Source organism: Homo sapiens, chromosome 12 (assembly GCF_000001405.40).
Source record: "Homo sapiens chromosome 12, GRCh38.p14 Primary Assembly".
NCBI lineage: Eukaryota > Metazoa > Chordata > Mammalia > Primates > Hominidae > Homo > Homo sapiens.
In genome coordinates, this window is record NC_000012.12 from 48,898,085 (window position 1) to 49,850,689 (window position 952,605).

Genomic DNA, 952,605 nt, shown 5'->3' on the forward strand with positions numbered 1-952,605 from the left:
TCTGCCTCCCGGGTTCAAATGATTCTCTTGCCTCAGCTTCTTGAGTAGCTGAGATTACAGGCATGCGCCGCCATGCCCAGCTAATTTGGTATTTTTAGTAGAGACGGGTTTTCTCCATGTTGGTCAGGCTGGTGTCGAACTCCTGACCTCAGGAGTTCCCTTCCCTTCCCTTCCTTTCTTTCTCTCTTTCTCTCTTTCTCTCTCCCTCTCCCTCTCTCTCTCTTTTTTTGACTGAGTCTTTCTCTGTTGCCCAGGCTGGAGTGAGGTGGCACAGTCTCGGCTCACTGCAACCTGCACCTCCCAGGTTCAAGTGATTCTCCTGCCTCAGCTTCCCAAGTAGCTGGGATTACAGGCACCCGCTACCACACCTGGCTAATTTTTTGTATTTTTAGTAGAGATGGGGTTTCACCATGTTGGCCAGGATGGTCTCGATCTCCTGACCTCATGATCTGCCCGCCTCAGGTGATCCGCCCACCTTGGCCTCCCAAAGTGCTGGGATTACAGGTGTGAGCCACCGTGCCTGGCCTGGAATGACCTTTTGAAAACACATTTATGTTATCAGCTAGGTCACAACACCTTGCAAGGCTGGAGCATGGATCTTGTCTTTTTTTTTTTTTGAGCATGGATCTTTAGAAGACTGTCTATGTTCTGAATCAGTGTTCAATACATAGGGCTGTTTCTTCCACAGCCAGGATTCATAGGTCCAGGAATTAAAGGATGGAAATGGGAATAGCACAATGCACAATTACCACTAGAGACCCCTGGCCACTTTGGGATCCTCAGGGCTCTGTGTCGGCAGGCGAAGAAAGAAGTTACTGTGCTGGCTGGGGTGATTGATCCTAACTAGCAATGAAAAATTGGAGGCCGGGCATGGTGGCTCATGCCTGTAATCCCAGCACTTTGGAAGGCCAAGGCAGGCAGATCACCTGAGGTCAGGAGTTCACGACCAGCCTGGCCAACATGGTGAAACCCCATCTCTACTAAATACAAAAATTAGCCAGCCATGGTGGCGCATGCCTGTAATCCCAGCTACTCAAGAGGCTGAGGCAGGAGAATCATTTGAACCTGGAAGCCAAAGGTTGCGGTGAGCCGAGATCATGCCATTGCACCTGTAATCCCAGCTACTCAGGAGGCTGAGGCAGGAAAACGGCTTGAACTGGGGAGGCGGAGGTTGCAGTGAGCCAAGATCGCACCACTGCACTCCAGCCTGGGCGACAGAGCAAGACTCCATCTCAAAAAAAAAAACAAACAACAACAACAATAAATAAATAAATAAAAATACAAAAATTAGCTAGGCATGGTGGCGCACACCTCTATTTCCAGCTACTCAGGAGGCTGAAGCAGGAGAATCGCTTGCACCCAGGAGACCAAGGTTGCAGTGAGCTGAGATTGCACCATTGCACTTCAGCCTGGGTGATAGAGTGAGACTCCGTCAAAAAAAAAAAAAAAAGAAAAAGAAAAATTGGAATATTACTTCACAATGGAGGTAAGTATGAGCATATCAAGGAGATTCCTTGATATACTAAGGAAGATTCCTTAGGTCATCTCAGTATTACTGTGACCTGTGATTAAGGTCAATGGAAAACTAGAACAAAACAATCCAGGACTACTAATGGCCCAGACCCTTCAGAAATGAAGCTTTGAGTCAGTCCATCAGGTAAAGAAACAGGTCAACACCTGTTAAGGTGCTTGCTGAAGGCAAAGGGAATAGGATAGTAGTAGAAAACGGTAGCTATTAATACCAGCTATGACCACGTGACCAGTTATGGACCCTAGGACTATGATTGCCATGAGTATTTCCTCATTTTGTTATTTATATGTTTATGTGTGTGTATATCAAGCAAATATCTTCATTTTCTTTTCTCTTTTATTCCCTCATAATGTAACATAAGATGTATTAACTTTATGTCATAGTTTTAAGTATTATTAATTTTGCATCATAATATCTGAGTTATGGGATATGAAGAAGAGTAAACATCACTCAAGGATTTTACCTCCTCTTCTGAGGAAGGGATTAGTGTTTTATTTTTCTTTTTGAGACCGGGTCTTGCTCTGTCACCCAGGCTGGGGTGCAGCATCAATGCAAAGCTTCGAAATGCAGGCTCAAGTGTTCCTCCCACCCCAGCCTCCTGAGTAGCTGGGACTACAGGTGTGTGCCACCATGCCCAGCTAATTTTTTTTTTTTTTTGAGACAGAGTCTTGCTCTGTCGCCAAACTGCAGTGCAGTGGCACAATCTCTGGCTCACTGCAACCTCCGCCTCCCGGGTTCCAGCAATTCTCCTGCCTTAGCCTCCAGAGTAGCTGGGACTACAGGCGTGTGCCACCACGCCCAGCTCATTTTTATATTTTTATGAGGGGTTTCACCATGTTTGCCAGGATGGTCTCGATCTCTTCACCTCGTGATCCGCCCGCCTCGGCCTCCCAAAGTGCTGGGATTATAGGCGTTAGTCACTGCGCCCGGCCTGTAATGGTTAATTTTATGTGTCAACCTCACTGAGCCACGGAGGGCCCAGACATTTGGTCAAACATTAATCTGGAGGTCAGGCACAGTAGCTTGTGCCTGTAATCCCAGCACTTTGGTTGGCTGAGGTAGGAGGATCGCTTGAAGCCAGGAATTTAAGACCGGCCAGGGCATCATAGCAAGACCCAGTCGCTACAAAAAAATTAAAATAAAAAAAAATAGTTGGCTGGGCACGGTGGCTCACGCCTGTAATCCCAGCACTTTGGGAGGCCAAGGTGGGTGGATCACCTGAGGTTAGGAGTTCCAGGAGTTCGAGACCAGCTGGCCAACATGGTGAAACCCCGTCTCTACTAAAAATACAAAAATTAGCTAGGCGTGGTGGTGGATGCCTGTAATCTCAGCTACTCCGGAGGCTGAGTCAGGAGAATTGCTGAAACCTGCGAGGCGGAGGTTGCAGTGAGCCAAGATCATGCCATTGCACTCCAGCCCAGGCTGACAACAGCAACAGCAAGACTATGACTAAAAAAAAAAAAAAACACTGAGTATGGTGGTGCACACCTGTAGTCCCAGCTACTCAGAAGGCTGAGGTGGGAGGATCCCTAAAGTCCAGGAGTTCGAGGTTGCACTGAGCTACAATTGCATCACTGTACTCCAGCCTGGGTGACAAAATGAGTTTTCTGTCTAAAGAAAAATAAACAAAAAAAAATTATTCTGGTTTTGTCTGTGAGGGTGTTTCCAGATGAGATTAATATTTGAATTGGATTGAGAATTAATTAGTGGTAGATTGAGTAAAGCAGATTGCCCTTGTAACATGGGTGAGCCTCATCCAATCATTGAAGACATGAATAAACCAAAAAGGCTGAGTAAAAGCAGCTCCTCCTGACTAACTGCCTAAGCTGAGGCAGTCTTTTCTGGCCTTCTGACTCAGACTGAAACTCAGACTCTTCTTGGACCTTGAGCTGGCTGGCTTTTAGTCTAGAACTACACATCGGTTCTCCTAAATCTCCAGGTTGCTAATTGCAGATCTTGGGACTTCTGAGCCTCCAATAATAACACCGATTGCTTATAATAAATAAATACACACATCCTATTGGTTCTGTTTTTCTGGAGAGTTCTGAGTAATGTATTATATTTCATATTTAAAACAACTTTATTGGGGCACATGTTGCATATCACATAATTCGCTTTTTTTTTTTTTTTTTAAATACGGAGTTTCGCTCTTGTTGCCCAGGCTGGAGTGCAATGGCACGATCTCAGCTCACCGCAACCTCCGCCTCCTGGGTCCAAGCGATTCTCCTGCCTCAGCCTCCTGAGTAGCTGGGATTACAGGCATGTGCCACCACGCCCAGCTAATTTTGTCTTTTTAGTAGCGATGGGGTTTCTCCATGTTGGTCAGGCTGGTCCCGAACTCCCGACCTTAGGTGATCCAACATGGTGAAACCCCATCTCTACTAAAAATACAAAAAATTAGCCGGGTGTGGTAGCGGGTGCCTGTAATCCCAGCTACTTGGGAAGCTGAGGCAGGAGAATCACTTGAACCTGGGAGGTGCAGGTTGCAGTGAGCCGAGACTGTGCCACCTCACTCCAGCCTGGGCAACAGAGAAAGACTCAGTCAAAAAAGGAGAGAGAGAGGGAGAGGGAGAGAGAAAGAGAGAAAGAAAGGAAGGGAAGGGAAGGGAGAAGAAAAGAAAGTAATCTACTTTCTGTCTTTATAGCTTGGCCTTTTCCGGATATTTCATATAAATGGAACCATACAATATGTAATCACTTGTGTCTGGCTTATTTCACTGAGCATAGGGGTTTTTTTGGCCGAACATGGTGGCTCACGCCTGTAATCCCAGCACTTTGGGAGGCCGAGGTTGGTGGATCATTTGAGGTCAGGAGTTTGAGACCAACCTGGCCAAGATGATGAAACCCCGTCTCTACTAAAAATACAAAAATTAGGCAGGCATGGTGGTGACACCTGTAGTCCAGCTACTCGGGAGGCTGAGGCAGGAGAATTTCTTGAACCCGGGCGGTGGAGGTTGCAGTGAGCCGAGATCACGCACTGCACTCCAGCCTGGGTGACAGAGTGAGACTCCAGTCTTAAAAAAAAAAAAAGGGTTTGTTTGTTTTGTTTTTGTTGTTGTTTCTTTTTGATACAGGGCTGCTCTGTCACCCAACTGGAGTGCAGTGGCTTGACTATGGCTTGACCTCTGGGGCTCAGGTGATCTTCTCACCTCAGCCTCCTGGGGTAGCTGGGACAACAGGTACGCACCACCACGCCCAGCTAACTTCTTTTGTATTTTTTGTGGAGAAGGGGTTTCGCCACATTGCTCAAGCTAGTCTCGATCTCTTGGGCTAAAACGATCCTCCCGCCTCGGCCTCCCAAAGTGCTGGGATTACAGGTGTGAGGCACAGCGCCCAGCCTGCATATTCTTTTTGAGGTTCATCCACATTGTAGCTGGTATCCATAGTTTGTTCTGAATAATATTCCATTGTATGGACATAGCATATTTTGTCTACTCATTCACATGTTAATGGACATTTAGGTTGTCTCCAATTTTTCCAACTGGGCTATTATGAGTGAGACAGATAAGAAAATTCCTGTGCAAGTTTTTGTGTGTATACATGCTTTCATTTCTCTTAGGCAGATCCCTAAGAGTGAAATTATTGGGTCACATGGTAAATTTATGTTTAACATTTTAAAAAATTGCCAAACTGTTTTCCAAAGTGGCTACACCATTTTACATTTCTACCACCAATATATGAGGGTTCTCGTTTCTCCACATTCTCTCCAACACTTATCTTTTTAAAAAAGGTTTTTGTTGTTGTTGTTGTTTGCAGTTTTTACAGTTTTATTTAAACAGAAAACATACACATGAGCTGTCTACTCATTTTCTTTGCTGCGCAGCCTGGGATTGGGGTTGGTGACTCTGACGGCCAGCTGGGCAGCTCTTTTCCACGATGGCTTTGCGGTTCTTGGAGGAAACATTGTGAGCGATCTCAGCACAGTAAGATTTGTTGCACAACAGCAGCACTTCCAGCTCCTTGACGTGTGGACCAGGAATTTCCGGAAGCCACTGGGCAGCATGTGCTTTGTTTTCTTGTTGCTCCCATAATCAATGTTGGGCATCAAGATCTAACCCTTGAACCTTCCACGAACCCTGTTGTCAATACCTCTGGGTTTCCGCCGGTTACGCTTAATTTTGACATATCGGTCAGACTGGTGCCGGATAAACTTCTTGGTTCTCTTTTTGACGATCTTGGGCTTCCCAAGGGTTCTGAGGACGGTTTATAAAAGTGCACTGAGGGGAGGCTGAGACAGGAGAATTGCTTGAACCCGGGAGGCGGAGGTTGCAGTGAGCCGAGATCGTGCCCATCCTAGGCGACAGAGAGAGACTCTATGTCAAAAATAAATAAATAAATAAATAAATAAATAAATAAATAAATAAATAAAATGCACTGAGGAGACAGATTTTTGAGAGTTAAAAGGACCCTCTCAAAAACCGACCGCGGTCCTCCACTGGGTAGGGGGCGCTCCAAGACAGGGACTCTTCTAGCCTGTTGCCTCTCCATGTTAGCGATATCCTCGTTGCTAGGAGACTAGACGCGTCTTACAGTGGGAGAGCTCAGCCTCACTGATAGCCGGGGATCTCTCCTGTTCGAGGGCTGAGATCTCCGGTCCCACAACCGCCCACAACCAGGGGCACTTCTGGAAGTCCCCTTTCTAGGGACATTTTTCTTCTAAGCTCTGTAACGCGGGCCGAGGCAGACCGAGGCTTCTTTCCCGGATCCAATCCCCTGCCCCCATGCCTAAGAAAGAAAAAATGGCCAAGACGCCCCTGTCCGATGAGAAGCAGCTGCTTCTGTTTCAGCAGAAGTTGCTGGCAGAGGAGGAGATGGCCAAAAAGAAGGAGAGGCTCCTCAGCCAGTTCTTGAAGGTGATGGCCTTTTGCATTATGTCCTGCTCAACCCCATCCACCCCCTGCCCTGGCCCTGTCACTGAGGAAACCTCATTTTCATCCTGACCTCCCCTCCTCCGGAAATCCTGAGACCCAGATATACTTAGATTTCAGGCAACATTGTTTGGGAGGCGGGGGTGTTCTCTGCGAAGCACGGAGGGGGTGCGTGGTATACGGCTTGGCAATCTTTACTGAATCCCAGAACTGGGACCGTAGGTCCTGTCAGCTGTTCCAGCTGTCTGGAATGCTGATATTCTCCCTGGAGATAGGTCATTACAAACAACATCCTACTCTGATGCTCCCACCCTGAAGGAAATTCACCCTTGCCCTCCCTAAATGCCATCAGGCCGTTCCCATCGAAAAGGGGTAAGGTGTCAGCTGATAAATTAAGAGTGATCTTGTTTGTTGTACTGAAAGGCCCTGACTTCCTGGAGGTATATTTATTCCTTCACACAGGACAAGCTGGCCAAGGAGGAACACAACAGTGCTCTGAACCTTAATAAGATTAACACACAGTGGAGAACTGTCCTTCGGGAAGTCAAGACCAGAGAACTTCATAAGGACATTGAGATCCTCAGCCAAACATTTGAACGAGTGGTGGACTGTAAGGACAATGTCATCAAGGTAGGCACTCTTTCCAAGGAAACCTTGAGTATGGCTTCCTGACCTCTTAATAGAATGAGCCTAGTGAATCCATCTTAAAGCCCTCACAAGACACAGGCTGTGAGAAAGCCAGGCTATTGGTAATAATGGTTTTCACAGAAATAAAAAATAGAATATTGGGCTTTCATCCCTCTCTCCCTTAGAGGACCCACTCTTCTTGTCATCTATTGCCCAAAACCAGTACTATCCAATAGTAGAGTCATAAGGCACAGTAGACATCACCCAGTGACTTGAAATGAGTCCCACACCTTCATTTCAATGTCAGAAGGCTCAGTTCCAGAGGGGAACTGACTTGCCCAAGGTCACATAGCTAGTCAGTGAGAGAACCAGGACTCCAGCATGTGTTTATTGATTCCCACTGCAGTGCTCCATTCAACTAAATTGTTTGGCCTCTTGATTCAACTTCAGTGGCCCTGGATAAGGTTGAGAAGATCTCCATGGGTAAGAGCAGTTCTGGATTTCTAAGCAATTCAATCAGCCATCCTTATGCTCTTGGGAGGTTCTTGAGTTCTTGATTCCATCCTATCTTTTCTTCTAAGGGATTTTCTGTACCCCTTCTTTTGTCTTACTTTTAATATTCTGCCTCCATTTACTGCCTTCTCCTTAGTCTTTTCCATTATTTATTTATTTATTTATTTGACATGGAGTCTTGCTCTGTTGCCAGGCTGGAGTGCAGTGGCACAATCTCGGCTCAGTGCAACCTCTGCCTCCCAGGTTCAAGTGATTCTTCTGCCTCAGCCTCCCGAGTAGCTGTGACTACAGGCATGTGCCACCATGCCTGGCTAATTTTTGTATTTTTAGTTGAGATGGGGGTTTCACCATGTTGGCCAGGATGGTCTCGATCTCCTGACCTTGTGACCCACCCGCCTTGGCCTCCCAAAGTGCTGGGATTACAGGCGTGAGCCACTGCACCCAGCCAGAGTCTTTTCCATTTTCAACAAAACAAAGCCCACAGTAACAGCAAAATATACATTGCCAACATGGTATTCCCCCTCTAGAAAACACACATTTCTCTTTCATAGCCTAATCCCTGGGGAAAGAGCTCAGCAGACCCTGGGCAGCTTCCAGAGATAAATATTAAGAGTCCTCAAATTTGCAATAACCATTATTCATTAGAAGTCCACATACCCCACCAGTTACACCTTATGGATTTTTTTTTTTTTTTTTTGAGGCAGAGTTTCACTCCTGTTGCCCAGGCTGGAGTGCAATGGCGCAGTCTTGGCTCACTGCAACCTCCGCCTCCCGAGTTCAGCCTCCTGAGTAGCTGGGATTACAGGCATGTGCCACCACGCCCACTAATTTTGTATTTTTAGTAGAGATGGGGTTTCTTCATGTCGGTTAGGCTGGTCTTAAACTCCCGACCTCAGGTGATCCGCCCGCCTCAGTCTCCCAAAGTGCTGGGATTACAGGCATGAGCCACCACGCCCAGCCACTGAGGAGTTTCACTCTTGTCACCAGGCTGGAGTACAGTGGCGCGATCTCGGCTCACTGCAACCTCTGCCTCCTGGGTTCAAGCGATTCTCCTGCCTCAACCTCCTGAATAGCTGGGATTACAGGCGCCCACCACCAAGCCCAGGTAATTTTTGTATTTTTAGTGGAGACGGGATTTCACCATGTTGGCCAGGCTGGTCTGGAACTCCTGACCTTAGGTGATCCACCTGCCTCGGCCTCCCAAAGTGCTGGGATTACAGACGTTAGCCACCGCGCCCAGCCCATACCTTATGGATTTTTAAGAGGCTTTTTCAGACACTTATTGGAAGTTATCAAACACTTGATAAGAGGGCCAGGCACGGTGGCTCAAGCCTGTAATCCCAGCACTTTGGGAGGCTGAGGCAGGCGGATCACGAGGTCAGGAGATCGAGACCATCCTGGCTAACATGGTGAAACCCCATCTCTACTAAAAATACAAAAAATTAGCCAGGCGTGGTGGCGGGCACCTGTAGTCCCAGCTACTCGGGAGGCTGAGGCGGGAGAATGGCGTGAACCCGGGAGGTGGAGCTTGCAGTGAGCAGAGATTGTGCCACTGCACTCCAGCCTGGGTGACAGAGCGAGACTCCGTCTCAAAAAAAACAAAACAAAACAAAAAAACACTTGATAAGAACAGCAGTGTTCATTGCCTAGTGTTCCATTATTGGAATGCTAAGTTTGTGGGAGTTATGTATCTCGTACTGTTCAAGGTCATCGCCAAGATCTGATTTTTCACAAAAAATATTTGCAACCTCAGGCATGAATGGGTTAAGGGAAGCTGAGTAGTTGGCCAGGTTCACCCCGAGACAATTAACTTCTTCCTACACAGCAGCCTTGCAGCTTATGATAACAGTTCTTGCTTAGGTAAATCACACACTGTTAATATTAACCACCTTCAGGGTCATTCCTGAATGAGACTACACATATTAAATGTGGAAATGTTAGTGATCCTCACTATCTCTACTTCTTCACTTCCATTTTACCCTGTATCCCACAGCATCTGATTTCTACCCTTCTCTAGGAAACTGCTCAGGTAAAGGCCACTGGTTCAGAATTGTGGCTACTTTTCATCATTTAGTCTTTATCTAACCTAACCTCTCTATGGCACTGACATTCTTGGTCATGCCCTGGGTCTTGAAATTCTCCTTTGGCTTGCATGACACCATTCTGTCATTTTTCCTACCTCTGGGACATAAATCAGTCACTCCAGTGAGTTTATCTTCCTCTCTCCATCCTCTGAACTTCAGCATTCCCCGGATTTCTGAGTCTGGCCATCTCACCCTTTAACCAGTTTTCTAGGGCCAATCTTACACATTACCCTGGCTTTATTTTATTTTATTTTTTGAGACAGAGTCTCACTTTGTTGTCCAGGCTGAAGTGCAGTAGCACAATCATAGCTCACTACACTCAAGCTCCTGGGCTCAAGTGATCCTCCCACCTGAGCAGTTGGGACTACAGGCTCTCACTATGACTGGCTAAATTTTTAAATTATTTTAATTTTTAGTAGAGACAAGGTCTCGCTGTGTTGCCCAGGCTGATCCTCCCACCTCACCCTCTGGAGTAGCTGGGACCACAGGAGCATACCACCTCACCTAACAAATTTTTAAATTTTTTATAGAGATGCAGTCTCGTTATGTTGCCCATGCTGGTCTTGAACTCCTGGCCTCAAGCAGTCCTCCCACTTCGGCCTCCCAAAGTGCTAGTATTACAGGCATGAGCCACTGGGCTCGGTCCATCCTAGATTTTGCATCTATCCCTGACCTTTGTTACTAAGTGTTGTATAAGTCGTCTACTTTAAAGTAGTTTTCAAAGCTATACCCTGCTGTCCTTTTCCACTGTCCTCCTGTAGTTGAGACCTGGGCATCATCTCTAACCTACACTATTAGTAATAGTTTCCTGTTTTCCACCCTTCACATTGAACTGCCTCTAGATTCTCTGCAGAACTACCAGGATTATTATTATTATTATTATTATTATTATTATTATTATTTATTTATTTATTTTATTTTTAGACAGAGTCACCCAGGCAGGAGTGCAGTGGCACAATCTTGGCTCACTGCAACCTCTGCCCCCCGGGTTCAAGTGATTCTCCTGCCTCAGCCTCCTGAGTAGCTGGGATTACAGGTGCATGCCACCACATCCAGCTAATTTCTGCAATTTTAGTAGAGATGGGGTCTCACCACATTGGCCAGGCTGGTCTCTAACTCCTGGCCTCAGGTGATCCACCTGCCTCGGCCTCCTAAAGTGCTGGGATTATAGGCATGAGTACCAGGATTATCTTTCTAAAGCAGAAATCTAATCCTGTCACTCCACTGTTTAAATCTTAGTGGTTCCCCCATCTACAGGAAAAAATCCAGACTCCATAGTAAAAACATCAAAGCCCTCATGATCTGGTTCCCACCTGTACTTTTCTTTCTCTTTTTTTTTTTTTTTTTTTTTTTGAGATGGAGTTTTGCTCTTGTTGCCCAGGCTGGAGTGAAATGGCGCAATCTCGGCTCACCGCAACCTCCACCTCCTGGGTTCAAGCGATTCTTCTGCCTCAGCCTCCCAAGTAGCTGGGATTACAGGCATGTGCCACCACGCCCAGCTAATTTGGTATTTTTAGTAGAGACGGGGTTTCTCTATGTTGGTCAGGCTGATCTCGAACTCCCCACTTCAGGTGATCCACCTGCCTTGGCCTCCCAAAGTGCTGGGTATTACAGGTGTGAGCCACCACACCTGGCCTCTGCCTACCTGTACTTTTCATAGCCAGCCTTGTTTCTTACCTGTGCCTTTGCACATGCTATTCCCCGTATCTGGAATTCTCATCTCCATTTCTTCTCCAGTCGTCCTGGCAAACTTTCTTATTATTTTTATTTTTATTTATTTATTTTTTTGAGACGGAGTCTCATTCTGTCTCCCAGGCTGGAGTGCAGTGGAGCGATCTTGGCTCACTGTAACCTTCGCCTCTCGGGTTCAAGTGATTCTGCTGCCTCAGCCTCCCAAGTAGCTGGGATTACAGGCGTGCGCCACGACACTCAGCTAATTTTTGTATTTTTAGTAGATACGGGGTTTCGCCATGTTGGCCAGCTGGTCTCGAACTCCTGACCTCAAGTGATCTGCCCACTTCGGCCTCCCAAAATGTTGGGATTACAGGCGTGAGCCACCGCGCCCAGCCTCTTTTTTTTTTTTTTTTTCCCGAGACGGAGTCTCACTCTGTTGCCCAGGGTGGAGTGCGGTGGTGCAATCTCTGCTCACTGCAGTCTCCACCTCCCAGGTTTAAGTAATCCTCCTGCCTCAGCCTCCTGCATAGCTGGGACTACAGGTGTGCGCCACCATGCTGACTAATTTTTGTATTTTTAGTAGAGACGGGGCTTCATCATGTTGGCCAGGTTGGTCTGGAACTCCTGACCTCAGGTGATCCGCCTGCCTCAGCCTCCCAAAGTGCTGGGATTACAGGAGTGAGCCACCATGCCCGGCCATCCTGGCAAACTTTCATTCCTCCTTCAAGAGTTGTTACAAATGACAGCTCTTATGAAGCCTTTCCCAGTGCTTAATCAGATGTAGGCACTCAGTCCTTTATATCTCATTGTCACTCAATAGATCATCAACCTTAGAGCAATTTCCATGTTATGTTGTGATTTTCTATTTATGTAACTCTTCCTACTAGACTGTAAGCTCCTTTGGGAGCAGTGGGCATATCTTTTTATCTCTGAATCCTCAACATCCAGCACAGTGCTGGTACATAGCAGGGGTTAGGTAAACATTTGTTGAGTGAGTGAATAGTCTTCCATTATCAGAACCTATTTCATAAGATCCTTTTATCATTGTAAACATATAAGGTAAAAGCTATCTCTGTGTAGAGGTCATGGTAGTTTACAGTGAGTGGACTCAAGGTGCCTGGATCATGTGGGCAATTCTGTAAATGCTTTTCTGTTTAATCTTGTTTTACTTTTTTGAAGGTAATACACTCACATTATTCAAAATTCAAAAGAAAAAAAGGTTATATAGAGAAAAGTTCCTCCCCACCAGTGCCTTCCAGGTACCCAGTGTTCCTTCCAATAATTCTAGTTTCATAAGGAAACTTTTTTCTTTTTTTACATAAATGATCTTATTATATACTATTCTGCACCTTGCTTTTTTCACTTAATAATATATCTTGGAGGCCGGGCACAGTGGCTCATGCCTGAAATCCCAGCACTTTGGGAGGCCAATGCAGGCGGATCGCTTGAGCCTAGGAGTTCGAGATCGGCCTGGGCAACATGGTAAAACCCTGTCTCTACTAAGAATATGTAAATTAGCCGGGCATGGTGGTATGTGCCTATAGTCCCAGCTACTGGGGAGGCTGAGGTAGGAGGATCACCTGAGCCTGGGAAGCAGAGGTTGCAGTGAGCCAAGATTGTGCTCATATATGTAAGAGATTGTTCCATATTTTCCCATAAAGAGCTTCTTATTTTACAACCGCATAGTATTCTGTATTGCAGTTTAACACATTACTTTCTCCTCTGTATTTTTATTTTGGTAACTGGATTTAGATGCTTAGCGATGTTGTATCAAGAGGCACATATTGTCTAGCTCTCTTTTTGTGATGTTAGCAGCTGTTGATCCATTAAATCATTGGGAGATGCAAAAATGCTTATTTTAAAAATGTTTAAATTTTATTTTAGAAATAGAGATGGGGCCAGGCACAGTGGTTCATGCTTGTAATCCCAACACTTTGGGAGGCTGAGGCGGCAGATCCTTTGAGCCCAGGAGTTTGAGACCAGCCTGGGCAACATGGCAAAAACCTGTCTACAAAAAAACTTAAAAATTAGCTGGGCATGGTGATGTGTGCCTGTAGTCCCAGCTACTCAGGGGGCTGAGGTGGGGGATCAATTGAGCCTGGGAGGTTGAGGCTGCAGTGAGCTGTGATCATGCCACCTGACCCCAGCCTGGGTGACAGGACAAGACCCTGACTCAAAAGAAAAAGAAATAGAAATAGAGATGGGGTCTGGATGTAGTGATCCGGTAAGAAAAAAAAAAGAGAAAAAGAAATAGAGATGGTGGCCTCACTCTGTTGCCCAGGTTAGTCTCAAACTCTTGGCCTCAAACCCTTGCTTCAGATGATCTTCCTGCCTCAGCCTCCCAAAGATCTGGGATTACAGGTGTGAGCCACTGTGCCTGGCCTGATTTCCTAATAGTATTATTCATTTTTTGTTCATTAGCTTGAGTATTTCTGAAAAGAGATACTTCCCCTCATTTTCTATTCAATTACTCAGAGCTATATAGGAAAGGCAAGATAAATGCTTGATTCTTTCTCTTGCCTTTATTTACCAGTTTTAAAAAAAATTGGTTGTCTGGTATCCTCCAGTGATAACTGATTTAAAAAAAAAAACTTCTGGCTGGGCACGGTGGCTCACACCTGTAATCCCAGCACTTTAGGAGGCCGAGGATGGCGGATCACGAGGTCAGGAGTTTGAGACCAGCCTGACCAACATGGTGAAATCTCATCTCTACTAAAAAATATAAAAAATTAGCCAGGTGTGGTGGTGTGTGCCTGTAATCCCAGCTACTGTGGGAGGCTGAGGCAGGAGAATCACTTGAACCTGTGGGGAGGAGGTTGCAATGAGCCAAGATCGCACCACTGCACTCCAGCCTGGGCGACAGAGTGAGACTCCATCTCTCTACTAAAAAATAAAAAAATTAGCTGGCCATAGTGGCGGGCTCCTGTAGTCCCAGCTACTCAGGAGGCTGAGGCAGGAGAATGGCGTGAACCCGGGAGAGGGAGCTTGCAGTGAGCCAAGATCGCGCCACTGCGCTCCAGCACTCCAGCCTGGGCAACAGAGCGAGACGCCGTCTCAAAAAAAAAAAAAAAAAAAAAAATTCATGTGCACTTGGCTTCTCACAGCATGACTGTTAGGCTCCTGGAGGGACCATCCTAAGAACAAGCATTCTAAGGGGCGGGAAGCAGAAACTGCCAGGCTAGCCAAGGGTTATGCCTGGGACTGGCATAGTGTCACTTCCACCATATTCTGTTGACCCATGTAGTCATAGGGTCTGCCCAAATTCAAGGAGCTGGAAGAAGAGACACCACCTTTTGATGGGGAGTGGCAAGGTCACATAGCAGAGAATTGTAGGATGGGAGATATTGCTGTGATTTTCTTTGGAAAATCTGCCTCAGTGAGGCACTTCATGTTGGTTCCTGGGTCCTTCTGACATGACCCTTTTGGTCTTTTATAGTTTCTTTGCTATTTTTTATGATAAGATACCCCAGGTTCTGCCAGGGGCGGTGGCTCACGCCCATAATCCCAGAACTTTGGGAGGCCAAGCCAGGTGGATCACAAGGTCAAGAGATCGAGACCATCCTGGCCAACATGGTGAAACCCTGTCTCTACTAAAAATGTAAAAAATTAGCTGGTCGTGGTGGCATGCATCTGTAGTCCCAGCTACTTGGGAAGCTGAGGCAGGAATCGTTTGAACCTGGGAGGCCAAGGTTGCAGTGAGCCAAGATCGCGCCACTGCACTCCAGCCTGGTGACAGAGCAAGACTCCGTCTCAAAAAAAAAAAAAAAAAAAAAGATACCCCAGGTTCAACTTATTTTCTGCATCAGGCCTCAAAGCACCCATTTCTCCAAGAATCCCTGATTCTTTTCAGTGGTAGCTACATCACTGCAAATGTTAGTCATCCACAGGACACTGGCTGGCTTCATGGGGCTCTTTGCTATCACTTCTTTTTTTCTTTTTTGAGACGGAGTCTCGCTCTGTCACCCATGCTGGAGTGCAGTGGCGTGATCTCAGCTCAATGCAAACTTGGCCTCCCGGGTTCAAGCGATTTTCCCGCCTCAGCCTCCTGAGTAGCGGGGATTATAGGTACGCATCACCACACCAGCTAACTTTTGTATTTTTATTATTTATTTATTTATTTATTTATTTTGAGACCGAGTCTCGCACTGTCACCCGGGCTGGAGTGCAGTGGTGCAATCTCGGCTCACTGCAACCTCTGCCTCCCAGGTTCAAGCAATTCTTCTTGCCTCAGCCTCCCAAGTAGCTGGGATTACAGGCACCTGCCACCATGGCCGGAATTTTTTTTTCTTATTTTTAGTAGAGATGGGGTTTCACTATGTTGGCCAGGCTGGTCTCGAACTCCTGACCTCATGATCCACCCGCCTTGGCCTCCCAAAGTGCTGGGATTACAGGCTTGTGCCACCGCACCCGGCATTTTTGTATTTTTAGTAGAGACAGGGCTTCACCATGTTGGTCAGGCTGGTCTTGAACTCCTGACCTCATGATCTGCCCACCTTGGCCTCCCAAAGTGCTGGGATTACAGGTGTGAGCCACCGTGCCCAGTCTTTTTTTTTTTTTTTTTTTTTTGAGACAGGGTCTTGTTCTGTCACCCAGGCTGGAGTGTAGTGGCATGATCACAGCTCACTGCAACTTTGAACTCCTGGGCTTAAGCAATCCTCCTGCCCAGGCCTTGTGAGTAGCTGGGATTACGGCCTGGGTAATTTTTATGGGTTTTTTTGTTTGTTTGTTTGTTTTTGTAGAGATGGGGGGGTCTCATTATGTTGCCCAGGCTAGTCTTGAGCTCCCAGGCTCATGTAATCCTCCCACCTTGGCTACCCAAAGTGTTGGGATTACAAATGCGAGCCACCTTGCTCAGCCCTTGCCATCACTCTTGCTTTACACAAGAGTGAGGGGGACAGCCAGCATTCTTAAAGTCAAAGAATTGGCATTAGGAACAAAGAAAAAACTGCCAGCTGAATATATTTTTATTTTCTCACAGAGATGCTATTCAGCTGGAATGGTAACTCTCTCTTTCTGGCCTAGTCTTTAGCTAAAGACCTGTCCGAAGCCGAGGAGCAGTACGCCCATGCCCTGCGCAGCCACTTGCACAATGTTGACCAGCTCTTGGCCCTGCAGAGGCACCGGCTCAGTCTCCTGGAGGAAAGTTACAACATGGAGCTGGAAGCCCTAACCAAGGAGTTTGAGACAGAAAGGTATGGGGGCCTAAGAGAAGATGGGGAATTGAATCCAGGGGAGTGCCCAGAGTCCGTGTCAAGGAGTTGCCTGTAAGCAAGTGGCTAGTATCTTGGAGCATCCCACATTGATTATCACGGGACCCCCAGCAGAGAATATCTTGGTTCCTTTTAAACAAACTCGGGCTTAAGTTTGCAGCTCTAGCTTCCCTTTACTCACGTCAGGTCCCTGTCTGTGTACCTTCACCACCCACTTTCTTCTTTTTTTTTCTTTCACTATTTTTTTCTTTATTGTTTTATTTTTTTATTTTGTTTTGTTTTTTCAAGACGGAGTGTCGCTCTGTTGTCCAGGCTGACATGCAGTGGCACGATCTCAGCTCACTGCAACCTCTGCCTCCCGGGTTCAAGCAATTTTCCTGCCTCAGTGTCCCCAGTAGCTGGGATTACAGGTGCGTGCCACCACACCTGGCTATGTTATTGTTTTACTTTTTTAAATAACTTTTTTTTCTTCTTTTTAAATTTAACTCCTCAAATTCCTTTTACCAACTACCCACTTTCTTTCTTTTTTTTTTTTTTTTATTGATCATTCTTGGGTGTTTCTCACAGAGGGGGATTTGGCAGGGTCACAGGACAATAGTGGAGGGAAGGTCAGCAGATAAACAAGTGAACAAAGGTCTCTGGTTTTCCTAGGCAGAGGACCCTGCGGCCTTCCACAGCGTTTGTGTCCCTGGGTACTTGAGATTAGGGAGTGGTGATGACTCTTAATGAGCATGCTGCCTTCAAGCATCTGTTTAACAAAGCACATCTTGCACCGCCCTTAATCCACTTAACTCTGAGTGGACACAGCACATGTTTCAGAGAGCACAGGGTTGGGGGTAAGGTCACAGATCAACAGGATCCCAAGGCAGAAGAATTTTTCTTAGTACAGAACAAAATGAAAAGTCTCCCATGTCTACTTCTTTCTACACAGACACGGCAACCATCCGATTTCTCAATCTTTTCCCCACCTTTCCCCCCTTTCTATTCCGCAAAGCCGCCATTGTCATCCTGGCCCGTTCTCAATGAGCTGTTGGGCACACCTCCCAGACGGGGTGGTGGCCGGGCAGAGGGGCTCCTCACTTCCCAGTAGGGGCGGCCGGGCAGAGGGGCTCCTCACTTCCCAGTAGGGGCGGCCGGGCAGAGGCACCCCTCACCTCCCGGATGGGGCGGCTGGCCGGGCGGGGGGCTGACCCCCCCACCTCCCTCCCGGACGGGGTGGCTGCCGGGCGGAGAGGCTCCTCACTTCTCAGACGGGGCAGCTGCCGGGCGGAGGGTCTCCTCACTTCTCAGACGGGGCGGCTGGGCAGAGACGCTCCTCACCTCCCAGACGGGGTGGCGGCCGGGCAGAGGCGCTCCTCACATCCCAGACAGGGCGGCGGGGCAGAGGCACTCCCCACATCCCAGACGATGGGCGGCCGGGCAGAGACGCTCCTCACTTCCTAGATGTGATGGCGGCCGGGAAGAGGCGCTCCTCACTTCCCAGATGGGATGGCGGCCAGGCAGAGACGCTCCTCACTTTCCAGACTGGGCAGCCAGGCAGAGGGGCTCCTCACATCCCAGACGATGGGCGGCCAGGCAGAGACGCTCCTCACTTCCCAGACGGGGTGGCGGCCGGGCAGAGGCTGCAATCTCGGCACTTCGGGAGGCCAAGGCAGGCGGCTGGGAGGTGGAGGTTGTAGCGAGCCGAGATCACGCCACTGCACTCCAGCCTGGGCGCCATTGAGCACTGAGTGAACCAGACTCCGTCTGCAATCCCGGCACCTCGGGAGGCCGAGGCTGGCGGATCACTCGCGGTTAGGAGCTGGAGACCAGCCCGGCCAACACAGCGAAACCCCGTCTCCACCAAAAAAATACGAAAACCAGTCAGGCGTGGAGGCGCGCGCCTGCAATCGCAGGCACTCGGCAGGCTGAGGCAGGAGAATCAGGCAGGGAGGTTGCAGTGAGCCGAGATGGCAGCAGTATAGTCCAGCTTCGGCTCGGCATGAGAGGGAGACCGTGGAAAGAGAGGGAGAGGGAGACCATGGGGAGAGGGAGACCATGGGGAGAGGGAGAGGGAGAGGGAGAGGGACCAACTACCCACTTTCAACTATCAAAATCCTACCCATTTGGCAGGGAACAGGGATGGGAGAGAGACTTCTCACTGTAACCTTTTGTACTTTTTTTGTATCACATGAATGTATTACCCATTCAGAAATCAAAATAAAATAACCTTACTCATTCTTTCTAGCCCTAAAAAGAGTAAAGCCTTCCCTCTCTCTTTTCTCCATCAGTACCTAAGAGTTTGTACCATTCACATAGATTACATACTGCTTTGAATTGTCATTATTGGTCAATATCCTGTATCCCTCAGAGCAGGGACAGTGTCTTGTCTCCTACAGGAAGACAATTATTGACCAACATGAGAAAGAGATTCACTATCTGCAAGATATCTTCATGGCCATGGAGCAGAACTATATAGATTCTGAGTATGAAAGCAAGCTGGAGTTCCAGAGCATGTGGAATGATCTCAAAAACATGGTACGGAGGGAGAGTAGATAGGCAAGAAGTGGGAGGAGGTGATAGAAAAATGCTCAAGGAGGCTGGGCACAGTGGCTCACACCTGTAATCCCAGCACCTTGGTAGGCCAAGGCAGGAGGATCACTTGAGACTGGGAGTTCAAGACTAGCCTGGGCAACATAGGGAGTCCCCCCCATCTCTACCGGCCCCCCCAAAAAAGAAAGAAAATAGCCAGGCGTGGTAGTGTGTGCCTATGGTCCAAGCTACTTAAGAGGCTGAGGTAGGATGATCGCTTGAGCCCAGAAGATGGAGGCTGTAGTGAACTGTGATAGCAACACTGCCCTCCAGCCTGGGTGACAGAGCGAGACCCTGTCTCAAAAAAATTAAAAAAAGAAAAAAAGAAAAATGCTCAAGGCTACTAGAAGTAGAAGAGACCCCTTTAGCCAACACAGTCAATAAAACATCTATTGCCCCCTGTAGGTATCCCTAATGCTTTTTGTAATTTTGTGAAAATTGGTTGGGAGGGAGGACCATTCTAAATTGTCAAGGGAATGCATTTTAGAGCTAAAAAGCACCAAGGAGATCATCTGGCTTCACCCCTGTGATTTTCAGATGAAGAAAGTAAGGCACAAGTAAGTAAAATGACCTGCCAAAGTCATGCTGCTGGTTTGTGGTAGAATCAGGAGAATCTAGGTCTCCTGCCCCTTGATCCAAAGTGCTTTCCACTGTCCTCGAGGTTGCAATCTTAGCCAGCCCACAGACCTAGGTTTGGGTATGGAGTTCTTTGTTTTTATTTACCCCACAGTGTTTTATACAATTTTTTGAATAAGCATCCTACACTTAAAAATTGGAGATTTCACAAAAACATCCAAATTTTCAGCTTCCCTTGAAAAATTTAAAGATCTGGCAACACTGGGCCACATTTCCAAATGGCAAGGCTCACGTGGAGCTCAGTGACTGCCCCTCCTCCTCCCAAATGCAGCATTTCCTCTCCAGTTCACCACAGGCCCCACCCGGCCCACAAAACATATTTATATCATCTGCCTGGTCTTGTGTAGGCATTTTCATGGGAGACCTCTGTACTAAACTATGCTACAAACAGTTCAAGAGGGTGGGATTGCTGGTAGAAGTGAAAGGGCACTAATAAGGTAATTCCAAACATTTGCTATTTTGGGGTCACTTGCTAGAATTTAGAAGAGAAGCACTTTCTAAGACTGCACCTGGAGAACAGAGTAGAAGATCTGTGGAGAAAGTTCCAGGATGTACTCAAGAATTACACTGATGCCACAGAGGATCGAAAGGCTGCCTTTGAGACCCTGCAGGTGAAGGATGAGAAGAGCTCCAAAGAGATTGAAGTACAGATGAAAAAAATACAGAAACTACAGGTTAGTGTAGCCACCTGGAAATACTCACTGCTTTAACTGCTCTATTATCCCCTCTTTTGCTTCCCCTTGTTTCCCCTGGGCCTCATCACTGATCATTGGTTGGGAAAAGATGATATGCTCTGATTTCAGTCCCCAGGCAGCCCTTTTACCTGTCTCACTGAAGACCCTCAGTTGGTCAAGTAGATTTCCCCTAATCTACTCTGTTCCTCTAGGATGCCATAACTATTTCAAAAGGCAAGATCATGATACACAGCCGTGAGAGTGAAGATGAGAACCGGTATATCCGTAATGACAAGGAATTGGTCCTTGTACAACTGCGAAAACTTAAGGCCCAAAGAACTCAGGCCCGGGCAGCATCCCAGAAGAACTTAGTCAGACTCACCCTGGAAAGTAATGCCACCCTCAAGGCCCTGAGAAAGATTGTTGATAAGGTAACACAGGGGAGAGGACTATCAGAATAAAGTCAAGGAACCTGCCTCCCTGCAAAGTGAAAGGGATTTGGAAAGGATAGCGGGGGCTTCTTCCTGCTTCCTGGCTGAGTGGACACTTGGAATACCTTTTTTATTCCATGTTTCCTCCCCTCTTACATTAAATTAAATTAATTTATTTATTTATGTATTTCTACAGATGGGGTCTCACTGTGTTGCCCAGGATGGTTATGAACTCCTGGCCTCAAGCAGTCCTCTTGCCTTGGCCTCCCAAAGTGCTGGGATTAGAGGCGTGAGCCACCCTGGTGAGCCCCTTCCTACTTTTTTTTTTTTTTCTTTTTGGTGAGACAGGGTCTCACTCTGTCTCCCAGGCTGGAGTGCAGTGGCACCATCTTGGCTCACTGCAACCTCTGCCTCCTGGGCTCAAGCATTCCTCCCGCCACAGCCTCCCCAATGCACAGCTAACTTTTGTATTTTTTGTAGAGATGGGGTTTCGCCATGTTGCCCAGGCTGGGTCAAACTCCTGGCCTCAGACGATCTTCCCACCCTGGCTTTCTAAAATGCTGGGATTACAGGCATGAGCCACTGCGTTGAGCTCCCCCTTACATTTTAATTAATTATTTTTTTTTTTGAGACGAAGTTTTATTCACTCTGTTGCCCCGGCTGGAGTGCAGTGGCATGATCTTGGCTCGCTGCAACCTTTACCTCCCCAGTTCAAGCAATTCTCCTGCCTCAGCCTCCTGAGTAGCTGGAATTACAGGTGCGCACCACCACACCCGGCTAATTTTTGTATTTTTAGTGGAGACAGGGTTTCACCATGTTGGCCAGGACGTTCTCGAACTCCTGACCTCAGCGATCCACCCACTTTGGCTTCTCAAGTGCTGGGATTACAGGCGTGAGCCACCGCGTCTGGTCTACATTTTAAATTGAAATGAATTGGCCAGGCATGGTGGCTCATGCCTGTAATCCCAGCACTTTGGGAGGCCAAGGTGGGAGGATTGCTTGAGCCCAAGAGTTTGAGACCACCCTGAGCAACACAGGGAGAGCCCATCTCTACCAAAAAAAAGCTGGGCATAGTGGCACATGCCTGTGAGCCCAGATACTTGGGAAGCTGAGATGGGAGGACCACTTGAGCCTGGGACATCGCGGCTGCAGTGAGCCAGGATTGCACCACTGCACCCCAGCCTGGGTGACAGAGTAAGACCCTGTCTAAAAAAAAAAAAAAAAAAAAAAAAAAGAATTAATAATGAATGAGTTTTGGCTGGGCGCAGTGGCTCACACCTGTAATCCCAACACTTTGGGAGGCCGAGGCAGGTGGATTACTTGAGGTTGGGAGTTCGAGACCAGCCTGACCAACATGGAGAAACTCCATCTCTACTAAAAATACAAAATTAGCCAGGCATGGTGGCACATGCCTGTAATCCCAGCTACTCGGGAAGCTGAGGCAGGAGAATCGCTTGAACCCTGGAGGCAGAGGTTGCGGTGAGTCGAGATCGCGCCACTGCACTCCAGCCTGGGCAACAAGAGCGAAACTCCATCTTAAAAAAAAAAAAAAAAAAAAAAAAAAGAATGAGAGAATGAGTTTGTTTTTTTTTTAAAGGAATGAATTATTAATAATGAATGATTTTTTTTTTTTTTTGAGACAGGGTCTCGCTCAGTTGCCCAGGCTGGAGTGTGGTGGCACCATCTCGTCTCACTCCAGCCTCTGCCTCCTGGGCTCAAGTGATCCTTCCATCTCAGCCTCCCCAGTAGCTGAGACTGTAGGCATGTGCTACCATGCCTGGCTTTTAAATAATTTTTTGTAGAGATGGGGTCTTTCTATGTTTCCCAGGCTATGAATCAATTTTACAATAAGAAAATACTTGGAATAGTGTGTGTTACATGGTAACCTCCATTTGCTATATGTATTTATTGCTATTGTTTCCCACTTGGATGAGTAGCTTCCCTGGGTTCAAACAGGGGAACCAACTCCACTAGCTTCCCTCTTCACTCCCTTTCCTAATATAAACTCTCTTCCCGCTTCAAATAGGGTGAAAAGATCCTTAAACTTGCTGAAATATGTAGGAAATTTGAAACCGAAGAAGAAAAAGTGCTGCCTTTTTATTCATCAGTATTGACTCCTAAGGAGCAGGAGGGGATTCAGAAGAATAATCTAGAAGAGCTTACTGAGGAGCTCACCAAGGTAAAGCCCGGGGGATGGTGGGGCATTGGGCAGCATTTGCTAATGGGTCTCGCTGCACACCTTCTCCCTGTAACTCCACTCCCAGGTGATGGTGGACTACATAGGAATGGAGAATTTCTGGAAAAGGTACAACAAAGTGAAACTGGAGCAACTGAGCCTCCAACATAGACGAGCCCAGCTGCTAGATATCAATGGGAAGCTGCGGGAGATGCTGAAGCAGTACTTGGATGGCATCTCAGTGAGTGACGAAGTGCTGAGCCAGCTCAACCCACTCTTTATAGTCAACTATCAAAGCAACTTACTCCAGCCCTTGTCCATACGTATAGCCCATCCAGGTGATAAACAACATCCAACCACTTAAAATATAATTGAAGCAGCCCAGATGATCTTCCACAACCTGTGATCTAAGGAAAAAAATCTTTCAACTCCTAGAGATTTTTTTTTTTTTTTGAGAAATGTAGGGATGTTGCTATTAAAAATTTCCATGGAGTTTATGAGCTCTTTATATCTTTTCCATATTGGACAGAGCAGTTCTCTTTGAGGACACTAGGAACACTGTGGTCCCAGGGAACAGAGAGAACAGCTAGGCAACTACCAGGAGGCTCACTGCTCAATTAAGCATCCCTCCTCAGAATCAGGGCACCATGAGAGCCAAAACCCATACCTTAAGGACCTAGAGATCCTATGGGAAGACTCAAGACCAGGTCCTTAAAGTCAGTTAGGACAGCAAGAGGAGGCCAGGGGAAGAGGTGATCCAGGGCCTACAACCACCCCCATGCCAGGCAAGATGCAATTCACAATGCTTTTTTCCTCAGCCCTTTACCTCATTCCCACTTTCAAAGGCAGTCTCAGAAAATATCAGATGAAGAATGCAAATAAGTTTTTTAAAATTTATTATTTATTATTTCTTTTTGCTCTTGTTTCGTTTCTCTTCCTTGAGCTTCTTTTTGGAGACTTTGGGTCTATTGGCCTTTCTGTATAGGTGATACCCAATGAGGCCCAGGAGGGCTGGCACCATGGCCATCCCTACCAGAGGCAAAATGCCCTTCACCAGCTTTAGCCAGTAGTTGGCTCGGATTAGTGCAATCAGCTCCACGTCATACTGCACCACTGCATCCGCTGGAGAGGCAGAGGGGTGGAGAGGGTTAGACTCTCTGCATTTTATCCAGGGCTCAGAATCTGAATGAAAATAGGGAGCGTAGGCCACAGCAAAGCCAACAACTATGAAGCTGACAAGATTTAAATGTGGGCTTGAATTCCTTTAGACAAGAGTAGAGGAGGATTTACGAGCAGAGTCCAGTGATAATCATGTTGACCCCAACTACACATGTGGCTTGGGTCCAGTGACAAGTCTTTGAATGCAGGAAAACTTTCTGTGAATATGAAATGTACAGGCTCTTCTCCATTTGTAAGTGGGAGAACCCTCTATACTAACTACTAATTTATCGTATTTCCAAATAACCACACGGATAGAGTCTTTGCAGGGCTGAAATTAAATGGATTTAAACTAGACTTTAAAAAATCAACCAACCAATGAGCACATTCAACGTGATTATGAGATAACAGGAGTTTCAACATAAGAGCTGAAGAGGAAGAAGGATGAGGATGCTGCTTAAGAAGTAAAGGGGCAGGTGGAACAGAAATGAGTGGGCAGAAGAGGTACAAATAAGCAGCACTGGGAATGGGGAGGTAATAGGGCTTTGGGTAAAAGTTTCTCCTTGGTCCCCCTACCCTCCTTCCAGGCCTTCCTCTAAGCTGGAACTAGGATAAGAATTAACGAGCCCAGCCAGGCGCGGTGGCTCATGCCTGTAATCCCCGCACTTTGGGAAGCCAAGGCAGGCGGATCACCTGAGGTTGGGAGTTTGAGACCAGCCTGGCCAACATGGAGAAGCCCCATCTCTACTAAAAGTATAAAATTAGCCGGTCGTGGTGGCGCATGCCTGTAATCCCAGCTACTCGGGAGGCTGAGACAGGAGAATTGCTTGAACCCGGGTGGCGGAGGTTGTGGTGAGTGAAGATTGCACTATTGCACTCCAGCCTGGGCAACAAGAGTGAAACTCCATCTCAAAAAAAAAAAAAGAATTACGAGCCCAATACTCTGTGGAGTACAACACATTTTAGCTAATAGAACATTTGTTAGAACTGAAAGCAAAAGATATGCATCTTGGGAAATCTGTCCATCTCAACCCTTCAAAAATAGACATCGGCAGTGACCAATGATGGCTTTTAAAGTTATGGGGCAGACTTGGCTTTAACAGTTGCTTTTTGTTTTGTTTTGAATCACTTGACTGTGATTATTTTTACTGTCTCTTCCCTGATGGAGGCTGAAAGGAAGGGGTGGGGGGTGGCTGTACAGCTGACACAGCGTAGAGTTGTAGAAAAGGGCAGGAAAGAAGTCCAGTGTTCTGGGAAAGGTGGTGGCACAGGCAGCAGACCCATGTGGCCCAAGCAGGTCTCTTCCCTAACAAGTTACTGGCTGCTGGAGGTCATGCCAGGTGGCCTCATCAGGTTGTCTTTAGTCCCTGTTGGTGATATGAGGAGGAAAAAGGTGGCCCTGTAGATGGAGGCCCCAGCCACTCCTATCTGTCTAAACAAACTTGGTCTGGATCTTCTCAAGCATCAAACAAAGTATATAGCTCCTTATAGCTCTTAGGGACTGGGTATTTTGATGGCCTGAGAGAGAGTCCTAGTCAGATTACCTGGGACAGATGGTGGAAATCCCCGTTTTCCATAGGCCAAGTGAGAAGGAATGATTGCCCTTCGCTTCTCTCTGAGGGAAGGAATGTCAGTCACAGCCAGAGGCAGGAGAGGTAGGCCAGCAGCCTCAGTCCAGCTGAAGCTCCTTCAGCAAAACCCCCTGAATCTTCACACCCAAAACACGAATTTTTCCACCTGAACACCAAACAGGCTGGCCAGCAAAGGTGTCCATCTCCCCATGTGCCTCAACTCCCCCGACAAAAGCAACAGCGCAAGAGGCACAGAGGCTTTGAATGCCCTCAGAGGTCCCACTGACCTGGACCTGTCCAGTGGGAAGCAGGGTCCTTTATTCCACATTCTCCTGCTTAAGGAGTGAGGATGGCCGAGAAAGCCTCTACCCATGCAAAGGGGGTACCCAGGCCCACCCCTGCCGAGATACTCACCCCACACACATGTCGAGAAGACTCTGCTCCAGACCTTGAAGAAGAAGACACAACTGAACTGGAAGCTATCCACCTTCCCCAAATCCCATGACATGAAGATCAAAGTCTTCCTCCTCCATCCTCAATTGACCTTTCCCTCACTTCTTAAATCTCTGGCTTCCAATAGGATATGGGACAAGTGGAGTACTAGAAGTGAGGTTTGAACCTCAGGAGGTAACTCGTAGAGCCCTAGGGTCTTACTCATTTCAGGGGGGATTTCCAGGGCAGCTTTGGAGCCGAAGAGGCTAAGAAAGGGCTTAGGTTGGGAAGAGGTGGAATGGGAGGCACAGGTCACATACCTGGAATCACCTGCTTTTGGCCAAGTTCTATAACCAGAGGGTCTCTGGTCAGGGAGGTGTCAATAATACGTCCATCTACCAAGCTTCCCTGGGGGGAGAGAGCATCAAGAGCATACATCTAGCACCCTCTCCCTCCCAGCAGGCGCGCAACACACACCTGGACCGCTGGGCGGCGGCAGCCCCCTTAGTGCGGCAGCCTAGCGTTCCCCTTACCGCTGTAAGGAACAGGAAGCCCCAGAAGGCTGGCGCTTCTCGGAGATCTCTCCACCCTGCACTTCTCCGTGCCAGGTAGGAACTGGCAGAAAAGCAAGGAGGGAAAAGAGGCACGGAAGAGCAACGTCTCTCCCCTCGCCACGTGCTCGACGACCCCAGAGCCCCGAGTTTCTTCTCCCGAACCGCTTGCCACGTGTCCAAGCCAAAGCTGACGTGTTTCAGCAGGGCGCCGCCCCCTCCCAGGCCCCGCCCCGGCCCCCCAGACCCCTCACCGTGTAGTGTATGTGAAGCGTGTCTCCAAAAGCAGCGGGCTCGGCACATGGTTCTGGGGGCTCCACCTACGATCGGACTACAGGGGTCACGGATGCTCTTCCAAAGATCCCGTTCTCGCCCCTAGACCCGGCACCACCCCCAACTCAGTTCCCGCACTTCCTCTCCTCCCGGCTCCCAGGTTCGCTGAGACCCCAGTATTACCACCCAACAAGGCTCGGCCCACGGGGGCTGAGGGTCGGGACTATCTCCTCACCAGGGTCTCCACTTGGAGGGTCCGGACGGGACTTTCGGTTTCGAGCCCAGCCTCAGCCCGGCACACCGCCGCACTGAGCAGCAGCAGCAGCAGCAGATGGAGCGGGAGGAGTGAGGGGCGCAGGGTCATGACTGGGCGCGGGGCAGGGAGCCGGGGCACCAGGACAGGCTGTTCGGGTGGCGGCAGCCAGGACAGCGTTCCCGCGGCGCCCAGGCCAGACTGGACGGGACGGGGCGGGTCGCGATGCTAGAGCTCCTCCTCCTGCAGCCCTTCCTCCACCTTGTCCCCACCTCCGAAAGGGAGGAGGCCGAGGGGCGCCCTCTGTACCCTCCAAGATCCGGAGGGCGCAGGTTCTGACGCATCCGTTAGACGTTCTGTCCTATAACGTGGGTCGGGCCAAACAATAGCACCCATTTACGATTACCTACTGTGTGTCAGGAGCTAGTCTCTAATCCTCAAAACCACCCTGAAAGGTCGGCATGATTGTTTCCATTTTACAGATAAGGCACAGGGTGCTCAGGATGTGCCCAAGGTCATCAGGCTAGGTGGTGACAGAGACAGGATTCAAACCCAGGACTGCCTGAGTCCAACGTGGTTGCTGTCTGTTCTTCCAAGTCGTCTCCTTGTGGCTATCCTGGCAGTGTCTGGCTGGCAGACCCCACCCAGGCAGTTCTCATTCCTCTCCGACCTCCAGCTACTTCAGCTTGAATTTCTGGAGGTTATAGATCCAAGTATCCGAAATAAGGCAGGGGGCTGTCCTATCCCTGTCCTTTGAAAAGCTAGCTGAAAAGAGCAAGGAGCTGTTATCCTGTAAGAACAGGGTAAATCCCTGATCTTTTCCTCTGGTGCTACTATTTCCTTTCTCCTTTCATCAACAAACTTCTCAAAGGGCAGCACACGTAATCCATTTATGTAAAGACTTCACTTTTTTTTTTTTTTTTTTTTTTGAGATGGAGTCTCGCTCTGTGGCCCAGGCTGGAGTGCAGTGGTGCCATCTCCACTCACTGCAACCTCCGCCTCCCAGGTTCAAGCGATTCTCCTGCCTCAGCCTCCCAAGTAGCTGGGATTACACCCGCCACCACGCCCGGCTAATTTTTGTATTTTTAGTAGATAAGGGGTTTCACCATGTTGGCCAGGCTGGTCTCAAACTCCTGATGTCAGGTGATCCGCCTGCCTCGGTCTCTCAAAGTGCTAGGATTACAGGCGTGAGCCACCAGATTTCTTTTTTTTTTTTTTTTTTTGAGGGGGAGGAGTTTTGCTCCTGTTGCCCAGGCTGGAGTGCAATGGCGCGATCTTGGCTCACCGCAACCTCTGCTCCCGAGTAGCTGGGACTACAGGCATGCGCCACCATGCCCAGCTGATTTTGAATTTTTAGTAAAGACAGGGTTTCTCCATGTCTGTCAGGCTGGTCTCGAATTCCCAACCTCAAGTGATCCACCCACCTCGGCCTTCCAAAGTGCTGGGATTACAGGTATGAGCCACCACGCCCAGCCCACTTTTTAAAAGTTTTTGTTGTTGTTGTTTGTTGAGACGGAGTTTCACTCTTGTCGCCCAGGCTGGAGTGCAATGGCACGATCTTGGCTCACTGCAACCTCCACCTCCCGGGTTCAAGCGATTCTTTTCTCTCAGCCTCCCGAGTAGCTGGGATTATAGGCACCCACCACCACGCCTGGCTAATTTTTGTATTTTTAGTAGAGATGGGGTTTCGCCATGTTGGCCAGACTGCTCTCAAACTGCTGACCTCGTGATCCGCCAGCCTCAGCATCCCGAAGTGCTGGGATTACAGGCGTGAGCCAATGCGCCCAGCCAACAGTCTTAACTGTACTCATTCTTCCAATCCACCTGCAACAACCTAGACTTCCTCCCTATCTCCTGTTTCTGTTAGTGGCTCTGCTACCAGCATTCGTTCTTCTCTCATCTCCCACATCCAACGGGTCTACTCTGGATTCTCCTTCCAAAGTCTCTCCAGCTCTTCCCTTCCATTCCCATAGCTACAACCCTCCCACCTCAGGATAAGAAGCCTTCATTATCTCTCATTTGTATTGTTTAAAAAAAAAAAGTCCCCTCAGCAGGAGGGAATTTCTAGGGGTGATGAAATGCTCTATATTTTCAGAAGGATGTGGGTTACATGGGTGTATGCATTTGTCAGAACTTATCAAACTGTATACTTACAATCTGTGCATTTCACTGTTTGCGAATTACGTATCAAGATATTTTTTAAGTTAAACAAAAAAACCACAAAACTCCAAGTCTCCCTTAAAGCTGGATATGGCCAGTTGACTAAGTTCTGGCCAAGAGAACATAAACAGAAGTGTTGGAAGTATTGTCCTGGACTTCCAAGAAGGCCCTTTAAAGAGTTAACTAGAAAGCGTCCTTCTGTGCTGCTCTCTCTCCCCCTAATCATCTTTCCTTCCTTCTGTCTGCTATCTGGAATGCAGATGAGATGAATTAAGCTCTAGAAGCCATATTAGACCATGAGATGACCATGAGGATGGAAGCTGCACGCTAGGATGGTGAAGCAAAAAGAAGCATAAGTCCTTGTTAATTGCAGAGCCACCATGCCAGCTCTGGATTGCCTACCACCAGACACTTTTATTTTTCAGTTCTATCTGAAGCCCCATTCTTTGTGGGGGAAAAAAAAAAGACTAGTCAAGTGCAGTAGTGAGAAGGGGGAAAGAGTAGTTCAATCTGTAACTGGCCGTGAACAATTGAGATGCCTATCTTCAGACCAGCTGCCAGATACCTTTTTTTTTTTTTTTTTTTTTTGAGATGGGGGTCTCTGTCATCCAGGCTGGAGTATAGTTGTGTAATCTTGGCTCACTGCAACCTCTGCCTCCTGGGCTCAAGTGATTTTCCTGCCTCAGCCTCCCAAGTAGCTGGGACCACAGAGGCATGCCACCACACCCGGCTAATTTTTAAATTTTTTGTAGAGATGGGGTTTCGCCATATTGCCCAGACTGGTCTCGAACTCCTGGAGTCAAGTGATCTGCCCCCTTCGGCTTCTTAAAGTGCTGGGATTACAGGCATCAGTCACCACGCCCAGCTCACCTTTTTTTTTTTCTTTTGACCGAGTCTCGCTCTGTTGCCTAGGCTGGAGTGCAGTGGTATGATCTCGGCTCACTGCAACCTCCGCCTCCTGAGTTCAAGCGAGCATATCTGGCTAATTTTTGTGTATTTATTATTTGTCTATTTATTTGAGACAAAGTCTCACTCTGTCTTGCCCAGGCTGGAGTGTAATGCTGTGATCTTGGCTCACTGCAGCCTCCACCTCCCAGGTTCAGGCAATTCTCCTGTTTCAGCCTCCAGAGTAGCTGGGACTACAGGTGTGTGCCACCACACCAGGCTAATTTTGTATTTTTAGTAAAGATGGGGTTTCACCATGTCGGCCAGGCCGGTGTTGAACTCCTGACCTCAAGTGATCTGCCTGCCTCAGCCTCCCAAAGTGCTGGGATCACAGGTGTAAGCCACCATGCACGGCCCCCAGACACCTTTTAACTGAGGCAGAAATAAACTTCTATCTTTTTTTTTTTTTTTTTTTTTTGAGACAGAGTCTGACTCTGTTGCCCAGGCTGTAGTGCAGTGGTGCAATCTCGGCTCACTGCAAGCTCCGCCTCCCGGGTTCACGCCATTCTCCTGCCTCAGCCTCCCAAGTAGCTGGGACTACAGGCGCCCGCCATCACGCCCAGCTAACTTTTTGTATTTTTTTTTTTTAGTGGAGACGGGGTTTCACTGTTAGCCAGGATGGTCTCGATCTCCTGACCTCAAGATCCACCTGCCTCGGCCTCCCAAAGTGCTGGGATTACAGGCGTGAGCCACCGCGCCCGGCCTTTAAACTTCTATCTTGTTTAAGAAAAGAAAAAAAAAAGTCTTGGTGTGGTGGCTCACACCTGTAATCCCAACATTTTTGGGAGGCTGAGGCAGGAGGATTGCTTGAGGCCAGGAGTTCAAGACCAGCCTGGGCAACATGGCAAGACCCTATCTCTACAAATAATTTAACGATTAGCTAGGTATGGTGGTGTGCACCTGTGGTCTTAGCTACTCAGGAGGCTAAGGTGGGAGGATCACTTGCGTCCAGGAGGTCAAGGCTGCAGTAAGCCATGATCACGCCACTGCACTCCAGCCTAGGTGACAGAGACCTTGTCTCAAAAAATAATAAGCCCCTGATCCCTAGCCTCTCCCTACTTTGGACCACTGTGTACACTGCTGCTATCTACAGTTTCAGTCCCATCATCTGCCCACTAAAAAGCCTACCATGGCTTCACATTGCCCACGTGAATAAAATTCCAACTCCTTGACATGACAACTGAAAGCTTGTCATCCAGCCCTAATCTGCTTTTCCAAACTTGGCTTTTATTCCATTAAACTGAATCCCTCTTAGAGACAGGAACCTCATGTTTCTCATTTCTAAATCTTCATTGCTAGTATAGTGTCTGACACATCAATGCTCAGTAAATGTTTGTGAATTGAGCCAAATTCCCTTCCTGCTCATGGACTGTGGTCTGGCATCAGACAAACCTACATCTTCTGTTTCCATCTCTGTGCCTGAACTCATACACTTCTTTTACCTGTCAAGCTCCCTCCAGGCTAAGCTCAAATATCATTTCCTCTGTGAAGTCCTGATTCTCTTAGCTAGGATCTCCAGGCATACACTTGTGGACATTATTATATTTTTCCTTTTGTTGCAGTTATTTGTGTATGCCCCATTCCTCCCTTCCTATCTCCCCCAAAGAGCCAGCTAACTGATGGCAAGGTCAAGGTTGCAATCATGTCTGGAGCTAAGTACTAGCTACACGATAGCCTCCAAATAATAGATTCTAGACAGTATGTTTTACTTTGAAGAAATTATACTATGAAATACTGAGAAGCCATTAAAAGGAGATCTAATTACACTAATATAGAAAATCTCTAAGACAAATGTATATATACCCTAAGTAAAAAAGCAAGTAGCAGAATAACAGATGTGATATGAGCCCATTTATATTTTAACCCCTCCACAAACATGTGTCAGCACATACATTTAAAAAAGGAACTAGAAGGATGCACATCAAATAGCTGAGGATGGTTACGTTTGGGCATGGGAGAGAGAAGAGTAAGGGCAATGTCCCACATGTTGCTCTGTATATTTTTGTATTGTTTGGATCTTTTACAATAGAAATTACTTTGGTTATAATTTTTTTCCTGCTCAGATGTTACTTCTCAGGTTATAAAAATAATTTTTAATATTAAATATTACACGAATAAACAAGATATATAGCAATACAAGGGAATGAGTGGGAGGTGTTAAATGAGTTGTGCTAACAGAGCTAAAGGAGCCAACGTGGGGAAAAACTATAAAAGTCCTTGTAGTTGCAGAGGGCACAGGCAGCTTTGTGGAGGAGGTGAAACTTGAGCTAGATCTTGGAGTGGGATTTTTAAACAAGTGAGAAAGGAGGTGAAGGCAGAGGGCCAGATGTTTGGGAAAAATGAATGGACTGATTTGGCTAAAGTAAGGGATTTGGCCAGAGACTAGAGAGAGGTGGCTGGAGAGGGAATTAAGGGCTAGTTGTAGGCCGGGTGCAGTGGCTCACGCCTGTAATCCCAGCACTTTGGGAGGCCGAGGCGGGCGGATCACGAGGTCAGGATATCGAGACCCATCCTGGCTAACACGGTGAAACCCCGTCTCTACTAAAATTACAAAAAATTAGCCAGGCGTGGTGGCGGGTACCTGTAGTCCCAGCTACTCGGGAGGCTGAGGCAGGAGAATGGCGTGAACCCAGGAGGCGGAGCTTGCAGTGAGCCGAGATCGCGCCACTGCACTCCAGCCTGGGCGACAGAGCGAGACTCCAGCTTAAAAAAAAAAAAAAAAAAAAAAAAAAAAAAGGCTAGTTGTGAAGAACCTTGAATGTCAGACTAAGGCAGTGGGAACACATTGCAAGTTTCTAAGCAAAAGGATGACACAGCATACTGCACTGATGTATCAGCAGACTCGAACAGTGTGGTGAAGGTGGAAGGCTATTGTCTTATCCAGGTCTGAGGCTCTGTTCAGGAACCTGAAGGGGAAGAGGAGTGGAGTAGGAGAAGGTGGTAGTAGAAATGGAAAGGGCAAAACTATTAAACACAATATCCACCCACAGGCAGCACAAGCCCATCTGCACCCTGGAGGGACCAGAGAAGGAGCTTTTTCCTTGGATCAAGTTAGAAGAAATCCAAACAACAGAGAAAGGTGAGATGATTCTTGGAAAGATAGGAGAGTTGGCCCACCCCTGGCTGGAGATACAACTTAATCACAGAACCATTGCTAGAAAAGCCTCCACACTCAAAGGTGTCTCTGTCAGTGTGTAGGAGAAACCCTACCACAGTACCTGGGCTTCCAAGACTCATGGGGCACCCACCATGCCCAGCTTGATTAAAGACAATGGTGTTTATTAATTCATCCATTTGTTCATCAAGGTTGCATGACTATTATGTGCCAAAGAATAAGCAGAACACTGCTCTTTAAATGTTCTTAAGTGTTTATTTATAACAGGTTGTTAATAAAGTAAAAGCCTGAGTTGGCATATATAAATTTGGGTTTAAAATTTGATTTTGGTTGAGACAGGGTCTTGCTGTGTCACCAGTGCGGTGGCGCAAACACAGCTCACTGCAGCCTCAATCTCTCAGGCTCAAGCAATCCTCCTGCCTCAGCCTCCTGAGTAGCTGGGACCACAGGCACGTGCCACCATGCCCAACTAATTAAAAACATTTTTTTTTGGCCGGGCACAATGGCTCATGCCTGTAAATCCAGCACTTTGGGAGGCTGGGGTGGGAGGACTGCTTGAGCCCAGGAGTTTGAAACCAGCTTGGGCAACATAGTGAAATCCCATCTCTATTTTTTTTAAATAAAAGTAAAAATATATATATATATATAATATAAACATATAATTGTATATATATCATATAAACATATATTTATATATATATATATATATATATATATATATATATTTTTTTTTTTTTTTTTTTTTTTTTTTTTCTTATAGAGATGGGGCCTCACCATGTTGCCCAGGTTGATCTCAAACTCCTGGGCTCAAGCTATCCTCCCACCTAAGCCTCCCAAAGTGTTGAGGTTATAGAATTGAGCCACCATGCCTGGCCTGGTGTTGTATTTTCAAGGGTATACATACCCCCAGCTGACTAGATGTTTTCTTTCAGGTATGTTTATGCATATATTCATCCAAGAATGAAGCACTTACTTACTTCCTCCACTCTTCCCCTATGGCTGTTCTAATCAAAGAGGTATCATCCCATAAATGCAAGATTTGGCAAAGACAAGAACAGATTCCCCATCTCCTATCTATAACCTAAGGCCAAGAGTGCCCTTTATTACTATATTCAGAACTCAGAAAGAATTCCTGTGGGTTAGAGCCCCAAGCTAAGCCCTCCAAGCCTTAAAAGTCCTTCTATTCAATTCTGTGCTGGGAGGACCCTGAACGATATATGGGATGGAGGGGTGAAGGTGGAAGTGGGGGGAAGCAGGTGCCAGGCGGACAAGCCCATTCTCAAACCTGCTGCCTCGCCTGGATTGACTGCCAGACAGCTCTCAATATGCCTGGTTTGTGAGGAAGGGTGAGGGAAGGAAGGGTACATGGGTAGAACTGGTCAGCCCTCTGCATAGATAGCCAGGGTTTTGGATTGAGTATCCTCTCTTCTACACCATGTTCAGCTCAGAAGCCGGAAGTGCTCCTCAACTAGAGGCCAGATACTCTCTTCTGCAACTCACAGCCAACATGACACACACAAACAGACACTCATCTTCAAGCCTTGATGGTGAATGGTCTCAACCCAACTTCCTCACATCTACACCTCCAACCACTGCCTTCGGTGGCTTTGCTCCCTTTACCTGACTAAATGATTCCATTTCCTCTGTCCTAACCCTCTTCCCTTTTCTCAGGAATTCAGAGTCATTCTTACCCATACCAGCAATCAGGGTCAGGAAACCCAATCAGAAAGAAAAACTTGAAGAGGAAGGCGGGCATCCGGATCCTATCACTCCCCAGTGACCAGCAAGACACTCTCTCTCCAGGTACTGGGTTGGAAAGTGAGAGAACTGAATTCTGGCTCTCCTACCTTCACACTCTTCAGAACTGGAAAAGAAGCTTTTCTGCCAGGCACGGTGGCTCATGCCTGTAATCCCAGTGCTTTGGGAGGCCAAGGTGGGCGAATCACTTGAGGTCACAAGTTCAAGACCAGCCTGGCCAACATGGTGAAACCCCATCTCTACTAAAAATAGAAAAATCAGCTGGGCATGGTGGCACATACCTGTAGTCCCAGCTACTCGGAGGCTGAGGCAGGAGAATTGCTTGAACCTGAGAGGCAGAGGTTGCAGTGAGCCGAGATCACGCCATTGCACTCCAGCTTGGGCAAGAGTGAGACTCCGTCTCAAAAAAAAAAAAAAAAATTAGCAGGGAGTTGTGGTGTGCACTCATAATCCCAGCAACTCGGAAAAGGCTGAGGCACAAGAATCGCTTGAACCTGGGAGGCAGAGGTTACAGTGAGCCGAGATCACGCCACTGCATTCCGGCCTGGGTGACAGAGACTGTGTCTCAAAAAAAAAAAAAGCTTTTCTTAATAATATTACTGCTGCCCAAAGACATGACTCCCTACACTAAGCAGCAGCAATGGAAGGGGTGTCCCCCAACTCTCACTACCCAACGTGGTATACTACAGATGTCCCAAAAGGATTCCACAGCATCCTAGAAATGGATCCCCAGCCCCCTCCCTGAGTTCAGTGGTTTGACCTACTTTTAGCAGATGCCTAAAAACATCGAATGTACTAAATACATACTTGTCAACTTCCTGCTGTAACCAACCTAGGCGCTTGAACTGGAAGTGGTGTATGCAGTGAATCCCCAGAGCCTTTAGACCTTATACCTCAAGGCTGAGAAACCCACACATACATTCATTCTCTGCCACTGCCCCTATACTCTGCAATGAAGGGGAGGGTTTTGCCCTCCATCCCACCTTAGCCAACCTAAGCCCTTCCACTGGCTTTCTACAGGCTCATTTGGGAAGCTCCCTTGCCCAGATTATCCTGAAGTGGACCCTGGGTCCAAGTCTTCCGCCAGTCCATGACTGATGCTATGCATGTTCTGGAAGATGGGATTGCTGTTTGTCCTAAGAGCTGGGTGCTAAGTATCTACCTCCCAGGTTCAGTCTCCTCTTCATCCCCTATCCCCTCAAAAGAACTGGAAGGCTTCAGCAACTGCCACAAGAGGGCTCCCCTCTACTTCCTTCCTGGCATTCTAAATTGAGTACTAAGGGACAGATGGGAATAGGTCATCCTCTTCCCCAAGTTGTTCAGGGGTCCAAAGACCCCCCAGTGGCCCACCATTCAGCTAAAGTCCTCTCCCTTATCATTATGAGAGGTTGTAGCTCTGAAAGATATCTATTTGCTAATATAGAAATAAAACACCTGGCCGGGCGTGGTGGCTCACGCCTGTAATCCTAGCACTTTGGGAGGCTGAGGTGGGCAGATCACCTGAGGTCAGGAGTTCAAGACCAGTCTCACTAACATGGAGAAACCCATCTCTACTAAAAATACAAAATTAGCCGGGTGTGGTGGCGCATGCCTGTAATCCCAGCTCCTCAGGAGGCTGAAGCAGGAGAATTGCTTGAACCCGGGAGCCCAGGAGGAGAGGCTGTGGTGAGCCGATATCGTGCCATTGCCCTCCAGCCTGGGCAACAAGACCAAATTCCGTCTCAAAAAAAAAAAAAAAAAAAAAGAAGAAGAAGAAAGAAAACACTTGGGAAAGATACTCTTATCAGCACCCTGTCACCAAGCAGAACTTTGGAGAAGCCTGGAAGGAGGAAAGTGTCATCTGATCTTGAGGAGTAGGTGGGTAATGTTCAAAGTCATTGGGATTGATAAGACATGTCTGGTTGGAGTAGTTTGAGAGTTATATATGGGTGGAAGCACTGGTCCTTGAGGGTGATGGCCTATTAATAATAGAAGTGCTGAAAAGGAAAATTGGCAGGGGAGGCAGCAGGGAAGTAACTGAATATAAATTATATGCTTCACACTGGTACTTGGGGCTCTCAAACTTATTATATGCCTAAATCCTATCCCTTTCCCACAAAAGCAGGCTGGGAAGACCTCTGTCCTCAAAGCTTAAGAAAATATTAAGATTGGGGAAGGCTTGCCTGGCTCACCCAGACCTCACCCACCCTAAAGGTAGCACCATCCCTTTCTTTGCCTGGAGCCAGACACTGGTAGCAGGGGAGGAACAGAATAGTGGTGGGAGTGCGATGGGAGGATGGAGGCTTTATGGAAAAGGTCTATTCCTCAAGACATTTGTGGGATCTCTGGATGAGGCTTGGCATCCTGACAATGAAAAACCACACGCCTGAAGTAGAGCTGATGCAGGGCCATCAGTTGTAAGAAGGATTAAGGTCATTACACTGCCCAGACGTTTATCCTTCATGTTTATTCACTGCCAAAGTCCAGAACTAGACTAGTGAGGGGGTCTCTGTTCAAACTAGAAGCACCTCATGTGCAAGGCTGAGGAGATCTGAGAGTAGAGGCACATGGGGCCCTCCAAGTTCAGGGCCCTTCAGCCAGTGAAGTCCATACAGTCTACCAACAGGTGAGAAATACAGCTGATTTCAGGTTTAAACCCTTTAGAACTAGAGGAGGAAAGTCACGAAGCCCTCACACTCTGATGCCCAATTCATTTGGGCTCCCCCGCCGCGGGGTATGATGGGAAGAAATAACCAGTGTGGAGTGGCACTAAGTTCCTCCATAACCTTACTCTCTATCAATCAAGTGTGCCTTTTACCCCTTTGCTGAAAGAAGGAGCACTATGGAGAGAGGGACCAGAAACAGGACTCCCCTCACCATGAAACTACTGTCCCACGGCTGCTGCACAGCAAAGATGAAGGTCGGCTCCAAAGCTGCATAAAACAAGTTTAATTTCCAACCAGGGTCACAGTCATCGCGTTATCCCACATTTTGAGCAAGGATAGAGAAGGTGAGTTATTAAACATATACAGTCTACATTCCAGAGGAGGAACTGCAGTTACCACTATAACACCACAGACAAACTTTGGGGTGGGGGGAGCGGGAGTCCTCAGGAAGCAGAAAGCTGGAATCAGGGAAAGCATAAAATTAAACCTACCAGAGAGGAGAGGAGAGGGAGTGGGCAGAAATGGAATGAAACACCCAATCCCAAAAGAGCTGTTAAGTGAATGGGAATGTAGAAAGGACCACCCCTGCCAAGGGCTTAGCAGCCAGGGATACTACCAAGATCACTTACTGCCCCCTGCTGGACAGATCTGGGGCAGCACCAAGGCAACCTCCTAACATTTCCAGCCCCAGATTGGTCCCTGGAGCCCCCAAAAAAACAAGGTGAGGGGTGAGGCCTGAAGTGAGGAAAACCTATTTAGGACTGACATCTAACTAGAGAAAGTCAGGGAATGAGGCAGGAGAAGAGGCAAAGTCCTCATGAACCACAAAGATAGAGTGGAAAATCCTAAGTAGGAAAAAATACATGGAAAAGGGCAAATGAGCAACAGCAGTGAATGAGTTGAGATTGAAAAGGAAAGAGTTCAAGGAAGGAGAGGCAATGGGGCAAGACAAAATAAATCTGAGGAAACAGAGCAAATAAAAAGTATGGAGGGAAGCATCTGTGGGGCCAGGGAAATGAATACATTTTTAAATGAAATAGAACCTCCAACACCCCCCCCACAACCACCACACACAAACACACCCACACCCATATACACACACACTCACACACACACACAGGCCTAGAGAGCAAGATACCTGCACACACCTGCTGCATCCTGGGTAACACATCACTAAGTAACTGGCACTGAGGGAGATACCCCTGGAACCTCTCTTTCACAGTTCAATCTTGGATGGGGTTACTAATATTGATCCATCTGCTATCAACAAAAGTGGCCAGGAAACCTGGCCCCATGGAGTGGGGCTTGGGACAGCCCTACTGGGAAGGGGTCCCTCAGCCATGCTGTGGGGGGCCCTGGGCCCTGACCTTAGCAGGTTATGGGCAGCTGTCTCGGAGCTCAGGGCGCAGCCAGCACACACAGGAGCCCACAGGACAGCCACGTCTTCACAGAAACTACAGAAGTCAGGACCCAGGCGAGGACCTCAGGAACAAGTGCCCCCTGCAGACAGAGAGACGCAGTAGCAACAGCTTCTGAACAACTACATAATAATGCGGGGAGAATCCTGAAGACCACTGCATCCCACAAGCACTGACAACCACTTCAGGATTTTATTTCCTCCACTCTAACCCCCAGATCCATTTATGAGAAGTGAGTGAGGATGGCAGGGGCATGGAGGGTGAAGGGACAGCAAGGATGGTCTGAGGGCCTGGAAACAATAGAAAATCTTCGTCCTTTAGCATATCCTGGACTAGAAAACAAGAGTTGGAGAAGAGGGGGGTTGATACTAAGGTCAGCTATGTCACCCCACTTCCCAGCTCCTCATTAGAATACCCAGTCAGCCCTGGTCAGGCCAGTAGGAGTACTAGGGTGAGAAAATTCTGACCAAGGACAGATGACCCATCCAACCCCTAAGATCAGAAGGGTGGTGGGGCACTGGAAGGCAGGAATGGGATTGGCCCATGCCTCACCTTCTCCTAATAACAAAAGAGAATGAAGATGGAAAACCTCAGGCCTTCGCCTCCCTTCCCCCAATGCCCTGGGTCCCTAACACACACCATGGACTTGCCATCCCCACCCCCCAGTCAAGCTCCAGAGGAACAGATCTGAAGATGGTGGGGAAGGATCAGTTGAACACTCTAAGCTGATAAGAGTGAGTGGGTTCCTCTCTCCTTCCCAACAGTAAGGCAGAGCAGAGTGGCATCTCCTTGGGAACAGTCATCTAGAGATAAATGCCATCCTCCAGCCCTAAGAAGGGTGGAGAGAAGAGTACAAGGAAAATGGTGGTGAAGAATCCATCATCTGTCCTATCATCCAGAAAAACCTACCTGCAGAGAGGAGGGTAACCAGTCAAAGACTGGGGCAGTCCGGCTTGACTAATGCCCTCCCACCTTCTTCCCTTAATCTCACCAACACGGAAGGGGCAGATGACAGGCTCCAGTGGGCAGTGTCCTGGCTGCAAGCCCTGAGCTTCACTCCACCCCCTCCCCGCTCCCCCCGGCCCCCACAAATATATCTCTCTATACATGTATATACAGGCGCACACATGCACGCAAACACAGAGAGGCCCGTGCAATTTCCATGTAAAACAGGGAGAGGGTGGCAAAGGAAAGGCAAACAGGGAGTAGAAGGGCTTGTGGGGACAGGGAAAGGACTCAGATGCCAAGAGGACAGCAACCACTGCCAAACAAAGAGAATACCCCACTCGACCTCCCGAAACCCAGAGGGTGAGAGAGAGAGGGGCCACCCCATGAAACCGTAACAACTTTTTGTTTTAAATCCAGTAAATTGGAATGACTCATCATCAGGACAGCAATTAGGGATTGGTCATATAGGTGGACAGGAAAAAGGAGGGGAGGCAGGGGAGGCAAGGCTCTTGCTGGGCATGTGGACATGATACCCAGGGCCCTGGCCACACTTGCATGGAGAGGAAGGGGTAGGACTGGGGCAGGGTGACAGTAGGTATGTCAGGGGTGGGTGGGGTGCTTTGTTAGGGCTGTCTGGCTTTCACTTCTTGTTTTTGAGCTGATTGGCCAGCCAGTCCAGGCCTTCGTACAGCCCGTCCCCGCTGGTGGCACAGGTGGCCTGAATGTACCAGTTACGGTGACGAAGGGAATGCAGGCCCAGCTTGTCTGTGATCTCAGCAGCGTTCATAGCATTAGGCAGATCCTGGAGCACGTGGGAGACACATAAAAAGAAGCCTCAGGATTTTTTAAAGGCTTCTAGAACACCCATCTACCAAAGAAATGTGTACCAGCACCTTCCCCTCCTCCTTTATTTTAGGAAACCCAGAACAAGATCCTAAGGAGCTACTTTGGATTTAGTCACCTAGAACTCAAGATCCAAAGCACTAGAGGTCACTGTACTGAAGAATTGGAAACCAAATACGAGGATGGTGGGGAAGCAAGAGACGTGATTCAGACTGACCAAAGAATCAGGTCTGTCTGACAGCAGGAGTGAGGCCAATTCTCCTAAAGTAGATAACAGGCAAGATGAAAGAAAGATTTGAGACAATTCCTGAGGACTGAAATGTTGCTAAATAAAGCTTGGGGTGGGGCACAAGAAGAGGGGCATAAAGAAGCCAAGTGCTCAGTTTCCCACGCTTCTAACATTGAGAGCATACTAAAAGGGTTAACCATATAATAGGCCCAAGAGCCAACAATTTCCACAGCCAGTTTGCTGTCTCCCAAATTCAGGGGTGGGAAGAAGTCTCACCTGTTTGTTTGCAAAGACAAGGAGTACAGCATCCCGGAGCTCGTCCTCCGCCAGCATTCTCATCAGCTCTTCCCGGGCCTCATTTACTCGCTCCCGATCATTGCTGTCGACCACAAATATCAACCCTAGGAAGGCAGAGCATGGGCTGCACTAAGATGACAGGTAACCCCCTCCCCCCAACCAAAAGACCACACCTGCCTGACACCCTCCAAATATTTGCTCCCTTTCCTCCCTTTCTTCTGCCCCCAGGAGCTGCAGCAGGGTAACAGTTGGCCACCCATTAACAAAGACAGCCACACTCTCTGCTCATACCCAACCAACCCACGCTAGGCCTGAGCATACCTTGGGTGTTCTGGAAGTAGTGTCTCCAGAGGGGTCGAATCTTGTCCTGGCCACCCACATCCCACACTGTAAAGCTGATGTTCTTATACTCCACTGTCTCCACATTGAACCCTTTGGAAAAAAAACAGGCAATGGCCACTTGGCCTCAAACACTAGCCCCGCAAACACCACCACAATGAGTTTGGTTCTGCTTTCCCCCAGTGGTGGCCATAACACCAACAATGGAACAAAAGCTAAGGCTTCCTCAGACCTGATAATCGTTAAGCTAGCAGCCTGAAGGCCAAAATGAAAACCTAAGAGAAGTCAAAGAGGATGAGGAAGTTGGTTGAGAGGTTCACAGTTGCCTGGGTAACGTGGGCCAACTTTCCTGACTTTTCCACTCAGTCTTTGGTGCTCCCTCCTACAAAATGACTCAGCCCTGCTCTGGTACTTTGGCTACCAGAGTCGGCCTCAGCTAAGATGTGGGGCCTGAGAGGCAGAGTGAAGAAAGGGAAGTAAGCTGGCATCCTGGAGCCCCAAAGGCAGAGCCAGCTGACAATGCTGACTGGAGCCCCCATCTACATAGCAAATGTAGGGAGACCTCCCTTCAGCAAACTGTAACCAAGATTGGCCACCAAAGATCTAAACCCAAGTAATTCCAAGCCTTTGGCAGGAACATCAAAGCCTTTTACCTGCTTTCCAAACAACACAGAGAAGAAACCAACTCCGTGCCTGAGGGCAGCTGTTGAGTGCCAGGCCATGGAAGTTCCCGCATCAGGGAGAGCCAGGTTAGGTGGGCAAACAGCAGCCTCAGCACCTGGTAGTAAGCTAAACAACACCACCCTCTTTTCTGAACCCCACAAATTGTATGGACTTGCCTGGGGAGAAGAGGCCAGGTTGGGGAACCAGGAATAGGTCCCTGCCCTGCCTCAGCTGCCGGCGTGAAAGCCCACATCCAAGCTGTGCTCTTACCAATGGTAGGGATGGTGGTGACGATCTCCCCGAGTTTCAGCTTGTATAGGATGGTGGTCTTTCCTGCGGCATCCAGGCCCACCATCAGGATGCGCATCTCCTTCTTCCCAATCAGGCTCTTGAGAAGGTTTCCAAAGATATTGCCCATGATCACAGCAGCTGCTTTCTGGGGACAGTGGGGCCCAAGTAGGGGCAGTGGCAGTCTGGTTTTGGCCTGGTCCCTGGTATGGAAGACTTGATCCTAGACAAAGGAAATGTAAAATCATACCATCATTTGCTTGTCAGGACTTCCAAGTAAATAGAATTTCCCAAGGTCATGGCTAGAGTTCATTCATGACAAACGGAGAGCCTGAGGGGACTATAAATACCAAGGCCCACTCAGATACATACTGAGTCTTTGGGAACAGAGACAAAGCAGTAAACACTAAGGATCCCTGCTCTGCCAGTAATCTAACCATGTGACTCTGGGCAAGTTACTTCACTTTTCCATATCTGCACCTGTAAATGGAAGGGGGATTGAACTAGATGATTTCTGAAGTCCCTTCAGTTCTGACATTCTACCCTATACCCAAAGGCATTGTAAGATCATTAATGCCCCTCCCTCCCCTAACCTTACTTACCCTGAGACTTCTGGCAAGGGTGGGAGAGGAGGGAGCGGAATAAGGAGTGGCTCTCTGTGACTCCTGACAAGGTTCAGGCTTGCCAGTTTCCCAAGGTTTATGCTTTCTCCTTTAATCAAGAGACTCTGCCTCTTCCCTTCCTATATTTTTGCAACTCCATCTTTCTTCCACACCAAAATAAAGGAGGAATAAGAAAGCCGCACTCTTAAAAGAAGCCGATCCTTTACACTCTGTGGAATGCCAGCTGCTAATGTTGTGCCCTGTTCAAACAACAGTGCACTGGCAGTAGAGAGGTGGGGTATGGCGGGGCTACCCCTTTACTCCTCAGCTAGGTGCATCCTTGGCTTACTGTGGCCCATCCAAGGAGGGGGCTGTCCCACATGGTCGCTGCAATGAGGCAGTCATCTCATTGGTTCTCTGCTTCTTCCCTAAGCCTTTCGGCCTATTCTCCATATAGCATCTAGGGTGGTTTTAAAACCAAACTCAGGTCATATGAGTCCTTTGTTCAAAACCCACTCGTGGCTTCATAGCTCCTTTTCAGTAAAACCCAAGGCCCAAACCATGGCTTACAAGGTCCTACAAGACCTACACTCCCCTACTTCTCTCATGAGATCTACTACTCTCTCTTTGCTTACTCCACTCCAATTCCCCAACACTTTCCTTTCCTGCCTCAAAGCTTTTTTTTTTTTTTTTTAAAGAGGCGAGGTCTTACCGTGTTGCCCAGGCTGGTCCCAAACTCCTGGGTTCAAGCAATCCTCCTGCCTTAGCCTCCCAGGGCACTGGGATTACAAGCATGAGCCACCATGCCTGGCCCAAAGCTTTCATATTTGCTATCACCTCTGCCTGGAATGCTTCTCTTCCAGATAACCATCATAGATTACTCCTTCACCTCCTTCAGTTAGTTGTCTGTTTCAATGTCACCTACCAAAGAGGCCTCCCACAACCACATGTATAACACACACACACAGACACACACCACTCCCTACCCCATTTATCCCACTTTACTTTTCTTCACAACATTTATCACCATCTGATACATTATATATTTATTTCTTGCTGATTGTTTTATTCTGCCTAAGATATCAGCTCCTTATGTGTTTTGTTCACTGCTCTGTCTCCAGTACCAAGAATAGTGCCTAGCACACAGTACTTCAAAAACTGAACTAATCCCCAGGGTCTCTACTGACTTTACTGAAAGCTCACTCAGACTGGATGCTATGCCTGGCATATGGTAGGCACATAACAAATACCTGCTGAGGCCGAGCGCAGTGGCTCACGCCTGTAATCCCAGCACTTTGGGAGGCCCAGGCGGGTGGATCACCTGAGGTCAGGAGTTTGAGAACAGCCTAGCCAACATGGTAAAACCCCATCTCTACTAAAAATACAAAAACTAGCCGGGCATGGTGGCACACTCCTGTAGTCCCAGCTACTCGGAACGTTGAGGCAGGAGAATCACTTGAACCTGGAAGGTGGAGGTTGCAGTGAGCCGAGATCACGCCACTGCGCTCCAGCCTGGGTGACAGGGCGAGAATCCATCTCAAAATAATAATAATAATAGTAATAACAACAACAAATACCTGCTGAAAGGATGAACAGGACCAAAAGAATCATTATGAAGGTATAAAATGTCTATCTGCTCACCCCAGCCATTGCCCCAACAGACAGAATCAGATTCATTCATTCATTCCCTTTCTTCTTCCCTCTCTTCTCTATGGCACAGGATAGCCACAGAAATGCATCTTTGAAACAATAATAAAATGAGGATTCAGAATCACCCATACAAACCAGTTCTCTGTGCCTGCAGGAGGCATGTGTCAGCGGGCAGCTTATTCAGCAATCACCATATGCCAGCTGCTGGCATTCTCTAGAGTCTGGGAACCAGAGACACACACACACCCCAAACTCAGCAGCCAAAGGGACAGGTCAAGACAAAGTGCGCCCAAACCCAAGAATGTGAAAGGTGGACGGGGAGGAATCCTATTTACAAGCTAACGCATGGGGGTTTGGTGGGAGTTTGGTTGTTTTTACAAAAACTTCTGACATTTCCCCCACCACCCTTCTCAGTTTGCAGCAAATTCCAGACTAGTGCAACTGAGCCAGATCAACAGTCCCTGAAGACCAAAGTACTAGTTTGTCCGAAAAAACAGAAACAATGAGTGCTTATGAAGTGTTTCATCTTCAAAAGGCCTCCCCAGACAGCCACTAATGAGCCAGGCGTGGCACTCTCAGTAGGTTCCCCAGATGAGCCCTACCCCTGACCTAGAGGGTTCACACACCAGGAAGAAGGGCTAGCTCAACCTTAGGGTTCAACTTCAGTCAAGCCACCCGCTAGCCTTCCTCCCTACTCTTCCTGCCTCAACCCACCCAGGTGGACAGACTCCTGAGGACCCCTGAGCGACCTACCCAGCTAAGAACAGCTCTCACCAACCTTGGCAATTTGTAGTAGTGACTTTTGGTCATACTACTAACACCTCATGAAATTTAAACCTTTCCCAAGTCTTCCTAGTCTTCTAGCCTTTATTCTGCCTCTTGCTCAGGCAGCCTTTCCTTCAGCTCCAGATGACACTTTGCTTTAAAGGTTTGGTATCAGGCTTTGGCCCAGATTCTGAATTAAATTTATGCCACACATTTATCTTGCTGTCCTTTATGACTGAAACTATTGCTGATTAAATGCTTACCAACTGTGAGTATAGTGGTGGCTGAAAAAGATATAACTAGCCAATATGCCTTGCCCCAGAACACAGGTACACTGTCCTTTGATTTGCTTCTTTGCTCGGCTGTCATGCTGAAGTCCTGGTTCAAAAGCTGATCCCAGTGTTACACCTATTATTTCCTGGCATGCCACATCAAGGCCTTACTTTGAATGACCTTAACCACTCAATGTGGCACTTACTACCTTGTCGAGTTTTTCTTCTTTTATAAGTCTGTGTATTTACTGCTTCCCACGTTAAGCTGTGTATTCCCTATGTGCAAAGACTATGTCTACTTATTTTGAATCTGTCCTCCCTCTAGTGCCAAGTAGATTGTGGGAGTTCAATTAAGCACATTGGCTGATTTAAGCCTCATCTGAGGATGTCCTTATATTATTTCTTCTGTCCAGTAGGATTTGGTATCTCTGTGTAATGCACAGCGAGTTGCTTAGCTATCCTGTCCATTCTCAGCCATTTTCCACACATATTTGACGCAGGACTGGTTTGGGAACAACATAAAAGGACTAGAAGACTAGAATTGGTGGGATTCTCTCTTGCCATTTAATATACAGTGGGACTGATGAATAACTGATAAAATATCTAAATAGCTGGCCAGGCATGGTGGCTCATGCCTGTAATCCCAGCACTTTGGGAGGCTGAGGTGGGCGTATCACCTGAGGCTGGGAGTTTGACACCAGCCTGGCCAACATGGTGAAGCCCCATCTCTATTAAAAATATAAAAATTAGCTGGGCATGGTGGTGCGCGCCTGTACTCAGGAAGCCGAGGCAGGAGAACCGCTGGAATCCAGGAGGCAGAGGTTACAGTGAGCTGAGATCATGCCGCTGGCACTCCAGCCTGGTTGACAGAGGAAGACTCTGTCTTAAAAAAAAAAAAAAAAAAAAAAGGCCGGGCACAGTGGCTCACGCCTGTAATCCCAGCACTTTGGGAGGCTGAGGTGGGTGGATCACCTGAGGTCAGGAGTTCGAGACCAGCCTGGCCAACATGGTGAAACCCCGTCTCTATTAAAAACCCAAAAATTGGCCGGGTGCGGTGGCTCACACCTGTAATCCCAGCACTCTGGGAGGCCAAGGCGGGCGGAACACGAGGTCAGGAGATCGAGACCATCCTGGCTAATACAGTGAAACCCTGTCTCTGCTAAAAATACAAAAAAATTAGCCGGGTGTGGTGGCTACTCGGGAGGCTGAGGCAGGAGAATTGCTGGAACCTGGGAGGTGGAGGTTGCAGCGAGTCGATATCATGCCATCACACTCCAGCCCGGGCAGACAACAGCAAGACTCTGTCTCAAAAAAAAAAATTAGCTGGGCGTGGTGGTACATGCTTGTAGCACCAGCTACTCCAGAGGCTCAGGCAGGAGAATCGCTTGAACCCAGGAAGCAGAGGTTGCAGTGAGCCGAGATCACGCCACTGCACTCCAGCCTGTGTAACACTGAGACTCCATCTCAAAAAATAAATATCCAGTAGCTATCATGTATCTCCCTGGCACAGCCCAGGACCTTGAAACTAATGGATGTTATGACTCCTCCTCTTTATTTATTTATTTTTTTTGAGACAGTCTCGCTCTGTCACCCAGGCTGGAGTGCAGAGGCAGAGGTTGCTCACTGCAACTTCTGCCTCCCAAGTTCAAGTGATTCTTGTGCCTCAGCCTCCCGAGTAGCTGGGATTACAGGCATGTGCCACCATGCCTTGCTAATTTTTATATTTTTAGTAGAGACGGGGTTTTGCCATGCTGGCCAGGCTGGTCTCAAACTCCTGGCCTCAAGCAATCCACCTGCCTTGGCCTCCTGAAGTGCTGGGATTACAGGCACGACCCACCACGTCTGGCCATGACTTTTCTTTAAGTATAATCTGGAGCTTGACTTAAATGAGCATTTCAAAGGGGATGCTGGCTTTCTTGTCTTGGTTTTCCCTGTCCCTTGCTAATACCAGAGAGCATGCTGCCCTACCACCAAGATGGTAGCAGCTTTCTGCTTTGTGCCATGAATACAAATCTCTGGCTATACAGCCTATTCTCACTTTCACAATACATTCCTAAAAAAGCACTAGGAAGCAGAATGGCAAAGCAAACAAACCATGAATTGTTTCTCCATGTATTATATAGCCTATAGTTACTCTCTTTCACCACAGATGGTACTCCTGTGTTTATAGGGCAAAATGCCAGGGTTCCATTGGCTGTTGGATACCAAGAATAAGCAGTTAAGACTGAAAGTGAGTGGCTCAAGATGAAAAATGGAATATACTAACATCTCTGTTAAAAAGATATCTGCAGGTTCTGTTTTACAGTCAGAAACTTTATTATCACAGGTAAAAATAACAATAGGAACCCAAATATGTGCTCTAGTACAATCTGTGTGGGACACTGTAGGAATTCAGTTAAGCACATCAGTTGATTTAAGCCTCATCTAAGGATATCCTCACTTGAGGACAACTCACTGCTCCCACCTCATCCCCCCAGGAGAAGCAGGCTGTTGCTGTAACTGGCTACTCAGCCATCTTTCCTTACATATGTTGCAGGAACGTGCCTGCCTCAATCTCCAGGTGCTTTTGAGAGTCACACATCCCAGTCGGCCACACATACTCCCTCTACCTGATTCCAGTGAATGATCCAAGAATGTGCTATGAGACACCTCTGAGGGGACTCCTGATCTGGCACTACCTCCTCCTCTTCAGCGTCCAGGGGAAGGAAGACCAGGGTCTCCCAAACCCTCTGCTGCCAGGCAGAGTGCAGTAAAAACAGCTTTGTTCTTAGATAATTTTCAAATTGAAATATCACTAAGAGATGCTATTTTTAGCACAGCTAACCAAACAGACCAATACAATTTAAAGAAACAAAAGCAGAGTACGCCCGTACTGAGTTTTCTTGGTGCAGCTGGCTCGTGACCTGTGTAAACTCCAAGTTTTTGTCTCAAGAGCACTGAAATCAGAACATAAGAACTCCTAGATGATATCTGAACTATTTCGACTAGACTTAAAGATTTCCCAAAGTTAAGAAATAGCTTCTGATACCAGCTTTCATCCATTCATCAAACTTTTTTTTTTTTTTTTTTTTTGAGACAATCTCGCTCTCTCGCCCAGGCTGGGGTGCAGTGGCGCAATCTCGGCTCACTGCAACCTCCGCCTCCCAAGTTCAAGCGATTCTCCTGCCTCAGCCTCCCGAGTAGATGGGACTACAGGCGCATGCCACCACACCTGGCTAATTTTTTGCATTTTTAGTAGAGACAGGATTTCACCATGTTAACCAGGATGGTCTTGATCTCCTGACCTTGTGATCTGCCCACCTCTGCCCCCCAAAGTGCTGGGATTACAGGCGTGGGCCACCGTGCCTGGCCTCATTCATCAAACATTTATTGGGCATACTGAACTAGGGATACAGAGAGGGAGACAGTTTCTGCCTTCATGAAACTCAGTCTTTAATGGAAAAGACTAGTGAAGACAGGACTACAAAACAGTGTGAGAGTAAGAGTAAAGCACATAGTATTATGTGAACAGAAAGCTGGAGCAGTAAATCAACACTGAAGGGTAAAGGGTGATTCTGAAACCTAATTCTCAGGTCATACCTGAGCTGGCTCCTAAAGGAAGACGAGGAAGTAATCAGACAATAAAGAGGGAGTTGGGCAGGGGAAGTGTGTGCAAAGGCATAAAGACTGAGCCAGGCACAGCAGGACACACCTGTAATCCCAGCACTTTGGGAGGCTGATGCAAGAAGATTGCCTGAGGCCAGGAGTTCAAGGCCAGCCTGGGCAACATGGCAAAAGCCCATCGCTACAAAAAAAAAAAAAAAAGCTGGGTGTGGTGGTGCACGCCTGTAGTCCCAACTACTCAGGAGGCTGAGACAAGAGAATCACCTGAGCCCAGGAAGTTGTGGCTGCAGTGAGCCATGATCACGCCACTGCACTCCAGCCCAGGTGACAGAGTGAGAGAATATGTCTCAAAAAAAAGAAAAAGAAAAAAAGACCTAAGTTTCAGATAGCACTTTAAAAAAATTTATATAATCTTTTTTTTTTTTTTAAAGAGATGAGGTCTCACTCTGTCACCCAGGCTCACTGCAGCATCCAAATCCTGGGCTCAAACAATCCTACTGCCTCAGCTTCCCCAGTAGCTAAAAAGACCTACGGGCCCAAATCATCGTGACGCAGCTAACTTTTTTATTTTTATTTTTGGTAGAGATAGAGTCTCACTTTGTTGACCAGGTTGGTCTCGAACTTCTGACTTCAAACGATCCTCCAGTCTCAGCCTCCTAAAGTGAAGAGTACAGGCAAGGTGTGGTAGCTCACGCCTGTAATCCCAGCACTTTGGGAGGCCGAGGTGGGCGGATCACAAGGTCAGAAGATCAAGATCAGCCTGGCCAACATGGTAAAACCCCGTCTCTACTAAAAATAGAAAAATTAGCCGGGTGTGATGGTGTGGGCCTGCAATCCCAGCTACTCAGGGTGCTGAGGCAGGAGAATTGCTTGAACCCAGGAAGCAGGGGTTGCAGTGAGCCAAGATCACATCACTGCACTCCAGCTTAGGTGACAGAGTGAGACTCGGTCTCAAAAAAAAAAGAAAGAAAGAAAATGATGAGGGATGGGGCTGGAGAGATAAGCAGGGACTGGATCATGAAGGGCTTTAAAGGCCATGCTGAGTAACGTGATCAGGTATGTGCTTTAGAAGTTTCAGGAGTAAATTAGAAAGGGGAAAGACTGGAGGCACAGACACTGCTTAGGAGGTATAGTAATACAGGTGAGAAATCGCAAGTTGTCAACTACAAGTGGAGATAGAGAGAAGAGGACAGATTTGAAACATCAAAATGGTAGAATCCACAGGATTTAATGAGTGCTTAAATGTACGCAGAAGAGTAGAATAATCAAAGATGATTCCCAGGTTTCTGGCCTAGGGCTGGGTGGCATTTCTTCAGAAAGAAAATACAAGAGGAACAGATCTGAAGGTGAATATGTATGTTTGTTTGTTTGTTGTTGTTGTTGTCTGAGACAGAGTCTCGCTCTGTCGCCCGGGTTGCAGTGCAGTGGCGCGATCTCGGCTCACTGCAAGCTCTGCCTCCCGGGTTCACACCATTCTCCTGCCTCAGCCTCCCGAGTAGCTGGGACTACAGGCGCCCGCCACTACACCCAGCTAATTTTTTGTATTTTTAGTAGAGACGGGGTTTCACCATGTTGGCCAGAATGGTCTCGATCTCTTGACCTCATGATCCACCCACCTCGGCCTCCCAAAGTGCTGGGATTACAGGCATGAGCCACTGCACCTGGCCTGAACATGTTTGTTTTTATTATTACTGTTGTTTTTAGAAACAGAGTCTCACTCTACCACTCAGACTAGAGTGCAGTGGCATGATCATGGCTCACTGCAGCCTCCATCTCCTGGGCTCAAGAGATCCTCCCACCTCAACCTCCCAAGTAGCTAGAACTACAGGTGTGCATCACCATGCCTGGCTAATTTTTAAAGTTTTTTTGTAGAGACAAGGTCTTGCTATGTTACCCAGGCTGGTCTCGAACTCCTGACCTCAAGCAGTCCTCCCACCTCAGCCTCCCAAAGTACTGAGATGACAGGCATGAGCCATTGTGCCTGGCCCCTCAATCTTAGAAAAGGACCTATGGCAATGTTCTCTTGTCCAGCCTTTGGATGTTGATGATGTAGAAGGATGAGAAGCTAGAATAATCTGGAGACCATAAAGAGAGGGAGACAGACATTAAAAACTCCAGGATGTCAGAGCAGAAAAATGGGAAAAACTCAGTTGGGTCCTTAATTACAGTATCAAGCTGGTAAACTAAACTTTTTCTTTTTTAGAGATGGGGTCCCACTATGTTGCCCACGATGAAATACAATGGCTATTCACAGGTGCCCTCATGGTGCGCTACAGCCTCAAATTCTTGGGCTCACGCAATCCTGAGTAACTGGGACTATAGGCATGCACCACCACGCCTGGCATCTTTCGTTTTCTGAGATGGGTCTTGCTCTGTCACCCAAGCTGGAGTGCAGTGGCGTGATAGTGGCTCACTGCAGCCTCCACCTCCCAGGCTCGAGCAATCCTCCCACTTCAGCCTCTGGAGTAGCTGGGACTACAGGCATGCACCACCACGCCTGGCTAATTTTTGTTTAACTGAAGTTTCGCCATGTTGCCCAGGCTAGTCTCAAACTCCTGGGCTCAAGTGATCCGCCCACCTCGGCTTCCCAAAGTTCTGGGATTACAGGCATGAGCCACTGTACCCGACTGGCTTCTTTTTTTTTAAATCATAGTAAAATATACACAAAATTTACCATTCTAACCATTTTTTTAAGTATACAATTCAGTAGCGTTAAGTACATTCACACTGTAGTGTAACTATCACAACTATTCATCACCTCAACTTTTTAATCTTCCCAAACTGAAACTGTACCTGTTAAACAGAGGATCCCCAATCCCCCTGTCCCTCCAGCCCCTGGCAACCACCATTCTCCTGTCTCTATGAATCTGTTACTCTAGGTACTTCATAGAAGTAAAATTGTACAATATGTGTTCTTCTGTGTCTGCCTTTTTGTTTTTTTTTTGAGACGGAGTTTTTGCTCTTGTTGCCCAGGCTAGAGTGCAATGGCGCAATCTCGGCTCACTGCAACCTCCATCTCCTGGGTTCAACCGATTCTCCTGCCTCAGCCTCTCAAGTAGCTGGGCGATTACAGGCACCTGCCACCACGCCCGGCTAATTTTTTGTATTTAGTAGAGACAGGGTCTCACCATGTTGGTCAGGCTGGTCTCGAACTCCTGACCTCAAGTGATCCACCTGCCTCAGCCTCTCAAAGTGCTGGGATTACAGGCGTGAGCCACTGCACCCGGCCTATGTCTGCCTTTCTACTAGATGTCTTGCTATATGATTTAATAAATCCTCTCAGCGTTTTAGACACGTGTGTTTTCTATTTTTGCAACTAATACATCCTAACTGATATATCTAGGGATAGTGTACACAGTGGGATAGAAGAAAAGGGCAAAGGCAGAAACCTGCCTGACATTTCAACATTTAAAGTAGTGGGAGCCAGGCGCGGTGGCTCATAGCTATAATCCCAGCACTTTGGGAGGCCAAGGTGGGCGGATCACCTGAGGTCAGGGGTTTGAGACCAGCCTGGCCAACATGGTGAGACCCCATCTCTACTAAAAATACAAAATTAGCTGGGCATGGTGGGGCATTCCTGTAATCCCGGCTACTCAGGAGGCAAGACTGGAGGACTGCTTGAAGCCAGGTGGTGGACGAAGGTTGCAGCGAGCTGAGATTGCACCATTGCACTCCAGCCTCGGTGACAAGAACGCAACTCCATCACAAAAATAAATAAATAAATAAATAAATAATAAATAGGCCGGGCGCGGTGGCTCATGCCTATAATCCCAGCACATTGGAAGGCCAAGGCGGGCGGGTCACCTGAGATCGGGAGTTCGAGACCAGCCTAACCAACATGGAGAAACCCTGTCTCTACTAAAAGTACTAAATTAGCCAGGCGTGGTGGCGCACGCCTGTAATCCCAGCTACTCCATAAGCTGAGGCAGGAGAATGGTTTGAACCTGCGAGGTGGAGGCTGCTGTGAGCCAAGATCGTGCCATTGCACTCCAGGCTGGGCAACAAGAGCGAAACTCCGTCTCAAAAAAAAAAACTAATTAAAATAAATAAATAAATAAATAAAATAGCGGGCAGAAAAGCAGGCCAGGAAAGAATAAGAAGCAACCAGAGAGGCAGAAGGGAAATCAAGAGAGCAAGACATCATAGACACCAATGGGGATAGAACATACAAAAGAAAAGAGGGAGGATCCAAAGCTAGAGTTTTGGTGTAAACTAAAACGTACCTAACTAAATAAGTTCCTATTAGCTCAATTAGTGGTGTTTAGGCTCAGGCCAGAATTGTTATGCCAGCTTCCCATCTAGGCAAAGAACAATCCTGGAAAAGACTCCAGGACACGCAAACCTGAAGGACGCCACAGCTGTGAAGTGAAGAAGGATCCCGAACCGCCCTGTCTGATGGAGACCCAAAACGCCTGGGAAGGGTCTGGCTTTTACCACAGACAACCCTTAGCAAGTGAGTCAGAAAAGATGACAAGGTCTGTTTTAGAATCCTAGTCAGATAAAACAGTGACAAGATAAAAACTAGACTCATTTGTTTCTTTGGAACATTCTGTGGTACTGCCCTCTGCCCAAAAATTACAGCTTGCCTTGTTCTTAGAATCTGACCAGCTTACAACCACTACAGCTCCTGATATTCTATGGCTGTACCAATCCAATGCCCACCTCTACAGTCTTGGATATCCAGAACACTATAAATTCCTAATCACAAAATCACTGAAAGTCCATCAATAGCCTAGACTCCTAATAATCTTCTGCCCCTAATCTGGTCCCATTGTGCAAGTCAAGATGGAGCTGACAGTAAACTGCTTAAACAGGAAGACATGATGTGGACAAGGCCAACCATTATACAGAGCAGCCTAAGGACACAGAGGAACAGAGAACTGCCTACTTAGGGAATAAGAGTTACCTGCGATCCCTCGGCATCCCAAACACACTTCTACTCTAGGACTTGCTGCAGTATTCACGTTTGTCTGTTTTGCTTTCCAGAGCTGCAACTGCCCAATGTGCCTCTAGTGCATTACAGGTCAGCTGGAGATACTGATCCTATCAGCCACTGGATGGCTGGGCAGGGCTTGGGGTGGCTACAGCCCTTGGGCCAGCCATCTCAGATTTCAAGTCTCACTATTACCATTTTTTGTGTATACCATGATGAGAAAAAGGCTGGAAAGTACCTCACTAGACTGTGAGCTCTTTGCCAGCACAGACTATGCCTTATTCATATTTCACGTCTCCAGCATCCAGCACCAATGACTGACCTATAGCTAGTGACTGACAGGCGTGTTGAGAACGGTTCTACTGAGGGTGGCAAAACACTTGTGGGGTTGAAGAAGACTGTATTCTATAGGTGGTCTCTGATCCTTTTCCCTGTATCTGACAAACTGAAGAAATGGTTTCCATGTCCTCAGAGCCCACAGGTTCTGCTTGAAGAGAGGAGAGATCATGTGAGGGGCTGTAATTATACCCCACCCCCATTTTCCACCACCAGTAGAGAGTAACTCCACTTTTGTCCATTTTATGTATTAGAATTCAAATAAAATTTTATTTAAGGTTTGACTATTTTTTTTTTAAAAAAAGGACATAAACCATTGCAACAGAGAGCAAATGCTCTCCTACATCTTAAGCTCATGCTGAAGTTTAAGCATTCACGCTTGACACTCCTGTGCATAAGCTAATAAAGGAAGGATTATGCCAGGCTTTCAGCAGTAATGGGAGAACTAAAAGGTACCAAGAGACCTGCCACACCCAGTCATCTCAACTTTCTTCAGGAATATGGTAATAATGGTGGATCTCTAACATTCTGAGCCATTTCCTTTCTGGTCCACATGGTGTGGCAGATCCTTTGCATAAGTCCATGGTAAAGCTCTAACACATTCATGAAATCCCTACTTTAGTCAGTTCTTTACCAGACTATAATATGAAACCTTCAAACATCTGTGGGACCCTTTCCAAACGCTCCTCATGTCTTTTCATTATCAAATAGTTTTATTAGCACTCTATCTATATTTGCAACAGATGTTCAAGTGAAGAAGGTACGGTAGACAGATAATTCTACAGATATCACAATTTCTAGGCCATGATATTCTGAAACAGATACTCAAAAGCAGACATTTTTTATTAAGATTGGACTAAATGAAAAGAGTGGACTAAATGAAGATCCCCATATACTGACTGAGACCTAAAATAAGGGCATCTAGGAATCTAAATCCCTGACCTAGGTCATCAGGGTGCTCTTTTCTGGAAGAGTGAACCATTATCTCAGAGTCACACTGACTTTTCTAATATGAATACTATTCTTGTGCCCCCATATCTTCACCCTACATCCAAATTGATGGTTCAGGGCCCCTGCCTTGCTCCAGCTTCACCTCCCACTCAGGCAGCAGGAGCTGTCTCTGCGATGCTGATGCTGAAGCTGAAAAAAGATTTCGCTGCTCATAAGCCTACGACCAGCACAGAAACTCATGGTAACAATCATCCCTCTACACAAGCACCTCAGGCAGCAAGTTGTTCTTCTGTAAACCTCTTTTCCTCTAAGGCAGCCCTGAGTGTTCATATTATTAGGATTATGATAATGGATTATTAATAGCAGCTAACAGTTATTTGGTACTTACTATATGCTTTGTACAATACCAGGTGCTTTACATTTATCTCATTTAATTCTACTGACAACCAAAAAAATAATAATTCTCTTGAAAACCATATGTCATTACCTTCTTTACAGATGAAGAAAATAAAGAGAGAAGACAAGCAATTTTACAAGAAACATGCAACTGGTAATTAGCAGAAGCAGGATTTGAATCTAATTTTGTCTGATTCCAAGATCCACTCTTAATTACTATACCATTCTGCCTCTAAATTTACCTCAACAAAAATGGTGAGGAGAGTTCAGGCATGGTGGTTCATGCCTGTAATCTCAGCACTTTGGGAGGCCAAGGTGGGAGGATATATTGGAGCCAGGAGTTTGAGACCAGCCCTAGCAACACAGTGAGATCTCTACAAAAAGTAAAAAAAAAAATTCGCTGGGCATGGTGGCACACGCATGTGGTCCCAGCTACTTGAGAAGCTGAAGTACAGGATGGCTTGAGGCCAGCTCGAGGCTGCAGTGAGTTATGATCACACCACTGCCCTCCAGCCTGGGTGGATAAAAATAAAGGTATATAGGGAAGCAGATTCTACAATTTCCTTCAGTTACATACTCAACTTTAACCAACCTGGTTTTAAAGAAGTTCCTCCTTCTAACCAATAAATCCCACCCTCTATCCTGAGTCCACTTCCTCTTATTATGACTCTAGTGTAAAAGAGTAGGGTGAACACACACTACAATATGACTCTTTGTGCACTTAGTATTTCACTCACTTCCACTCTTTCCAGTCTGCTCTCCTTTATACTTGCATTCAGTATAATAATAGCAGCTACCATTCACTGGTACCAATTCTGTACCTGACACCACACATATACATATATTGGTCCCTCCTCCAAACTCTCCAGGATCCCAATTCATATATAACACTTTGAAAGACTTAGGTCTGATGGAGAGACCCCTTTGCCCACAATGGGGAAGCAGGAAATCTGGGACTGCAGATAATGACTCTGTGTTCTAGTAATATTTTTCTTTTTGGGTCTTAAGTTTCCATTATCTATGCCTATTCTGTGCCTCTTAGGAAGGCAGAGACACAAAAACTTCTTAATTACAAAGGCTAAGGGTCTTTGTACCCTTGCTAAGCTATTTCCAGGCACTTCTGCTGACAGCCAAGCCATCTCTTGCCCTTTCCTTAAACTACAGTTAGAAAGCTTGTTGAGTTCTATCTATTTACATTCTAAATTCATCATGGGTACCTACTGTTTGCATGGGCATTGTGGAAGAGGAGACGAAATCCAGTTCCTGCAGTCGAAAAGCGTCTAGTCTCTTTGGAAAAGCAAGATAGACAACTATAAAAATTCTAACTATGCAAGGTAATAATTCTATGCTGGGAAACAGGACGCATGTGAATATGTGATACATGGGAGCCTTTCCTGGCTGAATCCAAGGTCAATCATTCATTCGGTGAAAAGCTGAACCTTAATGGATTAGTTTCTTTCTTAGAATGAACTTTTACAGACATGTTTTTCAAACTCAAGTCCAATGGGCTATGATAATCCACTGTCCCATAACACTGTCCCATGTCCCAAGTCACGGCAAGTGGAAACACCTACCCCAACAACAAGCCCAAGACAAAATAGCAGCAAAGACTGTTACTACCTACCTGATTGAGGACAGGGAAGGAGGTATGCAGCGACTAGATTCTGTCCTGTTGCACTGACCCAAGCAATCAGACTCTTGCAGCAGATCTCCTCCCAATAAAACTTTCATGCCATAGACCAGGGGTGACCCAATCCAACAACAGCAGAGACAGGTTTTAGGTTACATTTCTCCCTCACCGGGACGGCCTTACTATTTCTTCTCACTCCTGACCACATACCACAATCCTCCACCTCCACCACCACATTCCTCCTGGCCTGGAAAGATGGAGACCCGCCTTAATGCAATCAAGACGGGAATTCCCCCAAAATAACAGCTACCACTTTGCTAATCAAGTGGCCCGTTTTAACAGGGAACTCCACCTCCCCAACTCCCGCCCCTTCCCTCAAACGATTCGCGTAAGCAATGGCTCCATTTTCTGTTCCGGGAATCCTGGTACTTCCTAAAGAAAGAAAGCGGATTGGAAGACACAAACTGAGGGCCAGTGACAAGATGCTCCCTCCTCCTGTGAGACCGCCCCCGCTCCGCCTGGGGAGGAAGGCCCCACCTCTCTTCTCCCAGGAAGATCAGATCCCCCTCCTCCTTCTCCTGCCTCCTCTCCACCCTCTCCCCACTTGCTGCCCTCTTCCCAACCTGCGGTTCCCTAGACTCGAAAGCGCAACCTCTACCACAATAGCGCCCATGTGGTGCCCCAGCAGCCTGCCCTGTTGGCTAACCCCCAACCCCCCTACGCACCCCTGCCCTATGATGGGGGAGGGGGTGTAACCACAGCAAGGCTTCTCTCCCGTCTCCTATTGCTAAGGTGGGGGAGGGAGAGGGAGTAGAAGAAAGCAGCATTCCCTAGCCCTTTAACAGAAAAGATACAAACAGCCATCACCGCCCCCTCATCACCTCTCCTCGGACGGTTTTCCTCTCCCTCAACAGCACACCTCCTGCAGGCGACAACCTAACTGCAGCCCAGGTCGCCCCCTTGAGCGAGGCGGAGGACAAATCCGTGTGCGCCCCCCACCCCCACCCCAGCTCTGCGTCCTTCAAATGCGGGGGCAGGCGTGAAGCTGGCCCGACGCACCCTCTCTGAGCTCTCGGGTGGGAAGAATCCCACCGCCCCACGCCAAGCAGTGCCGGGCGGGGCCCGGGAGGCGCTCTATCTCCTCAGCCCTCACCCTGACCGAGCCTCTTCTCTACCGGGACCCGCCTTCCCTTCCCAGCCTCTCACCTGTTCCTGCTATCAGCTGCGCCGCTGCGGCCGCCGCCTCTGCCCCGCAGGTTCCGCTCCGCTCCCTCTGGCTCCCCAAGCCGACTTCAGCCCGGCTGCTGCCCTGGCCCACTCCCCGGCTCCCTCCTTCCTTCCCTCCACCTAGCACCGGAAGCCGCGACGGCGACTGGAGCTGTGCGGCGTACCCCCACCCCCAGCCCGGGATACTTCCCACCTCCCCGATCGCGCGATAGCTGCGCGGTAGCTAGCGGCAGTTCTCGCGAGACCCATCACCATGGCAGCGGCTGCAGCACCGGCGGCCGGGCGCTGGAGCTGGAGTCAGGGCGGGGGCAGGTGTGGGGGCTGTGGGCGGCGGAGGCGGGAGCCGTGAATGGGGATGAGACAGTGAGGACTGAGGTGACAATCCCAAGCTCCAGGGTTGTGCCTGGAATTTAAGGACTGAGGCGGCAAGTTGGCTGCGTAGGAGACGGGCTGGGCTGCGGGGCCCAGGGGCTCCTTGGGCAAAGCCAGCATCGGGATATGGGTGAACAGTCGTTGCTGTGGCATGCCTTACCCAGCCAGACTTCATCTTTATTTCTTAATCTGGGCTAGCTGCCATCCCCTGAAAGCCCTCACCGCACCATTGTTGTTGCTCACTATTCCTGAGACTAGATTACTGTGGGGTCTGAATCAAGAGATCCTTTCCCATAAGGAAGAGGAAGGAGAGTGATGAACTTAAGAGGCTAAAGGAAAACAGCTGGACTCTGAGCCAGTTAAGTTGGAACTTGAAAGACGGAGAGTGGAAACCTAATATTCAGAAGTGTGGTTTGAGGAAGTGTGCCTAGATGAGTAGGGATTTTAGTATCCCAAGGAAAGGTGAAGGACTTTGCACCCATATTTCTTGCTTCCTACCCACTCCTACTTCCCTCACACTCCGTTTTGCACCTGGTCTAGACATGCAGAACTGCCTTGAAACAAAAATAGCTGTGATAGAAGGGCACTAGTAATGCTAAGAACAGAAGGTTCCTTTTTTTTTTTTTTTTTTTGAGACAAGAGTCTCACTCTGTCGCCCAGGCTGGAGTGCAATGGCACCATCTTGGCTCACTGCAACCTCTGCCTCCCGGGTTCAAGCGATTCTCCTGCCTCAGCCTCCTGAGTAGCTGGGATTACAGGCGTGAGCCACCGCGCCCGGCCAATAGAAGGTTCTCTAAGTGCCCTCTCTCCTCATTTACAGCAGTATAAGGGAATGAACACATGGCTCTTCCCTAAGGCTTGAGCCCAAATTGTTGCTCTTATGAATTTATTGCCTTGGTTGATTTTGTTTGTTTGTTTCCTTGCTTCCAAGAAGAACTAAGCTGGGGCCAGGCCCTGTGTTCACACTTGTAATCCCAGCACTTTGGCAGGCTGAAGTGGGCAGATCACTTAAGGTCAGGAGTTTGAGACCATCCTGGCCAATATGGTGAAACCCTGTCTCTACCAGAAAATACAAAAATTAGCCGGGCATGGTGGCACATACCTGTAATCCCAGCTACTTGAACTGAGGCCAGAGAATCGCTTGAACCTGGGAGGCGGAAGTTGCAGTGAGCCAAGATCGTACCACTGCACTCCAGCCTGGGCGACAGAGTAAGACTTTGTCTCAAAGAAAAAAAAAAAAAAAGCTGGTAGGTGCCATATATGTCGATCTCCTTGTCCTCATCAATCCCTGGTGTATGCACTTACAGTCCCTTAACCCAGTCTGTTCTCTCTCTTATGTTAACCTGATAACATGACCCTAGAATGTCAAGCTAAGGGGACCTTAATTTAAGATGGTAAGGGATGAGATGGATGACAAGGAACCTGTTTATAACAAGGAATTATATCTGTCCTGGGCACTGCTATTAAGGGCTGCTGCCCTGCTAATCTCTGTGGGTTGTTTTTGTTTTTGTGTGTGTGTTTGTTTGTTTGTTTGTTTGTTTGTTTTTGAGATGGAGTCTCGCTCTGTCACCCAGGCTGGAGTGCAGTGGTGCAATCTCAGCTCACTGCAACCTCCGCCTCCCAGGTTCAAGCGATTCTCCTGCCTCAGCCTCGCGAGTAGCTGGGACTACAGGTGTGTGCCACCATGCCCGGCCAATTTTTTGTTTTTTTAGTAGAGACAGGGTTTCACTGTGTTAGCCAGGATGATCTCAATCTCCTGACCTCGTGATCTGCCTGCCTCAGCCTCCCAAAGTGCTGGGATTACAGGCGTGAGCCACATCTCTGTGTTTTTTTAAGATACGGGGTCTCACTATGTTGCCCAGGCTGGAGTGCAGTGGCTATTCACAGGAGCGATCATAGCACACTTCAGTCTTGAATTCCTGGGTTCAAGTGATCCTCCTGTCTCAGCCTCATGAATAGCTGGGATTATAGACATGTGCCACTGTGCTGGGTAGTTCTGTCGGGTGTGTTTTTGTTGGTGGTTTTGTTTGTTTGTTTCTTGCTTTTTTTTTTTTTTCTGTTTTTGAAACTGGATCTTGGCCGGGAGCGGTGGCTCAAGCCTGTAATCCTAGCACTTTGGGAGGCCGAGGCAGGCGGATCACGAGTCACGAGGTCAGGAGATCGAGAACATCCTGGCTAACACGGTGAAACCCCGTCTCTACTAAAAATACAAAAAATTAGGCAGGCGTGGTGGCAGGCGCCTATAGTCCCAACTACTCCTGAGGCTGAGTCAGGAGAATGGCGTGAACCCGGGAGTTGGAGCTTGCAGTGAGCCGAGATCGCGCCACTGCACTCCAGCCGGGGCGATAGAGCAAGACTCCGTCTCAAAAAAAAAAAAAAGAAGAAAGAAAAAAAAAGAAACTGGGTCTTGCTGTGTTGCTGAGGCTGGAGTGTAGTGGCGCAATCGGCTCACTGCAGCCTCAACCTCCTGGGCTCAAGTGATCCTTACCACCTCAGCCTCCCAAGTAGCTGGGACTACAGGTGCACGCCACCATGCCTGGCTAATTTTTTTTTTTTTTTTTGAGACAGTTTCGCTCTTGTTGCCCAGGCTGGAGTGCAATGGCACAATCTCCGCTCACTGCAACCTCTGCCTCCTGTGTTCGGGTGACTCTCCTGTCTTAGCCTCCCAAGTAGCTGGGATTATAGGCATGTGCCACCACGCCCGGCTAATTTTTATATTTTTAGTAGAGACAGGGTTTCACTGTGTTGGTCAGGCTGGTCTTGAACTCCTGACCTCAGGTGATCCACCTGCCTCAGCCTCCCAAAGTGCTGGGATTACAGGCGTGAGCCACCATGCCCAGTCACCCAGCTAATTTTTATGCTATTTGTAGAGACAGGGTTTTGCCATGTTGCCCAGGCCAAACTCTTGAGCTCAAGCAGTCCTCCCATCTAGGCGTCCCAAAGTGTTGGGATTACAGGCATGAGCCACCGTGCCTAGCCCAGCTCTGTGTTTTTAAGGACAAAAGACACCTCCAGTATTTTGTTGTTGTTGTTCATGTCAAATGGATAGTGTGCCAATGTAACAAGGTTTGAGGGTGGCACATCTCACATGTGTGTAAGCACCCAGTCATTATGCTTATGAACTACAAAAGGATCTTCCTCCAGTATTATTACTCCTAGAGTGGGTTTTTTGATATTTCCATGTGATTACTCTTTCATTTATTTCTCTAGAAATTTCTAGTAACACTCCACCAGGTTATCCCACCATGCTGTCCACCAAAACTATGATTTATAAAACCTCCCTAGTGCCCTTACCACGTGCACATGCCTGTGGAACTCAGACAAGGAGGTGGAACCTGTTGATATTCCTGCCCAGTGCTTCAGATCTTCTCAAGGTTTTATCCCCAGTGCAATAGAAAGATGGAAATGGTGACAGTCTAATGTAGTAAGCAGCAGGTACCATGGTATGTCAGTCAGGACTGATTAATGGGACTAGAGAATCTCCCAGCGCTTCTGTCCTTCACCTGTCTGGAGTCTGAAGAAGAAAACGTCTGTTGCAGCATCAGAGTGCGCTGCCCATGGAGCAAACAGGAGCAGAGATAGGAGGAGTGCTGCCCAGCTGGCAATTAGCTGGCCACTGCCCCTCCCTAACTTCCCAGCCACTTGGTAAAGGCCAGCAGGAGTAGAACTCATCTGGAGCTGAAGAGGGACAAGAGGCCCGTCTTACAGTTCATCAGCCTTTCTCCCTCCCTCTGGCTGCCATTGGAGCCTAGTAAAAGCTGAAATTGTAGCCACCAGCTCTGTGGGTTGCATACTCCAACCCTGTCGCTGACCCCAGTGCATGTGCTAGGAGCAGGGATAGGGAGTGGCGAAGGGGTGTGTTGGCCTTGCTGACAAAATCCATTTGGAATTTGTCAAGGTTGTGGTTTGGGGCTTAAGTTTGCCACACAGTGTGTCTGATGAAGGAAGAGGGAACGCTAGAAAGGAAAGAGGGACCCAAAGTACAGAGGAAGGAAACAGGAAAAAGCTGAAATAATCATGCTGTGACTCTGTTAGAGATTCTCCTTCCTCGTCCTGAGTGTGAGAAGTTCTGATTATAAATATTCTTTATCATTATTCTCTTATATCCTATGCCCATTCTAAGTGCATCCCCTCTTCCTTCCACATACACTAGGTTCAGTAAGTGCCTGAAGTAAGGATGGGATTTCTCCTGTCTCCATCAAATTTCCAAACCCAGAATTCTCAATGCTCAAGTGGAAATCCAGGACATAAAATTTGGCCACAAAGTTCTGCCCTAGAGCCCAGTGTGGTGACTCAAACCTGTAAATCCCAACACTCTGAGAGGCTGGGGCTGGAAGTTCACTTGAGTCAAGGAGTTCAGGGCTGCAGTGATCTTGCCACTGCACTCCAGCCTGAGTGACAGAGCAAGACACTGACTCTAAATTAAAAAAAAAAAAAAAAAGTACTGGCTGAACACAGTGGCTCACACCTGTAATCCCAATACTTTGGGAGACCAAGGCAAGAGAATTGCTTGGGTCCAAGAGCTTGAGACCAGCCTGGGCAGCATAGCAAGACTCTGTCTCTTAAAAATAAGACAAAAAACAAACAAACAAAACTGTCCTATGGCCAGGCACAGTGGCTCATGCCTGTAACCGTAGCACTTTAGGAGGCAGAGGAGGGCAGATAGCTTGAGTCCAGGAGTTCAAGACCAGCCTGGACGACATAGCGAAACCCCATCTCTACTAAAAATACAAAAATTATCCGGGCCTGGTGGTGCACACCTGTATTCCCAGCTACTCAAGAGGTTGAGGCAGGACGATCGGTTGAGCCCAGGAGGTGGAGGTTGCAGTAAGCCGAGATCACGCTACTGCACTCCAGCCTGGGTGACAGAAACCCTAAGACCCTGTCTCAAAAAACAAAAAAAAGTACTGCCCTAACCTAATACTCCTCAAAATGTCCTCACTACCTTGGTACTACTCTCATTTCATCTGATTTTGAGGGTAGCAGAAGTGTCTATTGTCTAGAGAAGTGGAGAGAACTATTTCTACATTCTCTGGCCAAAGAAATAATCTGTTAGAGTCAGCATCTGGCAGCTGCATAAGTGTGCAGTCATTTGTGAAGTTCTAAATGTGTGATGCATATTCCTTGTCTGCATTGAATCTTAGAAAGATAACAGCTTAGGCCAGGCTTGGTGGCTGATGCCTGTAATCCCAGCACTTTGGGAGGCCAAGGCGGATGGATTACCTGAGGTCAGGAGTTCAAGACCAGCCTGGCCAACATGGCGAAACCCTATCTCTATAAAAAATACAAAAATTAGCTGGGTGTGGTGGCCAGCACCTGTAATCCCAGCTACTTGGGAGGCTGAGGCAGGAGAATCGCTTGAACCTGGGAGGCAGAAGTTGCATTGAGCCAAGATTGAGCCATTGCACTCAGCCTGGAAGACAGAGCAAGACATTGTATGAAAAAAAAAAAAAAAAGAAAGAAAAGAAAGAAGAAGGAAAGGAAAGGAAGAAAGAAAGAAAGAGAAAGAAAGAAAGGAAATAAAGAAAGAAAAAGAAAGGAAGAAAGGAAGAAAACAGTTTACGTATGTATGTATGTATGTATTTATTGAGACGGAGTCTCACTCTGTCACCCAGGCTGGAGTGCAGTGGCACGACCTTGGCTCACTACAAGCTCCGCCTGCCGGGTTCACGCCATTCTCCTGCCTCAGCCTCCCAAGTAGCTGGGACCGCAGGCGCCCGCCACCACGCCTGGCTAATTTTTTTTTGTATTTTTAGTAGAGACGGGGTTTCACCATGTTAACCAGGATGGTCTTGATCTCCTGACCTCGTGATCTGCCCATCTCGGCCTCCCAAAGTGCTGGGATTACAAGCGTGAGCCACTGCACCCAGCCCAGTAAGAGTTTATTTTCAAAGATGTTGGGCTAGGGCCAGGCACAGTGGCTCATGCCTGTAATCCTAGAACTTTGGGAGACTGATGCGGGTGGATCACCTGAGGTCAGGAGTTTGAGACCAGCCTGGCCAACATGGTGAAACCCCATCTCTACTAAAAATACAAAAATTAGCCAGGCGTGGTGGCACGCACCTGTAGTCCCAGCTACTTGGGAGGCTGAGGCAGGACAATCGCTTGAATCAGAGAGGTGGAGGTTGCAGTGAGCCAAGATCACGCCATTGCACTCCAGCCTGGGCAACAAGAGTGAAACTCCATCTCAAAAATAAATAAATAAAAATAAATCCTGTTCTGTTGAGTTGATGTTATCTCTTAAAAGATAAAGGAATTATTTTACTAAGATGACATACAAAAGAGCTCTAAATGAGGAAGGTCATGGGAGGCTTAGACAGGCATATCGCTTAAGGTCAGGAGTTCTAGACCAGCCTGGGCAACATGGTGAAACCCTATCTCTACAAAAAAATACACACACAAAAAAAAATTAGCCAGGTGTGGTGGCATGTGTCTGTAGTCCCAGCTACTCTTGGACCCAGACTTGAGCCCAAGAAGTGGAGTTTGCAGTGAGCCAAGATCATGTCACTGCACTCCAGCCAAGGCAACAGAGCGAGATCCTGTCTCAAAAAATAATAATAATAAATAAGCCAGGCACAGTGGCTCACGCCTGTAATCCCAGCACTTTGGGAGACCAAGGCGTGTGGATCACTTGAGGCAAGGAGTTCGAGACCAGCCTGGCCAACCAACATGGCGAAAACCCATCTCTACTAAAAATACAAAACTTAGCCAGATATGGTAATGCATACCTGTAATCCCAGCTACTCGGGAGACTAAGGCACAAGGATGGTTTGAACCCAGGAGGAGGAGGTTGCAATGAGCCAAGATCTCACCATTGTACTCCAGCCTGGGTGACAAAGTGAGACCCTGTCTCAATCAAATAAATAAGGACAAAAAACATGCAAATAATTCCATGAGAGAACATGCTGGTTTTGCTAGTTTCCAGAGGGAAAAACTCCCATTTCAAGCATATGAATCTCTTTTATACGTTTCCCATCAGTCTTGCATCTATATCCCAAGTTCACTCCTTTGGAACCAGAGAAAAAAGTACCTGTTCTTTTGGGTCCAAATTCAGTGTTGAGATACATTTAGGACTGAAAAACTCCAGAACAAAGGCAACCTCGTGGTCTAGAATGAGGGTCAACACACTGCAGCTAGGGGACCAAATTTGGTCTTGCAGCCCATTTCTGTGAATGAAGTTTTACTGGACACGGCCACGCTCATTCGTTTATGTGTGGTCTATGGCTGCTGTTGATCTATAACAGCAGAGTTGAGTAGTTGTGGCAGAGTTGAATAGTTGGGACAAAGACCACAAGTGTAATGTATTTACTATCCAGCCCTTTACCGAAAAAAAACAAAAAAATTGCCAGCCCTTGTTCTAAGGCAGTGATCAAGGTGAAATCTGGAGTTGAGGCGCATAGAGAGTCAATAGGGCCTACATCTGGAACTCTAGCCCTTCCCACCTAGGAGTCCTTCCTGGTTTTACAAAGGAAAAGTTGCCAACAAAGTCACTGAGATTCATTTCAAATCCTTTGCGGAACTCAGCAGGATATACATAAAGTCACTGAGTGTAGGAAGGTAGGAGAATTCACCTAGAAAAGAAGCTATGGACTGGGATCCCAAGTGTGGGTACATACATCACCATCTGCATCCACCAGTCCAGTAACTTAATTTATTTTAGTTTCAAACAGGAACCAAGAACAAGTCTCAGTATGATAAATTATCCCTTCCCACCCTTCCTGCTGAAGAAGGAAAAAGAGGCTCCAAGAGTCATGGGAAAACCCCTTCCTTTGGAGGGTCCCCATTAACATCTGAATGGAAGGAGACAACTTCCCTAAGGGCCTGGACAGACAACTCTCTGAGGATTCAGGGGAGAGTGCCCCTCAGCACTCTGTCTCTTTCCCAAGAAAAACCTCTCTACCACTGTCTCCCATTATCCCACAAGAGGGAGCCCAGGCTGCAGTAAAGGAGTTTGGGGATAGTACATAGGAGTGGGTGATCTCTTTCTAGATACAGATCTTATGGCTCCAAACAGTGCCTGGGGTTATCCCTCAAGGGAGAGGAGTGGTGAAACTATAGGGACTCCCCAGCCAAAAGGAGTATGAATCAGGGTTAAAGGGGCTCTGGAGTTGAGAAGTGGGAGGAGCAATACAGTGCATTTCATCTTAGTCCATTCAGGTGTCTAAGGAGCAGAAGAGGGGTGGCAGCTTCCCCTCAAGACCCTCCAATTGTTGGGGAGAAGGCTACACATCCCAGAGTCCACCTGACCCCCACCACCCCTAAAGCTGTTTCCAGGTAGATACTTTAAGCTTCCAGGGACCAAGAGTGACCTTGGAAGGAAATCAGAGCAAAGGGCTGAAAAGGCGCCCCTCTCACACAGTCCTCTTCCCCAGCCCCAAGGTAAGGCTGACCCTCACTTACACACATTCACCCACTCTGTAACCTTGCACTCATCACACAGCACATAGCAGCACCAGTGGAAGCGGCAATGGCAGCGCTCAACTCGTGTCTGCCGGAGCACGTTGTGCCCACGGCCACAGCACAGGCTGCCACAGCCATCCAACAGGCGGCTGGTCTTGTTGCAGGCCCGGCCCCTTGTCCCTGGGGAGCCCATAGTGGGGTCTCGCTCACAGAAGTCAGGAGACTTCTCAAAGTAGACCAGCTCTCCTGAGAGGCGACGGGGACGCAGACGGGGCTGGAAGGCTCCAGAATTGCGGTTGTGGGTATCAATGAAGATGGCCCGGCCCAGCCGCTCCCTCAACGCCGCCCCCACTGCCCGGAACTCTGGGGCCGCCCTCCAGCATGTCTTGAACTGGCAGCTGCCTGATGTGCCATGACACTTGCATTTCCGCTTCAGGTTTTCAGTTACCACCTAGAGCATCAGGGGGAAAAGAGGTGAAGCAGAGGGCAGCAAATGGACAGAACACAGAGGCACAGGAGAGGGAAGGGAACAGAGAACACAGGGAGGGACAAATGGAGGCAAGAATAACATGGTATATCAGAACAGAAAGGACATTGCAGTTAGCTAATAGCCAACTTCCTCATTTTATGATGGCAGAATTGAAGACAGAGCAGTGTGATTTGTCCATCTTCCATCAACAGCTAGTAATAGAGCCAAGACTCAACTCAAGTTGTCCTGACTCCCAATCCAGTGCTCTTTCCATTGTAAGCACTTATAAAATTGGGAGTCTGGCCCACAGCATGCCTAAATTCTGTAGGGAAGGTAGCTGTAATAAGAGCTACTATGCAGTCAGCCAACGATGAGGCACTATGCTGGGTATACTATTTGCTAGCTCAGTCTGTTTTTTTGTTTGTTTTTGTTTTTTGAGACGGAGCCTTGCTCTTGTCGCCCAGGCTGGAGTGCAGTGGTGCCATCTCGGCTCACTGCAACCTCCGCCTCCCAGGTTCAAGCGATTCTCCTGCCTCAGCCTACTGAGTAGCTGGGATTACAGGCGCAGGCCACCACGCCTGGCTAATTTTTGTCTTTTTTTTTTTTTTTTTTGAGAGGGAGTCTTGCTCTGTCGCCCAGGCTGGAGTGCAGTGGCACGATCTAGGCTCACTGCAACCTCTGCCTCCCAGGTTCAAGCGATTCTCCTGCCTCAGTCTCCCCAGTAGCTGGGACTACAGGGACATGCCACCATGCCCGGGTAATTTTTTGTGTTTTTAATAGAGACAGGGTTTCCCACGTTAGCCAGGATGGTCTCGATCTCCTCACCTCTTGATCCACCCGCCTCGGCCTCCCAAAGTGCTGGGATTACAGGTGTGAGCCACTGCACCCGGCCTAATTTTTGTACTTTTAATAGAGATGGGGTTTCTCCACCTTGGCCAGGGTGGTCTGGAACTCTTGACCTCAGGTGATCTGCCTGCCTCAGCCTCCCAAAGTGCTGGGATTACAGACATGAGCCACCGCGCCCGGCCCAGTCTGTTTTTATATGTATAATTTTTTTAAATATAGAGATGGGGTCTCACAACGTTGCTCAGGCTGTTCTTGAACTCCTGGCCTCAAGCAATCCTCCCCCCTCAGCCTCCAAAAGTGCTGAAATTATAGGCGTGAGCCACCACACTGGCCTGCTAGCTCAGTCTTAATAACATTGTAAGATAAGTATCATTAGGTTCTTTACAGATACAAAACTGAGGCTGGGTGACTTGCTGATGGTGAGTGTCAGTCACTCATCACACTTTATCCTATCATTTCCCTATGCCTCTCAAACTCTAACCAGGCCTCAAAAGCTGGGGAGACCCAGGACAAGATGTACACACATACCTGGCGCCCCACCCTGTTGTTGTGGATTCGCATTCGTGCCTGGATGTCCCGGGGAGCTTCCCTGGAATCCAAGAAATCCCGAGAGAACTTCTCTCCAAAGTCCATGTCATGGTTACAGCCACCCCATTCCCATGTGTCCTGGGGGCCAGGGCTGGGGCTTGAGCCAGGGCCAGGGCTGGGCAGAGAGTGGGGGAAACTCTTGCCTCGGGACAGTGCCTGCAGCTGCAGCAGTTTGGCCCTCAGCCGATCCTGCTCACCACTGCCCTTCCAGCCACAGCCACAGCTCACCAGCTTGCCCAGGCTGCAGGCCGTGGCTACTGCGTGCATGACCCCAGCAGCCAGCATGGAGAAGGAAAAAGCACTTTCTCGGAAACCTGGGGATGAGAAGGGTGTGATGGTGGAGGTAAGGTTGACAGGCAGCTGAGAGTGTGGAGGCAGAAAGAAATAAACAGCCCCCCTCCAACTCCAGAAATTCCTAACTGAATCCTGACCCTGCCATTCACCAGCTGAGTGATTTGGAGGAAAGTCATGGGACAAGGAAGGGTACAAAAAGCACAGAGCCTCAGATTCTTCATTTCTAAAGGGAGGCAGGAGACGATGGGTCAAGATGATCTCTGAGGCCCATTCTCATTCTGTAAGTCTGTGATTTTCAGGTGTAGATGAAAGAGCTAGCCCACAGGGAGAGACCCCTGGAGTCGGGAGATGACTAAGAGGGAGTCCCTGAGGTCTTTGAAGATGTGTACAACCGAGTTCTACATCTGAAAGCCTTAGAAATTCCCCCAACCCTGCAGGGAGCTTGGGTGGGTGAGGTGGGAGCAGAGCCTTTGTGGTTCTGTTTTTTTGTTTTTTTTTTTTTAAATTCACTTCAGGGTTAATCAGTCTTTTAACCAACCTACCTACCACCATCCTAGCACCCCCAAAGCACTGGAGCTATGGAGCTGCCCTTCCGCTTCCCAAGATGTAGTTTTATATTTGCCCTTCAAGACTGCCCTTTTTATGTTTATCCTAACCTGCTATTACCCTATAAAACACTGAGAGGAGGAGAGAGGTTGGGGAGTGATTTTCCCTAAGGCCCTCTTAAAAGGTTGGCTTCTTTGTTATGTTTTGGGGGTCACAGAAGCTCAGGCTGCCAAGCCTTTCCCAGACTTAAATAAACATGCTCACCATTTGGGTGTCCAAGCCTTCCCCTACACCAGGCCCTGTGGGGAAGGAGGGGGACCCTCACTTCATTTTAGGCAGGGGCTCTCCGGAGCCCTGAGAAGACGAGAGACAGCACCCGCTTAGAGACCAGGCCTCTGCTACCCCAGGATCTAGGGCTCCTGGGCCAGCCTTCTGATCCCCCTAACTCCAACCCTCCAGGGGTGAAGCTGTTTGCACAAGTCTTGGGAATTCCCCTGCAGATGGCAGCTGCCTATTAACCCCATAGTCCCCAGAGCACTGCCCCCATCTCTGGGCTGAGCCCCCATGGGTCTTTACACCTCAGGGAGTGAACTCCAGTGGGAAACCAGGAGAGGCAGCCATGCCTCCCAGACCAGGCCAGCAGTGACCTGTTCTCTGCCTCTCCAGCCGTTCTTCACCTGCTCAGGTGAGCAACACCTGGAGCCCCCACAGCACAGAGGAGGGGACTGGCTCCCCAGCTTCAAAGTCATCAGGGTCTTTGTTCCCAGCTTTGGCTCCTGGGAACCCCAGCAATTAGGGGAGCAGATTTAACCCTTAAACGGTTGGGGGCGTCACCCCACCCCCGCTGAGACACTGGGGACACCAGCCTGGGCTTGTCCAGCCAAGATGGGGGGAGAGAAAATGGTGGAGGGAATAGGGGGGCGTTTGAAGCTTCCAGGACTGGGGGCATCTCTTGTTCACAGGTGCAACCCAGATTAAGCTGAGCGGAGGCAGGAAAGGGGGGCCCTAGGGTAGGAGAGCAGGGACCCAGCTGCCTCGCTGGCAGCACGCAGGTGGAAGTTAGGCGCGCAGGGGCCCAGACGAGTGGCCAGACCTGGCTCAGAGCGGCTCCGGGGGGGGCGGGGAATTCCAGGAGAGGCCCCTCCCGGAGCCGCGAAACCATCCCTTCCCGCCTCCGCGCGCCTCGCCCTGCCGCCCACCCCCTAGCCTCCGCGGCAGCGCCGACCCGCCCAGCCAGGCTCACCGCGCTTGAGGATGGCGCTGTGGTGCGGCAGGCGGCCGCCGCCCTCAAGCGCGGAGCAGTTCCAGCGCTGGTCGCGCAGCTGGTGCTGACACTCGTGGACCGCGATGTGCAGACCCTGAAGCGCGGACGCCGTCACGTCGGGGTTGCGCAGGCACAGGCCTAGCTGCCGCTTGCTCAGGCCGGACAGCGTCAAGCACACGGTGTTGGCCGTCAGCGGCGGCTCGCCAGGCAACTTCAGGCCCAGAATCTCATTGCTTAGAGCCCTGGGAACCAAGAAGGCGTCTGGGGTCTGCGGTCCAGACCCCTCCAACTCTCCCCACCCCGGGTCGGTGTTTCTATGGCCTGGGAGACAAGGGGAACTGCTCACCGACTGCACAACGCCAGGAACAGGAGACCCGCGAGGCCCGAGGGCGGAGGCCGCGGCCGGGGCTCCTCCAGCATGTCGAAGCCCGGAGGCTCCGGTGGGCAGATCGATCAGGACCTGCGGGACGGGAGACTTGATGCGGGTTCAGGAATAGGGCGGCTCGCTTGGGGAACCAAGTGACGCCCTTCTTCGGGCTCCTAACCCACCGGTGCCACCCTACTGACCCTTCTCATTCCTCCTCAAACAAAACAAGAAGAAACACCCCTTGATTCCCAGAGTCCCTGAGGCTTGGAGGTCTTAAAGAAGAAGAGTCAAGGCGTTGTCCCAGCTCAGGACTCAAGCGAGCACCCCTGGAACCTTGCCCAATCAGACACAACGCCCGGCACACAGACACACACTCACTTGCAAACTCAGACACACAGACTCACAAACACTTGCTCCACAACCTCGCCTACTGCTCCCTTTTCCAGGGCCCCACGACTAGCTTCCCCGCCCTCACAGGGCTAGGGAGAGGGATAGGGAGGAGGTTCCCCACCACCTAAGGGGGTGTCACCTCCAGGTGTCATCAAGGGCAAGTAGGCTCCATGAGAAAGGTCTAAGAATGAGTTCCCCACTCACACTGCCCCCTCCCTGAGCAGCAAGGAAAGAGGAGAGGCTCCAGGTGCAGGAAAGATGGGGAGGAGAGCCTGGCTCCCTCCTAAAAGGGACCGTGGCACAGACTGAGTCCTCTTCCCTATCCCCCACCTTGCCTAACTACAAGCTCCCCTCCTCCATAGTCGCCCGTCTGGTCCTCACCCCTTGGCTCTCACATTCATTGCATTCTAAATCTGGGGGCACTCCTTTATTCTCTGTGTCTTTATCTCTAGCAATATCTCTGGCTCTCTATGCGTCTCTGTGCTTCTGTGGGTGGATGCGTGTCTGTCTGTCTGTCTGACTACACACGTGCCTGTCTCTTCCTCGTGTGCACGTCCCTGCCCTCCCTGCTTTCCCAGGTCTAATTACCTCCAGTGGTTTGGGTGCGGGGTCCGAGACAGGCACGGTTGGGTTGCCTGGGCTTCACTAGTGCTGCTTAAACCGTGGGGAGACTGCGCTGGGTTCTGTCCCCTTGTCAGAGCCGCATTCTTCCAGGGCCGGGCCACTCCTCTTCACCGCTTCCCCAGCGCCGCCGCGGCCGCCGGGAGGAAGGGAGGGAGGAAGGGAGGGAGTGATCGAGAGAGCTAGCAAGCCGGCGAGCAAAGGACTGGGGGCTCTGGCTTTGCTCTCACCGAGCTCAGGGTGGCTCTGCCGGGCTGACGGAGCTGCAGCCCCTCCCCGAGCCTGGGGCTTCCCCACCCTACCCTCCACTCCCAGCCTTGACCAGGCGAATGCAGCCTCCCCCTCCTCCCAGCGCGCGCGCGCGCGCGCGCGCGCGCACACACACACACACACACACACACACACACACACACTCTCTCTCTCTCACACACCCTCTCCCCCGACGCCTGGGTTCAGGCTTGGCCCCACTGAAGAAGGAGGTGGCCAGAGTTCCTCTCACCTGATCTGGGGTCGCCAAGGCTGCAGGGAGGGTGTAGTAACCTTCCTAGGGAGCCAGAATGGGGCCCAGATGGCCACATCTTTCATCACTCCTCTTTGCGTCAGTTTCTCCACCAAGATCAGGGTGGCTGGAAGGTGCCTTTGACAAGATGAGGATGGAGCCAGACAGTCTTTGGGCTTCTCGGTGTGGGACAGTCACATGTGGCACCCACAGCCTGAGCGCACCCGGGGTACTCAGAGCGGGCAGGAGAAGCACACGTCTGGGCAGCTTGGTTCCCACCCTCCTCCAAGCCCTGCGCCTGCCCCTTTGGAGGGGACAGCTTTGGCCTCAGAGTTTGGCCCTAGCAGAGGTTCAAGTAGCACCAAAGATTGTCAGCCTGCCCCGATGCTTCCTTGCCTGGCAGGGATGCTTGCCAACAGAGGTATCCTACCCTTCTCGGGATTCCCCCGGTCTGCACTTTGGGTGGCCTGGATTCCTGCTCCAAGCTGTAGACTTGCTTCTTATGGGATGAGGAGGGCCTTGGGATCCAAAATTGAGCCAAGCCCAAGGGCAGCCGGGAAAGAGCCTGGTCTTGGGGTGCACAGGCAAAGGCAAACCGCCTTAGGGAGACCCAGTGGCAGCGAACGGGTTAGGCGCCACCGTGCTCCCGCCTGACTCACCCTCGAAGCTCTAACCACTGTGGGCTATTTTTGCCAGAGAGGGGCCCCAGGCTTTCCAGCCGCCCCCCGCCCCTGCCAGACCGCAGCCCAAGGCACGGCTGGCCCCACGCGCCCCAGGCACATTGACTCAGACTGCCCCCAAGCAAGCAGAGGAACAGGGATGATACCCACAACCACAGTCACCTCTTCCTTGGTGGTGGCGTTGCAGCTCTGCTGGGCAGCCAGCCTCCAGTCTGTGCTGCTGGAGGTCCTGCCCGTGCTGCAGGGGTCACTGTTGGATAGCGGGCACAGCAGTCTGAGACAGGAGATCGAGCAAACTTACATCTGTTGGGATATTTACAGATCACCTTTACGTGCCAGGCTGTGAGCAGTCTGGGGAGGTGAAAGTGCCATGGTCCCTGACACTGGACAGCCTGGACCAGACTGCTTTTCTCTGATTCCCTACCTCTGGGATGGGGAAGTGGGAGCACTAGAGTTCCTGACCCTCCTTCCCATTTAGAGGACAAGAGCCAAACCATGTGTGGTTTTGGAGGTCACCAGAATCTGCAAGCCCCATCTCATAGTTTTCATCCTTACACCTGGATTCATGATCCCCACCAGTGTCCTTATCCTTTTTCTTGCAGTCACCCTGGGATTCCTGCCAGGTCCTTGGAAGAGGGGAATGAGGTTGCCTAAGCCTCTCTTCTCCATGGGGACCTCATGGACATTTGTATTTCTCCATGTGTCTCTGGGTCCCCCTTAGGTTTGGGATTATTTTTTGCCTTCTGATTCTACCCTTGTCAGGCTCCAGCATACAGCCAGGTGCCAAGAAGGGGCGAGGGGCAGAACTACTACAATAGGTTTCAACTTCCTGGTGACCCTAGGTCTCCCCAAGCAGGACTGTTCCAAATCCAAGGACCCAGAGTCCTGCTCCTTCTCTCTACTGAAGCCCAACTCTGGGACAAGAGGCCACAGGCCGGCAGACTGGGTGGCCTGAGCTGGCCCGCAGTGCCCTCAGCCCGACCGGCTGGCCTGAGCACTGACCCGCAGGCGGCTAGAGGGCGGTGGGACAGGCGGGGCCTGGAGAGGGCTGTGGGTGCACACCCATTGCCTAATACCCCAAGCACGCGGCCAGCTCCAAGAAAGGGGAGGGACGGGAACCAGAGAGACCTTGACGTGGGTCAGGGCCAATGACAGGAGGGGGAAAGTGGGGGGCTTTCATCACTGCAGGGAGGGACTAGGAGCAAGCTGGTTCCCCTTCCCCTCAATGAGAAGAGTGGAGGGCTGCCCTTCCCATCCTAGGGATGGAGGGTGTAACGAGAGCAATGTGGGAAGAACACTGGGGCCCTGGAGGGCGGGGGTCAAAGAAAAGAGTGGGGGCCCCTGGAGATTGGGGGATGTCGAGCAACTGAGGCGGTGGCTAAAGCCTCAGAAGCCTCCTCCTCCTCCTCCCCCCATGTTTGCCTTGGCCCGGGGTCCCGGGTGACTCATCTGTTGCTGAGCCGCTGATAGGGGAGGCCAGACCCGGGGAACCCAAATTATAGGCCCAGGAGGGATGGATGCGCCCGTGGCGGTGAGCTCAGCTGCGCTGCCCACCCTCCGCTTAATGCGCCTTCTGCTGCAGCACCGTAGGCCACCACCTGGAGGCACCAAAGGGTCTGCGGGCCGACTGCATACTGGACTCTCAGGAAGGCCCCACTTTCAGCAGTCCACTCCAACAAATCCATGGGATTACCTTAGACAGAATTTTGCCCCCTTCTGTACTCAGGCCTAATGGATGGGCTGTGCCTTCCCAGCCCAAGGGGGCAGTGCTGCCTGCGGGTGCTTCAAAGGAGGGTAGGCTCCTCTGCCCACAAACTCTAAACCCTGGAGCCCTGCTTCCTCCCCAGATCCCAAAGTCAAGGCAAAGCCCCTCTCCCCTCTAACATCTCACCTCTAACCCTATTCCAGGGGGGTGGTTTGCTACTGATTTTCAACTTCAAGCCTTTAAAGTCATCCACGGTCAAAACTGATACAGAGAAAAATGAAGCAGGGTAAAGGAGATTAGTAGTGGGATTCTATTTTATAAAGGGGGAGGGAAAACAAACTGAAGGAACAAATACATGGAGAGATCTGAGGAAGAGCATTTTAGAAGACAGAAAAGCAGGTGCACAGACCCTTAGAAAGGAGCATGCTTGGTTCAAAGGATTAGAAAAGAGGCCAGTGAGGCTAGTGGGGAGAAATTCGCAAGGAAGAGAGTGGTAGGCAATGAAGCTGGAGGGCTAGGAAGGAGGCCCCTTTACTTTGAGTGACATGGGGTCTCGCTGGAAAATTTTGAGCAGAGAAATGAACTAATCAGACTTCTGTTTTAGGAAAGATGGCTCTGGGCTGGGCGCAGTGGCTCATGCCTGTAATCCCAGTACTTTGGGAGGCCGACGTGGGCAGATCACGAGGTCAGGAGTTCGAGACCAGCCTGGCCAACATGGTGAAACCCCACCTCTACTAAAAATACAAAAATTAGGTGGGAGTGTTGGTGGGCGCCTGTAATCCCAGCTACTCGGTACGCTGAGGCAGGAGAATCGCTTGAAACCGGAAGGTGGAGGTTACAGTGAGCCGAGATCATACCACTGCACTCCAGTCTGCACAACAAGAGCAAAACTCCGTCTCAAAAAAAAAAAAAAAGAAAGAAAGAAAGAAAGAAATTGGCTCTAGTAATTAAATCAACCCTTTTGATTTTTGCAGTAAAATGGAGCACTGAAATGGAGCAATCTTGGGCAGTAATGTGGGGTCTAATGAAGTTTTTGGGTTTTTCAGATGGGTACTATTGCAGCATGTCTGCATGCTTATGTGTATGTTCCAGGAGAGAGATAAGTGGATGATGCAGGAAAGAAAGAGGGGACAGTTGATATCATGATTATTTGATCTAAATAGAAAGTTGGGTGCTTGTTTTGGCAGCACATATACTAAAATTGGAATGATATAGAGATTAGCATGGCCCCTGCACAAGGATGACATGCAAATTTGTGAAGCATTTCATATTTTGAAAAAGAAATGTCAGCCAGGTCATAAACAGTGTGACCCAGATCTAGGGGCCTTACCCTCTTGCCCCCTACTCCTGGTGTGTGGAATGTTGGAACAAAGCACAGTGGCTCCTTTCCTCTCTTCCCACCTCTGCTTGACAACAGTCGTCAAAGACAGGGCTTCCATATTTTCCAGCCAGCCTCCCACCCTCACGGTGTTGTATCAATCCACCAGGCCAAAAGATGTGACCCAGGCCCCAGTGGGAAGAAACTCATAAGGGATAAAGGACAGGCTCCCCGTGATACATTGTCCATTTACTTGAGCTATCTATGCTGGGTGCTCTCTGCAGGGACTACTGGCTTTTGGATCTACGGAGGGTGCTGGACCACTACACCTTTTCCCTCTGGGGTGGATCCTTGGAAGGGCCAGATATACTAGGCTGGGCAAAAGGGAAGAAAAAAGGGAAAGAAGGACATTTCTTTCTAAAATAACTTCCATCAGGCTTCATTTGGGTTAATATGCATCTCATTTAAAACACAAGTGCCCGGGAATATTAATGAAACTTACCTGGCATTTATTCCTTAGAGTGATTTCCCTGCCTTAGAAGGGAATCCTAGTCATTTCTGGGACTTGAGACTTTAGGTTCAGGCCTGGGGAAATTTCTCAGTCAGAAGGCATCCTAAAAGACAAGGGAGATGAAAAAAATGAGAGCTAGAACTCAAAAGGGAGGCAGAAAGGCCCAAAAAATTATTTTTACCCATCAATTTTGAGAAGGGTTCCCAGCCTGTAATTGCTGCACACTGGCAAGCAGCTGGTAAGGTCGAAAGAGCATGGGCTTTGAGTCAAATTGGTCTGGGTTTTAATCTGGCTCTACCATTGATTCATTTATTAGACGTGGACCTTGGACAAGTGCCTGATCTATTTTTAATTCTGCAAAATGGGGAGAGAGAAGAGATCTTCCCTCCTTCCAGGGGCCATGTGTGTGGTGGTGGGGCATGATAACCAGGCTGGCAGTGCCCCCTATTCCCCATATAGGGAAAAGCAGCCACTTTTTTTTTTTTTTTCAGATGAAGTCTTGCTCTGTAGCCCAGACTGGAGTGCAATGGCGTGATCTCGGCTCACTGCAATCTCCACCTCCCGGGTTCAAGCCATTCTCCTGCCTCAGCCTCCTGAGTAGCTGGGACTACAGGTGTGCGCCACCACACTCAGCTAATTTTTGTATTTTTATTAGAGATGGGATTCCACTATGTTGGCCAGGATGGTCTCGATCTCCTGACCTCATGATCCACCTGCCTCGGCCTCCCAAAGTGCGGGGATTATAGGCATGAGCCACCGCGCCCAGCCTGTCACTTCTTCAATAGGAGGCCTAAATGGCCTTGAAGCTGAGTAGGAGTCCCTGGGAGAGAAGAGAAAAGTGTACAATGGATGAGATGGTCACAGGCACTCTGGGTATCCCAGTGTGGTGGGAACTAGAGCTTTAGGGAAAGACAGAAACTTGGCAGAAACATCCAAAGAGAAGCAAACACATGGAGGCACAAGTTTCCTCATCTAGGTTCAATGTAGCCAGCAACCCTTGTCTTCCCAGTCCTCTCCATCACCATACATACAGTGGACATCCGCACCATTTCCCATCCTTTCTGAGCCTAGGCCTCAGAGACTTAGCCACTCCAGGCTGGGTTCACCTCAATACCATCTTGGTTGTAGGCTCGGCTCTCTCCCCCAATGACATGCACTGGTTGACACATACCACAGTGTGACACGCCATAGGATGCCACGAGGTACAAAGGGCAACAGAATGACGCATACACACATATTTAATCTTCCCATGCACATGCTCATCCACCCACTCCACACACAGTCCAGACACTCTGCATCCCTCAATCATGCTTCTGAGTCTCCTGTCGACAGTTGCCACCTCCTTCCTGACACACTGCCCCAGGCGGTGACTGTGACAAGGTGACTCCATGACCTTTTCTGACTTGAGCTAAATTCCAAAATTCTTTGGAAAGTTTCCTAACATCCTTCGTCAGAACAAGGAGTTTCTGCACGTACCAACACACAGGAGGATGCACCCTCAGAACACAGCACATTCTCACTCCCACCCATATTCACGTTGTTCCACTTCACACACACACACACACACACACACACACACAGCCACTTGTGCGCTTCTTCTGGCGCACATGAGCAAACTGCCTGTTGCTTTAGGTTTCTCTCCACCGCTAGGCTCCTTTTGGTTAGCTCACCCCCACAACTCATCCCCGGGATTTCCCTGACCACAGCCGCACTCACGCCCCCGTCTCCCCTTTTTCCTTCTCTGTCCAGCCATCGGGGGTTCCTGGGCGGTTAAGCATCTCCCCGGAGTCGCTGCCCAGAACCACAGCTTTCCTTCCGACACTCAGGATGGGGGAGAGAGGGGACGTCGGAGGGGCCCGGGGTGACGTCGAGGGGACAACCCCACCGCGGGCGGCGAGGCGGGCTGGGCCCCTGGCGGGCTCTCCCCGCAGCACACTCTCGCCGCGCCCCCTGGCGGATGCTAGTCCTCGACGGGCTCCGGACGCTCAGCTGAGTGAGGCGGGCGCGCGTGGGAGGGTGTCCCAAGGGGAGGGGTCCGCGGCCAGTGCAGGCCCGGAGGCGGGGGCCACCGGGCAGGGGGCGGGGGTGAGCCCCGACGGCCAACCCGTCAGCTCTCGGCTCAGACGGGCGGGAACCACAGCCCCGCTCGCTGCCCATTGTCTGCGCCCCTAACCGGTGCGCCCTGGTGCCACAGTGCGGCCCGGAGGGGCAGCCTCCTCCCGTCACTTCAGCCAGCGCCGCAACTATAAGAGGCGGTGCCGCCCGCCGTGGCCGCCTCAGCCCACCAGCCGGGACCGCGAGCCATGCTGTCCGCCGCCCGCCCCCAGGGTTGTTAAAGCCAGACTGCGAACTCTCGCCACTGCCGCCACCGCCGCGTCCCGTCCCACCGTCGCGGGCAACAACCAAAGTCGCCGCAACTGCAGCACAGAGCGGGCAAAGCCAGGCAGGCCATGGGGCTCTGGGCGCTGTTGCCTGGCTGGGTTTCTGCTACGCTGCTGCTGGCGCTGGCCGCTCTGCCCGCAGCCCTGGCTGCCAACAGCAGTGGCCGATGGTGGTAAGTGAGCTGGTGCGGGGTCGCCACTTGTCCCGCGGCACAGAGCCAGGGGCCAACCCTACCCAGCTCCCACGCTCTGGGATCCGTCTGCCGACAGGCTCCCTCCCCGCTCTGACTTCCCTCCGCGACACCGAAGGGCGATCTGGCATGAAACTGCCCCAGACTCCAGCTCTGTACAAGTGGGGCGAATGATCCGCCCGCGGAGGCCTAAGATACCCCAGGCAGGGAGCCCACTCTCATCTAGCACCGCCCTTCCCCTTTGAGCGCCAACTCCAGCCTCACGGCGGTGGCTCACCACAGGTTTCCCCACCTCGGGAAGTGAAGGGCCAGGAGTTCGCCTAGAAAGGAGGGGAGAAGAGGGTGGGACTCCTAAGCATTTCACGCCTTGGGTGGGCAAGAACTGCAGGCCATGATTATCTCGCTCAGGCTGACCGGAAGAGGCTCGGAGATCCAAGGTAGACACTCGGTCTCCGGGTACCTCCTCTGTCCAGTCTCCGGACCTAGGGCTCAGGCGAGCAGCCCTGGGACTACTGGGCACACACAAGTCTGGACGCCCAGTTCTTTCAAATTAGTGAGCCTGGGAGAGCGGGTATTATTAATCTCCCGCCATTCTCTCCAGCCACATACCCCCAGGAAGAGGACCGGGTGGCACAGTTTTTATGGTTAGGGTGCGGATCCCCTTCCTGAGCCTGAGCTATCATACGTCCCACCAGGGGTATTGTGAACGTAGCCTCCTCCACGAACCTGCTTACAGACTCCAAGAGTCTGCAACTGGTACTCGAGCCCAGTCTGCAGCTGTTGAGCCGCAAACAGCGGCGTCTGATACGCCAAAATCCGGGGATCCTGCACAGCGTGAGTGGGGGGCTGCAGAGTGCCGTGCGCGAGTGCAAGTGGCAGTTCCGGAATCGCCGCTGGAACTGTCCCACTGCTCCAGGGCCCCACCTCTTCGGCAAGATCGTCAACCGAGGTGGGTGCCCAGGAAGGCGACGCTTCCGGGAGCAGGGGAAACGCGGGGTCACCCCCAGGGCATGGGCGGGCGAGTTCAGAGAAGGTGTCCCAGGCGCCTGGAGGGTCACACAATCAACCTTGCCAAGTGCCTCGTGCCCAGCGCCAGCTCGGGGCCAGACTTCTACCAGGCGTTTTCCAGCCGTGCACCCTGGAAACGAAGCTTAACTTTTCTGAGCTACTGCCCCAGATAAAGAAAGTTTCGGGTCGCGGACGCCGGCTGACCGCCGCTTTCCCCCAGCCTCTCTCAAAAGCGCCTGGGAAGCTGCTCTCTGCAGGCGTGTGTCTGGCCTCTCGCCCAGCAAGGCTTGCACCGCCAAAATGGGCCGAAAGTTTTGGGCTGCGAAGAAGTCTTGGGGATGTATGGTTCTTCCGCTCCCCTCTCTTCGGTTTGTCTCTCTGGGGCTGCTCCACTTCCGCTATCGAGCCAAAATGCGCCCTAGAATCTCCCAGTAAGGTGTGATTACGCCCGTGGACGTGGCTGCGTGCCCACGCACCTGCTTTCTCTACTAGCCCTAGAGACCAGCTTTCCAGCACTGCCGGCCCTGGCTCTCAGGACTCAAAGTGCGGAGTCGGGGGTGGGATTCCGGTCCCAAGCCCTTCATGAGGGTGCTGGCCGCGCCCCGCGTACCCCCTCGCTGATCCCCGCTCCCTTCTCCCACAGGCTGTCGAGAAACGGCGTTTATCTTCGCTATCACCTCCGCCGGGGTCACCCATTCGGTGGCGCGCTCCTGCTCAGAAGGTTCCATCGAATCCTGCACGTGTGACTACCGGCGGCGCGGCCCCGGGGGCCCCGACTGGCACTGGGGGGGCTGCAGCGACAACATTGACTTCGGCCGCCTCTTCGGCCGGGAGTTCGTGGACTCCGGGGAGAAGGGGCGGGACCTGCGCTTCCTCATGAACCTTCACAACAACGAGGCAGGCCGTACGGTGAGCTTTGAGAGGCTCCGCACCCTAAGCGGAGCGGCAGGGGCCAACCTCGGGCTGGGGAAGTGACGGTCGGTGAGATAAGGCAAGGGGCACCAGGAGAGGGCGTCCTGGGAGAGCCGGAGGCTTGGAACGAAGACGGAGAATAGAGGAGACAGTGGCTGAGGGCAAAGGTATGTCTGGCCCGCGGACAGGTAGAAGAGGTTGCAAATCAAGCACAGTCTCTTCGCTGTACAGATTCGAAAAATAAGCCTGAGAGGCCGAGACTGACTCGCCGCGGCGGAGCAGGGTTGGGCAGGGTTTCCAAATCTCAGCGGAACATTTCGCGCCTCCCTTCCCCTGGGCTCAGCTAGGCCTGGGCCTTTGCTGAGGTCCGGCCCCCGTGGCGTCCGGGAGAGGGCAGTGTCTGGGAGGGTGACTCTGGCCCGGTGCCCTGGGACACTCTTTCTTCCCCTATCCCCGCAGACCGTATTCTCCGAGATGCGCCAGGAGTGCAAGTGCCACGGGATGTCCGGCTCATGCACGGTGCGCACGTGCTGGATGCGGCTGCCCACGCTGCGCGCCGTGGGCGATGTGCTGCGCGACCGCTTCGACGGCGCCTCGCGCGTCCTGTACGGCAACCGCGGCAGCAACCGCGCTTCGCGGGCGGAGCTGCTGCGCCTGGAGCCGGAAGACCCGGCCCACAAACCGCCCTCCCCCCACGACCTCGTCTACTTCGAGAAATCGCCCAACTTCTGCACGTACAGCGGACGCCTGGGCACAGCAGGCACGGCAGGGCGCGCCTGTAACAGCTCGTCGCCCGCGCTGGACGGCTGCGAGCTGCTCTGCTGCGGCAGGGGCCACCGCACGCGCACGCAGCGCGTCACCGAGCGCTGCAACTGCACCTTCCACTGGTGCTGCCACGTCAGCTGCCGCAACTGCACGCACACGCGCGTACTGCACGAGTGTCTGTGAGGCGCTGCGCGGACTCGCCCCCAGGAACGCTCTCCTCGAGCCCTCCCCCAAACAGACTCGCTAGCACTCAAGACCCGGTTATTCGCCCACCCGAGTACCTCCAGTCACACTCCCCGCGGTTCATACGCATCCCATCTCTCCCACTTCCTCCTACCTGGGGACTCCTCAAACCACTTGCCTGGGGCGGCATGAACCCTCTTGCCATCCTGATGGACCTGCCCCGGACCTACCTCCCTCCCTCTCCGCGGGAGACCCCTTGTTGCACTGCCCCCTGCTTGGCCAGGAGGTGAGAGAAGGATGGGTCCCCTCCGCCATGGGGTCGGCTCCTGATGGTGTCATTCTGCCTGCTCCATCGCGCCAGCGACCTCTCTGCCTCTCTTCTTCCCCTTTGTCCTGCGTTTTCTCCGGGTCCTCCTAAGTCCCTTCCTATTCTCCTGCCATGGGTGCAGACCCTGAACCCACACCTGGGCATCAGGGCCTTTCTCCTCCCCACCTGTAGCTGAAGCAGGAGGTTACAGGGCAAAAGGGCAGCTGTGATGATGTGGAAATGAGGTTGGGGGAACCAGCAGAAATGCCCCCATTCTCCCAGTCTCTGTCGTGGAGCCATTGAACAGCTGTGAGCCATGCCTCCCTGGGCCACCTCCTACCCCTTCCTGTCCTGCCTCCTCATCAGTGTGTAAATAATTTGCACTGAAACGTGGATACAGAGCCACGAGTTTGGATGTTGTAAATAAAACTATTTATTGTGCTGGGTCCCAGCCTGGTTTGCAAAGACCACCTCCAACCCAACCCAATCCCTCTCCACTCTTCTCTCCTTTCTCCCTGCAGCCTTTTCTGGTCCCTCTTCTCTCCTCAGTTTCTCAAAGATGCGTTTGCCTCCTGGAATCAGTATTTCCTTCCACTGTAGCTATTAGCGGCTCCTCGCCCCCACCAGTGTAGCATCTTCCTCTGCAGAATAAAATCTCTATTTTTATCGATGACTTGGTGGCTTTTCCTTGAATCCAGAACACAACCTTGTTTGTGGTGTCCCCTATCCTCCCCTTTTACCACTCCCAGGCTTGGAAGCTTACCTCTCTCAAACAAATAGAATATGCTGTTGGGGGACTGGTTTCCTAACCTTGCCAGAGGACCCTGAGATTCTGACCCTTGGATGACCCTAACGAGGCCACTGGGAATCCAGCTCTCCTGAGAGAGGAACCTGGTCAGTAGCCAAACAACCCTGCAGGGTTCTTCTTCCTCGTGGAACAGCAACTGGCTGTGTGATATGGACAGGTGCATATACTTGGTGAATGGGGGTTAAACAACCTCAGTGCCTGCTTTTCCTGCCTGGAACAGCTGTTCAGAAAATAGCTACTATTGAATGATAACTGTGACCATCTTCCAAAAAGTAGGAAGAGAAACTAAAGCAGAGTGCTGCTGCCCCTAATGTGGAGCTATTGGTCCCTGAAGCTTGGCTTCTTCAGCTGTGGTCAGGGCATTGGACAGGGGTGAAGCCCTTCCACCAACAGAAAAGTAAATACTGGCCTGGGGCAGTGGCTCATGCCTGTAATCCCAACACTTTGGGAGACCGAGGTGGGTAAATCGATTCAGCCCAGGAGTTTGAGACCAGCCTGGGCCACACAGGCAGCCCCACCTCTACAAAAGAAAAAAAAAAAAAAAAAAAAAAAATATATATATATATATATATATATATGTGTGTGTGTGTGTGTGTGTGTGTGTGTGTGTGTGTGTATATACACACACTATTAGGTATTATATATGTATATCTATCTATCTATCTAATAAATACCTTATCAGGAGCCCCACTCCCAATCTTGGGCTCAGGGAGATCCAGATAATAGGTGATGAGCCTGGTGCTGGACCGAGAAGCTCAGAGATGCTGGTGGGAGAGAAGGGAGCAGGTAGGCTAGAATCCAAATGCAGGCTAGGCTTAAACCGATGTAACCAAAGGAAACCCTAATGTGGTCCATAACCAAACTACTAAGCTAGCCATTCCCATAAAGAACCAGAATGAGGATTTTGTTACTAACACCACCAGTGTGATACCTCTGTGTGCACATTCACCAGAGTCAGTGGGAGTTCTAATCCTACCCACGGCCCTAAACCTATCTCTAACTCTAACCCTCTTCCTGTTCCTAGGTCTAGGTTGAACCTTAGCCTTAACCCTAACTTCAGACAAACACTAACCCCTTCTAAGCTCTAATGTCTGTCCCTAATCCTAACCCCTCCCCACAGGGGAGGATCAGAAGGGCAAGGGGAGCTGTGAAACACCCAACCTATCCCCTAAGAGCAACAACTGCTCCCAGCCAGCTTGAGAATTTCCCCTTCTCCCCTATTCCCTCCTCTCCTGTTCAGGCCTCTTCTGCTGTTGGTGCCTCCCACCACCTTTGGGATATGTGTAGGGGTAGGGGAATGGAGCCAGGAACTGCTCAGTCCTGCAACGACATCCCTTTCCCTTCCTTTCCACCTGCCAAGCTAGCACCATCTCAGTTCTGATTCCTCACCCTAGGGGAAGAAATAAAAACCTATTGATCCTGGGGAAGAGGCACCTGAAAAGCTTTGGGTTTCCATAAAGAGCACCCTGCAGAGAATGCCCAGTCTATAAGCCAAAGGGCTATTAGATCCCTCAACTCCCCAAATAAGAAGTTAATAGGCTGCCAGAGGTGGGAGGGGGGGCTTGGGCCCCTGCTGGACAGTGCCCAGAGTTGAGATGAAGCAGCAGGGTAGAGTCAAAGCATTGGCAGCTGTCTCCAACTACTTTTGCCTAAATTCAAACTCTAAGAATTGGAGTCAGTATCAGCTTTCAGGCTTGGAAGCTGGGGCACTCTGAACCAGGTTGACAAACAGGAGCTGGAGGAAGAGCAAGGGAAAGTGGTGAATTCTTTTCTGCCCCTACCCAGACTTTCAGCAAATCTCGTACTTTCTCAGACTCAGTTGCCTTGCCTATCAAACAGGGATGGTTATTGTTACTTAACCTTTCAGGGAGGTGATGAGGTTCAGATGAGATGATGTACATGAAAGCCTGGGTCATTTGAATACTCACTGACACCTCTTCTATACCAGGCATCTGCCAAATGTTGGCAATACAATGATTTATAAACCATAGTGCCTGCTTGGAGGAGGTTGACAGTCTGGCCAGGGGATCAAGCACATCCTCAGATATTGTTAGCATATGGAGGGAGTGCAATGAAGGCTCAATGAAGTGTAAAGCCTTCTGCACATAAATGAAGTTTAAGGGCAGACTCCCATACTCAAGCCCTCGGCATGGAGGCTCTTCTCTTCCAAGGGCTGGAATTTCAAAGGTGATGGTGCTGGGAAGTGCAGAATTAGGCTGGGCCCTCAATGGGCACTAATAAAACACAAACACACATACACACACACACAAACAAGTAAAAGGGCAGAGGGATCTGCAAAGCACTACATAAAAGCTAATCATTTTGTTATTGTGATCATCTATGCTATCCTCACACAGGGCTGGAGCGGGTACATCCTGAGGAGAAGAACAATTATGCATAGAAAGAAGACTCACAAAGGTCTCAGGAGCCACAGTAGGCTCAGGGTGGTGGCCATAGGATGGTGTCATCAGGACTGTGCTTGATGCGCCACCTCTCACCACCTCTGATCTTCAGGTGCCAGGGCGCTGGATACACGTTGGCCTGAGCAAGTGAGGGAAAGACTAGTCCTGAAATATCCTGGGGGGAGTGGAAAAGCTGAGAAGAAAGGCAGGCTGTGCACAGTCCCCAGGGGGTCAGCAAGCCAGCACCACACACACTCTGCCACACGCACCCTGGAAAAACCCTGTCAGTGGGGCTGCAAATACCCTAGGGTCCAGCCTCCCCCAAAGCCTCCCCCCTCGCCCCAGGCTGGCTCAGTCCTCCTCTCCAGCGCAGAGGGAGAAAAATAACAAAACGAGGAGAAAATAAGCTGTTTGGCTGTGGTGTGAGCAGGAATATCCATGCAGGGCTGCCCACCACTCACCCTTACTCACTCTTTCCACACCCAGCCGGGGCGCCCAGCATGAGACAGACCACCCCCCTGCCCCCTCCCCCGTCTGGTCTAAAAGCAGACGCTGGTGAGCGAGCAGCAGGTTATAAATATGCCCAGGGAACTGCCGCCAACTCGCTCCCTTGTCATCCCCTGGGAGGGGCAGGGTGGGGTGGCTCCCAGGGAGGAGCCAGGGCTGCCCTGTTCCCTGAGGCCCAGGAGGAAGTGGGGCTTCCTAGAGGCTACCATATTTTCCCCCCTTTTCAAGGTGAAGGAACCACTGCCACTCCATTTTCCCTGAACATTTGCTCATCTCTTCAGATATGTGGTCCCTACCCTCCCTGGGCCCTGGCTGGAGGCTCGGAATGAAAGGGCCCAAAGTACTCTGTGTCATGGCACAGCCCGCTGCTACTTCTCTTCTTCACATGCATTTGCTCTCAGCAAAACAGAAGTTCATTCATTCATTCAACAAGCATTAACTGAAAGCCAGCTGAATGCCAGACCCTGTGCACAGGCCCACCTGTGTGCACAGTGTCTGCACACACAGGTGCAAGCACACACAGCTGCCCCTACTCCATGTGCTCACATCACCTCCAGCCCCCACTAAGGACTTCCTGGCTTCAACCTGCCAGCCTCATCAGGAAAGCAAAGCTTCAAGCTCCTGGTTGTGCCTCAGAGTAGGTTAGGGGGCATGGGGTAGGGGGTGGCTGAGAACAGGACCCCAAACACTTCTGCTTCCACTACTTCCCCTGTAAATGAGGGGGTCCTTTCTCTCCTTCCTGCCCAATCATCCTCCCTAAGTAGGTGCCATGTGACGAAGAAAGAGCCATTCTTGGGATGCTGAGGGTACCTGTCCAGGCCACCAGAGCCTCCCACCTCCCAGCAACTTGCCAACTAGGTGCCAAGCTGGGGCAAGAGGGGGCACTTCCACCCTGTGAAGCTCCCAGCTCTCCTCCCCCAGGGCTGAACCCCTCCCTTTTCCCTCCTCCCTATTAATCCTCGGAAGTTAAGGGGCCGTCCCTGGCGGCCCCTCAGCCCTATCGTGGCCCCTCACCCTCCTCGGCTGGCGTCTAATTAACTCCTCCTGCCCCTGGTTTTGTATGCCCCCCTTACCCCACCTTGTCGGCCCCGCCCCTCTGCTCGGCCAGCTCCCCCCCACGGACATTCCAGCCAGGCCGGGCCAGTGTGCCAGGGCAACCAGGGCCGGACCGAGGCCTAATCCTCCCGCCGCCTGGCCCGGCTGGGGGAGCCCCACTCACCTCCCCACTCTCTGGGGGCTGCCCGGCTCTGCTGTGGCGGAGACACACAATCGGGACAAAGGCACAGCCCCCAGGGGGCTAACTCAGCCTTCACGCCCAGGTTGTGCGGCATTTGGGGAGTTTAATGAATTGTCCATCACGCCTTTCAGGGCCCGCCCGTCAGCCTGGATTAATCTTCGGAGCCCTGGTGGGGTAGGAGACACTAAGCCTGTATTTATTACTCTCCCATTGTCACTAATTGAGGTAATTATCTGTGACTCTGGCCTGGCCAACAATGAGGCATTCACTCCTGGGACCTCGATGGGCCTGGCTCCCACTCTCAGCACCAGCCCTCCCTCCCCTCCTCTTCCAAACCCGCCAAGGACTACGATGGGCCCTGGAGCATGTTGGGAAAGTGGACAGCGTCCCACAATGCCTCACCTCCCCACCGGCGTCTCCCATAGCCATCACTACAGAGCTGTCTCCTGGTCCCCCCAGAGAAGGTGAGAAAAGAAGGCAGCCTCTGCCAGGGGATGGATTTGGCTGGCAGAGCCCTCAGGCCAGAGAGGGACCTGTTTCTGAGGACTTTGGTTTTCTGGACTCTCCAACTCCTCATCTCCAGATGCATGACACCAGGGTCTCACAAGGTGCTTTTGCAGATCCATCCTCATGTCCCTATAGCCTCTAGGGTGTTAAGAGGCTCTAGCCTGTACCAGGCCTACTCTGGGGAGGTCCCTAAACCTACCAGTGCTGGCAGAGTGGCTGTGGATGTGATGGGAGATGTTAAGAGAGACAGCAGGAAAGGTTCTGTCAGGGGAAGAGCAAAAGGAGCCAAGTCAAGAAGGAGCAGTCAAGAGTCACAGCATTCCCGGGGGTCACACTAATGTGGCCATGCAGCAACTTCAGGGAGAAACTTGGATTTGGAGGGGCAAGAGTTCCAAAGAGCGGATTTCACGTGGAGACAGCTTTCTGGGTCAAGGTGGTTGGCCCTGGGGAGCAGGTATGTGTGTACAAGAAAGACAGAGAGAGAGAGAGAGAGAGAGAGAGATAAGAAAGGAAGATTTAGGCAGAACTAGATTGTGAACTCCTTGAGGGCAAGAACTATGTCTTTGTGTCTTGGTCACTGTTGCTTTTATGAGAGCTTAACATTGTACCTTGCACGTAATAGGCACCGTCAAGTGAATGGATGAATACAGATGAAGCCGGCACTTGCTTTAAAACTGGGATCTGTGAGCTATTCTCTTCCACAGCTGCACTCAGGCTCCTCATTCTCTCAGGACTTGCTGGAAGGAGATGTCTAGACCATCCCTGGACGGTCAGCGGTGGGCACTTCACCAGCTGTTGACACGACAGACCCTGGCCGAACTCAGAGCGGTAGTGGGGATAGCGCCACCTTGTGGTGACTCTTGGGAGAGCTCCTGGAGAGACGCTAGCCAAGAAGGCAGGGTCATCTCTCAGGAGCAGGGTATCACCCCGGGCTGCAGCCATCCTTCTTCCTGTATGTCTGAACTGCATTGTTATGCCAGCGGTCCTGTGGCACAGTTTTATCATTTGTTCCTTCTTTATTCCAGCATTTTCTGAGAGCCTGCTCCACGCCAAACTTGTCGGGTATACAGAGCTAAATCAGCTAAATCACCTCCAGCAGCTCATGGTCCAGCAGGGGATTCCACAAGGTAACAAGACCAACGAGGTTACGATCAAGCCGCAGGAAAAAAAATTATCCAGGTGTTGAGGAGGCACTAGAACATTCCCAGCTCAAAAACTCCATCATTCACCTCTCCCTCAATTCCTCTCACCGAAGTGCAAATGGTTTATCTTCATTACCAAGAAACAGTCTGGGCATGGTGGCTCACAGCTGTAATCTCAGCACTTTGGGAGGCCGAGGCGGGCGGATCACTTGAGATCAGGAGTTCGAGACCAGCCTGGCCAACATGGTGAAACCCGTCTCTACTAAAAATACAAATAAAAAATTAGCCAAGAGTTATGGCGCCCACCTGTAATCCCAGCTACTCTGGAGGCTGAGGCAGGAGAATCGCTTGAACCCAGGAACTGGAGCAGAGATCACACCACTGCACTCTAGTCTGGGTGACAGAGTGAGACTCCATATCAAAAAAAAAAAAAAAAAAAAACCCAAAAAGCAAAAAAGACAAGAAATACTTCAAGTTCTGGCTCCCACACATCTTTCCAGGACTCACTCTTCTGCCCCACTGCATTCCCTAATGCCTCTGCTCCCTGTGAAAGCCACGTGTTTTCCTACCTCTCTGCATTTTCCCACCTCTCTGCATTTTCCCACATCCTAGAATGTCCCCCTTCCCTGTATCCCACTGTTGGAACCCATCTCAGATGTTCCTTCCTCCATGAAGACTCTTCTGATTTCCCTTGGTAGAGTGGTCTTGCCTGTTCTAGCTCCTGAAGCACCATGTAGGTAGGTGCTTTCATTAGCAGCACATACTGGGTGTCCCATTGGTGGTTGTCTGTGTATATTACTCATCCTCCTACTAGGCTAGCCCTTGCAGCACTGACCTGGGCATATCATATGCCTTTGTTAAATGGTGAATAGACGGATACATGAATAAATGGATGCACGGACAGAGGAATAAATCGATGGAAGTATAAATGGGGCCAGGCGCGGTGGCTCATGCCTGTAATCCCAGCACTTTGGGAGGCCAAGGCAGGCGGATCTCCTGAGGTCAGGAGTTTGAGACCAGCCTGGCCAACATGGTGAAACCCTGTCTCTACTAAAAATACAAAAATTAGCCAGGCATGTTGGTGGGCGCCTGTAATCCCAGCTACTCAAGAGGCTGAGGCATGAGAATCGCTAGAACCCTGGAGGCGGAGGCTGCAGTGAGCAGAGATCTCACTAATGCACTCCAGCCTGAGTGACAGAGTGAGACTCTGTCTTAAAGAAGAAAAAAAGTATAAATGGCCAGATAGATGACAAATAGGTTGGTGGATGGGTGGATAAGTGGATGTGGAATGTATAGATGGATGGGTGGGTGGATGGATGAATAGATGGATGAATGGAAAATCTATCCATAAAAGGACTCACAAAAGGCTATGTAGGCTGAGTGCAGTGGCTTATACCCGTAATCCCAACATTTGGGGAGGCCAGGATGGGAGAATCGTTTGAGCCCAGGAGTTTGAGATCAGCCTGGGCAACATAGGGAGACCCCGTCTCCACCAAAAAAAAAAAAAAAAAAAAATTAGCCCGGCATGGTGACACGTGCCTGTGGTTCCTACTATTCAGGAGGCTGAGGTGGAAGGATCACTTTTGCTGGGGAGGCTGAGGCTGCAGTAAGTTGTAATCGTGCCACTGCACTCCAGCCTGGGTGACATAGCAAGACCCTGTCTCAGAAAAAGAAAAAAGAAAAAAAATGGCCAGATGTGGTGGCCCATGCCTGTAATCCCAGCACTTTGGAAGGGTGAGGCAGGCAGATAGCTTGAGGTCAGGAGTTCGAGACCACCCTGGCCAACATGGTGAAACCCTGTCTCTACTAAAAATACAAAAATTAGCTGGGCGTGGTGGTGCGCGGCTGTAATCCCATCCACTTGGGAGGCTGAGGCAGAAGAATTGTTTGAACCCGGGAGGTGGAGGTTGCAGTGAGCTGAGATCGCACCACTGCACTCCAGCCTGGGTGGCAGGAAAGAAAAGAAAATTTTAAAAAAGCCCAGGTAGCACCAGAGGCTTCAAGGGAGGGAGCACACCCCATGCTAGGATATGCAGAGGCAGAGGCAGTATCCAGGCCAAACTTTCCTTCACTAACATCTGCACCCTCAGCAACTTGTCTCCCAGAGGCCTAGATACATTCCACTCCCCATAAGAAGTCATGGTCTGGGAGCTGCTCCTCTTTTCATCCTCCCTGGTCCCTCAGGAATGCTTTCATTAACATATATTATGCCATCTTCCTGCACTGCAATGACTGTGGGTTTCCTCTTCCACATCTCTTTCCCTATATCATACACACCCTAGCTTGAGAGCTCCCTGAAGGGAGGAAGCATGCCTGAGTCTCTTTTGTGTCCCTAGCACCTGGCATATATGTTTAATGAGTGAGTAAACAAATGAACAACTGAGTGAGTGCTGCCTCTTCCCCATAGACACATTTTATACACTTCCTGCGTCCTCTTGTTCAGTTATCTCTCCTGGCCCTCTCCTCCTTACACACATCACACTCACACTCCTGACCTTGACACTCTGAAATTCCAGAGTTATATGCTGGGGCTCGGTTTCCTTACCTATTTGTGGCTGATCTAGGGAAGTCCCAGCCCTCCCCTGAGAGTCTGAAAGAGACGGCTCTTGACTCCTCTAAAGCCATATTAACTGGGTCCCATGGAGGGCAGAAAGGGGCTTCCCTAGGAAGAAGCTCTCTATTGGGAGGGTAGCAGGATCCTGCACTAACCTGAGGTCTGCTGCCCCAAATTGACCACATCCTCCTGTGTCTGCTGTCCCTACTCCTGACCAGTGAGGCTGTCCCAAGGTAGGGGGTGGTTGTGGCCTCTGTCTCAAGGCTGGCTGGCAGACACAGCCAGATTTAGAAGTCATTTTCGCAGCAGGGAGCCTCCAGTGTGCCACCCACAGAGCCCTGGAAGGTCAGTCTGAGATATGGCTCACCAGGGGCTGGCCCCTAGACCTGGAGTCACTCCTCCCCTTCTTGTCTCTCTCCTTTTTTTGCCCAGAATTTTGGCAGCTGGTGCTGACTCTATCCTTAGGCAAAGATGGAGTAAGTTCTGGGGGAAGGGGTGTGCTGCACTGACACTCTAACCGCCCAAGCACTGCCAGGGCACCATTCACCCAGGCACTATTCACCCAGGCACCATTCACCCATTAAAAGGGCTGTCCATACCCACCCCAGGTTTCCCCCCTCCTCTCTACTGACATCTGCTGCCTGGTTCTCCTCCTCCCCTACTTTTTTTTTTTTTTTTTTTTTTTGAGACAGTGTCTTGCTCTGTGGCCCAGGCTGGAGTGCAGTGGTACGATCTTGCCTCACTGTAAACTCCGCCTCCCAGAGTCAAGTGATTCTCCTGCCTCAGCCTCCCGAATAGCTGGGATTACAGGCATGCATCACCACACCCAGCTAATTTTTTTTATTTTTAGCAGAGACGAGGTTTCACCATGTTGGTCAGGCTGGTCTCGAACTCCTGACCTCGTGATCCACCCACCTCAGCCTCCCAAAGTGTTGGGATTACAGGAGTGAGCCAGCGCACCCGGCCTTTTTTTTTTTTTTTTTTTTTTTTTTTAAGACGGAGTGTCGCTTTGTCGCCCAGGCTGGAGTGCAGTGGCCTGATCTCGGCTCACTGCAACCTCCTCCTCTCGGGTTCAAGTGATTCTCCTGCCTCAGCCTCCCGAGTAGCTGGGACTACAGGCATGTGCCACCACACCCGGCTAATTTTTGTATTTTTAGTAGAGATGGGGTTTCACCATATTGGCCAGGCTGATCTCGAACTCCTGACATCATAATCCACCGGCCTTGGCCTCCCAAAGTGCTGAGATTACAGGCATGAGCCACCACACCTGGCCGTCCTCCCCTACTTCTAATTCTCTCTGTCCCATCATCCTGTTCTCATACCCCAACACTAATAAAATAGCCCTAGGGAGAAATAATAATCAGAGCTAACACTTAATCACCTACTATGTACCAGGTGTTGTTTTTTCTTTTCTTTTCATTTTTTTTTCTTTTTAATTAAATAAATTTAAAAAAGAGAGAGAGAGAGACAGGGTCTTGCTATGTTGCCCAGGCTGGTCTCTAACTCCTGGGCTCAAGCAATCCTCCCACCTCAACCTCCCAAAATGCTGGTATTACATGGGTGAGCTACTGTGCCTGGCCAATTGTTCTAAGTGTTTTACATATTGAATTATTTACTCCTCCCAACAACTCTAAGAGAAAAGCACATTGTTTGTTTGTTTGTTTATTTATTTATTTATTTATTTATTTATTTATTGAGACAGGGTCTTGCTCTGTTGCCCAGGCTGGAGTACAGTGGTGCAATCATAGCTCACTGCATCCTCAAACTCCCGGGCTCAAGCAATTCTCCCACCTCAGCCTCCTGAACAGCTGAGAGTGTTCAGGAGTGGGACTACAGGAGAGTGCCACCACACTCAGCTAATGAAAAGCACTTTTAATAACCTCAGTTTATAACTGAGGACACCAAGGCACAGAGAGGTTGAGTAACTTGCCCATACATAGCTAGTATGGGGTAGAAGCCCCAGAAACCATATGCTAAACACATTAGTCAAGTTGTTCAATTATGTTAGCAGTGTGGGTGAGCTTTTAGAAATTGGCTTCCTGTGTATTCAACCTCAAAGGGGCTCAGGCAGCATGGTAAAGCCCACCCTCATAGGGCCAGCCCTTCCACTGTTGCATACAGCTCACCTCCTCTACCAGTCCCAGAGCTCTAGAGCCCTTTGGTTGTAGAAAAATCTAGGCAGATGCTTTCATCACTGCCCTGGTCTTTCTCAACTTTCTTTCTTTTTTTTTTTGTTTTTTTTTTTTTGTTTGTTTGTTTGTTTAAGACAGAGTCTCACTTTGTCACCCAGGCTAGAGTGCAGTGGTGCGATCTCGGCTTGCTGCAACCTCCGCTTCCCAGGTTCAAGTGATTCTTGTACCTCGACCTCCCCAATAGCTGGGATCACAGGCATGCACCACTACACCCAGCTAATTTTTGTATTTTTAGTAGAGGTGGGGTTGGACCATGTTGGCCAGGCTTGTCCCCGTCTCAGGTGATCTGTTCACCTCAGCCTCCCAAAGTGCTGGGATTACAGGTGTGACCCACCACACCCCGCCCTTCCTCAACTTTCCCCTTCACCTGAAGTCCAGCCTCTTCCCAAGCCTGAAGGTCCAAGGCACATACTCCTCAGCTGGACCAGGCTTACCCCAATCTGGCCTCAATTTTCACTCTTGCCTTATCTTCTACAACTGCCATAAATGTACGCTCAACTGCAGGCAAATCAGACCATTGAGCAATTTCCTAAACATACCCTGCTTACCTGCATCCATGCCTCTATTTTGGCTGATCCCTCTACTTGAAATGCCTCTTCACCAAATTCTACCGCTGAGGTCATCTCCTCCCCTCCATGGAGCCTTCCCTTATCTCACAAAATCCATACGATCTCCCTTGTTTGACTCCTTGTAATACTTAACACATTGCTCACCTTCACCCCATTGTCAGAAAGGCCTTACTCATCCCTATCCTGTATCCAGCACAGTTTCTTGCTCCCAGTAGGTGCTCAGTACATGCTCATAGTTAGAATTGGTAGTAGGTAGATGGAATTGTAGGTGAAAGGGAGACAGGTCTCAATAACCTTTATTTGTTTGTTTTTTTTTGAGATGTGGTCTGGCTCTGTTGCCCAGGCTGGAGTGCAGAGGCCCAGTCTTGGCTAACTGCAACCTCCTCCTCCCAGGTTCAAGCAATTCAGCGATTCTTGTGCCTCAGCCTCCTGAGTAGCTAGAATTATAGGTGCACACCACCACACCTGGCTAACTTTTGTATTTTTGGTAGAGACAGAGTTTCACCATGTTGGAGGCTGGTCTGGAATTCCTGACCTCAAGGGCAGATCTCAGGAACCTTTGATCTCTGCCCAAGGTGACACTCCTCCAGCTAGAGCTAACTTGAAACCTGGCAGTCCGGGTTCCTGGAAGTCTCTGGGATGAATCTTCCTGGATAGCTCTGACCAGTGTCTTCCCTCCGGTTCAGAAACCCAAAGAGGACACCTTCCTCCACTGAACCAAGGCCAGCGGCCCAGCTCCTGTCAGATCGTCGCCACCCCCCACCGCAGGCGGTCCTGCCCCACTCCGAGTTCTGCCCAGAGTCCCTCTGGGTGCGGGCGGGAGTGAGGTCGAGATAATTGGAGACTAAAGCCATAAGTGGTTTGAGAGCGGGGTTGGGGACCTGAACGCTGAGCGGGAGTTGGAGTTGAGGGGTCTGGGTTGGAGTGGGAGCAGAGGCGGGCAGGGGGCCGGGGGCTGGGGGCCGGGGCAGGACCGGGCGACTGAGTCTGGGAGAAGCCCCCGCGCCCGCGGAGCCGGCAGCTAAATTTACCCCGGCTGACTCAGCCCTTGCCCGGAATGGGGGGTGGGGGGAGGGCGCCAGGGCAGTGGGAAGAGCCGACAGGGGTGGGCTGGGGGCAAGGAAGGGAGAGTCCCGGCTGGGGGAGAAAAGAGGTGGGCCAGGAGCTCCCAACGAAGAAAGCAGCCCCCTCCCCTCACACAGAGCGGGAAGTAGCAGAGGAGTCCCGGGGGAGGGCCACTGTGGGGAAAGGGTCAGTGAAAGGAAGACGATGCCAAGGCTGGATAAAGGGAAGCTTAGATTTATTGAGCGCCTACTGTGTGCCAGGCAGTGTGCAAGGCGCTTTACATACATTATCGCATTAAATCCTCACAACAACCCTGCGAGGTAGGTGTTTATAAACCCCCATTTGACAGATGAGGAAACTGAGGCTCAGGGAGGTGAAGTGATGTGGCCAAGTTCACATGGCTAATAAATGGCAGACAGAGGAGGTGTCCAAGGATCGGAGAGAAAAAAAAAAAGACTTCGGTGTCTGAGTCCCAAGCCGGCTGGGGTGGATGAGTACAAAGATGGGCCCGGCGGGCTCTAGAAGTCTGGGAGGCCGGAGGCCTGCTCCCGGCCCCGCACGGCTGGAGACTGCAAGGCGGGGGACCCGCGCTCGGGAACTAGGGATAGGATTGAGTGGCAGAGCCGGGATTAGCAACTGGGGAGATCCGCGACCTGCGCGCGCCCTGTAGTGGCTATAGAGAGTATCACACCCCACGCCTGCTGGCTTCTGGTGACCGGCCTCTTTCCTTGCCTGGCCGGTTTCTGGAAGAGGCCAAGATGGGAGAAATTCTCAGGATTTTTTCAGGTGGGCGATACCACCTGGGAGGGAGATCGTGGCCACGCCTCAGAGCATCACTAAGGAGCATCGGGGTGGAGGAAAAGGGGAAGGCCTAAAGAGGTCCCAAGCTGATTCATTGGTGTCCTTCCCTCCCCAGCTCAGACCACCACAGGCCAGGGTCAGTGACAGGGCCGCTATCTTGCCCTGCCTTGGGGAGCCCTCAACCAAACCTGGGAGACTGGGATAGGAGTGCCTCACTCCCTTACCTCTTCTGCAAGCCTTGGGCAGTCTCCTGAATTGATCATGACTTTGGGTGACACGGAGGCCGCCCAGAAACCCTCAAACTCTGTTCACTTATTCCCAATTCTCATTCTTGGCTTGTCGAGGGGAGGATGAGATAGAGTCCTTTCCAAAGATCTCAAAATGTCAGAGACGGAAGGATGGACCTTAGAATACCATCATTTTATATACCAGGAGGCCTGGAGGCCTGGAGAGGGAAAGTGACTGGCCTCAGTCAACCAGCAACTCAGTGGCAGAGTTGGGATTGAAATCCAAGACTTGTGACACCAAGGTGAGCCCTCCTTCTGCTTTGTTGGTTGTTGCTGGACCTATGCCTCTTCTCCCAAGAACCCCTCTGTCATCTGATCACTCTGTCACCAGGTCCAAAGCCTCTCCTTCACTTTTTCCCTCCTCCTCAGAGGCCCTACCCTACCCTGCCCTCCTATGGCTGCCACCATCCCTGCCCTCCTGCCTGATCCTGGTTAGGCCTCTCTGCTCAGCTCCACACCCAGTGCATCAGCCCCTGCGAAGAGCTCACCCTTGTGCCCTGAACATAACAGACATTAATTAAATCTGCTCATTCTCACCTCTCCTGAAACAAAATCATTAATGGGCATATGCTTCCCTTCCTTTCATTTATATTTCAAGGATGAGAACAGGTATGGGTAAAGATACAAGGAAAAGAGAAGCAAAGGAAGTCTGTGGGGAAGAATGGGGACCAGTGGACCCAAGGATGGATGCGTTGGGGACACAAATACAAGAAGGGGCCTCTCACTGCCTCTTCCTATTTCCCTGTTGGGTCCCTCTGATGTCCCTCACCCCGAAGAGGACCTCCTCGGTTTGGCTTATGACATCTAGGATCTCCCCGACACTGTCGCTCAGTTCCGCTGTCTTCCCATCTTCCTCTGGCGAACTGTTTCCAACCTCGGGCAGGGTCCTCTCATTCCGCCAGGAGGCGCCCGGGGCTTCTGTGTCGCTTCCATCAGAGGAGCCGCTATGGACGCTGAGCTCCTCAGCTTCGTCCGTGTCCGAGTCAGGGGCTGTGTGGCGGCGGATACGGGACACGGCTTCTCGCAGGGCCCCGGCGTAGGGCCCTGGGGTCCGCGCCCAGCCCCGGCCGGCGCGCCGCTGGACCACCGCCACTTCCGACCCCTCGGCTCTGCCCTGGGCTCCCGAAGCTGCTGGGCCTAAGGCTTGGTGCTCTGGGCTACCTGGCTGCGTGGGGGCGTCCCGCAGGTTTACTTCGGGGGCCGGGAGCCCCAAGATGCGGAAAGTGCGCTCCTCCAGTGTGGAGTCCCCCGGCCTCCCGCCCTCAGCTTCGCCCCCGCGGCCCCCGCCGGGCTGGTGTAAAAGGCGACTGCTCGACAGCCGCTTTTGACAAGGGGAAGGAAAGACCGTGGCCCCTTCACCCTCCTCCTTGCCGGGCTTCGATTGGCTGGGGGAATCCCCCACCACGCGTGTCACCCCAGAGGGCAAAAGCTGCACCTGCTGGGTTCGGGGGGTTGGAACATATTGGGATCGTATCACTACGCACGTGGCGTCAATGACAAAGACGCCTTCCCCACGGGACAGGCCCTGGGAACTGCGGGGCAAGGTGTGGGCACGGCGGGTCGCCTTCCAACCCTCCAGGGTCTCCGGTCCTGCCCCCTCTCCAAGACCCAGAGATTCTCTCCATCCGGTGCCTCCGGGAGCCCAGGGTCTGGGGAGTGTCTGGCTATGGCGGGGCGGCTGCTTTTTAGGGGAGGGAATCCAGCATTTGGGAAACCAGATCTGTTCTCCTTCTTTCCCTTCCCTCGAGCCCTTGAGGTGGTGCCTGGATCTGGGAGCGGGATGCGGGGCACAGGGAGCCGCAGTTGCAGACCCCGCAGGAGCTATCTCGGTGCCTGCGCTCCCTGTAGCTTTGGCTTGGGGATGGCTGTCGCTACCACTGTTCAGGTCAGCAGCAGCCAGCCCCAGGCTTTTCTCCACGACCCCCTTGCCGGGCTCTGGCCTTGCTCTGGCCGCTCCACAGCCTGGGGATCCCCCCAAGAGACCTTGCCCCTGTCGGAGACCCCAAGCCCCGAGGACGTCCCGGTAGATCCGAGGATCCAGCCTCTTCTTTGTGCGCCCTCCGTCTGTCCTGGCTGGAGTCGCAGCTGGGGCTGATGAAGTGGGCACCTGAGAGTTCCCGGGGCCTCTCTTAGTCCCCAAGGTCCTATGGGGGCCTTCGTAAGAAGGTGGAGCCACGTAGGGTGGCGGCCGGTCCCAGCGGCGTCGTGGGGCGGTCCCGGCAGAACCTCTCAGCAGCAGGTGAGCCTCGTAGCTTGGGGGCCCGGGCCGCCGACCTCCCCAGGGCCCCGCCCACGCCGACCCTGGGTCGCTCTGCGGCTGCGCGGATGGACGGGGCGCTCGCCCCACAGGCGCCAGGCGCTCCGGCCGCAAGGGAGCAGGGAGCCCTGCCAGCTGGGCCACCCGAGGGGCGTTGCGGGGCTCCGGGCGGGGTCGACCCGGGGGGCTCCGTCGGGCCCCACCAGCCTTGCGCCTTTTTCGCTCGGTCTCCTTGGCCTCCCGCTCCTGCGACGCCGCTTTCCTTTTCTCTTGCTCCCGAGCTCGGACCTCGGCCAGGGGCCCCGCCCGCCAGTTGGTCGCCTCCTGCAGCACCCTGGAGGCCCAGGGCCGGCGGGGCGGCGGCTGTGGGGATCCCGGGCGCGGCCCACACCTGGGACAATGAGCAGGAACCCAGGTGAGCAGTTTGTGGGGGAAGGGAGCCGAGGTCCGGGGAGCTGGGAGCACTGGAGACCACTTGGGGCAGCCATGTGAAGGGGTGTGTGTGAGTGTGTGCGCGTGTGCACGTGCGTATATGTTAGGACTGAAGTCGAAGCGGGACTCCTCGCCATCTCTCCATGCACACTTTAACAGCGTCTGCCCCATCTCACCTCCTGCCCTTTCTCACACCCACTTCTGTTCCCCCAAACAACGGGATGAGTCAGGCCCCAGCCCTCGGGAGCGGGCAGAGGTGGAAGGCGTGGGAAAGAGAAGGGGGACCAGCAGTGCTCGCTGGTGCCTGCGGGGAGGTCCGGACCCCACTCCCCGCCCCACCACTCTCTTCCCCTCACCCCTGCTTCACTCACGTGCGGTTCTGGAACCCGCGAGCCCAGTGGCTGGCCTGGAAGTCCATGGGCTGTCGAGAAGGGGCGCGGCGACTATAATGACAGGAAATAGTCTTCACTTCTATCACCAATAGCTTGGACTTCTGCACCCAGAGGCAGCTGCCAGACTCCTCATCCTGGAGCTCCCGGGGGCTGTCAGGCCCCTCGGAGAACAGTGGGCCATCCAGCATCCTGCCCCACCCCACCCCGGCCCCCCACCCTCCCACCCGCCCCAGGAGCCCCCTCCCAGCCCAGGGAGCCGGCGCCCACTGCAGAGCCGCGGGCCCGGGGACTGGGAACTATATATACCCGGGCACACGTGTGTGTGCCTGTCTCTGTGTGTGCGCGCGCATGTGACACCGCGCGGACTGCTCCGCGCTGCTACCTCCCCCATGTGCACGGCCGCCCCCTGGGGCCCGGGATTGGACGCCCCTTCCCACTGCTGTTGTCCCCCAAGCCTGATGGGATCGCACGAGTGGGCGGGGGAGGGACTTATGATTCTTGCCAAGCTGACAGTGCCCCCTCCCCCGCCCCTATTTCTTCAACCTTCCTGCCGTTTTAACCCTTTACTCTCCTGCTTGTCAGGTTGCCTGACCACCAGGGTTCTGCCCCTGGCTTCCTGCCTCAGATTTCAGTTTCCCCAACATAGAGTGATGAGATTGGAACTCAAGGTCTCTGCCTGCCACTCTGCTGGTTTCCATGGGGCTGGGGTGCAGGAGGGGCTGGCCCACGGCTGGGGGGCTATTTTTAGCGGCAGTGGCTGTTCGGGTGCAGAGATGAGATGAGTAACCAGCTCCCATGCGGTGGAGAGAGGAGGCGGTGGCTTTTACCAAGCTTTTGTGCGACTCTGAGGGAGAGCTGCCTTCCCTAAGCTCAAAAAGGGTGACCCCTACACCCGTATCTCCTTGTCAGCTCAGTGCTGCAGCCTAGGACTGCTGGTACAGCAGGACACAGGCGTCTGCCTTGGCCACCCAAGCTGCCCTACCAGTTCCATTCTACATGTTTGTCCTTGGGCAGCCAGGGAGCCCTCCCACAGCAGCAGGCTTTCACCTCCAATCCAGAAGCCAGGATTTGGGGGTTATATTGTTCTGTGCCCACACAGCCTGCCCAGCTTTATGGAGGACAGAGTAAGTGCTTATGCACTCTCACCCTTCCAGAGGGGGATGGAGGAGAAATGATGTGTTTGCTTGGCAAAACTAATCCCCTAGCAACTGAAATGATAAAAGTGGCCTTTATTTTTTTCAATGTAGAACTCCCCCTCACCACCACCACAATGCCTAGTTCACTCAGTCCCCACCTTAAGTGGTGCTCCAGATGCTCACCTTTTGGGCTGCCTCTGTCCTGGGGGGCTGTTGCTTATATCCACATGATCCCTCCTCCTAAGCTTATACCAGGTGTCCCCTGATTCACCATGGTAATGTTAGTGGCAGCACAGCCCACGCCAACCCTTCCATGCAGAGACTTAGCAACCATGCCTGGCAACCATGGCAGCAGCTTCAGTGGAGGGGAGCAGTGCAGAGAGAGGGGAGAGTGTGTGGGGCATGGTTCCTCGGGAAGAAGGGATAATTTGCCTCTCTGGAGAGGAATAGGTAAGAATAGAAGCTTGTGAGTCTCCCAAATTTCATCCCTTGTCTCTCCCTCAGCTTCATCCTCACACTGAGACGGATAGGTTGGGTTTTAGAGGGAAATGGGAGAAGCAAGAGTTCCCAATTAGTTTTCCACTAATGTACATGGAGCCCTTTGGGTCCAGACCCTTCCTTTTAAGGGGATGGGGAACAACCAGAAAGGTTGTGGGGCAGAGACTGACAGACTGAGAAACAACTCAACAAAACCAGGTCTCTGCTCCCTAACACAAACCTTTAGAGAGAACGCAAACATCCCGTCCCATCCACCCTACCCCCCTTGATTCCACACACCTGCCAGCTGCACTGATGACTTGACTCGAAGATGCTTCCTTCCACCCTAGGTCCCACTAGAGTCCTGAGGCTTTTTAAAGCCCTTGCCTCCTCCCTAGGCAAATCTTCCTTAATGAGGGAATGTGACATAAGGGGCCATCTGTCCTTTCCACCATGTGCTTACCCTCCTGACACATAAACATACTCTAATTCTAATAACTTGGAAGCCTTCCTCCCCCAAGGTTGAGAATGTGCTGTGAGAGCTGTAAAGGGGTGAAGGCAGAAGCAGGGGCTCCTCCACAGCCATGATGCAACACTGAAAGCTGAGCTCTGATGAGGGCCACCTTCTTTTTTTAAAATAAGCTTCCTCAGGTCGAATCTGATGAGGGCCTTGATGCTTTTCCCTGTGTTCCATCAGGAGAACCCAGTATGCCCTGGCTGGAGGGTTATCAGAGGGGTTAGGCACTGTGGGGCAGGGGCAAGGAATGACTCCGAAATTGCTCCTGGCTTGGATGGGAAACTGTATCATACCTGCAAGGCTGGGGTGAGCTGGCACCCAAATTTAGCTCATACTCCAGTCTAGCAGTTCTTCTGATGTTGGGTGCTGACTGCTGTTTGGGTCTACATGCTTTCAATACAGGGAATGGATCTGATGGAGTGACCACTGCCCTGCTGTTCTCCCACCATCCAGCTCATTCTCACCTTGGAAGAGGCAAGGGATTTGTAGGTTTAAAGATAGTGCTGGCCGGGTGCGGTGGCTCATGCCTGTAATCCCAGCACTTTGGGAGGCTGAGGCAGGTAGATCACAAGGTCAGGAGTTCGAGACCAGCCTGGCCAATATGGGTGAAACTCCGTCTTTACTAAAAAATACAAAAATTAGCTGGGCGTGGTGGCGCGCGCCTGTAGTCCCAGCTACTCAGGAGGCTGAGGCAGGAGAATCACTTGAACCCGGGAGACGGAGGTTGCAGTGAGCTGAGATTGCGCCATTGCACTCCAACCTGGGCAACAGAGTGAGATTCCATCTCAAAAAAAAAAAAAAAAAAAAAAAAAAAGATAGTGCCAACTCAGCAAAAGCCAAACAGTCCAACCTTCCCCAACTAAGAAAAGCTGATAATGGTGGCAGGATTCTCTGCCCAAAGGAGACCCTCAAGTCTGTCTACTCGTGTGTGTGTACGTGTGTGTGTGCGTACACACGTTATTATTATTGTTAATGACCAGTTGAAGAAGCCATATAAAGTAGGAAGGTAGTACCCATCAACTGTAAAAATCAAACACTGCAATATCGTGAAGAGATTCCTGTCATTTAATTAGATTTGCCACAAAAAGCAATAACCTTAGCTAACCACGCTGCTCTCCTCCTCCACCTAACCCCCATCTCCCTTCATATGCACAAACACAGGAACCCAAAGCCCCTCCTCCCCACAATCCTCCCCACTCACATTATGGGAAGAAATGTCACTAAATGGACTTGGCCTCCTCCATATAGCACGGAACAGGTGAATAAAAATATCTTTATGAAGAATTTTGTTGTGCTATTATCTTAGGGTTGAATCAGGGCCAAGATGGAGGCAGAGGCAAGTGAGGTCTGGGGATCTCTTAGAGATCAGAATTTGTCTGAGAGGCACAGAGCCTATAGTTCACCCAGAAAGGGGGATATATCTAAGAGGACAGGGGCTAGAACTGGCTAGGCTGAAAGTTTTTTCAAGTGTATGTGTGAGGGTAAGGGTAGCTATAAATCCATTCTCTTTCCTCCCCCATACCTTCCCTAGCTCCCAGATAGAAGGGCAGGGGACCCTGAACAGGGAACAGAGTCACAATTCCCTCAAGTTTCATCTGATTCCCACAGAGCTTCCAGCAGGCAGTGAGTTGGGCATATCCCCTGGTGCTGCATGACCCCTTCCCCCAGCTCAGGGCTTCTTCTCTCCACCTGTGAGCACCAGGGCCTGCAGGATGTCAGACAGTGATACAATTCCCTTGACCACATCATTTTCATCCACCACTACAAGTCGGTGAACCTGGCACAGAGCAACAAGGGAGAAAGGGAATGTTTAGTGCTGGCCTCAGGGGAAGCCCCTCTGCCCCTACTCTCCTTGCCAAACCCCACTCTCAAGGCTGCTCCCCTCAGCTCCTTTAGGGTTGCTGGCCTCCCTACCTCTGCTTCCACTAGCCTGTTGATGATGGTCTCCAGAGTCTCATGCAGGTAGCACTTGAGAACACCCTCAAAGTAATGTGATCGATGTTGCAAGGCTTTAGTCACAGATACATCTAGGTTGTTGTAGGTCTTTTCTGCTGCCAGATTCTGGGGAGACAGAGGAAGGAGCTTGCAGGGAAGCAAGAGAGCCAGCCTCCAAACCCTGAACCCATCCAACCTCAACAGAGGGATTCAGGGCAATTGTCAGCCACAAGCCACACCCAACTCATTCAATTCCTTTTCAAATAGGATTTGAAAGCCTGGAAGCTTCTAAGACCCTTAGATCACAGAAGAGACTCCCTTCTCCCTCTCCATATTTAACAGTGCCCCCCCCCCACCACTTCCCTACCTCCCAGACCCTCCACAATCACTCACGATAACATCAAACTTGGAGTAGATGTCCACCACACGCCCTAGGGGGACAGAGGCAGCTCAGTAAGGAGGATCTGGGATCTAAAGCTCCCCCTACTCATAGAATCACCCTCCTGGCTAAGCTGAGGGGAAAGCAGATCTTCCCAGAGCCACCCTGACTTGCCTGGATCTTCCCTCCCTCTCCTTCTGCCCAATCTCTCACCCTTCTCATCCACCACTGGCAGGGCTGAGACTCGATGCTGTACAAAAATCCCCAGAGCCACATAGACGGGGGTGGTAGTGCGAACCATAGCAATATTGGCATAGGTGCCAATCTGTAGCTCTTCCAGAGACTTGGACATGAACTCTGGCTTGGGGAACTCAGTGATCTGAGGAAAGAACCATCAGCTTAACTTTCAAGGCACCCAAAGCCACCCTTGGATACCCCCTCCAACCCAGTATATTAGAAATAAGGGCTGGGTGCGCCGGCTTATGCCTATAATCCCAGCACTTTGGGAGGCTGAGGGGGACATATTGCTTGAGCCCAGGAGTTCGAGACCAGCCTGGGCAACATGGCAAAACCCTATCTCTATAAAAAATACCAAAAAATTAGCCAGGTGTGGTGGTACACACGTGTAGTCCCAGCTCTTCTGGGGGTTGAGGTCGGGGGTCACCTGAGACCAAGAGGTTGGAGGCTGCAGTGAGCCATGATAGCGCCTCTGCACGCCAGCCTGGGCAACAGAGTAAGAACTTGTCTCAAAATAAATTAATAAATAAATAAGAAGTGGGGCTGGATGCAGTGGCTCACACCTGTAATCCTAGCACTTTGGGAGGCTGAGGCGGGAGGATCACTTGAGCTCAGGAGTTTGACACTAGCCTGAGCAACACAGTGAGACCTCGTCTCTCTTTTCAATCAATCAATCAATCAATCAATGAAAAAAGAGAAAAAAGAACTGGGCTGAGGAGCACTTACAAACAATTTGAGGAACTTCAGAATGCGCTTGTGGGTGAGGATGTACAAAGTATTGCCTGATTCTGGGTCAATAACTGGCAGCCTGTGGATCTTGTTCCGAATTAATGAAGAGACAGCATCAAACAAGCTGTGAGAGGGTGGGAGATAATAAGTTCCACAGTGCTGGGGCTGGGGGTGATTAAACAGGTCCATACAGTGTATTGCTCAACAGGGAAAACTGATGGTTAGGGAAGGGGGGCAGTGTACAGGCCAGACTTAAAGAGAAAGAGAGAGAGAGAGAGAGTGAGAATGAGAGAGAGAGAGAGACTGTGTGTGTGTGTGTGTGTGTGTGTGTGTGTGTGTGTGTGTGTGTGTGTCTTTTCTCTCTTCTTCCCCTTTCCCTGGGTGTCTAGGGCATTAGCTAGGCTGATGACAAAATCTCTTCCGCTTTTTGGACAGATGGGTAACTGGAACTCACCTGGCATTAGGAGAAATGCAGACAAGCGGTTTAAAGGAGTCCTGGAGATACACCTCTGAAGGGAAAAGGGATGGGTCACAAAATACCACCATGGAAAAGTGTTTCCCAGAAACCCGCCATCCCTTTATCCTTTTATAACCCCAATTCTCTACATACCTCTCCAAGTTTCTATCTTGTGTTCTTCTAGCTCATAGATCTGTACCTGAAAGCAGAAGCAACAGAATTTGAGACCTGATCTCTCTGCTTCCTTAAGCCCTCGTGGCTTGCTTGGAGAAAAAGAAATGAGAATGAGGGATTTAGGGCAGGGAAAGTGATTTTGGTCATTGGGTTAAGGTTCCTTACCAAGGCTGATTTATAGTAGCGGTGCAGGATATTGATGAAATCAGTGATGGTCAGCATGCCTAGAGGACAAGACAGAGCCCTCAGCACTGCCTGAAGCTTGTCTCCCTGCCCAGCACAAGATGCCAATAATATTGTGTTCCAGAAACTTTTGCTTACCCACAAAACTTTGCTTCTTACTATCCCATAAAGGGGCAGCTCGTACACCGTTAGTCACCAAAGCAAAAAAAGCTTTCTTCACCTGTAGCCAAGACAGTAATAATCATAAAGGCAAATCCACAGGGGCAGGACTGTAAAAAAAGAACAGTGTTTGGGCATGTTGGGTAAAACATGAGACTAACTTCACAGAAGGATAAGGATATTACCCTTAGGATGAGATAGGATGAGAGGTATTAAACCACAGGCTCCAAAGGGGGAAGGGAAAAGAGGATTTCACCCACCTGCAGGGACGTATCAAATACAACCAATTTGGAGCTTGTGGGAATCAGGTCATAGCAGCGATGAGACTTCATGAAGGAAGTATACACGCTATTGTTGGATTCTGGGGTCTCTGCATAGGGTGGGATAGTTAGTAGCTTCCTTCCACATAAAAACTCCCAATCAAAAGAGACAGAAAACAAAATAGTGTTCTAGTATCTCAAATATTTAGAGCATTATTTTTTAATAAGACCCCTTATTTTATCTGTCTTGTTCCTATTGTTTCCACAAAACCTGGATAAACCTCTTAGAAACCATTTCATCCAACCCCTGTCTCCAGGTTAAGACTTTATCTATTGGTCCCTATAGGTAAAAGAAGTTGACTAAAACATAAAGCCTATAGTATCTCTCTTTAACATGTTATAGTCTAAAAATGTTTCTCATCTTTAATCCAAGCTTTCCCTTTCATATACTTAGCACATTTTCACTTTCCTCTTTTTTCAATGAAGTAAGCTTCTTAAAATTCTTCCAAGACTGTGCTGGGGATGGTGGCAAGCACCTGTAATCCCAGCTACTCAGGAAGTTGAGGCAGAGGATCACTTGAACCCAGGAGCTCGAGGCCAGCCTGGGCAACACAGCGAACCCCTGTCTCAATTAAAAAAAAAATTATTCTAAGACCTGCAAATGGGAAAGTCATGGTCCAAGTTGGGCCATTTCTCATTAACAATAAGTTGGAGCCCAGTGCTCAATCAACCTGGCTCAAAACACCCTGATAGTCCATTCTGGGATCACCCTGTAAATCAGAAATCATCCCACCTACTCTAGACAAATGGGAGATCCTGGCTAGTTTACCTTTTTCTATTCCTGTGATTTTAATTGCTTGCTCTAAACTAGGGAAGTAATCTCCCAAAATAATAGCTTGAATGTGCTACATACTATACTACGTGCACTTAAAAATATTACATTGAGGCTGGGCGTGGTGGCTCATGCCTGTAATCCCAGAACTTTGGGAGGCCAAGGTGGGAGGATCACCTGAGGTCGGGAGTTCAAGACCAGCCTGACCAACATGGATAAACCCTGTCTCTATTAAAAATACAAAATTAGCCGGGCATGGTGGCGCATGCCTGTAATCCCAGCTACTCGGGAGGCTGAGGCAGGAGAATTGCTTGAACCCGGGAGGCAGAGGTTGCGATGAGCCGAGATCGCAACATTGCACTCCAGCCTGGGCAACAAGAGTGAAACTCCGTGTCAAAAAAATAAATAAATAAATAAATAAATTACATTGGCTGGGCGTGGTGGCTCACACCTGTAACCCAGGACTTTGGGAGGCCAAGGTGGGTGGATCACCTGAGGTCAGAAGTTTGAGACCAGCCTGGCCAACATGGCGAAACCCCGTCTCTACTAAAAAAATATAAAAATTAGCCAGGCGTGGTGGCACGTGCCTGTAGTCCCAGCTACTCAGGGGGCTGAGGCAGGAGAATTGCTTGAACCCAGGAGGTGGAGGTTGCAGTGAGACGAGATTGTGCCTCTGCACTCCAGCCTGGGCGACAGAGTGAGACTCCGTCTCAAAAAAAAAAAAAAAAAATTACATAATTTAATCCTTACAACAAATGTGTAAGTAATGTCCTCATGTTTCAGATGAGAAAATAGGTGTAGTTAAATAAACTGCTCAAGGTCACACCATTAATAAGTGGCAAGAAAGACTCAAACAAACCCAGATCTGTTTCCAAACTTCATGCTCTTAAGTCTTTAATCAATTTGGTTTTTAATATTTATTTTTTTAACCAAAGTTATATAGACACACAGTTAAATCAGTCCAACAGTTTTACAAATTTTGTTAAGAAAAAATTGCACTCCTTGCAACCCACCTCCCTGTACTACCCTTCCCCAGAGATGAGAACATCTATCTACCTTAGTTGATTATTTTGGTACTTAATTCTATGTCCTTAAATAACATGCTTGTATTGCTAGTTTCCATTTTTTTTTTCATTTTGGGGCATTATTTATCATCTATCTACCAAAGAAGATGAGAATTTCTAGTTCTCTCTCCTACTAGGACTCCACCACAAACACGTACTTCCCATTCTCCTCATTATTCCAGGAGCTAAACCATAATGTTGGTTATATCCGTATTTCAATCTTTTTTTTTTTTTTTTTTGAGAGGGAGTCTTGCTCTGTCACCCAGGCTGAAGTGCAGTGGCACGATCTCAGGTTACTACAACCTCAGCCTTCCAGGTTCAAGCGATTCTCCTGCCTCAGCCTCGCAAGTAGCTGGGGTTACAGGTGCCCGCCACCATGCCCGGCTAAATTTTGTATTTTAGTAGAGACAGGGTTTCACCACATTGGCCAGGCTGATCTCGAACTCCTGACCTCATGTGATCTGCCCGCTTTGGCCTCCCAAAGTGCTGAGATTACAGGAATGAGCCACTGCACCCGGCCAGTATTTAAATCATTTTGACTGAATATTTATTATTCAGAGATAAGCCAAATAGTAAACTCTGATTTTTTTTTCTTCCTTCACAACTTTGTTTTACCTGGAGTTAATGTCTTGTCCTTTTGTTTAATTTTCTATGTATAATTCTTATAACTAATCCAACCCCCAAATGCTTCACCAACTATTTAAATCTCCTTTTAAGAGGTTCAAAAGCATTAGACAGTCTATCAAAATTTAAACTACCCAAAGAAATCTCCCTGGAGCCTTCTGACCTGCTCAAATCTGGGCTGGTTTGTCTGGTGTGCACTGCTGTCATCCTGGGATCTTTCTTCATCACCATCCTGGGTACCCCTTTCACGTCTGTCCTCTACTGGTGCTCCTATATCGCGTTTTTATCTTTTTTGATTACTCCCTTATTTTGGTGGAACACATCTTCCAGTAGCTTCCTGAGAAAGGGTGCATGGGAGGTATGTGTTTTTGAGACCTTGCAGCCTGTAGATATCTTTATTCTACCCTCATCCTTGGATTTATAATTCGGCTGAATAGAGAATCTGCAGGAAAGCTTGGAATGTGTTTTCCTGCAGAATGTTGAAGGCATTGCTCCATTGCCTGCTAGCTGCTGGTGTTGTTGAGAGTCCAAGGCAATTCTGACTTTTTGTATGTGACTTTTTTTTCCTCTCTCTGAAAACTCATAGGATCTCTGTTTCCAGTGTTCTGAAATCTCAGGATGACTGTGCTTTGGGTGGGTCACTTTCATCCATTGTGCTGAATATTCGATGGGTCCTTTCAATATGAAAACTAATGTCCTCAAGTTCCAATAAATGTTCTTGAATTAGTTCCTCAATTATTTCCTTCCCTCTGTGTTGCCATTTTTCTTTTTCTATGACTCCTATTTAGATACTGGACCTCCTAGACTGATCCTTTAAATGTTTGTTTGTTTTGTGGGTTGTTGGAATCTTTCCTCTCCTTTTTTTTTTTTTTTTTTAAAGAGACAGGCTTTCATTCTGTTACCCAGGCTGGAGTACAATGGCGAGATCATGGCTCACCTGCAGCCTTGACCTTCTGGGCTCAAGCAATTCTCCTATCTCAGCCTCCTGAGTAGCTGGGACTACAAGTGTATGCCACTATGCCTGGCTAATTTTTATTTTTTTGTAGAGACAGGGTCTTGCTGTGTTGCTGAGCTGGTCTTGAACTCCTGGCCTCCCGCCTCAGTCTCCCAAAGTGCTGGGATTACAGGTATGAGCCACTGCACCTTCTCTCCTATTTTCTACTTTGTTGATTTTTAACTCTCCTTTCTGGGAAATTTCCTCATGTTGATTTTTGAAACCTCCAGCTGGGTTTAAATTTTTGCTACTATATTTTTAATTTCCAAGAGTTCCTTTTTGTTTTCTGAAAATTCCTTCTTTAAAAAATTGTATCCTATACTTGTTTCATGGTGGAAATAAGGTTTTTTGTTGTTGTTGTTTTTGTTTTTTTGAGACAGAGTTTCACTCTTGTTGCCCAGGCTGGAGTGCAATGGTGCAATCTCGGCTCACAGCAACCTCCACCTCCTGGGTTCAAGCGATTCTCCTGTCTCAGCCTCCCGAGTATCTGGGATTACAGGTACATGCCACCATGCCCAGCTAATTTTTGTATTTTTAGTACAGACAGGGTTTCATCATATTGGGCAGGCTGGTCTCAAACTCCTGACCTCAGGTGATCTGCCTGCCTCGGCCTCCCAAAGTGCTGGGATTACAGGCGTGAGCCACCGTGCCCGGCTGTTGTTTTCTTTAAAGATATACTACTTTCACAGGTATTGAGAAATATGTTCCTTTATCTAAGATTATATTAATGTTATTAAAGTTTTCTTCTCATCTTTTCCTTCCAGTTGCTTTTTTCCTGTTTGTTTCTTCTGTGTGTACATGAGGTTGGGAGAGGCAGTTTGCTTTTTCATTTTTATTTATTTTTTACCAGGGAGATACAGCCTTCAGAGTAAAACAAAGGTACATTCCAGAGTGGGGTGGGGGGCAGTTTGGATCACTTTTTTTCACAGATCCTTTCTTTAGATGTTTGGTAATCCCTAGTTTAAAGGAGAACTTAAACCATAACTTAAGAGTGGAGGCTTTAAAGCTGAGTGGAAGCTCTAAGTGTGTAAGTGAGCCTTGCTGACAGTGAGTCATTTGGATAGGGAACATTCAATACTTATATATTTTAGGACTTCCCTTCAAGAGGATTCTGGAGAGAAGGATTATTCAATTTCATGCTTGGAGGGTGAAGGCTCTTCTGCCAGCGCTCTGGAAACTGAAAAGGGGGAAAGGGCTGGAGGCTCAGCATCGAGTATAGTTCACTACATGCTCCTGTTTTCAGTGCAGTACTTCAGCCCTAAGCTGTGCCCGAGTCCCTTGCCAGATTTCCAGTCTCTGCCACAGTTGGGAGGCAGAGTTGCCCACTGTACTCAATGGGGTAGGGTGTCTTGGGATCTGACTGTTTCTTAGACCTTCAATGCTTCTTGGCTTTCCTCACTGCTAGTTATAATTCAGTTTTCTCAGGTCTAAGTCATTCATCACTCTTTTGTCTGCTTTTCAGCTTCCAAAAATTCATTGCTATTATCTCCTCTCCTGTTTTCCCTATGGTGTGTTTGTGTCTTTTTCTTTAAAAAAATTCCTTTATGGTGGTTTTAGGGGAGTTTTTGGGAATATATATTCAATGTACCACCTTTTTTTTTTTTTGAGACAGAGTCTTGCTCTGTCACCCAAGCTGGAGTGCAGTGGTGCGATCTCCACTCACTGCAACCTCCTCCTCCTGAGTTCAAGCGATTCTCATGCCTCAGCCTCCCAAGTAGCTGGGATTACGGCACATGTCACCATGCCTGGCTAATTTTTATATTTTTAGTAGAGACGGGGTTTCACCATGTTGGCCAGGCTGGTCTCAAACTCTTGTTCTCAAGTGATCCACCCGCCTCAGCCTCCCAAAGTGCTGGGATTACAAGCATGAGCCACTACGCGCAGCCCAATCTACCAATCTACCGTCTTTAACTGGAAGCCTACCATTGTTATTCAAACTTGAGAATTCAGACTCCCAAGAACATGTCTTTGGACACCAGTTGAAGATACATACACTACATTGATAGTTAAATACTATCATTCAGGCCACAGGCCCATAAACATATTGGATTTGGCTTTCTCAGTGTTTGTTTGTTTATAATTGAGACAGGATCTCACTCTCTGCCCAGGCTGGAGTGCAAAAAATTTTTAATTTTTTGTAGAGACAGGGTCTCACTAAGTTATCCAGGCTGGTTTCGAACTCCTGAGCTCAAGTGATCCTCCTGCCTTGGCCTCTCAAAGTGCTGGTGTTACACTGTGCCCAGACTTGAAGATCTGGCAAAAATAGGTCTTAGTTGACCAGACCTAGATAGTTGTCGCCTTTTTTTTTTTTTGAGACGGAGTTTCACTTTTGTTGCCCAGGCTGGAGTACAATGGCATGATCTCGGCTCACTGCAACAAAATCTGCCTCCCAGGTTCAAGCGATTCTGTGATTCTCCTGCCTCAGCCTCCCAAGCAGCTGGGATTATAGGCGCCCACCATCAAGCCCAGCTAATTTTTTCTACTTAGTAGAGATGGGGTTCCACCATGTTGATCAGACTGGTCTGTAACTTGTGACCTCAGGTGATCCACCTGCCTTGGCCTCCCAATGTGGTGGGATTACAGGCGTGAGCCACCACACCCAGCTGCCTTTAGTTTTTTGAGACAGAGTCTTGTGCTGTCGCCCAGGCTGGGGTGTAGTGGCACAGTCTCGGCTCACTGCAACCTCTGCCTCCCAGGTTCTAAAAATTCTCCTGCCTCAGCCTCCCGAGTAGCTGGGATTACAGGCATGCAGCTCCACGCCCAGCTAATTTTTTATTTTTAGTAGAGACAAGATTTCACGATGTTGGCCAGGCTGGTCTTCAACTTCTGACCTTAGGTGATCCACCCACCTTGGCCTCCCAAAGTGCTGGGAATACAGTCATGAATCACCATGCCCGGCCCAGCTGTCGCCTTCTTTTCATATGTAGTTCACTTCACTGCTTGGTCCATGTAGGCAATTTGAGTTTCTAGTTTCTGCCTTGGTGCTAATGCAAATGTACTCAGAAACATAAAATAGGCACTGGCCAGCATTGGAACTGTCTTCCCTGTGCTCTGGATTTTAGAGGTTTAGTGCTTCTATTACTAGATTAGTTCTAAGAGCCTTTTCCTAATTTTTTTCTTTCTTTTTTTTTTTTTTCTGAGACGAAGTTTCACTCTTGTTGCCCAGGCTGGAGTGCAATGGCACGATCTTGGCTCACTGCAATTTCTGCCTCCCTGGTTCAGGCAATTGTGCTTCAGCCTCCCAAGTAGCTGGGATTACAGGCATGCGCCACCACACCTGGCTGATTTTGTATTTTTAGTAGAGACAGGGTTTCACCAGGTTGGTCAGGCTGGTCTCAAACTCCTGAGCTCAAGTGATCCACCTGCCTCGGCCTCCCAAAGTGCTGGGATTACAGGTGTAAGCCACTGCACCAAGCCCTTTGCATAATTTTTGGTGTACATTCAGTGGCTTTAGTGAGCTTGCTGGGTGATAAAATCCTGGTAGCACTGTTTCTGGACTATGCAGAAAATACCCAGGACTTCTAAAACATGGTAGCCAGCCCAGAGTTGCCTATGGAAGTTTTGCCTGTACCTCAGATGTTTCTCTCAAGTGGTTTGATAATTGAAGATATTAATCATCCCCACTCTGCCCAAGATTTATTCCTGGGTGATCTTGCCAAACTACTGTCACTGATTTTTGTGGTTTGGCACATTATCTGGCCCTGCTTTGATTTTTCCAGGGGAGAGATTCAAAAGCATTGTTGAAGACATTGTTAGGGTCAGGCTATTGTTTTCATGCCCAGTTTCCTTTCTTCAGTAAACTTACCTTGAGGATGCTCATTTTCCACAGCTGGGGAGCTATCTGAAGAAATGACCTGGAGAGATAAGAAAACAGATTCAGCTTAACCTGGTTCCATCCATTTTAGCCTAGCAACATTAGGGGAAGGGCTGGTGAACAAATAATGACTTTCTTTAAAGCACTATAAAGCCACTGCCCCCGCCAAACCCTTTTTTTTTTGTTTTTGAGACAAGGTCTCGCTCTGTCACCCAGGCTGCAGTGCAGTGGTGTGATCACAGCTCACTTCAGCCTTGACCTCCTCGGGGTCAGGTGATCCTCTCTCACCTCAGCCTCCTGAGTAGCTGGGACTACAGGTGCAAGCCACTATACCCAGCTAATTTTTGTATTTTTAGTAGAGATGGAGTTTTGCCATGTTGCCCAGGCTGGTCTTGAACTCCTGGGCTCAAGTGATTGCCCTCCTTGGCCTCTCAAAGCACTACGATTACAGGCACGAGTTACTGCACCCAGCCTTATAAGGCTCTTCAGAAATATGATCTCATTTAATCTTCATAACAACCCTGAGGTAAATACTATTATTAGCCTTATTTTCACAGATTGTCTCTGAGGGTCAAGAGACATTAAGCAACTTGCCCAAGGTCACATGGCTGATAAGGGGTGGAGTAGGCATTCAAACACCTATCTTCTGGTTCCAGAGCTTGTGGTTTGCTTTTGTTTACATCAAAATTTTAATAAATAACATACTTGAAAAAACAAATTTTTAAAAAACTACGTATACCTAACAAAATAATTTCTTATAACTGATGAAGAGTTTGGTTGGGTTTATCTTGGCAGTGTTCATTTTTGTAAATTTTTTTGTTTGTTTTGTTTTGAGGCAGAGTCTTGCTCTGTTGCCCAGGCTGGAGTGCAGTGGCGTGATCTTGGCTCACTGCAACTGCCTCCTCCTGGGTTCAAGCAATTCCCGTGCCTCAGCCTCCTGAGAGCTGGAATTACAGGCGTGCACCACCACACCCACCTAATTTTCATATTTATAACAGAGATGGGGTTTTACCATGTTGGCCAGGCTGGTCTCAAACTCCTGACCTCAACTGATCTGCCCGCCTCAGCCTCACAAAGTGCTGGGATTACAGGCATGAGCCACCACGCCCGGCCATTTTTATAAAATTTTTGAATGTATTTACTCCATTCTGATGAAATTCTACCTCTCTGGAATCACAGAAGAGAAGAAACCAATACTGCTACAATATTGTGCCTTCCAGAAATGCTTCTATCCACTTCTGAGCTGAACGAGCATTATCTGCAAAGCTCATGTTCTTGTACACTATACTGCCTAATGAAACACTAGGTCCTAAAAGCTAAGACTAAAGATCTGAGCTTAGGGCTAACCCCTACAAGATTCTCACAGATCTACTTTATTAAAACATGGAAGCCAGAGAGACAGCATTGTCTTCCCCAAACACAGACACTCACTAGGCATAGTTGTAGGCACTAGAACCACAGACACTGGTTCCACCATTGTCTAGCTCCATGGCAGAGAGAGAGCCACAACTGGGGAGGATCCCAGTAGCTGACTGTCAGCCAGTCAAAACCTGAATGACTGAGAGGTGGATAAGGAACACGAATGTACTGAAACTGGGAACTTGAGTCCACTCAGCACCCTTGTGAGTCAAAGGCTGCTATAGCCAGGGGATGCTGGTTTTCCAAGTTTCCCTTCCCAAGATAGTCTGAGATTAGAGAGTGCTTTGACTAGACAAAACTTAGAACCATTTCTGTGCTCCCTCAAGTGGGAACATTTGGAAATGCCATTGTTATTTAGGAACCCAGAAGGGATCACAACAATTTTCATCTGCTAGCATCAACAGTCTTGGCTCCATTTTCTCTGGGTGATATCTCCAAAATAAAACCATACTTCATCCCCATAGCTTCTGTAGTAACATGACATTAAAAACTTCAACCTGGGAGGTTGGCTGACAAACTTCCTAAACCAGGGAAGTTTAAGACAGCCCTAAACTTTTCTCCCTTAATGGGCTAGGGGAGAGTGCAGGGAGTAAGGGGGATAATCTCCCTCTTCCCACTGGACTGCATAAGACTGTCAGCTTGGCCTGCCATTTTGGCAAGACTATCAGAACAACAGCCTCATCACTTATAAGTGGGAGAGAGGGCTGTGATAAAGATAGACACATGATATATCAGAGTCTCACAAAGATCTACACAAAGGCACAAAAACAGCTACTTCTGTAGAATTTACCCATCATATGATATATACTGTACTGTGCTACAGTTATTTTGTTCATTATCTATCCAAACAGATTATAAATTCCTGGAAACCTAGAACTATCTTATACTTTGTATCTCCCATACCACCAAGCACAGGGTTTTGCATATAATTCACAGTTGTTTTGTTTTTTAATTCTCAAAGAATGATGCACACTGATATGAACAGATATGCCCAAGACTAAGTTACAGAGGGAGGAAAGAAACATAGAGCTAACTAGAGATACAGATACCAACATAAGAGAGTCAAACACAACTGCATATGTGACTTTTTTTTTGGGCGGGTGGGCAGAGTCTCGCTGTGTCTCCCAGGCTGGAGTGCAGTGATGCGATCTTGGCTCACTGTAATCTCCGCCTCCGGGGTTCAAGCGATTCTCCTGCCTCAGCCTCCCAAGTAGCTGGGACTACAGATGCCTGCCACCACGCCCAGCTAAGTTTTTTTTTGTATTTTTAGTAGAGACGGGGTTTCACTATGTTGGCCAGGCTGGTCTTAAACTCCTGACCTCGTGATCCACCCGCCTCGGCCTCCCAAAGTGCTGGGATTACAGGTATGCGCCACCGAGCCTGGCCGTGACTTTTAACTTTCTGCCTGTTTCACCATATCAGAGGGGGGATTATGTAATTACATCTACTCCTTTCTACCTTTTTTTTTTTTTTTGAGACAGGGTGTCACTCTGTCATTCAGGCTGGAGTGCAGCGGCATGATCACAGATCACTGCATCTTCAACTTCCCCAGCTTCTCCGACTTCTGCCTCCCGGGCTGCTGGGACTACAGGAACATACCACCAGGCCCAGCTACTTTTTGTATTTTTTTGTAGAGATGGGGTCTCGCTATGTTGACCAGGCTAGTCTTGAGCTCCTGGGCTCAAGCGATCCGGCCACCTTGGCCTCCCAAAATTCTGGGATTACAGGCAAGAGCCACTGCTCCTGGCCTCCTTTCTACTTTTAATAACATAAGGGACCTGAGAAAGTACCACTGTACCACGCAAGTACAAAATATTACAGAGACACAGTCTACATCTGACAAATAGACTCGCAATTTCTTCCAAACTTCTGATCTACATTTCCAATTATTTGTTTGACAACCATAGATGTCACAGAGACTCCTCAAATGCTTGAATACGAAACAAAACATTTGTCCCTCCAATCCTATTATTCTCGCTGTGGTTCCCATCTTGTTTTTTTGTTTTGCACAGCTGTCTTCTTAACACTTATCAGCTAAGCTGGTATGTTAGAAATGTCTCAGATCCATCTCTCTCATTGCCAATATCACAGCCTTAATTTAGGCTTTTACCTCTCACCTCTGCAACGTTGTTTAAACTGGGGTCCTTGGCCCAAATCTATCTGTTCTTCAATTTATCTTTCATGCTTTCACCAAGTTTGTTCACCAAAGCATCTCAGATTTGGAAGGGACTTTCATCCCCATTAACAAGAAACTTTACTTTTCGAAGTAGCTCAGTCCATGTACAGAAAGCTGCTATGAACATTCCTAAAGGACATTCACTGACTTGCTCATAAATCTTCCATGGGTCCCCTATTACAAAACAAAGTTCAAATTTAGCATGGTGTGTAATACCTTCAACCTGATCTTAGCCTGCTTTTCCAGTCTTTTCTCCCACTGTGACCAAAATCCAAAGCCAGCAACATCATGCCGCTGGCTCACCCCCAGTTCTCTACATACCCCAATTTCAGTGCCCTTGCTCACACTGTTCTCTCAATTTGCAGTGCCCTCTCCTAGGTCCAAAGTAATTTTTCTCTCAGCTATTCTGTCACAGTCCTCTGTTTTCATATTGATGACAGCATTTATTATAGTCTACCTTTAAATAACAGCTGTTGCTGGCTTGCCCTCACCATCACTCCAGTTAGGCTGAACATTTTCAAAGCAGGAGTTTTCTTTCTTTTCTTTTTTTTTGGAGACAGGATCTCACTGTGTCACTCAGACTGGAGTGCAGTGGCATGATCTCAGCTCACTCCAGCCTCCACCTCTTTGGATCAAGCGATCCTCCCACCTGAGCCTCCCGAGTAGCTGGGACTACAGGCACACACCACCACCACCACGCCTGGGTAATTTTTGTATTTTTGTTTCTGTCGAGACAGGCTTTCATCATGTTGCCCAGGCTGATGCTGAACTCCTGAGCTCAAGCAATCCACTTGCCTTGGCCTCCCAAAGTACTGGCATTACAGGCGTGAGCCACCACACCTGGCTGAGTTTTCTTTTTCCTCTTTTTAACTTCTACCCCAGAGCCTAATCCAGTACATAAAGTGTAAAGGCTAAATTAGAAAATCTATATAAAAATGCTTTGTAAACCATAATACATTTACAAGTAAGTAGAATATGACATGTCATTTTAAATTTAATGGAATTAGACTCCTTATTTTTGTTTAAGATTATCCTGATTAGTCAGAATTGGCTCCCTTGCCTGGGAGACCAACTGCGAATCATTTTAGTACTTTGGTCGGTTTTCTTTTTGAAAACCTGAAAGAAACAACCTCTCTGTGAGCAGAGAAACGGTGTGGCAAAGAATTACTCTGGGCATGTAATCCAAAGCAAAGTGAACCTGCAGTCCTTTCGTAACTACAGTAGCAGATGATAAAAACCAAGATGGAAAGAGTTACTCTGCCTGAAAGAAGACACATGGTTAAAAACTGTGGAGAGGGAAGTGTATGGGAGGGGTTACAGAGCGCTAGAAAAAGACTCCTGAGAGTGAGGGTGGGTGCAAACATGTAGCAGGCAACCCGCAGCATCTGTGGGAGGGTGACAGGGCCCTGCCACAATTGGTCAATGCCTGCTCGCCAAGAATGAGCTATGCCAAAACCCCTGCTTAGAGTCGCAGAGCGGGCCATGACCTAAAATTGTCCAGGGACACATCGGCCTCTAACACTGCAAGATTTCCTCTTTCAAGCAAACCTCAATTCTCGGTCTTATTAAGGGAATGTGACTTCACTGGACGCAGTATAAAGATCTTCAGATGTCCTCCTGCCGGGGATTGCAGGGATCACAGAAAGACCATCGAGGTCCAGGAGCTACCTGCAAGCGGAGATCCCTCTGGACGCCCCGTGCCTCACCCAGCAAAGCCGGCTCACAACCCTGCGCTCTCAAACCTCTAAAAGGGCTTGAGGTGCCAATAGGAAAGGAGGCCCGAGATTGCCACGGCATACGTGGGCCCCAAGGAGGGAGCCAGGAGTCACTGCCTGCTTGGGCTAAGGGTACCGCGTACGGAAAGGCGGCGGGGACGCGGCCCAGTTCCAGGAGATGCGCCCAACGAAGAAGCGGAGGAACAGGGTCACGGGATAGGGCAGACACCCGGCTGCTTTTTGTTTGCTAGACACCAGCGCCAGCCCCTGCCCGGCCCTCCCGGTCTCCTAAGGGTTGGGGGGGTGTCTTAGGCTCCACAGCGCCCCCGACCGCCCTCCTGCACTCCTCACCGTCTCCATTGCAAGAGGCGCCCGGCTTGGTTTCCTCGCTTTAGGAAACTCTCTTGGGGCAGGCCCCGCCCCACATCCGGTGCGGCGACGCCACTTCCGCCCACGTCATGGCAGTCGCCAGACTGGGGCGGAAGGCAAGGAACCCACCCTTCCGGCGGTGGCGGGCCTCGGTAACCGCCCTCCCCCGGGTCCTCGCGGACCGCACGGATCCGGCTGACGGCGAGGGTCATGGGACGGAGCCGCTTGTATTTAAAATGTTCTTTTTTTATTTGTCGTTTAAAAACAAACTTGGAAGAAGCAAAATCCAAAACTTGCCCTTTGCCTCTCGCAACATAAATATGTACAGTTCAGAATGATCGCTGATACAAAACATGCCAAGGACAGGGGCGCTGAGGGTGGAGGGAGAGAGGGCGCTTTAAAAAAGGGAACCATTTCATCCGTTGTTACGAAGGACCAACCTTGCTGTACAGGATACACACAACACAAAATAAAGTCTTCACGGGATTCACACTTGTCAGCGATTTATTTTTTAAAAAGGGGGAGGGTCCTGGAGGTGAGGGGAGAAGACTGTAAAGGGGAAAACTGAAAACTGAGTATGTGCGAGTGTAAACCAACCCAAAATACAAACACGGGGGCGGGGGGTGGGGTGGGGGATTCTGATGCAATTATACAGGCAGGGTACTTAAAAAAAAAACCAACCAAAATTCCAACCTTGTAGCTTGGGTCTGAGTTATAGTTTATATAAAAATTAAAAACTGTATAAGGTTTCTTCACTAAATTCTACAGGACTATCGGATACCTAGCATATGCTTACAAAGTCTGCCCCATCCCCTTTTCCCAATCCCAGGGCCCAAGCCCCAAACACAGCCTGACTCACGGGAGCCAATCTCCCCCTCCCTGTAGCCTAGACCTTCTGCTCTCGGAAAAGGAACATCCAAGGGCTGTGGCTTTGAGGGCAGCAGCCCAGTCTTCCTACTGTCTGATTTAATTACAGCGGTTCCTGTGGGAGTGGGGGCTGTTATTCTCTTAAACATTTGCAGCTTGAAACAGTTGAGGAAGCAGCTTTAAAAAAAAAAAATCTCCCTACCCCCAACAATCCACAACCCCCCAAATTCAAAACAAAACAAAAACAAACCTAAAATCACAACAGCGACCAAGCTCCCCCTCCAGCAGGCCCGCCCGTCCACCACCACCAAGCCCACCCCTACACTCCAGACATCTGATTCTTGAAAATATTAATTACAAAATGCCCTTTGCCCACAGCCCCTAGAAGAGAACTGCATATAAGCTTCATCTTCATCCCCACGGTTCCCTACCAGAGAGGGGTTTGGGGCCTCACCCACCCCTTACCTACTCCCACCCCCAGGAAGAGGTTCAACTGCAGCACAAGCTTGGGCAGAAAGGGGAAGGAAAGGGAGGCAAGGAACCCATCACCCTCTGGCTCCCCCTGGGGTCAGCTCTCTTTTGTGCGTTATAACATAGTCCAACTATACAACAGGGGGTGGGAATTGCCCAGCCTCTATACCCCCATCTTACAGCAGTCACAGCCAGGGGGTGGGGAGTGGGGTGGGGGGTGAGGAAAAGGGCGGTAGGTCGGGTAATGGAGGGGGCCCCCCCACAAGGGGAGCTCCATGTGTCCGCCCCACACCCCCCTACCATTTATAAACTGGTTTTGTAAAAAGAAAATAGATATATTTATATAGAATATATAAAGCACAAAAATTAGTAGTTTTACATTTGCTCTCCCCGGGGGGTGGGGGGAGAGGGGAGGGTTCTCACCTCCAGCCGGCTCCCCCATGCCCCACAAGACTATGTACAATCCCATGTATAAATAGATAAATACCCCCCACCCTCCCCGCGCTGACACTAAGCTCCCCCACCCCCACATCACCACCCCTTCCCACCAGACCAGCAGCAGTTTGGTGACTGAGGGAAAGTGGGAGCTCCGGGCCACACCCTGCCTCACTAGGTATGGGCATGCCACTCAGGGATAGCCCTCACCCTACCCCCCACCCAACCCGTCCAGGGGCTGGAGGGCAAACAGGCTCATGATGAGGTTGGGAAAACAGGAGGGAGATATCCTGGTCCTAGGTTTAGCTCCCTCCTGCCCCCATGTCCAGATGGAGAAGGAAGTCCTAGAGCAACTAGGGGCCAGTCATCCCCAATCTTCATCATCATTTGCCTCAACCACCATCCCATGCCCATAATTAAAAACAAAGATGGATTTTTTGTTGTTGTTTTTCTTCCTCCTCCTACCCCCCTTCCACCCACTCAGAAGAGGGCAGTGAGGTGGGGGAGAGGGTTGGGGCAGTAGGGGGCTTGGAGAGGGTCTCACATTTCAAAACAGCAAAAAATCCAACACTTAAATGAGGTAGGTGTGGGTGCGGGGTCTCCTTGCCCGGCTTGCCCAGCTTGCCCTCCTAGGCAGCTGGGCGCCTCTTTCCCGTTCATGTTGCATTTGTCAGAGTGGAAAACAAGGAAACACAACCCATAGAGAGACAGAAACACAGAGGAAAAGAGGGAAACAGAGACAGATCAAGAGGGAGGGGGATGGGGGTGAGGGTGGGGGCAGGACCCGGCAGGCAGGGCCAGGTGTGGGACCCGGCCTTTGGGATTGTCAAGCTTAGTCAAGTCTCTTTGCAGCCGTGAGTTGGGCCGGAGAGGTCAGTGGGAGCAGCAGGGCTGTGAGGCCCGGCCACACATCCTCTTCCCCCACCCTGCTGCCTCCCAGATGCTTCTGGGTAGTTCCCGGCCCATATCCCCCTCAAACCTGAGATGCCCAATGGCTGCTTCTGTCTGGCCCCTCCTGGAGCTGGGGGCAGAGATGCCAGCCTGAGGGCCGGTGGTGGGGAAGAGGATTGTCCCTGGTGCCCAGGGTGGGCTTGGCCTAGGGCCCTCTGCCCCAGCCTCCTGCTCCAGGGGCTCCGGGTCAGCCGGCAGCCCCAACCCTGGGTCCTGGCTCTGGCTGCTACCTCTCTTCCCCCTCATCCCTTTCAGGGAAGAGGTTGTGGGTAGGGGGACTCCCCTGCCTGGTAGCCTCAAAGCTTCTTAGTTCATCCATTTCCGACAATTCCAGGCTCCACAGTGGCAGGGGATCTTGTGCTGATCGTCCTCAAAATCAAACTGATAGTCATAGGTTAGCTGAAAAGAGAAGAGGGCAGAATCAATGCTAGTCCCCCACAGGAAGAGGGGAGGCCAGAGAAGATATGATCTGAGGTGCCCAGCCTAGGAATCCACATTTAGGGAATGGCAGAGAAGGGGTGAAAGGAGGAGGAGCTGCTTTGTCACTCAGTCAGGATACTTCCTCTCACCTCCTCTCCTTTGGGGATTCGCCGGCTGGAGATGATGATGATTTTGTCCTCTTTGTCAAATGTCACGACTTCGGCCACACAGTTAGGGGCACAGGAATGGTTAATGTACCTGGGCAGTGGGACAGAGTCAGGGATGTCAGGCAACTAACTTGGGACAATTTTGATTCCTTGTTCGTCTATCCCCCAGAGTGCCACTCTCAGGGACCACTAAATCCCTCCTTCCTCGTCATCTCTCACCTGGCAGGGCCGCCGGTCAACGTAGCATCAATCACATGTTCATTGTTTATTCGGAACATGTAGATGCCTCGATTCTAGAAAGGCAGAGGTTGCAGAAGAAGGGACAAGAGTATCAGAGAGTGGCAGTGGTGGCTGTGGGATCAGGTAGGAGACTCAGGCAGTGGGGGCTTTTGTTGCATGTACTTCATTTCTCCTGCCTTTCCCTTCTCCCCACCACAGCTTTCCTCCTGCTCTCCTGTGACCAATCCTGCCCTTGCTCCTTGGTTGAGTGCAGACTATGCACCACAATGGCCCCTCTGCCAGCTCATACCTGCTCTTCGTAGATTTTCTCCCGCCGGTTGGCCACCTCGTTCCGAATGATGGTGCCAATGTACTCGATAACCATTGTGTGCTTTTCTAGGTCCTTGGCTGCATAGAGCCCCAGGCCCTGGATACGGGAGCGAGCCAGGTACACGTTGTTCTTCCATTCGGTGCGCAGCCGCCGGTACTGAGATGACTTGGAGTGCACAAACTGCTTGCTGTAGGGGGTGTTGGTCTCGCCTGTGAAGGTGCTCTGATATGCCTTAGACATGCTGGTGCTGTTCAGGGTATGGGGCCTGGGAGGTGATATAATCCATGACAAGACAGCTCTCCCTCAGACCAAGTACATACCACCCACCTCCTCTGCCACCTCCTGGGATGTGCAACACACCAGTTAGGGGCGTGTGCTGCTGGCAAGCACTGGAAGTGCAGCCTTGGGAAAGGAGTAGAGGCAACTGGGTCTCAGCTCTGGTGAGGAAGCAACTAGCTACAGGGACCCTTCTGACACCCTGGGTGGCACAGAGAGCCCAGGGTGAGGGGTGGGGTGTGGAGGGAGATGGGGGGCACCAATTCCCCTACACTGAGCCTGTTCTCCCATCTCCCACTTCCTACCACTCTCCTGCCAAACCATTCTCAAGGCCATGCTCCTCTGGGAAGTTTTCCGCAAGCAGCCCAGGCCTAGAATTTAAGCTGATGGTTTGCTTGAATGTCTGAATCCTACCTCCTGCACATACTGGAAGCCCTGAAAATGGGGACTGTGCCTACCACGCTGGGCTAGATTTGAATTAAAACTGGCTGTGAACTCACAGCCTAAAGGTGGTATCCTTTCTTCGGACTGTCCCCTTCTCTGACATAACATTGGGCTCTGTGCAGATGGCTCAGTGCAGGGGAATGACGGCTGCCTGGCAGGATGCCTTTTACCACCTTAGGGCACCAGCCAAATTCTTGCCATCCCAGAGCAGTGGTTTTCAAACGTTTCTGGTTCTTTTTTTATTTAGCAGAAATCTTTGCTTTTTTCTTTAACAAAATGTTGACTGGAACTCCAATACATAAACTAGATGACAATGGAGCTCTTCTGGTTTAATCCAATTTGGGGAAGGAAGAGATATGCATGGGAAGGAAAAGTTCAACCCATCAGTTTAAGTGATCCAGGACTTTTTGGAACACAGGCACTCACAGTTTGAAAACCACCATTGCAGGGCATCAAGGACAAGGCTGGCTAGGGATGGAGAGTCTCTGACATTCTACAACAGCCTAGGAGCCACCAAAGACCTTCGAGAAAGCCCTGCTACCACAGATTCTGCCTCCCTCTACCCAGGGACTAAGGTCCCTGGTACACAGAAAGAACAAGGACCTGCAGTGAAGAAGTAAGGGTCTGGTCCCAGCTGTGTGACCTTTGCCTAGTCATTTAATCTTTCTGGGTCTCAGTTTTCTCAGCTGTAAAATGGGGGTCATACCACCTGCCCTACCTACCTCATAAGGTTGTTGTGAGGATCAAATGAGATAATGGATGTGAAAACGCTTTGAAAAAAAAAGTATAAAGTGCTATACAAATGTAAGGTTTTATTATTTTTCTATTATATCTCTAACTATTTATTTTTGACACCAACACTCATGGGGAAGGGAAGGTGACCCTAGCACCCATGGGGTATCTGAGGTTTGGGAGAATCACAGGCCCTCCCCCAGAAGTAAAACAGGAGAAGAAAGAGGTGACCAAGTCCCTTATATATTTCATAAAATTTCACCAGTTTACCCATTACCTCCCCAGGGTGCCCAAGATAATTCTGTCCTATATCCCAAGTGCATCTGAGCAGGTTGGGAGAGGAGGAAAAGGATACCCTACTAATACCTGCATGCCCTCTAATTAGGAAGTCTAAGAGTGATTCCCCATTTTCTCCACGGGAACTCTGATCTGTATCCTAAATCCTCATAATGGGACCAGAGGATCCCTGTCAACACCCACACCCACATCCCTTGGCTCCAGCATCACAAGCTCACCGTTTGTAGTGTGTGAGGATTTTAGGCTCTGATCGGGCACAGCCAGTGGGGTTGATCATGAGTGGCAGCTCCATAAGGGGGTGGCGCCCATAGCGGAATAAATAGTTTTGACAGCTCTCCACCCCGGGCAGCTGTGGGCACAGTTCATACTCACCTTAGCCTGAGTTTTTTTGGGGTTAGGCCAAAGTTCTCAGTGCCCGCCAAGCCCCCCAGCTCCCAGCCCCTTCCTTACTGATTCAGCTATGCGAAGCACGGCATGCACCGTCAGCCCAAAGAGCTCCTCGCCCTTCAGATACTCAGGGAAGAGTCGCAGCATGTCAGCCTCTTTTCTCATGGCAGCCACAGGCTCAATGATGCGATTCCACACGGCTAAGAAGCAGGGAAGAGAGCAGTCCTCAGAGGCAACTTCTGCTCACTGACCTCCAGTCCCTAACCCCAATCCAGAACTGCAGTTTTCTGAGGCCTTCAAGCCTCCCTATCATGAAGTTGTGTTGGTCTTCCAGATCCTCTCTTGGCCTCCTAGTCTCACTCTCTCTTAAGAAGCAGGAGGTTTCCAACCCCAAGGGGTCATCACAGAGCCTTGAGATACAAACCCAGGGCCCAGGAGACCCAGCATAGGCCATGGAAGGTCCCTAGTGAAAGAGCAGGCATGCTTTGGAGTTGGAAAGACTTGGGTTCAGGTTCTAGTACTGGTCATGAGACCTTGAGCCAAATACAGTCACGTGCAGCTTAACAACATTTCATTCAATGAGGAATCATATATACAACAGTGGTCTGGTAAGATTATAATACTGTACTGTATTTTTACTGTATCTTTTCTATGTCTAGATGCACATACTTACCGTATGTTACAACTGCCTACAGTATTCAGTACAGTTACATGCTGTACAGATTTGTAGCCTAGGAGCAATGGGGTATACCGCAGAGCCTAGGTGTGTAGTATGCTATGCCATCTAGGTTTGTGTAGTACACTCTATGAAGTTCACACAATGACAAAATCACCTAACAATGCATTTCTCAGAATGTATCCCTGTCATTTAGCAATGCACGACTGTACTGAAATCTGAGACTCAGTTTCTTTATGAACAAACTGGGCATAATCGTAGTATAATACTTACCTCATAGGGTTGTATGAACAAAATAAACTACACAAATCACTTAGCTTAGTTTGTGGCTCACAGTACACACTCAAAAAAAGGTACCTGCTCTTACTGTTATTTTATCATTAACACTAAAACTAAAATCAAAATAATTCTGATTTCGTCCAGGGAAAAACAACCCCAAGGAACTTGGTTAGGATTAGGTTGGGTGAGGCAGATGATAGTCTCAGAACTGTTTCCTTTTGTTCCACTGGGGATAGCAACAGAACTAGAATATGTGAGATTAGACCAGCAAAATATTTTCAACTACAAGGGAATTTAGGGTGACAAGAGAGGCTCAAACACTTTCACTGGGAGTTTTCAAGAGACCCCCTGCCTGCCTGAGGTGGGGGAAGGAGGATCATTCACATAGAAGCTACAGGTCCTCTTATAGACATTGTAACAGTGACCCTGGGAGAAACTTTTCCCATTCCATATTATCCATTTCAAGGGCCCACTGCTCACCCTGGGGAGAGGCGTCAGTGAAGACCAGGTCCTCCAGGCCCTGCTCGATGACTTTGATTACAAACTCCGGCCGCCCGTTGTTCTCACCAATAGAACAGCGATAGCAGCAGCGACGATTGTTGGTGCGGAGGCTCCAATAGATGCGCGTGGCCTCGTAGCCCACGGGATAGAGGGCAGTGGCACTATGAAAGTCAGCCATCTGGTGAGGCAGCAGCTGTCCGATGGCGTGGAACACAAGGCCCCCCACACGGAACATGTGCAGCCGTTCTCCCCGCTGAATGATGCTAGCGATTTGCTTCACCTCGTCCCGCTCAATGTAGACCCGCCGGAAGACAGCAAAAGAGCTCAGCTCTTGCTCACAGGGCCCCTTGATCTTATGCATTGGACACAGCATGGTCTTGTCCTTGAAGAACATGCACTTGGCACGGATGGCACAAGCAAAATGGTAGACATTGGGGCAACGCATGCGATTGCAGCTGCTGGTGGCACCAGTTCGCTGGCACAGGGAGCACTTGGTTAGCAGTCCTCGGTGCAGGGCAACCTCCACATTCATCAGTGCCCCGCCCTGGGTCTCATACACCTCCGTGGACCAAAGGGCACAGTTGAGGTGCACCCACAGGTCCAGGTCCAGGTTCAGCAGACGGGCAGGCCCATCAGTGGCCCCGTCACCCTCCTCATGACAGAAACAGCAGCGACGCATGTCTCGCGGTACCTTGTCAGGTCGCAAGGCTGTGCCAAGCTGCTCCATAAACTCTGCCACTTCCCGCTCATCCTCCTGCCGCCCACTGCCCTTCTGGATGGTCAGCAGCAGCCGAAGCCGCTTCCAGCGCACTCCTTTCCATTTCTTGAGGCGAGGAGGACGGGAATCTTCACCTTCTTCAGGGGGCCGGGCACGGGGCTTGGGTCGGGCTGATTCAGGGGATGAGGCCAGTGGCAGAGGTGAGGGGACGGGTGGCTCAGCCAAGGGTTCGGTGGGAAGTTCAACCAAGGGCTCAGTAGGGGGACTGGCAGGAGAAGGTGCCAAGGGGGAAGGGGGCGGGGAGGGTTCTTCAGGAGGTGGGGCCGAGAGCTGTCGCACATCCAGATTGGAGACATTGTAGGTATAGCTGTGCTGAGTGGGTGGCTCTGGGGCGGGGCTCTCCTGTAGGAGGGTGCCCTGTATCATTAGTGCCAGCTCCTCATCTAACTAGCTCCCTCCTTCCCCTCACCCATATGCCACCCTCCCAAAAGGCCTCCACATTCTTTGCCCTAGACAGCCTCTTTTTTCTTTTCTTTTCTTTTTTTTTTGAGACACAGTCTTGCTCTGTTGCCCAGGCTGGATCCAGTGGCACAATCTTGGCTCACTGCAACCTCTGCCTCCTGGGTTCAAGGGATTCTCATGCCTCAGCCTTTCGAGTAGCTGGGATTACAGGCACGCACCATCACGCCTGGCTACTGTTTTGTTTTTGTTTTTAGTAGAGACGGGGTTTCGCCATGTTGGCCAGGCTGGTCTCAAACTCCTGGCCTAAAGTGATTCACTCGCCTTGCCTCCCAAAGCACTGGGATTACAGATGTGAGCCACCGCGCCTGGCCGGCAGCCCCTTTTTTCTAACACCCACCCCTTTTTCTCCCCCAGACCTACCTGTTTCAGGAGGCTCAAGATGTCTAGTTGGCTCTTCAGGGTATAGCCAGGCAACACTGCATCAAACTGCTTCAGCCAATCAGGGCCAGTGTCTGGGCTCTTGCCTTCCAGACCCTTTTCCTTCCCACCTGCAGAAAGGAGTGGATCAGAGCCTCCCACCAGAATCACTCCCCTCAAGTCCCAAAGGGCTTCCCTGCCACACTCACCAGGACCCTCAGCTTCCCCCTTCTTTGGCTCAGTGCCTGCCCGGGCGGGGCTCTCTGGGAACAGCACCTCATAGGAGTTGGGGATCTTCATGCTCAGCAGCTCCGCCACTGCCACCATCACGCCATTCAGGTTCTGCCAGGGCCAGGGAAGGGATGGAAGAAACATATCAGCCAAGTGTCTGAGGTGAGCTCTACTACCAGCTGGGTGGGGACAAGGACACCTAGAACCCACTCCCCAGGGTAGTTCTATCCTATGTCACCCAGCTCTTTTCATACACTTCCCTCACAGCAGCCTTTCCCAAACTGCTGTGGGCACTGACGGGAGCTCCACGAAAAGGGAACTACATCAACTACGTTTAGGAAATGATGCATGCTCTATCCATGACTTGGAGGCTCATGATACACGTTAGCAAATTAAAAGGACCTGAGGACTCTTGTAGTAAAGAAACCCATATTGTCATTTTAACTGTGTTTTCCAACTTTCTTTGACCACAAAAGCCCGTTAATATTTTCAAAACAGCTGACAGAGTCCCACCAAACATGACTGGGGCAATGCTGTCATGTAGTACCTGTGTCATTACACACACAGGTGCTCCTTAGTTGTTGACTTGTCTGTCTTTACCATGGGACTACGAGCCCCGTGAGGGCAGGAACCATGATTCATTTACCCGAATCTCACAGCCTCTAGCCCAGGCTTTCACATACAATAGGTACTCAGTACATGTGCTTGAACGACTACATTTTTCCTTATCCAGACAAATTCCAGGGACTGCCCTCTGATCAGGTTCCCCTCAGCCTCGAGGTACCCCTAGGACACACCTTGGCTGCAGCAGCAGAGACTGTGAGCATGACTGACACCTCACTTCCTTTGCCCTTTTCCCAAGTTGTGACAGGCAGCTTTCCAGGGACCTCCAGGCCAAGGGCCCCATAAGGTTTGGTATCTGGGAAGACTGAATGAGAAAGAGGAATTTGTGTAACACTTGGCCGCCTCTCCCCCAGCTTCGGACAACCCAGGTGAACTGGGCCTGGCCCACATCCAGAGTAGCACATACCTGGGATGCTGGCCCGAGGAATGAGGGGGATGACAGGGGAGAGGGCCCGGTCCTCTTGCTCCCACCGGCCTGAGCCCAGATGAGGGAAACGAGGGGCCTCCTCCCCCAAGATGCTCTCAGGGGATGAAGCTGGCACAATGCTGTCAGGAGAATCGCTATCCTCATCACTCTCCATCCTGGGGACCAAAAGTAGACATTTGTTGCTACAGCCCTGCAGACTCCCCTCCCAAATCTAGAGATGAATAGATGTCTTACTTGAAATCTCCATTGGCCAAAGGAAATATGAGGCAACCTGTACCCCACCCTTGTTCCTCATCCCCATTTCTGGCCCCGCCCCTACCTGACATCCTCAGTCTGATTGTGAGGGGGTGTAGGCAAGGCAGCCAGCAGGTCTAGACTCTTCACCTCTGAAGTATCTGAGGGGTGGGTAGGGAGAAGAAAAGTCAGGTGAGGGTGGCCAGGGCTGATGGTACCTTCTCCCAATATTTTAGGCCTAATTAGCATGAGATCTCAGCTATCATGATTAGCTGTCCTCCCACCTACCAGTTTGGGGCAAACAAGGTATATTTATTGAGTCTGTCCTGCATGCCAGGCACTGTTGTTTTTTGTTTTTTTTGTTTTTTTTTTTTTTTTCCCGTAGAGATGGGGTCTTGTTATATTGCCCAAGCTGGTCTCGAACTCCTGGCCTCAAGCAATCCTTCCATCTTGGCCTCCCAAAATGTTGGGATTACAGGCATAAGCTACCAGGCCTGGTGGCAGCTGGCTTTAGATATACTCTTTGGAGTTTGTTTAGTCATTTAATAACTCCATTAAGTGAGTACTACAATAGCCATTTTACAGTGAGGAAACTGAGGCTCACACAAGTCAATCAAGTTACTTGGATACAGTAACACAGTTGAATGAATGCAGGAACCAGAATTCAAATCCAGATCAGAGTCTAGCTCCACACTCACTAAAGCTGGACTGTTCCTTCTATACAAAGCTTCATAAAGATGCTCCCTGCCACCCACCTCTCCTATTGCATTTGCTCTAGACTCCAAATGTCCATTCTGGCCCCCAAGAAATCAGTCCTGAAAGGGCCCTTCCTACCTCAGGTGCCCTGTTATGTAAACACACAGGACAGCAGGCAACCCACTAATTTCTAAACTGTACAGCATACTAACTGGTTTGGACTCCAGCTACCAAACTCCACCAGGGGTGGCATCTGCTCTTGACTTACCCCTCAGTGCCCTTTCACTATCCCGGGCAGAGGCAGCATCCTTGGGGTGCTCCCCCAGCTCTTCAGATGGGGTGACGCCATTCACCATCTTCTGCTGCACCGATGGGGGTGGGGTGGGGGGCAGCGACGAGGGTGGTGTCGGCGGGTTACTCAGGTTATTCTGAGGGGTGGGGGGTGGGGTGTTGTGTGCAAGATGGCATAGGGAGACTGATATAATCTCCTGGCCCCACTCTACGTCAGCAATTCCCTCAAGTTTTCTATTCCCACCCTCACCTTCCCAAGAACTTCACTATTCCCAAAAAATATTGCCATTTTTCTGACCTTGGTAAGCAGCTGGGAATAGTAGTCAGGGCCAGTGGGCAGCGCCCCACTTCCAAAGGCCCCCCTCAGCTGGCTCTGCCCATTGACTGGGCAGCCACTGCCAAAGGGGGCAAAGAGGCTAAAATTGGCGGTGATAGCAGGCTCCGTTAGGGGCAGCAGGGACAGCTCCTACAAGGGGCAAGATGACAAAGTTCAAAACCTGCAGCGTTTGCATCGCTGTCTTGCACAGCTGGGGGACAGGGTGCCCCCTATCCTGGGATGGGACCAGGGGGACTGTCTCCTGGGGGGTCACCTGTTTCAGCTGTTTCAGCAAGGCCTCGCTGGCCCTGACCCCGTCCTCCTTCCGCAGCTTCTTTCGGGAGCTCACCAACCTGTCGCTTGCCTTCTGTACCCGCTTGGGCTTCGGTGTCAAAGGCTTCCTTGCTGCTGCATCCTAAGCCAAATAAGCCCATTGAAGGCTGCTACCCTCCTCCTCAGAGCCCTCATCTCTTCTGTCTGACCCAGGCTCACTCATTCTGCCCCCCGCTGGCTCTAGGACCCACTCTACCTGCTCCACTCTACTCAGAGTACTCACCTCCTTGTTGCTGGGGGTACCCTGTAGTTTCTGCTCCAGCCCAGCCAGCTTGCTGTCAATGTGCCCGTTGATCTCAGCTCGCAGCCCCTCGGACCCCCGCCCAGTGCTGAGTTGCACATTCTTTGCCCGGAGTAGCTTCTGCAAGAGCAGATGCCCAGCTTCTGAGCGAGGGCCTGCCAGCAGGAGGTGGTTGCTGGTTCCTGGTGCCCCTATTGGCTCCCCATTGGCCTCCCTCTTCACTGACTGGGCTCCCAGGGCACATGGCTCTTCCCGAGGTTCCTGCTTGATGCTGAGTTGGGATGCCTCAGGCACCACCTGTCCATTCACCTGGTCCAGATGCCCAGGTACCAGGCTGCTCTGCTCTGGCTTCTGGGTTTCTGCTAGGTTGTCTGGGGGATCCCAAGGTCCCAGACCCTTGCTAAACAAGGTATCTGCAAGCTGGGCAGCAGCAGGTGAGACCCTCCCAGGAGGCGGCTCCAAGGTTGGCCCCTGAGGTTTGGGGGTCCCTGGATGGGTGGGAGGGAGCTGGGCCTCAGTGGGAAGCTGGGAGCTGGGGGAAGGTAATTGTGAAGGTCTCTTTGGCTCTTGAGGGCTGGATGGTGGAGGTGTGGGATGGACAGGGCCAAGGACTGGTCCTGTAGATAAGGCTCCTGGTGGGGCAGGGAGCCGGGGTGGGCCCTGAGGTCGAGGCCCTGCCCCTAGCTCCTGGAGGGGGCCTGTCTGTGGTCCAGGGAAGCCCCCAAGTTGAGGTTGGCAGCCCAGGAGGCCCTGGAGGGGAGAGGTCTGGGTCCCAGGCTCCTGGTAGGGTGGGGTCTGGCGTACTGCCTGACTCTGCTGCAGCTGCCGCTGCATGAGGAGTGCCTGTAGCTGCTGCTGCTGCTGAGGACTTAAGTGCCGCAGCTGTGGGTTTTTGGCCAGGACTCCTTGGAGCTGTGCTCGAAGCTGACCCACCGTAGGCATGATTCCAACCCCAGGCAGACCCTGCCCAGACTGGAGGACAGGTCCTGGTTTGGGAGGTTGTGGCCCTGTATTATTTTGCATGGGCCGCTCTAGCATGGGCTGTTGGGGGCCCAGAAGGTTCTGGGTCATGGACCCAGGCTGATCCCCTAAGGAAACAGAGGGCTGAGCCAGCAGGTGGGGCACAGATGAGGCCTCAGAAGATGATCCACTGCCTAGCTGCCCATGGCTTCCTCCACCTGCTGTGTGGAGCAGGCTAACTTGCTGCTGCTGTTGTCCTGGAAGCCTCAGAGGTGGCTGCAGCTGCAGAGAGCTGGGCTGAGGCTGGGGCTGGGGTTGGACAAGCAGGAGTTGTGAGTCCCCAGAGAGTGAGGGCTTTACCTCTCCTGGTTCAGTGGCCATTGACTCAGGGGTAGTTCCTATTGCTAACGGCCCTCCCTGATGTGTAGAGGGCCCCTCAGTGGCCTCTGAAGAAACGGCTGGGTCTACGGTGTTTTGTTCCTTGCCCGTCAGGAGGAGGGTTGGACCCAGGGCTCCAGGGCTAGAAAAGTGTTGAAGAGGCTTTGCTGGCATGCCAGGGCCAAGTGCCACTTGCTGCTGCTGTTGTTGCTGAGGAGACAGTAAAGTTCGACTCTGGTTTAAAAGGCCCATCTGCTGCTGTTGCTGCTGCTGTTGAAACTGCTGCTGTTGTTGTTGCTGTTGCTGTTGTAGCTGCTGTTGCTGCTGTTGAAGCTGTTGCTGCTGCTGTTGTTGAAGCTGCTGCTGCTGTTGCTGCTGTTGAAGCTGTTGCTGCTGAAGTTGCTGTTGCTGTTGTAGCTGCTGCTGCTGCTGCTGCTGAAGTTGCTGTTGCTGTTGCAGCTGCTGCTGCTGCTGAAGCTGCTGTAAAGAGCCCATGGGCTGAGCGCTCAGTTTGGGCTGCCCACTGTGTGACATCAGACTCTGCTGAAGATGGGACAGCCCTGCCATGGACCCTTGCTGTTGGTGCTGTTGTTGCTGCTGCTGCTGCTGGGCTGTGACCAGCCTGTGTCCCATAAGGCCCTGACCCTGCTGTGCCAGCTGGGGGGAACTGAGCACCCGGGACTGGGTCATAAGCACCTGTCTGTGAGGGCCCTGGGGGCCCAAAGCTCCAGGGTGCTGCTGCTGCAACACAGCCACCTGGGCAGGGCCCAGCATGCCCTGGGGCCCCTGGGGTGGTTGAGGGGACAGCTGCTGGACCAGGAGGCCTTGGTGGCTGCTGGGAGGCATAAGGCCCTGGGGCTTGGGACCCAGAGCTTGGTTTGTCTGTACTCCAGGACCCTGCTGCTGTTGCTGCTGGATTGCCACCTGTCCTAGAAGGTGCTGCTGCTGCTGTTGCTGCTGCTGCTGCTGCTGCAGTTTCTGGGCCAGCTGCATACGTTGCTGCTGCAGCTGCAGCTGCCTTTCCTGTAAAAGCCTTGAATCAGGTCCGAGGCTTCGAAGAGCAAGGTTGCCAGGGAAGAAGCCCCCTGAAGGGCCAGCCAGGGATCCAGCCCCACCAGAATGTTGCTGTTGCTGCTGTTGGGCCAGAGCTGTATTAAGGAAGGGGCCACCAGGCTGTCCAGGTAGTGCCATACCCCCAGGGGTCAGGCGAAGACCTCCGGCTTGCCCACCCGGAGGCCCCTGTGGTGGCTGCAGCCCATGGCCAGGGAGCAGCTGACCAGGGAGCTTGGTGAGCAGCCGGGGACTCTGGGAAGGGCTGAGAGCCAGCACAGCTGAGTGCTGTTGCTGTTGTTGCTGCTGCTGCTGCTGTTGTTGCTGCTGCTTGTTCCGATATTCTGCCATGAGATTAGTGTGCTCCTTCTGCTGTTTCCGGACCTAACATGGGAGGGTCGGAGAGGTCAGGCTGGGGCATGCTCCCCCCATGCCAACCCTCTTCCCTGCCTTCTGGGTGCTAGGCTGAAGTTTGCTTTCCCCCACCTGATCCAGTTGTTTCTGGATCTTGCTCTGCTGCTCTGTAACCAGCTTGAGCTTCTCAGCATCAGCTTCTGGGAACTCACGGCCAGCTTTTTTGGCAGTGCGCTGCTTGGCACACAGAGCCTTCCGGGACTTGCGGTGTACACCAATCTGCTCCTCTAGCACCTTCAGCTGCATCTGTAGGAGCTGCTGGGTATGGAACAGCCACTCCTCATACTGCCGCTGGTCAGCTTCATCTGGGAAAAGAAGCTGGGTGTCAGGACCTGCAAAAGGGTAATCCCAATCCCTCTTCCTCCATATGACCCAAACCACTCCCCTGCACCTTCCTCCCACGCCCCATACTCACTGATCACTCCCTGAGCAAAAGTGGGCGGGTTGGGACGAGGCTGGGAGGGATCACCAGCACTCCGCTCCTGCAATGAGAGAGGCTGCTAAAGGGTCATTGTTCCCTGCTAGGCCCTAAGAAGGGTGGCCCAGTGGCATAAGACACAAGTTCCTACTCCCACCTGACCACTTACCTGGCCACTCCCAGCTGCCACATGGTTCTGCAGATCACTGCTAGGTCCCCCCGAGAGCCTCTGGGCTAGCAGAGACACTTGCTGTCTGGAGTCCACCAAAGCACAGAAGATAAGTGTTGGCAATAAGAAAGTTGGAAAGCAAAGAGACGTGGGACAAGTAGGGAGGGGAGCCAAGAAGGGGTGTGACTGGGAAAGAAAAGGGCCAACCCCATTCCAGCCCTGAGTCTTACCTGTTCATACCAGGTGCCACCCCAATGCTGCCCTGAGCCATCACTTTCTTGATGCCTTTCAAAGCCACCATCTTGGCCTTTGCAATGGGATCAATGATATCTTCTGCAGCAAATTTGTCCAGGTCTGGAGAGGGGAGAACCAAGTGAGCTGGGCTATGGGGCCAATGCTCCAGTGAATATCTGCGATTCCCTTCAACATCCTGACTTCAACCACGCCAGGCAGAACAATGGCACGGCAAGGCAGAAAGACCACTGAATTAGGAGCCAGTCGGCCTGGGTGAATCAGCTCTATTCACAGGACATGTGGGCCTGTTTTTACTTGCACCGTGCTACAAAAAGGGGCTCCGTAAATATTTGTTGAGTCAACCTGTGTTATTTCACCTCAGTTTACCCTTTTATTTGATACAGATGATGATCCCTACTCCGTCTACCTCACAGAGGTGTTAAGAGGATCAAATGTGACAAGAATATAAGTACACTTTATGACTCGGAAAGCATTCTTCAAAGGTAATGTTCTTAGTCCAACTAGCACAGCCCAAGCACCCAAGATGCTGGCACTGTTGCAAAGCCCTAGATTCCAGAGCTGTTTTGGGCATCACCTGTAGTCCACTCTCCTGTCTGTCTAGAATGCTGGGCAAAAAAGAAGAAACAACCAACCACCAAAAACTTACATCATCCTAAAATCCCACACTTTGTATATTTCTCCACTGCTCAGAAAACTTAACTGAGCATCCACTTTCTTTTTTTCTTTTCTTTTCTTTTTTAAAGACAGAGTCTTGCTCTTGTCACCCAGGCTGGAGTGCAATGGTGCAATTTAGGCTCACTGCAACCTCTGCTTCCTGGGTTCAAGCGATTCTCCTGCCTCAGCCTGCCGAGTAGCTGTGATTACAGGTGCCCACCACCAAGCCCAGCTAATTTTTGTATTTTTAGTAGAAACGAGGTTTCACCATGTTGGCCAGGCTGGTCTGGAACTCCTGACCTCAGGTGATCCACCCGCCTCAGCCTCCCAAAGTGCTGGGATTAAAGGCGTGAGCCACAGCACCTGGCCAGAGCTCCCACTTTCTTAAGGACTAACCCAAACTCCCTCTCCTGGAATCCTGAGGCAGTAAACAGTTAAGAGGAGTACCGACCAGACTTCAGATCTAGCTCTGCTAGCTGCTGTGTAATCTTGGACAAGTTACTTAACCTCCACTTCTGTTTCCTCTTCTGTAATCAAAGATAATAACAATACCTATTTAATGAGTCTGCTATAATGATTAAATTGGACAAAAAGTATAAAGTGCTCAGTAAACTCCTTGGCAAATAGTAATTACTCAATAAATGCTATTATAATTTGAGGTCTTTTTCAATCTGGCCCCCATCTTATCTCACCAAAATTATGTCACTTACTTCACTCGAAACAGTTTACTCCAGCCTAACCAATTCACTCACTGTTCTTGAAACATCCCATAGGTTTTCCCACCATTGCAGCCTCAATGAACTTTTTCACCTATCCCAATCGCTTTTTTTTTTTTTTTTAAGACAGAGTCTCGCTCTGTTGCCCAGCCTGAAGTGCAATGGCGTGATCTCAGCTAACTGCAACCTCCACCTCCTGGGTTCAAGCAATTCTCCTGCCTCAGCCTCTCGAGTAGCTGGAACTACAGGCGTGCACCACCACACCCAGCTAATTTTTTTTTTTTTTTTTTTTTTTTTTTGAGATGGAGTTTCGCTCTTGTTGCCCAGGCTGGAGTGCAATGAGGCGATCTCGGCTCACCACAACCTCTGCCTCATGGGTTCAATCAACTCTCCTGCCTCAGCCTCCCGAGTAGCTGGGATTACAGGGATGCACCACCGCGCCCGGCTCACACCCAGCTAATTTTTGTATGTTTAGTAGAGATGGGGTTTCATCATCTTGGCCAGGCTGGTCTTGAACTCCTGATCTTAAGTGATCCACCTGCCTTGGTCTCCCAAAGTGCTGGGATTACAGGCATGAGCCATTGTGCCTGGCCTCAACTGCTTTTTTTTGCACCACTTCTCTTCAAGTCTTAAGCTTTCAACTTCACTACAGCTACAAAGGCTCTGCTAATTAGGCTTCATTCATACATTCATTCCATTTATTCAAACATCTGCTACATGCCTACTATATGCCAGGAACTGTTCTCTCTCTTCTTAAAAGCTACAGTGTTTCTGCCTCTACCACTAGTATGATATTTAGCCAAAGTTCTTTGTGTCCCATCTTAAGTAGGGATTATCTGAGGTCTCTAGCCTCAGTGCCCATTTAGGGATAACAATAATCACCCTGAGTAACTTGGCTATGTTACCAGCTGAGGTTACCTGTATCTGGGAAGAAGCTGTTTGCCAGCTGCTGCTGCATTGCCAATTGCTGCGGCTTCATGCACATGGAAGGTGGCATGGTGCCCATGGGCTTCTGTGATAGCACTGGCTGTGAGCTCTGCTGGGGTACCAAGCCTGCCTGCCCTCCATGCTGCCCACTTAGCATATGCCCTTGATTGGACACCATAGCCATGGATGGAGCCAGGCGTTGCTGGAGGGCATGAGCTGGTGGCTGGGTGGGCATCAGTGGCTGGGGCAAACCTGGCTGTCGGGCACCTGCAAGACCCAGGGAAAGCTGCTGTTGGGACCCAGCCAAACTGGGAGAAGAGCCCTCATGTGGCAAAGACATGGCCTGGGCAGGGCCTGGTGCAGACAGTAGGGAATGCTGCTGCTGCTGTTGCTGCTGCTGCTGGGCAGGCTGCAACTGTGCTGAAAGCTGCTGCTTCTTCTGCAGCTCCTTCTTCTCATGCTCCAACAGGTCCTCAATGAGCAGGGGTAACTCGCTGGCTACCAGTGAGCTCTCCATCTTGTCTAGCTCATCCCCAGATGCTGCAGGTCCACCAGGCAAGGTCAAAGCCCCACTCTCGAGCTCAAACTTTTCCAGCAGGGAGGATCCTCCTGGGCCACTCAGTGGGCTGGGGGTCAGCAGGTGAGCTGGTGGTCCTCCCGTGGCCCCAAAGGAGGCCTTCTCAGCTGTGTGCCCACTGCTAGAAAATGGCCCTGTGCCCATCCGGGTATCCCGGCTGCCCATCATGCTCTGTCCTGGCTTTAGCCCCAGGCCAAGGGAATTGGCAGCAGGTGCGGGCTCTACCTTGGGGGTAGCAATGGTGAATTGGCAAGGAGAAGGGTGGCGTCCACCCTCCTCCACCTTGGGCTTCACCTCAGGGAGCACAGATGCCAGGCGGGGTTCAGAGGCATCAGCAGCAGGGGGAGGGCGCTCCTCAGGGCCCAAGGGTCCTGGCTCCACCCCCCGCAGCAGGGCCTCCCGTTCAGCCTTCTCATTAGCCGATTCTACCAGCCTCAGGTGCTCATTGAAGATATCCTTCTTGTCCCCAGTGTCCAGCTCAGGATCAGTATATGCCAGCAGGTCAAACTCGTCTCCATTGAGCAGGTCATCCAAGTGGGGGTCATTGGTCTCCAGGTTTTCTAAGGTGCCAAGTTCATCATCACCCTTGGCCACATCCACACCCAGACCCAGGTGAGCAAGCTCTTCATCATCCTCTAGGGCCTTGTGGGCATCAAAATCGTCATCCAGCTCGGGATCCTCACAGGGCAACTTCCCAGCTTCCAGGGCCAGAGGATTGGGGCGGCCAAGCTCAGTGCTCGACGGGGGCCGGTTGACCAGCTCCAAACCAGTTGGCAGGGTAGGACCCTTGGTGTGGGGTGTTGGATGAAGACTGTTGTTCAATTCAGGGGCCGGTGGGGCTGAGGGTTTCTGTGGGGGAAGACCTGATACCGCCAGGCCCCGAAGCCCTTCAGGAGCCAGTCGGTGGGGGTCCTCACTTACAGGGTAAAAACGGGGTCTCTGAGGTGGGCCCTGACCAGGAAACGGAGTGCCCCCAGGTCCCAGTCCTTTCTGTACATTGTGCCGCAGCTCAATGAACTGGGCAGGACCAGCTGGACCAGGCACTGGCTCACCAGGGCCTGGCAGACGGGTGGAAATTCCCGCCAACGGGGAACCTAGGGCTTGGCGGCCAAGTTCAGGTCCAGGAGTTGATGGAAAGCGAGCTGACATGGCAAATCGCATGGAGGTTGCTGCTGTTGCCTGTTGTTGCTGCCACAGTTGTTGCTGTTGCTGCTGTAAGGGCAGGGACCCAGGATAGGGTGCTCGCTGATAGAAAGCTTGGGAGCCTCCTACCAGTTGCCTGGAAGAATATACAGTAGTCAGTAGGATGAAATCAGATGAAAAGGAGCAAGAACATGGGCTTAGGGCAGTGAGGAAGGATAGAATTAATGCAGTGAGGGAGAAAAGGAATGAGGAAGAAGAGAAAGTGATACTGGAAAAGGATTAGTGATACAGGAAAATCACAAGAGCTTCCAACAGTGATAAAATCCATCCCCCTTGGTTTACCCCCAGGGAACCTCCTGGAGCCTCACCGGCTGTTCACATCCATAGAGGAAGGCGTGGCTGGTGGAGGTGGCCGGGAGAGTCGGTCATCGCTAGGGAAGGACCCTGGCCCCAGGATGGGGCCACTCAGCTTGCTTGGGGGCAACCCCACAAGGCTGCTCTTGTCCTAGAAGAGACAAGGTAGATGAAGGTGGAGCAACCTTCAATATCCTGGCCCCACTATCCCTTGCCACTCTACCTACCTGTGTCCCAGCAAAGGGGGTCTGGCCTCGACTCAGCTGCTCAAAGGCAGGGCTGCTGGGCTCAGCACCCCAGCTGCCTGGAGGCCCCACTGCTCCTGCAGCTGCTGCAGCTGTTTCCTTCTCCTGCCGCAGGGTGTTGCGCTGGATCTGCTGCCGAATCAGCAGCTCTCGTAGTCGCTGGCGCTATGCAAAAAAAAGAGAAGAGGAATAAGCCCATTCTACTCCAATCATAGGGCTGCCCCAGAGACAGGAGCGATATAGGGGGCTTAGCTCCAGGGTGTCAACTTACCTGCCGTTGCTTCTCCAGCTCTGTTTGGCTAAGGCCGGACATGCCTGGGTCCTGGGTACCTGGGAGTTCAGCTGTCGCCAAAGAGCTACCCATTCCAGTCCCTGGGTCTTCTCGCTTTTCGACAGGAGAGGTGATGCCTGATCGCTGTGAGGCTCCATGGGACAGGTAGGGGAGGGATCCGTCGGGTGCAGGTGGTGGCAGAACCGACGGAGGGCGTAGTGGGGACAGCCCATAGCTCTCCCCTGTGGACCCGCTGCTGGGCCCCAGGGGGCTGCCCGATGGGTGGAAGTTCCCTGTGGCTACTGTGTAGTTTGTGCTTTGAGGCTTGCCCAAGGTGGGGCCGGGCCCAAAATGGCTGTTGATCCCATGGGGTGGCGGGAGACCAGGCTGAGGGACAGGGGGCTTTAGGGAAGGCTCCCCTACTGCCTGAGGGAAAGTGAAACGCATGGGAGAGGGGGTGCCCACAAATGCACCCGTCCCAGGGGACCGGACAAAATTGGGGGGCTGCCCACTTGGGACCTTGGCATGGAGCTCACCTGCTGGCCCCGCGGGCAGGGCTGCTGGGAACCCCCCAGCCCCCAGCGAAGTGTGGGCTAGAGACCCAGCCTTAAAGGCAACTTCAGGGGGCTGGGGTCGGGGTGGCTTATGCAATGGGGCAAATGGGTCACGGGACTGAGGGCGTGAGGGTGGGCGAGAATAAGGGTCAGGGGACTGGAAGCGAGGGGTAACGGGTGATGGGCAAAAAGCTTCAGCAGACAGAGGCCGGGGTGTCAGTGGAGACTGGGAGCTGGACTGGGACTGAGGACTGGCAGGCACTCGGGAGAAAGGGTCGGAGGGCAGTGAGCGAGGGGGCAGAGCACAGCAGCTCTCAGGGGGCGGAGGTTGGGGCCGAGGAGTCAATGGGGGCTGAGCATATGGGTCAGTGTAGGAGCCAGGGCGAAAGATGTCTGGGTGACTTGGAGGAGAAGGTGCCAAAGCCTGGGCAGGGGGTGGCTCCTGGGGCCTTAGGCCCAAGCCCGGGCTCTGGGGCTCTACCTGAGATGCCCGAGGGGTCAGGGGGGCTTTGAAGACATCAGGTGTCTTTAACTCCAGGCCACCCAGGTGGGTGCCTGAGGAGGGTGAGTCAACAAAGCCCAGGTTTGGGGGCCCATAGCTAGGAGAGGATGCCCCAAGCTCTTCCTTCTTCACCTCTAGGGCCTTCCGGGACTCCCCAAAAGGTGGGGGCGAGAGCAGGGGCTCGGAAGCTTTGCCTCCCCCTACCCCAGGGCTCTCAGGCACAGCCAAGTTATCCAGCGAGGGGCAGCGGGGTTTGAGGAATGGGTCAGGTGTGGAGGGCTGGTGTCTGGGGGTGCCAGGTGGGGTAGTGTGGAATTCCCCTGGCTGGCCAGCCCCAGGACGAGATGAGGCGCCCAGCATCGGGGGCTGCGCAGGGGCCCCCGTAGGACTAGGATAGGGGGGATAGGTGGGCGGTGCCGTGGGGAAGCGGGGCTCCAGGGGATAGGCAGGGGCCAGTCCAAAGGGGTCCTGCGAAGGCACTTGGGCGGGCACCTGGGGTGGGAGCTTGAGGAAGAGCTCACCAGGCGAGTCAGGGCCAGGCACCGAGCCCGCCGGCGGCTTCAGGAACCCGTCCGCAGAGGTAGACAAGCCGGCGGGGGTAGTGGGGCTGCCAATGAAAATGGTGGGGGCAGCAGCGGGGGGCGGGCTGCCCAGTGCCCCTGGCTGCGGGGGAATGCGGAGATGTAGGGCCGGTCGGTCAGTCTTACGGGCTATGTCGCCCACCTTGGTCTGCTTGTTGATCTGGCTCTCAGCCTGCTACAGGGGGAGACCAGGCATAGGGCAGTCAGGCTGCTGCAGGCAGGCCCCATGGCCCTCCACCCTCAAGAGAGGCCACCCACTAGAGGACTGCTACACCCCAGCCCAGCCCCACTCACCTTCTGCACCTTGTTGATGCGGTGAGCTGCCCGGTTATCTTTGGCCTTTTGCTGAGGGATATGGGACACAGCCTTAGGGCCTAGTGCTTGGTCTCATGCCCCGCCCCCATACTGTAGTGTTTTCACACTCCCTACCCAGAAGCAGATCCCTTCTGGCCCAGCTGCTTTAGGAGTGGGGAGCGGAAAGAACTGAGGTAAATTACCCAAAGATCCCTCCCTCCCTCTCAGTTCCCACGCTAATCCATGCTCCTTTCTGCCTCACCAGGTAGGGGGCTTTGTCAGCTGCTGGAACCTTTCTCCAGAGCTTCATGATTTGTTTGCAACGGCTTGACCAGTCTGGAGGGCAGAGAGAGTGAGTCAGAGAAGACTTGGCAGGCGACTCCTCCACCTGCCATGTTGCCAGGCTGTCTCCCTTGCCCTCATCCCACAGGTACCTGGGTAGTCTTGCTTGAGATTAGGAAAATTAATGTTGGCATAGAGCACAGGTGAGATGGTGGACAGCTGGCCCAACTCCTCATCCTTCTCCCAGCGCTGAAGACTCCGCTGGTTATAGGAGAGTCCGTCGCCCTCACCCTCCGTGGTGGGGGTTGTGGGGGTGGAGGGCGTGGTGCCACCTGAGCCCGTCCAGGGGCTGTCGGGCTCACCGGGTTCCGGGCTAAAGAAGCCCCCGCGCTCCCTGGGGCGCAGGGGCAGAGAGTCACAGGGCGCAGGGATGCCAAGTCCCACCCCAGACAAACTGCCTAGAGCCCCAGGCCACTGCCCTGCCCCAAAAGAGGAGGGTCACTAACAAGGGAATGGGGAGGAGCAGGGGAAGTGCTGCAGGAGTCCGAGGGAGGCAAAGCATGAACTCAGATGGAGGGAAAGGACAACGAGGACTGCCCACAAAGGTTACGCAGAGACACCAACCTAGAATCCAGGAACGGGGACTGGCAGAGGCCTGGGTAGGAGTCCATTGGGCTGCTGGAGGGCAGATTGCCCAAAGGGAGTCCACCTACAAGACGGACAGGATCAGAGAAAAGAGCAACTGGCCCATCCTGGAGGCAAGCTTGGTTATGTCAGTCTTCAGACCACTCCCACCTGTATTACCTTGAAGAAAGGGCCTCTGCAGTGGCGTACGGCTGCCTTCTAGGCCAGGGGTTCCACAACCCAGATGCTGTTCTCGTTCAGAGCCCAGAACATCCTTGAAGAGCTGCTGCAGGTCCTTGGATTCCATCTTGGGCAGTTCTGTGGGGGAATGAAGGACACTGTTGAGGAAGACTGGGAAGTTCAGGTGACACCACAGGTCTACAAATGATCATGGCCAGGAACAGTCCAGGACTCCCCACCAGAGAAGCTGTACAGATCACAGTCCCAAAGATAGGACCTCCTCCTTCTCCCATAGAAAACCCTTATACACAAAGAGGTACGGGTCACAGCCTCACCTTCTGTGGAAATCCTGTCTAAGTCAGAGCTAAGCATCCCTTCACCTGGGGTGCCTGGCTTCTCAGGGTCACTGGGCACTGGGGATGCCTTCACGCCCCCATCCTCAGGTCCTGTAAATGCCAGGAGAAACCCATGGGTCAAGGCCAGGATGGGTCATGGCCACTCTGAACCACAGAGGGCCATGGGACAGTTTCCAGCCTCCAACACTGACAATGCTCAGGGGCACAGCAGAGGGACAGAGGCAAGCAAGGCCAAGACAGGACACAGTAACCCCGGCAGCCCTCACCTGGTGTATCGGCTTTGCCCTCGAGGCCACGGGATTCTTCATCTGCAATATCTGGACCATCATCTCCTATGAGCAAGAGTCCCCCCTCCAATCAGAGATGTCCTACATCTGATGCCCAGAACAGGTCTCCAGTCCCACAGCCCTACAGGCCAGGACCCTTGACCCCACCCTTGACTCCTGGAGGCCAGTCCATTTCCCATCAAATAACTTGCCAGCTCCTAAGCCAGAAGAAAGTTGGATTCTCTCACACCACTCACTCCCACATAACTAACCTTTCTGCGATGTGGGGAGTTCCTTCCTTTCTGAGCCTCCATCTCCCTTGGCTTTTGGGGTCCCTAGTCCAAAGCTTGGCCGGCCCACCCCAACTGCAAAAAGGGCCTTACGGCTCAGGTCCAGCAGCTCCTTCCCAAAGAAGGCTTCCTGTGGGGCAGTCAAGGAGAAACAGTTTTCTTCATGCCCTGCAGGGCACAGACACCTCCCTCACTGCTTGGAGCCTGAGACCCACCTGCAAGTAAGCAGGGAACATGTCCTCCAGTTTGCTCTTCTTGCGCCCTCGCCGCTGTTGCTTCTTCTTCTCATCCCCTTCAGCTAAGCTCTGCTCCACGGCGCCCTCTGCAGGCAGGTCAGCAGGTATCACTGTGGACAGAACGGAAGTGTCAGACTCGGGTTGAGAGCATGCTGCTCCCAACTTGCAGGGTGACACTTTGTGCCTACTCTCTCCCACAACACCAGCTGGGTCTACCACCCTCTTGGCCCTTTCAATGAGTCCACCCCCTGGGTCTCTCTAGCATTGCCCCACCTTCTCCCAGGCCCCACTGGTGCCCTCACCCGTCTCACCCTCGTCGGGCTGCCCATCCCCACTCAACACCTCCGCCTGTGCAGCAGGCCCCTTTTTCGTGCGTGTGTGGGATTTCCGCTGTCGCACCATGAAACCACCAATGCCTATGAGGAGGCAGAGTTGTGGATGAGAAGCCGCTGGGGGACCTATTGAGCTGCCCCGCACCACCCCACCACCCCACAACCCCATCCCAGGACCTCACCAGGCCGATATGGTTTACGCTTGCGTTTTTTGCTTTCCTCGGTCTCCTCTTTGCCAGGCTCCACATCAGGGCTGACGGGGCCCTCCAGTTTAATTTCGCACTCCATGTGCTCCACACCACCTGCGTATGGTGACAGAAGAGATGGAGGCAAATCAGAACTATAGGCCCTTTTAACCTTGTCATCCTGCCACTGAGAGAGCTGAATACCTTGCCTCAGAGCCACTTAGACGAGACAGCAGTGCTTAAGGGTAACTGAGTGGCAATGTAGCCCCCACCCAACATCCCACTCCCAGAGTCACGCTCCCCCTACTCTGCCGCTCCCTAAGATTCCCCAAGCTAACCTTCACCCTTGAGCAGCTCATCGGTGTCCAGGTCCCCATCCTTCTTGTCATCAGGGCCAAGGGCATCTGAGGGCTCAGAACCCTCCAATCCTGCCTCGCCTGGGAGGCCAAGCCGTCCTCGCCGTTGGCGCCGCTTGTGCAGTGGTGACATGGTCAGGTTACGCAGCAAGGCCATGCCAGTTTCTGTCAGCCACACACCTTCGAAGCGAAAGTACTGGGGCTCTGCATAAGAGGAAAGAGTATGTGATCCCTGGATGGAAGCCCCAGGGAAACCAGAACTGCAAGTTTCAACCTATGTCCTTAGCTGAGACAAAGGCAGTGACAAAAGTCCAGCTTAGGGTCTAAATGCTGAGGAGAACAGGCCACCAAGGGGCACTGGCTGAGGCCCGAGTTCTCTGTCAGTGACCCAGGGAGATTCAGAGAGGAACTGTAACTCAGAAGCCTGCCTTTGCTCATGATTAACCCTAGGTTCACTAAATAGATTCTCTTGCTGTCTGGGGCTATGAGGGCCCCTACTTGCTGAATGCCAGCACACAGTGTCCTAGATGCCAGCAGCAGTGCCATATCACGATGGAGATGTCCCTGGCCCCTTTCACTTAGGAAAAAGAGTTATGTTCTCAGCCGGGCGCGGTGCTCATGCTTGTAATCCCAGCCCTTTGGGAGGCCGAGGCTGGCAGATCACGAGGTCCGGAGATCGAGACCATCCTGGCTAACACGGTGAAACCCCATCTCTACTAAAAAATACAAAAAATTAGCCGGGCGTGGTGGCGGGCACCTGTAGTCCCAGCTACTCAGGAGGCTGAGGCAGGAGAATGGCGTGAACCCGGGAGGCAAAGCTTGCAATGTGCCAAGCTTGTGCCACTGCACTCCAGCCTGGGCAACAGAGCAAGACTCCATCTCAAAAAAAAAAAAAAAAAAGAGATCTGAAGACGAAATCCTAGCAGTGAAGAGACCATGGTGCCTGATGAAAGGAACATTGCCCGGGAAGCTGGAGACCTTGGTTCTAGGCATAACTTTGCCACTAACTTACTAGGTGACCTTGGGCAGGCCACTTAACTTCTCTGGGTCTGAGTTTCCTCCTCTTAAAATAAGGAGATGAAGCTAGGGGGTTGGAGCTAGACTAGATGATGTCCGACGTCTGGTCTGGCTTTGGCATTCAAAATTTCTGTGACTCACCTGGCTCTTTCACCTTCATGGGCACCAGCTCTGGAGGTGCAACAGGCGCTATGGAGAGAAGGACAAACGGAGGTGGCTGAGGTCCTGTCCCAAAGCAAGGTACCCCTGCTCTGACTCCTCCCCCTACCCAGCAGCTGGTACTCACCCACAGGCTTTACCACGTAGGGCTGGCAGGAGACACAGTCAAAGCCTTCATCGGCTGCCTGCTCCACATCGTCCTCTGTGAAGAGGCTCTCACAGCCTGCATGCATCCACCTGGAGAACAGAGACTGGAGGAAATAAGCTCAGGCAATGCGAGGCTGGCAACAGGGCCAAAGTGAGGAGAAAGGGATGTTCTCACCGTTCACAGTGGCGGCACTGGATTAGTAGGTCCTCTTCTACGTAAGGAGCATGACAGATAGGGCAGGTCACCAGGCTGGCACAGGGCCCACAGTGTGTGTAACTATTCTGCCATTCACAGTGGAAGCCAGGGGAAGCAGCCCCACACTGCATACAGGACACACACCTGATAGGAGCAGGAAAACAGAGCTTTAGCACCCAACCTACCCGAAGTACCCAGAAGTCCCCTCACCGGAAACCCAAGCCACCAGCCTGGCCTCCTAAACCCAGCCTCTGTCACATACTCAACATCATATCCACTTTAACATCTCAAGGCCCCAGGGCTCCACTGAAGATCCCAGTCTCCTTACCACTTGCACTTCCAGCCGCCCTTGGGGACGGTGAGCAGTGGGGGGTCCAGGCAGTATGTGTGGTAGCTAATATCACAGTCATCACAGAGCAGCAGGCGTGAGGGGTCGGAGGCCTGGCCACACACCTCACACACAATACACTCCACACAACGCCAGCCCTTGAGCAGCATCACCTTGGTGATCTGGGGCAGAAGATGGGAACTTCTCAGGGTGTGAGGTGGAAAAGAGGTAGAACTTCTTTTTATTTTTTTTTGGAGATGGAGTTTTGCTCTTGTTCCCCAGGCTGGAGTGCAATGGCGCGATCTCGGCTCACTGCAACCTCTGCCTCTCAGGTACAAGTGATTCTCTTGTCTCAGCCTCCCAAGTAGCTGAGATTACAGGCACCTGCCACCACACCTGGCTAATTTTTTTGTATTTAGTAGAGTCAGAGTTTCACCATGTTAGTCAGGCTGGTCACCAACTCCTGACCTTAGGTGATCCACCCGCCTCACCCTCCCGAAGTAAAGTGCTGGGATTACAGGTGTGCGCCACCGTGCCCAGCCTAGGAGGTGGAACTTCTAAGGGTGAGGCTGGAGGCAGCCCAATGCAGAGACTAGGCCTCCATTTGAGCACACAGAGACTTAGGCAGAGCACCCTTGTCCCCAAAACAGTGACTCTAAACTTAGGCTCCCAATGATCTCTGCTGATCAGAGAAGAGCTGCACTAGCCACTGCCTCATTGTGAATAGAATAGCAATCTTTCCACTAGCCAAGCCCCTAAAAAGAGACTGTGGACCGAATTAGGTCCCCCAGTTTTTCCTTTTTTTTTTTTTTTTTTTTTTTTTGAGACGGATCTCACTCTGTTGCCCAGGCTGGAGTGGAGTACAGTGGCGTGATCTCGGCTCACTGCAACCTCCGCCTCCTGGGTTCAAGCAATTCTCCTGCCTCAGCCTCCCGAGTTGCTGAGATTACAGGCACGCGCTACCACACTCAGCTAATTTTTGTTATTTTTTAGAAGAGACGGGGTTTCACCATGTTGACCACGATGGTCCTGAACTCCTAATCTCAGGTGATCCACCCACCTAGGCCTCCCAAAGTGCTGGGATTACAGGTGGGAGCCACCATGCCCAGCCATGTTGTTATTTTTTACGATGGACTGAATTATACCAGCAAGTCAGGGCCTACCACAAAGAAACTATCAAGTCCACCGTTGAGTTCCAAAGTACTTTTCCCCAAGAAAAGTTTGATAACCACTGGTGACTAATGAACAACCATGACCGATGGCCGCTTTAAGAGGTGGTATGGCCAGGACAAGGAACTAGGGTAAGAAATAACTGACCCTATTCCCCAGCCTACACCTCTTGGGCCCTGAACTCACCTTGCTGTTGACACAGTAAGGGTGATAGCACTGAGAGCACTGCGAACAGGCAAGGAGGTGGCCCTCTGCCCCCCGGCCAAAGCTGCCACATACCACACACATGTCCTGGGGAAACACAGAGAAACCCAAATGTCCAACTAGATCTCCCCATCCCACTCAGATCCAGTCTACTATGACGCTACAACACTGATTTGCGACCAGAGTCAGGAACCCCATCCCACAGCGTTAGGATGCTGTAAGCTACCAAGGGACCCTGCTCCTTCCTAGGATGCCTTACTCACCTAATCAGGTCACTTGAATTTATAAAGCCTGACATGGGTGAAGTTAAGAAGAAATTAAAGGAAGATAAGATGGAGTAAAGACTGGTCAGGTGAGAATCACATATGTGACAAAATTCTATCAGCTTCAAGATTATTCAAGTGAGGACACATGTAAGTTCCCTAAGCTATAAAGTTCAATAAGGCAAAGACTTTTTCACTGCTATTTCTCTAGCTCCTAGCTTAGTGCCAAGCTCAGAAGAGATACTCAAGAGAAATGTGATGGATGGACAAACCAATGAATAACATGATTAGAATTCATGGTCTGTTTTCTCATTAGCTGGGTATCCCCAAAGTAGGTCCAGTTTTCCCATCTATCCTCTCACCAAACACACACATACACAATGTTCAGTGTGCCAGGTCTCACTGTATGGTACCTGCATTAGGACAAATTTGTCTGTGTTGGAGAAGAGAACCACGGTATTCTGCATGGTGTCATCATCTTCTTCCTCCTCCTCCTTACTGGGAGAGCTATCAATGTCAGCAACCTGATGGGCAGAGAGTTATGGAAAGTGAGGCAGATAAATCTGCCCCCACCAAGCTACTTTCCTCTTTGGTGTTGGGGGAAGAAAGTGTGAACCCTTGGTTAAGATGAAGGCCAAAAGCCAGGAATAACAGACAGAACACCCCAGCTCCCAAATTGAGCCTCAGTCTGATAGCAGAGATTTCAGAAAAACCTGCGGGCCAAGTGGACAGGAATTCAGACATAGCCAGACAGGCCCTAGACGAGCAGGCAGGTAGGCAAGCATGCAAGGGACTGGCAGGACTCAGAGGGTGCTAAAGCATGGTTGGGGGATGGGAGGAATAGGAGGCATCTCCTTACTACCAGAGTCTCAATGGAAGAAGCAGTTGACTTTAGCCGGGCCCGTCCTCTACCACGTCCTCCATGGGCTCCTCCACGAGGCCGGCGTCTTCCTGGGAAACTGCTGCTGCGACCCTGAGTGAAAGAAGGGGACAATGACAGGAGCATGTCAAGGGCTAGTGTGTTGGGTTTACACACTTGAACAGAAGAAGTGACAAACGGACAGAGTAAGACAGGTAATAAGCCCAGGAGTCCCACTCAGGGCAAGGGAAAAGGCCAAACTCCCAGATATCAACAAGCGCATAGCTCTAGCCCAAACCCATTCTTCCCCTCCCAAGAGTGGTTGAGATGGGCAAGGAGAAAAAACAATGGCTTGAAAGAACCAAGTTTCTGGTCCCAATTCTATTACTGAGTAACCATGAATCTGGGCAAGTTACTTGTCCCTTCTACGTATTAGTATTTTCTCCTTAATAACTGGAATAAAGGATCTCCAAGTCTAGGATTCACAAAGCAAGGTGGGAAAGTATCAGTGACACAGGACTGTACCTCTGACAGTGGGCTAACTCTAATCACATCCCGCAGCTAGATAGCCCCTCACCTGTTTGATGCGGGAACGGGCTGGGGAGCTGCGCCGCCGCCCCTTCTCCCCCTCAGCTTTGCCTCCGCTGATAGCTGTCCCAGCATCGCACAATAGTGAGTCATCAGTCTCTGGCAGTGAGTCAGTACAGAGCCGTAGGGAGCCCTCATCTCGGGCTGGACTAACATCCGTAGAGACCCCCAACTCCATGGACAGGGAGCCACCCCCCTCCGGGTCTGGAGAGCCCAGGAGGGGCTCTGAGCCAGGAAAACTGGCACTGGCATCACCCTGGCTCAGATTAGAGATCTCGTTAACGATGTCGGATTTGATGAGAGTGGGTGGTGTGGGGGCCACCGGTGCACGTGGCTCTTCCTGTTCTTCACATGGTGAGCCCTGCCCTGCTGTCTGCTTGCATTCGGGGTAGACCTCCATAGGGGTCACAGGGGCCAGCTCCTCGGGGTCCAGGAGCACAGGGGAGCCTTTAAGTTCACTAGCCAAACTGCCAGGGGTCTGTCCAGGCTCTGGCTGTGAACCCGGAGCATCAATCCCATCCAGAGGGGCTGTGTCTTCCCCTAGGCCAGAGAAGTCATCCAGGGCTGGGGCAGGGCTGGGGGCGGGGCAGGAAAGGTCCCCCATTGGGGAAGGGAGAGGACTGGTGGCACTGGGTTCCAAGGCTGGGCATTCAGGTTCTGAAACTTTCTCAGTCTCCATCTCGTGCAGCTCAGCCTCATCTGAGACCCCCACTACCTTCCCTATGGGACTCAACGGGGAGGGAACGGACAGTGGTAGGGCAGGAGGAGAGCACTGGGAAGGAGGGGAGTTTTGGGGAACCAGGGAATGCTGAAGGAGTGGCGAACACTGAGGAGGAAGGGGCTCCATCAGGATGGGAGAAGCCGGCCCCACTGGGGAGCCTGGAGATGGGGGAAGGATCATAGGGGGGACAGGCTCAGGGTCAGTGCAGTTAGCTTCTGGTGGAGGGCTGATGGGTGTCTCCAGGATGGGGGCAGCCAACGGTGACTCAGGGTCACTGTCCCCTTTGGCACCAAAGGGGTACTCTAACTCCCCCAAAGGAGACAGGGCCGGTGGGGCCGCAGCTGTGATGATGGGTGAGAGTGGAGGAGGAAGGGGATCTGGAAGGAAAGAGAAAAAAGAAGGGCTCTTAGATTAGATGTGCCATGAAGAGTTACAGCTGTTCCAGAATAACAGAGTACTAACATCCCCTTACCTGGTGGCATCAGCTGAGGCGACAAGGATGGCTCCCCAGATGGGGACAACGGCAGCTCCTCGGGCAGAGGGGACAGAGGTGGTTCCCCAGGCTCAGACAGGGCTGGCTCTCCAAGCAAGGGAGATAAGGATGGTTCCCCAGGGGGAGGGAACAAGGGCAGCTCCTCAGGTGCAGGGCATTGGCCTGGCTCCTCAGGGGGCTTTTCAGGCCGAGGGGACAGGGGTGGCTTCTCAAGCTCAGGGGACAGATGCGATTCCTCAGGCCGGGGGGACAGGCATGGCTCCTCAGACTGGGGGGACAGGTGTGATTCCTCAGGTTGGGGGGACAAGCATGGCTCCTCAGGCACAGGAGACAGGTGCGGCTCCTCAGTCTGGGGGGACAGGTGCAATTCCTCAGGCTGAGGGGACAGATGTGGTCCCTCAGCCTGGGGGGACAAGTGTGGCTCCTCAGGCACAGCGCATAGGCATGGCTCCTCAGGCTGGGGGGACAGGTGTGGCTCCTCAGCCTGCGGAGATAGGTGTGGCTCCTCAGGCCGGGGGGACAGGTGCGGCTCCTCAGGCCGGGGTGACAGGTGCGGCCCCTCGGACCGGGGGCAGAGTTGCGGCTCCTCAGGTAGTGGCAACAGGGGTGACTCCTCCAGCGGCAGGGACATGAGCGAGTCCTCCGGTGGTGGGGAAGCAGGTGAGTCCTCAGGTGGTGGGGATGTGGGGGAGTCCTCAGGTGGTGGGGAGAGGCGTGAAGCCTCAGGTGGAGGGGACGTGGGAGACTCCTCAGGCGGTGGGGACAAGGGAGATTCCTCAGGCGGTGGAGACAGGCGTGACACCACAGGCAGGGGGGATAGGCGCGATACCTCAGGTGGGGGGGACATAGGTGATTCTTCAGGTGGTGGGGACATAGGCGAGTCCTCAGGTGGTGGGGACAGGCGTGATGCCTCAGGTGGTGGGGAAAGGGGAGACTCCTCAGGTGGAGGGGACAGAGGAGACTCTTCAAATGGTGGGAACAGACGAGATGCCTCCGGTGGTGGAGACATGGGTGACTCTTCAGGTGGAGGGGACATGGGTGACTCCTCAGGTGGTGGAGACAGGCGAGATGCTTCAGGTGGCGGGGAAGTGGGCAATTCCTCAGGTGGCGGGGACAAAGGAGATTCTTCAAATGGTGGGGACAGGGGCGATGCTTCAGGTGGTGGGGATAGAGGCGTCTCAAGTGCAGGAGATGGGGGTGACTCTTCCGGTGGAGACAAGGGCGACTCCTCCAGTGGAGAAAAAGGTGATGATTCAGGTGGGGGAGACAGAGGAGACTCCTCAGGCGGCGGAGAGAGGGGCGATTCCTCCAGCGGCCGGGACAGGTGCAATGCCTCAGGAAGTGGGGATGCGGGCAATTCCTCAGGTGGTGGTGACAGGCGTGATGCCTCAGGTGGTGGGGACGTGGGTGATTCCTCAGGTGGTGGGGACAGGGGTGACTCCTCAGGTGGGGGCAGCAGTGGCATCTCCTCGTTTAGGGGGGCCTCCAACTGGGGCTCAAGTTGGACCCCTGCTTTCCCTGCAGACACAACAACACGATGCTCCTATCTAGCTCAGATCTACTCCACAGAAAGTGTGGGGTCTGGGGCAATGCACAAACTGTCTCTTGCCATAGAATAAAAGGGGATGAATTTCAGGGACCCTCAAACCCTACTCACCTAGTGGTTTGGCTTCACATTGCAGGGGCCCTGGTTCCTTGGGTTGCATAGAGGTCACGTGCCCACCCTTTGGCTGCCCTTGGCATGCAACGTACAGAGCATCGGGCTCGTCAGTGGGGGTATCGCCAGGCTCTGGGGGTGAAAATCTGCAGAGGGTACAGGGGAGCAGGCACTGTGGCTCTCACCAGCTAACAAATCCTAGAGAGCACACTGGGGGGAGGCACGAATGCTGTGGATGGCACTGCCCACCTTAGGGCTCTCCTCTCAAAGTCCACTCAATTTAACAAGGCCCCTGCCAATGTCAGTTCTTCCAACCTGCCAGCCCAATCTCAGTCAGTCCCCACCACTTACCTGCTACACACCGGGGTATGCTGCTCAGCAACGGAGCGGATAGTCTGACCTCCCTGGGCTTTGTGACAGCGGTGACAGAGAGAGTAGTTCTCAAACCACTCCGAGTTGGGATTCAGTTCTGCTGAGCCCGCCCCACAGGCCCGGCACACCCGGCACGCCTAAGGGAAGGGAGTGGGCAAAACAGGCATTGGTCAGACAGCAAAGACTAAACGAAAGTACACAACTTGTCAAGACAGAGAATGCTGTAGCAGACACAGTTAGGGACAATAGGGCAGAATCAGGGTACACTCACCTTGCACTTCCAAGAGTGAGCAGGCAGTTCCTCCATGGGTGGTTTTAGGCAGAAAGTATGGTATCCTTTGTCACACGTCTCACAAACCAACATCTTAGAGTCATTCCCAGGTTTCCTGCAGGTGCACATGGAACATTACAGTGTCCTCTCTGCCCTCATTTCCTTTCTTTTTTGTTGTTTTCATGTTAACAGGCCTTCTCCGACTGCCCTCATTTTCAACCCTAACCTGTGTTGTGCCTAAGACTTTCCTCCTGCCCTTCCATTCCTACCTGCAGGCTTGGCACACTTTGCATTCAGGGCACTGCCAGCCAGCACGTTTGCGGGCAGTCAGAGCAGTGTCCAGGCAGGCCCCGTGATAGTGATGCCCACAGCTGGTACAGAAGAACAGGTCACACAACTCCCCTGGCCCCTCACACACTGCACAGCGAGCCTCCTCTGCAGGGGGTAGAGACACCACAGGTCAGCTATGGATTCCTTGTAAGCCTCAGCACATTGCTGTACACAAAACAGGCACTCCATGGGCACAGAATGAACAAACAACAAAGTTACTGAGTGCCTGCCCAACGTCTGCCAGCTACTGTTCTAGGCACTGGAGACAAAATGATAAATGAGACAGGCAAAACCCTGGTGCTCACAAAGTTCACACCTATTTTAGTGGGGCAGACCAACAGTAAATAATGCTATACTTTGATCAGTGCTCTGTAGAGTACAAAAATCCAAGGCACATTTGGTCTCTCATTTGCCCTATGACCAAAGATCAGGACTTCTCACCCAGATATGCAGCCCCCTCACTGTGCTCTGGGCATAGCAGCTGCAGTGTTTTCATGGATAGGAAGGAACCGCTGGCAGTCGCGCAGGGGAAGTGGTAAAGCCGTGGACATCCAGGTGAGCGGCAAGGGATGGAGGCACCGAGCCTGGTGCAGTGGGAGCAGCGCTGCCAGGGTGAAAAAAGAGCCTCAGTGTCAGCCAGCTCTCCCCAGACAAACAGTTCAGGCACTAGCTCTGCCCCAGTATACCCATGGTCCTTCTCATTCCAACCTGACTCTCAGAAGCCCACCAGCCCTGCCCTTCACCTATGCAATCCCCTGGCCCAGCCCCACCTGTGAGATCCCTGAGAAGATGGCCTTGTCCACACCACATAGTTCTGGGCCCTCCTGCCCCCATACGCCTGCCGACCATGCAGCACACCAATGGTGAGCCCAGCAGGACCCTTTACAGGTGGGAAGAGGTAAAGAGAAAGGAAAGAATTAACAAAAAGAGGATTGCTGGCTCAGGACTACCCAGCCCTTATCCCATTTCCTGCCCCATTCTCCTCACTCACCTCCAGGTTCTCCTAGGTGGGCAGGTGTAAGGCCCTCAGGGAAACCAATCTGTGATAGGTCCTCACTGGGCAGCACTGCCTCATTGGGCCCTGGGCTCCCCCCAGGGGACACCACTGGACACCGGGGCCAATCAAATGGCAACTCAAAGCGCCGTAGCTCCCGCTGCCCGTGTAGACTGGGCTCCCCGCAGTTACAGAGAGCACAACGCCGCACCGGACCCCCACTGTGGACACACAAGCATCAGTACCACGCCAGGCCCCCAGCAACCCCATGATCTGGCATGCCCATGCTTCCCCAACACTCATTTTCCTAAATTCTCTTCCTTGAAAGCCCTAGACTCTCAAATCCTCATGTGCCCTCAAACAAGCTACCTGCAGTCCTGAGGAGTCTCCTGAAGCCTGGGACTCCCAGAACTAAGGACAGAGACCTCTCCCACATGTGGGTTGGGCAGGTCTGACTCAGTGGCACTTGGGTCCTCAGAAGCTGCAGGTCCATCAGCTGAATAAACAGACAAACAGCATGTGTCAGCCATCATCCCTATTTAACACAAAGTCCACTCACCAGACGCATGAGATTATCCAAAACCTGAGTGGATCAGAGTGATGATATTTCAACTGTTGTCCCAAAGAACAAAGTTGTTCCATTACTTATCTGCTACATAGACTTAGCTCATGTCCTTGTGCCAGGACCAGAAATGTAAGGTTGCCAATGAAATCTAAAAGCAAACAAACAATTTGTCCTACTCACCTGCCGGTTCTGAATCTTTATCCTCACCAGCCAGCTTCTGGCTGTCCATCCCTCTCTCCGACTGGGCAGGGCCCTCTCGGGGAGACCTGTTGGTGCCAAGAAAGAGATCTATATGCCTACTAAGTCTTCCCAAGAAGCATTTTTCCCAGAATCCTGGGAAGAAGGCATCCAGACCCTCCAGACATCAGAGCAAAGCCATACTACAAACTCCTATACTGACAAGAAAGTCATTCTCCCTAACCTGTAGGGTCACTTCCTCCCCAGATAAACACATACGCTCTTCTCACACTCTGGAGAGATTCTCAGGGGATCCATTTGACTTTCCCACTTCCAGGCTCCTCTGTAAGAGTTCCTGGGGCCATAGCATCCAACTAGAAGCATATCCATTTGTATCTAATACTGCTCTTTGGCTTGCCTCTGGGTTTTTGGCTTTTGGTGAGCCCTATTCCCACACCTTTCCCTCAAGTCTCAAGTAAGCTCCCATTCTAGAGGCCAGTCTGTGCCAACCCAGGGGTAGTCATGACCCAGGAAGCCTGAGTCCAGCAAAAATCCCTCTCCCAGAGGCAGAGTCTGAGGCACTGCAAGAGATGTAACACACTACTGGAACTACAGCCTAGCTATGGATGGATCTCCCCCACCGCCACTTGTTTCTACGAGGACATCACCATTACAAAAGAAGAAACTCCCTAATTTCCACCCACTTCCAACCCAAATCCAGCTCAGACCAACCCCCGGCCCATGCCCTAACTGAGCTCAGGGTCTCACCCAGCCTGAAGGTCTCAGGTCATTGCCCTTAGCAACACCAACTGCCCTTCCTCTTCAGATATCCCTAGTAGTTAACAGAAGTGGACCTTGAGAGTTACTGAGCATGTGTAGCCAGGCCTGAGGCTAAGCATGCTGGGAGTTGTAGTCTCAGGAAGCATAGAGCCACTCAGAGGAGTTCTAAACAGGGCAGGACATAGCACAGCACAGCGGAGTAGCTTCCTTCCTCTTCCCTCAAGCAGGGTTTCCACACACATACATGGGGGTGGGGAATAACGGTCCCTTGTCCCTTCTTCTAAGAAATGCGTGCCTGTATCAGAGCCAAATGAAACACACTAAAGTTATACCTAAAAAAGTTGAGACTTACACCTTTGGGCATTATTTTCCTAGATCTCAGAGGGAATTAAGCACAGTGGGAAAAAAAAAAGAACAATAATTACAGACACGAAGAATAGGAAAGGGATTCTATAGAAGGAGGGAGAAAGTGGTAAGTGTTAGCAGCTTGTAGTGGGAAATGTAGACCCTTTCTCTTAATCAGAGAAGGTATACAGTGTTCCTAGAGAAAGTGGTGGTGAGGTGGGGGAAATCCCTAAAACAGAACTCAAACAATAAAAGTTTGAGAAATTCATCTCTCGCCTTTTCCACTCTTCTTGACTAACCAGAGTGACCACACCACCCTTAGCAAGGACAGCCCGTCCTCCCAAACTGGAAGGCAAATACCCCAGTCAGCCACTTACGGTTGAATGACTGGGACAGATGAGACAGGGGGAACCCTCAAAGGTGCCCCAAATCAGTAAATCAATTCCCTAAGAACTACAATATCACTCTTCCTGCCCTGAACTCACCCTTTATTTCCAGATAGTGGCTATGCCCCTCTGGAGACATGTCACAGGAAAGAAACTTCCTTTTTCCCCTAACACTCTCAGAACTCACTGGATAAAGTAAAGCATCACCTGATACACATCATCTCCATTCCCAAGCCATCTTTCCCAAACCTGCCACACAACCACATTCGAAAGGAAAGCAGGGTGGGTCATCTGGCCGGCTCGTACAAAAGCTGCTCCAGAACTTCAAGGAGTCCTTAGAAGCTACCATGGGAAGTGGGAGGTGGAGATGAGGGCAGCAGCCAGGCCCCTCTTCCATTCAGTCATTCAAGGCCTGGCCACACCCGGAAGGTCCAAGGGGCCCTTAAAGTTTTCTAATTCTTTGCATCTTACTATATCTTACCACTACATACCCCTAAAGATCCTCTACCCGCTCTGGTCTCAAAGTTGAGGCCAAAAGAGTCACAAACATCAAGAAGTAAAAGGCAACAATGATAATACAGTGGGTAGGAGGAGGGCTGCCTCACACAAGGCCAGAGGGGCAAATTCCTCAGCCCTCCCCCGAGCTCAGCCCTCTCAGGCTGGTAAGGCTGGTACTGCTCAAGAAGGTACAGAAACCACCTTCATCTGGCCTTGAGAGAGTACTAACATCCTCCAAAGCCAGAGCCCATTCATGGGGCCATGGAAGATGAGAGATTAAGAAGCAAAGAGAAGAATGTCATACAACTTGTACCAAAAATAATCTAGGGGGCACCTCCAAAAAGCCTGAGCCCTCAGTCCCTATTTCCCCATCCCTGCAGTCCAGCACAGGGATCCCAATGCTGATTCCCAGTTAATAGGCCCCTGAACATATCTAAACAAAGACCCCAGGTTCCCCAGTCCCATCATTCACAGCCAGTAAACTGACACACATACACACCAAGGATTTTTTCCCTGGATCTAAACTGGGGTAGTGTCTCACCAGGCTTTCTCCACAGAACTAGAGATCCCAGACAGTAGGTACAGATCTAGGGAGTAAAACTGTGCTGGCACCCCCTCAGTCCTATACCTAAGAGGTCCAAAACAGCAAAGAAAAGGACAGGGATTTATCTCAACCCACTCTCCTTCCTGCCTCCCTCCCAGACCAACAGCTTTCACTCCATTTTCCCAGACAAGGGGGAAATGGACGCTTGGAGAAGTGTAAGGCTGAAGCAGGCCCTTGAGTGAACAGCTCTTCAGGAGGACTCAGGACTTCCTGGTTCCCAGCCTGGACTCAAACCACACCTCTTCCCACCCCCATTTTGGGTCACCCCTCCGAGATGGATCCAAATGGAACACTGGCCCTGCAGACCCTCTGAACTGTGTCCCTGGCTCATCCTGAGAGCAGGCACAGCTAACAGGGTGCAGTCCTACATAAGGAAGTTGTTTCGGGACAAACGGGAGGGACTCTCCATAGAATGCCGGAGTGGAGAGCAGGATTGACAGCTCACCTCACTCCACTACCCCTGTGCCACCTCTCACCTTTCAGAAATCTTTAAAAGGCAAAACCCCTATTTTCTCCTTTCCAAAACCAGACTCAAAGAAATCTAGTATATGTATGTTGGAGCAGATAAGAGTGAGGGAGCAAAATGCACCAGCCAAATCCCTGCTGGGTAGCATGACAGGTGTGAGAGGGGCAGTCCCAGCCCAAGCAAGGCCCACAGGATTGAGGCTCAAGCTGCAGGCACATACACACCCTTTCTCCCCAATACCTTCTGCCAGGGGTGGAATCACTGGTTTCCAGGAGAAAAGAGCTCTGATCAAGCAATTTCTCCTCCAGAGAGACACAGGCCACCCCATTCTGCACAGTTGGTACAGGATCAGAAAACCAGTTAACAATCCCTGGTCAAAAAAGGGTTGGAGAGGTCTGGGAGGGGCTTGCAGGACTGGCCAGGGACTCATGGGCAGCCAGCTCTCCATACCAGGCCGGGAGAAGGCAAAAGACAAAAGCCATTTTTTGCAGCCTACATTCGCAGGGAGCAAATCTCAACGGCCTCCTCTATAATCCTCTGGAGATTAGATCCATCCCAAGAGGAGGGGAGGCAAAGCAGGCTAAGACAGCACTCGGCCTCACTGGGGTCACTTTGCCAGGCAGGGGCAGTTTAAAGTTGAACAGCAGGGCCAGAACTGCCCCAGCCCCGCCTCCTTCTTGCCCCAGCTACCCCCTTCATCACAACTAGTCAGTTTCCACACACTCTCCCTTTGCCCAGTGAAAGAAGGCCTGGTGAAGGATCTGGGGTTCCTTGAGTTTTCCAGGGACTGCTTTGGGTGCCCAACTCGGTAGGAACAACCTTAAAGTCCAACTGGCATAAGTCTGACCTGGCAGTGACACCCTCCCCCACCATCCCAAGTTGCTCTGTCCCAAGGCCCACAAGGAACCCTGAGGGGAGAAGCAGCAGCCTGGGATTGGTGCTGGCATCAGGGCCCGGGTCCTAGTTTAGTCGAGCTCCCCCAACACAAAAATAAACAGGCAGAGAGGCTATCTGGCCAGGTTCCCAAACTCCCGTGGTTCCCTGAACCCCCAGTCTTTAAAGAGGCACACCCCAAGACACCAGGCCTCAGTTCTGCCCTGGTGACTGGCTCAGGTTCCCTTGACAGACCCTGCCAAAGGAACGCTCCCCAGCTCTGGCACCCCCTTCTCCAACCTAAAGGCCAGCTCCGGCTAAGATAGTCCATCTGGCTGTGCCCCCAGTCCAACCCTTTCTGGGCCCTGGCCGGGCGGACTTCACTCACCTCTTCACAGGGCGATCCAGAAATCCTCATCCGAGAACATGGCCAGAGCCCGGGCCGCTCCCCGACCTCCAACCGCCAGAGCGATCACAGCCGCCCCCCGCACGGGGGGGCTTAGGGGGGCCAAGAACGGTAAATCCAGGTCGGAGTGGCCACCCTCCCCCCACAAAAAAACAGCAAGAAGCCAAAGAGGGGTTCTCTGCCTCAGGTTCCAGCAGTTTAGGTTTCCATGGACAGCCCCAGGGCGGCGAATCCCGAGCGGACACAAAGAGAGCACCGGTGGCTTTGATCTTGGGCGAGCAGGCTCCGCATCCGCGTCGCCGGGCGGCCTCTCAGTCCTAGGGCCCGGCCAGCGCCCCGGCCGCCCGCGCCGGGCTCGGGCGGAACGTCGAGGCTCTCCAGATGGAACGTCGAGGCGCCTCCCCAGCAGCCCGGAAGGAATGCCGCGCCGCCCCGCGCCTGGCCCGGATGGAACGTGAGACCCTCGCAGGAGCGCCGAGCCCCTCTCCCCGCCCCGGCCGGCGCCCGGGGCCGCGCGAGCTACGGCGACGCGGGGCCGGCGGGGCCGCGGGGCTGAACCTGACACACACCCAGCGCCGGGCTTCTCGACCCCGAGCGCTCACCCTCGGCGGCTTCGAGCCCCCCACCTTCTGCTCCCCCCGGGGAAGGGAGGAGGCTAGGTAGGCGAGGAAAAGGAAGGGGCGGGCGGTGCGAGCCCTCTGCCCGCTCCCCTCCGGCCGCTCCAGGCCCTGCGCTCGCCTCCCTTCCCCTCTGGCCTCGGGAGCTGCCCCGCCCCCGGCCTGGCCGGCTCTGGTCGGTGGCACCCCCTCGACCCCCGGCTGACTGTGATCGCAGGCGGCCTAGAGGTGCATGGCCCAACCCCGGCTCCCGGCACCGGGGGGTCAGGAAACTGAGCGGAAAGTGGGGAACGAGGCAGCCATTTGCAACCGGAGAGGAAAGTAGTGCAGCGCGGCGCCGCTCCGCCTCCCCCCCTCCGCCTCCTGTTCGGCCGGTAGGGTGGTTCCTGCGAAGGGGCTATTTCCTGGCCCAAGAGCTGGGCAGCGGTCGTGAAGATTCGTGAAGCCTTCGGCGCTAGATCCGGGGGGGCCTTTTGCCCGGGGCACCCCACTCGAGAGGGGGAGAAAGGAGAAGAGGCGGCCCTATTTTGTGTTGGAGCGGAGCGGCGGAGGGATCCCGCCCTCTCGGAGGAAAGGCTGTGACTCTGCAGTTCTACGCACACGCTGCGGGATCCTTCCGCTCCGGGTTAACCCCGACCGCGCCGGGCCGGCAGCAGGGCAGACACGTGGGAACGAAGCCCCCCTCCTCTCCGCCGCGGCCCTGGAGCCGCCTCATTTACCGCCCAGGCCGCGAAACTAGGACTCTGGCCGCTGTCTAATTCCATACCCTTGCAGTCGTTGGTCCCTGAAGTTCCAACTGCCCCTTGCTTTGGCCAGGGGCAGTCTTTCCCGGGAGGGGGATGGAAGAAGAGCCAGGAGATTGGCCGCTGCTCAGCATCCTGGGAACTGGAGTCCGCAAATGGAGAAAGTGAGGTACGGCGCCTGGCGCTGCAGAGGGTGGACTCTTGCCACGTTTGGGGACCCGAAGAAAACTGGACGAGTCCCTAGTCGTTCCTCCTGACTCCCAGTCCCCCGTGTGAGGAAGGACTGTCGGTGCCCACACAGTCACTATACACACCTCCCCATCGAAACATAAAGGTAGAGCCTCCCTTTTCAGGGTGCCCCCACTCCCACCTCCAGTCCTTCCAGATATTCAGTACCCGTGTCCCTTTTTTAGTAAACTGAGGTAGCCTCGCTGCTACCTGGCCGGAGTACTGTCCTGGACAAGATCGCAAAACATACTCTTTGCAGGCACCACCCCCCCACCATAAGTCTGGATGAGAAAACATTGGAATGCCTCTTCTGCATCAACGCACACATGGGGTGGACAAAAGGAGACAAATTAACTATGTCCAGATACTTTATATATTCTTAGTTATTCCTCGCCTTCATTATGAGTTACATGGAATTATCTCCATATTACAGATGAAGATTAAGGCTACAATAGGTAAAATTGCCCACAGAACTACATCTAGTGAGAAGTTGAGCCATTATTCAAACCAAAGGCCACGTTTTTCCTAGGATTACAAATAATTATACTACGTTTTTTTAAAAGAAGATGTGGAGAAAGAGGCAGGCAGATTCGATCCAATGCCAGCTTTGTGAGGAAAGGGTTTACGATGCTGTCCAAGAGAACTTTTTTTATTTTTTGAGACAGAGTCTCGCACTGTCGTCCGGGTTGGAGTTCAGTGGTGCGATCTCGGCTCACTGCAACCTCCGCCTCCCTGGTTCACGCGATTCTCCTGCCTCAGCCTCCCTAGTAGCCGGGATTACAGGCGCACACCACCAGACCCGGCTACTTTTTTGTATTTTTAGTAGAGACAGGGTTTCACTATGTTGGCCAGCCTGGTCTCGAACTCCTGACCTCGTGATCCGCTCGCCCTGGTCTCCCAAAGTACTGGGATTACAGGCATGCGCCACCGCGCCCGGTCCCAACAGAACTTTTCTACAGTGATGGAAATGGACTAAATCTACACTATCTAATATGGTAGCCATCAACCACATGCAGCTCTCGAGCACTTTGAAATGCAGGTGGTACAAGTAAGGAACTTTTTATTTTAATGAAATTAAATAGCCACATGTGAGGTGATGCTTTTATATTAGACAGTGCAGGAGACCTTAATCCCTACTGGTAAGAGTAATAGGAGGGATCAGGACTAGGTTTGTCCTCTTCCAGCCACACATTGGCATCATGTTTTCTGCACTGACCATTCACACATATTTGAGCAAAAAAAACTCCAGCAGTGATCCCACACTTGTTTTAATTACAATAGAATAAGTTAACCAAGAAACAAGTTGGAAAATGGAAGGCCCCTCCCAGGTTTGCACCCAGAGGCAGGGAGAGGTAGACCCTCACCAGAAAGACCTCCAGTAATAACACAGATAGCCACCTACTATTTTGGTTTTTTTTTTTTTTTTTTTGAGATGGAGTTTCGCTCTTGTCGCCCAGGGTGGAGTGAAATGGCGCGATCTCGGCTCACTGCAACCTCCGCCTCCCAGGTTCAAGCGATTATCCTGCCTCAGCCTCCCTAGTAATTGGGATTACAGGCGCCCACCATCACACCCAGCTAATTTATTTTTAGTAGAGATGGGGTTTCACCACGTTGGCCAGGCTGGTCTCAAACTCCTGACCTCAGGTGATCCACCCGCTTTGGTCTCCCAAAGTGCTGGGATTACAGGCGTGAGCCACTGCACCCAGCCACCACCCCACTATTTCTTAAGGACTTATTATGTGTGAAGAACTGTAGTAAGCTTTGCATATATTACCTCGTTTAATTTTCATCTCAACTCTATGAAGCACACTTAGCCACTCTTCATAAATGAGAAATGGTGGCTCTGAGAAGTTAAGTGACCGCCCAAGGCCACACAGCTAAGTGGAGGAGCTATTAACCACTATCACTACTGTCCCCAGGCCTTGAGATTATTGATAAACTAGAAAACTTTAGATGTTTCTAAGTCTACCCCAGACCTCATGAAAATGGCAGCAGGAAGGTAGGCTCATGTAATGAGTATCCCAGGTCAGATGTGCAAAAAGACTTAATTTTAACATAAGGAGAGACAGTGGTGACCTACCAGAAGAACCTCCTAAGCCAGTGAGATTGTTGTTTGGAGTATGTTTCTTCTAGCAGCCCTTATTTCTTTTTAGATTCTGGATCAGAAAAGCAAAAGCAGCTGTCAGGACTTTTGAAAATCAGCATGACAAGCCATATCCCCAACTGTAAGCCTGGAGCCAGGCACTGACAAAGTCACAGCTAAAAATCACATCTAGGTTTTGTCAATCCTTCCCAAGTAAGTACATTGATAGGGTACCTCGGGCTCCCCCAGTTGTCAGAAGAGGTCTGTACCTTCTCTGTGAAGATCTACCATTCAAATAACCCTTACACATCCTTGGAGGAGGTATTAGACTAGTTAGGCAATCAGGCTGGTGGGAGGGTGGGGATCAAGAAAAGCAGAGGCAAACAGGACCAAACTTTCCTAGCTGAAATATCAATTCATTGAGGCGGTAGGCCCATAAAAGCAGAACCAATAGCCTTTGACACCTAAAAAAAAGTAGCACACCACCAAAGGTGTAAAAAGTACAAAAAGATTAAAGGTATGAAAACAGCAAAGAACGGCCATTTTAATGGAAGACACTGGGGACATGGAGGGCCAGGGGACTGATATGCACCGGAGGCATTATTTCTTACTTTACTCAACACTCTTGGGAAGTCAAAGTCTTCACAACACTTTAGTCTCTGCCTCTACACTCCTTCTCAATTCTTACATCATTAGGAATGAGGGGCTTCCTTTCTTCTCCTGAAACCCCATCATCTTTGAATCCAAGCAAATGCCGAGGCCCCAGGAAGACAGCTAGGTCAGCATGTTGCAGTTGGCCACTAGAGGGTGGTGTTTCTGTAATTAAGGGGATCTTGAAAGGCTACAAAACTTGGATGGGAGTGGCAGCCAACTGGACTTAGTATATGAGGAACCCAGCAGAATAGAAAGGTGGGAAAGGCAAGTAGTAAATCTTAGGATAATGGTCCTTAATAAGTGAGGAATAAGGAATAGGAACAAGGTAGGAGGAAAGATATCCCACCAAAGACCACAGCCATCACTCCTTGGAAAAAGAGATCTTGGCTCTGAGCTCTCACTAGATACATAGAAGTCAACAATAAAATAAGGCCGGGGGCAGTGGCTCACGCCTGTAATCCCAGCACTTTGGGAGGCTGAGGTGGGTGGATCACTTAAGGTCAGGAGTTCGAGACCATCCTGGCCTAGGTGAAACCTCATCTCTACTAAAAATAAAAAAGTTAGCTAGGCATGGTGGCGGGTGCCTGCAGAAGACTGAGGCAGGAGAACTGCTTGAACCTGGGAGGCGGAGGTTGCAGCGAGCCAAGATTGCAGCACTGCACCACTCCAGCCTGGGCAACAGAGTGAAACTCCGTCTCACACACACACACGAAAAAGAAGTCAACAACAAAAGATTTCTCAATTTATTTGCATATATACATTGTCACCCCAGGGAGCCAGCTCTATTTCAGAAGTCCCCGGCTCCCCTTACCCAGCCAACACCCAAAACCCACCCAAGAGGATGGGTCCTGGATAAATAATGCCCAGGACTCATATCCTGACCCCATAGGTTATAACAGAATTCATCAAACAAAAACAGAGGGCTAGAGGCCAGTGTCCATGAGAGGTCCTTGCCCCTTTGTAAACATTGACATCCAGGCCACTGGAGCCTGGGGAAAGTGTGCAAACATGAGGATGCCACACTGTGTGTCCAGGGGCCAGGAACACAGCTGGCAACCATACCCGTGAAGTCCTGAGGATCTGCCCCCCACTGGAACATGGCAAGTGCCGGGGGCAGAAGCAAGGCAGTTACCCCACACCCAAGGGCTCACATGAGATGGCAGCGACGCTCTTGCCCATAGGAATTCTCCACACGGGCAATCTCCTGGATGACTTTGGTGAAGATGCCTTGAGTCAGCTATAAGAGGAGAGGATTCAGGGCAAAAGTCAGTTCAGTGCCAATACCACCCAGCTCTGGGGTGAAAGCCCCATTCCCGCAACATTCCCACCACCAAGCAGTACAATAAGGAAAACACAGCTACCATCACCACCCTTCTAGTCTTCAGGCCCAGCACCTGATTCTCTCGAGCAGATGACTCCATAAATGTCGCACCCCAGGACTCTGCCAGCTTCTTTCCTTCAACTGCCTGTACCTCTCTGGAAGCAAATTTGGGACATAAAGATGGAGGATAGAAATGTCAGTAAGTGCTCTGAAAAATCTTCAGAATCAAGACTTCCTGGCCAGGCACAGTGGCTCATGCCTGTAATGCAGCACTTTGGGAGGCCGAGGTGGTGGATCACTTGAGCTCAGGAGTTCAAGACCAGCCTGGACAACACAGGGAAACACCATCTCTATTAAAAAAAAAATGGGCCACACGCGGTTGCTTGTGCCTGTAATCCCGATACTTTGGGAGGCCTAGGCGGGTGGATCACAAGGTCAGGAGATCGAGACCATCCTGGCTAACATGGTGAAACCCCGTCTCTACTAAAAATACAAAAAATTAGCTGGGCGTGGTGGCACGCGCCTGTAGTCCCAGCTACTTGGGAAGCTGAGGCAGGAGACTCGCTTGAACCCGGGAGGCAGAGGTTGCAGTGAGCCGAGATCACACCACTGCACTCCAGCCTGGGCAACAGAGCAAGACTCCGTCTAAAAAAAAAAAAAATAGAGAAGAAAAAGACTTTCTCTGACCCATGCCATTTCCCCAAGTTTTGGGAGGAGGGCTGTGGAAGGAGAAAATATAGGTAAACAAAGGAACAATGGGTGAATCTAGGACTGAGGCTTGAAATATGAAATTGTGGCTTTTAAGATAGAAGTATTATCTTCCTTAAGCTTCAGGTTAGAGACAAAGAGAGGTGAAATGACTTGTTTGAGTCAGTGGAAGAGCCAGGATGAGAGCCTGACTGATTCCCAGTCCATTTCACTTCCTTTTGCTCTGAGTAGCAGAGATTTACATACCTCTCTGGAGAGAGATCTGCCTTGTTCCCCACTAGAACCACTGGCACCCTGTGAGGAAACAGCAGTTACTTCAGAATCCCCTCATTCCCCGCATTCCCCAACTCCTTACATCAAGGCTGGACGACTCCTTATCAGACCAGGCAGGATCTATATCCGAGCCTCCTCTCTAACTTGACAATTCTCCCCTCTGCTCTCTCCCACCCCCTCATGCCCACACTATGTCCCTATCCCCCAGGGCCACTTACCGGGTTTTCCCATGGCCTTCATGTAGCTTTTGGTACAGACTCTCAATGACTTGGAAGCTTTAAACACAAGAATTGGAGCTATAACTTTATGAGACAGTCCTCAGGTTCTCCCAAGTCCCGCACTCACAACCTTGGTCACTTACCTATGCAGAGAGGTGACAGAATACACAAGCACATAACCATGGACCCCAATGATGAATGAATAGGGCAGAATGCTGTACTCATCCTGGCAAGAAATGGGAAACATCAGTACCTAGATCCAAACCACTAAGATGGCAAAGGTTGGTGGGACAACATCCAGGTGACCCTCCCTGGGGCACGCCCTACTATAGTCACTTCAACATGTATTTATGGAACAGCTCCAATGAGCCCTGCATACTGTTAGCAGGTAAAATGCTTTTAATACTACTTTACGGATGAGCCACAAAGACTACCAGACTTCATCTCCGAGGGCTGAACTGCCACATTTGGATACCATACCCCAACTGGTACCTGCCCTGCTGTGTCCACCAGATGTAGGTGAAACTCATCTTTGCCAAGAGTCACTATCTTGCTGTAAGCTGAAAAGAAAAGAAAACTTGACTGTGAAGTGCCTTATAGGACCAGCGATGTATGTCCCCTGACTTTTTTTTTTTTTTTTTTTTGAGACAAGAGTCTCACTCTATTGTCCAGGCTGGGCTGCAGTGGCATGATCTCAGCTCACTGCAACCTCTGCCACCCGGGTTCAAGCTATTCTCCTGCCTCAGCCTCCCGAGTAGCTGGGATTACAGGGACCTGCCACCATGCCCGGCTAATTACATTTTTTTTTTTTGAGATGAGGTCTTGCTATGTTGCCCAGGCTGTAGAGCAGTGGCTATTCACAGGCGCACTCTTAGCACCCTATAGCCTGGAACTCCTGGGCTCAAGCAATCCTGTCACCTCAGCCTCCCAAGTAGCTGGAACTACAGGTGTGCACCTCTGCACCTGGCTGTCTCCTTACCTTTTTTTTTTTTTTTGGCAGCATTTTTTAAAGTAGATTATTGGTTGGGCGCAGTGGCTCACACCTGTAATCCCAGCACTTTGGGAGGCCAGGGCAGGCGGATCACTTAAGACCAAGAGTTTGAGACCAGCCTGGCCAACATGGTGAAACCCTGTCTCTACTAAAAATACAAAAAATTAGTTGGGCATGGTGGTGCATGCCTGTAGTCCCAGCTACTCAGGAGGGTGAAGCGTGAGAATTGCTTGAACCCAGGAGGTGGAGGTTGCAGTGAGCTGAGATTGCGGCACTGCACTCCAGCCTGGGTGACAGAGCGAGACTGTCTTGAAAAGAAAAGAAAAATAAAGTAATTACTTTTGTTTTATTGATGAATAATAGATGTACCAAGTTTCAGGGTACATGTGACAATTTAATACATTCATATAATTTGTAAAGATCAAATAAGTGTATCTGGAATATTCATCACCTTAAATATTTGGCTTTTCTTTATGCTAGAACCATTTGAATTCTTCTCTTCTAGCTATTTTGAAATGTAAAATAGCTTATTGTAAGCTATAGTCACCCTACTGATCTACTAAGTCTTATTTCTTCTATCAAACTATATATTTGTACCCATTGATCAATTTATCTTCATCCCTCCCACTCCCTTCCCCCTTACATTCTTTTTATTCTTTTTTTTTTTTCTTTTTTTTCTTGAGACATTGCTTCACTCTTGTTGCCCAGGCTAGAGCGCAGTGGCACGATCTCGGCTCACTGCAACCTCCGCCTCCCAGGTTCAAGCAATTCTCCTGCCTCAGCCTCCCGAGTAGATGGGATTACAGATGTCCATCACCATGTCCGGCTAATTTTTTGTATTTTTAGTAGAGACGGGGTTTCACCATGTTGGCCAGGCTGGTCTCGAACTCTTGACCTCAGGTGATCCACCTGCCTTGGCCTCCCAAAGAACTGGGATTACAGGCATAAGCCACGGTGCCCAGCTTTTTTTTTTTTTTTTTTTTTTTTTTGAGACAGTCTCACCCTGACACCCAGGCTGGTGTGCAGTGGCACGACCTTGGCTCACTGCCACTTTTGCCTCCTGGGTTCAAGCGATTCTCCTACCTCAGTCTCCTTTGTAGCTGGGATTACAGGCGTGCGCCACCATGCCCAGCTAATTTTGGTATTTTTAGTAGAGATGAGGTTTCACCATGTTGGCCAGGTTGGTCTCGAAATCCAGACCTCAATCCATCCGCCCGCCTCAGCTTCCCAAAGTGCTGGGATTACAGGCATGAGCCACTGCGCCCAGCCTCCCCTTACATTCTTAACCTTGGGGGTGACACAGATAGATCAGCTCCAGGGAGTTATCCAGGTAACTGGAAAGACACGCTAAGGTTCTTAATGTCTACATCTAAACTATCCCAGACTCAATATCTTGCAAAATCCATACTCTAGCCATCCATCGAACAGGATTGCTAAAGAAGAAATCAGATGTAATGTCTAAATAAATCAGCCCCTTGGCACCAGAGAAATAAATTATGGAGTTGGGTGGGGTATCCAAGCCCTCCGGGTCGCATACCACCAGCACACTAGGGGAGAAGTCTACTCACTATTCTCCACTGTAGGATCGTAGCCTTCCGAGAACTCGCCTTCCACAAATTGATGTGCCAAAGATGTCTTCCCTGTGGGGAGCAGTGTGACAGTTGTATCCAAATCATCCATCCACATTCACATCCTCTGTCCTTTCGGACTGTGGCCCAGGACCAAAGGAGACCCCAAATTAACACCACAGTCTGTGAGTGCCTCAAGCAATGCTATCCTTTGTGTCTACCCTCACCCTCTTTTCACCCAGGGTCTCCGCACTTTGGCTACCGGATGCATTCAGAAGCGCAGCAGGAAGCCTTTCCCGCCGCCTTCCCCACCCCATCCCACTCGTAGGAAGATCCAAGATTCCCTAGGATCAAGTCCGCCCCGCCCCAGGACACCTGCGACTATCTGTCCCCACGGAGACCGCGTCCCGGTTTTCAAATTGTGACCCCACCCCTATCCCCAAAGTAACGCTGGGACCACTCTGAGATTCCCGCAGCCAGGTCCGCATTAACCCTTAAGTGCTCCCGCTTCCTGCAGCCTCCACACACCACCAACTCTTCCAATCCTCCACTCTTCCATTCCTCCACTCTTCCAATCCTCGCTCTACAACCCCATCCTTACGATGTCATCATTCCTCCCTGGGTCGCGTTCCCACGGCAGCGCGCCTCTTCTGGCTACAAAGCTGCTGCGCGTCCGAGCTCTGCAGGGCGGAGACTCACCTACACAGCGGTATCCGAGGATGACCACCTTCCTGTAGCGGACTAGCGGCATGGCAGGAGCCCGCCCCAGGGGCTTGCGGAACTGCGGGCTCAGAGAGCCCGAAAACGAGGTCAGGGTGTGAGCAGGCGCGGCAGCTGGTGCAGGAAAGTCGCTCACCCCGAAGCTGCCGTGGGCAAGTTAGAAGGAAACCAAAACAAGCGCCGCGCCCGGAGCTGCCCACGTGATCACAACACAGCACGTCTAACGCCAGGGAGCCGGGCGCCCGGGGAACTACTGAGCCGCGCCGCGCCGGGCTCCGCCCCCCAGGCCGCTCGCCATTGGTCCATTAGAATGGGTAAGGGCGGTGCCGCCAGCAGGAGGGAAGGGTGGGCCTCACGTGGAGCGGGAGAACTGGGAGCTGCGCGTGCGCAGACTGGAGCCGGTTCATTCATAAAGAAACAGAAAGGAACCCGGGGTCCTAAAGGCGTTTGCGCATTTACAGCCTAGCTGAAGTGGCTTCGAAGAATTATGGATGGAAAATACCCGTTTTGTGGTTTCCGGTCATAAGATTCTAGCCCTCCCTTTTGCATGGTCTCTGGGGTCCTTAGATAGGGAGAAAACCGCCAAAGTTCTAGTATATTCCTTCTGCTTCCCCCAGCCTTCAGCCCCAGACCTATCAAGGTTTCCAGTCTTCCAGCATCTAATTTCAAACTGCAATTCTTATTCTTGCAGAAATTGCTAGAATTTATGATCAAGTAGTCTGAGGTTTCTTCTTCATCATCATGATCCTCAAATATTCATTTTTCAACAAATACTGAGTATATACTACATGTTTCAGGCATTGCTCCAGCTTTGGGGTCAGAACATGGACATCACAGACAATGTGTCTGCTCTTATGAAGGGAGAAACAAACATACAACAAGGAAATATCAGAGAGTGTTAAGTGCTGTAGAAGATGGTGTGATGAAAGATGACCACTTTATTTTTTTTATTTTTTTATTTTTATTTTTATTTTTTTTGAGACGGAATCTCGCTCTTTCTACCAGGCCGGAGGGCAGTGGCTCTATCTCGGCTCACTGCAAGCTCCGCCTCCCGGGTTCACGCCATTTTCCTGCCTCAGCCTCCAGAGTAGCTGGGACTACAGGCGCCCGCCACCGCGCCCGGCTAATTTTTTGTATTTTTAGTAGAGACGGGGTTTCACCGTGTTAGCCAGCATGGCCTCCATCTCCTGACCTCGTGATCCGCCCGCCTCGGCCTCCCAAAGTGATGGGATTACAGGCGTGAGCCACCGCGCCCGGCCGACCACTTTATTTTTTAAAGACAATACAGCATTTTTAATTTTTTTTCTTTATTTATTTTGAGACAGGGTTATGAGACTGGCTAATTTTTGTATTTTGGGGAGAGATGGGGTTTTGCTATGTTGCCCAGGCTGGTCTCGAACGCCTAGCCTCAAGTGATCCACCTGACCCGGCCTCCCAAAGTGCTGGGATTACAGACGTGAGCCACCGAGCCTGGCTGAGATGACCACTTTAGTGATACTTTCTCTCATAGGAAACCCCATTTAAACTAAGATCTGAAGGAACCAACTAGGAGATTTCACAAGAAGAATCCACCAATGCTAAGGCGTTAAGATGGAAATAAATTGGGTAAATTCCAGGAAGAGGGGAAGAAAAAAAGAAAGCCAGTTAGCCTAAAGCAGATGAAGTCTAAGAGAATGGCAGAGGCCAGGCCACATAAAGGAGTCTGGGCTAATTCTAAGTACTTGAAGGTATTTAAGCTGGGGCATGACATGATCTAAATTGTCTTTCTAAAAAATCTCCCTGGCTGTAGTGAATAGATTGGGGTTTGAGGGTAACAGGAGCAAAAGGAAGCAGGGAGATTGGCGAGGAAACTGTTACCTGTAGTCCAGGTGAGAGATGAGAGCGCTTGACTAGAGTGATCATGTTGAATGAAGTTGAGAATTCAGGATATTCTGAAGCTAAGGTTAAAATGACTTGTGGAAGGATTGGTAGAGGAGGGAAGAAAGGAAGGAAATCACCTAGATTTATAGAGAGTTCGACTATACTATGTGCCAGGTGCATTTTATTGTTATCTCATTTAATATTCACAAAAGCCCTAGGCCGGGCATGGTGGCTCATGCCTGTAATCCCAGCACTTTGGGAGGCTGAGGTGGACGGATCGCTTGAGGTCGGGAGTTCGAGACCAGCCTGTCCAACATAGTGAAACCCCGTCTCTACTAAAAATACAAAAATTAGCCGTGCGTGATGGTGCATGCCTGTAATTCCAGCTACTCAGGAGGCTGAGGCAGGAGAATCGTTTGAACACGGGAGGCAGAGGTTGCAGTGAGCCGGGATTGCACCATTGTACTCTGCACTCCAGCCTGGGAGACAGAGTGAGACTCCATCTTAAAAAAATATATATATATATATATATATATATTCATCTTCTACTTTGTGCCAGGCACTCTTACTATGTGTTGCACACTAGGATACAGAAATAAATAACAGATGCCTTTTATACTGCTTGTCCCGTCCATATGAACTCTCCATTCTTTTCCACCCAGATTTATGTCCAGGAGGCAGACCTTGTCTCCTGGCTTTCAGTGAAGCTCAGCCAAAGGAAAGCACACACAGAAGATTCAATGGACAGAGGAGAGTGGCTCTGTCCCCCATTGAAGGTCACAGTACCTCTCAAGGCAGCTGCCTCCTCCAACACACACACACACAGCTCTCTCCTGGTTTTCAGTGACTCCCCTCAGCCTTTATGCCTATAGCAGTATCAGCCTCTTTTCTGTTATTCACCTTGGGGCATTGCTCTATCTGTTGTGGTCTCCCTATACCCTGCCCACATCTTTGTAAATAGTCTCTTTATTAAACCATCTGAATTCTCCTGTTTTGAATCAGAGAGAAAGCAAAAGAGCCAAGGCAAAGGGCTTTCTCCTCTTGTGACTTTTTCTTTTTACCTGGTAAGGGAAGCTCTCACAGCAGATATTCACCTACATCTCATTGAACAAGATTGTTTTATATAGTCATTTCTAGTTGTAAGGGAACCTGGAAATTTTAGCATTTTCTTTTCCAATGTCTATAGTAAAGGAAGGCAAAAGACAATGTGATTATAAATAAATGTTTTGGCCTGACGTGGTGGCTCAGGCCTGTAATCCCAGGACTTTGGGAGGCCATACAGGTGAATTGCTTGAGCTCAGGAGTTCGAGACCAGCCTAGGTAGGCAACATGGCAAAAGCCTGTTGCTATAAAAAATACAGAAAAAAAAAAGAAGAAAAATTAGCCGGGCATGGTGGCACGTGCCTGTAGTCTCAAGCTACTTGGAAGGCTGAAGTGAAAGGATCACCTGAGCCCAAGGAGGTTGAGGCTGCAGTGAGCCATGTTTGTGCCACTGCACTCCATCCTGGACAACAAAGACCCTGTATCAAAAAAAAAAAAAAAAAAAAAAAAAAAAAAAGAAGCTAGGCACGGTGGCTCACGCCTGTAATCCTAGCACTTTGGGAGGCCAAGGCGGGTGGATTGCCTGAGCTGAGCTCAGGGTTTCGACACCAGCCTGAGCAACACAGCGAAACCCGGTATCTACTAAAATATAAAAAATTAGCTGGGGCCGGGCACAGTAGCTCACGCCTGTAATCCCAGCACTTTGGGAGGCTGAGGCAGACGGATCACCTGAGATCAGGAGTTTGAGACCAGCCTGGCTAACATGGTGAAACCCCGTCTCTACTAAAAATAGAAAAATTAGCCAGGCATGGTGGTGCATGCCTGTAGTCCCAGCTACTCAGGAGACGGAGGCAGGAGAATCGCCTGAACCTGGGAGGTGGAGGTTGCACTGAGCCGAGATCACGCCACTGCACTCCAACCTGGGCAACAGAGCGAGACTCCATCTCCAAAAAAACAAAAAAATAAATGTTTCATGAGCCAATCTATAAAACCTGCACATTTTAGGACCAAGATATTGGTTGATTAAATAGTTGTTCATTAAATATCAATCACTTTAAAAAGTAATGCATAGGCCGGGCACAGTGGCTCACACATGTAATCTCAGCACTTTGGGAGGCTGAGGCAGGTGAATCATCAGGTCAGGAGTTTGAGACCAGCCTGACCAACATGGTGAAACTCTGTCTGTACTAAAAATACAAAATTTAGCCGGGCATGGTGGGAGGCACCTGTAATCCCAGCTACTCGGGAGGCTGAGGCAGGAGAATCACTTGAACCTGGGAGATGGAGGTTGTAGTGAGCCAAGATTGCGCCACTGCATTCCAGGCTGGCTGACAGAGCGAGACTCTGTCTCAAAAAAAAAAAAAGTAATGTACAAATGGTTTATTTAGTAAAGATCAAAAAAATAGGATCAAATAAAGGAAAAATAGAACTTGGAGATAAGTCAAAAAAATATTTTAAAATATTATATATAAATATTATTTAATAGATAATAAACATATTTATTATATATTATTTATATAATAATAATATAAATAAAGGAAGCAATTCATCCTAATGTTAGATAAATGGGCTTGGAATAAGATTTTTTTTGTTTTTTATTATTTTTACTTTTTTTTATTTATTTATTTTTGAAACAGGGTCTCACTCCAATTGCCCAGGCTGGAGTGCAGTGGCATAATTTTGGCTCACTGCAGCCTCTACTCCTCAGCTCAGGTGATTCTCCTACCTCAGCTTCCTGAGTAGCTGAGACTACAGGCATGCACCACCATGCCCAGCTAATTTTTGTATTTTCAGTAGAGATGGGGTTTCACCATGTTGTTTAGGCTGGTCTCAAACTCCTGGACTCAAGCAATCCACCCACCTCAGCCTCCCAAAGTGCTGGGTTTACAGATGTGAGCCACCGCTCCCAGCCTGTTTTTGTGTTTTAGAGACAGGGTACCACTCCGCCACCCAAGCTGGAGTGCAGTGGTGCCATCATAGCTCACTGTGGCCCATAACTCCTGGGCTCAAGTGATCCTCTTGCCTCAGCCTCCTGAGTAGCCTAAGACTATACAGGCATGCACTGCCATGCCCAGCTAATTTTTTTTTTTTTTTTTTTTGTAGAGATGGGGTCGCTCCCAGGCTAGTCTTGAACTCCTGGCCTCAAGCAATCCCTCCTCAGCCTCCCAAAACACTGAGATTACAGACATGAGCCACCAAGCCTGGCCTGAAATAACATTTCTAGGACAGCATCATACATTGCTATGTCTCAAACAACTGAGACAAAATAAAGATAAGATGTTCCCAGAAAACTGTTTTAAGTATCTCTGGGAAAAGTGAAAAATGTCTCTACTCTGTTTGCACCCAAATTATATGGCATGTCCTTTCTAATGGACTCCATCGCACAGGTATTCAAGGCTTCTTTGTTTTCCACAGTTATGGGTTTACCTCCCTGCTGATTATCAATTACCTATTGTTGCATAACAAACCACATCAAAATTATTTTTCTCAGGATTCTGTGGGTTGAATTCATGGTTCTTATGTTGCCTCCTCTGGACTCACTCTCGTGGCTAGTCAGTGGAAGCTCCACTGGGAATGGAAGGTCTAAAATGACCTCACGCACGTCTGGAGCCTTGGTGCTGGCTCTTGGCTAGGCCTCTGTCTCTCCACATGTCTCTCATCATTTATTGGGGCAGCCCGAGCTTCTTCTTGGGTGGCAGAAGCATCCAAGAGGGCAAAGTTAGGACAGTGCATGGCCTCTTGAGGCCTTAGGCTTTGAAACTCATTCAACACAAGTTCTGCCACATTTTAGTAGCCTAAGCAAGTCACAAAGCCATCCCAGATTCAAGGCATGGGGAAATAGACTCCATTTCTCCATGAGAGAAACTGGAAAATATTGTAGCTCTATTTTTCAATCTACTACAGAGCAGATTGATTATGGCAAGAAGTCCAAGCTGGAGTTCTCCATTTACCAAGGCCCCCAGGTATCCACAGCTGTAGTTGAGCCCTACAACTCTATGCTCACCACAAACATCACCCTGGAGCACTCAGATTGCACCTTCATGGTAGACAATGAGGCCATCTATGACATCTGTCATAGAAACCTCGATATTGGGTGCCTGACCTACAGTAACCTGAACTATCTGATATTGAATCTGTTGTAGTCACTTGAATATTAAGAACACATTTGGCTTCAATAACAGAAAAACCAAGTTGCAATAGCTTAAACAAATAAGGATTTATGTTTCTCAAGTAACAAAGTTGGAGGTAAGCAGCATCAGTCCAGTTGCTCCATGATACCAGGTCTGGTACCTGCAGTTCTCTTAACTCTTCCCTTATGCTTGTCGCCTCATAGCCACAAGATGAGTTCACCTTCAGGCATCATATCTAAGTTCCAAAAGAGGATCTAGTAATCATAAAGGCACTTATATTGAAAATGAGTATTTTAGCCAGGCGCGGTGGCTCATGCCTGTAATCCCAGCACTTTGGGAGGCCAAGGCGGGCGGATCGTCTGAGGTCAGGAGTTCAAGACCAACCTGACCAACATGGTGAAACCTGTCTCTACTAAAAATACAAAATTAGCCAGGCATGGTGGCACACACCTGTAATCCCAGCTACTCGGGAGGCTGAGGCAGGAGATTCGCTTGAACCTAGGAGGCGGAGGTTGCAGTGAGCTGAGATCACGCCATTGGACTCCAGCCTGGGCAACATGAATGAAACTCCATCTCAAAAAAAAAAAAAGAAAAGAAAAGAAAATGAATATTTTCATATCAATATGCAAGTTTGGGGCCAGGAGCAGTGGCTCACACCTATAATCCCAGCACTTTGAGAAGCCAAAGCGAGCAGATCACTTGAGATGAGGAGTTCGAGACCAGCCTAGGCAAAACCCCATCTCTACAGAAAATACAAAAATTAGCCAGGTGCAGTGGGTCACGCCTGTAATTCCAGCACTTTGGGAGGCCGAGGCGGGTGGATCACGAGGGCAGGAGATCGAGACCATCCTGGCTAACACAGTGAAATCCCATCCCTACTAAAAATACGAAGAAAAAAAAATAGCCGGCGTGGTGGCAGGCACCTGTAGTCCCAGCTACTCGGGAGGCTGAGGCAGGAGAATGGCATGAACCCAGGAGGCAGAGCTTGCAGTGAGCCGAGATAGCACCACTGCCCTCCAGCCTGGGCGACAGAGGGAGACTCCGTCTCAGAAAAAAGAAAAGAAAAGAAAAGAAAAAAATTAGCCAGGCATAGTGGTGCGTGCCTATAGTCCCAGCTACTTGTGGGGGCTGAGGTGAGAGGATCACTTGAGCCCGGGAGGTCAAGGCTGCAATGAGCCATGTTTGTGCCACTGCACTCCAGCCTAGGCAACAAAGTGACACCCTCTCTCAAAAACAAAAATAAGGCTGGCGCAGTGCCTCACGCCTGTAATCCTAGCACTTTGGGAGGCCGAGGCAGGCAGATCATGTGAGGTCAGTAGTTCGAAACCAGCCTTACCAACATGGTGAAACCCTGTCTCTACTATAAGTACAAAAATTAGCCAGGCATGGTGGTGCACACCTGTAATCCAAGCTACTCAGGAGACTGAGGCAGGAGAATTGCTCAAACCTAGTAGACGGAGGTTGCAGGGAACCGGGATTGCACCACTGCACTCCAATCTGGGCGACAAAGCGAGACTCTAACTCAAAAACTAATAATAAAAGTTTGAATAAAACTATGCTTTAAATGTAAGAATGGAAAATCAGTTAAATAATATCAATTTATTATTTTATAGGCTATGTACTTTTAAATGTGTACAGTATATATAAATAAATAAAATATTATAAATTAGACATTTAATTATGTAATTCCTAAAAGTTTGCTTAAGTTGGCCAAACAATACTTTTTGTTTTGGATCTTCTAATTAGGAAAATGGATGATTATCTAATTTTTGGCATCAACTGTTAAAAATCATGTGTAAATTGCTGGGTTCAGTGGCTCACGCCTGTAATCCCAGAACTTTGGGAGGCGGAGGCCGGTAGATTATGAGGTCAGGAGTTCAAGACCAGCCTGTCTGGCCGGCTGCGGTGGCTCACACCTGTAATCCCAGCACTTTGGGAGGCCGAGATGGGCGGATCACGAGGTCAGGAGATCAAGACCATCCTGGCTAACACAGTGAAACCTCGTCTCTACTAAAAATACAAAAAAAATTAGCCGGGCATGGTGGCGGGCGCCTGTAGTCCCAGCTACTCGGGAGGCTGAGGCAGGAGAAGGGTGTGAACCCAGGAGGCGGAGCTTGCAGTGAGCTGAGATTGTGCCACTGCACTCCAGCCTGGGTGACAGAACGAGACTCTAGCTCAAAAAAAAAAAAAAAAAAAAAAAGACCAGCCTGTCCAAGATGGTGAAACCCCATCTCTACTAAAAATACAAAAATTAGCTGGGCGTGGTGGTGGGCACCTGTAATCCCAGCTACCCGGGAGGCTGAGGCAGAGAATTGCTTGAACCTGGGAGGTGGAGGTTGCAGCAAGCCAAGATCGCGCCACTGCATTCCAGCCTGGGCGACAGAGTGAGACTCCATCTCAAAAAAAAAAAAAAAAAAATGTAAACACAGATTTAAGATAAAATGCAAACTTGAATTTCAGTCATAGCACCAATTTTTTTTTAATTTAAAATGCAAACTGCCATGCTTCTTAGATTTAAATTAGCTAATAAGTTATTTTCAGGTGCTCCCTGTCATGGTCATGTTCTTTCTAATCTGAAGACCCTTCTCTAAAGACTCAGACATTAGAGTTCTGGTTCTTATTAACTCACATTTTCCATTTACCCCTCCAGATCTTCCTTTACCCTTCTTCATCCTGCATTTGCTCCTGGAAGGCTGACCTTTATAGACAGCAGTAATGCCCTCTGGCTTCCAGCTAGCTTTAGCTAATAGGAAGTGTTTGGCCACAGACTGGAAGATAGAGGAGAGAAGGTTGGAATGTTGATTCCCCTACTCCCTCTCTGCTGGGCCACTTCTTTTTTTTTTTTTTTTTTTTTGAGATGGAGTTTCGTTCTTGTTGCCCAGGCTGGAGTGCAGTGGCACGACCTCGGCTCACTGCAACCTCTGCCTCCCAGGTTCAAACAATTCTCCTGCCTCAGCCTCCTGAGTAACTGGGATTATAGGCAACCGCCACCATTACCAGCTAAAAGAGTGATCTTTTTAAAATGCAAATTTTGCCAGCGCGGTGGCTCACGCCTGTAATCCCAGCACTTTGGGAGGCCAAGGCGGCTGGATCATGAGGTCAGGAGATCGAGACCATCCTGGCCAACATGGTGAAACCCCCGTCTCTACTAAAAATACAAAAAACTAGCTGGGCGTGGTGGTGCATCCCTGTAATCCCAGCTACTCGGGAGGTTGAGGCACGAGAATCGCTTGAACCCAGGAGGAGGAGCTTGCAGTGAGCCAAGATTGCGCCACTGCACTCCTGGTGACAGAGCGAGACTCCATCTATAAATAAAATAAAATCCAAATTTGATCAGACTACTCCTCCAAGCTAAAACCTAATTAAATTAATTTATTCCACTAAAATGACTGCCTGTGTCTCTAGAAAGATATCAAAATCCTTAACATGGTACAATGCCTATTAGTATTTGCAGGGGCTTAATAAATATTTGTGGAAGGGAGAGAGTCAGGTTTGGATCTGGGAGGAACTGCCTTGTGCCTTCTTGTGTTGATTCACCTTGTTTAAATCTCAGAGCACCTCTTCATTTCCAACTCCATGGAAGTACCTAATGGTAGCCTCTGTTTACTCAAGACCACACAGCTGGTGAATAGGAACCAAGCAGAATATATAGCCCTATTGTTTTTAACTGTAGAATCACAGTTAAGTGAGAAGCAATCAGTTTAAAAGTGACAACCACTGGCATGATGTTTGATCCTCCCCAGACACCCCACCAATAGTTTCTAGGCCTTGGTACAATCTTTCAAAGATAAAGGAAATACTCCTCCCGTCTCAACAAAGAAGTCCCTTCATCTTTGGACAATTCTAAGTTATTGAAAATCAGACAATTTAAAGACTACTCCATCCTAGTCAATTTATTGAAATATATAGAGAGGGAAAGGGGGCAGAGAGAGCGAGAAACCTATATCCTCCTTTCTGTAGTGGTCCTAAGGTGCTTTGGGCCAGCTGCTTCCAAGAGAAGGAGAAGGTGGGTGACTTTGTCTTCAGCCTATTTAAGGAAGAGATCTGCAATATCTATTCTCAAAGATTCTGCAAGATACTATAGACTAGCCAGGGACTAGAACAAGGATGGGATGTGTGTGGAGGAAATGGGATTAATCCCAGATCAAATGTTGGGTAGAATCCCAGCTGCTGCAGCTGCTGGGGGCTTAACCAGCTGTTCCCTGGGCAGCTGCAATGTTCACCCCAGGCCTGGTTCTTAGGGTGACAGCTCTATCTCAGCTTGTGGCCTTCAGCTCCAAGCTAAGCCAAGGCACTGCTGAACGGATGGCTGGAAAGCAAAAGAGAATAGCAGAGAAGAAGTACCCAGTTCAAAGGACTTCTGTTTGGACATCATATGGTTTGAAATCAGACAACTGTGTTCTTAGGTTTTGCAGTCCCAAGGAGAGATGTTAAGACACCGTTTAGGTTTCTGAGAGAAGCAAAGCCAGGGCTGGTGGTATCACCTTCAATTCTGTTCAGTTCCTATTCTATCCTATCCTGCTCCAATTTCTCTACACTGCTCCCACCATCTGCTCCCATAACACACTCCGTGTGGGAGTGGGAGCATTTCCTTCTTGTGATTGAAACTAGAGCAAGGACATTCAAATGCTCAACCGAGGACCAATCTACACAGGGATAAGGGCTATCTAAAAAGTCCTATCCGACCAAGTGTGGTAGCTCACACCTGTAATCCCAACACTTTGGGATGCTGAGGCAGGTGGATCACCTGAGGTCAGGAGTTTGAGACCAGCCTGACCAACATGGTGAAACTCCGTCTCTACTAAAAATACAAAATTAGCCGGGCGTGATGGCACATGCCTGTAATCCCAGCTACTTGGGAGGCTGAGGCAGGAGAATTGCTTGAACCCAGGAGGCAGAGGTTGCAGTGAGCTGAGATCACGCCATTGCACTCCAGCCTGGGCAACAAGGGCAAAAAGACTCCATCGAAAAAAATAATAATAAATAAGTAGATAAATAAATAAATAAATAAGGCTTATCCAATTGCCAGTTTCCCCGAATAGCTGGGATTATAGGCGCTTGCCACCACGCCTAGCTAATTTTTGTATTTTTTCAGTAGAGACAGAGTTTCACCATGTTGGTCAGGCTGGTCTCAAACTCCCGACCTCCGTGACACGTCTGCCTCAGCTTCCCAAAGTGTTGGGATTACAGGAGTGAGCCACCGCACCCAACCATGTTTTTTTGTCTTTCGTTGTTGTTGTTGTTGTTGTTTTGTTTGTTTGTTTTGAGACAGAGTTTCGCTCTTGTTGCTCAGGCTGGAGTGCAATGGCACGATCTCAGCTCACCGCAAACTTCGCCTCTGGGTTCAAGCAATTCTCCTGCCTCAGCCTCCCGAATACCTGGGATTACAGGCATGTGCCACCGCACCCAGCGAATTTTGTACTTTTAGTAGAGAGGGGGTTTCTCCATGTTGGTCAGGCTGGTCTTGAACTTCCTACCTCAGGTGATCCGCCCACCTCGGCCTCCCAAAGTGCTGGGATTACAGGCATAAGCCACCATGCCCGGCCTCAGTTTCCCTTTTAAAATGCAAGTTTGATTATTCCTCTCAGCAGGATTATTCCCTTGCTTCAAATATTACAATTGCTTTTCATCTTTAGGACAATATTCAAAATCCTTAAAGCAGGCTGGGTGCACTACATCACACCTATAATCCCAGTGCTTTGGGAGGCCAAGGTGGGAGGATTGCTTCAGTCCAATAATTCAAGACCAGCTTAGGCAACATAGTGAGACCCCATCTCTACAAAAAGAAAAACAAAGTTAGTTCATGCCTGTAGTCCTAGCTACAAGTTATTCAGCAGGCTGAGGCAGGAGGGTGGCTTGAGCTCAGGCATTCCAGGCTTCAGTGAGCTATGGTGGCACCACTGCACTCCAGCCTGGGAAATACAAGACCCAGATCACCTCGCCCTCTAGCTACACTGAACTTGCTGATGCTCCTTTGATGCTCCTCAGATTCATCTTACTCTTGCTCCCCAAATCCAGCCTTTTGCACATGCTGTTCCCTCTTGCACAACTCACACTCATCTTTCAGGTCTCAGTCTAAATGTCACTTGTTACCACATTCAACAACCTCTAACCATTTATGCTTGTCTTGCCAGATGAACTATAAGAGCCATGGGGAGAAGGGATTGTGTCCCTGCCTGCCTCTATTGTCCTATCTCCATCACACAGCACAATAATAGACACATAGTAGGCACTCATGAAATCTTAATGAACTGAAAATAACCTCCTCTCAGGGAGATGCTTATTTGTATACATCCACCAAGTCACATAAAGAGACAACAACAATGACAATGTGCTAATTGGCCACAAAATTCCTTGCAGGGAAATAGACCCTGACCACCTTCTTTCCCGTGATAGCTGCCTCAGTCTTCCAACCAAAGAGGAAAGCTCCCTCCAATATTACACAGACCACAAAAGCACAGTCAAAAATAAACATGTAGGCAAGGCCTGGTGGCTCACGCCTGTAACCCCAACACTTTGGGAGGCCAAGGTGGGAGGATCACTTGAGCTCAAGAGCTTGAGACCAGCCTGGGCAACATAAGAAGACCCCATCCCTTTTTTTTTTTTTTTTTTTTTTGAGATGGAGTTTCGCTCTTGTTGCCCAGGTTGGAGTGCAATGGCACCATCTCGGCTCACCGCAACCTCCGCCTCCCGGGTTCAAGTGATTCTCCTGCCTCAGCTTCCTGAGTAGCCAGGATTACAGGCATGCACCACCATGCCTGGCTAATTTTGTATCTTTAGTAGAGACAGGGTTTCTCCATGTTGGTCAGGCTGGTCTGGAACTCCCGGCTTCAGGTGATCCGCCCGCCTTGACCTCCCAAAGTGCTGGGGTTACAGGCATGAGCCACCATGCCTATGCTTTTTTTAAAAAAAAATAGAATAAAATAAAATAAACGTGTAGGCCAGGTGCAGTGGCTCATGCCTGTAATCCCAGCACTTTGGGGGGCCAAAGTGGGAGAATCACTTGAGGCCAGGAGTTTGAGACCAACCATAAACAACATAGTGAGACCCTGTCTCTACGAAAAATACAAAAATTAGCCAGGTGTGGTGGCATGCACCTATAGTCCTAGCTACTCAGAAGGCTGAGGTGGGAGGATCATTTGAGCCCGGGAGGTCAAGGCTGCAGTGATCCATGACTGTGCCCCTGAACTCTAGCCTGGGCAACATAGTGAGACTCTTTCTCAACAAATAAATAGCTGGGTGCAGTGGCTCACACCTGTAATCCCAGCACTTTGGGAGTCTTAAGCAGGGGGATTGCTTGAGCCCAGGAATTCCAGACCAGCCTGGACAACATAGTGAGACCTCATCTCTACCAAAAAATCAAAAAATAAGGCAGGAGGATCTCTTAAGCCTGAGAGGTTGAGGCTGCAATGAGCCGTGATCATGCCACAGCACTCCCACCTGGGTGATGGGAATGAGACCCTGTCTCAAAATACATAAATAAATAAATAAATAATTTTTTCTGTTTTTCTTTTTTTTTTTTTTTTTTTTAAAGGCCCAGCGAGGTGGCTCACACCTGTAATTCCAGCACTTTGGGAGGCTGAGGTGGGCGGATTACTTGAGGTCAGGAGTTCAAGACCAGCCTGGCCAACATGGTGAAATGCAGTCTGTACTGGCCAGACGCGGTGGTTCACGCCTGTAATCCCAGCACTTTGGGAGGCCGAGTCGGGCGGATCACGAGGTCAGGAGATCCAGACCATCCTGGCTAACACGGTGAAACCACGTTTCTACTAAAAATACAATTAGCCGGGTGTGGTGGCGGGCCCCTGTAGTCCCAGCTACTAGGGAGGCTGAGGCAGGAGAATGGCGTGAACCTGGGAGGTGGAGCTTGCAGTGAGCGGAGATCACACCACTGCACTCCAGCCTGGGGGACAGGGCGAGACTCCGTCTCAAAAAAAAAAAAAAAAAGAAAGAAATGCAGTCTGTACTAAAAATATTAAAAAAAATTAGCGGAATGTGGTGGTGGGAGCCTGTAATCCCATCTACTTAAGAGGCTGAGGCAGGAGAATCACTTGAACCCAGAAGGCCGAGGTTGCAGTGAGCCTAGACCTTGCCACTGCACTCCAGCCTGGGCGATAGAGTGAGACTCCATCTCAAAAATAAATTAATAATTAATTAAATTAAATAACCATGTGAAGTTTCTAGGTCAGAAATACTCATTTTTCAGCCGGGTGCAGTGGCTCATGCCTGTAATCCCAGCGCTTTGGGAGACTGAGGTGGGCGGATCACGTGAGGTCAAGAGTTAGAGACCGGCCTGGCCAACATGGTGAAACCCCATCTCTACTAAAAGTACAAAAATTAGCTGGGCTTGGTGGCAGATGCCTGTAATCCCAGCTACTTGGGAGGCTGAGGTAGGAGAATCACTTGAACCTGGGAGGCGGAGGTTGCAGTGAGCTGAGATCGTGCCATTACACTCCAGCCTGGGTAACAAGAACGAAACTCCATCTCAAAAAAAAAAAAAGAAAGAAAGAAAGAAAGAAATGCTCATTTTTCAAGGACAGCTGATTACTTTCACTAAGGAGAGACCCTGTCTCAGCACTGGTCTCTTTCTACCTCAAATATTTCTGGAAGCTTGAACTAGTTTGCTAGAGCTAACATAACAAAATACCACAGACTGCGTGGCTTAAATAACAGAAATTTATTTTCTCACAGTTCTGGAGGCTAGAAGTCCAAGATCAAGGTTCTAGCTGATGTGCCTTCTGGAGAGGGCTCTCTTCCTGTCTTGTAGACAGCCACCTTCTCTCTATGTCCTCACATAGCCTTTCCTCAATGCATGTGCTAGAGCGAGTACTCGAGCACTCTGGTGTCTCTTCTTATAAGGGCACTAACCCTGTAGGATCAGGGCCCTACCCTTATGACCTCATTTAACCTTAATTACTTCCTTAGAGTCCCCTTCTCCAAATACAGACACAGTAGGGGTTAAGGCTTCAATATATGAATTTGAGCTGGGGGGAGGAGACACAAACATTCAGCCATAACAAAGTTCAATCTTCCCTCTCCTTCTCTAGTCCAAAAAGAGCTAAGGGTCTTCTTATGCTTTCTGTGTTGGTCTACCAGCCTGCCATAGATTCCTGCCAGAAACCTGTATCAATATATGTGTTTCCTTAACTGGATGGCTAGAGAGCTTTAGTTAGGGAGCCAATGAAAATGAGAGAGAAATAACTGTCAGAAAGCTGGGAGGACTTTATAGTGACTCAGTGAAGTAAATGAGAAAAAGTGAAAAACAGCTTAAGGTCCAACAAGGTGGGGCCCCATTCTTCAAGGTGGTCTTATTTCTTTTTTAAAAAAATTATTTATTTATTTGTTTATTTATTTTGAGCTCTTGCTCTGTTACCCAGGCTGTAGTGCAGTGGTGTCATCATAGCTCACTGCAACCTTGAACTCCTGGGCTCATGCGATCCTCCCATCTCAGCCCCCCAAATAGCTTGGACTACAGGCATGCACCACCACACCTGGCTAATTTTTTAAATTATTTTTTGCAAAGACAGGGTCTCATTATGTTGTCCAGCCTGATTTTTTCCTTTTTCTTTTTCTTTTTTTTTGAGATGGAGTCTCACTCCGTTACCCAGGCTGGAGTACAGTGGCGCAATCTCAGCTCACTGCAACCTCTGCCTCCCAGGTGCAAGTGATTCTCCTGCCTCAGCCTCCCATGTAGCTGGGATTACAGGCTCCCGCCACCACGCCTGGCTAATTTTGTATTTTTAGTAGAGACAGGGTTTCACCATGTTGGCCAGGCTGGTCTTGAACCCCTGACCTCAAGTGATCCTCCCACTTTGGCCTCCCAAAGTGCTGGGATTACAGGCATGCACCTGGCCTAAGTCTTATTTCTTGTTACTCCTGTTTCATTTTGCCACTTACTGGCTGTGGTAACTTAGCCACGTGATTTAAGCCTCTCTTTGTCTCAATTTCCTCTCCTGCAACACCATCTTAGATGGTGATTGTGAGGATTAAATGAAAATGCAGGTAAAGGCCGGGTGTGGTGGCTCACGCCTGTAATCCCAGTACTTTGGGAGGCTGAGGCGGGTGGATCACCTGAGGTCAGGAGTTTGAGACCAGCCTGGCCAACACAGCGAAACCCCGTCTCTACTAAAAATACAAAAAATTAGCCGGACATGGTGGCGAGCGCCTGTAATCCCAGCTACTCGGGAGGCTGAGGCAGGAAAATAACTTGAACCCGGAAGGCAGAGGTTGCAGTGAGCCGAGATCATGCCACTGCACTCCAGCCTGGGCAACAAGAATGAAACTCCGTCTCAAAAAAAGAAAAAAAGAAAGAAAGAAAGAAAAGAAAATGCAGGTAAAATATCAGAGCAGGGCCTGGCATATCTTAAATGCTCAGTAACCATTAGCTACATATTGTTAAACTTCCAGTCTTCTGCTCTAAATAAGTTGCACAGCTTCATCTCAGATTCCGAGTCCTTGCTCATGATGTTCCTTCTGCCTGGAATGCCCTTTCCAGTCTCCTCCGCCTACACATGCTTCAACATCCTAGTCAGGCCCTCCTTTCTCCACAAGGCCTTCTCTGTACTAATATGGCATTTACCACCGGTTCAGCTCATCCAAATTAAGTAACAATGTTAAATATTTTCTGTGTTTATGTATACTTCTCCAGGGAAGAAGCTGTTTCTTAACCTTTTGTGTTTTTCAGTGGGGAATACAGGGCTACACTGCAGATGTTCAGTAAATCCTGCTTGAAGAAAGGAAAGAAGGAATAAAAGACTGGATTCTGGGCAGATAAACAGGTCACTTGAAACTTTTCGGCAGTGGTTCTCAACTCTGATTTCTCAATATGCAGAGAGGTATTGCCAGGGTGATCACAAAATGCTTCATAAATTCTCAAAACAAGATTACTTTTAATTATACTTCTTCAGAAAAGTAGTTTCAGGCACTACCTGGAACCCCATTATGCTTTCACCTCCTTGACTACTGAGCTCAAGGGTCACAAAGGTGAGGGACATGAAGAGTCAACTTCTATATGTAAGGAAGTCTGGACTACTACAGAAATGCTGCTAGTATACCTCCAGCTTCTGAAAGTGCTGTGACAAAACCCCAGAAAGTTTGCACGACTGATGCTTTTAGTGGAGTGGTGAGGAAAGAAGTGATCGGAAGGCAGCAAAGTCAGTCAGAAGTGGCCAAAGAATAGAAAACATTTACTGAGCGCCTACTCCACATCCAGCACAATCCTTCTCAACCATCCTGTCACGGAGGTATCATTATCCCCAGATCTAGCTGGCTTCTAAGCCAAATCATCATCGCCTATTTTGTTGATGGTGAAAGGTGCTGCAATTGGGAGGTGTTGCATGGCCAAGTGAATATGCCCACCTGCTGCACCAAGATGGTGCGCATTGCCGCTTGAAGGCAAGTCATGGATTTTTTTTTTTTTTGAGAGTTAGGAGGGGCCTCAAAGGAATAAAGATAATAAAGGGAGGAAGTGAGGGTTGAGAGGTAAGCCTCAAGCCTAGAAAGTTACTTACAGGATGTAGTTTAAGGGAAACCAATGAGTTCTCCTTGTCCTGAAATATCTCCCTAGCTAACTTATTACAGTGCTAGGAATCATCACCATTATGATTTTATGGTTAAAGGTTAAAACTGTAAGATATATGTATTACTGCTGGGCACAGGGGCTCACACCTGTAATTCCAGCACTTTGTGGGGCAAAGGCGGGAGCCCAGGAGTTCAAGACCAGCCTGGGCAACGTAGCAAGACTCTGTCTCTACAGAAAATACAAACATTAGCCAGGCATAGCGGCATGCACCTGTAGTCCCAGCTACTTGAGAGGCTGAGGTGGGAGGATTGCTTGAGCCCAGGAGGTTGAAGCTACAGGGGACCAAGGTCACACCACTGCACTCCAGCGTGGGCAACAGAGCGAGATCCTGTCTCTTTAAAAAATACATGTATATATATATGCATTACCTGATTACCTGGGAAGGGCAGTAAAACCAAGGAGCCCATCAACATAGGACAACTAATTCATTTATCGGATTAGTCATCACCTGTGGTGACATGACAGGAAGGCACCAGATCTGATAAAAAGAGACAAGGGCAGGTTTAGAAAGTAGGAAAGGTCCACAGCTTGGGATGTGTTTCTGAGACCCGGAAAAACAAAGGTGGCAACAGAGCCTCAGTGTGGGTTGAGGGCAGCAGTGGGTGGAAGGACACCAAAGGTAAACTTGACCTGCTTCCAAATATTGCCTTTATCAAGCACTACCTGGAACCCTATTATGCTTTCACCTCCTTGACAATTGAACTCAAGGGTCATGAGGGTGAGGGACATGAGGCGGCAACTTTGATACATAAGGAAGTCTGGGCTACTACAGGTATACTAGTAGGGCATCTGCAGCTTCCAGGAACCACAGAGCTAAACTAGGCAGGAGTGATGTAAAAGTGCCATGGTTTGGAACGACTTGCCCAAGGAGAAGCAGGTGGACTCCTTGACAGCTCCTGATATGTGTGACTCAGCGCTGGCAGCTTAACAAGGCCCACCCATCATCTCTCCCTCCTGGGAGCGGGCTCCTTTGCGCAGGTCCAGTACACCCTTCCATGTCTGAGACCGCTTGCCTTCCGTTTCAGAGAACCATATGCATAGGCCTAGAATTCTCTTGAAGGCCACCAGAGGGCGGTGTATAGCAGGGACCCTGTGCGATGGGAGCGCACAGCGGCTACTGGCAAGGGCGAGCTCCGGGTGGTACCAACAACCCCCGACTATTTCCTCCTCCCCGCCTCACCTCCACCCAAGACACTTCCCTTCTGGAGCAGCCCAGCTTCCTCCAGAGCTTCCATTCCTAACTCAGGGGCACCTGCCTGCCTGGATTCCAGGTGTCTACTGCGTTGGAACCTAAAGGTTCCAAAAACACCCAGGCTAGGGAAGTAGAGCTGGTGATAATGGGAGAGGGAGGAGGAGGCGCTGAAGACCAAGCCAGTAGAAACAACAATCAGGGCCAGCGATCAGGAGGGGAGCTCGGGTTGTAATGCTGATATGCCCTTGTTTAGGGAATCTACTTCCCCCACATACACCCAGGCTGAATCCATTCTCTCTCTCTGAGCAGCCCTTCAGTAAGGAAATATTCCAGCCTCTTACTGTGCCCCCCTTCCTTTTTCAGGCCATGACTATGCGACGATTGCAAATTATTACCCAGGTTTCCCATGGATCATCAGTTGGCCCAGTGGCATATCAGAAAAAACATCCACCCCATCCAGGCCCTGCCACCAAGGTAGGATGGGGACCAGGACTACTGGCTAACAATAGGGGACTAGATGCTTTGAGTATCAGTACTCATAGGGGCCTGAGCCCCTGCTGGAGCCCCTATAAACAGAGAAGAGGTGTGCACAGTCTTTCCCACCTGGGACAACCCTGGACCCTTCAGCCGCAGGAGCGAAATGCTGGTCCTCTCTGGATGGGAGACGGAAACAGCAGCCTGGAAAAGGGTACGACTCTTGTGGGCTCTGTTGCTTATGGGTTGGGATGCCCCTTCTGAAGGGAGGAAAAGGGTCCCAAAGACCCTGCTGAGGAAGGAGGGGGAGCCGGAAGTAAGCTGTTAACTCAGGTTGGCCACCTTTATCCCCCTCTCTGGAGGTGAATCACCCTCTGAATGGAAGTGTTTTCCAGTAAGCTCCTGAAAGCCTTCCCTTTATTAGCCCACCTTGCAGGAAAACGTCAGATGTCAGACTGGCTGGCTGTGTCAGACAGTGTTAATGCCATGCCCCAGCCCCTCACCTTGGCAAGCTGGGCAAGGGAATCATTATATTACAATTTATAAATAAGAAATAAAATAAAATTATCGGGTGGGGCTGAAGCACTGGGGGAGAGGCTAAATAGTCCTCTTTAAGGAGTGCGCACCATCAGCCCTACCTACCTAGGACCCGGTATCACCTCCTCTCAGTACGAGGTTGCCCCTAAGCCAGGCATAGCCCCATTTTCTCCCTCCCCCTCCCTCTCCCTCCCTTCCAGTCGGCATCGTCTGCTGCCCACAGCCCCATATCTCAGCCAGCAGGCCCTCGTTTCCTCGGGCGCTTCGAGGTTTCTATGCCTGGGACGCTCAGCCCAGTAGCTCCTCCGCTAAGCGGTAGAGGAGCCGAGAGTACCAATGCATGCCAGTCGGCTGGACGGCCCCGCCGGGGAGCAGCGCCCCTAGCGCGTGCAGCAGTCTCAAGGGGGCAAAAGCGCGGTGCGCCCACTGGTGACTCTCCAGAACCGCGTAGCAAGAGGCCAGGACATCGTTCACCAGCAGCGTCCCGTGCGCGGTGAGCGGCGCGAACACGCCCACGGCTTCCTCCCGCGCCACACGGGCCACGCGCGCTGGCCGAAGCGCATCCCCGCCGGGCGCCAGCACCGAGTCCCCAGCGCGTAGCCGGCGCGCGAACACCGGTGCAAAGTCGCCTGGCGCGGGCGCCGGCCCTCGAGCGGCAAACACCAGGTGCCAGGGCGTGAGCAACAGTTTGCGTGGAGGCCACTCGGTCTCCACAGCCACAAATGAAGCCCGGCGCTGCAAGTCCCGGTCCAGGAAGAGCAGCACCGGCGTGGGCACCACCCGGCCTGACGCATCGGCCGCCAAAACCCAGTCTCCGCGGTGCAGTTCCCGCAGCCCTTTCCGCTCGCCGCTCCACAGGCGCACAGTTGCATTTCCCGGAAAGCAGCCGCCCGCCCGGACCGCCAGTGAGTTATCTGCAGGGAACAACCACAGGGAGGATTGAATCAAGACCAGCGGTTCCAGAACGATTCTCAAGGCCAGCGCAGATATCGCCAGTCATGGACAACACAATTTTCCGTTAATCTGACTGGCCCCAACCTGGGCAGAAAAGGAAGGGCGGTTTTTCTTTCTTTTCTTTTCCTTTTTCTTCTCTTTTCTATGTATGTATGTATGTATGTATGTATGTATGTATGTATGTATGTATTTTGAGATAGAATCTCGCTCTGTCGCCCAGTAGATGGAGTGCAGTGGCACCATCTCGGCTCACTGCAACTTCTACCTCCCGGGTTCAAGTGATTCTCGTGCCTCAGCCTCACGAGTAGCCGGGATTACAGGCATACACCACCACGCCCAACTAATTTTCGTATTTATAATAGAGACGGGATTTCACCATGTTGGCTAGGCTGATCTCGAACTCCTGACCTCAAGTGATCCGCCCTCCTTGGCCTCCCAAAGTGCTGGGATTAGAGGCGTGAGGCACCGCCTCGGCCTGGACGGGTGGTTTTCAACACTAAAGCCCGCTTGGTCTCCCCTAGGGTGGCAACAGTACTACTGCAGACTCAGTTTCCCGGAGGGAGCCCCCTTTGGGCGGATTTTACCACCCTCCTCCTACTGTACCAGCTTTGACCGACACGTGGACGTGGTTGCGGGACTCGTAGTAGACCCAGTCGAAGCCGGCTTCCACTGCGAGGCGCGCCAGCAACCCATACTTGTTGCGGTCGCGGTCAGACGTAGTGATGTCCAAAGCACGGCCTTCGTAGTGGAGTGAATCCTGAGCGTGGTGGCCGTCCTCGTCCCAGCCCTCAGTCACTCGTAGGCGCACTCCGGGCCACATGTTCATCACGGCAATGGCCAAAGCGTTCACCCGCTCCTTACAACGCTGGCGGGGAATAAAGGAGTCAGTCTCCCCACCACCACCCTTGGGGCAAAAGGGACCTGGATAGGAGGGTTGATTCTTTGTTATTCCGGCCCTACTCTTACCCCTCCCAGCTTTTGAGTGTCCTGGAGAAATGAGAATCTGAGTCGATGGTAGTCACCAATCTGCACTCTGTTCCCAGGACGTCGTTGGAGAACTGTGGGCTCACCTCTGAGGTTGAGAGGGGGTGCCCATACCTAGCTCCTTCCCCATTTTTAATGCCCGTCCCTCACCCCTATTGGTTCAGGGACAGCGGCTCAACCTGGGAGAAGGACAGAGTTAGGAGGGCGAATGGAAGCGTGGTCAGGGAGGGCCTGGTTGCTCCCGGAGAGCCCCTGTTTGAGCCTGGCCCCCGCCCCAGGCACCGGCTCCCCTCCCTCCGCCTGATTCATCTTTTGTTTCATTGCCTTCCCTGGCACCGGGCATCGCTTCCTTCCTTCCTTCCTCCTCCTCCTTTGGGCCCTTAGCATTAACCCCTTCGTGCTCTGGGTGCCCCCCAGAGAGGTGCCCAAGAGGAGCTGTGCGGGATCAAGGCTGCTGGAAAAAGGATTGGGGTGGCGGGGGTTGCGCGAAGTACAATGGCCATTATCCGGGATGACTTAACCGAGCGAGAATCCTGAGCCCAGGCCGGGAACGCGCTGGGAGAAGCGGACTCAGCAGCTCCGGCCACAAAGGCGCTTTTCAGCCGCCCCGGCTCAGGGAGAGGAAAGGGCAGAAAGCCGCGCCCCCAATCCCTGCTCCGTCCGGGTAGGTCCCCTCCCCCCGCGCGTCCAGTCTTCCCAGTTCCAGCTAAGGCTCTGCCAGTCCGGAGAGCCCCTATCTCTCCCATCTCTGCTCTAGATGCAGCCCAGAAGGGCGTGGGAGTAGCACCTGAGAATAACGGTCTCCTTGTGCGGATCTGGGGAGCCCCCTGCAGGGTGAGAGCGGAGAAGAGGAAAAGAAGCTGCGGCTGGAAGCCTGCACCTGGGGGAGTGAGACCACAGTTATCTTGGCCGCTCCAGCCTGGGAGCGGGAGACCTTGGCGCGCACCATAGCAGGGACACCGCGGGAGGAGGCGCAGAGGGACAGCTTCCTTTTTTTCTTTCCCCTCCGACCTCTCACCTCGGACTTGGTTTTCTCCTAACAGAAAGACACTTTTCCCCTCTCCTCTAGTCTCCTCCACCCCGCAGAGTTGGGGTTGGGTGGGGGGAAAACAGGAAAAGTGGTAGCTCCTTCCAACTTTGTCGTTTCGTCCCCTAAGGAGGCCCCGAGGCCCTGACCTGCGGGGGCAGCAGCCCAGTGCAGAGCCAACTCAATGGAGGCCTTTTGCAGCCAGGGTGTGGGAGATAAGTAAGACTGAGGGGGCTCCCAGGCCTGCCGGAGCCCCTCCTGAGCCTGTCCCTTGTTCTGCCCACTCTGCTGCAGGTGGCAACCAGAGGAAAGGGCCACAATGTTCCACGGCCAAGGAGGAAAGAAGGAATGCCCCTTTTCCCATCTCTAGGTAGGAGGAAGGCTTCAGGGCAGAAGCAAAAGGAATTATTTCTTCCCTGGACAGGTTTTCCTAACAAAGTAACCTGGAAAACTATGGCAATTAATCAGAGGAAATCCGTACCCCTCCCTCTCCCCCCACCTCCCCACTCCATACACAATTAGGTGGTGTAATGGAAAGTATATAGGGCTTAGAATCAGGAGTCCTGAATTCTAGTCCCAGCCATGCCACTTTAAATTGTGAGAGTTTAAATTGCTTTTCCTCCTGGGGGAAGTCCAGCTCTCAGATGTAAAATGAGGGTGGCAGTGGGGGTGGGGAGGGTTGGAGGAATGTCATCTCTCAAGTTTTCTTTCAGTTCTAACATTCAAGATCACTGGCCAGGCTGGATGAAGTGGCTCACACCTGTAATCCAGCACTTTGGGAGGCCGAGGTGGGAGGATCCCTTGAGCTCAGGAGTTCAAGACTAGCCTAGGCAACATGGCAAGACCCCGTCTCTACAAAAAATAAAAAATAAATCACTCGCCAGAGGTGGTCCTTCTCTTCCACCTCACTCTAGGTGGTTCCAATGCTCAAAAATGGTAGTTGAATTTATCCTAATTATGTAATTCCAAGGAAAGCCCCTGAGATAGGCAGAGCTTGGAAGACTTAGGAGCCCTCTGATTCTCAGGTGGGTCCATCTGTTATTCTCACTGAGGATTACTTTTTAACCCCAAGATTATCGTTTAGACCCTAGGATAGCCCTAGAATAGACCCTAGAATAGATGTGTCCTGGTTCTAGGACACGTTTCCCATGCCAAAAGCAATGTCTGCCCAGCCCCTCCTCAGGTAGATGGTCTGGTGACCTGACCCTTGGCCACCCCTGTCCCAGCCCTTTTCAGTCTCTTCTTTTCGGCCCACAGAGCTTTTCTACAATCAGGTCAGGAGCCAGGCTTCTGTCTGCTACCTAGCCAGCTCCTGGCCCCCAGCTCACCCCAGCCCTTCCTGCCTGGCTGGGTGGCTGACCCCCGGTCCACGCCTCAGCCATTTCCCGTCTCGCCTGCCGCCATCCTCCTTTCCCCGCCCTCGCTGCCTCTACCAGCTTCACTCTCACTAGTCAGTCCCTCCTCCCCTCCCCATCCCAGACTATTCTAGTCGGGAGCCGTCCTAATTACTCTGTCCAGACTGCAAGGATTTTTCCCCCCCCTGGGGCTGGTGACAAGGGAAATCTCTAAGGCTAAACTCTCTGTAGGTGAAGCTGGACTCACCCACCTGGGCTGCCATAGGAAAACGGAGGAGCTGGCAGTGCCCCGGCGCAGGTAGGGAGAGGCCCTCCTTACCTCGGTCATCAGGCGGTCGGCTCCACTGTTCTCCTCATCCTTGAAGATGATGTCGGGGTTGTAGTTGGGCACGAGGTCCCGGAAGCGCTCGGAGCCCCTTGCCACCCTCCCCTCCGCTGGCCCACTGGCGCCCAGGGTCCGCTCTGGCACGCCGGGCACAAATTGCTTGTAGAGTAGCGGCACGAGCTGCTTGCGCGCATAGCGGCGCCGGCCAACCGGCCCCCGGCCCGGCCCGCAGCTCTGGGCTGGCAGCGCCAGAAGTGCCAAGCAGCACAGGGGCAGTAGATTGGTCAGGAGAGCCATGGATACAGCGGACCTCGGCCAAAAGGGAGCGTTCTTGTCCTCACTAACTCTCCTGTCAGTTAGGCATCTCCACAGGCACCAGAGAGGGCAGCAGGCACAGCTGCCCCCAGAGTGCCCTAGAGCTCTTGTGGCTCCGTGCACCTGGCTGCTGCTAGCTCTGCCCACGTGCCCCGGGAGCGGGCGGGGGGTGTCTAGGACCTGCTACTGACAAACCATCATAGCAGGGAAGGGGGGTCGTGGGTGAGTGCCAGCCCAGCCCGTCTCTGCTGCAGGACTCTGGTGCTGCCAGAACGCCCGGACTCCGGACTCCGCCTTAAGTGGCCCCTGGCCCCGCCCTCCGCCCTTCTCCCAAGACCGTCCCACCCCCTCCCACCCGGGCGGGGGATCTAGCCGGTCACTGCTGGTCCATTTTGCGACTGAAGTGTGTCCCATCCTGGAAACCAGGCAGACACCTGCCTAGGAAATACTTGTAGCTTTACAGTCCTTGGCTGCCTAAACATCCTTCTACCTCCAAGCTTAAACTTGGAACCAAACCACCCTCCTCTGATACTTGAATTGGAATTTTTACTCTCTCAAAGCCTACCCTGGCAGGCCATGCCCTCCGCTGTCATCCAGGAAGTATGGGTTCCAATTTCTGCCCAAGACCAGCCAAGCCCTTTGGGCATACAACCAGAGCCTCCCTTCTCTGTAGTCCTCCCCAGATCTCCCCGACTTCCATCTCTCCTCACATTCAGCATTAAGCAGGACTGGGAGGTGAGGATACCAGGGGCCCATTTCTCTACTAACTTTGCAGTCTCCTTTGGAACTTCCCCAGAACCAGGAACAGAGCTTGGTACTTATTGTCTCATTTAGGACTTCCAACTTTTTTCCCCTTCTCTTCTTTGCCAGGCATCTAATAGCTGCTGTTTTTCAAATGAATGACTTCTCAGTTGGAAGCTGCTGAAGGGCAGTGGACACTCAAAAGTCTTTGTAAGAGGTGAGGATCACTTCCCTTAACCGTCCATCTAGGCACCTCTCCAGCTTTCTCCCTCTCTGGACTCCCGGGGCTCCATTTTCAGCCACTCAGATCTCATCTCAGAGGCACCACGTCCAATTTCTTTTGTTTAGAAGTCATTTCTTCTAAGAAGCCTTCCTTGATGTCCCAACACTGCCCACCTGTGTTCCCTCGAGAACCATTACTTAACTGCAGTGTTAGAACAGTATTAGAATTATCTGGCACCTTACTAGACAAAGCAATCTTAAGCACACACATATTTATCATGTATCTCCAAGGTTAAGTGCCTACTCTACAGAAGGGTGCTTTGCAAGCATTTGTGGAATCTACACTTTGTGTTTCATATTCACCCTCCCCTCACCACACTCTATGGCTAGTACTCATAGCAACTTTGTGTACATCAGAAAAAACCAGGCCAGGCACAGTGGCTCACTCCTGTAATCCCAACACTTTGGGGGCGAGGCAAGGACTGCTTGAGGCCATGAGTTGAAGACCAACTTGGTCAACATAGTGACACCCCGTTTCAAAAAAAAAAAATTAATTAGTGGGAGGTAGTGGTACATGCCTGTAGTCTTAGGTACTCAGGAGGCTGAGGAAGGAGGATCACTTGGGTGCAAGAGTTCAAGGCTGTAGAGTGAGCTAAGATCATGCCACTGCACTCTAACCTGGGTGACAGAGTGAGGACCCCCCCCCCCAAAAAAAAGATGGCTGGGTGTTGTGGCTAACCCCTGTAATTCCATCATTTGGGGAGTCCAAGGTAGGTGGATCACTTGAGCTCAGGAGTTCAAGACCAGCCCAGGCAACATGGCAAAACCCCATCTCTACTAAAAATACAAAAATTAGCCAGGCATGGTAGCATGTGTCTGTTGTCCTAGCTATTCTGGAGCCTGAGCTGGAAGAATGGCTTGAGCCCAGAATGCGGAGGTTGCAGTGAGCTGAGATTGCACCACTGCACTCCAGCCAGGGTGATAGAGCCAGACCTTGTCTCACAAAAAAAAAAAAAAAAAAAAGAAGAAGAAAAAAGAAAAAAAAAGCACCCCTTCCTCAAGATGACTGACATTTATTAGAAAACTATCATAGTAACTATCCACACAATGACTATGAGGTGAATGGTGTCCCTGGAAGCTGTGCAATACACAATCTGTATAAGCCTAAGTTTTGCGCTCTTACTCCCAACATAGCACATGGGCTTTTCAAGAAACTGATGGCCTCTAGTAAAAAGCTAGATTCTTCTCTCAGGTAGGAAATGAAAATCCTTGTCAGCCAGCCACTTATTTTACTCTATATCCAATAGTTAAGCCAGGGAGGATAGGGCTGAAGGTATGAGTGTATCGGGGAGGTTAGCCTACTCCTATGCCCATGTCCTACCCCCAATACTCAAGGTACAGAAACAAGGCCATGAATATAAGGAGGAGTCAGGGGACAAGCCAGCTTTAAGCAAGACTGAGGATGGAGGAGTTTCCCACTGCCCAACTGCATGGCCTAACACCAGATCCAAGTCCCCAAAGGATGGTAATAATATAGATGAAGGGGAAGGAAAAGGATGGTGGGCAGGACCCCTCTGCTTCTCTTACTGGGCAGACGCCGGGCTGGTGGGAGCAAGGCTGTTCAAATATACACAGAGACAGGTGCTTTAAAAAAACAAAGCAAACCCTGGGATCAACTTTATTGCTGATGGCTGAAGCCTCCTCCTCCCTATCCCCTTGGTCTTTCAGGTGGTCCAAAGCCCCTCCAGGATAGCACAGTGCTTAGGCTCTGCTGGGCCAGAGGCAAGGGAGACAATCTATCTCCCGAGCCTGCCCTGGCCCAGTCCTTTCCCTGCCCCTACCCCACCCTATTGCACATCAAATCATGTAAACATGGCTATGGGGATGGCCCAGAACAGCAGTGAGGCAGATTGATGTGTAAACAGATTTGGGATCAGGGGCTAGACCCAGTCACCCAGCCCTACCCCATGCTGAGGCCACAGTTAAGTATGGAAAAGCAGGAGGTCCTGGTCCCAAACTCTGGCTCAGATTATGCAATAGTGCAGATGGCTCTGCTCCCCTCTGCCACCCACCCTCTCAGATTCCAGGTCCTGAGGTCCAAGTAGCCTTGGGCTTCCCTCCAGGCCTAGGCAGCAGATGGCAGTGTCCAGTTTTTTCCTTCCCACCCCCAGCTGGAGGTCACTGGTGCTGGGTCTTCCTAGATGCCTGGGGGAAACCGGAGACGGGCAGCGGCAGTCTGTCCAGCCCTGGAGAAGAGGAGATGGGCAGTCAAAAGCAAGTCAAAGGTCCAGTCCGTTAGGGACCAGGCAGCCAAGCCACAGAATGTGTGGATGAGGTACGTTACCCACAAAGCAGGAAGCACACCCTCTCCCCTGCTGGGGTGATCCATGTTCCAGAGTGTCCTAGATGATTACCACCCCCCACTAGCCTGCACCCTCACTCCCTCTCACCAAAGGCCCGGATCAGCTCTGCCCGCACAGCTGCAGTGAAGGTCTTCACCAGACAGAGTGTGGTGAGGCCTGCAAAGGCTGCGTTGTAGAGGAACACAATGTAGAAATTGCCCAGCCAGTTGAAGCGTCCAAAGTCACCCAGCAGGTCAAAGCGAGTGAGCCCTGAAGCACAAAGGCCAGGATGAGAGGTGGGCTCCCCAGGCCCTTTTCTGCTACCAGCCCAACTTTCTGCTGCCTCCTGGTGGCCACATTTCAACACTGCAACTGATAGGTTGGCCTCTCCCAATTCTACCACCCAAGCTGTCTCAAGAGCAGTTCGGGACTGTTCTAAGTGCCAGCAGCTAGGCTTGCTTCAACTTCGCTTCCAGAGTCTGGTATCTTCTCCTCCAGTGAGGCCTCCTCTGGCTCCTGGTGTCCCCAGGAACTCCCAGGGCCTACTACTTGTTCCTGGGCCTGGAATAAGCAGTTTGCCAAGTTTTTTTTAGTAGACAGAACAGTGTGGTTGCTGGGCGCTCATACTCATCAGGCTGCTTTGGTTCATATCCCAACTCCACCCCTAACTAGCTGCGTGATCTGGGGCAATTTCCTTAAATTTTCTGTGCCTCAGTTTCCTAAGAATTAAATGAGACAACACACATAAAGCACTGTCTGTGCCAGGCACTATTCTAACATTTACTGGTCCCCTCATAATATTATCATAAATCAAAAAACTCTGCTCTCCACCTTTAAATATTCTTACCTGCATCCACCCTAAAGGAACTAACTGGAAGACCCACAAACCTACTTTCTTACAAATTCTCCTGGCATAAATACAAATGGTAGAGTGGAAATAATATAACGTTAAGAATGAAATAGAGCTGTTTTTTGTTTTGTTTAATTTGGTTTTGTCTTAAGACAGGGTCTTGCTCTGTTGCCCAGGTTGGAGTGCAGTGGCACAGTCTTAGCTCACTGCAGCCTCAAACTCCTGGGCCCAAGCAATCCTCCTGCCTCAGTCTCACACATAGCTAGGACTATAGGTGTGCTAATTAAAAACACTTTTTTTTTTTTTTTTGGTAGAGATGGGGTCTCACTATATTGCTCAAGCTGGTCTAGGACTCCTGGCCTCAAGTGATCCTCCCACCTTGGCCTCCCAAAGTGCTAGGATTACAGGCGTGAACCACCAGGCCTGGCTCACAGCTGATTTTTTTTTTTTTTTTTTTCTGAGACAGAGTCTCGCTCTGTCACCCAGGCTGGAGTGCAGTGGTACCATCTTGGCTCGCTGCAACCTCCACCTCCCAAGCTCAAGCAATTCTCATGCCTCAGCCACCTCCCAAGCTCAGCAATTCTCATGCCTCAGCTGAGATTACAGGCATGTGCCACCATACCTGGCTAATTTTTATATTTTTCATAAAGATGGGGTTTCACCATGTTGGCTAGGCCGGTCTTGACCTCCTGGCCTCAAGCTGATCTGTCCACCTTGGCCTCCCAAAGTGTGAGATTACAGACGTGAGCCACCAGGCCTGGCCCCAGAACTGACTTAAATATGAAATCACATATAAAATACAGAGGATGATGTGGTATTTAGGGGGAGGTAGGAGGGCGGCTGTTACCTCTGCAGCTCACACACTACCTTGGGGTGAACTAGTTACACTCTTGAACTTTTTTTTTTTTTTTTTGAGATGAAGATTCGCTCTTGTTGCCCAGGCTGGAGTGCAATGGCGTGAGCTCAGCTCACCGCAACCTTTGCCTCCCGGGTTCAAGTGATTCTCCTGCCTCAGCTTCCCGAGTAGCTGGGACTACAGGCATGCACCACCACACCTGGCTAATTTTGTATTTTTAGTAGAGATGGGGTTTCTCCATGTTGCTCAGGCTGGTCTCGAAATCCTGACCTCAGGTGATCCGCCCGCCTTGGCCTCCCAAAGTGCTGGGATTACAGGCATGAGCCACTGCGCCCAGCCACTCTTGAACTTTTTAACCAGTTAATTCTAGATATAGCTCTAAAGGCAGGAGAAGGAGTGAGTTTATTATCTGACACACCAGTGTATAGAGAAAGCACTAGCCTGGGGTTCAGGAGACAAGGGTCCTAGACTGACTTGACCTTGCCTCAAGCCAGCTGTATAATCTGGGTTAATCAGGTAGCTTCTCTGTTTATTGTCTTTCAAATAGGAACATTTACTAGATTATTCACCCAGGAGAAAGATTTAGAAAAGTGTGCTCCCTGACCAAAAAGTAGAAGTAAATGAGAGGCAGTGGGATGTAGCAAATGTAAAAAGTATGTACTTTGACCCTGAAGCTCAGTGTAGGCACTTTACAGAGCCTTGCTTTCCTCATCTGTATAATGCGGATAATACCTACTCATGGGTTTGTTGTGGGAATTAGAGAAATTATGTATATAAAGTGCCTGCTTTGCATCAGTAAGTACTCAAAAAAATCCAATTCCTTTATCTCCTCCTTTCAATACTTACCCAGGGTTCGAGAGAAGACAGGAAGTGCTGAGCTTAGGACCAGGAGACAGACACAGTTCCCAATTATCTGGGTGGAAGCAGGGAAAGGAGAGGTGAGGGTGGAAGAGCTGCAGGCACCTAGTGCCCATCCACACCCCCCGGGAGCTTCCCTTACTCCCTCCCAGCTACCTGCGTCATGGCAGTGTCGTGCCATCTGGGCCGCAGGCTCCGGAAGAGTGGAGAGCTATAGAAGCCCACAACTGAGGACACCATTAGGTAACTGCCACTGCATTAAGGAAGAACTGGCTGGCTCCAAGAATTAATAACTCATCTCAAAGGGAACAGAGCTCTCTCCCAGCCCACTTCTTTTTTTTTTTTTGAGACAGGGTCTCACTTTGTCACCCAGGCTGGAGTGCAGTGGTGCGATTTCAGCTCACTGCAACCTTGACCTTCTGGGCTTAAGCGATCTTCCCACGTCAGCCTCCCACGTAGCTGGGAATGCAAGCACGCACCACCACGTCTGGCTAATTTTTTGTACTTTTTGTAGAGGCCGGGTTTCACCATGTTGCTCAGGCTGGTCTTGAAATCCTAAACTCAAGCAATCTACCCGCCTCAGCCTCCCAAAGTGCTAGGATTACAGGTGTGAGCCACTGCACCTGGCCTCTTTTTATTTTCTTCTGATCAGATTCTACTGAACCACCAGCCCTCCTTTCAAATTAAGTCTTTTCCTTCTTTCTGAACCTGAGGTTGATGAAAACTTGCCCCACTTCCCATCAGCGTTGCTCAGAGTCCCAAAGGAGACAAAGTCCAAGAAGTGCTCGGTCTAGAGTCCCAGGAGACAGGTTTGCTGAACAGAGGCAATGATGGGTTTCCAGAAGGATACAAGATGAGTACAACCTGAATGACGGCACCAAAGGAGCCCAGCTTGGAGAAGGAGACCTGGCCTAAGGAGGTACCCTGAGGAGTGGGGCAGTATCACTGTGAGCATTCCCCACCATCAGCACTACCCGGCACCCAGCCTTCCCACTGTCCTCAGCTTCTGCCTCCTCTCCCCAGCTGTTCTTAGGCCCTCCCCAAAGGATATGGTGGGAGGGCAGCCTGGTACCTGCATGCCTCGGGGCATGGCAGCCTCATCGATGAGCAGCTCCAGGATGTGGATGGCCACAATGAGCACAGACAGGCCCTGTGTGAGGCAAGGTCAGACTCCCATTCCACCCCAGACCACAGCTGGACCCAGAGCTAAAGGAATGGGCAGACTCTGGTCCAACATTTTCAGTTTCCAAGACTAGCTCTGCTTCCAATGAGCTATATGGGACCTCATCAAGGCTGCTATTAGCAACAGAGTGCCTTTGAGGATATTATAAGATACATCTCCTCTAGATGGAAGGATTGCAAAAAGGCTGAATAGGAAAAGGCATCTCTCTTCCTTCAACTGATGAGATCTATAACTGAGTCCATAGGGGAATCGACTGAATTTCAATGTTTATTATTTTAATGCCAGGGCAAACCTGCACAACTCCTCACTGGCCCTGTGTCTTTGGGCAAGTCACTCAACTCTGTCTCTTCGTCTACAAAATGGGGATTGATGTGCTCAACATTTGTGCTCACCACAGGCAGGACATAAAAGTAGGCACTCAGTGAGAAGCAACCACTATTACTGATGATAACCAGGTCCCTGCATTGCCTCCCCTCTCCCTGAGAAGGCCTCAAGTACTGAGGGTCCACTCCTCACCTCTAGGGCTGGTATACCTACCGTCAGCACCAGCAAGCACAGCATAGCCAGGGGGTAGCCCAGGTTCCGTTGCCAGGCTGAAGCCTTCCGCCTCTTCTCTGTGCAGGGATGGGAGGCTGTCAGCAAGCACCTGGAACCAGGGGCTACTCTCCTTGGGGAAACCCAGGTATCCCAAGCCCTACGAAGCCACATACCCAGCAGGACCCTCTGTGTCTGCAGAGCCAGGACCTGTCTGTGTAGCAGCTCCATGTCTAAAGGCAGCCAGCAGGAAGTAGGATCTGAGGGCAGAGAAGATGGTGTTGCTCTCAAGTCCTGCAGTTTCTGCCCAGGCCAAGCCTACCACCCCAGCAGGGAAGAACTGCAACTTACTACAGATCCTGCGGGTCAGGGCTGCCTCCTCAAAGGCTGAGCAGTACAGCTGCTCCTCCAGGTCTTCCAGCAGCTAGGGGCAGGGGAAAGGAAGAGACTAACTGTCAGAGGCTCCCTGACCCAAAGGCCCCAGGAGAACCCTGTTCTTCCCAGGGCTCCGTAGTCCCAGGCTTCCCCCAGACCCTCATTCACCACCCTGTGGCCCGCAGCTTTGCTCAGTCCCTCCCAATTGCCCTGTATTCTGCCCTGCATGTCTAGTGACCAGCTCTGCATGATAGGGGTACAGAATACAGGAACCAACAAAGGCTGTAGCTCTCTGCAAGTTGTGTACTACACAACCATAGGGTTGTTTCATTGTTTGGTTCCAGCTCTGCAGGAAGCTCACCCTGCAGGATCAAAGAGCAAGGAATACCACATACCCGGGGCTTGACTAGCAGCTTCCCAGTGACGGAGAACATGCGGGCGAGACCCAGTGGAGTACACACTGTAGGGACAAGAGCCAGTCACTTGCCAGACCCTGCTCTCCACCCCTTCCCTAACATGCCCCCCATTCCCTTTCCTTCTAGCCTGGTTACTCTGGTCCAAGGACCCTGCCCATTCCCTCCCAGACCCTGTACACTCACCCAGGAGCAGCAGAACCCCAAGGAAGGAGATGCATGAGTAGAGGTAGGGGAGATAGTACTCCCAAAAGTCTAAGGATAAAAAAAAGAGGCATGTCAGCTCATCTCTCCTTACTTACTGTCCCCAGGCTGACAGGCCTCAGAGTCTAGACAAGGGCACAGTCCCCACAGGGGTTAGGCAATTAATACAAATGAAGAAAGCTGGCCAGCATTAGCAGAATAGGGAGTGGCAGGGCCTATAGTAAACTGGAGATCCTAACCCCTAACTAAAGGGTACAACTGCTATTTGGCCCCCATCACCAGGGACTAATGTAGCCAGATCTTCTCCTTGTCAAACAAAGTTAGATATCTGGATATTAATGTGAAACCTCCCAATTTAAAATGTTAGCAACTGAATAATATATATTTTTAAAACCATTGCATGGGCCCAATGAAACATTTCTGCAGATTGCATTTGGCCAGATGTCTATCAGTTTGAAACTTCAGTCTAAGGGAGAAGGTGCCAACATTTTCCACTTTAGAAGGTTACAGTCATTCCAGGCAGGGGGACATGGGCCAACTGAAAAGCCATGCAGCCTGGAGGAAGCTGGGCCGCTCACCATAGAGTGACTCTCTGTTGGCCTTGTTCTTGTCCACAATGGCTGATGCCACCCACACCATACCTAGCACCAGCAGAGTGAGGAGCATCAACATCACCACTGTCTCATAGACCCGGCCCAGGACACCCTACGGGAGGAGGCAACCAGTGAAGAAGGTTAACATCAGGGCAGTGTGGGAACATTGGAGATGGCAGGCAGCCTGCAGGAACCAGAAAGGTTTGGATTCAGGAGGTAAGAGAGAGGGTTTTCCTCTTATTCTGCTAAGTTGCTCTGTCTTCCCACTCCCCAGTCTAAGGTCACCCCACATACCAGGTGTTCTTCATTTGCATCTCCTTTCCCCAGACCTATTCCTTGTCATTGTGTGCTCTGGGAGGCTGACCTCCGAGGTCTGCATCCCACAAGCTCTTTGCCCTCTGGTTTCGCATCCAACAGGAGAATGGAAGGTAGAAAAAAGGTGAGGGTATGTTTCCTGTGAGTCCTCCCACGTCTGCCACCATGGTTTTGGCAGTGATTATGACACTAAGACAACAGCTCCTCTCTGGGCAGCTTCACATCCCTGGCTTCAGCTATTAGTGGGTTCTAGAAACCATTTCCTCCCTTTGTCCCTACAGGCCTAAGGGTGGTAATGACTTCCTACTGTCACTAGAGCCTCAAACTTCCGTTAACTAAACCTCTGCAAATAGCCTCTTTATTAAAATCTCTTCAGCTGAACCATGTGTGTGGAATTCCGTTTCCTGCCTGGATACATATCCCCTACTTACCTTTCTGGAGCCAGCAAAGCCCTCAGACTCAGTGAAGAAATATGCAAAGGGCATGAGGAAGATGAGGGACAGGTTGGAGAAGAGAAAAACAAGGTTCCAGAGGCCTAGAGCAAAAAAGGAAGAGCAGAAGTGGTCAGTAAGGGGAGGGGCAACCCACAGGAGACTGACCATTTGCAGGAGAAGCAGAGTGGGAAGGTGCGACATATGACTGCTTGGCGCACGGCTGCCTGAGTCCACCCAACTCTATCTGCTCTCTGCTCCCTATCCCTACCCCAAGCAGCTTCCAGGAGCCACACACCATGGATGAGGGAGCCGTTGAGCCACTGGATGTAGTAGTTCCGAGGCAGGGAGAGCAGCACCTCATTGCTGATGATGGAGAAGGGCAGGAGCAGGACAGCACCCAGGGCAATTGCCAGGGTAAAGGTGCACAGCTCGAGCCTGGGCAGAGAAGGGGACAGTGTCCTTGCTTAGCTCAGCACTCACTACCCTGTGCTGAAGAAGCCCCATTTGTCCTGAGGGCGCCTGTGGCTTCCAGAACCAGCTGTAGCAATCACAGAGCTAAGGAAGGAGCTGTCCAGCTGGGGTTCTACCCACTGCCACCCCACCCTAGCTCTTTACCTCCAGGGAAGCCCCAGCTCATGGGATGGGCACAGCCTCGGGCATTCATGGGAACCTGGTCACCTGCCATGTCACATACCCAGGCTGTCCCCAGGAATGTGGTCCTCCCATACATGCCTATCAGTTATGCCAGGTATGATGCCAAAACTAGGGGACCTGGCTTCTCTTCTTTGGTCAGGGATATGGATTTCTGAGCTTACCTCTTTTAGCCCAGATAAGCACAGGGTCATCCCATATGGCTATGCCCTGCACAAAGGCATGAGGGCAAAGGAGGACAAGAGGGAACTGAAACCTAGCTTCATAGCCAAGGTCTATGCCCCGGGCTGCATATATTGAAGATGGGCACTTCTAGCTCTTTGGTCCATCAAGGGTGGAGGGCTGCCTTCTGATCTATTGACTCAAAGGAGTCATATCTCTATCTTTTTCTGTATGTACCAGTGAACACTGGCAGCCTGGAATATGGGCCTTTCTCCCAGAACCAAGCATGCCCCTCCCTCAGGGGTTCCCACCTTCCCCACACCCTGCTCTTTTTCCATCAATGTGCATCCCCACTCCACTCCCTCCCTATTGGTCGCTGGGAGGTGAAGCCAAGCTGGAGCCATTTCCGGTGACTCAGGCCCCAGCGGACGTTCCTGGCCATGAGGCTCCCACAAGCTCCTGGCCTAACCAGGAAGACAGGAACAGCAGCTTTTCTGAGCATCCCCAGGGTGAGGTAAAGCCGGAAGCCAGAAATGGGGTGGAAACAGAAACTCTCTCTTCACTGTGTGAGACTTCCCCCTTCTCCCTCCAGCTCCAGGCCTCCCTAGATCCCAGTTCCTAAAGACCACTGATGTTAGGTGCTGAGGCAGGGACACTTACGCAATCTTGTTGACGGTGGCATCTTCATCATCCACTGTAAGAGACAGAGGCACGGGGAACAGGCAGGAGGACATCAGGGGGCAGCTCTGAGGCCGTTAGTATTACAATGTGCTCCCTGCCCCATCCCTGCCCCCTCAAAGAAGGCAGAGCTGAACAGGAGGCTCCAGGAGACCACACATTATGAACTCCATAGCCTGTTCTCCAGCCAAGGTGGCAGCTTAAAAATCAGTGGTCCCAGGTGAAGAGAATACAGGCCAGACATTCCTATACTTCTTTACTCCTCCCTAGATCTCTCCCATCACAAGTTCCTCTTTATATGCTCAAACTATTAATATAATAAACAACTAGTCTGTGAGGTTGGTTACATCAGTGGCTGGGTCCAGGAAAGGGAAAAGAGAGGAGGGGGAAGGGGAGATTCACACAGAAAGTCCCCAGGGGAATTACTCTTGGGTAGCTGCCTTGTTGAGGGGGGACTCATCCTGAGCCATCCTAAGAGGAGGAAAGGCTGGAGCTAGGAACTGGGGCAAGTGTGCCCCCACCCCCAATTACACAATGTCTAGGGAAGGAAAGCTGCGATCTGAGCATACTCAGGCTCCCCATAAAGAGAAAGGCCACCATCACCAGGTTCCCCAGTCATCAGGGAGGTCTCTGGTCCTGGCTGTGGAAGCACTAGGAGAGGAGATGACACAGAGCCTGTGCCCGTAATGACATTCATCCAGCAGTTGCTCACTTCAGGTTCACAAAGGGCTTTCACATTAACCATCTCCTTTGGTCCACACAATGGAGTAGGTAGACATTGTTACGCCCATTTTGTAGGATGAAACTGAGGATCAGAAATGTTATATGACTTGCCCAGCAGACACATCCATCTAGCCGCCCTTGCCCCTATCTTGCAGAAAGGGAGGCTGAAGAGGCAAAGGCTCCAGAACAGCCCCACACAGCCACTGCTCCTTTCCCAGTGGGTACCATAGGCCCATTCCCCTGAGGCTGGTCCATGGCAACAGGGACTCTAGCAGGAGGGAGGGAAATCAAAGTACCTGTGGTGAACTCAGCAGGCTTCTTGAAGCGGGTCAGGAAGATGTGGCAGAGGATGTACAGTGTTGCAAACAGAAGTGTTGATATCTGTAGCAGAATATGAGCTGGGATGAGAAGCTCTAACCTTCAGCACACTCCACAGCCCCAAGGGCCTCTCTGTTAATTCCAGGCCATCACTTCCTCAAGATAAGGCTCCATACTTCCAAGGGTTCCATCTGGAAGTATGTTCTGTTCTGATCCCCCAGGTACTTCCTTCTAGTCAGGGCCCCAGGGGCCTCAAAGAAGGGCCAGACAGGGGCTGCCCCATGCACCTGGGGAAACAGCAACATGCCCAGCCCTACAAGGACTTCATTGGGAGAAAATAGCTTCAGCCCAACTCTGGTTGGTAAATGGGCAAAGAAAACTCCTAGAAATGCACATGCACACGCATTTCAAACCAGCTACAGAACCAGAGGGAATTTACTCCGAGCACATTATTGGGAATGAAAGCAGGTTTGAGGGGAGGAAGACGTCTGCATTGTCCTGGCACCCCATTGCTACCCCACCCTCCTACCTCCATGCACACTGCTGCCTTGACCCAAAGAAGGTGTCATGTTTCTAGACCAAGTCACAACTTCTATTCCATGCTTATTCAGGGGCCTGAAAGATCAGGTCTGCTCTGGGCCAAACCAGAGTCTCATTTAATCCTCTACCCCTAACAGTGGGCTTTAGCTGGGGCCCAATATCTATAGTGTTTCTAGAGCTGGCTGGACTGCCAAGTGACAGTGATGGCGGAACTCAGCCAGGTTAATCTGCATATTCATTCCTACTCTACTCCAAGTAAGCTGCTGCTGCCCAGAGGAGGAGCCATTGGCCAGCTTGGCTCTATAATCAAGAACAGAGAGTCTCCGCCAGGCACTGTGGCTCATACCTGTAATCCCAGCACTTTGGGAGGCCGAGGCAGATGAATCACTTGAGGTCAGGAGTTCAAGACTAGCCTGGCCAACATGGTGAAACCCCGTCTCTATTAAAAATACAAAAATTGGGCTGGGCGTTGAGGCTCACGCCTGTAATCTCAGCACTTTGGGAGGCCACAGTGGGAGGATCATGAGGTCAGGAGTTCAAGACCAGCCTGACCAACATGGTGGAACCCCATCTCTACTAAAAAAACAAAAATTAGCTGGGTGTGGTGGTGCATACCTGTAATCCCAGCTACTCAAGAGGCTGAGGCAGGAGAATCACTTGAATTCAGGAGGTGGAGGTTGCAGTGAGCTGTGATGGCGCCACTGCACTCTAGCCTGGGTGACAGAGCAAGACTCCATCTCAAAAAAAATTACAAAAATTGGCTGGGCGCAGTGGCTCACGCCTATAATCCCAGCATTTTGGGAGGCCGAGGCGGGAGGATCACGAGGTCAAGAGATCAAGACCATCCTGGCCAACATGGCGAAACCCTGTCTCTACTAAAAATACAAAAATTAGCCAGGCGTGGTGGCATGCACCTGTAGTCTCAGCTACTTGAGAGGCTGAGGCAGGAGAATTGCTTGAACCCGGGAGGCGGAGGTTGTAGTGAGCCGAGATTGTGCCACTGCACTCCAGCTCTGGCAACAGAGCAAGACTGAGTCTCAAAAAAAAAAAAAAAAAAAAAAAAAGGCCGTGTGTGGTGGCAGGTGCCTGTAATCCCAGCTACTCGGGAGGCTGAGGTACAAGAATCACTAGAACCTGGGAGGCGGAGGTTGCAGTGAGCAGAGATAACGCCACTGCACTCCAGCCTGGGCGACAGAGTGAGACTAGGTCAAAAACAAAACTAAACAAAACAAAAAAAACACCAGAGAGTCTCAAGAAGAGAAGTTATTGTGTTTGAGATAGGCCAAGAATACAAGATCAGTCTCATGGGTCTTCCAGTCTCCAGAAAGGGCTGACCCCACAAGGAAAACACATACAGCTATCTGTACAAGGAGGGAAGAATCCACAGAGACGCAGGAGAGCCATCGATCTAGAACAAAGTCATAGCTTTTGATATTAGGGAAGCAGAACAGAAGGAGCCACTCAGATTGTAGCTGCAAGATTTTTATAGCCTGTGTTCTGCTCTGGGCTTGCGTAATAGCCAGGAAGGTGGGAGGGCTCAAAAGGTCAGGCTGGAGTTCCACGCAGTTCCAAGAAGCTAGGCTGCTCTCTAGCCTCTAGATGAGAGCCAGGTGGGGGAGGCACCATAAGTCTTCAGGCTACCCTTAGCCAGCACTGATGTTCTCAGCTCATGGGACTAAAGGATTAGGGAGACATCCAGGAGGCTGCTTCTGTCCAAGGTCTCATCCCTCCCTGTTCTCTAGGAATTTGAGCCTCCAGCCCGACACTGTCTCAAGGCCTGGGTGTGCCTCTGCAATATGCCCAACCCACCATGTGGACTGTCCACCAAGAAACACACAAGGAAGGCTTGCCGAAAGCACACTTCTACTGGAGTTGCACACACAGACTAATATACTTTCCTGTCCTCACAGATAAGAGCAGACCTAATTATGTCCTGGCTCAATTTACCCCTCCTCCAATCAGGCTGCCCAGGGCTGGCTAGAGCCCAGCCTGAGAAAAATGAAGGGAATGACCCCAACAATGGATTCCCACACTTACTAACATTTCTTTCTGTTTTTCCAAACCATTCCCTTTCCATTTACTATCTGGAGATGAGGGTTGCCCTGGTGAGCTCTGGGGAAGGACACAGGAGAAAGGAGAGAGGTGAAAATTCAAAGCAAGGCTGAGAAAGATATGACACCCTAAGCTCCACTGGGTACCCCTACCCCAGAATTGAGTAGTCCACTTCTGTGCGCAAGGTTCAGTTGTCGCTCTAAGTGGCAGGGAGGGCGTAAGGAACAGCAGCCAGGTACCCTCTGAAGCCCTGGGAGGACCACTCACTGGGGAAACCCCGGAATGGCTGAGAGGCTGGGAACCCAGCCTTGCAGGGTTTCAAACAAACACCAATGAGAAAGAAAAAAGACGGGGGAATACTTGGTTGTTCCTCATCTCTACATATTAGGATCCACCCCAGCAAGACTCCTTTCTTCCAAAGCAGATGACCCACCAAGTCCCCAGGTTCCTCCCGTCTGCCATCCCTACACCTCCCCTCTTTTCTGGAATCAAGCTCAGTGTGACGACGTCTCCCCTTCATCCAACGTCAGCTGAGTTTGCCCTCAACCCAGTTTGAGAAGCAAACCCATCCTTCCCCGATTATCAGACTAAGGCAGACTCCGCAGGCTCTCAGACCCCGGAGACCCCCAACAGGAAGACGCGCTGGGTGAGGGGTGGGAGGGAGGGGCAGGGGAGGGGCGTGTGGGGGAGGAACGGAAACGACGGCCTTTGTTTATCGCTCAGGGACCCAGCTGATCCCATCTAGGGGATCGCTAGCCGGGCACCCGCCCTTCTGCCCGGACGGAGGCCTCCGTCGCCCGCCGCTGGCCCAGGCATGGTTTGACGGCACTCTGAGACCAGGTGGGCTCGGACCCCAACCTCCCCGTCTCCCGCAACCCCCGCTTCTCCTCGCCGGGGCCCCGCACTCACAATACACTCGCGGATCCTCTCGTGGAATAGCTGTTCTCGCACGGATAGCACTTCGTAGTCAGGTGCTTCCATACTCTGCTCAGCATGACTGAAGCCGAGGTGCCTCTGGGCCCGGGGAGGACGAGCGGGGAGGAAGCCGCCGCCGCCAAGCACCCAGACCCAGCCTAGGGGCCTTTCCTCGCAGCCTGCGACAGAAACTCGGGGCAGTCTGGGGCTCAGATACAGTCGTCCGGACGCCCCGCCCTTAAAGGGGCAGGCACCACCCGCCTCGTTTTAAAGGGCTCTGTCCTCCCTTTGCTCCCCACTCTTTAAGGTCGGGTCGCGCTCACGTTTCAATGCAAACACCCGCCACTAGGCTCGCTACGAGGAAGCGCCGCTGAGGGTCCATCTTTTTAAGAGATCTAGTGACGACACAAGGGATGGGCGGGTTCCTTCCAGGGGGAGGAACTCATTGGCTCCTGGAGAGCTGTCGTTCATCGCTGGAGGAGCGCTGATAGGCTCGCCCTGTGGAGGAAGGCGGGATCTTTTGGGCCTACCGCTGCCCATACTAATAGAGCAACTGTCTCTCTTATCTGGGAAAAGTGAAGGTTCCTGGATTTTAGTAGCAGCCAACATTTTAGTATGACCTTGGTTAAATGAACCGTTTGAAGCAGGCCAGCCAGGCAGGATGTGAGGGCACCCTAGGGGTTCTGAAATGTACCGCTGCCCAGTAACCGATGTTCTGTAGTAGCATTTTCTGTGTGTTTGTGTTGGGGTGCCCCTCCCCACATCCCCACCCCGCTTTCCCGCTGCCAGGAGTTTTCATTCAATCATTTTTGTGGAAGACCTAGTGTGTGCTAGAACAAATACTGAAAAATACTGGAGAGAGGACTACAGAAATACCTTGCAACTTTGTGAAGAAATGCCCACAAGGATCACTGAAGAGTGGGGCTGAGTCAAACATTAGCTAACCACTTACTATGTGCCATTCACTTTATAGTCGTTATCTCAGCCATGTTACCCAGGCTGATCTCGGACTCCTAGTCTCAAAGTGATGGGCCTCCCAAAGTACTGGGATTACAAGGCGTGACCCACCCAGCCTATTATCTCATTTTTAACGTCACAACAACACTTCAGAGGAAGATGTTGTGATTCAGCTTTTATTTCTTTATTTATTTTTGAGACGGAGTTTCGCTCTTATTGCCCAGGCTGCAGTGCAATGGTGTGATTTCGGCTCACTGCAACCTCCGCCTCCCGGGTTCAAGCGATTCTCCTTCCTCAGCCTCCCAAGTAACTGGGATTACAGGCATGCGCCACCGCGCCCAGCTAATTTTGTATTTTTAGTAAAGACGTGGTTTCTCCATGTTGGTCAGGCTCATCTTGAACTCCCAACCTTAGTTGATCCGCCCGCCTCGGCTTCCCAAAGTGCTGGGATTACAGGCGTGAGCCACCACGTCCGGCCAAGATTTTGTGTGTGTGTGTGTGTGTGTGTGTGTGTGTGTGTGTGTGTGTGTGTGTGTGTGTGTGTGTCTTGGAAGTAGACAGGATTTAGACGAAGGGAGATTTTCTTTTAAGTTATTTATTTTTGAGACAGTCTCACTCTGTCGCCCAGGCTGGTGTGCAGTGGTGCGATCACGACTCACTGTAGCCTCCAACTCCAAGGCTCAAGTGATCTTCCCATCTCAGTCTCTTGAGCAGCTGGGATCACAGGCAGGCACCAGCACACTTAGCTGATTCTGCCATGTTGCTCAGTCTGGTCTTGAACTCCTGGGCCCAAGCTGTCGGCCTGCCTTGACCTCCCAAAGTGCAGGGATTACAGGCGTGAGCCAACAGACCCGACCTCCTCTAAATTCTTAAAGCAACATCCAGCTGCATAGTTCAGTGAGCAGTTAAAAATTGGCCATTAGCCGCGCGCGGTGGCTCACGCCTGCAATCCCAGTACTTTGGGAGGCTGAAGCGGGCGGATCAAGAGGTCAGGAGATCGAGACCATCCTGCCTAACACGGTGAAACCCCATCTCTACTTAAAACATAAAAAATTAGCCGGGCGTGGTGGCAGGTGCCTGTAGTCCCAGCTACTCGGGAGGCTGAGGGAGGAGAATGGCGTGAACCCGGGAGGCGGAGCTTGCAGTGAGCCGAGATCGCGCCACTGCACTCCAGCCTGGGTGACAGAGCGAGACTCCATCTCAAAAAAAAAAAAAAAAGAAAAGAAAAAGAAATTGGCCATAAGACCGGGCGCGGTGACTCATGCCTGTAATCCTAGCACTTTGGGAGGCCGAGACGGGTGGATTACCTGAAGTCAGGTGCTGAGAGCAGCTCGGTCGGGGAGACCCTAACCCAGCGGCACTAGAGGAATTAAAGACACACAGAAATATAGAGATGTGAAGTGGGAAATCAGGGGTCTCACAGCCTTCAGAGCTGAGAGCCAGGAACAGAGATTTACCCAACAGCAAGCCAGTCATTAGCATTGTTTCTATAGATATTAGATTAACTGAAAGTATCCCTTATGGGAAACAAAGGGATGGGCAGAGATAAAGGGATGGGTTGGGCTAGTTATCTGCAGCAGGAGCATGTCCTTAAGGCACAGATCGCTCATGCTATTGTTTGTGGTTTAAGAACGCCTTTAAGCGGTTTTCCGCCCTGGGTGGGCCAGGTGTTCCTTGCCCTCATTCCAGTAAACCCACAACCTTCCAGCGGGGCATTATGGCCATCATGAATATGTCACAGTGCTGCAGAGATTTTGTTTATGGCCAGTTTTGGGGCCAGTTTATGGCCAGATTTTGGGGGGGGCTTGTTTCCAACAGTCAGGAGTTCAGGACCACCCTGGCCAACAGGGTGAAACCCTGTCTCTACTAAAAAATACAAAAATTAGCTGGGCATGGTGGTGGGTACTGTAATCCCAGCTACTTGGGAGGCTGAGGCAGGAGAAACACTTGAACCTGGGAGTTGGAGGTTGCAGTGAGCTGAGATCACACCATTGCGCTACAGCCTGGGCAACAAGAGCGAAACTCCGTCTCTAAAAAAAAAATTGTCCATATATGCATTGTTTCATAATATTTGTCCTCTTGAGCTGTTATTTAAATATTTTGTATTGTTTAACTTTACCTTCATTTATGTCTTTCCTCTTTTCCTCCTGTCTTCTCCTCTTCAAGAATTAGAAACTCATATTTGGCTTTTTTTTTTTTTTTTTTTTTTTTTGAGATGGAGTTTCACTCTTGTTGCCCAGGCAGGAGTGCAATGGTGCGATCTTGGCTTACCGCAACCTCCACCTCCCGGGTTCAAGCGATTCTCTTGCCTCAGCCTCCAGAGTACCTGGGATTACAGGCACTCCCCCATGACTGGCTAGTTTTGTATTTTTAGTAGAGACGGGGTTTCTCCTTGTTGGTCAGGCTGGTCTCCAACTCCTGAACTCAGGTGATCCGCCCGCCTCAGCCTCCCAAAGTGCTGGGATTACAGGCATGAGCCACCGTGCCAGGCTCATATTTGGCTTCTAATTCACCCCCTTCTTTTCTTCCCCAAAACTTAACCCAGTGCAGTTCTTATAATAAACACTTAAACAGGGCCAGGCACTGCAGTTCACGCCTGTAATCCCAGCACTTTGGGAAGCTGAGGCAGGCGGATCACCTGAGCTCAGGAGTTTGAGATCAGTCTGACCAACATGGAGGAACCCTGTCTCTACTAAAAATACATAATTAGCCGGTCGTGGTGGCGCATGCCTGTAATCCCAGCTACTGAGGAGGCTGAGGCAAGAGAATCACTTGAACCCAGGAGGCAGAGGTTGCAGTGAGCCAAGATCGTGCCATTGCAATCCAGCCTGGAAGCGAAACTCCGTCTCAAAAAAAAAAAAAAAAAAAAAAAAAAAAGACCAGCCTGGGTAACACATGACCCTATCTCTACAAAAAATTTATGAAATTAGCAAGGCGTGGTGGCATGTCCCCGTAGTTCTAAGATACTCAGGAGACTGAAGGAGGAGAATCACTTGACCCCAGGAAATCGAGGCTACAGTGAGCTATCATGGGACCACTGCATTCCAGCCTGCGCAACAAAGTGAAACCCTGTTTTTATTTTGTAAAAAAAAAAAAAAAGAAAGAAAGAAAAGAAAGAAAGAGAAGAAAGAAAACTTCCTGCCTACTCTAAGACTACTTTCAGGGTGATTTTGTTCTCAGGACTTTCTGGGTCTTTGGAAAGAGCTTATTTAGCTATTTAGCTAACTCTTTTTTTTTTTTTTTTTTTTTGGCTCTGTCACCTAGGCTGGAGTGCAGTGGCTCGATCTCTTGTAACCTCTGCCTCCTGGGTTCAAGCAATTCTCCTGCCTCAGCCTCCCAAGTAACTGGGATTACAGGTGCCCGCCACCATGCTCAGCTAATTTTTGTATTTTTGGTAGAGACAGGGTTTCACCATGTTTGTCAGGCTGGTCTCGAACTCCTGACCTCAGGTGATCCACCTGCCTCAGCCTCCCAAAGTGCTGGGATTACAGGTGTGAGCCACCGTACCCAGCCAGAGCTCATCTGACTCTGAATTATAACTTTTTTCTTCTCTCTGGTCAAAATAGGACAAATTTCTAGAAATTTTGGAATATCCCTCTTGTCTAGGGTGCCAGGGAAACCAGAAAACCAGGAATTTCCTAAGCAAGTCCTTCCTGCATCTGAGAACTTTTTGATGTTGTCGTTGGGAGTTAGGAGGAGAAGAATTTTAGAAACACGTTGGCCGGGCGCAGTGGCTCACACCTGTAATCCCAGTGCTCTGGCAGGCCGAGGCGGGCAGATCACCTGAGGTCGGGAGTTTGAGACCAGCCTGACCAACATGGAGAAACCCTGTCTCCACTAAAAATACAAAATTAGCCAGGCATGGTGGCGCATGCCTGTAATCCCAGCTACTTGGGAGGCTGAGGCAGGAGAATCACTTTAACTTGGGAGGCAGAGGTTGCGGTTAGCTGAGATCACACCATTGCACTCCAGCCTGGGCAACAAAGCGTGAAACTCTGTCTCAAAAGAAAAGAAAAGAAAACATGCTTTGAGATATTCAATTCTAATTCTTCCTCCCTACCTCTCTGACCTCTCCAAAAATATTTGAGAGAAGAATTATAATGAAAGATTGGCTTGAGACAGCAAGAAAAAATTTGTGAAATTATAGACTCTGGGAATGGAGAGGTATATTAGAAGTTATCAGGTCTACCTGTTTGTAGGGAAAAGAAGGACAGATCAGACTGTCACTGTGTCTGTGTAGAAAGGAAAGACAACATAAGAGACTCCATTTTGAAAAAGACCTGTACTTTAAACAATTGCTTTGCTGAGATGTTGTTAATTTGTAGCTTTGCCCCAGCCACTTTGACCCAACCACTTTGATCCAATCTGGAGCTCACAAAAACATGTGTTGTATGAAATCAAGGTTTAAGGGATCTAGGGCTGTGCAGGACATGCCTTATTAACAAAATGTTTACAAGCAGTATACTTGATAAAAGTCATTGCCATTCTCTAGTCTCAATAAACCAGGGGCACAATGCACTGTGGAAAGCCGCAGGGACCTCTGCCCTTGAAAGCGGGATATTGTCCAAGGTTTCTCCCCATGTGATAGTCTGAAATATGGCCTCGTGGGATGAGAAAGACCTGACTGTCCCCCAGCCCGACACCCGTAAAGGGTCTGTGCTGAGGTGGATTAGTAAAAGAGGAAGGCCTCTTGCAGTTGAGATAGAGGAAGGCCACTGTCTCCTGCCTGCCCCTGGGAACTGAATGTCTCGGTATAAAACCCGATTGTACATTTGTTCAATTCTGAGATAGGAGAAAAACCGCCCTATGGTGGGAGGTGAGACATGTTTGCAGTAATGCTGCTTTGTTATTCTTTACTCCACTGAGATGTTTGGGTGGAGAGAAACATAAATCTGGCCTACATGCACGTCCAGGCATAGTACCTTCCCTTGAACTTAATTATGATATAGATTCTTTTGCTCACATGTTTTTTGTTGACCTTCTCCTTATTATCACCCTGCTCTCCTACTACATTCCTTTTTGCTGAAATAATGAAAATAATAATCAATAAAAACTGAGGGAACTCAGAGGCCGGTGCCGGTGCAGGTCCTTGGTGTGCTGAGTGCCGGTCTCCTGGGCCCACTATTGTTTCTCTATACTTTGTCTCTGTGTCTTATTTCTTTTCTCAGTCTCTCGTCCCACCCGACTAGAAATACCCACAGGTGTGGAGGGGCAGGGCACCCCTTCAACTGTTTGTGCTTCATGACATAGACCAGGGGTCCTCAACCGCCGGGTGCAGACCATGGCCTGTTAGGAACCAGCCCACACAGCAGGAGGTGAGGGGTGGGCAAGCAAGCATTACTGCCTGAGCTCCACCTCCTGTCAGATCAGCAGTGGCATTAGATTCTCATAGGAGCTAGAACTGTGTTGTGAACTGTGGATCTAGGTTGGGTGCTTCTTATGAGAATCTAATGCCAGATGATCTGAGGTAGAACAGTTTCATCCTGAAACCACCCCTCACCACACACACCATTCATGGAAAAATTGTCTTCCACAAAACCTGCCCCTGGTACCAAAAAGGTTGGGCACCACTGACCGCTGAATAGATGGCATACTGGATCGTTGTTGGTGCTGGCTAATTTTTAGAAAGTGAACTGCAGTCTTATTCCCCATCTTTTGCTGTGCCCTCTGGGGTTTTGAGGAATGAATCTACTGCCATTTCTAGAACACGGCCCTGCATTGGGTTTCTCTTTTCTAAGCTAAACATCCTCAGTTCTCTGAGATTCTCTGCCTAGTACTCCTTACCACTCTCCTCACCCCTTTGAGAAAGCTCCATTGTCTATGTTCCTCTTGAAGCCCAGACTGGATAAGAGATTACACAGGACAGATGCAGTGGTTCACACCCATATTCTCAGCACTTTGGGAAGCCAAAGTGGGTGGATTGCCTGAGCTCAGGAGTTGGAGACCAGCCTGGGCAACATGGCAAAACCCTGTCTCTACAAAAAATACAAAAATTAGCTGGACATTGTAGCATGCCTGTAGTCCCAGCTACTCAGGAGACTGAGGTGGGAGGAGTGATTGAACCCAGGGGGTGGAGGCTGCAGTGGGCCGAGATTGTGCTACTGCATTCCAGCCTGGGAGTCTGGGCAACAGTGCAAGACTCTGTCTCAAAAAAAAAGACAATAACAAAAAAATCAACAACAACAACAAAGAGATTACACCGGGTGAGCAGTGAAGAGGATGGTGGGAATACTCACCTGCCTAGCTTTGAGCACTGTTATATAGAAGGAATATCTAGGGTGACCGCTTATTCTGGTAGCTGGGTCACAACCCAGCTCGTGGCACATATTGATTTGGTCATAGTGAGGCAGCAGAAGTTTCTACATGCCAGTATGATGAGATGCTAGGGTCAGAGAAGCTGAGGGATCTTTTTTTGGCTTGGGACATCTTCTTGATAAAGAAGGTTTATTATTTTATTTTATTTATTTATTTTTTGAAATGGAGTCTCACTCCACACATAGGCTGGAGTGCAGTGGCGTGATCCAGCTCACTGCAGCCTCCACCTCCTGGGTTCAAGCAATTCTTCTGCCTCAGACTCCTGAGGAGTTGGGACTACAGGTACATGCCACCGCTCCTGGTTAATTTTTGTATTTTCAGCAGAAACAGGGTTTCACCATGTTGGCCAGGCTGGTCTTGAACTCCTGACCTCAAGTGATCCTCCCACCTCAGCCTCCCAAAGTGTTGGGATTACAGGCGTGAGCCACTATGATGAAGAATCTTTAGAATACAGAAGAAGCCTTCCTATCCACTTCCATTTGATGTTTCTATCCACCTTTTACTCTCTGCCTGAGGTCCCTTAGAGCTTTGGCCCTGGGCTTAGTCTGAAAGTGGGGAGAAGTAGATGGATAGTCATCTCTAGCTTTCAGAGTTAAAAATGTTTTTTTGTTTGTTTGGTTTTTGTATAGTTGTTTTTTTTTGAGGCAGGGTCTTGGGGTCTTGGTCTGGCACCTAGGCTGGAGTGCAATGAAGCAATCTCAGCTCACTGCATCCTCAACCTCCCAGGTTCAAGTGATCCTCCCACCTCAGCCTCCCAGGCAGCTGGGACCAAAGGCATGTACCACCACCAGGCTAATTTTTAAATTTTTTTTAGAGACAGGGTCTCACTAGTTGCCCAAGTTGGTCTCAAACTTCTGATCTCAAGTGATCTTCCTTCCTTGGCCTCCAAAAGTGCTGGTACTACAAGTCTGAGCCATTGTGCCTGGCCCATTTGACTAATCTTAAAAAACAAAAACAAACAAACAAAAAACTGTGGAGCATTTATCTAATGGAACTTTTTTTTTTTTTTTTTTGAGACAGAGTCTCGCTCTGTCGCCCAGGCTGGAGTACAGTGGCATGATCTTGGCTCACTGCAAGCTCCGCCTCCCGGGTTCACGCCATTCTCCTGCCTCAGCCTCCCGAGTAGCTGGGACTACAGGCGCCCACCACCACGCCCAGCTAATTTTTTGTATTTTTAGTAGAGACGGGGTTTCACCGTGTTAGCCAGGAGGGTCTCGATCTCCTGACCTCGTGATCCACCCGCCTCGGCCTGCCAAAGTGCTGGGATTACAGGCATGAGCCACCGCGCCCGGCCTGGATTTTTTTTTTAATCTGGTAGAGGCTGGACATGGTGGCTCACGCCTGTAATCCCAGACTTTGGGAGGCCGAGATGGGCGGATCACGAAGTCAGGAGATCGAGACCATCCTGGCTAACACGGTGAAACCCCATCTCTACTAAAAAAATATACAAAAAATTAGCCAGGCGTGGTGGTGGGCGCCTGTAGTCCCAGCTACTGGGGAGGCTGAGACAGGAGAATGGCGTGAACCCGGGAGGCGGAGCTTGCAGTGAGCCAAGATCGGGCCACTGTACTCCAGCCTGGGCGAAAGGGCGAGACTCCGTCTCCAAAAAACAAAACAAAACAAAACAAAACAAACAAAAAAAATTAGCCGGGCTTGGTGGCGCATGCCTGTAATCCTAGCTACTCAGGAGGCTGAGGCAGGAGAATTGCTTGAACCCGGGAGGCGGAGGTTATGGTGAGCCGAGATCACGCCATTGCACTCTAGCCTGGGCAACAAGAGCAAAACTCTGTCTCAAAAAAAAAAAAAAAAAAAAAAAAAAAGAGGGCGAAGCAGGAAAGGATTGCTTGAGCTCAGAATTTTGAGACCAGCCTGGACAACATGGTGAGACTCCATCTCTACAAAAAATTTAAAAATTAGCCGGGGGTGATGGTCGGTGCCTGTAGTTCCAGCTACCCAAGACGCTGAGCTGGGAGGATCCCTTGAGTCCAGGAGGTCAAGGCAGCAGTGAGCTGAGATCGAATCACTGCAATCCAGCCTGGACACAAGAGCTAGACCCTGTCTTCAGAAAAAAAAACTCTGGTAGGGAAGAAATATATGAATTAAATAATCGCACAAATGTATATTTACAAAATATTACAAATGTGAGAAAAGTAGAGGTTCTATGAAAATATATAGTAGAAAATATGGCCTATTCTGACCTAGTCTCCAAGTCCTTGAAGAAATGACATTTGGGCTTTCTTCATTGAAGGGAGAGTATGCGTTAACTGGACAAAGGTGTTGGGGGCTCTTATGGCAATAGAAGATACCACAGGCAGAGGAAAGAGTATGTTTAAAGGCTCAGGCATGAATGAGGTGATGAGCTTGATTCTGTCTAGTTGGGCATGATAACATACAGCAGGCTGTCAGTTGGGAGTGGGTGTGGTAGAGCATTTGGGTATCATTTTGGCTTATGAACTAGATAGCAGAGAGGTGGAAGCTAGCCTTAGCAACACAATGACATCAGTGTCTACATGATGATGCCCACATTGTCAGGTGGTTATTGACTTTGTATCAATATTGAGTTTAGATTAATATGACAACAGGCTCCTCCCTTACTACATGTTGATCCCAAGGCGTTTTTTGTTTTGTTTTGTTTTTTTGAGACGGAGTCTCACTCTGTTGCCCAGGCTGGAGTGCAGTAACACTAACTTGGCTCACTGCAACCTTCACCTCCCAGGTTCAAGCAATTCTCCTGCCTCAGCCTACTGAGTAGCTGGGATTACAGGCACCTGCCACCACGCCTGGCTAATTTTTGTATTTTTAGTAGAGACAGGGTTTCATCATGTTGACCAGGCTGGTCTCGACCTTCTGACTTCAAGTGATCCACCCTCCTTGGCCTCCCAAAGTGCTGAGATTACAGGCGTAAGCCACCACGCCTGGCCCAACGCCATGTTTTTTTTGTTTGTTTTTTTTTTTTGAGATGGAGTTTCGCTTTTGTTGCCCAGGCTGAAGTGCAATGGCGTGATCTGGGTTCACTGCAACCTCCGCCTCCCAGTTTCAAGCGATTCTCCTGTCTCAGCCTCCCGAGTAGCTGGGATTACAGGCGCATCCCACCATGCCTGGCTAATTTTCGTATTTTTAGTAGAGACGGGGTTTCACCATATTGGCCAGGCTGGTATTGAACTCCTGACCTCAGGTGATCTGCCCGCCTCAGCCTCCCGAAGTGCTGGGATTACAAGCGTGAGCCACCATGACTGGCCAAGGCCATGTTTTTATACACATCCTACCTCAGGGATGCACCCTAGAGGAAGGAGCTGAGGTCAAGAAACTCCTTTGGTGTGGTGTTTTCTGTAGCCTCCTGATTCACAGTGGCCTAGCATGAGGCCCAGCTGCCTCCAGTCATGGACAGAAGAAAAAGTGACAAGTGTGTGAATGCTAGGGATGGCAGGTCAGTCACTTCCGGTTTGTTGGTCATCTTTTCAGCACAGGTCCAAGATGACAAGGGCAGAGTTCACAAATCTGAGCTTGGCTCTCCTGGATGGAGAACTACTTGTCAGTGGTGCCATCTGCAGGGCGTTAAGGAATTTGCCAGGAGTTTGATGGGATTGGGAGGGGAATATGGCATCTCCAGATAAAATGCTCTTCTCTCCTCCTTTGCTCAAGCCTCTTAGTTTAAGCACATCCCTAAATCACAGCCTGGGTCCTCGGTAAGGCTGAAAGACTCATGTCCTTCTGATCTCGTGGCGGGCAATATTTAAGGCTTCTAGTCCTACAAGGCAGGACACAAGGCTGTGGTATCTCTCCCCTTCGTCCCTACCAATTAAATCTGTCATCTCTAAAATGAGGCACTGGGCTCTTTTCATTTTAACAGTGAACTCAAGGAGGGGATGAACAGTAGGTTGTGAAGGCATTTAAGCATTCTGTGTTAAAAAAAGAAGGTATCTATGTAGTTAAGTTTAGTTATCATTGTTATTATCATCATCCTTTTCATCTCTAAGTAAACCCTTCTTGGGCTTTTAAAAATTTATATTCGGCAGGGCGCGGTGGCTCACGCCTGTAATCCCAGCACTTTGGGAGGCCGAGACGGGCGGATCACGAGGTCAGGAGATCGAGACTGTCCTGGCTAACACAGTGAAACCCCATCTCTACTGAAAATACAAAAAATTAGCCAGGCGTGGTTGCAGGCGCCTGTAGTCCCAGCTACTCGGGAGGCTGAGGCAGGAGAATGGCGTGAACCCGGGAGGCGGAGCTTGCAGTGAGCCGAGATAGTGCCACTGCACTCCAACCTGGGCGACAGAGCGAGACTCCGTCTCAAAAAAAAAAATTATGTTCATTGGCTGGGCACGGTGGCTCATCCCTGTCATCCCAGCACTTTGGGAGGCCGAGGCAGGCAGATCACCTGAGGTCAGGAATTCAAGACCAGCCTGGCCAATGTGGTGAAACCCTGTCTCCAATAAAAATACAAAACAATTAGCCGGGGCGTGGTGGCGGGTGCCTGTAATCCCAGCTACTCGGGAGGCTGAGGCAGGAGAATCACTTGAACTCGGGAGTTGGAGGATGCAGTGAGCCAAGATCACACCACTGCACTCCAAGCTGGATGTCAGAGTTAGACTTCATCTCCAAAAAGAAGAAGAAGAAGAAGAAAAAGTTATACTTATTTTCTGAATAAATGGCCTATTCTTCTGTAGCAGCTCTGGAGTATGGCTGAGCAGACATGTCAAGACCTGGGATGCAGTGCCCCTCATCTCCCAACTTGGACGCACATCTCTAAGTTTACAGGTCCAAGGCCGGGCGCCGTGGCTCATGCCTGTAATCCCAGCACTTTGGGAGGCCGAGACGGGTGGATCACGAGGTCAGGAGATCGAGACCATCCTGGCTAACACGGTGAAACCCCGTCTCTACTAAAAATACAAAAAATTAGCCAGGCGTGGTGGCGGGCGCCTGTAGTCCCAGCTACTTGGGAGGCTGAGGCAGGAGAATGGCGTGAACCCGGGAGGCGGAGCTTGCAGTGAGCCGAGATTGCGCCACTGCACTCCAGCCTGGGCAACAGTGAGACTCTGTCTCAAAAAAAAAAAAAAAAAAAGTTTACAGGTCCTTCCAGACTCTAAAGCCCTACTTGCTACCCCTTCTGAGAAAGGCAGAATGGAAATCTATAGTGTAAAAGGGAAAATAGTCCCAGAAGATTAAGGGGTCCTGATTAGTGACAGAACAAGAGGCTAACCAAATGTCTCTGTTCCCTAGGCCCCTCCCCTGAGACTTGACAAAGAAGCCTGGGCCCTGAAACAGAGTGAGAGTTCCAAAACCTTAGGGCTTAAAGTTTACATTGAGTAGAACAATAAAGAATCTGGCTGGGCCAGGCGCAGTGGCTCACGCCTGTAATCCCAGCACTTCCGGCTGCCGAGGCGTGTGGATCACGAGGTTAGGAAATCAAGACCATCCTGGCTAACATGGTGAAACCCCGTCTCTACTAAAAATACAAAAAATTAGCCGGGTGTGGTGGCGGGTGCCTGTAGTCCCAGCTACTCGGGAGGCTGAGGCAGGAGAATGGCGTGAACCCAGGAGGCGGAGCTTGCAGTGAGCCGAGATTGCGCCACTGCACTGTAGCCTGGGCGAGACTCCGTCTCAAAAAAGAAAAAAAAGAATCTGGCTGGCCGGGCGGGGTGGCTCGTGCCTGTATTCCCAGCACTTTGGGAGGCCGAGGTGGGTGGATCACGAGGTCAGGAGATGGAGACCATCCTGGCTAACACGGTGAAACCCCGTCTCTACTAAAAATACAAAAAACTAGCCGGGCGTAGTGGCGGCCACCTGTAGTCCTAGCTACTCGGGAGGCTGAGGCAGGAGAATGACGTGAACCTGTGAGGGAGAGCTTGCAGTGAGCCGAGATGGTGCCACTGCACTCCAGCCTGGGTGACAGAGTGAGACTCCGTCTCAAAAAAAAAAAAAAAAAGAAAAAGAAAAAGAAAAAGAATCTGGCCTAAGAGAAATTACCATTATTTATTTTTGGTTCCCTAGAAGCATTTTTTTTTTTTTTTGGAAACAAAGCCTCACTGCCGCCCAGGTTAGACTGCAGTGGCACGATCTCGGCTCACTGCAAGCTCCGCCTCCCTGCAAGCTCCGCCTCCTGGGTTCACGCCATTCTCCTGCCTCAGCCTCCCAAGTAGCTGGGACTAAAGGCACCCGCCACCACTCCCGGCTAATTTTTTGTATTTTTAGTAGAGACGGGGTTTCACCGTGTTAGCCAGGATGGTCTCCATCTCCTGACCTCGTGATCCACCCGCCTCGGCCTCCCAAAGTGCTGGGATTACAGGCGTGAGCCACCGCGCCCGGCCTCCCTAGAAGCATTCTATGGGCATTACCAGGCACTGTACTTGCTGCCCGGGCAGAGGTATAGATAAGATGACTGCAGTGCCATTTCATTCTAGCCATCCCCTCCCCCATGGCCCACACATAATATATCATTTAACCCAAGGCCTTAACTTATAATTATTAGTATTCATCTTGGCCTGGTGTGGTGGCTCACCCTTGTAATCCCAGCAGTTTGGGAAGCCAAGGAGGGAGGATCACTTGAGGTCAGGAGTTTGAGACCAGCCTGGCCAACATGGCAAAACCCCGTCTCTACTAAAAATACAAAAATTAGCTGGGCATGGTGGTGCAGGCCTGTAATCCCAGCTGCTCAGGAGGCTGAGGCAGGAGAATCCCTTGAACCCAGGAGGCAGAGGTTGCAGTGAGCCGAGACTGAGCCACTGCACTCCAGCCTGGCAATAGAGCGAGACTCCATCTCAAGAAAAAAAAAATAGTAGTCATCTTGATGTATAAAACAATTTTAAAATTTTTTTTTTCCTTTGAGACGGAGTTCGCACTTATCACCAAGTCTGGAGTGCAATGGCATGATCTCGGCTCACTGCAAGCTCTGCCTCCCGGGTTCAAGCAATTCTCCTGTCTCAGCCTCCCAAGTAGCTGGGATTACAGGTGCCCACCACCACACCCAGCTAATTTTTGTATTTTTAGTAGAGACGGGGTTTCACCATGTTGGCCTGGTTGGTCTCGAACTCCTGACCTCAGGTGATCCACCCACCTTGGCCTCCCAAAGTGCTGGGATTACAGGAGTGAACTACTGTGCCCAGCTTAAAATGTTTTATTGTATATTTTTGAGAGTTTCACTCTGTCACCGAGGCTGGGGTGCAGTGGCATAATCTCAGCGTGAGCCCCCGTGCCCAGCCACTAATTTTGTATTTTTAGTAGAGTTGGGGTTTCGCCATGTTGGCCTGGCTGGTCTCAGTCTCCTGACCTCAGGTGATCCACCTACTTTGGGCTCCCAAAGTGATAGGATTACAGGCGTGAGCTGCTGTGCCCGGGCCTCTCAGTTCTTTAAAGGTGTCTGCAGCTCGGCACACCCAGCGACTCATGCCTGTAATCCCAGCACTTTGGGAGGCCGAGGCGGGCAGATCACGAGGTCAGGAGTTCGAGACCAGCCTGGCCAACATGGTGAAACCCCAACTCTACTAAAAATACAAAAATTAGCCAGGCTTGGTGGCAGGTGCCTGTAATCCCAGCTACTCGGGAGGCTGAGGTAGGAGAATCACTTGAACCCGGGAGGCGGAGGTTGCAGTGAGCCACGACCACACCACTGCACTCCAGCCTGGGAGACAGAGCGAGACTCCATCTCAAAATAAATAATAAAATAAAAAATAAATAAAGATGTCTGCTTTCCCTTGGAACCTGTGATGGCTACATTTTTGTTGCTATGCTAGGCCTGTAGGCTCCCCACCAAAGCTTTTTCTCTGAATTGTTCATGCCAAATCAGATTACCTTTGGAGCTGAGAGTTGCAGTCATCCCTTAGTATCCCTGGAGGATATCAAAATCCATGAATGCTCAAGTTCCTTATATAGAGAACTCTGGTGTTTGCATGTAACCTGCACACATCTTCCTGTATACTTTAAGTCATTTCCAAATTACTTATAATACCTAATACAATGTGAATGCTATGCAAATAATTGTTATACTGTATCATTTAGTGAATAAAGGGGACAAGTATATGTTCAGTTCAGACACAACTATCCATTTTTCCAAATATATATTTTGAGATAGGGTCTTTCTCTGGCACCCAGACAGGAATGCAGCAGCACAATTACACTGGCTAATTTGTTTTTGTTTTAGTTTTGTAATGACAGGGTCTCCCTAGGTTGCCTAGGCTGGTCTCAAACTCCTGGGCTCAAGTGATCCTCCCGCCTTGACCAAAGTGCTGGTATTATAGGCATGAACCACTATGGCCGGTTGCTTCCAAGTATTTTCAATCCAGTTAGTCAAATCTAGATATGGAACCCACAGATAGGGAGGGCTGACTACATTTTGTAAATTTATAGGATTTATGGGCTAAAAAAACAAAAAACAAAAAACTGGGAAAATTGTAGACTTCCCTACTTTTTTTTTTTTTGAGATGAAGTTTTGCTCTTGTTGCCCAGGCTGGAGTGCAATGGCGCAACCTCGGCTCACTGCAACCTCCGCCTGCTGGGTTCAAGCAATTCTGTTTTTGCTTTTTTTTTGAGATGGCGTCTTGCTCTGTCGCCCAGGCTGGAGTGCAGTGGCGCGATTTCTGCTCACTGCAAGCTCCGCCTCCCAGGTTCATGCCATTCTCCTGCCTCAGCCTCCCGAGTAGCTGGGACTACAGGCGCCCACCACCACACCCAGCTAATTTTTTGTATTTTTAGTAGAGACGGGGTTTCACCGTGTTAGCCAGGATGGTCTGGATCTCCTAACCCCGTGATCTGCCCGCCTCAGCCTCCCAAAGTGCTTGGGATTACAGGCATGAGCCACCACACCTGACCCAAGGTTCAAGCAATTCTGCCTCAGCCTCCTGAGTAGCTGGGATTACAGGCATGCGCCACCATGTCCGGCTAATTTTGTATTTTTAGTAGAGATGGAGTTTCTCCATGTTGGCCAGGCTGGTCTCAAACTCCTGACCTCAGGTGATCCACCCGCCTCAAGCCTCCCAAAGCGTTGGGATTACAGGCATGAGCCACTGCGCCTGGCCTCTTCTTTTTAAAAAAATGCCTCATGTATTCTTTCAGTCTTGAACCAAGAAGACATCAAGGTCTTCAGCAGCCATAATTTTCCTGTGCTTTCCGGATTTGAAATCTACGTTTTCTCCTAGGTTAAATCCTCTATTTACATTCTCTGTGCCTACAAGTCTGTTACATGTAGCCAAAATACTTGAAAGGATGTAAACCATGCCAAATGCTATAAATTATAAACTTTTATCCTAAACTTTCCAAAGTTGCCGCTTTATCCTCATGTAATGCAGTCCTCTCCCACCAATGCATATGGCTTATTGTTTAGCCTTCTTACCTAGCATGACTTTTATTGACCACCATGAGTTCTGGTCCTTTTTCCTATCACAATAGGGCTGGAAACAGCCTTTACCTCACCACCCTCAAATATTCCTAGTCAGATGTTTTTCCCAGGTCACTGTTTTGACAGGATCTGTCACCAAGGCTGGAGTGCAGTGGTACAATCACAGCTCACCACAGCCTCAATCTTGTCAGCCTCTCAAGTAGCTGGGCTTATAGGCTCACACCACCACACCCAAATTTTTTTTTGTAGATGGAGTTTCATCATGTCTCCCAGGCTGGTCTTGAATGCCTGGGATCAGAGGTGTGAGCCACCATGACCAGCCAAAGATCACTTGGAAATTTCTTAATTACACTAACAAGTTAGCAGGCCACTTTAAACAGCAGCATCTCAGTGGATATTCAAAACTTACACTTCCTATACATTACTCATTAGTAACTACCCAGTCTTACTCTGAAGAGCTAAATGAGCTTTAGATTAGCAGAATGACTTTCCCCACCCCCTATGCAAGCGTTGAGGTGGTAAACTAGTCTGAGAATCTAGGGCTCCTGCCTTTCTAGTCTGTTGAGCTCCCTTTTCCCTAGAGGTGCCTGCACAGTAAGTGGGATCCTTGACACCAGACTCTCTATACTCCAAGTATAGATGAATCTAAAAACCAAGGCACTTTTAGAAAAAAACGCAGGAAACAAAGCTTTTGATGTTAATGACTTTACTTTGAGATATGATGGAAAAATATTACAGGTACACATGGAAAAGACATGATCACCAAGTGAAAACAATCTAACCAGAAAGCTTTAACGTCTGTCAGTTAAGCTGAAGCTGAAATTCTGGGAGCATGACATGCTGCAGGGCCAAAAGGAATGGATAATTAGTATTCCTCTCCTTCTTCCTCACCCTCTCCTTCAACAGAATCCACACCAACCTCCTCATAATCCTTCTCAAGGGCAGCCATATCTTCACGGGCCTCTGAAAACTCGCCTTCCTCCATCCCCTCACCCACGTACCAGTGAACAAAGGCACGCTTGGCATACATCAGGTCAAACTTGTGGTCCAGGCGAGCCCAGGCCTCAGCAATGGCTGTGGTGTTGCTCAGCATGCACACAGCTCTCTGTACCTTGGCCAGGTCTCCACCAGGCACCACAGTGGGAGGCTGGTAGTTGATGCCAACCTTGAAGCCAGTGGGGCACCAATCCACAAACTGGATGCTGCGCTTGGTTTTGATGGTGGCAATGGCAGCATTGACATCTTTGGGAACCACGTCACCACGGTACAACAGGCAGCAAGCCATGTATTTACCATGGCGAGGGTCACATTTCACCATCTGGTTGGCTGGCTCAAAGCAAGCATTGGTGATCTCTGCTACAGAAAGCTGTTCATGGTAGGCTTTCTCAGCAGAGATGACAGGGGCATATGTGGCCAGAGGGAAGTGGATGCGGGGGTAGGGCACCAGGTTGGTCTGGAATTCTGTCAGGTCAACATTCAGGGCTCCATCAAATCTCAGGGAAGCAGTGATGGAGGACACAATCTGGCTAATAAGGCGGTTAAGGTTAGTGTAGGTTGGGCGCTCGATATCGAGGTTTCTACGACAGATGTCATAGATGGCCTCATTGTCTACCATGAAGGCACAATCAGAGTGCTCCAGGGTGGTGTGGGTGGTGAGGATGGAGTTGTAGGGCTCAACTACAGCTGTGGAAACCTGGGGTGCTGGGTAAATGGAGAACTCCAGCTTGGACTTCTTGCCATAATCAACTGAGAGACGTTCCATGAGCAGGGAGGTGAACCCAGAACCAGTTCCCCCACCAAAGCTGTGGAAAACCAAGAAGCCCTGAAGACCGGTGCACTGGTCAGCCTGTAGGGGAATAAAAAAATGTAATATTTTAATGCCAGGACACATTATCTTAGAATTTCTATTTCAACTTTTTAGATTACGAACCATATCTCACTGATGTAAGCACAAGGAATTGGCAAAACAGACATATCCACAAACTGTCCATAACCTAGGGACTATCTGATTTAGAAGTCCAATTAATATAGCAAGCAGCCTATTCCACATTTTGGTAGGTGCCAAAGAATGAATGATGTCAGTCACTCCACCCAACTTGCACTGGAACTATCACACCACATTAAATGCATATTTATATGTGGTGCTTACCAGCTTGCGAATTCGGTCCAACACAAGGTCAATGATCTCCTTGCCAATGGTGTAGTGCCCTCGGGCATAGTTATTGGCAGCATCTTCCTTGCCTGTGATGAGCTGCTCAGGGTGGAAGAGCTGGCGGTAGGTGCCAGTGCGAACTTCATCTGGAGGAGGGAGAGAAGGACGGAGGGAGTGAGTGAGTGACAAGAGAAGCCCCTGGACAGACCTCCTGTCCCAGCATCCTGGGATCTCAGGTTACTGAGGTCAACTCACCAATGACTGTGGGTTCCAAGTCTACAAACACAGCCCGGGGCACGTGCTTGCCAGCGCCCGTCTCACTGAAGAAGGTGTTGAAGGAGTCATCTCCTCCCCCAATGGTCTTGTCACTTGGCATCTGGCCATCGGGCTGGATGCCGTGTTCCAGGCAGTAGAGCTCCCAGCAGGCATTGCCAATCTGGACACCAGCCTGGCCAACGTGGATGGAGATGCACTCACGCTGCGGGAAGGAAAAAAGATATCACAATTTAAACCAATCTATTGATGACTGTCAAGTGGAACAAAATACTCATGCAATCTTTATTTTTTTAGAGATAAGGTCTGTCGCCCAGGCTTGAGTGCAGTGATGCCATCTAGGCTCACTGCAGCCTAGGCTCCAGTCATCCCCCCACCTCAGCCTCTGGAGCAGCTGGGACCACAGGCACAGACCACCAAGCTGGCTAATTTTTTCATTTTTTTTGTGGAGATGAGGTCTGGCTGTGTTACCTAGGCTACTCACGTAATCTGAAAACGAATTTCCTTTTCTAAAGCGATCTTTTCTAAAGATCCTTTTCTAAGATGTACTACTTTTGAGAACAGCTACACTATAGTCTACGTTGCTTTTAATGAATGTTACCTTCCCATCCTAAACCGGGAAGGCCTCCTTCCAGACCAAGACAGCTCAGTCACAGCTTCCTCCTTTGGAGGACCAAGACAGGAAGGTGGGCATCCATCCAGCGCTCAGGCCCCAGAAGCCCACTTTAGACTAGGTGGTCACATTTCCGGGCAGCTCCTAGCACAGGAAGCACGTGGCCAGACCAGCGCAGAAGAAATGTCTGTCCGCAGGGACAAGGGGCGGGGCTCTGCGGCACAGGATGAATGAGCAATTCCGGGCGCGCGCTCTTGCGCCCCCCGGCGGTGCTGCAGAGGCACGAAATGGCCACGTCTGCAAAGGCGCTGCCCAAGCCGCCCATCCTCCCTTGCCTGCCGGCATCGGGCTCAGCCTAACACCTCCACAGCAGTCTGAGCGCAGTAGGAGATTATCGGCGGCCCAGATCTGGGTCAAGATCCGATTTCCGTTCCCTCAAAATCCCTTACTGCCACCACCTGCTCCCCTGAATTCCTAACGCAGCAGGGAGAGACAGGTGGCCTCTACAGACTGTTGTGTACGAACTGTCGTAATACACTGGTGTAGAGCGGTACATTGACAGGGAGCTCTTCCGCAGTCCTCTTATTGCTTTCATCAAAAAAAGAACACTCAGGTTAACAGGAGACACGCCCTGTAGCCCTAGTCGCGTCGCGACCCAGAGCGCATGCGCAAAGCGCAGTGGCGGTTTCCCGCCCAGGAGCGGCGGGAAGGTAACGGTCGCGCGTGCGCGCTTTTGTCTCCAGCTGCTTCCCACCCCCGCTTTTCGCGCTCAAGAGGAAGTGAGGGCTGGAAGAGTCCGCGCGCGCGTCCACCCAAGGCGGAGTAAGGGCATGCGCTGGAAAGGACTGCGGGGACTCGAGGGACCGCACCCAGGACACAGTTACGCGACAAAAGAGAGCTCCGGATACGGCGGAGGGCAGCCCGAGCCCCCCATCCCTTCCAGAGTCCGAGAAGAAATCCTGGCGCCCCTCGACCTTTCCGGGCCCCCGCTATTTACACACACCGAGGTCTCACCACTCCCGCCCTGGCCTCTCGCCTCGTTTTCCGCCCTCCAAACGGACGGCTCTGAGGCCAGCCCTTCCCGGCTGTATACAGGGCCCCAGCGCCCCGCCGGCTCGCTTTTCCCTGCTTCCCTGAAAGCAGCCGGGAGCCGCACGGCTTACTCACCATAGTGGCTAGGGATTAGGAGGCGAAGGCGACAGGAGCAGACACCGGGTCCCGGTTACCGTCCCCGACAAGCTAAGAGTCGAGGTAAGTAACGCACTAGGGCGGGGCCGGCGCTGGAGCCTCTTAAGTAGCGGCTGCGGAGGGGCGGGCGGGCACAGGCGGTGCCGCGGTCGCTGGCCCCTCCTCCGGCCCCGCGCGCCCACTCCGCGCCCGGCCTGGCCGCCGCAGAGGCGGGCTCCGAGCCCCGAGCCCCCTCCCCTCGCGCGGCCGCGGGGTGGGGTCTGCCGCGCCTGCGGGCAACGCGCGCCAGTACTGCAGTGTGCGGCGCATGGCTGCGAGGGCCTGCCGAGGGGCGGGCGCGAGTCGGAAAGACACCGACCAGGGAATGGGCGACGAGGCTTGCCTTAATTCGGAGGAAACCCAGGACTTGAGAGAGCCATACAATTTGAAAGACGAAGCACCGTGAAATGCAGAAAGTTGTGGTTCGGATAGCTCAGCTGATTAATTTCATGTTGCCACAGTTTGTCAGTGAGTTTTGCCTTTTTATTTTCTCAGTTCCTTTAAAGGCAGTGCATTCGGTACTTACCTGATAATGTGAAAAACGCGAGCTTTAGAAAACCGAATAGGTGTACATGGTTTACTGTAATGACTTGTTCTCCAAAGTAAGAGTACCAAACGCTGGAAGCAAATAGTATTTCAGTCATTCGAAGAGTAGTGCCCAAGCATTTAACATTGAAGCTGTTAAAAGGGCAAAGTAGGCCCCAATTTTAGATCTAAGCCATCAACTTTATGGAACAGTCCTAAGGGCTTTTTGAAAAGGAGATTTAAAAACACATTTCAGAGGTGGTAGCTGAGTTGAAGAAGTGAGGAAAGACTTGGATAGGGAGGAAATAGTTTGACACTGAAGGATGTTAGGAAGTAGGGATTCCTTGTGCAACTTAAGAGTTTTGTAAATAAGACGGCTTGGCCTTGTGTCAAGATACATCAATTGGTTATAGCTTAGTGCTTGGAGGCCCACATTATAGGAGTAGACTAGTTCTCCCTCCGCCCCGCCCCTGGAAAATCTATTTCAAGACCATAAACCACATTGCTAATCCTTGGAAATGCAGAAGGTGGTTAGGTTTAAAATGTGGCTTTAAAATGGTCCTAACAGAAACGTATTGATGTTACTATTCAGAATATCTGCCCAGTATACGAGGAAGAAAAAGGTTAAACCTAAAACACTAAAAATTCATAGTTCATATTCAGTTATTAGCCTATGAAGATTTGGTACAGCCTTCATCCTTCATTTTAGACAAATAACAAATCTATATGGTTTATAAGTGTATTTTGTAAGGAGTTATATATATCTATATATGTGTGTCTCCACCCATCTGAACCTGACCTGCAAACCAAGAGGTTCTTGTTTATTTCCGATAGTTTTGGTAGTCTTGTTAAAGGCATTTGATTCAAAATCCAAATTTGCATACATTTTTCCAACTGGATAGAGGAGGCAGGAATATATTTGAATATTGTTCTCACTTATTTTGTCCCTCTTCTTATTCTTTAAAAAAAAATTAAGCCTGTCAATTTTAGCAGTGGGGGTTGCATATCAATTTTAGTGATACTAATGTTAATAAGTTCTGATAACCCACTACCATTGGACCACCCCCACTCTTATTCCTAAAACGAATCTGAAAATAATTAGCTTGCTTTAACGGGAAGAATGAATGTTAGGGAACCACCCTGCTGAACTCCATTTTGCTGTCGGCTCTGAATAAAGCTATTTTATCCAGAAAAGCTATCTCTGGACAAATATTTTGAATAGTTCAGTAACCGCAATAGGTTTCTGCTAGAACCATTTTGAAGCCACCCTTTAACCCTAACCACCTTATGTATTTCCAAGGATTGGCGATGTAGTTTATGGTTTTGGGATAGATTTTTCTGGGGGAGGGGAGAACCTCCCTTCTAGCTCTCTGCAGATTATCAGAGCCGCCACTGCAGGGATTTGCTCCCGTGGGCCTATATGTCTCCCCAGATACCTTCCTAAAACTATTAGCTTTTATCTGTCTGTGTATTCCCCTGTTGTGAATGGGGAAGTATTTGAGGGCTTGTTTTTTTAGGTTCTTGATAATAAATACCTCAGGTTTCACAGAGTAATCAAACTAAAAGAAAACTTCTTTTTTATTTCATTTTATTTTTTTGACCGAAACTCCATCTCCAAAAAAAAAAAAGGGTATATTGTTATGTGATATTGGGACATCCGAACATTTTGTTGTCATAGGAGTTTGTCCTTGCCAGCATTAATAAACTGCTTCCTTAGCTGTAAACATCTTATGACCATGGGTTGTATCTGGTAAGGAATAGGCTTTGCTAGTCTAAATTTAGAATTGATTTTGAAATTGTGTTATCCTAGCCCTTTTTTCTTTTTTTGAGACACAGTTTTGTTTTTGTCACCCAGGCAGGGGTGCAATGGCGTGATCTTGGCGCACTGCAACCTCTGCCTCGTGGGTTCAAGCGATTCTCCTGTCTCAGCCTCCCAAGTAGCAGAGATTACAGGCACCTGCCACAATGCCCAGATTATTTTTGTATTTTTAGTAGAGAAGGGATTTCACAATGTTGGCCAGACTAGTCTCGAACTTCTGACCTCAGGTGATCCGCCCACCTCGGCCTCCCAAAGTGCTGGAATTACAGGCGTGAGCCACCGTACGTGGCCATGTTACCCTAACTCTTATGTTCCTGTTTCCCTAACATAATACCTCCTTTACTCTTCTCCTCTACTACTCTAATCTTAAGGGGAGATGAAGGGTGAAGGTCATTTTTTGTAACTTCTTCCTGCTGACAGTGGACGTTGATCTTTGGGACAGGATTCTCTTATAAGAATTTGCAGTTGGTGGGCTGGGCACGGTGGCTCATGCCTGTAATCCCAGCACTCTGGGAGGCTGAGGCAGGCGGATCACGAAGTCAGGAGATCGAGACCATCCTGGCTAACACGGTGAAACCCCATCTCTACTAAAAATACAAAAAATTAGCCAGGTGTGGTGGTGGGCACCTGTAGTCCCAGCTACTCGGGAGGCCGAGGCAGGAGAATGGTGTGAACCTGGGAGGCGGAGCTTGCAGTGAGGCGAGATCATGCCACTGCACTCCAGCCTGGGCAACAGAGCGAGACTCTGTCTCAAAAAAAAAAAAAAAAAAAGAGAATTTGCAGTTGGTTTCTAGGGAGCCAGGGGAGGTCCATATTTGCATGATGTTCTGTCTGATTTTTTTTTTTTTTTTTTTTTTTTTTTTTTTTTTGAGAGAGAGTGTTTCACTCTTGTTGCCCAGGCTGGAGTGCAATGGCACAATTTTGGCTCACTGCAACCTCTGCCTCCCAAGTTCAAGCGATTCTCCTGCCTCAGCCTCCTGAGTAGCTGGGATTACAGACATGCGCCACCACGCCCAGCTAATTTTGTATTTTTAGTAGAGACGGGCTTTCTCCGTGTTGGTCAGGCTGGTCTCCAACTCCCGACCTCGGGTGATCCGCCCACCTTGGGCTCCCAAAGGGCTGGGATTACAGGTGTGAGCCACCACACCCAGCTGATTCTTTTTTTTTTTTTTTTTAGATGGTGTCTCGCTCTGTCGCCAGGCTGGAGTGCAGTGGCACAATCTCAGCTCACTGCAACCTCTGCCTCCCAGGTTCAAGCAATTATCCTGCCTCAGCCTCCCGAGCAGCTGAGACTGTAGGCACGTGCCACCGTGCCCAGCTAATTTTTGTATTTTTAGTAGAGATGGGGTTTCACCGCGTTGGCCAGGATGATCTCGTTCTCTTGACCTTGTGATCCGCACACCTGGCGATGTTCTGATGATTCAATGGGCATAGCCCTGCCCAGTATTGGAGGAGTAAAAAAAAAAAAAATATATATATATATTTATATATATATTTATTTTTATATTATATATATTTTTATATTTTATATATATATATATATATATATATATTTTTTTTTTTTTTTTTTTTTTTGTAGAGATGGGGTTTTTCCATGTTGCCCAGGCTGGTCTCAAACTCCTGGACTCATGTAATCTGCCTGCCTCGGCCTCCCAAAGTGCTGGGATTACAGGCATGAGCCACCACACCCAACTGTAACACATTTTTATGCCAGAATAATATTGAATAATGATAAATGTATTTTGCCTCTTTTTCCTTTTCTTTTTTTCTTTTTCTTTTTCTTTCTTTTTTTTTTTTTGAGACAGGGTCTTGCTTTGTTGCACAGGCTGGAGTGCAGTGGCACAATCTCAGTTCACCGAAACCTCTGCCTTGTGAGTTCAAGCAATTCCTGTGGCTCAGCCCCCCAAGTAGCTGGGATTACAGGCATGTGCCACGACACCTGGCTATTTTTTATATTTTTAGCAGAGAGGGGGTTTTGCCGTGTTGCCCCGGCTGGTCTCGAACTCCTGGCCTCAAATGATTTGCCCGCCTCGGCCTCCCAAAGTGCTAGGATTACAGGCATGAGCCACCATGCCCAGCCTGCCTCCTCTTTAGTACCTGACAGGAAAGTCTGATTTTTTAAAAAATCCATACTTAACCTACATAGGTATATTTGTTTTTTGTTTTTTGTTTTGAGACGGAGTCTCACTCTGCTGCCTAGGCTGGAGTGCAGTGGCGCGATCTCAGCTCACTGCAACCTCTGTCTCCCAGGTTCATGCCATTCTCCTGCCTCAGCCTCCCAAGTAGCTGGGACTACAGGCGCCCGCCACCATGCCCGGCTGCTAATTTTTTGTATTTTTTTAGTAAGACGGGGTTTCACCATGTTAGCCAGGATGGTCTCGATCTCCTGACCTCGTGATCTGCCCGCCTCGGCCTCCCAAAGTGCTGGGATTACAGGCGTGAGCCACCGTGCCCGGCCAGGTCTATTTGTTTTGTTTGTTTGTTTGAGACAGAGTCTCGCTCTGTCTCCTAGGCTGGAGTGCAGTGGCATGATCTTGGCTCACTGCAACCTCCATCTCCCAGGTTTAAGTGATTCTCCTGCCTCAGCCTCCCAAGTGAGTAACTGGGAAAACAGGTACGCGCCACCACGCCCGGCTAATTTTACATCTGTGTGTCTGTCTGTCTGTCTGTCTGTCTGTCTATCTATCTATCTATCTATCTATCTATTTTTTGAGATGGAGTTTTGCTCTTCTTGCCCAGGCTGGAGTGCAATGGTGCGTGATCTCAGCTCACTGCAACCTCTACCTCCTGGGTTCAAGCGATTCTCCTGCCTCAGCCTCCCAAGTAGCTGGGATTACAGGCATGCGCCACCACGCCCAGCAATTTTTTGTATTTTATTTTTAGTAGAGACAGGGTTTCTCCATGTTGGTCAGGCTGGTCTCGAACTCCCGACCTCAGGTGATCCGCCCACCTCGGCCTCCCAAAGTGCTGGGATTAAAGGCATGAGCCACTGCACCCAGCCTATTTTTTTTATATATATTTTTAGTAGAGATAGGGTTTCACCATATTGGCCAGGCTGTTCTCAAACTCTTGACCTTGTGATCTGCCCGCCTTGGCCTCCCAAAGTGCTAGGAGTACAGATGTGAACCACCATGCCCGGCCTCTGTTTTTTTTTTTTTTTTTTTTGAGACAGAGTCTTGCTGTATTGCCAAGGCTGGAGTGCAGTGGTGCCATCTCAGCTCATTGCAGCCTCCATCTCCCAGGTTCAAGCGATTCTCCCACCTCAGCCTCCTTAGTAGCTGGAATTACAGATGTGCACCACCATCACCTGGCTAGTTTTTGTAATTTAGTAGAGATGGGGTTTCACGATGTTGGCCAGGCTGGTCTCAAACTCTTCACCTCAAGTGATCCACCCACCTTGGCCTCCCAAAGTGCTGGGATTAATTATAGGCATGAGCCACCATGCTCAGCCTCTATTTATTATACATACCTATACACACACACACACACACACACACACACACGAGTAAATAGTAGTTATCTATGTCTGGAACATAAACACAGTAGTATTTACTGTCTTGACATTTTTTTTCCTCCCCTAAGACAGGATCTCACTCTGTTGCCTAGGCTGGATTACAGGGGCATGATCATGGCTCACTGCAGCCTCCACCTCCCAGGCTCAAGCGATCCTCTCACCTCAGCCTCCTCAGTAGCTGGGACTACAGGCAAGCACCACTGTGCCTGGCTAATTTTTTATTTTTGTGGAGGTGGAGTCTCATTGTTACCCAGGCTGGTCTTGAACTCCTGGGCTCAATCGATCCTCCCACCTTGGCCTCCCAAACTGCTGAGATTGCAGTACAGGCCACTGTGCCCAGTCTGTCTGCACATTTTAATTGATTATATAGGCCTTTCTTTTGTTGTACTCTTTCAGGCCTGCAACTGTTTGCTTTGAGTCTTTGGTGTAGTGGGAAACCCTGTGATGCAATTAGAGTTATTCTCATTTTTGCTACATAGTATCATGGCCATTTGCTACTGTTCTAAGCAGTGGGTAACTGTTTTTGATAGTTTCCATATTGTGGTTTAGACACAGAAATTTACAAAATATTTTGTTCATTTCACTAGCTCTACAAGTAAAAACAAAATAACAAATGGCAACAATTTACCAAGTGTTAACTATTTATAAATATTTGAACTTCATTCTTATTTATCCCAATATTATAAATTTACATCTGCTTTTCCACAGATAGATGGTACTGGGGAAAGAAAATTGACTTTGGGCTGGGTGCAGTGGCTCAGGCCTATAATCACAGCACTTTGGGAGGCCGAGGCGGGTGGATCACTTGAGGCCAGTAGTTAGAGATCAGCCTGGCCAACATGGCGAAACCCCGTCTACTAAAAATACAAAAATTAGTTGGCCCTGGTGGCACGTGGCTATAATCCCAGCTACTTGGGAAGCCAAGGCACGAGAATCGCTTGAACCCAGGAGGTGGAGGTTGCAGTGAGCAGAGATCATGCTACTGCACTCCAGCCTGGGTGACAGAGTGAGACTCTATCTCAAAAAAAAAAAAAAAAAAAAACCAAAAAAAAAAGGGAAAAAAATAGAAAATTGACTTCGGTGGTGTCAGATAGGACTAGATTCAATTCTAGCTTTGTCAGTTAATAGTGGTATGACCTTAGACCCTTAATTATCTTTCTCAAGCTTCATTTATGAATGGGAATCAGTGTTAACTTGGAATCACCTTTTTCTCATACATTCAGTCCCATTAGTTCATGTTGTCAATTTACTTTCAAAATATGCCCACTACTTTTTATCACACCACTCTTATTTCACAGCTCTTACAGAATCTGAAATTACCTTGTTTGTACATTTATTTACTTGTTTAAAGTTTCTTCTTTTATGTAAACTCCATGTCTCTTTTTGTGGAAGTCAGTCTTGGTTGCCCTTCCAAAAACTACCTTCTTCCATTCCTCCTTGCTAAGACAGCCTCCTTTATCTGCCACTGTTTAAAGGGTATTTGTGTGCTCAGTCCCCGGGGACAAATAAATGCAACCTTGTTTCCCTTTGCCAGATACTTGCTTTTTCAGTTTCCTTCATGATTGGACCTGATTCTGACCAATGGGACATAAAGAGGCAAGTCAGCTGAGGACTTTCTGGGAATGATTTTCTTCTCTGATAAAAAGAGATTACCCCGTTGAGGAAGTCCCTTTTGTTTCACCCCTCTCCCTTTGCTTTCTGCCTTTGGAAATGTTCTTTGAAGATATGATGCCTAGAGCCAACTTCAGTCCTTGAGGGTCTAATGCAAAGAGAATCATAAAGATGCCAGTTCAGTGCAGTGGTCTGATATTGTGAAGCTATCGACCTAACCTTAAAACCAACCTATCTCCACATTTATTAATTAAATAATAAATTAAAGAAACTAAATAAATATTAATGAATAAAGGAAACAGTAAATGTCCTTATAATGTAAGCCAATGCAAGCAGGCTTTATCCCTAGAGACAAGAACAATACCTGGCACATAGTAGGTGCTTAATATGTAATTTTTGTTTAATATTGAACCTTGTGATTGATTGGATATGGGTTGTGAGGTAAAGTAAGGAATGGAGGTTATTTTGTAGGTTTCTCATTTATTTTATTTATCTATCTATCTATCTATTTATTTATTTTTGAGACAGAGTCTCACTCTGTTTCCCAGGCTAGAGTGCAGTGGCACGATCTTGGCTCACTGCAACCTCTGCCTCCCAGGTTCAAGTGATTCTCCTGCCTCAGCCTCCCAGGTAGCTGGGATTACAGATATGTGCTACCACGCCTGGTTAATTTTTGTATTTTTAGTAGAGACCGGGTTTCACCATGTTGGCCAGGCAGGTCTCGAAATCTTGACTTCAAGCTATCCGCCCACCTCGGCCTCCCAAAGTGCTGGGATTACAGATGTGAACCACTGCGACCAGCAAAGGTTTCTCATTTAAATAACCACGTGAATCGTGGTGCTTTTCACTGAGATCAAAATATTGAAGAAAGAAGTGGGCGGGAAGTAAGAAAAGGTCAGTTTTTAACACATTTTGAGGTTTAAGTGTCGGTAGTACATATGCTTAGAGATGTCCATTAGGCAGACATACTTGCAGATATGGAGAGGGGAGAGAGAGACAGATTTTGAACCTTCAGTATTAAAATGGTAATTAAACTACGGGAATGGTAAGACCTCTCAGGGGGAATGTGTAGAGCTAGGAAAGTAGTGCTTTTCTTTCTTTTTTTTTTTTTTTCTTTTTGATACGGAGTCTCACTCTGTCACCCAGGCTGGAGTGCAGTGGTGAAATCTCGGCTCACTGCAACCTCTGCTACCTGGGTTCAAGCAATTCTCCTGCCTCAGCCTCCGAAGTAGCTGGGATTACAGGTGCTTGCCATCGTGCCCAGCTAATTTTTGAATTTTTAATGTAGACAAGGTTTCACCATGTTGGCCAGGCTGGTCTGGAACTCCTGACCTCATGATCCACCCGCCTTGGCCTCCCAAAGTGCTGGGATTACAGGCGTGAGCCACCGTTCCCGGCTGAACGTGGTGGTATTAATAGAGAACCCTGAAGTAGATAGAGAACCTGGCCTTAGTAAGGAATTGAAAGAATGATCACATTTAAAGTGGAGAAAATGAGCTTATAAAAGGAGTCTGGGGCTGGGCACAGTGGCTCACGCCTGTAATTGCAGCACTTTGGGAGCCCAAGGCAGGCGGATCACCTGAGGTCAGGAGATCGAGACCAGCCTGAGCAACATGGAGAAACCCCATCTCTACTAAAAATACAAAATTAGCCGGGCATGGTGGCGCATGCTTGTAATCCCAGCTACTTGGGAGGCTGAGACAGGAGAAGCACTTGAACCCAGGAGGCTGAGGTTGCGCCATTGCACTCCAGCCTGGGCAACAACAGTGAGACTCCATCTCAAAAAAAAAAAAAAAAAAGTGGCTGGGCATGGTGGCTCATGCCTGTAATCCCAGCACTTTGGAAGGCCGAGACAGGTGGATCGCAAGATCAGGAGATCAAGACCATCCTGACCAACATGTGAAACCCCGTCTCTACTAAAAAAATACAAAAATTAGCCAGGCATGGTGGCGTGCACTTGTAGTCCCTGCTACTCAGGAGGCTGAGTCAGGAGAATTGCTTGAACCCAGGAGGCGGAGGTTGCAGTGAACCGAGATTGTGCCACTGCACTCCAGCCTGGGTAACAGAGCGAGACTGTCTCAAAAAAAAAAAAAAAAAAAAAAAATGGAGTCTGAGCCGGTCGCAATAATCCTAGCACTTTGGGAGGCCAAGGCAGGTGGATCACCTGAGGTCAGGAGTTCAAGACCAGCCTGGCCAACATGCTGAAACCCCATCTCTACTAAAGCTGGGCATGATGGCAGGTGCCTGTAATCCCAGCTACTCAAGAGGCTGAGACTGAAGAATCACTTGAACCTGGGAGACAGTGGTTGCAGTGACCTGAGATCGCACCACTGCACTCCAGCCTGGGCGGCTAAGCGAGACTCCGTTTCAAAAATAAATAAACAAATAAACAAAAGGAGTCTGAGAAAGAATGATCAAAGAGGAAGAACTGGGGGTTTTACGATCCAAGTAAAGAGTTTCAAGCGAGTACAGTGTCAAATGCTGCAGTGTCAAATCCTGCAGGTTAAATAGGGTAAAGACTAGAAAGTGTCCATTGTATTAAATATAGAGAAAACAGTATGGTGTCTATTTTTATTTATTTACTTATTGGACAAGTATTGAGAGCTTACCATGGCAGGTACTCCTTATAAGTGCTGGGTTGATATAACAGTGAATAAAATAAGTCTTGCTGGAGTCGTGAGAAGGGACATGCTTGCCTGTTCCTAATCTTAGTGAGAAAGCTTCTAATTTCTCACTTTTAAGTATAGTGTTAGCTGTAGGGATTTTGTAGACATTCTTGATCAAGACGAGAAAGTTCCCCTCTAAGTTTATCAAGAGAGTTTATCATGAATGAGTGTTGGATTTTGTCATATGCTTCTTCTGCATATGTTGATATGATTATGTGATTTTTCTTTCTTTTTTCTTTTTTAAACAGTTTTGCTCTGTTGCCCAGAATGGAGTGCAGTGGCACCATCTTGGCTCACTGCAACCTCCACCTCCCTGGTACAAACAATTCTCGTGCCTCAGCCACTGGATTAGCTGGGATTATAGACGCACGCCACCACACCTGGCAAATTTTTTTTATTTTTAGCAGATGCAGGGTTTCACCATGTTGGCCAGGCTGGTCTTGAACTCCTGACCTTAAGCCATCTGCTTGTCTCGGCCTCCCAAAGTCCTGGGATTGCAGGCATGAGCCACTGCACCTGGCCTTTTTCTTCTTTAGACTGCTGATCTGATGGATTTTATTAATTGATCTTTTCTTTTTCTTTCTTTTTTTTTTGAGACAGGGTCTTGCTCTGTCACCCAGGCCGGAGTGCAGTGGCATGAACATAGCTCACTGCAGTCTCGGTCTCCTGGGCTTCAGCGATCCTCTCACCTCAGCCTCCTGAGTAGCTAGGACCACAAGTGTATGCCACCACACCCTGCTAATTTTTAAATTTTTTGTAGAGATGAGGTCTTGCCACGTTGTTCAGGCTGGTCTTGAGCTCCTGAGCTGAAGTGATTGTCCCACTTCAGCCTCCCAACATGCTGGGATTATAGGTATGCGCCACTGCTCCTGGCCTTATTCATTTTCAAATGTTGAACCAGCCTTGTATACCTGGGATAAATTCCACTTGGTCTTGGTATATAATTCTTTTTATCCAGTGTTGGATTTGATTTTCTGATATTTAATTAAGGATTTTTGCATCTATGTCCATGCAAATATTGGTCTGTAGTTTTCTTTTTTCTTTTTTTTTTTTTTGTAGTATCTGTCTGGTTTTGGTATTACGGTAACACTGATCTCATAGAATGAGTTAGGGAATAATCCCTCTGCTTCTTTCTTCTTAAAGAGATGGTATAAAATTGGGATAATGTTTCCCCTAAAAGTTTGGTAGAATTCAAATTAGCTAGGCATGGTGGCATACGCCTGTAATCCCAGCTACTCAGGAGGTTGAGGCAGGAGAATCACTTGAACCCAGAAGGCAGAGGTTGCAGTGAGCCAAGATTGCACCACTGCACTCCGGGCTGGGGAACAGAGCAAGACTCCATCTCAAAATAAATAAATAAATGTTTGGTAGAATTCATCAGTTAACCCATCTGGGCCTGGTGCTTTCTGTTTGGGAAGGTTATTAATTATTGATTCAATTATTATTATTATTATTTGAGACGGAGTCTCGCTCTGTCACCCAGGCTGGAGTGCAGTGGCGCGATCTCAGCTCACTGCAACCTCTGCCTCCTGGGTTCAAGCAATTCTCCTGCCTCAGCCACCCGAGTAGCTGGGACTACAGGTGCGTGCCACCATGCCCAGCTAATTTTTTGTATATTTAGTAGAGATGGGGTTTCACCGTGTTAGCCAGGATGGTCTCGATCTCCTGACCTCATGATCTGCCCACCTCAGCCTCCCAAAGTGCTGGGATTACAGGCATGAGCCACCGCGCCCAGCCGATTCAGTTCTTTAATAGATATAGAGCTGTTCAAATTGTCTTTCTTCTTATGTGAATTTGGCAGATTGTGTCTTTCAAGGAATTTGTCTATTTCATCTAGGTTATCAAATCTGTGCACATAGAGTTTTCCTTTATTTTCCCTTTAATGTTCATGGAATCTGTAATTATGTCCTCTCTTTTATTTCTTTTTCTGTTGTTTTGAGACGGAGTCTCGCTCTGTCACCCAGGCTGGAGTGCAGTGGTGTGATCTTGGCTCACTGCAACCTCCTCCTCCCAGGTTCAAGTAACGCTCCTGCCTCAGCCTCCCGCGTAGCTGGGGCTACAGCATACGCCACCACACCCAGCCAATTTTTGTATTTTTTGATAGAGATGCGGTTTTAACATGTGGGCCAGGCTGGTCCTGAACTCCTGACCTCAAGTGATCCACCTGCCTCAGCCTACTAAAGTGCTGGGATTACAGGCATGAGCCACCACACCCAGCCTTTTATTTCTTTTTTATTACTTTTTTGTAGAGATGAAGCCTCGCTATGTTGCCCAGATTGGCGTGCAGTGGCTATTCACAGATGTGATAATCATATACTGCAGCCTTGAACTCCTGGGCTCAAGGGATCCTCCTGCCTCAGCCTGTAAAGTAACTGGAACTATAGGTGTGCCACCTTGCCCAGCTCCTTCACTTTAAAAAAAAAAAGTTTAATTTTAATTTTGTAGAGATGAGGTCTTGCCATGTTGCCCAGGCTGGGCTTGAACTCTTAGCATCTAGTCATCCTCCCACTTTGGCCTCCCAAAGGCCTGGGATTATAGACATGAACCACTATGCTCAGCCTCCTTTACTTTTTTTTTTTTTTTTTTGAGACAGAGTCTCGCTCTGTCGCCCAGGCTGGAGTGCAGTGGCACAATCTCGGCTCACTGCAAGCTCTGCCTCCTAGGTTCACGGCATTCTCCTGCCTCAGCCTCCCAAGTAGCTGGGACTACAGGTGCCCGCCACCATGCCTGGCTAATTTTTTTGTATTTTTAATAGAGACGGGGTTTCACCGTATTAGCCAGGATGGTCTCGATCTCCTGACCTTGTGATCCACCCGCCTCGGCCTCCCAAAGTGCTGGGATTACAGGCGTGAGCCACCGCGCCCGGCCTCCTTTACTTTTTTTATCTAGTTTCTCCTACAGATCTATAAAGAGTTGTTGGCAGCTCTAGATGCACTGCCTATGACTTAGCCCTGCTCTGCATGGAGCAGTTAAAAAAAAAAAAAAGGAGCTGTTGATTTTTTAGTTTGTTCAGCTTTTACTTGTTGTTATCATGGAGTGGTGACTTCCGAGCTTCTTTTCTGCTGGTCTGGAAACTGGATGTGTATATCTTTTCAAAGCAGTAACAAGAAGGTCAATGAGGCCAGAGCAGAGTAGTGAGTGAGGGGGAGAGCGTTATGAAATGAGATTGGAGAGGTAGCCAGGGTCTAGCTCATGTAATAGTGTTATTAGGCATGGAGAGATTTTGTGTTTTATTCTAAAAATAATGAGAAGCTATTAGATAGTTTTGAGCAAAGGTGTGACATGTTCTATTTTAGGTTTTAAGAGCATTGCTCTGGCTTTTGTGAGAGTAAACCACAGGAGGTTAAGAGTGGAAGAAGGAAGATGAACTAGAAGGGAATGGGCAGTAATGCAAATAAGAGATGATAGTGGCTTGAATCAAGGTGATATTGTTGAGGTGGTAAGAAGTGGTGGAAATGTGAGTTGTTTTGTTTTGTTTTGTTTTGTTTTTGAGATGGAGTCTTGCTCTGTCACCCAGGCTGGAGTGCAGTGGTGTGATCTCGGCTCACTGCAATCTCTGCCTCCCAGGTTCAAGTGATTCTCCTGCCTCAGCCTCCCAAGTAGCTGGGACTACAGGCGTGTGCCACCACGCCCGGCTAATTTTTTTTTTTTTTTTTTTTAAGTAGATGTGGGGTTTCACCGTGTTAGCCAGGATAGTCTTGATCTCCTGACTTCGTGATCTGCCTGCCTTGGCCTCCCAAAGTGCTGGGATTATAGGCTTGAGCCACCACGCCCAGCCTTCTGAGTATATTTTGAAGACAGAACTGACAGGATTTATTAAGAAGTTGGCTGTGAGAAAGAAAGAGAGGAGTCAGTCATGACCCCTAGATTTTTGGTCTGAGCAACACTGGGGAATACTAAAGGAGGAACAGGTGTAGAGAAATGGAAAGAATCAAAAGTTCAGTTTTGGACATGTTAAGTTTGAGATGCAGTGGGTTAAATATAAGTAGAGATGTTGATTAGGCAGTAATAGTTGGTTAAAAAGTGCAGAGGGGAGGTCGTGTTGGAGATAAATTTAGAAGTCATCAGTATAGAAAGTGGATAAGATCACCTGGGGAACGGGGGAGATCCAACCGGGCGCAGTGGCTCATGCCTGTAATCCCAGCACTTTGGGAAGACCAGGCGGGCGGATCACAAAGTCAGGAGTTCGAGACAAGCCTGGCCAACATAGTGAAACCCCGTCTCTACTAAAATTACAAAATTTAGCTGGGCATGGTGGCATGCGCCTATAGTCCCAGCTACTTGGGAGGCTGAGGCAGGAGAATCGCTTGAACCCGGGAGGCGGAGGTTGTGGTGAGCTGAGATTGTGCCATTGCACTCCAGCCTGGGCAACAGAGCGAGACTGTCTGAAAAAAAAAAAAAAAAAAGGAAGAGGTCCAAGGACTGAACCCCAGAGCACTCTAACTTATAAAAATTAGGAACAGGATCTAGTAGTGTAAAGTAAAAGGAGCAGACAGTGATGTTGGAAGTTAATAATGGCCTGGGTGCAGTGGTTCACACCTATAATACCAGCACTTGGGGAGGCCAAGGTGGGAGGATTGCTTGAGCCCAGGAGTTAGAGACCAGCTCTGGCAACACAGGGAGATCCCTTCTTTACAACAAATACAAAAATTAGCCAGGCGTGGTGGTGTGCACCTGTAGTACCGATTACTTGGGAGGCTGACATAGGAGCCCACGAGGTGAAGGCTGCAGTAAGTTGTGATCGCGCCACTGCATTCCAGCCTGGGTAACAGAGCAAGACCGTGTTTCCAAAAAAATAGAAGAAAGAAAATAATGAAGAGTTTAGTATTCTGGAAACCAAATGAAGAAAGTGTTTCAAGCAGGAGCAGGTGATAACTCTGCTTTTTGAACTGTGCTTTCTGGGAGGCTGGGTAACATGGGGTCTGAGAATCAGCTGTTAGATTTCACTGGTGACCTGGGCAAGAGTGGCTTCAGTGGAGCAGTAAGGATGAATTAAGGCCTTATTGGTGTAAGTTCAAGAGATGATTCATGACAAGGAAGTGGAGGAAGGAGAATTTAAAAACTTTTTTGAGGATTTTTGCTTTAAGGGGTTAGAAAGAAGAGTAATAACCAGGAGAGCTGGATAGGGATGTTCAATAAAAGGCGGGGTTTTCTTTTTGTTTTTGTTTCTAAGGTGGGAGCTATTTTAGAATATTTGTTTGCTAATGAGAAAAAAAAAACAAAAGGTAAAATCCATGTTGTGGGGAAAAGGAGCAAAGCTTTAGAGTAGTGAAATGGAAAGGCACCCAGTGCACCATGGAGGGGTTCACCTTGGAAAGGAGCACAGTATTCACCTGCTGACACACAGGAGGAAGCCAGAATTCGAGGAGCGATTAATCGGTTGGCAGTTAGATTTAGTGGTGGAATCTGTGGAATTTCTCTTCTGATTATTTCTGTTTTTCTCCTCTACTGCAGTGAACTAGAAAATGGGTAATTTCAGCCAGGGATGGTGGCATACAGTGGTGCCTTTCAGCTACTCGGGAGGCTAAGGCAGGAGGATCCTTTGGGCCCAGGAGTTTGAGTCCAGTCTGGGCAACATAGCAAAACCTCATCCTTTTTTTTTTTTTTTTTTTTTGAGACGGAGTTTCGCTCTTGTTGCCTAGGCTGGAGTGCAATGGCGTGATCTCGGCTCACCGCAACCTCTACCTCCCGGGTTGAAGCGATTCTCCTGCTTCAGCCTCCCGAGTAGCTGGGATTACAGGCATGTGCCACCACACCTGGCTAATTTTGTATTTTTAGTAGAGACAGGGTTTCTCCATGTTGGTCGGGCTGGTCTCGACCTCCCGACATCACGTGATCTGCCCGCCTCAGCATCCGAAAGTGCTGGGATTACAGATGTGACCTATCGTGCCCAGCCGCTAAACCTCATCTTTAAAAAAGAAGAACAAAATAGGTAATCTTTCCTAATTCTCCCTCTTTTCCTTAGTAACAGAACCCTGATTTCTTTGGGAACAGGGTGCCCAGCTTCTGTTCCAACTGATGGGGTCCATGTGACTAAGTTCTGGTGAAATGTTAGTGGAAGTTGTTTGGTGGGGCTGCTGATAAAGTTTCTAAAACAGGATTGATAAGATTGAGCTAGTGTCATTGGCCCTTTCTTTTTCTTTTTTTTTTTTTTTTTTTTTTTTGCCTAGAACATGGACAAGATGGCTGGGGTCCTGTGGAGTTCTAGTAATCTTCTTACGATAATAAAGCAACCTTATGCCATATGATATGCTAAGGATGGAGGAAGATAGAGTCTAGGTGCCTGATGACAACATGGAGCTGTCAAGCCCTGCATTGCCTCCCCCTGGACGTCTCATTATGGGAGAAAATGAAGCAATTTGTTTAAGCCACACTGATCTTTTTTCCTATTTTTCTTTTTCTTTTGTTGAGTGTGTGTTTGTGTCTGTTATTTACAGCTGATTGTAAGTCATAACTGATGTGGTAGTGGGACTGTGTAAGTTTTGTCTTCTGATGTTTTTCTTTTTTTTTTTCTTCTTCAGTGAAACAGGGATGGGGAGATCATTAGCTAAATGTAAGGATTGGGGAAGGAGTGTGGGAGGTTTGTGGAGAGAGAATGTGTGAAATGTGGGAAGTTTGTGGAGAGAGAATTTGTGAAATAGTTATCTCTGAATGGTAGAGTAAATTAAGTAGGGAGAGGTAGTAGGTCATTCAGACATCTGTGGTTGTAAATATAAAATGAGATCAGTCATCTGGGTTGTATTTTTCCCTAGTCAGGTTTACCTGCTCAGGAGAAGGTATAAACCTGATAGTGAATTGGGTTTAACCAGGATTTATATTTTGCTAAAGCCATTGTGTCACCATTTGTGAAATAGAAGAAGATACTGTAGAGTCACTAAGAAGACAGTTGACTGAATGGATTTATAAAAACATGTAGCCGGGCACAGTGGCTCATGCCTGTAATCCCAGCACTTTGGGAGGCCGAGGCGGGCAGATCACGAGGTGAGGAGATCGAGACCATCTTGGCTAACACGGTGAAACCCCCTCTCTACTAAAGAAAAAAAAAAAAATTAGCCGGGCGTGGTGGCAGGCGCCTGTAGTCCCAGCTACTCAGAAGGCTGAGGCAGGAGAATGATGTGAACCCAGGAGGTGGAGCTTGCAGTGAGCCAAGATCACGCCACTGCACTACAGCCTGGGTGACAGAGCGAGACTCTGTCTCAAAAATAAATAAATAAATAAATAAAATAAATAAAAATATATACAAACATGTAATTGCTGGCCAGGCATGGTGGCTCACGCCTGTAATCCTAGCACTTTGGGAGACTGAGGCGGTGGATTGCCTGAGCTCAGGAGTTTGAGACCAGCCTGGGCAACACGGTGAAACCCCATCTCTACTGAAATACAAAAAATTAGCCAGGCGTAGTGGCATGTGCCTTTAGTCCCAGCTACTTGGGAGGCTGAGGCAGGAGAATTGCTTGAACCTGGGAGGTGGAGGTTGCAGTGAGCCAAGATCGTGCCACTGCATTCCAGCCTGGGCAACAGAGTAAGACTCTGTCTCAAAAAAAGAAACAAACAAACAAAAAACATGTAATTAATAAAAGCAGTAGACTTGAAAGCAAAACTTTACACATATTTTTTGAATAGGTAAAGTTCCCATGGTTCAAACATTGAAGAGGTAAAAAGATACACAGACATACCTTACTTTATTGCACTTCACTTTACTGAACTTGTTTTGTTTTGTTTTGTTTTTCTTTTGAGACAGTTTCGCTCTTGTTGCCCAGGCTGGAGTACAGTCGTGTGATCTCGGCTCACTGCAACCTCTGCCTCCTGGGTTCAATCTCTTCTCCTGCCTCAGCCTCCCAAGTAGCTGGGACTACAGGCACTTGCCACCACGCCCGGCTAATTTTTGTATTTTTGGTAGAGACAGTGTTTCACCACGTTGGCCAGGCTGGTCTCGAACTTCTGACCTCAAGTGATCGGCCTGCCTCGGCCTCCCAAAGTGCTGGGATTACAGGCTTAAGCCACCGTGCCCGGCCCTTTTTATTTTTTTTGAGACAGAGTTTCGCTCTTGTTGCCCAGGCTGGAGTGCAATGACGCAATCTTGGCTCACCGCAACCTCCGCCTCCCTGGTTCAAGGATTATCCTGCCTCAGCCTCCCAAGTAGCTGGGATTACAGGTGTGAGCCACTGTGTCTGGCCCACTTTACTGAACTTCACAGATGATGAGAGTTTTCTCTTTCTTTTTTTTTTTTAAAACGTATTGAAGGTTTATGGCAACCCTGCATCAAGCAAGTCTGTTAGCACCATTTTTCCAACAGCATTTGCTCACTTCATGTCTCTGTGTCACATTTTGGTAATTTTCATAATATATAAAAATTTTTCATTACAGGCTGGGTGTAGTGGCTCACACCTGTAATCCTAGCACTTTGGGAGGCCAAGGCAGGCGGATCTCCTGAAGTCAGGAGCTCAAGACCAGCCTAGCCAACATGGCGAAACCCCATCTCTACCAAAAATACAAAATTAGCTGGGTGTGGTGACACACGCCTGTAATCCCAGCTACTTGGGAGTCTGAGGCAGGAGAATCGCTTGAACCCAGAAGGCGGAGGTTGTGGTGAGCCGAGATCGTGCCATTGCACTCCAGCCTGGGAGACAAAGCGACATCTCAAAAAAAAAAAAAAAAAAAAGCTTTTTTATTATTATTGTATTTGTTATGGTGATCTGTGATTAGTAATCTTTGATGTTACTATTGTAATGGTTTTGGAGTGCCACAAACATAAGATCACGTGACAGTGACCTTAATATATAAATGTGTGTGTTGTGATTGTTCTACTGACCAGCCATTTCCTGTCTCCCTCTTCTTATGCCTCCCTGTTAAATTAGACACAACAACATTGAAATCAGACCAATTAATAACCCTACAGTGGTCTCTGAGAGAGGCTAACAGCTAATCCTCTTGTGCTAAACAGCCAAATTGTGAATGCAAAGGAAAAGTTCTCAAAGGAAATTAAAAGTGCTACTCCAGTGAACACATGAATGATAAGAAAGTGAAACAGTCCGGGCGTGGTGGGTCACGCCTGTAATCCCAGCACTTTGGGAGGCTGAGGTGGGTGGATCACCTGAGGTCAGGAGCTCAAGACCAGCCTAGCCAACATAGTGAAACCCTGTCTCTACTAAAAATACAAAAATTAGCTGAGTGTGGTGGTGCACACTTGTAATCCCAGACACTCGGGAAGCTAAGGCAAGAGAATCACTTGAACCCCAGAGGTGAACATTGCAGTGAGCTGAGATTGTGCCACTGCACTCCAGCCTGGGTAACAGAGAGAGACTCTGTCTCAAAAAAAAAAAAAAAAAAAAAGTGAAACAGCCTTATTGATGCTGATAGGGAGAAAGTTTTAGTAGTCTGGATAGAAGATCAAACCAGCCACAACATTCTCTTAAGCCAAAGCCTAATCCAGAGCAGGACCTCAGTTATCTTCAATTCTGAGAAGGCTGAGAGAGGTGAGGAAACTACAGAAGAAAAGTTTGAAGCTAGCAGAGGTTGGCTCGTGAAGTTTAAGGAAAGAAGCTGTCTCCATAACATAAAAGTGCAAAGCGAAGCAATAAGTGCTGATGTAGAAGCTGCAGCAAGTGATCCAGAAGATCTAGCTAAGATCATTGATGAAGATGGCTATACTAAACAACACATTTTTGGCCAGGCACTGTGCCTCATGTCTAATCCCAGCACTTTGGGAGGCTGAGGTGAGAGCATTGCTTGAGGCCAGCCTGAGCAACATAGCAAGGCAATTTTTTAATCTCTACAAAAATAAAAAAATTAGCCAGGTGTGATGGCATGCTCCTGTAGTCCTAGCTACCTGGCAGGCTGAGGTGAGTGGCTTCCTGAGCCCAGGGTTTTGAGGCTGCAGTGAGCTATGATCATGCTACTGCATTCCAGCCTGGGCAACAGAACAAGACCCTGTCTCCAAAAGAAAGCAAATCAACAAAAAATGAGCAATAAAAAAAGATTTTCGATGTAGACAAAACAACCTCACATTGAAAGAAGATGTCATCTGTGACTTTCATAGCTGGAAGGGACAAGTCAGTGCCTACCTTCAAAGAACAGCCTGAATCTGTCAGGGGCTAATGCAGCAGGTGATTTTAAGTTGAAGCCAATGCTCGTTTACCATTCCAAAAATCCCAGGGCCCTAAAGTATCATGGTAAGTCTACTCTGCCCATGCTCTATAAATGGAATAACGACACCTGGATGACAGCATACCTATTTACAACATTGTTTACTGAGTATTTTCAGCCTGTTGTTGAGATGTACTTTTCAGAAATAAAGATTCTTTCAAAATGTTACTGCTCATTGACAATGCACCTGGTCACCCAGGAGTTCTGATGACATGTACGGGGAGGGAGATTAATGTTACTTTCGTGACTGCTAACAGCATCCATTCTGTAGCCCGTGGATCTAAGAGTCATTTTTACTTTTTTTTTTTTTTTTTTTTTTTTTGAGACAGAGTCTTGCTCTGCCTTCCAGGCTGGAGTGCAATGGTGCGATCTCGGCTCATTGCAACCTCCGTCTCCCGGGTTCAAGCAATTCTTCTGCCTCAGCCTCCCAAGTAGCTGGGATTACAGGCACTGGCTAATTTTTTGTATTTTTAGCAGAGATGGGGTTTCGCTATGTTGGCCAGCCTGGTCTCAAACTCCTGACCTTAGGTGATCCACCCGCCTCGGCCTCCCAAAGTGCTGGGATTACAGGCGTGAGCCACCACACTCACATGGTGGTTTCTTGAGATGGAATGTACTCGGTGAAGATGCTTGAACATTATTGAAATGACAACAAAGGATTTTAAATATTTCATAAACTTAGTTGATAAAGCAACAACAGGGTTTGAGAGGATTGACTCCAATTTTGAAAGAAGTTCTACTGTGGGTAAAATGCTATCAAACAGCATCACATGCTACAGAGAAATCTTTCATGAAAGGAAGTCAATCACTGCAGCAGACATCACTGTTGTCTTTAAGAAACTGCAGGCCAGGTGCAGTGGCTCACGCCTGTAATCCTAGCACTTTGGGAGGCCAAGGCGGGTGGATCATCTGAGGTCAGGAGTTCGAGACCAGCCTGGCCAACATGGTGAAACCCTGTGTCTACTAAATACAAAAAATTAGCCAGGTGTGGTAGCACATGCCTGTAATCCCAGCTACTTGGGAGGCTGAGGCAGAAGAATCGCTTGAACCTGGGAGGCAGAGGCTGCAGTGAGCTGAGATTGCACCATTGCACTCTAGCCTGGGCAACAAGAGTGAAATTCCATCTCAAAAAAAAAAAAAAGAAAGAAAGAAAAGAAAAGAAGTTGTGGCCGGGTACAGTGGCTTACACCTGTAATCCCAGCACTTTCAGCTACTTGGGAGGCTGAGGCAGGAGAATCGCTTGAACCTGGGAGGCGGAGATTGCAGTGAGCGGAGATCACACCATTACACTCCAGCCTGGGCGACAAGAGCGAGACTCTATTGCAAAAAAAAAAGAAAAAGAAAAAAGAAATTGCTCCAGCCACCTTAACCTTCAGCAATCACTACCCTGATCAGTCAGCAGCCATTAACATCAAGGCAATATCCTCCACCAGCAAAAAGATTATAACTAGTTGAAGGCTCAGATGATCATTAGCATTTTTCAGCAATGAAGTTTTTTTTGTTGTTTGTTTGTTTTGTTGTTTGTCTTGCTTTGTCATCCAGGCTGGAGTGTAGTGGGCAACAGGGCAAGACTCCATCCCAAAAAAAAAGATGTGTCTAGTGTGAATAAGAATTTGAATATTTTACTTTATTAGATTGTAATTAATTTACAATTAAATAATACAAATATATACAAAATTAGCCGGGTATGGTGGTACATGCCTGTAGTCCCAGCTACTTGGGAGGCTGAGGTGGGGGAACCACTTGAACCCAGGAGGTGGAGGTTGCAGTGAGCCGAGATCATGTCGCTGCACTCCAGCCTGGCAACAGAGTGAGACTCCATCTCAAAAAAAAAAAAAAAAAATTAGCCACATGTATATAGTAACTACCATGTTGCACAGATACTCAGGTCTTCTATACAAAGAAGAAAGGAAGGCTCAGTTGTCCTTGGATAAAATGAGAACTGGTGAAAAGGCACTTTGAAAGTAATGAAAACAGCTGGACACAGTGGCTCATGCCTGTAATCCCAGCACTTTGGGAAGCTGAGGCAGGAGGATCACTTGAGCCCATGAGGTCAAGTCTGCAGTGAGCCAAGATCGGGTCACTGTACCCCAACCTGGGTGTCAGAGCGAGACCTTGTCTCAAAAAAAAAAAAAAAGTAATGAAGACAAAGTGTCAATAATAACTAAAGATGATTAAGGAGAAGGGTTTTTTGTTTGTTTTTTGAGCCAGAGTCTCGCTCTGTCACCCAGGCTGTAGTGCAATGGTGAGATCTTGGCTCACTGCAACCTCCACCTCCCGGGTTCAAGCGATTTTCCTGCCTCAGCCTTCCATGTTGCCAGGACTACAGGCATGCACCACCATGCCTGGCTAATTTTTGTATTTTTTAGTAGAGATGGGGTTTCGCCACGTTGGCCAGGCTGGTCTCAAACTCCTGATCTCAGGTGATCCAGCTGCCTCAGCCTCCCAAAGTGCTGGGATTATAGGCATGAGCCACTGCACCTGGCCCTCTCTACTTTTTTATATTTAATACTTTTCTTCCCCCTCTATCCCTCCCTTCCTGCCATCCTTTCTTTCTTTTTGTTTCTTTCCTTTCTCTCCCCACCACCCACCCCACTCTCTCTCTCTCTTTCTTCTCTTTTAATACAGGGTCTCCCTCTGTCCCCCAGGCTAGAGTGCAGTGGTGTGACCATAGCTCACTGTAGCCTCGATCTCCTGCACTCAAGCGATCCTCCTGAGCAGCTGGGGCTACAAATGTGCATCACCATGCCCTAATTACTATTATTATTGTTATTTTTGTAGAGCTAGGGGTCTTGCTGTGTTGTCCAGGCTGGTCACAAATTCCTGGCCTCAGGCTACTGCCTTGGTCTCCCACGGTGCTGGAATTACAGGCATAAGGCATTGTGCCTGGCCAAGAGTTTTTTAAAATCTATTTGCATTACTTTTATAATTAGAATTAATGTTTAAAAAGTCAATCTAAAGTAAAATGGTGAATTAAGACTCATATAAGATATAGGAGTATTCATTTTTGCCCTTTGCTCACTGGTTTTTATTTTTAAACACCTTTATGGAGATTTAATTCAGATTCCGTAAAATTTACCCTTTTAGGCTGGACGCGATGGCTCACACCTGTAATCCCAGCACTTTGGGAAGCCGAGGTGGGCAGATCACAAGGTCAGGAGTTTGAAACCAGCCTGGCCAACATGGTGAAACCCCATCTCTACTAAAAATACAAAAATTAGCTGGGTTTGGTGGCACATACCTGTAATCCCAGCTACTCAGGAGGTTGAGGCAGGAGAATTGCTTGAACCCAGGAGACAGAGGTTGCAGTGAGCCGCGATTGCACCACTGTACTCCAGCCTGAGTGACAGAGCAAGACTTCACCTCGGGAAAGAAAAAGAAAATTTACACCTTTAAAGTGTACAGTTCAGTGGTTTTTTTTTTTTTTTTTTTAATTTTTTTCTGTAACCCAGGACAGTGCCAAAGTTCAGTGGTTTTTTTGTTTTTTCTTTGTTTGTTTATTTGAGACAGAAACTCGCTCTTGTTGCCCAGGCTGGAGTGCAATGGCGCAGTCTTGGCTCACAGCAACCTCCACCTCCCGGATTCAAGAGAATCTCCTGCCTCAGCCTCCAAGTAGCTGGGATTACAGGCATGTGCCACCATGCCCAGCTAATTTTTGTATTTTTAGTAGAGATGGGGTTTCACCATGTTGGCCAGGCTGGTCTCAAACTCTTGACCTCACGTAATCCTCCCACCTCGGCCTCCCAAAGTGCTGGGTTTACAAGCGTGAGCCACCGTGCCCAGCCAAGTTCGTGATTTTTAACACATTTATAGAGTTGTGCTACCATCATCACACTCTAATTCCAGAACATTTTTTATCATCCCTAAAGAAACTCATTGCCCAGGCTGGAGTGCAATGGAGTGATCTTGGCTTATTGCAACCTCTGCTTCCCAGTTCAAGCGATTATCATACCTCAGCCTCCTGAGTAGTTGGGACTATAGATGCGTGCCACCATGCCCAGCTAATTTTTGTATTTTTAGTAGAGATGGCGTTTCCGCATGTTGGCCAGGCTGGTCTCGAACTCCTGGCCTCAAGTTATCTGCCCGCCTCAGCCTCCCAAAGTGCTGGGATTACAGGTGTGAGCCATCATGCCCAACCCTGAGATGGCTTCTGAGGGGCTTGATATGGAGGGAGAGGGCCTAAGTAGCTTCAGAATGAAAAGAACAAGCCAGGATTAGAGGGTTAGAACTTTCAGCCCCATCCCCCAAGACCTCAGGGAAGGGAGTGGTGACTGGAGATTGAGTTTGATCACCAAAAGGTCAAGCCTTAATTATGCTTATGTGGTGAAAACTCCGGCCAGGCACGGTGGCTCACGCCTGTAGTCCCAGCACTTTGGGAGGCCAAGACAACGGATCACCTGAGGTCAGGAGTTCGAGACCAGCCTGGCCAACGTGGTGAAACCCCATCTCTACTAAAAATACAAAAATTAGCCGGGTGTGGTGGCAGGCGCCTGTAATCCCAGCTAGTTGGGAGGCTGAGGCAGGAGAATCGCTTGAACCCGGGAAGCAGAGGTTGCAGTGAGCTGAGATCTTGTCCCCCAGACTGGGGGACAAGAGTGAGACTTCGCTCAAAAAAAAAGAGAAAAGAAAACTCCATGAAACCCCCTAAATAATAGGGTATGGAAAGCTTCATAGTTGGTGAAAAAATTGGTGTTAGGAGGGTGCCAACCAGGAGAAGGCATGGAAACTCTATATCTTCCTCCACCTTCTACCCCCACCCAGGGCATACTTTTCTCGGTGCATCTCTTCCACTTAGCTGTTCCTGAGTTGTATCCTTTACGATGCATTGCTAAATGTAAGTAAAGTGTTTTCCTATATTCTGTGAATTATTCTAACGAATTATTAAACCTGAGGGAGATTGGCGGGTATTCTCGAATTTACAACTGTTCGGTGGCAAACCTGGCACTTAAAATGGGAGCAATTTTAGGGAACTGAGCCAAGAGAATTGAATTTAATTGTTTGACACCCAATTCCTGTTAGAGAATTGGAGAATTGGTGTTTGGTGTCAGAAAAAAACCTTACAGAATAGTTATGTATGGTATAGTACAACCTTGACATAATTAACTTCATCTTAGAAAAAGACTCCATTTTATATTTATTTATTTATTTTTATTTTTATTTATTTATATTTTTTGAGACAGAGTCTCGCTCTGTCGCCCAGGCTGAAGTGCAATGGCGTGATCTCAGCTCACTGCAACCTCCACCTCTCAGGTTCAAGCAGTTCTCCTGCCTTAGCCTCTTGAGTAGCTGGGATTACAGCATGCCACCATGCCTGGCTAATTTTTGTATTTTTAGTAGAGATGGGGTTTCACCATGTTGATCAGGCGGTTTCAAACTCCTGACCTTGTGATCTGCCCGCCTGGACCTCCCAAGGTCCTGGGATTACAGGCATGAGCCACTGTACCTGGCCATTTATTTTTATTTATTTTTTTGAGATGGAGTTTCACTCTTGTCACCCAGGCTGGAGTGCAATAGTGTGATCTTGGCTCACTGCAATCTCCACCTCCTGGGTTCAAGCAATTCTCCTGTCTTAGCCTGTTGAGTAGCTGGGATTACAGCGCACCACCATGCCTGGCTAATTTTTGTATTTTTAGTAGAGATGGGGTTTCACCATGTTGGTCAGGCTGGTCTCAAACTGCTGACCTCGTGATCTGCCTACCTCGGCCTCCCAAAGGCCTGGGATTACAGGCGTGAGCCACTGCACCTGGCCATTTTTTTTTTTTTTTTTTTTTTTTTGAGACAGAGTTTCACTCTTGTCACCCAGGCTGGAGTGCAATGGCGCGATCTCGGCTCTCTGCAACCTCCGCCTCCCGGGTTCAAGCAATTCTCCTGCCTCAGCCTCCTGAGTAGCTGGGATTATAGGTGCCCGCCACGACGGCTGGCTAATTTTTTTTTTTTTTTTTTGTATTTTTAGTAGAGATGGGGTTTCACCATGTTGGCCTGGCTGGTCTCAAACTCCTGACCTCAGGTGATCCACCTGCCTCAGCCTCCCAAAATGCTGGGATTATAGGCATGAGCCACCGCGCCCAGTCTCCATTTTATATTTCATAGGGAACTTTGTCAACAAGTATAAGATGCTTTGCTTAATAAACAAAGTTTTTTAAAAGATGCATCCAACCAGTTAAGGACACAAGCATGCTCTTCCACTATCAGTTCTCACTAGAGGATTCTGTGACTATAAAAGATGAGGCCAGCCGGGCGCGGTGGCTCACGCCTGTAATCCCAGCACTTTGGGAGGCCAAGGCGGGCGGATCACCTGAGGTCAGTAGTTTGAGACCAGCCTGGCCAACATGGTGAAACCCTGTCTCTACTAAAAATACAAAAAATTAGGCGGGCGTGGTGGCAAGTGCCTGTAATCCCAGCTACTCGGGAAGCTGAGGCAGGAGAATCGCTTGAACCAGGGAGGCAGAGGTTGCAGTGAGCTGAGATTGCACCACTGCACTCCAGCCTGGCAACAGAGCGAGACTCCGTCTCAAAAAAAAAAAAAAAAAATGAGGCCAGCTGGGTGCGGTGGCTCACGCCTGTAATCCCAGCACTTTGGGAGGCCAAGGCGGGCGGACCACCTGAGGTTAGGAGTTCAAGACCAGCCTGGCCAACATGGTGAAACCCTGTCTCTACTCAAAATCCAAAAAATTAGCCAGGCGTGGTGGCGGGCGCCAGTAATCCCAGCAACTTGGGAGGCTGAGGCAGAAGAATCGCTTGAACCCGGGAGGCAGAGGTTGCAGTGAGCCGAGATTGCGCCATTGCACTCCAACCTGGGCAACAAGAGCAAAACTCCGTCTCAAAAAAAAAAGATGAGGCCTTCAGCAGCTCAAAATGGTCATCTTAACTGACACCGTCTTGCAGTCAGTCACTCGTGATAAGAACTTGCCATCTGCCTCCGAAGGCTCTGCCACATCAAAGACTCTTCCTCGCAAGACTGGCAGACCAACTGGCCCAAAACAGAACTCCTTTTCTTCTTTGTTCTGCCTGGACTGGTTCTTTAACCCTTTCTCCTATCTCTTTCTCCTCTTGATGTTAAATGTTACTTTGTCATGGAATGTTTAACTTGTAACATTTATATATTGATTAATTATACTATTATGTATGGTTTACAATATTGACTGGCTTGCGTGCCCACAGCTCTGACTACTGAGTGAACAGGAAGTACTGTTAGCTGTGGAAGGTATACAGATCATCAGCAGTAAATCCATACAGGCCTGAAGCAACCTCAATTCTTGCCTCCTCAGAAGAAAGAATTCCACTGAGGGGCATAAGGCAGAAGGAGAAACCGAGGCAAGTTTTAAAGCAGGAGTAAAAGTTTATTAAAAAGCTTTACACCAGGAACAAAAGGAAGGAAAGAACACTTGGAAGAGACCCAAGTGGGCAACTTGAAGGAGAAGTGCCCCATTTCACCTTGGACCTAGGATTATTTATTTATTTATTTAATGAGACAGGGTCTCACTCTGTCGCTCAGACTGGACTGCAGTGGAGTGATCTCAGCTCACTGCAACCTCTGCCTCCCAGGCTCCAGCGATTCTCCTGCCTCAGCGTCGCGAGTAGCTGGGATTACAGGGCGCACACTACTACCACCCAGCTAATTTTTGTATTTTTATTTTATTTATTTATTTATTTTTGAGACAGAGTCTCGCTCTGTTGCCCAGGCTGGAGTGCAATGGCACGATCTTGGCTCACTGCAAGCTCTGCCTCTGGGGTTCATGCCATTCTCCTGCCTCAGCCTCCCAAGTAGCTGGGAGTACAGGCACCCGCCACCACCCTTGGCTAATTTTTTTTTGTATTTTTAGTAGAGATGAGGTTTCACCGTGTTAGCCAGGATGGTCTTGATCTCCTGACCTCATGATCCGCCTGCCTCGGCCTTGCAAAGTGCTGGGATTACAGGTGTGAGCCACTGTGCTCTGGCTCATTTTTGTATTTTTTTTTTTTTGAGATGGAGTCTCGCTCTGTTGCCCAGGCTGGAGTGCAGTGGCGCGATCTTGGCTCACTGCAAGCTCCGTCTCCCGGGTTCACACCATTCTCCTGCCTCAGCCTCCTGAGTAGCTGGGACTACAGGCACCTGCCACCACGCCTGGCTAATTTTTTGTATTTTTAGTAGAGACCGGGTTTCACCATGTTAACCAGGATGGTCTCCATCTCCTGACCTCGTGATCCGCCCACCTCAGCCTCCCAAAGTGTTAGGATTACAGGCGTGAGCCACCGTGCCCAGCCCTAATTTTTGTATTTTTAATAGAGACAGGGCTTCACCATATTGGCCGGGCTGGTCTTGAACTCCTGACCTCAAATGATCCACCCTCCTTGGCCTCCCAAAGTGCTGGGATTATAGGCATGAGCCACTGGGCCCGGTCCAGACCTTGGATTTCATATGCTGGTCTACTTCTAGTATTTTGTGCCCCTTTCCCTTCATTCTTGCCTTAGGGTGAGCTGCCCACATGCACAGTGGCCTACTAACGCCTGGCAGGTGAGCATGCGCAGTGTGTTTACTGGAGTTGTAAACATATTCACCTGAGGTTTTCTTCCCTTTTCTGGTGGAATGCCCTGGAAGGTCATATGCCTCCATTTTGCCTCTTAATGTGCATGCTCGAGCCCACTCGCCCAGTTCCTTAGATCTTACGGAAGCTGCTGATTACCAATTTCAGGTGTTTATCTGTTGGGAAACTGCCTCTCCCTGGTACTGGCTGTGACCAATTATTTTAGATAGGTAGTGTGACAACTGCCTGACCATTGGTCACCTGACATTCCTGGTGGGTGCAGGGAGCCCTCTCCTGCCCTGCTCTTGCCTGTCTAACTACCTACTGTAACAGTACTAAGGAGATTGCCCCCTTGGGAACTCCGTGTAGCTCCTGGCTTTTGTGATTGCAATAGCATCAGTAAAAGCCTGACACTGTGGAAAGACACAAACATGCAAGGACCTGCTTATCTCTAACCTTGCACCACTCACTGAGGCAGGAGAATAGGGACTAGAGGCAGGGAACCTAAGGACTTCCTAGAACTAAATCAAATGAAAATGAAAACACTTCAGCTATGACAAAAAATATCCTCCTCATTTACATAGGGCGTACACCAAGTAACCAGTGGGAACCTCTAGAGGGGATGTAAACCCCAGAAAATTCTTTTTTCTTCCTTTCTTTCTTTTTTTTTTTTTTTTTTTGAGACAGAGTCTCACTCTGACACCCAGGCTGGAGTGCAATGGTGCGATCTCAGTTCACTGCACCCTCCGCCTCCTGGGTTCAAGAGATTCTCCTGCCTCAGCCTCCTGAGTAGCCGGGGTTACAGGCACCCACCACGGGCCATGCCTGGCTAATTTTTGTATTTTTTAGTAGAGACAGGGTTTCTCTGTGTTGGTGAGGCTGGCCTTGAATTCCCAACCTCAGGTGATCTGCCCACCTTGGCCTCCCAAAGTGCTGGGATTACAGGCATGAGCCACCACACCCTAAACCCAGGAAAATTCTGTAACTGAGCCCTTGAGCCCCTATGTTTGGCCTGCTCCCACCCTGTGGAGTGTACTTTCATTTTCAACAAATCTCTGCTTTTGTTGCTTCATTCTTTCCTTACTTTGTACATTTTGTCCAAATCTTTGTTTAAGACACCAGGGACCTGGACACCCTCCACTGGTAACATCATGACATGTATGCAAAAATTGTCCGCAAAATTTACATATAAACGATTAGAATTTAAGAATTCCCAAAACCCCCTTTAGACAGGGTTTCACCACGTTGGCAAGGCTGGTCTTGAACTCCTGACCTCAGGTGATCCGTCCACCTTGGCTTCCCAAAGTGCTGGGATTACAGGTGTGAGCCACCATACCTGGCAGGGAACTTCATTATTTAAAGGAGAAAGAGCAAGCAGGAGGGGGAAAACGGGAGGTAGGGTAGGTAGTGAGGCGAATTGTTACATTCTTGTGAGGCTCTGATTAGCCTCAGTAAATTGACATTTTACATGTGAAAAGGGGAAGTAGAGGAAATGAGGCTATGGTACAGGATTGTGAAATTACAGCTATCTGGTAACAAAAGGAATGCAGTAATTCAGCTCTCAAGCTTAATGTCCCTTTGGCATAGTGAGTTTGGGGTCCCAAGATTCTATTTTCTTTCACACTAACACCAACAACAATAACAACAAAAGAACAAGACATCTGCAAGAAAATAGTATCTTTATTGAGAGATATTATGAAGATATTATGATTAATGTACTGAGAGATATATCACGTATTATTTGGAGGTATCAGATTACAAAGATGCTAATTCTACTTAAATTGCCCTATAAATTAAGTGCACTGGGAAGGTGGAGTAGACATACTTCCTAAATTCCTCCCACTAAATACAACTAAAAACCCTGGACATTATATATAAAACAAACATAAGAAGACTGAAAGAAAAGCCGGGCGTGATGGTTCATGCCTGTAATCCCAGCACTTTGAAAGGCTGAGGCAGGTGGATCTCTTGAGGTCAGTAGTTAAAGACTAGCCTGGCCAATATGGTGAAACCCCATCTCTACTAAAAATACAAAATTAGCCATACATGGTGGCGTGTGCCTGTAATTCCAGCTACTCAGGAGGCTGAGGCAGAATTGCTTGAACCCAGGAGGTGGAGGTTGCAGTGAGCCAAGATCGCACCACTACACTCCAGCCTGGGCAAAAGAGTGAGACTCTGTCTCAAAAAGAAAAAAAAAAAAAGACTGAAAGATGGAGAGAAGGCAGCAGACAAGCTAGGGATCTTGGGGGTCCAAGGAACAACATAGTGATGAGTTTCCTGGGTTTTCTTCCTACCTTACATCTCGAAGCCTTGGAACTGAAGAAGCTGACAATCCAAAAATGCCGAAGGGTGAGACAAAAAACGAAAACCTTCTCTCACTAGCCAAAGAACCAGGAAAGGGAAAATCTAGCAAGACAGCAAACTTTATATAACAACTCCTGTACTCCAGCCAAGTGCTACAGAAAGAACTGTGACCCTACCCCTACCTGTATCACCAAGACTGAGTGGGGAGCCTAGACTTCCACCCTTGCTAGGCTGTAACAAGGTGCTCCAAAGGATAGTCTTTTCTACAAATGGTGCTGGGACAACTGGATATTCACATGCAAAGGAATGTAGTTGGACTCTGCTGTGTGAATAGTGTCACCCTATCCAACATTCAGTGTCCACTTACAACCTCAGAATGTGGCCCTCTTTAGAAATAGAATCTTTGCAAATGTAGTTAGTTAAGATGGGGAATTACTGGATTAGAGTGGGCCCTAAATCTAATGACTGTCCTTATAAGAAGGCCATGTGAAGACACAGAAACATAGTGAGAATGCCCGGTAGCAACACAGGCAGAAATTGTAGTGGTGTCTACAAGGTAAGTAAGGAATGCCAAGGATTGTCAGCACCAGCAGAAGCTAGAAGAGAGGCATGGGACAGATTCTCCCTCAGAGCCTCTGGTAGGAACCAAACTTGCCAACGCCTTGATTTCAAACTTCTAGCCTACAGAACTATGAGGCAATACATTTCTTTTGTTTTAAGCCACTCAGTTTGTGGTTTAAAAGCAGCTCTGAGAAATTAATACAGACTCCTACCTCACACCATACACAAAAATTAAAATGGATCAAAGACCTAAATATAAGAGCTAAAACTATAAAACTCAGAAGAAGAAAACAGAGATAAATCTTTATTACTTTTGATTAGGTAATGCTTTCTTAGATATGACACCAAAAGCACAAGCAACAAAAGAAAAAAAATGGTAAGTCAGACTTTTTTTTTTGAGACGGCGTTTAGCTCTTGTTGCCCAGGCTGGAGTGCAGTGTTGCGATCTTGGCTCACTGCAACCTTCACCTCCTGCGTTCAAGCAGTTCTCCTGCCTCAGCCTCCCCAGTAGCTGAGATTACAGGTGTGCCACCGTGCCCAGCTAATTTTTTTTTTTTTTTCTTGAAACGCAGTCTCGCTTTTTCGCCCAGGCTGGAGTGCAATGATGTGATCGCGGCTCACTGCAACCTCTGCCTCCCGGGTTCAAGTAATTCTCCTGCCTCAGCCTCCTGAGTAGCTGGGATTACAGGTGGCCACCACCATGCCACAAGGCCCAGCCTAACTTTTTATTTATTTTACTGTTCTTTTTCTTACCTCTTAAATGAGTATTAGTTCTTTTTTATGTATATTTTTTCCTATTCATTGTCAATATTCAATATAAACTTAATTCTTTAATGTCTAGCCTTTCCATATTCCTTTTTTTTTTTTTTTTTTTGAGTTGGAGTTTCGCTCTGTTGCCCAGGCTGGAGCGCAGTGGCGTGATCTCAGTTCACTGCAAGCTCCGCCTCCCGGGTTCACGCCATTCTCCTGCCTCAGCCTCCCAAGTAGCTGGGACTACAGGTGCCCGCCACCACGCCTTGCTAATTTTGTTTTTGTATTTTCAGTACAGATGGAGTTTCACCTTGTTAGCCAAGATGGTCTCGATCTCCTGACCTTATGATCCCCCTGCCACAGCCTCCCAAAGTGCTGGGATTACAGGCGTGAGCCACCACGCCCAGCCAGCCTTTCCGTATTCTACTTTTTTATTTGTTTGTTTTTTAGAGACACTGTCTCAATCTGTGGCCCAGGCTGGATTGCAATGGGGCAAACAAAGCTCACTACAGCCTCAAATTCCTGGGTTCAAGTGATCCTCTCACCTGAGCCTCCTCAGTACCTGGGACTACAAGTGTGTGCCACCACACCAAGCGAATTAGTTTTTGTAGAGTTAGAGTCTCCCTATGTTGCCCAGGCTGGTCTCTAACTCCTGCACTCAACTGATCATCCTCCCTCTGCCTCCCTAAGTGCTGGGATTATAGATGTGAGCCACCTTGCCCAGTCTGTGAGGTTTAGTTGGAGCCTCAACTTTTTGATGAGGCAGGCCTCTTATTATATTTATAACTTGGGGTGGGCCCTGGACTTTACCTAGCACCTAGGCTGGGCGTGGTGGCTCACATCTGTCATCCCAGCACCTTAGGAGGCCGAGGCAGGAGGATCGCTTAAACCCAAGAGTTCGAGACCAGCCTGGGCATCAAAACGAGAACCTGTCTTTACAAAAAAAAATTTTTAAATTAGCCAGTCATGATGGTGCTCAGCTACTTGGGAGGTTGAGGCAGAAGGGTCACTTTAACACAGGAGGTCAAGTCTGTAGTAAGCTGTGATCGTGCCACTGCACTCCAGCCTGGGTGAAAGAGTGAGACCCTGTCTCAAAATAAATAAACAAACAAACAAATAAAATACTCCAGCACCTATAAGGTTGTAGAGAAAATGGCATTAGTGTTCCACTCCCTTCTGGTTTAAAGGTTCCTTACTATCTTGTCACCTTTTTAATGCTTTTAAGAAAATTATTTTATCTAGCAATTTTAATTTTTATTGGAAGGCATATCAAGATATCTGGCCCACCATATTATTCAAAACCCAGAATTCTGTCATTTTTTAAAAACAGATGATGGTAAGCATCAAGTTACTGTGTGTTTAGATTACATTAGATGTAACAGAATGGTGTAAGTTTTACTGTAAAACATCAATATTTACAACATGCTTCTTTTGGGGGACGGGGGAGATAGGGTCTTGCTCTGTTGCCCAGGCTTAAGTGCAGTAATTCAATCATGGCTCACTTCAGTCTTGACCTTCTGGGCTTAAGCAATCCTCCTACCTCAGTCTCCTGAGTAACTGGGACTACAGATGCATGCCACCATGCCCAGCTAATTTTAAATTTTTTTGTAGATACGGGGTCTTGCTGTGTTGCCCAGGCTGGTCTCAAACTCCTGGGCTCAAGTAATCCTACCACCTTGACCTCACAAAGTGCTGGGATTACAGGTGGGAGCCACCATGCCTGGCCACAATATGCTTAAAATTACATTATTTTACACTACGTATGTATATATCTCCACACATATACATATATGTGTGTGTATATATATATATACACACATATATATCCTGGGCTCAAGAGGTCCTCCCACCTCAGCCTCCTGAGTAGCTGGGAAGACAGGCAAAGCTACTTGTTTTCTTACATTTTGTAGAGATGTAGTCTCAGCTGGTCTTCAACTCCTGGCCTCAAGTGATCCTCCTGCCTCAGCTTTTACCGTATTTAAACTTAACTTGAAGAATTTTAGATATCAACTTAAAAATGACTGGAGTTACATAGTTTAATTTCTTTTTTTTAGGTGATAAGCAAAAATGTAAAGAACACTGATACAGAGAAATGGTCACATAGCCCGGACATGGTGGCTCATGCCTGTAATCCCAGCACTTTGGGAGGCCAAGGCAAGTGAATCACTTGTGGTCAGGAGTTTGAGACCAGCTTGGCCAACATGGTGAAAACCTGTTTCTACTAAAAGTACAAAAATTAGCCAGGCATGGTGGCAGGCACCTACAGGTGCCAGCTACTCAGGAGGCTGAGGCAGGAGAATTGCTTTAACCCGGGAGGCAGAGGCTGCAGTGAGCCGAGGTTGAGCCACTGTACTCCAGCTTGGGCCACAGAGTGAGACTCCATCTAAAAAAAAAAAAAAAAAAAGAGATATGGTCACATAATCCAATTTCATAAGAAAATATGTACACTCAGCTGGGCGCAGTGGCTCACACCTGTAATCCCAGCACTATGGGAGGCCGAGGTGGGTGGATCACGAGGTCAGGAGATCGAGACCATCCTGGCTAACACAGCGAAACCCCGTCTCTATTAAAAATACAAAAAAAATAGCCAGGCGTGTTGGCGGACGCCTGTAGTCCCAACTACTCGGGAGGCTGAGGCAGGAGAATGGCATGAACCCGGAAGGCAGAGCTTGCAGTGAGCCGAGATGGCGCCACTGCACTCCAGCCTGGGCGACAGAGCAAAACTCAATCTCAAAAAAAAAAAAAAGAAAAGATGTACAATCATCTAGTCTCATGACTTTAAATATCTATATACTGGTAGCTCCCAAATTTGTATCTTCTACCCAGGCCTATTTTCTGAAACACATATCCACATGCCTACTCTACATCTCTGATTGGATGCCTAATAGGCATCCTAAATTTATCATGTCCAAAACAGAACTCTTGAATTCTACTCCACTCCAGTCCACACACTCACATACAGACCACTCCTTTCTTCTCCCAGGATTCTCCATCTGAGTAAATGTTACCTTTATTCACCCAGTTGCTTAGCCCAAAGACCTCTGAGTTATCCTTGACTTCTCTCTCTCACTCTCCTGCTCTAATATTTATCATCTAACGCATCAGCAAATCTTGTCAGCTCTACTTAACAAAACATAACCTGAATGTCTGCCATCTTTCTCTCAGACACTAAAATAATCTACTTCTTACTGCTTTCCTTGTTCTATTCTTGCTGTCTCTTTTTAAAAGTGATCCTTTTTTTTTTTTTTTGAGACCGGAGTTTCACTCTTGATGCCCAGGTTGGAGTACAATGGCGTGATCTCCAGCTCACTGCAACCTCTGCCTCCCGGGTTCAAGCGATTCTCCTGCCTCAGCCTCCTGAGTAACTGGGATTACAGGCGCATGCCACCACGCCTGGCTTATTTTTGTATATATTTTTAGTTTTATTTTTTTTTTTTTGAGATGAAGTCTCACTCTGTTGCCCAAGCTGGAGTGCAGTGGCACAGTCTCGGCTCACTGCAACCTATACCTCCCGGGTTCAAGTGATTCTTCTGCCTCAGCCTCCCGAGTAGCTGGGACTACAGGTGCGCACCACCATGCCCAGCTAATTTTTGTATTTTTAGTAGAGACAGGGTTTCACTATGTTGACCAGGCTTGTCTTGAACTCCTGACCTTGTGATCTGCCCACCTCGGCCTCCCAAAGTGCTGGGAATACAGGTGTGAGCCACTGCACCCAGCCTATTTTTGTATTTTTAATAGAGATGAGGTTTCACCATATTGTCCAGACTGGTCTCGAGCTCCTGACCTCAGGTGATCTGCCCGCCTTGGCCTCCCAAAGTGCTGGGATTACAGGCGTGAGCCACCACGCCCAGCCTAGAAGTAAATCTTAATGACGCTAAGTTAGGCAAAGGCTTCTTAGGTATGACACCAAAAGCATAAGTAACAAAAGAAAAAATAGATACATTTGACCTCATCACAATTAAAAACTTCTTTGCTTCAAAAGACACACTATCAAGAAAGTAAAAAGACAACCCACAAAATGAAGAAAATATTTGCAAATCATATATCTGTAGTGTTATATATTGGTTTTCATCTATGGTTCTTGGCTCATAACTTCCATATCCCTCTTTACAGTCTTTTGTTAGAATGTTGGGTGTGTTGAGCCTCAGGGCAGGCATCTGATGTTCTCCTGCCCTCTGTTCATGCTAATCTTCCCCGACCTTTTTTTCTTTCTTTCTTTTTTATTTTAAGATAGGTTCTCACTCTGTCATCCAGGCTGGAGTGCAGTGTTGTGATCTCGGCTCACTGCAACCTCTGGCTCCTGGATTCAAGCAATTCTCCTGCCTTAGCCTCCCGAGTAGCTGGGATTACAGGCACGCGCCACCACGCCTGGCTAATTTTGTATGTGTTTTTTTAATTAGAGATGGGGGTTTCACTGTGTTGGCCAGGCTGGTCTCGAACTCCTGGCCTCAGGTGATCTGCCCACCTCAGTCTCCCAAAGTGTTGGGATTACAGGCGTGAGCCACCAGGTCCAGCCTAATCTTTCCCGACCTTTCTGATTGTAGGTCTTAATACCCTCCCATGAGAGTGTCCCACCCTATAACCTGGGAGAAGGAATGCTGATGTCTTTAAGCTTCTGTAAAAACCCAAGATGACAGGGCTCAGTGAGCTTCCAGACAGCTGAACACATGGAGGTTACTGGAGGGTGGTGCGCCCAGGGAGGGGATGGAAGCTCCACACCCCTTCCCCCATACCTCACCCTACCTATTCTTTTTATCGGTATCCTTTGCAATATCTTTTATAATAAACTGGTGAATGTGTCTCCCTGAGTGTTGTGAGCTGCTCCAGCAAACTAATCGAACCCAAAGAAGGGGTCATGGGAGCGTCAACTTGAAACCAGTCGGTCAGAAGTCCCGGGGGCTGAACTTGTGACTGGTGTGTGTGGGGTTAGAGTCGGGGGCTGGGGCAGTCTTGGGGACTGAACCCTCAACCTGTGGGATCTGACACTATCTCTGAGTGATAATATAGGAACTGAATTAGAGGACACCCAGCTGGTATCTGCTACTTGGTGTGTGGAGAAATCCTCCACACATTTGGTCACAGAAGTTGTCTTCTGTTTGATGATTGTTGTGGTTTGAGAGTAGAGGAAAAACAGTTTGAAGAGAATTTTTCTCTATACATATATAAGATACTTGTATCTAGAACATATAAAGAACTCTTACAACTCAGTAATAAAAAGACGAATAATAAAATTTTAGGCTGGGTGCAGTGGTTCACGTCTGTAATCCTAGCACTTGGGAGGCTGAGGCAGGAGGATCACTTGAGCCCAGGAGTTTGAGGCCATCCTGGGCAACATAGTGAAACTCCATCTCTTTTTTTTTTTTGAGACAGAGTCTCACTCTGTCACCCAGGCTGGAGTGCAGTGGTGCAATCTCAGCTCACTGCAACCTGCAACTTCCCTGTCCTGGGCTCAAGAAATTCTTGTGCCTCAGCCTCCCGAGTAGCTGGGATTACTAGTGCACGCTGCTACACCCAGCTAATTTTTGTATTTTAGTAGAGACTGGAGTTTCACCATATTGGCCAGGCTGGTCTCGAACTCCTGACCTCAGGTGATCTGCCCGCCTCGGGGTCTCAAAATGCTGGGATTACAGACATGAGCCACCACGCCTGGCCAAGACCCCATCTCTATTTAAAAAATAAAATAAAAATTTTAAATGGGCAAAGGCTCTAAATGTAGACTTCTCCAAAGAAGATACCCAAATGGCCAATAAGCACATGAGAAGGTACTCAAGTCTTTAGCCATCAGAAAATGCAAATCAAAACCCCAGTGAGATACCACTTCACACCCACTAGGATGGCTATAATAAAAGAAGACAGAAAATAACAAGTCTTAGTAAGGATGTGGAAAAATTGGACCTTCTTACACTACTAGTAGGAATGTAAATGATATAACCACTTGGGAAAATATCTTGGCAGTTCCATGAAATATTAAACAGATCTATAGTAAGACCCAGCAATTCCACTTCTAGGTGTATACTCAAGAGAAATGAAAATATATGACTGCACAAAAACGTGTACACAAAAGTTAACAGCAGTATTATTCATAATAGCCAAAAAATGTAAACAACCCATCAATTAATAAAGAAAATGTATATCCCTATAATGGAATATTATTTGGCAATAAGAAGAAGTACTGGCCAGGCACAGTGGCTCACACCTGTAATCCTAGCACTTTGGGAGGCGGAGGCAGGTGGATCACGAGGTCAGGAGTTTGAGACCAGCCTGGCCAATATGGTGAAAGGCAGTCTCTACTAAAAATACAAAAGTTAGCCTGGCATGGTGGCGCATGCCTGTAGTCCCAGCTACTCAGGTGGCTGAGGCAGAAGAATTGCTTGAACCCAGGAGGCGGAGGTTGCAGTGAGCCAAGATTCCGCCACTACACTCCAGCCTGGGTGACAGAGCAAGACTCCGTTCCACACCCCGCTCCCCCAGAAAAGAAAGGAAGTACTGATACATTCTACAATATAGATGAACCTTGAAAACATTGTGCTCGGCCTGGCACAGTGGCCCCTGTAATCCTAGCACTATGGGAAGCCGAGGCAGGCAGATCACCTGAGGTCAGGAGTTCTAGACCAGCCTGGCCAATATGGTGAAACTCCATCTCTACGAGAAATACAAAAATTAGCTGGGCATGGTGGCACGTCCCTGTAATCCCAGCTCCTTGGGAGGCTGAGGTTGGAGAATTGCTTGAACCTCAGAGGCAGAGGTTGCAGTGAGCTGAGATCATGCAATTGCACTCCAGCCTTGGTGACAGAGCAAGACTCCATCTCAAAAAAAAAAAAAAAAGAAAACTTTGTGTTAAGATAACGAAGCCCTATATTACATGATTCTATTTGTATAAAATGTCCGGAATAGGCAAATTCATAGGGACAGAAAGTAGATTACTGTGTTTGCCATGAGCTAGTACAAGGAAGGAGATAATGGGGAGTGACTGCTAATGAGTGCACAGTTTGAGCTTTTGATGAATGACAAAATTAAATTCTGGAACTAGTGAACAGACAAATATAAAAATTTAAAAGGACAGATATTGCACAAGCTGGTGAATATACTAGAGACTTTAAAATTATAAAGGGTGAATTTTATGGTGTGTATATTTTATGGCGTGTATATCAATTAATAATACAAAGAGATTGCTATATTCTAAAATTTCATGCCCTGGTGGTGTTCCTCATCACAATTTGGATCATTGAAATGGAAATATTTCCAAAATAGATGTACTTGAATGGATTAGGAAAAGAAGAAAGAAAGAAGCCAGTTATGAATGCCTGCATATTGTATGCTTCCTTCTACATTAAATGTCCAGAATAGGGAAATATGCAGAGACAGAAACTAGATTAGTGGTTGCCTGGAGATAGTGGTTGCCTAGGTTACAGAGTTTTTTTGGGGGGTGATGAAAATGTTCTAAAATTGTGGTGATCACACACCTCTTAATATACTAAAAGCCATTGAATTGTATACTTTTTTAAAACATTTTTTTTTTACTTTTTTATTTTTATTTTTATTTTTTTGAGATGGAGTATCTGTCACCCAGGCTGGAGTGCAGTGGTGTGATCTCAGCTCACTGCAACTTCCACCTCCCGGATTCAAGCGATTCTTCCAACTCAGCCTCCCGAGTAGCTGGGATTATAGGCATGCGCCACCATGCCCTGCTAATTTTTGTATTATTAGTAGAGTTGGGGTTTCACTATGTTGGCCAGGCTGGTCTCAAACTCCTGACCTCAGGTGATCCACCCACCTCGGCCTCCCAAAGTGCTAGGATTACAGGCATGAGCCACCTCGCCTGGCCTTGAATTGTATACTTTAAATGGGTGAATTGGACAGTATGTGAATTATATTTCAACAAACCTGTTATATTAGGAAAAGAAAAATCAAGTGATAAAGTGTGAGGGACTGAGTTAGCCTTCAGGTAGGAAGAGTGACTATTAGCCTATCACTGTGCACTGATTTTAACGGCTCAGGATACTTAAAATAGCTACCCAAAATAGCATCTTTGCTCAGATGGTGCTTGAAATTCTCTTCCTGGAGATTTCTTTAAAAGTTGAATCTTTAGTTTCTAAAAATTCCCTGTTTAAATGCCAGTACTTCAGGGAAAAATAACTTCTTAAGCAATCAGCTCCAATTTTTTTGTTTTTTATCTTTCTCTGTTGCCTAAGCTGGAGTGCAGTAGCACTATCACAGCTCACTGCAGCCTCCACCTCCTGGCTCAACAGATCCTCCCACCTCAGCCTCCTTAGTAGCTGGGGCTACAGGCACATGCCACCACGCCTGGCTAATTTTTGTATTTTTTATAGAGTCAGGGTTTCGCTATGTTGCCCAGGCTGGTCTCAAACTCCTGGCCTCAAGTGATACACCTGCTTTGGCATCCTAAAGTGCTAGGATTCAGGCGCGAGCCACCAAGCCTGGCCAATACTCTTAATATTTGATAAAGATCCTATTAGACATCTCTCTAGGCATATACACATATATAATTTTATGTAAATAGAGATACTATATATTGTAGAAAAACAAGACTTGGCATTATGTTTGGTTATGAATCTTTTAGAGGCACTTCTTTTATTTATTTATAATTTGCAAGCCTGAGAAGAGAAAACTAGATCCAGGATCTGTGATTTTTCTAAGAATTACAGAATCTATGTAATCATATGTACTTATTGGTTAAATTCTCATTATTATTATTATTGTTATTATTATTTTTTGAGACAGAGTTTCACTCTTGTTGCCCAGGCTGGAGTGCAATGGCGCAGTCTTGGCTTATTGCAACCTCCGCCTCCCGGGTTCCAGTGATTCTCCTGCCTCAGACTCCTGAGTAGCTGGGATTACAGGCCTGTGCTACCACGCCTGGCTAATTTTTGTAATTTTAGTAGAGACAGGGTTTCACTATGTTGGCCAGACTGGTCTCTAACTCCTGACCTCAGGTGATCCACCTGCCTCGGCCTCCCAAAGTGCTGAGATTATAGGCGTAAGCCACCGTACCCGGCCATGCGTGATTCACTTCTTATTAGCTACAGCAAAAGTGATGAGATGTCACTTCCGATATTACATTACAAAAAGACTGTGACTTTCATCTTGGCAGCTCTCTCTTGCTGTCTTGCTCACTTGTCCTGAGGGAAGCCATTTGCTGTCTGCTACTCTTTGGAGAGGCCCTTGCGGCAAGGAATTGTGGGAGGTTTCTGACCAACAGGCAAAAAGACCTTAAATATCTGGCCTTCAATATCCTGGACACCCAACACCCAAAGGTGCATTGAGCTGTTGTTTCCTTATATAATCCCTAACATGGGAGCCAGTCAGTCTGCCTACCAGGCCTCTGCCTAGGTCCCTGATGTTTTCCCCTTGTGTTATTTCTTGGATACCTGGCCTGATCTCTTTAAGCTCCTTTCTCTAGGGTTAGCTCCTCTTCGTCTTATTACATTGGACTTTCTTTTAATTTTTATTTTATTCATTTAATTTTTTTTTTGAGACGGATTTTTGTTCTGTTGTCCAGGCTGGAGTGCAGTGGTGCGATCTTGGCTTACTGCAACCTCCGCCTCCCAGGTTCAAGCGATTCTCCTGCCTCAGTCTCCTGAGTAGCTGGGACTACAGGCATGTGCCACAACGCCCAGCTGATATTTTGTATTTTTAGTAGAGACAGGGTTTCACCATGTTAGCCAGGATGGTATCTATCTCCTGACCTTGTGATCTGCCCGCCTTGGCCTCCCAAAGTGCTAGGATTACAGGCGTAAGCCACCCTGCCTGGCCTCATTTAATTTTTTTTAAAGATAGGGTCTCCTCTCTATCACCCAAGATGAAGTGCAATGATGTGATCATGGCTCACTGCAGCCTTGACCACCTAGGCTCAAGTGATCTTCCTGCCTCAGCCTCCTGAGTAGCTGGGACTACAGACATTGGCCACCACACTCAGCTGATTTATTTTTTGTAGAGACAGGGTCTCGCCATGTTGCCCAGGCTTGTCTCAAACTCCTGGCCCAAGTGATACTCCTACCTCAGCCTTCCAAAATGCTGGGATTACAAGTGTGAGCCACTGAGCCCAACTTTATACTGGACCTTTTGATTCATTACTTCTGATGCTGGATTGGAAATGGTGGTATGTTACTGTCATTCTCATTTTCTTTTCTTTTCTTTTTTTCTTTTTTTTTTTTTTTGAGACAGAGTCTTGCTCTGTTGCCCAGGCTGGAATACAGTGGCCAATCATAGCTCACTGCACCTTGATCTCCCAGGCTCAAGAGATCTTCCTGTCTCAGCTTCCTGAGTGTCTGGGACTCCAGGCACTGCCACTGCACACAGCTAATTAAATTTTTCTTTTTTCTTTTTTCTTTTTTTTAAGAGAGACTGGGTCGTGTTATGTTGTGCAGGCTGGTCTCAAACTCCTGGCCTCAAGCGATACTCCTGCCTCAGCCTCCCAAAATGTTGATATTACAGGCATGTGCTACTGTCCACGGCAAGTGTCATTTTCTTTCTACAGCTGTTTCCTACCTCCTTACTCCATTTACTAGATGGAAGCCTGCCCTATGTCTCAGGGTTTTTTTGTTTTTGTTTTTTGTGGTTTTTTTTGAGACAGGGTCTTGCTCTGTCGTCTAGGCTGGAGTGCAGTGATATGATCACAGCTCACTGCAGCCTTGCACTCCTGAGCTCAAGGGATCCTCCTGCCTTGGCCACCTAAGTAGCTAGGACTACAGGGCTGCGCCACCACGCCCAGCTAATTAAAAAAAATTGTTTTGACTGGGCACATTGGCTCACGCTTGTAATACCAGCACTTTGGGAGGCCAAGGCAGGTGAATCACTTGAGGCCAGGAGTTCAAGACTAGCCTGGCAGACATGGTGAAACCCAGTTTCTACTAAAATAAAATTACAGGCCAGGCTCGGTGGCTTATGCCTCTAATCCCAGCACTTTGGGAGACTAAGGTGGGTGGATCACGAGGTCGAGAGATCGAGACCCTCCTGGCCAACATGCTGAAACACTGTCTCTACTAAAAATACAAAAATTAGCTGGGCATGGTGGCATGCGCCTGTGGTCCCAGCTACTTGGGAGGCTGAGCCAGGAGAATCGCTTGAACCCAGCAGGCGGAGGTTGCTGTGAGTCGAGATCGCACCACTGCACTCTAACCTGGCGACAGAGACTGTCTTAAAAAAACAAAAAACAAAAAAAAAAAGTTTTTTTGTTTTTTTTTTTTTAGAGATAAGGCCTCCCAAAGTGCTGGGATTACAGGCATGAGCCACTGCACCCTGCCTCAGTCAATTTTTTTTTTTTTTTTGAGACGGAGTTTTGCTCTTATTGCCCAGGCTGGAGTGCAATGGCGTGATCTTGGCTCACCGCAACCTCTGCCTCCCAGATTCAAGTGATTCTCCTTCCTCAGTCTCCTGAGTAGCTGGGATTATAGGCATGTGCCACCACGCCTGGCTAATTTTGTATTTTTAGTAGAGACGAGGTTTCTCCATGTTGGTCAGGCCGGTCTCGAACTCCCACCCTCAGGTGATCCGCCTCCCTTGGCCTCCCAAAGTGCTGGGACTACAGGCATTAGCGACCACGCCCAGCCGCCTCAGTCAATTTTGATCCACTCTACCAGGTATGTCCTAACTCAACTGCAAATCACACTCACTTCCACATTGGCTGCACCATTTATGGTAAGTGAATCCATCCACTTGGTTCATGTACAAAACTATATCTTGACCAAATATAGAACTTTGGATCTACTTTTGTTCACTTTTCTTTATATAATTTTTGTGTATATATTTTTACATGTTCATATGTATATATTTAAGTGAAAACTTTTGGCCTAGCGCTCAAATACTACCCACTTTCTTCAGAGCAGTGGAAAGATGGTCCAATAAATTATCTGATTTTTTTTATCTTAGGCATCTATTTCCATTATAGCATATAATCTTTCACTTAATTGCCAAATTCAAAGCTACACTCTATTTACATATAATTCTTTTTTTTTTTTTTTTTTTTTTTTGAGACAGAGTATCGCTCTGTTGCCCAGGCTGGAGTGCAGTGGTGCAATCTTGGTTCACTGCAGCCTCCATCTCCCCAGTTCAAGAGATTTTCCTGCCTCAGCCTTCCATGTAGCTGGGACTACAGGCATGTACCACCACACCCAGCTAATTTTTGTATTTTCAGTAAAGACAGGGTTTCACTGTCTTGACCAGGCTGGTCTTGAACTCCAGACCTCATGATCCACCTGTGACCCACACTTGGCCTGCCAAAGTGCTGGGATTACAGGCGTGAACAACAGTGCTGGGCTAATTTACATATAATCTTAAATATAGTACTGATAATTATCAAAAACACACTGAGGCCAGGCACAGTGGCTCACATCTATAATCCGTGCACTTTGGGAGGCCAAGGCAGAAGGGTCACTTGAGCCCAGGAGTTCGAGACCAGCCTGAGCAATATAGCTGGACCCCATCTCTACAAAGTTTTTTTTTTTTTTTTTAATTAGCCAGTTGTGGGTGTGTGCACCTGTAGTCCTAGCTACTCAGGGGGCTGAAGTGAGAGCATTGCTTAAATCCCAAATTTGAAGTTACATTGAGCAATGATTGCGCCACTGCAGTCCAGCCTGGGCAAGAGAGCAAGACCTTGCCTCTAAAAAAAATAAATGTAAAAAAACATTGAAACAAATACATTTATGAGGGATTTCCTAAAGAATTTTTATTATTTCATTTATTTAGATTAGTGGTTATAATTATTTTGGATAATCTCATGAAAACAGCATACAGTAGGCCAGGCGTGGTGGCTTACGCCTGTAATCCCAGCACTTTGGGAGGCCAAGGCAGGCGGATCACGAGGTCAGGAGATTGAAACCATCCTGGCTAACATGGTTAAACCCTGTCTCTACTAAAAAATACGAAAAGTTAGCCGGGCGTGGTGGCAGGTGCCTGTAGTCCCAGCTACTCGGGAGGCTGAGGCAGGAGAATGGTGTGAACTTGGGAGGCGGAGCTTGCAGTGAGCTGAGATAGAGCCACTGCACTCCAGCCTGGGCGACAGAGCAAGACTCTGTCTCAAAAAGAAGAAGAAAAAGAAAACAGTATACAGTATTCTCTCTTTAGCTGTGCCTATAAGCCCTGTTTCAGTTCTCTATTGCTGTATAACCAACCACCCCAAAACGATTGACTTAAAACAGTCATTTATTATTTCTCATGATTCCATGTGGTATGTCATCTGGTTCACTCATGCAGGTGTGTTCAGCTGGGAGCCCAGCTGGGTCTGGAGTGCCTAAGATGGTTTCACTCACATATGTGGGACCTTTGTGCTGGCTGTTGGATGGGGCGGGGTGGTTCTTTTTCACACGACCTCTCTTTCTCTTCACATGGTCTCTCATCCATTGTTACTCTAGCTCAAGTTTCTTAAATGGTGGCTTGCTTTTAAACAGGCTGGGCATGATGGCTCACTCCTGTAATCCCAGCAGTTTGGGAGGCCGAGGCAGAGGATCACTTGAGGCCGGGAGTTTGAAACCAGCCTGATTAACATAGTGAGACCCTATCTCTGTGTGTGTGTGTATGTGTATGTGTGTATATATATATATACACATATATATATAAACACAACACAACTGCCAGGCTTCTTAAGTGCTTGACCTGGGTCTAGCACAGCTTCACTTTTGCACATTCTATTTGTCAAAGTCATCACAAGCCAGCTAGGGTTTAAGGAAAGGGGAATAGATTCCATCGCTCTATGGGAGAAGTAGCCTGTACCTACAGGGATGAGAGGAATGGTTAGTAGCTATCTTTGGAGAAAATTTATCATGAACATATTCACACAGAATTTTGCATACAACTTTAGGATAGTTCCCAAACCATGAGAACTATCTATGAAGTACCTGTGCTTTTCTGAGCCCTGAGTTAAGAACCCCTGTTTTAAACTATAAAGCAATTGTGGTTTATCCCAGGAATGCAAGGTTGGTTTCACATTCAAGATAAAAAAGGAGAAAACCCATGTGATCATTTTAATAGATGCACACAGAAAAATAATTTGACAAAATCTAACATCCATTTACCAAAAACAAACCAACGAACCTCTCAGCAAACTAGGAAACTAGAGAACTTCCTCTCTCTGATAAAGAGTGTCTGCGAAAACTGAGAGCTAACATCATACTTAATGGTAAAGGATATCTGCTCTCATCACCTCTAGTAATTAAGAATGAGCTGCTGCTTTAGATACTCTAAATTCTATTTCTGAATTAAGTTGGATAATCAAAGGCTTTCTTGCCTGGACTGCACTATATAGGCTTCTGGTGGAATAACTTTTTTTTATGGGATATACTCTGGTAACTTCCACAGTCTATACTGAATAGTAGCATAAAACTCAGCCCTATACACTGCTGTTCAGAGTGAAACTTTATCATCAAATAGAACCAGGTGCTGTTTTATGGTAATCTCAAAATCAATCAACCAGTCAGTCAATAATTTTAAAAAGAATCTGGCAGCACTAATCTCTATGACCAAGTTTTGTTGTTATTGTTGTTGTTGTTGTTGTTGTTTTGAGACAGAGTCTTGCTCTGTCACTCAGGCTGGTGTGCAATGACACAATCTGGGTTCACTGCAACCTTGGCCACCCAGGTTCAAGCAATTCTTGTGCCTCAGCCTCCCAAGTAACTGGGACTACAAGTGCACACCACCACACTCAGCTAATTTTTTTTTTTTTTTTTGAGATGGAGTCTTGCTCTGCCGCCCAGGCTGGAGTTGCAGTGGTGCAATCTCAGCTCACTGCAACCTCCACCTCCCAGGTTCAAGCGATTCTCCTGTCTAAGCCTCCCAAGTAACTGGAATTACAGGTGCGTGCCACCACGCTTGGCTAATTTTTGTATCTTTAGTAGAGATGGGGGCTTCACCATGTTGGCCAGGCTGTTCTCGAACTGCTGACCTCAGGTGATTCACCTGCCTCAGCCTCCCAAAGTGCTGGGATTACAGACGTGAGCCACCCCACCTGCCCTATTTTTTTTTTTTTTTTTTTTTTTTTGAGATGGAGTCTTACTCTGTCACCAGGCTGGAGTGCAGTGTCTCGATCTTGGTTGACTGCAACATCCGCCTCCTGAATTCAAGGATTCTTCTGCCTCAGCTTCCCGAGTAACTGGGACTACAAGCACACACCACCTCGCTCAGCTAATTTTTGTATTTTTAATAGAGACAGGCTCTCACCATGTTGTCCAGGATGGTCTCGATCTCTTGACCTCGTGATCTGCCCTCCTTGGCCTCCCGAAGTTCTGGGATTACAGGCATGAACCGCTGCACCCAGCCTAATTTTTTTTTTTAATAGAGATGGGGTCTTCCTATGTTGCCCAGGCTGGTCTCGAACTCCTAGCCTCAAGCATTCCACCCACCTCAGCCTCCCAAAGTGCTGGGATTACAGGCGTGAGCCACCATGCCCAGCCCCAAGTTTTTTATATTAGACATGCAATGATCATTCAATATTAGGAAATCTTTTAAAATAACTCATTATAGTATGTTGAGGGGGAAAAGTCATATGTTAATCTCCAAATATTGCTGAAAAGACATTCCATAAAATTCAACATCTATTCTGATTAAAAATTTTAATAGTATAGAAATAATGTAAATATTCTCATGTTGAGATACTTTCCATATATTGAGAAAAAAATTTATTTATATATTTATTTAGAGACAAGGTCTTGCTCTGTTGCCCAGGCTGGAGTGCAGTGGTGCAATCATGGCTCACTGCAGCCTCAACCTCCCCGGCTCAAGCGATCCTCCCACTTCAACCTCCCGAAGTGATGGGATTGTAGGCTCACACCTGTAATCCCATGCCTGGCCCAGAAAAAACTTATAAAACATGTGTCTCAAGGCCAAAAACTACGTTCCAATTAAAGATATAATAAGGGATAGGATGAGCACCATAGCCAGCATTATTTGTTGTTTTATTTTTAAATATGAAGGAAATAATGTACACATGAGAAATAAAACTTATAATGGTCTCAGGATAAAATAACTTTTTGCAGTTAATTTTTTTTACATTTTAGTTATTCCACCATTCTTTTTTTTTTTTTTCTTGAGATGGAGGCTCGCTCTGTCACCCAGGCTGGATTGCAGTGGCGCGACCTCGGCTCACTGCAACCTCTGCCTCCCAGGTTCCAGCGATTCTCCTGCCTCAGCCTCCAGAGTAGCTGGGATTACAGGCACATGCCACCATGCCCGGCTAATTTTTGTATTTCTTTTTTCTTTTTTGAGACAGAGTTTCACTCTTGTTGCCCAGGCTGGAGTGCAGTAGTGTGATCTCGGCTCACTGCAACTTCTGCCTCCCAGGTTCAAGCTATTCTCCTGCTTCAGCCTCCCAAGTAGTTGGGATTATAGGCGCCCACCACCATGCCTGACTAATTTTTTCTGTATTTTTAGTAGAGATGGAGTTTCACCATACTGGCGAGGCTGGTCTCGAACTCCTGACCTCAGGTCATCCACCCGAATGCTGGGATTGCAGGCGTGAGCTACCATGCCCAAACAATTTCAGTATTCTTATATCCTCATGGATTAAATGGTGGGATAAAAGTGTTTTAACATTGGCCGGTCATGGTGCCTCACACCTATAATCCTAGCACTTTGGGAGGCTAAGACGGGCAAATCGCTTGAGCCCAGGAGTTTGAGAACAGCCTGGGAAACGTGGTGAGACCCTGTCTCTACCAGAAACAACAACAACCACAACAACAAATTAGCTGGGAGTGGTAGCGTGATCCTGTAGTCCCAGCTACTTGGGAGGATGAAATGGGAAGATCACCTGAGCCTGGGAAGTCTGCAGTGAACTGAGAGAGCACCACTGCACTCTAGCCTAAGCAACGGAATGAGACCCTGTCTCAAAAAAATATATAAAAATAAAGTGTTTTGGCTGGGCATGGTAGCTCATGTCTATAATCCCAGCACTTTGGGAGGCCGAGGCAGATGGATCACCTGAGGTCAGGAGTTTGAGACCAGCCTGGCCAACATGGTGAAACCCTGTCTCTACTAAAAATACAAAAATTAGCTGGGCGTGGTGTCAGGCACCTGTAATCCCAGCTACTCGGTAGGCTGAGGCAGGAGAATCACTTGAACCCGAGAGGTGGAGGTTGCAGTGAGCCGAGATTGTGCCATTGTACTCCAGCCTGGGAGACAATTGCAAAACTCCGTCTCAAAAAAAAAAAAAAGTGTTTTAACATTAACAATCCAATTTAAAAATGGGCAGAGAACTTGAAAAGGCATTTCTCCAAAGAAGATATACAACTGGCTAATAAGCAAACGAAAAGATGGTCAACATTACTAATCATTAGGGAAATGCAAATTAAAACTACAACCACTTCATATTAGAATGGCTTCTATTGAAAAAAAAAACAGAAAATAAACCTGGGGAACATAGCAAGACCCTGTCTGTACAAAAAATGCAAAAATTAGCCTGGTATGGTGGCATGCTTGGAGTCCTAACTACTCAGGAGGCTGAGACAGGAGGATCACTTGAGCCCTGGAGTTAGAGGTTACGGTGAGCTATGATCCCACCACTGCACTCCAGCCTGGGTAACAGAGTGAGACTTCATTTCTTAAGAAAACCACACACACGCACATTCAGAAAATATGATCTAGCAATTCTACTTCTGTGTATATACCCAAAAAAACTGAAAACAGGATCTGGAAGAGATCCTTGTATACCCATATTCATAGCAGCATTATTCACAAAAGTCAACAGGTGGAAGCAATTCAAGTGTGCATGGATGAATGAATGAGTAAAAAAAAAAAAAAACTAGTATATACACACAATGGAATATTATTCAGCCTTAAATAGGAAGTAAATTCTGACACATGCTACAACATGGATGAACTTTGAGGACATTGTGCTAAGTGAAATAAGCCAGTTACAAAAAAGACAAATACTGTATGATTCTACTTATGTAAGGTACCTAGAATAGTCAAATTCATAGAGACAAAGGAGAATGCTGTTTGCCAGGGGCTGTGGAGACGGAGGAATGATAAGTTGTTTGACAGGTATAGAGTTTAAGTTTTGTAAGAAGAAAGAATTCTGGGCCGGGCGCAGTGGCTCACGCCTGTAACCCCAGCACTTTGGGAAGCCGAGGCGGGCGGATCACGAGGTCAGGAGATCGAGACCATCCTGGCTAACACGGTGAAACCCTGTCTCTACTAAAAATACAAAAAAATTAGCTGGGCGTGGTGGCGGGCGCCTGTAGTCCCAGCTACTCCGGAGGCTGAGGCAGGAGAATGGCGCGAACCCGGAAGGCGGAGCTTGCGGTGAGCCAAGATCGCGCCACTGCACTCCAGCCTCGGCGACAGAGCTAGACTCCGTCTCAAAAAAAAAAAAAAAAAAAAAAAGATGAAAGAATTCTGGAGATTGGTTGCAACAACAAGTGAATATATTTAGCAATACTGAACTGCATACTTCAAGAATTGTTAAGGTGGCTGGTACACTCGCTCACGCCTGTAATCCAGCATTTTGGGAGGCTGAGGTGGGAGGATCACTTGAGCTCAGGAGATCGAGACCAGCCTGGGCAACATGGCAAAACTCTGTCTCTACAAAAATAAAAAAAGTAGCCAGGCACGGTGGCTCATAGACCTGTGCTCCCGGCTACTCTGGCTGCTGAGGCAGGAGGATTGCTTGAACCTGGGAGGTAGAAGTTGCAATGAGCCAGATCATGCCACTGCAGCCTGGGCAATAGAGTGAGACCCTGTCTCAAAAAAAAAAAAAAAAAAAAAAAAGAAAAAGAAAGAAAGAGAGAATTCCCCTTTCTGCAGTTAAGACACCAACCTGATATTTGGTTAGATTTATTTGTTTCATTTTGTTTTCCATTTTTAAGGATTTTTTTCCACCTTAATTCTCTCTTATATAACATAGTTACATGTTTCTATAGTTAAATGACACAACAAATGCATCAGAAGAAGTGCAGTTAGATCATGTTCTCTCCCCATTGGCAATCATTTTTCTTAGTGCTTGATTTATACTTCCATTGTGTGTTTGTTTCTAAAATTGTGGTAAGATATACATATAACAGGCTGGGCGTCGTGGCTCACACCCGTCATCCTAGCACTTTGGAGGTTGAGGCAGGAGGATCGCTTGAGTCCAGGAGTTGGAGACGAGCCTGGGCAACATAGTGAGACCCTGCCTCTACAAAATACAGAAAAACATTAGCTGGGCATGGTGGCGTGGTCCCAGCTACTTGGGAGGCTGAGGTGGATCGCTTGAGCCTGACGTTGCAGTGAGCTGAGATCGCACCACTGCACTCCAACCTGGGTGACAGAGTGAGACCCTGTCTCAAAAAATATATATATATATATGTGTATATATATATATATAAAATAACATTTCCCATTATAACATAGTTTTTTTTTTTGAGATGGAGTCTTGCTCTGTCACCCAGGCTGGAGTGCAGTGGCGTGATCTTGGCTCATTGCAACCTCCACCACCCGGGTTCAAGCGATTCTGTCACCTCAGCCTCCCGAGCAGCTGGGATTACAGGTGTCCGCCACCACACCCAGCTAATTTTTGTATTTTTTAGTAGAGATGGTGTTTCACCATGTTGGAGAGGCTAGTCTCGAACTCCTGACCTCAAATGATCCTCCCACCTCAGCCTCCCAAAGTGCTGGGACTACAGGCGTGAGGCACCGCACCCAGCCCATCTTGATGTATTTCTTTTTTTGAGATGGAGTTTTGCTCAAGCTGGACTGCAATGGTGCGATCTCGGTTCACTGCAACCTCCACCTCCTGGGTTCAAGTAATTCTCTCTGAGTAGCTGGGATTACAGGCGTGTGTCACCACGCCTGGCTAATTTTTGCATTTTTAGTAGAGACAGGGTTTCACCGTGTTAACCAGGATGGTCTCGATCTCCTGACCTTGTGATCTGCCCGCCCCGGCCTCCCAAAGTGCTGGGATTATAGGCATGAGCCACTGTGCCCCGCCCAGTCTCAGGTATTTCTTCATAGCAGCGTGAAAATGAACTAATATGTATCCCAGAACCAGAAAATGTGAGAGTAGGAAGACAATTTACTGAACTTGGGAATAGACACTTTTGGTCAGTTGGTCTGGAGCAGAGCTCTATTGTTGGACAAATCGTAAGTCCAAAACATTTTTTGTATTGGTGCTAATGCATGCAATTGCACTATTAGGGCTTTATTATTTGAAGTTATTGGCCCACATTAACTTGGAGAATTAACTTTCAGATATCTAATTAACACATTAGAGTGAATAAATGTATCAGGCTTTTCCAACATGACATTCAGCTTAAAATAGGTTTGGAAAGAAGGTAAAGAACTAAGTCTAGCATAGGGCTGCTTGCTTTGAGAGGAGATTTGTTTTGGGAACCCTGGGCAGAAGAGGCATAATGGCACTAGACACATACCAAGGAGCGGAGGGCACATGAAAAACTGATGCATTTGGAATATTCACCATTTTATGTTAGTTACATAAGATTCAGCAGCCAACCAGATTTTGGCTATGTGTTACCAACTTTCAACTCTAAAAAGTACTGGCAGTTTAAATAACTTTATTATAATAATGAGGTAAAAACTTAATAGTATGAGCCGGGCACAGTGGTTCACGCCTGTAATCCCAGCACTTAGGGAGGCCGAGGCAAGCGGATCACTGGAGGTCAGGAGTCTGAGACCAGCCTGACCATCATGGTGAAACCCAGTCTCCACTAAAAATACAAAAATTAGTCAGGTGTGGTGGTGGATGCCTGTAATCCTAGCTACTTGGGAGGCTGAGGCAGGAGAAGCTCTTGAACCCAGGAGGTTGAGGTTGCAGTGAGCCCAGATCGTACCACTGCACTCCAGCCTGGGCAACAGAACAAGACTCCATCTCACAAAAAAAAAAAAAAAAAAAAAAAGTACATGATGCTCTGTAATGGTAATCTTTAGATATACATTTTGTGTTTCATAAATAAAAGTTTTAAATTACTAAGATACTTTAAATACAAACGTCACTTCCTAGGATATGTATAAACCACAGGCAACACTTATTTTTTATTCTCAATGCACTAAATACATGAAAAACTTCAGACACCCAGATAGAAAACACAGGACTGAATTCATTTAAGACAGGGAATACTTTATTCAAAACCCATCACAGAAATGGACAGCTTGGGTCTGTAACAAAGCATTCATGTTTTAGAGCATAGGTCAGTAATTGTATATGAGAGCATACACTGCTACATACAAATTAACTGATCAGACCACAACTTTTCAATGTTTAAAACAGAATAAGCTTCCCTGTAAAAGCAGCACCTTTGTGACGTTTTAACTTTAGTATTCCTCTCCTTCTTCCTCACCCTCTCCTTCAACAGAATCCACACCAACCTCCTCATAATCCTTCTCAAGGGCAGCCATGTCCTCACGGGCCTCTGAAAACTCACCTTCCTCCATCCCCTCCCCAACGTACCAGTGAACAAAGGCACGTTTGGCATACATCAGGTCAAACTTGTGGTCCAGGCGAGCCCAGGCCTCAGCAATGGCTGTGGTGTTGCTCAGCATGCACACAGCTCTCTGTACCTTGGCCAGGTCTCCACCAGGCACCACAGTGGGAGGCTGGTAGTTGATGCCAACCTTGAAGCCAGTGGGGCACCAATCCACAAACTGGATGGTACGCTTGGTCTTGATGGTGGCAATGGCAGCATTGACATCTTTGGGAACCACGTCACCACGGTACAACAGGCAGCAAGCCATGTATTTACCATGGCGAGGGTCACATTTCACCATCTGGTTGGCTGGCTCAAAGCAAGCATTGGTGATCTCTGCTACAGAAAGCTGTTCATGGTAGGCTTTCTCAGCAGAGATGACAGGGGCATATGTGGCCAGAGGGAAGTGGATGCGGGGATAGGGCACCAGGTTGGTCTGGAATTCTGTCAGGTCAACATTCAGGGCTCCATCAAATCTCAGGGAAGCAGTGATGGAGGACACAATTTGACCTATTAACCTATTCAGGTTAGTATAGGTTGGACGCTCAATATCGAGGTTTCTACGACAGATGTCATAGATGGCCTCATTGTCTACCATGAAGGCACAATCAGAGTGCTCCAGGGTGGTGTGGGTGGTGAGGATGGAGTTGTAGGGCTCAACTACAGCTGTGGAAACCTGGGGCGCCGGGTAAATAGAGAACTCCAGCTTGGACTTCTTGCCATAATCAACTGAGAGACGTTCCATGAGCAGCGAGGTGAACCCAGAACCAGTTCCCCCACCAAAGCTGTGGAAAACCAAGAAGCCCTGGAGACCCGTGCACTGGTCGGCCTATAACAAAAGAGAGGAACAGAGGAAAGGTTAAGTTTTTATTCTTTGTAGTACAATCATAGTAAATATATTTTCACTTTTCATACATCTTCCAGGACTTAGATCTTATTTTGACAAATGCTTTTTAAAAAATTCTCATTAACATTTACAAAATGACATCAAATAGTTCATTTTAACTGAATTTTAAAAACCCCAAAAGAATGACTCATTCCACTCTTTATTAAAATAACAGTTCAATTCTGTGTTTGAAAAAAAAAGCATTATTTCAAATGTGTTCTTTAGGCTCATTAATTTACTTTATTCTTGAAAAGAAACATACCAGCTTGCGAATTCGGTCCAACACGAGGTCAATGATCTCCTTGCCAATGGTGTAGTGCCCTCGGGCATAGTTATTGGCAGCATCTTCTTTGCCTGTGATAAGTTGCTCAGGGTGGAAGAGCTGGCGGTAGGTGCCAGTGCGAACTTCATCTGGAGAACATGATGGGGGAGGAGCAGGGGGGAGGAGGAGGAGGGACGAGGAGCGGGGAGGGAGAGTGGGTGAGTGACCAGCGGAGCCCCCCAGGACAGACCTCCTGTCCCAGCACCCTGGGATCTCACTTGGGTTACTGAGGTCAACTCACCAATGACTGTGGGTTCCAAGTCTACAAACACTGCCCGGGGCACATGCTTGCCAGCCCCCGTCTCACTGAAGAAGGTGTTGAAGGAATCATCTCCTCCCCCAATGGTCTTGTCACTTGGCATCTGGCCATCGGGCTGGATGCCGTGTTCCAGGCAGTAGAGCTCCCAGCAGGCATTGCCAATCTGGACACCAGCCTGGCCAACGTGGATGGAGATGCACTCACGCTGTGGGGAGGAAAAGTGAAAAAATCGTAAAATTAAGGTGTATTAGCATTTCAAACTTATAGGAAATTTCAAAAATATTTCTAATAATATACAGATATTTTTCTAAATTATTTGAGGTCATATCCCCAGCACGATACAAAGATTAAGGAAAATCACCTGCTACAAATGCTGCATATGGGTGTGGTCTGAATAATGATGTCGCCTTGGCCCTGTTCAGCACGTGGTACCAGCCCATTGTGCCTACTACCATGCTTGAATAGAAGATTTTTCATATTTAAAAAGTATTCAGTATTCAAAGCACAAATTTTGTAAAATGAAGTAAATCCAATTATGACTTAATTGGGATTAATTTTACTGCTTTCTTCCCTTTTAAATAAAGATGAAAGTTTCCTCTGAATAGGACTTGATATTATAATCCGGACATCTGTACTGCAGCTGAGGCAAGAAGCCACACCCTTCTGCAGTCTGTCTGCAGAATCCATCAATACTAGGAGTTTAGACAAGGTCTGCCTTCTGCATTGCTGCATTGCTGTATTTGCTGTGCCTGGTGCTAGCCTGTACTGTCTGCTACATTATTTAACAGAGCAAGCTCTATTTCCAGCAGCTGCCTACATGATCTCATTGTGCTGTTTTGCCAGTTTTCCTCCTCTGACCCCGCCCGGGACCATGTGCCTGAATTGAAATGAATTAATTAAGATGCACTGGAACAAAAGACAACGGGATGCGGAGTATAATTCTTCTTTGTCTGTAGCAATTTCATTACTTTTTTTTTTAAAAAAAAAGGTTTTTCCAGATCTTCTCCACTGTAAAAGCTGAAAAATTATCCGTATCTTAACACACACACACACAAAAGTTCCTAAGTTAGAAACAAGCATCACATGAAAAGGTACCAAAGAATAAAAGCCCAGTGGAAGGATAATGAAATATTTATTTAAAACAACAAAATAGTATTTTCATCCTGAGATTCTCTACCCATCACATAATATTCATATTCTTTGCATCCAATAGAGGTTTTCTTCTCTGTGGTCTTTAGGGCTACCACTTTCATTGTCTATTCGCTGATGTGGTGGGGGCGGGGCGGGGGGGCGGCGGGGAAGGGCGTTTCCCTGGGTCCTGACCATCAGGGTACCCTGGGGCTCACAAAGTGGGCTTTCTCCCTCGCTGAACGTGCAGTCCAGACAGACAGACAGACACACACACACACACACACACACTTCAGTCGGTCAGGGCAGGGCGTCCCACAGACACACACACACACACACACACACACACACACACACTTCAGTCGGTCAGGGCAGGGCGTCCCCAGACCAGACATTAAAGAGCTTGTGAAGTGAATTATGATTTTGCTCAAGAAAAAAAAAAGTCATCTAACTTATAATAGTGAAGAAAACCCTTTTGGAGCCTACAGTTCCGCAATGATGAAAGGTTTTTTTGTTTTTTTTTCAGTCAGCTCCTGACAGAAGAGGTTCAGTGAGGGCGAACCCCGCCCAGTGGCTCCAACGCCATAGAAGCCAGAAACAAACAACCCCGCCCCTGCGCCGCCCTGACACCCGCTGCCGGGGGCTCCGGCAGAAACTCACCATGTTTTCCCGGGAATGTGTGGGTATCTTTCCAAAACGCCAAAGACCGCGGAGGGTCTTCCCACGCTAACCCTAGGCTGCGCTTTGTTCCCGTTCCCCCTCCCACGTCCCCCAGCTCGCCCAACGCCCCCGCTCTTTTTGGGTGCCTCCTCCTCTCCCGGTCCCCAGAGAACAACGCGAGACAGAAAGTGGCCCCTCAGCATCAGCGAAACCGTGCGCACAGACACGGGGCCCAGCCGGGACGCCCCAGACCCCTCGGTCGCGGCAGACGGGCTGCCCGCGGCCCCCGAAAGTCTCTCGGATAACACAGGCGCCTAGGCGCCGCCTTTGTTCCTCCCCAGCGCTCTGCTGCGCCCTGGGCGCAGTACTGGCCCGGTTCCTGCACCCGCACTGCGGCGGCGGCGGGGCTTGAGGATTTGGGGCTAAGCTAAACCTCACAAAACATACCACCACCCTCGCCCAGAGAGCTTACGAAAGAAAAGAGCTTAAAGGTTTTCCAAGTAGAGCCTGGGGGCGCTGACTCCACCCAACGGCCACAAAGAGCCGAAGCCGATTCTCACCATGGTTGCTGCTTCGCGACTGCCGAGCTGATGGCGGAGACGAAGAGGAGAGGTTGTTGCTTCTTACAGCGCGACTCTTAGGCGGTCGATGTAAGAGAACCTGCGGCACATAGGCGGATGCGGCTCCCTATATACAACTCGGTCACCATGGGGATGGGCCGGGGCCTTTTCCTGTTGGTCCAGACCCCCAATCTGCCCAGAGAAGCCATGACAGGAGACTGGTGATTGGTGCAAGCGACGTGGGATGAGGTAATCTCTCCCCCACCCCTTTTTCTCTAGCATCCGTAGACTGTTTGCATCCTTTAGACAAAGAGACCGTGCAGAAGCAGTCGGCCGAGCATCCATTATGGGGCGGGGTTGGGGAGGGGCGGAAGGAGAAGAAAGGGGACTGGGGTTAGAAGACTTTCTGTTGCTTAAACCTCAAACTGCAGTTAAAATTATCTATGTGAGGTTTTTTCCCCCTACCCTTAATAACAATTTATGTTTAGATTAAATATTTAAAGGAAAATGACTGCCAGCCCCTCCCTCGTAGTATATTAAACTCGACTACATTTTGTTAGGGTTCAACATCTCTAATTGCTTTAAACGTAAAGTGGGAGGGAAAATCGGCATGATGCTCGAAATGGCCTGGGTATATGTGATTTTTTTAATTTAAAAAAAGATTTAGCCATACGGTCATTCCAAATGGTTTCTCAGGTTCAACTAACTTATTTTCAGAGCTTCTTCTGCAGGCACACGCACACCCGAATAGCTAAACAAAACTGGAAGATGGAAAGAATAACCATATTAAATAAAGAAGCGAACAAATAGTTCTAACATGGCAATAATCAAGAGCAAGTGAACGTAGAGTAGTTATAATGGTTTACTAGAGGTATTCTTTTATGAGAAGTCTATGTAACACATTTTGTATGGTACATTGTCCTTTGGAATGAATCATCTTTCCTGATAGAAAATTGGGAAAATACAAGGAGAAATAATTGAGCTCAGAAGTTAGTACTACATGTGTGCAGTTACATATCTGAATTGGACTTTTGTCTGGAAAGTAACAAGCAAAATAATAGTAATAACCAATACACCAAATTAAAAAGAAGAAGAGAATAATATAATGTAAAAAGAATTTTGCAATGTCGCCTCCATCCACAGACAACTGTGAAACATCAGCTCAATAAACGCATTTCCTTTTTATGTAGTTCTTATGTCAATTTGGTAAATATCCTCCTGCGAGTGGGCTTCTAACTGTGGGAATTTTAGCCGGCCTCACACCCTTGCTGTTCAGCTAGAGACTCTGGTGGTTGCTCAGTTGTCCCTTGGGACAAAAAGGCTTTGCTTTCACCCCTAGGAAATAAATTGGAGTAAAATTATCTTGATATTTAGGAAGCCTCCATTCTCAGCAACGATCCGGAGTAAGTCACTGGACTTCGTACCACTGGATGTTGGTGATGAAATTTCAGAGGTAAATAAGTTTGGCCACTAAAGTTGAAAATTTATTTTTTACAAATAATTTTTCCTTTTGGTTTTCAGAGACAAATTTTCAGGGTCTGCAGCACTACTCACACAGTGCTCTGCGGAACCCATTCATTCCTGCTAGGCTGGCAGGCTAAGAAGGGCGTGGGAGGGAGGGACTTGAGAATACAGCTGCTGCAGGTTGTGGTGTGACAATGGCGACCACAGATTTTTCTAGCCTGCCATCCACAGTTCTGCTTTACTTGATCAATTTTGCTTCAGTAATATTCTCTGGAAAAAAAATAATATCCAAAATGCAAAAATCATTTTATCTACTTATTGTATATTTCCTAGGAAAAAATAATCCTCAACATCATCTTATCTCCACTTCTTTAGCAAAAAAAAAAAAAAAGTATATTTCAGAAGAGACAGGAGGATTAGGTATTTGAATGCTTCTTTCAGAACCCAGAAATATATTTAACAAAAATAAGAATTAAATGGCATAAGGAAGCATAAGGATTAATAAGTAGCTCATTCAAAATACTTTCACAATTTTAATAATAAAATATATCAGACACTATTGGACTATAGTAACATGTACAAGTCTTTTTGGAATGAGAAGCAGAGTTTGAACATTATTTTCTTTACAATATAAAAAGATTAATTAAGAAATATGTCACTTATCCAATAGTCTCAGTTCTTTATGCAATTTCCAAAGGATTAAATAAAAGAGAGGAGGGTTCACGTGGTTGATTCTTTGAAATTCTATCTCAGAGCCATTCTGTTCCTTATGTAAATGAGGGTTATTCCCTCCGCTTGGGCATATGTAACAAGATCTAGGTCAGAAATAGACTATTTAGGCACTGATAATCTCAAATATATAAACAAGAGATCGGGGAAATAACTAATCTATAATTTTTGTTCTTTATTATCTGATTTAATAGCACTCAAACTGTGGAAAGGAAAACAATACTTTTTTTACTAGTTCATCTCTTATTTTTATTGCCATTTAAAAAAATTTGACATCAATATACATGTACAAGTATTCTGCTAATGGATTCATTCTTGTACACAGTAAGATTAGCATAAAACATTCTTCTTTCATAATATTTGTAGAATTTTAATCATTTATTCACATGTCTACATTTCTCCTCCATTAAAATGTAAGTCCTAATTCCTGTCAAAGTGCCTAACTACAGTAGACGTTATACACTACATGTTTGCTCAATTAAATGAACAGCTCTCTGTGCAGTTTCTTTCTCTTTCTTTCTTTCTTCCTTTCTTTCTTTCTTTCTCTCTCTCTCTCTCTCTCTCTCTCTTTCTTTCTTTCTCTCTTTCTTTCTTTCTTTTTTTTGAGATGGAGTCTCATTCGGTTGCCCAGGCTGGAGTCAGTGACATGATCTCAGCTCACTGCAACCTCCGCTTCCCGAGTTCAAGCGATTCTCCTGCCTCAACCTCCCGAGTAGCTGGGATTACAGGTGCTGGCCACCACACCCAGCTAATTTTTGTGTTTTTAGTAGAGACGGGGTTTCGCCATGTTGGCCAGTCTGGTCTTGAACTCCTGACTTCAGGTGATCCACCTGCCTCAGCCTCCTAAAGTGCTAGGATTACAGGCATGATCCATGGTGCCCGGCCTGTGCAGATTTTCATTACCTATTATCATGCTTAGTAATGTAAAGATATTGGCCAGAGCGGTGGCTTACTCCTGTAATCCCAGCACTTTGGGAGGCCAAGGTGGTGGGCCACCTGAGGTTAGGAGTTTGAGACCAGCCTGGACAACATGGTGAAACCCTGTCTCTATCAAAAACATAAAAATTAGCCCTTGCGCAGTGGCTCATGCCTTTAATCCCAGCACTTTGGGAGGCCGAGGCAGGGGATTATTTGAGTTCAGGAGTTCGAGACCAGCCTAGCCAACATGGCGAAACCCCACCTCTACTAAAACAAAACAAAACACCAGCCAGGTGTGGTGGCTTGTGCCTGTAATCCCAGTTATTGTAGAGATTGAGGCATAAGAATCGCTTGAACTCGGGAGGCGGAGGTTGTAGTGAGCTGAGATCATACCACTGCACTCCAGCCTGAGCAACAGAGTGAGACTCTGTCTTAAAAAAAGATATTTAATAAAGTATTTTACCATTTATAATCAGCAAGCATTTACTGAGTAAGCCCAAGACCATCCTAGGTGGTGAAGAATTCAGAGGTAATAGCATGGTCTCTTTTCTCTAGAATCTTCCAATTTATTGGAATAATTGAGACACGTACATTCCTATAGGTTTGAGAATGACATGTACGTGTGTATGTTTGGAGAGGGGCCATGCAATTGATCCCAATAGAGGGGATCTATTTCATGACTCCGTGTATCATAACTTACGAGGGAAACGAGTTGTTGAACACTTTTTTTTTTACATCTTCACCTCCTATTCATCCTTAAATCCATTTCAAACTGGATTCTGCTCCTATCACTCCTTTAAAGTGCCTCCTTGTTTGTTTTTTGTTTGTTTGTTTGTTTTTGAGATGGAGTCTCACTCCAGTTCAGTGGCGCGATATCGGCTTACTGCAGCCTCTGCCTCCTGGGTTCAAATGATTCTCCTGCCTCAGCCTCTCAAGTAGCGGGGATTATAGGTGCCCACGACCACGCCCAGCTAATTTTTGTATTTTTAGTAGAGACGGGGTTACCTCATGTTGGCCAGGCTGGTCTCAAACTCCTGGCCTCAAGTGGCCAACTTGCCTCAGCCTCCCAAAGTGCTGAGATTACAGACGTGAGCCACCGTGCCTGGTCTATCTTAGTTGTTAAATCCACTGGACACATTTTAGCTCTTGTTGACCTGTGACAGGCTTTGTCACAGTTGACTATTATCTCCTTCAAGACACTTTCTTCCCTTAGCCTCAAAAACTCTACATTTTCTGGGTTTCTCTCCTACATTTTTGTTTCTGGTCAGTCTCTGCTGGTTCCTCCTCCTTTCCCTAATCTTCAAACGTTGGAATTCCTCAAGCTTCAGTCCTAGACCTTTTCCTCATTTTATTCTATGTGGTCTTAGACCTTTTTGGTGGATGGCAAGTGCATTCATTCCCAAGGCTTCAAATCCTTCCTATATGCCGATGACTTCTTTTATTTATTTATTTACTTTTAATTTTTTTTTAGAGACTGAGTCTCGCTATATTGCCTAGGCTGGTCTCAAACTCCTGGCCTCACGTGATCCTCCTACCTCAGCCTCCCCAGTAGCTGGGATTACAGGTGGGAGCCACTGTGCCTGGTGCTGATGAATTCCTTTTTCTTTTTTTTTTTTCCAAGACGGAGTTTCGCTCTTGTCACCCAGGCTGGAGTGCAATAGCATGATCTTGGCTCACTGCCACCTCTGCCTCCCAGGTTCAAGCGATTCTCCTGCCTCAACCTCTTGAGTAGCTGGGATTACAGGCGCCACCACCACACCCAGCTAATTTTTCTATTTTTAGTAGAGACTGGGCTTCATCATGCTGGCCAGGCTGGTCTTGAACTCCTGACTTCAGGTGATCCACCTGCCTCTGCCTCCCAAAGTGCTGGGATTGCAGGCGTAAGCCACCTCGCCCAGCCTGATGACTTCCTGATACCTCTTCTTAGCCTCAGATCATATAGTCAATTTCCAGTCTCTGGCTTGTTTTCTCAGGTATCTCAAATTGAACTAATGTTTGTTTGTTTGTTTGTTTGTTTGTTTGTTTTGAGACAGAGTCTTGCTCTGTCACCCAGGCTGGAGTGCAATGGCACTATCTTGGCTCACTGCAACCTCTGCCTCCTGGGTTCAAGCAATTCTCCTGCCTCAGCCTCCCGAGTAGCTGGGATTACAGGCACACGCTGCCATGCCTGGCTAATTTTTTGTATTTTAGTAGAGATGGGGTTTCACCGTGTTGCCCAGGCTGGTCTCGAACTGCTGAACTCAGGCAATCCACTCACCTCGGCCTCCCAAAGTGTTAGGATTACAGGCATGAGCCTGTATAATGTTTATAATGGAAGCTTTTATTAGAAATGGTGGCTCTTGAATAGAATGGGAGTGGAATAAGTACTCTAAATAGGAAAAATAACATTAGCAAAGATATAGTATAATGATGAACTGTTGCCTGGATAAGGGAGGACAAAGAAATTGGCTTGATTAGGGCATTCAAGGGTGGGTAAGCGATGTGTTATATGGGGAGGGTGGAGCTAGTTAACAAAATGGTTTGAACTTCAGTCTGAAGGAGTTTGGGATTGAGTCCATACACAGTGTGAAGCCTTTATACATATATATGTATATATATATAGAGAGAGAGAGAGACAGAAAGAGAGAGAGAGAGAGACGGAGTTTTACTCTTGTTGCCCAGGCTCGAGTGCAATGGCATGATCTCGGCTCACCACAACCCCCGCTTCCCAGGTTCAAGCAATTCTCCTGCCTCAGCCTCCCAAGTAGCTTAGATTACAAGCATGCGTCACCATGCCTGGCTAATTTTGTATTTTTAGTTACTCCATATTGGTCAGGCTGGTCTCGAACTCCCAATCTCAGGTGATCCACCCGCCTTGGCCTCCCAAAGTCCTGGGATGACAGGTGTGAGCCACTGCGCTTGGCTGAAGCCTTTATGTTCTTATCCAAAAGAGTGACAGGCCAAGGGTAGTGGCTCATACCTGTAATCCTGGCACTTTGGGAGGCCGAGGCATGAGGCTTGCTTGAGCCCAGGAGTTCGAGACCAGTTTGGGTGACATAGAGAGACCCCATTTCTACAGAAAATTTTAAAAATTAGCTGGGTAAGGTGGCATGCACCTGTGGTTCTAGCTACTTGGGAAGCTGAGGCAGGAAGAATGCTTGACCCTGGGAGGTCAAGGCTGCAATGAGCTGTGATGATTGTGCCACTGCATTCCAGCTTGGGCAACAGAGAGAGAGGCCCTGTCACCAAGTAAAAAAAAAAAAAAAAAAGCGGGACAAATTTATGAAGGGAACAGCATTTTCATAAAATTAATGTGACTGGTGTATGGAGTAGGAAAAGAGACTGGAGAATGAGACCAATACAGTTATTGCAATAATCTAAGTAGAAGGTCTCAGGCCATCATAATGGATAGAAAGGGATAAGAGAAGACATCATTCAAAGGAAGAATCCTGGTGGTGATTGGTTGGACATGTGGTAAAAAGGAAGGAGTCAAAATCAACCCTTAAAGTGTTTTTTTTCTTTTCTCTTTTTTCAGAGGCAGGGCCCAGGCTGGAGAGCAGTGGCATAATCATAGTTCACAGCAGGCTCAAACTTCTGGGTTCAAGTGATCCTCCTACCTCAGCCTCCCGTGTAGCTGGGACTACAGGCCCACACCACTACACTTGGCTTTTTCCGTAGAGAGGATCTCACTTTTCTTGCTCAGGCTGGTCTCAAACTCCTGGCCTCAAGCAGTCCTTCTACCCCAGCCTCTGAAAGTGCTGGGACCACAGGCGTGAGACACTGTGCCCTGCCTAATCCTTAAAGTTTTTAGCCTGGAAGACTCAGAGAATGAAATGGTAGTGGTGCTGTTAACAGAATAGGGAAGTTGAGAAGAGATGCAAGTCTAAGCAGAAAATGCATTTGTGTGTGTGCTGGGGGAGGGTGTTGAGGGCAGGAAAGTTCAGTCGATGTGACCTAACAAGCTGAATGTTACACCATTTAGGTGATAGAGGAATTGAGGGCAGAAGTCTTGGAGGCTGCTGGGAATCTGAGATTGGGACTGCTTAGGGAAAAGTCAGGACTGGAGGGGATGGAGATGTGTATTTGGTGTCTAATGACAACAGCATGGTTATAAAGCTGGTGGTATAGTATGAGAATAGAATTCTCCAACTGTAACCCATAATTTCAAGTCATGTCACTGAATGGGAACAAGATAGATTTGGGGACTTTTAGGGATATTTAGCAGGTTGATTTACCAGGTTTGGGAACAGATTTAATAAATTAAAAACAGGGTCGTGCATGGTGGCTCACGCCTGTAATCCCAGCACTTTGGAGGCCAAGGTGGGTGGACCACCTGAGGTCAGGGGTTTGAGATCAGCCTGGTCAACATGGTGAAACCCTGTCTCTACTAAAAATACAAAAATTAGCTGGGCGTGGTGGCAAGTGCCTGTAACCCCAGCTACTCAAGAGGCTGAGGCAGGAGAATTGCTTGAACCTGAGAGGTGGAGGTTGCAGTGAGCCAAGATCACGCTACTGCACTCCAGCCTGGGTGACAGAGCAAGACTCTGTCTCAAAAAAAAAAAAAATAATTAAAAACAGTAGGCTGGGTGAGGTGGCTCATGCCTGTAATCTCAGCACTTTGGGAGGCTGAGACAAAAGGATTGCTTGAGCCCAGGAGTTCGAGACCAACCTGGGCAGCATATCAAGACCCCCATCTCTACCAAAAAGAAAAAAATTAACTGGGCGTGGTGGTGCACGCCTATTGTCCCAGCTACTTAGGAGGCTGAGGTGGGAGGATCGCTTGAGCCCAGGAGGTCTAGGTTGCCATGAGCTGTGATGGTGCCACTGCACTCCAGCCTGGGTGACAGAGTGAGACTCTGTCTCAAAAATAATAATAATAGGCCAGGCGCTGTGGCTCATGCCTGTAATCCCAGCACTTTGGGAGGCCGAGGCGGGTGGATTGCCTGAGCTCAGGAATTCAAGACCAACCTGGACAACAAGGTGAAATCCCATCTCTACTAAAATATAAAAAACTAGCCGGGCGTGGCTGCGTGCGCCTGTAGTCCCAGCTACTCAGGAGGCTGAGGCAGGAGAATTACTTGAACCCAGGAGGTGGAGGTTGTAGTGAGCCAAGATCGCACCACTGCACTCCAGCATGGGTGACAGAGCGAGACTCCATCTCCAAGAAAATATAATAATAATAACAAATAATAATAAAAATAAAAACAATAAAGAACTGCAAGAGAAAGAAGTGTCAGAAAAGGAAACAAAGAAGGAGGCGGTAAAGCAGAACACGTTGATGTCACAGAAACAAAGGAAGGAGCGAGTGTCAAGAGAGTGCTGAGTAATACTAAATACTGCAGAGGAGTCTTTAAATAAGGACAGAAGAGTGCTCATTGGATTTAGTAACAAGGAAATCAGTATAAAGCAAGGGCTTGGCATAAAAGACAAAAAAAAATGTTTCCTGCCCCAGAGGAGCTCAAGGTGCAAGGAAGGAAACTGTTATTACAGTGTGACGAGTGCTGTGAGATAGAGTTCAGCCCAGGAGCTGCCACACGGACACAGAGATGAAGCTGGTGGTCCAGTTTTCCAGGTGCTGTTGGTTCACAGTTCCTAACCTCATTTCCCTGTGGTGTCACCTGTCTCATGCCACATCACTGCCTCTGCATCTTTTGTGAAATGAGCATACCTGTCCATGCCAAACTGCCTTCTTGGTGCGTGGTGGAGTGTAAATGGGTATATTCAAGCAACCAGGTTTTCCTTAAATTCTCTCGCTAAACACGCTTCAAACTCTAAATGTAAACAAGGGAATGGACATGATTATAATGATACATGGAATTTAAGTTTATCTTCATTTTAGGGTTTAGTATGGATCAATATATTGAATGAATTGGCTGTCACTATGTGTAGCTATCCACACAAAGACTATCCACTGAATTTACCTTGACCAAATTCCAACACTAACCATTTAGGTAAGAATATGGTTCCACATCTAGAATTCAGAATTTTATTTAAAGCTTAACATTCTTTTTCTCAGGATCTGGCCAACAATGCAGTATTACTAAATAATAGTTTTTTTCTGGATAACTATGGTAAGAATTATCTGTGGTCATTCTGGTAACCGAGTTTTATCTATTTGGGGAAGGATTTTTGTGTGTATAGCAGAGATAAACATTAATGGATTTCTATTCCAGAAGTAGGACTTACAAAATAACACAATGAATACCTGAACCCTGTAATATTAAAAATATATCTCTGGCATTGGAATACAATGCTTTGAAGTAACTCATTAATGTTCATTTATTTACTGGAGCAGTCTTTTTTTTTATGTGTCCCAGTCTCACTCTGTTGCCCAGGCTGGAGTGCAGTGGTATGATCACAGCTCACTGCAGCCCTGACTTCCCGGGCTCAAGCCATCCTCATACCTCAGCCTCCGAGTAGGTGGGACTACCTACTCTGTAGTAGGTAGTCCGAGTAGGTGGGACCACCATGCCTAGCTAATTTTTCTATTTTTTGTAGAGACAGGGTTTCTCCATGTTGCCCAGGCTGGCCTCGAACATCTGGGCTCAAGCAATCAGCTGGCCTCAGCCTCCCAAAGTGCTGGGATTTCAAGCATGAGCCACCGCGCCCAGCCTCTGGACCACTCTTTTAAACAAAATATTTAAGTCCTGAGATACACATTTTAATTTGTAATTTTGCTCTGGTACATTGGAGTGGTAATTTAGCCACGCCTACTGATGAAATCTGACATTTGAGGAAAGGGGACAAAACTTGAAGAGGCTCAAAGGCATCCGGAGAAGACAAGAAAGAGAAGGAAACAGAGAAGACAATAGGGAATGTCAGTTTTCACGAAACACAATTTATAATTCGGTTGCATTTTACACATACTCACAAGAATGCACATTGAACCACCTCTGTCCTGCCCCCTTCCTTCTCCAAAGCAGATGGAAATGAGGTGGCCGACTGGGAAGGTTGCCATGGTGCACTGGCTACAGGGATTCAATTGTAATCAAAAGAGGCTCCAGAGTCCCTTCCCCCAACCTTCCAAATGTGGGTTTCTCTCTTTTCTCTCAAATCTCTGTCTTAATTCCATGCTGTAGATAAACCAGAATGAGAATGATTTACTAGTGAACAAAAAACCATTTATTGCCTCCAAAAGTTTACAGATGCATTGATCTTGTCAGATACAAAACACTGAGGAATTAGAACTGGTTCATTTTTAGATACAGCTTGTCACACAAAAGTCAGAATTCACTTTTAAAATGTCTTATACATCACACCTCCATCTTTAAGACTTATATTTCTTACTGATTTTATCCCCAGATAACCTGCACACATCTCAAATTCAATATATCTAAATGGAATTTGTTATTTTTCTCCATCTCTCTCCTTGTATTTTATATTCTCAGTGATCCTGTATTCTTAATATTAGTTCATTGTCACCATCTTTCTGGTCTGCAAAGCTAGATTAAAATAACCTCGGCTGGACACAGTGGCTCATGCCTGTAATCCCAGCACTTTGGGAGGCCGAGGTGGGTTGATCACTTGAGGTCAGGTATTCAAGACCAGCCTGGCCAACATGGTGAAACCTCATTTCTACAAAAAATACAAAAATTAGCCCAGTGTGGTGGCTCACACCTATGATCCCTGCTATTAGGGAGGCTGAGGCATGAGAATCACTTCAACCTGGAAGGCGGAGGTTGCTATGACCTGACATCGCACCACTGCACTCCAGCCTGGGTGACAGAGTAAGACTCTGTCTCAAAAAAAAAAAAAAAAAAAAAAAAAAATATATATATATATATATATATATATATATATAAAATAAATAATAATAATAACCTCATATAACACTGTGTTCCAGGCACTATTCTAAGTACTTTAATTCATTTAAGTTAATCCTAACTGATCACTAAATTCTGTCAATTACAATTCAAAATTATCTTAATAAACATTTGCAGAATGAACAATTGAGGAGGCTTCTGAAGCTTTACCAGTCTTTTTTTTTTGGAGATGGAAGTCTCACTCTGCCGCCCAGGTTGGAGTGCAATGGCATGATCTCAGCTCACTGCAACCTCTGCCTCCCAGGTTCAAGTGGTTCTCCTGCCTCAGCCTTCGGAGTAGCTGGGATTACAGGCGTGCACCACCACACCAAGCTAATTTCTGTATTATTAGTAGAGATGGGGTTTTACCATTTTGGCCAGGCTGGTCCCGAACTCCCAGCCTGAGGTGATCCACCCACCTCAGCCTCCCAAAGTGCTGGGATTACAGGCGTGAGCCACCACGCCCAGCCTTGACCAGTCTTATTAGCCAAAGGGCCTACATCAAGGGGAGGACGTGGCAGAATATTTAGGTTGGGCTTTGAACCTCCCTCTTCAAGTGTTACAGGCATAAATCTAAGACTAAAATAGAAGATACCCCCCTATAACATGTTGGAATGATCATGTACACCAGTGTTTCCTAAATGTGCTGAAGTAATTGGGGTGCTGGTTAAAATATGGATCCCCAGTTCCTCCACCAGAGAGTCTGATTCAGTAGGTCTAATTCAGTAAATAATACTCTCCTAGAATTAATAATTTATCATTTTTGAGCTAAACAATTTTAGTGTGCTTGATGTGGTTCAGCTATTTCTAAATTCTGATATCCGCTCGATAAATTTACTGAAAATTACTTTATTTATGGTTGTTAACCCTAAAGACACAACTCCTAGTGAAGCCTAGCCTCAAAGAGCATTTTAAGAAATGTCTCTCCATATTCCCTTTTTAAAATATTTTTTCTTTTTTTTTTTTTTAAACTTCTCTGGAGATAATGCTGGATCCACCTTCCTTTAGATTTAGAAATCAATTATGCACAGGCAAAAGAGAACTTAGAAAAAGCTGCCTAGCTTTTTCTTCATCTGCCTAGCCTAAAAGATCATTTAGCAAACATTTCTCCATTTCCCTGTGGATGTAAACTTTGATTATACATGTGTAGAAGAGAAAGGCTTAGAGAACGCTGTGGGTTTTTTCCTTCATCTGCTTATGTGAACAGCAATCTGTTGTTCTAGTACTGTCTACAGATTATAAGAGATGTAGAGTTTCACTCAAGATAGCATAGCCTGAAATAAGTCCCTTATATGGCAAGACTATTTATGGATTTAGTATATTTTAATAAATAAGCCCACTATTAATCTTTTTAAAATGATTTCAGTATTTTTAGATTTGTAAGAGCGACTTCACTCTCACCCCCATGTTACTAAGCAACGTATTATACAGTTGCTAGGAGACAGACTAGCAAGGTTGGGGGTATTTCAAATTTCCGTTGTCACCTTGCCTATCACATGACTATACCCTAGAGAGTTTTACAGCCTTAGAGAAAAGAGAAAAAAGTTAATGGCACATAGAAAAGAAGGAAAGAGAGATGAGGTTGAGGAATAAAGGAATAGAATAAGGAAAATTGCAAGGTATTTGAGAAGAGTCTGTGAACTTGGCAGGGAAAGGCTATTATGCAATTTCCTTGAATGAGTCATGGAAAAACCTTAAATTGCCAGTGCTGTATTTCATATTCTGTATGCTTCTACCTTTTCTAAAAACAAAATAGAGAATAAGCTTGGAGAAGAAGATCTTTCAGATAGTTTTTCTGAATATTTTCAGAAGAGTGGAAATCAATTATAACTCTTACAGAAGACAGGTATTTACAAATGAGTTTTTCAAAGTCACACATAATTTAAAATCCCCAAGTCAGATAAACAGCTTATTTCCTTCTATTTCTCCCTCAAAATAGTAAAAAAATGACAGTACTGAGAGGAAGGTTAGAATACAAGTGTTCTTAGACAAATTGAGCAGCAAGATGGTCATATAGGCTCTTGGGCAGTATGTGTTTCTGCACACAATTTAAAAAATTTAATACAAAGGAGAGAGAGAAGAAGCCTTTGTACTGTATCTCAAGGACTCTGTATCTGAAATAAGAAACCAGGCTCCAGGTCTCATTGTGTGTATGTGAAAAGTTGAGTCTTTGTGTCATTGTGTCTTCATGGTATTTACTGTTGCTAGCAACCAGGAAGCTCCCTAGTGATTGTCGCTAGGTCCTCCATGCCTCTGTCTGCCTGAAACCTTAGTCAGTGCCAGAAACACCAGAGATAAAAATCGTTGCAAAAAATCCAGCGCACATCATCCCCAGTGGTTTTATAGAAGACGGTTCATCTTGTGTTCAGTGAAAATCTGTGTAAAATGGAGGCTTCACACAGAGCTCATCCTCAGCTTCTTCTTCATCAATGCCAATCTTTCCGTGCAGAGCAGAGTGGACATTGTGATGGTTTAATTAAAATAAGATTTATATCCTAGCGTCATCAGCTTTAACCAATAAAATAATAAATAAATAAATCAGACAGCCGGGCGCGGTGGCTCACGCCTGTAATCCCAGCACTTTGGGAGGCTGAGGCAGGTGGATCACCTGAGGTCGGGAGTTTGAGACCAGCCTAACATGGAAAAGCCCCGTCTCTACTAAAAATACAAAATTAGCTGGGCATGGTGGAACATGCCTGTAATCCCAGCTACTCGGGAGGCTGAGGGAGGAGAATCGCTTGAACCTGGGAGGCAGAGGTTGTGGTGAGCTGAGATCATGCCATTGCACTCCAGCCTGGGCAACAGGAGCGAACCTCCATCGCAAAAAACATAAATAAATAAAAAATAAAAAATAGTTAAAAATAAAATAAAATAAATCAGATGAAGAGCAGAGAAAAGAAATATTTCACCAGTTTTAGGTGACTTCTAGTTCTAAGGCATCAACACTTGCTGACAGCTTGAGATCACCTTTGTGTTCACAGAACCATGGTACAAATGATGATACTATTTCCACAGAAGAGTCTAGAATATTCCGATTAAAGATCCACATCAGTGTCATCCCCAGAAACGACTGAAATCATCTCTCAAAACTCAATTTTTTGGGTCTTACATGAACCCCAAGTCAATACAACTTACTTACACCATCCTGTACAAATATTTTGTTTCCTGTGTGTTTTCTACTCAGAGGTAGATAGTTACAGCTCTGAAATGGGAAAGAATTGCAAATCTGAGCTGAAATTTAGAAAAGATTAATGTTGAGATGACATAAATATGTACTTCTTTCAGGTGCCTATACTCCAAAAGAGTATCTGAAGAGATATTTATTTATGTATGTATTGAGACTCTGTAGCCCATGCTAGAGTGTAGTGGCACAATCAGGGCTCACTGCAGCCTCAACTTCCCGGGCTCAAGCAATCCTCCCACCTCAACACCCCTGAGTAGCTGGGACTACAGGCATGCACCACCACGCCCAGCAAATTTCTTGTATTTTTAGTAGAACTGGGGTTTCACCATGTTGCCCAGGCTAGTCTTAAACTCCTGGCCTCAAGCGATCCTCCTGCCTCAGCCTCCCAAAGTGCTGGGGTTACAGGTGTGAGCCACCACGTCCAGCTGAGATATTTATTATTGTGATTACAGCACCTAATGAAGTCTATAAGTAATACGGGAGTTAAGAAAAAATCACTTAGGCAGATAGTTAGGGTATGGGAGTACCCCAGGGTATATACCCCAGACAACATAGCCGCTTCATAAATACTTGGTATTCATTATGTAATTTAATCATTTATTTTATCCTCAAAATAATTCTAGGGGGTAGATACAATTATATTCACTATTTTTCTCAGTTGAGGAAGCTGAGGTTTAAATTTAAATAGTATGGCTGGGCGTAGTGGCTCACGCCTGTAATCCCAGAACTTTGGGAGGCCAAGGCGGGCGGATCACCTGAGGTCGGGAGTTGAAGACCAGCCTGATCAACATGGAGAAACCTCATCTCTACTAAAAATACAAAATTAGCTGGGCATGGTGGCACATGCCTGTAATCCCAGCTACTCCAGAGGCTGAGGCAGAATTGCTTGAACGCAGGAGGCAGAGGTTGCTGTGAGCCAAGATCGTGCCATTGCACTCCAGCCTGGGCAACAAGAGCAAAACTCTGTCTCTAAATAAATAAATTAATTAAAATAGTATGTCCAAGCAAGGTCTCTTACAGCTGATAAGTAACAAAATGAAAATGCAAACTTGTCTATCTGGCTTTAGTGTTTGACTCTCAACCATTATTTTATTTATTTATTTGTTTATTTTTGAGATGGAGTCTCACTCTGTAATCCAGGCTGGACTGCAGTGGTGCAATCTTGGCTCACTGCAACCTCCGCCTCCCAGGTTCAAGCAATCTTCTACCTCAACCTCTGGAGTAGCTGGGACTACAGATGCATGCCACCATGCCCAGCTAATTTTTGTATTTTTAGTAGAGACAGGGTTTCACCATGTTGGTCAGGCTGGTCTTGCACACCTGACCTCAAGTGATCCACCCACCTTGGCCTCCCAAACTACTGGGATTATAAGCATGAGCCACTGAGACTGGCCTATTATTATTATTTTTTTGAATAAACCGCTCAACATCCCTTAACCATTATTTTACATATTTTGTGTAACAGAGAAAGCTTTCTATATGGAATTAAATTGTGCAGTACAGTATTGTGTCAGGGTGAGGAACACAGGCTCTAGAGTCCCTCTGTCCCCTTACAGGATAATGGTGACTCGGAATGCCTGCTCACTCTGGGGCTGGGCCTTCCCACAGGGCCCTACCTGGATGATCATCTAGAACTAACAATTCCCCATCCTTGGATTTCCTCAACTCTAGGTGCTTCAATCTGGAAGACCTCCATGGTGTCTTTAGATGGATAGTTCCCACTGGGCTCTGTGATGCCAGTCCAGTCGACCTGATAGTTCTTTTTCAGTGTGAGGCAAAAACTTGTCCCTAGAGCCTTCCTGCATTCATCTGATCTTCTCCCCTCCTTTTCTTATCTAATAAGAGCAGGAGATCCATTTTAGGGACCATGTGTGGCCTGAATTCTAATTCTAATTCATTCTAATAAAGAATGTGTTTTTAGAAGAACTGTCTAGAGGACTGCAGCATTTCACATTCTTCAAGGCTTGGTTCAGTGCCTTGGAGCCATATTGTCTCAACATCTTCATTTCAGAAGAAAATCTTGGCTTTCCCTTTGCATAATCAAAAAATCCATTGCATTGGTATTCTTAGCACAAAGAAACATTTAATACATATTTTTTTTTTCCATTTTAAAATGCATTTCTTCTTACATACACACTGAGCACAAAACATGAAATAGTCACTTGCAGGTGGTGTCCTGGAGCCTACCTGGAAGACTCCTGAGAATCAGGTGTATACACCCATTCCCAACTCAGTGTTCAGTGATATCACACTGGTGGCCTGAAATGGGCCATGATAGAAACATTTACATCATGGAAATTGGCAAATGCTACAAATCAAGACTTTTTCCTTTCTTTCTCTCTCAGTGCCAGTTAACATTTTACCAGAAGGCTAGGCGCAGTGGCTCACACCTATAATCCCAGCACTTTGGGAGGCCAAGGAGGGCAGATTGCCTGAGGTCAGGAGTTCGAGACTAGTCTGGCCAACATGGTGAAACCCCGTCTCTACTAAAAATACAAAAAAAAAAAAAATTAGCCGGGCATGGTTGTGCAAGCCTGTAATCCCAGGTAATCAGGAGGCTGAGGAAGGGGAATTGCTTGAACCAGGGAGGTGGAAGTTGCAGTAAGCCGAGATCGCACCACTGCACTCCAGCCTGGGCGACAGAGCAAGACTCCATCTCAAAATAAGTAAATAAAATAAATAAACATTTTAGCAGAAAACCACTAGGAGAGGAGTTCTTAAAGAGCAATGTGCCTGTAATCCCAGCTCCTCTGAAGGCTGACATGGGAGGATCACTTGAGCCCAGGAAGTTGAGGCTGCAGTGAGCCATGATCGTGCCACTGCACTCCAGCCTTGGCAACACAGACAGATCTGTCTCAAAATAAATAAATAAATAAATAATAAAAGCAATATGTCATCAGTGTAACTTCAATGAAGCATAGTTCATCCTTGTGTCACCTGGCATCATCTTGCTGGATTTCTCAAATCATATAAATGAAGGAAGTCATTTGCTCAGTGACATGTGCTAACACAACTTTCGTTAAATGGGGGAGTATTGCACGCGCCCTCAAACACAAAACTTGCTAGAAATTATGTTCACCATCTAACACAGGGCAGGCTATAGTAGGATCCAATCTTTTCAGAAGATTGGATATATCCGGATTGCCTACAAAAAAAGGCACAAAGCAGGTTGCAGGAATAGCACAGTTTTCTCATTACAGTGTTTGTGGTTAGCTTTTCATTTCTGAGATGATTACCTAAAGGATCTTTATTGAAATCTGTAGATGACTGGTTTAGTTACAACAAGTGAGAAGCCTTACGATCTGACTTTAAATGGTAATTATTAGAAAAATAGGATTTAAAAATCTTGACTTGTATTGCTAAATGAACTGAGAACATCTATAATAATAACTAACATTTTAAAGTTATGACTATGTGCCAGGCTGTGTTCTGGGTATTATATTTGTATTAACTCATTTATTCTTCACCACAACTTTCAGAGATAGATATTATAATTAATCCCATTTTACAGATGACAAAATTGAGGCACAAAAAGTTTAATTAAGTTGCCAAATGTCACCAAGTAAATAATAAAGCCAGAGTTCAAACCCAAGCAGCCTAAATTCTAATCCTTCTAATCCTAATTAAGGCCTTCTGGCATAATTTTTTATGCTAAATATAGATTTAAACTTACATTTAGATTTTTCTAGTGATTTTGTAAAGCAGATCATATATGGTCCACTAGTTCAGCATTTTTCCAAACTTGTTGACCATCCATCTATTGTTAAAAGTATACTTTGCATTCATATTATAACAAAATAATATTTACTCTTACTGTACACAATACACTCTATTTTTTAAATTCGATTTCACTTTTTAAAAGTTGGTCACAACTCGCTAAAAGAAAGAAAGAAAGAAAAAAAAAAAGAAAGAGAGAGAGGCCGGGTGTGGTGGCTCACGCCGGTAATTCTAGCACTTTGGGAGGCCGAGGTGGGCAGATCACGAGGTCATGAATCACGAGTCATGAGATCGAGACCATCTTGGCCAACATGGTGAAACCCTGTCTCTACTAAAAATACAAAAATTAGCTGGGCATGCTGGTGCGTGCCTGTAGTCCCAGCTATTCAGGAGGCTGAGGCAGGAGAATCACTTGAACCTGGGAGGCAGAGGTTGCAGTGAGCTGAGATTGCACCACTGCACTCCAGCCTGGGCGGCAGAGCGAGACTCCGTCAAAAAGAAAAAAAAAAGAAAGAGAAGGAAGGAAGGAAAGAAGGAAGGAAGGAAGGGAAAGAAAAAGAAAGAAAGAAAGAAACTCATACCTGTAATCCCAGCACTTTGGGAGGCCGAGGCAGGCAGACCATGAGGTCAGGAGTTCGAGCAAGTCTGATCAACATGGTGAAACCCCATCTCTACTAAAAATACAAAAATTAGCCAGGTGTGGTGGTGGGCGCCTGTAATCCAGTACTCTAGAGGCTGAGGCAGGAGAAATGCTTGAACCTGGGAGGTGGAGATTGCAGTGAGCCAAGATTGCGCCACTACACTCCAGCCTGGGTGAGAGTGAGACTCCATCTCAATTAAAAAAAAAAAAACAAAACCAAAGGAACAACAACGAAAAACTATTCTGGGCAGGCATGGTAGCTCACGCCTGTAATCCCAACATTTTGGGAGGATGAGGTGGGCAGATCACTTGAGGTCAAGAGTTTGAGACCAGCCTGGCCAACATGGTGAAACCCCATCTCTACTAAAAAAAAAATACAAAAAAAATTAGCTGGATGTGGTGCCACACACCTGTGATCCCAGCTACTTGGGAGGCTGAGGTGGGAGAATCGCTTGAACCCGGGAGGCGGCAGTTGCCGTGAGCCGAAATCGTGCCACTGCACTCCAGCCTGGGCAACAGTGAGACTCTGTCTCAAAACAAAAAAAAAGAAAAGAAAAAAAAGAAAGAAAACTAAAGAAATCCGAATAAAGTATGGACTTCAGTTAATAATAATATATCAATGTTGGCTCATTATTTGGGGAAAATATATCATACTAATGTAAGATACTAATAACAGGTTAAACTGGATATATGGAATTTCTATGTATCTTTGCAATTTTTCTGTAAATCAAAAACTATTCTACAACAAAGAAATTTATTTTAAAAAACTATTTTCTACTAAAAAGAATCAGGTCTTTAAAAAAAAAAACTCAGAGCTTCTAGAAGATAATGAATCAGGGGTTTTTGGAGAAATGGCTAATTCCTGGTCTGAAGCATAAAATGTGCACAATGTGCCTGGTACATCTTGTTATGCCAGAAAGCAAAGAAGTTATCCAAAAAATTAATGGGATTGTCAAAAGGCTACAGGAGCCAACATGAAGCTATTATTGGCCCCAAACAAGACACTATACGCATTGAAAAGAACCATTACTGCAATTGAAAGTGACACACTGATCATATTTTTCAGATCATGAATTCATAATGAGATTTTTAAAGACAGAAAACAAAAAACATTCATTTGTCACTATATTCTGAAAATTGGCAATTTAAAGGGAAGAAATTAAGCTTTATCTTCTCTTTTCCATATTAACTATGTTTCAGGCAACCAAATAGCACTTCTTTACAAAATCATTTTAGCTAATAAATGTAGAAAAAAGTACAGAATTCGAAAATTGCCACTTCGCACCCCTTAATAGCAAATAATTGACTCAGGTAAAGGTCATCAAAGGATGATACCATTACAAGCAAGTTGAGGCATTTTACAATGAAGGCACCAGTCCGTCACACCTTGAATCTGCTAATGAGTCTCGGCATCTCTAACAGCTGGAGAACCGGAAACTGTGTGCCTCCTCGTGTGATGCAGTGTGAAGCGCACGGCACGGCCTGTGAGATAGACCCTTGAATCCGGATCTGATGAAGGCTTCGAGCTACCTTCTTACAGGTAATATGGAGAATAGAGGGGCAAGTTAAATAAACCACCAAGAAGCAAATGAGCAAATTCCGAATGTGGGCCATTTTAAAGAGAACTGTGTCAGCCTGTTCTTGTATTGCTATAAAGAAACCCCCGAGGCTGGGTAATTTATAAAGAAAAGGGGTTTAATTGCCTCACAGTTCTGCAGGCTTTATGGGAAGCATGGTGCTGACTTTTGCTCGGCTTCTGGGGAGGCCTGAGAAAGCTTACAGTCATGGTGGCAGGCAAAGGGGGAGCCCCCAATACATGGCGAAAGCAGGAACAAGAGGGCAGGGAGGTGCCACACACCTTTAAACAACCAGATCTCCTCAAGAGAACTCACTACTGTGAAGACAGCACCAAGCCACCCGGGATCTGTCCCCATAATCCAAACACCTCCCACCAAGCCCCACCTCTGGCACTGGGAATTACGATTCAACATGAGATTTGTTTTTGTTTTTTTCTGTTGTTGTTTTTTTTTGAGACAGAGTCTTACTGTGTCGCCCAGGCTGGAGTGCAGTGGCACAATCTCAGCTCACTGTAACCTCGGCCTCTCGGATTCAAGCAATCCTCCTGCCTCAGCCTCCTGAGTAGCTGGGACTACAGGCGTGTGCCACCGCGCCTGGCTAACTTTTGTATTTTTAGTAGAGATGGGGTTTCACCATGCTGGCCAGGCTGGTCTTGAACTCCTGACCTTGTGATCCGCCCACCTCAGCCTCCCAAAGTGCTGGGATTATAGGCATGAGCCACCACGCCCGGCCCTAGATTTGATTTTTGTTTTTAATTTTTAAATTATTACTTATCATTATTATTTTTATTTATTTATTTATTTTGAGACGGAGTTTTGCTCTTGTTGCTCAGGCTGGAGTGCAGTGGCACACTGTCTGGCTCACTGCAATCTCTGCCTCCTGGGTTCAAGCGATTCTCCTGCCTCAGCCTCCCAAATAGCTGGGACTACAGGAATGTGCCACCACACCTGGCTAATTTTGTATTTTTAGTAGAGATGGGGTTTCTCCATGTTGGTCAGGCTGGTCTCGAACTCCTGACCTCAGGTGATCCGCCCGCCTCGGTCTCCCAAAGTGCTGGGATTACAGGCATGAGCCACTGTGCCCGGCCTATTTTTATAATTATTTGAGACAGGGTCTCACTCACTCTGTTGCCCAGGCTGGAGTGTAGTGGCAAGATCTTGGCCCACTGCAACCTCCGCTTCCTAGGTTTAAGCAATTCTCCTGCCTCAGCCTCCTGGGTAGCTGATTACAGATGTGCATCACCACACCTGGCTAATTTTTGTATTTTTAGTAGAGACGAGGTTTCACCATGTTGGTCAGGCTGGTCTCGAACTCCTGATCTCAAGTGACCCACCTGCCTCAGCCTCCCAAAGTGTTAGGATTACAGGCGTGAGCCACCATGCACGGCTATTATTATTATTTTTTAACTTATTATTTTAAGTTCAGGAGTTTGTGTGCAGGATGCCCAGGTTTGTTACATAGGTAAACATGTGTCATGGGGGTTTGTTGTACAGATTAGTTCATCACCCAGGTATTAAGCCTAGTATCCATTAGTTATTTTTCATGATCCTCTCTCTCCTCCCACCCTCCACCCTCCAGTAGGCCCCAGTGTGTATTGTTCCCCTCTATGTGATCATGTGTTCTCATCTTTTAGCTCCCACTTATAAGTGAGAACACAGAATGAGATTTGGGCGGGGACAAATATCCAAACTATATCAACAACTGACCCAGTTTATTCAACAGGACAATGGCATGGGGATTTAAAAAAAATGGAAGAGGAATGGCTTCAGATTAAAAGACAAGAAGCCGGGCTTGACGGCTCACGCCTGTAATCCCAGCACTTTGGGAGGCCAAGGTGGGCAAATCACTTGAGGTCAGGAGTTTGAGACCAGCCTGGGCAACATGGTGAAACCTAGTCTCTACTAAAAATACAAAAATTAGCTGGGCCGTGGTGGGGCCCACCTATAGTCCCAGCTGCTCGGGAGGCTGAGGCAGGAGAATAGCTTGAACCCGGGAGGCAGAAGTTGCAGTGAGCCAAGATCACGGCATTGCACTCCAGCCTGGGTGACAGAGTGAGATTCTTTTTGAAAATAAATAAATAAATAAAATAAAATAAAAGAGACATAACCAAAATAATGTGTTCTCCTCATTTGGATACTAATTCAAACAAACCAATTACAAAATAATTTATTTTGAGGTAATCAGGGAAATTTGAATATGGACCAAGAAATTGTTAATTTATTAGGTATGACAATTACATTGAGGCTATGTAAGAAAATGTCCATATTTGTAAGAGATAGGTACTCAAGTATGTAGGGTGAAATGACATGAAGTCTGATTTAAAACAATAATAATAGTAATAACGAGAGACAGGTTATATTATTCTCTCTACTTTTGAATGTGTTTGAAAGTATTAATAAAGTTTGAGGCCAGGCACAGTGGATCATGCCTGTAATCCCAGCACTTTGGGAGGCCGAGGTGAGTGGACTCCTTTGAGTCCAGGAGTTCGAGACCAGTCTGGGCAAAATGGTGAAATCCCATCTCTACAAAAAAATACAAAAACTAGCTGGGTGTGATGGTGCATGCCTGTAATCCCAACTGCTTGGGATGGTGATGTTGGAGCATCATTTGAGCCTGGGAGGCAGAGGTTGCAGTGAGCCAAGATCGCACCATTGTACCCCAGCCTGGGCAACAGAGCAAGACCCTGTCTCAAAAATTAATTAATTAATTAATTAATTTAATTTAAAAAATTTTGGGGGCCAGCGTGGTGGCTCATGCCTGTAATCCCAGCACTTTGGGAGGCCGAGGTGGTGGATGACCTGAGGTCAGGAGTTCGAGACCAGCTTGGCCAACATGGTGAAACCCCATCTCTACTAAAAATACAAAAAATAATTAGCCAGGCATGATGGTGCATACCTGTAATCCCAGATACTTGGGAGGCTAAAGCAGGAGAATCACTTGAACACCGGAGGCGGAGGTTGCAGTGAGCCGAGATCTCACTATTACACTCCAGCTGGGGCATCGCAGCGAGACTCTGTCTCAAAAAAAAAAAAAAAAAGAAAAGAAAGAAAGAAACAAAAGAAAATATTAAGTCTGGGCGAGATAGCTCACACCTGTAATCCCAGCACTTTGGGAGGCCAAGGTGGTGGATCACCTGATGTCAGGAGTTCAAGACCAGCTTGGCCAACATTGTGAAACCCCATCTCTACTTTTAAAAATACAAAAAATTAAATGGGCATGGTGCCGGGCGCCTGTAATCCCAGCTACTCGGGAGGCTGAGACAGGAGAATCACTTGAACCCGGGAGGCAGAGGTTGCAGTGAGCCGAGATCACGCCACATACAGCAAGACTCCATTTTTTTTTTTTTTTGAGACGGAGTCTCACTCTGTCACCCAGGCTGGAGTGCAGTGGCACGATCTTGGCTCACTGCAACCTCCACCTCCCAGGTTCACGCCATTCTCCTGCCTCAGCCTCCCGAGTAGCTGGTACTACAGGCACCCACCACCACGCCCGGCTAATTTTTTATATTTTTAGTAGAGACAGGGTTTCACCATGTTAGCCAGGGTGGTCTCGATCTCCTGACCTCGTGATCTGCCCACCTTGGCCTCCCAAAGTGCTGGGATTACAGGCGTGAGTCACCGCGCCCGGTCGCAAGACTCCATTTTGGCAGACTCCACAGCCAGTGTTGTGGACACTGTGATGCACTGCCCCGATCCCCCTGTACTAAGGGGCTTGTTGTCCCTGCTACTGGAGAGTTGTTGGCAGATGCCTGCAGCTGTCGGCCCCTGCAGAGACTTCATCAGCTTCAGGGAGTTGTAATCAAGTTAAAATGAGATCATTAGAGTGGGCCCCAATCCACTATGACTGTTGTCCTCATAAAGAGAGGAAAGTTGAACAGAGATACAGACCTGCACAGAAGGCAGACAGACACAGGGAGAAGGTGGCCATGGAGAAGCCAAGGAGAGAGGACTGGAACAGATCCTTCCTGCACGGCGCTGGGAACAAACCAGTCCTGCCAACACCTTGCTTTTGGACTTCTAGGCTTCAGGACTGAGACAACAAATTTCTGTTGTTTAAGGCACCCAGTTTGTGGTACTTTGTTCTAGCAGCCATAGCAAACTAATACAGATGGCCAGAAAACTAAACAGTTTTGTCCAATTATGCACACATATGTACCAAAACCATCAAGAAAAGCAAGAGAATAAGCACTGATTCTTCCATGTGGGAGGAAAGGGCTGCTGTCCGGGCGGGAGCATGCGGAGCTCCATCAAGAGTCCTGCATCACGATGTGGTTCCTGACGCTCCAGTTCTTGAGGGGGTGGGAAGTTCATGGACATTGGTCCTATAATTATGATTTTAATTTTTACATTATATATATATATATAATGTATATATTTGTAAATATATATACATATATATATTTATTTATATATACATAAATAAATATATGTATATATTTAGAGACGGGGTCTCTCTCTGTTGCCCAGCAGGAATGCAGTGGCACAGTCATGGCTCACTGCAGCCTTTGACCTCCTAGGCTCAAGCACTCCTCTAGCCTCAGCCTCCCAAAATGCTGAGATTACAGGTGTGAGCCATCACACCTGGCTTATAATTTTTTTAAAATGTAGAAAACTCATCTGAATTGTGGGAATATCCACAAAGTTCTCTTGCAGAGTTTGGCATTACGAGAGAGGGGAAGTATAGACAAACACGAGAATCTATTTCCTTTTATAGGGACCAGAGTTCAGACGGGAGACTCTTTCTGGTAATATTCATATCTAGTCCTTCTGGGCCTCTTTGATGGCCCGTGGGATGTAAGAGGCAAAAAATTCGTACTTCAATTTTTAATGCCCCAGGAAACAAGTTGCTTATATGAACTCAATGATGAATCAGCTGAAGTGACTCATTTATGTAATTTTGAGAATGGATTCAGCCGATTTCTTTAATTCCAACATTGACTGCAGTAGAAAATAAATGTGCTTGACCTCATTCTACAGCTTGCTGGAAAATAGGATTAATGTTTACCTCAGAACAGTCATATGAGGCCTGATGTTTCAGAGATTTCTGATGAGTGGTGTTTAAGAAATCCAACCTGTTTGGACTGCAATCAAGGTTAACTATTTTCTTCTTTGGCTAAATAGGAAATCTATTTTGCTGGGTTTTTTTTGTTTGGTTGGTTTATTTTTGAGACGGAGTTTTGCTCTGTCACCCAGGCTGGAGTGCAGTGGCGACATCTCAGCTTGCTGGAGCCTTGACCTCCTGGGCTCAAGGGATCCTCCCACCTTTGCCTCCAAGGTAGCTGGGACTATAGGCTCACGCCACCACGCCTGGCTAATTCTTTTTCTTTTTTTTTTTTGAGACAGAGTCTCGCTCTGTCGCCCAGGCTGCAGTGCAGTGGTGCGATCTCGGCTCACTGCAACCTCCACCTCCGGGGTTCAAGCAATTCTCTGCCTCAGCCTCCCAAATAGCTGGGATTACAGGCACCCGCCACCAGGCCTGGCTAATTTTTTTGTATTTTTTAGTAGAGACAGGGTTTCACCATCTTGGCCAGGCTGGTCTTGAACTCCTGACCTCGTTCCACCTGCCTCAGCCTCCCAAAGTGCTGGGATTACAGGCATGAGCCACTTTGCCTGGCCTAATTTTTGTATTTTTAGTAGAGACAGGGTTTTGCTATGTTGCCCAGGCTGGTCTCGAACTCCTAGGCTCAAGCGATCCGCCCACCTCAGTCAGTCTCCCAAAGTGCTGAGATTACAGGCGTGAGCCACCACGACTAGCCTTGTTCTTCTTTTAGTGTTGGTCTTGTGGCTGGTACTCTCCTAGGGGCCAATATCCTGGCCCTCTTGTCTTTTGGTGATAGTTATTAGAGTTCCTGAAGCCATGTCCAGGCAGGTCACTGCCCCCACCCCTTGAGCAGTTGCTGTTCTGGGGAGGGTATGCCTTCCCTGCTGCTCAAAGAATCAACCCTTCCTTCCTCAGCTAACACTTTCTATACAAGAGGATTACTTAGGGCTGGGCAGCTTCAAAAGGCAATTAGCATAAAGTGGGAAAGCAGTCCAGTCTCAGAACCTGGCAACTAAAGGGACTGTAACTCAAATTACACATCTAAATGTTGGGAGTAGGAAACAATGAAAGGGAGCAATTGCTTAGTGGACATTTTAAAACTATACTCCTAAAGCAGCAACCCTGTCTTTTTTAACACAAAGTAAAGGACATGGTTAAAAAGCTCTTCTCAGAAAGCAGGTGGGATTGAAGAGATTTATTTATGACTTACTGGAAGCACAAAGAGAAGCTTTTATTGTTGATAGCTAGGCTGGGTAAGTGCCAGGAGACACATCCCAGGGGAGCTGTGCTGCCAAGCACTGACACACAGAGAGCTGACCCAGTCCTTTTTTATGCTGACTGCTTGCTAAGAAATGGTAGCAGAGGACCGCATGGAAAGACCCAATGTGGTTTAGAACAATTATGGAGACTTTAGAGTGATCCTGATTTTAAGGGACCATTTGAAGGGAAATAGAGAAACAGTATATTCATCAGATTTGTGCAGAAGTACTGTTGAATTTGTTTAGGGAAACTGCCTTGAAATCACTCTACGTGACCATACATTCAGTGTTATCATCCTCCTTGTTTTTTTGAAACTACAGATTTAGGCCGGGCGCAGTGGCTCACGCCTGTAATCCCAGCACTTTGGGAGGCCGAGGTGGGCGGATCACCTGAGGTCAGGAGTTTGAGATCAGCCTGGGCAACACGGTGAAACCTTGTCTCTACTAAAAAAAAAAAAATACAAAATTAGCCGGGCGTGGTGACACATGCCTGTAATCCCAGCTACTCGGGAGGCTGAGGCAGGAGAATCGCTTGAACCTGGGAGGCGGAGGATGCGGTGAGCCGAGATCGCACCATTGCACTCCAGCCTGGGCAACAAGAGTAAATCTCCATCTCACCAAAAAAAAAAAAAAAAAAAAAAGAAACTACAGATTTAAATTCAAGCTTTCAGCAAATGCCTACCAGAGACCCCAGGTTAAAAAATGTAAGGAGCACATTATTGTAACCAATATATTTAGGCTTAGAAAGATTTTTCAGATTCTGAGCTGAAAGTCAGAGGGAGAGAGGGACAGGGTGTGCATACAGGGGGGAGAGAAGGAAAAGAAGGAGAAAGAGTGATTTTTGAGGGAAATAGTAACCTAAAGCCCAAAACAACGCACAGATTTTGTTAGACTCAACAGAGTCATGAAATGCCAGTGTGGAAAGAGCTTGAGAGATGGCATCCCTGTCCCTCACTGGTCATCCTACTGACGAGGAGCCTAGACCAGAAAGTGGAGTGACCATGCCAAAGAGGCAGAGCCAGGTGGTGGCGGAACCACGCTGGAAGCCAGGTATGCTCATTCTTCTCATGACACCCCTGGCCTCCGTGACCTCGCATCCCACCTGGCCTGATGACTGTGGCCCTTTGTCTTTTGTCCTTCACTTTAAGAGGTTGTGGCCAAAGGGCCCATAAAGCAGGTGGGATTGTAATTTATGCAAATGCCTTCTGGTCTCCAGGTCTTGTATCTTCACATCCTAAGACAATCAATTCCATTTTCCAAAAAGCTCTTATTTTTTAATCTTTCATTTGGAAAATATGATATTTAAATGTAACAGGGGAGAAATATTCCCGTAGAATTTCTTTTCAGAACAATTCACATTCTACAATCTTTTTTTTTTTCTTTTTTTTTGAGATGGAGTCTTATTCAGCCGCCCAGGCTGGAGTGTAGTAGTGCAATCTCGGCTCACTGCAACCACCATCACCTGGGTTCAAGCAATTCTCCCGTCTCCTGAGTAGCTGGGATTACAGGCACCCACCATCATGCCTGGCTAATTTTTTGTATTTTAATAGACATGGGGTTTCACCATGCTTGCCAGGCTGGTCTTGAACTCCCAACCTCAGGTGATTCGCCCACCTTGGCCTCCTAAAGTGCTAGGATTACAGGTGTCAGCCAATGCACCTGGCCTCTACAATCTTTTACGTTGGTGTAGATCCCACATACCTCCCATGGCCATGCAGATAGTGTCAGCTTCTGCAGTCTCATATTCCTCCCTGACAACAATAATTTGTTTTCTCCATAGAAACTTGAGCAATAAGGATTTTGCCAGGATGCAGTCCAGGGACCATGTGGGACTCAAAGCTTAGGTCTTCCAGATAAGCTGGTTGATGCCAGTTAGTTTGTAGAGTAGGGGGAGGGGCAAGCATGGTAATTGGTAGAATATAAAATATAATAATACTGTGCGTCTAGAGTATGGCCTTAGGTCTTTAATTACCTTCTTCTCTCCTTTATTTTTGTCTTGCACTCTGCTAGACATCTTGTTGCCTCAACTGCCAACAGGCCAGTACAGTAATTTATGTTTGTTTATTTGAGGCACATGCATTCAAAAACAGAAAACTACATAAAAGAGGATTTTTGGTTTTTTTGAGACAGGGTCTCGCTCTGTCACTCAGGCTGGAGTGCAGTGATGTAGTCATAGCTCACTGTAACCTCAGACTCCTGGGCTCAAGTGATCCTCCAGTGTCAGCCTCCAGAGTATCTAGGATTGCAGGCGTGTGCCACCATACTTGGTTAATTTTTTTTATTTTTATTTTTTGTAGAGATGGGATTTCACTATATTGCCCAGGCTGACCTCAAACTCCTGGTCTCAAGCCATCCTCCTGCCTCACATTTTGCTTTCTAATGCTCATTCCTGGTGTCTTTATGAAGTGAGAGAGACAATCCTCTTGATTCCTCACCTGGGCTCCAGGAGGCAGGTGAAGACATGGGGGCAATGGTGAAATGCACCTCAAAAATTGGGAAGTAAAATTGTCCTAATAAACATTTAAAAATTATTATTATTGGCTAGACACGGTGGCTTACGCCTGTAATCCCAGCACTTTGGGAGGCCGAGACAGGCGGATCACGAGGTCAGGAGATCAAGACCATCCTGGTTAACATGGTGAAACCCCGTCTCTACTAAAAATACAAAAAATTAGCCGGGAGTGGTGGCAGGCACCTGTAGTCCCAGCTATTTGGGAGGCTGAGGCAGGAGAATGGCATGAACCCAGGAGTCGGAGCTTGCAGTGAGCTGAGATGGTGCCACTGCACTCTAGCCTGGGCGACAGAGCGGGACTCCGTCTCAAAAAATAAATAAATAAAAATAAAAATAATTATTATTATCTGTACAAATACACCTCTTTTTCCTCAACCAAAGAGTTTCTGATTCTCTTAGGCATCTAAAAGAGATTTATATGCAACCTATTAAATCAGCAAAAATTAATTGTTAAGCATCCACTCAGTGTTTGATGACATGTAAGCAATGTGGGAGATAATAATACTAACTAATGTTTATTGAGTTCTTAGAATTTGCTAGCTGTCTGTTGGGCTCTGTACATGAGTTGCCTCATTAAGGCCTATGGCCACTCCTATGAGATAGGTCTTCTTCTTTTTTTTTTTTTTTTGGACAGGGTCTGGCTGTATCGTCCAGGCTGGAGTGCAGTGGCACGATCTAGGCTCACTGCAACCTCTGCCTCCTGGGCTCAAGACATCCTCCCACCTCAGCCTCCCAAGTAGCTAGGAACACAGGCATGCAACACCACGCCTAGCTAATTGTTGTATTTTTTTGTAGAGATAGGTTTTCACCATGTTGCCCAGGCTGGTCTCAAACTCATGAGCTCAAGTGATCTACCCACCTCGGCCTCCCAAAGCATAGGGGTTACAGGCGTAAGCCACTGCATTCGGCCTATGAGATAGATACTTTTATTATCTCCATTTTAAATATTAGGAACTGGCCAGGGAAGGTGGCTCACACCTGTAATCCTAGCACTTTGGAGGCCGAGGTGGGTGGATCATGAGGTCAGGAATTCGAGACCAGCCTGGCCAACACAATGAAACCTTGTCTACTAAAAATACAAAAATTAGCTTGGCGTGGTGGCAGGTGCCTGTAATCCCAGCTACTCGGGAGGCTGAGGCAGGAGAATCGCTTGAACCCGGGAGGCGGAGGTTGCAGTGAGCCGTGATTGCACCACCGCATTCCATCCTGGGCAACAGAGCAAGACTCTGTCTCAAAAAAAAAAAAAAAAAAAAAAAAAAAAAAAGAAAAGAAGAGAAGAAGAAAAAAAAATTAGGAACTAAGACATAGAGAAGTTAAGCCATTTGCCCAGTGCCATACAGCTAGCAAGTAGGAGAGCCAGGATTTGAGCATAGTCTGATTCCAGAACGTATGATCTTAAAGAAGTAGAAATTGGCCGGGCGCGGTGGCTCACGCCTGTAATCCCAGCACTTTGGGAGGCCGAGGCGGGTGGATCACCTGAGGTTGGGAGTTTGTGACCAGCCTGACCAACATGGAGAAACCCTGTCGCTACTAAAAATACAAAATTAGCTGGGCGTGGTGGCACATGCCTGTAATCCTAGCTACTCGAGAGGCTGGGGCAGGAGAATTGCTTGAACCCTGGAGGCGGAGGTTGTGGTGAGCCGAGATCGTGCCATTGCACTCCAGCCTGGGCAACAAGAGCGAAACTCCATCTCAAAAAAAAAAAAAAAAGAAGTATAAATTATGGTTCCCGCACTCAACAAATTTATAATCTAGTTGAGGGAAACGTGACTAACACACATGAAAGCAACAGTAGATTATGTAAGATGAGCATATATAATTAAGTGCTAAATTGAATGCTTCAGAAGTTCAGAGGGCACAAGAAGGCGTGGAACAGGCAAGCAGCCTTTCATGAGGAATAACCTTGAAGTTGAGCCTTAAATGGTCCCTGAGATGAGCGTAGGGAATGCACTGCTGCAGGTGAGGTGGTGGCAAAAGCGTTACAAGCAGGAGTGAGCAAGACTTTGTCCTGGAGGATGGAGCAGCCAGCCTGACCACAGCTGGGTGGAGCCAATGGGAAGGGCTGGACCAACTAGGAAGGCCTTTAAAGCAAGGCAGAGTTTAGGCTTGGTGCATTAGTAACCAGAGAGTCGTAAAAGGCCCTCCATCAATAAAGCAATATTATAACAGATGTTTAAGGAAGACACGTTTGGCAGGAGGATCTATCTTTCTTATTAAAATTGTAGATGACAGCCAGGCGTGGTGGCTTACGCCTGTAATCCCAGCACTTTGGGAGGCCATGGCGGGCAGATCACGAGGTCAGGAGTTCGAGACCAGCCTGGCCAACATGGTGAAACCTCGTCTCTACTAAAAATACAAAAATTAGCCAGGTGTGGTGGCATGCGCCTTTAGTCCCAGCTACTTGGGAGGCTGAGGCAGGAGAATTGCTGGAACCCGGGAGGCAAAGGTTGCACTGAGCCGAGATCACACCACTGCACTCCAGCCCAGATGACAGAGCAAGAATCCGTCTCAAAAAAAAAAAAAACAAAAAAAAACTGTAGATGGCACAAAGCTTGAAAAAACATGAAATGACTAAATTGGTATCTCAAATTCACTGCTTATTTTGTTTGATCTTTAGGCTTTATTTCACATTAGCAAGTTCTGCCAAATCTTCCTCCTTAATATTTTTCCAATTTGTTTATTTCTCTACATTTCCCTTGCCATTACTTCAGTTCAGCCACAATCCTAGGGGTGAGGGGAGGTGTCAGAGAAACCTTCCTGGAAAAGATGACATTTTTCCAGAGTCCTGAATATTTAGCAAGAATTAGCCAGGTACCAAGGGAAGGGCTTGAAGGGGGAATGGAAGTGAGGAGATGGGAAAAAGAAGAGGGGAAGGATCAAATAATGGGCAGAAGAAAGCAAAAGCAAACAAACAAAATAAAATATAGACTTTGATGCTATAATAAGGAAAATTAAATGTGGCATTAACTTAGTGAAAAGGGTCACTGGTGGGTGGTGCAGGCCCAAAGAATCCAGACTAGAACACTGATGACGCCTTGCTGTGTGGTATCAAAACATTTGGTTGAAATGTCACTTCTTGTACCCTGGAGGGCAGACCACTCCCAGTGAAATGGAAAGGAAAGGCCCTTGAAGAGGTGACATGCAGTCAGGGCCCTGAACACACAGGTTGAATGGAAGGAACCATGTTGGCAAAGGCACAGAGTCTGGTGGTGCAGGGAGGAGAATCCTGACTTCCAGGGTTGAGCTCTGGGCAGATTAAACTGTTGATGGGGGTGCAGAGAGCAGGGAAATGGACCCAAGTAGGGAGAACTAAGTTAGGGAGAGGGCCCAGCTGAAGACTGCTCACCTACTTTAGAGAAATGTTGGCAAATGGGGAAGTGAATTTTTTATTTTTATTTTTGAGACAGTGTCGTTCGTTCTGTTGACCAGGCTGGAGTGTAGTGGCACAATCTCAGCTCATTGCAGCTTCGACTTCCCAGGCTCAAGCCATCCTCCCACCTCAGCCTCTGAGTAGCTGCGTGTACAGGTGTGCACCACCCTGCCTGGTTAATTTTTGTATTTTTTGTAGAGATGGGGTTTCACCACATTGTCCAAGCTAGTCTTGAACTCCTGAGCTTAAGTGAGCCACTTGCCTCTACCTCCCAAAATGCTGGGATTACAGGTGTGAGCCACTGTGCCTGGCCAAAATTTTTAATTCTCTTTCAAAATCCAGTAAGAAATAGCACTAGATTTTTAAATAGCTTTGTTGAGGTAAAAATCACATACTATAGCGATTCACCTATTGAAAGTACACAATTCGCCGGGTGCGGTGGCTCATGCCTGTAATCCCAGCACTTTGGGAGGCCGAGGCACGTGGAGCACGAGGTCAGGAGATCAAGACCATCCTGGCTAACACGGTGAAACCCCGTCTCTACTAAAAAGTACAAAAAATTAGCCAGGCGTGGTGGCAGATGCCTGTAGTCCCAGCTACTCGGGAGGCTGAGGCAGGAGAATGGTGTGTGTGAACCCGGGAGGTGGAGCTTGCAGTGAGCTGAGATCGCGCCACTGCACTCCAGCCTGGGCGACAGAGCAAGACTCCCTCTCAAAAAAAAAAAAAAAGAAAGAAAGAAAGTACACAATTCAACTATTTTTAGTATATTCAGAGAGTTTCACAGACATCATCAAAATCAATTTCACCACTCCCAAAAGAAATCCTGTATCCATTTCTATCCCTTCCTCCTAGCTCCTGGTAATTACTAATCTACTTCTGTCACTAAGGACTTGCCTGTTTTGGACATTTTATATAAATGGAATCATACAATATGTGATCTTTTGTGACTGGCTTCTTTAATAAATGCTAGATTTTGCAAGTCCATAATATTGTTATTAAATAACCAATGGTTAAACTACATATTTGCAAATATATTAGGAAGAAATAATAGTAAATATTTGGAAAACAGTGGGGCAGGATGCTAGTATAAGAATAAAGACTCTAGGCTGGGTGTGGTGGCTCAAGCCTGTAATCCCAGCACTTTGGGAGGCTGAGGAGGGCGAATTGCCTGAGGTCAGGAGTTCGAGACCAGCCTGGCCAACATGGTGAAATGCCGTCTCCACTAAAAATACAAAAAATTAGTTGGGCGTGGTGGCAGGTGCCTGTAATCCTAGCTACTTGGGAGGCTGAAGCAGGAGAATCACTTGAACCCAGGAGGTGGAGGTTGCAGTGAACCGAGATCATGCCATTGCACTCCAGCCTGGGCAACAAGAATGAAACTCCGTTTAAAAAAAGAGAAAAAAAAAAGAAGAAGAAGAACTAGGAAGTTTGCTTTCCTTAATGCTTCCCACTTTACAGAGGACAAAAATAACTGAAAATAAGGAACAAGCTATGTGAATAAATAGCATGTATGTGGTGTACTGCTAAGCACTGAAATCTGACAGATAGAGACAGAGAGAGAGAGAGAGAGAGAGTGTGTGTGTGTGTGAGAGAGAGAGAGAGAGAGAGAATGCTTGGCTTTTTAGCCCACTTCCTCATGGACAGCTGGTCAAATTCCTAACTCGTGAGACTGCTTGGATAGATGTGGTTGAGTTTTATATAACCGAATAACACTTACTGAAAGCTTTGAACAAGATGGGAAGAGATACATTCTTTAAAAAGAGTCTTGAGCTCCCTCCCTAACTTTCACTTACATGGGAAACGCAGACATTTTGATCCTTCTCCTTGAGTACTAGCAATCCATTGTTCCTATACCTTGTTATCGGTCTTTAGCTGCCAAACATCTCAAAACAGGGGACAGGGAGCGAAGCTTGGCCTCCACCAAAAAAATAGGCCGGCCTCGTGGCTCACGCTTGTAATTCTAGCACTTTGGGAGGTCAAGGCAGGAGGATCGCTTGAGCTCAACAGTTTGAAATCAGCCTGAACAAAATAGTAAGACCTTGTCTCTACAAAAAAAAAAAAAAAAAAAGCCAGGCATGATGGTGCATGCCTACAGCTCCAGCCACTCAGGAGGCTGAGGCAGGAGGATCACTTAAACCCAGCAGGTGGAGGCTGCAATGAGCTGTGATTGTGCCACTCCACTCCAGCCTGGGCAAGAGAGTGAGACCCTATCTCAAAAACAAAAAAACAAAAAGAAAAATAAAGGAAAAAATAGAGAAAGAAACCTCACAGGTGTAAATGAATTAACACTCACCATTACCAAATACACAGTTTCCAAACTAGCAGGGAGAGTTGCTGATTAGAGAGGAGCTCTGCTCCCATCCCCGGGACTCTCTCTCTCCAGTTTTCTGGGTTTTCCTCCATGTATTAGCTTCATTCTCAAACAGGCTTATCCCTTTGGTGTCAAAATGGCTACAGCAGCCCTGTCACCAATTAATTAACTCCATGTCCAGCAGGAAGACAGAGAGAGAGAGAAACTCTTCTTCCAGTAACTCTGGAGAAAGTCCCTAGATTTAATCTGATTAGGAAGGCTTAGAGCACATGCTTACCTCAAACCAATTAGCTAGGATGGACTGGCTGATTTAGGCCTAAATCTTGTCCTTCACCCTGGAGCTAGAGGTTGGGGAAGCCCTAATCAGATCGCAAAGACCAAAAGCAGAGAATTCCCTGAAAAAAATCAGGCCTATTGTCAGAGTACAGGAAGAGAAACTGGGGTGACAAGAAACAATGTCCATTGCAATTCAGTAGGACTAGAGTGAGGATATTACACAAGAAACCATATAACATAGCATATAAAAATGCAGTTAAAGAAGAGAAGAAAGAAAGGCCAGCCTGGGTAACACAGCAAGACCCTGTCACTACAAAAAATAAAAAAAAAATCTGGATGCGGTGACAGGTGCCTGTAGTCCCAGCTACTCAGGAAGCTGAGATGGGAGGATCTCCTGAGCCTGGCAGGTCAAGGCTGCAGTGAGCTGTGATTGCACCACTGCACTCCAGCCTGGGCAACAGAGTGAGACCCGGACTCAAAAAATAAAAGATAAATAAATAAAAGTATATCTAGGGCTATATGCTGTGGTAGGTGTATTTTACATAAATATGTAAAAGAAATAAGTCTCAGTCTTTGGGAAATTTATACTCTGATGAGGGAGGCAGACATATAAACAAATCAAATAGGCTAAGTGTCAGAGCATGGGTGCTGCAGAGGCCCAGACAAGGCACCGACAGCTCTGCCTGAGAGCTCAGGAAAGGTTTCCTAGAATACATGGCCCCTGAGCTGAATCCTTCCCACCTGTCCTCCAAACTATCTTCCATGCTGCCATCAGAGCCACCTTTCTTTCTATTTTTTTTTTTAAGGAGGGATCTTACTCTGTTGCCAAGGCTGGAGTGCAGTGTCACGCTCATGGTTCACCGTAGCCTCAACCTCCTGGGCTCAAGTGATCTTCCCACCTTAGCATCTGAGTAGCTGGGACTACAGGTGCACCATGCCCACCTAATTAAAAAACAATTTTTGTAGAGATGGAGTCTTACTGTATTGCCCAGGGTGATCTCAAACTCCTGGGCTCAAGTGATCCTCCTGCCTCAGCTTCCCAAAGCACTGGGATGGCAGGCATGAGCCACCGTGCCTGGCCAGAGCCTTTTTTTTCTTTTTCTTTTCTCTTCTTCATTCTTTTTTTTTTCTTTCTTTCTCTCTCTCTTTCTTTTCTTTTCTTTTTTAATTGAGATGGGGTCTTGCTCCATTGCCCAGGCTGGTCTTGAACTCCTGGGTGGAAGGAATCCTCCTACCTCAGCCTCCCAAAGTGCTGGGATTACAGGTGTGAGCCACCATGCCCAGCCTACAGGCCATCTTTCTAAAACACAGTTTGGATCATTTTACTTCCCTGCTTAGAACTCTTCCGTGGTTCCCAGGAGCTACCAATAGAAAATCCAGCTTTCTCCCTTTGTCACACAGTGTTTCCATTGACCTCTACCTAAATTCCCAATCTCATCTTTGGTGCTATGCAAGCCCCAAACTTCCTTTTTTTCCAGCAAAACACCAGGCCCACTCTCTATCTCAACGCCATGTACTTGCATCCCTCCTCCCATCCCCAGATATCCCTTATTTCTCAAAGCTCAATTCAGGAATCACTTCCTTTTTTTTTTTTTTTGAGATGGAGTCTCGTACTGTCACCCAGGCTGGAGTGCAATGGCGTGATCTTGGCTCACTGCAAACTCCGCCTCCCGGGTTCAAGCGATTATCCTGCTTCAGCCTCCCGAGTAGCTAGCTGGGATTACAGGCGCCCACCACCACACCCAGCTAATATTTTGTATTTTTAGTAGAGACAGGGTTTCACCCAGGCTGGTCTCGAACTCCTAACCTTGTGATCCACCTGCCTTGGCCTCCCAAAGTGCTGGGATTACAAGCATGAGCCACTGTGCCCAGCGAAGAATCACTTCCTTCGACATTTTTCTGATTCCTTGAACCTCAACCAAGGAAAACAGTATTTCCTCCTCCCACCAAGGCCCCACAGTGCTCCCCTGCATGTTAGGTGTTGACACTGCTGCCTCCTTGAGGCTGTGTCTTACTCAATGGAGTAGCCTTATCAGCCCACAGGGGCTTAGCAAATAATGAGCTTTTAATAAATGCTTTTGAGCAGTTGAATGAACTGTACTTGAATGGGTTTATATTACAACCCGGTAAACACTAAGTTTGTTCCAAGGAGAACTTCCTACCGGTTGCTCCTGCTCACAGCTCTTGAGGCCACGGGCGTGGCCAGAGCTGGGTCAGGGACAGGGCCACTCCTATGTAAGAGCAGGGCCCAGGCCTCCAGCCTGTTGAGGTCCATCCTGTTCTTCTATGACAGTTGTGTGGCATTTGGTGACTCAGGTTCTAGTACAAGACCACTGAGTTCCCAGTAAACTCAGTAAATTCAGCATTTCTAAACATATAGTCCTTTGACTGGGCGTGGGGGGTCATGCCTGTAATCCCAACACTTTGGGAGGCTGAGGTGGGCAGATCACCTTAGGTCAGGAGTTCAAGACCAGCCTGGCCAACATGATGAAACCCTGTCTCTACTAAAAATACAAAAATTAGCTCAGTGTGGTGGCAGGCACCTGAAGTCCCAGCTACCTGGGAGGCTGAGGCAGGAGAATCGCTTGAACCTGGGAGGTGGAGGTTGCAGCGAGCCAAGATCACGCCACTGCACTCCAGCCTGGGCGACAGAGTGAGACTCTGTCTCAAAAAAATAAGAAAAATAAAAATACAGTCCTTGGGTGAGGAGATTCTTTCCTCAGAGAAAGAAAGTGCTGGTTGGGCGCGGTGGCTCACGCCTGTAATCCCAGCACTTTGGGAGGCCGAGGTGGGTGGATCACCTGAGGTCATGAGTTCGAGACCAGCCTCAACATGGAGAAACCCTGTCTCTACTAAAAATACAAAATTAGCTGGGCGTGGTGGCGCATGCCTATAATCCCAGCTACTCGGGAAGCTGAGGCAGGAGAATTGCTTGAACCTGGGAGGCGGAGGTTGCAGTGAGCCGAGATCGTGCCATTGCACTCCAGCCTGGGCAACAAGAGCGAAACACTGTCTCAAAAAAAAAAAAAAAAAAAGAGAAAGAAAGTGCTTTCCTGGCCAATATAGTTTATTATCAAGCATAGGATAAATTGGAGAAAGGCAGGTTTGTGACAAAACTGATCAGAGGCCGTTTGCATAGTGCCAGGTGTTAAACATCTATTAACTAATTTCATGACACTGTCTTGTCACTTCTCACTTTTGGTCTGTGTTTTTTAATATTCCAAGAAAAGTTATTAGACTAGATGATCTCTAAGATCACTTCCCATTCTATCATTTTATTGTCTGGTTCTTACCTAATACCAATATAATGTGTGTTTGAGATGGTGAAGGTTCAGGAGTTATTGGCCACATTTCACAGATGGGAAACAGGGCAGCGGGGCACGGGGTTTGCTTCAGATCCGTGGGTCCTTGCTGAGCTCTACTTCATTAAGCGATCAATATTTCCTGGCTCCTGAGTGGAACTGCAGTTACATTTCCCTTTGGAAAAGCTGGTCTGTTTTTACCAATAGGCCTGCAGAAAAAAACCAAGGCCGGCCAGGCGCGGTGGCTCATGCCTGTAATCCTAGCACTCTGGGAGGCCGAGGCAGGGGGATGACCTGAGGTCAGGAGTTCGAGGCCAGCTGTCAACATGGTGAAACCCCGTCTCTACTAAAAATACAAAAATTAGCTGGGCGTGGTGGCACATGCCTGTAATCCCAGCTACTCAGGGGGCTCATGCAGGAGATTCGCTTGAACCTGGGATGCGGAGGTTGCAATGAGCTGAGATCTTGCCATTGCATTCCAGCCTGGGCAACAGAGCAAGACTCTGTCTCAAAAAGAAAAAAAGAAAAAAATCAGGGTCAGAGTATTGTTATGAAAAAACACAACAACACCACTTATTCTACTCCCACAGCCTACCTAGGCTTTGAAGCCCACAGTATTGAGAGTAAGAAAACTCAGAGGTGCTAGGACTGCCAGGAGGCATGTAGGAAAGAGGCTAGAGGAGAAGAGGAATAGATTTGAAGCCACTAAGGAGAAATTTCAGTGATCTGTGGACTAGGATGGCGGAGGGGGTGGGGACCTGATCCCAATGGCACAATGACAAGGTCAGCCTCATCTCTTCTCTCTGTTCTTGGCAACAGCCAGTCTAGCCAGAAAGAGCAATCTGTCAAATCTAATTAAAGTAGAAGAAAGTGAACAATGGGCGCCCAGCTCTAAAATGACAGCCTGGTTCAATGGGGTGGAGGAGCTAGGGAGGGATGAGTGCTTTGTGTGCTTGGAATTAGATCCTTCAAATGGATCCTTTCTGAATGCAAAACTGTACATCTCTAACTGGATTCTTATTTACTTCACCAGGACTCTTCAGCTCCCTGCGCCTTTTAACACATGCACATCCAGCAAAAGCAGAGGAGAACCTGGCTGTGATTCAAAGGTAAGGCTGTAATAGTAATGTAATGTAAATAGCTTCATCATGCACGGCTTGGACATGGTACTGTGTGCATGCAACTGATATTTGTGAATTTGCTCCTATTTATTGTTTCATGTTTAATTATATTGGTGGCATTAGTGTTTATCTTATTATTTCTGCAATCCTTTTTATTATAAGGCTTATTATTGGAATATTGAAATTTCAGAGCAGTCTGAAGTTTTATTAGGACCACAAATAGACATATTTTCAGATGCAAAACACATTAATTATATTTTTGTCTTATACTTTAAATGGCCTCCCTGATTTGAATATTTTAGTTTCTGAATCAAAAGTGGGTTGCACAGGGAAGAGGCATATTTTATAAATGGAATCAAATGAGCATATCCCTTAAAATACATGCATGAATACAGGCTATTGAAGCCTAAAAACCATGCATCTGCAGAATCTAAAGTCTCAAATTACAAGAGGCCTGTTATCAGCAAATATTATACTAAAGAATGATTTATTAATTTTACTCTACTTTAGTGTGGGATACTCAGACATCTTAAAGGTGTGAGGAAAAACAATTCTGTGAAGTGGGAGGGAGAGAATGGGAAGAGAGTAGGCGCTAACACAATCTGCAATTTACAAGTCTCTGTTCCCCAGGTTTGGATGGCTTTTCCTATGCGTTATCTCATTTAATCCTCAGGGCACCCTGTGAAGTGTGTTACTATCCTCTCCACTCTGCAGATAAGGAAACTAAGGCTTTGAGAAACCAGCCCAAGGTTACAGAGAAAGGCAGTCGGGCCTTGAACCCAGGTGGTCTGCTTCCAAGTCTATTGAACTTCTCAGGAATATATTTCTGGTAGACACAGGAGACATTAAATTTAGAAAATCATTAAAGTATTAATAATGTCAACATGAGGACACTCCTCTAATCTATTGGTCTTCCCTGGACATGAAGGAGGCGGTGGATTTTAGCTTGGTGTATTTGTATCACTTTCCCCACTTTACTGCATGTTGCGAACCTTTATCTTTTTTGCGTGCGTGTGACAGAGTCTCACCCTGTCGCCCAGGCTGGAGTGCAGTGGCATAATCTCGGCTCACTGCAACCTCTGCCTCCTGGGTTCAAGCAATTCTTTGCCTCAGCCTCCCGAATAACTAGGATTACAGCTGTGCACCACCATGCCCAGCTAATTTTTGTATTTTTAGTAGAGACAGGGTTTCACCATCTTGGCCAGGCTGATCTTGAACTCCTGACCTCAGGTGATCCGCCCGCCTTGGCCTCCCAAAGTGCTGGCATTACAGGCGTGAGCCACCACACCCAGTCTATTTTTTAACAGCATCACTTGTTTCTTTTCTGTCCTTTCTTTCTTTACATACCCCTTATACGAATAAATTATCTTGTAAAAAGACAAAGGAAAAGTCTGCCGGTACTGCTCACTTCACCCCAAACCCAGTCCTCTCCCCAAAGAAACCCCTGTTAACAATTTGGGGGTGTAACCAACTATTTCTTACCTGTTTGCATAGAGGTGTGTGTGTGTGTGTGTGTGTGCACATCACATTGTTTTGTGTGACTTTTTAAGAGATAAATGGTGCCATGTTGTGCTTTTTATTCTTAACTTGCTTTTTTTTTCTTTTTAAATTTATTTCATTATTTTATTTTTTGAGATGGAGTCTTGCTCTGTCGCCCAGGCTGCAATGGCACAGTATAGGCTTACTACAACCTCTGCCTCCTGGGTTCAAGCGATTCTCCTGCCTCAGCCTCCCTAGTAGCTGGGACTATAGGCGTGTACCACCATACCTGGCTAATTTTTGTATTTTTAATAGAGACAAGGTTTCACCATGTTGGCCAGGCAGGTCTCAAACTCCTGACTTCGTGATCTGCTTGCCTTGGCCTCCCAAAGTGCCGGGATTACAGGCATAAGTCAACATCCTGGCCTTTTTTTTTTTTTTCTTTTTTAGAACAGTCTATGCCTTGTGGAGATCTTTACCTGGCAGTATGCTTAAATCTAATTCATTCTATTTAACTCTTACATAGCATTCCATGCATAATGACTTGTACTGTTTTCTCTTGACCTCATCTGTGCTTTTGAAATGGTTTAATGGCATACAAGTCAACATTTAACCATATTTGTATTTATGGGGCAGGGAGAGACAGGTGCAAGCTTTCTGGCTGGCTGGAGTGTTACTAAAAACATAGGAGAAGAAGGAAAGGTGAGACACGCCCACGCCAGTACTGTGAGCCCAAGTGAGAGGCCTGGGGCAGGTACAGTGTTATCAGTAGATTCGTTCCCTCTCTGCCTCTGAATATTTGAGCATTTACCTTTTTCTTGAGCCCAGCTGTTCTCCAGACATTTATTCCTTATATATGAGATAACAATAACATCCTCCACAGGGTGCCATGGGGATTAAACTAGAAAATGCACAGGAGAAGACATCAAGCCCAGGCATACTGCGACATGTTCCGTTATGAATTGTGCCTGTGCTGACCCTTTTCCCTCTCCCTCTCAAATCATGTATTGCTTTTTAAATTTTATTTGAGCTCGTTTGCTCTGAAGGACTATCCCTCTCACTTCAGATATTAGGTTGCAAGGCTCAAAGCAGGGTGGTTAATAAATGGAGCTATGGAGGTCATCATGAGATGTTCTGGTGCAGGATTTTGCCTGAAAGCATTGGAAACTGACTGAGAGCTGGACTCAAGTCCTGATGTGGACACTTACTAGCGGTGTGACTTGGGTAATGTTTTGTCATCTGGAAAATAAGCGTAATCCTAATAGTAATACTTAAGTCTGTGGGGTGTGGTCAGATATAAATGAGATAATGTATGAAAAGAACTTAGTATCGTTTCTGGTATACAGGAAGGTCAGCTGCTGTCATTGTTATTTAGAAAGGTTGCACCATCTCCACTTCTGTTTTCTGGCTATAAAGTATCACTGTCTAGCTTCCTCAGAAGTGACAATAAAAACAGGCTTAATCTCAGAGCACAGCTGTTTGTTGTTCCATTAGTCCATCATTATTTTTTAATTGTTGTTTTTTATAGTCAGGGTCTCATTCTATTGCCCAGGCTGTAGTGCAATGGTGCAATTATAGCTCACTACAGCCTTAAACTCCTGGGCTCAAGTGATCCTCCTGTCTCACCCTCCCAAGGAGTTGGGACTAACTACGGGCATGCACCACCACTCCCAGCTCTAATTTTTAAAAAATTTTTGTAGATATAGGATCTTGTGTTGCCCAGACTGGTCTCATACTCCTGGGCTCAAGCAATCCTCCCACCTCAGCCTCCCAAAGTGCTGGGATTACAGGTGTGAGCCAGCACTAATTTCTTTTTTAAGTATTCCGAGTGACCACTGCATGTGTAATACCTTGCTGGGCACTGTGCGAAATATAAAGGAAGTGCGAAACAGGGCTCTTGCCCTCAAAGTGCTTACAACTTTTAAATTTAATCTCCTTAACACTGGAGAGAACACGGCGTAGTATTGTGAACGTATGTGCCATGGCTATTTTTCTTTAAACTTCTGCTACTTAAAAAAAATAGATGATAGATAGATAGATAGACAGACAGACAGACAGACAGATAGATAGATAGATAGATGGAGTCTCGCTATGTTGACTAGGCTGGTCTCGAACTCCTGGCCTCAATTGATCCTCCCATCTCAGCCTCCTGAAGGGCTAGGATTACAGGCATGCACCACTGCGCCTGGCCTTCTGTTACTTTCAGAGGCATCCATAATTCTTGGACACCTGCTCATATGTTCTGTGTCTAGCTTCAGAATTATTGTAGAAGCTTGCCTGAACGTCACCTATAGAACCTGAGCCATTAGATCATCTATCCCTAAACGCTAATGCTGGGCTGATTTCCTGGCTGGGGGTGGCTCTCATTTCCTCCAGAGGGCCTGACAGAAGGAGGACAAGAGCTGATTGGGAGGAGCTGCCCTCAGGGCCACCCAACGCTTGCTTTCACAGTAACCTGCAGATAGTCCCTTGTTCTGGACACAACAGGAGTGGATATTTAGCAAGCAGATGAAATCCAAAGAGCAGAAACTGTCTGAAAGGGCCTGAGGATGCTGTGTGAAGGGAATGAAGCAACCTCATTTTTGCGGATAAATTCCCCGGAAATAAACCTATAGTATTTACAAAATGTCCACCTTGTCCTTCTCAGCACAGTAAGCTTTCTCTGACCCACAGAACCCATTTTCTGTTTGGATATGAACTCATTGCAGCCTGCCCAACATGAAATTCCAACTGGACATAAAAGGGCACTTCAGCTGTCAAGCCACGTGTGGATTTCGGTTTAAGAATCAGCCCAGGCAGCAGATGCTCCAAGTGCTTGGGGAGTGGCACGCCTATTCCTGATACAGAAGTCAGGCACCCTTTGTCTTGATCCCCCACTTAAATCAGGGATAGGCAATTCTGAATTTTTAAAAAGGCGCTATGTTAAATCCTTCTTATGAGAAAAAAATATCACTTATAATGTAGAAAGTTGAGGTTTCTCAGAGAGCTCTCCCTTTTACTGCTGAAGGGGCTTCTCAGCAGGCAAAGATATCTGCTCAGTAACTTATACTTCTGTGAAGAAGAGATTCCTAAGTGTAAGATGTATGACTTGTCGTTTTGGGGTTAAGTACAATCCCAAACACTCTGTCTCCACCACCTTTTTTCTGGAGGTGTTCTTTTTATTTTATTTTTTCAAAGTGGGGCACATTTCAGAAATTTTTGCTGGGAAACTCAGAATACAAACTTAACGGCATGTTAAAATTCTAAAAATAGTTTGACCCTGCATTTCACAGAGTTCAGGGCTTCAAAACTGTGCTGTCCAAACATGATTGGTGATTAATTGATTTTGACCCCCTGCAAGAAGTGAAAGCAGCTGGTTTACGAGACTTGAGAGACAGCCGATTTTCCAAGGGAGAACAAAGAAAAAGTGGCCACCCCTCCCCGCTGGGAGCGCGCTTTGCTTTGTCTGAGCGGACTCTCTCCAGGGACTGCCGCCGGGGAGGCTCAAAGCTGTGTCCTTGCGATTAGTTTGGTACACTTGGTTCAGCAGCCTGGGGAATGTGGGGAGATGTGTGCCTGCACAGTATCAACGTTATCAGCTGCCCTGTTCATGTCGCCTCTCCCTGAAGGACACTTTCATAACACAGTAACACTTAGGAGAAGGTTCCCCTCCTTTACTTCTGTTTCTCTGCTGATAAACAAATGTCAGGCATCTTCCTGGATCCGGGCCCTGATTCACTAAGTTACTGTATATCCATTGCCCTTTTTTGTCCTCCAAACACTGAGCTCTCAGTGCTCTTCTGGCTGGATCCAGATTGTGAAGATTACAGCCCCACTGGTTCCTTTCAGGACTTGGGGGCCCAACATTCCATCTCCAGGGCCTCAAGGAGCCTTCCATTCCTGATGGGTTCCCAATTACCGTGTTTCTGGTGCTACCAGACAAAAGAGAAGGCCCTGTTTTGACCCAGAGCCCTATAGCTGTGCCCTGATGGGAGATGGGAATTTTGATGTCTGACAACCTGATCAACAGCGTGACTCCTAGACCGAGTGAACCGTGGTCCGTCCACGAGCCTTCATCACTAGAGGAAAAACGGAGATGAATGATTATGACGCTTGAAGCAACGAACCTCTGCAAGTAGGAGGGTCCGGAAGGTTATTCCGGAATCACTGGGCAAGGTGAAGGGCAGGGCTGCGTAAGCGAAAGCGTCTGCTCAGTGCAGGGCAGCATAAACTCTGCAACATAAAAAGAGGGAAGCTGAGCTCTGGCATCATCTTGCGGGTTGCAGTTCCCGGCAACAGGGCTGGCTCCAGAGCAGAAGCGCAACCCGTCATCTTCCTGCGGGCCGCAGCCATAGGTGGAGAAAGGTGGTACCACAAGGCTCTCCCACTGGATGACGGTGACGCGCAATAAGCAGATGATTGCAGAGGCTCCTGTCAAATGGGTGCAGAGAAAAGGGAAGTGGGGAGAGGAGGAGGGACCTAGAAATGGCACTGCAACGATCCTGGAATAAAAACGAGGGGCCACAGTCAGAAATGACAAACGCCTCCACCTTGAAACGCAACCCCTAGCCCATTTATCCAATTTGCCTCTGATAACTGCTTTTAATATGTTGTAAATCCCATTAAAGCAGGAGAGAATAAATGAAAGCAGTCCCCTACCAGGTTCTAATTTTCATTCTCCTTTAGCATTGTCTTAAATAACAAGGACACCCTAAAAATCAAGTCCACCCTGTTTAGCTGTGGCAAGCGCTAAAAACCGTTAAGTTCGTTGAAACACTACTCTCCAAACCAGAGTAGGCTTCCAGGTTTCTCTGCAGAGCAGAAAGGAGGCTGTGGTTGTGTCCATGACTTTGCTTCCTTGGTTAGTACGGTGACGTGCAGCGCCAGGGCCTGGGCCTGGGCTCGGGCTCCCACCCGCGTGGCGCCGCAGTCCTGGCGAGCCCCGAGCGCTCTGTCCCCGGTGACCAGCAGGCGGCGCTATCTCCAGGCCGCAGCCGCCGCCCCGCCCGCCACGAAGGCCACTTCCGCCGCGGCCCGGCGAGCGCGCCCCCGCCACGCCCTGCTGTTTAGAAGCGGCCTTTCTTCACATATCGCTGTCCGCGAAAGTTTCTGAACTCTTGTGACAATTAATGCTGTTTGAAAACCTCCCTCTTGGGTCTTTTGGAAGAGTGGACATCCTAAAAAAAATTTTCTTTTTGGAGACGGAGTATTGCTTTTGTTGCCCAGGCTGGAGTGCACTGGCGCGATCTCGGCTCACTGCAACCTCCGCCTCCCAGATTCAAGCGATTCTCCTGCCTCAGACTCCCGAGTATTTGGGATTACAGGCACCCGCCACCACGCCCATCTGATTTTTGTATTTTTAGTAGAGACGGGGTTTCACCATGTTGGTCAGGCTGGTCTCGAATTCCTGTCCTCGTGATCCGCCCGCCTCGGCCTCCCAAAGTGCTGGGATTACAGGCGTGAGCGACTGCGCCCGGCCAAAAAAAAAAAAAAAATTAATTTGGGATTGCGTAATCAAAAAGTCTTTTAGACATCTCAAATGCATTGCAACTTATTCGAATAAAAAGGGCTCCTGACACGGACAAAAAGGCAGTATAGGTTGAAAATTAGAATGCTTAAAAAAAAAAAAAATTCCCCTTCCTGTTAGTTCCAGATTTTTCTGCAAGCTTGGAGGACAGCTCGCGAAAATTCAGCTGGGGCGCCATCTGCTGGACGCGCCGCGCCGCTGCAAGGCCCTTTCCGGAAAGGTGTCGGGGTTGCAGGTCAGCGCCCCATTTTTTGTCCAGGAGAGACTCGCTGGCACCTTGGCTGGACCAGGCTGGGCGCAGTGGCTCACACCTGTAATCCCAACACTTTGGGAGGCCGAGGCAGGTGGATCACCTGAGGTCAGGAGTTTGAGACCAGTCTGGCCAACATGGTGAAACCCCGTCTCTACTAAAAATACAAAGAGTAGCTGGGCCTGGTGGTGCGCGCCTGTAATTCCAGCTACTCGGGAGGCTGAGGCAGAATTGCTTGAACCTGGCAGGCGAAAGTTACAGTTCGCCTGGGAGGCGAAAGTTGCACTCCAGCCTGGGTGACAGGGTGAGACTCGGTCTCAAAAAAAAAAAAAAAAAAATCTTACATAGTTTTTAAAAAATAAAAAGAGACCAGGCTGACTCTCTGCAAGAAAGTGGCCTGTGTTGAGGAGCCCTCGGGCCTCAATGAGTCGTCATTTGTTACATTGCTGGTCTCTGAGGAAAACCTGAGGCTCAACTCATTTAATTTCCTCCACCGGCCCACGGGCACAGGGCTACAAACTAAAACTATGCTTTCCATCAGTGCACACAGCGGGTTTCAGGGACAGAAATCACAATGTGCTTATTCTGAATGCTTCTGATTTTGCTGAATGGGAGGAGTTTCCAAGGTGAAGAGGGTGACAGAAATGAAATTAATCTGGGAGTAGGGAGATGTTAAAATGTGGCCTTGCCACGGTTTGATATAAGATCATGAAGCCCTGCCAACATTTTCCAAACTCCTCAGTCAGTTCTGATTCAGTTGAAGATTTTTCTATTTAGAAGACTTCAGGCCCTTTTCACATGAGGGTCTAAATGCATTAGCAAACACATTTATACATATACTTCAGCATGAGCCTGCATTCCCCGGTATTGCACTTTGTTAAAGTCCATAATCAGAAAACGTTGGGAGAACTGGTAGAAAGCAGAATATTAGAGCAGATTGCAGTTGGCCCACCCACCCGGAAAAATATGGTATGAGGGATAGAAAGCATTTGTAATGGAAACATGTTATCAAGCATAGTTCTGACCCGGCAAACCTTGATAGTTACTTTCCAACAAAACTGAATGTTGTATTCAGAGATGAGCTTATGATGATTTTCCTGAAAGAGATGAAGTAGCTTTATCAACAGTATAGCCTACTGAAGCCTCACTGATTATGTAGTCCTTGGGGTCCATGTCATGTGACTTCCATATAAGTCATGTGTCATTTAATGACTGATACTTTCTGAGAAATGCATCCTTAGGCAATTTCATCACTGTGCAAACATAGAGTGCACATACACAAACCTAGGTGGTAGTGTCTTCTACACTCCTAGGCTATATAACACAGCCTATTGCTCCTAGGCTTCAAAACTATATAGCATGTAACTGTACTGAATACTGTAGGCAATTATAACACCATGATAAGTATTCCTGTATCTAAACATAGCTAAACAGAAAAGGAACAGTATTTGATACAGTCCGGATTATGATATTATAATCTTACGGAACCACCATCATTAATGAGGTCCACCATTGACTGAAACATCATTATGCAAAGCATGACTGTATAGTCAATATGTTATAAGGACATCCTTTGGTACTTCAATAACTAAGCCCTCGTGAATGAGACCTGCTGATTCTACCATGATACTGATCATAGAGAAAATGTTAACTTTCTATATGGGTGCTTGAAGAAGATACTCAGACAACTAACAAAACGAGATGAGAAATAAGATAAAAATCCGGGCCAGGCATCGTGGCTCACACCTGTAGTCCCAACACTTTGGGAGGCTGAGGCAGGTGGATCATCTGAGGCCAGGAGTTCAAGACCAGCCTGACCAACATGGAGAAACCCCATCTCTACTAAAAATACAAAATTAGCCGGGAGTGGTGGCGCGTACCTGTAATCCCAGCTACTCGGGAGGCTGAGGCAGGAGAATTGCTTGAACCTGGGAGCGGAGGTTGCGGTGAGCCGAGATCGTGCCATTGCCCTCCAGCCTGGGCAATGAGTGAAACTCCGTCTCAAAAAAAAAAGGAAAAAAGAAAAATAAGATAAAAATCTACCCTGGGCTGGATGTGGTGGCTCACACCTGTAATCCCAACACTTTGGGAGGCTGAGGCAGGAGGATCACTTGAGCCCAGGAGTTCAAGACCAGCCTGGGCAACACAGTGAGACCCCTGTCTCTATTAAAAGTTTTCAAAATTAGCCACATGTGGTGGCATGTGCCTGCAGTCCCAGCTACTTGGGAGGCCAAGGTAAGAGTATCCCTTGAGCCTAGGAGTTCGAGGGTGCAGTGAGTATGATCGCGCCACTGCACTCTGGCCTGGGTGACAGAGACCCTGTCAAAAAAAAAAAAGAGAGAGAGAGAAAGAGGGGTGGGGAGGCAGGGAGGAAGGAAAGGAAAAAGGAAAGGGAATGGAGGGGAAGGGAAGAAACCAGGTGCAGTGGCTCACACCTGTAATCCCGGCACTTTGGGAGGCTGAAGCAGGTGGATTACTTGAGGTCACGAGTTTGAGACTAGCCTGGCCAACTTTGGGAAAACTCGTCTCTACTAAAAATCCTAAAATTAGCTGGGCATGGTGGTGGGCGCCTGTAATCCCAGCTACTCAGGAGGCTGAGGCAGGAGAATAGCTTGAACCTGGGAGGCAGAGGTTGCAGTGAGCCAAGATTGTTCCACTGCACTCCAGCCTGGGTGACAAGAGCGAGATTCCGCCTCAAAAAAAAAAAAAAAGTTCACTCCGGCAATGCATGAGTGAACTGTATCAGAAAACTAGTAAGACGAAGTTATTGGGTATCGAACTGTGACTAGAATAGGAAATACTGATGGCTAGTGCCACATCTATTGTATCCCACAATTCTGCTAATGTGAAAATATATAAGAAAAAACTAATTTAGTTTCTCCTGTGCTGTCACTCAACAATCAACACAGAATACTTCTGTGACCTCTGGTCACCAAAATTTGTGTGGGGATTTTTCCCCACCAACAATCAATCAGTTCTTTTCTGCAATGGATAGTAGCTGGGTGTTCTCTAATTCAATTCTCACACTACCTGGAGAGCCTCGGATCCCACGAGGACTGAGTCCCATGAGACTGAGCCCCGCTTAGGATGCTGATTGCGAGCCCCAGGTGGTTTTTACTGGCTATAAATGAGGGTTCCCACAACCTCCTCCTTGGGATCAATTAATTTGCTAGAATGGCTCACACAACTCAAGGAAGCACTTATTTTTGTTTACCGGTTTATTACAAAAGATATTCATTTTAAAATTTTTTTGCTTATTTTTATATTTAAAAAATTTGTTTACAGACAAGGTCTCACTGTGTTACCCAGGCTAATTTTGAACTCCTGGGCTCAAGCATGAGCCACCACACCTGGCTACAAAGGATATTTTCAAGGATGCAAATAAACAACCAGATAGAGAGATGCATAGGGCGAGGTACGGAGGAAGGGGCACCAAGCGTCCACGCCGTCCCTGGGCACACCACTCTCCAGGAACCTCTACGTGTTCAGCCATCCAGAAGCTCTCTGAACCCTGCCCTTTTGGGTTTTTACTGAGGCTTCATTACATAGGAATGATTGATTAAACCATTGGCCATTTGATGGTCAGCTTAACCTTCAGCCCCTCTCCCCTCCCTGGAAGTTCCAGCCCTCTGGGAATGTGGCTGGTTCCCCTGGCAACCGGATCCCCATCCACTGTAGCCATCCTGATTTTCGCCTCATTAATGTAAACTCAGGTGTCTTGAAGAGTTTGGTAAAAATAACAAAAGATTGTCTGTCTTCCACCTTTATTACTCAAGCTTTTCCTGAGCTGCTTCAAGACTCAGGACAAAAGGCCTTTAACAAAAGATATTGCTCTAGTCACTTAGGAAATGACAAGGCTTACAGGAGCTGAGAGCCAGGAATAGTGGAGGAAAACCAAAATATATACATCATAACGTCACATAATGTATTAATATTTGTAGAGTTGGCCGCGTGGGGTGGCTCATACCTATAATCCCAGCACTTTGGGAGGCCGAAGCGGGCGGATCACCTGAGGTCAGCAGTTTGAGACCAGCCTGGCCAACATGGTGAAACCCCATCTCTACTAAAAATACAAAAATTAGCCAGGTGTGGTGGCATGTGCCTGTAGTCCCAGCTACTCAGGAGGCTGAGGCAAGAGAATTACTTGAACCCATGAGGTGGAGGTCGCAGCGAACTGAGATTTCACCACTGCACTCCATCCTGGGCGACAGAGTAAGACTCTGTCTCAAAAAGAAAAAAAAAAAAAAGAAATAAATTGCGTGAAGCTGGGTGCAGCTGCGTACTCCTGTAGTCCCAGCTACTCGGGAGGCTGAGTCGGGAGGATCGTGTGAGCCCAGGAGTTGGGAGTCCAGCCCTGGCAACAGAGAGATGGTATTTCTAAATAAATAAATAGCTTGATAACAAATCAGCACTGAATATTGGCATTAAGTAGAGAGTCTAGCATCTCTCAGCAAAGGTTTTTTCAGGGCCTCTGGCTTGGGACAGGACCAGGACGGGAGGTAGAGCAGTGGGATATTCCACTTGTGTGGCACAAGTCAGTCCCTTGAAACTGTTTTCTCTTGTTGTTCTGCTTATTTCAGTTGCTTGTTTGCTAGGAGGGTGCCTCCACCCTCAGAGCACAGACACACACACACACACACACACACACACACACACACACACACCCTGCCTTTTTCCTCACAGACATCCCAAGAGCATTCTCTGAGCATTATTTTTGGGGACGCCAATATAAAAAGGCTGCCCACTCCCCTGGCAGTTGAACTCAGGATTCAAATATTTATGTTTGGCAAAAAGCAAGGGGAAAACTTTTCTGGAGATGACCTCTCCCTTGACTTTCAGCTTGTTCTATAATTGGGCTTTTGAGAATATGTGACCATTCTCTGAAAAAAAAAAAAAAAAAAAGAAAGAAACACTAAATTCAGTAGTTTCTATCTGGACCCTAGAGTTAAGTGTGTCCCTCACATTGAAATCCTGATTCCACAGAGGAACTGCCTTAAAAATATCAATTCAACTCATTTTTGTGTTTTCAGTATAGATCAGTCCTCTTCTCTCCTCTCCCCACAAAATATCAGGCTTATCAGAGGGTCTTGGCTTTCTGGCCACTTCCTGGACCCCCACAGGGTGCCCCTGCTGTGAGTTGGCAGCACCTCCAAGTTCCCCATTGTGGCTCTTTTATCTACTTATTTATTTTTGGGACAGGGTCTCTCTCTGTCACCCATGCTCGAGTGCAGTGGTGCGAACACTGCTCAGTGCAACTTCGACCTCCCGGGCTCAAGTGGTCCTTCTGCCTCAGCCTTCCGAGTAGCTGGCACTACAGGCGTGCACCACCACACTGGACTAATTTTTTTTATTATTATTTTTTTGTAGAGATGGACTCTCACTACATTGTCCAGGCTGTTCTTGAACTCCTGGGTTCAAGCGGTTCTCCCACCTCAGCCTCACAAAGTGTTGGGATTACAGGCATTAGCCACTGCCCCCAGCCCATCATAGCTCTTTTTTTCTTTTTGAGATGGAGTCTCACTCTGTCACCCAGGCTGGAGGGCAGTGGCGAGATCTCAGCTTACTGTAATCTCTGCCTCCTGGGTTCAAGCGATTCTCCCGCCTCAGCCTCCCAAGTAGCTAGGACTATAGGAGTGCACCACCACGGCCAGCAAATTTTTGTATTTTTAGTCGAGACAGGGTTTCACCATGTTGGCCAGGCTGGTCTTGAACTCCTGACCTCAGGTGAACCGCCCGCCTCGGCCTCCCAAAGTGCTAGGATTACAGGCTTGAGCCACCATGCCTGGTCCCATCTTAGCTCTTATAATACCATATATAATATGATTTATCTGTGTCTTCCATACCAGACACTTAAATTTTATGAGAATGGGGCCAAGATTATCATGTTCATTTTGCACCCCCAGTGCCTAACTAGTGCCTCAGACCAGGCAAATGTTAGGTAGGATTCAACACTGAGATGGGAGGGAAAGGTGTTTCCATTGGAGGAACTGGCAGGACCACATACAAAGGTATAGACCTGGAAGAGTGACAAGGAGCATGAATGTGGTTTGCTTCAGCCTGAAGGGACTGACAGGAGGTAAGATGGGGTGATTATGATGTGAGTGTGAGTTTAAGGCAGTGGTCATCAGAACTTGAAATAGTTACAATTCATGCAATTTCTGGTGTATGATAAATGCTTTACACATATTTTCCTCCCCTCCCTCCCTCCCTCCCTGCCTTCCTTCCTCCCTTCCTTTCTTCCTTCCTTCCTTCCTTTTTTGAGAGTCTCGCTCTGCCCCCAGGCTGGAGTGCAATGGCGCGATCTCAGCTCACTGCAACCTCTGCCTCCCGGATTCAAGCAATTCTCCTGCCTCAGCCTCCCAAGTAGCTGGGACTACAGGCGCACGCCGACACGCCCGGCTAATTTTTTGTATTTTAGTAGAGATTGGGTTTTACTATGTTGCCCAGGCTGGTCACGAACTCCTGAGCTTGGGCAATCCGCTCACCTCAGCCTCCCAAAGTGCTAGGATTACAGGTGTGAGCCACTGTGCCCAGCCTTTATACATATTTTCATCAAAACTTAGAGCCTTCTTTCTTTCTTTTTTTTTTTTTTTGAGACAGAATTTCATTCTTGTTGCCCAGGCTGGAGTGCAGTGGCGTGATCTCAGCCCACTGCAGCCTCCGCCTCCTGGATTCAAGTGATTCTCCTGCCTCAGCCTCCCGAGTAACTGGGATTACAGGTGCCCGCCACCACACCTGGCTAATTTTTTGTATTTTTGGTAGAGATGGGGTTTCACCATGTTGGCCAGGCTGGTTTTGTACTCCTGGCCTCAAGCAATTCACCTGTCTTGGCCTCCCAAAGTTCTGGGATTACAGGTGTGAGCCACTGCACCCGGCCAAAAGTTTACAGCCTTCTTAGACAAGGTGGCATGAGGAAAAAAATGTGGTTTGGAGCCACAGATCTAGCTCCTTCCATTTGTAGAAAATATTACTTAACTAGCAAAACCAGTCCCCATGGCCAAACCAATCAGTCAAATGGAGTTATTTTGTTTTTTTGTTTTGTGTTGTGTGTGTTTTTGTTTTGTTTTGTGTTGAGATGGGGTCTTGCTCTGTCACTCAGGCTGGAGTGCAGTGGCACAATCCTAGCTCACTGCAGCCTCAAATCCCCAGGTTCAAGCAATCCTCCCACCTCAGCCTCCCGAGTAGCTGGGACTGAAGGTGCACACCACCACACCCAGCTAATTTCCAGCTAATTTTTTTGTTGTTGTTGTTATTTATACAGACAGGGTCTCCCTGTGTTGCCCAGGCTGTTCTCAAACTCCTAGTCTCAAGCAATCCTCCTGCCTCGGCCTCCCAAAGTGCTGGGAATACAGGTATGAGCTACCGCGCCTGGCTCATCTGTGACTTCTAATTCTGTTGTTGTTGTTTTGAGACAGGGTCTTACTCTGTTGCCCAAGCTGCAGTGCAATGGTGTGATCTCAGCTCACTGCAACCTCTGCCTCCCAGGCTCAAGCTGATCCTCCCACCTTAGTGGCCTGAGTAGCTGGGACTACAGGCGCATGCACCACCACACCCAGCTAATTTTTGTATTTTTAATAGAGACAGGGTTTTTGACATGTTGCTCGGGCTGGTCTCGAACTTCTAGGCTCAAGTAATCTGCCTGCCTCAGCCTCTGGAAGTGCTGGGATTACAGGTGTGAACCACCGTGCCCGGTCGTGACTTCCAATTCTAAGAAGCTTGCCGTGAATTTGTTAAGATGAAATAAGGTGCAGGCTGGTTGCGGTGGCTCATGCCTGTAATCCTAGCACTTTGGGAGGACAAGGTGGGCGGATCACCTGAGGTCAGGAGTTCAAGACCAGCCTGGCCAACATGGAGAAAACCCCATCTCTACTAAAAATACAAAAAATAGCTGGTGGCGCGCGCCTGGAGTCCCAGCTACTAGCCAAGCTAAGGCGGGAGAATTGGTTGAATCTGGGAGACAGAGGTTGCAGTGAGCCAAGATTGCACCACTGCCCTACAGCCTGGGTGACAGTGTGAGACTCCATCTCCAGAAAAAAAAAGAAATCAGGTGCTACCCTGTGAGTGCTTCTTACTTGGCTCTCAGGAGCTCCTCCGTCAGTCATGATGCTTCTCCAATTATCCCTTTGCTTGGGAACATCGCACATAGCATAGTTCAGGATGGCTAAGGGATAGCTTTTTGTTTTTGATTTTTATTATTTTATCTATTTATTTATTTTGAGACAGAGTCTTGCTCTATCGCCCAGGCTGGAGTGCAGTGGTGCAATCATGGTTCACTACAGCCTCAATCTTTTTGCTGTGAAGGCTAAGAGGACTTGGGAAGGGGAGGCTGGAAAAGAAAAATCAGCTCATTGCAAACCATTCTCAGGCAGTTCCCTTTAAGGAAAGGGTACATTTGGTGGTTTAGAACCTGGAAATTGAGACTTGTAATACTATCTCATTAAAAGAAAAACTTTAGGCCAGGCATGGTGGCTCGTGCCTATAATCCCAGTGCTTTGGGAGACCAAGGTGGGAGGATCTCTTGCTGTCAGGATGTCAAGACCAGTCTGGGCCACACAGCGAGATCCCGTATCTACAAATAATTTAAAAATTACCTGGGTGTGGTGGCGGGCACCTGTAATCCCAGCTACTCGGGAGGCTGAGGCACGATAATCACTTGAACCCAGGAGGTGGAGGTTGCAGTGAGCCGAGATTGTGCCACTGCACTCCAGCCTTGGTGACAGAGTGAGACTCTGTCTCAAAAAAAAAAAAAAAAGAAAAAAAAATCTGCTTTAAAACATGTATTGCCTGCAGAAACAGCTGAATTTTCAGCAAGGCCCTAAATGGGGCTCTAAATGGCCTCACCACTCACCACAGTATTTTCATTTTCAAATTCCACACATTGTTTGGTCATGTTTCTCCTTCTCCATCTTTTACCACAAAATGGATGTTTCCCTTCTGATTTGGGAGACTATGTCTTCTTAGAAGAAACATCTAAAAATGGGAAAGCTTGTGATTAAGAAGAATTTACATCTATAGTCGTGGTCTTTTGAAGATATCTACGGTATCTTCAAAATGTTCAAATGTCCAGGGAAGAAGGAAGTTAAGGGAAGTAATTTGAGTAGCTTCCCTATTTTTAGAAATTCTATTATGACCAAATTTTCCCAGAGAGGTATTTTTTTTTTTCTTTTGAGATGGAGTTTCATTCTTGTTGCCCAGGCTGGAGTTCAATGGCATGATCCCAGAGAGGGGATTCTTTAGAGTTCACAAAGTACATCATAATAAGGCATAATAATACCTTATAGTTGTGTCTAATGGATATAATATCAAAGAGTTTTCATGATCTTATCCCTGCATTCCCACCAGTCATGTCTCCACTGTGTGTAAGGATGGAAAATGAGATTGAAGGCCATCCCAGACTCACAGTCTGAACAGGAGCTCAGACCTCCTGACAAATACTATGTTGGGAAAGGACTCTGAAGCATCCTCCCAGATGCTTGCTCAGACCACACCTTCCTTATAATAACTTTATAATAACACCCCAGGTATTATTTTAGCTATTTAACAGAAAAAAAACAAGACTTGGAGAAGATAAATATACTCATCAAGTACACAGTGACTAAGTGGCAGAGCTATAATTCAGCCCAGGCCTGTCTTACTCAGAGCCTGTTTTAGTGCCTGGGAAGTAAATGATAATTTTTGATAAGACAGTTTCAGTACAGTGGTCAAGACAGAACACAAATTACAAGGGGTTTATTCACTTATTCATCACTTGTTTATTGAGGAGGGTGAAACGTCCAGCTATGGCAGTGTGAAGAGGTGGGCAAATTCTTTCCCTAAAAAAAATTACAAAGGTGGAAAAAATTGACAAAAATGACCATTTCTGGCACTCTGAAAATTGACCAAAGGCATGTAATAATCTGAGAAACAGCCAGGCACGGTGGCTCACACCTGTAATCCCAGCACTTTGGGAGGCCAAGGTGGGAGGATCACTTGAGGCCAGGAGTCTGAGACCAGCCTGGGCAACATAGTGAGACTCCCATCTTCACAAAAAATAAAAATAAAAAAATTAACCAGGTAGTGGTGGCACATGCCTGTAGTCACAGCTACTCAGGAGGCTGAGGTAGAAGGATTACTTGAGGCTAGGAATTTGAAGCTGAATTGAGCTCTGATCACTGCACCCCAACCTGGATGAAAAAAACCTGAGAAGCGTTTATGTTTGAGTAACTGCTGAACTTTTGTAATAACAGTGGGAATCTGTGGCATCTTGCCTGGGGACACTCCCATTCTCAGCTGTCCCTTCAGCTCCGTCAGCAAGAGGATTTTGCCAGGGTGGGGACTGCTGTAACAACCAGCCTTGCAACTATACTCAAAGTGGGCCTACTTTGTTTGGAGCAGGGCAGGACCAAAGGTTCTAACCTGAGGTTACAGTTCTGGCTGGGGCAAGCATCTTCCTGTCTAAACTTCTACACATTTACAGCAGATAACAGAGGGCCTAAGATTGCCACATACTTCTTCTTTTTTTTCTTTTCTGAGATGGAATCTCACTCTGTTGCCCAGGCTGGAGTGCAGTGGCACGATCTCGGCTACCTGCAACCTCAGCGTCCCAAGTTCAAGCAATTCTCCTGCCTCAGCCTCCCAAGTAGCTGGGACTACAGGCATGCGCCACCACGCCCACCTAATTTTTGTATTTTTTAGTAGAGACCGGGTTTCACCATGTTAGCCAGGCTGGTCTCAAATTCCTGATCTCAAGTGATCTGCCCGCCTCAGCCTCCCAAAGTGATAAGATTACAGGCGTGAGCCACTGCATCTGGCCTAATTGCCACATACTTCTGCCTGCCTCAGCCTCCCAAAGTGATAAGATTACAGGCGTGAGCCACTGCATCTGGCCTAATTGCCACATACTTCTGCCTGACCCTGGGGCAGCCTGCCTAGAGAAAATGTGATGGAAGAACCCAACAGAGAATAAAAGTAAAAGCCCAGATAGAATTGAAAATGGCCTGAACTTGGCCGGGCGCGGTGGCTCACGCCTGTAATCCCAGCACTTTGGGAGGCCGAGGCGGGCGGATCACGAGGTCAGGAGATCCAGATCATCCTGGCTAACACGGTGAAACCCCGTCTCTACTAAAAATACAATTAGCCGGGTGTGGTGGCGGGCGCCTATAGTCCCAGCTACTTGGGAGGCTGAGGCAGGAGAATGGCATGAACCCGGGAGGCGGAGCTTGCAGTGAGCGGAGATCGCACCACTGCACTCTAGCCTGGGCGAAGAGCCCGTCTCAAAAAAAAAAGAGAAAATGGCCTGAACTTTGAATTGTGTGCTTCCTAAAACATGCAGAAATGCATTATCAGAAGACAGAAGGCCAACTGGCTTATGGCATTTCAGGACAATTTCTGCCCCATCATTGGTCAACCAGGAGGCTACTCAGACACAGGGGGCAACCCCTAGGAAGCCAGACTTAAAAAGTAAAACAAGGCCGGGCACAGTGGCTCACAGTGACCCAGCACTTTGGGAGGCCGAGGTGGGTGGATCATCTGAGGTCAGGAGCTCGAGACCAGCCTGACCAATATGGTGAAACTCCATCTCTACTAAAAATACAAAAATTAGCCAGGCTTGGTGGCAGGTACCTGTAATCTCAGCTACTTGGGAGGCTGACACAGGAGAATTGCATGAACCCAGGAGATGGAGGTTACAGTGAACTGCGATCATGTCACTGCACTCCACCCTAGGCGATAGAGCAAGACTCCATCTCAAAAAAAAAAAAGAAAGAAAAAAAAAGTAAAACAAGAGAAAAGAAACTAAGCAGAGAGATCAGCAGCTACAAACCTCAGAGGGGAGACAGAGCTCATAGATTTAGCCCAGGCAAGTCACTAAACAAAGACAAACCCGCCGGACTTGGTGGCTCATGCCTGTAATCCCAGCACTTTGGGAGGCTGAGGTGGGTGGATCACCTGAGGTCAGGAGTTCAAGACCAGCCTGACCAATATGGTGAAACCCCATTTCTACTGAAAATACAAAAATTAGCTGAACATGGTGGCATGCACCTGTAATCCCAGCTACTCAGGAGGCTGATTGCTTCTCAGCCTTTTGGCTAAGATCAGATGTACTCAGGAGGCTGACACAGGAGAGTTGCTTGAACCTGGGAGGCGGAGGTTGCAGTGAGCCGAGATTGCACCACTGCACTCTAGCCTGGGCAACAGAGCGAGACTCTGTCTCAAAACAAACAAACAAGACAAACCCACAAACAAAGCAAAAAACAGGCTTTAGAAAGTAAAATCGGCTGGGCATGGTGGCTTACGCCTGTAATCCCAGCACTTTGGGAGGCCAAGGCAGGCGGATCACGAGGTTAGGAGTTCAAGACCAGCTTGGCCAGCATGGTGAAACCCCGTCTCTACTAAAAATACAAAAAAATTAGCCAGGCATGGTGGCATGCACCTGTAATCCCAGCTACTCAGGAGGCTGAAGTAGGAGAATTGCTTGACCGCAGGAGGCAGAAGTTGCAGTGAGCCGAGATCCTGACACTACACTCCAGCCTGGGCGATAGAACGAGATTCCGTCTCAAAAAAAAAAAAAAAAGAGAGAAAGAAAGAAAGAAAAGTAAAATCAGAGCCAGGTGCGGTGGCTCACACCTGTAATCCCAGCAGTTTGGGAGGCTGAGGCAGGCAGATCACGAGGTCAGGAGATCGAGACCATCCTGGCCAACATGGTGAAACCCCATCTCTACTAAAGTACAAAAAATTAGCCAGGCGTGGTGGCACACGCCTGTAGTCCCAGCTACCCAGGAGGCTGAGGCAGGAGAACTGCTTGAACCTGGGAGGCGGAGGTTGCAGTGAGCCAAGATAGAGCCACTACACTCCAGCCTGGTGACAGAGCAAGACTCCGTCTCAAAAGTAAAAAAAAAGAAAAAGAAAGTGGCTCACACCCATAAGCCCAGCACTTTGGGAGACTGAGGCTGGTGGATCACCTGAGGTCAGGAGTTCAAAACCAGCCTGGCCAACAAGGTGAAACCCGTCTCTACAAAAAATACAAAAATTAGCTGGGCGCGGTGGCGGCGCCTATAGTCCCAGCTACTCAGGAGGCTGAGGCAGGAGAATCACTTGAACCTGGGAGGCGGAGATTACAGTGAGCTGAGACCGGGTTGTTGCCTGGGCAACAACAGCGAAACTCTGTCTCAGAAAAAAAAAAAAAGAAAAGGGCCGGGCACGGTGGCCCACGTCTGTAATCTCAGCACTTTGGGAGGCCGAGGCGGGCGGATCACGAGGTCAGGAGATCGAGACCATCCTGGCTAACACAGTGAAACTCCGTCTCTACTAAAAATTCAAAAAAAATAATTAGCCGGGCGTGGTGGCAGGCGCCTGTAGTCCCAGCTACTCGGGAGGCTGAGGCAGGAGAATGGCGTGAACCCGGGAGGCGGAGCTTGCAGTGAGCCAAGATCGCGCCACTGCACTCCAGCCTGGGTGACAGAGCGAGACTCCCTCTCAAAAAAAAAAAAAAAAAAAAAAGTTAGAAATCAACAACAGAAAGAGATCTGGGAAATCCCTATGTATTTGGAAATAAAACAGACTTCTAAATAGCACATAGGTCAAAAGCCACTTCACAAGGGAAATCTTAAAATATTTTGAACTGAGTAAAAATGAAAATACAACATATCAAAATTTATGGGAAGCAGCTAGAAGTGCTTAGAGGAAAACATATATATAAGAAGAAAAGAAAGGTCTCAAATCAAATTAAGCTTCTATCTTAAGAAAATAAAAAGAAGGCCGGGCGCGGTGGCTCATGCCTGTAATCCCAGCACTTTGGGAGGCCGAGTCGGGCTGATCCCCTGAGGTCGGGAGTTTGAGACCAGCCTGACCAACATAGACAAACCCCGTCTCCACTAAAAATACAAAATTAGCCGGGTGTGGTGGCGCATGCCTGTAATCCCAGGTACTCGGGAGGTGGAGGCAGGAGAATCACTTGAACCCGGGAGGCGGAGGTTGTGGTGAGCTGAGATGGCGCCACTGCACTCCAGCCTGGTCGACAAGAGTGAAACTCCGTCTCTAAATAAATAAATAAATAAACAAAAGATCAAACTAAACCCAAGGTAAGCAAAAAAGAGGAAATAAAGATTAGAGCAGAAATCAATGAAACAGAAAACAGCAATATAGAAAATCAACGAACAAAAAGTTGTTTCTTTGAAAAAATAACAATGACTGGTCGTGGTGGCTCACACCTATAATCCTAGCACTTTGGGAAGCAGAGGCAGGTGGATCACTTGAGCCCAGGAGTTGGAGACCAGCCTAGGTAACATGGTGAACACCGTCTCTTCCAAATAAATACAAAAATTAGCCAGTCATGGTGGCACGTGCCTGTAGTCCCAGTTACTCGGGTGGGGATGCTCATGAGATAGAATTGCTTGAGCCTGAGAGGTTGAGGCTGCAGTGAGCTGAGGTCACGCCACTGCACTCAAGCAGGCAATAGAGCAAAACATTGTCTCCAATAATAATAATAATAATAAGATTAGCCAAGCGAAAAAAATTTTTAAAAAGGCCAGACATGGTGGCTTATGCCTGTAATTCCAACACTTTGGGAGGCCGAGGCAGGTGGATCACTTGAGGTCAGGAGTTTGAGACCAGCCTGGCCCAACGTGGTGAAACCCCATCTCTACTAAAAATACAAAAATTAGCCAGGTGTGGTGGCGGGTGCCTGTAATCCCAGTTACTCAGGAGGCTGAGGCAGGAGAATCGCTTGAACCTGGGAGGTGGAAGGTTGCAGTGAGCTGAGATCGTGCCACTGCACTGCAACCTGGGCGACAGAGTGAGACTCCATCTCAAAAAATAATAATAATAAATTTGTTTTAAAAAAGAGAAGACACTGGCTGGGCGTGGTGGCTTGCGCCTGTAATCCCAGCACTTTGGGAGGCCCAGGCAGGCGGATCACGAGGTCAGGAAATCGAGACCATCCTGGCTAACACGATGAAACCCCGTCTCTACTAAAAATACAAAAAATTAGTCGGGCATGGTGGCGGGCACCTGTAGTCCCAGCTACTTGGGAGGCTGAGTCAGGAGAATAGCGTGAACCTGGGAGGCGGAGCTTGCAGTGAGCCGAGATCGCGCCACTGCACTCTAGCCTGGGTGACAGAGTGAGACTCCGTCTCAAAAAAAAAAAAAAAAAAGAGAAGACACAAATTACCAGTATCTAGAATGAAAGAGAGGACATCAATCTCTGCCCTACAAAAATTAAAATTATAAAAGTATATTATGGGGCCAGGCATGGTGGCTCATGACTATGATCCCAACACTTTGGGAGGCTGAGGTGGGCAGATTACTTGAGCCCAGGAGTTCCAGAACAGCCTGGGTAACAGTGAAACCCCATCTCTACCATACACACACAAAAAGTATAATGTGAACAACTTTATACCAGTACATTAGGCAATTTAATGAAATGAAAAATTCCTAGAAAGGCATAAAGTATCAAGACCAACTCAAGAAGAAATAGGATATCCAAACATACCTATATCAAGTGGTTAAAAAAAATGAATTTAAAAAACAATCTTCCAGCTGGGCATGGTGGCTCACACCTGTAATCCCAGCACTTTGGGAGGCCAAGGCAGGTACATCACTTGAGGTCGGGAGTTCAAGACCAGCCTGGGCATTATGGTGAAACCCGTCTCAACCAAAATGTACAAAAATTACCCAGGTGGGGTGGCACATACCTATAGACCCAGCTACTTGGGAGGCTGAGGTGGGACAATAACTTGAACCAGGGAGGTGGAGGTGTCAGTGAGCTGAGATTGTACCACTGCACTCCAGCCTGGGGCAACAGAGTGAGACCCTGTCTCAAGAACAAACAAAAACAATCTAACAATCTTCCCACAAGAGCCCAGCCCAGATGGCTTCATTGGTAAATTCCATTAAATATTTAAAGAACCAATAATACAAATATTGAACAAATTATTTCAGAAATTAGAGGAGGAACACTTCCCAATTTATTCTATAAATTCAATATTACTCTGATACTAAAACCAGGTAAAGACACTGTAAGAAAAGTATATATCGATATCCTTATAAATATTGATACAAAAGTCGTCTGCAAACCAAATTCAGCAACATATAAGAGAGATTATAGGCTGGGCCTGGTGACTCACCTTGTAATCCTAGCACTTTGGGAGGCCGAGATGGATGGGTCACTTGAGGTCAGCAGTTCAAGACTAGCCTGGCTAACATTGTGAAACCCCTGTCTCTACTAAAAATGTAAAAATCAGCTGGGTGGTGGCAGGCACCTTTAATCACAGCTACTTTGGAGGCTGGGGCAGGAGAATCGCTTGAGCCCAAGAGGTGGAGGTTGTAGTGAGCTGAGATGGCACCACTGCAGTCCAGCTTGGGCGACAGAGCGAGACTCGGTATTTAAAAAAAAAAAAAAAAAGATTATACAACACGACCAAGTTGTATTTATTCCAAGGATGCATGGTTGGTTTAAATTCTAAAATAAATTAATGTAATATACAATATTAATAAAGGACAAAAGCTACATGATCATCTCAATCGATGCAGAAAAAACATTTGACAAAATCCAACCCATTCATGATAAAAACTCAACGAACTAGGAATAGAAGGGAATATCCTTAACCAGATAAGGGGCTTCTAAGAAAAACCAACAGCAAACATTCTGAGTCTGTCAGCTGGTGAATGGGTAAATAAAATATGCTACATCCATACAATGCAATACTGTTCAGCAGTAAGAAGGAATGAAGGATGAATGCATGCTACCATATAGATTAAACTCCAGAATATGATGCTAGGTGGCAGAAACCAGATGCACAGGTTAGGATGTTTTTGCTCTGTAAGGCATTAACCAGTTTTGTATCTATCTATAAATTTTATTCTAATAAAATTTTAAGTGTCTTTCCTAATAAAATATGTAAATTCCTGCTCTTCAAGTGCTCTTTTCACCAGCTTGACCATTTTACTGCTTCCTTTAGTTAATAAAACTTGATGTTTATTCTATATTTGTATGACAGTCATAATCTTAACTTTTTCAAAATTATATTTTAACATGGAAGACATAGCAGTAGGGGCTTGTGGACATTCTTTTCTGACTGCTTCTATTTTCTCAGTGAATAAGGGTGAAAAGTCATGAACTGAGAGTGAGAATAGGGAGAAGCTTTGGGGGAAGTTGAGGGCAGTGAAGAAGATATTACAAAAAGACTTTTAGAGCCTGGCCAACATGGCGAAACCCCATCTCTACTAAAAATACAAAAATTGGCTGGGCACGGTGGCTCACACCTGTAATCCCAGCACTTTGGGAGGCCGAGGCGGGTGGATCACGAGGTCAGGAGATCGAGACCATCCTCACTAACATGGTGAAACCCCGTCTCTACTGAAAAAATACAAAAGATTAGCCAGGCATGGTGGCGGGCGCCTGTAGTCCCAGCTACTCGGGAGGCTGAGGCAGGAGAATCACTTGAACCCGGGAGGCGGAGGTTGCGGTGAGCCGAGATCATGCCATTGCACTCCAGCCTGGGGCAACAAGAGGGAGACTCCATCACAAAACAGAAACAAAAACAAAAATTAGTCAAGTGTGGTAGGCCTCTGTAATCCCAGCCACTTGGGGAGGCTGAGGCAGGAGAATTCCTTGAACCCGGGAGGTGGAGGTTGCAGTGAGCCAAGATTGCAGCACCACTGCACTCCAGCCTGGGTAGCAGAGCCAGACCCTATCTTAAAAAAAAAAAAAAAAAAAAAGACTTTCAGGAGAGTGGGAAAGTGAAAAATTAAGGGAAATTCCGGATGACTGCTGAGCAATATAAACCCGCTGGAGGTTAGTAGTCATGAACTTTAAATGGAACTCTCGGCATACCACAGCCATGCCTGCAGGCATGGAGTAGGCAGAGTTAGATTTAATCAGGTTATTCGGTTTTGCTAAGTGAGCACAAACAAGAAAATAAAGCATGAGAGTTGGTAGGTGTAAGCTACGGTGGAAGCTATGGAAGGAGACCTGAGGATGTAGCGGAATAGAGGACAGTGCACACGTGGGCGTGTCAATGTCTTGTAAGTCCCAGTTAGGTAGAAGGGTTGTGGGTACTGGTTTCGTAGAGCTAAAAAGTGGGAGGTTGTGGTTGGACGGTGGGATGCTTAAAATTGAAATCATGAAGGGAGGGGGCGTGGGGAGGGGATACTCATTTTATTTTTGAGAGAGGGTTTCACTCTTGCCCAGGCTGGAGTGCAGTGGCACCAACATGGCTAACTTGAGCTCTTGGGCTCAAGCGATCCTCCCACCTCAGCCTCCCCAGTAGCTGGGACTACAGGCATGTACCACCACACCATGCTAATTTTAAATTTTTTTGTAGGGACAGGGTCTCACTATGTCGTCCAAGCTGGTCTTGAATTCCTGGACTCAAGCGATCTTCCTGCTTCTGCCTCCCAAAGTGGCCTATAATTTTATTTGAACAGTAACTCAAACTGGTACTGAAACTAGAGTTCAGTCCCAATTTGTCTAAACAAAAGAAAGTGAAGGGTCAAGAAAAAGGGTTAAATTATGAAGCAAGATCCCAGAGACTGTGAGCAGGAATACAGAACTGGGGCACAGGTGGATAGGACTAGTATTAATAAAATCAGGGACGGGGAGCCCTACAGAGATAGAAGACAGGATAAAAGCAGGAAGGGGAGCCGGGTGCGGTGACTTACGCCTGTAATCCCAGCAGTTTGGGAGGCCGAGGCAGGCGGATCACCTGAGGTCGGGATTTCGAGACCAGCCTGACCAACACGGAGAAACCCCGTCTCTACTAAAAATACCAAATTAGCCGGGCGTGGTGGCGCATGCCTGTAATCCCAGCTACTCGGGAGGCTGAGGCAGGAGAATCGCTTGAACCCGGGAGCTGGAGGTTGCGGTGAGCCAAGATCATGCCATTGCACTCTAGCCTGGGCAACAAGAGTGAAACTCCATCTCAAGAAGAGAAAAGAAAAAATTAGCCGAGTGTCGTGGTGCACGCCTGTAATCCCAGCTACTCAGGAGGCTGAGGCAGAGAATCACTTGAACTTGGGAAGTGGAAGCTGCATCATTGAACCGAGATCATGCCACTGCACTCCAGCCTGGGCAACAGAGCGAGGCTCCATCTAAACAAAAAAAAAAAAAAAAAAAAAAAACGGGAAATGAATTGTCAAATGAGGATATATATAGGGTGAGGTATGGAAGGCTCCTGAGTGCAGCAGCTTCTGTCCTTTGAGTGTAGTGGAGCTGGGGTGCACAACCCTCCTGCAAGTGGATATGTTCTTGTTTACCAGTTTGGAACTCTGGGAACCCGGTAGTTTAGGGATTTTTATGGAGGCTTCATCACGTAGGCATGATCAGTTTTTAACTCAATCCCTAGTCCTTCTCCCCTCCCTGGAGGATGGGGGATGTGGCTAAATTTTCAAGCTTCTAGTCATGACTTTGTCTTTCTGGTGACCAGACCCTATCCTGAAGCTATCCAGCAAGACACCAAGAGACCCTCATTAGTACAAAAGATGCTCCCATCACCCAGGAAGTTCCAAGGATTTAGGAGCTCTGTGTCAGGAACTTGGTGCAGAGGCAAAACACATATATTTTTTTTTTATTTTTTAAGTAGAAACGGGGTCCCTCTGTGTTGCCCAGGGTGGTCTCAAACTCCTGAGCTCAAGTGATCCTACCACTTCAGCCTCCCAAATTGCTGGGATTACAGGCTTGAGCCACTGCACCTGACCTCAGGCTGTTTTAGAGCAAGTCTTATCCTCACACCAAATGCAGATGGAGAAACTCACCCAAAATACAACTACGGACCTTGCCAAGGTTACTCTATTTAATCACACTATAAGCCAGAATTCCTAGTAATTATAATGGCTCTGAGAGTTTACAGTGAATAGTCTAATTCAGTATTTTGTTATTCTAATCTTTACTTTCCTTACTCTGCAGTGCTTTTCCCTTTGTATTTTATCTTGTCCTTGTCTTTAAAGGTCAAAATGATTCTGTTGCTTGCTAAGAAACCAACTACCACTTTCCCCAGCAGCTGAACTTATCTTTAAAAAATATATATATATATATATATATATATTTCTCTGATAGAGGTCTTGCTATGTTGCTCAGGCTGGTCTCAAACCTCTGGACTCATGTGATCCACCCACTTGGTCTTCCAAAGTGCTGGAATTACAGTCATGAACCACTCTACCTGGTAGATTCGTCTTTTCTTTTTGTTTTTCGAGACTGAGTCTCATTCTATCACCCATGCTGGAGTGCAGTGGCGCAATCTCAGCTCACTGCAACCTCCACCTCCCAGGTTCAAGCGATTCTCCATTCTTGTGACTCAGCCTCTGGAGTAGCTGGGATTACAGGCGTCTGCCACCACGCCTGGCTAATTTTTATATTTTTATTAGAGACAGGGTTTCACCATGTTGGCCAGGCTGGTCTGGAACTCCTGACATCACGTGATCCGCCGGCCTCAGTCTCCCAAAGTGCTGGGATTACAGGCGTGAGCCACCACGCCCAGCCAGATTTATCTTTTTAGGCTTCCATAGCAATGTGCTTGAGGCTAGGGCGTGGTGGCTGACATCTGTATTCCCAGCATTTGGGGAGGCTGAGGCCAGTGGGTGTGGTGGCACGTGCCTGTAGTCCCAGCTACTTGGGAGGCCCAGGTGGGAGGATCACCTGAGCCTGGGACGTTGAGGCTGCAGTGAGCTACAGTGGTGCCACTGCACTCCAGCCTGGGTGAGAGAGTGAAACCCTGTCTCAAAAACAAACAAACGAACAACACTAAAAGAAACTAGTGTGCTTGGGGTTAGGCCCTCCTGGCCTTGACCAAAGGCCATGAAACCCCCAATGCAACTGAGCAAGTGAGCATCAGCGAAACAGGCTGTGTAGCTTGTCAGGTGATCTCTGTTCCAGGATAATTTTTTTTTCCTCTGAAACAACTTTGGTTTATTATCAGTCATTTCGTGCAGAGTAAAGAGAAAGAACAGCGTGAATTTAAAATTTGTTTCTTTGTTTTGAACAAAAATTATTTCTTCTTTTTCTTTTCCACAGTGTGTGAACCCAGCTCTGTCCCTTGGGTTCCGTACATATAAATGGAGCAGCTGAGGGAACTGGATAAGAAGTCGATTTTGTAGTTACAGGCTGTTCCGTATCACCCATTTACAAGGTCAGTGGGGACTGAAACTGACCAAAACAGAGAACTATGTACTTTAAAATGAGGAAATCTTTATCTATCAGAAACACACAAAGAACTTTCAGGGGTTCTAAAGGGCTTATATTCCTGACTCCATTGGAACAAAATATGCTGGAGGGTAAGGAAAAAGGTATATGGACTAGAGGATCAAAAACAGCAAAGTGTTGTAAAAACAGAGGCCTGCAAGTGCAGACCCTCATCTGTTAGAACCCTGTTCCAGCCTCCTTCCTTCACTGAATCTCCTGAGGGGTTTGGGGACATTGCAGATTTTGATGATTTGGGGAAATAAACATGTAATTAAAGTTGTAGATATAAAAGTGGTTCTATATTAATGTTCTTGGAGAGAAGACAGTAATTTAGGCCAGGAGCGGTGGTTCACGCCTGTAATCCTAACACTTTGGGAGGCTGAGGCGGGTGGATTACCTGAGATCAGGAGTTTGAGACCAGCCTGGCCAACATGATGAAACCCCGTCTCTACTAAAAATACAAAAATTAGCTCGGCATGGTGGTGGGCGCCTATAATCCCAGCTACTTGGGAGTCTGCGGCAAGAGAATCACTTGAACCCAGGGGGCAGAGGTTGCAGTGAGTCCAGATCAAGCCACTCCATCTCAAAAAAAAAAAAAAAAAGAAGACAGTGGTTTAGAAATGAAGGCCTTAAAGCCAACCTCCTGAGGGAAGGGTTGGGATTCCAAAGAAGGCTGGACTGAAGGCAACATGCGCTGCTGTGTGACCTCAGGGCAGTTCCCAAAGCCAGGCAGCCTCCATTTCCTCTCCTGTAAAATGGAGGTAACAATAGTGTCTACCTCATAGGATTATCGTGAAGAATAAATAAGTTAAAGCATTTAAAATCCTCAGTCCAGGGATGAACACCTAGCATGCAGATACTGGTACTAGCAGTGGAGGGGCTGAGGAATGGGGGCAGGAAGAGGCATTTATTTTTTTTTTAATTTTACGTTTGCAGGCCAGGCGAGGTGGCTCAAGCTTGTAATTCCAGCACTTTGGGAGGCCAAGGTGGGAGGATTACTTGAGGCCAGGAGTTTGAGACAGTCTGGACAACAGCAAGACCCTCTCGCTACAAAAAATACAAAAAATTAGCCAAGCATGGTGGCGCACACGGTAACCTCAGCTATTCAGGAAGCTAAGGCGAGAGGATTGCTTGAGCCCAGGAAGTTGAGGCTGCAGTGAGTCGTGATCATGCCAGCGCACCCCAGCCTGGGTGACAGAGGGAGACCCTGTTTCAAAAAAAATGTTGTACAGCTGTACAATGTGTTTTAAGCTGTGTTATTACAAGAGACAAAAAGTTTAAAAAAAAAAAGTTTACAATTTTTTTTTTTTTTTGAGCAGAGTCTCACTCTACTGCCCAGGCTGGAGTGCAGTGGTACAATCTTGGCTCACTGCAGCCTCCGCCTTCCGGGTTCCAGTGATCCTCCTGCCTCAGCCTCCCAAGTAGCTGAGATTACAGGTATGTGCCACCACATCCGGCTAATTTTTTCTATGTTTAGTAGAGGTGAGGTCTCACCATGTTGGCCAGGCTGATTGTGAACTCCTGACCTCAAGTGATCCGCCCACCTCAGCCTCCCAAAGTGCTAGGATTACAGGCATGAGCCACAGCACCTGGCCTTACAAATTTTTAAAGCTACAGTAAGCTAAAGTTAATTTATCATTGAAGAAGGAAACATGTTTTCAAGTTTAATGTAGCCTAAGTGTCAGTGTTTATAAAGTCTACAGTAGTATACAATAATGTCCTAGGTCAGCTGGGTGCAGTGGCTCCCACCTGTAATCCCAGCACTTTGGGAGGCCCAGGAGGGAGCATCACTTGAGCCCAGGAGTTTGTGAGCAGCCTGGGCAACAGAGTGAGACCTTGTTTTTATAAAAATTATTTATGTTTTGTTTTTTGTTTTTCTTTTTGAGACAGTCTCGCTCTATTGCCCAGGCTGGAGTGAACTGGTGTGATCTGGGCTCACTGCAACCTCCACCTCCCTATTTCAAGCGATTCTCCTGCTTCAGCCTCCCAAGTAGCTGGGATTACAGGTGTGCATCACAACGCCTGGCTAATTTTTGTGTTTTTAGTAGAGATGGGGTTTCGCCATGTTGGTCAGGCTGCTCTCGAACCCCTGACCTCAGGTGATCAGCCCGCCTTGGCCTCCCAAAGTGCTAGGATTACAGGCATGAGCTATCATGCCCGGCTATAAGTAAATAAATAAATAATTCAAAAATGAAATTTTTTTTTTTTTGAGACGGAGTTTTGCTCTTGGTGCCCAGGCTGGAGTGCAATGGCACACTCTCGGCTCACTGCAACCTCCACCTTCCAGGTTCAAACAATTTTCTTGCCTCAGCCTCCCGAGTAGCTGGGATTACAGGCATGTGCCACCACGCCTGGCTAACTTTTTTGTATTTTTAGTAGAGACGGGGTTTCTCCGTGTTGGTCAGGCTAGTCTCGAACTCCTGACCTCAGGTGATCCACCTGCCTCGGCCTCCCAAAGTGCTGGGATTACAGGTGTGAGCCACCGCACCCGGCCAAAAATGAAAAATTTTTTTAAATGTCCTAGGCCTTCACATTCACTTACCACTGACTCACTAAGCAACTTCCAGTCCTGCAAGTTCCATTCATGGTAAGTGCCCTATATAGGTGTGCCATCTTTTATCTTTTATACCATATTTTTACCATAAGTTTTCTATGTTTAGATACAAATACTTTCTTTTTTTTTTTTGAGACGGAGTCTCACTGTGTCGCCCAGGCTGGAATGCAGTGTGCGATCTCGGCTCACTGCAACCTCTGCCTCCCGGGTTCAAGCGATTCTTGAGCCTCAGCCTCCTGTGTAGCTGGCACACACTACCATGCCTGGCTAATTTTTGTATTTTTAATAGAGTTGGGTTTTCACCATGTAGGCCAGGCTGGTCTCAAACGCCTGACCTCAAGTGATCTGCCTGCCTCAACCTCCCAAAATGCTGGGATTATAGGCATGAGCCACCACGCCCAACCTAGATACAAATACCATCTAGTTACAATCGCCTAAGTATTCAGTACAGTAACAGGCTGCACAAGTTTCTAGCTTTGGAGCAATAAGCTAGGTTTGCATATGTACACTCTGTGATGTTCCCACAATGAAGAAATTGCCTAGGATGCATTTCTTAGAACAGATCTTGGTTGTTAAGTGACACATGGCTGTACATGAGTAAGAAGAGACCGGTTTCACCTCTAAGTTTCCTAACTATAATTTATGCACTGATATTCTCTCTAGTATTCAGATTCCATGCTTTAATTATGTACGAAAAAACATTACTTAGTGTACTTGATAATGGCTGGCTGTGTGTCCTGGGAGCAGGAGGAGGCAGGTGGAGATGCAGAAAAGTAAAAAGGAAAAGATTATCCTGAGATTCACAGTCCCTAAGCAAATTCCCCATTGTTTTGCTTGGTTGCAAGAAGTTAGTCGCAGGGAAAGAAAACCTTCAGGGGCCTTCTACTTTGGGCTGCCTGAGTGCTTTTTCAGTACATGAATAAATTTATTAAATAAATGTTACTATAAATAGAAAAGTTTTCCAGGCTCTATGATATAGTCCTTTTATTAGAGTAATACTGTAGACAATTGAAGAATATGAGTAGTTCCTTTTACTTTTCCTCCAAGAGAATTTTATCTGTGTATCCTAAAGGAATGGGGGAAGGGGGCAAGGGAATGGTAGTTAATTCCAGAAAAGATTAGCAAGAGCTTGAGTAAGAAGTCTTGGGTGTAGGGATACAGGGTGGGAATACAGGTCAAAGGAACCGGTTCAGTTGTTTCAGTTAGTCACCGAGGAAGTGATGCCACAGCACTGTATTTTTAGGAAATATAAAGCAGATCAGAACAAGCCAAATCTCAGTGGAAAGAAAATGTGTAATTTCAGAGATGAAAGTCAATCTTCTATGGTAATCTCCCAGAATGGAGCTAGCATTTCACATACTAAGCCCTGCCAAAGGGGAAGTCGTCCAAAACACAGCTCAAATCAGGGAGGAAGAGAACTTCTAAAGAATTTGTAGGAACTTTTAAAGACTGCAAACATTTGTGGGATAAAAGAGAAATAAATAAAAGTTAAAGGATCCAAGGACTGTTTTTCCCATAAAATAAAATAACATGTTACCTAGAAAGTAATGTCCTGCTATTCTGTACATACAAGGCATAAAAAAGGAGAAAAAACAAACTGCCTTGAAATACATAATTTTATTTCTTTTGGGTGGAACAGGGTCTGTTTTCCCCCCAGGCTGGAGTGCAGTTGCATGATCTTGGCGTACTGCAGCCTCAGCCTCCCAGGCTCAAGTGATCCTCCCACTAAAGCCTTCCGAGTAGCTGGCCGACAGGCACACACCACCATGTCCAGCTAATTTTTTTTTTAATTTTCATAGAGACAGGGTTTCGCCATGTTGCCCCAGGCTGGTCTCGAACTCCTGGACTTAAGCAATCTGCCCACCCTGGCCTCCCAAAGTGTTGAGATTACAGAAATGAGCCACCTCACCTGGCTGAAATGCATAAATCTTAAAAAATGCTTATTGTAGGCTGGGCGCAGGGGCTCATGCCTGTAATCCCAGCTCTTTGGGAGGCCGAGGCAGGCAGATCACCTGAGGTCAGGAGTTTGAGACCAGCCTGGGGCTCAGTGGCGCTGAGCCAAGATAGCGCCATTGCACTCCAGCCTGGGCAACACAGCGAGACACCGTCTCAAAAAAAAAAAAATGCTTATTGTAAAGAAGGTTGTTCAACTGCAGAGTCCTAGCTGTCCTTTGGGGTTGTTAAAAGTAGGGTAAATTTTTTTTCTTGTTACATTAGTAACCTTACCATAGGACTACAAATTCAATAAATGACTTTTCTAGGACTTCCCTTTCCCTGTTAACTAGAGCCAATAACAGGCTGAGGAAGAACCTAGAATAAAAGAGACAACTGTCATTGTAGGTATTTAATCTGACTCCTATCTCTTGTGGTTTGGGGTAAATTATTTCAAGTCTCAGGACTTTATTTTCCACAGTTCCATAATAAATACCTTTGTAAAAACTCATTTATAAAAACTCTACCAAGGCACTATTGCAGTAGAAAACATTTTGTTATAAATTTCTACATAAGCACAAAATATTCCTACATCATTAATTGTATCATGTAATTTGTAACTGAACACAAACAAATACTTCAGCATTACTAGTATCTCAGCAAAGAAAACAGGAGTTAGGCTGAAAAAAAATAAGGTTCAGTTTTATCTGAATTCTTTTCTCTTTACTAATGTTTTGTGATGTTTTGTGAACATGCTATATGGTCATTTAAAGCCCAAGAAAGCTGCAGTAGGTATGCAACGCTTATTTCCCTAAAGCATTGTAAGATTACAACGAAAGCCCCATCTGTAATTATTTATCTAATGTTCTGGTGATTCTTCAGTCAAGATGTTGACTGAGGAAGCATGTTTTCTCCTTTGCTCATATTTGTAGAGCTCACATGAACCCCACAAACTTTGAGTCACACATCACAGAATGTTAGGGCTGTAAGGGCCTTACAGAGGATCCTGTCCAATCTCCTCATATTGCACATTCAAAACCTGGACCCTGAGGAGGGGAAATGTCCATCCAAAGTTATATATTAGCCAGGCGTGGTGGCTCACACCTGTGATTCCAGCACTTTGGGAGGCCAAGGCAGGAGGATTGCTTGAGCCTAGGAGTTCAAAACCAGCCTGGGAAATATAGTGGGACTTCATCTTTACAAAAAAAAAAAAAAGATTAGCCAGGCATGGTAGCACACACCTGTAGTCCCAGGTACTTGGGAGGCTGAGGCAAGAGGATTGCTTGAGCCCAAAAAGTCGAGGCTGCACCACTGCACTCCATCCAGGGTGACAGAGTGAGACCCTGTGTAAAAAAAAAAAAAAAAAAAAAAAGTTTTATAGCAAAAAAAAAAAAAAAGGCTGATCACTGAACCGTGTCTTCTGTCACCCTATTAATAATTTAGCATAGTCTGGGCAAACTGGCTCATGCCTGTAATCGCAGCATTTTGGGAGGCTGAGCCTGGTGGATCACCTGAGGTCAGGAGTTTGAAACCAGTCTGACCAACATGGTGAAACCCCATCTCTACTAAAAATACAAAAATTAGCTGGGCATGGTGGCACATGCCTGTAACCCCAGCTACTTGGGAGGCTGAGACAGGAGAATTGCTTGAACCTGGGAGGTGGAGGTTGCAGTGAGCTGACATCATGCCATTGCACTCCAGCCTGGGCAACAGAGCGAGACTCCATGTCAAAATAATAATAATAATTTAGCATATTTTTGGTGAATTCTGGAAACTGTCAACTGAAAAGTAAGTCCAGTTTCTGCCTCTCCTTACACTGTAATTTTTAGACTCATAAAGATCTGTTAACATAAAGGTTAAATGTTTAACTGTCTACCCAGGAAATTTTTCCCCAAAAAATTCCAGCAGAGGGCAGCAAATCTAAATATGGATCCCAATGCTTAAAATTAATTTAAAGTACAAGAGAATTACTCTTTTTTTTTTTTTTTTTTTTCTGAGACAGAGTCTCTGTCACTCAGGCTGGAGTACAGTGGCACGATCTCTGCTCACTGCAACCTCCACCTCCCAGGTTCAAGTAATTCTGCCTCAGCCTCCCGAGTAGTTGGGATTACAGGTGTGCACCACCATGCTCGACTAATTTTCACATTTTTTGGTAGACATGGGGTTTCACCGTGTTAGCCAGGCTGGTCTCAAACTTTTGACCTCAAGTGATCCGCCCGCCTCCCAAAGTGCCAGAATTACAGACTTGAGCCACTGCGCCAGGCCTGTTGGTTGTTTTTCTTCCCTATCCCACTCCCACTTCCCTATCTTCCCTATTCCCTCTCCATGAGGCAGAGCCATCAGTTTTGCTCACAAACATATTCCCTAAGCATCTCGGATACTGTGCTAAATATATCTGGGGAATGAATGAAAAAGTTGAAAAGCTCTACTAAGACTAAAATCTCTACACATATGTTCCACAAGGGCCATTTTGTATGTGTGAGTTGAAGTATATCTTGAACTCCTGACCTCAAGTGACCTGCCTGCCTCGGCCTCCCAAAGTGCTGGACTTACAGGCATGAGCCACCGTGCCCGGCCAGAAAATTCACTTTTGTTCCCTCAATATTTCCATAAACTCTGTATCTCCCAGAGATGGTCAAGGAATTCATGAGCTAAGATAACATGATAGAGTTGCAGAGAAACAAAAACAACAGAAATAAAAGGCGCTTCTGAGAAACCTTGGCAGAGATGGTCAGAGAGGCACATTTAGTATGACGCAGTACAAGTTAGTGTTGAAGGGTTTAATTCCTCGGAGCTCTACTTTCCTCATCTGTAAACTAGGGATAATAATTCATAGAGTTTGTCATATGGATGAAATGTGATCATGTGATATGAAAAGCCAACTACTCGGCCAGGCGCGGTGGCTCACGCCTGTATTCCCAGCACTTTGGGAGGCCGAGGCGGGCGGATCACGAGGTCAAGAGATCGAGACCATCCTAGCTAACACTGTGAAACCCCGTCTCTACTAAAAATACAAAAATTTAGCCAGGTGTGGTGGCACGCGCCTGTAGTCTCGGCTACTCAGGAGGCTGAGGCAGGAGAATCGCTTGAACCCGGGAGGCAGAGGTTGCAGTGAGCTGAGATCGCGCCACTGCACTCCAGCCTGGGTGACAGAACGAGACTCCGTCTCAAAAAAAAAAAAAAAGCCAACTACTCTGCATAGTTAGCAATCAAAAAATGTAAGCTATTCATTATCCTAATGAACTGAAAAAACTGCTTTTGCGCCTATCGGGAGGAGACTGTTAGAAGCCAAAGGCTCATTTAAAGAGGACGTAAGGAAAAGCAACCAAAAAGGTGGGAATAGAGTTTAAGGCGCGTTCGTGGTGATTCAGACCTAGAGTGGGGAGCAAGCCCTCTCTCTGGACAGCCCTCAGCGGCGAGGGGAGCGGGCGCCCGCGGGCCCAGCCGGGGTGCCCGGCAGCCAGGACTCCGAGGCGGAACCCGCAGCCTGGTCCCGGCGTCGGCGCCTCCCCGGCGGCGTAGGGAGCGCAGCCGCGGGGACCGGGGGCGAGGCCGGGGCGGTGCAGTAAGGGCTTCCCTCCTGGGCGCGGTCGCCCTCTTACCTGGAGCTTCCCCTCGCTGGGGTTTTGCCCACCTGACGCCCCCGCACCCACCGGGGACGGGGCAGACGTCCGGCCTGCTCCCTCCTCCCAGTGGACACCTCTGTCCCTGTCCCGGCCCATTCTCCAGCCCCAGAGCCCTTCCTGCCCTTCCTCCCCTTCCTCCCCTTCCTCCCCTTCCTCCCCTTCCTCCCCTTCCTCCCCTTCCTCCCCTTCCTCCTCTTCCTGCTCCTGGCTCCTTCCGACGAGTTTGGTTTGAACTTTTGAATCCGCCAATCAGCGCCGCGCGCCCCCACTCCGCGGGTGCGGCCGGGCGCAGGCCAGGGCTCGAAGGTGGGGCCGCAGCGGCACGGGGCGGGGTCTGGGGCCCGCCCTCCCGACACGTGGCCGGGGACCGGGTATATAAGGCCCTTCGGGGCCGGCCACCCTTTCACTACTTCTCCCCCGGACTCCTTGGTAGTCTGTTAGTGGGAGATCCTTGTTGCCGTCCCTTCGCCTCCTTCACCGCCGCAGACCCCTTCAAGTTCTAGTCATGGTGAGTGGGGTTCCCTCGGGGCTGGGGAAGAGTGCGCGTCCCAGGGGACGGCGGGCCCGGAAACTACTGCCTGCACCTCGGGCCGCGCCCAGGACAGCTCCAGACTACCCCGGGCCCCTCCGGTTAACCTGGCTTGTGGCGGCCGGGCTGGAAGGTCGAGTTCACTTGGCAGACACCAGTTCGGGCCGGAAAACCTGGCCCGGGTGCGGCCATCAGTGGAAATGGAAAGCCCTCTTGATCCTAGTGAGGGCTTTCCCCGCAGGGCCCGCTACTGCCCTAGGGAGGAAGGTCAGGGAGCCTGCTCATTGGCCTCCAAGAACTTAAACTAAAAATCCCTCCCCACGTTTTCTCAAGCGACCTCTCCTTCCTACTGCCTTACAAACTGGGCCCCGGAGGCCCTCGTGCGCTCCCGCACCGACGGTGCAGCACTTCCTGGCTCCCCCTCTCCAGCGCCCAGTGACTCGCTGCTGAGTCACCTGTGGCCCTGCCCTGGGGAGAGCTTCCAACTGCGCCAGTCCACTTGAGAATGGAGGCAGGCACCTCCTTGGAAGGGAATAATTAACTTTCACGTTGCCTAATCCTGCATTTCTGGTGTTAATCTAGTGGTAGGTTTATAGCTGAAGCTTTCTACTTAAGCCGGGTTTAAAAACACGTCCACAAAAGGATATTTTCTTATAAAACCAGAGTTGGCCCGGCGCAGTGGCTCACGCCTGTAATCCCAGCACTTGTTCGAGACAAACCTGGCGAACATGGTGAAACCCCGTCTCTACTTTAAAAAAAAAAAAAAACAAAAAAAAACGCTGGGCGTGGTGGCGCGCGCCGGTAATCCCAGCTACTCGGGAGGCTGAGGCAGGAAAATCGCTTGAACCCAGGAGGCGTAGGTTTCCCTGAGCCGAGATCGCGCTACTGCACTCCAGTCTGGACGACAGAGCGAAACTGTCTCAAAAAAACGCAAACCCGGCCCGGCGCGGTGGCTCACGCCTGTAATCCCAGCACTTTGGGAGGCTGAGGCTGGTGGATCACGAGATCAGGAAATCGAGACCATCCTGGCTAACACGGTGAAACCCCGTCTCTACTAAAAAAAAAAAAAAAAAAATTAGCTGGGCGTGGTGGCAGGCGCTTGTAGTCTCAGCTACTCGGGAGGCTGAGGCAGGAGAATGGCGTGAACCCGGGAGGCGGAGCTTGCAGTGAGCCGAGATCGCGCCACTGCACTCCAGCCTGGGCGACAGAGCAAGACTCCGTCCAAAAACAAAAAAAAACCCGCAAACCCCAGAGTAAACTAGTACCACGTGTTCTTAGTTCAGTTTTCAAGAAACGTGAAATTATACGTAACTTGAGTGTTTTCTATAAAGCTTCCAGAAGTATTGAAAACAACTATCTTAGGCCGGGCGCGATGGCTTATGGTTGTAATCCCAGCACTTTGGGAGTCCGAGGCGGGAGGACCGCTTGAGCTCAGGAGGTCGAGACCAGCCTGGGCAACACGGTGAAACTCCGTCTATACTAAAAATACAAAAATTATCTGGGCGTCGTGGTGCGTGCCTGTAGTCCCAGCTTCTCGGGAGGCAGGGGTGGGAGGATCTTTTGATCCCGGGAGGTGGAAGCTGCAGTGAGCCCAGATCGCACCACTGCACTCCAGCGAGACCTTATCTCAAAAATACGTACATGAATTTAAATATAAAAATCAAATGTAAATACATGTATATGTCGCACTGTAACAACTTATTGCTTCTTTTCAAGCAGTACCAAAAAGATACTGGTAAAAGTGGGATTCACAAAGTAGTGAGACCCTTTAAAAAGCAGGAGAGCGGCAGCGGACTGGTTTAGGTGAACACTGGTTAAATTTTCTTGTTTTTTAACGAGAGGTAAGAGCTGCTTATCCAGTTAACACTAGACCAATTGACTCCACCTGTGCCTCACTTTCTCCCACGTGGCCAGGGGAGAGTGGAGGGTAAGTCAGTGGCCGCTGACTGCCTGCTAAGCTTCAAGAAGGCAGTTTAGACTGAGCAATGAAAGAAAAATTGCGGGCGCAAAATAGAAACGGCATTTAAACAGAAGAAGCATTTGTTAGAATGAGTGGATCTTCTCAGATACTTTATCTCCTTGGGCCTGGGGGCCATCATGATCAGGTATCTGGTTATCTCCAGCTTTTTGGGGCTTGGGCGTTTCCAAAGTCCAGTTAAAGGTAAACATGATGCCGGGCGTGGTGGCTCCCGCCTATAATCCCAGCACTTTGGGAGGCCGAGGTGAGTAGATCACCCGAGGTCAGGAGTTCAAGACCAGCCTGGCCAACATGGTGAAACCCCATCTCTACTAAAAATACGAAAATAAGGCAGGCATGGTGGTGGGCACCTGTAATCCCAGCTACTTGGGAGGCTGAGGCAGGAAAATCGCTTGAACCTGGAAGGCGGAGTTTCCACTGCACTCCAGCCTGGGCGACAGAGCGAGACTTTTTCTCAAAAAGGTAAACATGATGCAATGGTAAATAGTCATGGGCTAATTAGAACAAACTACTCCTGTTCTCCCACACCCCTGGAGCTGGGTGAGTAGACCCAGGTGATACTGAGCTTGCTGATGTGGTTAAGAGACCTTGATTGTTTCATGGGGAGTGTAGGTGGGAAGGAGGTCAAAGGTTGTGAGTAATTAGGGTTTTTATTATCTCTTGGCTTATGAGACCAGGTCCTTTGAGAACTTAGTGCTCTGCCAGTCTCCAAAGTGGCTAATCTGACTTATGATGAAATGCCAAACACCCTTTTTGTTTTCCTGTTAAGTCTGTGTGTACAGATTCTATGTTTATTCCCTTATTTTACTTAGCAGGTGTGGGTTTGGTAATTTCTAACCATATTCTGCTTTGGCCCCTCTGGCCTTTCTAAATTAACTTGGTCCACCTCATAAATATATATCTATGAGAGAGAGACACACACACACAGACACAGACACAGAGTCTTGCCTCTGTTGCCCAGGCTGGAGTGCAGTGGCGAGATCTCTGCAACCGCCACCTCCTGGGTTTGGGTTCAAGTGATTCTCATGCCTCAGTCTTCCGAGTAGCTGGGACTACAGGCGCGCACCACCATGCCTGGCTAATTCTTGTATTTTTAGTAGAGATGGGGTTTCAGCATATTGGCCAGGCTGTTCTTGAACTCCTGACCTCAGATGATCCACCCACCTCGGTCTCCCAAAGTCCTGGGATTACAGGCATGAGCCACTGTGCTCTACCATAATTTTTTTTTTTTTTGTATTTTTAATAGAGACAGTTTCACCATGTTGGCCAGGCTGATTTCAAACTCCTGACCTCAAGTGATCTGCTCACCTTGGCCTCCCAAAGTGCTGGGATTACAGGTGTGAGCCAGAAACAACTAATTTCTTAACCTATCAGTAAAGTCTTGGTAACATTTCTAGCCTTTATTATTATGGTCTTCCCTCTTCCGGAGATGTTTTGACGGTGAAGGAAAAACGTTCTTCCTATAGATTAGATTCTTCCACTTGGTTAAAAAGCTGCCTCTGACCACAGTTTTTAAAATACAGCTAACTGCTGCTTATCCAGCATTTTCTTCATGAGTCATGGCTATAGTTTGCTGGTTTAAGCTGGTTTTAAAGGAGGGAGAGAGAAGCTTTTGTCTCCTAAAGAATAGGATTAAAGCGGGACCAGAATGAGCTCAGTAGTTACACAATCATTCAGAGAATGAATCAGAGCTGGAAAGGGGAATTTTGCCTTAGTTTAAGGAATCATATCTACTGTGGCTACAAAGCAACTGTCTGGTCTTGCCGAGTAGTTCATGAACACATCTTTGGTTTTCCAAGGCACTTTTGCTGAATTAGGTCTTCAAAGATTTTTGCTTTTGAAATTATAGTCCCTGAGCAGGAGTGGCCTGCTGAAAGATGGTTATCTTTTTTTGTTTGAGATGGAATATCTTGTCACTCAGGCTGGAGGGCAGTGGTGTGATCTCAGCTCACTGCAACCTCCACCTCCTGAGTTCAAGTGATTCTCCTCCCTCAGCCTCCCAAGTAGCTGGGACTACAGGTGTGCGCCATCATGCCTGGCTAATTTTTTTTGTATTTTTAGTAGAGATGCAGTTTTGCCATGTTGGCCAAGCAGATCTCAAACTCCTGACCTCAGGTGATCCACCTGCCTCAGCCTCCCAAAGTACTGGGATTACAGGTGTGAGTCACTGCGCCCAGCCAGTTATCTGTCTTGAAGGTTAATCAGTCATTAGGTGTGAATCATTCCTAAATGTCCCATCTGATGTATTATACCCTGACATTTTCCTTTCTTCCTCCCACAGCGTGAGTGCATCTCCATCCACGTTGGCCAGGCTGGTGTCCAGATTGGCAATGCCTGCTGGGAGCTCTACTGCCTGGAACACGGCATCCAGCCCGATGGCCAGATGCCAAGTGACAAGACCATTGGGGGAGGAGATGATTCCTTCAACACCTTCTTCAGTGAAACGGGTGCTGGCAAGCATGTGCCCCGGGCAGTGTTTGTAGACTTGGAACCCACAGTCATTGGTGAGTTGACCTCAGTAACCCAAGTGAGATCCCAGGGTGCTGGGACAGGAGGTCTGTCCTGGGGGGGCTCCGCTGGTCACTCACCCACTCTCCCTCCCCGCTCCTTGTCCCTCCTCCTCCTCCCCCATCATGTTCTCCAGATGAAGTTCGCACTGGCACTTACCGCCAGCTCTTCCACCCTGAGCAACTCATCACAGGCAAGGAAGATGCTGCCAATAACTATGCCCGAGGGCACTACACCATTGGCAAGGAGATCATTGACCTCGTGTTGGACCGAATTCGCAAGCTGGTAAGTATAGTACTTTAAATAAAGTGGGATGAGAGTTTCTTTTGCAGTTCTGAGACCAAACTACAGAAATCATTCTTTGCAACTAAAATGAGACTATTTGCATTGCAACTAAAATGTATCTGTTCACTAAATTAATTGGATTTCTGAACCAGATGATCTTGGATTTATGGGACAACTATGGGGTAGAAGTAAGTGCTCTTTAGCCTATTTTGCTTCAAGCTGAGACACCCCTTTTGAGGTCATCTTAGTCATACTGAGTGAGTAGGTAGCTGACTTCTACATGTAACTAATTGATCAGAGTCATTTTTTAAAAATCTGGGATGGTTCCTTCATGTCAATACAGAAAGTTCAGAGAACAAGAAGCCAGTGTCACACTGACAAGAAACAGCCAATACTGGAAACTTCCAGTACTGCTGAAAGTGGAGTCGGGAGCTTCCTTATGAAGTGTGCTGTTTGGATCACTTTAATTAAGAGCCTGGCAATCAGATGACTCTTTGCTCCTTAGGCATGTGGGCAGCTTGTAAGTAATTAACCAGAGATCAAGCATGATGGTCTGGGCAGAGTAACTTGTCAAGAAAATCACATTGTATTAAGCCCAGCCATGACTGCTCCATTCTAAAATAGAATAGCCTCATCATTCATGGCTTCATACTTTCTCAGATGTTTACGTAGTCTTCCCAGCAAAACTGGACTGATGTTTCCGATGCTTAAAAACTAAGCTTTAGGCTGGGCACGGTGGCTGACATCTGTAATCCCAGCACTGGGAGGCCAAGGTGGGCGGATCATGAGGTCAGGAGATCGAGACCATCCTGGCTAACATGGTGAAACCCTCTCTACTAAAAATACAAAAAAATTAGCCGGGCGTGGTGGTGGGCGCCTGTAGTCCTAGCTACTAGGGAGGCTGAGGCAGGAGAATGGCGTGAACACGGGAGGCGGAGCTTGCAGTGAGCCGAGATCGTGCCACTGCACTCCAGCCTGGGCGACAGAGTGAGACTCCATCTCAAAAAAACAAACAAACAAAAAAAACCCTAAGCTTTAGTTATAAGCACTGACTTGGAAAATCAGGGACCTGCCTTTAGGACAAATAAACCTAGTAGCTATTTAGGGTTCTGGAACGTGAGGTTTATTGCCTACCAAAACAATTGCATTTGTCCTTGTCATTACTGTGCTCACAGGAGGCTTAACTGGTGTAATTGGTAGGCGAGAGTCTGCCCTGTGCATTGATCTCATGTAGTTGATGGACCCACAGGCTATAAGGGAGCTGAGTAGAGAATGTTCACAAATCTGAGGCCCATCACTTGGAGAAGCAAGAGTTTACAACAGAATACTTTATTTGGAAGGTCAAAATCATTCCTTCGTAAAGTAGCAGTTTGCTAACCAAAATAGCCCAGTTAGGTGGAGGAAATCCCCAACAACCTGAGGTCTCATGGAATTGTGGTTGTGTCACTTTACCCAAAATAAATGGGCTTCTTGGTACCTAGTGTCATATATTGGCTTACTGGGCCAATACTGTGCTTACTGTGCCAAGCACTATGCTGAGTACTTACTTAATTCTCAACCTAAGGTGATTACTATTCTCACTTAATCAGTGGAAGAACTGAGAAATGAATGTGGTCATACAGTAAGGAACTGGTACAGCCGGATCCTGACACAGCCTGACTCCAGTACCAGGGTGTTAGAACTTTGGCTATTCTGTTGTTCCACCTCAGAAAGCAGCTGCCAAATCTTTACAAGACATCCACTGTACCAGGCTGGTGGTCCTGGGCCTGCCCCTTAGGACCTCTCCAACTAAGAAACTGCCCTGTTCTGTGGCCACAGCAAGAGAACCAGAGGCTGCCTTCCCAGTTACCAAAACTTGAGCCCTGTATGCAAGCCCAGGCCTTGTGATTCCTCTGCCTAAGGCAATAGTTCATCTTAAAATAGTCTTAGCAAAGGTTTTTCTGCTCAAGGACTTGATTGTGAAAAGTTGTTCTGAATCACTTAGCACTTAAAAGCTTTTTTTTTTTTTTGGAGACAGGGTCTGCTCTGTCATCCAGGCTGGAGTGCAGTGGCCTGATCATCAGTCTTGAACCCCTGGGCTCAAATGCAAATGGTCCTCCCACCTTGGACCCCCAAAGTGTTGATTACAGGCGTGAGCCACTGCGCCTGGCCCAGAAGAGTTTTAAAATTGCAATTGGAGTAGCCATAGATTTATAGAAGTCCTCTGTAGGTTTCACCAAATGTGAACACTAAATGAAACTTTCGCAACACTAAAATGAAACTTTTTTATTTTGCAGGCTGACCAGTGCACCGGTCTTCAGGGCTTCTTGGTTTTCCACAGCTTTGGTGGGGGAACTGGTTCTGGGTTCACCTCGCTGCTCATGGAACGTCTCTCAGTTGATTATGGCAAGAAGTCCAAGCTGGAGTTCTCCATTTACCCGGCGCCCCAGGTTTCCACAGCTGTAGTTGAGCCCTACAACTCCATCCTCACCACCCACACCACCCTGGAGCACTCTGATTGTGCCTTCATGGTAGACAATGAGGCCATCTATGACATCTGTCGTAGAAACCTCGATATCGAGCGCCCAACCTACACTAACCTTAACCGCCTTATTAGCCAGATTGTGTCCTCCATCACTGCTTCCCTGAGATTTGATGGAGCCCTGAATGTTGACCTGACAGAATTCCAGACCAACCTGGTGCCCTACCCCCGCATCCACTTCCCTCTGGCCACATATGCCCCTGTCATCTCTGCTGAGAAAGCCTACCACGAACAGCTTACTGTAGCAGAGATCACCAATGCTTGCTTTGAGCCAGCCAACCAGATGGTGAAATGTGACCCTCGCCATGGTAAATACATGGCTTGCTGCCTGTTATACCGTGGTGACGTGGTTCCCAAAGATGTCAATGCTGCCATTGCCACCATCAAAACCAAGCGTACCATCCAGTTTGTGGATTGGTGCCCCACTGGCTTCAAGGTTGGCATTAATTACCAGCCTCCCACTGTGGTGCCTGGCGGAGACCTGGCCAAGGTACAGAGAGCTGTGTGCATGCTGAGCAATACCACAGCTGTTGCCGAGGCCTGGGCTCGCCTGGACCACAAGTTTGACCTGATGTATGCCAAGCGTGCCTTTGTTCACTGGTACGTGGGTGAGGGGATGGAGGAAGGCGAGTTTTCAGAGGCCCGTGAGGACATGGCTGCCCTTGAGAAGGATTATGAGGAGGTTGGAGCAGATAGTGCTGACGGAGAGGATGAGGGTGAAGAGTATTAACCTGTGTGCTGTACTTTTACACTCCTTTGTCTTGGAACTGTCTTATTTTTGTTCTGTAAATGTCTATTGCCGTAAATTGTTAATAAAATTGAAGTTTCCATTTTAAATGTCGAGCTGACTTAAATACTTGATCCAGTTAAAGTTGGATGTATGAGGCTGGTAGATGAAACCACCTGAGTCGAGGGTCTTGCTCTGTCACCCAGGCTGGAGTGCAGTGGCATGATAATACATAGCTCATTGCAGCCTCGAGCTCCTGGACTCATGTGATTCTCCTGCTTCAGCCTCCTAAGTAGCTGGGGACTGCAGGTGCACACCACCATGCCCAGCTATTTTTATTTCTTGTAGAGATGGGGCCTTGCTATGCTGCCCAGGGTGGTCTTCAACTGGCTTCAAGTGATCCTCCTGCCTCAACCTCTCAAAGTTTTGATTATAGGCATGAGCCACTGCCCAGCTTCTTGGTTTATCTGTTTAATTTGGGCCTGAATTAAGTGGTTATAGAATCATTTTGTAAGTGAGGAAACGGGTTCAGATTGAGCCAGTGCTTCTCTAACTAAAATGGATGTGAATCACCTGTAGATATTAAAATGCAGGTTTGGGGTCAACCTGGTGGCTCATGCACTTCGGGAGGCCAAGTTGGGTGGATCACGAGCCCAGGAATTCGAGACCAGCCTGGGCAACATGGTGAAAACCCATCTCTACCAAAACAAAAATTTGCATGCTGTGATGGCACCTGCCTATAGGTGGGAGGACCACCTGAGCCCAAGGAGGTTGAGGTAGTGAGCCATGATTGCACCACTGCATTCCAGCCTGGGTGACGGAGACCCCTGACTCTCAAATTTAAAAACAAAATGCAGGTTCTAATTCTATAGGCTTGAGGTGAGGCTTCAGACACGTCTTAAATTTTTTTTCTTTGAGATGGTCTCTTTCCCAGGCTGCAGTGCAATGGCACCATCATAGCTCACCCCCACCTTGACCTGGGCTAAGCCATCCTCCCACCTCAGCCTCCCAAGTAGCCAGGACTACAGGTGTGTTCCACCATGCCTGGCTGATTCTTGTAATTTTTTTTTTTTTTTTTTTTTTTTTTTTTGGTAGAGATGGGGTTTTGCCATGTTGCTTAGGCTGGCCTTGAACTCCTGGGCTCAGGCAATCCTGCCTCAGCCTCCCAAAGTGCTGGGATTACAGGAGTGAGCCACTACACCTGGCCCCTAGATACGTTTTTTAATAACCTCCCAAATGATGCTGTTGGTCTGATGTGACCACATGTACAGTAGCAAAGGGTTAGATAACAGTAACTGCTGGAGCCAAAATTCAAGTGCCCAGCCACACTGCCAGAACTATTGCTGTCAGTCTTTAATAAAGTATTAGTCACACGAGAAGGGCTTGGAATCCTGATTTATTCCATACTTAGCTAAGACCTACAGTGGCAAAGATGGTTCGTACTAAAGGGGTTATTGTTTAGAGAAAGTGGAAATGTCAGACAAAATAACAGTCACCGGTTTTTCTGGTATTGGCATTTGACCCAATTGTATGTCATGGAGATTATTTGAAGTAGGAGTAATATGTATGTGTAGGAAAGATTGGAGAGGGGTGAGTTCTCTGATTTGGACTTTTTTCCAAGCACCTGTTGGAGGACCGTGGTTCTTGGGGGCAGACGGGTGAAGGGGCATGAGTGTTATACGTAGCTGGAGAGCTTGGTGCCTGGTACTCAGTTGAACTAAGCAATGGGAAAGGACAATGACCAAAAGGTGAAGCTTCATGCAGAAGGGAGGAATCAGTTTTGGTGCTTGGGTGCTTGCCTGAGTGGGAATGCCTAATGAGTGGTAGCAGATGGGCCCTGGGGGCAGAGTTGCAGGCATACTCACCTCTCCTCCGTGACTTACTTTATTCTGATGTGTACCCAGTTACCATCTCTTTCCCAAAGGTGTTTTGTATCCCTTACCCATTGCTCACTTTAGCCCCTTTGCTCTGAGAATTGCATCTGAAAGATGTGCATGTTTAAGGCCAGCGCTGGGGTTCACAGCTGCAGTCCCAGCACTCTGGGAGGCCAAGGTGAGAGGATTGCTTAAACCCAAGAGTCTGAGACCAGTGCCTGGGCAAGAGGGTGAGACCCTGTCTATTTTGAGCATTTTTTTGGCCGGGTACCATGGCTCACGCCTGTAATCCCGGCACTTTGGGAGGCTGAAGCAGGTGGATCACTTGAGCTTAGGAGTTCAAGACCAGCCTGGGCAATATGGTGAAACCCCATCTCTACTAAAAATACAAACAATTAGCTGGGCATGGTGGTGCACGTCTGTGGTCCCAGCTGCTTGAGAGGCTGAAGTGGGAGGATTGCTTGAGCCTGGGAGGTGGAGGTAGCAGTGAGCTGAGATCGTGCCACTGCCCTCCAGCCTAAGGGACAAAAAATTTTTTTCCCTTAAATTTTTTTTTATGTCTCAAATTTTTTTAAATGTATATATTATACCTGCGTGCATAGCACAGCATGCTTTTGCAGCCTGAGATGCCTCAACTATGTGCTCTGGATGGTTTTATATAGCATTTGTCGAGAGCAACCATAGTTTTATGTCCTTCGGGGCAAGGTAAGACCCCAGCACAAATTCAGCCACTGCTACTTCTCAGATGAGCCAGGTTCTTCCTGCAGCCTGGGCAGGGGAGCGGGGTGGGATGCCTGAAATGAAGGTGAACCTTGAAGACGCTGGCTAGCCTGCCAGAGGGGATTTTGAGACCTTCCCAGGCCAGGAGATCTGCTGATTGCCATAGTGCAAGCACTGGAGGAAATGGGAATGGGACACCCGTGTATGAAAAGGAGCAGATAAATCACAAAGCTTAGGCGAGTGTGACACCCCATGACACCAGCATTTCCCAAGCAGGGTGCCCTGAGAATAGGATTCAGGGTGCCCATATAGGATCCCTTCGGCTTTTAGAATGACATGGTGGAAACTGGAGAGCCTGACTCACCCATCCTCCCTGGGGCCAGTCACCCTGGCCAGGAGTAGCCCCCTCCATTTACCTCTGTACACCTTACAGATGAATTATTTTCTACATGTGCCAAGATGTGAAAAAGGTTGGAAAGCTTTAAGCAGCCACAGAGGTCTGGGGTGAAAGAAGGTGAGAGAAAAGTTTAGCTGAGAAGAAATATTCCAGTAGAATAAAGCCTGGGGAATTGGAAGAGCAAAGTGCCAGTGGTTGGGGGGGCATTTGTCCTTGTAAAGATGATTTCCCCCTCCTGCGTTGGAGGGAGAGTGAATAGAAGTTAGCCTGCAGCAAGAACAAATATACCCCAAGGTCTAGGTCACTGCTTTGTGGCTGACAATCATCTGATCTGCCCTTGAGCACGAATGGAAAGTCTGGACCCAGAGCTGCGACTGATGCTGATGCTGAGGCCGCTGAAGCTTGATGGGAATAAATGCACACAGCCTAAGAGGATTCGGGCTCCTGAGGCTGGCGGCAGCCCCAGGTCCGGCTGTGTGGACAGAGGGCTTAGTCTGCCCTCACCTAACCTGGCCAGAGGAGCAACCTGCTTCCCCCCACAGAGGCCGCTGACCACTGAGAGGTTAGCATGTCTGGGCAGAGGTGTTTTGGGCAGGGATGAGAAGGGGGATAATGACTTTGAGGGGCTAAGGGCCTGCCTGTCCACCTGTCATTCTGTGTTTGGGAAGCAGCTGGCAAGTGACTCTTCTCCAGCAGGAATCTGTCAGGCCAGAGGATGGCCAAGTGGGTTATGCAATTACAAATCAGTCTTCAGGCCTCTGCTGGAAGGTGGTGTGGCAGTCCTGGGTGAGGCTGAAGGAGGTCAGGGGAGGCGCTGTCAGGGTGGGAGGAAAAGGTGCCTTCACAGTTTCCACAGTACCCTGGGAGGTGATGTTATTATACCCACTTCCATAGCTCACAGAGATTGAATATCTAGCCTAAGGCTACAGAATGAGTGGCAGAACTGAAATTTTACCGCAGAGCTCTGGCTCTAAAGCCTAGGCTGACTCCACTCTGTCGTCCAGCCATCGAGGAGCTCCAGAGGAAATCGGCTCTGCACCTGGCAGCCTTTCCAGTCCTGGGGGGATAGTGCCACCTCCCAGGACCCTTGGGGCATGAGGTCAACAAGGGCCAGCCCTCACATGAGCACTGGATGGAGCTGTAGTCACAGAGAGATCTCATTATGCCAGTGATTGTCAGAAAACCTCCCAAGAGCCCCGTTCCTGGGCCCAGGTGGCAGCCCATTGACCTTAAATAGCAAAGCCAGCTGGTCCCCATGTCCAGGCTGTAGCTTCCCTAGTGAGGGGGCATTTTTGTCCAGGCCTCCCTCTGAACTCAGTTCTCAGGTCACGGGGAGATACAGTGCCCTTGCAGGATGGCTGCTGCCACCTGCCTGGTCTCCTGCCAACAGGGACACCAGCTGAGGCACAGGCAGGACAGTGTACACCTGGAGCCTCGCTCCTCTATGCTCCAGGGCCAGAGTGGTCAGTGCCCGTCAGCTGAGGCGGCAAGGTGAAGCTGGCAGAGATGACCCAGGCAGATGGCTCCAGGAGCCCAATGCCAGGGCGACTATCTAGGAGACACAAGGCAGCAGAAGCTGAAGAGAAAATAGACCCTTGGGTGTGGGGGCTGTGGAGCAGGAGTGGGCCCTCGCCCCGTGAAATAGGTCCCCTTTGCTGACATCTCATTAGCCTGTCACTGCCCCTTTCATGCCAAGAACCTAGTGCCCCTGAATTTGTCATTGTCAGCCCCAAGCAGGTTTTGGGAAAACAGTTCTTTCCTCCTCTACACTCCCTCCGAGTCTACAGCAGGAGAGCAATAGTCAGAATCAATGAACCTTCCAGAACTAGAGACATGTCTGCTTTAGTCATAATACAAAAAATGCTTTTAAACAGTCGTCTCCCTACTGGACTTTTTTTTCTCTCTCTCTCTTATTTATTTATTTATTTATTATTTTTGAGACAGTCTGTCTCTGTCGCCAGGCTGGAGTGCAGTGGTGTGATCTCAGCTCACTGCAACCTCCGCCTCCCGGGTTGAAGTGATTCTCCTGCCTCAGGCTCCCAAGTAGCTGGGACTACAGGCATGTACTACCACGCCCAGCTAATTTTTGTAGTTTTGGTAGAGACAGGGTTTCATCATGTTGGCCATCTCCTGACCTTGTGATCCGCCCGCCTTGGCCTCCCAAAGTGTTGGGATTACAGGCGTGAGCCACCGCGCCTGGCCTTTTTTTTTTTTAATTGGAACAGACTATAAAGGTTTTACAGAATATAAAGATTTCCTAATTACACAAAGATTTTGTCTACAGAAATTAGTTTAACTCATGGAAGAGGGTGGGTATAAATTCAACCCCACTCTCTCTCCCTTCACCCTCTCTGCACACTTCTCTATTTTTTTTTTTTTTTTTTTTTTTTTTTTGAGACGGAGTCTCTCTCTGTCGCCCAGGCTGGAGTGCAGTGGCGGGATCTCGGCTCACTGCAAGCTCCGCCTCCCAGGTTCACGCCATTCTCCTGCCTCAGCCTCCCAAGTAGCTGGGACTACAGGCGCCCGCCACTACGCCCGGCTAATTTTTTGTATTTTTAGTAGAGACGGGGTTTCACCGTTTTAGCCGGGATGGTCTCGATCTCCTGACCTCGTGATCCGCCCGCCTCGGCCTCCTAAAGTGCTGGGATTACAGGCGTGAGCCACCGCGCCCGGCCACACTTCTCTATTTTTATCAAATATCTCATTTGGCTTCCAAGAGATGTCTAGTCCAAGAGTAAACAAATACTGAAATGCCCTTGGCAAAGGTAATCCAATTATACTATTCTGGCAATCATCTCCAGTTTTTTGTTTGTTTTTCTTTCTTTCTTTTTTTTTTTCCAATACAGAGTCTTGCTCTGTCACCCAGGCTGGAGTGCAGTGGTGCCATCTCAGCTCACTGCAAGCTCCGCCTCTCGGGTTCAAGCAGTTCTCCTGCCTCAGCCTCCTGAGTAGCTGGGATTACAGGTACCCGCCACCACTCCTGGCTAATTTTTGTATTCTTAGTAGAGCTGAGGGTTCACCATGTTGGCCAGGCTGGTCTCGAACTCTTGACCTTGTGATCCGCCTGCCTTGGCCTCCCAAAGTGCTGGGATTACAGGCGTGAGCCACCGCACCTGGCCGTTCTTCTTTCTTTCTTTCTTTCTTTCTTTTTTTTAAATTAAGCCTGATACTTGCTAAGTTTATTTTTTTAGAGACTGAGTCTTACTATGTTGCCCAGGCTGGCCTTGAACTCCTGGGCTCAAACACTCCTCCCACTTCAGCCTCCTGTGTAGCTGAGACAACAGCACACCGCACTGGGCTTCATTTTCAACTTTCAAGTTTTATTCGTTCATTATTTTTGCAACACCTGTTTGGTGCAAGTCACTGTGCTGGGTACTATAGGAAATATATTTAGCTTTTTGCTTCTCAGATTGTAGAGACAGACCACACATGCATAATCCCAATTCGAGGCAGCATATGCCACATGTCACAGAAGAGGCTGTCACAGGCAGTAGCCACTGTTGCATAGCTACTTCAAAGCCATTCCCAGCTTGTTCCACCTGCCAACACAACGCAGCTCTGTCCTGGTGTGGGACACCCATGTGCATTGGAGGGGCTGGGCTTCACTACCAGGGTGAACCTTCCCCTAAGCCAATCAAGGTAATTCCAGTTGTTTCGCCAGGGCCTGGTTAAGGAACCAGCATGTGATGTAATTATGGAAATGAGAGGTGAGGTAATGTCTGCCGGTTGGGGGTTGGAAGGAAGATATTCTTGCAAAAATTTCCTTGCTCTTAAAAAAGAACTCAGGGAAAGGATTTTCCTCTTGCAGCCCTGGGCATTACTGCGTGAGCACATTGTGCTTGTGCTTGTGCTTGTGCCTGGTGCTTGAGGTTGCTGCAGCCGTCTTGTGACCAGAATGGGACAAACACGAGGACAAAAGCTACCGCTCAATAGCAAGGCAACACAGAAAGCTGAAAAGAGCATGGGCCCCGATAGAGTGTTGAGCCCCTGAATTAACCAACCTTGACACCAAACCTTGCTCTGCCTCCGAAGTTTTTACAAGATTTTTAGTCCCCTTATTGTTTAGGACATTTTGATTTGGGTCTTCTATTTTTTCCTGCCAAAAGCATTCTAACTAACATTAAAGCCTTATGTAATTGTTAATAGATTTTTTTTTCCTTATTTTCTGCCGGGCGTGGTGGCTCATGTCTGTGATCCCAGCACTTTCAGAGGCTGAGATGGGTAGACCACTTGAGGTCAGGAGTTCGAGACCAGCCTGGGCAGCATAGCAAAACCCTGTCTCTACAAAAATAAAATAAAATAAAGTAGAAGAAGCTGGGCATAGTGGTGTGTGCCTGTGGTCCCAGCTACTCCGGGGGCTGAGGTGAAAGGGTTTGAGCTGAGCCCAGGAGGCAGTGAGCTGTGACCGCACCATTGCACTCCAGTCTGGGCGACAGAGCAAGACCCTGTCTCCAAAAAAAAAAAAAGAATTTTTTTCTGTATTTTCTTCTTCCTCCTCCCCTCTTCTTCCTCCTCCTCCTCCTCCTCTTCCTCCTTCTCTTCCTCCTTCTTCTTTTGTAATAGAAACAGGGTTTTGGCAGGGCACGGTGGCTCACGCCTGTAATCCCAGCAATTTGGGAGGCCAAGGTGGGCAGATCACTTGAGGTCAGGAGTTTGAGACCAGCCTGGCCAATATGGTGAAGCCCCATCTCTACCAGGTGTGGTGGCACACGCCTGTAATCCCAGCTACTCAGGTGGCTGAGGCAGGAGAATCACTTGAACCCAGGAGGTGGAGGTTGCAATGAGTGGAGATTGCACCATTGCACTCCAGCCTGGGCTACAGAGCAAGACTCTGTCTCAAAAAAAAAAAAAAAAAAAGAAATGGGGTTTCACCGTGTTGCCTAGGCTGGTCTCAAACTCCTGGACTCAAGAAATTCACATTCCTCAGACTCCCAAAGCGCTGGGATTACAGGTATGAGCCACTGTGCTTGGCCAGAAATTTGTGGTAAAATTATTAATAATAAAAATATGAAGGCCCTGCTTTCATTCAGGCCAAAAAATATTAAGGCCCTTTTGAATTTGCAGAACCCCTTTGCCAGTGCAAACCTTGCCTTGGGCGAGTGAAGATCCTGTCCCCTCTTTCTTTCCTCATATGTTGCCTTCTTCCACCTGCAGTTCCTAGTCCACCAAATGGATCTGCTTTTTCCTTCCAGTCTTCCCAGGTGCCTTGGCCAAACTCAAACCATAAATAAAAGGAACACAGACACCAGGCATGGTGGCTTCTGCTGTAATACCAACACTTTGTGAGGCTGAGGAGGAAGGATTGCTTAAGGCTAGGAATTCGAGACCAGCCTGGCAACATAGTGAGACCCTGTCTCTACACAAAATGTAAAAATTACCCTGGTGCTGTGGCACGGACCTATAGTCCCAGCTATTCGGGATGATGAGGTAGGAGGATTGATTGAGCCTGGGAGATCAAGGCTACAGTGAGCCGTGTTCATGCCACTGCACTGCAGCCTAGGTGACAGAGCAAGACCCTGTCCCAAGGGGGAAAAAAAAAGGATAGAACATCTGCAAGTCCAAACAGTGTGCCATATTCTTCCTTTTTTTTTTTTTTGAGACAGAGTTTCGCTCTTGTTGCCCAGGTTAGAGTGCAGTGGTGCAATCTCAGCTCACCGCAACCTCTGCCTCCCGGGTTCAAGCGATTCTCCTGCCTCAGCCTCCCAAGTAGGTGGGATTACAGGCGCCTGCCACCATGCCCAGCTAATTTTGTATTTTTTATTAGAGATGGGGTTTCTCCATGTTGGTGAGGCTGATCTCAAACTCCCAACCTCAGTCAATCCGCCCACCTCGGCCTCTCAAAGTGCTGGGATTACAGGCATGAGCCACCGTGCTCGGCCTCATCTTCTTCCTTTTTACTTGCAGCTATGAGTGGGGCCTGTGGCCTGATGTGAGGGGGTAGAGAAGAGCAAGAAGGCCCCAACCTGAAGGAATGCCCCCCTCCTAGGTACCTATCAAAATGAGCCTGACCCTAGGGCAATGCCACAGCTTCCAGAGCCTCCCATGCTATTTCAGACCAAGGATCTTGTAGACAAGGAGTGGTGCAGGGTGACGCGGATGAGACCCAGACCAGACTCTGAGGGCTCTGGGATGTGAATGGGGTTAGCTGACTGGTTGCTCCCCGTGTGGAGGCTCTGGGGCCTGTGAGAGGAAAAAACCCAAGTTCCCATTTCTGGCCCATTGTTTTCCTCTATTCTTCCTCCCTCCTCCCCTCTTTCCACCACCCCTCACCTCCATTTCCCTTCTCCTCTCCCCTCCTCTCTTCCCCCTCCATTTCCCCCTTCCCTCTCTCTCCCATTCAGTTCTCCCGTTTCCTGTCTCCATCTCCTCTGCCACTGCCCTCCCCTCCAGCCAGGGGCCAGCACAGATAGCCGTGTACTATAGAAAGAATCCAACTAGAGAGTGAGAGAATGTTCTTCTTTTGTTGTTTTTGTTTTCTGAGATAGGAGCTCACTTGGTCACTCAGGCGGGAGTGCGGTGGCATAATCATAGCTCACTGCAGCCTCAACCTCCTGGGCTCAAGCAATTCTCCCACCTCAGCCTCCCAGGTAGCTGGGACTACAGGTTTGCACCACCATGCCCAGCTAATTTTAAATTTTTTGTAGAGACAGGGTCTTCCTATGTTGCCCAGGCTTGTCCTGAACTCCCAGGCTCAGGCAATCCTCCTGCCTTGACCTCACAAAATGCTGGGTTTACAGGCATGAGTCGCTGTGACTGGCCAAGAGAATTTCTTTTTTTTTTTTTTTTTTTATTGATCATTCTTGGGTGTTTCTCGCAGAGGGGGATTTGGCAGGGTCATAGGACAATAGTGGAGGGAAGGTCAGCAGATAAACAAGTGAACAAAGGTCTCTGGTTTTCCTAGGCAGAGGACCCTGCGGCCTTCCGCAGTGTTTGTGTCCCTGGGTACTTGAGATTAGGGAGTGGTGATGACTCTTAACGAGCATGCTGCCTTCAAGCATCTGTTTAACAAAGCACATCTTGCACCGCCCTTAATCCATTTAACTCTGAGTGGACACAGCACATGTTTCAGAGAGCACAGGGTTGGGGGTAAGGTCACATATCAACAGGATCCCAAGGCAGAAGAATTTTTCTTAGTACAGAACAAAATGAAAAGTCTCCCATGTCTACTTCTTTCTACACAGACACGGCAACCATCCGATTTCTCAATCTTTTCCCCACCTTTCCCCCCTTTCTATTCCACAAAACCGCCACTGTCATCATGGCCCGTTCTCAATGAGCCGCTGGGCACACCTCCCAGACGGGGTGGTGGCCGGGCAGAGGGGCTCCTCACTTCCCAGTAGGGGCGGCCGGGCAGAGGCGCCCCTCACCTCCCGGATGGGGCGGCTGGCCCGGCGGGGGGCTGACCCCCCCACCTCCCTCCCGGACGGGGCGGCTGGCTGGCCAAGAGATTGCCCATCAGGTCACTGTGGGTGTGACAGCCACTGGCTCCAGAAGCTCAGTCCTGGCGGCAGCTGTCAAACCAACACCCACATAGCCTGCAAGCAGAGGGCAGGCGGGGCAGTTTGTAGGGCTTCAGACCCTGTGAATTTTTCTGTTCAGCTGTCACCCAACCTCTCCCTGCAAGAGGTAGGGTGAGACGGATGGCAGAGTGTCATGACTGAAGAAGAGCCTCCGACGACTGGCCTGATGGGCACGGGCCCCTGCCCTGTCGCATGTCAGGCACACACATGTGCTCCAGCCACTGCCTGGGGAAAAGAGCATAACCATGTGCCAGGGTGAGATCTCTCCCCGGCTCACAGAATTGCAAGTACTGCTCCCCTCTCAGCATCTTCAGCAAGAAACAGGGGGTTGGGGGTGAGGGGCTGTGCCTGGTGATCCCAGTTTTCCTCCTTCTCATCATCTTCCAGGGTTCCAGGCTGAGGAGCTCAGAGGTTGTGTGGAGGAGGGAGGGGAATAACAGATGGGCCCGCATCAGGGCTGCGCCTCCTCTTGGACAGTCCCAGAACTGAGAGTTGGCGGCGGTGAGGAGGATCGCTGCCCTCCTTGGACACCCCGACTGTGATCTACTCTAAAAATCCTCCCTTCACCTGAGGAGAAGATTGCAGGCATGTTCCACCTCCAGCACGGTCCTGAGATGAGTTGTCCCCATTTCCCCCTGCCCTTTCCTTCCTCAGTAAAGGGATTACTGTTCATTCCCACCCAGAGGATCTTGGAGCATCCCCCTGAGAAGGAAGAGCTTAGGACTCCTTCCCCGCTCCACAAAGAGCAGTTACAAAATAAAAAATAAATTAAAAACACAAACAAAGGCTACTCTGGGCACACTGCCTACGGGGTAGCCTTGCTCCACAGGGGGCAGTTAAAAAAAGCAAAACAACAATAACAACAAAAAACAAAAAGAACTACTGGGGGCAGTGGTCTGAGACCCACCCCTCTCTTTAATAAATGCCTATTTCATTTTATTTTTACTTTTAAGACAGAGTCTCACTCTGTCGCCCAGGCTGGAGAGCAGTGGCGCGATCATATTTTACCAGTGAGGAAAGCAAGGCCCAGTGACTGGCCCAGACCTGGGACCATATCCTTCCTGGTTTTTGGTTAGCTGCACTTTCCTTGCAACATGAGACATCTCAAGTGTAAACACCTCTGCCCAGCTTTCCCACCTTCTATAAACCCTACTAGGGTTCTCACACCTTCCTCAAAAACCTCTTTCTCCCTAGTCCTGCTGGCCTCACTCCCAATAACTTGTCCTTCATCACACCCCCTGGAGTTCAGCCATTCAAGCCCCTGCCATTCCAGGCAGATTGCCTGAGCCCAGGAGTTCGAGACCAGCTTGGGCAACATGGTGCAACCCCATCTCTACAAAAAATGCAAAAATTAGCTGGGGATGGTGGCATGCAACTGTAGTCCCAGCTACTAGGAAGGCTGAGGCGGGAGGATAGCTTCAGCATGGGAGACGGAGGTTGCAGTGGGCTGAGACTACACCACCGCACTCCAGCCTGGGTGACAGAGTGAGACCCTGTCTCAAAAAAAAAAAAAAGAAAAAGAAAAAGAAAAGAAAAAAATAATAGTCTGATAAATATTCATACACCCTCCACCTAGATTAGGCAGTCACTAATATTTGCCTTTTTTTTTTTTAATGGAGTTTCGGTCTTGTCACCCAGGCCAGAGTGCAGTGACGTAATGTCAGCTCGCTGCAACCTCCGCCTCCTGGGTTCAAGCGAGTCTCCTGCCTTAGCCTCCCAAGTAGCTGGAACTACAGGCACCTGCCACCACACCCAGCTAATTTTTGCATTTTTAGTAGAGACGGGGTTTCCCCATGTTGGCCAGGCTGGTCTCAAACTCTTGACCTCAGGTGATCTGCCCACCTTGGCCTCCCAAAGTGCTGGGATTACAGGCGTGAGCCACTGTGCCCAGCTGATATTTGCCATATTTCAGCCGGGCACAGTGGTTAATGCCTGTAATCCCAGCGCTTTGGGAGGCTGAGGCAGGAGGACTGTTTGAGCCCAGGGGTTTGAGACCAGCCTGGGCAACACAGTGAGACCCAGTATCTATTTTAAATAAATAAATATTTTAAATAAATAAATAAATAGAAAAAATAACAAGTAAGATGAAGACAAACTATTTTTTTAAAAAAGGAAAAAAATTAATAGAAGAAAAAATTTTTAAAAATTGCCATTTCTTTCTTTCTCTAGAACATATACCTTTTCTTTGCTAACCCACTAGAAAGAAGGTTGAGGATATCATGACACTCCACTCCTAAATACTTTAGCAGGCAGACATTCCATTACACAACCACACTCCGATCTTCACACCTAAAAGAAGAATAATCATTTCATAGCATATAATACCCCAAATTCTCCAATAACCTCTTTAAAAAAAATTTAGGGTCCAATCTAGCTTTGTACATACATTTGATTGTTTCATCTCTTAGTCTCTTGTTGTCAAAATGATCTCCCACTGTAGTGGACTGAATGGTGGCTTCCCAAAACATATGTCTATGTCCTAGGACATGTTAATGTGACCTTATTTGGGAAAAGCGTCTTTACAGGGGTAAACAATGATCTTAAGGTGAGATCATCCTGGATTACTTGGGTGGGCCCCAAATCCAAAGATGAGGGTCTTTGTAAGAGGAAGAGGAGACATGGACACAAAGGAGGAGACGGCCATGCGAAGACAGAGGGAGAGACTGGAGGGATGTGGTCACAAGCCAAGGAATGCCTGGAGCACCACAAGCTGGAAGAGGCAAGGAAGGGTTCCTCTCTGCTCCAGCCTTCGGGACTACAGCCCCACCAACACCTTGATTTTGGACTTCTGGACTTCAGAACTGTGAGAGAATACATTTTTGTTGTTCTAAGCCACCAAGTTTGTGGTAATTTGTTATGAAAGCTCCAAAAAACACCAACAAAAAATGATATAAACTTATTATTATTATTATTATTATTATTATTTTGGCATTAACTTTTTTTTTCTTGTATTTTTAGTAGAGACAGGGTTTCGCCATGTTGATCAGGCTGGTCTCCAACTCCCGACCTCAGGTGATCCGCCCACCTAGGCCTCCTAAAGTGCTGGGATTACAGGTGTGAGACACCGTGCCTGGCCTTGACCTTAACTTTTTAAAGAGTCTAGGACTAGTTGTCTTATAGAATGTCCCAACTCTGAAATTGTCTTCAGATTGACCTTTTAAAATCCTAAATCAGGGCGGAGCAAGGTGGCTCATGCCTGTAATTCCAGCACTTTGGGAGGCCGAGGCGGGCAGATCACTAGGTCAGGAGATCGAGCCCATTCTGGCCAACATGGTGAAACCCCACCTCTACTAAAAATACAAAAAAATTAGCTGTGTGTGGTGGCACGCTCCTGTAGTCCCAGCTACTCGGGAGGCTGAGGCAGGAGAATCACCTGAACCTGGGAGGCAGAGGTTGCAGTGAGCCAAGATCGCACGACTGCACTCCAGCCTGGCGACAGAGCGAGACTCCATTTCAAAAACAAAACAAAACAAAACAAAAATTATAAATCAGATTAAGTCATTCCCTGCTTCAAACCCTCTAATGGCTTTTCATTGCATTTAAAATAAACTCTTTACTCTGATTTTAAAAGCCTCGTGATCTTTGACTCCTTGCCATGCCTCTAACCTCACCTTTCCCGCTCTCTTCCCTCATCTGCCTCGCGCCAGCCTCACTGAACTTTCTGCAATTCTTCAAACATGCCAAGCTCATCCCCAGCCTTACCCTTCTGCTCGGGTGATGACTGAATACAATTCATGATTTTCAAGTCCTAGATTGCATGGAAATAGCTATAAAGAATGTTATTGGGGCAATTGAGGGAATTTGAATATGGGCTGTGTATTAGATAATACTGTTATATCAGTGTTAAATTTCTTTTTTGTTAGTTACAAAATTTTTTTACACAAATAAAGGCAAATCGATGTTAAATGTCTTCAGTGGGCTAATCCTACTGTGGTTATGTAGGAAAATGTCCTTGTTCTTTGGAGTTACATGCTAATGTATTCAGAGATTAAATATAATGATGTCTAACACTTCCAGAGGAATTGTGGCAAAACATTGACAACTGGTAAATCCAAGGGAAGGATATATTGGTGTTCATAGCAGCATTCTTTCAACTTTGTCCTGGGTTTGATTTTTTTCAAGATAAAATAGAGTAAAAGATGGACAATTTAAAGAAAAAATATCTTAATCCAGGAATACTTAAAAATCAGTAGAGCATTTGTCAATGCCCTTCTAAAGATTCAGAAGATGTGGGTAGGACCCAGGGGCCTGCCTTTTCATGGCCCGGGTGACCCTCAGGCAGCTGCCCAGGCCACACTTTGAACAGGTTCACTGAGCACTCTGCCCTTGGAGTGTGGCTTGCTGGCACAGCCCATTATTTCCCATTCTCCAGCTGAGGAGCGGCTGGCTGAAAGATCAAGCAGGCGGATGGAGACGTGATTTTACAGTGAGGGTGGAACCGGAGATTGTGGGCACAACAGAGAATGGTGAGGAGTTGCGGAAAGATTTTGTCTTCCTGCCCTGTCTTTTGGCTTCTGGAGGAACAGAGGAGGCTCCTAGAACTCAGGGAATGAATGGAATGAGGGCTCCAAACTCCTCATACCAGTGCTTCTCTGACTCTATTTTACACTCCCTTGGATAAATGTCATCTGTAAACAAACAAACAAACAAAAAAAGAAATCACAATAAGTTTTGAAGTATTCCCCAAATTCCAGTGTTCCAGGATCCTTGAGTCTTGAACTCAACATAGATGCAGACTGAACACGTCAGCACGTCATTCTGACTTCTGACCAGAAGGTGGCAGCAACATACCTCGCTTTATTTTAGGGGCCACCAACAAAGAGATTTTTTGGGTGCCTCACACGCATTCAATTGACCTAGGTCCCGCCGCAGACACCACGGACAAAAAGATCAGTACGATCTTATCGTTGCCCTCAAAGATCATATTGTCAGGGAGCGGAAAGTCAGAGGCAGACATATAAACAGATTACCAGTTACTAGCTGTGTGACCTTAGGAAAGTTACTTAACCTCGCTGTGCCTCAGTTTCTTCAACTATGAAGTGGGAATAGTAATAGTACCTATGTCATAGGGTTACTGTGAGGATTAGGAGTGATTAAATAAATGTGTTAGACCTAGCACTGTATCACTATGTGATACAGTGAGAGAAGGGATGAGCTGGCAGGGATGCCCACAGTGCTCCCTAACTGGAAGCAGTGGAGCCCCAGGTGGAGATAATGGGAAAGAGTTCCACTCTGGTAAAGCCACTCTGTCAGTGGGGACCCTGCAGCCAAACTGGGCTGGGAGAGTCTACCTTCAAAAGTGTGGTGCTGGATCCCTTCCGGCTGAGGCTCACCTTGGGTCCTGCAGGCATAGAGTGAAGAACACCAGCAGGGCCACTCAGGGCCTGATCAACCAGGACGCGCCCTTCCAGAGGAAACCACCACTAGCTCACTGTACAAGCTCAGACATGCAACTTGGTCCCTCTGAGCCTCAGGTCTTACCTAAGTGATGGGGAAATAGGACCACAGGGACCAAGGAACAGTGCTGAGTTCCACATCTGGGACATCGCAAGAGCAACTATAAAGTCAGGCAATTCAGGAGCAGCGAGGACTTGGAGCTAGGGACTCAAAAATAAAGCTGGGGGGCCAGGCATGGTGGCTCACGATTGTAATCCCAGCACTTTGGGAGGCCGAGGTGGGTGGATTGCCTGAGCTCAGTAGTCTGAGATCAGCCTGGGCAACATGGTGAAACCCCCTCTCTACCAAAAGTAGAAAAAAATTAGCCAGGCGTGGTGGTGCGCTCCTGCAACCCCAGCTACTCAAGGACTGAGGCAGGAGGATCGTTTGAGCCTGGGAGGCGGAAGTTGTAGTGAGCTGAGACTGCACCACTGCATTCCAACCTGGGTGACAGAGTGAGATCCTTCTCAAAAAATAAAAATAAAATAGGCCGGGGGCTGTGGTTCATGCCTGTAATCCCAGCACTTTGGGAGGCCAAGGCGGACAGATCACGAGGCCAAGAGATGGAGACCATCCTGGCCAACATGGTGAAACCCATCTCTACTAAAAATACAAAAATTAGCTGGGTGTGGTGGCGTGCCCAGGATGTAGTCCCAGCTACTTGGGAGGCTGAGGCAGGAGAATCGCTTGAACCCCGGAGGCGAAGTTTGCAGTGAGGCAAGATCGCACCACTGTACTGCAGCCCGGTGACAAAGCGAGACTCCGTCTCAAAAAATAATAGTAGTAACAATAATAATAATAATTAATAATAATAATAATAAAATAAATAAATACATAAAAATAAAATAAAGCTGGGAAGACAAAGGAATCCTGGAGAGGACCCTGGACTTCACCTAGGATGTGGAGTGGAGGTTTAGTTTTTTAATTTTTATTTTGTTTTGTTAAATTTTTTAATTTTTATTTTTGAGACGGAGTCTTGCTCTGTCGTCCAGGCTGGAGTGCAGTGGCGCAATCTCGGCTCACTGCAAGCTCCGCCTCCCGGGTTCACGCCATTCTCCTGCCTCAGCCTCCTGAGTAGCTGGGACTACAGGCGCTCGCCACCATGCCGGTTTACTTTTTTGTATTTTTAGTAGAGACGGGGTTTCACCGTGTTAGCCAGGATGGTCTCGATCTGACCTCATGATCTGCCCGCCTCGGCCTCCCAACGTGCTGGGATTACAGGCGTGAGCCACAGCGCCTGGCTGGTTATTTATTTATTTATTTTGAGATAGGATCTCAGTCACTGGGGCTGGAGTACAGTGGTGTAGTCACAGTTCACAGCAGCCTTGACCTCCTGGGCTCAGGTGAGCCTCCCACCTCAGCCTTCCAAGTAGCTGGGACTACAGGTGTATGCCACCATGCCTGGCTAATTTTTGTGTGTTTTGTAGAGATGGGGTTTCTCCATGTTGCCCAGGACTGGTCTTGAACTTCTAGGATCAAGCGATCTGCCTGCTTTGGCCTCCCAAAGTGCTGGGATTACAGGTGCGAGCCACTTCGCCTGGCCTGGAGTGGAGGTTTGTGTCAATCCTAGACCCGGAGAGGCAGAGACCCCAGCTGACAGATGCAAGTATTAGGGATGTGCTGAAGCAGAGGGTAAGGCTGGGAGGAGCTTAGCATGTCTTTTTTTTTTTTTTTTTTTTTTTTTTTTGAGACAGAGTCTCACTCTGTCGCCCAGGCTGGAGTGAAGTGGCGCGATCTTGGCTCACTGCAACCTCTGCCTCCCGGGTTCAATAGATTCTCCTTCCTCAGCCTCCCAAGTAGCTGGGATTACCGGCGTATGCTACCACGCCCGGCTAATTTGTTTGTTTGTTTTTTGAGATGGAGTCTCGCTCTGTCACCCAGGCTGGAGTGCAGTGGCGCGATCTCCGCTCACTGCAAGCTCCACCTCCTGGGTTCACACCATTCTCCTGCCTCAGCCTCTCCAGTAGCTGGGACTACAGGTGCCCGCCACCACGCCCGGCTAATTTTTTGTATTTTTAGTAGAGACAGGGTTTCACCATGTTAGCCAGGATGGTCTTGATCTCCTGACCTTGTGATCCGCCCGCCTCAGCCTCCCAAAGTGCTGGGATTACAGGCGTAAACCACTGTGCTCCACTGGCATGTCTTTGTTCTATGACTGTTCTTTGGCCAGCCATGGATCTCTTTACTCTCCCAATCTCCCACTCTCTCTTGCCTACATGCCCTCCTAATCCAGCTTTGAGCCCGTGGCCTGACATTTAATAGCACTCTTGGCCAGGCGTGGTGGCTCACGCCTGTAATCCCAGCTCTTTGGGAGGCCGAGGCAGGCGGACCATTTGAGATCAGGAGTTCGAGACCAGCTTGACCTACATAATGAAACCCCGTCTCTACTAAAGTACAAAAATTAGCCAGGCATGGTGGCAGGTACCTGTAATCCCAGCTACTCGGGAGGCTGAGGCAGGAGAATCGCTTGATCCCAGGAGGTGGAGGTTGCAGTGAGCTGAGATCATGCCACTGCACTCCAGCCTGGGCAACAGAGCAAGACTCTCTCTCAAAAAAAATTTAATTTAATTTAATTTAAAAATAGCACTCTTGCCAGTAACCTAAACTTCGTTACTCACCTTCCCTGCAAACCCCTGAACACATGCAATAGTTGTTTCTCTTCCAGCCTTCATCAGAGCAGCCAAGGGAGGCAGGAGGAGGAGGAGCGATGAGAATACTGGCAAATACTTCTACAGCATGTACTAGGTGCCAAGCACAAGTGCTTTACAGAGGGTAACTCGTTTAATCCTCCCAACACCATGAGGTAAGTACTGTTATTATCATTCCCATTTGTGGATAAAGAAAATGGGGTGGCCAGGCGCGGTGGCTTATGCCTGTAATCCCAGCACTTTGGGAGGCCGAGACAGGTGGATCACGGTCAGGAGATCGAGACCATCCTAGCTAACATGGTGAAGCACCGTCTCTACCAAAAATATGAAAAAATTAGCCGGGCGTGGTAGCAGGCGCCAGTCATCCCAGCTACTCAGGAGGCTGAGGCAGGAGAATGGCGTGAACCCGGGAGGCGGAGCTTGCAGTGAGCTGAGATCGTGCCACTGCACTCCAGCCTGGGCGACAGAGCGAGACTATGTCTCAAAAAAAAAAAAAGGAAGAAAAAAGAAAGAAAGAGAGAAAGAAAGAAAGAAAGAAAATGGGGTGAACAGAGGTTAAGTCACTCAGAAAACCCAAAGCACACAGCTAATTAAGGTGAGCAGCCATGAATGAACCTGCACCATCTGCCCAGAGTCCCGGTCCACCAGGGGAGGATGAGGCCAGGGAGGACTTGGCTTCTTCCGCCTTGGGTCCAAGCACTACTTTCAGCAACCAGGGGCACAGTCCAAAAGAAGCCCAGACTCTCACTGCTCTTGGGGCTGACATTATCACTCTGGAGGTTAATAATAATAGCAATAATAAAACCAGCTTCCATTTTCAGGCTTTAAGATGTGTGTCCTAAGCACTTCACATGTATTTATTTATTCCTTTAGTCCTCCCAACAACACTATGAGGTAGAAGCTACAGTTAGTTATCTCCCTTTTCTTGAGGGACATGAAGGGACGTAGTGACGAGCCTAAATTCTACAACAGAGTGGTGGATCAGATGGGAAGTGTGGCAGCTGGATGCCAGAGCCCGGCTCTTAACCCAGACTCTTTGCCTACCTTTGCTCCGCCTGGAGTTGCTGGCCTGCTCCTTCTGCTTTAGGGGAGGAGCCTCTTCTGCCTGGCAGTTCCCCACCCAGGCCTGATCCACAGCTCCAGAGCCCTGCTGTGGCAGCCCTCTGTCCCTTCTCCTCCGAGGCATGTAGGTGGCCAGCGGAGCCCTTAAGCAGGGTGAGGACGGGAACTCCATCTGGAACTCCCCAGGCCCAGCTGCAGCCCCAGCAGCCTCTACTCTCAGAGGCTTGGGTCCCCCACTAGTGCCCTGTAGACAGGGCCTGAGCTGGTCCTCCCCAGGCCTTGCCCGCCTCTCCTGATGCAGAGCTGGCTCCCTGCTCCTGGAGGGTGGGGCCAAATCCGGGATAGATGGGGCTCCAGGCCAACAGCAGCTGGGGCTCAGTGCCCAGGACTGCGGCAGGAAGCACCAAGGCTTCCCTAGCCCCTCCTCACACCCACCAAGCCTCCCGGCCCTATCCCGGGTGGGACCCTACCCCTCCCAATTCCCAGGAGTTAGGGGAGGCCAAGCTGTCATTTATTCGTCCTGTCCCATCTCTCCCTTCCTCCCGCTTCCCACTCCCCTGGCAACCAAACCAGACCCATCAAGGAGAAGGAACTGGCAGCTGTGCAGGGAGAGACTAATGGCCCGGAAGGAAGGAGGGGCCTGGAAAGGAGACGAAGGCGGTAGGGACGTGAGCAGGGCGTTGGCCCTGGCCCATCTCACAGGACGCACAAAGGGGGGAGGGGGCTGCTGCCCTGCAATACTGAGGAGCTGGCCAGCCAGGGAGCCGCCCTCCTTACCCCCAGCCAGATATCCAGGCAGGAACCTGAAACCTGCTTCCCCAGATGCACTCTCTTGTCCTCAGGTCCCATCTGAGGCAGACCTGTCTCACAGGACAGCGCTGGAGTCCCCAGCAGCAGCAGCAGCCCCAGCCCTATGGTTCCTGGCAAACCCAGCAGACCTCAGCAACCCGGCTCCTGCAGACCATCCGAGCTGCCTCTGTCCACTCCTGGGCAGGTTGTGCTTGCATTCTGGAAGCTGTTTGACATACAAAGGCCAGATATCAGCCTTCTCGCTAACTCTGGAGTAGGGGAGGGTGTGGTGGGATGTGTGATTGTGTGTGTATGTGTGTGTATGTAGTGTGTGTGCGCATAGATATACAAAGCTGTGTGTATGCATCTGTTTGCGTGCGCAGGTTTGTGGACCTGTTCTGGGGCCTTCTCTCTTTCAGACTGCTGGGGATGGGCACTTTCTCTTTCCCCATCTCTTCCCCATCCAGCCCCACCCATCCCTGGTACCTGCAACTCATCAATACTGGAAACCAGCTCCTGCCAGTCCATCCATCTCTCAGCCTTGGCAGCCGCTGTTGCCCCTCAGCCCCCTCCCCTTCCTACCTCAGGAATCACTCTGGTTCCTGTAAAGCCCATGACTGAGCAGCAATTGGTGTGGGGTTGGGGGGAGGGAGAATCCAGTAAACCAAGACAGAATACAAAAGGCCCACTTAGCCCAGCCCGTGGCATGGGGCAGACCCTCCCGAGTGGGATCCAGAGCTGGGTCCAGCCACCCTCAGCCCCCTATGATGTACCCACCTCATTGGGGCTTGTTGCGGGGTAGGTCTAGGTTTGGGGGCTGTGTCTTTAAGGCTGAAACATCAGCAGACAACCTCTGCTGGGCCGTCTTCAGGGGAGGGGGAGGGGGGCTGGTCAGCCCATTAGCAGCAGAGCTGGCGCCAGGCACCAGCCCTTCACAGGGCCCTGGGGATTAGGGAGAGTAGCTCTTCCCCAGCCCGATCTGCCTCTGCGCCCCTGTCTCCTATTCCTCTCTGGGTGTGGTGAAGGAGGGGTAGCTGACAGCAGGTGAAAATAGAGCCTGGCCTTCAGGGGGCAAGTCAAGGCACTAGCTATGGGGCCTAAGCCAGGTCAACTCTCCCTCCAGCTGGCCTCCTCCCTACTCCTGTGCCAGAAGCCTGCCCTTTAACTTCAGGTCCTTCTACCTCGCAATTTTCAGGGACTCTAGTTCAAGTCAGGCCTTCCTACCCTAGGTTCTAGCTTTGGGTGCTTGTTGGGAGGAAGTGACCCCCACCCCAGCGGCAACAGGGGGCAATCAAGTGGGTAGAGGCCTGCAACCAGGGAAGGGAGGGGAAGGCGCTCCTGCTGTTCCGCAGGGGTGGGGCATCCCCCTCCCCATACAACCCCCCTCCAGCGGGCCATCAGGCCAGTGGGAGGAGCTGCCCGTGCCCCCCCTGAGACCGCAGGGCTATAAAGCCGCCTCGCAGCGGTCTGCGGCTCCTTCCCAGCCCCCGGCCTAGCTCTGCGAACGGTGACTGCCCATCCTTGGCCGCAATGAGCCACCACCCGTCGGGCCTCCGGGCCGGCTTCAGCTCCACCTCATACCGCCGTACCTTCGGTCCACCGCCCTCACTATCCCCCGGGGCCTTCTCCTACTCGTCCAGCTCCCGCTTCTCCAGCAGCCGCCTGCTGGGCTCCGCGTCCCCGAGCTCCTCGGTGCGCCTGGGCAGCTTCCGTAGCCCCCGAGCGGGAGCGGGCGCCCTCCTGCGCCTGCCCTCGGAGCGCCTCGACTTCTCCATGGCCGAGGCCCTCAACCAGGAGTTCCTGGCCACGCGCAGCAACGAGAAGCAGGAGCTGCAGGAGCTCAACGACCGCTTCGCCAACTTCATCGAGAAGGTACGCTTTCTGGAGCAGCAGAACGCGGCCCTGCGCGGGGAGCTGAGCCAAGCCCGGGGCCAGGAGCCGGCGCGCGCCGACCAGCTGTGCCAGCAGGAGCTGCGCGAGCTGCGGCGAGAGCTGGAGCTGTTGGGCCGCGAGCGTGACCGGGTGCAGGTGGAGCGCGACGGGCTGGCGGAGGACCTGGCGGCGCTCAAGCAGAGGTCAGGGGGCAGGGCTGGGCCGCTGCCGTCGAGGCGAGGTCGAAGCGGCCGTCGAGGCGGCTGCTCTTGCCTCCCCTCGCTTCCCCTCTCCATCAGCAGCCCAAGGGTGTGGCTCCCCTTACCAACCCAGGTGTGTGCGGGCAGCATCCCTGCCCACGGGCTCCAAGTGCCCCCCGCTACCCCTTTGCTCTGAGTGTTTGGGGAGGTGGGAGAAGTGGGTATCTGTGCCTCCCCTGAGTAATGAGGAAACCCCCTTTTCAGCTCCCAGTCCGTTAGAGACAATGCGGGGCAATTCCATTAGACAGCCTCAGCCCTCCATTTAGAGTCCTGGGCAGCAGAACAGCCTCTAACCGGATCCTGGGGGGCGTGCGGTCTGGGGTGCGAGCTGGGCGGCGACCCCGCAGTTCAGCCTCTGCACGCTCTTCCCGTCAGGTTGGAGGAGGAGACGCGCAAGCGGGAGGACGCGGAGCACAACCTCGTGCTCTTCCGCAAGGTGAGTCCGAGCCCCTCTCCGAGTTCAGCCTCCCCACCGCTACCCCCGATCTCAGTATCCAGAGGTGGCATCGGTGGGCGCGGGGAGAAGGGGGTAACCCAGATGCCTCCTGAGGCAGACAGGGAAGGCCTGGTCCTTCCTTGGTCTGCGCAGCCCCTAACTTATCTTGAACCTCCACTGCCACCCCTCGAAGGACGTGGACGATGCCACTCTGTCCCGCCTGGAACTAGAGCGCAAGATTGAGTCTCTGATGGATGAGATTGAGTTCCTCAAGAAGCTGCACGAGGAGGTAAGTGGGCCCGGTATCAGGGGCGGTTTCTGAGGTTGTGGGGTGGTCTCGCTGGAGCTGGCGGGTGGAGCGGAGGCATCGCCCTGGGGATCAGGACGATGCTGGGTAGACGCAGCCCCTCCACCCTAGTCTACAGGTGGTTAGACTCCCACCCTTGCGCCACCTGGCGGCGGGCAGCGGGGCTGTACCTCCGAAACCTGGCCTCTGGTCTCGCGCCCGCGGGGGCGCAGGGCTGTACGCCCTGCCCTCCCTGGCGCCCACTTCTGTTCGTTCAAGCGTTTCTTCTCTTTTCTGTGCACGAACTGCGTGGCCCGCGTGGAATTTGCGCCGCTGTCCATCCTCTGCCTGCTCCCGGCCGTAGGAGCTGCGAGACCTGCAGGTGAGTGTGGAGAGCCAGCAGGTGCAGCAGGTGGAGGTGGAAGCCACGGTGAAGCCCGAGCTGACGGCAGCGCTGAGGGACATCCGCGCGCAGTACGAGAGCATCGCCGCGAAGAACCTGCAGGAGGCGGAGGAGTGGTACAAGTCCAAGGTGCAAGAGCCGGGAGGGCCTGCGAGGCGGGACGCTGGGGTGGTGTCGCGCGTCCCAGCCGACTAAAGCCTGGGTTACCCCCACTTCTCAGTACGCGGACCTGTCCGACGCTGCCAACCGGAACCACGAGGCCCTGCGCCAGGCCAAGCAGGAGATGAACGAGTCCCGACGCCAGATCCAGAGTCTAACGTGCGAGGTGGACGGGCTGCGCGGCACGGTGAGTACGAAGCTGCGCGCTCGGGCCCGGGGAGCGGACGATGAAATGTTCTGCAACTGGCCCCTTCCACTCTCCTACCCCAGAACGAGGCGCTGCTCAGGCAGTTGAGAGAGCTGGAGGAGCAGTTCGCCCTGGAGGCGGGGGGCTACCAGGCGGGCGCTGCGCGGCTCGAGGAGGAGCTGCGACAGCTAAAAGAGGAGATGGCGCGGCACCTGAGGGAGTACCAGGAGCTCCTCAACGTCAAGATGGCCCTGGACATCGAGATCGCCACCTACCGCAAGCTGCTGGAGGGCGAGGAGAGCCGGTGAGGGTGGAGCTGCTGGGGCGGGGCAGGGCGGGGTCGGGACTGGGCCGGGCAGGGCGGGGCCTGGGCAGGGGCGCTGACAACTTGCTTCGCCTCTAGGATCTCCGTGCCCGTCCATTCTTTTGCCTCCTTAAATATAAAGACGACTGGTGAGTCTGGCTTACAGCCTGTACCTCTCCTTGTCCACTTCTGCCCTCCTCGGGCTCTTGCTCTGGCTCACCTCAGGGATCTCTTCTCCCCACGGAACTTCTGGGTCCTGGCCTGTACCCACCCCTACTCCTCAAACCCGCCCCTCCCCTGCCCTCAGGGATAGCAGTGGGAGCCTAAGAGGAGAGATTCCCACGCCTTCCCCCTTGAACCCTTTATCCTGCTTTCTTCAGTGCCTGAGGTGGAGCCTCCCCAGGACAGCCACAGCCGGAAGACGGTTCTGATCAAGACCATTGAGACCCGGAATGGGGAGGTGAGGCAGGTCCCCTAATGCCAGGACCCCACCATTTCCCATATTATTTCTGAGCCCCAGCCTGGCTGTCGCTAATCTTACTTAGGGTGGGTAATTCTTGGGGAGAGACAGAGAAGGAGACAGAGAACGTGGATAGATAACCAGGAGCCTCTGCTGGTTACCCCAGGGAGTGGGGCTCTATGATCCAAAGGAGTAGGATGGAGGGTGGCGCTGAATGGCTTGTGCCCATCATATGCCCTGTCCCCAGCAGGTGGTGACAGAGTCCCAGAAGGAGCAGCGCAGTGAGCTGGACAAGTCTTCTGCCCACAGTTACTGAACCCCTTGGTCCGGAGCCTTGACTCTGCCCTAGGCCTGCTCAAAGCCCAAACCCTAAGACCACTCCTGAATTGTCTCCTCTCCCTCTGCATGTGTCTAAAAGGTGGTACCAGGCATCCCTTTCCTGGCTTATGGCCAAGCCCTACCCGGCCAGCAGTCGCTGGGCCTCTCCCTGCCCTGACACTTGATGTGACCTATGTGCTTCCCTTTTCATGTCCCGATAAGAAGCCAATGATCCCCCCTCAGGACAAATCTACTCCAGCCACGATGAGAAGTGGGTGAGCCAGGGTCTGAGTTTCACATTTGAACCAAATAAAATGCTGTCAAGAGAAAACTCTCCAGTGCATTTGTTTCTGTGGAAGTGTGTGTGCGGTACCTGAGGGGAGGAGCCTCGGCGGTGTTCTCCCTTTGTCTCGAGTCATTTCTTTTCTGGCTGTCACTCTCTTGGCATCAATATACCCTTCTAGGTTTTCTACCTCTGTCCATTCCTTTTCAGCTTTTGTCCCTCACCTGCAGCCTGGAATGCCCAGCCACCTGCTGGGTGCCTCACAGGCCACTCAAACTCAACCTGTCCCAAACAGAGCTCCTCACCTCCCTCTGCAATCATGCTCTTCCTCTGGATTCCTTGCCCCAGAAGAAGGCACCACTAAGACACCTAGTGCCCAAGTTAGAATTCACCTCAGCTTATGCACCCTTCTTTTCTTCACCTGACCCCAAATTCTGTGAAGTCTACTTCTTTTGTTATTTAAAAAATTTTAATAGGCTGGGCGCGGTGGCTCACGCCTGTAATCCCAGCACTTTGAGAGGCCGAGGCAGGTGGATCATGAGGTCAGGAGATCAAGACCATCCTGGCTAACATGGTGAAACCTTGTCTCTACTAAAACTACAAAAAAATGGCCGGGCGTGGTGGCTCACACCTGTAATCCCAGCACTTTGGGAGGCCAAGGCGGGTGGATCACTTGAGGTCAGGAGTTCAAGAAGAGCCTGGCCAACATGGTGAAACCCTGTCTCTACTAAAAATAAAAAAATTAGCTGGGTGTGATGGCGGGTGCCTGTAATCCCAGCCACTTGGGAGGCTGAGGCAGGAGAATCGCTTGAACCTGGGAGGCGGAGGTTGTAGTGAGCCGAGATCGCACCACTGCACTCCAGCCTGGGCAACAGAGCGAAACTCTGTCTCAAATAATAATAATAAGAAGAAGAAGAAGAAGAAGAAGAAGAAGAAGAAGAAGCCCGGTGGCCAGGCACGGTGGCTCATGCCTGTAATCCCAGCACTTTGGGAGGCCAAGGCGGGCGGATCACGAGGTCAGGAGATCGAGACCATCCTGGCTAACATGGTGAAACCCCGTTTCTACTAAAAAAAAATACAAAAAATTAGCCAGGCATGGTGGCGGGCACCTGTAGTCCCAGCTACTCCGGAGGCTGAGGCAGAAGAATGGTGTGAACCCAGGAGGCGGAGCTTGCAATGAGCTGAGATCATACCACTGTACTCCAGCCTGGGCAACAGAGCGAGACTCCGTCTCAAAAAAAAAAAAAAAATAGCCAGGCGTAGTGGCACGCGCCTGTAGTCTCAGCTACTTGGGAGGCTGAGGCAGAAGAATCACTTGAACCCAGGAGGCAGAGGTTGCAGCAAGCCGAGACCGTGCCACTGCACTCCAGCCTGGGCAACAGAGCGAGACTCCATCTCAAAAAAAAAATATATATATATATACACACACACATTTATTTATTTATTTATTTATTTATTTATTTATTGAGATGGAGTTTTGCTCTTGTTGCCCAGGCTGGAGTGCAGTGGCTCAGTCTCCACTCACTGCAAACTCCATCTCCCGGGTTCAAGCAATTCTCCTGCCTCAGCCTCCCAAATACCTGAGATTACAGGTGTGCACCACCATGCCCAGCTAATTTTGTAAAGTTTTTTTAGTAGAGACAGGGTTTCACCATGTTGGTCAGGCTGGTCTCGAACCCCTGACCTCAGGTGATTCACCCACCTCGGCCTCCCAAAGTGCTGGGATTACAGGCGTGAGCCACTGCACCCGGCCAAAAATAATTTTTTTTTTTTTTTTTTTTGAGATGGAGTCTTGCTCTGTCACCCAGGCTGGAGTGCAGTGGGGCAATCTCGGCTCACTGCAAGCTCCGCCTCCTGGGTTCATGTCATTCTCCTGCCTCAGCCTCCCAAGTAGCTGGGACTACAGGCGCCTGCCACCACACCCAGCTAATTTTTTTGTATTTTTAGTAGAGACGGGGTTTCGCCGTGTTAGCCAGGATGGTCTCCATCTCCTGACCTCATGATCTGCTCACCTCGGCCTCCCAAAATGCTGGGAATACAGGAGTGAGCCACCTCGCCCAGCCCAAAAAATAATTTTTAAATTTGCTTCATGAGATGGGGTCTTGCTATGTCACCCAGGCTGGTATTGAACTCCTGGGCTCAAATGATCCTCCTGCCTCAGCTGCCCAAAGTAATGCTAGGATTACAGGCACAAGACATCATGTCAGGCTTTTTTTTTTTTTTTGAGACGGTCTCACTCTGCCACCCAGGCTGGAGTGCAGTGGCACCATCATAGCTCACTGCAACCTTGACCTCCTGGGTTCAAGTGATCCTCCCACCTCAGCCTCTTGAGTAGCTGGGACCACAGAAACTTGCCACCACTCATAGCAAATTTTTCCATTTTTTGTAGCGATAAGGCCTCCCTATGTTGCTTAGGCTGGTCTCAAACTCCTGGGCGCAAGTGATCCTCCCACCTCAGCCTCCCAAAATGCTGGGATTACAGGCATGAGCCACTGTGCCTGGTATGAAGTCTACTTCTTAACTCTCTTTCAAGTCTGTCTGGTTCTCTCCATCCCCATTACCAACATCTTAGTCCAGGCCAGCATCATATCTTGCGTGGGTCACATTATCTACATTATCAATGGTTTCCTTCCCCTGGCCTGCTCTGCCACCTGCCCAAATCTATTCAATACCCTTAGTAAATCAGATTATGCCATCACCATCCCTGCCTCTGCTTGAAAATGTCTATTTCCTGACCAGGTGTGGAGACTCATGCCTGTAATCCCAGCACTTTGGGTGGCCAAGGTGGGAGGATGGTTTGAGGCCAGGAGTTCGAGACCAGCCTCAGCAACACAGAGAGACCCCATTTCTACAAAAATTAAAATATTAGCCGGGCATGGTGGCATGAGCCTGTGGTCCCAGCTACTTGGGAGGCTGAGGTAGGAGGATCACTGGAGCCCAGGTCGTGGTTGCAGTGAGCCAAGAAAAGTGCCACTGCACTTCAGCCTGGGTGATAAAGTAAGACCCTGTCTCCACAAAAAGAAAAAAAGAAAAAAAAGAAACACCCATGCTGTCTTCCAACTTCCAACTCCATTCCTCCATTCCGTCCTACCCTTGCCTTCAAGTCAAAATTCACATCTGAATTTAAGATGATCTTCTTCACTCAGCTATGGTGCTAGGTGCAATGAATAAGTCAGAGTCCCTGATCTCAAGGAATTTACAGTTTGGGGTGGGGGAGACAGGCAACATAAGCAGACAATTTCAACCTCCTGAGGAGTGCTGTCTGGGATACTAAGCAGATAGTGGTGTTGATATGAAGATAAGCACCTAAGCCAGGCTTAGGCAGGAGGCGTGGCTTCCCACAGGACGTGACATCACACTGAGCACTGAAGAATGAGCGGGACTTAGTCTGGTGAAGCAAGGAGAGAAGGACTTTCTAGGTATAGAAATCAGCCAGGAGGTAAGACAGCAAATTTGGAAACTAAAAGCAGTTTCATAATGATGGAGTAAAAGCTAGAATGGAAGTAACAGCGCTGATGCTGGAAAGATGAACAAGGGCCCAGTCACAGAGGGCTTGATAAGCCATGTTAAAGCAGTCAGGTTTTTGTTTTTTAATTAATTTATTTATTTATATTTTCATTTATTTATTTATTTGAGGCAGAGTCTCGCTATGTCGCCCAGGCCGGAGTGCAGTGGCGAGATCTCACCTCCCAGGTTCAAGCGATTCTCCTCCCTCAGCCTCCCAAGTAGCTGGGACTACAGGCACGTGCCACCACACCCAGCTAATTTTTCCTGACCTCAGGTGATCCACCCACCTTGGCTTCTCAAAGCGCTGGGATTACAGGCATAAGCCACCACACCTGGATTTTTTTTTTTTTTTTTTTTAAAGACAGGGTCTCTGACACTAGGCTGAAGTGCAGTGGCACTATCATAACTCACTTCAGCTTCCAGCTCCTGGGCTGAAGTGATCCTCCTGCATCAGCCTCCCCAGTAGCTGGGACTACAGGCGCATGCCACCATACCCAGTTAATTTTTTAATTTTTTTTTTTTGTAGATACAGGATCTTGCTATGTTGCCCATGCTGGTCTCAAATTTCTGGCCTCAAGCAATCCTCCCACCTCAGCCTCCCAAAGTGTTGGGATTACAGGTGTGAACCATCACATCTGGCCCTGAATTTATCCTAAGAAAAAGGGAAAGAAACTTAAAAGTTTTAATAAGGAGGGTGATTCAGATCTGCATTTTAGGAAGATCACTCTTGCTGAAATATGCAGAAAGAATTGGAAGGAGATGGGAGATCAGGTCAGAGGCTTTTTCAGTGAAAAATACAAGAGATGATGATGGGTATTGTCACCGGAGGTGGGTTTGAGAAATACTGGGGGGTGGAATCTGCAGTTTCTAGGATTGATTGGCAGTGTGCAGAAAAGGAATAGTAACAATGACCAGCGTTTTTGCTTGAACAACCAGGCAGCTAGATGATGGTACCTTTCAAAGAAAGAGCAAAGCTGGATGCAGTGGCTCTCAACTGTAATTCCAGCTACTCGAGAGGCTGAGGTGAGAGGACTGCTTGAAGCCGAGTTCGATACCAGCCTGGACGACATCATGAGACTCTAGCTCTAAAAAAAAAAGGAAGACTGAAGTGAAATGGGGAAAGTGGGAGCCCAAGACAACAAAGTCAGTTTTAGACTCACTGAGCATGAGATGCTCTGGAACATCCAAGAGGAAGGGATGAAGGGGTGCCAGGCAGCTGGCGTCACAGGTCTGGAGTTCAGATGTGGTTGGATATTTTGAGATACTGAATCTATTAGAATGCTATTTATTTATTTATTTATTTATTTTTTGAGACAGAGTCTCGCTCTGTCACCCAGGGTGGAGTGCAGTGGCGTGATCTCCACTCACTGCAAGCTCCACCTCCCAGGTTCACGCCATTCTCCTGCCTCAGCCTCCGGAGTAGCTGGGACTACAGGCATCTGCCACCACGCCCGGCTAATTTTTTGTATTTTTAGTAGAGACGGGGTTTCACTATGTTAGCCAGGATGGTCTCGATCTCCTGACCCGTGATCCGCCCGCCTCAGCCTTCCAAAGTGCTGGGATTACGGGCGTGAGCCACTGCGCCTGGCTAGAATGATTTTTATTACAAGTAACAGATGACCTCTATAAGAAAAATAAGGCCGAGTGTGGTGGCTCATACCTGTAATCTCAGCACTTTGGGAGGCCAAGGTGAGAGGATCTCTTGAGCCCAGGAGTTCCAGACCAGCATGGACGACATAGGGCAATCCTGTCTATACAAAAAATACAAAAATTAGTGGCATGCACCTATAGTCCCAGCTACTCCAGATACTGAAGTGGGAGGATCGCTTGAACCTGAGAGATGGAGGCTGCAGGGAGCTATGATCATACAACTGCACTCCAATCTGGGCAACAGAATGAGATCCTGTTTCATAAATAAATAAAAAAATAAATACATAGAAAAATGAAAAGGAAATATCTCACATAACAGAGAGCCAGAGGTAGGGGGCAGGCTCTGAGGTTGGTTGATTCAGAAGCTCAATGATGTCACCAAGGACCCAGGCCCTGTCCATGGCTCGGCTCAGCTTCCTCCTTGGAGGGGTACTTTGCCCTTGGGATGGTCCTCATGATTCCACAATGGCTGTCAGCAGCTACTGGGTGATGCCAGGTATGAGATAGAAATCTTTCCCATTAGGCTGTTTAGCTAATGTCTTTGTCGTGTCTACTCCTGAACTAGTAACAGTTGCCAGGGGACAGCTGCTGACTGGCTTGGGCTCATTATCTGGTATGGAATGGAAGTCAGGAATCCATGAGGTCACACCAGATGTTGCTCAGGCTTTCACCACCACCCTCTGCATAGGACACACATACACACACATTCTTTATACCCCATGCCTTTGCTCTCTTCCATTCAGTGGCACCTATTACCTCAAAGGAGAAATATCACTGTGGAAAAGCAGACAAAAGCTTTGGGGTTTCAAATATTTAGGTGTTTAAGTGAGCAAAAGTTTCAGTTTGAAAACTTTTACATCAGTTCATGGCCTGTGATTTGTACTGGGTACAAGGAAGAGAGATTGAGCCAAAGACAAGGGCATGGGACCTCTCAGGTGTCACACACGGGAAAAAATGAAATCACCTGGCCGGGCGCGGTGCTTCATGCCTGTAATCCCAGCACTTTGGGAGGCCGAGGCGGGTGGATCACCTGAGGTCGGGAGTTTGAGACTAGCCTGGCCAACATGATGAAACCCCATCTCTACCAAAAATACAAAAAATTAGCTGGGCATGGTGGCGCACACCGGTAATACCAGCTACTCAGGAGGCTGAGGCAGGAGAATCACTTGAACCTGGGAGGCTGAGGTTGCAGTGAGCTGAGATCACACCACTGCACTCCAGCCTGGACAACAAGAGCAAAACTCCGTCTCAAAAAAAAGAAAAGAAAAAAGAAATCACCCAAGAACAGTGCATATAGCGAGAAAAGAAAAGAACCTTGGGTAGAATCTTAAAGAGAATATGGAGAATTAACAGGCTGAGATGGAGGAGGAACACCAGGAAAGTGTGGCCTTGACTTCTCAAGGCCAGAGAAAGCTTTAAGGAGGGAGCACTGGGCCAAATGATGCTGGGAGCCCAAGTTACAAAACAATAGGAAAATTTAGGATTTATCAACAAGGAAGATGCTAGAGACCTAAGTGAGAGCAGATTCAAGGCAGAATTGGGTCAGAAGAAAAAAGAGGAGTGAATGAGAGATGAGGAAGTGAAGACCAGAGTACCCTCTTTTTTTCTTTTTCTTTTCTTTTTATTTATTTATTTATTTATTTTTTGAGATGGAGTCTCACTCTGTCACCCAAGCTGGAGTGCAGTGGCACGATCTAGGCTGACTGCAAGTTCCGCCTCCCAGGTTCATGTCATTCTCCTGCCTCAGCCTCCCGAGTAGCTGGGACTACAGGTGCCTACCACCATGCCCGGCTAATTTTTTGTATTTTTAGTAGAGACGGGGTTTCACCGTGTTAGCCAGGATGGTCTCAATCTCCTGACCTCGTGATCCACCCGCCTCAGCCTCCCAAAGTGCTGGGATTACAGGCGTGAGCCACCGCGCCCGGCCCAGCCTTCTCTAATTTTGTCCTCTCTCTGTTCCTTTCAGTACAAGCTGGCAGTGTTTCTGTTGCATGACATTCTCAAGAATGGGTTTCCTATGTATGTATCAGGGATTCACCCCATTATACAAGAGACTCTGCCACAAATCTTTTCGAATAATCTCATTTCTCTTCCGCTTAGATGACTGAGGAGACTCACTAGTCACATGCCAAAACCCTCCAACGGGCCCATTGTGTGGCTGACTGATCTGATCTTTGATCCTTCCGAGGCACTAGCAGAAGATTGCCAAGGTACACTCTTGGATTTCTCTTCGGAGCACGTTTCCTGACAGTGAATGGCCTAATTTGAGCATATTTACCAATATGGGTAGGCTGAGAATTTCCCAAATACCAAGTCCTGCTTCCTTTCTGCTCAACAGTTCTTCCTTCAGTTTATCTCTCCTCTCACATTTTACTATAAGCAGCAAAAAGAAAGCAGTCCACCTTCAACACTTTACAACACAGCTAAATATCCAAGTTCATCCTTACAAATTATGCTTTCCACATAATTATGACACAATTCTGCTGAGCTTCCTACCACTATATAAAAAATCCCCTTTCCTCCATTTTCTAAAAACATGTTCCTCATTTCCTTCTAAGCCCTTAATGTCAGCACTAACATTCACATTTCTACCAACATGATGACTTAGAGATTCTCTAAGATAATACAGGGATTCTCTCCTATGCTCCTCAGTTCCTTCTGAGCCCTCCCTGTCAGAGTTGTTAGCATTCATACTTCTGCTAACAGTCTATGTAAGGCAAACTGGACATTTTTTTTTTTTTTGAGATGGAGTCTCTCTCTGTTGCCCAGGCTGGAGTGCGGTGGCATGATCTCGGCTCACTGCAACCTCCACCTCCCAGGTTCAAGCGATTCTCCCTGCCTCAGCCTCCCAAGTAGCTGGGGTTACAGGCGCGCACCATCATACCCAGCTAATTTTTGTATTTTCAGTAGAGATGGGATTTCACCATGTTTGCCAGACTGGTCTCAAACTCCTGACTTCAGGTGATCTGCCTATCTCGGCCTCCCAAAGTTCTGGGATTACAGGCATGAGCCACTGCGTCTGGCCAGAGATCCTGATTTTCTTTCCTTTGGGTATATATACAGTAGTGGGATTGCTGAATCGTATGGTAGTTCTAATTTTAATTTTTTGAGGAATCCCCATACTGTTTTCCATAATAGTTGTACCAATTTACACTCCTACCAACAATGTACAAGAGTCTCCTTTTCTCTACATCCTGCCACACATCTTTTGTCTTTTTGATAATAGCCACTCTAGCAGGTGTGAAGTGATATCTCATTGTGGTTTTGGTTTGCATTTCTGTGATGATTAGTAATGTTGATTTTTTAAAATATATATATGTTAGCTGGATGTAGTGGCTCATGCCTGTAATCCCAGCACTTTGGGAGGCCTAGGTGTGCAGATCACATGGTCGGGAGTTTGAGACCAGCCTGGCCAACATGATGAAACCCCATCTCTACAAAACATACAGAAAGAAAAAAAAGCCAAGTGTGGCAGTGCACACCTGCAGTCCCAGCTACTTGCAAGGCAGAGGTGGGAGGATCACTCGAGCCCGGGAGGTTGAGGCTGCAGTGAGCCAAGATTGCGCCACTGCACTCCAGCCTGGGCCATGTAGCGAGATCTGTCTCAAAATAAAATAAAATAAAATAAAATAAAATAAAAATTAATATATCTGTTGCTCATTTTTATGTCTTCCTTTGGGAAATCTCTACTGAGGTCCTTTGCCCATTTAAATAAGTCAGGTCTTGTTTTTGTTTTTACTATTGAGTTGTTTGAATACCTTACATATTCTGGATATTAACCCCTTCTCAGATATATGGTTTGAAAATATTTTCTCTCTTTTCATAGGTTGTTTCTTCACTCTGTTGATTGTTTCCTTTGCTGTGAAGAAGTCTTTTAGTTTGACGCAATCCCATTTGTCTATTTTTGCTTTTGTTGCCTGTGCTTTTAGGTTCATTTCCAAAAAGAAAAAAAAAAATCATTACCCAGACTAATGTCATGAAGTTTCTTCTTTTTGCTCAAAGTTGCTTTGGTTAGTTGGGGTCCTTTGTAGCTCCATATGAATTTTTTGATTGTTTTTTTTCTATTCTGTGAAAACTGCCACTGGAATTTTGATAGGGTTTGCTTGAATTTGTAGATCATTTAGAGTAGTATGAACATTTTAACAATATTAATTCTTCTAATCTATTTGTATTTTCTTAAATCTTTTTCATTATCTTTTTATTGTTTTCAGACCTCTATTATTATGATAAAGGGGTCAGTTCATCAACAGGATATAACAATTGTAAATATATATGCACCCAATATCAGAATAACTATATATAGCAAACATATAAAGCAAATATTAACTGAACTGAAGGGGGAAATAGACAGCAACATAACAATAGTAGGGGACTTCAATATCCCACTTTCAACAATAGATAGATCATCCAGACAGAAAATCAATAAGGAAATGGCAGACTTGAACAACACTATAGCCAAAATGAACCTAACAGACATATACAGAATATTCCATCCAACAGCAACAAATACACATTCTTCTCAAGTGTACACAGAAGTCTCCAGGACAGATTATACATTAGGCCACAAAACAAGTCTTGACAAATTTAAGAAGACAGAAACCACATCAAGTATCTTTTTTGATCATAGTGGATAAAACTAGAAATCAACAATAGGAGAAAAAATGAAAAAATCACACTTGTGTGGAAATTAAACAACATACTCCTGAACAACCAATGGGTCAAAGAAGAAGTGAAAAGAGAAATAAAAATAACTTGAGGCCACTTTTGGAGGCTGAGGTGGGCAGATCACTAGATGTCAGGAGTTTCAGACTAGCCTGGCCAACATGGCAAAATCCTGTCTCTACTAAAAATACAAAAATCAGCTGGGTATGGTGGCAGGCACCTGTAATCCTAGCTAGTCAGGAGGCCGAGGCACAAGAATTGCTTGAACCCAGGAGGCAGAGGTTGCAGTGAGCCGAGATTGTGCCACTGCACTCCAGCCTGGGTGACAGAAAGAGGCTCCATCTCAAAATAAATAAATAAATAAAAAATTTAAAAAACGAGGCAAATGAAAATGGGAAAATAGAAACACAACATACCAAAAATTTAAGGAATGTAGCAAAAGCAGTTCTAAGAAGGATATTTATAGCAATAAGTGCCTACATTAAGGAAAAAAGAAAAAATTCAAATAACCTCAAACAACTAGAAAAAGAAGAACAAGGTAAGCCCAAAGTTAGGCAACAGGAGGAAATAATAATCTGGCAGAAATAAATAAAAAAGAGATTAGGAAAACATAAAAAAGATCAATAAAACCAAGAGTTTGTCTTTTGAAAGGATAAACAAAATTGACAAACCTTTAGCTGGACTAAGAAAAAAAGAAGACAAAAAAAAGAAGACAAAAATAAATAAAATTATAAATGAAAGAGAAGGCATTACAACTGATACCACAGAAATACAAAAGATCATAAGAGACTACTATGAACAATTATATGCCAGCAAATTGAATAACCTAGAAGAAATAGGTAAATTTCTAAAAACATACAGCCTACCAAGACAGAATCATGAAGAAATAGAAAATCTGAACAGACCAATGATGAGCAAGCAGATTGAATCAATAATTTAAAACCTCCCAGCAAAGAAAATACCAGGACCTGATGGCTTCACTGGTGAATTCTACCAAACAGTTGAAAAAAAGGAGCCGGGGCCAGGCACAGTGGCTCACACTTGTAATCTCAACACTTCAGGAGGCCGAGACGGGCAGATCACTTTGAGCTCAGGAGTCTGAGACCAGCCTAGGCAACATGGTGGAACTCTGTCTCTACAAACAAAACAAAACAAAACAAAACAAAAATTAACTGGGTGTGGCGACGCATGCCTGTAGTCCCAGCTACTGAGAAGGCTGAGGCTATAGAATTGCTTGAACCTGGGAGGCGGAGGTTGCAGTGAGTTGAGATCATGCCACTGCACTCCAGCCAGGTGACAGAGCGAGACTCTGTCTCAAACAAAAAAGAAAAAAGAAAAGAAAAGGAGCCGGGTGCGGTGGCACCTGGCTGTGATCCCAGCTAGGCTGAGGTGGGAGTATTGCTTGAGCCCAGGAATTTGAGACCAGTCTTGGTAATGTAACAAGGACCCCTGCCCCTCCAAAAGAAAAATTAACACCAATCCTTCTCAAACTCTTTCAAAAACCTGAAGAGACAGGAACACTTCCAAACTCATCTTTTCTTTTTTTTTTTTTTTTATTCTTTAAGTTTTAGGGCACATATGCACAATGTGCAGGTTAGTTACATATATATACATGTGCCATGTTGGTGTGCTGCACCCATTAACTCATCATTTAATCTTAGGTATATCTCCTAATGCTGTCCCTCCCCCCTCCCCCCACCCTTCAACAGGCCCCGGTGTGTGATGTTCCCCTTCCTGTGCCCATGTGTTCTCATTGTTCAATTCCCACCTATGAGTGAGAACATACGGTGTTTGGTTTTCTGTCCTTGCGATAATTTGCTGAGAATGATGGTTTCCAGCTTCATCCATGTCCCTACAAAGGACATGAAATCATCATTTTTTATGGCCACATAGTATTCCATGGTGTATATGTGCCACATTTTCTTAATCCAGTCTATCATTGTTGGACATTTGGGTTGGTTCCAAGTCTTTGCTATTGTGAATAGTGCCGCAATAAACATATGTGTACATGTGTCTTTATAGCAGCATGATTTATAATCCCTTGTGTATATACCCAGTAATGGGATGGGTGGGTCAAATGGTATTTCTAGTTCTAGATCCCTGAGGAATCGCCACACTGACTTACACAATGGTTGAACTAGTTTACAGTCCCACCAACAGTGTAAAAGTGTTCCTATTTCTCCACATCCTCTCCAGCACCTGTTGTTTCCTGACTTTTTAATGATCGCCATTCTAACTGGTGTGAGATGGTATCTCATTGTGGTTTTGATTTGCATTTCTCTGATGGCCAGTGACGATGAGCATTTTTTCATGTGTCTTTTGGCTGCATAAATGTCTATTTTTGAGAAGTGTCTGTTCATATCCTTTGCCCACTTTTTGATGGGGTTGTTTTTTTCTTGTAAATTTGTTTGACTTCATTGTAGATTCTGGATATTTGCCCTTTGTCAGATGAGTAGATTGCAAACATTTTCTCCCATTTTGTAGGTTGCCTGTTCACTCTGATGGTAGTTTCTTTTGCTGTGCAGAAGCTCTTTAGTTTAATTAGATCCCATTTGTCAATTTTTGCTTTTGTTGCCATTGCTTTTGATGTTTTAGACATGAAGTCCTTGCCCATGCCTATGTCCTGAATGGTATTGCCTAGGTTTTCTTCTAGGGTTTTTATGGTTTTAGGTCTAACATTTAAGTCTTTAATCCATCTTGAATTAATTTTTGTATAAGGTGTAAGGAAGGGATCCAGTTTCAGCTTTCTACATATGGCTAGCCAGTTTTCCCAGCACCATTTATTAAATAGGGAATCCTTTCCCCATTTCTTGTTTTTGTCAGGTTTGTCAAAGATCAGATAGTTGTAGATATGTGGCATTATTTCTGAGGGCTCTGTTCTGTTCCATTGGTCTATATCTCTGTTTTGGTACCAGTACCATGCTCTTTTGGTTACTGTAGCCTTGTAGTATAGTTTGAAGTCAGGTAGCGTGATGCCTCCAGCTTTGTTCTTTTGGCTTAGGATTGACTTGGCAATGAGGGCTCTTTTTTGGTTCCATATGAACTTTAAAGTAGTTTTTTCCAATTCAGTGAAGAAAGTCATTGGTAGCTTGATGGAGATGACACTGGATCTATAAATTACCTTGGGCAGTATGGCCATTTTCACAATATTGATTCTTCCTACCCATGAGCATGGAATGTTCTTCCATTTGTTTGTATCCTCTTTTATTTCATTGAGCAGTGGGCAAACTCATCTTATAAGGCCAGCATTACCCTGATATCAAAGCCAGACAAGGAAACTACAAGAAAATACAATTACAGGTAGAATATATCTCCCAGCTCTGTCCACTGAGAGGGACTGGGAGCAGTAATACCCTAATAGCAACGAGCAGAGCTACTGTCCAGATTTTGGTTTTTTGGTTTGTTTGTTTTGTTTTTTGAAACAGAGTCTCGCACTGTCGCCCAGGCTAGAGTGCAGTGGCGCGATCTTGGCTCACTGCAACCTCCACCTCTTGGATTCAAGCAATTCTCCTGCCTCAGCCTCCTGAGTAGCTGGGATTACAGGTGCGTACCACCACATCCAGCTAATTTTTGTATTTTTAGTACAGACGGGGTTTTACCATGTTGATCAGGCTGGTCTCGAACTCCTGACCTTGTGATTTGCCCGCCTCAGCTTCTCAAAGTGCTGGGATTACAGGCATGAGCCACCACACCCAGCCAGATTTTGGTTTCTAAATAACAATCTCCATTAAAAGGAACCAGGCTGGGTGCAGTGGCTCACACCTGTAATCCCAGCACTTTGGGAGGCTGAGGCAGGAGGGTCACTTGAGCCCAGGAGGCTGAGACCAGCTTGGGCAACATGGTGAAACCCTGTCTCTACAAAAAAATTAGCTGGACATGGTGGCATGCATCTGTGGTCCCAGTCACTTGGGAGGCTGAGGTGGGAGGATCGTTTGAGCCTGGGAGGTGAAAGTTGCAGTGAGCCAATATTGTGCCACTGCACTCCAGCCTGGGCAACAGAGAGCCTGTCTCAAAAAAAAAAAAAAAAAAAAAGGAACCAGAGCTCCTTGGAGAAATGACTGATTCCAGAGCTGATGCAGGGAAAGTAAAAATAGGTTCTGAAACATGTTGCTATGCCAGAGTGCAAGAATGCTTAAAAGTGATGAAGTGGCCGGGCCTGTAATCCCAGCACTTTGGGAGGCCGAGGCAGGCGGATCACGAGATCAGGAGTTCAAGACCAGCCTGGCCAACATGGTGAAACCCTGTCTGTACTAAAAATACAAAAATTAGCTGAGTGTGGTGGTGTGCGCCTGTAATCCCAGCTACTGGGGAGGCTGAGGCAGGAGAATGGCTTGAACCTAGGAGGCAGAGGTTGCAGTGACCCGAGATCATGCCACTGCACTCCAGCCTGGGTGACAAGCAAGACTCCGTCTCAAAAAAAAAAAAAAAAAGTGATGAGGTTATGTTAAAAGGATACAGTAGGCAACTTGAAAGGACTCCCACTGGCTAAATCAGAGAAAACGTGTCAAAAAAAAAACAGTATTAGTAACTGGATAGTGGTCCATTGAATAGGAATTTACGAGTTCATACTGATATAATTTTAAAAAGCAAAAGATGCCAGGTGCGGTGGCTCATGCCTGTAATCCCAGCACTTTGGGAGGCCAAGGCCGGTGGATCACCTAAGGTTGGGAGTTTGAGGCCAGCTTGACCAACATGGAGAAACCCCATCTCTACTAAAAATACAAAATTAGCCAGGCGTGGTGGCACATGCCTGTAATCCCAGCTACTCAGGGAGGCTGAAGCAGGAGAATCACTTGAACCCGGGAGGCAGACGTTGTGGTGAGGTGAGATCGCGCCATTGCACTCCAGCCTGGGCAACAAGGGCAAAACTCCGTCTCAAAAAAAAAAAAAAAAAAAAGAAAAGAAAAGAAAAAGAAAAAGATTGATGAGGAATGGAATATTTACATAACCTCAAAGTATCCCCCCTGCCCCCCACAAAATACTTCTTAATTACAAAAGTGAAGAGTAATTTACGGTGGAGAAACTTGACAGATACCACTTTTTTTTTTTTTTTTTTTGAGACAGGGTCTCTCTCTGTCTCCCAGGCTGGAGTGCAGTGACCAGATCCTGGCTCACTACAGCCTCAAACTCTCAGCTCACGTGATCCTCTTGCCTCAGCCTCCCAAGTAGCTGGGACTACAGGTGCACGCCAGTATGCCCAGCTGATTTTTATTTATTTATTTATTTATTTATTTTATTTAGAGGTGGAGTCTTGCTCTGTCACCCAGAGTGGAGTGCAATGGCGCGATCTCAGCTCACTGCAACCTCCGCCCCATGGGTTCAAATGATTCTCCTGCCTCAGCTTCCCAAGTAGCTGGGATTACAGGTGCCCACCACCACGCCCAGCTAATTTTTGTATTTTTAGTAGAGACGGGGTTTCACCAGGTTGGCCAGGCTGGTCTCAAACTCCTGACCTCAGGTGATCCACCCACCTCGGCCTCCCAAAGTGCGGGGATTACAGGCGTAAGCCACTGCGCCTGGATGCCCAGTTAATTTTTTTTTTTAATTTTTGTAAAGATAGGGTTTCACCATGTTGCCCAGGCTGGTCTCCAACTCTTGGACTCAAATGATCCTCCTGCCTCAGCCTCCCAAAGTGCTGGGATTACAGTCATGAGCCACCACACCTGGCTACCACTTGAATCAAATAATTAAAGTAAAAGGACACACTGAAATGGGAGCCACCTGATAGGATGCAGTAGGAAGAAAACAGCATAACTTCTGTGACAGTCCTGCCAAAGATTATAGCATGAGTCTAATCATAAGAAAACATCAGGCAAACCCAAACAGAGAGAAATTCTACAAAGTAACTGGCCTGTAATCCTCAAAAATGTGATGTCATGAAAGTCAAAAATGAAGAACTCTTTGAGATTGAAGGAGACTAAAGAGATATGACAACTGGCCAGGCAAGGTGGCTCACACCTGTAATCCCAGCACTTTGGGAGGCCGAGGCAGGTGCATCAGGAGGTCAGGAGATCAAGACCATCCTGGCCAACATGGTGAAACCCCATCTCTACTACAAACACAAAAATTAGCTGGGTGTGGTGGCAGGCGCCTGTAATCCCAGCTACTTGGGAGGCTGAGGCAGGAGAATCGCTTGAACCGGGGAGGCAGAGGTTGCAGTGGGCCGAGATTGCACCACTGCACTCCGTCCTGGCGACACAGAGAGACTCCATCTCAAAAAAAAAAAAAAAAAAAGATATGACAACTAAATGCAACACATGAATCTGGACTGGATCCTTCTTCTATAAAGGACATCACTGGGAAAACTGGCGAAACTTGAATTGGGTCAGTATTAAGGTTCTTCAGAGAGACATAACCAATTGGATATATGAGAGGGGATTTATTAGGGAATTGGCCACATGATCACAGAGGCAGAATCCCATGATAGGCTCTTTGTAGGCTGGGGAACCAGAGAATCTGGTAACATGGCTCAGTCCAACTCCAGAAGCTTCAGAGCCAGGGAAGCCAACAGTACAACCCCCTAGTCAGAGGCCAAAGGCCTGAAAACCCCTGATAGGCCACTGGTGCAAGTCCCAAAGTCCAAAAGCTGAAGAACCTGGAGTCTGTTGTCCAAGAATAGGAGGAGAAAAAGCAGATTGCTCTGGAAGGGAGAGTTTGAGAATTCCCCCACTTCTTCCTGTTTGTCCAAATCCACCCCAGGCGGTTGGATGATACCCACCCACACTGAAGGCAGGTCTTCCTCTCTCAGTCCAAGGACTCACAGCCAATCTCCACTGCAACACCCTTACAGACACACGGACACAGGACACACACACGAACAATGTTTCACCAGCCATCAAGGCATCTCTCAATCCAGTCAAGTTGATGCCTAAAATTAACCATCACAGGGCCTGAGGGTTAGGTGGTCAGAATGTATCAAGGTTGGGCTGGGCACAGTGGCTCATGCCTGTAATCCCAACACTTTGGGAGGCTGAGGCAGGCGGATCACCTGAGGTCAGGAGTTCGAGATCAGCCTGGCCAACATGGTGAAACCCCTGTCTCTACTAAAAATACAAAAATTAGCTGGGCATGGTGGCAGGGGCCTACAATCTCAGCTACTCAAGAGGCTGAGGCAGGAGAATCACTTGAACCCAGGAGGCAGAGTTTGGGGTGAGCCTAAATCATGCCACTGTACTCCAGCCTGGGCAACAGAGAGAGACTCCCTCTCAATAAATAAATAAATAAATAAATAAAAATAAATGCACACTGAAATATTTGAGGCAATATATTGTCAATTTGCTCTCAAATGGTTGAGAAAAAATGTTATGTATATCCTTGCACATGTTCTGTAAGTTTAAAATTGTTTCACAAAAACAGGGAAAAAAGTTACTCTTTGGAGAAGCTTCAGATGGTTTCCCACAAGTCAAGGTTGCTCCAGCACTGTTGCTGTTAATATAATATTGGAAATTTTCTATGATGGTGTAAGAAAAAGAAATCAACAGAATCAGGGCCGGGCACGGTGACTCATGCCTGTAATCCCAGCACTTTGGGAGGCCGAGGTGGGTGGATCACCTGAGGTCAGGAGTTAGAGATCAGCCTGACTAACATAGTGAAACCCCATCTCTACTAAAAATACAAAAATAGCCGGGCATAGTAGCACATGCCTGTAATTCCAGCTACTTGGGAGGCTAAGGCAGGAGAATCACTTGAACCCAGGAGGTGGAGGAGATCATGTCATTGCACTCCAGCCTGGGCAACAAGAGCAAAACACCATCTAAAAAAAAAAAAAATCAGCCGGGTGCGGAGGTTCACGCCTGTAATCCCAGCACTTTGGGAGGCTGAGGTTGGCAGATCACAAGGTCAGGAGATCGAGACCATCCTGGCTAATGTGGTGAAACCCTGTCTCTACTAAAAATACAAAAAATTAGCCAGGCGTGGTGGCGGGCGCCTGTAGTCCCAGCTACTTGGGAGGCTGAGGCAGGAGAATGGCGTGAACCCGGGAGGCGGAGGTTGCAGTAAGCCGAGATTGTGCCACTGCACTCCAGCCTGGGCGACAGAGCAAGACTCCGTCTCAAAAAAAAAAAAAAAAAAAAACAAACAAACAAAACAAGAATAACAAAAAATCTAACGAGGTATAAAGATTGAAGGGGAATATGTAAAACTGTTTTGTTTACAGAGGACATAATTATCTCTGTAGAAAACCTAGAAGAATCAATAGAAAAATAAGAAAAGAGTTCATTGGATAGAAAATCAATTATAAGAAAATATTTGCAATGTTTAAAGTGGATATGGGGAGCCAGATGTGGTGGCTCACGCCTGTAATCCCAGCATTTTGGGAGGCTAAGGTGGGCACATCACCTGAGGTTAGAAGTTCAAGACCACTTGGCCATCATGGTGAAACCCCGTCTCTACTAAAAATACAAAAATTATCTGGGCCTGGTGGTGCACACCTGTAGACCCAGAGACTTAGGAAGCTGAGGCAGGAGAATCACTTGAACTCACAGTGAGCCGAGATCGAGCCACTGCACTTCAGCCTGGGCGACAGACCAAGACTCAATAATAATAATAATAATAGGTTGGGCGCGGTGGCTTACGCCTGTAATCCCAACACTTTGGGAGGCCAAGGCGGGCGGATCATCTGAGGTTGGGAGTTCAAGACCAGCCTAACCAACATGGTGAAACCCCATCTCTACTAAAATACAAAAAATTAGCTGGGCATGGTGGCGCACACCTGTAGTCCCAGCTACTCGGAAGGCTGAGGCAGGAGAATTGCTTGAACCCGGGAGGTGGAAGCTGCAGTGAACCGACATCGCGCCACTGCACTCCAGCCTGGCGACAGAGCACGACTCTGTCTCAAAAAATAAATAAATAAATAAATAATAATAATAAATAAATAAATAAAGTGGATATGGGGCTGGGTGCAGTGGCTCACTCCTGTAATACCAGCACTTTAGGAGGCCGAAGCAGGCAGATCATCTGAGGTCAGGAGTTCTAAACCAGCCTGGTCAACATGGCAAAACCCCCCTCTACTAAAAAATATAAAAATTAGCCAGGCGTGGCCAGGCACCATGGCTCATGCCTGTAATCCCAGCACTTTGGGAGACTGAGGTGGGCAGTCACCTGAGGTCAGGAGTTTGAGACCAGCCTGGCCAACATGGTGAAACCCCATCTCTACTAAAAATACAAAAATTAGCCAAGCATGGTGGCGAGCACCTGTAATCTCAGCCACTCGGGAGGCTGAGGCAGGAGAATCGCTGAACCCAGGAGGCAGAGGTTTCAGTGAGCTGAGATCGGGCCACTGAACTCTAGCCTGGGAGACAGAGCAAAACTCTTCCTGAAAAAAAAAAAAAAAAAAAAGAGGTCGGGCGTGGTGGCTCACACCTCTAATCCCAGCACTTTGGGAGGCTGAGCCAGGCGGATCACGAGGTCAGGAGATCGAGACCATCCTGGCCAACATGGTGAAACCCCATCTCTACTACAAATACAAAAATTAGCTGGGCATGGTGGCAGGCACGTGTAATCCCGGCTACTCGGGAGGCTGAGGCAGGAGAATCCCTTGAACCCAGGAGGCAGGGGTTGCAGTGAGCCGAGATTGCGCCACTGCACTCCAGCCTGGTGACAGAGCAAGACTCAGTCTCAAAAAAAAAAAAAGAAGAAGAAGAAAAGAAAATTAGCCAGGCGTGGTGGTGCGTGTCTGTAATCCCAGCTACTTGGGAGGCTGATGCAGGAGAATCACTTGAACCCAGGAGGTAGAGGTTTCAGTGAGCCGACATCAGGCCCCTGTACTCCAGTATGGGTGACAGAGCAAGACTCCATCTCAAAAAGTAATAATAAATAAAATAAAATAAAATAATTTTTAAAAAAGTGAATGTGGGATTAATATTCATAATATAGTGTAATCTTATGAAGGAACAAAAGTAAAGACAGGAATCCAAAATAAAAAAAGCACAAAGGATATGAATAGGCATTTCAGAGAGAAGGAAGCTTTATTGGCTAACAAGAATATGAAATAGCCAGGCGCAGTGGCTCACACCTGTAATCCCAGCACTTTGGGAGGCCAAGGTGGGTGGATCACCTGAGGTCAGGAGTTGGAAACCAGCCTGGCCAACATGGCGAAACCCTGTCTCTATGAAAAATACAAAAATTAGCCAGGGATGGTTGTGGGTGCCTGTAATCCCAGCTACTAGGGGGGCTGAGGCAGGAGGATCGCTTGAACTTGGGAGGCTGACGTTGCAGTGAGCCAAGATCGTGCCACTGCACTCCAGCCTTGGTAACAGAGTGAGACTCCATCTCAAGAAAAAAAAAAAAGAATATGAAGTAACACTCAAACTCACTAGTAATCAGAGAAATGTAATTTTAAATAACTGAGAGTACACTTAATATACCTATTAGAATTGCAAATATTAGAGAGTTGTATAATATTACGTGTTGGAAAGGGTATGAGGTAATAAGAACTTTCAGTAATGATGTTGAGACTGTAAACAGCTACAGACCTGGGTTTTCTTGCTTGGTTTTGTTTTTCAGGGTTTTTTTTAGAGTGTCTCACTGTTATCAAAGCTGGCTTCAAACTCCTGAGCTCAGGCAATCCTCCTACCTCAGCCTTCTAAGAAGCTGGGACTACAAGTGTGTGCCATGCCCGGTTTACAGCTACAGATTTTCTGAAAAATAATCTGGTGCTACTTAGTAAAATTGAGCATGCATATACCTTACCACAGAAATTCCACTCCGAGGAATATGTTCCAGAGAAATTCTTGAACTGGTTCACAGGGGACTATGAAAGAGATAACTGTCTGGCATTGTGTGTAGAAGTCAGGAATGGGTAAGTAAAGTATAATGGATGCCTACCATGGAATCCTATGTAGCAGGTATAAGCAATGAATTAGATTATATGTAGTAATAAGGATGAATCCTGAAAACAGAGTTAATCAAAAAAAGTAAAAGCAGGCTGGCACAGTGGCTGACATCTGTAATCTCAGCACTGTGGGAAGCTGAGGCAGGAGGATGGCTTGAGCCCAGGAGTTTGAGACCAGCCTAGGCAACATAGCAAGACCCCATCTCTATACAAAAAAGTGTATATTAAAAATATATATTTTTTTGAGACAAAGTCTCACTCACTCTTTCTCCCAGCCTAGAGTGCAGTGGCATGATCTCTGCTCACTGCAACCCTCCCTTCTGGGTTCAAGTGATTCTCGTGCCTCAGGCTCCTGAGTAGCTGGGATTACAGGCATGCATCACCACGCCCAGCTAATTATATTTTTAGTAGAGACCGGGTTTTGCCATATTGGCCAGGCTGGTCTTAGACTCCTGACCTCAAGTGATCCGCCTGCCTTGGTGTCCCAAAGTGCTGGGATTACAGGCATGAGCCACCACGCCTGACCTTAAAAATTTTTTTAAAGAGGAAGTTCAAACATTATTTCTTCTTGGAGGTCTTCCTTGTTGATGCATTCAATCATATATTCATCTATCTATTGACTCATTCAACAAGGATTGAGCACTTTTACGAAGGATAATGCAAGGTACTAAAGATATGATGGTAGGCCAAAAATAGAGGGTCACCTTCATCATCTCCTTGGAGGTCTATTGGAGGAAACTGGGTTTAGTAAACATATTATGTTCACACTGATTAATATATAATTACCAACTAACATACATGCTCTGAGGAAACAAACATTACTTTTTGCGAGCACATAGCCAAGAGGTCTTTACTAGATTGGGGTGGGTGGTAGGTAGAGGGGTGCAAGGAAGGCCTGAGGAAATAACAATGGGAATCAATTTGGAGGCATAAATAGGCCAAGTGGAAGTGAAAAGGACATTCCAGAAACAGGGACCATATAGAGCAATCAGGACAAACTTGAGGAATTGAAAGAAGCCATGAAGTTGGAGATATTAATAGAAGGGGAAGAGTGGTAGAAGATGGAGGGTTTCAGTGGGGAGAGGTCAAGGGATAGTGGTAGCCTGACTTGATGTGCATTTTGGAAAGATTACTCTAGCTGCTATATGGAGAATGGAAGAGTGTGAAGAGAAAGAGAGAATAGGGGATGGGAGACCAACTAAGACACTCTTGCAATTGCCTAGGTGAGACTGAGGTGGATTAGGGTGGTGCTAACAAAGAACAAGAAAGTAGATGGGCCGGGTGCGGTGGCTCACGCCTGTAATCCCAACACTTTCGGAGGCCGAGGCAAGTGGATCACTTGAGGTCAGGAGTTCGAGACCATCCTGACCAGCATTGTGAAACCCCGTCTCTACTAAAATACAAAAATTAGCTGGGCATGGTGGCTGGTGCCTGTAATCCCAGCTACTAAGGAGGCTGAGGCAGGAGAATCGCTTGAACCCGGGAGGTGGAGGCTGCAGTGAGCTGAGATCAGGCCACTGCACTCCAGCCTGGGGGATAGAGCAAGACTCTGTCTCAAAAAAAAAGAAAGAAAGAAAAAGAGAGAGTGAGAGAGAGAGAGAGAAAGAGAGAGAGAAAAAAAAAGAGAAAGAAAGAAAAAGAGAGAAAGAAAAAAGAAAGAAAGAAAGAAAAAGAAAAAAGAAAGAAAGAGAAAGTAAGAAATTTTTTTTCTTTTTTGAGACAGAGTTTCACTCTTGTCACCCAGGCTGGAGAATGCAGTGGCACAATCTTGGCTCACTGCAGCCTCTGCCTCCTGGGTTCAAGTGATTTTCCTGCCTCAACCTCCCAAGTAGCTGGGATTACAGGCATCAGCCACCATGCCCAGCTAATTTTTGTATTTTCAGTAGAGACGGGGTTTCACAATGTTGGTCAGGATGGTCTCAAACTCTTGACCTCAGGTGATCCGCCCACCTCGGCCTCCCAAAGTGCTGGGATTACAGTCATAAACCCAGCCGAAAGTAGATGATCTTTTTGTTGTTGTTTGTTTGGTTTTTTTTTGAGACGGAGTTTCGCTCTTGTTGCCCAGGTTGGAGTTGCAGTGGTGCGATCTCGGCTCACCTCAACCTCCGCCTCCTGGGTTCAAGCGATTCTCCTGCCTCAGCCTCCTGAGTAGCTGGGATTACAGGCATGAGCCACCAAGTCCGGCTAATTTTTGTGTTTTTAGTAGAGACGGTTTTCTCCATGTTGGTCAGCCTGGTCTTGAACTCCCAACCTCAGGTGATCCCCCTGCCTTGGCCTCCCAGAGTGCTGGGATTACAGGCGTGAGCCACCGCGCACAGCCTGAAAGTAGATGAATTTTAAAGATGCATACAATTAGTAAAGATACCTTACGTATCTTTAAATTTTTTTTTATAGAAACAGGATCTTGCTACACTGTCTAGGCTGGTCTGGAACTCCTGGCCTCAAGCGATCCACCTGGGCCATCCAAAGTGCTGGGAAAGACGCCTGTAACCCCAGGCTAGACAACGTAGCCAGATCTTGTCTCTACAAAAAAACACAAAAATTAGCTGGTGGCAGGCACCTGTAGTCCCAGCTACTTGAGAGGCTGAGGTTCCCACCTCAGGAGGCCGAGGCTGCGGTGAGCTGAGATCGCACCACTGCACTCCAGCCTGGGCGACAGAGTGAGACCCTGTCCCAAAAATGCATAAATAGTAAAACTAGTGAGAGTGAATGAGAGATGGGATATGTAAAGGGAGTGGGAGGAGTTAAGGAGTAACTCCTCGGTTTCTGGCTTGTGTAAGAATAACTTCTGTGATTGGTGGGGAAAATCCACCAGAGTTCTGTTAAGTGTTGTTCATTTCCTGTCCCCCGTTAGGGGTTACCCCTTCCATCTTAAGCAGGATATTCTAGGATCTCTCAGTCTCACAGCCTTGCCCACCAATAACCAGCAGGTGAGCCCCCTCTCCCCAGACCTCTAGATCTGCAAAAGGCAACCTGGAGGCAAGGAAATCCCCAGCTGTGAGTAGCCATTCAATTCTGGTGCTGTGGTAACTGAGTTCAAAAACAATGAGTCTTGTTACCTACCCGTAAAATGAAAGACACCTCATCAGACACCTCACTGGATTGTGAGGCTCCAAGGAGCACACATATTGTTAGGCTCAGTTCGATTCCCTCCAGCCCTCTCCGCCCGTTTGAAGGCAGTTCCTTATCCCGGAGACAACGTACAGATGTTCTCTCTTTCCCTCTTTATTTTTTTTAAGACAGGGTCTCTGTTGCCCAGGCTGGAGTGCAGTGGCGCGACCACAGCTCACTACAGCCTCAACCTCCTGGGCTCAACACGATCCTCCTGCCTCAGCCTCCAGAGCGGCTGGGACTACAAGCGCGCACCACTGCACAGGGATTATTATTATTATTTTATTATTTTGTAGAGAAACGGGTGGGAGTGGTCTCGCTATGTTGCCCAGGCTGGTCTCAAACTCAGCTCAAGAGATCCTCCCGCCTCGGCGTCCCAAAGTGTTGGGATTACAGGCGCCTGCCACCGCGCCCGGACGCAGATATTTTCTATGGGCATCTGGAATGGCGTCCCCAAAGCTTGGCGCCGTGCTATGGTCAAGCCGGGTCGGGGGCTCGGGCCAGCCTTCAACACCGTTGGCAGCAATCGGAACGATCAACTGTACCCTCAGTACCGCGACCTCGCCCGGTCCTGCCAATGGCCGGCCCCTAGCCGGTCCTGAGGCCTCGCGAGAGCTCCCGTGGCTACGCCTTCCCCGGCCTCGGAACGGCCCCATCCTTCCTCTTTCCCCGCCTCCCAGCGGCGCTCCACTCTCGGATTGGCTGATTGATCCGAGTCAGTTTTTTTCCTCGCCAGAAAGCGGTTCGACAATTGGTCCTTCTTTTGGCCCCTCCTGCGATGCCCGCGGATTGGACGGCTGAGTCTGGCTACGCGGGCCTCCGCGGGAGCGCGACCGGGCCAATCAAGAGCTTGGCGTATTTTACAAACTGAGAAAGTAGCTCCAGCAGCACCCGAGAGGGTCAGGAGAAAAGCGGAGGAAGCTGGGTAGGCCCTGAGGGGCCTCGGTAAGGTAAGGCACGGGGGTCTTGAAGGGAACGAAGGCTGCTGGGTTCATAGGGAGGAGGGCAGTTTGGGGCCCGAGGGCGAAAGAGTAGGCTCGGGGTGTCTGGAGATAGCACCCATAAGAGCGGTCTTGCAGGCGCCGGGGGCTTGTGGGCGCGTGGATTAGGGCGGAGGTATCAGGGATGGCAGGACAGGTGCCCCGAGAACTGGTTGATCTTTGATCTTAGATTCTGCCTGCCTTCTTCCCCGTCTCAATTGTAGCCATCATGACCACCCGGCAAGCCACGAAGGATCCCCTCCTCCGGGGTGTATCTCCTACCCCTAGCAAGATTCCGGTACGCTCTCAGAAACGCACGCCTTTCCCCACTGTTACATCGTGCGCCGTGGACCAGGAGAACCAAGATCCAAGGGTAAGAGGGGCCTAATGGGGGAAGACAGTAGTCACACCAGTAATGCACCCCAACACTAAACCTCACCTTTTTGTCCCCGCTCCCTCCCCTAGAGATGGGTGCAGAAACCACCGCTCAATATTCAACGCCCCCTCGTTGATTCAGCAGGCCCCAGGCCGAAAGCCAGGCACCAGGCAGAGACATCACAAAGATTGGTGGGGATCAGTCAGCCTCGGAACCCCTTGGAAGAGCTCAGGCCTAGCCCTAGGGGTCAAAATGTGGGGCCTGGGCCCCCTGCCCAGACAGGTACCTGTTGGAGCCATGGTAACACGGCCTCCATGGCTGAGTAGGGGACTAGGAAGGGTAAAAGTGGGGTTTTGGGGTTTTGCACTCACTCCTGCTGTCTCCTACTTACTGTGATAGTCCTGGTCCCAGCTCCTGGAAAGCTCTTTGCTCTTAGAAGATCTCCCTTTCCTCCAGCAAAATGTCATCTCGCCAGGTGCCATGGCTTGTACCTGTAATCACAGCTACTCAGGAGGCTGAAGCAGGAGGATCACTGGAGGCCAGGAGTTGGAGACCAGCCTGGATGACAGAGGGAGATCCCATCTCTTTAAAAAATAAATAAATAAATAAATAATAAATATCACTTCTTCTGAAGCCTTTTCCAGTTCCCCATGTCACAATCAGTTGCTCTGTGTTCTCCTAATACTTTGCAGCACTTCTTTTATAACATGTATATACCTTGGCTTGAGTCTGTTACCTGTCTATAGTTTGATGATAGCCTCTTGAGGATAGGGGCTTTGTCTTATTCTTATGGGACCCCAGTGCTTAGAATAGTGTCTTATGTAACATTCTATGAACATTTGGTGACCAGGTGTGGTGGCTCACGCCTGTAATTCCAACACTCCTCCGAGGCAGGAGGATCATTTGAGCTCAGGAGTTTGAGACCAGCCTAGGCAACATAGTGAGACCCCATCTCTTTTTCTCTTTTTTTTTTTCTTTTCTTTTTTTTTTGTGGAGACAGAGTCTTACTCTATCCCTCAGGCTAGAGTACAGTGGCATGATCTCGGCTCACTGCAACATCCACCTCCCAGGTTCAAGCGATTCTCATGCCTCACCCCGAGTACCTGGGATTACCAGCACCTGCCACCACACCCAGCTAATTTTTGTTTTCTTTCTTTTTTTTTTTTTTTTTTTTGAGACAGAGTCTCACTCTGTCACTAAGCTGGAGTGCAGTGGCACGATCTTGGCTCATTGCAACCTCCACCTCCCAGGTTCAAGTGATTCTCCAGCCTCAGCCTCCTGAGTAGCTGGTACTACAGGCGCGCGCCACCAGGTCCAGCTAATTTTTTTTTGTTTTTGTTTTTTGTAGAGATGGGGTTTTACCATGTTGGCCAGGCTGGTCTCAAACTCCTGACCTCAGGTGATCCACCTGCCTCAGCCTCCCAAAGTGCTGGGATTACAGGAGTGAGCTACCGCACCCAGCCAATTTTTGTATTTTTTTAGTGGAGACAGGGTTTTGCTATGTTGGCCGGGTTGGTCTCAAACTCCTGACCACAGGTGATCCACCCGCCTCGGCCTCCCAAAGTGCTGGGATTACAGGCATGAGCCACTGCACCCAGCCATCTATTTCTTAAAAAAAAAAAAAAAAATAAGCCAAATTCAATTGAATGAGTCTCTTGCTCACCTTGTACCTCAAAGTTCCTATGCTAGGGGCCCTATCCCCCTCAGCCTTCCCCCTTCCTTTTCCTTCTCCTCTTTCCTTGCAGAGGCTCCAGGGACCATAGAGTTTGTGGCTGACCCTGCAGCCCTGGCCACCATCCTGTCAGGTGAGGGTGTGAAGAGCTGTCACCTGGGGCGCCAGCCTAGTCTGGCTAAAAGAGTACTGGTTCGAGGAAGTCAGGGAGGCACCACCCAGAGGGTCCAGGTAATGAAACAGGATGTGAGGAGACCAGGCTAGGGGGCACTGAGGGGGGCATCCTGAGCAGTGCTGACAGCCTCTGTTGGTGTCCCAGGGTGTTCGGGCCTCTGCATATTTGGCCCCCAGAACCCCCACCCACCGACTGGACCCTGCCAGGGCTTCCTGCTTCTCTAGGCTGGAGGGACCAGGACCTCGAGGCCGGACATTGTGCCCCCAGAGGCTACAGGCTCTGGTGAGTGCCCTTGAGGGGCTGATAGTCGGTGCTTCTGGGAGCTCCTTCCAGGGACAAAGCTGGGCTCTGGGAGAAGAGGTACCTCATGATGAGGCAAGGGATCCTACTGGGGGAGATGGGGTTGGTGGTGAGGCCTGAGGGTTTGGGGTCCACCTCTGATTCCGTTTTCATCTCTTGCTCCTGTGGATCAGATTTCACCTTCAGGACCTTCCTTTCACCCTTCCACTCGCCCCAGTTTCCAGGAGCTAAGAAGGGAGACAGCTGGCAGCAGCCGGTGAGAAAGGAGAGGGTGTGGGAGAAGGTCATCTGGAAAAGAATGAACCAGTGTCTGATACAGGAGTCCCCCAGAGTTGGGGCCTTCCAGGAGCTTTAGGACTCCCCACCAACTCAGGAGGGGAAGCAAGAAACCTGTGATTACCCGGGATGAGCCCTTGGGATAGGGTTCAGGCTTTCACAGCCAGGCCTCAGTGTGACATCAGTTTACTCAAGTCATGGGGGGACAGGGAGGACAGAAATGTGCTATCTCTTTTGTTTAGTGGCTAGAGTATAGACTGTGGCAATAAGTGGGATTTGGGTTTATATCCTAACTCTTAACACTTACTATTTGTGCAAGCTTGCCTTCACCTCTCTGAGCTTTGGTTTCTTTGTCAAGTGAGAATAACATTTGTACCATCATTAGTTGTCATGAGAATGAAATGAGATGATGTTTGTAAAGCACTTAGCACATGTCCAGCTCATACTTGGTATTCAGTGACTGCTGGCTAATGTCCTTATTGTCATCAGGACTTCAGTGAGCCAGGCCTCAGGATTGCTCCTGGAGACCCCAGTCCAGCCTGGTAAGTGTTTCTGGCGTGGGGAGAGAACAGGGGCAGTTGGGCTGCCTGAAGCAGGGAACAAGACCAGAGAAAACTCAGCAGGCTGGGAGGGAGCATGAGGAAGTGGGAGGCCGGGAGGCTAGGTCAGAAGGAGAAGGAGAAGAGACCTTCTAGATAGGCCAGCGATTGGCACAGTTGCACTTTTGTCTAAGGAGATGGTCTCCATTTCGGCCCTCTCTCTGCCACTTCCTGCAAGATTTATCTTCCACTCACTGTTTATCCCCAGCCCCTAAGTGCCATCACCACATCCCCAGCCTACTCAGACGTTCAGATTAATAAGTGTTTACTGAGATAGTGTTGGGTGTTGAGGGGCTGCTGGATGGGTTCCTGTCCCTAATAGTGCAATGGGGCCTATTAAACTAATATACCCTCTTCAGAAGTTGCAGAACACTGTGCCAAACTTTGGTGGGTGTTCTAGAGTCTACAACAAATGTCCTGTTTCTTCCTAGCTTTCTCTCTTCCTAAAGGAGAACGCGAGGTTGTCACTCACTCAGATGAAGGAGGTGTGGCCTCTCTTGGTCTGGCCCAGCGAGTACCATTAAGAGAAAACCGAGAAATGTCACATACCAGGGTGAGATGCGACTCTCCTGGGATGGTGGGTGGGAGGTGCAGGAGTTGCTTGGAAGAATTTTGCTGCAGCAGCCAACACTGAGAATTGTAGGTAGAGCCAGGAAGTCCTGGGCCTCAGGATGTTACTGGGTAGGTTTACCCCAGATGCACCCAGTCCCTCTCCAATGTGAGACTGACCTCTCTTTATCAGATGTCTGGGGCCTAGGGTGAGAGGTCATATTTGTATCACCATCAGATCAGTGCTAAGGGTGAGACAGATCTGACACTTGTCAGCCAAAAGCATTCATCCCTTGGCTCCACAAATATTTACTGAGTAGCACCAGCCTACTGAGTGCCAGGCTCTGTTCTAGGCTCTGGACATATAGCAGTAAACAAGTTCATATTCTAGAAGGGGGAGACAAGAAATAAACACAGGTATAAAATAAATAGTGTCTCAGATGATGGTAAGTTCTCTCTAAAATAATAATAATAATAATAATAAGGCACTAAAGGAGAATTGGGAGCAGGGGAGTTGGTATTGCAATTTAAAATAGATTTGTCAGGGAACTCTTACTGAGAAGATGATGTTTAAGTGAAGACCAGGGGTTGGAGGAGGAGTGAGATATGTTGATATCTGGGGGAAGGAACATTCCAGGCCAAGAGAACTGAAGAGGTAAAGGCCCTGGGGAGGGAATGTGCCTGGTGTGTTTGAGGATCAGCAAAAAGGAGAGGCCAGTGAGATTGAAGCAGAGTAAGAAGAACAGTAGGAGATAGGGTTTTAGCGATAACACGATCAGATTGGGTAAGGAATTGTACACCAGTGTAAGTCTTTGGCTTGTCTTGGAATGAGTGGAAAGCCATGGGGAGAGGGGTTGATCAAGAAAGTGACATGATTTGACTTAGGTCTTTTTTTTTTTTTTTTTTTTTTTTTTTGAGATGGAGTTTCACTCTTGTTGCCCAGGCTGGAGTGCAATGGCACGATCTCCGCTCATTGCAACCTCTGCCTCCTGGGTTCAAGTGATTCTCCTGCCTCAGCCTCCGAGTAGCTGGGAATACAGGCATGCACCACCACGCCTGGCTAATTTTGTATTTTTAGTAGAGACAGGATTTCTCCATGTTGGTCAAGCTGGTCTCAAACTCCTGACCTCAGGTGCTCCACCCTCCTCGGCTTCCCGAAGTGCTGGGATTACAGGCCTGAGCCACCATGCCCGGCTTGACTTAGGTCTTAAAAGAATCACACTGGCTGCTGTAGTGAGAACACGATATAGGAAGACAGCCAGGCGTGGTGGCTTACTCCTGTAATCCCAGCACTTTGGGAGGCCGAGGCGGGCAGATCACGAGGTCAGGAGATCGAGACCATCCTGGCTAACATGGTGAAACCCCATCTCTACTAAATATACAAAAAATTAGCCGGGCATGGTGGCGGGCACCTGTAGTCCCAGCTACTCGGGAGGCTGAGGCAGGAGAATGGTGTGAACCCGGGATGCGGAGCTTGCAGTGAGCCAAGATCGCGCCACTGGACTCCATCCTGGGTGACAGAGCGAGACTCCGTATCAAAAAAAAAAATAGGAAGACAAAGGGGGCGGGGATCACTCTTCCACCTTTTTCTTCTTCACAGGACAGCCATGACTCCCACCTGATGCCCTCCCCTGCCCCTGTGGCCCAGCCCTTGCCTGGCCATGTGGTGCCATGTCCATCACCCTTTGGACGGGCTCAGCGTGTACCCTCCCCAGGCCCTCCAACTCTGGTTTGTGTCAACAACTGGGGGCTGGGCAGGGGCAGAACAGTCTGGCCGGAGATCCTTGCTATGTCTGGGTTTTGTCCCTGCTCAGCCACCCACATCTCTCCCCAGACCTCATATTCAGTGTTGCGGCGTCTCACCGTTCAACCTAAAACCCGGTTCACACCCATGCCATCAACCCCCAGAGTTCAGCAGGTAAGAGAGGGCATGGAGAGGTGGCTGGCATAAGTCACAGCTAGGGGAGAAAGGAGATGGATGGGTACAGGAGAGAGAAGACAGAAGCAAGGGGAGGCTGAGTGCCATCTGTGGGTGTCAGCCCTTGCTGACATCTCACTTCTGTGCCAGGCCCAGTGGCTGCGTGGTGTCTCCCCTCAGTCCTGCTCTGAAGATCCTGCCCTGCCCTGGGTAAGTATCAGAAGCTTCCCCCTACTGAGATCCCTTGCCCTGTGCTGCCAGCCTGGAGGCCCAGGAGTTTGAGGCACACGTGCTTTCTGGGCCAGGCATGGTGGCTCACACCTGTAATCCCAGCACTTTGGGAGGCTGAGGTAGGAGGATTGCTTGAGCTCAGATCTTTGAGACCAGCCTGGGCAACATAGTGAGACCCTGTCTCCACTAAAATTTTAAAAATTAGAAAGTGCTCTCTGGAAAAGCTGCCTAACTCTCACTGCTTCTCTGCTGCCCCTCCTAATGTACATCTAGGGCCTCTCAGTTAGGGGCTTCAATCCATTCCTCATGAGGGTGGGACTCAGGCTGGTCTTTCTCCTGCCCCAGCCTGGCTTGCTTGTGTGCCTTGTTCCTTGGTGACAGGAGCAGGTTGCCGTCCGGTTGTTTGACCAGGAGAGTTGTATAAGGTCACTGGAGGGTTCTGGGAAACCACCGGTGGCCACTCCTTCTGGACCCCACTCTAACAGAACCCCCAGCCTCCAGGAGGTGAAGATTCAAGTGAGTCTGTGTGGCCAACAGCTTTGATGTCTATTGAACAGTGACTGGGCTGAGGAAGAGGGAAAAGAGATGGGGGATCAGGAATAGGACAGTGTGGGTAGACTACTGAACGCACATCTTGATGTCACACTGGGGTGCTCTCTCCCACCACAGCGCATCGGTATCCTGCAACAGCTGTTGAGACAGGAAGTAGAGGGGCTGGTAGGGGGCCAGTGTGTCCCTCTTAATGGAGGCTCTTCTCTGGATATGGTTGAACTTCAGCCCCTGCTGACTGAGATTTCTAGAACTCTGAATGCCACAGAGCATAACTCTGGGACTTCCCACCTTCCTGGACTGTTAAAACACTCAGGGCTGCCAAAGCCCTGTCTTCCAGAGGAGTGCGGGGAACCACAGCCCTGCCCTCCGGCAGAGCCTGGGCCCCCAGAGGCCTTCTGTAGGAGTGAGCCTGAGATACCAGAGCCCTCCCTCCAGGAACAGCTTGAAGTACCAGAGCCCTACCCTCCAGCAGAACCCAGGCCCCTAGAGTCCTGCTGTAGGAGTGAGCCTGAGATACCGGAGTCCTCTCGCCAGGAACAGCTTGAGGTACCTGAGCCCTGCCCTCCAGCAGAACCCAGGCCCCTAGAGTCCTACTGTAGGATTGAGCCTGAGATACCGGAGTCCTCTCGCCAGGAACAGCTTGAGGTACCTGAGCCCTGCCCTCCAGCAGAACCCGGGCCCCTTCAGCCCAGCACCCAGGGGCAGTCTGGACCCCCAGGGCCCTGCCCTAGGGTAGAGCTGGGGGCATCAGAGCCCTGCACCCTGGAACATAGAAGTCTAGAGTCCAGTCTACCACCCTGCTGCAGTCAGTGGGCTCCAGCAACCACCAGCCTGATCTTCTCTTCCCAACACCCGCTTTGTGCCAGCCCCCCTATCTGCTCACTCCAGTCTTTGAGACCCCCAGCAGGCCAGGCAGGTAAGGAGTTGGCTGGGAAGGAGTGTGAACACAAGAGGTCCTCACCTCACTGTGAGCTGCACACCTGCCCTGCCCCTACCCCAGGCAATCTCATGCTTCCACACCTTCCACCCTGGCCCAGCCTGGCTCTCCCTCAGGAAGAGGGGAGGGGCTGCACTTCCAGCCCTGTGCTCCTAATTGGCTTGGCCGTTGGTGGGGGAGGAGGAGAGGACAGTACATGGTGGAAGTATAGGACCCCAGACCTCCCTCTAAATTTTCCATGCCCCTCAGGCCTCAGCAATCTGGCCCCTCGAACCCTAGCCCTGAGGGAGCGCCTCAAATCGTGTTTAACCGCCATCCACTGCTTCCACGAGGCTCGTCTGGACGATGAGTGTGCCTTTTACACCAGCCGAGCCCCTCCCTCAGGCCCCACCCGGGTCTGCACCAACCCTGTGGCTACATTACTCGAATGGCAGGATGCCCTGGTGAGACTCCAACCCACAGCCCAGCTGTGGCTGCACAGTGAGCCTGATGGGAGGTGGGGAACAGGGACAGGGGGCCACCTGGGCTTCTTCACAGAGAGGTCAGCAGGAAGGCTTGGCTACAGTGCAAGGTTGGCTGAGCTGTGACAAGGTCTTCTCTGTCTCCAGTGTTTCATTCCAGTTGGTTCTGCTGCCCCCCAGGGCTCTCCATGATGAGACAACCACTCCTGCCCTGCCGTACTTCTTCCTTTTAGCCCTTATTTATTGTCGGTCTGCCCATGGGACTGGGAGCCGCCCACTTTTGTCCTCAATAAAGTTTCTAAAGTATCCACGTGTCTAGCTAAGTGTCCAAACAGGCCAGCTACTGCTGTCACTCTCCCACTGCCCACAGGATGGCAGTGTCCTCCAGCTCAGAGGCCAGCCCTGGGCTCTTGGGATCCCCCAGGCTCCCATCCAGAAGCCGTCCTGAATCCTGAAAGGGAAGGAGGAAACCCACTCCTGCCTAGCCCACCCCCTTGCAAGCTCTGAGCCTCCCACTCCTGCCAAGCCCACTCCCTCGCAAGCTCTGTAAATATGTTGGCGGGCAATTGGAACCCCTGTTCCCCTTGCTTTTTGAGATCAGTCTCACTTAGCTTGCAGGAGCCCTAGACGACTCCTTCACCCCCTAGAGCTCCTCTTCTAGAACTCTCTGCGTGCATTGGGCAGAAAAGCAGAAGCACCAGACCCAGACCTTTGGACTCTTCCCTTATTAGGCTGGTGTCTCCCTCCACCTACAGCGTGAGGCCCCAAAGCTCTCCTGAAACAGACCATCCTTCTTCCTCCCCATAGCAGAGTAGAAGCACACACACACCCCTTTTCTGCCAGAGGCAGGCCTTGCCTGGAATTAACTAAAACTTTGCCTCTGGCAGGGACTGACAGCACGGTAGGAGCTCTTTAGAGGAATGAGGGAAAGGGTCCGCCACTTTCCCCCCAGTCTATGCACCAAGTTAAGCAGCCACACACAATCCCCCAACCTCACTTTATTAGAAGAGGCAGCAGCAGCTGTAGCCCCAGGGCCTAGTCCGGATAGGGGGGAATGGGGACTGTACAGAATGCGTTTTAAATGCCAGGAAAGAATTCACTGGTTCCTCCAGTTCACAGGAAGGCTGCCAAGGCTGGAGCCTGAGCCTGAAAGTGGAGACGAGGGGACGAGAGGGTGGCGAGAGAAAGTTGTGACGGAGAACCTGCACTACCCTGTTTTAATGTCTTCTCTTGCCTAAATGGGCTCCTCCTGTTTCTGTTATTTCCCTCGCAAGCTGCGGGGGCTTCCCTCCGGCTTTCTGGGCCTCTGAGTCCCGCTATTAAAACTGCTCCCCATCTCTGTACAAAAGAGAAAGCCACGACCTCTGCCCCTATGGGGTCCAGCGCGCACTTGGGTGCGGGTGATCCCTCCGGAAGTCGCTCTGCTCCTCTGGCCGGGTCTCCTCCTCTTCCCGGCCACTTATACCCTTGAGCACCAAGAGTTCGCCCATTTAGGCCGCCTCCGGGAACGGAAGGGTCCACCCCACCGCCAGGCTCTCAAAGGGTGGGGTGGCGCCTCGGGTGGGGCGGGCAGGAGGTGGGTGAGGACGGGAGAGAAGGGGCGAGCGGGGGCACGGGGCGGGGCCGGCTCAGTCGGGGTAGATGATGAAGCCGGAGAAGGTGCTGTACTTGTTGGTGTTGCCGCCGTGCACTTTCCCGCCGTCCAGCTTGATGAAGACCTCGTCGCCCACGTCCAGGTGCAGAATGACGCTGTTGCTGGCGTAGTCGTAGTTCTGGTCCGCGTCCTGAGCAATGGCGCTGGCCCGGACCTATCGAGGGAGAAGAACCTGCTCATGCTCTGTGTGGAGCTGGGGTGACGAGAGGGGTCGGGGCGGCTGGGCGTGCGAAGGCGGCCGGGCAGCCGCCGCAGGGGCTGGGGAGGACCAGGGAGGAGGGTAGGACATCACGGAGTTGCTCCAGCTCTGCCATTCACTAGCTGTGTGACGCGGAGCAAATACCACGCCTTTTCTGGACCTCGAGTTGATTTATAAAGTGAGGGACAATAATAGAACCCACCTCATAGGGTGTTAAGATTAAGTGAATTACTACATGTGAAGTGTGTTCAGAAGAGTGGTTTGCTTTTTTTTTTTTTTTTGAGATGGAGTTTCATTCTTTTTGCCCAGGCTAGAGTGCAATGGCACGATCTCGGCTTACTGCAACCTCCCGGGTTCAAGCGATTCTCCTGCCTCAGCCTCCCTAGTAGCTGGGATTACAGACGCCTACTACCACGCCCAGCTAATTTTTTCTATTTTTAGTAGGGACGGGGTTTCACTGTGTTGGCCAGGCTGGTCTCGAACTCCTGATCTCAGGTGATCCACCCACCTCAGCCTCTCAAAGTGCTGAGATTACAGGCGTGAGCCACCGCGCCTGGCTCAGTGGTTTCCATTCTTAAATTATTTTTAATGCATTTTCAAATTACTATTCTCATTTTAAAAATAAAATTTGTCGGCCAGGCGCGGTGGCTCATACCTGTAATCCCAGCACTTTGGGAGGCCGAGGCCGGCAGATCATCTGAGATCGGGAGTTCGAGACCGGCCTGACTAACATGGAGAAACCCCGTCTCTACTAAAAATACAAAATTAGCTGGGCGTGGTGGTACATGCCTGTAATCCCAGCTACCCGGGAGGCCGAGGTCGGAGAATCGCTTGAACCCAGGAGGCAGAGGTTGCCGTGAGCCGAGATAGCGCCATTGCACTCCAGCCTCGGCAACAAGAGCGAAACTGTCTCAAAAAATAAATAAAATAAAATAAAATTTTGCCTATAGGATAATTTCTAAAATTCTGAACCGGCTGGGACCTCCTGTCAGTCCTCATGGAGGGTTGGCTTCCCCAGTGGTGGGGCATAGGTGTGCCTGTGCGTGTGCATAGGGTGCGGGCCATGATAAGGTGCACTGTTGCGCTCTCGCCTGTGGGCGCGGATTTCCCGACCAAGCACCCACTGGTGCCCAGGCGTGGGGGGTCGTCTTCTGCCAGAACAGGGAGCACTTCCTCCCCTCCGGGCTCATGGCGGTCGCTTCGGGCCTTCAGCCCCCCTCTTCTAGAGAGTCCCACAGGGGCTGGTTATTAACTCATTAATTATTCATCATTATTCTAATCACTATTTACCGTCCCCAGGGCCGCAGCGCCCGCACTGAAGAATACAGAGTGGGAGCTGCGCAGTCCCCTCCCCCTCTGAAACCCGCACGAATTAGTTACACACTGGCCCCCTCCACCTCCTCCCAGATACCCTGCATGGACCAAGCACACCTACTCGATGTCATATACAGATAGACACCGCTCTACTCTCACATCGCACTCCGCACTCACACACACTCCCTGACACACATACATATTCTTTCACTCCATGAGGACGCACACTCACTCCCTTTCCCCGGGTTCCTGGGGCAGCCCGGCTGGGATGAGATCCCAAAGCAGGTCTCGGGGCAGGTAGATGCTGCCGCGGTACCAGGCTCCTGCAGGCCTGAAGCTCCTGGGTCGCCACCACCCCCTTCATGCTGGACATCCAGAGGTCACCACTCAGCCCCAACCTCCCTCTGCAGCCTGTGCAGCTCTGGCACCTTCTCCCACCTACCCCACACCTGCGGCCTCTAGTTCCCACTATGTGTGAAATTTTGGTGCTAGAGCTTAGTCCTTGGGGCTATTCCCCGAAAACAGAGGCAACAGTGACTCCAACTGCCCACAAGGGCAGGGAACTGTGGAACCTGGATACTGAGAGATTGCTAGGGAGGGTGTGGGGCCTACAAGACCAGGCCAGGGCCCAAGGCTATTCTACCTGTCCCTTGCCTCTTTCCTCCCCCAAATCCATTCATTCCAGCCACCTGGCTGGCCCTTGAGCTGCCAAGCCACAGACTCTGCTGAGGGCAAGGCCGTTCTAGGCCCCCAGCCCTGGGGTGAGCAACAGAACAGCTGATCGGCAGGTGAAGTGAGCAGGCAAATGTTTTCTTCCTTTTATACCTTTTCCTCAAACATCCAACCCGAATGCCCTCAACATGAGAACAGCTGCTGACTTCCTATTGCCTGAGACATGGATTCCATTCTAATTCGAAGGAGCCTAGACTCCAGTTAGCTGGTCCAATGCAAGGCTGAGAGACCCAAAGGCCAGGGGGGCTGCCGCAGAAGAAAGGATAGCCCAAGACAGGACGAGAAAAGAAGCGAGTTGGCAGGGCGAGACACCAAAGACATCTGGTGTTGCCCATAGTTGCAATGTGAGGTCACAGCTGCAGAGACACTCAGGTTTAAGTCCTGAGTTCTAATTCTAACACCATTCCTACACTCCGTGAGGCCCTAGGCAGAAGGTTTTCCTTCTCTGGCCCCCAATTTCCTCTGTGGGTAAATGAAGTCATCTATCGTTCTTGGCAGCCTCGCGTTCCTGGATTCAGTGACGCTGTTTCGGGGAATAATCTCAGGTTGTGGGATGAGTGCAGGGAGATCTAGAGAGCGACCAGTCTGAGCTGGGTTGGGGAGAGGGGCATCTCACCTGTCCGTTCTTCATGAGGTCGGCCCACATGCTGGTGCCGTCGCCGCCGCGCATGAGCACGTGGTAAGCGAAGAAGTAGACGCCTGGCATGGGGCAAGTAAACTTGCCGCTGGCTGCCTCGTAGGCGTTGCCCACGTTGGTCACCACGTCGTCGAAGCGCAGCACCTCGTAACCCTCGTGGGGCCGCCGCAGGCCCGCGTAGAAAGCAATGCGAGGCACGTAGCCGGCAGCGGGCGCCACCCCGCCCGGACCTGGACCGGGAGGGCCCGGGGGGCCTGGCCTGCCGGGTTCTCCTGGGGGCCCTCTTGGACCTGGTGGTCCAGGGGGCCCCCGCAGGCCTGCTTTCCCGCGCCGGCCCACCTCTCCCTTGGCGCCTGGCGGGAAGGGGGGCACGGAAGCAGGCGCGCCGTCGGGACCAGGGCCACGGGGCCCATGCGGGTCGCACACCATGCGGCAGCGACCCAGCATCTCGTAGTGCGCTGGCCCGCGGGAGCTGTGCACCAGCAGCGGGATGGCCACCAGCAGCAGCAGCACCATGGCCACTCCGACGGCCGCGCCCGCCACCCTCTTGCGGCGGCTCAGCCGCGACGCTGCCAGGGCCAGCAAATCTTCCTCACTCTTGGGCGCAATGGCTGCCGGGGCCGGGGCTCTCCGCGGGCCAGGAGGCGGTGACCCGCCTTGGGCCTGGGTCTGCACTCCCCCGACGGCTGCCCCCCGCTCCCCTTACCCTGCCTCTGCGGGCTCCAGCCGCGGCGGTGCCGCTCCCCAAGCCGTCCGTCAAGGGGAGGCCCCTCGTGGGTTACGTCAGGGGCAGCTCCCGACGGTCCAGAGCCAGTGGTCCTCTAGTACCCTCCCGTTCAGTCCTAACGATCCTGGGCACCTGAGATCCGCGGCTTCTCGGACGGCTGGTTTCTTAGGGATCTGAGATGCCTGCTCTCCAGACTGCTGCTCTCTCAGGGATGGCGCGGTGCCTGGGTCCCAGACTGCCCAGATAGACCACTCCCTGATGGAGAGGGGACTGCTCCCCGCGCTCCGGACGTCCCGGGCTCTGAGCTGCGGGTGCTGCTCACCGGGCGCGATCTCCTAGTAGGTTTTGCGCTCTGCCTCTTGGCAAGCACCGACTCACCTTGCTACCCCTGCCGCGGCCCCAGTCCCTGCTAGAGCCCTGGCCCGCGCCTCTCTCCTGCGGGCGCGGTCCCTCTCCGCCTCCCTAACCTTCCTCCCCTCCCTCCCGGGCGCGGGTGGTATGAGGCGCCGCGCGGCGGGAGCCACTATAAGCGGCCAGAGGCGGAGCGACCCCTGGTGCCCAGAGTGGGAAGTGCGGGGGCGGGGCAGGCAGCGGCCCCCACCCACGTCCTCCCCGCCTCCCCTCCACTCCCCCACTGCCCCTAGGTTCCTTCCCGGCTCTGAGCGGGTTCTTCAGGGTTTCGCGGCCCCCGCTGTATCTTTACTTTTACCCTTTACCCGGAGTTTGGCATTCTCAGAGGCCAGAGGAAACCCAAAACAGCGATGGGATAAAGAGGGGTCAAGATACAAACACGCAGAGAAGACAGGGGTAGATTCCCGAGCTAAAATGAGGGGGAGGGACCTCACAAACAAACAGAAAACAAAATAAGAAGGGCTAGAAAAGATAGAAATTCACCACCCCACGCACCTCAGCGCCCGTGACCGAATAACATGGTAAAGGATTCAACTGATACTAGTTGGCCTGAACTGGAAAAGGCAAATCTCTAGCCAACCCTACCCCCACCCCTCAGTATTGGGGCGCGGAGCGGAGTGTGTGTGTGTGTGTGTGTGTGTGTGTGTGTGTGTGTGTTTGTGTGGAGAGAGAGAGAGAGAGAGAGAGAGAGAGAAAATAAGAGAACAGATCAGCCCGGGGGAGCAAGCAAGAAACCGACAAGAAAGCAGAGAAGGAGCGACAGAAATCAAAGAGAAGGAAAGCTAGATAGAGATGCAGAGACAGAGACAAAGCTTCGAAAAGAGACGGACTGACAGCCCCAGAGGGGGAGAGGGAGAGACAGAGACAGAGGAAGAGAGACAGAGCCGGGACAGGTTGACAGATCGAGAGAGAAATGTAAATGGCGCGCTGCAGAGAGACACCCAGGTCCGTGTTTGGACTCCAATGTGACATATCAACTGTGGGGAAGATGCGGGGGCAGGGCGGCTCTGCCAGCAGTGCTAGGCTCTGGGCCTGTGCATTGTGACAGTGTGCTCCAAAGTGTGGAGGTGGCCATGGGATCCTGGCCCTGTGTGTCCCTGGGTGAGTGCGATTGTGGATTGTGTGTTGTCTTTGTGTATGTATATGTGAGGGCTGTTTGAAGGGAGGTATTTGTATTTGTCTTCCTCCTAGTCCCTCAATTTGGAGCCCACAAATGCCATTTTTCCTACCTTGGGACTGAGAATGAAGGACTCTACTGGACAGAGAGGAAGTCAGAAGACAGCTGTCTTCTCATTTGCCCTGCCCAGCTCAGCCCAATGCCACCCCTGCCCTGGTCCCAGACTTATCCAGTCCCAGGAGTCTCTGCCCCTTCCTCCTTCTTCAAGAGTTTGTTGTTAGATGAAACCCAGAGAAGTTGGATCCCACATAATGGGTATTTGGGTGGGGGTTGAAGTTGGCCATGCAAATTAATGTAAGTAAAATGCAGATTAGGTGCTAGGCACCCTCCTGTAAGAGGGGACTGTATCTGTCTTTCCGAGCGGCCAAGACATTGCTAGACACAGGCATTGCTAGATCAGAGTCCAGAGAAAAAGCTACTGGCTGCATCCTCTCTTAGGGCCTGGGCCTTCTGGGGAAAATGTCTTGCTCACAGGGACCCCAGAGGCTAGGAAAACAGGTTCTAGGACTGGTAAAAAGTGGGGGCATTTGGAGACCCTGGAGGTGAGCAGCTGCAAAGGCCTCTTAGAGACCAGGATAAGCCAGGACTATCATGTATGGGAGAACATTGTGTAAGATGGAGGGCACAGGGCACACCAGGGCATGATTATTGGATGGAGAGTGATTTCCTCCTCTCTTGTTTTCTGTACTCCTTCCTTGCACCCCCGACCCCCGCCTCATAATGATGCTGGGAGAGAGAGGTTCCTAAGGCTGGGCCTGTGTTGGGGGTTGGGGGAGGCCCCTACATGTCTGCAAGGAGTGGGAGAGAAAGGATTGGCAGTCAGTGGGGGAGGGGCCTCCTCCTCCAACCATAAATACAAATTTTATTCAAGGTCTTTGTCGCCATTTGTCTTCCTCGGGGGGCTGAGGGCCGTGTCAGCCCTCTGCATGTCTAATTCCGGATCTGCTCCCCCAGGCTGGATGATGGATGGATCAGAGAGCAGGCCCAGGCTCACACCAGCCTCCCCTGCCTGATCCTCAGGCCCCATCCACCCCAGGTCCTGACTCCTCTCCCTCCCTTTTCCCTCCCTCCACTCACCAGAGACCCCCTCTGCCCAGCCACACTCCTCACTCCACTCATTCTACTCACCAAGGTCCCCTTTTTAAGTCCCTCACCTCAGCCCCTTTCAGGTCCCAGTCCTCTTCTCTCTAGAGCTTCCCCTCTCCTCCCATCCCCAGCCCAGGCTGTGAGATGTGGTGACCAGCAGGGCTGCAGGCAGCAGCGGATCTGTGTGGTCGGGGGAGCCGGCTTGGCTCACGGGGAGCTGAGGGGCCAGCTCCATGAATTTATTCATGTTCTGTTGCTCTTTTCCCACACTCTGGAATGAAGCTGCCAGCTCACCAGGTCCTTATTGCTTCCCCTGCAGCTGCCACATTCTGCCAAGAAGGGACCTGGGTGGGGCCAAGGCCAGCCTGTGCACCTTGGGCCAGAAGCCAAGTGTCTGGGCTCGAGGCAATGCTGGGGCCCAGGCCAGGGTCTGGGACAATTTTCCCAGAACTCCTCTGGCAGCCAAACTGGGAAGCCCCAGGGAGGTGGTATGGTTGGGAATGGGAAGTAGGTAGAGAAGGGTGTGCTGCAGGACAAAGAAGGGGCAGTGGAAGTGGGGGGCAGAGTTGGCAGGGGGAGCGGAGAGGAGAGGAAGCCTTTAACAGTTTCCTAGGCTCCCCCACTTAAAGGTTAATGCAGCCTTCAGACAGACCAGTCTGTCCTTGACTCTGCATTAGCCTTGACCCTAACCCCTATTTATATACTCGACTCCTCTTCAATCCTAAAATGAATTTTAACTCCATAAACTGACCCTAAATGGAATGCCTCCCTCACCTGTCCTGGAACCCAGGGGGATCCCCAGAATCCCCCCCAGGGCTATAGCTAGGTGTGTGTCAGAGTTCTGAGGACCAGACTTTGGATTAGCATGTGATTAGCATATGATTTGCATGTGATATGTGCCTTCTACTCTGTGGAAGTTTTCATGTTAAAATTTTATGAAGTCTAGTGGAAAGGTCCTGGCTCCTTGAAAGTTCTCTCTTTTTGTTCCTTCTCTCACACTTACTGTCACTGACCCAGACCCCCTCAAGGGAAGAAAGGGGGTGAAGAGGTGAGCAATAGAGGGCCCTTGGGAGGGAAGGCTCCAGCAGCATGATATGCCTGCATCACTTGAACGTGCCTCAGTTTCCTCATCAGTAAGAGAAGAGAAACCTCCTCGCTGCCTGACATTTTATCAAGATCTAAGGAAACACTTTTTTTTTTTTCCTTGCACTCTCTCCTTCCTCCCCTTCAGGGCCCGTCACAGTGTGGTTCTCCCTACTCATTCCCACACTCTGGCTTTCAACTCCCACATTGAAGATCACATGGATCTGGAAGCAGCCTGGGTTGCCTGGTAGCAGTCCTCTAGTATGAAGACAAGGGAATCCACGTGAGAGGACAGGGGACGGCATGGAAAGGGAAACAACATTATTGAGTCCTTATTGTATTTTAGGGCTTTAACATGCAACTTCTCGTTGCATCCTCACAGCACCCTTTAGAGTTAGATCTATTGTCCCCATTTTAAAGATAAAAAAACTGGGGCCCAGAAAGGGGAAATGGCTTGTCCATTATCACCCTGTAAGGGATAGTCCTGGAATTAGAGTTATGACCTCCTGGCTTCCTTCTCAGTTCCCTAGAGGAGACAAATGGCACCCAAGGCAGTGGAAGAGTGAGAGAGGCAGGCCAGGAGTGGGCAGTGAGATTTGAATGGCTTCCGGGAGCCTTTTGTATGTGAGGCCAAAAGGGTTGGGTCTTGGCTCCGTGTATCCCCCAACCCCCACCCTGACACTGTTAAGCATGATGCCCAACAGGTGCTCAACTGTTGGCTAAAGGATGGCCAAAGTTAGTTTCAGAGAACAACCGTCCAGATGGAGGAAGAGAGGGCAGAGAAAAAGGAAGGCAAAGGAAAACGAAGCGAGTCAAGGAAAATTTGCTTAAGGGACAAAAGGGAAGCCTGAAGCCGGCTGTTCTCCGACTGCAGCTGGGAAAACCGTCCCAGCCCAAGAACCTGCTCATGGTTTGCCTCCTTGCAGAGACTACCCTCCTGCCTCTGCCATCACGGCCAGGCCCAGGGCTCCCACTCATCAGCCAGTGCCTCTGGCACCAAAACTCAGTGCAACCTTAAGTTCAAAGTATCGCACCAGGGTCCACAGGGCTGAAGACAAGCTCCTGGCTTCTCAGAGAGTGGGTAAAGACTGCTTCCAAGGTGTCTGCCAGGTCAGAGCTGTTGCTGACTTACTTCGGCAGCCCTCCACCCCTGGCCAGGTGCTGCTCCTAGCCTTTGACTCCTCCACCTCCCTTTGTGCCCCCCTCTGCCTCCACCGCTTGCCAGCTCCAGCCTCCAGTTAATGAAATGTGGGGATCGGCTGCACAGAGAGCTGTCAGACCCCTCATTTCTCCTCTGGGATATTGACTCCGGGTCTGGGAGACCCACAGGTGAAAGGAGGCGGGTGGGGTGCGGGAAGTTGAGGTAGGGGCGCATACTGATGAGAGCCCCGAGACCAGGAGGTAGTGCTAAGCTCCAAGTCTCGAGGGCTCGGCTAAGCGAGGAAGGCCCTAGGATGCTCTTTCTGCTTGGGGTCCCCAGCTTTTCTCTGACGAGCAGGACACTTAACGAGCCCCAACCCACCGCACCCGGACCTGGACCCCGAACTAGCACCCCAGGCGGGCTGGACTTCAGTGAGCGCCGCGCGCAGCGCCTCGGAGCCAGAGACCGCTGCCCGGTGCTTCCTCCCATCTTCTTCCATCCCTTCCCTCTTGCTCCCCCTCCCTCCTGCACTCCCTCCCCGGCGGCCGCGGCCTTTATTAGGGATTCCGCGGCTGTCGGTCCCGCCATCCATCCTGTCCGCCGGCAATTAGGCGGCCAGACAAAGAGCAGCTTCGGATGGATGAGGGTCCCAGCGGATCGGAAATGTGAAGGGTCAGCGCTGCCGCCCGCGGCGCACCCCGCTCCCCCTTCCGCATAATCACCGGCCGCCCGTCACTCAGCCGGCCGCCCAGGGAGCTCCTGGGCCCGGCCCGGGAGAGGGCGGGGTGCGGCTGCAGCCTAGGCGCCCAGGACAGGGCGAGGGCGGACCTGCGGCAGGAGCGCCTCCTGCGGGGCAGTGGAGGACTGTGGCCTGAGGCATTGGCCGAAGGGTGGGGGATTATGGCCCCGGGCACTCCCCGAAGGGAAACTGGGGCTAGCGGCTTGGGGCCTCCCAGTGGGGAAGAGGGAACAAAAGCTGCGGAGACCGGAGGCCCGGGGTCCAGGGCGCCCCCTGCTGGGAAGCTGGGAACCAAGCCTTAGAGGTCCGGCAGGTACAGATGGAACCAGGCCCAGGGCGACCCCTCCTAGGGAAACCAAGGGTTTCTAGCCTGGCGCGCCTCCTGCCGGCTTTGAATGACACTGCGCTTCTATGCCCGCTCCGTTCAGTGAAATCCAACCAATCCGCATCCGCTCAAAAAAGGCTCCAAGTCCTGGCGAACCCGAGGGGAGCCGAGAGGGAGTTCAAGGAGTCCAGGTTTTACTGCAGATTCTTTGGCGCTAGCTCCCAGCTGACAAATCAACATCTCAATCTGACAATTAGTGGTCAAGATGCGGGGTGAGGGGCTCTTACAGCCCCGGCCGCTTAGCCCTCCCGGCGGGAGGCAGAGGGGTGGGCGGTGCTGGCAGTGATGAACGACTCCAGGGGGGCCCGTGGCCCCGAGCGCGCATTCATTACTCGACTGACAGGCGGGTGGCGGGCCGGGCGGGCTGCGAGTGGACGTGCCGGGAAAGAGGCCAGTAGCAGGAGGGGACTAAGGCAAGCGTTTAACAGTCCCACTGCTCCATCTGCTCCCGGTCCTTCGCCTTGACCCTGGGACTTGACTTCCTTGAGCTCGGCCTCCCAGTTGTTGGAGCTGGCCCTGGCTGGGAAGCAAGGGCGGGGACCTAAGCCCTCTTCTGGGGTTAGGTGATTTAAGGTCTGAGATGTCAAGGAAGGGTATTAGGCAGGTCTCAAGACTAGGCGATTCGGCCTGACCTCTGAGAGATTGTGCGTGACTGTGCACTCAGAGATGGCGTGTATGACAGGGATTGATGAATGTGGATCGCACGTGGGAGGTCAGTGACTGTGTGTGTCAGTACCAGGTATGTGTCAGTATGATTTTGTCAGTGGAGGTGTGAGATTCCCTCTGAGGATGAGCCACCACCCCTCCCTGTGTGTCCGTCTCCCCACTACCCCCCAGCTGGCTGTCAGCTCTGTCTCCAGTTATGGAGGAAATGGCAGTGCGCACGGTGACAGCTGAGGTGTGCTGCTGGGGTGGGGGGTGGGGGTGGTGCTAGATGTTAACTGTGAGAGTGCTGGTCAGGACAGCTGCTCCCTTCCAGCACCTTCACCACTAACATCCCTACCCCAAGGGTTTTGAAAGTAGTGGATTTTTTTTTTTTTTTTTTTTTTTTTTTTTTTTTTTTTTTTTTTTGGCCAAAGTTTGGACACCTAGTTGCTGTGCCCTGGGGAACAAAGTGATTACTGCCAGAGTTGTCTAGCCCATACCCCTACACATACACATACACAAGGTCTCCAAATGTGAGATGTGATCTCCAACCCATGTGGCCTACCTAGGCTGGTGGTGGCCAGAGAGGAGTTGGTAGATGTTGAGCAGATGCCTGTGTGATGCTCAGGAAGAGAGAGGCTGACCTTCAGACCTCCAAGGCAGCCTATCTCTTTGGAGCCTGTACTAGCAGCCTCGGAGACCCTAACCTTTTGGGTCTCAAGTCCAAGTTAATTACTAGTTTATGCCTTGGGAGGATAATGCTAACTGCACTCTAATTCCTCTCCATAATAACTCTCTTCAGTTTGGCTTGGTCTCCACTCTCAATCCTCATTCTCAAAAACACCAAGAAGTTGAACCTGGCCTCCTCCCAGCCCTGAACCTCCTGGGTTTACAGAGCAGAGAGCTGGGCTGACTCTGGATCTCTGGCCCCCTGTTTTGTTCAGCAAGACCCCTTCCCTTTGTCTTGTTGTTCCTTGGGGCTAGGGTATCTCCTGGAGCTTCTGTATATTTATCTCTGTAAACGTCCTCTTCTTTTTTTTTTTCGGGGTCTCACTCTGTCTCCCAGGCTGGAGTGCAGTGGCTCGATCTTGGCTCACTGCAATCTCCGTCTCCTGGATTCAAGAGATTCTTCTGCCTCAGCCTCCTGAACACCTGGGACTACAGGCTCCACCCGGCTTTTTTTTTTTTTTTTTTTTAATTTTTAGTAGAGACAGGGTTTACCATGTTGACCAGGCTGGTCTTGAACTCCTGATGTCAGGTGATCCACCCACCTCAGCATCCCAAAGTACTGGGATTACAGGTGTGAGTCACGGCGCCCAGGCTTTGTACCCTCCTTTGTGTCTGCATATTTCCACATTTAGGAATCTTCCAAATTTGTCTTCCTACATTTTGGGGGGCTCTCTCTTTGTTCCTCTTGGGGCTCTTCTCTCTAAGAATACACCAGCCCAGCAGAATACCCCACGGACACTGGAGTAGGAGAAGGAGGAGGGCTTTCTTCCTGCCCCCATCCAGAGGTGATTGCTAACCCAAGGATGGTCACACCGTGTCAGGGCTCGGGCACGCGCGGGTCACTTCACATTCTGAGCACAGACGCCTGGTCGATGCCCTGCTGTCCCTCCCTCCTCCCAACCTCCCTCCGCCTGGCCCCCGCCCCCTCCGCCCGCCTGGAAAAGGCAAATTTGACATTTTTAAATCCCGAGCCTTAGAGGGATCGATGCGGCCCGGGGGCCCCGCCCGGGGTCGATATTCCTGATTGGGAAGCGGCCGCTTCGCGGAGCCCGCGTGTAAATCACCTGGGCTGGGGGAGGGGGCGTGGGGAGCCTACCACGTCCCAGGCTCGCGAAGCCAGGAGGGGTCGGGACCCGGGCGGTACCGGAGGGCGACGGAATGAGAACGACAGGCCTTAGAGAACCAGAGAGAAGCCCGCCCAGGGCCTCCCCCTCCCCCGCTCAGCCCTGCCAACTCCCCCAGCAGGCTCCAGTCTCGCTTCAGCGGCCGCCACCCTTCGTTGCCCCTGGAGCCGCCGGGGAGGCCAGTGTCGGAGCCAGCCATGCGGCGGCTCCTCTCTGGCCGCTCCCGCGGGGCCGGGGCTTCGGCGGCTGCTGTCACGGAGCCGACAGGCCGGGCCGGCCGGGAAGGGGCGGGTGGCGGGGGGGAGAGGCGGCGGGGTGAGGCTGGCTCAGCGCTGGCACTCAGTGGGCGCGCAACGTATGTTTGCCGAATTGAAAGGCTGGGACACCGAGCGGCGCAGGGCAGAGGGTCGGAGGGCACAGGCGGGGTAGGAGATGGCCCAGACCGGGTGAGGGCAGAAGCCTCACTCACGGGGGAAGAAGGCACTCGAGGTCGCTCTGAGGACCGCTGGGCTGGGATAGACCACCCATCCCCCGCCGGGGAGACCCGGGTAGTAAAGAACAAGACAGAATGGGACAGGCAGGACGGTTTGGACCCCACCTACAAGCGCCTCCACCACCCCAGCCTCCGATCCTTGTCACGCTCTGCTGGGGAAACCGAGGCAGCCGATGCTGAGAATAGCCAAAAAGTTAAAAGCGGGGTCAGCGACGAAGCTGGGGCAGCAACCAGAATTCCTGCGTGGGTTTTTTGGATTCCTCCGCCCACGCGGGGCCAGTTTGCGGGTAAATGCACCACCGCGCCCCGCACCACAGCTCAGACCCTTTCCTCTCGCTGCAGTTTGTCAGATCCCCCCACCTCCCACTCTGCACCAGTTTATAGAACAACAATTTGGGGAAAACAATCCGGGCGGAGTGACGGCCCCGTAATTGTGACAAAGTGAGTGCGGGCGGCTGGAGAGAGCGCTAGGCCGGGAGCGCTGCAGGGCGAGGCGGAGGCAGGGGCGCCTCCCCCCGCCCTGCCGCCCCCTCGTTCTTATTCCGGTCACCTCCCATCCCTCTCCTTGACTCTTCAATTCCTCTTCTCCCGGCCCCTTGCGCCTTCCTTCGCTTGTTCCTCCATCGCTCTTCCCTTTCCTCCCGGTAACAGCTCTTCTCCCGCTCCCCCGACCCCGTCGCCCCTCCCCCGGTGCGCTTTTTCCTCGCTCACTTCTCCCCTCTCCTCTGCCCTCCACTCGTTTCTTCAGCTTTTCCTCGCGCTTACATTGCCCTTGGGCCCCTGGCTCTCCCCGCACAATCCGCTTCTCTCCCTCCCCACTCCTCCCTTCCTGAGATCGAACCCTGAGCCCCTTCCCGACCCCCACTCTCTGGGCCGCCAGCGCAGCCCCGCATTTCTGGGTTCCTCGGGAAGTAAACCTGGGGGCGCGCTGCGGCCCCGGGTGCCCCGGCGGCCAGCCCCTTCCCTCTCCCTTGTATGGCTGCCGCCCCCGCCCCACCACCTGAGCCGGGAGATAGTTTGTTTGTCCAGCGGCGGCCGCCGCCGCCCACGCTGTTTGCAAAGCTTAGCGCGCCGTCGCGCAGTGCGGGCCCAATTAAGTCTCATTCATTATTCAGCGCTCCTGTCCGCCCCCGCCCCCCAGCAGTCTGAGGCGTCGCTTTGGGGCCCCTCCCAGCCTAGGCCCCTCAGTGAGCCCTAAGAGGTCATATAGAGAGCAGCATTTCCTCTCCAGGCCGAGATGAGGGCTGAGGGCGTTTGGAGGGAAGCGCTCTGCCTACTGCCGGGAGGTGACACCCGCGAGGCCGACCGTCCCCCGAAGCCCCCGCAAGTCCAGACTGGGGGACCTCGGAGATCCACGAGATTGCCAGAGAAGGAAATTGAGGCCCAAGAAGCTGCATGACTTAGCCAAGTTCACGGAGTAGAACCCGGGATTGGAGCCCGGGACATTGAAATGAAGGCGTCTTGCATTGCAGCTCCGTTGCAGCGCAGAGGCGCAGGAAGGCAGACTACCACGAGCCTCGGGCTGCGGCCTCGCCCTCCTGGTCGAGCCTCCTGCCCTCCAACCCTCTGCTCCCGTTTCTCCCTCTGGTTCATAGCCCGCGGGACAGAGCAGCCCTGGATTGGGAGGCTCCTCAGGTCTCAGGCTCAGGTGCAGAAGCAGAGCCCCTAACTGGAAGGCTCGGAGGTGGGCCGGTGAGGCAAGCAAGCCCTGTGGGGGGTTGAGGACAGCTTGGGTTGGATGTCCCTCACTGCAGCCTGTCCGTGGATGTCTCTGCCTTAAGGGAATTGGAGGTGGAACCATCCAGTCTTGAAGGTCAACGGAGCGTGAAGAGAGGAGCGTGCAGCTTGAGGTGAGGGAGGAGTCACCTTTCAATTTGTGGGGGTGGGAGGAGGTAATCAAGGACGTATTCTTGCATTTACAGGAGTTTATCCTTTTTTTTAGCACTACAGATAGGAGCGTCCCTTGCTCCTGCCAGGCAGCCCCTCCATAGGGGCAGTCCTGTGCTGCTGTGCCTCGGTACCCGCACAAGGTGTCTGGGGACCGCCCGGACCCCCCCTTCCATCGGCGGCAGCGCCACCTGGCGGCCATGGTGCGGTGGTGTGGGAGGAGCTGGGCCCGGGCTGGGCACTGAGCCCACCGGAGCTGCAGGCGTCTGCAGAGCCTTGCACCGAGTTTCCCCGCGAGGGCGGGCGGGAGGAGTCCCAGGCGGGAATGTGATCCCCAGGGGGCCGGGGAGGGCCCTGGGGAGGAGCCTGGCCTGGGGAAGCCGGACTTCCGTGACACAACAGACACAAAAGACAAAGTCCATTTGGATGGAAGTGGGAGCAGGGCGAGACGGGCCATTTTCACTCTGTGGTCAAAGGAAATGACTGGTCTGACTCGGTCTGGGAGCGGGGCACCCAGGTATGGCCACTTGATTTGGAAGTAGCGGGTGCTGGCTGGTGGTCGCTCCAGATAGAGGGGACACTGGCAGGCACGCTTGGCGTCCAGTTTGATATTGTGAGGATTTGTCCAGCTGCTGTGGAGTGGCTTTCCAAGCCGGCCTCCGAAAGAGGTGGTTGAATTGTGGGGTGCCAAGGTCTAGGTCAAACGAAGTTTTCCAGAATATTTTAATAAAGGGAATTCAGGACCCCTTTCAAGTTTGACCTGTGGGAAAATCTCATGGCCTGGAGAGTTAGGAAGGCAGGAGAGTGGCTAAAGCCTGGGCCAGGTGTGGGAGGGCAGCCACAGTTGGAGTTAAGTCAGGGGTAAGGCAGAGGCTTTCAAAATGTGTGGGAACTTTGGAAAAGCATCCAATGCAGCCCTGCCCCTCCACACATCCCCCCATGAGTCATTTGGGGTCATGGGTCTCAGGGGAAGTCTGAAATTTAAACAGCTTTCTCCTCTAAATCTGGAGTCACTGTGGTTGTAAAGAATGGGACTGAGGTGCTAGGACAAGGGATATGAGATAAATAGCACTGGGGACTCAGGCAGATCTGTACTCAACTTTTATTGGAAAGAGAAATGGTTGCTGTGTTGGAGCCTGGACATCATCTTATGACTCTACTTTTTCCCATCTCTTAGGGTCTAAGGATAACTCTGGGGCCATGACAGCCATGAGTCTCACAGAGGACCCCGAGACTTCTGTGCTGCGAGTAACCGGACTTGTTCTGAGACCTTTGCCCTAGAGGATGGCCAAGGGGCTCCTGGTGACCTATGCCCTCTGGGCTGTGGGGGGCCCTGCTGGGCTCCACCACCTGTACCTGGGAAGGGACAGCCACGCCCTGCTCTGGATGCTGACCCTGGGGGGAGGTGGGCTGGGCTGGCTCTGGGAGTTCTGGAAGCTCCCAAGCTTTGTAGCTCAGGCCAACAGAGCCCAGGGACAGAGGCAGAGCCCCAGAGGGGTGACACCCCCTCTGAGTCCCATTCGCTTTGCTGCCCAGGTGATAGTTGGCATCTATTTTGGCCTTGTGGCACTGATTAGCCTTTCTTCCATGGTCAACTTCTATATTGTGGCCCTCCCACTGGCAGTTGGCTTAGGGGTCTTGCTGGTGGCTGCTGTTGGCAACCAGACCTCAGACTTTAAGAACACTCTGGGGTCAGCATTTCTCACTTCACCTATCTTCTATGGCCGCCCCATAGCCATACTGCCCATTAGCGTGGCCGCCAGCATTACAGCTCAGAGGCATCGCCGCTACAAAGCTTTGGTGGCATCAGAGCCGCTCAGTGTGCGGCTCTATCGTCTGGGCTTGGCTTACCTTGCTTTCACAGGCCCACTGGCATACAGTGCCCTCTGCAACACAGCTGCCACCCTCAGCTATGTGGCAGAAACCTTTGGCTCCTTCTTGAATTGGTTCAGCTTCTTCCCCCTTCTTGGCCGCCTCATGGAGTTTGTCCTCCTTCTGCCTTACCGGATCTGGAGGCTACTGATGGGGGAGACTGGCTTCAACAGCAGCTGCTTTCAGGAGTGGGCGAAGCTCTATGAGTTTGTTCACAGTTTTCAGGATGAGAAGCGTCAGCTGGCTTACCAGGTAAGGCTTTCTTCCCTCAGTCCTGTCCGGTGGCTCTGGTGGCCCTCATGTGGAAGTACTGTACTTTTGTCTGTTGGCCAGGTGCTGGAAGGATATTCTGGCTTCTTTGGATATCTGTGTACAATGGGCAAAGGTTACAGATGCTGTGAGTAGGAAAAATATATGTGTATATTATTTACTTTTTATTGAGGTACAACATATATAAATTGCACTAATTTTATGTATACCTGACTCAGATCAAGGGATGGAACATTTCCAGCACTAAGAAGTTTCTTTTATTCCCCTTCTCAGCCTATACTCCCACCTTCAGAGGTCATTTCTATTCAGACTTTCGTCACCATACATTAGTTTTGCTCATTCTTCTTCTTCTTTTTTTTTTTTTGAGATGGAGTCTCGCTGTGTTGCCCAGGCTGGAGTGCAGTGGCACAATCTCAGCTCACTGCAACCTCTGCCTCCTGGGTTGAAGCGATTCTCCTGCCTCAGCCTCCCGAGTAGCTGGGACTACAGACGTGTGCCACCACGCCCGGCTAATTTTTGTATTTTTCATAGAGACAGGGTTTCGCCATGTTGGCCAGGCTGGTTTCCAACTCCTGACCTCAGGTGATCCACCCACCTTTGCCTCCCAAAGTGCTGGGATTACAGGCGTGAGCCACCGTGCCCAGCCAGGTTTGCTCATTCTTGAGCTCCAAATAAGTGGAACCATCCCGTATGTGTTCTTTTGTATTTGGCATCTTTCATCTTTCATTCAACATCATGTTTATGAGATGTATTCCTCTTGATTCTTTTTTTTTTTTTTTTTTTTTGAGATGGAGTTTCACTCTTGTTGCCTAGGCTGGAGTGCAATGGCGCGATCTCAGCTCACTGCAACCTCTGCCTCCCAGGTTCAAGTGATTCTCCTGCCTCAGCCTCCCGAGTAGCTGGGATTACAGGCATGCGTCACCACGCCAAATTAATTTTGTATTTTTAGTAGAGACGGGGTTTCTCCATGTTGGTCAGGCTGGTCTCGAACTCCCGACCTCAGGTGCTCCACCCGCCTCGGCCTCCCAAAGTGCTAGAATTACAAGCAGGAGCCACCACGCCCGACCATTATTCCTCCTGTTACTTGCAATTGTAAATTGTTTGTTTTCACTGTTGTGTAGTATCCCATTGTATGATTATACCACAGTTAATTTATTCACTCTATTGTTAATGAACATTTGGGTTGTTTATGGTTTGGGGCTATTATAAATAAAGCTGCTATGAGCTTTCTTGTACATGTCTTTGGTGGACATATATACATTTATGTCTTTTGTGGGGAAGAGATCTTGCCAGGGATATGAAGTTCCAGGTTGGAAAATGGGCAGTTGTGGTTAATGGCTCTTGCCATGAGATCTAGAGCTTGTCTATGTTTCAAAAGGCTGGAATTCTTTTTTCTAAAATAATTTTTTTCTTTTATTATTACTCTATAAGGCTGGAATTCTAACCTGAGCTGCTGGACCTTTCCCACGGGCAAGTAGAAGCCAATTCTAGAGATATGATAGCCTGATTTAGCAAAGGTGCAAGGAGAGGCCCAGGTACCCTGACAACTTGGGGGATTCTAATTTGTCATCTTCTGTTTCCATAAGGTTTTGGGCCTCTCAGAAGGGGCAACAAATGAAGAAATACATCGGAGTTACCAGGAGCTAGTGAAGGTCTGGCACCCAGACCACAACCTGGACCAGACAGAGGAGGCACAGAGGCACTTCCTGGAGATCCAGGCTGCGTATGAAGTCCTGAGTCAACCCAGGAAGCCCTGGGGATCCCGGAGGTGAAAAGAAACTTCCCCCTGAGGACTGACTCTTCCTAGCAGAGCTGGGCAACTTGTCCCAAATCTAGCTTTGCCCACGAATGGCATCCCAACAGAGTTAAAGAAACTGCTTGCAGGGGCTGGGCGTGGTGGCTCATGCCTGTAATCCCAGCACTTTGGGAGGCCGAGGCGGGCAGATCACGAGGTCAGGAGTTCGAGACCAGCAGCCTGGCCAATATAGTGAAACTTCGTCTCTACTAAAAATACAAAAAATTAGCCAGGAGTGGTGGCAGGCACCTGTAGTCCCAGCTACTTGGGAGGCTGAGGCAGGAGAATCACCTGAACCTGAGAGGCGGAGGTTGCAGTGAGCCGAGATCACGCCACTGCACTCCAGCCTGGGCAACAAGAGTGAAACTCCGTCTCAAAAAAAAAAAAAAGAAAGAAAAACTGCTTGCAGGGGACATGAGAAAACAATGGGGTGAGAAAAGGTTGTGGTAGAAGGATGTGTTTATATTCTGAATTTCTGAATTCTTGGCTATTGCATTCTTGACAATTTTTCTTAAAACCAGAGAGTGAAAGGCATATTATAAAACAATCAAATATCTTTTAGAGTATGGACAACTATTATATATCAATAAAAAATTAATTAGAAAAAATATATCTTTTAGAGAACACACCACCTTATCCCACCCATGATATATTGATGTGTGATGGAGAAAGATTATTTAACTATTTTTTTAAATGTGTAAAGCAGCAGGGCATAGTGGCTTACGCCTGTAATCCCAACACTTTGGGAAGCTGAGGTGGGAGGATCACCTTAGGTCAGGAGTTCAAGACCAGCCTGGCCAACCAACATGGTGAAACCCCATCTCTACTAAAAATACAAAACTTAGCCAGCCATGGTGGCACATGCCTGTAGCCCCAGCTAGTCGGGAGGCTGAGGCAGGAAAATCACTTGAGCCTGGGAGGTGGAGGTTGCAGTCAACTGAGATTGAGCCACTGCACTGTACTCCAGCCTGGGCGGCAGAGCTAGATTCTGTCTCAAAAATTAAATAAATAAATAAGTAAGTAAATAAATAAATAAATAAATGTATAAAGCACTATGTTAGGAGATTGAAGGAAAAATATGAAGGTTCTAGTATTCACAAGCTGTCCTGTGATAAGAGAGATTTGATCTTTTCTGTAGATGGGGTGAGACTAGGATTAAATTTCAAAATTTGAGAAAAATATTTTCATTCCATTTATGGGAGAACTTTCTAGCAGCTACACTTTCTCCAAAAGGGAACAAGCTACTGTGGAGTGGGGGGTAGTTCTTCCTCCTCTGCTTAGAGGAGAATTTTTGGAGAGCTCTCAGACTTTACATAGGTGATTGGACTGGCTGACTTCTCAGGTCTTCCCAGTATTTGAGGTCTGATTCTGGGCTACATACCCTACTCCTAGAAGCATACAATCTGATGGGAGATAATGACACAGGTACACAGATATCAAAGCCCTTGTTCAGTGTTTTGAACTAAATGTCATAAGAGCTGTAAATAGTGTATTGGCACATTGGAGGAGGGACAGATAACATTGTTTTATGGGGACTCAGAAAGATTCATTATTTTATATGTCATATGTCCCTTTGGGGACTTTGGGAAACCCTAGGGAACCAGCGGCTAGAGCATCTCAAGGGGGCCTTATTCAATTCTAGGTAACTAGCCAGGTGTGAAAGAAAGGGCCCAGGGTGTCTCACTTTGCAGAGGAAGATTGGAGACCAGGAACATGATTTTAAATTATGTGCCTTTACTGCAGCTTTCTTGCTCTCTTTGTGTGTGTGCATTCTTTCCATTTTTTTCTTCTTTCTGGATGTTAAATCTGAGTAATATATATCATTTTTAAAGTGGAATTATGACCAGGCATGGTGCCTCTTGCCTATAATCCTAGCACTTTGGCAAGCCAAGGCAGGAAGATTGCTTGAGCCCAGGAGTTCAACACCAGCCTGGGCAACATGGCAAAACTCCATCTCTACAAAAAGTACAAAAATGAGCCAGGTGTTGTGGGGTGCGCCTGTAGTCCCAGCTAAGGAGGCTGAGATTGGGAGGATCACTTGAACCCAAAAGGTGGAGGCTGCAGTGAGCTGAGATCGTACCACTACACTCCAGCCTGAGTGACACAGTGACAGCCTGTCTCAAAAATATAAAAATAAATAAATAAATAAAGTGGAATTATGTTGATGACTATTCTCTCTATTCTCTCTCTCTCTCTTTTTTTTTTTTTGGAGATAGAGTCTTGCTCTGTCACCCAGGCTGGATCTTGGCTCACTGCAACCTCTGCCTCCTGGGTTCAAGCAATTCTCCTGCCTTAGCCTCTCGAGTAGCTGGGATTACAGGCACCTGCCACCACGCCCGGCTAATTTTTGTATTTTTAGCAGAGATGGGGTTTCACCATGTTGGCCAGGATGGTCTCGATCTCTTGACCTCATGATCTGCCTGCCTTGGCCTCCCAAAGTGCCGGAATTACAGGCATGAGCCACCACACCTGGCCACTGTTCTCAAATTGTATTATGGAGTTTTTTTTTTTTACAAAATATGGATATATTTTAATTTACTCAAATGGGAACTACTGATAAGCAGTTCTTATTTTTCCAGCATAAGCAAGGCTACAATAAATATCTTTGAATATATGTACTGATGCTTTTTGTTTTTTGTTGAAGCTATATCCCAATAAGTGATAAGTACGGTCTAAGAGAGAACATGTTTTTTACAATTTTGATTGATATCATATTGGGCCACGCATGGTGGCTCAGGCCTGGCATCCCAGCACTTTGGGAGGTTGAGGTGGGAGGATAGCTTGAGCTCAGGAGTTCAAGACCAGCTTGAGCAACCTAGTGAGACCTCATCTCTACTAAAAAAACAAAACAAACAAACACAAAATTAGCTAGGTGTGGTGGCATGTGCCAGTAGTCCCAGCTAGTTGGGAGGCTGAGGTGGAAAGATTGCTTGATCCTGGGAGGTTGAGGCTACAGTGAGCTGTGATGGTATCACTGCACTCTATCCTGGACAACACAGCAAGAACCTGCCTCAAACAAATGTATTTGGTTGATATTGTATCAGATTTCTTCTGAAAAACGTTTTAATGGTTTAGACTTTCACCAAGTGCAAGAAACTGGCATTTTCTTTGTAACTGGCCTGGAATGTTACCACTCTTTTAAACTTTTGTCAAGATGATCGTGAGAAATAGTATCTAATTACTTTAATTTGCATTTCCCTGACTCCTAATGAAGTTCAGCATCTCTTCAAATCTTTATTGGGCATTTGGATTTTCTCTTCAGTGAATTGCTTCATCATATTCTCCATTTATTCTAAAGTTGTGTTCCTATTTGTCGCTTTCAAATCTAGTTTGGTGGAATCCTTGCATGTTAGAAACCTTAACCCTCGTAATATGTGTTGTAGATATTTTTCCCTCGCCTATGAGTTGTCTTTCATCCTTGAGCATGAGTTTTAGAGTCAGAAGAACAACAGTAGGATTTGAATCATGTTACGTTATTTTCTAGTTGTCGTATTTTTTATTTCTTCAGCCTCTTAGAATCTTAGTTTCCTTTAAAATTGAGATAATAGTATCTACTTTATTCAAAAAAATTTTTTGGCTGGACGCGGTGGCTCACGCTTGTAATCCCACCATTTTGGGAGGCCAAGGCAGGCGGATCACCTGAGGTCAGGAGTTTGAGACCAGCTTGGCCAACATGGTGAAAACCCATCTCTACTAAAAATACAAAAATTAGCCAGGTACAGCGGGGCATGCCTGTAATCCCAAGTACTCAGGAGGCTGAGGCAGGAGAATCACTTGAACCCGGGAGGCAGAGATGAGGTAGTGAGCTGAGATCGCACCACTGCACTCCAGCCTGAGTGGTAGGGCGAGACTCTGTCTCAAAAAAAAAATTGTTTTTTCATTTATTTATTTATTGAGACAGGGTCTTGCTCTGTTGCCCAGGCTGGAGTTTAGTGGGGTGATCACAGCTCACTGTAGCCTGGAACTCCTGGGCCCAAGTGATCCTCCTGCCTCAACCTCCCAAGTAGCTGGGACTACAGACAGGCATCACCATACCTGGCTTTTTTTCTTTTTTTTTTTTTTTTTGGTAGAGATGGGGTCTTGCCATGTTGCCCAACCTGGTCTCTAACTTCTAGTTTCAACCCACCCTCCCGTTTGGCCTACGAAAGTGCGGGGATTACAGGTATGAGCCAAGTATCTACTTTAAAAGGGTTGCTGTGGCCAGGCGTGGTGACTCACACCTGTAATCTCAGCACTCTGGGAGGCTGAGGTTGGTGGATCACCTGAGGTCAGGAGTTTGAGACCAGCCTGGCCAATATGGTGAAACCCTTTCTCTACTAAAAATACAAAAAATTAGCCAGGCGTGGTGGCACATGCCTGTAATCCTAGCTACTCAGGAGGCTGAGGCAGGAGAATCACTTGAACCCAGGAGGTGGAGGTTGCAGTGAGCTGAGACTGCGCCATTGCACACCAGCCTGGGCGACAGAGTGAGACTCCACTTCAAAAAATAAAAAACACAAAAAATACAAAAATGAGCCGGGCATGGTGGCACACGCCTGTAGTCCCAACTACTCTGGAGGCTGAGTGGGGAGAATCGCTTGAACCCAGGGGGGCGGAGGTTACAGTGAGCCGAGATGGCGCCTCTGCACTCCAGCCTGGGCAACAGAGTGAGACTCCGTCTCAAAAAATAAAAAGAAAAAAAAAAGAAAAAAGAAAATGTGGCTGCCCAGAAGGTCAATCATGAGTGAGTTGTGATTGCGCCCCTGTACTCCAGCCTGGGCAACAGAGTGAGACACAGTCTGAAATAAATAAATAAATAAACAAAATAAAAACAAATAAGTAAATGAAATTAAAACAAAACCCAAAATACGGTCTTAAAAAAAGGACATTTAGTAAAATAATAGGAAATCTAAGACATTAACAAGTGAGTCTTCTTTATTTTCTACCTTAGTTGATTTAATGAAATCCAGTGATTTCATATTCTCCCATTTGCACAAAACAAAAATTCATAGATACTTTGAAGAGTTGGAAGGGAACTGAGAAGGCCTGTATCCCAAGCAACTATACAGTACAGAATCTTGGGAAAAGCTTGCCTTAGAGATGACCATTTCGGGTTTTGCTTGAATTGGAAATCTTCTACCTGTCTCACCTTTTAGACATCCTTAATTGTTCCCTAAATTGTTCCTAAATTTGCTTCCTTGTAATGTCTTTCTGGACCTGCCATCTCTTGCTACAAAGAACATAAAAAACCAAAAACCATTTCTTGATGAGATTCTGCCCTTCATCTCCTATCTCTCTAAGTCTTTCATTTGCCACATTTACCATCACTTTGTTTAAGGAGGAGGCACTGTAGTCCGAGTGAGGAGGGATGAAGAGGTGAAGAGATGGGTCTCTACTTCTACCTCTTGCATTGACCATACTGGTGACTTTGGGTGAGCCACCTTTCCATTAGGGCCTCTGTTTCTTTCTTGTCAGGTGAGGGAGATGGACTTAGATGACTTAGATGATTTTTTTTTTTTTGAGACGAAATCTACTTTGTTGCACAGGCTGGTGTGCAGTGGCACGGTCATAGCTCACTGCAGCCTTTACCTCCTGGGCTCAAGCAATCCTCTCACCTTGGCCTCCCAAAGTGTTGGGATTACAGGCATGAGCTACTGACCCCAGCCTAGATGACCTTTAAGCTTGCTTTCAACCTGCATTCTGGAGTTATTAGCTTTTCAGCTGAGGTTTTTATTAAATGGTTTTATTTGTCATCTTCTGTCTGCCCCCTTGTGGACATTGTTTTGGGAAGAAAATAAAATATTTAATTGCTCGAAGAACAATATAATGACCATCTCACCCTCCAAAAATTCACTTGCATCACACTGTTTGTTTTCAGTTATTCATGTTCACTTCTAGTCGTCGTTCATAAATGTACATCATTTTACATGGTTGAATCATATCAGGGACATAATTTTGTACTTTCCCCCCTCCCTGATAAAGATGATGTTTTTACAGTAAAATAAAAAAATGCTTGTGATTCAATAAGCTTTTAAAATATTACTATAAAGACTTTGTTATTATATATATTTAATTGAGATATAATTCATATAGCATAAACTTCACCCTTTAAAAGTGTACAATTCAGTGGTTTCTGATAGATTCACAAAGTTGTATAATTATCACCTCTATTTAATTCCAGAATGTTTTACCACCCCAAAAAGAAACTCCATACTCATCAGCAATCACTCTCTGTTTCCTCCTCTTCCTAGCCTCTGCAATCACTGATCTGCTTTCTGTCTCTAGATTTGCCTATCCTGGACATTTTATTTAAATGGCATCACACAATATGTTGTCCTTTGTGTGTGTCTGGCTTCTTTCATTGAACATAATGTTTCCAAGATTCAAATATGGGCTGGGTGTGGTGGCTCACGCCTGTAATCCCAGCACTTTGGGTGGCTGAGGTGGGCGGATCACGAGGTCAGGAGTTTGAGAGCAGCCTGACCAACATGGTGAAACCCTGTCTCTACTAAAAATACAAAAATTAGCTGGGTGTGGTGGCATGCATCTGTAGTCCCAGCTACTCAGGAGGCTGAGGCAGGAGTATCGTCTGAACCTGGGAGGCGGAGGAGGTTGCAGTGAGCTGAGATTGTGCCACCGCACTCCAGCCTGGGTGACAGAACGAGACTCTCAAAAAAAAAAAAAAGAAAAGAAAAGAAAAAATGATTCAAATATGTTGAAGCATGCATTATCATTACATTTTATTTTTTAATAACACACCATTATATCTTAAAGCTGTATAATATTCCCTTTTTGATAAACATTTATATAATGTTGTTGTAAATAATGTGGCATCGATATCTTCATGGCTCTAATTCATCTCTTCTCTTGAATTATTTCCTTAGAATAAATTCCCATGGGTGGGATTACTGGGTCAAAGGGTATGAACATTTTTTATAGCTCTTGTCAATATTGCTCTTAAATTGTGGTGCCCAGAACTAAATGCAATTCTGAGACGTGTTCAGACAGAACGGGGTACTGTGGGGCTGTTACGTTCTCAAGGTCTGAACAATATATCATCCTTTAAATCCAGCAGCCTAAAAATTTACTAGCTTTTTTTGGTTGCTATGTAAGTGTGACTCATTGAGTTTATAGTCAACTGAGGCCCTTAGATCTTTTCCTAGGCACTGTGTCTTAGAGCTATGTTTGCATCTACTCTAGGACCCAGGAGGCTTTTGAGGACTCACTGACTTTAGTACTCTATGTCTTAGTTTTCTTTTCTCTTGAACAGTGGGGTGGTCCTAACAAGCCTGGAGACGTGTGGTTTGTTGTAGTCTTAGCTAGGAACTGCAGATGGCGCTACAAGGCTGTCATGGTAAAATATGTCCCTCGGCTGTCCCCTTCACTTAAAAAAAAATGTGGTAGTGGCACCTCCATAGCAGGTTCATTACCAGAGTTCAGTCCTCTCCTTTTGCTGAGAAGGAGCAAGCAACTGTGAAGTTGGATTTGGGGTGTTATTCAAAGCAAGCTCCAACTGAAGCATGCTTTTCAGTTGTCATTTAATCTCCTAGGGGAATCTAGAGCTGTCTATTTCATGTTAGAACTTTGAACGCACATCTCATGCCAGTGCTTTGGCTTTTGAAGTTCCCACCCTGAGAAGGTGATTTAAAATGTTTTTCTTTTGCTTCATGTTCCCTGCAGTATTTCTGTTAGTCGCCTCAAGGGATTAAAAGTTGTTCAACTGTTTTGTTTTGTTTTGTTTTGTTTTTGCTAAGATGAGTTTTGAGCAATAAAAGTAAAAAATTTATGTAGGGTTCCAGCTAAAGATACTTCATTTCAATAATTTGTTCTCTCTTTTCTTTCTTATTCTTCTTTTTCCCCACCTCTCATTCACCCTTTCCATAGTCCATCTGGTTATTTGCAAACTATTATGACTCTAAGCAAGGATCTTGGACTTTCTGGGTTTAAACGTTACTGACAAGTTTCAACAGAACAAAGCAGTAAAACAGTGCCCTGTATGGGAAACTTGGAAGGGAATCTTTTTTTTTTTTTTTTGAGACGGAGTTTCGCTCTTGTTGCCCAGGCTGGAGTGCAATGGCACCATGTCAGCTCACCACAATCTCCACCTCCCGGGTTCAAGCGATTCTCCTGCCTCAGCCTCCTGAGTAGCTGGGATTACAGGCATGTACCACCACACCCAGCTAATTTTGTATTTTTAGTAGAGACGGGGGTTTCTCCATTTTGGTCAGGCTGGTCTCGAACTCCCAACCTCAGGTGATCTGCTCGCCTTGCCCTCCCAAAGTGTTGGGATTACAGGCCACCACTCCCAGCCCAGAAGGGAATCTTTTAACCCATTCTGTGCCAGACCTCAGTCCCAATTCTGGGTTGAGAAATGTTGTGGGGAACATCTGCTGGGCAGTGACTGAGTCAGCATGTGAGCCTGGCTTTGCAAGCAACACCTAAAAGGGCATTTTTCCTAGAATCAATGGCTCAGGCACATTTCAGGTGAATTAGTACCAGAAAAGGAACGGGAGCTGGGTGTGATGATGGGCGGAGGCGGGGGGATCACTTGAGCCCGGGAGTTTGAGGCTACAGTGAGTTATGATTCTGCCACTGTACTCCAACCTAGGCAACAGAGCAAGCCCCTGCCTCAAATAAATAAATAAGAAATTTATTAATCTGTCTCAAGAGTGGGGAAAAAAAAGGCCAGGCATAGTGGCTGATGCCTATAATCCTAGCACTTTTGAGAGGCTAAGGCAGGAGGATCACTTGAACCCAGTGGGGAAGATTGCTTGAGTTTGAGACCGGCCTGGGCAACATGGGGAGACCCCATCTCTATAAAAAAAAAAAAATTAGCCAGGCCTGGTGGCTCACACCTGTAGTCCAAGCCACTGGGAAGGCTGCAATGGGAGGACCAGTTGAGCCTGGGAGCTGGAGGCTGCAGTGAGCAATGATCCCATCACTGCACTCCAACCTGGGCAACAGAGTGAGAACCCTGTCTCTTAAAAAAAAAAAAAGGAATGGGGCTTGGCGCCGGTGACTAACGCCTGTAATCCCAGCACTTTGGGAGGCCAAGGCAGGTGGATCACGAGGTCAAGAGATTGAGACCATCCTGGCCAACATGTGAAACCCCGTCTCTACTAAAACTTCAAAAAAATTAGCTGGGCATGGTGGCGCACCTGTAGTCCCAGCTACTTGGGAGGCTGAGGCAGGAGAATCGCTTGAACCCGGGAGGTGGAGGTTGCCGTGAGCTGAGATCGCGCCACTGCACTCCAGCCTGGGTGACAGTGCGAGACTCTGTCTCAAAAAAAAAAGAAAAGAATGGGAAGGGGTTGTGGGACATAAAACGTCTTTGGTTCAGGTGTTTCCCAGTCACAGATCTGAGGGCCACTGAGGCTTGTTTTACTCCCCCACCCCTCCTTCCATATCCTTACCCACTTTAGACGTGGTTTCTCTTGCTTTTTCCTCCCTTTCCCTCCCATGAACCACAGGAGAGAGTGTACGTTTAATATTCAGTAAATTTGATATTCAGTGCCTGCAAACTTACTTCGTCTTAGCAGTTGACTTTTCTTGCACAGCCAAGATGACTGATCATTTCAGACCCATCTCCCTTCAGGCTCTAATTCTTCTCCATCAATGTGTTTGTTTTGATATTTCTGCCTTTGGTTGATGTTCTTCTTCTTTCCTATAATTATTTTTCCTCTCTGCTAAATCTTTTTTTTTTTTTTTTTTTGAGATGGAGTTTCGCTCTTGCCCAGGCTGGAGTGCAGTGGTGTGATCTTGGCTCATTGCAACCTCCGCCTCCTGGGTTCAAGTGATTCTTGTGCCTCAGCCTCACGAGTAGCTGGGATTATAGGCGCCCGCCACCACGCCAGGCTAATATATTTGTATTTTTTGTAGAGACAGGATTTCATCATATTGGCCAGGCTGGTCTCGAACTCCTGACCTCAGGTGAGCCACCGGCCTCAGCCTCCCAAAGTGCTGGGATTACAGGCATTAACCACCATGCCTAGCCTTGCTAATACAAATCTTTACACTTCTTTTATGACCTAGCTTAAGGTTTATCCCTAAATGATGCCTTTGCTGATTAATTCCACCTCTAGTAATCTTTGCCCTTTGAATTCCTTCTGTATTCCCATCTAGTTTGTACTGTTCTATCAATAAGTTTCTTGCATGTTGCCATATAAATTGTTCTCTGTCTCATGTTTGCAAGTCTTCTCTTCTTAACTATACCAAAGCTGCTTGAGGGCAAGTGACTGTGTCTTCTCCTAATGTAAATAGCAGGACATTTATTAAATGTGCAACCTAGGTAAATTATTGAAAAATTTTGAGCTTCAGTTTCCTCATTTGTTACATGAGGACAATGATGCCTGCACCACACAATGTTCAGACAATCAAATGAGACAATGTGTACAGAGTGCTTTATGAAGTATAAAACATTTGACAGAAGTGAAGCATACTATTTTTTTAAAGTGGTGACAGAATCTATAAATGAAAGATAATTTAAAAACTTAATAAAAGAACTTAGAGTACAGCAATATTAGTTACTATCTTACACATAGGACAAATTCACTTAATATCAAAGTCAAGTCTTAATGAACCTGCAAGGCTCACATTGAACTGAATTTTTCAGATCTGAGTTTTGGGTCCAGCATTGCCAATAATTTTGTGATGTAACACTTCAACCTTTGATAGTTTAAGGCCTTTCCCAGCTTTAAATATCTGATACACAAGTGAAAATTTGGGTATGTTAGCCTTGTTTTTGGGCCTCAGTTTTGTTATCTGTAAAATGGGAAATCTGACCTAATTAAACCATTTTAATTGAACTTTATACAATGGATGTTCAAAGACACATTAATTCTGCAAAAAAGTCTTGGGGGTGGGGATGGGAGTGGGAAGAGCTTCCTTGGGGAAAGCTGCACACTACATAGCCTGCTCGCTTCAATATGAACAAAGCATGGTATCATATTAAATATTCTGGGAAGTAAATACACCAGTTTAACTTGATTTTAACCTGTGCTTCCCAAACTTAATTGGACATGGAATAGTTTTCTCAGATAACATCTATTTAGTATCCCATGAAACGAATTTTCTGAGGCACACTTTGGACTGCTAACATGAATATTCTTAGGTACTAGGGTTAGTATAGGCAAAAGGAAAAGTACAATCTTATGAGCTGTTCTCTACTGGTTTTTGTGCCTGTTGTCACTTGCAGCTTCAGTCAATGGAAACTTTAAAACATTATGTTTCTTAATTACAGTCATTGGTTATCAAGTCTCCAAGATAATAAGTTAAATTTTTGTGCCTCTCAGGCTCTAGTTGGCCTCTTTTTCTTCCTAATAAAAACATGGAATCTGGCAATCAATTATTTAAGATACAAAATATCAAGTCAAGGATCCATTTGAAAACATATCAAATTAGGTCAGGTTAATACCTGCAGAATATATCTGCCAAGGTGAAGCTTATGTCATGATTTCTCTCTAATTCTAGTTCTGGCACTTGATCATTAAGTAACATGGGATAAATTAATTTCGTAAGGCTGAACAGAGGCTAATGGATCTCATTTGAAAATGATCTTTTTCTTTTTTAACCCTTAACATCTATGCTAAACATTTCAGAAATTTGGTTATTTTTGTGTTTTCTTCAGCGTAGGTCACAAATATTATATTTTGCATTTATTGCAGCATTTATTTTCCTCCAAAATAATTTATACATGCACTTTGAACAATTTGCAATTATTTCAAGGCAGGTGACGATAAATGTTTTATTGTGAAGTAAAACATACACAGTATGCCGGGCGCGGTGGCTCATGCCTGTAATCCCAGCACTTTGGGAGGCTGAGACAGGTGGATCACCTGAGGTCAGGAGTTCGAGACCAGCCTGACCAACATGGAGAAACCCTGTCTCTACCGAAAATACAAAATTAGCCGGGCGGGGTGGCACATGCCTGTAATCCTAGCTGCTCAGGAGGCTGAGGCAGGAGAATCGCTCGAACCCAGGAGGTGGAGGTTGCGGTGAGCTGAGATCATGCCATTGAACTCCAGCCTGGGCAACAAGAGTGAAACTCCGTCTCAAAAAAATACATAAATAAACATACACAGTAGAAAATGTATGTGCATTATAAAGAACAAAAATAGGCCAGGCCTGGTCAAGCCTGTAATCTCAGCACTTTGGGAGGCTAAGGCGGTTGGATCATCTAAGGTCAGGAGTGCGAGACCAGCCTGGCCAACATGGTATAAACCCCATCTCTACTAAAAATACAAAAATTAGCTGGGCTTGGTGGCAGGCGCCTGTAATCCCAGCTACTCGGGATGTTGAGAGAGGACGATTGCTTGCACCCGGGAGGCAGACGTTGCAGTGGGCTGAGATTGGGTCATCGGACTCCAGCGTGGGCGACGAGAGCAAAACTCCGTCTCAAAAACAACAACAACAAAATTAATATTTGTAACCCAGGTCAAAAAATATTTTTGAAACATTTGTTCAATGTCCCTTTAGAGAGGTTGAGTGCTGCATGGAGAAAGGGCAAAGGTGGGCCATGAGTTGCAGTACCCCTTTTGCAAACCCCACTCAGCAAGACATATGCTAAAGCAACCTGCTCTCCTTGGAGGAGAGATATTTTTTGAGTAAAATCCTTGTGAGGAGGTCATGTTTACTACCACCCCAGGGGCTTAGCAAAATGTGCCTTCCAACCACACCCCAAACTTTCCCTTGGAGGAGACTTGTTAAATGCAATATTCTCCATCTTGTTAGATTTCCAGTGATGTTTTAACAGCTCTCATACCCTAGGGTGCTCCTTAATCTACCTCCCTTCTCTTGGAGAAGGCTATCCACATATACAAAGTGTCTCCTAGCCGGGTGTGGTGGCTCAGGCCTGTAATCCCAGTGCTTTGGGAAGCCCAGGAGGGAGGGTCATTTGAGCCCAGGAGTTCAAGACCAGCCTGGGCAATGTGTTGAGACACCCATCTGTACAAAAAATTTAAAAATTAGCTGGGCGTGGAGGCCGGCGCCATAGTCCTAGCTACTCGGGAGGCCGACGGGGAGGATCCCTTGAGCCCAGGAATTCAAGGTTACAGTGAGCTATGATTGTGCCACTATACTCAAGCCTGGGCAACAGAGGGAGACCCTGTCTCCAAAACAAACAAAAAAGTCTCTCCTATTAGATCAGGGAATCTCTTGGGAGAGGCATCATGTCTTCCCCACAACAGACTACGTTATTAAGAATGGGAACTTTTTTTATTTGATAAGGTCTCATTCTGTTGCCCAGGCTGGAGTGCAGTGGCGTGATCACAGCTCACTGCAGCCTTGACCTCCTGGGCTCAAGGAATCCTCCTACCTCAGCCTCCTGGGCAGCTGGGACAACAAGCACAGCCACCTCAGCCAGCTAATTTATTTTTTGTAGAGACAGGGTCTCCCTATGTTGCCCAGGCTAATCTCAAACCCCTGGGCTCAAGTGATCCACCTCAGCCTCTCAAAGTTTTGGGATTACAGGCATGAGCCACCGAACCTGGCCAAGAATGGGGACTTTATTTTCCAGCCAAAAAACTTGTATTGGCTTTGCAGCACCAACAGGCCCTATAATGAAGGCATTTCCTGAACTGAGTGACTTTTGGTGAGTGAAACCAGTCTTTGTGGAATAGGACTCAAGGCTCGCATCCCACACCTCATGATGAAGTTCTCCATTTACCAGGGTCATATCCTCCTGTTCCTACTCTGTATGGGAAGGAAGGGGAATTGTGCAAGAATTAGTCACTCATTCCTTTCTGTTCCTAAACCACTTTGTACTTTTCTGCTTCAACACTATGTTATTATAGTCATTTAATAACTTATATTTGTTTTTTGTAGAGATGGGGGACCTTGTTATGTTGCTCAGGCTGGTCTCAAACTCCTGGGCTCAAGCAATCCTCCCACCTTGGCCTCTCAAAGTGTTGGGATTACAGGCATAAGCTGCTGCAACTGGCCTATTTAATAACTTTATCCTCCTTTGGAACTGGATACTCTCCTTGGGGTAATGATTTTTTTTATTCTTCTTTGTAAATGTTCGAATACCTAGAACAATACCCACCATCATTGAGTAGGTGCCAATTTAGTGAATGAAAAGAAAGCAGACATTTGGATAATTTGCTTCTATTTGAATTTTTGAATGAAGATTGAATAGTAAGGAACATATAGTCCAGTGCCGTACCTAGCTGGATGACTTCGTCTTCTGCTTATCTAGATCAGTAAATCATATGGTTGGAGTAGATGAGACATTACTAACCACAGGTCATTGGACTCCAGGCGATTTTTGAGCCCTTACCTCAAGCAACGTTAAAAACCACAAGGATCAGATGGCTTGGCAAAGCTCTACTATACTACTCAGTTACATGTACTGTGATTGCAATAACATACGTGGAAACCAAAATGACATGTGCCTGTGGTGTCTAGCTATACACTGACACACACTCTCCAGCTTGTTGGTGCCTTTTCAGAGCCCCTTTGCTTGGCCTCAAAAGGTAAGATGAGGACAAATTCTAATATATATATATATTTTTTGAGATGGAGGGTGGAGTGCAGTGGTGCAATCCCGGCTCACTGCAACCTCCGACTCCTGGGTTCAGGTTATTCTCCTGCCTCAGCCTCCCGAGTAGCTGAGATTACAGGCGTGTGCCACCACATCCGGCTAATTTTTGTATTTTTTGTAGAGACGGGGTTTCACTATGTTAGCCAGGCTGGTCTCGAACTCCTGACCTCAAGTCATCCGCCCGCCTCGGCCTCTCAGAAGTGCTGGGATTACAGACGTGAGCCACCGCGCCCGGCCCCAGATTCTAATAAATATTTTCAATGCTGACTGTCTAAATCCCTCTGGCCCCTCTTAATAGACCCCTGACCAGTCGACACTGAGGTAAGTGCTTTATGCATGCAGAAAGGGTGCACAAATACTAGTTAGTTCCAGCACCAGGGAGGTTGGGAGTCTGGCGTCGAAGAGAGTATTTAACAGAAAAGATTCGAAGGGCGGCGGGACCGACCACCGCCGCGTAGAGGGGCTATGCTGACAGCTGGGTAGATCAGAAACCCGACTGACGATCCCGAGGTCATTCTTCCCGCGCCCCCACCGGCCTCTGCGCTCTCTCAGGAGGCAGAGCGACCGCGCGGTCCGGAGGCCCCAGCGTTTCCCGTCGTTGGCGACTCTGAAATTGCCTTTTGGAACAAAACTTGGGTCGGGAAGGAGGCGAAGGGGAAAGCGGTGTGAAGTCCTCGGTACGGAAGAGTGAGCGGCGCTGTACCCGGCGGCCAGAGAAAAAGCTTCCCAACCCGGACATTGAGCAAAAGCCCCGCGCTCGACTCCCCTAGCGGCGCCCGCGTTCGGCCACCTCCGGGGGAGTTTCGGCTCTTTCCGTCAGTTCAGCTCGGGCCCTCCGTTCCCGGCGCGCGCCGGGTCCCTAACCGATGCCGCCGGGTACGAGCTGTGCTGCACGCGGACGCGAGCTCGCGTCCCACCCGTTTTCCCCTTCCATCTACTTTGTCCCCAACCCTCTCCCCGAGTCTCTTCCTTTCCCCGGTAATTCCCAGTCTCCGGTGGCGCGCGAGCCTGCGGACGGTGCGAGACGCGAGGGACCGGGCCCCGAGAAGAGCGGTAACCCGACTGGTCGGAGCCCGCCTCTCGCCGCCCCGCGCCTCTCCCCGATCTTCTCGGTCTCCGGTGCGCGGGCCGTCTCGCCGCTCGAGCCGCGCTCGCGCACCCGTTGGCTGCCACAGCCTCGAGCTTGGCGCGCCGGATTCGCGCCGGCGCGAGTACGCGCCCTGAGCTCTGGCTGGCTGGCTGGCGCGCACGCGCCCGAGAGGGCTCCGGGGCGGGGCGAGCCGCTGCCTGGGCGAGGGTCGGGGTGATCTGCTGGATCTCCGGCAGCATCCTGCAGTCCGGCCCAGGAGAGAAGTGGGGAGGCGGCGGTGGGGGCGGGGCGGCGTCCGGCTCTGAGAGAGCTGGGGGAGGAGCGCGGCGGCGACGGCGGCGGTGGCTCTAGAAGGGGAGGTGGAGGATCTCCTTTCCTCTTCTCAGACCCGGGAGCGTCCGGGACGCGGAGCCCGGAGCTGGGGCGACGAGGCGATTGCGGGGGCCTGGGCTAGGTGAGGCTAAGGGTGCTGGGTGGCGGGGTTGGCGGGGGCTCAGAGGGCGCCGAGGTGCGGGGAGCGGGTTGAGGGAGGAAAAAGAGGGAGGGGGTAGTTGGGGGCGGGGGGACGGGAAGGAGGGGGATGTGAGCCCTTAGAGGCCCGAAGTGCCCAGAGGGTGGAAGGTTCCTGGGGTCTGTGGGGCGGGTGAAACACCCGCGTCGGAGTTGGGGAGTTTCCAGACGGATAGGCCGGGGAAACAATGGAGTGTGGGGGGGACTCTGGCGTGAGCGTGTGTGGGGTATTGGATTTTAAGAAACAACGAGCGAGATAGAACGAAAGAATAGGATCATTTGGGATGAGAAGTACAATGAATTAGGAATGCAGTAGGGATGCGTAAGGTCACCTCCGTGGCTGTGCGAGGTCCTTAGCATTCGGGGGCAATAATGAGATTTGAAAATAAGGGAGAGAAGGGCGTTCTTGGAATTGAAGGGGGAGACGAAATGGAAAATCAGGCGAACAGACGCAGAGACATAAAATAGATGTGGTTAGGACTTGGATTAAAGCAGAAAGGTAGATTCAGTCAGTTTTGGACTACAGTGATATTTTTCTCATAATTCATCCAGAATGATTAGGTTCTTTTAGAAAGTGGATCTTTCTCAAGCTTGTCCCTCTGTTAAGGAGTACAAGCCGTTCTTTAAATAATTTGATTATCGCTTGTCCATTTTATTGATAAAACATGCCTGTGATATTTACTTCCCCTCTGTTTAGCAGGCTACTGTTCCTAATTTACCTACGGTTAATGAAGCAGGAGAGGACAGATCACCAAAAATATCTTGCTTTAAGTTAGGTCAGTGATAATGCAGATTTCAGTGTTTTGGAGAGAACCAAAAGCTTGGTTGTTTGTTTTCAGTTTGACCAAAAGGTGATGGATAAAATTAAGTTACCTGTACTTTGTTAGAATTGCAATTTCTCACTGAGAAATGTTCTTGTGCCATCTGCTACTGGTTTTGTGTTTGTGGGAGAGAGTTGGGGTTCTGCCTTAAATTATTTCTTGATGTTAACTTCAAATAGGCTGCCTCATACCTTCCAGTTTCAATTAAGGTGATTTGGGAATATTGATTATGATGTTTGCATTTCCTTAATATTTGGATTTCCAGACCAAATTTGTGATTGTACTAGATAGAAAATTGCCGATTTTGAAATTGTAATGACCATTGTGTGCTCCTAAGTAGTCCATGTTAAGCCTTTTATTTGTTGGGCATTAAGTTTTGCTGACTCATCTAAGATTTATGGACATTAATCAGTTTGTATTTCTCAGCTAGGTCTTGGATGGTAGCATTTAGGTTACTTTACAAAGGTCCAAAAATAATGATTTAAATTGTTACTTTTCTTAGATGTTATGAAAATTGAACAAAGCAAGAAATGAGTGCAGTGTTCTCATTAGTGACAATGTGCCTCTTTTTTTTTTTTTTTTTTTTTTTGAGATGGAGTCTTGCTCTGTTGCCCAGGCTAGAGTGCAGTGGCGTGATCTCGGCTCACTGCAACCTCCATCTCCCGGGTTCAAGCGACCCCAGCCTCCCAAGTAGCTGGAATTACAGGTGCCCGCCAGCACGCCTGGCTAATTTTTGTATTTTTAGTAGAGACGGGGGTTTCACCATCTTGGCCAGGCTGGTCTCGAACTCTTGACCTCTTGATCCATCTGACTTGGCCTCCCAAAGTGTTGGGATTACAGGCGTGAGCCACCGCAGCCTAATGTGCCTCTTTTTTAATTGACCTCTTTCAGTGGGCTAGCCAAGGTGCTAAGATTTTTTTGTATGTATTATCTCATTCAATCCTCACAATTATTTCATATTTTGTAAATTAAGAGGTTAAATAATTTACTAAGGTCACAGAGCTAGTAAATAACAAAGCTTTATTCAGACCTAGCTGTATCGGATGCCTTTTTTAAAATCTTCACTACCTGTTTGCTCTTTCTGCTTCACCCTCATCTTGGTTATAGTAAAGCAGCATGAACTGGTTGAAACTTGGGTCTGATAACTGTGATTTAGATGAAGATTAAGTTAGTAGGCTGTAGCCTACTCTGTGGAGTTCATTGAAGGTTTACTGCTCCTGTGATTTAACAAAGGTCTGGGATCCTGATAAATAGGGCTAAAAACATCTTTTTGCTTAGGATTTGTCCTGCGACCACACTTAGTTTTCTGTTTAGTCTTATACTGCTGAGGTACTGTGCATACGTGGCACTCTTACTTGTAGAAGTCAAGACAGCCAGTTGTGGAGCCAAACCAATTAACTCTGGAAAACAATTGAAAACTGCTCAGTACTCAGGTGCCCTTGAGCCCACAATTGGTACTAGCATTACCTCTAAATATAGATAGGATCCTTTTAGAAACCAGGAGTGAAACAACTAGAACTGAGGGAAACAGCTGGGGCCTGAGGGAGGAGCCACAGGTTATGGCCAAAACATGAGCATAGCCCCTGGAGGCCGATCAGGCTAAGACAGGAGGGAATTTTCGTTTGTTGAGCATTTATGTATTCCAGGCGCTGAACTCAGTGTACATTATTACCTTATCTGTTAGTTGTAAGTATTATCCTTATTTTTCAGATGAGGCTCAGAAGGGCTAAAAGTAACTTACACAAAGTCACTTTATAATGGCAGTGAAGAAAATTTGTGTATACTATTCTAAAAATTGCTGCTTTCAGTTTCCCATTGTAGGGTCACCATATTAAAACTGGGAACTAAAAGTCACTCTTTCAGATATACCTGGCTTCTCATGTGTGTAACTGATTATTTCAGTCTTGCTGCTTTCATTGGAAACTGGAAGGAAAAGCTTGTATTTTTTGGATGTAATTGTTAGGAAGTACAGTCCATTCATTATATTACCAAATGACCTGTAGAATATAATTCAGCTTCCTCAGTTGCTTAGTGTATATCTGCAGCAACATGAAAATAGCATGTCCATCCCTTCTTTTCTGGGATCTTCACTTTCAACGAAGTCATCTAGACTCTGGAGGATGACAGTGAAGCTTGCCTGTTACAGACTCTTCCACTTTTCTCAATATGTTTGACAGTTGTTCTTGGTTATTTATTTATGTTTTAGAGACAGGATCTCGCTATGTTGCCCAGTCTGGCCTCAAACTCCAGGGCTTAAAAGATCTTCCCGCCTCAGCTTCCAGAGTAGCTGGTATTGGCTAGTTTGTTTACTCCCCCCCAACCTCCTCCCACCTGCCCAGAAAGGATCTCACTCTGTCGCCCAGGCTGGAGTGCAGTGGTACAATCATGGCTCACTGTTTGACCACGCCCAGTTAACTTTTGTATTTTTTTGTAGAGTCAGGGTTTCGCTGTGTTGCCCAGGCTGGTCCCCAACTCTTGGGCTCAAGCAATCCACCCGCCTTGGCCTCCCAAAGTGTTGGGATTATAGCATGAGCCACCTCACCTGGCCTTTTTGTTTACTTAAAAAAAATTATTGTGGTAAACTATACATAACAAAAAATTTAGCGTTTTAACCATTTTTAAGTGTATGGATCAGTGGCATTAAGTACATTCACATTGCTGTGCAACCATCACCACCATCCATCTTGGGAATTTTTTTATTTTCCCAGACTGAAGCTCTATATCTATTAAACAATAATTCCTTGTTTCTCTTTCTCTACCCAGCTGCTGGCTACCAATATTCTACTTTCTGTCTCTATGAATGTGACTACCCTGGTTACCTCATATGTAAGTGGAATCATACAATATTTACTTTTTTGTGTCTGGTGTGTACCACTTAGCATATCTTCACAATTCATCCATGTTGTAGCATATGTCAGAATCTTATTCCTTTTTAAGCCTGAATAATATTCCATTGTATGTACACATCACATTTTGTTTATCCATTCATTCTCAATGGACATTTGGGTTCCTTCCACCTTTTGGCTGTTGTGAATAATGGTGCTGTGAATTTTGGTGTACAAATACTTGTTCGAGTCCCTCTGTATTGATCCATTCTCATATTGCTGTAAAGAAATACCTGAGACTGGGTAATTTATAAAGAAAAGAGGTTGAATTGGCTCATGGTTCTGCAGGCTGTACAGGAAGCATAGCAGCTTCTGGGGAGGCCTCAGGAAGCTTATGATCATGGCAGGAGGCAAAGGGAAAGCAGGCATGTCTAGGTGGCTGGAGCAGGAGGAAGAGAGAGAGGTGGGGGGAAGTGCTACACACGTTTAAACAACTAGATCTTGTGAGAACAACCCCAGGGGACTGGTACTAACCCATTCATGAGAAACCACCCCAATATTCCAGTCACCTCCCACCAGGCCCCACCTTCAACACTGGGGATTACAATTTGACAGGAGATTTGGTGGTGACACAGATCCAAACTATATCGCCCTCCTTTCAGGTTTTTTTTTTTTTTTTCTATTTACACAGAAGTAGAATTGCTGGATCCTATGGTAATTCTATGTTTAGTTTTTTGAGTAGGCTTGGTTACTTTTATTTTTTATTTGTTTTTTTGGAGACAGTCTTGTTCTGTCGCCCAGGCTGGAGTGCAGTGGCACGATCTCAGTTCACTGCAACCTCTGCCTCCTGGGTTTAAGCGATTTTCCTGCCTCAGCCTCCAAGTAGCTGAGACTACAGGCATGCACCACCACACCTGGCTAATTTTTGTCTTTTTAGTAGAGATGAAGTTTCGCCATTTTGGCCAGTGTAATCTCAAACTCCTGGCCTCAAGTGATCCACCCGCCTCAGCCTCTCAAAGTGCTGAGATTACATGCGTGAACCACTGTGGCCTGCTGAGGCTTGGTTACTTTTAAGCGGTGATTTTGTCATATGCTACCTGAAGGTAGCACTTGATGGTGCTTTCTCTATTGACTTTTTCTGTATTGCTAGCAGGACACTTAGGGTGGAAATGATTCAAAAGGAAATGTTTTACCCAGTTTTCATGTATCCAATGTGGAAGGAACCATTTGTTATATACAGTTCTTTCCAGTTATGTGCAAATATGAATGATCGTCTTAAGAATGCTCTATATGTTATGTAAAATGCGTCAACATTTTTAGTATACTTTGCTGCCTTTGATTGAAATTTAGGGTACTTTTTTCATTTAAACATGTTTTACATGTATGAGATGCTGCTTACTGCTTACCTTCTGTATCTTCCTGCATTCATTAAAAAAAAAATTTCGTGTCTGCTGTATGCTTTAAATATTTCGAGCGGATACCTGGAATACATAGAATAGAAAGTAAGATTGGTTGAAGTCATTTGGCTCCATTTTCTCTCCCTCCTTGTACAGTATGCAAGCTGTAACATAATACCAAATATAATAGGTTGAAATGGCTGCAGTGAACTGTCTCTTAGGATGAGCCTAGCCTCTCATTTGATTTTCTGTTTTGTGTGTGTGTGTGTGTGTGTGTGTGTGTGTGTGTGTGTGTGTGTGTGTGTGATGGAGTTTTGCTTTTGTCGCCCAGGCTGGAGTGCAATGGCGTGATCTCAGCTCACCACAACCTCCACCTCTCGGGTTCAAGCGATTCTCCTTCGTCAGCCTCCTGAGTAGCTGGGATTACAGGCAAGTGCCACCACGCCCAGCTAATTTTTTGTATTTTTAGTAGAGAGGGGGTTTCTTCATGTTGGTCAGGCTGGACTTGAATTCCCAACCTCAGGTGATCCACCCGCCTCGGCCTCCCAAAGTGCTGGGATTACATGCTTGAGCCACAGTGCCCAGCCTCACATTGCATTTTCTAAATGTTACATGGAAGTTAATTATCCCTGCATCTTGCTTCATGATATTATTGGGTGACATAGTTACTTCAGGCTCATATGCCATTTTCTGGGGGCCTTATAGGAGACTTTGTGAGCCCACACTTACTTTGTAGGTGGTCTGTCTGAAACCCAGTCCAATTGCCATTCAGTTGAATTGAATCTGAAATATTTCTAAAGATTTGATGTTTGTTGGGGGCTGGGCATGGTGGGAGGCCACTTTGACCTCAGTCCTAGCACTTTGAGAGTCCAAGGTGGGAGGATTGCTTCAGACCAGGAGTTTGAGACCAGCTTGGGCAACAGCGAGACCCTGTCTCTGCAAACAATTAAAAAATTAGAGCTGGGCATGGTGGCTCAAGCCTGTAATCCCAGCACTTTGGGAGGCCAAGGTGGGCGGATCATCAGGTCAGGAGTTCTAGACCTGCCTGGTCAATATGGTGAAACCCTGTCTCTAATAAAAATACAAAAATTGGCTGAGCGTGGTGGCATACACCTGTAGTCGCAGCTACTCGGGAGGCAGAAGAATTGCTTGAACCCAGGAAGCAGAGGTTGCAGTGAGCCAAGATCATGCCACTGCACTCCAGCCTGGGCGACACTGCGAGATTCCAACTCTAAATAAATAAATAAATTAGCTGGTCATAGTGGTTGGCGCCTGTAGTCATAGCTTTTCTGGGGAGGATGAGGCAAAAGGATTGCTTGAGCCCAAGAGTTTGAGATTGTAGTGAGCTATGATCATGTCACTGCACTCCAACCTAAACAACAGAGACCCTGTCTCTAAACAATAAAAAAAAAAAATTGAAGTTTATAAATATGTTATTATTTTTTAATTTTTATTTTTTTTGGAAACAGGGTTTTGCTCTGTCACCCAGGCTGGAGTGCAGTGGTGCCATCATAGTTCACTGCGTCCTTGAACTCCTTGAACTCAGGTGATTCTGTCACCTCAGCCTCAGTAGCTAGGACTGCAGGCACACACCATGGCAGTCAGCTAGTTTTAAAATTTTTTGTAGAGACAGGGTCTTGCTTTGTTGCCCAGGCTGGTCTTGAACTTCTGGGTTCAAGCGATCCTCCTGCCCTTGGCCTTCCGAAGTGCTGGGATTACAGGTGTGAGCCACAGTGCCCAGCTCACTTTATTATCTTTAGCCACTGGATATTAAGGATAGGCCAGAAGCCAGCATTTACTCTCCCATGTTCACATCTACCATGGCAGCCTATAGGAATGGGTTCCTGAAATATATACCATCTTCTATACAGATTCTTCAGTAGTTGCAGGCCCTTGAAACATTCTGCAGGGTCTGAGGATATAGATGTTACTTAAAGGTAACTTCTGCAGCCATTGTCCTATGACTAATTTGTGGTTAAGACATAAGTTGAAGGCTGGGTGCGGTGGCTCACGCCTGTAATCCCAGCACTTTGGGAGGCCGAGGCGGGCAGATCACTTGAGGTCAGGAGTTCAAGAGCGGTCTGGCCAACATGGCGAAACCTCATCTCTACTAAAAATACAAAAATTAGCCGGGTGTGTTGGTGCATGCCTGTAATCCCAGTTACTCAGGAGGCTGAGGCAGGAGAATCACTTGAACCTGGCAGGCGGAGGTTGCAGTGGGCCGAGATTGTGCCACTGCATTCCAGCCTGGGAAACAGCGAGGATCTGTCTCAAAAAAAAAAAAAAAAAAAAAAAAAAAGGCATAGGTTGATTGGAGGTTTTGGGGGATCTCCAAGGGTTACACAGGGATTCTTAGCAGTCCAAATCCTATAATAAATAACAACCTTGGATTGCTGGTAAGAAGGATGATTTTTACATTACTTAATTAACAAGATGTATGATTGCAAGTTGTGGAGTGTGTGTGTGTGTGTGTGTGTGTGTGTGTGTGTGTGTGTGTGTGTGTGTGTGTGGTGGTAGTGGTCTTTAGAATTTGCTAAAGGGTATTAGGACGGAGGAGAAGGATGTTTGTGATGAGGCCATTATATGATTGTGAATGAGCCAGGATAGATAAGTAAATATCTTTTGTACTTGAAGATGCTGCCAATGATATTACTTCTTACTGACCTGGATAGGACTGAAAAGACCAATTTGTAAAAGCTGCAGTCTTTCCTATTTTAAATAACTTGCTTTTGTTTTAAGGCTACCCTCTGTAGTTGAGCAGTACTTTTCCTTACATTATCCACTTGGTCTCTGATCATAGCATGTCAGTGTGGTTAGCCCACTGCTGGCTCTTCCTGGCCTACTGTTAAAAATGATTCAAAATGTACATTAGTGTGTGGCAGAAGTGACTCTTCTGCTTACCTTGTTTGGATATCTAGTTACATTTTTATAGTAAATTGCTCTTGTAATCTACCTGCATGTCCTGCAGGAGCCCTTTGTATAGCATGCCTTCATAAGAAGCTTTGTGACATGTGATGAAAACAGTGAAACTCATCTGTAACTAATGTAATGACGGGAAGTTAATGTATTGTAGCTGAATGGTAGGTGGGACATAACACTGCAGATGAAGCCAGCCATGTAGCTTAAACTTCTTTTTTTTTGAGACAGGGTCTTGCTCTGTCTCCTAGGCTGGAGTGCAGTGGCACAATCTTGGCTTACTGCAACCTCCACCTCCCAGGGCTTAAGTGATCCTCCTGCCTCAGCCTCCCAAGTAGCTGGGAATGCAGGTGCTCACCATCTGGTACTGCTAATTTTTAAATAGAGACAGGGTCCAGGCTGGTCTCAAACACCTGGCCTCAAATGATCCTTCTGTCTTGGCCTCCCAAAATGCTTGGATTACAGGCATGAACCACTGCACCTGGCCTGATTTTTTTTTTTTTTTTTTTTTTTTTTTAAGATGGAGTTTCACTCTGTCGCCCATGCTGGAGTGCAGTGGTGCAATCTTGGCTCACTGCAACCTCCGCCTCCCAGGTTCAAGTGATTCTCCTGCCTCAGCCTCCCGAGTAGCTGGGATTACAAGTGCCCGCCACCACGCCCAGCTAATTTTTTGTATTTTTAGTAGAGACGGGGTTTCACCATGTTGACCAGGCTGGTCTTGAACTCCTGACCTCAGGTGATCCGCCTGCCTCGGCCTCCCAAAGTGCTGGGATTACAGGCCTGAGCTATCACGCCCGCCCCTGATTTTTTTTAAGTCAGAGTCTTGCTTCGTCGCTCAAGTTGGAGTGCAGTGATGTGATCATGGCTCATTGCAGCCTCCAGATCCTGGGCTCAAGTGATCCTCCCACCTCAGTCTCCCTAGTAGCTGGGAGTACAGGCTCGTACCACCATGCCCTGCTAATTTTTAAATTTTTTATAGAGACAGGGTCTTGCTATGTTTCCTAGGCTGGTCTTGAATTCCTGGCCTCAAGCAGTCCATTGGCTTTGGCCTCTCAAAGTGCTGAGATTACAGGTGTGAACCATTGTACCTGGCCGGTGTTTTGTTGATTTTTTTTTTTTTTTTTTTTTTTTTTGAGACGGAGTCTCACTCTGTCGCCCAGGCTGGAGTGCAGTGGTGCGATCTCAGCTCCACTGCAACCTCTGCTGTCCGGATTCAAGCAATTCTCCTGCCTCAGCCTCCTGAGTAGCTGGGATTACAGGCTCCTGCCACTGTGCCTGGCTAATTTTTGTATTTTCAGTAGAGACAGGTTTCACCATCTTGGCCAGTTTGGTCTTGAACTCCTGACCTTGTGATCCGCCTGCCTTGGTTTCCCAAAGTGCTGGGATTACAGGCATGAGCCACCTCACCCAGCCCAGTGTTTCGTTAATCTTATCAGCACACAGGAGGTTTTCTTTCTTCTTTTTTTTGTTCATCTAGAATATACACACTGAATACACTAGGTTTGTTGAAATGTCTAATTTCTTAAGTTGATAATGCTTTAAACAAAGCTTAGTTGGTTAATGTTTTTCACCTCTGTTATTACTCAAAGGTTGTATTGTATCTAGGAATTTTAAAAGTTGATATTTGGCATTTGTCATTAGCCTACCAGTCCATAATGTTATGATGATCCTATAAATTAGACTATAGGATATTATTATATGATATTATTGTAATTTGGGAGCACAGGGAACAATGCGTAACAACGACTACTAAATGTGTGTTCGGTCTCTAGCCTGATGAAAAAGCTTCTGAAAAAAGGAAGGATATTTGATACTTTCATCCTGATTACTTGTTACCTGAAATCTTAACATTTCAGCAACATTAAGTAGGATTATATTCAATTTTTATATGATTACATTTTTCATTGGGCAGTAAAGCTGAGAACACATCATCCTTTCACACTGTACGGGCTAATTATTTCCATTGTGAAATAGCCCCAAGTATATTATTAACCTTTTTGGTAGCTGAAGTTTCTGATGCCTGAAATGTGTATCTACTGAATGGCGTTAGTTATGATCAGGCCAGTATTGATAGTATAGTTATAATATTTCTATATATAATATGATCAGGCCAATATTGATAGTATAGTTATTTCTATGTATAATATTTCCAATATTTTTCTTTTAACTTATTAAAATAGGGAAGCTGTATGAGATGTTAGTTAAAAGCACAAGCCATTGAGTACACAAATCTGGCTTTGAATCTACTCCCCTACCTACTCCCTTGGTCAAGTCATTTAATTTCTCTGAGCCTATGTTTCTGTATCTGTAAAATGGATGCAGTAGTAATCCTACTATAGAGTTGTCATGATTGTTGCATTTTGTTTTATTTTATTTATTTATTTTTTGAGACAGAATCTTGCTCTTGACACCCAGGCTGGAGCACAATGGCACGATCTTGGCTCACTGCCACCTCCAGCTCCAGGGTTCAAGCGATTCCCCTGCCTCAGCCTCCTGAGTAGTTGGGATTATAGGTGCTCGCCACCATGCCTGGCTAATTTTTGTATTTTTAGTAGAGATGGGGTTTCACCATGTTGGCCAGGCTGGTCTCAAACTCCTGACCTGATGATCTGCCCGCCTCGGCCTCCCAAAGTGCTGGGATATTTATTTTGAGTTAATGTTTATTTTATTTTATTTTATTTTATTTTATTTTATTTTATTTTATTCTTCTTTTGAGACGGAGTCTCACTCTGTCACCCAGGCTGGAGTGCAGTGGCTCGAACTCGGCTCACTGCAACCTCCGCCTCCCGGGATCAAGCGATTGTCCTGCCTCAGCCTCCTGAGTAGCTGGGACTACAGGCGCATGCCTCCACGCCCGGCTAATTTTTTGTATTTTTTAGTAGAGACGGGTTTCACCGTTTTAGTCAGGATGATCTCTATCTCCTGACCTCATGATCTGCCCGCCTTGGCCTCCCAAAGTGCTGGGATTACAGGCATGAGCCACCACGCCCGGCCAATTTTATTTTTTTTTTGAGACAGGGTCTAGCCCTGTCGCCTAGGCTACAGTGCAGTGGCATGATCATGGCTTACTGCAGCCTCGACCTGCTGGGGTCAGGCAATCCCCTTGCCTCTGTCTCCCAAGTAGCTGGGACTACAGGTGGATGCCATCATGCCTGGCTAATGTAAAAATTTTTTGTAGAGACAGGATCTTGCTATGTTGCATAGGCTGGTCTTGAACTCCTAGGCTCAGCTATCCTCTGGCCTCAGCCTCCCAAAGTGCTGGGATTATAGGCATGAGCCTCTGTGCCCATCAGATTTTATTTTATTATTTTTATTTTATTTTATTTTATTTTTGAGATGGAGTCTCCCTCTGTCGACCAGGCTGGATCGCAGTGGTGCGATCTCGGCTCACTTCAACCTCTGCCTCCCGGGTTCAAGTGATTCTTCTGCCTCAGCCTCCTCAGTAGCTGGGATTACAGGCATGTGCCACCATGCCCTGCTAATTTTTAAAAATATTTTTAGTAGAGACAGGGTTTCTCCATGTTGGTCAGGCTGGTCTTGAACTCCTGACCTCATGATCCACCCACCTCGGCCTCCCAAAGTGCTGGGATTACAGGTGTGAGCCACTGCGCCTGGCCCCAGATTTTATTTTTGAGTTGAAATTCATATAACATAAAATTAACTGGCCGGGCATAGTGGCTCACGCCTGTAATCCTAGCACTCTGGGAGGCTGAGGTGGGTGGATCACGAGGTCAGGAGATCGAGACCATCCTGGCTAACATGGTGAAACCCCGTCTCTACTAAAAATACAAAAAAATAATTAGCCGGGCATGGTAGCGGGTGCCTGTAGTCCCAGCTACTCAGGAGGTTGAGGCAGGAGAATGGCGTGAACCCGGGAGGCAGAGGTTGCAATGAGCCGCGATCACGCCACTGCACTCCAGCATGGGTGACAGAGCGAGAATCCGTCTCAAAAAAAAAAAAAAAAAAGAAAACAAAAATTAACCGTTTTATGTCCTACAACCATCACCTCTATCTAGTTCAATTTTTTTTTTTTTTTTTTGGACGGAGTCTTGCTCTGTTGCCCAGGCTGGAGTGCAGTGGCATGATCTCCGCTCACTGCAACCTCTGCCTCCTGGGTTCAAGTGATTCTCCTGTCTGAGCCTCCCGAGTAGCTGAGACTACAGGCACACGCCACCACACCTGACTAATTTTTGTATTTTTAGTAGAGATGGGGTTTCACCATATTGATCAGGCTGGTCTCAAACTCCTGACCTCAGGTGATCTGCCCGCCTTGGCCTCCCAAAGTGCTGGGATTACAGGCATGAGCCACTGTGCCTGGCCTATTTCAGAACTTTTTCATCACCCCCAAAGGAGACCCTGTATTCATTAAATATTTACTCTTTATTTCCTCCTCTCATCTCTGGCAACCACTGATTTGCCTTCTGTCTATGTGGATGTACCTATTCTGTATATTTCAAATAAATGGAATCACACAATATATGACCTTTTGTGTCTGGCTTTTCTGACATAGCATAATGTTGAGACTTAACCACTGGTCTCATGTATCAACCTCATTCCTCTCTCTCTTTTTTTTTTTTTTTTTGAGACAAAATCTCACTCTGTTGACCAGGCTGGAGTGTAGTGGTGTGATTACAGCTCTCTGCAGCCTCAAACTCAAGTGAACCTCCCACATCAGCCTCCCAAAGGGCTGGGATTACAGGCGAAAACCACCATGCCTGACCGAGAACCTCATTCCTCTTTATGGCTAAATACTAGTCCGTTGTTCAGATATACAACTCTGCCTTCAATGCCTTCCAGGTCATTTGAAAAAATCTGTTTATTGGCCATGCACGGTGACTCACACCTGTAATCTCAGCACTTTGGGAGGCCGAGGTGGGCGGATCACCTGAGGTCAGGAGTTTGAGATCAGCCTGGCCAACATGGCAAAACCCCGCCTCTATTAAAAATACAAAAATTAGCCAGGTGTGGTGGCGTGCGCCTGTAATCCCAGCTACTTGAGAGGCTGAGACAGGAGAATCACTTGAACTCGGGAGGCAGAGGTTGCAGTGAGCCGAGATGGCACCACTGCCCTCCAGCCTGGGAGACAGAGCAAGACTCTGCCTCAAAAAAAAAATATATATATATATTTATCTATTTATGGTTAGTTGTGTCTTTTCCACCTTTGCCTACTGTGAAGAAGGTTACTGTGAACATTCATGTATAGTATTTGTTTGAATACCTGTTTTGAGTTCTTTTGTGTCTATACCTAAAAGTGGAATTGCTGGGTCATATAGTAATTCTTTTTTTTTTTTTTTCCTCAAAAGCTGGTGTCATAGTGTACATATAATAATACTATATTTAACTTTTGGACAAACCACCATACAGTTTTCCATAGCGGCTGTACCATTTTACATTCCTACCAGCAACGTATGAGGAGTCTGATTTCTTCACATCCTTGTCAACATTTGTTGTTGTTGTTGTTGTTGTTGTTTTTAATTTTAGCTATCCTAGTAGATGTGAAGTGGTATCTCGTGCTTTTTATTTGCATTTCTCTAATGACTAGTGATGTTGAACATCTTTTCATGTGCTTGTTGGCCATTCGTATATCTTCTTGGAGAAATGTCTATTAAGTCCTTTGCCCAATTTCAAATTGGCTTGTCTTTTTGTTGAGTTATAACCATTGAATTTTAATTGCTGTAAAACACTCCATGAGTACATGTAGCATGCACTCAATAACTATTAGCTAATACTATAGTTGTAATTATTTTTGCCACATGTGGCCTGAATTGGAAGGAAATTGCCTAGTTTTTCCAAGTAGGAGTGGAGATGTAACAAAACCTGTATTTAAGGCCAATAAAGATTTGACTCTGTCAGTGTTGATACTTTGCTTTTAATTGATGCTCCCAAATCAAGAAATTAGAAACGTGTATACATAAAATCAGTTTATCTTTGGCAGAAATCAGTATATTATCAATGTTTAATTAATTCCTAAGAATTAATGGCAATAGTGCCTCTAGTTTTAGCTGAGATTTAGATCATCTTTCTTCATTCTGCCCTGTTATGCGACATTTGCTATAAATGCCACAATGAGAATTTTTTGAAACCTGGGTCAGAGAAGCCTACTTTTTATATTTAATAGTATGTGATTGATGTATTATCATTGTTTTATGCTTATTGCATCTTGGTTTTATGGGGTGTTCAAAAGAAGATAGATGAGAATAGGTGATCCAAAGTAATTTAGAATTTTATCCTCCAGTTGGGACTGAACCATCTTGAACTGATGAATATATTCTACCAGGTTTATAGGTAGATATGCCGTTTCATTATATCGTGATTTGGAGTGAGACAGTAGCTTTTAAGCAGAACAAACAGCCATATGTAAGTCTAAATTTGGTTATTTTCTTTGAATAAGCAATGGAAACTGTATGCATTCAGGAACTGGTGATTCAGATATCTTCTGAAGGCCCTCTCTCCCTGTGCTCCACAGCTTTGTCCTGAACTCTCCTGTCTCTTGCGATGCCTCTGTGCCTATACCTATTTTGTGAACTCTGCCTGCAATGCCGTCCAAGTCAGTTGGTGACTCCTCAAACCTCACTGAAGTCTTTCGGGTGGATTCAAATGCTGCTTTTAGCCATTAAAATCTGTTACATCTGTTACATACTTTCACAATAGCACTTATCCTAGTGTAGTTTTAAAAATGCACTTAAAAATTTTTAAAGCAGTGCATGCATGCAGTAAACAAAATTGGACAGTACAGAAATAAATGGTGAAGACAGTCTCCCAGTTTTCTTCCCCATGGATAGCACTTTCTCTTTTTTATCCTTCCAAAGATATTTTGTGCTGATACAAGAATTTTTATACCGTATGAAGTGCTTATTCATCTTATCTTTTACTTCAGGGTAATTTATGAGTAATGAAAAAATTCAAGCATTACAAAAATGTAGAGTGTGTGAAGCAAAAGGTCCCCTTTACTTTGATCCCTAACACTAGCCCTTTCCAAATAACACTGTCCTAATTAACATTCCTCTCTCCAGAAGTAACCTCTGTTATAAGCCTTGTCTGTGCCTTCAGATTGTTCTGCTTACACTTATATGCCTATTTAAAAGTGTATATTTTTGTATTTTGTTTGTTTGTTTGTTTGAGACAGAGTTTCGCTCTTGTTGCCCAGGCTGGAGTGCAATGGCGCTATCTCTGCTCACTACAACCTGTGTCTCCCTGGTTCAAGTGATTCTCCTGGCTCAGCCTCCTGAGTAGCTAGGATTACAGGTGCACGCCACCATGCCCGGCTAATTTTTGTATTTTTAGTAGAGATGGAGTTTCACCATGTTGGCCAGGCTGGTCACGAACTCCTGACCTCAGGTTATCCACCCACCTTGGCCTTTCAAACTGCTGGGATTACAGGCATGAGCCACTGCGCCCGGCCTTTTAAATTTTATTATTATTATTATTATTTTAAAACAGAGTCTTGCTCTGTCACCCAGGCTGGAGTGCAGTGGCACAATTTTGGCTCAATGCAGCCTCCGCCTCCCGGGTTCAAGCGATTCTCCTGCCTCAGCCTCCCGGCTAGCTGGGATTACAGGCGCACACCACCATGCCTGGCTAATGTTTTGTATTTTTAGTAGAAAGGGGGTTTCACCATGTTTGCCAGGCTGGTCTCGAATTCCTGACCTCAGGTGATCCGCCTGCCTCGGCCTCTCAAAGTGCTGGGATTACAGGTGTGAGACACCATGCCTGGATTGTATGTATTTTTTTAATGATATTTTGTATATTCTTTAACTTTTTCTTTTTAATATATGTGTCTTGGAAATTTTTTTATGTCAGATCCTCTTTATTTTTATTTATTTTTTGAGACACGGTTTTGCTCTGCCACCCTGGCTGGAGCGCAGTGACATCATCTCATCTTATTGCAACCTCAGCCACACAGGCTCAAGTGATCCTCCCATCTCAGCCTCCCAAGTAGCTAGGACTACAGGCCATGCTTGCTAATATTTAAATTTTTTTGTAAAGTCGAGGTCTCACTGTATTGCCCAGGCTGGTCTTGAACTCCTGGACTCAGGTGATCCTCCCACCTCAGCCTCTTAAAGTGTTGCGCTTATAGACATGAGCCATCTTGCCCGACCCACTTTATTCTTCCTGCATGGTGTTTATTGCATAAAATGTATATACCATTTTATTTAACCATTTCCCAATTAATGGATATATCTAGGTGTTTCTAACAGTGTTTTAATGAACCACTTTTTTATATGGTTCTTGTCGGGCATGTGTGAATCTCTAGGTTGCTAGAAGTGAATTGCTAGGTGAAAGGTTGTGCTCTTCTAAACATTTTGGTGAATACTACTAAATTGCTTTACTTTTTAAAAACAATGTACTTTGACATAATTTTAGATTTACAGAAGAGTAAAGATAGTACAAAGAGCTCCCATATTCCCTTCTCTCAGCTTCCCCTAATGTTAACATCTTTCATAACCATAGGGCATTTATTAAAACTAAGAAATTAACACTGGTACACTATTATAGACTTGATTTGGATTCCTCCAGTTTTTCCACTAATGTCTTAAAAAATCTCAGAGATGGGCTCTTGCTGTATATTGCCCAGGTTAGTCTTGAATTCCTGCCTCAAGTAATCTTCTTGCCTCGGCCTCCCAAAGTGCTGGGATTACGGCATGAGCCACTGTGCCTGGCTACATTCTGGATATTAATCCTTTGTTAAATATGATTTCTTTTCCTTTTAGGCAGATGATGCTTTTTCTTCTCTCTTTTTAAAATTTCAAATGTAATATGCTTATTGTACAACATGTATAAGTTGAAAAGTGAAAGTCTCCCTACTGTCTCTTTAGTCCCATTCCCCATACATGGTACTGTTCTTACCCCACAGACTAACAGATTGGTATTTTTCCTACCAGAACATTTTCTGTATAGATGTAGAAACATGTATGTATGTGTTTGTATGTGCCTACATGTGTGCAAGTGTGTATGTATATATAAAAGCATGCATAAATGTTTTTTGATAACAGTGAGATCATACAACATACTGCAATTTTGCTTTCATCAGTTAACAAATCATAGAACCCTAATGTGTTGTAAATGTATGTTTCAAATACAATCTAGTGTCTTTTTCTCACTAGATTATAAGCTCCCTCCTACAGAGACCATGATTCTTCTCACCCTACACCTATTCTTTTTCTGTGTAAATACGATCATCCATACGTTTGCTCATGCCAAAAATCTTTCATTTTTTTTTTTTTAAGACGGCATTTCACTCATGTTGCCCAGGCTGGAGTGCAATGGCGCGACCTTGGCTCACCGCAACCTTCGCTTCCCGGGTTCAAGCAATTATCCTGCCTCATCCTCCCGAGTAGCTGGGATTACAGGTGTGCGCCACCATGCCCAGCTAATTTTGTATTTTTAGTAGAGACGGGGTTTCTCCATGTCGGTCAGGCTGGTCTGGAACTCCCAACCTCAGGTGATTTGCCCGCCTCAGCCTCTCAAAGTGCTAGGATTACAGGTGTGACCCACTGCACCCAGTCCATTCATTTCTTTAATAAAGTTTTACTTAGTGCCTACTATGAGCCAGGTACATAGGAGTAAACTAAGCATGAAAATTCTTGCCTGAATGCAGCTTATATTCTAGTGGAGAGGGCAGATATTAAGCGAAGGAGTGAAATGTTTAGTATTTCACGGGGTAATAAATGGTATTTCAAAAAAAAAAAACAAAAACCATGAAAAAAACACCCTCCCAAAGGAGGGGGAGACTGTGTGAGCATGTAAGTATATAAGTGTGTGTGTGTGTGTGTGTGTGTGTGTGTGTGGCAGAGACAGAGATAGAGACAGAGACAGATTCAGATGTAGTGAGGGAAGGCCTTGTTGAGAAACTAATATTTGAGGAAAGATCTAAAAATTGTCTTTGATTTCCTTTTCTTCCTTATAATTCACATCAAATATGTCTCCAATTCCTATTGATTTAATCTTCAAAATATATCTGAAGCCCACCCATCAAGTAGGTGGATTGAATTGGCAGTGGGAGTTTGTGAAAATTTTCTTACGATTGTTTTAATATTCTCAGTGAATTAGGAAATAAAGTGCTTAGCTGAGAGTGAGGATGAGGAGGGTGATGGAGGTTTGTGTAAAGAGGAAAAGGTGTGAAATTGTTTAGGAGAATGGGAGAATGGCTGCAGCAGGGAAATATTGTGTGATTGCCAGGGAGCATTGAGAGCCCCTTGAGGTTTGCAGTTACAATTTTGTGGGGTTTTTTTTGTTTTTTGTTTGTTTGTTTGTTTGTTTGTTTGTTTTTTGTTTTTTTTTTTTGAGACAGAGTCTTGCTCTGTCTCCCGGGCTGGAGTGCAGTGGTGCGATCTTACTGCAACCTCTGCCTCCCAGGTTCAAGTGATTCTTGTGCCTCAGCCTCCCAAGTAACTGGGATTACAGGTGCATGCCATCATGCCTGGCTGATTTTCGTATTTTTTTTTTAGTAGAGTCGGGGTTTCACCATGTTGGCCAGGCTGGTCTCAAACTCCTGACCGCAAGTGATCCGCCTGCCTCGGCCCCCAAAGTGCTGGGATTACAGGTGTGAGCCACTGTGCCCAGCTTGTGGTTATTTATTTGAGACAGAATCTCGCTCTGTCACCCAGGCTGGAGTGCAGTGGTGCCATCTCGGCTCACTGCAACCTCCGCCTCCTTGGTTCAAGCCGTTCTCCTGCCTCAGCCTCCCAGTAGCTGGGATTACAGGCGTGCGCCACCATGCCCAACTAATTTTTGTATTTTTAGTAGAGACGGGGTTTCACCTTGTTGGCCAGGCTGGTCTCAAACTCCTGACCTCTCAGGTGATCTGCCCGCCTTGGCCTCCCAAAGTGCTGGGATTACAGGCGTGAGCTACTGTGCCCGGCCTCTGTGGTTATAAATTTAAAGTGAGATTGGTCAGTATGGTTTATTTCCTCCAGCCATATTCAGCTGCAGGGGTGTATGTTTGGAGTGAATTTAACCAGGGAGGGGTTTTGCCAAGATAGCCAAACAAAGCAGGAGAAGGGCAAGGGATAGAGGGTACCTGTGTATGCAAGGGAGTGGTATAATATACTGTGGAATTCTAACCGGGTAAGGAGGGGAGGACATGAAGTGGCTAAGAGATAGTGAAAAGATGGGAGAAGCAATGGATGGAAGGTCCTGGTGGGATCAGAAGCTGCTGGAGTTTGGGTATGTGAGAGACTGAACCATGAAGATAGTGGGTTATTGTTGGACAGTGGGAGCTAATTGATATTGTGAAAGCATGATCATGGGATGAGTGGGTAAAGGACAAGATCAGTGGAAGTGAGAAATTTAAAGAACTGAGACAAGGAATTCAGAGAGATACGGTATGGAAAGATCATCTTTGTGAAATCACTGAGAGTTAAGATAGTAGTGTAGAAGGTCACAGTAAGCCAGGTATTGGGTAATAGAATTTTTATAGGATATTCGATGTAAGGTTTTGTGTTTTTTTAGGGAATAAGGAGGGAGACTGATTTGGAAACATCTGTGAGGAGCAAAGAGGACACTTACTCACCCCCAGGTCCAGTGGTATGAGAGGTATGGGGAAGGTAACTTACACCACTTTAGGGCCCCAGAGGCCAGTGTGGCCCCAGAGGAGAACCGGCTTTTAATTAGAGCAAGAAGTTGAAGGGAATATTCAAAGAAGATGCTGAAAATGTAGGGAAAGCGCTTCAAAGTTTGGAGAGGTGGATGACACATGGAGACGGAACTAGAGATATGCAGAACAGTGTGGGGATTAGAATGTGGGAGATGAGGCCAGGCGTGGTGGCTCATGCCTGTAATCCCAGCATTTTGGGAGGCTGAGGTGGGTGGATCGCCTGGGGTTAGGAGTTTGGGACCAGCCCGACCAACTTGGTGAAAACCCATCTCTACTAAAAATACAAAAATTGGCCAGGCGCGGTGATGCACTCCTGTAATCCCAACTACTCGGGAGGATGAGGCAGGAGAATCTCTTGAAGCTGGGAGGTTGAGGTTGCAGTGAGCTGAGATCACGCCACTGCACACTCCAGCCTGGGCAACAGAACTAGACTCTGTCTCAAAAAAAAAAAAAAAAAAAAAGAATGTGGGAGATGGGAGATGAGAGATGTGGGAGTCTGGGGCTTCTTTGATGGACAGCATAAGCAGAGATAAAGAACCTGAAGAGATTAGGCCTGGTGGAGAGCAGGCAGGCACTGGAGGTGAGGGTGGGAGTGTGGGGAGGGAGCAGGGGCGTTCTTACCTAGATCCCCTGCTGACACATCTGTTCATAATGGAGAGGAGTATCTTACTGCAGGTGTAAGGGGTTCTCTTTTGATGAATCCTGTGGGCTCTCTCTTTATGATCACATATTAATGCCTTTTGCTTTAAGTATTTATTTTTTTTGAGGCAGGGTCTTGCTATATTATAGCCCAGCCTGGCTTCAAACTTGTGGGCTCAAGCAATCCTCCTGCCTCAGCCTGTTGGGTAGCTGGAACTACAGGCGTGCACCACTATGCCTGGCTTTTTCACTTTAAGTCTTTTTGTCTCTGTTACTAATATTAATGAATGAATACCAATAAGATTTTTTGATTAATATTTGTGTAGCACATTTTTTTAAACCATCTTTTAAATTGTCAGCCCTCTGGCTTACTTTGCTTTAAGTGTTTCTTCGTAAGCTGTACATAGTTGTATTTCAAAAATCTGATTGTCTTGATAAATGTAATCTTTTCATATTTAATGTGATTACTGATAGTTTACACTTATTTCTGCTGTTTTCATTTATACTTGTTTTTTGAACCCTACTTTTTTTTTTAAAAAATAATTTTTTTTCCCCTGACAGGGTCTCTCTCTGTCACCCTGGCTGGAGTGCAGTGGTGCAATCATGGCTTACTGCAGCCTCAAACTCATGGGCTCAATATATCCTCCTGCCTCAGCCTTATGAGCAATTGGGACTACAGGCATGTGCCACCATGCTGGACTAATTTTTTTTATTTTTTTATATATATGGGGTTTTACCATGTTACTCAGGCTGGTCTTGAACTTCTGGCCTCAAGTAATCCACCTGTCTCAGCCTCCCAAAGTGTTGGGATTACAGGCATGAGCCACCATGCCTAGCCTTGAACCACATTTTTTTTTCCTTTTTTTTTTTTTTAAGAGACAAGGTCACACTCTCTTGCCCAGGCTGGAGTGCAGTGGCATAATCCTAGCTCACTTCAGCCTCAACCTCCCAGGCTCAAGTGATCCTCCCTCTTCAGCCTCATAAGTAGCTGGTACTGTAGGCACAAGTCCCCATGCCCAGCTAATTTTAATTTTTTTGTAGAGATGGGATCTCACTATGTTGGCCAGGCTGGTCTTGAACTCCTGGTCTCAAGCAGTCCTCTCACATTGGCCTACGAAAGTGCTGGGATTACAAGTGTGAGCCATGGTGACCACACTTCTTATTTGCATTCTGTTGTATATATGGAGTCCTTTTTTCTTCTGATTTTTAAGTTGAACATTCTATTTCTCTGTTTAGTAGTTAACTGTTAAATTTTTAACATGCATACTTACTGAAGTCCAAGATTAATATCTTTGACTTCCTGAATAATTCAGGAACCTCAGAATGCTTTAAGTTGGAAGGACCCCGCCCAGCCTTCTCACGCAAAGCTTCAAGTGTTCGGCCCTGCCCCACCGTAACGCGAGGAAGGAAATCTCGCAAGGCTGGAGTCCTTTTGGCGCCCCTGGCGGAGGCGGTTAGCAGAGGTGTCTCCCCCGCCGGTGGTGGGGCTAAACGCTACTGGCTTCACGGCCACACCTCCGCTGCCTCCGTCTGGTTCAGCGTCTGCTAACTGAGGAGGCAGATTAGGGGCGCGGAGTCTCTTCCCTTGGGTGCATAGGTCCCGGTTGGTAGAGGCTTTGAGTCCTCATCGCCACAGCTGACGGCTGCGAGGGACTAAGAGCAGGATATATCTTTAGAAATGAGTTGCACAATTGAGAAGGCACTTGCTGATGCTAAAACTCTTGTTGAAAGATTAAGAGATCACGACGATGCAGCAGAAACTCTGATTGAGCAAACCACAGCTCTCAATAAGCGAGTAGAAGCCACGAAGCAGTATCAGAAAGAAATTCAAGAGCTTAATGAAGTCGCAAGAACATCGGCCACGGTCCACGTTAGTTATGGGAATCCAGCAAGAAAACAGACAAATCAGAGAATTGCAACAAGAAAGAAAAGAATTGCGTACATCCCTGGAAGAACATCAGTCGGCCTTGGAACTTACGATGAGCAAGTATCGAGAACAAATGGTTAGATTGCTAATGGCTAGCAAAAAAGATGATCCGGGAAAAATAATGAAGTTAACAAAAGCAGCACTCCAAGGATACAGGCACATGTTGACCAGATAAATGAAATATGGCAGCAGTAATGAAGAAAGCCATTGAAATTGACAAGCAACAGGATTGCAAGGAACAAGAACTAATATTTCAACTTGAACAAGAAAACAAAGGCGTTAGAGAGATCCTATAAATAACTCGAGAATCACTTTTGAACCTAAGGAAAGAAGATGTGTCGGAAAGTACTTCTTTGTCAGCATTAGTGACCAACAGTGACTTGAGTCTGAGGAAGAGCTGAAGAGCTTCTGAGTCTGTGAGCTTCTTACATGGCTCCCAGTGGTCAAATAAGTGAATGAATGAATGAACAGAAAATTCAATCCATTATTTTTTTCTCTTTAAATATGTACAGTGTACTGGCTATGAGATAGCAACAAAAACGCATAGTTAATGGTCATAGACCTTTTTCCAAAACATAATTGGAAAATAGAAACTGAGCCATTGCCAACTGGTAAAGAAATGAAAGGTTTTCACAGTGACTACTAAATATAGAACTTTTGGCAGTGCTGCTGGCTTTCTGGGTGATTAATTAGGTAAACTTGAATATTCCCAATAAATATGTGAGAATTCATAAAATTATATCAATTTAAAAATATAAAGTTTTGCCACTGTTTTGTGAATGGAAGATTTGCATGCTAAATTTCATCCTTATTTGGCGTTAAAGTTAACACAAAGTTTATGTACCATGAGACTTCAGCTTTAGTGATTACCTACTTTCACATTTATTTAAATTTTTGTGAAAGAAAATTCAGTTTTAAAGGCTATAGGAATGTGTTATATGTACCATAAACAAAAAAGGTAATTTTAGCAATTTACCATAACTGATACTTAGCTAACAATTGTCCATAACTTGTTTAAGTATAAGAAATACCATTTCAGGAATGAAAAAGAAGGAATACTACTTTCTAAGAAAGAAAATCTTATAATAGACATTTTAGTAGGTTAAACTTCTCCTTTGAAAGAATAAGTTTTGGTTCGAAGTCAGTAATGAAGATGAGATTTGTTTTTCTCTTCTCTGGCTGATTTTTAAGGATACTATGTAGTTCATTTAATTAACAGAATTGAAGTGTTTGATATGGCAAAATAGGTATGGTAATTTCAAAGTGAATTGGGAATTCCTCTGGCTCATAGAACTCTTTTAAATTAAAATTTCAAAAAAAAATTCTGGATCTGTTTTTAAACTCCATCTGGTCCTCATAACCTGTAAGATTTTTCTTAAAACCTTTCAGCTGAAAGCGGGGGTAGAGGTGGGGTAATCTGTGGATTTAGAAGTATTTGTTTTCTGTTGTCTTTTAAAATGTCAAATATGCCGGGCGCGGTGGCTCACGCCTGTAATCCCAGCACTTTGGGAGGCCGAGGCTGGTGGATCACGAGGTCAGGAGTTTGAGACCAGCCTGGCCAACATGGTGAAACCCCGTCCCTACTAAAAATACAAAAATTAGCTGGTCGTGGAGGCGTGTGCCTGTAATCCCAGCTACTCGGGAGGCTGAGGCAGGAGAATCGCTTGAACCCGGGAGGCGGAGGTTGCAGTGAGCTGAGATCGTGCCATTACACTCCAGCCTGGGCAACAGGGCAAGACTGCGTCTCAAAAAATATGTATATTTTAAAAAAAAGTCAAGTATGTAGTATGTATATTTTAAAAAAGCCACCAGTTATGGAAATGTGCTTTAACATCAGTTGAAACCTAAATTTTCTAATGTTGTGATTGTAGTAAAAAGGGATAAAAGAAGAGTGTCAAACATGATGAAATATATTATACTCATTTATATTGAAGGCATATTAAAGACAAATAGAAAATTCTACTTTGAGTATATAATTTTTTAAATAAATATTACTTTATATGGTAATTTTTATGTATAATTTCATATACTGGTGAAATTCAAAACCACTTTACACTTCAGAATTTTTCTATCTTAAGTTTGGGCTGAGTGGGGTGGATGAGACTGATTGAATAGAAAAGGGCTAATGGCCCAAACATTACATGGATTTCTTTTCTCAGTCAGAGGCCTTATTTGATATTTTATAAATAAATGACAGTTTTTATTTTTAAACTTTTTTATTGTTTTTGGGAAAGTATCCCTTAATTTAACGACACATTCATTCAGATACTTTTTATCCCTGGTAAGAAAGAAAGGAAATAAGCTACACAATTGAGATTAAGTCTGAGGCAGTTCATTGAGGCAGCTCTACTGTAAAAGATTACTTGACAGATAATTAGTTTTGTAAACAAGTTGGGTTAACTTATTCTTGGTCTTTTTGCTTGGATATGAATTTAAGGTTTGATTGTTATTTAGTGACACTTTTCCATCCTATTTTTTTTTTTTGGTTGTTGTTAAACAGAACCTTAACTTTATGTCTGAGGTATGTACTGCATGGGAACCTATTTTATTATTAAAGATGAGTGATTAAAAAAATAATGCTTTAAGTTATATTCCTTCTGTATGCTTCAATCTTGTTTAATTTTTTGGTAGTTTAGTTCCACCTTAAACCATGCTTACTGTGAAATATTTCAGGCCAGGGTTGGTGGCTCACACCTGTAGTCCCAGCAGTTTGGGAGGCGGGTGAATCACCTGAGGTCAGGAGTTCGAGACTAGCCTGGCCAACATGGCGAAACCCTGTCTTTACAAAAAATACAAAAATTGGTCAGGCGTGGTGGCAGGTGCCTGTAGTCCCAGCTACTCAGGAAGCTGAGGCAGGAGAATTGTTTGAACCCGGGAGGCAGAGGTTGCGGTGAGCCGAGATCTCACCACTGCACTCCAGCGCCTAGGCAACAGAGTGAGACTCCATCTCAAAAAACAAACAAACAAAAAGAAATATTTCAAATCCACAGATAAAAATAGAAGTAGGCCGGGCGCGATGGCTCACGCCTGTAATCCCAGCACTTTGGGAAGCTGAGTTGGGTGGATCACCTGAGGTCAGGAGTTTGAGACCAGCCTGGCCAACATGGTGAAACCCTGTCTCTACTAAAAATACAAAAATTAGCCAGGCGTGGTGGCAGGCGCCCATAATCCCAGCTACTTGGGAGGCTGAGGCAGGAGAATTGCTTGAACCCAGGGGGCGGAGGTTGTAGTGAGCAGAGATCATGCCACTTCACTCCAGCCTGGGCAAAACTGTGAAACTCCATCCAAAAAAAATAGTAATATAGAAACATCTGTGTACTCACCAGTGCTTTGTCTCACCTTAATTATGCCAATTGGAGTCGTATTTTTTTTTAATTGTGGACATTTTCAACAATAAAAATGGAAAGAATAATATAATTAACTCCCCTGTAGACTCATCTAGCTTCAGTGATTATTAAAATTTTTTCCATTCTTAGTTTCCTCTGTTCTTCCCACTCACTACTTTTCATGAGTATTGTCAACATTATCCATCCTTTTCTAAAAGTTCTCCATCAGCCTTTCATTCAGTGATTTTAGCAGCCATTGATTGTTGACTAGATCCATTCTTACATTAAGGCATACAAAATAGGGATTTTTTTCTAATTTTATTATTATTCTGTATTTATTAGGTAGAATTTTTCTATAAAGAAGACTTTTTCCTTCATTGACTTTTTTATTACTTTGAAATATGGTTTGTACAGGAAGGGCAGAATTATTTCTCTTTGTTCGTATTTAGAATAATGAAATGACTTAGTGCCCCACTAACCTCCAAAAATGACTAATGTGTTTTGTTTGTTTTAGAGTGTGATTATAAATTAATGGATATTTATGTATTTAATATGTTTCAGGCACCGTAGACATTATTCTTATTGATGTTCATATTGTGTCATCTTAGTTCAGTGGGAACCCATTTAATTTGGCTCCTTTGTCCTTTTGATGTGACCCCAGTAGTCTTTGATAGCTTTTCTGTTTTATAGCACAAGAAAACCGAGGCTCATCTATTTGTTTCCTTTCAATAGCAGGCCACCATGTCCTGCTATTTTTATGTTTATTTTTATAGAGACAGGTTCTCCCTATGTTGCCCAGGCTGGTGGTGTTGAACTCCTGGACTCAAGTGATCTTCCTGCCTCAAGTGATTTTACTGCCTCAGATTACATGCGTGAGCCACTGCTCCTGGCCAGCCCTACAACTTCTTTTTCAAAGTCGTTTTTACTATTCCAGGACTTTTGCATTTTCATATGGATTTTAGAACTAGTTTGCTGGGCTGGGAGTGGTGGCCCACACCTGTAATCCCACCACTTTGGGAGGCCATAGTGGGAAAATTGCTTGAGCCCATGTCACCTGGGCAACATGGCGAAACCCTGTCTCTACCAAAAATACAAAAATTAGCCGGGCTTCATGGTGCACACCTGCAGTCGCGGCTACTTGGGAGGCTGAGGTGGGAGGGATCCCTTGAGTTTAGGAGGCAGAGGTTGCAGTGAGCTGAGATCGAGTCACTGCACTCCAGTCTGGGGAACAGAGCAAGACCTTGTCTCCAAAAAAAAAAAAAAAAAACAGAACTAGTTTGCTGGATTCTGCAAAAAAAGTCTGCTGGGATTTTGATTGAGATTGCATTAAATCTATTGAATCAGTTTGGGGAGAATTGGCATGCTGACAACATTGAATCTTCTAACCTATGACCAGATAGATATATAACTCCTTTTATTTAGGTCTTTAATATCTCTCCATGATGTGTAGTTTTCAGTGTTCAGATCTTTCACATCTTTTTTTTTTCAGATTTATCTTTACAAATTTTATATTTAATGCTTTGTATTTATAGTTTTAATTAGTGATTGCTTGTTGCTAGTATATAGAAATATAATAGATTTTTCTGTATTGACCTTGTATCCTGCAACGTTGCTAAACTCATTTATTATTATTTTTTAGATTTTATCAGATAGTTTTTTCACAGATGATCATGTCATCTATGAATAAAGACAATTTTAAGGCCGGGCGTGGTGCCTCACGCCTGTAATCCCAGCACTTTGGGAGGCCGAGGCAGGTGGATCACCTGAGGTCAGGAGTTCGAAACCAGCCTGGCCAACATAACCCTGTCTCTACTAAAAATACAAAAAAAAAATTTAGCTGGGCTTGGTGGCAGAGGCCTGTAATCCCAGCTACTCAGGAGACTGAGGCAGGAGAATCCCTTGAACCCAGGAGGCGGAGGTTGCAGTGAGCCGAGATCCCACCACCGCACTCCAGCCTGGGCAATAGAGCGAGACTCTGTCTCGGGGGATAAAAAAAGACAATTTTATTTCTTTTTCTTTTTTCTTTTTAATCTGGATTCCTTTTAATTTTTAATTTAAAATTTTTTTAATTTAAAGTATTTTTTTATTTATAGAGATGGAGTCTTGCTATGTTCCCCAGGCTAGTCTCAAACTCCTGGCCTCAAGTGACCTCCTGTCTTGGCCTTCCAAAGTGCTGGGATTATAGGTGTGAGCCACTGTGCCCAGTCTTCTTTTATTTCTTTTTCTTGCCTGATTGCACTGGCTGGGACCTCCAATACAATGTTGAAGAGAAGCAGTGAAAGTAAATATCTTTGTGTTGTTCCTATCTTAGAGACAATACTACCTTGTTTTTCAGATTTTTTTTTTTTTTTTGAGACAGAATCTCACTCTGTTGCCCAGGATGGAATGCAGTGTCATGATCTTGGCTCACTGCAACCTCCTCCTCCATGATTCAAGTGATTCTCCCGCCTCAGCCTCCCGAGTAGCTGGGATTACAGGCGCCCATCACCATGCCCACTAATTTTTTTGTATTTTTATTAGAGATGGGGTTTCACCATGTTGATTAGGCTGGTCTTGAACTCCTGACCGCAGGTGATCCACCCGCCTCAGCCTCCCAAAGTGCTGGGATTACAGGCATGAGCCACTGTGCCCGACCCAGATTGTTATATTACTTCTTTTTGGTAGTAAGAACACTTAACATGAAATCTACCCTCCTGACAAATCTTTTGTTGTACAATACTGTAATATTAACTATAGGGACAGTGTTTTACAGCAGACCTGTAGAACTTAATTAGCTTGTGTAACTGAAACTTTATACCCACTGAATAGCAACTCTTTGTTTCCCCCTCTTCCCAGCCCCTGGCAACCACCATGCTACTTGATGCATCTGTGTGTTTGAGTATTTTATATACCTCATATAAGTGGTATCATGCATTATTTGTCCTGTGACTGGCTTTCACTTAGCATAGTGTTTCAGGGTTCATCCATGTTGTCACATGTGGCAGGATTTCCTTTTTTAAAACTTAATATTCCATTGTATGTGTATACTATATTTTCTCACTAATTCATCCGTTGATGTACATTTAGGTTGTTTCCACATCTTGGCCATTGTGAATAATGCTACAATGAACGTAGGAATGAAAATACCCCTCAAGATCCTGATTTCAGTTCTTTTGGATAAATATCCAGAAGTGAGATTAGTGGATCATGTCATATGTTTTCCATAGCAGCTGCACTGTTTTACATTCCCACCAACAGTGTACAAGGGTTTTAGCATCTCCTTGTCTTCATCGTGTTCTTATTCTTGGGGTGCTGTCTTTGATTGCTGATTTCCTCGTGGGAGGTTTGTTTCTCTGTCTGTGTATGTGTGTGTATTTTCTTTAACCCTGAACTTGAGTCCTATGTACCTCAGATTGTGGAAGCTTCCCTACTGCATAGTTTCTCCTTTGCTTCTACTATGGTACTATTTCATTCTTTAGTTCTGAATCTTATTTATGATAAAGTGTCAGCTTGGGGTCCCTCTACCACATGTGTAGTATGAATTTAGATCTCACATCTGTGAATGGTGCAGGACTAGGATCCAGTTTCTTCCAGGTAACTTTTTCCATTCCTAGTCCCAAATGCAAGGCTTTCTCTTCTCCTAGCTAGAGAGCTGTTTCTACTTCGCATTTCATGGATGGAGCAGTCCTTTTTGTTTCTTAATTTATGCTCAGTTCCATCTTGTTTTGGGCTGAGTACATGGCCTGTGGCCTAAACTCTTTTGTAACTCCTAGCGATTCAGGTATTCATGTGTATCATTTGTCTTCAGCTCTGGACTTCAGCTCTGTAATAGCCTTTTAAATGAGCTCCTCTGATTCCACTCTTGTACCCCTAATAATCCATTCCCAACACAGTGATCATTAATATATTTACATTTTAGTGCCTGTGTTTTTAGCTTCATCTGGCACCATTCCTACCCATGCTACCTGGCCATTTATTTCCCTAATGCCTTGTGTTCCCACTCGCTACAGGGCCTTTGTACTTGCTATTCCCTCTGTCTGGAATGTTCTTCACTGCCACCACCTCTTCTCTTATCATTACCTTCTCATCTTTGGGCTCTGACCTCAGTTATCACTTCCTGAGAGAAGTCTTTGCTGACTCCTCAGTTTGTTTCAGGTTTCCTTCTCCCTGTGGATATCATAGCATCCTAAGCTTTATTTTCATGGCATGTATCATAGTTTTTTATTAGAATGTAAACTGTCTGAGGGTAGGGACTTTGTCTTGCTCATCACTGTATTTCCTGTCCTGAGAAGAGTGCTTATACAAGTAGATATTAAAAAGATGTTTGCTGAGTGGGTGCATGTATTTGAGCGGTTTCCTCCATTAGACTGTAAGCTAGGAAAGTGCAGGACAATTTTGTTTTGCTCACTAGTATATTCCCCAGTGCCTAGTATAGAATCTGGCATATTATAAGTGCTCAATAAATATTTACTGGCTGGCTGAGTGCTGTGGCTCACTCCTGTAATCCCACAGCTTTGGCAGGCTAAGATGGGAGGATCGCTTAAGGCCAGGAGTTTGAGACCAACCTGGGTAACATAACAAGACCCTATCTCTACAAAAAATAAAAAAAAGCTAGCTGGATATGGTAGTGCATGCCTGTAGTGTTAACTACGTGGAAGGCTGAGGTGGGAAGATCACTTGAGCCCAGGAGTTTGAGGCTGCAGTGAGCTATGATGGTGTCATTGCATTCCAGCCTGGGTGACAGAGTGAGACTCTTAGCTCTTTAAAAAAAAAAAAAAAAAAAAAAAAAGGATCCATTGGCCGAGCATGGTGGCCCACATCTGTAATCCCAGCACTGTGGGAGGCCGAGGTGGGCAGATCATTTGAGCTCAGGAATTTGAGACCAGCCTGGGCATCATGGCAAAACCCCATCTCTACAAAAAAATACAAAAATGAGTGGTGTGAGCCTGTGGTCTCAGCTACTCAGGAGGCTGAGGTGTGAGGATTGCTTGGGCCCAGGAGGTGCAGATTGCAGTGAGATCAAGCCACTGCACTCCAGCCTGGGAGACAGAGGGAGACCCTGTCTCAAAAAAAAAAAAAAAAAAAAAAAAAGAAAAGAAAAGAAAAATTTGATGGCTGACTGAATGAATGAATGAATAAGTAGTTTTAAATGAGGATGGGGGCCAGACTAGGGCCAGTTCATAAAAAATTTTATTTGCAATGCTAAGAAGCTTGAACTTGAACTTTATATAAGGGGGTTTTAAACAGGAGAATGACACGAACAGGCTTATGTTCAATGTAGAAGGATCCCCTCAGCAGTTATGTGGAGGCTGGTTGGAACGTTACAGAATATTGGTGTACTCCAGGGAAGATTGAAGTCCTAATAGAAGGAAGGTGGAATGGAGAAGATAAATTCAAGAGAATTTAGAAATAGGTTAGGCGGGATTGTATTGGATGAAGATGGGAGAATAAAGGGAAGAACGCATATCACTTCCTGGGTTTCTTGTTTGGGAGACCAAGTAGTGCCACCCACATAGGCACTATGGGAAGAAGGACAGGCTTGGGAATGGATGAACTTAGTTGAGATGTGTTAAATTTTCAAACATGAGAAATCTGGAAAATTTAATTGATGGTATATTTACTTGGATTACGGATATTCTTTTTTTCCCCTCACACACTTAATCCTTTATATGTAAATACAGAAATCCCACCAACCCCCATGTTTTCCAGAAAATGATTTGAGTTAAACAGCTCTTTTACTAGGAACATGTTCAATTTGAGTTTCCTGTGGGATATCCAGGTGGAGATGTACATTAGGTAATAGGGAGCTTGTTTGAAAAGGTCTATTTCTGTACTATTTCCTACAATTTCAATGAAAACAGCCTGACAATTTTGACTTTTTCTCTCTTAGGCTGTTTTAGCATGCTTTGTCTCCAGTACTTGCAAAGCTGCCCTAGATTTTTCTTCCTTTTGTTTTTGTCCTTCCTCTTTATTTTGCCTTTGCCAGACTCAAGGGCTTCTCACCTTCTGACCCCTGCATTTCCCCCATGTCCACATACGTTTTCGTGTCTTTTTTTCTAATTTTTTTCTCAAAGAGCATATAATTCTTTTTTTTTTCCTTTGGTTTTCAGGGTTCATTTTCATCAAAGTTATGTGTGAATATGGTTTATAGAATCAAATAGTTTTGTAAAGCTTGTTTTAAGAAAGCAGCACTCCTTCCTTTATTTCCCTTTTCTCAGAAGCACTTTTAGCTTTTTTAGTTAATATTTTTATCTCCATTTCTGTAATAACATACTTGTATTGCTATTTCTGATTTCATCAGTTGTAAGATACACCATTACTTGATGTACTACTAGAAAAGAGAAATAAGCCCAAGATGGATAGTCTATTAGGGGCCACGCATAAAGCTGGGAAACTACATGAGAATGGAAATGAGAAGTAAACCCACCATACAGAAAGGCATAGCAAGGCATCTTGTGTCTCAACTTTGATGGTGTGTAGGAGGGCTAAAAACTTTCATGGGAATTTAAACTGGTTCTAGGTCTGAATTCACACTCCCTATGTGGTACAACAAAATTTAAACAGAGATTCTAATTAAAAGTTGTTTCGGATTGGTAGTGCCCCAGGTGCTTGAAAGAAACAAATAGCAATTATAAGATGTCATTAATTGTGCCTGGTTTTCAGAGATGTTAAAATATGAAAAAAATGGCCAGGCGCGGTGGCTCATGCCTGTAATCCCAGCACTTTGGGAGGCCAAGGCAGGCGGATCACGAGGTCAGGAGATCAGGACCATCCTGGCTAATGTGTTGAAACCCCATCTCTACTAAAAATACAAAAAATTAGCCAGGCGTGGTGGCAGGTGCCTTAGTCCCAGCTACTCGGGAGGCTGAGGCAGGAGAATGGCGTGAACCCGGGAGGCGGAGCTTGCAGTGAGCAGCGATCACGCCACTGCACTCCAGCCTGGGCGACAGAGCGAGACTCCGTCTCAAAAAAAAGAAAAAAATATGGTACCATGTACCAGGCACTGTTAGAGTTACAGCTGTGAACAAAACAGACCTCTCTGTCTTCCTTGAGTTTATATTCTGGGGAGGGGAATGTTTTGACAAAGTAAGAATATACATGGTATACTAGATGTTGCAGATATCTAAGTAAGATGACTAAAAATTGACCATCAGATTTAGTAATTTGGAATTTCTTGCTGATCTTGATGGGAGAGGCTTTGGTAGGGTAATCAGGAAGCAAAAGCCTCTTGGGGTGATTTTGAATGGGAGGAAAGGAATTGGAGACAGTTACAGCTTCTTGGAGTGTTGCTGTGAAGGAGAGCAGAGAAATGGATAAGTAGCTGGTGAGGAAACTGGGGTTATGGCTTATCTTTTTCAGTGAGATAACTGAGAGTATGTTTCTACAGTGCTGATGAGGATGCACCAGTAGAGAGGGAAATATTGCTGATGCAGGAGGGAGAAAGGGGAATGACTAGGCAATAGGGTTTGGAGTCTGGTGTTCAAGTGGAGGAGTTGGCTGTAGATAGGAGCAGTCAGTTCATCTACAGTGCATAACAGGAGAGAGGACAGGGCAAATGGTGGTAGTGATTGCCTTCTCTTTCACTGAGGAAGTGGAAGGGCAGCAACTAGGAGTAAGCATGGACGAGGAAATGTTCATTGATAGCTTGAGGAAAGAGAAAATGGCATAAAATGTACCAAATAGAGGAGTGGGAGAATGAATGGATGAGGCAAAAGTTTTGATTGTCATGCTGAGCTAAGAGACCATTTGAAGTTAGCTGTTGTGAATTTTATGTGAGAACTGTTTAGTATGAATGTTTTATTTTTATTATTTCATTTTAATTTTGAGACAGGATCTTACTCCGTCAGCCAGGCTTGAGTGCCGTGGTGCATAGCTCACTGCATCCTTCAACCTCCCAGGCTCAAGTGATTCTCCCACCTCAGCCTCCCAAGTAGCTGGGACCACAGGCATGTGCCACAACGCCTGACTAATTTTTTTGATTTTTTTTTGTAGAGACAAAGTCTTACTATGTTGCCCAGGCTGGTCTCAACCTCCTGGGATAAGCTGTCCTCCTGTCTCACCCTCCCAAGTAGCTGGAACTATAGCCAAGTACCACCATGCCTGGCTAATTTTAAAATTTTTTGTAGAGACAAGGTCTCCCTATGTTGACCAGGCTGGTCTCAAACTCCTGGGCTCATATGATCCTTCTGCCTCTGCCTCCCAAAGTGCTGGGATTACAGGCATGAGCCACTGCATCTGGCTCTTTTTTTCCTTTTTAAAGCCACATTTAGCTGCATGGTGCAGGCATAGAGTAGATGGACAGCTGCATTTTTTTTAAACATGTTATTCAGGAAAATTTTAAACATACAAAAGTAAATAGAGCCCTCATGTACTCATCACCCAGTTTCAACAAATATTTACTCACTGCTAATCTTGTTTTATTTGTACCCTCAACCATTTCTACTTTTCCATATTATTTTGAAGCAATCCCAAACATCATATTTTGTGCTTAAATATTTCATGTTTCTCTAAAAGATATGAACTCTTACCAAAAAGTACCATTACCATACTAAAAGATTTAACAATTCCTTGATATCAAATATCCTGTCAGTTTCTTTTTCTTTTCTTTTTTAGTTTTTGTTTTATTTTAAAATTTAATTTATTTTTGAGACAGGGTCTCACTCTGTCGCCCCGACTGGAGTGCAGTGGCACGATCTCAGCTCACTGCAACCTCCGCCTCCCAGACTCAAGCGATTCTTCTGCCTCAGCCTCCTGAGTAGCTGGGATTACAGCCATGTAGCACACTGCCCAACTAATTTTTGTATTTTTAGTAGAGACAGGGTTTCGCCATGTTGGCCAGGCTGGTCTTGAACTCCTGACCTCAAATGATCCACCTGCCTGGCCTAGTTTTTGTTTTATTGATTGATTGATTGGTTGATTGATTGTCTGACAGGGTCTCGCTCTGTCGCCCAGGCTGGAGTGCAGTGGTGCAAACACGGCTCATCGCAGCCTTGACCTCTTGGGCTCAGTTGATCCTTCTTCCTCAGCCTCCCAAGTAGCTGGGAGTATAGGCATGCACCACCATGCCCAGCTGTTAGTTTTCTAATTTCCAGTTGCCTCCCGAATGTCCTAAATGTTTTTGTTTTTCTTAACAGGGGTTGTATTTAATCAGGGTTGGTGTTTTGCCAGGCAGGTATGATGAAATGAGAGTGGAAGTCAAGAGACTTGAGGTGTATGCAAGGGAATGATTATAATGATGGACCTTGAACTTGAAGCTGAGGAGGAAAATGAGGATGTAAGAGGGGAATGGGATCAATGGCTTATAAATCCTGGTGGGGTCAAAGGATTTTTAGAGTTAGGGTGCTAGATGGAGCAATCTGAAAAGATACAGAATGGTGATTGGAGAGTAGAGTGCAGCTGAAGTTGAGATTGTTGGGGGACTATAATTATTGTAACGACAAGGTCTAGGGTATTGACTGTGGGAGTGAGTGGAATGTAGGGTAAAGGACGAGATTGTCGTATGAGAGGTGGTCAAGGAACTGAGAGGTGCGAGCATCAGAACAGTCATCTATATGAACATTGAAATCGCCTGGAATGATAGCCCAGTGAACCAGGAACTAAAGTCTTCAAGGCTTAAGGCTTGAGAAGTGACCTAGGCATATCAGATGAATGTAAAGAAGAAGGGGGTAGTGGTGGTATGGTTTGACAGGAGGCTTTTTTCAGGAAGGAAGGGGGAATTATCTGGAAACAAACTAGGTACAAGATAAATAACTTTACCTCTTCTAACCTCTAGGCCCTCTGGTATAAGAGTGTGAGAGAGAAAACACTACGGATAGGACTATAGAGAGAACAGTGGCTTCAGAGCAATTAGATTTCGTTTGGAGCAAAAGAGTGAAGGGACCATTCAGACAAGAGGTTTAAGATATAGGGGATTTAGCTGATGTGTTCCAGGGGATATGATGCAAAGATTTCAGGAATTGAGGAGGAGTGGAGAAAGGGGGTGAGAGTTTGAGGATTCAGAATGACCTGAGAGTCCTGGGATTTTCGTGGTGAGTAACGTAAAGAGGGACACATCATGATGACATTAGTCCTGATGTCTCAAGGCAAATTGTAGTGTAAGCACATGAAGGACAGAGGTAGTGAAGAAGCTGCAGAGTGGACGTTCCCTTTACTTCTGGCAGTGCAGGTGTAGGGAAAGGCGGAGGAGCTGGAGCTCTGTTACTTCTTATTTACTCCTGGGGCCAAAGTGGTCAAAAGTAAAAAGCTGTTATTTCAGCGATTCAAAAACTGGAATTCTTGCTGGGCGTGGTGGCTCATGCCTGTAATCCCAGCACTTTGGGAGGCCGAGGTGGGTGGATCACCTGAGGTCAGGAGTTCGAGACCAGCCTGGACAACATGGTGAAATCCCGTCTCTACTAAAAATACAAAAGTTAGCTGGGTGTGGTGGCGGGTGCTTGTAGACTCAACTACTCGGGAGGCTGAGGCATGAGAATCGCTTGAATCCAGGAGGTGGAGGTTGCAGTGAGCCGAGATCATGCCACTGTCTACACACACACACACACACACACACACACACACACACACACACACACAAACAAAACTGGAATTCTCTGTTATGGCTTATTGATTTTCTATTCCCTGTTTCCTGCCCCTAGTACCCTATTCTTAAATATCCTGGAAACTGGGTGCTGGGGAAATGACAGCAAGATTATAGTAAGGAATTTGGGGCCTCAGCTCAAGGGTTGGAAAGGGAAGGGACAGAAGAAGTTTCAAAGAGAATTAGCTTTAGATTCCTTAAATCTGGCCAAAGAAAAAGAGTAGAAGAGGGAAGTTTGACCTGTGTTCTGGGAAGGGAGAGTAAAGTACTATTTGGAAGTAGGGAACCTGCCTAAGGATTTGTGTCCTGACAGGTTCCAGAAACAGCTGTTGCTGGATGTGAGACTTGACTTTTGCTAGATTCATTCGTTCCAGTGGATATTTACTAGCACCTGCTGTGTGCCAGGCACTGGGCTAGATGCTAGAGATATCATGTTGAGCAAGAGACAAGTTCCTGCTTGCATGGATTTACAATCTTGCAGGGAAGACAATTAAACCAGAAATTACAATTTAACGTGGTGAATGCTATGATAGAAATTGTCAGGGTCCTTTGGAAGCCTCTAGTGAAAGGATCAGATTAGTCTTAGGTGGGGTAGGGAGGGAAAGAGTACAGGTTCTAGAGTTACAGACTTTTTTTTTTTTTCATTTTTTTTTTTTTTAGAGATAAGATCTTGCTCTGTTGCCTAGACTGGGGTGTGGTTGTGTGATCTTAGCTCACTGCAGCCTTGAACTCCTGGGCCGAAGCGATCCTTCCGCCTCAGTCTCCCAAGTAGCTGGGACCACAGGTGCATGCCACTATGCCCAGCTAATTTTTTGTAAAGACTGGGTCTTGCTATGTTGCCAAAGCTGATCTCCAGCTCCTGGCCTCAGGTGATCCTCCTTCCTTGGCCTCCCAAAGTGCTGGGATTATAGGCGTGAGCCACTGTGCCCTGCTTAGAGTAGTCATATTTAAATAGAGACTTGAAAGATGAGCAGAAATTAGCCAAAGAGAATAGGGGAGAATAGTTATGTGTCGAGCAGCCACAGGTATGCTGTCTTTGCCCCTCCAACTGCCAAACCTTGTTTTACCCAGGGGAACAGAGAACAGAGTCATCTGTTCTGATCACTGTCTTCATCCCCAACATTCCTATGTACCAGGGGTTGGTAAACTACTGTTCACGGACAGGTCAGATCTGGCCTGCTGCCTGCTGTTGTATGGCCTGCAAGCTAAGAATGGTTCTTATACTTTTAAGTGGTTGAAAGAATAAAAAGGAGAATATTTTGTGACACATGAAAATTATATTAAATTCAAATATCAGTGTCCCTGAAAAAAACTTGTGTTGGAACACAACCATGCTCATTTTTTTTTTTTTGTATTGTCTATGGCTGCTTTCACACTGCAGCAGCAGATTTGAGTGGTTGCAATACAGACTGTATGGCTTGCAAAGCCTAAAATATTTGGTATCTTGCTCTTTACAGAAAAAGTGTGGCACCTGGTTTAACCCATTATTATTATTTCATTGTACCATGTGTGTATGAGGATTATAATTAGCTACCATTCATTTTCTATGTGCAGTCTACCCTGCTAGATGCTTTACATATTTATATATAATCTTTTTAATAATTTCCAGAGATGTTGGTAACATGCCTAAAATTACACACTTAAATTTTGACACAGTGTCAAAATTTAAACCCAGATGTCTGAATTCAACATCTGTATTCATTTTACTGATCACATTGTGTTATAATTAATTGTTCATATGTCCATCTCTCAAAAAGAGACTTGAGCTTGGGCTGGGCACCGTGGCTCACGCCTGAATTTGCAGCACTTTGGGAGGCTCAGTTGGGTGGATCACCTGAGGTCAGGAGTTTAAAACACAGCCTGGCCAATGTGGCAAAACCCCGTCTTTACTAAAAATACAAAAATTAGCTGGGCGTGGTGACCCATGCCTGTAATCCCAGCTACTTGGGAGGCTGAGGCAGGAGAATCACTTGAACCCGGGAGGTAGAGGTTGCAGTTAGCCGAGGTTGCAGTGAGCCGAGATCACACCACTTAACTCCAGCCTGGGCGACAGAGCGAGACTGTCTCAAAAAAAGGAGGGACTTGAGCTTGAATGATAACTTACTTTTTCGTAAATGTCTACCATTTTTAGTACAGGGCGAGTCCAAATAAATGTTTATTAGACGACTTTCGTGTATATAATTTCATCTGCCTTCTAACAAACCTGTGAGGATAACACATATATAAATTTTTCAGATAATTGACATTTACTCTTTTGCATACAGTTTCTTCCATTTTAAATAACAATACTTTAAAACATGACATTTGAAAATTACATTAAATGTAACTAAAGATATTTGGAAAAATTTTGTTCTGTCAGAACAATGCCTTTGGTTTGGGAGGCCGAGGCGGGTGGATCACTTGAGGTCAGGAGTTCAAGACCAGCCTGGCCAACATGGTGAAACCCTGTCTATACTAAAAATACAAAAATTAGCTAGTCATGGTGGTGCATGCTGGTAATCCCAGCTACTTGGGAGGCTGAGGCAGGAGGATAGCTTGAATTCGGGAGGATACTGACATATATGTACAGTTGTTTGTATAATACCTATAGTAAATAATAAATAATCTTGGAATGCTAGATCTTTCTAGTTTTTGTAAACTTTTTTTTTTTTTTTAAAGACAGGGTCTCTTGCTCTGTTACCTAGGCTGGAGTGCAGCAGTGCAATCACAGCTTACTGTAGCCTTGACCTCCCAAGCTCAAGTGATCCTCCCACTTCAGCCTCCCCAGTAGCTGGGACTGCAGATGTGCACCACCATACCTGACTAATTTTTTTTTTACTTTTTGTAGAGATGGAGTCTCACTATGGTGCCTACTCTGATTTTGAACTCCTGGCTTCAAGCAATCCTCCCACCTTGGCCTTCCAAAGTGCTGGGATTACAGGTGTGAGCCACCACACCCAGCCTAGTTTTTGTCAGCTTTTTATGCTTTCTTTTCTGTTTACTCCTTTGTCAGCGGTCAGTGATAGCTGCTTTTTTCCCCCTATTTTAAATTTGCTACTTCTATCTTTTGGTGGATTCAGGAACTAGAACTATAACCCTATTAAAATTGTGTATAAAATAAGAGTTCCAAGATCAAGGCAGATTTGGTTAAAAAAAAAAAGTAAGAATTCGTCTTGATACTATCACCTGTGAATGAAGTGAAAGTGAGGCGTTCTTATTCTTAAGGATTTTATAACACAGTTGGAGAGAGCAAACATATACTGGGAACAATCATAATGTAAAATAATATTAACACCAAACTTGTGTATCCCACTGGCCACTTAACATCTCTATGTGCATGTGTAATAGTGGATATAATAGGCATCTCACACTTCATATGTGTCTCCACGCCTCTTTCATGGTCATCCCCATTTCAGTAAATAGACTATCCTTCCATTTACTTGGGACAAAAACCTTGGAATCATCCTTGATGCCTCTCTCTACATATCACATTTCATCTTGTTTTACTTTGAGAATACATACTGAATCTGACCACCCTCTCTACTGCTACCACTCAGATTCAAACTGCTGTCCTCTCTTTCCTGGATTGTTGCATTAGTCTTCTGATTGAGTTCTCTCTTTCTGTCCTTGTCTTTGTGTAGTCTTTTCTCAGCAGACCTCCAGAATGATCCTCTTAAAATTAAGTCAAATGAGGTTGTCACTCCTTTGCTCAAGATCTTCCAGTGGTTTTCCATTTTAGAGTAAAAGCTAAAGTTGTGACAGTGGACTAAAAGGTTGTACAAAGTCTGGCTTCAGTTTACTCCTCTGGCCTGATTTCCTATGACTCTCCACTGCTCACGTTCCTTTAGCCACAGCGGCATCCTTGCTGTTTTTCTAAGATGCCAGGTTGTTTCTTCTTCAGAACATTTGTGCTTGCTGTTACCTCTCCTAGAATGCTTTTCCTATGCAGGTAGCATGGCTTTTCCTCTTCCTTATTTCAGGGGTCAGGCTGAAATGTCACCATATTGGTGAGGCCCTGGCTCTCTATCGCCTTTACCCTGCTTCATTTTCTCTGTAGCACTTATCTGGATCTGATAGGCTCTGTGTGTATTTTATTTATTCAAATTTTAATTTAAAAAATGTTTTATTGCTATCTCCCCATAGGCTAAGACAGGGGTTGCCAAGCCAAAAATGACCTACTGCCTCTTTTTGTAAATAAAGTTTAATTAGGACACAGCCATGCTCATTCATTAACATATTGTCAGTGCAGCTTTTGCACCGCCAACAGCAGAGCTGAGTATTGTGACAGACCGTATGTCCAGCAAAGCCTAAAATGTTTGTTGTGTGGCCCTTGACAGAGTTTGTGGACTCCTTGGCTAGCACAGTGTTTGACACAAAGCAGACGACTGATTGAATGAAAACAATGTCAGTGTTAAATGGTAGGTTACAGACTGTAAAATGCTATATGAGTTAATATCTAAAAAGTTATTAGTTATTAGACTTTAAAATCAAGGATAATTTGGGAATATGTCAGCCATAATACTTTGTTCAAGCTGAGGTTCTTGAATGTATTAGCCATTACTACCTGATAGCAGAGATACGCCCGCTTTTCGAAGGCCACACCTAATTTGGAGATGATAGTATTCTTCTTTTTTTTTTTTTTTTTGAGACAGACTCTCACTCTTGTCACCCAGGCTGAAGTGCAATGGCACAATCTCGGCTCACTGCAACCTCCGTCTCCTGGGCTCCAGCGATTCTCCTGCCTCAGTCTCCCGAGTAGCTGGGATTACAAGCACCTACCACCATGCCCGGCTAATTTTTGTATTTTTAGTAGAGACAGGGTTTTGCCATGTTGGCCAGGCTGGTCTTGAAATCCTGACCTCAAGTGATTCGCCTGCCTTGGCCTCCCAAAGTGCTGAGATTACAGGCTTGAGCCACTGTGCCTGGCCTTTTTTTTTTTTTTTTTTTTTGAGACAGAGTCTTGCTCTGCCGCCCAGGCTGGAGTGCAGTGGTGCAATCTTGGCTCACTGCAGTCTCCGCCTCCTGGCTTCAAGTGATTCTCCTGCCTCAGCCTCCCGAGTAGCCAAGACTACAGGCACGCAACACCAGGCCCAGCTAATTTTTGTATTTTTAGTAGAGACGGGGTATCGCCATGTTGGCCAGGCTGGTCTCGAACTCCTGACCTCAGGTGATCCACCCACCTCGGCTTCCCAGAGTTCTGGGATTACAGGTTTGAGCCACCGCGCCTGGCCAAGAGATGATAGTATTCTAAAGGCACAAGATTCTTTTACATGTTATTTTCTGTAATAATGCTACAGAAAGTGTCCTAAATAATGAATAAATGGTAGTTGTTGGTTGCATCCTGTGAAAATCATGAACCTAAATGAATGCATACAGCTTTCAGTCAATTATGCTAAAGTTGGACAGATGGAATAATAATAGTACATTTGACATTTGAATACATTTTTGGATTACAAATGAATTAACCTGATATTCCAGGTACTTCTAATGGTGTTTCAGGCAGCATCATAGAATCAAACTGCAAAAAACCAGCTGTGAAGAATCTGGGAAATGGTGCTGCTTCTGGCATCCTGTCTATCCAAATCTTATCTTTTTAAAAGCTGCATTTAGAGGATAAATAGTATCACCATCATGCAAAGTGGAGAGGTGGAGAATATTTTAGAAGTTTTTTTTGTTGTTGTTTTTTGTTTTGTTTTTTTGAGACAGAGTCTCGCTCTGTCACCCAGGCTGGAGTGCAGTGTCACGATCTCGGCTCACTGCAAGCTCCGCCTCCCGGGTTCACGCCATTCTCCTGCTTCAGCCTCCCGAGTAGTTGGGACTACAGGTGCCCACCACCATGCCCGGCTAATTTTTTGTATTTTTAGTAGAGATGGGGTTTCACTGTGTTAGCCAGGATGGTCTCAATCTCCTGACTGCCTCGGCCTCCCAAAGTGCTGGAATTACAGGCGTGAGCCACTGTGCCCAGCAATTTTTTTTTTTTTTTTTTTTTTTTTTTCAGATGGAGTCTTCCCTGTGTCGCCCAGGCAGGAGTGCTGTGGCGCAATGTCAGCTAACTGCAATCTCCGCCTCTCAGGTTCAAGCAATTCTCCTGCCTCAGCCTCCCGAGTAGTTGGGATTACAGGCATGCTCCATGACACCCGGCTAATTTTTGTATTTTTAGTAGACATGGGGTTTCACCCTGTTGGCCAGGCTGCTCTTGAACTCCTGACATCTAGTGATCCACCTGCCTTGGCCTCCTAAAGTGGTAGGATTACAGGCATGACCCACCAGGCCCAGCTGTATCTTAATTTTAAAAGACCTTTACTGATAGCTGAGTTGAGTGTAGAGAAGGAATCTTAAATCTTCTTGTTGGAGTATATACTGTGTGTGTAGAAAACAAATATCATTTAAGCAAATGGTGAAGAATTGTAGAATCAGGGCTGGAAGAAGTTTTGTTCAATACATGTTTTTTTTTGTTGTTGTTGTTTTTGAGATGGAGTCTCGCTCTGTCGCCCAGGCTGGAGTGCAATGGTGCAGTCTTGGCTCACTGCAGCCTCTGCCTCCCGGGCTCTAGCAATTCTCCTGCCTCAGCCTCCTGAGTAGCTGGGATTATAGGTGTGTGCCACCATGCCTGGCTAATTTTTGTATTTTTAGTAGAGACGGGGTTTCACCATGTTGGCCATGCTGGTCTCGAACTCCTGACCTCAAGTGATCCGCCCACCTCGGCCTCCCAAAGCACTGGTATTACAGGTGTGAGCCACCGTGCCCAGCCTGTTCTATACATGTTTGATGGCTGCACACCATGTATCTGAAAAAAAGTTGAATATACCCTAGCCACTTTGTTAGGCACTGGGATGCAGAATGAGTAAGACAGAGAGGATCCTTGCCCACATCATACTTACTATCTAATTTTTCTCCCCAACTTCTACCTGACCTCATTTTGTGTTGTATAATGGAAACTAAAGCTTGAGAAATCAAGAAACTTGTCCAAAGTTACATAGCTAGTTACTGATAGACTGTAACTAGAGTGCAAGTTTCTTACATAAGAGATAAAAGCAGACCATCTATTCATTTATGCAAAGTTTTGAGTGCTCACTGATACGTTTATTCCTCTGTTAGATGCTGGGGAATATAGTGGTAAGCAAAACACCCATATCTCTTTGATGTAGAGCTTAAAAGGAATTTTTTTTTTTTTTGGAAACCAGCATTTTCTCCACTATATTATATTTAGTTTATAATCTTTTCTCTCATGGGAGGGTTAGGTGCTATCAAATATCTATTCTTTAATGTGACTGAGTTCAGTGAGTTTTAGTGTGTTCCTGACACTTTTAGTTTTATAGAAGAAGTTTTGAATGAGGAAGGAGGAATTAGGTAGTTGTGGGTTCTCTGTGGGAGGTGACATTTACTTATTTCAAAATTTGTATAGGGCCTAAACTTTTGCCCTGTGGGCAAGCGAAAACCTTTTCTCTCCCCTTGGATGGGATGACTCTGCTATCAGGAGCCAGAGCCCATACTGATATTTAAAATCAGCCACATTATGGGTTAAATAGATGTTTGCATGTTGACCTTCTCTTTCCTTTTAGTTTCCCATCTAATGTAGTAATAGAAAAGTTTATTGTTGTTAGCATACTCAGTCCTCTTGCCATGTAATGCCCTTGGTCATCTCAGGACACATCAAAGAGAACACACCAGCAAGAAGGCTCCCACCGGATGTGCCCCCTCAACTTGGACTTCCAAGCCTCCATAACTCAAATACTAGCTTATCTTGATGAATATGCATGTTTTACTGAGACTATGTGAAGAGACTTGATTGAAATGTGAAATGAAGCATTATGTGCCATAATCTACCATGAGTAAATAAATATTTTTGGTCCCCCCCAAAAAAGAAAAGTTTATTAAAATAGTTTTCTTCATAGAGTAGACTTGGGTATCTGCATGACTCAATATTCAAAGAATCATATCTAAAGCAGAATACATACTTTATTCTTTAAAATTTCTTCTCAAACTAATTAGGATTATATTTGATTTTTTCCTCTTGGTACTTGCTTAAAAAATCAAGCATTTGACAGTCTAGGAAAAAGTGAAAAAAGGTTAATTAAACCGCTGCTAAATAATTTAGGATGTGTCTAGTTGGAAGTGCTCACACAATGGAGAAAGTAATTTTTCTTTCAGAGGTAAGTTACCTTGACCTCAGGCCTCCTTGCTATTCTTCTTTCACAGTACCTTCTGCCATTCTGCTGGGGCCAATTAGTTCTTGGCTCAGCTGTTTTAGTTTCTCTACAGAAGTTGGGCTTAACCATGTTTATAATATGTGAAAATCAAATTCCATTTTTTTCTTCTAAGAGAGCTAGAACATTAAATTCCCTGCCAGTGATCTAAAACACATCGAATTGTATATCTTCAAATGCAAAAGGTTTATTTTTTCCAAACTTACAGGATTTAAAGATGACGAGGCCTTAGAAATAGTGGTTATTATATGTTAGTGATGATTATTTTAGTTCTGCAGATACAACTGCATTTTAAAACACTATAAATTAGTGTTATATTGCAGAGGAGATAGCATGACCATCAGTCTCAAATTACCTAATAATTTATTTTATTTTATTTTTGAGATGGATTCTCTCTCTGTCGCCTAGGCTGGAATGCAGTGGCGCCGTCTTGGCTCACTGCAACCTCTGCCTCCTGGGTTCAAGCGATTTTCCTGCCTCAGCCTCCCGAGTAGCTGGGATTATAGGTATGCGCCACCATGCCCAGCTAATTTTTGTGTTTTTGGTAGAGGCAGGGTTTCACCATGTTGGCCAGGCTGGTCTTAAACTCCTGACTCCTGACCTCGGGTGATCGGCCTGCCTTGGCCTCCCAAAGTGCTGGGATTACAGGCGTGAGCTACTGTGCCCGGTTAAATTACTTAATAATTTAAAAAATAATTGTAAAATAAATGTTAGTAGGCAGTAAACCATTGATTATGTGTGTGTGTAAATAATTAGAAGTCGTTTCAGGCTGGGCATGGTGGCTCATTCCTGTAATCCCAGCACTTTGGGAGGCTGAGGTAGGAGGATCGCTTGAAGCCAGGAGTTTGAGACTTCAGTGAGCCATGATCACAACACACTGTACTACTACAGCCTGGGCAACAGAGTGAGACGCTCATTCTAAAAAAAAAAAAATTCAAATAGTGTTTGAAGTTAGATAATAATATTTAAAGTTAGATTCAAATAATATTTAAAGTTAGATTGGCATAAATCTTGAAACTTCTAATGATTTTGTCACATTGTAATTGGATAAATGTTAAAACAATTATAAAAATATCTTTTGCCATGGTCAAATTAAACATTTCAGCTGGGGAAAGAAGAAGGAACTGAGTAAGCATAAAGCTAGTATTTGATGTTAATTGATTGGTAATATAGAAAGGCAGGCTAAGTTTGAACTTCCCGAGTCTCAGGCTGGGGTCTCCAGACACGTTGTTAAACAGTTGTTTTGTTCCTTAGTAAGGAACAAAACAACTCCAAACTTAGTGCATAAAACCCTCATGGTTTTGGGGGTTGACTGGGCTCAGCTAAGTGGTTCTTGCTCAAGTTCTGTCATGTAGTTGTAGTCAGATGGTGACTGAGCCTAGAGATATGTTGATGGCTTCCTTCTGTACTTACATATCTGACAGGAGCAGGGAAGTTCAAATAGGCAGGGGATGGAACAGCTACGGCGCCTTGGACATCTCTCTCTATTTTCGTGTAGTCACTCCAGCATAGGGACTTTATGGTAGCCAGACTACTGTAACTTTTTAATTTTAATTTTAATTTTTTTTTTCCCCGTAGAGACAGGGTCTTGCTGTGTAGCTCAGGCTGTCCTGGAACTCCTGGGTTCAAGTGATCCTCCTGCCTCAGCCTCTCAAAGTACTGGGATTATAGGTGTGAGCCACCCTATCTTGCCAGCACGTCATATTCCAAGGGTACTTCAGTCTGCTCTCTGGTCACAAATTATTTTCATTCCTCCCACTTACAGAATACACTCACCCCTTCTTAAGGCCCCCAGAATCTCGCCTAATACATTTCAGCATTAGTCTCAGGTTTGAGGTCCAGGATCTTGCTTTCTAAATCAGATCCAGGTATAAATAAGGCTACTCAGATATGGTTCCTTGGGTGTAGCTCTTTGACTACCATTGCTTTCACTCTGAAGACCTGTGAACTAAACAGACAGGGCATCTCCCCCCATTCCCAGCCTACCCAGTATGCAACACTGGACAGGCAGAAGATAACCACTGTATTCACTCCTGTTCAGAAATACAGAAAAATGGGAGGAACACAGTCATGGGTCCACAGCAATTCTGAAATCCAAGCAGGCATGTATTACCAGTTCTGTAACATTATTGGAGGGATCAGCCCTACTGCCTAGGAATGATCCTCCATAGCTCTTGGTCTGCCTTTTGAATTCTTCCTTTTCCATAAAATGTACTGTGTTGCAATAGAGTACTTTTCTTGGCTTCTTTCCTGCCTATAGAAGTTTGGGTGTCCAGAAGCCTCTTTTCATTTTGTATGGTCTCTGTCCCTTTTAGTCCAAGATGACAGTGTTTCTGAACATAAAATTCTCTTTAAAACTTAGTAGATTTTCTGTGACTCTTATGGGAAGGGAGTTTTAATGTATTAGATAAAAGCCACACTTGCACATTGATAGAACATGTAGAGCTTAGGTTTCCTATATGGCTTTTGTGGGACAACACCTTTAGAATTCTTAGAAGGCCTTTTGTTTGAAACAATCTATGAGGTACCACCTTAAATGTCTTTGACATCTGAACTAGGAGTAGGCAAAGGCCATCGAACTAAGACTTGTTTTTATATTTTCAAAGGGTTAAAAAAAAAAGTTCAACAGAGACTGTATATGGCCCTCAGCCTAAAATATTTATCTGGTCCTTTGCAGAAAATGTTTGCTGACTCTTGGTCTAAATAAAGTTTTAATCTTCATGCCAATTTACCCTGGTCTGCTTTGGATTTGATCTTTGCCCAGAAGGCTTTTTTATTTTTTTATTTTTTTGAGACAGGTTCTTGCTCTGTCTCAAAGGCTGGAGTGCGGTGGTGTGATCATAGCTCACTGCAGCCTTGAACTCCTTAGCTTGTGACCCTCCCACCTCAGCCTCCTGAGTAGCCAGGACTATAGGCAGGCACATGCCTGGCTAATTTTTAAATTTTTGGTAGAGACAGAGTCTCACTATGTTGCCCAGGCTGGTCTTGAACTCCTGGCCTCAAGCGATCCTCCTACCTTGGCCCCACAAAGTGCTGGGATTTTAGGCATGAGCCACTGTGCCTAGCCCAGGGAGCATTTCTTTCTTTTTCTTTTTTTCTTTTTCTTTTCTTTTTTTTTTTTTTTTGAGACAGAGTTTAACTCATGTTGCCCAGGCTGGAGTGCAGTGGCGGGATCTCGGCTCACTGCAACCTCTGCCTCCCGCATTCAAGTGATTCTCCTGCCTTAGCCTCCCGAGTAGAGGCACGTGCCACCACGCCCAGCTAATTTTTGTATTTTTTTAGTAGAGATGGGGTTTCACCATATTGGGCAGGCTGGTCTCGAACTCCTGACCACCTGATCTGCCCCCCTCAGCCTCCCAAAGTGCTGGGATTACAGGCTAATTTTGTATTTTTAGCAGAGATGGGGTTTCACCATATTGGTCAGGCTGGTCTCAAACTCCTGACCTCAGGTGATCCACCCACCTCGGCCTCCCAAAGTGCTGGGATTACAGGCATGAGTCACTGTGCCTGGTCTGGGACATTTCTTAATTTGAGAAATGTTTGCTATATGGGAAGGCTGGGAATAAGAAACAGTTTAATTTTTGGACCTAGCAACTCATTGCTCCTTATATTCTATATACTGCTTGGAAATTGTATAATTTCTTCTGGAGCTTATCTCTCTCTATCTGTACTTTCTTATACACAGCTAAAAGAAACCAGTTGATACTTGATATTCTACCTGGAAATCTCCTTATCTAGTCTGTCAGTTCATTAATTATATTTTCTGTTTTCCACATTACTGCAGATGACAGCTTTGCTAAAGTTTTTCTGTGGTTACCCAATAAAATTCTTCAGCTTCCGGTAACGCTTTTTGCATTTACTTTTAAGCCAGGGGCCTGCAACCTTTTTCTGTAAAGGGCCAGATAGTAAATATTTTAGGCTTTTTGGGCCATATGATCTCTGGCATACTTATACAATATGTAAACTAATAGGTATGGCTGTGTTCCAATAAAACTTTATTTACAAAAACAGGCAGCAGGTTGAATTTCACCTACAGACTGTAGTTTGCTCATCTCTGTTTTAAGTCTTTACGACAGCCTCCTTGAGGCCTTTGTTAACATTTTTCTCAAGACCCTGCAGGCCTTGGCTTACACTCTCAAGGCCCTTTTTGCTTTCCTTTGCTGCTCAGTGTTAAGACCAAACATTTTACTTTTTTTTTTTTTTTTAATGGCAGAACAAAAAAATCTACTCCCTGTACCAAAATCTGTTTTGGTTATCTATTGCTGTGTAACACACATCCCAAATTTAGCAGTGTAAAACAAAACTCCGTTTTATCTTTTATGGTTCTGATGTTTGGGCTTGGCTAGGCAGATCTTTTTTAGGGTTTCTCTTGAAGGTGCAGTCAGGTCATAGCTGGGGTTGGAATCACTTAGAAGCCTTCCTCACCAGCGTCTCTTATGCAGTTGGAGATAGATGGTAGCTGGGCCTGGAGTCATTATCTCAGAGGGATCCTCATTCATATGAGGTGGCTGGGCTGGGAAGCCTTAACAGCTGGTGTTTCCAGACATCTCTCTAACCCTGTGAGGCTTACTGGGTATCTTATATGGTGACTTGGACTTTGAAGTTGCCTGAGAGAGCACCTGGCAGAAGTTTTATCACCTTTTTATTTTATTTTATTTTATTTTATTTTATTTTGAGATGGAGTCTCGTTCAGTCGCCCAGGCTGGAGTGCAGTGGCTTGATCTCAGCTCACTGTAACCTCCGCCTCCTGGGTTCAAGCAATTCTCCTGCCTCAGCCTCCCACTGGGATTACAGGCACCCATGACCACGCCCGACTAATTTTTTTGAATTTTTAGTAGAGGTGGGGTTTCACCATGTTGGCCAGGCTGGTCACGAACCCCTGACCTCAAATGATTTGCCCACCTCAGCTTCCCAAAGTGTTGGGATTACAGGCGTGAGCCACTGTGCCTGGCCTTTATCACCTTTATGACCTAGCTTCTGAGGTTGCTCAGTGCCCCTTCTGTTGCATTCCCTTCATGGGGAGAAGAATGAGACTCTACCTTTTGATGGGAGAAGGATGAAAGAATTTGCAAACGTATTTTAAAACACCAGACACCCCACATATATACCTATCAACAAGTTTTGGAAGCTAGACAACGTGTCAGGCTTTTCTCTTCCCTTTTTCACTAGGCAGGGAGATGAAAGATGGCCTCTCTTCTTTTAAATGTTCAAGAACTGGTTTGTCAAGAGCTGTGGAAGAAGACTTCCCAGTAATAAAAACCTCTTTTCTTCAGTAGGGACAGGACCTGGGAACTTTGGACTGACATTTGATTTCCTCTCTTTTCCTTTTGTATCAGAGTAGGCTTAATGATGCTTCTCTCTCAAAAGAGGAAACAAAAAGAAATTAAAATCTCTGTATTAAAATTTTTACCATTTAGGGATTAGCTTGAATCCATAAGTAACATCTTTGCAAGGGTTAAAGAATATATGTGCCTGTTTGTCATTCACACTTTCAGTTGAATTAGTTTAGCTAGCTTTCTTAATTCTTGTAGGGATACTCCTAAGGGAAATTTTGAAAAGCGGTTAGGTGATGGAGATAATTTAGAATGTAGAGACTGTAAAGCAGGTTAGAAGAGTCTTTGAACAGCATTAGGGCACTGTCTGTAGAACTACTCTACTGCCTGACCCCATCTGATAAGGCTTTGCTCACCTTATGTGGTGATCTGGCTCTGGAGGTAAAATATTCAGAAAAGGTGATTTATGATATGTGTTTGTAGAGGCTATTGTGTTTTGTGTTGTTTCCATTTTGTTTTCTTCTTCCCGTTTTGCTGTTTCTTTATCTTTCTGGGTTTGTACATCTTGAGAGATTCAACCCATCTTCTCTGATGACCTAAAAGAAGACAATAGCCTAGCAAATAGAAAGTTGTTGCAGAAATAGCTGTCTGCCATATTACAACACTTCTGGGAAGAAGAAATGCCTAAATGTAATCATTAACCTGTTTTATTTTTCTTGGTATCCAGATCTGTACATTGTTGAATTTGGGGTAGAGGGAAAAAGTGTATTAGCATGTATGTGTTTATGTATTTAGAGACCATGTCTTGTTCTGTTGCCCAGGCAGTAGTGCAGTGGTATGATTTTGGCTCACTGCAACCTCCACCTCCCGGCTTATGCCATCCTCCCACTTCAGCCTCCTGAGTAGCTGAGACTACAGGCGCATGCCACCATGCCGGGCTAATTTTTATGTTTTTTTTGTAGAGGTGGGGTTTCACTGTGTAGCTTTCATTTTAAATGACTCAGTTTTTTTTTTTTTTTTTTTTTTTTGAGGCAGGGTCTCACTCTGTTGCATAGGCCAGAGTGCAGTGGTGCAATCATGGCTCACTGCAGCCTCAACTTCCTGCACTCAAGGGATCCTCCTGCCTCAGCCTCCTGAGTAGCTAGGACTACAGGTGTGTGCCACCATGCCTGGCTAATTTTTAATTTTAATTTAATTTAATTTTATTTTTTTGAGACAGAGTTCTGCTCTTGTCACCCAGGCTGGAGTGCAATGGCGTGATCTCGGCTGACTGCAATCGCCACCTCCCAGGTTCAAGGGATTCTCCGGTCTTAGCCTCCCTAGTAGCTGGGATTACAGGTGCCTGCCACCACGCCCAGCTAATGTTTGTATTTTTAGTAGAGACGGGGTTTCGCCATGTTGGGCAGGCTGGTCTCAAACTCCTGACCTCAGGTTATCCGCCTCCCTCAGCCTGCCAAAAGTGCTGGGATTGCAGGCATGAGCCACCACACCTGGACTAATTTTTTATTTTTATTTTTTGTAGAGACAGGTCTCACTATGTTGCCCAGGCTGGTCTTAAACTCCTGGCCTCAAGTGATCCATCTACCTCAGCCTCCCAAAGCGTTGGGATTACAGATGTGAGCCACTGTGGCCAGCCGACTAAATTACTTCTACTTGGTATTTGAAAAATACTTTTACAAAGCTTTGGTAGAATTCCTGCAAACACATGCTAATTTGTAGTGCTATAAGAACCATGAGAAGAATCAGAAAACAAAGTTTTGAAATGAGTTACATTATAGGAAGGCAGACAATAGGTACTTTCAGATCTTGAACTAGTGTAAATCAGAAGACTTCACTACAGTTCCTTAACTTCAGTTGTAATTTGGCAGAAGTTTTGGGATTAACATTCTATACCTTTTCATTTGTCTTGTTTGTTTTACCTGCATTCTTTTCCCCTCCACCTGACACATACTCCTGTTCCCCTCCCAAGGTTCCTGAGTGGTTTGGAGGGAGTAGGGGTGGGGAGAAGAAAGAGTTAACTTTTTATGCTTTTAAGTCTCCTAGTATTACTTAACTAATTTCAGCTAAATGAAAACTTATCTTTTAGAATATTTAATGCATGATATGCTGCATGCATTATGCATTCATTTTAAGACTTACAATATAGTAGCATGGATTTATGAATGACATGGATAGCAAATTATTTCCAATCTAAATTGCTCTGTTCATTTTTGGGCAAAATAATTACTTGCTAAAGCAATATTTTTCTGACATGTTACAAGCCTGGGAGTGGTTTGGAAGGCTTTGAATGAATGCTAAGTATAAAGATTTTTGGTACAACTTGATTTTACTGCTTCTTTCCAGAGACTGCCAGTGGATTAGTTTGATCCTATGTGAGGAAAAAAGCTGCTTTGTGAAACCAGTAATTCCATAGAGACTAGTGGTATTAGAGATATTTTTAAATTTGGGGCTTAGCCAGAAGATCTGAGCATTGATATACCCTTTCCTTTCTGTATTAATGAATTTAAAATATGTTGTTGATTTAATGTTTAGTTTGTACATTGATTTCTGGTTTGGGCTTCTTTAAACTTTGTGTGAATATTAGAATCCAGTGAGTTTGTTAAAAAATATTTGCTTATTCTATCCTTTCATATGACATATACTAGTAGAAGACAGCTATTATTTTGAAAGCAGCATATATATTTAACATTCTTATGATTGTACAGATGTGGACTGGCATGAGTATTTTGGATCAGAAAAGGCATTTGTCAAATGTAGATTTTTAGTTCATTATGAAAACATACTGTTTTATTGGTGCAATTAACAAAAGTAGTTCAGAGAAAAGATTCAAAGCATTTCTGAAATGATGAAGCTTCTGTTCTTGAGACAGTCCTTTATTTACACTATGCATCAAGGAAAAGCAGCTGGAAATACCATTTCAAACAATTCTTTTGTGAGTTGTGGGCTCTTTGATGAATGACCAACTTCAACAATGGCTATGCTTCTTAGAGTCCTAAAATTTTGGAACTGAGAAGAGACAAGGCACAAGTTTTGTTTGGTCTTCCTTAAACACGTAGATGGGTAGAAAAGGATGTTTCTTTCCCTTGAGCTTTGAGCTTTTGCATTAAAATTTTTTTATTTTCCAGGTTATCTACCACATGTTATATTTATTGTTAAGGGATTAAAAAACAGGCAAAAATCTTGATTTTCATACAAGTATAAAGTGAGGCCTGGGTACAGTGGCTCACGCCTGTAATCCCAGCAATTTGGGAGGCCGCGGCCAGCAGACCACCTGAGGTGAGGAGTTTGAGACCAGCCTGGCCAACATGGGGAAACCCCATTTCTCCTAAAAATACAAAAATTAGCCAGGCATGGTGGCATGCACCTGTAGTCTCAGCTACTTGGGAGGCTGAGGCAGGAGAATCGCTTGAACCTGGGAGGTGGAGGTTGCAGTGAGCCACTGCACTCCAGCCTGGGTGACGGGGCAAGACCCCATCTCAAAAAATAAAAATAAAAATAAATAAATAAAATGAACACATGTAAAAGATGTTATTTAATATATTAATTAAAGAACCAGTAAGAAGTTAAAATGGTTCAAAGGACAATTCAAAGTACCACACATACATAGGATCAAGAATGCTTAACATTTGGTAGGCGTGGTGGCTCACACCCATAATCCTAACACTTGGGAGGCCGAAGTGAAATGATCACTTGAGGCCAGGGGTTCAGGATCAGCCTAGTGAAACTCTGTCTCTACAAAGAAATAATAATTAGAAACAAAATTAGCCAGGTGCATTCTTGTAGTCCCATCTACTCCGGAGGCTGAGATGGGAGGATTACTTGAACTCAGGAATTAAAGGCTGCAGCAAGCTGTAATTGTACCACTGCACACAAGCCTGGGCCACAGAATGAGACCCTGATTCAAAAGGAAAAAAGAATGCTTGAAATTAATTTACAGACCAATCCAAAACTGGCTTTTTCCACCAGGAAAAATTGTTGCCCCTTACACTGATAGAATTTATTTGCACGTGTATACGTAAAAATTCTTTGCATTGGCCGGGTGCGGTGGCTAACGCCTATAATCCCAGCACTTTGGGAGGCCGAGGCGGGCGGATCATGAGGTCAGGAGTTCAAGACCAGCCTGGCCAACATAGCAAAAGCCCGTCTCTACTAAAAATACAAAAATTAGCTGGGCATGGTGGCGTGCGCCTGTAATCCCAGCTACATGGGAGGCTGAGGCAGGAGAATCTCTTGAACCTGGGAGGCAGAGGTTGTGGTGAGTGGAGATGACACCACTCACTCCAGCCTGGGCAACAGAGCAAGACTTTGTCTCAAAAAAAAAAAAAAAAAAAAAAAAAAACAACCTTTGCACTGCTACCACTTATCTACAATTTACAGTTGTAAAATAGCTCAAAGACCATGAGGGATACAAATCCCACAGAATCAGATAACTAGGAAGGGTACACATTATGCAATGCCTAGTTTCCATCGAAGATGCCTAATTCTGGTCCATTTTAAAGTCTAAAAGGTTTTCCCCTACATCATAAAAAGGTGAAGTAAACAGATCTGTGTTATCATTTTTGACAATAATCCAGTGTCTGTTAGTTTTAGGGCCTATTCATTTAAATAAAGTCAGTTTTGAAAACAAAGAAAAGTTACTCTTAGGTGGATATTTTCTGATATTTTGATTGACATTAGATACTTCCTCAGATTAGTGTTGAATTTGGACTATGTACGCTACCTAAACTGTAGCTTCAAATATTTGGGTAGCAAGTCCTGTAAGCTATCCAGTGCCTAATATTTTGTAGGTATTCATTTTTGTAAAGAACAATAATGATAATTTGAAGGGAGGTAAAACTCTTCTGCCCTATATTAGTCCTTAAATGTACATATAAATTCGTTGCAATTCAGGCAACTTCCTAATGTTAAATGCTTTTTACCTGGGTGGCTGAACTCAGGGAGCAGAGGGCACAGAGTTGGCATTATCTGCTCTAATTTCATGCTGTGTGATTTTAACTGGGCCTTTGCTGCTTTATGATCTTTTTATTCATCTCATATTTATTCTCTAGCACATTCCTGATGTTGATATAGCAGAAAGAAATATAATTTGTAGTTTCATGGAGCTAGGTTTGAATCACCACCTCACCACTTACCAGCTCTTTGTTCTTGGGAAACTCGCAAACCTCAAGTTCTTCAGTTAAATGAATGATAAGTACTTCACAGAATTACATGACATGTATGTAATGGATGTTACAGTGGCTGGCACATAGTAGGCAGTAAATGTTAGTTTCTTATCTGTTCCTCTCAAGCCCTCAAGCCTTCCTGCTTTTTTTTCCTTCTGTTTCCATAACTAAAAAGTTGCAGTCATTTGGTATGACCTCCTTAATCTTCCCTCTAGTTATTTTTGTCTTTTTGTTTGTTTCAGAAGTATGTTTCTTTTACCTAACAGAGTTTTTGTGAAGATTTTTGATAATGCATATAAAATTGCATTATTAGTATAGTTCCTGGCCTATAGTAAGCATTCAATAAAGATTAGGGTTGGCATGGTGGCTCACGCCTGTAATCCCAGCACTTTGGGAGGCCAAGATGGGCAGACCGCTTGAACTTGAGCTCCGGAGTTCGAGATCAGCCTGCGCAAGGCAACATTGTGAAACCCCATCTCTACAAAAGATACAAAAACTAGCTGCATGTGGTGGCGTGTGCTTGTATTCCCAGCTACTCAGGAGGCTTAGGTAGGAGAATCGTTTGAGCCCAGGAGATGGAGGTTACAGTGAGCCAAGACCGTGCCACAGCACTCCAGCCTGGGAAACAGAACCAGACCCTATTTAAAAAAAAAAAAAAATTTTTTTAATTGACTGTGACTATGTGAATGTAAGATTAATTTGGTCTTTGATTACCTTTGTATGTTGCTCCTCCCTTATTTTCTACTCCAATAAGTATTACCTTTCTCTGTTTTATGTTTTATGTCCTCATCCCTTTTCAAAGAAAAAAGTCTTCCCTATTTGGGGGAAAACCCCTTTTGCTTTGCCTTGCTAGCACTCTGGTTAATACTGTTTTTGTTTTTTTTTTTTGAGATGAAGTCTCTGTTGCCCAGGCTGGAGTGCAGTGGTGCGATCTCGGCTCACTGCAGTGTCTGCCTCATGGGTTCAAGCGATTCTCCTGCCTCAGCCTCCCGAGTAGCCAGGACTACAGGCACGCACCACCACACCAGATAATTTTTGTAGTTTTAGTAGAGACAGGGTTTCCCCATGTTGGCCAGGCTGGTCTCGAACTCCTGACCTCAAGTGATCCTCCTGCCTTGATCTCCCACAGTGCTAGGATTACGGGCGTGAGCCACCGCGCCTGGCCTAATACTCTATTTTTTAAAATCCCTTTATTGTCAAACAGTTGAATAGTTAAGTGGCTTGGTCCCCACTTTTCCACAACCTGCTCTCATATTGAAGCCTCCTTGCATTCTGATATACCATAATTCTTCCATGAAACTGAAAGAGCATCATCCTCCCACCCAAACTCTCACAAAGCTTAGAAAATTATAAGCATTCAATGAATATTAGTTGAATAATGAATGAAATGAGAAAGTTTAAAGTTCTATCACTGAGAGTCCTCTGATGCTTTCAATCAATGGATTTAAAGAAACCCTGTAAGTAACTGTCGTACCCAAATTCACCTAAATGGATGTTGTTGTGTAACATGAATTTTATTGTTTTTTTCTGAGAAACCTATGATTTATATCAGAGTCAGGGAAGGCATTTTAAATATTATGTTACGGAGAAAAGTTTAACTCTGAGGGCAAATTTATTAGTAAAAATCTCTTGTTTTTTCTATTAAGAGAACTCAGACCAGGCGCAGTGGCTCACTCCTGTAATCTCAGCACTTTGGGAGGCCAAGGCGGGCAAATCACTTGAGGTTAGGAGTTTGAGACCAGCCTGGCCAACATGGCGAAACTCCATTTCTACTAAAAATACAAAAATTAGCCAGGCATGGTGGTATGCGCCTGTAATCCCAGCTGCTCGGGAGGCTGAGGCAGGAGAATCACTTGAACCCGAGAGGTGGAGGTTGCAGTGAGCTGAGATCCTGCCACTGCACTCCAGCCTGGGCAACAGAACGGGACTCTGTCTCAAAACAAACAAACAAACAAACAAAAAAAACAAACTCAGACCATTATTTTTCTACTTCAGTGATACTCAGACCTTTGTTCCTCAGCCCCATGTAGTCCGTTCAGCAGCCATCTTCTTCTGAGACATCTGTGATATTAACCAGAACATACCTGCATAGGGAACCATGGTGCCCTTTTGATTAATGAGAATAGCTAATGTGGCCCCAGAGGCATATGCTTTTAAGCACAACAGTCTCAGCTTTGGTCAGTTTGATTTATCTTTTGTCATTATAATAGGTAGACTTGTTGACAGTTAGTATTTTTGTTTTATCTGTCTAGTAGATTGTATTAGTTTGCCAAAAGTTATTAGGGCAAAGTTTCTGTGATTATAGTTCTCTTATCTGTTACTATTATATCTTATATAGTGTTTACTGTTAATTGGGAAAGTTGATTAAAGCAGGAAATAAAAAATGATACATACGTACCATAGTATTTTTTATTTGTTTTGTTTGTTTGAGATGGAGTTTTGCTCTTTTGCCCAGCCTGGAGTGAAGTGGCGAGATCTTGGCTCACTGCAACCTCCGCCCCCCACCAGATTCAAGTGATTCTCCTGCCTCAGCCTCCCAAGTAGCTGGGATTACAGGCACCCACCACCACGCCCAGCTAATTTTTGTACTTTTAGTAGAGATGGGGTTTCGCCGTGTTGGCCAGGATGGTCTGGAACTCCTGACCTCGGATGATCCACTCCCGCTTGGCCTCCCAAAGTGCTGGGATAACAGGAGTGAGCCACCACACCTGGCCCATAGTATTTTATTTTAGCTTAAAACAAATGTACATTTATTCACCAATCTTTGATGTATTTAGTATGAGTTTGCTGATTAGAATTCTTCATATTTTTGGCATTAATTACACCCTGTGATACATTCTTGCAACTTCTATTTACGGTTTTTTTAAGCAGAGTGAGAACTCTTAGAGACTTGAAGCAATGAGTACAAACCCTTTTTTTAGATTTTTAATTTCCCTCCCAACTTGTATATGTGTCTCACCCACACTTAAATTGAGGACAGTTTTAAAAATAATTTGTATTGGTTCAGTCTTCTAGAGCCTTCTGTTTAGTTTTTAAAGAAATAATTTTTCTTATAGTTTATTGATGTATTTACTTTTGTTTTTCTTTTCTTTTTTGTAGACAGGGTCTCACTCTGTTGCAGAGGCTGAAGTGCAGTGGTGCTATCACAGCTCAGGTGATCCTCCTACCTTAGCCTCCCGAGTAGCTGGGACTACAGGCGTGTGCCATCGTGCCTGGCTAATTTTTACATTTTTTATAGAGATGGGGTATTGCTATGTTGCCCAGGCTCGTCTCGAACTCCTGGGATCAAGCGATCCATCTACCTTGGCCTCCCAAAGTGCTGGGATTACAGGCATGAGCCACCACGTCCGGCCATGTAAGTGTTAATATTTCTGTCTTTTTTGAGACGGAGTCTTCTCTGTTGCCCAGGCTGGAGTGCAGTGGCACGATCTCAGCTCACTGCATCCTCTGCCTCCCAGGTTCAAGCAATTCTCCTGCCTCAGCCTCCCAAGTAGCTGGGATTACAGGCGCATGCCACCATACCCAGCTAATTTTTTTGTATTTTTAGTAGAGACGGGGGTTTCACCACGTTGGCCAGGCTGGTCTCGAACTCCTGACCTCAAGCGATCTGCCTGCCTTGGCCTCCCAAAGTGCTGGGATTACAGGTGTCAGCCACCATGCCCAGCCAGTATTAATATTTCATGACAATTATGTAATTGTAATTATGAGCACAACTGGCATTAAGTAGGTTTGAGAACAACAAATAGATTAGACTCTTAGTAAGTATTGCATAGTGGGAAGAGAAAAGCCTGCGTGTACGCCAGTGTTGCCTTTTAGCCTACCAGTGTTCATTTAGGGGTGTTAGTCAATTCATGCTAAGGGTAATGGATAGCATCAGTTAAACTGTGAAGGTAAGAGGTAAAAGGACATCTTTAGTTTTTTTCTTTGTTTTTGGTAAACTTTTTTTTTTTTGATGTGTAATACACACAAAATGCAAAATCCTTAAGGGTACAACGTAATGAATTTTTACATTGAACACAGCCATATAACCACTATTCAGATCAGGATCCTAGAAGCCCTCCTGTGCTCTGACCCAGATTCTCTCCCTGACCAGTATTCTGATTTATATCACAAGACCAGTATTCTGACTTATGTCACAATAGATGAGATTTGTTCGATTATGAGGTTCATATAAATGGAAACATGCAGCATGCACTATTTTGCACCTGACATTCTTTGCTTAGCATTGCTTTTGAAATTCATCCTTGTTGTATCATCAGTAGCTCCTTTTTCATTGCTGTATCATATTCTTTTTTTTGAGACAGAGTCTCGCTGTCACCCAGGCTGGAGTGCAGTGGCGCCATCTTGGCTCACTGCAAGCTCCGCCTCCCGGGTACACGCCATTCTCCTGCCTCAGCCTCCCGAGTAGCTGGGACTACAGGCGCCCGCCACCTCGCCCAGCTAATTTTTTGTATTTTTAGTACAGACGGGGTTTCACTGTGTTAGCCAGGATGGTCTCGATCTCCTGACCTCGTGATCCTCCCGCCTCGGCCTCCCAAAGTGCTGGGATTACAGGCGTGAGCCACCGTGCCCAGCCTGTATCATATTCTATTCTGTGAATGTGTTACAATTTATCCATTCTGTAGTTGATTGATGTTTAGGTTTGTTTCTGGTTTTTGGACTTACAGATAATGCTGCTGTAAACATTCTTGTACATGTCTTTTAGTACACATTATAAATGCATTTGTGTTGGGTATTACTTAGGAGTGGACTGCTGGGTCATAGGGTGTGCTTATGTTCAGTTTTAGTAGATTTTGCTAAACAGATTTTTATACTCCCACTAGCAATATGTAAGAATCAGTTACTTCACATCCTCCTATGGCAAACAATAAAGTTTTTTAAAAGGTGAGGCTGGTCTCATTCCTGGGCTCAAGCAATCTGCCTGCCTCAGCCTCCCAAAGTAAACTTTTCAAAAAATAGTTATCAAATATATATGTGTGTCTAAATAATATATTGTTTTAGCATTAGTTGTATTTTTTATTAAAAAAGAATCTTATGTTGTATGTAATCTGGAATTTTCTACTTAACATTATATTGCTAAGATTAATCCATATCATTGCATATAGTTGACACATTTTTGCAGCAGTACAGACATTTAGTGAATACATCACAGTTTATTCTCTTGTTAATGGCATTTGGGTTGTTTCCATTTTCTTAACTGTTATGAATACTACGTGTTTTCTAATGTACCATGAGCAAGAATTTCTCTTGTACTTGAATTTCTGGATCATAGGATTGACAAGTGTACTACTTTACAAAATAATGCTGTATTCTAAAGAAGTTGTACCAGTTTACATTCCTACCAGAAATAAATAAGAAATGAAACCCTTTCTGTTATGAGAGAATTTTAAATTATGACCTCAATTTCTTTTAGAGTTACAGGACTATGTCAATTTTCCTTTTTTGTGTGTGAGTCTGTTTGGTAACTTGTTTTTCAAGAAATTTATTACCTAAATTTTCAAATGTATTGGCATAAGGTCATCTATATTTTTGACTTATAATTTTAATGTCTGTAAGATCTATACTAGCTCTTTAAAAACCTTCATGATATTGGTATTCTTTGCATTTTTACCCCTTGATCAGTATTTCTAGAGTCTTCTTGCTGGGTCAAGAAATCAACTTTTTCTTTCATTTTTTTTTTCTTATTGCATTAATTAAAAAAATTTCAGGCCGGGCGCGGTGGCTCATGCCTGTAATCCCAGCACTTTGGGAGGCCGAGGTGGGCGGATCACGAGGTCAGGAGATCGAGACCATCCTGGCTAACACGGTGAAACCCCGTCTCTACTAAAAATACAGAAAATTAGCCGGGCGCCATGGCAGGCGCCTGTAGTCCCAGCTACTTGGGAGGCTGAGGCAGGAGAATGGCGTGAACCCAGGAGGCGGAGCTTGCAGTGAGTCGAGATAGCGCCACTGCACTCCAGCCTGGGCTAAGGAGCGAGACCCCGTCTCAAAAAACAAACAAACAAACAAAAAAAAAAAACAAAAATTCAGTAGAATGCACATAACATGACGTTTACCATTTTAACCATTTTGAAGTGGTATTAATACACTCACATTCTTGTGCATCCATCTCCACAACTTTTCTCATTTTCCCAAACTGAAACTGTACCCATTAATCAGTAACTCTCATTCCCTCTTCCCCCTAGCCTCTGGCTGCTACCAGTCTACTTTTGGTAAAATTTGACTAGTCTAGGTGCCTCATATAAATGGAATGATATAGTATTTGTTTCTTTGTGACTGGCTTATTTCACTTAGCATAATATCCTCAAGGTTCATCCATGTTATAGCACCTGTCAGAATTTTCTTACTATTAAAGTCTGAATAATATTCCATCTTTCATAATTTTTTATCATCAGTATTGGCACATAGTAGGTTTATGTTAAATAACAGTTGATCAGTTAATTATTTTTTAAGTTAACAAGGTTTTTAGAAATTGCTTTTTCTATATGCTTGGAATCTCCCTTTATGGGTTAGAATCAGTGAATATAGTTGCTCCTAATTGCCTGGTTTTGTTTTTGCCTAATAGCTGCCTCCAATCCCTTGAGCTGCTTGCTGAGGACCGGAGTTTTATATGTGTGTGTAAGGGGGTGGTAATAAAATTATCAGTATTGTTTAAATCCGTTATGAAGAGTAATACAGCTGAGGATAATTTAGCTCAGTTGGGTTTGGGTTAGAGCCACCTGTGCGAGGAGGAGGGCGCAGACAGCTCTAACTACTGAGCTAGCAGTAAAATAGGAGGAGACAAACATGTATTCCAGCTCTGCTCCTTTTGAGCTCCCTCTACTCCCACATCTACAGCTGCTGCTGATGACTAATGTTAAGCAATTTGGAGGACCTTTTGTCTTTTAATAGTAGTAAAGAGGAGTTGTGGTATCATGTGGCTTCTGATTTCCCACTTAGAATGTCTTTTAAATTTCCAGAAATTCTATGTTGTTCCAATTTGAGGTTTCTTTTTTTTATTAAAAAAATTAATTGGTTTTTCAAAATGAAAACATTTTTTCAAAATAAAATTTATGGTGATCAAGTCTTACAATTATGGGAGAGTTTTTAGATTAAAGTAGAAAATTGGTGCCAGTGGTGCCAATTGTTGAGAAAGCGGACTTAGAGAAAGGTTTCATATTCACCATTTTGACCTGAGGAAATCCCCTTTTTAGTTCCTTTTTTGAGTCTCACTCTGTTACTCAGGCTGGAATGCAGTGGTGTGATCTCGGCTCACTGCAACCTCTGCCTCTGGGGTTCAAGCGATTCTCCTGCCTCAGCCTCCTGAGCAGCTAGGGTTACAAGCATGTGCCACCACGTACCCAGCTAATTTTTGTATTTTTATTTTTTTAGTAGAGACGGGGTTTCACCATGTTGGCCAGGCTGGTCTTGAACTCCTGACCTCAAGTGATCCACCAGCCTTCGCCTCCCAAAGTGCTGGGATTACAAGCATGAGCCACTGTGCCTGGCCTAGAATTTAGGTCTTTCTCTTCTTCTTCTTCTTTTTTTTTTTTTTTTGAGAGTCTCACTCTGTCACCCAGGCTGGAGTTCAGTGGCATGATCTCAGCTCACTGCAACCTCCGCCTCCTGGGTTCAAGTGATTCTCCTGCCTCAGCCTCCCAGGTAGCTGGGATTACAGGGACGCGCCATCACGCCCAGCTAATTTTTGTATTTTTAGTAGAGACAGGGTTTCACCATGTTGGCCAGGCTGGTCTTGAACTCCTGACCTCAAGTGATCTGCCTGCCTCAGCCTCCCAAAGTGCTGGGATTACAGGCATGAGCCACCATGCCCGGCCATCTTTTTCATATTTCTTGTTTTTTTTTTTTTTTTTTTGAGACAAAGTCTCACTCTGTCCCCCAGCCTGGAGTGCAGTGGTGTGATCTTGGCGCACTGCAAGGTCTGCCTCCCAGGTTCAAGCAGTTCTCCTGCCTCAGCCTCCCGAGTAGCTGGGATTACAGCACGCCACCGTGCCTGGCTAATTTTTGTATTATTTTTTAGTAGAGATGGTGTTTCACTATGTTGGCCAGGCTGGTCTCGAACCCCTGACCTGAAATGATCCGCCGACCTCGGCCTCCCAAAGTGCCGGGATTACAGGCGTGACCCACCATGCCTGGCATTTCATATTTCTTTATAAAGCTGATGAAAATGATATTTATTGGTAAACTGATTATATTATGGAATGAGAATTCCTGGTGACTTTCTTATAATTAAAACCCTTTAAAGATGAGAAGAATGTTTTTATTTGCAACCTCTCATTTTCTTGTTTTCCATCATTATCTGCAGGTGTAGTAGGTTAGCATTTATCTTCTTGACACATTTCATGAACCTGTTGATTGGGTTTCTGAGTTAGAATTATATTATTTAGATTCAAATGAAGGCTTTCAGCTTTGATTTAATTTACTGGGTAAGGGTCTTATTTATTTTTACTTTTTTGAAATAGAATCTCTCTCTGTCACCCAGGCTGGAGTGCAGTGGCACCATATGGGCTCATTTTAGCCTCCACCTCCTGGGTTCAAGCAATTCTCCTGCCTCAGCTCCTGAGTAGCTGGGACTACAGGCATGTGCCACCACACCTGGCTAATTTTTGTATTTTTAGTAGTGATGGAGTTTCACCATGTTGGCCGGGCTAATCTCGAACTCCTGACCTCAAATGATCCACCCGCCTCAGTGGGATTACAGGCATGAGCCACTGTGCCCAGCTGGGGTCTTTTTAAAAAGGGTGCGCTATTAATTTTTTTGAACAGATAAGATGTTTATATTATTCCAATGTCAAAATATAAAAAGGTAGACTGAAAAGTCTTTCTTACCCTAGTTTCCTATCTTTTCAGTTTCCATTCTTCAAGAGATCATCACTGCTACTAGTTTTTTGTCTATCCTTCCAGGTATACAGTTTTTATATATGTGCAAACCAGTGCAAATACATTACTTTCTCCATCATATTCACTTAATAAATATATAAAGAACTTTTTTTTTTTCTTTTTAAGGTGGAGCCTCGCTCTGTCGCCCAGGCTGGAGTGCAGTGGCGCGATCTTGGCTCACTGCAACCTCCGTCTTCTGGGTTCAAGTGATTCTCCTGCCCTGGCCTCCTGAGTAGCTGGGACTACAGGCACGCGCCACCACGCCCAGCTAATCTTTTGCTTTTTTAGTAGAGACGGGGTTTCACCGTGTTGGTCAGGCTGGTCTTGAACTCCCAACCTTGTGATCTGCCCGCCTCGGCTTCCCAAAGTGCTGGGAATTCAGGCATGAGCCACCGCACCGGGCCCAAAGAACTTTTCTCAAAAACATTTGCACAGTATTCTCATTATGTGGACAGATTACAATTAATTAAACCAGTGTCCTATTAATTGACAATTAGTTTGAATATTTTGCTCTTATAAATAATGTTGCATTGGATAACCTTGAATACATAGGTTTATACATTTGCAAACAGCCTTGCAAGGTAAATTCCTAGAAATTGTCTTGCTAGGGTGGGTGTGATAGCTCATGTTTGTAATCCCAGCACTTTGGGAGGCCGAGGCAGGAGGATCACTTGAGCTCAGCAGTTTGAGACCAGCATGAGCAACATATGAAACCCTGTGTTTACAAAAAATACAAGAATTAGCTAGGTGTGGTAGTGTGCACCTGTAGTCCCAGCTACTCGGGAGGATCGTTTGAACCTGGGAGGTTGAGGGTACAGTGAGCCTGGGCAACAAAACAAGACCTTGTCAAAAAAAACAAATTGTCTTCCTGGGTCAAATAATATATACATTTTTAATTTTGACAGCTACTGCTTAGTTGTCTTCCAAAGATACTGTATAAATTTACATTCTCACTTAGATGTGAGGGGCCTGTTTGTCCACACCTCAGTACCTGTGTGTTTTGTCATCATTTTGGATTTTTGCAAAAATGATGATAAAACACACAGGTGGCTGGGCGTGCTGGCTTATGCCTGTAATCCCAGCACTTGGGGAGGGTGAGGCAGGTGGATCATGGGTTCAGGAGTTCGAGACCAGCCTGGCCAACATAGTGAAACCCTGTCTCTACTAAAAATACAAAAATTAGCTGGGTGTGGTGGCAGGCGCCTGTAGTCCCAGCTACTGGGGACGCTGAGGCAGAAGAGTCACTTGAACCCAGGAGGCGGAGGTTTCAGTGAGCCAAGATAGCACCACTGCACTCCAGCCTGGGCGACAGAGTGAGACTCCGTCTCAAAATATATATACATATGTAAATGAAAGTTCAGGAGCGTTAAGTATATTCACATTGTTGTATAACAGATCGCCCAAAGTTTTTTTATCTTTGCAAAACTGAAATTCCATACCCATTAAATAACAACCCAGCCCCTGGCCCACCATTCTACTTTCTGTTTCTATGAGTTTGACTACTTTACCTCATATAAGTGGAATCATACAGTTTTTGTCTTTTTGCAACTGGCTTGTTTCAATTAGTGCATTGTCCTCAAGGTTCCTCCATGTTGTAGCATGTGACAGGATTTCCTTTTTTTTAAAGGCTGAATAATATTCTCTTGTATGTATATACCACATTTTATCTATTCATCCTTTGATAGACACCGGTTGCTTTCACCTCTTTTCTGAATAATGCTACCATGAACATGAGTACACAAATATCTCTTTGATATTCAGCTTTGAGATGTTTTGAATACGTATCCAGAGTTGGGAGTCCTGGATCATGTGGTAGTTCTAATTTTAATTTTTTGGGAACCTTTATACTGTTTTCCATAGTGGCCATTACCATTTTACATTCTTGCCAGCAGTACACAAGGGTTCCAATTTTTCCACATCTTTACTAATACTTATTTTATTTTCTGTTTTTGTTTTTACTTTGTTTTATTTTGGGTAGCAGCCATCCTAGTGGGTTCAAGGTGTTAACTCATTGTGTCTTGTTTTGTTTTGTTTTGTTTGAGACGGAGTCTCTCTGTCACACAGGCTGGAGTGCAGTTGCGTGATCTCAGCTCACTGCAACCTCCGCCTCCCAGGTTCAAGCGATTCTCCTGCTTCAGGCTCCCGAGTAGCTGGGACTACAGGTGTGCACCACCATGCCTGGCTAATTTTTGTATTTTTAGTAGAGACAGGGTTTCACCATGTTGGCCAGGCTGGTCTCGAACTCCTGACCTCAAGTGATCTGCCGACCTCGGCCTCCCAAAGTGCTGGGATTACAGGCGTAAGCCATTTCAACCTGACCCTGGTTTTGTTTTGCTTTTTTAAGAGCACATGAGCTCCTGATCATTGTGGTTTTGATTTGCATTTCTCTAATAATGAGTGATTGAGCATCTTTTCACGTGTTTGGTGACCATTTATTTATCTTCTCTGGAGAAATGCCTGTTTAACTCCTTTGCCTATTGTACAGTTGGGTTTTTGTTGTTGTTGTTGTTGTTGTGGATTTGCAGGAGTTCTTCATAAATTCTGGATATTAACCCTTTATAATAGATATATGACTTGCAAGTATTTTCTGCCATTTCATTGGTTGCCTTTTTACTTCATTGATTGCTTAGAAGTTTTAAGTTTAATGTAATCCCATTTGTCTATTACTGCTTTTTTGCGTGCACTTTTGCTGTCATATCTAAGAAATTGCCAAATCCTGCCTCATGAAGCTTTCCCCTTGTTTTCTTCTAGGAGTTTCATAGTTTTAGGTCTTACATTTGGTTCCTTATTTCTTTTTGAGTTAATTTTTGTGTATGGTGTAAGGTAACGGTCCAGCTTCATTCTTTTGCATGTAGATATCCAGTTTTCCCAACGTCATTTGTTGAAGAGACTGTCCTTTTCTCATCTAATGTTCTTGGCCCCTTTGTTGAAGATCTTTTGACCATATATGTGAGGATTTATTTCTGGGCTCTCTATTCTATTCCGTTAGTCTAAATGTATGTCTTTATGCCAGTACTACACTGTTTTGATCACTATAGCTTTGTAATATGTTTTGAAATCAAGAAATGTGAGGCCTCCAACTCCTTGTTTTTCTTTTTCAAGATTGGTTTGGCTATTTGGGATCTATTACTGAAGTTTAAATATATACATAACATAATATTTATCGTTTTAACCATTTGTATGTTGATGCCAAATTACTGGTATTAAATACATTCACAGTGTTGTGTAGTCATCACCACTGTCTAACCCAAAACTTATCATCACCCCAACAAAAACTTTGTATCCATTAAACAATAACTCCTCCTCCCCGCCAGCCCTTGGTAACCTCTATTCTGCTTTTTGTCTCTCTTGCTCATCTCCTTTTAATACATGTTCCCATTCCGATAAATATAAAAACTTTAGGCCCTCTTCTGTTGTGATTTGAAATGAAAAATAAGTATAAAGAACAATAAGAGTGATAAGTTGAGAACTACATGTCTGTTCTCTCATTTCTATACCTTGAGAGTCATTGAGCTGTACCCTCTGGTTCAGGAGTCATAGTACTAGGGATGTGGTCTGTGACCATATACTTCTTTAGAGCAAGGCTAACTTGAATATGGAATCTGGTTCATTGGTTTTCTTAGCTTTAAGCCCTAGCTCAGTGGGTACTAATCCCAGACTGACAGTTTCAAATCTTGTTTTATCATTTAGTAAGCAGTAACAAATTTATATAAAAACCCAGATTTAATAATTTTTATTTTCTTTTAATACATCCAGCCGTTATTATTTACTAGTATCCCCACATTTCAGGTTTTAATTTAATACAATATGGTATTTAATTAATATAATATAGTATTACATACATTTGTTCCCATTTGGGAAAATGCTTAACTGAATGGCTTTTTTTTTTTTTTTTTTTTTTGAGATGGAGTCTTGCTCTGTCTGTCGCCCAGGTTGGAGTGCAGTGGCGCAATCTCAGCTCACTGCAAGCTCCTCCTCCCGGGTTCACGCCATTCTCCTGCCTCAGCCTCCCAAGTAGCTGGGACTACAGGCGCCTGCCACCATACCCGGCTAATTTTTTGTATTTTTAGTAGAGGCGGGGTTTCACTGTTTTAGCCAGGATGGTCTCGATCTCCTGACCTCATGATCCGCCTGCCTCAGCCTTCCAAAGTGCTGGGATTACAGGCGTGAGCCACTGTGCCTGGCCTTTTTTTTTTTTAAAGATAAGGTCTAGCTTTGTCGCCCGGGCCAGAGTGCCATGGTATGATCTTGGCTTACTGCAGTTTGTCTCCTGGCCTCAAGCAATCTTCCTGCCTCAGCCTCCTCCTGAGTAGCTGGGACTACATGCACACGCCAGTGCGCCTGGCTAATTTTTGTATTTTTAGTAGGGACGGGGTTTTGCCATGATGGCCAGGCTGGTCTGGAACTCCTGAGCTCAAGTGATCCGCCCGCCTCAGCCTCCCAAAGTGCTAGGATAACAGGTGTGAGCCACCGTGCCCGGCTACTGAATGGTTTCTTTTTTTTTTTTTTTTTTTTTTTTTTAATTGATCATTCTTGGGTGTTTCTCGCAGAGGGGGATTTGGCAGGGTCACAGGACAATAGCGGAGGGAAGGTCAGCAGATAAGTGAACAAAGGTCTCTGGTTTTCCTAGGCAGAGGACCCTGCGGCCTTCCGCAGTGTTTGTGTCCCTGGGTACTTGAGATTAGGGAGTGGTGATGACTCTTAACGAGCATGCTGCCTTCAAGCATTTGTTTAACAAAGCACATCTTGCACCACCCTTAATCCATTCAACCCTGAGTGGACACAGCACATGTTTCAGAGAGCACAGGGTTGGGGGTAAGGTCACAGATCAACAGGATCCCAAGGCAGAAGAATTTTTCTTAGTACAGAACAAAATGAAAAGTCTCCCATGTCTACCTCTTTCTACACAGACATGGCAACCATCCGATTTCTCAATCTTTTCCCCACCTTTACCCCCTTTCTATTCCACAAAACCGCCATTGTCATCATGGCCCGTTCTCAATGAGCTGTTGAGTACACCTCCCAGACGGGGTGGTGGCCGGGCAGAGGGGCTCCTCACTTCCCAGTAGGGGCGGCCGGGCAGAGGCGCCCCTCACCTCCCGGACGGGGCGGCTGGCCGGGCGGGGGGCTGACCTCCCCACCTCCCTCCCGGATGGGGCGGCTGGCCGGGCAGAGGGGCTCCTCACTTCGCAGTAGGGGCGGCCGGGCAGAGGCGCCCCTCATCTCCCGGATGGGGCAGCTGGCCGGGTTGGGGGCTGACCCCCCCACCTCCCTCCCGGAGGGGGCGGCTGGCCGGGCAGAGGGGCTCCTCACTTCCCAGTAGGGGCGGCCAGGCAGAGGCGCCCCTTACCTCCCGGACGGGGCGGCTGGCCGGGCGGGGGGCTGACCCCCCCGCCTCCTGGCCGGGCGGGGGGCTGACCTCCCCACCTCCCTCCCGGACGGGGTGGCTGGCCGGGCCGGGGGCTGACCCCCCCACCTCCCTCCCGGACGGGGCGGCTGGCCGGGCAGAGGGGCTCCTCTCTTCCCAGTAGGGGCGGCCGGGCAGAGGCGCCCCTCACCTCCCGGATGGGGCGGCTGGCCGGGCGGGGGGCTGACCCCCCCACATCCTTCCCGGACAGGGCGGCTGGCCGGGCAGAGGGGCTCCTCACTTCCCAGTAGGGGCGGCCGGGCAGAGGCGCCCCTCACCTCCTGGACGGGGCGGCTGTCCGGGCGGGGGGCTGACCCCCCCACCTCCCTCCCGGACGGGGCGGCTGGCCGGGCGGGGGGATGACCCCCCCACCTCCCTCCCGGATGGGGCGGCTGGCCGGGCAGGGGGCTAACCCCCCCACCTCCATTCCGGACTGGGGCGGCTGGCCGGGCGGGGGGCTGACCCCCACCTCCCTCCCAGACGGGGTGGCTGCCGGGTGGAGACGCTCCTCACTTCCCAGACGGAGTGGCTGCCGGGCGGAGGGGCTCCTCACTTTTCAGACGGTGTGGCTGCCGGGTGGAGGGGCTCCTCACTTCTCAGACGGGGCGGTTGCCAGGCAGAGGGTCTCCTCACTTCTCAGACGGGGCGGCCGGGCAGAGACGCTCCTCACATCCCAGACGGGGCGGCAGGGCAGAGGCGCTCCCCACATCTCAGACGATGGGCGGCCTGGCAGAGACGCTCCTCACTTCCTAGATGGGATGGCGGCCGGGCAGAGACGCTCCTCACTTTCCAGACTGGGCAGCCAGGCAGAGAGGCTCCTCACATCCCAGACGATGGGCGGCCAGGCAGAGACGCTCCTCACTTCCCAGACGGGGTGGTGGCCGGGCAGAGGCTGCAATCTCAGCACTTTGGGGGGCCAAGGCAGGCAGCTGGGAGGTGGAGGTTGTAGCGAGCCGAGATCACGCCACTGCACTCCAGCCTGGGCACCATTGAGCACTGAGTGAACGCGACTCCGTCTGCCATCCCGGCACCTCGGGAGGCCAAGGCTGGCGGATCACTCGCGGTTAGGAGCTGGAGACCAGCCCGGCCAACACAGCGAAACCCCGTCTCCACCAAAAAAATACGAAAACCAGTCAGGCATGGCGGCGCGCGCCTGCAATCGCAGGCACTGGGCAGGCTGAGGCAGGAGAATCAGGCAGGGAGGTTGCAGTGAGCCGAGATGGCAGCAGTACAGTCCAGCTTTGGCTCGGCATCAGGGGGAGACCGTGGAAAAAGAGGGAGAGGGAGACCGTGGGGAGAGGGAGAGGGAGAGGGAGAGGAGGGAGAGGGAGCTGAATGGTTTCTTATGTACAAATGACTAGTCAAGAATATGCTTTGAAGTTTTTTCCCTAGATTTTACATAAAAAAATTAAAAAGCTTTCAAGTTGTTTTTTATGCAGTAAAATGTACAAATCTTAAGGGTAATCAGTGAATTTTTACATATGTTGTACCCATGTAATTACCACCCAGATCAAGATGTAGAACATTTCCCCACCAAGACAGTTCCCTGATGTCTTTTCTCAGAGGAACACTGTCCCTCCAGAGGTAACCAATATTCTAACTTCTATCACTGATATTATTTTTGCCTGTTCTTGTACTTGATATAAACAGAATCCTATAGTATGTACTCTTTGGGTCTGACTTCTTTGTTTAACAATGCCTATGAGATATAGCTATGTTGTATGTAGCAGTGTTTCTTTTTTCAGTGTTTCTTTTTTATTAGTAGTTTTTAATTATATCAATATACCACAATTAGTCTATTCATCTTCTTGTTACCAGATTGGGCTATTATGAATAAAGCTGCTGTTAATATTCTTATTTGTAGCCATATGTACTTATTTCTTTTGGGTGTATGTCTAGGAGTGAAGTTGCTGGGTCATAAGATGGGCATATATTTAAATTTATTAGCAAATTCCAGATAGTTTTCCAAAGTTATTTTTCCATTCTACGTTCCCATGAGCAATATTTGAGAATCTAGTTGGTCCACATCCTGACCAAACTTGGTATTGTCTATTTTTAAAAAATTTTAGCCTTTCCTGTGTGTGTTTAATTTTTATTTTGCATCTTGCCGATGAGCAATAATGTTAAGTCTCTCCTCAAATTTTAAGTATAACATATACAGCAAAATGCACACATTTAAGTGTATGGCTTAATGAATTATTTATTACCTTGTTATATAACCCTCATGATCAGGAGTACTCTTCATTCATTCATTCATTCATTCAGTCAGCCAGCTAATTTACTGTCTATCTGCTATGTGCCCGGTATAGTTCTAGGCCTAGGGATACAAGAATTATCAAGATAATCAAAGGCTCTGTCCTCATGGAGTCCAAGTTCTTGTCCTCAAGTTTACATCCTATTGAGGGAGATAGACAATAAATAAATACAGAATATAATGCTAGATAGTAACAGTTGTAGAAAAAAATGTAGAAAAACACAGGGTAAAGGAATAGGAGTGGCAGGGGCTGCTGTATGTAGGATGATTAGAGAAGGAATCTCTGAGGAGATGACATTTGAACAAAGAGAGAGAACGATTCATGTGAATCTAGGAGAAGAGCATTCCAGGCAGACAGAATGGCAAGTTCAAAGGCCTTGAAGTGGTAGGTGCTTGGCTTGCTTGAGGCATGGCAGGTATTAGCTGAAGTGCATTGAGCAAGGGGTGATGCTGGGGGAGGAAGTTACCAGTTCCAGGGGCCAGGTCAGGTAGGGCTTGCTGGTCATGGGGAGCACTGAAGGGTTTTGAGTAGAGGAGTGACATGATCTGAGTTGTTTTTTCTTAAAAAACTGGCTTCTGTGTGAAAAATAGACTACATTAACAAGAGAAGCAGGGAACTCAGGAAGCTATGATAATAGCACAAGCTGTAAAAATCACGATGGCTTGGACTAGAGTGGTAACAGTGGAATGGCGAGAAGCAGTTGGATTTGGAGAATAGTTAGAACTTGCTGATCGTTTGGTTGTGGTATCTGAGGAAAATAGAGGAGTCAAGGATAATTACAGGGCTTTTGGCTTGAGCAGTTGGGTGAGTGGTTAGTACCACATACTGAGAAGGTGAAGACTTGGGAAAGTGTATGCTTTGGGTGATGAATAAAATCAGGAGTTCAGGTTTGGAGACATTCAGTTGAAATTCCTTCCCACCTTAGCAGTCATCCCTTCTGTTCAGGTATCCACTGATGCTGGGAATGTGCATTATTTGTTTCTTTTTCTTACTACTGCCAGGAACACCTGGCGTCTTTGCCCTTTCCTATGTCTTTACGCTGACATTAGTTTCCTGAGATTCCATTTTCATTTCTTTGCTACGAGAGCAAAGAGGAGTTTCCACTTATGTTGTAGAAGTTTCATCAGGATAAGTTAAGTTCCTGATACCCCAAGTTAAATTTAGAATATGTTTATGCAGCAATAGGTTTTTAACTTTTGGACATAATTTCAAACTTACTGAAAAGTTACGAGAATAATACAAAGAACTCTCTGATATGCTTTCTTTAGCACCAAATGTTAACATCTTGTCACGTTTGCTTTATCATTATTTCTCTCCATATTCATGTTATTGTTGTTTTCTGAGCCATTTGAGAGAGTAGGCTGTAGACTTCATGTTCCTCTATCCCTAAATATTGCAGCATGTATTTCCTAATCACAAAGTCATTCTCTAACATAAACCTGAAGAGTCAAAGTCCAGGAACTGAAATGTTGATATAATAGTGTATTTCCTGATGTACAGCTCCTTATTTCCATCTAGCCAGTTGTCCCATTCATGTCCCTTACAGCAGCCTCTTTTCTCCCGCTCTTAAGATCTAATCCAGGACCATGCATTATATTTAGTTATCATGTCTTCAGTCTCTAATCTGAAGCAGTTCTTCAATTTTTCGTTGAATTTCATGGCATTAATTTTTTTTTTTTTTTTGAGATGGAGCTCACTCCATCACCAGGCTGCAGTGCAGTGGTGCGATCTTGGCTCACTGCAACTTCCACCTCCCGAGTTCAAGCGATTCTTCTGCCTCAGCCTCCCGAGTAGCTGGGACGACAGGCGCACACCACCACGGCCAGCTAATTTTTGTGTTTTTAGTAGAGACGGGGTTTCACCATGTTAGCCAGGATGGTCTCGATCTCTTGACCTTGTGATTTGCCTGCCTCGGCCTCCCAGAGTGCTGGGATTACAGGCATGAGCCACTGTGCCTGGCCAATATTTTTTAATAAATACAGGCCAGTTGTTGGCAGATTGTCCTTCAATTTGTTTGGTGTTTCCTTATGATTAGATTCAGATTATGCAGTTTTGGCAGGAATACTATTGTAAATGATGTGTCTTTCTCAGTTAAGTATTTCAGGAGCCACATGATGTTCATTTGCCTTATTAATAGTGCTAATAACTTTGGTCACTTGGTTAAGGTGGTTTTTGCCAGGTTTCTCCACTTAAAAGTTTCCTCCTTCTCAAATACATTTTGTTTTTCAAAAAATTTATTTAACAACTGCTTAGATGGTGTTTGCTATGTACAAGCACTATTCTAAGTGCATTATAGATATTAATTTCTTTAAATAGTGTAATAAATGATCATCGTTTTCTAATTGGGCTACAGTGTATCTTATACCTTTCTATTTCCTTCTTACTGCTACATTCCTCACTCAAGCCCTCTTCAACTCTGGCTTGGATTAGTACTTATTTCTAAGTAATAGTACCTCTTTCCTAAGTTAATTGTTCTGTTTTTTAAATCTGCTATTTATCAAATTGCAGTTGTATTCTCAAGTACCATAATCCATCAAGTATCTCTTCTCGTTCAGATCTTCAATCTTTATTTCTCCTTGTTGGTTTCTGCCCTCTTTCCTAAAAACATGTTCCTTCAATCCTAAAAATAGCTTCCTATTTTCTCCTTAAGTGGGCTGTCTTCCCCCTCTTTTAGAAAGAGAAGTAGATATGTTCTTTTCTTCTACTTCTTTATTAGTCCACTTAACATCAATCTGACTTTCTTTCACAACTCTAGTGAATCTCTTTACCAATTTCCTTTCAAAATCCAATTACCTTTTTTCTTTCATAGTTGAGATTTTATTGGTTGTACTGAAGATCAGTACACAGACATTCAGTTGTACACAATTCTTAACGTATGTACCGAAAATCTAAAAAGCCATGTGTTACAATTCTGTTTTAAACAGTTATTTGCAGTGACTTAAAATTTGGAGGCAAATTTTCCTTAAGAGGATATCAAGTTCCAGTATCTTCAGATGTTGATAAGCCGTTAGGTAAGTCTTACCAATTCACAACTTAATATCATATACACAACATATGCAAATTTTTCACCTTTCACAGCACATTAACAAAATTACTAGGAAAACAGAGCTACCATGACCAAAGATGTTACAGAGCGCACACAATTCTGACAGGGAGAGCCATGACCAGGAGTGGTTTTCTTCAGGAAACAATTCTACGAAAAAACAACATGGTAATGGAAATAATTTAAAATGTTCAAGAATTGAATGCACAACTCTGACTCCACATTGCCATTGAGTATTGCCATTGCTTTTGTATTATAGGATATAAAAACTACCTGCCCAGCTGACACCCAAGATAGTCAAAGCTTTCCATAATTCAGTATCCCACATTATCTTCTGTTGTACCAAAAAATAACAAGCAAATAATTGTACCTCTTACAAAAAATCACTTACACTTAATAAATGGGACAATGTGGGAGTCCCTCCTACAATGTGGGATTCCCTCCTTCTAAAATGTTTCTAGAGCTACTATAAAACACATTTAAAAAATAGTTGATAAAAATATTTCTCTGGATTGTGCAAGAAGGGAGACTAGGACCACGGATAAGACAGGGTATTTGATATTAATCAAACTAGGCTTCTTTCTCTCTTGCTGCGTTGGAGGCTGAACCCTCCTCGTTTGTCGTTTCTCCATTTTCTGCAGGTAAATCTTAGTTTCTTGGTTAGCTACTTTGTCCTGTTTTCCCTTTGCTACCAGTTTTGCTTTTTGTTTGTGCTTTTTTGTCTGAAGATTTATCCTTTCCTGCTGTCTTTTTTGGCTTCGTTTCCCCCTTTGCAGGAGCAAGTTTAGGTGACAACCTTGTGGATAGAGATGGAATCTCACTGTGTTGATTAGGCTGAGGTGGGAGGATTGCTTGAGTCCAGGAGTTTGAGGTGGCAGTGAGCTATGATTGTGCCACTGCCCTCCAGTCTGGGCAACAGAGAGAGACCATGTCTCCTTAAAAAAAAAAAAAAAAAAAAAAAAAAAAAAAAAAAATTACATTCACCATTATCACCATTCATGTCCAGAACTCTTCATTTTGCAAAACTAAAACTCTTTATTCATTAAACATCCTCACTCTCTCCTTTCCCTCCAGCCCCCAGCAACTACCATTCTGCTTCCTGTCTCTATGAATTTGACTAGCTTAGGTATCTCACATAAGTGGAATCCTTACAACATTTGTCCTTTTGTGACTGGCTTATTCTATTAGCATCTGTCCTTAAGGTTCATCCTTGTAGCATGTGTCAGAATTTCCTTCCTCTTTAAGGCCGAATAATATTCCATTGTATGTATATACTTTATTTTGTTTAACCATTTGTCTGCTGATAGACATTTAGGTGCTCCACCTCTTGGCTATTGTGAATAATGCTGCAGTGAACATAGGTGTGCAGATATCTCTGAGACTCTACTTTCATTGCTTTTGCATTTTGAGCTAATTTTTTATGTGGTAGTGTATATTCTTTTGTATGTGGATATTCAGTTATCCCAGCACCATTTGTTGAAAAGATTATTCTTTCCCTGTTGAATTTTCTTGTCACCTTTGTTGAAAATAAATTGACCATAAATGTGAGGATTCTTGTCTATACTTTCACTTCTATTCTATTGATCTATATGCCTGTTCTTATTGCTGATACCATAAGGTGCATGTTGTTTTTTGAAGTATGAAAAGTCTTAAATTTGAATTCTAGCTTTTTTTTTTCTTTTATAGATTGTATGGTTTGTGCTTTTGAAGAACTCTCACTAAAAAAAAATCATGACCTTCCTCTTATGTTTTTTCTAGGGTTTTACAGTTTTAGCCATTTGGGTCTGTGATCCATTTTGAGTTAATTTTTATATATAGTATGAGGTAAAAGTCTGAGTTCATTTTTATGTATTTGGAAGTCCAGTTGTCCCAATACTATTTGTTGAAAAGACTCTCTTTTCCCTATTGAATATCTCTAGTGCCTTTGTTGAAAATCAGTTGTCCATAGATATGAAGGTTTATTTTTGGATTCTCAATTTTGTGCCCATTGATATGTGTGCCTATTCTTATGACAGTACCACACTGTCTTCATGACTGTAGCTTTATAGTAAGTTTTGAAATCAGGTAGTGGAAGTCCTCCAAAATTTTCAAAATTGTTTTGGCAATTCTGGTTTCTTTGAATTTCCATATAAATTTTATGATCAGCTTGTCAGTTTCTACAAAAATGCTTGCTGAAATTTTAATAGGGACTGTATTACGCTTATAAATTAAATTGGGAGAATATGAATGTTCCAGTTCATGAATATGGAATGTGTCTCTATTCATTTAGATCTTTAATTTCTTTCTCTCAACTATGTTTTCTAATTTTCAGAGTATGAGATTTGTACATCTGTTATTTTTATTCCTAAGTATTTAAGTTTTGTTGTTGTTTTTTTTTTTTTAAGAGACAGGGTCTTCCTCTGTCACCCAGGCTGGTGCAGTGGCATGATCATAGCTCACTGCAGCCTCAAACTCCTGGGCTCAAGTGATCTTCCTGCTTCAGCCTGCCTCCTGTGAGTAGCTGGGACTGTAGTTGCACGTCATTGTGCCCAGCTAATTTAAATTTTTTTTTGTAGAAATGGGGTCTCGCTTTTTTCCCCAGGGTGGTCTTGAACTCCTGGGCTAAAGCAGTCCTCTTGCCTCAGCCTCCCAAAGTGCTTGGATTATAGGTGTGAGCCATTACACCCAGCCTTAATTCGTGATGCTATTGTGAATGTAATTTTTTGTTAATTTTATTTTTGGATTGTTTATTGCTAGTATATAGATATACCATTACTTGCTTTCTATTTTTTTGAGATGGAGTTTCGCTCTAGTTGTCCAGGCTGGAGTGCAATGGTGTGATCTCGGCTCACTGCAACCTCTGCCTCCCAGGTTCAAGCGATTCTCCTGTCTCAGCCTGCTGAGTAGCTGGGATTACAGGTGCTCGCCACCACGCCCAGCTAGTTTTTGTATTTTTAGTAGAGATGGGGTTTCACCATGTTGGCCAGGCCAGTCTTGAACTCCTGATCTCTGGTGATCCACCGGCCTCAGCCTCCCAAAGTGCAGGGATTACAGGTGTCAGCCACTGCACCCAGCCAGATACCATTACTTTTTGTATATTGGTTTAATTATTAGACCTTGCTGAACTAATGTTTTAGTCCTTAGCAGTATTTTTGGTGTGTGTGTATATGTGTTTGGATTCCTTAGGATTTTCTGTATATGGGTCATATTATCTTTGAATAAAAACATGTTACTTCTTCCTTTCCAATTGTGATGCCTTTACTTTCTTTTCTTTTCTTTCATCCTTATTGCACTGACAAGATCTTTCAGTATGTTGTTGAAAACAAGTGATGAGGTGTGCATTCTTGTTTTTTCTTATCTAAGGAAGAAAATATTTTGTGTTTTATTATGGAGTATGATATTAGTTGTAGGTTTTTCATAGATGGCCTTTATAAAGGTGAGAACATTTCCCCTTTTTTAAAAACCATGAATGGGTATGGGTGCGTGAAAATGCTTTTTCTGTACCTACTGAGATGATCATGTGACTTTTATCATTTATTTGATTGATACTGTGTGTTACATTAATTGGTTTTTGCATGTTAAGCCAATCTTCCATTCCTGGAATAAGTCCCACTTGGTCATGGTATTACAATTGTTTTCTATGTTGCTGAATTTGGCTTGCATATATATATATATATTTATTTTCTTTTCTTTATCTTTTCTCTTTTTGAGACAGCGTCTCACTTTGTCACCCAGGCTGGAGTGTAGTGGCGCGATCTTGGGTCACTGCAGCCTCAACCTCCCAGGTTCAAGTGATCCTACTCCCTCAGCCTCCCAAGTAGCTGGGACTGCAGGTGTGTGTCACCACACCTGGCTAATTTTTAAAAATGTTTTTTGTAGAAATGGAGTTTCACAGTGTTGCCCAGGCTGGTCAAGACTCCTGAGCTCAAGTGATCTGCCTGCCTCGGCCTCCCAAAGTGCTAGGATTATAGACAGGCGTGAGCCATCGTGCCTGGCCTGGCTTGCTAATATTTTGTTAATGATGTATTTCTCCTATATTTATGAGGAATGTTGATCTGTAGTGTTTTTTTGGTTTGTTTTTGTTTTTGTTTTTTTGAGACAGAGTCGCACTCTGTAGCCCAAGCTGGAGTGCATTGATGCAATCTCAGCCCACTGCAACCTCTGCCTCCTGGGCTCAAGTGATTTTTTGCCTCAGCCTCCTGAGTAGGTGGGACTACAGGCACGCGCCACCACACCCAGATAATTTTTGTATTTTTAGTAGAGATGGGGTTTCACCATGTTGCCCAAGGTGGTCTCGAACTCCTGAGCTCAGGTGATCTGCCCGCCTTGACCTCCCAAAGTGCTGGGATTGCAGGTGTGAGCCACCACACCCAGCCTGATCTGTAGTTTTCTAGTGATGTCTTTGTCTGGTTGCAGTATCAGGGAAACATGGATTTTTTTAGTTTTCCATTGCTGCTGTAACAAATTACCACAAACTTAATGACTTAAAGCAACATGCATGTCTCATCTCAGTTTCTGTAGGTCAGATGTTGGGCACAATGTGGCTCAGATGGTTCTCTACAAGGTTGAAACCAAGGCAAGGCTTTGTTCCTTTCAGGAAGCTCTAGTGAAGCATTCATTTTCAGGCTCACTCAGGCTGTTGGCAGAATGCAGTTCCATGTGGCTGTAGGACTGAGGTTCCCAGTTCCTTCCTGGCTGTTGGCCTGGGATTCTTCTCAGCTTCTAGAGGCTGTCTGCATTTCCTAGCCTCCTGGCCCCCTTCAAAGCCAGTTACAGCAGGTTAGGTTCCTCTTGCTTCAAATCTGTCTTTCCCCTTTGCCACATCTCTGTGATGCATCTTTCTTAGCTCTAGCCAGAGAAATTTCTCCCGTCTTAAGGGCTCATGCGATTAGATTGGGCCCATCCAGATAATCCAGACTAATCTCCTTATTTTAAGGTCTGTGACATTAATTACATCTGCAAAGTCCCTTCGTAGCAGTACATAGATTATGTTTGATTGAATAATTAGGGGACAGGAATCTTGGGGAGATATCTTTAGAATTCTGCCTGCTACACAGGCCTCATAGAATTAATTAGAGAATGTTCTTCTATTTTCTTTTCTTTTCTTTTTTTTTTTTTTGAGACACAGTCTTACTCTGTCGCCCAGGCTGGGGTGCAATGGCACGATCTCGGCTCACTGCAACCTCCGCCTCCTGGGTTCAAGCAGTTCTCCTGCTTCAGCCTCCCAAGTAGCTAGGATTACAAGTGCCTGCCACCATGCCCGGCTAAGTTTTTGTATTTTTAGTAGAGACAGGGTTTTGCCATATTGGCCAGGCTGGTCTTGAACTCCTGATTTCAGGTGATCCACCCGCCTTGGCCTCCCAGAGTGCTGGGATTACAGGCATGAACCACTGCACCCAGACTGTTCTTCTATTTTCTTTTTCTTTTTTTGAGACAGAGTCTCGCTTTGTCCCCAGGTTGGAGTGCAGTGGTGCAATCTCGGCTCACTGCAACCTCCGCCTCCTGGGTTCAAGCGATTCTCTTGCCTCAGCCTCCCAAGTAGCTGGGACTACAGGTGCGCACCACCATGCCTGGCTAATTTTTGCGTTTTTAGTAGAGATGGGGTTTCACCATGTGAGCCAGGATGGTCTCAATCTCTTGACCTCGTGATCCCCCCACCTCGGCCTCCCAAAGTGCTGGGATTACAGGCGTGAGCCACTGTGCCCGGCCTGTTCTTCTATTTTCTAAAACAGTTTGTGGAGAATTCTATTATTTCTTCTTTAAATATTTGATAAGACACAATCTGGCCTTGTGCTTTTTTGTGTGTGTGTGGGAAGGATTTTAGATTATTAATTCAATTTCTTGATATCCTACCCTTTTTAAGTCAATCTTAGTAATGTAAGTTTTTCTAGGAATTTGTTCATTTCATCAGAGTTGTCAAATTTGTGGACATAAAGTTGCTCATAGCATTTCTTCATAATCCCTTGAATTTTTGTAGGGTCTGTAATGATGTTCTTTGTTTTATTCCTGATTTTGGTAAATTGTGTCTTTTTTATTCTGGTCAACCTATCTGTAGGTAAAAAGAACCAACTTTTGGTTTTATTGCTTTTCTCTAGTGTTTTTCCATATACTCTTTGATTGATTGTGGTCTAATCTGTAGTATTTCCTACCTTCTGCTTGCTTGGGATTTAGTTGGCTTTTCTTTTTCTAATTTCTTAAATTGGAAACTCAAGCTATAGATTGAAGACCTTTCTTCTTTTCTGCTATAGATGTTTTAAGTACCAATTTAGCTATACCCCATAAATTTTGATGTGTTATATTTTTATTTTCTTTCTTTTTTTTTTTTTTTTAGACCGAGTCTCACTGTTCCACCCAGGCTGGAGTGCAGTGGCGTGATCTCGGCTCACTGCAAGCTCTGCCTCCTGGGTTCACACCATTCTCCTGCCTCAGCCTCCCGAGTAGCTGGGACTACAGGCACCCGCCACCATGCCCGGCTAATTTTTTTTGTATTTTTAGTAGAAACGGGGTTTCACCGTGTTAGTCAGGATGGTCTCGATCTCCTGACCTCATGATCTGCCCGCCTTGGCCTCCCAAAGTGCTGGGATTACAGGCGTGAGCCACCACGCCTGGCTATTATGTTTTTATTTTCTTTCAGTTCAAAATATTTTCTAATTTCCTTTGTGAATTTTTTTTCTTTGACCCATGAGTTGTTTAAAACTATGTTGTTTATTTGTGACCAGCCTGGGCAACATGGTGAAACCCCATCTCTACAAAAAATACAAAAATTATTTGGGTGTGGTGGTGCCCACCTGTAGTCGCAACTACTTGGGAGGCTTAGGTGAGAGGATCAGTGAAACATGATTGTGCTGCCGCACTCCACCCTGGGTGACAGTGAGACCCTGTCTCAAAAAAAAAAAAAAAAAAAAAAGCATGTTCTTTAATTTTGAAATGTTTAGCGATTTCCCATATTTCTCTCTGCTCTTCATTTTTATTGAATTCTGTTGTTGTTGGAGAACCTACTTTGTATGATTTCAATCATTAAAAAATTGGGAATTTCTTATGATCTATTATAAAATTTAACAAGCTTTCTCTATAAAGGGCCATATAATAAATATTTTGGCTTTATGTGCCATATGGTCTGTGTTACAACTATTCATTTCTGCCGTTTTGGTGCTGAAGCCTCCAAATACAATACATAAATCAATGGACATGCTTATGTTAGCATAAAACTTTATTTACAAAAACAGGCAGTAGAGCTGACTTTGGCCCTTGGGCCATAGTCTGCTGATCCTTGGCCTAGTATATAGTCTGTCCTTGAGGATGTTCTGGCTGTGTTTGAAGAGAATATAATATTCTTTTCTTGTTGGATGGAGGAGTATTACTGATTTTCTGTCTGTTTTTTTTGTTTGTTTGTTTGTTTGTTTTCTGAGGCAGAGTCTCGCTCTGTCGCCCAAGCTGGAGTGCAGTGGCACCATCTCAGCTCACTGCAACCTCCGCCTCACGGGTTCAAGCGATTTTCCTGCCTCAGCCTCCTGAGTAGCTGGGGTTACAGGCACGTGCCACCACACCCAGCTAATTTTTGTATTTTTAGTAGAAACGGGGTTTCACCATGTTGGTTAGGCTGATCTCGAACTCCTGACCTGATGATCCGCCTGCCTCAGCCTCCCAAAGTGCTGGGATTACAGGCGTGAGCCACCGTGCCTGGCCCAGTCTGGGTTTTTAATCAATGTATTAGTCTGTTCCCACGCTGCAAATAAAGACATATCTGAGACTGGGTAATTTATAAAGGAAAGAGGTTTGACTCACAGTTCCACATGGCTGGGGAGGCCTCACAATCATAATGGAAGGTGAAAGAGGAGCAAAGTCATGTCTTACATGGAAGCAGGCAAGAAAGTTTGTGCAGGGGAACTCCCATTTATAAAACCATCAGATCTCTTGAGACTTATTCACTACCGTGAGAACAGTATTGGGGAAACTGCCCCATGATTCAGTTATCTCCACCTGTCCCCACCCTTGACACATGGGGATTATTACAATTCAAGGTGAGATTTGGGTGGGGACACAGCCAAACCATATCAATCAGTTATTGAGAGTGGGATACTTAAGTCTTTATCATTTGTTGAACTCTTTATTCTTTCTGTCAATTTTTGCTGCATGTATTTTAGGTCTTATTGTTTGGTGGATATATATTTATAATTCTGTTTCTGATGTCATGACTCTCTTATAATATGATTTCTCTCTGTCTCTAATAATACCATTTTATCTGATACTAAGCCCTTTTTTTATTGGTTTGCATGATATATCTTTTTTCATTCTTTTACTTTCAATCTCTCTGTGTTTGAATCTATGGTGTGTTTTTTGTAGATGGCATACAGTTGGATCTTGTTTTTCCAGCCACTCTAACAATTTCTGTCTTTTGAGTGGAGTCTTTTTTTTTTAAATTTTATTTATTTATTTTTTTGAGATGGAGTCTCGCTCTTTTGCCCAGGCTGGCGTGCAGTGGCACCATATCGGCTCACTGCAAGCTCCACCTCCTGGGTTCACGCCATTCTCCTGCCTCAGCCACAGCTGGGACCACAGGCGCCCGACACCATGCCTGGTTAATTTTTTGTATTTTTTAGTAGAGACGGGGTTTCACTGTGTTAGCCAGGATGGTCTTGATCTCCTGACCTCATGATCCGCCCGCCTCGGCCTCCCAAAGTGCTGGGATTACAGGCGTGAGCCACCGCGCCTGGCCGAGTGGAGTCTTTTTTTGAGACGGAGTTTCACTCTTGTTGCCCAGGCTGGAGCGCAATGGCGTGATCTTGGCTCACTGCAACCTCTGCCTCCCAGGTTCAAGCGATTCTCCTGCCTCAGCCTCCTGAGTAGCTGGCATTACAGGCATGCGTCACCATGCCCAGCTAATTTTTGTATTTTTAGTAGAGATAGGGTTTCTCCATGTTGATCAGGCTGGTCTCAAACTCCTGACCTCAGGTGATCCACCTGCCTTGGCCTCCCGAAGTGCTGGAATTACAGGCGCAAGCTACTGTGTCAGCCTATTTTTTGTTTTGTTTTGTTTTGTTTTTTGTTTTTTTTTTCTTGAGATGATGTCTCACTCTGTTGCTCAGGCTAGAGTGCAGTTACACGATCTCGGCTCGCTGGAACCTCTGCCTCCTGGACTCAAGTGATTCTCCTGCCTCAGCCTCCCGAGTAACTGGGATTACAGGCGCCCACCACTGTGCCCAGCTAATATTTTTTGTATTTTTAGTAGAGATGGGATTTTACCATGTTGGCTAGGCTGGTCTCTAACTCCTGACCTCAGGTGATCCACCTGCCTCAGCCTCCCAAAGTGCTGGGGTTACAGGTGTGAGCCACCATGCCCGGCCAGGTATTTGTTTTTTTGTGTATCTTTTGGCTTTTTCTGTTTGTTTGTACCTCTTTTATTGCCTTATTTTGTGTTTAATAGTTTTTTTAAGCGTATGATTATTTTATTGCTTTTGTCTTTTGTTTTTACTATTTTTCAGTTGTTTTCTTAGTACTTGTCTGGTCATTATAATAAGCATCTTATAGCCCAATTTAACTAAATTAATGCTAATTTAATTCTGTAATATAGCTTCTTTCTCCTTTTATGCAATTGTTTTCATGTTTATTATATCTATATTTGCTATAAACCTAATAATTCAGTATTGTTATTAATCTTGTATTACATAAAACAGTAATAATTAGTTGAATTCTTTTTAAAAATTTAAGAGAAGGAAGTTAAAAAATACATACTTTAGTTAAATTATTTTCAGTAGAAACAGGGTCTTGCTGTGTTGCCCAGGCTGGCCTTGGCCTCCCAAACTGTTGGGATTACAGGCGTGAGCCATTGCACCTGGCCAAAAATACATACGTTATATGTACCTACATATTTGCTTTTCCTAGTGCTCTTTCTTTGGGTACAGTCGGGTTACCATCTGATGTCATTTTGCCTTTCAACTTGAGAGACTTCCTTTGGAATTTCTTGTAAGTCAGGTTTGCAAGCAATGGATTCTCTGTAAGTCTTTGAAATGTCTTTATTTCACCTTCATTTTTGAAAGATAGCTTTGCTAGATATCAAATTCTTGGTTGCTGGTTTTTTCTTTTAGCACTTTGAATGTCATTTCTTGCCTTCTGGCTTCTTTTGCTTCTGATGAGAAGTCAGCTGTTAATGTTGCTTCCCTGTACATGATGAAGTATTGTTTTCATTTTTGTTCTTGCTGCTTTCAAGATCTTCTGGTTTTGGCTTTAATCAGTTTCACTATGATATGTCTAGATGTGGATCTCTTTGTGTGTATTGCAGCTATAATTCATTGAGCTTCCTGACTCTGTAGATACATTTAAAAAAAATCAAGTTGCAAATTGTTTTTGGTCACCATTTTTGTCCTCTTTCACATCACTTCTTCTGGGGCTTCTAATTTGTGTATAGTGGTATACTTGACATTGTTCCACACATTTCTGAGACTGTTTTACTTTTTAAAAAATTTTTACTTTTTGTTTGTTAATGTTTAAGAGATAGGGTCTTGCCTTGCTGCTCAGACTCATGGCTGATTGCAACCTTGACCTTCTGAGCTCAAGCCATCCTCCTACCTTAGCCTCCCAAGTAGCTGGGGCTACAGGCATGCGCCACCACACCTGGCCGATTTTTAATTTCTTATAGAGACAGCGTCTCACTGTGTTGCTTAGGCTGGTCTTATACTCCTGGCCTCAAGCGATACTCCAACCTGGCCTCCCAAAATGCTGGAGTTATAGGCATGAGCCACTGCACCTGGCTTGTATTTCTTCATTGTTTTTTCTCCCATTTCTTCAAGTTAGATAATTTCTCTTGTCCTTTCTTCAAGTTTTCTGATTTTTTTCTTCCACTCTAGTATTCATCTTCAGAATTTTGATTTGGTTGTCTTTTTTTATTTTCCAAATTTATTTGTGCCCTGTTTATATCATGGTTCTCTTTATTTTTTATTTTTTTTTAACCGTGGTTCTCTTTAAAAATAATTTCTATCTCTTCGTTAAGATTTTCTTTTTGTTTGAGGCATTGTTCTACTATTTTTTTTAGTCCTTTAAAGAAATTTGGAGGCCGGGCGCAGTGGCTCACGCTTGTAATCCCAGCACTTTGGGAGGCCGAGGCGGGCGGATCACGAGGTCAGGAGATCGAGACCATCCTGGCTAACACGGTGAAACCCCGTCTCTACTAAAAATACAAAAAAAATTAGCCGGACGTGATGGCGGGCGCCTGTAGTCCCAGCTACTCGGGAGGCTGAGGCAGGAGAATGGCATGAACCCGGGAGGCGGAGCTTGCAGTGAGCCAAGATTGCGCCACTGCACTCCCACCTGGGCTGCACAGAGCGAGACTCCGTCTCAAAAAAAAAAAAAAAAAGAAATTTGGAGTCTGTTTGCGAAGTGTAGCATTTGGGCCTACTCGGGGGCATTTCCAACTCCATGTGGTTGTTTTTTCACATGCCTTTGGGTCACACTTTGCTGCATTTTTGAATATCTCATAACTTTTTGTTGAAACTGGACATTTTAGCTACTATATTGTAGCAACTTTGATTTCTGGATTTTTCCTCCTTCTGAGGGTTTTCGTTGCTTTATTGTTTTTATTTTTTAAGTAACTTTCCTGGACTAAATCTGTGGAATCTTTTTCTCACTGTGGTATGTGGCTGCTGGTTGCTGATGTCTCTGCTCAGTTTTTATACATATTTTTTAAATTATTATTTAAAATCAATTTGGGCTGGGCTCAGTGCTTCAGGCCTGTAATCCTAACACTTTGTGAAGTCAGGGCAGGAGGATTGCTTGAAGCCAAGGGTTTAAGACCAGCCTGGGCAACATAGTGAGACCCTGTCTCTGCAAAAAATAAAAGAAGTTAGCTGGGTGTGGTGGTATGTGCCTGTAGTTGCAGCCACCTAGCAGGCTAAGACAGAAGAATCGCTTGAGCCCAGGAGTTTGAGGTTGCAGTGAGCTATGATCGTGCCACTCCCTGGGCAACGGAGGAAGACCCTGGCTCTAAAAAAGACAAAATCCAAGCACGGGACACAGAATTGCAGCAAATAGCATTCTTTTTTTTTTTTTTTTTTTTTTTTGAGACGGAGTCTTGCTCTGTCACCCAGGCTGGAGTGCAGTGGCATGATTTCAGCTCACTGCAAGCTCCACCTCCCAGGTTCACACCATTCTCCTGCCTCAGCCTCCCGAGTAGCTGGGACTACAGGCTCCCGCCACCATGCCCAACTAACTTTTTTGTATTTTTAGTAGAGACAGGCTTTCACTGTGTTAGCCAGGATGGCCTTGATCTCATGACCTCGTCATCCGCCCGCTTCGGCCTCCCAAAGTGCTGGGATTACAGGCACGAGCCACTGCACCTGGCCGCGAATAGCATTTTTATAAGTAGCTAACCAGACATTCGAACTTCCACCCTTCTTTGTGACAGCTGAGGTCACTAGTGAACTCTGCTTCCAAGTACTCCTGCAAAGTACACCACAAGCCTGTCTATATTCTCAAGCCATCCGCTTCAGTTCATATGACCACACTTGCATGTCAGCAACAGAAGAGAACACACATCATACAGCATTTACAGCAGTGGACAAAGAGGTAGGGGAAATGCAAGTATTGGTTCATTTAATACATTCAACTAATGTGGGCTATCTAAGAACAAAACTCACTTAAAGTCTTTCAACAGATGTAGATGTTCTTTGAATGCAAAAAACATTCATACATCATTTGCTGTTATTGCTGTCTGCATACCCTCTCACCAAAGCTTCAGGATTGAGAGACACATATCACCAAGTTTAAAAATATCCATTATGGATCAGGCGTGGTGGCTCATGCCTGTCATCCCAGCACTTTGGGAGGCTGAGGCAGGAGGATTGCTTCGGCCTAGGAGTTAGAGACCAGACTGGGCAACATGGTGAAACCCTGTCTCTACAAAAGATAAAAAAATTAGCCAGGCATGGTGGTATGCGCCTGTAGCCGTGACTCAGGAGGCTGAGGTGGGAGGATCATCTGAGCCTGGGAGGTGGAAGTTGCAGTGAGCCAGGGTCGCACTGCTGCACTCCAGCTTGGGTGACAGAGTGAGGCTCTGTCTTTAAAAAAAAAAAAAAAAAACAGTCCATTCTGCACCACCAAGTTTTGTCATGTGCTCTTACCTCTTCACGTTCATGCTAGCCTTTCATATCTCAGCACCACCATCAATTGCACATAAAGTTTCAAAAGTGCACACAGCCTTTACCCTTGCCTTTGTAGCGTTGATACGATTTCATAAACTAAAGGGTCTGCTCAGTTTTTACCGTTTTTGGTTTTGTTTTTTTAATTAAAAAAAATTTTAAAGTCTGGCTTGCTGAAGTTACATCTGTATCTATTATCCTTCTGGTCAGTTAGCGATTGGTTAAAGGTTGTATTAAAACACCATGAGCCAGTAAAGCTTGCACCCTCTGTCTGTAGATCTTTGTGTGTTGGGAACTGCCTTCAAAGCTCATAATTTTTAATTTCCACTGGGCCTTTTTGAGTCTTTGCTGCTGCTATGTGTACGCTTATGGTCAGCCAGAGGTGTGTGGATAGTTTGGACCTTCTCCAATATCTGCATCATGAATGTGTGGAACATTTACCAAGGTCTCCTATAGTCTCTGTTTTCTGACACAGGATCTTGCTCTGTTGCTGAGGCTAGAGTTCAGTGGCACAGTCATGGCCCTCTGCAGCCTCAGCTTCCCGGGCTCAAGCAGTGCCCCCACCTTAGCCTTCCGAGTAGCTGGGACTACAGGTGTGTGCTACCATCCCTGGCTAATTTTTAAATTTTATTTTTTGTCAAGGTAGGATCTTACTCTGTTGCCAGGTTATGTTTGTTTGTTTGAGACAGGGTCTCATTCCGTTGCTTAGGCTGGCGTGCAGTGGCACAGTCATGGCTCATTGCAGCCTCGACCTCCTGGGCTCAAGCCATCCTCCCACCTCACCCGCCTAAGTAGCTGGGAGTACAGGCACATGCCACCATGCCCAGCTAATTTTTGTATTTTTTGTAGAGACACAGTCTTGCTATGTTGGCCCAGCTGGTCTCAAACTCCTGGGCTAAAGCAGTCCCCGCACCTTGGCCTCCCAAAGTGCTGGGACTACAGGCATGAGCCATGGTGCCCAGGTCCCTTAGTCTTGTTTCTGGATTTCCCTTTTAAATTTCTATCTAATCTCCTGTTCTTTTGCTTGCACCAACCATGACAGCAACCTCAGGCTAGCTGAGCCCTTGGTCTTGCTTGTTTGCCACCAAGAAAGCGAACTGTTACTGCCTGCCTGTGGGTATGGGGTTTTTCTGTGCTTTGCTTCACAAGTCAGCCCCCTCTGTCAGTGAAGCTGCTGGTTTTCATGGCTTTCCCTGCCTTGGTAGAACTACCTTTCCCAGTCACCTTGGGGGTATGTGATGGGAGCAGCCATAGACTGCCACTGTTCTTACCATAGGTTCAGTAGGTTTCTTGTGAATAACCACAGAGAAGATAACATTTGAAAAAAGACCTGAAGGAGATTGAGGAAGTATTCCATGTAGATAACTGTGGGAAATAACATTCCTGGCAGAGGGAACACCTTCAGAGCTCTAAGATGAGAGCATATCTAGAGTGTAAAAGGGATGATAAAGAGGCCAGTGTGGCTCCAGTGGAGTAAAGGTAAAGGAAGGACATCAGAACAGACAAGACTACTTAGGCCACTGTAAGGACTGGCTTTTATTTTGAATGAAATGGGGAGCTGCCAGAGAGCTTTCAGCAGCAGAAGTGGGACATAATCTGTCTTATAATTTTAATAGCAGCCATAGTGAAATAGCAGCGAGAGTGGCAGAGTAGAAGACTCAGGATGAGAGATTCTCGTGATTTAGACAAGGGTAGTAGCAGTGGATGTGGTGAGAAGTGGTCCAGCTCTGGATGTATTTTAAAGGTAGAACACATGGGATTCTTCTGATGGATTGGAGGTGGTGGGGAATGAACAGATTCAGGTCTTTATTTAAAGGGAAATTTCCTGTTTATTGTCTGCAAATGATTTTTCTGTTCCCTATATTGAGTCCTATAATTTTTAAGTCCTTGTATTGATTCCAGTTATTCTTAGATTGGATCATTTTTTGTTCCCTAATGTTATCTTCTATTATAATTGTTTTCTCTGTTTTTTCTTCTGAAAGGTTTGCTTCATTGCATTCATTCTATTTTCATCTGTGTCTATTCTGTTTCTTGCTATTTCTGACTTCTTATTGGATCCATAATTTTTTTCCAGTTTTTCTTTAACTTTGCAATCTGATTTACTTTCCTTCTATTTTTATCATTTATTTTATAGCTTTTTTTGAATTCAACTTGAATTCAAATTCTTATTTGAAATATTCAAATAAGTATTCAAGGAGGAATCTGCTTTTGGTTTGAGGGTTTATATTGTTTTCCAGGTTGGGTTCTTCATCTGTTGCATGGAAATTTCTTCTCTCATTGTATTTCTCTTTTTTTATAGTAGGTTTGATAGCTGCTATGTCATTTTTATTTATCTTCTTCATGTTATATGTGGATAGCTCTGTTTGCAGCTACAGAGTATAGATGAAATAACCTTGATATGTTTCTAAACTTCTTTGGGACCTATCTGACCCACCCCTGCTCATCCACTATGGTTAGTTGTTGATTGTTGCTTTCATCCTCTTTTTTTTTTTTGACACAGAGTTTTGCTCTTGTTGCCCAGGCTGGAATGCAGTGGCGTGATCTCAGCTCACTGCAACCTCCGCCTCCCGGGTTCAAGCAATTCTCCTTCCTCAGCCTCCCGAGTAGCTGGGATTACAGGCATGCACCACCATGCCCAGCTAATTCTGTATTTTTAGTAGAGATGGGGTTTCACCATGCCGGTCAGACTGGTCTAGAACTCCTGACCTCAGGTAATCCACCTGCTTCAGCCTCCCAAAGTGCTGGGATTACAGGTGTGAGCCACCATGCCCGGCCTCATCCTGTTTTCTTTAACCTGAGGACATGTGCTGTTGAGAAGCTTGCCACTGAAGGGTTCAGTTGTTTTTGGCAGATCTGAGTTCTGTTCTTTTTTCTAAAATCTTATTAAGTGTGCCCTATCCAGGGGTATATTCTGTATATTTCCATAGGCTTTGGCTGGTTCTCACAGCTTGGCTCAGTGTTCTGGAAGATGGTAAGTTTCAAATACTCACCCTGCTTTTCCTGAGGTCCCACTGTGGTTTGTAGAGGTTCTTAATCTTGATGGAATATTTTTTAAAACTTTCGCAGAATTACCTACTTGACTCTTCAGTCTCCTCTTTTCAAATTGGAAATTATTTAATATAAGTGTACTCTCCTTTCCTTCTTGCATTGCATTTTGTAAATGTTTTTCCAGTCAGGTGCCCAGGTATGAGTTCCATAATCCTTATAATGCTTAAAAAAATTATTTTTCAGCCAGGCATGGTGGCTCATGCCTGTAATCCCACACTTCAGGAGGCGGAGGCAGACTGATCACTGGAGGTCAGGAGTTCAGGACCAGCCTGGCCAACATGGTGAAACCCTGTCTCTACTAAAAATACAAAAATTAGTCGGGTGTGGTGGCAGGTGCCTGTAGTCCCAGCTCGTTGGGAGGCTGAGACAGGTTAATCGTTTGAACCCAGGAGGCAAAGGTTGCAGCGAGCCAAGATCGCGCCATTGCACTCCAGTCTAGGCAACAAGAGCATGACTCTGTCTCCAGAAAAAGGAAAAGAAAAAAAAAATATTGGCCAGGAGCAGTGGCTCACGCCTGTAATCTCAGCACTTTGGGAGGCCAAGGCGGGCAGATTACTTGAGGTCAGGAGTTCAAGACCAGCCTGGCCAACATGGTGAACCCCTCTCTCTACTGAAAATACAAAAATTAGCTGGGCATGGTGGTGCATGCCTACAATTCCAGCTACACGGGAGCCTGAGGCGGAAGAAATGTTGAACCTGGGAGGTGGAGGTTGCAAATTCCATCTCGTTTTTTTTTTTTTTTTTAATTGTTAGCACATCTCTGCTGGCAGGAACTTATGCTTTCTTTACCCAGAAATCTTGGGCATGTATCTTTAAAATGTTTAGTAATATAGAAAAACAGCATTTGTATCTTTGTAATTTAAAGGAGCTTCCTGCAATATGGACTAATCTCATTTTGATGTTTCAGTTTTCCATGTTAAAATTCCTTTGCACTTCCCTCCTTTCATGTGATAAAACATTTTAAATGGTTTGTTTTCAAGGCATGATAAATCTAAGTACTGGCAGCTGGCCTGCAAATGTAGCAAACTGCACAGCTCATGCACCTAGGTCACAATAAGCGAATAGAATGTAGAGGAGGGGTCAGCCCATAAAAGGGAAGAAAGTTTCGTAATTGGGAAATCAAAATTTAAGCAGAGAAGGAGATGGGGTATAACCTTATAAGGGGGATAATAAAACTTCGGCAATGTCCAGGAAGATTGTAACCCCATAGTACTCAACCAGTGAGGAACTGGTGGAGGGACTTGTGTGCTAGAAGATAAATTACCTGTTGTGACTGTCCCGGTGTGCCTGCCCACCAGACACCTGATCTTGCAAGACCATTATTATTATTATTATTTATTTTATTATTTATTTATTTTTTGAGATGGGGTTTCACTCTTGTTGCCCAGGCTGGAGTGCAATGGTGCGATCTTGGCTCACGGCAACCTCCGCCTCCTGGATTCAAGTGATTCTCCTGCCTCAGCCTCCTGAGTAGCTGAGATTACAGGCATGCACCACTATGCCCAGCTAATTTTGTATTTTTGGTAGAGACGGGGTTTCTCCATGTTGGTCCGGCTGGTCTTGAACTCCCAACCTCAGGTGATCTGCCTGCCTTGGCCTTCCAAAGTGCTGGGATTACAGGCGTGAGCCACTGCACCTGGCTAGACCGTTATTAAAAAGTCTCACGTTTGCTGTTCTTCGTGCCTCTAAGTCCATTCTTTGGGTTTGTACAGTGAGTGTGTTTCTCATTTCACGTCCCCCCCCCCCCCCATATTTTTTATAGCTATATTTGAGCTGGGAAACCTGAGGAGAGGTTAGATATAAGAAATTCTAGGCTCACACCTGTAATCCCAGCACTTTGGGAGGCCGAGGCAGGCGGATCACGAGGTCAGGAGTTCGAGACCAGCCTGGTCAAGAGACTAGCCTGGCCAATATGGTGAAACCCTGTCTCTACTGAAAAAAAAAAAAAAAAAATTAGCCAGGTGTGGTGGCAGGCGCCTGTAATCCCAGCTACTTGGGAGGCCGAGGCAGGAGAATCGCTTGAACCTGGGAGGCGGAGTTTGCAGTGAGCTGAGATTACACCATTGCACTTCAGCCTGGGCAACAAGAGCGAAACTCCGCCTCAAAAAAACAAACAAACAAACAAAAAAAGAAATTCTAGAGGAAGAGAATAGACCCTTGATTTGGATGGGAAGATCAAATGGCTCATGCCTGTAATCCCAGCACTTTGGGAGGCCAAAGCAGGCGGATCACGAGGTAAAGAGATAGAGACTATCCTGGTCAACATGGTGAAACCCCATCTCTACTAAAAATACAAAAATTAGCTGGGCGTGGTGGTGCACGCCTGTAGTCCCAGCTACTCGGGAGGCTGAGGCAGGAGAATCACTTGAACCCGGGAGGCAGAGGTTGCAATGAGGAGCCAAGATCATGCCACTGCACTCTAGCCTGGTGACAGAGCAAGACTTCATCTCAAAAAAAAAGAAAGATCTTAGGGAGTGGTAAGAGGTGTAACATTTTAGTTTGCAAAGCAGAGATGGGGATATTTCAGATGGATACAAAAAATAAGACTAAGAGAACATACTTTCTAAACTAAGAGGATAATCTGATTCTAAGATTAACTTTTCTTAAGAAAAATTCTGCTTTTCAGCAGCTACATTGTTTCTATAGTACTTAAAAACTAGTTTTGTATACAGAAATACAAAAGAAACCTTGTGGATATCTCAGAAATTTTGTACAGATAGTCATTACTGTAATAGTATATGTGTGTTTGTGTTTTTCCCTCCAGAATCTCCCTGGAAAAGGAGACATGAATGTCTGCAATGATACTTCCTGACAAGAAGTTGATACAAGAAAAGGAAAGGAGATTAACAGCTAGTGAGCAGAATTTCGAACAGCAGGATTTCGTATTTTTTGCTTCCAACTGCACACTTCCGTTGCCCACTTTTAAATCAGAGATACCTACACTCAAAACCCAGACAAGGCAAAAGGATACTTTTCTTGTATATTTTTTGAGATCGAAGAAACGACAATGTCCAGGAAACAGAACCAGAAGGGTAAGATTACATGTGGGCATAAATTGTTAAAAGCATAGTTATAATGATCCCCATTTATAGCTGTATATTTAAAAACTGTCCTTCTAATGTGTTTTGAATGGTTTTACAAGTATTTATGGATATTAGATTATCGCTTTGTGTATTACTAGTCTGGGAATTAATTCATATAACAATAGCTTTTCTACTCACACAAACTTAGCAAATTGTAATATGCTTAACAATCTTGAAGATGCATTTTTGAATACTGAACATATGTTAGGGAGATGTGTTAAGAGGGCTAGCTTGCTGCAGGATATTCTATGTTGTTTGAGTTGGCATTTTTCTAGAGAAAGGCAGTGGAGCAAGAGTAAATGTTTCTGGGTTTTGTTTCCTTCTTTAGCTTTCCTTCCGGGAATGTTCTTCTAGCTTCTTATCTAAAGTGAAATACAAGGTGCAAAGAGTCAGGAAATAGAAGGGTAGTTATAATGGAGGGAAGGACAACAAAGACTTTGTAAAACCTTTTTCTACTTTTCTAGAATAGCTGCAAAAATTTCAAGGGACAAAGTGAACAACAGCACTAGAACTATTGTACATAATTGGAATATATTGATTAAAAGAATGATCATAGATATCTTGGCGTTTTCCCCTCATTCAATTTAATTTCCAGTTCAAAGTTAATGTTCTTTAATTCAAAGCAAAGCTATTCATAGATCCAGGTCTCACATGTTAAATATGAAGAAAATTCTTTTAAACCTAATTTTGACTTGATAATTCAAAAACCTTATAAGAAAGTAAATAAACCAGATTTGTAGTTGTAGCTTCATTGTGTAGTAAATCTATAGGAAGAATCTGAGCTCTAAGGAATGCTTAGATTACTAAAGCTGAACTGTTCTGTGGAATGAAATTTACCAACGGAAAAGTTTTTTTTAATAACCCAAGTTTGTTTTTTCTTAGTTGTTATAATTCAGTTTGTTTTTTCCCAGTTATGCTTGAAACATTGAGCATCTGTTTTCACCCTGCAAATGAGAAATACTATAGTAAAAATAGGGTTCTGGAAAAGTTGAGCATTTAATTTTTCCAAAAAAAAAGTTAACTTCAGCAAATTACTTTGACCTTTTTAAAACTAGAGAGTCTTTATTTCATGTCTGTGTTTTGCCAGAGCTGTAGAAAAAAAGTATCATTGTGAAGCAGGATATTTCCCTGGCCCCTTTGCAGGAGTCTCTCCTTTACTCAGCCTGCCTCTCTCAACTCCTCACAGGAAGGAGAGCGCGAGTGAACAAGGAAGGAACTGGAGGGCATGAGTGCTGGAACCGGCTGGCTGCTTCAGTACCAGCAGGGGTGAACTCTGTGTGGGCCCCGTGGCAGCATCCAGGCTGTGGGGTGCCTGTGACCCCCGAAGCTCCAGAGGGCATGTTACAGTGCTCTTCTGGCTCTGCCATTTGTGGACGGCTTAAGTGTTAACAGCTCAGTGGGCCCTTTCCCCCCGTGTGTGGGGTGGCTGCCCTCTGCCAGCAAGGGCAAAGGGCCAGTGTGACAGCCTTTTGTATCTGCACTCGTGGCTCCTGAGCTCTTGTCTGGTGTCCAGGAAAAATGAGGTCACACGAATGAATTGAAGGATGGTAAATGCGGGAGATTTTATTGCTGATGAAAGTGGCTTTTAGCAGGAAGGGGAGCTGAAAAGGGGTTGGTGGGGTGCGGGTAGATAATCTTTCCCTGAAGTCCAGCTGTCTCCAGCTAGTTTTTTCTCCAAAGTTACACCATCAAGCTGTCCCTCTAAAGTCAACCCACTTCTCTCCGACATCCTGACGTCCAGCTAGTTCTCCTCTCTGCCAGCTGAGTCTGGGGTCTTTATAGGCACAGAATGGGGCAGGGTGGGGCCATGGGTGGTTTAGGAAAAGGCAACAAACAGGAAAACAGAGATATAAGTTCTCACATTGGGCCAAGGTTTCAGGCATTTTGGCTTGAGGGTGGCGTTTTAACCGGTGACCCACCCTTTTCTGCCTAGAATTTCTCTGCCTCCTGTCCCCATCAGTTGCTTTTTTCTAATTACTATAAAATGAATTTAAATATTAACTATAAAAGAATTTAAATTTTAGACTACAACATAGGCCGGGTCTGGTGGCTCACGCCTATAATCCCAGCACTTTGGGAGGCCGAGGTGGGTGGGTCACAAGGTCAGGAGATTGAGACCATGCTGGCTAACACAGTGAAACCCCGTCTCTACTAAAAATACAAAAAAAAAAAAAATTAGCCGGGCGTGGTGGCGGGTGCCTGTAGTCCCAGCTACTCAGGAGGCTGAGGCAGGAGAATGGTGTGAACCCAGGAGGCGGAGCTTGCAGTGAGCAGAGATCATGCCACTGCACTCCAGCCTGGGCAACAGAGAGAGACTCTGTCTCAAAAAAAAAAAAAAAAAAAATAGACTACAACATAGACACTAAGTGCTTACCAGTTTTGGTTGAACTTAGCCTAGATTTACACTTAGTTGGAAACAAAGTAAAGCTTATGTGTTGTTGGGACTTTCTCTGAAACAAATCTATGCATGTAATTCATTTGCATGTCTGATATTTGGTCCCATGACATATAAAATATTACAACATTTCATTTATTCATTTATACGTTTAAAGTGTCATTGCTTTGGGTTTTAGTAGTCTAATCTGTAAATACACTGACTTTATCAACTTGGTTATACTACATTAAAAAGAAGGGTCTATGGTAGTCATTGTTCTTAGTGGTATTTCATTTACAGGCTCTCATTTTGTAATGAGTTATGTTTTTATTCAGCAATAGACCATGTTTTCATATTTTCCTTTTGTCAGTAATACTTGTAAATTCCTTATTTAATGAAATACTTAGTGGAGTTAAACTTGAACAGCTTAAATTAAATTAAGTCAGTTTCAGTTAAAACTATTGATTACTCCAAGCCTATTAGCCAATATCTAGCAGAAGTCAGAGCTGTGCTTCTTAGAGTGTGGGCTGTAGACCCTATTCCTGTCTGTGAACTGGAGAAGTATATAGAAATGAAGAGTGTTTAGGAACTCTTTGATAGTGATTTGACAGTGTGGCAACATCTAAGCCCTTTTAAACACAGTTTTATTGAGGTATAATTTAAATACCTTAAAATTTGCCCAAGTGTATAATTTGATTATTTTTAGTAAATTTATGGAGTTGTGCACCATCACCAAAATCTTGTTTTAAAACACTTTCCGACTGGGTGTGGTAGCTAAAGCCTATAATCTCAGCACTTAGGGAGGCTGAGGCAGGAGAATGGCTTGAAGCCAGGAGTTCAAAATCAGCCTGGACAACATAGTAAGACTCTGTCTTAGCCAGGTGTGGTGGCTCACGCCTGTAATCCCAGCACTTTGGGAGGACAAGGTGGGCAGATCATCTGAGGTTGGGAGTTCGAGACTAGCCTAACCAACATGGAGAAACCCTGTCTCTGCTTAAAAAAAAAAAAAAAAAAATTAGCTGGGTGTGGTGGTGCATGCCTGTAATCCCAGCTACTCAGGAGGCTGAGGCAGGAGAATCGCTTGAACCCGGGAGGTGGAGGTTGCGATGAGCCGAGATCGTGCCATTGCACTCCAGCCTGGGCAACAAGAGCAAAACTCCATCTTAAAAAAAAAAAAAAAAAAAAGGACTCTGTTTCTACAAAAAATAAAAAAATTAGCCAATTATACTGACACATGCCTGTTACAGTCCCAGCTATTTGGGAGGCTGAGGTGGGAGGATTACTTGAGCCCAGGAATTTGAGGCTACAGTGAGCTATGATCACTACACTCTAGCCTGGGTGACAGAGCGGGACCATGTCTCTTAAAAAAACAGAAACAAAACCCTCTTTTCCTTATCCCCCAATATTCTCTTGTTTGTGATCAATTCCTGCTCCCTACCCCAGCCACAGGCAAACATTGATCTTCTGTCACTTTATTTTTGCATTTTCTAGAAATTTCATATACACATATTAGTACAATATAGATATTATGTCTGGCTTCTTTTCACTTAGTGTAATGTTTTTAAGGTTCCTCCATATTGTTGAATGTGTCAGTAGTTTGCTCCTTTTTACTACTAAGTAGTCTTGTTATAACACATTTATCCATTTAACAGTTGCTATTCATTTTGGATTGTAGTTTGTGCTGTTATGAATGATTGTCAATTATGTACATTTGCTTACAAGTCTTTATGTGGACATGTGTTTGCATTTCTCTTGTGGAGGTACTTAGGAGTGGACTTCTTTAACTTTGTAAGAAACTTCCAGACTGTTTTCCAAGGTGGCGATACACAGTTTTACAATCCCACCAGCAGTGTATCAGGATTTCATATTTTCCATATCCTCACCAACACTCGGTATGGTCAGTCTTTTTTTTTTATTATTATAGCTATCTTAATAGATGTGTAATGGTATCTCATTGTGGTTTTGATTTGTACTTCCCTAATGACTAATGATGTTGACCATCTTTTCATGTGATTATTAGCCATTTATATTTTTTTTGGTGAAATGTCTGTTCAAATTCTTGATCCATTTAAAAGTTTTGGAGTCTTATTATCGAATTCTAAGAGTTCTTTGTATATTCTGAATACAAGTTCTTTATCAGGTACATGATTTGTAAGTATATTCTCCCATTCCATGGCTTGTCTTCTACTTTTCTTAATGGGCCGGGCGCGGTGGCTCACAGCTATAATCCCAGCACTTTGGGAGGCCAAGGCAGGTGGATCACCTGAGGTCAGGAGTTCAAGACCAGCCTGGCCAACCTGGCGAAACCCTGTCTCTACTAAAAATACAAAAATTAGCTGGGTGTGGTGGCGGGTGCGTGTAATCCCAGCTACTTGGGAGGCTGAGGCAGGAGAATCACTTGAACCCGGGAGGCGGAGGTTGCAGTGAGCCAGGATCACGCCATTGCACTCCAGCCTGGGTGACAGTGTGAGACTCCATCTCAAAAAAAAATTCTTAATGGTGTCTTTTAAAAAGTAGAAGTTTTAAATTTTGATGAAGCCCAATTTATCTTTTTTTTTTTTTTTCTATCACGGATTGGGTTTTGGTATCGTGTCTGAGAATTCTCTGCCTAACTCAAAGTCAGAAAGACTTTTTCCCAGAAGTTTTATAGTTTTATCTCATATATTTTAAAGTCTGTGATCCTGTTTGAGTTAGTTTTTTTGGGTTTTTGGGTTTTTTTGAAACGGAGTCTCTCTCTGTCACCCAGGCTGGAGTACAGTGGAGCAATCTCAGCTCACTACAACCTCCGCCTCCCAGGTTCAAGCAGTTCTCTGCTTCAGCCTCCTGAGTAGCTGGGATTACAGGCGCCCACCACCACGCCCGGCTAATTTTTGTATTTTTAGTAGAGACAGGGTTTCACCATCTTGGCCAGGCTGATCTTAAACTCCTGACCTCGTGATCCACCTGCCTCATGCCTCAGCCTCCCAAAGTGCTGGGATTACAGGTGTGAGCCACCCCGCCTGGCTGAGTTAGTTTTTATATGAGGTATAAGAGTCTAAGTTTACTTTTTTGCATATGGATATCCAGTTGTTACAGCACGTTTTGTTGACGAGGCTATCCTTTCCTCCATTGAATTGCCCTGACACCTTTGTTGAAAATCAGTAGACCATGTGAAGATTTATTTCTGGACTCTGTTCTGTTACATTGATGTATATGTCTGTCTTTATGCTAGTACACTGTATTGATTAGTATGGCTTTATAGTAAATATAGTTTAATAAGTAAGGAAGATACATCCTCCAATGATTTTCCCCACAGAATTTTTTGGGCTATTTTGGTTTCTTTACATTTACATACAAAATTTAGAATCAGATTGTCAGTTCTTACAAGAATATCTGCTTGGAATCTGATAGAGAGTGCACTGTATCAGTAGGCCAGTTCATGTAGAATTATCATCTTAACAACATGGAAGCTTTCAGTCCATGAACTTACTACTATATCTCTGCATTTATTTAGATCTTAATTTCTCTCAGCAATGGTTTACAGATTTAAATGTACAACTCTTGCATTTTTCTTAAGTTTATTGTTAAATAATTTGTTCTTTGTTTTTTTTTTTTTTTTTTTTTTTTTTGATGGAGTCTCACTGTCATCCAGGCTGGAGTGCAGCAGCACAATCTCGGCTGACTGCAGCCTCTGCCTCCCAGGTTCAGGAGATTTCCCCTGCCTCAACCTCCCGATAGCTGGGACTACAGGCCCACACCACCATGCCTGGCTAATTTTTTTTTTTTTTTTTTTTGTATTTTTAGTAGAGACGGGGTTTCACCGTGTTAGCCAGGATGGTCTCGATATCCTGACCTCGTGATCCGCCCACCTTGGCCTTCCAAAGTGCTGGGATTATAGGCGTGAGCCACTGCGCCTGTCCCAGATATGTATAACTCTTTATATTTTCCTGACTGATCTCTGAGTCTAGCACTGGTTAGAAGAAAGCAGACTTGGGGAGTAATTCAAGGTTGGAAGTGGGCTTGTTTGTGATTCCCACAGATTGCTAATGCACTTTACATTGTTCCTAATTTCCTCTGAAGACAGACTCTAGAGATTAGGGAAGGATGAGATCAAGCCATTATAACTTGTTTTATATTTTGGGAGTCCTGATTTTGTCAGATGATATTTTTCTCCTGTATCTGACTATATATCAGAATCATCTTGAACATTTAAAACATCTTTTTGCATCTCTCTCTCTGGGGATGGTACACTAGACTCTTTTTTTCTTTTTTTTTGAGACGGAGTCTCGCTCTGTCGCCCAGGCTAGAGTGCAGTGCAGTGGCGCGATCTTGGCTCACTGCTAGCTCTGCCTCCTGGGTCTATGCCATTCTCCTGCCTCAGCCTCCTGAGTAGCTGGGTCTCCTGCCTGAGCCTCCTGAGTAGCTGGGACTACAGGCACCTGCCACCACGCCCGGCTAATTTTTTGTATTTTTAGTAGAGACGGGGTTTCACGGTATTAGCCAGGATGGTCTCGATCTCCTGACCTCGTGATCCACCCGCCTCGGCCTCCCAAAGTTCTGGGATTACAGGCATGAGCCACCACACCTGACCTTCTTTTCTTCTTTTCCTTTCTTTTCTTTTTCTCTTTTCTTTTCTCTCTTCTCTTCTCCTTTTCCTTCTCTTCTTTTTCTCTTTCTTTCTTCTTTTTCTTTCACTCTTTTCTTTTCTTTCTTGTTTTTTTTTTTCTTTTTTTTTTTGAAATGGAGTCTTGCTTTGTTGCCAGGCTGGAGTGCAGTGGCACGATCTTGGCTCACTGCAACCTCCACCTCCCAGGTTCAAGCAGTTCTCCTGCCTCAGCCTCCTGAGTAGCTGGGATTACAGGTGCCCACCACCATGCCCAGCTAATTTTTGTATTTTTAGTAGAGACGGGGTTTCACCATGTTGGCCAGGCTGGTCTCAAACTCCTGACCTCAGGCTATCTGCCTGCCTCGACCTCCCAAAGTGCTGGGATTACAGGCGTGAACCACTGTGCCCGGCCTTTTTTTTTGTTTTTGTTTTTGTTTTTGTTTTTTTGAGACAGAGTCTCCCTCCGTCACCAAGGCTGGAGTGCAGTGGTGTGATCTGTGCACACTGCAACCTCTGCCTCTGGGGCTCAGGCCATTCTCCCATCTCACCCCCTCAAGTAGCTGGGACTACAGATACGTGTCATCATGCCTGGCTAATTTTTGTATTTTTTGTAGAGATGTGGTTTCACCATGTTACCCAGGCTGGCCTCGAACTCCTTGGCTCACATGATCCACCTGCCTCGACCTCCCAACGTGCTGGGATTACAGGTGTGAACCGCCACACTGGGCCTAGAATTTTTTTTCTTGCTACGTAATTTTGCTGAGCTATAGAACTTTTGAGAACTGTGGTAATGTGGTATAATTATTTTTAATAGATGTGTTTGAAAGTAACCATAAGTCCACTTCTTTCTTCTTTTATAAGTTCTGTAACCATTTGATTTACATAAAGGAGTACTTAATAAAAATCTTTACAAAGTAAAATAAGGCTGGGTACAGTGGCTTACACCTGTAATCTCAGCACCTCTGGGAGGCTGAGGCAGGAGTATGTATCACTTGAGATCAGGAGTTTGAAACTAGCCTGAGTAACACAGTGAGACCCCATCTCTACAAAAAAATAAAATAAATTAATGGCCAGGCACAGTGGTTCACGCCTGCCATCCCAGCACTTTGGAAGGCCGAGGCAGGCAGATCACTTGAGGTCAGGACTTCGAGACCAGCCTGGCCAACATGGTGAAACCCAGTCTCTACCAAAAATTAGCTGGGCGTGGTGGCAGGCGCCTATAATCCCAGCTCCTTGAGAGGCTGAGGCAGGAGAATCACTTGAACCCAGGAGGCGGAGGTTGCAGTGAGCCGAAATTGCGCCACTGCATTCCATCCTGGGCAACAGAGTGAGACTCTGTCTCAAAAAAAAAAAAAAAAAAAAAAAAGCCAGGCATGGTGGTGTGTGCCTGTAGTCCCAGATATTTGGGAGGTTGAGGCAGGGGAATCACTCAAGCCTGGGAGTTTGAGGCCACGGTGAGCTGTGATCCTGTCACTGCACTATGGGCTGGGTCTCTAAAAAAAAAAAAAAAAAAAAAAGAAAAAACAAAGTAAAATAAAACTTTTCACAGCTGAGAAATATGGGCCAGGCACAGTGGCTCACATCTGTAATTCCAGCACTTTAGGAGGCTGAGGCGGGCAGATCACTTGAGGTCAGGAGTTCAAGACCAGCCTGGCCAACATGGTGAAACCCCATCTCTGTTAAAATACAAATTAGCTGAGCGTGGTGCTGCACGCCTGTAATCCCAGCTGCTTGGGAGACTGAGGCAGGAGAATTGCTTGAACCCAGGAGGCAGAGGTTATAGTAAGCCAAGGTCACGCCACTGCACCCCAGCTTGGGCAACAGAGTGAGATTCTGTCTCAAAAAAAAAAGAAGGAAAAAACATGCAACTCAACACTCTCTCCCTGAAAAATGTTTGATTTTTCATTCATCTCATTCAAAAAGGTTGAACTGTACTTTTTTGACAACTCAAAGACAAGATTTTATTCTGGCTACCAAGTTGTTTCTCCTTTTTTTTTTGAGATGGAGTTTTGCTTTTGTTGCCCAGGCTGGAGTGGTGTAATGGCACAGTCTTGGCTCACTGCAACCTCCACCTCCCAGGTTCAAGTGATTCTCCTGTCTCAGCCTCCCTAGTAGCTGGGATTACAGACGTCCACCACCACGCCCAGCTAATTTTTGTATTTTTAGTAGAGACGGGTTTTCATCATGTTGGCCAGGCTGGTCTTGAACTCCTGACCTCAGGAGATCCTCCTGCCTTGGCCTCCCAAAGTGCTGGAATTACAGGCATGAGCCACCACTCCTGACCCCATTTCTCATTTTTAGGAGTAATTTTTTTCTATGTGAAATAGACTGGTTTTATTGATAGTGCTAGAAATGTTTTGAGCCTTTTGTTCACTTCCACCTGAAGTATTTACATTATTTATATACCATTTTAAGTCTATTATTTTCTCTAAAAGTTAAATTCCAAACTAAATTGTAAATTATATTTGTGGTTTTGGTACAAATTAAAACAATAATAGAGATCAGAGAAAGAAAAATATAACTTAGGAGCAGTTCACCAGCTGGTAAATCAACTGCATTTGCTTCTCATGTACCTTCTGGTTCTTATCTGTTAGCAAGACTTCTTAAATTCTGCCTAGTGATAATCATGCCATAAGATCATCTCCTTCAGTTACCTTTTTTTGAGTGTGTCCCAACCACCTAGTACAGTTAGTTGTGTATGATCTTCTTGAGGAGCAATCAGAAGAGACTTGTGAAATATCATTAGCCTGTTAGCCTTGTTCCAGTGTTTTGTTGCTTACCCATCAAAACTTTAAACTTATATTCAGCATATTTGTTTCTGCCTTAATTTAAGCTCAGACTTCCTTTGTAGCTTCAAGGGAATAAAGAACAATTGTGTGACATCCTCTTTTTTAAAAACTTTGAAGGTAAATAAGAAAGGCAATGTGAACATGAGTAATAGTATAAAACACTGACTGTTAGAACCAAACAAACTCAATTTTTAAATTCCATCTCTGTCACTAGCTAGTTAGGCTGTCCTAGCAAGCTAGGAAATCTCTTTACTGCTCTAGGTCTCCTCTTCCTTTCCTGTAAAATGGCAAGATTGCAGAAGACTTGTATGTAGGGATATCAAGAGGATTAACTGAGATGATTCATGTAGAGCTCCTTCACAGTGTCTAGCAGAATGAAGCACTCATTAATGCCAGCTGCTGTTATGGTGGTCTGTTTAGCCTTTTTCAACTTGAGACCATTTATAATTCCTGTAACTCAGTAGTTCTCACCTGTTAGACCCATTGTTCCCTTTTTATTTATTTTTTATTATTATCTTTTGAGACAGAGCCTTGCTCCATCAACCAGGCTGAAATGCAGTGGCACAGTCAGCTCACTGCAGCCTCAAACATTTGAGCTCAAGCGATCATCCTGCCTTAGCCTCTTGAGTAGCTGAGACCACAGGAAAGCACCTTGCTAATTTTTTAAAAAATTTTTATAGAGACAGGATCTCACTGTGTTGCCTAAGCAGGTATCAAGTTTTAGGTTTCAAGTGATCTTCCTGGCTTGGCCTCCCAAAGTGCTTGGATTACAGGTGCAAGCCACTGTGCCTGGCCAAAATTTGTGTTTTAACCATTTTTAAGTGTATAGCTCAGTGGCATTAGTACACTCCCATTGTTGTACAACCATTACTGTCATTCATGTCCAGAACTGTTTTCATATTGTAAAACTGAAACTCTATACCCATTAAACAGTAACTTACCATTCCCTCCCAGTTGTTGGCAACCACCATTCTACCTACTGTCTTTGTGAATTTGACTACTCTAGGTAACACATATTTAAGTGAGATTAAGCTGGGTGCAGTGGCTCGTACCTGGATTCCCAGTACTTTGGGAGGGTCATTTGAGCCCAGGAGTTTGAAACCAGCCTGGGCAACACAGTGAGACCCTGTCTCTACAAAAAAATTTAAAAAATTACCCAGGGCATGGTGGGGCGTGTCTTTAGTCCTGCTTCTTGGGAGGCTGAGGTGGGAGGATCACATAAGCCCAGGAGGTTGAGTCTATAGTGAGCCAAGGTTGCGCCAGTGCACTCCAGCGTGGGTGACAGAGCAAGACTCTTTGTCTCAAAAGCGCCCCCCAAAACAAAAATTTATTATTGAAAAGTTTAAAATTATAAAAATAGAGGAGTATGAGGAACTCCTATATACCTATAACTCAGGTTCAATAATTAGCTACATATGGCTATTTTTTTTTGTCTGTCTTTCCACCCACCTCCAATGGGTTTATTTTGAAGCAACTTTCTCCCACTATCTTAAGGAAAGACTTTAAAAATAAAACATAAAATATACTAACCAAAATTGAAAAGAATTGATGTCAGTACATTATTACATATAGAATTAAGAACATCTGTTCATTAAAAGGCACAATTAAGAGAATGAAAAGGCAAGTTACAGAATGGGAGAAGAAACTTGGATTATATTTAACAGATAGAGAAATACAACAAATCAATAAGAAAAAGACAACTCCCCTTCCCAGAAACTGGGCAAGAATAGGCATGTCAGGAAAGAGAATATCCAAATGGCTTATTTTATATATTTTATATATATATATATATAAAATATTATATTATATTATTATATTATTCAGTCTCTTTAGAAGCAAGTGAAATGCAAATTGAAACCCTAATGAAATAACTGTAATACTGATCTCATACCAGAATCACTAAAATTGAAAAGAATAACAGGGCCAGGCGTGGTGTCTCATGGCTTTAATCCCAGCACTTTGGGAGGCTGAGGTGGTCGGATCCCTTGAGCTCTGGAGTTCGAGACCAGCCTGGGCAACATGGCTAAACCCCGTCTCTACAAAAAGTAAAAAATTAGCCAGACGTGGTGGCGCATGCCTGTAATCCCACTGTAATCTCAGCTACTCAGGAGGCTTAGGCTGGAGGATTGCTTGAGCCCGGGTAGTCGAGGCTGCAGTGAGCCATGATTATGTCACTGCACGCAGCCTGGGCAATAGAGTGAGACCCTGTCTCAAAAAAAAAAAAAAAAGACAACAACAACCACAACAAAAAACAGAATAATGAAAGCAAAGAGTGTATGGGGAACAATAGAAACTTGGCTGGGCATGGTGGCTCATGCCTATAATCCCAGCACTTTGGGAGGCCGAGACAGGCAAATCACCTGAGTTCAGGAGTTTGAAACCAGTCTAGCCATCATGGCAAAAAACCCATCTCTACTAAAAATAAAAAAATTAGCTGGACGTGGTAACATATGCCTGTAATCCCAGCTACTCGGGAGGCTGAGACAGTAGAATCACTTGAGCCCAAGAGGTGGAGGTTGCAGTGAGCTGAGATCACACCCACTGTACTCCAGCCTGAGCAACAGAGCAAGACTGTCTCACACACACATACACACAAAAAAAAATCTCAAACACTACTAGTGAGAATCTAAATTGGTACAGTGTCTTTGAAAAACTGTTTGACAGTATGTACTGAAGTTGAAGCTACACATATCATATTTAGTTCTATTTTTGTATATATTCAACAGAAGTGCATTCCTAGGTACACCGTAACACTTGTACAAGAATATTGAAAACAGCATTGTTTGTATTGTCCCAAAACTGGAAGCAACCCAGTTGCCCATCACTAGCAGGATAAGTAAGTAATGGCATAATCATACCGTGAAATATTATTCAGCAATGAAAACGAATAAACTGCCTTTACTTGTAAGAAGCTAACATGAGTCTTACAACATGATGTTGAGCAAAAATCCAAATGCACACCAAAAATAAAATGCATACAGGGTTATTCCTTTTACAGATAATGATAAAACTAAACCATAATATTTAGGGATGTATGCTTAAGTGGTATGAATTCAGTGATTGTATTAGTCCGTTTTCCTGCTGCTGATAAAGAAAGGAAGTGGAAGTCCAGAGAGCGATTACCTTTGGTGAGTGGGAGAGGATTGAGAGGGGGTGTGAGGAAGACTTCTAAGTACTAGCAGTGTTTTACTTATTCACCTGGGTAGTAGTACTTGGGTATTTGCTTTGTGATAAATTATCAGACCAGAATCCTTTATGTGTTTGCATCGTACCTGTGTTATATATCACCATAACTTTTTTTAAAAGGACATTTCATTTGGCCAGAACAGGCTTAATTAAACAAGTGTGTTACTTACATAGAGTGTCTCTTATCTTCACAAGTTTAACACTTAAAGCTGCCTTGTGATAATTTTAACAATTAGTTGGAGACAGGAATATTTATAATTGAAGTTGATTATTGACTTCTAAGTCGGTTTAAGAAAAAAGAATCTGACAGGTTTAATTCTCATTGATATGAAGGTTAATGAGTGAAGAGTGACAGATTTTGCAGTGCTGTAGTGTTATGAGAAAGGTCATGGTTTAGTTGGAGACAGAAGCATGCAATTAGGATTGACCTATTCATTTCTGTACTTTGAAGCAAGGTAGATGGGTGGAGAGGGAAAGCATTCACTCTTTTACAGTTCTAAAAGGAATATCCAAAACAAAGTCTTTTATAACAACAAACAACTTCTCTCAGATCTAAACTGGAATTAGTGCTATTATGTATGAAATGAAACACAGATTTAAAATAAGAAATCATTTCCCATTCCTCACTGTCCAGATTCTTACTAGCTATTCTGTACTGATCTTAGTTAACTGGAAGTTTAATACCTGGTTGTCTATCACTGGCAGAATAGATAAATAAATAATGGCATAATCATACAATGAAATATTATTCAGTGATTGTATTAGTCTGTTTTTTTGCTGCTGATAAAGACATATCCGAAACTGGGCGATTTACAAAAGAAAGAGGTTTATTGGATTTACAGTTCCACGTGACTGGGGAGGCCTCACAATCTTGGCGGAAGGCAAGGAGGAGCAAGTCACATCTTAATGTGTATCTCTATTTGCAACAGGCAGAGAAACTCCCGTTTTTAAAACCATCAGATCTCATAAGACCTATTCACTGTCACAAGAGCAGCACAGGAAAGACCTGCACCCATGATTCAGTCATCTCCCACCGGGTCTGTCCCACAACACATGGGAATTATGGGAGCTACAAGATGACATTTGGGTGGGGACGCAGAGCCAAACCATATGAAAATGAATAAGCTGCCTTTACTTGCAAGAACATAAGATGAGTCTGACAATATGATGTTAAGCAAAAATCCAAATGCACGCCAAAAATAAAATGCATACAGGGTTATTCCTTTATAGATAAAGGTAAAACTAAACCATAATATTTAGGGATATATGCTTAAGTTGTATGAATTATAACAAAGTATTTAAGATACTTTAATTTTCTGACTTACAGAATTGAATTTCTTTGAGTATTCTTGTTGCTACAAAAAAATTACAATTGAATTTCTTTACTGGTGTACTGGTAGAATTCTTGTTGTTGTTGTTGTTGTTGTTGTTGTTTTGAGACGGAGTCTTGCTCTGTAGCCCAGGCTGGAGTACAGTGGCGTGGTCTCGGCTCACTGCAAGCTCCGCCTCCCTGGTTCAAGCAGTTCCCCTGCCTCAGCCTCCCGAGTAGCTGGGATTACAGGTGCACGTCACCACACCTGGCTAGTTTTTAAAATATTTTTAGTAGAGAGGGTTTCACCATGTTGGCTAGACTAGTCTCTAACTCCTGAACTCAGGCAATCCACCCGCCTTGGCCTCCCAAAGTGCTGGGATTACAGGCATGAGCCACTGTGCCCAGCCTGGTAGACTTCTTAAGAATCTGAAAGACAGAGAGGAATAGGAAGGAATTTTTTTTAAAACTGCATTTCATTTCGTATGTAGGAAAACAAATTCCAGGCTAATGAGAGATGTCCTGGAGACAGAAGAGGGGGCATTAAAGTCAATATCATTGCCTCCTGGCTGTTCTCTAGAGTATAGTACTAATGATAGGGAAGTCGGGAAGGGAAGTGCTGGGAAGGGAAGGGCTGTGGTCCCTTTAAATGATATGGAAGGGTGGAAGGGCATGGTCCCTGGCTAGGGCTCCATCCTGGGCCTAAGACCTAGGTGAGGATAGGCATTTTTGTTTTCCTGGCCAAATGTTGCATTTCCCAAGACCACCCTGGCCTGCCACGCCCCCATCCTGTGCCTATAAAAACCCAGAGACCCCAGCAGGAAGACACACAGGTGGCTGGACGTGGAGAGGAGCACGTCAGGGGAGGAACACACAGGCGGCTGGAGGTAGAGAGGAATGCAACGACAGTCACCCGCACGCCAGCAGGTCACCAACCGGCAGAATGACATGGAGTTTGGCTGGGGCAGTAGGAGGAGAGCCTGGTCCGCCTAGTGGCCCGACTCCAGGGAAAAACCGTCTCCCTTCTGGCTCCCCCATCTGCCGAGAGCTACTTCCACTCAATAAAACCTTGCACTCATTCTTCAAGCCCATGTGTAATCTGATTCTTCTGGTACAAGGCAAGAAACCCCAGGATACAGAAATCCCTCTGTCCCTGTGATAAGACAGGGGTCTAATTGACACAACACAAGCTGCCTATGGATGGTAGGTTGCTAAACCGAAAGAGCATCCTGTAACACACACCCACTGGGGCTTCAGCTGTAAACATTCACCCCTAGACACTGCCTGTCCGTATGCTCCCCTAGAGGTTTGAGCAGCAGGGCACTGAAGAAGCGAGCCACACCCCCACTGCATGCCCTGTGAGGGGGACAAGGGAACTTTTCCTGTTGCACTAAGAAGGTTTGTGAAAGGTGGACTGACTTGGAGGAATTGACGGGATTATTACCAGAACAAACCTTTTAAACAATGAGACCCTCAATAGTTCTTGGAACTTGGCTGGGCGCGGTGGCTCACGCCTGTAATCCCAGCACTTTGGGAGGCCGAGGCGGGCGGATCGCCTGAGGTCAGGAGTTTGAAACCAGCCTGACCAACATGGAGAAACCTTGTTTCTACTAAAAATACAAAATTAGCCAGCCATGGTGGCACATGCCTATAATCCCAGCTACTTGGGAGGGTGAGACAGGAGAATCGTTTGAACCTGGGAGGCGGAGGTTGCAGTGAGCCAAGATCGCCATTACACTCCGGCCTGGGCAACAAGAGTGAAACTCCTCTTAAAAAAAAAAAAAAAAATTCTTGGAATTTAACAATTAAAAGCTTATTCTATTGCACCTACTGAAAACTCAGGAAATCTATGAGGGAAAGTAAGGTAGGATTTAATTGTTTGTCTACCTCCTTCCCGTAAAAACCCTGATGTTTCCATCAAGCTCTACCTGGAAAATTCAGAACTCATTCTAGAAGTTTGGAAACTTCTTGATTTAAGTGCTTTGTCTCATAAGAAGAGGCACAGCATCCTTCAGAATATAGTTGAAATGGCACTCAAAGGAGCAAAGTAAGGAAAAAATTTCATCAGCTGTTGAGACTATAGGCAAATGAAAGCTGAAATAACAGGAATATGAAAGGCTGTTTTCTTGCATTGAAGCAGATTGACTGGTAATTGGACAAGTGTGGATTTTTTCTGAACCTGTGAGTTGCAGTAGTCATCTGATAGAAGACTGATTGATGAACCGTCAGTCGGTATGCTTACAACCTCCGGAGAGGATACGTGTAGTTTGACCATTGGCAACAAAGATGGCGTTACTCTTAAATAAGTTTTGAAGAATTAAATATATATAAAAGTGTTAGCATTTCAAAAGGCTACAATAGCACACTATAGTAATATTAATTAAAGCAGACTAGAAGTCCTACAAAATGGCATTTGGACATATTTTTCTAAATTTCCCTGATGTGCTCTGATTTGGTCCCCTTCCAAACTTGATTCCCTATTATTTACACATTCTCTTTTTCATAAATATTTTATTTCCTACCAAAACAGTCGTATTTCCTCCAATAAGTGGTAAGTTGGTAGATGAAGATTTACCACCCAGGAAATTAAAGTTAGTGGCATCTTTAGTTTTTGGTTTTTGTGGTTTTGTCTTTTTTTTTTTTTTTTTTTTTTTAATTTTTGAGACAGGGTCTTGCTCTGTTGCCCAGGCTGGAGTGTAGTGGCATGCTCATAGCTCCCTGCAACCTCAGACTCCTGGGCTCAAGCAATCCTCTTGCCTCAGCCTCCCAACTAGTTAGGACTACAGATGCATGCATGCCAGCATGCCCAGCTACTTTTTAAATTTTTTATAGAAATGGGGACTAGCTGTGTTGCCCAGGCAGGTCTCAAGCTCCTGGCCTCAGGCGATACTCCTATCTTGGCCTCCCAAAGTGCTGGGATTACAGGTGTGAGCCACTGCAGCCAGCCAGAATCTTTAGTTGTGAAGTTCTGAATAGGCCTTAAGTACTAATTCTTGTGACAATAACTTCCTTTTCTTTGCACTTATATTTGTACAATATAACCCCAGTCCCCACATTTGCCATTAGTGCACATGAAGAAACTGAACTCCACTTGTAATTTTATTGGTGACTTACATGTGGATTATTCTCAAAGTTGGCATGAGACAAAGCAATTCCAAGCAATTGGTCACTTTCTTTTATGGTCCAATATTGGCTGTGTTCAGTCTGAAGGAGAACTTCAGGTTGTTTAATTGTTCATGAGATACCATTTCTGTAAGAATTGGCACTTACATAGGCTCTGCTCTTGAGTTTACTTTTTAGGAGAAAGTTGATACCATTAGAGAAAATATGTTAAGTAATAATCATACTTGTCAGGTTATCTAGACTTCTGGGCTTTACCTATATTTAACTGGATCTTACCTCTTCTGGTCTTTCTTTGGCCATGGTGAAATTGTTACGGATCTTTGGAGTGTCACTTTTCTGGCCAGAAACCTCTGTGGCCAGTGATGCCTTTGCCTGAGTTCTTGTCCTGCATCCAGGAAGAATGACATATACAAAGAAGTGGAAGGTGAACAAGATGAAAGAGGAGCTTTATTGAGTGTTACAACAGCTCAGCGGAGACCCGCAGTGGGTACCTCCTCTCTGTAGGCAGGTCGTCTCCTACAGAGTATTCAGCTCTCAGCAGAGAGGAGGCCCTGTAGAGGATGGTTTGCCAGCAGGTCGTCCCATTGTCTCTGCAGCTCTCAGCAGAGAAGGTGGCTCCTCTCTGCAGCAGGTTGTCCCTGTCCTCTCTCCATCCCCTGCCCAGCTCTGGCTGAGCCTGGGGCTTTTGTCGACCTTAGAGGGGAGAAAGTGCGTGCCAGTTGGTCCGTGGGTGGCCATGGGCGGGCCTGGAAAAGGCACCACAAGTCACTACCCGAGTATGCTGGACTAGCAGCCTGGCCCCCAGCCTTCAGAAGGTCCTCCCTGGCCTGACAGTGGGGCCTAACCAGGGACCCACCCCCTTCTGCCCAAGAATCTGCCTGCCTCCTGCTGCCATTCATAGCACCCTGGCTCAGCCAACTTTGCTGAGACTGGAGCAGGTGCCGACAACAGGGAGAAGCCAGACAAGCAGGAGCAGGCACTTCCTAGCCTGTGAGGGCAGGGAGGCCTTCCTGTGGCCTCAAGAGTACACGGATGCCTGAGTGTGCAGCTATGGTTTGGACAGCTACAGCTGGGAGATGGGGGGCTCCTGCCTGCTTCATGGAGCGGGAGGCCTGAGTCTACAGCCACAGTTTTGGCAGTGGCACCTGGGGAGTTCCTGCCCCAACTCAGAAGGGGTAGGGCTCCTGCTCCCCCTGCCACCCACTTTCAGGCTCCACTGAGTGTGTATCCCTGCTGGCCTGGTGGTGCCTCCCTGCTGCAGCCAGTATGATGTGAATAATGTTAGTACTCAACTTACTTTATGTATGTGTAAGGAATATCAGTAGATTATAGCAAGAATCTGAGATCCTTAGAAGAAAGGCTATATATCAAGGTACTGTTAAAATAATGGCAACTTGAGAACTAGTATATTTGGTGAGTTACACAGCACTAATGTAAAGCATAAAACCTGGACTGCCTTTTTGATTCTACAGTAGGATTTACTGTGTGACTTTGGGCAAGGAGTAGTACCGTGACTGATTTTCTCATCACTATGAGATTAAGAGAGGATATTCTGGGAGGGATTATAATTCCATTTTTCTCCTTGCTTGTCAGAGGGAATAATTTGCCATTATGTTAACAAAAGAAAGATACAAGCAATCCAAAACTGTTAAGTTTTTGGTTGTTGAATTCAGATACAAATTCAGTAACCCCCATGAGAATCCTTAGACTTACTCCATACCTGGGTTCCACCCCCTCTACACTTGTCTCTATGGTGAGCAGCCTAGAATTTGGGCATAGGCTTTTCCATGATGGAGATAATCTGCTCATGGATAATTGTATCAAATTCACTTCAGTACCTCTAAGAGCCTTACTGTGTGTTCATATTAGCTCTGCCATACCTCTTTAGATAGCACCCAAGGTGGTAGAGCTTTTAATAATTTTCACTCCATAATAATGTTATTGTGGAGGTCTAGCATATGTATTTAGTATTGTACAGTTAGATAAATTAATGCATTGTTGTTATATTGAGATGATTATTCTTTTTTTTTAATCAGTCTCTTGCACTAGACAGTAAAACTCTAAGAGGGCAGGAAACGTTTCTTGTTCACCGTTGTATCCTAGTGTATCTCAACGCCTACAGCAGTACATGGATGTACAAAACACCTCTTAGAGACCTTGGTGACATTTCTTTTGTGTGTATACCAAGAAGCAGAATTGCTGCATCATGTGGTAGTTCTATGTTTTATCTTTTAAGGAACCAACATGTGGTTTTTATTGGGGCTGTACCATTTTACATTTCCACTAGCAGTGCCCCAGAATTCCAGTTTTTCCACATTCTTGCCACACTTGTTGTTTTCTGTTTTTTTTTTTTAATAAATAAATATGCACCCTGGGTATAAATATAATCAGAACTTTAAACAAAATTAATTCTAAAACACTTAGTACAGTATGATCTTCAGGTTAAATTATAAATTAACAGCAGAATGAGACTGTGTTTTAAAGCTTGTCAAGACACCTGTTCAAGGTTGATTTAATACATGGAATAATCAGGCTCAGCTATTTCTATGTCATTCTCAGTGCCTAAAAACAACTTTTACCTAATTTTTGAAGCCAGCAAAAACAATAATAACAAAACCTGTAGTATTTACAAATATGTCATTTGTACTGTAAATAACATACTTTTTCTCAAATATACCTGAATGTGTGCTATTTGAAATAATTCCAACCAGCCTGACCAACATGGTGAAACCCTGTCTCTACTAAAAATACAAAAATTAGCCAGGCGTGGTAGCGCGTGCCTGTAATCCCAGCTACTGGGAATGCTGAGGCAGAAGAATGGCTTGAACCCGGGAAGCGGAGGTTGTAGTGAGCCAAGATCACAGCACTGTACTCCCCGCCTGGGCAACAGAGCGAGACTCCGTCTCCAGAAAAAAAAGAAAGAAATAATTCCAAAAAAACTTCTGAAATGGTTCCTGATAGAGTGAAATAAATAAGAAAGCTCAACAAGCTCAAGGCTTCCTCATTTTTTTTTTTTTTTTTTTTTTTTTTGGAGATGGAGTCTTGCTCTGTCGCCCAGGCTGGAGTGCAGTGGCTCATTCTCAGCTCACTGCAACCTCTGCCTCCCGGGTTCAAGCAATTCTCCTGCTTCAGCCTCCCCAGTAGCTGGAATTACAGGTGCCTGCCACCATGCCTGGCTAATTTTTGTATTTTTAGTAGAGACGGGGTTTCACCATGTTTGCTGATCTCGAACTCCTTACCTCAAGTGATCCGCCCGCCTCAGCCTCCCAAAGTGCTGGGATTACAGGTGTGAGCCACTGCATCTGGCCTAGGCATCCTCATATTCTTTATGAATCTTGCCTGAGAATTTTTTTTTTACCTGAACACCCAGGATTAGAGAATATTTAGCAGCACTTTTTCCTTAAAAATGTGTTTCTGATAGAATACATGCTCTCTTATCACAGCTAAATATTAATAAAAAGATGAAATCCTGCCTTATTTCTTACCAATAGAATTAGGTAAATCTTAAGCTTTCTTTTCATGAAAAAATAAGTTTAAAAATCACTAAGTATTGATGGGAATTAAAAATTACTTTCTGTATAATACTAAGAGACATTTAGGTGCCAGTTGATTAAAGTAAGGTTTTGAATCTACTTGAGGTGTTGGTTTAAGTTTAAAAAGGCAGTATCAGCTAGTGAGTAGACAAATTAAGATGTTAGATTATTGCTTTATCTTTTTGGTGACCTCATGTCATAGAATATAAATGCAAAATTGTCATTTGTGCCCTCCTGACCTATGTAGACCATCTCAGTGCCTCCCATGCCCTCTGGCTTACTTAAGTTTGGCCACTGGGCAGCATTGGCAGGAGATTCCGAGGAAGGGAGGAGAGTAAGGTAGGGGACTTTTATTCCTCTAATCTTTCTCTGAGGGGTAGCTGTGGGCTGAGTGTGTCCTTTGGCCAAAGGTCACAGCAACTGTCTGATGGCGCTTTCTATACCAGATGAAACAAAAATAAAAGGGCCCTTTCTGTCTTTGGCTCCTGTAACTGCTTCCTCCTCACACTCAAGTCTCAAGTAGCAGTGCACATTGCTTAAAAGCCAGCAAAAACAGTAACAAGAGGTACAGCCCTATCTTGGGTGGTTTCCCTACTCTTTGCTAACACCTTTGAAAATACTCCTATTATTAAACTCTATTAAGATTGCCCAATTTGAGTATGCCATTCGCTTCCTCTTTGGGATCTTGACTGAAATAGCTGCTTTATATATTTTTAATCATTATCCTAACAGTATTCCAGATAAACCCTAATTATACTAATTTATTTTGGCCAATAATTGAGTGTTTGCAGAACTACCCTTTGTTTTTTGTTTGTTTTTTGAGACAGGATCTCTCTCTGTCACCCAGCTGGAATGCAGTGGTGCATTCACGACTCATTGCAGCCTCAACCTGCCAGACTCCAGCTGTCTTCCCGCCTCACCCTCCCAATTAGCTGGGGCTACAGGCAAGTGCCACCATGCCCAGCTAATTTTTCTCCTTTTTATAGAGGCAGGGTTTCACCATATTGCCCAGGCTGCTCTTGAACTTCTGGGCTCAAGCGATCCACCTGCCTTGGCCTCCCAAAATGTTCGGATTATAGGCGTGAACCACCACACCCAGCCTTTCCTTTGTTTTTCTTGCAGTTTGTGTCATCTAGTATGTTGTTAAAGGAAAAAAAAAAAAAAAACAGAGCTAGATAAGAGGCTAGTAATAGAACCCAAAATGCTGTTTTGTGTTCCCTCTTTTCCCTAAAAGAGATTGGTGGTTTGATTCACTAATAAGTGGATTATTGATGTCCTTCATATCATTCCCACTGCTCATTAATACCTCTTTGGGGGAGGATACATTAAAACATTCGAGTTATATCATTTGGCTGATCTATAGGAATTCTGAGAAGGTTCTAAATAGTGCTTTGGTTCTATAAGATCTTCGTTTTTGTAGACTGTGTCTCTTTTCAATTAATAAAGATAATTGGGAGTTAACCATATTATATAGTCATCTAGAAAACTGAAGCTTAAATACTGTTTGTATAAGTGTTACCCGATTTTTCATTTGAGTAGCAGTCTAGAAATGGCCGGTATTAACAAAAGTTAAATCTAAATTAATTCAAGGTTCAAGATTAAGCCATGAAAGAATCTTTAATTGAAACATATCTGTAATAACAGCAAAATAATTTGGAAAGTGTACTAGAGTATTACCGTGGTTTTTTTGTACCCCTTTTCTTAACATTTTTCCTTTTACTTGCCTTGTTGAAATTCTAACTCCTAAGCTACTTCCAAGTACAGTGCAGAGATCAGTAATATTGTTATCACCTGGGAGTAAAAATCTGCCACAGGCCAGACTGCTGAATCACAACCTACATTTTAGCATAAGATTCCCTAGGTGGTAAGTATGCACATCAGAATTTGAAAAGCACTCTAACCATTTCCTGAGATTTTATCTTATTGGGTTAAAACAAAGCTATTGAGTGTTAAAGCTGAAGTAATTTATTGATCACATAGGGGTAAAGAAACTGATTAAATTTGCACATAGCCTTTTTCTTTGTAAGTACAGAGAAACCAGAATCTTTTTTTGTAATCAATCATATTGAACTGTTTTTCCATAACCTACAACTTGGATGCCTTGCGTCATCAAGCATTATATTAGGGACACACACATGAATGTATTCACGGGTTTATAGTCTACAAACATAACATGTATGGTTCTGGCTAGAAGAGGAAATAACTGTGTGTTGTTAATGCTACAGAAGCTCCCATCCCACTCACATTTTCAGATTCTTTAGTGTTAAATTTTACCATGGGGAGCTATTTACTTGTGACATTTTTAGAAGGCCTTAAGGTGGGATAATTAACAACGATATCAAGGATTACAGGACAGTCTAATATGGTTGATGTATTTAGTGTTTACCTCAAGCTGTGACAGTTTTTATTAAAATTAAATTTCTGTATTATAAGTTTAATTCAAAAGGCAGTTATATGTTATCTATGTAACAGAATTTGCCAAATAGCAACTAAGTTGCTGTTAATTGTTTTATGGGACGAAAGCAGCCAGTCTTGGCCCTTCTGTCTTAGGGATGGATTATATTTGGATCATGTTGAATATATTTTTCCCTTATTCTTTCAGATTCATCAGGATTCATTTTTGATTTGCAGTCCAATACCGTACTGGCCCAGGGAGGAGCTTTTGAGAACATGAAAGAGAAGGTAAGACTAGTCACTATGGATAGTAAACTTAAATGTCATAGGAAAATTTAGGTACTAATACGACTAGTGGCTACCACAAACTCATTATGAGACTGAAATTTTAAGAATAAAACAATGCCACTATATATCAGAGAGTGACGGCCATAAATAGGTTCTGATTGCGCAGAACCTATTAACAGAACCTATTAAATGCAAACATTTTCTTTGCCTATCTCCATGTATATTCATTCTAAATTCTTTTGAAGATATTCAGTATTAATTAGTTGATTAATATTTATGTGGCTGAGTGTATCTCACTTGGCAACATTCCTTAAGGAACAATCGAATAGGATCTTCCCAAGTACTTGAAGAGCATTCTTAAGTCCAGGAGCCTTCAGAGCCAAGACAAGAAATAGGTCTTTTTTTTTTTTTTTTTGAGACGGAGTCTCGCACTGTCACCCAGGCTGGAGTGCAGTGGCCGATCTGGGCTCACTGCAAGCTCTGCCTTCCGGGTTCGCGCCATTCTCCTGCCTCAGCCTCTCCAAGTAGCTGGGACTACAGGCGCCCACCACCATGCCCGGCTAATTTTTTGTATTTTTAGTAGAGACAGGGTTTCGCCGTGGCCTCGATCTCCTGACCTCGTAATCTGCCCACCTGGGCCTCCCAAAGTGCTGGGATTACAAGCGTGAGCCACCATGCCCGGCCGAAATAGGTCTTTTGTGGGTTTTTTCGAGACAGAGTCTCACTCTGTCACCCAGGTTGGAGTGCAGTGGCACGATCTCAGCTCACTGCAATCTCTGCCTCCTGGGTTCAAGTGATTCTTGTGCCTCAGCCTCCTGAGTAGCTGGGATTACAGGCGTGCATCATCACGCCCAGCTAATTTTTGTATTTGTAGTGGAGACAGGGTTTCTCCCTGTTGGCCAGGGTGATCGCAAACTCCTGGCCTCAAGTGATCCACCCGCCTCAGCCTCCCAGAGTGCTAGGATAGTCACCACACCTGGCCAGAAGTAGATCTAAGGAGCATTCTTTTGGAAGAAAACCAAGTGGTTTTAGTAATGAAACCGTCAACGAGCTGTACTGAGAAAAACATAAAAGCTTTATGGGCTCTCTTTTTTTTTTTTTTTTTTTTGAGACAGAGTCTTACTCTGTCACCCAGGCTGGAGTGCAGTGACGCAGTCTCGGCTCCCTTTAGCCTCCACCTCCTGGGTTCAAGTGATTCTCATCCCCCAGCCTCCTGAGTAGCTGGAATTACAGGCATCTGCCACCATGCCTGGCTAATTTTTATATTTTTAGTAGAGACAGGTTTTGTCATGTTGGCCAGGCTGGTCTCAAACTCCTGACCTCAGGCGATCTGCCTGCCTTGGCCTCCCAAAGTGCTGGGATTATAGGCGTGAGCCACTGCACCTGGCCTCTCTGTCTTATTTAAAAAAAAATTGTTGACTATGGAGTCCTGTACAGTGGTTGAGTACTATAAATACTTGTATTTTAAGTTATCAGAATCTTACCTTTATCGTAGAGTCTGTAAGTTTGGTGCCTTTTGTTGTTGTTGTTGTTGTTTTGTTTTCTGTTGTTGTGAGATGGAATTTCACTCTGTCGTCCAGGCTGGAGTGCAGTGGCGTGATCTCAGCTCACTGCACACCTCCGCCTCCCGGGTTCAAGTGATTCTCCTGCCTCAACCTCCCGTGTAGCTGGGGATACAGGTGCGTGCCACCATGCCTGGCTAAGTTTTTATATTTTTAGTAGAGAGGGTGTCACCATGTTAGCCAGGATGGTCTCAATCTCCTGCGTGATCCACCCACCTCGGCCTCCCAAAGTGCTGGGATTACAGGCATGAGCCACCGCATCCAGCAGAGTCTGTAATTTTTACCTAAACTTCCATTTTTTAGGGATCATTGCTGTGATTGATACATACTAAGTTGCTCATCTCAAAAATGTATTAACCTTCGTTGAATTACAGACTGTATACCTTCTCACTTGTATGGTTTTTTTATTTTTTGAAACAGAGTCTCCCTCTGTTGCCCAGGCTGGAGGCTGAGGCAGGAGAGTGGCGTGAACCTGGGAGGCAGAGCTTGCAGTGAGCCGAGATTGTGCCACTGCACTCCAGCTTAGGCGACAGAGCGAGACTCCGTCAAAAAAAAAAAAAAGAAAAAAAAGAGAGAGAAACCAGTATCTAGGAGCTAGGTGTGCTTATTGCTATTGAGGAGTCATTGTTTTTAGACTTTTTCGTGGATGAAACTAGGAGATTTTTTTTGTTAAAAAATGAGTTCACATTGACATCTTCAATTCAAATATACTATTAAAAGATCTTTTCTCATCTTATTTTAAACATGTATTTCTTCTCTCTTAACCAAATTTTTAGTTCCTAAAAACATTATTCACTGATTTGTTTTATTTTTATAATACTCATAAAATAATAAGAACCCTACAGTATAATATTACTACTATGTTACTAATGATAAAACCATTGAATAAAATTTAAGATTTGCAATTCTTTTACCCTTTAAATGTATCTCTCTAAACCCACACAGTAAGAATATTGTGTTCAAAAGTCAGTGGGGCCAGGCGCGATGGCTCATGCTTGTAATCCCAGCACTTTGGGAGGCCGAGGCAGGCAGATCACTTGAGTGAGGTCAGGAGTTCGAGACCATCCTGTCCAACATGGTGAAACCCTATCTGTACTAAAAATACAAAAATTAGCCAGGCATGGTGGTGCACGTCTCTAATCCCAGCTACCTGGGAGACTGTGACAGAATTGCTTGAACCTGGGAGGCAGAGGTTGCAGTGAGCCAAGATCTCACCACTATACTCCAACCTTGACAGAGTGAGACTCCGCCTCCAAAAAATAAAAAAACGGTCAGTGGGAAGATTTATTCTAGTTCACCCTTTCCCTGAAGGTGCAATATTTTTAAAACGGCAAGCTTACATAAGATCTCAGTTCCAATCTTTTTGTTTGGGTTTTTTGGTTTTGTTTGAGACAGTCTTGCTGTCACCCAGGCTGGAATGCAGTGTTGTGATCTCAGCTCACTGCAGCCTCAACCTCCCAGGCTCAAGCAGTCCTCCCGCCTCACCCTCCTGAGTAGCTGGGACCACAGGCATGTGCCACCACATCCGGCTAATTTTATTTTTTGTAGAGACAAGGTCTCACTATGTTGCCTAGGCTGATCTCAAACTCCTGAGATCAAAGGATCCTCCCACCTCAGCCTCCCAAAAGTGCTGGCATTACTGGGCTTAATGGCACTATGTGGTAAAACCCATGTGTTATTGAGACTGGCAAAACATGCCACAGTTACCTATTAATAGTTCAAGCTCACTATTCTGGGTTTTAGTTCCCTCTAGGGATTTCCCTTACTTCTTATGTTCAGCTATACATTTAAAATGATGTATATTATTTTTCATCCTGTATTTTTTTTTTTGAGACGGAGTTTCGCTCTTGCTGCCCAGGCTGCCATGCAATGGCGCGATCTCGACTCACTGCAACCTCCACCTCCCGGGTTCAAGTGATTCTCCTACCTCAGCCTCCTGAGTATCTGGGATTACAGGCATGCGTCACTGTGCCCAACTAATTTTTGTATTTTCAGTAGAGACGGCGTTTTTCCATGTTGGTCAGGCTGGTCTCGAACTCCTGACCTCGTGATCCGCCTGCCTCAGCCTCCTAAAGTGCTGGGATTACAGGTGCTAGCCACCATGCCCAGCCATATATTTTTAGTCTCAAAAAATATGAAATACAGGCCAGGTGCGGTAGCTCAAAGCCTGTAATCCCAGCACTTTGGGAGGTGGAGGCAGGCAGATCACTTGAGGCCAAGAGTTCAAGACCAGCCTGGCCAACATAGCAAAACCCCATCTCTACTAAAATACAAAAATTAGCTGGACGTGGTGGCACATGCCTGTAATCCTGACTACTCAGGAGGCTGGGGCACGAGAATCGCTTGAACCTGGGAGGTGGAGGTTGCAGTGAGCCGAGATCACACCTCTGCACTCCAGCCTGGGTGACAGAGCGAGACTGTCTCAAAATAAATAAATAAGAGATGCATTTATCAACATAGAAAAAATCTAAAACAATAATGCTATGTGAAAAAAACAAATTGAAGATAAATATATATGATATAATATTTATGTATTTATGTAGTGCAAAATAATAGTGTATATTACCTATGGATATATGCACATATCATAAAAATGCAAAAGCACGTATGGAAATAATACCAAGTTCAGGGTAGAAATCTCTAGCGAGACGAAGAAGGGAAATAGGACTTATTAGGTGTTCATGGGGGCTTCAATTATATTTATTTTGTTTTAATAAACTCAGTGGCATGCAATGGGTGTCATTATGTTTTATATGCCTAACATAGTTTATAATTTAAATTGTTTGTATAAATTATCTTTATTTTACAGTTAAATGATACAAGGTAAAATATGTTTCAAAAAATCTTACATAAAAATCTAAGTTGTTATTGTTGCTAGTTCATTTACCTTTCCACCTTTCTTTACAGTATGCTAAAAATGAGGGAATATTGATGCCACATTAATACCTGATACCGAAATTAAACCACCTTTTCTTTATATGAAATCTAGCATATAACTTCTATTTCTAGCAATGTTCTGCATTTCTAAGTTTTGAAATTAATTTTTCACATGCTGTTATCACTCATCTATTAATCATTCCCAGTGAGATGCTTGTATGTACTGTCACTGACACTAAAGAGTGATACATATTGTTAAAAATGAAATATCACTCTTTTCATTATTCTCTGTATAGGCCTCAGCTGCCTAGTGACCTACTAATGTTAGAATTAAATGACCCTGTCATCTTTTCCAGATAAATGCGGTACGTGCAATAGTTCCTAATAAGAGCAACAATGAAATTATCCTGGTTTTGCAGCACTTTGATAACTGTGTGGACAAAACAGTACAAGCATTCATGGAAGGTAATCCTGACTTAATTTTAAAAATAAATTTATATTTGCTCAAATAGAATTTGCTTCAGACTTTTATAACATTCAGCAATCCAGTGATTCATAGATGATAGAGCAGACCCCATGAAAACATAACATACCATGACATTTGACGATACCTCTTTCAGCTGAAATAAGCTATGTGGTGTCTATAATAAGAGATAAGCTGAGAAAACTCCATTGTTTCACGCTAAATGTTCTCTAATGGTATTTAAGAGGAAATCATGTGGCCAGTGGTATAAGGGACTTGATTGGACTTGGGTTGAATAAGAATTTAAGAGACTCTTAATAACAAAGCAGTGATTCAGTGGCTCACCAACAGATGGCAAATTCAAGGACTCAGTATTGTCTTCCGGATTCTAATATCGTTAGTTTGGCTGTGGCAAGTGACTCAAATGTGTGGGTTTGAATTTCCTTATCTAATACGTAGAAGAATGGCAGGCTTAGTCAACCCTTCAGATTTATAACATTGAGAAGTGTTTTATGAACCTTCCTTCCATGTAACCTGTTGGAGAAAAACTATCTGAAGCTATTGCGTCTTTGAATAGCAACATGAGGTTAGGTCTCCCTGTTTTTATTTTCCTGAATCTGCCAACATAGGATGCACAAGTTTGAATGTTGTAAAGTTTTTCTTTATCTTCATCTTTTTAAAAAATAATGTTAGTGTTTTGGTCTAGGGTAATGTGCAGCTGTCTCCAAAACAACATAGCCAAGGTGGGTGTGTAACTGGAGGGGAAAGGATGGCACACTTGGCTAAAACCAGTGTGCCATCCCCTTTGTATTTGGTCTAAGATGTATGGATAAGAGAATCTTCAAAATGGCCCAGCTACATTAGTCTCTTCTTAGAAGAACTTACTGAGGAAATTACTCGGAGAGGAGGGGTCTAAGTAGGCAGGTATTCCAAAAGGGAAGCATGGCATGATTATCTCATTACATTACTTTAGACCTGATCCTTAACTTTAACTTTTCTGTTAGGAGCTTTGTAAATTCTCCAGCAATTACAAAATGGGAGGACACTGACTCCTGCTTGACTACTGTGTGTGTGGTAGGAGACAAAATCTGTAATTGGTTTCTCTTACAGGTAGTGCCAGTGAAGTACTCAAAGAATGGACAGTAACAGGCAAGAAAAAGGTAAAATGAATTACATTTAAAAGCATGATGATGTGTATATTATTTTTAAAAATTTAGGCTCTGCAAAAATATTTGAAAGAAAAGGTTCACATACATATCTTCTGTTTACCTGGTTAAAAAACATCTTTGGCCAGGTGCAGGGGCTCACACCTGTAATCCCAGCACTTTAGGAGGCCAAGGCAGGTGGATCACTTGAGGTCAGTGGTTCAAGACTAGCCCGGCCAACATGGTGAAGTCCCGTCTCTACTAAAAAATAGAAAAAATTAGCCAGGTGTGGTGGCACGTGCCTGTAATCCCAGTTACTCAGGAGGGTGAGGCAGGAGAATAACTTGAACCCAAGAGGCAGAGGTTGCAGTGAGCCGAGATTGGGCCACTGCATTCCAGCCTGGGTGACAGAGTGAGACTCCATCTCAAAAAAAAAAAAAAAATTCTTCGACCTTGAAACATAGCTGTGTCTCACAGAGTACCACACAGTCCTCTCCGTGTGATTTAAGGCAGGAAACAGAATGACTTTGCCATGGTGCAGTTATTAGACGGGTGAAAAAGACAGCAAATCAAGGAAAGCAAGAGAAAGCGATCTAATTGAGTGGTTTTCAACCATATTCATACCATAAATCAGTTAAAACAGTTCAGATTTTTGGTCGGGCAACTGGGTTGTAGTCCTGATATTAATGAGCTTTGACATAAAGCTGTTAGGTGCTGGCCAGGCACGGTGACTCATGCCTGTAATCCCAGCACTTTGGGAGGCTGAGGTGGGAGGATCACTTGCGCCCAGGAGTTCAAGTCTGGGCAACATGATGAAACCTGATCTCAAAAAAAAGGCTATTAGGTGCCTTGCAGAGGGGTCTGATGTTCCACTTTGAGAGGTAGAAAGCACTCAGGCTATGGGATCAGTCAGAACTGGATTCCTACCCTGTTCCACTATCTACTGGCATTGTGACTGATATTGCTTAACATTTGTGCCTTAGTTTGCTCATCTCTAAAATAGAAAAATAGTTCTAATAAATACAAATACATAATACAACGCCTAACATATTAGTTCTCGTTCCTTTCTCCTTATTTACTTAAAATCAGATGCTTTTCCCAAAGGATACCAGCTGGTCTCAAAATTCTTCCCACAGCTCTGCACTGTAAAGGTAACCCCTTTAGGAAATGCTTGAAGTATGGATTTTAATCAAGTATCTCTGTGAAATCTGTTTGGGGTGTTCTTTTCTTTATTAAGTCAGTGCTGGAGTTCTGAAATGCTTTCATCATGACTCTTACATCACTTTTTAGGAGTCCTGTCAGGTCTTGAACAAAAACCAGGCTTGGCCTCAGTGACGCTTGAGAATTTTTTCCAAGGGTTACCTAATACTACACAGATTCTTCTGAAGCTCTTCATACCTGTAGTTTTGAATATTTGTTTAACTTCTTCCTGCTGCTTTCAACCTGTTACATAGATAACTGTGAGTGTCCTGGAAAACACCAGTTTCTTTTTTTTCTTTTTTCTTTTTTTTTTTTCTTTTTGAGATGGAGTTTTGCTCTGTCGCCCAGGCTGGAGTGCCGTGGCGCGATCTCGGCTCACTGCAGCCTCCGCCTCCTGGGTTCAAGTAATTCTCATGCCTCAGCCTCCTACGTAGGGCGGGACTACAGGTGCGTGCCACTGCGCCTGGCTAATATTTGTATTTTTTAGTAGAGACAGGGTTTCACCATGTTGGCTAGGCTGGTGTCGAACGCCTGACCCCAAGTGATCTGCGCACCTTGGCCTCCCAAAGTGCTGGAATTACAGGCATGAGCCACTGCACCCAGCTAACACCAGTTTCTTAATTTATTAGCCCAGGATTATAAGTTACTAGTGATATAAGATGTGCATGGACCTGGAAGAGGATGTGTGTTAGAGACACAGACATTCCTTAAAATTTGGAGAAAGAAATATGACTTCAGTTTAGCAGTCCCAAATGCACAAATCCAGTCCAGTCCACTTAACTGTTGGGATTAGTCCAATAGGATGTGACTCTGAGTGGGATAGTTATGATATACATGACCCAATGATATGAAAACTTAGCCAGTTCACATGGGGGAAAGTAAGAAAAAGAAAGATGAGGCCGGGCACGGTGGTTCATGCCTGTAATTCCAGCATTTTGGGAGGTCGAGGCAGGTGGATCACTGGAGGTCAGGGGATTGAGACCAGCCTGGCCAACATGGTGAAACCCTATCTCTACTAAAAATACAAAAAAATTAGCTGGGTGTGGTGGCACATGCCTGTAATCCCAGCTACTCGGGAGGCCAAGTCAGGAGAATTGCTTGAACCTGGGAGGTGGAGGTTGCAGTGAGCCGAGATTGCACCATTGCACTCCAGCCTGGGCAACAAGAGCGAAACTCCGTCTTTAAAAAAAAAAAAAAAAAAGAAAGAAAGAAAGATGAGAGCTGTTAAGGCAAAAAGTTTATCTAGAGTTCAATCATGTTTCTGCTGGAGAGGGTCACAGAAAGGACTTGGGGAAAAATTGATTCAGTTATTATCAGCCTAGCCTTAGGAATAGAATTAGGTGTTGCCAGTGGAGCTACGAGTTTGACAAAACAAAAGGTAAAGGACTTTTGTTTGTTTATTTTAACTTTACTATTTGCCTATGCAATATACTCACATGGCTCAAAATTCAAAAGTACAAGAGTTAATACACTGAAACATCTTTTTTTTTTTTTTTTTAATTTGAGATGGAGTGTCACTCTGTTGCCCAGGCTGGAGTGCAGTGGTGCAAGCTCAGCTCACTGCACCCTCCACCTCCCAGGTTTAAGTGATTCTCCTGCCTCAGCCTCCCGAGTAGGTGGGATTACAGGCATGTGCCATCACATCTGGCTGATTTTTGTATTTTTTATTAGAGATGGGGTTTCGTCGTATTGGCCAGGTTGGTCTCAAACTCCTGACCTCAGGTGATCCACCTACCTTGGCCTCCCAAAGTGTTGGGATTACAGGCATGAGCCACTGCACCCACCCAATACACTGAAACATCTTTATCCCATCCCTGTTCCCCAGCCATTTGGTTCTCCACCCCCAAGGCAAACAGTATTTTCAATTTCTTATATATCTTTCAAGATATTTTATGCATATATAAGTAAATAAGACCATTCTCCTCTTTGCCTGCTTCCTTTTTTCATGTAATATATCTTGGAGCTTATTCCATGTCTCAATATATAAAGAGCTTTCTTGTTTTTATGGATACATAGTCATCCTGCTGTTTAGACGTGCCACAATTTATTTAAGCAGTCGCCTATTGATCAACATTTGGGTTGTTTCTAATCCTGTGCTGTTAATAGTGATACTGCAATGAATAACCTTGTGTATATATAGAAATCACTTTGCATATGTGTTATTCTCATCTTGAATAAATTCCTAGAAGTAGGATTGCTAGTCAAAGAGTATGTGCATTTGTAATTTTGATAAGCATTACTAGATTGTCATGGAGAGTACCACTTTGAACTCCCAGAAGTAATACATGAAAATGGCTGTTTCTCTATACCCTCAACCTTTATCAATTCTACAGTGTTAACATACTTTTTGACCTTTGCTAATCTAATAAATGAAAAATGATAATTGCAGTGCAGTTTTAATTTATATATCTCTTATTAGACTGAGGTTGCATATCATTCTATATGCTTATAGCTTATACTATTTTTTTCTATGGGATTATTTTGCTTTTTCTGAGAACTCTGTATATATTTAGCTCTTTGACTATAAGCTGCACATATTTTTTTCACATTTTGTAATTTATCTTTTGATTTTGTTGAAGGTGGGTTTTGTCATGAAGAAATGTTTTATATTTATGTGTTTGAGTTTATCTAAAGTATAGGATTTCACATAGTAAAATTTTATTTTAGGCAATAGTTCAGCATATGTGAAAATATTAAATTTCTGAAAGAACATACAAGAAATTGGTAACATTGGTTACCTTTGGGTAGCTAGAGTTACCTCTCTAGGTTGTGGGGGAATCTTTTCTTTCTTTTCTTTTCTTTTTCAAATTTTTAATAACTTTAGAACAAAAAGAAGAAAAACAAACCGAAACCTGCCGCAGAACCAAGTAACGGCATCCCAGATTCCAGTAAATCAGTTTCCATTCAAGAGGAACAGTCTGCGCCTTCCTCAGAGAAAGGTGGTATGAATGGCTACCATGTCAATGGTGCCATCAATGACACTGAGTCTGTGGACTCACTCAGTGAAGGTTTGGAGACACTTTCAATAGATGCCAGAGAATTGGAGGATCCCGAGTCTGCCATGCTAGATACGCTGGATAGAACAGGTGAGTTTATTAACAGATTTTGAAAAAGTTGCATTCAGTTGAAAAACAGGGTTCTCCTCGTTGAGAAAGTGATCAATTAAATCTAGTTAGTCTTTTTTTATCCAGTGCTTGCTGATTAGTCTTTTTACTTTTTAGTTTTTGTTACTTTTTGTCTGAGTCACATTTTATAATTATCAAAGGCCTAGAAAAAAATACAATTCTTTTTTTTTGAGATGGAATCTCGCTGTGTCGCCCAGGCTGAAGTGCAGTGGCGTGATTTCAGCTCACTGCAAGCTCCACCTCCTGGGTTCACGCCATTCTCATGCCTCAGCCTCCTGAGTAGCTGGTACTACAGGCACCCGCCACCACGCCTGGCTAATCTTTTGTATTTTTTTTTAGTAGAGATGGGGTTTCACCGTGTTAGCCAGGATAGTCTTGATCTCCTGACCTCATGATCCACCCGCCTCAGCCACCCAAAGTGCTGGGATTACAGGCGTTGCCCACCGCGCCTGGCTGAAAAAATACAATTCTTGTTCCATTATATTTTAACTCTTGTCTAAATCAGTTTTGTGGAAATCATCTAACTTGAACCCTAGTGTTCCATTATTGGAACGCTGAGCATGTGGGAGTTATTCATATCCTACTGCTCAAGGTCATCGCCAAGATCTAATTTTTCCACTCATGCAAAAATTAAAAAAATTGCAGCCTCCGGCATAAATGGGTTAATAGCAGAGAAATACCTCAGTATTTAGAGACTACAGAAGGTGACTTTAAGTTGTTTTTTAAAAATTGTGGAGTTATTCAGGAAGATGATGATGTTGATATTATTATTTTAAGACCCAACATAGTGAGAAATATAATAATGATAATTTCAGCTTTTGTGAGAACTAGGCTGTTGGTTTTTATAGTCTCACATTTGTTTTCTAGTGAAGAATTAAGATTAGTGTTAGTTGTAAATTCACATATCTTGTACCTTTCTTTGTTAACCATTTTTTTGAGGGTAAGATACTGGAAATTTCTCTTTTAAAACATTACTTGTTAATCCAGTTCCCCTGCCCTGCTGCTCCTGGCTTTAGAAGTGTAATGCCAATATAAGATTTATGCTGTGCTGTTTAGGTGTTCTTTTATTGATTAGTATACACACATACACAAAAAAAGACTTAGAGAAAAACATTGCACTGACTCAAACCAACAATAGCCAGTGGTTTCCATTTTTTTCTGAACTAGCTTTCCTCTCATTTCCTAACTCTTCCTAACTTATTACACTTCTATCCCCTAGAGCGTTGTTGTTTGTTTGTTTGTTTGTTTGTTTTGAGAGACCTGGTCTCTCTCTGTTGCCCAAGCTGGTCTTAAACTCCTGTGCTCAAGTGATCCTTCTGCCTCAGCTTCCTGAATACCTGGGATTACTGGCGTGAGCCACTATGCCTGGCCCCTAAAGCTTTTTAAATTCTTCTTTCCTCGAGAGAGTTTAAAACTCTTTTTTTCTTAACATGGAGGCTTGCAGAAGTTGGTGATACTGACTTTCTTTGATTCCTTGTGCCAGACTTACATAGAAACTACCAAGCTACAAAGAAGCCACAGAGCCACAGGGATTGAGCTCCCTATCTAAAGATGTGTTGCCACAGACTCTTCTCTTCATTCCGGACGCCACTTAAGACTAAGCCCGAAGCTGCCGATAGCCATACCCAGCTGATTCTGATCTTTGTTCTATTGTTTCAGTTGATTTTGTTTACAGTCTTTTAAGAGGCATGGTTTTGCCTCAAACATTTTTACCTGTTTTCTTTGTGTACTTAAGAATGACTGGTTTACTCCTAAATTGTGCTCTAAAGTACAGTCCTCTTTCTTGGACAGGATCCATGCTGCAGAATGGTGTCTCTGATTTTGAGACCAAGTCTTTGACTATGCACTCTATTCACAATTCTCAACAACCCAGGAATGCTGCCAAATCTCTCTCAAGACCTACCACAGAAACTCAGTTTTCAAATATGGGGATGGAAGATGTTCCCCTCGCCACCAGTAAAAAGCTAAGTAAGTCAGAGGCCCACCTGTGAGAGAAAATGAAAAATCTGTGTTTTTGGCTAAAGAGGGCAAATTATCTCTGTTGCCATAAATAAGGTTTCAGAAGGGCATCAGTTAATATTTTTCCATTTTCCAGACAGTGACTGACTACTCAGCCCTTCCCCTAACCTTTGTGTACACAGTTGGAGTCTGAAAGTAGTTTAAATGCTGTACAATCTACTTACGACGGCACGTTTTGTGAATTAAAGTCAAACTCTACTGCCAGAATGATTTACCTGCTAACATTAACCTGTTTCTTTATTTGCTTTATTGCAACGTTTTGGTGCTATTTCTTTCATTTTTATCTTCTGGTTGACCCAACAAGTAAAAGCTCTACCTTCTCTGACATTGACTTTTTTTTTTTTTTTCCCCCGAGACTGAGTCTCACTTTGTCCCCCAGGCTGGAGTGCAGTGGCGCAGTCTTGGCTCACTGCAAGCTCCGCCTCCCGGGTTCATGCCATTCTCCTGCCTCAGCCTACCAAGTAGCTGGGACTACAGGCGAGTGCCACCATGCCCGGCTATTTTTTTGTATTTTTAGTAGAGATGGGGTTTCGCCGTGTTAGCCAGGATGGTCTCGATCTCCTGACCTCGTGATCCGCCTGTCTCGGCCTCCCAAAGTGCTGGAATTACAGGCGTGAGCCACTGCGCCCAGCCAACATTGACATTTTAAAGAAATATTTTCACTCCTCTTCATAACTTCATGCTCTTACTGAGCTAGAGTCCTCTGACAGACTCTAGCTTAGAAAAAGTAAGGTCATTTTCTCTTAAGTATGTGGCGTTGACTGGTGATAGCTCTTTGCTTAAAAAAAAAAGAAAACTACAATAATCATTTAAACAAACAGCCAGTAATTCAGCAGACAGAGATAATACCCTGTGTTTCCTATATCTGAGTTTCATACATCTAAGCATGGTGGTCCACTCCACTAAACAAATGAAACATAGAAATATAAAGGACACTTGTAATCAGTAGCTCTTTATGGAATTATTTATTACACATGAGCCAAATTTTAATTAGGTAAGCTCCCCTTTTTCATTGTTCTGGTAGCCCTCAGCCTGTTGCAGATCAGCAGGTTTGAGACTATCCAATCAAGCCAAAAAAAAAAAAAATATATATATATATATATATATATGCGCACAAGGCTTGAAAGCTTTTAGGTGGATTCTAAAAAATAAAATCAAGTTGAGATGAGGAAGAATTTAAATAAAAAAATTGGAAATGCATATCTTGGCATAGTTACAAACTTTTTAGATCCATGTTTCCAGCAATCAATTATATATGTAATTTGGGGATTGGTGAATATAGAAAGGTAAATAGAACTCTTGGAAATTGGTTAAAATGTGTTGAGTAGGTAAATGCAGTCCATCCTTTTCTACAAAGCTGGCTTCCTCATATATACAGTGCTTTGAAGTGTACTATACAGACAGAACATTTTAATTTTGTAATGTCCACATGGTGAATTATATTCTATTAAATCCTGTAACTTAAGGAATTTTGAAAATTTGGTACCTTTTTTAAAGTCTTTTTTCTCTGTGTGTTTCATTTCATTTTGGATAGTTTGTAAAACTGCTGTCTTCAACTGTATTCATCTTTTGTTAACAGTTTCTATTCTGCTGTTAATTCTATGCAGTATATGTCTCTGGCATTGTTTTATTTGTCTCTAGAAGTTCAACTGGGGTCTTTTAAGATATCTTCCATATCTCTTCTTACCACGCTTATGCTTTCCTCTACCTTCTTGAACATATGGTATCTATTTTTTTTTTTTTTTTTTTTGAGATGGAGTTTCACTCTTGTCACCCAGGCTGGAGTGCAATGGTGTGATTTCAGCTCACTGAAACCTCCGCCTCCCAGTGATTCTCCTGCCTCAGCCTCCCGAGTAGCTGGGATTACAGGTGCGTGCCACCACACCCAGCTAATTTTGTATTTTTAGTAGAGACAGGGTTTCACCATGCTGGCCAGGCTGGTCTTGAACTCCTGGCCTCAGGTGATCCACCCATCTTGGCCTCCCAAAGTGCTGGGATTACAGGCGTGAGCCACCACACCTGGCCCTATAGTATCTAATTATAATAGCTGTTTGATGTCCTTTTCTACTCAATTCTATCATCTGTGTCATTTCCGCATCTGCCTCTGTGATTGATTTTTTCTCTTACTTATAGGTCATATTTTTCTGTTTCTTTTAAGCTTTTTTAGGTGGGACTAGAGCAGCCTTTAGTCTAGAAATAATTTTGCCCTGTTGCTGAGGCAGTATCCTTCCAACTACTCTGCCTGCCATATATTGTGAGGTTTTTCCACTCTGGCTGGTGTGAGCACAAACTGTCCCTGGCCTGGTGAGCTCTGGGGATTGTTCTGCCTGGTTGTTTTGTTTTGTTTTGTTTTGTTTTGTTTTGTTTTGTTTTGTTTTGTTTTTTGGTGGTTCTTTGGTTTTGTTTTGTTTTTTTTTTGCCTGTTGTCTTTCCAGTCTTGGGTAGTTTCTTTATACTCATGCACTGGTCCACACTCAGAATCCTCTGTGGATCTCCGTGCAGCTCTCTCATGTGTGTAGCTCTTTCCTCACCAATACTCTGCCCCAGAATTTCAGCCATCTTGGCCTTTCCAAATTCCCAACTTTGTCCCTTCAATTCAGGGGGTCCACCAGGCTGTTGAGGATTTCTCCTCCCTGCATTGTAGCCTAGAAACTATTGAGGCAGCAAGTTGGGGCAATCATAGGCCTCACTTCATTTGTTTCTGTTGTCTCGGGAAAAGTACTACCTGTTACACATTGTCTGAAAACCATTGTTTCATATATTTTGTCTTTGTATGTTTTTAGTTGTTTAAGATAGAAGAATAAATCCAATTATTATTATTCCATCTTGACCAGGATCCTTTTTTTTCCAAAAATCTATAAAAACATGTTTTTCTCATTGGGGAAGGTGGTTATTTAGGAAAGATTCTTAGTCTACATGACATTTGGCTTTGGTGTTCAGATCCGACTTTCAAGTTACCTATATAATTATTCTTTTTTTTTTTTTAATATTTCGGTTTTTTTCCCCAAGGTTCCAATATTGAAAAATCTGTAAAAGACCTCCAGCGCTGCACAGTGTCTCTTGCACGGTATCGAGTTGTAGTTAAAGAAGAGATGGATGCCTCCATTAAGAAAATGAAACAAGCCTTTGCTGAATTGGAGAGCTGGTAATTTAAGCTGCATTTGATATCAGTAGCATAAAAATGATCATATATAAATATAAAGATGGTCAGCCATTCCCCAAGTTCATTCATTCATGACTAACTACATAGTAGGAGAGACTTATAAATCCTATGGTATATTTAGCTTTCTGCTTTGTTCTATTTCTCTTGGTCACAGTGTGAGAATGGTACAGATAACTCACAATGCTCTAGAAATGAGCTGGAGTTTAATATTGTTTGGAAAGGGACACATAATTATAGAGTAGATCATATACTTTAAAGTCTCCTTTTAGGCCGGTGCGGTGGCTCAAGCCTGTAATCCCAGTACTTTGGGAGGCCGAGGTGGGCGGATCTTGAGGTCAGGAGATCAAGACCATCCTGGCTAACACGGTGAAAACCCGTCTCTACTAAAAATACAAAAAATTAGCTGGGTGTGGTGGCGCGCGCCTGTAGTCCTAGCTACTCGGGAGGCTGAGGCAGGAGAATGGCGTGAACCCGGGAGGCGGAGCTTGCAGTGAGCCAAGATCTCGCCACTGCACTCCAGGCTGGGCGACAGAGCGAAACTCTGTCTCAAAAAAAGAAAAGAAAAAAAAAAGTCTCCTTTTAAACTAAGATCCTATAACAAATGACATGATGTATGTTTTTGAACAAAATTATAAAGTAGAAAAAATCTGTCTTTGCTTTCCTACCTTCTTCCATCCTTTTTAATTTATGCCACTCCAATAAAGTGCCCTTTTATTAATTATTATTATTATTGTTGTTTTTTGAGACAGGGTCTTACTCTGTCTGTCACCCAGGCTGGAATGCTATGGCACGATCACATCTCACTGTAGCCTCAGCCTCCTGGGCTCCAGCAATCCTCCCACCTCAGCCTCCCAAGTAGCTGGTACTACAGGCATGTACCACCACACCTGGCTCATTTTTTAATTTTTAAATATTTTGTAGAAATGTGGTCTCACTATGTTGCCCAGGCCAGTCTTGAACTACTGGGCTCAAGTGATCTGCCTGAAGCTGGGTAATTTATAGTGAATAGAGATTTATTTTTTACAGTTTTGGAGTCTGAGAAGTTTAAGGTCAAGGGGCCCACATCTTGGCAAGGACCTTGCTGTGTCATTCCATGGCAGATGGCAGAAGGGCAAGGGAGCATGCATGGGAGAGCCAGAGAGGGCCAAACTCAATTTTCTAATGAACCCACTCTCTCAATAACAAAATTAATTCATTTGTGGGACTCTCCCCTCATGACCTAATCATCTCTTAAAGGTCCCACCTCTCACCACTGTAGCACTGAGGATTAAGTTTCCAACACACGAGCTTTGGGGATCACATTCAAACCATAGCAATATTCTAATGTTTCCTGGAACACTGAAGCTGTTTTAACTGTTAGATATTAAGGTGTTAACGGATATTTGTTTTTTTGTTTTGTTTTGTTTGTTTTTTGAGACGGAGTCTCTGTCGCCTAGGCTGGAGTGGAGTGGCCCAATCTTGGCTCACTGCAACCTCCGCCTCCCAGGTTGCAGCCATTCTCCTGCCTCAGCCTCCCGGAGTAGCTGGGACTACAGACATGTGCCACCATGCCTGGCTAATTTTTTGTGTGTTTTTAGTAGAGATGGGGTTTCACCATGTTGGCCAGGCCGGTCTCGAACTCCTGACCTCAGGTGATCTGCCCATCTCTGCCTCCCAAAGTGCTGGGATTACAGGAGTGAGCCACCGTGCCCAGCTGGTGTTAACAGATGTTTAAATTCTAGCTCCTTTGTGGGAGGTATTTTATAAGGGATTTTTTGAAACTAGAAAAGACTTAAGGACCATATTAAAATGACAGGAAGACAAGCAGCTAGGGTGATGTTTTGAGACTTAGAACTTGTTCATTATACTTATTTTTAGTAACTGTCTAGATCTGAAATATGACAGGAAGTGTTCATGAAAAGAACAAACCATACATGCTTTCTTGCTGCCTGTAGACTGTTCCCTCAGGTTATACCTAACTGTGTCTCTGTTCACAAATTTAGTCTAGTCACTTTTGCCACAACATATAAGAGATAGAGGAGAGTGTAGGTCCCCTCAGTCCTCCTGGTCTCTGGAATTGCAGAGGAGTAGTTAATCAAAATGAAATAATGCCTCCAAAAAGTTAAATCATCAGAACCAAAACTTACTTTGGGGCTAGATAATTCATCTTAGTCTACCCATGCCTTGTCCTGAACTCTAAGTTTTACTTTTCAGGTTTTATGGCTAGGAATTTAATGTCATGTCTTCTGTTTTTCTTTGTTTGTTTGAGACAGGGTCTGGCTCTGTCACCCAGGCTGGAGTGCGGTGGCACGGTCATGGCTCACTGCAACCTCCACCTCCTGGGCTCAAGCCATCCTCCCACCCTCAGCCTCCCTAGTCCCCTAGCTGGGACTACAAGCATGTGCCACCACACCTGGCTAATTTTTTAATTTTTTGTAGAGATGAGGTTTCACCATATTGCCCAGGCTGGTCTCCAATTCCTGGGCCCAAGCAATCCTCTCATCTAGGCCTCCCAAAGTGCTGGGATTACAGCCATAAGCCACTGCGCCTGGCTGTCTTCTGTTTTTCTTGACACATATTTTTGCTCCTGCCAGATTACTCATTGTCTCAAAACTTAACATTCACATTTCCTCTTCCATCTACTAGTTAATGCCACTTTCCCAGCCTGAAAATGTTCTCCTATTCCTCTGTATTTATCTAAATCCCACCATTTCTCCAAACTTTCCTTAAATTAAGGTCTAACTTCTGGAAATTATTTTAGGTAACTGATTTTTCCCCTTTCTGAACCTCTAGGAGGAAGCACCATGCCCTTTGCACTGCATTCTTGTCATATAAGATATTGTTGGCTTGTTTAGAAAATAAAGAGCTGGCTGGGCACAGTGGCTCATGCCTGAATCCCAGCACTTTGGGAGGCCAAGGCGGGCAGATCACAAGGTCAAGAGTTCAAGACCAGCTTGGCCAACATGGTGAAACCCCATCTCTACTAAACATTCAAAAATTAGCCGGGCGTGGTGGCGTGCACCTGTAATCCCAGCTACTAGGGAGGCTGAAGCAGGAGAATTGCTTGAACCCAGGAGGTGGAGGTTGCAGTGAGCTGAGATCGCGCCATTGCACTCCAGCCTGGGCGATAGGGCGAGACTCCATCTCAAAAAACAAAGAAAAAAGAGCTGGGCGCGGTGGCTCATGCCTGTAATCCCAGCGCTTTGGGAGGCCGAGGCGGGTGGATCACGAGGTCAGGAGATGGAGACCATCCTGGCTAACAAGGTGAAACCCCGTCTCTACTAAAAATACAAAAAGTTAGCCGGGCGTGGTGGCGGGCGCCTGTAGTCCCAGCTACTCAGGAGGCTGAGGCAGGAGAATGGCGTGATCCCGGGAGGAGGAGCTTGCAGTGAGCCAAGATCGCGCCACTGCACTCCATCCTGGGCGACAGAGCAAGACTCCATCTCAAAAAAAAAAAAGAAAAAAGAAAGAGCTAAGTGTAGTAGGTCATCACAACTTTGCTTTGATAAGCCTCTGGTCTCCATGATTGTTCAGCTTACTGATTACTTAGTCACAGGATCTGATTCCATTCGGAACAAGCTTGAACCAGCAGGAAACGCAGTTCCGGGAGAGAGATTTGTGAATTCCTGCTGACTGGAACCCAGCCAGGAGGAGCCTCCTTCAATAAATGACAAATGAAATGGTTTCCTACCTGGGAACTGTGTATTTAGGATTGATTAGCTGACGTAACAACCAGGTCAATTTAACTTGAGGAAAGAGATTACCTGCCCTTTCCTGCTAGTATAAAGCCCTTTGCTCTGGTTGATTGAGTTTATAAACCACCTTATTTCAATGTTCCTTGTAGCCGCTACTTCAAGACATAATTGGCAAGTGAGCTAACTCCATTTGGCACCAAACCAGAGCTTGGAGTTAATGTCACTTAGAAAGACATTTCTGTGTTGGTTATAGCATAAAAAAAAGGCAAAGAGTTCTAACAGATTTGCCCCAGTAAAAGTACATTACCCCTGACAAGGCACTAGGGAAATTATACAGATAACTCCTTTCACTTTGATGCCGAACAAAAACTGACACACCTATAGAAAGGTAAACTCAGAAGCATTCTAATGTATAAAACTTAAAATTTCTTCTTATTGGTGACTTAGCAATAATCATCTCTAGACCCAAGTTTACTTTTCTTGTTAATTAGTAATATTTGTCTGCCTTTCATTGTTGGAGCTGTTAGTTGACTTAAGTTTAAGGATATTAAGGAGGCAGGATATGGAGTGGAACATGAAGCTAGAATATATAAACTCCTTTGGAAGATTGTCCTATAATGTGTTGATGAAAAATGCCAACAGGATACACACTCAGCTTCTCTTTTAAATAAAAAGTTTCCATTTTATGAAAGTCAAAAGGTATTTTTTAAAAGGAGAAATGGGTAAGAGAAAAAGATTATCAAGAAATTTGAGATTATATATCACAGAAAGTCATGTAAGTTTATGGTTAAGGTTTTGAAATTTTTCCTGATTCCTCTATGTCCTTTTATTGGCGCGTTTTTTTTTTTCCTGTTTCTTTTCTTTCTTTCTTTCTTTTTTTTTTTTTTTTTTTTAAGACAGGGTCTCTGTTGACCATACTGGAGTGTAGTAGCGCCATCGTGTCTCACTACAGCCTCCCAGGCTCAAGGGATCCTCCCACCTCAGCCTCTTGAGTAGCTGGGACTACAAGGCGGGTGCAACCATGCCCAGCTAATTTTTCTATCTTTTGTAGAGATGGGGTTTTGCCACATTGCCCAGGCTGGTTTTGAACTCCTGGGCTCAAGCGGTCCTCCTGCTTCAGCCTCCCAGAGTGCTGGGATTACAGGTGTGAGCCACCTCGCCCAGCTCAGAGCTTTTTTTTTTAACGTTAAATCAAGCTTAGTCTTACCGAAGGCTTTTAAGTCCTTACATTTAAAGGCCACATATAGATGCTGAAAACTTAGGAATCATTTTATGAACCAAACTACCTGCAAAATATTATCTCCAAAAATATCTAAAATGTGTAGAAATAAAGGAATGTGCTAATGTAATATGTATTATCAAAAATGTACATAGCACTGTAGTTCTAAATCATTCTTTGGTTTTTGAAGCTTAGTTTGTTGATATCTTGTTTCTACTAGTACTTGACACCATGGTTCTTGATATTTTTTTATTTAAAATTTAACTCTAACCATCTGTGAAAATAATTACAGGTTGAGTATCCCTTATCTGAAATGCTTAGGACTAGAAATGTTTTAGGTTTTTTATTTTTATTTTTTTCAGATTTTGGAATGTCTGCAGAAACTAGTTGAGCATCCCTAATCTAAAAATTCAAAATCCAAACTGCTCCAATGAGTATTTTCTTTCAGTGTCATGTCAGTGCTCAAAAAAGTACAGCTTTTGAAGCATTTTGGATTAGGAATGCTCAACCAGTAATAACATATGAAGAATATTTTACTGAACATGTTCAGTTATATTATTGGATTTTTTTAATCCTGATTTCTTTTCCACAAAGTAGGTATTGTTAATTCTGTTTTACTGAAAATAAATGTATGTCTTAGGTTAAGCAATTTGCCTAAGTTGCAGATCCAATATTTGAATGTATATATTCAGACTTATTAACCTATGATTTTCATCTCATACCTCATTGATGGCTCACTTCCCCACTAAAGCTTGGCAAGGCTAGAGACTGTTGGTACATGTCATATTACAGACAGTTCCCTACTTATGATGGTTCAACTTAATAATTTTCCAACTTTATGATGGTATGAAAGTGATACACATTCAGTAGAAAGCATACTTTGTATACCCATACAACCATTTTGTTTTTCACTTTTAGTGTAGTGTTTAATAAATTACATCAGATATTCAACACTTCATTATAAAATAGGTGTTGTGTTAGATGACTTTGCCCAACTGCAGGCTAATATAAATGTTCTGAGCATGTTTAAGGTAGGCTAGGCTAAGCTTTGATGTTCAATAGGTTAGGTATATTAAATGCATTATCAACTTAAGATATTTTCAATTTGCACATGCCTGTAATCCCAGCACTTCGGGAGGCTGTATTCGTCTGTTCTCACACTGCTAATAAAGACATACTCAAGACTGGGTAATTTATCAAGGAAAGAGTTTAATTGACTCACACTTCTACGTGGCTGGGAAGGCCTCACAATCATAGCTGAAGGCAAAGGAGGAGCAAAGTCACATCTTACATGGTGGCAGCCAAGAGAGCTTGTGCAAGGGAACTCTCATTTATAAAACCATCAGCTCTTTTGAGACCTACTACCACAAAAACAGTATGGGGGAACCACCCCTATGATTCAGTTATCTTCACCTGGCCCCACCCTTGACACTTGGCGATTATTACAGTTGAAGGTGAGATTTGGGTGGGGACACAGCCAAACCATATCAGAGGCCAAGGCAGGAGGATTACTTGAGTCCAGGAGTTCAAGACCAGCCTAGGCAACATAATGAGATCCCGTCTTTACAGAAAGTAACAAAATTAACTGGGCGCAATGACACGTGCCCATAGTCCAGCTACTCAAGAGGATCGCTTGAACCCAGGAAGTGGAGGCTGCAGTGGGCCATGATCTTGCCACTGTACTCCCACGCTGGGTGACAGAGCAAGACCCTGTCTCTTTAAAAAAAAAAAAAAAAATTTCGATTTACAGTGGGTTTATTGGGACATAACCCCATTGTAAGCCGAGGAGCATCTGTATTGTTTCCTCTTCAGCTTAAAGGCTATGTAACAGAGAAACCCCAATGTAGGAGAATTTAGGGACTAAGGAACTTAGTCATTATGAAACAGGTTAGGATGAGAAGCACCAGGATTTAGGCTGAGCCTATGAAAGTATTTTCTAAGTTCAATAAAGTAAAACTATAAGAATACTCCATCTGAATATTCAATGTTCTTTTGATTTTGTGATTCAGAAGGTCCTAAATCACTATTATTCTTAAGTCACAACTTGTAGTGCCTTGTGATTCTGGGATTCTTCAGGTCAGATCAGAGTAGCGGGAAAGGTTTTAAGATTAAAGGCAGGGCCACTGTGGGGTGGGGTTAATTAGAAAATATTTCTTTGGGGAAATGAATCATTATCAAGCTATGTAAAAAGCATGGTATTTACACTGGCGGAAAGGTTGGGGTGGACCACTGCATTTCAGAGATATGAGCAGAGGCATAGAAGGGACACGTAGGGACCACACACAGTCTAGCTGTTGCTATGGGGCAATAGTGAAAGTAGCGAGGGATGAAGTCAGAGGCTGAGGTATAATGAGAGCATTTGATGGAGGGATCTGAATTTTGTTTTTCCTTTTTTTAAAGATTTCATTATTCCCTCTTACTTTTACTATATTGCCCATAATTATAATCGTTTTATTAGATATAAGTAAAACTCAAAATTCTACCACCTTAACACATAAGTAATTTTTATTTCCTGCGTTCCCTTGTGTTCCTTATGTATATTCATACATATTCTTGAATAGTTGTAATCGCAGTGAGAGTGTAATTTCAATGTGATCTTTTCACTTAAAATTAGTTTGATTCATCACTTCATAACTGCCTACACTGTGTTAGTGTGCGTACATGTTTATTTAATAATTTCTGTACAATGAATCTGGAATGTATAATGATTTACCGGTTAATACGATTGCATTTTACTAAAGAGATATTCTGCTGAAACTGAGAAATCAAGATGAATACAAGAATTAAAATAATAATTGCTGCCGCTATTTACTGAGCTCAATTACTAAGCTTTTATTGTATGTCAGAAACTTTTATGTACAGTGCTTCTAATCTATATAACATTATCACTTGTGGTATTACGTTCATGTTATAGGTGAGAAAGATGGGCACAAAAATATTTTACCCAAAGATACTTTTCCACTACACCATTCTTTTGTTTTCTGTCTTACCAGGTATTCCTGTTTGTTTTATTCTGCAGTGTTTACCTTCCTACACCACACGTTTTCATCTTTTTTGGTTTCTGGAGCTTTTAGACATTGGTGTCATAATTCCAGTTTCTTTTTTTTTTTAGACTGAGTCTCGTTCTGTCTCCCAGGCCAGAATGTAGTGGCGCAATATCGGTTCACTGCTACCTCTGCCTCCCGGGTTCAAGCGATTCTCCTGCCTCACCCTCCCGAGTAGCTGGGATTACAGGCGTGTGCCACTACACCCGGCTAATTTTTGTATTTTTAGTAGAGACAGAGTTTCACCATGTTGGCCAGGCTGGTCGCAAACTCCTGACCTCAGGTGATCCGCCTGATCCGCCTGCCTTGGCCTCCCAAAGTACTGGGATTACAGGCATGAGCCACCATGCCCAGCCAAAATCACAGTTTCAAATGAGGATCTGGTCAGCCACTCACTAAGGGGGCTTAACACCCCAGCCATTTTTATTTTGTTTTATTTTAATTTTTATGTTTTTGGAGAGACAAGATCCCACTTTGTTACCCAGTCTGGTCTTGACCTCCTGGGCTCAAGTGATCCTCCTGCCTCGACTTCCCCAAGTGCTGGGATAGCAGGCATGAGCCACAGTGCCTGGCCCTGGCTCAGCCTTTTTTTTTTTTTTCTGTAGCCAACTAAAAACTTGAGGCCAGGTGCAGTAGCTCACGCCTGTAATCTCAGCACTTTGGGAGGCCAAGGCGGGTGGATCATCTGAGGTCAGGAGTTTGAAACCAGCCTGACCAACAAGGTGAAACCCCATTTCTCCTAAAAATACAAAAATTAGCCAGGCGTGGTGGCGTGCACCTGTAGTCCCCACTACTTGGGAGGCTGAGACAGGAAAATTGCTTGAACCGGGGACGCAAAGGTTGCAGTGAGCCGAGATCATGCCACTGCACTCTGGCCTGGGCAACAGAGTGAGACTCTGTCTCAAAAAAACTTGAACAACATACTCCTTAGCAATACAGATTGTTACTGGTTCTTTTTCCTTAAACAGATTATAAAATATCATCATTGAGTCACATGATCTCCTGGATTAGCTTATAACTGAGGTGCTTTTGACTATTGGAAAAGGAAAGAAAGGTTACTCCATTGAAAGCCTGTCACATGAGAACCGTGGCTTATGTTCACGTTCTAACTTCTTTTTTTTTTTTTTTTTTTTTTTTTGAGACAGAGTCTCGCTCTGTCACCAAGGCTGGAGTGCAGTGGCATGATCTCGGCTCACTGCAACCCCTGCCTCCTGGGTTCAAGCGATTCTCCTGCCTGAGTCTCCCATGCAATTGGGATTACAGGCGCACGCCACATTTTTGTACTTCTAGTAGAGACAGGGTTTCATCATATTGGCCAGGCATCATCTTGAACTCCTGGCCTCAAGTGATCCTCCGGCCTCGGCCTCCCAGAGTGCTGTGATTATAGGCGTGAGCCACTGCACCTGACCTTTTGGGGAGGCTGAGGTGGGTGGATTGCTTGAGGTCAGGAGTTCAAGACCAGCCTTGGCAACATGGTGAAACCTGTCTCTACTGAAAATACAAAAATTAGCCAGGCATGAGTGGTGCACACCTGTAATCCCAGCTACTCGGGAGGCTGAGGCACGAGAATCGCTTGAACCCTGGAGGTAGACGTTGCAGTGAGCCAAGATCACGTCACTGCACTCCAGCCTGGGCAACAGAGCAAGTCTCAAAAAAAAAAAAAAAAGGGAAGGAAAAAAACTATTGGCAATTCTCTTTTTTGGTTATTTTATATGGAAAGAGGAAACCGTCTTCAAAGAAAAAAAGGCGTCTGCATTGGCTTTGCTTGAATTTTTGCTTGGTTGGTTAGTGGAATTAGAATGAATAGGTTTTAAGGCCATTTATGGTGGCTCATACCTATAATCCCAGCACTTTGGGAGGCCAAGGCGAGAGAATCAGTTGAAACCAGGAGCTCAAGACCAGCCTGGACAACATAGTGAGACCCCCGCCTCTATAATTTTTTTTTTTTTTTAAATTAGCCAAGTGTGGTAGCACACACCTTTAATCCTAGCTACTCAGGAAGCTGAGCAGGAGGATTGCTTGAGCCCAGGAGGTCAAGGATGCAGTGAGCTATGATTACACCACTGCATTCCAGCCTGGGTGACAGAGCAAGACCCTGTCTTAAAAAAAAAAAAAAATCGTCCAGGTACAGCGGTTCATGCCTGTAATCCTAGTACTTTGGGAGGCTGATGTGGATGGATCGCTTGAGCTCAGGAGTTTGAGACCAGCCTGGGCAACATGGTGAAACCCCCATCTCTACAAAAAATGTAAAAAATTAGCTGGGCATGGTAGCTCGTGCCTGTAGTCCCAGCTACTTAGAGGGCTGAGGCGGGAGGATTGCTTGAGCCCAGGAGGCGGAGGTTGGCAGTGAGTCTTGATGGTGCCACTGTACTCCAGCCTGGGCGACAGTGAGACCCTGTCTCAAAAAAAAAAAAAAAAAAGATTCTAAGTTTTGAGCAAATAAAATTGTGTACAAATGTTTTCTGACAGTATTATTGAATGGTTTTGACTATTATCCCTTGAAATAATTGACCTGTGGAATTGTCAAGAGTTGTGTTTCCATTTTAATATTATTTTTCCAATGCAACAGTTATAAACAAATAATTAACAATTTTTTGGTACCAATGAATTATTGAAGGCAAGAGCTAGAATCTCTAACTGCATGTTAGATATCTGTATATTAATTAGAGGACTTGCTTCAAATGATAGACACAATTTGTGTTAGAGATATCAATGGGGATGCTTCAGTAACAGCTATTCTGAGCAACTAAATTATGCAAAAGCTTTAGGATAAATTGGGTGGGTGCAGTGGCTCATGCCTGTAATCCCAGGCAGGCAGATCACTTGAAGCCAGGAGTTTGAGACCAGCCTGGCAACATACCAAAACCCCATCTCTGCTAAAAATAGAAAAATTAGCTGGGCGTGGTGCCACGTGCCCATAGTCCCAGCTACTTGGGAGGCTGAGGCAGGAGAATCACTTGAACCCAGGAGGCAGAGATTGCCATGAGCCAACATCATGCTATTGTACTCCAGAGCGAGACTCCATCTCAAAAAAAAGAAAAAAAAAAAACACATCTTATAGAATAAGTCGAGCAAATGTGAACATGGTAAGGAAGTCCTGAAAAGGAAGGAAGGAAATATAGAACATTTAGTTACCAGTCTTTTTCTTTAGTAGCAGGAAGCAGTCATCCAAATCTATCTTTCATGATTGAAGAAAGGATATGGAAATTCTCAACACTGAATAAGGCCCAGGCTTAATAAGAACTAGTGTTGTTCCAAACAGGTTCCCAGCAATATTTAGCTGAATTTCATTAGCAGTTTTAGAATCTAGTCTGCCAGATGCTTGGTGCTTATTATGGCATATTTCCATTCAAGAAAGCCTTGAGAGAAGCTTAGTACCCTGAGGTATTGGAGTGAGCAAGGTAATAGAGAGTCTGAATGAGCCTTTCATCACTCTCTGGGAGGACTCATTGCTTGCCTTTCTGGCATCTAAAAACCATTACCTCACACCACAGGTACTTTTGAACCTCTTGGCCACACATACATACTGGAACCATTGTTTAGCTCAGAAACAGATGGAAAACTTTAGCTTAAGTTTCTGTGTTAAAAGTTGTGTTACAATAGATTATTGTTTTTAATTGTAAAAAATGCCTATGTTGTTATCCTTACACCTAACCTACTTTCCACTTTGAACTTGTCCCACCTTCTCCATTTATTTTGTGATGCCAACATTTCACTAACTTTTTATTATTAAAACTTTCAGATATATAGAAAAGTTGAAAGGATGGTATAATGACAGTGTATTTGCTGTGTGTGTGTATAATATTTTGGTGGAACCATTTGGAATTTGCAGATGTAGATGACATGTCACCCCTAAATGCTTTAGCATAAATAACCTAAAAATAGGTCATTCTTCTATACAACTATAATGCCATTATATAATTTACTTTTTTGATGTGCTTTTAATAAGAAATTTACTATTAAATTTTGACATTCATTTTTGTATTTTAAAGATGTAAAAATTTTAATGGAGAATTATAAGTGCTGATCAACCTTTTCTCTGAGAAATATATCAGCATCAGTTAACTAGTAGATTCTCTTGTTTAACCCTGGGCTGACATCATAGGACTTTTCACTAGATGTTATCAATAGATGGCAACATGACAAACAACAAACAAAAAGAAACAGAAGTTCTTACTGCTTTTCATTGTTTTTTGGCATGAAAACATAAGCTAATATATGTATTTTAATTTTAATTTTTGTGGGTACATGGTAGCTGGATATATTATAAGCTAGTTTTTTTTTAATGGAGGGGTTATATGGTTGTCCATGCACAGTCCTATGAATTTCTTGTGATCACCGAGTTAATCAAAAACAAAGTTTATTTAAATGAACACTAGTGATTCTCACAGGGAAAAAAAAATGCTATCAGAATGTACTAGCACAAATTTCCACAAAAAAGCCTGATTGTGTTGATGCAGACCTTGCTAAAAGTGTCATCTGACATTCTACTTCTCATAATAGATTGTAAGCTGCAAAAGGCTTACTTGTTTGCTGTAGTCTTTTAATAAATATTTTACAAGCTTTGTCAGAGAAAAAGGATTTGTCATCTGATGGACACAGCGTCTGCATCTTAAGGTGATTTGGCAACATAAGAGAGGTAATGTCAAACTGTAGGCCTGGCAGCTCCTGTCTCAGTTGTGCTTTTGTTTTGTCTTTTAGGTATTCCAATGCTGCTAGAGTTCTTGGAGCAAAATATTGCCAAGGTTTGGGAAATGCTTTCTTAGCAAAGTATTGCTACCCCACAATAATTGTATCTTCTCTCCAGTTTGATGCTTTTGGATTAATATGTCAACCAAATTTGTTTAGTTACAAGTCTGTTTATTAACATCATGCGTAACGATTATCAAACCTATGTTCTCTGGCACTTCCCTATAAAAGATTTGCTCCTTGAGGAAATGACCCTGCCTTAGACATTTTTGTATGTCTCACACTATAGTCTCCACATTAACTACTTTGTGCTAACATAACTATGTATTGAGCTAAATTGAATTAGAGCGAGAGAGAAAGAGTGTGTGTGTGTGTGTGTGTGTGTGTTTGAGTGTGATTACAACCAGAAACAAGAGTGGAACTTTTATTTACCCTGTAGTTATATTCCCCTTCAAAAGGAGAAATCAGAATGAACTCCAAATTTGAAGAAAGTTGGAACATTGCATGTTTGTGCAAGTATTAACATTCTAGATTTTTTTTTCTTTTTGCCACCACAAAGCAAAACCGATATGGTAAGGAAAATTATTTTCATCCAGAGGTTGAATACTAGGGTACTACTGTCTCCTTATACATTGAAGGCTGTGGGCTCTTTTATAACAACATGGAAAAGCTTTATGTGCCTATAAACCATTTATATTTGCAGTGGAAAAAATTCTAATTGCCTATTTAATGTTCTTTTTCTGTAAAAAGCCTACCAGAAATCTGTAATTCCATCCTTCCTAGTTACTATTATGTGTTTCTCAGAAACTAGCACACTATATGTCTATCTTTTGACTACTTTGCATTCTAAGTACTAAAATGTAAGTGGACTTGGTGCAACCATGGTCAGCTGTTGAAGACATACAAGTCCTAATCATGGATAAATTTACTATGCCCTAGTGGGGATATTGCTTGGTAAAAATTAATTAGATGCAAGGCCATCAAATTTTATAGACCAAAATATAAATATAAAAAGTATGAGTACAGGCCGGGCGCGGTGGCTCACACCTGTAATCCCAGCACTTTGGGAGGCCGAGGCGGGCGGATCACGAGGTCAGGAGATCGAGACCATTCTGGCTGACACGGTGAAACCCCATCTCTACTAAAAATACAAAAAAAATAGACGAGCGTGGTGGCGGGCGCCTGTAGTCCAAGCTACTCGGGAGGCTGAGGCAGGAGAATGGCGTGAACCCGGAAGGCGGAGCTTGCAGTGAGCCAAGATCGCGCCACTGCACTCCAGCCTAGGAGACAGCGAGACTCCGTCTCAAAAAAAAAAAAAAAAGTATGTGAGTACATACATGGTTAAGTAAGTAATTTCCACACGGACTTTTGCTTTAGCACAGCTTACTAAAAAATGTGTTTTGTAGCTTGCTACTGCCATCTGCTGGTTCTCAACTCTTAGACGTCTACAATTGGTGTACTGCTGCAATGTACCAATATTGCAATATAAAAGGGAATTGGGTCTATTTATTTTATTTATGGGAAAATCTTAAAATATTCTTTGTTGAGAGTAAGACATCAGAATTTGTATGTGATCCATACAATATTATTTTTTAGTATGCTTTTAGCAAACAAACTCACTGGTCTTTCTTTACTATTAATAATGTGCTAATTTTGTATTTGAGTTTCTGATCAAACTTTTTATTCCTTTGTCATCTTTTCCTAGTTTAATGGATCGAGAAGTGGCGTTGCTTGCTGAAATGGACAAAGTGAAAGCTGAAGCAAGTAAGATGATTGATCTTTAATTAAAGCTATTACCTTCATAAATAGTAGGTACCTACTTCCCAACCCTTATAACAAAAGTTCCATATAAATACCATAATAAGAGTTTATATATTTAAATAATCTTAAGCAGTTGCACTGTACTGGCATATGAATCCTTTCAGGTGAAATAACTTTAAAGAGCCTGTTTTAAAAATATTTCCAAATCTTAATATTTTGAATGCAGAGTTCAGTGTATAAGAGACTGCATCACGGTATCTGCCACCAGGTTTTTATTTTATTTTGTTTCTTCCTCTAGTGTTTAAGCAATTCCACTGGGATTTTTTCTACTTGGAAAAAAACCTTTAGCATAATCAGAGAAGACTTCATTAGGTTGCCTACGATTGTATGTGTATACTCCTATCATTACCTATCTCAGAACTTTCTTTGTTTTCTCAGTTTATAGAACAGTCTTCACTCAGTGTCTGTTATCAATGGGTAGGGGAAAAGTTAGAGAATTGAGGGTTCAAGATACCAGGTTTCTTGAAAGCTTACTAAAATAGATTCTGGAGGAATGAAGTCTAACTTTGGTGATTTGTGGGGTTTTGTACAGAAAAAACAGATACCTATTTTTTGATCATTTCTGTTAAGTGTTAGGTTAAACATACACAGCTACACGAAGACAAGGGAATACCAACTGCAACTTGTACAATGGCATTGATTTGAGGCATTTCGGTGGCAGGTTTTATCTTCCTGCATTGAACGCCAGATTAATTATTAGGAAAGTTGTTTATTTTAACCCACCCCCAAACTGGTAAGAATAGAAATGCTGGGCTAGGTCGAGATCATGACTCACAGTTAAATCACTTGTGTGTGTGGTCACGGGCCAGAGGATGCAGCTTTGAAGCACTGAAATGACTTCAGCTTTGGTCCATTTTAACTTGAAAATTTGAGAATGTAGCAGAGATGCCTTCCACTGTTTTTCAGAGGTGAGATTTCATTACATTGAGCAATATATTTTGAGTTTCTAAATTTGACATTTCAGTCCATTATTTTATCTGTATATTCTCTTTTTGAAAATGGAAATGCAGATAAACTAAAACCACTAAGAAGACATATTTCTTAGTTTTGAGAAGAAGGTCCTTTTAGGCCAGGCGTGGTGGCTCACGCATATAATCCCAGCACTTTGGGCGGATCACCTGAGCCCAGGAGTTTGAGACCAGCCTAGGCAACATAGTGAAACCTCGTCTCTACAAAAAATAAGAAATAAGGCTGGGCGCAGTGGCTCATGCCTGTAATTCCAGCACTTTGGGAGGCTGAGGCGGGCAGATCACGAGGTCAGGAGATCGAGGCCATCCTGGCCAACATGATAAAACCCCGTCTCTACTAAAAATACAAAAATTAGCTGGGCATGGTGGCACACGCCTGTAGTCCCAGCTACTCGGGAGGCTGAGGCAGGAGAATCACTTGAACCCAGGGGGCAGAGGTTGCAGTGAGCCGAGATTGCGCCACTGCACTCCAGCCTGGCAACAGAGCAAGACTCCATCTCAAAAAAAAAAAAAAAAAAAAAAAAAAAAATATATATATATATATATATATATATATATATATATATATATAAATCAGGCATGGGGTCATGTGCTACATGTAGTCCTAGTTAGTTGAGAGGCTGAGGTGGAAGGATCACTTGAGCCCAGGAGGTCGAGGCTGCAGTGAGCTGTGATTGCACCACTGTACTCCAGCCTGGGCGATAGAGCAAGACCCTGTCTTGAAATTAAAAAAAAAGAAGGTGCTTTTAAGAATATTAATACATCTTTTATATTAATAGAAAATTTTGGCCGGGTGCAGTGGGTCACGCCTGTAATCCCAGCACTCTGGGAGGCCGAGGCGGGCTGATCACGAGGTCAAGAGATCAAGACCATCCTGGCCAACATGGTGAAACCCTGTCTCTACTAAAAATACAAAAATTAGCTGGGCATGGTGGCATGCGCCTGTAGTCCCAGCTACTCGGGAGGCTGAGGCAGGAGAATCACTTGAACCCAGGGGGCAGAGGTTGCAGTGAGCCGAGATTGCGCCACTGCACTCCAGCCTAGCGACAGAGCAAGACTCCATCTCAAAACTAAAAAAAAAAAAAGAAAAGAAAAGAAAATTTCAGATAGCGAGGCTAATGTAACAAATTCCCATCACTCAGCTTCAACCAATTATCAATTTGTGGCCAATCTTATTTTATCAAATTCAGAGCTCAAAGTTTTACTTAACTTCATCAGTTTTATATCTTTAGCTCTTTTCTCCCTGAAAATCCTGGTTCTCAATGATATTACTCATTTACCAATGCTATCAAGAGTAATTACTCATTTACCAGTGCTATCAAGAGTTGCTTTTTGTTTTTTACATATTATAATTTTATTAAGTAACTGATAGGTTTGTAGTATTTCAATCTTTTCCAGTGTTGTATAATTAGGTCCTATGAGTTATCTGTTACGTGTAGAAAGCTTTTTATTCACCTCATTTTTGCCATTTTGAGAGCTATAATTTTGTCATAGAATCACTGAATGCTAGAGCTGAGAGAAACTGAAGTTGATACAAATGGCAAATAGGTTTTATCTTGGGACCTAAACCAATAGATCATTTGTAACTGTTGGGCTTTGGCGTTAAGAAACTTTTGTAGGCATGCTCCTGACTCCTGAGAAAGTGGGCCCTGATTGATTAGTGTGACTTGGGTCTAGGCAGCCCATGTGTGCATCTCTGTGGCAGTTGGGCTGAGTAAACTTGCTAAATACATCCAGCTCTCTGTAATACCTGGTGTAACTCTTTAAAACTTCTGTTTTTTTCTGACGTGAATTTGGCTAATTCCTCAGTGTGTTACAGGATTCTATGTATATCAGTTAGGGATTGAGTTTGACTACATGGAACAGAGTGGCCTAAATAAATGTGAGTGTCCTTTTTTCTCAGAAAATGAAAAGTACAGAGGTAAGCAACCCAGGGCTGGCAGGACATTTCCCAGATGACATTAGGGACCCAGGATCTTCTGTTCTTCTGCCCAGCCATTCTGAGAGTATGCTTATGGTCAAAAGACAACTCCCTAGGCTCCAGTCGAGAAGGAGTAAAACGTTACATGCTAAGACTCCCTTAAAACGCTTTCCTGTAAAGCCTGCCCTTTGAGTTCTGCTTATATCTCAATGGGGAAACTATATCACATGGCCGTTTCATCTGTAGCAAAGCCAGAAAATATAGATTTTTTTTTTACCCAATTATGTTGGTACCCAACAACATTGGATTTCTGATAGCCCTGAATGTTCCTGAATGTAGTTGGAAAGACTGTGTTCCATCAGCTAATGGTCTTTGCTACAGTCCTCCACTACCCAGTATCCCTCTTTTTTCCAAAATGAGAATATGTTCACCACCTCCTCAATAGCAATACCTCCAAAGTCTCATCTAGTTAGTTAATATTCAGCTGAAAGGCCAGGTCTTCAGAGTGATTTCAGATCTTCCAAGGATGGGGTCTCATAAATTAAAAGAAAGGCTAAATGCCCCCTTCTCCCATATTACATAGTTGGAGAAAGAAAAGGATAATTATAGTAAAAATTCCCACTTGGAAAAGCAATGATCAAATCTTGCTGGATGGGAAGGAATAGCAGAGTCCCTTCCCTGGTAGTAGAGAACATTCGTTGGGTGGTTTATCTGCTTCCTGGGAGGATTTCTTTGGTTTTGTTTCCACTGTAGCCCCTGTCTCTCTGGGAGATTTTTATTGTATGTTCTCTGCCATGACCATATCCAAGTTATATATCAGAAAGCATGCCAGAGAAGGTGGTTCTTAAAAGGGTGTAACAATCTAAATACCCATCACTAGGGAACTCGGTAAATAATTGTGGTATATCCACATACTGGGTGGCTGTTAAACAGAATGAAGGTGATCCAGATGTATTAATAGGGAATAAATTTAAAGATATATTAAGTAAAAATAGCTAAGGTAAAAGAAAGACCATGTGTATGATATACTTCCATTTGTGAGAAGGGAAAAAAGAGAGCTACATATGTATGCATGTTGTATGTACATACACAATATTTGGATGTGTACGTAAGAAATGGTGAACAGTCGTTTCCCCTGGAGAGGAGACCACAAAATCAGAAATAAGAGAGATGCTCTTTTCATTTTATACCCAACTTACTCTAGATGAATATTTTTTATTATGTGTACATATTTCCTTTTTAATTTATATGCATCTTGATAAAATTTTTTTGACTGGAAGGAGAAATAACAATGATTTATGAGTGTTTGTGATTTATAAAAAATATTTACCACTTAACTGCCTTCAGAGACCCAATGGAAGGTAGAGACCAGACTTTTGATATTTTCATTTTCTGGGTGGATAGGCAGCTAAGCCTTTGGCTGACCAAATACCTACTGCAAGGCTTATATTTCTAGTTCTTCTTTATCCTATTTAGCAGCAACATAAGGTTCACACTCACTTTTCCTCTACAGTGGAAATTTTGCTCAGCCGACAAAAGAAGGCTGAACTTCTAAAGAAGATGACTCATGTGGCTGTTCAAATGTCAGAGCAGCAATTGGTTGAGCTCAGAGCTGATATCAAGGTAAAACTTCTTTCTGCTTTCTGCCTTTCTTCTTATCCTCAGGGGCTAAAGTAAGAAATTTTCATAATTCATGGCCATATCTAATATATTAAACTCATGATCTTCCTTTCCCAAACCTGGCCCTCTTCCAAGTCCCTTTCTCTGTAAGTGGTATTATCATCTACCCAGTTGTCCCAGCTGGAAACCTTAGGAAATTTCTCCATTTCCCACCTTAAATCTGTCAGCACACTCCATCCATTTGACTAAATCTCAGATCTGACCTTATCTCTTCATCTCCACCACCACCATTATGATCAGGTTACCACCATCTCTTGCCTGGACTTCTGTAAGAGCCTCTTAACTGGTTCTGTTCATCCATTCTGTCTCTGCCCCACCCGCCCCACCCTCCATGTATGTTCCCCACACTACAGCAGTCTGCTTCAAACTTTCTGTTGCTTTTAGGATGAATACTATAATCCTTAATCCGGTCTGAAGGACTGTGCAGTCTTGCTCTGCCATTACCCTCAGTTCATACCATCCCCCCGGTCCTCTGCCCTCAAGCAGAGGCTGGAGGCTTCTACACTCCACAGACACACCTGCTTTTCCATCTGTCCAAATGCTCTTCTCCCTGCCTCCAACTACAGTTACCACTATTTTTTTTTTTTTTTTGAGACAAAGTCTCGCTCTGTCACCCAGGCTGGAGTGCAATGGCGTGCCATCTCGGTTCACTGCATCCTCCACCTCCTAGGTGCAAGCAATTCTCCTGCTCCAGCCTCCCGAGTAGCTGGGATTACAGGCGCCTGCCACCACGCCTGGCTAATTTTTTTTTTTTTTTGATTCGGAGTTTCGCTCTTGTTGCCCAGGCTGGAGTGCAATAGCGCAATCTCAGCTCACCGCAACCTCCGCCTCCCCGGTTCAAGCGCTTCTCCTGCCTCAGCCTCCCAAGTAGCTAGGATTATAGGCATGCGCCACCATGCCCAGCTAATTTTTTTATTTTTAGTAGAGATGGGGTTTCTCCATGTTGGTCAGGCTGGTCTCAAACTCTCAACCTCAGGTGATCTGCCTGCCTCAGCCTCCCAAAGTGCTAGGATTACGGGCATGAGCCACCACGCCCAGCGGCTAATTTTTATCCTTTTAGTAGAGATGGGGTTTCATGATGTTGGCCAGGCTGGTCTTGAACTCCTGACCTCAGGTGATCTACCCGCCTCGGCCTCTCAAAGTGCTGGGATTACAGGTGTGAGCCACCGCGCCCGGCCCAGTTACCACCCTTGACCTCCTCATCCTTCCTGACTTCCCCATCATATCTCCTCATTCTGTGGTTTCAGAGCGTAGTTATGACTTTATGTGCATTGGTTACTTTGTCTTCCCCACTAGATAGTGAACTTCACAGTGGCAGGCAGGAGCTCCTGTCTCTCCAAGTGCCTAGCACAGCACCTTGGCATGTACTTGGTCTTCTGTAAATAGTTGGTTGACCAATTCTGATTTTATAGAGAAAAATTATCTTTGAGATGTTTGTTATAATCTATTTATAACAATTACTTGGGTTCAACATTTATACCTTTTTAATTTTTTTTTTTTTTTGAGTCTCGCTCTGTCATCCAGGCTGGAGTGCAGTGGCGCTGTCGCCACTCACTGCAACCTTTACCTCCTGGGTTCAAGCGATTCTCGTGCCTCAGCCTCCCAAATAGCTGGAATTACAGGCATGTGTCACCACGCCCTGCTAATTTTTGTATTTTTAGTAGAGACAGGGTTTCACCATGTTGGCCAGGCTGGTCTCGAACCCCTGACCCCAAGTGATGCACTCATCTTGGCCTCCCAAAGTGCTGGGATTACAGGCATGAGCCACCACGCCTGGCCAAATTCTTATATAAAGAACAGTGTTTCTGAGACTAAGCATGTGAACCTGAGGGAAATTGGGATATTCACGGATGGTTGTGGTCATTGGCATTCTAAATAATTGCTTATAAACTGCAAGCTGTAACAAAGGGAGTTGGCCTTCTCCACACCTGTGCCCTTTACCTCTTCTCTTTCTGAACACATAAGATTTATTGTCACACTGAGAGAACACTTGCTGCAGAGGCTGTACAACAGTCTCTCTAAAATAAAAACAGAGGTGGAAGATCATCCAGGACCTTACAGGGATCCTTACTATCGTCTGACCCAGTGTTAGACCTGTGGAGTGGTGTTGTTCTCTCACTGCCTCCCCTTTAATTCTATTGGGGTGAACTAGCCAAACCATGCAAATGTTCAGTTACTGTTTTCTGTTTAACTAAAACTATATGATTAAATTTTATAGAAAGGCCTCCTCACATTGATGCCAGTCAGTCTCATTCAACTCTCGGGGAGAAGCCGGAAACCCCTTTGCAATTAGATGAGAATGCTGGCTCTCACAGGCTTCATCTGTTCCTCTTCCCACGTGGCTGAAAAGCTGCTAGAAATATTTCTGCAGGCTGACTAAGGATCTGTTTCTCTCCACTTTTTCAGTGTACTGAAGTGGGTGCTGTGCAATTTAAATGTCTTATTTCCAGATCATTTTATTTCCGTCATTCCTATTATGTCTTTGACTCAACAAACCCTAGAATTTGTTTCAGAATTAATCTCAGACTGATATTACATGTCTGAAGGCTTTGTAACAAGAGGTTCGTGTGCTTTCCTAAGCCACAACATACTCTGAAACTTTAGGAATTCAAGGCCGGAAGGTCATTTTTCTCTCTCCTTTCCCTTTCAGTGCTTCTGGTTGCTTCCCGAGAATTCTGATGCAGAGTGGTATTAGCCCACCCCCAGTTAAGAGGAGTGCTCTGAGGGGTTCAGTTCTTCCAAATTATATCTAGGCCTTTCACTTCTCTTTTTTATCTCCTTTTCATCTGAAAAAAAAAAAAATGATTCCAGTCTACCTTAGACATTGTTTAATGAAATAGACCCCCAGAAGCACTTTATTCCTGACATGTTTCTAGTCCCATGATTTTTATAGCATGGTTAGTTTTTGACTCAAGGGGTTGGTTACTTCTCAGCTCAGTCTGCTTAAAAGGATTAAATTACTTGCAGCATAAACTTCTCATTTGCAAAGTTGACTTTTCACATGAATGATTTTCCATCTCAAGAAATTGTTCCTATTTCAAGGACTAAGAAATCCTACTTTATTATAAAGAGATGAAGTAGGTTTCCTAAGGAAGTTCCTATTAACACCAAACCATCTATCTAAATGGTATCATTGTAGTACCTTGTAAAGATTTTTGCTGCCTCTGTTTCTATATAAAATGGAAAGACATGGAGAATAGCCAACAGTAGAAAGATGGCCCTCTACTATAAATTCTTCCTCCTTTTTTCTTTCTCTGTAGTTTCTCTTGATTATATCTAATGGGCTTTAGCCATCATGTAGCATTTCATAAACTTACAAACTTATCTGTGGGCTCTTGAGAAAATGAATGAATTTATTCGATCACCTGGCGTTGGTCATGTGATGGCCATTTAATAAACTTTGAAGCAATAAAAAGACAATTGAAAATGATTGTTTAATCTGTATAGCAAGTTATAGATTCCATGGATGTTGTTTGTCTAACCTGGAGGCCTTTCTTTGTCCTTTCTCCAGCACTTTGTTAGTGAACGTAAATATGATGAGGATCTGGGACGAGTAGCCCGGTTCACCTGTGATGTAGAGACCCTAAAGAAGAGCATTGATTCATTTGGACAAGGTGAGATGGTGAGAGGGTCTGGGCACTACAGGTGGTGATTATTAATTAGAGACTGACGTGCTGATTGTCTTCACCACTGATTCCTCATTAGTGCCTCTTGTTTGCTTGTTTATATGAAAACTAACTCTAGGATGCTTATGAAGTCCATGGGTGCAGATACTTTGAACTCTGAGGACAAGTATTTGCCAGCTCCCTAAATGTGAAAGACTGTTTTTTCATGCCATATTGAGAGGTGCATGATATGTGGTATAAAGAGCATGGGGCCCTACAGTCAGATCAAGTTTGAATCCCTGCCCCTACAGTAACCTCATTTTACTCCTCTCCAGAGTGGAGATAACAGGCCACGCGCCGAGGCTCACATCTATAATCCCAACAACTGGAAAGGCTGAGGCCAGAGGATCACTTTAGCCCAGGAGTTCAAGACCAGCCTGGGCAACATAGCGAGGTTCCATCTCTTCAAAAAATTCAAAAGAAAAAATTAGCCAGGTGTGGTGGCACATGCTTGTAGTCCTAGCTACTCAGGAGGTGGGGTGGGGGTGGGTGAGAGGGGGAAGATAGCTTGAGCCAGGAGTTTGAGGTTCCAGTGAGCTATGATTGCCACTGCACTCCAACCTGGGCACCAGAGCAAGACTGTGTCTCTAAAAAAATTAATAAATAGGAGAAAATAATACTTGTCTTGTCTGGCACATAATAGATCCTTAAATAAAGCATTAAAGGATAGGGGAGTGCCTGTGAGATGAGAGTTTCTAGTGACCTGTTTGTCAAACCCTGAACTCAGCCTCTCTGTTCTTTCTGTCTAGTATAAAAGTGAAATATTGCCAGGCGCGGTGGCTCATGCCTGTAATCCCAGCACTTTGGGAGGCTGAGGCAGGTGAATCATGAGGTCAGGAGATTGAGACCATCCTGGCTAACATGGTGAAACCCCATCTCTACTAAAAAATACAAAAAATTAGCCAGGAGTGGTGGTGGGTGCCTGTAGTCCCAGCTAATCGGGAGGCTGAGGCAGGAGAATGGCGTGAACTCAGGAGGCGGAGTTTGCAGTGAGCTGAGATTGTGCCACTGCACTCCAGCCTGGGTGACAGAGTGAGACTCCGGATCAAAAAAAAAAAAGTGAAATATTTCACCTATGGCAGCAATTATAAACTCATCATTAATCCAGCTTAAAGCCAAGAAAAAAATCTAGAGAGTAGTTTTAAACCACTGGAATTCTAACACAATTTGAACTGAAAATATTAATATTTTTTTCAGTTAGATAGGTACTTTGAATTTGGGATTAATTTTGCAGAAAGAAATTTGGCAATATACATGTTTGTTATAAAGATTAGTTCTATTCATATTTAACTGATCTTGATTATTTATACCTTGTATCATTCAAAATTCTTTAAAAAGAATTTAGTAAAGATTTTATTTATGTACCTTTTTCTTTCTTTGCAAAGGCTGTTCCTTAGAATGTTTCTTGCATAGGAAACTGAACATATGGTCTGTACTATTGTTCCCAGGCTTAGTCAGCTGCTAGAGCCATAGTCAGGAGTTTAGGTAGTACTAGATCCAATCCCAAGAAGTCATTAGTTGGTGGGGAATGGGTAACTTTGATTTTAACTGTTCTCTTGTCTAAGAATTCCTTTACAAAGCAGTGGGGCTTTGGAGGAAGTGGAGGAAGAGGGCAGAAGGGAGATTTTTCTTCCTGTTACCAGTTTTATAGGTTTTTCTTTATTCGAATAGACAGTTCTTTATCTTAAATTGCTCATTGTGAAATTGAGAAAGTAGAAACCTTATCCATTGTGCTGTTCTATCATATGATCATATATTCCTCATATTTCTGTTTCAGTGTCTCATCCAAAGAACAGCTATTCGACCAGATCCCGATGTAGCTCAGTTACATCTGTGTCCTTGAGTAGCCCAAGTGATGCCTCTGCTGCTTCCTCTTCCACCTGTGCCTCTCCTCCCAGCCTTACAAGTGCTAACAAGAAAAACTTTGCACCGGGAGAGACTCCTGCAGCCATAGCAAACTCCAGTGGCCAGCCCTACCAGCCACTTCGGGAGGTAACCTAGCTTCTACACTGAGCATGTTAGGAAGAAAACCCTCCAGATTGTCAAAGCTTAAATGCTGTTAGCTCAGTATATTATCTTCCTCTCTATTCCCATTCCATGCCTGTTTTGAATCCCTCCAACCCAAGTTAGTTCCTGAGAAAGCATTAGATACGTATGTTCCAAACTGCCAGCCAGTTTAGATTTCCTGTTGCCAAGAACTGCTGACTTTCTTGTGTTGGCAGTGATCCCTGCTGTTGTAGATAGTATTGCCTGGTAATTAGTCACACTGGGAGTCGTGCACCCATCTCAAGGTAGACAGGCACCACAAGTGGCAGTTTTACCAGTGTGCATCTGAAAGCAGCAGCTCCCTAGAAGCACAATGTGGAATTTACAGGGAAAGAGAGAGTGAACTGGTGGGGATGGGGGGAAAACACTAGAAAGCTGAGGAGTAATCCATAGGTTCTTCTCCTGTTTGAAGAATAAACACAAGAGCAATCCAAGGCAGTACTGTCAGTAATTCTTCAGAACTGGTATGATGTTTGGAATTGGAGGACAAAAATAAAATCCCATACCGTAAGCTTTCCGGATTATAATGCGAAAGATGTGCTGAATGCCACAGCAGCATACTTTAATCTGTAGTTCATGACATTTAGCAAAGCAGGCCATAGTGATGTTTACTTTATTATTCCAAATGTGTATTATCTTTACCAATGGCCTTTTATCTGCAGAGTTCAGACATAATATAATATACTTGTCCAATCGAGGGCTTGTAACAACCCAGAGAATGTTCTTTCTTCCTTATCTTTCTTCTTGCATCCAGCTAAAGAAAAGTAAATTCTTCAGTGGAGAAGAGCCTGGGCATGAAGAGCAGGGAAAGATGGATTAGTTCTGAAGTAGTGGCTAGGTTGGATTGGCTGAGAGAATTCTTTGAGTCTTGAGAGATAACTGAGTCCCAAGCATGGGATACCACAATTCTGCTTTCAGAATACTCCTGTAAAGTGAACGAATGGGGTACCATAATGCTAGAGCACCTTGAACATTGTATTCTTTCATCTTTAGGTATTGCCAGGGAACAGACGAGGAGGACAGGGCTATAGGCCACAAGGCCAAAAGTCCAATGACCCCATGAACCAAGGGCGGCATGACAGTATGGGTCGTTACAGAAACAGCTCGTGGTATTCATCTGGTTCCAGGTATCAGAGTGCTCCATCTCAGGCACCAGGAAACACCATTGAAAGAGGCCAGACTCACTCTGCAGGGACCAATGGAACTGGAGTCAGCATGGAGCCCAGCCCTCCCACGCCTTCATTCAAAAAGGGGCTCCCCCAGCGCAAACCCAGGACCTCTCAGACTGAAGCCGTGAACTCTTGAGAGAAAATCCAGTTGGCCTCTCTCCTCTATCCACACAATTCAACTTGATAACTGGACTTTAGGAAACTTACAGTTAGATGTAATAACAAAAAGAAGTTTATGCGTATCACTTTTTGTGCCATTCTAAGTATTTTTGGTTTCTTGTCTCCTTATTTCCTCTTTACCATTTTTGGAGGGGAAGCTATTTTTTTTCCTTGATCTTTCCCAGTGATATGGATTGAATCTGGTTGGTCATTTCCACCAGGAATCAGAGGCAGCTGTTACCAGGTTTCGGCCTTCCAGTTGATCCCTCCACTGTCCAGGCTGTCTCAGGAGGAGGTGAATCAGAGCTAGTCTGTCACCTTTCCAATCTAAGCCGAAGCCACAGGTGCCTGACAGGTTCCCTTCTAACAACTATTTGACCAAGAGAGGCAATCAGGGGGTTGTATACTGCACTGGATTCGCCAGAGAAGGGAAAATTTAATTAGTGAAAAGGAAAGAACACTAGGAAACATTTGAGAACCTGCCTCTATCCCAGAATGTGCTGGAGATTTGACACTCAAATCAGTGTTTAGTCTTCTGCTTGGCACCATAGCTTAACCTGCAGTTTCTTCAAAATGCCCAATGCCTTGTTTCCTATTACCTTAGATTGCAAACCAGTCTAGGGAAGTCTATGAGAAAGTAGCATTTAATTAAAGTTTAAAAAAAAAAAGGTTGGGCGTTGTGGCTCATGCCTGTAATCCCAGCACTTTGGGAGGCTGAGGCGGGTGGATCACTAGGTCAGGAGTTCAAGACCAGCCTGGCCAACATGGTGAAACCCTGTCTGTACTAAAAATACAAAAATTAGCTGAGCATGGTGGCGTGTGCCTGTAATCTCAGCTACTCAGGAGGCTGAGGCAGGAGAATCGCTTGAACCCAGGAGGCGGAGGCTGCAGTGAGCTGAGATTGTGCCACTGCACTCCAGCCTGGGAGACAGAGCAAGACTCAGTCTCAAAAAAAAAAAAAAAAGCATTTTTCTGTTTTAATGTTTGGAGACTTTTTTTTTTGTTCTCTCCCTTTCCTGAACCCTATTCTGATCCTGAACCAAATTTATAGCAATATAATTAGTGTTAATCTAAGGCATTACTCATCAAAAAAATTGCTGCAGTCTTTACAGTTGAATAAATAAAAACAACTGCATAAATATGCCCACTTTTGTTTCATAGCAGCAAGTGGTTTCATTTCATTATGTTTTTCTTTGGGCCTCATGGGGGTAGAAGTCACTCAGACAGCTTGTTCCAGGATTAAATGAGGGTATCTGATTCCCAAGTCATTTGTCTGCCACCACTGCGTAGCTTCAGAACCAAATTAAAATATGAAAGCCAGGAAGAGCAAATGCAGTTGTTCCTAGTGAGAAAGGATCATAGGATAGGGAATGGTGACTTTCCAAAGGAGAACTTAACCACTTTAAGAAAACCACAGCTCTCCAGGCTCTCCCAGGTAACCAAAGTTTATAATGGCACTGCTCTCCCCAACTCCCTGTCCCTTGACTGAGTATTGAACGTAACCGTATAATTGAGCTCCTGCGTGTAGCAGGTGGCATGGGTGCCAGACCCTTCCACCCCACACTCACCCCCAGCATCTGTGATTTAATCACAGCAGAGCTTTTCTTTCTCTGGCATGTGTTCTCCCAAGTCTGAAGCCCAGACTGTAAGTGGCAGCCGTGCAGAACGTAGCTGCCTCAGGGCTTCCCTTGCCTCCTTGGCTGAGTGAAGCTGAGCTGCCAGGGTTCAGGTTGGTTGAACACATTCAGAGAGAGTGTGTGTGTCTGTCTGTCTGTCAGTAAAGAAAACAGTAGTCAAGGAGTTCTGGGTATTTTCCAAGAGCACCTCATTTTGGGGAATTTGTCCAACGACACCAACAGCCTGCTGGGTGTCAGGAAAAAGCCCTGCATTTCTGATTAATTGCTTACCTGTACTTTATCAGAAATCCAGAGATTGAAGTGACCTTGAAGGATTATGAGGTCTGTCCCTGTATCCAGGCAAGACCGTACTTAACCACCCAGACAGATGGGACAAGGCATGTTTATCAAAAATGCCTTGAAGTTGAAATTAAAATCTCCTTATAGAAAAATATTTGAAAATTTTTCATGACCACAAAAAGTTTGAAAATTATGAATTAAAAAAGTTTTTATTACGAAAGTAGTATTTAAAATATCAGTACAGAAATATAAAAGGAAAAAAAGTTATCCATCTTTCCACTTCTCAGGGGTAATGACTGTTAATTTGGCATATATCCTTCTACACCTTTTTTCTTTTTAGAAATGGGGTCTCACTGTGTTGCCCAGGCTGGAGTGCAGTAGCTATTTACGGACATGATTAGAAGGGACTCTTGGGCTTAAGCAATCCTCCTGCCTCAGCCTCCTGAGTAGCTGGACTACAGTTGTGCACAATCACTCCTGGTTAGACTGTTTTTAAACCATGTATGTGCATATACACATGAGTATATGGGTTTTTAATTTTTTTTATACAAAGATCATACTGGGCTGGGTGCGGTGGCTCACGCCTGTAATCCCAGCACTTTGGGAGGCTGAGGTGGGTGGATCACCTGAGGTCGGGAGTTCAAGACCAGTCTGACCAACATGGAGAAACCCCATCTCTACTAAAAATGCAAAATCAGCTGGGTGTGGTGGTGCATGCCTGTAATCCCAACTACTCAGGAGGCTGAGGCACGAGAATCACGTGAACCTCGAAGGCGGAGGTTGTGGTGAGCCGAGATCACGCCATTGCACACCAGCCTGGGCAACAAGAGCAAAATTCTGTCTCAGCTAGGCGCGGTGGCTCTTGCCTGTAATCCCAGCACTTTGGGAGGCTGAGGCGGGCAAATCATGAGGTCAGGAGATCGAGACCATCTTGGCCAACATGGTGAAACCCCGTCTCTACTAAAAATACAAAAATTAGCTGGGCATGGTGGCTGGTGCCTGTAATCCCAGCTACTCAGGAGGCTGAGGCAGGAGAATCACTTGAACCAGGAGTCGGAGGTTGCAGTGAGCTGAGATCGCACCACTGCACTCTAGCCTGGCGACAGAGAGAGACTCTCAAAAAAAAAAAAAAAAAACGAAACTGTCTCAAGAAAAAAAAGATCATAGTACTATGTATATTCTGTAGTTTTTTAAATAATATGTGTAAACTATAATTCATTTAGGATCTCATGCTGTGGATCTTCTCCTAAATTTGCCAATTTGACTCTTCTTCAATGAGAAGTTAGGTTTATCCTAAGTTTGAATTGTGTAGCCCATTCCTCATTGCCCATAGTGGTTCTAGGCTTCCCAAAAGAAGGAAGATACATCCCCTGGGCAGTTACCACTGGTGCACCAAGAGGCCTTACCTAACCATTGTTTGTCCTTCTCTTTCCACTTCCTCTTTCAGACAAATGTCTCACCCTGCCCAACTTAAGAGATAGGACTGCAACTTTAAGTTGTTTAGCTCTGCCAGTTACATGACACTTGAGAGGCAAAATTTAAATTAGCATGGCTTCATTATGAACATCATATATTTCCTATGCCCCTAATTTATGGCGATTTAAAAAAAATGTGCTTTTAAACAAAAGTGCAGACCAGCTTTTTTTTTTTTTTTTTTTTTTTTTTTTTTAAAAAAAAGGGACCGGGCTGGGCGCGGTGGCTCACGCCTGTAATACCAGTACTTTGGGAGCCCAGGCGGGCAGATCACAAGGTCAGGAAATCGAGACGAGACCATCATGGCTAACACAGTGAAACCCCGTCTCTACTAAAAAATAGAAAAAATTAGCCGGGCGTGGTGGCGGGCGCCTGTAGTCCTAGCTACTCGGGAGGCTGAGGCAGGAGAATGGCGTGAACCCGGGAGGCGGAGCTTGCAGTGAGCCGAGATCTTGCCACTGCACTCCAGCCTGGGCGACAGAGCGAGACTCCGTCTCACAAAAAAAAAGGCGGGGGACAGGGTGCGGTGGCTCACGCCTGTAATCCCAGCACTTTGGGAGGCCGAAGCTGGCAGATCACCTGAGGTCAGGAGTTTTCAGACCAGCTTGGACAACATGGTGAAACCCCGTCTCCACTAAAAATACAAAAAAAATTAGCCGGGCATGGTGGCGGGTGCCTGTAATCCCAGCTACTTGGGAGGCTGAGGCAGGAGAATCTCTTGAACCCGGGAGGCGGAGGTTGCAGTGAGCTGAGATCGCGCCACTGCACTCCAGCCTGGACAACACAGTGAGACTCGGTCTCAAAACAAAAACAAACACAAAAAAGGGTACATAGTAGAAATTTAAAAGTTTTCTCTACCTTGTCCCACTCCCCCGAAGAAATCGCTGGTTTCTTACATGTCTTTCCAGAAACTTTCTAAACCCAAACATAGAAGTACCTTTTCTTTCTTTTGCATAAATGGGATTCATACTGTGCATACCCTTATACAAGTTGCTTTTTTCACTTGTCCTCACTTTTTGTAACTCATTTTTTTGTTTTGTTTTAAGAAAAATCAAGTATATTTCTACTTACTGACGTGGATGGAGGTCTACGAGGTATAGACCTCTGTTCTGTGGCTGCATAGTATTCCATTGTATAAGTTTGTTATTATTAGTTTAACCAGTCCCTAATGATGGTTTTCAGTTTTCTGCTATTACAAGTATTGCTGCAATGAGCATTCCATAATGCATATATCATTCCTCACTTGAGAGAATATCCCTGTAGGATAAATTCCTAGGAGTGGAATTACTAGGTCATATAGTTATTGATAAAGTATTATTTTGATAAAGTTGCACGGATTCACACATGCAACTTATTTATTTAGAGATATGGACTCTCTGTCACCCAGGCTGGACTGCGGTGGTGGGATCATAGCTCACTGCAGCCTCAAACTCCTGGGCTCAAGGGATCCTCCTGCCTCAGCCTTCCAAGTAGCTGGGACTACAGGTGCATGCCACCACAACTGTCTAATTTTTTATTTTTATTTTTTGTAGAGATATGGTCTTGCTTTGTTGCCTAGGCTGGTCTCGAACTCTTAGCCTCAAGCAGTCCTCCCACCTTGGCCTGCCAAAGTGCTGGGATTACAGGTGTGAGCCACTACACCCAGCCACCAGGTTTACATTTTCTACCAGTGTTTGGCAATGCTTTGTACAGTTGCTGAGCCAGAAGCTAAGGAGAGAAACAATCCCTGACTTCACATGGCTGATAAACCAGTTGATGCAACTGAGAATACCAATAAATAATACAAGGAAATAGTGTTGCTTGAAAGTGCCATGCTGTCTTCGAGGTGGAGGGAGCACAGCCGAAAGGGCTGGGTCCCATGCTTGAGCCAGAACTATACCAGCATATGATCAGGCAGTTGTGCAGTGGTGTATGGAGATAGTGACATTCCATTATATTTCAGAATCCCAAACCAGGGTACAGTCTTGTGAGTATGAATGTATGTATGGGAGGGAATAGGATAAACTAGTTGAAGTTAGGAGTGACCCGGAAAATTCGGGATGCATGTCACTCATCTTTGTACTAACCCGTTCTCTTGGAGAAGGTCAGTAGAATAATGTCTTGTTGCCCCTGAAAATTCTACCATCTGACCCAAGAAAATGAGGTTCTGTCTTCCCTGATTTGTAGGGTTCATCCCACCTTCTGGTCCCATTTGGTGAGGATTGTATCCTTATGGCAGCACATTTCTTGGAAGAAACAGGTATACATGCTGGGAGGCTGCCAACTGATACAAGAAACTATTTTATCACTAGTTTAACCAACGAGTTCAAAGTACCGGCTCACAATGCTGGTAGCCAGAACAACATACTATAAAATCAAGTTTCTGGTTGTTGTAGCCACTTGGGCACATTTTCTCTCCATCATACATTGAGGTACCTACTGTGTGCTAGGCACTCTGCTGAGTTCTGAGCCAGAAACTATTCTAGCTCATTCTTCTTCTTTTTTTTTTTAATCTATATTTTTTGACACAGGGTCTCACTCTGTCACCCAGGCTGGAGTGCAGTGGGGCCATCTCAGTTCACTGCAACCTCTGCCGCCCTGGTTGAAGCAATTCTCTTGCCTCAGCCTCCTGAGTAGCTGGGATTACAGGTGCCTGCCACCACACTCAGCTAATTTTTGTATTTTTGGTAGAGACGGGGTTTCACCATGTTGGCCAGGCTAGTCTCAAACTCCTGACCTCAGGTGATTTGCCTGCCTCAGCCTCCCAAAGTGCTAGGATTACAGGCATGAGCCACCAGGCCCAGCCCTAGCTCATTCTTCAACTGCTTTGCAGGTAAAGGAAGTAGAGCTCGTCCTTAAACCCTTGGGAGCCCTGCCTGTTGGCCAGGCAGTGTGGTAGAGTATAAAGATTCAACTTGGATTTTAATTCTGGCTTCACAGCTTGGTAGCTGTGTGACCGACTGCCCTTGGACAGATAACAGCTTTGAACCTCTTTCTGAACTGTGAAGTGGGACAATGGTAACGACTTTATGAGACATCTAGCCAGGTGCTACAAAACAGTGCCCTGCGTGTCTAGGCTAACCCATGACAAGTTGAATGTTCACTCCCCATAGCCCCTTTCCTTTTCTGTCTGTCCTGCTTTGTTGAAAAGTATATGAAAGAAGACTTCCCCTATATCCAGCCAGACAGACCTTATTAATCACAAAAATACTAAAAATCCAGCTATCCTATTCCTTCTGTAAATTTTCTTCCTGAGTGCATGCCCCTCCAGCATGGTGAGCCCTGTGCCCCTCTTGTCTGTCTGCCATACCTATCAGAAAATGCACCCCTACCCCAGTTTCAGAGCTACGTGGGTGTGGCAGGCAGATGCTGATGGAGCTGACCTCGGCTAACACAGTAACCATTGCAGCAGCACACAGGTGAAGCTGGGGCCAGGGTTTCCCAGGGGAAAGTCAGGGAACATTATTTCCATACAGGTGATGAGGGAGTTTTATTACCTACCTTGATACTCAGTTCCAAGGAGGAAACTATCCAAAAAAGATGCTTCTGGGTTAAGAAACTCACCCAGCAGCACAACTATTCTCCTGCCTGTCCCTTCACTGCTGTCAAAACAGCAGGAACAAATACCACCCACTCCAATTCCTTAGGGAAAAGTCAGGTCTCCTTTTTATGTCTCTTCAATTTAACCGAGTTAGGCTTTCTCTGTAACTCGATTTCAGACACACCTGTTTTCTGGTGCTGCTAGAACACACGGATTGAGAGGATGAGATTTCTCAGGAGGCTGGGCACATACTCCCTCGCCAACTCCGGCAGGGCTATGTTGGCCACCTTCCCTTCGGGTCCTGCAGTTAACTGCAGTGTCTCACCTGGCGTGGAGTCCAGGTGTTGTTCACAATGGGCATTCACCACAGGTCACTGACCATCTGTCAGAAATAACCATGCCGTTCCCTTTTCATAGGCTGTTTACCAAAGGAGAAGACAAAGTGGCCGCACTGCATGGCATAGTCCTGAATTGCCGTCATCCTAGTCAAATCTTGGTTCAGACCTGATTCTTTTTCTTACTAGCCAAGCAATATGGGCCAGTTTCTTTATCTGTAAACACAACTCTGTGCCTCCCAGGTTTCCCTTGTTTGAAAGTTGATTGTGGGCCGGGCGCAGTGGCTCACACCTGTAATCCCAGCACTTTGGGAGGCCGAGGCAGGCGGATCACCTGAGGTCGGGAGTTCAAGGCCAGCCGGGCCAACATGGTGAAACCCCGTCTCTACTAAAAATAAAAAAATTAGCTGGGCGTGGTGGCACATGCCTGTAATCCCAGCTACTCAGGAGGTTGAGACAGGAGACTCACTTGAACCTGGGAGGCGGAGGTTGCAATGAGCCGAGATCACACCATTCAACTCCAGCCTGGGCCACAAGAGCAAGACTCCATCTCAAAAAAAAAAAAAAAAAAGTTGATTGTGGTCTGTTCCCACTCTACTCTAGCCAGGGTCTTCCACTAAAAGAAAAGGAATCTCCTAGAATGAGACAGCCAAGGTGTGGCCAAATACTAGAGGCCTCAAAGAATTCCAAAATGTTTTATTTTGGTGGGGAGGGGGAACCCTCAGGCTTCATCCTGAGCTCATTTCCCTGGTCCCAGCACCGAGGGCCAGAGATTGGTTGTGGTGGTTGTTGTTGTTGTTGTTGTTGTTGTTGTTGTTGTTGTTGTTGAGACAGAGTCTGGCTCTGTCGCCCAGGCTGGAGTGTAGTAGCACGATCTCAGTTTACTGCAACCTCCACCTCCTGGGTTCAAGCAACTCTCCTGCCTCAGCCTCCGGAGTAGCTGGGATTACAGGCGTGTACCACCATGCCCTGTTAATTTTTGTATTTTTAGTAGAGATGGGGTTTCACCATGTTGGCCAGGCTGGCCTTGAACACCTGATCTCAAGTGATCCGCCCACCTCGGCCTCCCAAAGTGTTGGGATTATAGGCGTGAACCACTGTGCCCGGCCAGGCCAGGGCTTTTTAAAAATAACAGCTGGCTAAGGTTCATTTCACAAATCAAAAGACCCGATGCTCTGCAAGATAAAGTACCTCTGCACACCCTGGGTCTCCCAGCTGGCCAGTGGCAGAGCTAGATTGGAACCCCAACTAGTCTGACTTGAAAGCCCAAGATTTTCCCACCATACAACACACCTTAGAAGCAGAGCCTGGCCTTGCTGGCTGAGAGCCAGGCTCAGGCCTGGGGACCTCCAGAGAGGAAGGTGGAGAGAGTGGGAAGAGACGGGGAGAGGGGAGGGGCCCCTGGGCTCTGTTCCTCGACAGCCGCCTATTCCCACTCCCTGAGCACAGTGTCTGACTCCGCCTGCGCTTTGTGGTTGCGGGGTAGGGGGACTTTTTCCATCCTTTGTGTCTTGAGCGGTTTTTTCCTTGCTTTGCGCTTCCCTACTGTCTCTCCATATTCCTTTTTGTAGCTAATACTCCCACAGGCCTCCCACGGCAGCTCCAAAATGCAGCCTCCCGAGTTTCTTGTTGACAGAGGCTTTGAGCATCTCTGAACAGGGATCCTCCTCAACATTCCCCTCCCTGTGACTCCCCACCACGGCCAAATGCGTCAAGAGCTGGCGGAAGGGGAGAGGAAAAGGAGTTACAGTGAGGAGGACTATGGTGCCCATCTCCCAGGGCCCTGCTCAATTTTCAACTCCCCAATGCCCGTCTTACTCTCTCCTAAATGTGGGTCCCTGCCCTTTGTGCATGTGGGTTGGGGGCTGGAGGAAAGATGGAAGGAAAAGATAGGGAATTAAAAGAATAAAAGAGGACCAAGCAAGGTGGCTCATGCCTGTAATCCCAGCATTTTGGGAGGCCGAGGCAGGTGGATCACCTGAGGTCAGGAGTTCAAGACCAGCCTGGCAACCCAGGTGAAACCTCGTCTCTACTAAAAATACAAAAACTAGCTGGGCATGGTGGCAGGCACCTGTAATCACAGCTACTCGGGAGGCTGAGGCAGGAGAATCATTTGAACCCAGGATGCAGATGTTGCAGTGAGCCGAGATCATGCCATTGCACTCCAGCCTGGGTGACAGAGCAAGACTCCGTTCAAAAAAAAGGAATAAAAGAAAAAACATAAAAATTAAAAAAGAATAGAAAAAAAAGATAGGGAATTGTGACTAAGAGCTGGGGGAATCCATACAAACAAAAGCCAGGTCTGGCAGGAAGATCTGAGGGACTGGGTAAAGGTGAAGAGAGAGGATAGTGGGCTGAGATCCTGTGCCTGATCACGCTCATCTAAAACAGGCCACATAAAGGAAAGGGTCAGTGGCGGTACCCCCTCCCAGTACGCATTCACATGAGTTCTTTGAGGGGCAATGGGGGAAGGGGTTTAAAGGCCCAAACAGGCCTTTGACTTTTCACTCTGCAATAAGAATGGTAATAACATTCCATAAATATTAGTGTATTTTCTTCTCCTGGAAGTGGGAACCAGGGCAGCAAAGGGTGACATGGGCATTGTGCCTGGAGCTGCTGGAGGAGGCAGTGCACCTCAGACTAGGGACTTGACCTCGCTGCCCCAAGTTTTTCATCCGTGAATTGGCAGTTATAGCTAATAACTAGCTCATAGCGTTATTATGAAGATTAATGGGACGATCCAAGTAAAGCACTTTGCACAGTGCCTGGCACAAAGTTAATGCTCAATAAGTGTAAGCTGCTGTAATCCTCAGGGGCACCCCACACATTCCATCTCACCCTGATCACCCTAACCCAAGGTGTCTGGTTTGGCTTAATGCCCAAAACCAGCCCCAGCAGGTGAGCTGGAAGCCTGAAAGTCTAAACACTTAGGCCTTACAGGGATAAGTGTAAGGCCACCCAGACATGCTACACAAGCCCAGATGACCAGTCCTCTGAGTGCCCACACAGTTAGGCTAGAGAGAGGTAGACCCAACGACCTAGGGCTGGGAGACTGTCAGGGTTCTAACCCTGGCTGTGTCATTTATCAACTCTGTTACCTTGAGCAAGTCTCTCTCTCCCTCCTCCTCCCCCTCCTCCTCTTCTCCCTCTCCCTCCCCTCCTCCTCCTCCTCCACCTCTTCTTCTTCTTAACTTCTTCCTTCTTCTTCCTTCCTCCTTTCTCCTTCCTCCTTTCTCTCTTCTCCTTCTTCTCCTTCTCCTCCTTCTTCTTCTTTCTTCTTTCTTCTTCTTCCTCTCTCCCTCTCTCTCAGCTCTGGTTCCTCCTTTGTGAAATGGAGCATAAGGAGCCCCCACCCTGGCTGTTTCACAGGGCTCCTAGGAGACTCAAAATCAGACAACAAACATTTACATGTTGCAGGTGTCACACACTGTTCTAGATCCTCTACACATACTCACTCATTGAATCCTCATTACGACCCTCTGATGTTATTATTAGCATCCGCATTTTACAGATGAGAGAACTGAGTCAGAGAAGGGTTAATAACTTGCCTTTAAAAATCACACAGACAGGCCAGGTGTGGTGGCTCTCGCCTGTAATCCCAGCACTTTGAGAGGCTGAGGCGGGCAGATCACCTGAAGTCAAGAGTTCGAGATGAGCCTGGCCAACATGGTGAAACCCAATCTCTACTAAAAATACAAACATTAGCGGGGCGTGGTGGCGCATGCCTGTGGTCCCAACTACTTGGGAGGCTGAGGCAGGATAATTGCTTGAACTTGGTCGGCATAGGTTGCAGTGAGCAGAGATAGCTCCAATGCACTCCAGCCTGGGCGACAGAGGGAGACTCCGTCACAAAAAAAAAAAAAAAAAAAAAAAAATTCACACAGACCAAAATTAAAAAAAAAATTTAATCACAGGGACAGCAAGTGGCAGACCTGGTTCCCAAGTGGGTGGGTGATTTCAATTGTGGCCTTATCCTGTCTCAAAGTGAACTGACTCCTAAAATGTCCTTCTTTTTAGTAGACAGCTGGACCGCCGCCTGGAGAGGAAGCCTTGAACGGCTGGGGGAGGGGATTACTTTACAGCCAGGATCCAGCCAAGGCTGGGGATGAGATGGGAGTAGGATCTCCCGACTCCTTAGGGTCACTCCTCAGGGTCACTCCTCGTCCTGGGGACCAGATTCCAGGCTTCACAGGACCGGAGAAGGAGGAGCGCGTCCTCCCTTCCCAAAGCGCCAGCTCATTTAGATACAGGTGCCTGGGGCTTTGGCTCTCGTCGCTGATGAGGGGTAGCATCTTTCTGATGCTGGTGACTGTGAGTGCGTCTCGAGGGATGGGGGTGCTGAGCCTACCGCTTCGCTCGTTAGGGAACAAATTGCTGTTTTGGCCCCGGCGGCTCCTCTGGGCGCGGGCGGCAGCCGCGCTCGCTGGCAAATCGTGGGAGGGAGGAGGAGCGGCGCTGGCAGGCAAGTCCGGGGGACCGTCGCAGCGCGGGAGGCCAAGAAAAGACGGCCGCCCCGGGCCCGGCTCCGCCCCGCCGGGAAGGGGCTCCCTGCAGCCGCCCCAGGGCAGCACCCCGCGCGGCGCCGCGCGGAGCTCTCCAGGACGAGCTGCGTGAGGCGCGGGGCTCGGCCTTCCTCGCTCTCCTGGTGCCAGGACCCGCACGCACAAGGTTCGGAAGTTTTTTCGCAGTGTCTGACCCCTGCCGGTCCCCTGTATTTACCACCTGACCCTCTAGCGCGCTTAGGAGAGGCAAGAGGTGACAAATGCCAGAGGGAAATGGAGGGGCAGGACAAGGGGTCTGGCGCTCCCCTCCCCACCACACACCCTTTCCGCCCACGGGGTCACACGGAGGACGTCTGACCCTTACTCCTAGGGCTACCCACCCTCTGGTTTCCAGGCAGCTCCTGCTTGCGGAGACACCTCATAGGAGCAGCTGGATCCATTTTCCAGAGCGTCAAGTTGAGGATGAGAAAGTCTCGAGGGCCGGGCAGCTGTGCGCGCAGAACCCCCGCCCCATCTGCTTTTAGATTTCCCGGGTGCGGCTGGAGCCCCTCTAGAGCGCCGGCCTCCGCTGGCCGCAGGGCCTTCACCTGCGCCTGTCGCCCTGTCCCCTTGCCCACTGCATTTTCCTCGGGGAGAGCATCTTCCACAGCATGCGTCCCCTGCCCCCCACGCCCCGAGCCCCCCTCCCATTCCGCCGGGGGAGGAGAGGCTGCTAGGAGGCTCTCGGAGAGCCCCCGGGCTGCAGAGAAAGACGCCTCCCCTCTGCGGCTGAGGCCGAGTGAGCCAAAGGGGGCCGGCCGCTCGCCAGTGGTTCTCCGAGGTACGGGCGGGGAGGCCCGCGGGGTGGGATCAGGGCGGCCGCCACCTCCCCGCCCCCGCCGAGGTCCCGAAGGGAGGGGAGCCCTCCGCGGGAGGCCTGTCCCTTTAAGGAGGCGGCCCTGGCTGGGTGTGCCCCGTCTCCATGGTTACCCCGGTGCAGGCGGCGGGCGCGGGAGGGAGGGAGGGAGGCTGCAGCTTCTCCCCGACAGACGGAGGGAGCTGCCGAGAGCCGGCGCCGAGCGAAGCCGAGCGGAAGCCCACCCGCAGCCGACACGCGAGCCGCTGCCGCGGCGGGAGGTGCTGAGAGCGCGGCGGCCGCGGGGCCTGGAGCCCGGGATTTGTGGGCGGCGAGGGCGCGAGGGGCCGCGCGCCATGCTCCGGGCCCCGACGGCGCGGACGCCCCCTCGCGCGCCAGCGTCCGGCGCGACCCCGGATCCCGGTCTGCGCATTGCCCCCCGACGGCTGCGCTAGGGAGCGCGGGGCCCGGCGGGGGGCGGCCGAGCTGGGCGCCCTCCCCCGGCGCGGAGTCCCCGCACCCCGGAGGGATGGGGCGGGCAGCCGCGGGCGCCTAAGATGCCGGCCATGCGGGGCCTCCTGGCGCCGCAGAACACCTTCCTGGACACCATCGCTACGCGCTTCGACGGCACGCGTGAGTCCGACCCTCGCCCACTTGCACCCGGGCCGCCGGACCCTCGCCAGGGCTCCCGCCTTCCCCGAACCCCCAGCAGCCCAGCTTGGCGCCAGCCTATTCTCACCCTCTCCTCCCTACCCGCCCCTCTTGAGGCTGGGGCCATCGTCTCCTGCTAGGCGCTGTTTCCCCGAAGGTTCGAAGGTTCGGGGTCAACACTGCTTCAGGCGAGGCAACAGGGCCAGAAGTCCCTGGGTGTGGGTCCTGGGATGCTCTCTGTTAGCCGGGTCTCGAACCCGAACCTAGTCAGTCTGACCCATCCCACCCCTGCGTCTGGCGCTGTCGCAGCAACTACCCTCGGACTGGTGGGGTAAGGCGAGGCGGGTGAACAGTGCTCAGGGACAGCTGAGAGGGCTCAAAACACAGATTTAGAAAAGAGATTTGCAAACGGAGATAAGAGTAGGCGGCACTCGGGAGAGCACCGTGTGTCCAAGCCCCGTGTCTCATAGCCTGAACCCCCTAGACTTGGGGAGGCCATCTAGCCCCAAGAAGATGGTTTGGGGACTCCCATCAGGACTGGGGAAGTTTGGAGAAGGCGCCCCGAGCTCTGGATCCCCGGTTCTGGGGGCTCTGAGCACAGGGGAAGTGATGAAAGCCCCTCCCTCCTCCTCTCCCTCACATCCCCCGTGGGGCTTCCCAGCTCTCTGCCTAGGTCCTCCTTGGTCTCCGGTTCCTGATAGGGGGTGGGAGCCCAGCCCTGCGCTCTCCCCACTCCGGGCTCCTCCATCTGCTTTGCCAGTGTGCTTGGCTCCTGCAGCCTGCTGATTCAGTGCCCCCCACTCCCCAATACATTCCTGGCTCCTGGCTCCCGTGCTCAGTCACCATTCTTACACCCCCATTCTTGATCACATTCACTAATTCCTGAGCCAGGTCAGGCAGCTAGGGCTAAAACACAGACAGCAGGATGTATGGTGGTCTGGGGTTGCCTCCAGTCTAGGTGTGTCTCAGTGGGAGAAGCCAGACAGCCAACCTGGGTACCTGGCTAGTGGGTGAGCCTGGCAGAAGTAGAGGTGGGGCTGAGGCTGGCCCAGAGCTGGCAGGGCAGTCCTCATTAGGGATTCCCCAATCCCAGCCCTTACCCCACATTGCTCAGGACACCCTCCAGAAGGCACAGTGCCCGCACAGCGCTTCATTCACCGACCTCAGTTCACATGTGCTGATCCTTGAATGTACTCACACCTGCTGCAGGGCACTGACAAACAGGTGACACACACTGATTGCTATTCATAAACAGCCCTGCCTTAACACACGCAGGATTCCTGGGGTTTGGAAAACCCACTCTTTGGTTGCAGGCATTTGAGAAAGGAGGGGTGGTAGGCCTCCTGCCCCTTCACCCCACGCCTCCTCTGAGAAGTGCTCTCTTGCAGACAGTAACTTCGTGCTGGGCAACGCCCAGGTGGCGGGGCTCTTCCCCGTGGTCTACTGCTCTGATGGCTTCTGTGACCTCACGGGCTTCTCCCGGGCTGAGGTCATGCAGCGGGGCTGTGCCTGCTCCTTCCTTTATGGGCCAGACACCAGTGAGCTCGTCCGCCAACAGATCCGCAAGGCCCTGGACGAGCACAAGGAGTTCAAGGCTGAGCTGATCCTGTACCGGAAGAGCGGTGAGGGGCCACCTGGCCAGCCTGCCTCACCTTTGCAGTCTCACCCAGCCTGGCACCAGCCCCATCCACTGTCCCTCCTCCTTTCTGTTGCCATCTTCTCCATCTCCCCATGTCATCCCATCTTCCCATCCCCCCATCCAACCCCTCTTGCTCCATCCCACCTCTTGCCCCGGCTCCCCATCTCTACCTGCCTCACCCTAGCCTCAGCCTGCATTCAGTTCCAACCTCGGGTTTCCCGCATCCAACAGAAAAACATCCGCATTTCGGCAGGGCAGATCTACCACACGACAGGTCTGACCGTCATGTTTGCTCTCCCTTGCTTCCTTCCCCCAATTCCATCAAGCCCTGCCTTCAGTGAAACTGGACTGCCAGCCCTTCCCCCAGGAAACCGCTAGATCCTGCCTGTGTCTTGCCCGGGATGTCAGTGGAGCCAGGGCCTCTGTCACCTCAGGCAGTGCTGAGAATAGGAGGTGGGCTGAGTTTGTTTTTGTGCCCAGGGCTCCCGTTCTGGTGTCTCCTGGATGTGATACCCATAAAGAATGAGAAAGGGGAGGTGGCTCTCTTCCTAGTCTCTCACAAGGACATCAGCGAAACCAAGAACCGAGGGGGCCCCGACAGATGGAAGGAGACAGGTAGGTGCATGTAGGTGCTGTGGTCGGGGTATTGGGTGCCGCAGGCCCGGGCGGGGCCTTGGCACCCAGTCTGAGTACGGGGGTCCCCCATGCACCTGCATTCATTTCACTCCCACTCAGGCTGCCTGAGAGGCCTGTGCTGCTCTCATCTCCACATTCCTCGGTATGGGAATATTTTTTCCAAATAGACAGATTGAGACAAAGTTGGAGTTTTTAAGTCAACTTTATTAAGAAACTGAAAGCAAACAAACCCAATTGTACCTGTGAAGCAGGTACTTTCTGACCAGTTAATAAGGTTGAGCACAGACCCACCAGGTTCCTCTTTCCTACAGCAAACCTGACTGGGGGTGGAGCTCTGGGCAAAGCCTGCTTTTAAGTTCTTCGAGTCTTTCCCCTCTTGTGTCCTCCAAGGCTGGGGCAGGCCTTTGGGCAGGTTACAAAGCTGTCAAGGCCTCTTTGCCATTTGGGGATGCTGGGGGTACTCTCCACTCCCACTCGCGTACTCCCAGTGCTGGGTCTGCCTCTCCATGATGTCAGCCTTCATTGTCACCCTCTGGTCCCTGCACTAGCTCCTGGGCTCCTGCTGTAAGTTCCCACACCTCTGCTGACGGCCTCCTGCTAGTTCTCCACCCTGGCCCTGTGAGGTACCTCCTCGCTTCCTGTCCCAGGCCTTTCCCCGTAGAGATCCTCTGGTCCAAACCTCCTCTTCCTGGAAGCAGACCCCAGAGGTAGTGTCTGTAAACACTCCTAGGACTGCCCATTGCTGGGCTGGGCAAGTGAACCCAGGAAGTGAGGAATACCTGAGCCCCCAACTCTAAACATTCTAAGTGGTCAATGAGCCAGACCAGTCCATGGGCCAGCAACTGTGTCCTACACCTGACCCGGAGCTAGGGTGTGTGGGCACACACCCATCATCTTCATGGGCCCCTCTTCTTTCGCAGGTGGTGGCCGGCGCCGATATGGCCGGGCACGATCCAAAGGCTTCAATGCCAACCGGCGGCGGAGCCGGGCCGTGCTCTACCACCTGTCCGGGCACCTGCAGAAGCAGCCCAAGGGCAAGCACAAGCTCAATAAGGTGGGCTCAGCCCTGGGATGTGTGGGAGAGGGGAGGGGCAGACGCAGAAGATGGGGAAGGGGAACCTGATCTACCACAGAGAGAATGTCCTAGGGGCCACCCAGGCCTTGCCAGCACTTTGGGGGTTGGGACTGAAGGAGGGAAGATCACATGCCTGATCCATCAGAAGAAAGTCCTGGCCTGGGAGGCAGATGGGCCTTGGTTCAATCCTGGCTCCTCCCCTAAGCAGCTGTGTGGCCAAAGCTAAGTCACTTAACTTTCCTGATCTTCAGTTTTCTGATCTATAAAATGGAGATGCTAATGCCATCTCGAAGCAGATGCTGCTTCGATAATGCAGGGATAGAAAGGAGGTGGATGCGGGTCCCAGACTCTATCCAAACTCAGCCTGTGCCAATATTCTTTCCTCTCTGCCTGGACCTGCCCTGCCTCACTCAGGGGGTGTTTGGGGAGAAACCAAACTTGCCTGAGTACAAAGTAGCCGCCATCCGGAAGTCGCCCTTCATCCTGTTGCACTGTGGGGCACTGAGAGCCACCTGGGATGGCTTCATCCTGCTCGCCACACTCTATGTGGCTGTCACTGTGCCCTACAGCGTGTGTGTGAGCACAGCACGGGAGCCCAGTGCCGCCCGCGGCCCGCCCAGCGTCTGTGACCTGGCCGTGGAGGTCCTCTTCATCCTTGGTGCGTGCACTCTGCCCCTTCCGCCCCACCCTTTGCTGGCGCCCTGGGGCTTTGCTGGGGATAGTCCACGTGGCTTCCAGGGTGCTACAGTGCCCCCCTCGCTCTCTCTCATTTGTAACCTGTGAGCTTTGAAATCAGACCTAGGTTCCAAACATCTGCCACTTAGAAGTTATATGACCTTGAGCTGGTCAAAGCCTCTCTGAGCCTCCATAAAATAGATTCCCCCTTTGTAAAATAGGCAAAATGATGTCTACCTGTTACAGTTACTGTGAGAACTAAGACGATGTATGGGAAGGGCCGGGGACAGTGTCAACTACTGAGAAAGTGAGCAGGTGTCCAGGCAAGAGTGGCTGCCCCCCCAGCCCCAGTGCTGACTCCCACCCGGATTCCCCACAGACATTGTGCTGAATTTCCGTACCACATTCGTGTCCAAGTCGGGCCAGGTGGTGTTTGCCCCAAAGTCCATTTGCCTCCACTACGTCACCACCTGGTTCCTGCTGGATGTCATCGCAGCGCTGCCCTTTGACCTGCTACATGCCTTCAAGGTCAACGTGGTCAGTGTGGCTGGGCTGGCTGGGTGGGTGGGCTTGGCCAGGGGACAGGCAGGGCCGGCCCGCTGACCTCCCTCCCTCCCTCCCTCCCTCCCCGCATCTCAGTACTTCGGGGCCCATCTGCTGAAGACGGTGCGCCTGCTGCGCCTGCTGCGCCTGCTTCCGCGGCTGGACCGGTACTCGCAGTACAGCGCCGTGGTGCTGACACTGCTCATGGCCGTGTTCGCCCTGCTCGCGCACTGGGTCGCCTGCGTCTGGTTTTACATTGGCCAGCGGGAGATCGAGAGCAGCGAATCCGAGCTGCCTGAGATTGGTACTGGAGGCTCCCTCTGCATGTGGTGGGGAGGGAGTTGTGTCAGAGGAGTGTGAGTGCCAGCGTGGGTGCAGATGTGTGGTGTCCCTACCTGTGCAAGTCTGCACGTGTGCAAATCAGAGAAGAGGGTGTGCAGGTGTGAGTGTGACAGCCACCACCACGTGACGGGCCTGTTCTCCAGCAGCTGGGCCTTGTGGAGAAAGCCCAAGGAGTCCCAGTCGCCCATCCAGGCCTCCTGTGGCCAAATGTTGGTCACATTCCTTAAACCCCTGCCCCGTTGGGAAGGCCAAGCAGGGAGCCACTGCCCTCCAGGGTTTCTCTGACACCCGGCACTCCCCACCCCTCCCCCCGCATCCTCTCTGAAGCTTGTCCCCACCACCTTGGCTTCCAAGGCCCCTGCCTTTCTCTTGTCACCTCCAGTCCACATTTCTTCTGTCATCTCTAGTCCACATTTCTCCCCGCTGCATCCTGCTCTCCCCTGGCCTAAAAAGCAGGCTTTCTGCGTCCCCAGCATCTTCACTCTCCTTCATGTCACCTCCTCTCCTTCCACAGCTCCTCTCTGCTCACCACCCACTCACATCTTAACTCCTGCTGGGAGGGCTTCCACCCCCACCTCTGCACCCAAAATGTCACCTGGAAGGTCACAGTGACCTTCTGGGACCAAACCCTCATCCTCCTTGAAGTCCCTGTATCACCTGACCCTGCCAACCATAGTTCCTCTCAGCTGTGGGTGATGCAGCCCTCAGCTGGCCTCCTCCCAGCTCCTCCAAGTTCCAGGGTCTCCAGACCTTTCCTCACAGCTCTCCCCCTTCACCTTGCTTTCCCTCGGCTATTCCACTGACACCGAGTGAGCATCTCAACTTCCACCCTTTCTCTAGCCAAACCATTCCATTCCAGCTGTTTTTAACTCTCGATGCGCCTCAGGTCCAAAATCAAACCTGACCTCTTCCTCCCCAGCCCTCCAGCCCTTTGTCAGCTTCCAGGTAACTGACATTTAGCCGGGTTTCCAGATGCAGGTGGCTTTTTTTTTTTTTTTTTTTTGAGCTGTCACTCAGGCTGGAGTACAGTGGCGTGATCTAGGCTCACTGCAAGCTCCGCCTCCTGGGTTCACGCCATTCTCCTGCCTCAGCCTCCCAGGTAGCTGGGACTACAGGCATCCGCCAGCACGCCGGCTAATTTTTTGTATTTTTAGTAGAGACAGGGTTTTACCATGTTAGCCAGGATGGTCTCGATCTCCTGACCTTGTGATCCACCTGCCTCGGCCTCCCAAAGTGCTGGGATTACAGGTGTGAGCCACCACACCCGGCAGGTGGCCTCGTATGACTGTCTGCTCCTTGGCAGAGTCACCAGGTGTCCAGATCAGCCTTAGAAACCCGGTCTGATCAGTTTCCTGGGAACTACAAGGCTCCTGTGAATCCTCTCTCCCTCTGCAAGCTCACAGGAGGCCTGTGTGTGTCACAGAGGACCCATTTGAAATTTTCCCCAAGTGCTCTCACTGCTGAGTAGGTGGAAACCAGGACACTCCGGGCAGTGACACCTCCTTGGTGCCTGCTATTCCCAGAGGAAGCCTGTGGTGTCAGCTGCTCTGGGGTCAGACGGCCACAAGATGGACAATGGTGAAACAAAGCCTGTCTCCACCACCCCCAAAGTGGGCTGAGACACCAAATCCCTAGGTCCACTCCCGCCCCCTGAAATGGGACCCAGACACCCTTGGTCTTGTGTCCACGAGACTCCTCTCTTCCAACCACCTCACAGGGGTTGCTGATCTGACATTAAGAAGACCTTCAGCTCCCAAGAATCTCTGAGCTCCACAGGATGGGCAAGGGTGGATCGACCCTTGCAGATACACATTATATTCTTTCACCCTTGACCCCTGAGTTCCAGGGTGGTTTCGTTCCATTTGAGCCGGTACTAGTCTACATTTAGAGACTTTACAAGTTCTTCACATCATCATCTCCTCTTTCTCCAGGGAATCTGCCCCCTAACTGGGTTGGCACCAAACCCAGACCTCTCCAAGTCCAGCCCTGGCAGGAGAGTTCCTTGCAGGGGGAGGTGAGGCTGAGGTGGGGGGGTGGGCAGCTGGCCCAGTTCAGTCTGGTGGGCAGCTCCTTCTCCAAGCTTCCTTGCCTGGGTTTCCTTTTCCACTGCCCATGATGTGGACAGAGTTCCTTCCCCAGGTTCCCACTAGCCCAGTGGAGGTGGGCTGGATTTTCACAAGACTGTGCTGAGTATTGAGGGAGAGAACTCAGAGCACTCCTTGGTGTGCGAGCCCCCAGCCTCCGGGACAGCTCCTGCTGGCCTGACCCCGCCCACCTGGAGGCACAATCCTGGCCCCAGCTTCAGGGGTTGCTGATGCCCCATGGCCAAGACTGAAAGATCAGAGGCCTCCCTGCCACCCTCCCCTGTGTCCTGCTGCTTCTCCCCACCTTCCCTATCCTGGGCATTTGGCTTTGGGTAGCTTCACCCTCAGAGGCCAACTAAACAGTGACTGTGAAGAGTTTTACGTACTCCAATTTTATTTTATTTTTTCTGGAGACAGTCTCACTCTGTCACCCAGGCTGGAGTGCAACGGCGCAATCTCGGCTCACTGCAACCTCCGCCTCCTGTGTTCAAGCAATTCTTCTGCCTCAGTCTCCCGAGTAGCTGGGATTACAGGCATGCGCCACCATGCCTGGCTAATTTTTATATTTTTAGTAGAGATGGGGTTTCACCATGTTGGTCACGCTGGTCTCGAACTCCTGACCTTGTGATCTGCCCACCTCGACCTCCCAAAGTGCTGGGATTACATGCATGAGCCACTGCACCCAACCATGTACTCCACTGCATTCTTATGGCACATCTCAGATAATGGGAAGGTGAGCCCCCACCTTGGTGCAGGTCTTAGTACATCCTCCTAAATTCCTTAGCCTGGAATGTAATGCCCTCAGTGTTAACCCCACATTCTAGCCAAACTCAGCTACTTGCCTGTACTTGTCTTAAAATATCAGTCTCCAGGTTTGGCTCGTGCCTGTCCCTCCACCAGGAATGACCCCCTCAGTTTCTTTGTATCAAAACCCTACTACCCTTTGAAACCAAGCACAAATGTCCCTTCTTCCAGAAGCCTTCTAGCCCTAGCCCATGGCACTTGGTTCGAGCCCCCCTCCCTTCCTGCCGTGTGGCACCTCTGAGATGTAGTTCTGGCCCTATGTCACCTGCCCTTCTGAACTGGAGCCCTCAGGGAGCTCCTGTGGGGCCCCCAGCTCCTGGCACACAGTGTGTGAGGTTGCTGAATGAATGAGTGGGTGGATGACAAGTGTGTGCGGGCCACAGGACCCATATGCCTGAAGTGTTGGGGAGAGTCTGGAGTAGGGGGTCTGTGCTGAGGTGGGAGGAGCAGGGCACAAGTGGAGAGGTGGGGTCCAACTGCATCCTGTGACCCCAAGCCACAGCCACACATACCCTCTGCCTCACCATTCTAGATCAGCCAATCCGCCCTCTCTCCCTTGCACCCCATGGCCCCCAGCTCTGCCAGGACCTCTGTGGATCTTGGGATCCCCCATCCAACACCCTAGAGCTCCTGCAACCCTCCAGCTAGGCTCAAGAGTGACTCCCAGCACACAGCCTTGGGAGAGACCTCAGCGCACAACCCTACTCCATGCCAAGGCCAGGTGGAGAACTTCGGGCTGAGGGGCAATCCAGCCTCTGCTCCGTGGCCCGGTCTAGCCTGTGACTACGTGTGTGTGTGTGTGTGTGTGTGTGTGTGTGTGTGTGTGCGCGCGCACCTGTGTGAATGTATTCGCCTGTGTGCTCTTGTCCACGAAAGTGTGTCTTCACCCTCTGCCTGAGTGACAGTGTGTAGGTACCAGTGTACCTTTGTCCCTCTCCCAAGTGTGCACAGCCTTTTCAGTGAGTGGCTGTGTTGAGGCGCCTGTAAGGGGCATACATGTGTCCTTGTCTTCTTGACTGTGTGGGGCACACACATAGCCTTAACAGTGTGTGTGCATGTCCATGCAGGCGTGCTTGGCACCTGTGTGTGAGGCTGAGTGGTTTGTGTGGCTGTGGGGATGGATGAGACTGAATGGGGAGGGGAGGGAGGGCCTTCTGGAGTTGATGGGCTCAGAGAAATGCAGGAAGAGGAGTCCCGTTGGACAGGTGGAGGTGAGGGCGGAGGTGGCCTCACCATCCATCTTTTGGGGTTGAGGCTGTGGTTGAATGCAGTGAGCACCCCAGTCCTTTTGCCCACGCCAGCCAGGCCCTCCGACTGGGCCCGTTACCTGGGATGGGTGCCAGCCATGGGGGAAGGGGTGTGATTTCCCTTGTGTCATCCTCAGTGCCAATAGGAGCTGGCTGGGGAAATGGCAGACTCTTCTGAGGGTTGAGGGGGTGGAGAGGGGTGTGCTAGGCTGGCAGTGAAGGGGCAAAGCGGCGGGAAGCCATGGGGCTGGGTCTGTGTCTGCGTGTCCCCACCCCCAGGGCCCGGCATCCTCGCCCACAGTCTTCCTGCCTGCTCAGGCCCTGCTGTTCCCCCCTCAGGCTGGCTGCAGGAGCTGGCCCGCCGACTGGAGACTCCCTACTACCTGGTGGGCCGGAGGCCAGCTGGAGGGAACAGCTCCGGCCAGAGTGACAACTGCAGCAGCAGCAGCGAGGCCAACGGGACGGGGCTGGAGCTGCTGGGCGGCCCGTCGCTGCGCAGCGCCTACATCACCTCCCTCTACTTCGCACTCAGCAGCCTCACCAGCGTGGGCTTCGGCAACGTGTCCGCCAACACGGACACCGAGAAGATCTTCTCCATCTGCACCATGCTCATCGGCGGTGAGCCCGGCCGCGCGCGTCTTCCCGGGGCCACTCCCAGACTTCTGCCCGCAGGCGGCGCCGTCCCACTCCCCGGAGGGCCTGAGGCCGGGGGCTCTTCCGCTTTAGGTGGCCGCGGAACCCGAGGCCGGGGGTGGGGGAGACTTCGCCCGCACAGCGGCCTTCAGGCCTTGCCTAGGAGCGTGCGGGCCGAGGACAGATGAGCCCAGCGTGGTGTCAGGCCGGGCCAGGTCCCCTAGGTGACCCCCTCTCGTCACCCTCCCCCAGCCCTGATGCACGCGGTGGTGTTTGGGAACGTGACGGCCATCATCCAGCGCATGTACGCCCGCCGCTTTCTGTACCACAGCCGCACGCGCGACCTGCGCGACTACATCCGCATCCACCGTATCCCCAAGCCCCTCAAGCAGCGCATGCTGGAGTACTTCCAGGCCACCTGGGCGGTGAACAATGGCATCGACACCACCGAGGTGCGGCCTCCGGGGCTGGGCCTGCTAGCCTTTGCTCCCTCAGGGGGTTTGCAATAGCCTAGAATTATCAGGAGTGGGGGAGGATGAATGCAGAATTTTGGCCCCTGTGCCTCCCTTCTCTCTTGAGGGGACAGCGGCATGGGACAGAGGGCAGCTAAGAAGGCTTGGAGGGCCCTCTGAACCGCAGTTAGGTCTGGGGGCTTGGTACTCACTGAGGTGGGAAGCTGGGCTGCTCTGGGCGCTAAAGTGATTGAGAGGGAGGTGGAGGAAGCCCCCTCGCTGCCACCCTGTGTGGAGCTTGGAGTTGTGAGAGAGGCCTCAGGTCCCTCCCATGCCTCCCCTGTTCCTGAGGCCTGCCAGGGTGGAGAGGGGCTGGCTGGAGGCCACCTCCTCTTCTGCCACTCCCAACCCCCCCACCCCCGCACCTGCTCACCTGCAGCTGCTGCAGAGCCTCCCTGACGAGCTGCGCGCAGACATCGCCATGCACCTGCACAAGGAGGTCCTGCAGCTGCCACTGTTTGAGGCGGCCAGCCGCGGCTGCCTGCGGGCACTGTCTCTGGCCCTGCGGCCCGCCTTCTGCACGCCGGGCGAGTACCTCATCCACCAAGGCGATGCCCTGCAGGCCCTCTACTTTGTCTGCTCTGGCTCCATGGAGGTGCTCAAGGGTGGCACCGTGCTCGCCATCCTAGGTTTGTGAGGGTGGGAGAGAGGGCGTGGGGGCACGTGTGTGTGAGACCATGGCCCTGATCTGTGGAAAACCTGGAGAGGGGACCTCCACAAGGCCACTGAGAGAGAAACAGCCAGGGTGGAGTCAGGAGTAGTTATGGAGTCCTGGTCAAAGCTCAGAGAAGCCCCAGTGACTGCAAGGTGGCAGCGTAAGTAGGTGGACACGATCTCGCAGGTGTCCCTGGGGCCGAGCGAGTGGAGGGCCAGCCTTTGAAAGGAGCCAGTCTATGGGGGACAGAGGGGAGCTGCCCTTCCTTCAGGAGGAAAATCAGAAGCTAGGGATGGAAGTGCTGGGGAGAGTGTCAGGCAGGGCTAAAAAGGGGAGGAACAAAAGCTGTCTTTGTGGTCCCCCAGGAACAGTGAGATGTGACTTTCCTGAGGCAGATCACAGAGCAGGCCCAGAGCCCAGATGGGTGACAGAGCTCAGTCTCCAAACAGTCAGGGAGACTCATTCTGATGAAATGGTATCTACAGTGTATATACTTCCCTTCCTGGGAAAAGAAGGAGGTGAAAAAGGAAATCAGTTCCCTAGACGCAGATGAAGAAATTGCAGGTGTGGAATGGACACAATAGTAGTGCTGATAACAGGGGGCTCACAGCGTGACTAGCCCTGTCCCAGCTCCTTACTGCTTTGTCTCACTCTAACCTCACAAAACCCATTATTCCTATTTTGCATAGCAGGAGACCAAGGTCAGAGAGGTTAATGAACAGCTAGGAATCGGCCAGCCGGGGCTGGAGCCCCATCCACCTGGCGCCAAGTCTCATGCTTCTTCCACAGGGCTCCCAGGTGCTCTGGGGGGAATTGGGACTGGCAGGGAGGAAGCCATCGTTAGGAGGGTTGGACCTGCACTCTAGGATTTGGAGAGTTGGGAGCACATTCTAACTCTCAGGGAAACATGGGGCTGTGTCTGTGAAAAGCCACTAAAGGACCGGGCGCGGTAGCTCAAGCCTATAATTCCAGCACTTTGGCAGGCCGAGGCAGGCAGATCACTTGAGGTCAGGAGTTCAAGACCAGCCTGGCCAACGTGGTGAAATCCTGTATCTACTAAAAATACAAAAATTAGCCGGGTGTGGTGGTGGACACCTGTAATCCAGGCTACTTGGGAGGCTGAGGCAGAAGAATTGCTTAAACCCAGGAGATGGAGACTGCAGTGAGCCAAGATTGCACCACTGCACTCCAGCCTGGGCGATAAGCGAGACTCTGTCTCAAAAAAAAAAAAAAAAAAAAAAAAGAAAAGCCACTAAAGAGGAGCAGAGCTCTATGGCTGCAAGAGACTATCACCGTGACCCTAGAGGGCGGGGAACATGTGACCGGTGTGGGTAGTCAAGGACTTGTACATGTGGGGAGGTGGTGACCTGACCACTGCTGACGACATCGAATCCTCAGGCAGCCAAGGCACGTGTAGATTCACTGTGGGGACTGCTGAAGCCCTGGGGCTGAGGTTTCTCATTCATCTGGCAATCCACAATCAAGATGAGAAGCAGGAAAGGGCCAGGAAGGTGGGGCGGTGTCACCAGACGCAGCTACTGTGTGTCCATCCTTGCTCCCTTGAAGAGGATGACCTTCCAGCTGGAAACAAGAGGAAAAAAATGCCATCGGGGTCTTAGACCCCAAGAGTGGGGACAGGCTGTTCACACCCTTTGTTTTACATCTTTCATGAGTCCAGCTTTGGTGCCTACATGCGGTTTATGCCAGCATGAGAAAATGGAGTTATGCCAGTTAAGTGTAGCTGGCAATCCTTGGAGAGATTCCGAAGGGCACAAGGACAGATTTTCACCACTGTAGACTGGTGAACCCAAAGCAGGATTGACGAGTGGATTACGAAACAGATGGTTTCCAGCCTGGAGCCGAGGGAGTTGTGTGGCTGGGAGCTGGCACAGGTCCTCTCAGAGCATGCCTTTGCTGGTGCCAGGCACCACGTCTCAGAATAGCCATGTTCAGTGTGCAGTATTCAGTGCCACAAGAATGGCTACAGCCTGTGCCCTGGGCCTTTGCCTCTACAATGTCCCTAGCACCAGGACTTATGCCACCGTTGATCCATCCTGTCACCTTCTATATGTTTTGGGTGAACTACTTCCCTGTTGACTTGGAGGCTCTAGATGCCCTGGTGAATGCCTGGTTCCCCGACCCCAATCATGGTCGGGTTCTCTGCTTTGCCTTCATACCTACCCTCTCCTCACCTACCTTTTTACTCGAACATCCAAGTGCATCCTGTCTGCTTCAGGCAGCTCTGGGTTCTGGCGCTTGCCTCTGTTGATGAACTGCTGGAAGCTAAGCATACGCAAAGTCCGTTGTGAGGAAGGAAGTAGTTTGATGAGCTGCACCTGGTGGGCAGTCTCTGGTCCTGAGACTCTGCCCTCGGTCCTGTCCTGTTTCTCATTTTCTCCCACCTCTTAGATGAAGACAAGAAGCACGTGCTTATTCTATTTCAGATGACGCCAATGAAAAGAGAGCACATTCCCCAGATGATCACATTGAGATCCAAACAGCACTCAAAACGACCCAGAAGGATGGCCTGAAACCAAGAAAATCAAGTGTTAAACTATACTTAAGTTGGGGTGCATTCTATACTTAAGTTGGAGCAAAAGTCCAGGAACATGTAGAGGAGACGTGAGCTCAGTGTGTGCTGCTGGCAGTGTGAGGTAGTCCATAGCAGGGCCATCCTTTTTGAAACACTTTCTAACAGTCTGAACTGCCTGGCGGTGGTTGAGCTGCCTTGAGGGTAGTGAGTGCTCTGCCCAAGCCCGGACTGCGTGCCTATCCCTGTTGGAAATGAATTTTTTTTTTTGAGACCAGGTCTCACTGTCGCCCAGGCTGGAGTGCAGTGGTGTGATCTCGGCTCACTGCAGCCTCGACCTACTGGGCTCAAGTGATCCATCCACCTCAGTCTCCAGAATAGCTGAGATTGCAGGTGCACACCACCACACCGAGCTTAATTTTTGCTGCTGTTGTTGTTGTTGTTTGAGACAGGGTTTTGCCATGTTGCCCAGGCTGGTCTCAAACTCCTGAGCTCAAGCGATCCTCCTGCCATGGCCTCCCAAAGTGCTGGGAGTCATTGTGCCTGGCAGGAATGATTTATAGGGGGTTCTATCTGGGAGGGAAAGGAAGAAAATGATTTCTTTTTGGTCGTCTTTGTGTGAGGCACTTTATCTACATTAACTCTAATTTAGCCTCAACATGTCCCTGGACAGACACACCCTATTTCATTGATTCTAAGACACACATCTCACCCACCCTACCCAATCTAACATCTCTGAGATTACACCGCAGGCTCTAATTGATGCCATTTAATAATTACTGTCAGCCAGGTGGCAGTCTTAACCTGCCTGTGGGAAAACCTCCATTGACCCCTTCTGGTGAGATCAAGAATATTCCCTAGACTCAGTTAAATGCAGCATCTCTTGTAGAGCAGAGGCAGCTAGGGCTCAGGAAGGTAAGCCTGGCTGCCTGGCATTTTCCCTATGCCACACAGGGCTCTAATTTGCTGGTTCCAAACACTGATTCCTGGACAAGCTGCATCTGAATCACCTGTGGGACTTAAAAACAATCAGACTGTGGGGTCTCCCATAGATACTGTGACGCTGTAGGTAGAGATAGGGCCTGGGTGTTTGTTCTGACTTTTGCAGGGGATTCTAATCAACATAGCCAGCTGTGAAACACTAGAACTGATGTTCAGTCTCTCTCAGGGCTATAATTCAGGTTTTCTGGCACAGTGGTTTTGATCCTGAATGTGTTTGAGGGCCTGGGTCACAGAGCTCTTTACCCCAAGCCCATGTGGGAGCCAGTGAGACAGGCTGCAGGCGTCAGGCCATGTCCCAGGCCTCTTTGCTCCTCTCTCTGCTGGCTTCAAGGCTTCAGCTACAGAGGCCCAGCCCAGCTCTGAAGGGAATCTCAGCAACCTGCAGCCCCCTCTTCTCTCCTCATGGCTGAAGCTCTCAGGGCTTGCTGACCTCTACTTCCTCTCCCCAGGGAAGGGCGACCTGATCGGCTGTGAGCTGCCCCGGCGGGAGCAGGTGGTAAAGGCCAATGCCGACGTGAAGGGGCTGACGTACTGCGTCCTGCAGTGTCTGCAGCTGGCTGGCCTGCACGACAGCCTTGCGCTGTACCCCGAGTTTGCCCCGCGCTTCAGTCGTGGCCTCCGAGGGGAGCTCAGCTACAACCTGGGTGCTGGGGGAGGCTCTGCAGAGGTGAGTGTGCTGAGTATGTGCTTGGAGGGGATGGGGGTGCCAGGGAGCCTGGTGAAGTGGGCAGAGGCTGGGGATGGTGGAGAGCTGTGTGTGAAGTGTGGCCTGGTATGAAAGCTCCCACCTTGGGCAGGGGTCTACACCCTCTCTGCCCTTCCACACTCATGTGCCCAGCCCAGCATGTGCAGCCACCCCTGCCAGCTCTCCTTGGCCTGTCTGAGGCAGCCTTACCCTGTCCAGAGGAATCTTAGTGAAGGTAGATGAATGCATCAGTGCTGGCACAGGGAGGGGTGGCTCCTGGGGGTCAGGGGCTGAGCAGGGCAGAGACAGGCACCAGCTCTTCAGGTTGCTTCTGAAGAGAGCCTGGTGGCCCCCTGTGTTTTTTCATGGTGAAACAGGATTGTTCTGAGGGGCTTTTGAATTTCCCTGGATTGTCACTAATTCCAAACCAATTTTTAGCGCCGCATTCTCTTGGATAGTTTAATTAGGCTGAGGGACCTGGTAGAGGAGTGGTGGTGTCCGTATTTGGCTAGAATTTTGAGAGGTAGTTAACACCTCCAGGGCTTTGGTGGCTTTAGATAGATTATAGATTAAGATAGTATCATCTGGCCGGGCGCGGTGGCCCACGCCTGTAATCCCAGCACTTTGGGAGGCTGAGGCGGGTGGATCACGAGGTCAGGAGATCAAGACCATCCTCGCTAACACGGTGAAACGCCGTCTCTACTAAAAATACAAAAAAAAAAAAAAAAAATGAGCCGGGTGTGGTGGCGGGCGCCTGTAGTCCCAGCTACAGGCTGAGGCAGGAGAATGGCATGAACCCGGGAGGTGGAGCTTGCAGCGAGCCGAGATCACACCACTGCACTCCAGCCTGGGCGACAGAGTAAGACTCTGTCTCAAAAAAAAAAAAAAAAGATAGTATCATCTATAGGACCTTCAGTTAGAATAGATGTTGGCTATTCTAACAAAGATGGCTCATCCCTTCCAGGGTAGATGAAGCCTTGGTAGGGGAGGTGAGTGGGACACAATAGTGACCATCCATGCCGATTCCCTGTCCCTCACTATCCCTAGGTGGACACCAGCTCCCTGAGCGGCGACAATACCCTTATGTCCACGCTGGAGGAGAAGGAGACAGATGGGGAGCAGGGCCCCACGGTCTCCCCAGCCCCAGCTGATGAGCCCTCCAGCCCCCTGCTGTCCCCTGGCTGCACCTCCTCATCCTCAGCTGCCAAGCTGCTATCCCCACGTCGAACAGCACCCCGGCCTCGTCTAGGTGGCAGAGGGAGGCCAGGCAGGGCAGGGGCTTTGAAGGCTGAGGCTGGCCCCTCTGCTCCCCCACGGGCCCTAGAGGGGCTACGGCTGCCCCCCATGCCATGGAATGTGCCCCCAGATCTGAGCCCCAGGTGAGCAGACCCTAGGCCCCCGTGGCAGAGATGGTGGTGATGAGGCTGAGGCCCTGGGCAGGCGCACCCTGCCCTAGGTGCCCATCTAACCATCTTAACTCCCGCTAGTCTATGTGGGCCAAGCCTGCCTCCTCCAGGAAGCCTTCTGTGCTCCTCCTTTCTCCTGCTGTCCCACTCCACTGTGTGGTGTGTGGCACACGCTGCTCTGAACTCTTGCATCTCATGCTGCTCAAGCTTGGCCCCCCAGCTAAACTGTAAGCTCCTAGGGGAAGGGACCCCATGTTAGCTTTCTCCTGGGCTCCTGGTCAGTTCCACGCTCCTGCAGCCTGTGTGTGTGGACGCTGGGGCATCCCGTCCCGTATGACCCCACAGTGGCTGCCTGTCCATTGATTTGTTGTCCTGGTACCTGGGTTCACAGGGTAGTAGATGGCATTGAAGACGGCTGTGGCTCGGACCAGCCCAAGTTCTCTTTCCGCGTGGGCCAGTCTGGCCCGGAATGTAGCAGCAGCCCCTCCCCTGGACCAGGTACCAGGGCCCCGGGATGGTCTAGGTTGGTGGGGCAGCCCCTTTGCCTTGTGAACCTCAAGCACTGTTGACCTCTGAGCCTTCAATGTTAGAGAAACTGGCAGACTGCCTGGAGGCCGTCTCACCCCACTACCCCTTGGTGTCGTGCGGGCAGGGGAGTTTGGTGGTGAAGACCAGCACTTTAATTTCGACGCAGCCAGGAACTGGGTTTATATCCTTGCTCTGTCAGCTTTCTAGCAGTGTGAATTTGGCTTCTCTGGCCCCAGCTTCCTGTCTGTAAAAAAATGGGTTGATGTTTACGTTATATAATGTAACTGAAAGCCTTAGCCCAATCTCTGGCTAACTGAAGGGATAGAGGGCTGGGGATCCAGGGGTGAAAATGTCTCCAGGCCAGGGAAGTGGACAAGGTAATGAGCTCCTAGGAATGTCCATTTGCCTGGAGGACAGAGCAAGGGACAGGCACAAAGAACAACTTTTTGAGGGGAAGGAGAGCACTAGGCAGTGTGGCTGAGGGCTGCTGGGTGGTGTTTTCCCTGCCCCTGGAAGTTTGGGCAAAATTCAGCACCTTGGGCAAGGCCAGAAGAGATGATCCTAGGAGTCAGGTCCTACCAGGTCAATGTGCTCTAACTGGGGCAAGGCCTAGACCCCCAAATTGCCTATCTCCTCTTACCAGCCCCAGCTGATAACCCCATCCTACTACCCACAGAGAGCGGCCTGCTCACTGTTCCCCATGGGCCCAGCGAGGCAAGGAACACAGACACACTGGACAAGCTTCGGCAGGCGGTGGGTGAGGGGGAAGGTGGAGGTGAGGGGGGCACCAGGGGAAGGCACTCCATGGCTGACTCCATTCTGACCTCGCCTCCTCCCTCCCCCAAAGGTGACAGAGCTGTCAGAGCAGGTGCTGCAGATGCGGGAAGGACTGCAGTCACTTCGCCAGGCTGTGCAGCTTGTCCTGGCGCCCCACAGGGAGGGTCCGTGCCCTCGGGCATCGGGAGAGGGGCCGTGCCCAGCCAGCACCTCCGGGCTTCTGCAGCCTCTGTGTGTGGACACTGGGGCATCCTCCTACTGCCTGCAGCCCCCAGCTGGCTCTGTCTTGAGTGGGACTTGGCCCCACCCTCGTCCGGGGCCTCCTCCCCTCATGGCACCCTGGCCCTGGGGTCCCCCAGCGTCTCAGAGCTCCCCCTGGCCTCGAGCCACAGCTTTCTGGACCTCCACCTCAGACTCAGAGCCCCCTGCCTCAGGAGACCTCTGCTCTGAGCCCAGCACCCCTGCCTCCCCTCCTCCTTCTGAGGAAGGGGCTAGGACTGGGCCCGCAGAGCCTGTGAGCCAGGCTGAGGCTACCAGCACTGGAGAGCCCCCACCAGGGTCAGGGGGCCTGGCCTTGCCCTGGGACCCCCACAGCCTGGAGATGGTGCTTATTGGCTGCCATGGCTCTGGCACAGTCCAGTGGACCCAGGAAGAAGGCACAGGGGTCTGAGTACCAGCCCTAGAACTCAGCGTTGCCAGGTGTGCTGCCATCTGCTGTTCGGCCCAACCTCAGAGTGAAGGCAGGGTGGCAGCCTCCCCACGGACTCCATGCGGCCCGCTGGCTCAGGGCAGGGAGCCTGGAAGCAAAGGAGGACCTGGCTCCTGACTCTCAGAGAGGATAGGCTGGATCCCTGGGGCAGGCCTCTCCTCGGCCTGCTCCTCTGACCTCCCGGTCTCCCTCTGCAGGCTGGGGGCAGAGGCCTGAGGACAAGGAAGAGCTTTGCCATCCCCTGCATGTGCCCCTGCCTCTACCTGTCCCCAAATTTTTATATTAAAAAAAAAAAATAAAATAAACTACTTTGGAACCTGGTGCTTTTTATTTACAAAAGAAAAACAATAAAAGAAGAGTCTGAGGCTAATCAGCTGGAGACACAGGAGTGAAGGTGGCAATGGGGGGTAGGGTTGTTTTTAGAGAGAGGAAGATGGGGAGGGGCTCTGGATCTAGGGAAGCCTGAGGTTCTCAGCCTCTGCTGGCTTCACAAAGGCCAGCCCTATCCTCCCTCAAAGGCTCAAATCAATGGCCCGCAGCTGAGCCTCCCACTGCCCAGGTTTTTCCAGGAGCCTGAGTTCCCAGCTCAAGGGGGCTGGAGTGGCAGGGGAAACAGGCCGGAGAGGGCCCACGAGTCCTGCCACCACTCCTCACTGTGGTGTGATCTTGGCAGCCTCAGCCCTGATGAGGGCAATGAGGTCCTGGTTGATAAGGAAGACGAATCGCAGGCTGGCGATCTGGGTGGGAGACAAAGGTGGCTTAAGACAGAGGTGGCACCAGGACCAAGTTGGTGTACTGGCTCACCACGCCTAGGTCTCATCCTGGCCTTCCTGCCTCCTCCCCAGCTCACCTCCACCACAGAGTTGTTGCTGAGGCGCCATTTGGAGCCACAGAGCACCGGCCGTCCATCGATGTAGATGGGCCGTCGACCCTCATTGGCAATGAAGAAATCACCGTTGTTCTTCAGCTTGATGACACCTGTGGAAGCAGAAAGAAAGAAGGGATGATGGGATGGGGAGGGATTGATGGGATGGGGAAAGGCCAGAGAGAGCCAGGAGCTTCCATGGACCAGCTCTGCTTCCTGCAGACACCAAGGAATCCCTGCCTCAGGTGGTCCACGAGGGTCCCCATGGACACCAAGCCCAGGGCTAGAAAGGACAGCGAGAGGCTGGGAGGGACGACCTCACACTGCTTCCTGCTGGGGCAGGGGGTGGGGGATACCTTGTTTCCGGGATATCTTCCAGGCCGGACCCTCCAGAGACAGGTCCACATCAATCTGGTTATCCTTGGTTGCTCTGCCCAGGGTGATCTGGGGAAATGGGGCAGGTGAGGGCTGGGACCTGAAGAATTGGGGGAGTAGGTCTATGCAGGCCAGAGAAAGATGGGAAACCAAGGACTACGCAGAGAAAGGCACTGACAGAGGAAGCAGCCTAAGAAGGGCGGGGATGGGCCTGCCTCACCTCACGCGAGCGCATCAGGTACCGCACCATGCGGCCCCGCAGCACTGCCAGTGTCTGGTTGTCGAAGTCCGGAGAGCTCATGCCTGGGAGAAGAGGGAGTTTGGAAGAGCCTACCCCTGAGGGCCAGAATGCAAGGCAGGGAACCAGGGCAAGGTTTATAAGGGAAGGGGGTCGGGGCCTGGGAAACGAGGGTCTCCCCAGCCAGGCAGCAACAGGGGCACAGGCTGGGGCGAAGGATGCTGAAGAGTGAGCCTTCTGGTGCCCAGGCCTCCTCACCTGTGATGCTGTCCACTAGCACCTGCCACTTATGCAGTTCCTGTTCCAGCTGCCGAATCTCTCGCTTCTGGCGCCGGTCAGCCACCATCAGCTCTGGGGTGAGGTGGGGTGGTAAGGAGGGATGCTCTGAGGCCACCAGCACCTTGTACTGGTCCTCTTGATTCTGGCAGGAGCTTCCATCCCCTCACCACCCCATGAGGCCATACTTACCATGTTCCAGGACCTCATCTCGCATGTCCCTGAGGGGCAAGAAGAGAAGGAAGATTTAGGTCCACCTTCAGCTTGCCTGTTACTTGGCTCATTAGGGCATCCCTGAGCCCCTTTAGCCAAGTGGCCTGGAAGGTGGTACATCAGGCCTTGGCCCAGCCTCCTTCTCTGGGGTTGGGCTGGGGATAAGGGTAAAGCAGCGGAGCCTAAGAAGGCCCCAGTGGGAGGGGAGGGGGCTCAGCCAGGGGGGGCCAAGCACCAACGGGAGCCCAAGGGCTGGGGCTGGGCAGCCTGGGGCGCTCTACCTGACAGGAGTGACTCGGCTCTCTCCACCCCTTCCTGTGTCTCCAGCCACTCACTTGAGCTTACTGTCATCAATCAGGTCCTCTGCATCAGAGAAGTTCAGCACTTGGTCCCCTTTGGGCAGCGGCTGCACTGAACAAAGGACAGAGAAAGCGTGAGCACCAAGGGTCTTGCTGAACCCGATGCTGAGCGGACCACTAAGCCAAGTGGACCAGCTGCAGACTGCGCTGGGTGGAGAGCCCAGCACCAGCAAGGGTGCCCATACCAGATTAGGCTGGGCTCTAATTTGGCACAAAGCATCTTTAGGCTTAGTTGAGGGTAGAGGTGGTTCTAGAAAGGGAAGGAAATTAAAATTGACCTTTTGTATGGGCTTCTTGGTGTGCAAAGGGCTTTGATTACACAGCCTTGAACTAAGCAGGGGAGGCACTACCATTAGCTCTATTTTACAGATGAGGAAACAGACACAGGAGAGGGGTTAAACTATGTGACCCTAGTTTGGGACGGAGGCAGGATTTAGATCCTGCTCTCTCCATTCGAAATCTCAACCTCTCCTTCCATCACATCATATGCTCTCCAGCATTTCCTGCCACGCTGTGAGGGGCTGGGAGGCACCTGCCAGCCAAGTTCCACTGAGAAAGTACGTGCTGGTGGGCGCCGCCCACCTTAAGCCAATGTCTCTTGATCTGGGGTCATGACCTGCTAATGGGTCATGAAATCAGTTTCATTTTTTCAAAAAATGAAATGGAATAGGAAAATGAGCATCAGAGCCCATCAGATATGCTCAGGATAAATACAGTTTCATGAAAGTCTGTTTTTTTTTCTGGCCACAATGTGAAAGGAAGTCGGGAACAGTGGTGTGTGCCCACAGACCTAGCTACTCGGAGCCTGAGGCAAGAGGATCTCTTGAGCTGAGAATTCAAGTTCAGCTGGGCAACAGGGAAAGACCCTGTCTCTTAACAAAAATTTAAAGGGATAAAGGCCCCCCAAATCTGAAAACCTCTGCTTTTAGGCCAGCCGTTCCCAAGACTGTAGGGTGTGCTCTATAGCAGCTAGTGGCCATGCAATTGTCAACTGAGGAAGTGAGGGGGAGTGTGGAGGGGCCATAGATGCTCCTCTTCCTCCCACTGAGGTGAGACCATATGGGGGGAAGCAGGGCAGTCACTCCATCAAGTCCCTCCCCACCAGAGCTGCCTGAAGTTCCACGAATCTCATCTTCCGCTGACTTGACAGCTAAGCAATGTGTCCTGCCTATTCCTAGGGTCTCCTAGCTCTCAACGGCAAAGGAGAAATCAAATCCCTTTTGAAGAAATACAAAAACTCTTGAAGGAATAAATAAAACTTTCATGATAAGGCTTTTAGTTAACAAATAAATTTACACAAAATAACTTTCTTTTCTTTTTTCTTTTTTTGAGATGGAGTCTTGCTCTGTCATCCCAGCTGGAGTGCAGTAGCGCGATCTTGGCTCACTGCAACCTCTGCCTCCCGGGTTCAGCAATTCTCCTGCCTCAGCTTCCTGAGTAGCTGGGATTACAGGCGTGTGCCACCAGGCCTGGCTACTTTTTGTATTTTTAGTAGAGACGGGGTTATACCATGTTGGTCAGGCTGGTCTTGAACTCCTGACTTCGTGCCTCGGCCTCCCAAAGTGCTGGGATTACAGGCGTGAGCCACCATGCCTGGCATAACTTTTAAAATAGTGACAAAGGAACTAGCTTTAGCAGTAAAAAGAAAAGTTATCCAGTCAGTATCTGTTCTCTCTGTGGGAATTCTGTGATATCTGAGTCTGAGGAAGAGGCAGAATTTTGGAAGCCGCAGGAATAAAGAGGGCTGCCCCCGGGCCACTAAAATCAGAGGTCCTTAGGAACGGAAGATGGGGCCTCCTTCTGATGAGATTTCCTAAAATGCTCCTGCAGGAATCCTTTTTCCTAAGCAGAAGCTGCGGGACCCTGGTAGTAAGGTGATGGGTACCAATGAAGCTTCATGTTTGAACTGTGTGAAAAACTATGTAGACGGCAATGGGCAGTACTTTTAGAAAGTGAGAACGTGCTTGTACTATGGAAATCAGAACCCGAATTACAGACCTCACTGGGGAGTTCCTCCAGTTTAATCACACTGTTTTCTTACCCCATCACTGGGAGAGTGAGTGCTGTGCTGTTGAGGCAAGAGGAAGTAGGGAGCAGTGAGGCCCTTGGGGAAAGGGAGAGACAGATGGACTGGGTGTGAAGTCCCAGTGGGGATTTATGAATGGCCTGAGGGCAGCTTGACAGCACTAACGGCCTAGTGGGAAAAGAAGAGGAAGAAGGAAGACAGAAGGAAGAACGGAGAGAGGCAAAGAGCGGAAAAGCTCAGAAAAAGTGGTTATTACCTCTAGGGTGGAAAACAAACTGAAGGGTGGGCAGGAAAGTGGACTTTCTTATTTTGCTCATGTTTGAATGTTATCCATAATAATTCATGTGTTATTTATGTGAGAATAAAATATGTCATGAAAAAAACAAAAGACAAGAAATGGTAGATAACTCCGCTATTTGGACCTTTTGCCAAAGATTCCAGGCAATGTTGGCTACTCTTACCATGATGCTGAAGACCATTCCAGCCACTTTCTCTCTCTGGAAAGTAGTTTTTTTTGCAATGTGAGGTGAACAAGACACTGGGGATCACTGAGGAATCTGTTACAGGGCACTTGAAGGCAGCTGTGTCGAGTACTTCAGACACACACACACATGCACGTGCACACACCCCCATTCTGCCAGCTCCTGGGGCGTTACCTGTCTGGTCCTCCAGCAGGTAATACTGCTTCATGAGCTGCCAGTGGGCCTGCAGGGCCTTCGCGGTACGGGCCAGGTAGAAGGCATCAGGGTGTCTGTGCAGCAGGTCCTGGAAGGTCTCCAAGGTGGGCTGGCTGGTCTAGAGGGCAAGAAACATTCTCTAGGCATCTGGGCTTTTTCACACATGCCTCTCTGCCTTACCATCTCTACCTCCCACCTCAGCATCCCCCAGGAGCTGGAAGAAGCAAGCTAGTCACCCAAGAAGTCAGGCTTGGCTCTTCCTGAGGCCCCTGTCACAAACGCCCCTGCCAATGTGCACACGTGTGCATGTGCACATATCCAGACAGTGGGTGGGGAGCTCTCCACATCAGTGGTTTTCTAGGTGGTCCAGCTCTCGCTGTGCCCTGATCCTCCACCTTCCCAGCCCTCAGCCTTACCGATCCCACTTTGCTCAGCAGCTGCTCCTCAGCCTTGCTAAACAGGGCCTTGCTCTGGATGGCTGCAATAGCCTCTGGGTGCAGCTGCCTCATGGCCTGACAGGCCAACCTGGACACGGAAAGAGACAGAGGGGAGGGGTGAAGGAAAGGTGTCAAGCAATCTGGGGTTCCTACTATTTCCCCCAAACCTACAGGCTTTTGAGATCCAGAACCTAGAGGCCAGGCCCTCATTAGGAAGGGCCTAAGGCTTAGCAGATAATCTGTGGCTCCACAGGTTTGTCAAGTGAATGAACAGCCAACTCAGAAAACGGAGGCCCCTATGTCCCCTTCAGACCCAGTCCTTCCTGAGGCAGAGCCTTGGACCAGCTGCTGCTCCCTCCAAGTCCTTCCTCCTTACTTGGCCAAAGCTGCCACCCCCTAGCCACTGCCTACCACCTCCCCTTTCCAAGCTGAGCCCAGCCCATTTCCTGGTATATCAGAACTGCAGCTACAACTTAAGTGGTACCAGGGTCTGTGGAGAGGATGGGTGTTAAGCATCCAACCAAGCTCTGAAGACATTAAGTGACAGAGGAAGAGGAACTGTGTGTTGCATGTGTATGAGTTTATTTGGAAGCCTGTGGCTACTGGAGCTAGAAGGGGGCTTGGTGTTCTTCTATTCGACTCCCCCTTGTTAGGAGGATGAAACTGTAGGAGGTCAATGTGGAAAGGCTGGAGGTGACCCGCCCAAAGCCACAACACACACAGTGCACTCCGGGCACTCATTTTAGTTTTCTCCGCCCAAAGCCACAACACACACAGTGCACTCCGGGCACTCATTTTAGTTTTCTCTCCCATGCTATTCCCTCTGCCTGCAGACTCCCTTGCCTGGAGGCAGGAAGAAACTTCTCTTTGAAGCCTCTCAGGCCTCAGTATCACCCCCAAGGAGCCTCCAGGAGTCCTGCCTCCCAGACCCCTCCTGGGGCCCTGGTACAATTCCCTCTGCTCCAGGACCCAAATTCTGGTGTCCCAGTACCTCCCCACTGCTGGAACCAGCTCCCACTCACTTGGAGATGACAGGATCGTAGAGCAGGGCGTACCAACGCTCCTGGACCTCCCGAAGGGTGAAGCGGCAGCTGAATTTCACGCCCAGGTGGACGGAGGTCAGGTCGTTGGTCTGCAAGGCCCCAGAAGGATTTGCTCCAGCCTTGGAGCTGGGAACAACCCTTCTTTGCCACCCACAGGGCCCTGTTGGGCTAATTTTGGGGTGCGAACTGGAGGTTGGGGGAAAGGGGCACACTGAGCCTATGGTGGGGGCACTACCTGCAACACAGCATTTATGAGCAGGAGGTCATCTGCAGGCTTCCAGCGGCCCAGATCCTTGGTCACCTGAAGTGGCTGTTTACTCTTCTTCACACGCTTGGTGAGTCCAGGGGCTGGGGCTGGGCTGGGTGGCACAGGAGTGCTGGGGGCTTTGGATACCTGGGCAGAGGACAGGAACAAACCAAGCTCAAAGCCAGCATCCAGTCAGCTGGCGCTTCATGACTAGAGTTTCACATACTCTGTGGCAGCGGCAGCCCCAGCCCCAGCCTCAGCACCAACTCCAGCCCACAACAGGAAGCACAGGAAAGGAGCTCAGCTTTCTAATACCCACCCCCATCCCACCAAGTTACTTCTATATAGTCCTTGACCATACGGGGTCTTCTCTTTGCTGGCAGTATCCCCGACCCCAGAGTGAAAGTTGGGTGGGGAGGATACCGGGAAATCACTCTTGCTGGTGCAGTGTCTAGGGCCACAGCAATGCCACCTGGGGGTTATTTTTACACTCTGCAATGCTGGGAACAGGCTGTCTGCTCCCAGAATAGATGCATGCTCCATGCCTCCCACACGGAATGTGATACAGGATGCAATGGCAGGGTTGGGGGTGGGGGCTGCAGCAAGAAATGGGGAGTAGGGAGAGGTGTGTTCCCAGGAGGGGGGCATCTGAGATGAGGGCTGGGGCAGCTTGGTCCTCTCACCAGCCTGCTCTGCAGGGCTCTTGGCAGCTGGCAAAGGTTCTGGGGAAACATGAAATCTGGCACTACCTCCCATCCCCTAAGTCTCCCAATTCCTCACCTTCTTCTTCTCACTGGAGGAGGGTTCACTCCCCGAACAGCGCCCTGGTTCCACCCCACTGGCCCCCTTTGCCCGGGTAGAAGATTTTGCCAGGCTGCTCTCCACCAGCTCATCATCGAACTTCTTCCTCTTGATGAACCTGTAAAGGGTCCTGCCCAGTGAACACTCCTTACCCCACCCTGGTACCCATTCACACACCCCCAGCCCCCAAAAGAGAGCAGGTGCCCAGTAGGGTGCTATCTGCTCCAGCCTGCTTTCACTTTACGCCACAGCCTGGTTGTGGCCATGGAACTGCTACACTCCAGCCCTCTGAGATGACAGGGTATCACACCACAAAGACTTCACGTCAGAGACCTAAGATCTCCCTCCCCTGCCCTCAGTCCCACAGGGAAGGATTTAGCAGGGACAGGAAAAGCACAAGGCTCTGCCAATACTAAGGCCCCAGAGGGGCTCAGGCAGCCATTCCCAACAGATGGGGAGGCATGTGGCACTTAACGCCACAGACCTTCTACCCTTTCCCAGTTCCTGGCCCTCCGAACCCTTACTACCTGGAGGAGCTTCTCCGTTTAGGGATGGTGCCCAAGGCCTGGGAGGAGGCTCGCTTCTGCCCTGCCAGTGACTCCTCATCCTCTGAGCGGCTGGCAGTGCCTGATGCCATCAGGGATGAATCTAGCAGCCCCTGAGAATCTAGCAAGAGAGAAATGGTGGATTCGGGCCTCCTAAGATCCTAGAGCCTCTGCAAATGGGACCCCTCCCCAGCCCCCTTCCCCTGCCAGCCCTCTTGGCCCCTCCCCTGCCTCCTTGACACTTGAGGTTTTAAGGTAGAGTTCCTTGGCCATCCAGATCCCATCTGGGCTCAGACCTGGCCCAGACCTTCCACGCTGGGCAGTTCCCCCGGTGCCACGTGTCATGTCGTGCAGCACATGGTGCTCAGGTCAGACTGGTGATGCCGACACGCTGGGCTCTGGGCATAACTGCTCCCTCTGCCATCAAAATGCAGCCGTGCTAAAGAGCAGCAGCTCAACAGCAAGTCAGTCAACTGTGGCTCTGCCGACAGGTACATGGGTGGTGCTGGCCCAGGGGGAGGTGGCAAGGCCTAGCCAGGACCGAAAGACACACGTGCCAGGCACAGAGTGGAATCAGCAGATGCTTGGCGCCCGAGCATTTGGGGAGCTGTCCCGGCCTCATACTACCTTTGTCCATCCTCTTACAGTCCCAAAGCCACTGGTTCCAAACCACCGGGCTAGGAGGAACGGTCCCACAGGCTCATCCAAGGATTCTGACCAGGTGAGCTTAAAGGCTGAGAGGAGATTCTGCAAAGGAGAAATGAGGCTCCCTGAGGCTCAGATTTCCAACTGGCCAGCCTCACTTCCTTATACTGGCTCAGGTCCCCCAGGGTCCCATAAGCTAGGGAAGACATAAGGACAGGAAAGAGGCATAAGGCCCCACTCTGCCAATAATAGCCTTAGACATCAGTCTTGTGAAGGTCACTGGCACCTTTCAGAGTATGATAACAGCTATGGACTGCAGAAAAGGGTGCAAACACATACTATTTTAGAGGGTTCATAGACCCTTTAATTCTACTGGTATCTCCTAGGTTAAGCGCCTTGACTATAAACTAGCAAGAGACAAGGGATTCTTTGGCCCACATTTTTCTTTACTTCAGCTGTCCACTCAGCTCAGCAGCACCAGCCTTCCCCTCCCAGGCCAAAGCAGGAAAAAAGAAAGGGAGACAAAACTCCAACCAGTCCATCTCGTTTTTTTTTTGTTTTTCTTTTCCATTTGGGGTTTTTACTGAAGATTTAGTAAGTGGTATTTCCATGAGATACCATCTCGTGGAAACCAAAAACCACTGTTTGGGAACTGCGTGATTATCAACCACGCTGTGCCCCAACAACCCCTAGAGAACCCAGGTACTGGACTTTCTCGGGGCGCTCCTCTCGTGAGTCCCCACTTCTAACCAGGGTGGCTCTTAGCTCAGTGTTCTAGCCCTGTCCCCAGGTGAGCCTGTCGCTCTCCGCTCCATAGGCTACGACTAAGAATCTTGACATCTGAGGAGAGGGCGAAGGGGCCCGAGCTTGCCGGCAAACTGAGGTAGGGTCTGTGCCCCTTCCTTACCGGACCCTCCGCCCCTCGTTCTCCCAAGAGTGCACACCCAAGGTAGGGGATCGGTCCAGGTCTGTCTCAAGAACTCGGGGTAGGAGCATTGATGAAGTCACCTCTGCAACTCAAAGCAGAGCACCAAGTAGCCTTGGTTTGAGACCCACAGGCTGGTGGCTGGGGAGGTGGGGGTAAACTCGCAAGCCCATTCTCACCCCACGGTCTCCATGCCTTTGCGCATGCGTAACACTTCGAGCCAGATTCTAACCCGGTCCGGCCCACGCATGCGCAGCTTTTCGGGGCGCCACTGGGGCGGGGCCCCAAACTTGGGGGGTGGTCGTCCCCGGCGGCACTCTGCAAAACTCCATTTCATCCCCAACTCCTCTGAGAACCCTCAGAGGCGAACCGCGAGGTCTCACCATTCCTAGACTGCCAGATCCAACAATTTCTCCGCGGCGACGGTAGCAGCCGCAGGGCCAAAGCCGGCTTCCGTGAGGTACGTCTACTTCCGGTTAACGAACCAGGGGGCTGGCAATCTCTTCCGGTTCGTCTTGGCAACGTGTGTGAAGGGGGCGTGGCCATGGTACGGAAAGTGTAAATATTTTACCAATAGCGGAAAGTAAAGGCTTTCCTAGTTGGGACAGCATATAGGGAAACGTTAAGGATTATAGGCACCGGAGAGGTAACCCGGCTTGAGGGGTTGGTTAAAGGGAAAGGCGAGACTTAGGGCGAGACCGAGCGGGGCTAATTGAGGCGACCCGGGGAGGGGCGGGACCGCGGACTGGATTTCGACTTCCAAATTCCCACGAGGTATAGGAGTCTGAGGGTTGCACAGGACCTTATGCATTGTTTGACTCCTCCAGAGCCTTTAGAGAAACTTCTATCAGGCCCGCCTGCTAGGCACTAGTCGGGGAGATAATGTAGCCAGGGAGATGTGGCGGACAGAAAGGGCAGAGAGGCTCTCTGAGGAGCGGATGGAGGATCGTGGGCCGCTTTACTGAGAAGGAAGAGACCCTGCGAGAAGGAGTAGTGTCGACTTGGTCCCGTCAGCCGGACCCCACCTGGACGGCTGGGGCCACTTGTGGTCGCCGGGAGGTAAGAGAGAAAACCAATGGAAGCACCTTCAGAGGAGAGTGCCTTGGAAGGAATCTTGGGGTGGGAGAACGAACCTGTCGGAAAAATTGGGAATTTGGGGCTGTGAGAGATGTTCCGGAAAACTAGAAAGACTGTTGTCTAAAAGAGGAATTCTGTTTTATGCTTCCTTTGCGAGGTACTAAAGTCTAGCAGCTATAGAGAGACATACTTCAGCTCAGAATAAGAAAGATTCAGTTCCAAAGCTGTCCATCAGAGGTGTCAAGAACACATAACATGGACATTGCTAGGGAATTCAAGTGTCAAATGAGAGACTGGCCCTTTTGGCCCTGACGGTATACTATGGCCCTCTGCTTCGAGAGTACCAACCTCATTTACTGTTCTGTGGACTTGTTTAATGAGTATGTACTTATTTTAACTCCCATGAAAGAGTGTGTGTTTTATTTTTTAACAGGCACTTGATTAAATATATTATGTAAACTTGTGAAAATATCAGAAAACCAATGAAATTTTTTTTTTTTGAGACAGAGTCCCGCTCCATAGCCCAGGCTGGAGTGCAGTGGCACAATCTCGGCTCACTGCAACCTCCGGCCCCCGGGTCTCGGTTCAGGCAATTCTCCTGCCTCAGCCTCCCGAGTAGCTAGGATTACAGGCACGTGCCACCATGCCCAGCTAAGTTTTTTTTTTTTTTTTTTTGTAGAGACAGGTTTTCACCATGTTGGCCAGGCTGGTCTTGAACTCCTGATCTCATGATCAGGCTGCCTCGGCCTCCCAAAGTGCTGGGATTACAGGCATGAGCCACAGCACCCGGCCTGAAATAATTTTTATAAAAAGTGATTACACAGAACATTAATAATATTAATGTTATTAAATATATATGAATTCATGATAACTATTAAAAACATACAAAGGAAAAGACAGTTGAAGGAAATGCACCAGAATGTTAACACATGTCCAAGTGGTAGTAGTAGTAATTCTTCTCTCTAATTATTTTCCAGTTTTTTAATACATGGTTTTTAAATTTTGTTTTATTTTTTTTGAGACAGAGCCTTCCTCTGTCACCCAGGCTGGAGTGCAGTGGAGCGATCTCGGCTCCTGCAACCTACACCTCCCGGGTTCAAGCGATTCTCATGCCTCAGCCTCCTGAGTAGCTGGGATTGCAGGTGTGCGCCACCATGCCTGGATAATTTTTGTGTTTTTAGTAGAGATGGGGTTTCACTATGTTGACCAGGATGGTCTCAAACTCCTGACCTCAAATGATTCACGCACCTCAGCCTCCCAAAGTGCTGGGATTACAGGTGTGAGCCACTGCGCCCGGCCATATTTTACAATGAAAAAAAAAATAGGTTCTACACAACTTCTTTTTATTGATTGATTGATTTTGAGGCAGAGTCTCGCTCTGTCACCCAGGCTGGAGTACAGTGGCACAATCTCGGCTCACTGCAACCTCCACCTCCTGGGTTCAAGTGATTGTCCTGCCTCAGCCTCACAAGTAGCTGAAATTACAGGTGCCTGCCACCTGCCTGGCTTATTTTTGTATTTTTAGTAGAGACGGGGTTTCGCCATGTTGGCCAGGCTCGTCTCGAACTCCTGGCCTCAAATAATCCACCCGCCTCAGCCTCCCAAAGTGCTGGATTACAGGCGTAAGCCACTGCACTGAGCCACAACTTCCTGAGTGAAAGAGGAGAAAGGAAAACTCTTGGCTTCCAGCTGCCTGAGGTAATTCCTTCCCCCAAGGTGTCACGAGGGAAAGGTGGTGGTCACCATCATCTCCTGTTTGGTACCTGGAAACTCAAACTTCCCCTCTGGTCCTCAATCCTCCCTACTATTGGATAAAAAGAAACCTAGGCACCCTTGTGGTATGGATGCAGGGATTTCTAAAGGGCAGCTTCCTGCTCAAGATTGTGTTTTCTGTTTACACAGCGTGGTGGACTATACTAGCTATAGTTAGTATATATAGTATAGTATCTATACTAGATGAAAGTTCTCAGGATGGTCTTCTATGAAGAGGTGATGACTGAGCTGAGATTTGATGTCGATAGGCAACCAGTCATACAATAAGGTGGGGTACACCGACCCCATCAGAGGGGATAGCTCTGGCTCCAAAGCAGGAAGGAGTTTGGTGAGTTTGAGGAACAGGAAGGACCCCGGTGTGGCTGGAGCAGGGCGATCAATAAAAAGAGGGAAAGAGTTGAGAACAGAGGAGTCATCAGAGGGCAGCCCATGCCAGCCCGTGTAGTTCTCAGTATGGATTTTGGCCTTTATTCTTGGTTCATTGCAAAGCTCTTAAAGGATCACAAGCAAGGGCATCCTGTGATATGATCTAAGTTTGAAAATGATCCCTCTGGCTGCTTGTGAAGACTAGATTGCAGGGGGCAAAAGAGGAAGCAGAAAGATCAGGTAAAAGGGTATTGCAGTGATCTAGGTGAGAGGTAAACCCAGGTGGTTTAGCTGGCATGTGGGGGTGGTGAAGATGGACAGGAACTGTGACTGTGGCACATTTTGGAAATAGAACCCCAAGGAGTTGCTGATGGATTGGATATGGGATATGAGGGAAAAGGAAGAATCAAGGATGAGACTGAGATTTTTGGCCTAAGAACCTGGGTGGATGGTAGAACCCCCTGCTTCAGAATATATCCAGAATGTGACCCTATCTTACCAGTTTTCCACGGTCTCCTGGTCCAACTCCCCATTATCCATTATCTGTTACCTGGACTATAGCAAGAGTTCCCTAACTGGTCTCCCAGCTTTCATCCTTACTGCCCTTCTTTAGTTTATTCACAGCAGCTGGGGTATTCCTATTACATTGGCAATCTACTCACATCCTGCTTCTGTTCAAAGTCCTCCATCTTCCTCAGGATAAAAGCTCATGGCCCACCCCCTGTTGCTTCTCTGACTTCACCTCCTGCTCTTCTCACTTGCTCTTTCAAAAATTTCAGTCCTCATCCCCTGCTCACTGTACCTCTTCTTGGCTTTCTCCTTAGCCCTTATTATCTTCTAATTTACTTATTTTTTTCTGTTTACTATAGGTTTTCCAGTAGTAGAATGTAAGCTTTAGGAAGGCAGGGTTTTTGTCTATTTTGTTCACTGCTATAGTAGGTGCTTAATAAATATTTATTGAATAAGTATCTTATGTAAATTGACTGCAGAGAAGTCTGTGGGAGGAGCAGGTTTGTACAGGGGCAGAAAAAAAGTTCTGTTTTAGACATGTTAAGTTTGAGGTGCCTGTAAGGCATCTTGGTGGTGCTGTAGAATAGAGAGGTGGGCACGTTAGTTGGGTCAGGGAAGAGGCCTGGACTGGAGATATCCACTGGGGAGTCATCATCAGGAAGATCTGGATGTGGATGCTTAAGGAGAGAGTGTGGATAAGAGAATGAGGAGGGCTCAAGACCATTGCATGGGACATGCCAACATTTAGGGCAAGGCAGAGGAAGAGGGGCAAGAAAATAAACCAAAAGAAGAATGTGGATAAAAAGAAAAGCTAGCAATGGCACCCATTATCCAGCTTCCAGTTAACTCTTCCTGGCTCTAGAACAGTGGTCCCCAAGCATTTTGGCACCAGGGACTGGTTTTGTGGAATACAATTTTTCCACAGACAGGGGGTTGGGGAACATGGTTTCAGGATGAAACTGTTCCACCTCAGATCATCAGGCATTAGATTCTCATAAGGATGGTGCAACCTAGATCACTCGCATGTGCAGTTCACAATAGGTTTCTCCCTCCTATGAGAATCTAATGCCACCGCTGATCTGACAGGAGGCGGAGTGCAGAGCTCAGGTGGTAATGCTCACTCGCCTGCTGCTAACCTCTTGCTGTGCAGCCCAGTTCCCAACAGGCCACAGCCCAGTACATGTTGGGGACCCCTGCTCTAGAGTAGTCTTTCATAGTCAGGCACTCTTTCCCTGGGGCTGATGTGGTTTACAATGGAGGCCACATTCATGGTTCCTCCTGGAACTTTGCTCAGGGCCCCAGGCTCCATCTTCTGGGGGATTAGAACACAGTGGTTAAGAACATAGGCTCTGACCAGACCTGGGAGCTCACGCCTATAATCCCAGCATGGTGGGAGGCCGAGGCGGGCAGATCACTTGACCTTAGGAGTTCAGGACCAGCCTGGGCAACATGGCAAAACCCCTTCTCTACTAAAAATACAAAAATTAGCCAGGTGTGGTGACACACACCTGTGGTTCCAGCTATTTGGGAGGCTGAGGTAGGAGGACTGCTTGAGCCTGTAGAGGTCAAGGCTGCAGTGAGCCATGATCGCACCACTGCACTCCAGCCTGGGCGACAGAGTGAGACCCTATCTCAAAACAAACAAACAAACAAACAAAAAAAACCCTCCAAAAATATAGGCTCTGTGAGTATGTAGAACTAAACAATCAAAAAGAACATAGGCTCTGGAGCCAAAGTACGTAGTTTGAAACTGCCTCTATCACCTATCAACTTATGACTTTGAGCAAGTTACATTACTGTGCCCCAGTTTCATCATCTGTGGGGAAATAATAGTCCCCACTTCATTAGGATGGTTGTGAGGAGTAAATCGCTTACTACTGAAACACACAGGTGGTATATAGCAAGTGTTCAAAAAATGTAAGCTGTTGTTACTGCTCTTAGGGCTTAGGTCTGAGTGCCTCCTTTCAGGTGGTCTGACTCTAGGACCCAGACTTTGATAGCACAGCCCCTCCCCACTCTTGTCCACTAGAGCAGGACTAGTTGCTGTCTTAGCTAGGGCAGCTACCTCCTGGGACCCAGTCAGAGGACACAGGATCTTGCTGCTGTTGGCTCAAGTATTTTATCTTCCTAGGAAGTCAAATCAAATAAAGCTATTGACCAATACGAAGTTACCTTGGGATTCACAATGCAATTTAAGTCAGCGTACACTCTACTTGAGATCTGTATACTGTGTTTTGTTTGTTTGTTTGTTTGTTTGTTTCTGTAAGGGAAAAGAAACTATCTGCAAAGGAAGATTCTCATGCACAGATTGAAACCCTCTGAGATATCAACCCCCTAGGTAAGAGAATCACAGACAAAACTGTATGAAACCTCTAGCCTCTGTAACATGATAAACACATTTTACTCCAAAGGCCAGCATCATGCTCACTGAAGAAATCTGGATTATTCTGATTAATTAGGTATGTTACAAGGATGGCCCCATGACTCTTTTTATTTAATTTTCCTTTGGGAGTACTGGCTTAGGCAATTAAAGAAGAGAATGAGATATAAAAACTAGAAGAGTTAAAATATATATGATATGATAGCGTACATGAAAAATCCAAGGATATCAACTGAAAAACTAATACAAATAAGATATTTTAGGAAAATGGGTAGAAATGAGTATTTTTTTTAAAACCGCCTGTTTGAGAATATAAGAGAATAGACTGTATTGTTTACAACAGCAACAACACAGTAAACCAAGCACAATAAATGTGCTAGATCTAGGTACCTACATTAGTCTGTTCTCACACTGCTGTAAAGATAATACCAGAGACTGGTAATTTATAAAGGAAAGAGGTTTAATTGACTCACAGTTCCGCTTGGCTGGGGAGGCCTCAGGAAACTTACATTCATGGCAGAAGGCGAGGTAAAGCAGGCAACTTCTTCACAAGGTGACGAGAGAGAGAATGAGTGTGAAAGAGGAACACTTAGATAACCATCAGATCTTGTGAAAAGTCACTATTACGAGAACAGCATGGGGGAAACTGCCCCTATGATCCAATCACCTCCCACCAGGTCCCTCCCTGGACATGTGGGGATTATGGGGATTACCATTCAAGATGAGATTTGGGTGGGGACACAGAGCCAAACCATATCAGTACTCAAAACTAAAATGCCACCAAAGGAAGTTTGAATAAATAGGAAGGCATATTCTATTTTTGGGTAGAAAGACTCACTATTATAAAGATGTCAGCTCTCCATAAATTAATCTATAAATTTAACACAGATCTAATAAAAATACCAACAGAGTACGCAACCTGAATATAAATTCATATGGAAATTTTTGCATCAGGGATAACCATGTTGCTTCAGTAGCATCCTCAGAATGAAAAACAACCAACCAAAACAAAAAGAATAGCCATGAGAACATTTTGAAAAGTAAGGTTAATGAGAGGAGAAGCACTATACCACATATTAATACAATAGTTAAAAAGTAAAATCCAGAGGACACTAGCACACGCATAAACATTTTGATCAGGAGAACATAATAGGCTGGGCGTGGTGGTTCATGCCTGTAATCCCAGCACTTTGGGAGGCCAAGTTGGGCAGATCACCTGAGGCCAAGAGTTCGAGACTAGCCTGGAAAACATGGTGAAACCCTGTCCCTACTAAAAAAATACAAAAATTAGCCTGGCATGGTGGTGTGCACCTGTAATCCCAGCTACTCAGAAGGCTGAGGCAGGAGAATCGCTTGAACCTGGGAGGCAGAGGTTGCAGTGAGCCGAGATGGCGCCACTGCCCTCCACCCTGGGTGATAGACTGAGACTCCATTTCAAAAAAAAACAAAGAGAACATAATAGTCCAGAAGTAGACCTGAGGCATTAAAAAGTTCAGTAAATGATAAAGATGGCATTGTCTGTCAGTAGGGAAAAGATGGATGATATACTAAGTAGCACTGAGACAATTGTGTAGTCACCTGGAGAAAAATAATGTAGTGTCTCTTTTCAGTTCTTACACTAAAATAAATCCATATGAAACAATTATGTTTAAATAAATGTAAGAGGCCAGGCTTGGTGGCTCATGCCTGTAACCCCAGCACTTTGGGAGGCCGAGGCAGGCAGATCACTCGAGGTCAGGAGTTTGAGACCAGCCTGGTCAACATAGTGAAATCCCGTCTCTACTAAACATACAATAAATTAGCCAGGCGTGTTGGCAGGCACCTGTAATCCCAGCTACTCGGGAGGCTGAGGCAGGAGAATTGCTTGAACTTGGGAGACAGAGGTTGCAGTGAGCTGAGATTGTGCAACTGCACTCCAGCCTGGATGACAGAGTGAGACTCCATTTCCGAATAAAAAAAAAAAATGTAAAAGAGTAAAACCACAAATTTATAATGTCACAGTAGAGAAAGTGTTTTCTAGAATGGCACACATTTTCTCATAGCTTTAAAAAAAGACAAATTCTGTCAACATAAAAATCTATAATTTCTACAGAGTGAAAAACACCATAAACAAAGACGAATGGCAAAGTAGGGAAAATATTTGCAACCCGTATCATAGTCAGAGGGGCTAATTTGCTTAATATGTACAAAATCTCTACAAATCAATATGAAAAATAGCAAATTCAATAAGAAAATGGGATGGTTAATGGAAAGATAAACATCTCTTAAACATGAAAAAATACTCAACCTCACAAGACAATTGAAACTACATTTGGTATAATTTTTCACCCACTGATTGGCAAAAAATCTAGATGTTGGACACTTAGCCTTGGCGTGGTTGTAGGGTAATAAGCACTCTCGTGTTGCTGTTAGAACTGTAATTCATTAAGACTTGTCAGAATTACAAATGCATAGAATTTCTGATCCAATGTACTTTCACATATGCAAAATAAATTACATATAAAATTATCAGCCAGGTGTGGTGGCTCACACCTGTAATCCTAGCACTTAGGGAGGCCAAGGTGGTAGGACTGCTTAAGCCCAGGAGTTCAAGACCAGCCTGGGCAAAGTGGCGAGACCTCGTCTCTACAAAAAAATGAAAATTAAAAAATTAGCTGGGTGCAGTAGTCCCAGCCACTTGGGAGGGTGAGGTGGGAGGATCTCTTGAGCCCAGGAGTTCAAGGCAGCAGTGAGCTATGATCATACCACTGCACTGCAGCATGGGACAAAGTGAGACCGCCTCTCTTAAAAAGAAAAAAAAAAGAAAACAGTTATCAGCTGGAGCATTGTTCATATTAGCAAGTTTAGCAAAAACCAACTCACACATCTCTCACTAGAGGACTGATTAAATAAATCATTGCACATGCATACAATGGAATATCATACAGCCAGGCTGAAGAGCTGTCACAAAAATCTTTATAGGCCATGATTGGACTTTATCCTGAGAAGAATGAAGAGCCATTAATGAATTTTTAAGCAGAAGTGTGGAATTAGACCAGCATTTTAGATATCTCTGGCTTAGTATGGAGCATAGATTGAAAGAGTAAAACAGAAGCCAGGGAGATTAGTTGGTGGCCCAATTTAGGGTAGTCACTGAGGGGAAGACACAAAAGATGTAGACGATGACAGGGCTTGGTGAGAGATTGCATGAATGGGTGCAGGAGCTCAGGCACCTATGATGCCCAGTTCAGGCTTTGGCAGTGGATGAGGCTGGCAGATATGCATTGAGACCAGAGGCACAAGTGGAGCTGCAGGGTTGGGGATGAGAAGGAAAGGTGATGAGTTTCATTTGCATTGATTGAGTTGGAGGTGCCAGTGGGCAGCCAGTTGGGATGTGCAGTTGAGCGTTTGCATATACAGCTCTATGACTCAGAGGAGAGATTGGAATTGGGGATGGATTTGGGAATCTTCATCATACAGCTGATGTTTGAGGCAATAGGGCAATCTGAAGTCATGTTGGGATGTCCTGTGGCATGAGAGGAGAGTCCAGGCACTGGAGCAGCCCCTAGGGAACACAGGCAGAAGAGAATGAAAATCCGCGGGAGCTGGAGGAGTGTGGGGAACGTGGGTGGGAAACCAAGAAGAGCATCATATCACGGACCTCAAGGAAGAATGTGCTCGGGTTTTACTGGTGTCTGTCTCTCCCTTGATTTAAAATCCTCCACATAAACTGGGTTTTATTTTTCTTTGTTTTCTCCCCATCTGTCTTATCCCACCTTCAATCGGCATGAGGTTTTGTGCATAATAACTATGTCTGTGGACAAACAAAGGCATGAGTGAGTGACTACAGTTGTAGCTGGTTCTTTACATGACTGTTGTGCACACCTCCACACCTGCTCCTCTCCTTGCTCTCCCTGTCTCCATTCTTCTTTAAATTCTCCACGTTGTCATCAGTGGCTCTCCACTGCCTACAGAGGAGCATCCTCTGGTTGGTCTTCAAGCCCATCCACATCCAGCCCCAGCTGGGCTTATCTCCTACAACACGTGGTGTGGAACTACACCCAGGCTGGCCGCTTGCTGCCACATGAACATGCTCTGTGCTTACAGTGTCCTTTTCCCTTGGATTTCCTGCCTCCCGCCCCCTGCAATAGTTCCACCCATCCTTCCACATTTCATGGAGATCCCACTTAGTCCCAAAGGCCTCCCCAGACCTTCACTGCCATATGTCTTCCCCATTCTCTGTTGCACTTTGTCTTGCATTCCCACACTAGCTCCCTACCAGTTACTACTCTTTCTCCACACTGGCGTGTGAGGGGAGTCTGTCCCAATGTCACCATTCCCCCATGACTTGCCTCCCCACCTTTTCAAGTCTCTACTCAAGCGTCACCCTGCGAGGCTTGCCATGACCCCTCTGTTTTCATCGCCAACTCCAGCACTTGGCACAGTACAATTGCTGAAGGAGTGGTGGGTAGATTGTGAGTCCTCGGGAGTTCAGGACAATACTTGAATTTATTTCTGTAACTGTGCCAGTGCTTTGCATCCAGTCAGCACCCTGTGTTTGCAGTAGGCTCCTGGGAAATGAGTTTTACTCACTTCCGTGCCCCTGCTGCCTAATACAGATCATGGCACCACAGTAGGTGCTCAATAAATGTTTAAGGAATCAATAAATGAAAAATTACACATTTAATTGCCCTCGGGAGCCTCCAGAGAGGCCACTGATTGTGCAAACTCACTGGTTTGTGTGTGCTTCCTGCCAGTGCTGACAGGCTGCCTTATGGGCCGGTGACAAGCTGTGTCCTGTAAACCTGGCTGTGCTGAGGGACGGTGACATGCAGCTCACAGAAGGCACTAGGGCTGTCATGGTGGCCAAGCATTTAATACAACGATTGTGGTGCTCCAGGCAGAAACACAGCCCGGAAGAAGCCTCAGAGGCAGCCAAGGAGGGATGGGAGCACTTACTCCTTAGGGAAAGCTTGACTTGGTTTCTACTGTGTGCATGGCCCTCTGAAGGTCCGGGTAGAGGGGAAGCTACAGCTGTGAGAGCAACTGGGCATCCGTCTTAAAGAGTTTCAGGTCTAGTGGGGTTGAGGACAGGCTCACCGATAATCCCAGAACAAAGGCAAGATGGACCAATGCTGGAAGAGATCCACGCACAAAGGCAGGAGAGCCCGTCCCCAGGAGAAGGGGAGGCTTAGGGAGGATTAGTGGAAGCTTCGTGGTGGAAGGGCCATCTGAGCTCATTGACTAAGCATTTTTTTTTTTTTTTTGAGACAGAGTCTCACTCTTGTCTCTCCGGCTGGAGTGCAATGATCTCGGCTCACTTGAATCTCCACTTCCCAAATTCAAGCGATTCTCCTGCCTCAGCCTCCTGAGAAGCTGGGATTACAGGTGCCTGCCACCATGCCTGACTAAGTTTTGTATTTTTTAGTAGAGACAGGGTTTCACCATGTTGGCCAGGCTGGTCTCAAACTCAATCTCAGGTGATCCACCCACCGCGGCCTCCCAAAGTGCTGGGATTACAGGCGTGAGCCACCACGTCCGGCCTTCATGACTAGGCTTTCTGAATGGGGTGGGAATTGAAACAGCTTCCAGCTGGTCTCCCTGCGCCCTGCTCCCAGTCTATGCTCATGGTTGCAGCCAGACGATGCTCTTGAATTGAAGGGCACATGATGTCACTTCTCTGCTTAGAATTCTGCAATGGCTCCCATTGCATTCCGGGTGAACAGAGGTCCTTACGGTGGCCTACAAGGCCTTGTGTGACCGGCCTCCCAGTGGCCTCTGCAACGTGGCTCCTCCCACCCTCCCACTCACCCACACCAGGTACCCCGGGCACCTTGCTGCCCCCTGAGTGTGCCAGGCAGGCTCTCACCTCAGCCTGCTCTCCCTGCCTGGCACGCCCTTCCCGCAGCTCACCTCCTCACCTGCTTCAAGTCTTCACTGAAACGTCCTGCCATGCCCTCTCTGCTTTAAATGGTAACACCCACTCCCCTGCACTCTGCTGCCTTATCCCTCTTGAAATTTGTGTTTCTCCATGGAACCTTTTACGTTCTGACATAACTGTGCATTTTACTACTTATTTTTGTTTCTTGTCTTTTCCCCCCATAGAATGTAAGCTTTGTGAAAGCAGTTTTTTGTTTGTTTGTTTGTTTTTTGAGATGGAGTCTCGCTCAGTCGCCCAGGCTGGAGTGCAGTGGCACGATCATGGCTCACACAACCTCCGCCTCCCGGGTTCATGCCATTCTCCTGCCTCAGCCTCCCGAGTAGCTGGGACTACAGGCGCCCGCCACCACGCCCGGCTAATTTTTTTTATTTTTAGTGGAGATGGGGTTTCACCATGTTAGCCAGGATGGTCTCGATTTCCTGACCTTATGATGTGCCCGCTTCGGCCTCCGAAAGTGCTGGGATTACAGGCGTGAGCCACTGCACCTGGCCATGAAAGCACTTTTTAAAAATCTGTTTTACTCACTACAGTATCCCTAACACCTAGAACACTGCCTCATGTTAGGTGCCTAATAGGTACTTGTTGAATGAATGAATGAGTAAATGAATCAATGGGGCCATGCTGCATGCTTGAGGAAGTCCATGGGAAGGGCCTCCTGGCAGAGCTCCTAAAAACTGCTGCCCAAAGGGTCATTTGCAGGGATAGATCTGTGCCATACAGAGCAGAGGACCTGCTGGGGGTAGGCGATCAAGCGAGGAGGAAGGGTCCCCAGTCCAAGGGAGAGCAGACTCCACAACCATGAGTCCTCTGCAGGATCCCCGTGTCCCAGCATGGGTCAGGAATGCCTTCTCCCTCTGCTGCACTTGCTGTCCACGCTCCACCTGCACCTTCCCAGGAACTCACCAGCTCCCCTCCTGTCAGTCTTCCCGCAGTTCCCTCCCTTCTAATTCTTGAATTCCCGGCCCCTCTCCAGGCCAGCTGAGGCCCTTAGACAAGCACTTTGCTGCCTCCTTGTGGCTTCTGCAGGAAAGGCTTCTCCTCTCTTCCAGAGAGTGAGGATACGGGGCGCCTAACAGACAGCCTGGGGGTGATGAGAGAGGAAACCGAATCTTCTTGACCAGTGGTGGCCTGAATCATTGGCAGCTGCCCGCTCACAGCACTGCTGCCTGTGGCAGTGAACTCTGTGGCAGCGCCCTGACTGGTGCACTAGCTGGACTCAGGCTTTGGTTGTTCCAGGCTGCTCAGCTCCTGGGAAAGAATGTGAGGCAGCAGTCAGACCCCAGGGCCTGCCTCAAGGGTCACTGAGGTCAGTGACTAGTGTATCCAGCCTCCACCTGCTCAGCTTCCTCCCAGCTCAGAGGCAATAAATAGTGTTTGAGGGGTGATGAAGCCACCAGCCAGCGCAGGGCCTCCCAGGGTGTGCAGAGAGCAGGGGCAGGGTGTGACACAAGAGCCAGGGCCAGGATATGTAGAACTGGAGCATGGGAGGCCACTCAGCCTCCTAATTGGCTAATTGGCTGGGATGTTACCTGCTTAAGCTAATTGCCCCCAAATGGAGGAATATTCTAGAAGGCTCCTGGGTTATCTAGTGGACCCATAACTTACAAGACTGCCTGAGAAGACTGCTTTATTTTTTACTTTACTGGGTAACTTTTTCTTTCTGGCTGCTTTCAAGTTCTCTCATCTTTGGTTTCAGGTTTGACTATGATATGCTGAGGTATGTTTTCCTTTGTATTTATCTTGCTTCAGTTCTCTGAGCTCCTTGGATCTGTGGCTTCTTGTCTTTAATTTTGGAAATTCTCAGTGATTATCTCTTCAAGTAGCTTGTTAAATATTTCTTCTCCCTTTTTCTGGGACTTTGATCACATGTGTGTGAAACCATTGGTATTGTCCCACACATCTTGGGTGTTTGGTTTGGGGGTTGCTGATTTGTTGCTTTGTTTTTACTCTCTCTGTGTTATAGTTGGCTAATTTCTATTGATCTTGCCTCAATTCACATATTTTTTTGCCTTGCTTTTGTCTAGTTGGCTGATAAACCTGCCAAAGGATTTCTATATCTCTGATGTTAAGATTTTCTTTTCTTTTCTTTTCTTTTTTTTTTTTGAGACAGAGTCTCACTCTGTCACCAGGCTGGAGTGCAGTGGCACAATCTCAACTTACTGCAACCTCCACCTCCTGGGTTCAAGCAATTTTCCTGCCTCAGCCCCCCAAGTAGCTGGGACTACAGGCACGTGCCACCATGGCCAGCTAATTTTTGTGTTTTTAGTAGAGACGGGGTTTCACCGTGTTGGCCAGGATTGTCTCGATCTCTTGACCTCATGATCCGCCCACCTTGGCCTCCCAAAGTGCTAGGATTACAGGCGTGAGCCACTGCACCCAGCAAGATTTTCATTTCTGGCATCTTCAAGTTTCCATTTCTTTTGTACAATTCCCTCTCTCTACTCAAATTCCACGTCTGTTCCTGCATGTTGCCCACCTGTTAGAGGCAGATCCTGTAACATGTTAGATGTAGCTACCTTCAAATTCCTGCCTTCAAAGCCCTCACTTGATAGTTAACAGCATCCCAGCCATACACATCTTCTCTTCTTGAGAAGGTGACTCCTCTGATCATAGAATCATGCTCATCTGTTTTCTGACTTTTCAGACCATGCATGGCTTTCCCCTCCCTGGCTCTATGCCTGGGTTGTTTTTGAAGGGGTTTTCTCCTTTCCACTGTATGCCTCTGCAGTTAGTCAAGGCCAGAGTAGACCCTTCTCCCATGTCATCTTCCACATTTGTTTTGGTTCCTCATCTGAGGCTGTGGGCCATGCAAGCAGAGCTATGGCCAGTCCCCGAATATGGCTTGAAGCAATGCTCAAAAAAATACTCCTTCCCATGCCTTGTCTTCCCTGAATTTTTTGGGGGTAGAAGCAATACATTGACCAGAAATGTCAACTTTGCTCTTAAAAAAAATTAGGCTCCTGTATAGTATCAGTGAACCTCATCACTAGAAAAACACCCGACACACACACACACACACACACTTACACATATATACACATGCATACACATACATGTATACACACATACACATTTATACACACACATACACATATACACACATGTGCACATACATACATAAATACATCCACAGCTACATAAATACATACATATATACACAAACGTATACATACACACACATATATACACAAAGATACACACACATATATATTTGTCTTCCAACCCTCTTGGCTTCACAGCTTGGCCCGTGCAGGCTTTCTTTGCCTTTAAGAAGATGAAATTGTTACCAAAGCAGGAGAAGAATGTCAGACACTCTGCATGCTTGCCAGAGAGCTCGCTAGAGGACGTGCAGAAGGTCAAAGTCCTCCATCACCAGAGCAAGTTCAGCCACCAGGCCCCTTAAGCACAGTGCCAAGAGCCTGTGAAAACATGAAACCTTTGAAAATATGGGTGCCAAAATATAAAAACAAAGAATGTATGAATAGTATGAAATCTTTATAAAACATAATATTGTCAGTTTCATTCACTGTCAAATTTAATATTCAAAATAGTCTCATTACATTTATAAAACTTGTTCAATTTCTTCTCTGTGCATTCTGATTGCTGAGATGTCACTCACAGCTAAGTACACATTAAATAACTTACTCATAGCCAGTTAATTTCTGAAGCAAGGTTATAAAAATGCTTTCTAATTATTTAGAGCGATACATTTAGTGTGAGGGCATTTTAAGATGTTAAGTATCATTGGGGTGAGGCCTCCAGAAAAGAAAGAGCCTGGGACCCGAGAGGCTGGAAACAGCCCAGGGCCAGCACAGCTGTGCTGTGCATGTGTCCTGCATCATGATGCCAACTCCCCTTCCTCCCACACTAGGCATCCTCGCGATATCTTAAGCTGCGACTCAGAAAACAAATCCTACTCCTGGCATCATCCACAGAACCAGCTGTTCACACCCCACATCCTCCTCAGCTTTCTGGAGTCTCAGCCTTAGGCTGGAAGCAAGGATGGGCGCCATTCCTGAGGAAGAGAACCGCTGGACATGGGTTCTCTGAGGATGGGGTAATTTCCTATTTGTATGCCTGTTCCCTAGGCCAAGGGTGCTGGTGAGTGGAGAAGGACAGGGTGGGGGAGACTCAGCAGGGACCAGGCAAGCAGCTGTGTGTCAAGAGGAGGGTGTGTAGGTGCTCGTGAGCTGATTGAACTAACCGAATTAGTGTCTTAACTGAACTGACAGACGCTTGCCAGAGACGGCCTCCTTAGCCCACACCGTCTATATTTGAACCTCATGTCTCCATGTCTTCCACCTTTGTCCTCAGAGACACGCTCACCTTTGCCTCCCACCTTATGACACCTGGCTCTGGTCTGTATTTGGTATCTCCTTTTGTTCTCACCTTCTGAGCTTTCATGCAGATCACTGGCATGTCAGTGACATATCTGTCCATATTTTGATTAAATGAAGAGTTACACCTACTAAGTGCCAGGTGCCAATCACAGCTATCTCGGCATGTTTGCTCCCAAAGGACACAGACAACACTCAGAGGGTTCTAAAACTGAGTTGAGGAGGTGTGGGTTTCAGCAATGAGACAGAATTTTAAAATAAACCAACCTCTATTTTATTAAAATGTAGAGTTTGGGGACTGCAGGAGGGAAGCAGTGTTTCTCAAAGTTCTAGGAGTACTCAGCAACCCCCAGAGGGTTTCTTTAAAAGCACCAGCTGGGAACCTGCATTTTGACCAAGTTCTCTGTGGGTTTCCGTCCCTCAGAAGGTTGAGAATCACTGGCTGAGGGATGCAGTGGAGACTGGGGCTGTCTTGATCCTTCTGGCTTATTTGGGTTCCAGGGAGTGACTCGCTTGACTTTTTTTGAACAAGCTAAGCGGATTCATTTGTAGGTTCCTGGCATTCCTTCCTTTGGTTCGCTGAGGCGCTGCAAGAGTTAGTAGAGTTACAGGTGGGGGAGTAACTGAGACAAGGCCCAGGCCATGTGAGTGCCATCCCACACCTGAGCACTTCCCAGAGCCAAGTCCAGAGCTGAGCCCAGACTCAGCCTGGACACAGAACTGCTCAACACAACGTCCTCCCAAGTCCCAGGGGCTCTGCTTCTCTTCCTGCGAATCTGCCTTTTGCCTGACCTCACAAAAGACTTCCTCTTCCCTCCCCTCATTCTTTGCTCCTTCCCACCCATCCATGTTTCCTCAGCCCTAGCCCCATCTAGTCTCTTTCCCAGAGGCCGCATTGTAAGCCCTCCTGTCGTCTCCAGCATGTTAGATGCCTGTGTGAGTCTGTTCATGTGCATCTCGGTGTACACGTGTACCAGCATGGTTTTTTGTTTCGTTTTGTTTTGTTTTTTAAGATGGAGTCTCGCTGTGTCCCCAGGCTGGAGTGCAGTGGCGCAATCTTGGCTCACTGCAAGCTCTGCCTCCTGCGTTCACACCACTCTCCTGCCTCAGCCTCCTGAGTAGCTGGGACTACAGGCGCCCGCCACCATGCCCGGCTAATTTTTTGTATTTTTAGTAGAGATGGGGTTTCACCATGTTAGCCAGGATGGTCTCAATCTCCTGACCTCGTGATCTGCCCACCTCGGCCTCTCAAAGTGCTGGGATTACAGGCGTGAGCCACTATGCCCGGCCTGTACCAGCGTGTTTTTAGCTGTGCAGGAACAGACCCTGAGCAAGGGGAGGGCATAGCACTCAGAGTCAAGGCTAAGATTGTCCAGCTACAGAAAGCATTTGGGATCTGCAGACACACACAGCTCTCCCACCTGTCAGACAGAGAACCCAGGGGACATGCTTGTAAGACAAAGCTGAAAAAAATCTCAGAGAAGGGGGGCTGCTGGGTTTTGAGGGATGCAATCTTCTAGCATCTCAAACCATGGAGGGAAGATGAGCAGCCCTCCCTCACATGCCGAGAGGACGCCCCAGTGGGCTCAGAGATGAACAGGCCGTCAGTGCTAGGCAGACCAGGAGAATGGGACATGAGGTCAGGCCTAGTTATGAACCCAGATGGGGCTGTGCGCCAGACAGCATGGCCAGGGGAGCCGGTGAGGTCGGCAGGACCACAAAGAGGTGAGTGAGCCAGCACCACGCAGCAGGTGGATGTGAGGATCCATGGTGGGCCAGGAGCAGGTGGCCCGAGAAAAGGTGCACTTCAGGGAGTGGAGCAATGTCCAGGAGGGCACGCCCAAAGGAGGCAGCACGGCCACCACCCTGAGGTAGCAGCCTGGGCAGGGACAGAGAACTTTTGTTAGAGACCAGCAGATCCTCATGCCAAAATAGCGGACCCCAAGACAATGCAGGGAGCCCCCACACTGAGACATCAGGAGCAGCCTGACACGCAGGGAGGTGGTGGCAGCCTGGGATGTGGGTAAAGAAGACAGCACAGCAGGCTCTGCCTCTGCACCTGGTGGTGAGATCAACGCAGTAAACAGGTACAGGGTTGAAAGCAGGAAGAAAATTGTCTTCATCTAAGTTCCCTTAGAAAGGGGAAGCTGTCTTTGCTGGGAACAATATTTTGATAAGTGCCTTAAGCCTGAAACTGGGATCCCAGTGGAGGCCTGGGTGTGGGTGGAACAGCTCTGCTTGAGACATGAAGGAATTTTAGAATTGTGCATGTTTTACCAGAGAGGCGGGGAAAGAGGGAAGAAAGGAGGCTGCTGCTTGGTGCTGTTCAAAATGAATCCCGTTTCTCACTATCCCTCTATATTTTCAGAAAGTTACTGACGTCATGAGTGTATGGGCTCAAGTGGGGTGCATACCCCTGATATTTATATGCACATATCTCCGTGTGTGGAAAGAACAAAGGGGCTTGCCCGAGACTCAGAAGCTGGGCAGATCCCAGGCAGGGAAGGGATGCGGAGAGGAGAGACCCCACGATGGGGAGGTCTTTGGGTAAGTTTAACCAAATCTCTGCCAGGCCAGGCCCCAGTTGACCACTGGGTTACAGTGTTCTCCCACAGTGTTGTTTTGGTTATTCTCCATTCTGTTCGCTGTATCTAAATCAACAACCAACAGCAACACACATGCACATCCCCCTTGGAAACCCTCCAGGAATTGGAAACCAGGTTTCTGCACTGGGTGGGCTGGAATGATAGGACTCTCAGCTGGAATGCTGGCCCATTTCAGAGCGCAGGTGCGGCCAGGGATTCGCCCTCTTTGATGCTGCTATGCCTCCCTGTCTCACTGAGGTCTCCAGTTGGAGGATGGGAGAAGCACCAGTATCTTCAGGCTCTTGGCTCTGGTTAGGTCTAGACTGGAGGCATCAGGACCCTCTCCCCATTGGGGATCTGTAACTGACACAGGGCCAGGGTCACAGGAGGCAGATGGGATTGCTCATGTAGAGAGGGTCCTTAAAAGAGCCTTGAGCCTCCAGTAGTGACATCTACAAGCCCAGAGAGGCAAAGGAGAGCTAAGACTTCTAACCAGAAAAGCCTCTTGTTGGCCCCTGGAGTCCCACCTCTGTCCCCTCAGCTGTTCTTTCTAGGGACCGTTCTTGAAGATAGTAAGGAAAGGAAGTGACAGGCCCAGGCCCAAGGCTCAGGTTTCTCAGGCAGTCCAAGGGCTCCCTCATCTCTCCCTCCCTACACCTGGCTCCCCTGAGAACCACCCCCAAGGCTAGGGTGAGATGGGGCTCTTCAGAATTTATGTGCAGCCCAGGAGGCCAGTGTGAAGGAAAAGCCCCCTGGTGGCCTCTGAGACACTAAGGAAACCCTTCACCAGAACCGAAGTGCTGTTGGCATGGGGACCCCGCTTACAGCCGCCGAGCAAAGGAACCAGGTTAGCCTCTCTCTATCTGGTGTGGGATAGCAAATGAGGTCATTGTTAAAGCCTGGAGAGAGATTTATTGGGGAGAATCCACATTGACCATCAGCCTCGCACCTTACTGGGCCTTCAGGAAGTTCAGGCTTTTGTGGCAGGAGGACTACACGTCCAGTGTCAACAGCCGGGGAATATCTGGGTGTCCCCTCAGCTGGTCCCGGGGAAGGCTGGCAGGGGTCTTTTTTTCTATTGCGTAACTGGAGGAGGCCACCTCGGTCTTCCAGACAGCCTCCATCTGCTTCCCCTGTTGGCTGGGAGTGGGGAGTTTGGAGAATGTGAAAAGCAACAGAGAGAGATTGAGATGCAAGAGACTCTCCAGAGCCATCAGGCCCAAGTGAGCTTTGTCTCCTTCCCTTCTCAAATCGAGTGTGTCACTGCCCTCCTCATCTCCCCTCCAACACTGAGTCTGAATCTCACTTCCTTGGGGCTCCTCTGGCTGAGGAGCTGCTGGAAGAGGTTCCCAGGGCGGCCCCTGTCCTTCAAGGAACAGGCCCTGGGGCAGAAGCCCTGATCTAGGCCATGCAAGGGTAGGTGTGGACCAGGGTCCTTTTAGCGCCCCAGAGGTTCACAGTGTCTCCAGAGCCTGCAGGTCACATGGTGGGGAGGTTCAGGCTTGTTTATAGGACAGACCAACGGCAGATGCCAAATCGATGCTCAGGGTAGAAAGGTTATAAGTTTTCAGGTGTGGGTCCTCAGAGTCTTTCCGTCGCATAGTTTGAAATGCACTGGTCAGGCTAGTCCCTGAAGCCCACACACTATGACATACACCCCACCTGTGGGTCAGTGGCCAGCACTGGGGAGGGCAGCTGAGAAGACAGGCACTTTGCAACTCGTAGGGTGATATTGGCCTGTTGGTGCCCTCACTTCACTGCCCACCTCCCCAGGCTGGTCACCCCTGCTCCCTGCCTCTTCACCCATACAGCTGCTGCCCCCTCAGCTTCCCAGAACCTACCGGGCCATCTGCAGGGGCACACATGCCCGGTGCCTAGACAGAAAGGGCTGCTTGTAGGTGGGGCCACTGGGGCGGATGTGCCGGGGTGAGGCTGCAGGCAACTTGCATTTCTTTGGCTTTGGCGAGGTGACCTCAGGGATGTTCAGGTGAACGTTCCACTCCAGCTGGAGCTAGAGGAACCAGCAGAGAGGCATCAGGGAAACAGGAAGTTATCTCCTCTCTAGGTCGTGAGGAGGCTTTGTCTGTTTGTTGGTGCCCCTGCTGGACTCAGGGCTGAGTGGAGAGGGTAAGGCCCAGGGAATCCCTTCAATTAGAAACCCTGGGACCACAAGGTATCAGACCTTTGCTGGAAACTCCTTGAACTCTTTTTTGCTGTGTTAGTTCCTGTTTTCTCCTTTGTTGTGAGGAAGCTGGATAATGGGCAAAACAGCAAGGAAGAAAATGAAACCAGAGCAGCTGGAACCCATGAGAGCAGCTCCAGGCAGGGTTCATGGCAGGGGGCCAGGTTGTGCCTGGACTGCACTGGGTATCTTTTCGTCCAGCCCCAGCCCTGGCACTGGGTGAGGAGCTGGGGGAACCTTCACAGCCACTCAAAGAATTGTCATATCCCTTTCATTCTCAATCCCCAAACAAACAGCCAGTCAAGATGCCTCTAGGAGATTATCTGGACTGGTATAAGGTGATATGAAACCTCCATGGCCAAGGCTCTTCTGGCTGCCTGATGCCAGCCCTCACACCAATGCCTCAGCATGCTGCCTCCCCTAGACTCAGGCCACTGCCACTCAAGACTCGGGGGCAGGTGGTACCTCCTGACCCAACCCTAGGGCAGGTCCCAGCAGGCTCTGACTCACAACTTTGGGCTCCTCCAATCCCTCCAAGCTGCCCCTAGGGACCACGTCGGCACTTGCTGCTTTTCTGCTCCTGGCAGCCTGAGCCTCAGGTCTTGAGCTGAGGGCTGCTCATCCCAAAGCCAGTGTTGCAAATGAAGGAGTCTGGCAGGGAAAGATCCCATACTCATGGGTGGTGCAGAGAGCTATTCCTGCCATATGAAAGATGGATATGGATATAAACTCAATACTTGTATAATGGGGACAAAATTATTAATCGTCCCAAAGGGTATGAATTCTAATTTGCTGGGTTCCTGTTTTACATCTGTTGTAGAGAATCTAGAAACGGGCAAAACATCAGTGAAAAAAAAAAGACAAAGAAGTTAAATCTATATCTATATATCTATAATAAAGAATCAAGGCTGGGCGCGGTGGCTCATGCCTGTAATCCCAGCACTTTAGGAAGCCAAGTCAGGCAGATCATGAGGTCAAGAGATTGAGACCATCCTGGCCAACATGGTGAAACCCCGTCTCTACTAAAAATACAAAAATTAGCTGGGTGTGGTGGCGTGCATCTGTAGTCCCAGCTACTCGGAAGGCTGAGGCAGGAAAATTGCTTGAACGCAGGAGGCAGAAGTTGCAGTGAGCCGAGATCGCACCACTGCACTCCAGCCTGGCAATAGCGAGACTCTGTCTCCAAAAAAAAAAAAAAAAAAAAAAAGTCAAAAGAGGAGAATATAGGAGTCTTTTATTCCATTATTCCCAAGTTTCAGCTGTTATCTCTTTGGCCTTTTTTTTTTAATTGTATACTATTTTGCATTTATTTTAAATGTCAGAAGTTTCAAGGATTCCAATATAAGTTTTTTTTTAGTAATTCAGTATATAGACAATTAGTGGTATACACATGGATCCATTATCCCTCAGTGGTGTATGGCCCATAGATTAGTAATCATTTATCTAAACAAAGAGAAAAGGAAGTTTGGGTGTCAAAGACTGTTTTGGAGTTTAAAGAGGTTTTCTGGATATGAGAGAATGGCAGAGGAGAGGAAAAAATAAGAAAATCTCATGATTGTGAATTATAAGTTGGACCCACTTTAGTGATTATGAGTGACCCAATTAAAGATTGGGGTTACTTTTTTATTATTTTTGGCAGGTGAGTGAGCATTATATCTCTGAATGGGATATAATGGATACAATGGCATAACCAGATCACATAACATCTTGGGATTTATTTGGGTTGTACTTGATGTATGAATGTTAAAACCAGGTCTATACATTTTGGATGGTTACTTTACTGAATTCTGCCAAGGTAAAGTGGGGTGGTGGGGAGGGGGTGAAAGAGTAAGGTTTCTGCTAGTGTTAGTTTTCAGAGGAAAAACACGAGGTCTCAGTAAGGACATGGAAAAGATGAGGATAGGCTCCAAGTGTAGAGATTAAGAGAGTGAGTGATACCTTCTCATTCTGTTGGCCTAAACCCATATGGTTCCTAACCCATAGGGCATGGTCCCCTGAGGGGCAATGGATTTTTTGCCAAGAGCCCAAGAATGTAAGTACATACTTAAAATTGTACAAAAATTGAATAAATAAAAAGTAAAACTACTAGTATATAGGAATTCTTGGAACTTTTAACATTTAAAATGAATCTTAATAGTATAGGATTTTTTTTGAGGAGATAAACTAGTGATAATGGAATAACAAGGACTAGTTTACTATTCTCCTGTAAACAACTAGTAGGCCAAACAGAATAGATGAAAAAATGATGTATACCCATTCAGACAACAGGCAGTGCAGGTCAATGATCCCCAAAAGGAATGAAACAAATGAGACAATGTCCAGGCCCCAGCACAGGGCAGGGAACCCAAACAGAAGCCAGCAGCCTTGCTGAGATGAGGAGACAGCATCTGGGTATCAGGGAAGCCAAGGTGACTAGAATTTGAAAACCAGAGTACCAGAGAGGAGGAAGCCACATGGCAAGGAATCTCCAAAGCTCTGCAGAGGGGTCCCGTTAAGTCTCTGTGCAGGCCTGGGAGGAAACCACCAAGGCTGGGGGAAGAATCACTGGGCAAGAACAGGCAGAACCATCCTCAGAGCTCATATATCCCTGGGAAGAGTTTGTGTTTACATCTGTAAAATACCGAAAGAAAAAGCTGCCCACCTAGAATTCTACATCCAGCAAAAACATCTTTCAAAACTGAAAGCTGAATAAACCTTTTCAGACACCAAAGCTGAGAGGATTCATCACCAGCAGATAAGCAGTGTGAGAAATGTTAAAGGAATCCTTCAGGCAGAAGGAAAATGATACCCAAAATACATTTGGATCTACACAAAAGAGTAAGGAGCACTGGAAATGTTAAGTGTGGGGGTAAATAGATTATTCTTTTCCCTTTGCTTAAGGGAAAAGTAATAACAATGTACAGTTGTCCCTTGCTATCCGTGGGGTATTGGCTCCAGGACTCCTCACAGGCACCAAAATTTGTGGATGCTCACATGCTTATATAAAATGGTGCAGTGTTTGCATATCACCCACCCACATCCTCCTGTATATATTAAATGGTCTCTAGATTACTTATAATACCTAATATAATATAAACACTATCTAAGTAGTTGTTATACTGTTTAGGGAATAACAAGAAAAAAAAGTCTGTTCATGTTCAGCACAGACACAACCATCTATTTTTTTCTCCGAATATTTTTGATCTGTGGTTGATTGAATCCACAGATGCAGAACCCATAGATACAGAGGGCCAACTGCATTAGGGGATTTATAAGTTACATAGAGACAAAATGTATGACAACAGTAGGACAAAGGCCGGGAGGGAAGAAATAGATGTATACTATTGTAAGGTTCTTACACATGAAATAATATTATTTGAAAGTAGACTATGATAAGTTAAAGATTTATATTGTAAACCCTAGAGTGCAGTGGCTCACGCCTGTAATCCCAGCACTTTGGGAGGCCGAGGTGGGCAGAGCACATGATCAGGAGTTCGAGACCAGCCTGACCAACATGGTGAAACCCAGTCTCTACTAAAAATACAAAAATTAGCTGGGCGTGGTGGTGTGCACCTATAATCTCAGCTACTCAGGTGGCTGAGGCAGGAGAATCTCTTGAACCTGGGAGTTGGAGGTTGCAGTGAGCCGAGATCATGCCACTGCACTCTAGCCTGGGCAACAGAGTGAGACTCTGTCTCAAAAAATAATAATAATAAAATAACAAAACAGGCTGGGCATGGTGGCTCAAGCCTGTAATCCCAGCACCTTGGGAGGCTGAGGCGGGTGGATCACATGAGGCCAGGAGTTCGAGACCAGCCTGGCCAACATGGCAAAACCGTGTCTCTACTAAAAATACAAAAAAATTAGCCGGACATGGTGGCGGGTGCCTGTAATCCCAGCTACTCAGGAGGCTGAGGCATGAGAATCGCTTGAATCCAGGAGGCGGAGGTTATGGTGAGCTGAGATCGCACCACCACACTCCAGCTTAGGAGAGAGAGAAAGACTCTCTCAAAAAATAAAAATAAAAAATAACAAAACAAAGAGGTATGGCTAATATGTAATATGTCAGGAGTGGAGATAAGATGAATTTACTTGAAAAGCTCAGTTACTCCACAAGAAGGCAGGAAAAGAGGGAAAAAAACAAAGAACAGATTAGACAAATAGAAATGAAGAGCAAATTATATATTTAAACTCAACTGCGTTGATAATCACATCAAATATAAATAGCCTAAAACCACCAAATAAAAGGCAGAGATTGACAGATTGCATAAAAAAGCAAGACCCAACTATAAGGTATCAATTAAAAACCCAATTTAAATATAGAGACACAGTGCTCACTTCGGTAGCACATATACTAAAGTTGGAATAATACAGAGAAGACTACTAGCATGGCCTCTGTGCAAGGATGACACACAAATTCATGAAGTGTTCCAGTAAATAATATATAGACACAGAGGTTAACAGTGAAAGAGTGGAAGAAGGTATACCATGCAAATAGTAAAAAATATTTAAAAAGCTGCAGTGACTATATCAATACTGATGTACACTGAAGAGCAAGGAATATAATTAGAAACAAACGGCCGGGTGTGGGTGGCTCATGCCTGTAATCCCAGCACTTTGGGAGGCCCAGGTGGGCGGATCCCCTGAGGTTGAGAATTGGAGACCAGCCTGGCCAACATGGCGAACCCCGTCTCTACTAAAAATACAAAAATTAGCCAGGTGTGGTGGCAGGCATTTGTAATCCCAGCTACTCGGGAGGCTGAGGCACAAGAATCACTTGAACCTGAGAGGTGGAGTTTGCAGTGAGCCAACCAAGATGGTGCCACTGCATTGCCTGGGTGACAGCAAGACTCCATCTCAAAAAAAAAAAAAAGAAAAGAAAGAGGGCCATTTCATAAGGATAAAAGTCCAAATTTTGGGCCAGGTAAGGTGATTCATGCTGTAATCCCAATACTTTGGGAGGTCAAGGTGGCAGGATCGCTTAAGGGCAAGATTTGGAGACCAGCCTGGACAACATAGTGAAACTTCATCTCTATAAAAATAAATAGTAAAGGTCAAATTTTCAAGAGTACATAAGCAATCTTAAATGTGTATGCACCTAATTACAGAGCTTCAGAGTATTTGAATAATAAACCTATAAAACTGAAATAAATAGACATAACTGGAGATATACAGCATGCTCATGAATTGAAAGAATAAATATTATTAAGATGCCATTTCTCAGTGCTGGGTAGGTAGGGAATTGGTGGGTTGGAGTTTGTGGTGGGTACTTGGGCCAAAACTAGAAAGACACTCAGAGTAAAAAGGGGCTCACAATGACACCCAGGACATTCAACCCCCAAGGCAGCAGCCAATGATATATATCTGTGGAGGATGTCATGCAGAAAATGAAATAAAATCCAGGGATCCAATCAGATGCAGAGAATGTGTATACAGAATAATATTCAAGAAAAGGACTGAAAGATTGGTGGGTTTTGATGCTCAGTGAAACCTGGGAATTCAGAGGAATGTCTTCACTTACACCTGAATTTCCCTCTTAATGTTTCTCATTGTTGTATAGCTTTCGGTTTTGCATATAGTAGATCCCCCTTATCCTTGGGGGATACATTTCAAGAACCCCAGTGGACGCCTGAAACCTCAGTACCAAACCCTTTATACACTGTTTTTCCTGTATATACTTAACTATGATAAAGTTTAATTTTTAAATTAGGCAGAGTAAGAGATTAATAACAATAACAAAATAGAACAATTTTAACAATATACTATAATAAAAGTTACGTGAATGTGGTTGGTCTCTTGCTCTCAAAATATCTTACACAGGCCGGGTGTGGTGGCTCACGCCTGTAATCCCAACATTTTGGGAGGCCAAGGTGGGTGGATCACCAGAGGTCAGGAGTTTGAGACCAGCCTGGCCAACATGGTGAAAACCCATCTCTACTAAAAATACAAAAATTAGCTGGGCATGGTGGCGCATGCCTGTAATCCCAGATACTTGGGAGGCTGAGGCAAGAGAATCGCCTGAACCCGGGAGGTGGAGGTTGCAGTGAGCCAAGATAGCACAACTGCACTCCAGCCTGGGCAACAGAGCAAGACTCTGTCTCAAAAAAAAAAAAAAGGAATGCCGCAGACTGAAAGATAATATCCACGAAATACAGATCTGGTATAGAACTTGCATCCAGAATATGGGATGAATTTTTACAACCCAATAATATGCTTTGCCAAAGGAGATAAATGGATGACAAATAAGCACATGAAAATATGCTCACATTATTGTTAGGAAAATTCACGTTGTATAAATTAAAGTCTTAGTATAAAATAGTTCTACAATAGCATGAAAACATATAACCTGAGTTTTAAATTATTATTTTGAGTTTTTGGCTAAAGGAGCAGAGGAAATGGAGACGGTCATCCTGTAGATGTCATGAGGCAAGCTGGGATTAAGGTCACCATTGCAGGTCTGGCTGGAAAAGACCCAGTACAGTGTAGCCTTGATGTTTTCATTTGTCCTGATGCCAGTCTTGAAGATGCAAAAAAAGAGGGACCATATGACATAGTAGTTCTACCAGGAGGTAATCTGGGTGCACAGAATTTACCTGAGTCTGCTTCTGTGAAGGAGATACTAAAGGAGCAGGAAAACCAGAAGGGCCTTATAGCCACTATCTGTGCAGGTCCTACTGCTCTGATGGCTCATGAGATCAGTTTTGGAAGTAAAGTTACAACACTCCCGCTTGCTAAGGACAAAATGATGAATGGAAGCCATTACACCTACTCTGAGAATCGTGTGGAAAAGGACGGCCTGAAATTCTTATAAGCCCAGGGCCTAGGACCAGCTTTGAGTTTGTGATTACAATTGTTGAAGCCCTGAGCAGCAAGGAGATGGCAGCTCAAGTGAAGGCTCCACTAGTTCTTAAAGACTAGAGCAGCAAGTGGCTGGGCGCGGTGGTTCACGCCTGTAATCCCAGCATTTTGGGAGGCTGAGGCAGGCGGATCACGAGGTCAGGAGATGGAGACCATCCTGGCTAACACAGTGAAAACCCGTCTCCACTAAAAAATACAACAAAATTACCCGGGCGTGGCGGTGGGTGCCCATAGTCCCAGCTACTCGGGAGGCTGAGGCAGAAAATGGCGTGAACCTGGGAGGCGGAGCTTGCAGTGAGCCGAGATGGCGCCACTGCACTCCAGCCTGGGCGACAGAGCGAGACTCCGTCTCAAAAAAATAAATAAATAAAAATAAGACTAGAGCAGCGAAATGTGACGATCACTTAGAGAAACAGGCCATTAGGAATCCATTCTCACTGTGTTCGCTCTAGACAAAACAATGGTAGATTAATGTGTTCAGAAGCCACCGTCATTACTGCTTTTGCCGAAGTATAGTTGTGAAGTCACAACTACACAGAGATTTCTCAACCTACAAAGTGTGTCTGTACATTTCTTTTTTTTAATAAGCCTTGTTTGCAGAATAAACAAGGCATTTAGCAAACTAAAAATAATAAAATAGGCAGAGCAGGAGTTCAAGACTAGCCTCGGCAATATAGTGAGACCCCCGTCTCAAAAAAAAAAAAAAAAAAAAAGCAGGGGCAAAGGACCTCAACTGACATTTATCCAAAAAAGACATAGGTACTCTGGGCCACTCTGCCTATGGGACAGCCCTGCTCTGTCTGTGGAGCAGCCATTCTGTTGCACACTGTTGCTCTAATAAACTTGATGTCTTTAAAAAAAAAAAGACATAAAAATGGCCAACAAGTATATGAAAAGGTGCTCAGCATCATTAATCATCAGGGAAATGCAAATCAAAACCACAATGAGCTATCACCTCACACTGCTAGAAGAACTATTATCAAAAAGACAGGCGATAGCAAGGTCATGGCAAGGGTGTGAAGAAAAGGGAACCCTGTGCACTATTCATAGGAAGGTAGATTAGTACAGCCATTGTGGAAAACAGTATGGAGGCTCCTAAAAAAATTAAAAATGAAATTACTATGACCCAGGGATTCTCTTCTGGGTATATACCCAAAGGAACAGAATCGCCACCTTGAAAAGATATCTGGACTCCCATGTCCATTGCAGTATTACTCACAGTAGCCAAGATATGGAAACAACCGAGGTGCCCATCAGTGGACCAATGAAAGAAACTCTGGTATATACAGTCGTGCACTGCATAACAACATTTCAGTAAATGATGGACCACATATATGACCGTGGTCTCATAAGATTATAATACCATATCTTTACTGTACTTTTTCTATGTTTAGATAACACAAATATTCACCATTGTGTTCTGACTGCCTAGAGTATTCAGAATAGTCACATGCTGCACAGATTTGCAGCCTAGCAGCAATAGGTTACACCATATAGTCTAGGTGTGTAGCAGGCTATCCCATCTAGGTTTGTGGAAGTATACCCTGTAATGTTCACACAACAAAAAATTGCTTAACAACACATTTCCCATAACAACCCCATCATTAAGTGATGCATAACTGTATATACAGTGGAATATTATTCAGCCTTAAAAAAGGAGATCCTGCCATTTGCCACAATATGGTTGGCCCCGGAGGACATTATGCTAAGTGAAATATGCCATGCATAGATGGAAAAATATCGCATGATCTCACTTATATGTGAAATCTAAAAAAAACAAAAGGCCGAATTGAGGAGACAGAAAATAAAACAGTGGTTACCAGAATTGGGGTGGGGGTGGGAGGAAATGGGGTGACATAGACCAAAGGATACACAGTAGCAAATACATAGGACTAAGAAACTGAAAGCTCTATGTGTTGGATTATAGTTAATAGTGTATTGTGTTCAGGATTTTTGCCAAATGAGTAGATTACTACTGCCCTTGCCAGAGGAGAGAGAAAAATGGCAACTATGTGAGATGATGGATATGTTAATTTGTTTTACTATGGTAACCATTTTACTATATATGTATCTTATAATGTCATGTTATAAACCTTAAATATATACAATAAAACATTTTAAATAAATAATAAATAATAAAAATTGTGGCCGGGTGTGGTGGCTCATGCCTGTAATCCCAGCACTTTGGGAAGCCAAGGCAGGTGGATCACTTGAGGTCAGGTGTTCAAGACCAGCCTGGCCAACATGGTGAAACCCCGTCTCTACTAAAAATGCAAAAATTATCCAGGTGTGGTGGTGGGTACCTATAATCCCAGCTACTCGGGAGACTGAGGCAGGAGAATAGCTTGAACCTGGGAGGTGGAGGTTGTAGTGAGCCAAGATTGTGCCACCGCACTCCAGCCTGGGCAAAAGAGCGAGACTCTGTCTCAAAGCAAACACATTTTGAGGGATTATGAGGGAAAATGGATTCTAAGCTAGACTTCCACATCCAAGCAAACAGTCAATTAAGAGTGAGGATAGATATTAAGTAAAGACATTTTCAGACAACCAGGGTCTCAGTGACTTAACCTCCCATGCAATCGTTGTCAGAAAGTGAGTGGAGGAGGGACTCTACTAAAACAAGGAAGTGAACAAAGGAAGAAGAGACCTGGAATCTAGAAAGCCAAGGAGCTGATTCAGGGAGAAGCAAAGCAAGTCCCTGTGAGACAGTGAAGATGACGGCTGTGCACCAAGCCTGGAGAGCCACCAGACTGACAGGAGCAAGGCACGGAGAACCACAGGGGAGGGAGAATCACAGCCCAGAGCCAGGACTGCAGGATCCAGCTGCCTCCTCTTCTCCAGAAGAACTCTTCTCTTCCACAGATCTTTTTGAAGAGACATCTCTCTCTCTCTGGGTTGCTCTCCCCAGAAACAGATTGGAAAGCTGCCCACCCCCATGCTCAGGCCACCACCTGCCTTCACCTCTCCCTGGTGCAGAGGCTTTATCCTGCCTTCTCCTTTCCCTTCTGCCCCTGGTCCCGCAGTCTCAGCCACATCCCCACGGGTTCATTTCAGGCCCCAAGCCGACTGGCTGTGCTGACCCCAGGAGGCGGAGTGGCGGGGGGGTCAGGGCGGGAGGCCCACCTTGGGGAACATGGTCACCATGCTGCTCAGGCACTCTCGGTGCTTCTCCTCCAGCCCCTTCTGCTTGTCCGTCCAGGCCTGCAGCCTGAGACTCTGCAGGCGGTCAATGTTTTCCAGGAAGATGTAGAGGTTCTGGGCCTTGTAGGAAGCCTCCGTTTCTTTCATGATTTGTACATGGTTGATCGCTTCTTGCCTGGGAAAAGAGGAGAAGCAATTTAGGGGGTGGAGAGGCCTCCTCTATCCCCCAAGTCTGTTAACCAGAGATGACTTTGTTTTCTTTAATTCCTTAGAGCAAAAAGAGAAATGGAGGCTGGTGAGAGCTGGGGAAAATGGGGCAGAGAAAAGTGGGAGGTGGTATGAAGTGAGGAGCCTCAGGGCTGGGATGAAACAGAAAGAGAAAGGAAAGACAGGGGAGCACATTAGGTGGATTATAGACAGGGCCATGGGAAGAGAGGAAGAGAGAGGGAAGTTGCTTAGAGGAAAAGCCCACTACAGGGAGAGCAGTGCTCAGTGCCCTTCTTCTCACATCTTCAAGGGTTGCCCAAGGCCCCAGGCCAGACTTGCTTTCCAGGCCCCCACTCAGGAGACCCTGTCCAGGCCTGGGGTGGCTCTCCCCATCCCCCCTTGCCCTGTGTTCCTTCTCTCCCACTGGGTTTAGGCTCTGCCAACATATTGCAGCAGGTGGGTGCCAGGTGGGTTCCAGGGAGGACCTACCGGAGGCTCTGGAGGCGTCTATAGAAGATGTACTTATGGCACAGGTACTGCAGCCTGAGCGCGCCCAGCTCCATGGTGGTGGTGGTGAGCTCCAGTGCTTTGCTGCGCAGGTAGTGGGGCAGCCTCAACTCAGACTCCTCACTCAGGAGCTGCAGGTTCTTCCTCTGGGCCTCCATGTCCATGTGGTACACCTTCTTCTTAATATTTGCAGGGGATATCTGCAAAGAGGGCCAGGTCAGCCTTCGGATGGATGTCCCAGTGACAGGAAAGGAGGCAGATTTCTTGGGCTTTGTGGGAACTCGGCGGGTCCGTGGTCTGTAGGTAAACTCCACTGAACTCATAGGTCTCTGCTTTCCCAGGGCAGGCTGCTGGGTACTAGGAGACATGGGCAAGTGTGGCCTCCTGCTTTGGTGAGCAGATTGGGTCCGGCTTGGGGCAGGCACTAATGATAGCTCTGCCTTCTCCAAGTCCCTCCATCGACTGGTGGGTGTGAAGATCCTCCTCTCCACATCCTCCCCTAGCTGCTCTGGCTCTCTCCGTGGGCTCTCCTGCTCCTTTTCTAGCTGGACCCATCTCCGCTGTTGCTCCCTGGCCAGGTCTTCCAGATTCCACTGCCGCAGCTTCTCCTGATGCTCCTGCTCCAGCAGGGCCCACTTCTTCTGCCGCTGCTGCCACATCTCCTCCTCCTCCAGCCACAGCTGCCTCCGCATCTCCCGGCCGAATTCCTCCTCCCAGGGCTCCTCTTGGCTCTCAGAGGTCACCTGCCTGGAGCTCTCTAGAGACAGCTGCTTGCTACAGTGGAACTTAATTTGGAGTCCTCCCTTCTGGAAGTAGTCCTCCTGGTCTTTGTCTTTGTGGCCTAAGCTTTCTGCCACCGGTCTTTCCCATTTCTTAGGAAACCTGCGATCTACTAAGGGTAAAAGCACAGGCTCAAGGCTCTCAGTGTCCTTGCTGCCGAACACATCTGCGACCCTCGAGCGCACAGTCATGGTGGAAAGTGGCTGGTGCCCTGCAGCTATAGCACCACTGTCCCGTATCATGGCCATGGGACTTGGGGGAAGTGGCGAGAACAACTGCTCCTCCTTCATCGGTTCCTGTTGGCTTTCCTCCATGACTGTTTCTTTCCTTGGGAGGGTCTCTCTCTCAGAGGGACCTGGGGAGTCAACAGAAACCTCAGCCAGGTCTTCTGCCTGACCTGTAGCATTCTGAGCCTTCTTCAGCTGGAACTCCAAGGCCTGCTTCATCAGGAGAAGGTCATGGTACCTTCCCCCTAAGATCTCTACCTGCTTCAGCAGAGCATCCCTCCTGCTCTCAAGGACCTCCATGAACTGCTGGAAGTGCAGCCTCTGGCTGCTGAGCTCTTTGGTCGCCTGCATTTGCAGGTGCCTGTATTTGGTCTCCAGGCTCCTGTTCTCCTTGTGTTGGAGGATCAAGGCCTTGTTGAGGTTCTCCACCACAGTGGCCATGTACCTGATGGCCCTGACCTCCCCCTTGCTGAACATGGTAGAGTCCAGGAGCTCCTGCAGCATGGACGTCACCTCCGAGGCCTTCGTGTTCATGGTATGCTGGTCCTGGAGCATCTGTTCTGGGCTTAGTGGCTGAGGATGGGATGGAGATGTCTGTGGGCTTCTTCCCTGCCAGCCCTGCCAGAAGGTGCGTTTGGACACTGGGACAGGTAGAGAGAAAAAAGTCAACGATTTCTCATGGGTCCCAAGGATTGCATTGATTCTCCAAACCCTGCAGGGCCAAAATGGCAACCCCCTTAGGGATTTGGCGAGAGTAGGGAGCTGGGGCTGTATATGGGGCCAGGGACAGTGCTGTCAGGACAGACCTCTGCTGAGTGCAGAGCTTGCCCAGAGCCCAGCCTCAGGGTCTGCCAGCTCCACAGCACCTGCAGAGACCAGAAGGGCCTGGCATAGGCAATCCAGCACAGCTCACTGCAGCATCCTCCTGGTCTTCCATGTTCTCCTGGGGTAGAGTTATTTTTCTAATCATGCCACTTCCCAGCCTCAGTATCTGTGTTTGCCTCCTATTGTCAGCTACTCAAACCCCTTACACCCAACTAGGAAGCCTGGTTTCCCTTTCCCATTAGCACTGGACTCTGCTTATGGAGAATTTATCACATGGTCCTCCAACTGTTCACATGTTTTATGTTTTTTTTTTTTAATAACTAATGTCTTTTTCCATTTGGGGGATCCCTTTGATACTCTGAGGAAAGCAGCAGACCCTCTCTCCCCAGGAAAATGCACTACACACAGATTGTGCCTGCCATTAGCAGATCTCAATTTTTCAAAGGCTGGGTCACGGTGGTCATTGTACCCCCTTGGACCTACTATGTATAGAGCTGGTGGAGTGATTATCTTGGAGCATCCATTCATCTGCCTATTTAAAAACATCACTGGTGGAAAAAACAATGCTAACTTCAGATGAGGGGTAGAGGAAATATAAAAATTAAGGGATACTGAAGTTGGGCTAGCATCTAGCTAGTATTGTCAGAGAGGCCATGTGGCCTAGTGGTCCAGAGTTTAGATTCTGCAATAAGATAACTTGGGTTTGAATCCCATCTTTCTGATTTGCCTTGGGCAATTTTCCTAACTTCTCAGTGTCTCAGTTTCCCAATGTGAAAAATGGGGATAATCATAGAATCTATGTCATAGGACTTAGATTATGCATGTTTAGTGCCAAGTGCAGTAACAGGTACCTAGTAAGTGCTCAATAAATCATCCCTAAAAAGAAAGAACTAAAGACACAGTCTTTACCATTCATAAGTTTATAATCTAGCGAGGGTCTAAGTATACAATAAGTGTATTTGAAGACATAGTACGGTACAGATTGCAGAAGAGATTGTTTCCTTATCCACTTTTCCCTGCCTTCTCCCTCCTGCTGACCTTACTTGATTGATAATGAGGCTGGCCATGAGGAACAATGGTAAATGCTGATGGTTAACTATTGTTAATTAAGCCCTGAGCATGTTCCAAGCATGGTGTCAGACACCTCACACTGTGTGGAAGCCTCCCCACAAACCTGGAGCTAGGCAGTATCCTCTTCTGTTTATATATGAGGAAACTGAGGCTCAGAGAGATGAAGTCCTTGCCCAAAGTGATACAACCAGAAATTGACAGAGATGCAATTCAAACTCTTGAGTGAGATTAAGAAGCCAGAAAACCTATGTGTGGGGCCACAGCCTTTCCTTGTGCTCCCTTCTCTTCTCTGAGCTTCAATGTTCTCATCTACAAAATGTATGAGTTCGATAATATCAGGTTCTCCTAATGTTGATGGGAGTAAAAAGCCAAGGTTCAGCTATTTGCTGATGGACCACCTCTGCAGCAGCCTCTAGCTGAGCCTCCCCAACCTTCCTAGCTCTGTTGCTGGGTTTGGAGTGAGAATAGGATGGCCCGCAGGTTCTAGCTGCTAACTCTAGCCCTCCTGGCCTCCCAGCTTTGTTCCTCAGAACCTACGTGAGGCCACAGCTCCAGTGAGCACACCAGAGACCTGTCTCCACATCACACCTCCCTTAGCGCTGAAGGACAGCTCAGAGCTGCTCAGTGCTTGGCCTGGGCTCAACCCTCAGCCCCTCACCACTGCCCATCCATCTCAAATCAAACTTCTGTGATGGAGGAGAATCAGAAAGACCCCAGGCCCAGCCTCTGACTTCCCCTGCCATGGCTCCACCCCGTCCCCACCTAGCTCCCTGGCCAGGTGCTCCTAGAACCTACCTTGTGACCTTTTCTTTTGTCCTTCAATGAGAGTGGAGCAAAGGGCAGTGAGTGACTCGATGCCTCTTTTGGTGGCAATGAGGGACAGCGGTAACACTTTCTCCGTCACTTCAATCCATTCGTCCAGAGCTGCTGCTTCCTCTTCACTCTTCCTGGGCCCAATCTCATAGGTCAGAGTGTCACCTGGAGAAGGGATGGGAGGTGCAGGCTGAGAGCAGTCTGTCCTCCAGGGGGACACAGACAGCCCTATAGCACAGGGGTTCCAGCAGCTGTGAAGTCACATTGATTTTACCTCTTACTAGCTATGTGATGTTGGGCAAGTCACTTATCCCCCTGAGCCTCAGTTTCCTTCCCTATAAAAGAACTGCGTGAAGATTAAATGAGATAATACATGTGGAACAGTTAACATGAGGCCTGCCATGTAGAAATTCACAATGGACATTAAATAGTATTGTCTGTACAGCAGGGAGGTATCTGACTTGTTACTGCTCTATGCCGATTGCCTAGTCCAACATCTGGACAACTGAATTAATTAAGCAGAATCAACAGCTCTGTCAGTCTTGAGGGCAGCTGAGGGACCACTGAACTAAGAGCTTCCAAGCATGGGGTAGTATGCAGGGGGCAGGGCACATACCAATACCATCTTCTTCCAACACTGGAGCATCCAGCACACAGCACACAGGTCCTGTGATGGGATGACTCTGAGCTGAGTGGGGGGTAGCACTTAGCTTTAGGGTTTAATGCAGCTGGCCCACACCCAAATGGCTGCACCAGTTGCTCACAGCTGGCATCAGGGCCCATGCAGTAAAGGTCATTCAGTGCTTTGAATATCACCCAGGGGTGCTCTATAAAATAGCTAATGTGGGTTTGAATTTAGTTTCTATCCTGCACAAAAATGAGATGTCATAATGGACCCGTGACTTAGGCTTCATCATATATTCAGCTAATGTCATGATCTGTGATGTTTGGACACTTCTGTGTCTGCCCCTCAGGAGCATGGAGGTGATGTGCTGTGACACGAGTGGTGGAATGCTTCACTGGAGAAGGGGATGTGTCCTGTGCTGTCCCTGTGCTCGCCACCCACACTCCCCTCCCAGAGGAGGCACGGTGCCCAGCCTGCAAACTCACCCCAGTCACCCAGCCAGCGGAGAATGTCATACAGGTGCTTCTCCTTCATCATAGCATCTTTGGAGAAGGAGGCAATTTTTTCCAGCAAGATGAATCTCTTCTTGCCCTTTGGATCTCTCTGCTGAGATTTGGCATTTTCTTTTAAATCATATCCTAATTCTTCCTGGAAGCGGTTGATGACACAATTGACATTGTCCAAAATGTCTGAGAGCTGGGTAGAAATATCCTATAGAGAAGCAGCAGATTGTAGTGTTAGGGCTGTGGACTTGAGCCAGAAGCCACATGCTAGCAGCGTGACCTTGGACAAGTCGCTTAGCCTCTTTGGGTCTCAGTTTTCTTATATTTAAAGTGGGAATCATTATAGTACCTATGTCACAGGGTTTCTGTAAGGATTAAATGAATTAAATATTTTAAAGTGCTTTTAATAGTACCTGGCACATTACACAAAAGTGGTAGCTTTTATTATCATTGTGATTATTAAGAAGGTCAAGAAAGTATAGAACACCAAAACCCCACAGCAAACATTTCTTTAGAATTTCAGAGGTTGCTGGGGGTTTCTGGATGTCTTTCCTCACAAGGATCCACAGGCAACAGAAGCTTGGAAAAGTGAGGCCCCAAGAAACTCTAGGATCAGAGGCTCAAGTAAAAAATGTACTAGAGCCTCGTGTACAGGGTGATTTGAGCCTTTGGACATTTCCCCAACCCCTATGAACTTCCTGGGCTCAGCTTGGGGGATTCTGGAGGGTTGCCAAGAACAGATTCTGGGTCCTTTCTCCTGCCCTCTAAAACCCACCACACCACCACGATGTGCCTCAGGGCTATCCTCGAGCTTCCTGCCCCCTTCCCGGGCCCCAGCCCTGCCTCAGGCGGGTGGTTGCTTTCAGCTCACCCTGTATATGCCAAGTTTAGGAGAGAGATAATTTATACTAATCTGTCTGCAGACCCAGGTTGCTGAATATCCCAGGGCCTCTGAGGACCCAGAGCTGGAATCTCACTCAAACCTGGGATCAGCCCCCAGTCTCCGCATCAGATCCCAATGTAAGAGTGATTCCTTCATCTCAGGGGCTACCTCTTGAGCCCGAGTTAGCTGGGCAGCCTCAATCCTCAGGATGATGGCTTTCACTGATGTGGGAGTCACCAACTGTGGGGGGTCATCCTTCTCCATTTTGGATCACTCTGTCAGTCACAAAACATCCTGTGTTTCTGGTCCACAGGCCTGGACACACAATGTTGCCTGCTTTGGAGGTTAAGGGCACCAGGGTGTCTCCTGGGTACCCTCTGCCCAGGCACAGCTCCTCTGGTAACTGCCAAACACCAGGTTCCAACTGATCCTCTTTTCCCCAGTGACATCATCAGTTTGATTAGAAGAATTAGGAGATGAGACTCCCCACTATCTAGCTTTTTGTCCATTACCTAACATATATTTACTTGACTTGTTGCCTTTTCTTTTTTTTTTTTTTTTTTTGAGACGGAGTCTCCCTCTGTAGCCCAGGCTGGAGTGCAGTGGTGTGATCTCGGTCACTGCAACCTCCACTTCCTGGGTTCAAGTGATTCTCCTGGCTCAGCCTCCTGAGTAGCTGGGATTACAGGTGCGTGCCACCACGCCTGGCTAATTTATTTTTTGTATTTTTAGTAAAGACGGGGTTTCACTGTGTTAGCGAGGATGGTCTCGATCTCCTGACCTCGTGATCCACCCACCTTAGCCTCCCAAAGTGCTGGGATTACAGGTGTGAGCCACCGTGCCCGGCCTACTTGTTGCTTTTTAAAAATTACTAAATGTTATGCTCCCAAACAAAACATTAATGTCTACAAATAAGAAAAAGCAATTAGCAAAAGTTATTTTCCTGAATAAAATATTTTAAATTTGTAAAAATTAGAGCCAATCAATAACCAAATGGAAGCCAGGCTCAGTGGCTCACGCCTGTAATCCCAACAATTTGGGAGGCTGAGGTGGGAGGATCACTTGAGCCCAGGAGTTTGAGACCAGCCTGGGCAACATGGTGAGAGCCTAGCTCTACAAAAAAATTTAAAAAATAGCCAGGCATGGTGGCGCATGCCTGGGATCCCAACTACTTGAGAGGTTGAGATGGGAGGATCACTTGAGCCCAGGAGGTCAAGGCTGCAGTGAGCCATGTTCACGCCACTACACCCCAGCCTAGGTGATAGATACCCTGACACACACACACACACACACACACACACACACACACACACAAACATACAGAGGGAGGAACATCCCATAATGCTAAAGATGTCAATTAATAAGGAGAACATAATTCTAAATGTGTATATACCTAATAACATTGCTTCAAAATACATGAAGTAAAAAGCTTCCAGAACTGAAAGGAGGAATAGGTAAATCCAAAATTATAGTTGGAGATTCCAGCACTTCTCTTGCAGGAGTTGATAGAAGTAGCAAAAAATAAAAAGTATAGAGGTTTTGAAAAATACTATCAACCAACTTGACTCCATTGACAGTCATAGAACACTTCACCCAACAACAGGACACATATTATTCCCTACGCATATGGAACAATGATCATATAAACCATAATTTGGGCCATAAAACAAGTATCAATTACCCTAAGAAGTCTAAAATAATACAAAATATGTTCTCTGACCACTATGGTATTAAACTATAAATCAATAATTGAGAGATCTTTGGAAAATTCCCAAATATTTTACAAATTAAGCAACATACTTCCATATAACCCTGAGTCAAAAAAGAAATCACAGGGAAAGTTATGAAATACTTTGAACCGAGCAAAAATAGAAACATATCACAATTTTGAGGATGCTGCCAAATCAGTGCTTAGAGGAAAAAACTAGAAAAGGAAGAACAAAAAAACCCAAAATAAGCAGAAGGAAGGAAATAATAAGAATAAGAATAGAGACCAATAGAAAACAAACAAAAATAGAAGAAAATCAATGCAACTAAAATCTGATGTTTTGAAAAGATTAATGCAATTGATAAAACTCTAGCCATATTTACCAGGAAGAAAAGAGAGAAGACAAGCTAACAATATGAAGAATAAGAGACTACAGACTCTACAGTGGGAATAATATGAGAGAGCAATATGAAAAACCTTTATGCCAATAAAGTTGGTAAATTAGATGAAATGGGCAAATTCTTTAACATACGTAACCTATCGATGCTCACTAAAGAAAAAAAAAGCTTTGAATATCCGTAAATCTACTAAAGAAATTGGATTCATAATATAAAAAACCTTTCCCTCAAAGAAAACTCCAGCCCCAGATAGTTTAATTGGTGAGTTCTGCCAAACATTTAAGAAAAAAAAGATACGGTTCTATAAAAACTCTTTCAAAAAATTGAATAGTAAAGAACACTTCTCAAATCATTTTATGAGGTTAGCATTATTTTTATTTTATTTTTTAATTTTTTCTGAGACAGAGTCTTACTCTGTTGCCCAGGCCAGAGTGCAGTGGCGTGATCTCGGCTCACTGCAACCTCCACCTCCTGGGTTCAAGTGATTCTCCCACCTCAGCCTCCCTAGCAGCTGAGACTACAGGTGCGTGCCACCACGCGCAGCTAATTTTTGTATTTTTAGTAGAGATGGGGTTTCACCATGTTGGTCAGGCTGCTCTCAAACTCCTGACCCCAGGTGATCCACCCACCTTGGCCTCCCAAAGTGCTGGGATTACAGGCATCAGCCACCGCACCCAGCTGAGGTTAGCATTATCTTGGTACCAAAACCAGAAAAACATGACAAGAAAAGAAAAAAAAGTACTACAGACTAATATTGCTCACAAATATAGACATAAAAGAAAATGAATTGATTGGGAGGCTGAAACAAGAGGATTGCTTGACTGCAGGAGCTGAAGTCCAGCCTGGGCAACTTAGCAAGACTTCATACCTTAAAAAAAAAAAAAAAGTTGGCCGGGTGCGGTGGCTCATGCCTGTAATCCCAGCACTTTGGGAGCCTGAGGCGGGTGGATCACTTGAGGTCAGGAGTTCAAGATGAGCCTGGCCAACATGGTGAAACCTTGTCTCTACTAAAAACATAAAAATTAGCTGGGTGTGGTGGTGTGCACCTGTAATCCCAGCTACTCTGGAAGCTGAGGCAGGAGAATTGCTTGAACCCAGGAGTCCTGGGTTGCAGTGAGCTGAGATCATATCACTGTACTCCAGCCTGAGTGACAGAGCAAGACTCCGTCTCCAAAAAAAAAAAAAAAACCAAAAACCTTTTTTTTCCCCAAGATGGCAGATTTGGGGCTGTTAGTGTGCCTCAGTCACTTGGAAATTGCAAGGTAGTGCATAAAGATCAACTCTGTGGGCTTTAATTCAAGAAAGAAAATGGGAATCCAACAGAATCATGAAGAACACCCTAGGTCTCAGGGAGGAAAACAAAGGCAAACAGCCCCCGTGATGGCATTTGGCTCATAAAAGTGAGTGAAGCCCCAGTACATGAGAGAGGCAGACAGGCTCTTTCCATCCAGTGGAAAGGGCACTTTGGGAAAGTGCCCTTTCCACTGGAGATACAAGCAACAGAGGCCAAGGGAGAGCACTTTGTTTCTCCCAAGTCCTGGAGGTAACTTGAGAAGATATTTGGAGACACTGAGAAGGAAAGACACTGGGAAAAGCTGTAGGCATTTCCCAGGCCCAGGATGCCACTTTTAATCCAGGCATACAAAGTTAGTCATTCTTTGGCGACACAGTAGCGTGGCCACACAGGCATTTTAGTCTTGGGCCAGAGATTGGAGTGCCTGCTCTCGAGGTGCATAGAGGTTTCTACAGCCAGAATTGTAGAAAGCACCTTGCAGTAGGTGCTGGCAATGTGCTCTTCCCTGTCACAGGACTGGGGTGGGAAAGGGACTGCTACAGCTGTGGTTTCTCCTAGGCAACAAGATGCAACCAGGGTCAGCTTGGTGACCTGTGGACTGGTCTGAGTGAGTTATTGCTTGGTATGCTAGACTGTTCTCCTGAGATCATGGTGCAGTGGGGCCCTCTCAGCTCAACACTCAGGGAGATCTCCAGGCATTTGGAGCACCCACTCACCCAGATCAGCAGCCTGAGCTGCCCTATCCTTCCTGTGCAGACACTCTAGTGAAGTGGGGCTCACTCTGCTCCACACCCAGGCAGATCTTCAGGAATTTGGAGCACCTGCTTGCCTGCATTTGCAGTCTGAGTTGGCACACCCTTCCTGTATAGAGACCATGGTGAAGAGGCACCCTATCCACCCCATGCCCAGACAGATCTCTAGGCAGTCGGAGCATCCGTTCACATGAATTAGCAGCCTGCCACCCCACCCTCCCTGTGTAGAGATTGTGGTGCAGCAGTGCCCTCTGCATTCCACACTCAGACACCTGGAGCATGCACTCTCCTGGATTAGGAGTTTAGGCCACCCTGGTTCCTTGTGCATAGAACTTGGGGCCAAGGAGGTTTCCCAACTCAACAACTAGCAACACCTCTGGGCACTGGGTGGCAGCCCACTGGATTCTCCCTTGGTGTTGGTGCTGTGCCTGCCATTGAGGGACCTGTAGACAGGCCTGCTCTGGTCCAGCCCCACTCATCTTACCTCCTGGGACTGAGCAGGGAGCTCAAGCCACTGTGCATTCCATGGATCAGCCCATTGCCTGAGGCAACAGAGAGCTTCTGCCAGTAAACAAGGATCAAGAATATACCCAGCCACGCTGGCCACAGCTGGCTCTTACTTATAAGTGCCATCTACTGGCCTGTACATCAAACCACACAACCCAATATAAAATCTGCTGATAGTATACAAGGCTATAGAAGCAAAGCCAAAAGACCCAATCTAATATTCTCTACAGTCATTACCCCCTAGGCAGGGGAGAGGGAAAGGGAAGGTGGAAAAAAAAAAAAAACCGATATTATAGGGAAAGAAATAAAAAGAAAAAAATTCTGTCCCCCCACACACAAATTAGAATTGCCAGCATCTCCAGATGAGAAAGAACCAAAGCAAGAATTCTGGCACCATGAAAAATCTGAATGTAGTGACACCACCAAAGGATCGCACTAGATGTCTAGTCCTTAACCAAAATTGAAACTCAGAAATGACAGATAAAGAATTCAAAGCATGGATTGCTAGGAAACTCAACAAGATCCAAGACAAGGTTGAACATCAACCTAAAGAAACTTCTAAAGCAATCCACAAAATGAAGGAATAGATAAACATCTTGAAAATAAATCAGTCAGAGCTTCTGGAATTGAAAAACAGGCTGGGCGTGGTGGCTCACGCCTGTAATCCCAGCACTTTGGGAGGCCGAGGCGGGCGGATCATGAGGTCAGGAGACTGAGACCATCCTGGCTAACATGGTGAAACCCCGTCTCTACTAAAAATACAAAAAACTAGCCGGACACGGTCGTGGGCGCCTGTAGTCCCAGCTACTCAGGAGGCTGAGGCAGGAGAGTGGCGTGAACGCGGGAGGCAGAGCTTGCAGTGAGCCAAGATTGCGCCACTGCACTCCAGCCTGGGCGACAGAGCAAGACTCCATCTCAAAAAAAAAAAAAAAAAGAAAAACTCACTTAAAGAATTTCAAAATACAATTGAAAGCTTTATCAATGACTGGACCATGAGAAGAAAGAATTTTGGAGCTTGAAGTTTGGTCTTTTGAACTAACCTAGTCAGACAAATATATAAAAAAGGTAATTTTTAAAAATGAACAAGGCCAGGCACAGTGGTTCATGCCTGTAATCCCAGCACTTGAGAGGCCAAGGCGGGCGAATCACTTGAGGCCAGGAGTTCGAGACCAGCCTGACCAACATGGTGAAACGTTGTCTCTACTAAAAAAAAAATTAGGCCAGGCACAGTGGTTTATGCCTGTAATCCTAGCACTTTGGGAGGCTGAGGCAGGTGGATCATCTGAAGTCAGGAGTTCAAGACCAGCCTGGCCAACATGGTGAAACCCCATCTCTACTAAAAATACAAAAATTAGACAGGCATGGTGGTGGGTGCCTGTAATCCCAGCTACTCAGGAGGCTGAGGCAGGAGAATTGCTTGAACCTGGGAGGCAGAGGTTGCAGTGAGCTGTGATCCCACCACTGCACTCCAGCCTGGACGACTGAGCAAGACTTCATTTCAAAATAAAAAAATACAAATACAAATACAAAAATTAGCCAGGCGTGGTGGCATGCACCTGTAGTCCCAGCTATTCAGGAGACTGGGGCATTAGAATTGCTTGAACCCAGGAGGCTGAGATTGCAGTGAATTGAGACTGCACTGCTGCACTTCAGCCTGGGCAACAGAGCAAGACTGTGTCTCAAAAAAATAAATAAATAAAAATGTAGGCCGGGCGCAGTGGCTCACACCTGTAATCCCAGCACTTTGGGAGGCCGAGGCGGGTGGATCACGAGGTCAGGGGATCGAGACCATCCTGGCTAACACAGTGAAACCCCGTCTCTACTAAAAATACAAGAATTAGCTGAGCACAGTGGCATGCACCTGTAGTCCCAGCTACTTGGGAGGCTGAGGCAGGAGAATCGCTTGAACCTGGGAGGCGGAGGTGGCAGTGAGCTGAGATCATGCCACTGCACTCCAGCATGACGAAAGAGCGAAACTCCATCTGAAAAATAAAATAAAATAAAATAAAATAAATAAACTTCATAGTTGAAGGAGAAATAAAAGCTTTTCCAGACAAGCGTGCTAAGGGAATTTGTTACCACTAAACTAGCCTTACAAGAGATCCTTAAGGGAGTTCTAAACATGGAAATAAAAGAACAATACCTGCTACCACAAAAATACAGTTAGGTGAATAGCTGACAGATTCTATAAAGCAACTGCATAATAGAAACTACAAAGCAACCAGCTAGTAACTTCATGATAGGATCAAAATCTCACATATCAATATTAACCTTGAATGTAAACAGTCTAAACGGCCCACTTAAAAGGCACAGAGCTGCAAGTTGGATGAAAAAACAAGACCTGTCTGTCTGCTGTCTTCAAGAGGCCCATCTCACACATAATGATACCAACAGGCTTAACATAAAGGGTTGAAGAAAGATCACACAAATGGATCTTTCTTCAAAAAGAGCAAGGGTCACTATTCTTAGATAAAACAGACTTTAATCCAACAAAGTTTTTTTTTTTTTTTTTTTAAAGGGACAAAGAATGGCATTACATAATGATAAAGGAAGCTTGTCCAACCTGTGACCCATGGGCTGCATGTGGCCCAGGACAGCTTTGAATGCAGCCCAACACAAATTCATAAACTGCCTTAAAACATTATGAGGTTTTTTTATGTGTGTTTTTTTTTTTTAGTTCATTAGCTATTGTTAGTGTTAGTGTATTTTATGTTTGAGCCAAGACAATTCTTCTTCCAGTGTGGCCCAGGGAAGCCAAAAGATTGGATATCCCTCTCAGATAAAGGATTCAATTCAACAAGAAGACTTAACTATTCTAAATATATATATGCACACAACATTGGAGCACTTAGATTCATAAAACAAGTACTTCTAGACCTACAAAAAGACATAGACAACCACATAATAATATTGGGAGACTTTAACACCCCAATGACAGCATTAGACAGATCAACAAGGCAAAATACTAACAAAGAAATTCAGGACTTAAATTCGACACCTGACCAATTGGACCTAATAGACATTTACAGAATACTCCAACCACCAACCTCAGAATATACATTCTTCTCATCTGAACACAGTACACACTCCAAGATCAACCACATGCTTGGCCATAAAGCAAGTCTCTATAAATTCAAAAAAATCGAAATCATGCCAACCATATTCTCACACCTCAGTGGCATAAAAATAGAAATCAAAACAAGAAGATCTTCAAAACCACACAATTACATAGAAATTAAACAACTTACTCCTGAATGACTTTTGGGTAAGCAATAAAATTAAGGCAGAAATCAAAATATTCTTTGAAATAAATGAAAACATTCCAAGAGGAATGTTTACAGCACTAAATGCCTACCTCAAAAAGTTAGATCTCGGCCTGGTGCAGTGGTTCACGCCTGTAATCCCAGCACTTTGGGAGGCCGAGGTGGGCAGATCACGAGGTCAGGAGATCGAGACCATCTTGGCTAACATGGTGAAACCCCATCTCTACTAAAAATACAAAAAATTAGCCGGGTGTGGTGGTGGGCGCCTGTAGTCCCAGCTACTCAGGAGGCTGAGGCAGGAGAATGGCATGAACCTGGGAGGCAGAGCTTGCAGTGGGCCCAGATCATGCCACTGCACTCCAGCCTGGGCGACAGAGCAAGACTCCATCTCAAAAAAAAAAAAAAAAGTTAGATCTCAAATTGGCCGGGCGCAGTGACTCATGCCTGTAATCCCAGAACTTTGGGAGGCTGAGGTGGGCAGATCACTTGAGCTCAAGAGTTCAGACCAGCCTGGGCAACATGGGAAAACCCCATCTCTACAAAAAATACAAAACTTAACCAGGCATGGTGGCATGTACCTGTAGTTCCAGCTACTTGGGAGGCTGAGGCGGGAGGATCACTGAGTCCAGGGAGGTCAAGGCTGCAGTGAGCTGTGATCACACCACTGCACTCCAGCCTGGGTGACAGTGAGACCTTGTCTCAAAAAAACAAAAACGAACAAAATAAGAACTGGCCGGGCGCGGTGGCTCACACCCGTAACCCTAGCACTTTGGGAGGCCTTGGTGGGTGGATCACCTGAGGTCAGGAGTTCAAGACCAGCCTGGCCAACATGGTGAAACCCCGTCTCTACTAAAAATACAAAACATTAGCCAGGCATGGCAGCGGGTGGCTGTAATCCCAGCTACTTGGGAGGCTGAGGCAGGAGAATCGCTTGAACCTGGGAGGTGGAGGTTGCAGTGAGCTGAGATTGTGCCATTGCACTCCAGCCTGGGCAACAAGAGTGAAACTCTGTCTCAAAAAAAAAAAAAAATTAAAAAACAAAACAAAACAGAACTACCATTCAACCCAGCAATCCCATTACTCGGTATACACCCAAAAGAAAATAAATTGTTCTACCAAAAAGATACATGCACTCATATCCATCACAGTGCCATTCACAATAGCAAAAACATGGAATCAACTTGATTCCATGACATGACCACCAACAGTGTTTTGGATAAAGAAAATGTGGTCCATACACACCATGGAATACTAGACAGCCATAAAAAATAATGAAATAATGTCCTTTGCAACAACACGGATGCAGCTGGAGGCTATTATCCTAAGCAAATTAATGCAAGAATAGAAAACCAAATACCACGTGTTCTCACTTGTAAGTGGGAGCTAAACATTGGGTACTTATGGCCAGAAAGATGGCAACAAAAGACACTGGGGAGTACGGGAAGCAGGAGGGAGAAAAGGAGGAAAGGGCTGAAAAACTGACTATTGGGCACTGTGCTCAATATCTGGGTGATGGGATCAATCATACCCCCAACCACAACATTCACGCAATATACCCATGTAACAAACCTGCACATGTACCCCCTGAGTCTAAAGTAAAAGTTGTGGGAGCTAAGCTATGAGGACACAAAGGCATAAGAATGATGCAATGGACTTTGGGGACTCAGAGGAAAAAGTGGGAAGCGGGGTGAGTGATAAAGGACTACACACTGGGGCCGGGCGCAGTGGTTCACGCCTGTAATTCCAGCCCTTTGGGAGGCTGAGGTGGGCGGATCACGAGGTCTGGAGATCGAGACCATCCCAGCTAACAGTGAAACCCCGTCTCTACTAAAAATATGAAAAATTAGCCAGGCGTGGGGGCGGGTACCTGTAGTCCCAGCTACTCAGGAGGCTGAGACAGGAGAATGGCGTGAACCCAGGGAGGCAGAGCTTGCAGTGAGCCAAGTTCGTGCCACCACACTCCAGCCTGGGTGACAGAGCGAGACTCCGTCTCAAAAAAAAAAACAAGACTACACATTGGGTACAGTGTACACTGCTCAGGTGATGGGTACACTTAAATCTCAGAAATCACCACTAAATAACTTATTTATGTAACCAAACACCATCTGTTTCCCAAAAACCTATTGAAATTTTTAAAAATTAAAAAAAATTATGATCACAATTACAAATGGAAAAAAGTAAAAGCTGAATTTATTTAAAAACAACAACAAAAGAAAATGAATTGAAAGCTACTGACTAGACTAAAAAGTATTTGCAAACATGTATTTGATAAAGGAGTTGTATCCAGAATAGATAAAGAGCTACTACAACTCAACAAGAAGACAAACAACCCAAGATTCAAATACACACATCACGAAAGAAGTTATACAAATGGGCCAGGTGCAATGGCTTACGCCTGTAATCCCAGTACTTTGGGAGGCTGAGGTGGGTGGATCATGAGGTCAGGAGTTTGAGACCAGCCTGACCAATATGGTGAAACTCCGTCTCTACTAAAAATACAAAAATTAGCCGGGTGTGGTGGCACCTGCCTGTAGTTCCAGCTACTTGGGAGGCTGAGGCGGGAGGCTCACTGAGTCCAGGGAAGTCAAGGCTGCAGTGAGCTGTGATCGTGCCACTGCACTCCAGCCCGGGCAACAGAGCAAGATTGTGTCTCAAAAAGAAAAAAAAAAAAGAAAATATACAAATGGCAAATAAGCACATAAAAAGATTCTCAACTTATTAGTCATTGCATTAGGGAAATACAAGTTAAAACCATGAGATCCCAACTCTGATAAGAATGAGTCAGATGATAAAAAGTGTGACAATACCAAGTGTTGAGGAAGATTTTGGGAAAGTGAAACTCTTATATGGTATATTGCCGGTGGGAATGTACAGCCACTTTGGAAAAGAGTTTGGCAGTTTTTTTTTTTTTTGAGATGGAGTCTTGCTCTGTCGCCCAACCTGGAGTGCAGTGGTGCAATCTCGGCTCACTGCAACCTCCGCCTCCCGGGTTCAAGCGATTCTCCTGCCTCAGCCTCCCAAGTAGCTGGGATTACAGGTGCCCGCCACCATGCTCGGCTAATTTTTGTATTTTTAGAAGAGATGGGGTTTCACCATGATGGCTAGGCTGGTCTCGAACTCCTGACCTCAGGTCATTCACCTGCCTCGACCTCCCAAAGTGCTGGGATTACAGGCGTGAGCCACCGCACCCAGCCAGCAGGTTTTTAAAAAATATGCATTAGCATATAGCCCAGCAATCCCACTCCTAAGTATTTAAATATTTATTATAAAACATATGTCCACACATAAATCTATACAGAAGTATTGATAAACCTGAAAAAAACCCAAACACAACAGTCCATCAACTGGTGAATGGATAAACAAATTGTAGTATGTCCGTGTGATGAAATATACCACTTCACATGACAAAGGAATGAACTACTGACACATGCAATGACATGGAAAATTTCAAAAGCATTATACTAATGAAACAAGCCAGATACAAACTCCTACAAACTATATAATTCCACTTATATGAAATTCTAGGAAGGCAAAACAATAGTGATAGAAACCAGATCAGTAGATGCCAGAAGCCAGGTCAGCAGGGAGGAGACTGACTGCAAAAGGGCACAAAGGTTTTTGAGTAAAGGAAATGATGATGGTGATGGTCACATGACTGGATACATCTGTGAAAATTCATTGTATTGTACACTTAAAATTGCCATTATATGTAAATTACACCTCAATAAAGTTGATTTTTTAAAATGCAATGTTTTGTAATGCTCGAGACTGTGGAGGGATTGTGGGCAACCAGGGCAAAGGGCTAGCAATTAGGAAGGTACTGGAGGGTGTTAGGAAATAACTCTTCTTCCTTTGTCAATGGTGAGTCTCCTTTATTTGCATACCCTTTTCCCCTGGGACTGGGATGCTCCCTCTTGTAGACATTAGTCCTTCTTAGCCCCTCTCACACGAGCAGCTTGGTGGCCGGCTACAACACCTTCACCACAGTTCAAAGGCCATAGTTTGGTGATCGCTAGCCCGGGAGAGATGTTTACAAACTTTAAAACAAACAAACAAAAAATCACCCAACCCCTTCTCAAGCAAAGCTGTATGCAGACCCTCACTAACCAAAACAAAAGCAATATTTTGGCTGGACATGGTGGCTCACGCCTGTAATCCCAGCACTTTCGGAGGCCAGGGCAGGCAGACGGCTCGAGCCCAGAAGTTTGAGACCAGCCTGGGCAAAATGGTGAAACCCCATCTCTACAACAAATACAAAAATTAGCCAGTGTGGTAATACATGCCTGTAGACCCAGCTACTCAGGAGGCTGAGGTGGGAGGGTCACCTGAGCCTGGGAGGCAGAGGCTACAGTGAGCCGAGACCACACCACTGCACTCTAGCCTGGGTGTCAGAATGAGACCCTGTCTCAAAAAAAAGCAATATTTTATTAGTACACATTTACATTATAAGTTTAATTTCATGATAGCTTTCTATTATAAAGTCATTTAATGTCAACAAGCCTGTTTTCATGAACCCAGAAATTTGATATTCATATGTATATTTTTAAACTACTATTTTAAAACCAGTTAAAATATACTTAAAGTTTCTGGGTAAAAAATGGTAGATTGAACATGAGCATCCAAATTTGTCCACTGAAAACCCATGTAGCCAAGGGATTTTTAAAGGCATAAATCCATAAGGACAGGGAAACAGGAGAAGAGACGAGCAAAATATTTTCAGAAGTGGAAGCCAGATGGATGAGAGATTACTCACTTACACTAGAGAAGGACAGATCCTAAGGCAGCGGCAGAACTCTATGGCAAATGGAATTGGTTGTGCCAGACCAGAGATGGGCAATCTCCTCTGTCTGACCACACTGAGAAGGAAAACCTAGGAATGCTGACATCAGAAGTTCCCAGCCAGATCACTGTGCAAAGAAGCTCATGACTGGCCGGGTGTGGTGGCTCACACCTGTAATCCCAGCACTTTGGGAGGCTGAGGTGGGTGGATCACAAGGTCAGGAGATTGAGACCATCCTGACCAACACGGTGAAACCCTGTCTCTACTAAAAATACAAAAATTAGCCGGGCGTGTTGGCACGTGCCTGTAATCGCAGCTACGCAGGAGGCTAAGGCAGGAGAATCACTTGAACCAGGGAGTTGGAGGTTGCAGTGAGCTGAGATCACGCCACTGCACTCCAGCCTGGCGACAGAGTGAGACTCCGTCTGAAAAAAAAAAAAAGAAGCTCATGACTGACAAGCCCATCCATGTACCACCTGAACAGAGAACAAATGCTTCCAGTCAGCTTTTAGGTGACCCATCCTTAAGTGTGAGCAGACAACCAAGGAGTCTAAGACCTCCAAGAAAAGAATCTAATATAGAAGACAGAGACCAAAACAAAAGAAAAAGAAATTTGGAGCAGAGATTATGTAGAGAAAAAAAAATGACAGAACTATCAGTAACAGCTTCTGAGATAAGATAACCCTGAAACAAAATATGCTATAAAAAGGACAATTCGGAGAATAAAAATAAAGTGAAAGTGATTAAAACCTTTAAAAGATGGAAAAACTCAGAAGAATGGGAAGATAAAGTTGAGGAAATCTCCCAGAAAATAAAGTAAAAAAGATGCAAAGCTAGAGAGAAAAATAAGAAATTAGAAGGACCAGTTCAACAGGTCCATTGTCCAAGTAATAGGAGTTCCAAAAAGGAAAGAATAGAGAAAATAGGAAGAAATCACCAATAGGATGATTCAAGATTATTCCCCAAAAGTGAGGGGCACTGAGTGCCCAGCACAATGGAAGATAATAGCCACTCACCAAGACATATCACTGCAATTTCAGAACATTGGAAACAAGAAGTTCAGAGAGGGGAAAAGTCACCTAGAAAGGACAAGGAATTAAAAGGCTTCAGACTTCTCATTCTCCACAGCAGTGTCAGAAGCTAGAAGACCATGTAGCAATGCCTTCATAATTCTGAAGGAATTCATTACCCAGCCAAACAACCAATCCAAGGGTCACAGTTGAAAAATGACAACAGCAAAAACGCAAAGTTCCAAAATAATTTACTGCTCCCTTTCTCAGGAAGCTTCTGGATGATGGTCTCCTCAAAAAAGCGGGAGTATTATAAATCAAGAAAAACACAGGCACAGGTGGGGATCAGAAGCCGGTTGGTGTGTGAGGGGGTTTTCTCGCTCTAGGGAGATTATTCAAGCAATCACTGTGTCAACAAATACAGATGTTTCCCTTCATATGATGAAAATCTAGGGATCCAAACTTATTTGAAAAGCTAAAGAGGCACCATTCATCCCCACTGGAATGGCAGGTTTTGCAGCAATTGTTGCATATGTATTATACAAACTGAAGAGCAGGGGAAATACTAAAATGTTGCATCATCTGATCCACATGTGTGTGGCAGCCCAAGGCTTTGTTGAAGGAGCAATGACTGTTGGTATGGGCTATCATTCCATGTATCGGGAATTCTGGGCAAAACCTACACCGTAGAAGAAATGCTATCTTGGTTTTGTTGGAGGAGCTTACTTTAGTTAGACATCTCTTTTTTTTTTTTTTTTTTTTTTTTTTGAGATGGAGTCTTGCTCTGTTGCCCAAGCTAGAGTGCAGTGGCACAATCTTGCTCACTGCAACCTCTGCCTCTCGAGTTCAAGTGACTCTCCTGCCTCAGCCTCCTGAGTAGCTAGGATTACAGGTGATCGCCACCACGCCCAGCTAATTTTTGTATTTTTTTTTTAGTAGAGACGGGGTTTCACCATATTAGCCAGGTTGGTCTTGTACTCCTAACCTCAAGTGATCCACCCACCTCGGCCTCCCAAAGTGCTGGGATTACAGGCATGAGCCACCGCGTCCACATCTCATTATTGAAGCTACATATTAATGATTAAAATAAACTATTTGAGTGGGTTCAGCTGATAACACGGCATTGTGAATACTGGCCTTCTTTCTTGCAGGCTTGATTTGCCTGGTGACTGAATTACTAGTGACTAGTTTACTAACTAGGTCATTCAGGGGAGTCAAATTAACACAAAAGAAACATGTCACCTAAAAGATGGTGTTGAAATGTCCACCTTCTTAAACTGTTAGGATAAAATTAGTTCTAAAGAAGATAGCAAACCAACCCTGAAGTACTCCTAGTTTGCTGCAGAATCTTGCATGTTTTGGATGTTATATGAGTTCTATTTGCCCCAGTTAATTTAACTTTTTTCTGCCTGTCTTGTGGACTGGCTGGCTCTTTTAGAACTCTGTCAAAAAAGTGCATGGAGGCTGGGCGCGGTGGCTCACACCTGTAATCTCAGCACTTTGAGAGGCCAAGGCAGGTGGATCACGAGGTCAGGAGATTGAGACCATCCTGGCTAACACAATGAAACCCCATCTCTACTAAAAATACAAAAAAAAAAAAGTGCATGGAATATAACTTGTAAAACCTCCCACAGCTGAAAGTATATATGTGTATGTGTTTAAATCAAATCTAGGAAGCTTACAATAGAGCTGCATAGTAGTAGCATTTATTAAAGAATCATAACTGTAAACATGAGAATAACTTATGAATTCTAGTTTAGTTCTTTTGTAATTGTAGATATCTGTATTTGCTGCTGTAATATAAGGATAATTTTTAAATGTCATCTTGAAACAGAAACATGTATTTCAAGCACTCATGGAAGGTAACTGAAGAACACTTTTTAAATGGAGAAAATGTTATTTTCTCCGTAAGAATTGTAAACGTTAAACATATTACCTATAATGGAATTAATGATTTATAAGCAAGCTGGTTTGAACAGACATTATACACATGCTTTTCTATACTACAGAATGCCATTACACTTGTGAAATTCTCTTGTCTAACCTGAATTTACATTCCATGGTGATAACATGGTATATGTATTGTTATAAAAATAAGTGACCATGTCAAAAAAATAAAAAAAGAAAAGAAAAGCATAGAATATGGCAAATAAAAATCCCACAGAAGAGTGAGGCAGCCAGGCAAAGTGACTCACGCCTGTAATCCCAACACTTTGCCAGGTCGAGGCAGGCAGATCACTTGAGCTCAGGAGTTCAAGTCCAGCCTGGCCAGCATGGTGAAACCCCATCTCTACTAAAAATACAAAAATTCGCCGGGTGTGGTGGCGCATGCCTGGAGTCCCAGATACTTGGGAGGCTGAGGCAGGAGGATAGCTTGAACCCGGGTGGTAGAGGTTCAGTGAGCCACTGCACTCCAGCCTGGGCAACAAGAGCGAGACTCTGTCTCAAAACAAAACAACAACAACAAAAGAATGAGGCAAAGAACATGCCCAGGAGAATGAGAAAAGAGATGCCAGGTTGCCAGATGTGCAGCAAGGTGAGGGGATGAACAGTCAGATTGGAGAAGGTCAGCAGTCTCCAGCAGTGATGTCTTCAAGAAGATGAAATGGAGAGAATTCTCTGCTATATCTAGATATTCTGAGAGGAAATTTAAGCAACTGGGGGAAGAATTTGAGGTAGAGTTTGTGAGAAATACATAGAAAATAAATGATTTTAAAAAACAAGATTATTAATTCCAGGAAAAATAAAAGTTTGTGCAGGAAAAAACAGAAGGTCTCCCTGGGGAGGACAGACCCAAGGAGGAAGCTGGGCAGGGAATTCCAGGGTCCTAGGTATTCAGAATATGGTCTAATCCTGGGCAAGTGTGCTTTGCATGGGCAAATCCCCTTGGACCCCTTGCCCTGTGGGGAGGGCTGCAGCTGGGGGAAGGCCGGAGATGTGAAGGTAAATGCCAGAAGAAACAGCTAAAAGAGGTGAAAACGTTGCCTCCAGAGAGGGGAAGACGATGGGGGCAGGGCTCTGCTGTTTGTCTTAACAAATCTGGTACAATTATTCGATTCTATATGTGTGTACATGTTCTAAGAAATATTTCATTAAAGAAAAGAAAAGCATTTAAAAAATAAAAATGCAATTCATGAAAGTTCACGGAACCTCTGGACCACTTCTGCTATACTTAGAGATCTCAATAATAGTTTGAAAATCGCCCCAGCTGCGCTGGCATCGCGGCAGCCCCCGGGGGAAGGTGGGAGCGGTGGAGAGGCCGCCGGTGGTCCGTCCTCCTCCCCCCGCCCGCCCCCTCCATTCCCCTCTCCTGCCGCGGCGGCGGCTGCGGGCCGCGCGCCAGTCTCCTCACCCCACCTCCCCCAAAAGTTTGAAAACCACAGGACCCAGCGTGGGCAGTACAGGGAGACGTCGTCTCCAAAAAGTTACAAAATTAGCCGGGCGTTGTGGCACACGCCTGTAGTCCCAGCTACTCGGAGGCTGAGGGAGAAGGACCGGTTGAGACCAGGAGGCTGAGGCTGCAGTGAACCCTGATTGTGCCACTGCACTCCAGCCTGGGTGACAGATCAATACGCTGCCTCAAATAAGAAAAGAAAACCGCAGAGCTGGGCCTTCATTTGAGACCATGTGGGTATCATTTTGATTAAACCACAAAGCATTTTCTCTCTACAGCAGCCCACAAGGGTGAATCCCACTTCCTTTTCCTCCCAGGTGTCACCTCTAACTCTTCGTGTCAGGAGTTTTTCTACCTCTCCGGAGTTCTTTGGCTCTCAGGAACCTAGCACGGCATCACGCGAGTCCCGGCTCAGGTGAGGGGGGAATAAAGGGAACAGGAAGCGCCTTTTGCGGGGCTTTGCAGGCTGGCGGTCAGCGCCTTTCTGCACCCGTGTGCCTGGGGCCTGTCACTCTCCAGCCCCAAGGCCTTCAGCGCATTCCCCGCAGAGCTCCAGGTTACAGTTTCCTCAGCCGCACAGCAAGCATGTACCTCACATTTTTAACTTCTGTCAAAGAGTGGGCCCTGCTCTCATGAGTTCAGCGCTCAGTGGGAGCCAGGTCCCAAAAGTGAACTTCAGGGTCACGCGAGAAGCACGTGTACGCCCCACAAGGGCGTGATTTCGGGGATTTGTCTTTTTTTTTTTTTTTTTCCAAGCTGCTGTGTGCTCAGTCCCTGAGACAGACCCTGCCACCTCACAGGTGCTCAACAAATAGTTCTGGAGTTAACTAACTTAAAAGTACTGTAAAAGAGCTACACAGCAAATTAAATTCGCTGTGCAGCGCAAAGGCACCCTACACACTGCGTGAACGCTTCGGCTCCTGGAGCGCCGGCGACTGCGAAGCCAGGACGCAGGCAGCGGGGAGAGGCAGAGGCGCCGGCCCCCGACCGTCAGTCAGAGGCGGGAGCAGGCGTGCCCCGCCCCCCGGGGGGCGGACCCGGGACGCGGCGGCGCGGGGGCGGGGCCTGGTTCTCCGTGCCGGGGGGGCGGGGCCGGGACCGAACACACCGGGCCGGTTGGGGCCCCGCTCGCCGGCGGGAGCCACCGGAGCCCCGGCCACGAAGGGGTGCGACCCCCCGCCGGCCCCGCCCTCCCGGCTGCGGCCTGGCCAATCAGAGCGGCTCTTACTGGCGGGTGGGCTGAGCCGGCCCAGCTGCTCGGAGGCTCTGGCATGGTAACATCCCCGCGCGGGGGTGGAGGGGCTCGGGGCGGTCCCACAGCGCCCCCTGCGGCCCGGGCCGTGGCCGATGGGGCGGGGAGGCCGCTGGGGATAGCTGGGACCCCGGGGAGGGCGAGGGAGGCCAAGGGTGAGGGAAGAGAGCCCGGGAGGGGGGATGGGGGCGGGGACTGGGGGCGAAGGGGCGGGGGAGGCCATGATGGAGCCTGGCCGGGGGCGAAAGGTGCGAGAGTGGCGGGACTGGGTGAAGAGTGGGATTGGGAGAGGTGGGGGTGGGTTCGCGGAGAAAGATCGGGAAAGAAGAGAGAGGGCGGAGATGAGGGGACTGAGGGGACCAGGGGACAGGTGGGGACCAGTTTCCCCTCCTGGGATATTTGGTGTGCGACATGCCCTTCCCCCAGCCCCAGCGCCCGTTCCCTTTGGAAGCCTGGGTGCTCCTCAGACCACTTGGGGACTCCCTGCTTCACCTTCCTGCATTTGCAAGAGCTTGTCTCCTGAGGTGGAGAGGGGGCCTCTGAAGAAAGGGGCTCCCAGCCCAGGCCATCAACAAACTAACGACTCTGTGTGACCTTGGGCAAGTCACTACCTTTCTTTGGGCCTCAGATTTCCCATCAATTTTTTTAAAAAGGAAATGCATGAAAATTAAATCCCAGATCTCTTCCAGGGTCTAAATGAATAGGTTTTTGAGGAGGAAGTTTAGGAGAATGGGTTTGGTAGGGAAGCAAAGGAAAGGATGAAGATGGAGGCGAGGCCTTGGGCTGGGGCTGGAGAAATCCCCACGGGTGCGGGGGGATGGTAGACAGAAAGCCTGCCGGGCTGGGGCTGGCTAGCCTTATCCTGTTGGAGGGATGGAAGAACTCTAAGGAGAGGAGGAGGTTGAAACCTAACTCCACAATGATGGAGACCAAAAGTAACATTCGCTTCTTCAGAGGGAGAGTGATGAGATGGCAGGATCAGAAAGAAGCAACAGGGGCCGGGCGCGGTGGCTCATGCCTGTAATCCCAGCACTTTGGGAGGCCGAGGCGGGCGAATCACCTGAGGTCAGGAGTTGGAGACCAGCCTGACCAACATGGAGAAACCCTGTCTTTACTAAAAATACAAAATTAGGCGTGGTGGCCCATGCCTGTAATCCCAGCTACTCTGGAGGCTGAGGCAGAAGAATCACTTGAACCCGGGAGGCAGAGGTTGTGGTGAGCTGAGATCGCGCCATTGCACTCCAGTCTGGGCAACAAGAGCGAAGCTCTGTCTCAAAAAAAAAAAAAAAAAGCAACAGGAAGATACTTTCTAGTAAGGCAGATCTTTGGGGAGCAAGAGGAAGAGTAGGGCTGGTCCAGGAAAGTTGGAAACTAGGATGGTCTTTGAAACGGAAGGGCAGGTGCTGTTTGGGGCAGCTGAAGAAGGGCCGCAGGTAGATCACAGGGTAACCAGCTGGTCTCTCAGCCTTTTTTTTGATGATGGCTACCACTTTCTGAGAGATGTGCCTCCCAGCCTTCATCTTCAGGAAGTGGGAATGAGTCAGACCAAGCAGACCTTGGGAACACCTGGCTCGCTGAGGATTTCTGGATTGTGTAAGGATTGGGGTTAAAAAAGAAAAAAGGAAATGTATCTGAATGTAAGCAGTATCATCTGTGGCGCCATCATCCTTGCTGGGAGGCAGCTTTGTGAACTGGTTGAAAGCACAGGCTTTGGAGTCAGACTGCTTGGATTCCAAACCTGCCTCTCCCATTTAATGTCTTGGAACCTTGGTCAGGTTACTTAATCTCTGAACCTCAGTTTCTTTATCTGTAAAATGGGAATAATAACCTCTGAGATGGTTGCCAGGATTAAATGAGTGTTTGACACAGTATCTGGCTCATAATAAGTGCTCAGTAAATATTAGCTATTAGCTGTTATCATTCCCTCTTTCTGTTTTTTTTCCTACTGCCTCTCCATTCTTGTCCTTTTCTCCTTTTATTCTTCTGAGTGCTAAGTTCTGAGATGCCCCTTAGATGTGAAGTCCCAGAAGTATTGATTGCATCTTTGGTGGTGGGAAAGGGGTGGCCCCTCACTGGCCCAGGTGAACATATGATGATCAGATGATCAAGTGTCTCTTCATCATCTCTCAGCCCACAAATGTGTTTTTGTTCCAGGGAAGACACAGGATCTGCTTCTCTTTCAGCAACCATTTCTATATCCTTCCCTGTCACTAGTTAATGTCTTCATATTCTCACCCAGAAATAAAATAAGACCCAAAGTTTTATGGCACTGCAGCAGGTAGGAGAGGGACGGGGTGTTTCAGGAAAGCAGGGACACAACACGGGAAGCTCAGCGAAGGAAGGGCTTTGGAAGTTCTGTAGTAGTTTATGTTTATTCCATTGTTCTGTCCTCTGTGGGGAACTGTCCAGAATAGGCCAGTGTCTGAATCCTGGCCAGAGGTCTTCATCCCAAGTTGAAGATGACTGTATACAGTTAGCTTTATTAGGTTTTCTCATGCCAACATTTCAATCCAATTTCCTTTTTCCAAGCCACAAAGACTTCTGCCAAGCTACCTCTCTCTGTCACAGCCTGTATGTCAGAGAATTTATACAGATGTACATATGCACACGTGTATACACTGTTTTCAAAGTGCATTTTAGGATATTCCAGTATGCAAAAATCTAATAAGGTTAGAGATGAGACTGCATTTTATCACAGCACTTTGTGTGCAGGGCCCTGACTAAACACTTGGGGGAGGTATAAAAGGAGAAAACTCAATCCCTGAATGTAGGGAAATCCCCACATGAGTGGGAGACAAGCAGTCCCACATGAAACACCCAGCAAACATTCACAGAGTAGCATGTCACTCTGCAAAGTAGTGCATCATTTATCCTGAAGGGACACAGGTAGGAGTGTGTGTATGTGTGTGGGATAGTCATAAGGGTAACCTGAAGGAGGTGAATATTGGATCATCTTGAACAAAGCATGAGACTGTAGAATAAAAGAAATGTGTTTCACTTGAGGGTAATCTAACAATTCTGTGCAAAGAGAGGAGGAGGGAAGCCATTGAGTCAGGATGAGCAAAGAAGAGTGTGGGGCGGCCTTCGTTGCAAGGCTTTGACTGTTAGATGAAAGATTTTGTAGGGTAGGCAATCGGGAACCGGTAAGTTCTCAATAAAACGTTGAATCATTGGTGATTTAACCACTTAGGTTGCAGGGGATATACTAGATTGCAAACAGACCTGTTTCATGTGGTAGGAGCTTTGCTTTTAAGGGAGGAGGGCTAGAGGGCAGATTGGATCCAGTCCCAGTTCTGTCCCTAACCAGTGGTGGCTCCTTGGACAGATTATTCCCTGAAAAAGGGGGATACCTTGGGTGACTGCCAGAGTCTCCTCCAGTTCTGACATTCTATGTTCCCTGAATAACTACTAGACCTAACTTACCAGTGGCCCCCTACTGTTTTGTAGGACTTGCCAAGACCATTTAGTCATTCAGTTAACACATACTTATTAGCACCTAGTTTGTACCCATAGATGGTGGTAAGGAAAACACAATGGGAACTGGATATGAGGTGAGCAAAAACAGATGAAGTCCCTGCCCTTCAGTGTTTTCAGTCTAGTAGGGGCCACGGATATTATATTTCATTAATTCTGAGACTCATATTTGAACATTTGTCAAGTCAGGATGCATCTTCAAATTGACAGGATATTATAATTTAATTGGCAGCATTTGTTTTTTATTCATGCCAAATAGAAAAATAATATAATCAGGATTATACAAATAACTATAAAATTCTAATGGATAATTGCCGAAGGAGAAGGTACATGGTGTTGTACAAGTATATAAAAGCGGGCTCTGACTAGTTCAGGGAGTTGGGAAAAGCTTTCGTGAAGAAATGATTGGTAGATGTGAAGTGTAGTAGGCAAGGTGTGTGGGGTTGGCAGGGCCAACCCAGTTTTCTCAGGCAAAGGTGGATGCCTGAGGTGGGAGAGCTGAGAGAAGGTGAGTAGGGCTGGAACTGAGACCCAGGAGCTCAGCATGGGGGAGATTGGCAAGGTAGCTGGGTAGCAGACCCCCTCATAGTACTGGGTAGGGGGTTTACTATTTACCCTAAGAGCAGTGGGAAGCCATTGAAGAGTTTTAAGCAGGGGGCTAACAGTCTGAGGTGCACTTTGAAGAGCTTGTTATAGCTGCTGATTGGAGTGGATGTGGGGAAAACAGTTGGGAGGCCACTGCAATTAGATGAAAAAAGATGGTGGCTTGGGCAAGATGGGTGGTGGAAAAGGAAATGGAGAGAAATGGATAGATTCAAGAAATCTTGAGGAGGTAAAGTTAACAAGACTTGGTGATTTATTGGCAAGGAAGAGGGAGTTGTGGAGAGTGACTCATAGGTTTCCATTTGGACAATTGAATGGTGTGGTGCCAGTCTCTGAGACGCTTCTGAGGCTCCCCTGGAGCCTGGTAGGACCCAAAGATGTTAGAGAGGCTCCTGAGGCAGCTTGAGATGGGAAAGTGTGACACAGAAAATTGTATTTCCTCCACTATTGATTAGTTTCTGACTTCCCATGCTGAGGAAAGCGTCAGGGGCAAGAGCAAGTCTGAATACAGAACTAAAGCAGTTGAGCACTTAGAAAAGATGAGTCACATTGGAGAGGTTTAGCTCATACCCTTTTCTTCTTAGGACAAGATGAAGGACAGTTTGTTGTTGTTGTTGTTGTTTTGTCTTTTTGAGAGTGTCTCACTCTGTCACCCAGGCTGGAGTGCAGTGGTGCAGTCTCAGCTCAATGCAACCTCCGCCTCCCAGGTTCAAGCAGTTCTCGTGCCTCAGCCTCCCCAGTAGCTGAGACTACAGGCGTGTGCCACCACACCTGGCTAATTTTTGTATTTTTAGTAGAGGTTTCACCATGTTGGCCAAGCTGGTCTCGAACTCCTTACCTCAGGTGATCTGCCCGCTTGGCCTCCCAAAGTGCTGGGATTACAGGCGTGAACCACCGCACCAGGCCAGGAACAGTTTTTTTTTTTTTTTTTTGGAGACGAAATCTCGCTCTGTCGCCCAGGCTGGAGTTGGAGTGCAGTGGCGCCTCGGCTCACTGCAAACTCCGCCTCCTGGGTTCACCTCATTCTCCCACCTCTCCCGAGTAGCTGGGACTAAAGGTGCCTGCCACCACGCCTGGCTAATTTTGTTTTTGTATTTTTAGTAGAGACAGGATTTCACCGTGTTGGCCAGGATGGCCTCGATCTCCTGACCTCATGATCTGCCCTCCTTGGCCTCCCAAAGTGCTGGGATTACAGGTGTGAGCCACCGTGCCCAGCCAGGAACAGATATTTTAAAGGCAGACATGAAGGGCGTTTTTAAATGCTGAGCATTCTCAACATAGGGGAAATTGGCAGCAGTGAGGTACCTTCTCTTCAGCCAGATACCACCTTTCCCCGGGATTCCTCCCTATCACCCCCTAACTTTCAGGCAAAGAGGCAGAAGGGCTGGGCCCTTTAGCTGCATCTCCAAGCCTCGGTTCACTTACAGTGAGTTTGTTTGTTTTTGAATGGGCAATATAGTCATATGGCTGCGTATTCAAAAGATACAAAAGCCATACAGGGAAAAGTCTCCCCTTTATCTCTGTCCCTTTCTACCATTTCTTGTGTATCATCTTTTGTCTCTGACTTTTATACAAATGATAAAAGTTTGCTGCACCTTGCTTTCTTTCCCACTTGTTAATACATCTTAGAGATCATATCGAGACAATAAGCTTCTTCATTCTTGTTTATAACTGTATAGCACTGCATTTTATGTGTATATATAATTTCATAGCTCCTTACTGGTGGCTATTTAGGCTGATTCCAATCTTCTGTTTTTACAAATAATACTGAAATGAAAACCTTAAACATACAGCATTTTGGCCATGTAGGGCTATACCTATAAAATTAATTTTTAGAAGTAGAAGGTTCTATATAGAGATTTGTTCTGTTTGTTCTTCGTTCGTTCAATATTTGCTGAATACCTATTATGTGCCAGATGCTGGTAGGTACCAGGAATACAGCTTCCAACAAGTCAGATATGATCCCTGTCTTCATGGAATGTTATTACACTCTTGTTGGGGAAAACATATCCAGGCAAACATAATAATTACAAAATTATGTACATGAGGAAACTAAAAAGGGGATCAGATAGAGAAATAGGAAGGAGCTACTTTAAATACAGTCAGGAAGTTGTCTTAAAATAAGTGATACTTAAGCTGAGAACTAAAGGATGGGATGCAGACAGCCATTAGGGGTAGGACAGGGCAACCTAAGCTGTTCAAAGCCTACATCCACAGGGAGATAGTTCAGGATTTGTAGAGGAGGGGATGGACACCAAAAAGGGGATGGAGATAAAGCCAAAGAGATGAAGTTGGCGATTGGAAGTGGAAGATGTCAAAGAAAGTAGGTGGCTAAGGATGAGGTCAGTTAGGGGAGGAAGCTGGTCATGAAGAGATGAGAATTAGGGAGACAAGCATTTTAAAGGACTAGCGACTATTTGTGTTGAGAGAGCTTTGGACTGAATCTCTGTAACTGGGATAATTAGGGGAACTAGAAAAGAGGCGACTCCCTCCCTAGATACTTTGGGAATAAAAGAGACCTCTAACTTATTTGAGAGAGGCACAGCCTTGCCCACAGGCAGGATAATGGATTAGAAGCCTTAGGTAGAGCCAGTCTGTGCCTGTAGTGAAGCCTCCTTCATCTTTTCTGTTGCTTTGACAAAATGGAAACTTTCAAAATAAAGATGACATTCAAGGGGCTCAGCCAGCTGGCTCTGAGCTGGCACAAGAGAGAGCAAAAGCACAAGAGAGAGCAAACCTACCAAGGGCTAAGGGCTTGGGGTGGGCAGGAAATCGGGCTTGAAGACCCTCCTGAATTTTGTGCTCCTTTTTCATCCTCACCACTTCTGCTTCCCTTCTGCAAAAAGCCCATCTCTGTGCCCATCCTGGGTCCTATGACTTTTCTCTCCCTCAACAGTCGGTTCCCGATTCTGGTCCCCGGCCCCCAGCAGCGCCTGCCCCCTTCCCACCGGGGCCCCCCATGATGCCACCACCCTTCGTAAGTTTTATGTCTTTCCCTGGGCTTGGCTTTTCCAGCCTGCACCCCCAACTCCCCAGCCCCTAGCCACTGCTGCATCACCAGCACAGTTTTCCTGTAATGCCCCTTTTGCTGACCTTGGAAGAGGGATGGTTTTACTTGAGCATTGGGTTGGGGAGAGCTGTTGTGAAGCCCTCAGTACATAACATTGACAATTCCCCCTTTGTCTTTTTGACCTTAGGACACACTGGGGCTAGAGGTAGGAGAAGTGGAAGGGAAAAGACCCCATTAATGTGAGGGCAGGGTGGGACTATCTATCTCTTTCACTACTCCTTACCTATGCTCTTTAAATATGCCACAGAATTCGGGCTGGAATGGCATTGGTGGTCATGAGTTGGAGAGAAAGGGATGGGAGGCAGGGGACTGGGGTACTTGGGTACCTGGATACCTGCCTTCTGCCCCTTCATCTGAGAGGCCTCTTTGGGGGAGAATTGCTGAAGAGGTGGAGCCTTCCAGTCTCAGTCTGGTGCTGTTAAACCTCCCTTATTCCTTTCCTTTCCCGTTACAATTAAGAAGCTGTGTGCTTGCCTGTTAGACCCCAGTTGTCAGTCTTTCTCAGTGGTGAGGAGGGAGGCAGTTTCATGCCTTGTGCTTCTCAAACTAAAGCCTTGGAATTGCCTCAGAGCAGGGTGGAGGGTTGGGGAGGGAGGTGGTGGATATTTCCTGACAGGTCCTCTCTACCTCTGACAAGGCGATGTCTTCCCTGCTCAGTATCTCTTCCTTTACTCATTTCCAGATGCCCCCTCCAGGGATCCCCCCACCCTTTCCTCCGATGGGGCTACCCCCCATGAGTCAGAGACCACCAGCTATCCCCCCCATGCCACCTGGCATCCTGCCCCCAATGCTTCCACCAATGGGGGCGCCACCACCACTCACACAGGTAATTGTCTCTCCTCCCCTGGGGCCTCAGAAAACCCTGTCAGTTTAGCTGGGGGTGGAGATAAGAGCGGGCATGTAGGCCTCAGAAACTGGGGAAGGAAGGGAGCTTTGGGCCAAACCCATGTGGATTTGTCTGCTGAATGACTGAGACAACTCTCAGGCAAGGTGAGAGGCCAGAATCTGGGGATTGCCTGAGGAAGTGCCCAAGTGAGGGTCATGGCTCCAGTGAGATGTCTCAGGACCCTTTGAGGTACCCTGTCCCTCCTGTTCCAGCCCTTACCTTGGTGGTTGGTTTCTGTCTTCTTTGTATCCATAGATACCAGGAATGGTACCTCCGATGATGCCAGGAATGCTGATGCCAGCGGTGCCTGTCACCGCAGCGGTAAGCACTAGGGGCCAGCAGGTAGCAGGCTCTGCCCTGCAGTCCCGTGAGTCTGACTTGGAATGCAGGACTATGACCTCCATTCTTTCCCTCTTCTCATCGCATCCACCCAGGTCCCCGGCAGCACTCCCCACACTCAAATCCTTCTCGCCAGCCATGTACTCAGCTCTTCTAGTTTCCCACTCATCCCCAAAGGCATATACATTCTCTTGTTACTCACGTGCCTTGTCCAGCTCCCTTAAGGAGCACACTTATCCTCACAGAGCCACACACTGTGGACACATGAATATAGTTCTTCACATCCTCTTTGTCCCCAGAAGAGTCAGTAGCACCTGGGGATCTTGCTGTGCCTTCTTATGCTATCGCTCAGTGTAGCAGAGTCTGGGTAGGATATAGAATTTGGCATCCACTGTGAAGGAATGAGCCTCGGGAGTTGTCTCAACAAAATACTCTCACTTGAGGAGAACGAAGAATGGAGCTGCTATGCGATTCTCCCTTGGGATCCCAGAGCTATGGCCCTGAAGGGTGGGGGAAGCCTGTTAGGGAGCAGAGATCTCTAGGAGCAGGACACATGGATTCTGGCCTGGCCTGCTTCTCCATCCCCCATGGCCTGGGTCCTGGGGGCCACTGGGCTTGGCCCCAACCCTTCCCCCTCCTCTTTCTTCGGCAGACGGCTCCGGGTGCGGACACCGCCAGCTGTGAGTCTTCTGGGGGCCTGCTCCCCCCAGGCTCGGAGGTTGGGGGGCATAGGGGAGAGGGGACCGTGGACTGGAGCCCACCCTGGATCATGCCTGTTGGGATGCCAAGGAGTCTGGGATATTGATGGGACCAGGGGACTATTTACTGGGGCTGGAATACGGGAGGCATAGGTGGGAATAAGATGGAGGTCGGAGCAAGGACTTAGTATGTATCCTTTGGCTTTTTTCTAGCTGCTGTGGCTGGGACAGGCCCTCCGGTGAGTTCTTCCAGCTCAGGGGTCTCTGGGTAGAAAGCCTGAGAGTGGGGGACTGATAGTTAAATCTTTGGGGTGAGGAGAGGCTTTGGAAAAGGGGCCTTGACCACCATTCTGTGCCCCCCCCCCCACCCAGAGGGCCCTATGGAGTGAGCATGTGGCCCCAGATGGGCGCATCTACTACTACAATGCTGACGACAAGCAGTCCGTGTGGGAGAAGCCCAGCGTGCTCAAGTCCAAGGCAGAGGTCCTGAGCTGGGCTTTCTGGCCCTTCCTTTCAGCTGCCCTGACCCTTCCAAGTCCTTGGCCTTCCCTTAGTCTCTAACCATATTCATGATGGTTCCTCTGATCCCAAGGTCCCTGACCATTCCTCACCCTCCCTGGAAATGCCTCCATAGGATCTCAAGAAGTCCACCTTCCCCAGTTTGAACCAGGCCAGGTGGTAGCTAAAGGTTCCTGTGTCCTCTACTCACTAGGTCCCCTTAGCTCCCCTGACTGGCTGGAGAACTTGCCCATCCCACTGATGGCTCCTATCCCATCCACTTGCAGCTGCTCCTGTCCCAATGTCCCTGGAAAGAGTACAAGTCGGACACAGGCAAACCTTATTACTATAACAACCAGAGTAAAGAGTCCCGCTGGACCCGGCCCAAGGATCTGGATGACCTAGAGGGTGAGATGTCCTACGGGTGGGCCAGGTCAGGAGCTCTGGGGGCTCCCTATTGCCCCTGTGACTGACTGTGTTATCTTTTCCCATCACAGTTCTAGTCAAACAAGAGGCTGCAGGGTGAGTGACTTGCCCACCTATCCATTTATAGTTGGGGCACCTGGAGTGTGGAAGTAGACTCTGTCGCCATGATCTCTACACTGTGGGAGGAAGAGCCAGCTCTGTCTCCTTGTGGAGTCATCCCCTCTGGCCCCAGTCCTTCCCAGGATAGAGAAACCAGCCAGCCCCTGAAGTCCTCCATTCTTGCTCTCCTCCTGGACACCGCCCTTCTGGCTCATCTGCAGGAAACAGCAGCAGCAGCTGCCACAGACACTTCAGCCACAGCCACCTCAGCCACAGCCTGACCCCCCACCTGTGCCTCCTGGCCCCACCCCAGTGCCCACAGGCCTCCTGGAACCTGAGCCAGGTGGGAGTGAAGATTGTGATGTGTTGGAGGCCACCCAGCCCCTGGAACAGGGGTTCCTGCAGCAGCTGGAGGAGGGCCCCAGCAGGTGAGGGCTGCCCCCCATGGCATTCCCAATGTTGGCCTCAGACTCCCAGCCTGGTTCAACCCTTGTCCTCTGCTGGGCCTCTCTCTCAGGAGGGGTTTGAAGATCTGGGTGTGACCTCTGAAGGGCAGAAAAAGGCTGCCCTGGGGAACAAGGAGGGGGTGATATGTTGCCAGGAGTTCAGGGCACTGAAAGCTGTGAGAGCTGGGGGACCCTGTGGCTGAGTCCCCTGTGCCCTCCAGTTCTGGACAGCATCAGCCACAGCAGGAGGAGGAGGAATCAAAGCCAGAACCAGAGAGGTCTGGCCTCAGTTGGAGCAACCGGGAGAAGGCAAAGCAGGCATTCAAGGAACTGCTGAGGGACAAGGTGCTGGAGTGGGGCTCCCAGGGAAGGTTTGGAGGGGGCTGGAGCGGGGCAGGCCCCATGACTCCCACCTGCTTCATTCCAGGCTGTCCCCTCCAATGCCTCATGGGAACAGGCCATGAAGATGGTGGTCACCGACCCCCGTTACAGGTAGGCCTGGGCAGAGGGAGCCAGGCCCTGTTCATGAGAGCAGCTGTGCTAGGGACTCCCTAAAAAACCCCAGCTCAACACTCAGCCCTAAGGGAACCAGAGTCAGGACAGTGATAGATTGGGTTGGGGTGCAAGGGGAAGAAAAGCTGGAGGGCCTCCAGGAGAAGGAAAGGAAAGGTATCTGACACAACACGTTCAATAAATGCTTCCTGAATTGAATCAAACGGAATTGAATTAATTGGGGAATGAGGGTGCTGGATAGGGTGACTTGAGAACCCCAAAGGAAAAGGGCCCAGTATTTGCAGTGTCTTGGAGCTGCATCTCTTCCCCTCACTTCCTGTCACCCCTACTTCTCCATGAATGGTGTTCAGATCCCAGACATCTGTGCCCTTGGAGCCCCTGCAGCCTGCAGTGTCTCATGACCCTCCAGTGTGGGCTGTGCAGAGTGGTTCGGGTGACTTCTCTATCCCCACCCCACTCCTACCCTCTATCCCAGTGCCTTGCCTAAACTGAGTGAGAAAAAGCAGGCATTCAATGCCTACAAGGCGCAGCGGGAGAAGGAGGAGAAGGAGGAGGCCCGGCTAAGGGCCAAAGAGGCCAAGCAGACCCTGCAGCATTTCCTGGAGCAGCATGAACGCATGACCTCCACCACCCGCTACCGGTCAGGGGGCCAGGCTGGGCTGGGACTTGGGAACCCTGAGAACACAAAGGTCCAGGGTCTCTGTTCTCTGTCTACCTACTCACAGCTTATATGCTCCACAGGCGGGCAGAACAGACCTTTGGGGAGCTGGAGGTCTGGGCTGTGGTCCCTGAGAGGGATCGAAAAGAGGTTTATGATGATGTCCTCTTCTTCCTGGCCAAGAAGGAGAAGGTAATGGTCCCTGGGCAGAATCCTTCAGCCCATCTCATCCTGGACTTTCCTTGTCTTTGCTTTGTTATGGACCCTCGCCATTTACTTCTCTACTTCCCCAGTGTCCCAGCTTCTGACTTGGAAGCTGGTATGGGACTTGCACATCTCATTTCTGCTCTGGGCCTATAGTCCTGGGTGTAGCAGGGAGGAGGAGTCTCTGAGAGATGGGTCTGTAACCTGTACTCCCTCCCCTTCCCTGAGACATGAAAGTCTTGAGTATGGCCTTCTTCCTAGGGTTCCCTAGCTACCTTTCCCCAGGTCCTCCTCTGCCCAGGCCTACTTGGGTAGCTCTGGCCTGCCCTGCCTCACCCTGATCCTGTGGCTCCCTAGGAACAGGCCAAGCAGCTCCGGCGCCGCAATATCCAGGCCCTAAAGAGCATCCTGGATGGGATGAGTAGTGTCAACTTCCAAACCACGTGGTCCCAGGCCCAGCAGTACCTCATGGATAACCCCAGCTTTGCTCAGGACCATCAGCTGCAGAGTAAGCCTGGGCCTCCAATCCCAGCTATCCCTTTCCCTTTCTTTACTGGACCTGGGACCCCAGAGTCTGCCTCACCCCACTCCCCTGTACCTCCTGCCCTCCCGGACACCCTAGGAGTACTCAACACTCACCCAGTCCTTGTACCTCTTTGGACTCCGGGGATACCAGAATGTTTCAGGACACCCCTCCCTCTGGGGTCCACTCTTGGCCTAGACATTTTGTGTCCTTGGAGGAAGAGCTCTGGGATAGGAATCTTAAGTCCTAGAGATGTCAATGATGATTTTAGCTCATGTGAATATGGTCTTAAAGCATCATAGAACTACAGGCCTTAATTGGTCACGTTACAATAGACTGTTGTTGGCCTGTAATTACTGATGATACTCAAATTCACTTTCTGAAATTGCATCAAAGCCTGATTGATTCCCAGTTCCCTAAGGTGTGAAACCTCAGATCCCAAGACAACCGGTTTCATGTTATGGCTTCTAATAACTGAATTCACAAGAGCTGAATACTTGCTTATTTATTCTTATACAATTAATGATCCCCTCTTAAGAACTACCATTGCAGTGGCTGCTCCCACAGAGCCCCCTCCAGGCCCTTCCCCCACCACCCTGGGTATCCCTAGCACCTGTAGGACAGCATCGTTGAAACATTAGGGGTGCTGGGGTCTGAGAGGGTATCCTGCTGGGACAATGCCCGCGGAACCTCCTGCCTGTCTTTAGACATGGACAAGGAAGATGCACTGATCTGTTTTGAGGAGCACATCCGAGCTTTGGAGAGGGAAGAGGAGGAGGAACGGGAGCGGGCCCGGCTTCGGGAGCGACGCCAACAACGCAAGAATCGGGAGGCCTTCCAGGTATCTTTGCTGTCCTTTCTAGATCAGAGCTCAGCTCTGCCCTAGAGCACAACCTCTTCACCCATTCCCTGCCCCCTTCTGGATACGCTGCCTGTTCTTTCTGTGCCTAGCCCTGTCCAAGCTCTATGAGACCTCTCTCTGCCTGCAGTCTGTTTCTGCTGTACCTCCTCAATTCTGGACTGTGCTCTTCTAGGGAGACTAGATGTATGCACCACCCAGAAACTGCCAGTAGAGAGCACCCTACAGGCATGACTTGGCAGCTAGGCCATGTTTATTTCCCTTGGTGGGGCACCCGACAGGCAGAGTTTATTCCCTCAGCTTGGGGGTGGCAGTGGTGGTGGTAGTGCTAGGGGTTACTGCAGGCAGGTTTCTGTTTCTTTGCATCCCGGGACTGGCTTGTTCTCACCTTTTTGTTCTGTCCCTCTCTGTGTATTTACTTTCTCTCTTTTTGCATTGTTCTCAGCCTTCCATCTGCATCTCTTCATCTCTGCCTCTCTTGCCTGCATTTCCTCAATCTTGATTGTCCCTGCCTCTTCCTCTGCCATTCCCTCTCTTCCCCCTCAGTCTGTGGCTCTGCCTCCCTGTCTCACTCTCCCTATAACTGGCCTCTCCCTGCTCAGACCTTCCTGGACGAGCTGCATGAGACAGGGCAGCTGCACTCTATGTCCACCTGGATGGAGCTATATCCAGCAGTCAGCACTGATGTCCGCTTTGCCAACATGCTGGGCCAGCCGGGTAAGGCAGCCAGGCTCCCCCTTCTCTGGCCTGGCTTCCTGCCCTGCCAGCCTCTCTGCACCCCCTACTACCGGCTCCTGTCCTCGGCCCAGCCCCCAGGCCTTGGGAAGCTGCCGCCCGCCAGGCCCCCCTCCCTCCCTCCTTACAGGCTCCACCCCTCTGGACTTATTCAAGTTCTATGTGGAGGAGTTGAAGGCACGATTCCATGATGAAAAGAAGATCATTAAGGACATCCTTAAGGTGAGGGAGGCTGGGGTTATGGATGGATACAGGATGGATGCAGGGCACACTCCCTGCAGAGGACTCCCTGATAAGTCCTGTTTTGCAGAAGCATTACAGCTTGGTTCAGCAGATATCTACTGTGATCCTTTACTGCACACTAGGGATACAGTAATGAATACACAATTTCTACCACAGGAGCTCATGGTCTAATAGGAAGATATACATGAGAACTGTTATACAAAGGGGCAAGTGTTATTACAGAGACAGGAATCTGAAGAACTAACATTTGAACTGTGCATTTAGAAATTTGTAGGTGGAAGAGGTTGGAGTGTACACGGGGTACTAAGAGCAAAGGCAAGGGGGTGGAAAGGGCATGCCAGGTCTGAGGAGGAAGAAGCATAGCTAATTGTAAACTGGTAGCACACAGATTGTTCTTTCTGGCCTGTACAGTGTTCTGTAAAAATTTGGAATTTGTTGCTAACATTTTAAAACCAGGAAACTTCACATAGAAAATCTGAATCTTTAGCTTCTCTTGTCAATATGGATTATCTAGCAGTACTGAGCTGGATTTGCAAGGCATTCTGCAGACTCAAGCTGAGATGCCACTTTAGAAAGGGCAAGTCATCCTTCTCACCATTCCTTAGTGCCTTCTTGATACTGTCGCAAGTGTCAGCTGCCATTTACCATCACACATGGCCTGTTGCTCTTCTTCTACTGGAGAAGAGAAATAGTTCTCAATATTTACATCTTATCAAAAGTGGAAAAGTGAGTGAGTGATGGACTAAACCTTGTGTTCCAAAAGAAAAAAACAAAGAGCATATTTCTTTATGGAAGTGAAGATTCTAATGCATTTGAGGAGATAATACAGTACAGTGGTTAGGAGCGGGACTGGAGGCAGACTGCCTACAGTAAAAGTCTAGCTTAACTGCTTGCTAGTTGTGTGACCTTGGATAGGTCACTTGACCTTTCTGACCCTGTTTCCTCATCTAAAAAATGGTGAGTGTTCCACCAGAGTACACCTAATTACAGAGATTAAATGGTACCTGGGTTGAAAGGGATCTGGAAATAAAGCTAGAAATGTCTCACTGCATATACATTTCTTTGAAGTACTGTTTTGCCTTACAAATTCACGTAGGTGTTGCATTTTAACACCATATTACCTATTTAATATAAATTTAATATTTTAAATTACTTACCATTAGGTAAGATGTATCATACTGTCCTGAGGTATCCTCTCTTTCTCTGGAACCACATGCCCCAGCTTGGAAGTAGAGCCCTGCATGTAAAGTGCCTTGAATGCTAAAATAAGAAATTTGGATTTTTCTCTCGTAAGTAATGAGGAACCGGGGAATGATCAGATTAGATGGTGTATAGTAGAACCTTTCAGTCTAGAGTACGTACTTATGTCCTTAGGGAAGGTGGTGGTGCTAGGTAGAGCAGTTCTTGAAGCCTCAAGATACTAAAACTGATAGTGGTAATTCAAATAGTCATATTCATTTCACTTATCCCCAGACCTCTCTCCTACTGTTGGGGCTACTTGGTACAAAAGTCCAAGAAGCACTAGATGCTAGGAGCTGGGTTAGAGGGATGGAAGAGGGTGAGCAGGGAGAAAAGTCAGTAGGCTGTGCAGGAATCTTGTAGGAGGTGATCCTAGCCGGGGGCAGTGGGGACAGCAGAAGAGAGCAGGCTGTAGCGCTCCAGCTGTTCTTCTGAGACACTCTGGGTTTCTATGTAGGTGCCTTGAGACAAGCAAGGGTTGGAGTTGAGTATGGGGGGATTTGGTGCTGCTTCCTGTTTTCAAGTGAAGCAGCTTGAATCTTTTTTATGCATAAAGGTTCTACATAAGATTTCTATTTTAATAAACTGTTTCTGCTGTTTAAAAAAAAAAGGGAGAATTCAACACCAGTGGGATAGAGTCACTAAGTAGAATTGATAGATTTTGTGAAATGGAGGGAAAGGAAGGAATCAGAGGTGTCAGGGCAGTGGATGATGGCACTATTGATAAGGATAAAACAAGAAGAGCAAGGCTGTAGAAAATAGGAATTCTATTTGGGGAATTACTCTCAAAGCAAATATATTTTAAAACAGAATAATCGTATAAAGTAGAAATGCCTTATCCTGGGATAGCTAAATTTTATTGGACAATTAACTTTTAGCCACAGAGTGGCTGGTTGATAGGCCTGTAGGGGCCTATCCTCACTGAGTCCTGTCTCTCCACACAACCTGAGAAAGCAACTTTTTTAGACAGTTCCCTTCCTCTTTCCCCATTTGGGTTCCTGCCTATGGAGGGCAGATGAGCCCAGGAGTCCCTCTTGCTTTCCACAGCCAGGCAGACCATGATGGTGCCTTTCATCCCATAGGATAATGCAAAGAGCCCTGGACTTAGAACAGGCAGACAGATCCGGGTCAGGGAGATCCATGGAGGATGCTCATGAGAAATATATTCTCTTGAGATCTGTTGAATTTTAAGTGTCTGAAATATCCAGTCTAGGATGTTTGAAAATCAGGAGAGATGAAGGATGAGATTGCGAGGGAGTACAGATTGGGTAGTGAAAGAGGACTAAGTGCTGTTCTCAGGAACATGCATATGCAAGAGAATAAAAGGTCAGAGAGGGTGTGACCTGGAGAGGGGAGTGTTGAAGAAGTAAGTGGTAGAGGCACTGAGGACCAGATGAGTGAGGACAAAGAAGGCGGCCTTGGATTTGGCTAGTAGACACAAGCAACCTTTGGGAGAGTAGAGTCATGGAGGTGGCATGGGGGCAGCACATGTTTTAGAGTCAGATTACTCCTGGTTGCTTATTGGCTCTGAGACCTCCGTAAGTTCCGTGTCTCTGAGCCTGTTTGCTCACCTGTAAATCAGGGATAATTCATAGGTAAGGTTGTGAGAATTAAATAACATCTGTAAAGTGTCTAATAGGTTCTCAATAAATGTTTATTCCTTTTCCTTTCTGCTGCATTTCAAGAGGTTTTGAAACAATGGAAAAGAGCAGAGGTAGTTAGCTTGATGAAGGGGAGAGCATGGTGGAAAGGATGTTCCAGGTTAGGTGAGGTGTCTGCTTGATGGAAGGAGCCAGTAACAAGGGTGACTTGGAGCTTTCAATTCCCTGAGAATGAATGCTGTGTTGATAAGGACTGTAGCAGGGTTGAGGAAGTACCCTTGGAAAGAAGAAAGAGGAGCACACCTCTGCCATCAGCAAAAAGGCCAGAGGAGGTGAGAGCTATGTGGAGGGAGAGAAAGGGAATCTGGCCTGTGCTTAACTGACGTGAGAGCCAGACTTTGAACTCCAGTGGCTTCATTTACCACTCATGTCATCTTGGGCCAACTGAGATCACTTTTCTAAGCCTCTGCTTCACTGGAATGTTGTGAGGCCTAAATGAGAAGCATAGAGCCTGGCCTGTGGACATGTTTTTAGTATTGGTGGGGAGCTGCACACCTGGTGGCCTCCGTTTCTCCCATGGACTAAGTCATCTGGGTGGGTGTGGTGCTTGAAAGCAGACACTTTGGGGATAGAGAGCCCCCCCAGGGTAGGGTTCTTGCCCAGCCGTATATCAGCTGTGAGACCTTGGGCAAGTGCTCTAGTTTCTCTGAACCTTGGTTTCTCCTTCTGTGTAAAATTAGGATACTAGGACCTATTCTTAAATGTAGAACCAAGAGGATTAAATGAGATAATGTGTGAAACACTCATCATGGTACCTGGTACATAGTAAGCACTCAATAAATAGACCCAAAGGGTAGGGGCCAGCAAATGTTGATTGAGAATGCATGGAAGCACTGCTGAGCAGCAGGAGGGCCCAGCTGGGGCCAGAGCTTTAAGCCAAAGGAACAAAAGTTAATTTTGAGAAACTCAGCATTAATCAGCAGTTGGGAGACATCTCCCAACCCCTTCAGCTCTGTGTGACATCCAAACCAAGGGTAGGCATGGGGGCTTAATTGTCAAGTGATGAGGACTTGGATAACTTGGTTTCTAATGCAGACCACAGTCCTGTGGATCTCTTCCAGAGGCAAGGGCCTTCTTGACCATCTGTAATGTGACCACTCTGCCTGCCAGCTTTGGCCTCAGGCACGTGGTGCCCCTGCTTCATGCACTGCTGTACCCACAGGACCGGGGCTTCTGCGTGGAGGTGAACACGGCCTTTGAGGACTTCGCCCACGTCATAAGCTTTGACAAGAGGGCTGCCGCACTGGACGCAGGCAACATCAAGCTGACCTTCAATAGTGTGAGGGGCTGGGCGGGGCGTGGGAAGTTCTCTAATTCATCTGTGTCTTGCTCCATTCCTTCTCACTCACTGTCCCACTGACTATATTCCCAATTCAGGGGATGGTGGTAGAAGCCCAGACCCTAACTTTCCACCTCCTAAGGTATGCCTGAGTGGGACCTGGCATCCACCCTCCTGGGTGACCCTGTTCCGTGTCCCTTCTTTCCTCAGCTGCTGGAGAAAGCAGAGGCACGGGAGAGGGAGCGGGAGAAGGAGGAGGCACGCAGGATGCGGCGCAGGGAAGCTGCCTTTCGAAGCATGCTGAGGCAGGCTGTGCCTGCTCTGGAGCTAGGCACTGCCTGGGAAGAGGTCAGGAGCGTAGCCTGGCCCCAAGCACCCCTCAAGCCTGAGGGCAGCGGTGCTTCACCACTGAGGGCCCACCCCAGTCACGTCACAGCCCTGGGCCAGCTCCAGTTCCCTTCCTTTCTCTGCCCCAGCCCTGCCCTGTGCTCATGGCGGTGTCCAGGCCAGGCTGAGTGGGGCCTAGTCTGATCAGCAGTGCTCTCCTCGTTCAAGGTCCGTGAGCGTTTTGTGTGTGACTCAGCCTTTGAGCAGATCACCCTGGAGTCGGAGCGGATCCGGCTCTTCCGGGAGTTCCTACAGGTGCTGGAGGTGAGGCAGGCTTGTCCTCTGGATCTGCCTCAGGCCCTTGAACTCATTAGACCAGTTCAACAGAGACCTCAGTGGCCTCCCTCTTACCCTTAGGGCACTCCTGGCCAGCTAAGGAAGGGGAGGCCTGAGGATCCCTGGGATAGGCAGAAGGCTCTAGTCTGAGAAAGGGAGGCAAAGCCAGATTTTAGGAAGTAGGATCCTTCCTGGGGCTAAGTCTGGTGCTGTCCTCACCCTTCTTCCTCTGCCTCTAGCAGACTGAATGCCAGCACCTCCACACCAAAGGCCGAAAGCATGGCAGGAAAGGCAAGAAGCACCATCACAAGCGTTCCCACTCACCCTCAGTGAGTAAGCGTGTAGAAGGGACATGGGGTGAAGCTGGGTTGTTTTGGGGAAATAAACACTTTGTTTTCCCCTTACAATATCTCCCTTGGAGGGAAGTTTGAGGATTCCTTTGGCCCTGGGTCCTCCTCCTCTCTCGAATTCCCAGACGAGGGCTTCTGGAGGGCAGAGAACCTCTGCACTGACATGTATCTGCTGATCTGCCCAGGGCTCTGAGTCAGAAGAAGAGGAGCTGCCCCCACCATCTCTCCGGCCCCCCAAGCGGAGGAGGCGGAACCCCTCAGAGTCAGGCTCTGAGCCCTCTTCCTCACTTGATTCAGTTGAAAGTGGGGGTGCTGCCCTTGGAGGACGGGGCTCCCCTTCCTCCCATCTTCTTGGAGCAGGTAAGCAGTTGCTGTGAGCGTAGAAGCTGGAGAACTGTTGTCCCAGACTGAGAGGATGCCCTCCACAAGCCCCAGCTCCTTTGAGGGTAGACTGGATTGGGAGGGCTGCACCTGTGGAAGTAGAAAGAACTTCCTCTACCTGCCCAAGCAAGAAGCTGGAGAAGGAAAACTGGACTTAGACTTCCTCAGAGCATGAGGTTCCTGCCTGTGAAGAATGAACAGAGGGGCTAGAACAAAGAAAAAGAGCCTGTCTTTCTCCTGTTGGGACTTAGTAGGGATTTTTCTATCTCTAGATCATGGCCTTCGGAAAGCCAAGAAACCAAAAAAGAAAACTAAGAAGAGAAGACACAAGTCGGTGAGTGAAGGAACTTCTACCTAAGCCCCTGCTATTTTGTGAGTTCTGTTCTACCTGCCTCCCAGGCTATCCACAGGAACTGAGGAGGTGGGCTCTGGACTCTTACAGAATAGTCCTGAGAGTGAGACAGACCCTGAGGAGAAAGCTGGCAAGGAGAGCGATGAGAAAGAACAAGAACAGGACAAGGACAGGGAGCTCCAACAGGCAGAGCTCCCTAACCGTTCCCCAGGCTTTGGAATCAAGAAGGAGAAGGTGAGGGGCAGGGGCCCTAGGCCAGTCAGCACGCTGGTCAAGCTTCCACGGCCCTTAGTGCAGGCTAAGGGTGAACTGTGCCTTTGCTCCAACAGACAGGCTGGGACACGTCAGAAAGTGAGCTGAGTGAGGGTGAGCTGGAGAGGCGGCGGCGGACACTCCTACAGCAGCTGGATGATCACCAGTGACCCAATGAGCTGTTCTCTGCCTCGGGTCTGTGTGAGGCCATGGCTCCTGGGCCACCCTCACCGTCTGCCTCAGACTTCTTCCTTAGTCTGGTCTGTGTCCACTTTTTCTAAAGTAACCCCACCCCCAGCACACCATTGTTGGCACCTCTCAAGGTTGCTCTTGGTGTTCAAGGGTCCCCTACTCCCTGGACTAGTGCAGTCCTTGCCCTCAGCCCCAGACCAGAGATGGGTGGTATATGCCATGTGGGGTGGGTGATGCCAGTAGATAAAAGTGTGAGAGAAGGGGTCTCCAGGGAAGAGTCACAGGCTGTTGGACGCAGCCTGGGTGGCAGAGGGCAGGGTCATCACCCTCTAGCATCAGTGCCTGCTCCTGCCTGCCCTGGCCCTGAGGCTCCACCACTTCTTCCTCCACCCAGGACCTAATGTACGTGTGTTTTGTTTTTTGTTTTTTAAATAACAATATTTATAACATGGCCAGTGACTCTTTTCCATGTGCTACTGGGGCAGGCTGGGGACTGGACACATGCCCAGCAGAGGGCACTAGTGTCTCATGGCAGGCCTGCTTCCCTTTGTGTGGCTAGAGCCCACCTAGCCGGTTCTCCTTTCCCCAGAGTTCTGATCTCATCTCCTCCAAAACAGATGCAGTGCCCCAAAGATTTCTTTTCTATCCCCATAGCCCAGGTCAGACTAAATGGCCACCCTAGCCCCCTAAGCTCAGAAAGAGGAGACAAAGTCAGGCCTGGTGCATCAAGCCTTTGTTGAGAGGGGGAGAGTCTGAGGTTTATGTACAGTAAGAGGAAAGGGAGGTGGTACATGTACAAAAAAGTGGGCCCCCACATTCCCTTCCAGGGGCAGAGGAGAAACGGGAAGGTAAGCAAATAGCCAAGACCACCATGCTCCTTGTCCCCTGCCAAAAAAAAAAAAAAAAAAAAAAAAACCGTAGCTGAGGAAAGAAGGTGAAGAGTTGGCACACCCTTTCTCCAGCCATCTGCAGAGAGTGGTTGGTGCAGAGAAGACCTCTGCTCTTCTGCCCACCTTGACAAGGACAGTGTGAGCCTAGAATGAAATGGGCAGAGAAATAAGGGCAGTGAGCCTGACATCTCTCCTCTTACCCTTATCACTAGGGCACAGCTGGCACGGCCCATGCTTCAGAGGGCCTTGCTCCTGGTAAGAGATGAACTGAGACTGGCAGGGTCCCAGGGCTCCCTAAGCCTAGATACATCTAGACCAGAGCTGACCATGGGCCTGCAAAAAGGAAGGGAAAAAAAAAGAAAGAACAGTTGCTCTCTCCTCTCATCCCTCTGGGCTCTAGTGGGAGAGATCTATGTGCCCTGTTTAGGCTAAGGCTGGAAATGGTTTTTCCTAGCCCTGAGCTGACCCTTGGTGACCCTTCAGGAAATGAAGTCAAAGACCTTGGGGGCAAAGTGCAGTACTGGAAGCACCAGGGACCTACAGACCTAGTGCCCATAGTGGCACAAGTAGAAAGATCCAGCCTCAAGAGCTGGGGCGGACATGGTTGAGAGAGCAACACAGCCCTCTCCTGAGCCCTTGGCCAATTCCAGGTCCACTGGTTGGACTTGTAGGACTCTGAGGGGTGAAGTGCTTCTGCCTCCGAGAGGGTCTCAGTGGGGGCCTGGAGCCCGAGGGGGACCACTGGGCGGTGCAGCACTCCTGGCTTGGTGGCGAACAACCATAGGCTGGCAGTGGAGGCCTGTGGGGGAAGAGAGAGACCTGTGAACAGGATGGGAGGGTGAGCCAGGACAGTGCCCTCAAGAGCAGCCCCACAGGTAGGGCCAGGGAGGAGCCAGCAGTGAGGCAGATAAACAGGAGGCTTAGATAAGGCTTGAGGGGTACCCAGTTGGGGAAATTGCTGGTTGGGGAGATTGCTGGGCTTTGCATTTCAGAGGATCAGGTTGGGGTGACTAGAGGCCACTGGGCAGTGGAGAGAGACAAGGTAGATGCATTCAGAAAGAGCCAGAAACTAGGAAAAGACCCCAGGCTGACTGGACGTCAGGAAACAGATCAAGGGACATCTGATACCTCCTGGTCAGAAGCTACTACCAGAGCTCTTATGAGAAGAGAACCGTAGGGAAAGGTTCCTTAGGCCTGGGAATGGACCCTCAACCTCAGCCTCAAAGATCAGAACTGTAGGTCTGGTCCTGCCTGCTCTGGCCTGTTCTCAACACTGGCCTGGTGACTCCCTACCCACTTGGTCTTAGTAGAAGCCAGGACAGCATTAGTGGGAGAGAGACCACTTCCCTAAGGACACATGCAGGGGATATGCCACACTTCTCAGAGCATGGGGCATGCAAGAAGTATGTGTCCCCATTGCTGGGAGGCTGCCAGAGGGTGATTGCAAGTCATGCAGGAAAGAAGGTGCCTGTGGTCTCCCAGCAGGAATCCTGGGAGACGGGCATGCAGAGGGGGCAGCTGCGGTGCCCAGTACCTGTCGGGCCCCAACCTTGGGGGCTAACAGTTTGACTCATCATGGTGGGCTGCATCACAGAAGAAGCGTGAGCCCCGCTTGGCAGTACGGGCCGTGAAAGGGACACTCTTCAGCACTGTGGCCCAGGAGAGAGACACAGTGGTCAGGCCTCATGGGGGGTGGGGTGGGAGGAGAGCCCAAAGGGGTTAGGTTGAGCTTTGGGAGCTGGGTGCAATGGCCAGGCCCCAGGGAGTGAAAAGGGCCCCACCTGTGATGATGTCCTCGATGGTACCATCCTTCCCCTCATAAACAGGCCGGTGTTCCTTGGCCTGGCGCCGCCTCAACTCTGCTATTAACTCCTGCTGTTGCCACTTGTTCCGCTGGGATGGGGTCTAGGGCCAAGAATGTGGAGGGGAAGGAAGTCATCACTAACCTAATGTGGGACTGGTTCCTGCCCCAAGGTGCAGTCTGAGGATGCCACTGCTTGTGCACTGCTAGGAATCCCCAAAGGCCCTCCCTCCATCCCTCTGGATGCCAGCCCACTGGCCCTCTGGGTGGTCTGTCCACTCCAAGTTTTCATCTCCTCTAGCCTTCTGACCCCCAGCCCCCACTCTTTTGCCTTGTCGTCCTCCAGGCCCCAGCTCTTGGTCCCACCCACCTTGGCATCCAGTTTCTTGGCTTCCTGAGCCAGCTGCTTCTCCCGCATTACCTCCTCCTGCTTCTTGCGGGCTTCATTCTCTTGTTCTGCTTCCTAAGAGCCATGGAAGATGGGGGGTGGGGAGTGAGGCTCATAGGCTGTGAGGGGAGGGGCTGACACTGAGGTGGAGAGTGGGTGGCAGTGGGACCCGCTAACTCCAGGTGGCCACCCTCTGGAGGGGCACTTCCTGCCCCAAACAATGACAGGAAGGTCCTGGGCCCCACCCTGCCCACCAGTTCACAGCTAAGAGGCCTGTCACCAGCTTGCATCGCTCCCTTCCCAGGACTCGGAGGAGGAGTCGGAAAAGGCCCATACTTTAAGCCCAGGCTTCTCTCCCCCAGCCAGTTTTCTCGCAACCAAACTTCTTAAAAAGCTCTCTGCAGCTTACCTTGTAAGAACGAATGAATCGGACAAATACTGGGAAGAATACAGAAGGAGGTGTAGTCTTGGGACTCTCGCCAAAGTAGCGCACAACTGCATTGTAGGCCTCCTGGGGAAGGGGTGGGCAGAATGGGTCACCCTGGCAGGAAGATCAGCCCAGCTCCCACACCACGGATGAGAGGCCTGCAGAAAGCAGAGCCCAGGGCCAAAGGGAGGAAAACCAAGCACCCAGGCCCCTGTGAGCTGGAGGGAACCTGGGGCTCCCAAAGCTCCTGAGTATGAGTCTCCAGAGGCAGCTGCCTGGCACTCCCAAAGCGCTCTCTCTCCCCTACATGTCTCCAGAGGCAGCTGCCTGGCACTCCCAAAGCGCTCTCTCTCCCCTACATGTAGCCAGCCAGCTGCTTGATTTAAAAAAAAAAAAAAATAGAACTAGGGCCACCTAGAGGGGCCTGGTGCCTTGGCCCTGGTTGCTCCCACCGCCTGCACCCCGTGCTTGCCTCAGCCGTCTTGGCGTCCCGCTGGAGCTTGTCTAGTTTGCCTTCATTGGTACTGAGGAAGTTCCGGAGGACGCTGTTGTCATGGATGCTGCACTCACGCCGAATCAGCTCCATGCCCCGGCCCAGCTCCTTCACGTCCAGCAGCACGTTCTCCAGGGACACTGGTCACCAAAAGCCTGGCTGAGGAATGCCTAGGGCCTGGCATGCTCACCTCCCAGCCCAGAGCTATATCAAACTCTGGCCCTCCCCCTCAGCATGGGCTCACTCAGGTTCACATACCTGTATGGACATAAGGAAGTACACACCAAGCTAGCTGATCCCTCACAGGGGGAGGGAATGGAATGGAAACTGAGCTTGTGACCCCAAAGAACACAGTAGCAAAGGCAGGCAAGCCACAGAGACTGCTGGTCTCCAAAATGAAACTGCCTCAGGCCTGCCCTAGGGTTCATGGGTGGGGCAGAAATAACAGCTACCTCATGTCTATAGAGAGCTTTATGATTTTTTTCTAAGCACTTCACATACATCATACACAAAACACAAGACCTCTGGGGCCAGCTTGAGGGAGTTGGGAGTAAAGAGCGACTGCTCCCCTTCTTGTTCCTGCTCCCACTGTACCTAGCTGGGAAGGGCTGGGCTGGGCCAGGCCTGGCGCCTGGAGGAAGGCTCCCTCTGGAGTGGCCCCTGCTTAAGGCTCCAGCGGAAAGCTTTGAAGTGGTCAGAAAGAAGATAACAAAAGCCAGAAACAAATGGACCCAAGTGTTCTCTCTCCTCATAGCTTCCTGGGATTGTCCTGGGCTGGATGTGAGGGCAGGCCCACCCAGCCAGGCTCTCCTCACCTGCTGCAGCCTTCTCAACAAAGTGCAGCTCATGCCAGAAGTTAGCCAGGTCTGGGTATTTCTCCTTCACTGTCAAGGCGATGAAATGAAGCAGTGTCATCTTCCGGTCAGTGGACTTGGTATCCAGCAGCTAGGAGAGGGGGTGAGGGCGGTGCACAAGAGCTAAGCACTCTGGCTCCACAACTGCTGCCCCCCAGGCTTCCTGGCCCACGCTGCCCTCACCATCTTACCAGATCCAGGCTCTGGAGCTTGAAGCCATACACAGCTCCCCGCTTGCTGCTGTTCATGTAGTTCCCCAGTGCAAGTATGATCTGTCCAAAGAATGTGTGGGAGGCAGGTCAGGCTCAGGTCCTGAAGGCTCCTTCTTCCTCTCTGTATAGCCCCAGGCCCCCACCTAGGACCTGAAAACCCCCAGCACCCCTGTTCACAACCTCTTCCCACCTCCAACATCTGCTTCAGCTTCTGTGAAGACTTGACGGAAGCGGACGCCGCAATGATGGCATTGAGTTGCTGTAGGACAATATGAACACTGAAGTAACCCCAGGCTGAGATGGGGTAAAGACAGGGAGGGGTCAGAAGGACTGGAAGGGCAGGGGAGGTGACTAGCAGATGGAGGGTGGAGGGACAGCTGTCCAGAGCCATGAGTTGGGTGGGGGCTGTACCGGTGTGAGCATCTGCAGGTTATCCTGGAAGTTCCCCAGGAAGGCCATGCCAGCCATTCGCTGGGTCAACCGTTCCACCTTGCTGAAGAGCAGCATGAAGCGGTCCTCAGCTGCCAACTCCTCCAGGGGCTGCCGCTCCCGCTCATATTGCCGCAGCAGCTTTACCTCAGCCTCTGTGGGCAGGAAGCGCATCAGGCACTCCACGAAGTCCACAGGTAGTGTCTGCAAGTCAAACCTGTGGAGGAGGGAGGGACCACCTCAGTTCTCACATCTCTCCACGTTTTCCCTCATCCCTTTTATTCTCCAAGCTCCTAGAAGAACTGGACAGGGGACTGTACACGGAACACAGCCAAAGGCAAAGGACCCATTGCATCATCTGTCACAGCACCAGCAATGATCCCGGGGGAACACTCCATGCTCCTGTTTAATAAGCCCTTTGATGTACTCCCACTGTACCTAGGGTGAAGTCCAAACACCTGAGCATGGCTTACGAGGTCCAGCCTGCAAGACTTCTGCCCAACTCTCTACCTTCTCCTGCTCCTCTCCCTACACTAAAGCCAGATTCAATTTTTAGTACCCAAGGCACTATGCTTCTCCCTCCAGGCCCTGAACTGGACTAACTCATATCTTTTCTTCAGGTCCCAGTTGAGACATTACCTCCTCTGGGAAGGCTTCCCTCATTCATCACCAAGCTCAGCTACATGAACCTCCCTATTCTCCCAAAGCTGCCTGTATACTTCTACCATCCTGGTGGTATCACTCAGTGTTACTGCACTGTTCCCAATAGACTGAGAGCTCCTTGGGTGAAGGTCTGGGCTGAACTGCCAGCACAGATGCAGTAAATTCTAGCCAAGCCAGTGGATGACTAGGGGGATGTGAGGGAGTTCTGTCAGATGACCTGGAATCTAGGGAAACCCAGGCTCCTGGGTGGAGAACTGGGTTGCCAACAGACTAGGGACCAGAGCCAGGTCAGTGGGAGCCTCACGTATGAATGGCCCTGCAGATCTCCTCAGCCGAGCGGCCAGCCTTGCGTAGGGTGATGGCCAGGTTCTTGGCACGATTGGCTTCCAACAGAGTCACCTTGCTGGCAGCTTTTTGCGCTGTCTTGTTTTTGGAGCAGATGAGGTCAAGGGCAGGGCCCTGCGCTTTTGTCTTGAATAATTCTTCAAACTTATCAAGATCCAGGTCCTGGCAGGAATAGGTGAGCAAGGAAAACGCTGTAGCCTCATACTAGTGGAGGACCTCATGACAGCCCACCCAGCATTGGCCCAGAGCTCTGTCACTCTGGAATATTTCCTGAATACAAACACAAAGTGTTGACACAACTAGAAATATACGTACACTCAAGAATGAAGGGTTGGTGGAGCTAAGCCTGGCCTCACCCTGTCTGATGGCTTTTCTAAGACCAGAATCTCCTCAAAAGGCAACCAGGTCCCTAGCCCTCAACCTTAGCCCTCTGGACCCCAGGCCCTGTTACCTCCAAGATCTTCTCATCATCAAGTTCGCTGAAGACAGTGCCACTGATCTGGTTGGGTTTCAGTGCTGTCCAGTTGAAGACAGGCAGCCGGAACTTGGTCTTGATAGGTTTCTTAATTCGAATGGCTAATTTGGAAGGAGGATCAGTGACACAGGGGCCAAGGACACACACCCCTGGTCCCACCAGCCCTGCCCAGAGCCCTGGGGATACTCACCTGACAGGCCCACTGTCAACACCACAGAGGGTGCAGCACCAGGGAGAGGTGGGGCTGGGGGACACTTGTCTGGGGGAAGAAGAAATGACACAGTGACCCAGGCGTCAAGAGACTCTTCATAGGCTTCCCTCCCCTCTGCCTGTCCCACCTTCTCTGAGAGTTAAAAAAAAAAAAAACTCTCAGAGAAGGAGCCTACATGAACTCTGCTCAAGCTGCTCCCAGAAATCTAACTCTGACAGGGCAGTTGTTGCTGGTCTCTGACCCAGTTTCTATGGCTACAGTCTAAGCCTCTCCTTGGCTGTCTTCAAAGGAATTGGGAGCAACATCTTTATGATCCTTAAAACAGGTCCACATCTGCCTTTGGGCATCCCTGTGCTGATAACTTGAGCTTCCCTCAGATTCCAGGCCTCCCTCACCCTGATTTTATATCCCTCCAAGTCCTCAGATAATGCCATTTTCCCAGCTTCTCCCTGAGGAAGACACTGCTGACTACAGTTTTGGTCCCCACAAAGAGGCTGCCCCTGTTGGCTCCCAGGGGTCGTCGTGGTTACCTGGTAATGGGGGAGGTGGAGGGGGCAAGGGCGGAGCTGGTGGTGGAGGAAGAGGCAGGACCTCCTCAGGGGGTGGGGCTGGAGCCAGAAGGTCCAGGTCGGAGGGTGGCATGCCCTCACTCAGCTCTGCAGGGCCTACTCTGGCCAGGGCCTCACTGTCCACAGACTCCAGGCCCCGGACATTTGGCTCCAAATGACATCGACGCTGAAAGGCCTCCTCCTTCTCTTTAATGAGCCTCCGCAGGGTGTGCACCTGGTGGCTTGTGTTCTCATATGTCTCCTGGCAGGCAGACAGCACCATTAAGGGAAAAGTGGGCTGAAGGCATAGTCATTGCCCCAAGAGTGAGAATTCCTACCCAGGGTTCTCTTAACGAGGGTCTCTGTCAGGGTACTCAGAGGCTCAGAGTGGCAGAAACCCAGGTGGGGGAATGAGGAAGCTGGAAGGCAGCAAAACAAAAGAGGCAAGCAGAAGCTGCCTCCCTCCGCTGGCACCCTGAAGTGTCCTCTCTGCTCCAGCCAATTCTCACTGCATGGGCCCCTCAAAGCCCAGGAAAAAAGGTTGCCCCTGTGAAACTCTCCTTAATCTACCACCGGTCTGACATAGCGGCTCTCTCCATAACCCTTTGGGCCTCATTTTGCTTTAATTTCACTTGGCCTTGTATAATGGCTCAATTGGAAGCCCCCTATAAACAAGACCCTGTCTTAACCATCTCTGTATCCTCCATAGCTCCCAATACAATGCTCAGCAGAAGCTGGGCAGATACATATTGAGCTCAACAGAGCCAGCATATATTCTTCTGAAAGAGAAAGTAGGATGGGGGCATGACTTTATAATGAACAAAAAGTCAGGAGAAAATACAGAAGAGAATGAAATATGAAGAGTACCTGCCCTGCCAATTTAGGATACCTGGTGGACATCCTAATACACAGAGCACTTGGTCACTCTGCCCCTGCTCATTAAACATGGCTGGGGGAGGAACACGGGGGTAGAGGGGAGAAAAATCAATGGGATGGGCTGGTAGGAGGAGGCCTGGGTTGGAACTCCAGAATGCTTGTGGGTGCCCCAGCTGTTCCCACCCTCTTATGTGTGTGTCTGGCTCACACTGGCCCCACCTTTCCTCTCCAACTAAAAAAATGGGGTGAAATCATCAGCCCACCCACACCTGAGTACCTCAAGGGTGAATCAAGATCTAAATCCTAGAGAACTTGATATGACTCAGGGAAAAAAAGCAGAACCCCAAGGCGCTGGAGCCCAGGATCAGTCAGGGACTGCCTTCCCCAGAGTACTTGTACCTTGATGCTCTCTAGTTCCTTCTCCCGCTGTAGCAGCTGCTTCTCTAGTTCTGCCACCCGCATCATGTTTTCATTCTCTAGGTCCAGAAGCTTCTCTGTGAGCTGCACAACAGGAAGGGCAGGTTCTGTGCTGGCCCTAAAGCCTGGGCACTCAGCACAGCCTGAACCCTAGTCAAGACCTGAGTCGGACCCCTCAACACAAGGCCACAAAGGCAGCTTAGTCAGGTGGTTCCCTTATATTCCAATAACAGATACAAGACAAAGGCCACATTCTGACTGTCTCAAGACCAATGCCACCTCATGCCCAGCCCTGGAGGTCGATGTGTATTCCAACTGGTGGATGATCCAGTGGCTCAGGCCTGAGTATGCTCTTGAGAGCCCTGGTGGGTTCTAAAGCCTCCCTGGGACTCAATCTGGAGGCAAATGGGTCAGCTCAGGATTCCTGGTTACTTGAGCTTCCATCAACAGTGGCTCTGGCAGGCAAAGGAAGACCACCTACATGGGACACATGCTCCTCCAACTCCTCCACCTTCTCCAGGGCTACATTCTTGGTCTCAGCATCCTCCAACAAACCCCCGACATCAAACACGTTGTCCAGATATGCCTGAATCTGCACCTGCAGCTTCTCGCTCTCTGTGTGCCTTGACTTCTGGGGGAAGAGCAGAGAGTAGGAGTAGTTGTAGGAGCAGGCAGATCATCAGGGGAACTTTCTGAGAAAGTCTTAGTCCTCATCCCCCTTCGCCACCACTTCCCAAAGAGTTCCTGCTGCAGGCCATGTCAGATTCTCGCCCCCATGGAGCTGCCTGACTGGGGAGTTAGCTGCAGAGGTCCTGAGTCCCAGGCTACAGAAGACAGGCAGGGTCCCAGGAGCATCAAGGATTAGGCACTTATAAAAGAAAAATCATTTGTGATACGGCTAAACTGATCCCAAAGCACCTCACCTTACAAGGACCCCAGCCAGCTCACCTGCAGGAACTCCTCTAGCCCCAGCTTGGTAAACTCATACTGCAGGTGGACCCGGAAGTTCATGTCCTCCACCGAGTGCACCACGATGTTGATGAACTGCATGCAGGCCACCTGAAGAAGAGGAGGCCCAGAGAAGCAGCAACAGGAAGGGCAGAGGAAAGGCAAGAGACCAGGAGGATAGGCGGCTGTTAGAATATCATCATCATGTGGATAATTACAGGGAGTCAATTAAAGAGTTAAGTCTTTATGGGGGCAATAAGAGTATTTTAATTTTAAAAATGTCATTTAATATTCAGTGTATAAAGACAAGTAAATTACATGAAAAACAGATGTAAGTGAAGATATAGCTATCTGATTTCCTTTGTACATCAACAGGTATTCCTCGAGACAACCTTACCTAGCCAAAGACCCTGCAGTGAGGGGAAGAGAAGCTAGAGGAAGAGCTTAGGAAAGGGAGGGCAGCTCAAAAAGGATCCAATTCAAGGACAAAAAGGCCACAGAAAAGAGGAAAAGGAGGTAGATCTGATATACACAAATGATATCCTGAAGTTTCTAAGAGCTCTCTGGGGTAGGCAGGTGGACAAGAAGCATTTGCTGAATAGAATCATTCTGGGCTCTACGTGGAATATCAAGATACGCTGTTGGCCTCACCCCTGTTGTCAAGGAACACACACACAGCCCTGGTGGGTATGTGCTGGACCCAGGCCCAGTTCCTCACCATGAAGTCAATATTGCTGTCCTCATTCCGGAAATACTCCATCAGCTTCTCAAAGCGGTGCAGCTCCTTGCATACCTGAATGAGCAAACTTTCTCAGTGAAAGGATCTGCTCCATGCAGAACCCAAGCCCCTGCGCTCTGGCTCCTAGGAACATCATGGCAAAGGACTGGTTCAGACCAAGCTTAACCACAGCTCTATATATGAAATAGGCCATTCTGGACACTATAAAAGAAAACCTGGGGCCAGGCGCGGTGGCTCACACCTATAATCCCAGCACTTTGGGAGGCCGAGATGGGCACATCACCTGAGGTTAGGAGTTCAAGAACAGCCTGGGCAACATGGTGAAACCCCATCTCTACTCAAAATACAAAAATTAGCCGGGCATGGTGGCACATGCCTGTAGTCCCAGCTACTTGGGAGGCAGAGGCAGAAGAATCGCTTGAACCTGGGAGGTGGAAGTTGCAGTGAGCTGAGATTGTGCCACTGCACTCCAGCCTGGCCACAGAGTGAGACTCCATCTCAAAAAAGAAAATAAAGAAAACTGGGACCTGCAATCTGGCTCTGGGTCTGTGGTCCCCCACCAAATTGCTGAGGGAATTCAGTAAAGCCTGTGCCCTTAAGCTGGGCTTTAGGTGCCTCTGGGGATAGGCCAAGAAGAAACATAGGGGTCTGATGCTGCCAAGTTACTAAAGGAAGGAGGGAAAGAAGGAGGAAGGGAGGAAGGCCATGCCTGAGACAGGAGGCTGCAGTCCTAGTGGGGATGCAGGGGAAGGGCCAGTGTACAGGAAAGCCCTCTCTGAGAGGGGTCTAGAGGCTCCTCTGAGCCTCTGGGCTTCAAGGAGGAAGAGCCATTTCCTGGCTTGAACAATGGATGCTAGGGAAGAGGTCCAAAGAAGAGGAAGGGGTGGGACCACCAGCTGTGGCTGGATGTCGAAGAATCCTATGTTCAAGTAGATAGGGGTTTCAGAGGCAGGCCCAGGGGCTGGGGGAAATTCCACACAGGAGTTCCTTCTCCCCTCACCAATAACAGCCAACAAATCAGGAGACATCCTTGCTTACCTTCTCCTCCCATTTCAAAACACATGTGCTTTGGGTTCTACCAATGGGTTCACCGCATCAGACTCCCATCTGGGGAGTCACTTAAGTACATATACTCAGGCCTCCAGTGGGTCTGAACTAGAGCACAGGGATCTGTACTTTTAACAAGCTCCTTAGGTGATTTGGATGCAGGGCCCAACTAGGACCATTGGACTATAGCCCTCAGCTAGCTGAGGGTATCTTTAGCTGGCCAATCAGGAGGTTTCCTGGCCTGAAGATCTAGTAAGACTAAAGTTCTGGTTTTAAAAATACTGGGAGTTCAGGAGAGAGGCTGCTTGGCCAAGCATTGGGATGTTAAAAATCATTGCAGATCACAGGAAATGGTGCTTACCAACCTAGCTCCCTGCCTTCTCCCCCGCAAACACACACACACACACGCGAAGCGAAAAGACTGACCTCTTTGAAATTGTCAAAGGCAGCAAGGATGATTTCGTGACCTCCTCGCACCAAACACACAGCTGCCAGAAGCTCTAAGACAAGGGCTTTGGTCCTAAGGGGTGAAGAAGGAAGATTAACACCCTAACTCCCCATCCTGACAACCACACAGCTCATTTCCCTGACTGGGTAAGTCCTTTTGGAGAGTGGAGAAAGCCTCAGTGGTGAGGAGAGAGGGTGGGAGAAAGAGGGCTTGCTCCCTTACTAAGCTGTGTAGACCAGAGGAGAGCCAGGGACACTTCTCTTCCAGCAGAGGAGGGGGCCAAACCAAGGCTCTTGACAGGACTCCAAGGCCAGGCAGAACTTGTCAGGAATACATGGAGTACAGATCTCCAGAGCCCTGGACAGAGTGGGGAGGAAAGGGGAGGGAAGGAACTCACCTTGGATTCTTGTTATTGAGGCTAAGTGCAATCTCATTGACAGCATGGGGGTGGGACATGACCAGGTTGAATCCGTACTGCAAGGGAAAGGACAGAAGGAGGGGACCTTGATGGTGGGGAAGGGGGAGCCCAGCCAATCTCCTTGACCGTAGGCCCACCAGCAAACCTGTCTTTTATAAGCTGATGCCCTCCTAGCTCTCCTGGTTTTGCAGATGAGGCAGAAGAAGTAGAGCACCTATGGCTAGTGCTTCCCCCTTACCTGATAGTTCATGATGGCTCTGAGACAAAGGATACAGACGTGGACGTCATCCTTCTGGCTCACTAGGCGGGAGTTCTTCAGGGCCCTGCGCCCAGGGAGAGTGCTATACCTGGGGAGATGGGCCAGGCAGTCAGGTGGGAGCTGAGGCTGCCAGTGAAGCATCTAGGGACACTCACCATCACCCGGACAGCAGGCTGCCCCTTAGCAGTGGCAAAAAATAGGGAATAGCACCTCGTACCAACAGCCAAGAGGGACAGGGTGCAGGAGGCAGGGTGGTCAGCCTGTTTTCACCTCCTTAAACAGGCCTTTGTCAGCAACTATTCAGGATCCCGGTTTTATAACCAGTGCCCCAACCCTAGAGATCCTTCAAAATACAAATAGTAGTTGTGTAGGCCTTCCTAGTCCCTGAGATGGCTCCAGAGACACAGTCATTTGAGCATTCCCTCCACCCACTTCCAGTTGCTGCACCTTCTGCACAATCTGTGGGACAAGAGCGTCATGGCTCCCATCCCACTTCTGTATCACAGAAAAGGCAGAGCTGACCCCTAAAGGCTTCAGCTGGGCCACAGGGCTATGTCTGGCTTTGCACCACCCCTCCACCCTCTCAGTGATGTTTCATGGAAAAGGGAGGAGACACATACAGTATCTGCTCATCCATGACAAGAATAATCAACAGTGTCCAAGGGACACAACCCAAAGGAGACTAGGAGGAAAGCATGGCCACAAGAGAGACAGAAACCAAGGAAAGGGCCATGGGACCCAAAGGAAAGCCTCCCAGAGTAGGAAGGGGCTCTGAGAAGTCATCCAGTCCATCCGCCTACCTCCAGGCAGGGCGGCTCTTAAGACACCGCAGACAAATGAGCATGTGGCAGCCTCAGAGAGAAAGGCCTGAAGGAAGAGGTGAAGGGAATGCAAGGGGCAGCCAGGTTGGGTGGGAGCTGGTCTCCAAGCAGCTAAAGGGGCAGAGTGAAGAACTAGAGGGAAACAGAATGAGAGTAGGAGCTGGATCACCCAGTGAAGGCCATGGACCTGTATGAGATGTGCCCTGCTCAAGAGACCCAGGAGGAATGGCAGAGTGAGAGGAATGAAGGGCTCCCCCAGAGAGGGGTGAGGAATGGGGAGAGCTGGAACCCCACGTTGGGTAAGTGCAGCTGAGACCATGTACTTACCCAGGACAGACCGCTGGGCAGAGTCAAGGAGACAGAGAAGACAGACCAGAGACAGACTGGCAGGCAGAGGGCAAGAGAGCTGAGCCTGGAAGCAAGAGTGGAGGGAGGAGCATGAGCACTCACTGCTGAACCCGAGACCTGCACTGAAGGGTAGGGTGGGAGGCAGGTGGGCAGAGCAAAAGCACACATACCGGAGCACAGACTGGCGCGCAGAGCGAGCGAGGCTGTTGGTGAAGGGGGCCGACAGGGCGCTGGGTGGCTGCAGGTCCTCGATTGACCTGCTCCAGGACCGGAGTTTGTCAAATGCACCATCGTCACCACTTTCCAGACCCTCAAAGTCAAACCTGGAGCATGAAAGGACACACATGCGCATACACAGGCACATACACAGGAGAAATTCAGTGCCAAGGCCCCCCGTGAGCCCACCCCCACCCTTCAGGCCTCTAGGGCAACAAGCAGCAGGGGTAGCAAGGAGAGAAAGCAGAACTGGGGAGCAGAGACCTGATCCTAGCTGGAAGAGCCACTAACACAGAACAGCGGCAGAAGCAGCACAGGCAGCAACAAGGAGGGCAGTCTAAGGAGATGGGAAGCTGATGGAGGCCAACTCCTCTGCTCCCCACTAGCCAGGAAATTCCAGAAGGAGTGTCCTCCCCATGGGCCACTCGGGAGCTGGCAGTCTTTCTGCACTCCCAGCTTAGTTGGGACATCTCCGGGAAGCTGTGGCTCCCCATGAAGAATCTGCCCCATAGAGGGAATGGTGGGGAATGAGCCAACTGCAGGTCTTGCTAGCTGGCAAATGCCAGCAACCAAAGGGCCCTTCAGTGCTTTGAAGGAGTCCAGTTGATTCTGGATGGCAGGACTAAATGGAAGGGAAAGGGGGTTCTGGCAAACCCAGAGTGGGACAGTCCTTTATTGTTTGGAGGAGCACCACTGCCCCATCTTAGCACTGGGTTTTAATGACCAGGTTCTCTATGGTTCTGGCTACTTGAGGTTTCTAGGTTTTTCAGGTATACAGGCTCCCTGGGCTTCAGTTTCCCTGGGGGAAGAAATTACAAGTTGAGATTGTAGACCAGGGTCCTGTAGTATAGCCTCTGCAGGAGTTGAATGGTTTGTCACTTTCTGCTCCTGGAACAGATGTCTTCCACCATCAGCAATTATTATTATTATTATTTTTTAAAGAGACAGGGTCTCACTCTGTGGCCCAGGCTGGAATACAGTGGCACAGTCATGGCTCACTGTAACCTCTAACTCCTGGGCTTAAGCAATCCTCCAGCCTCAGCCTCCCGAGTAGCTGGGACTACAGGTGCGTGCCACCATGCCTGGCTAATTTTTTAAAATTTTCTTGTAGAGATGGAGTCTTGCTATGTTACCCAGTCTGGTCTTAAAACTCCTGGGCTCAAGCAATCTCTCATCTTGGCCTCCCAAAGCTCTGGGATTACATGTGTGAGCCACTGCACCCAGCGACCGTCAGCAGTTTGTCAATGTGGCCAGGACAAGGAAGATGGCCAAGATCACAAACTCACAGGGACTCCTCTCTTATCATCCTCACTTCAGGATATACCCCTCTGAGAAACAGTCCCTCTCCTCCTTCTTGTCCTCTTCCTCCATGTAGGTCATTAAAGACTAAGGGAGCATCTCTTACAGGTTCTTCTCCCCCAAGAAGCATTCTGCTCAGACATGGGGTCAAAGGCACAGAGGTTGAGGCTTTCTGGAATAGGAAGGGATATTTACAGACGTCAGAATGTTCCAAAGGAAGTGGGAGCAGGCTTTAGTGTCCTCATGATCAGGAGGTGTTTAATGGGGCTCTCAAGTAGACATCAGAGGAACCTCCTGACAGGGAAACAGCTTGCTGATTCCATCAGTAACACTGTATCCTCTTGTACTGGTATATGCAGTTTACAAACAATTATCTTCACTCCAACTCTATTTAGCCTCACCCTTTCCCTCTCAATCCTTCCTAAAACACACATTCTCTCCCCCACACAAAGTCCTTCTTTTTTAAAAACAGAGTCAAAGGTATTGCCATGGACACTACAATACTGAGGTTCCAGGGTACTCTTGGTTTAGGGTGGCTGGAATTTGTTTGCTTTTCAAGTAAGAGAGAGAGGCTTATTTGGAAAAATGAGCTACATTTTTTACTATAAAAGCTCTGAATTTTTTAAGAAAAATTATTTCACCAAATGTTTTTCATTTCTTTCTATAAAAAGAATTTTTTTTAGGAGATAAGAGAATCACACGAGGTATGACTTCTGCTGAGACAAGAATGCAGTGGGCCACTCTTGGTTTTAACAGGATAACCTGGAAAAGGTGAGAGGCGCCGAACATAGAAGAAGCATCAAATTCCTAAGGGGATGACACTGAAGACCTGCTGGACAAAGAAGAATGGCCAAGGGGGCAAGGACAGTAGTTAGAAAAGTGGAAGCTGGTTGGGAGCAGCGGCTCACGCCTGCAATCCCAGCACTTTGGAAGGCCAAAGCAGGGTGGATCGCTTGAGCCCAGGAGTTCGAGGCCAGCCTGGGCAGCATGGTGAAACCCCGTCCCTACTAAAAACACACAAAAAGTTAGCTAAGCATGGTGGTATACACCTGTGGTCCCAGCTACTCAGCAAGGCTGAGGCAGGACTGAGGCAGGAAGACTGCTTGAGCCCAGGAAGTCAAGCCTGTGGTGAGCCAAGATCGTGCCACTGCACTCCAGCCTGGGCAACTGAGCAAGACCCTGTCTCAAAAAAATGTCAGGGCTAAGTCCTAGGATGGAGGAGTTTCCTGGGACGCTGGGGAAAACTAGGGAAAGTTATGGGCAAACTGGGAAGATTGGTCTCCCTAAGGCTGACCTGTCTTAGGTGTAAGTCTAAATGTGTTGGTCATTATGTTTATTATGTAATTTCATATATTCAGGTAATTGTGGTAGGGTATGCCACTTTAAATAATAATAATGAAATTAACAATAGATCTGCTACCACAATACAGACCCGGTATGTTCCAAATAATACTAAGTGCTTTAACACACGTTATCATCTAATTTTCACAACAACCCTGGAATGTGGATCTCCTTTCATAGAAGAAGACACAAACTTGCTTTGAAGTCACACAGATAGTAAATAACAGAACTGAAACCCAAACCCAGCTTTGTCTGACTCAAGAGCTCTCATTCCTTCCACTATACCAGGCCGCCTTTTCTGTGCTAACTCACTTCTGGCTGCCTCCAAGCCCCCCTGCCTGCTAGAAAAAGACTCCTGAATACTTCATTTTTCTATCCAGGTCAAAAGGAACTCACTGTTCCTGGGTTCTTCAACAATGACCTGGAGTAACCTTCTCACATCTGGAAACCCAAAGTTGCTTCTGGAAGACTCAACTCTGCAAAGATGAATGGATCCCACCAAGGCATCTCTACCAGAAGCCAGGACATTTCCCTGGATTGCTCACAGCTTGGCATTTGGATGCCTTGGGTTCTGATTCCAAGCTCCCTTTCCATCTCTCTGTCCTGTTCTCCAAAATGCATCTTATCTTCTACTCCAGCCAAGTGCCATTCTTCACTGATCCCCAGACATCTCCGGGCTTGCCTGCCTACTTCCACACCACTGCTTGGGCTACTCCTTCCTGTCCAGGATTCCCATTTCCATCTTCATTGTTGAACTCTCACCCTTCCTTATCAAAGTAGAATGGAACTATGTCCTCCCCCAACTGGTCCCCAACTTCAGCCCCGGGGTGGTACTCACATGACAGAACACTGGGCAAAGGACAGGTAATCCACCAGTACATCCAGGCCTTTGTTTTCATCATTCAGAAATTCCCGCACCCACCTGCAGATAAAGGAAACACAGTGGAAGGGGTCTGCTAAAAGTGGGTCAAGGATGAGGGGGGTGACATGCCTCTGACCCAACACCTCCTCCTCCTGGAACCCAGCACCAGGCTAAGAAAATTCTGAAGATCAAAACCCATGACAGACCCATCCACGGTCATGGACTTCCCCTAGGCAGGGAAGTCAGGGATGGGGAAAGTTCAGGCCCTTCTAATGCCACTTGCTTTATCGTGAAGGTGCTTCAGACAAACAAGCTCTCAGGTACTCCCTCCTTAAGGGCCAGACCCTGGCTCAATTATTTTCTGCATCCCTCCACATGTCCTTGCTCAGTGTTTGTTGGAAGAATTTAGGAAGCATCAAGAGCATTTACTACAGGCCCGTGTGCAGAGTTGTGCTTGACCGAAGCCAGCAAGTCTCCAACTTGACTGAAGCCTCAGTCAAGACCCCAGCAGGAAGGGTCAAGGAGAGCTCTGGAACAGAGGCATCCTGGGGCAAAGCACTCTCTACTAAGTTTAAGGAGAGGAGTTTTAGAAAGCAGTGAGCAGAGATGTATAGAAGTTCTGTATTTAGTCATGTTGAGTTTGGCAGAACCAGAAAAAGCATGGGAGATGAACAGGAACTCAAGGAACTCCAGGATGTCTATGACCACTCAGAGTCAACCTGAGTACGTGGGTCCCCCTCAGCCAGGAAGGTAGACAACAAAGCACCTAAGGACCATATCCCAGGGCATTATTTTCCCTTCTGCTTTCAGTTCTTTTGGGCTGAGATATTCCTGGAATGAAAGTCAAGGGCAAATCTAGGGAACTGTTATATGACAGGTTCATTCCATAGCAGAAACATAAAACGCTCAGGATGAAACCCTAATCTAGAGTGCTCTACTCCTTCAGAATTTCTGGGGGTCTTTATAGGAAAGCTCCTCCCAAACTGCCCTGCGGGGCCTTTCTCCCCAACAGCTGGAAAACCAGTGCCATGTTGGCCAGCCACACCCCAAACTACAGAGAGACTCTGGAGCTACAACACCAGGCCCAGCTGAGATTAGGCAGCAGGCTCTGGCTGAAGCTGACTGACACCGGAGCTGCCTGAAGTTAGCTTCCTCTCTGGGGGCCAACAGGCCTCCCGTTTCCTGTCTGTCTGCTCTCCAGCTCCCCACCCCCTTCTCATTTCCTGTCTGAGTCTATACTGCTATTTCGGGATCTTGACACTTTGAGGAGAGGTTAAAGGGTGCTTAGGCAAGGCACAGAAACCAATACAAACCAGGGAAAGAGGAGCTGGAGAGGCTCTGGAATCCCACTTCCCAGCCTATCCCTCTCCAGAACCTGAGTTCCCATCTGCTGCTCCTGCACACCCAACTTCTGCAAGCCCTGGGGCTGATCAGGCTGTGACCAAAGCAGGATCCTCCTCTCCCCACCTTGCCCTGGGTTCCTGCCACCCTGAAGCACCCACAATCTGACAAACTCTTCCTGCCCAGAAATCCAGGAAGGATCTTGGTCCTTCCACATAACTCTACCCAGAGAAGCCGCAGTTCAGATGGCAGGCATGCCTAAAATGCCAGGCACTGAGCTATTCCCTGGGAACAAAGGACCAGGTCCAGGACCTCTAACTTGTGTGCCAACTGCCAAGAGGCCCCAGGCCTGGGAACCACGCTGCTTTGGACATAGCTCCTGGCCAGCAGCCAGAGGGGCAGGCACCAGGTAGAGGGGGCAGGCAGCAGGGACTATCATAAACTGCTCTGTGGCCTTCTCCCAATAAAAGCACACCCCTATCCTCAGATGACTACAGCAAGACTTAATCAAGAAAACAAGGCTAGGTACTAGTGGCTCCACTTTGGGATCCTCAAGGAGGATCACTTGAGCCTAGGAGTTCAAGACCAGCCTAGGCAACTATCTCTACTAAATTTTTTTTTTTAAGTGGCCAGGCAGGCCAGGCACGGTGGCTCACATCTGTAATCCCAGCACTTTGAAAGGCCAAGACAGGCAGATCACTTGAGCCCATGAGTTTGAGACCGCCTGACCAACATGGTGAAACCTCATCTCTACTAAAAATACAAAAATTAGCTGGGCGTGGTGGTACACGCCTGTAGTCCCAGCTATTCGGAAGGCAGAGGCAGAATGGCTTGAGCCTGGGAGGCAGAGGTTGCAGTGAGCCAAGATGGCGCCTGGGCGACAGAGCTAGACTCCATCTCAAAATATAAATAAATAAATAAAATAAAATGGCCAGGCATGGGTGTGTGCCTGTGCTCCCAGCTACTTGGGAGGCTGGGATAGGAGGATCACTTGAGCCCTGGAAGTTGAGGCTGCAGTGAGTCATGATCATGTCACTGTACTTTATCCTGGGCAACAGAGCAAGACCCTGTCTTAAAAAACAAATAAACAAAAAGAAGACAGAAGGGCTGAGAGGGACAGAAGGGACCTATGGAGGAATGCGGAGTGGTAGGGGGCTCAGGGTGGCAGGTAGCACTCAGGGTTGCCATCGGTGTCCTTCTTGCCCTCACACACAGGGGTACTAAGCAGCCCCTGCCACTTTGTCCTTCAGTCAGTGAAGTCAGTGAAGGACTGACCAAACAAAGGAAGAGGCTTGGCCACACCTTTCTCAGCAGCTTGACTTTCAATGTCTGATTCACAGATGAGGTACAGAAGCCATACTCTGGCCACCAGAGCACAGTTACTGAGGCCAGGAACCATCCCTTTCCTGTTCTCTCCTGTGCTGTTTCCCTTGTGATTGCTGCTACAGCTGGCTACACACAGGTGTCCCCTCCCTCTAAAGAATCCTGGGAAGGCTTGCCCTGGGGGCGGATGAGGGCTGCTGCTACAACAGGAGGGGAAAGGCTAATGATGTCATTTGGCTGTCTCTAACCCCCTGTCAGGAAGCCTGGGCACCCCACCCCCACCTGGGCCTCCACTGCTCACTCATAAGCACTGGACATTTGTGCCAGGCCCTCCCATCAGGTCTATACCCCTGCCTGCAGTTCTACATCACGTGTCCCTCACTGTCCTTTTGCATAAGCACACATACGCACACATATACACACTTTCTCTCTCTCTCTCTCACTTTCATATACCTTTGCATATACCTTTGCTGATTACAGTTTCGTAACACTGAGGCCAATACCCTCTTTCACTGTACCTTACACATTAGCTCTTTGCTTGTTCAGCAATTCCTGGTTTCCCACTCAGGGACTGGAAAAAAAAAAAAAAGACTCACACAGTTCCTAAGGGCCCTATCAATGTGTTGGGGACACCAGGGTCTGTGAATATAGAAAACATTCAGCTCCTGCCCCCAGTGCCTTACATCTTTCCTGGTGCTTAAGGAAGCTTCTGCTCATGAACTAAGATTATCTTCTCCCAAACAAGCAAATAAACTTCCAGGCACCAAAAAGTCCAAATAGTCACCGAATGGGAACTAGGTCTCAGCTACCCAATATAGTATGTTCTCCCCACCCTCAGCCTTCTCTGAGCCTCGCTTGGCCCAGCACCAGGCCACAGGCAGACTCCAGTCTCAACTGCTGTGGGAATGTCTTCCACTCAAAGCCACAGGCAGAGGACCCCAGGAGAGGCCTCAAGCTTGCCAGAAACATCTAGTCAGCAGCTGGCAGAGCTGAGGGGGTAGAAAAGCCAGTAAAGAACCAGTCCAAAGCTCTGGGGAGCCAGAAGCCATTCAAGGGGCAACTCTGCCCCATGGCAGGGAAGATGAACAGGAACACCATCCTCAGAGGACACCAGACCCTGTGTGCCCAGCCAGCAGCCTGGGGCCAGATGAAGAGGCTATACGGCCAATCCAACTCACCCAATGTGGTTGGTGCGAAGAGAGATCTCCAGCTCCCTTAGTACTTTGGTTGACTCCTGCACCCTCCTCCTGAACTTCTGTAAAAAGGGTAGGAAAGGAAGGGAATACAAGAGGGCAGTTATAGACTTTCCCTCCATTACTGGCCAGCCATTCCAGGCCCTTGGCCACAGAACCCTGAAATCCAACTCCCAATGCTCAGAAACAGATGTCCAATATCCAAGTCAAAGGGTTTGCCCCCAAACCCCACAGGACTATAAAGGGTGGCAAGACGGGGACTCTCTGCCTCATACTTCACCTTCCGAGTTACACTGGGGTCCAAGAAGCTCTGGAGTTTCTGAATGTAAGTGTGGGGAGGATTCTTCACCTGGAATCGTTCCTGTAAGGGAAACATGCATATGCGTATCCACAAAGACAACCAGAGACCTGAGGAGGGCACTGAGGAAGAAGAGCATTCATAGTGTTCAGTGTGAGGGGGACTCAGCCTCTCCAAGTTGTCACCTGGCTCTAGATATCACCTAAACTTGAGGTTCCCTTCCTTGACTTATCCCCAGGTGTTACCACCTGTTGCCATCTCCTCCTCCTCCAATTAGTGCTCCCTGAGCCTAAAATGTTTTTCTATGTCAAAAAGTATTTTAAAAGTGTGCTGCTTGCTACAAAGATGTTGGGGATTACAGAGTTGTGAACAGCACCCAAAATAAAGATATAATTGATTGCGCTTGGGAGGTCGAGGCAGGGGGACTGCTTGAGGCCAGGAGTTTGAGAATAGTCTGGATAACATAGGAAGACTCTGTCTCTACAAAAAAAACTTTAAAAAATTAGCCAGGCATGGTGGCTACCACATGCCTGTAGCCCTGGCTACTTAGGCTGAGGTGGGAGGATCCCTTGAGCCCCGGAGTTTGAGGCTACAGTAAGATATGATCATGCCATTGCACTCCAGCCTGGGCAACAGAGTGTGATCCCTCTCTAAAAAAAAAATTAAAAAAAGATATGATTGGGAAATGCTGTTCACTGCCTGGCCAACTAATGGATATGGGTTAGGAAGGCCAAGGGGAGAGGAGCTTGGCTTTGTAGAATCCAACTTTCTCAGCAATGAACTCTGCAGTTGGGACTGGAATGGTTTTGCTGAGCTGACACAGCTCAGGGCTGCAAACACTGCTCCTTGCCCAGACTCCCAACAATCCAAAGCAACCTCAAATACTGAAGGCTGCATTCAGCAAGGTCATCCCTCGATTCCCTTCTACCTAGGACCTGGGACCACGTCCTACTTTAGGCCAACCCCTTCATCTGACCCAAAAAGAAACTCAGGGAGTACCCCTTAGCATTCTGGTCCTATTAGAGCTGCCACCACCAAGATATCTGAAGAGCTGGTGGGTGGAGGGGCTGAAAAATGTCCAGGAGAATGATATAATGTTAGAGAGTAGGACCTAAAAACAAATCAAAGAAAAAAACGAAAGGTGTGAGAAACAGCTGAAATTATCTGACCTAGGAAAGACTGAGAGATCAATTAAAGACCCTCAATATCAAAGGGTTACTGTTCTCCAAACCCCAAGCAGGTGCTAACCAACTCCTCTTAATGCAGAACACAAGGATATGGACCTTTGTTGGAGAAGGGACTTGGACTAAGATCTCTGAAGCATACTACTAGCTTACGTCAAGCAGCATGACCTGGGGAGGCAGTGGAACAGAACAGTTAACACAGACTTGGCATCTGCTTGCCTGAGCTCAGCCCTGGCTTCATCACCTACTAGCATTAGGCAAGTTACTGAGCCTTGGGTTCTTCATCTATAAAATGCCAACACTGCCTTCCTCAGAGGGTTCTGTGATGATTAAATGAGATACTTCAGTGTGTTGAGTACTTGGTCCATAACAAGCACTCAATAAATGTTACCTATTATTATTTCACCCAGAGCCTGAAAAGAAATAATAAAATTGTACATGGCAAAGTGCTGGGTAAACACACTACCCACACTGCCAGATACTTCCATCTCTACCAAGATGTAAAAAGGTAAAAGCCAACTCTCCCAGCCCTGCATACAGTCCTGTCTCATTTCACAGACTCGTGACTCATGATCTTCAAATGCATGCAAGGGAAAGAGCCAGGTCATATGTGTTAGAAGACTCTCAACTCTGAGCAAAGTAATGATTTCTATTCTCTTCCAGCTCTCAACACTGTTCATGCAGAGAGAGTTTCCAGACCTTGACTCTTCTGAGATTTGGGAACAAAAGACTAGAGTCTGGGGCTTCTCATTCCTAGAGGCCCTGAGATAATGAGAAAGACCCTGCTATTTGCCAGGGCTAAGACAGAGTGAGAGATCAACAGTCCTTTGAGCACCCTACCGGGCATAGCCCTGAACCTGCACAGCCAATCCTATACCCCTGATCTACACAAATCCCCTTATACTATTGCCCATTGGAAGAAATCAAGACAGCTCTTTGTGGGAGCTAGAGGGGAACTTGGCCTGCCAGCTCTGTCTCTGTTATGAGAATCCTCTTGGAAAAGAAAGTGAACACAGATGAGGCCAAGCTTAGGCCAGGGTTCCTCAAGGAACCCAAGGCTGCACTCAATGCCTTTGGCCCCACAGCCTTAGCCAGCCCAAGACACAACTCCCTACCTCCCTCCTCTTTCCCAAACCCCATACCTGGTCACAGATCAGATCCCATTTCTTCTCATTGTCATACTGCCGCAGGAGCCGGGCCTTGTCTGGAGGCAGGTTCATGGAGCTCTGAGGAGAGAACCTGAGTCAACAAGGCTGAAACCTCCCCTCATCTGGAAAAGAGAAAGACTAGACTGCCCACACCTTTCTGCTACTGGGCCCTCAGACTTCACCCTGACACTCCATCGCTGATAAGGCAGGCTTGGAAAGGTAGAACAGTCCTCCAGCCTCCCCTTCATGTTTGGTTGAGCAATGTTTTCCAAACCACTGGTAGTAGAATCAATTTAATCAGTCAAAATTAACTCTATTTTAAATGAAAACGAGCTGATTAAAATAGGATAGAAGATACCAGAATTCGGAAGTATAAATAATGTTTTGTGAAGCTTTAGTTTCTTTTCTATTTTATGTATATAAACAAATATGTCATATACATACATCATACCATAAAATGTGACGGGAACATGAGATGGGTCAAAAAATTTGAAAACCCACCAGGTTAAAGCAGCAATTTTTTTCAGTTTGCTTTTCCCCCATAACCTGAGAGATGGGCAACTTGCCTACAACATCCATTCCCATGGGCAAATCCTGAGCCACCCACAACCTATGTAGATGCTATAACTGTGACCCTCTTGCCCATATCAGCACACAAGTGAATGAGAAGAACATTAGCATGAAGATAACTGCTTAAATTTTTTTGGAAAAGAATTTTTAGGCAAAAATTCACAAAAGTACCAGACTTTAATTGTTAGTAGCAAATTTCTTATGAAACACCTCCCAATTAATTAAGACACAGCAAAGCACCCTAACCCCTTGGCAAGCCACTCTAATACAGGCTATTTGAAGGACAGACCAGGAATCATTTTATCTTGTTCACCACTGTTTGGTGACTGAATAAGGTACGAGAGAATGAGTGAGTGAAGCCTAAGGACTTCATCCATGGACTAGCCCTACCCATGCTAGGAGGCTACGTTCCCTACCTTTATCCCCATTCAGTCAAACCTTTCTTCTCATCAGTCTGGCTGTCTTTGTTCCAGGTCACAGCCCTTACCTCTAAAGGCAGTCTGGGCCAGATGCAGTAGCTCACACCTGTAATCCCAGCACTTTGGGAGGCCGAGGTGGGCGGATCACTTGAGGCCAGGTGTTCAAGACCAACCTGGCCAACATTGCAAAATCCCATCTCTACCAAAAATACAAAAATTAGATGGGTGCAGTAGCGCACACCTGTAATCCCAGCTACTCAGGTTGCCAAGGCACAAGAATTGCTTGAACCTGGGAGGTGGAGGTTGCAGTGAGCCAAGATCACGCCACTGCACTCCAGCCTGGGCAACAGAGAAAGATTCTATCTCAACAAAACAAAACAAAACAAAACAAAACAAAACAAAACAAAACACACAAACAAAAAAGAATAAAGGCAGTCTGACACTTTAATCAGACCACTGTACCTGCTCCCTCGTAATCTTGAATCAAATATGATCGCCTACCCAAAGTGTCGCAGCTGCGTGATCACCCATGTGACTTCCCACAAATTCAGCTTCTTCTTAAGCATAGTGCCAGCCACCTAGAAGGCTGCCTCTCATCTTTCTCTCCTTTAACTACTGTCCAGGTTCAGCTCTAACTCCCTGGTAACCCAAGCATGACCACTTCATTTACCTCTGCCCAATTCTTGGCATCCTCATCCCTGGGGACATGAACTGTGTGCATCCAGGGTCCCTGAGGAGTCACATAGGCCCTGCATTATTCCAGAAGAGGCAAACAAATCCTAGAAGGAGGTCCTCTAACTTTCGATGGAACCAAAAGAAAATCCCAAACATTTATTCTGTCATATTATCTATTTATTATAAACATAACTCAGATATACTCCTAAACCAGCTGTATACTCATCTAGCCCCTAAAGTGCTGTGTCTATTTTCACCATCTCCAGCTCCCAATATGCATCTAGTGGGGGCAGTAAGGTGATAATAAACTTATGTGGAAGAGGTCCCAGGTCTGAGCTACAAGCCCAGCTACTGGCTGGAAACGAGGTCACTATAGCTCAAAAAGGAAGTAGGGTTGAAGTCTTCAGTTGGAATTTATACATGGAAGAATTTAGGACCAAAGAAGTGGGGCAGGTGAGAGAAACAAAGAAGGGGAAGAAAGCCCCACATCATACCTCTCCCCATGGTTCCTGCTGCACTATGCATCTGCCTGAACTTCCACAGGAAAGTGAGGCTGAGTCCTCCTCACAGTCTATGTAGGATGGATGGCAAGATGGTCAAACACAAGCCTGGAATGTTCTCTCTGAAACTACTTTGTTAAGGCCAATCTCAGCATACCCGTGTGGACAGCAGGACAGGAGCAAGAGGCCTCAACAAAACAAGGACTCAAGGTCAACCCAGAGTAGATCTCCTAACTCAGCCTAACTGTGGCCAGGCTGCTGCCAGATGAACTCAAGACAGAACTGAGCAGAAATAGTCCTCAGGACTGGCCCTGGCTCTGTGCATATCCTAAACACATCGCTGCCATCTGACCATTTCTCCTAAGTCTGTGCCATGAAAATAGTTTTCTGTTGTCTCCCCTGGAAGAAAGCTGCTGGAATGGAGGAGGGGGCAGCCTGTCACTGCTGTGGCAGACATCACATCCTGTCTATGCCAACTTCCTCCCTCAGCCACCCACTGTCAGCAGCTGTGGCTCATACTTCTCCACCAGGTGAACTGATGAGGAAACACTTGGTCCCCTCGGTTTGAAAAACTGGGCAAAGTCACCCCCTTGGGGAGTCCTGGCCTAAGAGCATGGAAGAGGCACAGCAGGGACCTGGTCAAACTCTAGATCCCCAGGAAGGAATGATCCCAAAGTATGGAAACGGGTGGTAGAGGCATGAAGTAGGTCTGACCATAGCCATATCCTCCTGTCTTGAGCTTTGGGTGGCACTTTCTTGACAGTGGTCTCAGACTTCTCTGCTTCTTCTGGGCTGAAGTGTGATAGGGAAGGAGGTGGGTAAGGGGAATTCCCCCAAGCTCCAGCATTCTCAGAAGAAACGGGTCACTGGCTGCCAGTGGGAGCCACCTGCCAAGGGGGCATAAACCAGAGCCTGGCCTGGACAGTTCTCTTCCTGCTAGACAAGGGCATCAGGGCTTTTGCCTCTACCTGATAATGTGTGTGAGTCTGGCAGGGCTCCAATGTCCTAAGGAAGCCTCTCTGCCCTTAGGAATGACAACTTCCTGAGTTCCGGGGACAGCAAAGTAGCAAATTTGACACAGTTCCGGTCTCAGTCAAAAGTTTGTTTCCTTGACATTTTTTCTTCAGTGGTTCCACAGACACTGTAGGCTCCCAGAAGGCAGAAGCTGAGCTAAGTTCTTGCTAACTCCTCATTGAGACCCTTGCTGAGCAGAAAGGAGGCAGTGGCTGTCTTGGAAAGGAGAGGGCACTAAATGTGGGTGAAGTCAGAGGGCCCAAGATCAACTTTGGGCTCTTCAGAGTTATGGAGCCTTGGTGAACGCATCCATAAACGAGATAATCTCACTACTTCACAGGGTTTTAGCTGAGGATTAAAAGATAAATATTTTATGTCTGTATGTGTCTGGAACACTGTGGGTGTTCAACACAGTCCCCCTCACCGCCTGCTTCCTCCCGAAAATCTTGTGTCATGTTCTGATGTCCGAGGGACCTGCCCTCTTGCTTCTAGGCTGTCTCTCTCTCTCTGCCTCCATCCCACCTTCAGCAATTGCTTCGCAACACTCTGACTACAGAGCAATCCATTATCCCTTCACTGATCCTGCTCTGGCTTCCTCTAAGACTAGGCGCCAATTTTGGTATCATTATCTTGAGGGGTGGGGGACATGGCAGGAGACTCCAAGGAAGAAGTAAGGGAGGTAAGTCACAGCCAAAACAGTCACAATAGGAGATGTGAGGAAAAGGGGAAGATGAACTCAAACTGAAAGCAACTCTGGGACCGATTCCTAAATCACAGGGAACCAGCAAAACATCTAATAATAAAAATCTATAATGGGAAGAAGCCGAAAGGCATGGAGCTGGTGCTTCTCCAGCAAGGCTGCTCTGTTTGCCAGTTTGAGGCCAGGCAAATCTCCCTGCACAATGGGGTGCATGTGAGCAAGGCCTGGTCCCTCCAGCAAGGTTTCCTAACTCTCCACCTGACCCCTGACAGCCCCAGTCAAGCCAAGGAGGGAGGCAGCTCTGGTGGCAGAGGTTCCCTTCCCTTTCCCACTCTGCACCCCCAGCCCAGTGAGCCCCTCCTCATTTCCTTCCCACTGCAGGGGAAGGGAAATGCCGGTAGGGTTTGGAGTTTCCTTCAAAGCTGTGAGCTCTGCTCTGGGACTTGCCCCTACTCTGACAGTCTTCTTGAGCCAGGCCTGGGGAAAACCCAAAAAACAGAAATAGGAACCACCAAAAATTCCCAACTGTTTTTGTTGGTCCCTATCATGATAAATCTTAGGAACAGAGACCAAAATGGCATAGCTTCGAGAGACAGGGAGAGAGACGTTTGTAATGTTCCTGGGAAAGAAACTGGAGGCTTTAGGGAAGCTCCAGCAGGGGCTGTTTGTTTTGAGCAAATACAGAAAGTGAGAGGTAGTTTTATTAATGTTTTCCCTCTTGAACCACCTCCCACCAGGTTTCCTATGGCTGTCTTCTCCCAAGTGTGGTAGCCTCAGCCCCCACACTCAGCCCATGGGGACAGGGAGTCCTGAGAAACTGAATCTAGAACTGCCCCACAGATTAAATGAGTGCTGTCCTGGGCACCACACACTTCTCAACGTGCTGCTGAGCCCCTGACCGCAGGTCCAAGTCCTCCGTGGCATCCACAGATCAGCTCATTGAGCAGATGAGCAAAGATGGAAAGTGGCAAGTGGACACAAAATTTGGGAGTCCAGAAGACTGCTGAAGGAGGAGCTGTAACACAGTGTTCCCACCCCATGTTCCCATGTTCCCACTAGGATTCCCCTCACAAACCAACAGATCTGCCCCAAGCCAGTGGCAAAGCAGGCAACACAAGGCACAAAGGCCCATTACTAGCTGCCAAAAGGACAGAGTGTAAGGAACGGCCTCCACATGTCTCTACTGGTGGGCAGTAGGCACAGCTGTGGCCAGTTGGGCCCTGCTCCCAAAGGGCAAGAGCCCAAGGAGGTGGGAGGTACCAGCTCCTGCTGCCTTGGCCCCTTGGCGGCCACAGCCAGTCCTGCCGCAGTAGCAGCTCCTAGACAATGAGAGTTATTTTCAGCCAGCACTTTAACACAAGCCAGCTGGCCAGTGAGCAGGGCGGGAGTCCTCCTCCACCCAGCCCGCCCAGACGGCAGGCCAGCCGGCCCAGCCCATTGCCTACACTGCTGCTGCCGCCGCCTCCACGTCACTGTTTGTTTATCTCATTGTTCCAGCACAGCTCCTTCTAACTCCCCTCAAAACTGCAATCCTTTGTAAAAGGGAATCAAAAAAAATCAGAGAGTTTGATCAAAGGTCCAAGAGCTAAAATTTTAAAAGGTCCAGACATGGGAAGTACGGCAGCCCCTCCAAACACCCACACTTTTCCCCAGCCTTGTGACTGGCTGGGGTAGCACAGGGGAGGAAATGGAACAGATGGATGGTCAGATCTCACTGCAGCTCTCACAGACCAAGGCCAAGCCTGGCTTCGCTGCCAACCTGGGGAGACAAAGCTCAAGACTGCTCTCCTTGCTTTGACTCCCTCCCATCCTCCTCTCCAGAGCTCGGGTTTGGAGAAGATAACTTGAAACAGACAGCCTGAAATGGGCTGAGTCAACTATGAAAGGTTCTGGGCAAAGATCTATATCCTGTGGCAGAAAGGAAATCACAGAACAGTCAATAACACTTGGCCAGAAGGACAGGCAACCCCCTGCCCTGCCTCGATAGAGTAGGGGCAAACACTTCAGCTGTACCACCCCACCACCACACCAAAGCACTCAAGAATATAAAGGATGAAAGGCAGCAGTTACCTCCCTGGACTCTAGGCCTCCAGCCCTGGTCCTGCCAAACTCTACAGCCTCCCCAGGGCAGCTCCCCATTACTACTCATCTCCTTCCTTATGTGACCCCACACACAGAAGCATGTGAGTACAAGTCTAGCTACACAGCTTTCTCTAGGCCCCAGCTGCCCTCTTAGACATCTGAACAAATTGCTTAGGTACCACATGACAAAAGGCATAAGAAAAATGGGTGCTCCTTAAGTGTCTGTAGTATCTTAGATCTGCCTTGCAGGTTTTGTTCAATTGAAGCTACCACTCTGGTGATGAGCTGCCAGGGAAAAGCCAGCTCTCACAGGCTCGGAACCATGTCTGGAGAACGTGCTTTTGTGGTCACTGAGGACTCTGTAACCAGAAATGACTTGCTGAGCAGTTACGGGCCAAGTCCCTGAGCAGCCTGGAAGAAAAAGAAATGGATTCACCAGATGTCTCTGGTTGAGCTCTGCAGTTCACACCAGGGAAGTCAGATGAAGGAGAGGTCCTAAAAGGCCAGCATCATTCAAACAAAGAGATGGCTTTTTCTAAATACAATTATACCCCCGGGGCCTCTTCTTCATCCTAGAGAATTCCTCCACCGGATCCTGAGAAGGCAAAGGATATTGGCCATGTCCCCAAAGTTGGTAAAGCCTCAAACTCTTTCCTCTGCCACACTGTTGGCCTCATACCTGACATGAGATAACCTCTGCAGGTAACCCTGAGGTCCCCAAACCCTGATTAAGGCCACCCTTTCTGGCCTGCCCAGTCAAAAAATATACAATCTCCGATAGGAGCTTCTGTCAGCGCTTCCCAACTGAGCACCCAGGCCCTAGTAAAAAGCTACTGCCACAGCAACTTGATCTGTCTATTGGCTCCTCGGCCCCTCCTCGTGGTTAGCCAGACCCACACACTCCCCAGTTACGCAGAATGGAAAGTATTCTGCTGGGGGCAGCTTATTTTCCAAAGCCAAGGAGTCTTGGGGCAGAGCCTCGCATTCTCCCTGCAGCCAACCAACGACCTCCCTCTCTTCATGAGGTTCTGTCCTCCCACCTGGGGAGCCCAATGGGCAGTGCTACCTCTCAGAGGACACAATATTTCTGGGGTCACAACTCCCTTTCTCCTCATACCAACAGGCCCAGTGAGTCTCCCTCCCAAGGTCTCTCATCTATATTTGCCCTTCCATTCCCACTGTCATCACCTGGGTGGGCCGTTACTGTTCACTTGCCGCCCTCTGGGATAAGCTTCTAGCTGGCATCCCTACTTCCAATACTTTCCTCCCTGCCATCCTGCACATGAATGAAACTTTCAAACTTCCAAGCACATAAGATAAATCATGTTTCTCCTTGGTTCAGAAATCTTTTTTGACTCCTTATCATTTATATGAGAAAACCTGAGCTCCTTGGCCTATTGTTCTTAGCATCTTACAGTAAGAGCTTCTGAGGTAAGATTCTCTCCAGGCTGGCCCCAGCTTCTCTGACCAGCCTCATCCTCTCCCACTCTATGGAATCTCTCTCTCCTGGGACAGCCACTCTTCCCATTCCTTAACCCTAGGATTTGCTTGTGATTGATGTTTCCCCAATCTGCTGACTCCCTACCTACTACCTACTACCTGACTTAAAATCCAGTAGCTCTATGACTACCCAACCTAAAATAATCAGCCCCTCTCTTGAGCTCCAAGCATAATCACATTTAAAGAATAAAATGGCAGAGACCTGCCTGTTATCCCCCAACCTCTTCTCCTCCTCCTCCTTAGTAGTGAACCTCCAACGCTGAGTTGGACACTTGACAGCCTAGAATTAATATGTTTGTCAGCTTCCCTTGCATTTAGGTATGGCTATGTGATCATGTGGGATGTAAACAGAAGTCGTGTGCACAACTTCTGAGAAATGTCATTAAAGGGAGGGAATATAACCTTCTTTTCTCCTTTCTGCTTCTAGCTAGTTGGAATATAGACAGTGGACGAACCTTCAACAACTATTTTAGACCATGAAGTGACCTTGGAAATGAAATCCACATGGATGAAATAACAAGAGAGAAAATACCAGGACACTGATACCATGGACCTTTAGCACAAATTGAATGTTTCATAGTGGGTTTTTTTTTTTTTTTTTTTTTTTTGCATATGCTTTCTCTATTCACAACTAGAAAGAACATAAACTCCTTAAGGGTAGGGGCCGTCTTATCCTTCTTTGAATCATGTGCAGGTGCTTAATAAATAAGTGATTGATCCTGCTCCTACCACTCCTACCACCAAGTCCCTTATTTGGTCTCCTGGTTAACTGGGGAAAGGGAGGATCCTTTAACTTTTTACCACTGTCCTTACTATTTCTGAGTTCTCTTATCTATAATCTGTCTTATGTCCTATAGCACAAATCACTTTATATATTGCTTTCCCCTCAGCAAACTCCTACTTTTCATTCTGAGTTTCAACTTCAGTTTATGCCATAATCTAAGCCACTTCCCTGCTCTTCTCTTTAACCAGACTCATCTTCTTATAACCTGCTAGAACACAGGCTTCTGAGAACAGGAATCACCATCAGCTTGTTTAGCACTTTAATAGGTGAGCAATAAAGATTGGGCAAATCGAATTTCTCCATTCGTATATTCCTTCTGTCCCTAAGTTTTCTACTCCATTGTACCCCAGAGAGATTACCTCCTTTCGAATTGCCAGCCATGCTCCTCCTCCAATTCACAACAGGTGAAATCTACCATCTCTAGCAAATCCTTCATAAATGACAGTAGTAACATCCACTCCCCTAACAGTGTCTCTGCACATTTACTAATTACTTTTAAATGTGTTCATGGAATTGTGACTTATGGTTAATGTTTCTTCACCTTTTCTTGGACAATCAATATATATGTTTATCATAAATCTCAGTGACCCTCCTAGAGGCACACATACAATGTAGTGGTTAAAGCACTAACTGTGAAGCCACACTACCTGGGTTTGAATCCTAGCTCCACCACTTACTAGCTGTGTGGCTTTGGGAGAGTTATTTAATCTCTGCAAGCCTCAGTTTCCTCACCTGTAAAATGGAGGCAGGAATAATAGTACTTACCCCATAGTGTTGCTATGATGATTAAATAAGTTAATATATGTAAAGCATTTAAATCAGAACCTATATAGTAAATATTACACATAATGCTACCTATGTTTTTTCAGTTTGGTTTTTTATTCAACATTTAGCTGGGAAACAACTCTATGTCAAGCACAAGCTAGAATTTGGCGATATCAAAATAAATAGGGTATGGTCACTACATTCAGAAAGTTCATATCCTGAGGAAAGGTATACATGCAAATCAGGGGTCAGTATAGACAGCATTGCTGTGAAAGAGGCACATACACTACTGTGGGATCCCAAGGAGGTAACATCTAATTAGACTGTGGAGTCAAGTAAGGTGTAAGACTTCCTGAAAGAAATGTCACAGGATTTATTTTATTATTATTATTTTTGAGATGGAGTCTCGCTCTGTTGCCTAGGCTGGAGTGCAGTGGCACGATCTTGGCTCTCCGCAAGCTCTGCGTCCCAGGTTCACACCATTCTCCTGCCTCAGCCTCCCAAGTAGCTGGGACTACACACATCCGCCACCATACCCGGCTAATTTTTTGTATTTTTAGTAGAGAAGGGGTTTCACTGTGTTAGCCAGGATGGTCTCGATCTCCTGACTTCATGATCTGCCTGACTCGGCCTCCCAAAGTGCTGGGATTACAGGCGTGAGCCACCGTGCCCGGCCTATTTTATTTTTTTTGAGACGGAGTCTCACTCTTTGCCCAGGCTGGAGTGCAGTGGTGTGATCTCGGCTCACCACAACCTCTGCCTCCCGGGTTCAAGTGATTCTCCTGCCTCAGCCTCCCAGGGAGCTGGGACTACAGGCGCGCACCACCATGCCCAGCTAATTTTTGTATTTTTAGTAGAGACAGGGTTTCACTATGTTGGCCAGGCTGGTCTCAAACTCCTGACCTCGTGATCCACCTACCTCAGCCTCCCAAAGTGCTGGGATTACAGGCATGAGCCACCACACTCGGCATTATTTTTATTATTATTTTTATTTTGAGACAGGGTCTCACTTTGTCATCCAGGCTGAAGTGCAGTGGCACAATCTTGGCTCACTGCAGCCTCGACCTCCCAGGTTCAAGTGATCCTCCTGCCTCAGCCCCTCAAGTAGCTAGGACTACAGGTACTCATCACCACACCTGGTTAATTTTTGTATTTTTAGTAGAGACAGGGTTTTGCCACGTTGGCTAGGCTGGTCTCGAACTCCTGGACTCAAGCGATCCACCCACCTTGGCCTCCCAAAATTTTAAGACTACAGGCATGAGCCACAGTGCCCCACCTTGAATTAGTCTTAAACATCAAGCGGGAAGGAATCAGGCAAAGGCAAGAGCAGAAGGGAAGATGGTGATATTCTAGGCAAGGAGACAGTATTTGCAAATACTGGCAACACAAAACACCATTACAAATCCAGGAGTCTGTAAGTGATTTACTACAAAGGCATGAAAGTATGTATAAGGAAATTACAGCAGGCAGAAAAGTCGGGTGATAAAGGATATGATGAGCTAAGTAAGTAGGTGGCATAAGTAGGATAATAACAATAATAACACTACTAAAATGAAAACAGTAATAATGAAAAAAGCTAACATTTATTGACAGAACTGCGATAAGCACTCTATATGAATTATCTCATCTAATTCTCAAAACAATGATATAAAGTCCTATGAAGTAGGGACTATCATTATCCCTATTTTACAAGCAAGGAAACGAAGGCTTGGAAAGGCCATGGAACTTGCCCCGCATCACAAAGCAAGCATACGGTGGATCTGGGATTTGAACCCAAGTCTGACCCCAAAGTCTAAGCTTTTAACTCCTCACAATGTCTCCTCTGAGACAATGAATCGTATTAGCCCTTCTTTGCACCTTTCCAAATTGTATGCATCCTTCAGGACCAATCAGTACCATCTCAACCTTCCTCATGGAACCTCTCCCAAACAACCCAGATCTCTGTGCATTCCTTCCTCTGAATTTCTGTGGGTTTTCTGCCCTAACCTCCCATTAGCACTCATATTCAATCATTCTTGGAACAGCATTTGTGTCTTTTTTTTTTTTTTTTTTTTTTTTTGAGACAGGGTCTCACTCCATCACACAGGCTGGAGTGCAGTGGCAAGATCTCGGCTCACTGCAGCCTCGACCTCTTGGGCTCAGGTGATCTTCCCACCTCAGCTTCCCCAGTAGCTAGGACTGCAGGCACACACCATCATGCCTGGGTAAATTTTTTTGGTAGAGACAGGTTTCACCACGTTGTCCAGGCTGGTCTCGAGCTCCCAGGCTCACGCAATCCACCCACTTTGACTTCCCAAAGTGTTGGGATTACAGGCGTAAGCCACCACACCCAGTGACATTCATGTCTTCTATGTACCATGCACTGCGCCAACTGGGGGACCTGTTTTGCCTTGCGATAACTCTTGTATTTACAAACAAGGGGGAACCTGAAGCTTATAAACATCTACTCTGGGCCAGGATGATGCTAGACCCTTCAATTGCAAGATTTCATGGAAAAGTCACTTCTCTCTCATATTGTTATTCATTTTTCACATTTTATATTATTTCCTGAACTAGAATATAAGCTCCTTGAGGACTTTGCCTTGAATACACTTGTTCCTAGCAAGTATGCCTGGCACACAGAAAAAGCTTAATAGATAGATACTCTGGGCTGCCCAAAGAGACAGCAGAGGCCATTTTGGGGGGCAGCACCCAGTACACTGGCCTAGGGCCCAGCTCTGGCTTTCCAGGAGTCTCATGACACATCTAAGAGCTTATTATAAAGCCATAAAACTTAATGAATCCCTTCCTACTTCCAGACACATGTGGGAGGGCATGACCCCTGCTTTATAGAAAGATAAACTGAGGTCTGGCACAGGCACACATCTGTCACAAGTTGTATCAGCTAGGGAGAGGCTCTACAAGTCCTGCCTTTCCTTGCTTTCAAATGGAGGTACATCCTCAGCGCCTCAGTGCTTCTATCCTCTTTTGGGAGGAATCATAATAACCTCAGTCTGCTCTAGATCCATGAGCTGTCCTCCCAATGTTGTCCCCTCTCACGCTTTGAAGGCTAGAACTTGACATAGAGGTCTAGGCTACCCACAGCCCAATGCTATTTTTGAGTTGTTCCAGCTTTTTTACATCTCGTTTGATTGTACAGCTAGGAAAAAACACCTCTTTAGACTTAACCTTTTGAGAGTTCCCTCCCCACGACCCAAATCTTCTCTGCTTCTTGAAATGTCTGATGTCCTAAGTGTTATATTCACTCAAGAACACGGATGAAAAACATTACTACTCATCTTTTATATGCCAGGCACTTTTCTCACATTCTCTCACTTACTATTCTCAATAACCACTGAGGGAATTAAGAATCTGAGACCAACTGGCTCAAGGTTACACAGAAAGTAGCAGGACCCAAATTCAAACCCAGACGTGTGGCCTCCAACATACAAGGTTTTCTACCATGTTCGCCCATCTCCTTACAAAGAAAACAAATCTCTTTTTCTAACTTGAGAAGGTCCAACTTGATTTATCTGACTGGCTTTGGTTGATCATTACACAATGCTTCCCTATTCTGCACAACTGAGTGAAACCAGCTGAACCAAGTATGAGTATGTGTGCTGAACATCTGAAGTTCAAGGCTTCACAGAGTAAGAGAGAGACTGTGCACAGTACAGATGCAAGGAAACTTGTCCTCTTGGACACAACCTAGTGACAAATTCTTACATCTGAGTAGCATTTTATTTTATTTTTTGAGACGGAGTCTCGCTCTGTCGCCCAGGCTGGAGCGCAGTGGCGCGATTTCAGCTCACTGCAAGCTCCGCCTCCCGGGTTCACGCCATTCTCCTGCCTCAGCCTCTCTGAGTAGCTGGGACTACAGATGCCTGCCACCACTCCCAGCTAAGTTTTTGTATTTTTAGTAGAGACAAGGTTTCACGGTGGTCTTGATCTCCTGTCCTCATGATCCACCCGCCTTGGCCTCCCAAAGTGCTGGGATTACAAGCGTGAGCCACTGCGCCCTGCCTGAGTAGCATTTTAAACTTTCCAGTACAGCACAGGCTTTGGAATCAGGGATGACTGGATTTGAATCCTGTTACTTTTCACGAGACAGTCAGAAAGTTCTCACTCTGCTGCCCAGGCTGGAGTGCAGCGGTGCGATCATAGCTCCCTGCAGCCCCAAACTCATGGGCTCAAGTGATCCTCCCACCTTAGCCTCCAAGTAGCTAGGACTACAGGCATGTGCCACCACGCTTGGCTAATTTTTTTTTTTTTTTGTAGAGACAGGGCCTCGCTATGTTGCCCAGGCTGAACTTGAACTCCTGACCTCAAGCAATCTTCCCACCTTGGCCTCCCAAAGTGCTAGAATTACAAGTGTGACCCACCGTGCCCAACCAGGGAAAGTTATGAAACTTCTTTGAACTTCAGTGTCTTCATTTACAAAATATGGATAATATCTGCCTCTTAAAAATGAATAAAAGGGATTTTGCACAGTGCCTGGCGCAGGAGAAAGACCCTGTAAGTGGTAACTGGAATGACCTACTCCAGGAGTCACATTTGACTCAAGTTAGCTTCTAAGTACATACGCAAAATACAAATACAATTTCAACCTTTTTTTTTTTTTTTTGAGACAGAGTCTCACTCTGTCGCCCAGGCTGGAGTGCAGTGGCTAGATCTTGGCTCACTGCAAGCTCTGCCTTCCAGGTTCACGCCATTCTCCTGCCTCAGCCTCCCAAGTAGCTGGAACTACAGGCGGCCACCACCACACCCAGCTAAGTTTTTGTATTTTTAGTAGAGACGGGGTTTCACTGTGTTAGCCAGAATGGTCTTGATCTCCTGACCTCGTGATCCACCTGCCTCGGCCTCCCAAAGTGCTGGGATTACAGGCGTGAGCCACCGTGCCTGGCCCTCATACTATTTTTTTTGAGACAGAGTACAGCAGCATAACCACAACTCACTGTAACCTTGAACTCCTGGACTGTTACAATCCTCCCACATCAGCTTCCCAAGTAGCTGAGACTACAGGTGTGTGCCATCATGGCTGCCTATTTTAATTTTTTATTTTGGTTGAGACAAGGTCTTGCTATGTTGCCCAGGCTAGTCTTGAACTCCTGGTCCCAATTGATCCTCCCGCCTTGGCCTCCCAAAACATTGAAATCACAGGTATGAGCCACTCTGCCCAGCCTAATTTCATAGTACTTTAAAATATATAAAAGAGTATAAATGTATAGTTGAATAGTATAGGTTAAACATACGTAAAGTATGATTCCCTCATCTCATGTGATCTAATAATTCTGTAGGTTAGAGCAGTTGTACCCTTGCCCCTTCAAAAGATAAAATCAAGAAACCAACAGCCACCCAGGGGATTCACAGGAAAACTGAGACCAGAACTTAGTGAAATGAAGTCGACTCACTAAGCTGCTCTGCTATTTGAGCAGCTGAGTGATCTGGGACAATTCTAACCTTTTGGGGCCAGGGTTTTGTTATCTGTGGAGAGATATGGGAGAGATTTTGCCAGGTTATCTCTAGTGTTCCCGCCTCATCTCAGATTCCTCACTTCCCCTACTGTCTCCTAACTTCCTCGGGTCCACTTCTGCCACAAATCTGTTTTTGGCCCCCTCAACTAACTACTCTTCTCAACAACTGTGCTTCTCTCCTTGTGACCTTACATAAGTCCTAGGAGTTGTCCCTCCCCATCACTGAAGGGCTGTGCTGTGAGACTGGAGAAAAGCTCACATTTTTATTGACAGTAGGCATAGATGACTCTCAAATATGTATTTCTATCCCAGACTTCTCCTTTGAGATTCAGCTTTAAATACTCAACCCCCATTAGACATTCCACCCAGACTTCCACAGGCTTTGCAACCTCATGTGTCTCAAAGTGGCCTCATCACTTTTCCTTCTAAGGTATTTCTTCTACTGTGTTCCCTTGTTAGAGTAGTTAACTCTAATCTAGCAAGCTAGAAATCTGGGTGCCATCCTCAATGCCTCCCTTCTCCCTCACCTCTATCCTCACAATGTAAAATCTAATCAGCCATCAAAAATTGAAATAAAATCTAATCAGTCATGAAAATTTAACTATTTATTAATAGTTAACATTTATTTGACTGTCCCATCATCTCCATTGTGCAAACTGGTCCCAGTTTAGGCTCCCATCATCACCACCACAGAGCCAAGGCCTTCCACTCAGCTGCCTACCTCCAATTCTGGTTCCTTCCCATGGTTGCCAGACTGACCTACCCACAACTCACAATCTGACTATGAAACACATAAAGCACAGTCTCTTCCACATGGCATTCAAAGCCCTCCTTACCACTTGAGCCCTGCCTCCCACGAGTCTCTGCCTTACACTTTACACTTCAACGGCACTGAGCAGCTCTGAGAGGGTTCTCTGAACACATCATGCTGTCTCAATTTAATGCCTCTGCTCATGCTGTCCTCTCTACCTGGAATGCTTTCTTTTCCAAACTTCTGTCCTATTCCTAAATACCCTTTTAGCCAGCAGAGATTTCCTTCTCTGGGCAATATTCCCCAAGCCCCACCTCTCTACTGTGCTCTCCCGATGCTTCCTGCATCTCTACAGAACTGCACTTAGACAGCTTTATGTTATAATTACATGTTTAATGTGTTTGTCTCCCCCTCTAGACTGAACTCCTGGGGGCAGGATGACTGTCTTAGTCACCTTTCTCCAGCTCTTAACACAATTCTAAGCACTTGCTGAGTGCATGAGTACTAGGCTACACTTGCTGAGTCTTTGAGGGCTGCTATCTTGCCCCCTCTCTGTTTCTAGGCAGGGAAAATGACACCTTAACCATTCTCAGTTCACCACCTCAGAGGCCCTCCTGAGTGCTGATGTGATTCTTTAGCCGCCCTGCCACAAAATAAGGCTCTCTCTGCCCTCTTGCCTCCAAGACAATCAGAAGCAGCTGGTAGTGCTTTTGTACTGTTATGACACCAACTTGACATTTCCCTGGATCTGTGGGCAACAAGTACTAGATGCTTTCTTTACAATTCTTGGAAAGAATCAACTGAGAAGCCAAATTCTACTGGACATTGTCTAGCTGGTTATCCTCTAGCTTCTGAGATGATGCTCAAAACTTTTAACAAGGACATTCTAGAGAAATGACAGATAAATGCTTTGGGACGCCACCGCGACCTGTTGCCCCATAAATGCACAAGAGATTCTTAATTCTTTAGTCAGCCACCATGCCAGCAATAATTAAACAAGCCCAAAGGGAGCAATTCATAGCTGCTATTGGACCATCAATCTGGAACTCATGACAGATGCCATCAGAAAATAATCTGCAGACGTGAGCACTTCATGAGGGAGCAGATTCACCAAGTGTCCTGCCTGCCAAGGGCCTGAGGATAATGAGTGCTTATATGAGGTTGATTCTGCTGAGTGGCAAGTAAAAACAAAATAACCACAACCACAAACGAGAAGTCTGTCCAAAGTAAGGGGCCCAAGCATACTCTGGACACAGAAGGGGTCCAAACAAAGATGCTCTTTCCTGGTCAGATATCTCTGGCCCATCCATTCTAGAACATTGTCTGGGCCTCACTTCAGGGCTGGCATTGAAATGAGAGGAGTATGTGATCTCAAGTCTACGAAATGAGCCCATATAACAGCAACTCTACCACCCCAGAGTTCAATAAAATCCCAGGAGCACAGGTCTCAACCTCAGCTGGTGTATGATGGTTTTACCCTTGGTAAACGCCCCCAGTTTTAAAATAAGGTCCAGGCCGGAAGCAGTGGCTCACGCCTGTAATCCCAACACTTTGGGAGGCTGAGGCAGGCAGATCACTTGAGCCCAGGAGTTCGAGACCAGCCTAAGCTGCATGGCGATATCCCTAGCTGGGCATGGTGGCACGCGCCTGTAGTCCCAGCTACTCAGGAGGCTGAGGCAGGAGAATCACCTGAACCCAGGAGGTGGAGGTTGCAGTGAGCCAAGATGGTGCCACCGGACTCCAGCCTGGGAGACAGAGAGAGACTCTGTCTCAAAATAATAATAATAATAATGTCCCTCCATGGCTACACAAGAGACAAAATGTGCTAAAGGGCAGGCCAACAAAAGCCAAGAATTACCCCAGTACCTGGAGGTCCCTAAAGCCTGTGGAAAGGTCATGACTAGGCCAACATTATTGAGTATAAAAGAAAGGTGACTAGTACGTGCTGTTCAGTGACTTTACAACTTCAAGGTACAGAAAAACAGTCTCTACCCTTCAACAATAATTCTTATTTCTTAAATATTTTTGTTAGGCTCCTCAATACCAGATCTCTGATTCAAGAAGTTAATGGCCTTCAAATAATATTTCTATTTAAGGCTGGGTGCGGTGGCTCACAACTGTAATCCCAGCACTTTGGGAGGCCAAGGCAGGGGGATCACTTGAGGTCAGGAATTTAAGACCAGCGTGGCCAACACGGTGAAACCCCGTCTCTACTAAAAATACAAAAATTAGCCAGGCTTGGTGGCGGGCGCCTGTAATCCCAGCTACTCGGGAGGCTGAGGCACGAGAATCACTTGAACCTGGGAGGCAGAGGTTGCAGTGAGCTGAGATTGTGCCACTGTACTCCACCCTGGGCGACAGAGCGAGACTCGGTCTCAAAAATAAATAAATAAAAATTCTATTTAAAATGTTTTGGTTTTTGGAAGGGGAGGGTTTGAGACAGGGTCTCACTTTGTCACCCAGGCTGGAGTGCAGTGGCATGATCATAGCGTACTGCAGCCTCAATCTCCCAGGCCCAAGCAATCCTTCTGCCTCAGCCTCCCAAAGTGCTGGGATTACAGGCATGAGCCACTGTGTCCAGCCTTCTACTTAAAATGTACTGAGCATCCTGGCTGGACGTGGTGGCTCACACCTGTAATCCCAGCACTTTGGGAGGCCGACGCAGGCGGATCACGAGGTTAGGAGACCAATACCATCCTAGCTAACACAGTGAAACCCTGTCTCTACTAAAAATACAAAAAAATTAGGCGTGGTGGCGGGCGCCTGTAGTCCCAGCTACTTGGGAGGCTGAGGCAGGAGAATGGCATGAACTCGGGAGGCGGAGCTTGCAGTGAGCAGAGATTCCGCCACTGCACTCCAGCCTGGGCGACAGAGCGAGACTTCATCTCCAAAAAAAAAAAAAAAAAAAAAAGTATTGAGCACCTTTATGTCAGTCACTGAGCCCCAAAACTCTTAAAAAAGGCTTGGCTGAGCATCCATCCCTACACTCCTTGCAGCTGCTTCCCAGACCAGACTTCATATTTCTCTTCAAGACCAGAACACACAGAGTGACTTCAGGAAATCTTGAGAGAATCAGACTTGAGAAGCCTAGGAAAGACAAGTATCTATTTACAGTTAATCAGCACCCTACCCGGCCCTGCAGACAGTTCTGACAACTGGAGCCAGGAAGAATCAACCACAGGCTCTGACTGGGGCCCACCTGAGGCTAGGAGCCAGTTGGACCCCCAGATGAGTACTGACTCTGATCCCCACCCAGACTGGCTGCACTGCCATAGGGAGCCCCTTCCTCGGAGACACACTCAGGCACTGGGATCCAAAGTTCATGGAAAGTTTCACTTTCTCTTATAGCTCAACCCCCAAAACTGCCTGATAATCTTATCATCTTATCTAAATATCTTCCCCATTCCTTTTTTTTTTTTTTTTGAGACGGAGTCTCATTCTGTCTCCAGGCTGGAGTGCAGTGGCGCGATCTCGGCTCACTGCACCCTCCGCCTCCTGGGTTCAAGTGATTCTGCTGCCTCAGCCTCCCAAGTAGCTGGGACTACAGGTGCCCGCCACCACGCCCGGCTAATTTTTGTATTTTTAGTAGAGACAAGGTTTCACCATGTTGGCCAGGATGGTCTTGATCTCTTGACCTCGTGATCTGCCCACCTTTACCTCCCAAAGTGCTGGGATTACAGGCATGAGCCACCGCGCCTGGCCCCTCTCTCTTATTTTTTAAGAGACGGGGTTGTCCAGGCTGGACTCAACCTCCGAAAGTCAGGGGATCCTCCTGCCTCAGCCTCCCATGCAGCTGGGACTACAGGCACATGCCACCACACCTGGCTATAACCCCCAATGACCATCTATCTCTTTATCTTACCTTCTTTTTCTTCATGGTACTTCTTGCTACTTAACACTATATTATATACCTGTAGATTTGTTTATTGTTCTCCCCAACAACAATGTGAATGCTATGAGACTGGCTTGTCTTTTTTGTTCACTGTGGTATCACTGATGTCTAAAATACAGAGTAAACACTCAATAAATAGTTGTTGAATGAATAAACGAGTGATCATGCAAAGATTTTTAAACTCTGCTTCCATCCTAGTGGGGCTACATGAGAAGCAAGACTGAATAATGCCTACTTTCCAGAAAGCCCTATAAACCTGTTGCTGAACCCTAACATTCCCTCCAAATATCTCCCTAAAGTCCTCCACATCTCACTCCCAGGCCCACAAACCCTAACCCACCCCAGAGCAAGTATTAAAGACAGAAAATGGAACAGCACCCAGGGAGGAGACACATTTTTCCTCCAGTTAAGTACAGTCCAGAACCTCTGCAAATTAAAAGCTCCCTCTTCACTGAATCCACTCAGCTATAGTTATAGGTCACACTTTTTATTTTTATAACCAGCCAACCCATCAAATTATAGGCTCAGGCCACTGGGAGGCACGCCAAACACTGGGGCCAGCCTAGCCTAGCAGAGGCACTGCCCCTTCTGGCCTGAGAGGGGGTACAGGAGTGAGGACTGAGCACCAGTCAAACCTGAAAGGGCAGAAGCCACCATCACCCTGCAGGGGACAGTCTAGCGAGAAGCCTGGATCTCACTCAGGCCAAACTGCTGCCCATAAGGGAGACAGATTCCAGGATTCTCCACACAGCAGACAAGAGAACTCTTAACCTTATAAAGCATACCTAGAAGTTTCCCTACAATTAATTTCCAAACTCCTTACCAAGGCCAACAAGGTCCCACATAATCTGGGCCCTGCTCACCTTTCCTATACCTTCTCGGACTCTCCTCAGCATCCTTGTAGACCAGTCTGGCCTTCTTGCAGTTCCTCAAATGTGCAAAGTTCTTTTCCACCCCAGGGCTTTGCAAAAGTTGTTCTCTTCCTAGAAAACTCATCCCCCAGATCTTTATATATAGCTATGATGATGGCTTGTGGTAAGTGGGTCTGCAAGAATGAACCAAAGAAACTGCTAAGAAGTCCATTACAACAGACCAGGCAAGAGCTGAAGATCAACTACAGTAGTGGTAGTACAGATAGAAAGGTGAGAGGGACAGCAGCCCAGACTAACTCCAAGTGCTTGGCCTGGATAATTAGCTGGAAGAGTGCCATTCCCCCCAAAATACAATGTATAAGAAAACACTAGCAGGTATAAAGTGGCTCACAAACATTGGACACTGTTACTATGAAATGAGATATATTTATTGAGCATCTACTATGAACAAGGCATTGTTAATAATAAAAATTATTTAGTACAAGACAACATTTTACCCTAAAGAAAGGCAAAAATGGGCTGGGCATGGTGGCTCATGCCTGTAATCTCAGCACTTTGGGAGGCTAAGGTGCAAGGATCACTTGAGCCCAGGAATTCAAGGCTGCAGTGAGCTATGATCACACTACTGCACTCCAGCCTGGGCAAGAAAGAAAGATCCTAACTCAAAAAATAATTTTTTTTAAAGGAAAGCAAGACAGATTTGGCAATGGAAAGAATTAGTTCAAAACTTGCTGACTAGAAATGGAAGCTTCTACATTTGAAGACTTCTGCAGTTCAAGGGTAACACATGGGATCATTTTCTATCCAGTTTCACTTAAATCAAATTATTCTGATTCTCTAACCTATGAGGATTGAGCATTTATCTCTCATATATATCAATCATTCAACTTTAAATGAGAAAACTCATGAATGGCCAGAGACCAGTTACCAACTATTCTCTATTCCCTGTTGAAACCCTGGGCAGGAAAGTCCCTTTTCTAACAATCAAGAAATGTTCAGGCTAGGCACGATGGCTCATGTCTACAATGCCAGCACTTTGAGAAGCTGAGGTGGGCAGATATGGCTTGAGCCCAGGAGTTCAAGACCAGCTTGGGCAACACAGCAAGATACCATCTCTACAAAAAAGTAAGAAGCACAACTGTAGTCCCAGCTACTAAGGAGGCTGAAATGGAGGACGGCTTGAGCCTAGGAGTTGGAGGCTACAGTAAGCCATGATCACACTATTGCACTTCAACCTGGGTGACAGAGCAAGCCCATTTCAAAAAAATAAGAAATGTTCAGACAAAACTCAGTGTGTACTGGCCATCTGTCCTGATCCAAGCTCACATCTGTCTATAACTAAACTCCTCTATTCCAGCAGCAGGGCTCCTGGCTGCCCCTCATATAGCTGCTTCATTCCTCCTCCTTAATTCCCTCCCATACAGCTCTGGCCTGGAACAATCTCCTCTCTCCTGATCTACAGCTGATTAAAGACCTGACTAAATCCCCTGTCCTCCTTAAAGCACTGCCTATTTAGCACTCCTATACCACACTGATCCTCCCCTAGCTCTCCAATCTTTCTGTGTTTATAGCTGTGTGGCACCCTATCACCTCATGATCTCACTTGGTCTTCACAAAAGCATGTGATTGGGCAAGACAAACAGTATTCCCACATTACAGATAAAATACAGCACAGAGTCTCACAGACAACCTGAGGACATGCACTTGCTTTAATTCTCTAGTTCAAAATATAGTTTTAAGTACATACACATTTTGTCTCTCCAACTCAGATAGCAAGCATTATCTTCTATTTATTTTGTATACCCCCAAGTACAAGGGAAAGTGCTGTGTATACAGCAGGCACCTATGACGTATTAACTTAATAAATCATGAAAGAAAAGAAAATGGAATGAACATTTAGAATAGACCCAAGACTTCCCAACCTAAAGCCTTCTTTGTTACACTCTCTCTTAACAACCTGTTCTTTGCCTTCCAAGAATATATCATAATTAAATATTTATTTAATATCTGTATTTTCCTCTAAACTCTATGAGGGCAAAGGAATTCTTAGATTTTTCACCACTATATACCTAGTGATATCAAGAGCACGTAGTAAATTTAAAACAAAAAACAAGAAAACAAAACTTCTCGAATAGCAGATGTCCTAGTAGGATAGCTAAGATCCAAACCCAAATCTGGCTGACTCTAAAGCCCAAATCTTTCCACCACACCTCTTAGCAAAGGAGAACTTGTTCGGTAAACTTTCCCCTATATTCTGCCACAATCCACTCAATCCACTCCAAAGCAGTAGTAAGAGCAAAGGAGAGTCAACCCCGCAAAAAGGAAACTATAGTTAAGAAAGTGGAGCTGGGCGCAGTGCCAGCACTTTGGGAGGCCAAGGCAGGAGTGCGAGACCAGCCTGGGTAACATGGTGAAACCTTGTCTCTACAAAAAATACAAGAATTAGCCAGGCGTGGTGGTGCACCTGTGGTCCCAGCTACCTGGGAGGGTGAGGTGGGAGGATCACTTGAGCCCAGGAGGCTGAGGCTACAGTGAGCCAAGATTGCGCCACTGCACTCCAGCCTGTGTGACAGTAAGACCCTGTCTGAAAAGCAACAACAAAAAAAACTGGGCTTTGGCATCAGGCTGCTTGGACTCAAATCCCAACTTTGCCACCTACTAGTGTGTGATCCTAGGTGAGCTATTTAACCTACCTGGACCTCAGTTTCCTCTTCTATAAAATGGAGATAACAAGTACTTCACAGAGTTGTGATGATTAAATGAGATAATGTGTGTAAAGTGTTTTGCATGGTGCCTGGTATACCATTATCACACAATAAATGTTAGCTATTAAAATTATTAGCTATCCTTATTCCTAGAAGGCAAGAACCTAGAGAAAATGATTGTCACGGTGGTCACAGCTGCTGAACCGACTTGACTTTGAGAAGCTGAGATGCAGCACAGCCTAGAGCTCAGGTTTATTCTCTTTGTGGACTTCTAGGGCTATGGCTGTGCCAAGGCTGGAGATGCAGCTTTCACTGGCCTGGAAATGACAGAGACTAAAAATACATAGCCTGCCTGTATCTGGGGGACCAGGATCATGCCTACATTAAATAATTTAAAATACAGCTTCAGCGCAAAAGAGCATCTCTTAGGATTCTTTTTACTGTGGAAACAGTGCCAAGCTCAGCACAGGGCACAGGGCAGTGGCCAGTTGCTGACCCCACTGGTGCCCTTTCTCTCTCTCGCACTTTTCTTTTGGCTTAGTGCGAAAAGTAAGAGAGGAGCCTTTTTTTTCCCCCCATTAAAAGTTGGGTCTGGCCAGGTGCGGTGGCTCACGCCTATAATCCCAGCACTTTGGTAGGCCAAGACGGGTGGATCATTTGAGGTCAGTAGTTTGAGACCAGCCTGGCCAACATGGTGAAACCCCCATCTCTACTAAAAATACAAAAATTAGCTGGGCGTGGTCTTGCACGTCTGTAGTCCTAGCTACTCGGAAGGCTGAGGCAGGAGAATTGTTTGAACCCGGGAGGTGGAGGTTGCAGTGAACCAAGATCACGCCACTGCACTCCAGCCTGGCTGACGTAGCAAGACTCCATCTCAAAAAAAAAAAAAAAAAAAAAAAAAAAGTTGGGTCTGGCTGGGCACAGTGGTTCATGCCTGTAATCTCAACACTTTCAGAGGCCAAGGCAGGCAGATTGCTTGAGCCCATGAGTTCAAGAACAGCCTGGGCAACATAGCAAGACCCTGTCTATTCAAAAAATACAAAAATTAGCCAGGCATGGTGGTGCACGCCTGTAGTCCCAGCTACTTGGGAGGACTGATTGAGCCTGAGAAGTTGAGACTGTGATCACACTACTGCACTCTGAGCTAGGCAAAAGAGACCTTGTCTCCAAAAAAAAAAACTTCAGTCTACCCCCTCCCTACCCAATTTTTATTCCTCCTTTTCTCTTAAAGGAGGAATACACAAGTAGATAATGTAAAAGAAAAAAATTCAACCAACTCAAAGCTTATAGAATAAAAAATCAGTCACTATTCAGCCCTCAACCCCACTCAATCCCCTCCACAGTTCACCACAGTTAATAGGTTGGTGTTTATTTTTCTAGGCCTTTTTTCTATGTATTTATATACAACCATATATGGTTTTTATAAAGCATTATATATACAGTCTTCTAATTGCCTTTTTAGATTATATTTACACGTACATATATATCTTGGAGATTCCCATTTGCCACAGCCATTTATTGAGTGCCTACCCTGTGCCAGGTATTTGGCTGTACAGTGATAAGCAAACATAATGTCCCCACCCTCACTGAATCAACAATCTGGGAGATGCATAATAAACAAGTAATCAAATAATTGTACAAGGGAAAAAGAATGAATAGGATGCTAACTAAGAAAAAGAATAGTAAGTGGGGAAGATCTGAGAGGTGGCATTTTTAAAAATTGAGACCTAAAGTATAAACTAGAAAGAGTCGTTTTAACATCCAGGCAAAGGGTATCCCAGGAGAGGAAACAGCTTATGCAAAGATCCTGAGATAGAAAGGAGCTTGTCCTGAACGAAAGAGGGCTAATGTGGAACTTCGTAAACAGGAGGGCAATAAGGTTAAAAAGGTCAGCAGGTGTCAAATGATGCAATCTTAAGGGTCCATTGTCAGGAGTTTGCATTTTTCCTTTTAGTATAATACAAAGGGAAGCCATTAAAGGTTTTTAGGCCAGGGAATGATGCTATTTAATTTATATTTTAAATTTGGGTGCTTTGTGGAGAATGGGTGGGAAGATGGAGATAGGGATAAGAGAGGAAAATGGAAAGCCAGATGGTTGGCTGCAATACAAGCAAGAGCTGATCTTGACTTAGACCAGGGCGGTGGCAGTAGAGAAAAGGGACAGGCAGATTACATATACATATAGAGAGAGACAGTTTTTGTGTTTGTTTGTTTTTTCACTTTTTGTTGTTTTTTTTTTGAGATAGTCTCGCTCTGTCACCCAGGCTGGAGTACAGTGGTGCCATCTTGGCTCACTGCAGCCTCTACCTCCCAGGTTCAAGTGATTCTCGTGCCTCAGCCTCTCCAGTAGCTGGGACTATAAGCACGCACCACTACACCCAGCTAATTTTTTAGCAGAAACAGTTTTGTCATGTTGGCCAGGCTGGTCTTGAACTCCTGGGCTGAAGTGATCCACCCGCCTCAGCCTCCCAATCTTGGTTTTTTTTTTTTTTTTTTTTTTTTTTTTTGAGACAGAGTTTCGCTCTTGTTGCCCAGGCTGGAGTGCAATGGTGCAATCTCGGCTCACTGCAACCTCTGCCTCCTGGGTTCAAGCAATTCTCCTGCATCGGCCTCCTGACTAGCTGGGATTACAGGCACGCACCACCACACCTGGCTAATTTTGTATTTTTAGTAGAGGCGGGGTTTCTCTATGTTGGTCAGGCTGGTCTCAAACTCCCGACCTCAGGTGATCTGCCCATTTCGGCCTCCTCAAGTGCTGGGATTACAGGCATGAGCCACCAACAATCTTATTTTTTTTAAAGACAGGGTCTCATTCAGAGGCCCGGACCGGAGTGCAGTGGCACAATCACGGCTCACTGCAACCTCAAACTCTTGGGCTCAGGTAATCCTCAGGGATTGGACTACAGGCACATGCTACCACACCCAGCTAATTTTTATTTTTGTAGAGACAGGGGTCTCACTATGTTGCCCAGGCTAGTCTCGAACTCCTGGCCTCAAGTGATCCTCCAGCTTCAGCCTCCCAAAGTGCTGGAATTACAGGCATGAGCCACCACGCCCAGCCTATTTTTGGAGATGAAATCAGCAAGACTTACTCATACAGTGGGTATGGAGAAAGGACAAGAAAAAATTAAAAATAACTCCCAGGATTTGCCCTGAGTAGATGAATGGGAGAGCAGTAAATTTAAGCAAGGAGTGGACAATCAGGCTCTTCCCCATTCCTTTTTTTACGTTAAACAATGTAGCCCCGATTATTCCTTACATGCACCTTCCGTCACATGTGTAAACTGTTCTGCAGAATGGTTTCCTAAAGGTGAGGTGGGGGAGTTAGAGAACACGCACATTTTAAATGGATAAACCCTGTAAAATGCCTTCCAAAATGTCTGTACCGAATTACTCTGCCATTAATATTGACCACGGACATAGTCAGTCTTCAAAATTTCACCCAGATAATTAGTATAATAAGTATATCAGGACGAGTGCGGTGGCTCACGCCTGCTATCTCAGCACTTTGGGAGGCCGAGGCAGGTGGATCACGAGGTCAGGAGTTCCAGGACCAGCCTGGCCAAGATGGTGAAACCCCGCCTCTACTAAAAACTACCAAAAATTAGCCGGGTATAGTGGCAGGCACCTGTAATCCCAGCTACTCAGGAGGCTGAGGCAGGAGAATTGCTTGAACCCAGGCAGCAGAGGTTGCAGAGAGCCGAGATTGCGCCACTGCACTCCAGCCTGGGCAACAAGAGCGAAACTCCGTCTCAAAAAAAAAAAGTATATCCTCTAAATTTTCATCTCCTTGATTTCTAGTGAAGTTAAAAAACTTTTTCTATTATTTAACTTTTAATTACATAACTAATACATAAATGAATTATCCTTGTAAAAAAAAAAAAGTAAACATTATAGCTAGGCATGGTGGTACACTCCTGCAGTCCCAGCTACTCCAAAGGATGAGGTGGGAGGGCCCAAGAGTTCGACTCCAGTTTAGGGAACAAAACATTGTCTCTAAAAAATATATAAATAAAAATTTCAGATGTAAACATTATAGATAAAGCTAAATTCCTCTTGAATCTGTTCTTCCCATCATGGTTCCTCCCCTAACCCTGAATCCCAGAGGTAACTAACTAGTGTTATCGGTTTTATTTGTACCCTTACAGATACTTTTTTATTAATTTAAAATCTATATATAAAAAATAAAAGATTAAGCATCTTTTAGAAGTTGTTTTTCCAACAGTCCTTTTAGCATGAATAAAAAATCTAACCAAAAATAGTTTCCTTAAGGCCTAAGTTAGTGACATTTAAGCTGAGACCATCCCCGCTTAGTTAACCCCTCTGAGCCCTAGCTTCATATTGCCTGTAAAAAAACACTGCAGTGAAATACTGCCTCATAGAGTTGTTGTTAAGTTAAATGAGATAAAACATGTCAAAGTACGCGGCATACATCCAACAAATGTTAACTGTCTTTCCTTAACCTTTACAAGTTAAATCCAGGCAGTCGGTAAGGACCAGACACTGAGCCATTCCTAAAAGGATGAGATGAGGGACTCTACTCAGAAAAAAACAGAGTGTTGTCTTAAAGATTTTTTTTCATAAGTCCCCCAAAAGATGTAAATTTTCCTACAAAAATTCTGTTATGAAATATCCGAGCAGTCAAAAAAGGTACAGGTCATTTTTTTTTTTTGTAAGGTAGAAGAGAGGATTTAAGCATTGCTAGAGAAACAAACGTTCCATCCATCCTTCTCCCAGGCAGATGCTGGGAAGCTCACTACCCAGATATTCCCCCAAGGACCTCAGGCCTGCAGGAAAGAGTTGCTGCTTTAGGCAGGTAGTACCTCCAAACACAGGATATTATCTAACCTTTGGCCGTCACTGCAAGAGGCCACTGGGTTCCTGGGATTTGTGAAAATATAGCTGTCTCTTGGTATTTGAAGGGGATTGGTTCTAGGACCTCTCTAGAATACCAAAATCCCCAGATGCTCAAGTCTCTGATATAAAATTATATAGTAATTGCATACAACCTACACACATCCTCCTGTATACTTTAAATCACCTCTAAACTGTTTATAATACATAATACAATTAAGTGCTATGTAAATACAGTTGTCCCTCAGTATATGTGGGGAATTGGTTCCAGGACCAGACCAAATGGCTCCAAGCCTGGTCCTGGAACCAAAACCTGAGCATACTCAAACTCCACAGGCCCCATGGAACCCATGTGTATGAAAAAGTCTGCCCTCCTTGTAAGGTTTTCAATTCTTACTACTCAATTCTCGTTTGATTGAAAAATCTGCGTATAAGCTCACCCACACAATTCAAGGCCTTGTTGTTTAAGACTCACCTACAGTTGTTATACTGTTTTGTTTACAGAATAATTACAAGGAAAAAAACGCTACATGATCAGTACATGCACAATTTTTTCAAATATTTTATATCTGAAGTTGGTTGAATCCACAGATACAGAACCCACAGATAAGGAGGGCCAGCTGTACATCCTATTATCTCCACCTGGATCTTCCCAAAGGTTGAGGGCTAGGGCCCTAGTTCAAAGAGGTAGACCCCATCACAAAGGATCCTTAATCAAAGTTAAACTGTCCAGGGGCCTGAATATCTTCCTCTGAATGGGAATCACCCAAGTTTCAACAAGCTCTTTTTGTTGGAACCACTAACAGCAGCATTATTTTATCTGAACCAATAACCAGGGCTCCTTCTTACCAAGGATCAAGAGTACTAAAACTGTATCAAGGAGTTCCTGCAGTAGAGTTTCCTCACCCAGCTATCACTTCCCATTCCTCCAGGCTGGCAGCCAGGGCTTCCTCAGCAAATCCAAAAATGGTCTTTAAAACTCCCAAAATACTACATGTGTTCATACATAGATGGGAGGGGGAGAGGGGAAATAGGGACCACAGGTTTAACTGGATTTCCAAAGGAATCTGTTACCCAAAAGATTGAGAACTACTGTTGACAGATCTCTCAAACATATTCCCAACTTATAAAAACTTTTACTCTGGCTTGAGTAACTGACCAGGGGGTGAGTGTAGTATGTACATCCCAAACTGCCACTTGATGAGTTTTAGGGTAGAGCCCACAGTACAGAGGAATCAGGTATTAAACCAACAGGCAGAGGTAATAAAAAGAGGTCCACCTCTTTCCTAAAGGTGTGCTAGGAAATGGGAAAACCAAGAAAGCACCACACACCATGGCTCTGTCTTCCCTTTTACTGCTCTTGAAGCTTCATCCTCAATTGGTACACAGGACAAAGGAGGTACAGATAAGTGGAAGGCAAATCTCAGTAGGGGTGCCAATCACATTTTGGGCAGGATCCTTCTTCATTGTGTGGGACTCACCAAAACATGACCCAAACACAGAGGGATGTTTAACAGCCTTGGCTCTCAGCTAGAAAGCCTAGCACTCCCAGTCAGTATGATAATCAAAACATCCTCAAGTGCTTCCAAAAACTCCCTCCTGGGACAATACCTCCCTCAGTTGAAAGCTACTTTAAATTATGGAATTCTGAGACGAGATAAAGTGGGTAATGTATATACAATAAATATTTATTTTTAGCACCTTTATAGGTTACAAAGTGTTTTCACTATGTTGTCTCCTGTAAGCATCCTCAAAAACCTGTAGGATAGGTATTATCCTCACACGTGTCATAAAGGATGAAATTGACTCAGAAAAGTTACAGGATTTGCCTAAAGTCGTGCAGCTGAAAAAAAAAAAGACTATAAAGCTGGATCAGAACCTAAGTCTTCTGATTCCAAAACCAATGGTCTACTGCTTCCTCCCAGAACAAAATTTTTTTTAAGATTTCATGGGAAACACTAGGAGGATCTATTGACTGGCTCCCCAGCTTCTGTGTAAAAACAAGAACAGAAACTGCTCTAAGCTATAGGTAGTTTTTAAAACCAAATATCCATCTCCTAAAGTACCCAACGACCAGGCTCATGTCAACTTTCTTAGAGAGGCACCGTACAATTAAAAGAGGATTATGATATTCTCCATTCTGAATTTGAGTAGAAATGAGCAAACAGGGGAGAAACAAAGTACGTATCTTCCCTGTTGGTGTGTATAAGGGACCCAGAGGTAAGATCACCAGCCCCAACTCCAGTTTTGGCCATAACTCTGGGTGAGGGGGGATAAGGTGGTAAAAGAGATGGACGTGGGGGATAAGGATAAGAATTAAACCATCACTAATATACAAGAGCCTAAACTTGTCCTCTACTGGCAAAATCTGCCATGTAAATAATTCTGCTAGCCCCTCGTGGTTCTGGACATTATTGAGAACACCTTTCAAGGACCTAAAAATACTTTATAAACTAAGAAGAGTATGCATAATAGTAAAGCTGCAGGAGGGGAGATACTGCTCCCCACCCCCAAAAAAAAAAAACACCCTATCCATGTCCTCCCCTACCCAACACACAAACCCCAACCCACAACTTTGTTGTGAGGTGATGGAAGACAGAAAGCGTAAGAGAACCTGGAAAGAGGAAGATTCTAAAAGAGGAAAAGAGAAGTAGAGAGGAAAGTGGGAGGCAAAGACAACAAGAGTATCTCCAGGACACAGAGGGAGCTTGACATTTCTACACCTTTCCTGGGGGACTGACTCACTCTCCATGTGAAAGGAAAACAAGATACAAAGACATAACTTTGCCCAGAGAGGCAAAAGAGAGAGACTGGAAATGGAATGCAGGAATTCTAGCTGCCCAGCTCAGTTCTATTCTGGAATCCACTTCACTTCTCTATGAATGACAATCTTAAATCCCTGAAGTTCTCACCTGCTGCTATTCAGAAGTACCCAGCAAGAAGCAGGAGAGGAGGAGCCTGTGTGCTGACAGGACCGTCCCCTCCTCTATCTTCAAAGAAAAAGGTCCTCCCCTTCTTTAAAGTCATTTCCGAACCGCGATGAACCCCTAGCCTTTCCCTGGCTCTGCTATTGCTCAGCTCAGACGTGGGAGAAATGTTTCCCCAGAATGGAAGAGACTGGTCTGGAGACGTGGGAGAAATGTTTCCCCAGAATGGAAGTGACTGGTCTGGCAGACCAGATGACACGCTGACTTCAGGCAGCCAACACTGCTGTCCCATGGGCTTACTACAGTCACTTCTGGGGCACATACTTTGGTGTTGACCACAGAACCAGGACCCCGGCTCTGCCCAGCCTCCCCAAGCAACCTCAGGGGCAGGGGAGGATCTGTGGTCTCATTTCCTCTCCACTTTGGCTTCTTTTTTCACTTCACTGAAGATTAGTTATTTCCACCAAGACCAGTTCCTGTTCTCACCAGCTGTAGCAGTTGTTTCCCCACAGACAGAATTAGGAAGCACTGGTGTGGCTGCCACCTGGACTGTCCCAGCTGCAGAACACAGACCCAATGAGTCCTGAGAAAGGGCTTTTTCATCCCAGATAAAGTAGCAGGAAGAAAGTAACGGGCAGGAAGCAATTCCAAGAACTCCACAGTGGATACAATGGCATCCATTTTATTATTTTAACCTTACATAACAGTTACATATGCTTTTATACGTGAAAAATATTTTATAATGAAAAACTATACGAAATGTATACATTTATTACATAGACATATGTATATAATAAATCCCCAACAGAGAGCAAAGAACGCAAATAAAAGATGGCCAAAACACTTAAAATGAAATGTTCAGAGAACTGCAAAGTAAAACAAGATACCATGTCTAATTAATCAAACTGGCAAAGGCTTTAAAAACATTAATTCACTCAGTAACGGTTAGCTTACAGAGAAAGGTAGACACATATACTATCAGTGGAAAAGGTAACTGATAAAACTTTTTCAGAAGATATATGTCTCAAACGCCTTTAAAAACCATATACCCTTTGGCCCAATAATTCCACTTCTAGCAATTTATCCTAAGGAAATAATCAGAGATGGACACAAATATTTATGCACAGGATGTTCAACACAGTGTTATTTGTAACAGCAAAAAAAAGATTTTAGGCTGGGCGTGGTGCTCACGCCTGTAATCCCAGCACTTTGGGAGGCCGAGGCAGGTGGATCACGAGGTCAGGAGATTGAGACCATCCTGGCTAACATGGTGAAACCCCATCTCTACTAAAAACACAAAAAATTAGCCAGGCGTGGTGGCGGGCGCCTGTAGTCCCAGCTACTCGGGAAGCTAAGGCAGAAGAATGGTGTGAACCCGGGAGGCAGAGCTTGTAGTGAGCCGAGATCGAGCCACTGCACTCCAGCCTGGGCGACAGAGTGAGAATCCGTCTCAAAAAAAAAAAAAAAAAAAGAGATTTTAAAAGGGTAAGATACGCTGGACGCAGTGGCTCATGCCTATAATCCCAAAACTTTGGGAGGCCGAGGCAGGTGGGTCGCGTGAGGTCAGGAGTTTGAGATCAGCCTGGCCAACGTGGCAAAAACCCATCTCTAATGAAACTACAAAAATTAGCCAGGCATGGTGGCATGCACCTGTAATCCCAGTTACTCAGGAGGTTGAGGCAGAAGAATTGCTTGAACCCAGGAAGCAGAGGTTACAGTGAGCCGAGATCGCACCATTGCACTCCAACCTGGGCGACACAGCAAGACTCCACCTCAAAAAAAAAAAAAAAAAAAAAGGCAACATAAGGCAGTGATAAAATATTATAGAGTACTATGCAGTAATGAAATCATGATACTGGGCCGGGCGCAGTGGCTCACACCTGTAATCCCAGCACTTTGGGAGGCCGAGGTGGGTAGATCTAAGGTCAGAAGTTTGAGACCAGCCTGGCCAACATGGTGAAACCCCATCTCTACTAAAAATACAAAAAAATTAGCCAGGCGTGGTGGTGGGCGTCTGTAATCCCAGCTACTTGGGAGGCTGAGGCAGGAGAATTGCTTGAACCCAGGAGATGGAGGTTGCAGTGAGCCGAGATCGGGCCATTGCACTCCAGCCCGGGCAACAGAGTGAGACTCCATCTCAAAAAAAAAAAAAAAAAGAAATAATGATACTGAATAATATATAAGCAAATGAGAAAATGCTTAAAATAGTAAATGAACAAATCAGTTTACAAAACAATATACACAGTATGATCCCAATTGTTAAAAAATATATATACACGTACATCAAAGTGTTAATAGTAGATGGTGAGATTATAGGTTTTATTATCTTCTTTACACTTTTCAGTAAGTTCCAAATTTACCTAATAAATATTTATTATTTTCATAATCAGGAGAAAAGAAGCTATTCTCAATCCTCTTCCATCCTTTTAAAAACCTTCTCATACATTATTCCCTCTTTTAAAAACCATTTGGAAACAAAAACAGTTATATCCTACAATCTAGCAAGTTCTATTTTGAGTTTCTATCCCAAGGAAAACTCTAAATATTGAAAATACTTTGTACACCAAGATGTTCATCACAGCATTGTTTATGATGACAAACAGAAGCAAAAAACCTAAATATCTAAGAAAAGGTGTATGGGTAAGCAAACAAAGGTACCTTCACTTGATGGACCATCGTACAAGCATTTAAATGTTTACAGGCCAGGCTTGGTGGCTCTTGCCTGTAATCCCAGCACTTTGGGAGGCCGAGGTGGGCAGATCACTTGAGGCCAGGGGTTCGAGACCAGCCTGGCCAACACATGGTGAAACCCCGTCTCTACTAAAAACACAAAAATTAGCCAGGCGTGGTGGCAGGCGCCTGTCATCCCAGCTATTTGGGAGGCGAGGCAGGAGAATCGCTTGAACCCAGGAGGCAGAGGTTGCAGTGAGCAGAGATTGTACCACTGCATTCCAGCCTGGGTGACAGAGTAAGACTGTCTCAAAAACAAAAACAAACCACTTACAATTACTAGCCTGGGAAAACTAATGAAATAACAAAAGCAAAAAACAAACAAAAAAACTGGATAAAAAACATATATACTGGCAGGGCATGGTGGCTCATGCCTAAAATCCCAATACTTTGGGTGACTGAGGTGGGAGAATCACTTGAGCCTAGGAGTTTGAAACCAATGTGGGCAACAAAGCAAGACCCCATCTCTACAAAAAATGAAAAAATTAGCCAGGCATGGTGGCGCACGCCTGTGGTCTAGCTACTCAGGAGGCTGAGGCAGGAGGATCACTCAAGCCTGGGAGTTCAAAGCTGCAGTGAGGTGCAGTGAGCCATGATCATGTCACTGCACTCCACCATGGGTGACAGAGCGAGACTCTGTCTTAAATAAATAAATCAAATATCAAAACATTGTATAAAACTCTATGCAGAGAAAAAAATATAAAGGTTTTAAAGCACATCAGCTGCATTTGGTAAAGGAACTAAGAAAATATTTGCATTTGGTAAAGAAACTAGAGAAAATATGGATGTTTTTCTTTAACCTAAATCTTTAGTCTTTTCTTCTTTCTGAATTGTCCCATACTTTCTTTAGAGAATAAGTATTACTTTAAGAGGAAAACAAAACAAAACAAAACAAAAAAACGCTGAATCTCCCTCTGGGCAATGAAAACATTCCCAAATGACAGAGTCCACTCCATCAGTCCCTTCCCCACCACACACAGGCTTCCCCCAGACTAAGGCAGGGTCATATCAGAAGGTCAAGGGAATAAGACTCCTCTCTGTGGTCTAGGGTCTTCTCTGTGGGGTCTCTGAACAAGAAGAAGGTTCCTCTGACCAGCTGCTGTGAAAGGCCCTTTCCCTGCCCCCTCCCAAGTTCTATTCTAGCCTGAACTAATTCACCACAATCCTGAGGGCTGGGAAAAAAATTTCCACCATGGTGATTTGGAACCTGATATTTAGTCCAAGTTTTTCCCAGCCCATTTCTGTGTCAAAGGAGGCCCCTCAAAGCCTCTTAGACAACTAGCACCCAGGCCAGCTTAGCTCCCACATCAATGCTACACTTACAGAAAAACCCCCAAGTTGTCAGTCATCACCAGGGAAATGTGAGAGGAGAAACTGCAGCAGGGATAGCTCCTGTCACACAACCCTACCCTTATGCCCTGAAAGCCTCCTCCTAAGGGATATACAGGGCTTTTTCTGGCATCAGAACTTTTAGACTCCATGTCAAGTCTGTAGTAAATCAACAAAGAGAAAAATCAGAGTACAATCACAACAAAGACAGACAGCTATCCTTTCAAAGACCTTAGAGCCCTCTGCCTCCCCTCTCTATGGAAAGTCCAGTACTGGCCAGAATACTAGCTTCTGAGCAACTGAGTTTGGGTAGTAATCTAGTTTGGACCAAAACACACTGGGACTGTATCAGACCAGAGATTGGCTCTCATTCTGGTATTCATAAAGAGGAGCTCCATTAATTGCCCCAACCCCAAACTTCTCAATACCCAACAGAATGGGAAGTGCTACTCAGATAGGGGGTAAGGAAGGATGCCAAGAAGCAGTGTAACACAGCAGCTTCACAACCTTTTTCCCATCGAGGCACACCTAGAAAATATTACTGTTTCTACAGTACATGGGGTAGAAGCTGATCCCATCCAGAGGGGACTGACTGGGAACTTTAGCTGCCCCTAGGAATAAGGGGATCAGTATTCCAGCACATCTGTGATCCATCTGCAGCACACTAGTAGGGAAGCCCTGAATTAAGGCACTGGGCTGGGTTAGGATTCTTGGAATCAATGTTCTCATCAAATCTTCTCATAGCCCTCATCTCAAGCTCTTCAACTTTGGCTGACAGATCATGTGTCTAGAACAGAAGGCTGGGAGCCTGTGGTCTTGACTCAGCACTGATACAACTTCCCCAGCGAGGATACTCTTCAGGGGGTTTTCCACAGACACACTTGGGGCTAAGGAAGCCCTCCAGCTTACAGCAGCAGCCATATTCCGAGACTGGATATACACAACAGGGTAATTGGTTTTATCAGATTTCTAAACTTTAAAACCCCTTTTTCGGAACACAAGTGATCTCAGATCTGAGTCACTGCTGAGAGGTACAAACTTAAAAGCTACCATTTACTAAGCATATAGTAGATGCCAGACTCTGCTAAGTATTTGACTTCCAATTTCATTAAATCCACACAACAACCTCATGTGGCAAATGCTATTATTATCCCCATGTATAAGAGAAGACTGGGAATCAGATTAAGTAACTTGCTTGAGGTCAAACACTCTTCTAACCAAAGACTATGGATGAAACAGTTGAATCCACTCTGACTTCAAAGTCCATAAGCTTAACCAGGACACCACTATGTCACCTCAACAAACCTCCCAAATAGCTTTTTCAAAAAACCTAACCAATTATAATGAAGCTGACAATCTAGGAAAGAAAAAGGTGAGAAAGGAACAGTTTATCTGACTGTTTCACACCATCAACAAAAATAAGCTAATCTGGCCAGGCACAGTGGCTCATGCCTGTAATCCCAGCACTTTGGGAGGCCAAGGCGGGTGGATCACCTGAGGTCAGGAGTTCGAGACCAGCCTGGCCAACATGGCGAAACCCCATCTCTACTAAAAACACAAAAATTAGCCAGGCTTAGTGGCACGCGCCTGTAATCCCAGCTACTGGGGAGGCTGAAGCAGGAGAACTGCTTGAACCCGGGAGGCTGAGTTTGCAGTGAGCTGAGATCGTGCTGCCGCACTCCAGCCTGGATGACAGAGCCAAACTCCATCTCAAAAAAAAAAAAAAAAAAAAAAAAAAGAAGCTAATCTATAATCTATATTGAGTACTTACTGGGTGCCAAGCACCTTATATACAGGGGCTCACCTAATTCTCACAATCTCACCAGAACAGGATTACCTCCATTTTACAGATGAGGAAGAAGTCTAGGCTCAGAGAAGTTAAGATACTTGCTAAGCCAGAGTCCTTGATTTTTCTACTACACTATGCTTCTCCTGACTGTTCAGGAAATACCCCTAAGCCTGTACCTGGGTCAAACACCTGACTCAGTCAGTACTGTTCCCAAAGCATGGTAGAAAGGGTACCTTTCAGAACAGTGGACACAGGGACACTTAAGAGCCCCCAGAGAAGAACTCAAATCCCCAAGAAGGGATGATTTCCCTGTATTGGAAAACTGAGGTGAAATCCCGTCTCCTGAGACAACTAACTAGCTCTGGCCTGCCCTGTTCCAACCCTTCATCAGCAGCAGCTCAGGCACACAGAAACAAGACCAAAACAAAAGGCATGAGGAAACAAATCAAAATTTTATACAGAAAGGAAGGCATGCAAGTGGGTGGTCCAGTCCCCCATTTGACCTGGGTTCTCCTGGTGCTCTGGTGTCCTGGTTAACTAGGACATCACGTGCATTTTGTGAATATTAAGCCATTAGTTTGCTAACTAAACGAAATGGTCAACCAAGGGCCAATGAGAACATGATGGATTCTGGTTCTGAGCTCTCACAAAAAATGGCCTGGCAGCTCCCACCTAAGGCAGCCTCCCACCCAATCCACCTCACCCCATCCCTTTCTCCCCAGTTTCTATAGCTAACTTGTGTCAGCTTGCTGGGGATTTTCACACCCCCACCAGAGTGCAGATCCCCTCCCACTCTTTTCCCCAACAGTTGGGCTCTTGTTCTCAAGGCCACTAAGTCCCAGTCTCTCCTCCTCAGCCTGTGAGATGGTCACAGCACATTGGTAATCACTGACTCACCCGATCCCCCGAGGAGGCTGGGGGAAATGCAGAGGGCCACAGGATGTATGGCCCACATCCCTTTGGCCCTTCGCAGAGCTGGCGGGCAGAGAGGTGCCAGCGACACCACTTCCCCTTGGAACACTGTGGACCCTCTTTGAGCCAGCTCTGGTGCCAGTGGGCTGATGTCAGATTCTCTACCATCGGAGAGGCCAAGATCTCTAGACAGCTCCACTGTTGCCAACAGATCTAATCTCCTTATTCCAAGGCAGATGAAATCCAATAAGGCTGCTAAGTCCACAACTTATCCCTCCTGATGGGCAGAGGCAAAGGCAGAGTCGGCCATACCAACAATAACGCCAGAATTATTACTGCTTCTTAGAAAACTCTTTGGGGAAGTGAGAACTATTTCCCCAAATTTCTCAAAGATTAACCCCGGTTTACCAATGTTTTCGCTCTGCAAAACTTCATTTTCAGCGCAAACATATTTTCTGGCTCCTTCCCGGTGATACCAGCTCAGAACCTCTCGCTTCATAGAGCCACTGACATCAATGTCCAATTCCCACACCAAAGAAGAATCCCAAAGTCAGCTCTAAAAACCCATTTATACAGACCGTTTGAAACCCACAGAAAGACTAAAAAGCACAGGCTAAACAACACAAACCAGTCACTATGGCTTAACGTGAAAAGGGGGGGAGGAGGCGGGATGGTTTGTGTATTGTTTCACTTGGAGAAATACCCCAGTGAAATGGTTTATCCACATGTTCAGCCTTTCAGGCAAATCCACTCTAACTTAGCAGGATGCCTGCAGGCCGTTCTGAAAATAAGCAGAATGGCATACTCTTTATTCCACCCCCTTCAGGAGCTGCCAGCCGCCTCCCCATCCCCCTCTCCCCCCAAACATCTGGTCTGGGCTGGGAGTGGGACCCACTCCCTGGGAAGCCTCCATGTTCGCAGGAGAGGCGGTGTCCCCACTCAGGGAAGCCTGCTGAGGAGCGAGCCGGCCGCGCTTCTGAATTCCCCCCACCCGCGAGAGGCTCCGGGCTGAGAATGCTAGGGACGGGGAGCCTGGCGAAGAAGCGGGGAAACGGGAAAAGGGCAGCAGAAGGGGGAGGAAGAAGGAGGGAGAAGCCTGGTTCCTAGGACGGTCCCGAACTGGGGACTTCTCCTAAGGGTCCAGCGGTGGAGGCGTCGGTCCCGAGATCCCCGACGGGGCTGTCCGGGCCGGCCAGCGGCTGCTCAGAGGTTCCTGGGAAGACACTGGAGGCCGGGATCCGTTCGGGACCCCGACTGAAAGGGTGGGCGGGACGGGGGCCCAGCACAAAGTCCCAGCCCGGGCGTCGGGACCTGAGGGGCGGTACGCGGGGGAAGGGGCTGGGCTCAGCTCTCACCAGCACCAGGGCGAACCTTTCCTCCAGCTCACAGGGCTCAGGCATCGGCATCTTGCCGGGCGGCAGCAACAACGGGACAGAGGGGGGCTCTCCCGGGACCCCCTCGGCGCTCTCCAGGTTGCCCATCGCGGCGGGGCCCCCTCAGGGGCCTCGGCCCCCCACCTCCACGCTCCGGAGCTTTCGGCTCCGCGGCTCCGACCAGGCTCCTCCCTCAGCGCCGGCTCCCCGAGTCCCGACTCCTCGGCCCCGTCGAGGGCGCCGGGGGTTCCCTGGAGTCCCGCTGGCGGGGGCGCGCGGCGAGGGCGGAGGCAGCGTAGCGGACAGCCGCACCGAAGCAAGGCGGACGGAGGCGGCCGGCTCTTGCTCACACCCGCCGCCTCGCCGCGCTCGGCGCGCCGCCCGGGCGCTGCCCCTCCCCGCCCCCCGCGCTCTTTCCCTTCCCCCGCCAACCTCGCTTCCTCCCACCCACACCCGGCCGAGACTCGGGCTTCCCCCGCGAGCGCCGACTGCAGCCCGCGCGACGCGCGCCCCATTCATGCAGGCCCCGCCTCCCGCCCAGAGGCCTCACAGGCGGCCCGGCCCGCCCCACCTGCGCCCGATTGACGGCCGCGTCTGCCAATCACAGCGCCTCCCGCCCTTGACGGCCTCGTGCCGGGCGCCGAGCGCTCCCTGGCGGCCTCAGCCGGCATCGAATCACCGCGGTTCCCAGAGGGCGTGAGGGGCTGGCGTGGACACACCGGGAATGGACCGTACCCTTTTTCAAAAGGAACTCATGATGTATACAAGTAAGTAAAATATTATACAAGGCATGGCGTACAAAACTAACTACAAGAGAAGTAGAAACAAGCAGGATACTCAGAAGAGGGAGAGAGATAGTACCTGTTAAGAGTCGGGGTGAGGGAGATCATAGTTGGACCAGGCATTGAGGGATGAGGAAGCCCTTACCCGACAGAGGCAGGGGAAAAAACGTTTGGGAGGAGAGAAGCTTAACCATCTGGCTGCGTGTGAAAATGGAGAGGCGGGAGAAGAACGCTGTTCTGGGCTCAGTCGGCGGCTGGGTCGTTGACATTTGCGGTGGAAATTTGTTGTCTAGCCGCCATCTTCTTCCAGTGAGAGCACCCCCTTTTCTTTTAGGAAACCACCTCTCCCCTCTTCTCAGTCTAAATGGAGCTGAATTTTATCCCCAGTTCCAAAGGACCGCATGACCCAGGCCCAGTCAGTCACAACATTTTCCTCCTCTACCCATGGACACTGTTTTAGGGATTGTCACTTGACCCAAGCCCAGACAATATGATATATCCAAGGCTTTCTCTGAAACAATCAGGAAAGAGGCACTCACTCTCTCTCCATTTAGGCTGCAAAATTATTAGAATGTAAACCTGCAGCCGCTGGTGGCCGTCTTATCATCACCTGTAACACATCAAGCCTGCTTGAGAATGAAGCCAGCGCAGAGGAGAGAAAAGCTATGAGACAGGACAAAATTCTAATGACATGCCAAGAACCTGGATCTAACCATGCCTGAAGTTATCACCTAGATTTTTAATTCATTTATTCAACAAATATTTATTTTAGAAAGTTTATTCTATGCCAGATACTATTCTGGGCATTGAAGGTACATCTGCGAACAAACAGGATATACATTGTGTCCTCTTGGAATTCACAATCTGTGTAGAAGGAAAGGTAGACAATAAACTAGACGAGTAAAATGTATAGATGTTAGTGATCAGTGTTAATAAAAATAAAACTGAAAGGTGATAGAGATGGAAGAGGCATTAAGATTTTAAATAGAGTTGCTTACTTGGGAGGCTGAGGCAGGAGGATCAATTGAAACTAGGAGGTTGAGGCTGTAGTGAGCCATGTTCATGGCACTCCACTCTAGCCTGGGTGACAGGGTGAGGCTCTGTCTCAATAAATAAATAAACACAGCTGTTGCTTGTCACAGGCATGATGGCTTCAAGGTTAATTTTCAGAGCTGGAGCGCTAGCCGCATAGGCCTGAGGGCTTACAGTCCCAATGGGGTGGTTGCAGTGTGCTTCATGGCATCTGGAGGTGGCGTTCCTACTGATGACAAGCAGATGACTGGGCTGGAGAGGGAGTTCATGACAGCCATGTATGAGATTGGACCCATACAATATATTACCCCCAAAGGCAGCTTCAGGCACCAGGGAAGACCCTAACAGCTCCCTCCATCACCAAGATAATAGTGAGCTGCATCGGTGAAGAGGACAACAGTGCTGTCAACTGGTTCTGGCTGCACAAAGGCGAGACCCAGTGATGCTCTAACTATGAACCCATTACAAGCTGATGTCCCACAAGTTGGCCCAGTGAGCCCTGGCACTAATTGCTCAAAATGTGCTGTAAAGTATCTTCTCTCCAATAAAGACTAGTCATTGCATTGGCTCCTTCTTCCCCTCCCTCATAATAAATATTTTAAATAGGATGATCAAGGAAGGACTCACTAATAAGATAGCATTTGGATAAAGATCTGAAGGATGCAAGGAAATAAGCTATGTGGCTATCTAGGGAAGAATTATCCAGACAAAGGGAATGGCAAGTGCATACTATCTCTGATGTATTAGAAGAACAGCAAAGATGCCAGTGTAGCTGGAGTGCAATGAGCAAGGAAAAGGGTAGTGAAAGATGAAGTCAGAAAGGTAACCAGAAGCCATATATTGTGTAGGATATTGTAGGCTATTGTGTGAGGACTTCGGTTTTCTCTAAGTAGGATAGGTAGCCATTGGAGGATTTTGAGTAGAGGAGTGGTATGATCTAACATGTTTTGTAACAGGGATCACTCTGGCTCTTGCATTGAAAACAAACCAATAGAAGTATGGACAGGGAGACTAGTTAGCAGGCTAGTGCAATCATTTGGGTGAGAGATGGTTTGAACCAGGGTGGTAACTGTACCGGTGGAAAGAAATGGTCAGATTCCTTATTAAAGACTTGAAAGTAAAGCTGATGGAATTTCCTGATAGTTTGAATGTGGAGGGTGAATGAAAGATAACTGCAAAGTATTTGACTTGAGCAACAAAGATGGTGGAGTTTTCACTAATTGAAATGGGGGAAGTGATAGGAGGAGTAGGTTTGGTGAGGGGGAACTGGAAAGGGAAGGTCAGGAACAAGTTTGGGCCATGTTGAGTTTGATTTGCCCTTTGGACATCCAAGTAAAGATATCCACTAAGCAATTGGATATAAATGAGTTTGCTCTTCAGACTCATATATGTCTTATTGCGATTGCACCCCGCTGGGACTGCAAGCCCTCAAAGCCTTCATGGCCAGCGTTCCAGCTGTGCAAAGTAACCTTGAAGCCATCATGCCTGCGACAAGCAGCAGCTCTACTTATTAATTTATGCAATTTGGCAATGTAAATTTGGAAATCATCGTCATATAGATGCTATTAAAGCTAGTAAATTCTTTTTCTTTTTTATTTTATTTTTTTATTTTATTTATTTATTTTTTTTGAGACGAAGTCTCACTCTGTCGCCCAGGCTGGAGTACAGTGGTGTGATCTCAGCTCACTGCAAGCTCCGCCTCCCAGGTTCACGCCATTCTCCTGCCTCAGCTTCCTGAGTAGCTGGGACTACAGGCGCCTGCTACCACGCCTGGCTAATTTTTTTGTATTTTGAGTAGAGATGGGGTTTCACTGTGTTAGCCAGGATGGTCTCGATCTCCTGACCTCGTGATCTGCCCGCCTCAGCCTCCCAAAGTGCTGGGATTACAGTCGTGAGCCACCGCGCCTAGCCAAAAGCTAGTAAATTCTTTTTCTAACTCACTATGCATTGGGTTCCTGTTGTTTACAACCAAGAGGTAGAGTCCCTGTCTTTCCAAACCATTGAAACCCTTTCCTGTGAAGCTCAGCCTCTTCTAATCAGTGAACAAATTAATCAGTTCACATCTTATCCCCTTTCTTCATCTCCACTTCTTACCCTAAATACGTGCCTTCCCAACTGCTGTGGCAGACTCTTCTAAGCAGAGGGGTTATAACAAGACTGTAGACTTCCACTAGACAAAAGTTGAGAATTCAAGAAGGGAAATAATTCACCATTTATCATGGATGCACAAGGAACATCTAGCAAAAAGAAGAAACTCGATAGGACAGTGAACAGCAGTGTATTCACCTTTTGTGTGGTTTCTTAGTCCCTAACCTTTTAATTCTGTTTTTGCTTGCCTCAAGCATAACCACCAGATTTATATACTCTAGGGTCTTTGGGGATCTGCTAGATTACTTCTTTCATTGTTAACTGCCTGCTCACCCACCTTTAAATGCTTACTTTCTGTAGGATAAAACTAAAACTCCTTATTCTGATATTCGAGGGTCTATCTCTAAACGCTAATGTCTTCTAATCAAATCAACCCTTTGCTTCAGCTGGAAAGGTCCATCTCCAAACATTAGTTGCTCATTCTTATGTCTGGCTTTGCTCTTTGTGGTAGACAGAATAATGGCTCCCAAAGTATCCATGTCCTAATCCCCAGAACCCGTGTATATGTTATCTTACATGGCAAAAGGGACTTTGCAGATGTGATTAAGTTACAGATCTAGAGATGAGAAGACTCTCCAGGTGATCTCAATGTGATGACAACGGTCCTTATAAGAGGAAAGGCCAAAATGAGGGAGGGAGATGTGATGACAGAAGCAGGAGTCAGGGTGAGGTGGAGCCATGAGCCAAGGAATGCAGTAGCTTCTAGAAACTGAAAAAAGTCAAGGAAACAGATTCTCCCCTCAATCCTCTATAAGGAACATGGCCCTGTCAACACTTTAATTTGAGCTCTGTTAGACCTAATTTCAGACTTCTGATCTCTAGAACTATAAAATCATAAATCTGTGTTGTTCTTAGCCACCGTTTGTGATAATTTGTTAGAGAACCAACAGGAAACTAACACATTCCTGCTGCGTCCCTGATCTGGATTTCTTCTTCCTTCTACTCCATCTATCCAAATCCCACCCAGGCTTAATACAATCTTTAGGTTTATTGGGTGCTTATGTGCAAAACATCTGACTAGATGCCGGTAGATAAAGAAAGAATGCAAGATGAAAAGGTGAACAAGAGACCTGCTGCCAACTTCAAAAGAGCTCCAAGTCTGGTGCAGGAGAGGCAAGGTAGAGCGGAGGAGTGTGGACCCAGTTTGAAGGAACCGTGTAAGATCATTGGTATTATATTGGTGGGTACCAAGTTTCATATCCCATCCTGGAGTTTTCTCAAATTCAAATGATCATGACTCTTGTTTTCTCTACTTTTCATTTGGAACTTGTAGATATGTAACTCTTGGTTCCTTTACTGCCTTGTGCTGTTTAATTTTTTTTTTTTTTTGACAGAGTCTCACTCTGTTGCCCAGGCTGGAGTACAGTGGTGCAATCTTGGCTCACTGCAACCTCCACCTCTGGGTTCAAGTGATTCTCCATCCTCAGCCTCCCGAGTAGCTGGGATTACAGGTGTGCACCACCACATCCAGCTAATTTTTGTATTTTTAGTAGAGACTGGATTTCACCATGTTGGCCAGGCTGATCTCCAACTCCTGACCTTCGGTGATCCACCTGCATAGGCCTCCCAAAGCTGTTTAATTTTTTGTCTATGTCTTGTCTGGTCTGTGGAGCTTATTTGTTTATTTAAAAGTATATATATCCAGTCCTCTTTTATTTCAGGTACTAAGGAAGATCCAGATATGAATAGGTGTCTTTCTTCCCTGTGCTCACAATAGGGCTAGTAGGAATCTAAAAGCCTCTCAAACTAATGTTTACAAAACAGTATGGTAAGTGTTGTCATAGAGGGTCATGCCAAGTGCTATTGAGAGAACTGGGGAGTGGATGACACTGGAGCCAGCGCTTAAGGGCGAATAGATGTGCCAAATGGAAAAGAGAGAACAGTGTGATTAGAAGGTGATGGAAGGATGATCAGGAAGGAGAAAAGGCATTCCAGAAGGGGGAACAATACAGGTGAAAATGGATTGTTTGAGCAATAGTAAGAAATTCAGTGAGGCTGAAGAGTAGGGTGTATAGCAGGAAGAGAGGAGATAAATCTAGAAAGACAGGTCAAATCAAGTTCAAAAAGAGCCTTGTGCTAAGCTAAGAAGTTTGTCCCTTTTTTTTTTTTTTTTTTTTTTTTGAGACAGGGTCTTACTCTGTCACCCAGGCTGGAGTGCAGTGGTGCGATCTCTGCTCACTGCAACCTCAACCTCCTAGCTCAAGTGATCCTCTCATCTCAGCTTTCCTAGTACCTGTGGCTACAGGTGTGTGCCATCATGCCCAGCTAATTTTTGTATTTTTTTGTAGAGATGGGGTTTTGCCATGTTGCCCAAGCTGGTCTCAAGCTCCTGGGCTCAGATGATCTTCCTGCCTCAGCCTCCCAAAGTGTTGGGATTATAGGCACAAGCCACCATGCCCGGTTGAGTTTGTCCTTTATTATGTAGATAGTAGCATGTCCTAGACAATTTTTAAGTAAGCTCTATGGAAAAATTCCTTTAGGAGCATTTGAAAATATAGAGGGTCTACAGAAACGACATAGGGAAGATAGAAGCCTGAACCAAATCAGAGCAGGGGGATGAACAGAAGTAAATTTGGCGAAGGAGATATACCTGAGATACAATCAACCAGACTTCATTGCTTATTACATAATAATACTGACTGGTGGGGCTGGGTACGGTGGCTCACGCCTGTAATCCCAGCACTTTGAGAGGCCGAGGCAGGCAGATTGCTTGAGGCCAGGAGTTCAAGACCAGACTGGCCAACATGCTGAAACTCCGTCTTTACTAAAAATAAAAAAATTAGCCAGGTATGGTGGCGCACACCTGTAATCCCAGCTACTTGGGAGGCTGTGGCAAAAGACTCGCTTGAACCCAAGAGGGGAAGGTTGCAGTGAGCTGGGATTGCACCATTGCACTCCAGCCTGCGCAACAGGCTGTGGCAGGAGACTCGCTTGAACCCAAGAGGGGAAGGTTGCAGTGAGCTGCGATTGCGCCATTGCATTCCAGCCTGTGCAACAGAGTGTCTACTATAAAGACACATGCACATGTATGTTTATTGTGTGCACACTGATCATTTGCAATAGCAAAGACTTGGAACCAACCCAAATGCCCATCAATGATAAACTGTATAAGGAAAATGTGGCACATATACACCATGGAATACTATACAGCCATAAAAAAGATGAGTTCATGTCCTTTGCAGGGACATGGATGAAGCTGGAAACCATCATTCTCAGCAAACTAGTACAAGAACAGAAAACCAAACACCACATGTTCTCACTCATAAGTGGGAGTTGAACAATGAGAACACCTGGACACAGGGAGGGGAACATCACACACCGGGGCCTGTTGGTGGGTGGGGGGCTAGGGGAGGGATAGCCTTAGGAGAAATACCTAATGTAGATGACAAGTTGATGGATGCAGCCAACCACCATGGCACGTGCACTTGTGTGACAAACCTGCACATTCTGCACACGTACCCCAGAACTTAAAGTATAATTTTAAAAAAATAGTGACTGGTATTATTATAGTGTTTTACAATTTTCAATATTTTTTCACATCCATTACCTACTTAGATCTTTACAACACTATACGAGGGAGATATTATCATTATCCTTGTCTTATAGATGAGAAGGCAGATTTTAAAAAGTGAAGTCGTATGAACAAGACCACCTAATGAGTAAGTGGTATCCCTGGCTCTGAACCCAGGCCTTGTTTCAGAATTCCATGCCATCTGATTCTCTAATGAGAAGTGAGGAAGTAAAGAAGACTGAAGAGTTTAGGCCAGCTTAAGGATGCCCTACCTTTATCCTCTAGGGAAGCTCTTAGGTCAACTGCTTCCCCCTCCTTACTGACAGCACTTTCAAACTCCAGCTTCCACCCCTGTCCTACCCATCGAAGAAGCTTCTACATTCTCCCTACCTCCTAGTCTAGCGCCTAGTCTTTAGAAACACACATCTCCTCACCCCATCTCTTTCCTAGGAAGGTGTGGGAGAAGTGTCAACACAGATATTTAAGAGTTTTACTTAATAATTTGCCCTGGCAAATTATTACAGGCGGTGGCTCACACCTGTAATCTCAGCACTTTGGGAGGCTGAGGAGGAAGGATGACTTGAGCATAGGAGTTTGAGACCACCGTGGGCAACATGGTGAAATCCCGTCTCTACAAAAAAATAACAAAAATGAGCTGGGCGTGGTGGCATGCGCCTGTGGTCCCAGCTACTTGAGAGGCTGAGGTGGGAGGATCACTTGAGCCTGGGAGGTCTAGGCTGCAGTGAGCCATGACTGCACTACTGCACTCCAGCGTGGGGGACAGCGTGAGATCCTGTCTCGAAAAATAGTAATGAAATAGTTTTCCCTGTTGCAGATAGAATGCTCTTCCCCTTCTTTGCTGGCCAATTCCTACTCATCTGTTAAAACCAAGCTTAGAGATTACCTCTTTGATGACATCTCTACCAAGTCTGATTGAGAACATCTCTGTGAGCACATAGTATTCTAACATCTCTATCATCATACCATGAAATCATCAGGTAATGTAAACTCCTTCAGGGAAGGTAGGTATTCCTGATGTCTAGCTATAGACCCACTCCATGTCTGTTACATGCTTGTTGAACAAATGAATGCCTTTCCACAGTCCCATTTTTCCCACATGATAGAAGATGTTTTTTGTTTTGTTTTGTTTTTGTTTGTTTGCTTTTTTGAGACAGAGTCACTCTGTGGTGCAGGCTGTAGTGCAGTGGCATGATCTCGGCTCACTGCAACCTCCACTTCCGGGGTTCAAGCGATTCTCATGCCTCAGCCTCCTGAGTAGCTGGAATTACAGGCACGCGCCACCATGCCTGGCTAATTTTTGTATTTGTTTTTAGTAGAGATGGGGTTTCGCGATGTTGGCCAGGCTGGTCTGAAACTCCTGGCCTCAAGTGAACCGCCCGCCTTGGCCTCCCAAAGTGCTGGGATTATAGGAATGAGCTACTGTGCCCAGCTGAACATGTTGGATTCTTTATCATTCCTCCCAGATACATCCTGACTGCCTGTATCACTCAGGATAGTTGGAGGGGATTCGGTGCAGAAAACAGAAACCCCTGCAACTATCTTAGGGATACAAAGAGTTAAGTGCTTACGAAATCCTTCAGAAAGTCTAGAGGAATGGCCGGGTGTGGTGGCTCACGCCTGTAATCCCAGCACTTTTGGGATGCCGAAGCAAGTGGATCACGAGGTCAAGAGATGGAGACCGTCCTGACCAACATGATGAAACCCTGTCTCTACTAAAAATACAAAAATTAGCTGGGTGTGGTGATGCACACCTGTAGTCCTAGCTACTTGGGAGGCTGAGGCAGGAGAACCGCTTGAAGCCGAGAGGCGGAGGTTTCAGTGAGCCGAGATCGCGCCACTGCACTCCAGCCTGGTGACAGAGCAAGACACAGTCTCAAAAAAAATAAAATAAAATAAAATAAAGTCTAGAGGAACTAGCTCTGGGTTGAAACTCCAAGAATAACCACCAGAACAAGGTAAGAGTGCTCCAACAGGGAAGCTGTTACCTCTACCACAGTCAGGGAGGGTGAAGCACCTGAAAGTCTCCACTAACTGGGTTTAAGAGTAAGTGGCTGCAGCTATGATCCAGCGAGCTGGCAGCTGTATCAGGACATTGCCACTGCTACACTCTGATGCAGCCACCTCTCAATATTTGCAAAGCTAGAGACCTCACAGTATCACTGCTATAGAAACATGACACATCTCTACAACCTTGCTTGGCCAGGAGAAATAGTCAAAGTAGCAGGGTGATTGGCCTTTTTCTCACTTCTGCATTCTACTATATATATTTTTTGAGACAGAGTCTCACTCACTCTGTCATCCAGGCTGGAGTGCAGTGGCACAATCACAGCTTACTACAGCTTCGAACTCCTGGGCTCAAGGGATCCTCCCATCTCAGCCTCCTAAGAAGCTGGGACTACAGACATGTACCACCACTCTGGCTAATTAAAAAAAAAAAAAAAAAAGGTTTGTAGATACAGGGTCCCACTGTATTGCTCAGGCTGGTTTCAAACTCCTGGGCTCAAGCAACCATCCTGCCTCAGCCTCCCAATGTACTAGAATTACAGGTATGAGCCCAGCCTCACTTCTGCATTCGAAATCTCACCCAAGTACATGTGATTGGATGTAAGGAATTCTGAGACATATAATCCTTAGCTTTTTAGCCTCTTCAGGAAAGTATGCTAAAAGGAGATGAAAATGGATGCTGAATGCTAATCAATCATCCATCACATTGCTTGTCTGAAAATCCACCCAATTGTCTTATCATCCACAACTGAGTCTCTTCCTTTACACCTACACCCCTTGCCCAGTACCTGCCCCTGTGGCTGGCTTAGTCTCTGATTCTTGCCCTTAGTCAGCTCCTTCAGGCTACGATTTGATCTTTTCTGCAACTTGGTTTAGGCAAAATGTCTTAGCTATGATTCCAGAAGCACAATCCATAAAAGAGCAATTGATATATTATACTCTATCAGAATTAAAAATTAATGCTCTTTGAAAACTACTGTTAGGAGAACTAAAAACAAATCACAAGCTAGGACTGGGAGGAAATATTGCAAATCACCTATCTGACAAAGGATTTGTATCCAGAGTATATAATGAACTCTCAACACCTGGCTGGGCGCAATGGCTTACGCCTGTAATCCCACCACTTTGGGAGGCTAAGGCAGGTGAATCACTTGAGGTCAGGAGTTCGAGACTAGCCTGGCCAACATGATGAAACCCCGTCTCTACTAAAAAATTCAAAAATTAGCTGGGAGTGGTGGTGCGTGCCTGTAATCCCAACTACTCAGGAGACTGAGGCAGGAGAATCACTTGAACCTGGGAAGTGGAGGTTGCAGTGAGCCGAGATTGCACCAATGCACTCCAACCTAGGTGACAGAGTGAGACTCCATCTCAAAAAAAAAAGAAAAAGAAAACAAACACCCAACTCAATAGCAACAGGTGTTAAGCAGCCTCTGCAAAAAAAAGAAAAGAAAAAGAAAAGGAAAAACAAACAGCTCAATTAAAAATAAGTTAAAAAAAAAAAAAACAACGGCCAGGCATAGTGGCTCATGCCTATAATCTTGACACTTTGGGAGGCCAAGGCTGGAGAATTGCTTGAGTTGCTTGAGTTGCTTAAGTCCAGGAGTTGAGGACCAGCCTGGGCAACAGTGGGATCCCATCTCTACAAAAAAATTAAAAATAAAGTTAGCCGGGTCCATGGCACACACCTGTAGTCCCAGCTACTTGGGAGGCTGAAGTGGGAGAATCACTTGAGACCAGAAGTTCAAGACTGCAGGGAGCCATGATTGCACCACTTCACTCTAGCCTGGGCAACAAAGTGAGACCCAGTCTCAAAAAATGATAGCGATTTTTCAAAAATTAAGAATAAAATAAAGGCCGGGTGTGGTGGCTCACGCCTGTAATCCCAGCACTTTGGGAGACCGAGGTGGGCGGATCACGAGGTCAGGAGATCGAGACCATCCTGGCTAACACGGTGAAACCCTGTCTCTAATAAAAATACAAAAAATTAGCCAAGCGTGGTAGTGGGCTCCTGTAGTCCCAGCTACTTGGGAGGCTGAGGCAAGACAATGGTGTGAACCTGGGAGGCGGAGCTTGCAGTGAGCCGAGACTGAGCCACTGCACTCCAGCCTGGGCGACAGAGCGAGACTCTGTCTCAAAAAAAAAAAAGAAGAAGAAGAAGAAGAAAATAAAATAAATTTTAAAAATATAGGGCCAGGCACAGTGGCTCACGTCTGTAATCCCAGCACTCTGGGAGGATGGGAGGCTGAGGCGGGCAGATTGCTTGAGCCCAAGAGTTTGAGACCATCCTGGGCAACATGGCAATACTTGGTCTCTACAAAAAGTATAACAAATTAACCAGTAGAACATATCTATAGTCCCAGCTACTTGGGAGGGTGAGGTAGGAGGATCACTTGAGCTTGGGAGGTCAAGCCTGCAGTGAGCTGTCATCACACTACGGCACTCTAGCCTGGGCAACAGAGTGAGATTCTGTCTCAAAAAAGATGTGCGTGTGTGTGTGTGTGTGTGTGAGAGAGAGAGATGGTTTGGATTTCAGTGTGTTTCATTTCTGTTAGCTGCTTTTTCTCATAACCATTGGCCAGAACAAGATCAGTGCATTTGAAATGAAAAGGAGGGATCAGAAGGAGGGTTATAAAAGTAGACAAGGAAAGGTGGGAGATATTGGCAGGGGGCAATGGTTCACACATGTAATCCCAACACTTTGCGGGGCCAAGGCTGGAGGATCACTTGAGTCCAGAAGTTCAAGAACAGCCTGGGCAACATAGCAAGACCCTTTCTCTACAAAAGAAATTAGCCAGGTACAGTGGCATGCACCTGTAGTCCCAGGTACTCAGGAGGCTGACATGGGAGGATCGCTTGAGCCCAGGAGGTCAGGTCTGCAGTGAGCCATGATTGTGCCACTGCACTCCAGCCTGGTGGCAGAGCGAGAGAGAGAGAGAGAGAGAGAAAGAAGGGAGGGAGGGAAGGAAGGAGAGAGAAAGAGAGAAAGAGAAAGAAGAGAGAGAGAAAGAAGGGAGGGAAGGAAGGAGTGAGAAAGAGAGAGAGAAAGAAAGAGAAAGAAAGGAGAGAGAGAAAGAAGGGAGGGAAAGAAGGAGTGAGAGAAAGAGAGAGAAAGAAAGAGAAAGAAAGAAAAAGAAAGGGGAGGGAGGGAAGGAAGGAAAGAGAGAGAGAGAAAGAAAAAGAAGGGAAAGAAAGAAAGGAAGAGGCCAAGCACAGTGGGTCATGCCTATAATCCCAGCACTTTGGGAGGCTGAGGTGGGCAGATCACCTGAAGTCAGGAGTTCAAGAGCAGCCTAGCCAACATGGTGAAACCCTGTCTCTACTAAAAAAAAAAAAAAATTAGCCAGGCATGGTGGTGCACGCCTGTAGTCCCAGCTACTTGGGAGGCTGAGGCAGGAGAATTGCTTTAACCCGGGAGACGGAGGTTGCTCTGAGCCGAGATCATGCCACTGCACTCCAGCCTGGGCGACAGAGCGAGACTCCGTCTCAAAAAACAAAAACAAAAAAAAAAAAAATTTAGACGAGGACCTCGAGGTCATTCCCAAATTGCTTCCACTGGTTCTCCTCTCCATCCTTGCCCTGGGCTGAGGGATTTAATCTGCTTTTTATCTCTCACTCTGCCACACCACCTCCTAACTTTGGGAAAGCAGATCTGTGGCTATTTTCCTACCTTCCTCCCCTCTACCTTCTTACTCCCCCCACAGCCTTTAAAGTCAAGTCCAACTGCCATTTTCCTTTAAAGGTTTTATTTATTTGTTAAAAACCACAAAACTTTGCAAAGTTATGCTTACCAATACATGCCAATTGTGCCACAAGAGGCAGCATAGCATAATGATTAAGAGCATGGGCTCCAGAACAGTCACCAGAGCTCAAATTCAAGCTCTGTGACCTTGGACAAACTGAATGAGCCTTTTCGTCATCTGTAATGTAGTCATTGTTCCTACTTCCCAGGGTGATTGCAAAGATTAAATGAGTTAATACATTTAAAACATCTTGAACACCATCTAGCATCTCATAACCAGAAAACACTGTGAAGAAAACCCTTAGAAATAGAGCTGAGGAAGACCTTAAAGAGAGGGTTCTCACGCATGTATAACTGATAACAAAAAAGATTCTACAAAAGCCACAGTTTTGCACAAAGGCCACCACAACCTTTCACAAAAAAAATACTGCTGCAAAGACATCTGCCCAGCAATTGCTTGTCCAACCTCAGACTGGTGTCGGCCTTGTTATTGATCTTTGTAGCCAAGGATAATTATTTCAAAATAATTATGTAATCCTCATTTTTTCCTTTGAAAACCTTTGTCTTCCTTTACCTTCCTGAATATGCATATAGGTTACTATGGCACATGTATTCTCATTGCAATGCTCTATTCCCAAATAAATATCATTTTCTTTTGGGAAGCCTCTCCTGTTTGTTATTTAGGTTGACATATGCATTTAAATGACTCCTGTGCCTTTTCATGGCTTGATGGCTCATTTCTTTATGGCACTGAATAGTATTTCATTGTCTGAGTGTACCACAATTTATCCATTCATCTACTGAAGGACATCTTGGTTGCTTCCAAGTTTTGGTAATTATGAATAAAGCTCCTGGAAACATCCATGTGCAGATGTTTATATGGACATAAGTTTTCAACTCCTTTGGATAAATACCAAGGAGCATGATTGCTGGATTGTACAGTAAGAGGACGTTTAATTTTCTTTTTTACAATAATTTTAACTTTTATTTTAGATTCAGAGGGTACATGTGCAGGTTTGTTACATGAGTATATTGCATGATGCTAAGGTTTGGGTTACAATTGATCCCATCACCCAGGTAGTGAGCATAGTACCTGTATTAGTCTGTTTTCACACTGCTGATAAAGACATATCCAAGACTGGGCAATTCATGAAAGAGGTTTAATGGACTTACAGTTCCACGTGGCTGGGGAAGCCTCACAATCATGGCGGAAGGTAAGGAGGAACAAGTCACATCTTACATGGATGGCAGCAGGCAAAGAGACAGCTTGTGCACGGAAACTCCCCCTTATAATACCATCAGATCCAATGATACTTATTCACTATCAGGAGAACAGCACAGGAAAGACCTGCCCCCATGACTCAACTACCTCCCACCAGGTTCCTTCCACATGGGAATTGTGGGAATTACAATTCAAGATGAGATTTGGGTGGGACCATATCAGTACCCCAATAGTTTTTCAACCCTTGCCCCTTCCCTCCCACCAACCATATCAGTACCCAATAGTTTTCAACCCTTGCCCCTTCCCTCCCACCCCCTCTAGTAGTCCCCAGTGTCTATTGTTGCCATCTTTATGTCCACGAGTACCCAATATTTAGTTCACACTTATGAGAATATGCAGTATTTGGTTTTCTGTTCCTGTGTTAGTTCACTTAGGATAATGGCCTCCACTTGCATCTATGTTGCTGCAAAGGACATGATTTTGTTCTTTTTTATGGCTGTGGTATACTTAGTTTTCTAAGAAATTGCGGAACTCTCTTCCAAAGTATCTGTACTATTTTGCATTCCCACCAGCAATGGATGAGAGTTTCCATTGCTCCACATGTTTACCAGCATTTGGTGTTGTGAATGTTCTGAATTTGGGCCATTCTAAGAGGTGCACAGTAGTATTTAATTGTACTTTTAATTAGTATATCCCTGATGAGATATAATGTGGAATACCTTTTTTATAAATTAATTTTTTTTTGAGACGGAGTCTCGCTGTGTCGCCAGGCTGGAGTGCAGTGGTGCATTCTCGGCTCACTGCAACCTCCGCCTCCTGGGTTCAAGCGATTCTCCTGCCTCAGCCTCCCAAGTAGCTGGGACTATAGGCACCCGCCACCACGCCCAGCTAATTTTTTGTATTTTTAGTAGAGACATGGTTTCACCATGATAAAGCCGGGCACGGTGGCTCATGCCTGTAATCCCAGCACTTTGGGAGGCTGAGGTGGACGGATCACAAGGTCAGGAGTTTGAGACCAGCCTGGCCAACATGGTGAAACCCCATCTCTACTAAAAATACGAAAAATTAGCTGGGCATGGTGGCGGGTGCCTGTAGTCCCAGCTACTTGGGAGGCTGAGGCAGGAGAATTGCTTGAACCTGGGAGGCGGAAGTTGCAGTAAGCTGAGATCGCACCATTGCATTCCAGCCCGGGAGACAGTACAAGACACCGTCTCAATAAATAAATAAATAAATAAATAATAATTATTATTATTATTTTGGCAGAGACAAGAGTTGCCTAGGCTGGCAGGGCACGGTGGCTCATGCCTGTAATCCCAGCACTTTGGGAGGCCGAGGCGAGTGGATCACGAGGTCAGGAGATCAAGACCATCCTGGCTAACATGGTGAAACCCCGTCTCTACTAAAAACAAAAAATCAGCTGGGCGTTGCCATGGGCGTGGTCGTGGGCAAATAAGTATACGAAAAATGCTCTAGTGCTACACAGTGGCTCACATCTTTAAACTCAGAGCTTTAGGAGGCCCAGGCAGGGAGATCACTTGAGGCCAGGAGTTCAAGACCAGCCTAGGCAACTCTTTTTTTTTTTTTTTTTGAGACGGAGTCTCGCTCTGTCGCCCAGGCTGGAGTGCAGTGGCATGATCTTGGCTCACTGCAAGCTCTGCCTCCCGGGTTCACGCCATTCTTCTGCCTCAGCCTCCCGAGTAGCTGAGATTACAGGCACATGCCACCCCGTCTGGCTAATTTTTGTATTTTTAGTAAAGACTGGATTTCACCATGTTGGTCAGGCTGGTCTCAATCTCCTGACCTCGTGATCTGCCCTCCTCGCCTCCCAAAGTGCTGGGATTACAGACGTGAGCCATCGCCCTTGTCCACCATCTGTACATCTTCTTTGGTAAGGTGTCTGTTAAGGTATTTGGCCCATTTTAAATTTTTTATTTTATTTTGTCTTTTTCTTTCAGATCAAGTGAACAAAATGGCCCATTTTTAAAAAATAGGGTTGTTTGTTTTCGTATTGTCGAGTTTTAAGAGTTTTTTGTTTATTTTGGTTAATAGCCCTTATGTCTTCTGCAAATATTTTCTCCCAGTCCGTAGCTCAATTTTTCATTCTCTTGACAGTGTCTTTTGCAAAGCAGAAAATTTTTGTTTTAATGAAGTCAACCTTTATCAATTATTTCTTTCATAGGATTATACCTTTGGTGTTATATCTAAAAAGGCATGACCAAATCCAACGCCATCTACATTTTCTCCTATGTTATCTTCTAGGAATTTTATACTTTTGAGCATTTATACCCTTTGCCCACTTTTATGTTGTTTTTTTTCTTGTTAATTTGTAGAAAAAACACTGTTTCAGGCTGGGCACGGTGGCTCACACCTGTAATCCCAGCACTTTGGAAGGCTGAGGTGGGCGGATCACTTGAGGTCAAGAGTTCGAGACTAGCCTGGCCAACATAGTGAAACCCTGTCTCTACTAAAAATACAAACAAAACAAAACAAAACAAACAAACAAAAAAACAACCAGCCGGGTGCAATAGCTCACGCCTATAATCCCAGCATTTTGGGAGGCCGAGGCGGGTGGATCACCTGAAGTCAGGAGTTCAAGACCAGCCTGGCCAACATGGTGAAACCCTGTCTCTACTAAAAATTAAAAAAAAGAAAAATAGCCAGGCGTGGTGGCAGGCGCCTGTAATCCCAGCTACTTGGGAGGCTGACGCAGGGAGAATTACTTGAACCTGGGAGAAGGAGGTTGCAGTGAGCAGAGATTGTGCCACTGTACTCCAGCCTGGGCAACAGAGCAAGACTCCATCTCAAAACAAAAATAAATTAGCTGGGCATGGTGGCATGTGCCTGTAATCTCAGCTACTCAGGAGGCTGAGGGAGGAGAATCGCTTGAACCCTATAGGGGAGGTTGCAGTGAAGTGAGCTGAGATTGCGCCACTGCACTCCAGCCTGGGCGACAGAGTGAGACTCTGTCTCAAAAAACAAACAAACAAACAAAAAACACTAAGAACATGAATAGACAATTCTCAAAAGAAGATATACAGATGACCAAAAAACATACAAAAAATGTTCAACATCATTAATTATCAAGGAAATGCAAATCAAAACCACTAATTATCAGGGAAATGCAATACCACCTTACTCCTGCAAGAATGGCCATAATCAAAAAATCAAAAATAACGGATGCTGGCATGGATGTAGTAAAATGGGAACACTTTTATACTGTTGGTCGAATACTACCACTATGGAAAACAGTGTGGAGAGTCCTTAAAGCGCTAAAAGTAGATCTATCATTTGATCCAGCAAACCCACTCCTAGGTGTCTACCCAGACGAAGTCATTATATGAAAAAGATACTGACACATACATGTTTGTGGCAGCACAATTTGCAATTGCAAAAATATGGAACCAGACCAAATACCCATCGATCAACGAGTAGAAAAAGAAAATATGGTATATACACCATGGAATACTACTCAGCCATAAAAAGGAACTAAATAATTGCATTTGCAGCAACCTGGATGGAATTGGAGACCATTGTTCTAAGTGAAGTAACTCAGGAATGGAAAATCAAACATCATTATGTTCTCCCTCATAAGTGGGAGCTACGCTTTGAGGATGCAAAGGCAGAAGAATGACACAGTTGGACTTTGTGGACTCGGGAAAGGGTGGGACAGGGGTGAGAGATAAAAGACTATACAGTGGGTACAGTGTACACTGCTCTGGTGATGGGTGCACCAAAATCTCAGAAATCACCACTAAAAAACTTATTCATGTAACCAAATACCACCTATTCCCCCAAAACCTATTGAAATAAAAAATAAATAAAATTTTTAAAAAAGAGGGTACACTGTTTCAATATCTATGCCACCCCAAACTTGGTGGCATAAAACAACAACAATTTTATTTGGCTCATAGATTCTATGCAACAGGAATTTGGACTGGGCACAGCAGGGTATCAGCTGGAAGGACTCAAATGACCGGAATCATCTGGAGTCTCCTTCATTCACATGTGTAGCATCTGGGCTAGGATGACTCAAAAGCTGGGCTTAGTTGGGATTGTTGACCCGAGCACCTAAAGATGGCCTCTTCAAGTGGCTTGGGCTCACAAGCTGGTGGCTGGGTTCTAACAGGAAGTATCCCAAGAGCAAGCATGTTCCAAGAGACTTAGGCAGAAACTGAATAGCTTTTCATGACACAACCATAGAAGTCACACAGCATCACTTATTCTGTAGTCTGTTCATTGAAACAGCCACAAATTGCCCACATTCATGGGGAGAGGATATGGACTCAACTTCCCGATGAAATCTGTGTCAAAGCATTGAAGATCATGTTTAAAAAACCATCTCAAATGTGGCTTCTAATTATACTGCTGAGAGAGTAACCAGGACTGGGAACAATTGAGGTACAGCATTTTGTATGCATAGTCAAAAGATGTTTATTATCTATAGGACATTGTTTAGAAATTTGCTCTACTATTTAATTTGTGATAAGTGATTAGTAAACATGTTTATCAGTGTAAAACTCATAGAATGGCAAAAAAAAACTACCTCAGTTTTAATTTTCAGAAGTATGCTTTCCCCCATTTGGGGGAAGCATTAGCCTTCCAAGTCTTTTATTTTTTCCATTTGAAAAATTGGTATAAAAATTGCAGTTGATGGCAACTCCATCCTTCTAGGTGCTCAAGTAGTGGCTGTAAATATGTTCTTAAATTCTTTGATATCCCACCTTCAAAAGGTGTAGTCTAATTCCCTTCCCTTTGAAAGTGGACAAAACTCAGTAATGGAAACAGGGCCACTCTTACAGTGTGTGGGACCCCAGGCAAATTTGCTTTTAATGAGATCCCATCTATATAATGATTTGATTTAAAATGTATTACATTCTTAGATATGACACATAAAGCTCAAGCAACACAGATTTTATCAAGCAACCAAAGAAAATGGATAAATTGGATTTCTTCAATATTAAAAATGTTCTGGCCGGGCTCAGTGGCTCATGCCTGTAATCCCAGCACTTTGGGAGGCCAAGATGGGCAGATCACATGGTCAGGAGTTTGAGACCAGCCTGGCCAATATGGTGAAACCCCGAATGTATTAAAAATACAAAAAAAAAAAAAAAAAAAATTAGCCAGGTGTGGTGGGGGGTGCCTGTAGTCCCAGCTACTTGGGAGGCTGAGGCAGGAGAATCGCTTGAACCCAGGAGGCAGAGGTTGCAGTGAGCCAAGATTGCGCCACTGCACTCCAGTCTGGGTGATAGAGCGAGACTCCGTCTCAAAAAAAAAAAAAAAGAAAAAAAAAAGGGGAGGGCGCAGTGGCTCACACCTGTAATCCCAGCACTTTGGGAGGCTGAGGTGGGCAGATCACAAGGTCAGGAGATCAAGACCATCCTGGCTAACACGGTGAAACCTTGCCTCTACTAAAAATGCAAAAAATTAGCCAGGCATGGTGGCATGCATCTATAGTCCCAGCTACTCGGGAGGCTGAGGCAGGAGAATAGCTTGAACCTGGGAGGTGGAGGTTGCAGTGAGCCAAGATTGTGCCACTGCACTCCAGTCTGGACAATAGAGAGAGACTCCGTCTCAAAAAAAAAAGTTATTGCTTCAAAAAATCATTAAGAAGGATTAAAAAAACAGCCCATGGAATGGGAGAAAAATATCTGCAAGCTATATATCTGATAAGTATCCAGAATATATAAAGAGCTCTTAATATCTCAACAATAAAAGACAACCCAAGTTAAAAAAAAATGGGCAAAAGTCTTGAATAGACATTTCTCCAAAGAAGATATACAATGGCCAATAAGATACTCAACATGATTAGTCATTAGGGAAATGCAAAGCAAAAACACAGTGAAATATCACTTCGCATCTAATAAGATAGCTATAAAGAAAACCATGGGTAATAAGGAATGTTGGCAAGGATGTAGATAAATTAGTGACCACAGAAACTGCTGATGAGAACATAAAATGGTACAGCCACTTTGGAAAACAGGTTGGCAATTCCTCAAAAAGTTAAATCTAAAGTTATCATATGGCCAGGCACGGTGGCTCATACCTGTAACCCCAGCACTTTGGGAGGCGAAGCGGGCAGATCACCTGAGTTTGGGAGTTTGAGACCAGCCTGGCCAACATGGCAAAACCCCGTCTCTACTACAAAAAATTAGCCAGGCCTGGTGGCAGGCATCTGTAATCCTGGCTACTTGGGAGGCTGAGGCAGGAGAATTGCTTGAACCCAAGAGGCAGAGGTTGCAGTGAGCCGAGATTGCACCATTGCACTTCAGCCTTGGCAACAGTGAGACTCTCTCAAAAATAAAATAAAGTTACCATATGATCCAGTAACTCTACTCCTAGGTATATATCCAAAATAAATGAAAGCATATGTCCACACAAAAATTTGTACATGAATGCTCATAGCAGCATTATTCATAATAGCCAAAAAGTGGAAACAACCCAATGTCCATCATTGGACATTTAAAGTGAATGGACAAACTAAATGTAGTATAATCATACAATGGAATATGATTCAGCCATAAAAAGGAATGAAGTACTGATACATGCTACAACATGGATGAACTTTAAAATATTATGCTAAGTTAAAGAAGTGAGATACCAAAAGCCACATATTGTATGATTCTATGAAATTTCCAGGATAGGCAAATCTAGAGACAGAAAGTAAATTAGTAATTGTTGCGGTTGTGGAGAAAGAGAGAAGGAAATTAACCCTGCTAATGAATGGAGGGATTTTTTTGGAGGGTAATAAAAATGTTTTGAGGGCTGGGCATGGTGGCTCATGCCTGTAATCCGAGAATTTTGGGGCATCAAGGCGAGAGGATTGATTGAGCCCAAGAGTTCAAGACCAGCCTAGGCAACATAGTGAGACCCTGTCTCTACAAAATTAAAAAAAATTTTTTTTAATTAGCCAGGTATGGTGGTGCACACCTGTAGTCCCAGCTACTTGGGAGGCTGAGGTGGGAGGATTGCTTGAGCCCAGGATGTCAAGGCTGCAGTAAGCCATTATTGTACCACTGTACTCTAACCTGGGCAACAGATCGACTCCCTGTCTCAAATATTTTAATGTAAAACTATTTTTTAAATGAAAATAAGGTTCTGGAATTAGTGGTGATTGCACAATCTTGGGAATATTCTAAAAATGACTAAAATGTACACTTTAAAAGGGTGAATTTCACATTGGGAGGCTGAAACAGGAGGATCACTTGAGTCCAGGAGTTGGAGACCAGCCTGGCCAACATGGCAAGATCCCGCCTCTACAGAAAAAAAAATTGTTGTTTGTTTGTTTGTTTGTTTTGTTTTTGAGATGGAGTCTCGCTCTGTCACCAGGCTGGAGTGCAGTGGCACCATCTCGACTCATTGCAACCTCCGACTCCCTGGTTCAAGTGATTCTCCTGCCTCAGCCTCCCGAGTAGCTGGGATTACAGGCATGCTCCACCATGCCCAGCTAATTTTTGTATTTTTAGTAGTGATGGGGTTTTGCCATGTTGGCCAGGATGGTCTAGATCTCCTGACCTCATGATCCGCCCGCCTCGGCCTCCCAAAGTGCTGGGATTACAAGTGTGAGCCACTGTGCCTGGCCAAAAAAAAATGTTTTAAAATGCAAGGCATGGTTGTACACACCTGTGGTTCCAGCTACTCGGGAGGCTGTGGCAGGAGGATTGCTAGAGCCCAGGAGTTCAAGGCTGCAGTGACCCATGTTTGCACCACTGCACTCCAGCCTGGGTGACAGAGCGAGACCCTTTCTCAATTAAAAAAAAAATTGGGGCCGGGCGCGGTGGCTCACGCCTGTAATCCCAGCACTTTGGGAGGCCGAGGCGGGCGGATCACGAGGTCAGGAGATCGAGACCATCCTGGCTAAAACGGTGAAACCCCGTCTCTACTAAAAATACAAAAAATTAGCCGGGCGTAGTGGCGGGCGCCTGTAGTCCCAGCTACTTGGGAGGCTGAGGCAGGAGAATGGCGTGAACCCGGGAGGCGGAGCTTGCAGTGAGCCGAGATCCCGCCACTGCACTCCAGCCTGGGCTACAGAGCGAGACTCCGTCTCAAAAAAAAAAAAAAAAAAAAAATTGGGCCGGTAATTTATAATAATTAAAAAATAAATGGTAATTTTTTTTTTCTGAGACAGACTCTCACTCTGTCACCCAGGCTGGGTTACAGTGGCACAATCTTGGTTCATTGCAATCTCCACCTACTGGGTTCAAGAGATTCTTGTGCCTCAGCCATCTGAGTAACTGTGATTACAGGTGTGTGCCACCACGCCCAGCTAATTTTTGTATTTTTAGTAGAAATGGGGTTTCACTACATTGCACAGGCTGGTCTCAAACTGCTGGCCTCAAGTGATCCACTCGCCTTGGCCTCCCGAAGTGCTGGGATTACAGGTGTGAGCCAATACGCCTGGCCTAAAATGGTAAATTTTATGATATGTAAATTATGTCTCAATTTTTAAATATATCACAAAGTTTATGAGACTGTGTGAAGTATGACGACATATAGCAAAATGATATATCAATGAAGACTTAGAATAATGGGTAGAAAAGAGATATCAGCTTATTGTCCATATCAGAGCATGTGATGATTCTTCACAGTGTGCAGGTACCACCTTTTCTTGTTCAGGTCCAAAAATCATGTTCTTCATGTTCTTTATTGTCAAATATGCCATTCCTGGCTAATTTCATATCTCCCACCAAGAGAAAAAGGTAGTAACTCCTGTTACTATAATTCCACAGGTCTTTGCAACCTGTTTGTAGTGAAACAATGTAGATATTTTTGTTTCTGGAGTTCCTTAATACTCTTGGTTACAACATTACTCATGATACATTATTCATGATGTCGTCCATGACTCTCTCAAAAATTATTACTGTATTTTCTTTTTAAAATTTTTTTATTTTATTTTGTTTTATTTTATTACTGTATTTTCTTGATTATGATCACAAATGCAAGTCTTACCCAGAGAATGCCCAAAAATGTAAACAATAATTTGTTTTATGGTCATGTTAAATTTTCACTCAGAATTTTATCTAATAAACATAGAGCATCACTTCTTCTAACCCTATCTTCTTTTGCACACTTTAAACCATAATTACGACATTCCTAGGCTATCAGTTCTTTGAATGATGACCACATGCCTATCTTTTGGACACCATCACCAACAGGGAAGATGTGTGAAGGGCCCATGGGTGCAGCAAGAGGAGTGATCCCATTCCTGCATGCCTCATTTGGCATGACTTAAGACAAACATTGAGGGAGCATTGCATCACTACATCAGTCAGAAGCAAAAGGACATCAGTTGGAAAGGGCCCTTTGGCACTGTGTAGCAACAATCCCAAAATCATTGGACTACCCAGGGAGGACTGCCTGACACCTATCATGGAATCTTCTGCCGGGGTGGGGTAACTACCCTGGGTGCGAGTGATGGGGCAGAAAGGAGATGGCATGCAGTCATACACAGAATAAAAGATGTCTGCTACCACTCTGTAGTCTTCAGGTGCTGTGGACCACCAGCAGTTCCACAGTCAGAACACTGACAAAGGAAGGCCAGCACAAGGTCCCCAACACATGGCTCATGACCAAGGGTTGGTAGAGGACTGTCGATAGCCCAGAGACCTGAACTCATCTTGTGTTTGACCCCAAATAAGCATGTCAACACTATTCTGGAGACCCAATTTCACACTATTTTATGAAAGAACTGTGCTAGCCAGCAAGAGTGACTGACTGACTTACCTGCAAGGTGCTCTCAAATTCTTGTTTTCTTTTTTGTAGAGCTGGCATCTCGCTTTGTTACCCTTACCCAGGCTGGTCTTGAACTCCTGACTTTGAAGGATCCTCCCACCTCAGCCTCCCAAAGTGCTAGGATTACAGGCATAAGCCACCATGCCTGGCCTCAAAGATAACATAATAAATGATTATTGTTTTAAGCCACTGAGTTTTGTAGTGCTCTGTTACAAAACAGTAGATAAATAATACATACGACTAAAAACCTAGGTGTCATCCTTGACTCCTCATTCTCTTACATCCCACATCCAATCTGCCAGCAAATTATATTGGTTTTACCTTCAAAATATATCCAGAATCTACTTCCCACCACCTCTACCACTACCACTTTGGTGTGAACCTTCTAACTGTACTGCTTTTACCCTTGAATCTCCACAATTTATTTTCAAACAGCAGCCAGTGTTACTGTAAGAAGGTAAGTCATATTATGTTAGTCCTCTGCTAAAAACCCTGCAATGGTTACCTATTTTCCTCGGAACAAAAAAGCCAAAGTCCCAAGTCTTTCAAGCCCCTACATGATCTTCCCCTGCTACACTACCTCTCTGACTGCATCTCCTGTACTTCTGCCCTAATTTATACCACTGCAGTGGCCTTCTTACTGTTCTTCACCTGTGCCAGGCATGTTTCTACTTAAGGCTTTAGCCCTTACTGTTCCTCTGCCTGAAATACTCTTTCCTTGGATCCCGTGTTGTGCAATCCCTCCCTCGTCTCCTCCAAGTTATTGCTCAAGTCTCACTTCCCAATGAAGCCTATCACCTCTGTAATTTCTACATGTCCATCTCTGAACTTCTTCTTTTTTTTGAGACAGAGTCTCACTCTGTCACCCAGGCTGGCGAGATCTCGGCTCACTGCAACCTCCGCCTCCTGGAATCAAGTGATGCTTGTGCCTCAGCCTCGGGAGTAGCTGAGATTACAGGTGCATGCCACCACACCTGGCTAATTTTTGTATTTTTCGTAGAGACAGGGTTTCACTGTGTTGCCCAGGGTGGGCTTGAACTCCTGACCTCAGGTGATCCACCCACCTCAGCCTCCATCTCTCTGAACTTCCGATACCAATTATCCTACTCTATTTTACAGCACTTATACTCTAACAATACTATACAATTTACTTATTATGCTTATTATTTAGTTTTTCTCTTCTAGAATTTAAGCTCTATGAGGGCATGATTTTTGTATTTTGTTCACTGATATACCCACACATGCCTAAAGCAGGCACGTCGTAGGTACTCAATAAATGAATAACCTGTGTCACTCAAAACTGTGCAGGCAGAACTCTTAGCAAGCTCTTGTCCTAGGCACATAATTTAAGCCTGACAAAAGGTCAATTGAACCTTAAGTATGCCATGAAAACAGAGCTGCAGCACCTGAAAGGGCCACACTGGTACAAAGGTAAAAATCTTGGGGACAGGCATGGTGGCTCACACCTGTAATCCCAGCACTTTGGGAGGCCATGGCAGGTGGATCACCTGAGGTCAGGAGTTCGAGACTAGCCTGGCCAACATGGTGAAACCTCGTCTCTACTGAAGATACAGAAAATTAGCCAGGTGTGGTAGCGTGCACCTGTAATCCCAGCTACTTGGGAGGCTGAGGCAGGAGAATCACTTGAACCCGGGAGGCGGAGGTTGCAGTGATCATGCCATTGCACTCCAGCCTGGGCGACGGACTCTGTCTCAAAAAAAAAAAAAAAAAAAAAAAAAGTGGATATATGATCAGGTCAGGCAGTTGGCTCATGCCTGTAATCCCGGCACTTTGGCAGGCCGAGGTGGGTGGATCACTTGAGCCCAGGAGTTCAAGACCAGCCTGGGCTACTTGGTGAAACCCTGTCTCTACCAAAAAAAAAAAAAAAAAAATTAGCCAGGCGTGGTGGTGTGCGTCTGTAGTCCCAGCTACTAAGGAGGCTATGGTGGGAGAATCACTTGAACCAGGAGGTGGAGGTTGCAGCGAGCCAAGATCGTGCCACTGCACTCCAACCTGGGTGACAGAACGAGACCCTGTCTCAGAAAAAAAAAAAAAGAGTGGATATATGCTCCGTGGAGCCTGAAACATATACAATTGTGGGGCTCTAAAATTATGTAATAAATTCAATATTTATTTAGAGTAAATAAACTTATGTAATAAAGAATTAAATGATGTCATAAAGTCAGTATTTAAAATGAGAAGAATCATTGTAGATTTTGAAATACTGACAAAAACCACAGACATCACAAAGTCCAGAAAAATAATATTAATAACTGCCCAGCAACCGCTATAAGTCTTCACCCATCTTGCATTTTTTAGTTGCATACTCTTTGCAACTAAATGACCATTTTATAGAGATGTTAGAAAGATAAATTAGTCAAAAATAGATTTTAAATAATTGATAGTCTCTAAACTTTGTATTATCAGCTTTCCAACTCCTTGCTATAATGTCTTGCACGGGTGATGCTTCTCGCTGAGGAAAAGCCCTGGGGAGAATTCCAGCCCTTTGATCTCCCTTGGCTTGGTCTCCAAAGGGGCTTCTAAGACAGCTCCATCTGGTGGTCACTGCCCTCGTCCCTAGCCCACCGACCCTAGTCCACCCTCAACTGACACTTGGCCTGAGAGAATGACCTCCATGCTGGGGTCCAAGTGTCCGATGAAGGGCTGGTAATACTTTTTTTTTCCATTCTGATGGAATGAGGTTCAGAGTAAATATTAGGTTGTACAAATAAGGGAGGAGACCACCCCTCATATTGTCTTACGCCCAATTTTTGCCTCCAAAGAAAGAAGAAGTAAAAACTAAAAGGCAGGAATGAAGTCCACAAGCAGACAGCCTGGCACCACACTCTGGGCCTGGTAGTTAAAGATCAACCCCTGACCTAATCGGTTATGTTTTCTATAGATTACAGACATTGTATAGAAAAGCACTGTGAAAATCCCTGTCCTGTTCTGTTCTGATCTAATTACCAATGCATGCAGACCCCAGTCACGTACCCACTGCTTGCTCAATCGATCACAACCCTCTCAAGTGGACCCCCTTAGAGTTGTGAGCCCTTAAAAGGGAAAGGAATTGCTCACTAGGGGAGCTCGGCTCTTGAGACAGGAGTCTTGCCAATGCTCCTGGCTGAATAAACTGCTTCCTTCTTTAACTCGGTGTCTGAGGGGTTTTGTCTGCAGCTTGTCCTGCTACATTTCTTGGTTACCTGATCGGGAAGCAAGGTGATTGGCAGATGGTCGAGACAGCTCCTTAGGCGGCTTAAGCCTGCCCTGTGGAACATCCCTGTGGGGGACTTCGACCAGCCCAAGTGACGCAGATTCTGAGAGCGCTCCTGGGTAGGCATTTGCCCAGGCGGGATGCCTCGCCAGAGCAGTGTGTGGCAGGCCCCTGTGGAGGATCAATGCAGTGGCTGAACACCAGGAAAGAACTGGTACTTAGAGTGTGGACATCTGAAACTTGGTAAGACTAGTCTTTGGAACTTGCCTACTCCATTTGAGTGGAAGCGTGGCCTGATCACCGACGGCATGCTTTTAATGGCACTTTGGTTTGGTTTTGGTTTTGGTTTTGACTTGGTTTGAATTGCTTGACAAGACCGGTCTTAGGAACTTTCCCACTCCATTTGAGTGGAAGCGTGGCCTGATCACCCACGACGTGCCTTTATCGGCACTTTGGTTTTGGTTTTGACTTGGTTTGAATTGCTTGACAGGACTGGTCTTGGGAACTTGCCTACTCCATTTGGGTGGAAGCGTGGCCTGATCACCCACGGTGTGCCTGTACCGGCACTTTGGTTTTTGTTTTTGACTTGATTTGGATTGCTTGATACTTTGGTTTTGGTTTTGACCTGGCTTGGATTTCTTGATACTCTGATTTTGGTTTTGATTTTGGTTTGGTGTAAACTGCAAAAGTGTGTGTGTGCCCTTTTTACCTGTTCTTTGTTTTGTGGTGTGCGTGTGGTGTGAGCATGGTGTTTTGTCTCAAAGAAGCATGGGTCAGGCACAAAGTAAGCCCACCCCACTAGGAACTATGTTGAAAAATTTCAAGAAATTTAAGGGAGACTATGGAGTACTATGACACCAGGAAAACTTAAAACTTTGTGGAAGATAGACTGGCCAGCATTAGAGGTGGGTTGGCCATCAGAAGGAAGCCTGGACAGGTCCCTTGTTTCAAAGGTATGGCACAAGGTAACCTATAAGCCAAAGCACCCAGACCAGTTCCCATACATAGACACTTGGTTACAGCTGGTTTTAGATCCCCGACAGTGATTGATAGAACGGCAGCATAAGTGGCTGGCAGAGGCAAGGAAAGACCAGGAGAGAGAGAGAGAGAGAGAGAGAGAGAGAGAGAGAGAGGCAGAGAGAGAGAAAGAGACAGAGGCAAAAGAAAAGTCAAAGAGAAAAAGAGACAGAAAATCAAAGAAAGAGAGATATACAAGTAGTTAAAAGAAAAGTGTACCCTATTCCTTTAAAAGCCAAGGTAAATTTAAAACCTGTAATTGATAATTGAAGGTATTCTCCGTAACCCTATAACACTCCAATACCACTTTGTTGACAGTGTAAACAAGGGCGTATCTTGAAAGCACTGAGGCCTTCCTATCAAAAATCCTTAACCCAGTAACCCGTGGATGGCCCAAATGCATTCAATCTGTAGCGGCAACTGCTTTGCTAACAGAAAAAAGTAAAAAAAAACTTACAGGAAACCTCATTCTGAGCACACCTCACCAGTTCAGAAGCATCCTAAGGAATAAAAGGGGGGGGGGGGGGGGCGGAATTTATGTAAAAAGAGTATTATATGGTAAATTTTTGTCCTGAATTAAATTAACTGGTTGTTTAAAGAAAGAAATATTTGTAATAAGTCAGAAAGTTGAAGCATGTCAAAGAATTGTCTGCAAAAGTTGTGAAAGAGAAAAATGTTATTAAAAAAAGAATTTATGCAAGAAATTTTGTATAATTTAAAAGTAACTAGGCCTCCTGAATGTAAACAACAAACAAACAACAGTTTATGTGCAAGGTGTATAAGGAAAGTAAAATATACCTGTGGTAAAAGAATTATAAGGAGGCATGAGAATATAAATTTTTACCTACATTAAAAGGCTAAAAATATGTATATTTTGTTTTAAAGGTTTAATCAAGTTTTAAAGTGTTAATTGGAAAGAAAATTCTGTGTGTAAACATTGGCTAAAGTTAAAGCAGTATCATCCAGTTTTTCTGTAAACTGGACATTAAAATAAAACCATAGCAGGTTTTTCTTAAAGCACCAACCTGCTCTTTAGCAAAAATTATAAAAAGTTAAAAAGAGTCTATAAAATCTTACCTTGTGGTCTAACATTAAAAATTGCATAAATATGTCTACAAGGTTTTGTTAAAATTAGGTTTAATATTAATAACACACTAATATAAAAGTAAAATTTAGCTTATCTGGTGTAAAAATCATAGAAAAAGCATTGTTAAATGTAAAATGGTATTTGGCTTTCTTTGGTTTAAAAACTAATAAAAATAGGTGCTAAAGAAAATTTCTCAGTAAAAAGGCACTAAGGACTAAGTCCACTGCCAAGGTCCCCACATTTAAAACAAAAGGTCAATTTCTTAAAAATTATATACTTGGTTTATCTTCCACTTTCCTTTCCCTCAAAAACTAAAAGTCTTTTAGCACATGTACCACCCCTAGAATTTCCGGTAAACCAGCACCAGCCTGAAGATCACGTTCTCATCAAAGGGTGGAAAGAAGAAAAACTCGAGCCAGCCTGGGAAGGACCCTACCTTGTGCTGCTAACCACCGAGACTGTTGTTTGTACAGTGGAAAGGGGATGGACTCACCACACCCAAGTCAAGAACCCCCTCCAGAGTCGTGGGCCATAGTCCCAGGGGAAAACCTTACCAAACTAAAGCTAAGAAAAATTTAACTTTTTCATCTATTCTATTACTCTTCCTTCTTTCCTCGCTCTATTGCTAACCGTCTAGTTATTAACATTACCAAGTCAATTTTGCCTCAAACTATTGCATTTAATGCTTGCCTTGTTATACCCTGTGGGGACTTGCCAAGTCAAAGACAGCTCTTTACTTCAGAAAAGTACTTCTGTCCCTTCTGACTCTCCTCAGATTGGGCATTAGTAAATTAGGACCATTTAATCTGGGGAAATTTCGATAAAGATTCCAGTGTCAACCAGGAGTCTTGCCCCACAATGTAGAGCTTTTATGCTGTAGTTGGTCCAACATTCTATGGACCACTAAAGAGCAAGGATGGACTGCCCTAACTGGTTTTTGTAATTTCCTAAAATCATACATTCATTTTACTAGAGGATCATAGAAGTTAAAGACTTAAAACAAACTTTAGCAGTTAAGACAGGATACCAAGATGCAAATGCCTGGTTAAAATGAATCAAATATTCCATCTGCACATTAAACAAAAGCAATTGTTATGCTTGTGCACATGGCAGGCCAGAGGCCCAGATTGTCCCCCTTCCACTAAGGTGGTCCTCCAGTTGACCAGGCATAGGTCTGCATGGTAGCTCTTTTCCAGGATTCTACAGCCTGGAGTAATAAGTCATGCCAAGCTCTCTCTGCTATATCCCGAAGTCCGGCACCCTGCGGGTCAGCCCCCAAGGGCTATCCAGCTTCCGTCTCTCAACACTAAGTTCACTTCATGTCTCCCTGGCATTCCTTGGAGACCTGAAAGGATGCAATGAGCTTAAGAATTTTCAAGAGCTTATCCATCAGTCAGCCCTTGTTCATCCCCGAGTGGATGTGTGGTGGTATTGTGGTGGACCTTTACTGAGCACTCTGCCGAATAACTGGAGTGGCACTTGTGCTTTGGTCCATTTGGCTATCCCTTTCACCCTGGCATTTCATCAACCAGAGGGAGAAAAAAATAAGACATCGTAAAGTGAGAGAAGCCCCTTATTGGTCTTCCGACTCTCACGTCCATTTAGACACAATTGGAGTCCCACAGGGAATACCAGATCAATTTAAAGCTTGGAATCAAATAGCGGCAGGATTTGAGTCAATATTTTGGTAGGTGACAGTTAATAAAAATGTAGATTGGATAAACTATATTATAACCAACAGCAACAAGCTTTTCATGAGTTAAAACTCATGTCGGCCCCAGCCCTGGGGCTACCTGACCTGACAAAACCCTTTACACTCTATGTATCAGAAAAAGAAAAAATGGCAGTTGGAGTTTTAACCCAGACTGTGGGGCCATGGCCAAGGCCAGTGGCCTATCTCTCAAAACAACTGGACGGGGTTTCCAAAGGCTGGCCCCCATGTCTAAGGGCCCTGGCAGCAATGGCCCTGTTAGCACAAGAAGCAGATAAACTAACCCTTAGGCAAAACCTGAATATAAAGGCCCCCCATGCTGTGGTAACTTTGATGAATACCAGAGGACATCATTGGCTAACAAATGCTAGATTAACCAAGTACCAAAGCTTGCTATGTGAAAATCCCCGCATAACCATTGAAGTTTACAACACCCTAAACCTTGCCACCTTGCTCCCAGTATCAGAGAGCCCAGTTGAACATAACTGTGTAGAGGTATTGGACTCAGTTTATTCTAGTGGGCCGAACCTCCAAGACCATCCTTGAACATCAGTAGACTGTGAGCTGTACATTGACAGGAGCAGCTTTGCCAACCCCTGCAAAGTGACTCTGAAAAAGACGACAAGCCCTGCTCCAGTCATATCCGGAAGCTGACTAATCCACACACGGCTGAAGCATGAGAAAACTCATCACGGGACTCATTTTCCTTAAAATTTGGACTTGTACAGTAAGGACTTCAACTGACCTTCCTCAGACTGAGGACTGTTCCCAGTGTATACATCAAGTCACTGAGGTAGGACAAAAAGTTGCTACAGTCTTATTATTTTATGGTTATTATAGGTGTACCGGGACTCTAAAAAGAACTTGTTTGTATAATGCTATTCTATACAAGGTATGTAGCCCAGGAAATGACCAACCTGATGTGTGTTATGACCCATCTGAGCCTCCCATGACCACAGTTTTTAAAATAAGATTAAGGACTGAGGACTGGTGGGGAGGACTCATAAATGATACGAGTAAAGTGTTAGCCAAAACAAAAGAAAAAGGGGTGCCCAAACAAGTCACCTTGAAGTTTGATGCCTGTGCTGTCATTAATAGCAATAAGTTAGGAAGGGGATGTGGCTCTTTTAGTTGGGAAAAAGGCTATATGACCGAAAATAAGTACATTTGTCATGAATGAGGACTGTGTGAAAATGAATGTGGATACTGGTCTTGTGTCATTTAGGCCACTTGGATAAAAAATGAAAAGGATCCAGTCCACCTTCAGAAAGGAAAAAATGGCTCTTCCTGTACTAAGGGACAATGTAACCCCTTAGAGCTAGTAATAACCAATCCCCTTGATCCTCGCTGGAAAAAAAGGGGAGCGTGTGACCTTAGGAATCGACAGGGCTGGACTGGATCGTCGAGTAAATATCTTAGTTCGAGGAGAAGTCTGTGGAAAATTTAACCTTACCAATTGCTGCCTGCACATAGATGATCAGAGGCAAGTAGTCGAAGATATAGTTAAAGACATGACGAAACTGGCACATGTGCCTGTACAAGTGTGACACGGATTTGACCCTGAAGCTATGTTTAAAAATGGTTCCCAGTGCTAGGAGGATTTAAAACTCTTATAATAAAAATTATAGTAGTAATAGCCTGCTTACTGATCCCTTATTTACTATCTGTACTCATTCAAATGGTAAAAGGTTTCATCACTACTCTAGTTCACCAGAATGCTTCAGCACAAGTGTACTACATAAATCACTATCGATCTGTCATGCAGGAAGACATAGGTAGTGAAGATGAAGGTGAGAACTCCCACTAATAAAATGAGTGAGAGTCTCAAAGTGGGGGAATAAGGGAGGAGACCACCCCTCATATTGTCTTATGCCCAATTTCTGCCTCCAAAGAAAGAAGTAGTAAAAACTAAAAGGCAGAAATGAAATCCACAAGCAGACAGCCAGGCACCACACCCTGGGCCTCGTAGTTAAAGATCGACCCCTGACCTAATCGGTTATGTTATCTATAGATTACAGACATTGTATAGAAAAGCACTGTGAAAATCCCTGTCCTGTTCTGATCTAATTACCGGTGCATGCTTGCTCAATCGATCACTACCCTCTCAAGCGGATCCCTTTAGAGTTGTGAGGCCTTAAAAGGGACAGGAATTGCTCACTCAGGGAGCTCAGCTCTTGAGACAGGAGTCTTGGCCGATGCTCCTGGCGGAATAAACCGCTTCCTGCTTTAACTCGGTGTCTGAGGGGTTTTGTCTGCGGCTTGTCCTGCTACACTACAGCAAAAATTAGGTTGTATTATAGAAAATTAACTTTTTTGGTTTTTTTGAGACGGGGTCTCGCTCTGTCTCCCAGGCTGGAGTGCAGTGGCACCATCTCGGCTCACTGCAACCTTCACCTCCAGGGTCAAGCAATTCTCCTGCCTCAGCCTCCCGAGTAGTTGGGATTACAGGCACACGCCACCACGCCCAGCTAATTTTTTAAATTTTTAATAGAGATGGGGTTTTACCATGTTAGCCAGGCTGGTCTCAAACTCCTGGCCTCAAGTGATCTGCCCACCTCAGCCTCCCAAAGTGCTGGGATTACAGACGTAAGCCACCACGCCCAGCCGAAAATTAACTTCTATTAATTGCATACCTGGGTTTGCCTACTGAGAATCATACCCTGGATATTTGTATTCTTTACTGAAAAGAACTGTTCTATCTTTCCAGAAAGTGGTTTCCTAAATTCTGGTTTTCCTCCTGGAATCCTGCTATTTCCTTCTCGCATACTCTAGAGAAATCGAAGTGTTTTCAAAGGTGCTCTGAAGCTTACGCTCCACTAGTTTCACAGTAAATCGCCCCTTGCGAGGGCGCTTTTTTTTTTTTTTTAATGTGTTCTCTGAATCGCTTTCCCCCTTTAACACTGCATGACAAGACTAAAGCCAGAATCCCAAGACTGCAGCGCTACCCCTTCACAAGCCGTCGGGCTGTCCCGGGCGGGGCCGGCCCATTTTCACTTTCTCCACTAGAGGCAGCAGCGCACCGTGACCCTGGCTTACTACGGTAAGAAAGCGGAGACCTTTTGCTTCGAGGCGGTTGGTGGCCAGTAGTCTTGATCGACAAGCTCAGGCCTCTGAACTAAGCAGCCGCTGTTTATGCACGTACAGCCAATGGAAAGGCAGGAGTGCGGCCAACGGCCAATGAGGACTGGTCTTAAGCGGACCACAGGGCGGGGTTTCCCTCGAGAGGCGAACGCCGGGTAAAAGATCGGGAGCGGAAGTGGGCGAGTCAGAGCACATCCGGTGTTAGAAGCGCTGGTAGGCCTTGGAGAGGCGGGTTAGGAAGGTACGTCTGAACCTAGTACTGGGCGAACTGGGAGTGAGAAATGGAAAGGGAGTTAGCAGTTACTGTCTGAGCAAGAGTGGCAGTAGCTTCCTTCTGCGGACAGATGGCACCCTGAAGGAACGAGGCCCTGCTCGGAGACCAGACTCGGGAAAACAGGGTGTGGAGGGAAGCTAGGGAACTAGTGCTGCGCGTGCGCAACAGTGCTGAAGCGGGGGTGGGGCGGAGGCGAGTCTGCGGGGGTTTTGGGGGGTGTCGAGGCCTCTATTCTGCCCCAGAGCGCTGGCGAAGGCCCCTTCTCAGCCCGCCTTTTCCTTTCTCCCGCTCCTTCTCCTCTACTAAGTGTAGACGCAGGGCCCCTTGGCCTAGCTTCGATCGTTCGAATTCAGAGCACGTCCTTCCGAGGTGAAGGAACGCGAAACTCCACCCATCCGATTGCTGTTCGGCTGCGGGCGGGTCCTTTGGTCGGGCTGACCCTGGGTGAGCGGCCCGGAGCCAAGACTCGAGGTAGGGCCTGGCGGGCGGGTGATGTCACACTCCTCTGTGACACGCGAGGCTCCTCAGTTACTTAGCCAACGGCAGAGGCGGGAAGTGAGAGGAGTCTGGGGCTGGGGCTGCCTTCCAGGCCCACGGGGCGGCCCCGCTCTTTTCGGATTGGTTACCTTTGGGCAGGTGAGGTGGCTTTGCTTTGCTTGGTCTTGAGGTTTTGTGGGCGTCTTTCTAAGTCTGCTCAGCAAGGGCGTCGTTGGGCAGTTTTTATCTTGGGCCTACTTGCTGGACCTGTGGTAACAAGTAGGCTTTGGTATCTTTGTATATTTACTGAGTGTAGAATTACTACCCGGTGCCAGCCCGGGCTGCTTGGGGTCATCAGCCTTTCATTGACCACCCCCACAACAAAAATCACTATGAACTTGAGACTGTGTTCTAGCAACTTGTGAATGTGTAACCCAGTAGAAGGGCTGACTGTGCTTGAAACAGACAAGGATTTTAAGGTCAAAGGTAAATAAATGGCAAATGGACTTTTCTAGTTACTTATTGATATTTATTTACAGTTTATCTTTTGTATGTGTGGTTTAAGAATTGAATTCTGGAAAGATACCGGAATTGCATAAACACATTTCTTATGACCTGCGTATACACACTTTTTTCTGTAATTATTGTATTTACACTCTTTGGTGTTTTCTTATTCTTTGTGTCTAATATTTTTGTTCTGGCCTAAAGAATATGTTGACATTTAGATTCTCTGCCGCCACTTTCCTCCAGTAGGGACAGAATAGTTGAACCCTTGAGAAATACAATCTGTACTTTTGATCCATAGTTTGCTTCTTCCGTTATTTATCTGGTTGTGGAAACATGGTTTAGTACCTTCCTCCTCTTTTTTTTTTTTTTTTTTTTTGAGGCAGAGTCTCACTGTCGCCCAGGCTAGAGTGCAGTGGCGCAGTCATGGCTCACTTGAACCTTGACCTCTCCTGGCTTAGGTGATCCACCCCAGCCTCCTGAGTAGCTAGGACCACAGGTGGACGTCACCAGCTCCAGCTAATTTTTGTATTTTTTGTGGAGATGGGGTATCACCATGTTGCCCAGGCTTACCAACTCCAGAACTCAAGCGATTTATTTATTTATTATTATTATTATGTTTTTTTTTTGAGACAGTCTCACTCCCTTACCCAAGCTGGAGTGCAGTGGTGCAATCTCGGCTCACTGCAACCTCCGCCTCCCTGGTGCATTCAATTCTCATGCCTCAGCCTCCTAAGCAGCTGAGATGACAGGCGCGCACCACCATGCCCAGCTAATTTTTGTATTTTTAGTAGAGACGGGCTTTTGCCAAGTTGTCCAGCCTGGTCTCGAACTCCACACCTCAAGCGATTCGCCCGCCTTGACCTCCCAAATTGCTAGGATTACAGGTGTAATCCTTTCCTAAAGAAAAAGAGTCATCTCTCCTGAAGAATAAGAAAAGGTAAAATTAATCTAGATACTTAGCATTTTCAAGTTATTTTCCCTGATTATAGATATAGTTCGCGCTCTTTATACAAATGCTGAAAATGCAGAAAAATGTCATAGGAATCAATGTATGTTTTGGGAGGGTTTTTTTGTTTTAAAGATTTGTTTTCACCTATGGCTGAAACTTTTGAAAGCTTATATAAATGAAAGCTTATTTTTCTACTGTAGGATGGAATAGTAAAAAGAGCACTAGACTATAGTGGTCAGAAGACCCCAAATCTGGTTCTGGCTCTGCTATTTAACTTTCTAATGTTGGTCAAATCAATACTAATGTTTGTTTTAGTACTTTACGTTGATTTCACACAGATTTTCTTATTGGCATTCAGTAGAGCAGGTATTGATCATCATCGTTATCTTACAGATGAGGAAGCTGAAATAACCTTAGGTAAAATGATTTTTCCTAGGTTATATAGTAGAAAGTGGCAGCACTTGTGACACCAAATCCTGTCCTCTTGCCACTATTACATTGCCTTTTTGAACTTAAAAAAGATGTATAAAATGGGCCTAATCTTTCCCTTTCCTTGTGGGTTGATGTGTGAGGATTGAAGGTGATACATATATAAAAGCACCTTAAAAGTTATAAATTTTATATAAATATAGTCAGGAGTATTAGTATAGAAGGTACTACTGCTGGCCTGACGAGTTTCATTTTATTTCGTAAACTGCCCAAGGGTATTAATTTTCTCTAGAGAAACCATTGAATATTCTGATGCTCTAACTTCTGATTTTTTTTCCTTTACTACTTTGACCTGGTTGTAGAATCTGGTAGAAATGTCTTCTACCACTCTGTTTTGTTCCCCCAGAGTTTCTAACCAAACTGCATGCAGCCCTTCGTAGTTTTTATACACATTTTGTTTTCCAAAGATGGTGTTCGAGACCAAGGAGAGAAAGGCTGTCTCCTTGACTTAAAGGTTACCTAAGTGACCCCTTGAGGTAGGTTCCACTCTGAGCCAGCTGGGGAATGTTGATTTGAGGTTACAGCACTCTTGATCTGATAATAGGGTCTAAATTTGCTCTAGAGACTTTGTAGTGCTTAAATCTTGGGGATAGCTGAGCTGAACCAGATGCAAGCTCTGCCCTCAGGGTGAGAAGTTTCTGCACAATTAACTGGAATCCAAAACACGTGAAAAAGGAGCTTCACCAGTGAGGGTGAAGTGGGTATGCTGTTTGTCTTAATTTATGTGTGCTCCCCATTTGGGCTAAATATGGTGTTATTAGGGAGGGATTACTGGTTTATACTGGAAGAAGATTATGTATTTAGGATTTTGGGGCCTTCTTAGGATTCAGTATCTGTCAAACGTTATAGAGAGGGAGATGAAGTAGTGTCAACGTTTGGTACAAAAAATAATTTACTGAAGGCAGTAGGCATTTCATCTCCAGTTACTGGTTTGGTTTTGAGGCAGCCCCCTGGAGGAGATGGATTCAGTATTAGCTAATCCAGGGATTTGGGTCCAAGTTAAGGGAGAGGCGGGGACATCTAGGGTGTCCACCTGGGAAGATCAAAGCTTGGTCCTAGTTGAATGAAACAATTCCTTGGATGGTTCCGAAACTGAACTGACCTACCTCCTGGGAGTGGCAGGGAAAGCATCAAGCTTTTGCGCATTTACTTCATCAAATCCTTTACCATATCAGATTATCACTTAGTGGCTATTAGGCTGTCTCAAAATGTCCATGGCCCTGTGGGACAAGAGAGATAGTATAAATGTGCTAGAAGAAAGGTATGCCATTTAAACAAAAGTACAGACGGGCCCCAATTTATGATGATTGGACTTAATGATTTTTTACTTTATAATGATGCAAAAGTGCTACCTGTTTGCTAGAAACTGTACTTCAGGCCAGGCATGGTGGCTCATGCCTGTAATCCCAGCACTTTGGGAGGCCGAGGTGGGCAGATCACTTGAGGTCAGGAGTTTGAGACCAGCCTGGCCAACATGGCAAAACCCTGTATCTACTTAAAATACAAAAATTAGCTGGGCATGGTGGCACACACCTGTAATCCCAGCTACTTGGGAGGCTGAGGCATGATAATCACTTGAACCCAGGAGGCAGAGGTTGCAGTGAGCTGAGATCGTGCCACTGCACTCCAGCCTGGGCAACAGAGCGAGACTCTGTCTCAAAAAAAAAAACCCAGCACATTTAGAATTTCCATCTTTTCCCAGACTAGGGATATCTGGTATGATATTTTCACATGAGATATTTAACACTTTATTATAAAGTAGGCTTTGCGTTAGATAGTTTTGCCCAACTTCAGACTAATGTAAGCGTTCTGGGCACATTTAAGGTAAGGTAGGCTAGGCTTAAGCTATAATGTTTGGTAGGTTATATGTAGTAAGTGCATAAATTACGATACTTTCAGTTTACAATGGGATTATTGGGATGTAACTTCATTGTAAATCGAGCATCTATACTTTTACCAGTAATGAGATTTTTCAAGTGCCTTTATGTTTCAGTTTATAATTTTCTTTTCTCTCTTTTTTTTTTTTTCTTTTTTGAGACAGAGTCTCACTCTGTCGCCCAGGCTGGAGTGCAGTGGTGCAATCTCGGCTCACTGCAACCTCCGCCTCCTGGGTTCAAGCCATTCTCCTGCCTCAGCCTCCCAAGTAGCTGGGATTATAGGCGCCCACCACCACGCCTGGCTAATTTTTTGTATTTTTAGTAGAGATGGGGTTTCATTGTGTTGGCTGGGCTGGTCTCGAACTCCTGACCTCAAGTGATCCGCCTGCCTCAGCCTCCCAAAGTGCTGGGATTACAGGCTAAAACTAGACTTTTAAAAGAGAATAATCTACTGAAGATATTGTAGTAATGAGTACACCAGTAATAACAATGTTAGTACACCAGTAATAACAATGGTTACCATGTATTGAACTCATTCTATGTACAAAGAGCTATTTTAAGAACTTTATTTGTATTATCTCACCTAATCTGCAACCTTAGGAAATAAGGATTGTTATGTACTAGTATTTTACACATGGTAGGTGAAACTGAAGTACAGTGAGGTTAAGTGCCAGCAGCTTGCTGCATGTCCCACTGCTAAGGAAATAACTAGGATTCAGAAGTAGCAGGCAGTCTTAACCACTATGCAGGGGACATGGTTATACAGTGTATGAACATTACTCAGTAGTAAAAACTAATGAATGGAAAGCTTTCTTGGCCAAAAACACAGAAGAAGAAGAAGAAGAAGAAAAAAAACTACTGACAAATTACTAACAGTTCTTCCCCCTCCTTTTTTTGTTTTTGTTTTTTTGAGACAGAGTCTGGCTCTGTCACCCAGGCTGGAGTGCAGTAGCGCAATCTCGGCTCACTGCAAACTCTGCCTCCTGGGTTCAAACGATTTTCCTTCCCTAGCCTCCTGAGTAGCTGGGATTACAGGCGCCCACCACCACATCTGGCTGATTTTTGTATTTTTTTACTAGAGACTGGGTGTCACCATGTTGGCCAGGTTGGTCTCGATCTCGTGACCTCAGGTGATCCACCCACTTAGGCATCCCAAAGTGCTGGGATTACAGGCATGAGCCACCGTGCCCAGCCCTTTCCCCTCTTTTAAACTATATGGGATTTTTCTTCTAAGTATCAATTTGGTCCCTTCTAGATATGTGGGAACAAGGTTCAGGATGGTTGAATTTATACAACAGGAAGAAAGAACCATGTAATTGACAAACTAATTTTTTTGTTTTAATTTTATAAAACGGTTTTGCTGTGTTGCCCAGGCTGGGGTGCAGTGACACATTTTTGCTCTGTTACCAGGCTGGAGTGAAGCAACATGATGATGGCTCACTGCAGCCTGAAATTCCTGGGCTCAAGCAATTCTCCTTCCTCAGCCTCCCAAGTAGTTGGGACAACAGGCGCACACCACCACACCCAGCTAATTTTTTAATTGTTTGCAGAGATGAGGTTTTGCTGTGTTGCCCAGGTTGGTCTGGAACTCCTGGGCTCAAGCGACCCTCCCACCTTGGCTTCCCAAAGTGCTGGGCTCACAGGTGTGAGACATTGTGCATGGCCTTTTTCCTTTTTTGTTTTTTGGAAGTGAACATAACCTTGAGACTTTATTGTCTTCATAATAAAACATAAACTGATATTTAATTAAATGTGCGAACAGTGTTTCTTTGACTTGCTGTTTTAATGTTGCTGTACACACTGAGGCAAAGTCTGTCTTGGCTCCAGCATTGCATAGAACGCATACTAAATCCACGATAGTTTTGTTTTGCATAGCTTTTGGCTACTTCAGCATGTTTCATGTTCACTGTAGCTCCTAGGTGTGTGGGAATAGGACTGAAGAGAATGGTTGTGTTTTTTTTAATTTTTAAATTTTTTTTACACGTAGTCTCGCACTGTCACCCATGGTGGAGGGCAATGGCGTGATCTCAGTTCACTGCAACCTCCGCTTCCCTGGCTCAAGCGATTCTCCTGCCTCAGCCTCCTGAGTAGCTGGGACTATAGGTGCCCGCCATCACGCCCAGCTAATTTTTGTATTTTTAGTAGAGACAGGGTTTCACCATGTTGGCCAGGCTGGTCTCCAACTCCTGACCTCATGATCTGCTTGCCTTTGCCTCCCAAAGTGCTGGGATTACAGGCGTGAGCCACCGCACCCAGCCTGTTTTTTTTTTGTTTTGTTTTGTTTTGTTTTTAATTTAAGGCTGGACCCTTGATAATAGTCTTTCATTTTAGGACAAGGGTAAGGGAGATACCTAGAACAAAACAAGGCATTTAACATGACCTAGATGTCCACTGCTAAGAATGCCTGTCTCCTCCTACCAGCCCCTGCTGTCCCTGTCTTCCCAAGCAAAAGCAGACCACAGGAATATCTAACTCAAACAATTGTGTTTACTTGAGTTTTTTCTTGGGAGAGCTATGTATTAAGCTCTTAGCTTTTTGTTTTTGCATGGCTCTGGCAGAGGAGGCTGGTCAGGGATACCACAGAATGATGACACTTCAGCAAAACTTTAGCAGTATGTGCATGACATGTTGACAGCTTCTGACAGGTTTTCCTCTCCTGGGATGAAGGCATAACAGGAGGCTCTGAATGAAATTAGAGGAATTTGGTTATGATTAACACCTGAACATTTACTTTTCAGTTACAAACGCAGTATAGGCAGATTTTCCACAACTCCAGGAGGCACTATCCACATTGTATTCTATGTAAATAACCCCTCCTCTTTATTTTAGAATTGAATTAGTAAGTAATAGGCTTAGAGGTGTGAAAGGACTGCTGTATTGAATTTTTTAGCAGCTTGTAATGTACTTTTTTTCTTTATTGTGGTAAACTATAACATTTTAATGTGTTTTTTTAAAACAAAGATTTTCATTTAACTGTGGGCTCCTCTGGAATGTTAGCGAGTTACTTGGTTAATGGTACTGAATATAATACTTCAAGCTCTTAAGAGCTGATTGCTCCTAGAATGGAAAATACTTGATATGAGAGCTGCTATTTTTGAGTTAAGTGCAACTTAATCTTGTTTGGCTGAGTTTGCATATCGGCCATTGAAATGTAGGTATCTTTTCTGAGCTTCGCTAGTTGAAGCTAAGATTGAAACTTGGTAAGTTTATTTTATCTGGCAAAACTTGTCAGAACAGTTTGATCTCATTACTTATCTGTATATTCTTGTCTATTTGGAACAGCTCTAGAGCAAACTATCATATTTCTTTGATTCTAAGACCTATGTATTCCCTCTCACATTTTAACATTTCTGAAATTGTCATCTGTACATTGTGTCATATACATTAAATGTATACAGATGCTCCTCAAGACGGGGCTGCATCTGGAAAACCCCATCATAAGTTGAAAATACCGTAAGTTGAAAATGTAAGTCCTTTTCTTTTTGTAAGTCATTTTTGTTTTTTTTTGAAACGGAGTCTCGCTGTGTTGCCCAAGCTGGAGTACAGTGGTGTGATCTCGGCTTACTGCAACCTCCACCTCCTGGATTCAAGTGATTCTCCTGCCTCAGCCTCCCAAGTAGCTGGGACTACAGGGGCGTGCCTCTATGCCCAGATAATTTTTGTATTTTTTGTAGAGACAGGGTTTCGCCGTGTTGGCCAGACTGGTCTCGAACTCCTGACGTCAAAGTGATCCACCTGCCTCGGCCTCCCAAAGTACTGGGATTACAGGCGTGAGCCACTGTGCCCAACCTGTAAGTCATTTTTGAGTCAACGATATTTTTAATTTACAATGGGTGTATCCAGATGTAAGCCATCGCAAATCAAGGAGTGTACCGAATGAGTATCAATTTCTCCCAGTGATAGGTCAACCCTGGTAAGTCAGGGACCATCTGCTTTACCAGGTTTCTTTTTTTTCTCCATAAAGCTAATAAAATTGCTGTGCCCTTTTGCGTCTATAATATTTGGTAGTTACATGTTTTGTTTTAAATTTTGAAATACTGATATTGAAAAACAGAAGTTTTAGTTATTTTTTAATGATTTCAAACCACAAGCTTCTATTAAATCAAAGTGAAATTGCCGTTTGACATCTCATCCCCCTGCCCCAACCCACACAGCCTTTGATGGTTTTGGTTTTTCCATCAACAGTTGTTAAGAGAGAACCAGAAAGAGGCAGTCAGTACCCCCTGGGAAACGTCAGAGAAGTATCTGAGAAAGGGGAGTTTCTGCCATTCTCCCCTCGAACAGATTCCGCCAAGCAGGGTCTGGTTACATGAGCATTGCCTCTTTCTTAGAATCCCCTGGGCGTTTGAGGATCCACCCCGCTCCATCCCTTACCTTTCTTTAATTCTTGTAATTGGAAGCAAGAGGTTCTTTAGCATTGCTGTTGTGAATACTGAGAAACTTGGCTCTGAAAGTTGCTTCAGTATTATTGTAAGTGCTGTCTAGGGATGTCATTAGGGGTGTTAATGGGAAACCTTAAACAAAGACACTTTCCAGGTGCTGAATTCTGCCATGCTGTAAGTGTGCTCTCTAGAGGACATAGTCATATTCATCTTGGTTATGGAAGGCTGTGGTTGGCCTTGTAACAACCTGCAATAATTGCACCATCTAGATCAAGAGGGCCCAGATCCGTGTGACTCAGAGGAGAGAGCAACAACCTTAGTAGGTTCTGCAGCTTCTCACTGTATCTGTCCTTAAGAACAGAATTAACAAAAGTTCTGAGGTGAGTAGTGATGTTAATGAGAGAAGGAAAGAAGAAACCAGAGAAAGCAAGCCAGCCATTGTGATTGTTTCATTTGTGGGAGAGAGCCTCAGGAAGCAGATGATGTTTATATCTTTCCACTGGCCCAGGATTCCTTAGGAAATTTGTTTGGGGACTGTAACTTTTATTATTACCTAGATGAATTGTTCTGAGTGTTGGGCTGGGTGCTGATTAGAGTGCTTCATTCAGTAGGTGGCGTTTCACACAACTTTATGTTTGAATCCCTTCCTCCCTGCCCCTCCTTTTCTGGTAGATTTAAAATGGATGGGCATTATGGCCCTGATAGGAGTTTGGAGGATTTATATTTAGAAGAGATGAAAGTTCTTGACTGGATCTTTAGTACTGTAGATTGAACACGTTTACTTAGGATTGCATGTGAAATAGGGGAGGGAGCAAAACTTAAGAACTTGACTTTATGGTGTTGATATGATCTAACCTGGATATAGTTCAGTTTAAAAATGCCCTTTTTGACATTGGGACAGTTGGCAAAAATCTGAATAAGGTCTGCAGATTAGAAATAGTATTGCATTAGTATTAATATCCTGATTTTGATCATTGCTTTCAGGATATACACACTGAAGTGTTTAGGAGCACTGTGTCTGTATGGTTAGGGAAAAAATATTTTTACATCTGTCTATATATTGCTATATAGAAAGAAGATGAAGCAAATGTGAAATATTAGCATTTAGGAAATCTGGGTGAAGGTTGTACAGGAATTCTTTGTACTGTTCTAACCTTTCTGTAGGAAAGGTTCTGAAACTGTCAAAAAAATACCCCCCAAAAAATCCTCCTTTCTGCATAAATTCCTTTTTTATGGAGGTAGGAACCTCTCTTTTTTTAAAATTGTGAGTCCTTTTCAGTTCAGTTCTTAAATGTGTTAGGTTAAGAAAATTTGATACGCATATATTTAAAATGCAAGTCTTAATGCCAGACCCAGCTTTATAGTTTTTGTTTGTTTTGTTAAGACTAGTCAAAGTTTTGTTTTTTATCTTTGAGGTGCTGCTAGTGAGATAATTTTTTTTTTTTTTTTTTTTTTTGAGATGGACTCTTGCCCTGTTGCCCAGGCTGGAGTGCAGTGGCGTGTCTTGGCTCACTGCAGCCTCTGCCTCCCAGGTTCAAGCAATTCTTCTGTCTTAGGCTCCTGAGTAGCTGGGATTACAGGTGTGTGCCAACACACCCAGCTAATTTTTGTATTTTTAGTAGAGACAGGGTTTCACCATGTTGGCCAGGCTGGTCTCGAACTCCTGACCTCAGGTGATCCGCCCACCTCAGCCTCTCAGAAGTGCTGGGATTATAGGCCTCAGTGAGCCACTATGCCCAGCCAAGGGAATTCTTTAGCATCTTGAAACAATGACATAAAATTGCTTTATGTGCCAATGTCTAGGTTCCTTTAACTAGATTGTTAATTGAGAATTTCTTTTATAAACTTACTGCCTTTTAAAGTGGCAAATCACCTGAAAGAATAGAAATCAGATGATAGTAACAAAATAGTTTGAGGGAGAAGAAGATGCATTCAATTCCTCTGTCGTCTTTAAGATGGTTGACTATGATTGCAAATATATTGTAGGACACATAAAAATAAAAATGGTTGTGTTAGGGCTGTAGAATTTTAGGCAAGTTTTCATCTTTCTGAACTTACATGTTGCTTTTTTTTTTTTTTATAAGCTGTTCGTGTGATTCTGTATGACTTAATGACTCTAACCTTTCTTTATTCTGCAGAGTGGAGACTGCTGCACGGACTCTGGAACCATGAACATATTTGATCGAAAGATCAACTTTGATGCGCTTTTAAAATTTTCTCATATGTAAGTGTTTTGACCTTGACTGGTTTTGTACTGCATTTCTTTTCATATCTCTTTGTCCCTTTTCTGCATTTATAACTTTTGTGTGTATAAGCTAACAAATTAACTTGGCCAGAATCCAGAGGACCTGATGAAAATGTCCAAATTCTACACGTTGCTGTGTGGTTATTGGAAAGGCATTTATTCTAGTTTGGGTACTGATTATTCATAATTTTGGGCATTTGGTCTTCCTCAGCATTTAAGGTTCTGTTAACCTATTTTCAAAATATTATTTTTTATTGTAATATGCTTTCCTAAAAGTATTTCAAACTATTTGTAACAGAACTTTTACATATTCCCAGGAAGGGAAAGAGAGAAATGATTCTTCTTAGCTTAAATATGAGATTGATCTGGGACTGATTGCTCTTATTCACATTCTTTTCTTAGAACCCCGTCAACGCAGCAGCACCTGAAGAAGGTCTATGCAAGTTTTGCCCTTTGTATGTTTGTGGCGGCTGCAGGGGCCTATGTCCATATGGTCACTCATTTCATTCAGGTAAGAACGATTTTCTCTCCTGGTTGCTGTGGTACAAATTACATTAGGAAAAAACCAGCTCAGCAAGGTGGTCCAAGGGACCCTGTTCCTCTCTTTAATCTTTATCAGTAGTTTAGGATTTAAACTCAGACATTAAATCAGGACATGTAAAGCCATTTTAATTTTCTGGCAACTGTGCCCCCTCTAGATACCGAAAAACAGAATGCCTTAACCTTGGCACTGAATGGTGTGCTGCTGACGTACAAGACCCCCACCCACTGAGTAGGCGCATGGCATGCATGCTGGGATTCTTTGGCACAGAAGCTTTTTTATCTTTTCCTCCATTCTTCCTTTACAAAACTCTGATTGTGTGATTAACTATCAGGAGAGGCAGGATTGAGATCTTTTTAAGGAATTGACCTGTTTTATTTTCCGATAACTGTTGTCTGCATGGTTGGGTAAAAACCTTCAACAATTTGTTTTCCTGTATTGAGAGAGAATCTGGGTTTGGTCAGCAGGAGTAGAAGGTACAGTTTGAGGAATAACCAGAAAGTTTGAAGACTCCCTAACATAGTCTTGTGCCTTTGTAGAGTATTCCTTTTAGCATAAATGTAGAGGTGGGCCTCTGTTGGCATTTGCCACTGTTGAGAACTATCCTTATGTTCAGGCATCTCCTGGCAGGGATTGTGTGAAAAATTACTTTAGACACTCAAAGGATAGGGCTTTGATCGCTTGAGTTTTAGGCAAGGTTAGCCCTTAAATAATTTAGTAAAATACAGTCAATCCTTGTTATTCACAGACTCTATATTTGTGAATTCACCTACTCATTAAAATTTGTAACCCCAAAATCAATACTCATGGCACTTTTTTTTTTTTTTTTGAGACAGAGTCTCGCTCTGTTACTCATGGCACTTTTTGCAGACAGTCACAGAGTGGTGAAAAAGTTGAGTCACCCTGCTGTTGCAGTGTTTTCAGCTGAGGTTGAACAAGACAGTGCTCTGCCTTCTTGTTTCAGTTCTCGTATTGTAAACAAATGTTCTTTTCATGGTCATTTAGTGCCACTTCCTTTGTATTTTTGTGCTTTTAATTGGTGATTTTGCTGGGTTTTTTGAGTGGAGGTCTTGTGGTGTCGTCCTGACTGGTCTCAAACTCCTGGGCTCAATTGATCCTCGCACCTCAGCCTCCCAAGTAGCTGGGAATACAAGCACATGCCACCATGCTTGGCTTAATTTTGCTGTTCAGAATGCAAACAGCATAGTGCTGAAGTGCTGTCTAGTATTCCTGAGTGCAGAAAGACCGTAATGTGCCTTATGAAGAAAATGTGTATATTAGATAAGCTTCATTCCGGCATGAGTTGTACTGCTGTTGTAACTGTGAGTTCAATGTTAAGGAATCAAAAATAATGTCAAATGAGGTGTCCTTAAACAGAAACACATATAAAAGCAAGGTATCTATTGATCATTTGATGAAAATGTTGTGACCTTAGGCTTGCAGGAACCTACCTACCTTTTATTTCCCTCAGGAACAAGGGTTTACTAATTCATTGTCCACTGTGATTTTATAACATAAACACTGAATAATGAGAATCAACTTCTTCCTTTAAAGGAAGGAAGGAACTTCAGTGTCTACGTCCATCCTTAATGATTTCTCTTTTTTCTAATGCCTATAGTTTTTCCCACTTGGCGTTTTTAAAAAAAGAAACACTTTTTTCTTACTACAAAGCTAATATGTGTTCATTTTAGAAAATTCAGAAAACAGACTAGCAATGAGAAGGAAGTATTTTAGAAACTTCCATAATCCCATCATCCAGAAATAACTACTGTTAACATTTTAGTACTTTGCAGTCTTCTGTATATGTATGTGTCTTGGTGTTTTGGTGTTTGGGGGTTTTGTTTGTTGGTTTTTGTTTTTTTGAGACGGAGTTTCACTCTTGTTGCCCAGGCTGAAGTGCAATGGCGTGATCTTGGCTTACTGCAACCTCTGCCTCCCTGGGTTCAAGCAATTCTCTTGCCTCAGCCTCCTGAGTAGCTGGGATTACAGGCGTGTGCCACCATGCCTGGCTAATTTTGTATTTTTAGTAGAGACGGGGTTTCTCCATGTTGGTCAGGCTGGTCTCGAACTCCTGATCTCAGGTGATTTGCCCACCTCGGCCTCCCAAAGTGCTGGGATTACAGGCGTGAGCCACCATGTTTTTTTTAAAGTGACCAAAGGGGGATCATTTCTATTTGTTCTACAGATGGAATGTACTTTAAGCACTTGTCACGTTTCATTCATCCTTTCTATTTTTTGGGCAAGACTCACTCATAGTTTGACTTGGGTAGTTGTACTGTAGTTGAAGGACTACGCAAGCCAGAAGAGCCTCCAGCATCCACCATGGTCCTAACTCTGTGCTTCAAGGCTTCTGGGTTATCTCCTCAGCCCCATCCCTGAGAAAACACTACTTTTTCTCCTGCCTCCAGGTTATAAGCAAATGTTAGGAAGTTCAGACGAGTGTTTGAACCCAATAAAGGTCTCTTGCAAAATAAATTTGAAACTTTCAAGTGTTTAATGATTGATTGATTCTGACTCTAACAGGCTGGCCTGCTGTCTGCCTTGGGCTCCCTGATATTGATGATTTGGCTGATGGCAACACCTCATAGCCATGAAACTGAACAGAAAAGACTGGGACTTCTTGCTGGATTTGCATTCCTTACAGGTACGTTAAGGGATTTGTCTAATTTTGAGGGGTGAGCTATATTTTCAGTATCTCTTAATTAGTTCCCCCCCCTTTTTTTTTCTTTTTTTTTTTTTTGAGACAGAGTCTCGCTCTGTTGCCCAGGCCAGAGTGCAGTGGCTTGATCTTGGCTCACTGCAAGCTCCGCCTCCCAGGTTCACACCATTCTTCTGCTTTAGCCTCCCGTGTAGGTGGGACCACAGGCACCTGCCACCACACCCGGCTAATATTTTGCATTTTTAGTAGAGACGGGGTTTCATCGTGTTAGCCAGGATGGTCTTGATCTCCTGACCTCATGATCCGCCCGTCTCGGCCTCCTAAAATGCTAGGATTACAGGCATGAGCCACCGTGCCTGGCCCTTTTTTTCCTTTTTTTTTGAGACAGTGTCTCCGTCTGTCACCCAGGCTAGAGAGTGCAGTGGCGTGATCTTGGCTCACTGCAAACTCTGCCTTCCGGGTTCAAGCGATTCTCCTGCCTCAGCCTCCCAAATAGCTGGGATTACAGGCATGTGCCACCATGCCCGGCTAATTTTTGTATTTTTAGTAGAGATGGGGTTTTACCATGTTGGCCAGGATGGTGTTGATCTCTTGACCTAGTGATCCACCCACCTTAGCCTCCCAAAGTGTTAGGATGACAGGCGTGAGCCATAGTACCCTGCCTCCTGGCTTTTTTTTTTTTTTTTTTTTTTAAGATGGAGTCTCACCCTGTGGCCAGGCTGGAGTGCAGTGGCGAGATCTCAGCTCATTGCAATCTCTGCCTCCCAGGTTCAAGCGATTCCCCTTCCTCAGCCTCCCAAGTAGCTGGGACTACAGCGGCTAATTTTTTGTATTTTAGTAGAGACGGGGTTTCACCATGTTGGCCAGGATGGTCTTGATCTCCTGACCTCGTGATCTGCTCGCCTCAGCCTCCCAAAATGCTGGGATTACAGGCATGAGCCACCACACCCAGCGCTTTTTTTTGTTTTTTTGTTTTTTTTTTTGAGACTGAGTTTCACTCTTGTTGCCCAGGCTGGAGTGCAGTGGCACGATCTTGGCTCACTGCAGCCTCCACCTCCCAGGTTCAAGCGATTCTCCTGCCTCAGCCTCCCGAATAGCTGGGATTATAGGCATCAACCACCACGCCAGCTAATCTTTTGTATTTTTAGTAGAGATGGGCCACTATGTTGGCCAGGCTGGTCTCGAACTCCTGACCTCGTGATCCGCCCACCTCGGCCTCCCAAAGTGCTGGGATTACAGGCATGAGCCACTGCCCCTGGCCCTAATTTTGTATTTTAGTAGAGACGGGGTTTCACCATGTTGGTCAGACTGGTCTCGAACTCCTGACCTCAGGTAATCTACCTGCCTCAGCCTCCCAAAGTGCTGGGATTACAGACGTGAGCCACTGTGCCTGGCCTTCCTGGCCTGCTTTCTAATCTCATATAGGTTCATTTTGTTTCCCCATCCATTAGGGGAAACTCTGTGAGTAGCCACTGTGACTCTACTTTTGTGTCCAAAAATAGCCATTGTGTACTTGAATGAATGAGGTTCAAGAGCTTAGGTAGCATAACCTATTAATAGTAGGCATAGAACTTTTAATAAACTAGACTTGAGAATCCGACATAGTTGCACCCATACTGGCAATTATCATAGGAGCTTCTGTTCTGAGTCTTACAGACAGTGCATTAAAGCTATACATTGAGATCTATTGTGCAGGACACTTTGCTGATTCTCAAAAAAAGAAAGGCACAGCTCTTCTAGAATTGTCATAAAGGAAACAAGACTCAAGCTATGTAATAAAAATGTTTGCAAAACATTTGAATTAGAACAGCTTGTTCTGAGTGACAGTCTAATATACGTAGGAGAAATTTTAGAAAGGAAGAGATTTAGGGATTAAAATTTTTGCATCAGGGCAAGCTAGTTTTTGAAGGCATTAAGGGGTGGAATTATCAGAAGGAAAGAGGAAAGTAATTAGAACGAAAGAAATGTTAGAGCTGGAACAGGTTGCCCTCCTGTTGGCAGGTGTCCACCTGCAGAACCAGTCTCACCTTTCTTTGCTACAAAGGGGAGTCAGTCCTACATGACTATAAGGTTGCTGGCCACGAGGCACTGTTTTGCTCTTTATCCTTTTTTTCTAATTCCTGATCTGGCCTATATTACCATCTTACATCACTCTAGCTCTGAAATGTTTGGCATGCCTACTTTATTTTCTTGTAATCTCTGTACCCTCCCTGAGGTCATCCATGATTTTCAGCTAAGAGGACAATTTTGCAGCTATTTCTATAAAAAAAAAAAAAACAACGCAGTCAGGTATACATTTTATTGAAAACAATTACAGCGGAGGGGAGAGAGATTTAATTCTTTAGTCCACGTTTGTTAAGAGCATGAGTATGCCTATATTTCGGGATCAGCTTTTGGATGAGGATCCTATTCAAGAATTGATCGTAATACTGTGTTCTGGGTTTTCTGTTTTCTAGGAGTTGGCCTGGGCCCTGCCCTGGAGTTTTGTATTGCTGTCAACCCCAGGTAACTCTTTTGGTAGTGTCTTATGTGCTTTTATCTTTATGAATATACCTTCTAAATGTAGACCGTATACCTGTAGCCCTTAATCTAATGGTCTTTTTTTCTAACAGCATCCTTCCCACTGCTTTCATGGGCACGGCAATGATCTTTACCTGCTTCACCCTCAGTGCACTCTATGCCAGGCGCCGTAGCTACCTCTTTCTGGGAGGTAAGTGTGAACTGGGAAACAGGGAATGGGGGCTCCTTTTTAGCCAGAATTCTCACTAGTACTCCTTCCTTACCCCTAACTCCTTTGCGACTATTGAGTTGAGATTAACCTTCATTCTGGGGGAAGTTAAGGAATGGCTTTAATGGGATTGCTTTACTTTGCCTTGGCTTCTCTCAAGACAGCTTTTTGCTGTGTCTTATAGGTATCTTGATGTCAGCCCTGAGCTTGTTGCTTTTGTCTTCCCTGGGGAATGTTTTCTTTGGATCCATTTGGCTTTTCCAGGTAAGACTTAGCCTGGAACTTTCCAGCAGCCATTTGCCTCACACTTCTTTCTTTCCTTTTTTTTTTTTTTTTGCACTTCTTTCTGTACTACTTTGGGCAGTGCTCTCTAAGCCTTCCCATTATCCTTCATAGGATGGAGCCTTCTGCCACAAGTGAAAACAGGCTGCACAAGGTTGGGCATTGCTAAGAGAAAATGGTTTGCTCAGACACCATTTGTGTAAGGCCAGTCTGGCAGTGGCTGATTGTTAAAATGATTGAAACTCTTCCAGTGACCAGTGCAGTATTGTGCCTAGGGAAGTAAAGTGGTCTTCACCCTAGGCTGCAGTTCTCGTGAATGGTAATGTTCATAGGGTTCACATTTGATGTACTTTCAAGTGACTATGAGCCAGAAAGTATGGCTGGTTTTTTTTTCTCTGCAACTTCTGCTGTATAGTAACTTCATCTCTTACATTTGTTAGGCAAACCTGTATGTGGGACTGGTGGTCATGTGTGGCTTCGTCCTTTTTGATACTCAACTCATTATTGAAAAGGCCGAACATGGAGATCAAGATTATATCTGGTGAGTGTGGGAACTAGTCTTTAACAAGCATGAAGGTTGAGGCATACCGTTCAGCAGCTGAACTTAGGTTGGCATTGGCTGAACATAGGTGGCCAAGCTTTGGGAGTGTATGTGGTAGGAAACCCACGGTTTTGGAACTGTGTACCATAATCTTCCTCAATTCCTGAAAGATTTCAGATTTTTTAAAAATCTGGGCTAATAGGCCAGGTGTGGTGGCTCACACCTATAATCCTAGCACTTTGGGAGGCTGAGGCCACTGGATCGCTTGAGCTCAGAAGTTTGAGACCAGCCTGGGCAACATGGCGAAATCCCATCTCTACTAAAAATATAAAAAAATTAGCTGGGCATGGTGGCACATGTATATAATCCCAGCTACTCAGGAGGCTAAGGTATAAGAATCATTTGAACCTAGGAGGTGGAGGTTGAAGTGAGCCAAGATTGCACCACTGCACTCCAGCCTGGCAACAGAGCGAGACCCTGTCTCAAAAAAAAAAAAAAAAAAGTGTGGGGGCCGGGCACGGTGGCTCACGCCTGTAATCCCAGCACTTTGGGAGGTCGGGGCAGGCGGATCACGAGGTCAGGAGATCGAAACCATCCTGGCTAACACGGTGAAACCCTGTCTCTACTAAAAATACAAAAAATTAGTCGGGCGTGGTGGCGGGCACCTGTAGTCCCAGCTACTCAGGAGGCGGAGGCAGGAGAATGGTGTGAACCGGGGAGGCGGAGCTTGCAGTGAGCGGAGATTGCACCACTGCACTCCAGCCTGGACGACAGAGCGAGACTCCTTCTCAAAAAAAAAAAAAAAAAAAGTGTTGGGGGGTGGCTATATATTTACATATCCATAGTGGCTACCTCCAAGCAGAAGTGAGGGAAAGAGATCTTTCTCCTTTTCCTATTTATACTTCTGTATTTTTTAAACAATGAGTAGAAGATACACTCTTTTTTTAGAGACAGGGTCTCGCTCTGTTGCCTAGGCAGTAGTGTGGTGCCATGAACACAGCTCGCTGCAGCCTGAATTTACTGTGCTCAAGCAGTACTCCTGCCTCAGCCTCTTGAGTAGCTGGGACAACAGGCACGTGCGACCATGCCAGGCTAATTTATTTTTTGTAGAGATGGGGTCTTACCATATGCCCAGATTGGTCTCAAGCAGTCCTCTTGCCTTGGTTTCCCAAAGTGTTGGGATTACAGGCTTAAGCCACCATGCCCAGCCACTTTTTTTTTTTTTTTTTTTTTTTGAGACAGTTTTGCTTTGTCACCCAGGCTGGAGTGCGGTGGCAACATCTCAGCTCACTGCAACCTCCGCCTCCTGGGTTCAAGCGATTCTTGTGCCTCAGCCTCCCTAGTAGCTGGGATTACAGGCACTCTCCACCACGTCCAGCTAATTTCTGTAATTTTAGTAGAACGAGGTTTTGCCACGTTGCCCCGTGAGGACATGGTGTCGAACTCTTGGCCTCAAGCAATCTGCCTTCCTCAGCCTCCCAAAGTGGTGGGATTACAGACATGGGCCACCATGCCCAGCTCACTTTTTTTTTTTTGAGACGGAGTTTCGCTCTTGTTGCCCAGGCTGGAGTGCAACGGTGTGATCTTGGCTCACCGCAGCCTCCGTCTCCCGGCTTCAGGTGTTTCTCCTGCCTTAACATCCTGAGTAGCTGGGATTACAGGCATGCACCACCATGCCCGGCTAATTTTGTATTTTTAGTAGAGATGGGGTTTCTCCATGTTGGTCAGGCTGGTCTCAAACTCCTGACTCAGGTGATGCCCGCCTCAGCCTTCCAAAGTGCTGGGATTACAGGTGTGAGCCACTGTGCTCGGCACTTTTTTTTTAATGTAGTGATTCTCTCAGTCTCATGACTAATTAGTGGTAGTTAAGGGTTCAGACTTGGACCTCTGCAGAGTTCAGAGCGCTTGAGACAGGGCTTGCTCTGTCACCCAAGCTGCAGTAGGAGAGTGGCACTGTCATGGCTTACTGTAGACTCAAGCTCCCTGGGCTCAGGTGTTCCTCCCATCTCAGCCTCCTCAGTAGCTGGGATTACAGGCACATGCCACAATGCCCTGCTAATTTTTGTAGAGACGGGATTTTGCTATGTTACCCAGGTTGGTCTCGAACTCCTGGGCTCAAGCAGTCCACCTGCCTCAGCCTCCCAAAATGTTGGGATTACAGGCATGAGCCACTGTGCCTGGCCCAGTCTCTTTTCTCTATGCTGCATGACTTCGATGAGTCTAAAGGATCTCAGACACCAGAGTTTTACTTCCTTAGTTGGGGGTAAAGTGTGGGAGAAGCTGGCTCGTGGGGGTAGGGGTGGGGTTTATATTCTGCATCTTTGTGGGCTTGTGGATAAAAAAGTCTGAAGTACAGATCCTAATCTGGTTCTTGCCTTTCAGGCACTGCATTGATCTCTTCTTAGATTTCATTACTGTCTTCAGAAAACTCATGATGATCCTGGCCATGAATGAAAAGGTTAGTTAGCCTACAACCCAAAGATGAGACAATAATGGCTCCTGAGCTTGGCATGTGTGTATACTTCAGATTTGAAAACTTGCTCACACACTGTGTTAGGTCCAGGGTAACTGTAAGGCAGGCCACTGAGTAAGAGGTAAGCCAGAAGTCTTCAGTTGTTAGAAAAAAAGCAGCAAGTGAAAAAAAAATTTTTTTAACTAATTCCTGCGTTTAGTATGAAAGGGAAAAAAGCTTCAGTGGCAGTAAACACAACCTGCTACATGAATAATTTAAAGGCTATATAGTTGTGACTCAGAGAAAGGTATTGTGGAGGACGTTGTAAATTTCAGAAGTAGACTAATTTTATCCATTTGTTAATTTTTTTTTCCAAGGAAGCATTCTATATAGGGCTAATGAGTATCTAACGTAGTTGAGTCAAGCAGTGGGGGAAACAAATGAAATGAGCTTTTCTTTATAGACCTTATGGAGCTTAGAGATAGCATAGTGGTAGCGGGAGTAGTTGACCAGATAGGATTGCTGGCTCTGTCTGGGCTATGCCATGGTTGGACTGAGCACTAGGCAGATGTACAAGTTTCAGAACAAGCAACTGAATTTTCATTCCTTAATACATTGGGCTTCCATCCAAGATTGAATGAAGAATTCTGCTGGACCAAATTATTTCTGAATGTCAGTTTATGCCAGAGTCATGCTCACTTTGCAGGGTGGAGCACTTCTCGCGCCTAATGGTTGGTTGGTGGTCTTGGCCTCTAGTTTCACTCTTTGAGGATAGAGTGCCATCTGCAGCCTTCACTGTTGGGATCTGAGCTGTAGTGGCTGTGAATAGCCTAGAGTGGTCAGGCAGCCCACCTCGGCACTCCTGGGGTGGGGGTGGGGACAGCTGCTTAACCTTTATTCTTGGTCGGTCTGTCGGCAACTTTGGGAACCACCAGTAGGATGTGGTTAAGATTCAGTTCTTGCTGAGCTAAGGAAGCATTTCTCATTTCTTTTTAATTGTCTGGCTCACTTCTAGTCCCTAACTAAATGCTCACTCAAGAGTTTTAGCTTGAATGTCAAATGTCAAAAAATTAATTGGGTGATTTTTCTCCATTTCTAGGATAAGAAGAAAGAGAAGAAATGAAGTGACCATCCAGCCTTTCCCAATTAGACTTCCTCTCCTTCCACCCCTCATTTCCTTTTTGCACACATTACAGGTGGTGTGTTCTGTGATAATGAAAAGCATCAGAAAAGCTTTTGTACTTTGTGGTTTCCTCTATTTTGAATTTTTTGATCAAAAAACTGATTAGCAGAATATAGTTTGGAGTTTGGCTTCATCTTCCTGGGGTTCCCCTCACTCCCTTTTTTGTCAACCCCATCTGTAGCCTCTTCCTCTACTCAGGCAGTCGACCCGCCACGATGAGAAGTGGGACCAGCAGAGGGCGCCAACTTCAGGAGTCCGCTTTCCCACCAGGCTTCATTCACCCAGTGGACCTGAACTGTTTGGTAGAGCCACCCGGCCCTTCCTTCCTCATTGTTGTTTGGTATGCGCACAGTTCCTGTGGGACTGGGCCGTGAGTTTTCCATTGGAAAGAAGTTCAGTGGTCCCATTGTTAACTCAGCCTCAAATCTCAACTGTCAGGCCCTACAAAGAAAATGGAGAGCCTCTTCTGGTGGATGCTTTGCTCCCTCTGAGCTGCCCATGCTGGTCTGGCAAACACACCTTTCTGCTTTGCCTTCACAAAAGTAATGTGTTCCCTTTCCCACCCCTTGCCTGACCCTCAGGGAGTCAGCCTGCTTCCATCCATGGGTGGGAAGACTTCAGCACAAAGGAAAGACTAATTCTTGTCAGGCATTTTTGAAAAGGCTGATTATGTGTATCAAGGTACAGCATCGTAGGGTTCCCCTAAACTTGCCCTGTTTTTGTTTTTTTAGTTTGTTATCCCCTTACTGAGCGGCCTCTACTAGGTGGCTGTGATTAAATGTCCCAAGCAAGGATAGGGAAGGGGAATGGTTGAGCCTCTGGAGATCATTGTAACCAATCCTGCCAGACCTGTTTGGGGCAGTGGGGAGCAAACCTAGATAAGGACCTGTTTGGGGCAGCAGGGAGCAAAATCTCCTTTAACAACCAAGCAGTTCCTCATTCACATCAACAGAGCGAGGCTGTGATAACTTAGGAGGCAGCAATCCTAATAGTCCTTCAGTGCATTTTAGTCTGTCTCCAACTGGACACCAGTAGGTAGTGTCAAGCCAGAGATTCGGGGCAGTAGATAAATGTTCATTTTACTGATGCACTTTAGTTTTTGGTCTGTTACCTGTTTTCCAGAAATTTGTGGCCTTTTAGGCGGGAGTTAGGCGACCAAACCAGTGAGAGCCCCAATCCCTGCAGTTTTGTGGCTTCAAGTGTGGGTGGACAGTCCTAATGGGGATCTCCAGCTCCTTCCTGTGGGCTGCCACAGACAGCTACCCCCAGAAGGGTCAATGTTGGGAGTGGTTGTGGCTCTGAGCTGCTCTACAGAGCTTCAGTGTGAGAGGATCGAGCCATTGAAAGCTCATTACCAGTAGGACATAATTTTTGGCTCTCCCTATTCACAACCAGTGCACAGTTTGACACAGTGGCCTCAGGTTCACAGTGCACCATGTCACTGTGCTATCCTACGAAATCATTTGTTTCTAAGTTGTGTTTATTCCTGGAGTGACATGCCACCCCGAATGGCTCACTTTCACTGAGGATGCTGTCCTCTGATTTAGCTGCTGCCTCCAGCCTCTGGCTTGAGAACTTACTAAAGGCACTTCCTTCCTGTTAAACCCCTGTTAACTCTCCATAAATTTGGTGATTCTCTGCTAGGCCTAAGATTTTGAGTTAACATCTCTTGAAGCCAAACTCCACCTTCTGTGCTTTTTGCTTGGGATAATGGAGTTTTTCTTTAGAAACAGTGCCAAGAATGACAAGATATTAAAAAAAAAAAAGAAAGAAAAAAAAAAAAACACCTACTTTTAAAGAAAATACCTAACAGATTTTTAATATAGTTATCTCTACCACTTTCTTTTCTAGTTTCTTGATTTTCAGCTCAGGCTGCATTCTAACTCATACTGTGAAGACAAAGGTGTTTTTGATTCAGAAATATATGAAATCTGCATAGTCTTAATTTGTAAAAAATAAAGAAAATTCCTTAACCTTTCCTGGTGTTTGTGTTAAATTCAAGGGTACAGCTGGTCATGGAGCTTGTGATACTGCCAGGGTTTGCTACTGGGGGCTGGGAGTGGGACACGATTGAGTTCGTGTCATAAGTATGAACAGAGACAAAGACCTCCCACTCTGTAGCCCCAGCATGCCACAAATGTTGAGAATTTTCTCTGTCAAATATGTAAGCCAGTTTTTTTTCCAGTCCTCTCCACCCCCTGCCACCTTTGCTATATGTTGTTTGTGGTGATATGTGCAGTTGGTTCAGATGTGCAGCCAAGCTTTGGAGTTTGAGGATGCATAATGGAAAAAAGGCAAATGATACCCACTCATTCTGCAAGTATTTTTGTTCACCCACTGCTGCCCGGCTGTATTCTAAGTGCATTAGTTAATAAAGATGTAAAAGTTGGCCAGGCATGGTGGCTTATGCCTGTAATCCCAGCACTTTGGGAGGCCAAGGTGGGCAGATCTCGAGGTCAGGAGTTCAAGACCAGTCTGGCCAACATGGTGAAACCCCATCTCTACTAAATACACCAAAAAAAAAAAAAAAAAAAAAAAATTAGGCAAAGTGGCAGGCACTTGTAATCCCAGCTACTTGGGAGGCTGAGGCAGGAGAATTACTTGAACCTGAGAGGTGAAGGTTGCAGTGAGCTGAGATGCACCACTGCATTCCAGCCCGGGTGACAGAGAAAAAAAGTCGGCCAGGCGTGGTGGCTCACGCATGTAATCCCAGCACTTTGGGAGGTCGAGGCAGGCGGATCACCTGAGGTCAGGAGTTTTGAGACCAGCCTGGCTAATAAGGTGAAACCCCGTCTCAACTAAAAATAACAAAAAATAGCCCGGCATGGTGGTGGGCGCCTGCAGTGCCAACTACTCGGGAGGCTGAGGCAGGAGAATCGCTTGTACCCGGGAGGCAGAGGTTGCAGTGAGCCGAGAGCGCACCACTGCACTACAGCCTAGGCGACAGAGACTCCCATCTCAAAAAAATAATAAAAGTCCTTGTCATAGTTCAGATATGAGATTATCAATCGGAACTTGCATTACAATCAGGTTGCTCAATTCTGTGTTTGTGTTTTTGTTTTGATTTTTGGAGACAGGGTCATGGTCTTGCCCTGTCACCCAGGCTGTAGTGCAGTGATGCGATCATGGCTCACAGCAACCTCAGTCACCTGAGCTCAAGTGATCCACCTCAGCCTCCCGAGTAGCTGGGACCACAGGAACATGCCACTGCACCCCGCTGATTTAATTTTTGTAGAGGTGGGATCTCACCATGTTGCTCAGGTTATGTTGAACTCGTGTTCCTCAAACGATCCACCTTAGCCTCCCAAAGTGCTGGGATTATAGGCTTAAGCCACCATGCCGAGCCTAGTAGCTCAATTTTACCATGCTTGTTCTCCGCTTGTCATATTCATTGTAGACCCAGGCCTTCCTGTTAGAATTTGACCATTATTCTGACTGGTTCATCTAGGTTACTCCCAGTTGACCTGTTCGGACTCCACATGTGCCCGTGCCAACTAAGGATAGCCATTTTCCTTAAGCTTGGGAAATATTCCTTAAGCATCTTTTCTCTCTTGCTGACTTTGAGAAAAGACTGGTCCTAAAGACTCTTTAAAGCCCCCATTTTATCTGCTAGGGGAGAAGTACAAGGTGCAACACCTTTTGAGTGTTTACAAGGTCAGGCACTGTACAAAGTGCCTTACATGGATTGCTTAACATCCCCAGTAGTTTAAGAAGATGGTGTATTTACTACGTACGGTCAGTTACTTCCAGGGCTGGCAGATGTGTGCCCAGAAAGAATCTAGGCACACTATCTCCAGAGCCCCTATCCTTTACTGTTAACCTATGTAAGCAGTGTTAAGGTTAGTCCTCCTGGGCTGGAGTCATCCTTTCCATCCTGACCTACATCCTGGCTATGGCTCTGGCCAAGGGTGGAAAGGGAAATTGTGAAGGGGTTTGAGCAAAATCTCCCCACCCCAAATCTTTGTAACCAAAGAAACGTAGAAGAGTGAGCGGCCTTTTTAGTCTTTCTTCCCCCAGCCAGCCCACCAATTACCAATTAAATGGAAGAGGATAACAAACAGCAGCTCTTTCCATGTGTAGGAGACCTGCAGGCCAAAACTAGACCAAGGAAGACCCTAGTGGGCGGCAGAAGTGGAAGGTCCTCTGGGTTGAAAGAAGAAACAGTATTTTTTTTTTTTTTTTGGAGATGGAGTCTCACTCTGGCCCAGGCTGGAGTGCAATGGCGTGATCTTGGCTAACAGCAACCTCCACCTCCTGGGTTCAAGCAATTCTCCTGCCTCAGCCTCTCCAGTAGCTGAGATTACAGGTGCATGCCACCATGCCCAGCTAATTTTTCATATTTTTAGTAGAAAGGGGGTTTCCCCATGTTGCTCAGGCTGGTCTCGAACTCCTGACCTCAAGTGATCTGCCCTTAAGTGATCTGCCCACTTCGGCCTCTCAAAGTGCTGGATTACTTACAGGCATGAGCCACCACGCCCAGCCAAGAAACAATATGTTCTTTCTAAGCATGGTGAGCAGATGAGGGGATCTGTCTTGTTTAAGCTGGGGATAAAGATGTAGAAGACAGTTCCTGCCTTGGAGTCCTTCACCACTGAGTAGTGCTGGAGAGCCACATGTGAACATTACATGTGAATAGGAGTTAAGCATAGTGGGCCATGAGACAACAGCAGGAGACACAGCCTGGTCTGGTCGGTCAGAGAAAGTGCTTTGTAGATGACACCTCAGCTAAGTCTAAATCTCAAAGTTTGAGTCAAAGTGAGGCAAGTGAAGAGATTAAGAAAGGCAGTGGGAGTGGATGTTTCTGATCAAGGGATCAGCACGAGGAAAGACAGGAGTACGCTCCAGCATGGGGAGTGCAAGGAAGGAGCTGCAAAAACAGGTTTTGCTAACTAGGAAAGTTGGAGGAAACTAGTAGGAAATGGAGGGGGTAAGTCAACAGTTACTGAAGACCTGGTATGAGGCACTGTTGCATCAAACCTCTGATGAAGCTGGGCGCAGTGGCTCACACCTGTAATCCCAGCACTATGGGAGACCCCAGGCGGGTGAATCACCTGAGGTTGGGAGTTTGAGACCAGCCTGACCAACATGGAGAAACCTAAAAATACAAAATTAGCTGGGCGAGGTGGTGCATGCCTGTAATCCCAGCTACTCAGGAGGCTGAAGCAGGAGAATCGCTTGAACCCAGGAGGCAAAGATTGTGGTGAGCCAAGATCGCACCATTGCACTCCAGCCCGGGCAACAAGAGCGAAACTCCGTCTCAAAAAAAAAAAAAAACAAAAACACTTTTGATAATGAAAGTAGATAATGATAATATAAGAATGGCCACTAATGCCGGGCGCAGTGGCTCAAGCCTGTAATCCCAGCATTTTGGGAGGCAGAGGTGGGCGGATCACGAGGTCAGGAGTTCAAAACCAGCCTTACCAACCTGGTGAAACCCCCTCTCTACTAAAATTACAAAAATTAGCTGGGCTTGGTGGTGCACACCTGTAATCCCAGCTACTCAGGAGGCTGAGGCAAGATAACTGCTTGAACCTGGGACGTGGAGGTTGCAGTGAGCTGAGATCATGCCACTCCACTCCAGTCTAGGCGACAGAGTGAGACTTTGTCTCAAAAAAAAAAAAAAGAATGGCCACTAACATCATATTAAGACAGACAACCTGACATCACATACCTTCTGATAGAAGTAAATACTACCAATGAAGTGTGTATTTTTTTTGTTTTTGTTTTTGTTTTTTTGAGATGTCTCATTCTGTTGCCCAGGCTGGAGTGCAGTGGCATGATCTTGGCTCACTGCAACCTCTGCCTTCCAGGTTCAAGTGATTCTCCTGCCTCAGCCTACCAAGTAGCTGGGATTACAGGCACCTGCCACCACGCCCAGCTAATTTTTTTATTTTTAATAGAGATGGGGTTTCACCACATTGGCCAGGCTGGTCTCGAACTCCTGACCTCGAGTGATCAGCCCACCTCAGCCTCCCAACGTGCTGGGATTACAGGAGTGAGCCACTGCGCCCAGCCTACCAATGAAGTTTTCTTAACAACAACAAAAAAATTGAATCTGGGCTGGGCACGGTAGCTTACACCTGTAATTCCAGCACTTCGGGAGGCTGAAGTGGGTGAATTGCTTGAGTCCAGGAGTTCGAGACCAGCCTGGGCAGCATGGCAAGACCCCATCTCTACAAAAAAATATAAAAATACACCTGTGGTCTCAGCTACTTGGGAGGCTGAGGTGGGAGGATCAGTTGAGCCTGGGAGGTTGAGGCTGCAGGGAGCCATAAACGCATCGCTGCACTCCAGCCTGGGGAGAAAAAATTGAATCTGAATCATATTAAGTTCTGTGTGAGGTAATAATACATACGTCAGTTCACTAGATTTAATCATGCCACAATGTGTATACACTTCAAAAGATGTTGGACACATATATGGTTTTATCTGTCAATTAATAATAAAAAGAAAACTTTAAGTTCAAACTATTGGTTTCTTTTTTCAAAAAATATGGCAAAGAACAAATCCAAAAAGAGAGGGAAGGAAACCTAGACATTAAGAGACTTATAAGCCATATCAACAAAATGCAATCAATGATGTGATCTTGTTTGAATCCTGATTCAAATAAATCAAGTATAGCCGGGCGCAGTGGCTCACGCCTGTAATCCAGGCACTTTGGGTGACCGAGGCTGGTGGATCACTTGAGGTCAGGAGTTCAAGATCAGCCTGACCAACATGGTGAAACTCTGTCTCTACTAAAAATACAAAAATTAGCTGGGTATGGTGGTGGGCACCTGTAATCCCAGCTACTCAGGAGGCGGAGGCAGGAGAATCGCTTGAACCTGGGAGGCGGAGGTTGTAGTGAGCTGAGATTGCACCACTGCACTCCAGCCTGGGCGACAAAGTGAGACTTCGTCTCAAACAAAAACAAAAATAAACAAAAAAACCAAGTGTAAAAGGAAAAGAAAAAGGGAGAGAATTGGAGCAATTTGAACCCCGATTCACATTCTCCAAGATGGCCCCCAAGGATCCTCACCTTGGTGTGCCCTGGTAGAGTTCTCCACATTGAGGCAGGCTGGCACGCATGACCAAAATATCACTGCAGAAGCGTGTGTGGCTTCTGAGGCCAGGTCTTCAGAGGAATTGCAGCTTCCTCCTTGTCTCCTTGGATCACTTGCTCTGAGTGAAACTAAGTACAGGTTCTGAGGCCATTCAAGCCGCCCTGTGTGGAAAGCCTTGAAGTGAAGACTGGAGCCCCCTGCCCACAGCCAGCACCGACTTGCCAGCCAGTGGGAAGGAGCCACCATGAAAGCAGATCCTCCAGTTTCAAACTTTCAGGTGACTACAGTCTCATGAGACACTGAGCCAGAACTGCCTCACCAATCTACCAATCTGTTTCTGAATGCCTGGCCCACAGAAACTGTGAGCAATAATACATTTATTGCTGTTTTAAACCACTGTGTTACACAGCAATAGATAACAGCTCAAACACTGACTACATGATAAAGAAATATTATTAATGCATAACGCTAATAATGTTATGATTGCATTCTTCAAAAGTTATCTTTTAAAGATGCATACTGGCCAGGCGCGGTGGCTCACGCCTGTAATCCCAGCACTTTGGGAGGCCGAGGTGGGCGGATCACCTGAGGTCAGGAGTTCAAGACCAGCCTGGACAACATGGTGAAACCCGGTCTATACTAAAAATACAAAAATGAGCCAGGTGTGGTGGTGGGCGCCTATAGTCCCAGCTACTCGGGAGGCTGAGGCAAGAGAATCGCTTGAACCTGGGAGTGGAGGTTGCAGTGAGCCGAGATCTCACCACTGCACTCCAGACTGGGTGACAGAGCGAGACTCCATCTCAAAAATAAATAAATAAATAAAAATTAAAGATGCATACTGAAATAAGTATGGATTAATTACTATGATGTCTGAGATTTGCATCAAAATACTCAGTTGGGCTTGTGGAGTGCCTGGAGTGAGGGTTCTGGATCCCACCCGTGAGATTTAGGATTGTTAAAATGAGTCTTCAGAAGCAAATCCCTAGTGACTTCTTATAGCAAATCATCGGATGACCAATTGTGGTAAAATTAAATTATAGAGTGGATTATTGAGGGGTCCTGGCTTGCCTGGATGGCTACATGAATATAGCCTTGGGGTAGACAGAAGAATATATACAACCAAAGAATAAGTATGGGAAGCTGGGTACAGTGGCTCATGCCTGTAATCCCAGCACTTTGGGAGGCTGAGTTGGGCAGGAATTTGAGACCAGCCTGGCCAACATGGTGAAACCCCTTCTGTACTGAAAAAAAAAAAAAAAAAAAAAAAAGGCCAGGAGCGGTGGCTCACGCCTGTAATCCCAGCACTTTGGGAGGCAGAGGCGGGCAGATCATGAGGTCAGGAGATCAAGACCATCCTGGCTAACATGGTGAAACCCCGTCTCTACTAAAAAATACAAAAAAAATTAGCCAGGCGTGATGGCAGGCGCCTGTAGTCCCAGCTACTAGGGAGGCTGAGGCAGGAGAATGGCGTGAACCCAGGAGGTGGAGCTTGCAGTGAGCCAAGATCGTGCCACTGCACCCCCAGTCTGGGCGGCAGAGTGAGACTCCATCTCAAAAAAAAAAGTACAAAAATTGGCCAGGCGCAGTGGTGCACACCTGTAGTCCCAGCTACTCAGGAGACTGAGGCAGGAGAATTGTTTGAACCCGGGAGGTGGAGGCTGCAGTGAGCTGAGATCACACACTGCACTCCATCCTGGGTGATAGAGTAAGACTGTCTCAAAAAAAAAAAAAAAAAAAAAAGAATGAGTATGGGCTACATTTATCCAAGAAAAGTACATCAGTACACAGAACAGAAGGGTGTGAAGGCACCAAGAGGGCCATACTTTTCATAGTTGGATATCTTTTTATTATTTTTTTCTAATTCTTGCTTCTTTGTGATATACTTTGTCCTGTTTTTTATAATAGTTTATTTTTCACTGACATTTAAGATAAATGTATACAATTAATTATGAAGTGTTCTTTTACATTTAAGTTTCAGTCATTTTCTTTTACCACTTTGTCAGTGTACAAAATGCTAAAAGAATTTTTGAAAAAGAAAAAAAATAGTTGAATGGTGGCAGGGAGTGAAGAAAGTAGAGGGTATAGATAATATGAATGGTTATGAGTTTATATCGGTTGTGGCTAGGCAATGGACATTGATTGTACGATTCTCTCTCCTTTTGTGTTTGAAATGTTCTATCATGGAAAACTAAAGAAACAAAAAAGGCATAATGGTCCAGGCAAGAGAAAAGATGATGTGAAGTAGAGCAGTAGTCATAAGGACAGGAGACAATGGACTAAAATATTCTGGAGGTAAAATCTCCAGGCCTTAGTGATTAATGAGACATGGGGAGGTGAGAAAGACAGGAGATCAAGGATGATTCTCAGGGGGTCAGGATGGTCCTACCAGCTACCTGCCAACTGTGCAAGCTTGGGAGAGTTACTCAGCCTTTCTGTGTCTCATTTTCCCATGTGTAAAATGGAAGTAATAATAGTACTTCCTGTATAGAACTATTGTGAGAATTAAATTAATAAAATACAGTCATGTGCCATATGATGTTTTGGCCAATGACACGCTGCTTATATGATGGTGGTCCTATACTCACACCTGTAATCCCAGCACTTTGGGAGGCCGAGGCAGGCAGATCACGAGCTCAGGAGTTCAAGACCAGCCTGACCAACATAGTGAAACCCCGTCTCTACTAATAATACAAAAATTAGCTGGGCATGGTGGTGCATGCCTGTAATCCCAGCTACCTGGGAGGCTGAGACAGGAGAATTGCTAGAACCCGCGAGGCGGAGGTTGCAGTGAGGTGAGCCAAGATCACGCCACAGCACTCCAGCCTGGGCAACAGGGCAAGACTCCATCTAAAAAAAAAAAAAAAAAGATTATCATACTATATTTTTACTGTACCTTTTCTATGTTTAAATTCACAAATGCTCATCATGGTGTTACTATAATTGCCTATAGTATTCAGTACAGTAAGATGCTGTACAGGTTTGTAGCCTAGGAACAACAGGCGATACCATAGAGCTTAGGTGAATAGTAGGCTACGCCATCTAGGTCTGTGTAAGTATATTTTACCATATTCACACAATGACAAGATCCCTGTCTTACTGTATGTAAACAACTTAGAAGTGTGTTCAGCCCATAATAAAACTTCTAAATGTTAGTTCTTCCACTAGGGAGGCCCAGGTCTGTGGGTGGGATGGTAGTTTTGGCTCTGACATGCTGAGATTGCAGTGGTGTGGGACACCCTTGCAGATGCCAGGGGACATTGGGATATGAATCTAAAGCTAAGGGAAGAAGTTAGGAATAGACGTATGGATGACTTGGCACTTTTTTCTTTTCTTTTCTTTTCTTTTTTTTTTTGAGACAGAGTCTCACTGCAACCGCCGCCTCCTGGGTTCAAGCAATTCTCCTGCCTCAGCCTCCTGAGTAGTTGAGATTACAGGTACCCGCCACCACGCCCGGCTAATTTTTTTTTTTTTTTTTTTTTTTTTTTAGTAGAGACGGGGTTTCACCATGTTGGCCAGGCTGGTCTCAAACTCCTGACCTCAGATGATCCACCCACCTTGACCTCCCAAAGTGCTGAAATTATAGGCATGACCCACCGAGCCCAGCCTGACTTGGCACATTTTTTTTTTCTTTTTTTTTTTTTTGAGACAGAGTCTCGCTCTGTCGCCCAGGCTGGAGTTAAGTGGCACGATCTCGGCTCACTGCAAGCTCTGCCTCCCGGGTTCACACCATTCTCCTGCCTCAGCCTTCTGAGTAGCTGGGACTACAGGCGCCCACCACTGCACCTGGCTAATTTTTTGCATTTTTAGTACAGATGGGGTTTCGTCGTGTTAGCCAGGATGGTCTTGATCTCCTGACCTCGTGATCCACCCGCCTCGGCCTCCCAAAGTGCTGGGATTACAGGCGTGAGCCACCACGCCCAGCCAACTTGGCACATTTTTAAACCATAAAAATGTCAGCTCCTTGAACTTCACTACTTCACCAAAGAAGATACACAAATGGCAAATTGCACATGAAAATATGTTCAAAATTTAAAAATTAGTTGGGTTTGGTGGCATGCACCTGTAGTCCCAGCTACTCAGGAGGCTGAGTTGGGAAGTTGGGAGGATCACTTGAGCCCAGGAGGCTGAGCTGCAGGGAGCTGTGATTGCACTACTGCACCCCCACCTGGACCACGGAGCAAGACCCTGTCTCAAAAAAAAAAAAAGAAAAAAAAGTTGTTCAACATTATTAGACATTAAGGGAATGCAAATTAAAGCAACAATTAAATACTACTACACACCTACTAGAATGGCTAAAATTTTTTTGAAGTGATAATACTGAGTGCTCGTGTGAATGTGGAGCAACTGGATCTATTGAACGTCGCTGGTGGTGAGGTAACATGGTACACTGGATCTATTGAACGTCGTTGGTGGTGAGGTAACATGGTACAGACTCTCTGGAAAACAATTTCGCAGTTTCTTATAAAATTAAACATACATTAACCATACAACCCAGCAATTGTACTGCTGGGTATTTACCCTAGAGAAATAAAAATTTGTGTTCACACAGAAACCTCTACATGAGGCCAGGCACAGCATGCCTGTAATCCCAGCACTTTGGGAGGCCGAGGTGGGTGAATCACTTGAGGTCAGGAGTTTAAGACCAGCCTGGCCAACAAGGTGAAACGCCATCTCTACTAAAAATACAAAAATTAGCCGGGTGTGGTGGCCTGCACCTGTAATCCCAGCTACTTGGGAGGCTGAGGCAGGAGAATCACTTGAACCCAGGAGGTGGAGGTTGCAGTGAGCCGAGATTGCTCCACTTTACTCCAGCCTGGGCGACAGAGTAAGACTCAGTCTCAAAAAGATAAAAAGAAACCTGTACACAGATGTTCAGAGAGGCTTTATTTTTAATAGCCTACAACTGGGACAAACCCAAATATTCTTCAATATGTGAATGAATGAACAAACAAACTGTGGTACATCCATACAATGGAATACTACTCTGCAATACAAAGAATGAACCACAGACACATACAACAACTTAGATGGATCTCAAAGGCTCCATCAGGAAACCCAGGCACCTCACCACTTAAGGAGTGTGTGGAAACTTTGATTCCACGGTTCTCCATCCCCTCTGCCACTGCCTAGGTTTAGGCCTCACTGAATCTCACCTGGATTATTGTCCCAGCCTCCTCACTAGTCTTGGATCTCTGCAGTCCATCTGAAAGGTTTGCAGGCCTGAACTACCACTCTGTGGCGAGAAGAGGAAATATGCAGAGTGCCATCCTTTCACCCTTTGTGACCAGTGCACTAAATTCTGACCACAGTCTCCCCAACCCACTGCACTACTTCTAGAAGGGCCTTTCTACACTGAACTTTTCAATGGCTCATCTTTGCTCTTTAGATAAAGTCCAAACTCATACTTCCCAGGCTCTGACTTACCTCTGTCCTCCCATATTTCAGTGCCCCAGCGATGAGACTCATTTTTATGCTAGAATATTCCACTAGATCCCTCACTGTTACACATTGATTGGCATTTTTCTTTTTCTGCCTAGAGCTCTCACTCCACCCTCTCTGCCTGGGTCAGTCGTACCTACCCTGCAGGTCTTAGGTTGTTCTGTGGGGGTTTTTTTGTTGTTGTTTTTTTAGACAGTCTCATTCTATCGCCCAGGCTAGAGTGCAGTAGTGAAATCTAGGCTCACTTGCAACCTCTGCCTCCCGGGTTCAAGTGATTCTTCTGCCTCAGCCTCCCGAGTAGCTGGTATTACAGGCGCCTGCCACCACGCCTAATTTTTGTATTTTTAGTAGAGACGGAGTTTCACCATGTTGGCCAGGCTGGTCTCGAACTGCTGACTTCAAGTGATCCACCCGCCTTGGCCTTCCAAAGTGCTGGGATTACAGGTGTGAGCCACCTCGCCCGGCCACAGGTCTTAGTTTTGATATCGCCTCCTCTAGGAAGTCTCCTCTGAGCCCTCAAGACTGTTAGAGGAGCCTCTTCTGGGGCCTCCCTCCATCACAGCACGGCTGGAGTCACCTGGGGGCTGTTGGCATCACCCACTGGAACTGGGAGCCCCATTCACCTCTGAATTCCTGCTGTCTGGCTCAGCGTTTCACACCTACTAGGTGTGAAGGTCTGCAAATTAACAACGTGGTTGGATGAGAAAATGAAGGCCTGAAAGTGGAGGCACGGCATGGGGAGGGAGGTCACCCGAAGTGCGTCCTGACTTTAGGAAGGCCAGGGTATGAAAAGCAGACAAGGCTCACCATCCATCCTGCTCCCTTGCCAACGCTTTCTACCTTTGGGCTGACTGTAGGATAAGTGTCCCCCGCCTCCCATGCCAGGCTGGGGGAAGGACTGGCAGGGTTACTTCCAGGAGAAACAGATAAGGCCAGGGAGGAGTTTCTGTCCGTCAAGCGCATATATTTTTATTCTCTGCACTTTGTCCAAGGCCTGCAATGGGTTGGGGAGACTGTGGTCAGGATTTGGTGCATTGGTCACAAAGGGTGAAAGGAAGGCACTCTGCATATTTCCTCTTCCCACCACAGGGTGGCAGTTCAGGCCTACAAACGTCTCGGATGGGCGCTGCCTCGGTTGCACCATCTGATGGCTACGTGTTTCACCATGTTGCACAGGCTGGTCTCTAACTCCTGGCCTCAAGTGATCCGCCCACCTCAGCCTCCCAAAGTGCTGGGATTACAGGTGTGAACCACTGCATCTGGCCAACAATATATTTTTTTAAGTTGAAGGAATCGAAAACAAAGAACATATGTGGCAAATTTATATTTGTTATTTTAAAAACAGTTCCTGGGAATGCTCCTGCCTTAGAGAAGGCCCCCAATGCTATCTTCTTGGCTTCCTGAGTCAGCGGGAGAAACCTGATTTCTTGATGGCATTTGCCACCTGACTGGGCCTGCCTGATCACTCTCGCATGAACTGTTCTCTGCATTTATCACACCTGTATCCAGGTGTCCTCTCCCCCTCGTTCATGTCACTTGGGATACCCCAGGGCTCCTGTGGCTGAACCTCCCCAACCCAGCTTCTTGGTCTCCTGCAGGGATGCTCACCCGCCCCAGCCCCATTTCATCATCTGCTCTCCTACTCTCAGGCCACAGCCACGTTATTCAGTTCTCACTTCCTCTGCCCCCTCCTCACCTACACTTTGGTTGCATTACAAGCCCAGTCCTGCCCCTTAATCCCTCCACTTTATCTTGCTTCCTTTTTTTTTTGTTTTGAGACGGAGTCTTACTCTGTCACCCAGGGTGGAATGCAATGGCACGATCTCAGCTCACTGTAACCTCCACCTCCCGGGTTCAAGTGATTCTCCTGCCTCAGCCTCCCGAGTAGCTGGGATTACAGGCGCCCGCCATCACACTTGGCTAATTTTTATATTTTTAGTAGAGATGGGGTTTTACCATGTTGCACAGGCTGGTCTCAAACTTCTGGGCTCAAGTGATCCTCTTGCCTCGGCCTCCCAAAGTGCTGGGATTTCAGGCATGAGCCACAGCACCTGGCTTGTGTTGTGATTTTGAATGCAGACTCTGGGGCTGAGCTGTCTGGGCTTGTCTCACAGCTCTTCCATAGACAAGCTTTGACATTGGGAAAGTTACTTAAGTTCTCTGATCTTCACTTTCTCCTAGTAAAACAGAAATAACAATAATACCTACCCAAAAACATTGTGGCGAGGATTAATGGACTTAATCTGTATAAAGTGCTTAGAACAGTGCCTGGCACATTGTAAATATTATATATGGGTTTGCTCCTATGTATTATTATTAGTATTACTCGAGCTGGAGGCTTTGGGTCACTCCACTTAGCCTCTCGCCAATTCCACAATCTTCCTTCTCTAGTCCTAGAACCAGGCCTTTGCACCCTGCTAGGAGAAGCAGCAGCAACCACAGAAGTCCGACTTTCCTGCAGTCTGGTGCTAAGGAGATGCCTGGACTTCAGCATCCACTGGGCTCCAGCCTCCTTTGAAAACCCTTGATTTGTCCTCAGCCCGGCCCCTCTCCGCTGTCTCCAGTGGCCATCCCATATCTTCGCGACTTCCCCATCCACACGGTGTGAATGTAAAATGGTACAGAGATATAGAATGGAGGTGAGGGCCCCATATGGTAAATTGATAGACAATGGCCACCGTATTTTGTAGCTCCTCCATCGACGTGTGATGACCTCTCATCTCTCATACTCTAATCCTCAAACTGCTCTGCACATTCCCAAGTCTGTTCCCAACTCCTGAAGCCCTTCCACTGCCTCTAGAATTCGCAGCCCTACATCTGCAAAACTCCCCAACTTCATCTTCTCCTGGTGTTCCCTTTGCCTTCGCAGGCAGCAGGTTCCTGGCTCCCCCTGGAGGACACGGCCCTCCCTGCAATGCCCTCAGGTGGGTGCAGCTTTCCCTGCCTCACCTTTGTGCCTCGAGGCGCCCTCCTTGTTCTTCAGTGCTGCTTTCAGAACCTTCTTCCCTAAAATCCCTCAGCTCTGAGTCTCAGGTTGTAGGACGCTGCCTCCCTCTTCCATGCACCTACCAATCCCTGGGCTACTTCCGTGTTTCTAGAAGGTTTCATTCCTACCTCAGTGTCATTCTCTCTAACGTGATTTCTGCCCTAATTCTTAGAGATTTCTTTTTGTTTGTTTGGTTGGACTTTGGTTTGTTGTTGTTGTTTTGAAACAGAGTTGTGGTCTTATATCCCAGGCTGGAGTCCAATGGCAGAATCTTGGCTCACTGCAACCTCCGCCTCCTGGGTTCAAGCAGTTCTCCTGCCTCAGCCTCCCGAGTAGCTGGGATTACAGGTGCGCACAACCACGCCCAGCTAATTTTTGTATTTTTAGTAGAGATGAGGTTTCACCATGTTGATCAGGCTGGTCTAACTCCTGACCTCAGGTAATCCACACACCTCGGCCACCCAAAGTGCTGGGATTACAGGCGTGAGCCACCACACTGGCCTATTGTTGTTTTTGAGACAGGGTCTTGCTCTGTCTCCCAGGCTGGACTGCAGTGGTGTGATCTTGGCTCACTGCAGCCTGAACTGCCCAGGCTCAGGCGATCCTCCCATCTCAGCCTCCTGAGTAGCTGGGACTATAGGCACGTGCCACCACGCCAGGCTGATTTTTGTATTTTTTTGTAGAGACAGGGTTTCGCCATGTTGCCCAGGCTGTTCTCGAGCTTCTGGGCTCAAGTAATCCTCCTCCCAGCCTCCAAAAGTGCTGGGATTCCGGGCGTGAGCCACTGCACCAGGTCCTAAGAGATTTCAATATTCACGTAGATACATCCTCCCCATACCCTGGCCTCTCACTTCCACGATCTCCTCTCCTCCAAAGACCTCTCATGGCCACACCCTGCTCCTTGTCATTACTAATAACTGCACCTCCTCTGTATTAGTTTGTTAGGGCTGTCATAACAAAGTACCACAGACTGGATGGCTTAGACAGCAGAAATATATTGTCACAGAAATGTAGCCTTCTTCTGGAGGCTAGAAGTCCAAGATCAAGGTGATGTCAGTGTTGGTTCCTTCTGAGGCTGTGAGACAGAACCTGTCTGTGCCTCTCACCCAGCTTCTGGTGGTTGCTGGCAATGCTTGGGGTTCCTTGGCTCATGGATGCATCACCCTGACCTCTGCTTTCATCTTCACATGGTGATATGGTTTGGCCATGTCCCCACCCAAATTTCATCTTGAATTGTAGTTTCCATAATCCCCATGTGTTGTGGGAAGGACCCAGCGGGAGGTAATTTAATTATAGGAGTGGGTAGCCTCATGCTATTCTTGTGACAGTGAGTGAGTTCTCACGAGATCTGATGGTTTTATAAGGGGCATTCCCCACTTTTGCTCAGCACTTCTCCTTCTACTGCCATGTGAAGAGGGACATGTTTGCTTCCCCTTCCACCATGATTGTAAGTTCCCTGAGTCAATTAAACCTCTTTCCTTGATAAAGTACCCAGAGTTTAGGGCATGTATTTATTAGCAGCATGAGAATGGACTAATATACATGGTGTCTCCCTGTGTGCTTGTCCATCTGGCTTCAAGTTCCTCCTTTTTATAAAGACACCAGTCAAAATAGGAGTAGGGCCCACCCAAATGACCTCATTTTAACTTGACTACCTCTGTAAAGACCCTATTTCCAGATAAGGTCACATTCTGAGATACTGGGGGTAGGCCTCCACATCTTAGAGGGAGAGGGACACAATTCAACCCTTAATACCGCATTCCCATTCCCATTCTCTCAATGTCATGCTGCCCATCCCGTGACCACCACCTCATTTCTTCCCAACATCTTTCCAACTTATTCCCACTAGTACTCTACCTCCAAAATTCCTTTGATCCCACTGGGACCTACAATGTACTGTCCCTACTCCCCCATGCCTCCCTCTTTTACTGTTCCTTTTTCCCTTTTTATCCAATTTAAAGACCACAGTCACACTTGTAATCCCAGCTACTCAGGAGGCTGAGGCAGGAGGATTCCTTGAGCTCAGGAATTTGAGGCTGCAGTGAGCTGTAATCTCTCCACTGCATGTCAGCCTGGGTGATAGAGCAAGACACTGACTTCAAAAAAAAAAAAAAAATAGAATCACTCCCCTGCATACACCTTCAATTCCCCTGCTTCTTTCCCCCTCCTTTGTTGCACTCAATTAGTAAATGGCACCCCTGGCTAATTCACCTCACTGCATGGGAAGCATGGGCTGGAGAAGAAAACCAACACATTCATGTTAACCAGTCTCCCTTTAAATTCCTAATTACCTAAGGTGGACCCTTCATGCTGCCTGGTAATCCTACTACATTTCCCAGTCCATTCACTCTTTTGAGCTCCTAGATGACCACCCATACGTTCTCCTGTCTTCTCAAGCCTCCAACATCTTCTCCTGCCATCTTTCTCAGTTGATGATCTTGAATATTTCCTTGAGAAAATAAAAGCACCCAGGAGAGAGCTCCTATAGTTAGACATCATCACATATACACAACTACCTGCTTCTGAGCATTCCTCCTTCCTGTACCTATGAATGATGAATGCTATTTAAAGCCACTTATGCACTGGAGCCTGACAATTCCCTCTTCTCTTTCCTGCGTCATCAGATTTTCTTTCTTTCTTCCTTTCTTTCCTTCCCTTCCCTTCCCCTTCCTTCCTTCCTTCTTTCTTTTTCTCTTTCTTTTCTTTCTCTCTCTCTCTTTCCTTCCTTCCTTCCTTCCTTCCTTCCTTCCTTCCTTCCTTCCTTCCTTCCTTCCCTCCTTCCTTCCTTCTTTTCAGATGGAGTCTCGCTCTGTCGCCAGGCTGGAGTGCAGTGACACGATCTCGGCTCACTGCAACCTCCGTCTCCCAGGTTCAAGTGGTTCTCCTGCCTCAGCCTCCTGAGTAGCTGGGACTACAGGCATGTGCCACCACGCCTAGCTAATTTTTATATTTTTAGTAGAGAGGGGTTTCACCACGTTGACCAGGCTGTTCTCAAACTCTTGCCTTGTGATCTGCCTGCCTTGGCCTCCCAAAGTGCTGGGATTACAAGCGTGAGCCACTGCACCTGGCCCCAGATTTTCTCTAGTTTATCGTTCCAGTAAGTATAAGAATATGCTGTAATTTCTTTTTTTTTTTTAATTTTTAGATATGGGGGGGTCTCACTATGCAGCCCAGGCTGAACTTGACTCCTGGGCTCAAGCAGTCCTCCTGTCTCAGCCTCCCAACTAGCTAAGACTACAGGCATGTGCCACTGGGCCTGTCTGGCTAACTTTTCCTATGTTTAAGAAACCCCCCCTTAGAGCCTGGGAGCAACAACACTCCAACAACAATGAACATACCCAGCTTCCAGATCTTTGTTTCTAAATATTCCCCACGAAAATAAAACAGGGCTCTTTGGAAAAATGCTTGATTCCAGTACTGGGTTGGGGAAAATCCAAGATGAATCTCGAGCATGTTATGGCAGAAAGTAAGTACGTCTTTGAAGAATGATGAAGATTTGTCAAAAAGACACAGAAGCCAGTTTGAAGGGGCTCCCACTGGCCAAATCATGGACAGTTTGAGCATTTGAGATATAAACCACTGAATAAAATAAGAAACCATAATTCTATACTGATTTAAATAAATGAACACATAAAAAGTTAAATAAAAATTAAATATTTACATAGTTTCAGAGTACCTACCTACAACATAATTATTCATTATAAAGGGAAATAGTAAATGTGTGACGGAGAAACCTAGCAGACAGCGAGTAATGAAAATGAGCATTTTTAGTAATGAGACAAATCAATATCAACACCTGTAATCTTCCAAAATTTCAAAGTCCTGTAAGTTAGGAAAGACTGAGGAATTGTTTCAGATTGAAGGAAACTAAATAAACATGACAACTGAATGCAATGTGTGACTTTAAACTGGCTAGAAAGGATATTATTCTAACAATTAGTGAAAGTTGACTGTGGTCTGAGGAGTAGATAAGTTTTTTTATCAATATTAATTTCTGATTTTGATGATGGTATGGTATTGGGGAAGATAAGAAAGTGTCCTTGTTTGTAGTAAACAAACCTGAAGTGTTTGGGGTGATAAAACATCATGTTAGCAACCTACTCTTAAATAGTTTAGGTGAAAGACTGGGACGCCTATAATGACAGCTACTCAAGAGGTGATGGCGGGTGCTTATAGTGCCAGCTACTCAAGAGGCTGAGGCAGGAGAATCACTTGAACCCAGGAGGCGGAGGTTTCAGTGAGCCGAGATCACACCACTGCACTCCAGCCTAGGTGACAGAGTGAGACTCTGTTAAAAAAAAAAGATAGTTTAAGAGAGGAAAAAACTTTGTACTGTATTTGAAACATTTGTGTATGAAATAGTTTCAAAAATAAAAACTTTAAAATGTTAAAAGTCTAAGTCTAATTTCTTGACCCCCATCTCCTCTCCCACTCTCTTCTACCCTACTTACTTGTCCCTAAAGAAGGCGTCTAGGCTGGGCACAGTGGGTCACGCCTGTAATCCAAGCACTTTGGGAGGCTGAGGTGAGTGGATCACCTGAGGTCAGGAGTTCAAGACCAGCCTGGCCAACATGGTGAAACCCCATCTCTACTAAAAATACAAAAATTAGCCAGGTGTGGTGGCACGTGCCTGTACTGTAGTCCCAGCTATTCAGGAGGCTGAGGCACGACAATTGCTTGAACTCAGGAGACGGAGGTTGCAGTGAGCTGAGATCGTGTCACTGCACTCCAGCCTGGGCAACAGAGCAAGACGCCATCTCAAAAAAAAAAAAAAAAAGATGGCGTCTAGGGAAAACAAGATCACGATGGCCTTGAAACTTGAACTCTTAAACTCAAGAGATTCTCCCACCTCAGCTTCCTGAGTAGCTGGTGGGGGACTCATAGGCATGTGCCTTTTTCTTCCCTATATCTTAAAAGAATTTTCTGTTTCTTAAATTATTTGTTTTTATTTTTTTAGAGACAGGGTCTCTCTTTGTCGCCCAGGCTGGAGAGTGCAGTGGTGTGATCATAGCTCACTGCTGCCTCCAATTCCTGGGCTCAATGATCTTCCCTCCTCAGCCTCATGAGTAGCTATAGGGATGTGCCACAATGCTGAAAAAGAGCTGTCTATACTCCAATTCTTCCTTTCCCATTTGCTCTTGACCCACTCAAAACAGCTTTCACTTCCATCACTGTTCCTGTTAAGGTCACCAGTGACCTCTGTGCTGCTAAATCCAAAAGGTAATTTTCTTTTTTTTTCTTTGAGACAGGGTCTCACTCTGTCATCTACCCAGGAATGAAGTGGCACAATCATAGCTCCCTGCATCCTCGACCTCCTGGGCTCAAGTGATCATCCTGCCTCAGCCTCCCAAAGCACTAGAACTAAAAGGTGTGTGCCACAACGCCTGGCTCAAAAGGCAATTTCCAATCCTCTTTTTGCCAGACACATCAGCAGAAGTGACAGCTGATTATTTAATCCTTCTTGAAACATTTTCTTCACTTACATGCCAAGACCCCACATTCTCCCAGGACCACCCTGCAGCCTCCTTTGCCATTTCCTTCTCGTTTCCTCTGACCTCTAAAGAATGGAGTATGCTAGGGGTCAGGACCCAGACTTTTCCTCTTCTCACTTCTTTGGTGATCTCATCCAGTCCTCTGGCTTTAAATAACATCCACATGCTGATGACTTACTAATTTATGCCTCCAGCCAGGCCTCTTTTCTAAACTCTGGACTTCTATAACCCAACTGCTTACTCCACATTTTCCCTTGGATGTTATCCAACAGGCATCTCAAATTTAACATGGCCAACACTTAACTCCTGACCTTCCTTCCCCGCCGACATCTGCTCTAGCCAGTCTTCCCCATATCAGTGAATGGCACCCTTCCATTTGCTCCAAAACTCTTAGAGTTATCCTTGACTCTTCTTTCCTCACATCAATTACGTTAGCAAATCCTGTCATCCTGACTGTCTCCGCTTGGTCCAGGTCACCAGCATCTCTCAATGAGGTTCCTGAAGAGGCCTCCTTACTGGCTCCTGCTTCTGTGCCAGCCCTCTACTGTCTCTTCTCATCACTCTCCACTGCTTCCCCATTTCACTTTGAGTGAAAGCCAAAGCTGTCCCGACACTGACGCAAAACCCCACATGATCTCTTCTACCAAATTGGCTAACAAGAAGTTTGATACAATCAATGATATGGAAGAAGTGGGGAGACAGTTCAACTTGTATGTTGCTTGTGGGAGTGTAACTTATGAATGTCTATTAAAAAACAAAGTTAAGGCCAGGGCAGTGGCTCATGCCTCTAATCCCAACACTTTGGGAGTCCAAGGTGAGTGAATCACTTGAGCCCAGGAGTTCAAGACCAGCCTGGGCAACATAGCAAAACCCATCTCTACAAAAAATACAAAAGTTAACTGGGTGTGGTGGTGCACGCCTAGGTCCCAGCTACTGGGGAGGCTGAGGTGGGATGACCAATTGAACCAGGGAGGTGGAGGTTGCAGTGAGCTGAGATGGCGCCACTACATGCAAGCCTGGGTGACAGTGAGACACTGTCTTAAAAAACAAAAACCTAAGCATACTCTATGACTCAGCAATTCCATTTATAGAAATTTATTTATTTATCTTAGAGACAGGCTCTTACCCTGTTCCTCAGGCTGGAGTGCAGTGGTAGGAAAATAGCTTGCTGTAGCCTCAAACTTCTGGGCTCAAGGGATCCTCCTGCCTCAGCCTCCCAAGTAGCTAGGACTACAGGCATGTGCCACCACATCTGGCTAATTTTTGTAGGTTTTGTAGAGATGGGGTCTCACTATGTTGCCCAGGCTGGTCTCAAACTCCCGGCCTCAAGCAATTCTTTCCGCCTTGGCCTTTCAAAGTGCTAAAATTACTGGCATGAGCTACTATACCTGGAGAATATAGGAATTTATCTTATGGAAATATACAAGTGGCCAAAGACACATATGGAATGTTCACTGCAGTGTTGTCATGACAAAACAAATAAATAAAGTATGTCTATACAATGAAGTATGATGTACAAAAGTGGAGATTCATGGGTTTTGGAAAAATCTCCAAGATATATTATTGAGTGCTAAAGGGAAGATCAGTAACTACAGGATAATCTCATTGTCTAATAAAAGGTAAACATAAATATGCTTGTATATATGTGGATTTTAAAAACATCTGAAAGGGGCCAGGAACAGTGGCTCATGCCTGTAACCCCAGCACTTTGGGAGGCTGAGACTGGCAGATCACATGAAGCCAGGAGTTTGAGACCAGCCTGGGCAACATGGCAAAACCCTGTCTCTACTAAAAATACAAAAATTAGCTGGGCGTGGTGGTGCATGTCTGTAATACCAGCTACTCAGGAGGCTGAGGCATGAGAATCACTTGAACCTGAGAGGCAGAGGTTGCACTGAGCCGAGATCCCGCCACTGCACTCCAGCCTAAGTGACACAGCGAGACTGTCTCAAAAATCAATCAATAAATAAAAATAAATAAAAACATCCGAAAGGATAACCAATTAACTCAGGTTGCTTGTGGAATGAAACTGAGGGCGCAGTATGAAGGGGATTTTCCTTTTTTCTGTTTTTTATTAAATTATTTTTAATTTTTAGAGACAAGGTCTTGCTTTGTTGCCCAGGCTGAAATGTAGTCGGATGCTAATAGCTCACTACAGCCTCAAATTCCTGGGTTCATGCAATCATCCCACCTCAGCTTCCCAAGTATGTAGGTCTACAGGCTCATACTACCATGCCCAGCTAATTTTTTACTTATTTTTTGAGACAGGGTCTCACTCTGTCACCCAGGCTGACTGCAGTGACATGATCATTGCTCACTGCAGGCTCCAATCACTCGGGCTTAAGCCATCCTCCCACCTCAGCCTCTCAAGTAGTTGGGACTACAGGTGTGTACCAACATGCCTGGGTAATTTTTGATTTTTTTTTTTAAACAGAGTCTTGCTCTGTTGCCCAGGCTGGAGTGCAGTGGTGTGATCTCAGCTCACTGCAATCTCCGCCTCCTGGGTTCAAGCGATTCTCTCCCAAGTAGCTGGGATTATAGGCATGCGCCACCACGCCCAGCTAATTTTTGTATTTGTAGTAGAGATGGGGTTTCACCATGTTGGCCAGGCTGATCTCAAACTCCTGACCTTAAGTCATCTGCCCGCCTTGGCCTCTCAAAGTGCTTGGGATTACAGGTATGAGCCACAGCCCTGGCCTAATTTTCTATTTTTTTGTAGAGACATGGTCTCACTATGTAGCTCAGGCTGGTCTCAAACTCCTGGGTGCAAGTGATCTTCCTCCCTTGGCTCCCCAAAGTGCTGGGATTACAGGTGTGAGCCATCATGCCCAGCCCCTTTTTTTCCTTGTATAACATTCCATTTCTTTTCCTTTTCTTTTTTTTTTTTTTTGAGATGGAGTCTCGCTCTGTTGCCAGGCTGGAGTGCAGTGGCATGATCTCGGCTCACCGTAACCTCCGCCTTCCGGGTTCAAGTGATTCTCCTGCCTCAGCCTCCCAAGTAGCTGGGACTACAGGCGTACGTAAGCACACCCGGCTAATTTTTGTATTTTTAGTAGAGAAGGGATTTCACTGTGTTGGCCAGGATGGTCTTGATCTCCTGACCTCGTGACACACCTGCCTGGGCCTCCCAAAGTGCTGGGATTACAGATGTGAGCCACAGTGCCCAGCCTCTTTTCAATTTTTTTTTTTTTTTTTTTTTGAGACAGAGTCTTGCTCTGTCACCCAGGCTGCAGTGCAGTGGCGTGGTCTTGGCTCACTGTCAGCTCTGCCTCCCGAGTTCACACCATTCTCCTGCCTCAGCCTCCCAAGTAGCTCGGATTACAGGTGCCCACCACCACGCCCAGCTAACTTTTTGTATTTTTAGTAGAGACGGGGTTTCACCATATTAGCCAGGATGGTCTCGATCTCCTGACCTCGTGATCCACCTGCCTCAGCCTCCCAAAGTGCTAGGATTACAGGCGTGAGCCACCTCACCGGCCTCTTTTCAATTTCTGACACTTTATAATTGTATGTACTTATGGGGTACAATGTGATGTTTTTGCATACATGGATACATTGTATAGTGATCAAATCAGGGTATTTAGGACAGCCATCTCATTATGAATTTGTAATTTTTTTGTGGTGAGAACATTCAAAACCCTCTCTTCTATTTTGTTAATAATATACCATACTTTCTTGTTAACCATTGTCACTCTACTGTGCAATAGAACACCAGAACTTATTCCTCCTATCTAGTTTTGTACCTCCAAACAACCTCTCCTCAACCTCCTCTCCTCCACTGGCTCTGCAACCTCTGGTAACCACTGATCTGCTCTATACTTCCATAAGATCGGCTTTTTCTTTTTCTTTTTTTTAAGATTCCACGTATCAGTGAGAACATGTGGTATTTGTCTTTTTGTGTCTGACTTATTTCACTTAACATAATGTTCAGGTTCAAATAATTTGTTTCAAATGACAGGATATCATTCTTTTTCATTGCTGAATAGTATTCCACTGTGTAGATATACCACATTTTATCCATTCATCCATTGCTGGCATTTAGGTTGACTTCAATTCTTGGCTATTGTGAACAGTGCTGCAATAAACAAGGGAGTACAGATACCTCCATTTACCCACTGGTGGGATTGCTGGATCATATAGTGCTCTACTTTTAATTTTTTGAGGAACCTCCACAGTTTTCCTTAATAGAGGTACTAATTTACATTCCCACCAACAGTGTGTAAGGGTTCTATTTTCTCTACATCCTCACCAACACTTGTTTTCTTTTGTCTTTTTGATAAGAGCTATTCTAACTAGAGTGAGGTGGTATTTCATTGCAGTTTTGATTTGCATTTCCCTGATAATTAGTTATAACATTCAATTTCAATTCCTTTTTTTAAAAACCATGAACATATACTCTTTTTTTTTTTTTTGAGACAGAGTTTTGCTTTTGTTGCCCAGTCTGGAGGGCAATGGTGCAATCTTGGCTCACTGCAACCTCCGCCTCCCAAGTTCAAGTGATTCTCCTGCTTCAGCCTCCCGAATAGCTGGGATTCCAGGCATGTGCCATCACGCCTGGCTAATTTTGTATTTTTTAGTAGAGATGGGGTTTCTCCATGTTGGTCAGGCTGGTTTCGAACTCCTGACCTCAGGTGATCCACCCGCCTCGGCCTCCTAAAGTGCTGGGATTACATGCATGAGCCATTGTGCCTGGGGAACATATACTTCTATAATTTCTATTCCTTTAACAATTAAAAACCTTTTAAGGGGCCAGACACGGTGGTTCACACCTGTAATCCCAGCACTTTGGGAGGCCGAGGTGGGCAGATCACGAGGTCAGGAGATTGAGACCATTCTGGCTAAGATGGTGAAACTCCACCTCTGCTAAAAATACAAAAAATTAGCCGGGTGTGGTGGCAGGAGCCTGTAGTCCTGCCTGGGTGACAGAGAGAGACTCCGTCTCAAAAAAATAAAAAAAAAAGTTTTAAACGAGAAACAATTATTCTCTGCAGCAAACTCTAGATATATACCCTCATTCTGTAATCCTGTGTGAGTTAGTTCAAGCATATAAATAAATTACTTAAGGCCACATGAATTTGAAGTTAATACAGGTGAGCATTTCTATAGTCTCGGGAAAAAATTTTTTTTAACTTTTTTTTTTTTGAGACGGAGTCTCACTCTGTCGCCCAGGCTGGAGTGCAGTGGCGCGATCTTGGCTCACTGCAAGGCCCGCCTCCTGGGTTCAAGCAATTCTTCTGCCTCAGCCTCTGGAGTAACTGGGACTACAGGCGCGTGCCACCACGCCTGGCTAGTTTTTTGTATTTTTAGTAGAGACAGGGTTTCACTGTGTTAACCAGGATGGTATAGATCTCCTGACCTCGTGATCCACCCACCTCAGCCTCCCAAAGTGCTGGGATTACAGGCGTGAGCCACTGCACCCGGCCTTAAAACTTTTTTTGATAAAGAAAACAAAACAGGTTGGATGCAGTGGCTCACACCTGTAATCCCAGAACTTGGAGAGGCCAGGAGTTTGAGACCAGCCTGGGCAACATAGTGAGACCCCATCTCTACAAAAAAAAATTTTTTTTTTAAAGAAAACAAAGCACACTATTTGTAGAAATCTACAAAAGGGTAAAGAAGGAAAAAAAAACCCACTGGCTACCCAGAGAAAACTTGAGTTAATGTTTTTGGGACATTTCCTGCAAAAGGCAAAGTGCCCAGTGAAGTTGAACCTGAAGCCTTGTCATAATCTTTTGCTGATGCCTTGATGCCATTTTGGGGGATGGGGGAGGTGGCCTGGCAGTTTTGTCTTCCTTTGTTTGGAAAATCCAGCAGAATGGGTCTTGCACATTGCAAAGGCAAACATTCACCTATTATTCTTGGAGAAAACAGTGAATTTACCTGAATTCTGCAGGAAGATGTTGCAAACTGAGATATGAAGTGTTCTGCCTTAGTAAGGATCAAATGGTCTTTTAGCCTAACCTTTCTTTGAAGTGCAAGAAATTGATTCCCCAGGAGTGTCTTTAAACTCAACTGCATGTCCTCCTCCACAGAATCATTTTAGATAAAATACTGGGTCTGTGTGAAGGGCACACAATTATGTAGGCTGTGGGGTGGCTCATCTGGATCCAGGGTCTCTTAGCAGAATGCTGGGGGATTTAGGAAGTTTCCCACCATGGAACAGTTGGTAGGCAATGGCTGCCTCCAGGCGTCAGGTGTGACTGATGCCACCTGCCCTGCCTTGGTCAGTCAGCCCACATTGCCCTGGAAACCAAGGTGACGCCTTGTATTTGCAAACACCAGAGAATAAAGCCTAGGCAGATGGATCAGACCCTGGTGGTAAGAATGCGGATGGACCCTCTGGTCTCAGCTTGAAAGAGGTGGAGTCCTGCATCAAACCTACTATGCCAAACTCCTTCCCCAGAAGGAAATAGGAGAAATATCCTGCAGGCAAACAATTCTGTTCTAACTAGGAAATGAGGTAATCTACCAAGTTCAAGCAGAGAAGAGGGCTTGAAAAACCAAGAAATAAAAAGTGGGAAGGAGGTAGACCTCTTGAAGCCCACCTGGCAAGAAGCAGATTTACAGCTTGGTAATATTATGCTTAAGCCCATAAAAGCAGAAAAGATAGGACAGTGGGATAGGAATCTGGAAGTAGAAGACAAGAGGTAAGAAAATGGGATACTGACTTAAAAAAAAAAAAAAAAACCCAGACATCTGACTTGACACTCTCCGTCTTGTTAATTTCTTCAATGATGATATTAACTAAGAAGGGGTAGGAAGAGAATTGGGGAAGGGGTAGGAAGAGGAGAATGCTGAGAAGAAAGTCTGGCTGATGGGACCAGCTCGTCTGGATTAACTTTCTAATCTTCTATAGAGGAGGAAAACCAAGGTCTGGAGAAGAGATGCAACTCTACTCAGAGTCTGCATGTCCCCCCCAGCCTGGGACACGTGGGGCCTGAGTGCATGTCCACAGCCATCTTCCCCAGCTCCCTCTCCAAGGGGCCACCCAGCCTCGCGCCGTGCCCAAGCCCTGGCCCAGGAGAATCTCTCCGAGCCCAGATACCCTTCCGGGCCTAAGCAGGCCCTACTCTCCCAACCCTCAGTTACCTTCTGGGATGACTCCAGCCAGTTGCCCTGGTGAGGGGGCTGTGTCACAAGGGGGCCTGGGGTCCCTCAACCTGGCACCCATGCAGTGTCCCCCGACCTGGCCTGCCTGAGTCCTCCCACACAACAAGCCGACTCAGGGGCAGGGAGGGGGCCTCCACATTTTATTAGGGATACGGCAGAAGCAGAGGCAGGAAGCAGAGCAGCCGCATTTTAAACAACACATAAATTAACCGCAGTGCGGGGCTGGGGGCTGGGGGCTGGGCCAGGCGCTTCAATATATAAAAACAACAACAAAAAAGACGGACGAACAGACCCCAAAGGCATGGGGCAGAGGAGGGCAGCACCATCCAGACAGCAGGGAGGACCAGGGCAGAGAGAGAAGGCAACTTGTCCCCCTGGCCCCCAAACTCCACCAGCACGGGGGCCTCCAGGAGGGCCTCGCGAGGGCTTCGGGGCAGAGGAGCAGCCGGGTTGGGCAGAGATGGCACGGCTGGTGGGCAGGAAGCCCAGCACCACAAGATGGCTCAGCCTGAAGTAGGGACTGGAGGGCTGCGACACAGTGGCCTTTAACCCCCAGTCCCTTCCAGGAAGAGCCTTACTCTGGGTGAGAGAAGGGACCAAGGGCGGGGTCTCTCCCTGAGCTGAGCACGGTCATCTCATCCGCCGAAGCAGTGGGTGGTGGGGTGTGCCAGGGACCCCCTTTTCACCTTCTTATCCACCTGCCTCCTTGGTCCCTTCAGGGAGGGGTCCCCGTCTCCGGGGGCTGGGCATGAAGAGAGCCGGTCCAGTCTGTGGTCCCCAGCTCCAGCGGGGCCGTGGCGTGGCGCAGCCCCTCAGCCCTGACTCCCACAAGAGGACAGCGAGTCGTAGAGTGAGTCACTGAGAGACTCCGAGGTCTCCAGCCCTGGGGGGCCCCCGCTGGCCACTCTGCCTTCCTCGGCCATGTCCGAAGTGCTGGGGGTGCGGCTACCCCCGAAAGGTGGGCCCTGGGGCGTAGGGGACGGGCGGCTGGGCTCCTGGCTTCGCTTCCGGTCCACGGGCAGGGCCTGGGAAAGGAGGGGCAGCTCGGGAGGAAGCTCCTCTCCACCTTTCGGCCCAGCCTCAGAGGCACTGAGCTCTGAGGGGCGTCTGTGCACCTGATGGGGGGCTGCTCCAGAGGGGGCCCAAGGTGGGGTATACTTCAGAGGAAACAGGCTGGAGGTACAACTGAGAACAGTCCTACAAGGTTCTGGGGAGGGACAGAAACCTTTCCCCACGAGAGAAGTGCAAGGAGGGCAGTGGGGAGGGCCGCTCACAGGGCATCCCAGGGGTCCTCCTCCCAGAGGGTGCAGCACTGAGACTGTGCGACACACAGGCCGTACCTTACTGGAGAAACTGGTCTCCCCACATCACTCCCTCCTGCTCCCGAGTCCTTTCCCTTTCCTCTGCTGCAATTCTCACCATGGGGGTCCTGGGCAGCCCCTCCAGTTGTCGGGGTGGGCACATGAGAGGGTCCGAGGAGCTGCCGGCTGCCCTAGTATTGGGGAAGGTCCAGTTCTTGGCCAGCTGGACAGGAGGGGTGGGGCCTGGGTCTTCACAGGGATCTGTCCAGGAACAAAGGGAAGGTGGATGGAGCTGCCTGGGCAGCTCCAGGATGCCCAGGGGCATCCCACCCTCCCACCTGGACACTCACCATCAGGACAGGTCTCATGGCCCCGGTGGCCCGGAGCAGCGGGTAGCAGTGCAGGGAAGGCTGGCATGCTGGGGTGCCGCCCACTCACCAGCAGCTCCTCTATGCCTGGCACCTCCCGCTCCAGTGTGTGGGCGCGGCGGGGGACTTTGGTAAGGGGTGGGGGCCGAGCTGGGGGTACCCCAGGTGGGGGATCCAGCCGCGGTGGCTTGGTCTTAGGAAGATTCTTGCTGGGGGTCCCACTGCTACCATGGTCTGGGGGTGGGAAGGTCCCAATGCCACTGTCCAAGGTTCGAGTCAAGGAGCCACAGGCTGGGGAGGGGAGGGGAGGGCCCGTTAAGAGTGTGAGGCTGGGCTCAGTCCCCGGCCTGCCTCCACTTCCCGCCCAGCCCAGGCTCCACCCTTACTCAGGGCCCCTCCTGGCCCAACAGGCTCATTCCACAGCACCTGTCCACCAACCCCACCTGCCCTGGGCTTGGGGAAGGGGTGTAGGTGGGGCGAGTACCCTGAGGGCAGGGAAGGATTTGTTCCTGTGTAGCTCCAGTGCCCACCTGGTGCTTGGCACCAAGATGGCACACAGAGCCTGGCACCTGCTGCGGGGACGGGAAGAAGTAAAGTGGGAAGAAGTGGGTAGGGGGGTGGGGGCAGGCCCATCCTCAGCCCCTGACCCTGCTGACCTGTGAAGTGTGAGGTGGGCACTGGCTCGGCCAGGCTGTCCTCCGAGGGCATCTCTTCCCGCCTCCCTGGCTCGCTGCTCGGCTGTGTGGGATACAGGAGACCTCATAGTCCACTCCTCCCCCCTCCACACCCCTCCCCATGCCTCTAGAGGGTGGGAATGTGTCTGTAAACATATGAGAGTATGAGGATTAGGGCCCAGGAGTATGGATCTGAGAGCCCCTGCAGACTGGGAAGCCCCTCTCCCCTCCCCAGTCTCCCCGTAGAGACTGTGAGTGCATCCGGCACTCATGGTCTTGGGGAAGGGGAACCCTCTAGGGGGTAAGAGACCTGGCAGGGCCAGAGAGCCAGGCCGTCCACCCAGTCCCTACCCCAAGAACTTACCTTTCCAGGAGGTTTTCCGCAGCCCTGAAGAGGGCCCACCAGGCCATTCCGGGGCCCACAGGCTGGCCAGGGGCTCTTGGGGTCAGAAGACACCGGCTGGAAATCCCCGTACTCAGGCTTGGGCTCCCGCCAGCTCTTGGATGGCAGCTCCTTGCCATCCACCCTATGGGCAACAGTGCAGATATAGGTGAGGGTGGTCTTGCCTGCCCAGACATTCCAGCCTTGCACCCGCCAATGGTGCTGGGCTTAGGGAGGCACTTCCTGCCATCCACCCCCGGGGAAGGGGACATGTCGCTAGTGATTGCTCCCAACACCCTTCTTGACACTGGCAACAGGCAAGGACCTTAGGGAACCCCAGAGGAACAGAGGGCAGGGGAGAAGATGGGAGAACTCCCTGAAAGTTATCCAGGGTCAAGCCTAGAGACTGCTTGATGGTGATTCCAGGTAGACTGGCAGACCCGGTCACATCCTGGTCCATGAACGACACACTCCACCTGCTCTAGCTGAACTTCTGAGCACACCTGCGGTCCAAACCACGCACCCTACCTGGGGCCCAATTCCTGCAGACTTTCTGCCTCATCTGGCCCAGACAGAGCAACCCCAAGATGGGTGGATCCCTTCTTTAAACCACAACTCCTGTTGTGGCAGATGTCAAAGGGCAAGATGGGAAGAGGACTCCCCTTATCCCTTTCCTGAGGGAGAAGACCTTTATCAGCCCATAGTTAGGCTCTAGCCTTCACTTAACTATCACATGCAGGCTGCCTCATCTGGTATGGAGACCATCCAGGAAGATGTGGACTGTTAACTCTTCTCAAATGAGAAGCCAGCAATGAGGCCAAGCCCCTGATCTTTCCTCCAGGCCAAGTCACTGACCCCCCCACCAGCTGCTTTGGTGGCCTTCTATCCCTTTTGACCTCTGGGAAGCCCCAGCTCCCAGGAAAAGCAGGCCTAGCTCCAGACGCAGGTGTGCCCACGAAGGGAAAAGTGCCCCAAGCCCACCAAGCCCCTGTTGACTGATCCCAGGACCTCACCTGTTTAGCAGCTGCTGCATGAAGGTGTCTGCACCTTGGTACATGCCAGCCAGCTGGCCCTGCACCTGCCCCAGCCCCGTGTTGGGCCCTGGGGCTGGGCCACCAGGCCGTGGCCGGGCCCGGCTGCTTAGGTAGGCCTTCTCCTCTTCCAGTGCCCGACGCAGGTCTTCCGCCTTGGCCATCAGCTTGGAGATGTTGAGGCTCTCGGCCTCCAGCTTCCGGGCTTCCATCTTGACTTCCCTCCGGAGCGGGGAGCCCCCGCCAGCCCCCTCCTTGTTCTTGGTGGCCTCTGTGCGGCGGTTCAGCGCTGGCAGCTTGCTCTTCTTAAGGCCGAACCAGCTGGCGATGCTGCTGGTGTTGCGGTGCTTGACCTCGGCGCCAGGGGCTCGCTCCTGGCCCTGGAGCCGCAGCACGTTCTCCTCAATGCCCTTCATCACCTTCTCCTCGATGGCTGAGTGTGGGGCCAGCCCCTCAGGGCCCTGACTTGGGTCAGTGGGGCCAGGTACTAGGGGTGTGGACTGGGCCGTGGTACTACCACAGTCTGCCCAGGGAGGGCCCTTCCCTTTGTCAGGCTTGGGGGACTCCTTGGTGACTAGCGGAGCCCCAGGTCGAGGCACCACCTTGGTTGGTGACTTGGAAGGGAGCTTGGTGGGGCTGCTGTGAGGGCTCTTATTGGGCTTGCCCAGGCTTGGGGCTGAGGTTGGCACTTTGGCAGGGGTACGGGGTACCTGGGGGCACAGGGCCCCTGCCAGCCGGCTCTTGGCCAGCTCCACTTTGGTGAGGCAGCTCCTTGGTGAGACAGGCTCCAGGTCCACCCGGGCCCCCATGGAGTGAGAGGAGTAGACTCGGGCCCCGGGATCCCCCATAAGTCCAGGTTCCTGCTGCTTCAGGCTGTTTGTGCCCAAGGCCACTGCCCCCCGTATCCCCCCCTTGGCTTCTAGCTGCTCCAGTGGCCTGTGGATGGAGGGCACCATGTCTCCAGCACTCTCCCCTGACTTCCCAGGTCCCCGGGTCTTTTCGGTGCCAGGCCTGGCTGGCACCCCATTCTTCTCTGAGCCCAGGGCCCCCTCGGGGCCTGTCTTCAGCTTCCCCAGGGCCGCCAGTCTGTCCCGCAGAGGTGTGCTGCCAGGATCCCCAGGTCGCCGTCCTGACCCCTGGCTGGGCTTCTTGGATGAGTTGCCTGGGGTCCTGCGGCCGGGATGGGGAGACTCCGAGCCTGCCTTGTCCAAACTCTTCTCTTGGGGGCTCCCATAGGGGTACGATTCTGGGAGGCAAGGACTGGGGGGTACTCCAGGGCTTCTGAGGACCTCAGGGGCCTGTGGTACCTCCAGAGTTAGCTGTGGGTAGGTGGGCACCTGCAGTGGGGATGGAGGTGGCTCTGGGGAAGGCCCCCTAAAGGTGCTCCGAGAAAGGTCCAGAATGTTCTCATAGCAGGGAGACACCACTGGGCCTGGGGACAGCGTGGTGGACAAGGCTGACTGCGGGGGTCTGAGCTGTGTGGAGTCTGGGGTTGTGTAGCAGGGTGAAGGGCTGGTGGGCAGGCCTTGCGCCCCCTCTGGGGACAGCTCTCCTCCACCCAGACCCCTTCGGGCCAACAGTGGGGAGGGGCTGCCGTCTGAGCCACTGTTCCGACAGGGGATTCGCGAGTTCCGGGGGAGCTGGGGACTGAGCTGCGGGCCTCCTGGGCTGGGGCTCTTCTCCGAGGTTGGAGGCAGCTTTAGAAACTTGAGACCCCTAGCTGGAGAGGGCAGAAGGGGTCCCTGAGCTTCCCCAGGAGAAGGGGGGCCAATTTGGAGCTTGCTTTTCACCTGAGATGAGGAATGGGGGTGGCCAGGCCGAGAGCCCAGTGGGGCATCCCCAGCACCCATGAACATGCTAAGGAAGGGGAGGGGCCCCTGGCCCTCTGAGGTAGCACCGAAGCCTGGCCTGTGGGCCTCTGGGGTACCCCCACCCCAAGCTGACTTGGGGAGGCCTTTGGACTTAGACAGCTGTGGGGGCGCCTGGTCTGGGGAGGATGACTGCCCAGGACCTGGGTGGTCCCCATTGAGTGGGCCTGCAGCCCCGGCCAGGAAGGCCTGTAGGTAAGACTCTGTGTCCTCAAGGAGCTGGCCCAGGTTCAACTGTCTGCGGGCCAGGGCACCGAGCAGGGTGTCGGGGCTGGGTGCCTCATTGGGGTCACCTGCCTCATCAGAAGAGGAGGAGGAGCTGCTGCCTGGGGCACAGTTTGGGCCAGAGCTGGTGCCCTGGGCCTGAGGAGGTCCCCTGCTAGGACCCCAGGGCCGCCCAGTGTCCTCTTCCCCTCCCAGACCCCCCAAGAGGCGCTCCCAGTGCAGCAGGCCTCCCAGGTTGCCAGGGCCTAGCAGCAGGCAGGGCGCCCAGGGTGAGGGTTCAGGCTGAGGCGGGCCACACAGCTCGCCGTTGATGGGCTCTGGGGAGCCAGGCCCCTGGCCTGGAGGCCGCCAGGGGGTGGCAGGTGAGCAGAGAAGCAAGGGGTCAGTCTCTTCCAGGGCTCTCAGCACCTCCAGAATCTGGGCCTTCTTCCGAAGGAACGGGGATAGGGCATCCAGCGCTGGGGGTGGGGCGGCTGGGGGGCCTGGGCCTCCTGGCCTCAGCTGCTGCTCCCAACATACCTTAGGGGAGAGATGATGGCATGAGGAGGAGACCACACACAGCTGGGATCCAGTTCCAGGCCCAGGCCCTGGGCTGGCTTAACAGGGAATGCCAGGAACAGAGCTGGCCTGGTTGTGTCTGTGTCCCCAAAAGGAATTAACAGCAACTGGGATATGATGGTTCCGCTTCCTCAAGGGTTGCTCAACACTGGTTACCCCAGTTCTTCTTCCTGGCACACTTGGGGTTGGGCAGGCACCCTACATCCTTTTCTTGGTTGCCCCAGCCCCTACTCCCCACAGCCATTTGGATTAGCAGGGCTGACCACCTAAAACTCTGACCTCTGTGTTTGTCCCAGGGGAGGGAGGCCTGTCCATTTCTCGGGCCCAGAAAGAACACACAGACTCCAGAAGGGAGTGTGATGTGGCCAAGTCCTAAGTCAGTCACTATAGGCAAACCCAGGCCTCCTCAGGGAACACAGCTGACCCCGCTGACCTCATCCCCAGCAGAAAGGGGTTGGGGGTGACGCCATGCCCAGCCCTTTCTCAGGTGTAGCATAGTGTGGTATAGTGGGCAACCCATAGGCTCTGGAGTCAGCCTGTGTAGGCTCAAGTTCCAGTTCTGCCTATTGATAGGGCCTTCAAGTTATTTGAGCTCTAAGCTGCTTCATTGTGTCATCTGTAAAATGGGATGATTATTACGTTAACCTCACTAAAGAAGACAAATGAGATCCAGGGTGTTCTACACAGTGCCTGGCATGCAGTAAGAGCTCAGTAAGTGTTAACCATGCCTCTTAATGCATTACTAATGCATTTGCTCACAGGGCCAGTGGCTAGGATTGGGGATCTGCTTTTTTTGGCATTCGGCTGCTCACACTTCCAGCCTGGACAAACGTCTGAGCACTGGGAAACAGCCCTTCTCCAGATATTTGCTAGGAAACATCAGTGGAGTACTGACCACAATACCTAGCCCTCCTACCTCTCTCTGCCCAGCACAGTGCCCCAGAGGCAGCGGGGCAGCCGGTCCCTCAGTGGAGCTCAGGGAGGGGGAGGCTGGTGGCTCTGATGGTGGCTGGAGTGGAGTGAGTGGGATCTGCAGAGGGAGAGGCAGAGTTAGCACAGTAGCTGTCTGACCCCAGCTCCCTACTCCCTCGCAAAGCCAGGCCTTCCCCTCTGAGTCCGCTCCTTCACGGAGGACTCCCAGACTCCCAGCCCCAAATGCAGCTCTTGCTGCTGCCCCACCCACCGGTAAGAGAAGCCTCAGGAGACCACAGCACAGGCAGATCTAGGGTCTCAGAGTGAGACTGGTCAGAGGGCTTTGGAGAAACATGAATGTCCCGAGCCCAGAGGGCCACAGCCAGTCTAACTCTGGGTGCCTTTCTTAGCTCCAGGCCTGCTTTACTTTTCTGTGGGGCTTCCTCTCCTCTCACAAAGAGGGTTACCGCAAAGGTCTCTTCCTGTTCTGACCACCTGGGATCTGAGGATCATAGGGACAGCTGAGATAAATGGTCTTAGATGGTCTTAGGAAAGAGATGGCAGGGAGTTATAATATTTCTGTCTCCCCTACCTGGTCTCATGTGGAACATCTACTCTGAGGACTGAAAAGGCAGGATTTAATCATTCTCAGTCCCTGAGAATGTAATTTCCTTCTCCTGGGCATCTTGTGGCTAGATATAAGTCAGCTTTAACTCCTCCCTCTCCCTCATTCTTCACAGCCTTTAAACCCTGTCTCTGCAGCGCCCCTCAAGGCCCCCTGCCCCACAACCTATGGCCAGCTGCAGCAGCGCCTCCAGCCCAGTTCTTCCTGCCTCTGGCCTGCACTACTCAGCATCTCATTCAGTCTCCTTGACCTGGTTTGGTGGTCTTTCAATCTCCTGTGCACAAGAGAACCTCAAGCATCTTTTTTTTTCTTTAAACTATAAACTCTAACAATGAGATGAGATTTTTTTTTTTTTTGAGACAGGGTTTTGCCTCTGTCACTCAGGCTGGAATGCAGTGGCACGACTGTAGCTCACTGCAGCCTAGATCCCCTGGGCTCAAGCAATCCTCCTGCCTCAGCCTCCCGAGTAGCTAGGACTACAGGCACGTGTCACCATGCCTGGCTAATTAAAAAAAAATTTTTTTTTTGTACAGATGGTGTCTTGCTATGTTGCCTAGGCTGGTCTTGAACTCCTGGGCCCAAGTGATTCTCCCTCTTCAGCCTCCCAAAATGTTGGGATTATAGGCGTGAGCTACCGCGCTCGGCCTCATTTTCTTTTCTAAAGCATTTTTGTGCTCAAAAGCCTCCTATGCCTGCCCATTGCCCATGGAAACAAGTGTGAACTCCTCTGCAGGCATTCCGGGCCTGGCTGGCCAGCTCTTCCCATGCCACCGTCTCCACCTTGCTGTCTCCCTCACTGTCCCTTCACACGTACTTTGCTCCAGCCAAGCTGCACAGCTTGCTGCTCTCTGGGCTTCCCTGCCCTTGGATCTTTGCTCATGCTGTTCTTTCCACAGGGATCCCTCTGCCCCAGTCCCCATTCCACTCTTAAAATCTCCCATCCGGCCGGGCATGGTGGCTCATGCCTGTAATCCCAGCACTTTGGGAGGCAGAGGCGGGTGGGTCACCTGATGTCAGGAGTTCGAGACCAGCCTGACCAACATGGAGAAATCCTGTCTCTACTAAAAATAGAAAATTAGCTGGACATGGTGGCGCATGCCTATAATCCCAGCTACTCGGGAGGCTGAGGCAGAAGAATCGCTTGAGCCCGGGAGGCAGAGGTTGCGGTGAGCCGAGATCGCGCCATTGCACTCCAGCCTGGGCAACAAGAGTGAAACTCCATCTCAAAAAAATCTTCCATCCATCCATTAAGGCCCAGTTCCACTGTCATTTCCATCCTTCTCTGATGGCCTCCCCACACTGTCCCCTGGGTTCTTTGACGGCACTGTCACACTCTGCCTTGTGGCATGGCGTCTCTACCTCCCTGAGCTCCCAACAGTCCCAGGGTCCTGGGCTCCTGTTGGCCTGCAGAGGCCTCAGCCCTTAGACAGGGCCTTGTGATGCAGTCCAATTCCATACGTGTTGTCAAAGGCACTGCTCACAGTAAGAGCTTAATTGGCATTTGTGCAAAGGGGCTTTCACCCTAGCAAAGCACAAGCTGGGAATCACATCATAAACAGCTGCCACTGACTGACTATCTACTGTGGGCCAAGCGCGACACATCATCTCATTGAATCTTCACGTCAACTGCAATATGGGTATTTTTATCCTTATCTGTAAAGAAAAAACTATAGTCTGTAAACCTTAGTAATTTGCCCCAGGTCACACAGCTAAGAAGTAGCTAAGTTAGGGATCCAACCCAAGTTTATCCGAGGCCAAGCTTCGTGCTCTTTCCATTATGTCATGTTACCTCTGGGGAAGATAAATCTATTGGCCCAAACCCCATGAGGTTCCAGAATTCATTTAGGTAAAAAGTAAATGATTTAAGGACACTCGACCCCTCTGTTATCAGCAGTCATTGAGAAGAGTGTGCTGGGGTGGGCTGAGCTGCTGTGGTTGGGCCTCCGGGGATTCCAGGGTGAACCCTGCCACAGGGACAGATCTAGGGCAAGGAGAACTGCAGAGTCACTGCTGTGGACTCTGACCCAGCTCTGTGCCAACCTGGCGAGACGGGGGCTCCAGAGTGGCCATGGTGACAAGGGGCCGCCTCTGCAAGGGCCAAGCTACCAGTGAGCAGAGGGGCTGCCTGCTCAGGGGCTGGGGGCCAAGAGCTGCCCAGTTTGCCTCAGACAGACACAAACACGCACACCCCCCTCCCCCATACACACACACAGAAAAGTGCTTCTCTTCTTGTCAAAGTGAGGGGAAGGGGCTGGCTAACCTCAGAAACAACCTGCTGCTCACCTCAGGCATCTGGAGCTGCTCCTGATCCTCCCACCCCCATGTCTTACCCCATCCTTGGGGGTTCCTCACAGAGTAACCTCAAGTGACACCTTAACTCAGCCCAGGAGTCACTCCCAATAGCCTCCTGCTTCTCCTGGGGAAGGGAGGTGTCAGGGCTCCCAGCAGAGACTGTCTGTGAACAGTTATCAGAACCGAAATGTCTTTCCTGACCTCTCTGTGACACCATACCCTAGGCTGCCTAACACCCAGCCCTACCCCTGTGCCCGGCCAAGAAGAGGCTGTGTCAGTGGCCAAATAAGCCTCTTGGAAGCTTGAAATAATTGCATCTGCAGACTCCACCCATCTCCCCACCCAAGGCAGGAGCAAGTGCAAAGCTCTGTCAACAAGAAGGGACACCCTCCCGCTGGTGGGGAGCACTGGGAGGAGGGAACGGCCAAACCCAGGGGACTTGGGTAGTTTCCATACCCCCAGAATGGAAGGTGGACAGCTGATGGCCTGCTTCCCTAGGGGCACGTGAGAAGACAGTGATGGGGCCGATGGAGCCGAGGAGGCAGGAGGCAGTGCGATGGGAGTGAAAGGAGCGCAGATGCCTACCTGAGGGAGCGAGCCTGTCGTGAGCTGGAGTTTCTGCTGAAACAGGGCACTCAGCATCTGGTTCTGCCGTTCCAGGTCAAACACTCTCTTCTTCAGCTTGATGCACTCCTCTCGCAGGTCCTGCCGCCCACCCCGGGAAGTGCAGGAAGAAGAGGTGAGGATGGTGGGAGAGTGTCACAGTGCTCTTCATCAGAGCAGCGGCATCTGTCTGGAGGCCCCAGGACCCTTCTGGGCACACACTTCCGCTGCAACCTCCTTCTATGAGGAATCTAAGCCTGCCGATGTTGGTAGCTATAGCATCTTCTAGGGATGGTAAATTCTCTAAAGTTTATCACCCCTGGTGGGAGGTAAATCCTATTCTCTTTGTTATCTTTCTCATCCCTAGAATCGACCCCCCGCCTCTTTTTTTCTTTTTTTTTTGAGACGGAGTCTCACTTTGTCGCCAGGCTGGAGTGCAGTGGTGCAATCTCGGCTCACTACAACCTCCACAACCTGGGTTCAAGCGATTCTCCTGCCTCAGCCTTCCTAGTAGCTGGGACTACAGGAGTGCACCACCATGCCCAGCTAATTTTTTTATTTTTAGTAGAGACGGGGTTTCACCATGTTGGCCAGGATAGTCTTGATCTCTTGACCTCGTGATCTGCCCACCTCGGCCTCCCAAAGTGCTGGGATTGCAGGCGTGAGCCACCGCGCCTGGCCCTCTGCCTCTTAGAAACCACACATCAAAAAAGGGCCTATATAAGACAGAGCAAGGCCTTGGAGTTAAAGTGGCCCCAATGTCAAGAAGTTATCCACCATAGGTGAGTAAATATTCAGATGCCATTTAGGCTCACAACATCAACACTGCTTTAAGGGCTATCACAACCTGGAAAAGCCAGCTGGGGACAGGGTAAGGGAAGAAGTCATGCTCAAATCAGTGACCACTGCTCAGAGACCTGGCCTTACCTAGTCCCACCTCTGTCTCTAGGTAGAACAGAATGGACCCGCCCAAGGCGGAAAGACGGGGAATCACTGGAGGGCAACAGCCCATGTCCTCCAAGCCCTTAGTCTCCAGGAAGGGTCTCATCTGCTGTGCCCAGGGCTTCTCCCCAGGGTGTCTGGGTTACTCACCTTCTGGTTCAGCAACGCCTGTACCACATGGTTGGCAACCTGGGGACAGAAAGCCCCGAGGCAGAGCCATCAGCTGACCCCAGCTTCTGCCAGGAGCAGATGAGCCACATCCCCCCAGTCCCACTACAGACCCACAGACCTCGTCCAGACAGCGCTCATAAGTCTCCCGCTGGTTTTCGTTGGCCTGGGCAAGTGCCGAGTTCTCTGCCTGCAGGAGTGAGGGAGGAAGAGGGCAAAAAGGTGGCTTTGGGGATTATTCTTCCCCCAGGGCACATTCCTTTTGGGAAAGGGGAGGCAACTACAGGGGTGCTAACTATACCCCCACTCCAGCTCTTGGCTGTGAGCAGATTCTCATATGAGGAATCCTGCAGAGGCCAAGGGCAGCAGGAGGGCAGGGCTGACCTGGGATGGTTTTCTATAAACCCCGACCTCAGTCAGTGGCAATGGGGGCTCTGGGGGATACAGTGGCCAAGTAGACCTGAGGTGGGAGGTGCCCACAGTAACCCTTATTTCCCTGGGAGACGGGCAGAGGAGGCTTTAGGGAGGATGACAGGGTGTTAAGAATGTGGTGAGGGGTGTGGTCTGAGGATCTGCACCCTTATCCCTCAACTCCTGAGCCATGGGCCATCCAGCCTCTTCCTCTTGTGGCCTCTGACCACCCCCTTTCCTAGAGCCTGCAGAGGCATGAGAGGTAAGGAAGGGAGGTGTTTGGGGGTTAGGACACTCATCCCTGTGCATGCTTCTTGTCCCCGAGCCGTCACTGGGCCGGGCAGCTAAGAGCAAGGAAAGGGCTTCTCAGAGGAGCTTTGCAAAAGAATGTTCTGCTAGCCTCCTGCCTGGCAAAGCAGGCCGAGAGGAAGGCCCATGGCACCCAAAAACCTGCAGGAAGCTCAGAGGGAGGGGCAGCCCTGCCTCCCCAGGGCTCTGGCTGGCACTGCTGCCCCTACCACGCCCCATGCCGCACCTCCAGCTCCCGCAGTCGGTGCAGAAGCTCCTGGCAGGTGCCTGGCTCCATGCTGCCATCATCACCCTCTCCTGGCCTTGGGTTTCCAGGACCCCCAGCTGGCTGGTCCATGGCCTCTGACATCTGGCCCTGGGAACAAGGAAGAGAAGCCCCGGCAGGCTACTCCAGGGAATGAGGAGGAAGTGAGAAGGAGGAGGACAAAGATGAAACCCTTTAGTCTCCTTGGAGCTTAGGTCAGTGTGACCTATATGCATGACACTGTAATAACTCAGGGCCAGGCTGGGTATCTCCTGGTCACGGTCACGGGGCAGACAACACAGATACTCTCCTCATCTTAAGAACAGAGACCATTGTTTTAGAAAGCCCCATACTCACACAAGAAACCTGATTTCTCTACTGGGACTGGCCTCAAGCTGGCACGTCATTCAGCCTCCCTGGGTCTCAGTCCCTCTATTTGTAAAATAACACCAATATCCCCTAATCTCATTCAGTGTTTGCAAACAAAGATTAGGTCTGTGAAAGTGATTTGAAGAAGTTAAAAAAAAACACTTAAAACACAAGACCGTTATTACTCATAACAGTAATAATAATTTAAACTAATTTAACAAGTAAGACAACTAGGATTTTGTCCTGGGCATCGGTGATCCCCTGCCTGGAGCAGGCACATGCTTTAGATAGTGGAGACAATGGATAAAACCCTGGCTTTGCGGCCAAAAGCCTCTGCCTGGCTCTGCTTAGTATGAACTGGGTGAACATATGAAAACCGAGCTCATTCATTCACTCGGTCAACCAGATGATCCTCAGTTTCCTAGTTCTGAGAAATGGGCAGAAGAATTCTTCCTCCCTTACAGGGTCATTGTGAGAGTCAAATGTGACCACGTAGGGAAGAGCACCCTGAGAACACGACTCAGCACATGGGGAGAATACAGTTGAGCCTGGGGCCTGGCGCCCTTAGCTCTAGCTCTGGCTCCAGTGCTCACTTGCTGGGTTATCCCAGGGCAAGGTCCCGATCCCTGGGCCTCAGGCTCCTCCTGGACAAAGTGGGAAGTGCCCTGCACCCCTCCGGGGCTCTGCTTTCTAGCTCCAGCCTCACTAGGCACCCACTGCCCTGGCAGGAGCTAGGCCCCGTCAGATCAGGCTCTTTGTGCACGATGGTCCTTCTGCTGGGGTCTCTTGACACCACCCGCTCCTTTCGACTTGGCCAGCTCCTCCCTATTCATCCTTCAGGGCTCCCAGGCGATGCTCCTGCAAGATTGTACACCAGCCTCCCCCACCAGACAGTCAACTCCGTGAGGGCAGGAACACTGCATTTGCCTCCCCATCCAAACTCACATGCCTCCTGGTGGGATCCCTGGCATGTAGGAGACAGACTGATGACTAGACGAAGCTCATGACCACATCCAGCACGGCCAGGGCTCAGACCTGCATCACACCATGGGATCCTCCCACCCCACCAAACCATTGCCATTGTTGCTAGCTTGAACTGACTAGTCTTCATCTTCCAATTGAGTTCCAATTTCTCTGCTAGAGAAAAATGCTGTTTTTCTTTCATACAAATATTGTGGAGGTTTCCAGTAGATGGGCAACCCTTCCTATTATAAAAGGGTGGAAGCTTGGTCCATCACTGACTACCCCTTGTGCCATTGAAGCCCCCACAAAAGAAAAATGGGGTTGGGCGTGGTGGCTTATGCCTTGTGACCTCAGCACTTTGGGAGGCCAAGGTGGGAGGATGGCTTACGGCTAGGAGTTCAAGCCCAGCCTGGGCAACATACTGAGACCGCATCTACCAAAAGAAAAAAAAAGAAGTGGGAGGATCCCTTGAGCCCTAGAGTTCGAGGCTGCAGTGAGCTATGATCGCCACTGTGCTCAAGCCTGGGCAACAAAGCAAGACCGTTTCAAAACAAAAATAAAAAGGCTTGGAGCTTTTGGACTATAGGAGAGAGGTGTCCTCAGCAGCTCACCATCGAGCCATCTGAGTGCTTGCTTCCTTATCCTCCACAGTGGAGCCCAGGGGTGCCTCTCCCACCCCCAGCATGCACAGGCCCCAAAGCCCCTCACCTGTCTCTGCCCCCTTACGCAGGTGGGCACACTCACTCTAGCATCCAGAACGGTCACCTTGCCTGTGGAGAAAAAAAAAAAGACGTCAGCCACGCACTTACTGGGCTCCTGCTATGTGCCAGGCACTGGGACACGGGACGAACAGCCAGAGACAGCCCAGCCGCTATGATGCTTCCACTCTATTGGACGAGGCCGACAATGTACAGCGTTGGGTTGTGATAAGGCACTGAGAGATGACAATTAAGCAGAGACCTGAATGAAGTCCAGATGAAATCCTGGAATGGGAAAGCATTTGGGACAGCAGAAAGAGCCAGTGCAAAGGTCCCCATCTCTCAGCCAGGAATCATCAGACAACAGAGGAGACTGAAAAGTCACACCTGGTACTTTACAACCCGGTTCTACAACATACATTGTCTTGCCTCGTGCTCAACAGTTAACCACAACAATGTTAAATGCTATTATCAGTGCCTGTGTTTCAGATGAGGAAACCGAGGAACAGAAAGTTACACTTGCACACACTGTGTTTACCCAGTGTGATGAATAGCACAGGCGCTTTCTTCCACACCATCCCATCCAGTTCTCCTAACAACCCTGGAAGGGGAGCACCCGCCTGCGGGAGGAGGCAGGCTCTGGGGCAGAGGATATTGCCCAAGTCACATGACTACTTCACAAAGCACACCAGACAGGCCTAGATTTTCCCACTCCTCTGCACACACCCAAGCTTCACTGTAAGCTCCACAGTAAAACAGACATTTAAGCTCCGTACAGCCCTAAGGCTCCCTGGAGGCTAGAAACTTGGGCTAGAAATCTGACACTAAAGAATCTCTTTTCTCTTGTTCTCACTTGTAAAACAGGGATAAGAACACTTAGCCCAAAGGGTTGTTGGAGGACAAAATGAGATAATATATGTAGAGTGTCTGGCGTGAATTCCATAAATGGAGACTTTTCATATCATCACCTGCTGACAGAGGCACAGTACAAAGCTATGGGGTTGTTGTGGAGCCTGCTGCTACCTTGTCCGTTCACACAGAGGCCGACTCCGAGTCCCAGGGCCCTTACCCAGGGGTCTCCGCTATAGGGGCACCTGAAGATCTCAGAATGCTGCTCTGCCCACCCTGCCCTCAGAGGCCTCCTCTCCAACTCCTCCCAGCCGGCCCTCCAGCCCCAGGGCCAGCCTTGCCTTCCCTCTTCTCTTCTATACCCCAGAAAGAGAAGCAGCTGGATGTTTGGGGGCTGGGATTACAGTGAAAAGAGAGAATGCTTCTTCGTGTGTGTGTGTGTGTGTGTGTGTGTGTACACAACAGTGGGAAGGGGACTTCTGAAAACACTTGGAGGAAAAGGAAGACCTGTTTAATACTGATTTTTTTATTTTTTAAAGAGACAGGGTCTCACCTCACTGCCCAGGCTGGAGTTCAGTGGCACGTTCATAGCTCACTGCATCCTTGGCCTCCTGGGCTCAAGTGATCTCCTGCCTTAGCCTCCCAAGTGGCTGGGATGAGAGGCACGAGTCACTGTGCCTGGCCTCTAATGCTTATTGTTAATACTGTATAATAATCTGAAGTTTTTTATTTTAACATCATAAAAATGTATCATATTTAACTTGGTTTGCTCATAACATTATCACGTTTGATAGACTTAGAAATATACAGGCCTGGAAAAAAAATGAAAAATATTTAAGAATTATCTTCCTTCCCACACTCAAATGGGGTGAAACCCAGAATGTCTCAGGTCACCTCCAGCATCTGACCAGTGCCACCCTCACCCACAACTCTGGTCTCTGGGCCACTGTCCTCCCACTGCCTGCAGCAACCTGCCCATCGGTCCCCAGCGTGTCCCTCAATCCCCTCACCATCAGAGGGGCTAGGGTGTGGCTGAGGTATGCTGTGGAGGAAGAGAAAAAAGTTGGGAGGGTGAGGGAAAGGAATGGGATGAAGAAGGCAGCATTCGGGGTCTGGAAAAGGATAACGCTAAGGACCGGGAAACCCTAAGATTTGTGTTCTTCACAAGAAAGCAACAACGAAACAATGTAGAGTATCTTTTCCCAAAATAATAAAAAAGCATCCAGGTTAAGAGCAAGGCCAGGCTGTGAGGACTGGCTGCGGACTCTCTATGTGTGCACGCAGTGGTTTTCTGTGTTGAGGAGCATGGAGACCCCACACACTCCACACAAAGCCAGGCATGGCCCCGATCCACAGCTGAGCCCCTGTGAATCCCAGGCCAGGAGGCCCGAGTTCCACTGAGAATGGGGGAGACCCTCCGATTTATGAGCCAGCCAGTGGTCACAGTTCTTCTTCTCAGAGTGCCCCAGCTGGAGTGGGGCTAGGACTCAGCCCCTCTTCAGGAGAAATACTTTCTGGCCTCACAGCGAGGGGGTCTGGGGTCAGCCCAGGATGAGGGGGCCTCCTCTGCATCTGCAGGGCCGTCACAGTGGAGGGCAGGAAGCTGTCACGGGGAAGAGACCTGCAGGAAAGCTTGGTGGTGGGGAGGAGCACGGGCCATGAGAGTCGGCCCAGAGTCTGAGTTCAAGATTTCTAAAGAAAACTTCCTGCGTCCTTACCCTTCTCTAGGGAAGGTCAAGATCCAGAGAGAGACCACCACCACCAGCTCCAAATCGAAGCCAAGTCAGGAATGTGGCCCTCTGGAGTCTGGGCTTTCTGCCTGCCTCTCATGGGGGATGCCTGCCCAGGCAGGCTTCGCAGTGGTGGTCCCTGCTGCCTCCCCAGGGGCTGAGCACCGCCTCCTCCCTCAGGACCCACAGCTCCTGCTCACAGCCATGAGCTCAGCCCGACCTGGGGCAGGGAAAACCCCAGGCTTCGGGTTTTTGGAATGGCTCTGGTTTCAGACATTCCTCTGGTGGCCCCAACACGTCTGGGACGCTGGGTCTGGACACACAGTGCCGGCCAGGCAGGGTCTGGGAACTCTAACTTGAACTGGAGGCTTCTCCCGCCGGAATTGCCATCCACAAAGGCCTGATTCTGAGGGAGGTGACCTCAGTGCAGGGGGAGGGAGAGAAGGAGGGGGGAGAAGAGCGGAGTCCTCTCTGGCTCGTCCTTCAGAGGGTGTGGGGAGGGGGCCAGTTTTCAGGCAGCCAGGGCCGAGGAAGGAGGAAACTTGCTCAGGGGTCTCTGGGTAACCTGGGCGACCACCATCTCTTCAGCCAAGTCAGTCACGGAGGGCCCCAGCTCTCCCTTCCCCCTTAAAGCCAGGAGGGGACAGGGGCTTTCAGGGCCTCCAAAGAGATCTTACTGTCCTGGCCTTTCAGTTAGCCAGACCAGAAGGGGTCTGTGGCTCCTACCTCCTCTCCAGCAGGGCACAGGCAAGACCCCTCCCTGAACAGAGACCAGGCATGGGAGGAAGGGGCTGGAGAGGCAGGCGGCAGCAAGCCTGTCCTCATTCCCTCACCCCGGCCCTTAGCCAAGGCCTCCTGGCCCCTGGTGAGCCCCTCATTCACCAGCTGTTCCCCCCAGAGTCCTCTAGGGAGAGAAGCCAGGGACCAGGAGTGGGGGAGGGTGGGCAGCTGTAGGAAGGCAGAGATGGAGAGCTCACTTAATCACAGAATCACCCGTAACACCAACCGCTTCCCTCCGCACCCTCCCCAGCTGCTTTCTGGAATCCCTCTTACCCTCCCAGCCCTTTTACCAGTCACACCCAAGAATCCACTTGTAAACAGCAACTTCTGTCCCCACAGCAAACACCCTTTCCAGCCAAGATCAGCCCTGGGCTGCTGAGGAGTGTGGGGAGGGATAGGAGGACTGAGGCCTGGCTCCCAGGGCACTTCTAGCCTGAAAGGGGCCACTTAATCCCTGACCCAAAGCATCTTTCAGCCCTGAGAATTCCAACTGGTCTCCTCCCCATTCAGGGTAAGAGGGCAGACAAGAATTTCCTTCCCTCCTCCTGACAACTGGTACTGGAGACACAATAGCCCTTCTGAGAGGCATCTGTCTTGGAAGGGGCCCCCTACATCCCCCCAACTTCCGTTTCACAGGCACTCCAAGCACCTCAACCACCATGGTGTGAGTTCTTCCAAACCAGCTGCAGGATAGGTCCTCGGCCCTTCCAGGAAGGGAAGAAGGAAGGGCAGTCGTGTTATAAGCCCCAAAGGCCTCCAGATTTCAACATCCCTCATCTCCCCTCCCTCAGAGCCCTCCTGCTCCCTGTCCACAGCATAACCCAGTAACAAAACTAGCAGCTGCCGGGGGTGGGGGGAGGGAAGGGGGTGGGGAGAGGGAAGGGGTGCCGACACAATGGGTTTATTTATAGGACCACACACCAGGGGCTCTGCAGCCAAGTGGCCCAGGCCCCACTCCCAAAAGTCCAGCCCAGGCCGTCCTAGCCCAGCCGAGGGTACTGGAAACAGCCTTAGACCGGAAGGCAGAAGAGTCTAGGCATGGAGTCCAGTTCGAACTCTGCAATTAACTTATGTGCTGTGTGACTAGGCAAATCATTCCGTCTCCCCGAGATGAGTTTCTTCACGCCAAGTGGTTGTTGTTCTGCCACAGTGGTTCCCACAGTGGGGCCTAGGCACCCTGTGGCCCTCTCCAGGGGTCTGTAAGGTCAAAGCTGTTTTCCTAATACTACTACTAAGACACTATCTGCCTTTATTACTCTCATTCTCTCCTGAGTGTACAGTGGCATTTTCCAGATACTATGCTGTGTGATACCGCAAAAGATTGAATACCGAAGCAGACAGGAGAAGCCAGCTTCCTTCTATTAAGTCAGACAGAAGAAATTTGCAAAAATAGAGAACAATGACTTATTATTATTTGTGTTTTTGGAACATATACAATTAAATTTTTAAATAAAATATGTTAACATGTGATGGGTTTATTGCTATTTTTAAACAAATTAATTAAATAACTGTAAGTATAACATTTATAAACAAAAGCTCTTCGGGGTCCTCAAGTTTTAAGCGTATAGAAGGGTCCTCAGACCAAAAAGTTGGAGTCATTTTTCTAGAACAGTGCTGTCCAGTAGAACTTTCTGTAATAATGAACATGCTTAGTCTGTACTATCCAACATGGAAGCTATCTATTAGCTACACCTGGCTGCCGAACACTTGAAATGTGGCTAGTCCAACTGAGGAACTGAATTTTACATTTAATTTTAGATAGCCACATGCGAGCTCAAGAAGTTCCCTGGGATTCCTCAACTTGCGTATTCTAGGACAATGCTTCTTTCCACAAGGAGTGGGTGTTGCAAAGGGACTCCTGTCCCCAGGCTTGTGCTTACGCGCTCTCTCACTCTCTTCCCCACCACAGAAGGCCAGCTCAGCCCCACTGTCAGTCCAGCCTGGCAATCCTGCCCAGCTCAAGTAAGAGAGCTGCTCTCTCATTCTGTGCCATGAGTAGCACACACCCTCTCCACTCTCCTATAACTTCTGGCTTACCACCCTCCTGTTTCCCCAGAGGATTAAAGCCAGCAGAGGGGAACCCCCTCACACCTCCTGCCGCCACCCTCCCATCCCCCTCGGAACCCTCCCCACCTCCTCATCCACTATTACAGCAGATGAGTTGCCTGCTCCCGGGCAAAGCCAGTCCTGCTTGTCCCAGACTTTCCCCATTTACGTCTTCAGTATCTACCTCCTGAAGACAGCTTTCTCATCTACCCTTTAAAACTTAAAATCTTTAAATCTTAAAAACAATCTTCTCGTTGGGCACAGTGGCTCACACCTGTAGTCCCAGCTACTTGGGAGGCTGAGGTGGGAGGATCACTTGAGGGACTCCGAGTCTGCAGCGAGCTATGACCCGGCTACTGCTGCACTCCAGCCTGGGCGACAAAGAGGGACCCTTTTTATTCTCTTAAACAAACAAAAACAACAATCTTTGCTTGACATTTTCCCAGATACTGCCAAATTTCAAAAAATACTCTAGATACTTCAAAGCCAAACTTCTCAAAAAACAAAAAAGAAAATCCCAAAACCATCTTCTCATTGTTCCCTTAACCTGGTCCGACTTCAGTGGTAACCACCACGATGCTAAATCCAAACAATATTTTTCAGTCCTCATTGCCATCGCAGGTATAAGACCTCTGTGACCACTTCCTCCTGGACTTTTTTTTAAGCTTTGAGACAGTCCATGTCTCACACAATTCACCCACTGAAAGTGTACAATTCAGTGGTTCTTAGTATACTCAGAGATACGTGCAATCATCAACATGGTTAATTTTAGAACACTTTTATTAGCTTTTATTGTTCCTTTCCTTAACACTGCCCCCTCCCCACCCAGTCACAGGCAACCACTCATCTATTTTCTGTCTCTATTGAGTTCCCTATTCTGGACATTTCATGTGAATTCAATCATATCATTGGTGCCTTTTACGACTGGCTTCTTTCACTTTGCATGATGTTTTCAAGGTTCATCCATGTTGTTGCACGTATCAGTAGTCCATTCTTTTTGCTTGGTTTTCATCTTTTTTTTTTTTTTAGACAGAGTTTCACTCATGTTGCCCAGGCTGGAGTGCAGTGGCGTGATCTTGGCTCATTGTAACCTCCGCCGCTCAGGTTCAAGCAATTCTCCTGCCTCAGCCTCCTGAGTAGATGGGACTACAGGCGCCCGCCACCACGCCTGGCTAATTTTTGTATTTTTAGTAGAGACGGGGTTTCACCATGTTGTCCAGGCTGATCTCGAACTCCTGACCTCAGGTGATCTTCCTTGGCCTCCCAAAGTGCTGGGATTACAGGCATGAGCCACCACACCCAGCCTCCATTCCTTTGTATGGGTGAACAGTGCTCCACTGTATGGGCCAGCCACAGTTTATCCATCCATTCTACTGATGAACATTTGGCTTGTTTTCACTTTTTAGCTATTATGAATATTGCTATGATCATTTATGTAGTTATCCCTTGGCATCCCCAGGGGATTGGATCTAGGTCCCTTGCAAAAACCAAAATCTGAGGACGCTCAAGTCCCTTATATAAAAAATGGTACAGTATTTGCATAAAACCTAAACACTTCCTCTGGTGTACTTTATAAATCATCTCCAGGCTTCTTATAATATCTAATACAGTGTAAATGCTATGTAAACAGTTGTTACTGTATTATTGTATTATTTTTATTTTATTGTTATTTTTTAATTGATTTTTCCCCCAAATATTTTTGGCCCACAGTTGGTTGGACCCTGCAAATGTGGATCACTACACAAGTTTTTGTATAGATGTATGTTTTCCTTTCTCTTGGGTATATACTTAGGAGTAGAATTGCTGGGTTATATAATAATTGCAGGTTTAATCATTTGAGGAACTGTCAGATTGTTGTCCAGAGCAGGTGTACCATTTTATAATACCACCAGCAGTGTATGAGGGTTCCAATTTCTCCATACCGTCACCACTTATTATTTGATCTGCTGATTCCAGCCACCCAGTAAGTGTGAAGTGAGATTTTATTGTGGTTTGAGTTTGTACCTCCCTGATGACTAATGATGTTAAACATCTTTGCATGTGCTTATTGGCCATTTGCATCTCTTCCTTGGAGAAATGTTTTTCAAATTTTTGCTGATTTTTAAATTGGGGATTGTGTCTTTTTATTATCTAATTGTGAGAATTCTTTATTTTTATTTTTTACTTTTTTTGAGATGGAGTCTCACTCTGTCGCTCAGGCTGAAGTGCAGTGGCGCGATTTCAGCTCACTGCCGCCTCCACCTCCTGGGTTCAAGCAGTTCTCCTGTCTCAGCCGTCCGAGTACCTGGGATTACAGGCATGTGCCACCACACCTGACTAATTTTTGTATTTTTAGTAGAGATGGGGTTTCACCATGTTGGCCAGGCTGGTCTCCAACTCCTGGCCTCAAGTGATCTGCCCGCCTCGGCCTTCCAAAGTGCTGGGATTACAGGCATGAGACACTGCGCCTGGCCTACATTTTTTTTTTAAGAGACAAGATCTGGCTCTATCACTTAGGCCGGAGTGCACTGCCACAGTCATAGTTTACTGTAACTTCAGACTCCTAGGCTCAAGTGGTCCTCCCACTTCAGCCTCCCAGGTAACTAGGACTACCACAGCTGGCTAATTTTAAAATTTTTTGTAAAGACAGGGTCTTGCCATACTGCCCAGGCTGATCTTGAACTCCTCCTAGTAATCCTCCTGCCTTGGCCTCCCAAAGCACTGGGATTACAGGGATGAGCAACTTTGCCCAGCCTAGTTTTCAGAATTCTTTACATATTCTAGATACAAGTCCTTTATTTTATATTTATATATATATATATATATATGATTTGAAAATATTTTCTTCCAGCCGGGTGTGGTGGCTCAAGCCTGTAACCCCAGCGCTTTGGGAGGCCGAAGTGGGCGGATCACGAGGTCAGAAGTTCGAGACCAGCCTGGCCAACATAGTGAAAGCCCGTCTCTACTAAAAATACAAAAAATTAGCTGGGTGTGGTGGTGTGCGCCTGTAATCCCAGCTATTCGGGAGGCTGAGGCAGGAGAACCGTGTGAACCCGGGAGGTGGAGGCTGCAGTGAGCCGAGATAGTGCCATTGCACTCCAGCCTGGGCGACAGTGTGAGACACCGTCTCAAAAAAAAAAAAAAAAGAAAAAGAAAATATTTTCTTCCATTCTGTGGGCTGTCTTTTCACTTTCTTGAGGGTATCCACTTCTTCCTGGATGACTTTTCCCTTGCCTATTACATTCCCCTGCTCCTCCCACCCCTCTTCCACCTCTTCTTCTGTGTGCCTATGTGTTACTTTATGTATAAATACATACTTAAAAAAAAGACATAGTAGCACGTTCTCATGGTTCCACATCTTTCTTTAGCAGAACAATTTTTAGAAAATGAAACTATAGCCTTTATATGGATCTTATCCGTTTTTCTATCAATATTCTGTTCCAAGATCCAATCCAGGATTCCACAGGGTACTTGGTCACCCAGTCTCCTTAGTGTCTACAATTCATGACAATCCCTCGACCTTTCCTTACCTTTCATCATTGTAACACTTCTGAAGGGACTGGTCAACATTTTGGAGAATGTCCTCCAATTTGGGTTGTTTGATGTTCTCACTAATTAGACTGAGGTTATATGCTTTGAGAAGAATACCACGGAGGTGATATGCCTTCCCCAGGGCATTATATCTGAGGACACACATGATATCAAGGTTTCTTGTTCCTGGTGATGTTTTAACCTCATCACTTGGTTAGGCAGTATCTATTAATTGGTTTCTCCATTATAAAGTCACTATTTTTCCTTTTGTAATTAAATATTTTTGGGGGCAATACTTTGGACTATGTAAATATCCTGTTTCTCCTTAAATTTTCACCCAGCAATTTTTTTACCAAAATCAGTGGATCTTGCTTGTAGCAATTACTATGGTGCTCTAAAACATAATTTTCAATTTCTTATCTTCCTTCTATATTTATTAATTGCAAGTTTTCTATAAGGAATAATTGTCCCTTCATCCCATTTAATCATGTATTTATATTGGTATGGATGAACTGGATATTTATTTTAATCTTTGGGTTATAATCCAATAATATTATCACATTTCATTGCTCAAATTCCAGCTATGGCCATTGGCCATTGAGAATCTTTCAGGTTGGGTCCTTCTTTCAACATGCTTCCTTTTCTTTTTAAGACAAGTCTTGCCCTGTTGCCCAGGCTGGAGTGCAATGGCGTGATCTCGGCTCAAGCGATTCTCATGCCTCAGCCTCCTGAGTAGCTGGGACCACAGGTGTGTGCTGCTACACCTGGTTAATTTTTATATTTTTAGTAGAGATGGGGTTTCACCACGTTGGCCAGGCTGGTTTCGAACTCCTGACCTCAAGAGCTCCACCCACCTGGGCCTCCCAAAGTGCTGGGATTACAGGCTTAAGTCACCACACCCGGCCAGTGCTTCCTTTTTTTTTAAGCACTCTCTTGCCATAAGATGTTCCCGGCTTATCTTGTATTTTCCTTGCCACAAACACTTTTCCAAGGAGCTCCACCATAGCAACCTTCTAAAACTATAAATCTGATGGTGTTCTTCCCACTTCAAATCTTCCCACGACCTCCTACTGCTTTTGGGAACGACCAAAGCCCTCAACACAACCCTCAAAGCTCTGCCTTTGTCTGGCCCCAGAGCAACTCTTCGGACAAGCTTTCCTGGACTCGTGCAGCCTCATTGTTCTGTCTTCTACAAGTGCCTCCTGCAAGATCAGTATTTCCAAATGCAATGCATTGTGTTCTTGAACATTCCCTGTGAAGAGGAGGGGACTCCCTATACTGTTAGAAGGGGAGCTCCCCGAGGAGAGGCCCTTCCTTGTATTTCTGCACTCCCTGCCACGCCCTCTGCCAGTGTACCACTCCTACCAACCAGACCAGGCCCTGAGCCACCCTGCCCCCTGCAGAACTGGTGATCTCCTTTCCTTCTCATCAGAAAGAAGGTTAGAAAGAAGGGACAGCTAAGAACATACATGGGCTCATCAGGTTCCCCAAAAGACCCCTAACTATCCTCCATCAAATGGCTCTTAGGGCCCATAGGACAAACCATACTGAGGGTGAGGAAGGGACATTTTCAGATTTGTCTCTGACCCTTTCAAAGTTCTCAACCCTCTCAAAAAAAAAAAAAAAAAAAAAAGGCTGGACGCGGTGGCTCATGCCTGTAATCCCAGCACTTTGGGAGGCCAAGGTGGGTGGATTACGAGGTCAGGAGTTCGAGTCCAGCCTGATCAACATGGTGAAACCCTGTCTTTACTAAAAATACAAAAATTAGCCAGGCATGGTGGCACGCGCCTGTGATCCAGCTACTTGGGAGGCTGAGGCAGAAGAATTGCTTGAACCTGAGAGGCTGAGGTTGTGGTGAGCTGAAATCGCGCCACTGTACTCCAGCCTGGGTGACAGAGTGAGAGTCTGTCTCATAAAAAAAAAAAAAAAGTTCTCAACCCAATCTTAGACCGCAGTGACTCTCTCTGGCAAATAGTACTAACCTATTAATTCTACAGATATTTCTGAACCGACAAACTTACTAGGAAATGCAATGCTTGGGTATATAGCTGGGGGCGATTCAGAGAAGGGTCAGCTCTTGGGCTTCTTGGAGCTTTCAGTCTATAGGGGACATAAGACATGCAAGAAAAAAAAATCAGTAGCCTTTCTATATGTTAACAACGAACTACCTAAAAAAGTACAAAATAGTAAAATATTGGGAATAAGTTTAACCAAGGAGGTGAAGGATCTCTACACTAAAAACTATAAAACACTGATAAAAGAAATTGACATGAATAACTGGAAAGATGTCCCATGTTCAGGGATTGGAAGAATTAATATTTTTTAAATGTCCATAAATACCCAAAGCAATCTACAGATTCAATGCAATCCCTATCAAGATATCAATTATATTTTTCATAGAAATAGGAAAAAAAATCCTAAAACTCATATGGAACCATAAAAGACCCCAAATAGCCAAAGCAATACATCTCACAAAAGAATTACTTTGATAGAGTAAACAATAGAGGTTAAAATCCTCTTATTTCTAGAATATAGGAATTGAACCTACCCCTGAGAATCCAAAATTCTCCATGCTACCTATCACACCACATCCTAGAGTAAAGCCAGGTAAATAAGCTGAGCAAAAGTTTGTTCTTGAGCAAAAGAACAAACTTGGAGGCATTACACTAACTGATTTGAAGAACCTACTACAAAGCTATAGTAATCAAAATAGCATGGTACTGGCATAAAAACAGATACTAGATGAATGGTTCAGAATAGAGAGACCAGAAATAAATCCACATGTTTACAGTTAATTGATTGCTGACAAAGATGCCAAGAACATACAACAGGGAAAGACAGTCTCCTTAGTAATTAGTGTTGAGAAAACTGGATATTCACATGCAGAAGACTGAAATTAGATTAGACCCTCATCTCACACCATATATAAAAATCAACTCAAAATGGATTAAAAACTTAAACCTGGCCGGGCGCAGTGCTCATGCCTATCATCCCAGCACTTTGGGAGGCCAAGGCAGGCAGATCACATGAGGTCAGGAGTTTGAGACCAGCCTGGGCAACATGGTGAAACCTCATCTCTACTAAAAATACAAAAATTAGCTGGGTGTGGTGGCTCATGCCTGTAATTCCAGCTACTTGGGAGGCAGAGGCACAGGAATCTCTTGAACCCAGGAGGTAGTGGAGGTTGTAGTAAGCCGAGATCGCGCTGCTGCACTCTGGCCTGGGTGACACAGCAAGGCTGTGTCTTGGAAAAAAAAAAAAACAAAAAAACCTTAAACCTGACCAGAAACTGTAAAACTACTAGGAGAAAATAAAATACAGGGTAAAAACTCCATGACATTGGTCTGGGCAATGACTTTTTGGATATGACCCCAAAAGCACAGGCAACAAAGGGGATTACATCAAACTAAAAAGCTTCTGCAGAGCAAAGGAAACAGCAGATTAAAGAGACAATCTACAGAATAGGAGAAAATGTTTGTAAACCACACATCTCATTCACTCAGGCTGGAGTGCAGGCTGGTTGCAGTGGTGCAATCAATCATGGCTCACTGCAACCTCAAACTCCTGGGCTCAGCTGATCCTCCCACCTCAGCCTCCTGAGTAGCTGGGACTACAGGCATGCATCACCACGCCCAACTAATTTTTTGGATTTTTTTTGTAGAGACAGACTTTGACCACGTTGCCCAGGCTGGTCTCGAACTCCTGGGCTCAAGCAATCTGCCTGCCTCTCCCTCCCAAAGTGCTGGGATTACAGGCAATGAGCCACCGTGCAGAGCCTGACATTTCTTAAAAGACAGACAAATGGCCAGTGGGTATACGAAAAAATGCTCGATATCACGAATCATCAGGGAAATGTAAATTTAAACCACAATGAGATATTACCTCATACATTTAGAATATTATAAAAAAGACAAATAAGTGTTGGCAAGGATGTGGAGAAAAGGGAACCCTTGTACACCACTGGAGGGAATATAAATTAGTATAGCCACTATGGTAAATAGTATGGAAGTTTCTCAAAAAACTTAAAATAGGCCAGACCCAGTGGCTCACACCTATAATCTTAACACTTTGGGAGGCCAAGGCAGGAGGATCACTTGAGGTCAGGAGTTCAAGACCAGCCTAGACAACACAACAAGACCTTGTATTTAAAAAAAAAAAAAAAAAAAGGCCGGGTGCAGTGGCTCGCGCCTGTAATCCCAGCACTTTGGGAGGCCGAGGTGGGCAGATCACGAGGTCAGGAGATCGAGACCATTCCATCTCTATTAAAACTACAAAAAATTAGCCGGGCGTGGTCGTGGGCACCTGTAGTCCCAGCTACCTGGGAGGCCGAGGCGGGAGAATAGCTTGAACCTGGGAGGTGGAGCTCGCAGTGAGCTGAGATTGCGCCACTGCACTCCAGCCTGGGCAACGGTGCAAGACTCCGCTTCAAAAAAAAAAAAAAAATTAAAAACCCTTAAATAGAACTACCATTAAATCAGGATGTTGAAGAGATATCTGTACTCCCATGTTTATTCATTGTAGTCAAGATATGGAACCAACCTAAGTATCCATCAGTAGATGAATGGATAAAGAAAAGATGCTATATACACATAATAGGACACTATTCAGTCCTAAAAAAGGAGGAAATCCTGTCATTGGTAACAACGTGGATGAATCTGGAGAACATTATGTTACGTGAAATAAGCCAGGCCCAGACAAATACCACGTGATCTCATATGTGGATTCTAAAAAGTTGAATGCATAGAAGCAGAGGATTGCTTGAGCCCAGGAGTTCAAGACCGGCCTGGGCAACATAGCAAGACTCTGCCTCAAGGGAAGAAAAGAAAACAGACATGTGGATAGATAGCTGTACTATGAAGGAAGTTCCATAAGAGGAGTCTTTTGAAGAACTTTAAAAATCAGGAGAGAAATATTAAGCTAAAGCTGAAACCGTTTTTCAGAATTGGAGACATCAAGTGAACAGAAGGTAAAGACAGGTGGGGTTTACATACAACCAAAAGGGAAGGGTGTCATTCCACACAGAAGGAAAGGCAGCAACAGAAGTGAGGAGGCAGAAACCTCTGGGTGTATATGGAACCAGAATGACTCAGTGCAGCTGGATCTAAGGACATTTGAAGGTGATGGTTTCCTGCTTCCCTGGCCCATGCCAATAACTAACTCCTCTCCTATCCCCTGGCCGAATTAGGGAGTTGGCATCTTTTCAATATCCTGGGCATAACCAGAGACACATGCTGGGCCCCACAGGAGGAACCAAGGCAGAGAGGCTCCTGGAGGTGATGGCAGAGCTGACCACTGAAACATCAGCTATTAGTATTTTCTCCCAGGTCTGAGACAATAGGGCCTGGGAGGCTGCACCTGCACGGGGAGGAGTGCTGGGCAGATACCCTTCCAGCTCCTAGTGCCCATCCCCCAAACTTTATCTCCTGGCCTTTTTTTTTTTTTTTTTTTTTGAGATGGAGTTTTGCTCTGTCGCCCAGGCTGGAAGGCAGTGGCGCGATCTCGGCTCACTGCAACCTCCATCTCCCGGGTTCAAGCGATTCTCCTGCCTCAGCCTCCCGAGTAGCTGGGACTACAGGCGCGTGCCATTATGCCTGGCTAATTTTTGTATTTTTAGTAGAGACGGTGTTTCACCGTGTTAGCCAGGATGGTCTCGATCTCCTGACCTTGTGATCCACCCACCTTGGCCTCCCAAAGTGCTGGGATTACAGGCGTGAGCCACTGCACCCAGGCCCCCATCTCCTGGCTTCTTTCTACAAAAAGAATAGGCTCTGGCCAGCCAATATGCCTTCTGCACTCAAGCAACTCCAGTGCTCAGCTAGTGGGCACCATCCAGCCAGAGCCCAGAGGTGACACCCCAAGCTGTCAGCTCTACGCTGGGAGGAGAAAACAGCTCTGGTTCACCCACAAGCCCCCACTGGGCTCTGCTCTTGTTTGTGATCACAAACAGGAGTCAGGCTTTTGGGATTCTGCTCCTGAGATTCATGCAGCCAAACCGCGTGACCCTAGGTGAAGCTGGCACCCCTCTGGGCCTCAGTTTCCTTCCTGTAAAATGGGGGTGAGCCCTCTGACTCTGACTCCTCTCCCCTGCAGGGCACAGGAGAGAAGAATATCCCATCTAGAAAAGGACTGCAGCTGAGGAGCCAGGTCCCTTGTGCGGGGTAAGGGTGGGGTAAGGAGCTCGGCAGGGCCTTCAGGGATAAGCTGCTGGCTTTGATGCTGCCTTGCTCCTTCAAGGCCTGTAGGCTTTCCAGGAAAGCAGTCAGGGAGGAGAAAGGAAGGGACAGCAAAGCCAAGAGTTTTAGCCTTCTTCTAGCCTGGGGGACAGGAAGTGAGGTGCTGTCTACAGAGGAAGTGAGAAGCAAACCCCCATCCCCACCCCCCAACTTCCCCTCAGCCTGGAATGGAAAGAAAGCCTCCAGCTTCAGGAGCCTGCAGGCTCAGAGCTGGGGAAATAGAAGACGATGTGATGCGGGTGGGGGAAGAGAAATGATCAGCACCATCTGGCAGAGAAGGGGGTCTCCTGTCTTGGACACAATAAAACTCAAGGGGCCCAGGACATCCCACAGACTGCGGGAGTGGGGAGAAGAGAAGCCACTCAAGCCAAGTTGAGAAAGCCAGCATTCTAGGCCACATGGTACCCACATCTGCAGTCCTGGCCTGACTCCTGCTCCCAGCATGTGTGCCATGTCATGTGCCTCGGCACGGGCCACCCCCAACACTAGGTGGGGCAGGTCCTTGGAGCACTTGCTCTTATAGCACATGTCCTTTCTTTGCAACCCTTATCACAGCTATAATTATAAAACTGTTTAATTACTTGATTAACGTGGACTTTTTTGATCACCACTGTATCCCTAGAGATTAGCACAGCATCCGGCACACAGTAAATTCTAAATAATCTGCTGGCTGAATGAACAGGCCGCTCATATAGCTTGAGAATTCCTCAGAGGCCGGTTTGACCTGAATCCTGGCATCTGAATGAAGTTTGGTATACAAAGGTGAACAAACACTGCTCATGACTTGGGGCCAACTGGGGAACCCTGGGATGAGTGGTCAAGGCCAGTGCTATGGTCTGAATGTTTGTATCCCCCCAAATCCACATGTTGAAATCCTAATACCCAAGGTAATGCTATTGTGGGGCGGCGGGGCGGTGGTGCTGTGGGAGGTAAATAGGTCATGGAGGTGGAGCCCTCATGAATGGGATTAGTGCTCTTATGAAAAGAGGCCTGGTGAGATTCCTCACCCCTTCCACCATGTGAGGACACAATAAGAAGCCTCTGTCCAGGAATCAGAAAGCTGGCCCTCACCAGACACCAAATCTGCCCTTGCCTTCACCTTGGACTTCCCAGCCTCTAGAGCTGTGAGAAATAAATTTCTGTTGTTTCTAAGCTGCCTAGTTTATGGTATGTTGTTATAGCAGTTCAAACAGACTAAGACAGCCAGAAACAGGAGAGCCGACATAGGCGGCAGGAGAAATCCAGGCACACCCAGGTACTGCTAATAGGTAAGGCAACAAATACAGTAGACATGCTACGCTGTATTTTGGGTAAGAATGAAAAAAAGAATATATATTTGTGTGTATTTGGTATTGTGTAAGGAAACTCAAGGGATATACAAGAAACTAATAAATGATTATGGGGGAGAACGCGATGGAGGTGGGAGTGAGATTTTTTTTTTTTTTTTTTGAGACAGGGTCTCACTGTTGCCTAGGCTGGAGTGCAGTGGCTCAATCTCTGCTCACTGCAACCTCTGCCTCCTGGGTTCAAGTGATCCTCCCACCTCAGGCTCCCCAGTAGCTGGGACTACAGGTTCACACCACCACACCCAGCTAATTTTTATATTTTTTGGTAGAGATGAGGTTTCACCGTCTTAGTCAGGCTGGTCTTGAACTCCTGACCTCAAGTGATCCGCCCACCTTGGCCTCCCACAGTGCTGGGCATGAGCCACCGTGCCCAGCAGAGATTTCAATTTTCAAACTATATTTATAAAACCTGATGAAAAAATAAAACTGCAAAAAATATTAGAAGGAATCCAACTACTCAACAAGTTGATTTCCAAAGCTCCTCCCAGCTGTGGCATCCAACCTCTTCCAGGCCCCTAGGACAAGGGAGCAGGTGAGGTGGCCGGTCAGATGAATGTGGGGGCTCCAATCCAGGGCTGCTGATGCCTTCACATCCTTTCTTCTCCAGCAATCTTGCCCTGGGTTAGCAGAGAGGCCCTCCTAACCCCAGGCTGTGGTGTGAGCATGGTAACACCACTATTCAGAAGTTGGTCAGGGGCACTTCCACCTGGGTAAAAGTTGGGTTTATTCTAGGTCCCTGGGAAGGGGGACAGTCTGGTCAGGGTCAGAGGCAGAGGGCAGGGGGAAGTTTGGGGCAAGTGGGGTAAATGACCCTGGAAGTGCCTGGTGCTGCTGTGGGCAGGTTCTGGGGGTGTCTGAACAGATCCTTGTACAGAAGGGCCGATTACAGCTCCCCCATCAAGCCAGCTGGGAGTGAGGTAAATCAGCCCCTGGGAACTGCAACTGCTGAGAACCCCAGAGCCACACTACGGGAGTTCCAGGGCCCCTCACAGCCCTGCCTAGAAAAACCTTGACCATTGGCCTACCCAGAGTGTCTAAGGGCAGGGGCAATTTCAGGCTGAACTACATGAGAGTGAGGAGACATGCAGACCACAGGTCCTAAGCAGCACCTGTCACTCAAGCCCTGCAGGCAACAGCAGGAGCAGCAGAATGGGGTCTTCTCTCCTTTAAGACATCTATACATTAAAAAAAAAAAGCATAGTGGATATTGGAGAATTCCCAGAGTTCAAGGACCAGCATAAGGTTCACAGTGCTGTGCCTGACTGGGCTCTTCTCAGCAGCTGCTGGTGCTGGGTTTTAGAAATCAGTAATAACAGCAACAATAATTCACCTTAATAACAGCCTGGCCTCTTTCATCTGCCTAACTCCCAGAGCTGGGAAAATGGTAATGATTGAGCAGATGCCACACCCCAGTGGTGATGCATGATTAATCCAGGAACACTGGCTGGGAAACTGAGGCCCAAGGAGAAGGATTTCCCCTCACAGAGAACTACAGACACAGGCGCCGAGGGCTGCTGGGCGGTGGGGGGTGAGGGTGCCAGTTCCATATCTGCAGTGTTTTGGGAAGGTGCTGAAGACAGGGGTACTCGTTCCAGAGTCCTCCAGACTTGGGTTTGGGGAGAAGGTGAAGAAAGACCCAGATATGTGTCCCAAGCTCCCTCCTAGGCTGCAGCAGGGCCTGGTGAGTAGCCTTAGCTGGGAGTCAAGGCCTCTGTTCTTAAGCCCATGCCCCACCCTCCCAGAGTGTCACAAAGCAGGCTGACAGCTGCCTCAGGCACCTCCACATCTATACAGTGTGCCCAGGCACCACAGGGTAAGTGAGTGCTCAGCCCTCCGAACAGCCCCACGCCACAGGCACAGTCCATGAAGTGGGAGTGGGGAGCACCTTACAGCCAGGTAGGCAGATCAGATCAAGAAGAGTCAAGAAATGGGGAAGACTGCTTCTTGGGGACCCCAGCCCATCTCTGAAGCCCCCTTGCATCCTTGGTATTGATCCTAAAATAAAGAGATCCTTCCTACAGCAAGGCCTGTCTGGCCAGTGCCGTAGAAACCTGCAGAGGAGGTCCAGTTGGCGTCTGCCCTCCAAGAGGGCAGAGGACGGTGGGCAAAGCATCCTAAGAGACCAACGACCTTTTCCCACTGTGTCCCCGGAGGGAACCAGTAGAGACTCAAACTAGGAGAGAAGGATAAACAAAGATGGAGGCATTGCATATGCAGGTCCATCCACGGCCTGCTGCGTGCCTGGTACTGTGACAGATGCCGGGACAGACAAAATCTAAGCTCCTGAGAAACCACAAGGGCCAAGACAGGCAGCAACCAATGACCTTAGCCTCCAACCCTCCAGGTCAGTGTCTGGGGGAAAATATTATGGGTCTTGTTCTCAGGGATTTGAAGCTGCTTTTCCTCGGTATGTTACAAAGCTGACCAGAGCCCCTGGAGGGTCCTGCGATAACACTCTGACTCTCCAAGGGCCCAGCTTTCTGCTATCTCAGGTTCAAGAACTGGCCCTCTCTGCCTTAAATCCAGCCAGGCTACCTCATGCATAAAACATTAACGCAGAATGGGACCATGTAAAACTACACAGCAGAATCAGGAGTCCTGCCTCTGACACTCACCACCGCATGAATCACTTCCCCCTCTGGACTTCAGTTTCCCCATTTTTAACATGAGGGCGTTGGACTAGACTGTCTCTAGGATTCCTTCCAGCCTATGCTCTGTGTTGTTTTGATGTAGTGGCAGATCCCAGATTGATTTACATAAATTTGCATGTTCAATCAGAAATCCCAAACTCCAAGTATAGAAAATCCAATCAGTCCATTAATGCAGCCAGACTGGGGCTCGGGGAACCTGCCAGGTTCGGGTGAGGGTTGTCGAAGGAGACAGTGAGAGCGGTGGTGAACTGGGGGAGGGGGCTGAGAAGCAGGGGCTAGAAAGGGCACTTGTTTTGAGAGATGCAGCTCTGGTGACTCAGGCATGATGGGGTCAGGGACCCCACTTCGGCTGTCAGGCAAGGGCCCTTTCTCTTCCTCCTTCTAACGGGGCCTCTGGCTGGCCAGCCTCAGAGCCACACCCCAAGAGGGAACAGCAGCTTCTGCCTAGTAACAGCTGCATCCTTCAGTCTGACAGTGACTCCAGCATTAGCCACTTTCTGGGAAACTGACCTCCCTGGGAGCTTCCATTATCCATTCCAACGGCTCACAGCGGTAAGGAAGGCTTCCTTGGGATTTAACCTAAACACCTCCTGCTGCAGCTTCACCTTCATAGGCAGCAGGGCCCAGGGCAGAGGGCTTCCCAGGCCCAGGAGAGCCAGCAGAGGGAAAAGTAACCCAGGGAGAATGTGCCCCTACATGAGCAAACCCAGGGCTTCCTTAACCACCACCTCTCCTTCAACATTCCCCTTCACCTGGGAGACCGAGGATGAAAACAAACAAGAAGAACTTCAAGACCTCTGGCTCTTGGGCTGGAAAGCAAGTCCCAACCTGGAGAGCCCAACTCCTGAGAAGTCCTACCCTGGGGAGGGAAGGGGCTGGGAAAGGTGGGGTGGGGGCAGCTTCTCCTCACTGCTGCCACTGGCTGGTATAGCAGGGCCTGGGAGGCTGGCTGGGCTGGATGAGGGCGGTGGGGAAGAATCCTTAGCCCCTTGCCTGGGACCTGGGGGTGTGAGTACAGCAGTGAGGTGGGCAGGGCTGGGGGTGGGATGGGCAAAAGCAGTGGGGCCCTCCTTGCCCTCCTCCTATAAGAGGGCGGGTGGGTGAGTATGTTGTGCTCCCTGGCCCAGATCCTAAAACAAGTCCCAACAGCTGAGACGTAAACTGTCTCCTGGGAATCTGCTTACCCTGCTGGCCCTTGGCTGCCTCCTCCTCTCTCAGCTCCTCTTCAAAGGGCCAGGATGTCTCACCACAGGCGTGATGGGTGGGCCAAACCCAAGCCAGCAGGAGCAGGAGTTCATATCCCAAGGCACCAGGGGTGTGTGGGACAAGGTCTACTCTCAGGCTTAGAATAAGGGAATCTGTTCTCTCTACCCAGGGTTCTAATCCTAACTAATTGCAATTTAAAGCACACCCAACACTTTAGCTCCCTCTAAATGGAACCATTCTGCCAGAGGACCTTTCTCCCCTATAGATTCACCCATCAGTGGAACCATTCAATGTCAAAAAGTGGAAGGGAATATTAGAGCTATCTAGTCCAACTACTGACATTTAAAGATGGGGAAACTGAGCCCCAGAGAGCAAACTGTCTTGGCCAAGGTCATACAGCAAGCTAGGAAAAGTAGGGACCAGAGCTTCTGACTCTGTCTTTATTGATACCCGCTTGCTCCCCAAACACTTAGGTCTTCACCGGCCTATCATGAAGATCCTTCTTCCCTGCCAACCACAGCACCTGCCCCTCCAGGTCCTCACTCTCTTCGTGAGGGCCAGAGCTGGAGAAAGATGCTGGAGGGACAAAGCCACCTCATGCACAGACCATAGACTTTGAAAACAAGCTTGAACATGGGAATATCTCCCCGGAAAGGAATACACACGGTTTCTTTGGGATAGGAAACCCACTAATCCCAGGTTGTTTTTAGGAAGATGGGGGGACCAATTTGAGAAGTGAATTTTCCTATCACACAAGGAGTCTCAGAGAGCCAGATGGCGTAATGTCTGCAAGGGAGGGTCTGCAACAAGGCAAATGGGCTATGTTCATTTTCCCCGAAAGTACTGACCACAAAACGGTAAGGCATTGACACTCTTTCTACTGCTCCCCAGGCCACCCCTGCCCGGGCCACTTCCTCTGGCTGACCATTGTGCTTAAGAAGGAGGACCCATGACAGACGCGGAGAAGTGGGAGGGAGGGATTGCCTCTACAGCCAGAGAACTCCTTAGCCCAAGACCCCCAGCTCCTCAGCAAGGCAGGCCTTTAAGAAGTAGCAGCTGGACAGACTAAGTGGACTCAGCTGATCCAGCCCTGGGATGCCTGGAAAACCAGGCCTGTGGGAGGTGAGGGCCCTCTGTGCCCTTGGGGCCGTGCCAGGACTGGAGATAACGCGGGACCTTGGGCCCAGGACAGGGAGAGGGGAGCTAGGATCCGGGCAGCCGCTTTCTTAGTTGGGCTAAGCCAGGGAAGCGTCGGGCACAGATGAATTCTCTGCATTCTTCTGGCACCGCAGCCAGCACCCAGAGGGCCTTTTCTGCAGACGCTGCCCTGTCCCTGCTCCCTGCCCAACCAACCCTTCTCCCTCCCTTAGCTTCTCTTCAGCGTGCAGCCCACCAGGTCCTTCCTCCTTCCCGCAGCCCCTCAAAGCCTTTGAAGGGGCTGTTCTCTAGGAGACCCGGTCTTTCCGCCTCTCCCCGCCTTCCCCAGGCCCTACCGCCCCAGGCCACGGGGAATGGGAAGGAGTGCGAAAGGGAGCCCCAGGCTCGTCTCCGCGCCTGCGCTTTGGGGAGAGAGCCCCTCCCCCCGCAATAACCCGGCACCGCTAAGCGGCACCCGGACGGTGGGATGCGGGTTGGGTGGGGTGAGCAGCTGGGGCAAGGTCAGTGCTTTCAAAGAGGGAGGGGAGCCCGGCCCCCGGAACATCCCCCACTCCCGAAAGTTTCCCTTCCGGGGCCACGGAGTGTGCGCGAGGATGGCGCGGGGGGCGGGAGGGGGTGGGGTGGGGGTGCACAGAGTCGCAGCCGGACCCCCGAGGAGGGTGCGGCTGGAGGGAGGGACGGAGGGGCGGGCAGCAGGGTTTGGGCAGGAAGCCGCGACGCCCTCTCCGACTCTGTACTGCCACGAGAGCCTTACCCTCCACACCCCACTCCCCCCGGCCCGGAGCTACAGATCGCCCCCCCGCACTCGCCGCCCTTTCAATCCCAAGTAGACCCAGAACTCACCGAAATCAGGTGTTGAGCTGGGCCAGGGCAGGCCGGATCCGCCAGGTCCATGGCCGCGGCTTGGGGGCGGGGGGCAGAGAAAGGGGGGTGCCGGAGCCGCCTCCTGATGTCAAGGCTTTAAAGGGGCCGGGGAGCCCCGCCCCTGGCCCTGACCCCGCCTCCCTCCTCCCTAGCAGCCAATCCACGTTCAGCCTGGATGCGCGCCCCTCCCAGCCCCCTCCAGATGTTCCCAGGACGCGAGCTAAGTCTGCCCGGCCGGCGCGCGCCGCTTCCGCTTTGGTGGGAAGGACCTCCCTTCCCCCTTATAGAAACACTTTCTCCAGGCCGGGCCGGGCTTGGTAAACCTCAGCCGTGCCTGGGTAGAGGACGCCGGGCTGGGCCGAGCGGGGGTGGAATGAGGGCGTCTAGAACAGAGAAAACTAAGTAGGTGCGCGCGGGCCCACAGGCATGCGCGTTTGCTTCTGTGGGGCTGGGCGTGCACGTGTATGTGTGGTTGTGAGCGTCGGTGTTTGTAATTTGCTTTTCTGCATACGTGTTGGGTGTAAATCCATGGGGGAAAGGCTTGAGTGCCTCTTTGGCCTTAAATGCTCCCGCCTCTCTCTTCCTTCTCCAGGATGGGGTCGTCCCCCCAGTAATCTGGAAAACAGTTACAGCAACAGGCTCCTCTCATCAGACGGCAGTGCTGGTCGTTTCCTCACTGGTTTGCGGGGAAGGCTGGGCAGAAAAAGGATGCAACCTTGTTCTCAACCACTTGCTATCTCGGTGAGGATGAGGAAAAGCAAACAGCCCATCCAGGCCCCTGCAGAGCCTCAGAGCTTCAATATCATTCCCATTAGTCCTTAATTAAACACCTATTTGCCCTTGCCTAAATACCGTATAACCCTCACAGCCTGCATTGTAGTGACTGCCCCAGAAATGTAGGTTCTCACCTGGGTTCTGCAGGGAAATACGAAGGAATCCCTAGGTACAGTCTCCGCCTACTTCATTAAAATTTCTTTTGTTGCGAGTATACAAAGGATGCAGCTTAGAGTATCATATTAGTCCAATAAAGGAACATAAAAAGTAAGGCAAGTTAGGGTGCTCAGATTGGCTAGGATTAAGAGTTCTTTTCTGAAGGAGGTTTATTTAAATACGGAATTTGAAGGGCAGAGAGAGCTTGAGTAGGGTCCAGGCAGGGTAAAGGCCACAAGGAGATTCAGATAGGAAAGAGCAAATTATCTGCGTGGGACCGTGAGCAGATCACCGTGGTACGTTGGGAAGTGGGAGAAATTAATGGAGGAGGTTTCTTATGGAGGAGAGCAGAATAAGGATATGGATGTGACAAGACATAAGATAAAGAAGTCATTTTGGGTTCTTGAGCATAGAGGTAGTTTGATGAAAAGAGTGCCCAAGGACAGCTATTACTGGAACCTAAAAGATGTCTTGATGGGTACCCCCACCAGCTTTCTCATTTTTTTGCTTAAAAAATATTTTATTCTTTTCTTTTCTCTGAGATGGAGTCTCACTCTGTCCCAGGTTGGACGGAGTGCAGTGGCACAATCTCTGCTCACTGCAACCTCCACCTCCTGATTTCAGGTGATTCTCCTGCCTCAGCCTCCCAAGTAGCTGGTATTATAAGAGTGCACCACCACACCTGGCTAATTTTTGTATTTTTAGTAGAGACGGAGGCTTCACCATGTTGGCCAGGCTGGTCTCGAACTCCTGACCTCAGGTGATTTGCCCACCTCGGCCTCCCAAAGTGCTAGGATTATAGATGTGAGCCACCATGCCCGGCCCTTAAATTATTCTTAACGTGCAATAAAATGCACACATCTTAGGTGCTTTGTTTGGTGAATTTCAAAATATACACCTATGTAATTAACACCCAAAACAAGATACTGAACCACCACCCTATAAAGTTCCCTCATGCCCCTTTATAGTTGATCACCCCACACCCACCACCACCCTCCCCTGGCAACTTCCTGAATTATAGCACCATAGATTTGTCTGCATTTGTATTTCACATATATGGAGCTTTACAGTATGTACTTGTGTCTGTATCCTTTAGCTTAGTAATGTTTTTGAGATCCATCCATGTGTATCAGTAATCTGTTCTTTTTTATTGCTGAGTATTATTCCATTGCATGAATATATCACAATGTGTTTATCCATTCTTCAATTGATGGATATTTGGGTATTTCCAGTTGGGGTTATGATGAATATGGCTGCTATTAACATTCTGGTGCAAATATTTTCATAGACATGTTTTCATTTCTCCTTTTCACCTTATTTCTTGATGATAGTGGCATCTTCGGAAGCCTACAGCATTGTGAATTCTTATTCAATCATCTAACATTGAATAGGGATCAGTGGGCTAGTTCTGGGATTACAACAAAAAGTAGACATGGTCCTTTCCTCAAAGGGCTTGAAAGTCCAATAAAACTCCATGTACCTGTTGTATTCCTAATATTGCCTTGTATTCCTAATTCTGCCTTGAGGTAGAAAACCTTAAAAGTCTGCCAGGCATTTCTAACTACTTTTGGATGTTTCCAAATAACTGAATTATTGGAAGTAAACAGAACATCAAGATGATAATTTACTTTCCTTTTTTTTTTTTTTTTTTTTGAGACAGAGTCTTGCTCTGTCACCCAGACTGGAGTGTAGCAGCACAATCTCGGCTCACTGCAAGGTCTGCCTTCCAAGAGGCAATTCTCTTGCCTCTTGCAATTCTCAAGCAATTCTCCTGCCTCACCCTCCCAAGTAGCTGAGATTACAGGCGTGCGCCACCACACCCAGCTAATTTTTGTATTTTTAGTAGAAATGAGGTTTCACCAAGTTGTCCAGGCTGGTCTTGAACTCCTGACCTCAAGTGATCTGCCCACTTCAGCCTCCCAAAGTGCTGGGATTACAGGTGTGAGCCTCTGTGCCCAGCCAATATTTTACTTTTCATTTAGATGTTTACTCTTGTTTAATAAACAGCCAGAACATCTGTATTTGTCAGAGCAAGTACCTGGCTCTCTCCTTCCTTAAAGGCTATTGTGCACTTGATAATTTCAGCATTCAGATTTTGGCAGATTCTCTATGCTTCACAAACCTTCATCCTCACTGACAGGGGTTGAAAGAAGTGTAGCTACTATTGCTTCAAGATCCCTTTCAGTCTTTTGATAAGGCTTAAGGCACTTTCATTCCTTAGTGCTATTATTTGCATAAATTAAAAATTACACAGAAGTCCCAAAGTTTGTTCTTCACTCTTATGATATACCACTAATCATATATTGTTATTTACTTGAGTCGTCTGTGTAACAAAACAGGCTAGGCCTCTTAGGTCTCTGTTAGCTGCAAGCTGTTACTACTGGTTTAGTAACAAACCAGTTTGGTGGTATTGTCTAACTATGCATGTAGTGCTGGTGCCTGATAGATGGATTCTCAGAGAGAATCACCTCGTCACTGCTAACATCAGTACTTTGAATGGGGTTCCCTGCTTTAATACTGTGTGGTCATTCATTTAATGTTGGAGCATCTTCAATTCTCAGAGGTTGAAACTATAGCCATTTAGCCATTGGTTGATAAGCTGACTCTAGTTTAGAACTCCTGGCAACAGGAGATAGTCAGGTTGGTAACTAGCCTCTCAAAACATTTTTTCTTTTTTTTTTTCCAGATAGGGTCTTGCTGTGTCACCCAGATTGGAGTGCAGTGGTGTGATCACAGCTCACTGCAGCCTTGACCTCTAGGCTCAAGTGAGCCCCTACCAAGCAGCTGGGACTACAAGTGCGCACCACCATACCCAGCTAATTTTTTCATTTTTTGTAGAGACAGGGTCTCACTGTATTGCTCAGGCTGGTCTTGAACTCCTGAGATCAAGCGATCCTCCCACTGTGGCCTCCCAAAGTGCTGGGATTATAGATGTGAGCTACCATGCCTGGCCTCAAAACATTTTTGTAATCTGGCTGTTTTCCAGTTGGATGGACTCTGAGTGCAATCTCAATGTCTTTCCTGATCAGTAAGAGGAAGAAAGGAGCTGTTGTATAATCTTTGGTCCACTTGCTATATAGGAATAGATCTTTACTGCTACATATACATAATTCTGTACGGAACAGTCATGTTCCTTGGATTCTGACAGCATCGCCAATATGTGCTTTGAAACCTCCTACCTGGCACAGATATGATGAATCTACTCATATCCTTGAACCTCTTTTTCATCACTTTTCATCATTCAAACATTTTTATTGAATCTATATGCTAAGCTCTGTATATAAAGTATTAGATAACTTGTACAGAGTTCATGTGGGGTATGATAAACAATGAGACTGGAAAGGTAAGCAGTGGGTAGATCATCCTTTATCCTAAGAGCAGTGTAGCCTTTGAATGGTTTTAAGCAGGAGAGTAGCATAATCAGATTTGCATTTTAGATCCATGTGGTTGCAGTGAGGAGGATAGAGAGAGCAAGACTGAAGTCAGGGGGGCCAGGCAAGGTTTTTGTAGTACCTGAGGAGAAAAACGAGAAATGATGTGGTCTGGACTAGGAAAGTGATAGTGGTGATGGAGAGGACGTAGAAATGCCCAGGGGGCATCCAAGTAGAAACATCTCTCCAACTCGTCAGAACTTCCCAACTGTGTGCCTCAGGAAGAGTTTACGGTGGTGCTGCATAATGGGCTTCACAATTCTCAGGGCAGCACAAGCTTCCTGAGTCAGAGAGCAATCTTGGTTATGCCAGATTGCATCATCCAGCATATAAAACACCATCATTTACTATGTGTGTACTGACATGGAAAAGGTTGGGAAGCACTGATGTAGGCTGTGGGATAAATAATTCTGAAGCTCAGGAGAGGAATCAGGATGATAGATAAGAGATTTGTGAGTCCTCAGAACGTTGGTGGTTACTGAAGTCATGGAGTTGAGGAGATCATGCAAGGAGAGAAAAGAAAGGCAGGAACAGAACCCCAAGGAACATCAACATTAGAGGGGGGTCTCCAGAGAGGGAGAAAGAAAACTGAATGAATGCTGTCACCAGAACCCAAGAAAGGGATTTCCAAAAAAAAAGACCAAATACAGTCGGTCCTTCTTATTGGTGGCTTCCACATCCATGCACTCAATCAATCTCAGATCAGAAAAAATAAAAGAATAAAAACTACATCTCTCTGAAGACTAGATCAGAAAAAAAAATAACTACAGCAATAAAAATACAAAATTTTAAAAATTTAGTGTTAACTATTTACATAGTATTTACATGATATTACATATTATAAGTAATCTAGAGATGATTTAAAGTATATAGGAGAATACCCCTAGGTCATTTGCAAATACTATACTATTTTATGTAAGGGACTTAAGCATCCTTTGATTTTTGTATCCTTGTGGGTCCTGGAACCAATTCCCCATGAATAGGAAGGGATGATTTTTTGGCCCCGATGTTGCTGAGTCAAGTTGGATCAGGACAGAGACATCCCCACTGACTCTGGCCACATGTCATTGGAGACTTTGATAAAACCAGACTTTATTTGTTTATTTAAAATAGAGATGGGGTCTCACTCCATTGCCCAGGCTGTTCTCGAACTCCTGGGCTCAAGCAGTCCTCCCCTCTTGGCCTTCCAAAGTGTTAGGATTACAGGCGTGAGCCACCACGCCTGACCTGGCAAAACCAGATTCTGAAGGATTGAGAAAAATTTACAAAGTAAGGAATGGAGACAGGAGATGTTTAAAACTTTTTGGCTGGGCGCGGTGTCCCATGCCTGTAATTCCAGCACTTTGGGAGGACGAGGTGGGTGGATCACCTGAGGTCAGGAATTCAAGACCGGCCTGGCCTACATGTGAAACCCCGTCTCTACTAAAAATACAAAAATTAGCTGTGTGCGGTGGCATGTGCCTGTAATCCCAGCTACTCAGGAGGCTGAGGCAGGAGAATCGCTTGAGCCTGGGAGGTGGAGGTTGCAGTGAGCCAATTGCGCCATTGCACTCCAGCCTGGGTGATAGAGTGAGACTCTGTCTCAAAAACAAAACAAAAACACAAACAACAACAAAAAAACTTTTCTAAGATTTTGGCTATGCTGTGAGGGAAAAATTAGGCAGATAGATGGGTGGTACAGTAAGAGTTATTTTAGAAAACACTGGCTAATTTTAAAAATTATTCATTTAAGATTAGTTTTTATAAAATGTAATATGTCCATATGGTTTAATAATCAAATAATGCAGAAGCAATTATTTGCTGCATTCCTTACCTCCAGCAATGAGCCATTTTAACTTTTTGGCTGATTCTTCTATATGGCTAAATATGCTTATACTGCCATTCCTTTTTTTTTTTTTTTTTTTTTTTTAAGATAGAGTCTCACTCTGCTGTCCAGGCTGGAGTGCAATGGCACAATCTCGGCTCACTGCAACCTCTGCTTTCCAGGCTCAAGCAATCCTCCCACTTCGGCCTCCCGAGTAGCTAGGACTATAGGCACACGCCACCATGTTCCGCTAATTTTAAAATTTTTTTTGTAGAGATGAAGTCTTATTGTCTTACCCAGGCTGGTCTGTAACTCCTGGGCTCAAGTGATTCTCCTGCCTTGGCCTCTCAGTGTTGAGATTACAGACATGAGCCACTGCACCCGACCTGAGGACCTCATTTTTATGGGCACTAATTGCACATCCTTTTTGTTTTTGTTTTTGTTTTTTTTTTTTTGAGACGGAGTCTCGCCCTGTCGCCCAGGCTGGAATGCAGTCGTGTGATCTCAGCTCACTGCAACCTCCACCTCCCGGGTTCAAGCGATTCTCCTGCCCCAGCCTCCCAAGTAGCTGGGATTACAGGCGCGTGCCACTACGCCCAGCTAATTTTTGTATTTTTAGTAGAGACGGGGTTTCACTATGTTGGTCAGGCTGGTCTCGAACTCTTGACCTCGTGATCCACCCGCCTCGGCCTCCCAAAGTGCTGGGATTACAGGCGTGAGCCACCACGCCCAGCCAATCCTTTCTGCCTTTTTTTTTTTTTTTTTTTTTTTGAGACGGAGTCTCGCTCATGTCGCCCAGGCTGGAATGCAGTGGTGCGATCTCAGCTCACTGCAATCTCCACCTCCCGGGTTCAAGCGGTTCTCCTGCCCCAGCCGCCCAAGTAGCTGGGATTACAGGTGCGTGCCTGCACATCCTTTTTGAAACTAACTGCCACAGACATGAAATACAGTGGTTCCTCCCAACAGGTCAGGTAACTGCTCAGCCAATCTGTTACTAGGGAACAGGTCAGGTTCAGATGCTGAAGCATCTCCAAAAGCTTTTCGTTATTGAGGATTTCTTTTTTTAAGACAGTATCGCTCTATTACCCAGGCTGGAGTGCAGTGGCATGATCTTGGCTCACTGCAACCTCAGCCTCCTGGGCTCAAGTGATCCTGCACCTCAGCCTCCCAAGTTGCTGGACTACAGGTGCGTGCCACCACTCCCAGCTAATTTTTTTTTTGTGTGTGTATTTTTTGCAGATTTGGGGTTTTGCCATGTTGCCCAGGCTGGTCTCAAACTGCTGAGCTCAAGTGACCCACCTGCCTAAGCCTCCCAGTGTTGGGATTACAGGCGTGAGCCACTGCACCTGGCAATTTCTTAATTAGCCATGTTGGACAAAGCCCTTGTGTATCCTTCTGCTCACTGAGGTTATTTTCTGTTAACAAGGAGTTATCTGGGAAAGGTGCCACTTGGCTTTTGTAAGCCAGTCTCACTGTAGTCAGAGCCCATGTATTAGTTTTATAGTGCTGCTGTAAGAAATCACCACAAACCTTAGTGGTTTAAAATACTGATTTATTCTCTTACAGCTCTGGAGATTAAATCTGAAATCAAGGTGTTGGCAGGGCTGTTCCTTCTGGAGGCTTCAGGGGAGAATACATTTTCTTGCTTTTTCTAACTTCTAGAAGCCACCTGCATTCCTTGACTTGCAGCCCTTCTTCATATCACTCCAACCTCTTGCTTTTGTCATTACATCTCCTACTGTGGTCAGCTCTCCCTCTGCCTCCCTATTATAAGAACACTGATGATTGCACTTAGGGTATATTCTGATCATCCAGATTAATCTCCCTATCTGAAGATCCTCAATCTCATTTGCAAAGCCCCTTTTGCTAAAGGAGGTGGACATCTTGGGGGACCATTATTCATCCTACCACAGCCCCATGTATGTTTCTGTGCGCTGCCTTGGTGGAGTGAGAGGAGAGAGCACCCAGCAGGGTTACAGGGTTTCAAAGTGTTCCTAAATTAAGATCTTGTGGGTAAACTCAGCTCTGTATCTACTGTGATAACTGAGACCATCATAAACTAGCCTCATTTCCATTAGTTCCATATCCCTCCCTCCCAACACTGCTTCCTTTAAAATGCTCTGTAGCACTGAAGCTGGACTCCTTATTACTTCATCATCCTGAAAAACAAGTTATCAGAGATAGTAAGATGCATGTTTTCTACAAGGTGAGATGTTTTTCTCATAAGCCTCCAGTCTAACAAGTGCAGTTGTGGTCTGCGGCATGCTCACACAGTGTAATAGCACCTTATTTTTCTTTATCACTCTATATTCTGCAAAATACCTTCACATCCTTAGCTCATTTGGGCATAGGAAAAGGAAAGTGGTGTTATTTCGTTGTACAGATGAGTAAACTGTGGCTGTAAGGCAGACAATGGATGGAAGGTAGATGACTTTAATATAGGAACCTCCCACCAGGCACCGGACACATGTATGGAATGAAACTTACATGTAATTGATAGAATTTGCTGCTGGACTTTGAGAGCATTTCAATGTGGGGGAGTGTAAGTGAGAAAATCAACTGAGGTTTCTAGCATAAGCAATGATTACTATCAAATGAGATAGGACTAGGTTTTGAATGAGGGTAGTGAGCTTGCTTTTGAGATCTGTTGATTCTGATGTACCTAAGAACTAAGGGATATAATGACAAAACAGGAAAAATGCTAGTCTGGAACTGTGGATGTCGGGCTACCAATATATTTGGGGACCATAAGCATGTAGGTAGTTGTTTTTTTTTTTGTTTTTTTTTTTTTTTTTTTTGAGACGGAGTCTCGCTCTGTCGCCCAGGCTGGAGTGCAGTGGCGGGATCTCGGCTCACTGCAAGCTCCGCCTCCCGGGTTCACGCCATTCTCCTGCCTCAGCCTCCCAAGTAGCTGGGACTACAGGCGCCCGCCACTACGCCCGGCTAATTTTTTGTATTTTTAGTAGAGACGGGGTTTCACCGTTTTAGCCGGGATGGTCTCGATCTCCTGACCTCGTGATCCACCCGCCTCGGCCTCCCAAAGTGCTGCGATTACAGGCGTGAGCCACCGCGCCCGGCCGCATGTAGGTAGTTGTTAAAACCATAGGGAAGAACTCACCCCAGGAAAAATACATAGAGAAGGACTGAATGGAACCGTAAGCACTCAAAGTATGGTCTACCTCTGCTTGCCTCAGAATCATCTGGGGGAGCTGTTAAAAATAGATGCCTCATTGTGAAATGTACTTAATATCACAAAATTGTATACTTTTAAAAAAATTATCAATTTATCTTTTAATTTTTTAATCCAATTTTTGATGGGATTTCCACGTTCTGAAAAACTGTACTTAAAAACGGTTAAAATGGTAAATTTTATGTATATATTACAATAGAAGAATGCAAAAACAAACAAACAAAAAAACAGAAAATAGATTCCTAAGCCCCATTCCAGACCTGAATTACTAAGGTTTTGCCCAAAGGCAGGCCTAGCAAGTCCAGAAGCCTGAAGAAACCAGGTAGGATTCAGAGAGCCCAGGAACTGACATATTTTAAGACTAGCCTAGTCTGATCTTTATAAATAATCCCCAAAAGCAGCCCTCTCCATAACCCATAACCAGGACCACTTTTCCTAGGCCATCTCAATCCAGATATCCTAGCTCATCACTCCACAGATTCATTCTCCTCAAGATTTGTTCCAAACAATGGGGAACAGATACTGATTCTTTCAATTATGTGCCTTGGACATTTTACCAAAAGCTCCTGCCAGGTTTTGCGGCTGCCTGATTGTTAAGGAATTAAGGAGAATGAACATAATTCTCAATATAAAACCCTTTCAATATCTTTCTTGGTCTTCTTGCCCTCCCATCTCACTGCTTCTGGAAACTTAATCTGTTCTTTTCTTTCCCTTTTTCTATCAGTGATTCAGGGATTGGATGAGTCTCTATGGTTTGTTTTGCCCTGAAGAGCAGAAGGCTTCTGTCCCAACTGGTGTTGCCAAAGCAACATATTAATTCCATGCCATGATCCTGGGTCAAGATCTGCACAATCTGATTGGGCATGTCACCTCGGATGGCAAGGGAGTGGAAGTGGTCAAAATCATGGAGTCCCAGCTTTCGGAGACGCCTTGCAGCTGCCCGGTAACACTTCCAGGGTTGGGGCTCCACAAGGAGGTAGTGGCAGAGGGAGGAAAGATGGGCCAGGAACTCCCATAGGCCATGGTCTCCATGATTCAGATGAATCCACATGGTTATTGACATGCAGAAGCCAATGTCAAAAACTGAACGTCCAAATTGGCTTAAGAAAGAGCTCAAGAGAACCTTCCGGGTCCTTTGATTCATGAAGTCCAGGGTGATAAAAGTCAAGGCATCAGGAAAAGGACATTCTTTTTCGGCTCGCTTCACCAGGACTGGATCTATGTCGCAGCAGAGGAGACGGAATTCTCTTGAGGCATCTGAGCAGGTTTCCCCGTCAGGTAGGGAGAGGAAGTGTTTGTATAGAGCCACACTCAGATCCTAGAGGAATCCAAAACAGCTTTGTCACTGCAGTTCTCAATCAGTGAATGGAAGAGAAATCTGTATCATTCTCCCACTGAGAATGCCACTTACCTCTGGCTGTATAGGATGTGAGGTTCCTAAACCATAACCTAAAGAGGTTGTGCAAAAATTTTCTACAGAGTAGGCTCTCAGTGCCCTCCAGGGGTCACATGCTGTAATGCATCATCCCCATATTTTCCTGACACTGATGATAGATTGGGTTGTATAGCTGAAAGTTACAGCCAAATGGATGCAGCAAAGGAACCTACAGCAGTATTTCCCAGCTTAAGTAATATGCTGATAAACTCACTCTTTTTCTGGGTATCTCAAGACCCCAGGGCGGAAGAAAGGGGTCCAGAGGCATAACCAGTGTCTCTTACCAGGAAAGTGAGGAATACAGCAAGCACAATCTTACAAAAACCTGCTTCTCAGACCCGCGGTGGGGGAAGTCTGGATTCCAAAGTCCTCATTCAGCCTTCACTAAAGCTTCAATTTTACTGTCTTAGGATTCACCACCTCCTTCTGAGACATTCTGCTTCTATAACCATCATTGCTAAAAGTCACTGCTAACAACCTTCTAGACAAGTCCAATGATTTGTGATTTTTACCACATTAGCACCTTTTTTACTCTTAAGTCACCATCTCCTTTCTCTAACTTTGAATTCTTTTTTTTTTTGAGACAAAGTCTGGTTCTGTCGGCCAGGCTGGAGTGCAATGGCGTGATCTCAGCAACCTCTGCCTCCCAGGTTCAAGCGATTCTCCTGCCTCAGCCTCCTAAGTAGCTGGGATTACAGGCATGCATCACCACACTCAGCTAATTTTTGTATTTTTATTAGAGACAGGGTTTCACCATGTTGGCCAGGCTGGTCTTTAACTGACCTCAAGTGATCCACCTGCCTCGGCCTCCCAAAGTGCTGGGACTATAGGAATGAGCCACTGCACCTGGCCTCTTTGATTTCTATAACCATTATAACTAACTCAAATTTGTGTTTTTCCACATAGTATTTTCAAGGCATTTTTCTGTTTACTACTTTGTTTGCTTGGTGTAACAAGCATGTGAGGAAAATATTTATTTATGCCTTTTCTGCAGGTGAAGAAAATGCACAATGGAAACCACCCAGATGTCCAGTGATAGTGGCATGGACAAATAAATGTGGTATAATCATGAAGATAGAATACTAAATAGCAGTTAAAAAATGAAGGCACCCAGCTTGGTGCACAACATGGATGATTCTCACAAATACATAATGTTGAGAAAAAAAGCAAGCCATAACAGAAAATATATGAAAAGCATCCATTTACATGAAGCTCAAAAATGGGTGAAATTAAAGTACATCATTCAGGGAAGAAAAACAGTACACTATAAAGAAAAGCAAGGAAACAACAGAAGGCTAGTTGTTACCTCTGGGTAGAGATAGAGGTTTATGAACAGGAAAAGGCATATAGGGGAAGTTGTGGGGTGCTGAAAATGTTTATTATTTATTTATTTATTTATTTTTGAGACAGGATCTTACTCTGTTTCCCAGGCTGGAGTACAGTGGTGTGATCACTGCAACCTTGACTTCCCAGGCTCCAGAGATCCTCCTACTTCAGCCTTATGAGTAGCTGGAACCACAGGTGCACACCACCATGCCCAGCTAATTTTTGTATTTTTGGTAGGGATGAGATTTTGCCATGTTGCCCAGGCTGATCTCAAACTCCCGAGCTCAAGCAATCCACCAGCGTCAGTCTCTGAAAATGCTGGGATTACAGCGTCAGCCACTGCACCCAGCAGTTTTTTGGGTTTTTTGTTGTTGTTTTATTTGAGACAGGGTCTCACTTCGTCACCCAGGCTGGGGTATGTGGCACAATCAAGGCTCACTGCAGCCTCGACCTCCTGGGTTCAAGCGATCCTCCTCCCTCAGCTCTCTAAGTAGCTGGGACTACAGATGCCCACCACCACACCTGGCTAATTTTTTTTAGAGATGGGGTTTTGCCATGTTGCCCAGGCTGGGAAAGGAGTTTTTAAAATTGAAAAAAAAAAGCACCCATAAATTATGGTACATCTATCCAATGAAACATTAGGAAGCTGCTAAAAAAAGAATGTGGTGATATAAATAATCTCAGAATTAAAAGCTACTAATAGTGTGTTACCATTTGTAAAACTAAAAGGGGGGTACTTATATGTACGTAAATGCTGGTATACACACAAGACTGATACCTAAGAAATTATAAACAGTAGTGCCACTGTGTGGGGGAAAAGGAGGATTTAGGGTTGGGAGTAGAGACTTACTTTTTAGTATATACCCCTTTGTAGTTTGAATTTTTTTGTTTTATCAAGCGCAAGCATTTTTTTTCCCTTTCCTGACTACAAAGATCCACAAGAAAAAGCATTTTTTAAAAACTGCAAAACAGAAAGCTCCATAAACGTACAGCCAGGTTTGGGAACCACTACCCTAGTTAGCTGCCAACTATGTCTTTACCTCTCATGTGTATACTACTCTCAACTTTAAAATCTCTGGTGGTTTCCTAATGCCTTTCGTGAAATCCCAAGCCTTAACCTCAGTCTCTCTTTTCCATTGTTTTTACCCTCTGACTTCCCGTATCATCACAGCGGAGAAATTTTGCAGGGGACACAGGACATCAACCCATCTCCTCATTCCAGTCTTTGAGACTGTATCCAAATGTCCCCTTCCTACTATCATCTGAGTCCCACAAGGTCTGAAGTCGTCCCCCAAAGTCTCTTCTGTAAAAGGACAGCAACGTAACAGAATTGTCCCCCGCCCTCCAGATGCTGGACTGGAGTGATGGAGGGAGCGCAGAGAGGGTACTAACTTTTGAAGCATTTGCCGTGGTAAGTTCAGACTGCCTGCTAGTGTAGAATATCCCAGTGGCTACAAATAGGTGTGGGAGAGACATTTCCTTATTTTGCATGTGGTTTGATTATAATCATATGCCTAAGAATAGTTTGCAGCAAGAAGAGTGGCAGTGCCGCCCTTCTCCATTCCCTTGGGCAAAATGCTTTATTTGCTTCTCGATCCTCTCCACTGTACTCTGTCAACTCACTGTTTTGTTTTGTTTTTGAGACGGAGTCTCGCTCTGTCGCCCAGGCTGGAGTGCAGTGGCACTAGCTCGGCTCACTGCAAGCTCCGCCTCCCGGGTTCACGCCATTCTCCTGCCTCAGCCTCCGGAGTAGCTGGACTACAGGCGCCCGCCACCACGACCGGCTAATTTTTTGTATTTTTAGTAGAGACGGGGTTTCACCGTGTTAGCCAGGATGGTCTCGATCTCGTGACCTTGTGATCCACCCGCCTCGGCCTCCGAAAGTGCTGGGATTACAGGCGTGAGCCAGCGCGCCCGGCCTACTCACTTTTTTTGAAATAAACATGCAGGTCCCAGGGTCTGTCCTGCACTGTATAGCACACATGAGTCTCAATATCAGGCATGATTCTGTCACCCTTGGCTCTTCTCTCCCAGTAAACCAAACCTAACCCCATGTTCCCAAACGTGTGTCTCTGGAAGCCCCCTCTCCCCAGCCAAAGCGCCAGGCACGCTGGACAGAGGCCACCCTAGATACAAGGACCGTTCCCACCTGGGGTCTGGCCCTGAAAGAAAAGTGGGAACGTAGTCGACAAGGACTCCTCTCCAAGAGAGATTCCTAAGACAGATGGTGGAACCCTGGCGGGCAGGCAGCAGCGGCACTGGCTCAGTCAAAGCCACGCTTTATACTCGTTTTGGGAAAGTTTCGATGGGTGTTAGCCCAGGCCAGAACCACAGTGGATGTGTAGGCAGCCAACCACTTGGCTCCGGATGCTCCAATCCCTCCCCTGTCACTCACCCCGGAGTTACACCCCACGTCGAGCCCCAGAATCGGCCCGTTCTCGGGACTCTCAGGAAAGAGCTGTCGAAGCAGCTCCGGGGGCAGGAGGCGGAGCCGTTGCTCCGGAGGGTGGAAGCGAGAATAATGAGGAAAATTTCCGAACGGGGCGGCGCCAGGTGCCAGAACTCGCGATTCCTCTTCCGCTGCGGTCTCCTTAACACTCCCTCCATCCAGTTCCGTGGGCACCGCCATTAGCCTCAACACAGCCTCTGGGCCGTGGCGGAACCGGAAGCCGGGAACCTGCTGTCGGCGTGGGCGGTGGCGGTGCCAGCGCGCGTGCGTCGAACGGCTAGGGCGGGTGGCTAGAATTCTGCGGTGAATCAGAAAAGCTGTCCTGATTTCCTCTCGCTGTATACCTGGAGCCGGCGAGCGCCTGGGGCTTGCCTTGTATTATTGAACCCTCATCACAACACTGGGAGGGGATTAGCAATATCATCCACGTTTTACAGGGATGAAACAAACTCTGAGGGCTAAGTGTCTTGGCCAAGCTGACATAGTTTGAAACTTGGGCTACTTGACCCAGAACAAGTATACTAGTTTGTTGGGATCTTGGAAATCAATTTTAGTCCAATTTCCTTTCTTTATAAATGCAAAAAGTGAGACCGAGAGAACTTACTTGTCTGGGGTCATACATTGAATCTGTGACTCAAAAACTTCCACCCGGTTCAGGAAAGGGTAGCCAGGAGGTGCAGGTCACTTGCGAAGCCAGCCGACTCAGCCCTGTCCCCCAGGGGCAACTGTAGACCATGAGCTCCTTGAGAGGCAAGGACCGTGCCTTAAGAGCCAGCACTTAAAGAGTGCTTACCAGGCACCAGACACCCTTGTAAGCTCCTTAGTCAATCCTCTCACCCCGTGAGAAAATGACCGTATTATTATTCTTTTTATATAGATGAGGACACTGGAGTAAAACAAAGTAACTTGTCCAAGATCCCACAGTTAGAAATGATGGTACTAGGATTCGAACCCAGGGAGTTTGGATCCAGAGGATGTGCTTGCAACGGTGTGTTATTCTCAGCCTTGAGTCTCCTATACTTAACATGGGCCTGGCACAAAGATGCTCAACAAATGTTGTTGAATGAAAACTCAATAGAGAATACAATAAGGCCAGATCTGTTTGGGGAAACTTTAAATGGAAGGGAGAAAGGATGCCAACTGAAGCAGACATAGTGGAATGGAGTTGGGCAAGATGTGACTCAGAGATTGGAAATAACAGAGCTGATAAGGAGAGGAACTGAAGGGTCAACCTAGGTAGCAGGTTCCAGTCAAAAGCCAGGATGGCCCAGAATATCCGTCAGGGTCAACCAAGCATCAGCAGAGTTGTGCAGGACCCCCAACCCCACCCCTGCACCTGGCCCACCCATCTTAAAGGGGTATCCTGCTCCATGAGGCTGGCAGTTCGGTAAACTTCTTATAAGGCACTGGAGCATGACTCCTGCAAACAGTACCATCAGGAGTTAAAATAAGCGCTGTTTTCCTCTCAGTTTTTACTTTATATTTTCTTTTTCTTTTCTCCTTTTTTTGAGATAGAGTCTCACACTATTGCCTGGGCTGGAGTGCAATGACATGATCTCGGCTCACTGCAACCTTTGCCTCCCAGGTTCAAGTGATTCTCCTGCCTCAGCCTCCCAAGTAGCTGGAATTACAGGCACCCGCCACCATTCCTGGCTAAGTTTTTGTATTTTTTAGTAGAGACGGGGTTTCACTATGTTGGCCAGGCTGGTCTCGAACTCCTGACCTCGTGATCTGCCCACCTCGGCCTCCCAAAGTGTTGGGATTACAGGCGAGAGCCACCACGCCCAGCCTTTATATTTTCATCTCTATCTGGCCTGCTGTTTCTCTAGTTTCACTTATTTGAGGACACAAGTTAATAAAAGTCACTCTGGAATTTAGTAAACCACAGTATTCTGCACAATTACAGAAAAGGAGAAAAAGCTGCACCGTTTTGACAAATTTTGGTGAGCTGAGCTGAACTTACCTCTTTTTGTCACTAGATGAAGCTAGCACAAATAATTAACAATTTTCAAGGAGCTGGAATCACCTTGCTTCCAGGACAGTGAATGGCAAGAACTCCTGACCCTGGGGTTCCTCCAGAAGCAAAGATAGGCCCTCGTAACATTACTGGTAATCTAAAATGCCTGACAGGTGACCTCATAAAGAGGTGTTTTAATTTGATCCACTCTGGTAACTTTTCTAACCTATGACCACTTTTCAGAGCCTGAACAGCACAGGTGTCTTGACAATACTTGACAATACCAGCCCCAGCACCTTAAATAGCTGTAGCAGCACCTAAGAGCTCGCTCTGCACTTTGGTCAGCCAGGTTTTATGGAGTGAGATGCATATATAATTTCAAGGGAAAGGGGAAGAAGGGGCGCCCTCTTTAAGGAAAAAACTCCCACCAACTTACAAATATAAAGACAGGTATAAAAGTGAATATTTATTTATAATGAGAAATCACAACAAATTACAAATTTTGAAAAGCTGACTACTAAAAGCATCACAACAAATTTTCTATAGGCTTGGTGTGGTGGCTCACACCTGTAATCCCAGCACTTTGGGAGGCCGAGGCGGGCGGATCACGAGGTCAGGAGATCGAGACCATCCTGGCTAACACGGTGAAACCCCTCTCTACTAAAAATACAAAAAATTAGCCGGGCGAGGTGGCGGTCGCCTGTAGTCCCAGCTACTCGGGAGGCTGAGGCAAGAGAATGGCGTGAACCCCAGGGGGCGGAGCCTGCAGTGAGCCGAGATCGTGCCACTGCACTCTAGCCTGGGCGACAGCAAGACTCCGTCTCAAAAAAAAAAAAAAAATTCTATAATAGTTTGATTGATTAAATGCTAGTCACACTTGAATATTACTTTTTTTCTTACATTTTTGGCTGCATACTCTTTGATTGCTTCTTCACATGACAATCACTTGATAATATCATTTTAGAGAGAGACCAGGAAGGTAATTCAGTCTTTTCTTAGCCTGGTGGATCAAATTTGTCTTTTATTATTTGTGGCAGTTATAAAAGTTTCTTTCAAGTTCACAAGTTGTTATTGGCAATGTCATGTAAATTTTTTGGTTTGTTATCAAATTGGGGGAGAACTTTGATTAAATTTCTTTCATTTATTAGCTGGAAGATTTCAGAGCATTTCAAATTTTCTTGTGCAAGAAATAATCTTAGATCTACTCTTCAAATGGACTGTATTCATTAGCCAATTTGTCGTTGAAAACCTTATTATGAATGATGCATTATAAAATTTTTATCATCTGCATTGATAGCAGTAATTTGTGTCAAGTCAGCAAAGGAATTTAAACATAGGGATTCTGATAAATTGTGTATTGTACAATTCCCATCAAGAAATAAAAGAATGCATGGTGCATTTATAATTATATATGCTGTGCTATTGAGTTACTGTGTTATTGCCGACAGGACAAAACTTGTTTTGACTGGTGTTTAATAAGAGACAGAATCTTCTGCTTATGACTGGAATAATTTTCTTCAGACTAGCTTCTGACTTCATATATTTTCAAACTTTTAGGCCCACATAACTTCGGGTGCCAGGTGCTATTGGACACATTTATATCCTGGTTTGATCTAAGCCCTTTTTTTTTTTTTTTTTTTTTTTTTTTCTGAGACAGTCTTGCTCTGTCGCCCAGGCTAGAGTGCAGTGGCGCGATCTCGGCTTACTGCCAGCTCCGCCTCCCGGGTTCACGCCATTCTCCTGCCTCAGCCTCCCGAGTAGCTGGGACTACAGGCGCCCGCCACCACGCCCGGCTAATTTTTTGTATTTTTAGTAGAGACGGGGTTTCACTGTGTTAGCCAGGACGGTCTCGATCTCCTGACCTCATGATCTGCCCGCCTCCGCCTCCCAAAGTGCTGGGATTACAGGCGTGAGCCACCGCGCCCAGCCGCTCTTCTACCTACAGGTCACAATAGCAGGTAAGTCAGCTTGCTGGATGAATAAGAGTACTTCTGGAAGGTATTCCTGTGTCTGGGTTGCAGGTGGTAGCTATGCATGGAAGTGTCGGTATGCCATATGAATAGATACCAAATGGAGTCTATTCCCAACTCAACTTCCCTGTAGCTTTTATTTCCCAAAAATGCCTGTGGCCACTTCAGTGCCATCTAACACAAGGGAAAATGTGAAGGAGGGGAAGTCAGAGCAGAAATAGACAGCAGCCTTAACCAACTGCAGTTAAAATATCTCACTTTTTCCAATTTTACAAAAACAAATGACCTGGTAAACACATTGCAAGGGCCTTGGAAAGGTCCTACATGGGAGTGAGGACCTCGAAGCCTGAGGTTTATTAGCTTCATGGTAAATCTATCTCTGCCCTGCACAGAACGTGTACCCAAGCACAGTTAAAAAGAAGAGGTAGACCTATAATTGGAAATATCCAATTTAGCAATGACTTGCATGTATCATGGCTTCCACTTCCTCCCACAGGAAGCTTGTACAGCTGACATCCTGGCCCATGGTGCAGCCCATCCTACCCTCCTGTCCCTCTCTGATCACACCTCAGAGCCTTTGCTCAGCTGCTGCTTGCCTATCTCACTCACTGCTTCCAAGGTAGAGCTTAGGGGGCCTCAGAACTGAGGATGAAGCAGGAACCTATGTATATGTTTAAAAATTGAATCTGGCCAGGTGCAGTAGCTCACACCTGTAATCCTAGCACTTTGGGAGGCCAAGGCAGGTGGATGATGTGAGGTCAGGAGTTTGAGACCAGCCTGACCAACATGGTGAAACCCCATTTCTACTAAAAATACAGAATTAGCTGGTCATGGTGGCACATCACTGTAATCCCAGCTATTCGGGAGGCTAAGGCAGGAGAATCACTTGAACCCAGGAGGCCGAAGTTGCAGTGAGCCAAAATTGCACCATTGCACTCCAGCCTGGGCAACAAGAGTGAAACTCCATCTCAAAAAATATCTATCTATCTATCTATCTATATATATGTTTTCACAGAAACAATGCTCCAACAAGGAACTTGTACCTGAACTTTTGAAACACAACCCATGTATAAATTGGGAATTTAGTCTTTATTATAGTCGAGAAATTCTACATTTAGTCCTTGTAGAGTTTTAAACCATTTGGAAAGAATAACCATAGGATTTATAAATGCAGTGTTATAGCTCATGGCAACCAAGAGTGCCCCTATTCTAAATTCCTCGTTTTCTTTTTTCTTTTTCAATATCCCAGGTCCTGCTTTGACCTCATTTTCAGATGAAGAAACTGAGACCCAGGAGGTAAAAAAAATTTCTCCAAAGATAGGGCTGAATTATTCAGGGTAGGCTAAGTGCTATAACAAGCAATCCCCAAATCTCGGTGACTTACTCATCCAGTATCACGGTTCAATGTGGGTCACTGGGAGAGCGGGAGAGGGCACTCTGTTTCTCAAAGACTTCATGGGTGCATCTAGAAGCTCTGCCTTTTCTAGGGGACTGAGTCCTCCAGTGAATCCTCTGAAAATCCTCTGAACCTGGCTGCAGATGAGGGAGAAGAGAGCCTAGAGAATCTCAAGGGAAGATTTGGGGCCAGATCCAGAAGGGGCGTTCCTAACTCTTCCTAACACATTCCATGAGCTGGCCAGAACTCAGTCTCGCAGTCCACCTGGATGCAAGAATGGTGGGCTAGCAGTGTGTCCAGGAAGAAGACAACACGGGTTTGTGAGAAAGCGAACTAGTTTCTGTCTGGGAAAAACAGGAGAGGAGAAAGGCAGTGAATATTTGTGAAATATTGACCAGCCAATTGGCACTGGACTTTATACATTATTTCATTTAATCTGGTCTAGACTTTGGGTTCTCCTTATTCCCGTGATGGTATATATTTTTTTTAACCTCAGTCCCATATGGAAGGTAAAATGGAAACAAGGGTATTTCTCATCCTCCATTTCTCTCCCAAGATACGTTTTAGACCTCAAGGGTCTCATTAAGCCAACAATCTGTCTTCTCTAATTACTGAGAAGAGGATCTTTTGGTGAGGTATTCTCTAGCCTACCCTCCATAATCTCAACCATTTTCTTGTCCCCTTTGAAATCCCACAGGTCCTGCAAGTGATTAACAGCTAATCTTGTCAGCTATTTTCAGAATCTCTCCCCTTTCTCTTCTGACATAAACTATTTTCATTGTATCAATTAGAGTTCTTGGTTGCAAGCAAAAGAAATGGGCTCTGGTTGATAAACAGAAAAGGAATTTGTTGAAAGGGTATATAAGAATTCACAGATTGTAAAAGAAAAACAGGAGAACTAGGCTTGAAAAGGGCATAAGAGACTTCCAGTTAAGGGTGGTGGATTGAGCCATATGCCCTTTAGCCCCTTTTTTATTTCTTCCATCCTGCTGCCTGAAACTTGGCTATAATGGTTGCATCTCCAGCAGCCATTTTGTGAGCATGAGGAATCATGGCAGACGAAAGCAAATACTAAGGATAGTGGATTAAAACATAGAAGGAACCTGGGTACTGATGACCATGAAGCCATCATACCAGTACTGGACCACCTTCCTCCAGAAGAACAGACAACAAAAAATGGATTAAGGCACAAGACCACCAGCCTGTGATGGCTCAACCTGTGTTCTTCTGCTTGATTGATGGAGACCCGGAATTCCTTAGGAATTTGCAATGGCTTTGCACTGAGTTGAAATTATGACTGCAAAACACTGGTTAATATTACAGAAAAACCCCAGACAAAGAAGTAATCAAAGGCTACGGTCTTTGCAGGAAAAACATAAGTTTTTGCCTGCAATGAAAAGATGAATGGATTATAAACGCTGGCAACAGGCTCACTGAGTGAGAACTATTCAGAACAATCATTAATGGAGGTGCTGGCATTAAGAAAATGCTGAGCCCAGGATGTTACTGAGTAGGACAAAGATTTTACATGAAGAGTCCTGGGAATGGAAAGTATTATTCTTTTAAATATTTTTTTATTTTTAATTATTATGGATACAGAATAGTCATGTATATTTATGGGGTACATGTGATGTTTTGATTCAGGTATACAGTGTGTAATAATCCAATCAGAATAATTGAGATCCATCACTTTATGTGTTTGTCATTTCTTTGTATTAGGAACATCCCAATTTCACTGTTTTAGTTACTTTTGAATATACAATACATTATTGCTAACTACAATCTCCAGATTGTGCCACTGAATACAATATCTTATTTATTCCAGCTAATTGTATTTTTGTACCCATGAAAGTGATATTGGCCAGGCACAGTGGCTCATGCCTGTAATCCCAGCACTTTGGGAGGCCGAGGTGGGCAGATCACGAGATCAAGAGATTGAGACCATCCTGGCCAACTTAGTGAAACCCCGTCTCTACTAAAAATACAAAAATTAGCTGGGCGTGGTGATGCGTGCCTGTAGTCCCAGCTACTCAGGAGGCTGAGGCAGAAGAATCACTCGAACCCGGGAGGCAGAGGTTGCAGTGAGCCAAGATCGCGCCACTGCACTCCAGCCTGGCGACAGAGACTCCGTCTCAAAAAAGAAAAAAAAAAAGATATTCCTGATGCAGGCTGGCTCTGTCTGTGGCTCAACTGGACATTGTCAGTAAATTCAGGGGGTTTTCTTTCTTTTTTTTTTTTTGAGATAGAGCCTCGCCCTGTCACCCAGGCTGGAGTGCAGTGGCACAATCTTGGCTCACCGCAACCTCTGCCTCCTGGGTTCAAATGATTCTCCTGCCTCAGCCTCCTGAGTAGCTGGGATCACAGGTGCGTGCCACCATGCCCAGCTAATTTCATATTTTGAGTAGAGACGGGGTTTCACCATGTTATCCAGGCTGATCTTGAACTCCCCACCTCCGGTG

General features: G+C 47.3%; 27 protein-coding genes, 9 long non-coding RNA genes, 1 other non-coding gene and 10 pseudogenes across 200 annotated transcripts, besides 154 other annotated features; 24 read left to right on the top strand and 23 right to left on the bottom strand.

Moving 5' to 3' along the window:
* Positions 3,328-3,528: a silencer, noted in NCBI's record as "peak1724 fragment used in MPRA reporter construct". NCBI's record gives its function as "represses an SCP1 promoter by STARR-seq MPRAs in K562 erythroleukemia cells {active_cell/tissue: K562}" and the evidence as "EXISTENCE:reporter gene assay evidence [ECO:0000049][PMID:32103011]".
* Positions 5,284-5,734, bottom strand: RPL32P27 (ribosomal protein L32 pseudogene 27; annotated as a pseudogene).
* Positions 6,006-6,055: a silencer, noted in NCBI's record as "silent region_4414". NCBI's record gives its function as "represses an Ori minimal core promoter by ATAC-STARR-seq in GM12878 lymphoblastoid cells {active_cell/tissue: GM12878}" and the evidence as "EXISTENCE:reporter gene assay evidence [ECO:0000049][PMID:35858748]".
* Positions 6,049-23,492, top strand: DRC2 (dynein regulatory complex subunit 2). 2 transcript variants are annotated; one of them, NM_033124.5, is made up of 8 exons: positions 6,049-6,384; positions 6,862-7,029; positions 16,320-16,489; positions 18,886-19,024; positions 20,191-20,388; positions 20,601-20,819; positions 22,846-22,998; positions 23,084-23,492. In NM_033124.5, the coding sequence occupies exons 1-8, from the start codon at positions 6,253-6,255 to the stop codon at positions 23,357-23,359; spliced, it is 1,455 nt and encodes a 484-aa protein (NP_149115.2). In that variant the 5' UTR covers positions 6,049-6,252; the 3' UTR covers positions 23,360-23,492. The 2 variants fall into 2 exon arrangements, with proteins under 2 accessions (NP_149115.2, NP_001273886.1); NM_001286957.2 differs by having other exon boundaries at positions 6,049-6,362; positions 6,880-7,029.
* On the bottom strand, positions 23,879-40,950 carry FKBP11 (FKBP prolyl isomerase 11). Of its 5 annotated transcripts, XM_047428939.1 has the most exons (7): positions 37,570-40,950; positions 32,515-32,518; positions 26,690-27,038; positions 26,477-26,564; positions 26,139-26,172; positions 25,698-25,768; positions 23,879-24,117 (listed from the first exon to the last, which is right to left on the bottom strand). In XM_047428939.1, the coding sequence occupies exons 1-7, from the start codon at positions 37,652-37,654 to the stop codon at positions 23,900-23,902; spliced, it is 849 nt and encodes a 282-aa protein (XP_047284895.1). In that variant the 5' UTR covers positions 37,655-40,950; the 3' UTR covers positions 23,879-23,899. The 5 variants fall into 5 exon arrangements, with proteins under 5 accessions (XP_047284895.1, NP_057678.1, XP_047284896.1 ...); NM_016594.3 differs by lacking the exons at positions 32,515-32,518; positions 37,570-40,950 and adding an exon at positions 27,216-27,408 and having other exon boundaries at positions 26,962-27,027; XM_047428940.1 differs by lacking the exons at positions 32,515-32,518; positions 37,570-40,950 and adding an exon at positions 27,216-27,408 and having other exon boundaries at positions 26,690-27,027.
* Positions 26,354-26,413: an enhancer, noted in NCBI's record as "active region_6295". NCBI's record gives its function as "activates an Ori minimal core promoter by ATAC-STARR-seq in GM12878 lymphoblastoid cells {active_cell/tissue: GM12878}" and the evidence as "EXISTENCE:reporter gene assay evidence [ECO:0000049][PMID:35858748]".
* Positions 27,674-27,773: an enhancer, noted in NCBI's record as "active region_6296". NCBI's record gives its function as "activates an Ori minimal core promoter by ATAC-STARR-seq in GM12878 lymphoblastoid cells {active_cell/tissue: GM12878}" and the evidence as "EXISTENCE:reporter gene assay evidence [ECO:0000049][PMID:35858748]".
* ARF3 (ARF GTPase 3) lies at positions 37,639-59,403 on the bottom strand. Of its 12 annotated transcripts, NM_001412928.1 has the most exons (7): positions 59,226-59,403; positions 58,014-58,266; positions 57,611-57,676; positions 42,864-43,104; positions 41,913-42,023; positions 41,571-41,695; positions 37,639-41,024 (listed from the first exon to the last, which is right to left on the bottom strand). In NM_001412928.1, the coding sequence occupies exons 4-7, from the start codon at positions 43,009-43,011 to the stop codon at positions 40,863-40,865; spliced, it is 546 nt and encodes a 181-aa protein (NP_001399857.1). In that variant the 5' UTR covers positions 43,012-43,104; positions 57,611-57,676; positions 58,014-58,266; positions 59,226-59,403; the 3' UTR covers positions 37,639-40,862. The 12 variants fall into 12 exon arrangements, with proteins under 12 accessions (NP_001399857.1, NP_001399855.1, NP_001399847.1 ...); NM_001412926.1 differs by lacking the exon at positions 58,014-58,266; NM_001412918.1 differs by lacking the exon at positions 57,611-57,676 and having other exon boundaries at positions 58,014-58,113.
* Positions 38,405-38,594: a silencer, noted in NCBI's record as "silent region_4415". NCBI's record gives its function as "represses an Ori minimal core promoter by ATAC-STARR-seq in GM12878 lymphoblastoid cells {active_cell/tissue: GM12878}" and the evidence as "EXISTENCE:reporter gene assay evidence [ECO:0000049][PMID:35858748]".
* Positions 46,675-47,175: an enhancer, noted in NCBI's record as "H3K4me1 hESC enhancer chr12:49338542-49339042 (GRCh37/hg19 assembly coordinates)". NCBI's record gives its function as "activates a minimal SCP1, AML or CMV promoter by ChIP-STARR-seq in naive H9 embryonic stem cells {active_cell/tissue: H9 hESC(naive)}" and the evidence as "EXISTENCE:reporter gene assay evidence [ECO:0000049][PMID:30033119]".
* Positions 49,124-49,337: a silencer, noted in NCBI's record as "fragment chr12:49340991-49341204 (GRCh37/hg19 assembly coordinates)". NCBI's record gives its function as "represses an EF-1alpha promoter that drives an FKBP-Casp9 reporter gene in an ReSE screen in K562 erythroleukemia cells {active_cell/tissue: K562}" and the evidence as "EXISTENCE:reporter gene assay evidence [ECO:0000049][PMID:32094911]".
* Positions 49,356-49,948: an enhancer, noted in NCBI's record as "H3K27ac-H3K4me1 hESC enhancer chr12:49341223-49341815 (GRCh37/hg19 assembly coordinates)". NCBI's record gives its function as "activates a minimal SCP1, AML or CMV promoter by ChIP-STARR-seq in primed H9 embryonic stem cells {active_cell/tissue: H9 hESC(primed)}" and the evidence as "EXISTENCE:reporter gene assay evidence [ECO:0000049][PMID:30033119]".
* Positions 57,600-58,595: an enhancer, noted in NCBI's record as "NANOG-H3K27ac-H3K4me1 hESC enhancer chr12:49349467-49350462 (GRCh37/hg19 assembly coordinates)". NCBI's record gives its function as "activates a minimal SCP1, AML or CMV promoter by ChIP-STARR-seq in naive H9 embryonic stem cells {active_cell/tissue: H9 hESC(naive)}" and the evidence as "EXISTENCE:reporter gene assay evidence [ECO:0000049][PMID:30033119]".
* Positions 58,651-58,730: an enhancer, noted in NCBI's record as "active region_6297". NCBI's record gives its function as "activates an Ori minimal core promoter by ATAC-STARR-seq in GM12878 lymphoblastoid cells {active_cell/tissue: GM12878}" and the evidence as "EXISTENCE:reporter gene assay evidence [ECO:0000049][PMID:35858748]".
* Positions 61,839-62,048: a silencer, noted in NCBI's record as "fragment chr12:49353706-49353915 (GRCh37/hg19 assembly coordinates)". NCBI's record gives its function as "represses an EF-1alpha promoter that drives an FKBP-Casp9 reporter gene in an ReSE screen in K562 erythroleukemia cells {active_cell/tissue: K562}" and the evidence as "EXISTENCE:reporter gene assay evidence [ECO:0000049][PMID:32094911]".
* LOC124903110 (small nucleolar RNA U13) lies at positions 62,654-62,752 on the bottom strand. Its single transcript, XR_007063646.1, has one exon. It is a non-coding gene; the product is annotated as a small nucleolar RNA U13 (small nucleolar RNA).
* Positions 66,256-66,849: an enhancer, noted in NCBI's record as "H3K27ac hESC enhancer chr12:49358123-49358716 (GRCh37/hg19 assembly coordinates)". NCBI's record gives its function as "activates a minimal SCP1, AML or CMV promoter by ChIP-STARR-seq in naive H9 embryonic stem cells {active_cell/tissue: H9 hESC(naive)}" and the evidence as "EXISTENCE:reporter gene assay evidence [ECO:0000049][PMID:30033119]".
* On the bottom strand, positions 67,256-73,651 carry WNT10B (Wnt family member 10B). Its single transcript, NM_003394.4, has 5 exons — positions 73,371-73,651; positions 72,372-72,485; positions 72,005-72,267; positions 69,862-70,235; positions 67,256-68,469 (listed from the first exon to the last, which is right to left on the bottom strand). The coding sequence occupies exons 2-5, from the start codon at positions 72,443-72,445 to the stop codon at positions 68,011-68,013; spliced, it is 1,170 nt and encodes a 389-aa protein (NP_003385.2). The 5' UTR covers positions 72,446-72,485; positions 73,371-73,651; the 3' UTR covers positions 67,256-68,010.
* Positions 68,245-68,797: an enhancer, noted in NCBI's record as "H3K27ac-H3K4me1 hESC enhancer chr12:49360112-49360664 (GRCh37/hg19 assembly coordinates)". NCBI's record gives its function as "activates a minimal SCP1, AML or CMV promoter by ChIP-STARR-seq in naive H9 embryonic stem cells {active_cell/tissue: H9 hESC(naive)}" and the evidence as "EXISTENCE:reporter gene assay evidence [ECO:0000049][PMID:30033119]".
* Positions 69,526-70,409: an enhancer, noted in NCBI's record as "H3K27ac-H3K4me1 hESC enhancer chr12:49361393-49362276 (GRCh37/hg19 assembly coordinates)". NCBI's record gives its function as "activates a minimal SCP1, AML or CMV promoter by ChIP-STARR-seq in naive H9 embryonic stem cells {active_cell/tissue: H9 hESC(naive)}" and the evidence as "EXISTENCE:reporter gene assay evidence [ECO:0000049][PMID:30033119]".
* Positions 71,875-71,954: a silencer, noted in NCBI's record as "silent region_4416". NCBI's record gives its function as "represses an Ori minimal core promoter by ATAC-STARR-seq in GM12878 lymphoblastoid cells {active_cell/tissue: GM12878}" and the evidence as "EXISTENCE:reporter gene assay evidence [ECO:0000049][PMID:35858748]".
* Positions 73,422-73,716: a silencer, noted in NCBI's record as "tiled region #4091; K562 Repressive DNase matched - State 4:PromP". NCBI's record gives its function as "represses a minimal TATA promoter and a strong SV40 promoter by Sharpr-MPRA in K562 cells {active_cell/tissue: K562}" and the evidence as "EXISTENCE:reporter gene assay evidence [ECO:0000049][PMID:27701403]".
* On the top strand, positions 77,459-77,562 carry RNU6-940P (RNA, U6 small nuclear 940, pseudogene; annotated as a pseudogene).
* Positions 79,923-80,292: a silencer, noted in NCBI's record as "silent region_4417". NCBI's record gives its function as "represses an Ori minimal core promoter by ATAC-STARR-seq in GM12878 lymphoblastoid cells {active_cell/tissue: GM12878}" and the evidence as "EXISTENCE:reporter gene assay evidence [ECO:0000049][PMID:35858748]".
* Positions 80,238-84,536, top strand: WNT1 (Wnt family member 1). Its single transcript, NM_005430.4, has 4 exons — positions 80,238-80,670; positions 81,384-81,637; positions 82,340-82,605; positions 83,068-84,536. The coding sequence occupies exons 1-4, from the start codon at positions 80,567-80,569 to the stop codon at positions 83,554-83,556; spliced, it is 1,113 nt and encodes a 370-aa protein (NP_005421.1). The 5' UTR covers positions 80,238-80,566; the 3' UTR covers positions 83,557-84,536.
* Positions 81,176-81,775: an enhancer, noted in NCBI's record as "H3K27ac-H3K4me1 hESC enhancer chr12:49373043-49373642 (GRCh37/hg19 assembly coordinates)". NCBI's record gives its function as "activates a minimal SCP1, AML or CMV promoter by ChIP-STARR-seq in naive H9 embryonic stem cells {active_cell/tissue: H9 hESC(naive)}" and the evidence as "EXISTENCE:reporter gene assay evidence [ECO:0000049][PMID:30033119]".
* Positions 81,776-82,377: an enhancer, noted in NCBI's record as "H3K27ac-H3K4me1 hESC enhancer chr12:49373643-49374244 (GRCh37/hg19 assembly coordinates)". NCBI's record gives its function as "activates a minimal SCP1, AML or CMV promoter by ChIP-STARR-seq in naive H9 embryonic stem cells {active_cell/tissue: H9 hESC(naive)}" and the evidence as "EXISTENCE:reporter gene assay evidence [ECO:0000049][PMID:30033119]".
* Positions 82,810-82,869: an enhancer, noted in NCBI's record as "active region_6298". NCBI's record gives its function as "activates an Ori minimal core promoter by ATAC-STARR-seq in GM12878 lymphoblastoid cells {active_cell/tissue: GM12878}" and the evidence as "EXISTENCE:reporter gene assay evidence [ECO:0000049][PMID:35858748]".
* Positions 82,978-83,578: an enhancer, noted in NCBI's record as "H3K27ac-H3K4me1 hESC enhancer chr12:49374845-49375445 (GRCh37/hg19 assembly coordinates)". NCBI's record gives its function as "activates a minimal SCP1, AML or CMV promoter by ChIP-STARR-seq in primed H9 embryonic stem cells {active_cell/tissue: H9 hESC(primed)}" and the evidence as "EXISTENCE:reporter gene assay evidence [ECO:0000049][PMID:30033119]".
* Positions 83,050-83,299: an enhancer, noted in NCBI's record as "active region_6299". NCBI's record gives its function as "activates an Ori minimal core promoter by ATAC-STARR-seq in GM12878 lymphoblastoid cells {active_cell/tissue: GM12878}" and the evidence as "EXISTENCE:reporter gene assay evidence [ECO:0000049][PMID:35858748]".
* Positions 83,400-83,529: a silencer, noted in NCBI's record as "silent region_4418". NCBI's record gives its function as "represses an Ori minimal core promoter by ATAC-STARR-seq in GM12878 lymphoblastoid cells {active_cell/tissue: GM12878}" and the evidence as "EXISTENCE:reporter gene assay evidence [ECO:0000049][PMID:35858748]".
* Positions 84,273-88,990, bottom strand: LOC105369757 (uncharacterized). 4 transcript variants are annotated; one of them, XR_944930.2, is made up of 4 exons: positions 88,800-88,886; positions 87,086-87,212; positions 85,346-85,435; positions 84,273-84,504 (listed from the first exon to the last, which is right to left on the bottom strand). It is a non-coding gene; the product is annotated as an uncharacterized LOC105369757 (long non-coding RNA). The 4 variants fall into 4 exon arrangements; XR_944927.2 differs by having other exon boundaries at positions 85,346-86,406; XR_944928.1 differs by lacking the exon at positions 84,273-84,504 and adding an exon at positions 85,167-85,191 and having other exon boundaries at positions 85,346-86,406.
* Positions 86,955-87,477: an enhancer, noted in NCBI's record as "H3K4me1 hESC enhancer chr12:49378822-49379344 (GRCh37/hg19 assembly coordinates)". NCBI's record gives its function as "activates a minimal SCP1, AML or CMV promoter by ChIP-STARR-seq in naive H9 embryonic stem cells {active_cell/tissue: H9 hESC(naive)}" and the evidence as "EXISTENCE:reporter gene assay evidence [ECO:0000049][PMID:30033119]".
* A 706-nt stretch (positions 88,991-89,696) lies between the features above and the next one.
* On the top strand, positions 89,697-90,659 carry LOC105369756 (uncharacterized). Its single transcript, XR_944926.1, has 3 exons — positions 89,697-89,778; positions 89,947-90,152; positions 90,350-90,659. It is a non-coding gene; the product is annotated as an uncharacterized LOC105369756 (long non-coding RNA).
* Positions 89,910-89,959: an enhancer, noted in NCBI's record as "active region_6300". NCBI's record gives its function as "activates an Ori minimal core promoter by ATAC-STARR-seq in GM12878 lymphoblastoid cells {active_cell/tissue: GM12878}" and the evidence as "EXISTENCE:reporter gene assay evidence [ECO:0000049][PMID:35858748]".
* A 6,405-nt stretch (positions 90,660-97,064) lies between the features above and the next one.
* On the bottom strand, positions 97,065-101,291 carry DDN (dendrin). Its single transcript, NM_015086.2, has 2 exons — positions 100,995-101,291; positions 97,065-100,582 (listed from the first exon to the last, which is right to left on the bottom strand). The coding sequence occupies exons 1-2, from the start codon at positions 101,201-101,203 to the stop codon at positions 98,656-98,658; spliced, it is 2,136 nt and encodes a 711-aa protein (NP_055901.2). The 5' UTR covers positions 101,204-101,291; the 3' UTR covers positions 97,065-98,655.
* Positions 97,382-97,676: an enhancer, noted in NCBI's record as "tiled region #4123; HepG2 Activating DNase unmatched - State 4:PromP". NCBI's record gives its function as "activates a minimal TATA promoter and a strong SV40 promoter by Sharpr-MPRA in HepG2 cells {active_cell/tissue: HepG2}" and the evidence as "EXISTENCE:reporter gene assay evidence [ECO:0000049][PMID:27701403]".
* Positions 97,382-97,676: a silencer, noted in NCBI's record as "tiled region #4123; K562 Repressive DNase matched - State 4:PromP". NCBI's record gives its function as "represses a minimal TATA promoter and a strong SV40 promoter by Sharpr-MPRA in K562 cells {active_cell/tissue: K562}" and the evidence as "EXISTENCE:reporter gene assay evidence [ECO:0000049][PMID:27701403]".
* Positions 98,883-99,272: a silencer, noted in NCBI's record as "silent region_4419". NCBI's record gives its function as "represses an Ori minimal core promoter by ATAC-STARR-seq in GM12878 lymphoblastoid cells {active_cell/tissue: GM12878}" and the evidence as "EXISTENCE:reporter gene assay evidence [ECO:0000049][PMID:35858748]".
* Positions 99,473-99,562: a silencer, noted in NCBI's record as "silent region_4420". NCBI's record gives its function as "represses an Ori minimal core promoter by ATAC-STARR-seq in GM12878 lymphoblastoid cells {active_cell/tissue: GM12878}" and the evidence as "EXISTENCE:reporter gene assay evidence [ECO:0000049][PMID:35858748]".
* Positions 99,923-99,992: an enhancer, noted in NCBI's record as "active region_6301". NCBI's record gives its function as "activates an Ori minimal core promoter by ATAC-STARR-seq in GM12878 lymphoblastoid cells {active_cell/tissue: GM12878}" and the evidence as "EXISTENCE:reporter gene assay evidence [ECO:0000049][PMID:35858748]".
* Positions 100,113-100,572: a silencer, noted in NCBI's record as "silent region_4421". NCBI's record gives its function as "represses an Ori minimal core promoter by ATAC-STARR-seq in GM12878 lymphoblastoid cells {active_cell/tissue: GM12878}" and the evidence as "EXISTENCE:reporter gene assay evidence [ECO:0000049][PMID:35858748]".
* DDN-AS1 (DDN and PRKAG1 antisense RNA 1) lies at positions 100,263-121,156 on the top strand. 2 transcript variants are annotated; one of them, NR_147178.1, is made up of 3 exons: positions 100,263-100,606; positions 111,225-111,305; positions 120,152-121,156. It is a non-coding gene; the product is annotated as a DDN and PRKAG1 antisense RNA 1 (long non-coding RNA). The 2 variants fall into 2 exon arrangements; NR_147179.1 differs by lacking the exon at positions 111,225-111,305.
* Positions 101,222-101,516: a silencer, noted in NCBI's record as "tiled region #2140; K562 Repressive non-DNase unmatched - State 1:Tss". NCBI's record gives its function as "represses a minimal TATA promoter and a strong SV40 promoter by Sharpr-MPRA in K562 cells {active_cell/tissue: K562}" and the evidence as "EXISTENCE:reporter gene assay evidence [ECO:0000049][PMID:27701403]".
* Positions 101,662-101,956: an enhancer, noted in NCBI's record as "tiled region #4008; K562 Activating DNase matched - State 1:Tss". NCBI's record gives its function as "activates a minimal TATA promoter and a strong SV40 promoter by Sharpr-MPRA in K562 cells {active_cell/tissue: K562}" and the evidence as "EXISTENCE:reporter gene assay evidence [ECO:0000049][PMID:27701403]".
* On the bottom strand, positions 104,190-120,692 carry PRKAG1 (protein kinase AMP-activated non-catalytic subunit gamma 1). 6 transcript variants are annotated; one of them, XM_011538562.3, is made up of 13 exons: positions 120,648-120,692; positions 114,978-115,026; positions 110,342-110,515; positions 107,659-107,768; positions 107,378-107,459; positions 107,222-107,280; positions 107,036-107,081; positions 106,880-106,934; positions 106,423-106,549; positions 105,673-105,838; positions 105,474-105,511; positions 105,060-105,206; positions 104,190-104,922 (listed from the first exon to the last, which is right to left on the bottom strand). In XM_011538562.3, exons 4-13 carry the CDS (start codon positions 107,728-107,730, stop codon positions 104,815-104,817), a joined length of 900 nt encoding a protein of 299 aa, XP_011536864.1. In that variant the 5' UTR covers positions 107,731-107,768; positions 110,342-110,515; positions 114,978-115,026; positions 120,648-120,692; the 3' UTR covers positions 104,190-104,814. The 6 variants fall into 6 exon arrangements, with proteins under 6 accessions (XP_011536864.1, NP_002724.1, NP_001193638.1 ...); NM_002733.5 differs by lacking the exon at positions 110,342-110,515; NM_001206709.2 differs by lacking the exon at positions 110,342-110,515 and having other exon boundaries at positions 107,222-107,307.
* Positions 116,522-116,816: a silencer, noted in NCBI's record as "tiled region #4712; HepG2 Repressive non-DNase unmatched - State 13:Ctcf". NCBI's record gives its function as "represses a minimal TATA promoter and a strong SV40 promoter by Sharpr-MPRA in HepG2 cells {active_cell/tissue: HepG2}" and the evidence as "EXISTENCE:reporter gene assay evidence [ECO:0000049][PMID:27701403]".
* Positions 119,733-120,323: an enhancer, noted in NCBI's record as "NANOG-H3K27ac-H3K4me1 hESC enhancer chr12:49411600-49412190 (GRCh37/hg19 assembly coordinates)". NCBI's record gives its function as "activates a minimal SCP1, AML or CMV promoter by ChIP-STARR-seq in naive H9 embryonic stem cells {active_cell/tissue: H9 hESC(naive)}" and the evidence as "EXISTENCE:reporter gene assay evidence [ECO:0000049][PMID:30033119]".
* KMT2D (lysine methyltransferase 2D) lies at positions 120,894-162,710 on the bottom strand. Its single transcript, NM_003482.4, has 55 exons — positions 161,529-162,710; positions 157,192-157,277; positions 156,816-156,942; positions 156,444-156,667; positions 156,223-156,332; positions 155,894-156,056; positions 155,392-155,557; positions 155,123-155,237; positions 154,831-154,988; positions 154,480-154,625; positions 152,802-154,340; positions 151,598-152,706; positions 151,021-151,134; positions 150,575-150,685; positions 149,881-149,985; positions 148,525-148,706; positions 148,176-148,340; positions 147,981-148,090; positions 147,836-147,883; positions 146,660-146,881; positions 146,319-146,438; positions 146,116-146,220; positions 145,784-145,914; positions 145,551-145,698; positions 145,279-145,344; positions 144,992-145,102; positions 144,657-144,794; positions 144,477-144,561; positions 144,005-144,246; positions 143,833-143,906; positions 143,571-143,621; positions 141,640-143,451; positions 141,351-141,533; positions 141,138-141,274; positions 139,041-140,905; positions 136,728-136,851; positions 136,498-136,582; positions 136,326-136,392; positions 135,983-136,215; positions 133,091-135,880; positions 132,809-132,949; positions 132,517-132,684; positions 132,196-132,355; positions 131,317-131,392; positions 130,977-131,152; positions 130,744-130,874; positions 129,925-130,057; positions 129,719-129,846; positions 128,098-129,238; positions 126,726-126,862; positions 126,494-126,624; positions 124,506-124,791; positions 124,196-124,269; positions 123,959-124,067; positions 120,894-123,788 (listed from the first exon to the last, which is right to left on the bottom strand). Exons 2-55 carry the CDS (start codon positions 157,238-157,240, stop codon positions 123,696-123,698), a joined length of 16,614 nt encoding a protein of 5,537 aa, NP_003473.3. The 5' UTR covers positions 157,241-157,277; positions 161,529-162,710; the 3' UTR covers positions 120,894-123,695.
* Positions 120,896-121,095: an enhancer, noted in NCBI's record as "active region_6302". NCBI's record gives its function as "activates an Ori minimal core promoter by ATAC-STARR-seq in GM12878 lymphoblastoid cells {active_cell/tissue: GM12878}" and the evidence as "EXISTENCE:reporter gene assay evidence [ECO:0000049][PMID:35858748]".
* Positions 150,877-152,076: an enhancer, noted in NCBI's record as "CDK7 strongly-dependent group 2 enhancer chr12:49442744-49443943 (GRCh37/hg19 assembly coordinates)". NCBI's record gives its function as "activates an origin of replication core promoter dependent on BRD2, BRD4, P300/CBP, MED14 and CDK7 cofactors, with strong dependence on CDK7, by STARR-seq in HCT116 cells {active_cell/tissue: HCT116}" and the evidence as "EXISTENCE:reporter gene assay evidence [ECO:0000049][PMID:35650434]".
* Positions 152,110-152,610: an enhancer, noted in NCBI's record as "H3K4me1 hESC enhancer chr12:49443977-49444477 (GRCh37/hg19 assembly coordinates)". NCBI's record gives its function as "activates a minimal SCP1, AML or CMV promoter by ChIP-STARR-seq in naive H9 embryonic stem cells {active_cell/tissue: H9 hESC(naive)}" and the evidence as "EXISTENCE:reporter gene assay evidence [ECO:0000049][PMID:30033119]".
* Positions 157,957-158,026: a silencer, noted in NCBI's record as "silent region_4422". NCBI's record gives its function as "represses an Ori minimal core promoter by ATAC-STARR-seq in GM12878 lymphoblastoid cells {active_cell/tissue: GM12878}" and the evidence as "EXISTENCE:reporter gene assay evidence [ECO:0000049][PMID:35858748]".
* Positions 161,402-161,696: a silencer, noted in NCBI's record as "tiled region #5975; K562 Repressive non-DNase unmatched - State 2:TssF". NCBI's record gives its function as "represses a minimal TATA promoter and a strong SV40 promoter by Sharpr-MPRA in K562 cells {active_cell/tissue: K562}" and the evidence as "EXISTENCE:reporter gene assay evidence [ECO:0000049][PMID:27701403]".
* Positions 161,858-162,477: a silencer, noted in NCBI's record as "silent region_4423". NCBI's record gives its function as "represses an Ori minimal core promoter by ATAC-STARR-seq in GM12878 lymphoblastoid cells {active_cell/tissue: GM12878}" and the evidence as "EXISTENCE:reporter gene assay evidence [ECO:0000049][PMID:35858748]".
* Positions 162,528-162,777: an enhancer, noted in NCBI's record as "active region_6303". NCBI's record gives its function as "activates an Ori minimal core promoter by ATAC-STARR-seq in GM12878 lymphoblastoid cells {active_cell/tissue: GM12878}" and the evidence as "EXISTENCE:reporter gene assay evidence [ECO:0000049][PMID:35858748]".
* RHEBL1 (RHEB like 1) lies at positions 166,592-171,895 on the bottom strand. 6 transcript variants are annotated; one of them, NM_144593.3, is made up of 8 exons: positions 171,650-171,895; positions 170,951-171,022; positions 168,884-168,951; positions 168,535-168,617; positions 168,392-168,448; positions 168,147-168,194; positions 167,266-167,347; positions 166,592-167,108 (listed from the first exon to the last, which is right to left on the bottom strand). In NM_144593.3, exons 1-8 carry the CDS (start codon positions 171,699-171,701, stop codon positions 167,019-167,021), a joined length of 552 nt encoding a protein of 183 aa, NP_653194.1. In that variant the 5' UTR covers positions 171,702-171,895; the 3' UTR covers positions 166,592-167,018. The 6 variants fall into 6 exon arrangements, 5 of the variants coding, with proteins under 5 accessions (NP_653194.1, NP_001290055.1, XP_047284242.1 ...); NM_001303126.2 differs by having other exon boundaries at positions 170,951-171,090; NR_130123.2 differs by lacking the exon at positions 168,884-168,951.
* Positions 171,609-171,918: an enhancer, noted in NCBI's record as "active region_6304". NCBI's record gives its function as "activates an Ori minimal core promoter by ATAC-STARR-seq in GM12878 lymphoblastoid cells {active_cell/tissue: GM12878}" and the evidence as "EXISTENCE:reporter gene assay evidence [ECO:0000049][PMID:35858748]".
* Positions 171,939-172,058: a silencer, noted in NCBI's record as "silent region_4424". NCBI's record gives its function as "represses an Ori minimal core promoter by ATAC-STARR-seq in GM12878 lymphoblastoid cells {active_cell/tissue: GM12878}" and the evidence as "EXISTENCE:reporter gene assay evidence [ECO:0000049][PMID:35858748]".
* Positions 172,289-172,338: an enhancer, noted in NCBI's record as "active region_6305". NCBI's record gives its function as "activates an Ori minimal core promoter by ATAC-STARR-seq in GM12878 lymphoblastoid cells {active_cell/tissue: GM12878}" and the evidence as "EXISTENCE:reporter gene assay evidence [ECO:0000049][PMID:35858748]".
* DHH (desert hedgehog signaling molecule) lies at positions 188,572-196,717 on the bottom strand. 3 transcript variants are annotated; one of them, NM_021044.4, is made up of 3 exons: positions 196,126-196,717; positions 193,044-193,305; positions 188,572-192,400 (listed from the first exon to the last, which is right to left on the bottom strand). In NM_021044.4, exons 1-3 carry the CDS (start codon positions 196,426-196,428, stop codon positions 191,775-191,777), a joined length of 1,191 nt encoding a protein of 396 aa, NP_066382.1. In that variant the 5' UTR covers positions 196,429-196,717; the 3' UTR covers positions 188,572-191,774. The 3 variants fall into 3 exon arrangements, with proteins under 3 accessions (NP_066382.1, XP_016874869.1, XP_016874870.1); XM_017019380.2 differs by lacking the exon at positions 196,126-196,717 and adding an exon at positions 194,212-194,832; XM_017019381.2 differs by lacking the exon at positions 196,126-196,717 and adding an exon at positions 193,407-194,010.
* Positions 190,058-190,127: an enhancer, noted in NCBI's record as "active region_6306". NCBI's record gives its function as "activates an Ori minimal core promoter by ATAC-STARR-seq in GM12878 lymphoblastoid cells {active_cell/tissue: GM12878}" and the evidence as "EXISTENCE:reporter gene assay evidence [ECO:0000049][PMID:35858748]".
* Positions 190,168-190,217: an enhancer, noted in NCBI's record as "active region_6307". NCBI's record gives its function as "activates an Ori minimal core promoter by ATAC-STARR-seq in GM12878 lymphoblastoid cells {active_cell/tissue: GM12878}" and the evidence as "EXISTENCE:reporter gene assay evidence [ECO:0000049][PMID:35858748]".
* Positions 193,549-193,731: a silencer, noted in NCBI's record as "fragment chr12:49485416-49485598 (GRCh37/hg19 assembly coordinates)". NCBI's record gives its function as "represses an EF-1alpha promoter that drives an FKBP-Casp9 reporter gene in an ReSE screen in K562 erythroleukemia cells {active_cell/tissue: K562}" and the evidence as "EXISTENCE:reporter gene assay evidence [ECO:0000049][PMID:32094911]".
* On the top strand, positions 193,996-197,660 carry DHH-AS1 (DHH antisense RNA 1). Of its 3 annotated transcripts, XR_007063295.1 has the most exons (4): positions 194,010-194,258; positions 194,746-194,821; positions 196,038-196,104; positions 197,317-197,660. It is a non-coding gene; the product is annotated as a DHH antisense RNA 1 (long non-coding RNA). The 3 variants fall into 3 exon arrangements; XR_007063294.1 differs by lacking the exons at positions 196,038-196,104; positions 197,317-197,660 and having other exon boundaries at positions 193,996-194,088; positions 194,182-194,258; positions 194,746-194,832; XR_007063296.1 differs by lacking the exons at positions 194,010-194,258; positions 196,038-196,104; positions 197,317-197,660 and adding an exon at positions 195,165-195,334 and having other exon boundaries at positions 194,735-194,821.
* Positions 194,590-194,734: an enhancer, noted in NCBI's record as "145 bp enhancer 293 fragment used in the MPRA reporter construct; PK_construct_4093". NCBI's record gives its function as "activates an SV40 promoter by MPRA in K562 cells {active_cell/tissue: K562}" and the evidence as "EXISTENCE:reporter gene assay evidence [ECO:0000049][PMID:23512712]".
* Positions 194,654-194,671: a transcriptional cis regulatory region, noted in NCBI's record as "GATA motif; enhancer activity is reduced when this motif is scrambled". NCBI's record gives its function as "necessary for full MPRA enhancer 293 activity {active_cell/tissue: K562}" and the evidence as "EXISTENCE:site-directed mutagenesis evidence [ECO:0005528][PMID:23512712]".
* LMBR1L (limb development membrane protein 1 like) lies at positions 199,055-212,763 on the bottom strand. 18 transcript variants are annotated; one of them, NM_001300750.2, is made up of 18 exons: positions 212,400-212,763; positions 208,877-208,961; positions 208,461-208,662; positions 207,840-207,873; positions 206,662-206,801; positions 206,364-206,467; positions 205,603-205,729; positions 205,007-205,075; positions 204,803-204,867; positions 204,384-204,456; positions 204,209-204,292; positions 204,036-204,112; positions 203,388-203,465; positions 203,166-203,239; positions 202,472-202,562; positions 202,304-202,370; positions 199,860-200,021; positions 199,055-199,655 (listed from the first exon to the last, which is right to left on the bottom strand). In NM_001300750.2, the coding sequence occupies exons 3-18, from the start codon at positions 208,600-208,602 to the stop codon at positions 199,588-199,590; spliced, it is 1,455 nt and encodes a 484-aa protein (NP_001287679.1). In that variant the 5' UTR covers positions 208,603-208,662; positions 208,877-208,961; positions 212,400-212,763; the 3' UTR covers positions 199,055-199,587. The 18 variants fall into 18 exon arrangements, 17 of the variants coding, with proteins under 17 accessions (NP_001287679.1, NP_001339094.1, NP_001287680.1 ...); NM_001352165.2 differs by lacking the exons at positions 207,840-207,873; positions 208,461-208,662 and having other exon boundaries at positions 212,400-212,584; positions 212,729-212,763; NM_001300751.2 differs by lacking the exon at positions 208,461-208,662 and having other exon boundaries at positions 203,166-203,179.
* Positions 211,932-212,471: an enhancer, noted in NCBI's record as "H3K27ac hESC enhancer chr12:49503799-49504338 (GRCh37/hg19 assembly coordinates)". NCBI's record gives its function as "activates a minimal SCP1, AML or CMV promoter by ChIP-STARR-seq in primed H9 embryonic stem cells {active_cell/tissue: H9 hESC(primed)}" and the evidence as "EXISTENCE:reporter gene assay evidence [ECO:0000049][PMID:30033119]".
* Positions 213,329-213,509: a silencer, noted in NCBI's record as "fragment chr12:49505196-49505376 (GRCh37/hg19 assembly coordinates)". NCBI's record gives its function as "represses an EF-1alpha promoter that drives an FKBP-Casp9 reporter gene in an ReSE screen in HepG2 liver carcinoma cells {active_cell/tissue: HepG2}" and the evidence as "EXISTENCE:reporter gene assay evidence [ECO:0000049][PMID:32094911]".
* Positions 229,594-230,095: an enhancer, noted in NCBI's record as "H3K4me1 hESC enhancer chr12:49521461-49521962 (GRCh37/hg19 assembly coordinates)". NCBI's record gives its function as "activates a minimal SCP1, AML or CMV promoter by ChIP-STARR-seq in primed H9 embryonic stem cells {active_cell/tissue: H9 hESC(primed)}" and the evidence as "EXISTENCE:reporter gene assay evidence [ECO:0000049][PMID:30033119]".
* On the bottom strand, positions 229,698-233,311 carry TUBA1B (tubulin alpha 1b). Its single transcript, NM_006082.3, has 4 exons — positions 233,214-233,311; positions 231,416-231,638; positions 231,158-231,306; positions 229,698-230,854 (listed from the first exon to the last, which is right to left on the bottom strand). The coding sequence occupies exons 1-4, from the start codon at positions 233,214-233,216 to the stop codon at positions 229,874-229,876; spliced, it is 1,356 nt and encodes a 451-aa protein (NP_006073.2). The 5' UTR covers positions 233,217-233,311; the 3' UTR covers positions 229,698-229,873.
* Positions 230,096-230,595: an enhancer, noted in NCBI's record as "H3K4me1 hESC enhancer chr12:49521963-49522462 (GRCh37/hg19 assembly coordinates)". NCBI's record gives its function as "activates a minimal SCP1, AML or CMV promoter by ChIP-STARR-seq in primed H9 embryonic stem cells {active_cell/tissue: H9 hESC(primed)}" and the evidence as "EXISTENCE:reporter gene assay evidence [ECO:0000049][PMID:30033119]".
* Positions 232,142-232,436: an enhancer, noted in NCBI's record as "tiled region #3992; HepG2 Activating DNase unmatched - State 1:Tss, and K562 Activating DNase matched - State 1:Tss". NCBI's record gives its function as "activates a minimal TATA promoter and a strong SV40 promoter by Sharpr-MPRA in HepG2 and K562 cells {active_cell/tissue: HepG2 | K562}" and the evidence as "EXISTENCE:reporter gene assay evidence [ECO:0000049][PMID:27701403]".
* Positions 232,950-233,039: an enhancer, noted in NCBI's record as "active region_6308". NCBI's record gives its function as "activates an Ori minimal core promoter by ATAC-STARR-seq in GM12878 lymphoblastoid cells {active_cell/tissue: GM12878}" and the evidence as "EXISTENCE:reporter gene assay evidence [ECO:0000049][PMID:35858748]".
* Positions 233,240-233,639: a silencer, noted in NCBI's record as "silent region_4425". NCBI's record gives its function as "represses an Ori minimal core promoter by ATAC-STARR-seq in GM12878 lymphoblastoid cells {active_cell/tissue: GM12878}" and the evidence as "EXISTENCE:reporter gene assay evidence [ECO:0000049][PMID:35858748]".
* On the top strand, positions 233,522-249,779 carry TUBA1B-AS1 (TUBA1B antisense RNA 1). The gene is made up of 2 exons (NR_183484.1): positions 233,522-233,741; positions 249,579-249,779. It is a non-coding gene; the product is annotated as a TUBA1B antisense RNA 1 (long non-coding RNA).
* Positions 272,176-272,369: a silencer, noted in NCBI's record as "fragment chr12:49564043-49564236 (GRCh37/hg19 assembly coordinates)". NCBI's record gives its function as "represses an EF-1alpha promoter that drives an FKBP-Casp9 reporter gene in an ReSE screen in K562 erythroleukemia cells {active_cell/tissue: K562}" and the evidence as "EXISTENCE:reporter gene assay evidence [ECO:0000049][PMID:32094911]".
* Positions 275,340-275,545: a silencer, noted in NCBI's record as "fragment chr12:49567207-49567412 (GRCh37/hg19 assembly coordinates)". NCBI's record gives its function as "represses an EF-1alpha promoter that drives an FKBP-Casp9 reporter gene in an ReSE screen in K562 erythroleukemia cells {active_cell/tissue: K562}" and the evidence as "EXISTENCE:reporter gene assay evidence [ECO:0000049][PMID:32094911]".
* Positions 286,709-287,209: an enhancer, noted in NCBI's record as "H3K4me1 hESC enhancer chr12:49578576-49579076 (GRCh37/hg19 assembly coordinates)". NCBI's record gives its function as "activates a minimal SCP1, AML or CMV promoter by ChIP-STARR-seq in primed H9 embryonic stem cells {active_cell/tissue: H9 hESC(primed)}" and the evidence as "EXISTENCE:reporter gene assay evidence [ECO:0000049][PMID:30033119]".
* On the bottom strand, positions 286,711-290,996 carry TUBA1A (tubulin alpha 1a). Of its 3 annotated transcripts, none has more exons than NM_006009.4 (4): positions 290,893-290,996; positions 288,527-288,749; positions 288,226-288,374; positions 286,711-287,906 (listed from the first exon to the last, which is right to left on the bottom strand). In NM_006009.4, the coding sequence occupies exons 1-4, from the start codon at positions 290,893-290,895 to the stop codon at positions 286,926-286,928; spliced, it is 1,356 nt and encodes a 451-aa protein (NP_006000.2). In that variant the 5' UTR covers positions 290,896-290,996; the 3' UTR covers positions 286,711-286,925. The 3 variants fall into 3 exon arrangements, with proteins under 3 accessions (NP_006000.2, NP_001257329.1, NP_001257328.1); NM_001270400.2 differs by having other exon boundaries at positions 290,805-290,996; NM_001270399.2 differs by having other exon boundaries at positions 290,333-290,996.
* Positions 287,210-287,710: an enhancer, noted in NCBI's record as "H3K4me1 hESC enhancer chr12:49579077-49579577 (GRCh37/hg19 assembly coordinates)". NCBI's record gives its function as "activates a minimal SCP1, AML or CMV promoter by ChIP-STARR-seq in primed H9 embryonic stem cells {active_cell/tissue: H9 hESC(primed)}" and the evidence as "EXISTENCE:reporter gene assay evidence [ECO:0000049][PMID:30033119]".
* Positions 290,675-291,266: an enhancer, noted in NCBI's record as "H3K27ac hESC enhancer chr12:49582542-49583133 (GRCh37/hg19 assembly coordinates)". NCBI's record gives its function as "activates a minimal SCP1, AML or CMV promoter by ChIP-STARR-seq in naive H9 embryonic stem cells {active_cell/tissue: H9 hESC(naive)}" and the evidence as "EXISTENCE:reporter gene assay evidence [ECO:0000049][PMID:30033119]".
* Positions 290,765-290,884: an enhancer, noted in NCBI's record as "active region_6309". NCBI's record gives its function as "activates an Ori minimal core promoter by ATAC-STARR-seq in GM12878 lymphoblastoid cells {active_cell/tissue: GM12878}" and the evidence as "EXISTENCE:reporter gene assay evidence [ECO:0000049][PMID:35858748]".
* Positions 325,181-325,415: a silencer, noted in NCBI's record as "fragment chr12:49617048-49617282 (GRCh37/hg19 assembly coordinates)". NCBI's record gives its function as "represses an EF-1alpha promoter that drives an FKBP-Casp9 reporter gene in an ReSE screen in K562 erythroleukemia cells {active_cell/tissue: K562}" and the evidence as "EXISTENCE:reporter gene assay evidence [ECO:0000049][PMID:32094911]".
* Positions 329,842-376,516, top strand: TUBA1C (tubulin alpha 1c). 5 transcript variants are annotated; one of them, NM_001303115.2, is made up of 6 exons: positions 329,935-330,082; positions 358,313-358,427; positions 359,800-359,917; positions 371,381-371,603; positions 371,744-371,892; positions 374,169-376,516. In NM_001303115.2, exons 4-6 carry the CDS (start codon positions 371,483-371,485, stop codon positions 375,141-375,143), a joined length of 1,245 nt encoding a protein of 414 aa, NP_001290044.1. In that variant the 5' UTR covers positions 329,935-330,082; positions 358,313-358,427; positions 359,800-359,917; positions 371,381-371,482; the 3' UTR covers positions 375,144-376,516. The 5 variants fall into 5 exon arrangements, with proteins under 5 accessions (NP_001290043.1, NP_001290044.1, NP_001290045.1 ...); NM_001303116.2 differs by lacking the exon at positions 359,800-359,917; NM_001303117.2 differs by lacking the exon at positions 358,313-358,427.
* Positions 336,393-336,682: a silencer, noted in NCBI's record as "silent region_4426". NCBI's record gives its function as "represses an Ori minimal core promoter by ATAC-STARR-seq in GM12878 lymphoblastoid cells {active_cell/tissue: GM12878}" and the evidence as "EXISTENCE:reporter gene assay evidence [ECO:0000049][PMID:35858748]".
* Positions 358,376-359,093: an enhancer, noted in NCBI's record as "H3K27ac hESC enhancer chr12:49650243-49650960 (GRCh37/hg19 assembly coordinates)". NCBI's record gives its function as "activates a minimal SCP1, AML or CMV promoter by ChIP-STARR-seq in naive H9 embryonic stem cells {active_cell/tissue: H9 hESC(naive)}" and the evidence as "EXISTENCE:reporter gene assay evidence [ECO:0000049][PMID:30033119]".
* Positions 366,320-366,759: a silencer, noted in NCBI's record as "silent region_4427". NCBI's record gives its function as "represses an Ori minimal core promoter by ATAC-STARR-seq in GM12878 lymphoblastoid cells {active_cell/tissue: GM12878}" and the evidence as "EXISTENCE:reporter gene assay evidence [ECO:0000049][PMID:35858748]".
* Positions 366,800-367,059: a silencer, noted in NCBI's record as "silent region_4428". NCBI's record gives its function as "represses an Ori minimal core promoter by ATAC-STARR-seq in GM12878 lymphoblastoid cells {active_cell/tissue: GM12878}" and the evidence as "EXISTENCE:reporter gene assay evidence [ECO:0000049][PMID:35858748]".
* Positions 367,190-367,349: an enhancer, noted in NCBI's record as "active region_6310". NCBI's record gives its function as "activates an Ori minimal core promoter by ATAC-STARR-seq in GM12878 lymphoblastoid cells {active_cell/tissue: GM12878}" and the evidence as "EXISTENCE:reporter gene assay evidence [ECO:0000049][PMID:35858748]".
* Positions 367,414-367,627: a silencer, noted in NCBI's record as "fragment chr12:49659281-49659494 (GRCh37/hg19 assembly coordinates)". NCBI's record gives its function as "represses an EF-1alpha promoter that drives an FKBP-Casp9 reporter gene in an ReSE screen in HepG2 liver carcinoma cells {active_cell/tissue: HepG2}" and the evidence as "EXISTENCE:reporter gene assay evidence [ECO:0000049][PMID:32094911]".
* Positions 375,902-376,196: a silencer, noted in NCBI's record as "tiled region #9693; K562 Repressive non-DNase unmatched - State 14:Gen5'". NCBI's record gives its function as "represses a minimal TATA promoter and a strong SV40 promoter by Sharpr-MPRA in K562 cells {active_cell/tissue: K562}" and the evidence as "EXISTENCE:reporter gene assay evidence [ECO:0000049][PMID:27701403]".
* Positions 380,799-381,390: an enhancer, noted in NCBI's record as "H3K27ac hESC enhancer chr12:49672666-49673257 (GRCh37/hg19 assembly coordinates)". NCBI's record gives its function as "activates a minimal SCP1, AML or CMV promoter by ChIP-STARR-seq in naive H9 embryonic stem cells {active_cell/tissue: H9 hESC(naive)}" and the evidence as "EXISTENCE:reporter gene assay evidence [ECO:0000049][PMID:30033119]".
* Positions 381,642-381,936: an enhancer, noted in NCBI's record as "tiled region #11054; HepG2 Activating DNase matched - State 8:EnhW". NCBI's record gives its function as "activates a minimal TATA promoter and a strong SV40 promoter by Sharpr-MPRA in HepG2 cells {active_cell/tissue: HepG2}" and the evidence as "EXISTENCE:reporter gene assay evidence [ECO:0000049][PMID:27701403]".
* TROAP-AS1 (TROAP and PRPH antisense RNA 1) lies at positions 394,547-426,492 on the bottom strand. The gene is made up of 8 exons (NR_120449.1): positions 426,408-426,492; positions 426,063-426,255; positions 405,722-405,808; positions 405,016-405,146; positions 398,632-399,622; positions 397,176-398,500; positions 396,364-396,451; positions 394,547-395,812 (listed from the first exon to the last, which is right to left on the bottom strand). It is a non-coding gene; the product is annotated as a TROAP and PRPH antisense RNA 1 (long non-coding RNA).
* Positions 394,555-395,318: an enhancer, noted in NCBI's record as "H3K4me1 hESC enhancer chr12:49686422-49687185 (GRCh37/hg19 assembly coordinates)". NCBI's record gives its function as "activates a minimal SCP1, AML or CMV promoter by ChIP-STARR-seq in naive H9 embryonic stem cells {active_cell/tissue: H9 hESC(naive)}" and the evidence as "EXISTENCE:reporter gene assay evidence [ECO:0000049][PMID:30033119]".
* Positions 395,319-396,081: an enhancer, noted in NCBI's record as "H3K4me1 hESC enhancer chr12:49687186-49687948 (GRCh37/hg19 assembly coordinates)". NCBI's record gives its function as "activates a minimal SCP1, AML or CMV promoter by ChIP-STARR-seq in naive H9 embryonic stem cells {active_cell/tissue: H9 hESC(naive)}" and the evidence as "EXISTENCE:reporter gene assay evidence [ECO:0000049][PMID:30033119]".
* Positions 396,161-397,078: an enhancer, noted in NCBI's record as "H3K27ac-H3K4me1 hESC enhancer chr12:49688028-49688945 (GRCh37/hg19 assembly coordinates)". NCBI's record gives its function as "activates a minimal SCP1, AML or CMV promoter by ChIP-STARR-seq in primed H9 embryonic stem cells {active_cell/tissue: H9 hESC(primed)}" and the evidence as "EXISTENCE:reporter gene assay evidence [ECO:0000049][PMID:30033119]".
* Positions 397,063-400,602, top strand: PRPH (peripherin). Its single transcript, NM_006262.4, has 9 exons — positions 397,063-397,661; positions 398,094-398,154; positions 398,348-398,443; positions 398,805-398,972; positions 399,064-399,189; positions 399,273-399,493; positions 399,593-399,642; positions 399,874-399,953; positions 400,204-400,602. Exons 1-9 carry the CDS (start codon positions 397,117-397,119, stop codon positions 400,267-400,269), a joined length of 1,413 nt encoding a protein of 470 aa, NP_006253.2. The 5' UTR covers positions 397,063-397,116; the 3' UTR covers positions 400,270-400,602.
* Positions 397,079-397,995: an enhancer, noted in NCBI's record as "H3K27ac-H3K4me1 hESC enhancer chr12:49688946-49689862 (GRCh37/hg19 assembly coordinates)". NCBI's record gives its function as "activates a minimal SCP1, AML or CMV promoter by ChIP-STARR-seq in primed H9 embryonic stem cells {active_cell/tissue: H9 hESC(primed)}" and the evidence as "EXISTENCE:reporter gene assay evidence [ECO:0000049][PMID:30033119]".
* Positions 398,968-399,512: an enhancer, noted in NCBI's record as "H3K27ac-H3K4me1 hESC enhancer chr12:49690835-49691379 (GRCh37/hg19 assembly coordinates)". NCBI's record gives its function as "activates a minimal SCP1, AML or CMV promoter by ChIP-STARR-seq in naive H9 embryonic stem cells {active_cell/tissue: H9 hESC(naive)}" and the evidence as "EXISTENCE:reporter gene assay evidence [ECO:0000049][PMID:30033119]".
* Positions 398,968-399,616: a biological region, named in NCBI's record as "Sharpr-MPRA regulatory region 11953".
* Positions 399,252-399,421: an enhancer, noted in NCBI's record as "active region_6311". NCBI's record gives its function as "activates an Ori minimal core promoter by ATAC-STARR-seq in GM12878 lymphoblastoid cells {active_cell/tissue: GM12878}" and the evidence as "EXISTENCE:reporter gene assay evidence [ECO:0000049][PMID:35858748]".
* Positions 399,322-399,616: a silencer, noted in NCBI's record as "tiled region #11953; HepG2 Repressive DNase unmatched - State 4:PromP". NCBI's record gives its function as "represses a minimal TATA promoter and a strong SV40 promoter by Sharpr-MPRA in HepG2 cells {active_cell/tissue: HepG2}" and the evidence as "EXISTENCE:reporter gene assay evidence [ECO:0000049][PMID:27701403]".
* Positions 423,884-424,103: an enhancer, noted in NCBI's record as "active region_6312". NCBI's record gives its function as "activates an Ori minimal core promoter by ATAC-STARR-seq in GM12878 lymphoblastoid cells {active_cell/tissue: GM12878}" and the evidence as "EXISTENCE:reporter gene assay evidence [ECO:0000049][PMID:35858748]".
* On the top strand, positions 425,171-433,647 carry TROAP (trophinin associated protein). 10 transcript variants are annotated; one of them, NM_005480.4, is made up of 15 exons: positions 425,171-425,265; positions 425,520-425,668; positions 425,761-425,953; positions 427,417-427,574; positions 427,663-427,800; positions 427,992-428,074; positions 428,584-428,636; positions 429,125-429,246; positions 430,843-430,971; positions 431,077-431,160; positions 431,311-431,370; positions 431,773-431,907; positions 432,061-432,859; positions 433,130-433,323; positions 433,489-433,647. In NM_005480.4, the coding sequence occupies exons 2-15, from the start codon at positions 425,525-425,527 to the stop codon at positions 433,531-433,533; spliced, it is 2,337 nt and encodes a 778-aa protein (NP_005471.3). In that variant the 5' UTR covers positions 425,171-425,265; positions 425,520-425,524; the 3' UTR covers positions 433,534-433,647. The 10 variants fall into 10 exon arrangements, with proteins under 10 accessions (NP_005471.3, NP_001397905.1, XP_047283986.1 ...); NM_001410976.1 differs by having other exon boundaries at positions 432,061-433,323; XM_047428030.1 differs by lacking the exon at positions 431,773-431,907.
* Positions 425,245-425,394: an enhancer, noted in NCBI's record as "active region_6313". NCBI's record gives its function as "activates an Ori minimal core promoter by ATAC-STARR-seq in GM12878 lymphoblastoid cells {active_cell/tissue: GM12878}" and the evidence as "EXISTENCE:reporter gene assay evidence [ECO:0000049][PMID:35858748]".
* Positions 432,386-432,887: an enhancer, noted in NCBI's record as "H3K4me1 hESC enhancer chr12:49724253-49724754 (GRCh37/hg19 assembly coordinates)". NCBI's record gives its function as "activates a minimal SCP1, AML or CMV promoter by ChIP-STARR-seq in naive H9 embryonic stem cells {active_cell/tissue: H9 hESC(naive)}" and the evidence as "EXISTENCE:reporter gene assay evidence [ECO:0000049][PMID:30033119]".
* Positions 433,648-434,324: 677 nt separating the features above from the next.
* C1QL4 (complement C1q like 4) lies at positions 434,325-439,104 on the bottom strand. 2 transcript variants are annotated; one of them, XM_011538270.3, is made up of 3 exons: positions 437,857-439,104; positions 435,010-435,149; positions 434,325-434,807 (listed from the first exon to the last, which is right to left on the bottom strand). In XM_011538270.3, the coding sequence occupies exons 1-3, from the start codon at positions 438,391-438,393 to the stop codon at positions 434,801-434,803; spliced, it is 684 nt and encodes a 227-aa protein (XP_011536572.1). In that variant the 5' UTR covers positions 438,394-439,104; the 3' UTR covers positions 434,325-434,800. The 2 variants fall into 2 exon arrangements, with proteins under 2 accessions (XP_011536572.1, NP_001008224.1); NM_001008223.2 differs by having other exon boundaries at positions 434,325-435,149.
* Positions 437,700-438,499: an enhancer, noted in NCBI's record as "H3K27ac-H3K4me1 hESC enhancer chr12:49729567-49730366 (GRCh37/hg19 assembly coordinates)". NCBI's record gives its function as "activates a minimal SCP1, AML or CMV promoter by ChIP-STARR-seq in naive H9 embryonic stem cells {active_cell/tissue: H9 hESC(naive)}" and the evidence as "EXISTENCE:reporter gene assay evidence [ECO:0000049][PMID:30033119]".
* Positions 438,868-439,277: a silencer, noted in NCBI's record as "silent region_4429". NCBI's record gives its function as "represses an Ori minimal core promoter by ATAC-STARR-seq in GM12878 lymphoblastoid cells {active_cell/tissue: GM12878}" and the evidence as "EXISTENCE:reporter gene assay evidence [ECO:0000049][PMID:35858748]".
* Positions 444,145-444,284: a silencer, noted in NCBI's record as "silent region_4430". NCBI's record gives its function as "represses an Ori minimal core promoter by ATAC-STARR-seq in GM12878 lymphoblastoid cells {active_cell/tissue: GM12878}" and the evidence as "EXISTENCE:reporter gene assay evidence [ECO:0000049][PMID:35858748]".
* Positions 444,486-444,997: an enhancer, noted in NCBI's record as "H3K4me1 hESC enhancer chr12:49736353-49736864 (GRCh37/hg19 assembly coordinates)". NCBI's record gives its function as "activates a minimal SCP1, AML or CMV promoter by ChIP-STARR-seq in primed H9 embryonic stem cells {active_cell/tissue: H9 hESC(primed)}" and the evidence as "EXISTENCE:reporter gene assay evidence [ECO:0000049][PMID:30033119]".
* Positions 447,129-447,318: a silencer, noted in NCBI's record as "silent region_4431". NCBI's record gives its function as "represses an Ori minimal core promoter by ATAC-STARR-seq in GM12878 lymphoblastoid cells {active_cell/tissue: GM12878}" and the evidence as "EXISTENCE:reporter gene assay evidence [ECO:0000049][PMID:35858748]".
* Positions 447,349-447,448: a silencer, noted in NCBI's record as "silent region_4432". NCBI's record gives its function as "represses an Ori minimal core promoter by ATAC-STARR-seq in GM12878 lymphoblastoid cells {active_cell/tissue: GM12878}" and the evidence as "EXISTENCE:reporter gene assay evidence [ECO:0000049][PMID:35858748]".
* Positions 447,469-447,588: a silencer, noted in NCBI's record as "silent region_4433". NCBI's record gives its function as "represses an Ori minimal core promoter by ATAC-STARR-seq in GM12878 lymphoblastoid cells {active_cell/tissue: GM12878}" and the evidence as "EXISTENCE:reporter gene assay evidence [ECO:0000049][PMID:35858748]".
* On the top strand, positions 448,804-455,606 carry DNAJC22 (DnaJ heat shock protein family (Hsp40) member C22). 4 transcript variants are annotated; one of them, XM_047429555.1, is made up of 6 exons: positions 448,804-449,467; positions 449,560-450,021; positions 450,682-451,628; positions 451,710-451,773; positions 453,078-453,116; positions 453,233-455,606. In XM_047429555.1, exons 3-6 carry the CDS (start codon positions 450,789-450,791, stop codon positions 453,262-453,264), a joined length of 975 nt encoding a protein of 324 aa, XP_047285511.1. In that variant the 5' UTR covers positions 448,804-449,467; positions 449,560-450,021; positions 450,682-450,788; the 3' UTR covers positions 453,265-455,606. The 4 variants fall into 4 exon arrangements, with proteins under 4 accessions (XP_047285511.1, XP_047285512.1, NP_001291873.1 ...); XM_047429556.1 differs by lacking the exon at positions 453,078-453,116; NM_001304944.2 differs by lacking the exons at positions 451,710-451,773; positions 453,078-453,116.
* Positions 449,503-450,446: an enhancer, noted in NCBI's record as "H3K4me1 hESC enhancer chr12:49741370-49742313 (GRCh37/hg19 assembly coordinates)". NCBI's record gives its function as "activates a minimal SCP1, AML or CMV promoter by ChIP-STARR-seq in naive H9 embryonic stem cells {active_cell/tissue: H9 hESC(naive)}" and the evidence as "EXISTENCE:reporter gene assay evidence [ECO:0000049][PMID:30033119]".
* Positions 449,621-449,840: a silencer, noted in NCBI's record as "silent region_4434". NCBI's record gives its function as "represses an Ori minimal core promoter by ATAC-STARR-seq in GM12878 lymphoblastoid cells {active_cell/tissue: GM12878}" and the evidence as "EXISTENCE:reporter gene assay evidence [ECO:0000049][PMID:35858748]".
* Positions 468,458-468,717: an enhancer, noted in NCBI's record as "active region_6314". NCBI's record gives its function as "activates an Ori minimal core promoter by ATAC-STARR-seq in GM12878 lymphoblastoid cells {active_cell/tissue: GM12878}" and the evidence as "EXISTENCE:reporter gene assay evidence [ECO:0000049][PMID:35858748]".
* On the top strand, positions 468,768-629,341 carry SPATS2 (spermatogenesis associated serine rich 2). Of its 19 annotated transcripts, XM_047429407.1 has the most exons (16): positions 469,378-469,503; positions 473,144-473,206; positions 543,646-543,732; positions 556,141-556,301; positions 562,686-562,953; positions 586,506-586,585; positions 591,381-591,489; positions 592,598-592,647; positions 596,657-596,918; positions 598,749-598,925; positions 601,986-602,121; positions 616,471-616,529; positions 620,989-621,098; positions 624,667-624,769; positions 626,598-626,812; positions 627,860-629,341. In XM_047429407.1, exons 5-16 carry the CDS (start codon positions 562,929-562,931, stop codon positions 628,169-628,171), a joined length of 1,638 nt encoding a protein of 545 aa, XP_047285363.1. In that variant the 5' UTR covers positions 469,378-469,503; positions 473,144-473,206; positions 543,646-543,732; positions 556,141-556,301; positions 562,686-562,928; the 3' UTR covers positions 628,172-629,341. The 19 variants fall into 19 exon arrangements, 18 of the variants coding, with proteins under 18 accessions (XP_047285365.1, XP_047285368.1, XP_011536993.1 ...); NR_120663.2 differs by lacking the exons at positions 543,646-543,732; positions 556,141-556,301 and adding an exon at positions 614,778-614,821; NM_001293285.2 differs by lacking the exons at positions 543,646-543,732; positions 556,141-556,301 and adding an exon at positions 488,970-489,053.
* Positions 469,008-469,487: a silencer, noted in NCBI's record as "silent region_4435". NCBI's record gives its function as "represses an Ori minimal core promoter by ATAC-STARR-seq in GM12878 lymphoblastoid cells {active_cell/tissue: GM12878}" and the evidence as "EXISTENCE:reporter gene assay evidence [ECO:0000049][PMID:35858748]".
* Positions 469,508-469,557: a silencer, noted in NCBI's record as "silent region_4436". NCBI's record gives its function as "represses an Ori minimal core promoter by ATAC-STARR-seq in GM12878 lymphoblastoid cells {active_cell/tissue: GM12878}" and the evidence as "EXISTENCE:reporter gene assay evidence [ECO:0000049][PMID:35858748]".
* Positions 469,588-469,657: a silencer, noted in NCBI's record as "silent region_4437". NCBI's record gives its function as "represses an Ori minimal core promoter by ATAC-STARR-seq in GM12878 lymphoblastoid cells {active_cell/tissue: GM12878}" and the evidence as "EXISTENCE:reporter gene assay evidence [ECO:0000049][PMID:35858748]".
* Positions 471,754-471,893: an enhancer, noted in NCBI's record as "active region_6315". NCBI's record gives its function as "activates an Ori minimal core promoter by ATAC-STARR-seq in GM12878 lymphoblastoid cells {active_cell/tissue: GM12878}" and the evidence as "EXISTENCE:reporter gene assay evidence [ECO:0000049][PMID:35858748]".
* On the top strand, positions 491,090-494,251 carry LOC100335030 (FGFR1 oncogene partner 2 pseudogene; annotated as a pseudogene). The gene has a single exon (NR_033267.1). The product of NR_033267.1 is annotated as an FGFR1 oncogene partner 2 pseudogene (transcript).
* Positions 530,762-531,056: a silencer, noted in NCBI's record as "tiled region #14813; K562 Repressive non-DNase unmatched - State 8:EnhW". NCBI's record gives its function as "represses a minimal TATA promoter and a strong SV40 promoter by Sharpr-MPRA in K562 cells {active_cell/tissue: K562}" and the evidence as "EXISTENCE:reporter gene assay evidence [ECO:0000049][PMID:27701403]".
* Positions 555,085-555,585: an enhancer, noted in NCBI's record as "H3K4me1 hESC enhancer chr12:49846952-49847452 (GRCh37/hg19 assembly coordinates)". NCBI's record gives its function as "activates a minimal SCP1, AML or CMV promoter by ChIP-STARR-seq in primed H9 embryonic stem cells {active_cell/tissue: H9 hESC(primed)}" and the evidence as "EXISTENCE:reporter gene assay evidence [ECO:0000049][PMID:30033119]".
* Positions 581,228-581,815: an enhancer, noted in NCBI's record as "H3K27ac-H3K4me1 hESC enhancer chr12:49873095-49873682 (GRCh37/hg19 assembly coordinates)". NCBI's record gives its function as "activates a minimal SCP1, AML or CMV promoter by ChIP-STARR-seq in naive H9 embryonic stem cells {active_cell/tissue: H9 hESC(naive)}" and the evidence as "EXISTENCE:reporter gene assay evidence [ECO:0000049][PMID:30033119]".
* Positions 615,743-615,921: a silencer, noted in NCBI's record as "fragment chr12:49907610-49907788 (GRCh37/hg19 assembly coordinates)". NCBI's record gives its function as "represses an EF-1alpha promoter that drives an FKBP-Casp9 reporter gene in an ReSE screen in K562 erythroleukemia cells {active_cell/tissue: K562}" and the evidence as "EXISTENCE:reporter gene assay evidence [ECO:0000049][PMID:32094911]".
* Positions 639,907-640,026: a silencer, noted in NCBI's record as "silent region_4438". NCBI's record gives its function as "represses an Ori minimal core promoter by ATAC-STARR-seq in GM12878 lymphoblastoid cells {active_cell/tissue: GM12878}" and the evidence as "EXISTENCE:reporter gene assay evidence [ECO:0000049][PMID:35858748]".
* Positions 640,254-641,065: an enhancer, noted in NCBI's record as "H3K27ac-H3K4me1 hESC enhancer chr12:49932121-49932932 (GRCh37/hg19 assembly coordinates)". NCBI's record gives its function as "activates a minimal SCP1, AML or CMV promoter by ChIP-STARR-seq in naive H9 embryonic stem cells {active_cell/tissue: H9 hESC(naive)}" and the evidence as "EXISTENCE:reporter gene assay evidence [ECO:0000049][PMID:30033119]".
* Positions 640,757-640,936: a silencer, noted in NCBI's record as "silent region_4439". NCBI's record gives its function as "represses an Ori minimal core promoter by ATAC-STARR-seq in GM12878 lymphoblastoid cells {active_cell/tissue: GM12878}" and the evidence as "EXISTENCE:reporter gene assay evidence [ECO:0000049][PMID:35858748]".
* Positions 640,946-660,253, top strand: KCNH3 (potassium voltage-gated channel subfamily H member 3). Of its 4 annotated transcripts, none has more exons than XM_011538085.3 (15): positions 640,946-641,408; positions 642,815-643,048; positions 643,546-643,680; positions 644,622-644,755; positions 645,191-645,434; positions 645,831-645,988; positions 646,091-646,298; positions 650,811-651,089; positions 651,357-651,556; positions 651,996-652,245; positions 656,253-656,470; positions 657,536-657,867; positions 658,286-658,392; positions 659,066-659,175; positions 659,270-660,253. In XM_011538085.3, the coding sequence occupies exons 1-15, from the start codon at positions 641,333-641,335 to the stop codon at positions 659,867-659,869; spliced, it is 3,285 nt and encodes a 1,094-aa protein (XP_011536387.1). In that variant the 5' UTR covers positions 640,946-641,332; the 3' UTR covers positions 659,870-660,253. The 4 variants fall into 4 exon arrangements, with proteins under 4 accessions (XP_011536387.1, NP_036416.1, NP_001300959.1 ...); NM_012284.3 differs by having other exon boundaries at positions 659,099-659,175; NM_001314030.2 differs by having other exon boundaries at positions 642,819-643,048; positions 659,099-659,175.
* Positions 641,066-641,875: an enhancer, noted in NCBI's record as "H3K27ac-H3K4me1 hESC enhancer chr12:49932933-49933742 (GRCh37/hg19 assembly coordinates)". NCBI's record gives its function as "activates a minimal SCP1, AML or CMV promoter by ChIP-STARR-seq in naive H9 embryonic stem cells {active_cell/tissue: H9 hESC(naive)}" and the evidence as "EXISTENCE:reporter gene assay evidence [ECO:0000049][PMID:30033119]".
* Positions 642,520-642,569: an enhancer, noted in NCBI's record as "active region_6316". NCBI's record gives its function as "activates an Ori minimal core promoter by ATAC-STARR-seq in GM12878 lymphoblastoid cells {active_cell/tissue: GM12878}" and the evidence as "EXISTENCE:reporter gene assay evidence [ECO:0000049][PMID:35858748]".
* Positions 644,376-645,575: an enhancer, noted in NCBI's record as "BRD4-independent group 4 enhancer chr12:49936243-49937442 (GRCh37/hg19 assembly coordinates)". NCBI's record gives its function as "activates an origin of replication core promoter dependent on BRD2, P300/CBP, MED14 and CDK7 cofactors, and independent of BRD4, by STARR-seq in HCT116 cells {active_cell/tissue: HCT116}" and the evidence as "EXISTENCE:reporter gene assay evidence [ECO:0000049][PMID:35650434]".
* Positions 644,376-645,835: a biological region, named in NCBI's record as "BRD4-independent group 4 enhancer GRCh37_chr12:49936243-49937442".
* Positions 644,922-645,835: an enhancer, noted in NCBI's record as "H3K4me1 hESC enhancer chr12:49936789-49937702 (GRCh37/hg19 assembly coordinates)". NCBI's record gives its function as "activates a minimal SCP1, AML or CMV promoter by ChIP-STARR-seq in naive H9 embryonic stem cells {active_cell/tissue: H9 hESC(naive)}" and the evidence as "EXISTENCE:reporter gene assay evidence [ECO:0000049][PMID:30033119]".
* Positions 649,463-650,271: an enhancer, noted in NCBI's record as "H3K4me1 hESC enhancer chr12:49941330-49942138 (GRCh37/hg19 assembly coordinates)". NCBI's record gives its function as "activates a minimal SCP1, AML or CMV promoter by ChIP-STARR-seq in naive H9 embryonic stem cells {active_cell/tissue: H9 hESC(naive)}" and the evidence as "EXISTENCE:reporter gene assay evidence [ECO:0000049][PMID:30033119]".
* On the bottom strand, positions 652,197-655,115 carry LOC105369761 (uncharacterized). 3 transcript variants are annotated; one of them, XR_007063298.1, is made up of 3 exons: positions 654,468-655,115; positions 653,639-653,852; positions 652,197-652,773 (listed from the first exon to the last, which is right to left on the bottom strand). It is a non-coding gene; the product is annotated as an uncharacterized LOC105369761 (long non-coding RNA). The 3 variants fall into 3 exon arrangements; XR_007063297.1 differs by lacking the exon at positions 652,197-652,773 and having other exon boundaries at positions 653,491-653,852; positions 654,468-654,554; positions 654,674-655,115; XR_944937.1 differs by lacking the exon at positions 652,197-652,773 and having other exon boundaries at positions 653,491-653,852.
* Positions 660,215-670,058, bottom strand: MCRS1 (microspherule protein 1). Of its 7 annotated transcripts, none has more exons than XM_005268572.3 (16): positions 669,964-670,058; positions 669,563-669,665; positions 668,638-668,757; positions 667,993-668,131; positions 667,445-667,583; positions 666,653-666,811; positions 666,397-666,506; positions 665,354-665,462; positions 664,917-665,055; positions 662,211-662,286; positions 661,855-661,883; positions 661,645-661,737; positions 661,369-661,451; positions 661,130-661,217; positions 660,759-660,886; positions 660,215-660,645 (listed from the first exon to the last, which is right to left on the bottom strand). In XM_005268572.3, exons 3-16 carry the CDS (start codon positions 668,645-668,647, stop codon positions 660,559-660,561), a joined length of 1,389 nt encoding a protein of 462 aa, XP_005268629.1. In that variant the 5' UTR covers positions 668,648-668,757; positions 669,563-669,665; positions 669,964-670,058; the 3' UTR covers positions 660,215-660,558. The 7 variants fall into 7 exon arrangements, with proteins under 7 accessions (XP_005268629.1, XP_016874179.1, NP_006328.2 ...); XM_017018690.2 differs by having other exon boundaries at positions 668,307-668,757; NM_006337.5 differs by lacking the exon at positions 669,563-669,665.
* Positions 669,354-670,157: an enhancer, noted in NCBI's record as "H3K27ac hESC enhancer chr12:49961221-49962024 (GRCh37/hg19 assembly coordinates)". NCBI's record gives its function as "activates a minimal SCP1, AML or CMV promoter by ChIP-STARR-seq in naive H9 embryonic stem cells {active_cell/tissue: H9 hESC(naive)}" and the evidence as "EXISTENCE:reporter gene assay evidence [ECO:0000049][PMID:30033119]".
* Positions 670,508-670,557: an enhancer, noted in NCBI's record as "active region_6317". NCBI's record gives its function as "activates an Ori minimal core promoter by ATAC-STARR-seq in GM12878 lymphoblastoid cells {active_cell/tissue: GM12878}" and the evidence as "EXISTENCE:reporter gene assay evidence [ECO:0000049][PMID:35858748]".
* Positions 684,172-684,221: an enhancer, noted in NCBI's record as "active region_6318". NCBI's record gives its function as "activates an Ori minimal core promoter by ATAC-STARR-seq in GM12878 lymphoblastoid cells {active_cell/tissue: GM12878}" and the evidence as "EXISTENCE:reporter gene assay evidence [ECO:0000049][PMID:35858748]".
* Positions 684,322-684,371: an enhancer, noted in NCBI's record as "active region_6319". NCBI's record gives its function as "activates an Ori minimal core promoter by ATAC-STARR-seq in GM12878 lymphoblastoid cells {active_cell/tissue: GM12878}" and the evidence as "EXISTENCE:reporter gene assay evidence [ECO:0000049][PMID:35858748]".
* On the bottom strand, positions 684,789-724,674 carry FAM186B (family with sequence similarity 186 member B). 10 transcript variants are annotated; one of them, XM_006719625.3, is made up of 8 exons: positions 707,298-707,555; positions 706,229-706,454; positions 705,101-705,283; positions 701,385-703,050; positions 700,671-700,863; positions 690,370-690,539; positions 689,478-689,668; positions 684,789-685,025 (listed from the first exon to the last, which is right to left on the bottom strand). In XM_006719625.3, exons 1-7 carry the CDS (start codon positions 707,391-707,393, stop codon positions 689,521-689,523), a joined length of 2,682 nt encoding a protein of 893 aa, XP_006719688.1. In that variant the 5' UTR covers positions 707,394-707,555; the 3' UTR covers positions 684,789-685,025; positions 689,478-689,520. The 10 variants fall into 10 exon arrangements, 9 of the variants coding, with proteins under 9 accessions (XP_006719688.1, XP_006719689.1, XP_011537099.1 ...); XM_011538796.3 differs by lacking the exon at positions 684,789-685,025 and adding an exon at positions 686,194-686,530; NR_027450.2 differs by lacking the exon at positions 689,478-689,668 and having other exon boundaries at positions 707,118-707,555.
* Positions 695,020-695,129, top strand: RNU6-834P (RNA, U6 small nuclear 834, pseudogene; annotated as a pseudogene).
* POLR2KP1 (RNA polymerase II subunit K pseudogene 1) lies at positions 695,996-696,374 on the top strand (annotated as a pseudogene).
* On the top strand, positions 697,065-697,613 carry PARK7P1 (PARK7 pseudogene 1; annotated as a pseudogene).
* HIGD1AP9 (HIG1 hypoxia inducible domain family member 1A pseudogene 9) lies at positions 721,183-721,591 on the top strand (annotated as a pseudogene).
* Positions 724,283-724,332: a silencer, noted in NCBI's record as "silent region_4440". NCBI's record gives its function as "represses an Ori minimal core promoter by ATAC-STARR-seq in GM12878 lymphoblastoid cells {active_cell/tissue: GM12878}" and the evidence as "EXISTENCE:reporter gene assay evidence [ECO:0000049][PMID:35858748]".
* Positions 724,523-724,612: an enhancer, noted in NCBI's record as "active region_6320". NCBI's record gives its function as "activates an Ori minimal core promoter by ATAC-STARR-seq in GM12878 lymphoblastoid cells {active_cell/tissue: GM12878}" and the evidence as "EXISTENCE:reporter gene assay evidence [ECO:0000049][PMID:35858748]".
* On the top strand, positions 724,562-746,581 carry PRPF40B (pre-mRNA processing factor 40B). Of its 24 annotated transcripts, none has more exons than NM_001363607.2 (26): positions 725,477-725,509; positions 732,461-732,541; positions 733,317-733,460; positions 733,776-733,841; positions 734,512-734,539; positions 734,771-734,796; positions 734,930-735,040; positions 735,343-735,463; positions 735,553-735,577; positions 735,802-736,008; positions 736,248-736,371; positions 736,454-736,518; positions 737,015-737,179; positions 737,281-737,389; positions 737,759-737,909; positions 738,632-738,765; positions 739,386-739,500; positions 739,649-739,740; positions 743,824-743,940; positions 744,151-744,288; positions 744,496-744,591; positions 744,843-744,932; positions 745,139-745,313; positions 745,607-745,668; positions 745,777-745,920; positions 746,016-746,581. In NM_001363607.2, exons 1-26 carry the CDS (start codon positions 725,507-725,509, stop codon positions 746,106-746,108), a joined length of 2,682 nt encoding a protein of 893 aa, NP_001350536.2. In that variant the 5' UTR covers positions 725,477-725,506; the 3' UTR covers positions 746,109-746,581. The 24 variants fall into 24 exon arrangements, with proteins under 24 accessions (XP_047284634.1, XP_016874624.1, NP_001350536.2 ...); NM_001031698.3 differs by having other exon boundaries at positions 744,846-744,932; NM_001379030.1 differs by having other exon boundaries at positions 736,484-736,518; positions 744,846-744,932.
* Positions 725,193-725,692: a silencer, noted in NCBI's record as "silent region_4441". NCBI's record gives its function as "represses an Ori minimal core promoter by ATAC-STARR-seq in GM12878 lymphoblastoid cells {active_cell/tissue: GM12878}" and the evidence as "EXISTENCE:reporter gene assay evidence [ECO:0000049][PMID:35858748]".
* Positions 738,415-809,321, bottom strand: FMNL3 (formin like 3). 15 transcript variants are annotated; one of them, NM_001367835.1, is made up of 27 exons: positions 808,971-809,321; positions 770,387-770,470; positions 768,043-768,123; positions 767,748-767,824; positions 763,882-763,965; positions 760,358-760,510; positions 758,998-759,106; positions 758,739-758,815; positions 758,320-758,413; positions 756,826-756,900; positions 756,108-756,218; positions 755,641-755,790; positions 755,142-755,243; positions 753,849-754,128; positions 753,298-753,366; positions 753,084-753,208; positions 752,592-752,794; positions 751,607-751,841; positions 751,386-751,454; positions 751,175-751,255; positions 750,945-751,074; positions 750,109-750,269; positions 749,619-749,720; positions 749,192-749,284; positions 748,802-748,925; positions 748,555-748,669; positions 738,415-747,819 (listed from the first exon to the last, which is right to left on the bottom strand). In NM_001367835.1, exons 1-26 carry the CDS (start codon positions 809,094-809,096, stop codon positions 748,578-748,580), a joined length of 3,087 nt encoding a protein of 1,028 aa, NP_001354764.1. In that variant the 5' UTR covers positions 809,097-809,321; the 3' UTR covers positions 738,415-747,819; positions 748,555-748,577. The 15 variants fall into 15 exon arrangements, with proteins under 15 accessions (NP_001354764.1, NP_783863.4, NP_944489.2 ...); XM_011538974.3 differs by lacking the exons at positions 738,415-747,819; positions 808,971-809,321 and adding exons at positions 772,052-772,111; positions 772,551-775,598 and having other exon boundaries at positions 748,558-748,669; NM_175736.5 differs by lacking the exon at positions 748,555-748,669.
* Positions 749,532-750,524: an enhancer, noted in NCBI's record as "H3K27ac-H3K4me1 hESC enhancer chr12:50041399-50042391 (GRCh37/hg19 assembly coordinates)". NCBI's record gives its function as "activates a minimal SCP1, AML or CMV promoter by ChIP-STARR-seq in naive H9 embryonic stem cells {active_cell/tissue: H9 hESC(naive)}" and the evidence as "EXISTENCE:reporter gene assay evidence [ECO:0000049][PMID:30033119]".
* Positions 760,655-760,832: a silencer, noted in NCBI's record as "fragment chr12:50052522-50052699 (GRCh37/hg19 assembly coordinates)". NCBI's record gives its function as "represses an EF-1alpha promoter that drives an FKBP-Casp9 reporter gene in an ReSE screen in phorbol 12-myristate 13-acetate-treated (for megakaryocytic differentiation) K562 erythroleukemia cells {active_cell/tissue: K562(+PMA)}" and the evidence as "EXISTENCE:reporter gene assay evidence [ECO:0000049][PMID:32094911]".
* Positions 764,804-765,742: an enhancer, noted in NCBI's record as "H3K27ac-H3K4me1 hESC enhancer chr12:50056671-50057609 (GRCh37/hg19 assembly coordinates)". NCBI's record gives its function as "activates a minimal SCP1, AML or CMV promoter by ChIP-STARR-seq in primed H9 embryonic stem cells {active_cell/tissue: H9 hESC(primed)}" and the evidence as "EXISTENCE:reporter gene assay evidence [ECO:0000049][PMID:30033119]".
* Positions 765,316-765,475: an enhancer, noted in NCBI's record as "active region_6321". NCBI's record gives its function as "activates an Ori minimal core promoter by ATAC-STARR-seq in GM12878 lymphoblastoid cells {active_cell/tissue: GM12878}" and the evidence as "EXISTENCE:reporter gene assay evidence [ECO:0000049][PMID:35858748]".
* Positions 775,434-776,132: an enhancer, noted in NCBI's record as "H3K27ac-H3K4me1 hESC enhancer chr12:50067301-50067999 (GRCh37/hg19 assembly coordinates)". NCBI's record gives its function as "activates a minimal SCP1, AML or CMV promoter by ChIP-STARR-seq in naive H9 embryonic stem cells {active_cell/tissue: H9 hESC(naive)}" and the evidence as "EXISTENCE:reporter gene assay evidence [ECO:0000049][PMID:30033119]".
* Positions 776,356-776,445: an enhancer, noted in NCBI's record as "active region_6322". NCBI's record gives its function as "activates an Ori minimal core promoter by ATAC-STARR-seq in GM12878 lymphoblastoid cells {active_cell/tissue: GM12878}" and the evidence as "EXISTENCE:reporter gene assay evidence [ECO:0000049][PMID:35858748]".
* Positions 776,496-776,575: an enhancer, noted in NCBI's record as "active region_6323". NCBI's record gives its function as "activates an Ori minimal core promoter by ATAC-STARR-seq in GM12878 lymphoblastoid cells {active_cell/tissue: GM12878}" and the evidence as "EXISTENCE:reporter gene assay evidence [ECO:0000049][PMID:35858748]".
* Positions 798,884-799,385: an enhancer, noted in NCBI's record as "H3K4me1 hESC enhancer chr12:50090751-50091252 (GRCh37/hg19 assembly coordinates)". NCBI's record gives its function as "activates a minimal SCP1, AML or CMV promoter by ChIP-STARR-seq in naive H9 embryonic stem cells {active_cell/tissue: H9 hESC(naive)}" and the evidence as "EXISTENCE:reporter gene assay evidence [ECO:0000049][PMID:30033119]".
* Positions 801,014-801,113: an enhancer, noted in NCBI's record as "active region_6324". NCBI's record gives its function as "activates an Ori minimal core promoter by ATAC-STARR-seq in GM12878 lymphoblastoid cells {active_cell/tissue: GM12878}" and the evidence as "EXISTENCE:reporter gene assay evidence [ECO:0000049][PMID:35858748]".
* Positions 801,134-801,193: an enhancer, noted in NCBI's record as "active region_6325". NCBI's record gives its function as "activates an Ori minimal core promoter by ATAC-STARR-seq in GM12878 lymphoblastoid cells {active_cell/tissue: GM12878}" and the evidence as "EXISTENCE:reporter gene assay evidence [ECO:0000049][PMID:35858748]".
* Positions 801,434-801,483: an enhancer, noted in NCBI's record as "active region_6326". NCBI's record gives its function as "activates an Ori minimal core promoter by ATAC-STARR-seq in GM12878 lymphoblastoid cells {active_cell/tissue: GM12878}" and the evidence as "EXISTENCE:reporter gene assay evidence [ECO:0000049][PMID:35858748]".
* Positions 805,832-805,921: an enhancer, noted in NCBI's record as "active region_6327". NCBI's record gives its function as "activates an Ori minimal core promoter by ATAC-STARR-seq in GM12878 lymphoblastoid cells {active_cell/tissue: GM12878}" and the evidence as "EXISTENCE:reporter gene assay evidence [ECO:0000049][PMID:35858748]".
* Positions 805,942-806,031: an enhancer, noted in NCBI's record as "active region_6328". NCBI's record gives its function as "activates an Ori minimal core promoter by ATAC-STARR-seq in GM12878 lymphoblastoid cells {active_cell/tissue: GM12878}" and the evidence as "EXISTENCE:reporter gene assay evidence [ECO:0000049][PMID:35858748]".
* Positions 808,965-809,734: a silencer, noted in NCBI's record as "silent region_4442". NCBI's record gives its function as "represses an Ori minimal core promoter by ATAC-STARR-seq in GM12878 lymphoblastoid cells {active_cell/tissue: GM12878}" and the evidence as "EXISTENCE:reporter gene assay evidence [ECO:0000049][PMID:35858748]".
* Positions 809,642-833,365, top strand: LOC124902929 (uncharacterized). 2 transcript variants are annotated; one of them, XR_007063299.1, is made up of 3 exons: positions 809,642-809,755; positions 817,297-817,459; positions 833,207-833,365. It is a non-coding gene; the product is annotated as an uncharacterized LOC124902929 (long non-coding RNA). The 2 variants fall into 2 exon arrangements; XR_007063300.1 differs by lacking the exon at positions 833,207-833,365 and adding an exon at positions 832,542-833,165.
* Positions 809,755-809,904: an enhancer, noted in NCBI's record as "active region_6329". NCBI's record gives its function as "activates an Ori minimal core promoter by ATAC-STARR-seq in GM12878 lymphoblastoid cells {active_cell/tissue: GM12878}" and the evidence as "EXISTENCE:reporter gene assay evidence [ECO:0000049][PMID:35858748]".
* COX5BP5 (cytochrome c oxidase subunit 5B pseudogene 5) lies at positions 810,918-811,380 on the top strand (annotated as a pseudogene).
* Positions 827,329-827,529: a silencer, noted in NCBI's record as "peak1727 fragment used in MPRA reporter construct". NCBI's record gives its function as "represses an SCP1 promoter by STARR-seq MPRAs in K562 erythroleukemia cells {active_cell/tissue: K562}" and the evidence as "EXISTENCE:reporter gene assay evidence [ECO:0000049][PMID:32103011]".
* Positions 843,040-843,169: an enhancer, noted in NCBI's record as "active region_6330". NCBI's record gives its function as "activates an Ori minimal core promoter by ATAC-STARR-seq in GM12878 lymphoblastoid cells {active_cell/tissue: GM12878}" and the evidence as "EXISTENCE:reporter gene assay evidence [ECO:0000049][PMID:35858748]".
* Positions 843,040-843,789: a biological region, named in NCBI's record as "H3K27ac hESC enhancer GRCh37_chr12:50134965-50135656".
* Positions 843,098-843,789: an enhancer, noted in NCBI's record as "H3K27ac hESC enhancer chr12:50134965-50135656 (GRCh37/hg19 assembly coordinates)". NCBI's record gives its function as "activates a minimal SCP1, AML or CMV promoter by ChIP-STARR-seq in naive H9 embryonic stem cells {active_cell/tissue: H9 hESC(naive)}" and the evidence as "EXISTENCE:reporter gene assay evidence [ECO:0000049][PMID:30033119]".
* Positions 843,410-843,729: an enhancer, noted in NCBI's record as "active region_6331". NCBI's record gives its function as "activates an Ori minimal core promoter by ATAC-STARR-seq in GM12878 lymphoblastoid cells {active_cell/tissue: GM12878}" and the evidence as "EXISTENCE:reporter gene assay evidence [ECO:0000049][PMID:35858748]".
* TMBIM6 (transmembrane BAX inhibitor motif containing 6) lies at positions 843,473-866,850 on the top strand. 10 transcript variants are annotated; one of them, XM_047429491.1, is made up of 14 exons: positions 843,473-843,527; positions 843,873-844,031; positions 844,354-844,523; positions 845,333-845,481; positions 846,329-846,458; positions 854,380-854,465; positions 854,889-854,997; positions 857,551-857,671; positions 860,143-860,191; positions 860,299-860,396; positions 860,599-860,678; positions 861,137-861,237; positions 863,620-863,695; positions 864,789-866,850. In XM_047429491.1, exons 6-14 carry the CDS (start codon positions 854,410-854,412, stop codon positions 864,810-864,812), a joined length of 714 nt encoding a protein of 237 aa, XP_047285447.1. In that variant the 5' UTR covers positions 843,473-843,527; positions 843,873-844,031; positions 844,354-844,523; positions 845,333-845,481; positions 846,329-846,458; positions 854,380-854,409; the 3' UTR covers positions 864,813-866,850. The 10 variants fall into 10 exon arrangements, with proteins under 10 accessions (XP_047285447.1, XP_047285448.1, NP_001401392.1 ...); XM_047429492.1 differs by having other exon boundaries at positions 846,390-846,458; NM_001414463.1 differs by lacking the exons at positions 845,333-845,481; positions 846,329-846,458.
* Positions 855,767-855,856: an enhancer, noted in NCBI's record as "active region_6332". NCBI's record gives its function as "activates an Ori minimal core promoter by ATAC-STARR-seq in GM12878 lymphoblastoid cells {active_cell/tissue: GM12878}" and the evidence as "EXISTENCE:reporter gene assay evidence [ECO:0000049][PMID:35858748]".
* Positions 868,288-868,488: a silencer, noted in NCBI's record as "peak1728 fragment used in MPRA reporter construct". NCBI's record gives its function as "represses an SCP1 promoter by STARR-seq MPRAs in K562 erythroleukemia cells {active_cell/tissue: K562}" and the evidence as "EXISTENCE:reporter gene assay evidence [ECO:0000049][PMID:32103011]".
* Positions 872,813-873,052, top strand: LSM6P2 (LSM6 homolog, U6 small nuclear RNA and mRNA degradation associated pseudogene 2; annotated as a pseudogene).
* Positions 878,159-878,388: an enhancer, noted in NCBI's record as "active region_6333". NCBI's record gives its function as "activates an Ori minimal core promoter by ATAC-STARR-seq in GM12878 lymphoblastoid cells {active_cell/tissue: GM12878}" and the evidence as "EXISTENCE:reporter gene assay evidence [ECO:0000049][PMID:35858748]".
* Positions 878,489-878,538: an enhancer, noted in NCBI's record as "active region_6334". NCBI's record gives its function as "activates an Ori minimal core promoter by ATAC-STARR-seq in GM12878 lymphoblastoid cells {active_cell/tissue: GM12878}" and the evidence as "EXISTENCE:reporter gene assay evidence [ECO:0000049][PMID:35858748]".
* Positions 892,663-893,505: an enhancer, noted in NCBI's record as "H3K4me1 hESC enhancer chr12:50184530-50185372 (GRCh37/hg19 assembly coordinates)". NCBI's record gives its function as "activates a minimal SCP1, AML or CMV promoter by ChIP-STARR-seq in naive H9 embryonic stem cells {active_cell/tissue: H9 hESC(naive)}" and the evidence as "EXISTENCE:reporter gene assay evidence [ECO:0000049][PMID:30033119]".
* On the bottom strand, positions 893,068-930,329 carry NCKAP5L (NCK associated protein 5 like). 6 transcript variants are annotated; one of them, XM_011538611.3, is made up of 14 exons: positions 930,238-930,329; positions 918,822-918,900; positions 907,896-907,957; positions 905,838-905,966; positions 905,013-905,081; positions 904,874-904,912; positions 903,764-903,883; positions 900,266-900,379; positions 896,681-899,310; positions 895,650-895,812; positions 895,268-895,349; positions 894,594-894,902; positions 894,362-894,504; positions 893,068-893,967 (listed from the first exon to the last, which is right to left on the bottom strand). In XM_011538611.3, the coding sequence occupies exons 4-14, from the start codon at positions 905,958-905,960 to the stop codon at positions 893,755-893,757; spliced, it is 4,005 nt and encodes a 1,334-aa protein (XP_011536913.1). In that variant the 5' UTR covers positions 905,961-905,966; positions 907,896-907,957; positions 918,822-918,900; positions 930,238-930,329; the 3' UTR covers positions 893,068-893,754. The 6 variants fall into 6 exon arrangements, with proteins under 6 accessions (XP_011536913.1, NP_001354977.1, XP_006719588.1 ...); NM_001368048.1 differs by having other exon boundaries at positions 905,838-905,996; XM_006719525.3 differs by lacking the exon at positions 918,822-918,900.
* Positions 903,273-903,773: an enhancer, noted in NCBI's record as "H3K4me1 hESC enhancer chr12:50195140-50195640 (GRCh37/hg19 assembly coordinates)". NCBI's record gives its function as "activates a minimal SCP1, AML or CMV promoter by ChIP-STARR-seq in naive H9 embryonic stem cells {active_cell/tissue: H9 hESC(naive)}" and the evidence as "EXISTENCE:reporter gene assay evidence [ECO:0000049][PMID:30033119]".
* Positions 919,323-919,397, bottom strand: NMTRQ-TTG6-1 (nuclear-encoded mitochondrial tRNA-Gln (TTG) 6-1; annotated as a pseudogene).
* Positions 926,861-927,727: an enhancer, noted in NCBI's record as "NANOG-H3K4me1 hESC enhancer chr12:50218728-50219594 (GRCh37/hg19 assembly coordinates)". NCBI's record gives its function as "activates a minimal SCP1, AML or CMV promoter by ChIP-STARR-seq in naive H9 embryonic stem cells {active_cell/tissue: H9 hESC(naive)}" and the evidence as "EXISTENCE:reporter gene assay evidence [ECO:0000049][PMID:30033119]".
* Positions 927,728-928,594: an enhancer, noted in NCBI's record as "NANOG-H3K4me1 hESC enhancer chr12:50219595-50220461 (GRCh37/hg19 assembly coordinates)". NCBI's record gives its function as "activates a minimal SCP1, AML or CMV promoter by ChIP-STARR-seq in naive and primed H9 embryonic stem cells {active_cell/tissue: H9 hESC(naive and primed)}" and the evidence as "EXISTENCE:reporter gene assay evidence [ECO:0000049][PMID:30033119]".
* Positions 929,738-929,787: an enhancer, noted in NCBI's record as "active region_6335". NCBI's record gives its function as "activates an Ori minimal core promoter by ATAC-STARR-seq in GM12878 lymphoblastoid cells {active_cell/tissue: GM12878}" and the evidence as "EXISTENCE:reporter gene assay evidence [ECO:0000049][PMID:35858748]".
* Positions 930,048-930,457: a silencer, noted in NCBI's record as "silent region_4443". NCBI's record gives its function as "represses an Ori minimal core promoter by ATAC-STARR-seq in GM12878 lymphoblastoid cells {active_cell/tissue: GM12878}" and the evidence as "EXISTENCE:reporter gene assay evidence [ECO:0000049][PMID:35858748]".
* Positions 930,048-930,781: a biological region, named in NCBI's record as "H3K27ac hESC enhancer GRCh37_chr12:50222070-50222648".
* Positions 930,203-930,781: an enhancer, noted in NCBI's record as "H3K27ac hESC enhancer chr12:50222070-50222648 (GRCh37/hg19 assembly coordinates)". NCBI's record gives its function as "activates a minimal SCP1, AML or CMV promoter by ChIP-STARR-seq in naive H9 embryonic stem cells {active_cell/tissue: H9 hESC(naive)}" and the evidence as "EXISTENCE:reporter gene assay evidence [ECO:0000049][PMID:30033119]".
* BCDIN3D-AS1 (BCDIN3D antisense RNA 1) lies at positions 930,459-943,070 on the top strand. Of its 3 annotated transcripts, NR_027500.1 has the most exons (4): positions 930,459-930,660; positions 930,851-930,999; positions 940,338-940,556; positions 942,043-943,070. It is a non-coding gene; the product is annotated as a BCDIN3D antisense RNA 1 (long non-coding RNA). The 3 variants fall into 3 exon arrangements; NR_027499.1 differs by having other exon boundaries at positions 930,459-930,664; positions 940,338-943,070; NR_027501.1 differs by having other exon boundaries at positions 940,338-943,070.
* Positions 930,782-931,360: an enhancer, noted in NCBI's record as "H3K27ac hESC enhancer chr12:50222649-50223227 (GRCh37/hg19 assembly coordinates)". NCBI's record gives its function as "activates a minimal SCP1, AML or CMV promoter by ChIP-STARR-seq in primed H9 embryonic stem cells {active_cell/tissue: H9 hESC(primed)}" and the evidence as "EXISTENCE:reporter gene assay evidence [ECO:0000049][PMID:30033119]".
* Positions 933,722-934,016: an enhancer, noted in NCBI's record as "tiled region #4864; K562 Activating DNase matched - State 7:EnhWF". NCBI's record gives its function as "activates a minimal TATA promoter and a strong SV40 promoter by Sharpr-MPRA in K562 cells {active_cell/tissue: K562}" and the evidence as "EXISTENCE:reporter gene assay evidence [ECO:0000049][PMID:27701403]".
* On the bottom strand, positions 937,959-945,022 carry BCDIN3D (BCDIN3 domain containing RNA methyltransferase). The gene is made up of 2 exons (NM_181708.3): positions 944,770-945,022; positions 937,959-940,931 (listed from the first exon to the last, which is right to left on the bottom strand). The coding sequence occupies exons 1-2, from the start codon at positions 945,001-945,003 to the stop codon at positions 940,287-940,289; spliced, it is 879 nt and encodes a 292-aa protein (NP_859059.1). The 5' UTR covers positions 945,004-945,022; the 3' UTR covers positions 937,959-940,286.
* Positions 944,365-944,734: an enhancer, noted in NCBI's record as "active region_6336". NCBI's record gives its function as "activates an Ori minimal core promoter by ATAC-STARR-seq in GM12878 lymphoblastoid cells {active_cell/tissue: GM12878}" and the evidence as "EXISTENCE:reporter gene assay evidence [ECO:0000049][PMID:35858748]".
* Positions 945,305-945,364: an enhancer, noted in NCBI's record as "active region_6337". NCBI's record gives its function as "activates an Ori minimal core promoter by ATAC-STARR-seq in GM12878 lymphoblastoid cells {active_cell/tissue: GM12878}" and the evidence as "EXISTENCE:reporter gene assay evidence [ECO:0000049][PMID:35858748]".

Bases quoted from the DNA above. Each gene is read 5' to 3' on its own strand.
- KMT2D (NM_003482.4), bottom strand. From the start codon at position 157,240: ATGGACAGCCAGAAGCTGGCTGGTGAGGATAAAGATTCAGAACCGGCA. The intron at 155,558-155,893 runs GTGAGAAGTCCT...TACCCCCTGCAG, and splicing joins TGAGGGGGCTGCATATCTGG to AGGAGGCTCGCTGTGCAGTG. The intron at 150,686-151,020 runs GTAAGGAGATGC...TCTGCCCATCAG, and splicing joins CTTCCATTGAGACTCTGGTA to GTTGCTGACATTGATAGCTC.
- TMBIM6 (XM_005269126.5), top strand. From the start codon at position 844,053: ATGTCACACTCCTCTGTGACACGCGAGGCTCCTCAGTTACTTAGCCAA. The intron at 844,197-854,379 runs GTGAGGTGGCTT...TTTATTCTGCAG, and splicing joins GATTGGTTACCTTTGGGCAG to AGTGGAGACTGCTGCACGGA. The intron at 860,679-861,136 runs GTAAGACTTAGC...TACATTTGTTAG, and splicing joins GATCCATTTGGCTTTTCCAG to GCAAACCTGTATGTGGGACT.
- FAM186B (XM_006719625.3), bottom strand. From the start codon at position 707,393: ATGGAGAAGGATGACCCCCCACAGTTGGTGACTCCCACATCAGTGAAA. The intron at 703,051-705,100 runs GTAGGTTCTAGG...TACCTGTCCCAG, and splicing joins ACAAAAGAAAAGGTCACAAG to TGTCCAAACGCACCTTCTGG. The intron at 690,540-700,670 runs GTGGGCCTCCCG...TGGTTCCTCTAG, and splicing joins TGGTGACCATGTTCCCCAAG to CTCCAGCTGGAGTGGAACGT.
- TUBA1C (NM_001303114.1), top strand. From the start codon at position 329,870: ATGACAGCCTGGTTCAATGGGGTGGAGGAGCTAGGGAGGGATGAGTGC. The intron at 371,604-371,743 runs GTGAGTTGACCT...CATGTTCTCCAG, and splicing joins CTTGGAACCCACAGTCATTG to ATGAAGTTCGCACTGGCACT. The intron at 371,893-374,168 runs GTAAGTATAGTA...TTTATTTTGCAG, and splicing joins TGGACCGAATTCGCAAGCTG to GCTGACCAGTGCACCGGTCT.
- WNT1 (NM_005430.4), top strand. From the start codon at position 80,567: ATGGGGCTCTGGGCGCTGTTGCCTGGCTGGGTTTCTGCTACGCTGCTG. The intron at 80,671-81,383 runs GTAAGTGAGCTG...ACGTCCCACCAG, and splicing joins AACAGCAGTGGCCGATGGTG to GGGTATTGTGAACGTAGCCT. The intron at 82,606-83,067 runs GTGAGCTTTGAG...CTATCCCCGCAG, and splicing joins ACAACGAGGCAGGCCGTACG to ACCGTATTCTCCGAGATGCG.
- MCRS1 (XM_017018690.2), bottom strand. From the start codon at position 668,355: ATGACACGTGGCACCGGGGGAACTGCCCAGCGTGGAAGGTCTGGGCCA. The intron at 668,132-668,306 runs GTCTGAGCCCAG...CTCTCTTGCTAG, and splicing joins GCGTGGAAGGTCTGGGCCAG to ATTCTCAGGGGCTGCTAGAT. The intron at 667,584-667,992 runs GTAGTAAGGGTT...GACCCTTTACAG, and splicing joins AAACGGAGAAGCTCCTCCAG to GTTCATCAAGAGGAAGAAGT.
- TROAP (NM_001410976.1), top strand. From the start codon at position 425,525: ATGACCACCCGGCAAGCCACGAAGGATCCCCTCCTCCGGGGTGTATCT. The intron at 427,575-427,662 runs GTAATGAAACAG...TTGGTGTCCCAG, and splicing joins GCACCACCCAGAGGGTCCAG to GGTGTTCGGGCCTCTGCATA. The intron at 428,075-428,583 runs GTGAGAAAGGAG...TATTGTCATCAG, and splicing joins GAGACAGCTGGCAGCAGCCG to GACTTCAGTGAGCCAGGCCT.
- TUBA1B (NM_006082.3), bottom strand. The intron at 231,307-231,415 runs GTGAGTTGACCT...TCCCTCCTCCAG, and splicing joins CTTGGAACCCACAGTCATTG to ATGAAGTTCGCACTGGCACC. The intron at 230,855-231,157 runs GTAAGCACCACA...ATTCCCCTACAG, and splicing joins TGGACCGAATTCGCAAGCTG to GCTGACCAGTGCACCGGTCT.
- SPATS2 (XM_047429409.1), top strand. From the start codon at position 562,929: ATGTCCAGGAAACAGAACCAGAAGG. The intron at 562,954-586,505 runs GTAAGATTACAT...TTATTCTTTCAG, and splicing joins CAGGAAACAGAACCAGAAGG to ATTCATCAGGATTCATTTTT. The intron at 592,648-596,656 runs GTAAAATGAATT...TAATAACTTTAG, and splicing joins CAGTAACAGGCAAGAAAAAG to AACAAAAAGAAGAAAAACAA.
- DNAJC22 (NM_001304944.2), top strand. From the start codon at position 450,789: ATGGCCAAGGGGCTCCTGGTGACCTATGCCCTCTGGGCTGTGGGGGGC. The intron at 451,629-453,232 runs GTAAGGCTTTCT...TGTTTCCATAAG, and splicing joins AGCGTCAGCTGGCTTACCAG to GTTTTGGGCCTCTCAGAAGG.
- NCKAP5L (XM_006719525.3), bottom strand. From the start codon at position 905,960: ATGTCAGAGGCCATGGACCAGCCAGCTGGGGGTCCTGGAAACCCAAGG. The intron at 905,082-905,837 runs GTGCGGCATGGG...TCACTCCTGCAG, and splicing joins ACCGACTGCGGGAGCTGGAG to GCAGAGAACTCGGCACTTGC. The intron at 900,380-903,763 runs GTAGGCATCTGC...CTCCCTCTGCAG, and splicing joins CGACAGGCTCGCTCCCTCAG to ATCCCACTCACTCCACTCCA.
- TUBA1A (NM_006009.4), bottom strand. The intron at 288,375-288,526 runs GTGAGTTGACCT...CATGTTCTCCAG, and splicing joins CTTGGAACCCACAGTCATTG to ATGAAGTTCGCACTGGCACC. The intron at 287,907-288,225 runs GTATGTTTCTTT...CTTTTGTTATAG, and splicing joins TGGACCGAATTCGCAAGCTG to GCCGACCAGTGCACGGGTCT.
- KCNH3 (XM_011538085.3), top strand. From the start codon at position 641,333: ATGCCGGCCATGCGGGGCCTCCTGGCGCCGCAGAACACCTTCCTGGAC. The intron at 645,435-645,830 runs GTGCGTGCACTC...GATTCCCCACAG, and splicing joins GGAGGTCCTCTTCATCCTTG to ACATTGTGCTGAATTTCCGT. The intron at 651,090-651,356 runs GTGAGCCCGGCC...ACCCTCCCCCAG, and splicing joins CTGCACCATGCTCATCGGCG to CCCTGATGCACGCGGTGGTG.
- DDN (NM_015086.2), bottom strand. From the start codon at position 101,203: ATGCTGGATGGCCCACTGTTCTCCGAGGGGCCTGACAGCCCCCGGGAG. The intron at 100,583-100,994 runs GTGAGTGAAGCA...TCATTGTCCCAG, and splicing joins CGCGGGTTCCAGAACCGCAC to GTGTGGGCCGCGCCCGGGAT.
- RHEBL1 (XM_047428284.1), bottom strand. From the start codon at position 171,701: ATGCCGCTAGTCCGCTACAGGAAGGTGGTCATCCTCGGATACCGCTGT. The intron at 168,952-170,950 runs GTGAGTAGACTT...TTTTCTTTTCAG, and splicing joins CGATCCTACAGTGGAGAATA to CTTACAGCAAGATAGTGACT. The intron at 168,449-168,534 runs GTAAGTGACCAA...TTGTGTTTAAAG, and splicing joins TCTGTCACCTCTCTGCATAG to CTTCCAAGTCATTGAGAGTC.
- FMNL3 (XM_011538968.3), bottom strand. From the start codon at position 807,783: ATGGTAGAGAATCTGACATCAGCCCACTGGCACCAGAGCTGGCTCAAA. The intron at 751,256-751,385 runs GTGGGAAGAGGT...TTCTTTGGACAG, and splicing joins AGCTGAAGCAGATGTTGGAG to ATCATACTTGCACTGGGGAA. The intron at 749,285-749,618 runs GTAAGCTGCAGA...CATGGCTCTTAG, and splicing joins GATTCATTCGTTCTTACAAG to GAAGCAGAACAAGAGAATGA.
- WNT10B (NM_003394.4), bottom strand. From the start codon at position 72,445: ATGCTGGAGGAGCCCCGGCCGCGGCCTCCGCCCTCGGGCCTCGCGGGT. The intron at 70,236-72,004 runs GTGAGCCTGGCT...TCTCATCCCCAG, and splicing joins CAGCGCCATCCTCAAGCGCG to GTTTCCGAGAAAGTGCTTTT. The intron at 68,470-69,861 runs GTATGTGTGTAC...CTGATGCTCTAG, and splicing joins ACAACAGGGTGGGGCGCCAG to GTGGTAACTGAAAACCTGAA.
- LMBR1L (NM_001352161.2), bottom strand. From the start codon at position 212,471: ATGGAAGCACCTGACTACGAAGTGCTATCCGTGCGAGAACAGCTATTC. The intron at 205,730-206,363 runs GTAAGTAGGGGA...CTCCTCCCGTAG, and splicing joins GCTTTGCTGGCTCCAGAAAG to GGTGTCCTGGGCCGGGTCTA. The intron at 200,022-202,303 runs GTAAGTATTGAA...TTTGTGCTTCAG, and splicing joins TGTCTTCTCTCGAACCCTGG to GGCTCACTCGCTTTGACCTG.
- PRPH (NM_006262.4), top strand. From the start codon at position 397,117: ATGAGCCACCACCCGTCGGGCCTCCGGGCCGGCTTCAGCTCCACCTCA. The intron at 399,190-399,272 runs GTGAGTACGAAG...CTCCTACCCCAG, and splicing joins TGGACGGGCTGCGCGGCACG to AACGAGGCGCTGCTCAGGCA. The intron at 399,494-399,592 runs GTGAGGGTGGAG...CTTCGCCTCTAG, and splicing joins CTGGAGGGCGAGGAGAGCCG to GATCTCCGTGCCCGTCCATT.
- C1QL4 (NM_001008223.2), bottom strand. From the start codon at position 438,393: ATGGTGCTGCTGCTGCTGGTGGCCATCCCGCTGCTGGTGCACAGCTCC. The intron at 435,150-437,856 runs GTGAGATGCCCC...CTCCCTCGATAG, and splicing joins ACCTCATGAAGAACGGACAG to GTCCGGGCCAGCGCCATTGC.
- PRKAG1 (NM_001206709.2), bottom strand. The intron at 106,550-106,879 runs GTGAGTTCCAGT...ACCCTCTCACAG, and splicing joins TGCATTTCTCCTAATGCCAG to CTTGTTTGATGCTGTCTCTT. The intron at 105,512-105,672 runs GTGAGAGATTGG...CTGTCCCCCTAG, and splicing joins GCCAGTGGTGGATGAGAAGG to GGCGTGTGGTGGACATCTAC.
- PRPF40B (XM_006719324.5), top strand. From the start codon at position 726,864: ATGGTCTTTGAAACGGAAGGGCAGGTGCTGTTTGGGGCAGCTGAAGAA. The intron at 736,009-736,247 runs GTGAGGGCTGCC...TGTGCCCTCCAG, and splicing joins CTGGAGGAGGGCCCCAGCAG to TTCTGGACAGCATCAGCCAC. The intron at 744,592-744,842 runs GTGAGGCAGGCT...CTCTGCCTCTAG, and splicing joins AGTTCCTACAGGTGCTGGAG to CAGACTGAATGCCAGCACCT.
- BCDIN3D (NM_181708.3), bottom strand. From the start codon at position 945,003: ATGGCGGTGCCCACGGAACTGGATGGAGGGAGTGTTAAGGAGACCGCA. The intron at 940,932-944,769 runs GTGAGTGACAGG...GGATTCCTCTAG, and splicing joins ACGTGGGGTGTAACTCCGGG to GATCTGAGTGTGGCTCTATA.
- FKBP11 (XM_047428939.1), bottom strand. From the start codon at position 37,654: ATGAAGGATAAACGTCTGGGCAGTGTAATGACCTTAATCCTTCTTACA. The intron at 25,769-26,138 runs GTGAGTATCTCG...TCCTTCCCTCAG, and splicing joins CTTCTCGACATGTGTGTGGG to AGAGAAGCGAAGGGCAATCA. The intron at 24,118-25,697 runs GTAATCTGACTA...CTGCCTCTCCAG, and splicing joins ATTTCCACCATCTGTCCCAG to CGGATGCAGTGGTGCAGTAT.
- DHH (NM_021044.4), bottom strand. From the start codon at position 196,428: ATGGCTCTCCTGACCAATCTACTGCCCCTGTGCTGCTTGGCACTTCTG. The intron at 193,306-196,125 runs GTAAGGAGGGCC...ATTCCCCGCCAG, and splicing joins CCGACCGCCTGATGACCGAG to CGTTGTAAGGAGCGGGTGAA. The intron at 192,401-193,043 runs GTACAGTAGGAG...TGTTCCCTGCAG, and splicing joins CCACGTGTCGGTCAAAGCTG to ATAACTCACTGGCGGTCCGG.
- ARF3 (NM_001659.3), bottom strand. From the start codon at position 43,011: ATGGGCAATATCTTTGGAAACCTTCTCAAGAGCCTGATTGGGAAGAAG. The intron at 42,024-42,863 runs GTAAGAGCACAG...TTTTTTCCAAAG, and splicing joins CACCACCATCCCTACCATTG to GGTTCAATGTGGAGACAGTG. The intron at 41,025-41,570 runs GTGAGACTTCTT...CACGTGCTCCAG, and splicing joins TTGTCTTTGCAAACAAACAG to GATCTGCCTAATGCTATGAA.
- DRC2 (NM_033124.5), top strand. From the start codon at position 6,253: ATGCCTAAGAAAGAAAAAATGGCCAAGACGCCCCTGTCCGATGAGAAG. The intron at 7,030-16,319 runs GTAGGCACTCTT...TTTCTGGCCTAG, and splicing joins GTAAGGACAATGTCATCAAG to TCTTTAGCTAAAGACCTGTC. The intron at 20,820-22,845 runs GTAACACAGGGG...CGCTTCAAATAG, and splicing joins TGAGAAAGATTGTTGATAAG to GGTGAAAAGATCCTTAAACT.